Source organism: Pinus tabuliformis, chromosome 4_1 (genome assembly GCF_031772625.1).
Source record: "Pinus tabuliformis cultivar Carrire ecotype Pingquan chromosome 4_1, CPIR1, whole genome shotgun sequence".
Classification (NCBI taxonomy): domain Eukaryota; kingdom Viridiplantae; phylum Streptophyta; class Pinopsida; order Pinales; family Pinaceae; genus Pinus; species Pinus tabuliformis.
Window position 1 is genome coordinate 408,205,108 of NC_142303.1, and position 1,153,433 is coordinate 409,358,540.

Below are 1,153,433 nucleotides of genomic sequence, written 5' to 3' on the forward strand. Positions count from 1 at the left end.
TTGAGACCAAGCCATCTTCCTTTGAGGAAGTAGTGCAGCAGGCGATTTGGGTTGATGCTATGGTGGAGGATTATGACTCCACAGTTCATAATAGTGTTTGGGATGTGTATCCGAGACTGGAGAACAAGTCAGTTGTGATTTCTTGTTGGCTTTACAAAGTAAAGCAAGCTGCTGATGGTAGTGTGGAGAAGCATAAGGCAAGATTTGTTGCCTGTGGCTTTTCACAGGTAGAGTGGATTGACTATGATAAGACTTTTTCTCTAGTGGCTAGGTACTCATCTATCATATCTATGTTGGGACTCTTAGCATAGATGGGTTGGAAGATCCATCAAATGGATGTGAAGACTACATTCCTCAATGGCCAGATTGAGGAAGAGGTGTACATAGAGTATCTAGAAGGTTTTGAGACCTTTGATCATGAGTCGCATGTGTTCCAACTCGTGTTGTATGGGTTGAAACAAGCACCTTGTGCTTGGTACACCAGGATAGGCAACTACGTCACCGGGTTGGGCTTCACAAAGAGTGAAGTGGATGTGAACCTGTACCACATCGTGATGAAAGGTAAGTTGTTAATCATCGTACATTATGTTGATGATCTCATATTGACTGGTGATGATTAGTTGATCATGTTTTGGAAGGACGACCTTGCAAGAGAATTCAAGATGAAAGACATGGGTCTTGTGCATTGCTTCGTTAGCATGGAAGTGTGGCAAAAGGATGGGCAGTTGTTTGTGTCTCAGAGCAACTATGCCAACGAGATACTCAAGAGATTCCACATGGAGAAGTGCAAGCCCATGTAGACCCCTCTAGCAGGTAACTGGAGGATAGAGGTTGCTAATTCAAGAGAAGTGGTAGAGGCTACTATGTATAGGCAACTTGTGGGTTCACTAATGTACTTAGTGAACACACGACTAGATTTGTGTTATGCGGTGAACCAGCTAAGTCAAGCGATGGTTCAGCCTACCAAGATGTATTGGAAGGCAAAAAAGCATGTATTGAGATACTTGAAAGGCACATCTCAGTATGGATTATGGTATAGATGGATAGAGGGAGTGAAGATACAAGGCTTCACTAATGCAAATTGGGCAAAGAGTCCATCAAATTGGAAGAGCACATAAGGAGAGAATTTCAACCTTGGGTCAATGACAGTTTCTTGGTACAGTAGGAAATAGAGGTTGGTTGCACTCAGCTCGGTAGAGTAAAAATACATGGCTGTGATTGAGCTCAGCATTGCAGCAATAATGCTACAACTCTTGGGACTCCCTTCTTTACTTTTATCAACCCGGTAGTTCGTAACAAACTTGGAAGTGACAGTGTTGTATGCACAAGTACTAGCTCTTGCCGCAGCTGTCACTTGGTCAGCTGGCACAAGTCCGCTAGGGTCTCAAGCCACCTTCTATGAGCTCTGAGAAGAAGCTTTTTAACCAATGGAGGAAAGCTACCTTGAAGAAGGCTGACCTACTTGCAGAAAGGCCGTGAAAAGCTAAAATGAAACGCAAACCCTAGCAAACCCTAATTCTACCAGCTAACCCTACTGATGCAAGGAAGAGGACGCAAGCTACTGAAAGGAATGCCATTGACTTCTAGGAAGGTAAATACATGTATCTAAGCTACTTCTATAGTAACATCTGAAAGAAACATCTTTTTGTATTTTTGAATAAGTTACCAAAGTTATTATACATATGATTTGACTGTTTTTGGGTTGTGCAGAGGTGGATGGGCAAGAGGAAATGTTTGGAGGAGGTCAGGAAGGTTCAGAGAGGGCCTAAGGGGTCCCTAACACCCTTCCCTAGAGTTTCACCGAGTTTGGCTATCAAGAAACCTCATTCGTGAGCCTCTACAGGAAGTCTGCAGGAGTTCTATAGGATGTCTGCGATTTTCTACAGGATGTCTGGAATTTTCTACAGGATGTTCAGTAATGAGGTTTTTGGTGGATGAATGGAGAGGGAAAGGTGAAGGAGTGAGTGTGGAGGTAGGGTGAGGGTTGGAGATGGTCTAGGACTCGGTGGATGGAGTTGTGGACAAGTGTGGATGGCTGTATTTAGTTCACAGAAGACTAAAGCGATGTTACACACAAAACTAGGGTTATGGGAGCAAATGGCGAACAAGAGGCAAGGATTCTAAGCAGAGGGTGGAGTGGATGGTGCTGATGGAGAATGAACAGATGAAGGAGTGGTATAGGTGCTCTGCAAGGCGTTTCTTCCAACCGATCAAACGAAGACTTGGAATTTCAAAAACCTAATTATGATGACCTAATCTCCTAGCTACCAGTAAAGAGAATGAATCAGAAGTGTGACCTATAATGAAACCGTGTATTTTAGCTCATGCAACTAAGCAAATGAAAGTCTAAACTTGTAACCAACTTCTACACATGGAAATCAAACACTAGGGATTGCATGGCAAAGAAAAATCTGTGTTTTTGTGGGGAGCGAAGTTATCGTGATCCCAGCTCCAGATCCTACTGAAGGAAAGGTGAAACCAGAGATGTTTGATGCCCTTTTGTTGAAGCCTTTTCCTATTAACAACCTATCAACAAAATCTGAGCATTCAAAAGTCTATCTAACCATTTACAATGACCTAGTTAATCAGCAAACTTTAACCTACTTAACAGAAATGTTTTTGCAAATGCATAAAGAATAACTAACAATACATAGAGGAGGCCTTAGCACTTAGGTTGGGCCCAACCCCAAGAGCTGCAAGATCCTATAAAGGACTTAGATCTAATACCAAGTAAAGTTGCTTATCATTATTCAAAAATAACCATCATAAGAAAGTTGTACAACAGTAGCTACAATAAGGCAGGCTGAGCAAAATGACGGCACTATAGTGCAAAAATAACAATAGTTCCAAAGTAAACTACGAAGGCTGAGGCCTTCCTATTTGTACAATACGAGGGGGCTAGTAGCCCTCCTAGATTCAAGGGACTCGGCTGTCCCAACTGCTAGTGAACAGTCACTCCTCCAAAATCTGTTTGGCTGCCTTTAAAACTCGTTTTGGTGGCCTATGGAGCTCGGTGTTGAGGGTGGAGATTTCGAGGAAGGCCATTTAATGCAAGAGACAACCTCCCTACGAATCCTCACCTCAAGCTTGGCTATCAGCTGACCCATGATTGCTTGGTTTTGCTCCAAAATCTGTCCAAAAATCCTGAAATAACCACGTATTAGCCTCCTAGGTAGAGTGACCACCCTTATTCATTCAAATAACATAAACATACTAGGAAAACATGCATAATCTATGAAAAATGGAGGATTGAACAAGGATAATTAGGCAAAATGAGCCCAATAGGTTACCCAATTTGGGGCTCATCATCACCCCCCTGCTGAATCAGTTGCTCATCCTCTGAGCAACTAGTCTAGCTCATCATCCTTTATGGCTTTGATCGCCTCCCTCACGTCCCAAGCCTCTGTTGTGATATCCTCTTCCTGGTCGTGGAATCCTGCATTCCTTTACAGTTCCTCCCATTATCTACTTTTCTCCTCTTCCTTCACTCCTTCTAGCAATCCCAGAAGTAAAGGAGGACTGAATTTCAAGCCAATCCAATTGGCCTGCATGTTCTGGATCAACTGTTTATAGAGAGGTATCCTTGCCAAGGCCTCCCTCATCCTAGTGGGAGAGTGGTATTCCCTTATCTTCAGGCTGTGAGGCAGTGTGTTCCACCACCTTGTGCAGGGATGCATATAGTTTTCTCCCAACAATCTCTCCATGTATTCAAAATGGGCAATGGCTTGAGCCTGTTGCTCAATGTATTCCGGTAGATCCTGAGGACTATTGGCCAAGTGCTGGTGGGCGCTTATCACTGCTGATGGATCATCTGGCTCTGCTCTGATCATGACAGGCTCACTGAGCTCTCTACCTATGATACTGCGTACCTCTACTGCTCTCTTCTCCTCATGGATCATCCAAGAGGCCATGGCCTTAAGCTGGACATCTCCTATCATCGTGTTGGGATCCCATGCATTCATGTCCGGAAGGGTGAAGTTGTGCAAGTAGAAATCTGCCAATTTGGCCCTATCCTCAGATGAACTGCCACCACATAAAACTGCAAACTAATGATAATTTTGGAAAGGGGTGATGCCCCTTTGAGCCAAGGTATTGATTTGAAATTGTAACCATTGGTCCTTGAGGTAAAGGGCATAGGATTTGGAAGGCTTCCTGTACTGCAGAGCTTCCATTGCCCAGCTAGCCATGCAGGCCAGTTGGGCCTCCTTTTCTTGCAGCTACTGTTTTAGAGAATGTATATGTAATTCTTGTTCCTGTAGCTTCTGGTTCAGTGCCTCAATTTCAGTCTGTGTTCCTTCCTTTCTTTGTTGTTCATAAGGAACCATATTATGGAAGAGGACAAGTTCCATAATTTGCTCTACCTCTTGTTCCTTTTGTGGTGATTTGGCTGCCTCACCTTCCATTTCTTCAGTCTCCTTCAGTCTAGCCAATGTTTCCTATAGAATGGTTTCAGCATCCTGTAGAGAGGTTTTTGTGTCTAGCATTTTCATCCTCTCCCTCCAAGTGGATGTCTTCGGGCTTCCCTGCTCATAAGTGATGGCTGCCTTGGAGGAGGACCTCTCCTTTGGTGTGGTAGGGGTGTCTACAATGGTGATTGGTTCTTTGGATTGAGGTTGGGGTCTGCTAGTTTTAATTCTTACACTTCTTCTTGCCTTGAAGTACAGAGGAGGCTCCCTCTTCCGCTTTCCCTTCTGCTTGGGGGACGTTCTTAGGGTGGCCAGCACAGCTGTTGCCTCCCTAGCTAAAATCTCGACCGATTTCTCCTTCTGTTGCCCTTTCCCTGGACTTCCTGTAGAAATTCCTGTAGTGGATGTTTTCTGGCTTCCTGTAGAAGCAGTTTTCTGACTTCCAGTAGAAATAGTCTGCTGGCTTCCTGTAGAACCAGTTTTCCCTGATTTGGCTTGCTTGTCCAAGGGTGCCTTCTCTTTGACTTGTGTTGTGGTTGCCTTGGGTGTTGTTTGCACCCTTTCAGTCTTCTCTGCCCGAGTTTGCAACCGTTTCTCCCTTGGCATTGGTGTTTTTACTTTACTCCCAGCTTTGGCCTCAGCAGCTTGTCCTTTTTCTTGCTTTTCCTTTTGTTTTTCTTGTGGCTTTTCCTGTGATGACCTGTCTTGGGTTTTCTTACCCTTAGTTTTCTTTTCTGCCTCAATATGCTCCTTCTCCTCACTGCTGGATGAAGTGAGTTCTTCTGCCAAAGTCCGAATATCATCATTCTTGGTCATATTACGAAAAATCTCCCAATCTCCCAGGAGATAGGGACGGTGTAAGTATGTAGGGAATCTTCTACGAGGAGCTTGATAAGCCCATGATGAGCCAGCTGGTCTAGTGTCCCCTCCTTCAATTTTGTGCCACACTCAATTAATGACTGTAGGAGGAAGTATGGGATGCTCAATTTTATGTTTGCATGTGGTACCTATGTGCCTGCAAAGCCGGATCATTCAGAACTACTCTGGGTCTAACTTCAGTTTTGGGTTTACATGGACCCTTCTGCACCTTGGTTTTTGCCCCCTATTCCTTGTCATCTTCCTCCTTCTCTTTTGTGCTATTATTCTCCTTGGATGTAATTCCCTCTTGCTCTTCTTCCATGCTTTCTTTCCCTACTTCAACAATACCTCTGATCTCTTCTATTGGCTTCTTACATTGGCTGGCTATAGCCTGCTTGTAAGAGGGAGTGGAGTTCCCTCCTTTGCACCCTTCCATGGAGTTCAACGCCTGCTAACCACTGTAAACCCTAACTATTCTGCCATTTCCTTTGTTGTTCCTTCTTGTCTAATACTCCAATAATAATAGTAATCATAAATTGTGTCATAGCAAGATTTAAATCATATAACTTTTTTATTACACTAAATTATATAATAGTCATGGCAAGATTTAAATCATATAATTTTTTTATTACATTAAATTATGTAATAGTCATGGCAAGATTTAAATCATATAATTTTTTTATTACACTAAATTATATAATAATCATGGCAAGACTCAAAAAGAAATAGTGGTTCTTCTTTTAATTATTTCATTTTCTTAATTTAATTTTCAGCCATTTTTATTATATTTTCTATTACATTTCTATTTTTATGAAATGTTCGATTTTTTTTTTAATTTATTCTTATGTTGTATGATATAAAAGAATTTCGTTTTTACATATTTGTGGGTTATTTCTATTTTCTGGTTTTACGTTAATTCACGTATTGATTCTTAGTCCTGCCTTGTTTTACCCATCATAGGTGTCAAGCTTTAAGTAATTTCGTACTTTGAGAATCTTGTCACATTTGTTCAAGTTGTTTATGAAATAGTGTTGTTTCATTTGACTTGTTCTCTCTATTTTCTTTTCTCATAACATTTTTGTCTTGTTCTCTCTATTTTCTTTTCTCATAACATTTTTGTAGATATCTTTTTAATTTTTTTTACATGTGATTTTTTTTTTCAAAAACATTTTCTGCATGTTGATTTCTTATCATCTAATCAAAATCTTAGTGTTGAGGAGGGTGCCATCTTTGGTTTATAAGACTCCCTTTTATTGACCTTTCAAATTGTGATGGTATAATCATATTTAGGTAGGAGTAATTAATTTTATTGTTGTTCTCACTTCCTATTGTATAGTCCTATCTTAGCTAGAAGTATAAGTGGTGTTATTTTACTTTTATAATGCAATATCATATTGTTTTGGATAACTATAGTTGCTCCCTATATTTCACATCCTTAAATGAATATAAGGAATATGAACTTCACATCCTTAAATGAATATAAGGAATATGAACTTTTGAAAGATGGATTGGAGCATTTTTATTTTGAAATTTTTATTTTTTTATGTGTTTTGTTGCATGAAGAGTGTTTTCTACTTATCTTTAAATTACTATAGATATTTTACTAGAAAAAAGCATCACAATAGATCTTGTATTAATTTAAATTTTTATATTATGCATCTTTAATTCCCTAAATACAAAATTTTTCATCACTAGATTATTATTTAAAACCTAGCTAAGAGATGAGGATTTGTTAAATAAAATTTGACTCAATGAAAGAGTCAAAGTTACTCAGTCTATAGTGTTGGGTTTAGGGACATGGTTTTGGTTTCCCGTGGTTTTTTGCCTATCGAATGCATGTAATGAAGCCTTTAAAAGGCTTGAGAAAACTTCATTGCAATGTGCTATAGATGTGAGTAGTAAATTCTCATTTAGACGGTTTGGTCAGGATTTGGCCAAGGACACTAATAAAATTATGTTAGCTTGTTTTTCTCGTATTTGAGTTTTCCTAGATAAAGCATTATGTTTATGTTTTTTTATTTATCAAAGCTTTTTGTAGTATGCCTTATCGCATTTATCTGCTTTCACAAGCCCTTTGGGTAAATTTCAAGTGAAGTGATATTATGACATGACCCGACCTCGTAGTTCCAATTAAGGAAGTGGAGCCTACAATTGAGACTTATAGACCAAAAACTAGCATACTACAAGAGCTACATATCACCTAGGAGCTAGAGAAGCACCTCAGGTGGTCAATCCCTAAGTTGGAACATTATTTCACTGTCTCATAGCCCCAATCGCATGCATGAAAAATCCAAGGTGGGGTTATAGGCCTCCAACCGCATTTACAACACTACCTGAGTGCATTTACAGCCCAAAATATGTAGTTTAAAGGGTGTGGTCTTGAGATCTCAACCACCTTTCCAGTTCAGCCTCTAGACCACTACCCAAAACTGCCTCTAACTTCTTAGAATGATAAATGACATAATGACAAGTCTAAACATACAAAGTTGAGTAAAAAACTTGACCAAGACAAACCAAAGCATATTGGGCATTTCGTCAAACACATGGTAAACATGTAAGCTACAGGTCATAAATGCATGTCTGAGTGTAAACATTTGTTCTTTAGCTATGAATCACCTAGATGGTCCAATTCCCTCTCAAGTAGATGCAACAACACTTGGTATCCCATGCATTCATCAACCATTTATCAACTTATCAAACATAACAAGAGCCATAACTAGAATATATCTTAAATCATCCTTATAACCAACACACAACCAGGATATTAACCATGACAAAACAACCATAAAATCCACATAATAACAAGTACAAATTCCCATAAAAAACAATAGGAAAATAACTATTTATTACTTGTGTAAAAGCCAACCAAGTCAGGGACTTCCACGTACCACCTGACCATATATTGGGATGAATCAAATTTATCTTTCAGCCAATCACTCCCATGCCATATTCCAAGAATGAATGTGGGATCTCATGGCATAAACCAAGACATAAAAAACCAAGGGGATCCAAAGGTTAAACAACCTACACCCTCAAACTACCGCGATCTTGCCAAAACTAGTCAAGAGGTCACAAAACAAAATAATATTGGATGTCCCATAATTCCTTCACCATACCTTGAGGAATTTTATTATCTCCACCCACTTGTCAAGGGCTTCCTAGAGAAATAAATATCCACCCCCAACCCTTGGGAATTTTTCGAAGACCACCTCGCCCAGTTCCAAAATCTTCCAATAATCCAAAGCTCGCATAAAAAAAGAATCCCATCATACCATGCCTATATAGGAAATGGCAAGGAAAGGGTAAAATCACTATCAAACCTAGAAAACCCCATGCTAATGACAACAAATGAACAAATTCATGTGTCATGCATTCACATCTAAGCTCCGAAATCACGCATGCAACCTATTACCTGCAAAAATTCTTGCGAAGAAGTTGTTGATTCAACCTTCTTCTTACTTTCTTGTTTGTCATTTTCCTTCCTTTTCTTGTTTTCTTTCTTTCTCCTCTTACTGCTATTCTCTCTCTGAAACTAACTCCAAAGCCAAAGAAGCAAAAGGTTGTGAACTAATCCTCATAAGCCTTTTTATCATTGAGGCCTCTATTTTCTTCATTTTCCTTAATTTTCCTTCTAATTTCCCTCTCATGCAAATTTATATCTCTTCACCTTCGTTTTCTCTTATTTCTCTTTATTTCATAAATAAAATGCTTATTAGTGCCTCTTTTTCTTTGCCAGTTCCTTTGCCTATTTCCTTAGCCATTAATAAACCGAAAGTGATTCCCACTATAGTGCTTCTCCGAACATTTAGTTTGGAATACATGTTCCATGACATTGGTCTTATTTTGCCTTCGTTAATATTAATTACATGAACCTTAACTCGGTGTTGTTACAAATTTTTAATGTTTCTCTCAGTAAATTTAATTTTCTCTCCAGTGATTTCAACATCATATCAAAGTTGAAGGTTTATCTATGGCCTTGCTACTTAAATCTGATGGACATACCAGAACAAAGCGTTGGGTTTAGAGGGACAACTTTGGTTTCAATGGTTTATTTGGCCTGCTGAGTGTGAGAGGGACACATAATATGGAAATAAGATGAAAGTGAGTTCAATGGAAGAATAGAATGAGAAAAAATTATTGGTTAATGGAAACGCAAAGCATGTGAAGTCTAGATTGAGTTTGTGGTGTGTTTGGTGTTGTGTTGTGTCATGTTAAAGGACATGGCATCTATTTTTTTTAGGAGGAGACCTCAATGATAGGCATGAACCGTAGGAACATGAAATTCGAAGAGAAAATTAGAGGTTTAAGTGCATAGGGTCATAGGAGGAACAAAAACAAAATTTGGATTTGATGAAGAGAGCAATGAGTAAAAGGATAACCATAGAAATAATGGAAAAACAAATATTATTAGTTTATAATGGAGTGAAAAATTTTATTACATGTAAATGGGCATGCTATTGTAAGACTTGGTAACACATGTGTACTACTAGAAAATTATTGGTAAAGTATGAAGTTAGAATTAGGTGATAGGAGGAATGTCGAATTATACCTTGGATATAACCCTTGAGAGGGGGTGGATTGGGTCACTCGGTCAATTTGGCTATATTCAGTTAAGGGAAACCCCAAGTTAATTTTTAATAGGGGAGTGTTAGGTAAAAATTGAATTAGCAAAAAAGAGAAATTTACTCGGTCTACAGTGTTAGTGGAACATCCCCTAGGAGTGTTAGGTAAAAATTAAATCAGCAAAAAAGAGAAAGTTACTCAGTCTACAGTGTTAGTGGAACATCCCCTATATTGACTATGACCTTTATAAACATTTTTTGTATAATTAAGCACCCCAACATGATATATGATTGCTAGCATAAAATTTGTTTTAATATAATGAAATTATTGGTGTTGAATTCATTATGTCCTAATCATGGTACCAAAGTGTATTAATGCTTTATCTAATGTTAATTATGCATCAATGCTTTAATTAATACCAAAATTCGAGTAATAATCTATTAATGGTTCAAAGAAATTATTAATTAAAGATTTATGTTGTATTTACTAATAATAATAGTTAATTACAATATTAATATCTAATTAATTTAATTATTATCGAAAACTCAAATCTAATGAAAAGGAATGACATGCCAAATTTCTAAGGAAATGAGGTCATCGATTTCACCCACTTTATGTGAACTTCCATACCATCTCACAAAATTTAATGCCCAACCTTCATGGTTGGGAAAAACTTCTCTAATCAAATTTAGTTATTAATGCAACTAGCGGTGTCATCCCGATTTTCGTATTCTCATGAACTAAAAGGGTACATGAAAAGGAAGGAAGCATGGAGGAAAGGAGTGCCCTCTTGACCATCCCTAAGACATAGCATGATAGCATAAATATGTTGACCAAATTCAAATAGGGATTTGATTTGAATATATAAAAGAACTTTGTGGAGAGCTTGCACTAGAACTCATAAAGATTATTCGACCTATAGTAGACGACTTCCCAATATTTGGCTTTACTTCGTGTTTCCATTTTGAGCGTCGAGTGAGATTGAATAAATGTGCTTGATGTTTGTTGAGACTATGAAGCCATTGATGCTCACTATAGCTGAGAAACCACTAATGCTTTTCTCAAGATATGAAAACACCCATACAATGAGTCATTAGTGCTTGCAGTTAGCTAAGAAACTATTGGTGCTTACTACAGCTAAGAAACCACTAGTTCTTGCTAGACCATTTATAAGACACATGTAAGTGATATCACTCTCTGTTGGGTCCCTATAATACTAGAGATTACCCCATTACTATTGTATTTATACCCCTTATTAATATCATTGTGCCCCTATTGTCCCCATATTGTTATTATTGTGCCCCATAGAATCCCTCTATTGTTATTTTTGTGGCTTTATATTATTATTGTTAGGTCAGCTGGGTTATATTGTGACTCCTTAGACTCTTATATATAGAAAGGAGGTTTTGTCATTTGAATCATCCAAGAATTGTTCATTTATGTAATGTAAAGGAGGTTTCCCCCTCCAAGAGGCTGAATTCTAAGGCGTTGATCTATATTCTCTATCTTTTCTTGAGCTGGTTACATAACATTTGGTATTAGAGCTTTGGATTCTAGGGTTTCGCTGCTCCAAACAGGTCATCGTGGAATTTTCGCTATAACTTTTTTTCTGCGACGTTTCAGAAGTTGAAAAAAAACCCATTTGAGAAGACATCACGCTAAATCTCAGGTCCAAATTTCAGAGCTTTTTGCACTATATTTGCGGAGATATGATCTGAGGAAATTGGGCTTTTTGAAGACTCCTGAATTACATTCCAAACAGGTGACCTGGGGAAAATCGTCATAACTTTTTCTCTGAGCATTGGATTGAAATTTTGTAAGAAGGTGCAGAAAGAGGACGGATTGTAGTTTCTTCTATATATGTTTCAGAGCTAAAGGTCGAAACAGTGACTCGTGGCACGTCGTACAAGTTCGCTCTACTGAACCAGTCTATAATCTAGTCACTCTGGGAGATTTCGCATAACTCTTCCTTGGAGAATCCAATTTGGATCAAACTGGTGGAATTGGAAAGAGGACACAGAGGGCTACCACAGATCACAATTTCAGAACTGGAAATCCGAAATTACAGAGATACATCAGATTCAATATCAGGCTCCTACAAAGTGAAAAAGGTGTGTAGTTTTTTTAAAATTTTTGCATAAGATTGGTTTGAAAAATTAGTTTGAAGGAATTAAAAGGGCATAGTAAAGCATTATTATTGGTAATTGATGCCCCGAGGAAAGAAAATGCAAACACCTAGTAGGCAACCTGAAAGCTCTAGCATGACCATGAAGAAGAGGAAGAAATGCAACATGATATATCAAAATTACGAGACCAAGTGCAACAATTGTCACTTGCACAAAAAGGAACAGAATCTAAGATGGATGGTTTAAAGAAAGATGTAGAAGCTAAAATGGATGGTTTAAAGAAACACGTAGAAGCTAAGATGGATGATTTGAAGATAGATTTGAAGACAGACATGGACGAATTGAAGATAAATATGAATAAGTTGTTACAAGAAATGGTCACTAATGGTAAAAGGGTAGTAAAGGAAACCCATGATGACAACAAAAGAAATGTTAATCATGATTCCATAGACTCTAATGTTGGATCGAAGACCCACCATATTCCAAAAATCGATATGAGGAAGTTTGATGGCAAGGATCCTGCAACATGGATATTACAGATGGAGCAATTTTTCGATCTCAATAATGTGCAAAACACACAAAAGGTACGTATTGCAACTTTATATTTGGAACCAAATTAGTTTGTATGGTATCAATGGCTTTGCTCTCGTAAACAATTTATCACTTGGGAAATTTTTACAGAAGAATTGATAGCACATTATGAGGATACAAAAAGCAACACTTTTTTTAGCCAATTGATAAGTCTCAAACAAAAGGGTTCAATAATGGAGCACATTGAGGAGTTCCAAAAATTGAACATAAGGGTAAAAGATATTCCAGAGGAGCATAGGATTGATGTGTTCATAGGGTCTTTAAAGGATAATATCCAACATGATGTTCGCCTTTGGGAACCTGATTCATTAGAGAAGGCATTCAGGTTAGCAAGAAAAATGGAAAGCAAAATTATGGCAACCAGGAAGCATACCACTCACAACTATAAAGACGGAAGTGTTGTTGCCCCTAGTCTTCCACAACCTATAAGGTTGACACCACAACAATTGGAAGAAAAAAGAGCAAAAGGGCTTTGTTACAGTTGTGATAGCAAATACACTAAAGGTCATAAGTGTGCTGAGAAGAAATTATTCTACATAGATTGTGAAGAGGAAGAAGAAAAGGAGCAAGAAAGGTCAAAAGAAGAGGATATACTCCAAGAACAAAGCCTAGATAAAGAAGAAATGAATCCGACCATATCTTGTAATGCATTGGTTGGAATTACCACTCCTCAAACCATCAAGATAGAAGGACAAATCAAGAAGAAAAAGGTAATAGTGTTGATTGATTCAGGAAGCACCCACAATTTTATTCATTGTAAGGTAGCAAAAGAATTGAATTGCTTCCTATATCCAGCACCAGAGTGTCAAGTGATGATTGCAAATGGAGGAACAATAAATTGCTCTGGAAAGTGCCATAATATCAAGCTATCCATGGGAGAATATGTATTGACTAGCCCAATGCTTTCCATTCCAATGGGAGGTGCTGATGTTGTACTAGGAGTCCAATGGCTACAATCCTGGGTACAATAGCTTTTAATTTTCAAGAACTTTTCATCAAATTTTCTACGGAAGGAAAGGAAGTTGAATTAAGGGGTATTGCAGGGAAACCAGGAAAGATAATCAGCTCTAATGGTATGACAAAGCTTCTAAAAAAGGAACAAGGAGGTGTAATTGCACAATTATGTTCGCTAGATGTTTCCACATCAGAATCATCTATTTCTCCAGATCTCCAAAAAGTCCTGGACAATCATTCCAAGGTATTTGAGACTCCCAAAGGTCTCCCACCTATGCGTGATCATGATCATGCTATTCATCTGATTCCAGGAAGTGTTCCTCCAAACATCAGGCCGTACAGATATCCCTATGCCCAAAAGAGTGAAATTGAACGTATGGTTGCAGAAATGCTAGAGGCTGGTATAATTCAACCGAGTCAAAGTTCTTTCTCTGCTCCAGTAGTATTGGTGCACAAGAAGGATGGATCATGGCGCATGTGTCCGGATTATAGGGAGCTCAACAAGCTCACTATTAAAGATAAGTTTCCCATTCCTGTCATTGATGAATTACTGGATGAATTGCATGGATCAATTTACTTCACCAAGTTGGATCTTCGTTCAGGATATCATCAAATCAGAATGAAGATTGAAGACATTCCGAAAATAGCATTTAGAACTCATGAGGGTCATTATGAATTTTTGGTCATGCCTTTTGGCCTTACCAATGCACCTTCAACATTTCAAGGTTTGATGAATTCAATTTTCAAACCATTCCTTAGAAAATTTGTGTTAGTATTTTTTGATGATATACTAATCTACAGCAAGTCTTGGAAGGATCATGTTGAACATGTTGACAGGGTGCTACAACTATTGGAGGAGAAACAATTATATGCAAAAAGATCCAAATGTTTCTTTGGAGTCCAAGAGGTGGAATATCTGGGTCATATTGTATCTCATGAAGGAGTTAAGGTAGACCCTAGCAAAATTAAAGCCATTAAGGAATGGAAAATCCCCACATCCATAAAGCATCTGCGAGGATTTCTCGGGTTGACAGGGTATTATCGCAAGTTTGTTAAGAATTATGGGAGAATAGCAGCACCTCTAACAACATTATTGAAGAAAGATGCATTTTCATGGACTCCGGAAGCAACAAAGGCCTTCGAACATCTTAAAGAGGCAATGTGCCAAGCACCGGTCTTAGCTACACCGGACTTCACAAAAACCTTTATTGTGGAATGTGATGCTTCAGGAAATGGAATTGGTGCTGTTCTAATGCAAGATGAAAGACCCATTGCTTTTGAAAGTCGTCCAATCAAGGGAAAGTTTTTAGACAAAGCTATTTATGAGAAGGAAATGTTGGCAATACTCCATGCACTTAAGAAATGGCGACCCTACCTAATGGGAAGACACTTCAAGGTAAAAACGGATCATGATAGCCTTAAATACTTTTTAGAACAAAGATTATCCTCTGAAGAGCAACAAAAGTGGGTCACAAAGATGTTGGGTTATGACTTTGAAATCATCTACAAAAAAGGGAAGCAAAATGTGGTGGCAGATGCACTCTCAAGAAAGGATGAGGATGTGGAAGCATTGTTGTGTGCCATTTCTATTATCCAACCAGATTGGATAAATGAAGCAAGGGAGGAATGGAAGAATGACGAAGAAGTGTGGGCACTTATTCGAAAGTTACAACAAGATTCCAGTACGTCTGATACATTTAGCTGGCAAAATGATTCGTTATGGTACAAAGATCGCTTATACCTCTGTAAGAATTCCCAGCTAAAACAAAAGATTCTTATGGAATTGCACACTTCTCCCTTAGGAGGGCACTCAGGATTTTTAAAAACTTACCACAGGGTTAAGAAGGAATTTTTTTGGGATGGCCTTAAATCAGATATTCAAAAGTTTGTGGCGGAATGTTTGGTTTGCCAACAAAATAAAGTTGAAACAATTAAGACACCAGGTCTATTACAACCTTTATCCATTCCAAGCCAACGTTGGGAGGAGGTTTCAATGGATTTTATCACAGGTTTACCCAAGTCTGAGGGAAAGAGTGTCATCATGGTGGTAGTTGACAGACTTACCAAGTATGCACACTTTTGTGCATTATCACATCCATTTAAAGCCAGTACAGTTTCTACTGCATTTATGGAAACAATTCAAAAGCTACATGGAAACCCAAAGATTATTGTAAGTGACAGAGATCCCATTTTCACTGGAAATTTTGGACAAATTATTTTCTTGTCTTGGTACTCAGTTAGCTCATAGCTCATCTTATCATCCTCAATCTGATGGGAAAACTGAGATAGTAAACAAATGTTTGGAAGGATATCTTCGTTGCTTTGTATCTGATAAACAGACACAATGGGTCAAATGGTTGCCTCTGGCTGAATGGTGGTATAACACTTCCTTCCATACAGCAACAAAAATGACCCCATTTATGGCACTTTATGGGTATCAACCACCATCCATCACATCATATTTAAGAGAAAATTCTAAGGTTCAGGCAGTGGAACATCACATCGAACATCAACAACAAGTCCTCCAACTCTTAAAGGATAACCTCGTGTTGGCACAAAATAGAATGAAACAACAGGCAGATCAACATTGCAGTGAAAGAAGTTTTGATGTAGGTGATTGGGTATTCCTACGGCTACAACCATATAAGCAAATGTCCCTCAAGCAAGCTAAGAAGGATAATAAATTATCACCAAAGTATTATGGTCCGTACAAGGTGTTGCAAAAGATTGGTACTATGGCATACAAATTGGAGCTTCCTGCAGCTTCTCGATTGCACCCAGTTTTCCATGTTTCATGTTTAAAGAAGGTTATAGGCGACAAGCTCCCATTTCAAACTATATTTCCAGAACTTGACGAGGAAGGAAAAATTGTATTGGAACCAAAAGCAGTCATAGAAACAAGAACTCGACAGCTACGAAATCGATCAATTTCGGAGTATCTTATCAAGTGGAAGAACTTATCCGCTGAAGATTCCACATGGGAGGATGAGAATTTTATACAGAAGTATCCAGAACTACTCAAGCGTTGAGGAAAACACTTTTTTGAAGGAGAGGGGCATGTTGGGTCCCTATAATACTAGTGATTACCCCATTACTATTGTAGTTATACCCCTTATTAATATTGTTGTGCCCCTATTGTCCCCATATTGTTATTATTGTGCCCCATAGAATCCCTCTATTGTTATTTTTGTGGCTTTATATTATTATTGTTAGGTTGGCTGGGTTATATTGTGACTCCTTAGACTCCTATATATAGAAAGGAGGTTTTGTCATTTGAATCATCCAAGAATTGTTCATTTATGTAATGTAAAGGAGGTTGCCCCCTCGAAGAGGCTGAATTCTAAGGCGTTGATCTATCATTTCTTGAGCTGGTTACATAACACTCTCTTAACTCAATTGGTATATTTCTTAGTGAATTTTTAACTCTTTGACTTTGGACCTAACATGGGGGTGGTGAGTTACAAGACACAGTAACATAACTATACTATGGTTTGGTGGATAGCATGAATTCATTCTCTAGTTACTAACATAATTTAACATATACAGATAAGTAACTTGGACTAAGTATTTGTTATGAATGTTGGGTTCATTTGTATACATTTTTATGTGAATTTCTTGAAAGGATTAATTTTATTTCTCTATATGATAATTGAATCACTAGCAGAGATGTTTATAGTGTATGACTACATATAGATTGAGTATTTAAGTTTTATACATATGTTGATCATATTTAATAGTGCTTAGTTTACATCTTCTAGATTTATAAATGCCCTTAAAATTATCTATTGAATGGATGCAAATTCATATTGTGTATATTTCATGTCTCTAGAACTACACACACAAACACATATTTTGTAATCTTGGAACTCCACCTCCATAGTTCACAACATTTCCCTTTTAATAATTATACTTATCTACTTAACTTGCTCTACCAAATTGGTGTTTATAAACACTTGATATTTTTTTGTTGGATTGACCTACAAGGGATTTGAAAATTGAATCTCATGGTTTACATTATACTTCATAAAAATATGATTTCCAATTGAGTTAATTTCCCCCATGCACAAACACTTGAGAAATTAAAATATGTATTGAAGAATTGAATGCGTTATACCCTTCCTCTTTTAACTTGGCTGTGTTTTGTGAACATTTTTACTCATATATATAGATATATATATGTATATATTTATATATGTATATGTATATGTGTGTACACACACACACACACACACACATATATATATACATATAGTCAACATGCGCATAAGATGATAAGCATTTGGTTTTGTATATTTATCATATGAAGAATTGGTTGGAGTTGTGCACTCTAAAGCTTTCATAATGAAGCATAGGAAAATATAACGGCCAACAATCGACACATTACTTCAGTACATATTTCATAATTCATTGAATTAGACATGTAATTACAAATTTGATTTATGGAGGAAGGCATGAAGTCATGTCCTTGTGAAACACACACATAAATATGGGCTATGATGTCACCCATATAATGTCTACAAGACCAGGTTACTAATGTGGAAGGCAGCAAATAATCTCATGAATTATGTGCCCCAAGTAATTTGGCCCATGCCACTTGTGACTTTCCCAAATATTCGATGGGTTACCGACATATTTTATGCAATCTACTTACATCTTATGTAAATCACTTATGCATTGTATATTATGGGTTGTTGTTGTCTTAACCAAACATAAATGAAATAACCCAAGAACACATATGAATTAACAAAACTTTCAATGGAATCCATTAGCTATGGATGCAAATAGTTTGAGATACCTCATCCCCAATGGCTGATGATGTAGGTCCCATGTGTATTTAGCAATTGGCATTGTCTGGTGGTAAAATATTTTGTAATGGCTTCAGACCCTTGACCTCCAATATGAAATGAGGTAGGTCCCATGTGTATTCGACCATTAACACTCTTTAGTGGTAAAATATTCTTTAACAAATTGGGACCACCATCCCTTGATGGGTGATAAGGTAGGTCCTTAGTATATCCGATCATCGACACTGATCTAGTACTAAGGATTTTTGTCATGCTTGAACCCCCAACCTCTAATAGGGTGATGAGGTGGGTTCACCCTGTTTCCAGATTTCTTGATCTTGGGGCTCAATCCTTCCATACACTAGATCGATTTCATCATAGATAGTGTCGATGTGGGAAGTAGGCGAACTATTAACTTCGTACATGGGTTTGGTGGGACCAACAAAGAGAGTGTTTCTAAAATCCCCGGGTTAAAATTTTACGTAATAAAGTTAATAAAGGAAAAATAAGACCAAGGTCATGGAACACCTATTCCAACTTGAATGTTGGGAAAAACATCCTAGTGGGTGTTCATTTGGTTTATTATGGCTAAGGAAATTGACAAAGGCATTGGCAAAGTCTTTGAAAAGGAAAAGAGGCATTAATTATCATTTTATTTATGAAAATAATGGAAAATAGGAGAAAAGGAAGGTGAAGAGTGACAAGTTGCATGTGAGGAGGAGATTGAAGGAAAATTAGAGGAAAATGAAGAAAATAGAGGCCTTAATAATAAATAGGTTTATGAGGATTAGTTCACAACTTTTTTCAGTAGAACATTTTGAAAATTTTGGGTTGGAGCTCTCTCTCTATTCTCTCTCTCATACTGTTGCACACCTAGAGCATTCTTGGAGCACTCTAACATTTGAGAGAGGAAGGAAAAGGAAGGACAAAAAGGGAAAGGAAAGCAAGGATCAAGTAAGGATGATTTGGATCAATCGACTACAACATGATTACTTATAGGTATCGAGTTGCATGTATGATTTCCTTTCTAGTTTTGGCATGCATCGTACACGTATGTGTGTATTTGGTTCACTAAATGTCATTTCCATGGGTTTTTCTAGGTGTTACAGTATTTTCAACCTTGCCTTTCCATTTCTAGATATACCTGGTGTGACAGGGTTCTCTCATTTGGTTGATATTTAAATTTCTAGATAGTTTTCGAATTGGGTGAGGTGGTCACAGGAAAATTCCCAATGGCATAAGAATCTCTTAATCAGTTTTGGAGGGATTGCGGTAAATCCTGAGGGTTGAGAAAGGAAAATTACTCAAGGTATTGGTGAAGAAATATGGAGGAATTCAATCTTGTTTAGGGCCTAGTGATCCCTTGACCAGATTTGGCGAGATAGCAGTAAAGTCTAGTAGTGTTTTATTTTTGTTTGGGCCTAGGAATCCCTTGGCCAGTAATGGCAGGATTGCGGTAAACCCTAGTTGTGTAGGTGATTGTTTTTGTTAGCTTTTGTAGCATCAGAGGTGTTATAGTCTCTAAAATTTGTGAGGAGGTTAAAACACATGAGATCTCCAAAACCTAGACATTATTTCTATAAATCCCACCTAGAGATGACTCAATTAGATTATTAGCCGATCTTTTATATATTTCCTATGTCTAAATTTAGGGAATATTGTTAATTAGTTAGTCTTAATTGTAATAAGGTGAGAATTCTCTAGAAACTCACATGACTTGACAACGAATTAATTGGGCCTTGATTAAGTTCTAATCTTGGTTGTTGGTTCTCCAACGAAGTATTATAAGAAGAAGTCGACGGGTATATGGAGAATACACTTGTGGAGTTCGATTTTCTAGAGTAGAAGCAGTCAGTTTTCAGAAGCGTTTGAGCTTTAGTAGGAAAGAAGAGACAGAGAGGGGAAGAGACAGTGAGGCTGGCACAAGGGATGTGCAGAAGCCTCTAGAAGGTATTTTGATTTAGCTGGAAGAAGGGTCATTTTAGGAGCTAGTGGCTAGAAGAAATTCCAGAGAGCAAAGCCAAGGGACTCTAGACCAGTAGTAGTCAGTCAGCAGCAGATCAGAGGAAGTTCCTAGCCAGCGTACTTTAGGCCTACATAGAGGATGACTCATCTAGGTGGATATTACTGGCCACCCATTGTTCCACCTAGACCTCCAGTCAGTTTCATTTGTTTCCTTATTTATTTTAGAATTTAATAGTTTTAGTAGTTTTTCAAGTCCTAAACTTTTGGAGTAGTTTTGACCCCCTAAACGACATTTTTTTGAACTCCGCAAGAGGCTTTGCAAACACGGGTATGGGCCTACCACAAATACTATATTAGCTACAGAGACCTTTCTAACAAGGTATCATATGTGCCAAACAGATAAGATATGACCAAGTTACAACCCCGGGAAGTTGGTTACCCAACTATCCACAACGGGGCCCATGAAATCTTGGTGTTCCATCTCCTAGGGCTAGGGTTTTGGTTGTTTAGGGTTTTCCCTTTTTGTTTAATAATAAATATGCCCTTGAGCCTCATTGTAACATAGTTCAGAGGCATGTAGCTTCCACATCTCTTCTCAGAGATAAGCTACCATTGCCCGAGTTAGTTTATTTCCATTATGTTTGTAAGAATATTTCAATATTTTGATAGTAATGGAATAAAGTGTTATTTTTGTTGCATATCTGTATTTATTTTTATATCTATAATTTGTGGCATTCATGTTATGTTGGGATCAGTGGTATCAAAGCAGTTTTCTCTTTATTTGTTTTTCTGTGCACGTCCCCAACGAGGTCAGGGTATAAGGTGTTAGGGCTCGATCTGGTTGAACCTTTGAAAGACCAGGCTCACAAACCCTAACAACCTTCTATGGCAGAAGAAAAGAAAGATAAGGGGGTAGGAGATCCTATCAAAATATTGCTCGATGAATCCCTTGAATGACAGAGGAATGAGATGATGGTTAATTTGCCCAGATCCTTCGACGACTACCCACAAGTAGCCACTCTGGATGTGCCACTTCTTTTAAGGTACAAGTTAACTTTGACATTCCCATATTTGAGGGCCATATAGATTTAAACACCATAGATAAATGGCTGAATCTGTTGGAAGGACATTTTTCAGTTCATGGCTTTTCCAATTAGGAAAAGATTAGTTTTTCACTTCTCAAAGCCACCCCACATGTCAAGGATTGGTAGGAAACCTATGGTGAACAAAAGGATGAGAGGGAATACTCATTATTTTTAGCCACACCCACTTGGGATTCTTTCCGATATTCCATTAAGAAACAATATTACCTTGCCAAGAGCCATGAAGAAAAATAAATAAAGTGGACCACGCAATGGTAGGGAAGTGACCAAGATGTGTCAGCATTCACAAATGTTTTCCATACCCTCCACACAAAATTGCGTATCAAGGATTATGAGTGGCATTTAATGTTGAAATATGGCAACAACAATATTCCAATTTAATTTTTCCTTGAATTAAATTGTGAATTAAAATCAAACTTAGTCTTAACAGATAATTGAAAATAATTAATTAATTTATTTTAAATTAATTAGTTGGAGAAATTCAAGTTAGAAGTCTTTCTGAAGTGATGAAAGAGCTATCCCTTAAATTAAGGAGATATGTTTGAGTTATATTTGAGTTGTAATTAGTTTACTGAGTTAAGTCTAGTTAAATTAGTTCCAAACTATTTGAAGAACTAATAGTGAGTTAACAGTCAATTGATACATGCATGCACCCAAATAGTGCACTCCAGTTAATTGAAGATTCCCTCATCAAAAATTCATGCATGTATATTATGAGAAAGACCCAGTTGAGATTAAAGTCAAGGATGGTGTACTATCAGTTGCATGTATTTTCTCAAAGAGAAAACTCATGCATGCAGTGAAAGATTTAATCCTTGAAGACTGCGTAGTTTTGAGAGGAGAGCATCCACTTCGTAATAGGAGAATCATCCACAACAAACAGTGCAAGGAAATAGGAGCTCGGAGGGTAGGGAGGAAGGCTAAAGAGAAGCCGAGATTTCCTGTGAGCATCTGTGAGGATTGTACTAAGAGCTGGCTAGCTGTGAGAGCTAAGGCTTTGTATAATTACTATGTATTTCCACCACACATGATAATACAATAGTGTGGGGGTTTTAGTTGAGGCCTTCCCCAAAGTATTTTCATGTGTATTGTGCCATTGATTCTTCTTCTTCTGGTTATATTGTTCAGTTCGATCTTTAAGCTTCCACAAATTGATAGTAGAAGTAGGTTATAGTTTTCTGGATTGATTTATATTGCATTATCGGGTTAACCTACATCAGATTCTTTACATGGTATCAGAGCGAGATTTGTAGAGATTTTCTACATGGTATTGAGTTGTGAATAGTATACTAAGAAGAGAATTTGAAGTTTGAAGTTCAAGGTTGCAGGTGAAAATCGAATTCATATCACAGTTCAAGGTTTGCCAATGGCGTTCTATGGCTTGAGACTTGAGTATGCCTTGGAAGGTAGCTCGAATTACATAGCATGGAAAGATAGAATTGAGGTTTTATTAGAAGACAATGGATTGAAGGAATTCATTGATCAAGAAATCCCAAAGCCAGCTTCAACTAATGCACAAGAGCTAGCTAAGTGGAAGAAGTGTGTGGTGAAGATGAAATGGATCATCCTTGAGAGAGTTCGAGACCATATTGTCTTGAGTATCCATGGGAAGGATACTCCATTTTCCATGTGGAAGAAATTGAAGGACCTCTACCAGAATAATAGCGACCAGAGGAAATTGGCACTCAAGGATAAGCTTCGAAGAATCAATATGGAGAAGGGCAATACTATTTCCACATATCTGAATAAGGTCGCCACCTACAGAGATGAGCTTGCCAGTGTGGGAATAACTACTTCCAATGATGATATGGTGAGCCTCGCTCTCCTTAGCCTTCCAAAGAGTTGGAATAGCTACCAGGACTCTGTGAATGGAAGGGAGAAACTGTCAAATTGGGAACGACTGTCGTCAAATATTATCCAAGAGGAGATCAAGAGGAGCACGCAAGATGTTTCTTCATCCAACAATGACGATGAAGAAAATATGGCCTTAGCAAGTAAGGCAAGGAAAGGGAAGAGGAAGTCTTCCCATTTCAAATTGAATTCTTCTCATGGAGGGAAGAAGGATGACATGTCTAAAGTAAGATGCTTTAATTGTCACAAGATGGGACATTATGGGACTAATTTCCCATTGAAGAAGTCCAAGAAGGGATCCTCGAAAGGATCGGAAGGTGAGGCATTATCCTCTCGGTTCGAAATGGACTTTGTCCTCATTGCATGCATTGTGTCTTCGATTATGGGTTGTGTCTCGTATCTTGATAGTGGAGCCTCATTCCACATGACCAATGATAAAAATTTATTCAGTTCCTTAGAAGAGAAAGACCTCAAGATGTGCATAGATATGGGTGATGATGGAAGGTATAGTGTTTCAGGAGTGGGCACGGTTGCTTTTTAGAGGGAGCATGGAGCTCCTCTCACCTTGATAGATGTGATGTATGTGCCTGGACTAAGGAAGAACTTGGTATCGGTTGCGATGTTGGAGGAAAAAGGCTACGATGTTATATTTAGTAAAGGAAAGGCATTTCTAAGATACATATCCACGGGTCAGACCAAGAGGATAGGGATTCGGGTGAAGAATCTCTATAAACTAGAGGTAGATGATTGTGCAGCATTGAGTACAAAGGTAGAATTGGTGAAAAGCTAAGACATTGGAAAGTTGTGGCACAGGCAGTTGGGCCATTTGCATCATGTGGCTTTGAAGATAATGTAAGAGATATCTATAGGACTTCCCAAAGGTAAACTTGAGCAAGTTGACACATGTAAAGGTTGTACCTTGGGAAAGTATGTCAAGTCTTCCTTTCATGATCGAGATAGCCAAGTAGAGGCTACCTTAGAGCGAGTTCATATTGATTTGCGTAGATCATTCTTGATGGCATCCATAGTGAAGCAAAGGTATTATGTGATTTTCATTAATGATTATTCTCATAAATGCTGGATTTATTTCATGCAATAAAAGGACCAAACATTCACAAAGTTTTGCAAGTTCAAAGCTGTGGTCGAGAAAGAGTTAGGGAAGAAGATCTAGGCCTTGAGAAACGGCAACGGTGGAGAATATGTCTCTCAAGTGCTTAAAGAATTCTGTGCAGTGGAAGGAATTAAATGAGAGTTGACAACATCTCATAACCCACAACAGAATGGGGTGGTGGAGAGGAAGAAAAGAACCATTGTATGGGTAGCATACATGACCAAGGCCTACCACTTCACTTGTGGGCTGAGGCATGCAACACAGCGGTCTATTTGCAAAATAGAAGCCCGCATCACATACTTGGGATGAAGACACTAGAGGAAGCTTTCTCTGGTAACAAACCAGATGTGGGTCAGCTCAGGATCTTTGGCTCATCGGTATATTGCCTTGTGACAAAGAATGCATGAAAGAAGCTTGAGCCGACAACAGATTTGGGGATACTTGTGCGGTACACCGATACACCTCAAAACTATTGGGTGTACTTGCCTACCAGTCGGAGGATAGTGGTTCAAAGAGATCTCAAGTTTGATGAGCAGAAGGCCATGCGAGTTTCCCTTAGGAGGGAGCTCCAACTACAGGCTCTGGAGGAACTATTGGTTCCTAAGGAAGAGGAGCCTCAGACTGATGCGGAGTAGCCACATGTAGAGGTTCTAGGAGTGGAGACATCTACTCAAGTAGAGTCTTCCAGAGATGGACAAAATCACATAAGAGAAGCTGATAGATTGTTGGAAGATGTGAGAGAGAATGTGGGAGCACCATCTTCTCAAAGCAGATAGAGAAGGTCACCTGAGAGGTACACTAGATACATAGCCCTTGCTGGGGAATGTGTTGAGACCAAGCCATCTTCCTTTGAGGAAGCAGTGTAGCAGGCGATTTGGGTTGATGCTATGGTGGAGTATGACTCCATAGTTCGTAATAATGTTTGGGATGTGGATCTGAGACCGGAAAACAAGTTAGTTGTGATTTATCGTTGGCTTTACAAAGTAAAGCAAGCTGCTGATGGTAGTGTGGAGAAGCATAAGGCAAGATTTGTTGCCTGTGGCTTTTCACAGGTAGAGTGGATTGACTATGATAAGACTTTTGCTCTAGTCGCTAGGTACTCATCTATCATATCTATGTTGGGACTCTCAACACAGATGGGTTGGAAGATCCATCAAATGGATGTGAAGACTACATTCCTCAATGGCTAGATTGAGGAAGAGGTGTACATAGAGTAGCTAGAAGGTTTCGAGACCTTTGATCGTGAGTCGCATGTGTTCCGACTCAAGAGAGTGTTGTATGGGTTGAAACAAGCACCTTGTGCTTGGGACACCAAGATAGGCAACTACTTCACCGGGTTGGGCTTCACAAAGAGTGAAGTGGATGTGAACCTGTACGACATCATGATGAAAGGTAAGTTGTTAGTCATCGTACATTATGTTGATGATCTCATATTGACTGGTGATGATTAGTTGATCATGTTTTGGAAGGACGACCATGCAAGAGAATTCAAGATGAAAGACATGGGTCTCGTGCATTGCTTCCTTGGCATGGAAGTGTGGCAGAAGGATGGGCAGTTGTTTGTGTCTCAGGGCAACTATGCCAACGAGATACTCAAGAGATTCCACATGGAGAAGTGCAAGCCCATGTAGACCCCTATAGCAAGTAACTGGAGGATAGAGATTGCTAATTCAAGAGAAGTGGTAGAGGCTACTATGTATAGGCAGCTTGTGGGTTCACTAATGTACTTAGTGAACACATGACTAGATTTGTGTTATGCGGTGAACCAGCTAAGTCAAGCGATGGTTCACCCTACCAAGATGTTTTGGAAGGCGAAAAATCATGTATTGAGATACCTCAAAGGCACATCTCAGTATGGATTATGGTATATATGGACAGAGGGAGTGAAGATACAAGGCTTCACTAATGCAGATTGGGCAGGAAGTCCATCAGATTGGAAGAGCACATAAGGAGGGAATTTCAATCTTGGGTCAATGACAGTTTCTTGGTACAGTAGGAAACAGAGGTCGGTTGCACTCAGCTCGGCAGAGGAAAAATACATGGTTGTGATTCAGGGAGCATGTGAGGCCATCTGGAAGCATAAAATCCTAGTTGGTTTGTTTTATCAGAGGATGGATTCAATTGTGATCTATTGTGATAATCAGAGTTGTATCAAACTCTCTAAGAATCCAGTATTTCGTGATAGGTCCAAGCACATCGACATCCAGTATCATCATCTCAGAGACTGTGTAGCGAGGAGGATCATGTTGCTGTAGTATATTTCAACAGAGGAGCAAGATGTTGACATTTTGACAAAGGCATTGTCAAACTGTAAATTTGAGTTCCATAGAGACAGGATCAGGGTGGCAAATAATCCCTTTCTTGTTGAGAGGGAGTGTTGAAATATGGCAACAAGAATATTCCAATGTAATTTGTGCTTGAATTAAATTGTGAATTAAATCAAATTTAGTCTCAACAACTACTTGGAAATAATTAATTAATTTATTTTAGATTAATTAGTTGGAGAAATTCAAGTTAGAAGTCTTTCAAAGTCATGCAAGAGTTATCCCTTAAATTAAGGAGATAAGATTGAGTTATATTTGAGTTGTAATTAGTTAACTCAGTTTACTAAGTTAAGTCTAGTTAAATTAGTTCCAAACTGTTTGAGAAACTAATAGTAAGTTAAAAGTCAGTTGATGCATGCATGCACTCAACTAGTGCTACTCTAGTTAAATGGAGATTCCCTCATCAGAAACTCATGCATGTCTATTCTGAGAAAGATCCAGTGGAGATTAAAGTCAAGGACAATGTACTATCAGTTGCATTTGTTTTCTTAAAGAGAAAACTCATGCATGCAGTCAAGGATTTAATCCTTGAATATTGTGCAGTTTTGACAGGATATCATCCACTTGGTAATAAGAGAATCATCCACAAGGAACAACGCGAGGAAATAGGATCTTGGAGGGTAGAGAGGAAGGTTGAAGAGAAGTCAAGGTCACCTGTGAGCATCTATGAGGATTGTACTAAGAGCTGGGTAGCTGGGAGAGCTAAGGCTTCGTATAACTCCTATGTATTTCCACCATGTATGATAATACAATAGTGTGGGCTTTTTAGATGAGGCTTTCCCCAAAGTATTTTCATATGTATTGTGCCATTGATTCTTCTTCTTCTCGTTATATTGTTCAGCATGATCTTTAAGCTTCCGCAAATTGATAATAGAAGTAGGTTATAGTATTATGCTTTGATTTATATTACATTATCAGGTTAACCTACATCAGATTTTCTACATGGTATCAAAGCTAGATTTGTAGAAATTTTCCACATTTAATACTCAAGTACTATGACTTCCTGCACAAGTACATCCAAGACGAGATGGACTTCCTGAACATATCCTCGCTCGACATGAAATACCGATACATTGTCAAGATTGAGAAGAGGCTTAAACAAAAGAAGCGACAATTTGGATCTATGAATCCAAGGCAAGGAAGCGGTGCCTCAAACCACAGACAAAAGGCCAAATCCAAGGTAGAGTGACCTAAGACAACCCAGCAAAGCCACAAGAAAAGAAAAACACCTTGAAGAAAAAGAAGGACACAAGAAAATGGTGTGAGTTTCGTAAGAGCTCCACTCACATCACAAGTGATTGTCAGGTCAAGCAGTCACTGGTCGCCATGATGAAGGCATCCGAATCACACGCATGTTCTGACTTTCAGTCAAACCAAACAAGGGGAATGAGAAATGGAAGTATATCATTGACGCAAAACCCAGTGCCATCGTGGCAACCATCAAGATCCATAAGAATGAGCCTAAAGATCTAGAAGAGGGGAAATGCCTCTTCCACTCACAGATGTGGGTGAAGGGTTCTCCACTGCAGCTCATTATTGACAACAGGAGCCAAAACCACCTCATTTAAGCAGAGCTCATGAAATATTTGGGTCTACCGATGATAGGACATAAGTTGTCGTACACCATCAAGTGGCTTCATCAAGGACGAGATCTTTGCATTAGCCTGCAGTGTCACCTTCCCTATAGAATCAAGCCCTTCACATATGAGATACTATGTGATTGTTGCTCCTCTTGAAGTTTGTGATGTATTATTAGGACAACCATCCTTGTGGAAGTGGTATGTTGTATATGAGTCTAGACCTTGCTCTATGATTATTACTTTGGGCAATAAGTTGTACAGGACACTTGAGGTAGCCCCGCCTACCGCCGTGTCTTTGATCACTGCAAAGCAATGAAGTAAGCTCATTCCCGAGACAAGGAAATTTGTCTTTCTTATGATTCTCCCTTAGGGCAAGAAGAATATTGGTGCCATGAATTCTAGACAAGGCTCCTTCACACAACAGCAACAGATGGAGAAGGTCATAGAGGAGCACAGGGACATTTTTTCCTCACCTACAGGGGTACCTATGCATTGTCAGGTCAAAACACTCCATAAATCTTACCCTGGGTGTACCACTACCTAATGGACTGATATATCGATGCTCCATTCTAGATAATGATGAGATCAAGAGCCAGATTCAAGAGTTGTTGCAGAAAGGGCACATCAAGCCAAGCTCATCACCCTGTGGGAGCCCAATTGTATTGGTACATAAGAAGGTTTGGACCTAGACACTCTGTATTGACTATCGAGCATTGAACAAGATAAATGTCTAGAATAGGTACCCAATCCCACAGATTAATGACCTTTTGGACCATCTCAAGGGGGCCAAATACTTCAGCAATATTGACTTGAAGTATGTTATGACTAGGTTCCTATCGAACCCTCTGATGTTGAAGATTGCATTCAAATTTAAGGAGGGAATTTTTGAATGGTTGGCCATGCCTTTCGGTTTGACGAATTCCCCCGTAACCTTCATGAGATTGATGGACAACATCTTACGACCCTTCACCAATGCAATAGTAGAGGTGTATTTAGATGACATCTTGACCTTCAACTAGAGTTGGGAAGAGCACCTCCACCATATTCGACAAGTCTTTTAAACCCCGTGATAACACAAGTTGTGTGCCAATTTGGAGAACCACACTTTTGGCATGACCCAAGTTTAATATATGGGGTACATTATTGATGAGCAAGGTGTGCATGTGGAGCCAACTAATATGCAAGTCATTCAAGATTGGCCAGCTCCAACCACTCTAACAAAGCTTCGCATCTTTATGGGTCTTGCCAATTTCTACCACAAGTTCTTGTTGGGGTTCTCTCATATCACTTGACCTTTAAATCAACTCACCAAGGGAGGACTGAAAGAAAATTTATTTTTGTCTGAAACCCAATACAAGGATTTTTTCAACTTGAAGCATTGTATGTGCTCTACACTAGTGCTCACATTACCAGGCCTACAACAACCATTTGAGATTGTGACAGACGCCTCTGACTATGCTATTGGTGCAATTCTTACTCAACAGGGGCATACAATGGCTTACCACAATGAGATATTTTGAGGAAGAGTCTGAAATTATCCCACTTATGACAAATAGATGTATTCCAATATGTAGTAATGTTGTCAATGGAAGAATTAAATTCTGGGGAAGGAAATGGTCATCCACACATACCACTGACCCCTGCATTTCATACAAACACAGGCGAAGTTGCAGAATGATCGCCATCAAAAATGGTCCACATACCTACAACAATTCCATTTGAACATTAAGTACAAGAAGGGCAACAATAAAAATGTTGTAGATTGCCTCATCAAACCATGAGTCATGGTGTTGATTACTGTGCTCGACTCCTATGGGCACAAGATTTCATGGTGGCTGCATCTTTACAAAAGCGGTCCAGAATTTGGCAGCACATAATAGACACTCCTGGAAGGTAATCAAGTTCTAAATTTTCACCTCCAGGATGCACTATTATGCCACCTAGAACATATCTGTGTTCCTTCAAGTGATCATGCCAAGATGATTTTGGAGGTGCACTACAGTTGATTCGTTGGACATTTCGTGGTAGAGAAAATGGTGGTATTCCTACAGAAGTATTTTTATTGGCCAAACCTTCGTTAGGATGTTTGGAGGTACATTATATCCCGCATTTCCTACATCTTTTCCAAACTAACCATCAAGAAGCAAGGCCTATATACTTCTCTTCCTACTCCTAGTCGACCTTGGTAATCCACCTCCATGGATTACATGTTGGGCCTTCCTTATTCTAAGCATGGCAACAACTGCATTTTCATGGTCATTGACAGATTCTCCAAGATGGTGATTATGGCTCCCTGCAAGAAGAGTATCATAGCAGAGGCTAGTGCTAAACTCTTATTTGAGAAAGTGTGGGTACACTTCTGGATCTCACAGTCCATTGTCTCAAATCAAGGAAACAGATTCCTAAGTGAATTTTGGTCAAGTCTTTGCTCGATGCTAGATAGAAAACTTAATAAGTTCATAACTTTTCATCCCCAAACTAATGGCCAAACAGAGGTCACCAACAAGATAATCATAGTATTATGCGCATGTACAACTCAAATCATCCACGGAAATGGGATGAAAGCCTCCTCTTTTATCTAGCACAACTACAATAGAGATCTCCACAGCTCAATGGGACATAGCCCCTTTCAGGTAGGGCTTGGATTTTAACGATTATGTCCCATTGATGTGGCCATGCCATTTGCAGCTACTCAGGCAGAATCATCTCACGTACAGTGCAAAGTCGACAAGGCTATCAGATTCATTGAGTATATTCAACACAATTTCTAGCAAATCCATGATATATTGGACAAAGCCAATGCTAATTTCAAAAAATGCCATGACCAACATCGGGTTCTACACAAGTTCCAAGTGGGAAACAAAGTTTGGCTACATTTGCAGAAGGAGTGCCTCACTGCCCCTGGTGGGCCCCAGTATTGCAGAAATAATGCTGCAACTCCTATAACTCCTTTAAATTTATCAACTCGGTAGTTCGTAACAAACTTGGAAGCGACGGTGCTGTATGCACAAGTACTAGCTCTTGCCGCAGCTGTCACTTGGTCAGCTGGCACAAGTCCGCTAGGAGCTTAAGCCAACTTCTATGAGATCTTAGAAGAAGCTTTTTAATTGATGGATGAAAGCTAACTCAAAGGAAGCTAATCTACTTGCGGAAAGAAACTGAAAGCCAAACAGAAACGCAAACCCTAGCAAACCCTAATTCTACCAGCTAGTCCTACTGATGCAAAGATGTGAATGCAAACTACTAAAAGAGATGTTGTTACTTCTATGAAGGTAAAATAAATGTGTCTAGACTACCTCTACCTGAAGAAAACATCTTTTTGTATTTTTGAATCAGTTATTAGAATTATCATGCATGTGCTTTTAACTAGCCTTTTACTGTGCTGAGGTGGATCAAGGAGGAGAAATGCTTGGAAAATGTTGGGAAGGTACAGAGAGGGCCTAAGGGGTCACTAGCACCCTTCCAAAGAGTTTCACAGAGTTTGGCTATCAAGAAACCTCATTCGTGAGCTTCTATAGGAATTCTGCAGGGGTTCTACAGGATGTTCTGGGATTTCTACAAGATGTTCTGTAATTTTCCTACAAGATGTTTAGAAATGGAATTTTGGAGCATGGATGGAGGGAAAAAGGTGGAGGAATGAGTATGGAGGTGAAATAGGGGTGTAGGGGAGTTCAAGACTTGGAGGATGGAGTTGAGGAGAAGGTGTAGATGGTTGGACTTGTTCTAAGAAGACTAGAATAATGCTGCACAAAAGGTAGGGTTATGAGGGCAAGGTGGCAACGTGAGGCAAGAAACCAAGTTAGGAGATGGAGAAGATGGGTTTGAGGGAGTCTGGGTAGATAGAGAAGTGGTACAGGTGCTTTGCAATTTGTGCTTCCAACTGAACCAACAAAGACATGCAAGAAAACAAAGATCTAGTTATGCTACCCTAATATGATCTGGCTAACAGTAACGAGAATGGACAGCAGCTTTATTTGCAAGGAAACCATGTATATTAACTATGAAATGAAGCATTCAAAGATCTGAACATGTAACCAACCTCTGCAAATGAAAACAACACACTAAGGATTGCATGGTAAAGCAAACTAGTGTTTTTGTTTGGGACATCATGGTTACTTCAACTCCAGCTTCTGATCCAATAAGGAAGAGGTGAAACCAAAAGTGTTTTCTGACCCTTTTTTTGGAGCCTTTTTCCTGTTATCATCCTACCAATCTATTCTAAACATGAAAAGCTACTTTAACCATCAAAAGCAATCTAAATAACAAAGCAAGATTCAAATCTAAATAGCGGATTTTATTCTAAGAATGCAGCAAAAACACATAAAGATAAACAAAGGAGGTACTAGGCACTTAAGATGGGCCCAACCCCAAGAGCTGCAGCCTCCTAAGAGAGATTTAGAGGTGGTGCAAAGCTAGATTCATCTTTATTGATCAAGAAATGTTACATTCCAAAAACTGTCCACAAGGAGAACTTGAAAATGTGCTGAAAGCAAAGCTAATCTACTGCCTAAAAATCGAACTACAAAATGACTATAAAGTGACTAACTACTGGCTACAAAATGACTAACCGCTAGCTAACCCAAAATGAGGCCCTAAGCCTTCTTGTTTATACAAATTGAGGACCCCAACAGTCCTCCTCAAGTTTAGGGACTCGACTGCCAAAAACTTGTAGTTAACAGCAGTCCTACTTGACTTGGTTGGCTCCCCTTGTGTTAATTGATTTGGTGGCCCTTGAACTCCGAGATGATGGTGGAGAATTCAAGGTAAGGGCCCATAAATGAAGGGGACACCTTTCTACAAATCCTTTCCCTTGTTCTCCCACGAATTTGGCTGCCAAGTGCTCATTAAAACCTTCAATTTTGTCTCCAAATTGACCAAAAAGGCTACACAAAGCACCCATTAGACTTGTTGGCATAATGACTAACCCAATTCACTCTATTAGCATAAATATAATCAAAAACATGCAATAAACTAATGAGAATGGTGGATTAAGTCGAATTAGGAGGTTGAATGAGCCCAACTAATTATCCATTTTTGGGGCTCATCAGTCCCCCCCCCCCCCCCCCCCCCCGGTAGGCTTCACTGACTCTAATACAGGCCTTACACCATCACTAAGGCTGCAGAAGACAATGCTTTTGAGCTCAACATTCTACCATTCCTTGGCATGCACCCAATGTTCAGTGTGGACTGCCTTCAACCATACTTTCCACCATTACTAGAGACATCAAATATTGAAGAACAACTCACACCAACAAAGTTAAACCCGGATTGCACGAAACATGCCACAACCTATTAGATCATGGACATGTAGATCAGGAACACTACTAGCAGAAGATCCAACTATATTGGGTTGTCAAAGCTGGCCAACTCCTGCACCAAGGCAAGTGGCTCACTTGGGACAAAGTTTAGCAGAAGTTTCCCCATCTCATGGAGGCACTCAATGCAAGGGGGACCATTTCTTCCTAAGAGGGAGGATTGATCGAGGTGGATATTGGTGCCAACCCACCTATTCCACCTAGACCTCTAGTTAGTTTCATCATTTTCCTTGTTTATTTCAGCATTTACTATTTTTAGCCTTTTTTCGGGTCTTGAACTTCTAGGGCCGTTTTGATGCCCTAAACGACATTTTTTTGAGCAGGTCAACTGCCATCGATAATGGCTCACCACAAATCTTGTATTACTCGGACAGAAATTTCCAACAAGCTATCATATGCACCAAACGAAGATAATATGACCAAGTTATGACCCTGGGAAGTTGGCTGCCAAACCAACCCCAATGGGACCAACAAACTCTTGCTGCTCCATCTCCTGAGGTTAAGGTTTTGGTTGTTTAGGATTTTCCCTTTTTGTTTAATAATAAATAGGCCCTTGAGCCTCATTGCAACATAGTTGAGAGGCATATAGTTTCCACATCTCTTCTAAGAGATAACCTACCATTACCTGAGCTCATTTATTTCCATTTTATTTGTAAGCATATTTCATTATTATGATATTAATGAAATATAGTGTTATTTCTACTGGATCTTTGTATTTATGTTTATATTTGTAATTTGTTGCGTTCTTGTTTAAGTTCGAATCAATGGTATCAGACTAGTTAGCTCTTTCTATGTTTTCTTTGCATGTCCCCAGTGAGGCTAGGGTATAAGGAGTTAGGGCTCGATCTAGTTGAACCTTTGCAAGACTAGCCTTACAAACCCCGACAACATCCTATGGCGGAGGAAAAGAAATATGAGGGGGCAGGAAGCCCTCGAGGGACAGAGGAACATGATGATGGATAATGTTTCCCAGATCCTTTGATGGCTACCCACAGGCGACACATCTTCATCCAGCTGCCACTCTGGAGGCACCACTCCTTTTGAGGTACAAGTTAACTTTGGCATTCCCATACTTGAGGGCCAAATAGATGCAGACGTTGTAGATAAATGGTTGAATCTATTAGAAGGATATTTTTCAGTTCATGACTTTTGAAATTAGGAAAAGATTACTTTTTCACTTCTCAAAGTTACCCCACACATTAAGGACTAGTGGGAAACCTAGTGTGAACAAAAGAACAAGAGAGAATCCTCACTATTTTCATCCACACCCACTTGTGATTCTTTTTTAGATGCCATCAAGGAACAATATTACCCTTTCAGAAGCTATGAAGATAAATACATAAAGTCAAACATGCTACAGCATGGAAGGGACCAGGATGTGTCGTAGTTCACAAATTTTTCCATACCCTCCACACAAAATTGGGTATCAAGGGTTCCGAGCGGCATTTGGTACTGAAGTAGTGCGACTACCTACACAATTACATCTAAGATGAGATGGAGTTTCTTGACATCTCCTCACACAGCATGGCATATAGATACTCTATCAAGGTTGAGCAGAAGTTTAAACAAAAGAAGCAAGACTTTGGATCTGTGAATCGAAAGAAAGGAAAGGCTTCCCGCAAAAAATAGAGTAAAGGCCGAAGCTAAGGTGAGGCGACCCAGGACAACCCGCCAAATCTGAAATCAAAGAACAACACCTCAAAGAAAAATGACAAGGGAAAATGGTGTGAGTTCCATAAGAGATCCACTCACAATGCATGTGAGTGCTGAGCCAAGCAGTCACTGGTGGCCGAGCTAAAGGCTTCCAAAATAGACACGTTCTTTGTCTTTGAGTCAAAACCCAACAACAGGAATGACAAATGGAATCATATCATTGATGAAAAGTCGAGTGCCACTATGGCCACAACCAAGATCCATAAGAATGAGCCTGAAGATCCAAAGGAGGGCGTACGCCTCATCTACTAATAGGTGTGGGTGAAGGGTTCTCCACTGCAGTTCATTGTCGACAGTGGGAGCCAAAATAACCTCATTTTAGCAAAGGTTGTGATGTAGTTGAGCCTACCAATGACAACACATACACAGTCATACACCATCGAGTGGCTTCATCAAGGATGAGATCTCTGCGTTAGCCAGTAGTGTCACCTTCCCTACAACATCAAGCCCTTCACAAATGAGCTACTGTGTGATGTTGCTACTCTTGAAGTTTGTGATGTATTATTAGGAAAACCATACTTGTCAAATCAACATGTTTTATATCAATATAGACCTCGCTCTATGATTATTACTTTGGCCAATAAGCTTCAGATGGTACTGGAGGTAGCCCTACCCACTGCCATATCTTTGATCATTGCAAAGCAATGCAGTAAGATCATTTCCCAAACTAAGAAATTTGTTTTTTTTATGATTCATTCTCAGGGAAAGAAAAATGTTGTGGCCATGCCTTCTAGAAAAGGCTCCTACGCACAACAACAGTAGATGGTCAAGGTCGTGGAGGAGTACAAGGACATTCTCACCTCACCTACAGAGGTACCTCTTTATTGTTAGGTTAAGCACTCCATTGATGTGACCCCAGGCGTGCAACTACCTAATAGACCGATCTATTGCCATTTCATTCTGGACAACGATGAGATCAAGAGGCATATTCATGAGTTCTACAGAAAGGGCACATCAAGCCAAGCTCATCACCCTATGGGAGCTCGATTTTATTAATACATAAGAAGGACGGGACCTAGAGACTTTGTATTGACTATCAGGCAATGAACAAGATCACTCTCTGCTATAGGTATTCAATCCCATAGACAGACGACCTTATGGACTAGGTCAAGGGTGACAAATACTTCAACAAGACTTAGTTGAAGTCCAGTTATCACCAAGTGCCTATTGAACCCTCTGATGTGTGTAAGACTACCTTCAACTCCAAGGAGGGCCTTTTGGAATGGTCGGTCATGCCGTTCGGCTTGATGAATGCCCCTGAAACCTTCATGAGATTGATGGATGACATCTGGCGACCCTTCACTAATACATTTGTGGTGGTGTATATAGATGACATCTTGATCTTCATCCATAGTTGCCAAGACCACCTCCACCATATCTGGCAAGTCCTTCAAGCCCTGAGACAAAACAAACTATGTGTCAATTTGAAGAAATCTGGTTGCATCACTAATGAGCAAGGTGTGCATGTGGACCTAGCCAAGAAACAAGTCATTGAAGATTGCCCAAGCCCAAGGACTCTAATAGATCTCCACATCTTTCTTGGTCTTGCCAATTTCTACCACAGGTTCTTGTTGGGGTTCTCTCATATCACTTGGCCTTTAAGTCAAGTCACTAAGGAAGGAGTGAAAGAAAAGTTGTTTTCATATGAAACCAAACAAAATGTGTTTTCTGAGTTGAAGCATCGCCTTTTCTCTACACCGGTGCTCACATTACTACACCTTCAGCAAACATTTGAGATTGGAACAAACAATGCTAACTATGTTATTGGTGCAGTTATTACTTAGTAGGGTCATCTAGTGGCTTACCATAGTGAGACACTTTCAGACATGGTCTGAAAGTGTCCCATTTATGACAAAAAAATGTATTCCATTGTGCAGGCCTACCATCAATGGAAGCATTACATTCTAGCGAAGGAAATGGTCATCCACATAGACCACCGACCTCTGTAGTTCATACAAACACAGGGGAAGTTGGAGAATGATTGTCATCAGAAGTGGTCCACATACATTCAACAATTCCATTTGAACATTCAATACAAGAAGGGAAACATCAATAATGTTGTAGATTGCCTTAGCCAACCACTATTCATGGCACTCATCACTGTGCTCAACTCCTATGGGAATGGTACTTGAGGATGGCCACATCTTTACACGAGAGATCCAGAATTTTGAATCACATTCGAGACAATCCTTGAAGGTAAGAAAGTTCCAAATTTTCACCTCCAAGATGCACTATTATGCCACCTAGGACACATTTGTGTTCCTTCAAGTGAGCATGCCAAGGTGATTTTGGAGGTGCACTACATTTGGTTCGCTAGACATTTCAGGGAAGAGACAACAGTGGAAATCCTATTTATTTTTATTGGTCAAACCTTCGTCAGGATGTTTGGAGGTACATTAAATCTTGCACTACCTACATCATTACCAAACCAAACATCAAGAAGCAAGGCCTATATACTCCTCTTCATACTCCTACTTGACCTTAGGAATCCATATCCATGGATTACATGTCAGGCCTTCCTTCTTCTAAGCACAACAATGACCATTATGGAACCCTGTTGGAAGAGTATCATAGCAGAGGCCACTGGTAAACTCTTCTTTGAGCAAGTGTGGGTACACTTTGTGATCCCGTAGTCCATTGTCTCAGACTGAGACAACATATTCCTGAGTCCATTTTGGTCAAGTCTTTAGCTGATGATGGATGCAAAACTTAAGAAGTCCAAGGCTATCCATCCCCAAACTGATGGCAAAATAGAGGTCGTCAACAACATTATCGTACACATTTTGCATATGTACAACTCAAAACATCGATGACGAAAGCCTCCCCTATGTCCAGTAGACCTACAACAAAGCTTTTCACAACTCAATAGGCCATAACCCCTTTTAGGTAGGTCCGGGATTTCAGCCTTTATGTCTCATTGATGTGGCCATACCATTTGCAACTAGTCGGGCATATTCTGATCATGTCCAATCTGAAGCTGACAAGGCCAAAAACTTCATTGAGCGCATTCAACACATCTTCTAGTAGGTCCATGATATATTCGACAGAGCCAATGCTAAGTACAAGTAGTTCCATGATCAGCATCGAGTTCCGCACAAGTTGCAAGTGGGCGACAAAGTTTGGCTACATTTGCAGAAGGAGTGCCTCGCTCGGCCCCACTACAAGCTTTTCCTACTTTGATATGAGCCTTACACCATCAATAAGGTTGTAGAGGACAATGCTTTAGAGCTTAGCATTCCACCATTCCTTGGCCTGCACCCAATGTTCAATGTGGACTATCGTCGACTGTACTTTCAACCATTACTGGACACATTAGACATTGCAGAACAACTCACACCGACAGAGTTAAACCCATACTGCACAGAACAAGGTACAACTTGTCAGATCATGGACATGTAGATCAAGAACACTCACCAACAAAATATCTAACTCTATCGGGTTGTCAAAGCTGGCCAATTCCTGCACCAAGGCAAGTGGCTCACTAGGGACCAAGTTCAGCAGAAGTTTCCCCATATCATGGAGGCCCTCAACGCAATGGGGAACATTGCTTCCTAACGAGGAGGATTGATTCAGGTGGATATTGGTGGCCACTTGCCTCTTCCACCTATACCTTTAGTCATTTTCATTTTTTTACTTGTGTATTTCATCATTTACTATGTTTAGCAGTTTTTCGGGTCATGAAATTCTGTAGCAGTTTTGACATCGTAAAAGGCATTTTTTTGAGGACCATAGTAGGCCCATCATCATAGGCAAGGACCTGCCCCAAATCCTTTAGTACTCGAAGAGACATTTCCAACAAGGTATCATACATGCCAAACAAATATAATATGACTAAGTTATGACCCTGTGAAGTTGGTTGCCCAACTAACCCCAACGGGGCCAACAAACACTTGGAATTCCATCACTTGGGACTAGGGTTTTGGTTTTTTATGGTTTTACCTTATTTTTAAATAATAAGTAGGTCATTCATCCTCATTGTAATACATTTCAGAGGCATGTAGCCACCACGTCTCTTCTTAGAGATAGGCTACCATCGACTGAGCTAGTTTATTTCCATTCTATTTGTAAGCATATATCAGTGTTTTGATATTCATGAAATAAAGTGTTATTTTTTCTACATATCTGTATTTATGTTTATATATATAATTTGTCATGTTCCCATTTGCGTTCCTGTTTAATTCAGGTTGATGCAGGGGATGTGCAGAATCCTCTAGAGGTCATTTTGATTTAGTTGGAGGTAGGGTTATTTTAGGAGCTAGTGGGTAGAAGAAATTCCAGAGAGATGAGCTAGAGGACTCCAGATTGGCAACAATCAATCATAACTAGATCAGAGGAACTTCCTAGCTAGCGTATTTCAGGCCTACGTAGAGGATGATGTAGGGCCTACATAGAGGTAGTTGGGAAGCTAGTTGTATTGGATTGATTGAGCCAAGATTTCTTGTGGGGTGAGGAAAATTCCACACTATATTTTTTCCATTATTTTTCTCTGTAGGATTTCCAGATTCAACATCTAGTTGTACTAATATTTTCTCTCACTACGGCATAATAGTAAAAACCATAAGATGTTGCACCAATTTTCCCAAGTTGGGATTTCCTGGCCACATTTGTTCAAAAATAATTGTGTTTGTTATTGTGTGTGTGCGCTAGTATTTTCTTAATTTCTAGTGCTATTTTCTTCTGCGATTTATTTGTGAAGGTTGGTGTGTGAACTATTTGTTATTTTTCGTAGAAAATAAATTATTAAATTTTAACAACTAGAAGAATAATTCCCAGTTCCTGCAATAGGATTTTAGATTTGAAATTTTCACATGATATCAAAGAGATTTTGGTCAAACGGGGAAGCTCAGAATTGCAAGAAAAAAAAATTTTTTTAGAGGGAGCTGGAGGACAAATTTCTAGAGCTTGTGGAGATCCTAAGCCAAGCAGTGCAAGTTGCTAAGGGAAGTACATGTTTTCAATGCAGATTAGTAGAAAAATTCAACTTTCTAATTAAGTGATTCTAGTGAGAAGTAGGAGCAGCAACTGAGTTTTCTTGCTAAGTAAATTCCTTGGTTGGATGTAGGGGTTTTTAGGTAGAAAAATCAATGTTGGGTGGAAGAGAAAAGTATAGATAGTAAAGGAAAAATTTCTCTTAGGGAAATTTGAGTTTCATAACTTCTATTTTTCCAGGATGATTGGAAATAGCCGAGAGGATATTTCCTCACTCTATAAATAAGTGTGAATAGAAGTCCAACAACTAGGCAGAGGGAAAGAGGGAGTTTTCCAATAGATTTAGAGATGGTCATAGAAAGGCTCAAAGATCATGAAAAATTGGAGGTAGTCTCCAAATATTTCATTTGGAAGGATAGGATGGCCTTCCTTCTAGATGAACATGGCCTAAAGACCTATGTAGAATGTTAGATAAAAGTGACTGAGGGTTAGAGTCAAGGTTGACCAGGTTAAACTATAGTGGTTTTGTGGCACATGGTATTGTGTACCCATGGTTTTCTTCCCATCGTATTACATGTAATGGAGCCTATAAAATGTTGGGAAGACTTCATTGTAAAAAGGCTAAGGAGGTGAGCAGTGAAGGCTCACTTAGCCTAGTTGGCTAGGGTTTTGGCCAAGGCTAATGAAATTTCATTAGGGTGGCTTTTTCCCTATAGTTGAGGTTTCCCCAGGAGAAATATTTTGTGCATTATGTGTATATTTATTATTGTTGTTGTGTTAATGTATTTCCTCTTAGTAAATTTAATATCTCTCACAGTAATAATGTTCTTCTCTTGCATTTAATTTCTTCACGTGGTATTATATCCATTTTGGCTTCATAGGGATGCTTCTGTTGTCAAGGGTTTAGGGCTAGATGAATCAGGTGTCATGAAGAGACTGATGCAATTATTGTTTACAGATTTGGAAGAGGAAGTGAGATCAATATGGATCTAATCATATCTAGTGTAAGGGCGATTGTTGGATCGAACCAAGTGATGTGAGTTTTGGAAGCTCACTGCAAAGTATCATGCATCCTATTGGTGATAATGTGTGGATGAGAAATGACACGACATCAAGCGGTTATGAAGAAAAAATTTGAACATTTCTGTTTGTCGAAAAATGTCAAGGTGGAGGTGTAATTCCTCCAAGATGAGTTTTGTTGTAGTTGGAACAATGGGCAACATCTGAGCTTGTAGCAATGGCCGCAAGCCGCATCAAATCTAGCCAAGTAGCTGGGGTCTCATAGAAATCTACCTTGGCTAAAGGCATAATGATATTATATGAGTGGAATGATATCATACTCAAGCCAAAAGATGCCCAATAGGCTACATTCATCAGATATCAGTTGTATTTCGCTCTAATCGTCGAGGCAACACATATTGGTCGAGTTGTTATAGGGTATGGAACCTACCAATGAGCTGCAACCAACAATGTATGCCATGTGTTTTACATTGAACCCAATGTCAAAGGAGGACCCATGCTCAGAGAGGGTTATGGTGACACAAAGGAAATGTTGGCAGAGATGCAAGCATAGGTGTAAAAGGACAATGTGTGGGCATGGACGTGAGCTATGTAGGAACAAATGTAGTAGGCGAGAGAGGTAGTGAGTGGCATTTACAATCCAGGAGAGGAGAAAAGTTCACTAAACTATACATATCGGTTCCTGTTGAAGTGGAGAAGGGTCATTTGGTTGTGGTTCCATCGTTGGAGATAGATGAGGAGTTCACTAACACTTCTCTAGTGATATTCACCATCTGCGAACAAAGATTGGTGTAGTCAAGAAGGAACACGGGCCTTAATGGCTGGCATTGGATACTGCTACGAAAAGCAGAGGTAGAAAACAATGATCTTGTCAAATTAATAGCTTAAGTCTAGCTCACACTATAATGATGGAGAGGAAGGTTGATCTAGTGTGACACACTGAAAAATTAGTAAGATGTAGTGGTTCAATGGTCACTGATGAAGGTGTTGTCACTACACTAGTTGTGGATGAAACCTGTACCATGGAGTTTCAATGGACGAGAGGGGGTTCACCAATGCCATGGAATGTAAGGAGTAGTCAGTGATGTTTGTAAATATGGAGTAACAGATGGTGGAAAAAGCAATAGTCCCTTTTTCAAGAGGAGCTGGGGGATGCATTGAAGCGATTAGACACCATGGCGATGAGATGGTCCTAATTAGACCTCAAACCATTTGGTGTGGGAGACCCAGTAGTGGATTGTAAGATAATGCCTTGACCATGATCTTGCATAGAGGAAAGTAGGACAACTCTATCAACAGCAAGGGTGTGACTAATGCAATGAGTTAAGGAAGGTGTATGAGAGGTTCCAACACTTCGAAGGGGGAAGGAGCTGAAGGTGAGTTCCAGGTTGAAAGGGATTAGTCCCAACTCATCTAGGAACACCCAACACAAAAGGACATGCACATCTTCTGGTAGAGTTTTCCACTTAGATGTGGCAGTCACATCATAGAAGGTAAGATAACATGTACAACACTCATAGATCAATCCGAGATGATTGCGACAGTTGTTATAGCAAGGTTCAAGTGAAAGGTTTGCTTGATGTCTGACAGAGTAGTCGACATCGACGGTGACATCATTAACAACATATGCAACACATTAACAGCAAGATTCATATAATTGTATACAAATCATCTCATACATAAGTACGTAATTTAAACAACATATATCATTAAGGCAGCCAGAGCAGTCCAACTACAATAACAACATATGCATGAAAATGTGTTGGATCTTATTATATAAAGAAGTGTAAGTCACAATCATACAATACATCCATGTAAAATTGCTAGCCCCAATAGTGGAATGTTATAGCCACATCTGCCTGCTCCTCCGAAGAGATGTACTGGCTCTGTGCAGTGGAGAAGCCAAGGCATGTTGCAATATTTTTGAAGCCTTCTTCAAGATAGTATTAGTAGAAGCTTGGTTGACCAAAAATCCTATACAATGAGTTATGAGGGACTGTTTAAAGCAAAGGATGAGGTGACCCTTGACATTCTCCTTTGTGACCATTCAACTACCCTCATGATTCTTCACCTACTCTATGACTATTACATCCACTCTTGACACTTGTCTTACACTTGACATGACTCAACATTACAATGCACATGTACTGATGTGAACAATGGCTTGGACAAGCCAAACTAGACATCATTCGGACTTAGACAACCATAGAAATCCAGCTGCTCGACATCCTCATGCTGATCAACAATGCCATATTGATACCAAGATTGGTAGTCCTTGACAGTGTCCGTGTGTTCTGCTGTGACATCTGTCTGAAACCTGAACCTTGCCTCCATATCATCTGGGTACACTACTCAGCCTCCTCTATCCAACTCGTCTGTGAGCATGCACATTATTGTCTTCAGTGTGGCCAGGCCAACAACGTACTTTCGTATGATGTCTACACTGATAGGCCAGTCTGGGTTGGTGCCTATGCACATCAACTCATCGAAGTACAAGTCAAGATCCTATCGGACCTTATTCTTTGTCTTCGCCTAGGTGAGAGTCCCAAGTGACGGGATCGAATGAGTGTGCACTATAACATCCATGCTTTTGAATACTTGTGCATGGAAAGCTTGTATGCTGGTGATTAGTTGGGGTAGGTCTTCATAGTTCCCGATCTGACTCTGAATACGTGCTTACAGCTCGACCGCAATATTCTTCATCATCTTTAGCAAGTGGAGCGGGGATCTCTTGTACTTCATCATCCATGCTTGCATGTTATAACAATAGTATCTATGTTCTTCAAGATGCATGCTCTTCTCGTACATCATTGCTGCCATCAGTGGAGATGAATGACTGCATGATGCAAGGTACCAAACTTGGAGTACAATGCTCACATAATTGTGTCTAAGGACAATACTTCATCTAGTATTTCCTTCTTTAGTTCAGCTCGGGCAGATATTGTTGCCAAGTCTCCTTCTTGCTTCGCCACCCGTAGTTCCTTCACCATTCGGTCATTCTCAGCTATGAGAAAATGGACACTTGAGCTAGTGGCTTTGACATACACTCTAGTTGCATAAGCCAAAGTAGTTGGATTCTTGTGCATATCAGTCACAATCACTTGCTCTTCAAATTGCACAGGGGATGTTCAGTCCTCCAGAGTCGGTACTCTCTGAGATTGCAGAACTCTATAATGATATTCATCAAGGGAGATGTTGTGCATATCTTCTTCCTGTTGACCACCAAGGATCTCAGTGCTCCCTTGGTCATTCGAGACTTTCTCATCATCAAGATGTAATGAAGTGGGTGAGTTGACCTCTTTGTGGTGAGGCTTGAGGTTGATATCTTGTTCCAACTCTTGTTGCTCCATGTTTGCATCCAACTATTCAAGTGCTTGTTCTATCTTAAGAGCAAAGTCTTTCCCCTTCGATGGTTCACCCTGTTCACCTGATGCTACCTATTCAGATGAATCAAGTACTTTTATGGGCACTGCTTCATCTGTCTACATGTGATGCTCCCCCTGCTAAATCTGTTGTTGTTGCCACGCTTCCTTCTCCTATTGGCACATCTCTTATTCTTTCTGGATTTGCTCCCTTATCTCATGCAACTCCTTCTCTACTTCTTCCATTCTCTTCTTATCCCTCCACCTTCACGCAATTCTCTTGTAGCATGGTTTCCTCTTCTCCTAAATGGCCATAACAGATTGTTTTACAAGTGGATCAGCTCAAAACTTGCAGCTTTTCTCCTCCTCCATGTGGTCAAAAATATTCCTCTTCCCTTTGTCACGCATAGGTATTCTTGGCTCTACTACCTCTATTGTTTCTATTATTGTTGCTACTGTTGGTTCTCTCTATGACGCTACTTTATGCTGCTTTGCTAACCACTCTATACTGAAGCCGACTTGTTCATTAGGTTTGGAGGAATTGTAGGAGTACCTCCATGAGTCCTCCTTGGCGCAATGACATGCCCCATGGATCCAGTTGAGTTGAACTCTTGTGCAATGATCCTTCACAATGTAATGTTGGTTCTACGAGTTGAAACTTTTGAGGTTGAACGGGTACTTCTTCATATGCTCTGCTTCAACATCCACTTTCTTGATACTATCAATCTCATATAACCCAATCTGCAATGGAAGAGTGGGCCAAGGTGCCTTATTCTTCCACTGTAGTCTAGCTATCAATCCTGATGAGATGTGGTACACTACTTCCTACATGACAAGCACATCCAAGGAGAACTTTGGCAGAACATGTGGAGATTTCTCTACATTGAACACTAGGATGAATGTACCGGACAATGTTGCATACCAATCTGCAATGCCTAGAAATTCCTTCATCACTTCCTCTGACATACAAGGTGGATCATGTTTGAATATCAACATGTACACTGGGTTGACAAAATGGTCAGAGAGCCGTATGATCACTCCTCTGAAGCTGCATTCGGACAACATCTTGAGATACATGTTCACAAGAGTCTTTGTCGGTGACCATGCCCACTCCAAGCCCGGGAACACACGCCGGGCACAGACTGCATCTAGAATGTAAGTGGACATATAAATCTCTACATGCATACCCTAAGGTGACTGTCAAGCCTTTGTAACTTGTTCCTTCAGTTGGTGAGCCAGTATGCAAGACGACTTGCATGGTCTTCGTTCTCTAGCCATTTGGTCCAATGCGATCACCCAACTCTAAGGAAATGTTTCAGTGCTTGCTTGGCCACTAAATTGGCATGAAAATATGAAAAAGTATTGGTATGCCTTCCTCAATATCTTTTTCTTATAGATCTGGGTGGATGTCATCTTGAGGCAAGTTGGCTCCTTTACCCAATCCTTCAGAATGTCTCTGGAGTGAGCTCTATTGTTGGGCAAGCTGAATGGAGGAGTCATGATAGTCATGGGCTCGGTCATCTGAGACATCTCATCATAATCTCGTGCCCAAAATATTTCCAGCTTCATCCCACTAACACTGCTCAAGGTCATTTTCTCGGGGTCAGTGTGAGAGACGATCCAGTGAATCATGTCCACGAATGGGAATGCGGGGTATCTGCATGCAATCCGGTACTATCCAGACTTATGAATGTTCACGTACACTTGACGACCTTCAAGTTCTTCCCCAAAAGTAACTACTAATTTTTCATTCATCTCTTTCCACTTCAGTTTAATGTCCTTGTCTAGATATAACTTAGTATCTTCGTAGATCGGTAGACTAGAGGACACCTTCTCAACTGTTGCTCCAGCTGCAATACCATTAGTTTCATGAGATCTTGTTATCTTAAAATCCATTGAGACAGATGAACACGTGAAATATCTGGAAACAAGCAGCATGCATGAGATGAAATATGTCAGTGAAAACAAAGCAAATCCAAGGAAGGAAACAACACATACCTGGGGAACTGATGAGCAAGATTGTGTAAATTTCACTGGGAGGCTGGGTGATCGGTTGCCAGAACTATGCAAAATGTAGTCTAGGCTATCTAGGAGGCTTGACTGGCTGATGGATCTACGAAATGGGCAATCCAGTTAGACAACTGGCTGCTGGGATTGCGCAATGTGCAATTCCAACTAGGAAGGATTGCTGGCCCAGGGAGAGATTTGTGCAATTTTTTGGGCCAAGGAGCCAATATTGTCTAGAAATGTGCAAAACAATATTGGAGGCCAGTGTTGGTCAAGAATACGTAAATATGGAGAGGAAGGTAAGCCTTCCTTCCCTAGATTGCGCAATGCAGCCTTAGTGAAGGCAAAGCCCAAGCCAAGGTTGGATTGACTCATCGACGGGCAACTGAAATCAAGTATAATAATGAAATGCATGGCAACACTAAGTGACAGTAGAATTAATTGACAGTGCATGCAAAACATGAATGAAATATTCAGTAAACAGATCAACATGCATCTGGGTGAGGCAGTTCACAGGTTGGGTGAACGTCCGTGCAAAACAGTTTCATTCATGCGATAGGAGTGAGATAGCAACAAAAACTGAAACAAAGCCAGTACAAACTATAACATATGTAAACGACAACAGGATTTCAAAGAAATCAAGAAAACAACACTCACACAAGTGAATACACAAAAAGTGACAAAAATGATGAAAAAGATAAGTTGAGGCCAATTACCCATGAATGATTGAACCGGATGTGTCAAAGAGTCCTAGATTTTCTGTGGGATGTCAGAGATCCAAGTTTTATGTGAATGAATGAGCTCTGATGTGTCGAATAAATAATTTTGGTCTCATGACGCACATGCCACAAATCTAGGAAAAAGCGACACTTGGAGGGAAACTTCTAAAACAACTTTGCATGTAACCCCTGGCAGCTAAAAATAGCTCTCTAAATCATGGGATGCCTTTTTCATGTTATCTCTTTCTATTCCAGGAAGATCAAGTCATGCATGCATGTAAGTCAAGATTCCTTGTTCCCGGGTGGTACTGGTCAACCCGATTGTTCATGCATGCAAGTGCTCAACTGCTTGGGAAAAATGTGCCTTCTGGTCTGGGAGCTGGGCTAACTGCCTAGGAGGTTTGCCCTATTTCTGGGCAGAGCAACTAACTGCTACCTAGATTTTCCCAAATCTTGGGTTCAACAACCCGCTGCTAGGAAAATTTGCACAAATCATGTTGGGAAGGTTGGCTGGCAAGATTGTGCAATCCTGTAGCCCAACAGACTGCTAGAGAGGATTGTGCAATTCCTAGAGGGAAGACTGGTTTCCCTCTAGAAATGCACAATTTTCAAGGGGAATTTGCTCAGCTTATAGCTGGACTAAGTCTGGTTGAGCAAACTATGAGGGGAGAGGATCAACTGTGATCGACAGGCTGCCTTTGTGCAAGGAAAACACTGAAGGTTGAGTACTTGATGAAGCAAGACAAAGTTCTATGTAAGGTTGGTAGGTAGGCTCCAAAACAAGCTAAGGAAAAAATTTTGAGGGTGGTTGTAACCGCTACAACACTTGGTGACACACTGGTAGAACTCCAGCTCTCTATATAGACCTTGTTAGTGAAAATCAAGTCTAACACCTCCAGAAGTATTGTTTAGCTCTTAGCTCACCTTGGTTTCATGCTAACTTGATTGTAGGATGTAGCATCTACCAAGCCCTTAGTCGATTGACACACATTCCAAGCCAAGGAAACATGGTTGTTTTGATTGGGGTTGAAGGGTATATAGTGCACAAGCAGTATAGTCGTCAGACTCTTAGTTTCATCTCTGGTGTTGCTCCGCTGCCAGTAGGCATGGAAAGTACCTTGGTGGATTCACATAGGAACACAAGCATGGTTCCACTACTAGTGAGCCTAATCAATAACCTGGCGGAGTTACTTGCATCGCCTCCCTGTGTAGGAAGCCTTTCTCTTCTTTTTCCTTATTCACTTATCATTTTGAATCTTTTTACTTTTCATTTTCATTTTCACTATGCATAGTACTTATTCATTTCAAAGTTGGAAGAGGGATCCCAGCTTATTGAGAGTAGAAGAGGTTGTTCCAGTAGAAAAGTAAGTCATTGTATCTTTGACATGCCTATTAAGGTTTTCCCCCTCACCTTACTCTACCTGACTAAGCTGACAAGGGTTAATCCAAAAACAATCGACTAGAGAAGGTGACACTAGTTAGTGCGCAAGAATTGTGTTTTCACCAGGGTTCACTTTGAATAGTACGCATTTTCCTTCAATGTATCATGGACTAAAAGCAACAAGCTCATCACACAAAGGCAAGATGATAGACAACCAAGTAGTAATAGATGTACAAGCCCTCTTGTACTTTACCGAGCTTGCTTCAAGAGTCATACATGGTTTCCTTGAAAGACTAACCTACGAACGAAGCAAATGAACTAAAAAACATCAAAGAAAAGAAAAAGCGGAAGTGAAAGTGAAAGAAAAGAAAGTAAGCAAACGAGCAAGAAAACAAGCAAGCAAACAAAGCATATGAGAAAACAAGCATGCAAGCAAAGAACTGTAAGAAAACACGACTCCTACTCCTACACTAATAGTGCATGGACCTGGTCACATGAAGTGATACTTCTAATGCACCCAATGGCACATTGGTAGACTCATGTTGGTGAAGGCTTGGCTGGCGAGAAACCTAGTCGTGTGAACCAGCAAGCAAAAAGGATATAACAATGAAGACAACCACACTTCGTGTTTCAATGTTCCCATGGGACATGAGTGAGTGCATGTGCATGCCAAGCAGCCTGTGGACTTATCATGGTACTGTGTGACACTACGTGCAACTTTTAAGCATAAGCACACTCTTGACAGTGACATGAAAGCAAACGAAAGAAACAAAGATAACTTGCGCCGCGAGTGAGTGTTTGCAATGTAAGACTTCTCCAATGCATGAGTAGTGGGATTGTGCAGTTTGAGTGGAGGAAGTTTGATCTGTGAGTGAGATGGATCTTTAACGCATACAGATGAGTGATGATGACCCTTGAGTGATTGGAAAATTTCATGATCGGAAGTGAGACTAACCCCAAGAAAGCGATGACTTGACATAACCATCAGCTCGGGCTGAAGTGCCTCGATAGTCTTGGGTGTATCAACTTCATCATTAGGTAGATCATCATACACTGGTCGCTTCGAAAGATAAACTGTGATAGATTCATGATCATGATCAAAATTGGAAGCAAATGGATCACGACTGCCACGATCAGAGAAATCATTGAATTCCTTGGCATCCTCATGATCAGTCGAATCAAAGAGAGGGATAGATGAAAAGCAAAAAAAATCATCCTCTATGTTTCTAGAAAACACAGATTAAGGATCAAGTGGATTTTCAATGAGTGACTTATCCTCTCCATTATTGAATGATGGACTAACATTCAGAGAGTCCTGCAAGTGATCAATAATGGGTGCACCCATGGATGAAGACACACATGTAAAATCATGGATGACAAGCTCATCAAAGTGGTTAGGAAAGAACAGAGGGGGCTCAGACTGAAGGGAGTCATCCTTCTCTGAGTGTTGATGTTCAAGCTCCCACTCATACTCTTCATGAATGACAATGCATGTTGGTTGTGCAACACCAACTCTGTCAATGGGTTGTTCCTCATTCACAATAAGTGAACAGTCTGGAATGGACGAACACAAGACAACATCATCTAGAGGAACACCTGAGTGTGAAGATGGAGTCAAGGAAAAGAATGCATATGAGAACTAAAAGGACTCAACCACATCTGCACGAAAATTGACTGGAATGATGTTCGGAGAGTGTGAAGGATGAACATGTGTGTGAGCATGATCCTCAATATCACGGGGCAGTGGTGGAACTGTTGAATTAGAGGGAGGTGGATAGTCAGTTGAGATAGTTCCTACTCCCACATGATATTGTGCAGTTCCATCAATGAAGAATGTTGAGTGAGGCTTGATATCAAGCTTCCTCTTGGGATGGGTAGATTTCTTAAGGCAATACTTGAACCAGTACCAAAGATAAGTGATAAGCCCCAGAAATGGATAACTATATGGGCTCATTTAGCCTCCTAATTTGAATTAATCCACCATTCTCATTAGTTTATTGTATTTTTTTTATTATATTTATGCTAATAGAGTGAATTGGGTTAGTCATTATGCCAAAAAGTCTAATGTGTGCTTTATGCAGATTTTTGGTCAATTTTGAGACAAAATCAAAGGTTTTAATGAGCACTTGGTAGCCAATTCGTGGAAGAACAAGGGAGAGGATTTGTAGGAAGGTGTCCTCTTAATTTACGAGCCCTTACCTTGAATTCTCCACCAACAGCTCAGAGTTCAAGGGCCACCACATCGATGATCACAAGGGCGGCAGAGCAAGGCTAGTAAAGTTGATGTTAATTGCAAGTTTTGGCAGCCGAGTTCCTAAAGTTGAAGAGGACTGTTGGGGTCCTCAATTTGTATAAATAAGAAGGCTTAGGGCCTCAGTTTTGTTAGTCAGATGTTAGTTAGATTTTAGTTAGATTTTAGTCATTTTTTTAGTCCATTTTCGCACTCTAGTGCAACCCTGTATCAGCACATTTTCAAGATTTTTCTTGTAGACAGTTTTTGGGATGTAACTATTATTTTTTTATCAATAAAGATGAATCCGGCTTTGCACCAGCTCTGATATTTCTTAGGAGGATGTAGCTCTTGGGGTTGGGCCCAACCCAAGTGCCTAGTACCTCCTTTGTGTACTTTTATGTGTCTTTGTTGCATTCATAGAATAATTTATGTTATTTAGGTTAAGGTCTTGCTTTGTTACTTAGGTTGTTTTTGATGATTAAAATAGCTTCTCATGCTTCAAGTTGATTTGACAATTTGGTAACAGAAAATATCTACAAAAAGGCCATCAAGCAATCCTTGATCTCATCTCTCCCTCCTAGGGAAGATGAAGTGAGACCAAGGCATACTTGCTGCCACAAAAACACTATTTTTGTCTTTCCATGCAATTGCTAGTGTTAGATTTTTAGTTGGAAAAGTTGATACCAGTTGTACTTGCATGTTTAGATCTATTCTTTCTTAGTTTCCATAGTTATTTTGCATGATTTCCTATCTATAAACTTTTGTTCGTCATGTTTCTAGTTTTTAGGTTAGATTAGGTCAAAATAGAGAGATCTCTGGTTTTTCTATTCTTTGTTAAATCAGTTTTGGAAAATAGTGTCCAGAACACCTATGATACATTCCCACCTACCCTTCCTCCATCATACAACCTACTCCAACCCCTAATTCCAGATTCCTTCCCTTCATTCACCACACTTTTCCAATTTGACCTAATTTCTACATTGTTGTGCAACATTGCTCCCTCCATCCTTGAACAAATCCAACCACCTTCATCACTCAGTTTCATTTACCAGTTCCTAGACCCCTTCACATCCTCATCCATCCTCCATTTCCACTTTCCCACCATTTTTCCACCATCAAGCCTCTAAAATCCTCTTTCGGCTCTTCTTGTAGAACTTCCTATAGAACCCCTGCAGACTTCCTGTAGAAGTTCACGTGAGAAGTTTTTCAAGATTTGATCACTATGAAACTCTTTGGAAGGGTGCTAGGGATCCCTTAGGCCCTCTTCTCACCTTCCCAACCTCTTGCAATCACCCACTCCATTTCCTTTCACCAATCAACCTCTGCACAGATAAAAACAGTTAAAGCACATGCATAATAATTCTGCCAACTTACTCAGAAATACAAAAAGATGCTTTTTCCAGATTTTACTTGAGAAGTAGCTTATTCACATGCATTTTACCTTTCCAAGAGTCAATGGCATCCATTTCCACTACTTTCATCTCTTTTCTTGCCCCAATAGGATTAGTAGGTAAAACTAGGGTTTTCTAAGGTTTGCATTTCCTTTCATCTTTTATCTTCTTTCTGCAAGTAGACTAGCCTCCCTTGAGTTAGCTTTCTTCCATCAAAGTTAAAAGCTTCTTCTAAGAGCTCATATAAGTTGGCTTAAGCTCCTAGTGGACTTGTGGCAACTGATCAAGTGACAGCCTGTAGTAAGAGCTAGTACTTGTGCATATAGCACCATTGCTTCCAAGTTTGTTAAGAACTACTGGGTTGATAAAAGTAAAGAAGGAAGTCCTGGGAGTTGCAGCATCATTGCTGTAATACTAGAGCTCACCAATAAGCAAACTTCATTTGGCTCCTTGGAGCTTGAAACCGCAAGTCACGGAAGCGCTGCCAAAAATCAATAACGAATTCATGCGGAGCCCTCCATTGCTGTAACAGTTTTCGAACAAGATGGTCTGGATCAAAATGACAGAACATGTCTTCAATAAGATCACAGAAGTGCTCAAATGAGTGCATAGTGTTAGCCAGTAGACTGAGCACCCAACGAAATGGAAATTCATGAAGTGTGTACGCAAGCAGAAAATTGGCATGTTCATCAGAAAAATCATCTTCCTCATGAATAATGGAAACAAAGTTATGTAAGCGCTCAAGCTAGGCCAATTTTCCTTCACCATCATACATGTGAGTGGACAAGATATTGAAAATATTCCCTAATATGGAGACATCTTCACGATTTGAAAAATACCTTGGGGAAAGAAGAGTGCAAGACTCCATGAAAGATATGAAAACGTTCAAAACTGGATGAGAGGACACTGCTTATCATCAGACCGTCTTTCTAGTGCCAGAAATGTTGATGGTGCTTGACCTGCCAACATGTCAAGGGGATCTCCTCAATAATATGTACTAATTAGACCTCAGACCATTTGGTGTAGTAGTCCCACCAGTGGGTCGTAAGGTAATGCCTTGACTGCGATGTTGCACAGAGGCAAGTAGGATAACTCTGTCAGTAGTAAGGGTGTGATTGATGCAGTGAGTCAAGGAATGTGTATGAGAGGTTCCAACATTTCGAAGGGGGAAAGAGGTGAAGGTGAGTTCTAGGATGAAAGGGATTAGTCCCAACTCGACTAGGAACACACAACAAAAAAGGACATGCACAACTTCCGGCAGAGTAGTCCACTTGGATGTGGTAGTCATATCATAAAAGGTAAGATAACATGTACAACACTCATGGATCACTCCGAGATGAGTGCGATAGTTGTTATAGAAAGGTTCTAGTGAAAGCTTTGTATGATGTCTAGAAGAGCAGTCGACACAGACGGTGACAACATTAACAACATATGGAACACATTAACAACAAGATTCATATAATTGCATACAAATTAGCTCATACACAAGTACATAAGTTAAATAACATATATCATTAAGGCAACCAGAGCAGTCCAACTACAATAACAACATATGCATGAAAATGTGTTGGCTCTTATTATATAAAGAAGTGTAAGTCACATTCATACAATATATCCATGTAAACCTACTAGCCCTAATAGTGGAACGTTATAGGCACATCCGCCTACTCCTCCAAAGAGATGTACTAGCTCCATGTAGTGGAGAAGCCAAGGCACGTTGCAATACTATCCAAGCCTACTTCAAGATAGTCTTACTAGAAGCTTGGCTAACCAAAAGGCCTATACAATGATTTATGAGGGAATATTTATAGCAAAGGGTGGGGTGACCCTTGACATTCCCCTTTGTGACCATTTAACTACCCTCATGACTCTTCACCTACTCTATGACTGTTACATCCACTCTTGACACTTGACTTACACTTGACATGACTCAACATTACAATGCACATGTACCAATGTGAAGAATGGCTTGGACAAGCCAAACTAGACATCATTCGGACTTACACAACCATAGATGTCCAACTGCTCAACATCCTCATGCTAATCAACAATGACATATTGATGCCAAGATTGTTAGTCCTTGATAGTGTTCATGTGTTCTGTTGTGACATCCATTTAAAGCCTGAACCTTGCCTCCATAGCATCTGGGTACACTTCTCGGGCTCCTATGTCCAAATCATCTGTAAACATGCACTTAATTGTCTTTAATGTGGCTGGACAAGCAACGTACTTGTGCATGATGTTTGCATCGGTAGGAATGTCTGGGTTGGTGGCAGTGCACATCATCTCGTTGAAGTACAAGTAAAGCTCCTATCAACCCTACTTCTTTGTCTTCGCCTGGGTGAGAGTCCCAAGTGATGGGATCAGATGAGTGTGCACTATAACATCCATGATTTTGAATACTTGTGCATGGGAAGCATGTGTGCTAGTGATGAGCTATGGTAGGTCTTCATATTTCTTGATCTGAATCCAGATATGTGCTTGCAGCTTGACCGCATTGGCCTTTATCATCTTGGAAAGTGGAGCGGGACTCCCTTGTACTTCATGATCCATGCTTGTATGCTATCAATAGCGGTATGTATGTTCTTCAAGATATGTGCTCATCTCGCACATTGCTGCTACCATCCATGGAGATGAACGACTGCTTGATGCACCATAGTACAATGCTCACTTAACTATGTCTAAGGACAATACTTCATTAGTATTTCCTTCTTGAGTTCAGCTCGGATGGACATTATTACCAAGTCTCCTCCCTACTTGGCCACCTTTACTTCCTTCACCATTCTCTCATTCTCAGCTATGAGAAAATAGACAATTGAGCTAGTGGCTTTGGCATACACTCTAGTTGCATCGACAAAACGAATGGGATGCTTGTACACATTAGTCACAATCAATTGCTCTTCAAATTACACAAGGGATGTTTGGTCCTCCAGAGTCGATACTCTTTGAGATTGCACAACTCTGTGATGAAATTCGTGAAAGGAGATGTTGTGCATCTCTACTTCCAGTTAACCACCAAGGATCTTAGTGCCTCCTTGGTCATCGGAGACTTTCTCATCATCGAGATACAATGAATCAGGTGAGTCGACCTCTCTATGGTGAGGAATGAGGTTGGTATCCTGTTCCAACTCCTGATGTTCCACGTTTTCATCCAATTGTTCAAGCGCTTGTTCTATCTCATAAGCAAAGTCTTGCTCCTATGATGGTTCACCCGGTTCACTTGATGCCAGCTGTTCAAATGAATCAACTACTTGTACGGGCATTGGTTCGACTGTCTACACATGATGTGCCCCTTGCTGAATCTACTACTACTATGCTTCCTTCTCCTATTGGTGCAACTCTTGTTTTTTCTAGAGTTGCTCCCTCAGCTCATGCAACTGCTTCACTGCTTCTTCAATTCTCTTCTTATCCCTCTGCCTTCATGTGATTTTCTTGTCATGTTGTTGCCTCTTCACCTAAATAGCCACAACTACTTGTTCTACAAGTGGTCCTGCTCAAAACATGCATATTTGCTTGGCTCTGCTGCTTCTGTTGTTTCTGCTACTGTTGCTATTGTTGGTGCTCTCTGTGATATTGCTTCATGCTTCTTTGCTAACCACTCTACGATGAAGCTGACTTGTTCATTTGGTCTAGAGGAATTGTAGAAGTACCTCCATGAGTCCTTCTCAGCCCAATGACATGCCCCATGGATCTAGTTCAACTGAACTCTCACCCAGTGATCCTTCACAATGCAATGTGGGTCATATGGGTTGAAACTTCATAGGCCGAACAGGTGCTTCTTCATCTGATATGCTTCGACATACACTTGCTTGATACTTTGGATCTCATATAACCTAATATGCAATGGAAGAGATGACCAAGGTGCCTTATTCATCCACTGCTATCTAGCTGTCAATCCTACCGAGATGTGGTATGCTATTTCCTGCATGACAAGCATGTCCAAGGTGAACTTTCACAAAACATGTGGAGACTTGTCCACACTGAACACTGGAATGAATGTGTCAGATGGTGAGGCATACCAATCTACAATGCCTTCATCGCTTCCTCTGACATGCAGGGTGGATCCTGTTCAAATATCAACCTATACGTTGGGGTGAAAAAATGGCCGGATAGCCATATGATCACTCCTGTGAAGCTACATTCAGATAATAGCTTGAAATACGTGTTCACAACAGTCTTCGTCGATGACCATGCCCACTCCAAGCCCATGAATTCATGTCAGGCACAAACTACATCTAGAATTTGAGCAGACATATAAATCTCTGCATGCATACCCTCGGGTGACTCTTAAGCCTTTGTGAGTTGTTCCTTTAGCTGGTGAGATAGTATGTCGGACCAGTTGCATGGTCTTCCTTCTCTAGCTAGTTGGTCTAATGCGATCACCAAACTCTGAGGAAAGGTTTCAATGCTTTCTTGACCACTCAGTTGGCTTGTGAATATGAACAAGTATTGGTAAGCCTTCCTCAATATCTTTGTCTTTTAGACCTGGTTGGGTGTCATCCTGAAGCAAGCTGGCTCCTTTACCCAATCCTTCAGAATGTCTCTAGAGTGAGCTCTACTGTTGGGCAAGCTGAATGTCGAAGTCACAATAATCATGGGCTCGGTCATCTGATACATCTCATAGTAATGTCGTGCCCAGAAGGTTGCAAGCTTCGACCCGTTGAAACTACTCAAGGTCTTCATCTCGGGATCAGTGTGAGAGACGATCTAGTGAATCATGTCTGCACATTGGAAGGTGGGGTATCTGCATGCAATCTGGTAGAAGCCAGACTTATGAATATTCACGTACACCTGACGGTCTTCAAGGTCTTCCCAAAAAGTACCTACGAATGTTTCATTCACCTCTTGCCACTTCAGTTTGATGTCCTTGTCTAGATACAACTTTGTATCTTCATAGATTGGTAGACTAGAGGAAACTTTCTCAATTGCTGATCTAGCTGCAATACCATCAGTGTCTCGAGATCCTATTCTCTTGGAAGCCATTGAGACAGATGAACACCTGAAAGATCTGGAAACAAGCAGCATGCATGGCAAGAAATATGTCAGTGAAAACAAAGCAAATCCAGGGAAGGACACAACACATACATGGGGAGTTGATAAGAAAGATTGCCCAAATTTCACTGGAAGGTTGGGTGACTGGCTACCAAAACTGCAAAAAAGGAAGTCTTGGTTATCTGGGAGGTTGGACTGGCTATTGGATCTGTGAAATGTGCAATCCATTCAAGCAGCTGGCTATGAGGATTGTGCAATGCACAGTTCTAGCTGGGAAGGAATGTTGGCCCAGGTACATATTTGCACAATTGTTTGGGCCAAGCAGCCACTATCCTCTAGAAATGCACAAAACAGTCCCGGAGGCTAGTGCTGGTGAAGAATGCACAAATATGGAGTGGAAGGTAAGCCTTCCTTCCCCATATTACGCAATGCAGCCTTCATGAAGGCAAAGCCTAGGCCAATGTTAGCTCGACTCACTGACAGGCAACTAAAAGAATGTAAGACAATAAAATGCATAGTGACACTAAGTGATAACATAAGTGATTGACAATGCATGAAAAACATGAATGAAAGATTGAGCAGACAGATCAACATGCATGTGGGTGAGGTAGTACACCAATTGGGTGAACGTTTGTGCAAAATAGTTTCATGCATGCGACAACAACAAGATAGCAACAAAAATTGAAATAGAGCTAGGATAGGCTAGAATATATGTAAATGACAACACAATTTCAAAGAAATCAAGCAAACAACACTCACAAAACTGAATACACAAAAAGCGACAAACAAGCTGAAAAAGACAAGTTGAGGCCACTTACCTGTGAATAGCTGAGCCGGATGTGTCGAAGAGTCCTGGATGTGCTGTGGGATGTCAGAGCTCCAAGATTGATGTGAATGAATGAGCTCTAATGTCTCAAATAAATAAGTTTGGTCTCATGACGTGCATGCCACAAATCTAGGAAAAAGTGACACTTGGAGGGAAACTTCTAAAAAAACTTTGCATGTAACCCTCGAATGCTAAAAATAGCTCCCTAAATAATCGGATGTCCTTTCTATGTTGTCTCTTGCTATTCCGGGAAGATCAAGTCATGCATGCATGCATGTCAAGTTTCCTCGGTCCTTGGTCGAACTCGTTAACTAAATTGTTCATGCAGGCAAGTGCTCAACTGCTTGGGAAAAATGCGCATTCTTGGTTGGGAGCTGGGCTGACATTTGAGGAGGTTTGCACAATTTATGGGTAGAGCAGCTAATAGCTCCCTAGATTTGTGCAAATCCTGGGCAGAACAATCTGCTGCTGGGTAATTTTTCTCAAATCCTACTGGGAGGGTTGACTGCTAAGATTGCACAATCTTGGAGCCTAACAGGCTGTCAGAAAGGATTGCAAAATTTGTGGAGGGAAGGCTGGTTGCCCTCCAAAAATGCACAATTTTCAAGGGGAAGTTGCTCAGCCTATAGCTAGACCAAGTTCGGATGAGTAGCCTATGAGGGGAATGGGTCAATTGTGATCGAGAGGCTACCTTTGTGTGAGGAAAACACTAAAGCTTGAGTACTTGATGAAGCAAGACAAAGTTCTATGTAAGGTTCGTAGGGAGGCTAGAAAACAGGCCAAGGCAAAATTTTGGAGGGTGGTTGTAGCCACTGTAGCCACTACAACACATGGCAAGAGGAGCCACCAAACTAGAAAGAAAATTTAAGCATTATTTGTAGTTGATTTACTTGAAATCAATACGAAGGTGAGAGGATGGATTAAATAGTAACAACTGTGGTGAAAGAAAAAATACAAATTATTATTATTATTATTATTATTATTATTATTACTATTATTATTATGGAGTCATAAAAGTGTATTGCATGTAAATGGGCATATAGTTGTAAGACCTAGAAAGGCATGCATACCCATAGGTAATCATTGGTAAATTATGGGTTAGACCTAGGTGATAGGGGGGATGCCGGGTTAACAGATACCTTAGATATAAAAATTTGAGAGATGTAAGGGCTAGAGTGAGCAGAGCTAGGTTGAATCACCTGGCAAGTTTGGTTGGATTTAGTCAAGGAACTCCAAGTCAAGTTTAAGGGGGGGAATGTTAGGTAAAATTGACTCAAGGTTAGAGTCAAGGTTGACCAGGTTAAACAATAGTGGTTTTGGGGCTCGTGGTATTGTGTACCCATAATTTTATGCCCATCAGATTGCATGCAATGGAGCCTATCAAAGGCTACGAAGACTTCATTGTAAAAGCACCAAGGAGGTGAGCAATGAAGGCTCAGTTGGCTTGCTTGGACAGGGTTTTGGCCAAGGCTAATGAAATTTCTTTAAGGTAGGTTTTTCTCCAGACTTGGGGTTTTCCCAAGAGAAATATTTTGTGCATTATGTGTATGTTTATTATTGTTGTTGTGTTAATGTCTTTCCTCTCAATAAATTTAATATCTCTCACAATAAATATGTTTTTCTCTCTGGTTAAATTTATTCAATGTGGTGGCAGTTCCCCAGGACCCTGATCAACTAAAGGAATACATGAAGGAAATAATGAAGGCAAAGATAATAATTTTAGGTGGAGTCCAATATCATCTAGTCTCACATGTGGTAGACAAGGGAGCAACCAAGGAATTGTGGGATGCTTTGTCTAAGTTATTTCAGAGTTCGTCCGAGCAGTTGAAGATGTTTCTATAGGAGAAACTGAGTAATAGGATGCATAAGGGTGAGAGCATAGATGCCTTTCTTACTCTGATTTAGGAAGTCTAAGATCATTTGACATCCATTAGGGAGGTACCCCAACCCATAGAACTTGTACGATTGGCACTAAATAGTGCCTCAGAGGATTGATAGGTATTTATCTAGAGTATCTTGGGAAAAGATACCTGACCAAAGTGGGATAATATGTGGTCCAATATACAACAAGAGGAGTTGAGGAGGGCTATGTTGAAGAGTACCATTATTGGTGGCAGTAGAAAGGGATTGAAAAGTGAGGAGAAGAATTTGGTACTAGCATTACGAGTCCTGTGAGGCGTAGGGGGAGTAGAAGAAGAAGAAGAAGAAGGAACTGTCAAAGTTAAGTTATTCAGATGTGGTGAGCTTGGTCACTACAACACACAATTTCCTCTCAGAAAGAAGGAAAATCATGAGAATTAGGAGCCAGATGTAGCATTTGTGGAGATTAACAAGCTGTCCTCCGTGTTGGACGAAGATTTTTCCATGTTTGCAGTCATACCTCCAAGAGAGAGGTGGGGTGTGTTGAAAATAGCAACAAGAAATGCTAAAAATAGAATTTCTAAAACTAGCACTGCTATAAATAGCAGTTCAGCCAATGTTGATCTTAGCAACAATGGATGGAAAAATAGAAGTGCTAAAAATATCATTGTATAAATAACATTTTAGGATACCTTCCTATTTTAGTCAGTCCCTATACTAAAATAGTGAAGTAAAATTCGAATTTGATCTTAGAAGCACTTTGTAAAATAATTAATTAATTCATCTTGAATTAATTAGTTAAGGAAAATCAAACATGAAGTCTACGTGGGGACATGCAATAGTTTCTCCATTAATTGAGGAATTTATCCATCAGTTGAAGAGATAAGGAGGAGTTGTAATATTGAGTTGTAATTAGTTGACTTAGTTAACTAAGTCAAGTCCAGTTAGTTTAATTCAAATAGTTTGTTTCATTAATGTAAGTTCAGTTAGTTAATGCATGCATGCATGTAACTACTGCACTTCAGATAATTGAGTATTCTCTCATAAATAACTCATGCATGTTAGTTTAGACAGAGACCCAGTTGAGATCAAGCGGAGGGGCAGTGTAGTATCAGTTGCTAGAATATTCCATTATGAATATTCCTTACATGCAAAAGGAATTCTTTCCTTGAGGATTGCGCAATTACTTCATGTTTAGTGAGTGTGATGAGGCCAATTCACACATGTGACATCATTGAACCCCAAGAAAAATTGTGCAAGGAAATAGGAGGCTTGGAGGGCTTGAGAAGGACATATACTATATCTATTCAGTCTGTGAGTTGTATTATTTGATTGCAGAGAGAGCATGATAGCTTGAGAGCTGATTCTTTTTGTAACTTGAACAAGATTTCCACTTGTATGATAATACAAAGTTGGGGTTTTAGGCTGAGGCTTTCCCCGTGATATTTCTTATGTGTTATGTGTGTTTGATTTCTCATTCTTAGTTATATGTGTTCTCTTGATCTTGCTCAATTCGATTAAGCATCTGCAAAGTGTTGTAGAAATAGACCTTGTATTGTGTTTTTAGTATATTGCATAATATATTGATCTATAGTGGGAATTTCTACATGGTATCAGAGCAAAGGTGATCAAGGCAAAAAACAATATACATGAAGGAGAAGTTTGAAGTTTGGTTCTTGAATATAGAAATCGAGTTCTTATCACATATCTATTTCACCCATGGCGTTCAGTGGTTTAAGACTCGAGTATGCGCTTGATGGCATCTCAAATTATATAGCCTGGAAGGCTCACATGGAGGCAGTGTTAGAGGATAACAGTCCAAAGGACTTCATTGATCAAGAAGTCCCCAAGCTGACTGATGCTACTCAACTGGTGGAATGGAAGAAATGTGTGACTAGAGCAAGGAGAATCCTCTTGGAGGGAGTTCGAGACCACATTGTCTCGAGCCTCCATGGGAAGGAGACACTATTTTCGATGTGGAAAACATTGAAAGATTTATATCAGAATAGTAGCGATCAAAGGAAGCTAGCACTGAAAGAAAAGCTTCGTAAGATCAAGTGTGAAAAGGGTGACACAATCTGTACATATCTGAACAAGCTCACCGCCTGCAGGGATGAGTTTGGAAGTGTAGGGATCACTACCGCTGATGATGACATGGTGAGTCTTGCACTCCTCAGTCTTCCTAAGAGCTGGCATAGCTACCAAGGCTCGGTTAACGGAAGAGAAAAACTGCCAGATTAGGAATGACTTTGGTCAGATCTGATGTAGGAGGAAATCAGAAGAAGCACCAGAGATGGATCCTCATCGAAGCAAGATGATGGGGAAAAGCTCGCCTTAGGAAGTAAGGCGAGGAAAGGGAAAGGGAAGGCATCCCATCCCAAATCTGGTTCTTCCCATGGTGGGAAGAATATTGACAACTCGAAAGTGTGATGCTTTCATTGTCATGAAGTGGGCCATTATGCTACAAATTGTCCACAGAAGAAATCAAAGAAGGGTTCCTCAAAGGGATCTGATGGTGAGGCACTGGCCTCATAGTTTGAGCTAGATTTCTTGCTTATTGCATGCATGGATTCATCCATGGTGGGATGTGTGTGGTAACTAGACAGTGGAGCTTCATTCCACATGTCAGGTGACAAGAATATTTTCAGTACCGCGGAGGAGAAGGATCTCCAGATGCGGATCGAGATGGGTGATGATGGAAAGTACCATGTTTCAGGTGAAGGTATGGTTGTGTTTTGGAGGGAGCATGGAACTCCCCTCAACCTGACTGATGTTAAGATGTACCAGGTCTCAAGAAGAATCTTGTGTCTGTCACTATGCTAGAAGATAAAGGCTATGATGTAGTCTTTAGTCAAGGAAAGGTATTCTTGAGGGATATCGGTACTAGACAGACAAAGCGAATAGGGATTGGAGTCAAGAATCTCTACAATATGGAGGTAGATGATTGTGCTACTTTGAGTTCCAAATCTGAGATGGTGTAGAGCCAAAATGTTGGCAAGCTATGGCATAGAACACCGGGCCACTTGCACCATGGAGCCCTAAAGATCATGCAGCAGATTTCTACCAGATTACCCAAGGGAAAACTTGAGCAGATGACTACATGCAAAGGTTGTACCTTGGGTAAGTATGTGAAATATTCCTTTCGTGATTGAGACAATAGAGCCGGAGAAATCCTGGAGTGAGTTCACTCAGATGTTTGTAGGCCCTTCTCTAGAGCCTCCACCGCTAAACAAAGGAACTATGTTATTTTTATTGATGCTTTTTCTTGTAGATACTCGATCTACTTTATGCAAAAGAAGGATCAGACCTTCTTGAGGTTTTGTGAGTTTAAAGCCTTGGTAGAGAAAGAATATGGAAAGAAAATAAAATCCTTACATAGCAATAATGGTGGGGAGTATGTCTCCCAGCAGTTTAAAGACTTCTATGCTGCAGAAGGAATTAAACAGGAACTGACGGCACCCCATAACCCAAAATAGAATGGGGTGGCCTCAAGGAAGAATAGATTGATTGTGGGAGTAGCTCGAGCAATGTTGCATGACCAAAGCCTACCATTGCATTTGTGGGCTGAGGCATGCAATACGGCAATATACTTGCATAACAGAAGCCCGCATAGTATATTGGGGATGAAGACACATATGGAGGCCTATTTCAAGAAGAGACCAGATGTAAGTCACTTCTGAATCTTTGGATCATCAATTTACTATCATGTGACCAAAGATGCCAGGAAGAAGCTAGACCCAATAACTAAGTTGGGAATACTTGTGGGATACAGGGATACACCCCACAACTATTAGGTGTACCTTCCTTCCACTTAAAGGACTATGGTACGTAGGGATCTAAAGTTTGATGAGTAGAAATCCATGCGCTTATCACTTGAGAGGGAACTCGAGTTTCACGCAGATGAGGAACTTTTAGTTCCTAAGGATGAGGAGCCTCAGATTGATGTGGAGCAACCACATGTAGGGGATTTGGGAGTGGAGACATCAACTCATGTTGATACTTCCAAACATGGGCAGAAACGCTCAAGGGAAGTTGGCAGGCTGATGCTAGATGCATAGGAGAATGTGTGACAACCATCTCCTCAGTGCAGATAGAGGAGGTCACCCAAGCGATACGCTGGGTACATGGACCTGGTTGGGCAGTGTGTAGATACTGAACCTTCTTCATTCGAGGAGGTAGTGCAGCAACCAGTCTGGGTTGATGCACTGGTAGAGGAGTACGACTCTATCATTCAGAATAGTGTGTGGGATGTTGTCCCAAGGCCTCAGTGCAACTCAATGGTGAGTTCTAGATGGATTTACGAAGTAAAGCATGTAGCTGATGGCAATGTTGAGAAACATAAGGCAAGGGTTGTTGCCCGGGGTTTCTCACAGGTTGAGGGGATCGACTATGATGAGATTTTTTCTCCCGTAGCAAGGTACTCATCAATTAAATTGATGTTGGCACTATCAGCTCAAATGGGGTGGAAGATCCAGCAGATGGATGTGAAGACAACATTCCTCAATGGGAAGATTGAGGAGGAGGTGTACATTGAGCAGCCAGAACGTTTCGAAACCTTCGATCGTGAATCACATGTGTGCAGACTCAAGAAGGCCTTGTGTGGGCTGAAGCAAGCACCTCGTGCTTGGTACACCAGGATCAACAGCTATTTCACTGGTTTGGGCTTAACCGAGAGTGAAGTAGATGTGAACCTTTACCACATCATGGTAGAAGGTAAACCATAGATCATTGTTCTTTATGTCAATGATCTGATTTTGGCAAGTGATGATCAGCTGATACAGTCTTGCAAGGACCTTGAAAGAGAGTTCGAGATGAAGGACATGAGCCTTATGCACTACTTTCTAGGCATGGAGGTGTGACAAAAATATGGGGAAGAATTTATGTCTCAAGGCAAGTATGTCAATGAGATACTCAAGTGCTTTCACATGGAGAGGTGCAAGCCCATGCAGACTCCTCTAGCTGGGAACTAGAGGAAGGAGGATGCTACTTTTTATTGGAAGTCGGTGGGTTCACTTATGTATCTGGTGAACACACGACTCAACTTATGCTTTATGGTGAACCAGATGAGTCAAGCTATGGTTCAGCCTACAGAGCTATTTTGGAAGGCAGCGAAGCATGTGCTGAGATACCTTAGAGGCACATCTTAGTTCGGATTGTGGTACAGACGGATAGAGGGAGTGAAGCCTTAGGGCTTCACAGATGTGGATTGGACAGGGAGTCCATCAAACCAGAAGAGAACTTCTGGAGGAATCTTCAACATTGGTTTAGCTGTAGTTTCTTGGTACAGCAGGAAATAGAGATCTGTTGTACTTAGCTCAGAAAAGGCTGAATACATGGCTGCTAGTTAGGCTGCATCTGAGGCCATTTGGATGCAGAAGATTCTAATGGGATTGTTTGGTCAAATGATGGATCCTACAGTGATCTACTGCAATAACTAGAGTTGCATCAAACTCTCGAAGAATCCAATTTTTCATGACAGGTCCAAGCACATAGATATCCAGTATCACCATCTTTAAGACTGTGTGGTCAAGAGGATCATGTTGTTGAAGTATGTTTCGACTGAGGAACAGAATGCAAATATTTTGACTAATGCATTGTCAAAATGCAAGTTCGAGTTCCACAGAGACAGGATTGGGGTTACTGATAATCCCTTTCTTTTTGAGAGGGAGTGTTGAAAATAGCAACAAGAAATGCTAAAAATAGAATTCCTGAAAATAGCACTACTATATATAGCAATTCAGCCAGTGTTAATCTTAGCAACAATGGATGGAAAAATGGAAGTGCTAAAAATAGCATTTTATAAATAGAATTTCGGGATACCTTCCTATCTTAGTCAGTCCCCATATTAAAATAGTGAAGTAAAATTCGAATTTGATCTTAGCAATAGTCTGTAAAATAATTAATTAATTCATATTGAGTTAATTAGTTCAGGAAAATCAAACTTGAAGTCTATGTGGGGACATGCAATAGTTTCTCCATTAATTGAGGAATTTATCCATCAGTTAAAGAGATAAGGATGAGTTGTAATATTGAGTTGTAATTAGTTGACTTAGTCAACTGATTCATGTCTAGTTAGATTAATTCAAACAGTTTGTTGAATTAATGTAAGTTCAGTTAGTTAATGCTTGCATTCATGTAACTACTGCACTTCAAATAACTAAGTATTCTCGCATAAATACCTCATGCATGTCAATTCAGACAGAGACCCAATTGAGATCAGGTGCAGGGGCAGTGTACTATCAGTTGCTAGAATATTCCTTTGTGAATATTCTAGCAACTGATAGAATATTCACAATGCTAAAAATAGCTCCCTAAATCATCGGATGTCCTTTCTATGTTGTCTCTTGCTATTCCGGGAAGATCAAGTCATGCATGCATGCATGTCAAGTTTCCTCGGTCCTTGGTGGAACTCGTTAACTAGATTGTTCATGTAGGCAAGTGCTCAACTGCTTGGGAAAAATGCACATTCTTGGTTGGGAGCTGGGTTGACATTTGAGGAGGTTTGCACAATTTATGGGTAGAGCAGCTGATAGCTCCCTAGATTTGTGCAAATCCTGGGCAGAACAATCTGCTACTAGGTAATTTTGCTCAAATCCTACTAGGAGGGTTGACTGCTAGGATTGCACAATCTTGGAGCCTAACAGGCTGTCAGAAAGGATTGCAAAATTCCTGGAGGGAAGGCTGGTTGCCCTCCAAAAATGCACAATTTTCAAGGGGAAGTTGCTCAGCCTATAGCTAGACCAAGTTCAGATGAGTAGCCTATGAAGGGAATGGATCAATTATGATCGAGACGCTGCCTTTGTGTGAGGAAAACACTAAAGCTTGAGTACTTGATGAAGCAAGACAAAGTGCTATGTAAGGTTGGTAGGGAGGCTAGAAAATAGGCCAAGGCAAAATTTTGGAGGGTGGTTGTAGCCACTATAGCCACTACAACACATGGCAAGAGGAGCCACCAAACTAGAAATAAAATTCAAGCAATATTTGTAGTTGATTTATTTGAAATCAATACGAAGGTGAGAGGATGGATCAAATAGTAACAACTGTGGTGAAAGAAAAAATACAAAAAATTATTATTATTATTATTATTATTATTATTATTAGGGAGTCATAAAAGTGTATTGCATGTAATCGGGCATATAGTTGTAAGACCTAGAAAGGCATGCATACCCATAGGTAATCATTGGTAAATTATGGGTTAGACCTAGGTGATAGGGGGGATGCCGGGTTAACAGATACCTTAGATATAAAAATTTGAGAGATGTAAGGGCTAGAGTGAGCAGAGCTAGGTTGAATCACCTGGCAAGTTTGGTTGGATTTAGTCAAGGAACTCCAAGTCAAGTTTAAGGGGGCGAATGTTAGGTAAAATTGAGTCAAGGTTAGGGTCAAGGTTTACCAGGTTAAAAAATAGTGGTTTTGGGGCTCGTGGTATTGTGTACCCATAATTTTATGCCCATCAGATTGCATGCAATGGAGCCTATCAAAGGCTAGGAAGACTTCATTGTAAAAGCACCAAGGAGGTGAGCAGTGAAGGCTCAGTTGGCTTGGTTGGACAGGGTTTTGGCCAAGGCTAATGAAATTTCTTTAAGGTAGGTTTTTCTCCGGACTTGGGGTTTTCCCAAGAGAAATATTTTGTGCATTATGTGTATGTTTATTTTTGTTGTTGTGTTAATGTCTTTCCTCTCAGTAAATTTAATATCTCTCACAATAAATATGTTTTTCTCTTTGGTTAAATTTCTTCAATGTGGTGGCAGTTCCCCATGACCCTGATCAACTAAAGGAGTACATGAAGGAAATAATGAAGGAAAAGATAATAATTTTAGGTGGAGTCCAATATCATCTAGTCTCACATGTGGTAGACAAGGGAGCAACCAAGGAATTGTGGGATGCTTTGTCTAAGTTATTTCAGAGTTCTTCCGAGCAGTTGAAGATGTTTCTATAGGAGAAACTGAGTAATAGGATGCATAAGGGTGAGAGCATAGATGCCTTTCTTACTCTGATTTAGGAAGTCTGATCATTTGATATCCATTAGGGAGGCACCCCAACCCATAGAACTTATACGATTGGCACTAAATAGTGCCTCAGAGGATTGATAGGTATTTATCTAGAGTATCTTGGGAAAAGATACCTGACCAAAGTGGGATAATATGTGGTCCAATATATAACAAGAGGAGTTTAGGAGGGCTATGTTGAAGAGTACCATTAGTGGTGGCAGTAGCAAGGGACTGAAAAGTGAGGAGAAGAATTTGGTACTAGCATTACGAGTCCTGTGAGGTGTAGGGGGAGCAGAAGAAGAAGAAGAAGAAGAAGAAGAAGAATAAGAAGAAGAAGAAGAAGAAGGACCTGTCAAAGTTAAGTTATTTAGATGTGGTGAGCTTGGTCACTACAACACACAATTTACTCTCAGAAAGAAGGAAAATCATGAGAATTAGGACCCAGATGTAGCATTCGTGGAGATTAACAAGTTGTCCTCCGTGTTGGACGAAGATTTTTCCATGTTTGCAGTCATACCTCCAAGAGAGTGGTGGGGTGTGTTGAAAATAGCAACAAGAAATGATAAAATTAGAATTTCTAAAACTAGCACTGCTATAAATAGCAGTTCAGCCAATGTTGATCTTAGCAACAATGGATGGAAAAATAGAAGTGCTAAAAATATCATTCTATAAATAACATTTTAGGATACCTTCCTATTTTAGTTAGTCCCTATACTAAAATAGTGAAATAAAATTCGATTTTGATCTTAGAAGCACTTTGTAAAATAATTAATTAATTCATCTTGAATTAATTAGTTAAGGCAAATCGAATATGACGTCTACATGGGGACATGCAATAGTTTCTCCATTAATTGAGGAATTTATCCATCAGTTAAAGAGATAAGGAGGAGTTGTAATATTGAGTTGTAATTAGTTGACTTAGTTAACTAAGTCAAGTCCAGTTAGATTAATTCAAATAGTTTGTTGCATTAATGTAAGTTCAGTTAGTTAATGCATGCATGCATGTAACTACTGCACTTTAGATAATTGAGTATTCTCTCATAAATAACTCATGCATGTAAGTTTAGACAGAGACCCAGTTGAGATCAAGCGGAGGGGCAGTGTAGTATTGGTTGCTAGAATATTCCATTGTGAATATTCCTTACATGCAAAAGGAATTCTTTCCTTTAGGATTGCGCAATTACTTCAGGTTTAGTGAGTGTGATGAGGCCAATTCACACATGTGACATCATTGGACCCAAAGAAAAATTGCGCAAGGAAATAGGAGGCTTGGAGGGCTTGAGAAGGACATATACTATATCTATTTAGTCTGTGAGTTGTATTGTTTGATTGCAGAGAGAGCATGATAGCTTGAGAGCTGATTCTTTTTGTAACTTGAACAAGATTTCCACTTGTATGATAATACAAAGTTGGGGTTTTAGGCTGAGGCTTTCCTCGTGATATTTCTTCTGTGTTATGTGTGTTTGATTTCTCATTCTTAGTTATATGTGTTCTCTTGATCTTGCTCAATTCGATTAAGCATCCACAAAGTGTTGTATAAATAGACCTTGTATTGTGTTTCTAGTATATTGCATAATATGTTGATCTACAACGGGAATTTCTACATGGTATCAGAGCAAAGGTGATCAAGGTGAAGAACAGTATACATGAAGGAGAAGTTCGAAGTTTGGTTCTTGAATATAGAAATCAAGTTCTTATCACATATCTATTTCACCCATGGCGTCCAGTGGTTTAAGACTCGAGTATGCCCTTGATGGCATCTCAAATTATATAGCCTGGAAGGATCGCATGGAGGCAGTGTTAGAGGATAACAGTCTAAAGGACTTCATTGATCAAGAAGTCCCCAAGCTGATTGATGCTACTCAACTGGTGGAATGGAAGAAATGTGTGACTAGAGCAAGGAGAATCCTCCTGGAGGGAGTTTGAGACCACATTGTCTCGAGCCTCCATTGGAAGGAGACACTATTTTCGATGTGGAAAATATTGAAAGATTTATATCAGAATAGTAGTGATCAGAGGAAGCTAGCACTGAAAGAAAAGCTTCGTAAGATCAAGTGTGAAAAGGGCGACACAATCTCTACATATCTGAACAAGCTCACCGCCTACAGGGATGAGTTTGGAAGTGTAGGGATCACTACCGCTAATGATAACATGGTGAGTCTTGCACTCCTCGGTCTTCCTAAGAGATGGCATAGCTACGAAGGCTCGGTTAATGGAAGAGAAAAACTGCTAGATTAGGAATGACTTTGGTCAGATTTGGTGTAGGAGGAAATCAGAAGAAGCACCAGAGATGGATCCTCATCGAAGCAAGATGATGGGGAAAATCTAGCCTTAGGAAGAAAGGCGAGGAAAGGGAAAGGGAAGGCATCCCATCCCAAATCTGGTTCTTCCCATGGTGGGAAGAATATTGACAACTCAAAAGTGTGATGCTTTCATTGTCATGAAGTGGGCCATTATGCTACGAATTGTCCACAGAAGAAATCGAAGAAGGGTTCCTTGAAGGGATCTGATGGTGAGGCACTGGCCTCATAGTTTGAGCTGGATTTCTTGCTTATTGTATGCATGGTTTCATCCATGGTGGGATGTGTGTGGTACCTAGATAGTGGAGCTTCATTCCACATGTCAGGTGACAAGAATATTTTCAGTACCTTGGAGGAGAAGGATCTCCAGATGTGGATCGAGATGGGTGATGATGGAAAGTACCATGTTTCAGGTGAAGGTATGGTTGTGTTTTGGAGGGAGCATGGAACTCCCCTCTGTTAGGATATTCCGACACATAGGATATTTTTAAGTTCAACTTGGTCTAGTATAGAGTTAGGTATAGAGTTAGGTAAAGTGTCTTTCTTTACCGTTGTACATTTTGTAACTTACAATCCGACGGTCACGATATGTAGTGATCCGACGGTTCACTCTCACCTCGGTATTACCGACACTTGATCCGTGGCTTGACACCCGATTGGTCCATGAGTTCTATTTAAAGCGCATGGAGGGTCATTGTTCGGGTAATCCGTGCATGAGAGAAGCTTATGTAAATTTTCATTCTTTGATTAATAAATTGCCTGTAGTACCCACGTTGGGACAGGCCGTGGACTGTTTCCCTCCTTGCACTTTGAGGGTTTTAACCACGTCAAAAATACTGGTGTATTGATTTGAGATCTGGTTGTGAGCGGTGTCCTTTTGGTGTTCTTTCTGAGGAACTTACCCTGTAAATTCCTACATGGTATCAAAGCTATTTGAGGGTCGTGTCCGTTGGTGATCCAAATCTGAAGCCGGTAGAACTGCATGCGGCTGTCGTTTCCTAGATCTGCTGTTTCTGACTGCTTTCGGGCTGAGAGGACTGCTCTGTTGCGTTTGGAGCATCTGTTCCAGTGAGGAACCCCTTTCGTTTCACGCGAAAAGGTTTCCGGTAGCCCTAGCTGCGTCATTTTTCAGATCGGGAGGTATACAGTGTTTTTTGCAGTTTACTGTTATTTTCTCTGTGCTTATTTCGGTTTCGGTTTATTTAGCCCTTTTTTTTTAACCAGATCTATACCTTTCATTTCTGCGTATGCTCTTTGCCCTGCGACTCTGTGCGATCTGGGAAAATCAGAAACAGAAAGGAAGGATTTTTCTCATGCGTATGCTCTTTTCCCTGCACCTTAGTGTGATCTCGGAAAATCAGAAACATTGAGAAAAATATTTAGTTTTTCGGCTAAAGCTAACTTTGAGATTTTTTTTTAAAAAATTTCTAGTTTTTTGGCTAAAGCTAACTTCGAGCCGCAAGGTTCGTTTTTCTTTGCATATTCGTGTTGGGTTTTGTGTTTTGTGTTTTGTAGGGAAAAAGAGCTTTCTCAAGGCAAGCACGCAAACCAAGCCCCCCCCCCCCCCCCTCTCTCTCTCTCTCTCTCTCTCTCAAATTTTTTGTATAGATCAATTGGTTCAAAGCTATTTTTAGAGAGTAGAGGTCTTGGGTTCAAGTCTCCATTTTGTGGGGGCGGATTTTTTTCATTCCCGCACATTCGCGCACTTTGCCGGCAACGTCAACAATTTTTTTTCAAAAAGCCATAACTTCTTCATCCGGAAGCCTTTTTCAGAGCCGTTTTTTTTAAAACCATCTATTTTTTCGAGATCTATCCATTGGAACACTTACTTTCAGCATCTTCAGCTTCAGTTTTTTTTTAAAAATGGAAAGTCCATGCCAAGTCATTCTTGACAGCACTAACTACTTCCAATGGGTAGCCTACATGGAAGATTTACTTAGAAGTAAAGGTCTCTTCAGAATAGCCACAGACCAAGAGAAGAAACCAAAAGATGAAGACAAGGCTGCAAAATGGGAAAATAGACAAGATCAAGCACGTGGTTTGATAGGGATGTCTATTTCTCCTGATCTTAGATTCCACATTGCAGAACTTGAGACTCCTCATGAAGCATTAGAAAAACTCGCTAAAGTTTTTGGGATTAAAAATGAAATTAGAGCCCATCAACTTGAAAATGAGTTGCTTACTTTGGATCCTAATAATTTTTCTTGCATTGAAGATTTCTTGTCCAAATTCAAGACCCTTAGATATCTCTTGGAAGGTGTTAAAGTTAAGAAAGAAGATGGTAACCTTATTTATTCCATCCTTACTAAGTTGGGACCAGCCTACTCTGTATTTGTTTCCACTTTCCATTCTACAAGGGAAGCTTTCATTTGTCAAGGAAAAGACTACAAGGCCCCTTCCTTTGACTCCTTTTGTGATTCCTTAATAAGAGAACAAGAAAAACTCTTACACCTTGGTCTTCTTAATCTTGGAAACTCTTCCACGAAAGCGTTAGCCGCCCAGCAGCAACCAAATTCAAAGAATCCTAAGAAGTCATATCCTCAAAAGAATGGTCCTAAACCAACTCAGCCTCAAAATGAAAGATCATTTCAGCAAAATGATAAGACCAATAAAAACAAATGGAAGAAGACTGATAGACATTGTAACTTTTGTAATCGAGATGGCCACTTAGAATCTAAATGCTTTAAGAAGATGGAAGCCTTGGAAGCCGCAATGAAGAAACATAACATCCATGTGGAGCCTACTTCAACTTCAACTTCCGGAATGGCACTTTCTGCATGTCGTTGTCAATCATCTCAGTCTGGTTATGCATTAAATGTATCTTCTTCTTCTTCTCATTCTCATGAGTGGCTCATTGATTCTGGAGCCTCTTATCACATGGCCAAAAACCAAGCCATGTTTTCTTCTTTAAATGATTGTAACACCAAAAATATATATGTTGGTGATGATAGATCTCTTAATGTTGTAGGGACTGGAACTGTTCATCTAGACAATGGTCAGTTTAATGATGTATTATGTGTTCCAACCTTATCCTGCAACCTTCTATCTGTCTATCAGATAACTCATTCAGGTGAAGGTAAAATTGTTGAATTTTCACCTCATGATGTTGTAATCAAGGATCTAAAAGATCCTAAACAGATTCTAGCTACTGGTCTTGCTGATGATTCCACAAGGTTGTATAAGTTTCACAACTTTGGGTCATCAAATCTTCCCTCAGTATTTGTTGCTCATAATGATGAAGTGAGCAAACTTTGGCATGAGCGATTTGGTCACTTAAACTATCGCTCCCTTCAGCATCTATGTAAAGAAAATATGGTGACAGGTCTTCCTATGGTATCTTGCAGAGATGGTGTTTGTTCCGGATGTGTACTCGGAAAACATCATCGGGACAGTTTTGACAAACGTGCCTCTTGGCACGCCTCAGCCCCTTTACAGCTTGTGCACAGTGATTTATGTGGTCCTCTTCCTGTTGCTTCATTCTCTGGCTGCAAGTACTTCTTAACTTTCATTGATGATTTCTCCAGACGCACTTGGGTATACTTCTTAAAACTCAAGAGCGAAGTATTTAACACATTTTTGGCCTTCAAAGCCTTTGTTGAAAAACAATCTGGACATCAAATTCTTAAGCTAAGAACTGATAATGGTGGAGAATATGTTAAAAACACATTCATCAACTTTTGCACCGAAAATGGAATTCAAATGCAACATACTGTTCCATACACTCCACAACAAAATGGTGTAGCTGAAAGGAAAAATCGCACCTTAAAGGAAATGGCTAATTGTATGCTGCAATCTAAAGGACTCAGTCTTAGTTTTTGGGCCGAAGCAATTAATTGTGCAAATTATATAATCAATCGCACTCCTACTAAGGTTCTAGAGAATATCACTCCAGAAGAAGCTTGGAGTTCCATTAAACCAGATGTAAGTCACTTTCGTGTGTTTGGAAGTGAAGCATGGGCCCATATTCCAGATGAAAAGCATAAAGCTTTAGAACCTAAGAGTGAGAAATGTACTTTTGTTGGATATTCTGAAGATGTAAAAGGTTATAGACTTATTCCATTTAAGTCCAAAAATGTTATCATTAGAAGAGATGTAAAATTTGATGAAAATAAATCGGCCTGCGAGCCTAGTCCGGCGGATGTGCCACCTCTTCCTATCTCTTCTACTTTTGAAAACATTTCTTCTTCAGATGATGAAAGTGAGGATGATAATCCTCCCCCACCTTCTCAGGATCCTCAACTTCCAAGATGGGTCCGTGCTACTCGGGATGCAGCAGGTGATCTTGCCGGTGATCCTACAGATCAGCGACGTACACGTTCTCAGTTTGAAAGAGCCTCTTCTTTACTGGCTCAAGCTCCAGTAAATCATGATCCTGACACTTTTGCAGAAGCTTCAGGCCATCCACATTGGGAAGCAGCTATGAATGAAGAATATCATTCATTGTTGACAAATGATACATGGGATCTTGTTCCTCTACCAAAGGGACGCAAACTTGTAAGATGTAAATGGGTTTACAGAACCAAGTATGGACCAGATGGGAAAATTGATAAACATAAAGCTCGTCTTGTTGCTAAGGGCTTTTCACAGGTTGAAGGCATTGACTACACTGAAACCTTCTCCCCTGTTGCCAAAATGAACTCTATCCGCCTTGTTCTTTCCCTTGCTGCCTCTTTAAAATGGGAAGTCCATCAGATGGATGTTAAATCTGCCTTCTTGCATGGGGACTTGCAGGAAGAAATCTATATGGAACAACCCATTGGCTTCATACAAACAGACTCCAGCGTTGTTTGTCGACTCAAGAAATCCCTTTATGGTCTCAAGCAAGCTCCTCGAGCTTGGTATGCCAAAATGGATAGCTTTCTTTTAGAATCTGGCTTTTCTAGGTGTCATTCTGACAATACTGTCTACACCAAGAAAGTGGGCAACTCTCTTATCATCCTTGTTCTTTATGTTGATGATCTTATCCTTACTGGTAGTGATCCCAACCTTATAAACCATGTGAAGTCTAGCCTCAAAAAGAAATTTGAAATGACAGACTTAGGACACTTACACTATTTTCTCGGTCTTCAAGTCTTGCAATCCAAAGAGGGTATTTCCCTTTCCCAGTCCAAGTATGCTTGTGATATTCTTCGTCATTTTCACATGGAAGACTGTAAGCCAGCCCCTTCTCCCTTTCAGTCTGGCGTCAAACTTTCAGTCTCTTTTACTTCTCCTGAAGTTGATGCTACCTTATACCGTCAACTTGTAGGAAAACTCTTGTACTTAACCCATACTCGTCCTGATCTTTCCTTTGCTGTTGGCCTTGTTGCTCGTTTTATGCAAAACCCCCGTGAAAGTCATTGGAAAGCAGCTAAAAGAATACTTCGTTATGTTCGAGGTACAATACAGTTTGGGATTCATTACAGTGCCGAAGCAGCTCCTCTATTAGTTGGTTTCACTGATTCTGATTGGGCTGGTGACCCTGATGATCGGAAGTCTACTGCCGGTTATGTCTTCACTCTTGGTTCAGGACCTATTACATGGGCTTGTAAGAAACAGGCTTCCATTTCTCTTTCGTCAGCAGAAGCAGAGTATCGTGGTGCCGTGGAAGCTAGTAAGGAAGCCTTGTGGCTTCGTCAGATCCTATCAGAGTTTGGCTTTGAGCAGCAGCATCCTACCACACTTTGGTGTGATAATCAAAGTGCCATTCAGCTATGCAAAGATCCAGTCCAGCATCAGCGCAGCAAACACATTGAACTACACATGCACTTCATCAGAAAGCTCATTCATGACCATGTTCTTGAAATGCAATATTGTTCAACAGATGATCAGGTTGCAGACATCTTCACAAAGGCTCTCACAGAGGCGAAGTTCACTAAACTTCGATATATGCTTGGAGTTCAGGAAGTTGTCACTAAGGGGGGATAGGCTCTAGTGCCTCCTTCCTTCTCCTATTGTGTCATATTTGTAAATCCTTCAATCCTATCCCAAGTTGTTCTTAAGGGGGGATGTTAGGATATTCCGACACATAGGATATAGTTAAGTTCAACTTGGTCTAGTATAGAGTTAGGTATAGAGTTAGGTAAAGTGTCTTTCTTTACCGTTGTACATTTTGTAACTTACAATCCGACGGTCACGATATGTAGTGATCTGACGGTTCACTCTCACCTCGGTATTACCGACACTTGATCCGTGGCTTGACACCCGATTGGTCCATGAGTTCTATTTAAAGCGCATGGAGGGTCATTGTTTGGGTAATCCGTGCATGAGAGAAGCTTATGTAAATTTTCATTCTTTGATTAATAAATTGCCTACAGTACCCACGTTGGGACAGGCTGTGGACTGTTTCCCTCCTTGCACTTTGAGGGTTTTAACCACGTCAAAAATACTGGTGTATTGATTTGAGATCTGGTTGTGAGCGGTGTCCTTTTGGTGTTCTTTCTGAGGAACTTACCCTGTAAATTCCTACACCCTCACCCTGACTGATGTTAAGATGTACCAGGTCTCAAGAAGAATCTTGTGTCTGTCACTATGCTAGAAGATAAAGGCTATGAAGTAGTCTTTAGTCAAGGAAAGGTATTCTTGAGGGATATCGGTACTAGACATACAAAGCGAATAGGGATTGGAGTCAAGAATCTCTACAAGATGGAGGTAGATGATTGTGCTACTTTGAGTTCCAAATCTAAGATGGTGTAGAGCCAAAATGTTGGCAAGCTATGGCATAGAACACCGGGCCACTTGCACCATTGAACCCTAAAGATCATGCAGCAGATTTCTACCAGATTACACAAGGGAAAACTTGAGCAAATGACTACATGCAAAGGTTGTACCTTGGGTAAGTATGTGAAATATTCCTTTCGGGATTGAGACAATAGAGCTGGAGAAATCCTGGAGTGATTTCACTCAGATGTTTGTGGGCCCTTCTCTAGAGCCTCCACCCCTAAACAAAGGTACTATGTCACTTTTATTAATGATTTTTCTTGTAGATACTCGATCTACTTTATGCAAAAGAAGGATCAGACCTTCTTGAGGTTTTGTGAGTTTAAAGCCTTGGCAGAGAAAGAATATGGAAAGAAAATAAAATCCTTACATAGCAACAATGGTGGGGAGTATGTCTCCTAGCAGTTTAAAGACTTCTATGTTGCAGAAGGAATTAAACAGGAACTGACGGCACCTCATAACCCACAATAGAATGGGGTGGCCTCAAGGAAGAACAGATCAATTGTGGGAGTAGCTCAAGCAATGTTGTGTGACCAAAGCCTACCATTGCATTTGTGGGCTGAGGCATGCAATACGGCAATATACTTGCATAACAGAAGCCCGCATAGTATATTGGGGATGAAGACACATATGGAGGCCTATTTCAGGAAGAGACCTGATGTAAGTCACTTCTGAATCTTTGAATCATCAGTTTACTATCATGTGACAAAAGATGCCAGGAAGAAGCTATACCTGATAGCTGAGTTGGGAATACTTGTGGGATACACGAATACACCCCACAACTATCAGGTGTACCTTCCTTCCACTCAGAGGACTGTGGTACATAGGGATCTGAAGTTTGATGAGTAGAAAGCCATGCGCTTATCACTTGAGAGGGAACTCAAGTTTCACGCAGATGAGGAACTTTCAGTTCCTAAGGATGAGGAGCCTCAGATTGATGTGGAGCAACCGCATGTAGGGGATCTAGGAGTGGAGACATCCACTCATGTTGATACTTCCAAACATGGGCGGAAACGCTCAAGGGAAGTTGACAAGCTGATGCTAGATGCATACGAGAATGTGTGACAGCCATCTCCTTAGTGCAGATAGAGGAGGTCACCCAGGCGATACGCTGGGTACATGGCCCTGGTTGGGGAGTGTGTAGATATTGAACCTTCTTCATTCGAGGAGGTAGTGCAACAAACAGTCTGGCTTGATGCACTAGTAGAGGAGTACGACTCTATCATTCAGAACAGTGTGTGGGATGTTGTCCCAAGGCCTCAATGCAAGTCAGTGGTGAGTTCCAGATGGATTTACAAAGTAAAGCATGTAGCTGATGACAATGTTGAGAAACATAAGGCAAGGGTTGTTGCTCGGGGTTTCTCACAGGTTGAGGGGATCGGCTACGATGAGATTTTTGCTCCCGTAGCAAGGTACTCATCAATTAAATTGATGTTGGCACTATCAGCTCAGATGGGGTGGAAGATCCAGCAGATGAATGTGAAGACAACATTCCTTAATGGGAAGATTGAGGAGGAGGTGTACATTGAGCAGCCAGAACATTTCGAAACCTTCGATCATGAGTCGCATGTGTGCAGACTCAAGAAGGCCTTGTGTGTGCTGAAGCAAGCACCCCGTGCTTGGTACACCAGCATCAACAGCTATTTCACTGGTTTGGGCTTAACCAAGAGTGAAGTAGATGTGAACCTTTACCACATCATGGTAGAAGGTAAACCATAGATCATTGTTCTTTATGTCAATGATTTGATTTTGGCAGGTGATGATCAGCTGATACAGTCTTGCAAGGAGGACCTTGAAAGAGAGTTCGAGATGAAGGACATGAGCCTTATGCACTACTTTCTAGGCATGGAGGTGTGACAAAAATATGGGGAATCATTTATGTCTCAAGGCAAGTATGCCAATGAGATACTCAAGTGCTTTCACATGGAGAGGTGCAAGCCCATGCAGACTCCTCTAGCTGGGAACTGGAGGAAGGAGGATGCTACTTCAGGTGAGGTAGTAGTTGCTACTTTTTATTGGAAGTCGGTGGGTTCATTTATGTATCTGGTGAACACCTGACTCAACTTATGATTTATGGTGAACCAGATGTGTCAAGCTATGGTTCAGCCTACAGAGCTATTTTGGAAGGCAGCGAAGCATGTATTGAGATACCTTAGAGGCACATCTCATTCGGATTGTGGTACAGATGGATAGAGGGAGTGAAGCTTCAGGGCTTCACAGTTGTGGATTGGGCAGGGAGTCCATCAAACCAGAAGAGAACTTCTGGAGGAATCTTCAACATTAGTTTAGCTGTAGTTTCTTGGTACAGCAGGAAATAGAGATCTGTTGTACTTAGCTCAGAAAAGGCTGAATACATGGCTGCTAGTTAGGCTGCATCTGAGGCCATTTGGATGCAGAAGATTCTAATGGGATTGTTTGGTCAGATGATGGATCCTACAGTGATCTACTGCAATAACTAGAGTTGCATCAAACTCTCTAAGAATCCATTTTTTCATGACAGGTCCAAGCACATAGATATCCAGTATCACCATCTTTGAGACTGTGTGGTCGAGAGGATCATATTTTTTATTTATGTTTCGACTGAGGAACAGGATGCAAATATTTTGACTAATGCATTGTCAAAATGCAAGTTCGAGTTCCACAGAGACAGGATTGGGGTTACTGATAATCCCTTTCTTGTTGAGAGGGAGTGTTGAAAATAGCAACAAGAAATGATAAAAATAGAATTCCTGAAAATAGCACTACTATAAATAGAAATTCAGCCAGTGTTAATCTTAGCAACAATGGATGGAAAAATGGAAGTGCTAAAAATAGCATTTTATAAATAGAATTTCGGGATACCTTGCTATCTTAGTCAGTCCCCATACTAAAATAGTGAAGTAAAATTCGAATTTGATCTTAGCAATAGTCTGTAAAATAATTAATTAATTCATCTTGAGTTAATTAGCTCAGGAAAATCAAACTTGAAGTCTATGTGGGGACATGCAATAGTTTCTCCATTAATTGAGGAATTTATCCATCAATTAAAGAGATAAGGATGAGTTGTAATATTGAGTTGTAATTAGTTGACTTAGTCAACTGATTCAAGTCTAGTTAGATTAATTCAAACAGTTTGTTGAATTAATGTAAGTTCAGTTAGTTAATGCTTGCATTCATGTAACTACTACAGTTCAAATAACTGAGTATTCTCTCATAAATACCTCATGCATGTCAATTCAGACAGAGACCCAATTGAATCAGGTGGAGGGGCAGTGTACTATTAGTTGCTAGAATATTCCATTGTGAATATTCCTTGCATGCAGAAGGAATTATTTCCTTCAGGATTGCACAGTTACTTCTTCAGTTTTAGTGAGTGTGATGAGGCCAATTCACACATGTGACATCATTGGACCCCAAGAAAAATTGCGCAAGGAAATAGGAGGCTTGGAGGGCTTGAGGAAGACATATATTGTGTCTATTCAGTCTGTGAGCTGTATTGTTTGATTGCAGAGAAAGGAGGATAGCTTGAGAGCTGATTCCCTTTGTAACTTGAACAATATTCCCACTTGTATGATAATATAGAGTTGGGGTTTTAGGTTGAGGCTTTCCCCATGATATTTCTACTGTGTTATGTGTATTTGATTTCTCATTATTAGTTATATGTGTTCTCTTGATCTTGCACAATTCAATTAAGCTTCCACAAACTGTTGTAGAAGTAGATCTTGTATTGTGTTTTTAGTATATTGCATAATCTGTTGATCTACAATGGGAATTTCTATAGGGTGATTTGGAGACGTAATCCTAGAGATTGTAGATATTGGGTAGGGTACATTGAGGAGTCCATCTCATGGATCATCACATGGCTATAGGGTCCCATAGTATTCAGTATCAAGATGGGTCAATGTTAGAGATGAAATCATATTCTAGAGTGACAATTGCAGAATAGGAGAAATCAAGTGCTGCAGAGTGCCATCTAGAGTTGGTAGTAGTGGAGAATGGCGCAATGGAGAGTTAGCAATAGCATAGATTCCTTGGTGGACAATGTAGTGGCTAGTAGCATTCAAATGTTGAAGAGACAAGTGCGTCATATTCAACACAAATGATTCATAATTTTGGATGCTTCTTAGTTGCAATTGTTGCAGCTGCAGCAACAAAAAATGGGAGAGAGTTGTAGTGTAGATGAGAAGTTGGCAGCAGTATGGTAGTGTCAGCAACATCACATATGCATCATCAGAGTTACATAGTGGTTGGTGGGCAGTGGCCAGACATCATTAGTGTGACAGGGGTTGATGCATCATTAGTGTTGTAGCAGCAGTGGTGCCACACTAGAACACCTTCATCGCTAAGAGGGAGTGTTATTTTTGTAGCATCAAAGGTGTTCGAGTCTCGAAACTTTTTATAGAAGCTAAAATAGATGAGATCTCCAAAACCCAAAAATTGTTTATGGAAATTCCACCTAGAGATGGCACAATTAGATTATTAGTCACTTTTTAAATATTTCCTAAGTCAAAACTTAGGGAGTATGGTTAATTAACCAGTATTAAATGAGATAAGGTGAGAATTATTTAGAATTTCACATAGATCAGCAACAAATTAAGATGGGTCCTTGATTAAGTTCTAATCTTAGTCGTTGGTTCTCCAAAAGAGGATTATAAGAAGAAGTCCATGGGTAGATGGATAATACACTTGAGACACTTATGGAGTTCAATTTTTTGGAGTAGTAGCAGTTAGTTGCCAGAAGAGTTCGAGGTTCAATAAGGAAGAAAAGATAGAGAGGGACAAAGACAGTGACATTCAAAGGAATATTTCCAAATCTGATGAGTACATTTTCCGAGAGGCAAAGATAGCCACAAGGAGGCTGACGTAGGGGTTGCACAAAAGCCTTTAGAGGGAATTTTGAATTAGCTAGAGGAAGGGTCATTTTAGGAGTTAGTGTCTAGAAGAAATTCTAGAGAGCCAAGCCAGAGGAATCTAGACCAGTGGGAGTCTGTCAAAATAAGATCAGAGGTAGTTCCTCGCCATCGTATTTTAGTCCTACGGATAGGTTAACACAAATCCCATGTAGATCTAGTTGGGAAACTAGTTTGATTGGCTTGATTAAGCTAGGATTTCCTATCGGGTGAGGACAACTCCTCACTATATTTTTTCCAGTATTTTTCTCTATCTGGTTACTAGATTTGGCATCGAGTTGTACTGAAGTTTTCTCGTTTCCCAAGTTTCATTTTTCTAGGGACATTTGTCCAAAAATAACGGTGTTACTTATTTTGTGCGTGTGCTAGTATTTTCTTAGCTTCCAATGTTATTTTCTTCTTCAATTTCTTTCTTAAGGTTGCAGTGTGAATTATTTGGTATTTTCCATAGCAAATAAAATTTTAAATTAATTGAAAAATGGAAGAATAATTTCCAGGTGTTGCAATAGGATTTTAGATAACTAGCCACATGTGCATCTGACAAAGAGTGAAAAGGGATGACCTTCACACTCCTCCCACATTTACCCAAACAACCAACCAACTGGCATAAACATGTGATGAATAATTACTATGATATGATTCAACCTCCTATATCACCTTAAGGAAGTGGAATTGACAAAAGAAAACTCTATTGACCTTCCTCAAGAGTTACAAGACCCACAGGAACTAAACCACCCCTCTAGGTGCCCAAGCCCTAAGTCAAATTACTTTTTCACTTGAAAAGACCCCTATCCACTCCCATGACATGGGCATGCATGTGACTAGAACCCTCGAGTTCCTACCACAATGCTTACAAGGAAGAGACTATAGTCTGCTAGAGACTGCGAGATTTAAGACATTGTTTTTGGGCTAGTCTCCAAACCACTACCCAGAACTTGATGAGACTTTACAATAAAATAAATGACACAAAGACAAAGCCTCTAACAAGAAACTTGATCAATGACTTGATCTAACCAAGCCACACCATGACAAACATTTCTTTGAACACATCATGAGCAAGTAATCTACGAGTCATAACAACATATCTGAGCATAGGGGTCTCATACTTATTTTAGATTCGTATGGAAGCATTAGTGCCTTATAACATTCACTGAATTATCCTCTATTGGGTCATATATTCAGTTTTCATTCATTTACAAATCAAAACATGATGAGGTCCATACATCATGACTGTCATAAAACATGCTTATAACAAACATATAACCAACAAAAATAATAAGGACGGATCAGGCATAAATGCATCATATAAACATGTACATTTTCTCATAAAATACCAAGGAGAAATAGTTCTTTATTAATGAATAATTAGGCCAACCAGGTTCATACTTCCACGTACCACCTAACCATAGATTGGCTAAACCAAATTGGTATAGACATATTTGGGCACTGCAACCCAAATCACATATGTCGATAAAACAAGGGCTCTTAAATGCCTAAAAGTTTTGTTTCACACCCTAAAGAATCATGGTCAACTGATTACATCATTTCCCAGAAGTTCCACCTGAAAAACCACTCAGAACTGGCCAAAACTAGACCATACAGACTGCTCCTTGGTCAAGGTGTGATGCATCTCACCTGCTACACACAAGAGGTGCAATGCATACTGAAAAGGCCTTCTGTAGGGTGCGATGAGCAAGACTAGACAAATGGTAGAGACAGTTTGCTAAGTGGAAACCCAGAGAATCTTCTAGAAACTTCTCATATGACACTTGCCTCTCTGAATTCGCCCAGGGATGAGTAAGAGATCATGAAATCTCCAAGTGGAACCAAAAACTATCAGTGAAATGACACTAATAGAAAACCCAGAAGCTGATTCACCCCTCTGCAAATATCTATAAATGGATCCCTCATCTGAGAGAGCAAAAGACTAGAATTTTGTAATTTGTAAGGAAGTGTTGTTGGTTTCTCTTTGAGAAGAAGCATTGTATTGTTGGGTGATCTTGCTTTTCATGAGGTGAAGAGGGCCTTCGTGCTAGGAGGATGATGTTGGATCAAACAGCTGGGTTGTAATCCTCTCTTCTATTTCTACTATCAATAAAGTTCTTTGATTTTTCCTCCATATAATCGTGTATTTGTGAATCTTGTTATTTGTAGATGCAATTGTATGGTTAATGTATTTCTGATTCTGCATTGTTTATGGTATCATAGATCGAGTTGCTTTGATAGTGTTTTGTTGCTTTGCCTCTACAGGTATTCTCTAAAGCAGAATAGGTAGGAGAAGAGTGGCAAGCTATATCAAGGGAGAGAGGAAATGAGCAAGGAACCAAGCGGAAGATAGAGATTGGTCCTCTTTGCTTCTCTCTTATCTATCATACATAAAGGAAATATTGAAGCACTTTGAATTGTTTGTTTCTAAGATAGCTACCCGTCTTAGTGGGACTAGCAGATAAAAAAGACACTAGTTTTCCCACAAACAAAATGGCGACTCCACTGGGAAGCGAATAGTTTGTTTGTTTGTTACTATTGCTCGCTTTACAAACTACAAACGAAGTCTAAAGTTAAGCTAGCTAGCCTTCAAACTGCTTTTGCTATGCAAGAGCAAAGTAGATCAACGCTGCTTCAGTCAATCTCTAGATTGGCTTATGAACTGAACATCTAACTTGTAAAAATCCTAAGTGCCCTTGTGGTAGCTCAATAACCTCATAAGATCATACCCTTATACTTTGTTTTTACTGTCTATCATAGCTCAGCCTAAATCACTGAACTTAGCTGCAAATTTTGAGCAAAAACCAAGCTCAGTTTCATTCCCTGGTCCATCACACTGTCTGTAACTAGTAGCCTGGATGCATCGCACCTCCCGTGTGTTGCAAGTGAGATGCATCCCTATTTCCCTTAAGGACAGGTGCGATGACTGAATGATACTGTTTTCTCTCTCTGGAATTTGGTTTTTTCCTCCTTGTTTTCAGCTCTATTCAGTAATTTTGCTACTTATGATCAATATATCATTACTAAAGCCTCCTTCCTTCACATTATTCAACCTCCATTGATAAGGATTTCTAAATGTTTTTTATGTATTTTTCATCATTTACAATCCTCCTTTGTCAAAAGTAGCCTAATCTAACTATCGTTTTTTATGAAAAGAAGTGTCGTAACTGTCATTTTGAGTTGAAAAGAAGAGTGTCGTAAAGTCTTCCTCTTCTAGATAGTCGATTGTACTTTTGCCATTGTATTTGATTCTAATTATCAATATTTGAAGTGTCGAAAGTAGTTTTCCATTTGAAATTGAAGGTGTCGTCTTAGTCTTCCTTTCATTTTGAAAGGAAATCGTTAAAGTGTCACTTTGAAGAAAATAGTTCAGATCTGTACTTAGTTTTCTTTTTTAAATTCTCACATTAAGGAAACGGAAAAACAAATGCATGCATGTGCATTTTCATTTAGACTGCATGCAGAAAATGATTTAGGAAAAGTGCATTTAGTGTGTGCTCTCTGCTCTCTGTTGAAAGAATCGTACTCTTCTTTCCTTAGTAGCTAAAAGAAAACAAACGACCGTTTATCATTTTATATTGCATATTCAGGAATTTTACATATACATCATGTGGTGAACCTTGAAAGACAAACTTCTAAAAAGATCAACTCTAAAATAAACCTAAATGAACATAAAAACACTTTGGAACCTAACACACAACATCTAGAAGTCTAGGCTAGAGACGTATTCGACATCGTAAAACCTGGTAACTATCGTTCTCATTGAAGGTTGGGTGATTCCTCCTCTTTGATACGACAAGTGCCAATACAGACTTGGGCATGCATGTGACTAGAACCCTCGAGTTCCTACCACAATGCTTACAAGGAAGAGACTATAGTCTGCTAGAGACTACGAGATTTAAGACATTGTTTTTGGGCTAGTCTCCAAACCACTACCCAGAACTTGATGAGACTTTACAATAAAATAAATGACACAAAGACAAAGCCTCTAACAAGAAACTTGATCAATGATTTGATCTAACCAAGCCACACCATGACAAACATTTCTTTGAACACATCATGAGCAAGTAATCTACGAGTCATAACAACATATCTGAGCATAGGGGTCTCATACTTATTTTAGATTCGTATGGAAGCATTAGTGCCTTATAACATTCACTGAATTATCCTCTATTGGGTCATATATTCAGTTTTCATTCATTTACAAATCAAAACATGATGAGGTCCATACATCATGATTGTCATAAAACATGCTTATAACAAACATATAACCAACAAAAATAATAAGGACGGATCAGGCATAAATGCATCATATAAACATGTACATTTTCTCATAAAATACCAAGGAGAAATAATTCTTTATTAATGAATAATTAGGCCAACCAGGTTCATACTTCCACGTACCACCTAACCATAGATTGGCTAAACCAAATTGGTATAGACATATTTGGGCACTGCAACCCAAATCACATATGTCGATAAAACAAGGGCTCTTAAACCCCTAAAAGTTTTGTTTCACACCCTAAAGAATCATGGTCAACTGATTACATCATTTCCCAGAAGTTCCACCTGAAAAACCACTCAGAACAGGCCAAAACTAGACCATGCAGACTGCTCCTTGGTCAAGGTGTGATGCATCTCACCTGCTACACACAAGAGGTGCAATGCATACTGAAAAGGCCTTCTGTAGGGTGCGATGAGCAAGACTAGACAAATGGTAGAGACAGTTTTCTAAGTGGAAACCTAGAGAATCTTCTAGAAACTTCTCATATGACACTTGCCTCTCTGAATTCGCCCAGGGATGAGTAAGAGATCATGAAATCTCCAAGTGGAACCAAAAACTATCAGTGAAATAACACTAATAGAAAACCTAGAAGCTGACTCACCCCTCTGCAAATATCTATAAATGGATCCCTCATCTGAGAGAGAAAAAGACTAGAATTTTGTAATTTGTAAGGAAGTGTTGTTGGTTTCTCTTTGAGAAGAAGCATTGTATTGTTGGGTGATCTTGCTTTTCATGAGGTGAAGAGGGCTTTCATGCTAGGAGGATGATGTTGGATCAAACAGCTGGGTTGTAATCCTCTCTTCTATTTCTACTATCAATAAAGTTCTTTGATTTTTCCTCCATATAATCGTGTATTTGTGAATCTTGTTATTTGTAGATGCAATTGTATGGTTAATGTATTTTTGATTCTGCATTGTTTATGGTATCATAGATCGAGTTGCTTTGATAGTGTTTTGTTGCTTTGCCTCTATAGGTATTCTCTAAAGTAGAATAGGTAGGAGAAGAGTGGCAAGCTATATCAAGGGAGAGAGGAAATGAGCAAGGAACCAAGCGGAAGATAGAGATTGGTCCTCTTTGCTTCTCTCTTATCTATCATACATAAAGGAAATATTGAAGCACTTTGAATTGTTTGTTTCTAAGATAGCTACCCGTCTTAGTGGGACTAGCAGATAAAAAAGACACTAGTTTTCCCACAAACAAAATGGTGACTCCACTGGGAAGTGAATAGTTTGTTTGTTTGTTACTATTGCTCGCTTTACAAACTACAAACGAAGTCTAAAGTTAAGCTAGCTAGCCTTCAAACTGCTTTTGCTATGCAAGAGCAAAGTAGATCAACGCTGCTTCAGTCAATCTCCAGATTGGCTTATGAACTGAACATCTAACTTGTAAACATCCTAAGTGCCCTTGTGGTAGCTCAATAACCTCATAATATCATACCCTTATACTTTGTTTTTACTGTCTATCATAGCTCAGCCTAAATCACTGAACTTAGCTGCAAATTTTGAGCAAAAACCAAGCTCAGTTTCATTCCCTGGTCCATCACACTGTCTGTAACTAGTAGCCTGGATGCATCGCACCTCCCGTGTGTTGCAAGTGAGATGCATCCCTATTTCCCTTAAGGACAGGTGCGATGACTGAATGATACTGTTTTCTCTCTTTGGAATTTGGTTTTTTCCTCCTTGTTTTCAGCTCTATTCAGTAATTTTGCTACTTATGATCAATATATCATTACTAAAGCCTCCTTCCTTCACATTATTCAACCTCCAATGATAAGGATTTCTAAACGTTTTTTATGTATTTTTCATCATTTACAGTCCTCCTTTGTCAAAAGTAGCCTAATCTAACTATCGTTTTTTATGAAAAGAAGTGTCGTAACTGTCATTTTGAGTTGAAAATAAGAGTGTCGTGAATTCTTCCTCTTCTAGATAGTCGATTGTACTTTTGCCATTGTATTTGATTCTAATTATCAATATTTGAAGTGTCGAAAGTAGTTTTCCATTTGAAATTGAAGGTGTTGTCTTAGTATTCCTTTCATTTTGAAAGGAAATCGTTAAAGTGTAATTTTGAAGAAAATAGTTCAGATCTGTACTTAGTTTTCTTTTTTACATTCTCACATTAAGGAAACGGAAAAACAAATGCATGCATGTGCATTTTCATTTAGACTGCATACAGAAAATGATTTAGGAAAAGTGAATTTAGTGTGTGTTCTCTGCTCTCTGTTGAAAGAATCGTACTCTTCTTTCCTTAGTAGCTAAAAGAAAACAAACGACTGTTTATCATTTTATATTGCATATTCAGGAATTTTACATCTACCTCATGTGGTGAACCTTGAAAGACAAACTTCTAAAAAGATCAACTCTAAAATAAACCTCAATGAACATAAAAACACTTTGGAACCTAACACACAACATCTAGAAGTCTAGGCTAGAGACGTATTCCGACATCGTAAAACCTGGTAACTATCGTTCTTGTTGAAGGTTGGGTGATTCCTCCTCTTTGATACGACAAGTGCCAATACGGACTTGTGCTCCCCGTACTATCAAGTATATATTGGGAGACCACAATAGGATGATATCCTTTGTCCTTAGGAAGCCGTGTCTGTCACCCTATTGGTCGCAATGCATTGAACACAACATTCATGAAGATTGACTGTCATACATAAAATCCTTGGTAATTTCTATTTAATTTACCACCAAGGGATATATTGCAATTTTGCGATTGTTTTGGTAATCCCTTTGTCTAGATTTCCAAAGTAGTCACTTTCATTCCTTTTCAACTCCTTAAAATAAAAGGTCCATCTAAGTGCTTCTCACTTTAGGCTCATTAAAAATCGAAGGCAACTAGAGTCATCTTTAGCTTTTTCTTGACTCTTAAAAATTGAAAAAGCAAAGTTGTGTCAAAGTGGCATAAAATTTATTTAATTCGGAATAACATTTTCCCCTTTTAAATTTTGATTTGATCAAGTAATCTACAATCATGGAAGAAAGTTACTCAAAACCCTACCGTTCACGGAGGCTAGCAAGTCAACCATTTTTTACTCCGGAAATGAAACCATTCCGGGCGAAACGGTCTTGTTTAACTGAGTCCACCTCTCCTGGTTTATTTGAAACTTGTGTTTCAACATCATCAGAGACTACAGTTACTCTGATCATTTCTAGTACATCTGCCTTTACAGAAGAAGTTTCGCAGTTACAAGAGGACATTAGAGTTGATCCTAGTGTAACGGTAGACACTTCTATACCTGAAACAACTCCATCCAGAGGTGATCTAGAAACTGAAGTTCACTTACCTGAACATCTAGAAGTTGAGTTCCAGAATTCAGAAGGTGTCACCCCTCCAGTATCTGTCACTGCAGAAGTTATACCTTCTTTGGCTCCAGAAATCCTTTATAGACCTAATGGTCTACCTCTTCCACTTAGACTGATTGCTATGGAAGAAGTTGTAGAGGATCTTCCATCCAGTACTCCATTGCATTTTGGAGCTGGGATCCACTTATATCCTTCTATTCCTGAAGTTAGTTCTTTTTATCATCCTTCAACGCAAGTTCCTGTCGAATCACTAGGAAATCTTTTGGATAGACTAAATATGTCTGAACAACCCTAAACATCTAGGACTGTGTCATCCGATACAGCTGTTATCACTCAGGTTGTTCCCTTTGACTCCTAAGGGAATACGGCTGAGGTAACCACAAACCAATCTTTGGATCACAGGTCCTAGCCTACCTACAATCAGAGAGGGCTCTCTCTTTAGAATTTAGCTTTGTTTAAGTAATGTTTAGGCTAGTTATGATGTACTGAGTTTTGTTTAAAGTTTTGGTTGAATGAGGTCTTCTAGCAGCTAAATGGTAATCTTCAGGAGCTTCAGTCCATTGGGCAATGGAGTCTGTGATTATGTGTTGTTTGAGATATTGAGTAAGAGTGATGAAACTGCTGGGCCATATGGGTACTCATGAAACAATCTTCAATTTGTGGTATATGGATTATTTCCAGCCAGCGAGAGGCAACTGAGAATCTTTCACTAAGCTGGTGATGTGAAGGAATGAAATATTAATCAGGAGCAGATTTGAATTCCTGAACAGTATTTACTATGAAAGATTTAGTATGAAAGTGAGCAATTAAGAATTACACATTCATAACTAATTCTGAAGAATACATTCATAACAGCATAGATTGAGTTTAGGGTGTTCAATGAACAAATCCTGAGACTATTCTTTTTCTCTACTGCTAAACATATGAAACATACAGTATAAGCGGGTTATGAAAGAGTGGAATACATAAAAAACATGGTTCAGAAAACTTATTGTGACATGAAATAGCGTAGGAATCCTGTAGCAGCAACCAAGCACACCACAACACTTCAAACAACTCAGAACTTCAGAAATTCCATTGGCTTCCTGTATTGAAAGTCTGAAATTACAGTATAGCTTCTCCAGAAGAAAAATCAACAACCCCAATAAGTTTATGCGTGGGGATATATATACAATCGTTTTTACAAAATATCTTAATGATGAGTCATTTTCTCAATAACTGTCTTTTCCAACTTTCAAAAATAGCAGATACAATAGTTATTGCTACTTTAAATGGACAATGAATGACTATTCAGTTCTGTCAGAAATTCTTTGACTTTTTGGAGGCAACTGGGTCTGTCGGGTGCTTCGTATTGATTTTGAGTAATACGCCCTTTACTGCTTTGTCATGCTGTGGCTATCTCAGCCTCGTCATTTGCATCTGTAGGCATCTGCTTTGGTGGTAAAATTTGATTGCTGAGTTGGCCTTTTCCATTGCTTTCCCAGTCAGAGTGAATATATCAATTTTCTGAAAATGCTGACTTGTGATAGAAATACAAAAATATAGTGAGCAACCTGTTTCTTCACAGCAGTGTTTGTATCATGCCCGTTCACCATTCTTGTGTAGGCAATTGGTGTCTTAGGATTATGCCTAATGTTTCATCTGCCTCAGTATATTTGTAGTAGTTTGGAGGCACTTAAAAAAGATGTCCGATCTCATTCATAACAAAAAATAAATTCTCTAGTTTGTCATAGAGAATCTGCCCAGATGGAGGCCCTGTTTCCTCTAGGACACTTGCTGTTGCAGTGATCTGATTTGTGGCATATGTATTGACCTTCTTGGCATAGTTTTCATGAGATAGTAACCTTCCTGCACTGGTTACCAAGCTGGGAAGACCTCTATTATGTAATGCTATAATTTTCTCAATGAATTTGTTCACCTCTGTCTGCATTTCTTGACACCTTCTGTCCAATGTTTGTACATGATTTCTCAAAGTGAGCACCCTCTTCACTAGTAAAATGGTATCAGTTCTGTTAGTGATACCCATTGCTGCCAGCTGAGGGCCAGTGCGATTGTTAAGGACATTGATCATCCTATTGGCTATTTCAGGCATATTGCCTAGAGATGCCCTTGCTCTTTGACTTTCTTTTTGGGCCCTGCCTATGAGATCCATATGCTCATGGATAGTTTCAATATATTGCCACTGGTCTGTAATAGATTGACCAATATTGGCCCATAGGATTTTCTTGATTTCAACTACGACCTTATCAAGAGAGAGCTCTTTCTCCAACTCCTTTATTCTCTTCTCAAGAGCCCTTACCTCTCTTGTTTTTTCAGCTACACTTTGCTTGGATTTATCATACTTTTCTTCAATGGCAGCCAATTTATCCTTGGTCTCTTGCAGCTCAGCCATCTGTGCTTCTAAAGCTTCCAGCTCCTTCATAATGTTCTACATGCTTAGGCTGGGTCCCTGATCTGGTGCTGTTGCTAGCGCTGATACTCCTGTAGTTGGTGCTGATGTTGAAGGGCCTGCCTCTGATGTTTGTCCTGTGGGAGGACCTGCTGTAGTAGTAGAAAGTGGCACACCTTCAGTGGATGCAGATATCTGTGTTGGCTGCATTGGTGCCATTTTCAAGAGTTGGTTGTAGATTTGGTGTTTGAGGGGCTCATTCCTTTTCTTGATATCTATGAACTGCTACTTGCTGCTAGAGTCTGCCTTAGATCGCTGCCTTGAAAAGCTCACCTCTGTCCCATGTGGCATGTCCTGTCCTTGCTGTAAGGAACTGGCCGATGTTTCGATGCTAGGAGGGGGCATATTATCAATTGGTCTCTCTAGTAATTCCTCCTCTGAAAAGGGGTTTAACCTCTGTCTTTTTTCTCCTTGCTAGTCTGTTGAGGTAGTAAGAGGAATGTCCTCTTGCCTATCCCTTTTCCTTGTTATTTCCTCATTAGCAGGGGTTTGTAAAACAGAGGACTCAACTGTTACCTCCTGCCTTAGAGGGATTTGCTCTTGTGTCTGCTGCTCTGTGGAGGTAGGTTCCTTGGCTGTACCTTCCTACTGCTCTACTTGCTGTTCCACATTTGGGGGTGATTCTTCTTGCTGCACTGTTTTGCCTTTAGCCATGTCTGCTGCTGGGGAACGGTAGATGAAGAGGCAGCTTCTCCAAGATACGGAAAATTTGGCCTTTGGCACCTTTTGTTGGATGACGTCAGCATGACGTCATAGGTGGGGTCAGGTACGAAATGATGACGTGGCGGCCGGTGAGTGGCTCTACGTGGACAGGTGGTATCGCAGACAGCTCGGAGCAATGGCGGATGGGGCGGTAATGTAATGCTGAAGCGGCAATGACGTGGGGGTGACGTGGGAGTGACGTATGGCGAAAATAGGAGGGCGGTAAGTGGTAATATCGGACCGCTCATGGTATGGATGTGGTTTTGGCAGGAGGCCGCCCGACACAACCATGGAGCAACACGCGTCTGAGCCCTGACGTCACCCTCTGACAAATTTCGGGCACTAATGTTCAGGCATCGGGGGTGGTCCGATATTGCTGTGGGCCGTCAGATGGGAGGGCCCGGATCCGACGGTTGACGGGCTGCGGAGGTGATGGGTGGATACGGCAGGCCCCGGCGGGGGCTTTAATAATATTTTTTTGTTTTTTTTGGTGGGCACGCCGAAACATATACTTTGGAAAAGCGGAAAAAATGGGTTTTTTAACAAAGTTTTATACAATGGCATGGATAATACACTGTTGTAGGTTTTGCAAAGCGGACCAGGGCAGGAACGGGTTATTGAATTGACCAAGTGTTAATCCAATCCCCAATCTTCAAAGTGAACCAAATATCAAAACCCCCTTGATTCTATATCATTCTTCGAACTTTCAAACTATGGCTATAATGCCAAAAAGGGGGGATATTTACATATTATTTGGGCTTTTTCACAATAGTGCTATAATAATAGGGGAAAGGGGCATTTTTAGGGATTTAGATAATAGGGTTAGAAGTCAATGTGAATTGGGGAAATGAGAGATTGGAAGTGAGGAATAGGAAACTAAGTTTAGTGAGTAAACTTAGATTTTTAGGAGTTGATGGGGAATGATTTTACATAAGAAATGTGGCTTCTTTTAAGAAAAGAAAGTGAAAACTTGTCATGAAATTTCCAAGAAGAAATACAGGGAGGATTATTTAGGAAAATCTTGAAGTCCTCCATGGGATGTTAGAAAGAGAGTCTTTGGGGGAAAACAGGGGAGTTAGACATGCTTCTATATTTTGCCTTCAAAATGCTGCATAGATACCTTTGCAACTGCTAACATATGCCTTCTTGATCAAGGCCAAAACTGAATAGGATCAGGATTTTGCAACTTCTGGCTACCTACCCAACTTAGAACCTAGCATTTTTTGTTACTTCAAGGAGAGTGCACTTAGACTTGCAAACCCTCATATGCTCTTTTCCTTTTGCTGCTCTCCTATCTAAATCTACCCTTATATCTTCCAAGGGCCAAGATTAAGCTAGTGGGCTCCTTTCTTTCTCTATTCAGCTAGTCATCTGTCAAGCTTGAACTGTTTGAATAGGTACTCATTACCTACTCTAAAACAAGCAATTTAAAACATGGCATGGCCCAGCTTGAGCTGTTGAGCCATTCATCAAGATAGCAGTGCCATTTTGATTGGCCACTTTCCTGGTCTTTCTTTGGGGTTCATTTTAATTCTTTTTTCTTTTGACCATTTCCTTTTCTTGCCTTTTGATTATTCTTTTAAGGCATACCCTCTTTACATTTTTTAACCTTTTACTTTGTTCATAACAATGGAACCTTTGTATCATCAAAGATGATCATTTTTAGCACTTCCACTGTCAATCATGAAATATGAAACCCTATTGGTATAGGAGGCTAACAGTGGCTCCACTTGGGGATGACTTTTCTAGATGAAAAGTCAAGATCAGCAGGTCAGATTGCCTTCTTTTTTCACCTTTCTGCAGTGTAATCTTTCCTTTTGTTGAGGACTGGACATCTGAATCCATGAAACTTGCATGCAACACTCCTTAAGCTGTTTTGCTCTGAAATTTCAACCGTGTTTTTGCCTTGCTTCTCTGATTGTTTCTCGTCTCCCAGATATTTCCCAAGTACCTTCTCTTGCTTTCCCATGCCAAGGTGAATAATATTCATCAAAATAGTGCAGCACCTTAGTTTTTCTCAAAATCTGCTTCATTTGGACCTCTGTCTATCCGCTGAAAATAAACATACTGAAAATGCAACTTTATGTACAATATACATTTGAGCAGTGCTTGATCAGAGGGGTTCAAAGTAATGCTTAAGCATCCTCCCATTGACTGGGCCTTCCTCAGTGTTTGAGACATCCAAGCTCTTTAGAAAATAAGTGTTATTACCTTGTACAACATAAATTACATAAGGTCCCTTCCATAAGAAGTCAAATTTTCCATGTTTTCCTTTGTCCTCCCTCCTGGAATCCCATCTCAGCACTTTGTTTCCTATAGAGAAGTCTTCAGCTTTGGTTCTTTTGTCAAATATTCTTTTGAGCTTTTCTTGCAGTACTTGGGTTCTTTCATAAACTTCCTCTCTTGTTTGCTGTAGGTGAATTGTCTGATTGATCCTTCTTTGAATGTCATTGGGCTCAGCTTGTATTTCTTGCAGCAACTTGATTACAGGAAGACCTAAAGATGAAGGGAACCTTGCTTCCATTCCATAAACTAGTTCATATGGGCTTGTACCAATGGATCTCTTGGTGGTTAGCCTATCTGCCCATAGAGCATTCACTAACTTCTTATGCCAATTCTTTTTGTTTTCCTCCAAAACTTTTTTGATGATGTTGATTAGGCTTTTATTGGAAGACTTAGCTAGGCCATTGCCTTGAGGATAATAAGTTGTGGAATGACCTAAGGTCATATGATATTTGTGGCAAAAGTTGATCATTTTTTTGGACTTGAAAGCGACAGCATTGTCTGTGATAATTTTGTCTGGACAGCCAAACCTGGACAAGATGTTGGTCTCTAGAAATTGTATGATAATGGAGTCATTGGCCTGCCTACAGGCGACAGCTTCTATCCATTTGGTGAAATAGTCTGTAGCAGTCAGAATCCACCTATGCTGGCCAGAGGATGGGGGGTGAATTTCACCAATAAAGTCTAAACCCCATTGCTGGAATGGTCTCTCAGTTGAAACAGGTTTGAGTGGTAAAGGCAACAGCTTTCTCTTTCCTTCAAAGAATTGACATTTGTGACAAGACATTACAAATTTTCTTACATCAGTAAACAAGGAGGGCTAATAAAAACCAGCCCTTAGGATTTTATCAGCTGTGGATTTCCAGTATAAGTGTCCTCCACAGTCACCTGCATGAAATTCTTTGAGGACATTGTCAGTTTCATCCAATGTTAAGCAATTAAGTAAGATCCCTTCATGATTTTTCCAAAACAAAACACTGTCAATAATACAAAATTTTGATGCTTTCATTTTCAAGAACCTTTTCTTAGTTCTGGACAACCCTGGAGGAGCTTGCAGGTTTAACAATACAAAACATATATCAGTGTACCAGGGGGATTGCATAAAGGCTTCGTTGATCTGTGGAGTCGCCATCTCCTATTCGTTGTCCAGTTCATTAATGTCAAGGGCTTGGAAATTGGTTTCAGCCATCAACTTGGCTAGACCCTGTCCTTTTATTAGTTTGGTAGGCTTGATTTCCATGTCATATTCTAAGATTTTGGCAATCCATTTGCCCCTCCTACCTTCAATTCCTTCTTGGGTCAAAATGTCCTTCACCACTGCATTTGGGACATAAGAAATGATTTGGGAGTACAGGATATAGATTCTAAAGTCTTTGATTGCCTTTACCAGTGCATAGGCTTGTTTTTCCATAATCTGATATTTCAAGGGGGTATCCCTAAGAGCTCTACTAAAGAATGCAATAGGTTTTTCACAGCCTTGGTCATCTTTTTGTAGCAGAACAGCAGCAATTGTATGCTCAGAAGCAAAAGAAAAAATGATGAAATCTCTATCAAACCTAGGGCTTGTTAGGACTGGTGTATTTGTCAATGCTCTTTTAATATCCTCAAAGGCTTGTCTAGCTTCCATGGTCCATTTGACCTTGGAGTCCTTTTTCAGCATGTTGTTTAATAGTCTTGTGAGCTCAGCCAAATTAGGAATGAACCTTCTCAAGAAGTTGATTTTTCCTAGAAAGCTTTGTAGTTCTTTGATGTTTCTTGGATGTGGCACTTGTAGGATGGCTTGAATTCTGTCTGGATCGATCCTAGTACCATCTTTTGAGATTATATGTCCTAGGAGTTTACCTTCCTCTAGCCCAAACAGTGATTTCTTTGGGTTTAAAGATATGCCATATTTTCTATAGGTTGTGAAAACCTGCCTCAAGTGTTCTAAGTGTTCTTGATATGATTTTGAGAAGGCAGTTAGATCATCCAGGTAGACCACTAGAAAATCATGAATTTCCTTAGCGAAGGCTATATCCATTGCTCTTTGGAAGGTAGCCCCTGCATTCTTAAGCCCAAAAGGCATTTTGACATATTTGAAAGTTCCCCAAGGTGTTGTGAAGGCAGTTTTGTCTTGATCATCCGGGTGTACTAGAATCTGATTGAATCCTGAGAAACCATCTAATAATGAGATCCTAGAGGCTCCTACTACCCTTTGCAGGATATGATCCATTTTTGGTAAGGGGTAATGGTCCTTGAGAGAGACTTTGTTTAAATTTCTTAGGTCAACACACAGTCTGATTTCTCCTGTCTTTTTCCTAGTAGGCACTAGGTTTGAAATCCATTCTGAGAATCTAATTGGAGCAATGATTCCTACTTCATACATACGTTTCACTTCCTTTTTAATAAGGGGGAGGAGCACAGGGTTGACTCTTCTAAGTTTTTGTTTAAAAGGCTTTTGGTTTTCCTTTAAAGGTATAGTATGCTGGATGACTGAGGTATCATAAGATTTGAGGTCCTCATAGCTCCAGGCAAAGACATCTTGGAACTCTTTGAACAACTCAATGTATTTCAATTTCTGATCGGGTGGTAATGCTTTGGATAACTTTATCATTTTGGGATTTTTTGTAGTTCCAATGTTACAATCTTCAATTTCGGCACTCAGTGGTTGCATTTTTGGTTTTCTTGAGATATCATTTGAATCAAATAGATCCTCCAAAGGGGTTAAACCTGTGGGCAGAAAATTATCTCTTAGCTCAATTACCTCTGTTTCTGTTTCAGCCAGTTCATCTCCATCTATCTGCTTCAACTTTTGTATACTTTTGTTGTTAAATGTGGTAGGGTGCAAAGCCAGATTGACTGTTTCAGCTGATATTTTCTGTGTATCTGTGTATGCTTATTGCTGATCATCTCCAGTGATTGAGTCAATGTTAATGCCAGAGAATTCCTCTTTTAGAGTGAGGAAATTATTTATATGAGTGTCACTCTCAAAGACTTGCCAGTTTTTGATGTTGTCTAGAACTGCAAGTCTATGTTTGATTTCAGCGGTAAAAGTATGATTGGGTTTGAAAGGCAGCTTACAAGTGTTGGCAAAGGTTGCCAAGCTGTGAGCATGTAGATTGAGTTCTCTAGAAATTTTAGTCAACTGTGAATGTGAGAAGGTATCAAGTACCTGAATAGCTGCTGCCTTATATGCTCTCAACCTTAGATCATTTGTGGTAAAGCTTCCTTTGATTTGTTGTATGATTAGATCTGAATCTCCTAAGATTGAAACTTTGGTTGCACCCAAATTTTTTATGAGCTTCAGACCTAACAAAAGGGCCTCATACTCAGCCATATTGTTTGTACATCGGAAGTTTAACTTGTACGCATGACCCTCAGCCTGGTCATTGTGCATATTATGGATCCAGACTCCTGCCCCAGCTCCTAACTTGTTTACAGAACCATCAAATTCTAAATACCATAAGGTTTCATGATCAAGATTTGAATTGAGGTCTTTAGAGAATTGGATCATGGGCAGGTTGGTTTCTTGCAAGCCACTTGATACATCATACTCCTTCTTTATATCAGTTATGCCTAAAGTGTTTTGGTCTTGAGGGGCACATTGTTCATTTAATTTCTCTACCTCTACTGCTATTAATAGTTCAGAATAAGCCTTGCTGTAGATGTCAGCATTGTAGAGAATAAATGAATCCATGTCAGAGTGTATTGAATAGATTGGGAAGTTTTGGGGCTTCTCTTGACTGCTTACCACATATTTCATCAATGTTTCACGGTATAATCTCTTTGGCTGCCCAAAGACTGAAATGGTTGCATAGGACATATCTAATTGCAAAGATCCTTAGAGTTTGGCCCCCCAGGATCTGGACAAGAGCATACCATACTTAGGAGGTATGTCAGCTACCACTACATCCATCAAGATTGTTTTGGTTGGGTATTGGACCAGGGAGACACATAAGTCTTTAATCAATCCTAAACACCTGACTTGGCTTGAGTCAAATGAGAATAGATCTTTATAAGGTCTTGTGATATCTAAGTCGAGTTTTTCCATTACTGATTTGGGCATTAAGTTGTGTGAGGCCCGGAATCAAACATTGCATTGTGTAAAACCTTATCATGAATGTTTAGACTGACATAGAAGGGTGGAACCCCTCCATTTTCTATTTTTCCATTAACCTCGGGGCCGAACAACAACTCTGGTTGGTCATCTAGGACATTCACAGCATCTTTATTGTCTGATACTTGGAGTGACTTATTAATCTGCTGTCTGTATACTTCATATTTGGCCAATTCTGAGAGAGGGACTGATATCTTCAACTTACTTATCTCTGTTTCCAAGTTAAAGGGCTTTTCTATTTTCATTTTGGCATTAAGTGCAGCAGGTTTTTCTTTTTCAACTGGGTTATCAATGATCTTTTGTTCATGGTTGGTATAGTTTTGAGTAAAATTGGTACCATGTTGGTTTCTCGAGGTGGTATTTGCCTTTGTTTTTGTGGGATGGAATGGGGCTGGCTGATTTTCAGGGGTCTGTTGTTCTGAAATATCCTCCATAGTGACTTCTGAGGTGTGTGGGTTTGAATTGCCAGCTGATTGTGGAAGGGCAATCTTGTCATTGGTCTTTTTTGGCTGCTTATTGTCTCTTGGTTTAAGAGGTTCAGGTACATCTATCGTTCTAGTCCTTAGTTTATACTGTTTATGTACCTCATAAACAGCTGCATCATAACCTTCTCTGAAATCAAATGATTCTCCTGACTTAATGTGAAATTGTTTGTCATTATAAACCTCCTGATCTTCTTGTGTTAAGAAGACTTGATGTTCACTGTCCAAACACATTAGATTGATGTGAGGTTCTTCAATTGGTTCATTAGATGTTGAAGCCTCCGCATAATTTTCTTGGAAAGGAGGTCTGATATGATGGTCTGGATCAGTCCTTCCAACATTAGGATTTTGATTCTTTCTAAAGTTTGGGTTTCTAATATTGCTTGGTTGACCTCCCCATGATGATTTTCTTTCTATGGTTTCCACCCTATCCCCGAGTCTGTCCATACCTTTGATGATTGCATCTAGCTTTTGCTCAAATGATGAGGGTTCTTCTTTAAAAGTGGTTCTTCTTTCTGTTCTTGCCCAGTTTCTCTTAGCAATCAGATTTGCCTCTACACTTACAGCTATGTTTTGCATGTCTGCCAGGGTTGCAGGGGCTCTTTCTCTTAATTGATATGCCATATCAGCATCAAACCCATCCAGAAATTTGATTAAGGCAAGATCAGGTGGAGGTCTAAGATTTTTAGGAATGGCATTATAGACAGTGTTGAATCTAGTGCAATAGTCCAAGACAGTTTCTTGTGGGCCTCTCCTTATGGTGTCATATTCAGATAAAATGTGTAGAGGATCCCTTTTCTTTTCCCATCTGTTCAGGAAGGACTGATAAAGAGCACCTGAATCAGGTATAGAATTTGCAGCAAGTTCTCTAAACCAAGTTCTTACTTCACCTATTAGACTTTGTACAAAAATTTTCATTCTCACATCATCATCATCTATCTCATAGTTTTCAAAGTAATCTTGCATTTTCTTGGTATGCTGTAAGGCAGTGTATGTACTGGTTCCATCAAAATAAGTGATCTTACTTTGGTAGTCCTGAGGCATAGCCCCCGGATTACCAGGTAGCTGAAGGGGAGCATAACGATTAGCCATATTTGGAGGGATAAGTGGGACAATAGGTAGAAGGGGAACAACTGGAACAACAGGGACAACAATAGCAGTTTGTGTATTGGGTGGGGGTGTAGACAGTATGTTTTGGGAAGTGGATGAGGAAGAGGGGGAAGAATGGGTTATATGAAGGTGAAGTGATGGTTTAGCAGGAGTTGGGATATAACTTTGCTGAACTGCCTCAGGGCTGGACTCAACAGATCCTTCTGGTTCCTTTTGGTTCCTTTGAGTCCTGAGAATCAAATTAGGGTTATCAAAAACAGGTGGAGGATTTGGGTCAGGATTTGACCTGGTATGCCTAGTTCGCTTTTTAGGAGCCAGCTTCTGAACTTGTTTTTGGTGTTTTTTGAGAATATTTTTAGAATGGTCAAGGGATTGCTTAAATTTTGGAACCACTATCTAGAGCAGACAGCTATTGAAACATTAGTTCATCCCCAGTGGAATTGCCAGTTATGTTATCACTCAGGTTGTTCCCTTTGACTCCTAAGGGAATACGGCCGAGGTAACCACAGACCAATCATTGGATCACAGGTCCTAGCCTACCTGCAATCAAAGAGGGCTCTCTCTTTAGAATTTAGCTTTGTTTAAGTAATGTTTAGGCTAGTTATGATGTACTGAGTTTTGTTTAAAGTTTTGGTTGAATGATGTCCTCTAGCAGCTAAATGGTAATCTTCAGGAGCTTCAGTCCATTGGGCAATGGAGTCTGTGATTATGTGTTGTTTGAGATATTGAGTAAGAGTGATGAAACTGTAGGGCCATATGGGTACTCATGAAACAATCTTCAATTTGTGGTATATGGATTATTTCCAGCCAGCAAGAGGCAACTGAGAATCTTTCACTAAGCTGGTGATGTGAAGGAATGAAATATTAATCAGGAGCAGATTTGAATTCCTAAACAGTATTTACTATGAAAGATTTAGTATGAAAGTGAGCAATTAAGAATTACACATTCATAACTAATTCTAAAGAATACATTCATAACAGCATAGATTGAGTTTAGGGTGTTCAATGAACAAATCCTGAGACTGTTCTTTTTCTCTACTGCTAAACATATGAAACATACTGTATAAGCGGGTTATGAAAGAGTGGAATACATAAAAAACATGGTTCAGAAAATTTATTGTGACATGAAATAGCGTAGGAATCCTGTAGCAGCAACCAAGCACACCACAACACTTCAAACAACTCAGAACTTCAGAAATTCCATTGGCTTCCTGTATTGAAAGTCTAAAAGTACAGTATAGCTTCTCCAGAAGAAAAATTAACAACCCCAATAAGTTTATGCGTGGGGATATATATACAATCGTTTTTACAAAATATCTTAATGATGAGTCATTTTCTCAATAACTGTCTTTACCAACTTTCAAAAATAGCAGATACAATAGTTATTGCTACTTTAAATGGACAATGAATGACTGTTCAGTTCTATCAGAAATTCTTTGACTTTTTGGAGGCAACTGGGTATATCGGGTGCTTCGTATTGATTCTGAGTAATACGACCTTTACTGCGTTGTCATGCTGCGGCTATCTCAGCCTCATCATTTGCATCTGTAGGCATCTTCTTTGGTGGTCAAATTTGATTGCTGAGTTGGCCTTTTCCATTGCTTTCCCAGTCAGAGCGAATATATCAATTTTCTGAAAATGCTGACTTGTGATAGAAATACAAAAATATAGTGAGCAACCTGTTTCTTCACAGCAGTGTTTGTATCATGCCCGTCCACCATTCCTGTGTAGGAAATTGGTGTCTTAGGATTATGCCTAAGGTTTCATCTGCCTCAGTATATTTGTAGTAGTTTGGAGGCACTTCAAAAAGATGTCCGATCTCATTCATAACAAAAAATAAATTCTCTAGTTTGTCATAGAGACTCTGCCCAGATGGAGGCCCTGTTTCCTCTGGGACACTTGCTGCTGCAATGATCTGATTTGTGGCATATGTATTGACCCTCTTGGCATAGTTTTCATGAGATAGTAACCTTCCTGCACTAGTTACCAACCTGGGAAGACCTCTATTATGTAATGCTGTAATTTTCTCAATGAATTTGTTCACCTCTGTCTGCATTTATTGACACCTTCTGTCCAATGTTTGTACATGATTTCTCAAAGTGAGCACCCTCTTCACTAGTAAAATGGTATCAGTTCTGTTAGTGATACCCATTGCTGCCAGCTGAGGGCCAGTGCGATTGTTAAGGACATTGATCATCCTATTGGCTATTTCAGGCATATTTCCTAGAGATGCCCTTGCTCTTTGACTTTCTTTTTGGGCCCTGCCTATGAGATCCATATGCTCATGGATAGTTTCAATATATTGCCACTGGTCTATAATAGATTGACCAATATTGGCCCACAGGATTTTCTTGATTTCAACTACGACCTTATCAAGAGAGAGCTCTTTCTCCAGCTCCTTTATTCTCTTCTCAAGAGCCCTTACCTCTCTTGTTTTTTCAGCTACACTTTGCTTGGATTTATCATACTTTTCTTCAATGGCAGCCAATTTATCCTTGGTCTCTTGCAGCTCAGCCATCTGTGCTTCTAAAGCTTCCAGCTCCTTCATCATGTTCTGCATGCTTAAGCTAGGTCCCTGATCTGGTGCTATTGCTAGCGCTGATACTCCTGTAGTTGGTGCTGATGTTGAAGGGCCTGCCTCTGATGTTTGTCCTATGGGAGGACCTGCTGTAGTAGTAGAAAGTGGCACACCTTCAGTGGATGCAGATATCTGTGCTGGCTGCATTGGTGCCATTTTCAAGAGTTGGTTGTAGATTTGGTGTTTGAGGGGCTCATTCCTTTTCTTGATATCTATGAACTGCTGCTTGATGCTAGAGTCCGCCTTAGATCGCTGCCTTGAAGAGCTCACCTCTGTCCCATGTGGCATGTCTTCTCCTTACTGTAAGGAACTGGCCGATGTTTCGATGCTAGGAGGGGGCATATTATCAATTGGTCTCTCTGGTAATTCCTCCTCTGAAAAGGGGTTTAACCTCTGTCTTTTTTCTCCTTGCTGGTCTGTTGAGGTAGTAAGAGGAGTGTCCTCTTGCCTATCCCTTTTCCTTGTTCTTTCCTCATTAGCAGGTGTTTGTAAAACAGAGGACTCAACTGTTACCTCCTGCCTTAGAGGGATTTGCTCTTGTGTCTGCTGCTCTGTGGAGGCAGGTTCCTTGGCTGTACCTTCTTGCTGCTCTACTTGTTGTTCCACATTTGGAGGTGATTCTTCTTGCTGCACTGTTTTGCCTTTAGCCATGTCTGCTGCTGGATCAGTTGTTTTGGCAGGCTGCTGGGGAACGGTAGATGAAGAGGCAGCTTCTCCAAGATGCCGAGGGCCTGAAGACCAAACCTGGGTACAATATGACTATGGTGTTGATATACAGGTGAATTCATGGTGCCAGCAGCAAGGAAGCAGTCTTCAGAGTTGGCGGACAAGCAATGTAACCGCTCATGCAGGAGTACAGTGAGTATTTTTTCAAATAACGCGAAAAAATGACATTTTGGGCAAAATAGGGAAAATTTGGCCTTTGGCGCCTTTTGTTGGATGACATCAGCATGATGTCATAGGTGGGGTCAGGTACGGAATGATGACGTGGCGGCTGGTGAGTGGCTCTATGTGGACAGGTGATATGGCAGACAGCTCGGAGCAATGGCAGATGGCGCAGTAATGTAATGCTGAAGTGGCAATGACGTGGGGGTGATGTGGGAGTGATGTATGGTGGAAATAGGAGGGCGGTAAGCGGTAATATCGGACCGCTCATGGTATGGGTGTGGTTTTGGCAGGAGGCCGCCCGACACAACCATGGAGCAACACGCGTCCGAGCCCTGACGTCACCCTCTGACAAATTTCGGGCGCTAATGTTCAGGCATCGAGGGTGGTCCGATATTGCTGTGGGCCGTCGGATGGGAGGGCCCGGATCTGATGGTCGACGGGCTACGGAGGTTATGGGTGGATACGGCGGGTCCCGGCGGGGGCTTTAATAATATTTTTTTGTTTTTTTTGGTGGGCACGCAGAAACATATACTTTGGAAAAGCGGAAAAAATGGGTTTTTTAACAAAGTTTTATACAATGGCGTGGATAATACACTATTGTAGGTTTTGCAAAGCGGACTAGGGCAGGAACGGGTTATTGAATTGACCAAGTGTTAATCCAATCCCCAATCTTCAAAGTGAACCAAATATCAAAACCCCCTTGATTCTATATCATTCTCTGAACTTTGAAACTATGGCTATAATGCCAAAAAGGGGGGATATTTACATATTATTTGGGCTTTTTCACAATAGTGCTATAATAGTAGGGGAAAGGGGCATTTTTAGGGATTTAGATAATAGGGTTAGAAGTCAATGTGAATTGGGGAAATGAGAGATTGGAAGTGAGGAATAGGAAACTAAGTTTAGTGAGTAAACTTAGATTTTTAGGAGTTGATGGGGAATGATTTTACACAAGAAATGTGGCTTCTTTTCGGAAAAGAAAGTGAAAACTTGTCATGAAATTTCCAAGAAGAAATACAAGGAGGATTATTTAGGAAAATCCTGAAGTCCTCCATGGGATGTTAGAAAGAGAGTCTTTGGGGGAAAACAGGGGAGTTAGACATGCTTCTATATTTTTACTTCAAAATGCTGCATAGATACCTTTGCAACTGCTAACATATGCCTTCTTGATCAAGGCCAAAACTGAATAGGATCAGGATTCTGCAACTTCTGGCTACCTACCCAACTTAGAACCTAGCATTTTTTGTTACTTCAGGGAGAGTGCACTTAGACTTGCAAACCCTCATATGCTCTTTTCTTTTTTCTGCTCTCCTATCTAAATCTACCCTTATATCTTCCAAGGGCCCAGATTAAGCTAGTGGGCTCCTTTCTTTCTCTATTCAGCTAGTCATCTGTCAAGCTTGAACTGTTTGAACAGGTACTCATTACCTACTCTAAAACAAGCAATTTAAAACATGGCATGGCCCAGCTTGAACTGTTGAGCCATTCATCAAGATAGCAGTGGCATTTTGATTGGCCACTTTCCTAGTCTTTCTTTGGGGTTCATTTTAATTCTTTTTTCTTTTGACCATTTCCTTTTCTTGCCTTTTGATTATTCTTTTAAGGCATACCCTCTTTACATTTTTTAACCTTTTACTTTGTTCATAAAAATGGAACCTTTGTATCATCAAAGATGATCATTTTTAGCACTTCCATTGTCAATCATGAAATATGAAACCCTATTGGTATAGGAGGCTAACAACAGCCACAGTAGAACTTCCTACTGCCACTCTGATAATGTTTGTTGGTATACCATCTATCCCAACTAGTTATCAATCACTAAATGGAGCCCACCCAAGGACTCTTTAGACAATATGGTCTGTTCCTATTTGTTCCTCCGGGATCCTATCTGGCATTTCTTATGTTGAAGCTCAACAAATTGATCCTACATACCAGTTTCAATTTGGGCAACCCAGTCTTCAAAGACCCATCTATCCTTTGAGCACTGGATTGCCACCATATGGGGGGTAGTATGCTTTTTCATTGTTCCCTCCTGGAGAACAACCATATGAGAGCTCACAACAAAATTCAGGTCAAACTGGAATTACATCCAATGGTTGGGTACCAATACTGCCTCAACAACCAAGGGTTGTATATTCAATGCAACCAGAACAACCTGTGTCGAATATTACCACTACACCTGCTATTGTGACTCTGTTTCAAGTACAAGAACAGCCTATTGTATGTCAACCTCAAGTCTCTCAAGTTGCAGTACAATAGCCTCTTGTCCCTATGGCTCAATCACAACCTCAGATTAGTGCTTCCTTAACAGTGAACCTTGAAAGGAAAACTTCTAGAAAGATCAACTCTAAAATAAACCTCAATGAACTTGAAAACGCTTTGGAACCTAATGCACAGCATCTAGAAGTCTAGGCTAGAGACGTATTCTGGTGTCATAAAACCTAGTAACTATCATTCTCATCGAAGGTTGGGTGATTCCTCCTCTTTGATACGACAAGTGCCAGTACTGACTTGTGCTCCCCGTATTGTGGAGTATATATTGGGAGACCATAATAGGCTAATATCCTTTATCCTTAGGAAGCCATGTCTGCCACCCTATTGATCGCAATGCACTAAACACATCATTCGGGAAGATTGACTGTCGTATGTAAAATCCTTGGTAATTTCTCTTTAATTTACCACCAAGGTGTATATTGTAGTTTTTTGATTGGTTTGGTAATCCCTCTATCTAGATTTCCAGAGTAGTCACTTTTGTTCCTTTTGGACTCCTTAAAAGAAAAGGTCCATCTAAGCACTTGTCACTTCAGGCTCATTAAAAATCAAAGGCGACTAGAGTTATCTTTAGCTTTTTCTCGACTCTTAAAAATTGAAAAAGCAAAGTTGTGTCAAAGTGTCATAAAATTTATTTAATTCAGAATAACATCCCTGTTCCTTCGTTGATCTTAGGTTGAGGTAATGGAATCCACCAATCAAGGATTTCCCCTTGGGAGTAATCCTAGTCCGTTCTCTTCTTGGGAGATATTGGTGCTCCATATATGGCTACATTGTCCCTTCCAGGAATCATAATTGGTCTGCCGGTATGGCTATTCTCAACCTCTGTCATTCAAAACACCATGATTCCTCAGCAACTGAATCAACAACGAGATGGTACTAGAGTTTCTCCCTCACCTTATACTTCATTTGTTTCTCCCTCTCCTTCTTCCTCTTCGCTTGGTGAAACTAGTGATACTAAAAACCAAGTAACTGAGAAGAAGAAGAAAGGAAAGGAGAAGAAGAAGAAGAAGCCAATTAAGAAAGGGGGCAACCATGCATCATCCGGTGAAAATCCACACAATTGAACCTTCCAAACCCAAATCTCCATGCATAATTTGCATAGGAAACCACTTTCATTGAGATTTTCCTTACATTCTGCAAATCTTGAGAGACTAGTCTCCCCGCTTGCACCGTCCGGTGTCATCAACCTCTGTCGATCATGTTGAGAGCACACCATCAACTAGCAAAAAGGAAGTCGGTGGACAAAAAGGAAAGTTCAAATTTCCTTGTAGGTTGTGTGAAGGTGATCATGCCCTTCACCATTGTCCTTTTCTGGAGGAAGCCAAAAGTGTCTTGGATAACTGTCCTACTTCACCGCAATGACTTCCGCCTGGATACAAGAAACTCTTGCCAAGTCCATCGCTAGTTGAAAATCTGATTGACATAACTTAGTTGTCAGTTGAAACACCTATTGTTGAAGATAAACCCTCTGAGTACATACCAGACCAAGGTCAATAGGTCGAGACAGCAGTCGACCTAGTCTTGCCTTCAGAAGGTCCACCTTCGGATGATACAATTTCCAAAGAGAATGAGAACGACACCATTCAAATTCCTTTTTTTAACACAAAGTCTGATGAACATGGGGGAAATCTACCCATTCCTTTACAACAGGAAGAAAGTTCCCCATTTCAAGAGTTTCATCCAACCATTTATTCGGTCCCCCCTCCAAGCAATCTAGTCATTTCCTTTGATTGGAATCAACTAGTGGGTCCCCGCCTTCCATATAATGTACCATTCTGAATAATAGTACAAGTTTACAATATGATCATGTCTGGCACTATCATAGATGAAGGGGATTTCGTGAGTATCCTTTCCTCAACTTCCTGTAAAGTGCTTGGTTCACCATCGCTTCTGCCTGAGAATCAAAATTTGTCAGGCTTCCATAAAGGAACCAGTCAACATTAGGGATTCTTCCAAAGTTGCCTATAACTTTGAGAAGGAAAACCGTTCAATTGAACGTGATGGTAGTCCAAGGGCCACTAGATTACAATCTGCTCCTTTGACGTGACTACGCTTACAGCATGGGAGCTATTGTTTCCACACTCTTTCGAGTGATGTGTTTCCCGCATGAAGGCAGAATAGTGCAACTCATCGACCAGCTTTCATTTCCCGGTTCAAACATAGCTACGAGTCAAACATCATCCCTAAATGGCCTCTTTGCACTAAGGATGTCTCTTCAACCTCCAGTTCATCCACCTAATTATTGCGAGTAGTCCAGTGAATGTAACGAAGCTTAGGGGGCATGCACCTTGGTCTACTTCGGCAGGCAAACCCATCTAAAAAAACAGATTTCCTTGTAGGTTATATGACCACTTTGAAACACCATTTCCATGTAGGATATGGGATTAGTCTAAAAAATTATCTCCTCGCATGTTATGTGATTGGAAGCTCACACCATTCACCTTTTTCTATTACAATGGATAGAGCCAAGGAAGTGTCTTGTCTACTTCGCAGACGAAACAATCTTGCTTAAATGCAGGGACTTCCATAAGGTAAGTTGGAAATTCTCATTTTCTCAACACTTAGGGGCATGTAAACCTTTTTATGCAAGTGAGAAGTGACTAGTTTCTTTCTAGTATTAAAGTGTTTTAGCTTAGCTCTTAGTAACAACTTCTTAGGTTAGGTGATTGGTCTAATCCACCATTCACCTTTGTCAGCGGCATGCAGGCAAAGCAAAGGAAATTTTTTATCTAGGTTAAAGACAAAACTATCCTACCTAACCTCAGTGGTTCATTAGCTCTTAGTGTAGTTAGCTCTGTAGTTTGGTAATTTCTAGCCGACATAAAAAGGAAATGAGCAAATATTCGCATGGTGCAAGCTCACTAAAAAATGAACCTACTAATGAGAGACATCTTTAAAACAACTGGCATGAGCAATGTTTCCGCAAGGTTCAAGCTTGTTAAAAAATAAACTCGCCAATGAGCAATGTTTCTACAAGGTTCAAGCTTGTTAAAAAATAAACCCTCTAAATTTTAATCTTTTTGGACCTGAGGGGTCATTCTGTAAAAAGATCGAGCACTTGACTTTTTGAGCTCGCTAAAGCGATCAAAAAGTCATCCCTATGATTTTTCGGAAATAACGGATTATGCCATGAAAAAGGACTACTGGAGTTTCCTTTCCATCCCTTTTCAAACTCTCTAAACATGAAAAGGACCAAGTTATCTTTGTTGTTAAACTCGTTAAAACAATAGCGAAAAACCTGTCCATCCAGACAAGAGCGAGTTTCACTATTGCTAGGCTCACTAAAACATAGCAACAGGTTTGCCCGAATGGAAAATTATAGAACAAGCATATGTTATCCTCCTTAAGCTTCAAAAAAATAAAGAGGTACTGGTCAACAATGACTGGGGAAAAAGGGAAGAAAACTTGAAGAACTTTGTTGGTAGTAGGTCACTCTTGAACATGACACTTTCACTCCATCACCATGATTGAGTCGAGTTGGGTTATTCCGTTCACCAGTCACATCACCATTGGTCCTCTGTACCATCCATTTTTGGGGTTAATGCTACGAATCCATCTCAGTGTCACCGATATGTTCAAAAGAATTCATTCACAGAATTTACCACCCAGCTAACACCTCATCCACTAGAATACCTTCACCCACCATTTTTCATGACTGCCATTCCTGAACCTTGTATCATCATATCGTTTTCACCTCCAAAAAATCATTTGCTTCGTTTCGTGCCATAGATGTGGGATTCATTAAGCACCTCCTACAACGGGTCACTTCTTGTCGACATCAGCTCATTATCCAAGAAGTTGACTTAGGAACAACCCTTTCAGTACTTTAAAGCTTGCATGCCTCAATGGCAAGTTTTTCACTTCCAGTGACAGGTTTACATCAATGGCCTTCGACAGAAAGATTTTCCGTTGTGTTCACCATCAGATCCTATATTCACACCACGTGAATTGTATTGTAGTACCTTGAGGGTCATTATCATTATTGGTGATTCCTCTAGCGTCTGTTAACAGCTTACATCATTGGCTGGTAATCAGGTGATGTCTTTCCATGTTCGACTTCAGAACATCTTTTCACATGGATCGAATTATACATCAGGCGAAGATTGAACGAGTTTTGAAGACCCCAGATCTAGATTCATCTATCTGGGTTGTGATATATTCAGGAAAATAAAGACATCAAATGTACACAGAAGCTGCACAGATGATCATCCAAGCTAAAGGATGATGACTCTACAAGAATCACCAGTCTGCAACAACGGACGATTATATGTCCTATGTACATGAAAATGAATTTATAAAGTTGAGCATGGGAATGATTACCTCAGCTAGATCATGAAAATAACATCAACATGATGTATTGTATTGTATTTTATACAGGTCACCTTCCAGTTCGAATACCTCAGATCCTCATGATAAAGCATTTCACTTGACATCAGAAGATTTACAACCTCATTCTTTAGGGGGCAACTGTTATAGACATATTTGGACACTACAATCCCAATCACATATGTCGATAAACCAAGGGCTCTTAAGCCCCTAAAATTGTTGTTTCGTGCCCTAAAGAATCATGGTCAACTGATTACATCATTTCCCAGAGGTTCCACTTGAAATACCACTCAGAACTGGCCAAAACTAGACCATACAGACTGCTCCTTGGTCAAGGTGCGATGCATCTCACTTGCTACACACAAGAGGTGCAATGCATAATGAAAAGGCCTTCTATAGGGTGCGATGAGCAAGAGTAGACAAATGGCAGAGATAGTTTGCTAAGTGGAAACCTAGAGAATATTCTAGAAACATCTCATATGACACTTGCCTCTCTGAATTCGCCCAGGGACGAGTAAGAGATCATCAAATATCCAAGTGGAAACAAGAACTATTAGTGAAATGACACTAATCAAAAACCCAGAAGCTAACTTACCCCTCTGCAAATATCTACAAATGGATCCCTCATCTAAGAGATCAAAAGGCTGGAATTTTGTAATTTGTAAGGAAGTGTTGTTGGTTTCTCTTTGAGAAGAAGCATTGTATTGTTGGGTGATCTTTCTTTTCATGAGGTGAAGAGGGCTTTCATGCTAGAAGGATGATTCTGGATCAAACAGCTAGGTTGTAATCCTCTCTTCTATTTCTACTATCAATAAAGTTCCTTGAGTTTTCCTCCATATAATCGTGTATTTGTGAATCTCGTTATTTGTAGATGCAATTGTGTGTTTAATGTATTTCTGATTCTGCATTGTTTATGATATCATAGATCGAGATGCTTTGATGGTCTTTTGTTGCTTTGCCTCTACAGGTATTCTCTAAAGCGGGACAAGTAGGAGAAAAGTGCCAAGCTCTATCAAGGGAGAGAGGAAACGAGCAACGAGCTAAGCGGAAGATATAGGTTGGTCCTCTTTTCTTCTTTCTTATCTATCATACATAAAGGAAATATTGAAGCACTTTGAATTGTTTGTTTCTAAGATAGATAGCAATCTTAGTGGGACTAGCAGATAGAAAAGACACTAGTTTTCTCGGAAACCGCAAAAGGCTCCATCTGGTAAATCCCTTGTAGTTTGAAGTCAAAAATCAAATGACAAACTTCTTGCCTCGGAGGTTAATGTCGTGTCATCTGACAAGGGAAAAAAAATAAAGAAACCAGGGGGCAAGAAAAAAGGGAAAAAAAAGAAGAAGAAACACGAAGATTCGACTCCTAAGAAATCTTCTAGAAACCCTGTTGGGCAAAAGAAACCTCCTCCTCGTTTTCCATGTTTGATATGTAACGAGGAGCATTATACAAGAGATTGTCCACACCGAGCTAAGATTGCAAAGTTTTTAAAGACTTCAAATACCTCAGCGGTATTGACTGATCCGTTTCCAAACCCATAAACTAATCTGGTTGCTATTGATCATGCTTCCCCATTCCAAGTGCTTATGTTATCCGTCTCAAAGCAGCAAAATGATGCTTTGATATCGACAAGGAATAAAGAATATGGGAATCCACAGATGTCGAAAAACAAGGCTACAGATCAACCCAGTGGTTCGACAACAACTTCATCAGAAGTTATGCCACCCATCATCCCTGAACTAACAATAAAGCTGCCAAAGGGAGTAGTACATAAATCGAAATTTAATCCTGGTGCTCAAGCAGCAAAAAAGTATAATATAGTAGAGGATCTGGCACAATCGCCATCTGCTATGTCAACACTTGAAGTACTGCATAATTGCCCCTCCTAAAAGAAAGCTTTATTATCGGCAATAGGTGGGATTGATCCAACGAATTCCAATCTTGTCGCCTTTAACCACAAAGGATATGAACCTCAGTTACCGGCCCAACTCGCTTTCCTGATACAGCTAAAAGACCTCAACAAAACTGTTCATCGAACAATAATTGACGAGGGCGCATCTACCTGTATTATGTCAATGAGTTGCTGGAAAACTTTAGGCTCACCACCCTTGTCGCGATCATCAAAGACATTAAAAGCATTCGATGGAAGAACATACACACTATATGGGATATTAAGTAACTTGCAAGTTGAACTGGGTGGCAAGACAGTAGAAATTGAAGTCGAAGTTATCAATGGAAACCTTGATTACAATTTCCTACTGGGAAGGTTCTAAATTTATGCTATGGTTGTTGTTGTGTCAACATATTTTAGAAAGATTTCATTTCGCTTCCAAGGCGGAATTACAATCGTTGACCAACTAACCTTTTTCCCCAACAGTTCACAAGCTACGGGAAGCATTCCAATGATCCATGTAAGCTCTCAACCACTTCAAAATGTCGGAATAGGCCTCCTAAAAGACCATACCTTAATGGGCACTTTTTCCCTCTTGCCTTCGAGTAATCTGGTGGAAGTGGCCATGGTGGAAACCTATCATATGATATCTTCTACATCATCAAAGATTAAGAATATTTTCGAACATTTTGTTAGCATGGATCATCGCCAGCTATTTCCCCCAAGCCCCATAGAAATTTTTTACCAATCAATTTTCTTGGCCTGGGCGGCAAACCCAAATCAACACTCATCAAGTGTTTGGATAGATAGGTCTCTAGAATATGGCACCTCTTCAAATTCTTGGTCACGTTTACATTATATAGACGAAGGAATCATTCAGTAAATGATGATAGGAGAAGTACCATGGGAAGATTACCACTATCGTTCCGACCTTCAAGATAACAATGAAGATTATTCAAGCAACCTTAATCATCCTTCAGATTTTGATTTTCTATCAAATATTGTAAAACAAGGACCCCTGGAGCAAATTTTCAAGTTGAGTCTTTCACTTGATCTCTTAAAATAACCTTCATTCCACCAACCTAATAACCATGAGTAGTCTGGTGAATGTAATGAAGGTTGGGGGGCATGCACCTAGTTGTAAAGATAAGTTTCCTTGTAGGTTATGTGATTGGTCTGTCACACCATTCATCTTTGTCTATTCTAGACGAAGCCATCCTGCTTCACCACAGTGATTTCCATCTGGTTACAAGAGACTCTCCTTTTCATCATGCTGGGGGCATGCAAACCAGATGAGCAATGTTTCTGCAAGGTTCAAGCTCCTTAAAAAATAAACCCACCACTGAGCATAGTTTCTCCCAGTTCAAGCTCATTAAAAAATGAATCTAGCTTTGGTAAATAACCTTTGTGATTGCCATTTTATCTTCCTTTCGAACCTTGGTTGTGTTCCTTCCATCACCTCCATTCTTTTGGCTGATCATATGCTTCCACTTGATTGTTTACCATTTTGAGGAACAACTGTGATGAGTGGTCTTGATAGCCAACCTCTTCACACCACCATGTTTTGAGAAGTTCCAAGATTACCCAGAACCCGTTTGCTACCCTAAACGCCACTCATTCCTCAAAAAGCGAGTCTACTTTAAACTCTTTTCGGACTCGCTAAATATGAAAAGATAGTTGAGCAATTGGCCTCTCTAGCTCGTTAAAGTGATTGGAAGTGCCATCCCTACTGTATTTTAATATTTTTTTGACTTGAGGGATTATCCCACAAAAACTTCGAGTGCTTGTCTTTTTTGGCTCGCTAAAGTGATCAGAAAATTCTAATCTTTTTTGGACTCAAGGGATTATAATACGAAAAAGAACTACTGGATTTTCCTTTTCGTCCCTTTTCAAACTCTCAAAACATGAAAAGGACCGAGTTATCCTTGTCGTTAAACTCATTAAAACAATAGCGAAAAACTTGTCCATCTAGACAAGAATGAGTTTCACTGTCACTAGACTCGCTAAAACATAGCGACAGGTTTGCCCGAAGGGAAAATTATAGAACAAGCATATGTTATCCTCCTCAAGCTTCACAAAAATAAAGAGGTACTGGTCAGCAATGACCGGGGAAAAAGGGAAGAAAACTTGAAGAATTTTATTGGTAGCAGTTGCTCTTGAACATGACACTTTCACTCCGTCACCATGATTGAGTCGGGTTGGGTTAATTCGTTCACTGGTCACATCACCATTGGTCCTCTGTACCATCCATTTTTGGGGTTAAGGCTACCAATCCATCTCAGTGTTTCCGATATGTTCAAGAGAAGTCATTCAGAGAATTTACCACCCAGCTAATGCGTCATCCACTGCAATACCTTCACCCTCCATTTTTCATGACCGCCATTCCTGAACCTTGTATCATCAGATCGTTTTCACCTCCAGAAAATCATTTGATTCATTTCATGTCGTAGATGTGAGATTCATTAAGGCCCTCCTATGATGGGTCACTTCTTGTCGACATCAGCTCATTATCCAAGAAGTTGACTTAGGAACAACCCTTTCAGTACTTTAAAGCTTGCCTACCTCAATGGCAAGTTTCTCACTTTCGGTGACAGGTTTACATCAATGGCCTTCGACCAAAATATTTTTCGTGGTGTTTGACATCAGATCCTATATTCACACCACGTGAATTGTACTATAGTATGTTGAGGGTCATTATCATTATTGGTGATTCCTCTCGTGCCTGTTAACAACTTACATCATTAACTGGGAATCAAGCGATGTCTTTCCATGTTCGACTTCAGAACATCTTTTCACATGGATCAACTTGCACATTGGGTGAATATTGAACAAGTTTTGAAGACCTTGGATATAGTTCCATCCATCCAGGTTGTGATATATTTAGGAAAAGAAAGACATCAAATGTACATAGATGATCATCCAAGCTAAAGGATGATGACTCTACAAGAATCACCAGTCTGCAACAGCGGACAATTATCTATCCTATGTACATGAAAATGGATTTATAAAGCTGAGCATGGGAATGCCCGCCTCAGCTAGATCATGAAAATAACATGAAGATGATGTATTGTATTGTATTTTATACAGGTCACCTTCCATTTCGAATACGTCATATCCTCATGATAACTCATTTCACCCGACATCAGAAGATTTACAACCTCATTCTTTAGGGGGAAATTGTTATGGACATATTTGGGCACTGCAACCCCAATCACATATGTCGATAAACCAAGGGCTCTTAAACCCCTAAAAATTCTTTTTCACACCCTAAGGAATCATGGTCAACTGATTACATCATTTCCCAGAAGTTCCACCTGAAATACCACTCAGAACTGGCCAAAGCTAGACCATACAGACTGCTCCTTGGTCAAGGTGCGATGCATCTCACTTGCTACACACAAGAGGTGTGATGCATACTGAAAAGGCCTTCTTTAGGGTGCAATGAGAAAGAGTAGACAAATGGTAGAGACAGTTTGCTAAGTGGAAACCCAAAGAATCTTCTAGAAACTTATCATATGACACTTGCCTCTCTGAATTCACCCAGGAACGAGTAAGAGATCATGAATATCCAAGTGGAAACAAGAATTATCAGTGAAATGACACTAATCAAAAACCCAGAAGCTGACTTACCCCTCTGCAAATATCTACAAATGGATCCCTCATCTGAGAGATCAAAAGGCTGGAATTTTGTAATTTGTAAGGAAGTGTTGTTGGTTGCTCTTTGAGAAGAAGCATTGTATTGTTGGTTGATCTTGCTTTTCATGAGGTGAAGAGGGCTTTCATGTTGGGAGGATGATGCCGGATCAAACAGCTGGGTTGTAATCCTCTCTTCTATTTCTACTATCAATAAAGTTCTTTGAGTTTTCCTCCATATAATCGTGTATTTGTGAATCTCGTTATTTGTAGATGCAATTGTATGTTTAATGTATTTCTGATTCTGCATTGTTTATGCTATCATAGATCAAGATGCTTTGATGGTCTTTTGTTGCTTTGCCTCTACATGTATTCTCTAAAGTGGGACAAGTAGGAGAAAAGTGCCAAGCTCTATCAAGGGAGAGGGGAAACGAGCAAGGAGCCAAGCAGAAGATACAAGTTGGTCCTCTTTTCTTCTCTCTTATCTATCATACATAAAGGAAATATTGAAGCACTTTGAATTGTTTGTTTCTAAGATAGATAACCGTCTTAGTGGGACTAGCATCTCGAAAAGATACTAGTTTTCTCGGAAACCGTAAAATGCTCCATCTGGTAAATCCATTGTAGTTTCAAGTCAAAAAGAAAATGACAAACTTCTTGCCTCAGAGGTTAATGTCACGTCATCTGACAAGGGAAAAAAACTAAAGAAACCAGGGGGCAGGAAGAAAGGGAAAAACAAAAAGAAGAAACATGAAGATTCGACTCCTAAGAAATCTTTTGGAAACCCTGCTAGGCAAAAGAAACCTCCTCCTTGTTTTCCATGTTTGATATGTAACGAGGAGTATTATACAAGAGATTGTCCACACCAAGCTAAGATTGCAAAGTTTTTAAAGACTTTAAATACCTCAGCGGTATTGACTGATCTGTTTCCAAACCCATAAACTAATCTGGTTGCTATCGATCATGCTTCCCCATTCCAAGTGCTTATGTTATCCGTCTCAAAGCAGCAAAATGATGCTTTGATATCGACAAGGAACAAAGACTATGGGAATCCACAGATGTCAAACAACAAGGCTACAGATCAACCCGGTAGTTCAACAACAACTTCGTCAGAAGTTGTGCCACCCATCATTCCTGAACTAACAATAAAGCTATCAAAGGGAGTAGTACATAAATCAACATTTAATCCTGGTGCTCGAGCAGCACAGAATTATAATATAGTAGAGGATCTGGCACAATCGCCATCTGCTATGTCAACACTTGAAGTACTGCATAATTGCCCCTCCCAAAAGAAAGATTTATTATCGGCAATAGGTGGGATTGACCCAACGGATTCCAATCTTGTCGCCTTTAACCACAAAGGATATGAACCTCAGTTACAGGCCCAACTCGCTTTCCTGATACAGCTAAAAGCCCTCAACAAAACTGTTCATCGAACAATAATTGACGAGGGCGCATCTACCTGTATTATGTCAATGAGTTGCTGGAAAACTTTAGGCTCACCACCCTTGTGGCAATCATCAATGACATTAAAAGCATTCGATGGAAGAACATACACGCCGTATGGGATATTAAGTAACTTGCAAGTTGAACTGGGTGGCAAGACAGTAGAAATTGAAGTCGAAGTTATCGATGGAAACCTTGATTACAATTTCCTACTTGGAAGGTTCTGGATTTATGCTATGGTTGCTGTTGTGTCAACATATTTTAGAAAGATTTCATTTCCCTTCCAAGGCAGAATTACGATTGTTGACCAACTAACCTTTTTCCACAACAGTTCACAAGCTATGGGAAGCATTCCAATGATCCATGGAAGCTCTCAACCACTTCAAAATGTCAGAATAGGCCTCCTAAAAGATCATACCTTAATGGGTACCTTTTCCCTCCTGCCTTCGAGTAATCTAGTGGAAGTGGCTACTGCGGAAACCTGTCATATGGTATCTTCTACATCATCAAAGATTAAGAAGATTTTTGAACATTTTGCTAGCATGGATCATCGCCAGGTATTGCCCCCAAGCCCCATAGAAATTTTGTACCAATCAATTTTCTTGGCCTGGGCGGCAAACCCAAATCAACACTCATCAAGTGTTTGGATAGATAGGTCTCTAGAATATGGCACCTCTTCAGATTCTTGGTCACGTATACATTATATAGACGAAGGAATCATTCAGTTAATGATGATAGGAGAAGTACCATGGGAAGATTACCACTATCGTTCCCACCTTCAAGATAACAATGAAGATTATTCAAGCAACCTTAATCATCCTTCAGTTTTTGATTTTCTATCAAATACTATAAAACAAGAACCTGTGGAGAAAAATTCCAAGTTGAGTCTTTTACTTGATCTCGTAAAATAACCTTCATTCCACCAACCTAATAACCATTAGTAGTCTGGTGAATGTAATGAAGCTTGTGGGGCATGCACCTAGTTGTAAAGATAAGTTTCCTTGTAGGTTATGTGATTGGTTTGTCACACCATTCATCTTTGTCTATTCTAGACGAAGCCATCCTGCTTCACCACAATGATTTCTATCTAGTTACAAGAGACTCTCCTTTTCATCATGCTGGAGGCATGAAAACCAGATGAGCAATGTTTCCGCAAGGTTCAAGCTCCTTAAAAAAAAACCCACCACTGAGCATAGTTTCTCCCAATTCAAGCTCATTAAAAAATGAATCCACCTTTGGTAAATAACCATTGTGATTGCCATTTATGTGCCTTTCAAACCTTGGTTGTGTTCCTTCCATCACCTCCATTCTTTTGGCTGATCATACGCTTCCACTTGATTGTTTACCATTTTGAGGAACAACTGTGATGAGTGGTCTTGATAGCCAACCTCTTCACACCACCATGTTTTGAGAAGTTCCAAGATTACTCGGAACCCGTTTGCTACCCTAAACGCCACACATTCCTCAAAAAACGAGTCTACTTTAAACTCTTTTCGGACTCGATAAATATGAAAAAATAGTTGAGCAATTGGCCTCTACAACTCGTTAAAGTGATTGGAAGTGCCATCTCTACTGTATTTTAATATTCTTTGGACCTGAGGGATTATCCCACAAAAAGATCGAGCGCTTGTCTTTTTCGGCTCGCTAAAGTGATAAGAAAATTCTAATCTTTTTCGGACTCAAGGGATTATAATATGAAAAAGAACTACTGGAGTTTCCTTTTCGTCCCTTTTCAAACTCTCTAAACATGAAAAGGACTGAGTTATCCTTGTCGTTAAACTCATTAAAAAAATAGCGAAAAACTTGTCCATCTATAGAAAAAAGACAAGAATGAGTTTCACTGTCGCTAGACTCGCTAAAACATAGCAATAGGTTTGCCGGAAGGGAAAATTATAGAACAAGCATATGTTATACTCCTCAAGCTTCACAAAAATAAAGAGGTACTGGTCAGCAATGACTAGGGAAAAAGGGAAGAAAACTTGAAGAATTTTATTCGTAGCAGTTGCTCTTGAACATGACACTTTCACTCTGTCACCATGATTGATTCGGGTTGGGTTATTCCGTTCACTAGTCACATCACCATTGGTCCTCTGTACCATCCATTTTTCGGGTTAATGATACCAATCCATCTCAGTGTTGCCGGTATGTTCAAGAGAAGTCATTCAGGGAATTTACCACCCAGCTAATGCCTCATCCACTGCAATACCTTCACCCTCCATTTTTCATGACCGCCATTCCTTAACCTTGTATCATCATATCGTTTTCACCTCCAGAAAATCATTTGATTCATTTCATGTCGTAGATGTGGGATTCATTAAGGCCCTCCTATGATGGGTCACTTCTTGTCGACATCAGCTCATTATCCAAGAAGTTGACTTAGGAACAACCCTTTTAGTACTTTAAAGCTTGCATGCCTCAATGGCAAGTTTCTCACTTCCGGCGATAGGTTTACATCAATGGCCTTCGACCAAAAGATTTTGCATGGTGTTTGACATCAGATCCTATATTCACACCACGTGAATCGTACTGTAGTACGTTGAGGGTCATTATCATTATCGGTGATTCCTGTCATGCCTGTTAACAACTTACATCATTGGCTGGTAATCAGGCGATGTCTTTTCATGTTCGACTTCAAAACATCTTTTCACATGGATCAACTTGTACATCGGGTGAATATGGAACAAGTTTTGAAGACCCTAGATATAGTTCCATCCATCCAGGTTGCGATATATTTAGGAAAATAAAGACATCAAATGTACACAGAAGCTACACAGAGGATCATCCAAGATAAAGGATGATGACTCTACAAGAATCACCAGTCCGCAACAGCAGACGATTATCTGTCCTATGTTCATGAAAATGGATTTATAAAGCTTAGCATGGGAATGCCGGCCTCAGCTAGATCATGAAAATAACATGAAGATGATGTATTGTATTGTGTTTTATACAAGTCACCTTCCATTTCGAATACGTCAGATCCTCATGATAAATCATTTCACCCGACATCAAAAGATTTACAACCTCATTCTTTAGGGGGAAATTGTTATGGACATATTTGGGCACTGCAACCCCAATCACATTTGTCGATAAACCAAGGGCTCTGAAACCCCTAAAAATGTTTTTTCACACCCTAAAGAATCATGGTTGACTGATTACATCATTTCCCAAAAGTTCCACCTGAAAAACCACACAGAACTAGCCAAAAATGAACCATAAAAACTACTCGTTGGTCAAGGTGCGATGCATCTCACTTGCTACACACAAGAGGTGTGATGCATACTAAAAAGGCCTTCTGTAGTGTGTGATGAGTGAGATTAGAAAAATGGTAGAGACAGTTTGCTAAGTGGAAACCTAGAGAATCTTCTAGAAACTTCTCATATGACACTTGCCTCTCTGAATTTGCCCAGGGATGAGTAAGAGATCATGAAATCTCCAAGTGGAAATAAGAACTATCAGTGAAATGACACTAATCAAAAACCCAAAAGCTGACTCATCCCTCTGCAAATATCTATAAATGGGTCCCTCATCTAAGAGATCAAAAGGATGGAATTTAGTAATTTGTAAGGAGGCGCTGTTGGTTTCTCTTTGAGAAGAAGCATTGTATTGTTCGGTGATCTTGCTTTTCATGACGTGAAGAGGGATTTCATGCTGGGAGGATGATGCTGGATCAAACAACTGGGTTGTAATCCTCTCTTCTATTTCTACTATCAATAAAGTTCTTTGAGTTTTCCTCCATACAATCGTGTATTTGTGAATCTAGTTATTTGTAGATGCAATTGTATGGTTAATGTATTTCTAATTCTACATTGTTTATGATATCATAGATCGAGATGCTTTGATAGTGTTTTGTTGCTTTGCCTCTACAGGTATTCTCTAAGGCGGGACAAGTAGGAGAAGAGTGGTAAGCTCTATCAAGGGAGAGAGGAAACGAGCAAGGAGCCAAGCGGAAGATACAGGTTGGTCCGCTTTGCTTCTCTCTTATCTATCATACATAAAGGAAATATTGAATGCTTTGAATTGTTTGTTTCTAAGATAGCTACCCATCTCAGTGGGACTAGTAGATCGAAAAGACACTAGTTTTCTTGGAAACACAAATATTTCTTTCAGCCAATCACCCCCACACCATATTCCAAGCATGAACGTGGGACTTATAACCAAAATCAACATGAGATTCCTGAGGCTACACAACCTCATCGTTAATAATAGAACCAAATTTTATCATAATCCCCACCAAATCACTAGGCCATAAACAATAAAGTACAATACTAGGCTTTATCGCAATCTTCACAGGATCACTAGGCCAAAAATAAGCATGGATGCCACCATTTCTCTCCACCTAGACCCTAAGTAATTTGTCCATCCCAACTTCTCATATTTACCATTTATCCCACCAATACCACTCAAGGGATTCCTAGGCCGAATCAAGGGTACTCACCATTGAGCTTGACCGTGTATCCTGCCATTCATCGCTCAAGGGATTCCTAGGTTCAATCAAGGTGTTCACATTCCAGCGTTACCATGTATCCCATCCTGAGATTCCTAGGCCTTGTGAATAATCCTAAGACCACCCCACTCAGATTCGAGTCCATGCGACAATGCATCTCAACCAAAAACATGACAAACCATCACACTATGGTTATCTAAAAATGGAAAGGCTAGGTTGAAAAACAATGTCACACTTGGCAAAACCCATGCCCATGACAGAAATAGAACCAAGAACAAACATGCATAACCATGCATGCTAAATCTAGCAAGGAAATCACACATAAAAATCGATACCTACAAATAATCATGTTGTAGCTGCTATATCATGTTCTTCCTTGCTTGATCTTTGCTTCCTCATCCCTTCTTTTCTTTTCTTGATCTAATACTAAAGCACTCCAAGAAAACCCTAAGTGTCCAAGAGTGAGAGAGAGAGAGTAGAGAGAGAGCTCCAAAACTGAACTTACATAATTCTGAGAAAAAACTTTCCAACTGATCCTCAAAAGCCTTTTTGTTAATGAGGCCTACATTTTCTTCATTTTCCATTATTTTCCTTCATTTTTCTCCCCAAATGCAACCTGTGACCTTTCACCTTCTTTTCTCCTAATTTCCATTATTTTCATAAATAAAATGCCAAATAATGCCTTTTGTATTTTGAAAGCCTTTGGCATTTCCTTTGCCATTTTCCTTTATCCATAATAACGAAAATGAACACCCACTAGGATGTTTTTCCCTCAATTCAACTTGGAATATGTGTCCCATGATGTTGGTATTATATTTTTTTTACATGATTTTTTAACTAACGTTATTACAACTGCACCAGATTCCCCAAGTTTGGTTTTTCCAGGGACATTTGTCCAAAAATGATGATGTTCATTACTAAGTGTGTGCTAGTATTTTCTCAATTTCCAACACTATTTTATTTCACATTTTATTTGTGAACATTGTAGTGTGAAGTATTTGGTATTTTCCATAGCAAATAAATTGTTAAATTATTTAAAAAATAGAAGAAGAATTTCCAGTTGCTGCAATAGGATTTCAGATTTGAAATTCTCACAATTTCGGGCTGAGGAGTACTTTGACCAATTTTGGGGGGATTGCAGTAAATCCTAAGGTAGCCATGGTTGTCTTGTTTTGAGTCCCACATTCATGCTTAGAATATGGCACGGGGGTGACTCGCTGAAATAAAGATCTGGTTCAACCCAATTTATGGTCGGGTGGTACATGGAAGTCCCTGACCTGATTGGCTTTTGCATATGTTAATAAAATATATTTTCCTCTTGTATTTCATCAGTATTTATACTTGTTAGTATTTGGATTTGATGGTTGTTCTACCATTGTTATTATTTTGGTTATATGTTAGTTATAAGGATTGTTTTACGACATATTATAGTATGGATTTTATTATGTTTTAATTGGTAAATGATTGGTTATTGAATGCATGACCTAATAGATGTTATTGTAGCTATGGTGAGGGGTAATTAGACATTCTTGGTGATTTTCAGATAAGTATGAGATCCCTATGCTCATATATTCATTTATGACCTATAAATTACATGTTGAAAATGTGTTTGATGAAGTGACTGTCATGGTTAGGCCTCATTAGGTCAATTTATTGACTAAGTTTTACATTACTAGATTTTTCCTTGTGTCATTCATCATTCTGGAAAGTTTTATGAAGTTCTGGGTAGAGGTCTAGATATTAGCCTTGAAACCGTGGCTCAGATTCTAGGGTCACATGCTTAGAATTGGGAGATATACATTGCAATCACTAGGAGGCAGGGTTATCCATGAGCCTGGAGAGTTACAACCATTGGCTATCCTTACTATGCAAGTGACTGGGAGACAAAATCACTGAAAAGGAAAGTTATGTTAGAGTATTGGCACCTCGAGTGGTTGTTTAGCTCCTGGGGTCTTGTAACTCTTGAGGATGGTCAATAAAGTTTGGTTTATCCATTCCCCTTCCTTAATTGTACTTAGAAGGATGAGTCATGTCATAGTATCCCTCATCTCATGTTTACCCTGGAAGGTCGGTGAAAGTGGGTAAATGTGGGAGGGGTGGTTACAATGTTGGTGTCACTAGGACTCCTTAGATTGATAACATTGAATTATGCTCAAGATGTATGTCATCATTCAAAATATTTTTGAGCTATGGTTATGGTGTGTACCATCACATTTATGTAGATATGAATTATAAGGGTAGCGATAGTGTATGTTGTTAAGGCATAGAGTGGAGACTCCCTAACCCAACAAGTTAACCAATGGTTGAATGTGACATGGTGTATAACATTGGAAAAAACCATGGAATATATATGTGTGCTTGTGGAAAAACCTCCAAACAATGTGGATTATGTTAACCTATGAACGACTTGAATTATGATATATGAAATACACACACACACATACACATACATAAGACTCGAGTTAGTGCAGTCAACTCACTAGTCCATGTGGCTTAGCCATGTGGACCAAATCCAAAGATCACAAAAGTTCCACATGGCATGCTAAAGTTCACATGGTGAATGTTAATAAGATAAGTTTTTTTTAAGAGAAACTTTTGATACATGAGTTGGGTTGACAAAAAAATTTACATTGTCAGAAAGCTCTCACTGACATGGACGTGGTGATAACCTTAGCATATAAATCCATAAATTTCAGAAAAATTAACTTTCTCCATGGCCCAATTCATTAAAAATCACACTTAAGACATTAATAACACCTTCCATGGGCCATATTATTACAAGGGGGAGGTAGGGAGTGTTATAAAGTTGTATCAGAGCCTGCGTTCAATACTTGGACTAAATTAGCATTGAAAATGTACTTTGACTAATAAAATTTAGATATATCTTAGCAATTTCAATTATATTTAATATGAATTAATACTCTTATTATCATGTTGAAATATTTTGTAGAATTTCAGTTAACATGAAATCTGAATAAGCCTCAAGATTTAGTTAATGAATTGGTGTATTTATGTCATATTTAACTAACAATTACATGTGTGTAACAACACATACAACAACATGCACTCAAATTAAGAAATAAAGGATAAGTAGTAGGATGGTGCAATACAATATGAGAAAATCCCCAACCAGGAAATGAAGGATAAGAAGCAGGGTGGTGCAATACAATACAAACATAGCCCAATGTAATCAAGAGGAAGAATCCGTAATTAGGAAGAAGGTGGAGGAGAATTCCTCTTACTCAATGGACACTCTTAGAATTCTAAAAGCTAAGTTAAGGAGTTGCAAAGTGGACAATGAAAGAATTATCAGAGCCTAGGAGAAACAAGAAGAAGTCAATGTGATGATCTTGTGGAGTCTACCAAAATTAAAAAGGAAAAAGGAATATGAGCTTGGTGCCTGCTATCTGGACAAATGCAAATCTAGGAAAAACTCAATGGAGATAGAGACACACATATTTGAGGCTAATAGACCATAATAAAATAAATAAAAAAGGCACAAACAAGCTAGTCAAGATGTAATGAAAGGGAAAACTCCACTAAGAACTTCAGAGAGAAGGGCCTACAACCTTGATCAGTAATTAAGGACTACAACTAGAAGACTTTATCGACCAGGAAGGAGTGGAAAGAGTTGAATACTAGAGGAATTTAAGAAATAAATGGCCCTCACCATCAATAAAGAGAATAAGGAAGATGAATAGGTGGAGGCTTAGTTGTTTGGGATGAGGAAATATTTCAGAGTATATGACTACATTGAAAACGTGAAAGCCAAGGTAATAATTTTAAACCTGAAAGGTAAGGTACATATATGATGGGAGGACTTAAGCAATGTTAAAAACATTAAATAAAATGATATGTCATGGGATGAGTTTGAAAAATATTTTCAGGGGAACTACATGTCAGAAAGGTATTATGATGTCAAGGTCAAGGAATTTCAAGATCTCAATTAGGGATAACTTATTGTTGATGAGTACACAAACATGTTTTTAGAACTACTGAGTTATATACCTTACATCAAGAACAAAATGGTAAAGATTCAAAGTTAAATTAGAGGATTACCTCAAGCATTCAGAGATAGGATCAAGTTTCATGAGCCCAAAAATCACAGGACAATATTCAGAAAAATAATTACTTTTATGAACAATCCAAGCATAAGGCTGAGAACCAAATTTATTGGAATAATAAATATCAAAGAAATTTAAAAGGGAAAGGATAATGAACCTTTGGGCATAAGTAGGCAAGGAAAGGAGGAAAATTGATCACTCCCGAAAAAGGTGAATTCTAATGGACATATGCCACTATCAGAGAGAAATATTCTAAATTAATAAGAGAATAAGTCGAGGGGTACAATAAATTTTAATGTTGGACATGTGGAGGAAACAGCTTGTGAATGGATTTTCCTCAACCATAGAAGAAGAATGAGAAAAGGATATATAATGTAGAAGAGGCAATGATAGTGAATAATGTGGCTCATAGTATGCCTTGAATTTACGCAACATTGCACAACTAGAAAGTAGATCATTAGGGCTCAGTCACTGAGAGAAAAATTATGCTATAAAAGGCCATATTCATGGAACCACCAACATTTGAATGAAATATGCTTGTAATCAAGGGTTTACATCCATAATTAATCCTAGTAATATATATCTATAAATTCCAGGATTGGTTCATAAATGTTCATATAAACAAAAATTCAAGCATCAGATACATACCTTGCTTTCTTGGTCACTTCAAACACTTTAAGAAAATGTCCATGGGAATTGCCAATTCTAGTGAGGTCTTCTTCATCCCAAAAATCCCATGGTAATGAGTACATTTGTATCTGAATAGGTGCTGCCCTAAAATCCTTCTTGTCTGGTTGAAAAGGATATGTCCATAAACATAAACATATTCTGTTTGAGTTAAATAAATATGACCCATCCTCAAAAGCATAGGTATGATCCTCTAAGTTGGTAAAAATAATAGTATGAATCACTTAGCTCTGAATTTGACCTTGATTTGACCTTAAGGTTTCCATTTATTATCAACCTAGCGAGAGAGAGCTTTCTCTAAAGGAAACTTACCCATAAATTCCCCGATGAGCACATGACCCTTCATAAATTGTATCTACTCTCTAATTGGATTTGAGTGGACCTCAAATTTGGGTTCTATTTATGCTTTGGAAATCAACTCACAGACCATCATTTCCTATAATTTCCAGTAGCATGTTATGTGTTTTGCTTTTCTCCATCATACCTTGGACTAGATGAATTAGGGATAGAGGTTGAATTTTATTATGGATTATTACTTCCTAAAACTATCCTATTGTAGGAGGGAGTGTTGCTCCCTCTATTGGCATTAGCCATAGGAAGAGTGGTTAGGAGAAGGCCCAAATCCGTAGAAAAATTCTGTGAGGGTTTATTTGGTGGTTTTTATCATATATATATTCGTGGAGAATAACTAGAGAAATTTTGTATTCATGTGACACAGTCAATTATGTCTTCTACCACTATAATTACTAGTTGTACCATGTCTACCTCTAATATGAAAATAAGTTAATATGGGTATTAAACTAACGACATCATAATATTTTACATAACATAATTACATGCTTTTCATGTGAGCTACCTCGGGGGGCTTCTTCTTCTTATTCTATTTTTTAACCATGGTCAATTGGTAACATGTCAGAGTAATCTAGGTGAGGCCAAGATCAAATCTTCTAGCTTCCACTATAACACAAAATTATATGCGATAGCCTACAAGCTATTCTTCTTTTTAACCATGGTCAATTAGTAACATGTCAAAGTAATCAGGGTAAGGCCTAAGATCAAATCTTATAGATGCTACTATAACACCAAAGTATATCTAATAGCCTACAAGCTACATATACCAATAACCGTGACCTAGGAAGAGCCAAGATGTCACATTGGTGGGGATGTCTACTCTTCGAGACTTATAACAATGGGCTAAAGATATCCCTCAAAATTAAAACTAGGTGGATGAGAGAACAAAACGTTCTCCCAACCACTGGAACTACCAAATTGAGACAAGGGATTTATTTTTTAACGACATGGGGGTGGGATTTGATCCACTTATGTGTGCACGAGTCACATCACCATTTTTAATATAGTCTCCTAGGGTGCAACCACACACTGCACAATAACTAAACCTTGCCTTAGGGAAAAAATATCCCCATTCTCGACCATAATATCTAACCTCTTTGGTCTTTTGAAGTAGGAGGACATGGTGGTCCACATTGGTAGACTTATGTGTGCATAGATTACAATAACATTTCTCTAGGCACCAGTACAACCACTTATTCGACCACTACCTCAAACTTCCCCAATGGATCTAGGCTATGGCCTCATAAGAATTGAACCTTTCCCAATGGTGAATGACATATTACTTTCCACCATTGTATCCAACCCCATTAGATCAAAATTGTTATTGTTTTGATATAAAATTAATTAACGAGTACACAAATTTAATTTTTAACTTTTTAATTTAATGGATTACAAAAATTTTGATGTCAAAATTATGTCCTTAAAATTTTTGGTTAATATTACAATATCCTAAGTTAAAATACTAATAAATTAAAAAAAAAAAAGTTTTAAATATAAATTTAATATAACTTTTCAATTTATTTAGTTCCTAATTCGCTTTATAATAAAAGTAGTACAACAATCTAGATCGTGGCTAGTTAATCATGATAGGAATAAGTAATTCAATAATACCCGAGCATAATAGAGAAGAATTTTGGGTGAAAATGTGAAGTTGGGTTACACTTTTGGCCCTTTTTGAGGAAAAATATCATTTTTTAAAAAAATTCGAATTTGGGCAAGCTAAAGTAATTTTTCTGTTTAGAATTTCATTTTATAGTAAAAAGAAAACTTGTTAGAAATTTTATTAGCTTTCTATTGCTTATTTTTAGAATTTTTTTACTCACATTCAATATGTCAACTTAGCAATTATTTGAGTGTGTGTTCTCTAAAAATCAAGGGATTCATAAAAGGTCATGTTTTCTGGCCATAGTGTATTATTTGTTAACCTTGCATTTTTGAAAAAAAAATAGCTGCAACAATCTAGACAAACTCTACTTCGGTATGGCAACAAATGCATATCATAATTACTATAATTTTTTGAATTGAACAAATAGGAAAAACTGTAGATTTTGAATATGTCTAACATAACACCATGTTTCTCATCATATTAGTTAAAAACTAAAAATATAAAATTACCCATTAAAGAGGATGGACCAACATAATGCACCATAAATTTTCCATATTTTTTCACAATGTATTTTGGAAGATACAAAATTTTGATTTCGCTAAATCATAATGACCTTCAGAAAGAAATTGCACGCATTTTACTAGAAAATTAGTTAAAATTAGCAAATAGCTACAAAATTCCATAAAATTTATATCTACTTAAAGTAGATTCAATTATGAAAATGATGGTGTAGGTTTCAAAAGTAAATTCACCATATTTTATGGAGTCTAACCATTCTGAAATTAGATAAAGGTGAACAGAACCGAGATGTTTGAGAGTTGCAAGTTTTCAGCATTTTTTTATTTATTTTTTTCTAGAGGAAAATTAATAATGATAACCATATAATTATAGCTACCACTCAAAATCACATTGTGTTGTTTCCTGGAAAACCTTTAGGATCAGCTTAATATCTCACAAACCATATCAAACAAGGTAAACCATAGTTACTTCTGACAAGCTCACCCATGGGGTTTGAACCAGTGACCTTTACAAACAAATGCCTTAACAGAACACTCAATTACCAACAAGCCCTCATGACATGGGAGGAGAAGGAACTTTTATTAACATTCAAAAGAAAAACTGAAAAAATAGAAAACAATTGTAAAATCATTGTCACATAATATCATACTAGAAAAGAAAAGAAAAATGGCTTGGAGTATGCCCTAACATTATTTCCTCTTGGCTAAGAGCTTGTATTTCTCTGAAGTAAGGAAACGGGTTAACGACCAAAAGTCCAGAGGAATATAGCAAGATGGAAAGCCTATCCCCTTATGTAGCACTAGGGAATAATTACAAGTGTTATTGTTTTCATTGAATAATGGTGATGAGACGACTTGCCATTGTTTTCCTTGAATAATGTTGATAAGTCGACTTGCATTAACCATAGCAATTGGTGATAACTATTCTCACTACTGGTTTGACAAATAAATTATGATATATTTTTTCACCATGTAAGAAATCATTGGATAATAAAATTATATATATGAAATTTAGTTGATTGATGGGTCTAATCTTGTGAAAGTTTCGATGGAATTTGTTAATATGTGTTAAATTATGATTGGAAAAAAATACCGTCCATTTCCCTTGAGATTATATATGTGAAATTTAGTTGATGGATGGGTCTAATATTCTAAAAGTTTCCATGGAATTCAATAATATGTATTAAATTATGATAGGAAAAAAACCCTCCATTGCCCTCGAGCCTGGCTATGAGGTAGAAAGCATGAATGTAATTTCTTACGGGTTTTGTTTTTATTGCCTATCATGTAATTTCATTCAAAGTGGTTAATCCATGCGTTATTTCACTGTTTTGATAGTAAGAATTAAAATGGAGGATTAAATTTAAATGCATGTTTATTATTCAATCAGAAAATGAAAATCTATACTTTATTTAATTGTATAGAAAATTCTCTACTGGATTACATTTTTTTGTAAGCTTGGAAAGCCTACATCTTCATCATGTCCAATATATCACTCTGATCAGGGCAGAGAATTGAACCAATAAATTCACATCAAAGAGTGCCTTAATAGAGTACTTTATTACATTAAAAAAATTCATAACAATTTGTTTTTCAAATCCATAAGAGAAGATTATCTTTTAAGCCTTGTATTTTTTTTTATTTAAAAAGACAAATATATTTCATATTAATTTATGATAGAAATATAACTTTTTATTTAATATAAAATTATAATAAATAAGTAAAAAAATTAATGAATTTAATTATTTCAAAATAGATTTTCAAATTAAATTAAAATCTATTAAAATTTATAATTTTATTTAATTAATAAAAAAAAAAATTATTTTTATTTTTAGAGATTATAATTTTAATTAAATTCCAAAATATTCACATTGTTATTTTTTTTTTCCTTATTATGAAAATAGTATTTTAATAATACACTTGTCATTAATCATTTTACACATGGTAGATTATACACCCTTTTATAATTAGTAATAATGTAAATTTATGTTTTTTGAAAATAATTATATTTAAAATTATAAAATTTTCTAAAGTTTTATATATAATTTATATAAATAAGAATTAACATAGTATTATTTTAAGGTTGGATTTATTAAAGGCCGAGAGGGATCAAATTTCTCAAGGTGCAAACAATTTCTAAAATGTAAAATTTGAAAAGAAGTTTTCCTTTCTAGAGCTTTGATCTATTTTATGAGTGTGATAGATCTGAGTTTAAGATGGATGTGTGTTAAACCATAAAGATTTATCATTATTATTATTTTAAATTTTTTAAATAATACATGCATAGTTGACATTGAAATATATATATATATATATATATATATATATATATATATATATATATATATATATATATATATATATATATATATATATATATATATATATATATTGTAAGTCGAAATTCTATTCATTCGTCAAAAAAGATGTACATCAGGGATAACAAAAAACAGGTGGTCTCACCCTGACCAAGTTTGTTGACCACCGTTTGTAGCATATGACAAAAAAAAAACGAGACTAAGGGCATCGTGCATAACCGAGAAGGCCAAAGACATGAGAAGATAAGTAACACAAAGAGAACATGTGTAGTCATGCTAGTCATCCGACATGATGGAACTTGGGTTGTATGAAGCTATCCCAAGAGGAGGCGGAGGACAGAAGGAACATTAGACATGCCCTTTCAAGTGATCCATACAAGACTCTAAATTCTCCACCTTCTCCAATAGCAGGTTCTATAAACGCCAGACCATCACTACTCGTTCTCGAACCTGACACTGGAAGTAGTGCATTATGTCCAAGGTTGCTACCAGTTTGGCATGATCCTTGCTTCGTATCAGTTCAGCCTTTTCCAGCTGCTCCAGCAAGGACTGTATTAGATCACGATAGTTCTCCAGATAGTAATGTTCAATTTCCCTAGCACCATGTATTGAATGCCCTGCAAACTCGTGCCTACCCATGCCACCACGTCGTGCGCTACCTCTCTGTTGTGGTTCCTGTGACCACTCCCCATGTCGCATCATCGTGTCGTCACCTCCACGACCACCTCTCACAATGGCCAACCCTCTGATAGGAGCGCCCTGATGTCTTACCACCCCAACAAGCCCTAGATGGGTCCAAAGATTGTATTTGCATTTATGGGTCCCTGCGTCCAGCTGAGCCAGCCTTTGCTAGGAGGGAGGACCTCCCTCACCATGGAGATGGGTACACTCTGGCTAGACCAACAATGACACTGTCGATACCAATGTCAAGAATGCAGAAACCATTGGCAGCCTTCTAAACACACCCGACACCTGACCACAAAGCCTGCCTCGCCTAAGGCTAAAACCGACATCCAACTAGGTAGAGCTAAGAGCTAGCACTTCCCTCTCTGAAGCACCGACACACACCTACTAGACTTCCGTGACCCCACCAATCCTACCATGCTAGGATCTGGGCCATAAAGTCACTGTAATTTTGAAAATTTAGAAGAAGAAGGGTTAAACAATACCCGACCCTGCTCAAAGCACTCCGAGGAGTGCCTCTCCAACCCACATCGAAATATTTTAGTCAATATATGATTTGAAATATTGTATTTATGCCTCACATTGTTCACATTAAAAAAAAATTGGTTCATAAAATATTTTCAAATAGATATTTCTCTTATATTACTAAGTAGATAGTTTATATCAATGGAATATTAACTCTTTCTTCAGCTCTTATTGGAACAGGAAAAACATTTTTCCTCCATAATCATTCAAATAGATCTTCAAAACCACGGTTCAAACTAGTTGTGTGTTCCTCAAATTTCCTAGCCACCGTTGATCTGATCACATCTAGCACTCAAAACCTAAGTTGAACATTTGACTCGGCATAACATTCTCTGATTATAAGGCTAGTGATTCAATTACACATACAAGAGGCCCGTTTCAAATCAATGATTGTCTCACACAATCATTATCTCCTCAAGGGGCATTTTAATCCATTCTCAGATTCACACATGTGTGTAACTATTTACTATAGGAACCCACACAATTCTCAATTTCCTTCAGAAATCATACACAACACTTTTGATTCATAGAATAGCCCATATGCTAAAAATCCCTTTATATACATTAGTAAACATGCACAAAGAATCCCTTTTCTAATTACCAAAATGAATTTGATTCTCACTCTAATTATACAGTCTCTTCTTCCTTTCCACACATCTTCTATGCACATAAACTCTTCTTATTATTGACATTGTTTATACCCGTCACTCACTTAAGGAAATTCATTCATAATAGAACTTAAAGTCAATCTGCCATGAGTTTCAGTATTCACACTGAATTGAAAATCTACTTAATTCCATATTACAAATAGAACTGGAATTATTCATTTACACATACATATAGAGAAAATTACAAATTTACATCAAATGCTATTTTATTCATAGAATCTTGTACATACAACTCTACTTAGAATTCTTTTTCACTCTATGGTTGATTTCACATTCATTAGTCCATTAGTTTTTCCCTTACAATTACCATAATTAAACATAACTTTTCGGAATAAAGTAGATTTTCCTAGATATGACCTAAATCTCTCATGTTTTTCAAGGAAGTTTTGTTTTTGCCTAATGAACAAAATATTCCCTATCCATAGCTTTTCTAAAGCTATTCTATAATAATTAAAAGAAACTAAAAATATTTACACATAAGGAATAATAATTAATTTTAAATATTGAAACCCATTTTGAAGATTTTCTTTAAAAACATTCATGGTTTTGGGAATCTCTAATGATCCCCCATCATACTCCCAAGGTAGAAAAAGTTTTTGACCTCCTAGTCATGTGCCCTTTGTTATCACTGGGCTAGAACAAGCTAGGCTGTGTCAACCTTCAACCCAACATAATTGTTTCTAGGAAAACTAGTATTTCTAAGAAATACTAGCCCTCTAGGTTTGGTAGCTAACCTAGAAACAACAGTTAAAGCAATTCATTGTCTTTCCTATGAGTGATAGATAAGAAAGAGATTATGAAGGACCAATCTGTAACTTTCGCTTGAATCCTTGCTTGATCTCTCTCCCCTTTGGTTGATCCCGTAACTCCTCCCCATACTTAACATGCTTAGAGAGTACCTGCATAGCTACAGAAACAAATACCTGTCAAAGCATAATGATCCATCACAGCATAAACATCATAGAATCAGAAATATGATAAACAAATGAATGCATTTACAGTTAACACAATCAATTGGGAAAAATCTTGAAGAACTTTATTGATAACAGGGAGAATTACAACCCATAAGAAGTCTGATCTAGCACCATCCTACCAGCTTCAAGCCTTCTTCACCTCATGAATTAGCAAGAAAAAATGAAGAATAACACAATGCTCTCACCTCAATACTACAACTAGTAGCACTTCCTTACAACTCATAATAATTCAACCTTCTGATCTCTTGGATGAGAGATCCTTTCATAGATGATTGCAGGAGGTTGAGTCATCAATGGGAATGATGAATGCCTCTCTATTTTTAGGAAATGGTTCCATGAAAGAGGGGAATTGGAGGTGGTTTCCTAATTCCCTTGGTCATCCTTGGGTGAACTCAGAGGGGCAAGTGGCACAGGAGAAGTTTCTAAAAGTTTCCATGAGCAACCAACTCTCAAACTCTCCCAGAATTTTGACCTACCTCAGCCATCGCACCTACTAGAGGGCCAAACTGTGATGCATAGCACTTTGACAATGTAGTATCTACTAGACATAGCACCCTAACATAGGGCCTTCAACAATGATTCATTTTAGGCACTTTCCAGATGATTTTTGAGATGGAACTTTTGGGAAATGAAGCATTTAGATGACTTAGTTCTTTTAGGGCATAAAACAACTATTTTAGGGGTTGATGAACCCTAATACATCAACATGTGAGTTGGGGTTTATGTGCCCAAATATGTCTATAACAATAACTATTTCAAACCAAATTTTTACTGAAAGTTAGCCCTTCCAATCTGAGAAGTCTCTCTCAATATATTTATAAATTTGACTATGATAAGATCAAAATACATATTGATAACTCCGTGATTCGTGTGATTTTGTAGGTAAAAGAGTGTGAGGAAAACCACCATTTGGCATTGAGTCAATTAAAGAAAATCAATTAAAAAAAACATTGTTTTGTGGAAGTTAAGGCATTTTTGGTTTACTAATGTGAATATGGACATTTACAGTCATCACAGAAAAATTGAAGGAAATTGGAGAAATATAACATTGAATTCTAGGTAATCAAATAAGCCATGAAAACTAATAACAACATAGAAGCATGATAGGGGGGAACTGAAACCAAAAATGAATCTCAGGTTAAAAAAAAAGGATTGCTACAAACTCTATTTCTTTTAACTAAAAGTATACAAATTCATCTTCCTCCCATCATTGATCCCTTCTCTAAGTCAAAAATCTCCTTATTTATAGAGAAGAGATCCCTCTTACAAAATCTACCACCTAGGCTAGATTTAATCAATAGGTGTGATATCTAATCCTATTTGAGTTACCAAAACTTGATCCATTATAGAGATATTCTGTTTTAATAGAGTTTGAATACACATCGGAGTCACATATACTGTTACAATAAGTTAGGGAAATAAAATTGTTTGAACTACGGCATTGTATTAGTGGAAATTCATACATCTGCCCTTTGAATCTCGCTATGTTGGTTGCTGCTGAAAGTGTTTCGCTGTCTCTGTGTCTTGCTTTCCTGTGTCTTGCTTCCCTCTTTTCTCTGCATTATGTTTGATGACCATGATACTGAATAAACACTGAAATTAACATCGTTGTCCCACATTTCACTACATTCTATTTGATGAGTGTGATGTTGGATATATGCTGAAAATACCCTCATTGTCCTATTGTGGAAGGTGAAATGGATGTTTAATGCTCGTTAATCTGGGTTGTTTATCAGAACCACAATATAGGGGAGGGCATTTTACCATTGATTTATGGTAATTCCTTGATTTTCCACACATGACGTTTATAGGACGCATCACATAAAATATCACATCCGGGAGGTTCTCGCATATCACAATTGCAAGTTAGAAAGGAATTTGGGGAGAAGGAGGTTATGACTGTGTGATTCCCAATTGTGACATCGTAATCAGTGGGAGAAATACTTATCGCAATCTAGGGGGGGGGGTCTATCGTAATCGGCAAGCGAAACACATATAGAAATCAGTAAGGTAGAGGATAATGGGATTCAGATATGAAAATCAACGAGGGACTTGCGATATACGATATCGGTGGTGGAGGGATTGATCACAATTTGTGGGATTGTGATATCGCAATCGATGAGCAGGACAGAACTTCATGCGATATCACAATTGGCAGGGAGGACGTGTGATATCAGCGAAGGAGTGGTGCTAGGTCTTTGCGATATCATAACTGGCAAGGAGGACCTTATCGCAATTGGTGATTAGACTTTTGCGATATGAGATATCAGCAAAGAATTATGCAATATGCAATATCGGCAGGGGAAGAAATATCACAATTAGCCAATGGATGAAATATCACAATCGGCGAGGTGGAGGAAGGACTTGGATATGATAATCGGTGGGAAGGGACATTTTGATATACAATATCGCAATGTAAAAAGGAAAAGGGAGATGGCAGATATGTATTGCAAAGGAAAAATGGAAGGGCCAATAGTGATATGATTTGCGGGTCTCAGCCTTTTAAAAGGTTTGCGACATGTTTTATGAATGTTTTAAAGTATTTCAAAGGGGAATGGGGAAACACGGTTAGAGTTGGGAATGGGGAACACAGCTAGAGTTTTAATGTTAATGTGGCTATAGTTGAAAGACAAAGGATGAAATGGGATGAGTGAACTTCAAAATAATTTTAAACTAGACCTATTCTTCCTCCTTTAATCTTCAAATGTAAAGTGCATCAACCTCTTTCAGAAAAACAATAGATAGATGCAAAGATCAGTGGTGGAAAACCTTATCTAAAATGACTAATCAAACTAAAATTTCTTTCTAGTGGTTATCATGGATAACAATGGCTCCAATGGGGTTGTTGCACCCCTATGGTGCAACAAAGAACCAACAGACCAATTGCCTAACCATTGGGTTGATCCCAATTTGAAGACTCCATTCAAAACAATTTCACCATACTAAAATGAAAACTAAAGCTAAAGGAAATGATTTCCCAACAAGCTTATTTATGTACCAATAACCCTACTCTAACATCTGAAAATCCATCTGCTTAATTCAAGCAATATGAAACCTCCATTATAACTAGTCAAAGAGTAGATTCAACGCTTGGGTTTCTTGACTGTATTTAAGTAAACCATCAATTGGAAACTCAGAATAAAAACTGAATCCATCACGTGAGCTTATAAATGAAAGAAACTTCAGCTTCATTTATGACTATAAAAGACTTACCAAAGGATCTTGGTAATCATGAAAAATCACATTTTCTTGATGAGTAACACCATGAGGATTGAATTCGTTCATAACAGATGGCCTTTGTTGTCCTATGTCTTCAATTCCAAGAACATCATCAAATAAAATGGCAACAACAGATTTCTCTTCCCTGCCATGTAAATCAACAAAAACATTCATGCATCCTTGAATATCTTCAAATATGACATCCATATTGTGTGTATCAAAACTACTCTTTTTCTTATCAAACGAATAAGATATAACCTTTGGTAGTTTTTCTTGAGGAATGTCATCTTGAGTCTAAACACTAACAACTCCTATGCAAACAACATTACGTATTTCATCCATGTCATTTTGATGATCCTAAAATAAAATAGGAAAAACCTGTATATCCAACTCTTCATGTAACTCAGGTTTACCTACAGTGAAATTTCATGCACTTTAACCAAGACAACATCATTAATGGAAAAATGTTCTTGCTCAGGTAGACAACTTTCATCAAATGTTACCTCACTATCCAAAATTTTTAAGCATGTATTTTCAACAACTTGATCTTGAGGAATTTCTTCTTGACATAAAATATCATAAAATGACTCATACAATTGACTGCATATAGATTGATAGGGTTTTAAATCCTCATGGATTTCATGTAATATGACTTGACTGTCAAATTGCTAATCCACTTCATCTTCAACTAAAGAAGAGAAATCTTCTTGCTAGAAAACTTCTTAATCATCATGACAACTAGATTGAGAAGAAAATTAATAAAGTGCCTCTAACATTTCCTCATCATCCATATATTCTAAATCATCATTAATACTTTTAAGATATCAAATGAAACCTTTCCAAAAATTACAACAATATTGAAACAGTGGTGATGAAGGATGAGACTTCCCATAATGTCCAAAAAAAATCAATGGAAATCTTTAAGAAAACACAAGCTTCCTGATGACAACCCTTCATACCATACTCTATCTTTGTCTTCAAGGGTAGCCATAAACATCTTGATGGGACAATCCTCAGGAAACACAACCCTAAGTTTACATACATGTGAACGGAATTTAACCAAATGTAGGCCTGCATCATCTTTATTTTCACTTTAAATATGGGAAGACGGGTTGACCAATCAACACAAGGCATAGCATTTGGAAAACCAGAGATGTGAGACTGATCCATAGGAGCATACCTGACATTTCTTCTTGTGGTAGAACTCATCTTGGAGATCCTTCAACCTACTGATATGTGAACAGTGGAGTCACCATGAAGCTTCGATCTTCAGTATCTTTTGAGGTTGGAGTCGCTAGGGTAATATCAAAACCTTAAAAAAAATTCTGATTTCCTATTACCCTGAGGAGTGAGAATGAGGAGACTCAAATATAATATGGGCAAAGGAGCTTTTCGGCTCATGGAAGATGCACCAAAATGTTATCACTAGGCTGGAACAGGCTGGGATGTTTCAACCTTCAACCCATCATAACTATTTGAAACCAAATTTTGACGGGAGGTTAGCCTTTCCAATCTGAGAGGGCCCTCTCAATATATTTATAAATTTGATTATGATAAGCTCAAAAATATAGATTGCTAACTCTATGTTTCGTGTGATTTTTCTGGTAAAAGAGTGTGAGGAAAACCACCATTGGGCATGGAGTCAATTAAAGAAAATAAATTACAAACAACACTGTTTTGTGGAAGCTGAGGCATTTTTGGTTTACTAATGTGAATATGGACATTTACAGTAATCACAAAAAAATTGAAGGAAGTTGGAGAAATATAACATTGAATTCCAGGTAATCAAATAAGCCATGAAAACTAATAACAGCATAGAAACATGATAGGATTGAACTAAAACTAAAAATGAATCTCAGGTTAAAAATAGAGGATTGCTACAAACTATATTTATTTTAACTAACAAAGTGGTCTTCCTCACTTCATCAATCCCTACTCAGATTTGGAAATCTCCTTATTTATAGAGAAGAGATACCTTTTACAAAATATTCCACCTGGGCTAGATTTGATCGACATGTGTCATATCTAGTCCTATTTGAGTTGCCAAACCTTGAGCCATTATAGGGATATTTTGTTTTAATAGAGTTTGAATACACATGGGAGTTGCATACACTATTACAATAATTTAGGGAAATAAAACTCTTTGAAGTGCGGCATTGTATTTGTAGAAATTCATACATATGGCCATTAAACCTTGATGTGTTGTTTGCTGCTGAAAGTGTCTTGTTGTCTCTATGTCTTGCTGCCCTATGTCTCGCTACCCTTTTTTCTTTGTGTTCTGTTTGATGACCATGCTGCTAAATAAATGCTAAAAATATCCTCGTTGTCCCACTCTATCCTACTAACCCATCTTTCACTACATTCTATTTCATGACTATGCTGTTTGATAGACGCCAAAAATACCCTCGTTGTCCTCTGACCGAAAGGTGAAATGGATGTTTAATTCTCGTTAATCTGGGTCATTTATCACAATCACAATAAAGGGGAGGGCCTTTGAACATTGATTTATGGTAATTCCCCAATTTTCTGCACGTGACGGCTTATAGAATGCATCACATAAATATCACATCCAGGAGGTTCTCGCACGTCGCAATTGTAAGTCTGAAAGGACTTTGGGTAGCAAGAACTTATGACTCTATGATTTCCGATTGCAATATCGCAATCAATGGGAGAAATAATTATCACAATTGCTAGGGTCTATCGTAATCAACAGGTGTAACAGATATCACAATCACCAAGGTGGAGGATAATGGGACTTGGATATGACAATCGGTGGGGGGCTTGCAATATGCGATATCTATAGCAGAAGGATTTATCACAGTTGGCAGGAATGTGATATCACAATCAGCAAGTGGGACGGAACTTTATGCGATATCGTAATCAACAGGGAGGACATGTGATATCGGCAGAGGAGTGGTGATGGGTCTTTGCGATATCGCAATCGACAAGGAGGACCTTATCGCAATCGGTGATCAAAGGTTTGTGACATGTGCGGGGAAAGAAATATCGCAATCGGCCATTGGAATAAATACCGCAATCAGGGAAGTGGAGGAAGGACTTAGATATGATAATTGACTTGAAGGGACATTGTGATATACAATATCACAATGTAAAAAGGAAAAGGGAGATGGCGGATATGTATTACAAAGGAAAAAGGGAAGGGTCGATAGCAATATGATTTGTGGTCTTAGCCTTGTAAAAGGTATGTGGCATGATTTATTAATGTTTTAATGTATTTCAAAGGGGAATGGGTATACACGGCTAGAGTTGAAATGTTAATGTGGCTAGAGTTGAAATACAAAGGATGAAATGGAATGAGTGAAAGAAATGGGTTTTAAAGAAATTCTTCAAAACAATTTAAAATTGGACATGTTCTTCCTCCTTTAACCTTCAAATACAAATCACAACAACCTCTTTTAAAAGAACAACAAATATATGCAAAGATTAGTGGTGGAAAACCTTATCTAAAATGACTAATCAAACTAAAATTTATTTATAGTGGTTATCGTGGATAACACCATTAATTCAAAAATCCTCCAAGATCCCAAACCTTGTGCTGTAGTTGTGCATTCTTCCTTACATCTTGTTATCCTACTAGTGTTGCATTCACTTTTCTAGGCACCCATTTCCTATGTTGTTCTCATCAACTTTCCTTCCTGATGCAAAGCTTCCCAATCAGTTGTAATTTTTTTTTGGTTTTCCTTTTCCTCTTGTAATACGTTACCCCAATCATCCGTCATTAACATCCACAAATTATCAATTTCTTCATCTAACTTTGTCCTTGACTGTTGAAATTTACTTTCATCTCTTTCTTGATGTTGCATATCTTGCTTGTCCATAAGAGTTTCAAAACTCTTACCAAATTTTTCTTTATACATCTATTTCACTATCTAATTCTCATGTCTTACAACATCATTCTCATTATTATCTTCCAAGAAAATTTCCTCTCTTCCTGTTTCAATTTTACAAGTTTAACGTGCACTTTTTGATTTATTAATTTGATCGTCGGTGGCTAGGAATTTTGAAGTATGTGGATCTGCTCTAAAGCATGGTTTTGAATATCAGTGGGAATGAATACGCATAGAAATGTATTTTCTTATACCATAGTGGTATCAAAGATTAAATTGCACATTTAACGGGGCATAACGTACTTTGATCATATGACTAGTGATCCAATCCACAAAAAGGAGGCTCATTTCAAATCAACGATTGTCTCACACAATTGTTCTCTCCTCAAGAGGCACTTTAACTCCTAAAATTCACAAATGTTTGTAACTATTTACTATAGGAATCCATACAATTACCAATTGCCTTCAAAAATCATACAAAACATTTTTAATTCATAGCATAGCATGGATGATCAGAATGTCTTTAGATTCACAAGTAAATGCACACAGAGAATCCCTTTTCTAATTACCAACATGAATTTGATTCTTACTCTGATTACATAAATTCTCCACTTCCTATTTACTCAGATATTTTATGCACATAAACTCTTCTTATTACTGACATTGTCTCTACCCCTCATTATATTGAGTACATTCATTCATAACAAAGGTTAAACTCAATCTATCATAATTTTCAGTATTCACACAGAATTGAAACTCTACTTAATTCTACTTAATTCCACATTACACACAAAACTAGAATTCTTCATTTATATATATATATATATATATATAGAGAGAGAGAGAGAGAGAGAGAGAGATAATTACAAATTGGCATGAAATGTGATTTAATTCATAAAATAATGTACATAAAACTCTACTCATAAATTCTTGTCTCTACTCAAAAGTTCTTGTCTCGGTGGCATGATTTCATATTCATTTGGCCATTAGCTTTTCCCTTAGGCTTACAATAATTAAATACAACTTTTAGGAATGAATTAGATTTTCCTAGACCCATAAATTACTCCATGATTTATTCCCTAAAGCTCTGACGCTTTTCAAGGAATATCTTTCTACCTCATGGACAAAATATTTCATATCCATAGATTTTCTAAAATGATTATATAATAATTAAAAGAAACTAAGAATATTTACGCATAAGGAGTTAAAATTCCTTTTCAATATTGAAACAAAGAATATTTACACATAACAAGTTAGAATCTTGATGTTTTTGGGAAGCTCTAATGCTCTCGCAAAGACTCCTAAAGAGGAAAAATTTCATGACCTCCTTGCCACGTGTCATGAATTCTTGAATCCTCTAGGATCCCCTACCTTATGTTGTAGCTTTTAATTCTTCCTTGCATGTTGTTTTCTAACTAATTTTGCATTCACTTCTCTGGGCTTCCAAATCCTGTGGTGTTCATCTATAATTGACTTGTTGATACAAAACTTCTCAGACAATTGCACTTTGTTATTGCCTATCCTTTTTCTCTTGTTGTACCTTCTTCTAATCATTCTCTTCATCAACATCAAAAAATTGTTAATTTCTTCATTTAACTCTATCCTTGACTATTGAAATTTACTTTCATCTCTTTCTTGCTTCTACATATCTTCCTTCTACATTCGAGTTTCAAAAATCTTACCAAATTTTGGTTTATATATTTGCTTCAAATTCTACTTCTCATGCCTTGCAACTTCCTTCTCAATATTTTCTTCCAAGGAAATTTCCTCGTCTTACAATTTCAATTTTACAAGCTAAATATGGAGCTAGTATGAAGCATGGTTTTGAAAATATGTGGGAATGAATACACTGGAAAAGTGATTTTCATGCAACATAGTCGTATTAGAGCTTAAACTGGATTTTTAACTGGCATAGAATACTATGATCATAAGACTAGTGATTTAATCCACATAAAGTAGGCCCATTTCAAATCATCGATTGTCTCACATAATTGTTATATCCTCAAGGGGAATTTTAATTCCTTGAATTCACACATGTCTGTAACTATTTACTGTGGGAACCCACCCAATTATCAATTTCCATCAGAAATCATACATAACACTTTATATTCATAACATAGCCCAGATGCTCATAATTCCTTTAGATTCACTAGTAAACGTACCAAGTGAATCCCTTTTCTAATTACCAAAATGAATTTGGTTCTCACTCTAATTATATCTCAGGCCTCCTCTCCCTATTCACACATTGGTATTTTATGCACATAAACTCTTCTTATTACTAACACTGTCTCTACGAGTCACTTGCTTAAGGAAATTCAATCATATCAAAACTTAAAGTCAATCTGTTATGAGTGTCAGTATTCATATAGAACTGAAACTTTGCTTAATTATAGATTACACACAGAACTAGAATTCTTCATTTACACATAGAGATAAATAATTGCAAATTGACATGAAATATTATTTTATTCGTAAAATCTTGTACATACAATACTACTCAAACATTCGTGTCTCTCTGTGGTCTGATTTCACATTCATTTGCTATTAGATTTTCCCTTATGCTTATAAATATTAAATCACTCCATGATTTATTCCCCAAAGCTCTCCTTTTTAAAGGGCGCATTTTTTTACCTTATAGACAAAATATTTCATATCCATATCTTTTCTAAAACTATTTTATAATAATTAAGAGGAACTAAGAATATTTACATATAATTAGAATTCATTTTCTTATCATGTTTTTCTTCAAAAAACATGATGGTTTTTTGAAACTCTAATGCATCACACACACACACACACACAAATATATTATATTTCTTTTGTTAATTAATATATTTTTTTAAATGTTAGGTGTCAATTCTGATTAGAAAACATCCATAAATACAATTAGAAATATCTCTTCCCCCCTCTCTCCTTCTACCCCTCTGAAGCGAACAAAGTTCATTCTTCGAATTAAATACTCCAGAAGACTTGGAATATGTAGATATCCATTAAGGATACAAATATTATATATTAAACATGTATGAATATGAATGATGATACAATGAGAGTGACGGGTTTGAATATAGACTAGGCAGTGCCTCTTCATGGAAGCTCATGCCCCATTTAGACATGCCTCTTCAGTACTAATTACTAATTAACTAATCATTATTAAAATTATCCTCATTATTTCTATTTATATTATTTATATATAATTATTTGTAACATTTCCTTCCTCCTCAAAAAAAGTTTTGTCTTGAAAGCTTGTTGATGCAATCTATTTTTTGGTATAGAATGTCTTCTCATCTCAGCACTGTCATCTCCATTGATACTTAGCTAATATGATCTTCTAAGTGACAAACAAAATTGTCTCATTGAGAAGGGATCAAACCATCTTAGATTAATCTTCTGTGGAATATTCTGATCACTGGTATTTTGTAACGAAATTTCATCATAGGAATGGATTGAGGTTACATCAATATCCTTTGGAACATTAGTTTGTTGTTTATGTTTTGAAGGGTCCCAGTACATAGCTTGGTTGAGTTGTCTACTCTCATGATTCGAATGTCGATAGGGAACTTTTTTGGTTTGAATTTCCCTTATTAGGTGTGTTGAAATTTTTTGATTTCCTTCTGGTACTAGAGTTGTTCAATTACATACACAATCTTCATTTGGAATTTTCATCATCTGGATTGTAACATGTGAGTTTGTTTTTCCTTCAACTGATTGATCCTCTTCCTGAGTTCTGATTTTGACTGGTTCAATATTCGTTTATTTATCTTCAACTAGGGATGTTAATGACTTCTTGTCCTTCTTAAGCTTTTTAATTTGTGTTAGTAATTCTTTGATATGATTGTTGTAGGATAAAATGCACAGTGTATGGCGAATGGAGATACCCTCAAAGGTCCTCCCGAGACCTTTGGAAGACTGTAAGATTATCTGCAACCATCACAAAGTTACATGCATGTTCATAAACAATAACTAACTATCAAAGTAGGACAAATAGATTACCTCAAGCCTCCATGTAGATTTGCTGGAGAGCACAATGTAGCTAGGTGGAAGTCCCCTAAGCCAGCTCCAGATCAAGTCCTGCACATAGAAGAAACAAGCATAATCACAACATACAAATCTAATAACTAATACATGAATATATAGAAGAACATCTAGTTACACATAACTAAGTTACTCATGCTAAAAGGTATTGGACAAAAAATTAAATGAATGATAGTACCAACACCACAGAGTAGACAGTACAATTGCAGTTCTATGTTAATGTCGGAAGAGTGATTACAACCATCTGTTGCATCATCCTTCCCTTACCCCTCCAACTTCTCTCTCTCTCTCTCTCTCTCTCTCTCTCTCTCTCTCTCTCTCTCTCTCTCTCTCTCTCTCTCTCTCTCTCTCTCTCTGTGTCTCTTCTTACCAACTTCTTATGATTTGAGACAATGCTCGATAATCAAGTATCCTGTCCTTTCAAATGATCTAACCTCTATCACCATAGCCCTAGCTTTTCTTATGTCGCAATTAAGTTAGGGTTGCCAACTTCCTCCATGGGTTCCTTAGGGTAAAAGCAATGAAGTTGCCATGCTTTTCAGCTCTTTCCCATTTGCCTCCTTCATTAGGATTAGAAATCATCCAAATAGGTCAAACTTGAGATGTTTCCTTGCTTTTCTTGAGTAGATCTAGGAGCACATATATAGATATTTATGAGTCAATTCGCTCCTTTGACCCTTAGAACTTAATTAGGGTCCACTAACGATGTTCCTGAACTAGCAACTAGAGTTAGTTGGGTCACTAACGCACCCTTAGGCTTGTAGAGAAGCTTTATAAAGTAGGTTGTTAGTGCATAGCCAGTGTTAGTGTGGGAACAAAGCATGTGATCTTGGTCTTTGCTTCAGCTATCATGTCCTCCCCTCTGAGCTGATGAGGGGGTCAATTTGCTATATAACAGATGCCCCCTAAAGTGTGAGATCAGAGGCTGCGAGGATGGCCAAAATACTTTACTTAACTGTAATTTTCCTTCTTCAACAAAAAAAGAAAGAGGATTAGAGCTTTGGGTGGTACAAGAAACTTGATACAACACATATATATAAAACTACTAAAATCATGTCCTGAGTCAGGCATTATCATGCTCAATAGCTATGTCAAAGTGATTTTCTCCAAAGATATATGACGATGTTGGCAGCCAATAAGCACAATGAGGGTCCGGTGTCATAATAGAATCATCCTGATAAGCTATCTCCAAGAAACAATCTACGCAACTTGGGAGAGGAAACAAGGCTAAGTGATGCAAGCCTCTACCCAAGGTCTTGATTTCTGCTTCACTGAATAGCATAGCTCGGTACATGTGAATATATGCGTTAATGTCGAACATGCACAAAATCATCTGATTACCAGTCAATAATGGAGACCGTTAACAGACACGAGGAAGGCCACCGATAATGGTGATGGTCTCCAAGATGCACAGTACAATGTAGCGAGTGTGAAAGATTTTTTTGTCATTGAACACCCATAGAATCGCTTAACCAGGAGCCAATAATGAGAACCCCTGATCAAACACAAGGTGACCTACCACTAATGTCTACAAGTACCAAGGCACTGAATGTGTTTCTGGGTTGTCTTCCTAGATAGAGTGTTGAAGTCGATAGGAAGATACCTGTCAAAAGGTAGGCAATAATGTGTCCTACATCAATCGACACGAAACGGGACATGAATGATTTGTTTTTTTATGAATCTTTGAGCATTGGGTCTAAAAAACAGAGGGCATGATGAAAGGATATGCTTGATGGGTTGATGGAGGAAACAAAAGGTTAACCCTTCAACAATAGAGGGCACAACAATGGTTTTAACCATGCAGCATTAGACTCATGAACACCAAAGAGTGTTAGGATATAGAGATGCATGAACATGGGGTATTTAGGCTAAACTCATAGGATGGTAGGATTCATATTGAGAGGCCATCACAAGCAAGGTTTATCTGAGGGAGTGCCATGTTCAAGGGACGACTGCTGCCAAACCACGCTTTCTAATACTAAATGAAGTTGTAATGTCTACTTTACCCGTATGATTAGTTTAGTGAGTCTAGATGGGTAAACTCATCGATATTTTCATATTTTAAGAGTCTAAAATGGACTGTGAGAAGAGAAACTCTATGCCCTATCTGATTAGTTTAATGAGTCCAGACAGGAAAACTTATCGATCTTTCATGTTTTGAGAGTCTGAAAAGGATCGTAAAAAGAGCGACTCTATATCTTGTATGTGTAATTTAATGAGTCCAGACTAGACAATTTGGTGGTATTTTCATATTTAGAAAGTCTGAAAAGATCATAAACAATGACTCCATGGTGGTCCCTTTGTCATAGTTGTTAATCGGGTGCGACAAAATGTTAATAGTGTACCTGGATTGGTTACTTTTCCGTGAGTTAATCTATTGAATCCAGATAAAGAGAAACTTATGTTCAATAGATGTCAACCTCATTTTGTTACGAGTACGAGGTGACGGACTAAACTCGTTTTTCGTCACGAATTTTTAATGAGTCATGCGACAACAAACTCAATACCTTCATCAAGTTTTAACGAGTGAAATGAAGAAAACTTAAGGTATCTTTTTCAGTTTATTGAGCAAGGAAAAAGAGGTAAAAGAACTACTCATGTCTTCTTCGTAGATTTAACGAGCTTGAAGAACGGGAAAAACTCGAGGAATTTTTTATTTAAGAGTGAGAAATGGTCCCAAAAAAGCAAGTTCTCTTCTTGCTATCGTAAATTTTTAACAAGCACGGTGACAAAAACTCGAGATTTTCAATTTAACGAGAGGGAAAAGTACCTAAAAGAATGCTCGGGTCATCTTTATAAATTTTTAAGGAGCCTAAAGAAAAAAAATCAGGATTTTTTCAGTTTTATGAGTGAGAAAAAAGCGCCTAAAAATAATTCTCTAATGGCCTTTTTCAGTTTAATGAGCTAGAAAAAGAGCGAAAAAGAGTTTCTTAGGTCATTGTCGTATGTGTTTAATGAGCCCAACGATGACAAATTCTGGGATTTTTCGGTTTTTAGAGTGAGAAAACATCACATAAAAGAAAGCACTCATATCTTCTTTCCAGTATTTTAACGAGCCCAAAGAAGTAGACTCGAGGTTTTTCGGATTAACGAGCAAGAAAAATACCTTAAAAATAATTCTCGATACTTCTTGATCTCATGCTTGACAATAGAAGGGTCTATGCCATGAACTTCCTCATAAGACAAAGGGAAAACATCGTGGAAGTCCTTAAATGGGTAGGTGAAGCTCGCAATTTCCTTAGGATTGTGGTTGGCTCCAATCTGTATGTTTTCCACGGTGCCTGTCATGACTGAAATATCAATGAAAAATGTCTTCGAAAGATTGCCCATGTTTCCCTCCAAGTCCAAAGTTTGGATAGTCGTATATGGTGAAGAAATGATTTCAGGTGTATCATAAGATAGGATTTGAAGAGGCATCGTGTCTGAATCAGATATTGAAAGACGATGGTGTGATTCCTCCCAAGGTCACTCTTCTAAACTCATGATCTCTCTAATAGCTTCATTCTTAGGTATGACTTGATTGAGTGGATCGAAAGAAGGAGCAGTTATGGGAGGGGCCATGGTACTGTTGGCCGTGACCAAAGTGACCGGAGACTCGGATGCAGATTGAATGCCTGGTGGGAAAATTCAGCTGGTGATAGCAACATTTTTTCTTCGTAACTGTCATTGTCTGAAGGAGCCAATAGGATCCATGGATTGGTCTGTTCATGAGGAATAAATGAAAGCATATTGACCATCTGTGAAACCTTTGGCAGCTGAAGAGGGAAAGAACCCATCACTAAAGAAACCTTCAGTAGACCGATACGGATACTAATGTAAGAGTCAGGTGCACCACCCACTAAGGGTACAGAGCTGCTAGGTAACAGAGAGTAATCAAGGGTGCAAAAGGATAGCTAGTTCACTATGACTATCTTTCCATCCAAGGGAAATTGTATGATACGGAATACCGAAGACACAATGGAATTCATGGCATAAGTCCAAGTGTGGCCCAAAAGAAGATTATAGTCAAGTTTATGATCCACAACTTCGATATCCACCGTTAGCATTTTCCCACTCAAGGTGATGGGATAGCTAGCTAAGTAACCTTTTGGGATGAAAGTGTGGTCGTTGAAAGCTTTAAGGGAATTTGATGATGGTAATAGGGTTGGAGAACCCAAAGCATGCCAACATGAGGCCAACATGACGCAGGTAGAAGCACCTTCATCGATGACAGTTCTATGTATACCTTTACCTTTCGAAAAGATTTGCACCTGAAATGCAAGCTAGTGAGAAAGGGGAGGTTTACACTTTTCCATGTCGAAAATTGCAAGCATGGAATCCTGTGGGTCGATACCACCAATGGCTGAAAGGAAAGCTTTCCTTTGTGTTGGTCATTTTTTTAATACTTCAAGCACTGACATAGCCGACAACGCTTGCGCTAGGTCTTATACAATGTTGTAGTTTTGAGCGGCACGTGTAGATATATTTTGCATTGTGTGTCGAAGTGCCCCTTTAGGGGGGTTAATCACAAGGTCAGCAACCAGCCTTTCGATATGAAAATTGTTGGGCGACGGTGGGTTTGACTTGAGGAAGGTTCCTCTACATGAGCGATAGGAGCTCCATAGGATTTGGCTCTTGTTTGTAGATCTACTGTTTCAAAGGTGTAAATGGTAGAATATCCTTCACCAGCTGAAGGATGTTGCGAACCACTGTTGCCCCCTTGTGGGGGTTGGGGCTGGTTCGCAATAAGCTTTTGCTGCTATTGAGTGGGGAAATCATTATTAAGGATAACAAAGGTCCTACCAGTATCCTTTTTAGCAATGTATTCTATGCATTCTTGAAGACACGGGCAACGATAGGTCATGTGGTCTTCAACACAGGTTTTGCAAGGGAATCTGGCGAGTTTATCCTTTCCATCGTCAGGAGGCACAGTCACCTTCTGTTTTGGGTTTTTCTGCTTTGTTGACTGCTCCTTAGAAGGAGTGGCTTTTTTCTTATTCTTCTTGTTCCTACCACTGGGGTTTTTCAAAGACTACATAGAGTTTATTGCGGTGGTAGGAAGAGCACTCGATTTGGTAGAGGAGTGCACTGACATCTGGGCAATGTGGCTGCTGAGTTGTTTGACAGCAGCCACAGAGGTTGCACCGATAATCCCATCGGCGTGCGCTTCGGGGTGCTGAGTAGGAGAGACATTGGAGTTACGAAGGGAATTGGGGATTACGTCGTAAATAGTGCCAGACAGTGAATATATCATATCTAAGTGTTGGGTATGACGTATGGATTGGTCTTCGGTGACCGCACCACCTAAAGTGACATCTTTAGCGATTTGCAGGAGTTGGGACTTGCAGAACCAGTCCATTAAGAGATAGTCTGGGAGGGGAGCTTTAACTAACCTCCGCATACATGTCCATTCATGTATATGATTAGAGATGTGGGTAGCAATAGCTTAACGTAGTGAAGTGAGGAGCTTTGTCCCAATCTCATAGTGGATGGGTAGCTGGAAGTTCTTTAGGAATTCCATCGCTAGAGCGTCGAAGGTATTTACTGACGTGCATGGTAACTCTATGTACCACTTAGCTGCGTTGCCAGTGAAGGTGTGGGGAAAAAGATGTAACCGGACACTATCATCCACCATGGAGTTGGAAACACACCAAAGATGATAGGTGGTGATGTGAGTGCTCGGATCCTCCCCATATTTCCCTTTGAACATGGGGATGTCTATTGGTATCTTATGCGAGATTGACGACCAAAGTAAGTTGTGGTAGATGGGGTCATTTGTAAGTTTGTACAAGTCAGGGATATCCAACATTGCCAAGAAAGGTAAAGTGTGTGGTTCCCCCGACTTGGACCAAGGCAATGACATATGACTTGAGGAACCTTGCAGTCCTCCCATCGTTTGAGTCTTGATATTATACATAGGCTACGTGGTATAGTAGTTGCCTTGGGGTATGGAATTGTAGTGTGGATTTACATGTGGAATCTGATGTTGGGGTATAGAATTGCCCCCATGGATTCGTTGGTACCTCCTTGAGGATTCCCACCCACCACAGAACTAACCATATGTCCTTGATTGACGTAAGGAACGCTCATCTCAATCAATGACTAACCATGCATGACTCAGAATAGAGGGGGAACTGTTATGTTCCCGAACGGTATGTGAATATTGGGAATGGCCCTAGATACTTGAATCTATGGGACTGAACTATACAATGGCTATCGACCATATTGTTGGTGGATGGGAATCGTGCGAATAGTGCTATATTGGGCATTATAAGGAGCATTGTATGTAGCACTTGTTGAACGTATATAGTTTGACATTAAAGGGGTGGAACCTGGCATTGGCTGGGTTCCACTCGTGGAGGTTGTCATGTGAGTGGTTGTACCTAGGACAAATGGGATAGTGGGGTTAGCCATCAACAGTGTGGTGGTGATTGTCAACTGGGGAAGTGGTGGAGGACAAAAAGTGGCCACAAAGATCCACGACCCATTAGTTGTTGATGAGATGGATGGAAATGTTCCTTCTAAAGAGACAGGGAGTACAGGTGCCACGGGAACCAAGAGTGGGTCCAACGGATTCGTGAGCGGAGGGTTAATGGGAGGAAGAAATCCTTTAGTAAATAAATCCTCTGGCAAACTTGAATCTTCGTTTGTCCAAATAGATTCCGTGTGAGATCTGGGAGATTGATTCCTTAAAGATTAGGAATCCGGTTCACTGGAGCTCGACGGATCTTCAACAATGAGTGGAGGAAGTCCTAACAATCATCTAGATTGACAACGAGGGCCGGATGTAGCCACGGTGACTATTGATTTTTATCAATAAATTTTGTCCTGATATTTGTTAAAGTCTCAATGATAGCACACGGGTACCTAAAAAATATAAAAAGTACACTAAGCTGATCAATCAACAAATAGAGGGAAATCACCCTGTCTGATCACTGGAGATGAAACCCAGTATCGCAATGGATAACAGAGAGGGCTGGCCAAATGTACATTTACAGTTACTCTAGGGCTTCGCCCGAACCATAGATTGAGGGGCCAAGTACTCTCGTGAAGATGAGCAGCCTCCAAAAAACTAAAGAAATAGTAGGTCTGTCTGTGTTAGGTACCAGGGCAGCCCACCCCAGTCACCTTGTGTAAGTCCCTAAAAGCTTGGCCACCAAGGATAACTCAATTCACATGCACTACCAGGGGGGACATAGCTACAAATAGTACGCTATGTGGGTAGGTTACCTGAGTCCCCGACTCAGCTGCAAAATCCTTGAAGGGATCCCTAAACCACAAAATATCCAAAGGAGATGCAAGCAAAGGCAGGCTACCTTCACTTACAATTCGATGTTGTCTCATATTTAGCTCCACTTTGACTGGAGTGGTCCCGGTAGTATGAGTGCAGAAGGAATTTTCTCTCTTTTAATGACACTAGTTTTGGTTTCTGATCTTGGGCAATTTACTCATACTACCTATCCCAAGATCCTAGCTTAAACTAATGTTTTTTTGCTCAATAAAGAGTTACCGATTGATTTTATGTAAATTTTATGTGTAATTTTTTAGTGTCTTTGGTAGGGGAGTTGACGTATGAAATGTGAAGGGACTCTAACTCAAAAATCATGCACAAGACAATGCTTTAAAAAATATTCAATTCGATGAAAACAAGTTGTATTCTACAGGTGAGATTATTTCACATATTCATATTTGTTCCATGCATCTTAGTCATTATAACTCATACATAACCAACAGAAATATTTCCAATTTTTTCCTAGCAACTATTTGAAACCAAAATAAAGTATCTTTTAACCAGCTAAATAGAAGAATGGAATAAAAAATGTGGATGTTTCTTTCATAAAAAATGTTTTTAAGAAAGAAAAAAAAACTCGTTTCCTAAAAAAAAAAAAAAAAAAAACTTTCAGGACACCTATCTTGCTAACAAAATGCAGTTGCAGATCGTCTTTCAATCCATGAGCAGGCTTCCTATCCCCTTGAGTTTGCAGACACAACTATATATCAAGATTTTAAGGGACTAATGCTCTGTAGCAGTGGCCACAGAGAGTTACCGGGTCCACTAACGCTTTGTGTATGCAGACACAAAGCTTTATAAAGCACTGTGTAGTTGCTAAACTGCATTAGTGTGGGAAAACAATTGAAAATAGAGCCTTTTGGATCATATTCAAGGCTGAATATGTGAAGGCAGAATGTAGCAAGGTTTTGGTCAGTTAGAAAGGGAATGTAGAATTATAGGGAGGTCTTAGAAGGAGGAGGAAACTGAGAATTGTCTCGGTAAACTATTAACTAGATGTATAGTCCCCAGTCGAGTCACCAATTCTATTGTAGGATAAAATGCACGGTGTATGGAGAATGGAGATACCCTCAAAGGTCTTCCTGGGACCTTTGGCAGACTGTAAGATTATCTACAACCATCACAAAGTTACATGCATGTTCATAAACAATAATTAACTATCAAAGTAGGACAAATAGAGTACCTCAAGCCTCCATGTAGATTTGCTGGAGAGCACAATGCAGCTAGGTGGAAGTCCCCTAAGCTGGCTATAGATCAAGTCCTACACATAGAAGAGACAATCGTAATCACAACATACAACTCTGATAACTAATACATGAATACATAAAAGAACATCTAGTTACACATAACTAAGCTACTCATGCTAAAAGGTATTGGACAAACAAATAAATGAATGATAGTACCAACACCACGGAGTAGATAGTACAACTGCAGTTCTATATTAATGTTAGAAGAGTGATTACAACCATCTGTTGCATTAGCCTTCCCTTACCCCTCTAGCTTCTATCTCTCTCTCTCTCTCTCTCTTCTTACCAACTTCTTATGATTTGAGACAATGCTCGACAATCAAGTATGTTATCCTTTCAAATGATCTGACCTCTATCACCATAGCCCTAGCTTTCCTTATGTAGAAATTGAGTTAGGGTTTCGAAGTTCCTCCATGAGTTCCTTAGGGTAAAAGCAATAAAGTTGCCATGCTTTTCATCTCCTTCCCATTTGCCTCCATTAGGATTAGAAATCCCCCAAATAGGTCGAACTTGAGATGTTTCCTTTCTTTTCTTGAGTAGATCTAGGAGAAAATATCTAGATATTTATGAGTCAATTCACTCCTTTGACCCTTAGAACTTCATTAGGGTCCACTAATGCTATTTTCAAACTAGAAACTAGAGTTAGTTGGGTCACTAATGCACCCATAGGCTTGTAGAGAAGCTTTATAAAGCATGTTGTTAGTGTATAGCCAACGTTACTGTAGAAACAAGGCATGTAATCTTGGTCTTTGCTTCATCTATCATGTCTTTCCCCTCTGAGCTAATGAGAGGATCAATTTGTTGTATAACAATGATCCTTAAGTCGCAAGACTTCTTCATTTCTATCAGTAGTGATTTTGTCAATTTCATTTTTTATATTTTGTAATACTTGTTTACCTTCTCAAAAAATTACTTTTGAAATATCTTGGATGTCTTCTGGTGTGATTGAATTTAACCTCATGGTGATATCATGTAGTGTTATTTTTTTTTTGTAAGAAAATGTCAAAAAAAAATCGTATTCAGGATGAAGGAACCAAGGGTTTCCATCCAGAGTGAACCTAAAATAATGTCACCTTGATCACTCCATAGGGTTTGAACTGAGAATTGTGATATGAATGTATAATCTCCAACGTTTAATTGTAATTTGGTTATGTCATATATTTTGTTGTTAAAACAGTCAAATTTTTCAATTATATTTGACTCAGGAATCACTAATTGTTTTGCAATTATAGGTTTTATATCATTTTTCTTTTCGGTTGGCGAGATAGTGATAGTAACATCTTTCCCCCAATAGACACTTTAATTCTAAATAGCACTGAGGCACAATTATATTTGGTTTCTAGGAATCTCCGCCCTTCATTTTTTACTTAGACTCCATTCTTTTGTCTTCGAAAAAATACTCTAACATTTGTTGTTACTACCCTTTTATATAGTTATTATAAAACCCTTCTTCAATTTTAATAATATCCCAAATAAAACCATAACTCTTGTTCAATAAAAACTCCCAAGATGACAAAAAATAGAAGCTTAGCTCGAATAAAACCTTTGGCACCTTTGTTTTAAAAAAAAAAAAAACTTTAGAATTTTTTTTTCTTCCTTCAAGAAAAACATTCTTTGTGTTTTTTTCTTAAAAAAAAAGAACCTTAAAAATATATTTTATAAATCCCCTATAAAAAAATATTATAACTCTAAAAAATACTTTATTAAGGGGTTCACTTCACATATGTATTGGATAATCCCTATTTAAATGACTTTAAAACTCATTCAAAATATATCTCTACAAATCATGAATGCTTTCCACGATAATCGAAACCTTTGACTTTTAAACTTGACCCCATGGGACCTTCAAACTAATGACTGCCAATGAAACTTCAATTTTTTTATTTGTTCATGAAGTTGTGAATTTTTAATATTCACAGAGCTTGTGCATAGTCGACACATATAAAATATATAATAAATTATGTATCAACTCTATAATTAGTTGTATGAAATGATACAAAACCAACATTGATTTAGTATGGGGCTGACTCAACTGGTCAGATAGAGAAATGATAACGGGGGACATTGCTTGGTGAAGGGACGTGATGATTGATAATGGATGTCGATGGTCAGGAATGAATGGATATGGATGTGTTATTCGAGGGCTAGAACACGGTGGTGTTGTGTAGGCATGAAACCATAAATAGGTAGAGTACTCGGGTGTCGTGTACGTGTTGAGGGACTTATGTGTGGTGATAGAAAACTAGAAATGCACTGCAAGGTGAGGACCGATGGAGTTGCACTGAAAGAAATCCAATAGAAATGCATGTGTGGCGGTGGCTAAGGTAAATTTTTTGGACAAAATTGTAGTTGTAGTGTGACGTAGGTAAAATAAAATCTAACCATAGGTTCTTCACAAACACACAGAAAACTGAATTGGAACTCACACTAAGCATATACACATAAAAATATTCAAAAAATGACTAATTAATAAACAAAATATTTACAGGAGAAATCATGGCCAATTCATGGCCTCTCATTCCTCACAGTCACCCACACACTTCTACAGCATACATGTAGCATAGGCTCACCTCAAATTCTACAAATGGATTAGAACTCAAGTAGGTTCTAGATCCCTAAACTAACTCCCAAAATATCCCTTTTGATCCCTAAAATCCCTCATCTAATCCCTTATCCTTAGGTAAGAGCTAACCAATCCATAATCCTCTCAAACCTTCCACAATACTCTTGAATCTTCTCCTATTTACAATAATCATCATTCTCTCTTAAAAAGTATAGAAAAATACAATAATTAATTAATCCTAACTTTACAAACTAACTCCTCTAGTAAAAAATTGACCTAGGTTAGATGCACTTACATTAGACTCCCCAGGTAAAATAAAATCGTGATATCCTAGCCATTATTCATGGTAATATGATAAAAATCCTCCTAGATCCAAAACTTTAGTTTGTCGCTCATCATGTACTTTGTTATGTTGTTGATGTTCTGTGGCTGTCTTGTCTTGTCTTCCAGGCTTCCAACATTTATGTTGTAATTCTCCCTTGTCCTTCTTGATGTATGTTTGTTCTGTTATCATCAGCAAGCTTCTTCCTTCTTATTTCCTTCCTGCAATATGTCTCTTTTGTGACACTTTCACCATCAATCTTATAATCTCTTCAATTTACATATCCAACTTTCCTTCTTGCTAGTGAAAATCACCCATTCTTTGTTGAAAATGACTCTTTTCCTCCATGAATTCACTAGGATACCACTCATCTTCTATCATTCTCTCCCTCTCCTCATGGAAGTTGTCCTCATTACTGTCACTTTTTTGTTGCAACTTCTTCATTGAAACCTCATCCTCATCCTCTATGAAATTTGTGTAGTTCATCATCATTTCTTTTTCTTCTTAATTGTTCTTTTCATTGTCCAACAATCCTCTAAAAAACCCATTTTTGCAACAAAAAAATCCATATTTATGCCTTTGTAGACTTGCATAGGTTCCTCAAATGGTTTTTAAGATTTCTTAATTTCCAACTTATTGTCACTTTCTTGCGATTCTCCACTACCTGCAAACACAAAAATAGTATTATTTTCAAAGTCATGACACGTGAAGGTCTCTCTTATGGCTTCCTACATCCCTTCATTATGTAGCATACAATCCTTCAAGATGTCTGTTGACTCTTCCTCATCTTCTTCAATATGATTATTGTGTCCATATCCATACATTCATCATCCTCGTCACCAAGCAATGATCCTTGCTATCATTCACAAATGTATATATTCATCTCGGGTTTATCTACTTCTAAAACTTTCAATTTATGCTTCTATCTTCTTTCCCTCAATTGTTGGATTGGCCATTTAACTATTTTATTTATTACCCATCCATGTCTCTATCTTTGTAATAGCTCTAGAAACACGTCAATTCATACCTTTAATTCAACAATATCTTTCTCGTCATCACCAATGCCAATTTCTATGTCATCATCGTGGCCTTTTTCTGGAATCTACATCTTCTGTCGTGAACTTCACCTTGTTCACTGTAACCTGCAACTTAATCACATTTCCAAGTTATCTCCTCTGAACTTGTTCAATGGTTCACTTCACATGAACATTACTTGTAAGCACTCTTTGCTCCTCTTTGCTACAAACAACAACTACAGTAACTCTTAAGATTTCCTTTACAATGAATAGACTCTGGGTGTCGGGCTCTACTGATCATGCACCCATTACATCACCTTTGACTTCACTTAAATTTATTTTTGACTCCAAAATTTTACATCAATTCTGCATTAGTGGACCTTGGGTGTCGGGTACGACCAAAAATGCACCATCTTTTTTACAAAAAACTTTGACAAAATAACTTTTCAAACCCCTCAAATTTCAATCTCTTGACTCCAAAAATTACAAAAATCACTTACTAGACATGTATATACAAAGTATGTTATAGGGACATTAAAATTAATGTTGAGACTTCATATGTAGGCATACATCCATGTAGATCATAGGTCGAATTGGACTAGGAGTTAGGTTGCACAACTTCATTCCAACGCAGCTCAGTAAACATGGTCCATCACATGCATATGGGTTTTGTTTTATTAATACACAACTCATCAATGCAGTTCTCAATGCAGATGTCTTATGCAGGTCTATGTTTGTTTATGATCTCACTGAGGCGATTTCCTTAGTATTTCAGTTTGACTTGGAGATAGGTCTCGCTTCTCAAAGGAAATGAATCTCTTGACAGTATTTCATCAATGAATATCTAAAATGCAGCTTTGCATAAACAGATAATAATCAAGACTCAAAATTTGATTTACCTTTGATGCATTCTCTAGCTCTCTAGTCAACGATGCATGATTTCCTATAGTAATCTCTGTGACGAGAGATTTTAACTCACTTTTGCTCATAGATGATGACTGCTCAACCAACAATCAATTTTTCAGATTTCTTTTCATTGTTAATATTTGACTTTTCGTCCAACATAGGGTGTTCATGCAACTATGCTTCAAATAATCTTGATTCTCAACACAACCATATGATCTTTCATCAATATTTAGATCATTTCACTGGAATGTGTTGATGCAGTCAGAACCACGATAGTATGCATGACCACCAACTATGCTATAGCGACATCGATCGTCATCTGTCGTGCTCAAAATAAGAATAGGATGAAATAGGCAATTTCCATTCTTTACGACTTCGAGGATGAGTGTTCGACTCCTGTGCACAAGTTCAGGAATGTTGTGGATTCTCTAATTATCGAGATGAACATAGTCTTGCCTCACTGATTCTCTGATACCAAAATTTGATGCAAGTAAAATAACATCTAACCATAGGGTCTTCATAAACACACATAAAATTGAATTGAAACTCACACCAAGCATATATGCATAAAAATATTCAACAAATGACTAATTAATAAACAAAATATTTACAGGAGAAATCATGGCCCATTCATGGCCTCTCATTCCTCACACTCACTCACACACTTATACATCATACATGCCTCATAGGCTCACCTCAATTTATACAAATGGATTAGAACCCAAGTAGGTTCTAGATCCCTAAAATAACTCCCAAAATATCTCTTTTGATCCCTAAAATCTCTCATCTAATCCCTTATCCCTATATAAGAGCTAACCAATCCATGATCCTCTCAAACCTTCCACAATACTCTTGAATCTTCTTCTATTTACAATAATCATCATTCTCTCTTAAAAAATATATAAAAATAAAATAATTAATTAAATCCTCTCTTTACAAACTAACTCCTCTAGTAAACAATTGACCTAGGTTAGATGCAGCTGCATCATAGTGGTAGGGGTTTCTTTGGGTCGGGCTATCGATATGGACAGGCAAACAGAAAGGATACCAGGAGGAAGAGGGACAAGATGTGATCGAAAATGGCCTTGGGGAAGAAGTCTGGTTGACAGTGGTTGTGCCAACTATGCAGTCTGTGATGGTATCTATGACATATGTTTGTTGAGTTTCCCACTGCTATCTAATGATGTTGTCGTCTTGTGGTAACTTCTTTATTTTATTTTTATTTTATATTTTTATGATATATTTTTTTATAGCTTTTTATTTTATTTTATTTTAATTTTTATTAGCTTTTTGTTTCGTATTTTTGTTTCACTTTCAATATATAATTTTTTATTTTTTATTTTTATCTTCTTCTTTTTTTATATTAATCTTCTTCTTTCTTTCTATCTCTTTTTTTTTGGTGGGGGGGGGAGGGAAGGGCCTATTCGTGAAAATGGAGAAACTCCAACTTGTGTAGTGAATGCTTCAATCATGATGACAACAAGGTTGATGATTTTTTTGATGGCCAAGGGCCTGGATTGGAGAGTGTGGCTTTGTATAGTAGTGGAGTGGCCAGAGGGTCGAACTGCTAAATGAAGTGAACAAAGTTCGTTCTTCGAATTAATTACTCGAGAAGACTTGGAATATGAAGATATCCATTGAGGTACAAATATTGTATATTAAATGTATGAATATGAATGATGATAAAATGGGAGTGAGGGGCCTACTTATATACTATGAGGTGCCTCTTCATGGAAGGTGATGTCACATTTAGACACACCTCTTCAGTACTAATTACTAAATAACTAATCATTATTACAACTATCCTCATTATTTATATTTATATTATTCATATATATTTATTGGTAACACTCTCCCACAAACACATATGATATTGAAATATTTTATTTAATGCGCATATTCAAATATTAAGAAATAAGAAATAATTAAAATTTTCAATAAAAGAATTACACATCTCACGGGTTTTATTATTAATTATGTTATCTCCTTATATAAAATGTACACCAACATAAATTAAATAGCTAGTAAAAGTAGATAGACATCAATCCATAATAAGAATTAAAACAATTATTTCCACTTTATCATGGAGATCAAATAGACTTTGTTAGAATATCATGGGCCAATACCATGGTTTAACAATACCATATGCCCAAAAAAACATAACTCAATTCATATGACACTTATTCATATGAGTTTCTTTTCATTAATCAATTTAATAAAAAAATAAAATTGACAACTATTTTGATGATAAATTTTGATTTGTATATACTACTATGAATATTCTAGAATATTATAGAAGTGAAATTCATACTATAAAAATAATAATTATTGATAGTTAATTAAAAATAGATATGACACTTCTTTATTTAGGATTTTTGTTAGTTTAAATAAATCTCACTTCAGAATTTGATATATTACTATGTTAGAGTCAGTATTTACATACTGCCATCAGTAATCAAAACTCATATTTTATATCATATTAATATCCCATGTTGAAATTTTTATCATTTCACGTAGGTCTTCATGCAAAAAATTTACTCACCGATGGTAGCCTAAGTCAAAATCCCACTCGCCCTCAAAAAATAAATATTTGTTGTCCCACCTTCATGTGTATTACTGAGCATACATTCAATTTAAAAGCTCATTTCATCATGTCTTATGTCAGTCAAGTCTGCATGAAGTCTCCTCACTCAAGGTTTTCGTTAGGTCTCTAGGTTTCATTTTTTTTCAAGGTCCAATAAAACACCATTTCACTGCATAAGCCCAATAAAGACATGAGAGTGAAAGAAATAATATCCTTTTTCATTCAAAAGAGGATTTTCAACATGTAACTATGGTTTCCATATCTCTAATTTTCATTCCAAAAGTAAATGTTTTCTTTCAGATTGTAATTTTATTTCAAAAAGAGAGCTGTAATAATTTTATTCATTTATATAACTTTATGTTTATGATATGTAATAAGTCACTATTCCTAGCTATTTACTCAAACTGTATTGCCAATATCATCCAAACAAAATTCAAAAGTGAAGATTGCCAAAACTTCAAAATCATCCACCTGCAAAGGAAAAAGTCAGAAAGCAAATTATCAAAGAGGTCAAAAAAGGTTAAATGAAACATTAGAAAGTGGGTTTTTTATCTAAAAGATAAAATTCACTCAGATATAAAGGGCTTCTTGGCTACAAAATCAGCCTAATTTTCCTCTTACCACTAATTGAGCAAACCCCAAGAAACCCTTTTCATAGTTCAAGGTGAAAATTAGCAGAACAAAGCAGGCGATGCGTGTTTCCTTCTGGCACTGCGCTTTCCCTTAAGGTGTTGCGTGCTTTCTTGAGGCACTGCACACTCTGCATTAGTGCTATGCATTTGTCCAGGAACACTCTAGTCACCTCCTCAACACCTCCAAAGTCCATTCAACCTCCAATGAAGTAAGTAGCTGCTAAGGAAGGTGTTTTTCCTCCTCCTTAAGTGACTCCCTAAGTGTTTGAAAAGTTTAATTGAAGATTTGGTTTAATTTTATATCTAAACCATAGGGCTCCCCCAAAAACTACCTTGCACTCTCAATCCCTTTTGTACACTCCTCTACACCTTCCTTCCCTTTTCCTAAACGTTTTTATCCCAAATACCATTTAACCCTTTGTCCCAAAGCCCTAATTCCTAGGTGGTACAACTACCTAGGCTCCCAAACCCCCTATATTGCAAACAATTTCCCCCATCTACCAAGCTATCATACTACTACCCTATGTCCCCCACCAATACATATATCCCTTTACCCATCATCTTCATATTTACCCTTCCCCAATTCCTATTTCCAAAAAACTACATTCCCACTACCTCATACCTCCTTAGCATTTGATTCTAGACACCATGGAAGATGAAGAATACAAACCACACAATGATGAAGATGAAACTGATAGAGAAGAAAGAGAGGTCAAGAAAGCTCACAAAGGAGGCCAGATACACAGATTTGAGCCCATAGATCTCAAGGAACTGTTACCATCCTCTATGACTATGACATTCTTCAAATGTCTAGGCTGTTTTTTTATTTTTGTGAGCAAATTTAGGCAGTCCAACACCATCTTGAGTTAACTATGCTCTTCATATAAACTCCAAGAAAACGAGGTCACTCTAGCACGTACCACTTTTACTCTATCTATTGCCATTATATTAGTTGCTACCGGGATCCCAGATGCTGGGGAGAAATTGTTTAAACAAGGTGATTTGGAGAGGCATTATTATGAGCCTTACATGAAACCAAGGTATCGAAATGAAAGAAGGAGCTATTTTCCTTTTTCGCACCTCCTTGATAGATATGCCCCAATGATGAAGATTATTATGAAATATTTTCTTGTGAAGGTAGATTTTCTAGGATCTATTCTTATCATATCCGACTATTAATGCATTTCACTAGGGAAAAAATGCTCAATATACCCTACTATCTTTTTTGGAGTGTTGAGAAGATGGCATACATTTCCCAAATCATGGTGTACAAAGATCAAATGAAGAGCCTATTTCTTCATTCCCTCACTAGAATTACTGTCCTTTATCATCTCAAGGAACTCAACATTGCTTGGAGCACCTTCATAGCTAATCCCATATTCACTCATGCATGTTCTCAGAATTTTCAAAGCATCCCTTCATCATCTCATCCTTCCACCTCCATTCCTCCATCTCAGCCCATAGATCATTCATCCTCATCTAATGATTCAACCACACCATCACTTCCATCTTCACCATTCCATGAGCATATTCTTTCACCTAACAAGGATGAATTCAAAGAGCAAGAGCACATTAAACGAGGTGAGGTTAGAAAACCTAAAGGGGCTGATATGGGAATTTTGACACATACTTACTAGAGGGGACATAGGCAAGTGTTTTCCCCACAAATTGTGGGAGGGGCCTTGCCTTCTTCATCAAAAAAGCAGGTACAAAAAGGCAAGGAGAGGATGTCAGAGACAGAGATTGAGCGGCAGGAGGAGGACCTCCATGAGATAGAGCAGGATTTTCACTTAGTTGACCTAAGTGAGCATGATGACAGTGAAAACATAAGAATTTTAATCAAAGAAAAGGATGCACTCATGGGGGAGCTCTAGGTCAACTTGAAGAGGGAAATATATATTATTTCATATTATGAGCAGGAAAACAAGCAGTTTGAGACCAAACATGAGCTCATGGAGATTCAGCTCATCAAGGCAAAGAGGGAGGCTGAGAAGGCTAAGGCTTTACTTGATGAAGAATATGGAGAATATAGTGACAAGCTAGAGGAATAGGTTCCAAGAATAAGGCCAAGGATCAACGGCCTAAAAAGAGCATTGGAGCTAGAAAAATAGAAAGAGGTTGAACTAGCTAATGAGCTCACCCTAAATGACAAATTTGCCAAAATGGTCAATGAGAACTGGGAGCATCAGCTTGAGTGGGTGAACAACCATCTCGAAAACCTCCTAGATAAGGCCAAAAGGGACAATAACATTCAGAGAAAGATGGCAAAGTATTATTGCCGAAGAAACGAAATAGAAAGGGGAAAGCTCAAGGCTACCAAGGCAAGAATTGAAGCCCTAATTCACCAAGGAGAGAAGAAGATGCTTGATATACTTGCAGAGGCTTCAATCCATGCCTAGAAACATCAAACATTAGCTTCTTTTGTAATTTTGAAGAATGTTGGCTCATTTTTGGTAAAATTGTCTTTCCTGTCTTTTTTGAGGTAATTTCATATGAGCAGTTTGGTCAAACACGCAGTGCCCACTTTTTCGAGAAATTTTTTGGAGGAATGGAAACCACCAGTGGATCCAGAAGGACCAATACATCCAGGAAAACCTAGTTTCCAGCACTAGAAAGGAAAACTTGGAGGTGAAAAAGGAAAAAAACCACCTAAAAATTATGTTTCTGTCTCTTTTCTAGACCAGGCGCTATGCGTTTGAGTAGTCTTGGGAGAATGGAATTTTGGAGGATCAAATCAAGCCCATTTTAAAAACCAAGGGCAGTTTTGGAAACTAGAGAGGATAATATTTCTAATGACCTATAATGGGCTAAATTGGGTTGTCAAGAAAGTAGGTAAAGGTTAGCTTGAAGATGGAGTTGTGCGTTTGACAATGGAATTGTTGGTTTGACATTGGCCTTGTGCGTTTGACAGTTAGCCTAGTTTTTCACTGTTTCTCTCCAAAATTGATTTTTACCTATGGGAAATTATTTTTTCCGGATGTAATTGATGTGGTTGATGTAATTATTATGTCTTTACTATTACCTAGGGTAAGTACATTAGGTAAATGGCCTCCATGACTTATAATGAATTAGTTTGCTTGATTTAGAGATGAGTCACCTTGACCACCCTACACTCTAGCTATCAGTTCAGTTTTTGTTGTAACTGCTCCTACTCTCATGGATTCAACCCCTAAGGATATGATGAGTTGTTTTGAGGCCTATATCATGTAATTTCTCAGTCATTCTACAGTTTGGAATCCATTAGATATTGTATTATTGTTTCAGACTTTGGCATGGAATATATTGGATGAGTTGCAGCTATTTTGGTGGGATTCCTGGTGCATGGTATTTTGATATTGTTTCATCTTCAGTTACATATGTGTGAATGTTTTGTACCTTTCATGATCCATTTCACTTTAAATATGTTTTATTTTCAAGGTGTGATAAGCAGAATTCATCTTCTATGCTCTATTTTGAAAAAACATCATAATTTGTTTAATTTCTTCAGTTTGAAAAGAATTCATGATTTTCATGCTCTTTTTAGCATCTCATTGGTCTAAACCATTTCATCACTATACTAAAAAGTGTTAAAGTAACTTGCCTACCTTGCCCCATCAGATGTCTGCGATTTTCATTCTCGTTTGCCCTGACCTAATTCACTCATCCAGTGACTACTCCAAGTAAAATGAAATCAAACAACCCTCTGCACATTATATCTAGCCTAGAACCCTAATCTATCTAGCTTTCTTAGCTGTGAGCCTTTGGAGAGAGCCCTCTCTAGCCTGGTAGGGTTAGCTACCAAGTCAAAATATTAGTTTGTGGTGACCTAAGCTAGACTCTTCCTCAGCCTTGGAGATCCAGAGGAGTGATAACATGCAGGTGCCATTGTTGGGGAATGAAAGGTTCATTTTCCCTGAGTGTATGACTAGTTCTCATTCGAGTTTGTTCCTCTGGATTATGGGAGTAAGCTTCATAAATGCTAATTCCATAATTGCAGTGTCGATATTGTAGAGCTGGCCTCAAGGAGACAAACAAGGAAAAATTTTGCATCATGATCCAGCTGATTTAGTCAAAGACAAACATAGCTTGTTCAAAAAGTGAAGAAGGTTACAAGTCATGACTTTGATCAGACTTCATTTCATTGGTAAGCTCTCGATCATTCTCTCTATTGAAGACTTTCCTTTGAAAAGATATTTTTTGAGCTCAAAGTCTTAGGTCTTTTTCCTCATATAGTCAGTGACCCTGTTAAGATACTAGCTCTGAAAAGATATACCAGGTCAAACCGAGACCCGAATCCTCCTTCTCCGGTTGATGACCCTAAAAAAATTGTTAAGAAAGCTTAAATTCCCTTTCCTTAAGACTGAAAACACTAAATTGGAAAGGACCACTTCCTTGCCTGATGAGATACTTAGTAGTGAGGATATTTTTTCTGACATTAAATTCGAGCTATCCCTATTTCGTTTGAAATCTGATTCTTGTCTTACCGAAGAAGTTTTTGATCCCATAAAGTTCGATTCATACCTTCGTGCCTCAAAGTCTTTCTTTAATCAACCTTCTGTTGCTTCTCATTCTTCAAAACTTGAGCAAGAGGCTTGGTCTAAGTTTGAGAAACTTCAAAGCCTAGATGATCAATTACAAATCACTACGGAAAAGGCCTATATTCAGTATCAACTTGAAATCTTGTATTCTGCCATATCCCCTACCACACCTTCAAAAACATCCATATTGATACCTTCATCTTCATCCCAAGCAACACAACCCATTGCAGTTCCCATTCACCATTCCCCACCAATCATGGCGATATTTTGACCTTTAATATTACCTGGTCAGTTGGTAGCTTTACCTCAGACCTATGGCTAGAGAATTCCTCTTTTTTATGGCAGCCCAGAAGTCACTGCACAACAATATATTGATAAGATGGTTGATTTCATTTATTTATAGGAGGTTGATGAAAATGATGCTAAAATGAGACTAATGGCCCGAACTATTTTTGGAGATGTGAAAAAGTCGTTTCATGGTTTGGTATCATGCTCTATTGATACTCCTCAAAGGTTAAATGAGTTGTTCTTAGCCAGGTGATGAGAAAAGAAGAATCCATTATAGATCTTTGTGTAATATAATACATTGAAAAGGAATCTTAATGAGATGGTTTAGGAGTTCACTATAAGGTTTAATCAGATCTACAATTCCATTCTGAATAACATGAAACCTCCACCTAATTTGGTGCTTCAACATTACCCGGATGCTTTTGATCCGGAGATGGCTTATCAACTAAGGGAAAGAGATCCTCTAACTCTAGAAGAAATACAGAATAATGCAGTAAGTGTGGAAGTGAACTTGATGATTAAAAAGTCTCAGTTGAAACATGAGAAACCGGAAAAAGAAAAAAAAGTAACCATCAAAGAAGAATCTTCTTCTTCCACCAATCTTACACTAGATGCAATGATCAAAACCATGGAGATGATGGCTGACCGGATGATAAATTCAGATAGACCTCAGGAGCCACAGGTTAGAAATCTGAACTTCTGAAACCAACAGCAACCTTAGTACAGGATAAAACAAAGAGGGAAGAAAGCTTTTGAAGCATTGAAATCTTAGTAGTCAATTTGGACACCCTTGCAGCACTATGCTCAAGGAGAGTTTGATGATGAAATAGACCCGATTTTCGAGGAAAATCACGTATTTAGAGAAGATTACCATCCCGTTTTCCTGACAAAAAATGAGAAGTATGTTGAGGAGATGGAGGATCCTGACGATGAAGACTACATACTGGCAAATGACAATGCATTAGAAACTCAATCTGATGATTATCAAAGAGGATAATTGAATGCACTCAACTCTCAAAAGAAGCAATATTCCTTGAGAAACAGAGATGTCCCAATCACTCCCATTTAGAAAAGGACATCATAGAAGAAGGATACTCCACCAAAAATAAATCCTCAAGGTAATCAGAACAAAGGTAAAGAGTTGGCAACAACTAACCAAAGCAAAGCAAACAAAACATCTACAAGCAATCCAAACAAAGACCCTGACAATCAAAGGAAGGATCAGACACCAAGAGATCTTCCCGATAAAAGAGACACCATCCAAAAAGTGGTAGAAAAATCCAGCTCATTCAATTTAGAAACTGAAATTTCTAGGTTGAAAGTCTCAATCCCTCTCACTGAACTTGTAAAAAATAGCCATTACAAGTCTAATATAGATAAAATTTTGAAATTTGATCCTATGTCTTATATGGTTAATATTAAAGATGAACAACCTGAATTGATTTTTGGTCCATCCATAGATGGTCAGTCAAGAGATAGTGATGTTCCTCCATTTTACCTGAGTTTAAGAATCCATTAGTTCATTCTTCATAACTCCATGCTTGACTCCAGAGCCTCCCATAATCTAATGCCCAAGGCCATCATGGAAAGGTTGGGTCTAGATATAACTCAGGAGTATCATGACTTGTACTCTTTTGATTCCGGTAAGGTCCATTGTCTTGGTCTAATCAAAGATTCGGTAGTATCCCTAGACCAAATCCTAACAAAGAATTTTTTAATGGATGTGATGGTAGCTAAAATACCTCCATGGTTTGGGATGCTATTTTCAAGATCCCGGGGAGCTAAACTAAGAGGCACACTATAGTTAGACTTCTCCTATGCCACCATCCTGGTTTTTGGGCAATTGAGGAAGTTGTACCGAGAAACCAAAATGAAATTCATGATAACTAGCAAGGAGAAGCTAAATAATCATCCTATAAATGTTGTACATACAGACTTAGAGTCATTTATTCTATATAATGATAGTGGATAGAATGATGTAGATAGTCATCTTGTAGAAATTAAAGATGTACCAGAAATTTTCAATTGCATCAAGATAGTTTCAAATCAGGAAAACGAAAAGCTTCCAAGTTCATCAGAACAACCATTAGACAAGGCAGAGAAAGTCCCAGAATAGCCACCAGAGAAGGTAATGGAAAATTTAGAATAGTCTAAAGATAAAGTTCAAAAAATTGACCCAAAACAGAACCAAGATGTACAACCCTTGGAGGAGGAACATGACCTTTCAACCATGGACTTCGATGGTGCTCTTGCGAATGGTGGAGTAGGTATTGGCATTTGGATTCCAAGTCCACATCATCAGAAAGGTGAGCTCCCTCAGAATGTTAGATTATTCTCATACAAGTTAGCTTTTGATTGCACTAACAATGAGGCAAAGTATGAAACACTGATCACAGGTTTAAAGATCTTGAAAAGGTCAGGTGCACCAAAAATTTCAGCGTATGGTGATTGAGAATTTGTGATCAAGCAAGTCAAAGGTGAATATCAAGCCCATCATCCATGAATGAAACTATATAGAAATGTAGTTTTGGATATTCTTAGGAAGTTTCCTGAATATACACTTTCAGTTGTACCAAGGAGCCAGAATCTTATGGCGGATTCATTAGCTACAACTCCAAGCAATTTCAAAATCCCCATTTTTTCAAACAAGAAATTTGAGATTCATGTGAAGCATTGTCCCTCTGTTCCTGGAAACATGCGATATTGGAAAGTATTCTACGATGACAAGTAGGTGATTAACTTTCTTTAGAGTGAAGGAGAGTTTGAAAATTGTTCTGTGGATGAAGTTTACAACGAGGATGATCAAGTCATTGAGGCAACCCAAGTTGACATATTACAGTTGAAGGATAACAATATTCTGAAAGGTCTTCTACCTTTGGAAGACTTGCTTGATCTAGATGATGTAGCTAGGAAGCCTACATTAGTACCTACAGAGAAGGATGTTGAAGACGTGATAATCGGAGCATCAAACAAACCAAAAATGATCAAGTTGTCAAAAACATTGTCTCCCAAGGTAAAAGAGAAATGCATTCATTTATTGTCTGAATTTTTTGATGTTTTCGCTTGGGATTATACAGACTTAAAGGAGTATGATAAGAAAATAATTCAGCATACCATCCCGATTAAGCCCAATCAAAAGATAAGAAAGATTAACCCAACACTGTTGTCATCCATAGATAAAGAAGTTAATGGACTTTACAAGGTGGGCATCATTGTTCCTATCAGATTTTCCGATTGGATATGAAATCTAGTCCCAACAAGAAAGAAGACCAGTGAAATTAGGCTCTGTGTAGACTTCAAAAACTTGAACAAAGTATCTCTAAAAGATAATTATCCACTTCCCAAAATGGACCATATCTTTAAGAGAGTTGTCGGTGCTTCCCAACTGTCACTTTTGGAAGGATACTCCGATTACAATCAAGTTTTAGTGCATGAAGATGATCAAGACAAGACATCATTCACCACACATTGGGGCACATTCAAATATGCAAAAATGTCATTTGGTCTAAAAAATGCAGGGGCCACTTTTCAGCATGCCATGGACATAGCCTTTTCTGATGAAAAGATGTTTTCTTAATTGTATATTTAGATTATGTAACCGTATTTTCACATTCAGATGATGAACATTTGCATCATTTAAGAGTAATTTTTCAGAAATGTAGAAAGTTCGAGATCTCTCTTAATCCAAAGAAAAGTTTGTTTGTTATGGAGGAAGGAAAACTTCTCGGTCACATCATTTCGAAGGACGGCATCCAAATTGACCCTTCATGAGTAGAAGCCATTCAACAAATTGACTTCCCTCGCAACAAGAAAGAAATCCAAGCATTCAATGGTAAGATGAATTTCTTATGTAGATTTATTCCTAATTTGGTTGAACATCTTAGAGAAATGACCAATATGTTGAAAAAGGATAATGAGGTGAAATGGTCTGAAGAAGCCTACAAGTCCTTTCATGCAGTAAATCTTGCCTTAACCACAACCCTTATTTTAATAAGTTCGGGTTACTCCGATGATTTTATTATATTTTCCTTTGCTTCTGAGCATACCATGGCAGTAGCACTAATGGAAAAAAGGGATAAAATCGAGATTCCAATAGCATTTTTCAGTCACAACAACAGGGATACAACCCTTAAGTACAACATCATTGAGAAACAGGCCTTGGCTTTGGTAAAGGTGATCAAGGATTTCAGAGTTTACATTTTACATTCCCATACTCTAGCTTATGCTCCTAATGCAGCGGTAAAAGAAGTTCTTGTGCAAAATGACCCAGAAGGTAGAAGAGGTAGATGGATAGCACCATTATTAGAATATGATCTTGAGATCAATCCTACCAAGCTGATCAAGGGTCAAGGCTTAACCAAACTCATGGCCGAGTCAAACCTTCATGCTCTAGTTATCAACCTTGTAGCAGCATTGTCTGACAATCAAGAAGAAGTGGATCTCATTCAGGTATCTGGTATCTTTCTACCATCCCCACGATATTCTGATATTATTTATCTTCTTCAACATCTAAATCCCCCTTGAGGCATTTATAAGGCTAAGAGCAGGTCATTAAAGTTGAAGGCTTCCAAATATTGTATCATGGACAGTGCATTTTATTGGAAAGATCCTGGAGGTGTGTTGTTGAACTGTTTGACTGAAGATGAGTCTAAAGAGGTAATAAATGACTTCCACAAATGCTATTGTGGAGGCCACTTGTACTGGAAGACCATGGCCAACAATGTACTAAGAGTGAGTTACTATTGTCTTACACTTTTTGTAGATATCTACAAGGCAGTGATGAGTTGTGATGAGTTTCAACTTTTCCAAGGTAAAAGAAAGCTTCTTCCTTTGCCTCTACAACCTATATCAGTTAGTGTACCATTTCAGCAGTGGGGCCTAGGTTTAATAGGTAAGATCAATCCATCATCATCCACACAGCACAAGTGGATATTGATAGCTACTGACTACTTTATTAAGTGGATTGAAGCGATCCCAACTAGGCAAGCAACAAATTTAGTTATCATTCAGTTTTTAGAAACTAATATTTTGTCCCATTTTGGTTGTCCTAATCGGATTATCATAGACAACATGGCAGCATTCAAGTCCAAAAATATGACTTAGTTTTGTGACAAATACAACATTAAGTTGGGACATTCTACATCATACTATCTACAAGGAAATGGTCTGGCAGAATCCTCCAATAAATCCTTAATCAACATCATCAAGAAAATGTTGTAGGCCAACAAAAAGAATTGGCACAAAAAGCTAATCAATGCATTATGGGCAGATCGGGTGAGTAGTAAGAAATCTCTTGGGCTTTCTCATTTTTAGATTGTGTCTGGAGTAGATATTATTTTTCCTTCATCATTAGCAATATCAGTTATGAAATTGTTACAAGAAGCAGGAAGTGAAGAGAATGATATTCAGCACTAGATTAATCAAATGATTCACCTACAGCAAACACAGGATGAGGTATTTTAGAACACCTCTAAGCTTCATGAGAGGATAAAGAGAATCTACGACTGGAAAACAAAGGAAGATGACTTCAAAATTGGAGATGTGGTGCTTCGTTGGGATGCTAGAAATGAAGACAAGGGTAAGCATGGTAAATTTGAGAACCTATGGAAAGGCTATCATATTTCAGATTTCCAAGGAAAAAATGTTTTCTTGCTGGATGAGATGAATGAAGAACCATGCTTAGGAGGACCAGTCAATGGTAGGCTCCTGAAGCCCTATCTTTTTTGAATTGTCCTGGTTTCATTGTACATACATTTTAATTTTCTGCAAGTGTGAAGTAGAAGATCACTAGAGTTCGGAGGCCGAAGTGAAGGCCATGGAGCTTCACTGGTTTTCTGCCATTTTTAGTATTCAAGTCCTAAGTCATGTAAGTCATTTTGAGTCAGTTTGAGTTATTTGAGTTGTCAGCATTTACTCATGAATTTCAGTTTAAGATTTTGACCGTATTGGCCCATATGGTTAGGCACTTGGTCTATGGTGTTCTTGATACCTCCAAGGAGCTGCCATGCCCGAATAAGATCGATGTTAGAGTCGGTATTTACATACTACCATTAATAATCAAAACTCCTCTAGTATATCATATTAGTGTCCCATGTTGAAATTTTTATCATTCCACCTAGGTCTTCATGAAAAAAATTTACTCACTGATGGTAGCATAAGTCAAAATCCCACTCTCCCTCAAAAAATCAATATTTTTTGGGCCACCTCCCTATGTCTTACTGAGCATATATTCATTTTAAAAGCTCATTTCATCATGTCTTATGTCAGTCAAGTCTACATGAAGTCTCCTCACTCAAGGTTTTCATTAAGTCTCTAGGTTTCATTTTTTTCAACATCCAATGAAACACCATTTCACTACATAAGGCCAACAAATGCATGAGAGTGAAAGAAATAATATCCTTTTTCATTTAAAAGAGTATTTGCAACATGTAACTATGGTTTCCAAATCTCTAATTTTCATTCCAAAAGTAAAAGTTTTGTTTTAGATTGTAATTTTATTTCAAAAAGAGAGATGTAATAATTTTATTCATTTATATAATTTTATGTTTATCTTATGTAATAAGTCACTATTCCTAACTTTTTACTCAAACTCTATTGCCAATATCATCTAAGCAAAAGTCAAAAGTGAAGATTGCCAACACTTTAGCATCATCCACTTGCAAAGGAAAAAGTCAGAAAGCAAATTATCAAAGAGGTCAAAAAAGGTGAAATGAAACATTAGAATGTGGGTTTTTTTATCTAAAAGATCAAATTCACTTAGATATAAATGGATTCTTGTCTTCAAAATTAGTCTCATTTGCCTCTTAACACTAATTGAGCAAACCCCAAGAGACCCTTTTCATAGTTCAGGGTGAAAATCAACATAATAGAGCAAGCGTTGCATGTTTCCTTTAGACACTACGCGTTTCCTTAAGGCGTTGTGCACTTTCCTGAGGCATTGTGCATTGGTCTTGCACGTTTGACCAGGAACACTCCAAACACCTCCTTAGATCCTCCAAAAAACATTCAACCTCCAAACAAGTAAGTAGCTGCTAAGGAAGGTGTTTGTCCTCCTGCTCAAGTCACTCCCTAAGTGTTCGAAAGGTTTAACTGGAGATTTGGTTTAATTTTATACCTAAACGCTATATCTCCCCCAAAAACTACCTTGCACTCTCAATCCCTTTTGTATACTCCTCTACACCTCCCTTCCCTTTTCCCTAACCTTTTTATCCCAAATACCCTTTAACCCTTTGTCCCAAAACCCTAAGTCCTAGGTGCTACAACTACCTAGGCTCCCAAACCCCCTATATTGCAAACAATATCCCCCATCTCCCAAGCTCTCATACTACTACCCTATATCCCCCTCCAATACATATATCCCTTCAACCATCATCTTCATATTTACCCTTCCCCGTTTCCTATCTCCAAAAAACTACATTCCCACTACCTCAAGAATTTGATGCTAAAACCATGGCAGATAAGGAATACAAACCATACAATGAGGAAGAGGAAACTGATAGAGAATAAACAGAGGTCAAGAAATATCACCAAGGACGCCAGATACACAAATTTGAGCCCATAGATCTCAGGGAACTGTTAGCATCCCCTATGACTATGACATCCTTCAAATGGCTAGGCTATTATGATTTATGTGAGCAAGTTTAGGCAGTCCAACACCATCCTGAGTTGACTAGGCTCTTCATATCTAAACTCCAATACAACTAGGTCACTCTAGCAGGTATCAATTTTACTCTATCTACTACCATTATATCAGTTTCCACCAGGATCCCAGATGTTGTAGAGAAATGGTTTAAATAAGGTGATTTGGAGAGGCATTATTATGAGCCTTACATGAAACCAAGGTATCGAAATCAAAGAAGGGGCTATTTCATCATTCCCTCATTAAAATTATAGTCCTCTTTCATCTCAAGGAACTCAACATTGCTTGGAGCACCTTCACAGCTAATCCCATATTCACTCATGCATCTGCTCAAAATGTTCAAAGAATCCCTTCATCATCTCATCATTCCACCTCCATTCCTCCATCTCATCGCATAGATCATTCATCCTCATCTGATGAGTCAGCCACACCATCACCTCCATCATCATGATTCCATGAGCATATTCATTCACCTAACATAGATGAATTCAGAAAGCAAGAGCACATTGAACAAGGTGAGGTCAGAAAACCTAAATGGGCTGATATGGGCATTTTGACACATACTTATCAGAGGGGACATAGGAAAGTGTTTTCCCCACATATTGTGGGAGGGGCCTTTCCTTCTTGATCAACAAAGCAGGTACAAAAAGGCAAGGACAAGATGATAGAGACAGAGGTTCAGCAGTAGGAGGAGGACCTCCATGAGATAGAGCAAGATTTTCACTAAGTTGACCTAAGTGAGCATGATGACAATGAAAACACAATGTTGGGTCCCAAAAGGTACGTATTGCAACTTTATATTTGGAACCAAATCAGTTTGTGTGGTATCAATGGCTTTTCTCTTGTAAACAAATTATCACTTGGGCAATTTTTATGAAAGAATTGACATCACATTATGAGGATAAAAAAAGAAACACTTTTTTTAGCCAATTGATAAGTCTCAAACAAAAGGGTTCAATAATGGAGCACATTGAGGAGTTCAAAAAATTGAACATAAGGGTAAAATATATTCCAGAGGAGCATAGGATTGATGTGTTCATAGGGTCTTTAAAGGATAATATCCAACATGATGTTCGCCTTTCGGAACCTGATTCATTAGACAAGGCAGTCAGGTTAGCAAGAAAAATGGAAAGAAAAATTATGGCAACGAGGAAGCATACCACTCACAACTATAAAGATGGAAGTGTTGTTGCCCCTATTCTTCCACAACCGATAAGGTTGACACCACAAAAATTGGAAGAAAAAAGAGCAAAAGGGCTTTGTTACAGTTGTGATAGAAAATACACTAAAGGTCATAAGTGTGCTGAGAAGAAATTATTCTACGTAGATTGCGAAGAGGACGAAGAAAAGGAGCAAGAAAGGTCAAAAGAAGAGGATATACTCCAAGAACAAAACCTAGATAAAGAAGAAATGAATCTGACCATATCTTGTAATGCATTGGATGGAATTACCACTCCTCAAACCATCGAGATAGAAGGAAAAATAAAGAAGAAAAAGGTAATAGTGTTGATTGATTTAGGAAGTACCCACAATTTTATTGATTGTAAGGTAGCAAAAGAATTGAATTTCTTCTTATATCCAGCACCAGAGTATCAAGTGATGGTTGCAAATGGAGGAACAATAAATTTCTCTGGAAAGTGCCATAATATCAAGCTATTGATGGGAGAATATGTATTGACTAGCCCAATGATTTCCATTCCAATGGGAGGTGCTGATGTTGTACTAGGAGTCCAATGGCTACAATCCTTGGGTACAATAGCTTTTAATTTTCAAGAACCTTTCATGAAATTTTCTGTGGAAGGAAAGGAAGTTGGATTAAGGGGTATTGCAGGGAAGCCAGGAAAGATAATCAGCTCTAACGGTATGACAAAGCTTCTAAAAAAGGAACGAAGGGGTGTAATTGCACAATTATGTTCGCTAGATGTTTCCACATTGGAATCATCTATTTCTCCAGATCTCCAAAAAGTATTGAACAATCATTCCAAGGTATTTGAGACTCCCAAAGGTCTCCCACCTATTCGTGATCATAAACATGCTATTCATCTAATTCCAGGAAGTGTTCCTCCAAACATCAGGCCGTAGAGATATCCCTATGCCCAAAAGAGTGAAATTGAACGTATGGTTGCAGAAATGCTAGAGGCTGGTATAATTAAACCAAGTCAAAGTTCATTCTCTACTCCAGTTGTATTAGTGCACAAGAAGGATGGATCATGGCGCACGTCTCTAGATTATAGGGAGCTCAACAAGCTCACTATTAAAGATAAGTTTCCCATTCCTATCATTGATGAATTACTGGATGAATTGCATGGATCAATTTACTTCACCAAGTTGGATCTTCGTTCGGGATATCATCAAATTAGAATGAAGACTGAAGACATTCCGAAAATAGCATTTAGAACTCATGAGGGTCATTATGAATTTTTTGTCATGCCTTTTGTCCTTACCAATGCACCTTCAACATTTCAAGGTTTGATGAATTGCATTTTCAAACCATTCCTTAGAAAATTTGTGTTAGTATTTTTTGATGATATACTAATCTACAGTATGTCTTGGAAGGATCATGTTGAACATGTTGACAGGGTGCTACAACTATTGGAGGAGAAACAATTATATGCAAAAAGATCCAAATGTTTCTTTGGAGTACAAGAGGTGGAATATTTGGGTCATATTATATCTCATGAAGGAGTTAAGGTAGACCCTAGCAAAATTAAAGCCATTAAGGAATGGAAAATCCCCACATCCATAAAGAATCTGCGAGGATTTCTTGGGTTGACAGGATATTATCGCAAGTTTGTTAAGAATTATAGGAGAGTAGCAGCACCTCTAACAACATTATTGAAGAAAGATGCATTTTCATGGACTCCAGAAGCAACAAAGGCCTTCGAACATCTTAAAGAGGCAATGTGCCAAGCACCGGTCTTAGCTAAACCAGACTTCACAAAAACCTTTATTGTGGAATGTGATGCTTCAGGAAATGGAATTGGGGCTGTTTTAATGCAAGATGAGAGAGCCATTGCTTTTGAAAGTCATCCAATCAAGGGAAAGTTTTTACACAAAGCTATTTATGAGAAGGAAATGTTGGCAATACTCCATGCACTTAAGAAATGGCAACCCTACCTAATGGGAAGACACTTCAAGGTAAAAACAGATCATGATAGCCTTAAATACGTTTTAGAACAAAGATTATCCTCTAAAGAGCAACAAAAGTGGGTCACAAATATGTTGGGTTATGACTTTGAAATCATCTACAAAAAAGGGAAGCAAAATGTGGTGGCAGATGTAGTCTCAAGAAAGGATGAGGATGTGGAAGCATTGTTGTGCACCATTTCTATTATCTAACCAGATTGGATAAACGAAGCAAGGGAGGAATGGAAGAATGACGAAGAAGTGTGGGCACTTATTCGAAACTTACAACAAGATTCCAGTACGTCTGATACACTTAGCTAGAAAAATGATTCTTTATGGTACAAAGGTCGCTTATACCTCTATAAGAATTCCCAACTAAAACAAAAGATTCTTATGGAATTGCACACTTCGCCCTTAGGAGGGCACTTAGGATTTTTAAAAACTTACCACAGGGTTAAGAAGGAATTTTTTTGGGATGGCCTTAAATCGGATATTCAAAAGTTTGTGGCGAAATGTTTGGTTTGCCAACAAAATAAAGTAGAAACAATTAAGACCCCGAGTCTATTACAACCTTTATCCATTCCAAGCCAACGTTGGGAGGAGGTTTCAATGGATTTTATCATAGGTTTGCCCAAGTCTGAGGGAAAGAGTGGTATCATGGTGGTAGTTGACAGACTTACCAAGTATGCACACTTTTGTGCATTATCACATCCATTTAAAGCCAGTACAGTATCTACTGCATTTATGGAAACAATTCAAAAGCTACATGGAAACCCAAAGATTATTGTAAGTGACAGAGATCCCATTTTCAGTGGAAATTTTTGGATAGAATTATTTTCTTGTCTTGGTACTCAGTTAGCTCATAGCTTATCTTATCATCCTCAATCTGATGGGCAAACTGAGATAGTAAACAAATGTTTGGAAAGATATCTTTGTTGCTTTGTATCTGATAAACAGACACAATGGGTCAAATGGTTGCCTCTAGCTGAATGGTGGTATAACACTTCCTTCCATACAGCAACAAAAATGACCCCATTTATGGCACTTTATGGATATCAGCCACCATCCATCACATCATATTTAAGAGAAAATTCTAAGGTTCAAGTAGTGGAACATCACATCGAACATCAAGAACAAGTCCTCCAACTCTTAAAGGATAACCTCGTGTTGGCACATAATAGAATGAAACAACAGGCAGATCAACATCGCAGCGAAAGAAGTTTTGATGTAGGTGATTGGGTATTCCTACGGCTACAACCATATAAGAAAATGTCCCTCAAGCAAGCTAAGAAGGATAATAAATTATCACCAAAGTATTATGGTCCATACAAGGTGTTGCAAAAGATTGGTACTGTGGCATACAAATTGGAGCTTCCTGCAACTTCTCGATTGCACCCAGTTTTCCATGTTTCATGTTTAAAGAAGGTTACAGGCGACAAGCTCCCATTTCAAACTATATTGCTAGAACTTGACGAGGAAGGAAAAATTGTATTGGAACCAGAAGCAGTCGCAGAAACAAGAACTCGACAGCTACGAAATCGATCAATTTCGAAGTATCTTATCAAGTGGAAGAACTTATCTGCTGAAGATTCCACATGGGAGGCTGAGAATTTTATACAGAAGCATCCATAACTACTCAAGTGTTGAGGACAACACTTTTTTGAAGGAGAGGGGCATGTTGGGTCCCTGTAATACTAGTGATTACCCCATTAATATTGTAGTTGCACCCCTTATTAATATTGTTGTGCCCCTATTATCCCCATATTGTTATTACTGTGCCCCATAGAATCCCTCTATTGTTATTTTTGTGGCTTTATATTATTATTGTTAGGTCGGCTGGGTTATATTGTGACTCCTTAGACTCGTATATATAGAAAGGAGGTTTTGTCATTTGAATCATCCAAGAATTGTTCATTTATGTAATGTAAAGGAGGTTGCCCCCTCGAAGAGTTTGAATTCTAAGGCGTTGATCTATCTTTTCTTGAGCTGGTTTCATAACACACAAGCATTGAAGAAAAGGATGCACTCATAGGGGAGCTCTAGGTCAACTTGCATAGGGAAAAATACATTATTTCATACTATGAGCAGGAAAACAAGCTGTTTGAGACCAAACATGAGCTCATGGAGATTCAGCTCATCAAGGCAAAGAGGGAGGCTGAAAAGGCTAAGGCTTTACTTGATGAAGCATATGGAGAATATAGTGACCAGCTGGAGGAACAGGTGCCAAGAATAAGGCTAAGGACCAGAGGCCTAAAAAGAGCATTGGAGCTAGAAAAATAGAAAGAGGTTGAACTAGCTAATGAGCTCACCCTAAATGAACAATTTGCCAAAATGGTCAATGAGAACCAGGAGAATTAGCTTGAGAGGGTTAACAACCATCTTTTAAACCTCCTTGACAAGGCCAAAAGGGACAATAACATTGAGAGAATGATGGAAAAGTATTATTTCCAAAGAAACCAAATAGCAAGGTCAAGGCTCAAGGCTGCCAAAGCAAGAATTGAAGCCCTCATTCACCAAGGAGAGAAGAATAAGCTTGATATACTTTCATAGGCTTCACTCCATGCCTATCAACATCAAATATCAGCTTCTTGCCAAAGTTTGAAGACTTTTGGCTCATTTTTGGTAAAATTGTCTTTCTTGTCTTTTTTGAGGCAATTTCATATCAGCAGTTTGGTCAAACACTTTGAGACATTTTTTGGAGGAATGGAAATTATCAGTGGAAAACCATGTTTCTAGCCTTGGAATGCAAAACTGATAGGTGAAAAAGGAAAAAATCCACCTAAAAATCATGTTTCTGCCTCTTTTTTGGACAAGGCGCCGCGTGTTTGAGTAGTATTTGGAGAATGGAATTTTGGAGGGTCAAATCATGCACATTTTGAAAACCAAGGGAATTTTTGGAAACTGGATAGAATAAGCTTTCCAATGAGCTATCCTAGGCTAAATTTGGACACCAAGAAGGAAGGTAAAGGTCAAATTGAAGATGGCACTGCGCGTTTGACAATTAGCCCAGTTTTTCACTATTTCTCTCCAAAATTGATTTTTACCTATGGGAAATCATTGTTTTACTGATGTAATTGATATGGTTGATGTAATTATTATGTTTTTACTATTACCTATGGTAAGTACATTAGGTAAATGGCCTCCATGACTTCTAATGAATCAGTTTGCTTAAGTTAGGGATGAGTCACTTTGACCACCCTACACTCTAGCTATCAGTTCAGTTTTTGTTGTAATTGCTCCTCCTCTCATGGATTCAATGCCTAAGGCTAGGATTGGTTTGAGACCTATATCATGTAATTTCTTAGTCATTCTACATGTTGGACTCCATTGGATATTGTATTATTGTTTCAAACTTTTGCATCGAATATATTGGATGAGTTGCAACTATTTTGGTGGGATTCCTGTGGTATTATATTTTGTTATTGTTTCCTCTTCAGCTACATATGTGTGAATGTTTTGTACCTTTCATCATCCTTTTCACTTTAAATATGTTTGATTTTCAAGGTGAGATAAGAAGAATTCATCTTCTATGCTCTGTTTTGGGAAAATCATCACAATTTGTTTAATTTCTTGAGTTTAAAAAGAATTCATGATTTTCATAGTCTTTTTAGCATCTCATCAGTAAGTGTTAAAGTAACTTTCCTACCTTGCCCCATCAAATGTCTCCAACTCTAATTCTCCTTTTCCCTGACCTAGTTCACTCTCTGACCTAATTCACTCATCCAATAACTACCCCAATCAAAATCAAATCAAACAACCCTCTGCACTTTATATCTAGCCTAGAACCCTAATCTATCCAGCCCTCTTTGTTGTGATCCTTTGGAGAGAGCCCTCTCTAGCCTGGTAGGGCTAGCTACCAAGTCAAAAGATTGGTCTGCGGTTACCTTAGCTGGACTCTTCCTCAAACTTGAAGATCCGGAGGAGTGATAGCACTATGAATATTATATAATATTCAATGGTAGTGAAATCTTATTTATAATTAAATTAAAACTCTAGAAGCCCTAATCTAAAATGGACATGAGCAAAATTTCAACTTTGGTAATGGACAAACACGGTTACACATCATACTAACTATAAAATGAACCTCTCCACTCAAAAATTACAATTTTGATAAAATAAATAATTTCTAAATTATATTTTATAGTCATTTATATTTTTTTAATAAAAAAAAATACTTGTCCATTATTTATTTATTTACAAATAATTCATATTTTATTACCAACTATTTTCTTAAATAAAGAAATTTTGTATGCTCTGTCACATTGTGATAATGCGAGTTAAGAGCCTAGGAAACCTTTACTGTTTGAATCGATTAAAATATCGTGTTTGTTCTTGTCTTGGTAAAGTCAATATATGCCTAAAAAGTTAAAATAATTTTGATATTTATTTTAATTTTTCAAAGACATAGAAAATGGAATTTACAGGTCTAGCAAGGAATTTGCTTCAACAATGGATTACTTAATTTTTTATAATATATAAACCTGCATAGTCGTGCAAGGTCTTTGATTCTTCCGCGCTTGGGATATCTTCTGTGTTTGCTTATTTAACGGAAATAATAATTTAACAAACACATTTAGGACATAGTGTGGTGGTATCAATATTTTCAAACATAAAAAATATTACTCATAATTTTTCAAATTTTAATTTCATAAATTCAAATATATATATATATATATATATATATATATATATATATAATTATAATTATAATTTAGTATATGTGTATTATAATTTTAAGATTGAATTTATTTATTTATTTTTAAATTGGGGTAGTATTTTTTTTTTTCTATTTATAAAAACAAGTTGTTCCAGATACAGCAGTTTGGTGGCCTCAACTTGCCCATATGGGAAACCAAGTCTGTTGGCCACCTGAGTCTGTTATATGCCATCCAATAACAAAATTTAATCAGTGTTTCAATCCAAGCTAAGTAAACTGCACATCTAAAAACACTAATCATGCTCCAAACTAACATAAAAATGTCTAAAAAGAAAAAGCTAGCTGCAAAATGATCAAACTGGAAACTGTAAAAAAACTAATCCTTTCGGTCATCTTTGTCGGATTCCACATTAGCAGGTGCTGCCGTCGAGTTGCCTGGTGTTGGAGACAGCTTCATCAGCTATTGCTGGATCTCATCCAGCTTATTGTCTTGCATAATCATTATAATCTACAGGTTTTTCATGTCCTTTTTTATATTGGGCATGCCTTGGGCTATTTCTACCATTTCTCCTGCCACCTGCTCCAGAGCCTTAGCTAGTAAGTGCTTCAAAACCCAATACACATGCAGAGCTTACCTGTAAAGCATCATTCTGCCTCTGGTGTGCCCTAGGTCAGGAATAATATCCCCCAATTTGTCCATCTCTGGTTCAAAATCCTATTCCATTACACTGTCTTCCATCTCTTGAATTAGTTGACGAATGTCAGCGTCTGTCCCTTCTCTATAAGCGCGAGAGGCTTCTTGGACTGTCGTCCTCATGGACTTCCTTCCTCACCTATGACTTGTTTGCATCGAGGATGACGGATCGCTTCTGCCTGGCTGGCTCTGTCGCCCTCTGCCTCCACGACCCCTACCTCTACCCAGGCGAGCCATCTTTTCCTTTATTTCCTCCTGCTTACAATTATCAACAGCAAAAGTTAGCTTTCTAGGAGCCACAATCTTCTCATCAGTCAGCATTTCCTTATCGCTTAGCCTTCCTTCCCCACTCCGACCTCCCCCGTTATTCTGGAGAATCGAAGGTCTCTCCCCACCTGGACTAAGGTAGATGGGCAAGCCCTCTATCTTCCTATCCTCCGCATGGATAGGGTTCTTAGTTTTCTCGGGCTGACCCTCTGCCCCACTAATACAATTCCCCGGCATGCCTATGCTCTGATCCTCACACTTCCTCACCATGCATACCTCTGACCCGTTCAAACATAGCCCCTCTCCTGCAATTCCTAGCTTACCCCCCTCTTCCACCTTACTATGCATGGCAAAGTAAATTGCAAGCCCGCTCATACGCAACCCCTCCCCTGCAATTCCCATCTTTCCCCCCTCCTCCACCATACTAAGCATGCCAGAGTGAAATGCAGGAGGTGAGCCAAAGGAAACATACTCGTAATCACGCTCGACCGCAGAAGATCCCAATGCCTACGTTGCTCTGTTCTCCTCCTCCCTTCGCTGCATACTAAGCTCTATTGCCATCCTTGGCACCCTCATGTACCCCATCCCATCTGGCCCATGTCCCATCCCACTACCGCCGCCATTTCTTACCTCCTCTCCCCCCACTCTCCTGCGACATTGCTGCATCAAAACTCCCACAGGCATGCATGACACCATCACGTCCATTCGATCTACAATGAGGGCAGTAGGTGGCTATCCTAGCCGTCCTCTCCCTTGCGTTGTCCTCCTATTAATACCTTCCCTTTTCATCACCCCGATTGCGGGAACTTATTTATTCATTTTAAATAATAGAAAATTATATTAAAAAATAAAAATAAATAAAAACTATGAAAATCAGGTATATAATTTTATAAATTGTATATTTTTAATATTTTAATAATTAGCATGTCTTCTGGATTAATCACATGTTATAGAATGGGACGCCTTTCCGAACCAACTAATGTGGTTCATCCTCAAGACAAATGGTGAGAAAAACTGTGTTAACCAAAAGATTAAATAGGAGAGAAGCATCTGGGTCTTGCGGTAGCCATCGAAAACTAGCTGTTAGGAAGTTAAGAAATAGTTAAGGGGAAAAATATTTAAAAATTAGTTAAAAAATTAAGATATAATTTAATTAAATTTTTAACTAATTTTTTAATATTTTTCCCCTTAACTATTTCTTAACCCCCTAACAGCCAGTTTTCAACGACTAGCTCCTAACTGCTATCTCAAGACCCGGATGTTTCTCTGCTATTTAATATTTTTGTTAAGACTATTTTTCTCACCATTTGTCCTGAGGATGAACCACATTAGTTGGTTACCCGGATGCTTATCTGTTATTTAATCTTTTTGTTAACACTGCCTTTCTCACCATTTTTCCTGAGGATAAACCAAATTAGTTAATTCGAAATGTCAGCCCATTCTATAACATATGATTAATCTGGAAGATATACTAATTATCCATATAGATTACAAAAATCTGAGATCTAATAATATATATATATATGATGTTAATAATTTTTTAAAAATTAATATAATTTTAAATAAAATAAACTAAAATATATATATATATATATATATATATATATATATATATATATATATTAAATGAAATAACTATATATATCCTCTAATATTTCCAAGTATTTCCTTACAATATATAAAAAAAAAAATGGCCCTCACCAATCAATAATCCTAGCTTGATAAAGTTTATAGATATTGATGTCTTGCATTGATGTATTTATAACTTTTTTTTATTGAATTTAAAGATAGAGTTTAATTTTATCTATACAAAATAATGAAACAATTAATATTTAATATTTTTTCACACTCACCCATCAATAATTTTGCTATGAGAAATAATTAATAAATAGTATTAATTTTTTTTATTATAAATTATTTTATATATAATAATGTTAAAATATTTTAGTTTTAATGGTTTGGAAAATAATTTGTTTTTATGAAATAGGTTGAAATTTTTGGAATAATGTTGTAATTGTGTTTTTTTTTAATTTATAAAATAATTGTGTTAAATGTAATAGTAATAGTCAATATTTCAAAATTGGAGTATATATCTATCTATATATATATATATATATATAATTTTTGCTATTTTATAAAAAAATAAGTACCTTAAATTATCTAAATTCAAAAAATTAAAATAATAAATTATAAACTTGGTTTATAAATTGAAATAATAAACTATAAATTTAATTCATAATAGAAATGGAAGTTACTAATTTAGGAAGCACATAGTCTAAAAATGGAGTAAATTGTTTGGGAAAATACTCTATTTTCATGGGAGATTTTGGTAAAATTTGGCAATCTTTTTTGGAAATCTTAAATATAGTTGTAAAGCTTTAAGATTTTGGGTGCCCTTAAAATTTTGATGGTGTTGAATCTATTTCTGTCATCAAAAACAATATTCAAACATTTTTACCATTTAGAATTTTTAATGATGTTGAATCTACTTCTATCATATTCAAACATTCATACATCAAAATCTCTGAACCAATTTATTCCATTAATAAACAACTTCAAAAGTTATTCACATATTAATGTTAACTCACTACACTCCATGAAAACGGGTCATGCAGGCTAAGAAAGTGAGATTTCCCATTTTCTTTCTGTATACTTCCATACTCTGCATATTTTATATGGCCACAAGTACATTAAGTATGAAAAAGGAAATGAACTCATGGAATCGTATTACCTAACGTCAAATTCTGTAACATATCTGCATTGCAGGTAAATTTATGGTTTCATGAAGTCGGGTCTGTAATACGAATCCTGCGACGGGGACGTTCTCTTTGATAATGATGTGATAAGAAGAAGCAGCAGCGCGGCCCTTGGTTTTGTCGAATACTATGGATGCCGCTATTATGGCTAAAAAGTGGAGACCGGAGACCGGAATTAGTGTAGTCTACGTTTTTAATTAATAAGATTTTTTTTTTTAGGTTTTAATTAATAAGTATTTTTTTGAATCATCAATGAATTTAGCGTTTTAAAATTATAGAAAGTACATAATTTAAATTTATTATTTATAAATATCGCATAACTTAAATTAAATTTATTATTTATAAAGATCACATAATTTAAAATAGAGGTCACAGTGGGTGATGGGACTTGACTTGCTTTCATATTGTTTGTATTTTTTTACAAATTCTAGAGGTCGGAGTTTATGATGGGACTTGCTTTTATATTGCTTGTACCTACCTACACTATGGGTGTATGGGCGACACCTCCAAAGATTTGAACACGGGTGAGACTTTTGCACATCAATTCTAAACACCTTGGTGATAGAACTTGCTTTCATATTGCATGTATCTTCCTACACTATGGGTGACGCCTCCAGAGATTTGAACATGGGTGGGACTTATGCAAATCGATTCCAAACACCAAAACTTCAAAGTCTAGAGTTAGTGATGGGACTTGCATTCATGTTGCTTGTATCTTCTTACATTGCCAGCATATGTGCGACGCCTCCAAAGATTTAGACAAAATCAAACTCAAAATATAATTAAAAAAATATGAAACGCCTAATAAATAAGCACAATACTTGTCATAAACAAAGGCAGTCGCCATGGCCCTTTGTCCGTAGAAGAGAACAAGGCTTTAGTACTTTGCATTTATTGTCCATTGTAAGTTGCAGAAATGCCAGTGGTTTTTCTAAAGTTGGCAGAGGGACTCATTGCCATGAATGGTGAGGAAAAAGCAACATAAATCCCTCTATTGGGCTAAGATTTTAATTTAGTATGATAAATCCCTCTATTGGGCTGACATTTTGATTTTGTATGATGAAGCATCTTGCAACGCTAAAACAAAAGGAGAATAATGTTGAACAGAAAGTGACTAATGAGAGAGAGCACTTCCCTTGTCTACAATACCATGGACCAATAAGATGACTTATCAATATAAATTTCATTTTTATGGCACTTTTTCATATGACTTTTTTATTTAATTAATCAATTTAATTCAAAGGAAAAAAGGCCATAACTACTTTGGAGCTAAATATCAACTTTTGATTAGTGGATAATACTAAGACTAGTACAACCACATTAAAAGTATTAATTCGGTTAGTATAGCCAAAAGAATCATTGCAACAAAAAAATTATTATTAACTTTGATTTTAATTAACCCTTAGAAGTGAAGAGTTTCTATCCTTTACAACAAAGATATAAAGCAATTTTTCTAAAATTAGGCATGCTTTGGAAATCCCTAGGACATCAAATTTTTTAAATTTATTAAAAGTCAAGGCAACCTAACAAACTCTCTAACACACCACAATCATTCATAAGCATTCAGACTAAGCATATGCTGAGCATATTCCCCTATCAAAATTAAACCCCTACCATCCAGCTAATAATTATTAATAATTAAATTAAAATTTTAAAAGCCTATTCCAAAATAAAAAAAATAGATATATATACATGGTAAAATTAACATCTATAATTTTATTGATATTCTTTTCTTTAAATTAGGATAGTTATAAGTAGTGTCATAGAAAGATTTAAATCATATAATTGGTTCATTCAATAACATGTGATTTTTTGTTTGCACAGGGTAGCTCAAGTGGCAATGGCCGTGGAAATGAAGTCTCACCAAATCGGAGATCTTGGGTTCGATTCTTGTGCTACCCTCCCCAGAAATGGGGTGAATAATGGACATGTAAAAAACTTGAAAATGAGAAGGTCCCACTGAAGCTTACAAAAAAAAAATAACATGTGATTTTTTTATTTCAACATTAAGAAAGAAATAGTGGTTTAATATTCTTCTTTTAATTATTAGTTTAGTATTCTTCTTCCTTTTTTCTTACACAAAAATGAGTAATATTAAATTAAATTTGTGCCCAGTCGCAACAAGACACATGGGGTTACATCTTCAATATTTAGCTCTAATTATAAGTCACGGACAAAAATGAACTTCTACACAAAAAGGACCTAGAAATAGTAACATAAGGTAGATTCTTAACATGTCCTCATGATTGCACAAAAAGACCCAAAACAAGTAGCAGATGGCAAAATAATATCATGTCTGCATGATTACACAAATCAAAGACCCATAACCAACAAATGACAGGTTATTCTCGCATTTGCATGATTACAAAAACTCCACAAGTCGAGCTTGTGAGAGATGTTAATGATTATCTTTAGCTTGCCTGTGGGGATCTATCTCTCATTTGCCTATATCATCCTGATGCTTGTCAATATCTGCATGTGCTTCTTTACTTAAATTTAAGGCCCATAACGATATTCCTAAGGACATCGAATTCATTAACCAACAAAAATTGAAATTGGAGAGTCAAAAGCTTATCAGTAAGCTCAATCTGGGCGTGAGACATTTGACAAAATTTAGCTTGCAAATCATAATCTTCCCTATGAAGAGCTTCATGGGAAGACAAACGATGAGAGCATCAATTGTCTACTAAGGAGGGCTCTGAGTCTAAATTAGTGTTCATTGTATCTCTATGAGCAGAAACTTTACCCATATGGAAGAGGAAAGCTGGTGGCGCCAATGATGTTTTATTGCCTTCCAAACTTATGACCTAGAGAGGCGAGTGTTTTACAATAAGCCTTGAAATAGAAATTTGGAGTAGGGAACTGACACAATTTCCATATACATTTAACAAACTCAAACAAAACTTGCAAAATAAGGGCCTAAGGTGGCACCACGTCCCCAAACATGAAGACTAGTAATACTTTCCAGAAGGAGGAGATTCCCAAGAAGTTGTGCTAACCAGCATGTCCACAAACCCGTTTAACAAAATCTAATTAACAGCCTTGGAGTCGAGGTAGGAGCCTAATTCCCTGGAATTCCCATCCAGACCCCAATTTATGTGGAGTACAAAGCTAAAAACTGGAAATTCTAACATACCTTACTTGAAATAGGTTTGTGCCAGACTGAAAACCACAAGGGATGATTGTCCTTGATCTTTCATATTAACCTGCAAACTAGCAAGTCGAGAACGTCGAAGTTCCCACGAGTAGGAATGCCTCACGCACCCCGACATTGTCTAGTTGAATAATTAAACCTTGAATTGGAACTCTTCAAGGAGTTTCCAAAATGGAAACTCTCTTAACGCCATAATTGAATCTAGGAGCCGAACAAGGACCAAATTCATAGTCATTTGGGGAGTTAAAACACTTGGAGGGAGGAGCATAAAATGGAATGACATAGAAGAGAGGTATATTCCTAATTTAATGCTACATCACCTATCATTCCATGTGAACTACATCTCCATAACAATAAATTTCCCTGTGCATTGTCCAAGAAGGTTCATCATTAAATTGAGTGAAGGATAATTCCAATGCTTAAGTAGGTGAGTATTGATGTTTCGAGCATGCGAGGAAGGAAGAAATGCCTTTGCATGATGGAAGTTTATGCAACTTGACATGTTTTGAAAATAGATTGTGCTAGCATAAAGCCTCACAAATTCCTCACTGGATTGATTGCCATAATTACAAGGAGCGGGGAATGATAGGGAATAGGAATATATGGGAAGGGGAAAATATTTAATAGTGATTTCCGCAATAACCATATTCCAATAGAAATAGGGCCTACGGAGGATCCATTCTTTTTGAGACATTTGTGCAATTAGGGAATCAAACATTTGTTCTTTTCTAGTTTATCTTGAGCTCATATTCTATCCGAGAGCAACCCTGGTTCCCCTTCATATCAACTTCCATATTATTGCTTCTAAGAATGGCATAAGAATTCCTAGAATGAAAAGATGCCATTAAACTTATGATTCTCTGGAGAATCCTATCAAGAGAATTGTGTTTTGGATTGTTTTCGTTGCTAAGATACTGGATCATAATTATAGAGTTTCCTAAGACAATTACTTCTTTCATACCCTTCTCTTTGGCTACGAATAAACCTTGCAGAATCCCATACATCTCATCTTTATTGTTAGTTCTTCTTCCTATGCCCCATGAAAACTTTACCTCACTTATTCCATTGTGATTGATTAAAATCCCTTCCTCTCTTGCCACCCCTCATTCAGTATTCCTCTTTTAATTATTGCACTTTTTAAAAATTAATTTTCATCCACTTTTATTATATTTTCTACTAAATTCTTATTTTTATGAAATGTTGATTCAACTCTGAACTTGCAAGGAGGATATGAAATGGGTCCTTGATCCCGGTAAGTTATGGAAAGGAAACTCTATTTTTTGAACTCTTTGGCTCTTCATCAGCAAATGGCGACTCTATTGCACCTTATTTTTAAAGATTACCAAGTGGATACTTATAATGTTTTCTATTCTTTGGAGGACATTAAGTGTTGGAAATAATACTGAGAGGGGGGGTGAATCAGTATTATCTAATTTTAATAAATCTTCCTTATTTGTTCTTTGAATTAGTTTTGCATGTCAGTACCATAAAATAATGAGCATGAACAAAGAAAACAGATAGTCACACCAAAGAACACAAGATGTAAGGTGGAAACCCAATGTGGGTGAAAACCACCTGCTGCAATATGTCTCTATCTTCTTTCAAATTAGAAACTCCTTTTACAATGATTTTGTACTGGTGCAGTCCTTTACCAGTACGCAGGCTGCAACCTGCAGAGAGCTACAACTCTCTCTCGTTTTCCAGTCTCTCCTGGAAGGGAGCTACAACCCCCTACCTCTTTTCTTACAAGGACCACTTTTCATAAATTTTCAAACTGGATCCATAAGCATCAAATGATCATCAAGTATAAGAGAATCACCGAGTCAACTGTAGTAACCAGATCAACAATAATAGAACCAAACCCAGAACACAGCAATGATAAACAAAGATTTTAAGAGAAGTAAGCAGCTTCACCCATGTACTGCCTGCTTACAGTAAGCACCCTGCTCAACTGCTCGCCTGCTTACGTACGCACCCTGCTCAACTGTTCGCCTACTTACGTACGCACCCTGCGCAACTGCTCACCTGCTTACATACGCACTGTATCCATTGAACTGTCTGCGGACCTCCGCACCTGCAACCCTTTTGTGCCTGCGTACCGGCACACCTGAAACGCTTCGTTCCTGCATATGTACGCACTTTTCTTTCACTGTACCTGCGTACCTTTGGGCATAGATGATTTCAAGACTTAAGAAATAACCCAGACAGTCAGATCTATAGATCTGAACATGCGCTGAAGAGATCTCAATCCATCAGTAGATTCGCCTTATTTAGATCTAGACATTACTCCCAAGAGATCATAATATTTCAGATCTAGCCCTCATAAGATATTCAACACAAAACACATACTCAAGCCAAATGATCTCCTTTGCTTTATATAGGAAAGCTCTTCCTTAAATCATGGATCAATACCATGGGCCGACACCATAATAACACAAAACCGTCGGCTAAATACCAAAGGCTAAACATAAGAAACCCCACGTGTGCTTTTCTCTGTCTTGAAATGTGTGCACTGGGGGTACGCACCTCCTGAACGGGATAAATGCGGGTATGTACGCACTTTATGTAACACCGACCTGCATGTACGCACCTTATGTAAGGTGTACCTGCGTACCCCTTATTTTCTTCAATATTTGATAGCTGATCATCAATCTCTGCTGCTGACTTGAAGTACTGTGATCTATCACCTGAATGGGTTGCCATCAAGGACAACACTTTAGCCATAATGCCAACAATCTCCCCCTTTGGACTTGATGGCAACCTCAAAACTTCAGCTTCATTCTCCCCCTTTGACATCAAGGGCAAAGGGTTATGCTCCCCCTAAGAACATGCTCCCCTGAATATGAACCAGATCTGCAACGAAGAACCATAATCCACCATGAAAGAGATAGAGACATATTGCAACTACTTCCAAGATCTCCTTTTGCACATCCTCCATAATGCCAACAATGCATTATATGCTCCCCCTGAACCTGTACCATCAATCAGAAGAGGTTCAGCAATAAGATGATGCATCAACAACCCCCAGCTTTTGCCTGAGGTATTCAAAAGTGTCCCTGGGCAATGGTTTGGTGAGAATATCAGCAACTTGTTCCTTAGAAGGAACATACTCCAACTTGACCTTCTGTTCAAGCACTTGTTCCTGGAGAAAATGGTACTTGATTGGTATGTGCTTGGTTTTTGAATGCATAACAGGATTCTTTGAGATGCTGATTGCACTTGTGTTATCACATAAGATGGGGATTGGTGGTGTACAAGTGATTTGAAAATCCTGCAAAGTCTGCATCATCCAAAGGAGTTGGGTGCAACAAGATGCAGCAACAACATATTCTGCTTCAGCTGTAGACAAGGCAATTGAACTCTGTTTCTTGCTGAACCAAGATACAAGTCTGGAACCCATAAAGAACGCACCACCACTTGTGCTTTTCCTGTCATCCATGCTTCCGGCCCAATCTGCATCTGTATAAGCATGAAGTGTAAGATCTGTATCTCTAGGATACCATAAGCCATAATTTTGAGTCCCTTGAAGATATTTGAAAATTCTCTTCACTGCCTGAAGATGAGTCTCCTTCGGATTTGCCTGAAATCTTCCAACTATTCCAACTGCATGCATGATGTCCGGTCAGGTACCTGTCAAATAAAGTAAACTTCCAATCATAGATCTATAGGTTGGTTGATGTACTGCTGCAGATTCATCATTTGCACTGAGGCTACATCCTGTGACCATGGGTGTACATACTGGTTTTGCATCTTCCATACCATATTTCTTCAAAATCTGTTTGAGATACTTGGTTTGAGATTAAAAGATTCCTCCTTCTTTTTGTTGGATTTGCAAACCAAGGAAATATGTCAGTTCTCCTAGCAAGGACATTTCAAATTCTTTCTGCATGACCAAGACAAAGCTTTGACTCATAGCTTCTTCATTGCTCCCAAAAATAATGTCATCCACATACACAACAAGTATTAGCAATTTGTCATTTTCAACTTTTATATAAAGATTGCTATCTGCTGATCCTTTTGAAAAACCTTGTTGATGAAGATATTTGTCCAAACGGTAGTACCAAGCCCTTGGAGCTTGTTTGAGACCATAGAGAGCCTTTTTCAATCTGCATACAAGATTTGGATCATTTCCAAGAATGAACCCATCTGGCTGTTCAATGTATACTTCTTCTTCCAAGTCTCCATTTAGAAAGGCTGATTTCACGTCCATTTGAAATACTTTGAAGTTTTGAAAACTTGAGAGAGAAAGGAACATTCGGATGGCCTCAAGTCTTGCAACAGGAGCAAAGGTTTCTTCAAAGTCTATTCCTTCTTGCTGCGCATACCCTTTACAAACAAGTCTGGCTTTGTTTCTAATTACTTCTCCATTTTCATTCAATTTATTTTTGAAGACCCATTTTGTTCCGATAACATTCTTATCCTTTGGTCTAGGAACCAGCTCCCAAGTGTTGTTCTTTTCGATCTGCTCAAGTTCTTCATCCATTGCTTTCACCCAACATTCATCTTTGCATGCCTCTTTCACATTTTGTGGTTCAGTAGAGGAGAGTAATGCCAAATAGCTTGAAGCTTCTGCAACTGTTCTTCTTGTTTGTACACCTGCTTCTTTCTGCCCCATAATCTGAGATTCTGGATGATTCTTCTGAACATATCTGGATGGAGTCTTTTCTTCTATTCTTGTTTGCTCCTCTGGTTCTTCTTGAGGTTCTTCTTCTTCATCATTCTGTCGTTGGGGGTAGCCTTCATCTTCTTTGATGTCTTCATGATGTACTTGCCTAGGAATGTATCCCTTCTCATCAACCACTACATCAATGCTGTCAACAATTCTGCCAAGTCTTTTATTGTAGCATTTGTATGCTTTGCTATGTGGAGAGTAACCAAGAAGAATGCCTTCATCTGCTCTAGGTTCAAGTTTGCCAAGCTGCTCATCAGTATTCTTGATATAGCATTTGCTCCCAAAGATTTTGAAGTGCTTTACCGAAGGAGTCCTACCACTCCAGAGCTCATGAGGAGTTTGAGTGCTGTTCACCCGGACATTTGTTTTGTTGAGAATAACAACCGCAGCATGTGCAGCTTCACCCTAGAAAGTTGCGGGAGTTCCTGACTCATCAAGCATAGCACGAGCCATTTGTTGGACTGTTCTGTTCATTCTTTCCACAACTCCATTTTGCTGAGGGGTTCTTACTGTAGAGAATTCTCTTCTTATCCCATGTTATTCACAGAAATCGAAAAATTCATTTGAAGTAAATTCCCCACCTCTGTCGGATCTGAGGCACTTAATTTTGTGACCTGATTCATTTTCAACCAAGGCTTTGAAGGATTTGAATTTTTCGAATGCTTCATCTTTGTGCTTCATAAGTCCTAACCAGACAAACCTGGAGAAATCGTCAATGAATAATATCAAGTATTCTTCTCCTCGAGGTGTTCTTTTCCTGAAAGGACCGCATGTATCTGTATGTACTAGCTCAAGAGGCATGCTAGCTGAACCTTCTTTCTCTGGAAAGTTAGTTCTGGTTTGTTTTCCAAACTGACATGATTTGCATATGGTGTTGTCAGGAATTTTGATATCTGGAAGATCGCGAACTGCCTGATATTTGCATGCTTTCCTTATTTGTGAAAAGCTTAGATGTCCCAACCTCCGATGCCATAACCAGTGCTCATCATCCTTGCTCAGATAGCATTGTTGTTGTCCTTCTTCAAATATGTACAGATTATTTGGAGTTCTTTTGCCTTTGATCACTGTTTTACCTGTATCAAGATCACGAACAAGACATCCATTTGATCTGAATATAACCTCGGTTCTTTGATCACACATCTAGCTGACACTTAGAAGATTATGCTTCAATCCATCAACATACAAAACATTTCCAGCCTTGACCTTTTCTTTTAACTGAGCAATGCCTTTTCCTTTTATAGTTGCAGGAGTATCATTTCCAAAAGAGATTTTCTTTCCTTTCTCTAGAGCAGAATATGACTCAAGTTTTTCTTTATCACCTGTCATATGCTTCGAACATCCACTGTCAATGTACCATAGATTTTCCTGTCCCTCTGCATAAAATGCTATCCCACATCTTTCTATTTGTGGTTCCTTTATTCTCCATGTTTTGGTGCTTAAGGCTTGTTCCCTTTTCTGCTGAAACTTGCTCCTGCATTCAGAGTCTTCATGACCAAAGTTATTGCAAATAGAACATTCAACTTCATTTTCAAGAACCGAAAAGTTGTTATAGGTCCTTTTTGTAATCCCGGTCATACTTCTTTGTTTTTGAGCTTCCCTAGTCATGATTGTTTTATATGCAACACATTGAGCTGCTTTGTGACCAAAGTTATGGCAAGAAAAGCATTGTCCATTGAAGAAACTTCTGCGGTTATCGAATCTACCAGCCAATTGATTGTAATTTCTATTGTCATATATTCTTGAACCAAATTGAGAAGATTTTACCTGTGGCTGGTTGTAGCTTTTGTTCACCTTTAAGATGGATTGCCCCTGATAGTTTCTGTTTGTAATTCGTCCCTGCGTTTCCTGATGATCTTCATTGTGCTTTTGCTCATTTCTTCTTGCTGCATCAAGATAAATTTTTGAGGTGGATGCTTGAGAAGTTTCTCCATTATAGCCCAGACCTGTCTTGTTTAGTGGAGACCGCTGCACATTGATAATCTCATCCAAAGTTTCAAATCCTTTGACAAACTTGAGATTAATAGCTTTTGTTTTCTCAATCTCTTTTCTAAGACCAACAATTTCACCTTCTAATTTTTCAAGATGTTTTTCCTTTTCATCAATTTGAAATTGTAGAGTATCAATGATCATGTTCTTTTCTTCTATACATCTCTTGAGTCTAGTAATTTCATCATAAAGGTTATCCACATCTATAGCATCCATATAATCATCATCTTCAAATTCCATTAACAACTTATATTCATTACCTTGTTCATCTTCATCACTGTTTGATAGACCATCACTATCTTCATGAGTGTAGTAGCTTTTCTTATTTGCGTTATGTTTCTTGTTCCATCTAGCAGGTTCCTTTCCTTTATCCTTATAAGGACATTTTGCAGCATAATGACCTACTCTTCCACAAGCAAAGCATTTAAAAGGTAACTTACCTCTGAACCTTCCAGAACCCCTTTGAAGATTTCTGACAAAATTTGATTCTTCTTCCTCTTCTTCTGGGACGTGGCTTGCTTCATAATAATCTCCTTTGCCTGATGCCTTGAAAGTAGCTTCTCTTCTGTCTGATGGACCTCCCTTTCTCATTTCATAAGCAGTTAGAATTCCATGTAGCTGAGACATAGTAAGAATTCGTAGATTTTCCTTTTCTTCTATTGCAGATACTTTAGATTCAAACTTGGGGGACAATGATCTTAGAACCTTTTCAACCACAATAGCCTCTTTTATTTCTTCACCCAATTTTTTCATACAATTAACAACCTCATCTACCCGAAGAAAATAGTTAGCCACACTTTCATCATTATACATTTTGAGAGTCTCATACTGAATTCTGAGAGTTTGAAGTTTAGCACGCTTTACCTGTTCATCTCCTTCATAGCTTGTGACAATTTTGTCCCATATCTCTTTTGCGGATTTATAGTGCATTACCTTCATGAATTCTGATTGAGATATACATCCTAATAGAGTACTGACTACTTTCGCATTTGTTTCATACTTCTTTTTCTCGGCTGCATCTGTAGGAGTAGATGAAGGAAAAGCGTAGCCTGTCTCTATGATGTCCCAAACTTCTGTACCAAGAGATTGAAGATAGGAAGTAACTCTTACCTTCCAATAATTGAAGTTTGTCCCATCAAAAACAGGTGCCCTGATTGATGCTTCTCTCTCGTAGTTGCTCATGATGAACGATCTACCTTCAAGCGATCAAGCTTCTCTGAAGGACCTGCTCTGATACCAATTGTTGGAAATAATACTGAGAGGGGGGGTGAATCAGTATTATCTAATTTTAATAAATCTTCCTTATTTGTTCTTTGAATTAGTTTTGCATGTCAGTACCATAAAATAATGAGCATGAACAAAGAAAACAGATAGTCACACCAAAGAACACAAGATGTAAGGTGGAAACCCAATGTGGGTGAAAACCACCTGCTGCAATATGTCTCTATCTTCTTTCAAATTAGAAACTCCTTTTACAATGATTTTGTACTAGTGCAGTCCTTTACCAGTATGCAGGCTGCAACCTGCAGAGAGCTACAACTCTCTCTCGTTTTCCAGTCTCTCCTGGAAGGGAGCTACAACCCCCTACTTCTTTTCTTACAAGGACCACTTTTCATAAATTTTCAAACTGGATCCATAAGCATCAAATGATCATCAAGTATAAGAGAATCACCGAGTCAAGTGTAGTAACCAGATCAACAATAATAGAACCAAACCCAGAACACAGCAATGATAAACAAAGATTTTAAGAGAAGTAAGCAGCTTCACCCATGTACTGCCTGCTTACAGTAAGCACCCTGCTCAACTGCTCGCCTGCTTACGTACGCACCCTGCTCAACTGTTCGCCTGCTTACGTATGCACTGTATCCATTGAACTGTCTGCGGACCTCCGCACCTGCAACCCTTCTGTGCCTGCGTACCGGCACACCTGAAACGCTTCATTCCTGCGTATGTACGCACTTTTCTTTCACTGTACCTACGTACCTTCGGGCATAGATGATTTCAAGACTTCAGAAATAACCCAGATAGTCAGATCTACAGATCTGAACATGCGCCGAAGAGATCTCAATCCATCAGTAGATTCGCCTTATTTAGATCTAGACATTACTCCCAAGAGATCATAATATTTCAGATCTAGCCCTCATAAGATATTCAACACAAAAACATACTCAAGCCAAATGATCTCCTTTGCTTTATATAGGAAAGCTCTTCCTTAAATCATGGATCAATACCACGGGCCGACACCATAATAACACAAAACCGTCGGCTAAATACCAAAGGTTAAACATAAGAAACCCCACGTGTGCTTTTCTCTGCCTTGAAATGTGTGCACTGGGGGTACGCACCTCCTGAACGGGATAACTGCGGGTATGTACGCACTTTATGTAACACCGACCTGCGTGTACGCACCTTATGTAAGGTGTACCTGCGTACCCCTTATTTTCTTCAATATTTGATAGCTGATCATCAATCTCTGCTGCTGACTTGAAGTACTGTGATCTATCACCTGAATGGGTTGCCATCAAGGACAACACTTTAGCCATAATGCCAACATTAAGAATATGTTTTGAAACCAATTTTTCTATGTGGATAATGTGGGCCAACACCTAGCTTACATGGAAAGCTTCATAATGTGGACCAGCATTCAATGTGGAAAGCTTCTTTGTGAGTTATTTTTCCTCTAGCGATCTTACAGACCCTCTAAATGATAGTGCTAAAAAGCCTGGTTTAATTTCTTTGCATCATGATTAGAAATGGAAACTTCAACTATTTTTTACCCTAATTTTCATATGTGTCCTACAACATGGTATTTTCAGGGTAATCTCCACCTTATCCCTGTTTTGGAGCATGTAGTGATGGTATTTTTTTTTTCTCTTATGATCCACTTCTTTTGAATTCTTTGAGAGACACATATCTCTGCATTCTACTACGGGTTCTGTATGGAGGGACTTCATTCCTTCTTTCTGGTTCCTTCATAACATATGTTGTTTTGTGTATTGGTGGTATGATGAAGAAATTTTTGTTTTTTCTGTCTTCTACATACATAATTCTATTGGATCTCTTTACTAAAATGGATATAGTTTGTTATGATGCAAATTTTGGATCAGCTCTAATGCATGGATATTGTTATATTGGTTCATATGTGGCATTTCTTCCTTGTTGGTAGTCTTTTCTATGATCTACACTAGTAGCATAACGTGGGCTCTTTAAGGATGGTTACCTTACCTCAAGGGACTCTACGGCTTATGTGAATGTTGTTGTTTCTTTTTTGGTTGTTTCTTATATGATATTGATTGGCTTTGGACACCTTCAGACAATCAATGGAAGTTTTCTCTAGACAATTCAGTGTATCTATTAATTTTGTATTGTTGGATTTTGTGTGCCCACTATGTGCTCTCCTTGGGTATATGTTTCAATGTTGAATTGTTATCTCTTTACTACTTTGATTTTTTGTAGGCTAATTTTGTTAACGTTGATACTTTTATTCATGGACTTAGGATTTTCTACTCTGCTATTGGTTGTTGGGGTTGGTAGTATGGTCATGGGAATTTTGACTCTGCTAATAGGTAATTAGGTTAGTTGGTCTCTTTGTGAACTATACAAATGTTTTGAATGTAACCTTCTCTTCATTTACGAATATAAATTTCAGTAATTTACACACAAAGGACCTTTATATACATATTTTTTTTTTCTATTATTTATTTCTGTATATAAATTTTGTTTCTCTTTACTTTATTGTTGTTTTGTATGGTATAAAAGATTTATTTTTATTTTTTTTGAGTTATTCTATTTTCTTGTTTCACAACAATTTCGATATTGATTCTTTTTCATCCTTTGTCTTACACACCATAGAATGTGAAGTTTTAAGTACTTTGGCATTTTGATGATATTGTGACGTGTTTAAGTTATTTATGTAGTAGTTTTGTTTCATTTGGCTTGTTCTCGCTATTTTCTCTTCATGTAACATTCTTTTAGATAAATTTTCAATCCATTTTTACATGTTGGACACCTTTCTTTTTTTATATATTGTTCTTCAAAACATTTTCTACTTGTGGATATCCTATCAACTAACTAAAATCCTATTGTTGATTTCAGTGTCGTTCTCTATTTATAGAGAATCCATCGATACTTCAAATTGTAATGATATAATTGTATCTTAACTAGGGGTAATAAATTTTATTGATGCTTCCAATTCTAATGGTATAGTCCTATATTAGCTAGGAGTATAGGTGGTGTTATTTTACATTTAGATAATGCATTACCATATCTTTTTGGAGAACCACATAGTTCCCATATTTCACATCCATAGATGAGTATTAGGATTACAAACTTTTGAAAGAGGGATTGAATCATTTGTCATTCCCAAACTATGGATATTTCACTAGAAATAATTTACACAATATATCTTGTATTATTTATAAATTCTTTTATTATACATGTTTATTTCCTTAGATCTGAAATTTCTTAATACTAGCTTATTGTTTAAATTTATGGAAATAACTAAAACATGAGAATGAAAGGACACGCAAATGAATACACCATCGACACAAATGAACATTAGATGCATATTGGGAAACCTCAAACGTAATAATACCTGGCTAGAAGGTGAGGCTTTGATAGGTAAAACTTGACTCGATAAAAGAGTCAAAGTTACTAAATCAGTTGTGGTGGTTTTGGGTACATGGTTTTGTGCCTATGAAATGCATGTAATAAAGAAAATGTGCCAAATATGTGAGAAATAAAGCCTCACATGGACAAGTTGGCTGAATTTTGGCCAAGGACACTAACAACATTATGTTGGAGTTTTCTCAGATAAAACATTGTGTTTATGATTTTTGATTTGTTACTAGTTGTTTAATGTTTCTCTCAATAAATTTAATTTTCTCTCTGCTAATTTCAATATGGTATCAAAGCTGAAGGTTTATTTATGACTTGGCTACTAGAATATGACAAATATATCATAGCCAACTGTTGGTTTCAAAGGGTCACCTTTGGTGCCAATTGTTTATTTGCCTTGGTAAGTGTGAGAGAGGCACATGATTATGGAAATAAGAAGAAAGTGAATTCAATGGAAGAATAGAAGTAGCACAGAATAATGAAAATTTAAAGTGTGTGGAGTCTATATTGGATTTTTGGTGTGGTTTGCATTGTCATGTGTTATGTCAATGTACATGTCGTTTAAGTTATGTGAGGAGGAGGCCTTGGTGATGAGCATGAAGCACATGATCATGTAACTGAAAGATAAATTCAAAGGTCAATGTGCATATGTTCATAGTGTGAAGAAGTACATAGAAAACAACATATGGATAAAACCACAAATTCTTCTTCATATGTTGCAATGCATTACCTATATTTGAATTCTATGACCTACTAGAGGAAACCACCACCAAGAAAGGAAATTTGTCACATTTTGTAGGCTATGACTTGATTGAGGCACCAACCTTGATGATAAGTGGCCTTTGACCTTCTCTAGGTTGCAAATTTATTAAGGCACCAACCTCGACAATGAGCGTGCTCCAACCTACTCTAAGCTCTAATATGATTGAGTGTCCAACCTTGATGGAGGCACCCACTGTTACACGTCATTTTGTTGTATTAGGTAAATGACCATTGGGTTTGGATCTTTCGCTATCCATAAATGTGTTCCAAATCATCCCCTTCCAAAGCTAGAATCCAAACTATCCCAAAGAAAATGAAATTCCTCGATCCCATGGCTCAAAATCCTATTTTTGGCTTCCTGTGCATTTCCCTAGTCAATTTCTATGCATACGCATAAAGGTCCATTAGAAGTTGCACATAAGTGCACTCTATCTTACACTGTGCCCTGCACACATGACTTAACATAGGTAAAAATAAAAAGTAAAGTATAGAGGCCTTGTTAGTCGCATTTTTCCCAACTAACAAGCTTTGAATGGATGCATATTCATCCCTGATCCCTCCCATCATGGAGCTACTCCCTCTCTTTGTGGAACCCCTATCCCACCATTAGTGGATCTCATCCCTTGGGAAATGGATCCCAAACTTCCCACTCTTGGCCTATAAAGCTAACATGGGCTTGAGGATTGGATAAGAATGTTGGAAGTAGACTTATGCTACAGAAATAAGGCAAGGAGGCTATCCATTCAAGGAGGGGGTTGGAGATTTAAAGAAGAGACTGTAACATCAAGGCTTTGAGGTTGTAAGTTTATTCTCCATTTTATTAATATTAAAGCAAATTCTCTTTCCCAATTATGTCTTCTTTGATATCATTTGTGGGATTCCTTGATCACCCACATAGGTTATGATTTCATATTTATCAAATTATTATATATGATTGAGTTAACGAGCTCATTTGTCCTTTATACTATATACTATATGTCTTAATCCTATGTATGTCTTTTTCTATGTAGATCTCTTTTAATACATAATGGAGAAGTTATGGGAAGTGCTGGAATGACCTGTAAAGAATCGAGGAGAAGTAGATGGTCGAAAAATATGAAAGGGACTTCATCAGGCATTTCAATTAAATAGTATGTAACCTCTATCATATTTTTTGTTTCAATCAATAGTAGCCTAGGGAAAGGTAGTAGTTCTTTCTTTTTTGTTACTAGATTTCTCTGAGGTTTAGGGAGATCCCTCTTGTCCGCAAGAGGGAATTTTCCGCCTAACACCCACCTCCTTCTTCAAATCATTGTGGACCCCCATTTCATATCATTTTCAAATTGGATCCATTGTCATCATTTGTAATTGTCAATCACATAATCATAAGTATAATATATAACTTGCAAATGGTAACAACCCTAGTCAAAAATCCAAGTAATAAACTTAATAAAGGAAAAATAATAACCAAGGTCATCGAACATGTATTCTAAGCTAAATGTTGGGAAAAAAAATCCTAGTGTGGGTGTTCATTTTGGTTTATTATGGCTAAGGAAATTAGCAAAGGCAATGGAAAAGGCTTTGGAAAAGAAAAGTGGCATTAATTGACATTTTATTTATGATGGCAATTATGAGAAAATGAAGGTTAAAGCTAAAAAGTTGCATGTGAGGAGTAAAATGAAGGAAAAAGAATAGAAAATGAAGAAAATAGATGCCTTATTAATAAAAAGGATTTTTAGGATTAGTTCACAACATTTTGTCATTTCAGTTTTGTAGCTCTCTCTTTAATATCTCTCTTTCTTATACTCTTGGACACTTAGAGTATTCTTGGAGCATTCTAGCGTTGGGGAAAATAAGGAGAAGGAAGGACAAGAAAGAAACAAGAAGCAAGGATCAAACAAGGAAGAGCAGGATTCAAGCAGCTACAACTGGATTACTTGCAGGTATCAAGTTGTATGTATGATTTCCTTGCTATTTTTGGAATGCATGGTACATGAATGTGTTTTTATGGTTCCCTTGATGTCTTTGGCATGGATCTTGCTAGGTGTGATAGTGGTTTTTATCCTTGCCTTGCCATCTCCGGATAGCCATGGTGAGATCGGGTTCTATTTTTTTGGGTTGAGATGGATTGTTGGATGGATTCCCAATGGTTTCAAAACTAAGTGGGGTTTTCTTGGGGAGAAACACAAGGCCTAGGAATCCCCAGACCGATGATGGTGATATTGCGGCAAATCCTGATTGTGTATGCCCTCATTAAGCCTAGGAATCCGCGATTAGTGAGTGGCGGGATATGTCATAGAGCCTAGAGGGTGGAGCCTCACTGGGCCTAGGAATCCTCGATTGGTGAATGGAGGGATATATGGTAAAGATTAAAGATGGAGACAAATAAAATCCTCACAGTTTAGGTGGAGAGATACAGAGGCATCCATGCTTGTTTAGGTATTAGTGATCCAGTGGGATTACGATAAAGCCTCGTTGTATTGATGAGGGTTTCGGGTCTAGGAATCCCTTGCTAGATATATGGTAAAGCTAGAGGAAGCCTTGACTAGTTCTGTTGTGAGTCTTGCATTCATTCTTGGAATATGACACGGGGGTGATTGGTTGAAAGAAAGATTTGGTTCAACCCAATCTATGGTCGGGTGGTATGTGGAAGTCCCTAGCTTGGTTGGATTTTGCATATTTTAATAAGAGTTCTTTTCCTCTTATATTTTATGTGTAAATGTAATTGCTAATGTGTGGCTTTAATGGTTGTTCTATTATTGTTATGTTTTTGGTTATATGTTTGTTATAAGCATGGTTCATGACAAACTTTCATTATGGTTCTCACAATGATTTTATTATTACATGAAATGTGAATGGTTATATGACCTGATAGATGATAATGCAACCATTGTGATAAGGCGTCAATTCTTCTTGACGATTCTGAGATAAGTATGAGACCCCTATGCTTAGATTTGTGGTTATGACTTGTAGATTACATGTTTTTGATCTGTTTGACTAAATTCCTATCATGTATAGTAAAGGTCACATCAAGTCCTTGTACCAATGTTTTCATTAGTATCTGTAATTCATTTTTATTTATCATTTCTCAAAGTTTCATGAAATTATGGGCAAGGCCTAACACCTAGCCTTAAAAAAGTGGCACATGATCTCGGGTTGTTGGATTAGAACTTCCTGAAAAAATTCATAGTTTCATTCATGCCTTTCTATGGAAGTGACTGGAGGGTCCTAGTGGCATGCATGGCTTGTCATGGGAGTGATTGGGGGTCTAGCTAATCAAAATGACAAGTTGTCTAAGGGGTTGGGCACCTGGAAGGGTTGGTTGTCTCCTGAAGGTTCAATAGCTCCTGATAAAGGTCAGATTGGTTTTTTTTATTGGTTCCACTTCCTTAACTATAAATGGGGATTTGAATCAAATCCTTCTAACTCTTTGTAACATGTTCACCCTAGTGGACTAGTTAGCTTGGCTAAATGTGGGAGGAGGGTGTTACACAAACACTGTCATTACACTCTTTGTCACAATCTACAACCACAATCACTACCACAACCTACAACCACTACCATTGCAATCACTATTACTACCTGCAATCATTGGCATAAATAATGATATCAATCATTGTTACAAGCTATTATACTAGTACTCATACTTTACTCCAACTATTTCATCAATCTGGTCACGCAAACTGCTTCTCAAAGCCTATTTTAACCATAGATACAAAAACAATGTATATTGCCCATGAAATCTCAAAACCATATAATAGAGAATGATGATCATAAATATGTCAAGATTTCATTTGATGTCTTCGGATGTAGCCACGTCAAATCCCTAATCATGGAGCCTCTTCCAGAATCTAATTTGGAACGATAATGACACTAGAAACTTTAAAAAACCATATCAAACTATATAATAAGTTATTGGTTTTACAGATTGCCCCTTTCTATCTTCCCTTCAATAAAATTATCAAGCTTTGGCACTAATGCTACATAATTTACACCATCAATCTATTAATTTTTTTACAAAATGAAATATTTATTATTTTAAAATAAAAGAAGATTTGAACTCACATCCTCCATTGCTTAAACATTGGTCTCAATGTCCACAATGAAAAATACAAGCCAAATGAGCTACAAGATGGTCCTTACCTAACAATATCCTAAGATCATATTATAGATATGCTTTAGTTCAATGACAGGGGTGTCGTAATCCACATGTCAATGTGCATTTCAACCATGGAAAATACTATGTGCTATATCCAATGAACATAATCAACATGGCTTGTCCTCCATGGCTTCTTGTTGTGCTAATGCTTGTATCTGCAGTATTGTCCACGGGGTTGAGTCAACATGCAGGGGTTATAGTGTTGCACCCTATCCACATGGGGTGGAGTCACCATCCATAACTTGTAATGTTACGACTCATATATATACCCTGTCCACTATGGGCTAAGTCACCATGCAAGGCTAACAATGTTATGATATATGCATCCTCCTTGTTCACTATGGTTTGAGTCAATGTGTGAGGCTTGCATTGTTATGACTCACATATATGCCCTGTCCACCATGTGATACTTCTGTGTAAAGCCAAACAAAGATTGCATATTACTTCCTTTTCAAACATGAGAAAATAGAGCAATAAAATAAATTTGTCCCTCGCTTACATGATTCAAAAGCCAAGGCCAGTAAAATACTAGTGAGCTATAACAACTGCAGAGCTTGTGATTTGAGTCATGATTGTTGTTCTTATCAAGCTCTTGACCTCACACACACATATTTAATCCATGTGGTCTTGAGGCTAATTTAGCCAACCATGGGTTAGCGTACATGACTTAAAGGTTGGACCTTTCACAATATGATCATTTCATATGACCATACCCTCAAGCTATAAACTGTGTACCAAGTTCCATGTGATCGTTCCACATGAGTGAGTCCTTATGGGTCCCTGGCCATTTCCATGATGATGTCAACATGATTTCATCATGCCAAATGCTAGCTTGTGAGGGGTGGCATATGTCACCCATGTTCGGACTTTTTACTGATCATAACTTACCAAAGCTACTAGCCATGTAGCAGCATGTCACTTTTGATGATGTCATCAACTGATGCGTTATGTTGACTATACTAATAACATCATCTCATCTTTCCATAATATGCAGGCTTTGAGTGTGTTTACTTATTTTCAAGTCTAATGTGCCATTTATTTACATTTTTATTGTTTTTATAGTTTCCCTAAGTTTGATTAAGTTTGTTAGTTAATAAAATTTATAAATAAGTTTTTCTAAACATATTAATGATTTAGATTAATTAATAAAACATAGCCCTAGAGACCAAGATCTTCTTTATTATTATTAGTGGCTAAATTTTCAAAATAGTGGATTTAGCTGTAACATATCAATATTGATATCAAAATATACCTTTCTAAACCTTGATTCATAATAATGTGGCAAACCATTTTTATAAGACTTCATAGTGTTAATTCAAACATATCATACAACCAAAGTCTGACCCTTATAAAAGTGGTTGTATTTTATTGAATGGAATACCCACATATCTCATAACCTTCCTCCCGTCCCTTATATTGTAGAATCCCCTATTGGAGCTTTGTTATGTGTCATCACTCAAAACCTCCGATCTCTGATATGCGATATGTTACTTCCCTCTAATTCCCAATATCCCTCAAGGCATCCGCTCTGATATGCTAACATATCACTCCGTTGATCTCTGAACTCTGATATATCGCTCCCTCCAGTCACTCATATTCCAATGCACCTTTGACTTTCGATAACCGTTAACCTCCAATCTCTGATAGATGATATCGTATAGCTTCTGACATCTGACAGGACATTCGCTTTGCTATCCAGATTTGATATGTGCTTTAACCTTGATTAATAAGAATTTGGTGTCCCCCTATCTAATTAGAACTTTTGAATCAAACCTCCAATATCACATCACCAAAACAAAGCTCCGATATAGCTATTAAAACAAACTCATTATGGTTTCGCATCTGCTCCATATCGGAGCTACCCAATATTGCAAATATGTTGTGTTGTCTCATTTCAAGAGTTGCAATAAGATTTTCTTTGATCCCACTTGGTTCTTGCCACTTGTCACTTCCATATGGGGTCTCTGTTATAATAATTAAAAAAATTATTTTTAATGGTTTTGCGAGAAGTTTGCTTTGTTTGGTTTTAAATTTGGTTTTTGGTTAAGTTTAACTAATAAGTTATGTTTGACTGAAACAGGGATGAACCTGGGGTCGATAAGGAGGAAGTAATACTTTGCTTTAGGATTTCTGAACAACTCTTGCCATGTGTGACTCACTCTCTAGAAAACACTTGGGCCGAATCGAATAGATCATTCAATCAACAAAAAATAAACAATGTGTCGAGATTAAAAACAAAATAGACAAAAGAAAAATATTAAACAAAGATTAATACTGTGAAGAGTGTGATCTTGTCAGGTAATCTTCTTAGTGGTTATCAACAAAAAATAAAATGAACTCAATAGCAAGCTAAACTGGGTAGTTTATCAAACAGAGGTGATCTACATTTGGCCCATGATTCAACAAGAAGAAAACACCTAATTTAATTTCATTTATTATTATCTTGGTTGTTGAGAGATACATGGAGCTACTATTATTTTCACGAATGCACCTTAAGCTCTGTATAAATACAATCTCCTTGACAAGGCCAAAGGGATTCAAATCCAAAAGAGAAGACACAGAGTAAAACTTGGGCTTAGAACCTGTTTGTAAGGAGGGAGTTTGTGATTCATTAGCACTATTTTAGTGAGAGCTGATCCATCTTTGCAGGCATGGAATAGACTTTACAGGTAGCAGACAACTTACACTACTGTAACTCTATATTTTTTTCTATAACATGATTCATCTTTATAATAATTTTTTTTTTTGTAATTGGTTGCATAGCACTATTTCTTGCTTTGTTATTGGAAGTAAATGCTTCAGTTTTTAGATATCATTTCTTGTGTATGAGTATGTATGTGGCTTTTCAACACTATTGTCAACTGTTTATTGAAATGCTCATTTAGAATCTAGTCAAGCTATCTTGCAAGGTTAATAAAAAATGTGATTCGAAACTAGAGCATGTATAAGAAAATACCTTTATCTCCTTGAGTTGCTAGCTGTCTAATAGTTTAATCTTATAGAGACCATTCTTAATACATGTCATGTAGTTAAACTATTTCAGTATTTTGGCATGAACCTTTTGGTCCTTATGCATATTTTGTATTAGGAGTTGGAGTTATTTATAGTTATGTGTCTAGTAACTATTTATTAGGAATTTAGTTGTTCATAATTGTTTTAAAAATTATTAGATCTTGTGAAATATTTCCCTACTCTAGTTCCTTCATTTTGTTTCAATTCCTACACGCTTATTTTCCCATACTTTTAGCTTTCTCTTGATTGAGAGAAGGGTTAATATTTCCTTCAATCGAGATCAGTCTAGGATTAGATGCATCTTAGATTATAATTTCCATTTAGTTCTACTTTTTACATTCTAGAAGTCTCCTCATATAGGGGAAGAATTTAGTTGTGGCTTGTTTGAGCCCTATATCACCTTAAGGATCAATTTATTGCCTGATTAGCAAGAGGGTTGATCTGATATCTCTTCTCTATTGGTACATGAAAGCCATACTTCAAGCCAATTGAGATAGAGAGAAGGTAACTAGACCTGGTTTAACCAGTCGGAACCACCATTTGAATGGAAAAGGTATTTCTTTAAGTTCCCAACCGGGTGGTATCCCTTATAATGTTGTATGCAGGGCTTTTCAAGCCTTCAAAATTTTTGGCGCTAAAAGGAGGGCAAGTGAATCGTTTACTTTGAATATTTTTCTATTTAATATGGCCCCATGTAAACAACTTCCTTTGAGTTGTTTTATTGGACCTCATACAAAAACCACTCTATTAAAGGTAGTCAAGATCCTGTCTCAGGTAAAATATAATGGTAACACATTTGCTATTAATCATTTCCTTCAATTTATATTAAGTTGCAATAATTTCAATATTGAAAAAGATATTATTTGGAAAATATTCACTCATACTTTGATAGGAAAAGCCAAAGACTCGTGCTTGTCACTTCCAGTTTCCTTTGTACGTAGTTGGCATGAATTTTCAAATATTTTCCTTCATGCATTTCATGAATACGACTACGAAAAGGTGTGTTATCAGTTAGAAGAATTGTGTAGGATGGAAGGTGAGACTTTGGATATGTTTTATGTTAGATTTAAATTAATTTTAATGCATTTTTGGTCCAAAGATTTGCCTCCTCATTTCCAATCGATTGTATGGTTTGGGCATTTGATGTCTCTATCCTGTGATAAGTATCAAGAACCAAAAAGTACAGCCTCTGTTGATAGTGATACAGTTTCTCAAAATGAAAATTTCGATTCGTTGCAAATTAAAATTACGAATTATAATGCCATAAATTCTCCAAATTTATATAATGTTGATCAAGTAGAATTTCAACAAAATGCACAATCTATTAGCAACAATCAACAACAAGTAAATAGAAAGAAATTAAATCAACCAGAGAATACTGACAATGCATAGTCTAATGCTAAAAGTAATTCACAATCTGCTAATAATAAATTGCAAATGATGGAGCAGGTCAGCAGCAATTTGAAAATTGATCAAATACATGAAGAATCTAAATTATCTATTTTCGAAAATCAGAAATCATCTATGCATAGAGAAACCTTCAAGTATCTATCTTCAACTTCCTAGTTTTCTCTCTACCCTGATATCTTTAATAGTATTAGTTTAATTCATAATCAATCAATAGCTCCTTTGAATACAGATTTAATATTAGAAAATAAAGGAACTGATTTTAATAATGAATTATTAATTTTGTATATTGGTAGAGAAAATTTAATTGGTAATTCAATAAATAAAATTGAAGATTCTCTTAACTTGATATTCAGTCACTTTCCTGGTTCTGATTTATTTAATTTAGAGGAAACGAACACTTATGATGGTGGCTTGGAAAATGAAAACACTCAACCTCTTTTCTCTTTGGAAATGATTTTGTCTAATTTCTTAGGTGAGTTTATTTTTGAAGATAAATGGAATTTTAATCAAGGATTTATTCCGGTTCATTCTATCTTTCAAACATACAATCAACTTATTAATTTTGGTATTCAAAAACCTATCCCAAATTTTGATTCACATGATGATAAAATTTTGTTTTTGGATCATAAGATTGAAATCTTCCCATTCCCGCAAAAGAAAGCAAACAATGATTTTAGTTTTATAATTTCTATTAATGCTCGAGGGAAAGAAATATTCATAAATGAATCCCAACCATGTTGTACCATTACTTGTAACATTAATGTAAACTTGAATCTGCTTCATTTTCAATTCCCTTGGTTTGAATTTATTTTTCTTTTGAATCCCATTTTTGAATTTATGAGCACATTATACTAGTATTTTGAACATTCAAACTCTATACACTCATCAGGTGAATTAATAAATATATATGAGAATCAATTTAAGAGTCTCAAGAAATGGTATTGGCTACTTTTTATTTTGAAATTTTATTTGTTCATGCTTAACCAATTTATTTCTGATTTCCAAATAAGTTCATCACAAATTCTAACACCTGAGAGTGGACCATTTCATTGTGACCAACAATGTGACACTTCTAGAAACATTTTAAATTTTCATCCATTCTTTGTTGATCCATTGAAAAATATATGTAAGTTTCAGTGCATGGGAATATTTCTGACTTTGCTAGTGTTCGTCAGGCTTCAATAATTAAAAATGTATCATTCAATCCTAGCATGCTGTTTCCTCTTCCTGCAAACTTCTTCTAATCATTCACTAAAATTCATGTTATGTTTTATGATCCTATAAAAATTTGGTTGGAATAATTTCAAAGTAAGAATTTTGTAAATAAATTTATTTTGCTAAATTTGTTAATTGTACTAATAGGATGAAATTTCCTTTTTATAATTTAGTTTTAGTTTTACTCCTATTGTTTGACATGTACATACATGCAATAATTAGAATGAGAAAATGGTTACATTTGAAGTATGACTATATGTAGTCATGTTTCCTTCCATTCATTTAGCAATAGGAATAGATTAATTTAGATTAAATTCCTTTTATGTTTGCATTTATTTCAATATTTCAAGTTTTTAATAAGCAAGTAATGAATCCAAGTTTTTCTTGGCATCTCTTTTCATTTTCTGGCAAAATTTCTTGGAACATGTCAGAGTTCTTATATAGTCAGATCATATACACTTGTGATATGCTTAATTACATTGCTCTTGCAAAATTCCATTGCATTGTTTTTATAATGAAAACATGTATCAAGAAGCTTCAAGTAATTATTATTGACTTGGAAATTTTGGATTCACAAGTATCTCTAAAGGTTTATTTTATTACTTTGATCCTTCAATGAAATTTGAAGTGGATATGATTAATAGTTCATTACTTAGCATTTTAAATTGAATAAAATATGATTTAGGGCCAACGAAAATTACATTCAAAGCCACTTCTTCATGCTTTACTTCCAATTAAAAGAAGAGGTTACTTTGCTTAGAACAAAAAAAATTCCTCACGTAAGATTAAACAAAGTTCTCCAGTGGTAAGTTTCATATTCCCATTCTCATCGTTTTATTTTATGCAAGTCTTCATTTTGCTTGAAATCCTTGCTTATGTTGTCTCTTCTAGTTATATTCGCTTATACTTGTCTCCTTTGTTTTGCAGGTTTACATTGGTTTGAGGATTTACTTTGTTTTTTCAGTAAAAGTAGCTAGGAAGAACAATCAAGGAGTTTTAGGAAGTTTCCTCTTCCCTTTCTCGTTTCTGATTTTAATTCAGATTGATGGTCCTTTTATTAAAACAAAACAATATTTAAAGACTTGCAATTTAAATTTCTAGAACAAGATTTGTAAAAGGAGAACGTCCCCAAAAATGCACATTAATAAGTTATCATTTAATAAGCCTCAATTAACAAATGTTTTTACAAGATAAAATCTCTAATCTTGATATATTTTTTATACCATGTAAACAAAAAATACGCAGATCTCATTCTCCCGATTAGCTTCCCTACCGATTTTCTAACATGTGATGCTTGCCTTTTCATTTCAATTTCACATAATCATATGTATATACTAGAGTATTTCCTTTTTGTTGAAATACCATTTCTTTTGGTTTTATACTTGGGCTATATTTCCATTTATGTGATCCAATAGAGTTCACTCCAAAAAGAAGATTATTAAAAGAAAAATCATTATGCTATCTTTCGTATTTTCACTTCACTATAATCTCTTATTACTTAATCATCATTCTACTAAATGATCTCTGAAATTAACACTTTAAGGATTAATTCTATCATATGATAAGCTATAAAATATTTAGCTACTAAAGAAGCAAAGTTCATTAATAAAATTTTAGCATCTTATGACTCTTCCTGTCATCCCGATCTCTTAAGGAGTGGATTTGTCTCCCCATCCATTAATAAAATATTTTTAGAGTGTAATTCAAAAATAATAAAAGACTTGAAAGATAGGGGTTTTCACCAAGAGCTAGCCTACCATGATCATAGGCACTAATAGTGGTGACATTATCACAACTGGTTACCAAGCCAGGACAGTGGCTTTCAAAGTAACTAAAAAGAAATAAAATAATTTTTACTTATTCCTCTAAAGTATAAACTAATGGATGGGATATTGATACCTCCAAGGGTTAAAATGTCACCCTGTCAAGGCTATGGATGCCTGCTAGCATCAATGGCACCACCTATGACATTCAAGTATATCTTTAAGATGAACTTATAAATAAACTTTGATTTCTTTAGTTCAAGCTAACATATATACATAGTTGTTTAAATTATGATTATACTCTTATATATAATACAAGAGTTTTTATGTAGATATTGAATTCTAAATGGTTTTTACAGAGATATTTTTAAAAGGAAAAGCTGATTCCTATTATCTTTATCCCTTTTTATTTGAAATTCCTTGGTATTTTTCCAGAGATAAATGTTTCACTCAGTGTGTTTCCATTATTGTAGTGAAAACACAACACCCCCATTTTATTCTATCATAAAAAACATGGGGACCCTCTTTTGAATTGTGTGTAGGCTTTGAGTGTGATTGCTTCATTTCAAGCCTAATATGCCTTTTATTTACATTTGTTTTATTTTTATAGTTTGCCGGAGTTTGATTAATTTTGTTTGTTAATAACTCTGTAAACAAGTTTTGTTTTAAACATCTTAATTATTATATTAATTAATAAAACATAGCCCCCGAGACCAAGCTCTTCATTATTATTAGTGGCTATATTTTCCAAATAGTGGCTATATTTTCCAAATAGTGGCTTTGGCTTATATTATAGAGCAGATGTGTTATTTTTATAAAGTGGATGCAACATATCAGAATGATATCGGAAGATCCCTTTCTAAATCCTCAATATCATAAATCCTAAGTCAATGGAGTATTATAATTGCTGCATGCATGTTGGATCAACAAGGGAGACACTATGGATTGGAAATATACCTAGATTAGGATGAAAGATGGCATGAATCCATGAGATACATTGCTAGGGTTTGATGCCTTGAGGTATTCAGCATGTCGACACTGTGCACCTGCACCTTCCTGACGGTTACTCTTGGTTTCTTCTCCCTTCTCAGTGTCATCAGTTTACCTGGCAATTGGAAAGGGTTTTTAATCAAGAATCACGGGTTGTTGGCAGGTTGGTGAAATGGAGGTGGACTTGGTTAACTATACGAATGACCTATATGCTTTGGCACATATCTAGACCACATCGCCCCCTCCGCTGTCAAATGCGTCACTATATGCACCCCCAGTATCCCTTGTCGGTTAGGCTATGGCAGTTACTATGCCTATTCCATCGGACCCTAGCTCCTCATGCCCAGATGTTCCCCTAGATGGAACCAGACTATATCACCTCTTCTCTGGCATCCCTACAATTCCTAGCTACCTGCCTTGAACCAGCTTCCACCACTTACCCATCAGGTTATTCCCTCTCACCCTCCATTGATGCTCCCCCTCACTTCCAATCTTTTGCAGCGATTACCCTCCCCCTAGATCAATCTACTAGGCCTCCCCTCAATCATCCCGTCTCCCATCATTTCGCTCTCAGTCCTCCCTCTTCTAGCTTTCTTGAAGGCTCGCCAATTAATTTGGCTAACAATGAACCTAATCCTAGGGCAGAGGATCTAGACCCTCCTCTTGAACCCTCTTCGATCCCTCCAACTAGAAAGCAACCTAAACTAGTGAAGAAATCAAAGTGTGTCAAGGCAAAAATAAAGAAGTTTCTCTCTGTTTTGGTGAAGGGATTCAGATGGGAGATGTGGTGGATACGGCAGACCATGTACTAGTAGGGAGGGTTCATGGTCATTCTTACTCTGCAACCAGACTCCGGCAATGGATCACTGAAATCTGGGGACAAATCCTCACCAAACTACCAACCATAACCACCCTTGCGCATGGTTGGTTTGCCCTATGTTTTCATCTTGATGACTACACTTCATGGGTCCTCTACAAATACTGGCATATAGAGCTAACTGTCGTCCTGCTCAAGAGATGGAGTCCCTTGTTCGATCTAGAGTGGGAGAAATTGGGGGCTAATCCTCTTTGGCTGAGGCTTCCAAGTCTTCCACTTCACTTCTGTTCTAAAGATATCTTCAAGCACATCGACAATGATCTAGGTACCTATCTGGATCATGACAAATCTTTTATTATCTCTGGTAACATGTCCTTGGCTCACATATTGGTACACCTTTACACTAGAGAAGGGTTGGAAGAATAGATAACCCTTCATTGGAATCACTTCACTCACATTCAGATTCTGGATTATGAAGGGGTGCCCTTCAGGTGCTGGAGATGTCATAAGGTAGGGCATTTATATAAGAAATTCCATTTTGTTAAGCTTGCTCCCCCCAAAGGAAGTGACTGAAGGTCCAATCGACATACAGGGTTCACATGTTTAGCACACACCCATTGTTTCTGTCCACTTGAATTTGGAAAAGGCTCAAGAGAAGAAGCGTGGCACCACTCCGATCCGTCCTCCCTTGCCTCCTCTTACCAGATCCCATGTGGCGGCTACTGCTGCGCTCTCATTGGGTAACCATCTCCTCCACTCTATTGTTAATTATATTTCTATTTGAGTCTTTGATGATTTCCACATATTCTCTTTGCACCTCTTCATATTCATCTGCACCGCCTTCCTTGTCTTGCACCCTGCTTCACCCTCCCCCATATTTTCAAACATGCCTCATTCCTTCCCAAATATCCCTCTATCTTCTCCTATGTCAGAAGCTTTGAAATCCTCTAGAACTACACATTTCTACAACCTTTGATCCTTGGATATAACTTCGACCAAGGAGTCTTGTGGCATCAAGATTATACCCCCCAAAAATGCCCCCTAAATCTGCTAGGGGTTGACATTCTTCTATATCCAAAGCCATTCTTCAAGCTGGAATTGATGTCGCGGAAGGATGTCAACTCACCATCAATTGGGTTCTTAGAGAACCAATAACTCACTCATCTTATCCCCCATGAAGTGGCTATCCCTTAACTGTATAGGGTTGGATAGTCCCGCAAAAAAACTAGCCTCAATAAGGCTTATGGAAGTTGTGCGGGTGGAAATTCTCTTTCTACAAGAAACCTAAGGGCTTATTGATCTGGTTATTCCTGCATTGGAATATCTGGTACCTAGATGGCATTTCCATGCCCTTGATGTACGTGGGAGGTTAGGGGGTAGTTCCATTGGGTATAACCCTAGGTCGGTTAAACTATAAAATGTATGGGGAGGGAATGGCTACATTGGAGCAGATATTTTTTCAATTAATTTGGGCTTAGAGCTACGATTGATAAATGTATATGGCCCCTGCCACAACCAGGAAACATTTTGGAATCACTTACTCAATTCATATATTCTACAAGAAGAGAATGCCATTATGGGAGGTGACCTCAACTTTTTCATTGGACACATTGGATCATGGGGTCACAATGCTGAGATTGACCCCTTATCTAATACATTTGAGACCCTACTTGAGGATCACCAGTTCATTGGCATCCCCATGGCGCGGCTTCAACCTACTTGCATGAACAAAATTACTGGTGAGGCAATGTTGGCTTCAAGATTGGACCGTTTCCTTATTAAGGAGAGGCTCATTGGAAGTCTCCATAATTACAGGCAATGGGTAGGATCAGGGGGATTATCAGATCACTCTCCTATTTATCTTGAGATCAGTGGGCAAGACCGTAAACCTAAAGCTCCATTCAAATTCAATGCTACTTGGCTAAAGGATCCTGACTACATTCATTTAGTCTCTGGTTTTTGGAAGGCATAGCCTCCTAGCTCAGGTCTAACTATTTTGGAAGGTTTCTCTAACAACCTTCTTAATCTCAAACAATTAACCATGGGATGGGCCCATAACAAGCGACTACAAGATGACAACACTCTTCACACTATTGAGCTCGAGATTGCTAGTATAGAGGATGAGCATGGAAGGGGCTTCTTGTCTACTGATGCTAAGACCCATCTCATCAACTTAGAGACTGAATGGGATAGAATATTAAAGGATAGAGAGGAAACATGGAGACTTTAGAGCAGAGTTATCTGGTTGAAAGAGGGAGATGACAATACAAAATTTTACCACCATTATGCCAATGGACGTAGTGAAATCAACACCATCTAGAAGATGACTAATAAGGAAGGTTAGAGAGTACATTCCTTCCATCACTTAGTCACCCTCCGCTCAACTCACTTCAAAAATCTTTATCGAGCCCCTTGAGAAGTTACTTTGGAAGAAATCATTAGGGTGGCTGGGCTTTTTCCTTGATTTGTTAATTGGGAGGCAGCTGAGGATCTCCTCAAACTTCTTTTGATAGGGGATTTAGAGAACACTCTCAAATGGTTTAAGAAGGAAAAAAGTCTTGGTCTAAATGGCTAGCCAGTTGAGTTCTATCTAGCTTTCTTTGACATCATGGGGGAGGATTTGCTCTGAATCATTGAAGATTATCGCACTAGTGGTTGGATGTATTAGGCTTTCAATTCCACCTTCATAGCCCTCATCCCAAACTCTAACTGCACTGAATCCTTTAAAGATTTTCGACCCATCTCTCTCTACAACTATATCTATAAGATCATTGTCAATATCATTGCCAACTGACTTAAGCCCATTCTATCAGCTCATATCTCTCTTGAACAATTTGCCTTCCTTAATAATTGTCAGATACATGATGCCATTGGTACTTCCCAAGAAGTTTTACACTCCATCAAAACTAAGAAATTGAAAGGCATGATCCTTAAGATTGATCTTGCAAAGGCTTTTGACCACACTAGTTGGCTTTATCTGCATATGCTTTTAACCCATTTGGGCTTCCCTTTGGAATTTGTCAATTGGATCATGTGTTGCATCACCAAGGTATCCTATAGTGTTCTCATCAATGGATCTTCCTCCCCCTTTTTTCATGCAGAGAGGGGTCTTCGACAGGGTTGTCCCCTCTCTCCTCTCCTATTCCTTCTCATAATGGAAGGTCTTATTCGTCTCATCATAGAAGATCACAAACTGGGCTGTCTCCGGGGTATCAAGATCACCAACAACTATATCTTATCGTATTTATTTTTTGTAGATGATGTATTAATATTCCTCAATGGAGGAATTGGTGACCTATCTATTCTCCATTCTACTATGCACTTATTTTGTTCTACTACAAGTATGGAGTGTAATGCCCAGAAATCTACTATTACATCTTCTGAATGCTCACCTCATGGGATCCAATTTTCTCTCCATAGTTTCCCCTATTCTCTCATATCCTTGGATGATGGTCTGAAGTACCTTGGATTTAGACTTAAGCCCCTTCACTATAGGATTGTTGATTGGACTTGGCTGGTAGCCAAGATTGAAAGAAGACTTAACATTTGGCATCACAAATAGCTCTCCAGGGTTGGACATTTAGTTCTAATTAAATATGTATTGGAAGCGACTTCAGTTTACTGGATGTCCATGGCTTGGATCCCAAAATGCATCCTCTCGTGGATTGAACAGTTGTGCTTCAGATTCTTATGGAAAGGGAGAGTGGATGGTCACATTTCTGCATGGGTTTGTTAAGATTTGATTGCTCTTCCAAAGAAATGGGGAGGCTAGAGACTAAAAAATCTTGAATCTTTCAACATTGCACTTGCTGCCAAAATGCGCTAGTAGATTCTCATGGCACATAGCTTATGGACAGAGGTTGTATATCAAAAATGCATCTGGCCCCTTCGTACACTTGAATGGATTCGACTCCCTGCTTGGAATAGGAGAAAAATTTCATCTATATGGAGAGCGGTATTAAATTCAATTTCATATGTTCATGGTCTTATGGGTATGGATCCATGGTCTGGCATTACTAATTCATTTAGACTACCACCTAATCTTATCAACTTTTTTAATTGATGCTGGTGTCAACTATCTTGATCATACTGCAGACCCAGATAACATTAATGTTTTTTCTCAAGCTTAGAAATTAGCCTTACCAGTTGGTATACCTGACATATGGCACCGAGACTGGATCAATTATACCAATGCTCTTACTGAATCACATGTCAGGATACTTGAAGGCGAATATGAACTGATATGGTCCCATGCAAAGCATCCCATCACTACACTCCCAACAATGGATACCCTATCATATACTCTGCTGAAAAACCACCAGTCCTTGACTGGTGGTGGAGCTTATTATGGAATCTGGAAGCCCCCCACCCCCTCGTACCAAACTTTTCATTTTGTCTATCCTTCGTCACAAATCTCCCACGAGAGATAACCTTATGAAGCGATCCTTCCATGGACCTACATGGTGATTTTTTTGTCGACAAACCTCTAAATCTATTGAGCATCTCTTTCTTCATTGTCCCATCATTAAGGATTGTTGAGTCCTCATTCTCTCCTCTCTCTCCATCACTTTTAAATGGCAAGGTAATACAATTCTTGAGGCTTGACAATCCTAGTGGTCATCGGCTCTACAACACAAAGATAGCAATCTCCCATTACTGGTTTGTTGGGCTTGTTATCACCCTAAGAAACTCACCTAGGTTGTAAATCGGTGATGCTCAGGAACATTAAAAATTCAATAGTTTTGTTGGATAAAATGATGGACAAATGAAGGATGTGCAGCACCTTTAAGCCACATAACCACTTCTACTATAATTTACCCCAGACATGGGTGAAGACCCCCAAAACTACAAGGCTTTCAACCACCAACTACTCACGGTTTAAGGTAAAAGTGATGATGGAGAAGACTGATTGCACCAGAAGATGCACAAAGCTCTGTGATGGCCAGCTGCAATCAGTTAAAGGATCTGCAAGACTATTATTCAACAGACAGTGAGGATGACAGCTCTCTGTTATCTGAACAACAACAACCTGCAAACAATTTCAATGAGCCACAAAATTATAATACAGAGGTGGGATGACAGCCCCTCTGATATCAAACATTCACAGAACATCAAATAAATGCAAGCAGGCACAGCCTGTAACAAGAAGAAGAAGTAGAAAGTGAGCAGGTGATAGCAAAAGAAGCTTGTATTAATGGAAATCAAGACCAGAAGCTGCAGGTCTCATAGTATTAACAGTCTCCAGAAGTTAAAAGGCTACAATAAGCTCTCATTCATCAAACACTCATCAATCCATTACATCTCTGTTCTGAGTATATATACTGCTGCAATACAAAATATCTCTACTGAAAAATACGTGGAGGAGCCCATAAATGGCCACCAACCATATTTACATTCAAGAATGGGCCTCTGGTACAAATTTGGCCATGCTTTGAATAAATTTGTCCCTCTCTGGTGCTCTGCGATCCTTCTAGGGCAGGTGAGATGAGGTATGGGCGAATCCCATAACCACTGAATGCTATGACTAGATCTGTGGTGTCCTATCTCCTCCTCGGCCATACTGCTGAGTAAATGCTGCTGTTGAATCATTGAATGGCTCCAATATGACTGCCTGGCTTGGCAACAATGAAACACTGCTACACTGTTCATTCCCGCCCACAATGCTTCATCTGGACTTGAAAGTTTCAACCACGGGTCAATCACGACTGATAAATGTTGATCTATCTGAGGCACGTCTTGCTTCTTGTTAGGCCATACTGTCAATTGAAGGCAGCTGCCTACTACGCTGTACTATTGTATGCTTGCATTAAAGATTTCCGTGCCACTGCAAAACTGCCGCAAAACATGAAAAATTGGCCTTGGTGGACTTGAAATATATATATTTGGCCTTTTAGAACCCTATCGGGCCCGAACCCCGTCAGCGATTGGCGCTTGCCATAAGCTTCTTTTTGTATTTTCTTTATATAAAGAAAATACACAAAATATATTTAACACTATGGGCGCAGACTTTACAGAATATAAAATGGAGTGTTGTGGTCATCGGGTCCGGCCCATCGGGTCGGAACGCAGCCTACGTGAAGACCTTGTCCACTTTGACAGTTCCGACAGCGAGATGTCGATGCAATATGAGTGAAAGCTGCGGACCCGAAATACTATAGCACACAACGTTGTATGGCCGTCGGGTCCAGCCCATCGGCGGTCATTTATATAAGCAAAGGCCATGCTCCTATGACAGCGCCGATGCGATATCGGCGACCACCGCGGACCCGATATAATATAAAATGCAGCGCTGTATGGCTGTCGGATCCGGCCCATCGGCGATTGCACCTGCCCCTTTGTAAATCCTCCATTGCGATACGCCAATGCGATATCAGCGATCGCTCATCGGCGAAGTCTCATGTCGCTGCCACTGCCCGCCTCCTCCAATTTCGACCCACCGATGCGATCTGGACTGTTGATCGGCCAGATCAAATAGTTGTCGCTCATTTGAACTGCTAGGCCTGCGATTTTGAATTTTTCTTGTTTTGGAGTGCTTTAGGCCTCCTGATAGATCATTTCCGCCTTCCCAAGGGCTTTCCTCTCGCAAAATTTTATCGATGGAAGACCTTTTAGCCCAACATGAGTGTTTTGACAGCATGAATGGATCTTGAGCATGACTATACGTATATTCGCTGCCTTTGAGAGCATTTTGAATCCAATTTTGATTTTTTGTTCAGCAAAGCTAACACTGGCTCCTTCTGGGGATGAGATCCTCCCTGTGAGGTCTCAAGAACCTGCAGATCAATGCCTTTCCAACAACAAACAAATTAGCCAAAATTCCTAGTGTTCCATTGGGCATGGAGTCTACTATGGCCATACTAAAAATTGATAAAAGCGAACTATTTACAGCTTTTAAGGCCAGAAGACCTTAAATCACATAGTTCTTTAGAAACCGCCCATTAACTGGGCCATCAAAAACTGGTTCCCGTCCCATACTTTTCAGTATGAAAGTGTTGTTTCCTTGAATCTGTGCAATACTGAAAGGGCCTGTCCATAAAGCATCAAACTTGCCATGATTGCCTTTCTTTTCTTTAAAAGCATCCCATTTCATGACCAAATCCCCAACCTGGAAATTGTTTCTTTTTGTTTTCTTGTCAAAGGCTTCTTTGACTTTTTGTTGATGTGTTGTAGCTTTTTCAATCAGCTGTTCTCTAGTCTGATATAATTCTATTAAATCGGTGATTCTGTTGGCCATATCATCCTCTTCATTTTGCGTTGTTTGGAGCAACTTTGCCACGGGAAGGGTAAGTTGAATGGGAAAAATAGCATCAGTACCATATACCAACTTGAAAGGAGAGCAACTTGTAGATCTCTTAATGGTCACTCTGTCCGCCCAAAGTGCATATTTCAGCTTGGCATCCCAATTCTTCTTATTATCCTCTAATAGCTTCTTAATAATCCTGATCAGACTTTTATTGGAGGACTCTGCTAAACCATTCCCTTGGGGGTAATAGGAGGTAGAATGAACAAGTTTAATGCCCATTGAATCACACATTTCCACCAACTCCTTAGCCTTGAAAGTTGTTGCATTATCTGTTATAAGCTTATGTGGGCAACCAAATCTACTGAAAATGTTTTCTGATAAAAATTTCATTACCACATTATGATCAGCCTTCCTTGTTGGGATTGCTTCAATCCATTTTGTAAAATAATCAATGGCGACTAATATCCACCTGTGCTGGCCACTGGAATGTGGGTTGATTTCACCGATGAAATCCAAACCCCACTGCTGAAAAGGTCCTTTTGCAATGATTGGCTTTAGGGGCAAGGATTTCAAATGCTGCTTACCTTCAAATCTCTGGCACCTGTCACAAGATTTAACAAAAGTGAATACATCAGAAAATAAAGAGGGCCAATAACACCCAGCTCTGAGAATCTTTTGGGCTGTAGTTTTCCAATAATGATGTCCTCCACACAAGCTGTCATGGAACTGCTGCATAACTTCTGTTGACTGCTGTTTATCCAGGCATCTTAAAAGCACTCCAGATGGATCCCTCCAATAAAGCAAGCTACCATTGATGCAATATTTCGTTGCCTTGAGCTTTAACGTTCTTGCTTGACTTTGAGAAAATTCTGAAGGAGCTTCTAGCTTTAGCAGGAAATTAATTATTGCAGCATACCAGCTACATGAAGCTAGGTTCTTGGCCACTGATTGTCCTCTTTGCATTTCAGCTGTTTCGTGCTCTTCCATTAGACCATCTTCTACTACATTGAACAAGAAATCAATGTCCAAAGACCTGCAATTTTCTTCAGCCAACAGTTTAGCAAGCCCCTGACCTCTTACCAGCTTGGTGGGCTTCAGCTCTATGTTGAATTCTATCATTTTTGCAATCCATTTCGCTCTTTTTCCATCAGCATCAGGCTGCGTTAAAACATCCTTTATTGCAGCAGAAGGCACGTATGCAACTATTTTGGAGTGCAAGATGTATACTCTGAAAGCCTTCAAAGATTTGATAAGAGCATAAGCCTGCTTTTCAATAATATCATACCTTAGTTCAGCATCGCTCAGATTCTTGCTGAAAAAGGCAACTGGATGCTCTTGGCCTGCTTCATCTTGCTGCAACAGGACAGCTACAATGGTATCCTTAGAGGCAAATGAGAAGAGATGAAACTCCTTGCTATAGTCAGGAATTTTTAAAGTCGGAGCTTCTACAATAGCCCTCTTAATGGACTCAAAAGATTTTCTGGCCGCATCAGTCCACTTTACCGTTGCTCCCTTTCTTAACATGGAGGTTATGTGCTTAACCAGCTCTGCAAAATTGGGGATGAACCTCCTCACAAAGTTGATTTTGCCAAGAAATGACTGTATATCCTTCTTTGATCTTGGAAGGGTCAAGGCTCGAATCGCTTTGATTCTTTCTCGGTCGATCTGAACGCCTGCAGCAGATACTACGTGTCCCAACAATTTCCCTTCTTCCAAAGCAAATTGGGACTTTTTGGTATTTAGTGAAATTCCAAATTTCCTGCATTTTAAAAACACCCTTTTTAAATGCTGTATATGATCATGATGGCTGCCAGAATAAACAGTTATGTCATCAAGATATATCAACACGAATTTATCCTTTTCACCCACAAAAGCAATATCCATAGCTCGCTGAAAGGTGGCTCCAGCATTCATTAGCCCAAATGGCATTTTTGCATACATGAACGTGCCCCAAGGAGTGGTAAATGCTATCTTTTCTTGATCATCTGGATGCACAGCGATTTGATTGAAGCCTGAAAACCCATCTATGAAAGACATCACTTTGGCACCTGAGACTTGCTGCAACAAATACTCCATTTTTGGCAAGGGATAATTATCTTTTTTGGAGCATTTATTTAGATTCCTGAAATCAACGCATAGTCTAATTTCTCCATTCTTCTTCCTCACAACAACCAGATTGGCCACCCATTTAGAATATCTGAGAGGCACTATAATTTTAGCAACCAACAACTTTTTAATTTCTTTCTCGACTAGAGGAAAGAGCATAGGGTTCATTGGCCTCAGCTTCTGTTTGAAAGGAGTAGTGCCTTTTTCAAGTGGAATTTTATGCTGTATTATACTTCTATCATATGTTTTCAGATCACTGTACTCCCAAGCGAACACATCAGCAAATTGCCTCATTAATTTGCAATATTCAGCACTCTGATGAGCAGATAGATCAGTGGACAGATTTATGAATTTGGGCTGACCTGGACCTCCTATATCATGCTTGCAAACTTGAGACTGATCTTCTTTTTGGGCAGCTTTGTAAGGCACATCATTGTGGTCAAACAATCTTTCAAGAGGAATTAGACCCTTAGGAATATGGTTACTAGGAAGCTGGACTATGCTATTTTTGCCAATTTTATTTCTAAGCTGGGACTTGGGATCTTCTAACAAAGCATCATTGTTTTGGTCAATTTGCATTTCAGAGAACTCATCAATGACTTGAAGGAACCTACTTAACTCATCATCATCATTAAAAACCTTCCAATGGTGGACATTATCAGGCACAGAGGGTCTATACTTCATTTGTACCTCATAAACTAGTTTGGGAGGCGATGGAGGGATGAACAAACTAGCAGAGACAGCAAGGGAATCAGCAAGTTGATTTTGGGCTCTAGGGATATATGAAATGCAGAAAAAATCAAAGAACTCTTTGACTCTCCATACCTCATGTCTATAAGCTTTCAGCCTTGGATGCTTTGCTTGGAACGTTCTGTTTACTTGCTGAATTATCAGATCAGCATCTCCAAATACCTTCAGATTTTTTATTCCTCTATCTTTGGCTTCATGAAGGCCCAACAACAGTGCTTCATATTCTGCTATGTTGTTTGTCACCTGAAAAACTAGCTTTAGAGATAACTGAACTGTTTCTTGTTGTGGAGACACTAACACCACCCCCGCTCCTGCAGTCTCCTTAGTACATGCTCCATCAAAAAACATTTCCCAAATCTGAGCATCCGTATCATGTTCAGCCTGAGCTGTTGGTTTCCGGATATGCAATGCAGCCTTCTGAGACTCTTCTATTTGGAGGATGCAAGCTCCAAAATCAGTGTCCACTGCATATATGGGATGGTTTGTAGGATTCTTCTCATCACTAATAACATATGCCAGCTGTGCTTTTCTATACAACCTCCTGCTTTCTCCTCCAAACACTGGAACAGTTGCATAAGATAGATCATTCTGCAATGTCCCTCCTAGTCTCTTAATCCACCCTCTAGACAACAGCATACCAAACTTAGGAGAAACATCGGCCACCACTATATCCATTATCATACTTTTCATGGGCAGCTGGGTTAGGGTAATGGCCAGATCCTTAATTAATCTAAGGCATTTTACCTTCCTTGAATCAAATGAGAATAAATCATGATAGGGTCTGGTGATATCAAGGCCTAGCTCTTCCATGACAGTTTTAGGCATTAAATTGTGACTAGCCCCTGTGTCTAGCAAGCAATTGTGGAGGATTTTATCATGGATAGTCAGTGAAACATAGAAAGATGGAGAAGTATCATCTGCAGGTTCAATCATGGGGCTAATAATAATAGCAGGCTTATCGTCTTGTAAATTGACAGAGTCAATGGAGGATTGGTTAGGTTCTAGCTCAAGGGCTTCAAGGATGGGCTTCCTAAATAATTCACTCTTCACCAACTCAGCAAGAGGCATGGATATTTTCAATTTCTGAATTTCTGACTCAAAACTAAAAGAAGAGGATACTTTATCAGCAGTTTTTACCTCTTGAACTGGAGCTCTGAGGGTGATAGGATCGGCTGCTAGTCTTCTTTGCCTGCTATTCTATGGCATTGTTCGAGTAGCTGCTTCTTGCACAGTATTTTCTTTGACATTCTTTACATTGGATCTTAGATTATACCTTTGCTGCTGCTCACCAGATTGCAGAACAGCACCGCTGTCCCACCTCTGGCTGTTTTGCTCTTGCCGCAATGACTCTTCATATTCGGCCAATGTTAAAAATGCAGCACTACCTTTATCCTCTAAGGAGTGAATTTTATCCTCATCTTCTTCAGACTGTTCCCCCTCCATGACTGCATTCTGAAAGGGAGCTTTTACTTTATGATCTTCTCTTGCTTCTTCACCCCTTTGCATAATCTGTAGCTGCTCGTTTGCTTTTCTGAATGTGTTTGGATTTCTTGGGCCAAATGTGTTTTGTTGCCTTGTTTTGCCAGAAGTCTGATCAACTTTTAACTTAGAAATTTCGGCAGCCAATGACTCTATCATTTTGGTCATTTTGTCTAACTTAGGCTTGGAATTTGATGCAGTGGAAGAAGAAGCCTCACCTCTCGGCCTTCTTCTGTCACCTTGACTCTTTAACTTCTCTGCTGCCATAATATTTGATTCCACCTCCAAGGCTGCCTCTTGCATATCACCCAGCGTAGCACATCGTCTTTCTCTCAGCAATAAGCAAAAGTCAGAATCAAAAGCATTGGCATATGTGAGTTTGGCAGCAGTAGGGGTAGGCTTTACCTCAGCTGGTATTTTACTATACATTCTATTAAATCTTTTATTGAAGTCAGGCAAAGACTCACCCTTTTCTCTTTTCAAGTTTCGAAACTCTGTATGATAATACAGCAAGTCCTTCTTATCTCCCCATTGCTTCAAGAATGCCTCATCTAATGCTTCTATATCTGTTATAGATCTCTGGGGTAATTCTCTAAACCACTTCCTAGCCTCTCCATCAAGACTCTGGACAAAAACTCTCATCCATACATCATTCTCACTTATGTCTAAATTATCAGCATAACTGTAAAAAGCTTCAAGATGTTCTTCTGCTGTGACTCCTTCTGTTCCAGTGAATTTGGGCATATATTTTTGATATTCTCCTGTAGGCATGGCATTTAAAGGTGTAGGCAATATCAACGGTCCATATCTAGCAGCAACAACCCTCTCAATCCTAGTAGGTGCTTGCTGTCCTGCCATGTTTGGAATATGCGGAAGAATACTAACAGATGGAGCAGTAGGAGATAATATAATGGATGAGAAAGATATTTGGATGTCTTGGACAGTATGGGAAACCTTCTTCGGACTCAGATTTAAAGGGGAACTAAATGGAGAAGGAGCTTTATTAATCTCTGCAGGTATTTCTCCCTTAACGTTACTAGGCTTTAAGTCTTCAAATTGTATATCTTCAACTAAAAACTCCTCATGCAGAGACAAATAAGATTTCTTGGGCTTATCTGATCCTGATGCTCCTTTCTGCAATGTTTTCTTTTAGTTAACAATCTTTTCAGGGTCAGGCACTGGAACAGCTGGAGACTTCTGCGGATTTCTTCTAGTATGCCTCACAAACTGCGCCAGAACTTCAATGTGGAGTCGCTGAAGGATGGCCTTCCTCCAGTGGAGTCGGTAGACAAATGATTACAACCAAAATCTGTGTTCAAAACTTTGTCTGTCATCAAAGTTTGAAGCTGTGTCGTTCTCCCAAGGAAGCTGAGCTTCGATTCTCCTCTCCCCGGCAACGGCGCCAATTAATGTTATCACCCTAAGAAACTCACCTAGGTTGTAAATCGGTGATGCTCAGGAACATTAAAAATTCAATAGTTTTGTTGGATAAAATGATGGACAAATGAAGGATGTGCAGCACCTTTAAGCCAGATAACCACTTCTACTATAATTTACCCTAGACATGGGTGAAGACCCCCAAAACTACAAGGCTTTCAACCACCAACTACTCACGGTTTAAGGTAAAAGTGATGATGGAGAAGACTGATTGCACCAGCAGATGCACAAAGCTCTGTGATGGCCAGCTGCAATCAGTTAAAGGATCTGCAAGACTATTATTCAACAGACAGTGAGGATGACATCTCTCTACTATCTGAACAACAGCAACCTGCAAACAATTTCAATGAGCCACTAAATTATAATACAGAGGTGGGATGACAGCCCCTCTGATATAAAACATTCACAGCACATCAAATAAATGCAAGCAGGCACAGCCTGGAAGAAGAAGAAGAAGTAGAAAGTGAGCAGGTGACAGCAAAAGAAGCTTGTATTAATGGAAATCAAGACCAGAAGCTGGAGGTCTCATAATATTAACAGTCTCCAGAAGTTAAAAGGCTACAATAAGCTCTCATTCATCAAACACTCATCAATCCATTACATCTCTGTTCTGAGTATATATACTGCTACAATACAAAATATCTCTACTGAACAATACGTGGAGGAGCCCATAAATGGCCACCAACCATATTTACATTCAAGAATGGGCCTCTGGTACAAATCTAGCCGTGCTTTGAATAAATTTGTCCCTCTCTGGTGCTCTGCGATCCTTCTAGGGCAGGTGAGATGAGGTATGGGCGAATCCCATAACCACTGAATGCTATGACTGGATCTGTGGCGTCCTATCTCCTCCTCGGCCATACTGCTGAGTAAATGCTGCTGTTGAATCATTGAATGGCTCCAATATGACTGCCTGGCTTGGCAACAATGAAACACTTCTACATTGTTCATTCCCGCCCACAATGCTTCATCTGGACTTGAAAGTTTCAACCACGGGTCAATCACGACTGATAAATGTTGATCTATCTGAGGCACGTCTTGCTTCCTGTTAGACCATACTGTCAATTGAAGGCAGCTGCCTACTGCGCTGTACTGTTGTATGCTTGCATTAAAGATTTCCGCGCCACTGCAAAACTGCCACAAAACATGAAAAATTGGCCTTGGTGGACTTGAAATATATATATTTGGCCTTTTAGAACCCTATCGGGCCCGAACCCCGTCAGCGATCGGCGCTTGCCATAAGCTTCTTTTTGTATTTTCTTTATATAAAGAAAATACACAAAATATATTTAACACTATGGGCGCAGACTATACAAAATATAAAATGGAGTGTTGTGGTCATCGGGTCCGGCCCATCGAGTCGGAACACAGCCTACGTGAAGACCTTGTCCACTTTGACAGTCCTGACAGCGAGATGCCGATGCGATATGAGTGAAAGCTACGGACCCGAAATACTATAGCACACAACGTTGTATGGCTGTCGGGTCCGGCCCATCGGCGGTCATTTATATAAGCAAAGGCCATGCTCCTATGAAAGCGCCGATGCGATATCGGCGACCACCACGGACCCGATATAATATAAAATGCAGCATTGTATGGCTGTCGGATCCAGCCCATCGGCGATTGCACCTGCCCCTTTGTAAATCCTCCATTGCGATACGTCGATGCAATATCGGTGATCGCTCATCGGCGAAGTCTCATGTCATTGCCACTGCCCGCCTCCTCCAATTTCGACCCACCGATGCGATCTGGACCGTTGATCGGCCAGATCAAACGGTTGTCGCTCATTTGAACTGCTAGGCCTGCGATTTTGAATTTTGCTTGTTTTGGAGTGCTTTAGGCCTCCTGATAGATCATTTCCGCCTTCCCAAGGGCTTTCCTCTCGCAAAATTTTATCGGTGGAAGACCTTTTAGCCCAACATGAGTGTTTTGACAGCATGAATGGATCTTGAGCATGACTATACGTATATTCGATGCCTTTGAGAGCATTTTGAATCCAATTTTGATTTTTTGTTCAGCAAAGCTAACAGGGCTATCAGGCTATATCGGAATAAATACATATTTATTAATATCATGCCTCTCTAGAACTAAGCATCTTCCCATGTCTTGTCCATTTACTCCAATACACTTGATGATGATAGCCCTGCTCTCCATTGAACCATCACCCCTAAAGTCATAAACAAAAGCTTTCCATGGGCATATTTCGATGGATCTACGCAATCTCAAGGCTATGGGGGGGGGGGTTCATTATTACACCTATCAGAGAATTATTATTCCAAAATTTAGATGGAGTTGGATAATGGGAGAAATAACTTTGCAGAACTACTCACACTCAAACATCTTTTGCAATTTGCATTAGAAAAAGAGTCTAGGTGCTTACAAGATTTTGGTGGCTCCAAGATTATTATAAATTGGTTCAATAGCTTATCTATTTGCCATGCACACACACTCAAGAACATATTGGATGATGCAATGCTACTAAGAGCCCAATTTGATACCATTGTTTCTCATCATATTTATAGGGAGCACAACCAGATTTACGACCATCTTTCCAAGGAGGCTTCGGTCCAGCCTCGGGGTTTATGGTTGATCTGAAATGGAGCAGATTAGCAATGTTGTGCTAATTTCCCATTTTGAATAAAAACCAAGATTCTTATCATTTTCTTATCAAGTGCTTAAGGATTCACCATGTTTTCTTAATTAATTGCTTCCCATGAGAGTTTCTTATGTAAATGTTATGAAAAATTTCACATAAAACAAATGTTGAACAACAACAAAATAACATCAAAGAACATAAAAAAAACACACACAACAAACACATGATAAAGGAGTTCACCCCTTCTCAGCTACATATCCTTGGTCCAGCTTCTAATGGCTTGAGCCTCTCTATTATGCTCAAGTTACAACAGAAGTGTGTTTACAATGCTCAAAGGTCTCTGAAACCTGTCTCAATGAGTTTAGAAAACTCACAAATGGGCATCTACCCTATTTTTGCATCCAATTTGGGTAAAGACTGAAGAATTTATGACTTCTCCTAGTTCTCCCACTATTTATTCAAAAAATTGCTCCAAAACTGGTAGAAACCCTCATTTCCTCTCCAAAATCTGCTAACCGAGCGAATATTTAACTGTGCGTGAGCGATAACTTATCGATCATATTGCAAATCACAATTGGTGAAGTTCAGCAGGCTGAAGGTCTTGTTAACACGGTGGAACACTATGATTGCGACATCGGCGGACCCGACGGGAGTTTTCATTGGAATTTATAAACATCTCATATCTGGGTACTTTATCGCATTCCGCAATTCAGCAGAGAACCAGTGGCAGGCTTAAGGGGACTTGTTCTTCCTGCGACATGCAATTTGCGATCTGTGATTTATCGCATCGTAACCTAGTAACTTCTAGGGCTAGGTGGCCTAGGTGCAGGCGATATAGACAAATGCCCAAATCCTAATATAATTTCTTCTAAAATTGGCTGAAACCCTTCTTCTTCTCTCCCTCGAGTATCAGTCATCTATTGCTAGACTAACTATTATAACAATTCCCTTTTTTCCTTCAAATCACTTTTCTTTCCTTATTAATCACCCCAACCCTCGTTAGCAAGAACAAATTTCACCATAAGGCGCCCTTTCCACTATCGAGACTATAATTCCATAGGAATTATAAAAATATACTATCGAAGAGCTTTTGAATGAGAAATAACATATTGTGTATAAGTTACACAATCAAGGTCTCACACAACCATAATGAAATTATGTGTGGAAATGCACTATTAGCGCTCTTTCACTGTCGTAATGCTATTCCACGTAAAATACATTATCAGCTGCTTTTATAAAGGGAAACACCAAATCACAGAATACACTATCGTGTGGGTTTTCAAAGAAAAGAGTTATGCACAAATAAAATATCGATGGCTTGAACTATCGGGTTCCTACAATACTCCTTCCCCAATGTGATAATACGTGGACTTATAGAAAATCGCTATCGGTGATTCTAATACTCCATTGTCATTCTCCTTCTGTTTAGTCTTGCGATGTGACAAGCCTCACGGAACTGACGACTTATCTACCCTCTCTATAGTATTTTGGGTCTGAGCTATCAAAGCTTTAGACTTCAATGATACCCAAGGTATTTCTGCTCCACCCAGCGATGCGATAAAGGGTTCAGACCCAATAAGAGTATAAGCTCGGTACAATAAAATTTCAAGTCCAGAACTCCATTCTGGCTAAGTATTTTCACGATTTCTCTATGTAAAAGAGAGTTTTTCCCGTGGAACTCTGAAATGCAAATAAAGAAGCTAGGGCTCACTGATATGAAGGAAACACAGTCTAAGGTCTTCAACCACCATGTTAATTGGAAAATTAAGGCCAAATCATTGATATAAAAACTTAGAAGAAAAGAAATGAACCAAATTACACATACAAATACCAAGTTATCAAACAATACGGTTCAGATGCACAAAAAGGCTTCGAGGTCACCATGCCTCTGGGATCGACCAATACATAGAGAAACCCATTTTTCTTTGAAAATATGCAATCAAAAGCCTATGGTCCAAATCCTATTACAATAGCATCCAAATTACACTTATACTGGTTCATATTAACAACCAGATCCTTAAAACAGGGCTTTATTTAATACAACTATCAGTTCAAGGGAACATCCTCCTCAAGAACCTCCATTATGCTTTAACTAATCCTATCTATTTAGCGAGGACATCTCCTTGAGAACGTCCACTACGCTTAACTATTTGTCATTTATTACAACATGATTCATCCCTAATTCTATCTCTATGCTAACTAGAAAAACATGGAAATTGATGGCTAAAGGATCCCACTCCTTTACTTATAGATTTTTTTGTATTTTTGGAATAAGTTAGAAGATTTTCCCTCCAAGTCTTATGCTCCTACATCAGACTCTTAGGGACAAAATTCTTCATGGGCTCCTATCCATGAGCTCCCCTATAGAACTACCCAGCTTCTATAGCATGCTTTCTATTACCCAAGTAGCTTCAGCAGTTGGCTGATCCTTCCATTTTACCAAATACTGGAAGTACTCCTATCCTCTGGTCTTCTTGAACACCTTCTTGTCCAAAATCCTTTCTGACTATAACTCTTTCACTGTAGGTAACTGCTTTACCCAGTCAATCTCTTGTGTCTCTTCATCTTGTGTTGTCTCATCTGTAGCTTCACCTTCATACTAGTACATGTCTGCAACATTAAAAATTGGAGATATTCCAACATCAGGGGATAATTCAATCTCATATGCATTTACAGAAAACTTTCTTAATACTCTGCATGGTCCAATTTTCTTGAACTTCAATTTGTTATACTCCCTCTTTAGAAATCTTTCTTTTCTGAGGTGTGCTAATACCAAATCTCCCACTTCAAAATTCACTTCTCTTCTTCTCATGTCTTCTCTGGTCTTGTACTTGATGTTGCTATCTTGTAGCTGTTGTTTTACTTGTTCATGTATTGCTTGCATTTCTGAAGAAAAATCTTCTCACTTAGCACTTCTCATCTCTTCTTTTCCCAAGTTTCTCAACTCAAATACTCCTTTCGGATGCATTCCATAAACAATATGGAATGGAATCTGTCCTGTACTCTTGTTAGGTGAGTCATTATATGCATATTCAACTTGCGCCAACACTTGATCCCATTTCTTTGGTATTTTTGCAGTAAGACTTCTCAAAAGCTTGCCCAAACTCCTATTCACAACTTCAGTTTGTCCATGAATTTGTGGATGATAGGTAAAACTAAAACTCAGTTTAGTTCCCAATTTCTTCCATTGTGTTATCTAGAAATGTCCAACAAATTTGGAATCTCTGTCTGAGACAATACTCTTAGGCAACCCATGCAATCTTACTATCTCCTTGAAAAACAAATTAGCATTGTGAGTAGCATCACTGGTTTTATATAATGGAATAAAATGTGCCATTTTTGAAAATTTGTCCACTACAACAAAAATTGAATCATTACCCCTTTGAGTTGTTGGTAAGCCTAAAACAAAATCCATACTTACCATATCCCAAGGCCTATCTGGAATTGGTAATGGAACATACAAACCTATGTTTTGGCTTCTTCCCTTTGCATATTGACAGATTTTACAAATTCTCACATACTTTTCCACATCAGATCTCATTCTTGGCCAGAAATAAAATATGTTCAATTGTTCAAAAGTCTTCTCTATGCCAAAATGTCCTGCAAGTCCTCCACTATGTTTTTCTTTGATTAAATTCTCCCTCATTGAATAGTTTGGTATGCACAGTTGATTTCTCTTAAACAACAGTCCATCTTGTAAGAAATAATCCAACCATTTACTCCTATCCATCAAAACAGGATTCTTACAAGCTCCAAATACCTCTTTAAAATCTAAATCTATTTCATATAATTCTCTAAGAAAATCAAAACCTAGCACTTGAAATTGACTCTCTTGAAATAATATATTTCTCCTACTTAAGGAATCTTCAACTTTATTTGATTGTCCATTTATATGTTTCAAAACAAAATGGAAACCTTGAATATACTCTACCCATTTATCATGTCTCTAGCTAAGTTTTGGCTTTTGCATAATATACTGTAGTGCATGGTTATCTGAATAAAGGATGAATTCCTTTGACATTAGATAATGCCTCCATTTCTTTAATGACTTCACAACTACGTAGAACTCCTTATCATAAGAAGAATACTTATTTTTGGAATCATTTAGATTTTCACTAAAATAGGTGATAGGTCTGTCTTCCTAACTTAAAACACCTCCAATTGCTTCTCTGCTGACATCACACTTCACTTGGAAAGGTTTACTAAAATCAGGTAGAACCAAAATAGGTTTTTCAGTGATTTTCTTCTTTAACAACTAAAAATTCCCTTCTGCTTTAGCAGTCCATCTAAATGGTTGTTCATCCTTCTTTATGGTCTCAATAATAGGTGCATTGATCTTACTAAAATTGCTGATGAATTTTCTATAAAAGCTAGCAAGACCATGAAAACTTCTTACCTCAAAGACACTTTTAGGTGAATGCCACTCCATGATTGCCTTGATCTCCTCTGGATCCATCTTCAGCCCTTTAACAGAAATAACAAAACCCAAGTACACTCACTCTTCTTTCATGAATGAACTCTTTTTCAAATTAAGCAATAATTTCTCTTACTGTATCCTTTGTAAGACATAATTCAGATGTCTCATGTGCTCCTCCTTAGACCTGATGTAAACTAATATATCATCCATATATACTATCACAAATTTACCAATAAACTCTTTAAGAAATTCATTCATCAGTCTCATAAACATACTTGGTGCATTTGATAACCCAAAAGGAATTACTCTCCATTCATACAATCCCTCATTTGTCTTAAAGGTAGTCTTCCACTCATCCCTTTCTCTTATCCTTATCTAATGATAACTACTTTTAAGATCTAGTTTTGAAAAACACTTTGCCCCACTCAAGAAATTCATTAAATCCTCAATTCTAGGTAAAGGAAATCTGTACCTGATTGTGATTTTATTGATGACCCTTGAATCTATACACATTCTCCATCCTCCATGTTTCTTTGGACTCAACACTGTTGGTAGTGCAAAAGACTCAATCTTTCTCTAATCATCCCTTTGTCAAGAAGTTCCTGAACCCGCTTCCTAACCTCTTCATTTTCTATAGGAGTCATTCTGTAAGCTGCTTTGTTAGGTAGACTTACTATAGGAATCAAATCTATATGATGGCTGATTTTTCTAATGGGTGGAAACTCATTAGGTAAATCATCAACAATGATATCACAATAGTTGTCCAATGTTTCTTGAATTTCAATGGGTAAATCAGAAACCCTAGTGGAAGTCATTATTACCTTGGGCTTGCAAATTACAATGAAATTTACCTCATTCTCTTCAATCTGCTGCAAGCATTCCTTTCCTCCCAGTAACAGAGTTTTTGGATCAGTACTCTTTCCTGATGCATCTTCTTCTTTCATGGGTGGCAACGTATGATTGATGCCATCTTTACCAAACTTGTAGGTTTTTCTTTTTCCATTATGCATAGCTCCTCTGTCATATTTCCAAGGTCTTCCAATCAATATGTGACACACATCCATTGGCATCACATCACACACAATTTTTTCCTTATACTTGCCTAACTGTAACTCCACTTCACACTGTTTATTCACTAATAGTTGATCTCCCTTTTGTAACCATGACACCTTGTAAGATGTTGGATGTTTCATTGTCTTCAGCTTCAATTTCTCCACCACTTCTGTAGAGACTAAATTATCGGTGCTACCACTATCAATGATCATCTGACAGAATTTCCCTTGAACCTTACACACTTTTCTGAACAAGGTCTTCCTTTGTGATGGTTCAACTATCTCCTTTGCTGGCTTGAGCGAGACTTTATTGATTACAAAAGATTCCCCTCTCTCTAGTATATTTTCTTCTTCTACCACTACTGCTACTGGTGCTTCTCCCTTAACCTAAGCAACAATTGCATTCCTCTGGCTAGTTCCTGCATTCTCTAGAAACTCAAAATCTCTGTGTCCCAATTTGTTACATCTGTAACATCTTACTTCTTTTCCTCTTCCTCTGCCTCCTCTTCCTCTAGGACAACTCCCTTTGCCACTTGCATCACCATGTTGGATTGAGCTACTACTAGCTCCATCTTTCGGTGCTCTAGATATTCCTCTACCACCTTGACTTCCCCTTCCTTGGAAAGTACCTCTCCCTATGGTAGACTACTTTCTCATGAGTTTTTCTTCAATTTTTCAATACCATCTAATAAGCTTCCTCTACTGTTTTAGGAGACAGTATGCTTATCTCATCCAGAATGTCCATCCTAAGACCAATTCACATATCTAGCCACCTTCTCATATGTATCCTGAGTTTGTCCAACTCTTATGCTTACCTTATGGAATTCCTCTGTGTACTCTTTCACTGTCATACACCTCTGTCTAATATTTTGCATCTGTCTAAACAAGGTTTCCTGATAATTACTTGGTAAAAACATACCTCTTACCTTTGCTACCATCCTGCTCCAATTCTTGATAGGTTGCTTGCCAAGTTTCTTTCCTTCTGCCTACACACCATCCCACCAAAGTGCTGCATGGCCTTTTACCTTGGTGATAGCAAACTTTACTTTCTTCTCATCTTCTACTTATTCACAGTCGAAGAATTTCTCCATGCCATTAATCAAGTCTATCAATTCTTCTAGATTCAGTCCTCCTTCATATATTGAAACCTCAGTGTTTGGCCTAGCTGTGGATCTCAACACTGACTAGAAGAATCTCATCTCAGGAGTAACTTCTACAGCTTCCTCCTCTCCTTCAGCTTCAACCTCAGGCTCACTAACATCCCCATCAGCTATATTCCTCTCTGCTATTAATGCCTCTAATCTTGCTTGCATCTATTACACAGCTTCCATCACTTCAACATTTGCAACCGACCGTCGTCTTCTACCACATCCTCTTCCAACTCTAAAAGCCATATTAGCTTTTCTTCTTCCACTTCTGAGATTCAATTTAGTGTCAAAGGGTTGCTCTGATACCACTAATGGTGGCCTGGGTGTAGGCGATATAGACAAATGCCCAAATCTTGATATAATTTCTTCTAAAATTGGTTGAAACCCTTCTTCTTCTCTCCCTGGAGTATCAGTCATCTATTGCTAGACTGACTGTTATAACAATTCCCTTTTTCCTTCAAATCACTTCGCTTTCCTTCTTAATCACCCCAACCCTCATTAGCGGGAACAAATTTCACCATAAGGCCCCCTTTCCACTATCGGGACTATAATTCCATAGGAATTATAAAAATATACTATCAGAGGGCTTTTGAATGAGAAATAACACTATTGTGTATAAGTTACACTATCGGGGTCTCACACAACCATAACGCAATTATGTGCAGAAATGCACTATCGACGCTCTTTCACTGCCATAATGCTATTCCACATAAAATACACTATCAGTGGCTTTTATAAAGGGAAACACCAAATCACAGAATACATTATCGCATGGGTTTTCAAAGAAAAGCGTTATGCACAAATAACACTATTGACGGCTTAAACTATCGGGTCCCTGCAATACTCCTTCCTCAATGTGATAATATGTGGACTTATCAGAAATCGCTATCGGTGATTCTAATACTCCACTGCCATTCTCCTTCCGCTTCAGTCTTGTGATGCAACAAGCCTCGTGGACCTGATGACTTATCCACCCTCTCTATAGTATTTTGGGTCCGAGCTATCAGAGCTTCAGACATCGGCAATTCCCAAGGTCCTTCCACTCCACTCAATGATGTGATAAAGGGTTCGGACCCGATAATGGTATAAGCCCTATACAATAAAATTTCAAGTCTAGAACTCCATTCCGGCTAAGTATTTTCACAATTTCTCTGTGTAAAACAGAGTTTTGCCTGAAGAAATATGAAATGCAAACAAAGAAGCCAGGTCTCACCGATATGGAGGAAACACAGTCTAAGGTCTTCAATCACCATGTTAATTGAAAAATGGCTAAACAATTGATATAAAAACTCAAAGAAAAGAAATGAACCCAATTACACATACAAATACCAGGTTATTAGACAATACAATTGATGAGCCCCAAATTTGGTAACATTTTGGGCTCATTTGGCCTATTTATCCTTGTTCAATCCTTCATTTTTCATAACTTATGCATTCTTTTTTTAGTATTTTTATGTCATTTGTACGAATAAGGGTAGTCACTCTTCCTAGGTGGCTAACACATGCTCATTTCAGGTTTTTTGACATATGTTGGAGCAAAACCGAGCAGTCATGGGCTAGGAGACAGCCAATCTTGGGTTGAGGATTCGTAGGGGGGTTGTCTATGGCATTAAATAGCCTCCCTCAGGATCTTCACCCCCAACTCCGAGCTCCAAAGGCCACCAAAACCGGATCTAGAAGGCAACCAAACGGATTTTTGGAAGGAGCTGTTCACTCACAGTTTGGGCAGCCAAGTCCCATAGATTTAGGAGGCCAGCTAGGGCCTCATGGTGTATAAATGTTAAGGCCTCAGCCTTCATGAGGGACTTTTGGAAACTCTTGCATACTTTGTACTACAGTGCTGCTAGCTCCATTTTGTTCTCTTGTAGCCATTGTTGGCATAACTCTTGACTTATGATTATCTTTTGATAATGAGAAGCAGTCAGATTTGATATCAGCTCTGAGTTTTCTATAGGAGCCATAGCTCTCAGGGTTGGGCCCAACCTGAGAGCCTAGGGCCTCCTTCTTTGTATTGTTATCTTTTCTTTATGCATCGTGATTTTACTTTTATGCATTTGAAACGTGTTTCTGTTGAGCAAGATTTAGTTGTGTTGGTTAAATAGGTCACTGTTGATAAATAGGATTGCTTCAGATGTGTACGATAGATTGGTAGGATAATAACAGATAAAGCTCCAAGAAAAAAGGTTGACAACACTCTCAGTTTCACCTCTCCCTTATTGGATCAGGGGCTGGAATTGCAAAAACAGTGCTGCCCAACAAAAACACTAGTTTTCTTGACCATGCAATCTTTGGTGTAATGTTTTCATTTGTAGAAGTTAGTTATGCATTCAGGCCTTTGAAATGTTTCTTTGCTTAAGTGCTGTACATGGTTCTCTTTATAAATAAAGTTGTTGTTCATTTGTTTCGTTGATAGTTAGGATAGATTAGCTAAGATTTCGATTGTGTGCAGGACTTGGTTGATTCGGTTAAGTGTACACCATGCAGGGCATCTCCATCACTCTCTCATCCACCTAAGCTTCGTCCAGGCCAGCTGCTCCATCTCCTAGTTAGGTTCCTCGTCTGACAAGTGTTCTTCTGCCCACGTAACCCTACCTTCTTGCTCCTCCTTTTTCTTAGCCTTCTTTAAGCCAAGCCAACTTTCCACACCCTCTCACCACTCCATCCATCAATCCCTAGGTCATTTCAGGCCCCTACCCTACGTCCCTATCCATTCATGCACCTTACGTCACTCACCCATCCTCCAAAATCCAATTTTAAAACATCCTGTAGAAATTCCTGAACTTCCTGTAGAAATCCCTAAAACATCCTATAGAACCCCTACAGACTTCCTGTAGAAGCTCACGAATGAGGTTGCTGGATAGCCAAACTTTGTGAAACTCTCCAGAAGTGTTAGGGACTGCTTAGACCCTCTATGAACCTTCCCAACCTTTTCCAAGCATTTCTCTTCCTTGGTCCACCCCTGCACAGTAAAAAGCCAGTTAAAACACATGCATGATAATTCTGATAACTTATTCAAAAATACAAAAAGATGTTTCCTTCAGATAGAGGTAACCTAGACATGTGCATTGTACCTTCATAGAAGTAATGGCATCTCTTTTAATAGTTTGCATTCTCTCCTTTGCATCAGTAGGACTAGCTGGTAGAATTAGGGTTTGCTAGGGTTTATGTTACTTTCTGGCTTTCAGTTTCTTTCTGCAAGTAGATCAGCTTCCTTTGAGTTAGCTTCCATCCATTAGTTAAAAAGCTTCTTCTAAGAGCTCATAGAAGTTGGCTTAAGCCCCTAGCGGACTTGTGCCAGCTGACCAAGTGACAGCTGCAGCAAGATCTAGTACTTGTGCATACAGGACCGTCGCTTCCAAGTTTGTTGCGAACTACCGGGTTGATAAAAGTAAAGAAGGGAGTCCCAGGAGTTGCAGCATTATTGCTGCAATACTGGAGCCCACCATCTTTTTGGCGCCATTACCGGGGAAGCGTCAGAGTATTGGTGATTGTTGCTTTTCTTCTATTTTCCTATACTCGCCTTTTGCTAAATAGTTTATTTCATTTCCATTCTGCAATTTCATTTCCACAAAAGTAAAGTAGATATTTCCTGCTTTCATAGATTAGCATTTCAATTCCACAATTTCAATTCTGCAAGCGTAGATTAGCATTTCAATTCTGCAAGCGTAGACTAGCATTTCATTCCTGCAATTTCATTTGAGCAACATAGATTAGTCCTTTCCTGCTTTCATTTCAATTCCGCATTCTCATTTCAACAAGATAGTTAGTTTCAGTTCAATCTATTTTAGTTTTTGTAGGTGCAAGCAGAAAAAAAAAAAAAAAAAAAAGCAGAAATCAATCAAAAGTCTTTCCATTTCATGCCTCGTAGGAACAGAGATAAAACCGGCAAATTCTTACCCAACACCCCCACCACTTCACTAAGTCACCCTTCTCTCTTCTTTGGTGACAGTGATCCAGAATAACCTATAGGTGAGCCTCCTGAGATATACGAAGATCCTATAATAGAAGAAGAGTTAGAGAACACTCCATCTGAAGCCATGGCTGAAAATCGAAACGGTAGAAGAGAATATGAGACAATAGAAGGTGCCTTTCCCATCCGAGAGACCAATGGAGACATGAAAATGAAAAACATAAGCCCCTCCGCTTTACCTCACTTCCATGGATTGACTACTGAAGACCCCGATACCTTCTTGTTTGAGTTTGTTGTCCTTTGTCGAACCTATGACTATACAGAAGATGAGAAAAAATTGAAACTCTTTCCCTCTACCCTCAAGGATGTAGCATTACGCTGGTTCATGGGCTTACTTGGAAACAGTATCACCACTTGGGCTCAAATGCAGTAAGCTTTCAATACCAAATACCTGGACTACTATAGGTCCAAGGAAGCCAAGGGGGAAATCTTTCAGATGACCATGGGAAATGATGAGTCTTTAGAAGATTATGAGGAAAGGTTCCAACTTAGCTATAAACGGGCCAGGTGCACACTTGACCCTGAATCTCTCAAGTTGGTCCTGCTCCGAGGAGTCCCTGAAGACCTTCTAGATACCCTTCACATGCTAGCTGGAGGAGATATTTACCAACTACCTTATGAGGATATAAAGACTGTGTTTAGAAACCACTCTAGGGTAGCTCGGAAAAGAGGTAGGGGAAACCCACTTTCAGCTAGTACTACTTTCTCCAAGCATGAGTTTGTTAATCAGCTGGAGGACCTCAAAAGTGAGGTGAGACAGACCATTTCCATGCAACCTTATACATTCCAAATCCAGAAAAAGAAAGAGGAAGCTGAGAGGGCTTTGGCCATCTTCTGTCCTAGGTGTACAAGGAAGCATCCTAAGAACGAGTGTCCATTACACTCGGTAGAGGTATGTTTCATTTGTGAGGAGGATCACCCCACAAACCAATGCCCAACCTTACCTGGATTTAAGGCCATATACCAAGGAACTGAGGCACCCACTGAACCTCTCTACTTCCTCAACCAAAGGAGGCCGCATGGACCTAGACCTTACCAGTAGGGGATGCAAGGGACATCCCAAGCTTATTATACCCCCAACCAATCTGCTCCTATGCCTTCTTGGGGTGCCCCTGCTCATCCTTCCTAGTCTGTGCCTCCTCCATGGTCTTACCCACCTCAATACCATATTCAGCCCACTACTCATTCTTTTCACTCACATGTCCAGCCACAGCCTCAGTGGAATGCACCTCAACCGGGGTGGAGGCCCCAGTACAACACTCCTCCCTCCATTTTGCCTCCACCACCGGCTCAACCACAACCATTACCTCCTGCTCCTCCAAGGCAACCCCAAATGCCTGCTCAACTGAACCCAAATCCCAACAACCGACAGGCCCAGCAGGTATATACTGGGGAAACAACATAACCTACCTATGCTATGGAAATCCAGGAGATCAACCTGCGATCTGGGAAGACTCTTCCGGACCACCAACCTCCTCCTCCTCCTGAGAGACTAACAGTAACCACACAACGCAACACAGAAGAGAATGAGCTTCTGGGAGAACTCAAACATCTGTGTGTGAAAATACCACTTCTCCAAGCCATCAAAGATGTACCGATATACAACAAATTGGTTAAGGAAAAGTGTTTCAGGCACCCAGGCAGGCGAAAAAGAGATGCCTCAACCATCAATGTCATAGGACAACTGTCTAATCTTATGTTGGAGCAAGTAATCTGTCCAAAGTATTTGGATCCTGGGAGTCCTGTAGTTGATGTCCACATCAATGGCACCATCATACCCCACACTTTGATTGATTTAGGGGCTGCCATTAATGTGATGACCAGGGATACCATGCTCAAACTCAACCTTCAGGGTTCCTTAAGGAAGACCTCGACAGTCCTGCAGTTGGCAGATCACTCCACCGTGACCCCTGAAGGGATTGTGGAGGATGTCTTGGTCTCTGTTGACTCTTGGGAGTATCCTGCAGACTTCTTGGTTCTTCAGCCAAAGGGAAAGCTTACTGGATACCCCCTTATTTTGGGAAGACCTTGGTTAGCCAATGCGGATGCTTAGATAAGCTGCTGAGGAGGAAACATGACCATCAAAAATGGTCCTATGTCCAAGAAACTAGTCCTATACCCTCTTGCCCAACCTCTATTAGAGCATGACTTACCACTTTGGTTAGAAGAAGGAGAAGAGGATGAGGTGTACTCTACACCCTTGTGCACCTTAGAAATCACCAGGGGAGGTCCTCAAACTGAGGATGCTTTGATTGAGACCTTGATTCAGAATCCACCTCCCAGTGCATTGTCCTTAGAGAAATTGGTGGAGGATACTCAGGCCAGCACCTTAGCGGACCTTTGTGTGACTGATCCAATCTCTCCCAAAGTTAAAAATGTGGAGTTTGGCCCCGAGAGAACGTTAAATATGAGCTCCTCCCTATCTCCTTCCCAGGAAAAGGAGCTGTATAGTCTACTGGCCAGTCATCTAGATGCTTTTACTTGGAGCTATAAGGAAATGAAAGGAGGCCATCCTTCGGTCTGTACCCATCACATCTACATTAAAGAAGATTGTAAACCGGTCAGGCAATCTCAGAGGAGAATGAATCTAGCCCTTAAGGACATTGTCAAAGAAGAATTGCAAAAATTGTTGGATGCATGATTCATCTACCCCATCTCGGATAGGGAGTGGGTGTCCCCTCTGGTGTTGGTACCCAAGAAAAATGGAAAGTGGAGAATCTGTGTGGACTACCGAGAACTGAACAAAGCCACCAAGAAAGACCACTTCCCTCTGCCTTTCACAGATCAAGTGTTGGATGGACTGGCGGGAAAGAAGTTTTTCTCTTTCCTAGATGGGTTCAGTGGGTATAATCAGATACAAATCAGCCCGGAAGACCAAGATAAGACCACCTTCACTTGTCCTTGGGGTACCTTTTCTTACCGAGTCCTTCCCTTTGGGCTATGCAACGCTCCTGCCACTTTCCAAAGAGCAGTATTGAGCATCTTTTCTGAGCTGGTCCATGATTCAGTGGAAATCTATATGGATGACTTCACTCCTTATGGGTCCAACTTCCAGGAAGCATTGTCCAATCTGGGAAAAGTTCTAACCAAGTGCATTGAAATGAACCTATCCCTTAGTCCTGAAAAATGTGAATTCCCGATGACTGAGGAGACCGTGCTAGGACATACCATTTCTCGCCAAGGACTACAAGTGGATCCTAATCAAATTTCCCTCATCAAAAAGGTCCCACCTCCTCAGAAGGTAAAAGATGTTCGGAGTTTCTTAGGCTTAGCAGGATATTATAGAAGATTCATTAAAGACTTCAGTAAGCTAGCCTCGCCACTATTTGGCCTCTTAGCAAAAGATGTTGAGTTCAAATGGACGGACGACTGTCAAAGGGCTCTGAATGAATTAAAGGATAAGTTGGTGTCCGCCCCGATATTGAGAGGTCCAAACTGGGCCCTGCCTTTTCACATCCACATTGATGCCTCGAACAAAGCCATAGGGGCAGCTTAGGATAGGTTGAACAAAAACTCCCATATTCCATATACATTGTCAGCAAAAACTTATCCAAGGTAGAAATGAATTATACTGTAACTGAGAAAGAGTTCTTGGCCATGGTCCATGCCATGATCAAGTTCTGACACTACATCACTGGCTATCAAACATTTGTACATACTGATCATGCTGCAATTAGATATTTAATGAATAAACAGATGTGAATGCTCGTATTATTATATGGTTACTTTTGTTGCAGCAGTTTGACTTGACTATCGTTGACAAAACAGGTAAAGAAAATGTTGTTGCTGACTTCTTGTCTAGATTGGATTTACCTACAGGTGAAGATGGAACAGTGGATGACCAGATGCCAGATGAACATCTGTTTGCTATCTCAGTACTCTCTCCATGGTTTGCTGATATAGCAAACTACCTGGTCTCAGCACAGTTCCCTCCGCATCTATCCTCAAAAGAGAAGAGCAGAATTGTGAGGAAAAGTGCCTCATTCACTTGGATCGAGGGCAACCTGTTCAAACTTGGCCCCGATCAGATCTTAAGGCGTTGTGTAAGGGAGGAGGAAGTCTTTGACATCCTCCTAACCTGTCATGATGGGCCTTTTGAGGACATTTTGCAGCCAAGAGGACTGCCTTCAAAATTCTACAGGCAGGCTACTATTGGCCCATGCTTCATCAAGATGTCAAAAGATATATCAGCCAATGTGACCGATGCCAAAGGATGGGGAAGCTGACTCCAAGGGACGAAATGCATCTCCAACCTCATGTGACTCTTGAACCATTTGAGAAGTGGGGTATGGATTTTGTGGGTCCTATCAATCCTCCTTCAAGGCAAAGGTCTTACATCATTGTGTGCACAGACTATCTGACAAAGTGGGTGGAAACCAAGGCAATCAAAGCAGCGACAGAAGAAAAGGTGGTTGAGTTTTTAAGAGAAGACATCTTCTACAAATTTGGCTACCTAAGAGAGTTAGTCACCGATCAAGGAAGCCAGTTCACCTCCAACTTAATTGAAGACTTGCTCGCTCATCACAAGATCAAGCATAGGACATCCACCCCCTATCATCCTCATGCAAATGGGCAGGTGGAAGTCACCAATAGAGCATTAGAAGGGATTTTGACTTAGGTGGTGAGTAGTAGCAGAAAGGATTGGGCAGATCGCCTGGTTGAGGCCACCTGGGCTTACAACACCACTTGGAAGACCACAATCGGCTTCACACCTTATGAGCTGGTCTATGGGAAGAGAGCTCTGCTGTCAATTAAGTTCGAGTACAACACATTGAGGATGGCAGCTCAGCTGGACCTAGATCTCAGCCATGCCCAACAAGAAAGGTTATTGTAACTGAATGGGCTAGATGAACACCGAATGCAGGCCCTTCTCCACTCAGAAGTGGTTCAACTTCAGAGGAAAATATGGCATGACCGACACCTCAATGACAAACAATTCCAGCTGGGAGATTATGAGCTGCTGTATGATTCCAGACATAAGTATTTCAAGGGGAAGCTGAGGACAAGATGGCTAGGACCATATGCAGTGGAGAAGTGTAATGACAATGGTTCTGTCCTTATTCTGACCATTGATGAGGAGGCCATCCCCATGCTCGTCAATGGGCATCGACTAAATATCTACAGGAAACCTCTTTCGAGGCAAGAGTTCATCAAAACTGTGGAAAAATCAGTGCTAGTCATAGAGAAGGGTTCTGGCTCTGTTTCGAGCATACCCTGAGCATCATAAAATATATATATATATATATATATATCTATATATATATATATATATATATATATATATATATATATATATATATATATATATATATATATATATATATATAATAAAAAATATCCTTGGGTGAAAACCTTTCTGAGGCACCCAAGGCAGATGGTAGGGGTGAAAACCTCTTTGAGGTGCCCAAAGCAAATAGTAGGGTTGAAAACCTCATTGAGGCGCCCCCTGCTATCTCTTAAAAAAAAAAAAAGAAGAAGAAAAAAGAAAAAAGAAGGAGGCAGAAACAGGAAAACAAGCTTAATCTTTTGAAATTGATGCAGGTTGCAGGTATTCCATGCAAAAAGGAGGCCTCTCAACTCAAGGAGAAGGGTCCCTACCATGCTACCAGGCGACCTCACAAGCATTCCCTCCATAAACACTCATCTCTTCCAGGGTTTGGGCGCAATCTGATCATAGTTTAGCCTTTTACAGGAAGCTACAGGACGTTCTACAGGAAACATCCTGTAGAGCCTTTGGACGGGCCAGGACCGACTATGAAGGAGAATTTGAGGCTCAAAGTCCGATGAGGAGGCATGCAACCATTTTTTTCTCCATCCCCCACTGCTGTCGCCTCATTTCACCACCATTGCTGCCATATGATTGAAATACCTGCACAGTCATACCAGAACGTTGGTTTCTCAGAAAAAAAAAAAATTTAGTGGGAAATAAAGCATGCAAAGGCTCAACGCTTTACCTGTCAAGGAAATCTAAGGACCCTGCACCTGTGAACATGACTCCAATATTTTGGCATGCACTCCAGGAGGAGAAACGGCTACAGGATGTCCTACAGGAATCCTGTAGCAGTTGATCCGGCTAGAGCACATACCATGGAGGCACCCGCAGCTCATGAAGCCAGCGCATGCAACATTCATAGCCAGGAAACCGGTCTCGTAACCAGCAGCAGTCAATGAAGAGGAGCTCCCGTGCCTGTGCATGAAGCAGCAGCAAGTGGATCCATCATCCCTCGTCCTGAAGCCTGAGAAAAATCACGTCCACGGCCGCACAGGTAAGTGCCTCACCCTGTTTCGTCAAATTACATAAGCTATACTCTAAAATGTGCGTAACTATGGAAATGAACGAATTGAACAAGTCGGGTAGCCATTCAACTGGCCACCACAACCAGTCTGACGGCCTCGTCAGATTCGAAAGGCTTTGGTTATGTCGAAAAGATAGGAAATGGACACGTGGGAAGCGTCCAGTCGGAGAGAAGCGGCGATCTAATAGGAACGACGGCGGTAGATACACAGGGAAGGATTCGGCGATCAGGCATACATGCAACGGAATGATAGCGGTGACGTCGGCCAACGGGCCAACAGGGACAACTCACCCTCGCGCCATGAATTCCGCAGAAATTCAAATTAGCCGGTTGAATCACTTATGGCGCACTGCAGTCATTTATTCACAACCGTTTTGCAGCCAAGTACGCATCCTAAATTATCTGAAGGTTGTTAACCCGAGTTCTCGGCCTGTTCCAACGTCCTATTGCTGCTCAGAAGGTCCAAAACCACTGAAGCACTCCCCAGAATCCCTGCACGACTTCTACAGGAAGCCCAACATTACGGAGGAATTTGGACTGTTCACGTCGAAGGTGCAAATTTTGGAATAAGAGACATAGCTCCGTGCTCTGTCTAAGGAAATCTCGAAGATCTACTTTTGTATACGAGCAGGCAAGCTCAGGACAACAAAGCAAGTTTTTACCATGCTGGGAGGGTTCATTAGAAAAGAGCCTACAGACTCAAAGAAGTTACGGGAAACCCCTGAGGTGGTGGACTTTCTTTCTTGTGCACAATGGATGTCATTCTGTGACAAGCTTCAAGGTCACGATGACGAGGTTGCCGAAGAATTCCAATGATCCTTGAAGCCAAAGTCAAAGACATTGGCCATTGTCAACTTCAGAGGATTGACCCTCAGACTCAACCCACAGTTCATTAGCAGAGTAACTGATCTACCGATGGGGGTACCCTGGGATAAGGAGGAGAGAAAACTAGGTTAGAAAGCTAAGAAGGGGTTCTTGCCAGAGGAACAATTCTCAGAGGACAAGAATGGAGTTCGAAGAACCGACCTACAACCATTCTGGAGTGAGGTCGGCCTCCAAATTATGAAGTATATTACGTGTGAAGGGCGATTTAGCATCGTGTATGGCTATCATTTCCGGTTGCTCACAGAACTCAGGCACCAAATGGACCTACCCTCAGAGCAAAAGTTGAGCATTCCTTACTTCCTCCTACCATCCATGACTGAGTGTGCCACCAAACTGAGAGAGGAAACACTAGACCAGATAGCCCATCATGGGCTCATCAAGCTCCTCGTGGAGGATGCACTCCACATGTACACCGTCCCTCTCTCCTAGGAAACTTTTCGAAATCTAACTAAGGATGATGACATCCGAATTTTGGCTGAGGAGCTCACCTCCTCCAACAGCGAGGAGAAGGAACACACTCAAGGAGAGAAGAAAGGTAAAGGCCAAGAAACCCTGGGCAAAACACCAAAGAAAGAACAGAAGGGAAAACAAGAGAAAAACCAAGCTGCCAATACAGGGCGTGACAAAACCACACCAACACCTAGGGAGAAAAGACTACAGAGTAGGGTGGAAAGGACTGAAAAAGTCCATGTCAGTGAGGGCACCTCTAAGGCAGCCTCACCCAAGTTAAAAGAAAAAGCACCCTTAGCCAAGCAGGCTAAAATAGTGTCGTCTGTTTGTACAGGAAGGTTAAAAACGGCTTCTACAGGAAGCCAGAAATCAACCACTACAGGGCTTTCTACGGGAAGTCCTGAGAAAGGAAAGCAGAAGGAGAAAACGGCCGAAATTCTTGCTAGGGAGGCAGCAGCTGTGCTGGCCACCCTAAGTACCTCTCCCAAGCCAAAGGAAAAACGAAAGAGGGAGAATCCTCTGTATTTCAAAGCAAGAAGGAGTGTAAGAATTAAAATCGGCAGGCCCCAACCTCCATCCAAAGACCCAATTACCATTGAAGACACCCTTACCTCGCCAAAGGAGAAGTCCCCCTCCAAAGTATCAGTCACTTATGAGCAGGGGAGCCCGAAGACAACTACCTGGAGGGAGAGAATGGAAAGGTCAGCTTCAAAAACCCCTCTACAGGATGTTGAAGCCATTCTACAGGAAACATTGGCCAGGCTCAAGGAGACCGAAAGAATGGAGGGGGAGGCATCCAAATCACCACAAAGGGAATAAGAGGTAGAGCACATTATGGAACCTAGTCCCCAGCCTAGCTTGGGCTCTTATTATAACTTTTTGGAGGTTGGGAAAATCATTCCATAGAAATTCACAGTGCTGCTTTTCTTTGCACTAGAGGAAGAAAGGGTGAGGACCCACACATGGATGAGAATAGCTAAGTCTACAGGAGTAGTAGATATAGGCCCCTTGGAGGAACAACTCAAGGAGGCAAGAAGAGAATTGGCTATGGCAAAACATGTGGGAAACCGCCAGCGAGTATTTCTACAGGAAGAGAATGAGAAGCTCAAACTGCAACTACAAGGACAAAGGAAAGAAAGCGGCACAACATCAGAGGACACCACGGCAGAACCTCAAGGCAAAGAAGGAATGCAAGCTGATCTTGAGGAACTACACCAGCAACTACAGGAAAGAGAATTGCAAGCAAACATAGAGATACAAGCTCTAAAATAGCAGGTGCAAGAAAAGGAGGCACAACTAGCCTGCATGGCCAGTTGGGCTATGGATGCTCTGCAATGTAGGCAGCCGGCCAAATCTTATGGCCTATACCTACGGGACCAGTGGCTGCAATTCCAAATTAATGCATTAGCACAGAGGGGTATCTCCCAAATCCAAGACCCCCAGCAGTTCACAGATTTATGTAACAGTAGTTCAACAAAGGACAAGGCCAAGCTATCAGAGTTCTACCTCCATAATTTGGCCCTTCCAAATGTAACTTCACGGGACCCCAACACAGTCGTGGGAGATATGGAACTGATGGCACTAACCTCATGGTTAAACCATGAAGAAAAGAGAGCAGCAGAGGTCAAAGATGTTATGAACCAAGAGTTACATGAACCACTGCTGATTAGAGCAGAGCCAGGGGACCCCACTGCATTGATATTAGCCCACCAGCACCTAGCAACCAACTCTCAGGCTTTATTAAAATACATGGATCAGCAGGCTCAGGCTATAGCACACTTCAAGGATATGGAGCGATTATTAGGGGAAAATTGTGTTCATGCTTGCACCCGTAGGTGGAACACATTGTCCCACAGCCTCAAAATCAAGGAATATCACACTCCAACTAGAATTAGGGAGGCCCTGGTATGGGTGCCTCTCTATAAGAAGTCCATGCAGAACCTCCAGGCCAGCTGGATCGGCCTCAAGCTAAGCCCACCTTTTCTTTTGGGATTGGTAGAAGCAAGCACAGAAAAGGAAGAGCATAAGCAGTGGGAAGAGGTGGAAAGGAAGGCCGGGTTCCATGACAACGAGGAGGATAATACTTCGGAAGCCTGGGATGTAAGAGTGGCGATTAAAGCAATGAAAGACGAGGACCTGGACTAGCTGCTCAGGGATGAGCAACCATTTTAGCAGGGGGTGATGATGAGCCCCAAATTTGGTAACATTTTGGGCTCATTTGGCCTAATTATCCTTGTTCAATCCTTCATTTTTCATAACTTATGCATTATTTTTTTAGTATGTTTATGTCATTTGTACGAATAAGGGTAGTCACTCTTCCTAGGTGGCTAACACGTGCTCATTTCAGGTTTTTTGACATATGTTGGAGAAAACCCGAGCAGTCATGGGCTAGGAGACAGCCAAGCTTGGGTTGAGGATTCGTAGGGGGGTTGTCTATGGCATTAAATAGCCTCCCTTGGGATCTTCACCCCCAACTCCGAGCTCCAAAGGCCACCAAAACCAGATCTAGAAGGCAGCCAAACGGATTTTTGGAAGGAGTTGTTCACTCACAGTTTGGGCAACCAAGTCCCATAAATTTAGGAGACCAGCTAGAGCCTCGTGGTGTATAAATGTTAAGGCCTCAGCCTTCGTGACGGACTTTTGGTAACTCTTGCATACTTTTCACTATAGTGTTGCTAGCTCCATTTTGTTCTCTTGTAGCCATTGTTGGCATAACTCTTGACTTATGATTATTTTTTGATAATGAGAAGCAGTCAGATTTGATATCAGCTCTGAGTTTTTTATAGGAGCCATAGCTCTTGGGGTTGGGCCCAACCTGAGAGCCTAGGGCCTCCTTCTTTGTATTGTTATATTTTCTTTATGCATCATGATTTTCCTTTTATGCATTTGAAACGTGTTTTTGTTGAGCAAGATTTAGTTGTGTTGGTTAAATAGGTCACTGTTGATAAATAGGATTTCTTCAAATGTGTAGGATAGATTGGTAGGATAATAACAGATAAAGCTACAAGAAAAAGGGTTGACAACACTCTCAGTTTCACCTCTCCCTTATTGGATCAGGGGCTGGAATTGCAGAAACAGTGCTACCCAACAAAAACACTAGTTTTCTTGACCATGCAATCTTTGGTGTAATGTTTTCATTTGTAGAAGTTAGTTATGCATTCAAGCCTTTGAAATGTTTCTTTGCTTAACTGTTGTACATGGTTCTCTTTATAAATAAAGTTGTTGTTCATTTGTTTCGTTGACAGTTAAGATAGATTAGCTAAGATTTAGATTGTGTGTAGGACTTGGTTGATTCGGTTAAGTGTACACCATGCAGGGCATCTCCATCACTCTCTCATCCACCTAAGCTTCGTCCAGGCCAGCTACTCCATCTCCTAGTTAGGTTCCTCATCTCACAATTGTTCTTCTACCCATGTAACCCTACCTTCTTGCTCCTCCATTATCTTATCCTTCTTTAAGCCAAGCCAGCTTTCCACACCCTCTCACCACTCCATCCATCAGTCCCTGGGACATTTCAGGCCCCTACCCTACTTCCCTATCCATTCATGCACCTTACCTCACTCACCCATCCTCGAAAATCCAATTTTAAAACATCCTGTAGAACCCCTGCAGACTTCATGTAGAAGCTCACGAATGAGGTTTTTGGATAGCCAAACTTTGTGAAACTCTCTGTAAGAGTGTTAGGGACTCCTTAGACCCTCTCTGAAGCTTCCCAACCTTTTCCAAGCATTTCTCTTCCTTGATCCACCCCTGCACAGTAAAAAGCCGGTTAAAACACATGCATGATAATTCTGATAACTTATTCAAAAATACAAAAAGATGTTTCCTTCAGATAGAGGTAGCCTAGACATGTGCATTGTACCTTCATATAAGTAATGGCATCTCTTTTAATAGTTTTCATTCTCTCCTTTGCATCAGTAGGACTAGCTGGTAGAATTAGGGTTTGCTAGGGTTTATGTTACTTTTTGGCTTTCAGTTTCTTTCTGCAAGTAGATCAGCTTCCTTTGAGTTAGCTTCCATCCATCAGTTAAAAAGCTTCTTCTAAGGGCTCATAGAAGTTGGCTTAAGCACCTAGCGGACTTGTTCCAGCTGACCAAGTGACAGCTGCAGCAAGAGCTAGTACTTGTGCATACAGCACTGTCGCTTCCAAGTTTGCTACGAACTGTCGGGTTGATAAAAGTAAAGAAGGGAGTCCCAGGAGTTGCAGCATTATTGCTGCAATACTGGAGCCCACCAACAGTTCAGATGCATAGAAAGGCTTCGGAGATCACCACACCTCCAAGATCGACCAATACACAAAGAAACCCCTTTTTCTTTGAAAATATGCAATTTCCTATTACAAGAGCATCCAAATTACACTTATATTGGTTCATATTAACAACCAGATCCTTACAACAAGGATTTATTTAATACAACTATCAGTTCAAGGGAACATCCTCCTCGAGAACCTCCATTATCATTTAACTAATCCTATCTATTTAGCGAGGACACCTCCTCGAGAACCTCCACTATGCTTAACTATTTGGCATTTATTACAACATGATTCATCCATAAATTCTATCTCTATGCTAACTAGAAAAACATGGAAATTGATGGCTAAAGGATCCCACTCCTTTGCTTGTGGATTTTTTTGTATTTTTGGAATAAGTTGGAAGATTTTCCCTCCAAGTCTTATGCTCTTGCATCAACTAATCCTAACATGTTCTCCCCTCGCCAATCTGTGATTGCAATTTGTTATGTGTGAGGGCCAATGGAAGGCTGCCACTTGGCACCTCCTAATTCACTAAAGGACTTGCCACATCATCCAATTTTGCCATGTAGACAAGTCAAACTTGAACTTTGACTTACTCTAACTTCTACATACAAACTTAGATTTGAGTGTCATTCACACCATTGGATTTAGAATGATGAGCTCTTCAATCTATAGCTAAACTTATCAAGATTCTAACACTTTGATTTTTGAGCATAATTTTGAGCCCCTGATCACTCCTCCCCACTAGAAGCCTTTTGGACCCCAAAAGGATCACTTTCAGTTATTGAACAGATGAGGATATTGTTCCCTAACCTTCCCCTCTTCAATCCATTTCGTCTTTGTTGGATTTGTACCTTTGAGACCCACTCGAAGATAATTAATAGTTCCCCCTTTTCTTTTCCTTGTTCTTCTGTCAAGTATAGTTTCTTGCTGAACCACATCAAGGAATTCTAGAGAAAAATCTTCAATTGATAGCATCTATATATTTTCTCCTTGGTCTTCAATCAAAGGAGGATCATACAATCTCAAATTTTCAACATTAGCAGTGGAATAAATTTACATATATGAAGGCAAATCAAGCTTGAAAGCATTATCACCAATATTTTCTAGAATTTTAAATGGGCCACAACGGATTGGTTTCAAAGTTTTACCTTCACCTTGTAGCCTTTCCTTGTTAATTTAAAGCCAAAATTGATCACCTAATTGAAACTGATGATCCAAAAGATGCTTATCATGCCTTCCTTTATACTTTCCTTGACTCTTTTCTAGTTGTTCTTGAACTGTTTGCTGAATCAACTAAATTTGCTCAATGAATTTATTTGCTTTGTCTATGTTACTATGTCCATCTATAGCTACATCTTTCTCAAAGATGAAATCCAAATGCGATTTAGGAAAATAACCAAGACATGCATCAAAAGGTGAAGTTAGAGTAGAAGAGTGTTTTTCTTGGTTGTAAGCATGTTGAATGTAATGCAATTGTTCATCCCACAACTTAGGATGTTTGTTGTAATATCCTCTTAGAAAATGAATAAATTTTATGTTAACCACTTTAGTTCGACCATTTGTTTGTGGATGGAAGGTTTTACTTTTCTTCAACTTGGTGCCCATCAAGTTCCATAAACTTGACCAAAAATTCCCAACAAATCGGGAATCACAATCACTTACAATAGAAGTAGGTAATCCAAAATGAACCCATACATTTTGAAAGAAAAGTTGAATTGTTTGTTCATCTGTAATTTGTTTTTTAAAAGGCATTAATATTCACATCTTGTTGAACCTATCCACAACTACGTACAAGTAATCATGACCTTTTCTTGATAAAGGAAGACCTCCTAAAAAATCCATAGAAACACTTTCCCATGGATGTCAATGCACTGGAAGTGGTGTGTACAATCCTAGTTTCCTATTACTAGGCTTACTGACTGCACACAATTAACAACCTCTAATAAAACATGACACACTTTCAGGCATAAGAGGCCAGTGAAAATACCTCTGAAGATTTTCCATTCTTTTATGTACATCGAAATGTCGAGCAATAAGAGAAGTGTTCTCTTCCCTTGTGACTTTTATTCTCTCTCCCTGTGGAACAAAAAGTTTTCCCAAATGATACAACATATTATCATGTACATGGTAGTCTAATTCCTCAACTTGGTATCCTTGACTCAAGTTTGTATATACCTCTTGAAAGTCAGCATCATGTGTTTATTATTCAACATAACTTTCAGGAAAAATAGAATGATTCTTGAGTAAAATGGTTGCATTAACAATTAGTCTAGAAAACATATCAGAAACTCTATTATAAATACCTTTCTTGTACTAGATTACCAAGTGGAATTGCTGTAAAAATCCCATCCAACAAAAGTGCCTTGATTGTTTCAATTTTGTTTGAGATTGCAGATATTGCAAAGGTTGATGATCGGTGTGAATAATGGTTTCTTTACCCATCAAGTAATGCTTCCATTTCTTCACACTTTGCACCAATGTGTAAAGCTCTTTATTGTACATAGAATGGTTAATAACAACACCATTAAAAATCTCAGAATGAAATGAAATAGGTTTACCATGCTATAAAACAACTCCACCCATGGCGTAGTCACTTGCATATGTTTGTATTTCAAATGGTTGTTTCAAGTCCAACAATGCTAAAACTAGGGTTGAATTGATCTTTTGTTTTAAAGCATAAAATGATTTTTTTTGTTTTCCTACCCACTGGAAGACAACCTTCACACTGGTCAAAGCATATAGTGGAGCTACTATGGAAGAGAAATTGGCAATGAACTTCCTCCAATACTGTGCTGCTCCCAGAAAACTCCTTACTTCTATGACTGATTTGGGTATTGGCCAATTCAAAATGACCGAAACTTTAGAGGGGTCAATCTTCAACTCACCTCCTCCAACTATGTGGCCCAAATACACTAAGGAAGTTTCCCTGAATTTACATTTATACATCTTCAGAAATAACTGTTATTTTCTCAAGAGATCCAACACTTTCCTCACATGCTTGACATGCTCTTATCGTTATTTGTTGAATATCAAAATATCATCCAAATAGACAATTACAAACTCATCAATAAAGGATCTTAAAACATCATTCCTAACTCTTATGAATGTAGCTGGAGTGTTGCAATGACCGAAAGGAATAACCAGACACTCCAACATCCCTGTTTGGTCTTAAAACCAGTCTTCCAAATATCCCCCTCAACTATTATAACTTGATGATATCCACTTCTCAAGTCTAATTTAGTGAAGTGTTTTTCATTCTTCAACAGATCTAGAAAATCATCTATTCTGGGCAGTGTGTTAGGTCCCTATACTACTAGTGTAACCCCTTATTCTTATTAGTACAAGACCCTTATTATATTTTTGTGCCAATGTAGTCCCCATAGTGTTATTATTGTGCCCCATAGAAGCCCACGATTGTTATTATTGTGCCCTTACATTATTATTGTTATGTCGACTTTGATTATATTATGACCCCAGTGATTATGATATGAGGAAGTTAGGGTTTTTGCAAGCTCCAGAATTTCATCTAAAACAGGTCATTGTGGTATTTTTGCTATAACTTTTTCGCTACAAAGTTTCAAAAGCTAAAGAAAAAACACATTGGAGAAGAAATCGTTCTGAATCTCGGGTCCAAATTTTAGATCTTGTCTTGCTATATTTGTGGATATATGATATGAGGAAGTTAGGGTTTTTGCAAACTCCTGAATTACATCCTAAATAGGTGACCTTGGGAAAATCATCATAACTTTCTCTCTTAGCAACAAATTTAAATTTCATAAGAACTTACAGAAGGAGGATGGACTATAGGTTTCTTTGCATAGTTTGTAGATCCGAAGGTAGAAACAGTGACACGTGACATGTCATACAAGTTCACTATACTAAAACATTATATAATTAGGTCACCTTAGGAGATTTGGCATAGCTATTTCTTGAAGAATCAAATTCTGATCAGAATTGCGGGGTTAGAAAGAGGACTCGGAGGACTGCTACAGGAGACAATATTAGAACTTTGAGATCTGAAAGTACAGAGTTACAGTAATTTCAAGATCAAGCTCCTGAAATCAAGGAAAGGAAATATGAGGAAGTTTGATGGAAAGGATCTAGTAAATTGGATACTACAGATGGAGTAATATTTTGATCTACATGGTGTACCACTGTTACAAAAGGTATGTATTGCATATTCATATTTAGAACCAGATCAATTTTTATGGTATAAAGGGATTTTTTCTCGTAAACAACTTGTTATGTGGTCAATTTTCACGGAGGAAATGATAGCACATTATGAGGATACAAAGAGCAACACCACAACAATTGGAAAAAGAAGAAGAGAAAAAGGGCTTTGTTACAAAGCGGAAAGAAAAATTATGGCAATAAGGAAGTCTACCCCTAACAACTATAAAGATGGAAGTGTTGTTTCTCCTAGCCTTCCACAACCTACAAGGGTTACACCACAACAATTGGAAGAAAAAATAGAAAAAGGGCTTTGTTACAATTGTGATAACAAATACATTAAAGGTCATAAGTGTGCTGAGAAGAAATTATTTTACATTGATTGTGGAGAGGAGGAAGAAAAGGATCAAGAAACGTCAAAAGAAGAGTATATACACCAGGAACCAACCCCAGAGAAAGAAGAAATGAATCCGACCATATCTTGTAAAGCATTGGAAAGAATTACCACTCCTAAAACTCTCAAGATATAAGGACATATCAAGAAGAAAAAGGTTCAAGAAGTGAAATATCACATCGAGAAAGAGGAAATGAATCCGACCATATCTTGTAATGCATTGGATGGAGTTACCACTCCTCAAACTATCAATATAGAAGGACATATCAAGAAGAAAAATGTTCAAGAATTGAAAGATCACATCGAGTCTCAAAAAATCAATCCGACCATATCTTGTAATGCGTTGGAAGAAATTACCGCTCCTCAAACTATCAATATAGAAGGACATATCAAGAAGAAAAAGGTAAGAGTGTTGATTGATTCGAGTAGTACCCATAATTTTATTGATTGTAAGATAGCAAAGGAATTGAATTGCTTCCTATATCCAACACCGGAGTGTCAATTGATGGTTGCAAGTAGAGGAACCATAAATCACTCTAGAAAGTACCATAATATCAAGCCATGCATGGGAGAATATGTATTGAATAGCCCAATGCTTTCCATTCCAATGGGTCGTGCTGATGTTTTAATAGGAGTCCAATGGCTACAATCTTTGGGTATGATAGCTTTTAATTTTCAAAAAAAGTTCTTGAAAGTTTTTTGGGAAGGAAAGGAAGTTGAATTGAGGGGTATCGAAGGAAAAACTAGAAAGATAATAAACTCTAACAACACGAAAAAGATTCTAAATAAAGAACAACGGGGTGTAATTGCATAATTATGTTCACTAGACGATCCCATATTGAAATCATGTATTTCTCCAGATCTCCAAAACGTTTTGGACAATCATTCCAAGGTATTTGAGACTCCCAATGGCCTCCCACCTATTCATGATAATGATCATGTTATTCATTTGATTCCACGAAGTGTTCCTCCAAACATCAGGCCTTACATATATCCATATGCCCAAAGGAGTGGGAACTCATTCAAAAGTTGCAGAAGATCCCAATTCAAATAGTATTGCAAGAACTTGACAAGGAAGGAAAAATCATATTGGAACCTGAAGTAGTCACAGAACCAAGAAATCGAAAGCTATGAAATAGATAAATTTCAAAGTATCTCATCCAGTGGAAGAACTTACCCACTGAAGATTCCTCATGGGAGGACAACAATTTATACAAAAGCATCAAGAACTACTCAAGTGTTGAGGACAACACCTTTTGAAGGAGAGGGGCATGTTAGGTCCCTATATTACTAGTGTAACCCCTTATTGTTATCAGTACAACCCCCTTATTATATTTTTGTGCCCATGTAGTTGCCATATTTTTATTATTATGCCCCATAGAAGCCCACATTTTTTATTATTGTGCTCTTACATTATTATTGTTATGTCGGCTCTAATTATATTATAACCCCTTAGACTCCTATATATAGAAAGGAGGTCTTGTCATATGTATCATCCAAGAATTTTTCATTTGCGTAATATAAAGGAGGTTGCCCCTTCAAAGAGACTTATTTCTAAGGCATTCATCTATCTTTTCTATCTTTTTGTGAGTTGGTTTCATAACACAGTGGGTATCAATTCTTTATGGTAATTTTATTCAAGGCTTGATAATCTACACACATGCGCCAAGTTCCATCTTTCTTGGGTAGCAAAGCAATTGGTGAATAGCATGGCAAAGTAGAGGGATGAATTACTCCTTTATCTAACAATTCCTCGACTTTTTTTTTTAATTTCTAAACTTTCCATAATTGACATTCAATACATACCGATGTTTGGGAGTGGATAGTCTTGCTATAGCTATATTTCATGTTGAATTCCCCTTTTCGATGGCAATCCTTTTGGTTCTTGGAACATGTCTCCATATTGATTGACCACATCAACTAGTTCAACTTTCAACTTTATATCACAGCCTGCAAAGGATTCCTTCTCTATGTCATTCTTTTGTTTGATCATAAGGAGCACAAGATTCTTACTGGAATTGACCAGTCACTTCATTTGTCCTGCACTTTCTAAAGACAGATTAAGCTTCCCACGATGGGCTCTCACAATATACTCCACTCCATCCTTGAGAAAATGATATTTTTTCTCAAATCTATGGAAAACGAATTTCCTATCATATAGATACATAATTCCCAACAGAATTTCAGAAATATCCAGTGGCACTACATCTAATTCAACTTCATCGATGAAATTGGCAGTAATTGCAAACCTGAAAATGCATTTTCATGTGACCTGAAGATATGCATCCTTGGTTATCCAACCCAACATATACGATTTATGATGAGGCATAGTTTCTAGATTCAACCTCTTGACCAAGTCTGTAGAGACTAAATTTGCATGAGATCCACTATCAAAGAGTGTATCGATTTTTGTGTGTTTGGAAATATCTCGGATGTAGAACAAATCAATTCGATTTTCCTCATTTGAAACATTGTTGGAGCTATGTTTTGTGTTGGTGCTTGCCACAACTTCCTCTTTGCTTTCTTTTTCCATGACTTTTCCCTTGGTGACTGTGGCTGTGATTTATGTTTCATATCCTGAATCTGAACCCAAGTCTTGTTGTACAACAACATTAGTTTTTTGTTTCCCTCTGTTGTTAAATTTACTCAGTTGTAATTCAGAATGAAGGTTCCAACAATGTGCTTCATCATGGCCCTCTTTGGAACAATTCTTGCAAATAGGTTTCTTCCCTTCCTTCTTAATAGAAGCATTTTCCTTCTACTTTCCTTTTAATTTCTTCCCCTTTTCACCACTCTAGAATGGCTTCCTCTTACCTCCTTCTTGTACATTTTTCCCTCTTGCTTCGAGGTGTGTAGCTTGAACACAGACCTCATCAAGATTTGTGGGATTAAACATAAGAATGGTATGTTGAAGATAACTACGCAATCCTCCTATATATTTCAACAAAGTATCTTGGGACTGCAAGTATACTCCTAGCATAAGAGCTCTTCTCCTAAACTCTTGAGTATGCTCTTACACATTTTGACCTTTTAACCATCTGAAATTTTCCCAATTCATGATAGCTTTTTGCATATGGGCTAAAGGATAGAATTGTCTTTTTATAGCAACAATGAAATCAGACCAAATAGTAGAGATCTTACCTTGTATTTTGATATCGTCTTGAGTACTTGCTTCCCACCAAATGAGTGTTTCACCCTACATTCTCAATGAACCCAACTGAATTTTGATATCATCCTCTTGAAGGTGCTGAATTCTAATACACCTCCACCTGACGAATCTAGTTATCCAACTTCTCTACACTCACTTCACCATTGTACATAGGAAACTCAAATTTAACATCAAGCTTTAGAAAAGGTAATTTACCAATTTCTTTTGTAGAATGGTGATGAATATGAGTATGGGATCTCATAGTGGAGAGGGTGAAGATGCTTTTGAAGTAGAAGATGAAGAAGACGATGGAGAGGGTGGAGGCTTGTCTCCATTCCCATTACCTCCTTTTCCATTACCTCCTCGTGAAGAACCTTCTCCTTTGGGAGGTTTGGAACTTTATCCTTGCAATCTTCTATTCCTCTCTTCATAGAGGACCTTCACCATCTCTTTCATATCAAAGAAATCATTTCTAAAGGTCTTCTCATCTTCGGTCATGTTTGTAGGTTATCCTTCATGAGACATGGTCTCTAAAGACTCAACTGCAACTTCTGCAACTTGAGGATGTACTAGTGTAGAAGACTTTGGAAACCATTCTCTTCTTCCACTTGACCCAACTTCAAGGCTTCCAATCTGCTTCCCTTCTCCTCTTTTTATTTTTAACCTTGCAAACATGACATAAACTTGCAAACAATTAAATCCTTCTTTCACAAAGAAAATCTAGAAAGAAAAAACTAGTGCTCTGATACCAACTTGATCTAAAATGGAGCAGATTAGTAATGCTATGCTAATTCCCCATTCTGAATAAAACCCAAGATGCTTATCATTTTCTTATCAAGTGCTTAAGGATTCACCATGTTTTCCTAATTAAATGGTTCCGATGAGAGTTTCTTATGTAATTGTTATGAACAATTTCACATAAAATATATGTTGAATAGCAGCAAAATAACAACAAAGAACATCAAAAAATAACACACAATAAGCACATGATAAAGGAGTTCACCCCTCCTGGGCAACGTCTCCCTAGTCTAGCTTCCAATGGCTTGGGCCTCTCTATTATGTTCAAGTTACAACAAAGGTGTGTTTACAATGCTCAGATGTCTCTGAAACCTATCTCAATGAGTTCAAAATACTAAAAAAAGGTCATCTACCCTCTTTATATATCCGATTTGGATAAGAACTGAAGAAGTTACCACTTCTCCTAGTTCTCCCACTATGTGTTCCACAAATTTCTCCAAAACCGGCAGAAACCCTCATTTCTGCTCCAAAATCCCATAACTAAGCAAATATTTCACCACACCACAGGCCATAACATGTCAGCCATATCATAAATCACAATCAACAAAGTTCAGTGGGCTGAAGGTCTTGTTAACATGGTGAATCAGGATCGCAACTTGGTAACTTTCGAGGCTGATTCTAACCTGTTCTCCCCCTGTTGATCTACCATTTTGATTTGTGATGTGTGAGGGCCAATGGTGGGCTGCCACTTGGCCCCTCCTCATTCATTGAAGGATTTTCCACGTCATCCAATTATGCGATGTAGACAAGTCAAACTCGAACTTTTACTTGCTCTAACTTCTACATATGAACTCGAATTTGAGTGTTGCTTGCATCATTGGATTCAAAATAATGAGTTCTTCAATTTGAAGATAAACTTATCAAGATTATGACACTTTTATTTTTTATCATAATTTTGTGCACCTGATCAATGGTTGAAATATCAGCAAAAGGATATGGACCACTATCAACACTATCATCGTCCATACATTGACCACAAAATATAGGGGTAGAGAGGGTCTGTTTACATGTTTATTGAGCTACAGCCAGTACATATGTCACTAGACAATTTATATTTTTATTATTTTTTATATGTAATTATGCACATACTATCAATATACCTAAGGGGTTTTTGTACTATGTATATCTAAATGGTGGTTCACAACAACCTACAACATATTCTTCTTCAAGCATCTACAACATGTAATTTTGAAATATTAATGGAAATTACGATTTTTCCTCAAGGGAAAAAAATCATAAGTCCTAAGCCCATTTATAAAGTGGTTGTAGTTTGTTGGAGAAAGGACCCATATACCACATAATCCTCTACTATTCCCATATATCGGTGAATCCCTATCGGATCTTTGTTATGTGCCAGTGCTTAAAAGTTACGATAACGATTCATCTCTAATCTCTGATCTCCAATTTCCACTTCCTATGATTGCTGATATCCCTAAAGGCCTCTGATCTCCTAGATCCAATAATCCAATGTGCCTCCGAGCTCCAAATTATGATAACTATTCACATCCAATCTTCGATCTCCAACATACTATTTTCCCTAATATTCATACCTAATATGTATATGAACATTGATTAATAAGAATATTGCATCTACCTGTCTAATAAGAACAATTGTAAAACCTCTTATTAAACCTCTGATATTCCAGACCCGATATAGTTGTTACAACGAGTTTAATTAGGATTTCGCATCCACTCCATATTGGAGCTACCCAATATCGCAAAAAAAATTGTGTTGTTTCATTTCATAAGTTGCAGTGAGATTTTCTCTAATACCAATTAGCTCCTGCCACATCTCACTGCTACTTTGGTCACTATTATTATTATTATAAAATGCCACTTAATTAAAATTAACGTGTCTTAGGGAATAATTAAAATTCATATGTGCATTGAGTTTTCCATTATTTTTAATGGCTAGTTTCAATTTCTCTGTTATAGGGAAATGCTTGGGCAGAATTGGATAGATCATGCGATCAACATCGACTCAACCACGTGTCAAGATCTAAACCAAAATAGGCAGAGGAAGTCAAAGAAAAAGCTTAAATGAAGACTAATATCATGAAGAGCGTAATCTTGTCGGCCAATCTACTAAGTGGTTATCAACAAAAAATAAATTGAACTCAATAACAAGCTAAATTGGGCACTCTATCAAATACATGTGATCTACATTTGTCCTGTGATTCAAAAGAAGAAGACACCTAATTTAATTTCTTTTATTATTATCTCGGTTGTTGAGAGATACATGGAGCTACTGTTATTTTCATGATTTCACCTTAATCTCTGATATAAATACAATATCCTCGACAAGAACTTTGGGGATTCGAATTTGAAGAAAAAGAGGCAGAGTAATTCTTTTGGTTACAACATGTTTCCGATCCACCTTTGCAGATAGGAAATTGAGTTTAGAGGCCCTAGAGAACTTGCACTACTATAACTCTCTATTCTTTTCTGTAACTTGATTCATCTTTATAATAATATTTATTTCTGTAATTGGTTGAATAGCACTACTACTTGCTCTTTTATTGGAAGTAAATTCTTTAGTTTTCAGATATCATTTCTGGTGTATGAGTATGTATGTGGCTTTTCAACACTATTATTGACTGTTTATTGAACTTCTCATTTGGAATTTGTTGAAGCTATCTTACAAGGTTAATAAAAAATGAGTTTCGAAACTGGAACTTGTACAAGGAAAAACTTTTCTCTCCTTAAGCTGCTAGCTATCTAACAGTTTAATATTATAGTTGTCTTGCTTCATACATGTCATGTATTTGAACTATTTCAGTATTGTGGCATGAATCTTTTGGTCCTTATGCATATTTTATATTAGGAGTTGAAGTTATTTACAGTTAAGTGTCTAGTAACTACTTATTAGGCATTTAGTTGTTCATAGTTGTTTTAACAAGGATTAGATCTTTTGAACTATTTCCCTGGTCTAGTTCCTTAATTTTATTTCAATTCCTACACACTTCTTTTCCTATCCTTTTAGTTTTCTCTTTATTGAGAGAAGGACTAATTCTTCCTTCAATTGAGATAGGTATAGGATTAGATAAATCTTAGATTATAATTTTCATTTAGTTCTACTTTCTGCATTCTAAAAGTCCCCTCATATAGGGGAAGATGTTAGAGTGGTTTGGTTGAGCCCCATATCAGCTTAAAGATCACTTTCTTGCTTAATCAACAAGAAGGATGATATGATGTCTCGTCTCTATTGGTGGGCGAAAGTCATATTTTTAGCCATTGGAGATAGAGAGAAGGTAATTGGACCTAGTTTAACCAGTCAGAACAACCATTTCAATGGAAAAGGAGTTGATCTAAGTTCTAGATTGGGTGGTCTCCCTTATAATGTTGTAGGCATAGATTTTCAAGCCTTCAACATTTTTTGGCACTAGAAGGATGGCCAGTGAATTTTTCTCTTTGAATATTTTCTATTTAATATGGCCCCATGTAAAATAATTCCTTGCAGTTTCATTATTGAAACTCCTCCAAAAACCACTCCTTTTGACACAGAAGGTTGGCGAAATAAGGTGGTAGTCTAAAAATATACTAATGGTTAAGTTTATAACCAATCAGCTACATTTGATTGGATTTTGTATGTGACCTTTCTCCCTTTAGGGTCCTGCAATTCTCACTGAACACCATCGGACCCACTTTAACTTTACCTCTTAACAAGCACTTCACTTTGCACTGTTGATATTCTCTCTCCAAATCTAATAGCTATCGCTTTCCCCGATCGCCAACTAACCCGTCAATTTTTCCACCGTTGATCTACTCCATCCAATCCAATGGTCATCGTGTGATCTCGCGTGTACTCTAGCACGGTTGTTATCAATTTGGAAGCACGTGAATAATGTTGTTTTCCCTCTCCTTTGTCTGCTACGTGTCGATCGTTGAGGCTAATTGCGCAAACTTGGAATATTACCACTTACCACCTTTTTGAGCACGCGATATATTGCTTCCTACTCATCAAATACAACCCATTTGATTTAAATCAAAACTTCAATAAAGTGCTTAAGGAAGGTTTAGCACTTAATCCCAATATTAACCTTTGACATTAAATGACCGTGATTAACGATAAAACACATAAACGTCGAGATTTATAATTAAAATGTTAAAATAGAGGAAATACCTGTTTAGGGTCTAGAACACCAATATGCTGACATAAATGAACTTCTGCACTAGAATTAACACACAACTACACACTTAATCAATTTGTTCAATAAAATAGGAATTACAAGGTCTTGGCCCTCTCAACTCTATTAGAACAATTTTATTTGACCTCTGTCACAACCTCAAACCCTATCTATCACTCAAACTCGCACTTACTCACTCAAATCCCTATCATCTTAGCTAGTCCTTCTCCATTACATTCTTTTCTCTTTTATGAATCAAATCCTATTCTAATTGCATTAACAACTCGATCTATATTATAATCAATCTAACAATTAAATCTCTATTCTTAAGCTCTCTAGTCTCAAAATAATATAATTTTATAATTATTACAATAATGAAGTAAAGATGAGTTTTTAGAGATCCAACACTCTCTACTAAAACTGACTTTTGACCACTTAAGTCAATGAAATTCAACTCATTTAGCCACAACATGTGAACAAACAATCACATTGATGGCTAAGTCTAGATGCTCCAGCATCAGACTCTCGGGGAAGAAAAGAATCATCCCTTAGACTTTCAGGGTTTACTCCATACTTCTGCAACTCTACTGTTGTAAACCAACTAGCATCCTCCACTAGTTGTCCTTTCCATTTGACTAGATACTGAAAATAAACCTGCCCTCTCGTTCTTTTGGATACTCTTTTCTCCAAAACAGCTTCCACCTCTTTGTTGATTGTCTTTGGCATTTTTTTTGCCCAGTTCAAAGTTTGAACTTCATCTTCTATAGCTTCCTTCTGTAGCTTTGTCTTTGTCTCTTTGTATGGATACAAATCTGAAACATTGAAGATAGGTGATATTCCAATTCCTTCTAGCAATTCAATTTCATAAGCATTAATTGAAAACTTTCATACAATTCTACATGGTCCTATATTTTTCATCTTTAGTTTATTGTAAGTATTAGCAGGAAATATTTCTTTCCTCAATTATACCCTCACTAAATCCCCCACTTGGAATTCTTTTTATCTTCACTTCATATCAGCTCTCTATTTGTATTTTTGACTGCTTTCCTGCAATCTGCCTTTGACATCTTCTCGTAGTCTTTGTATATACTCTCGAAACTCTTTAGCTTTTGCACTTCTTGTCTCCTGTTTACCCAAATTTCTGAGCCCATACACACCTCTTGGATTCATTCCAAAAAGAATATGAAATGGAATCATTCCAATACTTGGGTTTGGAGTGTCATTATAAGCAAACTCTACCTGAGGAAGTGCTAAATCCCACAACCTAGGATTTTGACACACTAAACTTCTCAATATTTTCCCCAAGCTTTTGTTTACCACTTCAGTCTATCCATCTGTTTGAGGATAGTATCTTGAATTGAAACTAAGGTTAGCACCTAGTTTCTTCTAAACAGTTCTCCAAAAACGCCCAACAAACTCTATATCCCTATCAGACACAATACTTACAGGCAATCCATGTAACCTTACAACTTTTGGAAAAAACATATTATCAATATGTGTTGCATCATTAGTCTTCCTACATGCAATGAAATGTGCCATCTTGGAAAATCCATCTACCACAACATAAATGGAATCATTCCCCCTTTGAATTTTAGGTAATCCCAAAACAAAATCCATACTAACTGCATCCCATGGTCAGTCTGGTATTGGAAATGGCTAGTAAAATCTTGTATTTTGGCTTCTCCCTTTAGCATGCTGACATATCCTACACTTCTCAAAAAATCTCTTAACATCAGTCTGCATCTTTGGCCAATAGTAAAAAGCATTTACCTAAGCAAAGGTTTTGTCTTGTCCAAAGTGACTAGATAGTCCTCCACTGTGTTTCTCCTTAATTATGTTTTACCTCATAGAATATTTGGGAATACATAATTTGTTACCTTTAAATAGTAAACCTCCTTAGATAAGATAATATAACCACTAACTCCTGTTATGAACTATTGGATTTTGTACAACTGCATAAATATCTTTGAAATCTGCATCATCATTATACATATCAACCATTTCTTCAAATCCTACAATACCAACTCTTAATTCTTTCACAATGAAATTTACCCTTCTCAAAGCATAAGAAACCTTGTTCAACTTACCACTGGTATGTTTGATCACAAAAGTAAAGCTCTATAGAAACTCTACCCACTTGGCATGTTTCTGGTTCTATTATCACCCCAAGAAGCTCTCCTATGTTGTAGCTCGGAGATGCTTGGGAACATTACAAACTCAACTTAATGTTGGAAATGGCTGAATGGAAGGGATGATTCTTGTTCAAGCCAGATAACCACTTCTACTATGCTTAACTCCAGATATGCGTGAACACCCCTAGACTACAAGGCTTTAGACCACCAATTACTCACAGTTTAGAGATTGGGTGAACATGGAGAATACTGACAACACCAACAGATGCACATGACCTTGTGATGGCCGGCTGCAACCAGTAAAGAGGTCTGCAAATCTAATTCCCTAGTGTACAGACAAGATGACAACTCTCTGCCACTAAGTGAAAAGAAACATGATTAACACATTCACTGATACATGCAAGATTTACACACAGAGGTAGGATGACAGCTCATCTAATGCTAAACATCAAGAGTTCAGGAAAAATGCATAACAGGCATAGCCTAGAACAGAATAGAAATGGAAAGTGAGCAATTAACAGCAAAAGAAGCTTGTATTAGCTGAACATGAAGACAAGACGCTGAAAGTATCAAAGAAGTTACAGTCTCCAGAAGTTGAAGCTTACATCAAAACAACAACCATCAACCATGATTACATCTTGTTTCTGGGTATATATAGAGTCTGAATACAAAGGCACTTGGCCATTCTAAGTATGAGGAGGTCATAATTGACCTCCAACCACTTTAACTATCTGATGGAGCCTCTGGTGCAATTTTCCTACTTCAGTGAATGATTTGATCTTTTCCAGTGCTATGCTTTCCTTCTCGGGCAGGTGGAGTGTTATATGGGATGAAGTCCCATAACTGTTGAATGCATTTACCTGCTCGGCTCTGTCCTTTTTCTTCTTGGCCCTACTATCTCTTGAATAAGGTGTTTGAGGAGGAAATGCATCAGGCACAGGTAGATAGTCATCTTGGTTCTTCGGGCGCATGGAAAGATCAGGGCGAGGGGAGTGCACGTCGGATGTACGAGCAGGATGGAGGGAGAAAAGTAGCCGACGGATCCAGCGGATAAACGGTGGAGATCGTTTGGCAGGAGGTATCGAGAAATACAGAAGTAGATTGGATGCAAGACGTTGGATCTTGGGACAGATAGATCCAATGGTCATCGGGTGTTGAAGATGCATGGAGTTTATCGGGCAAGAAAATGGGTTTGGCGGTAGGTGGTATTCCTCGCACCACCATTGGAGGTTAGGTGGTAAACGTACAACGATGTGCGATTCCACTTGGAGGGTGACGCGTGGCAGCAGAGGGGCGAGAAAACCACTTTTCATCGTGCATTATCGCGTGGTCGGTTTGCGGGCATGGGGAGAGTGAACGTCGTCCGATCATGGTGTGGATGATCAGACGGTGTGGATTATTTGATCGCATGGGTTTTCGACTGGTGCGACAGGGAAACGTTGGATCGACGGGGAGAGTGAACGCCATGGTTTAAAGGTGAGGAAGGGTCACGGGAGCGCGGAGTCACGTGGAAGAGGTGTTATGAGGTTCAAACTTAGCGCTCGGGCTTAAGAGAAAAAGTTACTTTATGTGGTTTTTTTAACAAAAGACCCGGGAAATGGAGGTGAAACGAGCATGAGTGAAGTGAAGAGAAGGGCGGGCATAACTAGTATAGGCCTCTTCTAAGCAAAGCCGAGGATGAAGCTTACTCCATCTCCTTGAATATCAGCAACCTGTAGTAGAGCTAACACTGGCTCCTTCTGGGGATGAGATCCTCCCTGTGAGGTCTCAAGAACTGCAGATTATTGCTTTTCCTGTGAAATCCAAATTAGCAAAATTTCCTAGTGTTCCATTGGGCATGGAGTCTAACTGAGCTTATACTAAAAATTGATAAAATAACATATTTACAACCTTAAGGCCAGAAGACCTTAAGCAACATAAATTTTCAAAAACCGCCCATTAACTGGACCATCAAAAATTATTCCTCCTCCCATGCTTTGTAGTATGAAGGTATTGTTCCCCTGAATCTGAGAAATAATAAAAGGCCCTGTCTAGAAAGCATCAAACTTCCCATGGTTGCCTTTCTTCTCTTTCAGTGCATCCCACTTCAGAACCAAGTCTCCAACCTGAAAATTATCTGTTTTTGTCCTTTTGTCAAAGGCTTCCTTGATCTTCTTCTGATGTGTCATAGACCTTTCCACCAGCTGTTCTCTGATTTGGTGTACCTCTGCTAAATCAGTGATCCTTTTTGCCATATCTTCTTCCTCATTCTGCTCTTCTTGTAGGAACTTTGCCACAGGGAGAGTTAACTGAATTGAGAACACAGCCTTAGTGCCATATACCAGCTTGAATGGAGAATTCACTGTGGATTTTCTAATGGTCACTCTATCAGCCCACAGTGCATATTTGAGCTTAAAATCCCAATTCTTTTTGTTGTCTTCCAGCAGCATTTTAATTATCCTTATCAGGATTTTGTTGGAAGATTCTGCTAGACCATTTCCTTGAGGGTAATATGAGGTGGAATGAACCAGCTTAATGCACATTGAATCACACATTACCACCAATTCTTTTGCCCTAAAGGCTACTGCATTGTCTGTGATTATTTTATGTGGACACCCAAATCTGGTGAAGATATTCTCTGTCAAGAACTTCATGACCACCTGGTGATCAGCTTTTCTGGTAGGGATGGCCTCAATCCATTTAGTGAAGTAATCAGTGGCAACTAAGATCCATCTGTGCAAGCCACTGGAATGTGGATTGATTTCTCCAATGAGATCCAAGCCCCATTGTTGAAAAGGGCCATTAGCATGTATGGGTTTTAAGGGAAGGGACTTCAACTGTTGCTTTCCTTCAAATCTTTGGCACCTATCACATGATTTAACAAATAAGAAGACATCAGAAAATAAGGTGGGCCAGTAGTATCCAGCTCTAAGGATTTTGTAGGTTGTAGTTTTCCAATAATGATGCCCTCCACACAGGCTGGAATGAAACTATTGCATGACTTCAATGGATTGTTCTTTGTCCAGACACCTTAGCAGGATTCAAGAGGGATTCCTCCAGTAGAGAATATTTTCATGAATGCAATATTTGGTTAACAGTTCTGGTTTGGCTTGAACTAAGGCCTGGAGGAATTTCTAGCTTCAACAAAAATTGAGCTATTGCATGGTACCAATCACAAGAAGCTAGATTTTCTGCCAATGACCACTTTTTTCCTAGTTCAGCTGCTTCTTCTTCTTCTGTCTGACTATTTTCTGAAATTGTGCCCATGAGATTTATGTCCAGTGTTATCAAATTTTCTTCTACAATCAGTCTGGCAAGGCCCTGACCTCTGACCAGTTTGGTGGGCTTCAATTCTATGTTAAAGTCAATAAGTTTTGTAATCCATCTAGCCCTTCTTCCACCAGCATCAGTCTACATTAGAACATATTTTATTGAAGCAGAGGGTACATATGTAATTATCTTGGAATGCAAAATGTAAATTCTGAAAGATTTCAAAGACTTGATAAGAGCATATGCCTGTTTTTCGATGATATCATAGTTCAGCTCAACATCCCTTAATGTTTTGCTGAAAAAGGCCACTGAATGTTCTTAGCCTTCTTCATCTGCATGCAATAAAACTGCTTCAAGGGTGTCTTCAGAGGCAAATGAAAATATATGGAGCTCCTTGCTGTAATCTGGACTTCTTAAAGTGGGAGCTTTCATAATAGCTTTCTTAATGGACTCAAAGGATTTTCTTACTGCATTAGTCCACTTGATCACTGACCCCTTTCTAAACATGGAGGTAATATGCTTTACCAGCTCTACAAAATTTGGGATAAACCTCCTTACAAAATTTATTTTGCCTAGAAAGGACTGGATGTCTTTCCTTGATCTCGGGACAGACAAGGTTTGTAATGCTCTTACTCTTTCTGGGTCAATTTTGACACCTGCAGCAGAAACAACATGTCCTAAGAGCTTGCCCTCTTATAAAGCAAACTATCACTTTTTAGGATTAACTGAAATCCCAAACCTTCTGCACTTCAGGAACACTTTCTTTAAATGCTATAAATGGTCTTGATGGCTGCTAGAGTACACTATTATATCATCAAGGTAAACAAGGAAAAACTTATCCTTTTCTCCCACAAATGATATATCCATACCTCTCTGAAAGGTGGATCCAGCATTCATCAGTCCAAAAGGCATCTTAGAATACATAAAAGTGCCTCAAGGAGTGGTGAATGTAGTTTTTTGTTGGTCATCTAGATGTACAGCAACCTGATTATACCCTGAAAATCCATCCAGGAAAGACATCACTTTGGCCGCTGAGACCTTCTGCTGCAAATGTTCCATCTTAGGTAAAGGATAATTGTCTTTTTTAGAACATTTATTTTAGTTTTTGAAATCAATGTAGAGCCTGATTTCTTCACTTTTCTTCCTCACTACTACCAAATTGGCTACCCATTTTGAATATCTGAGAGGGACTATGATTTTGGCAGCTATTAACTTCTTGATTTCTTTTTCAATTAGAGGGAGGAGCAAAGGATTTATGGGCCTCAGCTTCTGCTTGAAAGGGATGGTGCCTTTCTCTAAAGGGATTTTATGCTGAATGATATTTTTTTCATAAGTTGTTAGGTCACTATATTCCCAGGTAAAGACATCAGCAAATTACTTCATTAAATTGCAGTATTTAGCACTATGGGCAGAAGATAGATGAGTGGACAGATTTATGTATCTGGGCTGATCTAGACTCCCTATAGTATGCTTAAAGACTGTAGATTGGTCTTCTTTTTGGGCAGCCTTATAAGGCACATCATTCTGGTCAAACAACTTTTCTAATGGAACCACGTGCTTAGGTATATGATTGTTGGGCAATTGGACAATGCTATCTTTACCAATTCTATTTCTAAGCTAGGATTGGGGATTTTCTTCTAAGGCTTCATTCTCTTGGTCAATTTTCATTTTAGAAAATTCATCAATGACTTGCAGAAACCTATTCACTTCATCATCATCTTCAAAGACTTTCCAATGCTGGACATTATCAGTTATGGATGGTCTGTATTTCATTTGAACTTCATAAACTAGTCTGGGAGGCATGGGAGGGATAAACATGCTAGCAGACACAACAAGGGAATCAACAAGCTGATTTTTGGCTCTAGGGATGTATGAGATACAAAAATTATCAAAAGAATCCTTAAGTCTCCATACCTCATATCTGTATGCTTTCATCCTTGGGTGCTTTGCTTGAAATGTTTTATTCACTTGCTGAATGATAAGATCAGCATCCCCAAACACCTTTATGTTCCTGATTCCTCCGTCTTTAGCTACATTGAGACCCAATAGCAGAGCCTCATACTCTGCTATATTTTTCGTGACTTGAAAGGCTAGCTTAAAAGACAGATGTGGGTTTTCTTGTTTTGGAGATATCAGCGCCACCCCTACTCCTGCAGTCTCCCTGGAACATGCTTCATCAAAGAACATTTCCCAAACCTGACTTCCTTGCTCTCCATCAGACTGATTCACTGGTTTCTTGATTTGTATTAAGGGCTTCTAGGATTCTCCAATTTAGAGAATACAAGCTCCAAGTCAGTGTCCACAACATATATGGGATGATTAGAAGGATTACCCTCATCCCTGATGATGTAGGCTAGCTATGCTTCTTTGTACAATCTCTTTCTTTCCCCTCCAAAGACTGGGATAGTAGCATAAGATAAGTCATTGTATAATGTCCCACCTAGTCTCTTAATCCACCCTCTAGACAATAGCATGCCAAACTTGGGAGGGACATACGCTACCAGAATATCCATGATCATACTCTTCATGGGCAACTGAGTGAGGGTAATGGCCAGGTCTTTGATTAATCCTAGGCATTTTACTTTCCTTGAATCAAATGAAAATAGGTCATGATATGGTCTAGTAATATCAAGGCCTAACTCTTCCATGATAGCTTTAGGCATCAAATTGTGGCTGGCCCCTATGTCTAGCAGGAAATTGTGGAGGATTTTGTCATGAATGGTCAAGGAGACATAAAATGATGGGGAATTATCATCAGCAGGTTCAGTCATCGGGATAAGCACAACTGCAGGCTTTTCATCTTGCAAATTGATGTAGACAGTGGAGGTTTGTGTGGCTTTTAGCTCAAGAGCGTCAAGGATAGGCTTTCTAAAATCTTGACTCTTTGTAAGTTCTATCATAGGCACAGATATTTTTAACTTCTAGACTTCTGATTCAAAGCTAAAAGGGGAAGGGAACTTATCAGGACCTCTTACCTCTTGAGCTGGTGCTTTGAGGATGACTGGATCAACTGCTGGTCTCTTCTGTTTGATACTCTATTGCTCTGTTGGGACAACAGCTCTTTGGGCAGGGTTCTCCTTGACATTGTTTTCTTTTGACCTCATTTTATATCCTTGCTGCTCACCATTCTGCAGAACAGCCTTTCTGTCCCACTCTTGACTGGTTTGGTCTTGTAGTAATGATTCTTCATATGCAGTCAATGTCAAAAAGGCAGCACTTCCTTTGTCTTCCATGTAATGGATTTCATCCTCTTCTTCAAACTACTCTTCCTCCATGACTACATTCTGGAAAGGAGCCTTAACCTTCTATTCTTCATTTGCTTCTTTACTCCTTTGAATGATTTTCAATTATTCATTTGCTCTTCTGAATGGGTTTGGATTTCTTGGAGCAAATGTGTTTTGAAACCTTGCCTTCCCAGAACTCTACTCAACTTTCAGCTTAGATATCTCAATAGCCAATGACTCTATCATCTTAGTCATTTTATCTAATTTGGGTTCTGAAGATGAAGCAGAGGAAGAAGAAGCCTCACCTCTTTGCCTTCTTCTGTCAGCATGACTTTTGAGTTTTTCTGTAGCCATAATATTAGATTCTACCTCCAGTGCTGCATCTTGCATATCAGCCAGAATGGCGCATCTTCTTTCTCTCAAAAGCTGGCAGAAATCAGAGTCAAAAGCATTAGCATAAGTGAGTTTGGCAGAGGTGGGGGTAGGCTTCACGTCAGTTGGTATCTTACTATACATGAGGTTAAATCATTTATTAAAATCAGGCAATGATTCCCCATTCTCCCTCTTTAGGTTTCCAAACTCTGTATGGTAATAGAGGAGATCTTTCCTATCCCCCCATTGCTTCAGAAATGCATCATACAATGCTTCAATATCTGGTATGGACCTATGGGGTAGTTCTCTGAACCACTTTCTAGCCTCTCCATCAAGGGTCTGGACAAACACTCTCATCCACACATCATCTTCACTGATATCTAGGTTATCAGCATAAATATAAAAAGATTCAAGGTGTTCTTCCACTATTACTCCCTCTGAACCAGTGAATTTGGGCATATATTTCTAATATTCTACTATAGGCATGGCATTCAAAGGAATAGGAAAGACCAAGGGTCCATACCTAGCAGCTATAATTTTTTCCATCTTCGTGGGAGCTTACTGACCTGCCATGACTAGGATAGGTGGAAGGATACTGGCAAAATGAATGGTAGGAAGTAATGAAATAGATGACAGACACAAAGGAATATGATGGACTGTATGGGAGGCTTTCTTTGGACAGAGATACAAAGGGGAACTAACTGAGCAAGGAGCTTTATGAATCTCTGAAGGTATCTCTTTACTAACAATGCTAGGCTCTAAGTCTTCAAACTGTATATCCTCAGCTATAAATTTCTCTTTTAGAGATGCATAAGATTTCTTAGGCTTACCTGATCCTGATGCTCCTTTCTGTGATGTTTTTCCTCACTTAGCAATCTTCTCAGGGTCAGGCAATGGGTTAGCTGGTGATTTCTGAGGATTTCTCTGAGTATACCCCACGAACTGAGCCAGAACTGAAATGTGGAGTCGCCACTAGGTAGGTTCTCCAGTAGAGTCGCCAGATAGATGATTACAACCAGAAATGTGTCCAGGCTTTGTCTATCATTAAAGCATGGAACTGTGTCATTCTCCCAAGGAAGCTGAGCTTCACTCTCGTCTCCCCGGCAACGGTGCCAATTAATGTTATCACCCCAAGAAACTCTCCTAGGTTGTAGCTCAAAGATGCTCGGGAACATTACAAACTCAACTTAATGTTGGAAATGGTTGAATGGAAGGGATGATGCTTGTTCAAGCCAAATAACCACTTCTACTATGCTTAACTCCAGACATGCGTGAACACCCCTAGACTACAAGGCTTTAGACCACCAATTACTCATAGTTCAGAGATTAGGTGAACATGGAGAATACCGACCACACCAACAGATGCACAAGACCTTGTGATGGTCGGCTGCAACCAATAAAGAGGTCTGCAAATCTAATTCCCTAGTGTACAAACAAGATGATAGCTCTCTGCCACTAAGTGAAAAGAAACCTGATTAACACATTCAATGATACATGCAAGATTTAAAAACAAAGGTAGGATAACAACTCCTCTAACGCTAAACATCAAGAGTTTAGGAAAACTGCATAACAGGCATAGCCTAGAACAGAATAGAAATGGAAAGTGAGAAATTAATAGCAAAAGAAGCTTGTATTAATTGAAAATGAAGACGAGACGTTGCAAGTATCAAAGTAGTTACAGCCTCCAGAAGTTGAACCTTACATCAAAATAACAACCATCAACCCTGATTACATCTTGTTTCTAGGTATATATAGAGTCTGAATACAAAGGCACTTGGCCATTCTAAGTATGAGGTGGTCATAGTTGACCACCAACCACTTTAACTATCTGATGGAGCCTCTGGTGCAATTTTCCTGCTTCAGTGAATGATTTGATCTTCTCGAGTGCTCTGCTCTCGTTCTCAGGCAGGTGGAGTGTTATATGCGGTGGTTGAGGAGGAAATGCATTAGGTACAGGTAGACAATCATCTTGGGTCTTCAGGCGCACCGAAAGATCAGGGTGGCGGGAGTGCACGTTGGATGTATGAGCAGGATGGAAGGAGAAAAGCAGCTGTCAGATCCAGTAGATAAATGTTGGAGATTGTTTGGTGGGAGGTATTGGGAAATACTGAAGCGGAGTGGATGTAGGCCATTGGATCTCAGGACAGACAGATCCAATGGTCATTGGGTACTGAAGATGCACAAAGTTTATCGGGCGAGAAAATGGGTTTGGTGGTAGGTGGTATTGCTCGCACCGCCGTTGGAGGTTAGGTGGTAAACGTACAATGACGTACGATTCCATTCGGAGGGCGACGTGTGGCTGCAAAGGGGCGGGAAAACAACTTTTCATCGCACGTTATCGTGCAGTCAGTTTGCGGGCGCGGGGAGAGCGAACGTTGTCCAATCGTGGTGGGGATGATCGGACGGTGTGGATTTGATCACACGGGTTTTCGACTGGCATGACAGGGAAACGTTGGATCGGGGGGAGAGTGAATTCCATGGTTTAAAGGTGAGGAAGGGTCACAGGAGCGCAGAGTCACGTGGAAGAGGTGTTATGAGGTTCAAACTTAGCGCTCAGGCTTAAGAGAAAAAGTTCCTTTATGAGTTTTTTTTTAACAAAAGACCCAGGAAATGGAGGTGAAATGAGGATGAGTGAAGGGAAGGGAAGGGCAGGCATAACTGGTATAGGCCTCTTCTGAGAAATACCGAGGACCGAGTTTACTCCAGCTCCTTGAATATCAACAACCTGTAGCAGAGCTAACAGTTTCAATTTTGGTTGGTTGTTTATGAACTGTAATGCATGATTGTCATAATACAATATAAACTCCTTTGGTAGAAAATAATGTATCCATTTTTTTAAAGCTTGCACAATAGCATAAAATTCTTTATCATAAGAACAATATTTCTTATTAGCTTCATTTAGTTTCTCACTAAAGTATGTTATTGGTCTCTATTCCTAACCCAAAACTACTCCAATTGTAACTCCACTAACATCTATTTCAACTTGAAATACTTTTTCAAAATCAGGTAAATCTAAAACTAGTTTATCTGTGTTTTTCTTCTTTAGCAACTTAAAATTTTTGTTTGTTGCTTCTATCTACTTGAATGGCTGATTAGTCTCCTTGATTGTTTCAATAATTGGTGCACAAATCTGACTAAAACATCTAATAAATTTCCTATAAAAACTTGCAATACCATGAAAGCTTCTTACCTCAAATATGTTCCTTGGAACAAGCTAGTTCCAAATTGCTTGGACTTTCTCTGGATCCATTTTCAAACATTCTTTAGAAATTACAAATCCCAAGTAAATTAATTCTTCTTTCATGAAACTACATTTCTATAGATTTATCAGTAGTTTCTCTTTCTGCAGAGTCCTTAAAATCAACTTAAGATGCTCCAAATGTTCTTCTTTGCTTCTACTAAAAACTAGAATATCATCAAGATAAACAATAACAAACTTGCCTGCATATTCCTTCAAGAATTCATTCATCAATCTCATGAATGTGCTAGGTGCATTAGTGAGTCCAAATGGAATCACTAACCACACATACCAACCACTGTTTGTTCTAAATGCAGTCTTCCATTGATCTCCTTTTCTAATTCTTATTTGATGATATCCACTCATCAGATCTATTTTAGTAAAATACTTTGACCCACTCAGAAAATCCATCAAATCATCCATGCATGGTAAAGGAAATCTATACCTGATAGTGATCTTGTTTATGGCTCTGGAATCAGTACACATATGCCATTCACCTCCTTTCTTTGGACTGAGCACTGTTGGTACAACACATGGAATAAGACTTTCTCTGATTAATCCCTTATCCATCAGTTCTTGCACTTGTCTTCCAACCTCTACATTCTCTTGAGGAGTTATTCTGTATGCTCCTTTGTTTGGAAAACTTGCTCCTTGTATTAGGTCAATTTGATGACTAATACCCCTGATTGGTGGTAATGCATTTGGAAACTCATCCACAATAATACCAGAAAAATCATTCAACGGAGTTTTGATTTCTTCAAGTAAATAATCTAAGTTTGTGGAAGTCAAAATTACTTTAGGTCTCCCTATCACAGAAAAATGTAATTTTCACCTTTTCCAACCTCTTGCAACACCTCCTTTCCACTCATCAGCATAACATTGTTTCCAGTTGTTCCTTTGTCAGCTCCATCATTCAATGGCAGCAATGTATGTTTATTTCCATCCTTCTCCAGAGCATAAGTATTTCTCCTCCCATCATGAATAGCTTTTCTATCAAACTACCAAGGTATTCCCAACAATACATGGCATACATCCATTGGCATTACATCACACAATATCACGTCTTTATAACTACCAATCTGTATCTCTACCTTGCATTGTTTTGTCACAATAATCTGATGTCCTTTTGCAACCATGACACTTTGTAAGGAGTAGGGTGTACTATCTTCACTGATATTATCTTGTCCACCATTTTTGTAGAAACAAGGTTATTAGTGCTTCCACTGTCAACTATAACTTTACAACATTTGCCTTTGGATTTGCATGTAGTTATGAATAAACTCTTTCTCTGAGCTAGTTCTCCAGTCTCTTTCTCTACCTTAAGCAATACCCTTTTAACCAACAAGGATTCTCCTACTTCAGGGGATTCTTCCTTGTCTGCAATTTGAGGTTTTTCTTCCTTTGCCTCAACCACATTCACATTCCTCTGACTTGTTGCTTTATTATGATGATATTCCCATGATCCATGTCCCCATTCTCCACATGTATAACATCAAATATCTCTTCCTCGGCCTCTTCCTCTGGGTTCAAATATCCCTCTATTAAAGTCTCCTCTCTATGGTGGTCTACTACTTGAACTTCCTATTTCAGTCTGATGTTGTTGAAACCTTGGTCTGGTAGTTCCTCTTCCTCTTACTGAACTTTTCCCTCTATTCCTCTGATTTTGTTTTCTTAACATCTTCTCTTCTGCCTTCAAACCTGCTTGATATGCATCTTCAATTGTCTTCAGACTCAGCAAGCTGATCTCATCCTGTATTTCATATATCAAGCCATTGATGTATCTGGCTACCTTCTCCATGTCATCCTCTACATGTCCTTCTCTAATACTCAGCCTATAAAACTCTTCTGTATATTCTTTGACACACATTCCTTTTTGCCTTAAATTCTGTAACTGTTTGAAAAGATTTAACTAATAATATTTTGGCATTAAATTAGCTTTCATTTTACTCACCATTTTATCCCATTGCTTGATCTTGGGCTTTCTTTTTCTTGTTCTGGATGTTTGTACTTCATCCCACCAAATAGCTACATGACCCTTCAATCTAGTAAGTGAAAATTTCACCTTCTTTTTATCATCAACTTCCTCATTGTCAAATTATTTGTCCAATGATTTGATCCAACGCATCAACTCTTCTACATTAAGACTCCCTTAATACATAGGAATTTCCACCTTTGGTTTTCCACCTACTTTAGCCAACATCTTGATAACTTTGGTAGTTTCATTTTCCTCCTCCTCTTCTTCCTCAGAAGATTCTTCTGCAGCACTAGCAAATCCTTCATCAGGTGCTCTCCTCTTAGCAGTATCCATTGTGTCCATCCTTATACGTAGATTCTAGATCTCCTCTAGCAAAACTACATTTACTTCAGGTCTTCCTCGATCTACGCTAGCTCGTCTCCTCAGTGGCATGTTTACTATAGCCAAACTCAATCTCTATGCTCTGATACCATATGACACAAAAGGTTGATGAAATAATGTGGTAGTCTAAAAATAGACTAATGGTTAAGTTTATAACCAATCAGCTACGTTTGATCGGATTCTGTACGTGACCTATCTCCCTTGAGGGTCCCGCTTTTCTCAATAAACATTGTTGGACCCGCTTGAACTTTACCTCTTAACAAGCGCTTCACTCTGCACCGTTGATATTCTCTCTCCAGATCTAACAGCTATCGCTTTCCCCAATTCCCAACTAGCCCATCAATTTTTCCAGCATCGATCAACTCCATCTGATCCAACGATTGTCACGCGATCTCACACGGACTCTAGCACGGTCGTTATCACTTCAAATGCATGCAAGAAAAGTTGTTTTCTCTCTCCTCTGTCTGCTACATGTCAAGAGGTGAGACTAATTGTGTGGACTTGGAATATTACGACTTACTACCTTTTGAGCATGTGATATACCACTTCCTGCTCATCAAATACAACCCACATGCTTTAAATCAAAACTTCAATAAATTGCTTCAGGAAGGTTTAGCACTTAATACCAAAATTAACCTTTAATGTTAAATGACTGCGATTAATGATAAAACACATAAACGTCGAGATTTATAATCAAAACATTAAAATAGAGGAAATACCTGTTTAGGGTCTAGAACACCGATACACATACACAAATGAACCTGTGCACCCGAATTAACACATAACTGCACACTTAATCAATTTATTCAATAAAATAGGAATTACAGGGTCTTGGCCCTCTCGGCTCAATTACAATAGTTTTATTTGACCTCTGTCACAACCTCAAACCCTATCTATCACTCAAACTCTCGCTTACTCACTCAAATCCCTATCATCTCAGCTAATCCTTCTCCATTACATTCTTTTCTCTTTTATGAGTCAAATCCTATTTTAACTGCATTAACAACTTGATCTCTATTTTAATCAATCTAACAATTAAATCTCTATTCTTAAGCTCTGTTACACACCTATGCTAACAACTTATCCCTTAGTCTAAAAATAATATAATTTTCTAATTATTACAATAACGAAGTAAAGATCATTTTCGAGAGATCCAACCCTCTCTACTAAAACTGACTTTTGACCACTCAGGTCAATGAAATTCAACTCATTTAGCCACAACATGTGAACAAACAATCACATTGTTGGCTAAGTCTGGATGCTTCTGCATCACCAGTAAAGGCAATCAAGATCACGTCTCAGGTAAAATATAATGGTAATACATTTTCTTTTAATCATCTCCTTCAATTTATCTTAAGTTTCAATAATTTCAATATTGACGAAGATATTATTTGCAGGATCTTCACTCGTAATTTGATAGGAGAAACCAAAGACTGGTGCTTGTCATTTCCAGTTGCTTCTGTACATACTTGGGACACATTTCCAAAGATTTTCCTTCACGCATTTCAGCAATATGACTACGAAATGGTGTGTGATAAGTTAGAATAATTTCTTAGGATGGAAGGTGAGACTTCAAATATGTTTTATGTTAGATTTAAATTAATCTTAATGTAGCTTCGATCCAAATATTTGCCTCCTCAATTCCAATTGATTGGATGGTTTAGGCATTTAATGTCTCTATCATGTGATAATTATCAGTAACTACAAAGTATAGCCTTTGTTGATAGTGACACACTTGCTCAAAATGACAATTTCGATTCTTCACAAATTAAAATTAGAAATGATAATGCCAGAAATTCTCCAAATTTACATAATGTTAATCAATTATAATTTCAACAAAATGCACAATCTATTAGTGGCAATCAGCAACAATTAAATTATCTAGAGAATGTTGCCAACGCACAGTCTACTGCAGAAAGTAATTCACAATATGCTCATATTAAATTGCAAATGATGGAGCAACTCAACAACAATTTACAAATTGATCAAATACATGAAGAATCAGAATTATCTAATTTGGAAAATCAAAAATCATCTATGCATAGAGAAACCTTCAGGTATATATCTTGAACTTCCTATTTTTCTCTCTACCTTGATATCTTTAACATTATTAGTTTAATTCATAATCAATCAACAATTCCTTTGAATACAAATTTAATATTAGAAAATAGAGGAACTGATTTTAATAATGAATTATTGATTTTTGATATTGGTAGAGAAAATTTAATTGGTAATTCAATCAATAAACCAGAATATTCTCTTAACTTGATAGTCAATCACTTGCCTGGTTTTGATTTATTTAATTCATAGGAAAGGAACACGTACAAAGTTACATATGATGATGACTTGGAAAATGAAAACACTCAACCTGTTTTCTCTTCAGAAATTATTTTGTCTGATTCCTCATGTGAATCTATTTTTGAAGATAAAGAGAATTTTAATCAAGGATTTATTCTGGTCCATTTTAATTTTCAAACATACAATCATCCTATTAATTTTGGTATTCAAGAACATATCCCAATTTTTAATTCCTATGATGATGAAATTCCCTTTTTGGATCATAAGCTTGAAATCTTCCCAATCCCACAAAATAAAGTAAACAGTGAGTTTAATTTTATAACTTCTACTGATTCCCATGGGAAAGAAATCTTCACAAATGAATCCCAGCCATGTTGTACCATTAATTGTAACATTAATGTAAACTTGAATCCACTCCATTTTCAGTTCCCTCGGTTTGAATTTTTCTCCTGATTCCCATTTTTTAATTCATGGGCACATTCTACTAGTTTTTTTAATATTCAAACTCTAGACACTCATCATGTTCATTAATAAGCATACATGAGAACCAATTCAAGAGTTTCACGCGAGGACATCGACTACTTTTTATTTTGAAAATTTATTTGTTCATTCTTGATCAATTTATTTCTGATTTTCAAATAAGTTCATAAAAAATTATAGCACCTATGAGTGCACCATTTCATTCTGACCAACAATGGAACACTTCTAGAAACCTTTTAAATGTTCATCCATTCTTTGTTGATCCATTTGAAAAATATCTAGAAGTTCGAGTGTGCAGGAATATTTCTGACTTTGCTAGTGTTCGAGAGGGTTCAATATTTAAAAATGTATCATTCAAGCCTAGCATGATATTTCATCGTGCTTCGAACATTTTCCAATCATTCACTAAAAGTCATGTTATTTTTTATGATCCTATAAACATTTGGTTGGAAGAATTTCAAAGTAAGAATTTTGTAAATAAATTTATTTCTCTAAATTTGTTAATTTTGCTTACTAGGCTCAAATTTTCTTTTTATAATTTAGTTTAAGTTTTATTCATGTTGTTTGACCCATACATACATGCAGAAGTTAGAATGAGAGAATGGTTACCTTGGAAGTATGACTGTACCTAGTCATGTTTCCTTCCATTGAGTTAGCAATAGGAATAGATTAATTTAGATTATATTACTTTTATGTTTGCATTTAATAAGAAAGAAATGAATCCAAGTTTTTCTTGTTATCTCTTTTCATTTTCTGGCCAAATCTCTTGGAACATGTCAAAGTTCCTATATAGTCAAATCATACACACTTGTAATGTGCTTAATTACATTGTTTTTGCAAAACTTCATTGCATTGTTTTTGTAATGAAAACATGTATCGAGAAGTTTCAAGGAATTACTGTTGACTTGGAAATTTTGGATTCACAAGTAGCTCTAAAGTCTTATTTTATTACTTTGATCCTTCGATGAAATTTTATGTGGATATGATTAATAAGTCATTTCTTAGAATTTTAAATAAAATAAATTATGGTTTGGGGCCAATGAAAATTACATTCAGAGCCACTTCTTCAAGCTTTTACTTCCAATTAAAAGAAGAGGTTACTTTGGATGGAAGAAACAATTTTCTCAAGTAAGATCAAACAAAATTCTCCAGTGGTAAGTTTCATATGCCCATTCTCATCCTTTTATTTTCTGCAATTTATCCTTTTGCTTGACTTCCTTGCTTCTGTTTTCTCTTCTAGTTATATTCCCTTATCCTTGTCTCCTTTGATTTGTATGTTTACATTCATTTGAGGATTTACTTTGTTTTTTTTAGTAAAAGCATCTAGGAAGAAAAATCAAGGAGTTTTAGGAAGTTTCCTCTTCCCTTTCTTGTTTCTAATTTTCATTTTGATTGATGGTCTTTTTCTTAAAACAAAACAACATTTAAAGACTTGCAATTTTAATTTATAGAATAGGATTTGTAAAAGGAGAAAGTCAAAAGAAATGCACATCAACGAGTTATCATTTAATAAGCCTCAATTAACAATTTTTTTTATAAGATAAAAGCTCTAATCTTGAAATACTTTTCTTATCTTGTAAAAAAAAATTACGTTGAGCTCATTCTCTCAATTGGCTTCCCTACTAATTTTTAACATTTGATGCTTGCCTTTTTATTTCAGTTTCACATAATCATATGTATATATCAGAGTGTTTTTTGTTTGTTGAAATACCATTTCTTTTCATCTTATACTTGGGCTACATTTCCATCTGTGTGATCCAACGGAGTTCATTCCAAAAGGAAGAATATTAAAAGAAAAATCATTATGCTATCTTTTAGATTTTCACTTCACTATAATCTGTGATTACTTAATCACCATTCCGCTAAATGATCTCTTACATTAACAGTTCAAGGGTTAATTCTATCATATGATAAGCTATAACATATTTAGCTACTAAAGAAGAAAAGTTCATCAATAAAATTTTAGCATCTTATGACTCTTCATGTCATCCCAATCTCTTAAGGAGTGGATTTATCTCTCCATCCATTAATAAAATATTTTTAGAGTGCAATTAAAAAATAATGAAAGACTTTAAAGATAGGGGGTCTCACCAAGAGCTATCCTACCATGATCATATGCAGTGATAGTGATGACATTATCAAAACTAGTTACCAAGCTAGGATAATGGCTTGTAGCCAAACAATTATAAGACATGAGATCTTGTCATGAGCTAGCCTATTCGCTATTATTAGTATTTGTGTATGCCACTGTCAATATTTGGTCACCAATCCAGGACAATGGCTTTCAAAGAAACTAAAAGGAAATAAAATAATTATTAATTATTCATCTAAAGTATAAACTAATGGATGGGATACTGATACTTACAAGGGTTAAAAGGTGACCTTGTCAAGGCTATGTATGCCTGCTGGAAGCAGTGGCACCACCTGTGACATTTGAGTATATCTTTAAGCTGAACTCGTAAATAAACTTTATTTTCTTTAGTTAAAGCTAACATCTATACATATCTTTCTAAAATATGATTATACTCTTATATCTAATAGAAGAGATTTTATGCAGATATTGAATTCTAAATGGCTTTTACAAAGATATTTTTAAAAAGAAAAGTTGAGTCCTAGCATCTTATCTTTATCCCTTTTTCTTTGGACTTCCGTGGTATTTCCCAGAGATAACTGTTTCGCCTAGTGTGTAGCCATTGTTGTAGTGAAAACACAACAACCCCATTTCATTCTATCATAATCAACATGGGGACCCTTTTTTGCATTGCATGTAGGCTTTGAGTTTGATTACTTCATTTCAAGTCTAGTTTTCCTTTTATTTTACATTTGTTTTATTTTTATAGTTTGGCTAAGTTTGATTAACTTTGTTTGTTAATAGACTCTATAAATAAGTTTTTTTTAAGCATCTTAATTAATTATATTAATTAATAAAACATATCCCTTGAGACCAATATCTTCATTATTATTAGTGGCTATATTTTCCAAATATTGTATTTGGCTTATATTATAAAGGGATGTGTTCTTTTTATAAAGTGGTTGTGACATATCAGAATGATATCGGAAGATCCATTTCTAAATCTCGGATATCATAAGTCCTAAGCCCATTTATAAAGTGGTTGTAGTTTGTTGGAAAGAGGACACATATGCCATGTAATCCTCCATCACTCCTGTATATTGAAGAATATCTATCGGAGCTTTGTTATGTGTCACCGCTTAAAAGTTTTGATAGCGATTCACCTTCGACCTCTTACCTCTAACATGATTTGTGCTCTGATATCCTAATCTGATATGTGTTTTAACATTGATTAATAAGAATTTCGTGCTCTGTTGTCTAATAGAAACTTTTGAATGAAGCCTTTGATATCAGATCGCTGAAACAAAGCTCTGATATAATGGAGTCAATATAATTATTAAAAATAGTTGATCATGGTTTCGCATCGAGTCCATATCGGAGCTACCCAATATTGCAATTATTTCGTGTTGTCTCATTTCAAGAGTTGCAATGAGATTTTCTCCAATCCCACTTGGCTCTTGCCACTTGTCACTTCCATATGGGGCCATTGTTAAATAATTAAAAAATATATTTTCAATGATTTTGTTTTAATTTTGTTTTATTTAGTTATCAATTTGGTTTTCGCTTAAGTTTAATATTAGAACTAATAAGCTATGTTTGACTGAAACAAGGATGAACCTAGGGTCAATAAGGAGGAAGTAACAGTTCAATTCGACATTTCTGAACAACTTTTGCCACATGTCACTCCTGCTGTGGGAAATGGTTGGGTTGAATCGAATAGGTTATTTGATCAACAATATTTAACCACATGTCGAGATCCAAATAAAAATATACAGAAGAAAAAGATTAAATGAATATTAATATCGTGAAGAGCATGATCTTGTCGGGCAATCCGCTTAGCGGTTATCAATAGAAAATAAAACGAACTCAACGTCAAGCTAAGCTGGACACATTATCAAACAAAGGTGATCTACTTTCGGCCTATGATTCAACAAGAAGCAAACACTTATTTCAATTTCTTTTATTATTATCTCGGTTGTTGAGAGATACATGGAGTCGTCGTTATTTTCATGGTTTCACCTTAATCTCTATATAAATACAATCTCCTCGAGAGGGACAAAGGGATTCAAATTCTAAAGAAAACAGGCAGAATAAAACTTGGTCTTATAACGTGTTTGTAAGGAGGGGGTCTGTGATTCATTAACACTATTGCAGTGAGAGTCGATCCATATTTGCAGGCAAGGAATCTAGTTTAGAGGCAATAAATGATTTGCACTACTGTAACTCTATATTGTTGTCTATAATGTGATTCATCTTTATAATAATATTTATTTTTGTAATTCGTTGCATAGCACTAATGCTTACTCTGTTATTGGAAGTAAATGCTTCAATTTTTAAATATCATTTCCAGTGTATCAGTATGTATGTGGCTTTTCAGCACTACTATTGATTGTTTATTGAAATTCTCATTTAGAATCTGGTCAAGGTATCTTGTAGGGTTAATCAGAAATGAGATTCGAAACTAGAACTTGTATAAGGATAGACCTTTATCAAACCTTTTAATATAATAGATGTCCTGCTTCATACATATCATGTAGTTGAACTATTTTAGTATTATGGCATGAATCTTTTCATCCCTACGCATATGTTGTATTAGGAGTTGGAGTTATTTACAGTTAAGTTTCTAGTAACTATTTATTAGGCATTTAGTTGTTCATAATTGTTTTAACAAGGATTAGATCTTTTGAACTATTTCCCTGGTCTAGTTCCTTCATTTTATTTCAGTTCCTACATACTTATTTTCCCATCCTTTTAGATTTCTCTTGATTGAGAGAAGGACTAATCCTTCCTTCAATCAAGTCCTAACATCAAGTTTTCCCTTCTAGAAGTCCCCTCATAGAAGGGAAAACTCTAGTTGTGGCTTGGTTGAGCCCCAGACTAGCTTAAGGATCACTTTCTTTCGTAATCTGCAAGAGTGTTGATCTGATGTCTCTTCTCTATTGGTAGATGAAAGTCATACTTAAATCCAGTGCATATAGAGACAATATAATTAGACCTAGTTTAACCAGTCAGAACCACCATTTCAATAGAAAAGGAGCTGCTCTGAGTTCCAGACTAGGTGGTCTCCCTTATAATGTTGTAGGCATAGATTTTTGAGCATTCAACATTTTTAGCAGGAGTTGAGTGGTATGTCAACATATCGGAGAAGAGGCCTTGAGGGATATCAGTGATCAAAGGGAAGTAGCATATCACATATCTCATATAAAGTTTATTAACAAACTAACTTAATCAAACTTAGGCAAACTAACTAAAATAAAAAATTAAATTAGGGGTTGTTGAGTACTACAACAATTGGCAACACACTAGGCGAAACAATTATCTTTGGGAAAATACCAAGGAAGTTTAAAGAAAAAGGAATAAATATAAGATGCTAGGACTCAACTTTTCCTTTTAAAAATATTTCTGTAAAAACCATTTCGAATTCAACATCTAAATAAATCTCTTGTATTATATATAAGAATATAATCATATTTTAGACACCTATTTATATATGTTAGCTTGAACTAAAGGAAACAAAGTTTATTTATGAGTTCATTTTAAAGATATACTCGAATGTCACAAGTGGTGCCCCTGCTACAATTAGACGTCCATAGCATCAACAGGGTCAAAGGGATTTGAATCCAAAATAAAAGAGGTGGCGTAAAACTTGGGCTTACAACTTCTTTGTAAGGAGGGAGCTTGTGATTCATGATCACTATTGTAGTGAGAGACGATCCATCTTTGCAGATAGGGAATCGAGTTTAGAGTCAACAAACGAATTGCACTACTGTAACTCTATATTACTTTATGTAAATTGATTCATATTTATAATAATATTTCTTTCTATAAATGGTTGCATAGCACTACTACTTGCTATGTTATGGGAAGTAAATGCTTCATTTTTTAGATATCATTTTGAGTGTATGAGTATGTATGTGGATTTTTAGCGCTATTGTTGATTATTTATTGAAATTCTCATTTAGAATCTGGCCAAGCTATCTTGCAAGGTTAATTAGAAATGAGATTTGAAACTAGAACTTGAATAAGGACAGACATTTATCTTCTTGAATTGCTAGATATCTAACTATTTAATCTTATATATGTCTTGCTTCATAAATGTCAAGTAATTGAAATATGTCAATATTATGGATTGAATATTTTGGCCCTTGTGCATATGTTGTATTGGGAGTTGGAGTTATTTACAATTAAGTGTCTAGTAACTATTTATGAGGCATTTAGTTGTTCATAATATTTTTAAGAAGGATTATATCTTGTGAACTATTTCCCTCCTCTAGTTCCTTCATTTTATTTCAATTCCTACACACTTATTTTCCCATCCTTTTAGCTTTCTCTTGATTGTGAGAAGGACTAATCCTTCCTTCAATCAAGATAGGTCTAGGATTAGATGCATCTTAGATTATGATTTTCATTTAGTTCTACTTTCTTCATTTTACAAGTCCCCTCATACAGGGGAAAACTTTCAGTTTAAGGATCACTTTCTTACCTGATCAGCAAGAGGGTTGATCTCATGTCTCTTCTCTATTGGTAGATCAAAGTCATATGTTAAGCTAGTGGAGATAGAGAGAAAGTAACTATACCTAGGTTAACTAATTGGAACCACCATTTCAATGGAAAAGGAGCTGCTCTAAGTTCCTGACAAGGTGGTCTCCCTTATAATGTTGTAGAAAGAGATTTTCAAGCCTTCCACAGACTGGTCCACGGTGTTGGGGCTAACTATGCGTGTGTCTATGTGTCATAATTTTATTAGGTGAGAGTGAAGGATTAAATATCATGCAACTTCTAACGTCATCCATTATCCAACTTTTTATTCGATCATTGGAGTCATCTAATTAGTCGAAAGATGCACATTATTTAATGGGATGAATTTCATGCAAGTTTTTTTGAGATTCATCTTTGACCTAATCAATGAATCGTGGATGCACCTGAAAGGTGCACACTCTTTTACACACTAAAAATGTGGATTTTTTCCCGATAGTATTGAATCATCATTTGCTATGGAATTTTCAAACAGCCATAACTTCTCATTCGAGAGAATATTTTCAAAGAAGGATATATTATTGGAAATTTATCGATGAGACCTACAAAACCATATTATATATAGGATCATTATGAAACCATAACTACATAAAAAAACTCAAATAACTTCAATTTCCTTAAACTTCACTTGATGAAATCCTATAAGAGACCTAGCTATCATACTACTTCATGGAGGGCATTGCTACTTCCTTAGGCATCATGAAAAATACTATTGTTGCCTTAGACATCATTTAAATCTTATTATAATCAATGAAAACACTATGTGCAACAATCCCCCCCCCTTTTCCATTGATGGAAGCACCATAAAACATCGATGCTCATTGATGTCAATCAAGCCTGAATATGCACCAAAAACTGAGAAATCCCCCTGTATGACTATAAGGATGTTTTCCTTTTTCCTTTTCCGCTAAGATTCAATATATGTATCAATGTGTTCAATCTCTACCCCTTAGAAATCAATGAAAAATGGTCATGGATTTCTATCAAAAATGCCATTCTTATGGTTGAACTTTACCCTTGCATTTTCTACATATCTAACAAAACTCCATAACTTGTTCCTATATGATCTTGTGGACCTAACTGAGCTATATTTTCTTCCTGTTACCATGCTACCATTCTAGTAGAGTCTCCTCCTGAGACAATGCTTCCTTCATTGATATGTCTAGTCATATTTGCATTCTTTGGCTGCCCCTGAATTATCTTATGGACCATAAGTTTATTTCATACATAAGTGTTTGATAATGCTTTCTAGATTCATTTGAAAATTCCTGTGGATGTGATGAAGTATCATTTTATAGCATGTCTTCTTACTTCTTAAAGGATTCCTACTTTGGATGTTGTGTTGCATGCTACACTATCTATATGGTGTGTTGCACACAAATAGAAAGTTGCAGGATAGAGATAGTGTAAAGAAGGTTGGGGCTTCAATCGGGGAGAAATTCCATACCACATGGGTTCATATTGGGAGATATATATTGAGGAAAAGATGACATAATATTGTTGCCATTATGATGCATGTGTTTCCCTTAATGGAATTTCACTTGTAACGAAACAAGTATATTGTAACTAGAGGAATCCAAATGTCAATTAAGATGTGACAGAATGATGGAACAAAATACCAGAATGATGGGTCAAAGGTTTTCTGATCAGAATTATAAGTTTGATGCAGGTGAATATTTGAAAATCTATATGCGGGTTCGTCGAGGCCAAGTCACATATACACGAGATTTTGGAGAAGAAAAGTAGTGTATGGCTTTTTCACCACAGCATTCTAAATACCAGGGGTCCTTACCATGGTATTGGTCCATAGTAATGTGTACGACAATGCATCTTGATCCCATCAAATAATATCGCCAACACTAGTGTATTTTTGACCCGTGGTATTGGATAAGGGATAAACCATATAAATAGGTGAAGATCAAAGTGCCAGGTGTGAAAGTGAAAGGACTTTTGATGAATAATTCAATCTCAAGTATATTTGCATTGTAAGGGCCATAATTATCACATAGATCTGAAATAATTATGCACCAATGGATGCAATGATGGATCAGGATCATGAGACCTGAAATGAATTTTCATTGTATGATATGCTCTTGGATTGACTATATCTTAGTATTGATGCATGTTTTTACCTTTGAATGTTATGGTCTGGGTCTTTCTGAAGTTCTAAAGAGTTGTGCAATTTTAGGTCAAAATTTGCAAATCTATACAACAGATGGTCTTGGGAAAAGAGCGTATACACGCAGGTTAGCTTCTTCAAAGTCACCTATATAAAGTAAGGGGGTTCTATTCATAAATGACTAATGAACCTGATTAGTGTTATTGCTTCTCTACTATTTGTCAATGATGTCCTCATGTTAATCTGAGTTGAGTGATAATGTCTGAAGTAAAACTCATTGAAATATGAAGTTGAATTTGTTTACATGTTGATTGGTTGAAAATATTATTGATGTTACTAACTATATGAGGGTTCTATAAGCTAACAGAATATTTTAGAATATCTCTAGTCAACTCTATATCTGACTTAGAATTACAAGTTTTCAATTTTCTGTATATTAAGATATGTACGCGGGTTTCACTACAGAAAAGTGTGTATACATGCAAGTTTCCTTAAGCGAAGTAGCGTATACATTTTGACATTTGAATGATCAGGGTTGCAGTTGATCCCATGTATTTATGTAGTATTCTGAATTCAGTTCTATGTATTGTTTACAGTGATATAACTGTTCCAAACGGTTGGTTGAGTTTTGATTAAGTGTCAGCTGAATGGGTTTTTAGTGATTGGTTGATTCAGTTGTGTCAGAGATTGATGATTGTATTATAATGATGAGTTACAATTTGATTGTTGAGCTTAAGTGTTGATATTGGATCTAGTGTGAAAAATTATGAAACATGGTCCATGGATGTTGCTGAGGGTTGGAGCCTTCAGTGAGGAAGTTGAAGCTTCCTACTAGTAGTAGTTGCTGATCAGATCATGGAGTTAGAGCTCCCTTCCAGTAGGAGTTGGAGAACGAGTGAAGGTTGTAGCCTTCAGCGGGTGGGTTCTTGCATACTAGTATGAGTTTGCACCAGTTGTTGGAGCCTTCATTTAATTTTGAAAAGGTTTTGACCAATTTTGGCTTATCTAAAGATCAAAAGGAAGCGGGTGGTAGCAATGGTTAGCTTGCGGAAGATATAGTTAGACAGAAAGGCAAGAACAGGTAGTTGTGCAAGAGTTGTGGCAAGGTGGTAGTGGAAGACAAAGGTAGCTGAGTGGGTGGGAAGGTGAAAGACCAGCCAAGCAGGAACTGTTAGCTCAAGCAAGAGAAAGGAATATAAAAGTAGAGGGCCAAAAAAGAATAGAGGTTGGCTAGTGAATGGAATAGTGGGCAAGGTTGTTGTAGCTGGCGACAGATATCTTGTTGCGGTAGAAGGGTAGCAGGACGTAGGAGTCCATGCAAATTGGGACCTTGATGTTGAGATCAAAGTCATGGATATGATCTGGGTATTCCTTGTAGTTTCTTCTGGTGAATCCCAAATAAATGTTGTACTGTTTTATTGTTAAGTTAATACAAAGAAAGCTAGACTGGTTGCAAACCATGATGTGTATGGATCCCCTAGTGTGATGAGTTTCTAAAAAATTTAAATGTTCCATCAAATGCATGTATTTAGTAGTTCTTGTGTAATCGTTGTTATGTTATACCTCTGTTTCGTGTGTAATGGATATACTCATGTTATTGGATGATGCCTTGGTTGGTGTTCCCTTGACCCCATGCTGAACCTTTATTACTTCTAGTGGCAGCATGCCTCGAGTGAGACTCCTTACCCTTTGGGTAAGGTGAAAATGTCGGCGTTTTCCTACACTGCACTAGACCATTTTTGGCCTTTTGTGCCCAAACCCAAGGTCTTTTCTCCCTAATGACTCTTTCGTGCCAACAAATGGTTCTGTTGTCAGGACCTGAAGTTAGGAGAACTGGTTTAGAACATGGTGTCGAGGATATCCAACAAAGAGATCAGGGATTGGTGGAATTATAAAGTAAATCAATTTGTAGAAGAGCAAGCTAGTCGTATAAATCAACCGATCGGCAAGATAAGTGAGGGGATTTGATATGCCAATGCTACCAATGATCAGTATGAGATTTTCTGTTGCAAGTTTCCTAAAGAATTGTACAATTGGTTAAGAAGGTTGAAGGGGAAGAAACACTCAGGGGGATTGACGACAGTTCGCCACAACTAGACTCCATCGGATATCGAATTGCTCCAACAATTGGACAACGATCTGACTAGAGCAGTCAATTTTTGGGTAAAGATTACAGTGGAAGGATATATAGTCGAATTTGTTGTAGAGAGTTATTTGTCTTTCTCAAAGGTAGAAGTTGTATTCAGCTCTTGATTAAGAGGGAGTTTTATGAAGGATGTCCCGATGTGGATTAATATGTTTATGGTAGAAGAAGGATTACTGCCCTCACCTACCGCAGGGATGGTAGCGTAAAACCTCAGTACAAAGGGAAGGACATAGAGGGGGGAATGATACTAGTTGAGGAATAAAGATGTTGTTGAAGGGATTGTTGCAGAAGAGTTGAAGAAAGCTATAGATGTCAGAGCGCAGAGGAGAGAGCTACTAGTAGATAAGTGGCAGACGAGAGTGATTAAGACTCTCGGGAATAGGAGGATGGGCACCCACCAAGTAGGAGTGGTGATGGAAAAACTCCGAGTCAAGGAGGGAGTAGAGGAAGACAATGGGCAAAGCCAAAGTAGTGATGGCAGATGTAGGAGTTAGAGGAATAAAGAGGGACCTTCTGTACAGGTTGCAGAAGGTGGATTGCAAGAGCAGAGGTCGAGTGGACATGGAGGGGAAAGCGAAGAAGACATGGGTGACATGATGAGGAGATTATTTAATCAAGGAGAGCTATCCATTAAGAATCAGCAGCAATTCCCTCGACACACTGGTGGCGTTTCCCCCAATCTTCCCCTGGTACCTTATTACAATCTAGATGAATTAGTTATTAGCTTAGCTAAGGCAGTATAGGTATGTAATGCACGCGAGAAATACAAAGCCAGTTTTAATATTGGGAACAATAAAGGAGCTAGCAGTATCAGTAACATAGGATTGCAGGGATCCCAGTAGCCTGGGAACAAAGGGTTCGTGCTATTAGCTTGCACCCAATTTAGTATGGCGGGGTCTTTTACCAGATACCCATAATTTACGGGAAGGGGAAATGAGGATGTGGAGAAACACTAATATCTCTGTGAGGCTACTTGGAGAGCACGTCAGACTCTAGGAAATGTCACGATAGTGGAATTCTAGACCATGCTGAGTGAGAGGGCTCTGTGTTGGTTTATAAAGTGGGCAGAGCAGAACTAGAACCCCACGATAGATGATACCAAGAGAGGATTTGTGCAGAAATTCAAAGTACCACAGACAAACCAGCACGGGGTGTCAGAGCTGTGGGAAATTAAGAAAAATGAGGGTGAGATGACCTGGGAGCTCATGCAAAGGTTTCAAGATGCCATCGCAAAGCTGAGTTACACCCTAGACCCAAATCACCAACGGGACTGGTTTATCAAGGCACTCTTGCCCCTAACCAGAACACTATTGATGCAACAGAAAATTAGAACCCTCTAAGATGTGTTGGAGCAAGCATCCCGAATAGAGGCCATGGCTGGGTATCCTCATGAATACAGGGGAGGGACAAGCTTACAAGACCCGTCGATCATGGGTCTCCAAAACCAGATCGCAATGTTAATGGAGAAGATGAAGGATCTTTAGCTAGTACGACTAGCCAAATCCGATGAAGTTTGCACCCACTACATGGTGGAAGGGCACGTTGTGACAGAATGCCCCAGGTTGTGAGGGATTAATCATCCAAGGGGAGTTGTGGGGCCGTCGAGGGCCCCACCGACTACAAGAGTTGAAGCTATAAGAGCGCAAGGAGATTTCCCAGGAAGGAATAGCCAAGACTTTTTTGAAATCTATAGAGCATACAAAGACCTGCCGCAGATGTGCCCGATACTGCATAAATACTCCAACGTCCCCAATAACAAATACTGTGAGTTCTATGCATATACAATGCATCACACTAATCGGTGGAGAGCACTGGATGCTCTAGTAGAATGGATGGATAGATCTACATTCAAAATTAATGAGTCAAATCAAAGAGGACAAGGGGGAAACTGGTGAGTAGGGAGAGCTAGAGGAAGAGGGCCTGTGAGGTGTTACAACTGTGACCAGGAGGGGCATGTCGCCAAGGAATGCCCACTCCCAAGGACACCTTGGTGCTTGCAATACAGGATTAATACCAATGCCATGGACAATTGTCTCGAACTCACTGCAAAGTGGGAAGAAAAGACTAGGAAGAGGGGGGCTAACCTAGTTAATGTCGAACCATAGAGTGATGACGGTCTTCCCACAGCCACTATTAATATAGATACCTAAGGAGGAAAGAGGACAGGGGAGCATCATAGCACAATGGACCCACCTTTGATTGTTAAAGCAGCATCTCCACAGAAAGTATATCAGCCTAAACGCCAAAGTCAGTATTATCAGGAGGTAGCTAAGCTGTTCCAGGAGATGATCGAGAAAATAGACAACCATAAATGGCAAGATCACATGCTTGAGCATGGCGAGATGATTGAAGAATGGTTTAAAATGTTCCTAAATATTTTTGAGGATGAAGGCATGTTGAAGGAGTTGCAGAAAAGTTTGAAGGTTGTGGTATCTGTAGAAGAAGATGAAGTGGATCAATCACTCATATATTTGCTAGAAAATAATTCTAGAAGAGTGAAATGGAACAAAAGAGAAGTGGTAAAGAGTTCTAAATTAATGCACAGGTTGCAGGGTTCCAGATAAGGGACATAATGTTAGACTTGGGATCGGATGTAAACATCCTACCTAGAAAAACATGGGAGGCAATGGGGAAGCCACAACTGAAATACTCACCAATTCAACTAAGGATGGACAATCAATATTGTATACTTCCCATTGGGAGGTTTCAGAATGTGGAAGTCGATGTAGTGGGTGTGAAGACGCACACTGAATTCGAGGTGATTGACATCATGGGGGATAAGGAGCCTACAAGAACTATGTTTTCATCGACCTAAAGAAAGAACTGATGATTTTTGAAGCAGAAGAATTAAGGGTGATCCAACGCTTGGATCCCTATCAAGGACCTAGGTTCACAGAGCCAGCAGATGATAGGGATGAACCAAGAATGCTAGACCAGCTTTACATGCTCACAGCAGGGAAGAGGGAAGATTATATAATTCCGATGGCATGAGGCTCTGTCAGCTAGAGAAGTATCCAAAACTCAAAGACCGGCTGAGAAGCTACATTGGGTGCATGGCAGCAAGGCGGGTATGAACTAAATACTAGAAATTGTGCAATGGTAACTTGAGTAAATTGGATAGGAACGGAGATGGGAAACTATCCCAAATATTATGCCCTTGAACAAGTGGATGCCTTCTTGGACATGATAGACTAGGAAATACTGGAGGAATAAAATATTTCCTTTATTGATATCACCCTTGTGGAAACACCAGCAAGATGGTGGAAGGTGCACTGTAATGCACTAAGAGACTAGATGAGCATCAAGCAAGCCATGAAGGAGAGATTTTTCGAGGAGGAAGATCAGCCACAGAATAAGGCAAAGTACCACGGGATTCAAGTCCTGAGAATCACATCGAAGATTGCATAACCAAGTCTAAGAGCCAGGGAATGTTGAAGGACTGATGAGTACACGCATTTATACATACCCTCGGAACTGTCCCCTGAGCCTGGTATGTACAAGAGGAGCTCTGTTGGCAAACAATAGATTGGGATGCTTTGGAAGTACAGTTTGTTAGAAACTTTTCATTCAAAAGTAATGAAGCACACATGACAGAGGTACTCCAAGCGATAAAGTAGGTTATGTTCATCCTAGAGACATTGGTTGAAGGAGGGCCTGAAGAAATTTTTTTGCAATATCTGTATGACATGGAGTCGCCAGGATATGCAACCTGCGACAAGGTGGAAGTAAAGCCAGAGGAGGATGGGTTGGATGGACTGAGACACCTAACCTTTGGGGAAACAAAAGGAGAGAGGGACATTTGGGAAAGCTCCTCAACAGGAGGTGCCCACCTTCTACCAGTGAAACTAAGGAAACAAAATGTTGGGATGAAGGATAAGCCCAAAATACTATCTGTGGGAGACTATTGGGATGAGCAGACCACAAAAGAGATTTTTGACCTACTACAGGAATATCATGACCTATTCCCAACCTCAGTAGCAGAGTTAAAGGGGATAAAATGAAATATAGGGGAAATGCAGATTGTATTAAGACTAGATGCCCAACCGATAAAGCACAGACCATACATATTAAACCCAAGGGTGAAGGAGAAAGTTAAGAAAGAGATCAACAAAATGTTAGAAGCAGGAATCATATTTCCAGTAGATGAAGCTGAATGGATAAGCCTGATAGTCATAGATAACAAGAAAGACACAACCAAGATTAGAGTATGTGTTGATTACAAAAGCCTTAACAATGCATGTGTTCATGACCCATTCCTGACACCTTTTAGTGATGAAGTTCTAGACAATGTTGCAGGGAACGAAGTATATTTGTTCATAGATGGATTTTCAGGGTATCACCATGTTCGAAAAGCTAATGAGGATAAAATAAAAACAAAATTTTCTACTAAGTGGGGCTAATATGCATACAATGTGATGCCATTCGGACTAAAGAATGCACCAGCAGTCTTGTCAAGGATTGTCATAGCTACATTCCGAGACTATATTCATAAATTTCTAGAGGTGTACATGGATTACTGGATAGTGTATAGTCTGTTGAAACAACACACTAGCTTATTAAGAATAATGTTTGAAAGGTGCAAGAAACTAATGATTTCTTTAAACCTCAAGAAATGTATCTTTGCAGTCCTATTTGGATCACTACTAGGCCATATCATCTGCAAGGATGGAGTATGTCTACACCCAACGAAAGTTGTAGAAATTGTCCACATGAAACCGCAACGCAACATAAAACAGTTAAGATCAACACTAGGTCACACGAGGTACTACCGATGATTCATCAGGAACTACGCATCAATCACAACCCCACTGGAAAAATTGCTGAAGAAAATGGAGGAGTTTGTTTGGAATGAGGATTGTCAGACAACTCTGAATAAGTTAAAGGAAAGACTGGTAAGCACACCGATACTCGTATATCCCGATTGGAACAAAATGTTCCATGTGCACATCGATGTGTTGTGTATAGCATTAGGAGAAATCTTAGTGCAGCCAGGGGAGAGGAATATGTACCACCCAATGTACTATGCTAGGAGAAAGCTATCAACTACGGAGAGAAATTACACAACAACTGAAATAGAAGCCCTGGCAATGGCTTGTTCTCTTCAAAATTTCAGGCATTATTTATTGGGCGCACCATTCAAATTCTTTACAGACCATTCCGCAGTCAAATACTTGGTAAACAAGCCAGTACTAGAAGGGAGAATATGTCGATGGTTGTTGTTGTTCTAAGAATTCATTTTAGTCTAGTCATGTCATAAAAATGAGTGAAAGGACAATAAGGTTGCGGTAGCAATTTCAACACATTGCAACCCATTTGTGGTCAGGGAGGGAAAAGAAGAGGTAGAGTTAGTAGTCACACATGTAATCGTCATCAGCAAGGTACACGTAGGCATGCACTTTTTCCAAACATTATGATCACACGATGTACCCGTCCTTTCCATCGTACCAACAACCATTTACATATTAAGTAACCAATAATGAAATTGTCAAATTAGGAGCTGCAAAATATTTTCCCATTAAGTACAAAATTAGTTAATAAATAACCCCATGACGGTAAAATAATTACACCATGCAACCAACTTTTTTTTTTCCAGTCCACAGCATGGTTATCACGTCCAGATTGGCCAACAGCGGCAAGGTATAGCTATAACACATGGGAAAGTTGCCCAAGTAATTAGTTGTTAACATCTAGTCAGTTAGGAAACATCGTGTCAGGTACAGCTACTTAAATTCGCAAGATAATGAAGGGAATTCCATAACTTAAATCGTAGATAGCAGAAGATTACAGAGCCGCTCTGAAGAATATTTGCAGAGACAGAGAAGCAGGAAACCTCAGGTGAAGATTGTTTATCACAGACGAAAGGAGATGGCAAAAGAAATTGTATCCATCCCACAGGACACATTAGATGAAATAATTGCAATGGCCGACAACCTATATGGAAAATATGACAAGGAGAACTTGGTCGACAATGATTTTACAGACTGTTTCCAGTTCCCAACCATGAAAAGAGAAGTTTATGCGGAAGATTTCCAGAAGGAGGATGGCACAATGACCTCCAGGGTCAGGGAGGAGTTTAAAGGGATATAAATTTTTATGTTACTCCATTTAAGGATTTTACCTGTGTTTGGCACCCAATTCACCACAATGCAGTGTACCAAACTTTTGGTGAGTAGGATGCGCGGAGGATCACTGTGCTTGGACAAGGAGTATCCCATCCATGTGGAGGATATTAGTCAACTAACAAGGCTATCCATGGGAGGGAATGCAGTTACTTCAACATTCCAGACAGGCACTAAGAGAGCCAAGAAGTAGTCTGAGGCTAGTATCTACACCAGATATGGGACTGAGCAGGGTGGGAGAGGAGCAAAGCTGGATATAATCAACAAGGTCAACATCAGGTTTTCCTGCTACATCATAGTAGGCAAAAATATGCATCACCTTACGAAGAACAAATGCATGTTGGACACCATTTCGGTGGCAGAACATTATTGTCGGGGAGAGGTATTGAACTGGTCCACCTTTGTTCTCAATGAGATATTTGAAGCTTGTGAAGATGTGTACAGGTGGGATACCAGTTTCATGTTTAGATACATTTTGATGTCGTTGGTAATGTGGAAGTGGAGGTCACCGAAGGAGAGGGAATTGGTGACCATTGTCGAAGACCAACCAATAGCACTTTGTTACGACCCATGGAGGGCATCAAGAAACCCCAACACGAAGGAGATAAATGAAATAGCTTTCAAGGATTGGTATGAGCAGATGCTGGCGACCATAGGGTTGATGGAAAGGATACCAAGGACTCTGCTGGATGAATTCTCAGAAGAGCTCTGATTCAGGTCCTCACATGCACACACCTACCTGAGGCTCCAGTGTGTCCACCCAGAGATGTTTAAGATGAGGCCGCAGAGTTTTGTACTAATGGAAAAAACATTGCACAAAGAGGTGGGATCATGGTCGAGAGTGGCTTGCGAAATCACAAATGGGAAATGAAACTATCTTTTTGGAGCCTTCAAGTAATAGGCACAAGGGGGAGATGTGGCGAAGAATAGTAGGAAGCAGCCATCCAATGATGAAATCCAACCAATGGTGCTTCAAATGGAGGAGAATATTTTCAAACTCAGACGAACAATTGTTAGTTTCAAATCAGGTGAAAGAAATTACCATACCCAATTTCAAGGCTCCACCATGTTTTCTTCTATTATAACAACCCTGCTAGCCATGAAACTCCTCACTAGAGTAGCCCAGGCTCTCTCCTAACCAACGGTTCCCAAGCTAAAGAAAAAACAAGTTTTCCGCAGTCTTGCTTCCAAAAAGTCAAAAACTATCACACCAGCCTCGATTATCGATCTCATTGGCGAGACCGAGCTTTCAGTCTCTGCAGCCCCCATAGTTGAGGAGGTCTCCTCCATTTCCACAACTTTACCTTAGTCACAAGAGTCTTCCTCCTACATAGCCTCCACCTCCGCAACCCTGTCAGACACCCTCCTGGCAGGTAGGTGAAAGATGACTGTGGAAACGGAAGTTTAGTCAGCCGGGCAGACAGAGGGCATCACTCCTGCCAATGGAACACACCCAACATCACTTGCATCACCAAAGCTTAGGTCAGAACCACCGGAAGAGGGAAGCCTAGATACTATTCTGCAGGAAGAAAAGATTGAACTGTACCTTCCACCTTTCCCTATAAAGCTCACAATAGTCCCAAACCCTAACATCATTCCACCCACTCCACAATTAACTTCATAGTCACAACAAGCACATTCGCCCACATCCCACTCTAACAAATCCATCGCCAACGGCCTACCCATCCAACAATAGTTCCCTGAGCCCAATACAATGCAGGCTGACAAACTCCTGGTCGTCGGGCCAGTTATTTGCATTTATACAACAAGCAGAGCAAAGGGCCAAAAGGATCCATGAGGATCTAGCCAAGGAACATGAACAACAAGCAAGGAAATTGCAGAAGTGACAGAAGGGCATGATCACCATGGAAAGTTTTAGAGGCGATTTTTCACCCTTGGGCTAAATTAAGGGGTTTTATATTTTTATTGGGCGAATATTTTGTATCATAGTACATTGCTACAAATGGCCTCCAATTTATTTTATAAAAAAAATAGATATGGAGGTTAGCCCACCTTATTTTAAGGGAGAGGGTAAAAAAAGTAAATTTAGCCCTTCAAATTAGGAGTTACAATCTTCCATTCACCCTCATTTTTCAAGAAAACGTATTTATGATAGTTATAAATAAAAATATAAATACAGTGGAGGTATGGTAAATAGATAAAAGCTCTTTTTATACTTACTCCAAAGGTATGGTAAATAAATAAAAATACAAATAAACTAGAGGTATGGTAAATAAATAAAACCTCTTTTTATATTTAGTCCATAACCCTCTTTCTATTTAAGAAGACTCAAAAACGAGGTTTCATTTAAGTGAATCCTATGGGCCAAATACCATATTTATAAAAGAGGTACAATAAATTAATAAAAATATAAATAAACGAGAGGTATGTTAAATAAATAAAACATTTTTTTTATATTTACTCCATATGTCACCTTATATTTATGAACACGCAAGCGTGTAAATAAATAAAAATATAAATAAAGTGGAGGTATAGTAAATAAATAAAACCTCTTTCTATTTTTAGTCCATAACCCTCTTTCTATTTAAGAAGACTCAAAAAAGAGGTTTTATTTAATTGAATCGTGTGGGCCAAATACCATATTTATAAAAGAGGTTTGGTAAATTAATAAAAATATAAATAAACAAGAGGTATGGTAAATAAATAAAACATTTTTTATTTTTACTCCATAAGCCACCTTATATTTAGGTGAAGCCTATGGGTCAACTACCATGGGCCAAATTATTATTAATACCTTGCAAAAAAACACTATTAACCCTAATATTAGTATTAATAAAAATAAATATGACACATGATATTGACCCATGGTATTCACATGGAATGCAGCCTACTTCAAGGGGGGGAATTAAACTAGCATAGATCCATTTTTACTCTGGATCAAATATCGTGATATGCAAACTAACATAGAGTGAAAAGATATTTGATCCCTCTCAGGGTTTGGTAGATCAAGAGTAAAAATGGATCTTGTAATTTAATGTCACTTAAACATTTTAACTTGGTTAAAATAAAAAAATTAAAATAAAAATCAATTATTAATTTTATTAATTTTTATAAATTACTAATAGTACTTTTTAAGCTCCAGGTTTATGATAACCCATGGTATTTACCCATGGTAATACCATGGTATTCATGTGAGCATAGACTATTTAAAGGGGAAATTCTATCAGCTTAGATCCATATTAATTCCGGGTCTACCAAGTGCTGGGAGGGATAAATAGATTTCATCCCTCTAAGAGTGGTAGATGTGGAGTTAAGATGGATAGACGTTGGTTTTTATGGTAATGAAGATATTAAATAGACATAGGAAGTTATATTGTAAAAAAAATCTTAAGGTGAATGTTTAAACATACATTTAGTCACTTCACAAAATTTAGTAAAAAAAATATACCGATATCTCCATTAATATTGGTTTTTCTGATTTAACAAAAAAAATTCAAAACAATGAAATCTTAACTCTTTCCGCATCACCCTCGCAGAAGAGAGATAGTCACTACCCAGATTTCCCACCATTTTTCAAACATTCTCAATATGATATCTTCATGAAAAAGTTAAGGTACCGATCTTGGATTAGTTGTTTGAGGGTTTGTACAACCTTTCATCTTCTCTGCTATTCTTAGTTTGTCGTAATGATCTATAGGGGTTGGGTCACTACACCATATTGTCCTAAAAAGCGGAGATTGTGCACCAAAAGGGAAATTAATCCATAGGTTACAACCCTATTAAAAATTGTATGAAGGTAGTGAATTATGCTAATAAGAAATTTAGATTGGGAGAAACGTAATTAAATTTTATTATTTAATTGAATCTTTCCAATTAAAATAATAATAAATCTACATTTATATATTTATATATTGATTGGAAGGCTTCCAACGGTCACTTCTTTCCATTAGATCCCCTTCAGGCCTTTGGGATACCTACTACTTCATTATATTATATAGTTGGGGCTTGCTACTTGTTGGTGTGTTGGGGTAAAGAAACTTGATGTGATTTTTTTTTATCTTGCAATTGGAGTCTATGGAATAAGAAAGAAATTTGATAGCTTAGCAAAAGTGGTAGCTTGACAACAGTGGTAGAGAAAACATTAATCTCTCCTACCATTACAAACATGGCCACTAAAACTTGCAACATTGTTTGTAGGAAGTGAAAATTATGTTTCTTTTTCCCAAACATGTATGTTAGTATATTACAGTTTAATGAATATGTTTTATTATTATCATATATGGTTTCATACTTTAACAAAACATTCACTAAAACTTCACAATGTTTTATTATTTAGTGAAAGATTTTCCAAGTTCTTACAATATTTTATAATTCAGTGAAAGATTTGCCATGACTTTACAAAATAATATAATCTGGTGAGTGATTCACCAAATATATATATATATACACACATATTATATTAGTGATAAAATTGCCTCCCATTTTTCCTATTTATCATGGGGATTCACCCATTTATTATACATATAAATTTAGGGTGGTTCTTAAAATTTTCCCTGGTGATCACCTACGGCAAGCAAATTTAGATTTGCAAGCCCAGGGTGATCAAATCACGTAGCAGTTCCGGACAATGTGGCCAACAATCTTTGAGGCAAACACAGAGGCTCCGATAGACATCACGATGTGCACACTGGTAAAATGTTGCGATCACATCCAGGCGACATACTTGAACCTGGTAGCTACCAATAACAACATGAAGAAGAAGCTGGAGACAGTGAGATCTGGACTGCCAGACCCAGTGGAGATCTACAAGAGAATGGTTGAGGGAAAACTTTCTGAAGGAGAAGCAAAGAAACAAGCCTTAGCAAATTCCCTCACCAATAGCTACGCTCTAATGAATAAAGTCCATGACTAGCCAGGAAGCCTTGTGCTAAAGAATCACTTGGTCTATCAGATGAGAGAGAAAATACAGACCCTATTTTCCAGCACAAAGGACTGTACAAACCTTTCCCAACTACAACAGATCAACAATTAGATTGATGCCATTCAAGACCAAGTTGACCATATTTAGGAGGACTCCACAAAGATGAAGAAAGCCATCAGAGATCTGTAGCCACTGATGTGAATACAGGTTTTGACCCTCAAGGAGGTGTGTGACTCCAGTGGACAACAATGGAGAAACCTGCAAAACCAACGGCCCATATAGTTAACATTGAAATCGATCGAGGCATTCACTCAATGTGTTGATGCAATCCTCGCCCTATGGGACACTACCATTCGTATATACAGAGAGTTTAGGGAGCAGACCATGGCCATTATTTCGAAGTTGGAGCCTTTGTTTGGAACAAGGGACCCTCAGAGGCAGGAAAGTGTAGTAGAGACAGATGCCACTTCACAAGCTATGGCCAAGGCAAAAGAAGCACCAGACCAGCCATCACTAGAACCAATGTAGTTAACATTACAATTGCCACCTATAGAACCAACGGTTACCAACAGAAATGACCAAGGATGAACTAAATTGACTCGAGGATAAGTCAAAGGATTGTGGTCGGGGCCTGTTGGGGCATTCATTTAATTTTGAATAGGTTTTGACCAATTTTGGCTGACTGTAGGATGAGAAGGAAGCAGGTGGCAGCAACAGTTAGCTTGGAGAAGAGTCAGCGGGATAGTAAGGCAAGAATAGGCGATTGTGCAAGCTTTGTGGCAAGGTGACAGTGGAAAACAAAGGTAGCTGAGTGGGTGGGAACGTGAAAGAGCAGCCGAGTAGTAACTTTCAGTTCACGTGGCAAAAAGGAATATAAAAGCATAGGGCCAGAAAACAACATAGGTTCATTGGTGAATGGGATAGTGGGCAAGGCTATTAGAGCTCATGGTAGATATCTGGTTGTAGTATACGGGTACCAATTATCTAGACCTATGGGGGAGGCCCCCAAGATCTAGAGAATTGCAATGCTAGAAAGAAAATGATAGAACACACAGTAAATGACTGATCCAGATCTTGGGGGGAGGTCGACAAGATCTGAGAAATTGAAATGCTAGTAGAAAAAGAGGAGAATGCCCAATAACAAAACCACAAAGAAAATTTTTATTAAAACAGAGAATAATTGTAAAGGCTACATTATGGTGGACACACTGTCCTTTTACAAAATGTGACTTGTTACTTATAGTCTTTTTCAGTTACAATACCACAGGTCAATTCCATGGGTGAATGAATACCATGGGTGGATGTCACAATACCATGGGTCAATTCCATGGGTGAATGAATACCATGGGTGGATGTCGGAATACCATGGGAAAATACCATGAGTGAGTGAATACCATGGGTGGATGTCACTTACAATACCATGGGTAAATTCCATGGGTGGATGAATACCATGGTTTGATGCCATTTTCTATTCAAATCATTCCTCCCTCCTTAAGGAGCAATGGTCCCCATTGCGTGAAGTTCCCTCCTATGAAGCCTTTGTCAAATATGAAGAGCCACTGAAGATGAGGGTTTTATGTGGTTAACCCATAACCATGATGAATGAAGATCCAAGGATAGAGATACCATGTAATGCTTGTGACCAACTGTCATACTAATAATGTGCATCCTAGAAAATGGACTTCGATGAAGTGTGAGTTTGTGGATGACCCATAACCATGATGAACAAATATCTAGAGATAGAGATACCTGGTAATGCTTGTGACCAACTGTGATACTGAGAGTGTGTGGCCTAGAAAATCGACTTCGATGAAGTGTGGGTTTGTGGATGACCCATAATCATGACAAAGAAAGATCTGAGGATAGAGATACCCTGTAATTCTTGTGACCAACTGTGATGCTAACAATGTGTGGCCTAGCAAATGGACTTCAATGACAAGGATTTTGTGTGGTTGAGCCATAACCGTGATTTTGGTTGTTGATGAAGTAACAAGTGCCTACATAGCCTGGGGTGGGAGGGTACATCTCCAAAGAACCCAAGATGAATGTTGCTATGCTGAAACTGATTAATGTGAATGATCCAGGAGGATCTCATCAGATCAGTTGCACAGGTGTTCAAGTGTTGTCGTCAGTATTCAGAGTCAACATTAATTCAGTTCGGTGTCATCAGCTTCGAGAATGTTGGTTATGGATCAGGTTGTTTAGGTAATATGGTTTTCATGACGTTCAGTTGATATGGGTTTCTACCTAGCTGTCGACTTGTGTTCATTGAAAATTCCACTAGGATTTGGTCAATGACATGTTTTTCGTTCGCCTCACAGGATTTAGTGTTGACATGGATTTTGTCATTCAAATCACAGGTTTTGATGTCAACAATTTTGTCATCATGCAAAAATTTTCGCTAATGTCGCTTGGTGACGATTGATTGTAAATGGGTTGATAAAATAAACCCTAATCTACATCTAAAACATTAATCTAAGTCCTAAACCTAAACCTAAATCTATGCATCATGTAATTGAAAACATTACAAATTCAAACTATATCCTAAACACCATTGATATGTTACAAAACCTAACTCTAAAACCTAAGACCTAATCCACAACATCGCATTGTAAATACAAAACCTAACATCAAAACCCTTTTGATTAACCCTCTGCCTATGTTTAATTACAAACAAAATGTAATACACAGTTGACCACTCAGGCAACCTAACCGCGTTGGAGAGCCATGTGACATAGTTTGAATAGACCATCGGAGTTCACTGTAGCATGGAATCCACATTAGAAATCCTAAACCGTCAGTGCAAACCGCATAGGGAAGGTCACATGTGAACGGGCAAGTGATAGACCATTGGGGGTTTGTAACCGTAGTCCAAACCGCAAGGGTTAGCATACCATAGCGGAAATGACAAGCCATGTGAACATGCTGCATGGTTATCCTGAACCGCAACCACATTGGAGGTTAGCTGCCATATGGAACCATTGGACTGTTGTCACATGCGGGTAGTCAACAAAACCATCACTGGAACCGCTAGGGATAAGCCACCAGGTGGAAGTCAGGTAGTCGACCACCAGGTGTTCGCATGCAAGCCATTATCCCTTTGCCCGGTTAGCTTGACCGCCAGTGGTTGTTGAGTTATTATAAAGTTTATTTATGGGTTTATATGGTTTTTCTTTGTTCAAACTAATTCGATGACGATGAATCTACCCTAGGTGGCAAACTCCAATAAACTCGAGCTCTTAAACTTATCCAAATTGCAACCACATTCACTTCGAACCTAGCCAAGGTGGTTTTGGTGTATTTATAGGCCTTTAAAAGGCAGATTTTCCTTCATTAATAGGAGAGTGGTTTTGACTTTTATTTGCAGATTCTAGAGGTCATAGGCAATTTTGTTTTCAGTGTAACAGGAGCATCCGGAGTTGAAATTGGGAACCATGATATGCGTTGGAAAGTTGTTTTAGAGGGCTATCTGATGATAGTGATTAAAAGTGCCTGCATGCATATTCAAACTGATCAAATCTCTATGTAATCGACCTCATCTATTTCAATCCTAATAAAGTGGCCGCCCATCTTGAAAGCGAACCTGGAGACGTAGTCCATCGGGGACAAACTCCATAATCAACTTTTCTATCTGGTATCGTTGTGTTTTTATTTTTTTCACTTTTGTTATGCATCTTTCTTATGTTTAATCATCTGTCGTAAAGTCTTCTTCTCAAGCAATTTTCCTCGACTTTCGTACTTTCAACTAACATTCAATTCATTAATGACTAACATCAATTTTAATAAATGATCATTTCAGATCATGTAATTTGGTATCATAGCAGGTTGCATTTGTAGAATTTTCCATTGAATGTTAACTAGTTCAAGTCACAACGAGGAGAAGGAATCCTTGAGCAGATCGATTCAGAAATTGGAAAGCGACAAGTCGTTCATAAATTGACCATGTTAGGGCCTGATGCAGGTGAAAATACTGAAACTAAGATGAGTGATGAATAGTTTCAACAAACATTCTTGACTATGCAGCAGATCTTGGGAGAATTGTACAAAGACAAGAAGGCGAGAGATGCAACTACTTCTTCAAAGACATTGAAGAAGGACAAAGGTAAAAGAAAGGTTGATAAACTCCTTCACCTCCATCATCTCCATCATCATCTCTTTCTTCTTCTTCTTCCAGTGCAAAATCTGAAATAGAAAAGAAACCTAATAAAACATCTCTTTTGAAACTTGATGTGAAATTTGAGTTACCCGTTTATGATGGCAAAATGAATCCTGAAAAGCTAGATAACTGGATAAAGCAGTTAGAAGTGTATTGTCGCATTCAAAAAATTTCTAACAATAAAATGAAAATTTAGTTAGCTACACTTACAATGGGGGCAACAACTTTAATCTAGTGGGAAAGTAAAACTCAGATAGATGTAAAGCGTAAAGGAAAAGTCATCTCTTCATGGTCTAGGTCTTTAAAATCTCTTAGGAAACAATTCTATCCCTTGGGATACATGCAACAACTTGTTATTGACAAGCAACATCTAAGGCAAGGTAAACGGCAGAGTGCTCAGGGGTTTACTCAAGAGTTTAGAAAGAAAGCAATGGTGCTTGGTATATCATTGGATAGACGTGAAACTTTGTTAAAATACATTAGCAGTTTACATTCATATTTGCAACATACTTTATTGATGTTTAATCCTGATGATTTTGATGAGGTGTGTGTTCGATCCATACATATTGAATCAGGTGGCAGACCATTCAAGTTTTCATCACAGTCATCAAAAGAGTTGGAAATCAAATATTCCAGTGACAGGAAGGGGAAGAACAATTCGAGGAGAAAGAAATCAACGATTGTTTAGAAGAAAAAACCTACTTGTTCTCATTACCAAAGAATCGGTCATGATGAATCTAAGTGTTGGAAACTTCATCCATAACTTAAGCCCAAAAAGTTCTTTAAGGAGAAGGATGAAAAGAAGGCCATTGCAGCAGTCCAACAAGATCTAGGTTCAGATTCAAGTGATGAAAGGAGGATAACTGTCATGGTTACAACAAGTAAAACTTATGACACTGGTTCAAGTTTGAAAACTATTTCATCTTCATCAAACATAAATCCTTCAAATGAGGATAAAAGAGTTGAATTGTTTAACATAAGGATAACTTCTAAGCATACAAAGATAGATAAAATGTTTGACAGTGGATCACAAGCAAATTTAATCTCTAAATATTTAGTTAAGAATTTTGGTTTGGAAACACCGAATCATCCAAGACCTTACCCATTAAGATGGCTAAATAAATCAACTCAGATAGAAGTCACCAAACAGTATTAATTAAGATTTGCCATTACAACTAATTACATTAATGAAGAGGAATTATATGTGGTTCCAGTAGACATATGTGGAGTTGTCTTAGGAATTCCTTATCTTTATGATCGTGATGCAGTATTTTATAGGAGAGAATATAAATACCACCTTAAGAAAGACGGGGTTGAATTTATTGTCAGGGCACATCAAAACAAAAATCACTTGAATTCAGTTAATGTTAATCAGATGAAGTGATTAATAAGTTCAACTGAAATATTTGTAATCATGTGTGTGAAAGGACAAATAACAATCAACGTGATGGTTGGCTAAGTTATGGACTCAGCTTAAAGATGGTTTGATTAAATAAATACAAACTATTCCAGTTCTATGTAAAACCAAACATGTCATTCATAAGTAGGGATTACAACATGAATTATAGTTTGTGCCTAAAGCAACTCTTCCCAATGTTAGAATGAATCAATTCAGTCCAAGTTTGGAAATAAACAGTTGCAAGGATACAATATTGGGGAAAGTCAATGTTCAATTCCTATTGTATTGTGTCGCCATTTCATAAATCGAACAGTTTGGAAACCTCTTTTCAAGTGGAGAGGAAACCTATCTGTTTTCATATCCAAGCCTTTTCTAAAGTAGTGTCAAAGTGTCTAATGGGAGCTTATGCATAAGAGGAAAGTGCTAATCAATGGAAACATCATTTAATAAATGAAGGAAAAGTGACTCAAACAAATCAACAGCTAATTCAATCATTTCAAAGACAAACTAAGTTGTAGTAGATTTCACCTTACAGTTTGATAGGTTCATTGCAACAAGTTCACTTAGTAATCAGGAAGCATGAAAGTATGTTTAATCAAGTAGTTGATTTGACGTCAAGAGTATCTTTGATTGTCTATGTTATTCGACAAAATAGATTGTTTATACATGTTAATGGTATTAAACAACATCCAGTGGAGACTATCATCAAAGATGTTTATGAATCACTAACTCATGGTTCTTCATGGAAAGAATTCAATTGCCATATTTATAACAGGTTGTTTTCCCATTGTCACAAGTTGTTTATACTGTAGATGGAGAGAACAGGTCACCCGATCAAAATATGCCATGGTCAGCATCATCAAGGTCATCACTTATAGGTGATTGATCGGATGTATTGGTACATCATCACGTCAAGGTGGAAAGAGAGGGAGTTCTACCCTCATAGACTATTTGTTTAGTCAAACTTTTGGTGGTCCAAAAGCTTTCAAGTGGAGAGGATTCATCTAGGAGGATCTCATCAGATCAGTTGCACACTTGTTCAAGTGTCATCATCAGTATTCAGAGTCGTCGTCAATTCAGTTCAGTGTCGTCATCTTCGACAATTTTGGTTATGGATCAGGTTGTTAAGGTAATATGGTTTTGATGACATTCAGTTGATATGGGTTTGTACATGGCTGTCGACTTGTGTTCATTGACAATTCTGCTAGGATTTGGTCGACAACATATCTTTGTCGTTCACCTCATAGGATTTAGTGTCGACATGGATTTTGTCATTTGACTCATAGGTTTTGATGTCGACAAGTGTGTCATGATGTGACAATTGTCGCTAATGTTGGTTGGTAATGATTGATTGTAAATGGGTTGATAATATAAACCCTAATCTACATCTAAAACCCCAATCTAAGTCCTAAACCTAAACCTAAATCTATGCATCATGTAATTGAAAACATTACAAATTCAAACTATATCATAAACACCATTGATATGTTACAAAACCTAACTCTAAAACCTAAGACCTAATCCAAAACATCGCATTTTAAATACAAACCTAACATCAAAACCCTTTTGATTAACCCTTGACCTATGTTTAATTACAAAAAAAATGTAATACATAGTTGACCGTGCAGGTAGCCTAACCGAGTCGGAGAGCCATGTGACACAGCTTGAACAGACCATCGGAGTTCACTACAACATTGAATCCACATCGGAAATCCTAAACCATAAGCGCAAACCGCATCGGAAAGGTCACATGTGAATGAGAAAGTGATAGACCGTCGGGGGCTTGTAACTGCAGTCCAAACTGCAAGAGTTGGCAGACCGCAGTGGAAATTATAGGCCATGTGAACATGTTGTATGGTTATCCAGAACGGCAACCACATCAAAGGTTAGCCACCAGATGGAACCACTCAATAGTTGTCGCATGTGGGCAGTCAACGAAACCGTCTTTGAAACTATCAGGAATAAGCCACCAGGTGGCAGTCAAGCAGTCGACCGCCTAGTGTTCACATGGAAACCGTTAGCCCTCTACTTGGTTAGCCTAACCACCAGCAGTTGTGGAGTTATTATAAAATTTATTTATGGGATTATATGGTTTTTTTTTGTTCAAACTAATTCGATGACCATGCATCTACCCTAGGTGGAAAATTCCAACAAGACCGAGTTCTTAAACTTATCCAGATTGCAACCACATTCACCTCGAACCTAGCCAAAGTGGTTTTGGTGTATTTGTAGGCCTTTGAAAGGAGGATTTTCCTTCATTGATCAGGAGGAGAGTGGTTTTGACTTTTGTTTGCAGATTTTGGAGGTCATAGTCAGTTTTGTTTTCATTGTAACAGGAGCATCTGGGGTCGAAATTGGGAACCATGACATGCATTCGAAAGCTGGTTTAGAGGGCTATCTGATGACAGTGATCAAAAGTGCCTGTGTGGACATTAAAACTGATCAAATATCTGTGTAATCGACCTCATTTGTTTCAATCCTAATAAAGCAGTCACCCATCTTGAAAGCGGACGCGGAGACATGGTCCATTGGGACAAACTCCATAATCAACTTTTCTATCTGGTATCACTTTGTTTTTGCTATTTTCACTTTTGTTGTGCATATTTCTTATGTTTTATTCAGTTGTCGTAGAGTCTTCTTCTCAAGCAGTTTTGCTCAATTTCTGCACTTTCAGATAAAATTCAATTCATTAATGGCTAATCAATTCTACATCAATTTTAATAGATTATCATTTCATATCAGTGAAGTAGGTGCCTACTAAAGCAGGGTGGGAGGGCACGTCTCCAAAGGGAACCCACTCTGAATGCTGCTCTAGAATAAAAATGGACGTAACTCAGTCAATATAACTCAGAATATTTATTATAACCTATTTTTGGAAACAAAAGGACCATTTTTCATCTTCCCATATGTTGTAAATCCTTATAAAGACACTCTAGAATCTTAGATTCGCACTGCATATTTTCCGTCGTCACAAAAGTTCTGAAAAAAATAACTTATTTTAAATCAACGATATCTCCCACATCTGAACTCCGATTCAACCCATTTTTTTTTTGAAATTGGACGATTTTTCTAGAGGAGCTTAGATATGTAATCATTATTCTGAAATTATGCACAAAAATTGTAAAAAATTATATGAGAGTCATCGTCCACTAGTTGTTGTCAGAAAAAAGTCTACAACATAGCTGATTTTAAATCAGCGATATATACCTCATCCGGACTCCGATTCAGCCGATTTGTTTTTTTTATTTTCAGTATTTTTTCATAAGGAATCTAGATATTTTATTTTTTTTTGTAAATTTTGCACCAAATGTTTCATATCTGATCTACAAACTAGCCGCCCAAAAAAATTCTTGCGAAAAAATGAAAAAATAAAAATTCTTTCTGCTTGGCCCAAGAAAGTGCTTTGTGGAGGTTGTAGCATGTGCCTGAAGTTTGTTGAATATTAGTACAAAAATTTGAAACTAAAATATGCATTAAATACTCATTCCCATGGAATCGTAGTCTTCTCTGATACGACTAATCCAAATCTTGGGGGGAGGCCCACAAGATCTGAAAAATTGCAATGTTAGAAAGAAAATGACAAAACACACAGTAAATCATTGATCCAGATCTTGGGGGGAGGCCCCCAAGATCTGAAAAATTGAAATTCTTGAAGAAAAAGAGGAGAATTCCCAATAATAAAACCACAATTTTTTTTTTATTAAAACAGATAATAATTGTAAAAGCTACATTATGGCAGACAAACTATCCTTTTGCAAAATGCAAGTTGTTACTTATAGTATTTTTTAGTTACAATACCACGGGTTAATTCCATGGGCGAACGAATACCATGGGTGGATGTCACAAAACCAAGGGTGAATTTCATGGGTGAATGAATACCATAGGTGGATGTCATAATACCATGGGTGAATGAATACCATGGGTGGATGTCACTTACAATACCATGGGGAAATTACATGGGTGGATGAATAACATGGGTGGATGAATACCATGGGTTGATGCCATTTTCTATTCAGATCAAGTAGGATGTAGGAGTCCATGCGAACTGGGCCCTTGAGGTTGAGATTGAACTCATGGATATGATTTGGGTATTCCTTATAGTTTCCTATGGCGAATTCCAAATACATGTTGTATTGTTTTATTGTTAAGTTAATAGAAAGAAAGCTAGACTGGTTGCAAATCATGATGTGTATGGATCCCCTGGTGTGATGAGTTTCTAAAAAATTTAAATGTTCCATCAAATGCATGTATTTAGTAGTTCTTGTGTAATCATTGTTATGTTGTATCTTTGTTTCGCATGTAATGGATATACTTTTGTTATTGGATGATGCCTCGGTTGGTGTTCCCTTGACCCCATGTTGAACCTTTCTTACTTCCGGTTGCGGCATGCCTCGGGTGAGACTCCTTACCCTTTGGGTAAGGTGAAAATGTCGGCATTGTCCTAGACTACACCGGACCATTGTTGGCCCTCTGTGCCCAAACCCAAGGTCTTTTCTCCCTGATGACTCTTTCGTGCCAACACCAGTACAAGAATGTAAGAATTTTTTTATATTAATAAGTTTTGAAGACAGAGATGACAACAACGGTGGTTTTCTCCCACATTGGGTTTCCATCTTAAATCCTGGTGTTCATGTAAGTTACTTATGTATGATACTTTATTATGTTCTTACTCCACATGTTTACTTCTTATCAAATGCCTGATAAATCTCTTAGATTCTAGTTCAGGTTTAACAAATAAAGAATTAGTTGTTTTACAAGTTTACTGAGCATACTCTAGTTTCTTTTACAACAGTCATGTATATATGCTAGTTGGGTTCAGTCAAGTCGCGTATACATTTCAGAAAATAAAATTATTATTATGAATTTTAAAAATACTAATTCACCCCCCCCCCCCCCCCCCGAATTCTTCCCAACAATTGGTATCAGAACAGGTCCTTCAAAAGAAGCTTGATCACTCGAAGGAAGATCTCCCAAGATGAGAAAACAAGACGAAATGACATCCATAAGACCACCACCCTTCGATGGAAATAATTTTATATATTAGAAGACAAGAACAAGATCCTATCTTTAGTCACTTGGAGCAAATGTTTTGGCAATTGTGGAAGGATGTTACCAATATCCAGTAGTAGTTCCCATCAATGCAGTAGAAAAGAAGACGTATGAAACCAACGTCAAAGTTGTCAATGCATTACTGGGAAGTCTAACAGAATCAGAATTTGTCAAATTTATGCAACTAAACACAACATTAGAAATATGGGACAAAATCATTCAAAGCTATGAAGGTGATACCAAGGTAAAAAGTGCTAAACTCCAAACTCTCAGAATGAATAATGATGAAAGCATTTCCAGTTTCTTTCTATGTATAGATGAGATTGTGAATCACATGAAAAATATAGGTGAAGATAGAAAGAACACTACTTTATTTGAGAAAATCTTAAGATCTCTAACTCCTACATTCGAGTCAAAAGTGGCTGCCATTGAAGTAGGATCTGTGGACTCTTACTATTGTTCAACTTCATGGGATCCTAACTTATTTTTAAATGAGGAACGTAGGTGCCTTAGCAGTCAAAGAAGTCGCATTTAAAGCACCTACAAAAGTAAAAGAAAAAGAAAGAATGCAAAGAATCTGGATACATATAAGAAGAAAATGAGGTGAAATTTTTCAATAAACTTCAATTGGGCACTGAAAGATTCAGAGATAGGCTTCCCTTCAAAAAAATTTCTTGTGGTAGAGTTGGTCATTATGCTGCTAAATGTCCTCATAAAGACAACCATAAGAAAGGGAAGGATACTACAAAAGGTAATAGGAGACGTTTTGACAGTAGAAGAAGTTATTATACTCATGAAGATAGTGATGACTTGTCAAATAGTGAAGAAGGTGAATCTAATCAAGATAATAAATTACTCATGCCTTTTGAGAAAAATATTAATGAGTCTAATGATAAAATTGTGGATGCTTTATAGGAAAACTATTTCTTTGAAGAATTACTCAACTCAAAATTTTCTTGGAAGAAAACAAAGTAGTCATAGATACCTTGAAGCATCAACTCTTATAAAAGGAAAAGCATAACAAGAAGTTAGAATGTGAAGTAGTAAGTCTAAGAAAGGTACTTGAGAAAATAAAAACTCAGAATCTTAGATTTTCTAAAGGATCTGAAACCTTAGATGAAAGTATCAAGGTACAAAACTCTCCTCTTTTGAAGATAGGTGTTGGATGCAATGGAGAAACATCTCAAGCAGAAAAGTGTTCAGCCACCACCAGAAGCTATCTAAATGTAGCAAAAAGAAGTCCGCAAAACTTTAGTAATGAAGGAAAAACTAGTCAACAAAGATTCAGCCCTCAGCAAAAGAATAAAGGTGCTCTGCAGGTAAATCATGTTCACTCCAATACAAGGATGAACAACACCAGAAGATTCTATGATCACAACAATTTCTTCTTTAATGGACAATGTTTCTCATGTCATAATTTTGGTCATAAGGTTTCTCAATGTGTTGCATACAAAACTATCATGACTAGAGAAGCAAGAAAACAAAGGAATGAGACAAGAGTCAAGAAGAACACTTATAATATATTTTCACCTCTTATATATGAAATTTAATGCTCATTATGAAATAACTTTGGACATGAAGAATCTAAATTCATAATCAAATTACAGCCAACATCTGAAAAGGAGCAAATATCAACAAGTTTTAAGTTATGGAAAAGGAAGGAGTTACAGTCTGAAATTTGTGGCATAGAATTATTTGAAGAAGGACAAGAGAATCAATGGTACACTAATAGTGGATACTCAAAACACATGGCAGGGGATAAAGATAAAATTATTTCATACAATTCTTTAGAGAAAGAAAATAATGTCACTTTTGGAAATGACTCACCTGCTGTCATTAAGAGAAACGGTTTTGTTTTTCTAAAAGAAAAAGATAAAGCTAGTAATGTTTTGTATGTTTATGGATTAAATCATAACTTGTTGAGTGTTAGACAAATGTGTGATCAAGGAAATGAGGCATTATTTTGATCACAAGAATGTGTGGTTCGTGAACTTGACACAGGAAAGACCATACTAAAAGGAACAAGAACCTCGAGAAATATGTATATATTCAAAGGTGGCCAAGAACAATGTTACCTAGGTAATGTAGAAGAAAACTAGTTATGGCACAGAAGTTTGGGACATCTAAGATTCTCTCAAATAAGCAAATCCAATAGGCTCAAAGTTGTTCATGATCTACCCTACATAACCACACCTGAAAGTACCTGTTGTAGAAGCTACAACCACCCTCCAAAATTTTACCTTAGCTTCATTTTGGAGCCTCCCTTCCAACCTTCGCAGCAGCTCGTCTTATTTCATCAAGTTCACAAGCTTCAGTGTTTTTCTTGAACAAAGTCAACCTGTCGATCACAGCATGATTCATTCTCCTCACAAGATGTTCACCCAGACTTGGTCCAACTACAGGCTGAGCAGCTTCCCCAAGAAAATTGCGCATTTATGGAGGGAAACCAGTCTTCCCTCCAGAAATTATGCAATCCTTTCTGGCAGCCTATTGGGCTCCAAGATTGCACAATTCTACCAGTTAACACTCCCAGTACGAATTGCTCAATTTTCCCCAGTAGGCTCCTTAGCCCAAAATTTGCGCAAATCTAGGCAACATTCAGCTGCTCTGCCCAGAAATTATGCAAACCTCCTGGGTAGCCAAACCAGATCCGAGCCATAAATGAGAATTTTCTCACACTAGTTGTGCAGTGTCTTGCATGTGAAGCTGAGTTAACTGGTTCCCTCCGGGGCCAAGCAAAAATGACTTGCATGTATGGGCTGCTTCTCCCAAGGCAACATACAAAGGCATCCCTTGTTTCAGGGATCTTTTTCTAACAGTTGGAGTTTACATGCAAGGATCATTTCAGAAACCTCCAATCAAGTGTCGCTTTTCTTAGATTTGTGGCATGTGTGTCACAACCTTGATGTTATAAAAACTCATAAGCCTTGCAGCTCTGACATCCCACATCACATCTAGGAGTTGTCGGCACATTCAAATCAGTTGTTTTGGGGTAAGCTCACTTCCCATGCCTTGTGTTCCATTTCTGTCATTTTTTGTTTTCGCTTATGTGAGTACTATTTGCTTGATTTCAATGAGCTCTTGTTATTGTTTACATGTATATTAACTTATCTTAGCATTTTTTCAGTTTTCGTTGCTATCTCACTATTTTCGCATGCATGAAACTGTTTTTCATGAATGGTCACCGATTCGGTGACTCGCCCCACCCAAATACATGTTGTTCCATTTTCTGAATTGGTCATTCTTTGTTTGCATGCATGATCATTCACTTATTATTACACTCAGTATCACCATGCATTCACACTCACATTTACTTTTAGTTGCCTGTCGTCGAGTCTAGGCTGCCTTGGCCCAGACTCTACCTCACCGAGACAGCATTACGCAATCCTGAGAGGGAAGGCTATTTCTTCCTCTCAGGAAAAGTTCATTTTTCCTAGTGACTATCCCCCATGATTGTTTTACACATTTCTGAGGGACAATGACTACTGGCCCAGAAAATTGCACAATGCAGCCACTCAGCCTACAGCCATTGCCAGCTGAAATTGCACATCATGCAATTCCAACAGTCAACAGCCAGACTAGACTATGCATTACGTAGTTCCAGCAATCAATCAATCTCTGAATAGCTCAAACTGTGCCTTGTGCAGTCTTGGCAGTCAGTCTCCTGACCTCCCGGCCAAAGTTGCGCAACCTTCATGATCAGTGACACAGGTATGTTGCAAGTTAGCTCTAAAGTTCATTTTGGTTTTCGATTGATAGATTGCTTGCCATGAGTGTTTCCATGTCTCCAAGTATCACAAGTGTTCATCTACATCTCAGCAATGCAGGTACAATGGTTTCCAAGAGGGCAGAGTCAAAGACACTATTTAGAGCACACCTAGAGATCGATCAAATGTCTATGAGCATGCCTACTCACGAAGACATCAAGTTGTTCATAGACAAGAACATAAAGATATCACAATGAGCAGCATCATGAACAACAAATTAAGGTATCGTAACGAATGGAGTGAACGTAGCAAATGAAATGAATGCAAGAGGAAGGTTATTGAAAATACAAAGGCGGAACAAAGTTGCAAGGTCAAGCAGATCCACTGATAAGGAAAGAAACTTTGGAGACTCAGGCTTTGAGGTGACAGCCTCACATGAATATTGAGCAAAGACACAGAATGGAACACATAAGGAGTTTCATGTGCTTAAGTAGCAACTCAAGGAATGACATGAATCTGCACAGACAGATGAACGAGTTGCAACAGGAAAAAGAACAGTAGAGTGCAACATGCACTCACAGATGAAGCTAAACCCATACAAGTTAAAGATCCATCCCAGCAGCTGACACAGATCATACATGGTGAGAAGTGTTGTTGATCGCATGCAAGGGATTCAGCAGCATGCATGTAATTGTGCACAAACATGCAATCCAACCCATTCAATGCACTTACCAAGGCAAAGAGAAGAAGTAAGTCCAACTAAAGTTGAACATGTACTTCAGTAAGCCGATGCGCATGACCACCAACACACACTTGAAGATCAGCACGAACACTATGCATTAGCGTGTGCCGATTCAGTCACACCCAAGAAGACCATGCACATGTTAGAAAACGAGTTCGATGAAGGAGATGAACCAATGCTCTGGATGGAATGGAGGCAAGAGTTCGCTTCAGCAAGATGTCACCATGGGGCACATGCACACTATCACAAACGACCAAGCTTGGCAACATTTCACCACCTTCACCATCACAAGCATGTCAAAGAGTTTGTCTCATCACAACAAATCAAGTGTCAGTGATGTCTTGCATGGCTTGCTCAAGCAATTTTTTCTCACATGAGTACATGTGCATTGTAATGTTGAGTCATGTCAAGTGTAATTCAAGTGTAAATAGTTTGATGTAACAGTTATAGAGTAGGTGAAGAGTCATGAGTGTAGTTGAACTATCACAAAGGGGAATGTCAAGGGTCACCCCACCCTTTGCTATAAATAGTCCCTCATAAATCATTGTAGAGGCTTTTGGTTAGCCAAGCTTCTATTAAGACTATCTTGAAGAAAGCTTGGATAGTATTGTAATGTGTCTTGGCTTCTCAACTACATGGATCTAGTTAATCTCTTTGGAGGAGCGGGAAGATGTGGCTGTAACATTTCACTGGCTGGGCTAGTAGGTTTACATGGATGTATTGTATGATTGGAACTTACAGTTCTTTATATAATAAGAGCCAACACATTTTCATGCATATGTTGTTATTGTAATTGGACTACTCCAGTTTATTTAATGATGTATGTTGTTTAACTTACATACTTCTATATGAACCGCTTCATATGAAATTATATGAATCTTGTTTCAGATGTGTTGTTGGTTTAACCATCACTTTGGATTGTCAACTGATCTACTTTCCATCTTGTGATGCATATTCACTCATGTGTTCCCTTCCCAGTTGAGTACTAATGTAAGTTGTCAAGGGGTGCACTCATCCCACCCACTTGTGTTAGAACCTTTCATTCACCTTCCTTGACTCATTGCAGTGGTCACACCCTTACTACTGACGGAGTTATCTTACTTGCCTCTATGTGACATTGCGGTCAAGGCATTACTTGATGACCCATTGCTGGGACTCATACACAAAATGGTCTGAGGTCTAATTGGGACTTCTTGTCGTGGAGATCCCCTTGACATGTTGGTGGGTCTAGCACCATCAACATTTTGGCACTAGAAGGAGGGCCAGATGACAAGCTGATTCCTCACATCTGTTTTGAATCTCTACACATCTATCATGACTAACTACTGAGTTGCTCTTCCAGAATGTATGTCTTATGGAAACAAGTTCATCATCCCAAAAAAGCTCTCAGATAACTTGTCTCATAAAACGTTTTATGGTGGAGGCTACATAGCCTTCGTAAGGTATGTGGTCGGTGTTGTAGGCTCATGTGAAAGACATGGATTCTTTGAAGAATACATGAGCTGCGTGTTATTCATCTAAATGCTTTGAGGGCACTGAATGCACTGGTGTGCCACGCTGCCCAAAAAATCCTTCCATTCTCTTGATCAACTAGTCGCAGAGATATACCATGCTTTCAATCACTTCGACTGTCAAGCACTCAACAAAGAAATTCTGAAATTACGAAAAGAACCTGATGAATTCGTTGAACAATTTTACACGCTTTTTTGTAATCTTGCATACCGATTCCTGGAAGGTGATATTGATTGGGAATTTCTTTATGGAAGATTTGAGTATCTTCTTCACATATCTGAACTCTTCTCATCACACTTCAGTGACAGAGCCACGCAATCATAGGTAGGCACAGTTGCTATCACAAGTGACTCTCCACCTTCACCTCATCAAACAAATCCACCACCATGGAGTGATGTGGGATATCATACACACGCCTCGGTTGAATTGTCACATCCTCCCGCCCCACCTGCTCCTGATATTTGTGCAAATTTGGCTTGCAAGCCTGCTGGTTTTCACATGGACTCATTCCCTCGACCTCCGTTCTCACGTTATGTTGATCCTCTAGATTGTATTGTCTTGTGTTCTTCCATTCTGGACTCCTCACCTACTGTGAACGAGGATGAAACTATCGACGAAGTTGGTGTTATGAAGCCAACCTTCACCATCAATCATGATGAGTGTGTGCGGGAATATAAAGAAGAGCCCACGGTGAAGGATGACTCCCTTGCGGCTGCACCTTGTCCACTTCATCCTGACATCCCTTGTGATTCTACCACTGCTAATTTTCCCCATGAATACTCATTTCTGGATGCTTCTACTTCTAACCATTCATAAGACACCTTAGATGTCAATCTGTCATCACAGTGTGGAGATGACACATCTTCCTCAAAAAATATGTTCAATCTATCATTTATCTTTCTTCAAAACAAACAAGGTGAACATCTTTACTTCTCATCTACCTCTCTGCCTGATTCATCAAATCATGAGGATGCTAACAAACATCCTGAATCTTTTGATCTTGTTTTTCATGATTTATTCACTTCCTCATTTGATTGCGATGTTGATTCAACCATTGTTAATCTATCCAAGACACCGGTCTATGATGATCTATCCATCCATGAGGTTGAAACCCCTCTGACTGTCGAGCCACTTTAGCTTGAGTTGATGGTTATGTCAGGCCCTCGCTTTCCTGAGGTTGGTCTCACTTCTGGTCAGCAAATTGTTGAAACACTCAAGGCTCCTCGTCACTCTCTTCTTTGCACTAAAGGTCAACCAAACACCTAGATTTCGCTTTCTCCACTTCAACTACACGATCCCATCACTCATGGATTAGAGGAATCTTACACAACAAGAACACATGCGCAACACAAGAGGTCTACCTTTCTCACATTTGCTTGCATTTCATAGTCAAGAGAATGCATACACTCAACATCTACACACAGTGTAGCACAACATCATGGTGGCACCGTAGAATGCATGTCATGCACTATCACTCATCTTTCTTCTGTGGTCACTTGTAAGCTCTGCGTGTGTTTGTCTTCATTGTTACATCTTTCTTATTTGCTGGTTCACACAGTTGTCTTTTTCACAAACCTTGCATTCACCAACATGGGTCAACCAATGTGCCGGTGGTTGCATTTGAAGTATCACTTCATGTGAGATGACCCATGCACTATTAGCTTAGGAGTAGGAGTAGTGTTTGCTTTTGAGTTGTTTTCTTGCATTATTTTTTACTTACTTGCCTTGTTTGTTTGTTTTTCTTCTTGCTTATTCTCTTACTTGCTTTGCTTTCACTTTTTCTTCTGCTCTTGCTCTGATTTGCTGTTTGTTAGTTTTTTCGTTTCGTGGCATAGTTTTGCATGAAAACCATGTATGACTCTTGAATCAAGCTGGGTAAAGTGCAAGAGGCCATGTGCTGCTATCACTACTTGGTTATCTGTCATCCTCCCTCTATATGAATAACTTGTTACTTTCAGTCCATGATACGTCGATGGAAAATACATACTGTTTGAAGAGAACCTTAGTGAAAACATAATGCTTGCGCACTAACTAGTGTCACCTACTCTAGTCAGTTGTTTTTGGGTTAACCCTTGTCAGCTCAGTCAAGTAGAGTAAGGTGAGGGAGAAAATGTTAACAGGCACATTAGAGGTATAATAAGCTACTTCTCTACAGGAACAACCTCCTATGCTCTTAATAAGTTGGGATCCCTCTTCCATCTCTTAAATGGGTAAGTGTTATGCACAGTTACGAAGATGAAAATGAAAAAAATTAAAAAGTGAACAAAGAATTAAAAAAATGAAAATGAATAAGGCAAAAGAAGAGAAAGGCTTCCTATGCAGAGAGGTGATGCAAGTAACTCCATCAGAGTACTGACCAAGCTCGCTGGCAGTGGAGCCATTCTTGTGTTCCTATGTGGCTCTGCCAGGGTACTTTATAGGCCTACCGGCAACAAAGCAACACTAGAGATGAAACCAAGACTTTGACGACTATATTGCTTATGCATCAATATACCCCTCAGCCCCAATCGAAACAACTATGTTGAATTGTCTTGGAATGCGTGTCGATCAACCAAGGGTTTGGAAGATGCTACATCTTACAATCAAGCTAGTGTGAAACCAAGAGGAGCTGAGAACTGAGAAATACTTCTGGAGGTGTTAGACTTGCTTTTCACGAACAAGGTCCATTTAGAGAGCTAGGGTTCTACTAGTGTGTTGCCAAGTGTTGTAGCAGAAAAACTAACTTTCATGCATGTGCTTCTTCTCTCAGGGTAACATGCAAAGGCATCCCTTGTTTCAGGGATCTTTTTCTAGCAGTTGGAGGTTACATGCAAGGATCATTTCAGAAACCTCCCACCAGGTGTCCCTTTCCCTAGATTTGTGGCATGCAAGTCACAACCTCGATGTTATCAAAAATCATCAACCAGATGCTCCAGAGCTCATTCCTCACATCAAACTTGCAGCTATCACATCCCACATCACTTCTAGGAGCTGTTGGCACATTTTGCTAAGGTATTTTGGGGTAAGCTCACTTCCCATGCCTTGTGTTGCATTTCTATCTATTTTTGTGTTTTCGCTTATGTGAGTATTGTTTGCTTGATTTCAGTGAGTGCTTTTTGTAATTTACATGTATATTATCTTGTCTTAGTTGTTTCAGTTTTCATTGCTATCTCACTGCTGTCGAATGCATGGAATTGTTTTTCACGAACGGTCATCGATTCGATAACTGGCCTCACCCACATGCATGTTGTTCTATTTTTTGAATTAGCCATTCACCATTTTCATGCATGATCATTCACTTATGCTTACACTCATTATCACCATGCATTCGCACTCACATTCACTTTCAGTTTCCTGTCAGCAAGTCTGGGTTGCCTTGGCCCATACTCTACCTCACCAAGAGCCTCACCAAGACAGCATTGGTCAATCCTGAAAGGGAAGGCTCTATCTTCCCCTCAAGAAATTTGCGTTTTTTCCCAGTGACTGTCCCCCATGACTGTTTTGCACATTTCTCAGGGAAAGTGACTATTGCCCCAGAAAATTGCACAATGCATCCACTGAGCCTACAGCCATTGCCATCTAAAATTGTGTATTGTGCAATTCCAGCAGTTAGCATCCATACTAGAATGTGCATTGCACAGTTCCAGTAGTTAGTCAGTCTCCCAGGAACCCATTATGTGCCTTGCACAATCTTGGTAGTCAGTCTGTCGACCTCTAGGCTGAAATTGTGCAACCTTCACGATCAGTAACATAGATATGTTTCAAGCTAGCTCTCAAGCTCATTTTGGTTTTCAACTGACATATTTCTTGCCATGAGGTTTCCATGTCTCCAGGTATCGCATGTGTTCATCTGCCTCTCATTAGTGCAGGTACAATGCTTCTCAAGAGGGCAGATTTGAAGACACCGTTCAGAGCACACTTGGAGATGCAGTCAATCAAATGTCTGTGAGTGTGCCTACTCACAAAGACATCAAGTTGTTCATAGAAAAGAACATCAAGATATCACAATGAGGAGCATATTGAATAGTAGTGAATGCAACAAATGAAATGAATGCAAGAGGAAGGTTGTTTATAACATAGAGGTGGAACAAAGTTGCAAGATCAAGTAGAATCACTAATGATGAAAGAAACGCTGGAGACTCATGCTTTGAGGTGACAGTGCAACATGAAGATCAAGTGAAGACAGAGAATGGAACAAAGAGGGAGTTGCATGTGTTGAAGCAGCAACTCAAGGAAGACCATGAAGTTGTATAGAGAGATGAACGAGTTGCAGTAGGAATAGGAACAACAGTGGGTGTAACATGCACTCACAGATGAAACTGTGCTCTTATAAGTTAAAGATCCATCCCAACAGCCGGCATGGAGCAGACATGGTGAGCAGAGTTGTTGATTGCATGTAAGGGATTCAACAACATGCATGTCATTGTGCACACACATGCAATCCAACCCATTCAGCACACTCACCAAGGAAAAGACAAGAAGAAATTCCAACTGAAGATGAACATGTACTTTGGAAAGTCGATGCACATGACCACCAGCACACAGTTGAAGATCAACACAAACACTAAGCATCAGTGTGTGTTAGTTTAGCCACACCCAAGAAGACCATGTGCATGTTAGCAGATGAGTTGGATGAAGGAGTGGAACCAGTGCACGTGAGGCAAAAAAGGCAAGAGTTCTCTTCAGCAAGATGTCAACATGGGGTGCATGCACACCGTCATGGATGACCAAGCTTGGCATCAACTCACCACCTTCACCATCACAAGCATGTCAAAGAGTTGGTCTCATCAGAATGGACCGAGTGTCAATGATGTCTTGCATGGCTTGCTCAATCCATTTTGTCTCACATGAGTACATGTGCAATGTAATGTTGAGTCATGTCAAGTGTAAGTCAAGTGTCAATAGTTGGATGTAACAGTCATAGAGTAGATGAAAAGTCATGAGGGTATTTGAACTGTCACAAAGGGGAATGTCAATGGTCACCCCACCTTTTGCTATAAAGAGTCCCTCATTGATATTAAAATGGGGCACTTAGGCTTCTTGTCTAGCTTACAAGAACCTCTCCCACTTCCAAAGCTTGAATATTCCCAAATCTTTAATGATAAACCAATGCGAAATTAAGAAATGCTTGAAAATATGGGTGTATGCTTGTATTTGTTGTCAATTGATTATTTGCTTTAAAATCTGTTGTTTGTACTAATATGTGAATGTTCTTAGACTGATATATAAATGCATATAACAGTGAATAATGCAACAGTAAAAACAAACACATAAGACAACAAATTTATTAGGAGTCCACCCATGACTCTTGGGCTACATCTCCATGAGCTCTAGTTAATTCAACTAGGCTCTTTGGGATTATGGTATTAGTCTTTTTTATAAGCTCTTGGCCCAACTCCTGCTATTCTACACACAAACAGTGGGTTCAGACACCATTTAATCCCCTTGTCTCTTGAAGCTCTAGCTCTTAGCTCTTGGCTCTTGGTTCTAGCTCCTCGCTCTAGCGTCTTTCTGCCTTCTGCAACATTAATGCTCTTTGGCTTTTCACTTGAACTTCAAGTGACCCCAAAGGCTCCCTCAGTTTCTCTTTTGCTTCTACGCTACCTCCTTGGCTTCTACGCTGCCTCTTTATCTTCTGCTTCACAGCAAAACCCCAACAGCGACCTTCAACAGCAAGAACAACTTGGCCACTATCAACAACAAAGTCAGTAGCCCTCTATCTTTGACATTCATGACTCTTTAGCCAAAACATGTTGCCTATTTGTTTTTCCTTTCGAGGTCTCTGTCTTCCTGCCATAGTCCATTCAAATCTCGTCTCTGGGCATTAGCAATCATTGCTAAATGCCCTCGAGGACGAATGCCACCTATTTGGTAAGGGAAGGAGCTATAGGCGCTTTAAATACCTTAGTGAAACACAGGAAAATCCATAGAAACATTGTTCCCCGGACTTGAAGCATTCATAACTGTGCTTTATAGCACCATCGGGTCCGCTTGGGAATCACTTTTGCATCTCGCAATTGGCCTTCCCCTTTGTATTTTGCAATACATTAAAATATGCGAAAATACATATAAAACATGAAAAAAAACCTGCTTGTCAGACTTGAAATATTATACAGAGGCATTTTGGAACCCTTTTGGGTCTGTAATATCGCATCAGATATATAATACATAACATATTGGCCCTGCTCCAGTGTGTTCACTGATTGCAATCCGCTGATATTGACAATTGCGGTATCACATCGGCTCGATCTATCGCGCTATGCCTCTGACTGTCCCTTGAATGCCTTCATTGATTGCGATCACCGATCCACCTGTTACTTCTGATGTGACATGCCAATCAAATCTGGACCATTGATCGGCCAAATCTGACTGCCCCTGTGCAACCATTGTTAAAGCCTCCGATTTCCTCATTTTTAAGGTTTTCTTCAGGTTTTTAAGGCTCGATAGTGTAATACGATAAGTCCAAGACTTCTCCTTTTTCAGTGGTCTTGCCCTTTTGGGAGTTTTGGAAGACTTAGAGGGTTTTTAGACCCATTATTTAAGGGACTTTGCCTTATTTTCCTTTGAGAAAGGGCAGCTTCATTTTATGATAGCTTTCCCATCTAAAGTCCGTTTTCACCCATTTAAGTTACATTGGATTCAGAATGGAGGGATTCCTGCAATGAGACTATGTCTGAGAGCAACCTACAATTTTCATTTTCCTCTAATTTACAAAGGATTTGTGCCATTTGGCACCTTTTACCTCTTTCATGAAGTCTTTTAGGCTTAGAGGTTTATCTAGGATGCATTTTTGGATCGCGCCTTCCCACTAAAAGAAATTTTGGTCTCCAAAAGACTGATATACTAATCTGATCAGTAAATGAGAGTGACTCACCCTCTTCTTTTAGCCTCCCTTACACTTGCCTTTGCATAGTGCCTCTAAACCAAAGTTTCTTACCACTTCCCTTCTCTGGATGGGCTGGTCCTCTTGACAAGAACTGTCTTCCTCCTTGCCTTCCTACAAAACTTCTACTGAAATGGTCATAGAAGGTAATTTGAGCTTCTTTGCCTTGATCATTCATCCAAGGTGGCTCAACAAATGTGAAGTACATTTGCTCCACATAACTTTCATTTGTACCTATTTGACAAGCTGTCAACAACAGCCGTCAACAACAATAGGCATAGAGACAACAATTGGATGGACTAACTCTTGCTTCAACAAAAGAAACAAATTTCCACATCTTGTGAACACCTCCATGTCTTACGTCTACATACAAATGATGGACTAGACAGCAAGGCCATAAAACATGCCTTTAAACAAATGACCCTTCAAGTCAAGCATGTAGAAAAAGACCATCAGGACTCTTTTTCCAAAAGATGAAACTTTCATCATTATCTCCATTTGGAGACCAAGTTAACTTATTTCAAGTCAACATGGCTTCACATGCATGTCAAAGCAATCAACCCTGCAAGTTAATTACACCTACATGTTCAAAAACAAGGAAATCATCAACATCCTTGTGCCCATGCATCTCAACCTCATGCATGCATTTCACCTTTCAACTTTTTCTTAGGCACACTGTACTTTCGAAGCTGTAACGAAATATAATGTAGATGCATCAATAGACATGCAATCTTAATTGGATAAGAACTCTAACTGTTCCTTACCAATCCCTTTCAAGGGTACTACCCTTGCCTATATGTCACCATCATCATGTGAATAATTTTGAGACACATCATTCATGGAATCTTCACTTCCATTTCTTCCATCTTTTCTTTCCAGTTTCTTCAGCTTTTATGGAAGCATTGTTGGATTCAATGTCCAACACTTTGTAGCAAGATGTCCTTGCTTATGGTGATAAGTGCACTGCATGTGCATCCTCTTGATAGCATGATTTTCCTTGTCTAATGGACCTTTGGATTCTTGCTTCTTTTCCTTCTTCTGCTTCCTGTATGTGGCCATTCTCTTCCAACATCTAGAGACATCATGGTTATCTAAACCACAAAAGGAACATGCAACGTTTTTGTCATACTTATGTGGAAATTTATCATGCTTTGAAAAATCAAAAGGAATATAATTATAACCAGTTTTATACCTGCCTCTTTCACCTTTATTGCCTTCGTGAGGAGGTGAAGCAAATGAAGAAGTGGCTCCCTTTAGAACACCGTCAAACTCTTCAAGGTTGTTAGAGTCTCCCCAACTCTCTGGTTCAAGTGCATGCTTTTGAACACCTACATCCAACATTTGATGTTTCAAGCTATTGTATTCCTCTTGGATACAACCTTCACACTTATGAGGTAGAGGACATGAAATGAAACTCCTTCTTGGGACTGTTTCAATGGCATTCATGGCAGCTTTGGAATTCTCTCCATAAGACTTTCCATAGCCAAGACCCAAATATTTAGGCCTTTCCTCAACCATTATTGGTTCAACAATACCTTGTGCATGCTTTCCCAAGCCCTTTCCTTCATAGCCCATTTTGGACACTAGCTTGGAGCCTATGCCTTTAGTATGTTTCTCAAAAGAACCAAATCAAGGATTCTCAGAAGAATTTGAAGACAAACTGGAATGGCTTACCTCTTCTTCAAGCTGGTACTTGACTAATGCTTCTTGGGCAATAAAGAGTTGTGTTTCCAACTCATGCATCCTTTTCAAGTTCATATTTGCAATATGAAGTTGCCTCTCCATTTCTTGCAATTTGTCAGCAAGCAACTGCTTCTCTTCCTTCATAGAATTCAGCTACTTTCTAAGCATACTTCTCTTCCTTCCATCCTCATACATTTCTCTCACCATATCCATCATGGTGGACAATTCTTGCTTCATGTCTTCATCAAGGAATATTGTGAAGAACGCAGAATTTGAGGACGCACTTGTAGAAGTTGTCATTTTTCTAATGAAAAAAAAATCTTCAACACGATAAATAAAGAGCTTATTCAAGAAACCCTTTGCAAAAAACCTCTTGTGCTCCAAGGACTACTTTGAGGTCCTTTGGGATAGAAGAATGCCTTTAGCCCTTCTCCTTCTTGTCCTTCCTAGACTAAGCTATCAATAGCTTTCCCTTCACCTCTGTAAACTCAGCAAATAGCCAGTCTGCAAACAAGCATAAAATCAACATCTTACTATTCAAACACCTTTCAGACAAGCAGTCTTTGCTCTATCAATCAAGCATTCTAATATAACCTTCTTAAAGGTGTTGTTAATCAGTCTTAAGCTTGAATACCACCTGATCTAAAAATGGGGCACTTAGGCTTCTTGTCTAGCTTACAAGAACCTCTCCCACTTCCAAAGCTTGAATATTCCCAAGTCTTTAATGATAAACCAATGCGAAATTAAGAAATGCTTGAAAATATGGGTGTATGCTTGTATTTGTTGTCAATTGATTATTTGCTTTAAAATCTGTTGTTTGTGCTAATATGTGAATGTTCTTAGACAGATATATAAATGCATATAACAGCGAATAATGCAGCAGTAAAAACAAACACATAAGACAACAAATTTATTAGGAGTCCACCCACGACTCTTGGGCTACATCTCCATGAGCTCTAGTTAATTCAACTAGGCTCTTTGGGATTATGGTATTAGTCTCTTTTATAAGCTCTTGGCTCTTGGCTCTTGGCTCTGGCTCCTCGCTCTGGCTTCTTTCTACCTTCTACAACCTTCATGCTCTCTGTCTTTTCACTTGAACTTCAAGTGACCACAAAGGCTCCCTCAGTTTCTCTTTCGCTTCCGCGCTACCTCCTTGGCTTCTATGATGCCTCTTTGGCTTCTGCTTCATAGAAAAATCCCAACAGCAACCTTCAACAGCAACAACGACTCAGCCACTGTCAACAACAATCTCAGCAACCCTATATCTTTAACAGTCATGGCTTTTAAGCCAAAACGTTCTGCTTGTTGGTTTTCCCTTCCAGGCTCTTTGTCTTCCTGCCATAGTCTATTCTAATCCCGTCTCTTATCATTAGCAATCACTACTAAATGCCCTCGGGGATGAATGCCACCTATTTGGTAACGGAAGTAGCTATCGATGCATTAAATCCCTTAGTAACAGTCATTCTTGTTTACATACAGAACGCTATGAAAACACAGGAAAATCCACAAAAACACTATTCCTCGGACTTGAAACATTCATAACTGTGCTTTATAGTGCCATCGGGTCCACTTGGGAATCACTATCGCATCTCCCAATTGGCTTGCCCCTTTGTATTTCAAAATACATTAAAATATGCGAAAATACATATAAAACATGAAAAAAACCCGCTTGTCAGACTTGAAATATTATACAGAGGCATTTCGGAACCCTTTCAGGTCCATAATATCACATCGCATATATAATACATAGCATATTGGCCCTGCTCCATTGTGTTCACCGATCGCGATCTGCCGATATTGGCAATCACAGTATTGCATCGGTCTGGTCCATCGCGCTATGCCTCCGACTGTCCCCCGACTGCCTTTGTTGATTGTGATCGCTGATTCGCCTATTACTGCCAATGCGACATGCCGATCGGATCTGGATCTTTGATCGGCCAGATTTGACGGCCCCTGTGCAACCATTGCTAAAGCCTTCAATTGCCTCATTTTTAAGGTTTTCTTTAGGTTTTTAAGGCCCGATAGTGTAATCCGATAAGTCCAAGACTTCTCCTTTTTCGGTCGTCTCGCCCTTTTGGGAGATTTGGAAGACTTAGAGGGTTTTTAGACCCATTATTCAATGGATTTTGCCTCTTCTTCCTTTGAAAAAGGGAAGCTTCATTTTATGATAGCTTTCCCATCTGAAGTTCATTTTCACCTGCAATGAGACTATGTATGAGAGCAGCTTGCAATTTTCATTTTCCTCTGATTTACAAAGGATTTGTGCCATTTGGCACCTTTTACCTCTTACATGAAGTCTTTTAGACATAAAGGTTTATCCAGGATCCATTTTTGGATCACTCATGACTCATTGTAGAGGCTTTTGGTCAGCCAAGCTTCTCTTAAGACTATCTTCAAGAAAGCTTTGATAGTATTGTAACGCACCTTGGCTTCTCCACTGCACGGAGCTAGTTCATCTCTTTGGAGGAGTAGGCAGATGTGGCTGTAATGTTTCACTATTGGGGTTAGAAGGTTTACATGGGTGTGTTGTATGATTGGAACTTACACTTCTTTATATAACAAGAGCCAACACATTTTCATACATATGCTTTTATTATAGTTGGACTGCTTTGGTTGCTTTAATGATGTATGTTGTTTAACTTACGTATTTGTGTATGAACTGATTCGTATGCAATTATATGAATCTTGTTGCAGATGTGTTGTTGGTTTAGCCATCACTTTGGATTGTTCACTGATCTTATTTCCAGCTCTTGATGCATCTTTTCGCGTGTGTTCCCTTCCCAGCTGAGTACTAATATAGGTTATCAAGGAGCACACTCATCCCAACCTAGTTGTGTTAGAACCTTTCATTCATCTTCCTTGACTCACTACAGCGGTCACCCCCTTGCTACTGACAAAGTTATCTTACCTGCTTATGTGCGACGTCAACTGAAGGCATTACCTTATGACCCACTTCCGGGACTCCTACACCAAATGGTCTGAGGTCTAATTGGGACTTCTTATCGGGGAGATCCCCGACAGGTCTAGCACCATCAACAATACCATGTGTAATTTATGTCAATTCGGTAAGCAAACTATATTTCAATTCAATGCCAATGAAGGGTCAACAAGTAAGCCTCTTCAACTTATACACACTAATTTGTGTGTATCGGTAAAGAAAAAGTCATGTCGTTCAGAACAATACTATGTCTTGTTCAGTGATGACTTTTCTAGAATGTTCTGGATCAGTTTATTGAAACACAAAGATGAAGCATTCAATAAATTTAAAGTTTTCAAGGCATTAGTTGAAAATGAATTAGATCTAAAATCAAATGTCTCAGATCTTATTGAGTTGGAGAATACATATCATATGAATTCTTTGATTTCTGTGAACAACATGTCATAAAAAGACAATTTTCTATAACCAAAACCTTATCAACAAAATGGCATGGTAGAAAGAATGAATAGAATTGTTCAAAAAATGGCTTGTGCTATGCTTGATGAGTTTGGAACTCCGGGTACCTTCTGGGGTGAAGCTGCACATACTGCAGTAACTCAACAAGGCTCATGTTCGTGTGAATAGTGATAAAACTCTGTATTAAAGTTCGTATGGTAAGCCTCCCATTGTAAAGCATTTTAGAGTTTTTGGAAGCAAATGTTTCATCAGAAATAATGATGAAAATATTGGTAAGTTTGAAGCTAGATCAGATGAAGGAATACGTCTTGGTTACTCATCTAGAAGCAATGGATATAAATGTTACAATAAGAGACTTTAGAAAATTGTTGAATGCATTGATGTTGTGATTGATGAAGCATGCACAGGTCCCAAAATCATAACAACAACAAAAGAGGATGATGATGATGAATTCTTCCCCACATCAAATCACAATGATATAGAAGAAGACACATTAGACAAAGAAAAGGCTCCATCTAGGTATGTTCAAAAGAATCATCCAAAAACTCAAAATTCTAGGAGAAAAGGAATCTAGGGTACAAACAAGAAGAACCCTTGTAGGATTTTCTAGTTATCTAGCTTTATTATCCACCATTGAACCAAAAAATGTAAATCAAATTAGTAAAGATGAATGTTAGGTTAAGGCCATGAATGAGGAAATTGATCAAATTGAAAAGAATAATACTTGGGAATTGGTTCCAAGACATCGTGATAAAAATGCTATTGGGACAAAATGGATATTCAAAAATAAGTTGAATGAAAATGGAGAGGTCATTAGGAACAAAGCTAGACTTGTTTGTGAAGGTTATGCTCAATAAGAAGGTATAGAATTTGAAGAAACATTTTCACCTATAGATAGACTTGAATCCATAAGAATATTTCTTACATTTTCAAGTTTTTGAAATTTCAAATTTTATCAAATAGATGTAAAATTTGCTTTCCTTAATGGAGATCTCGAAGAAGAAGTATATATTGAACAACTAGAAGGATTCATTTTGGGGAATGATGAAATCCTTGTATGCGAAAAAAAAGGCTTTATATGGGCTAAAACAAGCTCCACGGGCATGGTATTATTGTATTAACAAATATATTCAATAACAAGATTTCATAAAGGATCTGCAATGAACAACTTGTACACAAAAATTGAGGGTGATAAACTTCTAATTAATTGTGTTTATGTTGATGATATCATCTTTAGCAGTAATGAAGAATCTATGAGTCAAAACTTTGCTTATGTTATGCAGCAAGAATTTGAAATGTCTTTACTTGGGGAACCAACCTATTTTCTTGTTCTACAAGTGCAGCAAACAAAAGATGGGATCTTTCTCTCACAAAAAAAATATCTCAAGAAAATTCTTAAGAAGTATGGGACGAAAGATTGCAAACTTGTATGTATTCCCATGATGATAGGATGTAGCCTCAGTTCTAATGATGATTCTCCCGCAGTAAACCAACCAGAGTACAAGTCTATGATTAGAATTCTGCTTTATATAATATGTACCGGACCAGATATCATGCATGTAGTTGGGATTGTTGGACGTTTCAAGGTGAATCCAGGGGAATCACATCTTTAGGCAGTAAAGAGAATATTCAAATATCTCCAAGCAACCCAAGACTTTGGTCTACGGTATCTTAAAGATGAAAAACTTACCCTCCATGTAGACATAGATACAGATTGGGCTAGAAATGTTGGTGACTGGAAAAGAACTAGTGGAGTTGCATTTTACATGGGACCCCGATTGGTATCTTGGTTCAGCAAGAAACAAACTTTCATTTCCTTATCTACAACGGAAGTAAAATATGTGGTTGTTGCATCTTGTTGCACACAACTTCTCTACATGATGCAAAAATTACAAGATATACAAATCAAATTTTATCCACTCAACTCCATCCTATGTGATAATACAAGTGCTATTAGTATTTCGAAAAATCTTGTTATGCACTCCAAGACGAAGCATATTCCCATTAAGTATCACTTTATTCGAGAGTAAGTGCCTGAGAAAAACGTTAAATTGGAGTATGTTCCCTCCAAAGAACAAGTTGCTGATATATTTACTAAACCCCTTCCTAGAGAAGCATTTGAACATCTCAGACAGAAACTGGGAGTTGTCTCTCCCTCATTTTTTTGTTAATCGAGTCTCCTCAGTCTACAAGTGAAAATTCAGAAGGTTGTTGTCTATACGTGGGTTTCATGAACTATAGTCATGTATATATGCGTGTTTCTTTGCAAACATTGGCATATGTTTTCTCTAATAGAAAAACAGTGGGGAAGACTCAAGATCAAACTCTGACATGCTTCTAACAGCTATGATTTGATTTTTGTTGGTCTGGTGTTGATGGGCACAATCTTCTAATATGGTATTGAGTTATATTTTTCTCATTTATATTTATCTAATTGATGAAGATGCTTTGATGAATGTGTTGTTGAAAATGAACATGGAGCACAGGTTCATGGGAAGCATTAGCCTTGAAACATATAGTGCATTTTTGGCATTCTGGTCATTGAATTATGCTACTTTTAAGATATTTTGGTCTCATTTATTAATGTCATATCTGTCATTTGATGTAAATGTCATGTGGAGATCTATGATGTAATAATTGTGATATTCGGACATGTATGGACTTTTTGAGGTCATTTCAAATATGTAATCCCACTTGGTTGGGTGGTAGTGTCTGAAAATGTAATCCCACTTGATTGGGTTGTTTAGTCAAATGTGTATCCCCACTTGGTTGGGTGATTGATGTAAGTATGATTCCTTCATGATAAAAATTTCATACTCAGTTGAGTTATAGTGTCATGATCTTCATTTGAAAATATTTCTGAAGATTTAGCATGTACAAATCAGATCCAAAGGGGAAGCTTTGGTCCGCCCTTTGCCCTTGATGCCAGAGGGGGACAATATCTTGGTGTTTGAGTAATAGTTATTTCATGTATCTAACAGGTTTCTACATGTTGAGGTGATCAAGTTCAAAAGGGGGAGATTGTTGGCATTATGATGCATGTGTTGTCCTTGATGGAAATTCACTTGTAACAGAACAAGTATATGGTAACTAGATGAATCCACAGGTCATTTCATAGGTGAAAGAACAATGGAAAAGAATATTAGAATGATGGGTCAAAGGTTTACAGACCAGAATCATCAGTTTGATACAAGTGAATATTTGAAAATCTATACGCGGGTTTGTCAAGGACAAGTCACGTATACACGTGATTTTGGTGAAGCAAAGTAGCGTGTGGTTTTTGTACCATGGTATTCTAAATATCATGGCCCTTACCATGGTATTGGCCCATAGTAATGTGCGCGACAACAAATATTGATCCCATCAAAGATTACCATTGGCACTAGTGTATTTTTGACACGTAGTATTGGACAAGGGCTAAACTATACAAAGAGGTGAAGATCAAAGTGCTAGGTGTGCAAGTGAAAGGATTTTTGATGAATACTTCAATCTAAAGTATATTTTCATTGTAAGGGCAATAATGGTCACATAGGTCTGAAGTAATTATGCACCAACGGATGCAATGATGGGTGAGGATCATGAGACCTGCAATGAATTTTCATTGTATGATATACTCATGGATTGACTAGATCTCAGTACTGACACATCTTTTTATCTCCAAATATTATGATCTGGGTCTTTCTGAAGTTCTGAAGGGCTGCACAATTTTAGGTCAAAATTTGAAAATATATATCTTGGTTGGTCTCAGGAAAAGTGCATATACACGTGGGTTAGCTTCTTCAAAGTCACGTATATAAAGTAAGGGGGTTTTGTTCATAAATGACTGATCAAACTTATCAGTGTTGTTGATTCTTTGCTGTGTGTTAATGATGTCCTCATGTTGATCTGGGTTGAGTGATAATTTTTGAAGTAAAACTCATTGAGTGATGAAGTTGAATTTGTTTACATGTTGATTGGTTGAAAATATTATTGATGTTTCCAACTGTATGAGGGTTCTGTAAGCTAAAAAAATATTTCAGAATATCTCTGGTCAACTCTGTGTCTGACTCAAAATTACAAGTTTTCAGTTTTCAGTATATTAAGATCTATACACTAGTTTCACTACAAAAAAGCATGTATACATGTGGGTTTCCTTAAGTGAAGTAGGGTATACATTTTGACATTTGAATGATTAGGGTTGCAGTTGATTCAATGTATTGATGTGATATTCTGAATTCCACTATGTGTACTGGTTATAGTGGTTTGACTGTTCCAATTGACTGGTTGAATTTTGATTAAGTGTTAGCTGAATGGGTTTTCAGTGATTGTTTGATTCAGTTGTGTCTGAGATTGATGATTGTATTACAGTGATGAGTTACAATTTGATTTTTGAGCTTAAGTGTTGATATTGTATCCAGTGTGCAAATTTATGAAACTTGGTCCATGGATGTTGCTAAAGGTTGGAGCCTTCAGTGAGGAAGTTGATGCTTCCTGCCAGTAGTAGTTGGTGATCAGATCAGGGGGTTTGAGCTCCATTCCAGTAGGAGCTAGAGAATGAGTGAAGGTTGTAGCCTTCAACATGTGGGTTCCTATGTACTCATATGAGTCTGCACCAATACAAGAATGTAAGAAGTTTTTGATATTAGTAAGTTTTGAAGACTGAGATGACAACAGTTGTGGTTTTCTCCCACATTGTATTTCCAACTTAAATCCTGGTGTTCATGTGTGATACTTTATTCTGTTCTTACTACACCTATTTACTGCTTACCAAATTCTTGATAAATCTCTTACATTTTGGTTCAAGTTTAAAAAATAAAGAATTAGTTATTTTACAATTTTACTGAGGATACACTAGTTTCTTTTACAATAGTCATGTATATACGCTAGTTGGGTTCAGTCAATTCGCGTATACATTTCAGAAAAGAAAATTATTATTGTGAGTTTTAAAAATGCTTATTCACCCCCCATCTTAGTATTTTCCCAACAAATATATTAGAGGATATATAGGTGGTAAATGGTTTTTATAGTGGTGGGTATAAGAAATGGAGCTCAAAGTTAATGAAAAAATATAAAGGGGTATAAAAAATGTTAATGAAAAAATGGATATCTACAATATCTAATGAAAGTAGGGGTTTTTAAATTGGGAGGATGTGTTGGGTTCATATTGGTAGGGGGTTAAATAATGTGATTTTTAGAGGAATTTTCCAATATGTAGTCAAAATAGGGGTATTGTGTAGTATCTAACGAACGCACGTGATATGTCAGAGGTTTATCAAATGAATCCCTTGTGGTAAGGAACTATTGAAAGTCAGATTCGAGACCAACCCTAGTGTCCCTTGAGAGAAATATTCAGGTATGGAATGTCACAGAAATCACCTGAAGACGTGTGTTGCAGCATGGACCAGGGGACGAGTACCACAGTAGGAATAGGTACATTTATTTATACACACCCTAGATGTTATCCTAGCAAAATGGCATATTAAATTAGAAGTGTGTAGAGGAACACAAGATCGGAATGAATTGCTGCAAAATTTCAGGGCTACCTTTAGCTGTGAAGTTGAAGAGCCAGTGTTGGATGAAGCTTTAAAGGTGTTGTGATGAAAGATATTCATTACTAATGAACCGAAAATGGCCATCAGTAGACCATCATGTGTTGAGCATCAACATATACAAAAAGTATAGGAATTCCTGGAGTGCTACAAAGTCACAAAGTAGGGAGAGGATCATGAAGATTCCCAGAACATCCAAATTTTGAAAGTTGAAGGTGAAAATGTAGTGAAAGGACCACCATCATAGCTCAAGGAGTATGCATAACTAAACAAGAATAAGAAGACAAAGATCAAGATCGAAGAAAGTCCCAAGATGGCCTCTATTGGAGATTATTGGGACAATGATACTGTCAAAAATGTTGCAAACTTGTTGTACAAATATCCAAAACATGCTCTTGATGTTTCTAGGGAAATGAGAAGCACTAATGAAGCCAAGCTTGAAGATGTAGAGGCTACGAGAATTTCTATGTGTTATTAAATGGTGGGCATCATCTATGACTATACCACCTTTCATGAAGCGGGCTAGATAACCAAGTAATAATAAGAGGGGAGTCTCATTCCCTATGTATATATGTAAAAATTTATGCAAATAAATTCAAGATGTTTATGAACAATAGTCAGGATGATGTTTATGAACAATAGTCAGGATGATGTTTAGAGTTTTTATGAAGAAGAGGCATAAGCCAATCTAATGTATTGAGAGTAAAGAGGTCGAGTTGGAGTTAGGACCGTACATAAAAGTGGTCAAAGATAGACAACATGTTGTATTGGTGGAAACACCGCTAAAAGAGAACTTTGTGGATAAATTATGGTGAAAGACGGGTTTTCATACCAGGCACACCAAGTGATGGTGTAGGTCAACATGTGAAGGCTTAGAGACATGAATGAGGGTCAATATCGTATGATAAAAACTACACCAGAATGACCAATCCATTTAGGGAAATTTGTGTGGAAAATAAAGAAAGAAAATGAGAGGATTTTCGAATCTTATTTTGTAATAGAGGGGAGCCCGCAATCTATCAAGCAAACTATGCATTATCGGGACGAGATATAAAAAGGGGATAATACTAAGGTTAAAAGGATAAATTAAGTTGGAACTAATTTGGATGAAGGGAGGACACGTGCAAACCATTAGATCAAACCAATATGAAGGTAGGTTAATATTAGAATTATGCAGAATTTCAGAGATCTGGATCGAAGTACTATCATGTAAAGCTATGAGAAGGAGCAGGAAGTAGGGAAATGTTATAAAACACCACCCTAAGGAGTTATGGAGAACAAATAAATATTGAAGAGTAATTCCTAGGATAATACAGGAGTAGAGGAAATAGGAAGTGCTTGGTAGAAAAGGGAACGAAGACTACACAACCGTAACACAACAAAGAGAGTATATTGATAGAGGCATGCAGAGGGCATGAAAGGAATGAGGAGGAAAGGTAAAGGAGATGGCAGAAAGGACCACCATAGGTTGTATACCTGACGAGAGGATGTGACTGTGGAAAAGGAGGTTGCAACAAGGAAGCTTGAATGAGAGGAATGGGAATGGGAGGTGTATGTTGAAAAGGGTGGTTAAGTTGTATCAGGTGGCCTAAACAACTAAGGGTTCCCATTGATCATAGAGATGTCTCTCACGTAAAGCTATAATAGCACCAACTAGCTCATCTTGACACCATTTGAAGGGTGGATTTACAAGTCCATATGGCAGAGAAGTCTCAAGAAATTTCTTATTGGGGGAGTTGTAGTAACGTGATGGGGTTTTGTCCCAGTGCATAATGACAAATCATGGGAATGTGTGGGACAATGTCACTACCTTAGCAAGTGGACAAGATAGATACTTGTATCATGAAGAAGAAAACTAACTCGAGGTCTCTCCCAACCCTACCGAGATGAGTAGTTATGGTTGCAAGAAGGAGATAAATACCAGGGATAAACATAGAACTTAGACCTGAAGAAAAAATGGTGACTATGTTTCTCTTTCTAAGAGCAACATTGTGGGAAGGGGAATTTGGGTAAACCATTCTTGGTTGTTTTAAGAGCTTCAAGGAAACTGAGTTCCATGTTTTTCCCTACAAAAGTCATACTGAAGGAAATAAGACAACCTCAGTAATGGTAGAGGTCTCAAATCCATGGGGATAGGAGAAGGACTGAGTGGCTTGATGATGAGCCACAAATTTGTGTTGGGGGCCTATTGGAGCCTAGAAAAAATTCTGCAAATATTTTGTAAGTTTAGGACCGCATAGTAGGTGTAAGTAGCGCATAAGATTAAGGTGGAGTGCAACATAGGACTGAAATAGTAAGTAGGGCATGGTGTAGATGGATGTCAAGAAGGAGGATAGTAGTGGTGACTAGAAGGCATGTGGAGGAGAATCTCGACGGTTAGGATGTTGTAAAAGAGTGGAGCCAACTAAGGAGAGTGTGGCTGATTAGAAGTTCAATATATTTTGAGGAAAGAGGAGATGAGGAAAAGTGGAGTCGCACAATGGGAAGGATATTTTGAACAACCGTTGATATGCATGGGACAACTCAAAAGGATGAGGAAAATATCCTAACAATTTTTAGGACAGTTGCAGTGATCAGGCGAGGTGCTGAAAGGGTTCGAGAGGTTTCTAGATGAGGATAATAATATCCTCCGAGGACAGAGTAAGGGTTGGTTGTTGGTTGATGATTGTAGGACACTGGATTCTATCTACGGACACCAAATGTTAGTTCAACACCGATAAGATTGAGCTATAGATTCATCATCTGAGTGCCTGATGTTTGTATATGTTTTATTGGATTCTAGAGTATTTTTTTCTATCGTGGCGAGGAAACTTTATTGTAAATTATATGCATATTGTTATATGGTTTTAATATGAGTTGTTTCCCTATGGATTGAGCTAATGATTTGGTTTCTGTCAATTCATAGGGTATTTCTGGAAGGCCGACGAGCTTGTTTATTTGATGAATGTACTATGGGTGCAATCCATTTTTATTAATGATAATATAAACCAATGGCTAGATAAGTTATTCCATTTTCCTATGTGTATTTGTCTAAATGTATATTTTGTTTCGATGAATTAGTTGCTTTTCTAACTTCTAATAATATAAATGTTTATGATGCAATGGTTGTTAACCTCGATGTCTTCTGACTATGTAATGGTATGGAAATTATATTTGTTATTCTAAATATTTTTGAATGAGCATGATGGGTTGAATGGTTGTCGGAGGATTGAAGTACGAACTAATGATTATTTTCGCTAGTAGATTAGTTGGAGTGTAGTTTCTATTTTGTCTTTAATGGCCAATGGTGTATGTTTTTAAATGGATTACTCTGGATTTGGTGTCGAGTTAACCATTAATGGTTGTAGTTGTCACTTGTTTTTATCCACCGAGCGCACTTGTCCCAAACTCTTTTGTTATCTAATCAATTGAAAAGCTTAACACCTTACACAGTGCACGATAATAGGTTGATAGTGAAGTAGGTGTTAACTCGAAATAGTGTGTCATGAGTCATAAGACAATGACCTGTTAGGCAGTAGAAACCTAGTTTTGATAGTCACCCATTATCACCTCGAGTAAGACTTCACTCACTTTGTGGGTGTTGTCAAAAGGGTCGATGCTAAGCACGTCATTGTTGGCCACTGCGTCGCAAATCATGGGTCTGTCAGAATCCCACACACAACCACGTTCCTTTTGTTGATGTGTAGAATATAGTGGCCCAATCTTGATCATTTTCGGTTCATTAGTAGTGAATATCTTGCATCGTTGGATCTTTTGCTTCAAAGCTAAATGTACTCCTAAATTTTTGTGCCATTTCATCCAAACCTCGTGTTCCTTTGCACACTTCCAACTAAATATACCAGTTAGCTGGAATGATGTCCAAGGTGTATAAATTGATGTACCCAGTGTTGTTGTGGCACTCATCCCTTGGTCCATGTTGCAACAAACCACTTCAGGTTAGTCCTGGGGTATTCCATACCTAAATATTTATCTCCAGGGACTCAAAAATTAGTTCTAAACCTAATATTCATCATGTGTTTACAATGTTTCCATCTCGTGACTTGCTCCTTATGAGAAGCCCACCATCTGGCTAGGGTGGCACAAAATGCAATGTCTAGTGTGAGAATCCTATGATTGTCAATATTTGGTCCTCATACTGCTGTACAAAAATATCTACTTATGAGAACCCATCGAAGCAAGGTTGACCATGCACCTTTATCCCTATCCAGTGCACCATCCTCATAACATGTGCACATCTCTGCATACTAACTTCATGTAGCCAATTCTACCAATTCTCCAATACTTCTTCTAAATCTAAGGCATGAGATCCAATGTTGAGAAAACTCAGCACCTCATCGGTTGTAGGATTTACATGGTCATCTCGTTGAGTTATGACATTGTATATATTGTCCAATTCTTCCTGAATAACCTCTACTTAACTAGCTCATCATATTGATCTACTTCCTTCAAATTCAATGGTGTTATCACTCAAATATCTCCACCTCCAAAAATCATTTATCTCTTCTTTCAATTAATAATTACCTGGTTGTCAAAAGCCTAATCAATCACCAGAAGAGATAGATAGGGATCGGTGTCATCCATGATCTCGATCACCTCGAGATCAACGGTTTAGACACTCCATTGAGGTCCACTAATGTTTCTGATGACCATTCAATAGGAAAAATATGAAACTGATTAGCTAATCTAAGTTGAATTGGAGACCATGTTAGCTTTGGCTTCCCCATCATCTCCCATGTTCTTTTTGGTAGAATACTAACATCTAATCCCAAGTCCGATATGATGTTATCCATCTCAAACTCCCTGATATGTGTGTCAAATTGAAATTCTTTACCAGTTCACTTCTTACAAGATACTTGGTTCATGACCTGTGGTGTGTTTTAAATACTGAGAAGGGGGGTGAATCAATATTTCTTATTTTTTTTCATTGTTCTAGTGATTGCCAAAAGAATATATATATATATATATATATATATGTATATGTATATGTATATGTATATGTATATGTATATGATATGTATATGTATATGTATATGCATATGCATATATATATATATATATATATATATATATATATATATATATATATATATATATATATATATATATATATATATATATATATATATATATATATATCTATATCTATATGTATATATATATATATATATATATATATATATATATATATATATATATATATATATATATATCTATATGTATATATATATGTATGTATGTATGTATATAGTACATATATATATATACATATATATATATATACATATATATATATATATGTATGTATATAGTATATATATATATATATATATATATACACATATGCATATACATATACATATACATATACATATGTATATGTATATGTATATGTATATGTATATGTGTGTGTATATATATATATATATATATATATATATATATATATATATATATGTATTTATATGTATATGTATACATACATACATACATACATACATACATACATACATACATACATACATATATATATATATATATATATATATATATATATAGATATATACACACACACAAAACATAGAAATCAACAGCTGGAATTAATGTTTTTATTAAAACTCAAGACAGTGCAATGAAATAAATACACTATAAATATATATTTGATTGTGAATAGTTGCCAAGCTCCAACTTGGACTTCAGTGAGGCTCCAAACTCAAGAGCACCAACTCTACTTTGCAGTGGTTCTGCACTTAGGAGCACCTACTCCTAATGACTTCAGTCCTGTTTAGTTTTGAGGCTCCAACCTCTTGGGCTCCAACCCAACCTTGGTATAAATTGGTATGCTGCTACACTCTATTCAGCTGAGGTTCTCTCACTCCTACTCTCCTACCTCTGCTGCTTCTGCTGCCTCTACAGCCTCCGCTGCTTCTGCTGCCTCTTCTGCCTCTGCTGCTTCTACTACCTCACACTCTGGTTCTTCACCACAACAACAGCACCAATAGTTCTCTGATTTTACTGTTTTATACATTCCCATGCCTCTGTCCATTTGTTCCCGCTTAAACCACCTCTTAGGCTTCCTCCTCAATCGTTGCAGCTTCCTCTATGCTGTGCAGGTTCACTGACTTTCTGGGAATACGTAGATTCATTAAACTGGTTTAAACGATCCGTGGAGAACACATCCTCCCGGTTTACCGTAACAATGCTCCTTTTGGCAATGATTTTGGCATACACAGAGTTCTTTCAATTAAACAAAGATGTTTTGTCCCGATCGCAATCATAATTGCCATGATTCACCCCTTTTTCACTAACGTTCAGCCTTATGAACCGTCGGAATAGCCATCGTAAGCCTTTCGACTTAAAACACGTCACGCAAGCCAGAGATTCCATTACACAGAGAATATGAGAAAAAATAGTCAAACAGACTAAAAGGCGGACTTCAAGAAATATTACAATTGCACCTATTCTTGTATCGGGTCAGTGCTTAAATCGCAATCAGCGATTCGTGACTCCCGAGGGTCCTTTATATATCGAACCCAGGGCTCCGTCAATGGCCGACAGTCGATCCTCCACTGCTCCGATGGACTGGATGCAATATGGTATTAAACCATAGTTAATATTCTCGTCAGGTCCACAACCTATCGCAGTCAGCGCTTCTAATGTGGCAAGGTTTTATGGCTTGCGATATATGACAGATGCGATTATAGATTAAGTAATATTTGTAATGTGTGGCGGGTTTTCATGGATATGCATCACAGTCAGGAGTTGCCCCTGGCGGAGGTCCGATGCGATATCACTATCGGTGATCGCAATGGACCGCTTGACATATTGTAGCTCCCACTTCCGAAGTGTTGATGTGATACTCGCTATCAGCGACCGAAAGTCACACAGGGTCACGGCTCAACATTAACATAGACCCCTCATAGCGATGCAATGTGTTGGACCTGATACAACTCAACACTCCCATGTATAGAGTTTCAAGTCCGCAATCCACCTTCGATAGTGTATTTTCCCTGGAGCCAAGTCTTTCGCCTCCGATAGTGTTAAGCCTATGTATATGGGCTTTTTGTCCGTCGATAGTGTTAAAGCATGCATACATGGGTTTTACGAGCCCGATAGTATAAATGTGTATATATATATATATATATATATATATATATATAGAGAGAGAGAGAGAGATAAGGTTTTGTGCCTCTGATAGTGTAAAAACACATATGTATGATATATGCTCCTCCACCTGTATCCTCATGCATATAATTCTTTTGTGGCCCGATAGCTCCCGATAATATAGATGCACCCATTGCTCCTATGATGGCTCTGTCTACTTCCTTATAGCTCTGTTTGTTCCTCTGTTGTTGTTGATGGCAATATTCTTCTGCTCTCCCCCTTTGACATCAATGGCAAAGGAATGCATATGGATTCCCCCTATCAAACTGCTCCCCCTATCCTGCTACATCTTTATGAATGAACTTGAGTGACGATAAAGAAATAACTCCCATCTTTTGACACAGATTTCGAATGATTCTCAAGGAAGAGGTTTTGTGAAAATATCATATATTTTCTCCTTAGTACTGATATATTCCGGGACGATGTTTTGTTCAGCTACTTGCTGACGGAGGAAATGATACTTGATTGGCATGTTTTTGGTTCTTGAGTGCATCACTAGATTTTTTCTTTGACTAATAGCACTTGTGTTATCACAACAGATTGTAATCGGTTGATCTGTGCATATGTCGACATCTTTTAGAGCTTCCTTCATCCATAGTATCTGAGTACAACAATCTGATGTCTCAATATACTCAGCTTCAGTTGTGGATAATGATATGGATCACTGTTTTTGCTGAGCCAGGTTAATAAACAGTCTCCTAGGAAGAACGCATTTCCACTAGTACTTTTCTAGTCATCTATACTTCCAGCCCAATCAACATCAGTGTATGCAATGACAGTCGGTGTTGAGCTCTTTGGGTACCAAAGACCGAAATCAGAAGTTCCTTTCATGTATCTGAGAATTCCTTTTATAGCTAATAAGTGGGATTGTTTGGGAGTAGATTGAAATCTTCCCACCATTCCTATTGCCTGCATTATGTCTGGTCTTGTCGCTATTAAGTATAGAATGGCTCCAATCATTGACCTGTAATGAGTTGCATCTACTAGAGGGGAGTCATCATCTTTCCTCAGTTTGCATTTTGTGGTCATAGATGTGCTCATGGGTGCACAGTCCTCCATTCCATATTTTTTTAGCATGTCTTTTAGATATTTGGTTTGAGATATACATAATCCTGCTCTGGTTTGAGGTACTTAAAGTCCAAGGAAGTGGGACAGCGCTCCTATCATTGACATCTCAAACTCTTTTGACATGCTTTTAGAAAATTCATGGCTCATTTCATCATTATTACTAGCAAAAATCAGATCATCGACATAAATAAGAGCAACTAGTAACTTACCTTCATTTGTCTTTATGTATCGATTACTTCTAGCCACTCCCTTTTTGAAGCCTTGTTGTTGTAAGTAGTGATCCAATCTTGCATACCAAGCTCTAGGAGCTTGTTTCAACCCATATAAAGCTTTTCTCAACTTACAAACTAAGTCCTTTCCTGTTGTTAGATCAAAACCTTTTGGCTGCTCCATGTAAACTTCCTCCTTGAGTTCCCCATTTAGAAATGTTGATTTCACGTCCATTTGATATATTTTGAATCCTTTTGAGCAAGAAAATGCCAAGAACATCCTAATAGCTTCCATACGGGCCACTAGTGCAATTGTCTCTTCAAAGTCAATTCCTTCAATTTGTGAATAGCCTTTGCAGATAAGTCTTCCCTTGTTTCTGATAACCTATCCTTCCTCATTCATTTTATTTTTGAACACCCATTTGGTTCCTATTATGTTTTTGTCCTTTGGATAAGGTATCAGCTCCCATGTCTTGTTCTTCTCAATTTGGGACATTTCTTCTTCCATGGATTTTACCCAATGAGGATCCTTGCTTCTGTAAATGTTTCTGGTTCTATCATAGATAAGAGGGCAACGAATTTTCTCTTGGGTGTGATTTTTATCCTTCTTCGGGTCTACACACATTCATTTCTATCACCAATGGTCTGATCTTCTAGATGATGTCTTTGGACATACTTCATCTTTGAAGGGGTATTAGGTGGTTCTATTTCCTCTTCTTCTTCTTCTTCTTCCTCATTTATTTATTCTTCTTTAGGTTCTTCTTCTTCAATGAGAAAGTCATCTTCATGTTCTTCGATTTCCTTTTCTAGAAGATCTTCATCAACATTTACATCAATGCTTTCCACTATTTTCTTCAGTCGATCATTGTAGCACTTGTAAGCCTTGCTCCATGTAGAGTATCGAAGAAATATCCCTTTATCAACCTGAGAATCAAACTTTCCAGGTGATCCATCATTTATTTTTATGAAGCACTTGCTTCCAAAGATCTTGAAGTACTTCACCGAAGTAGGTCTTCCTTTTCATAGCTCATAAGGAGTTTTTTCACAATTTGGTGTTAATTTGTCCCTACTGCTTCTCTCCAGAATCTAGGTTGTAAGTCTGCTACTAATAGAATTGTTCTTGCCATTTCTTGGACTGTTCGATTTGTTCTTTCAACTACCCCATTTTTCTGAGGTGTTCTGGTAGTAAAGAATTCCCTCTTAATTCCATGAATATTACAGAACTCACTAAATTCGTTTGATGTGAATTCTCCCCCTCGGTTTGTTCTGAGGCACTTAATTTTTGAATCTTTTTCATTTTCTACAAGGGCTTTTAGATTCTTAAAACACTCAAAAGTTTTAGATTTAAACTTTATAAAATATATCCACATCATTCTAGTATAATCATCAACAAATAACACAAATTACCTTTCTCCTTGGAGTCCCTGATTTCTAGTTGGCCCACACACATCAGCATGGATGATCTCCAAGGGCTTCGATGTAGAGAGATCCTTTGTCTTGTGGTTGGTTCTGGTCTGCTTTCCATGTTGACATGGACCACATAATCCTTGATTTGGTTTGAACAACCTTGGGATGTCTCGTACAACTTTGATCTTGCTGATATTGATCAGATTTTCGAAGCTTGTACGTCCTAATTGCTTGTGCCACAGCCAACTCTCATCTGTCTAACTCAAGAAGCATTTATTTTCTTAAATCTTGTTCAAAATGTAAATGTTGTATGATGTTCTCACCCCTTTTGCCACAAGTTCCCCTGAGGTAGAGTTCCTAATTTCAATATCTTTGGTACTGAAAACAACCTTATGTCCTTGATCACATATTTGGCTGAAACTCAGGAGGTTTTGTTTGAGTCTGTCAACTAGCAAAGCATCTTGAGCTTTTCCTTTTCCATTGATCAGAGTAACTGTTCCTTTTCCTACAATTCTGCCAGATCCGCTTCCAAAGGACACATTCCCTTCCTTTTTGCTCAGTGAGAGAAACATCCTTTTGTCTCCTATCATGTGTCTGGAGCACCCACTATCCCCAAACCAATAGTTTCCATTATTTTGAGCATATAGAGCCAGGCCACATTTATCCATGTTGGAGTTCTTGCTACTCGTCTTTCTTCCTCTGAGTGGGCAGTCTTGTTCATAGTGTCCATTATTGTAGTAGAAAGAGTGGATCAAATCAAATTTGGTCAAGGGATCAAACGAATTGAAGGTTTTGATTTGTCCCTGCTTTTTGGGGGCATATGACTTGATTATTCGGTCCTTTATCTTTGTCTTTTCACTTCTATGAGCCATACAATGTCTGGCTTGATGATCAAAGTTTTTACAGTGAAAGCAGTGTCCAAGAAAGATGGTTTTTTACCTGTTGAAGCAACCACAGTTTGAGTCGATTTCCTTCTTGGGAATTACTCCTCTCTCATTCTTTGGATTCGCGATGGGCCCTTCGTTGAGTACAGGTTTGTATTTGCTCTAGTGTCCATGATTCGACTCCACATTCTTCTTTGGAGTAATTCTCTCTTCATTCTTGGGATCTAGGATGCACTTTTGATAACATACTTTTTCATCCTTTGGATTATAGGAAAGTGCTTCAACATAGCTTTTCGTACTATTCTTAGTTCTTGAGGATTCTCCTTTGAAACCTATTCTATACTTGTCATGTTGAGGTTTTTGATTTTTCAGAATAGTTTCAAGTATTTGAGAGCTTTTACAACCCTTTTTAATTTGCTCCAACTCCTTTCTCAGAGACACTATTTTGGCCTCACGTTCTTCACAAGTCTCTTCTTTTTCTTTAAGCTTTACTTCCAAGAGACCTTCTCTCCTTATTTCCTCATTTTCCACTTTGAGAGAAATGATTTTGTTCCGTAGTTTCACATTTTCTTCAATGGTGCTTATTAACAGTTCATCTACATTTCCTTCCAACCCTGAGTCATCATCATCTGTGAGTGCCATGAATAATGTTTCTTGGCTTTCATCATGATCACTTTCCTCATATGATTTCTTTTTCATGACCATAAACTCATCCTCATCAGACTCATCTTGCTTGGAGAAGAAGTTTTTCTTATTAAACCCTTTCTTTTTGTGTGCCATTCTTTTAGAATTTCTTTCATCAGCACTGTTATGTTAATGAGGACATCTTGCTACATAATGACCTATTTTACCACATTTAAAACAGATAAGATGATACTTACCTTTAAGCTTAGATCCTCTCTTCAGTTTTCATACAAATTGGGCCAATTCGGATTCCACATCTGACTCATCACTATAGTAGCTCCTTTCATTCCCCTTCTTTGACTTTGAGGCCTTGAATGCTGCATCTTTGGAGCTTGTGCCACCTTTCCTTATTTCATAGGCAGTGAGAATTCCATGGAGTTCATCCATTTTGAGGGTATCTAGATCCTTTGCTTCTTCTATAGCACTTATTTTGGAGTCAAATCTATTTGGAAGAGACCTTAATACCTTTTGAACAATGGTACTTTCTTCAATTTTTTCATCCAATCCTTTCAGGGAATTTACCACTTCAGCTACTCGAAGGAGGTATGCTACAATATCTTCTTCATCTTCCATCCTCAAACTTTCAAATTGTCTTTTGTGAGTTTGAAGCTTTGCCTTTTTGACTTTTGAGTCTCCATCGTACAAGCCAACTAGCTTCTCCCACATTTCTTTGGTAGAGGTGTAGTGCATGACTTTTGTAAACTCAGAATCAGTGATTCCACTAATGATGGAGTTCAAGGCCTTTGCATTTGCGATGTAGGCTTTCCTCTCATCTGGGTCGGTTGGAAGAGTGGAAGTCGTTTGGTATTCATTTTGAACAAAATTCCAGACTGCGGGTCTAAGGGACATTAAGTAGTAGGTCATTCTTTTCTTCCAGAAACCAAAGTTAGTGCCATTGAACAAAGGAGGTCTTCCTGATGCTTCGTGATTTCTCATCATGGCTGCAGATCCTTATTCAAGCTGTTAGGCTAGTATGAAGAAGCTAGCTCTGATACCACTTGTTGCAAATACTGAGATGGGGGGTGAATTAGTATTTCTTATTTTTTTCAACTTTTCTAGTGATTGCCAAAAGCATATATAGATACATATATGTATACACAGAACACAGAAGTCAACAGCTGGAATTAATGCTTTTATTAAAACTACAGACAATGCAATGAAATAAATATAAGTATATATTTGATTGTGAATAGTTGCCAAGCTCCAACTTGGACTCCAGTGAGGCTCCAACCTCCAGAGAACCAACTTTGTTTTGCAGTGGTTCTGCACTTAGGAGCACCTACCCCCAATGACTTTAGTCCTGTTCAGTTTTTAGGCTCCAACCTCTTGGGCTCCAACCCAACCTTGGTATAAAATAGTATGCTGCTACACTCTATTCAGCTGAGGTTCTCTCACTCCCACTCTCCTGCCTCTGCTGCTTTTGTTGCCTCTATAGCCTCCGCTACTTCTGCTGCCTCTTCTGCCTCTGCTACTTCTGCTACCTCACACTCTGGTTCTTCACCACAACAACAACACCAACAGTTCTCTGTTTTTACTATTTTATACATTCCCATGCATCTGTCCATTCATTTCTACTTACACCGCCTCTTAGGCTTCCTCCTCTGTCGCTATGGTTTCCTCTACGATGTGCAGGTTCACTGAATTTATGGGGATATGTAGATTCATTAGACTGGTCCAAGCGATCCACGGAGAACACATCCTCCCGATTAACCGTAAAAGTGCTCCTTTTGGCCTTGATTGCAGCATACACAGAGTTCTTTCAATTAAACGAATATGTTTTGTCCCGATCGCAATCATAATCACCATAATTCAACCCTTTTTCACTTACATTCAACCTTCTGAACCGTCCGAACAACCATCCTAAGCATTTCGGCTTAAAACACCCCACGCAAGCTAGACATTCCTTTACATAGAGAATATGAGAAAAAATAGTCAAACAGACTAAAAGGCAGACTTCAGGAAATATTACAATTGCACCTATTCCTGTATCGGGTCTATGCTTAAATCAAAATCGGCGATTTGTGACACCTGGGGGTCCTTTATATATCGGACCCATTACTCCGCCGATGGCCGATAGTCGATCCTCCACTGCTCCGATGGACTGGATGCGATATGGTATTAAATCGTAGTTAATATGCATGTCGGGTCCACAGCCTATCGCAGTCGGTGCTTCCAATGTGGCAAAGTTTCATGGCTTGCGATATGCGACGGATGCGATCATAGATTAATTCATATTTGTAATGTGTGGTGGGTATGCGTGGATATGCATCGCATTCAGGAGTTGCCACTAGCGGAGGTCCGATGCGATATTGCTATCGGTGATCGCAATGGACCTCTTTACATATTGTAGCTCCCACTTCCAAAGTGTTGATGCGATAGTTGCTATTAGCGATCAAAAGTTGTATAGGGTTAGGGCTCGATGTTAACGTAGACCCCTCATAGAGATGCGATGTGCCAGACCTGAGACACCTCAACACTCCCATGTATAGAGTTTCAAGTCCGCAATCCACCTCCGATAGTGTTAAAGCATTCATACATGGGTTTTACGGGCCCAATAGTATATATCTATATCTATATCTATATATATATATATATATATATATATATATATATATATATATATATATATGTATAGCTAAGGTTCTATGCATCCGATAGTGTAAAAACACATATGTATGATATACGCTCCTTCGCTTGTATCTTCATGCATATAATTCTTTTGTGGCCCAATAGCTCTCGATAATATAAATGCACCCATTGGTCCTCTGATGACTCTGTCTGCTTCCTTATAGCTCTGCTTGTTCCTCTGTTGCTGCGATGGTTTTCTGTGTCCTCTGTTATGCTCCTCTTGGCTCCTTTTTCTCCTCGAATATTGCCATATTGACATCAATGACAATCTGTATCCAACAATTGTTGAAAACACTGAGAGGGGGGGTGAATCAGTATTTCTTATTTTTTTCTAATTGTTCTAGTGATTGCCAAAAGCATATATAGATATGTATATGTACACACAGAACAAAGAAATCAACAGCTAGAATTAATGCTTTTATTAAAACTCAAGATAGTGCAATGAAATAAATACAATATAAGTATATATCTGATTGTGAATAGTTTCCAAGCTCCAACTTGGACTTTAATGAGGCTCCAACCTCCAGAGCACCAACTATGTTTTGCAGTGGTTCTGCACTTAGGAGCACCTACCCGCACTGACTTTTGTCCTGTTCAGTTCTGAGGCTCCAACCTCTTGGGCTCCAACCCAACCATGGTATAAACTGGTATGCCGCTACACTCTATTCAGCTGAGGTTCTCTCACTCCTACTCTCCTGCTTCTGCTGCCTCTACAGCCTCCACTGCTTCTGCTACCTCTTTTGCCTCTGCTGCTTCTGCTACCTCACACTCTAGTTCTTCACCACAACAACTACTACAACAGTTCTCTGTTTTTACTATTTTTTTCATTCCCCATGCCTCTGTCTCTTCATTTCTACTTACCACTGCCTCTTTGTCTTCCTCCTTGGTCGCCGTGGCTTCCTCTATGTTGTGCAAGTTTACCGACTCTCTAAGGACACGTAGATTCATTTGAGAGGTCCAAAACTCCATAGAGAACACATCTTACTGGTTACGACTGTAACAATGCTCCTTTGACAATGATTGTGGGCATGCACAGAGTTTTGTCTTTGGTTTAAACGGAGGCATTATGCCCCAATCGCACTCTCCATCGCTCTGATACACCCTCCTGAATCATCGGACTAGTTACGGACCAGTTATCATAGGCCTTTTGGCCTAAGAACCCTGTGCAGGCCAAAAACATGATTACACAGGAAAACACAGGAAAAACAGTGGAAATGACTGAAGGGTGGACTTTAGGGTGTGTTACACCCATGTTTATTTCTGCATCGGGTCCACGATTAAATCGCAATCGGTGATTCATGACTCCCAGGGATCCTTTATATTTTGGACCCATGACTTCGCTGATGGCCGACGACTGATCCTCCACTACTCCGATGAACTGGATGCGATATGGTATTAAACCATAGTTAATATGCCCATCAGGTCCACAGCCTATTGCAGTGGGTGCTTCCGATGTGGCAAGGTTTTACGGCTTGCGATATGCGATGGATGTGATCATAGATTAAGTCATACTTAGAATGTGCGGTGGGTCTGTGTGGATATGCCTCACAGTTAGGAGTTGCCCCTGGCAGAGGTTTGATGCGATATCGCTATCGGCGATCACAGTGGACCGCTTGACATATTGTAGCTCCCACTTCCGAAGTGCCACTGCGATACTCGCTATCGAAGATCAAAAATTGCACAGGGTCAGAGCTCGACGTTAATGTAGACCCCTCATAGCGATACGATTTGTTCGACCCAATACAACTCAACACCCCCATGTATAGAGTTTCAAGTCCGCAATCCGCCTTCGATAGTGTTAAGCCTATGTATATGGGCTTTCTGTCCACCAATAGTATTAAAGCATGAATACATGGCTTTCACGGGCCCGATAGCTAGTATATATATATATATATATATATATATATATATATATATATATATATATATATATATATAGATATATATATATATATAGATATATATATATATAGATATATATATATATATATATATATATATATATATATATATATATATATAGATAGATAATGTTTTATGCCTCTGATAGTGTACAAACACATATGTATGATATATGCTCCTCTGATGGCTCTGTCTACTTCCTTATAGCTCTGCTTGTTCCTTTGTTGTTGCGATGGTTGTCTGCATCCTCTGTTATGCTCCTCTTGGGTCTTTTGTTCCTCGAATATTTCCATATTGACATCAATGACAATCTGTGTCCAATCTCACACGATAGTCTCCTCAGATCCATTGGCACGTTGTTTCACAATCTTCCTAGACTTTTCTAAGGTCAAAGGGACTTTTTGCAGCTGTAAACGACTTTGCAATAGACTCTAAACTGGATCTATTATTGTCTTGTACTCCCTACCTATAATGTCATCAAAGATCTTTGGCATAGATGCTTCATGCATAATTTTTGGCCTATCCCATTATACCACAACCATTTCTCATTGCGTCTCCTTATACATGGTCTTTTCCCATACAAGGTCGAACTTCAGAGGTGGTTGAAGTGCCCCCCTTACCCACTGTGGTGGTGAGGTCCAAGGCTTTGCAACATTTTCTCTTGTCCTGATACCTGCCTATGTTACTACGCCTACTCATTGTTGAGTCTTGAGAGGTTTAACAACTATAATTTGTATGTTGATTCCCATTTTCTCTTGCCACTTGGCGATCAATTGGGGGTAGTTGTCCATCGGATGATCTAACGATTTACAATAGATACAAGTGTAACAAGGATTAGTGTAGCCCCGTGCTAAGTGTCCTTGTTGGCCACAATGATAACAAACTATGATACTTTTTCCTTGGCCAAATCCTCCTCTTCCTCAACCTCGTCCACTGAGTGCCTGAGTCACTATTCCTCGTCCTTGTCCTTATCAGTTATACTTCCCACCTTAGTTATGTCTAGGTTGGTTGAATTCGGTGGACATGGCCTCCGTCCCTTCGGGTTTGTGTACCTGGAATGAATTAGATGTGCACTCGCACATTATCTCTAGTGCACGATAGTGATGGATATCATTCCCTATTGATATGAAAAAGTCATAAAATAGAGTGGGTCGCAGCCTCGTACTTTCGTATCATTGGACAACTGGACGATATATGGCCCCACACACAACAAATCTCACACCACATTCCCCTTCCTTGTGCAAGAAAATTCATTGTGCTAGTCGCCGTATAGTCAGTCAACAATTTTCCTTCATTTCTATGGTGACCTTCTATTCGTATCTTTATTTTTATTTTTTAATGAACCATTATGTTTGCTACGTTTTTCATTTATTCATGACAGTCCGCCCCCATACTTGATAACCCATATTAGGTTGTGGAATACCTATTTACTTTCAATGCAACTAGTTATCCATCACAAAATAGATTTTTATGTTTACGATATCCATATATATTTTGTGTTATTAGCCTTTTTTGGTGAAGCTGTCTGCGTTCTCTAGAGATTACAACAGGTTTGCCGTGTGGCTTGAAAAACCACGACCCAAGGGCATCTAAATCGTCAAAATCACTCGCGTATCGCACCTGGCCTCGCCCACACTAGCCCTTAACATGGCTAGATTTTTTCCCACAGAGTTCTGAATCGGTGAGCTTCACCTCGTGGAGTGATTCAATATTACACCCCATCAACACCTATTCTACGCCCGGCAGGCAATATAAACCAAATTCTTAAAAAATAAAAATAAAAAATCTTAATTTTAAAAGCAATTTCAACTATAATAATTATTTTATATTAATAAATAACATTAAATAACTACATACTATTAAATAAACATTAAATAATTTTAATTTAACAACCTTGAGTGTGTATAAATAAAGAGAGAGAGATATCTGCCTCATTTCCAAAAAAATAACATTTATTTACCTGTCATTAAAATATATTTAATTATCATTATTATTAAACCAGCCTAGATCCATCTTAACTCTGAATCTACAAAGCCCTTAGTAGACCCTGAGTTACTATGGATCTAGGCTAGGCTAATTATTAATAATCGATAATTATAATTATTAATTTTATTTTTAAGTAATTTGATTTAGTCAAATATTTTAATTAGTAATTAGTAATTAGTAATTTATTTTTATATTATATTTATTTTTTTAATTATATTTTGATTTCAATTTTATAATTACATAATTTAATCAAATCAAAATATTTACATAACATAACATGATATAAAATAAAAATTATTTCCTATTAAATTGGAAAATACCTTAAAAAAAAAACTCTCTCTATAAATATATTTATTATTATTATTATTTAAAAATGACGAAAACAATTGATTTTCAGTATAATTTAAAAACTGAGCACACAATCACCATTTGACAATGTACCAGTATCGTGGCTTGCGCAACTTGATTTATAGAACTATTAAGTCGGTCAAATCAAAATGGGAAAAAATAAAAAGGAAAAAGTGAAGTGTATTATTGCAATTTGTTATGAAGTATAAAAGTGATTCATAAAGTTTACCTAAGTTGATATGATTGACCTGTGTGGGGTGTGGTTTTCATCAAGTTGATAAGAGTTGGGTTCTTAGTTAATAAGACCATTATATTTTTTTAAAGTGTTTAGAATTGATAAAGTTTCATAATATTTTTATGATGAAAACTTGTTATTAAATATGTTGAATTTTTATCTAATTAGTTAAAAATCCATGAACTATAAATTATTTAGTTGAGGTAAGGTTGAGTTTTGTGAAATTTTATATATTAGGTAGGGAACTAATTGTCATTATAATTTTTACATATTATATGTTTTTGGAATTTTTGATAGGAATTAGCAAAACAATTTTCAGTTGAATCATGATTTTGTTGTTATTTATGATATATTTTGAATGTATAAATAAATTTAGTGCCTTAACAAAAGCTTAGATTATTTAGTTATGTAGATTTTATAATTCAAACTTCTGATTATTTTTAACAATTTTTTGTCAAATTTAAAATTTGACAAAAAAAAATCCAAAAATCCTCCAAAACATAAAAAAATTAGACTAAAAGTATCTCAACTCAACCAGACTTACACCATCTTAATATTAGTTTTCCTCTCTTAACAACTGGTTCTTCCATTGGAAGTATAAATTGCCCGAACCTAAACTATATATAATATCAAAATAAATAAAACGACAAAATAATTTATAGCAATAACTAATTGAAGAGAATTAAAATTTACCATGAATTATGAATAAAACAATAATAATAATAATAATAATAATATCTAAATATCATGCAGCGAACCACACTGGTTCGAAACACTTCAACAAATAAATTATTGTGTAATTTTTGCGGAAAACTCTTCTCAAAAACAATAATAACATGTTTGATAATAATTCTTTCAGTAAAAAAACATAGAGGAGAAAATCTGGCCTTTTGAAGCAACTAGTGTTACTTCATCTTTAAGAAAAAAACCCCACTAATTGTCTTGAAGATGAATCATACTATTTGGTTTGAAAGCCTTGATAAAATTTTCTGTTATATGAATTTTACTGAAAAATTATTGTCAAACAAATTATGTGAACAGAAATTTAAATTCAAAAACAATAATATGATATGACCGCCCTCAGAGTCCAATGTTTCAGTGCGAACTGAGTGTTTTAAGAGAAATATCATAAATCCATTCTAAAAAGCATTACAGTTACAGCATCTCTGAACGGATCGACGTTTCTAACTTCACCTAGACTGCAAACCAAAAGAAAAAACCGTTAAATTGACGGATCTCTTCAGTATCTCGGGGAGAGGCAGCTGCTTGATAAACGTCTTCTGCAGAAAGCGACAGCTTCAAGCCTGTTCTACACCTTCAAATTCGGAATTTTTCCAATCACAAATTCAATAATCCCTGATATTGCAAGATATCCCTCCAATTACTCTTCCTGGTTCTGGCTAAAATTTCAATGAATTGAAGCCACCTTTCACTGAAAACCTTATTGGACAGCTGCCGTATTAGAAAACGTCAGCGGGGTTGGACTAGCTAGGGTTTGGGATCCGCACTCTCGTTCCATGGGGTAAAAGTCGAGGACCTCATCTAGGCTTAAATTCTGACCGGCCGGATCGTTCCTGCCAAGAACGCTTAAAACCTGGTTAAAAACAGTTACCTCACAGGGTATGGTGAGCCCGCCTCGGTGATCGAAGCCGAACTCTTCCTCGGCCCGGTCGAGCAGGGTTCGAAACACGGGGCGGCTCAAATAACTCGTCGGAATGATGAATCGCCTCCTTTCTCTTCCCACGTACACCGCCAGGTAACCCTCCGGCACGTCAGGCGGGGGCAGCGCCCGATTTGTGCTGCAATCTTGATCAGAGTCATCGGAGATTGGAGCGCGGTGATTCAATATCGGGGACAGACTGCACAGGACCGCGCCCGACGGAGCGTTCCGGCTGCGAGCAATCATGTGCCATTTCTTGACAAGTTGCCGTAGCCTCACAATCTGACGGATTCCATCGATTTTTTTCCCTTTCATCCTCGATCCCAGCGATCTTTACAGAAATTAGCAGAGAAAACACTCGATCCCAGCGATCTTTACAGAAATTAGCAGAGAAAACCCTCGATCCCAGCGATCTTTACAGAGATTAGCAGACAAAACGCTAGCTCTGCTATACAAACTGAAAACCCTAGCTCTGATATACAAACAGTTCTCCGAGACAAAATTAAAGATAATATCAAAGCAATCTGAGCAGCTAGCAGATGAATCCAGTTCGTACTTATGTAAAATTTAAGGGCAGAAATTGTTGGCAGACAGAAATAAGACCCTAACTACCCTTCCCAAATTTAAGGGCAGAAATTGTTGGCAGACAGAAATAAGACCCTAACTACCCTTCCCCCCGTCTAAAGATAATTCAACCAACACCAAGTTTGTATTTCTAACCACTTTCTGAAACAGAGGGGCCTAGTTGAGTCATCTGTTTGGCTAAGAATCCAAATGAAAAGAATCCAGAATTGAGAATCCAATTGAAGAAGAATCCGGGAATTGCACGATTATTGAAGCTATTGTAAAGATATCAAGAATTTTGTGGTGGGAGGCTACAGCGGGCCCTTCGTCGCACGAAATTGAAATCCATTGGACCACCGCTTCAGAAACATCAAAGCTTTCTTGTTCCACCGTACGAGCTTGCGAATACTTTGAGGCAAGAAACACCCCCTGGAGTTTTAGAAGTTTAAACATCTGCAGAAACGTCTCAGTGCAAAACGAAATTCCGTTGGCGTTTTGCGACCCGAAGTCAATTGGCATTTAATTGATGTCCGCAAACATCGAATCTGTAAACGGGTGTACGTTATCAATCAAGCTTTAGTTTATATTACAGACAAAACATTTGCGATGAGATTCTTAGCGTTTATCTTGTTGACAAAACTAGATTTCTTCAATCAATTTCAAAATTATTGGCAACCAGATTTCTTCAATCAATTCCAAAATTATGGGTGACCTAACATTTTGAAGATATCCTTTGCAGAAGACTCTGTGGTTGAGAGGTGGACTGGGTGGGAATTTGCCCAAATTGGGCAGCAGCCGCCTTCGTGGAGGAAAAGATTATCGTTATATGGAATGGAATTTTAATAGAGAATATCCAAAGTTACTTTTATGTGGCACTTACTTTCTAGCTATGTGAAGGTAGAGCGTGTGAATATAAATGTTTTAAAGAATTAATAAATTTTACTTTATAGTGTATTAGACTTTTTAACTCCGGCTTTATTAATGTTGAGAGAGATTAAATTTCTTTGAGGTTTAAAGATTAGGAGTAATATGAAAAAGATCACGAGTAATATGAAAAGCTCGTAAATGATATAATGTTTAATTGAAGGAAGAAAAATATTACAAGATTTAACGTAGAAGTGGATTAGTTTTTTATTTAGAATTTTTTTATCTTAACTAATTAGTTTAAAATATCCATGATTAAGAATACTTGACACAATAATTAGTTTAAAATATCTCTATGCAATAAAGTTAACTTTATACTTAATTTAGTCTAATTTAAATATTTATTATACAATTATCTTTTATTTTCAAATTTTTATTATAATATTTAAACTTAAAATTATAAATGGAGTAAATTCCACACCATTCTATTAATTCACACTTTAAAAATTATAAATATTATCAGATATCTCAAGATGATATATTAATTTACACTTCATAAATTATAAATATTATAAAATATCTCATTATGACTAATATGAAAGCTCTTAGATTAGGAGTAATATGAAAAGCTCAGAGATGATACATTTTTAATAGGAGGAAGAGGAATATCATATGATTTGAGGCGGAAGTGGATTTGTATTTTTATGGTGGTTTATTTGCAATATATAATAAAAGGAAAATGAATATCATAAGTTGTAAGGTAAAAATAAATTTATAATTATATAGCGGTCTTTCTACCTATATAGTTTCTTCCTTAAACCTTTATATGTTAATGAAGATTTCATATATTATGACCACCATTAGCATGTGTTTCCCATTGCATTAACTAATGTATCTTTTAGCGTGCACTTTTTTTCAGAAGAAGAAAACCAATAATTGTATTATTGAAAAGTATTTACATATCACGAGCTACATATCAGACAACTCAGAAGAGTTTGTTAATACAAAATTCATAAAAGGATTACCATCCGAGTCATTCATGACACCTAATCTCATCAGTTCAATAATACTAAAACATTGACCTATGATAAACAATAGCATACCAATAAAAGGCACACATAAAACCTGAAAAGCAACATCTTCATATTCAAATCAGGGTCTAGAAAAAACAAATAAAGAAAACATTTGCATCAGTGAGGAAAAGGACAGAGCCCCTCATTCCCACCAGTCCTCCCACAGAAGTCATAAATCTACAGTACTCGCTAACTTGAAATAATTGTATATCCAAATTATAGGACCAAAACTACTAGGTCCATAAGAAGCATACCTACAGATACAAAACGAGGAGAATGGATATAAAAAAATGTTGCACCTTATATATCGATGTGTCCCTCCCAAATAAGTGTCCCAAAAGTAAACCCTTAATAGTGTATGTGATCCATAGATGCGCAACACCCTTCTTTCGATAGTCTATCTGCCTCGATGTTTTGTTCCCTGTAAATGTGTGAAATTGTAATCCTTCAGAAGGTGGGTAGTAAAGAGTCTATTTTGTTCATCCAATGTAGTAGTTAAGAGGAGTTAAGAGTTGCCCGCTTATTTTCCCAGTTTATAATGACCTTGGATTCACCAAATATATCTATTTCTTCAATCCCCATCCAAATAACACATAAGAGAATGCCCCATAGGGCCAGTAGCTCCGCCCTATTATTTGTGCCCTGTCTACTACGTCATTTGAAGTAGTAGAATTAATCTGGACCCTGACAGACCACCATCCCACAACCACACATCCCAACACATGCGGCCCCATAAAAAAAACCCACCTGAAATTTATCCCACACCTCCCTTAATGCGATGTGTTTGGTATTTTATGTCACTAATACAAGCCCTTTCTTAAGGAAATATAAGGATATCTTGATATAGGTCTCCCACGCGCCAAGATCTCTATGCTAAAAAATCAGTGCATTTCCTGCTCTCCATATGCCCCAAAATATGTAAAGTGGGAGGGCCCTCTATGCCTTTTCCTCCCTAAACCATGACTACATGCATCTCTCCACTGTTGAGTCCTCCTACCCAGAGATAATCCTCATGTAACCAAGGACCTCCTCCCAAACTACTTGTGAAAATGGACACTATAGAAATAAATGACATGTATCCTCCATTATAACCTTGCACAAGGCACATCTCCCCGACCCCACATATCATCTCTTTAGTAATATTTTCCAAGTAAGAATCCTGTCATGAACCACTAGCCACCCAAAACAAATCATTTTTAGTGGAATATCCCACTTCCACACCACCTAATACCATCGTGCACGACGAATACCTATCAAGCCCCATGTTAAGTAGGAATATATATCCTTAACTATGAGTTGGAAACTGAGAATTAGAACATTCCAAGTCAGTTGATCCACCCTCATGTTACGGTAGATACCCGCTACCTGTAGGTTGCAAATGTACCCATCCCACTCCACAGCTAGCTCTCCTACTAACCCAATAGTTTTTTCCTCATTCTATTGTGTGTGTAGGCCCACCATAGACCCGTCCAACATGGCATCGCTTATATATTGTATATCCTTGTTGTGTAAAGTATTTATCAAGGGCATGGAGGGTTGATGATATCTAGGCATATGCCCATGCTGGCATCTAGTCCGACCTCCATGATCTACCCCCTTCCCACAATCCACCTAAAGTTGCTCACTATCCATGCAGAACCTTTAATCAAGCTTCTCCAACATAATGAGGTTGTCCTATCCACCAGAGCACCGACTCTAATCTAGGAAATCATGGAGAGTTGCTTCAGATATTTTCTCTTAATGAAAAAATTCCAAATACCATATGAATTTGCAACCCTCTAAAGATTTTTTATCAACAACTCCCTATTGAAAATATGTAGATCTAAGATGACCCACACCCCACCGATTTCTACCTAGATAGGTCCCCAAAAGTCACTAGATGAAATTTATTCATGTCTTCAAACTCTCCCCAAAGGAAATATGCCATTATTGAGTTAAACTTGTGAATAACCTTTGTTGGGAGGAAAATAATGTGCATCCAATATGTCGCCATAGCCTGAAGTAAAGCCTTCCCCAAAACTAATCAACCACCCATTGTAAGCACTCTATTTGAACAAGTAGTCATCCTCTTTTCGAATTTCAATACCAACCAATTCCGATCACAAGTTGAATACCTATTATGCTTTATGAAAAAGCTCAATTATCTAAATCCACCTCTCAAAGCATAAATGGGAACTCCAAATATATCAGCAATTTCGTGAACCACAATTGCTCCCTCTTTAAATGCAATTAGTGTGGATTTCCCTGGATGCATGACCAAGCTAGAGGCCACCCTAAATTCACCCAAAATATGAGAGAAAATGAACCATCCCACAACAGTCCCCTGTCCCATTAGTAAAAAATCATGCACAAACATTAAGTGGGTCGGGGTCACCTACCTCATCATCCCGTATCCCACAATAGTCCCCCTCAATCTAGCCTCTCCAATAATCCTATTGATTCCATTTATTGCAATAAAAAAAAGTAATTGGGACAAAGTGCATCCTTGACTCAGCCCCTAAATGCTCTAAAAAACGAGGATGGATATCCATTAATGATCACTCCCATATGTGCTAATGAAATACATGCCATTATCCATCGAATTAACCCAAGACCAAAGCCCATCTTATGTAAAATTAGTCGAAGAAACTCTGTGTCCACACAATCGTAAGCTTTGACCAAGTCTATCTTTAGTAAGCATTTGTCCTTCTTCCTGGTCATGATCAAGAGGGCACACTCTTTTGCAATAACTATTGGATCATATATCATTTTTTTCTCAAAATAGCCAAATTTCTCCGGTGAGATATGCTTGGATAAAACCAGCTTTTTCCTATTGGCAATGACCTTAGATATAATATTATATACCAAATTACATAGAGAAATCAGATGATAATCAACAAAAGTCCTAGGAGTAGATACCTTGGATATGAGCCTAACGAAAGTGGTGTTAACTAGTGCTAATATCACCCCCCTGGGTCTCGACTCATCAACCATCGATGTTAGGTCCTCCATCATGATGTCTTGAAAGTGAAGGAAAAGTTCCATGGGCCACCCATCTAGCCCAGGGCTCTTATCCTTTTCCATCACTTTAAGGAATCCCAAAGCTTCCTCACTAGTCACTGGTATCTCCAACACGTCTCTCTCCTCCCCATCCACAAATTGTGGGAATAGATTAATAATATCCATTTGCACATCCATGAAGTCACCCACCCTGGCCCTGTATAGTGTGCTGAATTAGGAAATAACCTCCCTTTCTATGTCCACCTGTGTAATGAAGGGATTTCCATCTAAATTATCAATTTTCTAGATTGCATTCCTCTATCACCTAGATGAAGCACTTCAGTGAAACAATTGAGTGTTCATATCTCCCTTAGTGACCCACTATACTCTTATCTTCACTTGTCATTCCTCTTCTTGTTCCTTCAATATCTGACACTTCTCACCCTCCAGGGAGATTAGTAAAGAATTGTTATTGGAAGACATAAAATCTAGAAAATTAGGGTCAGATAATCACTCCACATCAGCCTCAATCTCTTGTAGTTCCTACATATGAAGTAATTTTTTATTCCATACTCAATTCTGCATGAACTATTTCAGATTCTTAAGTTTTTTGCACACCAATTCCATCACAGATAGCCTTTCCCCCGAGAGATCAATTAGTCATGTGAATCGTATAATCTCACCACATTCTACATATTGCAACCAAAGAGGGTTAAATTTAAATGGGCATGAACGTAACACAACATCACCCTTCCAAGCTAAGAAAATGGGAAAATGGTCTGAGATCGAAGAGGCTTGTATTATGGAAGTAAGTTGTTCCATGCAACCCATAAAATCAACATGCACTAGAAAATGATCAAGTATTTTAGACGATCCATCCACCCCTATTATCCCATTATACCACGTTGGACTACATGAAGAGGGTTTGACATCCACCAGGCCCTTCTAAGATAAAAGGTCCAAAAAAAGGCCCTAATGGATCTTCGAACCAGATCCCCATGTCTCTGAGTTGTCCATTGTTAGGTTAAAATCCCCAGCTTATATAACATAGTTCAATTCAAAATATTCCCTTTCTAGGAATCTTTCACAAAACTGCCTTCTACTCAAGTATGGAGCATATATATTCAAAATGTGTAAGCTACTTCTAGATCCTCTCAAATATCTAGCCAATATGATCCCCATCTGACATCTATATGCACTGAATGATGATAGCTTAGGATTCAATACAACAACACCTCCAAACAGTCTTATGGCACTGATAGTGCACATATACCATCTCGAGAAAATATGTTGTAAATATTCCTCAATCTTCTCTCTGCAAATCATGGTTTCCTAAAGGAGGACAATAACTGGTTTATGATGAGTGATCAAAAACCTAAGGGATCTGTGCTTAGAAGTCTATCCCAAGACTCTTATCTTTAATGACATCACTATCATATAGGGAAATCTTGTTCAGGGCTTAATACTCTAAGATCCCACATATCAATAGTATTTCCTGCCATGACTCCCCCCATGTCATGATCAATGTCCAAGTCAGAAAGGAATAAGTCTAGTTAGACCTCCCTGTCAGCCATCGTATCCAATGGGATCACTTATACGTTTGAGGCCTTTTTGAACTTGACCCCCTTCTTCTTTCTATGTGTCACATTTTTCCTAGAAACATTGCAACCAGATGCTCCCTCCTTCTAAAAAAATGTTCAACTAATGGTCAAGGGTTCCATGCCAGATGATTCTATCCCTTCCATTGCCTCCAATTCTCTATCAACTGATAACAAATCATATGTTTTAGGTGTCGGTTCCCCAAAATTTATTAGGGATGAAAAGTAATGCAAGTTTATTTTAGACCCGCCAATCTCCCTAGAAAATCCAATCAAATGTTTGTTCGCCTCGGTGTTTGTCCCCCCACGGTCACAAGACAAAGGCCTTGTCCTAGGAGGCACATCCACTTTCACATACAAATTGTCTCCCCCATCCAAAGGAGCACTCACCAGTAGTTTCCCAGAAACTACGTCATTTGTATCCACTGATATAGAGGCCCTTGTCACTCCACCCACAGTAACACCCCCAGGAATTATTGCAGATTTGTCCACTCATGTGTCATTATAAAGAAAAACTTGTCTACAATGTCCCCAAAAGCAGGCAGGGCATTCAGACTCAAGTTGTCTAGTCTTATGGCAACCCATACATCTGAAGGGTAAAGCCCAGTAATATAAAGTTTGTATGGAAGATTGTGCGCCCCAATTTATCCCAATATTACCTAGAAATCCCCCTACAAACTCCATCTTGATCAGTACCCAAGCTATCCTCTTATCCAAGCCTCCCCAACTCCCTTCCTCCCAGGAAAAAAAATTCCAATGTGGTTAGCAATAACCATAATCATCGGCTTTGTCCACAATTCCAGAGGAAGACCAAAAATCTTAACCCAAATGATATTTCATCAAGTAACTAAGATATTAATGAAGAATTTCTATGCTATTATCAATGTCGACTACGTCAATGAATGCCTCACCTTATACACCTCTTAGGGTTGGCTATGGTATTCATCCAATTTTCACGCCTTAATAAAAAATTCTTATATTATAACTAATGTATAGTTAAAAAACACTATCTCACATTGTATTTTGAAAATATTTATATTTATTTGCACGTTTATACCATTATATGATGAGGAAAAAAATATATTATAAAAAATATTAATTTACACCTATAATATCCCTAAATTATAGGAATAATGATAATAAATAAAAAATAGTTTCATAAAACATAACATCAAAATTATTGAAATGATTCATTTCATTGTAATTATTATATGTATAATATAAATAACAATGATTTGTTGAAAGGAGAAAAAGTAACATTAAAGATTGGTTCATAAAGCATCATACTTAAAAGAATAAAAAACGACTAGAATCTCTTTAAACAGGTGGGGAGATTACATAGATAACAATCACAAGATAAAGATGGGCCCATTAAATAGGAGAGTGAAAACTATAGGAAATCATTAGAATACATCCACTTGCATTAATTTTATTTATTTTCTTAAATTTCTTGGATTTACATTATTGTACTCTACAAGAATTTAGAGAAGATACTAGCTATTAGAATTCATAGGTGTATTATAGAAATAGAAATAATAGATCTTAGATGAATCAAAAAAATCATTATGACATTACAGTGTAAGAGTGATGTTTTCATGATTTCACTTCGCTAGGTTAATTCGTAAACCATTTATATATACATTTGCATAAACGATATGATCTCATTGGAAAAGGACTAATTTAGTTAGCTTTAACCAGGTATTTTCGAAGTGGATAGACAATTCTAAATTTCTTAGCCTTTCCACACCTAATCAACTTAATTAAACCTCATTAAGACCACATGGTCAACATAAATCATGCATTTAGTTGGTTCTCAGTTGATTTCCACTAATTCTTGAAATCTCGCACTTAGCTCAATCACTTCTATTCTTAGGTCTTGGGGACGGGTTTATAAATTGTTATGAGAACATTTTATATATATAGATATATATAAAATCAATGTCTCACTCTAATAATATATAATTAATTTGTTAATTGTGTTTAGTTTGATTTGTTGGAACAAATGTATCTATCTTTCCCGTCTAGGTTCAATTCTTGCATGTGACATGTAATGGCTTCAAGCCTTATTGTTATAACAATCCCTCTAGGATTGAAACATGTATATTTCTCCATGTGGAATATAAAAATATTTCTCATGGAGAATATATATATATATTATAATTTAATTGTATGGAGTGGATGATAGGGCTAGGTGGCATTGGTACTAACTAGAAACTACTTTCATAATGACAAGAGGATATGGGGTGCCACAGGTCAGCAACACAACCTTGTTGAGATGACATTGGTACCAAATATTTCAAGGGCCATATATGGGGGTAAGAAACTCAAAATGTAATGAAATATATATTGTTGGAAAGTTCTTGATGAGAATAAGATGTTGTCTACCTTAAAAATGGGGTTTGATTTGGGTAAAAAAAGAAAAGAAATTATATAACCCCACTCCTTAAGATGACATATGGAGTTGGATATTTACAAAGTTGTATTAGAGCTAGGTTAAATATGATAGCTAGATGGACTAGAAAATAGACCTCCAAAATTTTATTTTCAAAACTTCCTGATCTAGGATATAATAGTGAATATCATTCCAAGAGCTTGAAAAGTTCAAGTAATGGATACACTTTATCTTATCATAGTAAAAATGATGGTGTTTGTTTAGATAAAGGCTAAAGTTGTTGATTATGATTTGGTAGCACTGATATGACCTAGATTTAACCTTACATAAACGATTGTGTTGCTCATAATATACCAACTTTGTAAAAGAGCTCGCTTGCAAATGAGAGTCATGTTTTGAAGGATATGCCTCAAGGAAGGCTATGTAAAGGAGTGCGAACTCTTGTGATCAATGTTGATTTTAAAATCATCATGGAAGAGTTAAAGATGAAATGTGTAGAGGATGCACTTGCATGAATGTTGAAAGCATATGGACATGTGTGTATGCAAATAGTTTTGGATATCATGATCAAAGGATATATTGGATTCCATTATTATAATGTATAGTTTAATTAAATGGATTCCATTGGGATGTGTTAAGAGCTTAATTAAAAGAGCAAGAATAATGACTTGCCAAGTTTTGGGTGAAAATAACTTTTCCCAATCATCCATTCTAGATGATGGGAAGCGGGTGAAGGGTAAAAGCTTTAGGAGCTGAAGTTAAATTTTGTGGATGAGAATTGTCCATGCTCTTTTTCTGTAACTGAAAAGGTTTGTGTTAGAAGGCCTTAATATTTGTTCCAAGATAGTTACCTTAGATGGTTGAGTCATTGTGACTTAGAGTGAATTGATGAATATGATGGTGTAAAGCATAACTAATGAATGTGGTTATGACAATACTAGAGAGGGGTTTATATATATTCCTATTGGTTCAAATGCAGGAGGACAGATGCATGAAATGACTAAGTTAAGGAGAAATGCATGATGTTTTATTGTTGCGTTTTGGGATAGAACTGACAATGCCTAATTTGCCTCAGCAGGAGGCCATGTTGCACATGGAATTCATAGGAGAAATGGTGCAAGAGAGGAATCTCTTGAAAAAGAGAGCCATAACTATTGGAAATGTACATTTGAAGGTTACTGAATGGATCAATAGGAAGGTAGAATCCTACAAGTCAAATTGACCTTAAATATGAGTGAAATATCATGTGTAGGTGACAAACATGGGTATTCATATGCGAATGTTAGGGTATGCCACATGATGAGGCTCATCAATAGGTAAACAATATGGATCACAATGCCACTCTCCAGCTTATTAAATTGACTTTTCTCACATTCATTTACATATTTTGTTGTATTTTGCTTAGTGAGAAGAGTTACTATGTCATGTGGCCTAATGTGTGTTAAATGCAGGAACTTGAGCAGTTTTGGGTTGACTGAAGTGCAAGAATTCAGAGTAAGAAAGCAAGAGAGATTCTAGGAGTTGGTTTCCCTCCTGAACTCCTCAAACCATTCGAAGATTCCTCCACCATATCTCATCAGCTCGATGTCACTCATAGCCAGAAAAACTGAGTTCATTGGCAGCCAAGCCAGTGACAATCAAGGAAAACTTATTCTCGAGTTAGGGAGCCAAGTATACCTATTTTCTAGGGAGTTGTTGGTAGCTCCAGTTTTGTATAAATAAGAGAGCTAATGGACTCATTAGGATTCGATTTTTTGTGGTAGCCAAGAGGCCATTTTCAGCTAAAACATTGTGGCTATTATTGTTATGTTGTAATTGACATTTTGAAGATAATGAGAAATTATGTTTTGATCCATCACTGAGTTGATTCAGAGGGCTGAAGCTCTTGGGTTAGGTCCCAACCCTAGCAGTAGAAGTTCCTCTTTTTGTAGTTGTATTATTAGCTTAGAATGATATTTAGCTACTGAAGTTTATTTATCTTTTCACAGTTTAGTGTAGGAAATTACTGCAGAAAAGCTTGTGACAGTGGCCCCTACCTCATCTCCCTCATGGGATCATGACTAGGCAACCCCACTCTCATAGCTCCCAAAAATGGAGTTGTCTTTTGATCATTTCATAGATTAGGTTTCATTCTTAGCTAGATCATTGTTTATGATTTCTTGGGAGCACCTGGAGTTGGTATATTGTTTCCCTAAGTTTGTTGTAGCTTAAAGAGCATTCCATTTCATAGATCTAGTCCTTAATAGTAGATGGATAAGCTTCCTCAAATTCAATTCATCTTCTCCCGGTAGACATGTAGTTATGCATAAGTGAAAAGAGAAAACATGTTTTGTTGCAGTGATTATTGATATGTAGGAAGGGATTCATCCAACCAACTTCACCTTGGTCCTCTCCACCTTCTACCAAGGCATACTAACCCATAGTCCGAACCTCTGTTTTGCAGCCACCGCGAGCAACCACCTTAGGTGAATCCAACCTTGTTGGAGTGTTAGGATTAGTGTTGGGAAATGTGCACCTTCCCTACACCTTCTACCACTACCATACACATCTCCAGCACCTCATTTCACTATTCTTGTCCTACAAAACCCTTCAGCTAACATATTGTAGCAATCGAGGACATCCTGAAGCATATTAGGACATCTTGTAGTAGTTTCCTATAACAGCTATTGTTGGCATTATGATGCATGTGTTGTCCTTGATGGCAGCTCACTTGTAACAAAACAATTATATGGTAACTAGGTGATCAGGTGCTCAAGTTTATGCTCAAAAATCAAAGTGTCATAATTTTGTTAAAGTCAACTTCAGATCAAAGAGCTCGTCATTCTCATTCGAACAATGCAAACGACACTCAAATCCGAGCTCGTATGCAGAAGTTAGAGCAAGTCAAAGTTCAAGTTTGACCTATCTACATGGTAGGATTGCATGACGTGGCAAAGCCCTTTAGCGAATGAGGAGGTGCCAAGTGGTAGTCTATCGTTGTCCCCCACATATCACAAATCGGAGTCGCAGGAAGAAAGGTGTTTGAAATCGGCCCCGACGCACATAAGTTGCGGTGCAATCTAATCACAATCATATATCACAGATGGATGAGTATTACAGAATCGGCCCTGATGAAGCCTGGTTGCGATGCGATTAATCACATATCGCAATTGCAGAAACAGGGTTGTTGTAAAAATTTTGAATAATTAAGTACTCATTCATAGAGATTATCCCGATTATACACTATTGCAGAATACATGCACAATACATAATCTCCTCTACGTTGATCATCAATTTAGCAGCATCAAAAACAATGAAACATCAATCACATGCACACATTAACACAGTATGTAACCCGGGGAAAGCATATAGCTGAAAACCCCACACTATCTGTATATTATAATGATTGAGAACATGTAACAATACATAGTACAATACTCCTCACAAGTACTCAGTACTATCTCCACCTGTTACACACAAAACTAGCTCAGATCCGAACAAGTCACAGGTTCAAATCTCCACCGCTGTTTTGCTTGCCTCCACTGCACAATACAAAGTGAAAATCACGTGAGCACAGGCTACAATTTCCTTGATATTGGCCCACACTGCGCAGTCATCATTGGCATAACTCAATCCATGCATGTGCAAATCTCATGCACAACTGATAGTCACAACTCACCCTTTCACTTACCTCTAACACCTGTCTCTGTTGAACTGTCCATGCACTGAGTTAACTGATGTATTCTTTAGTTGCTTTATGAGTTAATAATTAGCGAATTAATTAACAATCAATTCACACAACTCATCAAGAGTATATTCTTTAGTTAGACTAAATACAACTAGTTCAACTAAGTCAAACTGAACACAACTCCATCAACTCCACATCCAACTCCACAGAACTCACATGCATGAGTTCTAACTGAATTCCTCCATGCAATAGCTCAACTAACACATAAGAAACCACATGATTCCTTCTATCAGCTGCATGTGCCACATCCATAGCTCGAACTGAAGTGCTCCAAGAGAATAAGATAATGTTTATAGTCCAAATATTACTAAGGGCTAATAATATTTGATTGTTTCTATTTTTATCCTGGCAGTCTAAAAATAGACTCTGATCACTCCACTGTGAATAAAAAATAGAAGTCCATATATTTTTCCCAACATGACCAATCATCCATAAATAGCATCCTGCAACTCATAGACCATGATCCATATGTCTAAAAATAGACATAGTCTAAAAATAGACTTTGCGCTAAAAATAGCCTATGGGCCCACTTAGTGAAGGCGACTTCTTTTGACTAAGCTCCATCATATTGTTGCATTTTCAACACTCCCTCTCAACAAGATATGGATTATCTGCAACCCTATCCTGCAACTCTGTAATGTTCTGCATGCAACTCATTTGCCGAGTCCACTTGCTCCAACAACACTTGGAACAAAAACACTCCCAACTCACCACTCTCTTGGGCTAGGAACATACTCTGATGCTGAAGCTCTACCTACTGCTGACAAGTGCTCCCTCTCTGACATTTGTGCTACTGAAACATCTCCATGCATCTCGCACCATTGCACACCTCTCTGTGCCACCTAGCACTGTGCAAAACACTTGTGCCTCTCGCATTGCTGCAGCCTGCTAGCTATGCGCTGTCCTGGGATTCCCTACACTGTCGCTCTCTCTGCCGCTCCATCCACATCTGTCTCTACCCAATCAGTCAGTTCTTGCTACTCCACATCGGGGCTCTCGTAGCAAGGTCTCATCCAAGAGGTTGGGTACCTCAAGGATCCTGCTCCTCCTCCTTGGGACGATCAATCCACATCACCCCACCTCCTACCTGGAGGTATGGCTGCATGTGATCCCTCAGCCCACCTGGCTCGAAGTTTCCCCCTATTGGAGGTCTCTGCATGAGTAGATGTCTCTACTTGATCTCCTCTCAGCTTCCCTTGTTGTGGCTGCTCCACAACCTCCTGAAGCTGCTGCACCAATCGTGGCTCCTCCACAATCGTCTGAGACTTCTTCTGGCTCTGTATGTTGAGAGGTAACATACGCTCCCTCTCAACCACCAAGTCTCCATTAGTTGCCTCGCTGCTCAAGGCTTTGCATGCATCTTGAACCTCAAGAGCATATAGGTTCTTGACCCGTGAACCAATCTGCTTCACCTGTCTAGTGATGATGTGTCTAAAGAAAACCTTTCCCTTACTAAAGACTACATCATAGCCTCCGTCTTCCAGCATCACAATTGACACCATGTTTCTCTTCAGTCCTGGTACATACTTGACATCGGTCAAGGTAAGGCAAGCTCCATGCTCCCTCTGAAAAATAATCATGCCTACACCTGAGACACTATACTTCTCATCATTACCCATCGCTATGAGTATCTGGAGATGTTTCTCCTCCAAAGTACTGAACAAACTTTTGTCACCGGTCATGTGGAAAGAAGCTCCACTGTCAAGGAACCAACCTATTCCCACCATGGATGAAACCATGCACGCGAAGAGTTTGAAATCCAACTCAAAGTATGAAGCAAGTGCCTCACCTTCAGATCCTTCCCCAGATCCCTTCTTGGACTTCTCCTTTGGGCAATTAGTAGCATAATGGCCCAACTCATGACAACGAAAGCATCTCACCTTCGACTTGTCAACCTTCTTCCCATTATTGGAAAAACTGGATTCGGAAAGAGAACCCTTCTCCTTCCCCTTCTTCACCTTACTCACTAAGTCATAGTTCTCCTCATCATGCATGGATGAAGAACTGTATCTGGTGCTCCGTCTGATCTCCTCTTGCACAAGATCTGACCAAAGTCTCTCCCATCCTGGCAATTTCCCCCGACCATTGATAGAGTCCTGATAGGAATGCCAACGCTTCGGAAGACCAAGGAGAGCCAAGCTCACCAAGTCCTCATCATTGACAGTCACCCCCACACTTCCCAGCTCATCCCGGCATTGGGTGAACTTCGTGAGATACCTGGGCATACTGTCTCCATTCTCACACTTAATGTTTCTGAGTTTATCCTTGAGCGCCAACTTCCTCTGATCGCTCTTGCTTTGGAATATATCCGTCAACGCTTTCCACATCAAGTACGGAGAAGCCTTTCCATGCAGGCTGGATACAATGTGATCCTTCACCGCCCTCCAACAGAATCCTTCGACACTTTGCTGTCTTCTTTTGCCAAGCCACAGCTTTAGCAACATCAGTAGGTTTTGGGACCTCATCCTCTATGAACTCCTTCAACCCATTATCATCTAATACCGCCTCCATCCTATCTTTCCATGCAATATAATTCGAGCTACCCTCAAGAGCATACTCCAATCACAATCCATTGAAAGACATTGCAACGTTGACACCAAGAAAACACTGCTGCAAATTTGAATTCCACCAGCTCAAAACTCAACCGCTTTTGATCTAAAATTCGTGAGAACAAAGTATTTCTCGCACAGAGATTGACTGTATGGGCATTCACTAGATATCTCACCTTCCAAAAGAAGGATGAATCTAGAGGCTACCTGGCCCGATTACAAACTCTGCCTGAAGAAATAAAATGTAAACACTTTCTGAATAATAGATCTGATGATCAACTCTGCTCTGATACCATGTAGAAATTTTGAATAATTAAGTACTTATTCACAGATATTATCCTGATTATACACTATTGTGGAATACATGCACAATACATAATCTCCTCTATGTTGATCATCAATTTAGCAGCATCAAAAACAATGAAACATCAATCGCATGCACACATTAACACAGTATGTAACCAGGGGAAAGCATACAGCTGAAAACCCCACACTATCTATATATTATAATGATTGAGAACATGTAACAATAGATAGTACAATACTCCTAACAAGTACTCAGTACTATCTCCACCTGTTACACAGAAAACTAACTTAGAACCGAACAAGTCACAGGTTCAAATCTCCACCGCTGCTCTGCCTGCCTCCACTGCACAGTACAAAGTGAAAATCACGTGAGCACAGGCTACAATTGCCTTGATATTGGCCCACACTACGTAGTCCTCATTGGCATAAATCAATCCATGCATGTGCAAATCTCATGCACAACTGATAATCTCAACTCACCCTTTCACTTACCTCTAACACCTGTCTCTGTTGAATTGTCCATGCAATGAGTTAACTGATGTATTCTTTAGTTTTTTATGAGTTAATAATTAGTGAATTAATTAACAATCAATTCACACAACTCATCACTAGTGTATTCTTTAGTTAGACTAAATACAACTAGTTCAACTAAGTCAAACTGAACACAACTCCATCAACTCCACAGAACTCACATGCATGAGTTCTAACTGAAGTCCTCCATGCAATAGCTCAACTAACACATAAGAAACTACGTGATTCCTTCTGTTAGCTTCATGTGCCACATCCGTAGCTCGAACTGAAGTGCTCCAAGAGAATAAGATAATGTTTATAGTCCAAATATTACTAAGGGCTAATAATATTTTACTGTTTCTATTTTTAGCCTGGCAGTCTAAAAATAGACTCTGATCACTCCACTGTGAACCAAAAATAGAAGTTCATCTATTTTTCCCAACATGATCAATCATCCATAAACATCATCCTGCAACTCATAGACCATGATCCATATGTCTAAAAATAGACATAGTCTAAAAATAGACTTTGCGCCAAAAATAGCCTGCGAGCCCACTTAGTTAATGCAACTTCTTTTCACTAAGCTCCATCATCTTGTTGCATTTTCAACAGTTATGTTTGCAATAATTTAGGTAGTAATCGTTGAATTGTGGACGCGATATTTTATATGTTGCAATTTAATGTCTCATCGGGTCTGTGATATCGCTATCACAACATTGTCGCCATGTTAATAAGACCTTCAACCCGCCAAACTTCACCGACTGCAATTTGCGATATGGCGGACAGGTTATGGCCTGCAGCACAGAAAAATATTTGCTCAGTTAGCATATTTTGTAGCAAATTTGTGGGATTATGCCGGTTTTGGAGCAATTTGTGGAACGAATAGTGGGGAAACTAGGAGAAGTCATAACTTCTTCAGATCGTACCCAAATTGGATGAAAAAAGAGGCTGGATAGCCATCTTTTAGCATTTTGAACTCATGGAGACAAATTTCAAAGGCATTTGAGCATTGTAAACATACTTTTGTTGTAATTTTGAACATAATAGAGAGGCTCAAGCATTGGAAGCTGGACCAAGGAGACGTAGCCTAGGAGGGGTGAACTCCTCATCAAATATTTGTGTTGTGTGTTATATTTTGATGTTATTCATTGTTATTTTGTTGTTGTTTAGCATATATTTTTATGTGAAATTGATTATAACATTTACATAAGAAAATCTCATGGGAATTAGTTAATTAAGAAAAAACGGTGAATCCTTAAGCACTTGATAAGAAAATGATAAGAATCTTGGGTTTTATTCTGAATGGAGAATTAACACAGCATTACTAATCTGCTCCATTTTAGATCGAGTTGGTATCAGAGCACTGATTTTTGCTTACTATATTTTCTCGTGTAAAGAAGGTTTTAATTGTTTGCTAGTTTTGTGTCATGCTTACAAGGTTAAAACTCAAAAGAGGTGAAGCAAAGCTGGTTGGAAGCCCTGAACTTGGGTCAAGTTGAAGAAGAGAAAGGTTTCCAAAGTCTTCTACACCAGTACATCCTCAAGTTACACCTGAGACTCTAGAGATCATGTCTCATGAAGGAGAACCTATCATGACAGAAGCCGAGAAGACATTCAGAAAGGTTTTCTTTGATATGACGGAGATGGTTAAGGTCCTCTATGAAGAGAAGAATAGAATATTTCAAGGAGAAAGTTCCAAACCTCCTAAAGGAGAAGGCTCTTTAGGAGGAGGTAATGGAAAAGAAGGTAATGGGAAAGGAGACAAACCTCCACCCTCTCCACCATCTTCTTCATCTTCTTCTTCGCAATCATCTTCACACTCTTCCACTAATACAACCCTTACTCATACTCATCATCATTCTGCAAAAATAATTGGTAAATCGACTTTTTTATAGCTTGATGTTAAATCCGAGTTGCCTATGTACAATGGAGAAGTTAATGTAGAAAAGCTGGATATCTAGATTCTCGGTTGAAGGTGTATTGTAGAATTCAAAACCTTTAAGAGAATGATATCAAAATTCAATTGGATTCATTGAGAATGGAGGGTGCAACAATCATTTGGTGGGAATCAAGGACTCAAGATGAGATCAAAAAACATGGTAAGATCTCTATTACTTGGCCTAGTTTCATTGCTGCTATAAAAATACAATTATACCCTTTAGCTCATATGCAAAAATCTATCATGAATTGGAAAAATTTTAGACAGTTAAAAGGTCAAAATGTGCAAGAATATACTCAAGATTTTAGGAGAAGAGCTCTTATGCTAGGAGTAGACTTGCAGTCACAAGATACTTTGGTGAAATACATATGAGGTTTTCATAGCTATCTTCAACACACCATTATTATGTTTAATCCCACGAATCTTGATGTGGTCTATGTTCAAGCTACACACCTTGAAGCAAGAGGGAATAATGTACAAAAGACGGTAAAAAAAGCCATTCCATAGTGGTGAAAAAGGGAAGAAGTCTAAAGGAAAGCAGAAGAAAATTGCTTCTTTTAAGAAAGAAGGGGAGAAACCCATGTTCAAGAATTGTTCAAAAGAGGGCCATGATGAAGCACATCCTTGGAAGCTTCATCCTAAATTACGACCAAATAAATTTAACAATAAATGGAAACAAAAGACCAATGCTACTGTACAACAAGACTTGGATTCTCACTCAGGTGATGAAATCAAGATTGCGACCACATTCACTAAAGGAAAAGCCATGGTAAAATCAAGCAAAGAGGAAACCATGGAAAGCATCAGTGCAACAAATAACTTCAACAACATTTCAAATGAGGAAAACAAAATTGAGTTGTTCCACATCTGAGTTATTTCCAAACACACCAAGATTGATACATTGATTGACAGTGGATCCCAGGAAAATTTAATTTCTACAGATTTGGTTAAGAGATTGAATCTGGTAACCGTGCCTCATCATAAACCGTATCTGTTGGGTTGGTTAACCAAGGATGCCAATCTTTAGGTCACACGGAAATGCATTTTTAGGTTTGCAATTATTACAAATTTCGTTGATGAAGTCGAGTGAGACATAGTGCCATTGGATATTTCTGCAATTGTGTTGGGAAGCCTGTATCTGTACGACAGGAAAGTCATTTTCCATAGATTTGAGAACAAATATCATTTGTTCAGAGATAAAGTGGAGTATATTGTGAGAACTCATTGTAGGAAGCTTAATCTGTCTTTGGCAAGCGTAAGGGAAATGAAACGATTGGTCAATTCCAACAAGAGTCTCGTGCTCCTTATGATCAAGCAAAAGAATGACATGGAGTAGGAATCCTTTGCAGGCCATGATGTGAATATGAAAGATGAATTGGTTGATGTGTTCAATCAATATGCGGACATGTTTCTAGAACTAAAAGGATTGTCACCAAAAAGGGGAATTCAACACGAAATTCAGCTACAACAAGATTATCCACTCCCAAACATCGGTATGTATCGAATGTCAATTCTGGAAAGTTTAGAAATTAAGAAAGAAGTCCAGGAATTTTAAGAAAAAGGTGCAATTCGTCCCTCTACTTCAACATGTGGTTCACCAATTGTTTTGGTACCCAAGAAAGCTGGAACCTTGTGCATGTGTGTATATTATTAAGCTTTGAATAAAATTACCATAAAGAATCAATACCCACTACCAAGAATAGATGATTTTCTAGATCAGTTGAAGAATGAAAAATATTTCACTAAATTATACTTGAGAAGTGGATATCATCAAGTTAAAATAATTGAGGATGATATTTGGAAGACTACTTTTAAAACCAAATAGGGATTGTTTGAGTGGTTGGTTATGCCTTTCGGTCTTTGCAACACTCCAGCGACATTCATGAGAGTTATGAATGATGTTTTAAGATCCTTTCTTAATGAGTTTGTAATTGTCTATTTAGATGATATTTTGATATTCAACAAATCACGAGAAGAGCATGTCAAGCATGTGAGGAAAGTGTTGGATGTCTTGAAAAAAGAACAATTATTTCTGAAGATTTATAAATGTGAATTTAGGAAAACTTCCTTAGTGTATTTGGGCCACATAGGTGGAGAAGGTGAGTTGAAGATTGACCCCTCTAAAGTTTCGGTCATTTTGAATGGGCCAATACCCAAATCAGTCACAGAAGTAAGGTGTTTTCTGGGAGAAACACAGTATTGGAGGAAGTTCATTGCCAATTTCTCTTCCATAGTAGCTCCACTACATGCTTTGACCAACATGAAGGTTATCTTCTAGTGGGTAGGTAAACAACAAAAAGAATTTGATACTTTAAAACAAAAGATCATTTCAGCCCCAGTTTTAGTATTGCCGGATTTGAAACAGCCATTTGAAATACAAACAGATTCAAGCAAATATGCCATGGGTGCATTTCTTTTACAACATGAATCCCATTTTATTTTATTATGAGATTTTTAATGGCGCTATTATTAATTATCCTACATATGATAAATATATTTATGCATTGGTGCAAAGTGTGAAGAAATGGAAGCATTACTTGATGAGAAAAGAAACCATTATTCACATCGATCATCAACCTTTGTAATATCTACAATCTTAAACAAAATTGTAGCAATCAAGGCACTTTCATTGGATGGGATTCTTACAACTATTCCACTTAGTAATTAGGTACAAGAAATATATTTATAGCAGAGTTGTTGATAAGATTTCTAGATTGGTTGTTAGTGTAGCCATTTTACTCAAGAATAATTCTATTGTGCTTGAAATTTATGTTGAACAATATGCACATGATGCTGACTTGCAAGAGGTATATTCAAACTTGAGTCAAGGCCACCAAGTTGAGGAATTAGACTACCATGTACATGATAATCTGTTGTATCATTTGGGAAAACTTTGTGTTCCATAGGGAGAGAGAGTAAATGTAACAAGGGAAGCACACACTTCTCTTATTGTTGGACTTTTTGGTGTAATTAAAACAATGGAAAATCTTCAGCGGTATTTTTACTGGCCTCGTATGCTTGAAAGTGTGTCACGTTTTATTAGAGGTTGTTCATTGTGTGTAGTCAATAAGGCTAGTAATAGGAAAATAAGATTGTACACACCACTTCAAGTGCCTTCACATCCATGGGAAATTGTTTCTATGGATTTTGTAGGAGGTCTTCCTTTATCAAGAAAAGGTCATGATTATTTGTATGTAGTTGTGGATAGGTTCAGCACGATGTGCATATTAATTCCTTGTAAAAAAAATTTTATAGCTGAACAAACAACTCAAATTCTCTTTCAAAATGTATGGATTCATTTTGGATTACCTACTTCTATTGTAAGTGATCGTGATTCTCGATTTGTTGTGAATTTTTGGTCAACTTTATGGAACTTGATGGACACCAAGTTGAAGAAAAGTACAGCCTTCCATCCACAAACAGATGGTCAAACAGAAGTGGTTAATAGGACAATTATTCATTTGCTAAGAGGATATTGTAGCAAACATCCTAAGTTGTGGGATGAACAATTGCATTATATTTAGCATGCTTACAAATGAGAAAAACACTCTTCTACTCTAACTTCACCTTTTGAGGCATGTCTTGGTTATTTCCATCAATCGCCTTTGGTTTTCATCTTTGAGAAAGATGTAGCTATAGATGGACATAGTGACATAGACAAATAAAATAAATTCATTGAGAAAATTCAGTTGATTCACCAAATAGTTCAAGAACAACTAGAAAAGAGTTAAGGTAAGTATAAAGCAAGGCATGATAAGCATCGCGTGGATTATCAGTTTCAAGTAGGTGATGAAGCTTGGCTATACATTATCAAGGAAAGGCTTCAAAGTGAAGGTAAAAATTTGAAACCAATCTATTATGGTCCATTTAAAATTATGGAAAAGATTGGTAATAATGTTTTCAAGCTTGATTTGCCTCCATATATGCAAATTTTTTCTGTTGTTAATGTTGAAAATTTAAGATTGTATGAGCCTCCTTTGATTGAAGATCAAGGAGAAAGTGTACAAATTACATCAATTGAATACTTTTCTCCATAATTCCTTGATGTTCTTCAGCAAGACACTATACTTGACAAAAGAACAAGGAAAACAAAAAGGGGAAATGTTGACTATCTTCGAGTGGGTCTCAAAGTTACAAATCCATCAAAGGCTAAATGGATTGAAGAGGGGAAGATGAGGTAACAATACCCTCATCTGTTCAATAACTGATTCAGATTTAAACAAGAACACAACAAATTACAGATATAACCATAAATACAAGGATGCAGTAGAAATAACACTTCATTTCATTAATATCAAATACTGAAATATGCTTACAGAAAGAATGGAAATAAGACTAGCTCAGGCAATGGTAGCTTATCTTTGAGAAGAGATGTGGCAGCTACATGCCTCTGAACTATGTTCCAATGAGGCTAAAGGGCCTTTTTATTATTTAATGATAAGAGAAAATCCTAAACAACCAAAACCCTAACCCGAGGAGATGTAACACCAAGAGTTTATGGACCCCATTGGGGTGAGTTGGACAGCCAACTTCCGGGGGTCACGACTTGGTCATATTATCTCCATATGATGCACATGCTAACCCATTGAAAAGATCTCTCCATGGACTACGAAAGAAAAGAATATTTTAGAAATAAAATCGTTGGTGGTAGATTGCCAAAAAAACATCGTTTAGGGCCTTAAAATGACTCTGGAAGTTTATGACCCAAAAAAATGCTAAAAATAGTAAATTGTGCTACAATTAAGGAAACTAAAAAACTGAAAGAAACAATGGTGGGGGTCCAAGTGGAATTGGCGGGTGGCCACCAATATCCACCTGGATCATTCCTTCCCCCTTAGGAAGCAATGGTCCCCATTGCATTGATTTCCTCCATGAGATGAGGAAAATTCTATTGAGCTTGGTCCCTGGTGAGCCACTTGCCCTAGTGAAGGAGTTGGCCTGCTTTGACAACTCGATATAGTTGGATCTTTTGTTGACGATTGTTATTGATCTATGTGTCCATGATCCAATCAGTTGTGGCTTACTCCATGTAATCAGGATTTAACTCTATAGATGTGAGTTGTTCTGCAATGTCTGATGTGTCCAACAATGGTGGGAAGTATGGTCAAAGGTAGTCCACATTGAACACTGGGTGCAGGCCAAGGAATGGGGGAATGTTGAGCTCAAATGCATTGTCTCCCACAGCCTTGGTAATGGTCTAAGGACCATATCAGAGTGGTCTGAGTTTATGATAGGCTCCAGTAAGGCATTGCTTTTGCAAATGAAACTAGACTTTGTCCCCCACCTGAAACTTGTGTGGCACTCGATGTTGATCATGTTGTTGCTTGTACTTGGAATTTTATTTCTCCATAATGTCATGGACCTACTATCGGATATGTTGGATGTGCTCAATGAAGTTGTTTGCCTTATTGGCTTCTGACTAGACATGAGTCGAATCTTCCTGAGTAGCTGCAAATGGTATGGCCACATTAATGGGACATAATGGCTAGAATCCCAAGCCCACCTTAAAAGGGTTGTGGCAAGTCAAGCTATGGAGAGCCTAGTTATCGCTGCGCTAGACATAGGGAAGGCTCTCATCCCATGTGCATGGATTCTTTGAGTTGTACATGTGCAGAATGTGTATGATCATCTAGTTGACAACCTCTATCTGGCCATCAGTTTGGGGATGGAAAGCTATGGAATTAGTGAGCTTGGTGTCCAGCATCGACCAGAGACTGGACCAAAATGTACTGAGGAACCTGTTGTACTGATATGAGATGATATATTGTGGGATCCCAAAGTGTACCCACACTCGTTCAAAGAAGAGTTTAGCAGTGGCTTCTACTATGATATTCTTCTTGTAGGCCGCCAAAATGGCCATCTTTGAAATCTAACGATGATCACAAAAACATAGTCATTTCCATGCTTAGTAGAAGGAAGGCCTGACATGTAATCCATGGATATCGATTCCCAAGGCCGACTAGGGGTAGGCAGTGGATTATAAAGGCCTTGCTTCTTGATGTTCGGTTTGGCAATGGCACAGGCAGTGCATGATCTAATGTATTTCCCGACATCCTGTCAAAGATTCGTCCAGTAGAAATACTTCTGCAGTACGGCCACTATTTTCTCGACCCCGAAATGCCTAGTGGCCCAACTATAGTGTGCTTCCCAAATCATCTTGGCTCACTCGCTTGAAGGAACACAAAGGTGTCCCAGGTGGTATAGCGGGGCATCCTGGAGGTGAAAATCTCGAACTTGCTAACCCTCCAAGAGCATTTGGTATGTGTGGTCGAACTCTGGGTTTATTTTGTAGAGAAGTGGCCAATCAGAGGTCTCGTTCCCATAAGAGTTGGGCACGGTGGTTAACACCATGATCGGTGGTCGACTAAGGTAGTCTACAACATTATTTGTGCTACCCTTCTTGTACGTGACATTCAAATGGAACTACTACAGGTCTGTGGACCAGTTTTGATGGTGATCATTCTGCAACTTCCCTTGTGTCTTTATGAACTATAGGGGTCGGTGGTCTGTGTGGATGACCGTTTCCTTCCCCAAAATGTAATGCTTCCATTGTTGACAATCCTGCACAATGGAATACATCTCTTTGTCATAAGTGGGATACTTCCAGACTGTGTCTGAAAGTGTCTCACTATGATATGCCACTGGATGCCCCTGTTGAATAAGAACTTCCCCAATAGCATAGTCAGAGGCATCTATCTCGATCCCAAATGGTTGTTACAAGTCTGGTAAAGTGAGCATTGGTGTAGAGCAGAGGTGATGTTTCAACTCTGCAAATGCCTTCTGTTGAGATTCAGACCAAAACAAATTTGCTTTCGCTCCTCCCTTGGTTACTTGACTCCAGGGCCAAGTGATATCAGAGAATACCAACACGAACCTACAATAGAAATTGGCAAGACCCAAAAAGCTATGGAGCTCTGTCAGAGTGGTTCGCGCTAGCCAATACCAAATGACTTGGATCTTGGCTAGATCCACATGCACCCCTCGTTCATGAATAATGTATCCTAGATAGTGAACCTCGGTCATGCCAAAAGTGAATTTCTCCAAATTGGCACACATCTTGTGTTGCCGCAGTGTTTGGAGAACCTATCAGATGTGGTGGAGGTGCTCTTCGCAACTTTAGCTGAAGATCAGGATGTTATCCAAGTATACCACTACGAATGAGTTGGTAAATGGCTGCAAGATGGCATCCATCATCCTCATGAAGGTTGCAGGAGCATTTGTCAACCCAAAAGGCATAACCAACCATTCAAAAGGGCCCTCCTTCACTTTGAAGGCAATATTCCACACATCAGAGGGTTCGATTGGTACCTGGTGATAGACGGACTTCAAGTCGATGTTGCTGAAATATTTTCCCCCCTTCAGTTGGTCTAGAATGTCATCAATTCGTGCGATCGGGTACTTATTCTGGACAGTGATCTTGGTCAATGCCCCTAGTCAATACAGAGTCTCCAAGTCCCATCCTTATTCTGTACCAACATGATCGGGCTCACATAGGGTGATGAACTTGAATGGATGTGACCTTTTTGTAGTAGCTCCTGAATCTTCCTCTTGATTTCGTCGTTCTCCAAAACAGAGCGCTCATAGATTGGTCCATTGAGCAACGACATACCTGGGGTCAGATCAATGGAGTGCTTGACCTGACAGTTGGTGAGCTCCAATATTGTAGCAATAATGTTGCAACTCCTAGGGCTCCCTTCTTTACTTTTATCAACCCAGCAGTCTGTAACAAACTTGAAAGTGACAGTGCTGTATGCACAAGTACTAGCTCTTACTGCAGGTTGTCACTTGATCAGCTGGCACAAGTTCACTAGGAGCTCAAGCCAACATCTATGAGTTCTCAGAAGAAGCTTTTAATTGTGATGGAAGAAAGCTAACCCAAAATAGGCTATTCTATTTGCAGAAAGAGGATGAAAGCTGAAAGGAAATGAAAACCCTAGAAAACCCTAGTATTACCCACTAACCCTAATTTTGCAAGAAAAAGAGATGAAACTACTGAAATAGATGCCATTGAATACTGAAAAGGTAAAACGCATGTAATTAAGCTACTTCTAAAGGAAAATGTGGAAAAATCATCTTTTTGTACTTTTGAGCAATTTTATGCAGATTTATTATGGATGCGTTTTAACTATCTGTGACTGTGCAACGGGTTGGTGGCAAAGGGAGATGGAGTTGGCTGTTGAAGATGATGAGGAAGGTGTGGAGAGGATGTAAGGAGTCCCTAGCACCCTTCTGGAGATTTCCATTGCGATCAGACTTCGAAAAATCGCTCGCATGAACTTCTACAGGAAGTCTGCAGGGGATCTACAGGAAATTCTACAGGAAGTTCTACAGGAGCAGGCCGAAAGTGATTTTTGAAGGGTTGGAGGAGGAAAAATGGTGGGAAAAAGGAAATGAAGGTTGGATGAGGGTGTTAGAGGGTCTAGGACTCTATCAATGAAGATCAAAGGTGAAGGAGATGGTTGGAGTTGTTCAAAAGATAAGAAAGCTATTTTGCACAAAAACGTAGAAATTAGGGTTGTTTGGGAAAGTGTGGCGAATGAGTGGAGAAAACCTTGAGAGATGGATTGGAGCAAGTTGGGTGATGAAAGGATGATAAGCTGGAATTGTATTCAAGTGAGTTGCACACCTGCTTCTGAAAATTGATTCAAAGAGAATTAAAAAACAGAGTTTTACCTAATTTAACCTAATTCAGACCTAAAAACCAGAAAAGTGCTGAAAAGAACTTTATGCACAGGAAATGATGCAAGAAAACCATAGAAATTGAACAAGAACAGATCTAATCATGTAAATACAACTAACATTTATTTCTCCAACTCGAAATCTCTCACTAGCAATTGCATTGGTAAGCAAAAACAATGTTTTGGTGGTAGCAAGAGTGCCTTGGTCTCAATTCATGGTCCCAGAAAGGGATAAAGGAGATCAAGGCCTAATTGGTGGCCTTTTTGTGAATCTTCTTTTATTACTACAACAAACTATCTAACCAATCCTGAAATTACAACAACTACCCTAATCATCAAAAACAACCTAAGTAACAAAGCAAGATTTAATCTCAACAACAGAAATTATTTCATGAATGCAAGAAAAACACATATAAATACAAGAAGGAGGTACTGGGCACTTGGTTTGGGCCCAAACCCAAGAGCTACAGCCCCCTTAGAAAGATCAGTTCTAGTTCAAGGCTGAATTCATCTTCATTGATCAAAAAATACTAGTCATATCACAAAATTGTTTACAGAAGGGGCTCGAAAATGAGCTAAATGCAGAGCTGCACTAAAGTGTGAAAATAGACTGTTCAATAGCTAACCTACTGAGGCCTGAGGCCTTCTTATTTATACAAGTTGAGGACCCCAATAGTCCTCCTAAACTTTAGGAACTCGGCTGCCAAAACTTGCAGTTAACAACAACTTCACTAGCCCTGCTCGGTTGCCCTTGTGATCATCGATGTGGTGGCCCTTGAACTCCGAGCTGCTGGTGGAGAACTCGAGGAAGGGGTCATAAATGTAGGAAACACCCTTCCTATAAGTCCTCAGCTTGGTTTCTTCGAGTTTTGGCTGTCAATCTGCTCATAAATGCCTGGTCTTGGTCCAAAAATGTCCAAAAATCTGCAATAAACACTCATTAGACTTTGTGGTAAAGTGACTATCCCCATTCACTCAATTAACATAAATATATTAAAAAACATGCACAAAACTATGGAGAATGGTGGATTAACTGGAAATAGTAGGCAAAATGAGCCCATATAGTTACCCATTTCTGGGGCTCGTCATCACCCCCCTATTGAATGGGTTGCTCATCCTCTGAGCTACTAATCCAGTTATTCATCTTTGATAGCCTGAATAGCCTCCCTAACATCCCAAGCTTCTGAGGTGATGTCCTCTTTCCTATCATGAAAACCTGCCTTTCTGTCCACTTCCTCCCACTGCCTGTGTTCTTCTTCTTCCTTAACCCCTTCCAATAGTCCTAAGAGTAGTGGAGGACTAAACTTAAGGCCAATCCAGTTGGCTTTCAAGTTCTGCATTGATTGTTTGTACAGAGGCACTCTCACCAAAGCCTCCCTCATTCTGGTGGGGGAGTGATACTCCCTTATCTTTAGGCTATGGGACAATGTATTCCATATTCTTGTGCAAGCATGAAGGCAATCATCACCAAATAATCTTTCCATATCTTCAAAATGGGCGATAGCTTGTGCTTGCCTTTCGACATAATCCGGGGGAATGTGAGGGTTGTTGGCAAGGTGTTGATGAGAATATATGAGAGCTGAGGGGTCTTCCGGTTCTACCCTGATTAGCAGGGGCTCATCAAGTTCTTTGGCCATGATCTGTTGAACTTCCACTGCTCTTTTTTCCTCATGGATCATCCAGGAAGCCATAACCATCAGCTGCATATCTCCCAATGCAGCATTGCGGTCCCAAAATTTCAAATCAGGGAGTTCCATATGATGTAAGTAAAACTCTACTAATTTGGCCTTATCCTCAGCCAAACTAGTATCACACAGATGCATGAACTGACCATAATTTTGGAAAGGGATTATGCCCCTTTGGGCCAACGTTTTGATTTGGAACTGGAGCCATTGGTCTTTAAGGTACAATGCATAAGATCTAGCCGGTTTTCTACATTGTAAGGCTTCCATTCCCAGTTGGCCATGCAAGCCATCTAGGCTTCTCTCTCCTACAACTATTGTTTCAGCATCAGTATTTCATCTGCTGCCTGAGACTCCCTCTCTTGCTGCCATTTTATCATTATTTCCACATCAGGGTGTGTCTCTTCCCTTAGACGTTGTTCCTGTGCTATTTCCTATCCTGCTAGAGGACCTTCCTGTAGGTGCTACTCTTCAGAAACTGGTGTTATGTCTACCCTTTGAGTTTGTTGTTGCTATAACTACTTTTTCAGCAGTGCATTTTCCTCCTGTAGCTGGGCTTTTTTAATGCTTTCAGTGTGTCTCACCATTGCCAACTCCCTTCTTAATTCTTTCAGTTGTTCTTCCATGTGGCCTATATCTGCAACTCCCTTGGATTTAGCAATTTTCATCCAAGTGTGTGTTCTAATTCTTTCTTGCTCTAATTCAAAGAAAAGTGGTATAGCAAATTTCTGTGGGATGATCTTCCCACCATCTAGCAAGTTGTAATATGAGCCCAAATTAGGCTGAGGGCTTGGTTCAGGTATCTCCTCGGTCTTGTCTTCCTCATGTGACTGTTTCGCTGCCTCCTCTTCCAATTTTTCAGTCTCCTTTAGCTTGGATAGCGTTTCCTGTAGAGAGGTCCTAGCTTCCTGTAGAACTGTGTTGGTGTCCATCAGTCTGATTCTTTCCTTCCAAGTGGAAGTTTTGGGACTTCCTCTCTCATAAGTGATAGATATTTTGGAGGGGGATTCCTCCTTTTTCTCAGTAGGGGCATCTTCAATTATGATAGGTTCTTTTGTTGGTGGCTAGGACTTGCCCACCTTTATTTTGGTGCTCCTTCTGGCTTTAAAGTACATGGTTGCTGCTCTTTTGTTTTTTCCTTTCTATTTTGTTGGAGTGCTTAAGGCATACAGCACAGCTGCTGCTTCTTTTGCCAATGTCTCAGGGGAGGTTTCTTCCTGTTGTTACTCCCCTTCATCTTCTGCAGTATTTTCCGTGCTTGCTGTTTCTGCTTGTGTCTCTATTGTTTCTGGCAATGGCTTCTCTTTTTCTTTTCGGGTCCCTGTCTTGCTTGTGGCAACCCTCTTTTGGACTTTCTTAGGCTTTTTCTTCTCACTTTCTGTTCTTTTCCTTTTCTCTGTCTTTAGAGTGGTCTTCTTTTCTACTGTGGGTTTTTCAAGTTTCTCTTCTGCTTCCTGTTCCTCCTCCGTTTCCTGCTCTTCCTCTATCTGAATATGTGGTGTCTCTTAATGCACTTCTTTCTCAATTTCCTCTTCCTCTTCCTTACTACCAGATTGGCTGATATCCTTAGCCAAAGTTTTGACATCATCATGTCTGGACATATTTATGAAAATGTCCCAAGCTATGGGAATGGTATATGTATGTAAGGCATCTTCTACCAACAGTTTGATGAGCCCATGGTGGGCCAGCTGGTCTGGGACTCCTGCATTTAGCTTGGTACTACATTCTATTAGAGACTGGAGGAGGAAATATGGGAGACTTAGCTTTTTAACTGGAGGTAGGTCCATCCCATACCTCAATTCATGTAGTAACCTGAAGTGATAACCATAAACAATGCTGAACCTTCCTTCACAAGTGATATATTTCATTATTTGGTAGCTGACTTCATCCCATGGAGGAGGTAAGCTTGTCCTTCTAACCCCGTTTTTATCCTCTACAGGATCCTCCCCAGGTTGAAAAAATGTCTTCTTGGCCACCTGTCCCAATGAATTTTCCTTCTTTCTCCAAGGGAGCCCAGGTGGAAGGCCTGTAATTTGACTGATAAAATCAGGGGTGAGTTCTAGGGATAGACCCCTAAAACTGACTGTGGCATGTGTTTTCGACTGGGGTCTTAAGGCCATCAGAAATTCTTCAGTTACCTCATCATCATATCCATGTATTCTTTCAAAGAAAATCATCCAATTAGCCCTGGTGAAGAGGGCCACCACCTCAGGATGCTCATGTAGTTGGTTGGAGTTCAAGGGCTCCTTCCTCATAAACCCTCCTGGCATGGTGCTGAGTAGTTTTTGACGTGCTTAAGTGAGGAGAAAAACAACAATTTCAAAGAAAATCAGAGACAGAGGGACAACTGAGTTTTGTTTCTTTTTTCTGACCTGTAGGAGGAATTTCAGTGCTCCTTCTCACAACACCAAATTGCAATATTTCCCTTGTTTCAAACTGCTCTTACCCCAAATTTGATTTTCTGCTTGTGGAGAGAAAACATATATTTTTTGACAGAACAGAGGATAAATAACACAGGTTTTTTTTAGAGAATAGACAGATATGAAATTTCAATTTTTTTCACACAGGCTAGTTTCCACGATTGCAAGTGTTTTCTTTACAACAGAATATGGAAAAGAGGAAGACATTCTTCGAATGGAGAGGGAAAAAAATACAGAGAACTGTGTAGAACTCAGGGAAAATATGCAAACAGACTTTCAAACTTCGTTCTCCTTTGTTCCAATCCAATTCTGTGTTTTTAATCCACCACCTTATACAAATAAGTCCTATGCAGGGAGGTTTCCCGAGCCTACCTCGTTTTAAGCTTGAATTCTCATAAAAATCCCAGGTTTTCCTTCTGCTGGCTGCTCTCTACCTTTCCTGTAGATGTTTTCCTGTAGAAATTATCCAGCCTCTTGTAGAATGCAGTAGGGCTCCTGTAGAGCCCGATAGGGAAGAGGGTTTTGAAAAAACTGACAGAAAATAGGCGGACGACGACTGGTTTGCTGCTCTGAAGGTGGTAGATGAACACTGCAGTCGAGAGCTTCATAACATGCAAATAAACCAAAAGGGTGGTGGAGGCTTGGAGTGCATCGTACTTAACTGTTGGCGTAATCCGTGGTGAGGAGATGAGGTGGCCAGATGTGTATGTTATCCCCATCCAGACCGTTGGTCCTACATCATGGTCATAATGGTTCTGCATGCTGCCTGACCGTCATCACCTCCCTTACTCCCATTATCCACCACCACCACTACTAGTTTCAAATGCCTTCTTCCCGAGTTGACATGCTACATGTGCTGACTGCATATCTAATCAGCAGTTTGAATTTGGACGTGGCTCAACTAAATTCTGTGAAAGGGTGTGAATTGAATGAGGGTGGCTAGTTAGCTAGCCACCGATTCCACATAATTGACCATTCCATAGTTCACGTAGTTTTAAAATATTATTCATGCAATCGAGGAATAGGTTTAGGCACTTACTTGCTCAGTCGCTGGTGTGTTATGCATATTTCAGATTTTGGCACTTCGTTTCATCGTTGTTGTTGCTACTTGCACTCTGCATGCTCAGCCTTGGTGTTTTCGATGATCTCCCATTCAAACTTTGTTCTTTATATGTCCTACTGCGCTGCCTCTGTCTCTGCAGTATGTTTTTCAAAGGGATCAGCTGCTACAAGAATCCTGTAGGATTTCCTGTAGCTGCTTCTCCTCTTGAAATTCAAGATAATACGTGAGCAGGGCTAAAACTGTTGAAGAAGGCCTCGACTGAGAAGAAATCACAGCTGGAGGGTATCAAATAGGGATGAGTGAAACTGCTACTGCCTTGATTTGTTTTTTTTTTTATTTTTGTTGTGTGTTTGCAGGATGACAGAAACAAAATATCTGCATGTGGCTGTGCAGGGACAAAAACGAGTGGAGAGGTTGGTATACAGGGATGGAATGGTGAAATGGGAAGATGGATGGTGGTAAAGAGGTTCACAGTGCTACCAGACGAATTTCCAACCCTCGTGTTCTGTTTAAAAAAAGATTTTGGCCCTCCTGGAATTTCTATAGGATCCTCCTGTAGAAAACACAGAGTTTCCTGTAGGATGCGGAATTTCAGAACAAATGAGGCCAAAAACTTGGGAAATGATAGCAGTGATGGTGTGATGGACTGTAAAGGGTGCATGCAGCCTGTCATGTCTTTTCCTCTTGTGCAACCCTCCTGCAATGACCTTCCTGCAACCTGCAATTTATTCAAAAGAAGTTAGGTTTTTTTCTTTTTTTTCTCTTTTTCTCTTTTTTTTTTTGAGATAGTGGGGCTGCCTCCAAGAGGTTTTCACCAAGGGATATTTTATTCTATTTTCCTTTTTCTTTGTTTTTTTTCTTCCGCTCAGGGTGTGGGTGGAGTGGAGACAGGGACCTGCTCCACTACTAGCACTGGTTTACGCAGAGTTTCAATGAATTCTTTCTTAGAAAGGGGCTTCCTATAGATTTTCAATCGATGCCCATTGATGAGCATGGGGATGGCTTCTTCATCAATGGTCTAGATAAGGACTGAACCATTATCGTTTCATTTTTCCAGTGAATATGGTCCTAGCCATCTGGTTCTCAGCTTGCCCTTGAAATCTTTGTACCTTGAATCATACAGTAGTGCCCAATCTCCCAACTAAAATTGTTTCTCTCTAAGGTGTCGGTCATGCCATATTTTTCTTTGAAGCTGGACTACCTCTTAGTGGATAAGGGCCTACATTCTCTGTTCATCTAATCCATTTAGCTAAAGCAATCTTTCTTTTTGTGAATGAATGAGGTCTATGTCCAGCTGAGTTGCCAGCCTTAATGTGTTATATTCAAATTCTATGGACAACAAAGCCTTCTTCCCATAGACTAGCTCACAGGGTGTGAAACCTGTGGTAGTTTTCCAAGTAGTGTTATAGGCCCAGGTGGCCTCAACCAATCGGTTTCCCAATCTTTTCTATTGTTGCTCACTACCTTAGTCAAAATCTCTTCCAAAGCTCTATTAGTGACTTCCACCTATCCATTTGCTTGTGGGTAATAAGGGGTGGAAGTTATGTGCTTAATCTTGTGATGTGTGAGCAGGTTTTCAACTATATTGGAGGTAAACTGACTCCCTTGATCTGTAATTAACTCTCTTGGGTAGCTGAATTTGTAGAAGATATTTTGCCTTAAAAACTTAGCTAATTTTTCTTCAGTTGTTGCTTTGATTGCCTTTGTTTCTACCCACTTTGTCTGGTAGTTCGTGCACACAATGATGTAAGACTTCTATTATGAAAGAGGGTTGATAGGACCCACAAAGTCCATCCCCCACTTCTCAAATGGCTTGAAAGTCACTTGAGGTTGTAGGGGCATCTCATCCCTTGGAGTCAATTTCCCCATCCTTTGACATCGGTCACATTGGTTGATGTATCTCCTAACATCTTGATGAAGAGTGGGCCAATAGTAACCTGCCTGCAAGATCTTGAAAGCAGTCCTCTTTGCTACAAAGTGGCCCCCACAAGGTCCATCATGACAGGTTAAGAGGATGTCAAAGACTTCCTCTTCCCTGACACATCACCTCAAAATTTGATCTGGGCCAAGTTTGAATAGGTTGCCCCCAATCCAAGTGAATGGGGCGCTTTTCCTCACAATCTTGCTCTTCTCTTTTGAGGACAGGTGTGGCAGAAACTGTGTTGAAACCAAGTAATTTGCTATATCAACAAACCATGGAGAGAGTACTAAAATAACAAACAGGTGTTCATCTGGCATTTGATCATCCACCATTCCTTCTTCACCTGCAGGTAGATCTAGTCTAGACAGAAAATTAGCAACAACATTTTCCTTACTTGGCTTATCAACAATAGTCAAATCAAATTGCTGCAACAAAAGTAACCATCTAATGATACGAGTGTTTACATCTGGTTTATTCATTGAATACTTAATTGTAGCATGGTCAGTGTGTATGAATGTTTGATAACCAGTGATATAGTGTCTGAACTTTTTTAGGGAATGGACTACAGCTAGGAGCTCTTTTTCAGTTACCGTGTAGTTTAATTCTGTCTTGGACAAGTTTTTACTGACAAAATACATGGCATCTGGTAACTTCTCTTCAACTTGTCCTAGGGTTGTTACTATAGCTTTGTTCGAGGCAACTGTGTGAATGTGGAAAGGTAGGGCCCAGTTTGGACCTCTCAAGATTGGGGCAGTTACCAGCTTACCTTTCAAGGCATCCAGAGCCTCTTGACAGTTGTCAGTCCATATAAATTCAACATCTTTCTCCAAAAGACCAAACAATGGAGAGGGTAGCTTGCTAAAATCCTTGATGAATCTTCTATAATACCCTGCTAAGCCTAGAAAACTCCACACATCTCTTGTTATGCTCTTAACCTGCAAAATAATACCCAGATACAGAATATGCGAAGAAAAGATACCCAGAACACAGAATATGCGAAGAAAAGATACCCAGAACACAGAATAGCAATGATTTTATTATTCAAAGAGCAATGTTCACATGCCTCTTCGAGGGGGCAACCTCCAATAGAGCAGAGCTCGATTATAAAATAAGACACGATGCTCCTCGCAGGGAGTCTCTATCCTTTATATATGACTCATACATGCAATACCACGGGCCAATACCGTGGGTTTTATTAATACCATCTATCTAATACTACCGCCCATTTGCAACTAACTGTGGTCTCGTCATTAATTGCGGGTTAACCACTTACAAATATTAATATGGGCTTTATTGACTCTTGACTATGACGTGATCCCATGACATAAATAAGGGGGTTAGGGTGGGACCCTAACATGCCCTCCCCCTTAAGACTAGCCTTGTCCTCAAGGCTGAAGTTGCGGAAACTGCTAAAGAATAGTGGCTGGTTCCCAAGTTGCATCTTCCGGAGAGGTGTCTTTCCATTTGACGAGGACTTCCTTAATCATGCGGCCGCGCAGGTGCTTGTCTCGTGTGTCTAGAACCTATTCGGGTTGAAGCCAGATTGACCCTTCTTCGTCTAATTCAGGTAGACTGGTTTGAACTCGGCAATTGTTCCCAATCACTTTCTTGAAGCACGATACATGGAAAACTGGATGGATTTTTGCCGTAGGTGCCAAAGCCAACTTGTAAGCCACTTCTCCAATGCTCTGAAGTACTTGGTATGGTCCATAGAATTTTGGAGAGAGCTTTTGACAACCCTTGTCTTTGAGTGATGTTTGCTTATATGGTTGCAGCCTCAAAAAGACCTGATCCCCTTCTTGAAATTGGCGCTCTGAGCGATGTTGGCCGGCCTGTTGCTTCATGCGGTTCTGAGCTTGATGAAGATTCTCGCGAAGATGGGCGACCATGGTTGCGCGGTGTTGTAGTAGTTGATCCACTGCTTGTACTTTGGAGCACCCCTTGAGATAAGAAGTAGGGGAAGGCAAAAGTTGACCATAGACTGCTTCATAGGGAGTCATTTTGGTGGTGGCATGATAGTTGGTGTTATACCACCATTCAGCCAGAGGTAACCACTGTGCCCAAAGGTGTTGCTTTTCTGAAGTGAAACACCTAAGGTAGGTTTCTAGACATTTGTTGACGGCTTCGGTTTGACCATCTGTTTGCGGATGATATGAAGTACTGAGTTTGAGTTGAGTGCCTTGTATTCTGAAGAGTTCCTGCCAAAAATTGCTGGTGAAGATCGGGTCGCGGTCGGACACTATAGAAGTGGGCATGCCATGTAATTTGAAGATCTGATCCATGAAAGATTGAGCAACCAAAGTTGGTGTAAACGGGTGGGGTAGGGCGCAGAAATGAGCATACTTCGACAGTTGGTCCACAACCACCATGATGACTGACTTGTTCCCTGATTTTGGAAGACCTGTAATGAAATCCATAGAAACCTCCGTCCAAATTGATGCCGGAATGGGCAATGGCTGTAATGTGCCTGGTGTGTTGACGGTTTCCCCTTTGTGGCGTTGACAGACATCACATTCTGCTACGAAAGTAAGGATGTCATTTTTCATGCCTGTCCAAAAGAATGATCTTCTGGTGCGAGCATACGTCTTCTGAAAGCCCGAATGTCCTGCAATGGGAGATGAGTGCAATTCTGCCAAAATGCGACTTTTGAGGGTAGATGTTGGTGATATTACGACTCTGTCCTTGTAGCGAAGAATATCATTCTGCCACGAGTAGCCCTTGCTGGAATTAGGATCTACCTGCAATTGAGAAATGAGGTGGGAGAGCCCTGGGTGTGAAAACCATTCCCTGCGAGCCTCTTCAATCCAGTCTGGAATGGGAAGGGAAATTGCGAGCAGAGTACTTTCCTCCTCAAATTGGCGCGATAATGCATCTGCTACACTGTTGTCTTTCCCTTTCTTGTAAATGATCTCATAATCATATCCCAGTATTTTGGCTAAGCATTTATTTTGTTGTGGGGAGGATAGGCGTTGCTCCAAAAAATATTTAAGACTGTGATGATCTGTGCGGATTTGGAAACGTCGCCCCAATAAGTAAGGTCGCCAGGTCTCGACTACATGTAAGATGGCCATCATTTCCTTCTCGTAGGTAGATTGGCCCAGATTTCGCCCACTGAGTTGTTGGCTTGTGAAGGCCAATGGTCGCCCTTCCGGCATTAAGACTGCCCCAATACCTGTACTCGAAGCATCACATTCAATGACAAAGGATTTGGTGAAGTCAGGTAGTGCTAAGACTGGAGTTGAACACATGGCGTTTTTGAGAGCGGTAAATGCCTGTTGTGCTTCCTCGTACCAGAAGAAGGAATTTTTCTTTAGGAGTTGAGTGAGGGGCTTCGCTATGCGGCCATAGTTGCAGACAAATTTACGATAATAGCCTGTGAGACCCAAAAATCCTCTCAAGCTCTTCAATGTCTTAGGTTGAGGCCATTCTTGCATTGCCTGGATCTTTTTGGGGTCCACCTTGACACCTTCACGGCCCACAATGTGGCCCAAATACTCAACTTCTTCCATGCCAAACGAAAACTTAGACATCTTGACAAATAATTTATGCTTGCGGAGCAGTTGCAAGAGTAGATCTACATGCTGAAGATGTGCCGCCCAAGTGCCACTATAGATGAGAATGTCATCGAAGAAGACAAGGACAAATTTTCTGAGATATGGTTTGAGGATGTGATTCATAAGACTCTGAAAAGTAGAAGGGGCATTACAGAGACCAAATGGCATGACCAGGAACTCATAATGGCCTTCATGAGTTCTGAAAGCCGTCTTGGGAATGTCGACTTCCTTCATGCGAATTTGGTGGTAGATGGAGCGAAGATCCAACTTAGTGAAGAATTGAGCACCATTGAGTTCGTCCAGCAAATCGTCAACCACCGGAATGGGAAATTTATCTTTGACTATCAACTTGTTGAGGGCCCTGAAGTCGGGACACATCTGCCACTCCCCATCTTTCTTGAGGACCATGACCACTGGGGATGAATAAGGACTAATGTTGGGATCAATGACACTGGCTTCCAACAATTCATTGATGATTTTTTCTATTTCATTCTTTTGAGTGAACGGATATCTGTATGGCTGCACATTTGGTGGTTGGGCCCCTGGAACCAAGGTGATGCTATGATCATGTTCCCCTCGTGAGGGTGGAAGCTCATGAGGCTTGTCAAAGACCGTTCGATGGTTATTTAAAATCTGCTGCATCTCAGGATGAATTGGCAGAGACCTGGTTTCGACTACCTGGATGGCATTAAATTGAGCTACCACTCCATGATGGCCCTTTTTTAACAATTTTTCCATCCGATGCGAGCTGATGACAGAGGGGGCTCCCGCCTGGAGGCCACGGAGGGTATGTGTGGAGTTGTTCTGCTTAAAACTCATATATAACTCCTGGAAATCCATTGTGATTGGCCCAAGAGTGCGGAGCCATTCAGTGCCTAGGACAATGTCGCATCCCCCCATGTGTATGGCAAACATGTGGGTTTTCAAATGATAATCCCCCATTTGAAGTTTGACATTTTCACAGCGGCCTTCACATTTCATTGTGCCCCCATCTGCAATTTGGACTTGGAAGTTAGAAACTGCCCGTACAAAACAATGCGCTACTTCGGCGATTTTTTGATGGATGAAATTATGGGTACTTCCACTATCAATCAAGACTACTACTGGGCGATGTTTAAGAAAACCCCTGATTTTGAGAGTTTGAGGGGAAGAAATTCCTGCCAATGCATTTAGCGAAATAACTGGTTCGTCAAATACAATCTCCTTTTGGTTGTCTTCTTCGATCGCCTCCGGTTCCTCAAGTGGTGGATCTTCCTCGGTGGAGCTGTAGTCAGTGGCATCTATTTGAAAAAACTTGGGCTCCTTGCATTTATGACCCGGGGAATATTTTTCATCACAGTAGTAACATAGTCCTTGCTTCCTTCTTTCGGCCATTTCGGCAGGTGACACATTTTGAACCTTAAGTGTCTGAGTCGTGTTGGGAGCCTGTGGGGGATGACCTTTAGCGGGGAAGTTGGGGCGGCTGGAGTGGGCTGTTAATGCACATTCCACCTTATGAGCTACCTGGCAAGCCTCTGTCCACGTGGGAGGGTGGTGGAGTAGAACTTGAGCTTTGATGGCTTCTTTAAGACCGCTGATAAAACATTCCATGTAGAACTCATCTGTGAGACCCTTAGTGCGGAAGGCTAAGGCTTCAAAAGCGGTAATATATTCATCCACTGTACCCGTCTGTCGGAGCTTACTGAGATGCCCCAAAAAAGAGTCTTCCTGTTCAAAGCGATTTCGAAGAGCTTTGGTAAATTGGGCCCAATTCTGAAAAGTTCCATTTCAACGCTGATGCCATTCCCCCCATTGCCATCATTCATTGTCCAAGTACATGGTCCCCACCATAAGCTTAGTCCCCTCATCTAGGATATGATTCAATTGGAAATACTACTCCATTTGTGCTAGCCATGCGGATGTGTGAGAACCGTCAAATTTATGCATATCCACCTTGGGAGGTCACTGACTGGGTGGTGGATGGGTGTGCCAGACGTGAGGAGAGTGGCTAGATTCACCCTCATGGTATTCATGGCCCTTATACGCCTCCTCGTGGGCTGGCTCCTTGCCCTTCGAGAGTGCTAGCTGTACCTGGAGACTTATTCCGCGAATCTCAGTTTGGATGTTGTCCATCACAGTTTGGATGGAGGTCACCTTGTCTTCAATTTTGTCCATCCTTTCATTGGCCATCGCTTGAGCGTGAGTTTCTACCATACAGCAACCTGATGAAAAATTGGGACCGCTTAAAAATTTTTACTAATAAATTGAATGGTACCACCATGCTCAGCTCGTCGTCCTGATTCTGATGGGCTAGATCACCAATAAGCGCCCCGGAAGATCTCTTTTTTTTTTTGGAAAACTCCTAACGGAGTTTTACTCCTTTTGGATCAATACTGCAGTCGCCAAATCCTCAAAATGTCAATGCTGCCAAAAGTCCTGCGAAAAGTATTCCCCTGTATAGGAACCCTGCACAACAACTCCGATCTGGTGGATTTGAGAGATCTGAATGGTGGAACAACTGCTGTTGCGGATCTGATGGAGCTGCGGGACTGATGTCTGCTACTGCAGCACATGTTTGCACACATGGATCTGATGTGTGATCCCTGATAGAAAAAGGAACTATGGTCGAGAGGAGTGTCAGGTGCTACAGATCGCAATATACATAAGGGTCTGACAGTAGTACTCGGCCCAATGTTTCAGGGCTCTAACTAAGGAGGATCGACTGTTCCCTTAGCCATACAACTCGACTACCCTATCGTACGGGCGAGTAATCTCTCCGAGTGCTGTTCTCGGTGTACTGTAGCCACAAGACGGCCGAAGGTTTATCTAGGGTGAGGTTTGAAGGGAGCCTAGGGGGCTTCCTATATACCTAGAGGGTACGTGGAAGACAGTCCGTGCGCGGTTCTGTCTAATGCGCTACTACTCGAAGGGGTACCCACAAGGGTTACAAGGGAGTCCAACAGACGTGACCACCTCTTGTATTTCCTGCATGCATGCCTCCCCAAATCCGCAGGTTTATGCGCTTAACGACAGATCCCGTGGTTTAAAGACGCCAGAACACGTCTCTAGCCAAAAAAAAATTTGCTAAAAATTGGAGATCCCACCGAGCCCTGGAAAGTGCTCTGATACCACTTGTTATGCTCTTAACCTGCAAAATAATACCCAGATACAGAATATGCGAAGAAAAGATACCCAGAACACAGAATAGCAATGATTTTATTATTCAAAGAGCAATGTTCACATGCCTCTTCGAGGGGGCAACCTCCAATAGAGCAGAGCTCGATTACAAAATAAGACACGATGCTCCTCGCAGGGAGTCTCTATCCTTTATATATGACTCATACATGCAATACCACGGGCCAATACCGTGGGTTTTATTAATACCATCTATCTAATACTACCGCCCATTTGCAACTAATTGTGGTCCCGTCATTAATTGCGGGTTAACCACTTACAAATATTAATATGGGCTTTATCGACTCTTGACTATGACGTGATCCCATGACATAAATAAGGGGGTTAGGGTGGGACCCTAACATCTCTTACCTTTTGAGGAGGTGGGACCCTTTGGATAATAGCAATCTTGTTGGGATCCACCTGTAATCCTTGCTGAGAAATTGTATGACCTAGCATGGTCCATTTAGTCATCAAGAATTCACATTTTTCAACACTGAGGGACAGGTTCATTTAAATAAAATTGGCTAAAACTTTTCCTAGGTTAGTCAATGCTTCTTGGAAGTTGGAACCATAAGAGGTAAAGTCATCCATATAGATTTCCACTGAATCATGAACCAGCTCAGCAAATATGCTCAGTACTGCTCTCTGGAAAGTGGCAAGAGCATTGCACAACCCAAAGGGAAAGTCCTGATAGGCAAAAGCACCCCATGGACAAGTGAAAGTGGTCTTATCCTGGTCTTCTGGGCTAATTTGGATATGGTTGTACCCGCTAAACCCATCTAGGAAGGAAAAGAACTTCTTCCCTGCCAGGCCATCTAACACTTGATCTAGGAAAGGCAAAGGGAAATGGTCCTTCTTGGTGGCCTTGTTAAGCTCTCGATAATCTGCACAGATCCTCCACTTCTCGTTTTTCTTTGGCACTAGCACCAAAAGAGAAACCCATTCGCTGTCAGAGATGGGGTAGATGAATCCTACATCCAGTAGCTTTTGGAGTTATTCTTTGACAATGTCCTTGAGGGCTGGATTCATCCTCCTTTGAGGCTACCTAACTAGTTTACAATCCTCTTTAATGTAAATGTGATGAGTACAGACTGAAGGGTGGACTCCCTTCATTTCCTTTTAGCTCCAAGCAAAAGCATCCAAATGGTTGCTCAATAAGCTACACAGCTCTTTCCCCTGAGAGGTGGATAGGGCCGAGCTGATCCTCAAGGTTCTTTTTGGGCCAAATTCCACATTCTTAACTCGAAGAGAGGTTGGATCAGCCACATAGAGTTCAACTGAAGCATTGGCTTGGGTTTCTTCCACTAGCTCTTCTAATGGCAACTCACTAGGGAGCAAATTTTGGATCAAATCCTTAATAAGATCATCTTCGGTTTGAGGACCCCCCTTGGTAGCTTCCACTATGCACAATGGTATGGAGTAGACTTCATCCTCATCTTCCTCCTCCAACCAGAAAGGTAAGTCATGTCCTAGCAGAGGTTGGGTAGGAGGATAGAGGACTAGTTGCTTGGACATCTGCCCATTCTTGATGGTCATGCTCCCAGCTTGACAACTGATATAAGCATCTATAGTGGCTAACCAAGGCCTTCCCAGGATAAGAGGATACCTAGTGAGCTTTTCCTTAGGCTGAAGAACCAAGAAGTTAGCAGAGTACTCACAGGAATCAATGGAGACCATGATATCTTCCACAATCCCCTCAGGGGTCACAGTTGTTATAGACATTTTTGTGCCTTACAGCATGAAGCATGAAATGTCCATAATCTAAGGGATCCAAAGTCCCTAAACATGTTGTTCCTACCCCTAGAGGAACAAGGTCAGCAAACCACAGCACTGAATATTAGTTCTCCACCTGAAAACACTCAAAAACAAGCAAATTCTAGATCATGTCAACTGCTCCACTGAGCATCTGCGCTGAATGTCAAGTGCTCCACTCTGTACCTGCGCTGAATGTCAACTGCAAAGAAGGCCACCTGCGCTGAGCGTACTTGGACAAGTGGCACAGTCATTCCTCAAGGTGTCAGCACCCAGGAAGCTTCCAAAATGACACTTGGATCAAGGAATTCGCCTGGTGATGAGTAAGAGGGTCTAGATCTCCAAGTGGAAGCAAGAACCTCCAAGTGGACTCAAGAATTGAAGAATAACTAAAGTGGGAGAGGACACTAGTCAGCTTCATGCCAGCCTCAAGCTGAATCATCCTTTCTCCAAAACTCCTATATATAGAGCTCTCTCATGAGGTCTAGGGAGGCGGGAATTTTGTGAATGTAAGGAAGTGCTGTTGGTTTGAGTTTAGAGCTATTGGGTGATTTGCTTTGAAGGAGGTGAAGAGGATATTTCTTTCTGCTGGGAAGGTGATGCTGGATTGGGCCTCTTATGGTTGTATCACTTTCTGAACTTTACTTCTTCCATTAATAAAGCATTTGAGGTTCTTCTATATGCATGTGTCTCAATGATGTATTGTTATACTTGTGTATTTGATTTATTCTAATCCTTGAATCAATTATGAATGTATGCTTCTTGTAGTTTCCCTCTCTTTCCATTTTGCAGGATCTTGGTGTAGCTGGGCCAGTGAAAGAGCAAGGAGCTGGGAGCAAGCAGCAAGGAGAGAAGATTGGATCAACCATTAGCGAAAGACATCGGTTAGTGGATCTCTTTCTCCCCTATTTTACTTTTATAAAGAAGAAATCTTAGATAGCTTTGCTTCGATTGTTGCTGAGGTACTATCACCCTTAGAGTGGGATAGGGTCATTCCGTATTGGATACTTTTCCCTACAACAACAGTGGAGCGATCTTCCAACTGTAGTGTTATTGAGGTCTTTCTTAGGAAACCCTGAAGGTTGAGTTTGAGCATAGTGTCCCTAGTCATTACGTTGATGGTAGCCCCTAGATCAATCAAGGTGTGGGGGATTATGGTGCCATTGATGTGGACATCGACTATAGGACTCCCAGGGTCCAGATATTTTGGACAGATTACCTATCCCAACATCAGGTCAGACAGTTGTCCTATGACATTGATAGTTGGGGCATCTCTCTTGCGCCTGCCTGGGTGCCTGAAACACTTCTCTTTGATCAACTTTTTGTAGATTGGTACATATTTTATGGCTTGGAGAAGTGTTATTTTTACACATAACTATTTTAGTTATCCCAAGAGTTCAGTTTCTTTTGGGGTTGGTTGTGTGGTTCCAGCTAGTCTCTCAAGAAAGGGTGGAATGGCTTTTGGTTCACTTTCCTGTTTCTCTTCTTCATCCCCCTTAGGAGGAGGTTGGCTGTCTAGGAGGACCTTCCCAGATCGTAGGTTGATCTCTTGAATCTCCACAGCATAGGTAGGACATGTTGTTTCTCCAGTATATACCTATTGGGTTTGTCTGTTATTGGGGTTCGGGTTCGGTTGAGCAAGTATTTGGGGTTGTCTTGGAGGAGTAGGAGGTAATGGTTGTGGTTGAGCAGGTGGTGGAGGAAAAAGAGTGGGAGGAGAGTTGTATTGGGTCCTCCACCCCTGATGAGGTGCATTCCACTGAGGTTGTGGCTGAGCATGAGAATGAAATGAATGAGCAGCAGGTTGAGTATGGTATTGGGATGGATACGACCAAAGAGGGGGTGTGGAATAGGAAGGATGAGTAGGGGTACCCCAAGAAGGTATGTGAGTGGATTGATTGGGGTTGTAATAAGTCTGGGACATCCCTTGCATTCCCTGCTAGTAAGGTCTAGTTCCATGTGGCCTTCTTTGGTTCATGAAGTAGAGTGGTTCAGTGGCCCCTTCAGCCCCTTCGTACATAGCTTTAAATCTGGGTAAGGATGGGCACTGATTTGTTGGATGGTCTTCTTCACAGACAAAACACACCTCTATGGAGTGAAATGGACACTCGTCCCTAGGATGCTTTCTAGTGCATATGGGATAAAAGATGGCCAAAGCCCTCTCAACTTCCTCTTGCTTCTTTTGGATTCGCAAGGTATCCATTTGCATCGAAATGGTCTGTCTCATCTCGCTTTTGAAGTCTTCCATCTAATTTGAAAATTCGTTTTTGGATAAGGGGGCACTGGCTAAAAGTTGACTTCCCCTACCTCTTTTTCTAGCTGCCCTAGAATGGTTTCTAAACGCAGTCTTTATATCATCATAAGGTAGCTGGTAGATGTCTCCCCCACCCAGCAAATGGAGGGTATCTAGAAGGTCTTCAGGGACTCCTTAGAGCAGAACCAACTTCAGATATTTGGGGTCAAGTGTGCACCTGGCCCTTTTATGACTGAGTTGAAACCTCTTTTCATGGTCTTCTAAAGATTCATCACTTCCCATGGTCATCCGAAAGATTTCTTCCTTTGTTTCCTTTGACCTACAGTAATCATGGTATTTTTTGTTAAAGGCTTGCTGCATCTGAGCCCATGTTGTGATAATGTTTCTAGGTAACCCCATGAACTAGCGTAGTCCTGCATCCTTGAGGGTAGAGGGAAAGAGTTTAAACTTGTTCTCGTCTTCTGCATAGTCATAGGTTTGATAAAGGACAACAAACTCAAACAAGAAGGTATCGGGGTCTTCAGTAGTTAATCCATGGAAGTGAGGTAAGACTGAGGGACTTATGTTTTTCATCTTTGTGTCCCCATTGGTCTCTCGGATGGGAAAGGTGCCTTCTATTCTCTCCCCATTTCCTCTACAGTTTCTTTTTTCAGCCATGGTCTTAGGAGGAATGTTTTCTTGCTCTTCTTCTGTTATAGGATCTTCTATACCTCTAGAGGTTCACCTATAGGTTCTTCTGGATCACTGCCACCAAAGAAGAGAGAAGGGTGACTTAGTGATGTGGTGGGGGTGTTGGGTAGGAATTTTCTTGAATTGTCTCTGTTCCTACGAGGCATGAAAGAAAATATCTTTTTAGGATTTTTGTGTTTATTTTTCTTCTTGTACCTGCAAAAACTTGAAATGGATTGAACAACAAATTGTAGCTAACTAAAGTAAACCTTGCTGAAATGAAAATTGCAGAATTGAAATGAAAGCAGGAAATGACTAATCTATGTTGCTGAAATGAAATTGCAGAATTGAAATGAAAGCAGGAAATGACTAATTTACGCTTGCTAAAAGGAAATTGGAGAATTGAAATGCTAATCTACGCTTGCAGAATTAAAATGAAAGCAAGAAATGTCTAATCTATGCTTGCTTAAATAAAATGAAAGAAGGAAATGTCTAATATACTTTTCCAGAAATGAAATTGCAGAATGAAAATGAAACAATTACTCTACTCTTGTTGAAATAAACTACTTAGCAGAATGTTGCAGTAAAAAATAGAAGAAAAACAGTAATCACAAATACTCTAACGCTTCCCCGACAACAGCGCCAAAAAGAGTGGTGAGCTCTAGTATTGCAGCAATAATGCTGTAACTCCTAGGGCTCCCTTCTTTACTCTTATCAACCCGGTAGTTCGTGACAAACTTGGAAGCGACGGTGTTGTATGCACAAGTACTAGCGCTTACTGCAGGCTGTCACTTAATCAGCTGGCACATGTTTGCTAGGAGCTCAAGCAAACTTCTATGAGTTCTCAGAAGAAGCTTTTAATTGTGATGGAAGAAAGCTAACTCAAAAGAGGCTATTCTATTTGCAGAAAGAGGATGAAAGCTGAAAGGAAATGCAAACCCTAGCAAACCCTAGTATTACCCAATAACCCTAATTTTGCAAAAAAAAGAGATGAAACTACTGAAATAGATGCCATTGACTACTGAAAAGGTAAAATGCATGTACTTAAGCTACTTCTGAAGGAAAATGTGGAAAAATCATCTTTTTGTACTTTTGAGCAATTTTATGTAGATTTATTATGCTTGCGTTTTAACTATCTGTGACTGTGCAATGGGTTGGTGGCAAAGGGAGATGGAGTTGGCTGTTGCAGATGACGAGGAAGGTGTGGAGAGGACCTAAGGAGTCCCTAGCACCCTTCTGGAGATTTCCATTGCGATTAGACTTTGAAAAATCGCTCGCATGAACTTCGACAGGAACTCTAGAGGGGATCTACATGAAATTCTATAGGAAGTTCTACCAGAGCAGGCCGAAAATGATTTTTGAAGGGTTGGAGGAGGAAAAATGGTGGGAAGAAGGAAATGAAGGTTGGATGAGGGTGTTAGAGGGTCTAGGACTCTGTCAATTAATATCAAAGGTGAAGGAGATGGTTGGAGTTGTTCAAAAGATAAGAGAGCTATTTTGCACAAAAACGTAGAAATTAGGGCTGTTTGGGAAAGTGTGGCAAATGAGTGGAGAAAACCTTGAGGGATTGAATGGAGTAGGTTGAGTGATGAAAGGATGATAAGCTGGAATGGTATTCGAGTGAGCTGCACACCCGCTTTTGAAAATTGATTTAAGGAGAATTAAAAAACAGAGTTTTACCTAATTTAACCTAATTCAGACCTAAAAACCAGAAAAGTGCTGAACAAAACTTTATGGATAGGAAATGATGCAAGAAAATAATAGAAATTGAACAAGAATAAATCTAGTCATGTAAATACAACTAAAATTTATTTCTCCAACTCAAAATCTCTCAATAACAATTGCATTGGTAAGCGAAAACAGTGTTTTGGTGGTGGCAAGAGTGCCTTGGTCTCAATTCATGGTCCCAGAAAGGGAGAAAGGAGATCAAGGCCTACTTGGTGGCCTTTTTGTGAATCTTCTTTTATTACTCTAGCAAACTATCTAATCAATCCTGAAATTAGAACAACTACCCTAATCATCAATAACAACCTAAGTAACAAAGCAAGATTTAATCTCAACAAGAAATTATTTCATGAATGCAAGAAAAACACATATAAATACAAGAAGGAGGTACTGGGCACTTGGGTTGGGCCCAACCCTGAGATCTATAGCCCCATTAGAAAGATCAATTCTGGTTCAAGGCTGAATTCCTCTTCATTGATAAAAAAATACTAGTCATATCACAAAACTGTTTACAGAAGGAGCTCGAAAATGAGCTGAATGCAGAGCTGCACTAAAGTGCGAAAATAGACTGTTCAATAGCTAACCTACTGAGGCCTGAGGCCTTCTTATTTATACAATTTGGGGGCCCCAATAGTCCTCCTAAACTTTAGGAACTTGGCTGCCAAAACTTGCAGTTAACAACAATTTCACTAGCCCTGCTCGGCTGCCCTTGTGATCATCGATGTGGTGGCCCTTGAACTCCGAGCTGTTGGTGGAGAACTTGCGAAAGCGGTCATAAATGCAGGAAAAACCCTTCGTATAAGTCCTCAGCTTTTTTTCTTCGAGTTTTGGCTGTCAATCTGCTCATAAATGCATGGTCTTGGTCCAAAAATGTCCAAAAATCTGCAATAAACACTCATTAGACTTTGTGGTAAAGTGGGTATTCCCATTCACTAAATTAACATAAATATATTAAAAAACATGCACTAAACTATGGAGAATGGTGGATTAAATGGAAATAATAGGCAAAATTAGCCCATATAGTTACCCATTTCTAGGGCTCATCAATAGTGCAGAGGCACCCCTGTGGGCAAGGTGAAGATTTCGTCGTACTCCTCCACAACCTTGTCCATCTATTGTTGCCATGTGGAGGGGCCCTATTTGGAGGTCGTGGTCACCATCTTCTTATTTCCACGAGGGCATATCATCGGGAAAACAAATTTCCCGATTTTTGAAATGAGCTTACTGCATTGCTTTGCAGTAACCAAAGAGATGGTGGTAGGTGGTGCTACCTCCAATATCCTGTACAACTTATTTCCCAAAGTAATAATAATACCATGAGGCCTTGACTCATACAAATCATGTCGCTTCCATAAGTATGGTTGGCCTAAAAATACATCACAAACATCAAGGGGAGCAATGTCACATAATACCTCATCCGTAAAGGGCTTGATGTTGTATGGAAGGAAGCAATGCTAGCTCACGCGAAGATCCCATCCTTGGTGAAGCCACCCGATGGTGTATGGTTGTGGATGTGTTGTGGTCGGTAAGCCCAGATGCTTTATGAACTTTGTTGAAATGAGGTTCTTTTGGCTCCCGCTTTCGACAATGAACTGTATCAGGGAACCCTTTACCCACATCTAGGAGTGGAAGAGGTGCTCCTCCTCCTCTGAATCTTCAGGTTCCTCCTTCTAGATATTTGTTGTGGAAACGGTGGTGTTGGGCTCCGCATTGATAATATGCTTCCCTTTGTCATTCCCCTTGTCAGGTTCTGACTCAGAGTCATAACATGCATCTAATTCCAAAGCCTTTAGCTCGGCCACGAGTGACTGCTTGGCCCGACACTCACTTGTGTTGTGAGTGGAGCTCTTATGAAACTCACACCACTTTCCCATGTCCTACTTTGGCTTCGTGGCATTCTTATTTTCTTGTGGCTTTGGTAGGATGTTCTACACTGCCTCACCTTGGATTTGTCATTTTTTCTGTAGTTTGGGGGCACCTTTCCCTTGCTTCAGATTTGCAAATCCAAAGTCTCACTTCTTCTATTTAAACATTTGCTCAATCTTTACTGCATATTGGTATGTCATGCCAAGTGAGGAGATGTCCAGGAATTCCATCTCATCCTAGATGTACCTGCGTAGGTAGCTGAGGTACTTGAGAACCAAACGCTTCTCAAAATCCTTGATACACAACTTCGTGTGAAGCGTATTAAAAACATTGGTAAACTCCGACACATCTTGTTCCCTTCCATATCGCAACGTTGTCCACTTTATGTATTTATCCTCATAGCTCCTGATAGGTTACTACTGCTCCTTGACGGCATCCTAGAATGAGTTCCAAGTGGGTGTGGATGAAAACAGTGAGTTTGTACTTTAATCCTTCTGCTCACAGAAGGTTTCCCATCTGTCCTTGAAGTGGGGGGCTACTTTGAGAAGTGCAAAGGTGATCTTTTCCCGGCTGAAAAAATCATGAATGGAAAAATATCCTTCTAGTAGATTTAACCATTTATCTACAACATCTGCATCTATATGACCCTCAAATATGGGAATGTCAAAGTTAACTTGTACCTTAAAGGGTGTGGTGCTTCCAAAGTAGCTGCAGGAAGTAGATGTGTCGCCCTTGGGTAGCCGCTGAAGGATCTTGGCAAAGTTGTCCATCATCACGTTCCTTTGTCACTCGAGGGCTTCCTCAAGCAAGATTTTGATAGGATGTCCTTCCCCCTCATCTTTATTTTCATCCGCCATGGGAGGTCGTCGGGATTTGTGAGCCTAGTCTTGCAAAGGTTCAACCAATTCAAGCCCTAACTCCTTATATCTCGACCTTCTTGGGGACATGCAAAGAAAAACAGAGAAAGAGAAAACCACTTTGATACCACTGATACAGATTTAAACAAGAATGCAACAAATTACAGATATAACCATAAATACAAGGATGTAGTAGAAGAAACACTTCATTTCATTAATATCAAATACTGAAATATGCTTACAAACAGAATGGAAATAAGACTAGCTTTCATGATGGTAGCTTATCTCTGAGAAGAGATGTGGCGGCTACATACCTCTGAACTGCATTCCAATGAGGCTTAAGGGCCTTTTTATTATTGAATAATAAGAGAAAACCCTAAACAACCAAAACCCTAACCCAAGGAGATGTAACACCAAGAGTTTATGGGCCCTGTTGGGGTGAGTTGGACAACGAACTTCCTGGGGTCACGACTTGGTCATATTATCTCCGTTTGACGCGCATGCTAACCCATTGAAAAGATCTCTCTGAGGACTACGACAGAAGAGATGATTTAGAAAAAAAATTCATTGGCAGTAGATTGCCAAAAAAACATCGTTTAGGGCTTCAAAACGGATCTGAAAGTTTAGGACCCAAAAAACTGCTAAAAATAGTAAATTGTGCTATAATTAAGGAAACTGAAAAGCTAAAAGAAATAATGGTGGGGGTCCAATTGGAGTTTGAAGGTGGCCACAAATATCCACCTGGATCAATAATTGAATATAATCTTTTGGGGTTCATGACCCGGATGGAAAATGGCATCAACCTATGGTATTCATCAACCCATGTTATTCATCCAACCATGGAATTTACCCATGGTATTGTAAGTGGCATCTACCCATCGTATTGTAAGTGACATCCACCCATGGTATTCATTCACCCATGTTATTTTCCCATGGTATTTTGACATCCGCCCATGGTATTCATTCACCCATGGAATTGACCTATGGTATTGTGACATCCACCCATGGAATTGACCCGTTGTATTGTGACATCCACCCATTGTATTCATTCACCCATGGAATGGAACGGTGGTATTGTAAATAAAAAATACTATAAGTTCCAAGTCGCATTTTGTAAAAGGATAGATTGCCCACCACAATCTAGTCCTTACAGTTATTATCTGTTTTAATAAAAAGTTTCTTTGTGGTTTTATTTACTCTGTGTTCTGTCGTTTTCTTTCTAGCATTGCAATTCTTCAGATCTCAGGGGCCTCCCCCACAAGATCCATTTCAATATTTTAGATCTTGGCGGCCTCCCCCCAAGATCTAGATTAGTGGTATTAGAGCAGGTTATCATTCGATGGCAATGAGGGTTTGATGCATATTTCAGTTTCAAATTTTGCAGCAATATTCAACAAACTTCATGCATGTGCTACGTCCTCCATAGAGCATTTTCTTGGGCCAAGAAAGAAGAATTTTTCTTTTTTCATTTTTTTGCAGGAATTTTTTTTTTGGGTGGCAAGTTTGTAGACCAGATTTGAAACATTTGGTGCAATATTTACAAAAAAGAAAAAAAAAAGATATCTATATTCCTTGTGAAAAAAATACCAAAATTAAAAAACAAAATCGCCCGAATCAAAGTCTAGATGAGGGAGATATTGTTGATTTAAAATGAGCTATGTTGTAGACCTTTTTTTTAAGACAACTAGTGGACGATGACTCTCCTATCCTTTTTTGAAGTTTTTGTGCAGAAACTTAGAAAAAGGATTGTAGATTTGAGCTCCTCTTGAATAATCACCCGATTTCAAAAAATAAATGGGTTGAATTGGAGTTCGGATGTGGGAGATATCGTTGATTTAAAATAAACTATTTTTTTCAGAATGCTTGTGATGGCGAAAAAATTGCAGCGTGAATATGAGATTCTAGAGTGTCCAGATAAGGATTTCCAACACATGGGAAGATGTGAAATGGTCCTTCTGCTTCCAAAAATAGGTTATATAAATATTCTAAGTTATATTGACCGAGTTATGTCCCTTTTAACTCTAGAGTAGCATTCAGAGCGGGTTTCCATTGGAAACGTGCCCTCCCACCCCACTTTAGTAGGCACCTGCTTCACATTCATTAATTTCAGCATAGCAACATTCGGCTTGGGTTATTTGGAGACATTCCCTCCCACCTCAGGCTATGCAGGCACCTTCTACTTCATCAACAACCAACATCACAGTTATGTGTCAGCTGCACAAAATCCTTATCATCGAAGTCCATTTGCTAGGCTGCACACAATTAGTATCACAATTGGTCATAAGCATTACAAGGTATCTCTATCCTTGGATCTTCGTTTGTCATGGTTATGGGTCATCCACAAACCCACAATTCATCGAAGTCCATTTTCTAGACTGCACACTGTGAGTGTCACAGTTGGTCACAAGCATTACAGGGTATATCTATCCTGAGATCTTCATTCATCATGGTTATGGGTCATCCACAAACCCACACTTCATTGAAGTCCATCTGCTAGGCCACACACTGTCAATATCATATTTGATTACAAGCATCACAGGGTATCTCTATCCTCGGATCTTCGTTCATCCTAGTTATGGGTTAACCACATAAAACCCTTCTCTTTAGTGGCTCTTCATATTCAACAAAGGCTTCATAAGAGGGAACTTCACGCAATGGGGACCATTACTTCTTAAGGAGGGAGGAATGATTCAAATGGAAAATGGCATCAACCCGTGGTATTCATCCACCCATGGTATTGTAAGTGGCATCCACCCATGGTATTCATTCACCCATGGAATTGACCTGTGGTATTGTGACATCCACCGATGGTATTCATTCACCCATGGAATTGACCCGTGGTATTGTGACATCCACCCATGGTATTCATTCACCCATGGAATGGACCCGTTGTATTGTATTTGAAAAATAATATAAATAACAAGTCACATTTTGTAAAAGGATAGATTGTCCACCACAATGTAGTCCTTACAGTTATTATCCATTTTAATAAAAAAAAATTGTGGTTTTGTTTATTGGGCATTCTACTCTTCTTCTTCTGGCAATTTCAATTTTTCAAATCTTGGGGGCCTCCCCCCAAGATCCATTTCATTATTTTAGATCTTGAGGGCTTCCACCCAAGATCTGGATCAGTCCAAAAGGCTTCTAGAGGGGAGGAGTGATCAGGTGCTCATGTTTCTACTCAAAAATCAAAGTGCCAAAATTTTATTATACTCATCTTTAGATCAAAGGGCTCGTCATTCTGATTCCAACGGTGTGAATGACACTCAAATCCAATCTCATATGCAGAAGTTAGAGGAAGTCAAAGTTAAAGTTTGACTTGTCTACATGGCAGGATTGGATGATGTGGCAAAGCCCTTTAGCGAATGAGGAGGCACCAAGTGACAGGCTGCCATTGGCCCCTGCATATCGTGAATCACATTCACAGGCATAAAGGTGCTTGAAGTCGGCCCCCGTGCAGACAAGCTGCGATGCGATCTAATCGCAATCACATATCATAGGTGGACAAGTATTACAAAATTGACCTCGGAAAAGCATGGTTGCGAAGCGATTTATCGCATATCGCAATCGCAGAAAAAGGTTGTGTTTGTGATGATTCCAGTAGTAATCACCAAATTGTGATTTGTGATGGACTACCCAAATGCGATATTTTATATGTTGCAATTTAATGTCCTGTCAGGTCCGCTATATCACTATCACAACATCGCAGCCATGTTAACAAGACCTTTAGCCCGCCAAACTTCACCGATTGCAATTTGTGATATGGCTGACAGGTTATAGCCCATGACGCGGTGAAATATTCACTCACTTAGTGGATTTTGGAGAGAATTTGTGGGATTATGTCGATTTTGGAGCAATTTGTGGAACGAATAGTGGGGAGACTAGGAGAAGTCATAACTTATTCAGTTCTTATCCAAATTGGATGCAAAAAGAGGCTAGATAGCCATTTTTTAGCATTCGGAACTCATGGGGATAGGTTTTAGAGGCATTTGAGCACTGTAAAAGTATTTTTGTTGTAATTTTGAGCATAATAGAGAGGCCCAAGCATTAGAAGTTGGACCAAGGAGACGTAGTTGGAGGAGGGTGAACTCCTCATCAAATCTTTGTGTTGTGTGTTGTATTTTGATGTTCTTTGTTGTTATCTTGTTGTTGTTTAGCATATGTTTTTTTATGTTAAATTGATTATAACATTTACATAAGAAACTCTCATGGGAATCAGTTAATTAAGAAAAATGGTGAATCCTTAAGCACTTGATAAGCAAATGATAACCATATTAGGTTTTATTCTATATGGCGAATTAGCGCAACATTACTAATCTGCTCCATTTCATATCAAACCATGAATGATGGGACAAAGTTTTATAGATCAGAATCAGAAGTTTGAGAAAGGTGAATATTTGAAGATCTATATGTGAGTTCGTCAAGGCCAAGTTGCATATACACAAGTACAAAGAAGAAAATTTGCATAAATGTTGGCACAGTAATTTAAGAATACCAAGGGTCTTTACCATGGTATTATCCCACAATATTGAGTGCAGTAATGGTTACTTGATCCCATCCAAGATTACCACTGACACCAGTGTAGTTTTGACGCATCGTATTTGATCTGAAAATGGGGCATTTAGGCTTCTTATCTAACTTACAAGAACCTATCCCACTTCCAACACTTAAATATTCCCAATTCTTATTGATTAACCAATGTAGAATTAAGAAATTCTTGAAAATATAGGTGTATGCTAATGTTTGTTTTTAACTAATTATATGCCTTAAATTATGTTGTTGTGTTGTAAGTTGATGTGCTCAACTGATATATAATTACATATAACAGTAAATAAAGCAGCAGTAAATAAACACATAAGACAACAATTTAATTAGGAGTTCACCCACAAATCTTGGGCTACATCTCTGTGACCTCTAGTCAACTCAACTAGGCTCTCTGGGATTATGGTATAAGTCCTTTTTACAAGCTCTGGGCTCAACTCCTATTATTTGGCATAGAAACAGTGGGTTCAGACACCATGTCATTCCCTGGCTCTTGAAGCTCTGGCTCTTGGCTCTTAGTTCTAGCTCTTGGCTTTGACTCTGGCTCTTTGGCTCTAGCTCTGGCTCTGGGTTCTTTGGCCCTCTATCAATTTACAGCTCTCTTGGCTTTTGACTTGACTTCCAAGTGACTCTCTCGGCTACTCTTTTTGCTTCTGCGCTGCCTCCTTTGCCTTAGCTTCCTACTTTGGCTTCACTTTTAGCAACAAAACCCCAACAAGCAAGAAAACTCTTCTCTCTAACTTTCTGTGGCTTTTTAAGCCAAATCGGCATTGTCGGTTCATTTTCCCTCTCGGGCTCTCTCTCTTCCAGACTTTGTCTACTCAAATCCCCTCTCTGAGCATTAGCAATCATTGCTAAATGCCCTCGGGGATAGTGGCCACTTGTGCTACAACGGATGAATGCATTGGACCTTTGAAATCCCTGAAACGACCATTCTCGGCTTACACAAGAAAATACACAAAACACGAGAAAAATCCGCAGAGAACATTGTTCATCGGACCTCAAAACTATGAACATCTCCTTATATTCCTTCAGGTCTACCTTTTAAATTGTGTATTTCATCCCCACCATTGATCTAGGAGATCTAGATCCAACAGTGGTGGTTCATTTTTGGCGGCCCTTTCGTACGGGGGTTAATCGCTTGATAAGGGTGGTTTTCTCTCTCCTCAGCCTGGACACGTGGTAGCCACTGTATGGGATTAGGCAGAGCCTGACACAAACCACTTACCACCTTTGGCCTGCTCGAAATCCCACTTATATCGTGATTTCCCTTTGTATTTAAAAATGCATAAAAACGCTAAAAATCCTGCAAAAAATGCTTTAAACGGACTTGAAATGTTTATGCAGTGGGATTTACAAAACCCTTTTGGGTCTGTCATATATCGCATCGGGCGCTTCCTTTGTGTTTCATTTATTTAATGAAAATTCCAATTTACATAAGAAAAACCCCTTTCTTCGGATCTCAAAATACAGATATTCGTGCCTATAAGACCCGTCGGGTCCGGCTTTATCGCAAGTCATATAGCTTGGGGTCCCGCCTTAAGTCCCATGCCATTTCTGACACTGATCTACCAATTTCAATGATCGCAACGTCGCTCAACCTGGGGTCCGTCCTTTGTCTTATACCGTCACTAATTGCAATCCGTCGATATTGGCGACCATAATATTGCATCCCCCTGGGTCTTACCTTAGGTTATATACACACAAGCCTACCTCCGACCCAATATATTAGGGATCAACGATCGAGGGTGCTTCCCCTTTTCTCTTAAATCCAAATTTGGCCTCCTCCAATGCGATTTTCTTCATAAAGCCTTTTAGGCCATTTTTAAAGGATTTTGCCTCTTTTTCGAAGGAACGAAAGGCATCTTCTTTTTGTGATAACTTCTCCATCTGAAGTTCGTTTTCACCCATTCAAGTTGCATTGGATTCAGAATGAGGAGGTCTCTGCAATGAGATTATTTTCGAGAGTAGCTTGCGATTTTCATTTTCCTCTGATTTACAAGGATTTGTCATTTGGCACCTTTTACCTCTTATATGAAGTCTTTTAGACTTAGAGGTTTATCTAGGATCCATTTTTGGATCATGATTTCGAACTAAAAGAACTTTTGGTCTCCAAAAGACTGATATACTAATCTGTATAGTAAATGAGAATGACTCACCCTCTTCTTTCAACCTCCCTACACTTGCCTTTACTTAGTGCCTCTGAACCAAATTTTCTAACCACTTCCCTTCTTGGATGGGCTGGTCTTCCTTCTTTCCTCCATGCATAACTTCTAATGAAATGGTTATGGAAGGTAGTTTGAACTCTTATCCCTTGCTCATTAATTCGAGCTGGCTCAAACCAATGTGAAGTCATCTGCTCCACAAAACTTTCATTTGAACCTGTTTGAAAAGCTGTCAACAACAACTGTTAACAACAACAGAAATACAGGGAACAACTAGATAGCCTAAACTCTTGATTCAACAAAAGGAACATATTTCACATTTTGTGAACACCTCCATGTCTTACACCTGGATACAAATGATGAAATAGATAACAAACCCACAAAACATGCCTTTAGAGCAAATGACTCTTCATGTCAAGCATGTAGAAAATTACCATTAGGACACTTTTCAAAATATGAAACATTTCATCATTATCTCCATTTGGAGACCAAGTTAACTTCTTCCAAGTCAACATGGCATCACATGCATGTCAAAGAAATCAACCCTGCAGGTTAATTACACATACATGTTCAAAAAAAAGGAAATAATCAACATCCCTGTGTTCATGTATCTCATGCTTAGGCATGCATTTCATACTTCAACTTTCAGTTAAGTACACTGTACTTTTGAAGTTGAAATGAAATATAATGTAGATGCATCGATAAGCATGCAATCTTAATCGGATAAGAACTCTACCTGTTTCTTACCAATCCATTTTAGAGGTACTATCTTTGTTTGCACATCAACATCAACATGTGAATCATCCTGAGACACATTAGTCATGGAATCTTCCTTTTCATTTTTGCCATATTCTCTTTCCACTTTCTTCATATTTTGTGGAAGCATTGCTAGATTCAAAGTCCAACATCTTTCAGCAAGATGTCCTTGCTTATGGAAGTAAGTGAACTTCATGTGCATCCTCTTGGCAGCATGATTTTCTTTGTCCAATGGACCTTTGGCTTCTTGCTTCTTTCCCTTCAAAAGTTTCCTCTATGTGGCCATTCTCTTCCAACATCTAGAAACATCATGGTTATCCAACCCACAAAAGGAACATGCAATTCTTTTCCCATATTTATGTGGAAATTTATTATGCTTTGCACAATCAAAAGGAAAATTTTAGAACCAGATTTATACCTTTCTCTTTCACCTTTATTTCCTTCATGAGGAGGTGAATCAAATGAAGAAGTGGCTCCCTTTAGGACACCATTAATCTCTTCAAGGCTATTAGAGTCTCCCCAACTCTCTGGTTCAAGTGTGTGCTTCTAAACACTTGCATCATGCAAATTATGTTTCAAGCTATTGCATTCCTCTTGAATACGATCTTCACACTCTAAAATGAAACCCCTTATTGGAGTTGTTTCAATGGCCTTCATGGTAGCTTTGGAACTCTCTCCATAAGACTCTCCATAGAAAAGACCCAAATACTTAGGCCTTTCCTCAATCATTATTCGCTCAACAATACCTTGTGCATGTCTACCCAAGCATTTTCCTTCATATCCCATCTTAGACATTAGCTTGGAACCTATGCCTCTAGTATGTTTTCAAAAGAACCAATATAAACATCCTTAGAGGAACTTGAAGGCAAACTAGAATGGTTTACCTCTTCTTCAAGCTGATACTTAACTAATCCTTCTTTGGCAACAAATAGCTATGTTTCCAACTCATGCATCCTCTTTAGGTTCATATTTGCAATATGAAGTTTCCTCTCCATTTCCTGTAGTCTGTCAGCAAGAAACTACTTTTCTTCCTTCATGGAATTTAGTTGCTTTCTAAGAATGCTACTCTTCCTTCTATCCTCATACATTTCTCTAACCATATCCATCACGGTGGACAATTCTTGCTTCATGTCTTCATCAAAGAATCTTATGAAGAAAGTAGAATTTGACAACCCACTTATAGAAGTTGTCATTATGCCAATGAACAAAAAAAACTTCAACAAGATAAATAAAGAGCTTATTCAACAACCTTTTGCAACAAACCTCTTATGCTCCGAGGATTGCCTTGAGGTCCTTTCGGATAGAAGAATGTCTTCAGCCCTTCTTACTTCTTGTCCTTCCTGGACTGAGCTATCAATAGCTTTCCCTTTACCTTTGCAAACTTAGAAAATAGTCAGTCTACAAAAAGCATACAATCAATCAGATAATCAATTCTTGACTGCCCAACACCTTTCAGACAAGCAATCTTTGCTCTGTCAATCAAGCATTCTGATATAACCTCCTTTGAAGGTGGGGTTAATCAAACTTAAGCTCTAATACCACCTAATCTCAAAATATATATATATATATATAGATATACAGATATTCATGCCTATAAGACACGTCGGGTTCGCCGTTATCAGAAGTCGCATGGCCCGGGGACCCGCCTTAAGTCCCATGCCATTGTTGGCGTCAATCTACTGATTTCAGCAGTCGCAACATCGCTCAGCCCAGGGTCCATCCTTTACCTTATGCTGTCACCGATTGTGATCCACCGATATCGACGACCACGATATCACATCACCCCGAGTCTTGCCTTAGGTTATATACACACAAGCCCACCTCCAACCTGATATATTAGCGATCGGTGATCGGGGGTGCTTCCCCTTTCCGCTAAAATCCAAATTTGACCTCCTCCGATGCGATTTTCTTCATAAAGCCTTTTAGGCCATTTTTAAAGAATTTTGCCTCTTTTTCTAAGGAACAAAGGGCGTCTTCTTTTTGTGATAACTTCTCCATATGAAGTTCGTTTTCACCCATTCAAGTTGCATTGGATTCAGAATGAGGAGGTCTCTGCAATGAGATTATTTCTGAGAGCAGCCTGCGATTTTCATTTTCCTCTTCTTTATAAAGGAAATCTGCTATTTGGCACCTTTTACCTCTTATATGAAGTCTTTTAGACTTAGAGGTTTATCTAGGATCCATTTTTGGATCAGTATTGGCTAAGGCTCTAACTATATAAGGAGGTGAAGATCAAGGTTCTAAGTGTGCATGTGAATTTTTTTTTGATGAATACTTCAATATGAAGTATATTTGCATTGTAAGGGGCATAGTTGACACATAGACCTGAAATAATTATGCATTGACGAATACAATGATGGATCAGGATCATGAGACCTGAAATGAATTTCCATTGTATGATCTGCTCATGGATTGACTAGATCTGAGTATTAACACATCTTTTTACCTCTAAATATTATGATCTAGGTCTTTCTGAAGTTCTGAAGAGCTGTGCAATTTTAGGTCAAAATTTGCAAATCAATATGCAAGTTAGTCTCGGTTAAGTCGCATATATATGCGGGTTCGTTTCTTCAAAGTCACGTACATAAAGGAAGGGTTTCTATTCATAAATGACTAATCAACCTGCTCAGTGTTGTTGTATCTTTGGTGTCTGTCAGTTATGTTCTCATGTTGATCTGGGTTGAGTGATAATATCTGAAGTAGCACTGATTGAATGATGAAGTTGAATTTGGTTACATATTTATTGGTTGAAAAGATTATTGATGTTTCTAACTATATGAGCATTTTGTAATCTAACAGAATATTTCAAAATAGCCCTCGTCAACTCTGTGCCTAATTCAAAATTACAAGTTTTTAGTATATTGAGATCTATATGCAGGTTACTCTATAGAAAAGCGCGTATACACGCGAGTTGATTTAAGTGAAGTAGTGTATACATGTTGGCATATGAATGATCAATGTTGCAGTTGATTCACTAATTTCATACAAGGGTTGTATGAAAGATTCACTAATTTCCATTTTTCCTAAAAATGATTTGCCCAAATTTTATAGTAGAAAACTATTCTACTTTAAAAATCGCAAAATTTTTATATAAGGACTATATAAAATTATTATAAATTTGAATATTTTTACAAAATTATCATCAAACATTTTACAGATTTCATATTATGGACTCATGAGATTCGCTAAGTTTTCTAAACTTTAAGATAAATTTCCATCCTTAAATTTTTCCTTGAAAACAAGGTAGCCATAGGTACATTGAAGCATTAACTCATAGAAAGGAAAAACATAATGAGAAGTTAGAATGTGAATTAGAAAGTCTAAGAAAGGAACTTGAGAAAATAAAACTTTGAATCTTAGAATTGATAAAGGATTCGAAACCTTAGATGAAATTTTCAAGGTACAACTCTCTCCTCTTATGAAGACAAGTCTTGGATACACTGAAGAAACATCTCAAATAGAAAAGTTTTCATCCACGGCCAGAAGCTATCTAAATGCAACAAAAACTAGTCAGCAAATCTTCAGTCCTCAGCAAAAGAATAAAGGCATTCCACAGGTAAATCATGGTCACTCTAGTCCAAGGATGAACAACAACAAAAGCACCAATCAAATGGTAAACAACACTAGCAGATTCTATGATCACAAGAATTTCTTCTCTAATGGACAATGTTTCTCATGTCATAATTGTGGTCATAAGGTTTCTCAATGTGTTTCATACAAAACCATCATGACTAGATAAGAAAGAAAACAAAGGAATGAGACAAGAGTCAAGAATAACACTTATAATAACTTCTTACCTCTTGAAGATGAAATTTAATTCTCATTTTGCAATAACTTTGGACATCAAGAATCTGTATGTAGGAGAAAATTACAACCAACATCTCAAGAAGAGAAAATGTCAAAAAATTCTAACGTATGGAAAAGGAAGGAGTTACAATGTGAAAGTTGTGGCATAGAATTTTTTGCAGAAGGACAAGAAAATCAATGGTACATTGATAGCGGATGCTCAAAACACATGACATGTGATAAAGATAAATTTATTTCATACAATTCTTTAGAGAAAGAGAATAATGTCACTTTTGGAAATGACTCGCCTTCTGTCATTAAGGGTAAAGGTTCTGTTTTTCTAAATGAAAAGGTTAAAGTTCGTAATGTTATGTATGTTGGTGGATTAAATCATAACTTTTTGAGCATTAGCCAAATGTGTGACCAAGGAAATGAGGTGGTATTCCGATCAAAAGAATGTGTGGTTCATGAACTTGACATAGGAAAGACCATAATAAAAGGAACAAGAACCCTGATCAATTTTTATATATTGAAAGGTGGCCAAGAACAATGTTACCTAGGAAAGGAAGAGGAAAACTAGTTATGGCACATAAGGTTGGGACATCTGAGCTTCTCTCAAATTAGAAAATCAAGCAAGCTCAAAGTTGTTCGTGATCTACCCAACATCACACTACTAGAAAGTACCATATGAAAGTCATGTCAATTCAGTAAGAAAACCAGAGTTCAATTCAATGCCAAAGAAGGATCATCAAGTAAACCTCTTGAACTTATACATACTGATTTTTGTTGACAAGTAAGGAAAAAGTCACCTCGTGGAGAACAACACAATATCTTATTCATTGATGACTTTTCTAGAATGTGCTGGATCGGTTTATTGAAACACAAAAATGAAGAATTTGACAGATTTAAAGTCTTCAAAGCATTAGTTGAAAATTAATTAGATATAAAATCAAATGTCTCATATCTAACCGAGGAGGGGAATACATATTAGATGAATTCTTTGATTTCTGTGAACAACATGGCATGAAAAGACAATTTTATGTAGCTAAAACTCCTAAACAAAATGGCGTGGTAGAAAGAATGAATAGAATTTTTCAACAAATGGCTCGTGCTATGCTTGATGAGTTTGGAACTCTTGATACCTTCATGGGTGAAGCTGCACATACCGCAGTAAATATTCTCAACAAGGCTCATGTTCATGTGAGTAGTGATAAAACTCTGTATGAACTTTGGTATGGAAAACCTCCCATTGTAAAGAATTTTAGAGTTTGTGGAAGTAAATGTTTCATAAAAAATAATGATGAAAAACTTGGTAAGTTTGAAGCTAGAGCAAATGAAGGAATACTTCTTAGTTACTCATCTAGAAGCAAAGGATACAAATGTTACAATAAGACTTTGGAAAATTGTTGAATGCATTGATTTTGTAATTGATGAAGCATGCAAAAATCCCAAAAAGGTACATCATCAAAAGAGGATGATGATGATGAATGCTTTCCCACATCAAATCACAATGATATAGAATAAGAAACTAATGAGGCAACAAAAGAAGACACATCAGACAAAGAAAAGGCTCCATCTACGTATGTTCAAAAGAATCATCTAGAAACTCAAATTCTAGGAGAAAAGGAATATGGGGTACAAATAAGAAGAACCATTCTAAGATCTCCTAGTTATCTAGCTTCATTATCCACCTTTGATGTAGTATACCTAGGTGGGATAATATGGGGTACAAAAGGAGGTACCCAATGCAATGATAATGGGATGGGCAATAGTAATAAATAAGGTGGTTAAATCCTATCATGTAAGGGACCACAAGTAGTTAGAAATAATGTAATAAGCCCATGGTATTAGATAGGTGGTATTGAGGGAACCATGGTAATGACCCATGGTATTGTATGTATGAGGCCTATATAGAGGCTAGAGACTCCACATTGAGAGATGTCAAGGAATATTGTATGAACAGGCATATGGCTTGTGGAGTGTTCTCCTTTCTTAAGGAGTGCATGTATGGTGTTGCCCTACCTTAAGGGTTTGATCAATAAAGAAATATTTCTATATATATTTAGATATTATTATTCTTGGGTTTATTTGCATTGTCTTATATTTTCATATCAGGTCTATAACAAGTGGTATCAGAGCACTTTCTTGGGTGAAAGTGGAGAATTTTTTTTGTTATTTTTTGCAGGAACTTTCTGGGGCGGTGAGTTTACAGATCATATCTGTACATTTTGGGGAAAATCTGCAAAATATAATTGTAGATCTAGATTCTTTGTGAAAAAATACCCAAGATCAAAAACAAATCGGCCAAATAAGAGTCCATATGAAGGAGATATCGCTGATCTAAAAATCAGTGGTGTTGCAGACATTTTTCGGGAGGTGAATTTGCAGATGATATCTATATGATTTGGGGAAAAATATACAAAATCTAATTACAGATCTGGATTCTTTGTGAAAAGATACCTAAGTTCAAAAAAAAATCGGCCAAATTGGAGTCTGGATGAAGGAGATATCACTGATCTACAAATCAGTCGTGTTGCGGACATTTTTCGGGGCGACAAATTCACAAATCAGATCTGTATGATTTTGGGAAAAATCTATAAAATATAATTGAATATCTGGATTCTTTGTGAAAGAATACCCAAGTTAGAAAACAAAATCATCGAATCGGAGTCCAGATGAAGCAGATCTCGTTGATTTAAAAATCAGTGCTATTGCAGACATTTTTTGCGTGGCAAATTTGCAGAGCAGATCTATACGTTCTGGTGAAAAATCTGCAAAATATAATTGCATATCTAGATTTATTGTGAAAAAATACCCAAATTTAAAAAAAATCAGTCAAATCGGAGTCCGGATGAGAGAGATATCACTGATTTAAAATCAACTATTTTTTCAGCAATTTTTTGTGACAGCGGGACAGTTGCAGCGCAAATAGGAAATTTTAGTGCCTAGATTGGAATTTCTACCACATGAGAAGATGTAGAATAGTTGTTCCATTTCCGAAAATAGGTCATAATAGCGATTCTGAGCAATATTGATGGAATTGTGGACATTTCAAATTTTCACCAAGTAAGTGAATTTTTTTTTCAAAACACTCTTCATAGCGGATCTTAATTTTACAGGGAAAAATGATAGCCCTACTATCGAAGAATTCATACAGAGACAAAAGTTCACATATGGGACACTTTGGGAGGTTTCATTGGGGCTTAGTATGAAAGATGAGGCTGCCAGATGGTGGTTCTCACTTGACCAAACTATCAGTACCAAACTGTCAGATGAAGAATTGGAAAGAGTCCTTTTAGACAAATGGTCTCATGCTAGAAAACAAGAGAATGAGACATGTAAGGGGTTATTTTCTACTAGTATATCCTTATTGCAGGTTCATGGATTCATTTAGAAGGAGAAGATTGTTGTGTCCATAAATCCTAGTTGTAAGCAAAATCTCATAAAAAAATTACAAGTGCCAACAAAACAAAGGGAGCACACATAGGTTAATAATGAAGAGTTGTAAGTTTATAAATATTTGAAGATTTCTATGGATAAGTATGTATTGCATTCTGATTTGTATGTTTCAGATATGGCTAATGTGGATGTTGTTTTGGGATACCCTTGGATGGAATCAATGGGTACTCTCAATATTAATCTGCAGAAGAAATTCTTGAAGCCCTGTTATAAAAAGAAGAAAATTACATTACAGGATATTTCCATCAATAAATAGGTAGAGTCCACGGAGGCTGAAGCAAAAGATTTTCCAGAGACTGACATATCAGATGATGAGCCATTGAGGGTTGACAATCAAACACAGACATCAAACTAGGTACCAAAAAAATAGGTAAGCTCCAAGGAGGTTGAAGCAGAAAATGTTACATGTACAAATACATCATATGCAGACTCAGTGGTTGAAGTAATATTGGAAGATAAGAAACAATAGTAGACACCACAACATGTACCAGATACCAATCAGGCTCCATTAGGTGGTGAATTAAAGAAAGATACACTATTGGTTAAAACCTCAGCATATCACCACCCACATCACCCCGCAAGAAAACAACCAACAAGATGGCAACGAATTAGCCACCAAGACAACAACCCCCACATGGCATATACATAGGGGCGACGATCCACCAACTACACACCAACACAGAAGAGCTGCTAGGGTCAACTTCCATCTCAAGTGAGCGAGGCACTAGCTAGATCGATGGTTCATCTTTCTCTGGGATGGCTAGATGCATGTGCATGGTACCAGTGGACTACTCCTTTGAGTAGATCTTATTAGTTGTGTTCTTCCCATGATTCAGGGACAAAACATGTTAAGGGGTGGAATGTAGTATACCTGGGTGGGATAATATGGGATACAAAGGGAGGTACCCAATGGAATGATAATGGGATGGGCAATAGTAATAAATAAAGTGGTTAAAACGTATCATGTAAGGGACCACAAGTAGTTAGCAATAATGTAATAAGCCCATCGTATTAGATAGGTTGTATTGAGAGAACCATGGTAATGACCCATGGTATTGTATGTATGAGGCATATATAGAGGCTAGAGACTCCACATTGAGAGATGTCAAGGAATATTGTATGAATAGGCATATGGCTTGTGGAGTGTTCTCCTTCCTTAAGGAGTGAATGTATGGTGTTGCCCTACCTTAAGGGTTTGATCAATAAAGAAACATTTCTATCTATATTCAGATCTTATTATAATTGGGTTTATTTGCATTGTCTTATATTTTCATATTAGTTCTATAACATTTGAACCACAAGATGTAATTCAAGCTAGTAAATATGAATGTTCGGTTGAGGCCATGAATGAAGAACTTGATCAAATTGAAAATAATGATACTTGGTAATTGGTTCCAAGGTCTCATGATAAAAATGTTATTGGGACAAAATGGATATTCAAAAATAATTTGAATGAAAATGGATAGCTCATTAAGAACAAAGGTAGACTCATTGGACATCACATCTCATTTTGAGAAGTTACAAATATGCAGAGTAAATTCACCTAAATACAGATACATATAAATCATTAGCTCCTTTTCATTAAATCTTCTCAAGATATTAGGTGTTCCCCTGATGATGGACTCACTTTGAAGTCCAAAACATTGGGTTTAAAAACTCCATAAAAAGTCATTCCACACACTTTTCAATATAATCCACCTGTATGGATTCATTATTTAAAAATATCAAGTCCTGCCATCGAAGGGACATGTTCAACAACACATCTCATTTTGAGAAGTTACAAATATCGAGAGAAATTTAACTTAAATACAGATACATATAAATCATTATCTCCTTTTCATTAAATCTTCTCAAGATATTAGGTGTTCCCCTGATGATGGACTCAATTTGAAGTCTGAAACATTGGGATTAAAAATTCTCTAACAAGTCATTCCACACACTATTCAATATCCTCCACCTGTATGGATTCATTATTTAAAAGCATCAAGTCCTGCCATGGAAGGGACATGTTGGAAAATGCTTCTCATTGTGAGAAGTTACAAATATCTAGAGCAAATTCACTTAAATACAAATACATATAAATCATTAGCTCCTTTTCATTAAATCTTCTCAAGATATTAGGCATTCCCCTGATGATGGAATCACTTTGAAGTTCGAAACATTGGGGTTAAAAAATCTTTAACAAGCCATTCCACACACTTTTCAATAAATATAGATTTGTTTGTAAAGGTTATGCTCAACAAGAAGGTATAGACTTTGAAGAAAGATTTGCACCAGTAGCCAGAATTGAAGCCATAAGAATGTTTCTTGCACTTTCAAGTTTTCGAGAGTTCAAAGTTCACGAGATATTTTTTAGCGTAACTTGTCCTAACGATGAACCACACTGGTTGGTTCGAAATGCGTCGACAAAGATATATCATGTGATTTACGCCAAAAAATCTCTCGTAAACTTGATATGGATCACAGAAGCCTCAATTCAAGAAGTTCAAAGTTTATCAAATCTATGTAAAATTTTCTTTCCTTAATGGAGATCTAGAAGAAGAAGTATATATTGAACAACCAAAAGGATACATTTTGGAGAATAACGAAAACCTTGTATGCAAACTCGAAAAGGATTTATATGGGCTAAAACAAGCTCCGTGGGCATGGTATTATCGTCTTGACAAATATCTTCAATAAAAACGTTTCACAAAAGGATCTGCAAACAACAACTTGTACACAAAAATTGAGGATGATAAACTACTAATTATTGTTGTTTATGTTGATGATATCATCTTTGGCAGTAATGAAGAACCTATGAGTCAAAACTTTGCTTCTGTTATGTAGCCAAAATTTGAAATGTCTTTACTTGGGGACCTAACCTATTTTCTTGGTCTACAAGTGAAACAAGCAAAACATGGCATCTTTCTCTCACAAATAAAATATATCAAGTAGATACTAAAGAAGTATGGGATGGAATATTGCAAACCTGTATGTACTCCCATGATGACAGGATGTAGCCTCAGTTCTAATGATTATTCTCCCACGGTAAACCAACTAGAGTATAAGTCTATGATTGAAAATTTTCTTTATCTAATATGTACCAGACCATATATCATGCATGCAGTTTGGATTGTTGGACGTTTCGAAGCAAATCCAAAGGAATGACATCTTCAAGCAGTAAAGAGAATATTCAAATATCTCCAAGGAATGCCAAGAATTTGGTCTATGTTATCTTAAAGATAAAAATCTTACCCTTCATGCATACACATATGTGGATTGGGCTAGAAATGTTGATGACCAGAAAAGCACTAGTGGAGGTGCATTTTACATGGGGCCCCGATTGGTATCTTGGTTCAGCAAGAAACAAAGTTCCATTGCCTTATCTACAGTGGAAGAAAAATATGTGGTTGTTGCATTTTATTGCACAAAACTTCTCTAGATGATGCAAACATTATAAGATATACAAATCAAATTTTCTCCACCCATCTCCATCCTACGTGATAATACAATTGCTATTAGTATTTTGAAAAATCCTATTATGCACTCCAAGACCAAGTATATTCCAATTAAGTATCACTTTCTACAAGAACAAGTGCTTGAGAAAAAGGTTAAATTTGAGTATGTTCCCTCCAAAGAACAAGTTGCTGATATATTTACTAAACCTTTTCCCATAGAAGAATTTTAATATCTTAGACAGAAATTGGGAGTTATCTCTGCCTCATTTTGTTTTTAATCTACTCTACTCAGTCAATAGGTGAAAATTCAAATTGTTGCTTTCTATACGCAGGTTTTATGAAGTATATTTGTGCATATATGCGAGTTTCTTTGTAGACACTAATGTATGTTTTTCTCTTATAGAAAAACAGTGGGACAAACTCAAGATCATCCTCTAACATGCTATTGACAACTATGATTTGATTTTTCTTGGTCTAGTGTTGATGGGTACAGTCTGTTGATATGGTATTGAGTTATGTTTTTCTCATTGATATTTATATGATTGATGAATATGCTTTGATGAATGAGTTGTTTACAATGAATAGGTACCACAGGTTCGGGGGGTGCATTAGCCTTGCAGAATATAATGCATTGTTGGCATTATGGTTACTGAATTATGCTTCTATTAAGATATTTTGGTCTCAGTTATTAATGTAATATCTTTCATTTGATGTAAAGGTCATGTGGATACCTATGATATAATAATTGTCATATTCAGTCATGTATGGACTTTTGAGGTCATGTCAAATATGTAATCCCACTTGGTTAGGTGGTAGTGTCAAAATTGTAATCCCACTTGGTTGGTTGGTTGAGTCAAATATGTATCCCCACATGGTTGGGTGGTTGATGTAAGTATGATTCCTTGGTGATAGGAAGGTAATACTTAATTTTGTTATAGAGTCATGTTCCTTGTTTGAAATTATTTCTGAAGATTCAGCATGTGCTCAGGGGGAGCATGGATAGTATAGTGCGAATCAGATCCAAAGGGGGAACTTTGGTCCTCCCTTTTCCCTTGATGTCAAAGGGGGAGAATATCTTGGTGTTTGAATAATGGTTCTTTGATGTATCTAACATTTCTATATAGGTTTAGGTGATCAATACCAACATGGTTGACATCAAGTCTAAAGGGGCAAATTGTTGGCAATATGATGCATGTGTTGTCCTTGATGGAAACTCACTTGTAACAGAACAAGTATATGGTAACTAAATGAATCCACAGGTTAGTTCAGAGGTGATAGAGTGATGGAACAAAATAATAGAATGATGGGATAAAGGTTTACAGATCAGAATCAGAAGATTGATAAAGGTTAATATTTCAATATTTATACTTGGGTTCGTCAAGGCCAAGTCACGTATACACACAAGTACAAAGAGGTAAAGTCACGTACATGTTGGCACACTAATTTAAGATTACCAAGGGTCCTTACCATGGTATTAACCCACAATATTGAGCCAAGTAACAGTTACTTGATCTCATCGAAGATTACCACCGGCACGAGTGTAGTTTTGACTCATGGTATTGGATAAGGCTGTAACTATATAAGGAGGTGAATATCAAGGTGTTAAGTGTGCATTTGAAATGATTTTTGATAAATACTTCCATCTGAAGTATATTTGCATTGTAATGGCCATAGTTGACACATAGATCTGAAATAATTATGCACTGATGAATACAATGATGGATCAGGATCATGAGACCTGAAATGAATTTCCATTGTATGATCTTCTCATGGATTGACTAGATCTAAGTATTGATGCATGTTTTTATCTCTGAATATTATGATCTCAGTCTTTCTGAAGTTTTGAAGAGCTGTGCAATTTGAAGTCAAAATTTGTAGATCTATACACAGGTTTGTCTTGGTTAAGTCGTGTATGCGAGTTCGTTTCTTCAATGTCGCATACATAAAGGAAGGGTTTATGTTCATAAATGATTGATCAACCTGATCATGTTGATCTGGGTTGAGTGATAATGTCTGAAGTAGAATTGATTGAATGAGAAGTTGAATTTGGTTACATGTTGATTGGTTGAAAAGATTATTAATCCTACTAACTGTATGAGGGCTCTGTAAGCTAACAAAATATTTCAGAATAAGTCTAGTCAACTCTGTGCTTGATAAAGAATTACAATTTTTTTGTATATTGAGATCTGTATGAAGGTTGCTCTACAAAAAAGTGTGTATACACGGGGGTTTCGTTAAGTGAAGTAGTGTATACATGTTGGCATATGAATGATCAGGGTTGCAGTTGATTCTGTGTATTGATGTAGTATTCTGAGTTCAGTTTTTTGTTCTGGTTCCAGTGATCTAACTCTTTTGTTTGAATTAAGTTGGTTTTTGTTTCAATTGATATACAAGTTGTGATGTATTAAAGAAAGAAGATCCACCGTGAAAATTTATGAAACATGGTCCATGAATGTTGCTGAGGGTTGGAGCCTTTAGTGAGGAAGTCTACGCTTCCTGCCAGTAGTAGTTGGTAATCAGATCAGGGGGTTGGAGCTCCCTTCCAGTAGGAGTTGGTTAATGTGTGAAGGTTGTAGCATTTAGTAGGTGGGTACCTACGTACTGGCATGAGTTTGTACCAGTACAATAATGTAAGAAAGTTTTGATATTAATATGTTTGAAGATTGAGACGACAACAATGATGGTTTTCTCCCACAATGGGTTTCCACCTTAAATCCTGGTATTCATGTGTGTTGCTTATGTATGATACTTTATTCTTTTCTTACTGCACATTCTTACTACTTATAAAATGCCTAATAAATCTATTACATTCTAGTTTAAGCTTAACATATAAAGAATTAGTTGTTTTACAAGTTTACTAAGCATACACTAGTTTCTTTTACAATAGACGCGTACATACACGAGATGGGTTCAGTAAGGTCGCATATATATTTCAAAAAATAAAATTATTACTGTGAGTTTTTAAAATACTGATTCAGCCCCCCTCTCAGTACTTTTCCCAACAGCTGTAGGATCCACTGTAGTAGCCTGTTTGACCCTGTTTTGACCAGAAATGATAGGATAAACTAGTATAAGAGTAGGATGGCCCTGATCTTTGATTCCATACCCATGAGTGTCACCTAGACTAGGATTTCCATTCCTTTTCCTCCTGCAAGATCAGATAGAATAATAACATTTATAATTATGGATTTAGTAGTTAAAAGACTCTATTTTTTCAAATGTGAAATGAGATAGTTAGTGCATGTATATATAAATCCTAAAATGATAAAACAAATTTTCATTTATAAACAATCTTATTAGCTAGATTATAAATTGCAAGGTTAGCATAGTTCTTTTCTACAAGTGATTTGTGTTATTTCATAGCTAGATGATCTATGGCATTTCATAACATTTCCCATTTAGTAGCTTTCATTTCCTAAATAGAAAAGAATTTACTTTCCTGCATTAGAACTATTTTTACATTCAATGTTAGTAGTCAGACTCCTTCTAGTCAATAGAGGACTGGTCTAGTACCCTAATAGTCTAGCACTCTAGTTGAGAAGTGACATAAGTAGAATGATGCATCTGTTGTGTACATACTATTGTCGCCTCTAAGTTTGTAAAAAACCTCAGGTTGATAAAGTAAATTTGGTAGCCCTAGGAGTTGTAGCATCCTTGTTGCAATAATGAGGCTCATCACTTTTTGGGGTTGTTGCCAGGGAGGTGTCTAGGTAGATGTAATTTCTTATTTCCTTTGTAATTTGCATTTAGTAGGTAGATGTTAATTTTTTTTCCTTTCCGTTTTGCAATTAATTTTGTAAAACACATAAAATGAACAATTGTTTTTCATGCCTCGTAGGAGTAGAGACAATTTAGGGAAATTCTTGCCAAATAACCCCACACCATCAAACATTCAACCTTCTGTCTTCTTTAGTGACTGTCATCTTCCCTCTCTAAGTACAAGGGATAGAGGATCCATTAAGTGAAAAACCAAAGATATTTGAAGAGCCTATTGGGGAAGAAGAAGAAGGAACCATTCCACACACTTACATCATGGCTAACAATAGAAATAGGACTGAAAACATAATGAGGGTGATTTTCCCATTAGAGAGGCTAATAGACATGCTAGGATGAAAAACATAAGCCCCTCTTCCCTTCCTCACTTCCATGGCTTAACCTTAGAGGACCCTCATACCTTTTTGTTTGAGTTTGCTCTCATCTACAGAACTTATGATTATACCTCTGATCACCATAAGTTGAAGTTGTTCCCATCCACCCTAAATGATACAACCTTGTGCTGGTTCATGGGTTTACCTGGGGACAACATTTATACATGGGATCAAATGCAACAAGGCTTTAACGACAAGTATAGGGACTATTGTAGGTCCAAAGACACCAAAGAGGATATCTTTAGAATGACCCTGGGACATGATGCATTCTTGGAATATTATGAGGAAGGGTTCCAGCTCAGTTACAAAAGGGAGATATGCACCCTTGATCCTGAATCACTCAAGTTAGCCCTTCCAGGGAAAATTTTAAGAACCCCCCCTAAATTTATAAATATAATAAATGGGCGAATCTCCATGGTATATAGGAAAAATGAAAGGGGATTTTATCAATAATATAATATGTATATATAATTTTTTGGCGAATCTCTCACCAGGCATGGAGAGTATTTTACTCAATTATAAAATCTTGTAAGATCTTGGCGAGTCTTTCACTAAATAATAAAACTTTGTAAAGTCCTAGTGAATCTTAGCATAGGGTACATGCTGGTTTAATTCCCCCATTTAAATAGGCTACATTCTACCATGGGTCTAGGTGAATACCATGGGTCAATACCATGTGCCATTTTTATTTTTATTAATTCTAATATTAGGGTTAATAATGGTTTTTTGCATGGTATTAATAACGATCTAGTCCATGGTATTTGTCCCATAGTATTTTGGCCATAGGTTTCACCTAAATATAACCCATTTTTTGAGTGTTCGTAAATATAAGGTGACTTATGGAGTAAATATAAAAAAATGTTTCATTTGTTTACCATACCTCTAATTTATTTATATTTTTATTAATTTACCATACCTCTTTTACAAATATGGTATTTGGCCCATAGGATTCACTTAAATAAAACCTCTTTCTTGAGCCTTCATAAATAGAACGAGGGTTATGGACTAAATATAAAAAGAGGTTTTATTTATTTACGATATGTCTAGTTTATTTATATTTTTGTTTATTTACCATGCCTTTTGAGTAAGTATAAAAAGACGTTTTATTTATTTACCATACCTCCACTTTACTTATATTTTTTTTTGTTTACACCCTTACATGTATATAAGGTGACTTATGGAGTAAATATAAAAAATGTTTTATTTATTTACCATACCTCTCATTTATTTATATTTTTATTAATTTAAACATACCTCTTTTATAAATATGGTATTTGGCCCATAGGATTCACTTAAATAAAACCTATTCTTGAAAATGGGTGAATGGATTCACTTAAATAAAACCTATTCTTGAAAATGGGCGAAAGGAAGGTTGTAAGTCCTAATTTCAAGGGATAAATTTACCTTTTTTACCCTCTCCCTTAAAATAAGGTGGGCTATTTGAGGTGATTTGTAAAAATGTACTATGATACAAAATATTCGCCCACTAAAAATTTAAAACCCCTTAATTTCGCCAAAGGGCGAACATTCGCCCCTAAAATTATTCTTGAGCCCTTCTTAGTGGATCCAAGGAGGACAACCTGGAAACACTAAACATGTTGTCTGGAGGGGACATTTGTTAGCTATCTTATGGTTATATCAAGATAGTTTTCAAAAAACATGCTAGGGCTACAAGAAAGAAGGGTAGGGCTAGTCAATCTTTGGCTAGTTCCTCTTCCTCCAACACATCTATCAAGACTGAAATTGGAAAAATGTTGGAAGATTTTAAAAGTGAAATTTTTTACACCCTTGCTTTGCAAATGGACACTACGTAGATCAAGAGGAAGCAAGAGGAAGTAGCGAGAGCCTTAGCTATCTTTTTCCCTAGATGCACTAGAAGGAACACTAGAAGTGAATGTCCATTGAATGTTATAGAGGGTTGCTCAGTCTATGAGGAAACCCATTCCACATATAAGTTCCCTTATCTACCTAGATTCAAGGTTGTATACCAAGGGGCTAAAGGTGGAGCTGAAAAAATCTACTATATCAACCAAAGGAGGCCTCAAGGACCTCGACCATACCAGAATGGAATGCAAGTGGCATCCTACTCCTGTTACAATCCCAATCAGAATGCATCCCTTCCCCCTTGGTGTTCTCCTGCTCACCTTGCATGTTACACACCTTATCCTTGGTATTATGCACCTCAATACCCTTCCCAACTTTCCAATCAATCATTTAAGCCATATACTCCCCCACATCCTCAATGGAATACCCCATCACAAAGTTGGAGGCCTCCATTCAACCAACCTCCATCCTTACTCCCTCCACCTCAATCTCAACCACAACTCCATCCTTATCTACCTATGTAGCCTCAAATTCTTTCTCAGCCAAATATTAACCTAAAAAACAAACAAACACAACAGGTCTATAGTGCAGAGAGATCCTACCTTGCCTATGTTGTGAAAATTCAATAAATTGACCTCAAGTCTGGAAGAGTTCTTCCAGATAACCAACCTCCATCTCCACCAGAGGATATTGAAGAGGAAAAGAAAGAGAGTGTTCCTAAAGCCAATCCACCTCATTTTCATGAAAGATTGATCCATCCTAGTCAGCACACCCGAGAAGAGACTGAACTTCTGGGAGAATTGAAAAACTTGCATGTTAAAATCCCACTCCTCCAAGCCATCAAAGATGTCCCCATCTACAACAAGATAATAAAGGATAAACTCTTCAAACATCTTGGGAGGAGAAAGAAATACATCCCTACCATTAATTTCATTGGACAATTGTCTGACTTAATGTTGGGGAGAGTGATTTTTCCAAAGGATCTAGACCCTGGAAGTCTTGTGGTAGATGTGCACATTGATGGCATCATTGTCCCCAAAACCTTGATTGGCCTTGGAGGTGCCATCAATGTGATGACTTAGGAGACCATGCTCAAAATGAATCTTCAAGGATCATTAAGAAATACCACAATAGTATTGCAACCTGCAAACAGATCCACAGTAGCTCCTAAGGGAGTTGTTGAGGATGTGATGGTCTGTATTGATTCCTGCGAGTACCTTATTGAATTCTTAGTTCTCCAGCCTAAGAACAAATTCAATGGTTATCCTCTCATCCTTGTAAGGCCGTGGCTAGCCACTACTGATGCCTACATAAGCTATAGGGTAGGGAACATGACCATTAAAAATGGGAATTTGTCCAAACAGTTGGTCTTGTACTATCCTGCTCAACCATACATAGAGAATGACTTACACTTATGGTTGGAATAGGGGGAGGAAGATGAAGTATACCATACAACATCCTACCCAATCTATACCCTAGGTGCTATTATAGGAGGGGGAAACCTAATGAATATGACCTCATTGATCAAATCCTCTAGAACTAGCCCCCTAGCACCATGCCTCTTGATGAGCTGGTGAAGAAATCTAAAGATAACCCTTGGACTAATTTGTGCCTAGTTGACTCAAGTCCTTCTCATATCAAAATGGTATAATTTGGCCCATCTAGAAAATTGAAAATCAACCCTTCTCTCTTAGCTCATTAGGAAGAGAAGTTGTGCAACATGCTGAGAGAGCACTTGGATGCTTTTGCCTGGAGCTATAAGGAAATGAAGGGAGTGCATCCTTTGATGTGTAATCACCACATCTACATTAAGGAAGGATGTAAAATAGTGTGCCAACTTCAGAGGAGAATGAACCCCACCCTCAAAGACGTAGTCAAATATGAATTGCAGAAGTTGTTGGATGCAAGGTTCATTTACCCTAATCAGAGGGATGTCAGGAGTTTCTTGAGCTTAGCAGGATACTATAGGATATTTATCAAAGACTTCAACAAAGCCTCACCATTGTTTGGACTACTTGTGAAGGACTCTGAATTTTGCTGGTCAGAGAGTTGCTAAGAGGCCCTAGAAATCTTGAAGGACAAGTTGACTACTACACCCTATTGGGTTGTGTTATATTCTTTCCACGATTAGCCCACGTAGTTAACTAGGGGTTTAGAAGGGGGGTGGAGCCCCACCTTTGTTGCGTTGATTGTGTAGCGAGGGGAGTCACAGAGGTTTTGAGGGGTGCACGTAACCCCACTCTATGGGGTCCGGGGTAGCGCCCTGAAATTTTTTGATTTTGGACCCTATGTTAGGTTGGGTAGACCTACCTATGGTTTTTTACATGATTTTTGCACATGGTTTTGGATGCGATGGTTTTCGGTCCATGGTTTTGCACGCGACAGTTTTCGGTCCATGGTATTGGATGCTTCGGCATGTATAAATATGTATTGTAACATTGAAAGGAACATAATGAAAAATCAAGCTGGTAGTCCCAGTTTTGGGATCCAGGGGAAAATCTCTGTGTATATGTGTTTTATGTGTTATGCTCTCACATTGTTTATTTTATGTGTTTTAGAATTCGTATGCAAGTAATTTATGTCAGGGTTAAAACCTACATTTGGTATCAAAGTTTTTTTGGCTTCAAGGGGACGCCATTGTTGCTGAGGGGTTTCGCTCGGGCCTGTGGTAGACCCTGTTCAATGGGAGATCTATGAGATTGATTTTGGTGGTGAAAGAAGATGGCGAGCAGTGGAAAGATGGAGATTGAGAAATTAAATGGTCAGAGTTTTGAGTTGTGGAAACTCAAGATGGAGGATTTGTTGGTGGATAAATATCAATGGATCGCGATAGATCCGGCTACTAAACCAACGAGAGTGTATGATGAAGAATGGAAGAAGTTGGATCGGAAGGCAAAGAGCACAATACGATTGTGTGTCTAAGATTCAGTATTGCTGAATGTATCAGGGGAAGCTACAATGAAGGATTTGTGGGACAAGTTAGGGACTTTGTACCAATCTAGGTCTTTGGTGACTAAATTGTTCCAGGGGAAAAGCTATATAACTTGACGATGAAAGATGGAGACTCGGTGACCGAGCATCTGAGCGCATTTAATAATGTGGTAAGTTAGTTAGCATCTGTTGATATTAAAATTTCAGATGAAGATAAGTGCATCAGTTTGTTGTGTTCTCTACCAGATTCGTGGGATAGTCTGGTTATTGCAATAGGTAGCAATGCAATTGCCTTGCAGTTTGATGAAATAGTCTCATCCTTACTAATGTAGGAGATGAGATGGAAAAACATGGAGAGCCAGAATGGTGATGCCTTGTCTGTACGAGGATGGTCCCAGAATAGAAACAAAACTACGTCATCAAGTGGGAGATCTAAATCTAGAGGGAGATCTAAATCTCTAGGAAAACCTGTAAAGGTTGTGTGCTAGAAATGCGGAAAGGAAGGGCACTACAAAAGGGACTATAAATCTAAAGCTCTTGATAAAGGAAAGGGATCTGATGATGCTCCTTTTGCAGAGGCAAAAACCACCTCAGATGAAGGTGGGGATGTATACTTGGCTTCTTCAAGTACACATGTAGATCATGAGGCATGGTTGATTGACTCAGGTGCATCCTTTCACTTCACTCCCCATAGATAGTGTTTTTGTGAGTATGATAAATACGATGGTGGTGATGTCATCCTAGGGGATGATAGGAAGGCTAGAATCGTTGGTCACTGAAAAGGTAAAGTTGAAATTACAAGGTGGAAGGGTTAGAACACTTCTAGGTGTTCTGCATATTCTTACATTGGCCATAAATCTGATTTTTGTAAGCAAGTTGGATGATGCAGGTGTAAAAACAGTGTTCGAGAAGGACACCTGCAAGATGGTTTGGGGAGCACTAGTATTGATGCGGGGAGTTTGGATTGGAACTCTGTACAAGCTGCAAGGTAGAATGGTTGTTGACGGGTGCAACAGTTCTGTGGTTCCTAAAAGTGGAGCAGAAAATCTAGTGGTCTCTGGAGAGAAGACCATGCTTTGGCATCAAAGGCTTGGACATATTAGAGAGAAGGGCCTTTGAATACTTCATGGTAAAGGTATGGTACAAGGTATGAGTAATAGATCTCTGGATTTTGATTTCTATGAAAATTGTGTATATGGGAAGCAGAATCGGGTGAGTTTCCCCTCTGGTGGTAAGAGGGAGAAACATATATTAAAGCTTGTGCATAGTGATGTTTTTGGACCTGTGAAGGTTCCATCACTGGGTAAGTTTGTGTACTATGTATCATTTATAGATGACTTCTCAAGGAATACATGGATATATTTCGTTAAGAAGAAATCTAAAGTCTTTGACAGGTTTAAAGAATTCAAAGCTCCGGTAGAAAACCAGACGAGTTTTGCAGTAAGGAATTTGAAGAATTCTGTAAGAAGTGTGGTATAGCATGGCAGAAGACTACTCCATGTACACCTCAACAAAATGGAGTTGCAGAAAGAATGAACAAGACATTGATGGAAAGGGCAAGAAGCATGCTCAGTGGTGCCGAGTTAGGATAGGAATTCTAAGCAGAGGAAATGGAGACAGCATGTTACCTGGTCAACAGATCACCTTCATCAGCGTTGGAGGATAAAACTCCATAGGAGGTATGGACTGGTAAGAAACCCTCTATTTCACATCTGAGGGTATTTGGATGTGATGCATATGTACATGTTCCAAAGGAGAAATGAACCAAGTTGGATAGTAAATCTGAAAAGTGCATCTTTATTGGGTATAAGGATAGTTTAAAGGGTTATAAGCTTTGGAACCTAGTAACAAGGAAGGTTGTGTACAATCGAGATGTGGTGTTCAGAGAGGTGAAAGATGTTATTAAACATGAAGTCCAACCAAAGGAACCTGAGAAGATAGAGTTTGAGCTAAAGGAGGAAGAATCAGACTCTACAGAAGAGGAGGAATCAGAAGATGAAGAGCCACAAACTCCGGGTGTGAGAAGATCAGTTCGAGAAAGACGGAAACTAGAAAGGTATAGTCCATATGCTTTCTGTTCAAATTTTTCTTTATCTATTACTGATAATGATCCCAAAACTGTGAAGGAAGCAGTAGATTTAGAGGATGGAAAATTCTGGAAAGAGGCCATGGTTGATGAAATGGCATCTTTGCACAAAAATGAGGCTTGGGATTTGGTGGAGTTGTTGGCTAGAAGGAAACCCAGTGGCAACAAATGGGTGTTCAAGAAGAAGACAAATACTGAAGGAAAGGTGGAGAAATACAAAGCTCGATTGGTAGCAAAAGGTTATTCCTAGGTGTCGGGAATTGATTTTGGTGATATTTTTCCTCCTATTGCCAAGGTAACTTCTATTAGATTACTTTTATCTATTGCTGCTGCTTTTGATTTTGAGGTAGAACAGATGGATGTGAAGACAACATTTCTTCATGGGGATTTGGAAGAGGAAATCTATATGAGGCAACCTGAAGACTTTGTGGTGAAGGGTAAGAAAGAACCGGTATGCAAGTTAAAGAAGTCTATGTATGGGTTAAAATAGTCACCAAGGATGTGGTATTAGAAATTTGATACATTTATACGGGGATTTGGCTTCACTAGAAGCAAAGCATATCACTTTCTGTATTTTAAATTAATTGCTGACCGTGTTATTTATCTGGTCTTGTATGTGGATGATGTTGCTAGTTGGAAATGACAAAGAAATTATCTAGGATTTGAAGACCCAATTGTCCTCCAAATTCGACATGAAATATCTCGGTGTTGCAAACTATATTTTGGGCATGGAAACTAAAAGAGATTGACCAAAGAGTGAGCTCTAGTTAATTCAGAGGAAGTATGTCAAGACAACGCTGCAGAGGTTTAATATGCAGGATAGTAAACCGGTGAAGGTTCCTATTCCTGTAGGTGTAAAGCTATTTGTTGAATAGTGTCCCAAGACACAAGAAGAGGAAGAGGATGTGTCCCGTGTTCCATATGCAAGTGCAGTCGGTAGCCTGATGTATGCAATGTTCTGTACTAGACCAGACATTTCACATGCAGTGGGAGTATTGAGAAGGTTTATGTCAAAACCATGGAAGGAGCATTGGACAACAGTGAAGTGGGTTTTTAGGTATTTGCATGGCACTAGTGATTATGATTTGTGCTGCTAAGGAAGACTAGGATTGGACAGAGTTTTGGATATCCATGGCTTTGTTGATGCAAACTGGGCTGGAGATTTGCATCAGAGAAGATCTAAAAGTGGGCATATGTTTAACCTATTTGGAGGAGTAGTCAATTCAAGGAGTAAGAAACAATCTGTAGTGGCACTATGAACTACAGAGGCAGAATACATGGCAGCCACTCATGCAAGCAACGAAGCATTTTGGTTGCAGAGATTGTGTTCAAGTATTGGGTTAGTAGAGGGAGCTGTAAGGATAGAATATCATAGCCAAAGTGCAATTTTCTTGGCAAAGAACCCTGCTTATCATTCAAAGAAAAGCACATTGATGTTCAATATCACTTTGTGAGGGATATGATAGAAGAAAAAAAGGTGTTGCTGGTAAAGGTGGACACTTTGAAGAATACTGCAGATGCATTGAAAGAATCTGTGAGCTATGAGAAGTTCTCTTGGTGTAGAGAAACAATGGGTGTTTCAGGGCTGGATAAATGACTAAGCTCTCTTGTTGCCCCCTATGGAAAGAAAACAACAAGTGGGAGAATGTTGGGTTGTGTTATATTCTTTCCATGACTAACCCACCTAGTTAACCGAGGGGTTAGAAGGGGGGCAAAGCACCCCCTTCATTGCGTCGATTGCATAGTGGGGGGAGTCACAGGGGGTTTGACAGGTGTAGGTAATCCCACTCTATCGGGTCTGGGGCAGCGCCCAGGAAAATTTTGGTTTTGGACCCTATGTTAGGTTGGGTGGACCTACCTATGGTTTTGTGCATGATTTTCACACATGGTTTTGGATGCGATGGTTTTCGGTCCATGGTTTTGGACGTGATGGTTTTAGGTCCATGGTATTGGATGCTTCGACATGTATAAATATGTATTGTAACATTGAAAGGAACATAATGAAAAATCAAGCTGGTAGTCCTGGTTTTGGAATCCAGGGGAAAATCTCTGTGTATGTGTGTTTTATGTGTTATGCTCTCGCATTGTTTATTTTATGTGTTTTATAATTTGTATGCAAGTAATTTATGTACGAGGTTAAAACCTACACACCCATACTTAGAGGCTCAAATTGGGCTCTTCCTTTCCACATCCATGCTGATGCATCTAACAAAGCTATTGGAGCAACTATAGGCTAGATAGATGACAAGTTTCCTTATGCAATTTACTTCATTAGAAAAAAATTGTCAAAGGTTGAATTGAAATGAACTATGACTGAAAAGGAACCCCTAGATGTTGTCCACTCCCTGAACAAATTCAAAAACTACATCATTGCTTATCAAAACTTTGTGCATACTAACCATGCTGCCATTAAATACTTAATGAACAAACATGATGTGAATGTTATAATCATTATATGGTTTCATTTATTATAGCAGTTTGATTTAACTATCATTGATAAGCCAGGTAGAGAAAATGTAGTTGCAGATTTTCTGTGTATACTTGCTTTGCCTACAGGCAAGAAAGGAATGGTTGATGATCAACAGCCAGATGAGAATTTATTTTCTATTTAAGTCCTATCCATGGGTTGTTGACATAGCCAACTACCTAGTTGCTGCAAAGTTCCCTCCAAATATTTCATCCAACTAGAAGAGAAGAATTGTAAGGAAGAGCGCCCCATTCACTTAGATTAGGCGAAATTTCTTCAAGTTGGGCCCAAATCAAATTTTGACGAGGTGTGTCAGGGAGGAGGAAGTATTAGACATCCTTCTAGCCTATCATGATGGGCCTTGTGGAGGTCACTTTGGAGCTAAGAGGACAACTTTCAAGGTACTGCAAGCTGTCTACTACTGGCCCACTCTCCACCAAGATGCAAGAAGATACACTAGTCAATGTGATTAGTGTGAGAGAATGGGGAATCTAAATCCTAAGGATGAAATCCCCTTGCAGCCTCAGGTGGCTCTAGAGCCATTTGAAAAGTGGGGCATGGATTTCATTGGGCCCATTGATCCACCATCAAAGCAGAAAAAGTACATAATTGTATGCACTGATTATTTGACAAAGTGGGCTGAGCCCAAGGCTGTAAAGGTAGAAATAGAGGAGAAAATGGTTTAGTTCTTAAGGGAGAATGTATTCTACAAGTTTGGGTATCCTAGAGAACTAGTCACCAATCAGGGACCTCAATTCACATCACATATGATCGAGAATTTATTGGGGCAACATAGGATAAAACACAGGAAGTCAACTGCCTATAATCCTCAAGCCAATGGACAAGTAGAGGTCACTAACAGATCATTGGAAGGCATCCTCACCAACGTTGTGAGAAACAACAGAAAAGATTAGGTTAATAGACTAGTGGAGGCCATTTGGGCCTATAATACAACCTGGATGACAACCAAGGGTTCACCCCTTATGACTTATTCTATGAAAAGAAGGCTCTACTCTCCATTCAGTTTGAGTACAAAACTTTGAGAATGGTATAATAGTTAGATTTTGATGTTACAAAGGCATAGCAAGAGAGGCTGATCCAGCTAAAGGGTCTGGATGAATTCAGGATGCAAGACCTCCTACATAATGAAGTTATCCAAGTACAAAGGAAGGTTTGGCATGAAAAAAACATTAAGGACAACGTTTCTCAAGAAGGGGATTGGGCTCTGCTATATGAATCCAAGTTCAAAGACTTCAAAGGAAAAATTGATGACCAGGTGGTTAGGCCCATACCTGATAGAGAAGTGACATGACAATGAGGCTCTTCAAATCAGGACCATTGATGAGGAAGGTATTCCCTTTCCACTCAATGGATATAGATTGAAAGGTTATAAAAGAAATATGTCCGGGGAGGAGTTCATTGACACCATTAGTAAGGAGGTAAATTTGGTTGGAAGTATCTTAGCTTCCAAGTCACACAATTCTTGAAGAATTTTTTCTATTTGTGTGAAAAACGAGAAAAGGAAAAAAACAGAAAGAAAAATGAAAAATGAAAAAACAATAAGAGGCCTACGTGAAAACCTCTATGAGGCATCGAGGACAACTCTTGGGTTGAAAACCTCCTTGAGGAAACCCAGGAGTGGAAAAAAGAAAAATAAAAAGATCCCCGGGTGAAAACCTCCTTTGAGGCACCTAGGGCAGGAAGGTAGGTTGAAAACCTCTTTTGGGGAAATCTGTGTGTCTTTTAAAAAAGACAAGGTGAAAAGAGAGAAAAAACAAGAAGAATACCATGGCAGGGACCTCAAACCTGTCCACTAATAAGATTTGTGATTTTTCAGGTTTTGAAGGCAATATAAGATGCAGAGCTATAGGGACAACATGCCAACCATCATCTCATTTACCCCTCCATTAACTCCATCTCATCCATTCCTACCATGTCCCCACCACTCACCTCCATTTTCACGCATCAAAAATTGTTTTTTTGGCATTTTCTGGCTTGCTACAGGATGTCATGTAGCTGCTATAGGAAGATCCTATAGCACTACAGGATTTCCTGAAATGCTTCAGGGAAGGAGTCCTGATAGGGAAAACATTAATTGGGGCTATTCTAGGTTTAGTGTGGACCCTACACCTCATCATATCTCACTCATCATCCATGCATCCCTAGTCCAAGCCATCATATCAATACCTAGCTCTGTTTCATTCAAAAAACACAGGAAAATGCCCATAAATAAATAAATCTAGAGGACATGTCCTCCCTTGCCTTAGCCATTCACTACTCAATTAGATTCTTTCCATCATCATTCTCCAACCTCTACACCACCACCCATCCTCCCTATGAGAAAAATCATTGAAAACAGGAAGAAAACGGTAGCTATCGGATTTCCTATAGCAGCTATAGGATCTCTTGTAGCAGCCTATTCCAACATTGCAACCAACCTAAGCCCACATTATTCTTCACAACAAAAGGAAAGGGGAGAAAAAAAATCTATGAAGACCTTGTTCCTCCTAGCCAAAGCTCTACAACAGCAACAACAACAAAGATGTAACAAGCGCCTACACACATGGACCAATAAGCAGTCAACTATATAAGCAAAAAGAAATACAAAGGAAGAAAAAAAGGAACACTTCCCTAAGAAACAGCACAGAAGGCCAATCCTCCAATATGAATCGATAAACAAAAGGCATGCACAAGTATGGAAATTCACTGAACTCTTCCCTAAGAACGATATGATAAAAAATGTATAAATTATGAAAAAATATCTTTTTATAAGCTAGAGGTGGTTAGCTAACTTGGCCACCCTTAGCTCATGATCAAAAGTGAACTCCTAGTCAGTATGCCACATCAGAGTGTAAAATCAATGGGAATCAATCAAAAATGTGGTCGATTCAGTTATGTGGGAGTGGGTGATAATTACGAGGGGAAAGTGCATGATCACCAATGACCCTTCTTAGGAAATCTCGTACCACAACTAGCCAACACAACACTCCATGCCTCGACCATAAATGGTATAAAAAGCCAAAATTTCGTGCTTTTTTTCTCATTTCGACATCAAAGAGACAGGGACCATCTTGGAAATCCATCAGAGATTTGAACCCTACTCTGGCCATCCTACAGGAAACAGAGCTATAGGAAGCTACAGGAAGCACTGGAATTACGAAACGTTTGTAAGGGGGTGCCTAGGATCAGAGTGGTCATCAATTACCATAATTCCAAGAATCAAAGTGAAAATTAAGTGGCCCATCTCTCCTTTGTTCATGATTTTATAACTAAAAAAAAAGACTCTACAATCTTCTAGTAATTACAGTGAGCTTGAGAATTAGACAAAATTTGGGAAATTTAAGGAAATTGTGTGGATGTAAGAAATGGTATGAATTGCAGGCATCCACCAAAAACATTTTAAGCTCTCAACCAAGCTGGAACCCATACTGAAGCTAGCCTAAAAAACCTCTTGTACTTAGCTATAACTAGAGAAGCGAAATGGGAGGGGTATTTAATAGAAGAGAACCCACAAATAAATCAAGAATTCACCTTCATCCCCGTGTGGTAGATATATTTAGGAGGCATCACTGGTTAGGCTTCTTTGAGTTGGTCAAGGGGTACGATGATGACATAGCCTATGGATTTTCCATGGCACTAAGCCCTAATTCAAGAACAAGTGCTACCACTATGGTTAGAGGGCTTTCCATTACAATCAACCCTGATGTGATCAGTAGAGTAACCGCACTTCCTCTAGGGATACAATGGAGAAAAGAGGACAATTCTAGCAACAATTTTGATAAGAAAAACTTCTTCCTAAATAATGAACAACCAATTGAAGAAAAAAATGGGGTCATAAGGGAGAGCCTTCCCTATCCCAGGGATGAGGTGAGCTTCCACATCCTTAAGTACATTTCTTGTGAAGGGAGACTAAGTGTATTGTATGGCTACCAATTCAAACTCCTCCATGAGTTCAGATTCAAAGATAGAGTACCCATAAACCATAGGCTCAATGTGCCTTATTTCCTTTTATAGTCCATTATAGACATGAGTGAGAAGGTGAAAGAAGGGAAGCACCAACAGTTAGCACACCAAGTTCTCATCAAGCTAATAGTGGAAGATCCCTTAGGCCAATTGAGAATTCCTATTCTCTTGTCCAAATTTAGGGACATGGATAGAGAAGCCTTCCTTGAAGCTTGAGCCCTTGAACATGGTGGGATCCCTACCTTTAGTATTCAAGAGGAATAAGAGGAAGATGAAGGAGATGAAGAAGAAGCAGAAGAAAAAGGGGAAGTTGAGACAGACAAAACATAGGAAGAAGAAGAAGAAGAAGAAAAACAAGAAGAGGAGGAGTAGAAGGCAGAGACCAGAACTGAGAAAAATATTGCAGAAGGGGAGATATCTCCAAGATTTTCTCCTAAACCCACTGAATAGGGGGTGGCTTCTACCTTGGCTTCCTTGAGCACACCCCCCATATCCAAGAGTAAAAGGCAAAGGCAGACTCCCCTCTATTTTAGAACAAGAAGAAGCACCAGGATCAAGTAGGGGAAGCCAAAAACACCTACAAAAACTCCCATCATAATTAAAGAATCTCCAAACAAGCAAGAGGAGCTAGGTTCCTTGGGAATGAAGTTTGAGGAAGGCACATCACTGCAAGCAACCCCAAAGGCTACCATAAGCTTTGTTAGGATTTTTGTCACGATCCAAGTTAACATCATCTAGGAAAAATAAGGCACCTGTGACCCTCCAACAGAAAGGAAAGGGCCTGCTACAGGATCCCAAAATAGTGTTATAGGACACATTGTCAGGGCTACAAGAAAGACAGACAGAGCTACAGGAAGGACAACATGGTCAGAAAGAAGGCAAGGAAGCAACCCCACAGGTACAGGAGGAGGCATCTTCTCCAAAGACATTCAAGGGAGATGTTCCAGAGTTGTAGGATCCTAGCCCACAACCAAATCTGAGTTCCTACTACAAGTTCATTGAGGGAGGCAGAGTAATACCACAAAAACTTGCAATCCCTCTCTTATTTGAGCTTGAAAAAGAAAGGGAAAGAAAACATCACTAGAGCTAAGTCAAAGAAAGTAGAAGATGTGGGCCATATAGAAGAAAATATCCTAGAGATGGGTAGGGAGTTGAGTGAATTTAGAGACAAAGAACACACTATAAAAACACAATTGCATGCATAAAACACATGGATGAGGAGGAAGTTGAAAGAAAAGGAGAGCCAATTAGCCACCATGGCAAGCCTCTCCATGGAGGCACTTCAATGCAGACTGCCATCCAAATCATATAGACTATACCTCAAATATCAATGGATGTAGTTTCAAATTAAGACATTGGCACAACAAGGGACCATGCCATTCCAAGACTATAGGCAATTCATAGAGCTGTGTGACAAGAGAACCCTTGAAGACAAGGCCAAATTATCTGAATTCTACCTGCACAACCTTGCGTTGACAAACTTGAATTTGTGGGACCCCAAGATTGAAGTCTTACCTAAATGAGGTATGGAATCTGATTGAGAATTTTTTATTAGCATTTGATATCTAATTTTTTCCAGAGATAGGAATCAGATGGAGAACTCTTTGGCTATAGTTGTTAGTAACTTCAAGCCTCCTCAAAACCCCTTGCTCAGATACAAAGTCGATGTCAGGTATAGACCTTTGATACCAAACAATGTCAAGTATTGGCATGCGTTTGAAGATGAGGAACAAATCAAACGTTTCATGGAGGTTATTAGAGAGTTTTCAAACTCAATGATTGACTAATAGGATGAGGAAGTAATAGATGAATAACGAGTCAGTTGGGGAGAAACTATTGTTGATCACAAGATTTTAATATTGAAGGGGAATATCATCCCCAAAGGTTTGGTTCCATTGGAAAGGATTTTTAACTCAAATGATGTGGCTACTAAGCCAACTAAGAAAGAGCTTGAAGAAGATGTAGAAGATTTTAACATTGGTATCAAACAAGACCCTAGGGTGATAAAGCTAGATAAAGAATTCCCAAAGAATACAAACAAAGGTATTTGGATCTTTTTAAGGAGTACATGAATGTGTTTTCCTAGTCATATTATGACTTAAAGATTTTTTATCATGGTGTCATACAACACAAAATTCCCTTAAAATATGGGGTGAAGCCGTATAAGCATACGCTCATGTAGATTAATCCTTTTTTTCTCCCATCCATTGAAAATGAGGTAAATAAATTGTTACAATCTAAGATAATTATGTTGTTAAGGTACTCTGATTAGGTAGTGTTGTAGCGGCTCCAACCACCCTCCAAAATTTTGGCTCACATGCAAATTTCAGAGCCTACTTTGGATCCTATGATTGATCGTCCTTGGTCACTTGTTAGTAAGCTGATGATCTCAGGATTCCCCTCCTTAATCTTAAGAGTTTTTCATATTCTCATCTTTATGTAGCACGTGTCATATTTAGGCATAGGGGTTGTTGTTTTTCATGCAAATAGAATGTTGTTTTGCGTCAAGGGAAATCTTGAGCGTAGGAGTTGTTTTCATTACATAGACATGTTTCACACTCACTTCATGCACTCTTATCACAAAGGTTGTTTCATCAAGAAGAGTATGTTTTATACATTCTGGATGGTCTACTTTGTATCACTAAGTGTTCGTGTGTGATCATAGTCAAGTCATATCATTGTTACATTTGTTTCATTGATCTCCCACTTAGCCATTTTCCCGAGCAACCTAGCCTCATCCAGCTTCATGAAACTATGCACTTTGCTTCTGCAACCCTCAAGCTTCCTCCCTTGCATGCTGGAACTCCATAGTGTGCAGAGACCCCAACCTCCCTAGGCATCCAACAATTTGCAGTGGTTTCCTCCAGTGTCCTTCCCCCAACCGGAACCCACTTTCTTCAGAAGCTGTGTAGTGTTGTCCCTTAGCTACCCAACCAGCACTACTCTCTAGAAATATGCAGAGTAGTGAGGCAACCAACACTGCTCTCTAGAAATGCGTAGAGCAATCCAACTTCCCTGCATTCATAAATTGCACAGAGGTGTCCACCTAGGACCCCCATCCCGTAGTAGTGTCTTATGCCTCAAAACTGTGCAGTGTTTTCCAAGCTGCCCTGTCCGTCCTGCATGCAAAAACTATGTAGTTGGGCCTCCCAGGGCCTCATTCCAGCAACAACGACTGCCCGCTAAACAACGTTGATCTATCTCTCAGTGACTACAAGAAAAGGTGATTTGGTGAGATCACTCCCAAGGAGTTGAGGAGAAGGACCAAGAGACTAAGTGATGGAAATTATTAGGACATCATGCAAACTCTGTCAGATGCATTATCATCTCGAGGGTAAGTATGGTAAGTAAAAAACACCTTTTGAAGTACACCTCTTAGTTGAATTTGCAGGACTGTTTGTCATTGTCATATCATCCTATCTTTAGTAACATGCATGTGTGAAAAAAAAGAGAAAGTCATTTCATGTGTTTCCTCTACATGTCTTGCTTCTATTTCACTTGCTTGACCAACTATCGTCTTTGGCGTGTTGGTTGTCATGTCATGCTTGTGACCTTGTTTTGGTGATACTGAAGGTTTTTCTTTGTGTGCATGAGTTGTTTTGACTAATGTAAACACTCATCATGCTCATACACAATGTTGTAAGCACTACCCCACAAGTGTCATCATGGTCGTCCAAAGGTCTATATGAAGTGTCACACTTTTTGCTTTCACCATTAGACAGTCCCGCACTCAGTCACACTAAGCTTATGTTATATTGTGGTTTGAGGTGTGTTGTTGTTGAGTCATGTTGAGTGTGTGTTCACAAGCTTATGTATACACAAGTTCAGTGGCTCACACACTTGGCCATTTTTTCGAAATTCTATCGACCAGACCACCCTCCATCAACCAGACCTCTACAAAGCTACACTGCAGTCTCACCCCTCAATGACGAAGCATTGTTGCCCAGAACTGTGCATAGCTTGAGGCTGCCCTCCAGGAAGTCTTCACTAAAAAATCTTGGAACCAACCTGGATGACTGTCACCTAGAATAGCACAAAACATTCACAATAAGCCATTTCAGTCTACACTTCTCGCAAGCATATCCATTGAGCCTCCCACTGGTCAACTGGAGAATATGAATGAGCAGTGACACAGGGCTTCACTCATCTCCAAAATAGCATAGAAGTTTCCAGCCTGCCTGCTTGCACTGCCTGAAGATATTGCGCATACAAGAGGGATAGGAACCCATTGTCTATCATGGCACTATCTCTAGAAATTACGCATTTTCATCAGTTAGTTCCCTCGGTAGCTTGCTAGCCACTCCTCCTAAAAATTATGTATTTTTCATGGAGGGTGCAACTATTGCCTGACACCCCCTTAGCCTGGAAACTACATAGATATGTCCTCCTTGAATGCCTCCCAAATCTGTGTAGTTCTGACTAGTAGGCTTCCACAGCCTGATCTCACCCTCCTCTAGAAATCTGTGCAGTTTTCACTGCCAACACCTCCTATTGCTTGCACTACCTTCCCCAGAAAAACTGGGCAATTTTGCCTCCCAGCGGAGCCAGATCCCACTAATGTCACCTACTATCCTGGATTCATTAACCCAGCCTCTGAGTGAACTCTATGCAATTTTTTCGAATATTGTCTCGGAGCCTCACATCTTGGCCTAACATGTGTTCTACACTATTTTAGAGCCTTTTCATTTCTCCTGGTCACCTAGATACGGAAACAGAAGACAATGCATCATGGTAGACTAGGGGATTTCTGGATTTGATGTCATCTCGTGATGAGTGATTGCAAAAATAGGTACATGGATGAGACATGGCACAAAGACGAACATGATGAAAAAGGAGCACATGCTAGAAGAATTTCTCGCGGTTATATGAACACACAAAGCATACCATGTAGCAAGCGAAGGAGACACATGCACATGCATGAGCCATCAAACAAACATCAAGACCATTGAAGACTCTGTGCACTTTTCCATGCGTAGGTGAATCTATGGTACACCATGGGTGCACTCATCACTTAGCAGCATAGCAGCTCGACATGAACAACACAGCGAGCATGTGCATACCAGCAGTGTCATGTCGAGTTGTGTCATGCGTCACTTCAGCCACATCACTAGTTTGGGTCATTCTTGTGTAATCAATTTAATGTAACATGGAAGTCCAAGAGACCCATGAATGAAGTTAAAGAGTCATGTGAGTCGAAGAGTCATCAGGGAATTCGAAGAGTCACAAGGGTCAATTTCAACCTTGGCTATATATACCCCTCATTTTTACATGCAAAGGAATTTTCACCTTAGCTCCTCCCACATATCCTTAAGGGTATGTTGTATTTTATTTGAGGAGTGATCAGTGGCTCCAACACCCCACTATCGGTGTTAGTGATGTATGGTGTACGGATGTGTCTTGGAACTTTCACTTAATTCAGAAGCATGTTAACAGACCAGCTTGTTTTCACACATGTATTATATTTGTTTGTAAGACTATTCTTAGGATGCTTGTAATGCATGTTGCTTTAACTTTTACTAATATAGTTGAACTGTTTCAGTTGTTTTAGTGCATATGCTATTCGAAATGTGTTGTATCAGTTGTTATCACTGTCTCTCCCATGTGGACTACTCCATCGAACAATCGACAAACTCATTCTTTTAAACTTGTTATAACGACCATCACACTCCTATGGAATATTCCACTGGGTGTTGTATGTGCTATCTGTTCACCTTGTGTTTGTGATTTCTGCATCCGTGTGGACTACTCTGCCGGAAGCTACGCAGATCCTATTATGTTGTGTGTCTCTAACTGAGTTGGGACTATTCCCTTTCGACTTGAGACTCACTTTCACCCTCTCCCTCTGTAGTGAAAGAACTTTGACACAAGCGACACTAAGTGTTGTCCAGGCACATGAACCTTGTTGTTTGAAGACTAAGTATACCACTCTCATGTGCTAACAAACAAGAGCTAAGGAATATCTTTAAGGTAATGGAAACCAGGACATTGTACTGGATGGGACTCCTACACGAAATGGTGTGAGGTCTAGTTGGTACTTCGTATTGGGGAGATCCCTTGAATGTTGGAATATCTACCACCATCAACATTTTTGGTGCTAGAAGGAGGGTCAGATGACAAGCTAAGTCCCCAAATTTTTTTGAATATTCTCATACTTATCATGACTAACCATAGAATTTATCTTCTGGAGTGTATGTCTTATGGAAATGACTTTGAAATCTCAGAAGATATTTGGAATAACTTGTCACATAAAACATACGATGGTGAAGGTGAAGTAGCCTTGCTTAGACATGCGGCTAGTGTTGTAGGATCCTATGAAAGGCATGAAATCTATGAAGATTACATGACCTGTGCGTTGTTTGCATACATGCTTTGAGGGCACCCACTGCTATGGTGTGCCACGGTGCCCAAAAAATATATTCACTCTTTCCATCATCTGCTCACAAACATAGACCATGATTTCCATCATTTTGACCATCAAGCACTTAATAAAGAAATTTTGAAATTACGGAAAGCACCTGATGAATCCGTTAAGAAGTTTGACACACGATTTTGTAATATTTCATACAGATTTCCTGAAGATGAAACTGATTGGGAATTTCTCGATGGAATATTTAAGTATCTTCATTACATATCTAAAAATCCACAATTCTTAGAACCATTTGAATACATCCCAGTAGACCTCGGTGTTAGAGATACCAAATCTAAGATAGACAAGGTCGATGTCACAAGTGACTGTTTGTCCCCTTCTCATCAAATGGCTCTAGCTCTACAGTGCGAGGTGCGAGAAGGTGTGCACACATCTATTGAACTATCACATCCTCCTACCCCACCTTCTCTTGATAGCTACACAGATTTGGATTGTAAGCCTACTGGTTGTCATGTGGACTTGCTACCTCAACCTCTATCCCCGCTTTCTACAGATTCTCCAGATTGTACTATCTTGTGTTCTTTCGATCCAGACTCCACAATTGTTATGAAAGAGGATCAAGTTTTTGATGGAGTTGGTGTTGTGCAACCAACCTACACTATCATTCATGATGATTGTGTATGGGAATCTGAAGAAGAAGCCATGATGAAGGATGAATCCCTCCCATCCACACCTCATCCACTATATCCTGACATCTCTTGTAATTTTTCCACTTTTGATTTTCCCTGTGATAAATCATCTCTGGGTGTTTCTACTTTCGATCATTCACAGGACACACCAGATGTCACCCAGTCATTACATTGCGAAGAGGACACATCTTCCTCTAAAAATCAATCCCATCTATCATCTGTCATTTCTCAAAACACAGAGGGTGAACATACTTGTGTCTCATTTACCCCTCTGCATGATTCATCAAATCATGAGGATGCCGACGAACATCCCAGATTTTCTAATCCTGGTTGTCGTGATCTCTGTACTGTTGAAAATAGCAACAAGACATGCTAAAGATAGAAGTGCTAAAAGTAGCATTGTTATAAATAGAATTTCGGGATACATTCCAATTTTAGTTAATCCCTAAACTAAAATTGAGAATTAAAATTCGAATTTGATCTTAGCAGCTATTTGCAAAATAATTAATTAATTCATATTGAGTAAATTAGTTGTAGAAAATCAAACATGGAGTCTATGTGAAGACATGCAACAGTTTCTCCATTGATTGAGGAAGTTATCCCTTGATTATAAGAGATTAGGATGAGTTGTACTTTGAGTTGTAATTAGTTAGCTCAGTTAACTGAGTTAAGTCTAGTTAGATTAGTTCAAATAGTTTGTTGAACTAATTGTGAGTTCAGTTAGTTAATGCATGCATGCATGTAACCGCTGCAATTCAGATAAATGAATATTCTCTCATAAATAGCTCATGCATGTTAGTTCAGACAGAAACCCAGTTGAGATTAGATGATGGGATAGTGTACTATCAGTTGAAGGAATATTCCATGGAGGATATCTCTTGCATGCAGAAGGAATTCATTCCTTGGAGATTGCCCAGTTACTTTTGGCTTTGATGAGTGTGTGATGAGGCCAATTCACACAGGTGGCAGCATTGGACCCCAAGGAAAACTACACAAGGAAATAGGAGGCTTGGAGGGCTGAGGGAAGGCATATCTTGTGTCTATTCAATCTATGAGATGTATTGTTGGATTGTGCTGAGAGCAAGATAGCTTGTGAGTTGATGCTTTGTGTATTTTGAACATATTTCCACTTATATGATAATACAGAGATCAGGGTTTTAAGCTGAGGCTTTCCCTAGAGTATTCTTCTACATTCATTTTTTACTGATTTCTTATTCTCAGTTATATGTGTTCTATTTGATCTTTGCTCAAATTCGATTAAGCTTCCGCAAGTTTGTTGTAGAAGTAGATCTTGTATTTTGCTTTAGTATATTGCATAATCTGTTGATCTACAGTGAGAATTTCTACATGTACTTCTTCATTTGATCACAAGGTTGATTCACTCAGTGTTAATCTTTTTGAGCCATTAGTCTTTGATCATATGTCTATTGACGAAGTGGAAACCCCACAGGCTGTCGATTCACTTAACCCTGAGCTAATGGTTATGTCAGGCCCTCACTGTCTTGAGGTTAGTTCCACTTCCAATTAGAAAAATTTTGAAACACCCAACACTCCTCATCACTCATATGCATGCATTGAAGATCAATCCAATAAAAATATTTCGCTTCTTCCACCTAAATCACATGACCCCATCGCTCATGCATTGGAGGAATCATACACAATAAGCAAACTTGCAAGGCATAAAATGTGTCTCTTTCTCATGTTTGCTTGTCCACCATAGTCGAAAGAGTGCACATGCTTATCATCTACACGCATTGTGTCACAACACGATGTTAAGTCCACAAAATGTATGTCTTGGGTATTCGCTCTTTTCTTTTGTGTGGATGTTTTAGAACTTGGAGCATGTTGGTCTTCAATAATCTATATTTCTTGTTTGCTGGTTTGCATGCATATCATTCTTGTTTACCATGCCTTCACCAACATGGGCCAGCCAATGTGTTGATGGCTGCATTGGAAATATCACTTCACATGAGTAGGCCCATGCACTGTTTAGTGTAGGAGTAGATGTAGTCTTTGCTTTCTTTCTTTTCTTTGGTTTTTGGTTTGCATGTTGTTTTCTTACTAACTTGGTTTGCTTTGCTTGCTTGCTTTCTTTTCTTACTTGTTTTGCTTTCTCTCTACATTTTGTTTTTCTTTTTTCTTTCTTTTTCTTGCTTGTACCCATAGGTTAGTCTCTCATGAAACCATGTTTGGCTCTCGAGACAAGCCAAGAAAATCTAAGAGGACTTGTACAACTATCAACATTTGGTTATCTATTGTCCTCTCTCATTATGAAGAGCTTGTTGTATTCATTTGATGACGCATTGATGGGAAATACATCTTGTTCAGAGTGAGTCTTGGTGAAAACACAATGTTTGCACTGTTAATTAGTACCACCTACTCTAATCAGTTCTTTTAGGTTAACCCATGTCAGCTCAGTCAAGTAGAGTAACATGAGGGGGGAAACCTTAACAAGTATGTTAGAGGTATATATAACATACTTATCTGAAGGAAAAAAATCTTTTTCTCACAATAATTCGGTATCCCTCTTTCACCTCTGAAATGAATAAGTGCATATGCACAATACTTTGAAAAATGAAAAAATGAAAAATTAAGGGAAAATAATAGAAAGGCTTCCTGCATAGGGAGGTGATACAAGTAACTATGTTGGGGTACTAGCCAGGCTCGCTGGCAGCGAAGTGATTCTTATGTTCCTACGTTACTCCATCGGGGTACTGTCCGGGCCTGCTGGCAGCGGAGCAACACCAGAGATGAAACTTAAACTTTGACAATTATATTACTTGTGCATCAATATACCCCTCATCCCCAATCGAAATAATTAAGCTAACTTGGCTTGGAATGTGTGTTGACCGATCAAGAGAATGGTAGGGACTACATCTTTCACACAAGCTAGTGTAGAATCCATCATGATCAAAGAATCGAATAATACTTCCAGAAGGGTTAGACTCACTTTTCATGAAGCAAGGTCCATAAAAAGAGTTGGAGTTCTACCAATGTGTTGACAATGTTGTAGCGGCTGCAACCATCCTCCAAAATTTTTTCTCTCATGCAAATTTCGGAGCCTACCTTGGATCTTGCGATCGATCGTCCTTGGTCACTTGTCAGTAAGTTGATGATCTCAGCCTTCCCCTCCTTAATCTTAATATTTGTTCCTATTCTCATCTTTATGGAACATGTTTCATCTTTGGGCATAGGGATTGTTATTTGTCATGCAAAGGGAATGTTGTTTCGCTTGAAGGTAAATCTTGTGCGTAGGAGTTATTTTCAGTACATAGACATGTTTCACACTCAATTCATGCACTCTTTTCATGAAGGTTGTTGCATCAAGAAGAGTATGTTCTATACATTTTGGATGGTCTACATTGTATCATTAAGTGTTCATGTGTGATCATAGTTGAGTCCTACCACTGTTTACATTTGTTTCACTGATCTCACACTTAGCCATTTTCTCGAGCAACCTAGCCTCATTTAGCTTCCCAACACTGTGCACCTTTCTTCTGCAACCCTTAAGCTTCCTCCCTTGCTTGCTGGAACTCTGTAGTGCGCAGAGACCCCAACCTCCCTTGGCATCTAAAATTGCCTAGAGGTTTCCCCCAGTGTCCTTCCCCTAGCTGGAACCCACTATCTTCAAAAACTACGTAGTTTTGTCCCTTAGCTGCCCAGCCAACAATCCTCTCAAGAAATGAACAGAGAAGTCAAGTAGCCAACACTTCTCTCCAGAAATGCATAGAGAAGTCAGGAAGCCATCACTTCTCTCCAGAAATGCATAGAGAAGTCCGACTACCCTACATTCATAAATTATACAGAGGTGTCCTCCTAGGACCCCCATCCCACAGTAGCGTCCTGTGCCTCAAAACTGTGTAGTGTTGTCTAAGCTACTCTGTCTATCCTGTATGCATAAACTGCGCAGTTGGGCCTCATTCCAGCAACAGTCACTGCCCACTGAAATAATGTTGATCTATCTCTCAATGATTACAGGAAAAGGTGACATGTTGATATCACTCCCAAGGATTTGAGGAGAAGGACAAAGAGACTAAGTGATCGCAAAGATCATGACCGCATGCAAACTCCATTGGATGCATGATCATCTCGAGGGTAAGTATGGTAAGTAAAGAACACCTTTCAAAGTACACCTCTTAGTTGACTTTGCGGGACATATTTTCATTGTCATATCATCCTCTCTTCAGTAACATGCATGTGTGCAAACACAAATAATTCATTTCATGTGTTTCCTCTACATGTCTTGCTTCCTTTTTTCTTGTTTGACCAATTGTCGTCTTTGGCATGTTGATTGTCATGTAATGCTTGCGACCTTGTTCTAGTGATATCAAAGGTTTGTCTTCGTGTTCATGGGTTGTTTCAACTAAGTAAACACCCGTCGCACTCACACACAATGTTGTAAGCATTGTTGTGGAAGTGACATCATGGTTGTCCGAAGGTCTATCCGAAGTGTCACAGTTGTCTCTTTCACCATTGGATAGTCCCACAATCAGTCACACTGAGCATATGTTGTCTTGTGGTTTGAGGTGTCTTGTCATTGAGTCATGTTGAATGTGTGTTCACAAGGTCACATATAGATGAGTTCACTCGCTCACATACTTGGACATTTTTCCGAAAATCTATTGATCGGGCAACCCTTCATAAACTGGACCTCTGCTGAGTTGCACTGCATAATCTCAACCCTCAGTGACCAACACTGTTGCCCAGAACTGTGCAGAGCTTGATTTTTACCTCCAGCCAACTTTCACTACACAATCCTGGAACCATCCTGGCTGACTATCACCCAGAACAATGTACAAGTTTCCCAAGAAGCCATTTCAGTCTGCACTTCCCACAATTCTATCCATCGAGCCTCCCGCTAGTCCTCCCGAGAATTTGAACTAGCAATGACCTAGGGCTACACTCATCTCCAAAATTGCGCATAAGTTGTCAGCCTACCTTCTTGCACTTCTTGAAGAAAATACGCATACAAGAGGGATAGGAACCCATTTTCTATCACTGCATTATCTTTAGAAAATGTGCATCTTTGTCTGTGAGTCCCCATGTTGGCCTGCAATCCACCTACTTCTCAGTACCCCACTCAACCCGTAAACTGCGTATATGTATTGATTGACTTCCTCCCAGATCTGCGTAGTTCTAATCAACAGGCTCATGCAACCCGATCCTGGCCTCCTCTAGAAATCTACTTAGTTTTCATTGCTAGCACCTCCTGCTGCTTGCGCTACCTTCCCCAAAAAAAACTACACAACTCTTCCTCCCAGCTGAGGTAGCCCGGACTACTTAACCCAACCTCTAACTGACCTCTACGTAGTTTTTCCCCACAGTTTCCCGTAGCCTCACACCCCAAACTGACATGCACTCTACATTGTTTCAAGCTTTGTCCTTTCTCCTGGTCACTTGTACCTAGAAAAAAAAGACAATGCATCCTGGTAGACTAGGAGATTTTTGAATTTGATGTTGACTCATCATGAGTGACTACAAAAACAGGTACATGGCACAACGACAAATGGGTGAACAAGGAGCACATGCTAGAAGACTTACTCATGGTTGGACGAACACACGAATCATACCAAGTAGCAAGTGAAGCAGACACATGTGCATGCATGAACCATCAAGCGAACACAAAAACCATTGAAGACTCCCCGCGCTTTGCCATGCAGAGGTGAAGCTATGGTACACCACAGACACACTCATCACTCAACATCACAATAGCTTGACACGAATAACACATCCATCATGTGTATACTAGTAGTGTCATGTCGAGTTGTGTCATGAGTTGCCTCAGCCACATTAGTACTTTGTGTCATTCTTGTGTAATAAATGTAATGTAACGTGGAATTCTAGGAGACCCATGAATGAAGTTAAAGAGTCATGTAATTCAAAGAGTCATGTAAGTCAAACAATCATGAGGGAATTTGAAGAGTCACAAGGGTTAGTTTCACCCTTGGCTATATATATCCCTCATTTGTACATGCAAATGACTTCTCACCTTGGTTCCTCCCACATATCCTTGACGGTATGTAGTCTTTTCTTTGAGGAGTGAGCAGTGGCTCCAATGCCCCACTATCGGGGTTAGTGATGTATGGTGTACGAATGTGTGTTGAAACATTCGCTTAGTTCAGAATCATGTTAACAAGCCAGCACATTTTCACACATGTATTGTATTCGTTTGTAAGACTATTCTTTGGATGCTTGTAATGAATGTTTCTTTAACTTTTACTAAGATAGTTGAACTATTTCAGTTGTTTTAGTGTATATGCTATTAGAAATGTGTTGTATCATTTGTTATCGTTGTCTCGCCCATGTGGACTACTCTATGGGACACTTGACAAAGTCATTCTTGTAAACTTGTTATAATGATCATCGCACTCGTGTGGACTATTCGGATGGGTGTTGTACATGCTATCTATTCACCTTGTGTTTGTGATAGCCGCATCCATGTGGACTTGATCAAAATCTATATTAGGGGCAACAATTAGCTCAAAAATCAAAGTACTTGGAATCATTCAAAACCTAAATGACTGCATCTGTCTCGACAAAATGATCCCAACACAACTCGTTTCATTCAAAACAAAGTTCGTATGAGGAAGATAGAGCCCATTGACTGCTTTGCCAAATAGAAGAAATTTAAAAGAAAAAATGTACAGTCACTGCACAATCAGTAGTTCGTATTGCTGACGTGGAAGGTGATTGCACACAGTCAATGGTGGTCAACATTCCAATGTGGTTTTTCCAAGTGTCATGTTGCTATTAGTCGATGGTATGGTGACGTGGCATGTTTCCATTGGTTGGGAATGGACCAATGACGAGGGGAAAAGTGGCAAGCCCGAAGGCCACCATGTGTCCCTCCCCAAAGGACCAGCCATGGCACGTTTTATTAAAAATTTTATGGAGGCATTGATGTTCAACCCTGCAACCTCCTCTGCATAGTCCAAGCTCTTAGCCATCTCTGATACCATTTGTGACTTAACATGTTATGTTCACATTGCATATTTGTTGTTAAACATGTATGCAATTGGGGGTTGGGAGGGAAAGTCCTCCCATGTGATCACTACACATAACCACTAGCAGAAATCATAAGGTGTTACCATAACCGTAGTGCTAAAAAATTGGGTTACCACGACAGGTGACCACCGCATATGTAACTAGCGGCTAGGCAAACCACAACAGTTCATGGTAGCAACGATAATTAATGCCATCGCATGTGTCCATGTCCATGAAGACGAACCAACTAACGGATATGGTTAACATTTAATTACAACCATGTTGATTAATGTGCCTAAGCACCACTAAACCATCACCATGTGTCCACCATTGCGGAGACCACCAACGTTAAGGCTAATAGTTAGCCTAAAATGCGCCATAAAATGAGTTTAAAAGTGCTAATCCGGATTATTGTTGATTAATCTAGTTTAACATTTAATTAAGCTCACACTTTAATTTAGTGACTTTAGGTGGTTCCTCCATTTTCAGAGGAAAAACCAAAATTAGTAGGATTAACTGGATTTCCTCGAGTTTTAGTCGAGGTTTACTAGGACAAAGCAATTTTGGTCATAATTAGAGGAAAATTCGACCAAATTGAGATCATAAAGAGGTGTTCCTAATTGATTTTGATGCTCTGAGTCCATTGAAGTAGGTTTCAGGAGCATTAGAGCTTTGTAAATAACACTTTTTACATTATTGAGCTAATACAGAGGCCCAAGCCATGGAAGCTGGACCAAGGAGATGAAACCGAGGAGGGGTGAACTCCTTCATCAAAACATTGTGTTAAGTGTTCATTTTGATGTTTTGTTGTACTTTTGATTGTTGTTGTTTAGCACTTGTTTTCATGCTATTTTTCTCCTTATTCTAACATAAAACTTGATATAAATTTACCTGTTTTGATTCACAAACACCGTAAGGGAACCTATACACATGAAGCAAAAGATAATCATTTGTTTTTAAATCTAAATTTGAAATTAGCACAACAAAAATAACATTCAACAACAGATCAAGTTGGTATTAGAGCATAGGTTATTTGCTTAATTGCTTGAGCTATGTGCAAGTAGGGTTTTAATGGTTTCATATTTGTGAAGCTTTTTGATGCATTATGCATGTGATGGCAGCTTCAACAAGTGATGTTTCTAATCCTTCTTCCTTAGCAATATTCTTTGATGAAGAGATATTGCAAGAGTTTATCATTATGGATGTTTTGGTGGTTTTGAAAGAAACACTAGAGGAATAGGGTCCAAACTATTGATGGTTAGATTTATTAACCAATTAAGGCCTTGCATTTCCTTTGATAATTGATGTAAATAAGGTGAGATTTGCATTTCCTTATTGATGGATTTCCCCATTATTTGGATGCATTTCTTTTCTTCTGAAAGCATACTGTATATTGCATGAAGAAAGATGTTGGAAAACTAGAGTTATGTTGACTCACTTAGATGCCGCAAAGACGACAATTTGAAAATAAAAATTTACATGCAGGTTGCACTCTTGAACTTGCATGTTTACGCCAGGAAGTGTTTGAAAGTGGAGTGTGTTGACTCACTTTATTGCAGCAAATTTGGTCATTCGGCTCTTTAATTACTCATACATACCAATGGAATTCTTGTAATTGTGATTGCACTTGTGAGAGAGTTGAGAATTGATATACATGCATGAGATTTTGTGTGTGAACAGTGGAATTTTTTATAGTTTCATTGTGCTTGAATATGTATAATTGATTGACTTATGTTGCTTGATTGCTTCGTTAACATGTATGTTGTCAACTTGAGAATGTTGATCATTTGCACATGCATGAGTGTCAGATTGTGTGGTCAATTGATTGTTAAATGTATGTTATATTGACTTGGAAGATTTGATTTTGTATCTAAAGATGAAAAGAAGATGTGACAAATTGTTTCATGAGAATGTGGAATTCTTGCTGTAAATCGTCAAGTTGTTGTATATGCTTTTGCTTTACTTGAAAGTCAATTGTTTGAAGAAGCATGTCTTGTCGACTTGTGTTAAGTCGATGTTTTCTAACATCTTGGTGTATAAAAATATGTAAGAGTACATGCCAATTTTCACATGATGTGACATTTGTTGCTTTGAAGAAGCAAAAGGAAGAGTTCATCAAGTTATATTCTTGCATGAGTGTTTTTCAAACACCATTGACTTTGAAAAAACAAGATGAGTGTGTTACTTGTGACAAGATGTTGTAGGATTTTGGAAGGTCCACACTTCAGCAAGAGGCTCATGATTAGCCTTCATTCTCAAATCATGACATGAGCATCATGTTAATACTGGAGGATGATGGAATCAAGAAGCGAAAGTTGAAAAATAAATGCCAATTTTTTTTTGCAGCCCTTGTAAAATATCAAATGGTCTACAATTACATATGATGTGTTGACGCCAAGAAGCAAAAGAGATGGTGAATGCATTCTTCCAGATATGGAATTTGGAACCGTGGAGGTAAAATGATTGTCATTTATTTTCTTGTTATTACTAATATTGGAACTCATTGTTGTAGTTCAATCAATGGGATTAACTTGGAAAAGTTGTTTCCAAGGAGAAGCTTGCATCAAATGCATGTGTTGCAAAGGAGTAACATGATTTTCAGTGGGAAGGCCATCAGTCAGCTTTCCAAGCACTGAGGGATTGCTTTGGTAAAGATGGGTGTTTAATCAGTAAGTAGCCATCAAGTGTTGGATTGGGTCAGCAGCAAAAGGATAACATTGGTTGAAGTACCAAGCCATTTGCAAGGAAAGTCATGTTAGTGAAACCAAGTGGTTGTCATGGAAATTTTTCCAAGTAGAATCAATTTATAGAAATTGGGAAGGAGAAGAGTATTCAACTCTCATCAAATAACCAGATTTTGTGGGTCCAAAATCTTGTTAGTGGGAAGGAGTGATTTGAATCTGGATTAGGGGCAAAAATTAGCTCAAACATCAAAGTTCTCAAAATCATTCAAAACATGAATAGCTACTTCTATCTTGGAAAAATGATCCCAACGCAACTCGTTTTGCTCAAAATGGAGTTCATATGAGGAAGATAGAGGCTGTTGACTGCTTTGCCAAACAGAAGAAATTAGAAACAAATGTACAATTACTGCACAATCAAGAGTCCGTACTATTGACATGGAAGGTGACTGTACAAAGTCAATGGTGCTCAACAGTCCAATGTGTTTTTGCCAAGTGTCATGTTTCTATTGGTCGATGCTATGGTGACGTGGAATGTTTCTATTGGTGGGGAATGGACCAACGAGGGGGGGACAATTGGCAAGCCCGGAGGATTCCACGTGTCCCTCCCCAAAGGACCGGCTATGGAACATTTTATTAAAAAGTTTAAGGAGGCATCGGAGTTCGACCCCGTTACCTCCTTTGCATAATCCAAGCTCTTAACCATCTCCGCTACCGTTTGTGACATAACATTTTATGTTCAAATTGCATTTTTGTTGTTAAACGTGTATGCGGTCATGGGTTAGGAGGGACAACCCGTGAGCTATCCCTCCCATGTGATCACTACACATAACCGCCAACACAAACAATAAGGTGTTACCTTAACCAGAGTGTTAAACAATCAGGTTACCATGACATGTGACCACCCCATACATAACTGACGGCTACGCAAACCATAACAGTTCACAGTAACAACGACAGTTAATGCCATCACATGTATCCATGTCCATGGAGACTGCCTGGCTAATGGATATTTTTAATGGTTAACAGAAACCGCACAGATTAATGCACCTAACCACCACTAAACTGTCACCATGTGTCCACCATTACGGAGACCGCCAATGTTAAGGCTAACGGTTAGCCTAAAACACACCATAAAATGAGTTTAAAAGTGCTAATCTAGATTATTGTTAATTAATCTAGTTTAACATTTAATTAAACTCACAATTTAATTCGCCAGACTTTTGGAAGTCCCTCCATTTTCAGTGGCAACTTAAAAATTAGCGGGACTAACTAGAGTTCCTCTAGTTTTTGTGGAGGTTTACTAGGAGAAAGTAGTTTTGGTCATAAATAGAGCAAAATTAGATCAAATTGAGATTAAAAAAGGTGTTCATAGATAATTTTGATGCTCTTTGTCCATTGAAGTAGGTTTCAGGAGTAGTAGAGCTTTGTAAACACAAATTTTTCCATTATTGAGCTAATAGAGAGGCCCAAGCCATGGAAGCTAGACTAAGGAGATGTAGCCCAGGAGGGGTGAACTCCTTCATCAAAATATTGTGTTAAGTGTTCAATTTGATGGTTTGTTGTACATTTCATTGTTGTTGTTCAACACTTGTTTTCATGTTGTTTTTCTCAATATTTTAACATAAAACTTGATATAAATTTACCTATTTTGATTCACAAACACCATAAGGGAACCTATGCACATGAAGCAAAAGATACGCATTTGTCTCTAAATCTGAAGTTGAAATTAGCACAAAAAAACTAACATTCAACAATAGATCAGGACTACTCCATCGGAAGCTACACAGATCCTGGTATTTTGTGTGCCTCTAACTGAGTTGGGACTATTCCCTTTTAACTCGAGACTCATTTACACCCTCTACCTCTGCAGTGAAAGAAATTTGACACAAGCAACACTAAGCACTGACTAGGCACACAAACCTTGCTGTTTGAATACTAAGTACACCACTCTCATGTGCTGATAAGCAAGAGAAAAGGAATATCTTTAAGATAATGGAAATTGGGCCATCATACCGGATGGGACTCCTACACCAAACGGTGTGAGGTCTAGTTGGGAATTCATTTTGGGGGGATCCCCTGAATGTTGGTGGGTCCAACACTGTTAATAGATACCAAATCTAGTTCCTATCAGGAAGAAGAATGGAGAAATAAGGTCATGTGTTGACTTAAGGAATCTAAATAAGGCCTCACTAAAAGATAATTAACCTTTTCCTAAGATGGACTACATTCTGCAGAAGGTGGTATGATCTGCTTGGATGTCCATGATCGGTGGTTTCTCTAGATACAACCAAGTTAATGTGCACCCAGAATATCAGAAGAAAACTGCTTTCACTACACCCTCAGGAAAATTTATGTATGCAATATTCCCTTTAGCCTCATAAATGTAGGAGCCACTTTTCAGAGAGCTATGGACATAGCATTTATTGGGGAGTGGGATAAATTTTTAATAATGTACCTGCATGACATAACTATTTTCTCAAAGTCAAACGAAGAGCTTCTCAAGCATTTGTAGCTCACATTCACAAAATGTAGAAGGTATGGTATGTCCTTAAATCCTAAGAAATCATAGTTTGCTTTAAGTGAATGCAATTTTTTGGGCCATATTGTAGAAAAAGGAAGGGGTAAAGATTGATCCCAAAAGGGTGGAGGCAATCAATAAGATTCCAATACCAAGAAATAAGAAATAAATGCAGGTCTTCATGGGTAGAATCAACTTTTTAAGAAGGTTTATACCAAATTATACTGAGATGGTTTGAGAAATCATATAGATGTTGAGAAATGGTAGGGAAATAAAGTGGATAGTAGAAGCTTGGTAATCATTCTATAGAATCAAAAATACTTTTGCAGAGGCCCCAATACTAGTTAGCCTAGATTATTGTAAATCATTTTTCATTTTTCTTTTCCTTCTCCCCACACGATGGTTGTTGTCTTATTGCAAAAAAATGAGGAAGGACACAAGCAACCAATCACATTATTTAGCCAAGTGTTACGATATGTTGACCTAAAATATGATATCTTAGAGAAACATGCCTATGCTTTAGTCGAAACCCTGAAAGCTTTCAAAATTTATCTACTACAATTCAGTATAACAACTTATGTTCCTATAGTTGTAGTAAAATATATCATTGTGCAAGGGGATAGTGAAGGAAGATGTAACACCATCATCCCACATCTACTCAAGTAACTAGCCAATCGGGGTAAATATGTGACAAGAGGCTACTATAATTAGATTCATCCTCCTAGGTGACCTTAAGGAAGTGGAATCAACGGGAACATATCACAAAAACCCTCCACATCAGCATCAAGACTACTAGGAGCCAACCCAACCACTCAGCTAACCATCACCTGAGACCAAATGGAGTTTTAGACCATTAAACCCCCAGATGCTTCCTTCATATGGGAAATCAAGTGTCTAGGAGGGTCCAAACACTCCCACAAGATCAGTATGCATGCGTCTAGGGAATTTTCTACCTAGTGTTGTGCCTTTGTCTTCATGATTTGAGCTATTTTTTTAGGCTGAGAGCCTAGGTCACTGCCCATAACTCAATGACACTTTCGGAAATGAATTTACACAACACAAAAATGATGTATTTAAAAAAATAACAAGGTCTAGACGGGACCCCTACTAGCCATGACAAGCATTTGGTCAAACATGTCACAAATATGTGATATATAGGTGTAAAGAACAAATTTGAGCATAGGGGTCTCATACTTATCTGAGAATAGCTAAGAATCATTTTTATTTTATATCATTAGTTGCATTATCATCTATTAGGTCATAGATGTATTATTCATTCATTTACAAATCAAAACATGAGGAAATCCATGCATCATCATTGTCATAAAACATGCTTAAAACAACATAATAATAGCAGAAATATCAAGGATACATCATCCATATAATCCACATATACACCAATACATTTACACATAATATATCAAGGAAAGAACATCTTATTAATGAATGCAAAAGCCAACCCGGGATGGGACTGCAACATTCCACCCAACCATAGAATGGTTGAACCAATTCTCTCTTCATCCATTTAGCCCTACGCCATATTCCAAGCATGAATGTGTGACTCAAACCAAAAGAACCAACTAGGCTATCGCGAGCCTAAAGTAGCCCTCATCAATAGAAACCAATACTTACAACAATCCACATTGGATCACTAGGCCAAAACAATAAACATGTAATAATAGGATTTACCATGATCTCCAATAGATCATTAGGCAAAAACAAGCATATATGCCACTGGATTTCTCCACCTACACCATGAGGAATTTTCTTATCTTGTAGTCACTCAGGATTTACCACAATCCACAGTCTAATCTAAAGATCACTAGGCCCTAAACTGAGACTCCACCCTTCACCGAGGGAGGATTCCTAGGCCAACCAAGGAACCACAAAATCCAACTTTACCACAACCCACGGTCTAGTTTAGGGGTTACTATACCATGTGTTCTATTATTCAAAAATCCACATCACTCAGCTTCAAATCCATCCGAAAATCCCCCTCATCCAAAACATGAGAACCTCATCACACCATGGGTATCCAGAAATGAAAAGGCTAGGATGGACACATTGTCACACCTGGAAAAACCCATGCCATAAGGGAAAAGAACCACATGCAATACCATGCATGCCAAATCTATGAAGGAAAAAACATATGCAAATCGATACCTGCAAAGAATCTTGTTGTAGCTTCTTGATCCTACTCTTCCTTGCTTGCTCCTTCCTTCCTCTTGCCTTCTTTTGCTTTCCTGATCCAATGCCAAAGTGCTCCAAGAAAACTCTAAGTGCTAAAGTGAGAGAGAGAGAGAGAATAATGAAAGAGCTCCAAACATGAACTAACAAAAGGTACCAACTGATCCCCAGAGGCCTTTTTATTAATGAGGCCTCTAATTTCTTCATTTTTCCATTATTTTTCTTCATTTTCCTCCTCGCATGCAATATGTGACTGTTCACCTTCATTTTCTCCTAATTGGCATTATTTTCATAAATAAATGTGCCAAAAATGTCATTTTCCTTTCCAAAGCCTTAACCATTGTCTTTGCCAATTTCCTTAGCCATAATAAACCAAATGAACACCCACTAAGATGTTTTTCCTAACATTCAACTTGGAATAAGTGTCCCATCAACCGCGGTTATTATTTTTCCTTTATTAACTTTTATTGCATGGAATTATCACCAGGGTTGTTATAGAACCCTCCCACTTAGGGAACACCATCCTCGGTGTTCAACCACACCTATACCTCAGAAAAATTGTTGAAAAGAAAACTTACTACCCATGGAGCTTTATAACATAGTCGATGCACCATTTACAATGACCACCTTTCTAAAAAGAAAACCAACATGAACACTATAATGACATGACACACATATTGCTCATTGGAGATTTATAACATAGCTCATGGTGGTATTGACATCCATATACATATCTACATATATCAAACATCACCCAAACATATGCCAAAACATATACCAAACATCATACCAAAGCTTCTTTTTCCTCAACCAATAAACAATGAAGGATACATAGCCCGCATTTGATCGGACATCTCCCATGTAGCTTCATTGGGCCCAAAGTGCTTCCATTGCACTTTAATCTGTTCAATTGCTCAGTTTTGGAGAACGAGTACCTTTCTCTCCAATATACATTGAGGCTCTAACTGGAATTCTCCATTTGGATCCACCTGCAATATAGACCAGTCAATCACATGATCAACATATTTAACATACTTCTTAAGCAATGACAAATGAAAAAATTGTGGAATTTTACTATGAGAGGCAGTGCAAGTCAATAAGATACTGGCCTAATCCTCTCCATAATCCTGAAAGGACCACACAATTATGGTGCCATCTTGGTACATGATCCAATTTGCAAGGAGATCTTCTTTGGTGTGATGTGAAAGTACACTTTTTCCCTAACCTGGAACTCATTGAACAACCTATTCCTATTTGCATAGCTCTTTTGACTATCATGTTCTTTTTGATTACTTGCATTTCCCACTCCACATTTTCCAACATATGTAGACCAATAAACACCCTATTTACCAGATTGCTCCAAATGATGGAACTATTGCAACTCCGCCTGTACAATGCGTCAAACAGACTCATCTTCAAAGATTCCTTATACCCATTGTTGTAAGCAAACTCTACCTGTGGAAGATACTCTTCCAACTTTTGTTGTTGATGCATCAGATACATCCTCAACATGTCCTCCAATATCTTGTTGACCCTCTCATTCTGTCCATTTGTCTGTGGATGATAAGTTGTACTGAAGGCCAACTCTATGCCCAAACCTGCAAACAAGTACTTCCAAAACTTAGAAGTGAATTTTGCATCCCTTCCTGACACAATCTTCTTTGGAACACCATGTGATCTAACCACATATCTAATGAATACTTGTGCTACATCACTAGCTAAGAATGTAGACTTCATTGGAATCAAGTGCGTAACCTTTTTCAACCTGTCCATAACAACCATGATGGAATCATGTTGTCTCATTTACCTCGGTAAATCTGTGATAAATTCCATGGCAATGACCTCTGATTTCCACTCTAGAATCACAATTGGTTGTAGCAATCCACCTGGATGCCTACACTCTACCATTACTTGCTGACAATACAAACATCTAGCCACAAACTCTTCTACATCCTTCTTCAGATTCGTCCAATAATAGAACTTCTTCACTTTAGTCAGTGTCTTCTGATAGTTTGTGTGACCTGGATATGGTTTTGCATGAAAATCCCACAATATCACCTTCTTGAGCTCACAACTGTCTAGAAAATATATCTTATCTCTAAATCTAACCAATCCATCCACTATAAGACAATAGTCCACATCATGTGCACCTTCATGTGTACCTGTACCTATACATGTACTCTGCTGCAACTTGTGCACAATCTCCATATACTTGACATCCTGCTAACCTACCTACAAGATCCTATCTTGTAGATCTATCCCATAGAAACTCATAGCTACTATATGATTTACCTGTATTTGCCTACTAAGAGCATCTATGACCCTGTAATATTTTCCCTTGATATACCTCATCTCAAAATCAAACTCAGTGATCGCGGCCAACCATCTAGCTTTCCTGGCATTCAGATTCAGCTGGTCAAATAGATATCTCAAACTACTATAATCACTCATTAGTACAAACCTCCTACCAAGAAGATAGTGTCTCCACATCTTCAATGCATGAATGATCACTGGCAACTCAAGATCATTTGTCCTATTTTTCTGCTCTTGTTCATTTAGTTTATGTGACTCATAGCACACTACATGTCCTTCCTACATAAGGACCCCACCAAGTCCTCTCTTTCAAGCATATTTACATACTACAAATTATTTTTTTAGATATGCGATCTTTAACATTGGGTAATGTGTCAAAAACTACCTAAGTTTCTCAAAATTGGCCTCACATTCCTATGTCCATTCAAACTTCTTACATTTCCTTTGCAATGATATAATAGGATAAGCAATATGTGAGAAGTTCTTGATGAACCTCCTATAATAACCTACCAATCCCATGAAGGATCTCGCCTCATCTACATTTCTAGGAGTTTCCCACTCCATGATAGCTCTTACGTTTTCTAGATCCATATCTATGCCCTCCTTGGAGACAACATGTCCCAAGTAATGTACCTCAATATGAAAGAAACTGAACTTTATAAGCTTAGCATACAACTGGCACTCACTCAACAACCTCAATACTGCTACCAAATGCTCAGCATGCTCTTCCTCATTTTTAGAATATACCAATATGTCATCAATGAACACAAAAAAATCTTGTCTAAATAGGGACGCAACATACTATTCATCAAGCACATAAAGGTAGTTGAAGCATTAGTCAAACCAAATGGAACTACAACAAACTCATAATGGCCATACCTTGTCTGGAAAGCTGCCTTTTAAATGTCCTTTCCTTGATGCGTACCTGATGGTATCCTGATCTCAAGTCGATCTTCGAGAACAATGCTGCTCCCTTCAGCTGATAAAACAATTCATCAATTATCAACAATGGATACCTATTCTTGATGGTCACTTTATTTAACTTCTTGTAGTTAATGCATAATATGAGAGTACCGTCCTTGTTCTTTACAAACAATACCGGTGTGCCCCAAGATGATACACTTGGCCTAATGCATCCCTTGTCAAGCATCTATTTCAACTGCAACTTTAATTCTACCAACTCAGGTGTGCTCATGCTGTAAGGTGCTTTTGATGCTGGAGCTTCCCCTCGCACCAACTCAATAGAAAAGTCTACTTCCCTATGAGGTGGAAACTTTGAAATATCTGTGGGAAACACATCCTAGAACTGATGTAGAACTAGGTACCTGCTCAAAAATTCTACATCCTCAACTTCCTTACCTTTGTCTCTAGAAATATGCACTGCAAATAACACACACCATTTCCTGTGACTGTGCTTGGCCTACATAGCTGCCACGATCCTAACTGATGTAGTTTTCTTCTTTCCCTATAAGACTCTTGGTTCCTCATTGTAATCCAAGCACTCAATGGCTTTGTCATAACAATCCACCTTCCTCCTACAAAGTTACAACCAATCCATGCCCAACAACATAATGTATGATCCCAATGGTAATACATTCAGATGTGTTGTAATAGGCATACCATTCAAATCAAATGCACAAGCTCTTACCCAATGACGAACTCACTTCTTTGTACTTGTAGCCAACTGCACTAACCAAGATTCTGCATGCACTTCTTTATTCAAACCACACATATCCACTAAGTCAAGAATAATGTAACTATAATTAGATCCAGGGCCAATCAGAATCAAAAAATCTTGATCAAAAATCTTACCATCCATATCAATGATATATGCTTGATGGTATACCTATTTGTTGTCTAGCACTGCATAGATACAAGGAACGCTATGACCCACATCGCCAACAGTTTGCGCCTCTTGTGCACTATATATATGAGGTCTACCACCCTAATGTTGTGGACAATCTCTCTTAAGTTGTTCCTTACTGCATGTCCAACACTCCAACCATCCAATACCATCACCTCTATGCTAAAACTATGACCCATGTCCACGTCTAACTGCATTGAACTTCTTTCATGTTTCCACATTTTCTTTCTCTTCTACATTATGAGGCCTTAATCTTTTCGGCTGCCATTTACTCTTACCTTTATCCTTATCCTTCGCTTTCCATCCTTGTTGAGATTCATTCTTACGCTTTGACTATTCATACCAATGCTTTAATTTCCCAATAACTTCCTCAAGTGATTGAGGCTCATCAAACTCAATCCCATCTTTAAATGCTAATGGAAAACCATTGAAAAATCACCGAACTTTAGCCTTATCATCTTTAAGATACGATACATGATTGTAATGACTTGCCTACAATTACAAATAGAATTAGAATATTAGCATGCATATGGGACATCCATATGATAGCTACATAACCATGAACCACATGTATTGCACGAGTATATGTACTAGGTAATATTGGAAAATGTTTAAGTTTAGCTTATTAAATCATTTATCAAAGTAAATTCCTAACTCACCAGAATTATAAGGAATATATTGAATGGAGTCCTTGACATATGTATGATACTCCTCATTCAAAATAAAATATGAAATATATGAATTATGAAGTAAATTCATTTAATTTGATTAAAAGTAAATAAAATAAATTATTTAAATTCTAAATAAGTTAATTTAATTAAAATTATAAATGATGTAAATTAATTGAATTAAAAATTTTAATTAAATAAAATAACGCTAATTCTAACTAAATCAAAAAAGAGTCAACCTACGTAGCATAAAAATTATGAAGGTGACCAACTCTAAAAGAAAGGAGGAGGATGCTAGAAGGTATGAAACCGACTCCCGAAGAGGGAGGGTCGGTGAACTTTATGCATATAAAGGAGTCGGGGGAACACTAGAGAGGGAGAACTTCCCTTCAGAGTGTAGGAGTTGGGGAGAATACTGCGAAAACGAGAAATAAGTTGGAGATTTGGAAAAAATGAGCCTTAATCCTTGGAGTTTTGGACACGGAGTTAGAGGACCTTAATTTTAAAGTCCTCTGGATCTGGGTACCAAAGAGGTTGAACCCATATTGGTAGGTTAGATTCGGTCGGTTTGCCAACATGATCAGATTGGGATCTACAATTACACAAGATTGACTTCAAATTCAGTCGACTTCTAATTCAGTCCAAATTTAGTAGCCAAGTATGTAGCTTTGTATTTAATTATTAAATTCCACTCAAAACTTTTAGTGCATGTATTATTACTGCCTCTATTATTAGTATCAAATTCCGATGTTTTCCAAATTCATTACCTTAAAATACCTCAATAGCTCCAATAAATTAATTGTGTACTCTTCATTTGTCTTTGATCCCATCTTTAGCTCATAGAATTCTTTGGTCTTACTGTTGTACTACCTTTCTAGCAAGTACTTCTTCATAAGAATCCTCTTTAACTCATGCCAAGTCAAATCATCTATCTTGATGTCTTTGACTCGCTTCACATCTTTCCACCATATATTTTCTTTACCTTTCACGTTGAAGATAACAATTATGGCCTTCATGTTTTATCTATACTCATTCAACTCAAAAAACATGTTCATCCCAAGTATCCAAGCCTTTGCATATTGTGGTTTCTTCAAGTCTCCATAAAAATTAGGTGGCTTTTCTTTCTTAAATTCATTTGGTAATTATCCCTTGTCACTCTTCCTATATGTATGATAATGATGACGATCATGATGTTTGTTAGAACCAAAACTAGAATAATACTTGTGTCCATCACCTCTCCTATCTAGAGTATCGAACAACCTGCCATTTCTCACTGTGTCATCTCTATCCGACCTGTGACCATCATGAGACCTACTTCCATGTGCCCCATTAGTCATGTTCTCTTATCCATGGATGATCCAAAGTGGCCCTTATCACTACAATTCTAACAAACTCTGAAGGAGTATTGTACTAACTTATGCTTGTTTCTCTTATGCCTGCATGATTTTGTCATTGTTCACCTTACAACTCCTTATTTATTCCTTCAAGCTTCTCAATGTGTCTGCAAAATCAAAAGAGCACCCAACACCATGCTACTCATCTAATTCATACAGAGAATATTTGTAGTCTACCATCTTTCTAGTCATTTATGATCTCTTTCCTATAAGGCATACCATGTCAGCTAAACCAAATCACAATAAAACAACATACCTTAGCATAATTTGGGAGGATATCTCATCTACAAGATCAAAAATTCAGCATAGTACCGATATAACATAATCATGACAGCATATATACATATATTACGTAAGCGTATAACCACGTAACCATCATTCAAGCTAGAGTCTAGTCATCCATGCATGACCATATGAACTACACATATGATGACCTCATACATGGCAAAAAAAAATCATATCAATTTACACTGATAATAGACAAACATAAACAACATATAACCAATCATACACTCATGATGACACACTTTCACAACAATAACATCCTCTTTCACATGGTCACATCACTACAACCATGACTGGCAGCATGCATATGCAACAAGCATATATACCACAAGGATGGTTAACACATATGAAACTGACATGAATGCATGACCAACGCACACTGCCCATCTAGTCCAAGGGGTGAACCATGCTCTGATACCACTCTGTGGCATCAAATATGACCCAAAGAGAGTGCAACCCACTTTGATATCACTCGATAACACCCGCATCCCACATCTACCCAAGTAACTGGCCAACTAGGGTTAATATGGAATGAGAGGCAACTATAATGAGAGTCAACCTCCTAAGTGACCTTAAGGAAGTGGAATCGATGGAAACATACCACACATACCCTCCACATCCGCATTAGGACTCCCAAGAGCCAACCCAACCACTCAGCGAGCCAACCCCTGAGATGAACTGGAGTTTTAGACCACTAATCCCTTAAACACTCCCTTGATATGGGAAATCATGCATCCATGAGGCTCCAGACGCTGCCACAACATGGGTATGCATGTTTCCAGGGACTTTTCTACTGAGTGTTTTGCTCGTGTCTCTAGGGTTTGAGCCATTTTTTCAAGCCCAAAGCCCAGGTCACTTCCCATAACTAAATGACACTTTCAGAAATGAATTTACACAACATAAAAATGATGCATTTGAAAAAACAAGGACAAGGTCTAGAATGGACCCCTACTAGCCATGACAAGCATTTGGTCAAACATGTCACAAATAGTTAATCTATAGGTGTAAATAACAGATTTGAGCATAGGGTTCTCACACTTATCTGAGAATCGCTAAGAAACATTTTTCCTTTATATCATTAGTTGCATTATCATCTATTAGGTCTTATATGCATTATTCATTCATTTACGAATCAAAACATGAGGAGAGCCATACATCATCACTGTCATAAAACATGCTTATAACTAGCATAATAACAACATAAATATCAATGATAGATCAGCCATAGAATCCACATATACACCAGGACATTTACACATAAGATATCAAGGAAATAACCTATTATTAATGAATGCAAAAGCCAACTCAGGATGGGACTACCATGTTCCACCCAACCATAGAATGTTGAGCCAATTTTCTCTTCAGTCATTCATCCCCATGCCATATTCCAAGCATGAATTTGGGACTCAAACCAAAAGAACCAACTAGGGCATCTCGAGGCTAAACAGCCTCACCGTCGTCAATAAAAACTAGGATTTACCACAATCCACACTGGATGACTGGGTCAAAACAATAAACATGTAGTAACAAGATTTACCATGATCTCCACCAGATCACTAAGCAAAAAAAAACATGGATGTCACTAGATTTCTCCACCTACACCATGAGGAATTATCATGTCTCCTAGTCTCTCAGGCTTTACCACAATCCACAATCTGATATAGGGACCATTATGCCCTAAACCGAGACTCCATCCTCTAGGCTTTACCGTATATCCCATAGTTCGCCGATAAGGATTCCTAGAACTAATAAAAGGCAAACACCTCCAGGCTTTACTGTATATCTTTCCATTCACCGGTCTAGGATTCCTAGGCCCATTGAGGCAACACAAAATCTGTCTTAATCGTAAAGCACCGTCCGGTTAAGTTGTTACTAGGACATGTGTTCTATTATTCAGAGATCCACCTCACTCAGCTTCAAATCCATCTGACAATCTAGCTCAACCATAACATGAGAACCCCATCACACCATGGCTATCTGTAAATGGCAAGGCTAGGCTGAAAACACTGTCACACCTAGGAAAACCCATGCCATAACAACAAATAACCACATGCAATATCATGCATGTCAAATCTAGTAAGGAAAACACACATGTGCATCGATACCTACAAATAATCCTGCTATAGATTCTTGATCTTGCTTTTCCTTTCTTGCTCCTTCCTTCCTCTTGCCTTCTTTTCCTTTCTTGATCTAATGCCAAAGTGCTCCAAGAAAAATATAAGTGTCCAAGAGTGAGAGCGAGAGAGAGAGAATAATGAGAGAGCTCCAAAATTGAATTGACAAATGGTACCAAATGATCCTCAAAAGCCTTTTTATTAAAGACTTTAATTTCTTCATTTTCCCATTATTTTCCTTTGTTTTCCTACTCACATGCAATCTGTGACCTTTCACCTTCCTTTTCTTCTAATTTCCATTATTTTGATAAATAAATGTGTCAAAAATGCCACTTGCCTTTCCAAAGCCTTACTTATCGAATTCAAAAATTTCCTTAGCCATAATAAACCAAATGAACACCCACTAGGATGTTTTACCCAACGCTCATCTTGGAATAAGTGTCCCATCAACCGTGGTTATTATTTTTCCTTTATTAACTTTTATTAAATGTAATTCTCACCTAGGATTTTACAGAAGGATAGGCAAGAGAATTGGTAAAATACAGGAATATGACATGGATATTAAGCCCTCCAAGTTGATAAAAGGGCAGGGTTTAGCTAAAATCTTGTCCGAAAAAAATTGTTAGGCCTTGGGAATAAATTTGCTGACAAATAAGGAAGGAGAAAGGAGAAGAGAAGAGGGAAGAATAATGTCAACTCTTCAACATAGTGAATTCAAATGAAGTACCATGTCGCACATCAGTATAAACATATAGTCCATTATTTACTTTTTCCAAATTTCCCAGTCAATTTTGGTAAAGTTAAATACAGAGCTTTGAGGCTACAAGCCCAAAAATTTGTGATCTCAAATGGTCAAATGTGTTGGAAATACCCAATGAGGATATTTCTCTTATGTCTGGTTGAAGAAGATATCCATAAAGTGATTGATTAGTTCCATAATTTCATTTACGGGGGACATTATTGTTGGAGAGCCACAACTCACAAAATTATCAAAGCAATGTTTTATTGGCCTATGTTGTTTGGGCCTGTGAGAAGTGTTATATGTATGCAGAGAAAAGGACGTTGGCTCCCCTTCCTTTAATCCATGTTTTTGTAAAAGAACCTTTTAGGTAATGGGGGTTAGAATTCATTGGAGAAATACATCCACCTTCCAATGGATAGCACAAATGGATACTCACATCCATTAATTATTTCACCAAGTGGGTGGAAGCTACCCCAGCAAGAAATGTAATTGATGCAGTAGTCATCAAGTTTATGGAGGAAAATATCCTTGCCATGTTTGGATTCCTAAAAAAATTCATCACTGAACATGCTCAAGTGTTCAAGTCATCCAAATTTATCGATTTTTTCCAAATGTACAACATTATAGTAGGCCATTCCACTACTTGTTACCCACAAGGAAATGGTTTGGCTGAATCCTCTAAGAAATCCTAAGTAAGAATTGTGAAGAAGACAATAGCAGAGAATCAAAAGAACTAGGATTCACAGCTGAAGTTTTCCATATGGGCTAATAGGGTTACCACCAAGAGGTCCATTGGGAAATATCCTTTTCAATTAGTGTATGGGAAAGCTGTAATTTTCCCCATACAATTAGCAATGTCAGTAGTGAAAATTCTACACGATGTTGAGGAGGAGCCAAATTCTCTCACTAGGAGGATCAATCAGTTTGTAGAACTTCAAGAAATTAGGGAACATGTAAATCATAATTTGATCAATTATAAAGAAATAATGAAATCTCTCTTTGACAGAAAAGCAAGGGATAGAGCCCTGCAACCAGGATATTTAGTACTTAGATGGGATGTTAGAAGATAGGACAAAAAAAAACATGGGAATTTTGATCCCTTATGGTTTGAACCCTTCTATATATCTGAAGCAAAGGGAAACAACACCTTCTTGTTGGAAAATTTGGATGGTGAGGTGCTTGAATTGCCATTGAATGGGCAATTTCTCAACCTTTATTTCCAACATTAAATAGGTCCATTCTCATCCACTATATATATCAGTGAACCATTGTACATACCAATAATTCTTTAAGTTATTAATGTTTCTATTTTTTCTTTTCATGTACTTGATTAAATGACTCCGTGGCCAATGTATAGAAGGTACTAATCTGCAGGTTCTCAATCCATTTGTTACAATACATTGTCCCAATTGGAGTTGATGTTCTATCTGTAATACTTCTTCAATTTCTGTCGAATGGTCTTGTTTTCCATCTATGATACAACACGGAAGAGGTGCAATCTAGGTCATTCAAAGGGAAATGAAAAGGGAAATGCAACATATCGAATGACCATTTTAGAGGAGGATCAACATATCAGGGGCCGATATTAGATGGGAGACCCAAAATTTTGGGAGTCGAAATTTAGAGGAGGGCCAAAAAAGGAAGCGTCGAAATATCAAAGGCCAAAATGAAAATGTGAATGTCGATATTTGGGAGGCGATCACGTCGAAACCCCATATCAGAAGAATGGGAAGGAAGGTATATCAGGGTCTGATACCGGAAGGCTAGATATCAGAGTAGAGGGCACATCAGAACCCAAATCTCGGAGGGTCAGTCATTTCGGGACATCAGAGATCGAGACCTCATAACCTTTTAAAATATATAATTCTTTATAAGCCTCAATATCCCTAAGAAGGGGAAAAAACAAAGGAAAAAAAATATGCATATCACATTAAAATAAATTCAAATAATAATGATACATATTTAGTAACATATCATTAATAAACATATAAGACTTTAATAAAATTATATATATATATATATATATATATATATATATATAGATATATATATAATATTCATTTGCATATTAATATTCTAATACTTTAATTGTAAATATACACATTTTAATAAATATTTATATTCCTAACTATTATATTTTGTAATTTTATATTTAAGTTTAGTTAATAAGCATAAAAAAACCCAATATTTACAATAAATTTCTTTTTCTAAACTATATATCTGTCTATCTTACCCTTACTATTATATATATATATAGATATATATATATATATATATATATATATATATATAGAGAGAGAGAGAGAGAGAGAGAGAGAGAGAGAGAGAGAGAGAGAGATTGTTAAACACATACATGGTGGCAACAAAATATTAAATATAAGCATGAGAGTATATATATTATTAACAAATGATATACATTTATAGTACATTCACATGACCTTTGGTTCAATATTCCAAGGTCTCTTGGACTTCCTTAGACTATTCAGCTTCCACACCAACCCTTAGAGGATTAGGTGTCCAACATTCCCCCCCTTAATCTGAAGGGTTATGTATAAGTCCAAGAAGAGAGTTGTAATACAAAATGTGAAAAAACGCATGGCAGTGCTACGCTGAATGTGCTCTCTGAAATGTTGGTATAAGGGAGGTGGTTTAAGGATGACCACTAACACTGGAATGCTTAGGGCAGTTCCCAGAACTCTTCCAAGTCTGGCATGAAGCTTAGGTATTCTACTAGAGGAAGTGATGCTGATGTTTTGAAGAGAGAAACCTTCAACCATGAAAGGGAGGTCTCACCCCGCATAAAAGGGAGAACCTCAAGCTAAAAAGGGAGGTGTCAACCTGTGATTGTTTAAGGATGACCAACAACTCTGGAATGCCTAATTAAATTCATGGAAAACTTCCAAAACTGGCAAGAAGATGAACTCTTCTGCTAGAGAAAGTGTCACAATTCATTGAAGAGGTATCACCGACTAAAGGCATGCTCAGTGGCATATTTGTCTCTAGCTACAACTCTGAATGTGGTATGGCAGGTTGTGGCTCATGCTCGCTTGATGTGGCTTTGAAGCTTGTAGATGACCATCATTTCCCCCTATCAGATACAAGGTGAGATGATGGAGAAAACTCAAGTGCAAGAATCTTCAATACTTTAGAACAAGTTCTGACAAATGACTGGAATATCTTCTTGGTTGTTGATGCCCATTGCCAAGAAGCGATCCATCCAAGATGAATCTTTGTTCTTGCAAGAGGTTTTTTTCTGAACCATTTGTTTGAAGAATGACTGGTTTTATGACAGTGCTTACATGGATGAAGATCAAAACAATGATCTTTCATATGGCCAACTCGGTCACAGTGTTGGCATTTAAGAATCTGTTGTTGTTGCTGAAGAAGAGAAGCAGAATATGGAACAACTGAAGGTGAACTTTCATGAAGGAATCCAACACTCTGAAATTGGATGGGCTTTGAGTAATCTGGAATATGAAAGGACATGCCCTTGTCATATCCAAGACCAATTATTTGCTTGTTATGGACAAGATCTTCCCAAGGTCTAATGATGGGCTTGGGAAGTGCAAACTGAACTTCTCCATCTGCATGTACAACTACTACTTATTGGGTACTAAATATGAATGAACTTCAACAATATTGACTTGATGTTGATGGGTGGTTGTCTCAATGTTCTGAACAAAAACAGGTTCAGAATGATGTCTATTTTGATGTAGCTCTTCTTGGTAGAATTGAGATTTGAGCTCCAAAAAATCAATTTTCTCATGTGCATTTGGGAGACAAATTTTAATATCAGAAAGTGTATCATACCTAATTTTTACAGCAAACAAAATGAAGGCTCAACAATCCTAGTGGAGACTGTAGCATGGCTAGACAAACTGTAGTGGGGCGCTTCTTAGGTACAAAGTCTAAGACTAGAATGAGAAAATAATTTGTATATTGTTCAGGGAAATTATATTTTTTTTCAAGAACTTTGTTCAATGGCAAAAACCATAGCCGTCGAATATGTCTTAGATTACTATGCCTATTGAAAATGTCACGTGAATATCGTCCACCTATTCAGGGAGTGCATGTCGTAGTCTTTATGGTGGAGTTGTAAAATGGATGATGGGAAAGGAAACCAGTGGAAGTGACAGCATTGTTGTTTAGCTTGCAATTGAGAAATATTGGGAGGATCTTTTCATTTTGATTGTTGTGGTAAGCTTACATCATAGGAAAACAAGCAGCAAAGCTGGCATGAGTCATCATCACAACAGGGCCGTACCTCTGCACCATATTATAGAGCTCAAATAGTGGAACAACGAGCAGGTTTAGAATGCAACCAATGTGGCAGTGAAATGTGGTTGTATGCAACTTCGCAGGGTAGATAGTTGAAAGAAGAAATTCGTTTGACTTGTATGACCAGAATTCAAATAAAATTTAATCCTCTTTGATAACATATCGGGTCACAACAGGTCCATTAACCCACACACATGTTTATGCGCGATTATCGTCCGATCAATCAACTAACGAACGGTTCAATCACTTTGAACCTTAAACTATTTTTAGTAACCACATCGCGTCCATTTAAAATGTTAACCTGCTTGCATGTTCTGACGCGATAAGCGTCGATTTCCTCTTATCAGATGGTCACTGCGTCCCCACAATTTCCATCAATTTTAGCAATCTGCCAAATTTCTTTCTCATCATCCACGTTTACCTTGACTCCATTATGCACTCTGCAACCACAACACTTCTCTAAGCAGGTGATATTGATGGGTCAAAGGCTGTCTTTGATTCTGCTGTAGAGTGGTGGAGTAAAACGCTATTGGGACTCAAACATATGGGCGTGAAGATATGTTGATTCAAATTCAATAGTTGTAAAACATTTTGTCATTACTATCCGCCATGATTATAATACCCATATCCAAAATGAAACTCGGATGCTTTCCACAATAGAGAATGCTTTCAGCTGGAGACAAATCACCATACAATGCAACTTTTGACAATGATGCAGCCTAAACCACACATACCCACAGTATGCATATAAAATGCATGTCATATACTTGTCCTAGGAATTCTGAAATTCCATACTTAGTAAAACCTTCAAAAGTCAAGGTTTAATGCTCCTTCAATAAACTCCACGCGGAAACGTTTGATTTAACTATCCAAAGTCTGGAGCTTTATAAACCTTTGAGAAAAACCTTATAAATCCTTCATACTTTTTGGTTAATTCTTATTACCCATGCATATTAACCATACCACGGATTTTAAACTTTGGTTTAAACTCAACTTAAACCATAATACATTAATCCTGTTTATTTCTGTTATAATTCCCATATAATAGAAATATTTCATAAACCACACTTAATCCTTACCTTTCTTCCATTCCACAAAGCTTTGCACATATATCGATGCTCTCCTTAGTGCATTAAATCTTCGCCATCGATCTCATTCCTCAATCTGACAGTTATCGTGCAATAACTCGTGCTAACTAGCCTGAGCCAATCTCCACCATTTATTTCTCCTACCTCAATCCAACGTTGATCACGTAATCTCGCATGAAATCTTGCACGATGCATAACAAGTTGAGAGCGCATGAGAAAAGTGGTTTTCTCTTCCCATTGTGTGCTACGTGTCAACCTCTCAGGTTAATCACATGAAATTGTAGAATACCATTTACATATTTTAGGGCGCGCGAGATACTGCTTACCATCTGCGAAGACTACTCCATTATTCTGCACATTTTCCACCCTTCTGTCGAGATGTGCCTTGATGTGATCTGTCCATTTGTTAACTTAATCTCCTGCAATAAGATCTTTGTCGCTCATCTTCCATTAATCCAACTGATCCAATGGTTACTGTGCACTATCGCCTGATTAGCTGGAACTCGAGCTGGAAGGATTTCCAGCCTCCAACAAAGTATCAATTCTACCTGTTTAGCTTCCTGGCCCACTTAAGGGTTTTGGTCTTGGCTTCGAGCTTCTTGGGAAGTCACCTATGGACGAGAAAGTCACAGTCCATAGATTGTCTAATGTGGAAGCAGGGACAACGTTCATATAACTAGATGGTGTATAGACTAATATGATTCAAGGCAACCATAGTCACTATCTACAGTTGTGGTGTACATGCCAACATAATTTCACTGATACTTTCACTAACAAGGAGGAGGTATTATGGGGTAGAGTCAGGAGTATTAACTGTGCGGAAGGAGAGGCATTAACCAAGAAACAGTCATGGTAATGTAGTATTATGAACACAGTAATACCGAATGACAATAACTCCATGTCAAGCAACACAATGTTGATCCAAAACGCAGTCAACACATTACCATTCAATGCAGAATATGTATCGAATATGTATGGCCACAATAAATATTTACTTCACTCACGACACTCACCACAATCATCTCAGTATTCCACGCAACACAAACTTTAAAGGTCATTTGATTTTCTATCAAACACAAAGCGTTTAGGTGCAGAGTCCAGGCGGGTGCGTTTTTTCTATTTGAGGTAGTGGATAGAGAACCCATCACAAATCTAGCTGAGAGAGGTCAGCCAGATAGTGTGAAGCATGAAATAGGGATGCACACAATAATAGCAGGAGTACGCCTGCTCTACCATGTTAAACACATACATGGTGACAACAAAATATAAAAGATAAGCATGAGAGTATATCTATTATTAACAAATGATAAACATTTATAGTACATTCACATGACCTTTGGTTTCGTATTCCAGGGTCTCTTGGACTTCCTTAGACTATTCAGCTTCTACACCAACCCTTAGAGGATTAGGTGTCCAACATATACACACACACACACACACACACACACACACACACACATAGATATATATATATATATATATACATATATATATATATATATATACACACACACACATATATATATATATATATGTATATATATGTGTATATATATATATATATATATATATATATATATATATATATATATATATATATATATATATATATATATATATATATATATATATATATATATATAGATATATACACACATATATATATACACATATATATACACACACACACACACACATATATATATATATATATATATATATCGGAGGCCAAAATGAAAAGGAAAGCATTGAAATATCAGGTCGAAATGAAAAGGGAGTGTCGAGATTGGGGAGGCCATCAAGTCGAAACCCTATATTAGAAGAATGGGAAGGTAGGTATATTGAGGTCCAATATCAAAAGGTTGGACATCAGAGTAGAGGGCACATCAAAACCCAAATCTCGGAGGGTCAGTCATTTTTGGACATCGAAGATTGAGACCTCATAACCTTTTAAAATATATAATTCTTTATAAGTCTCGATATCGCTAAGAAGGGGAAAAAAATAAAGGAAATCATTGAAAATTCGAGGACCCCAGGGACCCTTTCTCTCTCCTCAAGATAGGACACTTGGAAGCAGATAATTCGTTCCAAGGAACTGACAAGGCATATGATGTCAGTGTGATGTGGTCGTACGGTGGACACATGGCAGTTTATTTCAGCATTTTTGAGCACATAATGAGGAAAATATGGGTGACATGTGTCCCAACCAAGGAGGTTGTACGTGGAGATGATGACATCAACATGACGTCTTTTCGGAGGTGGCTTTTCAAAGGAAATCGATTTCGTAACCTCTTGTTTAAAATGTTTTACAAAAATTCTAATTCGATGGAGGGGCTTCAATGTTGTTAGCACTTTGTCATGAGGACTAAGGGGACCAAGGATGTAGAAAAATCGGAGCATCCAAGTGCTATGTTGAATATCGAAGGTCGAAAATCTCAAACCCCTTTTGAAATTTTATTTTGGAAAAGATATCGATGGGAGGGGTTTCTAATGTGTTGCTAGCGCTTGGTTTCGATGACCCAAAAACCAAGGGTGTGAACCAAGGTCTAGCACCCAAGTCCTATGGAGCGCATTGGAAGAGAGAGAAATCAGAACTTCTTTAAAAATCTTTCTCGAAAGTGTTCGATGAGAGGGGCTCCGATGTTATGTGGCACTTAATTGCAAGAATTCAAAGAACGAATGAAGAAACATGAATACCAAATGGAGATAAGTCCCCGATATGAGCATGAAGGATTAAGTGCCCAAGCCACTAGTCACGACACCGAATTCTATGGAGGAATTGTGATAAGAGGGATCAAAGAAAATGGGTTGAGGAGCATCGGAATGTTATGATTTTTTAATGTTCCTTTTCACAAGAGTTACGATAAAGGAAGGCTTTGATTCTGTAGCCTGCACCCTTGAAGTGCTATACTGATGGTCAGAGGTATTGGTTCTATGGCATATGAACAATAAGGACCTAAGAATGGGGGACTTGAGGCATCAAAATTTGAGGATTTCATAATGTTTCATTTAAAAGAGTTACGATGTATTGCGCTCCGATACCGTAATACAGAGAAAGATATAGAAAAAGAAAGGTGCCCAAAATGAAAAACATAATTGAAAATTTATCTACAAGAATGGCGTAAGAATAGAAAATGGAGACAATAACCAAATGAAACAACACTATTACATGGACAAGTTAAACAAATGTGATAAAAATCAACACCTAAGTTATTTTGAAACAAGAAAAACAAAAAAAACCAAAAATATGTAAAATTAAAATCAATTTATAAATAATATTAAAATAAAGAGAAATCAATTTATATATAAAAATTAATATCAAAATTTCATAAAAGTAAAATGTAGGAAAAAATAAAATAAAACTGGCTAAAAAATAATTGCATCCACTTTACACAATCCACTATGGGAAGATTTAGTATCCTTAAATGAGTGTAAACTTAAATGCTTATTCGATATGGTGGATATGTCATAGTGGTTGTAATTGAATGTAACCATTTAAATTTTTATTCAATATTGGAAAAATAAGAAATGTTGTTTTTTCTTTTACTATATAATACTACCTAAGCACCCGCGGGGGATTTGAACCAATGACCTACCGCAAGGAGTGCCTTAACAATACACCCATTCACCATCAATCCAAAGTCCCATGGGTGAAAAATAAGAAATGTTAGTATCTATAAAAAAAAAAAGAAGCATTAAATCAGATAATAATAATAATAAATGGTAATGTTGGTTTAATATATATATATTTTTTTTAAGTAATAAAAATGATATGTAATTTTATTTTTATCAATAAAATTTAAAAAATAAAAATAAAAAAATAATAATATCCATATCACATTAAAATAAATTCAAATAATAATGATTCATATATTGTAACATATAATTAATAAACATATAAGAATTATATATATATATATATATAAATATATAAATTATAAAGATACATATTTCAATAATAATTTATATTCTTAACTACTATATTTTGTAATTTTATATTTAAATTTAGTTAATAAGGAAATTTATATATATATATATATATATATATATATATATAGATATATTAAATTTATTTTTTTAACTATATATCTATGATAATATTATATACATCTCTCCCCACACACACACACACACATATATATATATATATATAATTAAAAATTACATTCCATAATTAACTCGATAAATTTTTTTCGGCCTTTAAACTTAAAATGAAGTTCGCCTTTTGTTACATGATTTAATTATGACCATTACGCAACCTAAACAACTATAATTCCTTCTAATTTTTTTATTAAGAAAAGAAATCACATACTGTTGAATAAACAAATTACACGATTTAAATCTGGCCATTACGCCACCTATAACGACCATACTTCCTTCAATTTTATTATATGAAAGCCTCGTGAAAGTGTCGCTGTTGCCCTAGGCGATGACTCATCGGGTTATATCAATTGTCTAACACTGTTTTCGAAAATCTCTGGGCAAGTTTTTATTATTATTATTATTATTATGATGATGATTATTTCATGAATTTAGGTTGATCACAGATTTCTAGAATAGAGTTTGACGACGAGGACTCTCTTGACTTTCCAATTCCTAAATATTTCCAAAACTCTACAATATTTTATCTACATAAAGATGTCGGTAATTTTTCACCCCTCTCATGACTTTCTTACAAATTTCTCACCTCTCTGCAGATTCTCTTAGGGCATTGTTAGAAATTAGTAGACAAGGGACATTGTTGTCTCTCATTCGTCGCTTTCTCTTCAACGTTATTCTAGAGCTACAAGATGCTTCATTCTCCAAAATTAAAATGTCGGCCTTGCAGAATGCTTTATGTCGCTTTTTCCCCACCATCCATGGCCACGAGTCGCTCTGCCAATTTCACGAAAATGATTCGGCTTTCTGAAACTTACAAGGGATGATAAATGCAAAGTACTTAAGCCATGTGCTCTTCTACGGACAAAGGTCCATGGAGTGGTGTTTTCATAAAGGTCACGTCATAGTTAGTGAAGCATATTCCATCATTAAACAGGTTGTTGCTCAGATCCTCAATTCATTTGGTTCCCTGGGTCGTGGAGAAGGAAATTGCCCCAGAAACTCAAATGTATCATTTGGTTGGTGGTTCACAACCGAACTTTGACTTGCGATAATCTTATCAACAGGGGTTTCAGGATTCAGGACGATGCAATGTTTGCAGGGATCATGGAGAAGATATTTTTCACTTTTTTCTACATTGCACTTTCTCGAGGTCGGTATGGAATTGTGTGTTGAACTTGATTGATTTCATTGTTGATCTGGTAAGGTCTCACATAGACATGTACCTCTAATAGTGGATTATGGAATACAAGTGTCACAAATCACTTCCCTTCTTTTTGTTGTGGTGTATTTGGAGGGCTTAAAGAGCACTCCTATTCGATACGGTTCAGTTGGATATCGTCAAGTTTAGCATAATGATCGTGGCTTATTACCAGGAATTTGTGACCATGGTCTTCAAGGCCCCTAGATCTATTCAATTTCCTAACGACATGTGGATTGAATTCCTTGTGGGTTTTTTCTATGGAGCCAATCATTTAGTTCTTGTGGCAATGGTATGACAATTCATCTAGATCTTGTTCGTTATTTCCAGTTTCATTAGCATAGTGGTAAAGGATCGAACACTAAGGCATAACTTCTTGTTTTATGGGGCGTCTTATTCTGTGCTATATGGCTTGGTTTGAGGGAAATCGTTTTTCATGGTGATGCCAAGACTGTTGTTGAATAGGAAAATGATAAATTCAAAATAGAAACACCAGCTCTTTCCAACTGAGAACACAGGATCAGGGTGTTGATTTTGGACTTCAAAAGGATTTCAATTTCTCATATCTTCCATGAACAAAATAGCGAGGCTGACAGATTTTCCAAGGAGGGATGCAATGCAGTTTTGGGTTCAATCAACTTCCAATCATTTGGCAATGGAGGATTGCTAAGATTTGGCCATATCATGATATTATGGTACAATTCTAATTGCAACATATATGTTTGATTTTTTTAATTTTGCGTAAAACTCATTTAGCTTTTCTTTTTTGGACTGTTGTCTTTTATTAAATAGAACACATAGTAGCTGATATGGACATGGACCTGCAAGAAATTCTACAGATATATCTTTTGTTTCTGAAGCTTGTGGATGCGTATGTACTTTCTTTATATACGTTTTTTCTTTTTATAAAAAAAAAGTTTTGTAATTTGTATAATTTTTTTTTTTTTGTAAGTCAGCGTAGATGATTTATATTACTTTAACGAAACCAAAGTACAAAATAGCAATTGGTCTGCAATATCAAAAACCAAACTATTTGCCGAAATAAACTGTCTTAATACTAATTTTGTCCAAAAATAGCATTAAGTTATTAAGTTCTTATCTTTCTGGTACCTCTTAAAAGACTCAATAAACTCACTACTGTAACTACAATTCCTCAGAGGTATGCCTATTTCACATTCCTAAAAAGCCTGTTCTACAAGCCTATCTTTTACAAAAAATCTACAAGACTACATAATTAAACTAATATCTAAGTAAGTTATTGCCACAATCAATGACACAGTAAACCGGATCGAGGCACTCCCATTCTCGAACCTCATTTCACAGGAGCTAGAGCCACAGCTCGAGTTGCCACTGGAGGGTTGCCTAAGCCGTTGGCCGCCTGAAATTTATAATTCCGCAAGCGGGTAGGTTCTCCTTTCACATCCCCCAAAGATATGTTGATATTATGGATATACTTAAGATAAGTGGTGAACATAGTGTTAGGTTGCTTATGTAGCTGTCTTGCAATTTCTCAATGTTCATCAACCTCTTTGATTCAATACCTCCTAACCATTAGTTGATGGCCCTAAATTGAATTAAGGTCTCCAAATGACCATTGGCCCTTTCCTCGGATACTTCTGCTTGTAGCTTTCCCACTAGGGTCTTTACATGCCATGCAGTTTCTAGGGTTTTATGGTAAAGATTGCTTGGGTTTAGGTTTCACCCATGTCAATAATCTAGTCCACCTCTTCCTCAATTCGACTATCCAAGGTAGCCCTTCATTGTTTGCGTACTTCTTGCTCCCAAACCTACACCACTTATTTTCCCTTCTATGGAATAGTAGCATGTTAAGCATCAGTTGCTGCCCTCACCTCCATCTCCATGTGGAAACTCTTACTACAACCTACCGCTTTTGCCTCCGCCCTAGGTCTCCCTCTTGGCCTACCCACAGAGTATCGAACCTTATCCATTCTCCACGCAGAAACCTTTTCTGACTTTGTTACTACTCCAATCAAGCCCCTATTATTCCACAACTTCTCAATTGCCAAGTTTAGATCACATAAGAAAGCCCCTAGGCCAAAATTTAAAGTTGATTCTGGGAGACTGTTCCGTCTTGCTGGCCTTTTGGTACTTTCCCTCGCCATCGTCTCTTCCTCCAATCTGGCAATGATAGGATTGTGATTTCGTGTGAGCCTGTTCCATCTCTCCCTATCATTCGCCATGCTCAATGGTTTGTACAAGATAATAATCACCATTAGCTACCTCTCGTATGTATCCTTTGTTGATATTGTACCTGCCCACCTCGTGGTCACCTCCCTATCATTTATGAACTAGCGTGCATGACATATATTGATGGAGGGGTTCATAACTTCACCACCTTTAGGCACTACCTTGCCCATGCAATGATCCCACGTGCCCATTCTCCCACCTTGACTTAAACTTCCTCGCGCTTCCATAATCATGAATTAATCTGGTGTGAGCAAGGGGACCTCTACAAGAGCACGGGCTCGCCTCTGCACTATCCTCATTGCTGGCTATCATGGAGTTGTCTCGTACTTCCAATATCCAACTTTCTTCCTTGAGTTGTCCCTCCTAGAGATCCATCCAAGTCATGTCAGTAACGCGTGTGTGTTGGCTACCCCTTCATTTGTCAACATGTCCGCCAACGCATTTGCTGACCTCTGAATCAAGCTAAATTCCACTGTTATCAAGGTCACCAGATGGTGTTGTATGTGCTAGATTAATTACACCATACGCTAGTTACTTATGATCTCCCATACTTGTGAGCCACATTGTACTCTCCTTGCCGCTTGGATGGCTATCAACAAGTCTCCTTCTACAATGACATTAACAATTCTCTCTCGAACTAGAACTTCCAACCCTTGCTCTAGAGAATGGAATTCAACTATGTTATTAGAGGCATGTCCCAAAGTTAAGAAAACACTCTAGAAATTTGCCCAATCCAGTCCCGTATAACACCTCTTGCCCCTTGGTAACCAATTATGAAAAACCTCTACAAATTTGCCCAATCAAGTCCAGTATAACACTTCGTGCCCCTGAGCTACCAAGGTTCCTTTAAATGCCTCATCAAAGTTTAGATTAAAAAATCCTTGGGAGAGGCCTATTTGTATAATTTTAAAGCGATGACACATTTATGTAATAAAAATGCTTATTAATTAAAAAAAACAAATCACAATATCAACGGGAATTCTTTTACCAATTTTCAAAAATAAATTGACAAAACATCTCTGCGTCTTTTATTAACACCATATTTGGTAACGCAATGAATAGTACACTGCACATAGACCAAGATCCCTGTCTCCACCTTTTAGCAATAATAGCGGCATCCGTAGCATTTGACAACACCAAGGGCCGCGCTGCTGCATTTTCTTCTTATCACATCATTACCGAATTTGACGTCAGGTAATACGAATCCATGAGCTTATTTCCTTTGTCATACGTAATTTATTTGTGTCCATAGAAAAGTAAGGAAATCTATAGAAAGAAAATGCGGAATCTCACTTCAAAAAAGTGGTAATTATATTTTTTTTTATTATGAACAAAATTTATGTTTTACTATTTAGTAACTTAATAAATAATACACTGATGCATGTACTTGTGAAATTTCTTTTTAGTGATAATAACAAGGTTGTCATAGATGATTCTACTAAATAATCTAATTAAAATAAAATTAATGTATATTATTTCTAGTAATGGAAGACGTACACAATATAGAGGCCACATCTTAATATGTTTTTCACCATTTTAAAGTCCTTTGGAGCTTCCACATAGGCTTCAATGAGTGAACTTATCTATGCAATTAATACATAGACTAATTAAAAGGTCCATCAAATGATAATAATTCATTGTAGGCATACTGTTTGAGGGAAAAAATTGTGATGATACAAGAGGTGCAATGGTACAATAGTATAGAGCATTGCATAGTTAACTGAGGGGAGAAGCTCTACAAGTCAATATGAGGGTGATGTGGAAGTATGTCCAAGATCAACATGGAGTTTACAGGTATACCTCTTAAAATAAAATATATTGTTCTCTAAACAGAAAAGCAATGTTAGCAATAATAAAAAACAAAAAAGAATATGATGTGCATGTTTAGTTAGGCCTTCATCTGACTTAATATAATTTTAGGTACATATTTTTTTTGTAAAAATCTAACAAATATTTTTTGGAATTATACATTGGAAAATACAATTTAAACAATGAAAAATTACACATTGTATTTTTCACTTCAAAAGAAGTATGCACTTAAAGAAATTTGATCCCTCTAGAGTCATGTTAGATCCAAAATTAGATAAAGTTATACTGATAATAAAAAGAAAAGACCAATACTAAGCAATCTCTAAAGCTAATAACCCTAGAACATCTACTACCAAGTAGACACTTATTCATTATCTTCTTCTTTGATTTTGTGAATAAGATTGTCTAAAAAACGGAGCAACCTAATGTTAGTAAAATTATTAGTGGAAAGAGAGCCATCAGTGGAAAGAGAGCCATCAGGAACCACCTCCTCAGAGTGGATCATCCTATGGTTATTAAAACCGTTTTGATTAAGCCTCGGTTATACTAGAGTGGTTTTTTATTTATTTATTTATTTTATTTTATGTATTTAAAAAAGTTGCAACCTTACTTATGTGGCATCAGGCATAAAAAGAAATGAGAATTTCATGATGTCGCTTGGTGCACGTGATGTCCTTTACTTCTCCATTACCTATGCCACGATTTTGCATTCGCCTATAACACAATACTTTCACAATACTTTCTTTACCCAAATATTCATGAAATTTTAAGAAAGGGAAGCCCTAGTAATCCAGGTTTAAAAAATAATAAAAATCATACTTAATTTGTCATTTCCATAGTTTCTTTCAGTTTATGTCATCAAGCAGTGACGACACGTTATAAACTTTTAAAATCTCATGGGACGACACTCCATAAACTTTTTTTTAGCAAGACACGTTATAAACTTTGCTATCATGAAAACGAAACTGTGAATGGCCACAAAGCGATTCCATATTTCAACTTATGAAATTATTATACAATTCACTGTTTCAATTTACTTTCTTTAATTTATCGACGTTTCGGTCTCAAAACTCGTTTCCTTGATTTTTGTAATTTAATGAGGACGAGATGATCTTGGGGAATAATTATAGTATGAAAAATATTATTACTTTCAATTTTAAGAATAAATTACAGGTTGATAAGGAGTAAGAGGGAGAAACGAATCTAAGGTATTACAAAGATGAGATCAAACCCACCTTTTCTAACTTGAATCATCTCTTTATTTTGACTAGGACTAAGAAGATAATGAATATTTCAAAGATTAGAACTAATTTTCATGAGCCTCAAAGTGAAACTAGGTGTTGGACTATCCCAAAAACACCCTCCGAACCTGCCATCTTTGCCATACTACAAAAGTTTAAGAAGAAAAAATAATTTATCTTAGATTGTTCTGCTCTTACTCACATCATTCTCATTTCCAAAACATAATTTATCTTAGATGATAATTTTAGTGAAACTCATACATACACTTGTAAAATTTCCTCTTACTAATAATAACAAAGTTATCATATATAACTCTACTAAATAATCAGACTAAAATAAAATTAATGTATATTATTTCTAGTAATAAAAGATATACACAACATAGAGACCACATCTAAATATGTGACCCAATAAATAATACACTGCACATGAAGCAAGATTCCTTTCTCCACCTTTAGTCAATAATAGCGACATCGACAAAAGCAAGGGCCGGGCTGTCATTACCAAATAGAACGTCTCCGTCTCAGGATTCGTATTACGGAGGCGACTTCGTGAACAGTATGACCTTATTTCCTTTGTCATACGTAATTTATTTGTGGCCATAGAAAAGTATGGAAATATATAGAAAGAAAATGCGGAATCTCACTTAAGAAAGTGGTAATTATATTTTTTTATTATGAACAACATTTATGTTTTACTATTTTATTATAGAAAGAAAATGCGGAATCTCACTTTTTAAAGTGGTAATTATATTTTTTATTATGAACAAAATTTATGTTTTACCATTTTATTTTTTTAATTCAGATACGTCAAAATAATTATTTTTTATAAATAGTAAACAAAAAAAATTGGGTATTTGTGTGTGACCAGGGAAGACTCTTATTCGATGCGGTCTCTCGGAAAAAGATAGATGTTGTCAAATAACTTTATAGGAACTAAATAAAATAATATTATAAAAAAAATATTAATTAATTTTTTTAATAAACAATAATAATTAAAGAATATAATATTTTTATTTTTATTTTAAATAATATAATTTTACATCAATATCATATATAAATAAAAGTAAAGTTATTGATAATAACCTTCTTCTTAATTTTAAAATGCTTTCTATTTTTTCTTGACTCTGAGTAATATGTAATTATTTCAATATTAATTTTAAATAATTATATTCTACATCAATTTTATGTATATGTAAATAATGTAATTGATAATAATAAAAAAAAATTAAGTTTTTTTAATGAGAATTAATGTTTAATTTTTTCATTCAAAATTTTACATATTTAAATATGAATTATTTCTTACTTTGCACTAAGTAGAAGATATGTGTTTGAATATACACATTAAGTGAAGTATTTCAATATCAATTATATATAGTAATATATTTCAATATCAATTAGTTGTGACAGGGGAGGGAAATTGGGGGGATGGCTGGGGAGACCAACGCAGGCCGGGGAGACCAGCGTAGGCTGGGGGTGACTGTGGTCTGGCTTGGAGGGCTGGCCATGAGAGCCATGAGTGCTGACCGGGTATGGGAACAAGAAGATCCTCCTGTGCGTAGTCGAGAGAATTTGTATTACAATGCGGGTTGTGAAGCATAAGTAAGGCAGGAGCGACGACAGAGCAAGTGGCAGAGGAGTGGCGCAGCATCACTGGGTAGAGGGACAGGGGAAGGCACAACCTCGACTAGGGGTGACTGTGGTCTGGCTCGATGGGCTGGTTGTGAGAGCCATGAGTGTTGACCGGGTATGGAAATGGGAAGCTCCTCTTGTGCGTAGTTGAGAGAATCTGTATTACAATGTGAGTGGTGAGGCAAAGAGAATGCATCAATGATGGCATAGCGAGTGGTAGAGGAGTAGCACAACTTTACTAGGTAGAGGAGTTGCACAATATTATTGGGCAGAGGAGCATGGGAAGACACAACCTCATTAGAAAACTCAAGAAAGGACATAGAGGAACGGGAAGGAACACCCGAGGAGAGGCAATTGCGCTTGGCTGCATGAGGGGTGGGTCACCTGAATTATGCCAGAGAGGCATGAGACAAGGCACAAAGAGCTAATCCATTTTTATTTTGAACAAGAAGGGGATAGAGCGGAGATGGCTCGATCGGCAAAAGGAAGAGGACATGGCAGAAGGGGGTGGGAGCTGACTCGAGCAACTGATCTGAGCACCTTGGAACCACGGCGAGGGAGAAAACCTGTAGAATGCCTCATCAGTGAAGCAACGATAACCTAAAGGGAGGGAACGGACGCTGGCATCCGCAAGCTGCTGGGATATTGGGAGGGGGAAATAAAACAGGAAGGTGAATCCGAGGAGGAGATGGACAACTAGCGAATTGTCATTCTAGATCCCAGGAATACTAGAGGCAAAATCACACAGTTTAAACAAACCCTATATCTATATTGGCTCATGAAGAGCCTTATGGGGAAGGAAATGGAGAAAATTTCAGTGGGTATGGCACTAACTCTCCAGGACATGCCTAACTATAAAAAGGATTTGTAGACGATCCAATTCTAGTTGCAAAAATAGGACATCCACCTAGACAAAATCCAAAGGCACATCCCATGCATCATCGAGCTAGCTGAAATTCCCAGTGACTCTGCGAAGGACCCGACACCAATTGAGTCAACCTCAAAAGAACAACAGGAATAGGCAGTTTCTTGGGTGTTTTTTTGGATCTTGTGGGTAGCATTTACTTTTAAATATGCATTCTTATGTTAGACAGACATATGGACTCTTTTCATGAAATTGATACGTATATAGCTTGGTTAGAACGACTGATACTGTATTGCTTTTAGATGGCTTATGACGATGATAGGTGGCCAACAGACTTGGTTTCCCATTGGGCAAGTTGAGGCCACCTATCTCATTTATGTGGTGTAAACTTGCTTTTCATAACTAGAAAAAGAAGGTCCTCCCAAGCTTAACAAAAAAAAATATCAATTAATTGTATATATGTTTGCTTATAGAAAAAGGTATTTCGTATTATATTTATAAGAATTTTTATTTATGAAATTAACATGTAACATTTAAAAAGAAATAACAAAAAAATAAATGTATTATATGAATCTATGCTATCTATTCCTTAAAATGACAAAAAAAATTATTTAAAAATATACTAATAACAATAAAACATTTTAATGTGAACAATTTGAGTAATAAATAAAATATTTCAAATGTCATATTAATTAAACTATTTCAAAATATATATATATATATATATATAATTGAAAGAAAAATATTGGTGTTTTTAACTCATTTGCTTGGTGTATCAAACAAAATAAGAGAGGGAAGATATTCCTTTTATGCCTATCAAAGAGTTGGCACATGCCATATATATATATATATATATATATATATATATATATATATATATATATATAACCAACACTAAAATAGATCCATCTTAAGTCATATATCAAGCTTCAAAATGAATCAAACCTCTTTTAAGCCACTGTTAAAAATAGTTTACACCTTATGACACTTCATTTCTTCCCGTCCTTGACAAATCTAAGATTAAAATAAATTTATATTAATTCTAATTCATATAAAATTTTAAAATATTTTATATTTTTTACATAATTATTTAAAAAAATTATATTATAATTAATTCTAAAAAGTATATAATCTCCCTATGTATAATAATTTATGATAAAGTGCATTAGTAAAACAATATTTTTATCAAATTTATCAGTTTAAATATTTTAAATTTAACGAAAGATATAAAATTATAATTTTTTTTAATTAAATAAAATTATAAATTTTGGTTGTTTCGAACCAACTAATGTGGTTCATCTTCAAGACAAGGTGATAAGTTGATCAATCTGGAGGAATAAATAGCATGGATGCATCATTGCCCAGAATTAGTTGTTAAGAACTAGTCGTTGGTAAAATATTATTTAAGAAAAAGATAATGGAATATCTGTTTAATTATTCAAAATTTAGTTGTTAAGAACTAGTCGTTGGTAAAATATTATTTAAAAAAAAGATAATGGATTATCTGTTTAATTATTCAAAATTTAGTTAAAAAACTAGTTGTTATGTGATAATTAATTATTTAATTTTGATATTATAAAGTAATAATTTAATGATATGAATTTATATGGTAATATTATATGAAAGTATTAAACAAAGTCTTTCAGTAGAAATCACATGAGAGAATGTTTTGGCCGACGCATTTCGAACCAACAAGTGTGGTTCATCATCAAGACCAAGACTTTAATAGTAATGGCCTGGCATATAGGGTAGTAATTTGTGTATTCAAGCTTCTCCAATCCATAATGAATTAAAAAAAGTCTTTGGGTACAAATCACATAAGAGAATGTTTTGGCCGACGCATTTCGAACCAACAAGTGTGGTTCATCATCAAGACCAGGATTTCGAACCAACAAGTGTGGTTCATCATCAAGACCAGGATACTATAGCAGTGGCAACCCTTCGGTATAGGGTAGTAATTTTTGTATTCAAGCTTTTGTGATCCATAATGAATTAAACAAAGTCTTTTGGTAGAAATCACATGAGAGAATGTTTTGGCCAACACCTTTCGAACCAACAAGTGTGGTTCATCATGGCTTAATAAATAGAATATATTCGATTGAAAACTAGTTGTTAGGAATAATTTAAAATTAAAATAATATATTTAAAAAAATGAAATATTTTAATAAATTTTAATGATAATTTATTAATATTATCAAAATTTTTTAATACGAGTGGTTAATATATGTATTATTGGATTGAAAACTAGTTGTTAGGAATAATTAATTAAAATAATATATTTAACTTAAAAATAATAATAAATAATAAATAAATGAGTTATAAATAAATAAAAGAAATATTTCAATAAATTTTAATGATAATTTATTAATATTATCAGTTTTCTTAGTAAGAGTATTTATTAATTTTGACCATTTAATATGATAATTTCTTTTTAGAAGATGACTCATCCAATAATACATATATTAACTACTCGTACCAAAAAAATTGATAATATAAATAAATTATCATTAAAATTTATTAAAATATTTCATTTTTTTAAGTATATTATTTTAAATTTAAATTACTCCTAAATACTAGTTTTCAATAATATATTCTATTTATTAATTCAAACAATAATATATATATTAACTACTTTCACATAATATTACTATATAAATTAATATCATTAAATTATTATTTTATAATATCGAAATTAAATAATTAATTGTCACATAGCAACTAGTTTTTTAACAAGATTTTGAATAATTAAACAGATAATCTTTTACCTTTTTCTTAAATAATATTTTACTAACGACTAGTTCTTTATGGCAATGATGCATTCATGTTATCTATTCCTTCACATAGATCGATTTTTCACCTTTGTTATGATGATAAACCATATTATTTGATTCGAACGTTGATCAAATCCTAACGATGTGATTAATCCGAAAAACTTGTATCTACATTATAGATCACAAAAATCTTAAATCTAACATTATAAATTTTAATAATTTCTTTTTTAATTAAAAAAACCATTTCATAATAATTAAATTTATTATATTTTTTAATCATGCACTGTAAATCCACCTTAAATAAAAAAAAAAAGTTATAATTATATGATAAATTAATATGACATATTAATTCATTTCCAAATAAAGAAAACAAGCAAGCAATTTAAAAGACAACTTTTTAAGATGTTAAAAAAATTGTTATATTTTTATTTATTTATTTTTAAATGTAGTACAATATTTTCTATGTAATTAAATGAAGTATAGGTATTTTTGTTATTACACATAAAGATATGAAAATTATATATCTATTTTGAATTTAGATGGGAGTTATTTGATTTTCATTTATAATTTTTTTTAGTAATCCTTATTATTTAATGTTAAAATAGTGCATGAATTAACTCTCTATTATTTTCATACTTTCTACTTCTTATCTAGGCTCTAATATATATGACTTACTTGATGTGAATGCACCTAAGGTTATGAGTATGATCATGATAAGAACTATAAGCTTACCCTCATTTACTTGAAATATATATATATATATATGGGTAAGTTTATGGTTCTTTTATATATATATATATGATGGTATTTTGGCATTATATAGTGTGAAAACACATTTGTTTTTATTTTTTTTAATCTTTTGCACTTTTATTTGAATGTTTAGATTATGTATTGTTTATTAAAAAAAATCATTTCCTATTGTGTTTGACTATTATTAAATTATCAATTTTTATGAGTGTTAGTAATTTATACAGTGTAATTTATAGAGTGAATTGATAATTAAACAAATTCAAAATTTATTATAAATTTATTTTTACAATTAAAATATAATCTTAATGTATTAGTATCATAATTTAGATTTTCTTAGCATTAATAAAAAAAATTAGAGCATAATTTTATTATTGAAATTCTTATTGATTGATGATTAAAAATTATAAAATTAAAATTTTCCTTAATTAACTTATTTCCTTTATAATTTATTAGCTTTATATTAAAATAGTAACCACTCTCACCTAAGGGGGTTGGATTCGTGTGAGGCCTTAGGCTAGAGTCTAGCGACACTTTGAGGTTGTTGTTGAACATGTGGTTTCACTTGCATATAGAGAGATCATATTAAATGGTATTGTAATCTGTGCGGGAATAAGCCGACCAAAGGATTATCATGTCCTCCTTTTAAAAAAAACCCAAAGTGGTTGAATCTGATGATGGTGGAGAATGACAAGTGTTTAACCTTAAACCAAGGTTCAATTCATGTGCAGTGTGTGGTTGCACCCAAGGAGACTATATTAAAAATAGTATTGTCACTCATCCACACATAAGTCGATCCAATACCATCCTCATGTTCTTCTTAATAAAGGAATCCTTTGGGTCTTAGGTTTGCATTCCAAGTAGTTAGAAGCATAATATGTTCTCTCATCCACTCAAGTTCAGTCCCAAGGGACATCTTTGGCCCATTGTGATAAATATCGAAGAGTAGACATCCCCACTAATGTGACATATTGGGTCTAAGGCATAAGTTATTGGTATATCTAGCTTGAAAGTTATTCGATATAGTTTTTTGTGTTATAGTAGTAGCTAAAATATTTGATCTAGGGCCTCACCCATATTACTCCAACATGTTACGAATTGACCATGGTTAAGAAGAGGAAGAAGAAGTCCCCTAGTTGTAGCTCACTTGGCAGTGCATGTAACAATATTATGTAAAACATTATTGATTTAATCCCCCTACTAGTACATACGGATGGAAAATCTAACATTTTATTCTCACGATTTGGGTGTACTGTCAGATTTTACTTGCATATTTTCTTTAAAGCCCAAACTTTTGTCGAATATCTGACGAACACAATTATTGTCACTGATAATATGTTAGTAAAATATCTGATGATATGTTAGTCAAATATATGGTGTTTGACTAGGTCATAAACTCTATTATCCTTATTAATTTATTGATACTATTATAGAAACTAGAGAAATCAAGAGGATTTGTTAAAAACTAAATGTAATGTTTTCAAAATATTAAAAAACTTTACACATTATGTACTATTGTATATGTTCCTATAATGTTTTAATCAAATTTTAAAGAAACATGATCAGAGAAATACTAAATCATAACATGTTTGTAACAGTACATGTGTTATTTAGAAAGCATATGTGGAAAATTATATTATTCATCATTTAAAAATTGCCTTGACATACATCTATTTTTTCTTCCTCACGTTGGAAGCTATAGCTCTACTAGAAGACATGGTTAGAAAACAAGAAAGACATATTGGTTGTTGCAGTGTTAAGAGGCATGGATCAAAGCCGAAAATAACATTCTATAGGTTAAATTGATCTAAACGAATAGAACTAGTGATCATTGGAACTCCCAAGGTAGAAATTTTGTAAGAATTTTCTTTTTTCATATACTAAAGTCTCATTAAAATTATGGGTTCCCTATGAAGCAATGAAGGGGTAGGGGCACTCACATAAGCCGTTAAGCTCTGAGCTCGACAACTGGGTGATGGCTCATGGATTGTGGATTGTGCTTGCGAGGTAAAATTTTATGATGGTAAAGAAATGGTTAGTTGTGAAAAATGTGGGGTTTTAGTTCACATGCACTTCTCAAGCTACATGAAGGGGGAGTCTTTGTTCACCTGCGAGAAGTGTAAGATAAAGAAACAAAGGAAGGAGGAGGAAAGCGAGGTGATAGAGGTTGCATGCCTATTAGCCAAGCTTTTGATAAAGACAGTGAGGATGGACAACTATATGATGCCCTCATTCTGGATGATGTCATAGGTTTGAATAGAAGATATATCTCATGTGCAAGGAATTTCAGAAGGTCATCCCAAGTTATTTGAGGGTTTGCCAAAATTTTTCTCCCGTGAACTATTGAAATGCTTGGGTTATGTCCCCAATAAGCTTAATTTTTAGTATAGAAAGTTTCCATACTGGTATGGCAAGGAGAAGATTGATTTGGTCTCATTTTTGCAGTAAATGATGCAAATTGAAATTTACTAGACTTTCATTATCAATTATGGACTAGAGGTTTAGAGGAGTGGGATAGGGTAGGAGTAATAGAGGGAAGAGGGGGTGAGGATATAAAAGAGGAAATTTTAGTTCTGACATATTTGAAGGAAAAGTTGGTACTTCACCAAGGTACCATGTCGTGACACGAGGATCATCATTCTTCACTAAGAGGAAAAGTTAGTAGATGATAAGAAGGAAATGGTCATAAGTAACATCATCATTATCATCATGCCCATCACTAGGGTAAGTAGAAGAAGGAAGAAGAGGGAGGATCTAGAGATAATGTGGGCAAGAAGAGAGCGATAATTATAAATAATGAGGATAGGATGAGAATTTGATGAAGAAAAATCCTCTCAAGATAATGGGAATACATCATGGGGTTCACATTCTACTCTGAAGAGTCCAAAGTCAATGCAAGATCTTGTAGCGTAGAAATTCTTGGATGAGTGTTTGAAGGTGCGCTATGGATCCTGTAAGGTTGAGCACAATGAACTTGCTTCCTATGGTATTTTCCTAATTCTTGGATGACGGTCTACGTATGAAAATTTGCAAATTTAAGCACATCATTATTGATTTGTTTTAGTTTTGGCTAAGCTACTACAAAATGTGGACTTTAGACATAAAAATGATAGAAATGTAGTGTTAATGGACTACATTTATGTATATGGTGTTGTTATTTTCTTTCTCTTTCTATATGGTTCCCAGGGAAAATTTTAAGAACCCCCCCTAAATTTACATGTATAATAAATGGGCGAATCTCCATGGTATATAGGAAAAATGGAAGGCAATTTTATCAATAATATGATATGTATATATAATTTTTTGGCGAATCTCTCACCAGGCATGGCGAATATTTTACTCAATTATAAAATCTTGTGTTTATTGAATACACAAATGAAATCATTGAATTTCTTTAAAATATCTTTTGAAATCAAAATTACCGAAATTACATATCGATAACCTAGTGGGTGTAGGATAAAATTCACCCGTGCCATTCACAGAAAGCATGAGAAAAAACCTAATACTATATATAAAACCAGGCATGGAGAATATTTTACTCAATTATAGAATCTTGTGTTTATTGAATACACAAATGAAATCATTGAATTTCTTTAAAATGTCTTTTGAAATCAAAATTACATATCAATAACCTAGTGGGTGTAGGATAAAATTCACCCGTGCCATTCACAGAAAGAATGAGAAAAAACCTAATACTATATATAAAACCAAGAAAAATTCAAATTCATCACTTCTAGGGACCTCGTAACCACCCTGCCAATACACAAGTATGTTCCTATTTGCAATTAGAAAAATTACCCAAATTACAATCTGTTTACTCCAGCATATGTTGGAAAGTTATAGAAGGATGACTAGTGCAATCAATCAATTCCTTTTAGCCCTAGATTTGTTTCAGTTTAAAACAGAAGTATACAAATATACTTGTCCAATGTCTATGCTTTAACCATTCACCTTAAGATGTTTTTACAATATAATTTCCTAAGTCTATTTAATATCTTCATTATCATAAAAACCAACCTATATCCATCTTAACTCCACGTCTACCACTCTTAGGGGGGTGAAATCTATTTATCCCTCTGAGCACTGGGTAGACTCAGAATTTAGATGGATCTAAGATGATAGAATTTCCCCTTTAAATAGTCTATGCTCACATGAATACCATGGTATTACCATGGGTCAATACCATGGGTTATCATAAACCTGGAGCTTAAAAATTACTATTAGTAATTTATAAAAATTAATAAAATTAATAGTTGATTTTTATTTTATTTTTTATTTTAACCAAGCTAAAATGTTTAACATACATTAAATTACAACATCCATTTTTACTCTTGATCGGATCAAATATTTTTTCACCCTATGCTAGTTTGCATATCATGATATTTGATACCTCTCGGGGGTTAGTAGATCCAGAGTAAAGATGGATCTATGCTTGTTTTTCCCCCATTTGAATAGGCTACATTCCAGGTGAATACCATGGGTCAATACCATGTGCCATTTTAGTGAATACCATGGGTCAATACCATGTGCCATTTTTATTTTTATTAGTACTAATATTAGGGTTAATAATGTTTTTTTGCATGGTATTAATAACAATCTAGTCCATGGTATTTGTCCCATAGTATTTTGCCCATAGGTTTCACCTAAATATAACGCATTTTTTGAGTGTTCGTAAATATAAGGTGACTTATGGAGTAAATATAAAAAAATGTTTTATTTGTTTACCATACCTCTCATTTATTTATATTTTTATTAATTTACCATACCTCTTTTACAAATATGGTATTTGGCCCATAGGATTCACTTAAATAAAACCTCTCTCTTGAGCCTTCATAAATAGAATGAGGGTTATGGACTAAATATAAAAAGATGTTTTATTTATTTACCATGCGTCTAGTTTATTTATATTTTTATTTATTTACCATACCTTTTGAGTAAGTATAAAAAGACATTTTATTTATTTACCATACCTCCACTTTACTTATATTTTTATTTGTTTACACCCTTGCATGTATATAAGGTGACTTATGGAGTAAATATAAAAAATGTTTTATTTATTTACCATACCTCTCATTTATTTATATTTTTATTAATTTACCATACCTCCTTTATAAATATGGTATTTGGGCCTTTGGCCCATAGGATTCACTTAAATAAAACCTATTCTTGAAAATGGGCGGATGGATTCACTTAAATAAAACCTATTCTTGAAAATGGGCGAATGGAAGGTTGTAACTCCTAATTTCAAGGGCTAAATTTACCTTTTTTACCCTCTCCCTTAAAATAAGGTGGGCTATTTGAGGTGATTTGTAAAAATGTACTATGATACAAAATATTCGCCCACTAAAAATTTAAAACCCCTTAATTTCGCCAAAGGGCGAACATTCGCCCCTAAAATTTTCTATGATGGTTCCCTTTTAGCAATTGGATACTGTTCTACCACCAAACCTATTATGGAGAGAGGGTGACCGTATTTTTGTGTCCTGATTGGGTGTTGGGTGTGGAGCCTAATTATCTTCTATATTCAAAGGAATCGCCGCATTGGACCCCACTTCAAAATGGGGTGGCAACGATGCCCGTAAAATATTCGCTGCAAGGGGGGTCCAGGGGGGGCAGCTGTGACCTTTGGGGAGCCCCCCCCCCCCCCCCCCCCCCCCGGCGGTGGGATCGGGGGCAGCGCCCCCGAAGCTAAGAATAGATGTAAAATTTCCTTGTAAAATGTTTTAATTTCGTAGTCAATCTTGGCTATTCATTAGGCAGAGCTCTGATGGTAGAAGTTAAGTTTAATTTAGGGTTTTTTTCCCTAGAAGGCAACCCCTTGCTAGATATGAGGGAATTGTATTGCATCTATGTAGATCTATATTCTGAGTGAGGAAGAGAGAGGAGATTGAGAGTGAAGAGGGAGTTAAAATGGATCTGCTATAGGTTGTATCTCTTCAGTTTGTTGGAAAATATAAAAAGAAGGACTGGGTGTTTCTCCGTGGACGTAGCCAAAACTGGGTGAACCACATATATCTCTGTCTCTCTTGTTTTATGCATTTTCTATGTTTATATTTCTGCAATATTTTATGTGTTTCATTGCTCTGTAATATATAATTTTCTAACAACTGGTATTAGAGTCGAAGGTCTATTTCGTTGATAAACTCGCAAGAGAGAAGGGTTCCTGGTTCGAGTGGGAACAATGGCGGAAGATGGTAGGTTTAGGGTCGAAAAATTAAATGGCCAAAACTACCAGCTGTGGAAGATGTAGATGGAATATTATCTCTATCAAAGAGATCTGTACTACCATTGAGCAGAAAGACAAAGAAGCCAACGAGTATGACAGACACAGAATGGGATATTCTTGACAGAAAGGCACTTGGAAAAATACAGTTGTGGCCAGTGGCGTCGGTAGCGTTTAATATTTCGAAGGAAATGACAACAAAGGGTTTAATGTCGACATTGGCCAATATGAAAAACTCTCAGCCTCAAATAAGGTATTTATTATGAAGAATTTATATAATATGAAGATGTCAGAAGGTGCATCTATTGCAGACCATTTAAATGATTTTAATACAGTTACAAATCAATTAAGTTTTGTAGGGGTAAATTTTGATGATGAAATTAGGGCTCTGTTATTTTTGTGCACATTGCCAGAAAGTTGGAATGGTTTAGTTATGGCCATTAGTAGCTCTGTCTCTGGATCTAGTACTTTAAAGTTTGATGATGTTGTCGGTGCATGTAGTGTCCTATCTAGGGTGCTAGATTAGGCTATATTTATTATCGATCAGGATAAGTAAACTTCGAGGCATGCGTCTACAATCTATAGACATACAGAATTCTTGACTATTCCTGACTAAGTGTTCATGATGGTAGGTTACAAAACTTCTTTAAGGAAGGTTGAAGTATGCTCCCTATCACCTGGACACTTAGGTCACTCAATTCATCTACCTATTTTAAAACACTGTGTATTAGTTAAACCAAGATTTCAATCCCCTTACGAGGATTCTGTGCATAAAACCCCTGTTCAGTGAACACTCAACATTCAATTTTTATCATTCATGAAAGATTGAAACATACTAAAATCATAAGCACACTTAAAATTCAAATACATGAGAAACAGGGTTCATGAAGATGCTTTTAAAAATAACGAAAGATCAAATCCCTTACAGGATACAATTCAACGATCTCAGCGATGAATCCTTCAAGCCACCATCATAAACATTACTCATACGAATTGCTAATTAAATCAACGAAAGCATAAACCAAACTCTAATCACTGTGCATACTATTGAATATTCAGAAGTTGCAAATGAAATGAAATGACAGTATACCCGTTCCACGTAGGGCCCGTCCGCGTTTCAAAGGTATACTGGACTGCGCTCAAGCAACTATAGAATCAACGCAATAACAAAATCGTGACTGCAACCGAGTTTTGGTATTAAGTTCAAAAGCTCTGTTTTTCAAAACGATACACTGATAACAACTAACCAACAACACGTAACTGTGTTTACATATGTCTTTTTTAAAAACTAACACCGTTTACATTTTGGAACGAATGTACATTCGTTATGCGGCTGTTGCCGCTTTTGTTATGGCATAGTTTTTAAGTTGTTTCCATTCTGAACCGATTTCAAAAAGGAACAAAACTAAATTGGTTTAGAACCCTATGTTGTTGCTGCTTTTGTCGCCAACATGCTGTGCTTTGACCATCATTGACCGCGCATTCAGGAGTGTTGGTTCTGTTGTAGGATAGGTGTTCATCCATGCTTGTACATTCTATTTTTCGTCCCTACCCTTTGCTTTAGCTTAGCTGTCGTGCCATATGTCAAACAATAAACCAATTACAGGATGTTGCAACTTCCTGTAGTCTTTTTATCAAAAATCCCTAATTCTTTAACATAAAACTCATAAATCAATTCTAATGCATTTAACAACTATAATACTGTTAACTAATCAATTTCAAGGGGTCTAAGAGATGTATGAAGGAAAAAGGTAGGCAAACGATGTGTTTCAAGAGGAAAAAGGAGGTCAAGGAATGGTACCAACATCTCTCCCTGACTTAATGAATTAGCATGACCTCATGCTAACCCCGATGTGCTTCCTCTGAACTCTGTCCCTGCCTGTACCTCTGCTGCCTTCAACAATGTATCCACATTCTTCTTCACCTGGGCATCTTTCTGACCATGGAGCTCATGCTTTAAACTTTTGTACTTTCCCTTGAGGACCTTCTTTTGGTTGTACCATTTAGTGGCCCACTTACAAATATCTATTTGTTCAACTTCAAGTTCCTTGATTTTTTCCCTTAACTTTTCATTTTTCTGTTGAGTCTCTTTACTCTGTGCTCTAAGCATTTCATTTTCTTTCTTGATAACTTTTTCCAGCATATTGGCCTCCATTAGTTCTTCCTTTAAATTCTCAATTTGCTTTTCCAGTTTCTTCTGTTTCTTAATGGCAGGTTGTGAATCTTTTTCTTGTCTGTTATTGCTTTCAACCTCCATCTCAGCTCCTGGTCCAGGTTGTGAGTGGGCACTACTCTCAATATCCACCGGTATAGGTGCATTTGATTCAGGCTGGTCTTCTTGCAGCTTGGCCTTTGATGCTCTCCTGGTTCTTCTTGTATAGGTGGTAAAAAATTTATCTTTATCTGCTTCCTGAGCATCCTCTTTTCTCATTTTCCTTGTCCTCACACTGCTAACAGGTGGACGTACCTTGCTTGCTTTGTGTATAGGAATCTCTTCATCGATATCATTCATAAATCCTGAGTTCTCCTGCGGTTCTTCATTGTCTTCTTCATCTTTAATTTGGTTGGTAGCCAAGAATTCCTTCCACATTTTCCCTCTTCTCTGTAACTCATACTCAATAAGAATTTTAACTAGCCCAAAGTGATATAAGCTCTTGTCTTCGTTACCTTTCTGCTTTTGGATGGTCTTCGAAATTTTTGGTTAGGCTTTGCAAGAGGAAGTATGGTAGACTGATAACACACTGCCCTTTCAAATGTAACAGTAACTTGATATGGTACAAGTAAACAATATTGTAGCGGCCTTCACAAGTCACAAACTTTTGGATAATATAGACCATCTCGTCCCAGGGATGCACCAGCCAACTCCTTGGGACGCCTTTCTTCAAATTAATGGATGAAACCCTGGATCCGGACATAAATTGAGTCCATGACTTCTCTTTAAATTGCTTTGTCTTGAAGTACTTCTCCCCTTCTGGGTTGATCCCTAGGGACTGGGCTATGGTGTCTTCCGACACCCTGAATGAAAAATTACCTATCAAAGCTTTCTCTCCATTGAATGTAAAAGCGAATTGTTTGGTGACCTCTTCATTACTTCCACGAAATTTCTCTAAAAAGGGCAGCCACTGTATTTCTTTAAGAATTGAAATGCAATCTTCGTGATACTGGGAACTGTCAAATATGCTTGGCTCGACCCTATTGGTCATTTTGGCAGAGAGTTTTGCTCTAACACTTCTTTGTTTATGTTTTGCAAATTCAACAAAGAAGTTTTGATTTGTTACCTTTTGTCTTCCGCCCCAATACTGCTGACTTGGTGGCGTCCTCGACTCTTTAACACTAGCTCCTTTAGTAACCTAAGCGATGCTCGATTGAGTATCTTGTAATTATGGTGGAGGTCGAACCCAATTGACTACATTTTCCTTTCGTGGCACTTGCTACTTTCAGCCCTTACAGTTGAAGTCACAGGAGTCGAATGCTAACATAGAATAACTGAGAATGATAATGAAATAACCGGCTTACTCAATTCATAACATATTCATCTTTTGGAACAGACGAATGGCTGTACTGGTCGTATGGATGCCATCATAGAAGCGCTAAAAGCATATATGAAGTACTGGGATATGATTTCAGGTAGTCGTTTGCATCATTTGGCTTTGTCGGGTGGTTAAATCATAATTCGGTAGTTTCAAACATAATGAACAAGCCCGCATAACATTTGGTTTTTAAACAATTCACCACGTGTCCTGCTTCTGTTGGTACCTGGCTAAATAGAAATGTTGGGATGGCTGTAGGGTCTGATTGGTTGGTAACAGAGATTGAAAAGGTGATATGAGAGGGGATTAACAAAATCATATAAGTATGAGATGGGTTGGAGTATTGGAAGATGATAGGGATTAACAATAGGATAAGGAGTGATAGGTATGGAGGTGTCTCTGAAATTGATCGTAGCAGTCACAGTTATTAAATTTAACATTAAAAATTAATCTAAGAATTTAAATGTTAAGAATAAGGAATACATTACACTTTTGTTGGTTGTTCAAGCATTGCATTGGCATGCTAGGTAGGACTAGTCTCTTTTGACTATTCTTTGTTGTTCATAACAGGTCCCCTGAGATAGATTCGAATGCAACAGGTCCCTCTGAGATCTGGAAAATGTTCATGCAATTTCTTTGAAATCCGGGAAAAGAACTATATGTATACAGGTTCCTTGATCTTTGGTATTTGATGAAGTCTTGGTGACCAGCAACCTGTGGATCCTTGTTGAAACTTGATGAAGCTTTGTTGAAGTAATCTTGAAGTAACAGTCTCTTAACAGGTCCCTTTTATGTGTCTTGAACAGGTCCCATTACTGCTGGTGTTGGTAACATGGTCTTCTGGACAGAACAGGTCCCCCTGCATAATGTTTTTAACCAGGTCCCTCTGAGATAAAACAATGACAAAACAACTTCTTTATTGAAATCTGGAGTGCTGAAACAAACTCTTTGGAAATTTACAGTGAGGAGATGAGATAAGAAATCTTTGAGAATTTACAATGAGGAGATAAGAAAACAAAATGCTGATGCTTCTCCCCCTACTAAAGTTTTGACTTATCCTCAAGTCATTATTCAGTTGATGAATCAAACAGGAAACAAAAGAAAAGGAATTCTTACCCGCCAACGAATTGGTTTTCAAGTAAGAATTCTGGGTTAGAGTGTGCCAGAGTCTGGTTTTCACATCTAACCCATTTTTATTATATATATATATATATACATATATATATATATATATATATATATATATATATATATACATATATATATATATATATATATATATATATATATATATATATATATATATATATATATATATATTTTTATGTGTGTGTTTTTTTTTTTTTAGATTTTGTTTTTTTTTTTTTTTTTTTGAATTTCTAAATTGAAATTAAATGAACTAAGGCAGAGATACTGCAGCTGGAGGCTGCAGTATCTCAACCTCTCTTTGTTGAGATACTGTTTGGACAAAATTTTGCTTGCTGATGGGCCTTAGTGTAGAGTTTCAAGTGATGACTATTGACAGTAAAGGAATGACCTTCTCCATCAATAGTTTTGAGCTTGACTGAACCATTATCGTAAGCCTGAATAATTTGGTATGGGCCCATCCAATGTGTGGTAAACTTGGCTTTATGATCTCTGAATTTAGAGTCAAAAAGTAAAGCCCAGTCTCCTTCCTTGAACTGCTTCTTCTTGATATGTGCATCATGCCACTGCTTCCTTTGTTTTTGCATGAGGATTGTGGTTTCCTCTGCTTGCTGCCTCATTTAATCCAGCTGGTTCAACTGCTGAATTCTTTCTTGTTGTTCTTGGTCCAGGTCAATTTGCAAATCTGCAGCCAGTTTAAAAGTATGTATTTGAAACTCAATAGGAAGCATTACCTCTTTGCCATACACCAACTGATATGGTGTAAATCTTGTAGTATTCTTCCACGTAATTCTGTAAGCCCAGAGTGCATCTTTGAGCTTCTCTTCCCAATTCTTTCTGTTCATTGCCACAGTTTTAGTGATGATCCCTTCCAAAGTTTTGTTTGTGGATTCCACCTGCCCATTGGCCTGTGGATGGTAAGGTGTACTTCTTTTGTGCTTGATTTGGTATTTGTCTGTGATGTCCTTCACTAACTTTGAAGTAAATTGAGTACCTTGATCAGTCACTATTTCCCTTGGTACTCCATACCTTACAAAAATCTCTTCAAAAAGGAAGTTTACCACTGTTTGTTCGGTGACTCTAACTAGTGCTTTTGCTTCAGCCCACTTTGTTACGTAATCAGTACATACTAAGATGTACTTCTTACCATTGGAGGCTGGGTTAATGGGTCCTATAAAGTCTAGAGCCCATTTTTCAAATGGCTCTAGGTGAACCTGGGGCTGAAGTGGCATCTCATCTGTAGCTGTTGGCCTGCCCATTCTTTGGCAGCTATCACAACTCTTCACATACTTCTTGGAATCCTTAAAAATGGATGGCCAGTAGTATCCGAGACTAAGAATTTTGAATGTTGTTCGCTTAGCTGCAAAATGCCCACCACATGGTTCATCATGGAAAGATTTTAAAATATCAATTATCTCATCATCTCTTACACATCGTCTAATAATCATATCATAACCAGTGTAAAATAAATCGCCATTAATCCATGAGTATCGAGCACTTTGTTCGACCAGTCTCTTCTTTTCCTTTGGAGTAAAGTATGGAGGTGTCCTTCCTGTAGACAAATAATTGGCCAAGTCAGCATACCAAGGATTCACTATGGAAATTGCAAATAAATTTTCATCTGGGAAAGAATCTTCAACCGGAACAACCTCACCTGGATTTTGCAGTCTAGAAAGAAAATCTGCCACCTGATTCTCTTTACCTGGTCTATCTAACACTGTGATGTTAAATTCCTGTAACAATAATAACCATCTGGTAACTCTGCCACTAGTTATTGGTTTATTCATTAAATGTCTAATGGCAGAATGGTCAGTATGTACAAAGACTTCATAACCAGTTATATAATGTCGGAATTTATTCACAGCATATATGATGGCAAGTGTTTCCTTTTCTGTGACTGTGTAGTTTGATTCTGTAGGTGTTAGATTTTTGCTAACGAAATAAATGGCATAATTACAAGATTCCTCTTTTTGGCCTTATGAGGCACCCACTGCAGTGTCAAATGCATCTGTAAAGATATGAAATGGTAGGCTCCAGTTAGGTCCCCTTAAGAATGGTGTGATTGATAACTTCTTTTTGAGTGCTTCAAATGCTTGCTGGCAGTTCTCATTCCAGTTGAAAAGTACATCTTTTGTTAGAAGCTTAAACAAAGGTAAAGCTATTTTACTAAAATGTTCAATAAACCTTCTGTAATAGCTTGCATACCCAAGGAAACTTCTTACCTCTCTTTGATTCTTTGGAATTGGCAAATCAACAATGATCTGGATTTTTGCTAGATCAACTTTAATGCCTTGAAAAGAAATATAGTGGCCTAATACTATTCCCTCGTTTAACATCATAAAGCACTTTTCATTGCTCAGGGACAGATTAGCTTCAATACATCTTTTCAAAACTCTTTCAAGGTTCTCTAATGCATGTTCAAATGAATTGTCGTACACTGAAAAATCATCCATGTAAACTTCAACACAATCATGAACTAAATCAACGAAAATAGCTAATACAACTCTCTGAAATGTAGCTGGAGCATTGCAAAGTCCAAATGGAAAAACATTATAAGCATAAGTGCCCCAAGGACAAGTGAATGTGGTTTTGTCCTGGTCTTCTGAGGCTATCCTGATCTGGTTGTAGCCACTGAAACCATCAAGAAAAGAGAATGATGATTTCCCAGCTAATGTGTCTAACACTTGGTCAATAAATGGTAGTGGGAAATAATCTTTGAGTGTTGCTTTGTTCAATTGTCTGTAATCAACACAAATGCGCCACTTACCATTTTTCTTGGGCACTATAACCAATGGGGATACCCACTGACTATCAGAAATAGGATATATAAAATTAACTCTGAACAGTTTTTGCAATTCTTCTCTAACAATATCCTGGAGCATGGGGTTCATTCTTCTCTGCGGCTGCCTCACTGGTTTGATAGTACTATCTGTATAAATATGGTGAGTGCATGTGTCGGGGTGAATCCCATGCATATCGGTGTAGTCCAAAGCAAATGCTTTCTGGTATTTTCTCAATAGTTGAATCAATTTCTCTTGCTGAGATGAGTCTAGGTGATTGCCAATGTTCAGAGTTTTCACTGGACTAATCTCTATGATCTGACTCTGTGTGTTTGTGATGGATTGAACTGGAAAAATATCGTGAAATGTTGTTTGCAAAGATTGAATGGTGCATGTTTCCTGAAAATTTTGGGCTAAAAGCACATCTGCAGCATGATATTGGTCGTTTCTCAAATTTTTAGAAATATCAAGTTGAGAAAGGAACAATTCTACCAAATCATTATTATTTTGTTCTTGGAAATCATAGATTTCGTCGATGCTAAAAATAGGTTGTACTTCTTGTTTATCATTGTATTTATCATCAAGCCATAAATTGTGTGTTACTGCTGGTGATTGTGCCGATGGATAAAGAGTGAGTTGTTTTCTTTTAGTTCCTCGTGAAATGATCATGTTGCCCGATCGACATCCTATGAATGCATCAGCAGTCGCTAACCATGGTCTACCAAGGATGATAGGGTGCCCTCCTAAATTGGATTTAGGTTGAAGAACTAAGAAGTCCACTGGATACTCCCAAGAGTCTAGTGAAACAATTATGTCCTCCAAAATCCCTTCAGGAATCACTTTAGACCTATCAGCTAGTTCTAGAACAATCGTTGTGTGTTGCAAATTTATAAGCTAGAGTGTTCTCATGGTTTCAAGAGTCATGACATTTATTGTGGCCCCAAGATCTATTAAAGTGTTTGGAATCTGTATGTTGTTAATGATTGTAGTAACTCTGGGGATACCAGGATCAACATACTTTTCCATTGAGATGGTATTTGTGATAAGGCCAGCTAAATGTCATATAACATGAATGGTTTGTGGATCAATCCTTTTCCTAGTGGGCTTCTTAAGGCACATTTCTTTGATTGCTTTGGTATATATGGGAATGTCTTTTATGGCTTGAAGTAGCGGAATTTTTATATAGACATTCTTGAGCTCATCTAAAACATCAAACTGTGGTATAGACATTGGAAGTTTCATTTGGACCAATCGGTCTGGAAAAGGTGGATGCAATGGTTGCATTTGCTTATCTTTGGTATCATCGTTTAGTTTTCTTTTATTTGTCATTTCGTTTTCATTTTCTATGTTTTCTTCTTGTTTATCAGTTGTTGGAGAATCTTTGTGGAGTACCTTACCAGACCTCAAGTTGATATTTTGCAAGGGTAGTGTGGGATATGAGGTTCCCTCTTCTACATTGTAGGCTGGCCTCTCTGCTCTGTTATTTGGATTTGGGACAGTTTGAGCAGGAATTTGAGTAGGTCTGGGAGGTTGTGAGTTAGATGGAAATTGTAGTTGTGGTGGATTTATTGGTGGAGGAGCAGGCAGTGCTCGTTGAGTAGGTTGAGGTTGGTAAACAACTTGCTGCTGAGGATACTGCTGATATGGTTGAGAATGTGATGAGTATGGCTGATGATATTGTTGATATGGCTGCGAATATGGTTGGTATGATTGAGGATATGTATGATATGATTGAGAGTATTGTTGGGATGGTCTCCATTGTTGCTGTGGGTGATTTTGGTGCTGCCATGGCATAGGTACATTCCATGAATTCTGAGCATACATTTGATCATCTACCGGAAATTGCAAATTCTGATTTGGAAACATACCTTGAGGTGCTGGTCTTGGCTGCCATGGTCTCTTTGTGCCCATGTAATACACATTTTCCATCTCCGCATTAGCTGCCATATTACAGTTATGCAAAACCTTAACTTTAGGACAATTAAATATATCATGATTTTCAGTACAGAAGGCACAAACTTGGATGTTTTCTAATGGGCAGTCTTTTAAGGCATGTTTCTTCCAGCATTTTGGGCAGAAGATAGCCATTATCTGATCTTCATCTTCTTGTTTCTTCTTAGCTTTTAGAGTGTCAATTTGTTTCCCTAAGGTGCTTAATAGATCTGTTTTAAATTCTTCTAACAGATTCCCAATTTCAGCCCTTGTCCCACTTGCTGAAGCAGATTTTGTGACTTTGGATGACAAGGTTCTTTTTCCAATTTTAGCTTTTCTCCTTGAATACTTTTCGCATAATTCAGCGATTTCTTCAAAAGGTAAGGTAGAAATGTCACCTTTTCCCATCAAATTAAGATCATCCATGTATTCCTCTCGGATGCCTTTCAAGAATATTGTGTGAATCAAATCAAGAGGCATAGTTCGGTGTTTGGATTTTTGTAAGTTGTAGACAAATCGTTCTAAGTATTCCTCTAAGGTTTCATCCTCTTGCTGATTCATTCTAAAGATATCATCTTTGGAATCTTTGGATCTACAATAAGGTTGATATTTCTTTAGAAATATTCTTCTCATGCCATCCTAATCAATTATTGCATGCTCACCAAGCCCCATGAACCATCTTAAGGCTGATGCCTTTAATGTCGCTGGGAAGAGTCTAAGCCTATGGGCATCATCTGTGTAACCATATGTTCGACATACAATGTCAAACTCGAACAAGAATGAGTCTGGGTCTTCTGAAGCCATACCATAAAAGTTTGGTAGCACGGATGGAGGTATATTTTTCATTTTGATCTCATCATCTTCTTGTGGCTCTTGAATAGGAAACTTAAAGGTCGACTCTTCTTCATCTTTTCGTCCTTGATTTGGTACTGATCCATCTCCTTCCTCATCCATTTTAATAGGTTCCTCTGTGTCAGTGTCTCTTGTTTCGAAGAGAAGATTAAAGAAAGATTGTTCAGTCACTGTGCTACTTTCTCCTTGTGTACAGGATCTATGAAAGTGTTTCTTCTGCGATTTGTGTGCTAATAAAGTTTGCCTCTCGATGAGAGTAAGTCTTTGCCCTGACTTTAGTTTATCCTCTAATGCTTGTATGGTGACTTCCTCAGCTGGCGTTGTATTTCCTAAAGAGTCTGCTCCTGATGATAGGTTAGTTTTTGGATGGGGGGTTTTTATGAATCTACCTTGATTATCTCTAGATCTAGGCATAAGTGAACATGATTTCTAAATCTATGTTTTTGCTCGTTTTTGTTTATTGAAATTTTTTTTTCTTTTTAAATCCTTTAACTATGCCTCCTTGACAACGGCGCCAAAATGTAGTGTCCTATCTAGGGTGCTAGATTAGGCTATATTTATTATCGACCAGGATAAGTAAACTTCGAGGCATGCGTCTACAATCTATAGACATAAAGGATTCCTGACTAAGTGTTCATGATGGTAGGTTACAGAACTTCTTTACGGAAGGTTGAGGTATGCTCCCTATCACCTGGACACTCAGGTCACTCAATTCATCTACCTATTTTAAAACATTGTGTATTACTTAAACCAAGATTTCAATCCCCTTATGAGGATGTTGTGCATAAAACCCCTGTTCAGTGAACACTCAGCATTCAATGTTTATCATTCATGAAAGATTGAAACATACTAAAATCATAAGCACACTTAAAATTCAAATACATGAGAAACAGGGTTCATGAAGATGCTTTTAAAAATAACGAAAGATCAGATCCCTTACAGGATACAATTCAACGATCTCAGCGATGAATCCTTCAAGCCACCATCATAAACATTACTCATACGAATTTCTAATTAAATCAACGAAAGCATAAACCAAACTCTAATCACTGTGCATACTATTGAATATTCAGAAGTTGCAAATGAAATGAAATGACAGTATACCCGTTCCACGCAGGGCCCGTCCGCGTTTCAAAGGTATACTGGACTGCGCTCAAGCAACTATAGAATCAACGCAATAACAAAATCGTGACTGCAACCGAGTTTTTGGTATTAAGTTCAAAAGCTCTGTTTTTCAAAATGATACACTGATAACAACTAACCAACAACACGTAATTGTGTTTACATATGTCTTTTTTAAAAACTAACACCGTTTACGTTTTGGAACGAATGTACATTCGTTATGTGGCTGTTGCCGCTTTTGTTATGGCATAGTTTTTAAGTTGTTTCCATTCTGAACCGATTTCAAAAAGGAACAAAACTAAATCAGTTTAGAACCCTATGCTGTTGCTGCTTTTGTCGCCAACATGTTGTGCTTTGACCATCATTGACCGCGCATTCAGGAGTGTTGGTTCTGCTGTAGGATAGGTGTTCGTCCATGCTTGTACATTCTATTTTTCGTCCCTAACCTTTGCTTTAGCTTAGCTGTTGTGCCATATGTCAAACAATAAACCAATTACAGGATGTTGCAACTTCCTGTAGTCTTTTTATCAAAAATCCCTAATTCTTTAACATAAAACTCATAAATCAATTCTAATGGATTTAACAACTATAATACTATTAACTAATCAATTTCAAGGGGTCTAAGAGATGTATGAAGGAAAAGGTAGGCAAACGATGTGTTTCAAGAGGAAAAAGGAGGTCAAGGAATGGTACCAACAGTGCAATCCTTAGCGAGGAAATGCGACAGAAAAGGTCTGGTGAGACATCAAGTAATGCTTTGACTGCAGAGACTAGGGGAAGAAAAATGAAAAGAGGAAAGAGCCCTGGATATCACAGTAAGTTAAGAAAAGGCAGATCCAAGTCCAGATCAGGGATAGTGTGCTGGAAATGCTGGAAGAAAGGACACTTGAAGAAAGACTGCAAGTCTCGGAAGGGGAAAGAAGGAGACGCGTAGCAAGAAACTAATCATGAAATGAATGTAACAGGTGATGTGTTGCAAGATGCTTTAATTCTATCATTATAAAATATTATTGATGCTTGGGTGGTAGATTCAAGGGCCTCATTCCATGCCACACCTCATAAGAAACATTTTCATGATTATGTTCAAGGAGATTTTGGACAGGCTCGATTGGGCGATGATAAACCCTATAAAATCGTTGGAATGGGTACAATTTTCATAAAACAAAAAAATGGAAATCAGTGGCTATTGAAGGAGGTAAGGCATGTTCCAGATCTGAAGAAAAATCTAATTTTAACAGGGAAGTTGGGAGGTGAAGGTTACGTAACTACTTTCACAGATAAAACCTGGAAGGTCACTAAAGGATCCTTGGTAATAGTGAAAGGAGGAAAGGTTGGTACATTGTATTTATGCAATGGTATTTCTAATTCTGTTAATTCTTTAACCTCTACAGTAGAAGATATGACATTGTGGCATCATAGGCTCGGGCACATGACTGAGAAGGGGATGCAAATTCTTCACTCATGAAATTTGTTTCCTAGTTTGAAGCATGTTCATTTAAAATTCTATGAGAGTTGTGTTTATGGAAAACAGAAGAGATTCAGATTCCTTAGAGTTGGGAAAGAAAAGAAGAGAAAAAAATTAGAGCTTGTGCATACAGATGTATGAGGACCTACTCAGGTATCATCTCTTGGTGGCTCTCATTATTATGTTACTTTTATTGATGATGCAACTAGAAAAACCTGGATTTATTGTATTTGAAATAAATCTGATGTATTTGATACTTTAAATAAATGGAAAGCTTTGGTTGAAAATGAGACAGGAAAAAGGTTGAAGTGTCTCAAATCAGACAATACAGGTGAATATTGCAGCAAAGAGTTTGATAGGTATTGTTTTGAGAATGGAATTCACAGAGAGAAGACAGTTCCAGGAACACCACAAGAAAATGGTGTGTCAGAAAGGATGAACAGGACAATCATGGAACGTGCAAGGGGCATGAGATTGCATGCAGGATTGCCTTTACAATTTTGGGAAAATGTTGTAGATACTAATGTTTATCTAATAAACAGACGGCCTTCAAGTTCCTTGGATGGTGGTATTCGAAAGGAGGCATGGACAGGTAAAATGGTAAACTACTCTTTTTTAAATACTTTTGGTTGTGAAGCCTTTGTCCACATTAATAAAGAAAATAGAACAAAGCTTGAGGCAAAATCAAAGAAATGTACATTTATTGGATATGGTGTTCATGATTTTGGTTATCACTTTTATGATTATGAAAAACACAAAATCATTAGGAGCAGAGATGTCATATTCAATGAAAAGGTTTTATATAAGGATCAAATGCAGGAAAAAGAAAACAGAGAATACTCAGTGCTTGACAAGATCACAGAAAAGGTGATGGTGCCTGAAAATCATAATGATCAATAGCCAGAACAACAACCACAATAGCAACAAGCACTTCAAACACCTAAAAGTGGTGTTAGAATATCTACCAGGATGAGTAGACCCCCTGAATGATACTCTCCTTCATTATATTATGTATTTTTGACTGATTCTAGTGAACCAGAATGTTATGAAGAAGTAGTGCAGGTAGAAACCAGGAAGAAGTGGGAGCAAGCCATGAAAGAAGAGATGGACTCCTTAGCACATAACCAGACTTGGGACTTAGTCGAGTTGCTTGCAGGTAAAACAACATTGCAGAATAAATGGGTTTACAAGTTGAAGGTAGAAGATGGAGGTAGAAAAAGGTATAAAGCTAGACTTGTGGTGAAAGGTTTTGCACAGAAAAAAGGGTATAGACTTTTATGAGATATTTTCTCCTATTGTGAAAATGACTTCAATCAGAACTATTCTAAGTCTAGTAGCAGCTGAAGATTTGCATCTTGAGTAGTTAGATGTAAAGACAACCTTTCTCCATGGGGATTTGGAGGAAGAGATATATATGCAGTAGCCACAAGGATATGAGGTAAAAGGGAAGGAGAAACTAGTGTGCAGGTTGAAGAAGAGCTTATATGGCTTAAAATAGGCTCCAAGGCAGTGGTATCTAAAATTTGGCAGGTTTATGTCTGAACAAGGTTGTACTAGGTGTCATTCTCATCATTGTGTTTATATCAAAAGGAAAAATGATGGTAGCTATATTATATTGTTATTGTATGTAGATGACATGCTTGTTGTAGGTTCTAACATGCAGGAAATAAATGTGCTCAAAAGGAAATTGGCAAACTCATTTGCAATAAAGGATTTGGGTGCTGCAAAACAAATCCTTGGTATGAGAATAACTAGAGACAGGAAGAATCACAAATTAACATTGTCTCAAAGTGAGTACATAGAAAAGGTGTTGAAAAGGTTTAATATGCAGAATGCAAAATAAGTTAGTATACCTTTGGCTAGACATTTCAAATTAAGTAAGAAGGCGTGTCCATAGACTCAGGAAGAAATGGCTCATATGTCTAAAGTTCCATATGCATCAGCGGTTGGAAGCTTAATGTATGCAATGGTTTGCACAAGGCCTGATATTGCACATGCAGTGGGAGTTGTAAGTAGGTACATGAACAATCCAAGAAAAGAACGTTGGATGGCGGTGAAGTGGATTCTCAGGTATTTGAGAGGTACCACAAATCAAGCATTATGCTTTGGTGGCTCAAAGATTTCTCTATAGGGATATGTTGATGCAGATATGGCAGGTGACAGAGATAACAGGAAGAACACTACAGGATGTGTATTTACTATAGGTGGAACAACTGTAAGTTGGGTCTCAAAACTACAAAGTGTTGTTGCACTTTCAACAACAGAAGCAGAGTATGTTGCTGCTACAGAGGTTATAGTAAAGAAATGATTTGGTTACAAAGGTTTCTGGATGATTTGGGTAAGAAGTAGGAGTTGGGCAGGTTATATAGTGACAACCAGAGTGCCATACATCTTGCAAAGAACTCTGCATTTCATTCCAAGACTAAGCATATACAACTCAAGTACCATTTCATACGGTCAGCGTTGGAAGACGGACAGTTGAAGCTGGAAAAGATACACACTAGCCAGAATCCTATAGATATGTTAACAAAAGTCGTAACCAGGGAGAAACTAAGAATCTGCTCAGTTTCAATTGGTCTTCAAGTATGATGAAGAAGATAAGAAATAGCCAAGTCGAAAGTGGAGTCATTGTCCAACAAATGAAGCAGGGTGGAGTTGCTATAATCAATCTCCAAGTGGGAGATTGTTGGGTGCGGAGCCTGATTATCTTCTGTATTCAAAGGAATCGCCGCATTGGACCCTAGTTTGAAATGGGGCGGCAACACCGCCCGTAAAATATTCACTACAGGGGGGGTCTAGGGGGGGCAGCTGCGACCTTTGGGGAGCCCCCCCTGGTAGGGGGATCAGTGGCAACGTCCCCGAAGCTAAGAATAGATGTAAAATTACCTTGTAAAATGTTGTAATTTCGTAGTCAATCTGGGATGTTCATTAGCTAGAGATCTGATGGTAGAAGTTATGTTTAATTTAGGGTTTTCTGCCCTAGAAGGCAACCCCTAGCTATATATGAGGGAATTGTATTGCGTCTATGTAGATCTGTATTTTGAGTGAGGAAGAGAGAGGAGATTGAGAGTGAAGAGGGAGCTACAACGGATCTGCTGTAGGTTGTATCTCTTCAGTTTGATGGATAATATAAAAAGAAGGATTGGCTGTTTCTCCGTGGACATAGCCCAAACTAGGTGAACCACGTATATCTGTGTCTCTCTTGTTTTATGTGTTTATATTTCTGCAATATTTTATGTGTTTCATTGCTCCGTAATATATAATTTTCTATCATTGGGAGGGCGCTTTCTGATAAACAAAAAAATGATTCATAAAGGAATCGATTCTCTCTCTCTCTCTCTCTGTGGGAATGTGTGCATGTGCAAATCCCATAATGAAATTTGACTAGCTCTATCCTTGGTTTGAATTCCTTGATAACCAACAATATGCCAAATCAAAAGAAGATATTAGGGCCTCATCAGTATTCATTCTAGACCAATTGGAGTTCATGAATTGTAGTTTGTGTAAGTGGCTAGTACAAATTAGTTTTCCAAGGCATGTCATGTTGGTTGTGAGTTGGATATGATGCCTAGCTTGTTTCTCAATAGTGAAGAGGAGATTGGACCATGTGTTGTTGTTGAGATATTTGAAGATGAAACTCTTTTCTTTAATTTTGTAAGTATACATTATAGTATTCATACTACTTCCCAATCACTACACCATTAGAAAGAAAAATATCATACTATTATCTAAAGAAAACCTATAAAAAAAGATGTATTTTAAACAATTAATTGTTGGTTAAGAAAAATAAATTGAGATTTTTTCCCCTTTTTACGACATTTTAGGGTGATAGATCAATATATTTCATGGAGGATTACAATATAGTCATTTAAGAGTCATATCATATGGTAGATGCATCAATGCTAAAACGTGTTGCCTTATTTTTTGGATGATTTATGTTGATATAACATTAAGTACTAACATATGTTACTGACAATTATCTTGTGATCTTAATCTTCCATTGGCTAATCCCTTTTTCCAATCTCATAGCTCATCCCTTATTTCCCACATGCACCTTTGTGTTGGTTTGGATAAATTTTTTGAACTATCTTTCTTCTTTGCAATTCAAAATAGACACAAGAATACCTCTTTTTTCTGTTTGAGAATACATTTCTTTGCTCGAGGCAAGCATTGATAATTATTAAATTCTTAGAAGAAGCCTTGGAAAAATTTAAGGAATCCATATATAATATTTTCATTACCAAAGCTCCCTCAATAATATATGGATGCATGGGTTCTATAGAGGTTTGTGAATATTTTTCATACACAATAAACAAGTATTGGTTGTAGTTGTAAGACAAATGAGACATATGCACATAAATGAGAATTTGTAATTTAGCAAACTTGGGTCTTATCAATATATGGGACTACCTCTTGTGTGGAGAGATTAAATAGATGAAATATTATGAATAATATTAGAAATCTAAAATTTCATGCATATTTCATATATAGCGTGGCATGTTGTAGAAATCTCATCAACTTTCCCCTTTTCCTTGCCCTTGATCAATGTAATATTACATAAACTATTTATGTCCTTGGATTGCTCTATGTTGTGGGGAAAAGTATCCGACTCGGATGACCCTATCCCTACTCTAAAGGTGACAGTCTTTAGCAACAACTGAAAGTAAAGCTTTAATGTTTTCCTTTATGAAAGTACAGAGAGAAGGAAGAAAAGATTAACCAACCGGTGTCTTTCGCTTTTGTCGATCCTTATCCTCTCTCTTTGTCTCTTGTTCCCAGCTCCTTGCTCCCTTTGCCGGTCCAGCTACACACAGATCCTGCACAACAGAGAGAAGAAAACTACAAGATACATGTACTCATAACTGATGCATGGATTAGAGTGAATCAAATATACAAGTAAATACAATACATCAATGCAATACAAGTATATAGGAGAACATTCAAAGCTTTATTGATAAAAGTAACAGGGTTCTGAGAAGGTTACAACCATCAATGGCTCCAATCCAGCAGCACCTCCCCAGCAGCAAGAAATCTCCTCTTCACCTCTATAAAAGCAATCACCCAATAGCTCTAACTGTAAACCAACAGCACTTCCTTGCTTTACACAAAATTCCAGCCTCCCTAGACCTCATAGAAGAGCTCTATATATAGGATAGAAGAAGAAAGGATGAGTCAGCTTGAGACTGACATAAAGCTGCCTTGTGTCCTCTCCCTCTTCAGTTAAACTTCAGTTCTTGAGTCCACTTGGAGATCCTTGCTTACACATGGAGATCAAGTACCTCTTACTCATCACAGGGCGAATCCCATGAACCAAGTGTCAGTTTGGAAGCTTCCTGGGCAATTGACACCTTGCAGAATGACTGTGCCACTTGGCCAATCTCGCCCAGCGCAGGTAGCCTTCATTGGTTTTGACTTTCAGCGCAGGTACAAGGAGGAGCAGTTGACATTCAGCGCAGTTGCTCAGTGGAGCAGCTGACATGATCCAAAAATAGCCTGTTTTGAGTGTTTTTCAGGTGGAGAACTGATGGGAAGTGCTGTGGTTTGCTGACCTTGTTCTTCTAGGGGTAAGAACAACATGTTTAGGGACTGAGGATCCCTGTAATTATTGACATTTCATGCTCCATGCTGCGAGGCACAAAAATGTCTATAACAGTTGCCCCCTAAAGTATGAGGTCGTTTATCGGGTGAAATGCTTTATCTAGAGGGTCCGAAGTTCATTCCAGTGCTGAGGAGGTGCCCTGTAATACAATACAATACAATACATTATTTTTCATTCTGTTTTCATGATCTAGCTGAGGCGGGCATTCCCATGCTCAGCTTTATAAATACATTTTGGTACATAGAACAGACGATCGTCTGATGGTAGACCGATAATTCTCTGCTGGAATTATCATCCTTTGAGTAGGATAATCATCTGCTGCAATGATGTACATGACGAATGCTTTTATATTTCCTGAATATGTATCACAGCCCGGATGGATGAAACTAGATCCGGGGTCTTCAAACTCGTTCGATCTTCACTCTAAGTACAAGTCGATCCATGTGAGAATTTCGCTGAAGTCGAACATGGAAAGACATCGCTTGATTACCGGTCAATGATGAAAACCGTTAACAAGCGCGAGAGGAATCACCGATAATGATAATGACCCTCAAGGTACTGCAGTACAATTCACGTGGCGTGAATAAAGGACTTGGCGTCGAACGCCACGCAAAATCTTCTGGTCGAAGGTCATTGATGTATACCTGTCGCCGGAAGTGAGAAACTTGCCATTGAGGCATGCAAGCTTCAAAGTACTGATGGTGTTGTTCCTAGATCAACTTCTTGGATAATGAGCTGAAGTCGACAAGAAGCGATCCGTCAAAGGAGGGCCTTAATGAATCCCACATCAATGACACGGAACGGAGCTAATGATTTTAGTGGAGGTGAAAACAAACTGTGATATATGATTCAGGGTGGCGATCATGAATGGATGAAGGATAATGTATGGCAGTGGATGGGACACGGTTGACACTTTCAGAATGACCCCTCTTGAACATATAACGACACTGATGCGATGGATCGGTAGCATTACCCCAAATGTGGATGGTTTGGCGAAGACCATGGTGATGAGACCGGTGAATGAAACAACCCAACCCGATGTGGAACGGAGGAAAAGTGTCATGTTCAAGAGTGACTTGCTACCATTAAGCTTTGATGTTCTCCCAATTTTTCCCCAGTCATTTCTGACCAGTACCTCTTTATTTTTGTCAAGCTTGAGGAGGATAACATATGCTTGTTCTATAACCTGCCCTTCGGGCAAGCCCATCGCTATGATTTAACGAGCTTAGCGATAGGGAAACTCGTTCTCGTCTAAAGACAAGTTTGTCGCTATTTAATCATTTTAACGAGTCTAACGACAAAGAAAACTCGGTCCTTTTCATCTTTAGAGAGTCTGAAAAGGTACAAAAAGTTAACTCCATAATTCCTTTTTCGTCATCTAATCCCTTAAGTCCGAAAAAGTATAAAACAATACAGAAGGGATGAATTTTTGATTGCTTTAACGAGCCGAACAAAACAAGCGCTCGATCTTTTTGTGCAATAATCCCTCAGGTCCAAAAAAGATTAAAATCTAGAGGAGGGATAGCTCTTCCGGTCGCTTTAACGAGCTGGAAGGCCAAAACTCGGCAAACTTTTCATATTTTACGAGTCAGAAAAGAGCTCAAAGATGACTCGTCTTTTGAGGAACGAGTGATAAACAGGGATAGCGACTAATTCCAGGTACAAGTTGGAATATTCCAATCACGGCAGTGTCACAAGGATGGCTAGATGAAATCACTCTTCGCAGATGTTCCTCAAAAAGGGTAAACACACAAATGGAAGTGAATGATCGGCCAAATGACGGTGGAGGTGACGGTGCACAAACACGACCAAGGCTTTTATGGCTGATGAATTTACGATCTTAGAAGGGTATTTACCGGTTCATTTTTTCTGAATGAGCTTGAACTCTAAAGGAAAGCCTGCTCATAAACTTATGTTTATTTTTTAACGAGCATGAACTATGCGCTAAAACTGCTCGGATCTTGCGTTTATTTTTTAACGAGCATGAACTATGTGCTAAAACTGCTCGATATACCAGTCATAATAAGAACGCCTCCTGTGAGATAGCTATTTTTTAAGGAGCTTTATCTCACGAAGCTATGCTCCAATTTTGGCAAGTTTTTACCTTTGCCCCACAGGCTTTCTTCATGCAAGGTCGGAATCGGCTAATCCTACGAGTTTAAAGGGTTAGACCTACAGGTTTAAAGGGAGGACCTAAAAATTTAAAAAAATAAATAGTCGTCCCTCGCTCACAATCCAAAAGTTTGCATGCCCCCAGGTATAAAGTATAATTTCGAGATACCGCCATCTCTTACTTATTATCCGAAGAGGGTTCTTTTTGCTGCCGCAAATCAATCTCTTTCTTCGGCGATGTCTATCATTGGGTTACCCAAAGACGGTTACCCTCTGTCACAACAATAGAGTCTCCTTCTTTGGAGGCTGCCCCTACTTATCCTTCAAAACATTTTTTTTAATGGGTAAGGCTTGCTTTTCCCCAAAGATGGTTACTACTTGTTGTAATAAGGGAATTCCTACTCGGGCATTGCCCACTTCTTTAGACAAAGGGAGCGACTCCTTCGCTCACATAACTTTGACAAAAGAATATTATTCTAGAACAACCCCTCTTCCACCGCCGGACGGGGTACGGACTAGTCCATTCTTCTGCGGAAATTCTACCTTATACCCAGGGTTTCTTCTACCCGAAGCAGACCAGGGTGCATGCCCCCTGGGTTCCAGTCTTTCTTTCCGAATCACTCGCACTCATCGGGAAGGAGGACTGGGGGTGGAGGCGAATCTTGAGTGAACAGACCATTTAGGATTGGTATTTGACTATTTGCGATGCGAGATCCCAGAAATGAAAGTTGGTCTACGAGCTTGACCATCCTTCCTTCGTGTGGAAAACACATTACTCTAAAGAGTGAGGAGACTATCGCTCCCATGCAATAAATATAGTCGCGTCCAAGGAGTAGGTTATAATCCAAGGGTCCTTGGACGACCAACACGTTCATATTAACGGTCTTCCCTTTCAATGTAACAGGTACATTGGGGAGGATTCCTAATGGTCGACTGGTTCCTTTATCAAAACCTGAGAGATTTCTTAACTCAGGTAAAAGCGCTGGGGAACCCAGTGCTTTCCAAGAAATAGAGGAAAGGATACTCACAGACGCCCCTTCATCGATGATAGTACCAGCCATAATCATTCCATAGATCTGGACAATGATTCTGAATGGTATACTGGCTGGTAACCGGGGTCTGCCTAGTTGATTCCAATCAAAGGATACAACCAGGTTTCTTGGTGGTGGGACCGAATATACGGCCGGGTATGACCCTGATGATGTTCCTTCCTGCGATAAAGGAATGGGCACATTGCCCTGACGCTCATCAGAGTCGGTGCTGATGAAAAGAACCTGGATGGTGTCATCCTTATTCTCTCCAGTGAGGGTGTCGCATGAAGCTGACTCTTCGGCGACGGTGTCATTTGAAGACGGGTCTTCAATGACAGAGTCATTAGACGATGAAACCTCTGAAGGAAGAACCGGGTCAACTGCCGTTTCGACCTTTAGACTTTCGTCTGGTATGGATTCAGTAGGTTCATTCTCAATGACCGACACTTCAGCTGACCACTTGAGCGGGTCAACTGGATTTTCAACTATCGAGGGATTAGGCGCGAGTTTTTGGTATCCAGGAGGAAGTCGCAATGGTGAAACCGGGCGATCTTCCAAAACTCTCTTTGCCTCATCTAAGAATGGACATTTGTGGATGGCATGATTGCCTTCACACAATAGACAGGGTGATCTTGGTCCCCTTCTCCGTCCTTCACTCTCGTTAGTTGACGGACTGCAATCAACATGACAACCAGAGGTTGATGCTACCGGATTGTGCAACCTTGGGGACCAGTCCCTTAGTATCCGGGGAATACAAGGACAATCACGATGGAAGTGGATCCCTTTGCAAATGACACATGGCGATTTAGGCCCGGTCGGTGCAGTGTGTGGGTTTTTGTCAGCTTTCTTCTGCTTGCCCCCAGTCGCCTTCGCCAGAGGCTCCTTCTGCTTCTTTTCTCTCTTCTTCTTTTCCTTCTTCTCCTTGGGAGGCTGACTCTTGCCAGCTCTACCTTGAGAAGATGAAGGATCAGAGGAAGTATCGTAAGAAGTGGAAGGCTGGTGGGTAGTTCTAGATTGTTCTGACTGTTGATTCGACTGCTCAGGATTAGTGGCGATCTGGACTACATTAGTTGAAAAGAGCCATACAGGTAGGCCGATTGTCAATCCTGGAAGTGACAATGTTGCCATATGAGGCGCACCAACATCTCCCCAAGAGGAGAAGGGATTTGGACTTCCGCCAAGGTTACTTCCTTGGTTGGTGGGCTCCATACTTTTCAACTGAAAGATCAACGTGGGAATAACAGGTGATTATGTTCCGCTTAAAACAAATTTTATTAACGACGCTTTTAGACACAAACTTGCTTTTTCATGTTTTAAGAGTCGAGAAAAAGCTAAAGATGACTCTAGTCGCCTTCGATGTATTAACGAGCCCGAAGTGACAAATGCTCGGTTGGACTTTTTCAGTTATAGAGTTTGAAAAAGGCCAAAAGAAACTGCTCTGGAGATCTAGGCAGAGGGTGTGCCAAACCTTTCGCGAAACCACAGAATACGTTTTACGGTATGGGTGGTCGATCTTCGTGAATGCTGTGTTCACTGCATTGCGATCAGTAGGGCGGTCGACACGGCTTCCTAAGGATAAAGGATAAATGCCTATAGGGGTCTCCCAATATACGTGACGGTACGTGGGAGCACAAGTCCGTATTAGTGCCACCGACTCTCAGGAGGAATCACCCACCTTCGTAGAGATCGACAGTCACTACGTTTAACGACGCCGGAACACATCTCTACCTAGACCTCTAGATGTTTGCGTTATGTTACAAAGCGTTGTTATGTAAATTGGATTTATTTTAATGTTGACCTTGCTTAGCATTTTGCCTTTAAGGATCACCACGAGATGTATATATACAACTTCCTAAATGCAATCTAAGATGAGAAGCAAAACTTTTCAATCTTTCAACTTCGAAAACCTTAATCTACTGAGGGAAAAGAAAGACACAACTTTTCGCATAGATCATAGAACACACACTAAAATGCAAATTTTCCTAAATTGTCAAGCACACAGTCAAATGCAAATATGCACAATGCATGTATTTCTTTTCGTTATCCTTAATGTTGATGTAAGACAGAAAGGAAAACTGTTGTATGACTTTTGAATCTAATTTCAAGCGAAAAATAAACAAGCTTGTCCAAAATCAAAAGACACCTTAAGATCGACTTGTTTAGACACTGGAAATGTATAGATTCAAACCATAAAATGAAAAACAAACAAACTCAAACAGCCATGAACAGTAATAAAACTAGCTCTTAAGATCACAAAGACACTTTTACAGTTCAGGATCTAAGAGGCCACAGCTATACTGGTTTGCTTTTCACAATGGGAAACTGTAACTGAAACAAGAAATACTGAAAGAACAATCACAGTTTCATCACACAACTGAGGCGGAATAATGTCAAGGAAAGTTGGTTTACAGCAAGTACAATGACCAGCAATCAGCAGCAAAAATCAGTGAAAACAGGGCTAAGACACAGTGGGAAACCTCAGGAAGACATAGCCTAACTGGGTCAGCGCAGGCTCTGGTCTGTCAAATTGACTCTCAGCGCAGTTCCCGAAGGGAGTACCTGCGCTGAAATGCAGACTGCCTGTGGACAGCCTGCACTGAGACACGAGAGTTGCGTTTACAAGGATTTCCGGGTCATAAAAAGCTCAAAAATGCACTGTTTTTGCTGAAATAAAAAGCTATAGGTCAAGTACAGGCTAAGGGATGATCAAGAGGATGAAAAGCTATCACAAAGAGTACAAGAGTCTTTTGTAGATCAGCTCTTCAAATCATGAATCTGCTCAGTAAATGAGCAAGAGTAGAAGCCCCTCTACTTCGCTTTTGATATAGTCAAAAGCTTTTCGATTTGGTACTCTTTGGTTCAGGAAATGAATAGCAAAGATACTACAAACACCAACAAGATACTAGGCTCCCCAACGGAGTCGCCAGTTTGTTGTGGGGAAAAGTATCCGACTCGGATGACCCTATCCCTACTCTAAAGGTGACAGTCTTTAGCAACAACTGAAAGTAAAGCTTTAATGTTTTCCTTTATGAAAGTACAGAGAGAAGGAAGAAAAGATTAACCAACCGGTGTCTTTCGCTTTTGTCGATCCTTATCCTCTCTCTTTGTCTCTTGTTCCCAGCTCCTTGCTCCCTTTGCCGGTCCAGCTACACACAGATCCTGCACAACAGAGAGAAGAAAACTACAAGATACATGTACTCATAACTGATGCATGGATTAGAGTGAATCAAATATACAAGTAAATACAATACATCAATGCAATACAAGTATATAGGAGAACATTCAAAGCTTTATTGATAAAAGTAACAGGGTTCTGAGAAGGTTACAACCATCAATGGCTCCAATCCAGCAGCACCTCCCCAGCAGCAAGAAATCTCCTCTTCACCTCTATAAAAGCAATCACCCAATAGCTCTAACTATAAACCAACAGCACTTCCTTGCTTTACACAAAATTCCAACCTCCCTAGACCTCATAGAAGAGCTCTATATATAGGATAGAAGAAGAAAGGATGAGTCAGCTTGAGACTGACATAAAGTTGCCTTGTGTCCTCTCCCTCTTTAGTTAAACTTCAGTTCTTGAGTCCACTTGGAGATCCTTGCTTACACATGGAGATCAAGTACCTCTTACTCATCACAGGGTGAATCCCATGAACCAAGTGTCAGTTTGGAAGCTTCCTGGGCAATTGACACCTTGCAGAATGACTGTGCCACTTGGCCAATCTCGCCCAGCGCAGGTAGCCTTCATTGGTTTTGACTTTCAGCGCAGGTACAAGGAGGAGCAGTTGACATTCAGCGCAGTTGCTCAGTGGAGCAGCTGACATGATCCAAAAATAGCCTGTTTTGAGTGTTTTTCAGGTGGAGAACTGATGGGAAGTGCTGTGGTTTGCTGACCTTGTTCTTCTAGGGGTAAGAACAACATGTTTAGGGACTGAGGATCCCTGTAATTATTGACATTTCATGCTCCATGCTGCGAGGCACAAAAATGTCTATAACACTCTAGAGGGAGAAGCAATGACTATTTTGAGGTGCAAGTATCTAGTTTGATGTCCAAATATCCTTCCTCTTGTTTCTTTATTCAAATGTAGACTTTGGGGCACCAAAAGTATTTATTCTCTCATCATAATAGGGACTTGAGAGTCGATGATTTAGGTCGCATGTGAACGATGATATGCTTCTTTCATAGGAAATTAAGTATGTGTGAGATAATGGATACATGTATAATTGCACATCTAAAAAATTTTTATAGATCATTTTAATTCTTCCAAGAATCTAAACATGAACTATTAGTATGCTTGTCGAATCTAATACTAGGTAATTTTTTAGAGACAATTCCACAACAAAGTTTTAGCTTGTTAATTGCAACATCTTGAAATTTGAAATTCTTGGGTGCGGGATCCCCCAAGGTAAGTTTTGGGGCTTAAAGCCTAGATTTTGACCAAATCCAATGTAAAGACTCCGTGTTTTGTGGGCACGGAGCGCGAAGATTGTAAATGAGTCATAGGGTTGTCTACCCTCATTTTTATAATGTAATGTCAAGTTTAGAAAATAGAGCGAGGGTCTAAGTTGTAAATCATCGAATGATAGTCATGAATGAAGGATGAAGAATTGAGTCTTATCTATGTGTAGAGTCGAGTCTTTGGGTCGTAGAGTATGAGAAGGCTATCTAGCTAAGTGCGCAGAGGCCTAGTAGTCTGCAACTGAGTGCACGGACCCCTGCAGCTGAGTGTGCAGGGCGAGTCGAGTCTGTAAACTTTGGAGAAGTAGTAAAGAGAAGTTTTACATCATTTCTCTGTATTTATTTCCTGTTTTTTGCATTGAATGTATTGGGTATAAATTTCAATTCCAATGTTTATATGTTGCATGAACTTATGTGATTCTATTGATTAAGTGAATATAAGATAAAGTATATGTTTATGCGAAGTTAACTAACAATTATAAGGATATAAGTAAGATACACGGTGTAACTTGGGAAAATAGTGCATAACGCTACCCTAGCAGTGCAAAATCACCTCAACCCCTAGTTAGGGCTGCGCGAAGGTGATTATAACAAATTATGAAGGTCTCACAGGTTAGGATAGTGTGTGAAGTCACCTACATGTAAGTATTTACAGTTGGACTAAACCGACCCCTCAGACATCTCAAGGGTGCGGAAGCTTGTTTCCAACATCCCACCATACTTCTTTGGGTGAGACCTTAGTCCGAGCTCCTCGGGCTATTGCCGAAATGGCCAGTAGTGTAGGGATTTGTTTGGCTAATTAACTCTGAACCTGGGTCAGGCCCCCTCAAGCCAACAAATGGCTCTATTGCCGAGATCAGAATCTGCAAAGAGATGTTTGATGTCGTATCATTGGAATCCAATTAAGAAGGAAATTGAAGGCTGGCTGGACAAAATAATTCACGAGTTCGTGACGTAAGAGAATAGGAACCCGTGACTGACAAAAGAAGAGTGGTTAGACTGCTACCTGTACACAGAGATCCACAAAATATTTTTCGCATCATTCCCTACTGAGTTATATGAGTGGATCGCGAAGCTAGTCGATAGCTAAGGAATGTACGATTAGACCCTAGAGTTGGTGCGCAGATTGGAAGCATTGGAGGATAAGATCGCATGCACTATTGATCACTAGCTCGATCGGATTATAGGAGGATTCATGACTGAGTTCGTGGTAGATACTTCAGTGAGCTATAGGAAGGCAGAGAAATGCTTTCTCAAAGGACCGCGAGGTAAGTACTCAAAGTCTCTGAATACTTGGATTAAAATGTTGTTGTGTGAAAAGAGGGTTATGCAATTACCTTGATATCCAGAGCTACGCAAAGTGGAAAAACCTACAAAAATGAAGGAAGTAAGGGACCAGAGAATATCCCTTTGATTTCACCTCCATGAGGGGATGAGGAAGAGATCACGACGGTCTCACTGTGAAGTGTGATCCATTTGATAAGGCAAAGGATTCTGTGCATACCACCCCCACCCACACCACCACCAGCTTCACTGCCATCATCTCCATCTTCACCCGTACCACCTCCACCACCACCATGAGTTAATATGGTAAGCACGATAAGGCTGCCTGTGTTCAAGGGAGTAGGAAATGAAGATCCATAGCAGTTTTGGTTCATGATAAGAGTTGTACAGGAAGCACATGGAGTTATAGATGATAATATAGAGAAAGCAATGCTGGTCAGCGATCTGTAGGACCACGCGCTGACTTGGTATATTAAGCATTCTAATGACAATCCAAATGTGGGAATCATAGATATCCAAGCACCGCTAAACAGAGAATTTAGTAGGCCGAAGTCTGAGGCACGGTCGATCATTGGATTCAAAGAGATCACAATGCTACCAGTCGAGACCCCTTGGGAGATGGATCAGAGACTGAAGTGTATGATTCACGAAGCTAATATGACTTTGACAGATGGACAACACCGTAAATGGTTTGTAGCATCGCTAACGCCGCATTTGAGGAACACGTTGTCGCAACAGAGGTTAACGACTCAGACAGAGGCCTTAGAAATCTCGATGAGGCTACATGAAACTGTGATGTAGGATCCTAACTTAGTAGTTCAACAGATCCACGTGTAGTTGAAAAACTTATTCCTTGAGATGCAGAGTCTGAGACAGGACAGGACATCCCGACCAAAAGTGTGCGAAGAGGTGTCGTGCGTAAAATGCAAGGGTTAGGGTCATGATAAGGACCATTTCCCTGTGTTCGTGAATTACCTCACAGAAGGAGGATCGATGCCGTTAAGGTCAGAAGCGCAAGCAAGACCTTGCGTGACACCTACTTTGTGGTGCATGATTTGTCAAATAGGAGGAAAGCATGCTACAAACAACTACCATTTGTTAGAGAAGTACATGCAGAATTCACAACATTTTTTCTGTAATTTTTGTAGATCGGTTGGACACGATGAGTGCACTTGTAGAAGTTTTGAGCTGATTATGGATAGAACTCTCACCTATAGATTTCATGTCGAAATGCGACCCCTAGACCCGAATGCAGGAGTAGCGCGAATAGGATTTTGGCGGCGCAGACATGACTGAGGTGGAGAAGGACCTGGAAGAGGTTGCGGATAGATGATATGCTACAATTGCGGAGGGCCAGGACATTATTCCAGTGACTGTATGAACCCAATGCGTCCATCATGTTTGTATTATACCTTGTTTGATCATGAGAAGGAAGATTGTCCTATGCTGATAGCTAGGACACGCGATAACGGAGGGCTACTGCCTCCCCTAACATAGAACCTACAGATGATGAGGTCTGAGTCACGCGAGGAAGATCGAAATGTGAACATTGTGATCTGAAGTGGAATTGCGATGAGAGATGATAAAGGCAAACAACTCGAAGATAGTACTTGGGTTCGCAAGGCTCCGATGAAAGAGGCAGAGTTTGATTTGGAGTGCACTAAGGAAACCTTCATGGAAGCTAAGAAAAGCTTCACTGATACCTCCACTTCAGAAAGCAAAGATAGACTGGAGCCAGAGGTGGACCCATCTATGCTTACGACATTCCTGGAAACATGCATGAAGCTACTGCATGACAGTAAGGCTGTAAAAGGATTGCAGGAACTCATGAACAGATGCACTGGGACCGCGCCATGAGAAATGTGTGTAGTCCAAAAGATTGGAAAGCACAAGACTAGGATAGGGAGAGAAATGAGGATAACCGCATAGATTGGAGAATATGAGATTGACCAAGTAATTCTGGATTTAGGATCAGACACGAATGTTCTTCCAAAGTAGACATGGGAGCACATGGGGAGGCCTACATTGCAATGGTCTCCTATCGAGCTACAAATGGAGAACCAACAAAAGATAATACCTATGGGGAGATTGCAGGGACTCACTGTGGATAATGAGGGAGTGAGCACGCTAGCAGACTTTCAAGTGATAGAGATTGTTGATGACAGCAATCCCTAGCCCACGCTCTTAGGAATTGATTATGGCAGTGACATGAACGGAGTGATTAATCTAAAGAAGCACAAGATGATTTTTGAGAAGATGTCTCTGTGCATAGTTATACCCTTAGACCTTGCTGAGGGATCACTCTACACAGAGCCGATGTGTGACTATGAAAGCGACGACAATTTGGACTGCATCTACAAGATAATTGCACGAGAGCAAGACTAGGTAAATCCCACCATGGACAGACACATCTCATGGGAGAGCGAAAGCTCCTATACGTCAGATTCTAATGAGGAGATAGAGCGATGGCAGAATCTATTACACAAGGTAACCACGCTGAATTGTAATATGATGACAAGATCACTGTGCTATGTATCAACAAAAGTGAGGGATATGCCTACTTATGATGGGTTAAGTGAGGTAGATACTTTCCTAGATAAGTTTGAAAGGGAGGTGCCAGAAAAGCAATGTTTCCAAGCCTTGAATTGGGTATTGCGTGCTACGTGCACGAGGTGGTGTGATACACACAAAGGGAGCTTTGAGGACTGGTGCGAATGCAGGAGAATGATGCACACATGGTATGTACCTAACTTTTAAAAAATCCATATCCTCATGGACGCGCATGGGGGCGCTATGGGAGAACATTATGCAGGGAGAGTAACCATGTAGAAGATTCTCTGTGCAGGTTTGTGGTGGCCGACCCTTCATCAAGATTCAAAAGCACATTGTAAGGCCTATGATGTATGTCAAAGAATAGGTAAACCATCACAGAGGGGTGAGATTCCTTTGAATCCGCAAATGATGTTGCAGCCCTTTGAAAAGTGGACGATTGACTTCATAGTACCTATCAAACCTAAAGGAAAAATGAGCACGAAATATGTTATCATTGCGACAAAGTACCTAACTCGTTGGGCAGAAGCGTAGCCGGTAATATATTGCATGGCCGCCATAGCTGCAAAGTTTCTATTTGAACATGTATTGACATGATATGGATGTTCGAAGATCTTAATGAGCGACCATGATACACATTTCCTAAACCAGACGATCAGCGTGTTGACATAAGAGTTTTAGGTGTATCATCAGAAAAGCACACCATATCACCCACAAGCCAAAGGGACTATAGAAGCATTTAACAAAGTACTGGAGACTGTGCTGACCAAAGTATGCAATGATCAGCGAAGTGATTGGGACCTGCACGTACCTACAGTATTAAGGGCTTATAGGACGACATGCAAGAAACTAATGTGACATACACCTTTCCTGCTGGTCTATGGAGTGGAAGCCGTGATGTTGATGGAATACATCGTGCCTAGTCTGCGCATAGCAATTCTTACAAGTATGACGGACCGTGGAGCCCTAGAGGAAAGACTCACACAGTTGGAGAATTTGAGGAAGAATGATTTCTGGCTGGATTTAACCAACAGGTACAAAAGAAGTGCGAAAAATCCTGGCAGGATTGACATATTAAGTTGCGCACCTTCAAGGTGAACGATTTGGTGTTACTGTATGATAATAAGTTTGATAAATTCCTGGGAAAATTCAAAATGCATTGGTTGGGACTGTATGTTATTAAGGAGGTCACACACAGAGGCGTGGTGTAGTTGGTAAAGTTAAATGGAGAACCTTTCCCAGGAAGAGTGAATGGTAGTCAGTTGAAGCCATACACGGGTGGCCCAGCTATCTGACTAAGCCACTGAAGCATAGTCTTAGCACTCCATGTAGCTGAAAGGAGGCGCGAGACTATAAACAAATGCAGGGAATGCAGGAGCAGATGCAAGGAAGCAGTTCAACAGTCTCTGAACAACACGTCCAGGAGATACAATAGGCAACCACTCAGTGCGTTGTCGACCTTGCAACAATTCAGACAGAGTTGGGAGGTCTTCGTGCAAAGATCTCTGCACCAACAGAGTGACTCGAGGGCAAGTCGCGATGTTTATGTTGGGGGCCTGTTGGGTGTGGGATCCCCCAAGGTAAGTTTTGGGGCTTAAAGAAAAGATTTTGACCAAATCCGATCTAGAGACTCCGCATTTTGTGGGCACGAAGTGCGAAGAATGTAAATGAGTCATAGGGTTGTCCACCCTCATTTTTGTAATGTAATGTCTACTTTAGAAATCTACCCATTGTCCACGGACCATGGGATTATATAAATAGAGAGAGGCTCTAAGTTGTAAATCACCGAATGATAGTCATGAATGAAGGATGAAGAATTGAGTCTTATCTAAGTGTAGAGTCAAGTCTTTGGGTCGTAGAGTAGGAGAAGGCTCTGCAGGTGAGTGCGCAGAGGCCTAGTAGTCCACAGTTGAGTATGCAGACCCCTGCAGGTGAGTGTGTAGGGCGAGTTGAGTCTCTAACCTTTGGTGAAGTAATAAAGAGAAGTTTTACATCATTTCTGTGTATTTATTTCCTGTTTTGTGCATTGAATGTATTGGGTATAAATTCCAATTCAATTATTTATATGATGCGCGAACTTATATGATTGTGTTAATTAAATGAATATAAGATATAGTATCTATTTACGTGAACTTAACTAACAGTTATAAGGAGATAAGTAAGATATGTGGTGTAACTTGGGGAAATAGCGTAGAATGCTACCCTGGCAGCGTGAAAGCACTTCAGCCCCTGGTTAGGACTACACGAAGGTGATTATAACAGATCACGAAGGCGTCGTAGGTCAGGATAATGTGCGAAGGTATTCACAGTTGGACTAAACCGACCCCTCAAACATCTTAAGGGTGTGGAAACTTAGTTCCAACATCCCCCCATACTGCTTCGGGTAAGACCTTAGTCCATTCTCCACGGGCTATTTTCGAAAGGGCCAATAGTGTAGGGATTTTCTTGGCTTATTAACACTGAACCTGAGTTAGGCCCCCTCAAGCCAACATAAATATTTTGGCCTAATTCTTTACTTTAAATTAGATTTAATGCTTTGAAATTTTCTTAAGCTATGGACTAAATTGAATTTCATTGTATTTAATTTTTGTAGAAAAAGTATCTTGTATCTTTTACAAAATGGGAAAAAGGAACTTCCTTAACCATGCCTATAGGTGGAAATTTTTAACAATTTCTAAATTCCATGTTATCATTATGAACTGAAAAAAGTGTCCAAAATGGATTAGGGAATTATATATCATATAAAAAGTTAGAAGGGGTGGCTAGTGTTTCAGATGTATTACGTACTTCATGGTAGGCTTCAGCCAAGAAACCCTAGGTACATTAAGGCCAAAATCATAAATGTAATAGAGCAATGCTTAACTTCAAATTATTTATCCCATATACAAAGGAGAAATGGGAAAAAATGGACATGAGCACGTTAAATAGGATGGTAAACATTATAGTAAATCATGTTTTGGAAAATGGATGTGGTAGGTAGGTTGTAAGAAATACATTTCTTAGCTGAGGTAACATTTATATTGGAGACTCTTAGGCCTGATTTGTTGCCCACAACTTCTCTTGAATCATAATTTATTTTTGGTTACCCTATGTATTCTTGAAAACCTTTTAATGTCAAAGTATTCTTTTTTGTTGTTGTCAAATATTCTAGTTTTCTTAACAAAATTCAGATTTGTATTTCTATTTCAAACATTTGGAATATTTAATTGTCTGTGATCAGATTTTAAAATTTTTTATTCATTGGGGAAAACCATAAGTTTCTCTTCGATTTTTTTCTTCAGTTAGTAGATTTCACCATTGTAGTAAACCTAAACATTATTTATTGGTTGTTATCCTTTCAGGAACATAACAAAAACTGAGATAGGGAAAATAGCAATTAAGAATATATCTATTGGGATTGGTCTTTCTAAGATTTTGATAGAAGGGTACAATAGGAAATATTTTTCAAATGTGAAGAAACTTTAGGAGTCTCTACTCTATTTTCTTTAAAATAGTGGGAATCCTTACATTTGTATGATAATTTCAAAAACTCTGTATCAAGGATTTCAAAGATGACACATGTTTTTGGTTTTCTTTCCCTTATACAAGGTAAATATTTGACTTGTCCTGGATGATTCTATACCTAGGGCAAATTATATTTATGTAGCAACTTCATTTTCATCCTTGATATAGTTCCCTAAGAAATTCAACTCTTTATTTCTTTAAATTGTCCAAAATATTCTTGATATACATTTTGGGGAATAGAAGGAGTATTCTTTCCTTGTTTAGGGATCATCTAGGGGTATTTTTTCATAAAAGGTCCTATGTCATGGCATGTTATACATTTGGTTGATGCTTTCATAATCTAGATGAATCGATTGGGTTCCATCTAGGTGCAAGATGATTTTTCTTAGTAAACACTTGTTTAAATCAAGCTCAACTCATGATGTCAAAGTCTAGCAAAAATGAAATTCACTGCCTTCCTCATTTCTACTATATAATATTAAATATATGCTGAGGGTGTTACCATTTCTTGAAAGACTTATTCCATCACACAAGTAAATGATAAAGTTCAGGAGTCTCACTCAAACTAGAGTGTTGGTGATAGACTTGGTTGTTGGGTAAAACGTAGGAAATCATAGCTTCAGCAAGAGTCAAACTCTCTTCCGAAACTAAGATTTTCTCCTTAGGATCCACTTCTTGTATTTGAGGTTTTCAAAGTAATTGAGAGGAAGCATGCTATATAAAACCTCGCGGGCCTTTTTAGTTTAGGGGACCCTTTAATCTTGATAATAGTTTTTCATTTAGCCAATAACCATTAAATCCACATATTAGAGCATGTTTCTTGTAGTTTTGAAGATGTTCTCAAGGCTTATTTGAAGAGAGTTAGAGCATTGGATCCATTTCCAAATTTTCAATCCCAATGCTACCCTCAGTGCATGCCTCTCCTTTGGAAGGCGGATAATTGAGTCTAGAGTTTTCCTGCATCGTTGTACTAAAGGTGGGGGCAGTGCAAACTAGACCTTTATGAGACATCGGAGGAGGTTGGGGATAATCTAATGCTCTATAAGATATGGGTGGTGCTTGGGAGACACTAGTCCTTTTTTATACTTAAGTGAGACCCAATGAGGGCTATTTTTGAGCTCTTCAAAATCTAACTAAGGAGGAGCCTTGGAAGAGGGACCATCAACTTTTTTACTGGTAGCAGTGAAGGAAGATATGCAAATAAGGGAAATTTTTTTGTGTGGACAAAAGTTCAAGTGATGCTCCAATAGAGGAAAGGAATTAGGATAAATGTTTATGAACCATCCCATCCATTTTCAAAGCAACCTTAATACTTACATTGAATTGTATTGTTGCTAAAAGCTTACAAAGAATATTTTAGAAGCGGCTTTACAAATTTTCATCAATTGATGGTAAGGAATATACATCTATATTTTTGTTTCCTTTATTGAGATATCCCCAACACATCTCACATTGACTTAAAAATTGAGTAGATAAGGAAATTGAGAAAAGTATTCTATACTACCTAAACTACCATACAATAATATTCTTATATGACCTAAACATGAGACTCTTGCACCTCCTTCATCTATGCCTTAATCATGGCCTTCAAAGTAATGTGGTGCATCAAATAGCCAAGAAATGTTTGTTTCAAATATTAACCATAAACAAAAACACATTTAAAAACAAAGATATGTAGTAGGATTTCATCAAGATTAGGCCCATTAGCTTGTGTAAGATTGTTAGGGTAAAATTTTGTGGCATTTTATATGGCACTCTCTCGATATATTTATCTAGATTAAATTTTGATGAAAATATGATGAAATATAACGAATGGAATTTTCAATAGAAATATTATATTTCTCTTTAATTGAGCCATTATTAGCTCACAAATTAACACCTAGTGATCCTATACTATTAAAACGGAAAATTAAGCAACCATTTTCAAATGAGTTGAACACTAATTTTTAGTTTCTTTTCCCTTGCAACAAGTTCTTTAGGTATTCAATGGAAATGTACTTGGTTATGTTAGGAAGGGATTCCTTAAAGTAACAACGATAGATGGAGAAGCATTTCATATCGGCCCTGAGCATGGTGCCCATCCAAAAGGCAGCCCCCTCTAGGTTCAAACCTAATTTTCCCTCTCTTGAGATGAAAATGTTTAAGAATTATCTAGAATATTGAAATATATTTGGTTTCTAGTTTATTTAATATTATTGTTGGCTAGGATTTTTACTATAATGGACTTAGTAACATTGACATTGAGTAATTTGTTTGCTAGTTTTTCATTCTACCGTTTCAAATGTTCATTATAAATAAGTGCATAAAACCTTTTTAACTAATGGTGTCTCATGGTTTGTGCTTGTGAAACTTGTATTATGTGCCTTCTGGATGATAGTGGCATCAACATTGATTTCATGTTTAAAAAAGTAATGAATTTTTTATGTTAGTTTATTTTAATTGGTTACATAGAGGTGATGAAATAGTGAGGTTGTTTTACTACATCCTTGATGTGTAATTAAGTAAAGTTTTTTTCTCTAATATTTGTATATGGGTGGACGAGGTTTTGCCAAATGTTCCTTGGGTGATCACAAAATAAGTTTTAGACAAGCACCAAATTGACTATGTCACTTCTGATGCCCTTCCATATGACATACCACGAAGATCAAGTCGACCTACATGAAAAGCCATGTCTACCCTTGAAGAAACCTATATAGAGAGAGGAAATCCTCCATTAGAAATAATCACTCACACTCATTATATGAGAAGAAGCGGACTAAGAAAGATCTAAGAAAAATGGCGAAGAAGAAGTCGAAGGAAGTTGAAGTGCTTGGGCTAGTTCTCTCTCTCTCCCACATGAAAGTTAAAGATAGGGTTTCTATGCTGGGGTTGTCTTTGGTTCGATCTTGGAGGAAAGAGAAAAAGGAATTGAGGCGAAGGTCACTTAGGGTTTCTCACTAGCCCTAAGTCATAAGAAAAGGCAAGTGAAGGGAAGAGAAGGCCATACGAAGAAGATCAAAGTCTTCTAGAGGAGAAGCAATAGTTGTAACAGTTGTCAGAAGATAGAATTTTGGATTTGCAGTAGGAGGTAAAAGTTCTTGCAACAAGAGGCCAAGTTGATCTTGATCTTGGAAGGTATTTGTCTGAGTCATTAGGTCATGGTATTTGTCAATTGAAGAGTCAAAAAGAAGAGAAGGGATTTAAGGGTTTTTCCCTCAAGAGGAGGGGTTTTGGCCCTGATGTGTAGCCTATATACTGTGTCAGTATTCTTATTGTTTCTTTGGTTTGCTGATGTTTCTCACACTAAAATAATAAGGAACAAAGCAAATAAAGAAAAAGGTAACACAAATAGTTATCAAGTTAAAGAAAATTAACATATTCATTTCCCTATTAAATTCTCAACATTAGCTAGGTGAGACGAGGGCACACAGCACGCCCTTGCCCAAATCCCCCCTCATTTGTTGTCTTGAAATATTGAATGGAATTATGATAACAATTACATGGGGTGTGTTGTGAAAACCTTCTACCTATTGGCGGTGGAACAATGACACACTAGCCACCCTCCTCCTCACACCTTTCTGCTTTGTGCTTGTCACCCTTTTTAGGGATTTCACTGTACAAGATGAAATAATATCAGTATGTGTTTAAAATATAGTGCTAATAGAATAATATTTTAATATGGACATTGTGGTTTATAAATGAAATATATCAATGTCCATATTAAATAGAATATTTCAATGCCAGTTATATATATAGAAATTAAAAAATTTAAATAAAATTACTATATTTCTTCTCCCTTTTTTTTAATATAACAATGACTTCCATTATATATAAATGGAGAATTGTTCATATGTTTCTTCCCTTTTTCCCTTGGTATGACCTTCCTTATATAAGTGGAAAATGGTTCATTTTAAAATGAATAAGTTGAAAATTGAGTGAATTAGATGGAGATGAAGATGAAATTGAAAGGTAAGTTCGAAATAGACACAAGAAACATGATTCTTATTTTACAAAAATTCTCCCCGAAATTATTAATTATGAGAAATAAGTAGATAAGCATGGCTTCACAGTGATGCAACAAGTGGTGCACCATGCTACTAATCATATTATACTATAAAATATTGATACAACCATGCTCAAATCAACTGACAAAGAAAAAGATGCACTCTCTGAGTATCTCATATGTGTGGATACTCAAAGGCTCATAAAATATCTCATATGAGTAGATAGTCAAACTCATGAAACAAGTTTTTAAGGTTGTAACAATATAGAGAGAAAACACATGTATGGAGTAATATTAATAACTATAATTAGAAATCCTAAAAAAGGAGTGTTATAATCATCTAACATTATTCGACATCTATCATCTAATATTATTTGATGCCTATTGAGCAGTAATATCAATTATATTAAAACGGAGAAGTAACATTAATTTTGTTTACATAATGCTAGTGCTGCCTTTGAAACATGAGGGCTTCACTGCATGATAATCTAATATAATATTAGCATAACTAATCAAATTTTATTACTCATTGCAGAAGAGAAATGAATTCGTAATAAAATAAATATTGAATTGATATGAAATATATGAATGATTGATAAAATAAATATTTTATTTAGATTTTTGAAATGAATTTAGCTATGTTGCACGGGTTCCCGCACCTGGGGGTGGGGTTCTCGAACCCGTCTTGGGTTCCTGCACCCAAGTACCGGATTCGGGTATGGGTTCTTCCCAGAAGAACCGGGTTCTTCCATGAAGAACTGGGTTCTTCAAAAAAAAATTTGGGTTCTTTTCCTTTAATGGGTTCTTGGATTCTTGGGTTCTTCGGGTTCTTCGGGTTGGATTCTTTGGGTTCTTTTAAAGGCTTGCCGAAATGAATGTCACAATTTCTTGCTGTTTCAGACTGTTTGCAACATGAGCCACAATTGTCAGTCCACTTTTATACACTCAATTTGCCTCCTACAGCTGCGGCATAGTCCCTCCTCCTTGTTGTTGTCAAACGCTGAGCTGTAGGTCTTGATTCATGCCACTGTTTACACAAAACAGCTCACTATTCACTAAGGAATAGACCTCGGCCTCCCTATGCAAACTCCTGTACCCAACCGAAGCCCTAAACAGAGATGACAATGCCACAAACTTAGCTCTACTCAGCCCAGACTTGTTAAATTTTTAATTTTTTATACTATATACTATAATATGAGAAGTATACGTTTCAGTTCTTTTAACCTGAAATAGTTGCAATTAGATTAATAAAGCGCAGAAAATCTTCATCATTTTTTGCATTAATGAATGGCATTACATAAATGCATTCATACATTGAATATAGCTCTGTGCTATTCTTTACAATATAAACCATTCAGTGAGAATGTATTTCAACTCAATCATCTATACAACATTCAACACAGTTCATTATCTACCCTCTAACAATGGTGTTGCTTGCCCTTGCAATGTAATTTCACCATGGATCAACAAAATCCAATTAAATGGTTTAGAATTTGTTCAGGAAAAAGTAAAACAATTGATAGTATATATATTTCAATTTTTGAAAAATTGAATCATTATATTAACATATAAATTCTGTGGTTTTTTTAAGGCTTGTGGCTACATTAAAGTATAAATTATGGCTGCTGCCAGCATATATTTCACTGTTGTCCCACGAAACACACAAGGCAGCCCAATAAAATAAAGTTTAAATGTTGAGTCTTTGAGAACTCAAAATACTTTAGGATTTTTGAGCATACTCCTGAGTTTGTAGGAAACTTGGCTAGTGTAACTCAGTCAGCTGTGTGTGACAAAATCTGTCCCATACCATGATTCATGTTAATATGTAAACAATGAACAGTTTTTTGGTGATAAATTTTGAAATCTCAATGTCAATGTTGAATGTTCAATGATGTGCATGTTTAAATGATTATCATTAAAGTTTTCTTGTTTAAAGTTGAAAAAATATACAAATTCAAATTTCATATATATTATTAATTATAAATTTATAATTTATAAATTTATAATTTATAAAATATAATTATTAAAATTTAATATTATTATATTACTCGACGAACCCACGCACCCTGTTTCCAAAAATGTCGTCCCCGTCCTCGTCCCCGAACCCACGTTTCCTGGAAACATAGGAATTTAGCTATATAGAATAAGTAAATTAATAACAAAATCAAATATCAGATTTAAATTTACTAAATGCTGAAAATCCAAATAACTTTATAATAGCCAGATACTCTTTGAAGTAGATTCTAAAAAGTCAAACATCCCTCAAATAACCAGACACCCTTTGAGACAAACTCCGGAAGATCAGCAAATTAACAAAAGTCAAACACCATTTTAATAGCAAAAGACAGTTTAAAAAAAGCCCAATTCTGGAAAGTCACATACCCTTTTAATAGCCTAACAACATTTGAAACAAGTCCAAGTCCCAATAACCTTTGAAAATTGGAAGGAAACAAATTCAGGATGCCCGACAAATAGCTATTGAAACTCGGAAGGAATTAGCAATTTCAGAATGCCCAGTAATCGAATATCAAGACACATGGAAAAAAATTGGAAGTCATATGATAATAGCCCTGAACGTTTAGAAATTATAATATTATGTTATATAATATGTGGTTTGTTTGTAGTTTAATTTTAGTTTAAGTTATTCAAAATTTAATGGGAATTTGTTGGAATTATAAGTTTGAATGGTGAATTTTTTTGTTTTTTTGGTAGGTATTTGAACTAGTGACCTATCATAAGGAGTGCCTTAACAATGCACCCATTCACCATCAATCCAAAGACCCATGGGTTGAATGGTGAACTCTTCATAATAAAAGTGTCTTAAGATTTTTAATATTGAGTCAAAAAATCAATTTAAATAACAAAAATCAAGATTTGACCCAACAAAAATGACCTAGTCTAACTTATAGACTAAATAACATTTTTGACTACAATTTTTCTCGTTATTTTTAACAAAAATCTTAGAGAAATATTTAAAAACTTGAGTTTAAGTTTTTTAATCTGTAAAATTCTAGTGCCCTATGAGTTTTTCATGGTGCTGAATTCACTTATGCTTTCAAAAATGTATTTTAAACAACAACAAAATGAGTTTGTCAGGGTGTTGAATTCACTTATGCTTTCAAAAATGTATTTTAAACAACAACAAAATGAGATTGTCAGGGTGTTGAATTCGTTTATGCTTTCAAAAATGTATTTTAAACAACAACAAAATGAGTTTGTCAGGGTGTTGAATTCGTTTATACTTTCAAAAATGTATTTTAAGCAACGACAAAAATCACATTATCATTCAAGTGAAAAAATGCTATTTAGTAGCCCCCTAGGAACTTCCAAATATCTAATAATTCCCTAATAATTTATTAATTAAACAATTATAAATTATTTTTTTTCCAATAGAAATTGATCATTTTCTTTTTTTAAACATCTTATTATTAAACCACCCCTAATAATTTATTAATTAAATGATTATAGTTTTTTTCCAATGAAAAATTATCATATTAGTCCAATGGTGAAACTAATAAAGTGCTACCAAATTACAATTTTTTATTAACTAACACAATCACATTAATAAATAAATTCCAAAATCAAAAAAACAATAGATCCCAAAATCAAAAAACATAAGATCATAGCATAGTTTCTTATACCCACTTGAGCTAGTTAATGTACATCATCAACTTCATATATAAAAAATAAAATAATAATTATTTTACTCAATAAAAATTTAAAATATACATAAATTATATAATCAAATTCCTATTAATTATTAAATCAAATTCCTATTAATTATTAAATAAAATTTTAATAATTGAATTTATAACTTCTTACCTAAGAGGGTCAGAGCATAGTTACGTGGACCTTCACTAAGGGAAACCCTAAACAAGGAGGCTTTTCATCAGTGAATTCCCTATAAATAGGAAGTAATTCCTAGATTAATAGCCTCTCGTAAAAATCTGCGTTCAATCGTTTTTATTTAAAATTCAACCAAACTTATGAGAGAGTAATTAGATGCTAAACTAAGGAAAATCTATTTAATATTTAAATTAAATATGCTATTATTTAATTTGGCACTTAAAACAATTCAAATATTTTTGTCACACTCTATCACAGAGGTAATTTTTTTTTTATTCCTACTTACCAACTTACAATATAACATGCATATAAACCTTGTATTGAGATTTTCCGTGCATTTGACATATATCTGTATATATATATTAATTTTGATATGTGGCGGTCATGGGTTTCGAAGCCACGGTAAGTCCGGGTACTGTGGACTGTTCAGCTTCTTAAATGCAACCTTTATGGCATTTACAATGTGATGTACTGAATTACCTTTTTGAGACGCGGATGCGGTGATGCCCTGTCGCTTACAGCGCTTGCTTGCTGAATGCCGTCCACCTGGCTAGATCAATGGTCAGCCTTTGCACTGCCATGTGCGGTGGCGTGGCCCCAGACTCCAAGTGTTATGAGGCCGGGTACCTCGATCCTACCGTTTCACGCTTGTAACTCTTCCCGGTTTCTCCTTACCGATCAGACAGTGGAGGGAAGCTCAGTCAAATCGAAGGTTGAGATTATGCCACGAGGCAGGGTTTTGCAATGAAATATTTAAGGGTCATTTCATTTTCGACTTGTTATTGTTTCCATTTCGGAGCGACTGTATGCTACAGAAGTCTTCGGCGCGACTGTGTGCTACCGAAGTCTTGGTGGCTCTCTGTCATACCGGAGTTTCACTCTCAGCCTAGAGCACGATGACATCCTGCGGCCTCTCCTTTCGGCTCAGGTAAGGTCGTTTCAAAGACAATCCTCATGATTTCAGACTTAACCATTTCCACTGCTAATTATTTTTGCCATTGTTCTCAGCCATTCCGGTAAGGTTCACAGTTTAATTGTCTTAATGTTTCAGGAGGGACTTCAACAACCAGTCGGCGTTGGAAAAAGGTCTGGCTCTTTCACCCTCAACCGTCCTGCTGCAGGTAAGAGCGGGTTGTTTCCCATAGGTCCTGCTTTCGTATTCTTTTCACAGGACATTGTCTGAACCGCTGTTCCACTGAACAGGGATGCCGGGGTTCTTGTTCTTTATAATCAATCCCTCCGCCATGCGTCCAGGGTTTCTTTACTGAGGAACTACATGATTCCTTTTTTTCCTAGTTTGTATGGTTATTGTATCTAGTTGTTTTGTTTAATGCTCAAACTCAGGCGGAACTCCGCCTAGGCACGGCTGTTAATTGTATATATGTGTATTGTTCTTAATCTAGTATCTGCCCGGCTCACGGACGTTTTTTTTTTTTGGCAATACTGTTACGGTTTATAAGATTAATCCTTTATTGTTTCGGCTACAAACTTGTTTTTGTGATACCGGTATTTTGGTACAGCTAAGGCTCTGCATTCAAAATGTTCTCGGTGTGCATCGCTTTCTCCTCAGCTCTTATTTGAACTCGTTTGTTATACGAGTCGCCACTCGATTTCTTGTCAGTTAAATTCATTATTTGTAATGGTCAGATCTTGGTTTTGTTTCGGCCATGGTGCCCTGCCGGCTAAGCATACGCTTACGCCCCCGCAGCAGTGACACCTTAGGGCCTGAATCTTGCAAATAACTACGCGCAGGCATAATATGTTGATCTTTCCTTTGTTACACGAACAGGAATCTCTTCGCCTGTAAGTTATATTTATAATATGCTTGTACATAATCGCAGACAGTTGTTTTACTTATGTTTTAGCAGGGATACTGTTATCACCCAGAGTTTGTATTCTAGGCTGCCGACGAATGTTCGGCCGCTCTTGCTTGTTTAATAGTTTAAGTTTTCCACTGTTCATTACTACTTGGATTCGGAATAAGAAACATATCTATGCTGTTATGGTTCGTTTTGTTTTGTTTCTTTAAACATTACTCGCTCTAGAAATTACAGAGTAGGTTTAACTAGTTCCTCTATGTTCAATATTTGTTCTACCGACTATAATACAAGTTCTCTGCTCTGTGTATATATTCACGCTTGCATTCTTGAATGGGATTAAAGATACGGTCTATGCCGAGCACAAAGAGAGTTCTTTTTTAAGAAAATAAGCAGTTTGTTACCCTCTGTTTTGATTTACTCACCACAGATAAATAAAGTCATTTCTCAGTTAATTAACTTAATAAGCCATACCTGTTTAGCCGCAAACCTGTATGAAATGCTTGTCAACCACCCGTCCGTAGGAAGATCCTTCTCGATCTTCCACCCCCAAGCACACCTGCAGATCTCGTCTGCAATTTCACTGGCTATGCCAGATCTCGCTATCTGATCCTAACCAGACATAGCGAATACAGGAATTCTCTTCCTCAGAACATGCCATCTGATCCTTACCAGACATAGCACTTTCTTTTTTTCTTCTGCCATCTGATCCTTACCAGACTTGGCATTTTCCCTTTTTCCTCTTGGGGTCTCAACTGCCCCCTCAAGGTAGTTAGGGTTTCTTTTTGTTTAACCACCTCCACAGTGATTAGCCACAATTAATCATATACTCAAATTGAATAATACTAACACACTTAGTTACCATAATGGTTAACAATACTTAACAACAGAGTTTTTATATTTCGTCAACAGAGTTTATCTCACAGTTAAATTTACTAATTTACCAACATTATACCTCACGAGGGGCATCACATCTCCCCCTCCTGAAGCTCTACATCGTCCCGATATTGTTGTCTAGTCAAAAATAGTCTGGGATAAGTTTCCCTCATACTCTGTTCATCCTCCCAGGTGGCCTCGTCAGGCCCAAAGTGCTGCCATTGCACTTTAACCTGGTGGATGGTCCTTTTCCGCAGCTCGACTCTTCTCCGATCTAATATGTTCACTGGCTCGACCATGAACTCTCCTTCTGGTTCCACCTAAAACACACAGTATTCAGTTAGTTGCTTACTAGCATTCTAATTTAGTTTACGTTTATTAACAGCCTTTTCATACCTGAATATCCTGCCAACTTATTATGTGCCTAGGGTCATAAACATATTTCTTTAAAACTGATACGTGGAAGACATTATGTACTCGGATATGGCTGGGTAGGGCTAGCTGATAAGCTACTGGCCCCACTCGCGCAAAAATCTGGAAAGGCCCACAGAAACGAGGTGCCAGTTTGGCACAGGCATTCCATTGAAGAGTACTTCTCCTTGCTCGGATTCGGACATACACATGTTCACCAACCTGATATTCTTTAAATGTCCTCTTTCGATCTGCAAAGCTTTTCTGTCTGTCCTGAGCTATCTTTAAATTAGCCCGGACCTTTTTGACCATGACCTCCATTTCCTCTAGCATCTCAGGACCCAACAAGAGTTTGTCCTCCGGTCCACCCCAACTGGATGGTGTGCGGCATTTCCGACCGTAAAGCACTTCGAATGGACTCATCTTCAAGGATGCATGGTATCCATTGTTATAGACAAATTCCACCAGATGCAAATACTCCTCCCATCGAGTAGGTTGTTGCATCACGTAAGACCTCAACATGTCTTCCACCACTTGATTCACCCGCTCAGTCTGCCCATCGGTTTGCGGATGATAAGCGGTGCTGAAGTTCAGTTGAGTTCCCAGCCCTTCAAACAAGGTCCTCCAAAAAACTGATGTGAATTTCACATCACGATCAGATATTATTGTTTTTGGCAGCCCATGGAGTTTGAATATATTCTACATAAAGATATTTGTGATTTGAGCCGCACGATAGGTGGATTGTACCGGTATGAAGTGAGCTGACTTACTGAGTTTGTCTACTACAACCATTATAGAATCATTATTCTTTTTAGATTTTGGCAATCCCGTAATAAAGTCCATGGTGATGGTCTCCCATTTCCATTCTGGTATAGGTAATGGCTGTAGTAAACCCGCAGGGTGCTGATGTTCAGCCTTAACTTGCTGGCACTCTAAGCATCGCGCCAGATATTCCATCGCATCCCTCTTCATGCCTGGCCAGTAGTACTCTTTCTGAAGCGAAGCGATCAATTTTTGGTAACCCGGATGTCCCACATAGGGACTTCTATGATATTCATCTAGAATCTTTTCTTTAATATTGCTCTGATTGGGTACATATACTTTCTTTTTGTAGCACAAAATTCCGGCTGCATTTAAGGTGTACCCTTGTTGCATTATGTGGGTGTTTAAATCCTGCACCAGTTGTTTCTTTTGTAGATAAATCTGATCTTGAGCAGCAGCCTCTTCAATTTCTTTATCAAGGGTGAACCGTCCCTTACTAATACCGATTTCATAAAGGCAGTGCACTTTTCGACTCAATGCATCAGCTACCCGGTTTTCTTTTCCTTTCAAATGCTTAATTTCAAAATCAAAACCTCCCAAAAAGTCCACCCACCTTGCTTGTCTTGCGTTCAAGGTTGGTTGACTAAAGTAGCTAGTCAAACTATGATGATCAGTCATCAACAAAAATTTCCTTCCCACTAAATAATGGCGCCACATCTTCAGCACATGCACCACCGCGGTTAATTCCAGATCATAAGCGGAATACTTCTACTCATGCTCTTTTAACTTCCGGGATTCATATGCGATTACCTTTCCTTCCTGCATTAACACCCCACCTACGCCCTCCTTACTTGCGTCTGTACAAACTACATATTCTTTCTCTGGGTCTGCAACACTCAGCACAGGTGCGGTGGTAAGCAGGTATTTGAGCTACTCAAAGCTCCGCTGACATTCCGCTGTCCACTTAAACACTTTCCCCTTCTTTTGCAAAGAAGTGATAGGGTATGCAATTCTGGAGAAACCTTCTACGAACCGTCGGTAATAACCAGCCAGCCCCATGAAGGATCGAATATCTGCTACATCTTTGGGTGTTGGCCATTCCATTATGGTTTTGATCTTTTTGGGATCCACAGCTATACCTTCTTTGGTGATGATGTGTCCCAAATACTGAATCTGTTCTTTATAAAAATCACATTTGCTAAATTTGCCATATAATTGATGCTCTCGTAGTGTCTGTAACACTATTCTAAGATGCTCCTCATGCTCCTTAATATTCCGGGAGTATATAAGTATGTCATCAATAAAGACTAACACGAACTTGTCTAAGTATTGGTGAAATACACTGTTCATCAAGCACATGAATGTCGCAGGTGCATTAGTCAACCCAAAAGGCAGTACCACAAACTCGTAGTGTCCATAACGAGTACGAAACGCGGTTTTGGCTATGTCCTCATCCTTAATTCTGATTTGATGATAGCCCGACCTCAAGTCGATCTTTGAAAAGATTGTCGCCCCCTTCACCTGATCGAACAGCTCATCAATGCGGGGTAGTGGATATTTGTTTTTAACTGTCAATTTGTTCAGCTGTCTATAATCTATGCACATCCGAAGAGTTCCGTCCTTTTTCCTAACAAACAACACGGGAGCCCCCCAAGGAGATACACTGGGGCGGATGTACTTCTTATCCAACATCTCTTGCAACTGCATCTTTAACTCAGTTAATTCCGGCACACTCATCCGGTAGGGTGCACGGGATACCGGGGCTGCACCGGGTACCAATTCGATGGTAAAGTCCAAATCCCGCTTGGGCGGCAGCCCTGGAATTTCCTCTGGAAATACATCAGCAAAGTCTTGCACCACCGGTATATTTTCCACAGTCGTAATTTTATCCTGAGACCCAGCGTACCCCACCTGTATTGCATATATTTTGCATTTCTTTCGCACACTTCTAACTAGCTGTGAGGCCGTAATTGGCCAGATCTGCACCGGTTTTTGGATGCCTTGAATCTCTTTTTCCACTCCCTGTTCATCTCGGTAAGAAATTGTTTTTGTCTTACAGTTAATTACAGACCATCGCTTCTCCAACCAGTCCATTCCTATCAGCACATCATAAGATCCAAGAGGAAGTACATTCAGTTCTGTTGTTATTGTCTGACCAGCTAACCTTAGTGGACAGTTGCTGACCTTAGTCAGTACTCGTCTTTTGGCCCCCGTGGCCAGCTGTACTAACCAGGGATTTTTAAACTTAATAGTCTGCAAACTGCAGCTTTCCACAACTTTGGGACTTACATAGCTTAAAGTAGCTCCTGGATCTACTAAAATAGAAACAGTTTGATCAAAGATCTTACCTTCAAACTCGATCATGGTTGGCTGATAGTCAGCTTGTCGATCCTCAAGTACTGCATTTATTCTGGGTATGGATCTGGCCACGTCTCCCACTATAGAAGCTTCATAGATCTGGGACAACTGATCGCTATCCTTCCGATGAGGACAATTTCTTATATAATGGGGTCCGCCACAACCCCAACATTGAACTGGTGGCCTTGTCGCACCTTCATTTTCCATTCTAACCTGCTGTTCGCTATATTTAGATTCAGCAGGTGGCTTAAATCTGATCTGACTTCTCGATGGGTTTTTGGTACTGGCCCCTTTCGAGAATCCTTTGTGGAGGCTACTGCGAGTTCCCTTATTTCCCACAGCCATTCTGCTGCTCTTCCTGTCGGCCCAGCGCTTCCCAAAACCTTCTCCTTTTTGTTTGCTCTGCTGGTAACAGAGTCTAGCCTTCCGAATTGCTTCATCCATCGTCTTCGAATTATCAAACTCATTCCTTTCTCGCATTGCCAGAGGTAGACTGCTAACAAACCACTGCACCTTAGCCTTCTCTTCTCGAATATACGGTACATAACGGAGCAGGGATGTAAATTTGGTTATGAATTCATCTATGGTCTGCTGTCCAAGACGCAGATCATGGAATTCTCGTGCTTTTTCATCATAAAAGCGTTCTGTCAGGTATTTTTCCTTAAAATATCTTTGAAAAGCCTCCCAAGTCACATCCTACTCACTCACCCCCCACACCATCTTGACTTCTTCCCACCATAATGTGGCCTTGGCCTGCAACTGGAATATAGCCAGCCGGGCCTTAAGATGGTGATCATATTCGTACACTTGGAAATACTTATTCATATTAATTAGCCATGCTTCTGTAGCTTCCTCTGATTCCCCATCGAATTGAGGTGGCTTAATCTTCCGAAACTCACCTTGTAACTCTATTCGTGGTCTTTTTGGAGTTTGATATTTGGTAGCGTTAACAGACTTCTCACCTCGTGTTTCTGCCCTTTCCTCTGCTTCCTCCTGTTCTGTATGATAGCTTTGTTCATCTGTGACTCGTGTCTGTTCAGGTCTAGGAGGAGACTGTTGATGATGTTGTTTGTCTGATAAGCTTTTCAGAATCCTCTCTTGTTCAATACTTAATCTCGCATTGTCCTCACGCAAACGGATCATTTCGTCCTTCAGCTCCTGTACTGTCCTCAATATAGCCGAATCAGTGTTACGGCCTTCTGCTCCCAATTGTACCCATAGCTCAGGATTTCCTTGAGAATGAGCTGCATTATCAGGTTGTTCCAGGTTCCTATGAGGAGCGCTACTTGTTCTTCTCATTCTGCTATTACCTGTACAAAATTAACTAATTCAACAGTTGTGATTATATATGTCAGTATATTCTTAATTTGGTTGTCATGACACTATTTAAACGTTACTGCTTTGTTTTAAAAAAAAATTACCCGAGGTCACAGAGTTGTGGCCTGGGCTCTGATACCAATTTGTCACACTCTATCACAGAGGTAATTTTTTTTTTATTCCTACTTACCAACTTACAATATAACATGCATATAAACCTTGTATTGAGATTTTCCGTGCATTTGACATATATGTGTATATATATATTAATTTTGATATGTGGCGGTCATGGGTTTCGAAGCCACGGTAAGTCTCGGGTACTGTGGACTGTTCAGCTTCTTAAATGCAACCTTTATGGCATTTACCATGTGATGTACTGAATTACCTTTTTGAGACGCGGATGCGGTGATGCCCTGTCGCTTACGGCGCTTGCTTGCAGAATGCCGTCCACCTGGCTAGATCAATGGTCAGCCTTTGCACTGCCATGTGCAGTGGCGTGGCCCCAGACTCCAAGTGCTATGAGGCCGGGTACCTCGATCCTACCGTTTCACGCTTGTAACTCTTCCCGGTTTCTCCTTACCGATCAGATGGTGGAGGGAAGCTCAGTCAGATCGAAGGTTGAGATTATGCCACGAGGCAGGGTTTTGCAATGAAATATTTAAGGGTCATTTCATTTTCGACTTGTTATTGTTTCCATTTCGGAGCGACTGTATGCTACCGAAGTCTTCGGCGCGACTGTGTGCTGCCGAAGTCTTGGTGGCTCTCTGCCATACCGGAGTTTCACTCTCAGCCTAGAGCACGATGACATGCTGCGGCCTCTCCTTTCGGCTCAGGTAAGGTCGTTTCAAAGACAATCCTCATGATTTCAAACTTAACCATTTCCGCTGCTAATTATTTTTGCCATTGTTCTCAGCCATTCCGGTAAGGTTCACAGTTTAATTGCCTTAATGTTTCAGGAGGGACTTCAGCAACCAGTCGGCATTGGAAAAAGGTCTGGCTCTTTCACCCTCAGCCGTCCTGCTGCAGGTAAGAGCGGGTTGTTTCCCATAGGTCCTGCTTTCGTATTCTTTTCACAGGACATTGTCTGAACCGTTGTTCCACTGAACAGGGATGCCAGGGTTCTTGTTCTTTATAATCAATCCCTCCACCATGCATCCAGGGTTTCTTTACTGAGGAACTACATGATTCCTTTTTTTCCTAGTTTGTATGGTTATTGTATCTAGTTGTTTTGTTTAATGCTCAAACTCGGGCAGAACTCCGCCTAGGCACGGCTGTTAATTGTATATATGTGTACTGTTCTTAATCTAGTATCTGCCCGGCTCACGGACGTTTTTTTTTTTTGGCAATACTGTTACGGTTTATAAGATTAATCCTTTATTGTTTCGACTACAAACTTGTTTTTATGATACTGGTATTTTGGTACAGCTAAGGCTCTGCATTCAAAATGTTCTCGGTGTGCATCGCTTTCTCCTCAGCTCTTATTTGAACTCGTTTGTTATACGAGTCGCCACTTGATTTCTTGTCAGTTAAATTCATTATTTGTAATGGTCAGATCTTGGTTTTGTTTCTTTAAACATTACTCGCTCTAGAAATTACAGAGTAGGTTTAACTAGTTCCTATCTGTTCAATATTTGTTCTACCGACTGTAATACAAGTTCTCTGCTCTGTATATATATTCACGCTTGCATTCTTGAATGGGATTAAAGATACGGTCTATGCCGAGCACAAAGAGAGTTCTTTTTTAAGAAAATAAGCAGTTTGTTTCCCTCTATTTTGATTTACTCACCACAGATAAATAAAGTCATTTCTTAGTTAATTAACTTAATAAGCCATACATGTTTAGCCGCAAACCTATATGAAATGCTTGTCAACCACCCGTCCGTAGGAAGATCCTTCTCGATCTTCCACCCCCAAGCACACCTGCAGATCTCGTCTGCAATTTCACTGGCTATGCCAGATCTCGCTATCTGATCCTAACCAGACATAGCGAATACAGGAATTCTCTTCCTCAGAACATGCCATCTGATCCTTACCAGACATAGCACTTTCTTTTTTTCTTCTGCCATCTGATCCTTACCAGACTTGGCATTTTCCCTTTTTCCTCTTAGGGTCTCAACTGCCCCCTCAAGGTAGTTAGGGTTTCTTTTTGTTTAACCACCTCCACAGTGATTAGCCACAATTAATCATATACTCAAATTGAATAATACTAACACACTTAGTTACCATAATGGTTAACAATACTTAACAACAGAGTTTTTATATTTCATCAACAGAGTTTATCTCACAGTTAAATTTACTAATTTACCAACATTATACCTCACGAGGGCATCACAATTTTTCATATCATAGGTTATTAATAATATTTTTTTATATTAAATATTATGAATTCAATTATTAAAAAACTAAAATTCCATTCTTCAAACCCAATTACAATATAAAACACACTGCAAAATATTAATATTAACTTCATTACATTGAGTTTAACAATAAAATACATATACTAACATTATTACATGGTATTAATCCAAAATTTGTATATACATAATAATTCAACCACTGCAATGGCAAGTAGAATTCAGCCAAACAGTAGAATTCAGCCAAACGACTTCTACTTAAGATATCGAAAAAAGAGTATGAAATCTTTCCTTCAATGGAGGGGCCTCTTTCGTTTTCCACGCCACCTTTCCTCTGTATTCAAATTCAATACACCATGGGGCCTAGCAACTGGATATTCATTTCTCTTTAATTTAATTATTTTTAATTTAAATTTCAACGGGTATTTTATTCATATATTTTACATACTTTGACTTTTTTAAACCTAACTCAAAAATATTTAAAAAACCATAAATAAAAGTATAATAATTATTATTTTACTGAATAAAAAATTAATAATTAAAATATACCTAAATTATGTAATCAAATCAAATTTCGATTTAATTAATCGGAATTTAAAAAATTGAGTTTATAATTTCTTATACGCTATGGTCAAAGCTTAGTTAAACGTGCATTCAACCAGGGAAACCCTAAAAAGGATGTTTTTTATGTGTGAATTTCCCGGTAAAAAAAACGAGATTGGCAAGTTCTCGTTCAAATCTACATTCAATTATTTCTATGATTAAAATTCAATTAATTTTTTTTTTCCAGAAGAAAAAGCAGTATCGTTTGTATTATATTCAATATAAACAGATTTGTATACAAAAGAGTGGATATCTGTCCGGGGAGAAAGCAAAAATTCCAGCGAGTATCTGGAGGTATCTTTCCATATACAATACAAAAAAGATATTTTTGGGGCTCTTGATTATTCAATGATCAAAAAACAAAAAACTATAACTTTCCAGAATATGTAGGAAGCCAGCAGATTGAGAAATTTTCAGATATTTGGCTGTATTATATACCTGTAGATGTTGACATCATATTCCTGGCATTGTGAAGGGCTGAATGTCATATGTACAGGGGGCAGAGGTGATAAACAGGTGCCACTTACCGAGAGGCAGATGTAATCCTTTCTTTGACAAAATATCAGCTTGTCCATTTTGTTTGCGCCTTATATGAGTGATGGGGAATGTCGCCGGCTTCCAAAGAGCTGCTATCCTTGCTAACCATCCAGTGAGGCTGTCGGTCTGAATTGCATGTTTGCCATTCACATGTTCTATGATAATTTTTGAGTCCCCGTATACATTAATAGGCTCTATATCCATGAAAGTGCAGAATAAAAGTAGACCATGTAGGGCCATTGCCTCAGCCTTGTTACTCGTTCCTTTGCCACCGTTCCAAAATAAGGAGTATTGGAGGTCATTTGTCATAGCTATGTAGACTCCACAAGGGCAACAGCCATTCTTTGCCGCCCCGTCGAAATGTGCCCTTGGAAATGTGAGATGTTGATCATCGGAGGCTGCCCGCCGGAGATTTTTCTGAAATGGCAAGTTCTGTAAAATGGAGGAGTAAAATGGAATAACCTTATCCAAAATACAACTGAAAGGTTCTTTGTAGTTTTGGAAGATTCTGTTATTCCTCCACTTCCAGATGAACCAAAAAACAATTAAAGGAATGGGGTCCCAGATAGCTCTTTGTGCCTTAGGATAGAGTAATATAAAGAGGAAATTAGATGCTAAACCAAACAAATTTATATCAATTTCTATTCCAATTCCCTTACAAATGGCGAAATAAATAATATTTAAATCAAATAGATAATTATTTAATTTGACACATAAAACTTGATAAATACTTTTTATATTTAATAAAATTAACCTAATTATATAAAAAATGTAGTTGATATAAGCCAAAATAGATATAGTTGATATAAATTAAAAACTTATATCAATCACATACACATACACAACCACATTAATAAAATTATTACTAATCAATAAATATCAATAAATATTATTAATTAAATATTTTTATTAATATTATTAACTAATAAGCCCACGGGGCTTTGGATTGACGGTGAATGGGTGCCTTGTTAAGGCACTCCTTGCGATAGGTCACCGGTTCAAATCCCCCGTGGGTACTTAGGTTAGTCTTAACATAGAAAAAAAAAAAAAAATATTATTAACTAATAAATTATGATGATGATGATGATGATGATGGTTAACGTCCGCTGAGACCAAATAATGATCTATCGGACCTAAAAAGACAAATTATTTATTTTGATTTAAGATTTTATTCCTATGCTCAAAAAGCTTGGAGAGAAGCCTCCCGAGTTCACTATAATTTTGGCATTGTAAAAGGCTAGGAAGGTCAGTATTGTAACAAAGGTTGTGAAATTGAGATCTAATGTGGTTGTATGCAGGGCACTCTAAGAGGAAGTGGTTTTCATCCTCGATGCTCCTATTCTCACAAATATGGCAGATCCTTTCCATCCATGGCGTTTTAGGAACTGCCCAGCGGCCAGTTTCACTATGGAGATCATGAGAATTCGTTCTAATCTTTGCTATATTAATTTTATTTTTTGAGCTAGTTAGAATAGAGAGATACTTTTGATCTTCAAGGGTGGGGTTGATGACCTTCTTATAATAACTTAGTTTTCTTTTAGACGCTAAATCTTTCTCACACCACAATTTTTCTTTGAACTTAGAAGTAACAATATCTTTAATGTTATTTATGTTTTGCAAAGCATCATTCTCATTGATCTCCCAATAGTTTAACCAGGCCCTTGTGTCCTTATGCCATCCTCGGTTAAGCCTTAGGTGATTTTGGCTGGAATTTAAAGCTAGCTTAGGAAGTCTATGATTGTCTATGTTATTGAGCTTGTGCTTGTACATCAGAAACCTGAGCATAGCTAGGCTCTCAATAGAAGAAAGACCTGCTTCTATAAGGAGAATAGGATAGGGTGTATTACTTTTAATTTTCAGGTTATAAGTTATAAAACGCTTCTGGATTTGCTCAATCTTCCTCCATGATTCTCTGGAGATGCTGCAGCCCCAAACTTCACAGGCATATAAGATAACAGGAGTGACTAAAGTTTCAAAGAGGAACTTCTTTTTATCCCACATTACGAGGTTTGCTGTTTTACAATTATTTTCAAGACCAAAATAAGCTTTCCATCCCCCATTGATCCTTTTCTCAATGCTATGGTTCCAGTTGAGCTTGTGATGGATATCAATTCCTAGGTACTTGTAAGAATACACTTCCTCCAAGTTATTATTGTCATACGTAAAATTAGCGCAAGTGTCCTTCTTAGATTTGATAATCATAACTTTTGTTTTGTCTGTGTTAACAGTCATACCCATGGTAGAGCAGAAATCCTTAAGAAGCTTGAGTTGCTTATCAAGATCAGAAGGGCACCTTGCCAAAAGAACAATATCGTCAGCATAGAGAAGAAGGATAATGACTATCCCAGCTAAGATTGTGCCACCACATCCTGCTTCTTCTAAATAACCTTCGAGCTTATCGATGTAAATGCCAAATAGAGTAGGGGAGAGGGGGCAACCTTGTTTAACTCCGATGTTACACTTAATATGTTTTGACCACCCCTCATTGCTCTTTAGCTTGGCAATTACATTCTCGTATAGCCTTATAGCAACAGCTCTTAACTCAAGAGGAACCTTTAGCTCTTCTAACCTATTCCAAAGGTTGTATCTAGGAACTGTATCGAAAGCCTTTCTAAAGTCTACAAAGCAGCAAAATAAATTGGATTTATCATTACGACATTCCTCCGCAATGATCCTTAGCGTAACAAGGTGGTCCGTTGTTGAGTGATGCCTTCTGAAACCTGCTTGGCCTTTAGCCCGCTTACCTTCACTTTCAAGCCATATGCTTAACTTTTTTTCCAGAATACTACCATATAATTTAGCTAAGAGAGGGCTGATCATAATTGTTCGATAATTAGAGGGGTTATTTGTATCTCCACTTTTAAAAATAGGGATAATGAGGCTCTCAGTCCAAGGTTTAGGGAACCCTTGCTTAACAACTTGATTGAAAAGCTTGTGGATGTGGGGGATGAGGACAGGGCCTCCAATTTTTAAGATTTCTGCCTGGTAACCTTCAATGTCCTTAGCTTTCCCATTCGTGAGGCGATTAACCCCAAACTTAATGTCTTCTAAAGAGAAGACTTCTTTCATTGTGAGCAAGGTTTCCAAATTATCCGTGACATTAGGAGATTCATAAAGCTTTTTAAGATAAGAATTCCAATCGTGAAGAGCAATTTTATTATTATCCTTAGTCTTCCTGGTCAGAATCTGCCTCCAAAATTTCTTAGGAGCTACCTTAGAGAGGTGTAAGAGATTCTCCTGTCTTTGACGAATGTACTACCTCTTTTTCCTTTTAATTAGGGCTTTGTATATTCTTATCTTGTCCATTTTAAGAGAATCATCAACAACTTCCTTAATTGCTCTCCTCACATTTTTACAATCTTTGTCATACCAAGGATTGGTTTTGCTATTTCTTTTATTATTTGAGACTTCAATTGAGAACTTTTTAATAGAATATGAGAGGGTTGTAGTAAATTTATGATATAGGTCTTCTATGTTATCTATGCTAGATAAAGGAGGCAAATTAGTTTTTAATTCATTTAGAAAGAGGTCCTTTTTATTTTTATCAAATATTAAGTTCTTTTGGTTGTAAGTATTATTTTCTATGGGAACTCTATGCATGACAAAATTGAGGGTTATAAGTAAAGGCCTATGATCGGAGTCAGGCTCGTGGTCGTTTAAGATGTCAAAGTTTATCATTTCGTTGTATAATGGAAGATCGGAAATAACGTAGTCTACCACGCTGCTACCAAGTCCATGGATGCAGGTCATCTTGCTGGAATTGGGCCACTTTTTTAGACCGTTGCAAATTATGAGATCCTGAGCACTACAGAGCTTGACAAGCTCTGACCCAAACAAATTTTCCCCGAGGTCTTCAGAGCTCCTTTTGTACCTACTAGCCAGGGTAGGGTCTTCGTCTAACCAAAGAGGATTAGGGTTGGAACGATTGCTTAAAATAATAGCTTGGTTGCTTGAAGTTCGGGCATTGAACTCACCTATTAAAAGGATATTACCATCATTCCTTAGGCTAGAAATATCGTTCTCTAAACTATTGTAAGGGTTAGTTTTATCTAGATTCTTCTTCTTATAGAAGTTAGAATTAATGGGGGGGAAATAACATATTGCTATGTAGGACTTTTTATTATTAATGTCTCTGATCTCTGTCCAACTAAATTGGTTGTAAGGGTCGTTTTTATAAAGCCTAACATAGGGGGAGATGTTCTTCTTAATGTAACAAGTTATTCCCCCAATGCCTCTACGGGAGGATCGCTTGTTCCATGTAGACCATAGCGTAAAGCCATCTATGTTAGGGACCTTAGATTCTTCGTGCTCCCAAGTTTCAACAAGCAAAATAATATCAACATCATTTGAAATCCAACTTAGCTTGGGGCCTTTGTTCCATGGGAAGCCCCGACAGTACCAAGAAAGGATCCAGAGCATGTTTAATTGCTATTGATTACTATCTTTTTGGTTTTTGTCCCGAATAAAGGCTTTTCTATTTCTTATTATTGCCCATTTTCCTTCCTTTCTAGCTTCTTTTACCTTTTGAACCTCATTTCTTAATTCTGCTTGATCTTCTGGAATGAGATCTTCATTTATGAATATTCCCGTTCCTTTTAGACTTGAGGTTTTACTAAGTATGTTGTGCTTATGATCAGTAGAGCTCACCTTTATGCGGATTAATCTTCCTTTATTCTCGATTAATTTCCCCAACCTTGTTGCTTCTGTGAGACACACTATTTCAATTTGTAATCTATTATGTAATTCTGTCTGGACTAAGGCTAAAGTATCCTCATCTTCTTCCTCTTTTAAATCGAAGATTATAAGGTTTAAGGTCCTTTTGTTACGTTCGTGGTCTAATTCTATTAATTTTTTCATTTCGTCTTTAATTGGTTTAATATCTAACTTATCTACCACACTATTTAGGGTGAGGCGGCTATTAACTTTTTCTTCTAATTTTTTAATCATGTCTTTCATTTTAAGACCCTCTAAGGTATCAGCGTCTCCTTGCTGGGATGGTTGGTTAGTATCTTGGTTTTGTTTTTCTATAACATGCAATCTAGTCTCTATTGCCTCCATTTTATTCTCCAGTAGTTCTATTTTATTTTCTATTTGTTTCTGGATAGTGTTTTCAAGAGATGCAAATTTGTTTTCCAGCACGGCTTCTAACTCTTTTTGTAACTTGGCTTCTCTTTCTTCTTTGCGTTTCTCTAAAGACTCTATATACTCATAGAGGCCTTGTAGAGTAACTGTGCTAGGTCTGCCCTTGGTAATCTTTGGTAACTGTGGTGAAGTATTCATACTTGAAATTATATGAGCAAATATGTATTAAAAAAGAAAAAGATAAGGAATGTGTGCACCTGATATCCGAACCTGATGTGCGAGCCAAGATCTCCAAGCTTTGGATTGCGAGCTTTAAAACCAAGAGACTGTTTATATATCGCCGAGACGAGACTGTTTATATATCTTCCGAGACTGCTTATATATCACCGAGACTGTTTATATATCACCGAAACTGTGTATATCGCGAGACTGTTTATATATCACCGAGACTATTTCGCGAGACTGTTTATATATCTTCCGAGACTGCTTATATATCACCGAGACTGTTCATATATCACCGAAACTGTGTATATCGCGAGACTGTTTATATATCACCGAGACTGTTTCGCGAGACTATATGCGAGAGTATATATATAACCGGAACCGGGACATGATCACCGAGATCTGTTTATATGCGAGATCTGTTTATATATCACCGAAACCGGGACAAGATCACCGAGATCTGTTTATATGCGAGATCTGTTTATATATCACCGAGACTATATGCGAGAGTATATGTATCGCGAGATCTGTTTATATATCACCGAGACTATATGCGAGAGTATGTATATCGCGAGACTGTTTATATATCACCGAGACTATATGCGAGACTGTTTATATATAAATAACTGTTATTTAAAAAAGCATTTCATTTATTATTATTAACTAATATTATTTATATAATTGTTAATTAATTAATTAATAATTAATAAATCATTATTAATAAATTATTTCAATAAAAGCTCATTAATAAATAATTCATTATTTATAAATTTATATATTTACTAAATTTTTTTTTTTATATCCATTTAATTATTAAAAATCGGAAATTCTTCCTAGGATTACTCCATTGCCATATAAATCACACTTACAGCATAATAATATTTAATTGCAGAGTGTTGGTTTTAGCTTCATCCAATTTGTTTGGTTTTAAAAAGAAAATACATATAAAGCATTAATAATTTAATTATTATAAAACCAAAATTCTTCATTGGGATTACTCCATTACAATATATACCACACTTACCGCATAATAATATTTAATTGCAAATTATCAGTATTAGCTTCGCCAAATTCGCCAGATTTGTTTGGGTTTAAAAAGAAAATACATATACAACATTAATACAAATTTTGTATATACACGTGGTAATTCAACTACTGCACACACGAGTCAAATTCAGCCAAACGATTTCAGCGCAGGATATCGATAAAAAATGTTTGAAATATTCCCTTGAATGGTTTTCCGCACTACCTTTCCTTCGCATTGAAATTCAAGACACCATGGCAAGAGCCCTTAGTAACTAGGTACTCGTTTCTCTCAATCAAAATCAGCACCTGCTTGAAAAATGATACTTCGCATGGTATGGTGAGGACTCCCTTGTGAACGAACCCGAACTCCTCCTCCGCCTTCTCCAGCAGCGCTGGAAAGCTGGGGCGCCTCAAATAACCAGGTGGAATGACAAATCGCCTCCTTGGCTCCCCACAATGTTATGTTGAATATCGAAGGTCGGAAATCTCAGACCCCTTTTGAAATTGTATTTTTGAAAAGATCTCGATGTAAGGGGTGTCTGATGTGTTACGGGCGCTTGGTTTCGAGGACCAAAAAACCAAGGGTATGGACCAAGGTCGAGCACCCAAGTGCTATGGAGCCCATTGGAAGAGAGAGAAATCAGAACTTGTTCGTAAAGATTTCTCGAAAGTGTTCCAAAGAGACGGGCTCCGATGTTATGTGGCACTTGGTTGTAAGAAATCAAAGAACCAAAGGTGAAGCACGAATACGAAATGGAGATAAGCCCCCGACAAGAGCCCAAAGGATTAAGTGCCCAAGCCACTAGTCACGACAACCGATTCTAGGGAGGAAGTGCTATAAGAGGGATAAGAGCAAAGGGGTTGAGGAGCATTGGAATTTTAGGATTTCGTAATTTTCCTTTTTATAAAAGTTACGATAAAGGAAGGCGTTGATACTGTAGCCTGCCCCCAAGTGTTATACCAATGGTCAGAGGTGTGGGTTCTATGGAATATGAACAATAAGGAGCTAAAAATGGGGTGGCTCGAGGCATCTATATTTGAGGATTTCATAATGTTTCTTTTAAAAGATTTACGATGTAAAAGATTTACAATGTATTGAGCTATGATACCTTAATAAAAAGAAAGATATAGAAAAAGAAAGGTGGTCAACATGTAAAAACAAAATTGAAAATTTATCTACAAGAATGGTGTAAGAATAAAAAATGGAGAGAATAACTAAATGAAACAACACTATTACATGGACAAGTTAAACAAGTGTGATAAAAATCAACACGTAAGTTATTGTGAAACAAGAAAAAAAAAAAAAACCCAAAAATATGTAAAAAAAGAATATTTTATACTATATAACATAACAGTAAATTAAAGAGAAAACAATTTATAAATAATATTCAAATAAAGAGAAATCAATTTATATATAAAAGTTAATACCAAAATTTCATAAAAGTAAAAATGTAGGAAAAAATAAAATAATACTGGCTAAAAACTAATTTCATCCACTTTACACAATCTACTATAGGAAAATTTAGTATCCTTAAATGAGTGTAAACTTAAATCCTTATATTCGATATGGTGGATATGTCATAGTGGTTGTAAATGAGTGTAAATATTTAAATTTTTATTCAATATTTGAAAAATAAGAAATGTTAGTATCTATAAAAAGAAACATTAAATCAGATAATAGTAATAATAAACGGTAAGGTAAGTTTTATTTTTTTATTTTTTATTTTTTATTTTTAATTTTAAGTAACAAAAATGATATGTAATTTTGTTTTTATCAATAAAATTAAAACAATTATTTTATGAAAATAATAATAATATGCATATCACATTAAAATAAATTCAAATAATAATAATTCATATTTAGTAATATATAATTAATAAACATATGAGAACTTAATAAAATTATAATTAAAAATAGAAATATATATATTTTAATATTTATTTGTATATTTACATATTAATATTTTAATTATAAATATACATAATAATAATTTATATTCTTAACTGTTTTATATTTTAATTTAATTAACAAACAAAAAACAATATTTATAATAAATTTCTTTTTTCTAAACTATATATCTATTTATCTTATCATTAATATTATGTACATCATCATTCATATATATATATATATATATAAAATTAATATATCTATATATATAAATAATATTATTAAAAATTACATAAATGTATGTAATTCCATAATTAACTCTTTATTTTTGTTGGACACCTAATCCTAAAGGGTTAGTGTGGAAGCCGAAAAGACTAAGCAGTCCAAGAGACCTTGGGATCTGAAACCCAAGAGTCACATATGTGTACTATAAATGTATATCTATTGTTAATAAAAAAAAAGGAACTCATTGATTTATCTTTCACATTGTTTGCTATCCATGTGTGTTTAACATGGTATCAGAGCAACTTGTTTTTCTGTGGCCTGTTATGTGCTCAGACCTGCCATCTCTGCCCCAGCAAGAACGTATCTTTGACTGTAATGCATTCCTGACCATGGCCTCTGCGCATTCCTGAATTTGTAACGCTGGTCCTTTGATTTAAACATTGAAGTGTTATCTGCCATCGTCTGCGCCATTGTCTGCCTGAAACGTTAGTCTCTGCGCATTGATTGTCTGCCTGAAACGCATTGATTGTCTGCGCTCTGCCCATATACTCTGTCGATTCGCTGCTCCATATTCATAACGCATCTGCCATCCGCTCAGCTTGTCGGATTTCTTGTTCTGGCTCAAACGTTTTTGCAGTCCCAAAGTTCTCTGCTATGTTAAACGCTCTCTGTGCTCTAACGTTCTATGTGACATGATTTTCTGCTACATTATCTCTCTCTGTCCTCTCTGCCAACGCTCTAGTGCTCTGGCATCGTTTTTTTGGTTCATGAAACGCACTGCAAACTCACTTATTACACCTCATTACTGAACATTGTTTTGACATTATTGAAACGATGTGCTGCTTTTTCATTCCATCTCAAACGTAAACGCTGTGCTACCCTTTTTCAATCCATTGAAACGCTGTAGGATAATTTGTGGCAGCGATATTTAGCCTGCTCTCAATTGCCATCATTTTCTCAAGCACCACCGGATCTTCTCCAATCTGCTGCAGCTCAGGCATAAGGGATTTACCTAAGGAATTGATTCCTTACCAACAGGATATGAATTACCAAGAATGGCAACGACTGACTACCTGGAATGGAAACGACTAAACGAGGCCCGAGGTCGATGATACTAGTTCTGTCCGACATTCAACACAAGCAAACTGCTGCTACCGAATCGCATGTTTTGAAGTTTGTCCTCCATACCGAATCGCGTGTTTTGAAGTTTGTCCTCCATTATGTTATAGTTAAAATTCCTTTAATTAATTCTGTGCAAAATATTCGATGCATATAGTTATATGCACGAGAGGATGCATTATTAACGTTCACTGATTCGGCCGTCAGGCTTTGGAAGCTGTGGGGTTTAAACTCAAACGATATATTATTTTGTCACCAAACGAACCTTAATCCATGGTGTGACATGGTATTGCCTACGGCATAAATATTAGTTTGTGCAGTCACCAGCCCATGAGAAAGGTATTTAGAAGCTGTGAGCGCAAGAATGCCTGAAATTTTATCCATGGTGTGGCCATCTTCGAATGTCTCCACAACCACAAATCCCTCAGCTACTTTCCGGGATGATGAATCTGAGAGGTTCGATGCTAGACTTGTAGCCAAATTTGTAGGTATAAACCATTTCTCTTTCATACCCTGCTGAAATCGCACTAAGCCAAGTACAACAAGTTCCTCCACAGCCTTCAGTTGCGTCTTTGTGAGTGTATTGACATTGTAAGCCTGACCAGTGGCATGGAAACTAAGCTCAAATAGAAAAGAAATTAAGTCTGCGGCATCAACTCCTCTATCCTCAGTTGTTGAGATGTACTCTCTAATGATCTGCCAGAGTTGAGAACTTGTTTCCATCAGCAGAAACTGGAAACCATTCTCCGTTAACCTCGGTGCTTCCTTTTCCCTCAAATTCAAGAGGCCAGCCCGTTGGCAAATTTTCAACATAGAAGGGCTAAAAGGTTCAGAAGTGCTTTCTTCAAAGCCAGAGCTTTAATTGCAAAATTTTTAATAGATCTTTTGGAGTTGGGGCTATCGTGCAGCGCTCCTCCTTTTTTTTGAGATAATGGTGCTGACAAAGACCTGAATGCTGTATGCGTTGTTCCTTGAGATAGCGGTGTTTCAGAACGAGGCTATCGTGCAATGCTCCTTTTGCTGTGGCTTGTATTAATGCGTGGTTTATATGTGCGTTGTGGTTACATTGACTAGCATATATTTTGAATGTGCTATCCCATTGAACTATGGCTTGAATGATGCTGATGATTGACCAGCATATATATATATATATATATATATATATATATATATATATATATATATATATATATATATATTGACCATCTTGTTTGAATAAATTCTTTGCACGTGCCAATGAGGAGGCTTTCATACACTTGCTGGAGAGTATTCTTGTACACAGGATTTAGTTTGTGAGCACTGGGAGTAGTGTGGGCATAGATATTTCTTAAGAGTGATTTTTGTCAGAACTTGAAAGTAAGAACAGCATTCAGTTCAAATTTATGGTGGTAATTGTACAGTTGGGAATCTTATAATTATTAAAACATTCAGCTAGACTGCCTGTCCTTGAACAGCTGTACCTTGTAACAAAATACTTGAGAGGCAGGAACTAGTGATGATGCATTTTGTGAATGTAGTTGGATCCTGCTGAAGAGTGGAGCATGCTTTGTTGGAAGTTAAATTCTCAGGTGAATTGAAGAAAATTCATTTTTTGAATGAGTCTATTTTCTGGATATCACCATTCTCTGTATGTTGAATCTATTGCAAGCTGATTTGAAGTTGTTGCCATAAGTTTATTTGGTGTCCATCTTTTCCTCATTGTTTTATTATTTTGAGGTTAGAAATGGCTCCTATCGGTGCAATATTAGAGTTAGTGAACAATCTAATACTCTCTACTATGGATAATACAGTCAAAATCAGCAAGGATTTTCTCACCGATATTCATAGTTGTTTACAAGATGTACATGAAAAGATTGACTTTTTACAACTTGAATCTCAGCTTCAGCAAGAAGAATTAAAACAGAGGAGTCATCATTCTAAACATGTTTCTGTTCAGAACATTGAGACTGCATCCCATAAACAGCAAGTCAATAATATTACAGCTGGTTCAGATTTAGAATCCAATAAAGCAGCAGTTGTACATGCAGATGCATAAACTCAGTCTGCACTTCCCAAGCCCATCATCAGACCTTGGGAACAGCTTGTCCACAACAAGCACAGAACTGGTCTTGGATATGAAAAGGACTTGTCCTTTCATATTCCAGACTATGTCAAGCCCATTCAGTTTCAGAGTGCTGGATTCATTTATGACAGTTCACCTGCTCCTTATGACAGTTCAGTTTCAGCTGTTCCAGATTCTACTCCTCTTCCACCGCAGCAACAACAACAACAGATTGTGAAATGCCAACACTGTGACCGAGTTGGCCATCTGAAAGATCACTGTTTTGATCTTCATCCATGTAAGCACTGTCATAAAACCAGCCATTCTTCACACAGATGCTTCAAAAACAAACGTCCTGCAAGAACAAAGATTCATCTTGGATGGATCGCTTCTTGGCAATGGGCATCAACAGCCAAGAAGATATTCCAAACACATGTCAGAACTTGTTCCAGAATATTGAACAGTCTTGCAGTTGAGTTTTCTCCATCTTCTCACCTTGTACCTGACAGGGGGGGAAATGATGGTCATCTACAAGCTTCAAAGTCACATCAAGCGAGCCTGAGCCACAACCTGCCACACCAGTTTCAGAGTTGTAGCCAGAGACAAAGATGCCCGTGAACACAGATTGAGAACACTTCCTCTAGCAGAAGACTCCAGCTTCTTGCCAGTTTTGGAAGAATTCAAGGAATTGCATTAAGCATTCCAGAGTTGTTGGTTATCCTTAAACCATCACAGGTTGAGACTTCCCTTTTCAGGTTGAAGTTTTACCTTTTATGCCGGGTGAGACCTCCCTTTTATGGTTGAAGGTTTCCCTCTTTAAAACAATAGGATCACTTCTTCTAGCAGAAAACTTCAGTTTCTTGCCAGTTTTGGAAGAGTTCCGGGAACTGCACTAAGCGTTCCAGTGTTGGTGGTCATCCTTAAACCACCGCCCTTTTTTACCAACATTTCATAGAGCACATTCAGCCTAGTGCTGCCATGCATTTTTGCACATTTTGTATTACAGCTCTTTTCTTGGACTCATACATAACCCTTCGGATTAAGGGGGGGAATGTTGGACACCTAATCCTAAAGGGTTAGTGTGGAAGCCGAAAAGACTAAGCAGTCCAAGAGACCTTGGGATCTAAAACCCAAGAGTCACATATGTGTACTATAAATGTATATCTATTGTTAATAAAAAAAAAGAAACTCATTGATTTATCTTTCACATTGTTTGCTATCCATGTGTGTTTAACAATTTTATTTCCAACCTTCACACTTAAAAAAAGGTTCGGCTTTTGTTACATGATTTAAGTCTTACCATTACACAACCTAAACAACTATAATTTCTTCTAATTTTTTATTAAGAAAAAAAATCACATACGGTTCAATAAACCAATTACATGATTTAAATCTGGCCATTACACCACTTATAACAACCAAAATTCCTTTCAATTTTATTATAGAAAGACTCGTGAAAGTGCCGCTGCTGCCCCCAGGTGACGACTCATCGGCAGGGTTGGAATTTCAAACAAAACCCACTCTTCAAATTTAACGTTTTGCACATATTCGAGACCCATTTTCATAGTTTCAAATCAGAGTCATGATGTTTTTGTAATTTTTAAACTATATTTAAAAGACAAATCATTTTATGATGGACAATTTCCTGGTCAAATTCCACTCTGACTTATCGAATTATCTCAATTATGTAACACTACTTTTGAAAATATGTGGAGAAGTATTTTTTTTTTTTTTAATTTCTATAATTATTTCATTAATTTAGGTTGATCGTAGATTTCTAGAATAGAATTTGACAATGAGGACTCTCTTGAATTTCAAATTCTTAAATATTTCCAAAACTCTACATTTTTAAATCTACATAAAGATGTCAGTAATTTCTCACCCCTCTCATGACTTTCTTACAAATTTCTCACCCCTCTCGAGATTTTCTTAGGGCATTGTTAGAAATTAGTAGACAAGGGAAACTATCGTCTCTCATTCGTCACTTTCTCTTCAACGTTATTCTAGAGATACAAGATTCTTCATCCTCCAAAATTAAAACGTTGGCCTTGCAGAAGGCTTTATGTCACTTTTTCCTGACCATCCATGGCCACAAGTCACTCCACCAACTTCACGAAAATGCTTTGGCTTTATGTAACTTCCAATGGACGATAAATGCAAAGTACTTAAGCCATGTGCTCTTCTATGGGAAAAGGTCCATGGAATGGTGGTTTTCATAAAGGTCAAGTCATAGTTAGTGAAGCATGTTCCATCATTAAATAGATTGTTGCTAGGATACTCAATTCATTTGGTTCCCTAGGTCGTAGAGATGGCAAGTGCCCCAGAAACTCAAATGCTTTATTTGGTTGGTGGCTCACAACTGAATTTTGACATGGGAAAATCTTATTAAGAGGGGATTTTAGGATCTAGGATGATGTAGCGTTTACAGGGATCATGGAGAAGACATTTTAAAAAAAAAATTACATTGCAGTTTTTCAAAATTGGTATGGACTTGTGTGTTGACCCTGTAAGATTTCATCGCTGATTTGGTAAGGTCTGACATAGACATGTGCCTCTAGTAGTGGATTATGGAATACAAGCGTCACATATCACTTCCCTTCTTTTTCCTATGGGGTATTTGGAGGGCTGAAAGAGCACTCATATTCGATATGGTTCAGCTGGATATCCTCAAGTCTAGCACAATGATCGTGGCTTACTACAAGGAATTTGTGACCACTGTCTTCAAGTCCCCTAGATCTATTCGATTTCCTAAGGACCTATGAATTGAATTCCCTGTGGGGTTTTTCGATGAAGCCAATTCATTTGGTTCTTATGGCAGTGGTATGGTGATTCATCTTGATCCTGTTTGTTATTCCTAGTTTCATTAGCATAGTAGTAAAGGATCAAACACTAAGGAAAAAATTCTTGCTTTATGGGGCATCCTATTCTATGCTATATGGCTTGGTTTGAAGGAAATCGTTGTTCATGGTGACTCCAAGACTGTTGTTGAGTAGCAAAATGATAGATTCAAAATAGAAACCCGGGCTCTTTCCAACTGGCAACATAGGATTAAGGTGTTAATTTTGGATTTCAGAAGGATTTCAATTTCTCATAGCTTCCATGAACAAAATAGTGAGGCTGACAGAGTTTCTAAGGAGGAATGTAGTGCGGTTATGGGTTCGATCAACTTCCAATCATTTGGCAATGACGGATTGCTAAGATTTGGACATATCATGATATGATGGGGCAAAATATGGTACAATTCTAATTGCAACATATATGTTTATTTTTCTGAATTTTGCTTAAAACTCATTTAGTTTTTATTTCTTGGACTATTGTCTTTTATTGAATAGAACACATAGTAGCTAATATGGACATGGACCTATAGGAAAGTATACAGAGATATCTTTTTCTTTTGAAGCTTGTGGATGCATATGTACTTTCTTTATATAAGCTTTTTCTCTCTAGAAAAGAAAAGTTTTGTAATTTGTATAATATTTTTTTTTTTGTAAGTCAGCATAGATTATTTATATTACTTTAACAAAACCAAGGTACAAAATAGAAGCTGGTGAGCCATATCGGAAACCAAACTAGTTGTAGAAATAGACTGTCTTAATACTAATTTTGTCTAAAAATACCATTAAGTTTTTTTTTTTTTTTTTTTTTGTTTCTGATACCTCTTAAAAGACTCAATAAACTCATTGCTCTGATTAGGATTACTCAAAGGTATGCATCTCTGACATTCCTAAAAAGCTTGTTCTACAAACCCGTCTTTTACAAAAAAAACTACTAGACTACATAATTAAACTAATATCTAAGTAAGTTATTGACATAACCATTGACACAGTAAACCTGATCAGGGCATTCCCATTCTCGAACCTCATTTCACAGTAGATGGATCCACCACTTAGATCACCACTGGAGGGTCGCTTGAGCTGTTGGTTGTGTGAACTTTATACTTCCGCAAGCAAGAAGGCTCTCCTATCGCATCCCCCAAAGATCTATTGATATTATGGATATACTTAAGATAAATGGTGAACATAGTGTTCACATTGCTTATGTGGTCGTCCTGTAATTTCTCAATGTTCATCAGCCCCTTCTAGACTGATTCAATAACTTATAACCATTGGTTGATCGCCCTCAATTGAATTAATGTCTCCAACTAACCATTGGACCTTTCCTTAGATGCTTTCGCTTGCATCTTTCCCACTAGGGTCTTTACACGCCATGCAGTTTCCAGGGTTTTATGTAAAGAGTCACTTGGGTCTGGGTTTCACCCATGTCAATAATCCAGTTCACCTCTTTCTCAATTCGACTATCCAAGGTTGCCTTTTGTTGTTTGTGAACTTCTTCCTCCCATACTTACACCACTTATTTTCCCTTCTGTGCAACTGTAGCATGTTAAGCATCGATTGTTGCTCTCACCGCCATCTCCATGCGGAAACTCTTACTACAACCCGCCCCTTTTGCCTTCGCCCTAGATCTCCCTCTCAGCCTGCCACAGAGTATCGAACCTTATCCATTCTTCGGGCAGAAAACTTTTCCAACTTCGTTACTCCTTCAATCCATGCCCTGTTATTCCACAACTTCTCAATTGCCAAGTGCAGATCACATAAGAAAGCCCTAGGCCAAAATTTAAAGTTGATTATGCAAGACCGCTCTGTCTTGTAGGGGTTTTGGTATTTCCCCAGCCATCATCACTTCCTCCGATCTCTCGACGATAGGATTCTGATTTCGTGTGAGATTGTTCCATCTCTCCCTATCATTCGCCATGCTCAACGGTTTGTACAGGATAATAATCACCATTAGCTGCCTCTCATATGTATCCTTTGTTGATATTGTACCTGCCCACCTCATGGTCACTTCCTTATCAATTATGAACCAGCCTGCATGACATACCCTGATGGAGGGGTTCATAACTTCACCACCTTTCGGTGCCACCTTGCCCATGCAATGATCCCACATGCCCATTCTCACACCTCGACTTAAACTTCCTCTTGCTTCCATGATCACGAATTAATTAGTGGTGTGAGCAAGGGGGCCTCTGCTAGAGCTCGGGCCCGCCTTTGTGATGTCCTCATTGTCGGCTATCATGGAGTTGTCTCGTATAGCCAATATCCAACATTCTTCCTTGATTTGTCCCTCCTAGAGATCTGTCCAAGTCATGTCAGTGAGCCTCTGTGTGTTGGCTAGACCTTCATTTGCCAACATGTCTGCCAACACATTTGCTGACCTCCGAACCAAGCTAAATTCCATTGTTATCAAGGTCACCAGATGGTGTTGTATGTGCTGGATTAATTGGGCCATGCGGTAGTTACTCGTGACCTCCCTTACCTGTAATCCACATTGTAGTCTCCTTGCCGCTTAGATGGCTATCGACAAGTCTCCTTCTATAATGACGTTAACAATTGGTGTTAACAATTCTCTATCGGACTAGAACTTCCAACCCTTGTTCTAGGGAATGGAATTCAACTGTGTTATTGGAGACATGTCCCAAAGTTATGAAAAAACCCTACAAATTTACCCTGTCCAGTTCCGTGTAACACCTCCTTCCCTTGGGCAGCCAGGTTCCCTTACGATGCCCCGTCAAAGTTCAGATTAAAGAATCTTCGAGGGGAAAGCCTAATTTTTATAATTTTAAAGCGCTGACACATTTATGTAATAAAAATGCTTATTTATTAACAAAAAAATTCACCATATCAACGGTAATTCTCTTACCAATTAAAAAAAAAAAAATAACAAAACATCGCGTCTTTTATTAACACCACATTTGGTAACACAATAAATAGTGCACTGCACATGGAGCAAGATTCCTGTCTCCACCTTTTAGCAATAATAGCGGCATCCTTAGCATTCCATGTGCAAGATTACTGTCTCCACCTTTTAGCAATAATAGCGGCATCCTTAGCATTCGACAAAACCAAGGGCCGGGCTGCTGCATTTTCTTCTTATCACATCATTATCAAATAGAACGTCTCCGTCTCAGGATTCGTATTACAGAGGCAACTTCGTGAAACTATAAATTTACATGTAATGCAGATAATTTGACGTCAGGTAATACGTATCCATGAGCTTATTTCCTTTGTCCTACATAATTTATCTGTGGCCATAGAAACGTATGGAAATATATAGAAAGAAAATGCGGAAATTTACTTTCTTAGCCTGCACGGCCCCTGTTTTCATGGAGTGCAGTGCGCTAACATGTGAATAACTTCAAAAAGTGGTAATTATATATTTTTTATTATGAACAAAATTTATGTTTTACTATTTTATTTTTTTAATTGGGATAGGCCAAAATAATTAAATTTTTATAAAATAGTAAAATAAAAAAAATGGGGTGTTTGTGTGTGACCATGGAAGCCTCTTAATAAGAGAGATGCTATCAAATAACTTTATAAGAATTGAATAAAATAATATTATAAAAAATTATTAATTAATTTTTTAATAAATAATAATATTTTTATTTAAGTATGGGGATTCAACGCAGTTGAATCCCAAAATGATATTTAATATTTTTATTTTTATTTTTATTTTAAATAATATAATTTAACATAATATCATATATAAATAGAAGTAAAGTAATTGATAATAACTTTTTTCTTAATTTTAAAATGCTTTCTATTTTTTAGTATGAATAATGTGTGATTATTTCAATATTAATTTTAAATAATTATATTTTATATCAATTATATATATATAAATAATGTAATTGATAATAAAATTTTCTAATTTTTTTAATTGTTTTTATGAGAATAAAATGTTTATTTTTTACATTGAAAATTTTATATATTTAAATATTAATTATTTTTTACTTTTCCGTAAATGGAAGATATGTCTTTGAATATACACATTAAGCGAAGTATTTCAATATCAATTATATCAATATCAATTAGTTGTATATATGTTTGTTTATGGAAAAAGATATTTCATATTATATTTATAGAAATTTTTTAATTATGAAATTGACATGTAACATTTAAAAAGAAATAACAAAAAAATAAATGTATTATGTGAATCTATGCTTTCCATTCCTTCAAATGAGAAAAAGATTTATTTAAAAATATACTAATAACAATAAAACATTTTAATGTGAACAATTTGAATCATAAATAAAATATTTCAAGTCTCATATGAATTAGATTATTTCAATGTCATATATATAATTGAAAGAAAAATCTTGGTGTATTTAACCCATTTACTTAGTGTATCACTCAAAATAAGAGAGAGAAAGTATTCCTTTTATGCTTATCAAAAAGTTGGCACATGACATATATATAAAAAACTAAAACTAGAATAGATCCATTTTAAATCATATATCAAGCTTAGAAATGGATATAAACTCTTTTAAATCACTATTAAAAAGAATTTTCACCTTGTGAGATTTGATCTCTCCCTGTCCTTGACAAATTTTGGATTTAAATAAATTTATATTAATTCTAATTCGTATAAATTATATATATAATCACGCAGAAGATGGCATACAAATGCTAATTCGAAATAGCTATCATTGAGAGGTTACTAGCTCTATCATTGAGAGGTTACTAGCTCTATTCATTGGCAAGGATTGATCGTTCTTGATCCAGATTGGAATTTTATCCACGGATTGAGACACATCCTATCAGATCTGATGAGCCAGAAGACATATTTGCCCTCGATCTGGCAAGATCTGGAAGTATCTCCTCGAACCAGAAATACCCAATACCTTTCTGTTGACGTTAAGCTCTTTATGAGGACAAATTTGGCATTTTTCCAGGTTTTACTGGATCCTGCGGAGTTGGATTGACATATCATCTTAGCAATATGGGAATATGCCCCAGAACTGGCAAACATTGAACTTAGATACCAAAAGGGCCTCTTAGGCAAGCAGATTGGTGGTGCTCTTGCCAGCTGGATCATGATGAAGCTCTGCGCGGAAGCAACGAGATGCTTAGATCTGACATATCCGGGCACATGGGTAACAGATCCAGCAACACCTCAGATGGACACACACTCAAAAGAGGAGGATCTGATACAAATTTTCATTAAAACACTGGATGGCAATACTTTTTGATGGAGGATCTGGAAAGATACAGGAGCTAAAAACAAAATCCAGAACCACCTCAATATACTAGCATACTGGAAAAATCTGATCTACTCAGGCCACATTCTACACAACAATCTCACACTCCAGGATTATGACATCACCGCAGACTCAACCATCATAATTAACCTACATCTGAGGGGTGCAAGTGCTGGAACCAGCTCAAAAGGCACAGGATCCTTCAAGGAAGCAGTCAAAGGCAAGGAAAAAGCACAAGCCAAAACCGCAACACCACTCGAGCTCCCAGGACCCTACATTGTAGAACAAAAATATGAGAATCTTGCTCTTACCATCGCAATGCCTGAGGTAAAAGACCTGTACACAGATCTCTATTCCAAATCAGTTATATGCAGATTTAATGGGTTTTGGCCTAAATTTGATGTTTTGCACCAATGGATTTATGAGGCTTGGTCTCCAGACTATGAGATATACTTATGTCCCAAAGGTTTTTTTATAGTCAGATTTAGAACAGTACAAGAAAGGGAATATATCCTCAACAAGGGGCCATGGTTCTGGGGCAATGCAAGACTATTTATGACCCCTTGGTTTCCAAAATTCGACGCCAACACAATGGTGGTATCAAAGATGCCAGTGTGGGTCAGGTTGCACAACCTCTCGTTACATTTCTGGCATCACAATGTACTAATTGCCATAGGGAATGTATTGGGAAAATTCCTAAAGACTGATGAGGACAAAACCACAAGGGGGATATTCACATTTTCCAGGATATGCATTGAGGTAGACCTCAGTGAGGGACTACTAGAAAGAATAAACTTGAATTTCAATAATACACTGTGGACACAACCACTAGACTAAGAAAACACAACTTTTTGACGTCGTGGATGTCTACAAATAGGACACCTCCATAGTGCCTATCCTAAAGCAAAAAAAATTCCCAAATGGAACGAGAAGCAATGGAAACAACCAAAAGGATGGCAATACATAGCCCCCTTGGAGGAAGAAGTAGAAAAAGCAGAAAAATCAGCCTACAAAGCATAAACGGAGGATCAAAAGGACCAGAACAACACACTTGTGTTGACCCCGTGAAACATGTAAATATGAAAAGTTACTGTGGTAAGAAACTAATGTGAATTGTTAATTACTGTTACTAAATGATATTATCTTATTTATGAAATGGAATATATATTTTTGGAAAATGCTGGCAGCCTCCTGGGGGAGGATTTCTAAAGAAAAGGAAACAGTTATGAAACTGAAAAAAAACTAACCCTTCACACAGGAAAAGTCCTGGGAGGGAAAACCCTTGGTTTGTTGTGACAAACAGGGGGAAAAAATTCCAAGAAAGGAAAAAGAAAGAAAAGAGGGTTAAGTCTGGTAAGGACCAGATAACCCAAGCACGAAGGTGCATGAGTCTTGTTGAGGGCTGCAGGCCTGCAAGACAGCTCGGGGGGAGAATCCAACGTACTGATGGATCTCAAGGTTGGGTGGATAAGAGCAAGTATGCAAAATGCAGGTGAACTTCTGGAGCGTTAACTCCTGTAACTGGTAGACCAGGTACGAGTTATTCACCAGAATCAGATTTCCGTAATCAGTATACTGGGTGTATAGAAGGAAAATATAGTTGAATCCAAGTCTCTGTTGCTAACTAGATGTAAAGAATATATAATATTAGAAACAGTTTCTATGAATATTTAGAACTGGTTATTTAAGACGAAAAAGGACAGAGACTATCTGCTGTATACATTGCATGTTAACTGTATAGAAACCGATGCATGTGAACTGTATAGAAACCGATGCATGTTAACTGTATAGAAACTGAAGCATCTCTGTACAAAAACCGTACGAGGGTCCTGAAAGACCATAACAGTATGCAGAGTACTTAAGTGCATAGTAGAAAGATGCATTGAACTACATAACAGTGGAAGGATTCATTGAAAAACTAGAACAGTAGAAAGATTTATAGAAATAACAGAACGGCAAGGAGATTTATTGTAATTCTAGAGCAGCCGAGGAACATATTTGAAATATTAGTGCTGTTCATAGTATATAGTGAGGCCGTAACAAAGAAAACTAGACAGACCCTGTACCAAGGGTTTAAATTTCATTATATTCAAAAACAAGTAAAAAGGCAATCACTGTGTTATCGCCTACCAGTACTCATCCGGCTCAGAGCACAGGTGATTAATACCATTAACAATGCAAAGGCGACATGATGTCACCTGGTAACAGAACCCCGCTGTGGTAAACGGCCGCATAACTGCCGTAATACAGCCATGTATTAATAAGCGAATATATGGCTGTTATAGCAAAACCCTCGAATAGAATAAACTCGATTCTGTGAACCAAAGGAATAACAATAACCTTATAATAAGACGAGCTCAAATGTGTTCTTGAAAAACAAGATCATACGCGTATAAACAAGACAAGCCATTGGTGCAAAATTATACCAGATGAGGAACATATACATCGTATTCAAAAGAGGAAAGGCAAAATATATTAACATTGTGATAGACAAAAACCCCTGATGGGTATAACGACAGCATGTTTATCAAACGTCCAGAGAGCCGAAGAAGACTCTTTATCTTTTCATAAATACAGACAAAACTTGAGAATTCATATTTAATATCCTTAACAGCATGAGAAACAGGAAGGAGTAAATATCCCGACTTCATTTGAATCGATTCGGTTCCAGCAGGGAGGCCGTGAACCTTTAAAATAAATATACATACAACCCTGGGCATATTGCCAAAATAGATATTTAAAATAAGTCTGTATAAACCAAACAAGACGCAGGTCTCGGCATGGAAAGGCCGACCGCGATTCGTAACCAGGGTTTGGCTGAATGAAGAAACCCTGAGACAATAAAATAAGAGACTGCCATGAGGAACTCCTCAGGCCAAGAAAATCGACACAAGGCAAACCTCAAAGTATAAACCCTCACCTATCAGGTTAAACCGCAGGCTCTGCACCAACTCATGATAGGATAAATACCTGAGAGCGCCTCAGCTGCATAATCGTTCCTTGAGCGGTAGGAGGACCGAGATGCAACCACCTGTACATAGCAAACGCATTTGAAGTTAGCTCATGAATGTGTTAACCTGAAATAATAAACTCTGCAGTAACAACGCACTGTATATACATATATTTAAACAGCTGAAGGAAGACTATGAATCGGCGGGCATCAGTCATCAAAATACCTGAGATAGCTTGGCAAGACCTGGCAGATGGTGCAGGGAAGGAGCCGTCGAGCTGAGCAAGTGTTCGGCCTCTCCAACAGATGCAAATGAACCCGAATTAAGTGACTCGGTGGTATATAAAACACCGCTAAACCCTTGGGCAAATTTAAGCCCTTAGATCTGAATAAGTAATCCTCACCGTTCATCCGAGTGGAAGATTGGTGCGCAAACCCCAGCGTTTCCACCGAGACATCACATGGCCTCTGCACGGTGCTAGCCACCTAGCAAGGGTAGGTGAAGTCAATTAAAAACTCTGTTCACCACCTGGCGCCGGAGTTGGTCGGAGCAACGAACCGATGAACACAATAACCATTGACTTAGCCATTAATCCGTGAAGGTCGCCCAATGGTTCATATAGTATTAAGTCAAGAGGGAAACCTTATATTATTAAGGTTGAAACATATATATATATATATATATATATATATATATATATATATATATATATATATATATATATATGTATAACCATAGCAGCACGTTCAATACTTAAGAACGATGCTTTATGTATGTATAATTATGCTATGTTCGAATACATGGATGGATAAAAGTAGTAAGTTTTGCAATTATTTTTTTTTATTTTGTATATTTATCGTTGGGTCGTGACAATGTGGTATCAGAGCAGAGGTTTCAAAACTGTGGCCTCTGGAGCAGTAAGATCCAGCTGCATGGAAGATTATCATATAATACATATATAAGGAAGAATTAATTCAACTAACTGATTTTCTTGTTTATTAATTAGGAGATACATATAGAAACGATAATCAGCTAACAGTCAACATTAAAGATAGAGGAAATGCAAGGAGCTGACAGCATTCTTCGGGAAAATCTAGAGCTGTGGGTACAGCTTGGTGAAGAGACACGCAGTACCAATCTGGCGATACTAGAAACTGTTCAAGAACTGAAAAATGAGATGGCACGTCTGCGAGAAGACAACGTGCGATTGACAGTGGAGCAGGAAAGAATACTGAAGAGTTTGTCGGACAGACAAAATCCACCAATAGCCAATCCCAGTGCAGAACAGCAAAGGGCAACTGAGGAGCGAAATTACCCAACTGCACCTGAAATTTCAGAGTAAAAGGAGGACCATTCTGATAACGTACTGGAACAACAAACCTCAAAATGACAGAAAATGGAATTACAGGGGGAATTCCGGAAAATTAAACCTCCACATTTCGATGGGGAACAGGAGGAAGCAGCAGAAGCATGGTTAATTAACATGAACAAGTATTTCCAGTTGTATGAGTATGATCAGAATCTGAAGGCACGGCTGGCCATCTTCCAGCTACAAGGCAAGGCAACCCTGTGGTGGGAAGAAACCAAGATTGTAAAAGGAGTAAGTGAGCAGAACATAATATGGGAAAAGTTTCAAAAATACTTCAAAGAGAGATATCTAACCGAGCGATTCTATGATGAGAAAGCACGGGAGTTCCATGATTTACGGCTAGGACAGCAGTCTATGGACGAGTTCATTAATCGGTTCACTTCCCTGCTTCGCTATGTGCCATATATTAAGGAGGAAAAGGCCAAGGTGCAGAGATTTGTGAGCAGCCTACCTGCCTATATAAGGGAACGCATTGAGTTTGATAATCCCAGAACAATGGATGAGGCGATTCGTAAGGCAAGAATCTGTTACCAGCAAAACAAACAAAAAGGAGACATTTCAAATAAAAGATGGAATGAAAGAAAGGGCAACAGAATTGCTGGTAATAATAAAGGGAGTCGTGGTAATGGCAGCAAGGGTGCTGGTAAGGGACAGATTAGCAGAAATGTAGCAAAGAGTACCTTTCGGACTAAACCAAGTGAGAGCAGAATCAGTGAACCACCTGCCAGGTCAGACCTTGAAGGGATGACCAGACCTCCAGTCCAATGTTGGGGTTGTGGAGGACCGCACTATGTTAAGAACTGCCCTCAGCGTAAAGGAGTGGACCAAATATCTCAGATCCAAGAAGCATCGACTGTTGGGGAAGTGGCGCGCAACGTACCAAGAATTAACGCAGCCTTGGATGACCGTCAAGCGGAATACCAGCCGACCATGGTGGAGTTTGAAGGTAAAATTTCAAACCTTTCTATAGCTGTTCTTATTGACCCAGGAGCTACTTTAAGTTATGTTAGCCCAAAAATAGTAGAACAGTGTAAGTTACCTTCTGAAAAGTTCAGAAATCCATGGCTGGTACAGGTAGCCACGGGAGTTAAGAGACGAGTCTTAGCCAAAATTAGTAACTGCTCTCTCAGCATAGCTGGACAGCCAATTACAGCAGACCTGAATGTACTTCCATTGGGGTCCTACGACATCCTGATTGGTATGGATTGGCTGGAAAAACATTGGTCGTTGGTAAACTGCAAGACCAAAACCATCTATTACAAGGATGACTTGGGACAGCAGCAAGAGTTGCAGGGGATTAAACACCCTGTACAGATCCGGCCTATCACTGCTTCCCAGCTAGCTAAATGTCTCAGGAAGAAGTGTCAGATTTACGCTATTCAAGTTGGTTATGCAAACCAGAAAGACAAAACATCTGCACTGGACAATATTCCGGTAGTACAGGAATTTGTGGATGTTTTTCCTGAAGAGGTACCAGGACTGCCCCCAAAAAGGGATATAGATTTCACTATAGAGCTAACACCAGGGGCAGCACCGGTGTCACGGGCACCGTACCGAATGAGCGTACCAGAGTTAACAGAATTAAAAATGCAACTGCAAGAGCTGCTGGATAAGAATTATATCCGCCCCAACGTATCACCGTGGGGAGCTCCAGTATTATTTGTCAAAAAGAAAGATGGAACTCTCCGTATGTGTATAGACTATCGTCAGCTGAATAAGCTCACGATCAAAAACAAATACCCCTTGCCTCGGATTGACGAACTCTTTGATCAAGTGAAGGGGGCAAAGGTATTCTCCAAGATCGATTTGCGATCTGGTTATCATCAGATCAGAATTAAAGAAGAGGACATTGCCAAAACCGCTTTCAGAACACGCTACGGGCACTACGAATTTGTGGTGCTGCCCTTTGGTTTGACCAATGCACCTGCCACCTTTATGTGTTTGATGAACAGCGTGTTTCACAGGTTTTTGGACAAATTCGTGCTGATATTTATCGATGATATTCTCATATATTCTCGTTCCCATGAGGAACACGAAGAGCACCTTAGGACGGTGTTGCAAACTCTTCGAGAACATCAGCTATATGCTAAGTTTAGTAAGTGTGACTTTTTCAAGGAGGAAATCCAATATTTGGGCCATGTGATTACTAAAGAAAGAATTGCAGTAGATCCTGAGAAGATAAAGACTATTATGGAATGGCCCATACCCAAGGATGTAGCTGACATCAAATCCTTTATGGGACTAGCTGGCTATTATCGAAGATTTGTGGAAGGTTTCTCAAGGATAGCCTACCCTATCACTTCCTTGCAGAAAAAGGGGAAGGTGTTTAAGTGGACATCGGAATGTCAGCAGAGCTTTGATCGGTTGAAGCACTTACTCACCACTGCACCCATCTTGAGTATAGCTGACCCTAATAAGGATTACGTAGTGTGTACCGATGCAAGTAAGGAGGGTGTGGGAGGAGTATTAATGCAGGAAGGGAAAGTAATTGCGTATGAATCGAGAAAACTAAAAGATCATGAGCAGAAATACTCTGCTTACGATCTAGAATTAACCGGTGTTACTCATGCACTGAAAATGTGGCGACATTACCTCTTAGGGAGGAAATTTCTGTTGTTAACAGATCACCACAGCTTGACCAATTACTTCAGTCAACCTACCTTGAATGCAAGACAGGGTCGTTGGGCAGATTTCCTAAGTGGATTCGATTTCGAGATTAAGCACTTAAAAGGCAAAGAGAACCAGGTGGCTGATGCATTGAGTCGAAAGGTGCAGTGTTTGTGTGAACTTTCAGTCAACAAGTGGCGGAACTCTCTGTTTGAGTAGATTAAATCAGCAGCAAATCAAGATGCTGAATACCAACAATTAAAACAGCAGGTACAGCAATCAGTTAATGAAAAACTACAGCAAGGATATACACTAGACGGTGCTGGCATGCTGTATTTTAATAAAAGGTTATATGTACCTGATTCGAATGACCTTAAGAATCTGATTTTGGACGAGTTCCATACCAGCCACTACACTGGCCATCCAGGATACCAAAAGATGGTCACTGCACTTAGGAAGGAATATTTCTGGCCCGGAATGAAGAAGCAGGTGGTTGAGTATTTGGCGCGGTGTTTAGAGTGCCAGCAGATTAAGGCAGAACATCTGCATCCGGCCGGGCTATTACAACCTTTGCCTATTCCGGAGTGGAAATGGGAAACCATTTCCATGGATTTTATAACCGGTTTGCCACGAACAAAGAAAAACAATGATTCCATCATGGTGGTGGTTGATAAGTTGAGTAAAGCGGCACACTTCATACCCGTGCAGTCCACTTATAAGGCGGTGCAAATTGCTCACCTTTTTATGCAGAATGTGTTCAGACTGCATGGACTGCCGAAAGTAATCATATCAGACCGGGATGTAAAGTTCACATCCACCTTTTGGAGGACGTTGTTCGCTGAGTTGGGAACACAGCTGAACTTTAGCACAGGCTATCACCTGCAGACCGATGGTCAAACCGAGCGAGTAAATCAAGTGTTGGAAGATATGTTGAGGGTGTATGTGATGCTGAAACCAAACCAATGGGAAGAATATTTACACCTGGTTGAATTCGCATATAATAATGGATATCATACCTCGACACAGCTAAGCCCCTTTGAGGTTTTGTATGGGCGAAAATGCCGCACGCCCTCAAGTTGGGGTGGACCTGAGGATAAGCTGAGTTTGGGTCCGGAAATGCTTAAAGAAATGGAAGACATGGTGAAAAGGGTGCGTGCCAATTTGAAGGCTGCGCAGGACAGACAGAAACGTTTTGCGGACAGGCAAAGAAGATTCAAAGAATATCAGGTTGGTGACCATGTGTTTGTGAGGATCCAAGCGAGAAGAAGCACACTGCAATGGAGCGGATGTGCCAAGCTGGCTCCTCGGTACTTTGGACCTTTTCAGATCTTGGCTAGAGTGGGGTCGGTGGCTTACCAACTCGCCTTGCCAAGCCATATTAAAATTCACAACGTTTTCCACGTTTCTGTTCTAAAGAAATATGTATACGATCCTAAACATGTGATCAAATGGCAAGATGTTCGGGTCGAACCGGAAGGCGAGGTTCTGGTCGAACCACAGAGCATTCTCGACCGGAGAGAAGTGCGGCTGCGGAAACGGGTTATTACCCAAATTAAAGTGCTGTGGCAGCACTATGGGCCTGAGGAGGCTACTTGGGAAGACGAGGAGCTTATGAGGAAAGTTTACCCGGACTTATTTAAAGGGAATAGACATCGGGACGATGTCCAATCCCAGGGGGGGAAGATGTGATGACCCCGTGAAACATGTAAATATGAAAAGTTACTGTGGTAAGAAACTAATGTGAATTGTTAATTACTGTTACTAAATGATATTATCTTATTTATGAAATGGAATATATATTTTTGGAAAATGCTGGCAGCCTCCTGGGGGAGGATTTCTAAAGAAAAGGAAACAGTTATGAAACTGAAAAAAAACTAACCCTTCACACAGGAAAAGTCCTGGGAGGGAAAACCCCTGGTTTGTGGTGACAGACAGGGGGAAAAAATTCCAAGAAAGGAAAAAGAAAGAAAAGAGGGTTAAGTCTGGTAAGGACCAGATAACCCAAGCACGAAGGTGCATGAGTCTTGTTGAGGGCTGCAGGCCTGCAAGACAGCTCGGGGGGAGAATCCAACGTACTGATGGATCTCAAGGTTGGGTGTATAAGAGCAAGTATGCAAAATGCAGGTGAACTTCTGGAGCGTTAACTCCTGTAACTGGTAGACTAGGTACGAGTTATTCACCAAAATCAGATTTCCATAATCAGTATACTGGGTGTATAGAAGGAAAATATGGTTGGATCCAAGTCTCTGTTGCTAACTAGATGTAAAGAATATATAATATTAGAAACAGTTTCTATGAATATTTAGAACTGGTTATTTAAGACAAAAAAGGACAGAGACTATCTGCTGTATACATTGCATGTTAACTGTATAGAAACCGATGCATGTGAACTGTATAGAAACCGATGCATGTTAACTGTATAGAAACTGAAGCATATCTATACAAAAACCATACGAAGGTCCTGAAAGACCATAACAGTATGCAGAGTACTTAAGTGCATAGTAGAAAGATGCATTAAACTACATAACAGCGGAAGGATTCATTGAAAAACTAGAACAGTAGAAAGATTTATAGAAATAACAGAATGGCAAGGAGATTTATTGTAATTCTAGAGCAGCCGAGGAACATATTTGAAATATTAGTGTTGTTCATAGTATATAGTGAGGCCGTAACAAAGAAAACTAGACAGACCCTGTACCAAGGGTTTAAATTTCATTATATTCGAAAACAAGTAAAAAGGCAATCACTGTGTTATCGCCTACCAGTACTCATCCGGCTCAGAGCACAGGTGATTAATACCATTAACAATGCAAAGGCGACATGATGTCACCTGGTAACAGAACCCCGCTGTGGTAAACGACCGCATAACCGCCGTAATACAGCCATGTATTAATAAGCGAATATATGGCTGTTATAGCAAAACCCTCGAATAGAATAAACTCGATTCTATAAACCAAAGGAATAACAATAACCTTATAATAAGACGAGCTCAAATATGTTCTTTAAAAACAAGATCATACGCGTATAAACAAGACAAGCCATTGGTGCAAAATTATACCAGATGAGGAACATATACATCGTATTCAAAAGAGGAAAGGCAAAATATATTAACATTGTGATAGACAAAAACCCCTGATGGGTATAACGACAACATGTTTATCAAACGTCCAGAGAGCCAAAGAAGACTCTTTATCTTTTCATAAATACAGACAAAACTTGAGAATTCATATTTAATATCCTTAACAGCATGAGAAACAGGAAGGAGTAAATATCCCGACTTCATTTGAATCGATTCGGTTCCGGCAGGGAGGCCGTGAACCTTTAAAATAAATATACATACAACCCTGGGCATATTGCCAAAATAGATATTTAAAATAAGTCTGTATAAACCAAATAAGACGTAGGTCCCAGCATGGAAAGGCCGACCGCGATTCCTAACCAGGGTTTGGCCGAATGAAGAAACCCTGAGACAATAAAATAAGAGACTGCCATGAGGAACTCCTCAGGCCAAGAAAATCGACACAAGGCAAACCTCAAAGTATAAACCCTCACCTATCAGGTTAAACCGCAGGCTCTGCATCAACTCATGATAGGATAAATACCTGAGAGCGCCTCGGCTGCATAATTGTTCCTTGAGCGGTAGGAGGACCGAGATGCAACCACATGTACATGGCAAATGCATTTGAAGTTAGCTCATGAATGTGTTAACCTGAAATAATAAACTCTGCAGTAACAACGCACTGTATATACATATATTTAAACAGCTGAAGGAAGACTATGAATCGGCGGGCATCAGTCATCAAAATACCTGAGATAGCTTGGCAAGTCCTGGCAGATGGTGCAGGGAAGGAGCCGCCGAGCTGAGCAGGTGTTCGGCTTCTCCAACAGATGCAAATGAACCCGCAGTAAGTGACTCAGTGGTATATAAAACACCACTAAAACCCTTGGGCGAACTAAAGCCCTTCGATCTGAATAAGCAATCCTCACCGTCCATCCGGGTGGAAGATTGGCGCGCAAACCCCAGCGTGTCCACCGAGACTTCACATGGCCTCTGCACGGTGCTAGCCACCTGGCAAGGGTAGGTGAAGCTAATTAAACTCCGTTCACCACCTGGCGCCGGAGTTGGTCGGAGCAATGAACCGATAAACATTATAACCATTGACTTAGCCATTAATCCGGGAAGGTCGCCCAATGGATCATATAGAATTAAGTCAAGAGGGAAACGTTATATTAGTAAGGTTGAAACATATATATATATATATATATATATATATATATATATATATATATATATATATATATATATATATATATATATATATATATATATATATATATGTATAACCATAGCAGCACGTTCAATACTTAAGAACGATGCTTTATGTATGTATAATTATGCTATGTTCGAATACATGGATGGATAAAAGTAGTAAGTTTTGCAATTATTTTTTTTTATTTTGTATATTTATCGTTGGGTCATGACAACACTAAAGGAGGAGGAAGACCCCAACAACCCAATGTAGCACCAAGCATCTCAACTAATAGGAATGGAAATAACTGGCATCAAGCAAACTCATGGATCAGAAGGATCCGATTCTGACAAAGACACTCCCACTGAAAATCAACTTTCCATTGTAACGGCCACTCCCAACACTGGAGGTTGGTGAAAGGTGGGAAGAAACAAACGCAGAAAAGAATAGTAGTAAATTTTTATATTTTTTTACTTTTTGTCTATCTTGTATCCTGTGAAAACAAGTACAAGGCATATGCATATGCTTTTCAACATCTACAAAATGTAATTTTGTCTTATGAATAAAGTTACGAGTTGTCCAAGGGAAAAAAAATTATATATAAAATTTTAAATTTTTTAAATTTTTTTATATAATTATTTAAATATATATATATATTATAATTAATTATAAAAAAGTATATAATATAATAATTTATGATAAAGTGCATTATTAAAACAATATTTTTATCAAATTTATTAGTTTGAATATTTTAAAATTTAAGAAAATATATAAAATTATAATTTTTGTTTTTAATTAAATAAAATTATAAATTTTAATAATTTTTCTTATATGATTTCTACTGGAAAATATTACTTAAATTTTTAATTAGAAAACCATTTTATAGTAATTGAATTTATTATATTTTTTAAATATTTACTATAAATCTACCTTAATTAAAAAAATTATAATTGTACAATAAATTAATAATATATATTAATTCATTTCCAATAAAGAAAACACACCGTTAAAAAGATAAACAAATTTAAGATGTTAAAAAAATTATTATATTTTTTCAAAATGTAGTACAATATTTTCTATATAATTAAATAAAATACGAGTATTTTTGTTTTTATACATAAAAATATGAAATTTATATATATATATATATATATATATATATATATATATATTCCATAATTATAATTTTTTCGTTAAAATTTTGCATGAATTAGCCCTCTATTATTTTCATACTTTCTCCTTCTTACCTAGTCTCTGATACCAACATATATATGACTTACTCGATGTGAATGCACGTGAGGTTATGAGTATGATCATGATCAAAACCATAAGCTTACCCTCGTTTACTTGAATTAGTTAGTTATTTATGTCAGATGGTATTTTGGTATTATATAGCGTGACAATGCGTTTGTTTTCATTCTTCTTCATCTTTTGCAATTTTATTTGAATATTTAAAATTTTATTGGTATAGGTTTATTTCCAAAAGAAATTATTGTGTAGTTTTTTAGATGAGATATTTTATTAAAAAAAAAAACAAAAACATTTTTTTTATTGTGTTTGAGTATTATTTAATTATCCATTCTTATGGTGTTTGAGTATTATTAAATTATCTATTTTTGTAAGTGTTAGTGATTTATAGAGTGAATTGATAATTAAACAAATTCAAAATTTATTATAAATTTATATTTAAAATTAAAGTATGATCTTAATTTATTAGTATTGTAATTTAGAATATTTTAGTATTAATCAAAAAATGTAGAGCATAATTTTAATATCGAAATTTTTATTAATTGATGATTAATAATTTAAAAATTAAAATTTCTCACTAATTAACTTATTTCCTTTATAGTTTATTAGCTTTATATTAAAATAGTAATAACTATTAGCTTTCTATTAAAATAGTAACAATTCTCCCTTAAGGGGGTTGGATTGTGTGAGGCCCTAGCCTAGAGACTAGGGACACTTTGAGGTTTTGTTGAACATGTGGTTACAATTGCATCTAGAGATATAATATTAAATGGTATTGTAATCTATGTACGCATAAGTCGACAAAAGTGGACCATCATGTCCTCTTTTTTTAAAAACCCAAAGTGGTTGGATCTGATGATGGTGGAGAATGAGGAGTGTTTAACCTTAAACCAAGGTTCAATTCATGTGCAGTGTGTGGTTTCACCCAAGGAGACTATATTAAAAATGGTATTGTTACTCATCCGCACATAAGTGGATCCAATACCACCCCCATGTTCTTCTTAATAAAGGAAGCCTTTGGGTCTTAGGTTGGCATTCCAGGTAGTTAGAAGCATACTATGTTATCTCATCTATTCAGGTTCAATTCCAAGGGACATATTTGGCCCATTGTGATAAAGATCGAAGAGTAGGCATCCCCACTAATGTGACATATTGGTTCTAAGTCATAAGTTATTAGTATATCTAGCTTGAAAGCTATTGGATATATCTAAGTCATAAGTTACTCCAACATGTTATGAGTTGACCATGGTTAAGAAGAAGAAGAAGAAGTCCCCTGCTGGTAGCTCACTTGGCAGAGCATGTAACCATATTATGTAAAATATTCTTTATTTAATCACCCTACAAGTACATATGGACGGAAAAGCTAACATTTTATTCTCAAAATTTGGTCGTATTGTCAGATTTTACTTGCATAATTTTTTTAAAGCCCCGTCTTTTGTCGAATATCTGAAGAACACAATTATCGTCAAATATCTGATGACATGTTAGTCAAATATTTGTTGTTTGACTAGGTCATAAATCTATTATCCTTCTTAATTCATTGATACTCTTATAGGAACCATTGAAACCAATAGGATTTGTTAAAAACTATATGTAACCTTTTCAAAATATAAAAACCTTTACACATTATGTAATAGTGTATATGTTCCTATAATGTTTTAATCAAATTTTAAATAAACTTGATCAAAGAAATACCAAATCATAACATGTTTACAGTACACGAGTAATTTAGAAAGCATATGTGGAAAATTATATTATTCATCATTTAAACATTATCTTGACATTTGTTTTTTCTTCCTCACGTTGGAAGCTATAGCTCTACTACAAGACATGCTCAGAATACAAGAAAGATAGATTGGTTGCTGCAGTGTTAAGAGACATGTATCGAAGCCCAAAATAACATTCTATAGGTCGAATTGATCTAAACAATAGAACTATTGATCATTGGAACTTCGAAGGTACAAATTTTGTACGATCTTTTTTCATGTACTAAAGGTTCATTAAAATTTTGGGTTCCCTAAGAAGCCATGAATGGGTACGAGTACTCACATAAGCCATCGATCTCCAAGCACGACAACTGGATAATGGCTCATGGATTGTGGATTGTGCTTGTTAGGTAAAATTTGATGATGGTAAAGAAATGGTTAGTTGTGACAAATGTGGGGTTTGGGTTCACACGCTCTGCTCAAGGTATGTGAAGGGGGAGTCTTTGTTCACCTAAAGCAAGTGTAATATCAAGAAAGAAAGGAAGGAGGATGAAAGTGAGGAGATAGAGGTTACATGGATATTAGCCAAGCTTTTGATAAAGACGATGAGGATGGACAACTATCTGATGCCCTCATTCTGGATGGTGTCATAGGTTTGAATAGAAGATAGAGCTCATGTGCAAGGCATTCCAGGAGGTGATCCTAAGTTATTTGAGAGTTTGCCCACTTTTTTATGCTGTGAAGTATTGAAATGCTTGGGTTATGTCCCCAATAAGATTAAATTTTAGTATAGAGAGTTTCCCTACTGGGATGGAAAGGAGAAGATTGATTTGGTCTTCTTTTTCAAGTAAAAGATGCAAAGTGATGTTCACTAGACTTTGATTATCAATTATGGATCTAGAAGTTTAGAGGAGTGGGATAGGGTAGGAGTAATAGAGGGAAGAGGGGGTGAGGATATAGAATAGGAAAATTTAGTTTCGACATCTTTGAAGGAAAAGTTGGTTTTTCACTTGGGTACTAAGTCTTGACACAAGGATCATCATTATTCACTAAACAAAATATGGACTATAGACAAAAAAATGATAACAATGTAGTGCCAATGGACTACATTTAGGTATCTGGTGTTGTTATTTCATCTCTCTCTCTCCATGCATGCATGTGCAAATCCCATAACGAAATTTGACTAGCTCCATCCCTAGTTTGAATGCATTGATAACCAACAATATGTCAACTCAAAAGAAGATATTGGGGCCTCTCTCTCTCTCTCTCCATTCATGCATGTTCAAATCCCATAACAAAATTTGACTAGCTCCATCCCTAGTTTGAATGCATTGATAACCAACAATATGTCAACTCAAAAGAAGATATTGGGGCCTCATTGGTATTCACTCTAGATAGTTGGAGTTCATGAATTGTATTTTGTGTAAGCGACTAGTATAGATTAGTTTTCCAAGGCATGTCATGTTGGTTCTGAGTTGGATATGATGCCTAGCTTGTTTCTCAATGGTGAAGAGGAGATTGGACCATGTGTTGTTGTTGAGATCTTTGAAGATAAAAATCATTTGTTTTATTTTGAAAGTATACATTATAGTATTCATACTATTTCCCAACCACTACAACATTAGAAAGAAAAATATCATGCTACTATCTGAAGCAAACCTATCAAAAAAGATGTATTTTAAACAGTTAATTGTTGGTTAAGAAAAATAAATTGAGCTTTTTTCCCCTTTTTACGACATTTTAGGGTGATAGATCAATATATTTCATGGAGTATTACAATATTGTTATTTAAGAGTCACATCATATGGTAGATGCATCAATTCTAAAACATGTTTCCTTCTTGTTTCAATGATTTATGATGATATAACATTAAGTACTAACATATGTTATTGGCAATTATCTTGTGATCTTAATATTCCATCGATTAATGCCTTTTTCCAATCACATAGCTCATCCCTTATTTCTCACATACACCTTTGTGTTGGTTTGGATAACTTTTTTGAACTATCTTTCTTCTTTTCACTTCAAAATAGACACGAGAATACCTATTTTTTGTGTTTGAGAATACATTTCTTTGCTCGAATCGAGCACTGATAACTATTAAATGCTTACAAGAAGCCTTGAAAAACTTTAAGGAATCCATATAGGATATTTTCATTACCAAAGCTCCATCAATAAAATAGGGATGCATGGGTTCTATAGAGGTTTGCGAATATTTTTCATACACAACAAACAAGTATTGATTGTAGATGTAAGACAAATGAGACATAGGCAGATAAATGACAATTTGAAATTTAGCAAACTTGGGCCTTATCAATATATGGGACTACCTCTTATGTGGAAAGATTAACTATATGAAATATTATGAATAATCTTAGAAATCCAAAATTGTATGCATATTTCATAGATAGCATGGCATGTGGTAGAAATCTCATCCACTTTCTCCTTTTTCTTGCCCTTGATCAATGTAATATTCCCTCAACTATTTATGTCCTTGGATTTCTCTAGAGGGAGAAGCAATGAGTATTTTGAGGTGCAAGTCTCTAGTTTGATGTGGAAATATCCTTCATCTTTTTTCTTTATTCAAATGTAGACTTTGGGGCACCAAAAGTATTTATTCTCTCATCATAACAGGGATATGTGAGTTGGTGCTTTAGGTAGAATGTGAATAATGATATGCTTCTTTCATAGGAAATTGAGTGTGTGTGAGATAATGGATACATGTATAATTGTATGTCTAAAAAATTTTTATAGATCATTTTAATTCTTCCAAGAATCTAAACATTAACTATTAGTATGCTTGTCGAATCTAATACTAGGTAATTTTTTAGAGACGATTCCACAATAAAGTTTTAGCCTATTAATTGCAACATCTTGAAATTTGAAATCTTTTGGCCTAATTCTTTACTTTAGATTAGATTTAATGATTTGTAATTTTCTTGAGTAAAGATTGAATTGAATTTCATTGTATTTAATTTTTGTAGAAAAAGTATATGGTATCTTTTACGAAATGAAAAAAAGGAACTTCCTTAACCATGCCTATAGGTGGTTATTTTTAGCAATTTCTAAAGACCATGTTATCAATCCCAGCTAAAAAGGTGTCCAAAATGCATTAGGGAATTATATATCATCTCAAGAGTTAGAAGGGGTGGCTAGTGTTTAGGATGTGTTACATACTTCATGGTAGGCTTAAACATAGAAACCCTAGGTACATTAAGGTCAAAATCATAAATGTAATAGAGAAATGCTTAACTTTAAATTATTTATCCCATATACAAAAGAGAAATGGGAAAAAATGGACATGAACACATTAAATAGGATGGTAAACATTATAGTAAATCATGTTTTGGAAAATGGATGTGGTAGGTAGTCTGTAAGAAATACATTTTTTTGCTGAGGTAACTTTTATATTAGAAACTCTCTTAGGCTTGATTTTTTGCCCACAACTTCTCTCAAATCAGAATTTATTTTTGGTTATCTTATGTATTCTTGAAAACCTTTTAATGTCAATAGAGCTTCTATTTGAGGATTATCAACAAATATTTCAGTATTCTTTTTTTATTGTCAAATATTCTAAATTTTTTAACAAAATTCAGATTTGTATTTTATATTTCAAACATTTGGAATATTTAATTATCTATGGTCACATTTTAAAAAAAATTATTCATTGGGGAAAACCATAAGTTTCTCTTCGATGTTTTTTCTTCAGTTAGTAGATTTCACCATAATAGCAAACCTAAACATTATTTATTGGTTGTTATCCATTCAGGAACATAACAGAAACTAGGATAGGGAAAATGACAATTAAGAATATATTTATTGGGATTGGTCTTTCTAAGCTTTTGATACGAGGGTACATTATGAAAGATTTTTCAAATTTAGAGAAAGTTTAGGAGTCTCTACACTATCTTCTTTAAAATAATGGGAATCCTTTCATTTATACGAGAATTTGGAAAACTTTGTATCAAGGATTCCAAATATGACACATGTTTTTGGTTTTATTTCCCTTATACAGGGTAAATATTTGACTTATCTTGGAAGATTTTTACCTAAAGGAAATCATATTTATGTAGAAACTTCCTTTCCATCCTTGCTCTATTTCCCTAGGCAATTCAACTCTTTCTTTCTTTAAATTGTCCAAAATCTTCTTGCCATACATTTTGGGAATAGAAGGAGTATTCTTTCCTTGTTTAGGGATCATTTAGGGGTGTTTTTTTCATAAAGGATCCTATGTCATGGCGTGTTCTACATTTGGAGTGATGTTTTCATAATCTAGTTGAATCCATTGGGTGCCATCTAGGTGCAAGATGATTTTTCTTTGTAAACCCTTGTTTAAATCAAGCTCAACTCATGATGTCAAAGTCTAACAAAAATGAAATTCACCTCCTTCCTCATTTATATTATCTAAGATTAAATATATGATGAGGGTGTTACAATTTCATGAAAGACTTATTCCATCCCACAAGTATATGATAAGGTTCAAGAGTCTCACTCAAACCAGAGTGTTGGTGATAGAATTGGTTGTTGGGTAAAACTTAGGGAATCATAGCTTCAACAAGAGTCAAACTTTCTTTCAAAACTAAATTTTTCTCTTTAGAATCCACTTCTTGTATTTGATGTTTTCAAAGTAATTAAGAGGAAGCCACTTGTATAAAACTTCATAGGCCTTTTTAGTTTAGTGGACCCTTTAATCTTGATAGTATTTTTTCATTTAGACAATAACCATTAAATACACATATTAGAGCATGTTTCTTGTAGTTTTGAAGATGTTCTCAAGACTTATTTTTAGAGAGTTAGAGCATTGGATCCATTTCCAAATTTTCAATACCAATGCTACCCTTAGTGCATACCTCTCCTTTGGAAGGTGGATACTTGTGTCTAGATTTTTGTAATAGATCTGGCCTGCAAATATATGAAATGATGCAAATATACCCAATAACTGTAAATAATCTCAAGAGAATTACAAACACAAAATATAGAAATGATTTTTTATTGATCAAACCCTTGAGGTAGGGTAACACCATAAAATCACTCCTTAAGGAAGGAGAACACTCCACAAGCCATATGCTTTCCAATACAATATTCCTTGACACCTCCCAATGGGGAGTCTCTAGGCTCTATATGTGAATCATACATACAATAGCATGGGTCATTACCATGGTTCTCTCAATACCATATATCTAATACAATGGTCTTATCACATTAATTCTAACTACTTGTGGTACCTTACATGATGCAGGTTAACCACTTTATTTATTAACTATGGCCCATCCCATTATTACATTATTCCCTTGGGTACCTCCCTCTGTAACCCATACTATCCCCCTAGGTATACTACAAGTTTTCCTTCATTGTTGTACTAAAGGTGGGGGACACTGGAAACTAGACTTTTATTAGATAGGAGAGGAGGTTGGTAGAATCTAATCCTATATAAGATATGGGACGTGCTTGGGAGACATTGGTCCTTTTTAGTACTTAAGTGGGACACAATGAGGGTTATTTTTGAGCTCTTCAAATTCTAAACAAGGAGGAGGGTTGGAAGAGGGACCATCAACTTGTTTATTGCTAGCAATGAAGAAATATATGATGATAACAGAACATTTTTTGTGTGGCCAAGAGTTCAAGTGATGCTCCAATAGAGGACAAGAATTAGGATACATTTTTATGAACAATCTGATCCTTTTTCAAAGCAACCGTATTACTCACATTGAATTATTTGTTGCTAAAACATTAAAAATAACATTTGAGAAGGGGAATTAAGAATTTCATCAATTGATGGTATGTAATATACATCTATATTTTTTGTTTCCTTTATTGAGATATCCCCAACATATCTCACATTGACTGAAAATTTGAGTAGAGAAGGAAATTGAGAAAAGTATATTCTATACTACCTAACCTACCATGCAATAATATTCTTATATGACCTAAACATGAGACTCCTACACCTCCTTCATCTATGCCTTAATCATGGAATTCAAAGTAATGTGGTGCATGAAATAGCCAAGAATTTTTTTTTGCAAATATTAACCATAAACAACATCATATTTTAAAACGAAGATATCTAGTAGGGTTTCGTTAACGTTAGGCCCATCAACTTGTGGAAGATTTTTTAGGGCAAAATTTTATGGTGTTTTTTATGGCACTCTCTTGATATATTTATCTAGACTCAATTTTGATGAAAATAGGATGAAATATAGTGAATGGAATTGTCAATAGAAATATTAGATTTGTCTTTACCTGAGCCATTATCAGCTCACAAATGCCATATAACAGGAAGCTAGGCCAATTGAAGTTTCCCCAGGCTAGGAACGAAACATGGATGCAAGTAAATTCCAGGTAAGTTCATAATTAATAGGAATATCCATGTAGCAATGAACCCACAAAATATTTTAAAACCTAGTGATCCTCTGCTAGTAAAAAGGAAAATTAAGAAACCATTTTCAAATGAGTTGAACACTAATTTTCAGTTTCTTTTCCCTTGTAACAAGTTCTTTAGGTATTTAATGGAAAGGTAGTTGGTTATGTTAGGCAGGGATTCCTTAAACTAACAATGATAGATAGAGAAGCATTTCATATCAGCCTTGAGCATGGTGCCCATCCAAAAGGCAATCCACTCTATATTCAAACCTAATATTCCCTCTCTTGAGATGAAAATGTTTGAGAATTATCTAGACTATTGAAGTATATTTGGTTTCTAGTTTATTTAATATTACTGTTGGCTAGGATTTTTTCTATAATGGACTTTGTAACATTGACATTGAGTAATTTGTTTACTAGTTTTTCATTGTATTGTTTCAAATGTTCATTATAAATAAGTGAATTAAACCTTTTTAACTAATGCAGTCTCATGGTTTGTGCTTGTGAAACTTGTATTATGTGCTTTGTGGATGATAGTGGCATTGCCATTGATTTCATGAGGTGATGAGCTAGTGAGGTGGATGATAGTAGCATCGACATTTAATTGATTACATAGAGGTGATGAGCTAGTGAGGTTGTTGTGCTACATCCTTGATGGGTAATTAAGTAAAGTTTTTTTGCTATAATATTTGTATATGGGTGGACGAGCTTGTGCCAAATGCTCCTTGGGTGATCACAAAATAATTTTTAGACAAGCACCAAATTAAATATGTCGCTCATGATGCCCTTCCTTATGACACACCTCCAAGATCATGTCGGCCTACATGAAGAGCCATGTCTACCCTTGAAGAAGGCTATATAGAGAGAGGAACTCGTCCTCCACTAGACACACTCACTCACACTCATTCGATGAGAATAAGAGGACTAAGAATGGTTGAATAAGAAGGATGAAGAAGAAGTCGAAGAAGTTGAAGTGCTTGGGTTAGTTCTCTCTCTCCCACGTGAAAGTCAAAGTTAGGGTTTCTGCATTGGGATTGTCTTTGGTTCGATCTTGGAGGAAAGAGAAAAAGGAATTCAAGAGAAGGTCACTTAGGGAGTCTCACTAGCCCTAAGTCACAAGCAAAGGCAAGAGAAGGGAAAAGAAGGCCATACAATGAATATCAAAGTCTTCTAGAGGAGTAGCAGTAGTTACAACAGTTGCCGAAAGATAGAATTTCAGATTTGTGGTAGGAGGTCAAAATTCTTGCAGCAGAACGTAGAGTTGATCTTGATCTTGGAAGGTATTTGTATGAGTCAATAGGTCATGGTATTTTTCAATTCAAGGATCAACAAGAAGAAAAGAGATTTAAGGGTTTTCCCCTCAAGAGGAGGGGTTTTGGCCCTGGCTCTTAGCCTATATACTTTGTCACTATTCTTATTGTTTCGGTACTTGTGTAATGTTTCTCAAACTATAATAATAAGGAACAAAGCTAATAAGGAAAAAGGTAACACAAACAATTATCAAGTTAATGATAATTAACATATTCATTGCCCTACTGAATTCTCAACATTAGCGAGGTGGGACGAGGGCACACACCTCGCTCTCACCCAACCCCAACCACTTCCCCCTCCTCCTCTGTTGTCTTGACATAATGAATGAAATTATGATAATATTTGTATGGGGTGTGTTGTGACAACCTCCTACCTATTGGCCAGGTGACACGATGGCACACTAGCTGCCCTCCTCCTTACACCCTTCTACTTTGTGCTTGTCACCCCTTTTAGGGATTTCACTATACAATGTGAAATAATATCAATATGTGTTTAAATATATTACTAATAGAATAATATTTTAGTATGGACGTAGTGGTTTATAAATGAAATATATCAATGTTCATATTAAATCAAATATTTCAATGTCAATTATAGATATAGAAATTAAAAAATTTAGATAAAATTGCTATAATTTTTCTTTATTTTTCCTTTAATATAACAATGACTTTCATTATATATAAATAGATAATTGTTCATATGTTTCTTCCCCTTTTCCCTTGGTATGACTTTCCTTATATAAGGGGAAAATGGTTCATTTTAGGATGAATAAGTTGAAAAATTGAGTAAATTAGATGAAGATGAAATTGAAAGGTCAGTTCAAGATAGACACAGGAAACATGATTCTCATTTTGCAAAAATTCTCCCTGAAATTATCAATTATGAAGAAGAATAAAAAGATAATCATGATTTAGAAATGATGCAACAAGTGATACAACATGCCACTAATCATATTATATAAAGTATTGATACATCCATGCTCAAATCAACTGACAAAAAAAGATGCACTCTCTGAATATCTCATATGTGTGGATACTTGAAGGCTCATAAAACATCTCATATGAGTAGATACTAGGCTCATAAAACAAGTTTATAAGGTTGCAACAATACGGAGAGAAAACACATGCATGGAGTAAAATTAATAGTTGTAATTGGAAATCCTCAAAAGGGAGTGTTATCATCATCTAATGTTATTCGATGCCTATCGATGCCTATGTTCTAATATTATTAGATGCCTATAGTTGAGAAGTAATATCAGTTATGTTAAAACAGAGAAGTAAAATTAATTTTGTTTACATAATGCTCATGCTGCCTTTGAAACATGATGGCTTTACTACATGATAATCTAAGATAAAATTAACATAACCAATTAAATTTTATTACACATCTTACAAGAAAAATGAATTCGTAATAAAATAAATATTGAATTGATATAAAATATATGAATGATTAATAAAATAAATATTTTATTTAGATTTTTTAAATAAATTTAGTTATATAGAATAAGTAAATGAATAAGAAAATAAATATTGAATTGATATAAAATATATGAATGATTAATAAAATAAATATTTTATTTAGATTTTTTAAATGAATTTAGTTATATAGAATAAGTAAATGAATAAGAAAATAAAGTATCAGATTAAAATTTACTGAACGCTGGAAATCCAAACAACCTTTTGATAACCCGATACTCTTTGAAGCAAATTGGAAAGTCAAACATCACTTTAATAACCAGACACCTTTGAAGCAAACTCCGGAAAACCAGCAAATTCATAAAAGTCAAACACCATTTAAATACCCAATACAGTTTAAAACAAGAAATAGCCCAATACAGTTTAAAACAAGCCCAATTCTGGAAAGTCGAACACCCTTTTAATAGCCTAACAACATTTGAAACAAGCCCAAAAGCCTTTGAAAATTGCAAGGAATCAAATTCAGGATTCCCGGCAGATTCTGAAAAGACAAACATCATTTGCAACCAACTAAGGAAGCCTAACAGCTTTTGAAACTGGGAAGGAATTAGCAATTTCAGAATGCCCAATAATCCAATATCAAGACACATGGAAAAAATTGAAAGTCATACGATAAAAGCTATGAACGTTTTTATAATATTATGTCATATAATAATGTAGTTTTTTAGTTTAATTATAGATTATTTTAGTCTAATTTATTCAAAATAAAATGGGAATTTGTTAGAGTCACAAAGTTTGAATTATGAACTTTTTATAATATAAGTGCTCTAAGATTTGTTTAGGTGCTGAATCTATATATTGAGTCAAAAACTCAATTTAAACAACAAAAATCAAGATTTGACCCAACAAAAATGGCCTAGTCTATCTTATAGACTAAATGGTGTTTCTAACAAAAATCCCTGAGAAATATTTAAAAACGTGAGTTTAAGTTGTTTAATCTATAAAATTCTAGTGCCCTATGAGTTTTTCAGAGTCCTAAATTTATTTATACTCAAAAATGTATTTTAAACAACAACAAAAAGTCACATTATCGCTAGATTCCAGTGAAAAAAGCTATTTAGTCTATAAGTTAGAATACACCAAAAAAATAACCAGCTAAAAACCCCAAACATTTAAAAATTCCCTAATAATTTATTAATTAAAAGATATCATTTTTTCAAAAAAATTTGATCATTTTCTTTTGTAGAACATTTTATTATGGAAAACGCATTATAATTTATTAAGTTATGATTATAGTTTTTTACCAATGAAAAATTATCATATTAGTCCAATAATAAAACTAATAAAATACTACCAAGCTATAATTTCTTATTAACTAGTACAATCACATCAATAAATATAATTGACCTACATCATCAAATTATATTTATAAAGAGTAAAATAATAATTATTTTACTCAATAAAAATTTAAAATATACATAAATTATGTAATCAAATTCCTATTGATTATTAAATGAAATTTTAATAATTGAGTTTATAACTTTCTACACGGCAGGGTCGGAGCATAGTTACGTGCACATTCAGTAATGAAAACCCTAAACAGGGATGCTTTTCATCGGTGTATTCCCTACAGAAAGGAAGCACTTCCCACCCTAGATCAATAGCCTCTCGTTTAAATCTGTATTCAATTGCTTCTGTGATTAAAATTCAACGAAATCTACGAGAGAGTAATTGGATGCTAAACTAAAGGAAACCTGAATAATATTTAAATTAAATATGCCATTATTTGATTTGGCATTCAAAACAGTTCAAATATTTTTTATATTATAAGTGGCTAATAATAATATTTTTGTCTATTTAATTATTAAAAAACTAAAATTTTATTCTTCAAACCCAATTACAATATAAACCACACCTAAAATAATAATTAATTGTAAAATATTAGTACTAAATTCACCCAATGTTTTTGGGTTTAATAATAAAATACATATACTAAAATTATTAGTTGTCTTTGGGTTTAATAATAAAATACATATACTAGCATTATTACATGGTATTGATACAAAATTTGTTGATACATAATAATTCAACCACTGCCATGGCAAGTAGAATTCAGCCAAACGACTTCTACGCCACCTTTCCTTCAATGGAAGGGCCACTTCCGTTTTCCACGCCACCTTTCTTCTGTATTGAAATTCAATACATTCTTCTGTGTTGAAATTCTATATTCATATATTTTACATACTTTGACTTTTCTAAACCTAATTCGAAAACATTAAAAAAATCATAAATAAAAATATGATAATCATTATTTTATTCAATCAAGCTATGGTCAAAGCATAGCTACACGTACCGTCAATCAGGGAAACCCTAAAAACAGGATGCTTTTCATCGGTGAATTTCCCGTAAAACAGACGAGGTTAATTCGAATCTACATTCAATCATTTCTACGCTTAAAATTCAACCAAACCTACGATAGAGTAATATAACTAGGGAGTTAGATGCTAAACTAAACAAAATTAAACCAATTTCTATTCCAATTCCTTTAACAAATGGGAAAATAAATAACATTTAAATTAAATAAGTTATTATTTAATTTGACACTTAAAATTTATTAAATACTAAAATTAGCACACCCAAATAGTATATGTGGCTGCAGCTTATATCAATTATATACACCATTACATTAGTAGAAATATTGTTAATTAAATAAATATTTATTAATATAAATATTAGTGATTTAGAGATTTCCACAATTATTCCTATCTATTATAAATATTGTTAATTAAATAAATATTTATTAATATAAATATTAGTGATTTAGGGATTTCCACAATTATTCCTATTTATTAGAGATTTCCAGAAAAGCACTGTCTGATATAAATAATCACCCAACTTATGTCGATTGCAAGTGGCTCAAGTTTGTTGACGTGGCTAGCGGGCTCCATCCATCTCCGTTGCCAATTCCGTTAATACTTTCAATATTCCGACAACTCCACAACTCTCCTGATTTCCGGCACCCTGCACCACTCTGGCTCCCAAAAGCGAATGCAAGTGGTGGATAAGACATGAACTTAAATGCATTCAATGCTACCTCGGCACTAAAGAATTTCAAAATTCAAATATCTTCCCGCCTGGAATTTCAAATTGAAAAATGGCGCGTAGAGTTTCTGCAACAGATTATTGAATAGGGAAGAAATGGTTCTCTGCATCATTTTGAGCCTCTCGGAGCACCGGCGTCGGCACCGTCCACTGCAACAACATCCAAGACAACTCCATAATGGACATAAGCAGAGGCTCCTCATGGCGAGATCTCTTTTCCATCTGCGGCTGCTCTTTCTCGAGTTGGGGGCATGGAGGGCATGGATATGGGATCAAATGTAGGCATTTACGCTACTTAAGCTCCTTCACAACGTATTATGAACTCCACACTTTTAAAATCACAAGTTTATATTGCAAATAAAAACTAATTTACTTGATTCCGTTCCCTTTTAATTGATGTTCCCGTGCAGGCGAGGATACAATGCAGTAGAGTATTCCCTGGAAGAAAGTAGAAGATTCAGTAGAGGATTAATTCGAGCAGAACCAAAACAAGTGGTTGATACGTCTGCTGGAAGTCAGATTTATTAAACGAGGTTTTGGATGTCGGATCCTGTAACGGGTTACTATATCCCTCAACATCTTTTTGGTGAGGCCAATGTAGCGGAACAGAGAAAATATTCTCAGAGTCGATTCAACTAATTCCAATCGAGTGCCAAATTAAGGATGCTCGATTCAATTTCAAATATAAAGCTTTCATGATGTGCAAGCCCAGCAAGATGTACTGTGATGTACTCTGGATGCATTTACATATCATTAGTGTCACTGTATCATTTTATTAACTATTAATCAAAGAAGTGTTGTCCAATTTCTGAGTTTGAAGTTGTTGCTCGAGATAGATTACTTTGTCTGTATGACCATATTACATTTACTCCATAGATTTGGTTTTGGTTTTGGTTTTAATTCTCAGAAAAATTAGTCCATGTTTCCCATCATTGACTATTATAATTCTAAAAACAAGAATTAGTCCCCGATACAAACATGACATTGATGAATTCTTAGATCCAATACAAATAAATGTATAAATTATTTGATGTGGAAGCAAATGCATATGCAATCCAATACAAATAAATGTATAAACTATTTGATGTGGAAGCAAATGCATATGCAATCTAAAATGGTTTTAGATATATGTACTGTTTTTTTTATTCTCATATATAAAATAATATATTTTTTACTGGAAAAATAATGTATAAATTATTCACAATCCATTGAAAATTTACTAAACCACGGTCCAGATCAGTTGGACACTACAAGATTCGATTCTATGATGAATGTGGAGATTTACATCATATCCTTAAGTGGTTGTGGGGCTTTCCCTATTCTGTGTTTGAAAGTATATTTTTGATAATAAAAACATCTACTTACTCTAAAATATTAAAGCAATTTTAATTATATTTCAAATTTCTACAAGTTTTTAGATATAAATTAGTTGGCAACATTTTTTTGAAATTGTTGATTCAAAGCCTTTGTTAATTCTTTTTTAGAGAGTGACTACTTTAATATGATGGATGTTATAGTGTCGTTGATTTTGGAACTTTTCATAGAGAGTGACTACTTTTATATGATGAATGTTATAGCCTTGTTGATTCCAGAATTTCAAATGAGCAATACAAAAATTATTCATTTACTACCAAAACTAATTTTACTTGTAATAATATCAGTAAAGGCTCAAAGTTAGTGGATTCCCAAATGCAAAAGTTCTCACCTAAAAATGGTAAGATCTTTGGGTGTGTGAATAAAACAAGAGATTTTATTTATGATGAAATGGATAAAAACTAGAGAGAAGATTTCTTATATCAAATAATTTATTTATTGCTTATTTGAACTCAGTGTTAATTTGAATAAAAAATATGATGTCAAATATATTATTTTGAAATTGTTATTTGAAATTAAGTTTTTTTTTTTTTTATTAAGCTTTGTTTTTAGGATCATATTACATTTTAAGTTATTTGTTTAGCTTCACAGTATGTTTAGGTCATAAAAAGATATTAGGCAAAGTTTTTAAATAAATAAGATAAATGGAAAGATAGTTCAACTATTAAATAAAGGTAAAATATTTATGGATTTTTAATTGTATTATGCCAAGTCATTTTATAATACTCGGTTAGTTTCACTTCAACAAGAAAGCATAAATTCAAGGAAACATTAAAAAAAAATTGTTAAAAACATTCTTATATGACAAGGTTCTATGTGGTCATGGAATGCAAAGCTTTTGTCTTGTAATTACAAACTCTTAACCTTGATTGGTATTTAAAATAGTGAAATACTTAAATCATGTCTGTCATATTGTTTAAAAAAAAATTGTGAACTATAATTGCTTTAGTTGATGGGTTTAAAATTTGTAAAAAACTTTATCGTCATTCAAATTAGTATAAAACATAGATACCAGCATACTTTCTTGTTGAAAACATAGGATTAGATGTAAAATAATTAAGAAAAATAAACTTATGTATTTAAATAATTTAATAAATGTGTTACAAAATAAAGATAACTTATCAATTAAGTATTCAATAAGGATATAAGATTGTCCTTTTGTTTTTTACCTACTATTCTATATTTCTCTATGTGTGGGGCATAATCGCCGAGATGTATTTCATAGATTATATTATACTAATGACCCATATGATAGGATGTAAATTTCATCTACTTTGGATTGCTTTGTTGGTTCCTCATTGATGGTCTCTTTGGTATGCACATCCTTTCCCTTATCAAAGTATGGTGTCTTAAAGGAATTGACGAAATCAGAGGATGGTGTCTTAAAAGGATTGACGAAGCATATGTTTTTACCACCAATGGCATCGTGACAATGGGAAATCTAGTTGTGTACACAAAGATTTCATTTGATTCATGTGCAATTACGCTGCAAACATTTGTTTTTCTTTGTTAGAAAATTTCATCATTATAGTTTTTCAAGTTGGCTAAATTTAGTTCAAACAAATGCTTTCTGGAAGTAGTAACTCAGGAATCAACCTACTATTTGCAATGTGGAAAATTTGAATACACTTATTTGTTGGAATTTGGAAAAGAATGAGAAAATAGGTAATTAGATACCATAATTATTTATCCAAACTTGAGGTCGCTTGATATATAATACTGATAACTAGAGACTACTCAAAGATTAGTCCAAACTGCCAATGAAAGACTCATTGTCTGAAATACCCCATGTAAAATTGTTGTTAGAGAAGACCATGAATAGAAAATGTAGAGATTATAGAATGTTCAAGATGTTAATTTATGATTACTTCCAATAGTGAGAAAAAGACAAAAAACATATACTACAATGAAATTTCCATTATGGAGCCTCTTGATTATGTATTTACTCTACATTCTTCCATCTCCCTGCATTGATTTCAGCTAAACAAAGTGTTTTTTGAAATAGTCTTCGAGACAAATGAGAGGTGGTATACTGCAATTTTAAGATTTTGAGTTTAAATTTGAAACGCAAACAAACTGCCCCATCACATTTAATATTTAAACTACCTTGCCAAATCACCATATCACTTACTCAACCATTTGGAAACTGTAGCGGTGATCCTAACGAAGATTACTTAAAAATAAGGGGTTGATAGAAAATAGATGACCAAAATATGGGAGGAACAGAAGGCTGCAAAAGTGCCAAGAATATCAATACCATATATGGATACATATGGATAACATAGTTTCAAGGACTCCTCATCCTAGTGGATAATTCTCATCATTTTCCCACTACTCATCGTTAAATAATCGATACATTGAAAAGATAGATTTTGGAATCAATTGAAGAAAAACTATTACCTTAATAACTCTAACCAATAGGAACTATAACCCGTAGTAACTATAACCAATGGGAACTATTACCACAATTACTCTAGCTGGCAAGAAATTTGATCAATGAATGAATAAGATGATTATAGTTTGTTTGTCATAATATTTCCCTGAACAAGAAATTCCCTATAACTATGACTAATAAACATTGGTTATAGTTCTTGTGAGTCAAGGTTCCTAACTAACAAAGGAATTATTCCCTAGAACTATGACTGTAAAACAAAGGTCGTAGTTTAATTTCATAACCAAAGCCCCCACATCATAATTCTTGTGGTCATGATTCTTGTAAAATAAAGTAAAAGTTCCTAATTGACAAGGGAACTATGAAGAACAAAGGAATGATTCCTAAGGTCATAGTTCATGAGGGTCAAATTTCTCCAGGCCATAGTTACTATGTGTCATAGTTCCTAAGGGTTAAAGTTCTGAAGTTCATAGTTCTTGTATGACATAGTTACTATGGTCATATTTCTTATGGGTTGTATTTTCTATTAGATTCCAATGATGAGAAAGATGATAAAATTTCTTTAGCGAGAGTCAATGAAGTGCTTGCTGGAAAATGAGAGAGTGGGGGGAGGGGGTATAAATAGAGAGAGAGAGAGAGAGAGAGAGAGAGAGAGAGTAGAAAATCTATAAATGGAAATAGAGAGATAGAGAGTGTTGGGAATAAATTATTCATAATGGTATAAACAACAATTACATCCATACGATTCCATTCCATCAAATTCCACAATACTAGGGTTTTCAAATTCCATAAAAGTAGGGTTTTTGAAATTGCACAAAACTAAGGTCTTCAAATTTCACTTCAATATACTTTGTCATACATCGCCAACTTGTGATGCAAGGTCAATATGGTGTGTTTACTTACATTTTCTAATTATCCACTCAAATTTGAACTCACTATATTGGAGTTTCCACATTCCACACTGATAGGGCTTTCAAATTCCATAATGCTAGGGTTTTCATAGCACTGCATAGAACTAAGTTTTTCAAATTGCATAATGATATTTCCTAATAATGCACATTCACTTTTGAGCCATGCTAAGAAAATAACCTATCTTGGGCCTTATGGAGCCTAGACAACTAGGAACATGTGTGTATTCCTAAGAATAAGCACACGTTCTTGTGGGTATGTGTTCTCATGATAGCCCCATTTCCACTTTTGGGGTCATCATTCTTGCAAAAGTGACCTTAGTTGATTCTCACTAGTTTTTTCAATTATGCATAATCCTTCTCAAGGTCTCATTATAGAACTTCTCACAAGATTCCTTCATACACTTCATGCTAGGTGTTTTCTCATTAGTCTACATAGTTTATTTCTTTTGCCACATATGAAGTCATTGCCACACATATGTGATTCCACAACCACTTGCCACATGGTTATTTACACTATGCCAGTAGAGTGCTAAGTTATTTCATCATGACTATTCCCTAATTACAAAAGCCTTCATAATATCCTGGTTGATTTCTTACACTTGTTTGAGAAAATCTCACATATTTAACTTTATGTATCTATTTATTACTCTTTTATGTTCATCTCATCATTATAGATTGGTCATGGTTATGAGTGTTGCAATATGTTATCATCATTAATTTCTTAGAACCTCCTTTCCTTTATACTTATTTTTCCATCTTCTCATAGGTTTTGTATTCCTTGAGGGGTAAGTTTCTTCCAATTTTGACTTCATTCATATGTAATTTAGGGAATTACGATACTATTTTTCATCTATAATTTCTGTTGATTCAGATTGAATTATTATGTTGTCCGTCATCTATCTAAATGCTTTTAGAGTGGAAGAATTACATGAATCAGCTTGTAGGGTCTTTTTATCAATGGGTCTCAATTTGGAAAATTTGGGTATGAAATATTCCATAGCCATTTTGAGGCATTAAACAAATATTTTTGGGGTAAGAAAATTATCGCTTGTGTGAGACCATCTGGTAGCTCGAAGTTTGTATGAAAAAATTATATCTCTCACAATTTGATCTACCATACTAACCACCATGGTACAAGTCCACATCACATTAATCTATGTTACTCATGGATATGGGGCTAGCCATGTGTGGAATTTCAAAAAGCCTCTAGAAGGTCCAAATTCATAACTCTAATTGAGGGTTGAGGGAGTCAAACCTTTCATATAGTTAGCTATTGGGTTATGTTAAATCCTAGGACACTAGGAGGAGTATGGATTCCATTTCATGTTATTATATTTTCTTCCATATTTGAGCAAAGCAATTGGGAGTGGGATGTTATAGAGAAAAAAAAGGGGCTTAAGATTTTGTAGCAACTTTACAAGCCATGGGTCTTAGGTAACTATATAGAGAGTACCTCTTTATTTGTATCTACACATTTTTCCATACTAGAGAATAGAGATCAGAGCAACTTCACCTTCTAGCTAGGTTTCTCCCATAAGGCTTTCCCAAGGAAAAAATTGTGTCTATTTTAGTTAGTGTGTGTATGTATTTTCAATCTATATTGCTTGCATTTCAGATAATTTATATTTAAGCATACAAAAAATAAATAAAGAATCTGAGATCTAAGAATAATTAACATTCATAGTAAAAATTTCAATATTTTATCAGATCTATTATGATAAATTGTTCCAATGGAATATCCAAGAAAATTTAATGATAATCTCCGCATCTTGCCTGAATAACTAGTGCCTTTTTTACTACCACTTGTTACGTCAGCCAGTTTAACATATCATAGGATTGTATGCTACTTTATCTTTGATGTTATTTTATTAATGTCCATGGTTAGGCTTTTATCGCCATTCTTCCCATCTTCAAAATGCAACATCCTCAAAGCAAGTAAATCCAATAACCATTAATTAGTAGTGAGGCTCAACAATCATCTTGAATCCATTTTATATTTGAATCCATCATTCATATAAATGGGAATTTCATTTTCAAACTATGCCATGATGGCTAGGTTGTTACTTTCATTAACAGTATCAAAAGATTTTATTATGAGGACGAGTATAAAAGACAAACAATACATAAAATAATTACTAAAATTTATTTTTCCCACATTTTATTGGTTGTATCTATATTCCCTTACCCTTGTATTAGTAAATAAGGTTCCAAACTTCTTTATCCTCCCTTAATTAACTATATAAATCTCATTATATCTAAAGTGTAGTAATAAACCTATATTCACATAAAGTTACTCATATTCATGAAGTCATATAATTTCAATTTACTTTTGTTTTTTGAATGGTTGTACGCATTTGTCAATAACCAAATTATCTTCATCATAAATTAGTCCACAATAGTAAAATTACTATTTAAACAAAAATATAAATCACAATAAAGATAAATGTAAAAGTGTTTCCCAAAAATTTCATATGTAAACATTAACTTATTACATATTAACATATTACATGTCTTCCTTTTTTGAAATTGTTATAGAATATTTGAATTCATTTTAATCATTCTTCCAAATTGTGGAATGTGCAATTCTATAACTTTAAAATGTTGTTTTTAAACCATTGCACTAACTTATATATTAGCAAATCTCATATAAAGATATTACCAATTAAATAAAAGTAGAAATAAAATATATCTCACACAAAATATTATTAGTTAAATGAAAATAAAAATAAAACACAAAAAATTACCAATTATACCTTACCAAATGTATCATGAAAACATATAAATTATAACATGGAAAATCTTAAAAGAACATTACCAAGTGAAAAAATATTACAAGGGATCAATAGAAAAAGTACCAATTCACCTTATACGTCATTTTTTTCCTCTTTTAATTTTCTTTCAATATTTTATTTAATCACTAGATATGTGGGAGTTAGATGTTAGATGTTAGACATAAATATTTGCTAAATTCAAAAAAATTTATATAGTAAGTATTTTTTATTAATAAAATTACGGACATTTTTTTAGATATCCCATGCTATCCCGGATCTATCAAGCACCAAGAGGGATCAAATCTCTTGAGGTGAAAACCTCTTTTTTGAGTGCAAAACATGAGGAAAGGTTAAGATGTGATCAAATCTCATGAGGTGTAAACCTCTTTTTTTAGTGCAAAACTTGAGGAAAGGTTAAGATGGATCCAGATATTTGATTCCTCTTGGTGCTTGATTGATCCAAGGATATTTGATCTATCTTGGTGCTTGATAGATCCAAGGTTAAAATGGATCTAGGCTGGTTATATAATATCTATATTTTTATCTATGTGTCTCTTTCTTATTCCCTCTCTCTATCTCACCCCCAAAATATACACACTCTCTCTCCATATCTATCTATCTCTCTCTCGCTCCCTTTTCCTCTCCCTCTCTTTATCTTCCCTTTTGCTCCATCTCTCTCTCCCCTCCCTCTCTTCCCTCCCGCTCTCCTTTCTTCCCCACTCTCTCTCCATCTCTCCCTTGTCATTCCCTCTCTCTCTCCACCTTTCTCCCTCTATTCCTTTCTTCTTTCCTCCCTCTCTCTCCCTCTCTCTCTTCTCTCTCTTGAGTCCTATCTCACTCCCTTTCTCTCCCACCTCCCTCTATCTCACCCCCCAATCACTCTCTCCCTCTCTCTTCCCTCTAGCTTTTTCACTATCTCCCTCAATCTCTCCTTCTCTTTCTCCCCTCCATCTATGTGTCTCCCTCTCTCTCTCTCTTCTCCTTCTCTCCCCGCCTCTCTCCTCTCCTCTTCTCTCTCTTCCCTCTTCTCCTCTCTCCCTCACCCCCTCTCCACCTCTATCTCTCTATGTCTATGTTCTTTCCTCCCACTCTCTCCCCCTCCAACTCCATATCTCTCTCTCCCTCTCTCTCTCACCTCCATCTCTCCTCTCCCTTCCCTCTTCTCTTTCCCTCTCTCCCCCTCCCCCAATCACTTTCTCTCTCTCTCCACCCTCCGACTTTGTCACTCTCTACTCCCCTCTCCCTCTCTCTTAAATTTGATTCCATTGTATTGTGTTCAAGAAAGTATCTAAATTAAAAAAAACTCAATTCGTTGTTAAATATTAAACATATATTTTGGATCAATAATGTCAAAGAAAATACAATAATGAAAAACTTAAGAATCATGCATTCTCTTTCCTCTATTATTGTTAGTCACTTTGCTTGCTCGAATTTCTTGGATCCTTAGTTAAGATGGATATATGCATGTTCTTAATAATATTATTTATATTATATAAATTTCACATCTTTATATATAAAAGTATTCTCATTTCGTGAGGATAGAGGATATCCATGGTAAAAATCTTGTCATATTGTTATAAAATATTTCGATTGCAACAAATTGAATTATATTATTTTTATTACTTTAAATTTTTATTACTAATTGAGCCAACATTTAAATCTTCAATGTTTTTCATTGACCTGACATTTAAAATTGTGACACTACACCTACGCATCTACCCTATACATATAAATAAAATCACATTAAAATATATAACACATATAAATAGTACTTATAAATTAACATCCATTTTACCATATAAATTATAATAATGATTCCATAACTATATTTAAATTTAATTAATAAGCCCATAAAAATTTAATATTTAAAATATAATAAGATTCTTAACCATGAATATTCACGCCCATTTTACCATGGATATTAATAACTTCAAATTATGTTTTTTACAATACCATGGGACGATACCATGGCTTATAAATACCACATAACCAAAAACCATAACTCAATTTAAAAAAAAAAATTATAAATGTTTTATTTTAATTTAATTTTTTACCCAGTTTTAAATTTTTAAATTATAACTTAATACTTGCAATAAACATACAATATAATATTAACCATGGATATTCACCCCCACTTTACCATGGATATTATTAACTTGTAAATAGGCTTTGTTACAATACCATGGCTTATCAATACCACTTGCCCAAAAACCATAACACATTTCAAAATTGAGATATTTTATTTTAATAGAATTTCTTATTTTAACATTTTGCTAAGTCAAATCACATCAAAATAAAAATTAAATTAAATTAAAAGATTAATGTAATGTAAACATTTTAACTTAGTCAAAATAAAATAATAAAAATAAAAATGGCCCATGGTATTGATCTGTGGTAATGAGAATCAATAATATTCATATAGAATATAGCCTATTTAAAGGGGCAAACTAAACCAACCTAGATCCATCTTAATGGATCTACCAAGTGTTGCGAGTGATCAAATCTCTTAATATGCAAACCTCTTTTAGAGTGAAAAGAGATTTGATCCCTGTTGGTACGTATAAGAAGAATTTATACAATATGGATCTACCAAGTGTTGAGAGAGATCAAATCTCTTAATATGCAAACCTCTTTTAGAGTGAAAAGAGATTTGATCCCTGTTGGTATGTATAAGAAGAAGTTATACAACATGGATGGAAAGAGGTTTCTTGAAATTGCTTCTAACTTTAGCCAAAACCTCCACCTTTGATTGAAGTGAGGGTGGCATAAGGATGAGCCACGAGGAATAAAGAAGAGATCATCTTGCAGAATTCAGATAATATTAAAAATAGTATTGCTTCCAAATTTAAAGAAAAATTGTGGGAAAATAAAGAGTTGGAGGGAAAAAAGAAAGTGCAATATTATAGAAAATTATCTCTTTGTCTTGACTAGTGTTAGGATGAAAATGAACATTTCCAAGATCAGAACTAATTCTCATGAGCTTCATAGTGAAACCAGGCATTGGTGAATTCTTAAAACACAGTGGGACGAAAGAGGTTGTCACTTGGGCAAGCATTGGTGAATTATGAAAACACCTTTGGATGAAAGAGTTTGTCACCCATCCTAGGAGGGTTGAAAATCTTGTGTCACCAATCCTAGGAGGGTTGAAAATAAAAACCACTTTCTCTTAGATTGTTCTTCTTATGCTCACATGAAATATTTTTCCACCAAACCTGGGAGGATTGAATCCTGTACTCACATTCAAACACTTTCTCTTAAATTTTCCATCTTATACTCACATGAAAGAGTTTTCCACCAAACTTAGGAGGATTGAATCTTGTACTCACATTCAAACACTTTCTCTTAAATTTTCCATCTTATACTCAGTTTCACTTTCACTTAGATTTTCCATCTTATAATCACATTAAAAATCTTTCTCTTAGATTGTCCACCTTATACTCACATTCAATTCCCTTCAAGGTAGGATTGAATCTTGTACTCACATTCAAACACTTTCTCTTAAATTGTCCATCTTATACTCAGTTTCACTTTCTCTTAGATTGTCCATCTTATAATCACATTAAAAATCTTTCTCTTAGATTGTCCACCTTATACTCACATTCAATTCCCTTCAAAGTTATAGAAATTACTAGTAAAACATTCGACACAGTCTAACATGTCTTCAAAGAATAGAACCCAAGAGGAAGGTGAATTAAACCCGTTAGCTACCACTAGAGCTATTGTCCTTTGACAACCTTAACATTCTAAGTCATTAAAACTATGGTGATTTGGGAACCCTTCTCTCACTTCTTTTTTAGCATATAAATAAAATGTTAAGAGATGGTATTTAATCTATTACTTTCTTAGGGTCTGATAGACCATATAAGCCTTAGTGGACATTAATCATCATAGTGATCATAATTATATATAGAAATGATCATTTCACTCCTCTTAATATTATTATAATAATACCATAACTTTTTATTTTTATTTTTATATATAATAATTCAAAACCCTATAATTAATCTATTATTTTTAAAATTTCAAATTACTTCTAATTAACCTCTAGATTATTAATTTAATAATAGTTATAATTAATTTATAAGAAACTAACTAATTTTTAAATCCAAAATTTTCTACAAATTAAAACTAGAAATAATTACATAATATTTATAATTTTTTAAACAAATTTTCATTTTTTTTAAAAATAAGACCATAGTTATAATAAAATTATTTAAAATACAAAATATTTTTTATAAAATAATATTTATTAAATTATAATTTTTTTAAATAGTAACATTATAACTAATTATTTTAATTTATATTAATATAAAAAATACCATATTAATACGTCCAGCGATAAGATGGACCCTATTGATCCGGAACCACACATTGAAGTTTATAGACCGGTTGTCGAACCAATTAGAAAGTCAGTTCGAGAGCCAGTTCACTCCGCAGCCCCCCCACCCAATAAGTAAATTGAAGCAGTTTCACTATCAATGATAACATAAGCATCTGAGCGCGCATCTGAGCAAGCATCCGTAGTAGCGAAAGTAGCAGCCAGGGTAGAAACTACCACAGTGGTTCCAGTTCCCATACAACATGAATTTTACTCACCTTAATCACATATTCCCGGCTTAAAACTCTTTTAATCCACATTGATTTACTTATGTATTATATATATCAAAATTGTTTTTTAATTTACATGACTTTCTTTCATACTATTAATACATTACATTAGACCAAATATAAATTTTTAATGTATTGTGGTTACTTTTTCTGAGTGGACAATTTCATATAACTCACACTGAGATTCCTATTTCAGAGAAACTTAAAACATGTTTTTAGAGGGTAATACAGTTTCCACTCTGTTAAATTATTGGTACAACACTAGAAATAAATTGCTCTAGCCTGGATTTGTGTATCCCCACAAGCCCACAGATACTCCAAATTCCATGTCTCGAAATCTACATTAAATGGAGCCACGACAAATGACAAATATTAAACCTGAAATTCTAACAGTTACAGAAATAAGTTATCTGCTGTAAATGTTTTTCAGCAATAAATAATAATTCTGGTAATAACGCCAACGTCCGTCAGTGACGGAAACTGTGAGCCCGAGTAGCCATGTATGGAGGTTCGGAGAACCTGCAATCAACATAAGGGTTGCCCTAAGTAATCAATCCCACAGATTTATAACAATATAAATATTATTAATTAAGTTCATAACTTATAATTTCAAGGTTAAGGGAAATACTCCCTATCTTATTCTCAATTTATAATCTATAACCTCAAGATCAAGGGAAATACTCCATCCTATCCTCTTTATCCACGTTGGCATGTCCCCCATTGAAAGTGCGGCCATGTCTAGATATCTTATGTGTAAGAAGAAGCTTCACAATATGAAATCCAAGAGGCTCCCAAAAATTGCTTTTAACTTTAGTGAAAACCCCCACCTATGCTTTAAGCGTGAGTGGCATCAAGATGCTCAATCTTGGCTCCACCTTTGGGGGAATTAAGGAGGATATCATCATGGGAAGTGAGGAAAGTATCAAAGATATTATTACCTCTAGTTTTAAGGACAAGATGTGGGATGCTATGGAGCTAGAGGGTAAAAGGAAGCTAAGGTACTATAATGAGGTGATCAACCTCACCCTCGATAACCAGAATTATCTCTGTATGTTGACTATTGCTAAGAAGAAAAGGAACATCTCTAGGATCAGAACTAACTCTCATGAGCTCATGAGACCAGGCGGTGGTCTACTCCCAAGATTCCCTGGGACGATAGAATTTATCAGATTTATAATACTAAGAAGGTGGTAGATGAAAATAACTTTCTTTTAGATTGCTTGACTTTCGCCTAGATCCACTCTCAATTCCCTATCATTAGTCACACCTCTAATCTTCTCGACTTGCTAAGCCAATCCAACTATATCGATCTTGGAACTCTTCTTCCCCTACTCTTCGATAACAGAAACAAGATTTTGAAGAATGACAATTAAATTTTCTTTTCTTGAAGTTTGATAGACCAAATTGATCTTAATCGACATTAATGATTATCATCATCATTAATTAATAAATCATATTTTTCATAAATATTATTATTTAGTAAAACATTTTATTCGTTATCATTAATCGATATTATTTATATGGTTATTAATTAATTATTAATAAATTTGTATATTTACTAAAAAAAATAAAAAATATTCTTTCGATATCAAATCTAGTCCATTTAATTATTGAAAAACCAAAATTCTTAATGGGATTACTCAATTACCATATAAACCACACTTACAGCATTATAATATTTAATTGCAAAGTGTTAGTATGATCTTGACCCAATTTGTTTGGGTTTAAAAAGAAAATACATATACAGCATTAATACATTTAATTATTAAAAAACCTTCTTCATCAGGATTACTCTATTAGACTATAAACCACAGTTACGGAATAATAATTTATTTAATTGCAAAGTGTTAGTAATAGCTTCACCCAATTTGTTTGGATTTAAAAAGAAAATACATATACAACATTAATACATTATTAATACAAATTTTGTATATACACAAGATAATTCAACCACTGTACATATGAGTCAAATTCAGCCAAACGATTTCAGCGCAGGATATCGATAAAAAAAATTATGAAATATTTCCTTGAATGGAGGGGGCCTCTATGGTTTTCCACACTACCTTTCCTTCGCATTGAAATTCAAGACACCATGGCAAGAGCCCTTAGTAACTAGATACTCGTTTCTCTCAAAAAATGATACTCCACTCCTAGTGTTAAAAAAAAAAAAAATGATACTCCACATGGTATGGCGACGACTCCCTTGTGAACGAACCCGAACTCCTCCTCCGCCTTCTACAGCAGCGCTCGAACGCTGGGGCGCATCAAATAACCAGTTGGAATGACAAATCGCCTCCTTTGGCTCCCCACATAAACTGCCAAATAACCCTCCGGCACGTCCACGGGCAGGTAGGCGCACCCACATTCATCTCCATGGCAGACCAAGGAATGATCAAATTTGAAGGGCTGGTCTTAATTTTATTTGAAAGGGCATATATTTATCTAACCCTTCAAAGATGAAAATTTATAAAAAAAATTGTGATTCTATTAACAAGTGTATATTAAATAAACACTTCACAAAAAAAAAAAGCCAAAATGAAATGGTTTCCTTCTAACTCTTTAAAATTTAAAATGCGGCTACATTAAAACACTATAAAATCTCAAGCTCTATTAAAAAAAATAAACATATGTTTCTTATATTCCTTAGATAATCTTCGAAAGTATTTGAATTTACATCATTGAAAATATAAATCTATTTTCACAATGGAAAAAGTTTTTTTAGTTTTTATGTGTTTCTAATTTATACTATCTATTTTGTTGAGCTTGAAACAATTTAAAGCAAACCAAAAAAACAAATATATACCTTCAACAACCAAGGGAATTGAACTTTTCTCTTAACATTGCTCAATCAAAGACCACTATCAATAGACTTTCATTTCCATTAAAAACTTCAAGCTCTATAAATTCAAAAATTTATGTAATTAAAAGGAAATTTTTCTATATCTACTAGGGAAATATTGTAATATGTAATACACATTGTTGTATGGCTTGGTTGGTCCTTTTTTTGTTTGTTTAAGAATGGTTTTCAAATTTGGTCCTTACAATGAATTCAAGTTTGGTTGATGTCTTTCTCTAATAATGTGGTTTCTTTTCACTGATGTATTTTTCTAATAATATGGTTTCTTTTCATTAACAATGTCGTTTAATTTTTTATGATTTCAACATCTCCTTAAAAACACATCATAGGTGCAACTACATGGACACCCACATGCACAACTTATTTCCTAGATGCTGAATGGAGAGAATGAAGCGGGAGACACAATAGTAGTTTCAACCGTTAAAAAAAAAAAAAAGTGTTGTAGCCTTGTTGGCAGACCGATCTTTGGTTGTGTGGTGATTAAAACTCTATATAATATTATGGGAACCATGCTTATTATTTCTCAATTTTTTTTAGTATTAATTTGTATGTTTTCAAAAACTAGAGAGTTAATAAAGAAAAAGGCTTTTTAAGATAAGAGAAGAAATACAGGGTTTTAAATAATATTTGATTTTACAAATGCTAGGCTTAATAGTAAGCTTGATTACACTAAGTTCAAATGGAAGCAATGCTAGGCTTTTGTAAACATTATGGTTGTGAGCCACAGAATGATCTAAAAATGGAAAAGAGATGGTAGTAGTTATTTACAAGAATGTAAAAAACATTTGAATCACTAAGCGTAGTTACCACCATCAAATGGGGTAATCTCATAATTGAACAATCTTGTCTAAATGGTTGTCAAAAGTGAACAATCCTTTTTGAATGGTTTTCTGATAAGAAGGAAAGAAAAAAATTGCAAATCCGGAAAGAAAATGAAGATACAACAGTAAATATGGTCATGCTGTAAAAATGTCAATATTATCACTTTAATCTATTTTTAAACACCATAAAATTATATCTTTAACTAACTTATTTCATTTATTACTATAAAATGAAAAATTATTCATTTATTACTATAAAATGAGAATGTATTAATTTACTCCTATAAAATAAGAATTTAAATTAATAAAGACATTATTCTGTCTATATACCAATGTTTGCTAAAAAGAAACCCTAAAGAGAGAACTGGAAACCCTAAAGAAATAAGTCTTATTATGCTATCGCTAGATTTCCATCTCGAACATCAGACTTTCAAAGTAATGATGTCTTCGTGGAAAATGTAAGGAACCCTATCGGCCTTATTATACTATCTCAAGATATCTATGTGGAACATCAAAGTAATGTCATGAATATGTCCTCATAAAGGTAGGATGGAAGATGTTTTCATAGTGGTAGGATGATCAGTATTTGAATATATTCATCATGATTAGCAATCTACTACATCTTCCATCCTTGAAGATGTAGTAGATGGTAGTAGTTATTTACAAGATGGAAAAAAATCTTTGTGAATCAATAAGCGTAGTTATCACCATTTAATGGGGTATTCTCATAATTGAATAACCTTGTATTAATTGTGTTAATCGTGGGTTGACAAGAAATAATAAAATTTTACAAATTAAGGAAAACGGAGATACACAAAAAATGTAGTATGTGGTTATGATGTAAAAATGTCAATATTGTCACTTTAATCTATTTTCAAGTGTGGGACAAGTATGAAAATTATTGTTTCAAATGCTGAACTACATCCCTGTTGAAGGCCATTGATTCAGACTGTGAAATTGTTTTCCTTTATCGACACTTCAAAAATGTCATAACTCCCCTTCCAATCCCCATGAAAAATGAATATATGAAAAAATATGAAGTGAAATACTTCAATGGATTTATTTTTCAGAGTTGAGAAGAGAAAGATGTAATTACAAGCAGAAGTAAATATAAGGAGACATAAATCCATATCAAACCTTCTGGTTGAATGGAAATATTAAGAGATTCTACTTGATACGGAGTGTAACTTTGATGGTTCTCATTCCACAACAATTTTATCGTTTCCTCTTAAGGAAGGGAAAAAATTCATCGACTTTGCTCAAAGACTTAGTCCAAAAAATATTCATTGATGACATGATGGATGATATAAAAAAAAATCCAAATAATTGACTTCAAGGATAGGCACGGGCAGAGATGTAACGGGAGGAAAAACGCGTAGCTAAGGTTTCAGTGTGCTTCAGTGCTAGCTCCTAATGGAGGGCCGCAGAGGAGGGAGCTCCACTCCCTCCCACAAGGAGGCCGTAGCTAGCAGAGGAAAGGCCCCACAGGGTAAAGTCAGTAGTTCTGGGGAAGGGGGAAAAACTAATAATGAAAAGGATACAAATGGGGTCAAGCCCAAGGAAAATGTTAGCACTAAAGACAAGGAGGAAGAAGACAAAAGCCAAAAAACAAGGGACACAAAACAAAAGGGACCATGCAGACCCAAAATGGAGACTACTCCTAGAGTAGTGTTAAATGATCCTACACTGCAGGCACACAGGGAACACATGGGGACTTATGCTATAATCTGTAAATTCATGGGACTATGGCCCACTGAAAAGGCTTTACAGATGTGGATCAAGTACCACTGGAAACCCAAAGGAAGCATCAATCTGCATCTTGGGCCAAAGGGGTTCTTCACTGTGGTGTTCACAAGTATTGAAGACAAAGACAAAATATTCGAAGGAGGACCCTACTTTTATGCAGTAGCTGGCCTCTACATGCGACCATGGATTATGAAATTTGTTCCAGAGCAAGAGACTTTTACTTCGGTACCAGTTTGGGTAAGGCTTTATTCTCTACCTCTTGATTATTGGCAAACTAAATCACTTGCTGCCATAGGTAATAAACTAGGTCACTTTGTCAAAGCTTCAGAGGCCACAAGAAGGGGAAAATACACTTCCTATGCAAGAATCTGTGTAGAAATGGATCTATCCAGAGCTCTTCCAGATGAAGTCATACTGGAAGTTTTCAATGAGGACTGGGTGCAAATAGTGGATTACGAGCATATCCCCTTCAGATGTCGTAAATGCCACGAACATGGACACTTGTTCAGAGATTGCCCTCTTAGCAGAGATGACAATAGAAGCAAACAAAATGCAATGAAGGACACATAAAGCTTTCAGAAAGTGGTGAATAAAGGAAAAGGAGGAAAAAAAGGACCAAAAAATCGTCAAAATGAAGGTCAAAAGGCTAGTTAAAATAGGTTTCAAGCTCTGGAAGAGAATGAAGAAATAGTTAATGAAGATAAATCTATGGAGGAGGGCCCTAATGAAAAGGAAAAGGAAGGAAACGACCACCTAGCACAAGAGATGGGGAATGAGAAAGAAATTATGATGAGTGAAACAGAACTAGAGTTGGATCAGGAAATGATCCAGAGTGAAATAGATATGGAGGACCAAGAGCTTCAAGAAATTATAGATAAGGAACACCTAGATCTGGAAGGGTTCTTGATGCAGGGAACCATGGGAGGGCTAGATTCACTACCCCAAGAAGAGTGCAATAGAATTCAACAGTTGTTTTTATGGAGAACTCAGGAAAAAGGGCTAGAGAAAGGAAAAACCATCGACAAGCAAGCGTACAAAGGGGTGAAAACAATTAAATCAAATCCAGGACTAGCTACCAGAAATGCTGGAAAGAAAAGGGGTAGGAAAAAGCAGAAGGACCTCTTGATGGAGTGTGGAAAGTTGATGATAGATTCAGGTAAGATGAAAGACCTAACCAGTTACTCCTTTACAAATCTTGAATTATGAAGTTCACATCCTGGAATATTAGAGGTCTAGGTAGTAAGAGGAAACAAAGAATGCTAAGTTACAGAATAAAACAAGAAATGTCGGATATGATATTCATTCAGGAAACCAAATGTTCCATTCAGAAAATAAAACAAATTCATAGCAAATGGCTCAACAGATTTGAGTTTCTAGAAGTTAAAGCTGAAAGCACAGCGGGTGGTATTCTAACTCTTTGGAATCCCTAGAAAATTTACATCATAGACGCTAAAGCATCCAAAAATTACTTATCAGTGGTCATGCAACCAATGGGGGTTTTGAAAACCTTCCTGGTCACAAATGTTTATGGCCCTCAAAAAATAGATGACAAACTCAAATTAATAGATTCCCTAAGAGATCTCAGGAATAGACAGGATGAGATTCCTTGGATCTTGGGAGGTGACTTTAATATGATCAAGTCTCTTTCAGAAAAAAAAGGAGGAACCAGAGCGCTAGCTAAAGACTCGTTAGTGTTCCAATCATTCACAGAGGATATGAAATTGGTTGATGCAGAATTGAGCAATGTCCTTTTTACATGGAACAACAAAAGAGGAGGTGAGGCACAAGTAGCCTCTAAATTAGATAGGTTCATGATTTCGGAGGAGATGATGATAATAGATAAAGAAATAAAAACAAGAATCCTTCCCTTTGGAGGGTCCGATCACTGGCCAATTCAATTAGAAATCATGGGTATGGTTTCTCTTAGAAATAGGCCCTTCAGATTCGAGAACATCTAGCTCTCCCACCCGGATTTCATTAGTAACATTGAAAAGTGGTGGTCTAAAGATCTGCAAGTACAAGGATTACTAGTGTACTGCCTTCATAAAAGACTAAAGCATGTTAAGTTCAGGCTCAAAGAATGGAACAAGAAGGATTTTGGAAACATTTTTGTGAACAAAAAATCTTTGGAAATCAAAATTCAGGAACTCAACCAGGCATTGATCCAAGATGGCTTTGACAAAGTCAAGAGTGATCACGCTGACAAACATCATCAAGAATGGGAAAATTTATGCAAACAAGAGGAAATATTTTGGAGGCAAAAGTCCAGAGTTCAATGGCTCAAGGAAGGAGAGCGAAACACAAGATTTTTCCACAGATCCACCATAGCCAACAGAGCACACAACAGAATCTCTTCGATAAAGAACAAGAATGGGGAGCTTCAGAATACTCATAAGAATATTGAAGAGGTGCTTGTTAAGCATTTCCGAAACATCACTCGGGAAAACAATTCAAACAGGGAACAATACTGCAAGGAAATTATAAGGCATATCCCTAAGTTGGTGTCTAGAGAGGACAATTGTAACCTCAATAGACCAGTCATTGAAGAGGAAGTAAGCGAGGTTCTCAAAGACATGCAGAATTGCAAAGCACCAGGCCCGGATGGTTTCAACGTGGATTTTTTTAAAGCCTGTTGGCATGTTGTTAAACAGGATATTCTGAATGTGGCGGAGGATTCCAGGTGTAGCAATACCATCCTGAAATCCCTCAACACCTTCTTCATCTCCTTTATCCCCAAACAGGAATTAGCTCAAACTACAAATAGTTACAGACCCATAGCTTTATGTAATGTAGTATACAAGATTATATCCAAAGTGGTTGCTAATAGATTAAAACCTCTCCTTCCCTTCTTAGTATCAGAGGAACAGGCAGGTTATGTGGAGGGCAGACAAATTTTAAATAACATCATTCAAGCCCAGGAAGTGATTCACACGCTTACTAGTAAAAAGCAGTTGGGGATGATCATGCAATTGGATATTGCCAAAGCATATGACAAGGTGAATTGGAATTACATCAAGAAGGTCCTCACTACTTTTGGCTTCGATCACAACTGGGTCAGATGGGTCATGTCTCTGGTGACTTCATCTAGCTTTTCTATTCTGGTAAATGGATCTCCCTCAGAGATTTTCATCCCTTCTAGATGCCTCAAGTAGGGAGACCCACTCTCTCCCTTTCCTTTTATTCTCATGATGGAAGGACTTAGAAGATCCATTAAACATGCCAAGGAAACAGGAAAAATCAAAGGACTTCAATTATCTGAGAATGGTCAAGCCCTGACTCACCAACAATTTGTAGATGACACCATGCTGCAAGGTATCCCCACAGTCAAAGAAGCTTTAGCCTTCAATCAAATCCTGAAGGATTTTTCCATGGCTACAGTTATGGAGGTCAATCTCTCTAAGTCAAAAATATTCTTCTTAAACACTAATATAGCTATCCAAATAAATATCTCTAGAATTCTTGGCTTCCAAAGGGACTCCCTACCCACAAAGTATTTGGGAATCCCCCTCACAGCTAGACCTATGCAGAAAAGCATCTGGGAACCAGTGCTTACTAAGATGCAGGACAAAGTCAAAAAATGGACTTTTAGAGTCTAGAACTTGGCAGGTTGGTTGGTTCTGACAAAGACAGTTTTGCAATCCATCCCATCTTTTATGTTATCTTCCCTCCCAGCTCCCAAAGGGGTTTTAGAACAATTCAGAAATATACAAAGAGATTTCCTCTGGGGAAAGGATGAAACAAAGAAAAAGTGGGCCCTGGTCTCTTGGGATAAAATTTGTAAACCCAAAAGTCATGGAGGTCTGTGCTTGGAGGATCAGGAGATTCTTAGTAAAGTGCTAGGAGCCAAGCTCTGGTGGCGATGGATTCAGGAGCCAATAGCCCAGTGGGCAAGGTTCTAGAAAGAGAAATATGTCAGCACTTGGCACACTAATGATCTCATTAGGATGTTTGGAAACTTAAAAGGATCTCATATCTGGAACAGAGCCTGGGAAAATAGAAGAATAGTTCAAAATAACAGTTTTTGGGAAATTAGAGCAGGAGTTCTTGCACTCTTTTGGGAGGGCAAATGGAAACAAGAAACAACCCTGTTAAGAGAGGAATTTTTAAGTCTCAAGCAGGAAACAGACTCCCAAGGGTTAAAGAAAGTCAAGGATTTCTAGGATCCTGCACAGAACTCTGGAAAGGGGAGAGACTAGAGGAAAATTGATTGTAGAGAGGATAGCCCTATTAAAATTAAAGCAGAGGCTTTGGGCAGCTTGCTTAAACAAAGAATGATTTTAGTTACAGAGGGGCAGGATCAATTGAGATGGGGCAATAACAATAGAGGCACCTTCAATCTTAAGGAAGCTAAAAGTATTCTCCTAGGGCTTGATTCCAGAATTCTAGAAGATCCCTGGAAGCACCTCTAGAAGTACCAAGGTTGGATGAAAATCAAGCTTTTCATGTTGTTGGTTCATCATAAGAAAATTTTAACGTGGGATAACATTATGAAAACGGGGGTTATGGGACCTTCCAGATGCCAGCTTTGTGAAGAGCAGGAGGCAAACATGGAGCACATTCTTAACAGCTACTCTTACACCACTTGGTTGTGGGATGCTTTTTCTAGCATTTTCCAACAAACAGATAGGGACAGAAGTAGTATCACAAATACCTTAAACAAGTGGAGAGGAAACTATTCGGAGAATGAGTTCCTTAATTTGGCCTGGGCGTTCACACCAAGATTCATTATCAAGAATGTTTGGAAAGAAAGAAATAAAATAATTTTTAAAAATGAAAATTTTATTCCTCTAAGACTTTTTGATCTGATCCTAAAACAACTCAGGGAGACAGTAAGTATCACAGTTCGCAATCCCCCTAAAAATCCCCCCTCTAAGACTGAGCTAAGAATTCTCATACAACTGGGAATGAAAGAGATTATTCCCCAAGGACTGATCAAAAAGCACATAACTATGGGTACAGATAAGGATTTCTAGCAACCACCACCAAAAGGGTATCTGAAATTCAACATAGATGGGGCTCTAAAAGGCAACCCGAGAACATCTGGTTATGGAGGGGTTTTAAGAGATGAAAAGGGAAGTATTATCTTTATCTTCCACTGTCATTTGGGAATAACCACCAATAATATGGAAGAATTAATGGCTCTAGAACAATGTCTAGAGTTTCTGATCTAGTACCATATCTCTAACGTCATTATAGAAGCGGACTCAGAAATAACCATCAACTCTGTGAAAAGAATCAATTGCGGTTCTAGGCTAGAGAAAGTCTCCACTCACTGGAAATTAATCCAGGTCTACCAAAGAATCCATGTTCACCTCCAAGAGCTGCGAACAATTATTTTCAACCATGTTCGACGCTCAGCCAACAAACTAGCAGACCTTCTAGCTAACCAAGGGGTGAACAATGCTGATGGTGGATTGGCGAAAAACTGGCAGGAGATACCTCAAAACCGTTTAAAGGTTCTCTGTGAGGATCTAGTAGCAGAAGACACAGAAGTGTTTAGATATCAGGCCAAGTTGACTAGCATGAATTGAATTCTCTGGCAAGAACTTTTGTAACCATTCACTATGTTTGTAGTAGAAAGGAAAGCTAAAGATGGTCTTATTTTATCTTCGACTCCGTTGATTGGGGTTCTCAATTCTTTGGCAAACCAATTACCTGGTCTTATCCCCAACAAGCACAATATCGAAATAAGGCATCGCGGCAGGAATATTCAGATTGTGGGGACCATTTTTCTGGTGGCTGAAATTTTCTACCTTTGCACTATCGAGCTTGGAAACCAGGGCATGGTGGGTTTTCCAGTTATCACGCGTCACATAGGCGGTTTATGGTTTTGCCACTTTGGGAGCGATTCCATTGAGATTGTGACAAGTGGCAAGTGGTTGACTTCGATACTGCCTTTGATCGCACACAATCTATCAGTCGTGTAAGGCAATGCAATTTAATTGCGGGTTGTTGGATTCGGCAGCCAGGATCAATAGTCGGGATCGTACGTGCTGGTTTTGGTAGGGCCAGGTGGGCCCTATCCTTTCTTCCGGTATGGCGAGTATTCCTCCTCTTTTGCGATGTGTGGAATTTGTATGGTTGGGGGTTTCCTTGCAAGTTTGTTGGCTCTGGGAATTTGTTTTTCCCGAAAGGGTGGTTGGGAGCTCTAGCAAACTTTTCTTGTTTTTCTCTCAAAAGTTTGGTTATCAATATAATAGCTTGGAGGGTTTTGGTCTTGGGCAGGGATTTCTTTTTCCTATATTCTTGTAAAGGATTGGGTCTTATGTACAATATGTATTTTTCTTTTGAATTAATGAATTAGAAGGATCGACAATTGCTTCAGTAAAAAAAGATATAAAAAAAAAACAGTCTACACATAACTATATAAAGATCAATCAACCATTCCATACATAATAATTTTAATAGGTTCTGCCTAAATCAATGAACTTAATGAAAGGCCAGGGAAATGAAAGTTGAAAATTAAAACTGAGATTTAAAAATACCTTGCGAACTTGTGCTGCACTTGCCGTAAGGTTGGGATTGGAAAAATCAATGCAGGGAAGATTCATAGGCTTAGAATAATCTACCTCAGTCATCGTTAATTATATCTTTTGTCATTTGTTTCTTCTAAATCTCTAATACCTTCAAAATAGTCCCTGTTGACGGATATCAATACATAACTACTTCTCCTCTGCTATCAATGAATACTAAAAAAATCCTCTGTTATCAATGAATACAAACATAAACCTCATATCATGACTCCTAACTCTATAGTGCTGCCATTTTGACTGATGGACTGGGAATGGATGAAGAACCGCTATTATGTCGCATTGCATGTTGGCAGTTTCTCCTGTAGACTTTAGAGTGTTACATCAGTCAGAGAACTGGAAGTTTTTGAAATGTCTTATGGACAGGCCACCCTTCATAGGGAATTTTATAATATTATTTAAATTTAAAAAAAAAACATGTAAAAATCAAAATTTAAATTTCTTTTGACTGGTAAATTTCACTGAGCACTTCTCTGATGCGCTAGAAGGCTTCAGAAGGATTGTGACTTGTTCAAATTTGAACATTGAACTCGAGCAGCCCAATAAGGCCTTGTGGTCACTATTTTCACCCTCAGCCGGTGACTTCTTCATCATCCAACCCAGTTTTTTAATAAAGCCCATTATGTTCATTCTATGCACGCTCAACACCCGTAGCTCGGAGTTGATGGAATTATTTATTTCCTCTTCTATTCTTGAAAGGTGGAGATTTAACGAGAACCAAACCTGTTCATCATTCGCAGTGTGCGCTGGACGGTTGTGTGCACCGCCCATAGAATGTTAGATTTCACATATGTCTTCGATGTAAATCCTCACGACTCCATTACAAATGGCAGGCATGCCCAACTGTGTCAATCACACATTTCTTCAAACCCTTGAGTTGTCAGATGACTTGTGGTTTTAGAATCTTAGCAGATCTAAGTGGACAGATCCTTCATGGATGACCTAGACCTTTCGAAATGATTGTGGCTTTCATGTGCCTCGGGATTGAGAATAGAGCTCGAAATAGGGATTATTTCGATCAAAACTTTAATATTAGCTAGAGTATCTGATTCTATGGTTTTAATTCACAAAACCACAATTCAGAACCTTATCATCTTAATTTCGGTTAGTTTTATAGCTTAGAATAATTTCTTTTAGTTTTATGGCTTAGAATAATGTGTGTGAATTTCAACTTTATATTACACAAAATTCAGATATCTAATGTACATCATGATTTTTTTTAAGTGAGGATTTGAAATTCTTCATTATGCATCCCACACCAAAGCAATGATCAATCCCCCCTTACCAAATAGGAATTAGAGATCATATAAAGTTGGAAGATAAACCCACTTTTACCTCTTGAGTATACATAAGAATAGGCACACAAGCTTGGAGAGTTGAGAACGTCAAATGACACAGCCAAAATAAGACAATTAAGACCATGCCTCAAAAAGTATTAAATAACCAACCACGAAACACGGAATGAAGCACACATGCAGACCTAGTTTGCAAAAGACTCAAAACATCACAACCATATCACAAGTGATAAAGGTTATATATATTCATCAATATCAAATAACCAACCGCTCAACATAGCAAACACATAAGAGTGTTTGAGCTTTGAACCATCAAGTGCCCCACTAACTAGTCTTGAGACCAACCAACATGTACACCGGCCATCATTGTCGGCCCATTGCAACTCTATTCATTCTCTCAGGAGAAAATTATGGTCAACACTCTAGCACTTGCACTTGAACCTGGGGTCCATGAGATCTTTGCTATCAGACTCACACGCAATGTGGCCCACTACATGTGCTAGGCAAGAATCAATCCTGTCTAAAATAACACTTTGGTTTCTGAGAATTCATTTGATATCCTCTAGGAAGGAGAAGATATTATATTTATCCACTTGTTTATCCCTAAGAACCAAACCCATCAAAGTTTTCATTTGCCATTGCAAAGCAATTGAATTCAAATATTGCTTCTTCCTGCCCTTGGTATGCCCAAGGTCTGGAACCCACTTTAAGATATCCTCAAGGAGTTCTAAGTCAAAACGTTATTGACTTTTTTGAGTCTTTAACCTCTAGATTTCCTTTCTTGTCTCTAGTAGAAAAACATTGATGTAGGTGCATGCCAGATCAAGGGCTACAAGTCTGGCCCTCCACTGCCCTTGAGAGGAGTGCCACCTCCCCACCATATGCAAAGTAATTTCTATCTAGAAGGCATCATTTCTGCATAGGAAGAACAATTTTGGAAACCATTGTAAATCCCATGACCTGCAAAATAACAAGAAAAGAGACTAGATGAACCAACTTGATGACTTGACCATAATCCCACTATTTCAACACAAAATCTCCAAACAAATGTTTCGGACTCCACTGAATTGGTGAGAGAGACAATTGGAGACTCACCACCCTTGACTAACGTCCCACAACCCAGCACCTTGAAACCCGAAAGTATGCACCAACTACCAAGTGACCCAACAAATTTCTAACGGATTTCACATGTTAAAAACTCTCATATTGTCTTAACAGTTGACACTTCATGCCCGGGGCACCTCAAAGACTTAAGACCTTGAAAACGAATACACCATTGGACAAAGAGAGACCTTTGATGTCTAACCTCAACCAAGAACTAAGTTACACTAGACTGGTGAACTAACTGCAATAGAATAGACCTTTGCCACAAACTTTTCAAAGACCCACAAAACAATTAACACAAGAGAGGGAACTAGAAATTCACACAAGAGAAAGTGATTAACAACCTCACCAACCCAACACTAGCTGAAAGCCTCACATTCAAAAGAAACTTAAATGAGTGTAAACTTAAATACTTATTTGATATGGTGGATATATCACAGTGGTTGTAAATGAGTGTAAACATTTAAATTTTTATTTAATATTGCAAAAACAAGAAATGTTAATACCTATAAAAAGAAACATTAAATCAGATAATAGTAATAATAAACTGTAATGTTGGTTTAATTTTTTTTATTTTTTTTAAGTAATAAAAATGATATGTAATTTTCTTTTTATCAATAAAATTAAAAAAATACAATTTAAAAATAAATAAATAATAATAATAATAAGAATGTCACATTAAAATAAACTCAAATAATAATGATTTATATTTAGTAACATATGAGAATTTAATAAAATTATAATTAAAAATAGAAATTTATATATATTAATATTCATTTATATATTTGCATATTAATATTTTAATTATAAATATACATATTTCAATAATAATTTATATTCTTAACTACTATTTTTAATAATTTTATGTTTAAATTTAATTAATAAACATAAAAAAATATATATATATATATATATATATATTTATATAATTTTTTTTTCTAAACAATATATCTATTTATCATTAATGTTATGTAGTTTATATTTATATATATATATAATTAAAAATTACATAAATTTATCTTAACTCCATAATTAACTCTTACCTTTGTATCTTTTTTTCAACCTTTACACTTAAAAAAAAGTTCGCCTTGATTTAAGTCCGACCATTACACAACCTAAACAACTATAATTCAATTCCTTCTCATTTTTTTATTAGGAAAAGAAATCACATATTGTTGAATAAACCAATTACATGATTTAAATCTAGCCATGACGCCACCTATAACGACAATAATTCCTTCAATTTTATTATACGAAAGTGCCACTGCTGCCCCAGGCGATGACACATCGGGTTATATGAATCGTGTAACACCGTTTTTGAAAATCTCTGGGTAAGTATTTTTTTTTTTTTTAAATTTCTATAATTATTTCATGAATTTAGGTTGATCGCAGATTTCTGGAATACAGTTTGATAATGAGGATTCTATTGACTTTCAAATTCCTAAATATTTCCAAAACTCTACAATTTCTCACCCCTCTCAGGATTTTCTTACGAATTTCTCACCCCTCTGCAGACTCTCGTAGGGCATTGTTAGAAATTAGTAGACTCTGTTGCCTCTCATCCGTCGCTTTTTGTTCAACGTTATTCTAGGGCTACAAGATGCTTCATCCTCCAAAATTAAAATGTCGGCCTTGCAGAAGGCTTTATATCACTTTTTCCCCACCATCCATGGCCACGAGTCCCTCTGCCAGTTTCACGAAAATGACTTGGCTTTCTGCAACTTACAATGGACGATAAATGCAAAGTACTTAAGCCATGTGCTCTTCTACAGACAAAGGTCCATGGAATGGTGGTTTTCATAAAGGTCAATCATAGTTAGTGAAGCATATTACATCATTAAATAGGTTGTTGCTCGGATCCTCAATTCATTTGGTTCCCTAGGTCGTGTAGGTGGCAAGTGCCCCAGAAACTCAAATGCTTCATTTGGTTGGTGTCTTACAACCGAATTTTGACATGGGACAATCTTATCGAGAGGGGCTTTTAGGATCTGGGATGATGTAGCATTTGCAGGGATTATGGAGAAGACATTTTTCTCCTTTTTCTACATTGCACTTTCTCGAGATCGGTATGGACTTTTTTTTCCGGGGAAAATAGAGTTCGTAATTTCTATTAAAAAGAAGATAATAGAGATTACATGTTGTAGATGCCAAAGCATATGCAGGAGTGTGGTAAAAAACCACTTACAATAACCAATACTTCTGGGAAGTATGCAGATACAGCCGTTAGACAGGGCCTCCAGAAACAGGGTATGTAAACCCCAACAGGAGTATACACCTACCCTTACAAGCTAAGAAACAGGTATGTATCCCCAACAGGAGAATATGCCTACCCAATATAGCTAATAAAAACAGTAATAAAAAAGCAAAAGCTCTGAAACCGGGTATGTATACCCCAACAGGAGTATACACCTACCCAAACAAGCTAATACAAACAGTAAATAAATGATAGCTCCAGTGGGATGTGCAGAAAAGATGCAACCAGAGGGAAGAGGCACGAAATGGAGCCATACCCCCATCCCCTCAACTCTCCACCAATAACCCGCAGAAATCCACACATCTATCCAATGAAGCCAGAAAAGAAACCAACCATAGACAGCCATAGAAGAGCGGCACGAATCGATGCCTCAGATCCCTCGACACTCTCCAAAGCTGCAATGGTAGGCAAGCAGAGGACCCAAAAAATGAACCCAGCAACAGCAATGGTGCCCGAACAAGTCCCATTATGAGCTGAGGCGGGTCGGATCGGGGGAAGAGGTGGCTAGGGCAGCCACCTCGCCCCCATGAAGGAAGTCAGGCCCAAAACCCCAGTCCCCACACAGCAACGCAGCACAAAAGTTCAGAGGTCAAAACCCCCCGCGAGAACTGCCAAGTCGGTGGGCTGTTGATGCGCAGAGAAGCTCAAAGAATCAGAGGAAAATAACGCCACCGCCGCTCAGTACAAAACCCGAGTCACCGTAGAGGAATCACCGCAGCTAGCAGGTCACAAATCCCCGGATCCGCCGAAACCACCAGCTGCAGCAAGCCCCGACGAAGATCAGGTGATGGTAGCCTGGAGGTCGACCAGATCCCCCACCCGCGGAAGGTCCTGCCGCCGCAGGCTCAGGCAGCAGCCAGAGCCAAGAGAAACCCTAGGTTCGTCGCGCTCCCGTCGCTCGTCCGATTCCGAGATCGATATGGACTTGTGTGTTGAACCTGATTGATTTCATTGTTGATTTGGTAAGGTTTGACATAGACATGTGCCTCTAGTGGATTATGGAATACAAGTGCCAGAGGTCACTTTCCTTATTTTTCCTATGGTGTATTTGGAGGGTTTAAAGAGCACTCATATTCAATACAGTTCAGTTGGATATCCTCAAGTCTAGCACAATGATCGTGGCTTATTACAAGGAATTTGTGACCATGGTCTTCAAGGCCCCTAGATCTATTCGATTTCCTAAGGACCTATGGATTGAATTTCCTGTGGGCTTTTTCGTTGGAGCCAATTCATTTGGTTCTTGTGGCAGTGGTATGGCGATTCATGTGGATCATGTTTGTTATTTCTAGGTTCATTGCCATAATGGTAAAGGTTCGAACACTAAGGCATAACTTCTTCCTTTATGGGGCGTCCTATTCTGTGCTATATGGCTTGGTTTGAAGGAAATCGTTGTTCATGGTGACTCCAAGAATGTTGTTGAATAGGAAAATGATAGATTCAAAATAGAAACTCCCGCTCTTTCCAACTGAAAACAGAGGATGATGGTGTTGATGTTGGACTTCAGAAGGATTTCAATTTCTCATATCTGCCATGAACAAAATAGCGAGGCTGACAGATTTTCCAAGGAGGGATGCAGTGTGGTTCTGGGTTCAATCAACTTCCAATCATTTGGTAATGGAGGATTGCTAAGATTTGGCCATAGCATGACATGATGGGGGCAGAATATGGTACAATTCTAATTGCAACATATATGTTTGTTTTCTTGAATTTTGATTAAAACTTATTTAGTTTTTCCTTTTTTGGACTGTTGTCTTTTATTGAATAGAACAAATAGTAGCTAATATGGACATGGACCTACAGCAAAGTCTACGGAGATATCTTTTGTTTCTGAAGCTTGTGAATGCATATGTACTTTCCTTATATATTTTTTTCCTTTCTTTAAAAAAAAAAAAGTAAATTTTAATTTGCATAACTTTTTTTTTAAGTTGGCATAGATGATTTATATTACTTTAACGAAACTAAAGTAAAAAATTGCAGTTGGTCTTCCATATCGGAAACCAGACTAGCTACAAAAATAGATTGTCTTAATAATAATTTTGTCCAAAAATACCATTAAGTTCTTATGTTTCTGGTACCTCTTAAAAGACTCAATAAACTCACTACTCTGACTACAATTACTCAGAGGTGTGCCTATCTGACATTCCTAAAAACCCTATTCTATAGGCTTGTCTTTTATAAAAACACTACTAGACTGCATAATTAAACCAATATCTAAGTAAGTTATTGACACAACCATTGACACAATAAACTGGGTCAAGGCATTCCCATTCTTGAATCTCATTTCACAGGAGTTGAAGTTGTCACTCGAGTCGCCACTAGAGGATCCCTTGAGCCTTTGGCTGCCTGAATTTTATACTTTTGAAGCGGACAAGTTCTCCTTTCACATCCCCCAAAGATATGTTGATATTACGAATATACTTAAGATAAATGGTGAACATAGTGTTCAAGTCGCTTATGTGGTCGTCCTACAATTTCTCAATGTTCATCAGACCCTTCCAGACTGATTCAATACCTCCTAACCATTAGTTGATGGCTCTCACTTGAATTAAGGTCTGCAACTGACCATTAGCCCTTTCCTCGGATGCTTCAGTTCGCAGCGTGCCCACTAGGGTCTTTACATGCCATGCAATTTCCAAGGTTTTATGGTAAAGAGACGCTCAGGTCTGGGTTTCACCCATGTCAATAATCTAGTCCACCTCTTCCTCAATTCCACTGTCCAACGTAGCCCTTCATTGTTTGCGAATTTCTTCCTCCCAAACCTACACCACTTATTTTCGCTTCTGTTGAACCGTATCATGTTAAGCGTTGGATGCTGCCCTCTCTGCCATCTCCATGCTGAAACTCTTACTACAACCCGCCACTTTTGCCTCTGCCCTTGGTCTCCCTCTCGGCCTACCCACAGAGTATCGAACCTTCTCCATTCTCCGTGCAGGAACCTTTCCCAACTTTTTTACTGCTCCAATCAAGGCCCTGTTATTCCTCAACTTCTCAATTTCCAAGTTCAGATCACATAAGAAAGCCCCTAGGCCAAAATTTAAATTTGATTCCGCGAGACTTCTTCATATTGTCTTATTTTTTGTACTTTCCCTTGCCATCGTCACTTCCTCCGATCTGTCGACGATAGGATTGTGATTCGATGTAAGCATGTTCCATCTCTCCGTATCATTCGCCATGCTCGACGGTTTGTACAGCATAATAATCACCATTAGCTGCCTCTAGTATGTATCCATTGTTGATATTGTACCTGCCCACCTCGTGGTCACCTCCTTATCATATGAACCAAACTACATGGCATACCTTGATGGAGGGGTTCATAACTTCACCACCTTTGGCCGTTACCTTGCCCATGCAATGAACCCACGTGGCCATTCTCCCACCTCGACTTAAACTTCCTATCGCTTCCATGATCGTGAATTAATCAGTGGTGTGAGCAAGGGGGCCTATGCTAGATCTCGGGCCTGCCTCTGCGTTGTCCTCATTGATGGCTATCATGGAGTTGTCTTGTACTGCCAATATCCAACTTTCTTCCTTGAGTTGTCCCTCCTAGAGATCCGTCCAAGTCATGTCAGTGAGCGTCTGTGTGTTGGCTACCCCTTCATTTGCCAACCTATCTGCCAAAGCATTTTCTTACCTCCGAACCAAGCTAAATTCCACTGATATGAAGGTCACTAGATGGTGTTATATGTGCTAGATTAATTGCGCCATATGATAGTTACTCGTGACCTCCCTTACCTGTGAGCCACATTGTAGTCTCATTGCCATTGTGATGGCTATCAACAGGTCTCCTTTTACAGTGGCATTAACAATTCTCTCTCAAACTAAAACTTCCAACCCTTGTTCTAGGGAATGGAATTCAACTGTGTTATTGGAGGCATGCCCCAAAATTAGGGAAAAACTCTACAAGTGTTATTGGAGACATGTCCCAAAGTTATGAAAAAACTCCACAAATTTACCTTGTCGAGTTCTGTATAACACCTCCTATCCCTGAGCTACCAAAGTTCCTTTAGGTGCCCCGTCAAAGTTCAGATTAAAGAATCCTTGGGGGAGGCCTAATTTGTATAATTTTAAAGTGGTGACACATTTATGTAATAAAAATGCTTCTTAATTAACAAAAAAAATCACCATATCCACGTTAATTCTTTTACCAAATTAAAAAAAAAAAAAAAAAAAACATATCTCTGAACCACATTGGTTAGTTCTAAAGAAATAAAATTTATTGTGATTTACGCCGAAAAATCTCTCATAAAACATCTCTGCTTCTTTTATTAAGACTATATTTGGTAACCCAATGAAAAGTGCACTGCATATGACATAAGATTCCTGTCTCCACCTTTTAGCAATAATAGCGGCATCCTTAGCATTCGACAGAACCAAGTGCCGGGCTGCTGCATTTTCTTCTTATCACATCATTATCAAATAGAACGTCTCCGTCTCAGGAATCGTATTACAGAGGCGACTTCCTGAAACTATAAATTTACGTGTAATGCAGATATGTTACAGAATTTGATATACGTCAGGTAATACGAATTCATGGAGTGCAGTGCGTTAACATGCGAATAACTTTAAAAAGTGGTAATTATATTTTTTATTATGAGCAAAATTCATGTTTTACCTGTAATAATTATGAACAGAATTTGACGTCAGGTATCCATGAGCTTATTTCTTTTGTCCTAAGTAATTTATTTGGGGCCATAGAAAAATATGGAAATATATAGAAAGAAAATGCGGCACCATATTAGTGACACCATATTTGGTAACGCAATGAATAGTGCACTGCACAGGGAGCAAGATTCCTGTCTCCACCTTTTAGCAATAATAGCGGCATCCTTAGCATTCGACAAAACCAAGGGCCGGGCTGCGGCATTTTCTTCTTATCACATCATTACCAAATAGAACGTCTCCGTCTCAGGAATCGTATTACAGAGGCGACTTCGTGAAACTATAAATTTACGTGTAATGCACATATGTTACAGAATTTGATATACGTCAGGTAATACGTATCCATGACCTTATTTCCTTTGTCATACGTAATTTATGTGTGGCCATAGAAAAGTATGGAAAAGAAAATGCGGAATTTCACTTTCTTAGCCTGCACGGCCCCTGTTTTCATGGAGTGCAGTGCGTTAACATGCGAATAAGTTCGAAAAGTGGTAATTATATTTTTTATTATGAACAAAATTTATCTTTTATTATTTTATTTTTTATTTTTAATTGAGATAGGTCAAAATAATTAAATTTTTATAAAATAGTAAAAAAAAAAATTGGGTGTTTGTGTGTGATCATGGAAGACTCTTCATAGGAGAGATATTGCCAAATAACTTTATGGGAACTACATAAAATAATATTATAAAAGATTTATTAATTTATTTTTTTAATAAATAATAATAATTAAAAAATAATAATATTTTTATTTTTATTTTAAATAATTTAATTTGGCATAATATCATATATAAATAGAAGTTTGATAATAACTTTTTTTTAATGAAGTTTGATAATAACTTTTTTAATTTTAAAATAATTTTTTTTAATATGAGTAATGTGTAATTTTTTATTTTTTGTTTTTTTTTTTTTTATAATTTATAGTTTTTATTTTTTATTTTTTTTAATAGGAAAAATCATAATTTCATTAATGAAAAAAATACATTTTTTAGATGCATATGCATATTCAAAACATATCTATGATATGACTGTCATCATAAAAAACCAGAGTTCAAAAAAGGCAGTTACTTTGATCCACGCAGCGAGGTAACAATACGAGTAATGTGTAATTATTTTAATATTATTGAATTTAGGCTTTTGTGATCCATATCAATTTTGAGAAGAATTTTTGGGGAAAATAACATAGAGATAATTTTGTCGATGCGAAAGGCATCCAGTGTGGGTCATCGTTAGGACAAGTTGAATGAGCAGATCTTGCAATCCATTATAAATAGATCGGGCAGAGGCAGAATATCCAGGTAACGTCTAGAATCATGATAGCTCGATTTAACTAGCCGTTTGCCGGTCAAATCGAGCTATCATGATTCTAGATGTTACCTAGATATTCTGCGCGATCTATTTATAATGCATTGCAAGATCTGCTCATTCAACTTGTCCTTACGATGAACCACACTGATTGGTTCCAAACGCGTCGAAAAAATTATCTCTATGTGATTTTGGCCGAAAATTCTTCTCAATATTTTAATATTAATTTTAAATAATTATATTTTACATCATTTTTTATATATTGAAATAATGTAATTGATAATAAAAATTTCTATTTTTATTTTTATTTTTTAATTAGAATAAAATGTTTTATTTTTTCATTGAAAATTTTATATATTTAAATATTAATTATTTCTTACTTTTTAGTAACTGGAAGATATGTGTTTGAATATACACATTAAATGAAGTATTTCAATATGAATTATATATAGTAATATATTTCAATATCAATTAGTATATATATGTGTTTGTTTATGGAAAAAGATATTTCATATTATATTTATAAGAAATTTTTAATCATGAAATTGACATGTAAAATTTAAAAAGAAATAACAAAAAAATAAGTGTATTATATGAATCTATTCTCTTTATTATTCAAATGAGAAAAAGATTTATTTAAAAATACACTAATAACAATAAAACATTTTAATGTGAACAATTTGAGTCATAAACAAAATATTTCAATTCTCTTATTAATTAAAATATTGCAATGTCATATATATATATATATATATAGATAATTGAAAGAAAAATATTAGTGTATTTAACCCATTTACTTGGTGTATCACTCAAAATAAAAGAGCGAAGGTATTCCTTTTATGCCGTATTAAAGAGTTGGCACATGACATATATATAAAAAACTAAAACTAGAATAGATCCATCTTAAGTCTTCTTCAAAATGAATCAACTTTTTTAAATCACTATTAAAAAGAGTTTGCACATTATGACATTTGATCTCTCCCATCCTTGACAAATCCAAGATTAAAATAAATTTATATTAATTCTAATTCATATAAATTATATATAAAATTTTAAAATATTTTATATTTTTATATAATTATTTAAACGTATATATATGATAATTAATTCTATAAAATATATAATCTCCCTGTGTATAATAATTTACGATAAAGTGCATTATTAAAACAATTTTTTTATCAAAATTATCCATTTGAATATTTTAAATTTAATAAAATATATAAATTATAAAAATTAAAATTATTATTTTTTAATTAAATAAAATTATAAATTTTAATAATTTCTTTTTTAATTAAAAAACACTTCATAATAATTGAATTTATTATATTTTTAAATCATTTTTATAAATCCACCTTAAATAAAAAAAAACTATAGTTGTATGATAAATTAATATAAGATATATTAATGCATTTCAAATAAAGAAAACACGCGGTTTAAAAAATAACTCTTTAGGAATACAATATTGTCTATGTAATTAAATGAAGTATAGGTAATTTTTTTTATTACATACAGATATGAAAAATATATATATTTTTTAAATTTAAAAGGAATTATTTGATTTTCATTTATAATGTTTTTTAATCTTTTTCAATCTAAAATAGTGCATGAATTAACTCTCTACTATTTTCATACTTTCTACTTCTTACCTAGGCTCATATATATATGACTTACTTGCCTTGATGTGAATGCACGTAAGGTTATGAGTATGATCCTAATAAGAACCATAAGCTTACCTTAGAGTAACTAAGTTAGTTTTATATATATATATAGAATATGGTATTTTGGTTACAGTGTTACAATGCATTTGTTTTCACTCTTTTTAATCTTTTACACTTCTATGTGAATGCTTAAGATTTTATAAATATAGATTTATTTAAAAAAAATTACTCTATAGATTATGTATTGTTTTATTAAAAAAATCATTTTCTATTGTGTTTGAGTATGATTAAATTATGAATTTCTATAAGTGTTAGTGATTTATAGATTTAATTAATAATTAAACAAATTCAAAATTTATTTTTAAAATCAAAATATAATCTTAATTTATTAGTATCATAATTAAAAATATTTTAGAATTAATCAAAACAAATTTAAAGCATAGTTTTATTACTGAAGTTTTTATTGATTGATGATTAAAAATTTTAAAATTAAAATTTCCCCTAATTAACTTATTTCCTTTATAATTATTAGCTTTATATTAAAATAGTAACAACTCTAACCTAAGGGGGTTGGATTCATGTGAGGCCTTAGCCTAGAGTCTAAGGACACTTTGAGGTTGTTGTTGAGCATGTGGTTGCCACTGCATATAGAGAGATCATATTAAATGGTATTGCAATCTATGCGGGAATAAGCCGACCAAAGTGAATTATCATGTCCTCCTTTCTAGAAAATCCAAAGTGGTTGGATCTAATGATGGTGGAGAATGACAAGTGTTTAACCTTAAACCAAGGTTCAATTCATGTGTAGTGTGTGGTTGCACCCAAGGCGACTATATTAAAAATGGTATTGTCACTCATCCACACATAAGTGGATCCAATACCACCCTCATGTTCTTCTTAATAAAAGAAGCGTTTTAGTCTTAGGTTGGCATTCCAAGTGGTTAGAAGTATATGTTCTCTCGTCCACTCAAGTTCAATTCCAAGGGGACATCTTTGGCCCATTCTGATAAATATCGAAGAGTAGGCATCCCCGCTAATGTGACATATTGGGTCTAAGGCATAAGTTATTGATATATCTAGCTTGAAAGCTATTCGATATACTTTTTTGTGTTATAGTAGTAGTTGAAATATTTGATCTAGGACCTCACCCATATTACTCCAACGTGTTATGAATTGACCATGGTTAAGAAGAAGAAGAAGAAGTCCCTTGGTGGTATGTCACTTGGCAGAGCATGTAACCATATTATGTAAAATATTCTTGATTTAACCCCCCTACTAGTACATATGGATGGAAAATCTAACATTTTATTCTCACAATTTGGCTGTACTATCATATTTTACTTGCATATTTTTTTTAAAGCCCCATCTTTTGTCGAATATCTGACGAACACAATTATCGTCAAATATCTAATGATATGTTAGTCAAATATCTAGTGTTTGACTAGGTCATAAACTCTATTATTCTTCTTAATTCATTGATACTCTTATAGAAACTAGAGAAATTAATAGGATTTGTTAAAAGCTAAATGTAATGTTTTCAAAATATAAAAAACCTTTACACATTATGTACTATTGTATACGTTCCTATAATGTTTTAATCAAATTTTAAAGAAACTTGATCAAAGAAATACCAAATCATAACATGTTTACAGTACATGTGTTATTTAGAAAGCATCTGTGGAAAATTATATTATTCATCACTTAAGCATTGCCTTGACATACATTTTTTTTTCTTCCTCACGTTGGACGAGAGCTCTACTAGAAGACATGGTTAGAAAACAATAAAGACATATTGGTTGTTGCAATTTTAAGAGGCGTGGATTGAAGTCCAAAATAACATTCTATAGGTCAAATTGATCTAAATGAATAGAACTAGTGATCATTGGAACTCCCAAGGTACAAATTTTGTAAGAATTTTTTTTTCATTTAATAAAGTCTCATTAAAATTATGGGTTCCCTATGAAGCCATGAAGGGGCAGGGGCACTCACATAAGCCGTTAAGATCCGACCTCGACAACTAGGTGATGGCTCATTGATTGTGTATTGTGCTTGCGAGGTAAAATTTGATGATGGTAAAGAAATGGTTAGTTGTGAAAATGTGGGGTTTGGGTTCACATGCACTGCTCAAGCTACATGAAGGGGGAGTCTTTTTTCACCTACGACAAGTGTAAGATCAAGAGACAAAAGAAGGAAGAGGAAAGTGAGGATAGAAGATAGAGCTCATGTACAAGGCATTCGAGGAGGTGATCCCAAGTTATTTGAGGGTTTGCCAACTTTTCTCTCCCGTGAACTATTGTAATGCTTGGGTTATGTCCCTAATAAGCTTAATTTTTAGTATAGAGAGTTTCCATACTAGGATGGCAAGGAAAAGATTGATTTTCTCTCATTTTTGCAGTAAAAGATGCAAATATATTTTCTCTAGACTTTGATTATCAATTATGGATCTAGAGGTTTAGAGGAGTGGGATATGGTAGGCGTAATAGAGGGAAGAGGGGGTGAGGATATAGAAAAGGAAATTTTAGTTTCAACATCTTAGAAGGAAAAGTTGGTACTTCACCAAGGTACCAAGTCGTGACATGAGGATCATCATTTTTCACTAAGAGGAAAAGTTAGTAGATGATAGGAAGGAAATGGTCATAAGAAACATCATGATTATCATCATTCCCATCACAAGGGTAAGTAGAAGAAGGAAGAAGAGGGAGGCTCTAGAGATAATGTGGGCAAGAAGAGAGCGATAATTAGATAGAATGAGGATAGGATGAGAATTTGATGAAGAAATATCCTCTGAAGATAATAGGAATACATCATGGGGTCCGTAGTCTACTCTAAAGAGTACAAAGTCAATGTGGAATCTTGTAGCATAAAGATTCTTAGGTGAGTGCTTGAAGGCACGCTATGGATCCTGTAAGGTTGAGCTCAATGAACTTGCTTCCCATGGTATTCCCCTAATTCTTGGATGATGTTCTACGTATGAAAATTTGCAAATTTAGTTAAATCCGTATTGCTTTCTTTTAGTTTTGGCTCAAGATACTACAAAATAGGGATTGTAGACATAAAAATGATAGCAATGTAGTGTCAATGGATTATATTTATGTATCTGGTGTTGTTGTTTGCTTTCTTTTTCTGGATGGTTCCCTTTTAGCAATTGGATATTGTTCTACCACCAAACCTATTATGGAGAGAGGGTGACCGTATTTTTGTGTCCCGATTGGGAAAGAGCTTTCTGATAAACTAAAAATTGATTCATAAAGGAATCAATTCTCTCTCTCTCTCTCTCTCTCTCTCTGGGCATGCGTGCATGCACAAATCCCACAATGAAATTTGACTAGATCTATGCCTGGCTCGAATGCCTTGATAACCAACAATATGTCAACTCAAAAGAAGATATTGGGGCCACGTCGGTATTCACTCTAGACCAGTTGGAGTTCATGAATTGTAGTTTGTGTAAGTGGCTAGTACAGATTAGTTTTCCAAGGCATGTCATGTTGCTTGTGAGTTGGATGTGATGCCTAGCTTGTTTCTCAATAGTGAAGAGGATATTGGACCATGTGTTGTTGTTGAGATCTTTGAAGACGAAACTCTTTTGTTTAATTTTTCAAGTATACATTATATTATCCATACTATTTCCCAATCACTAGACCACTAGAAAGAAAAATATCATACTATTATTTGAAGCAAACCTATCAAAAAGATGTATTTTAAATGGTTAATTGTTGGTTAAGAAAAATAAATTGAGATTTTTTCCCCTTTTTACGACATTTTAGGGTCATAGATCAATATATTTCATGGAGGATTACAATATCATTATTTAAGAGTCATATCATATGGTAGATGCATCAATGTTAAAATATGTTGCCTTCTTGTTTGGAGGATTTATGCTGATATAACAATAAGTACTAAAATATGTTACTGATAGTTATCTTGTGATCTTAATCTTCCATCGGCTAATCCCTTTTTCCAATCTCATAGCTCATCCCTTATTTCTCACATGCACCTGTGTGTTGGTTTGGATAACCTTTTTGAACTATATTTCTTCTTTACAATTCCAAATAGACACAATAATACCTCTTTTTTTCTATTTGAGAATACATTTCATTGCTCAAGGAAAGCACTGATAATTATTAAATTCTTAGAAGAAGCCTTGCAAAAATTTAAGGAATCCATATAGAATATTTTCATTACCAAATCTCCCTCAATAAAATATGTATGCACTGGTTCTATAGAGGTTTTTGAATATTTTTCATACACAAAAAACAAGTATTGGTTGTAGTTGTAAGACAAATGAAACATAGAGAATTTGAAATTTAGCAAACTTGGGTCTTATCAATATATGGGACTACCTCTTGTGTGGAAAGATTAACTAGATGAAATATTATGAATAATCTTAGAAATCCAAAATTTCATGCATATTTCATAGATAGCATGGCATGTTGTAGAAATCTCATCCACTTTCCCCTTTTTCTTTCCCTTGATCAATGAAATATTCCCTCAACTATTTATGTCGCTGGATTGCTCTAGAGGGGGAAGCAATGACTATTTTGAGGTGCAAGTCCCTATCTTGATGTGAAAATATCCTTCCTCTTGTTTCTTTATTCAAATGTAGATGTTGGGGCACCAAAAGTATTTATTCTCTCTTCATAATAGGGATTTCAGAGTTGGTGATTTGGGTAGCATGTGAATGATGATATGCTTATTTTATAGGAAATTGAGTATGTGTGAGATACTAGGTAATATTTTAGAGACAATTCCACAACAAATTTTCAGCTTGTTAATTGCAACATCTTGAAATTTGAAATATTTTTGCATAATTCTTTACTTTAAATTAGATTTAATGCTTTGAAATTTTCTCCAGCTATAGACTAAATTGAATTTCATTGTATTTAATTTTTGTAGAAAAATTATCTGGTATCTTTTACAAAATGGAAAAAAGGAACTTCCTTAACAATGCCTATAGGCGGTAAAGTTTCCAAAACATATTAGGGAATTATATACCATCTCAAGAGTTAGAAGGGGTGGCTAGTGTTTAGGACGTATTACGTACTTCATAGTAGGCTTAAGCCTAGAAACCCTAGGTACATTAAGGTCAAGATCATAAATGTAATAGAGCAATGCTTAACTTTAAATTATTTATCCTATATACAAAAAAGAAATGGGAAACAATGGACATGAACACATTAAATAGGATGGTAAACATTATAGTAAATCATGTTTTGGAAAATGGATGTGGTAGGTATTTTGTAAGAAATACATTTCTTAGCTAAGGTAACATTTATATTGGAGACTCCATTTATATTTTTTCTCTTAGGCCCGATTTGTTACCCACAACTTTTCTCCAAGCATAATTTATTTTTGGTTATCTTATGTATTCTTGAAAACCTTTTAATGTCAAAGTATTCCTTTTTTGTTGTCAAGTATTCTAGATTTTTTAACAAAATTCGTATTTGTATTTCATATTTCAAACATTTGGAATATTTAATTCTTTGTGATCAGATTTTAAATTTCTTTATTCATTGGGGAAAACCATAAGTTTCTCTTCGATGTTTTTTCTTCAGCCTGTAGATTTCACCATGACAGTAAACCTAAACATTATTTATTGGTTACAGTAAACCTAAACATTATTTATTGGTTGTTATCCATTCAGGAACATAACAGAAACTAAGATAGGGAAAATAACAATTAAGAATATATCTATTGGACTTGGTCTTTCTGAGATTTTGATAAAATGGTACATTAGGAAAGATTTTTCAAATGTGGAGAAACTTTAGGAGTCTCTACTCTATCTTCTTTAAAATAATGGGAATCCTTACATGTGTACGATAATTTGGAAAACTTTGTATCAAGGACTCCAAAGATGACACATGTTTTTGGTTTTATTTCCCTTATGCAAGGTAAATCTTTGACTTATCTTGGATGATTTTGTACCCAAGGGAAATTATATTTATGTAGCAACTTCATTTTCATCCTTGCTCTAGTTCCCTAAGAAATTCAACTGTTTATTTCTTTAAATTGTCCAAAATCTTCTTGATATACATTTTGGGGAATAGAAGGAGTATTCTTTCCTTGTTTAGGGATCATTTAGGGGTATTTTTTCATAAAAGGTCCTATGCCATGGCATCTTCCTACATTTTGTTGATGTTTTCATAATCTAGTTGAATCGATTGGGTTCCATCTAGGTGCAAGATGATTTTTCTTAGTAAACACTTGTTTAAATCAAGCTCGACTCATGATGTCAAAGTCTAACAAAAAGGAAATTCATTGCCTTCCTCGTTTCTACTATCTAAGATTAAACATATGCTAAGGGTGTTACCGTTTCTTGAAAGGCTTATTCCATCCCACAAGTAAATGACAAATTTCAAGAGTCTCACTCAAACCAGAGTGTTGGTGATAGACTTGGTTGGTGGGTAAAACTTAGGGAGTCATAGCTTTAGCAAGAGTCAATCTCTCTTCTAAAACTAATCCTTTCTCCTTAGAATCCACTTCTTGTATTTGAGGTTTTCAAAGTAATTGAGAGGAAGCTTGTTGTATAAAACTTTGTAGGCCCTTTTAGTTTAGGGGACTCTTTAATCTTGATAGTAGTTTTTCATTTAGCTAATAACCATTACATCCCACATATTAGAGCATGTTTCTTGTAGTTTTGAAGGTGTTTTGAAGACGTATTTGTAGAGAGTTAGAGCATTGGATCCATTTTGAAATTTTCAATACCAATGCTACCCTTAGTGTATGCCTCTCCTTTGGAAGGCGGATAATTGAGTCTATATTTTTCCTACATCGTTGTACTAAAGATGGGGGGCAATGGAAACTAGACCTTTATGAGACATGGGAGGAGGTTGGGGATAATATAATACTCTATACGACATGGGATGTGATTGGGAGACACTAGTCCTTTTTTATACTTAAGTGAGACCCAATGAGGGTTATTTTTGAGCTCTTCAGAATCTAACCAAGGAGGAGGCTTGGAAGAGGGACCATCAACTTTTTTACTGGTAGTAGTGAAGTAAGATATGAAAATAAGAGAATTGTTTTTGTGTGGGCAAGAGTTCAAGTGATGCTCCAATAGAGGACAAGAATTAGGATACATGTTTATGAACCATCCCATCCTTTTTCAAAGAAGCCTTATTACTCACATTGAATTGTATTGTTGCTAAAACCTTACAAATAATATTTGAGAAGGGACATTACAAATTTTTATCAATTGATGGTAAGGAATATACATCTATATTTTTTGTTTCCTTTACTGAGGTATCCCTAGCATATCTCACATTGACTAGAAATTTGAGTAGAGAAGGAAATTGAGAAAAGTATTCTATATTACCTAACCTACCATGCAATAATATTCTTATACGACCTAAACATGAGACTCTTGCACCTCCTTCATCTATGCATTAATCATGGCCTTCATATTAATGTAGTGTACCAAAAAGCCAAGAAATGTTTGTTGCAAATATTAACCATAAACAAAAACACATTTAAAAATGAAGATATTTAGTAGGGTTTTGTCAAGATTAGGCCCATTAGCTTGTGGAATATTTTTAGGGTAAGATTTTGTGGCATTTTTTATGGCACTCTCTTGATATAGTTATCTAGAATGAATTGTGATGAAAATATGATGAAATATAAGGAATGTAATTTTCAATAGAAATATTAGATTTGTCTTTAATTGAGCGATTATCAGCTCACAAATTAACACCAAGTGATCCTATACTAGTAAAAAGGATAATTAAGCAACCATTTTTAAATGAGTTGAACACTAATTTTCAGTTTCTTTTCCCTTGTGACAAGTTCTTTAGGTATTCGATGGAAAGGTAGTTGGTTATGTTAGGCAGGGATTCCTTAAAGTGATAATGATAGATGGAGAAGCATTTCATATTGGTCTTGAGCATGGTGCCCATCCAAAAGGCAGCCCCCTCTAGATTCAAACCTAACTTTCCCTCTCCTGGGATGAAAATGTCTAAGAATTATCTAGACTGTTGAAATATATTTGGTTTCTAATTTATTTAGTGTTATTGTTGGCTAGGATTTTTACTATAATGGACTTTGTAACATTGACATTGACTAATTTGTTTACTAGTTTTTCATTGTAGTGTTTCAAATGTTCATTATAAATAAGTGAATAAAACATTTTTAACTAATGGTGTATCATGGTTTGTGCTTGTGAAACTTGTATTATGTGCTTTGTGGATGATAGTGGAATCGACATTGATTTCATGTTTAAAAAATTAATGAAGTTGTTATGTTAGTTTATTTTATTTGATTACATAGAGGTGATGAACTATTGAGGTTGTTTTGCTACATCCTTGATGCCTAATTAAGTAATGTTTTTTTTCTCTAATATTTGTATATGGGTGGATGAGGTTGTGCCAAACGATCTTTGAGTGATCACAAAATAATTTTTAGACAAACACCAAATTGACTATGTCACTCATGATGCCCTTCAGTATGACATACCTCCAAGATCAAGTTGGCCCAGAAGTTTTCAGGTCGGCCTACATGAAGAGCCATGTCTACCCTTGAAGAAACCTATATATAGAGAGGAACTCATCATCCATTAGACACACTCACTCACATTCATTATATGAGAAGAAGGGAACTAAGAAAGATCGAAGAAGAAGGGCGAAGAAGAAGTTGAAGGAAGTCAAAGTGCTTGGGCTAGTTCTCTCTCTCTCTCCCACATGAAAGTCAAAGATACAGTCTCTGTGTTGGTGTTGTCTTTGGTTCATTCTTGGAGGAAAGAGAAAAAGGAATTGAAGCGAAGGTAAGTTAGGGTGTCTCACTAGCCCTAATTCATAAGGAAAGGTAAGAAAATGGAAGAGAAGGCCACACGAAGAAGATCAAAGTCGTCTAGAGGAGCAACAACAATTGCAACAGTTGCCAGAAGATAGAATTTAGTATTTGCAGTAGGAGGTCGAAGTTCTTGCAACAGGAGACCAAGTTGATCTTGATCTTGGAAGGTATTTGTCTGAGTCATTAGGTCATGGTATTTGTTAATTGAAGGATCAAAAAGAAGAAAAGAAATTTAAGGGTTTTCCCCTTAAGAGGAGGGGTTTTGGCCCTGACTTGCAGCCTATATACTATGTCACTATTCTTATTATTTCTTTAGTTTGTTGATGTTCCTTAGACTAAAATAATAAGGAACAAATATAATAAGGAAAAACATAACAAAAACAGTTATCAAGTTAAAGAAAATTAACATATTCATTGCCCTATTGAATCCTCAACATTAGCCAAGTGTGATGAAGGCACACAGCTCACCCATTCCCAATCGCCTCGCCCCCCTCTCCTTTTTTGTCTTCACATATTGAATGGAATTATGATAACAATTGCATGGGGTGTGTTGTGACAACCTCGTACCTATTGGCCAAGTGGGACGATGACACTCTAGCCGCCCTCCTTCTTACACCCTTCTGCTCTGTGCTCGTCACCCCTTTTAGGGATTTCACTATACAAGGTGAAATAATATCAATATGGGTCTAAAAATATATTACTAATAGAATAATATTTTAATATGGACATTGTGGTTTATAAATGAAATATATCAATGTCCATATTAAATAGAATATTTCAATGCCAACTATATATAGAAATTTAAAAAATTAGATAAACTTACTAGATTTCTTCTCCCTTTTCCTTTTAATATAACAATGACTTCCATTATATATAAATGGAAAAAGGTTCATATGTTTCTTCCCCTTTTTCCTTGGTATGACCTTTTTTATATAATTGGAAAATGGTTGATTTCAGGATGAATAAGTTGAAAAATTTAGTGAATTAGATGAAGATGAAATTGAAAGGTTAGTTCAGGATAAACACAGGAAACATGATTCTTATTTTGCAAAACTTCTCCCCGAAATTATCAATTATGAAAAATAAAAAGATAGTCACGGTTTAGTAGTGGTGCAGCATGCTACTTTACCATGCTCAGACCAACTGACAAAGAATGCAGTCTCTGAGTTAGACTCATAAAACAAGTTTTTAAGGCTATAACAATATGAAGAGAAAACACATGCATGGAGTAAAATTAATCGCTGTAATTGGAAATCCTTAAAAAGGTGTGTTATTATCATCTAATGTTATTCGATGCCTATCGTCGAAAAGTAATATTAACCATATTATTGTAAGATTAATTTTATTTACATAATGCTATTGGTGCCTTTGAAACATGAGGGCTTCACTACATGACAATCTAAGATAAAATTAGCCTAACTAATCAAATTTTATTATGCATTGTAGAAAAAAAATGATTTCGTAATAAAATAAATATTGAATTGATATAAAATATATGAATGATTAATAAAATAAATATTTTATATTGATTTTTGAAATGAATTTAGTTATATAGAACAAGTAAATTAATAACAAAACAAAATATCAGATTAAAATTTACTCAGCGCTGGAAATCCAAACAACCTTTTAATAACCGGATACTCTTTGAAGCAAATTCTGGAAAGTCAAACATCCCTTTAATAACCAGAAACCCTTTGAAGCCAACTCCGCAAGACCAGCAAATTCACAAAAGTCAAACACCATTTTAATAGCCCAACACCGTTTAAAACAAGCCCAATTCTGGAAAGTCAAACACCCTTTTAATAGTCTGACAACATTTGAAAAAACAGTATGAAATCTTTCGTTCAATGGAGGGGCCTCTTTCGTTTTCCACGCCACCTTTCTTCTGTATTTAAATTCAAAACATTCTTCTATATTGAAATTCTGTATGCATATATTTTACATACTTAGACCTTTCTAAATCTAACTCGAAAACATTAAAAAAAATCATAAATACAAATTATGATAATCATTATTTTACTCAATAAAAATATACATAACTTATGTAATCAAATTCCCATTTAATTAATGGGAATTTTAAAAATTGAATTTATAACTTCTTACAGGCTATAGTCAAAGCATAGTTACACGTACCTTCAGTCAGGGAAACCCTAAAAACGGGATGCTTTTCATCGGTTAATTTCCCTGTAAAAAAGACGAGGTTAATTCAAATTAAACCTACGATAGAGTAATATAACTAGGGAGTTAGAAGCTAAACAAAACGAAATTAAACCAATTTCTATTTCAAGTCCTTTAACAAATGGGGAAATAAATAATATTTAAATTGAATAAGTTATTATTTAATTTGACACTCAAAACTTGTTATATATATTTTTTATATTTAGTAAAATTAGTGCAACCAAATAGTAAATGTGGTTGAGATAATTTGTAGGCCTATATTAATCATATAAATAATTATATTAGTAAAATTATTGTTAATTACATAAATATTTATTAATATAAATATTAATGATTGGAGATTTCTATAGTTATTTATATTGTTATAGATTTCTGGAAAAGCACTGTATGATATAAGTAATTCATTTGGGAAATCTATAACGATATAAATATTATTAATTAAATATAGTTAATTAAATATTCCAGAAGCAATTCATAACCTATAACCTCAAGATCAAAGGAAATGCTCATTATTCTATCTTCTACATCGAAGTTGGCATGTTCCCCATTAAAAGTGCGGCCATGTTTAGATATTGATGTATAAGAAGAAGCTTCACAATATGGATTCCAAGAGGCTCCCAAAAATTGCTTCTAACTTGAGTCAAAACGCCCACCTACGCCTTAAGCACGGGTGGCATCAAGATGCTCAGTCTTGGCTCCACATTTGAGAGATTAAGGATGAGATCATCATGGGAAGCAAGGACAGTATGAAAGATATTATTGCGTCTTGGTTTAAGGACAACATGTAGGATGCTAAGGAGCTAGACGGTAAAAGGAAGCTAAGGAACTATAAGGAGATGATCAAACTCACCCTCTATAACCAAAATTATCTCTCTATGTTGACTTGCACTAAGAAGAAAATGAACATCTCTAGGATCAGAACTAACTCTCATGCACTTCGGAATGAGACCGCGCGGTGGTCTACTCCCAAGATTCCTTAGACTATAGGATTTGTTAGATTTGTGATACTAAGAAGGTGGGAGATGAAAAGAATTTTCTTTTAGGTTGCTTGACTCTCACCCACATCCACTCTCAATTCCCTATCATGAATCACACCTCCAATCTTCTTGACTTGTTAAGCCAACCCAACTATAGTGATCTTGGAACTCTTCTTGCCCTGCTCTTTGATAAGAGAAACAAGATTTTGAAGAATGACAATTAAACTCTCTTTTCTTGAGATCTGATAGACCACATTAATCTTAATAGACATTACTCAATCATCATCATCATAAATAATTAATAAATCATATATTTCATAAATATTATTATTTAATAAAACATTTCATTCATTATTATTATTAATAAATTTATATATTTACTAAAATATACTTTTAATATCAAATCGGTCCATTTAATTCTTAAAAAACCAAAATTATTCATGGGATTACTCCATTACCATATAAACCACACTTACACCATAATAATATTTAATTTCAAAGAGTTAGTATTTGCTTCACCCAATTTGTTTAGGTTTAAAAAGAAAATACATATTCAACAATAATACATTTAATTATTAAAACACTAAAATTCTTCATAGGGATTACTCCCTTACAATATATACCACACTTACAACATAATAATATTTAATTGTAAATTGTTTTTATTAGCTTCACCCACCCTTGTTTGGCCGTAGTTTAGCGAGACTGTTTTTGTTGGGAAAGTTATGGAATTCTGAACATATTTTGAGAAAATCAGAAAAGGATTTTTGTAAATCCAAGTTATAGTTTTTAAACCTCAAATTTTTAGGTGTTCTAAGAGTTTTTAAAGGTGATGAATCCATTTCCACCATATAAAACATGATTCAAACATAGCCTCTATAACATTTTTTGAAATGATTCCAGCCACTTTTGACCATACTTACAACGTAATAATATTTAATTGCAAAATGTTAGTATTAGCTTCACCCAATTTGTTTGGGTTTAAAAATAAAATACATATACAACATTAATACATTATTAATACAAATTTTGTATATATAAATGATGAGTTGTCTTTAGTGCAATTTTTGGAAGCTTTTTCGGTGGGTTTTTCAGTTCTAATTTCTCTAAAATCTGGCAGGAATTTATTGAAATCACAAGTTTGATCGGTAACCCCTACACAATCAAAGTTCCCTAGGGGTTTTTTAGGGTGTTGAATTCATATATACAGTCAAAAAACCATTTTAATTAACACAAATAAATATTTCACCTCTATCAGATTTCGACACTGGAAAATTAAAAAAGTCACACTAAAAACAACGGCATACAAATGATAATTCAACCACTGCACAGGCAAGTCAAATTCAACCAAACGACTTCTGCAGAGGACATCGATAAAAAAATATGAAATCTTTCCTTGAATGGAGGGGCCTCTCTGGTTTTCCACACTACCGTTCCTTCATATTGAAATTCAAGACACCATGGCAAGAGCCGTTAGTAACGAGATACTCATTTCTCTCAATCAAAATCAGCACCTGCTTGAAAAATGATACTTCACATGGTATGGTGAGGACTCCCTTGTGAATGAACCCGAACTCCTCCTCCGCCTTCGAAGGCTGGTGAGGACTCCCTTGTGAATGAACCCGAACTACTCCTCCGCCTTCGAAGGCTGGGGCGCATCAAATAACCAGTTGGAATGACAAATCGCCACCTTTGTCTCCCCACATAAACTGCCAAATAACCCTCCTGCACATCCGCGGGCGGGTAGGCGCGCCCACATTCATCCCCATCGTGGACCGAACGCGAGCAGCCCAATAAGGCCTTGTGGTCACTATTTTCACCCTCGACCAGTGACTTCTTCACCATCCGGCCCAGTTTTTTAGTAAAGCCCGTTATGTTTATTCTGTTCACGCTCATCACCCGTAGCTCGGAGTTGACAAAGTTTTTTATTTACTCTTCTGTTCTCGAAAGGCAAATATTTAACGAGAACCGAATATGTTCATCATTTGCAGTGCGTGCCGGACGGTTACGTGCGCCGCCCGTAGGACGTTAGATTTCACATATGTCTTGGATGTAATTCATCAAGACTCCATTACAAATGGCAAGCACGCCCAACTGTATTAGCCACATCTCTTCAAACCCTTGAGCTGTCGGATGGCTTCTAGTTTCAGAATCTCAGCAGATCTAAGTCGATAGATCCTTCATGGATGACCTAGACCTTCCGAAATGATCGTGGTTTTCATGTGCCCCGGGATGGAGAATAGATATGGAAACGAGGATTATTTCGATCAAAACTTTAATATTAGCTAGAGTATCTGATTCAATGGTTTTAATTCACAAACCCACAATTCAGAACCTTACCATCTTAATTTCAGTTAGTTTCAACTTTATATTACACAAAATTCAGATATCTCAGGTACTGATCCTCTTTTTTTCAATGAGTATTTGAAATTCTAATTCTTCATTATGCATCCCACACCAACTCCATGATCGATCCCCCCTTACAAAACAGGTATTAGGGAGCATATAAATTTGGAAGATAAACCCACTCTTACCTCTTGTTACAAATAAGAATAGGCACACAAGCCTAACCTCAAATGACAGCGAAAAGAAGGCAATTAGGACCATGCTTCCAAAAGTATGAAATAACCAGCCACGCAATGAAGCAGACATGTAGGCGTAGTTTGGAAAAGACTCAAAACATCACAACCATATCACAAATGATCAAGGCTATATATATTCGTAAATATCAAATAATAATTTCTCAACTTAGAAAACATGCAAGATTGTCCCCAACAAATCCCCCGCTAACTATTCTTGAGACTAACCAACATGTACACCATCCAGCGTTGTTGGCCTGCCACAACTTTATTCATTATTCGAGGAGAAAATTATGGTCATCGCTCTAGCGCTTGAACCTGGGGCATCCATGAGATATCCGCTATTAGACTCACACACAATGTGGCTCTATACATGTGCCAAGCCAATCAATACTGTCTAAATAAAAAATTTGGTTTCTAAGCATTCATTTGATATCATACAGGGAGGAGAACATATTATATTTCTTCACTCGTTTATCTCTAAGAACGAAACCCAACAAAGTTTTCATTTTCCAGTGCAAAGCAATTGAATTCAAATATTGCTTCTTTCTACCCCTAGTATGCCCAAGGTCAAGAACCCACTTTGAATTATCCTCAAGGAGCTCTAAGTCATAACGGGATTGACATTCTTGAGTCTTTAACATCTATATTTCCTTTCTCATCTCTAGGAGAACAACAATGAAGTAGGTGCTTGTTGGATCAAGGGCTAAAAGTCTGGCCTTCCACTGCCCCTGAGAGGGACTGCCACCTCCCCCATCTAGAAAGCATTATCTGTCTAGGAGGCATCATTGCGGCATAAGGAGAACAATTTGGGAAACCATTGTAAATCCCATGACCTACAAAACAACAAGAAAAGAGACTAGACGAACTAGCTTGATGACTTGACCATAATCCCACTACGTCAACACCAAATATCCAAACAAATGTTTCAGATTCCACTGAATCGTTAGGAGATACAATTGGAGACTCACCACCCTCGACTAATGTCCCACAACCTAGCACCATGAAACCTTAAAATATGCCCAAATATAACACAAGACCCCAGACACAATACATAGACAAAACGACGTGTGATCTAGACTTATTCACGAATGCAACAAAATACAGATATAAACTTAAACACAAAGATGCACTAGAAATAAAACTTCATTTAATTAATATCAAATAATTGAAATATGTTTACATACAAAATAGAAATAAACTAGCTCGGGCAATTGTAGCTTATCTCTGAGAAGAGATGTGGCAGCTACATGTCTCTGAACGATGTTACAATGAGGCTCGAAGTCCTATTTATTATTAAGAAATAATGGAAAACCCTAACCATCCAAAAACCTAACCCTACGAGGTGAAGCACCAAAATCATGTGCCCCGTTCGGGCAAATTGTTACATCAACTTCCCAGGGTCATAACTTTGTTATTTGAACATTGTTTGATGCACACAATACCTCGTTAGAAAGATCTATCCGATCACTATAACTTTCTATTGCAACCAAGAGGTGTATACAACCCATGTTTCCCCATTTTCCAAAAAATGTCGTTTACGGCCTCAAAATGGCTCCAGAAGTTCACAACCTGACAAACTGCCAAAAATAGTAAATTGTGCTACAATTAAAGAAACTGAAAGAAACAATGGTGAGGGTCCAAGTGGAATAGGTGGGTGGCCACCAATATCCCCTAGATTAGTCTTCCCCCCTTAGGAATCAATGGTCCCCATTGCATTGAGTGCCTCCATGAGATGGGGAAACTTCTACTGAACTTGGTCCCCAGTGAACCACTTTCCTTGGTGTAGGAGTTGGCTAGCTTTGAAAACCCGATACAGTTGGATCTTTTGCTGGTGAGTGTTCTTGATTTGTGTGTCCATGATCTAATCAGTTGTGGCATGTTCCATGTAGTCTAGGTTTAACTTTGTTTGTGTGAGTTGTTCTGCAATGTATGATGTGTCCAGTAGTGGTGGAAAGTATGGTCGAAGATCGCCCATATTGAATAGTAGGTGTAGGCTAAGGAATGGGGGAATGCTGAGATGAAAATAATTGTTTCCCATAGCCTTGGTAATGGTGTAAGACCCATATCGAAGTGGTCTAAGATTCTGATGGATCTAGTAAGGTGTTCTTTCTACAAATGCAACCAGACTTTGTCACCCACTGAAACTTGTGTGGAACCCAATGTTGATCATGTCGCTGCTTGTAATTGGCATTGGAATTCTCCAAGATGTTGTGAATCTCCTAACGGATGTGCTGGATGCATTCAATAAATTTGGCTTCCTTATCAACCTCAAATAGTACATGTGTGGATTATGTCTATGTAGTTGGATGAGGCATGACAACATCAATCAAACACGATGGTTGACATCCTAGACCCACTTGAAAGGGACTACAACCAGTCGAGATATGGAGAGATTTGTTATAATTGTGCTACACATAGGGAAGGATCTCATCCTAGGTTTGTGGATGCTTGGAGTTGTACATGTGAAGTATGTGCACTATCATCCTGTTGATGGCCTCTATTTGACAATTAGTGCGGGGATGGAATGCAATCCACTTGGTGAGGTTGGTGTCCAATAGTGTCCAAAGGTTTGACAAAAATGTTCTTAGGACCCTGTTATCCCGATCTAATATAATGGTCTGTGTGATCCCAAAATGTACCCACACTCATTCAAATAAGAGTTTGGAAATGTCCTCTACTATGATACTCTTCTTGCAGGTAGCCAATATAGCCATCTTAGAAAATTTTTCCATGACCACAAATACCCAGTAACTACCATGCTTAGTAGAAGGGAGTCCAGATAGATAGTCCATGGAGATGGATTCCCAAGGCTGACTGGGAGTAAGCAGAGGAGTGCACAATCCTTGCTTCTTGATGGTTGCCTTCACGATGACATACGCAGTGTGAGATCTGATATATTTCCCAACATCATGTCAAAGTTTTTGCCAATAAAAGTACTTTTGTAGTACAACCATAGTTTTCTCCACACCTAAGTGTCCTATTACCCAACTATAGTGCATCTCTCAAATCAGCTTGGCATGCTCGCTTGAAGGAAAACAAAGGTGGCCTAGGTACCATAATAATGTATCATGGAGGTGGAAATTAGGAACTTTCTTGCCATCCACTAGAATATGATATATGGATGTGAACTTTGAATCATTTTTGTATAGTTTTGTCCATCCATAGGTCTCATGGTCAGAAGAGTTGAGAATAGCAGTCAGTGCTTCAATTGGGGGCCAGCTTTTTGTAACATGATTGGTGTTGCACTTTTGTATTTAATGTTCAAGTGGAATTGTTGCAGATATGTAGACCATTTCTGATGGCAATCGTTCTGCAACTTCCCTTGTGTCTGTATAAACTGAAGAGGTTGATGATCGATGTGGATGACCATCTCCTTCCCCATAATGTAATTCTTCCATTTCTGGCAAGCCTGCACGATGGAATACATCTATTTATCATTGGTGGAGTACTAAATTCGAATTGTGTCAGAAAGTGTCTCACTATGATAGGTCACTGGATGCCCGTGTTGTGTGAGGAATGCACTAATAGCATAGTAAGAGGTGTTTGTGTCAATTTCAAATGCTTGTTGCAGGTCTAGAAATGTGAGTACCGGTGCATAGTAGAGACAACGCTTCAACTCAACGAACACCACTTGTTGGGACTCAGACCATGAAAACATTGCTTTCGCTCCACCCTTAGTAATCTGACTTAAAGGCCAAATGATATAGGAGAATCCTAACATGAACCTCTGATAAAAATTTGCATGGCACAAAAAGATGTAAGGATCTGTTAGAGTGGTCGGGGCTTACCAACCCTGAATGACTTGGATCTTATACGGATCCACATGTATTCCTCACTCATCTATGATGTAACCTAGATATTGGACATGGTTCATGACAAAGGTGCTTTTATCCAAGTTGGGACATCGTTTGTGCTTCTATAGGGTTTCAAGGACCTATCGAATGTGTTACAAGTGTTCTTCCTAACTCTTGTTGAAGATGAGGATTTCGTCCAGATAAACAACCATGAATGAGTTAGTGAAGCACCACAAGATGTCATCCATTAGCCTCATAAAGGTAGCAGGGGCATTTTTCAACCCGAACGGCATAACTAACCATTCAAAAAGGCCCTCTTTAGATTTGCAACTGGTCTTCCATACATCTGTGGGCTCTATTGGAACCTAGTGATAGCTAGACTTCAGATAGATCTTGCTGAAATACTTGGCCCCCTTGACTTGGTCCATAAGGTCATTATTCTGTGGGATTGGATACCTATTCTTGACAGTGATTTTGTTCGGTGCCCTATAATCAATGCATAGCCTCCAGCTCCCATCGTTCTTTTGTACAAGTACAATCTTGCTCCCACAAGGTGAGGAACTTGGTAGGATGTGCCCTTTTTGCAGTAACTCCTAGAGTTTCCACTTGATCTCTTCATTTTCTAGAATGGAGTGGTGATATATAGACCTGTTCGGTAGAGGTGCTTTGGGAGTCTAATCGATTGAATGCTTGTCCTGACAGTGTAAGGGTACCCCTATGGGTGAGAAAAATATGACCCTATATTCTTCCACGACCTTATCCACCTGCTTTTGCTGCGTGGTTGAACCCTTCCCGTGGGCCATGGATGTGGCCACAATCTTCCCCTTATTTTGAGAGCGAATTAGAAAGAAAACAAATTTCCTAGTCTAAGAGATGATATTATTACATTTCTTAGCAGAGATCAAAGAGATGGCAGTAGGCGGGGCTACCTCCAATATCTGCCTCGATTCATATACAACATGACGCTTCCACAAGTATCACTGACTTAATAATACACCACAAACTTCAAGAGGAGCAACATCAAAAAATAATTTATCTTAGATTGTTCCGCTCTTACTCACATCATTCTCATTTCCAAAACATAATTTATCTTAGATGAGTAATTTTAATGAAACTCATGCATGCACTTGTGAAATTTCCTCTTACTAATAATAAGAAGGTTGTCATATAACTCTACTAAATAATCCAACTAAAATAAAATTAATGTATATTATTTTTAGTAATGGAAAATGCACACAACATAGAAACCACATCTAAATACGTGACCCAATAAATAATACACTGCACATGAAGCAAGATTCCTTTCTCCACCTTTAGTCAATAATAGCGACATCGACAAAAGCAAGGGCCGGGCTGCTGCTGTTTCTTCTTATCACATCATTACCAAATAGAACGTCTCCGTCTCAGGAATCGTATTACAGAGGCAACTTCGTGAAACTCTAAATTTACGTGTAATGCAGATATGTTACAGAATTTAATATACGTCAGGTAATACGTATCCATGACCCTATTTCCTTTGTCATACATAATTTATCTGTGGCCACAGAAAAGTATGGAAATATATAGAAAGAAAATGCGGAAACTCACTTTCAAAGTCTTCATGGAGTGCAGCGCGTTAACATGTGAATAACTTCGAAAAGTGGTAATTATATTTTTTTATTATGAACAAAATTGATGTTTTATTATTTTAATTGAGATAGGTCAAAATAATTAATCTTTTATAAAATAGTAAGACAAATGAAATTGGGCGTTTGTGTGTGACCATGGAATACTCTTAGTAGGAAAGATGTTGTCAAATAACTTTATAGGATCTAAATAAAATAATATGATAAAAAAATTATTAATTAATTTTTTTTAATAAATAATATAAATAATTGTAATTAAAAAAATTAACATTTTTATATTTATTTTAAAAACTATAATTTTACATCAATATTATATATATATATATATATATATATATATATATATATATATATAAATAGAAGTAATTGATAATAATTTTTTATTATTTTTTAAATATGAGAAATGTATAATTATTTCAATATTAATTTTAAATAATTATATTTTATATCAATTTTATATATATAAAAATAATGTAATTGATAATACAAATTTTTTTTTTTTTTTTTTTTCAAGTTTTTTATTTTTATTTTTAATAGAAATAAAATGTTTAATTTCTTCATTGAAAATTTTACATGTTTAAATATTAATTATTTTTTATTTTTAATAAGTGGAAAACATGTGTTTGAATATGCAAATTAAATGAAATATTTCAATATCAATTAGTTGTATATATGTTTGTTTAAGGAAAAAGATATTTGATATTATATTTATAGGAATCTTTTAATTATGAAATTGACGTTTAAAAAGGAATAACATATTACATAAATCTATGCTCTTTATTTCTTAAAATGAGAAAACAATTTATTTAAAAATAATAACAATAAAAACATTTTAATGTGGACAATTTAAATCATAAAAAAATATTTCAAATCTCATATTAATTAAAAAATCTAATGTCATATATATATATATATATAATTAAAAGAAAAATCTTGGTGTATTTAACAGATTTACTTGGTATAACACTCAAAATAATAGAAAGGATGTATTCCTTTTATGCCTATTAAAGAGTTGGCCCATGACATAGATATAAAACACCAAAACTAGAATATAACCATCTTAAGTCATATATCAAACTTAAAAATAAATCAAAACTCTTTTAAATTTTTCATTATTAAAAAGAGTTCGCACCTTATAAGATTCAATCTCTCCCATTCCTTAATAAATCTAAAATTAAAATGAATTTATATTAATTCTATAATATATATATATATATATATATATATTATATAATTGTATATATATATAAATAAATAATGATTAATCATAAAAAGCATATAATGTACCATATGTATAATAATTTATGATAAAGTGCATTATTAAAACAAAATTTTTATCAAATTTATCCGTTTGAGTATTTTAAAATTTAACGAAATATATAAAATCGTAAAAAATAATTTTTTTAATTAAATAAAATTATAAATTTTAATATTTTTTCCCTAATTCAAAAACCATTTCAAAATAATTGAATTCAATCTCATTTTTAACTCATTTTCTGTAAATCTACCTCTTATATATATATAATTGTATGATAAATTAATATAAGATATATTAATTCATTTAATTCATTTCCAATAAAGAAAACACACGGTTCCAGAGATAATTTTTGTTTAAGATGTTAAAAAATTGGTTATATTTTTTTTGAATGTAGTAAAATATTTCCTATGTAATTAAATGAAGTATAAGTATTTTTGTTGTTACACATAAAGATATGAAAAGTATATGTATACTTTGAAGTTAGAAGGGAGTTATTTTATTTTCATTCAATAGTCATAATTTTAGTGTTAAAATAGTGCATGAATTAAACCTCTATTATTTTCATACTTTTACTTCTTGCCTGAGCTCTAATACCAATATATATATGACTTACGCGATGTGAATGCAGGTAAGGTTATGAGCCTGATTACCAGATGGTATTTTAGCATTATATAGTGTGACAATGTATTTGTTTTCATTTTTTTAAATCTCTTACATTGTTATTTGAATGTTTAACATTTCATAGATATAAGTTTATTTCAAAAAAAAAAATTACTTAGTTATTGTTTTATTAAAAAACAAATTATTTTCTTTTGTATTTGAGTATTATTGAATTATCTATTCTTATAAGTATCAGTGATTGATAATAAAGTAAATATAAAATTTATTATAAATTTATATTTAAAATTAAAGTTATGATTTTAATTTATTAGAATATCTTAGCGTTAATTAAAATAATTAAAGCATAATTTTATTAATCAAATTTTTTATTGATTGATGGTTAAAAATTAAAAAATTAAAATTTCTCACTAACTTATTTCTTTTATAATTTATTAGCTTTATATTAAAACAGTAGCAACTCTCACCTAAGGGGGTTGGATTTGTGTGAGGCCGGGCGTGGGATTCATGTGAAGCCTTAGCCTAGAGACACTTTGAGGTTTTCGTTGAACATGTACTTGCACTTGAATCTAGAGAGATCATATTCAATGGTATTATAGTCTGTGCATGCATAAGTGGACCATCATCTCCTCCTTTTTCAAAACCCAAAGTGGTTGGATCTAATGATGGTGGAGAATAAGGAGTGTTTAACCTTAAACCAAGGTTCAATTCATGTGCAGTGCATGGTTCCACCCAAGAAGACTATATTCAAAATGGTATTGTCACTCATCCACACATAAGTGGATCCAATACCACCCCCATGTTCCTCTTAATAAAAGAAGCCTTTCGGTCTTAGTTTGGCATTTCAAGTAGTTAGAAGCATGATATGTTCTATCATCCACTCAGGTTCAATTCCAAGGCACATATTTGGCCCACTGTGATAAATATCGAAGAGTAGGCATCCCTACTAATGTGACATATTGGGTCTAAGTCACAAGCTATTGGTATATCTCGCTTGAAAGCTATTGGATATACTTTTTTGTGTTATAGTAGTAGCTGAAATATTTAATCTAGGGCCTCACCCATATTACTCCAACATGTTACAAATTGACCACGGTTAAAAAGAAGAAGAAGAATTCCCCTGGTGGTAGCTCACTTGGCAGAGCATGCAACCATATTATGTAAACTATTCTTGAATTAATCCCTCTACTAATACATATGGATGGAAAATCTAACATTCTATGCTGACAATTTGGCCGTATTGTCAAATTTTACTTGCATATTCTTTCTAAAGCCCCAACTTTTGTCAAATATCTAACAAACACAATTATCGTCAAATATACAATGATATGTTAATCGAATATCTAGTGTTTGACTAGGTCATAAACTCTATTATCCTTCTTAATTCATTGATACTCTTATAGAAGCTAGAGAAACCAATAGGACTTGTTAAAAAGTAAATGTAATGCTTTCAAAATATAAAAAAAAAACTTTACACATTATGTACTAGTGTATATGTTCCTATAATGTTTTATTCAAATTTTAAAGAAACTTGATCAGAGAAATACCAAATAATAACATGTTTATAGTACATGTATTAATTAGAAAGAATATGTGGAAAATTATATTATTCATCATTTAAACATTGCCTTGACATCTTTTTTTTCTTCCTCACGTTGGAAGCTATAGCTCTACTAGAATACATGGTTAGAGAACAAGAAATACATATTGGTTGTTGCATTGTTAAGAGGCATGGATCGAAGCCCAAAATAACATTCCATAGGTCAAATTGATCTAAAAGAATAGCACTGGTGATCATTAGATCTCCCAAGGTACAAATTTTGTAAGACTTTTTTTTCATGTACAAAACGCTCATTAACATTCTGGGTTCCCTAAGAAGTCATGAAAGGGTCTTGGCACTCACATAAGCCATCAAACTCTGAGCTGGACAATTGGGTGATGGCTCATGGATTATGGATTGTGCTTGCGAGGTAAAATTTGATGATGGGAAATAAATGGTTAGTTGTGACAAATGTGGCATTTGTGTTCACACCCACTACTCAAGGTACGTGAAGGGGGATACTTTGTTCACCTGCAACAAGTGTAAGATCAAGATACAAAGGAAGGAGGAGGAAAGCAAGGAGATAGAGGTTGCATGGCTATTAGCCAAGGTTTTGATAAAGACGACGAGGATGGAAAGCTATCTGATGCCCTAATTATGGATGGTGTTAGAGGTTTGAGTAGAAGAGAGAGCTCATGTGCAAGGCATTCTAGGAGGTGATCCCAAGTTATTTGAGGGTTTTCCAACTTTCTTCTCCTATGAACTATTGAAATACTTGGGTTATGTCCCCAATAAGCTTAATTTTTAGTATAGAGAGTTTCCCATTGACATCGCAAGGAGAAGATTGATTTGGTCTCATTTTTGCAGTAAAAGCTGCAAATTGATGTTCAATAGACTTTGATTATCAATTACGGATCTAGAGGTTTAGAGGAGTGGCATAGGGTAGGAGTAATAGAGGGAAGAGGGGGTGAGGATATAGAAAAGAAAATTTTAATTACAACATTTTTGAAGGAAAAGTTGGTACTTCACCAAGCTACAAAGTCACGATATGAGGATCATCATTCTTCTCTAAGAGGGGAAGGTAGTAGATGATAGGAAGGAAATGGTCATAAGAAGCATCATCATTAACGTCATGCCCATCACCAGGGTAAGAGGAAGAAGGAAGAAGAGGGAGGCTCTAGAGATATTGTGGGCAACAAGAGAGTAACAATTAGAAACAATTAGGATAGAAGGAGAATTTGATGAAGAAATATCCTCTCAAGATAATGGGAATACATCATGGGGTCTGTAGTCTACTTTGAAGAGTCCAAAGTTGATGCAGAATCTTGTACCATAGAGATTCTTGGATTATGGTTTGAAGGCGTGCTATGGATCCTGTAGGGTTGAGCCTAATGAACTTGCTTCCCATGGTACTGCACTAATTCTTGGATGATGTTTTGCGTATGGAAATTTGTAAATTTAGTTAAATCTTTATTTCTTTCTTTTAGTTTTGGTTGAAGATGCTACAAAATAGGGACTGTAGACATAAAAATGATATCAATGTAGTGTCAATGGACTACCTTTATGTATCTGGTGTTGTTATTTTCTTTCTCTTTCTATATGGCTCCCTTTTAGCAATTTGATATTGTTCTACCACCAAACCTATTATGGGGAGAGGATGACCGTATTTTTGTGTCCTGATTGGGAGGGCACTTTCTGGTAAACAAAAAATTGATTCATAAAGGAATCAATTCTCTCTCTCTCTTTGGGCATGCGTGCTTGTGCAAACCCCACAATAAAATTTGACTAGCTCCATCCCTAGTTCGAATTCCTTGATAGCCAACAATATGTGAACTCAAAAGAAGCTATTGGGGCTCATCAGTATTCACTCTAGACGAGTTGGAGTTTATGAATTGTAGTTTGTGTAGATTATTTTTCTAAGGCATGTCACGTTGGTTTTGAGTTGGACATGATGCCTAGCTTGTTTCTCAATAGTGAAGAGGAGATTAGACCATGTGCTGTTGTCGAGATCTTTGAAGATGAAACTATTTTGTTTAATTTTGCAAGTATACATTATATTATTCATACTATTTCCCAATTACTACACCATTAGAAAGAAAATTGAGTAGGTGTGAGATAATGGATACATGTATAATTGTACGTCTAAAGGTTTTTTTTATAGATCATTTTAATTCTTCCAAGAATCTAAACAAGAACTATTAGTATGCTTGTCAAATCTAATACTAGGTAATTTTTTAGAGATGATTCCACAACAAAGTTTTAGCCTGTAAATTGAAACATCTTGAAATTTGAAATCTTTTGGCCTAATTATTTACTTTAAATTAGATTTAATGCTTTGAAATTTGCTTTACCTATGGACTAAATTGAATTTCGTTGAAATATTTTGGCCTAATTCTTTACTTTAAATTAGATTTAATGATTTGAAATTTGCTTGAGCTATTGACTAAATTGAATTGAATTGTATTTATTTTTGTAGAAAAGGTATCTCGTATCTTTTACTAAATGGAAAAAAGGAACTTCCTTAACCTTGCCTATAAGTGGTGATTTTTAACAATTTGTAAAGTCCATGTTATCATTCCGAACTGAAAAAAAGTGTCCAAAATGGATTAGGGAATTATATATCATCTCAAGAGTTAGAAGCGGTGGCTAGTGTTTAGGATGTATTACGTACTTCATGGTAGGCTTAAACTTAGAAAGCCTGGGTACATTAAGGTCAAAATCATAAATGTAATAGGGCAATGCTTAAATTTAAATTATTTCAGAAAATGGACATGAACACATTAAATAGGATGGTAAACATTAGAGTAAATCATGTTTTGGAAAATGAATGTGGTATGTATTCTATAAGAAATACATTTCTTAGCTGAGGTAAGAGGTAACATTTATATTGGAGACTTTGTTTATATTGGAGACTCTTAGGCATGATTTGTTGCCCACAACTTCTCTCGAATCATAGTTTAGTTTTGGTTATCTTATGTATTTTAAAACCTTTTAATGTCAAAGTATTCTTTTTTTGTTGTCAAATATTCTAAATTTTTTAACAAAATTCATAATTATATTTCATATTTCAAACATTTGGAATATTTATTTGTCTATGATCAAATTTTAAAATTTTTTATTCATTGGGGAAAACCATAAGTTTATCTTCGATGTTTCTTCTTCAACTAGTAGATTTCTCCATGACAGTAAACCTAAACATTATTTATTGTTTGTTATCCATTCAGGAACATAATAGAAACTAAGATAGGGAAAATAGCAATTAAGAATATATCTATTGGTATTGGTATTTCTAAGCTTTTGATAGAAGGGTACATTAGGAAATATTTTTCAAATGTGGATAAACTTTAGGAGTCTCTACTCTATCTTCTTTAAAATAATGGGAATCCTTACATTTGTACGATATTTTGGAAAACTATGTATCAAGGATTCCAAAGATGACACATGTTTTTGGGTTTCTTTCCCTTATACAAGGTAAATATTAGACTTATCTTGGATGATTCTATACCTAGGGGAAATTATATTTATGTAGCTACTTCACTTTCATCCTTACTCTAGTTCCCCAAGCAATTCAACTCTTTATTTCGTTAAATTGTCCAAAATCTTCTTGATATACATTTTGGTGAATAGAAGGAGTATTCTTTCCTTGTTTAAGGATCATTTAGGGGTATTTTCTCATAAAAGGTCTTATGTCATGGCATTTTCTACATTTGGAGTGATGATTTCATAATCTAGTTGAATCAATTGAGCTCCATCTAGGTGCAAGATGATTTTTGTTAGTAAACACTTGTTTAAATCAAGATCAACTCATGGTGTCAAAGTCTAACAAAGATGAAATTAACTGCCTTCCTCATTTCTACTATCTAAGATTAAATATATGTCGAGGGTGTTACCATTTCTTTAAAGACTTATTCCATCCAACAAGTAAATGATAAGGTTCAGAAGTCTCACTCAAACCAGAGTTTTGGTGATAGACTTGGTTGTTGGGTAAACTTAAGGAATCATAGCTTCAGGAATTGTCAAACTCTCTTTTGAAACTAAGCTTTTATTCTTAGAATCCACGTCTTGTATTTGAGGTTTTCAAAGTAATTGAGAGGAAGCCTATTGTATAAAACTTTGTCGTCCTTCTTAGTTTAGTCGACCCTTTAATCTTGACAGTAGTTTTTCACTTAGCCAATAACCATTAAATCCACATATTAGAGCATGTTTCTTGTAGTTTTGAAGATGCTCTCAAGACCCATTTGTAGAGAGTTAGAGAATTGGATCCATTTCCAAATTTTTAATACCAATGCTACCATTAGTGCATGCCTCTCCTTTGGAAGGTGGATAATTGAGTCTAGAGTTTTCCTGCATCGTTGTACTAAAGGTGGGGGGGCGTGGAAATTAGACCTTTATGAGACATGGGAGGAGGTTGGGGATAATATAATACTCTATAAGATATGGGAGGTGCTTGGGAGACACTGGTCATTTTTTATACTTAAGTGAGATCCAATGACGGTTATTTTTTAGCTCTTCAGAATCTAAGCGAGGAGGAGGCTTGGAAGAGGGGTCATAAACTTGTTTACTAGTAGCAGTGAAGGAAGATATGCAAATAAGATAACTTTTTTCGCGTGGACAAGAGTTAAAGTGATGCTCCAATAGAGGACAAGAATTAGGATACATGTTTATGAACCATCCCATCCTTTTTCAAAGCAACCTTATTACTCACATTGAATTGTATTGTTGCTAAAACCTTAAAAATAATATTTGAGAAGGGGCATTAAAAATTTTCATCAATTGATGTTAAGGAATATACATCTATCTTTTTTTTTCATTTAATAAGATATCCCCAACATATATCACATTGATTGAAAATTTGAGTAGAGAAGGAAATTGAGAAAAGTATCTTCTATACTACCTAACCTAGCATGTAATAATATTCTTATATGAACTAAAAATGAGACTCCTGCACCTCCTTCATCTCTGCCTTAATCATGGCCTTTAGATTAATTTTATACATGAAATAGCCAATAAATGTTTGTTGAAAATATTAACCCTAAACAACGTGATATTTAAAAACGAAGATATCTAGTATGGTTTCATCAAGATTAGGCCCATCAGCTTGTGGAGAATTTTTAGGTTAAACTTTTATGCCATTTTTTATGGCACTTTCTTGATATATTTTTCTAGACTCAATTGTGATGAAAATATGATTAAATATAGTCAATGGAATTGTGAATATAAATATTAGATTTTCCTTTAATTAAGCCATTATCAACTCACAAATGCCATATAACAAGAAGCCAGGCCAATTGAAGTTTCCCGAGGCTAGGCAGGAAACATGAATGCAAGTAAATGTCAGGTAAGGTCATAATTAATAGGAATATCCAAGTAGTCAGGAACCAACAAGATATGTTAACACCTAGTGATCCTATACTAGTAAAAAGGAAAATTAAGCAACCATTTTCAAATGATTTGAATACTAATTTTCGATTTCATTTCCCTTGTAACAAGTTCTTTAGGTATTCAATGGAACGGTGGTTGGTTATGTTAGGTAGGGACTCCTTAAACTAATGATGCTAGATAGAGAAGAATTTCATATCGGCCTTGACCATGGTGCCCATCCAAAATGAAATCCCCTCTAGATTCAAACCTAATTTTCCCTCCCTTGAGATTAAAATGTTTGACAATTATCTAGACTATTGAAATATATTTGGTTTCTATTTTATTTAATATTATTGTTGGCTAGGATTTTTGCTATAATGGACTTTGTAATATTGACATTGAGTAATTTGTTTACTAGTTTTTCATTGTAGTGTTTCAAATGTTCATTATAAGTAAGTGAATTAAACTTTTTTAACTAATGGTGTCTCATGGTTTGTGCTTGTGAAACTTGTATTATGTGCTTTTCGGATGATAGTGACATCGATGTTGATTTCATGTTTAAAAAAGTAATGAACTTGTTATGGTTATTTTAGTTGATTACATAGTGGTGATGAATTAGTGAGGTTGTTGTGCTACATCCTCGATGGGTAATTAAGTAAAGTTTTTTTCTCTAATATTTGGATATGGGAGGATGAGCTTGTGCAAAATTCTCCTTGGGTGATCACAAAATAATTTTTAGACAAGCACCAAATTGACTATGTCACCCATGATAGAAATATAGCAATAATACGGTTGTAAATATACTGAGAGCTCTGAAAACACACAGAACTAGGGATTGTTGTAGGATTTCAGAGTTGGAAGCCATGGAGGGGCGAGAAGTGGGGAGCTCCACTCCCTCCTACAGTCATGTGGTATCAAACCGATTCAAGAAGCCCATGGAAACAGAAACAGGGGGTACAGACAGAGGAAAACAGGAAAACAGCAAAGCACAGAGGTAGGCAAAAATGTAGGAGGAAGTTAGAAGAGAGAAGCATATAGGAGTAGACAGTCAGAAGGCTGAACCTAGCAGTATTTCAGGAACATATAAACCTAAGGTATCCATCACACCCTGGGTGGTGTTAAGTGCTCCATTGCTACAGGAGCACAGGGAGCACATGGAAAATTATGCAGTGATATGTAAATTCATGGGGTTCTGGCCAACGAAGAAGGAACTACACGCATGGATAAAGAACCGTTGGAAACCTAAGGGAGAAATACAGCTACACCTTAGATCCAAGGGTTTCTTCACAGTTGTGTTTACCAACCTAGTGGATAAAGACCGAGTGTTTGAAGGAGGTCCTTACTTCTATGTGGCTGCAGGCCTCTATATGAGGCCTTGGGTAATCCAGAGCAAGAAACATATACCTCGGTGCTGGTGTGGGTAAGACTATATTCCCTACCTCTAGATTACTGGCTGCCAAAATCATTAAAAGCCATAGCTAATAAACTAGGGCATTTTTAAAAATATCAGAAGCTACTCTGTGAGGAAAATAAACCTTATTGGCCAGATTATCCGTGAAAATGGACCTTTCTGGGGCTTTTCCAGATGAAATAATTTTAGAAGTATATGATGAAGAATGGGTACAGGTGGTGGACTATAAGCATGTACCCTTTAGACATCGCAAATACCATGAACACGGACACCTCTTCAAAGACTAACCTTTAAGTAAAATGGAGGGTAGCATCAAATCAGCCTCAGGTAAAGAGACTGAAATCTTTACCAAGGTGGGAAGCAGAGGAAAAGGAGGGAGAAAAATAAATAAAAAAGCTATGAGGAAAAATAACCTAGTCATAATAGGTTCAAGATATTAGAAGAAGAAGAGGGGGATGAAGGGACAAATCAAGTAATTAAGAACAATCAGGTAGAGAAGGAAAAGGATGAGAGCATGGAGGATAGACCTGATAAAAGCCAGCAAAGGGAGGATCAGCCAAGCACTATGGAACTTTATAGGGACCAAGAGATGACCCCAAGTGAAGTGGGTACGGAGGATCATGAACTGTAAGACATATTGGAAAGCGAGCATCTCAATCTAGAAAAGTTCTTGGAGGAAGGATCAACCAAAGGAGTGGATTCGCTACCTCAAGATGAATTTAACATAGTACAATAGCTCTTCCTCTAGAGAACGCAGGCAAAGGGAGCAGGAATCAAAAGGAACTATGATAGTCAGGACAATGAAGAGGTTAAAACTATGGAGGCAATAGGGGGACAAACTCCCAAGAATATAGGAAGGAAAAGAGGAAGAAAAAACAGAATGAGTTGCTGATTGAATGTGGAAAACTCATGATCAACTCAATTAAGCTGAAAGACCTAACTAGTTACTCCTTTACAAATATTTATTAATGAAGCTTACAACATGGAATATTAGGGGTCTAGGAAGCAAAAAGAAACAAAGAAATCCCAGAAATAGAATGAAAGTAGGAAAACTAGATATGATATTTATTCAGGGAAAAAAATGTTCAATAGAAAAAATAAGAGAAATACACAGCAAATGGCTGACTAAATATGAATATCTAGAAGTTAAAGCAGTTGAAACAGCAGGAGGAATTCTCACACTTTGGAACCCTCAAAAAATAGGAATCTTAGACGCCTAAGCATCCAGGAACTATTTATCAGTGGTCATGCAACCTTTGGTGGACAAGGAAGTTTATTTGATTACAAATGTTTATGGTCCTCAAAAGCCTGAAGACAAACTTAGGCTTCTTACCTCACTGGAGGAATTAAGAAATAGGCATTCGAGTATACCTTGGATTCTGGGAGGGGACTTTAACATGATCAAGTCCCTATTGGAAAAAAAAGGTGGAACCAGATCACTAGGCAGAGATTCCATAGCATTTTAGAATTTCATAAACAACATGAGGCTAGTAGATACAGAGACAAGTAATGGTATCATCACCTAGAATAATAAAAGGGGAGGAGAGTCTCAACTGGCCTCAAAACTGGACAGATTTATTATCTCGGAGGACCTCATCCTTACATGCCCTGACTTGTCAGCTACAATAGTCCATTTTGGTGGCTCAGATCATTGTCCTATTCAACTTCAAGCGTCCTTTATAGGAACTCCAAGAAACAGACCTTTCATGTTTGAAAACATTTGGCTTACCCATCCTAACTTTATCAACAACACTAAAACATGGTGGACAGAGGATTTGCAAGTTCAGGGCACAAAAACGTTCCTCCTACATAAAAGGTTGAAACACATCAAACTCAGGCTTAAAGATTGGAATAAGAATGAGTTTGGAAACATTTTTGAAGCCAAAAAAATAGTTGAATGGAAGTTACAAGAAATTAGCCAGATCCTCATCACAGATGGCTTCAACGAGGAGAGAAAGGAACAAGCTGACCATCATCAACAAGAATGGGAAGGATTATGCAAGCAAGAGGAGATATTCTGGAAACAGAAATCAAGGGTACTATGGTTAAAATAAGGAGAAAGCAGTACTTGGCTTTTTCACAAATCTACCATGGATCACAGGTCTCATAACAGGATTTCAAAAATCAAAGATTCTCAAGGAAATCAACTCAATACCCACAAAGAAATAGAAGTTATTCTAGTTCAACATTTCCAAGGCATAGCTGAGGAACCTCTTTTAGACAGATCTCAATTCATCAATGAATTTACAAATCACATTCCTAAGCTTGTGACAAGAGAAGACAATTATAATCTAAACATACCAGTTAATGAAGAGGAGGTCAACGGAGTCATCAAAGAGATGGAAAAAGGAAAAAGGCCAGGTCGAGATGGCTTCAATGTTGACTTCTTTAAAGCATGTTGTGGAATATTCAAGCACGATATCATCGAGGTGGTGGAGGACTCAAGGAAAAACAAAATTGTTTTGAAGGCACTCAATACCTCTTTCATATCCTTGATTCCAAAGTAGGTTAATGCTATGACACCAGACAGATTTAGACCAATAGCATTATGCAATGTGGTGTACAAAATTATTTCCAAAATAATTGCCAACAGGCTTAAGCCCCTTCTTCCAACTCTTGTGTCTGAAGAGAAAACTGGATATGTGGAAGGCAGGAAAATTATCAATAATATCATTCAAGCTCACGAGGTGATTCGATCCCTTAAGAACAATAGGTAGGCAGGAATGATTATACAACTTGACCTAGAAAATGCTTATGATAAGCTAAGTTGGGCTTACATCAGGGAAGTTCTAATAGCTTTTGCCTTGAACCATAACTGGATAAGATGGGTAATGGCCCTTGTAACATCCTCTAGTTTCTCAATACTATGAATTGGTTCACCATCCACAACCTTCAAACCTTCGAGAGGTCTCATACAAGGAGATCCACTCTCACCCTTCATCTTTATTCTCATGATGGAAGGGCTTGGAAATGCTATCAAATTTGCCAAAGCAGAAGGCCAAATCCAGGGTCTCAAACTTACCATGAATGGAGAGGCTTTGACCCATCAACAATTTGTGGACGATACCATGTTGTAGGGTACATCCACAGTCAAGGAAGCTCTAGCCTACAAACAAATCTTGAACAACTTTGCAAAGGCTACGGGTATAGAGGTAAGCCTATCCAAATCAAAGATCTTCTTTTTTAATACTAACATTGCTATTCAGAGACATATTTCAAGAATTCTAGGCTTTCAGAGAGATATACTACCCTCCAAATATTTCGGAGTAACTCTAATAGACAAACCCCTGAACAAGGATGTTTGGGAGCCTATGAGCAATAAGCTCCAGGAAAAAATCTGGAAATGGACAAATAGGTCTTTGAATTTATCAGGATGACTAGTGCTCTCAAAATTTGTCCTTCAAACAGTTCCCATCTTTACGTTTCAGCCCTTCCAACTCCTAAAGGAGTTATACAACAATGCAGAAGTATCCAAAGGGATTTTCTTTGGGGCAAAGGGGAAGAGGAAAAAAAATGGGCTTTGGTAGCCTGGGAAAAGATTTGTAAACCTAAGACACATGGAGGTTTGGGACTTGATGACCCTCAAATACTTAACAAATTTTTGGGGGCTAAACTATGGTGGAGATGGCTAAAAGGTTCAGCTTCACCTTGGGCCAAAATTTGGAAACAAAAATATGCAAAAAATTGGCAAGAAAGGGATGACATTAGAATGTCTAGGCTCATCAAAGGCTCCCGCATCTAGAACAAAGCTTGGGAGAATAGAGCCATTGCTCAGAATCACAATTCCTAGGAAATAAGAGCTGGAAACCTTGCTTGGTTTTGGGAAGATAATTGGCAACAGGAACCTAAAATTTTAAGAGAATAATTCATCAATCTCAAGAACGATACTGAAAACAAAGGGCTACTCAGGGTAAATGACTTCTGGGATCAAGAAAGTAGCGAGGGAAAATGGAGAATATGGAAGAACCTAGTATACAGTGATGACTACCTATTAAAGGCAGAGGTTGAAGCTTTAACATCCATCTTGGAACGGAGAAAGATTCTAACATCAGCTGATCCAGACCAACTCGGATGGGGCCAAAACAATGAAGGCAACTTCAACCTCAAAGAGGCCAAGCGCATAACTCTTGGACTTGAATATCCAAACCCTGATTGGGTATGGAAGGACATATGGTAGAACCAAAGCTGGATGAACATCAAACTTTTCATGTGGTTAGTGCGACATAGAAAAATTTTGACCTGGGAAAACCTTAGGAAAAGAGGGGTATACAGCCCATCTAGATGCCAGCTATGTGAATTACAAGAAGAAACTATGGATCACCTACTCAATTTCTACCCATTCATATCCACCTTGTGGAACTAGGTAGCTTCAATTTTTAGACAAACAGACAGGGACAGGGGCAACATCACCAGTACCTTGAAGAAGTCGAGGAAAATTTTCTCTGACAATGAAATAATCAACAAATATTGGGCTTTAATTCCGGGCTTTTTAATCTAGGATGTCTGGAAAGAATGCAATAATAGAGTATTCAAGAATAGGAAAGGTTCTCCCAAGAACATCATGGCTCATATTTTAAGACAGCTCAATGAGACAGTAGGGACCCTCATTAAAAACCCCCCTGAGGACCAACCAAAAGATTCGGATGTGCAGATACTACTGCATTTGGGTCTTCAGGGGCTTGTCCCATAGGGCAAAAACATGAATGTAAGTCATATAATAATTGATAAGGATTTCTGGTAACCTACCCCTTAGGGTTTTATGAAATGCAATATAGATGGGGCCTCAAAAGGAAATTCGGGTATGGCAGGGTATGGAGGAGTAATAAGAGATGAAAAGGGTTTCACTAAAACCATCTTTCATAGTCATTTGGGAAAATCCACTAACAATATGGCAGAGCTCATGGCCCTTGAGCAATGCCTTGAAATCCCGAGGGACTTAAATCTTCATAATACCATAATTGAAGCTGATTCCAAATTAATTATTAATTCGGTCAAGAAAATTTGCTATTGTTCAGCTCATAAAGTCTCGAGACATTGGCGGCTTCTGTAAGTTGATCAATGGATTCAATACCACTTGCAAAACATGAGAACCCTTAGTTTTGCTCATGTGCGTCGAATAGCCAACAAATTAGCAGACATATTAGCTAATGGAGGTGTACTCTATGCTAAGAGCAATAAAATATATGATTGGAAAGAGATCCCCCAAGGCAGATTGAGGGAAGATTGTCTCAGACAGGCGAACGTGGATAGGGAATTCTATCAAAGCAGGGGAAACTAGAAGGATGTAGACTAAAGGAAACAGGGGAATTTTGAGCTTTATGGTAAAGAAGTGCATGGAATTATGCGGATAGGATATTTGGTCTTCAGGGGTGAATCTTTACCCAAATCACTACAAACCCAAAGTCATTGAGCGGGAGTCATTATAAAGAACAAGTATTTTTTAAAAAAATGAAATTCTCTAAAATTCGCCTTTGAATTAGCTCTGCCAGGCGCTTGGTTAACGTGCTGGTTGTTCGGAAAATTTGAGGCAATCCTAGGAATTTCACATGGCAAATTGTAAGGAGGTTACCATGCCAGGCAGACCCAAAATTAACTTAAACATCGGCTTTATTGACTTCGGGTCTGGGCGTGTTGTTAATTACCATGCATGTTAATCAGCAAGGTCAGGATCGGTGGATTTCGGGCGGATTACATGCTCGAGGGTTATCCCCCTAGGCGGACCCAAAATCATTATAGTGCAGTATCTATTTCCTCATCAGGTCTGATTCAAAGCTTAAAGAGTTTGCTTGTTAGCTCTCCAAAATAGATCCTTGTCCATCAGATCTCTGGAGGAGGATCGAAAGATATAGATGAAAGATTGAATTTTGGAGGTTACTATGTTATGTTCTATGGGCCCGTGGCCCAGAGTGTCGGCCTTTAGCTTGGCTCCCAAGGATTTGTGAGGCTCGTTAACTTTATGGACCACATATCCTTTGGGATTGTATGTACTTTAAGTAATTTTTTTTTGATATAACGAAAAAGAAGGACTGACTCTTGCATTAGCAAAAAAAGACTATGTCACCCATGATTCTCTTCCATATGGCATACCTCCAAGATCAAGTCGGCCTAGAAGCTGTCAAGTCGGCCTACATGAAGAGCCATGTCTACCCTTGAAGAAGCCTATATGTAGAGAGGAACTCGTCCTCCACTAAACACACTCACTCACACTCATTCAATGAGAAGAAGAGGACTAAGAAAGGTTAAAGAACAAGGACGAAGAAGAAGTCGAAGGAAATTGAAGCGCTTGGGCTAGTTCTCTCTCTCTCCCACGTGAAAGTCGAAGCTAGAGTTTCTATGTTGGGGTTGTCTTTGGTTCGATCTTGGAGGAAAGAGAGAAAGTAATTCAAGCGAAGGCCACTTAGGGAGTCTCACTAGCGCTAATTCACAAGGAAAGGCAAGTGAAGGGAAAAATAGGTCATACAAAGAAGATAAAAGTCTTCTAGAGGAGCAACAATAGTTGCAAAAGTTGTCGGAAGATAGAATTTCAGATGTGTAGTAGGAGGTCGAAGTTCTTACAGTAGGAGGCCGAGTTGATCTTGATCTTGGAAGGTATTTGTCTGAGGCATTAGGTCATGGTATTCGTCAATTGAATGATCAACAAGAAGAGAAGAGATTTAAGGGTTTTCCCCTCAAGAGGAGGGGTTTTGGCCCTCGCTTGTAGCCTATATATTGTGTCACTATTCTTATTGTTTTGGTAGTTGTTTGATGTTTATCACACAATAATAATAAGGAAAAAAGCTAATAAGGAAGAAGGTAACATAAACAATTATCAAGTTAAAGAGAATTAACATATTCACTACCCTACTGAATTCTCAACATTAGCCAGGTGGGACGAGGGCACACAACTTTCTCTCGCCCAACCGCACCCCACCTGCCTCCTTTGTTGTCTTGACATATTGAATGGAATTATTATAACAATTGCATGGGGTGTGTTGAGAAAACATCCTACCTATTGGCCAGGCAGGAGGCACACTAGCAACCCTCCTTCTGATTTGTGCTCGTCACACCTTTTAGGGATTTCACTATACAAGCTGAAATAATATCAATATGTGTTTAAAAATATATTACTAACAGAATAATATTTTAATATGGACATTGTCGTTTATAGACGAAATATATCAATGTCCATATTAAATACAATATTTCAATGTCAACTATATATATAGAAATTAAAAAATTTAGATAAATTTACTATATTTCTTCTTCATTTTTCCTTTAATATAACAATGACTTTCATTATATATATAAATGGAGAATGGCTCATATGTTTATTCCCATTTTCCCTTGGTATGACCTTCCTTATATAATTGAAAGATGGTTCATTTTAGCATGAATAAGTTGAAGAATTGAATTAATTAGATGAAGATGAAATTTAAAAGTCAGTTTGGATAGACACAGGAAACATGATTCTTATTTTGAAAAAAGTCTCCCCGAAATTATCAATTATGAAAAATAAGAAGATATTCACGGTTTAACATTGCAGCATTCTACTAATCATATTATACTATAAAGTATTAATACAACCATGCTCGAATCAACTGACAAAAAAAAACATGTAGTCTTTGAGTATCTCATATGTGTGAATACTCGAAAGCTTATAGAATATCTAATGTGAGTCGATAACTAGGCTCATAAAAGATGCTTTTAAGGCTCTAACAATATGGAGAGAAAACACATGCATGGAGTAAAATGATAACTATAATTGGAAATCCTCAAAAGGGAATATCATCGTGATTTCATGTTATTCGATGACTATTGTTAGGATTTGCGGTCCGTGCGACGGCCAGGGCAACTCCACCGTGCAAAGGACGTGCGAAATATGAAACGAAACGAGCCAAGAAATGAGTTTATAAGGTGTTGGGCGAGTTGAGGGGGTGGTCCCACGAGTTGGGCAGGCCGACCCTCCTCTTGGGCGAGACAACACATGTTGAACGAGTCGGCTTGGGCGTTTGGTGTGGGTTGGCCGGGTGACATAACCCGCCACCCGCCTGTATATATTGGAGGGCATTTGGAGGCAAACGACCATCATTCGATCAACACGAGTTTGAACAAGGAGTTCTACAGTACGTGGATGAGCCCACACAACAAGTGGAACTTGGTTGTAAAACTCATTCAAGAAAGACGTTCGAGAAGTCGTTTGAGAAGTCGTTCGAGAAATTCGTTCGAGAAGTCGTTCGAGAAAGTCGCTCGACAAAATCATTCGACAAGTCGTTCAGAAAAGTCGTTCAAGAAAGTCATTCAGAAAAGTCGTTCGGGCAGAACTTGGGCGAGGTCATTCAGGCGAGCCATGTGAGGTCGTTCGAGCGACCCGAGTGAGGTCGCTCAGGCGAACCGGGTGAAGTCGTGTGGTGACCTGGGTGAAGTCGTGTGGTGACTCGGGTGAATGAGTTGGGTGAATGGGTGGACGTGCGGACGGGCGACCGGGTGAGGGCACGCCGTGCATGACGAAATGGTGGAAACGGTGAAGTTTTGAGGTTGTGAATGAAGGTGTGACTCGTGCGGAGGCGCCCGTGTGTGGTGACTTGGTTACAATGAGGCGCGTCCAAGTTGGGAAAAAAACACGATCATGCGACTAGGTGAACAAAGGGTTGGTGAGTTGTTCAGCGACCGTGCGGAGGCGCCGACAAGCTGGGCAACCAAGTTTGCCAAAGTTGGAAAGTTAGCTAAGTGTAAATTTGGGGTTTCCCAAAATTTAACTTGTACTTGTAAAAGAAGATTATACATATTGATTCGGGCAGACTCATATTGCAGGGAGTTGCCTCTCCCTTTATACTGTTGTGCATTTCTCTTGTATAATGTTGTTTATGTGAATGTTATGGGCTTTCACTTTTATAAAGGAACACATTAATAATACTTGGTTGTGAAACACAAACTAAGTCGGTTAAGTGGAATGTTAGGCATAGTCTATAATCGTAAGTATTGGTGAAAATAAAACGATTGGTAGTGTCGCACCTCACTATAAGCGGTTGAAAGACTATCGCAGGTGTAGGGGCGTGACAGGTGGTATCTGAGCTAGTGCCGGGGAGCAGGTGTTGGTGTTGAAGCGTTGAAGCTGATACACACCTGCACTTTGTGAAAGGTGGTATCAGAGCTGGTGAACTGAATCAAGGAGCTGATTCTACGAAGGACGAAGACTTTAAAGGGAGTTCAAGTTTTGCAGGTAACAGGTGGAATATCAGGGTGATTCAGGTGAATGGTGAAACAGGTTTAGTAGAGGTGAAGCTTAGTGATTGGACCAAGCTGAACGACAAGGCATGGAAAGTTTGGAAGAATGCAAAGGGAAGCTCTTACTTACCTTATACAGGTTGAAGTGGATGAAAGAAGAGAACCCTCAGATTCGAAAGGAACTTGAAGTCTTGGAAAAGAATGTTGAAGACAAAATTCTTCAACTTAGTTGGGCAATGGAGCAGGATGAAGTTGCAGATTGTGCTAACAAGGAAGAGGAAGCCGTGATGATTGTGGATGTTGCAGACGTGACAACGATGGAGGATGAACTTGAGATTGATCAAGTTGGACCAAGATCATGTAGTTTGCAGACATGGATGGATGAGGATACTCACATGGAGGAGCCTCATGATGATGATGTAAGTACTATTGATACTTTTGTTTCATTGAGCATTTGGTAGATGGAGCGTATGCAGGGAAAGGCAAAATCAGTTTGTCGATGTTGGGGAGGATCTTACCATGGATGTCTACTATGAGACCTTATATGGAGAAGCAAGGAATTTTGACTATTGCAGGACTTGTTGGGGTTGTTGTGACCTTATGGTAGAAGGTACAAAGGCCTGTGACAAGGGAGGAACATGATGATTGTTGCGGAGGATTGGGTCATGATTTAGCCACATGGAGAATTGGCTAAGTGCCCAGCATGACTCATGGACAAATTGAAGGGCACACACTTGAGGTACGATGATACTTGGGTGGGCTTCTCATGGCCAAGACCAAGAGCAAGTCTTGGTGGAACCCTCAGTGGGGGAGCTATGATAGAAGGGACTCATGAGGACGATGATATGGTTGGGTGACTGAGTTCACTAGACCGAAGATTGCAGACTTGGATGAGGATGACTGATTGTTGTGATGGGTCTACTTGGTTGACTACATGGGCAACTTATTCATGGACATCAGGTTAGAAACATGGAGCATGGCAGTTTATGCAGGGACATTATGCAGGTGCACTTGTAGAGGTGTCACTTATGGGCATCCAATGAGGAGTGCCAAGGCAGGGATGTTGTGCAGGTGGATTTGCTGTTGTGACATGGAGATGTTTTACTTATGAGCCGATGGAGAGGTTGTGCACTCTTGTACAACAAGGCCATGGACTTGGATGGAGTTGTGAGCAGACTATGGAGCATTCCTACTACATGGAGAGCTGAGGCATCTTGCAGAGACCTTTGGGCCGAGACTTGTATGCTTGCTGAGATGTTGGTTGGAGATGACTCATGGAGCTCATGATGACATGAGGTTGTGACTTTTGGGGACTTCATATATGGTGGACTTGGAGGATCTGATGCATTGAGGAGCTGAGGTCAGAGACTTTGATGCAGGATGGGGTGCATACTTTCAAGTACATGTATGGGAATGGCTTGAAAGAGTGACTTAATGTGGAGGATCGATATGAGACACTTTGGAGTGATAGAGTTACAACGATGATGATGCCTTGGTGGCAACACTTGGGCATGGGTTGAGCCGAGACTTAACCACTTATGACACATGGGAGCTGATTGATCTATGATCATGGGCAACACATGGATAGATGAGACAGATATATACTTGTTTCTATGGAAGACTTGAGCGATGGCACATTACAGATATGATGGAGGTTGCTTCATGGACCTGGGTGTGGCACATCGAGAGTCGGGTTGATGAGATGATCTCTTCATTTTGCGGAGATGGATGTTTTACAGATGGATGATGATGTTGGGATAGATGTGGCTGACTTTAGGCAGCACATTGGTACCAAACATCATGGACAGCATGTTGCAGATGAGATGAGGACTACTTCATAGACCTGAGCATGGCTTACACTTATATGGAGATGGATTCTTGATCGAGTTGAGGATGTGACGGGATGTTCAGAGAAACAACTGGTGATGGCATGAGGATGTACATTCTCATGGTTTGGGCGTGATGGTTGGATTAGCTACCCAACTAGTTCAAACATGGGGCTGCAGCGTGTATAGAGATGTGTTAGCATTTGTTGGAGTATCATGGCAGTAGTTCACATGATGACGACACATGATGAGGTCGACACGAGATGTTGCAGGAAGCATGTAGCTTGAGATGGAAGGGCCAGCCTTCCATAATGGGGAGCAGCATGTGGAGTTTGCGACGAGATGGTCGATGGTCATGGATTGAGATGATTTCTGATGTATGACATACTGGTGAGGTGTATACCTTGGTATGGTGATCTTAGTGACAGATGGTTGCCAGGATGACATATTGTCGAGGATGACAATGACTTCCAGTGGGGGAGGATGTTAGGACCTGCGGTCCGTGCGACGGGCAGGGCGACTCCACCATGCGAAGGACGTGTGAAATATGAAACAAAACGAGCCAAGAAACGAGTTTATAAGGTGTTGGGTGAGTTGAGGGGGCGGTCCCACGAGTTGGGCGGGCCTACCCTCCTCTTGGGCAAGACAACACATGTTGAATGAGTCAGCTTGGGCGTTTGGTGTGGGTCAGCCGAGAGACATAACCTGCCACCCGCCCGTATATTGTGGAGGGCATTTGAGGCAAATGATCATCATTCGATCAACACGAGTTCGAACAAGGAGTTCTAGAGTGTGTGGATGAGCCCACACGATGGGCGGAACTCAGGTGTAAAACTCGTTCAAGAAAGTCGTTCAAGAAGTCGTTCAAGAAGTCATTCAAGAAATTCATTTGAGAAGTCGTTCGAGAAAGTCATTCGAGAAGTCGTTCAAGAAAGTCGTTTAAGAAATTCATTCAGAAAAGTCGTTCGGGCAGAGGTCGTGAGGTCGTTCGGGCAACCCGGGTGAAGTCGTGTGGCGACCCAGGTGAGGTCATTTGGGCGAACCGGGTGAAGTCATGTGGCGACCTGGGTGAATTCGTGCGGCGAATCGGGTGAACGAGTTGGGTGAACGGGTGGACATGCGGACGGGCGGCCAAGCGAGGGCGCGTCATGCATGCCGAAACAAAGAATCGTGTGGACGGGCAATCGGGTGAGGGCGCACCATCCACAACGAAACGGTGAAGTGTTGAGGTTATGAACGAAGGTGTGACTCGTGCGGAGGCGCCCGTGTGTGGCAACTTGGTTACGATGAGGCGCGCCCAACTTGGGCAAACAACACGATGATGCGACGAGGTGAACGAAGGGTTGGTGAGTCAAGCGGCAACTGTGCAGAGGCGTCGACGAGCTAGGCAATCGAGTTTCCCGATGTTGGAAAATTGGCTAAGTGTAAATTTGGGGTTTCCCAAAATTTAACTCGTACTTGTAAAAGAAGATTATATATATTGATTCGGGCAGACTCATATTGCAGGGAGTTGCCCCTCCCTTTATACTGTTGTGCATTTCTCTTGTATAATGTTGTTTATGTGAATGTTATGGGCTTTCACTTGTATAAAGGAACACATTAATAATACTTGGTTGCGAAACATAAACTAAGTAAGCTAAGTGGAATGTTAGGCATAGTCTACAATCATAAGTATTGGTGGAAAGAAAATGATTGGTAGTGTCGCACCTCGCTATAAGTGGTTGAAAGACTACCGCAGGTGTAGGGGCGTGACACCTATGGTCGAGAAGTAATATCCTTCGAAACAAAGAAGTAACACTAATTTTGTTTCCATTTTGTTATTGCTTCCTTTGAAACATGAGGGCATGACAATCTAAGACAAAATTAGCATAGCTAATCAAATTTTATCACGCATCATAGAAGAGAAATGAATTCATAATAAAATAATATTAATTTTGTACAAAATATATGAATGATTAATAAAATAAGTATTTTATTTAGATTTTTGAAATGGATTTGGTTATATATAATAAGTAAATTAATAACACAATAAAATATTAGATTAAAATTTAGTAAATGCTGGAAATCCAAAAAACCTTTTAATAGCCCATACTCTCTGAAGAAAATTCTAGAAAGAACATCCCTTTAACACCTTTGAATGAAACTCCAAATTTACAAAAGTCAAACACCATTTTAATAGCCCAACATCATTTAAAACAAGCCCGATTCTAGAAAGTCAAACATCCTTTTAATAGCCTAACAACATTTGAAACAAGCCCAATTAGGGTTGAGCAAATTGCCTGTCATGGGGTGATTTGCTTTCCAAATACCGTTTTAAAAATTACAAAATTGTTAAGAATTTAGCTTGAAAGTATGAAAATAGTTTAGGAATTGTGAAAATAGATTAGGAACTGTGAAAAGCATTAAATTTGACAGGTTGGTCTTTTTTCAAATTCTAACTTTGAGCCAGTAGACTTTGAAAATTAGAAGGAAACAAATTCAAGAAACTATGAAAATAATTAAGGAATTGTGAAAATAATTTAAGAACTGTGAAAAATGTTAAATTTGATAGACTGATCTCTTTTGATATTCCAACCCTGAACCCAATAGCCTTTGAAGATTGGAAAGAAGCAAATTCAAGATGTCGACAAATTTTGAAAAGACAAACATCATTTACCAACATCATTTGCAACCAATAAAGGAAGCCCAATAGCTTTGGAAACTGGGAAGGAATTAGCAATTTCAAAATGCCCAATAGTCCAATATCAAGACACATGGAAAAAAAAAAGTGGAAGCCATGCAATAATAGCCATGAACGTTTAGAAATTATAATTTTATGTTTGGAAATTATAATATTATGTTATATAATATTGTAGTTTAATTTTAGATTTTTAAAGTTTTTTTAGTTTATTTTTTAGTCTAATTTACTCATAATTTAATGGTAATTTTTGGAATCATATGTTTGAATTGTGAAGTCTTTATGATACAAGTGCTTTAAGATTTTTTATATTGAGTCAAAAATTCAATTTAAATAATAAAATCAAGATTTGACTCAACAAAAATGGCCTAGCCTAATTTATAGACTAAATTGTCTTTTTCACTACAATTTCTTTTGTTATTTAAAAAAAAAACCAGAAAGTAATATTTAAAAACTTGGGTTTAACTTTTTTAATTTGTAAAATTCTAGTGCCCTATGAGCTTTTCAACTTAATTCATTTATGCTTTCAAAAATGTATTTTAAACAACAAAAAATCACATTATCATTCCAGTGAAAAAAGTTATTTAGTCTATAAGTTAGAATACATCAAAATCTCTAAAATATCTAATGGTTCCCTAATAATTTATTAATTAAACGATTATCATTTTTTTCCATTAAAAATTGATAATTTTCTTTTCTAGAACATCTTATTATTAGACAACGCCTAATAATTTATTAGTTAAATGATTTTAGGCTTTTTCCAATGAAAAAATATCATATTAGTCCAATTATGAAACTAATAAAATACTACCAAATTACATTTCTTACTAATTAGCACAATCACACTAATAAATGTGATTGATGTACATCATCCATTTAATATATAAAAAATATAATATACCTAAATTATGTAATCAAATTCTTATTAACTATTAAATGAAATTTTAATAGTCGAAATTATAACTCCTTATACGGAAGGGTCGGAGCATAGTTACGTGGACCTTCAGTAAGGGAAACACTAAAGAGGGAGGCTTTTCATCTGTGAATTTCCTATTAAAAAGTACTTCCTAGATTAATAGCCTCTCTTTAGTATCTGCATTCAATCGTTTCTATAATTAAAATTCAACCAAACTTACGAGAGAGTGATGCTAAACTAGAAAAACCTAAATAATATTTAAATTAAATATACTATTATTTAATTTGGTACCTAAAACAGTTCAAATATTTTTCATGTCATAGGTTATTAATAATATTTTTTTGCTATTAAATATTATCAATTCAATTATAAAAAACTAAAATCCCATTCTTCACACCCAATTACAATAAACCACAATGACAAGGTAATAATTGCAAAATATTAATATTAACTTAACTACATTGGGTTTAATAATAAAACACATATACTAACATTATTACATGGTATTAATACAAGATCTGTATATACATAATAATTCAACGACTGCAATGGCCAGTAGAATTCAGCCAATCGACTCCTACGGAAGATATCGGAAAAACAGTATGAAATTTTTCCTTCAACGGAGGGGCCTCTTTCGTTTTCCACGCCACCTTTCTTCTGTATTCAAATTCAATACACCATGGGGCCTAGCAACTAGATATTCATTTCTCTTTAATTTAATTTAAGACACCATGGCAAGAGCCCTTAGTAACTTGATACTCGTTTCTCTCAATCAAAATCAGCACTTGTTTGAAAAATGATACTTCACATGGTATGGTGAGGACTCCCTTGTGAACGAACCCGAACTCCTCCTCCGCCTTCTGCAGCAGCGCTGGAAAGCTGGGGCGCATCAAATAACCAGTTGGAATGACAAATCGCCTCCTTTGGCTCTCCACATAAACCGCCAAATAACCCTCCGGCACGTACGCGGGCGGGTAGGCGCACCCACATTCATCCCCATCGCGGACCGAATGCGAGCAGCCCAATAAGGCCTTTCGGTCACTATTTTCACCCTCAGCTGGTGACTTCTTCACTATCCCGCCCAGTTTTTTAATAAAGCCCGTTATGTTCGTTCTGTGCGTGCTCATCACCTGTAGCTTGGGGTTGACGGAGCTGTTTATTTGCTCTTCTGTTCTCGAAAGGCAGAGATTTAACGCGAATGGAATCTGTTCATCGTCAGCAGTGCGCGCCGGACGGTTGCGTGCGCCGCCCGTAAGACGTTAGATTTCACATATGTCTTCGATGTAAATCCTCAAGACTCCATTACAAATGGCAGGCGCCCCCAACTGTGTCAGTCACACGTCTTCAAACCCTTGAGCTGTCGGATGGCTTGTGGTTACAGAATCTCAGCAGATCTAAGTCGACAGATCCTTCATGGATAAGCTAGACCTTCCGAAATGATTGTGGTTTTCATGTGTCCCGGGATTGAGAATAGAGATGGCAACGGGGATTATTTCGATCGAAACTTTAATATTAACTAGAGTATATGATTCTATGGTTTTAATAAAAATAAATTAATTAACTAATTAAATTTCTTGATCTTTGTTTCTTAGTGAGTCTAGTTAAATATGGCCGTTAAGTGATCTGCTTTCTATATTTAACCTGTAACGATGATGGTCCTTCAACTTGTCCTCACTTCAACTTGTCCTCACTATGAACCACACTTGTTAATTCGAAACACTTCGACAAAAAAATTATTATGTAATTTTCACCAACAAAAAACTCTTCTCTATAAAATAAAAAAATATATTGAAAAAAATTCAATAAAATTATTTTAAAAATATTCATTAACATTTAATAATAATAAAATATTTAATAGATTATAAACATATATACTATATTAAAATGTTAAAATCCTAAAATCCATTCTTATGTGTCTTAAAGGATTCCATCATATCCTATTTTGAGACATTATATATTTTACATCATTTTTCTTGGCACCTTGATTTTGAGTAAGGTTGTAATTACAAAAACTAGCAAAGTGTTACTAATCATGGCTTGCACCACTTCTAGCAGGCGATGATCATGAGTTGCACCACTACCAGATCACGATCACGATTTTCTTCTGAGTCTCTAAGATTGGTAATCTTGAGGAGAATCTCTCTGAGACTTGACTCACACTTTGTACATATCACTAGTAAATTAGCCTATTGACTCAGTGTCACTTAGTATACGAAAGCATTCAAGCACATCCATTTATCTTAAAATTACCTCTTTTTTATTTATATTATTATTATTATCCAAATTTAAAGTCACCGACAGACATTAAATTGGTGTATAAGATTTTTTTGTTTGTGAAACAAGGGATCTATCTCTTTGTAATGATTTCACTACTAAGTCTAGGAAATCATGCATACTCTACCACATCTAGTTTTGAACCCACATACTCTTTACCATTACGCCCACTCAAACTGTATATAATGAAAACCAAGCCAAAAAAAATAGAAAAATAAAAAATCAAATATATTTATGCTATTGAATTTTTTATATAAACCCAAAAGAAACCAAAGTAACATATTAGAGAGGATTGTTATGAGGACTAAGGTAACTTTGTTGACATAATACATTGCTACTATTGATCAATAGAAATTGACCTAAGTACATTTCTCTTCTTCAACTATTTTCTAATTTCATGCATGATCGTTTCGTGATTGTATTTTCTATATACATGCTTTGGTTTCATTAAGATAAGTATACTTACTTTGTTGTTAACAATTTATTTTGTGCAAATATTTGGAAAAGCATTTGTCATTTCTTTGTATAGGTCATAAAAGTAATAGTGTCCAATCTTTGGAACTATGCCCGCCAAGGATACATACGGACGACTATCGTTAAAAAGGTTCACCCCCAATTACCTACTTTTCCATTTCTATATTTTAATAGACTACCTACCTCAATTCAATTCAATTCATTATCTACATAGTATTCTAACCCCAATTTGCCCTGGGTTAAGTAAAATTTCGAGAAAGGACTTACCTGGTGTTTTTCTCCTTACTACAGTGTTATAGCTTTTACTAAATAAATTCCTTTATATTATCCATCATTTTTAGAATGTTATATCGAGCCCATGTTAACCTAACATAAATTTAGGAAAAATAAATATTTTATTTATTTATTTACGTTATTACTATTGATATTTTTAAAATTCTAAATAAATATTACATTATTTTTCATTTTGTATATTAAAAGCCATGTTTTGTCTATTCTATTAGTGTTTTTGGATTTTACAAAATGAGAATTTATTTATTTTTAAAATATATATATGTTATTTTATTATTTTATTTTTAGATATGATTAAAAAAAATATTTTTTAATATTATATTTAAAAAAAATATTATATGTGTATTAATAAAAATAATGTAAATTGAACTTGCATGAATTTATTTTTAATGAAGAAAACCAAATCTTGTGGTGTAAACACAAATAATCTCACCCACAAGCCATTTTAAAATTGAAATCTCTTTTGAACGACATATTACAATGATTTATATGTTTTCGTAGAATTTCTAGTTGAACTGAAAACGTAGGCTAAATTAACCTTTAAGAAAATGTTCTTTGTGTTGAATTACTATAATTGCAATATGGTTTATATAATGGTAGCATTTAAGAAGACAATGAAATAATAAAAATCTAGTCTAATTTTTTATTATTTTCGGAATAGTTATTTTATAATTTTTTATTTTATAAATTATAAAATTTTTGTATTTAGTCTTTTGTGATCTATAATGAATTAAGTAAAGTTTTTTGGTAGAAATGATATAAGATAAATTTTGTTTTTGAAACAACAGATGTGGTTTATCATCAAGACTAGATGAAGAGGCAAACCATGGCGAAGGCTTAAATAGAGAGCAATGTAGAGACATAATTTCAAGTAACGACTATATTTGAACAATAGTATTTACAACTAGTTTAACATTAAATTATAAAATTGTAATTTTGATGTTTTTTAATTTTATTTCATTTTTTTATATTTTTATGATGAAAAGTGGAGTCTCTATTTAAAATATTAGACATTTTTAAATTCTTACACATGGTTTATGTTTAAAAAACTCAAACACATCATGACTAACTGTAAAAACCTGCACACCCAAATTTCTGAAATTGTTTGTAATGTGCTCATATATTATGATATCATCATAATTGTTATAGCTCTATTTTCCACTCCATTACTATGAGAGAGACCCTAGCCAATGAGGTAAGTTGAAATAAGGTATCTATCCCACTACAATGAGAGATAACTTAGTTCAACTGATCCAAGGATCAATAAAGTGCTCAAAATTCAAAGTGTTCAAAAGTGCTTGAAACCTATACTAGAGCATAGATCTTGACGACCTGAATTCAACGCAACTTGAATTGCTCAAAACCAATATCGTATGTTCCCAATATCATGTTCTAATCATTTTCCCAAACAGGTCAAAAATTTGCAGGTTGGTTGTAGGACTGCTGACTGGGCAGTCCGTATGATGACTGGGCAAGGTGACCGAGTAGGTTGACTATACAATTTGGTCCAATGGCAGGTTGACAAGTGTCCTATTGTGATTGGTTCGAATTTGGATGGTTTTGATTGGTGGTTTGAGTTTGTAATGTGCACCAATGGTAGGATGCCACATGGCCCAATCATGGGATACCACATGGCACCCCGGGGTTCTATAAAGTTTGGTTATGGTCGAGCAACAATTGACCAGAATCGAACGCATGACCTATGGAGTAGCAATGCAGCGCCTTACTGCTAGGGCGCATGGTAGTACTTAATAAGCATTGTGGCCAACATTTATTTAACGTTTATCTCGTTTGGTATTGGGGGACGCTGGTCACCCCATGCCCATGAGACCGCAGGCAGTGGAGCCAAGGGCTCAGGCTTACCCCCAACCCAAGGTTCCAACACCCGCGGTAACCAACCACTGAACCACTGCATATATACTCAGAGCGTTAAACAGTTGAGGGGCAGAACTTGGTGACCAACCACAGATCATATGGCATGCCATATAATGACATCTAAGGCTCGGCGAGGTGTTTAACAGCTGGGGATGGATTTTTCAAACCAGCCCAGGGTCACACGGAGCACATGTAACCATACGCCACCACAACAGAGTGCTTGGCGCACAAGTTGGAGTTCGGGTGCAGAAAAATGTGAACGACCCCCGATTTTATAGGATCCATGGAACCAACCACCGAAGAGCGAAGGGTCTATGCTGATGGGGGCAGGCGGTTAGCCCCAACCCTCGAGTGAATGGCCCCATGTGCCCATAATTTTCCACTACAGGCCTTATTGGGCAATTAAAGTAAGCGACATTTTGCACCTAATTCAGCACGAATCTCGCCGATGCTAGGTGAAATTGTTGCTCTGTGTGCCCTAGATAGACGGAATTCATAGGATGGTTAGCAGTCTAGTGGAGTTTTTAGATCAACTAGTAGGGAAAACTTGGAGAGAGCATAACTTATTCAGTTTTTGGCCAAATTGAACCCAACAAGAGCCTAGCTAGGGGATTTTTTATTGTTCTGGAGCCATTGGAGACATAATATTTACATTCTGGGCATTGTAAATCCATGTAAACACAAATTTGATCACTTAATGAAAGAGGCCCAACATTGGAAGCTAAACCAGGAGATGTAGCCCAGGAGAGGGGTGAACTCGTTTATCATTTTTGTTGTTATGTGTTTCTAATATGGTATATTGTCTTTGTTATTGCTCTTAAATATTTTTAAAAATCATTATTTTATGTGTTTTGTAAAGTCATCCATTACCCAAAATACATAAAAGTTTACTTGCAATTTTTCCATCACCTTCAAGTTTACATAACAGATCAGTTTGGTATCGGAGCTCAAGGTTATTTTGAAGGTTTAATTTTTTTTGCAAGTGTTTTATGATGCTTACAAGGTTGAGGCTTAAAAGAGGAGAAGGAGAACGTGTGGATCCAAGGCCTCACATTGTTTCAAGGAGAACACACATAACTCAAGTTTCACTAGTCATGGCACATGAAGAAGGTTTCGAAGGGATGTCTGAAGATGAAATAACTTTCAGAAAATCCTTCCTTGAAATGTATGAAATGGTAAAAGTTCTTTATGAGGAGAGTAATTCAAGGTTGCAAGGAGAGAGCTCAAAACATCCAAAAGGAGATGGAGGAAAAGGAGACAAGCCTTCGAAAGGGAATGGAGGGAATGGTGATAAGCTACCACCTTCACCTCCATCATCCTCATCTTCTTCTACTTCTTCTACCCTTTGAAAAACACCTCAAAATTCTTGAAAGTAACATGGTAGAAATCCTTTGTTAAAGCTTGACATAAATTTTGAATTTCCTATGTACAATGGAGAGGTAAATACTAAGAAATTAGATACTTGAATTTTTCAGATTGAAGTTTGTTGCAGGATACACTGAATCAAGGAGGATGAGACCAAAATTCAGCTTACTTCTCTTAGATTGGAAAGTGCAACACTTATTTGGTGGGAGGCCAAAACTCAAGAGTACATGAAGAAACATGGTAAGATTTTATCCTCTTGGAATGATTTTGTTGTTGCAATAAGAAGGAAATTTTATCCATTAGAATACATGCAAAAAATTGTAATGGATTGGCAAAACTTTAGGCAAGCTAAGGGTCAAAATGTGCAAAGCTATACTCAAGAATTTGGGAAAAGAGCTTTGATTTTGGGTATAGATTTATCCTCTCAAGACACTTTACTCAAATACATTGGAGGATTGCATAGTTATTTGAGACACATAATTCACATGTTTAACCCTACAAAACTAGATGAAGTTTATGTACAAGAAACTCATTTAGAAGCAAGAGGGAAGAATGTTCCTCAAGAGGGCAGAAAATAGCCATTCAAGAGTGGAGACCAAGGAAAGGGGAAATTCAAAGGAAAAGGGAAGAATAATTCTTCAGTCAAGAAAGAGGGAGAAAAACTCGCATGTAAACATTATTCGAAAGAAGGCCGTGATGAAGACCACTGTTGGAAACTTCATCTTGAAATGAGACCCAAAATTTTTAACAACAAATGGAAATAAAATATTGTTGCAACTACAAAACATGACTTAGGATCCGATTCCAGGGATGAAACAAAGATCACAGCCATGGGATTTAAAGGTAATGACTCTATTGCAAGTACTAGTTCTTCAAGTATCCTCAATGAAACTCAACATGAAAAATAAAGAATAGAGATTTTCCACTTTAGATTCATTTCAAAACACACCAAGATAGATACATTGTTTGATAGTGGATCACAAAAAAACCTTATTTCAGAAGACATTGTTAAGAAATTGAATTTGGAAACCACTCCTCATCCTAAACCTTATCCTTTAGGTTGGATATGTGACAATGCAAAATTGCATGTGACAAAAAGATGTAAATTGAGATTTTCCATCACTGCAAACTTATAGGTAAGATTGATGTTATTCCACTTGACATTTGTGGTATTGTTTTGGGAAGCCCATATCTATATGATAGGAGAGCCATATTTCATCGCCATGATAACAAATATCACTTGTTTAAAGATGGGATTGAGTACATTGTTAGAGCACATAGCAAGAAGTTGAATTTATCACTTGTGAATGCTCGACAAATGAAGAGGATTGTTAATGCTTGTAATCATTTTGTACTCTTGACAATCAAACGAAAAGAAAATGTTGAAAATGAAGCCTTCCAAGGATGTGATGCAAGATTAAAATTTGATTTGTTTGAGGTTATTAAAACCTATGATGAGATTTTTCAGGAACCCAAAGGATTGCCTCCGAAAAGAGGAATCCAACATGAAATCCAATTGCAGCAAGTTTGTCCTCTTCTAAACATTGGTATGTACAGGATATCAATCATGGATAATGCAGAAATCAAGAGACAAATCCAAGAGTTGCTTGATAAAGGGGTAATCAGACCAAGCACATCGCCATGTGGGTCACCAATTGTTTTAGTACCAAAGAAAGATGGTACATGGTGCATGTGTGTAGATTTCAGAGTCTTGAATAAGATTATGATAAATAATCGTTACCCTCTTCCTTGAGTTGATGATTTACATGATTAGTTGAAAGATGTTTTGTATTTCACTAAGTTGGGCTTGAGAAGTGGCTATCATCAGATTAGGATCATTTAAGGAGACATATGGAAGACATCCTTCAAAACAAAGCAAGGTTTGTGTGAATGGTTAGTTATGCCTTTTGGGCTTTGTAATGCTCCTGCAACATTCATGAGAGTTATGAATGATGTTTTAAGGCATTTTATTGATGACTTTGTGATTGTCTACTTAGATGACATGTTGATTTTCAGTAAAACCCATGAAGAACATGTCAGACATGTTAGACAAGTTTTAGATGTCTTGAAGAAAGAAAAGTTGTTTTTAAAGATGTCTAAATGTGAATTTGGAAAGACCTCATTAGTGTATTTGGGACATATTGTTGGAGGGGGTGAATTGAAGATAAATACCTCAAAGATCAAAGTCATTGTAGATTGGCCTAAGCCCAATAATGTAACTGAGGTTAGGAGCTTTTTGGGAGCAACCCAATATTGGAGAAAGTTAATTTCTAACTTTTCTTGAATTGTAGCTCAATTACATGCCTTGACAAGTGTGAAGCAAGTTTTTCAGTGGGGAGGCAGGAAACAGAAAGCCTTCGATGCATTGAAGGATATAATCAGCACAACTTCAGTTCTTGCACTTCCTGATTTACGATAGCCATTTGAGATACAAACATATGCAAGTGACTATGCCATGGGAGAGTTCTTAATGCAACATGGTAAGCCCATATGTTACCATTCTGAAACTTTTAATGGTCTAGTTGTTAACTATCCTACATATGACAAAGAACTATATGCGTTGGTGCAAAGTGTGAAAAAGTGGAAACACTATTTGATGGGAAAGGAAACTATCATTCACACAAATCATCAACCATTGCAATACTTGCAATCACAAACCAAGCTACAACAAGCGAGGCATTTCATATGGATGGGTTTCTTGCAGCAATTCCACTTGGTGATAAGGTATAAGAATGGTATCTGTAACAAGGTTGCTGACATGCTTTCTAGACCAATTGTTAGTCCTTCAGTTATTCTTAAGCATAATTTTATCATGCATAAGAGCTATGTTGAACAGTATGCTTTAGATGACGATTTTAAAGATGTATATTCAACTTTGTGTCAAGGCAACCAAGTAGAGGAATTGGATTACCATGTTCATGATAAATTTTTGTATCATCTTGGCAACATATGCATTCCACAGGGTGAAATAGTCAACATCATAAGGGAAGAACATACTTCTCTTATTGCTTGTAATTCAATTGGTCTACACAAGACGGTGGCACAATAAAAAATATATTGTTATTGGCCTCGAATGAACGAAACTGTGTCACGATATGTAAGAGGATGTTCTCTATGTGCTACGAGTAAGCCTAGTAATATAAATTTAGGATTGTATTATACACTTCTAGTTCCTTCCTATCCTTAGGAAAGTGTTTCTATAGACTTTGTAGGAGGACTTCTTATGTCTAAAAAAAATCATGATTATCTTTATGTTGTGGTGGATCGTTTCAATAAGATGTGTATTTTGATGCCTTGTAAGAAGCAGGTTACAATTGAACAGACTGCACAAATGTTCTTTCAAAATGTATGGGTACATTTTGGGTTGCGCAAATCTATTATTTATGATCGAGATTCTCGATTTGTGAGGAAGTTTGATCAATCTTATGGGGACTCATGGACACCAAGTTGAAAAAGAGGATAACATCCCATATAAAAACCGATTTTCAGATAGAAGTGGTGAATAGAGTGGTAGTACATCTTCTTTGTGATTATTACAACAAATATCCTAAGATTTGGGATGAATACTTACACTACATTCAGCATTCTTATAACTGGGCAAAGCATTCATCGACTCAAACATCTCCATTTGAGGCATGCTTTGGATACTTACCAAAATCTCCTTTAGATTTTATCTTTGGGAAAGATGTTGCTATTAATGGTCATAGTGACATTGATAAGGCCACGTGATTCATTGAACATGTTCAATTGGTGCATCAGATGGTTGAAGAACAGTTGAAAAAGAGCCAAGCCATGTAAAAGACAAGGCATGATAAGCATCGTGTTGACCACAGTTTTCAGGTTGGAGATGAAATTTGGCATTACATTAGTAAGGAGATGCTTCAAGGAGAAGGTAAGAAACTGAAACCAATAAGGTACAGACCTTTTAAGATTCTAGAAAAGATTGGTAATAATGCCTTCTAGTTTGATTTGGCTCCACATATGCAAATGTATGCAGTTGTTAATGTTGATAATTTGAGATTATATGAGCCTCGTTTAATTGATGATCAAGGAGAGAATGTTTAGATTCCTTCAATAGAATATTTCTCTCTTGAATTTCTTGAAGAATTGCAGCAAGACACTATCCTTGATAGAAAAAAAAAGAACTTCAAAACGAGGGAATGTGGAGTACCTTCATGTGGGACTCAAAGGCACACATCCAAGCAAATCCAAATGGATTTAGATTGGAAGGGTAAGGGAACTGTACCCTCATATGTTTGTTGACTAATTGTAGTATTTTGGAGGTCCAAAGGCTTCCAGTGGGGAGAAGTGATCCAAGAGATCAGTAAAGTGCTCAAAACCTGTATCAGAGCATATATATCTATGAGTTGAATCCAACACAACTTGAATTATTCAAAACCCATATTGTATGCTCCCGATATCACGTTCTGATTTTTTTTCCCAAATAGGTAAAAAATTTGCAGGTTGGTTGCAAGACTGTTGACTGGGTAGTCCATACGATGACTATGCAAGGTGACTAGGCAGACTGACTATACAATTTTGGCCAATTGTAGGTTGATAAGTGCCCTATTGTGATTAGCTCGAATTTGGGTGGTTTTGATTGGTGGATTGAGTTTGTAATGTGGGCTAATGGTGGGATTCCTCCTTACACCCTTCTGCTCTATGCTCATCACCCTTTTTAGGGATTTCATTCTACAAGATGAAATAATATCAATATTTGTTTAAAAATATAGTGCTAATAGAATAATATTTTAATATGGGCATTGTGGTTTATAAATGAGATATATCAATGTCCATATTAAATAGAGTATTTCAATGCCAACTATATATATAGAAATTTAAAAAATAGATAAAATTACTATATTTCTTCTCCCTTTTTATTTTAATATAACAATGACTTCCATTATATATAAATGGAGAATGGTTCATATGTTTCTTCCCCTTTGCCCTTGGTATAACCTTCCTTATATAAGTGGAAAATGGTTCATTTTAGAATGAATAAGTTGAAAAATTGAGTGAATTAGATGAAAATGAAATTGAAAGGTCAGTTCAAAATAGACACAGGAAACATGATTCTTCTTTTGCAAAAATTCTCCCCAAAATTATCAATTATGAAAAATAAGACGATAGTCACATTTAGCAGTGATGCAACAAATGGTGTAGCATGCTACTAATCATATTATACTATAAAGTATTGATACAACAATGCTCAAATCAATTGACAAAGAAAAAGATGCACTCTCTGAGTATCTCATATGAGTAGATACTCAGCTCATAAAACAAGTTTTTAAGGCTCTAACAATATAGAGAGAAAACATATGCATGGAGTAAAATTAATAGTTGTAATTCGAAATCCTCAAATGGGAGTGTTATCATCATTTAATGTTATTCGATCCCTATCATCTAATATTATTCAATGTCTATGGTCAAGAAGTAATATCAATTATGTTAAAACAGAGAAGTAACATTAATTTTGTTGACATAATGCTAGTGCTGCCTTTGAAACATGAGGGCTTCACTGCATGATAATCTAAAATAAAATTAGTATAACTAATCTAATTTTATTACTCATCGTAAAAGAGAAATGAATTCGTAATAAAATTAATATTGAATTGATATAAAATATATGAATGATTAAGAAAATAAATATTTTATTAAATTTTTGAAATGAATTTAGTTATATAGAATAAGTAAACTAATAACAAAATAAAATATCATATTAAAATTTATGAATACTGGAAATCCAAACAACCTTTTAATAGCCCAATACTCTTTGAAGCAAATTCTGGAAACTCAGACATCCCTTTAATAACTAGATACTTTCGAAGCAAACTCTGAAGGAGTAGCAAATTGATAAAATTCAAACACCATTTTAATAGCCCATCATCGTTTAAAACAAGCCCAATTCTGGAAAGTCAAATACCCTTTTAATAGCCTAACAACATTTGAAACAAGCCCAGTAGCCTTTGAAAATTGGAAGGAAGCAAATTCAGGATGCCTGGAAAATTCTGAAAAGCCAAACATCATTTGAAACAAACTAAGTGTCATATCTCCATCATTTAACACGTAAGGTGAATACCATAGTAATATAAATTTATTTATTTTAATGGTATTACTAATGTAAATATATAAATGGAATTCTTGTCAACGTACATTGCAATTTAATATAGTAGTTATCTATTCTGACCGTTTATGAAGTTTCTTGGCAACCTGAATGTTGTTTTGCGGTGATAATAAAAGGCTTGGTCCTACCAGTACTGGTTTCATTAACTACACTAGCACTTTGGGAAACTCCCACCTCCTCGCGATCTGTAAGTTTGGCGATTACATGTTTACATCTGGCAATCTCATTAACTATACGATTGGATAAGCTGTACATTTGGTGAATTCTTTTGGTTTATGTGTTAATTTTACTGCTCTGCCCTGTACGTGGCACGAGCAGACCCATTTCCCCGTAGCCACCTTCCTCGAGCTTAACACCAAATTGACGGAGGTCATGATGGGTTGTGATCCTACAGTCCAGATCCTTCCAGGGTTAGGTCTTCCAAGTCTCGTTTGCCTTGTTGCATTTCACTTCCACTCCTGGGCGCCAGCTCTGTTTCTCCTGTTGTTTTGCTTTTCGTGGGCCTGCTCTGTTTATCGTTCCAAGGCCTCGAATGGGTTGGAAGGCTTACAGAAACAGGTTATGGCATCCTCATCGTTTTGTGGAACCCGGCTAAGTGCTCTAAACTTCATTCTTTGGAATTCTCTACCACTAAAATTCTACTTTGTCATTCGTTTTCCCCTAACTCAGTTGGCTAATGATTGCTACGTGCTCTCTATTTGTAGGGTCCTTCTCCAGAGTTCCGGGGCTATTCGTTGCTGCTACGTGGTAAGCACCTTACCAAAATCTGTCACCGAGGTCTCCAGGTAAGGGATTTATCTCCGGTTGTAGGCTTTTCGGCTGAGCTTGACTCCCCTGGATATCTGGAACTGGGTTTTTGACTTCCAACTGTTTTATTGATTCTGTTCCACAGTTAGTTCGAAGTCCTATTGAGTTTAGAAGTGTTGTATATTTTATCAGCTGAAAGCTGTAGTGGTTAAAACTCTTGTACTACATTTGTGTAGCAGGTTTGTCTTTCCAGCATATTGCTTGAACAATGGCTACTCAGATGTAATTATGTGTTTAAATTTTGCCATGGTTTAATCCCGTGGCCTATTTTCTTGTCTTATGTAAATTGGAAATGTGTTGGAGTCATTCCTCCAAGATTATCCTGAGAGAAGCCAATCATAATGACTTATTAACCTATTGATTTCTTTAGCTATTCCATTTTACATGACCATTTAAGGTTTAAGGTTTTGCTATTGGTTGGATATTGTTCCATGTTACATTCTGTTACATAATATATTGCGATTTTGTTAAATCTTGCTTTCTGTTCGGATGATTTGAATATATGGTGATGATAGCCTCTGTCAAGATTTTCCATTCATTCTTTATAGTTTATCAGGAATTTTAAAAGAGAACAACACTGTCTGTCAATGTTTCCTCGTCTTTTACAGTTATCGGGAATTTGAAAAGAGAACAACATTGTCTGTCTATGTTTCCTCGTCTTTTACAATTATCAGGAATTTTAAAAGAGAACCACACTATTTATCGATAATTCCTGTATTTGTATTTATGAGAATGTTTAGTACAGGTTCCTAGCTATTCATGTTTGTTGCCTAAATAACTAAATCTTGCTTGTAAATGTCTTAGTTATTCGAATGCTCCAGGATTCCTACCCATAGGGTTTTGAAAAGTTGCACTTTGATAATTTCTTGACATGCTCACTCGCACGATTCCGGGTATTCCCTATTATGACTCCTCACAGCCATCCTCGACTTGTGAACTGAGGAAGGAGTTTCCTCTGTACATTGCATGCCATTGTTGTCTGCAACTTTCCAGTTCCAACATTTTTGGTGATTTATTTCTATTTAACATGTATACCTTTAAACAGATTTCCCTCTGGCGTAAAAACCTATAATTTGCAGTTTCAATCTCCATGTGGCTAGGGTTTGGTTAATAGGTTGGAACGTCTCTGCCAAATAATAAACTTACCACTCCCCTAAAGGGTTTCTCTATCCTCATGCAAGGACTTTGCATGACCCAAAATCTTTTGGAACCCTACAGATTCACTACAGTTAATGTTTTTCTTATAAGTTTTCCAGACTTACGAGGGTTCTATGTGTCCATCACTCTTCTGGTTTCTCTAAAAGCAAAAGTGTCATTGATTAATCTGTTATTATTATTATTTTTGTTTAAAGAGTCATAGCTGTGTAGAAGTTACCGCTACAACTTTCATTTTCTATGAATGACACAAAACTTAATTATGCACAGCAGTTATAATTTTTGTACCTGTTTGTTTGATGTTCAAAGTATTACTTCAACAAAACCGTTCACCTCTGTTCCTTGTACTGCTGTGACTTGCGAAGTTCTACAGAAGCTGAGCTTTCTCTTTGTCTCCTGCTTCCAATCTGCCACCCAACCTTGAGATTCGTCTTTCGGGACCAGAATCTCTCCCCCTTGCTCTCTTGCAGGACCACTATCCTCAGCAAGATATTTGCACCTAGTGCTTGGCTATCTGGTCATCACCAGACTTAGCCATATTTTTTGTTTTTCTTCCTCTTCCTGTCCTTACATCGCAAATTTTTGCCTTCCCTCCCCTCCTTTTCTCTAGAAGCACTTCTAATTAGGCGAGGTAGTTAGGGTTGCAGTCACCGCAACCGTTTTCCCAACTTCCCCCTCAAAAGTTGCCAGCACTTCCAAGAAAACATTTCTTATCTTTAAAAAAAAAAAGAATAATAAAAATATTATTAAATTTCAAAACAACTAATAATGTCATATTCAGTTTGTCTTTTTACCATAGTAAAGTCAAATATTTACATTTTCCCGGGGCATTACATCTCCCCCTCCTGAAATTGGACATCGTCCCGATGTCTGTTGACCATGAACAACCCTGGGTAAGCTTTTTTCATGAGCTCTTCATCTTCCCAGGTGGCCTTATCAGGCCCAAAGTGCTGCCACTGCACTTTAACTTGGGTAATAGCTCGCTTCCATAGCATTACTTCTCTCCGGTTGAGGATGTTCAGTGGTTCAACCAAGATTTCTCCTTCCAGTTCGACTTACAACATGCAACATGCAACATCCTAAATCAGTTTTCTTCTAAAGGAAAACACTTAGACTGATTTACTGGAGATAATTCTCACCTGTATATCCTACCATTTGATTACATGTTTAGGATCATAAACATATTTTTTCAACACAGAAACATGGAAGACATTGTGGACTCGTATGTGAATTGGCAAAGCGAGCTGGTAAGCCACTGACCCAATTCTTTCTAAGACATGGAATGGTCCACAAAATTGAGGTGCTAACTTAGTGCACCCGTTCCATTGTAATGTGCTATTTTTTGCTCGAATTCTTACAGACACATGGTCATCGACTTGGTACTCCTTGAATTTTCTTTTCTAGTCAACAAATTTCTTTTGCCTGTCCTGAGCTGCTTTTAAATTGGACCGTACCTTCTTAACCATTTCCTCCATTTCCTTAAGCATTTCGGGACCTAACATCAATTTGTCTTCCGGTCCACCCCAGCTTGAGGGTGTGCAACACTTCCGCCCATACAGTACTTCAAATGGGCTCATTTGCAGTGATGTATGATAGCCATTATTGTACGCAAACTCGACCAAGTGCAGGTAATATTCCCACTTGGTTGGTTGCTGCATCACATATGCCCTTAACATGTCTTCCACCACCTGGTTCACCCGTTCTGTCTGTCCGTCAGTCTGAGGGTGATATGCTATACTGAAATTTAGCTGGGTCCCCAATTCTGTAAACAAGGTTTTCCAAAAGACCGATGTAAATTTTACATCACGATCTGAAATTATTGTTTTTGGTAACCCTTGCAACCTAAATATGTTCTGCATAAAAATATGAGCGATCTGTACAACTCTCTAAGTCGATTGCACAGGTATAAAATGTGCTGATTTACTTAATTTGTCCACCACCACGATGATGGAGTCGTTATTTTTCCTTGTCTTGGGAAAACCTGTTATGAAGTACATAGAGATGGTTTCCCACTTCCATTCCGGAATGGGTAATGGTTGCAGTAATCCCGTAGGGTGTTGGTGTTCTGCTTTAACGTTTTGGCACTTTAGACAACGTGCAAAGTACTCAGCCACATCTCTCTTCATACCTAGCAATTAATATTCTTTTTGGAGCACAGTGATCATTTTCTGATATCCTGGGTGTCCAACATAGTAACTTATATGAAATTCATCCAAAATCAAGTTTTTAATGATGTTTTGATTAGGCACATACAGCCTTTTCTTGTAATACAGCATTCTAGCATCATTCACCGCATAACCTTGCTAATTTTCTTTGCTGGTTGACTGTTGTACTTGTTGTTTTATTTTCTGATATACATTATCTTGGTCTGCTTCTTTTTTAATCATCTCCTCGAAGGGGCTGTTCCATTCGCTACAGGAAATTTCATATAAACATTGTAGTTTCCGACTTAAAGCATCTGCACCTGATTCTCTTTCCTCTTCAAATGTTTGATTTCAAAATCAAAACCACTTAGGAAATCCACCCACCATGCTTGCCTAGAATTTAAAGTGGGCTGGCTAAAATAATTGGTCAAACTATGGTGGTCTGTCAATAATAAAAATTTTCTTCCCATAAGATAATGTCGCCACATCTTCAAAGCATGAATGATGGCTGCCAACTCTAGATCATAAGTGGAATATTTCTGCTCATGTTCTTTTAGTTTCCTTGACTCGTAAGCGATTACCCTCCCTTCTTGCATCAACACGCCTCCTACACCTTCTTTTCTTGCATCAGTGCACACCACATAGTCCTTACTAGGATCAGCTATGCTTAGAATGGGTGCGGTGGTGAGCAGATGCTTAAGCTGCTCAAAACTTTTTTGGCATTCAGGGGTCCACCTAAAAGTCCTTCCCTTTTTCTGTAAGGAAGTGATCGGATAAGCTACTCTCGAGAATCCCTCTACAAACTGTCTGTAATAGCCTGCTAGGCCCATGAAGGATCTGATGTCTACTACATCCTTTGGTACCGGCCATTCCATTATGGTCCTTATCTTTTCGGGGTCCACTGCAATCCCTTCTTTAGTGATTATATGTCCCAAATATTGTATTTGTTCCTTAAAGAAATCGCACTTGCTGAACTTGGCATATAACCTATGTTCTCAGAGGGTCTGCAGTACCAATCTGAGATGTTCTCTGTGCTCTTCCATAGTTCAGGAATATATCAGTATATCATCAATAAAAATCAGCACAAATCTATCCAAATACTGATGGAATATGTTGTTCATTAAACACATAAAGGTTGTGGGCGCGTTGCTTAACCCAAAAGGTAGCACCACAAATTCATAATGCCCATATCTTGTTCTAAAAGCAGTCTTAGCTATGTCTTCCTCCTTAATTCGGATTTGGTGATATCTTGATCGCAAATCAATCTTGGAGAATACCATTGCCCCTTTTACTTGATCAAAAAGTTCATCAATCCAGGGTAAAGGATACTTATTCTTGATTGTCAATTTATTCAACTGACGGTAATCTACACACATACGAAGGGTCCCATCCTTTTTCTTAACAAACAATACCGAGGCTCCCTAAGGAGACACACTGGGGCAAATATAGTTTTTGTCTAACAGTTCTTGTAACTGCATTTTTAGCTCTGTCAACTCTGGTGTGCTCATTCTGTAAGGTGCTCAGGATACTGGGGCCGCCCCTGGCACCAATTTGATTGTAAAGTCTATATCTCTTTTAGGTGGTAGCCCAGGAATCTCTTCCGGAAACACATCTGCAAATTCTTGTATCACTGGGATGTTTTCCAATGTGGCTGTTTTGTCTTTTGAGTTAGCATAGCCCACTTGGATGGCATAAATCTGACATCCCTTCCTAATGCATTTTGCTAACTGAGAGGCAGTTATTGGCTGAACCTGTACTGGCCGCTTAATCCCTTGCATCTCTTGCCTTGCTCCAAGCTCATCTTTGTAATAAATAGTCTTTGTTTTGCAGTTGACTATGGACCAGTGTTTTTCTAACCAGTCCATACCAATTAGAACATCATATGAACCAAGGGGAAGCACATTTAAATCTGCCATCACTAGCTGTCCTGCTATCTTTAAAGGGCAGTTATTGACTTTTGCAAGCACTCTTCTCTTTGCCCCTATAGCCAGCTATACTAGCCAAGGGTTCTTGAATTTAACAGGTTGCAATTTACAATGCTCTACAACCTTAGGGCTAATATAACTTAATGTGGCTCCAGGGTCAATTAAAATAGTTACAGTAAGGTCTGAAATTTTACCTTCGAATTCCACCATGGTCAGTGGTACTCCGCCTGACGATCTTCCAGGGCTGCATTAATCCTTGGTAGACTATGTCCTATATCGCCGACTGTTGATGCTTCATGGATCTAGGATACCTATTCAGTTCCCTTTCGTTGAGGGCAGTTTTTAACGTAGTGAGGCCCACCGCAACCCCAACACTGCACTGGAGGCCTTGTTGTCCCTTCGCTGTCTAACTTTACAGGTTGTTCGCCGACTCTGGACTCATTGGTTGGCTTGGACCTGAGCGAATTTTTCTGTACATTTCTGCTGTTTTGCCCCTTGCCAAAACCCTTGTTACCACTACCACGATTCCCTTTATTGTTTCCAGCCAACTTATTACTTCTCTTATCATTCCATCTTTTACCTGGAATTTCTCCCTTCTGTTTACCTTGCTGGTAACAAATCCTGGCTTTACGTATGGCTTCATCCATTGTCTTTGGATTGTCAAACTCAATCCTTTCCTGCATATTCAGAGGTAAACTACTAACGAACCTCTGCACTTTAGCTTTTTCCTCTCTAATATAAGGCACATAACGAAGCAATGAAGTAAAACGAGTGATAAATTTGTCCATGGTTTGTTGTCCCAACCGCAAGTCATGGAATTCTCTTGCCTTTTCGTCATAAAAACACTCAGTCAGGTATCTTTCCTTAAAGTACCTTTGAAATTTCTCCCAGGTTATGTTCTGTTCGCTTACTCCTCTTACGATCTTAACTTCTTCCCACCACAGGGTGGCTTTTCCCTGTAATTGGAAGATGGCCAACCGTGCCTTAAGGTTGTGATCGTATTCATATAGCTGGAAATATTTGTTCATATTAATCAACCATTCCTTAGCTACTTCCTCATGTTCTCCGTCAAAGTGTGGCGGTTTGATCTTATGGAATTCCCCTTGCAACTCTATCCATTGTCGTTTTGATGTCTGTTGTTCGGAAGCATTATCAGATCGTTCCTGCTCCCTTCCTTCTAACTCTTTGGGTTCTGTGTGGCGATTCTGCTCTTCTGACACTCTTTGCTGCCCAGCACTGGGATTCATTGGGTGCTGTTTCTGTTTATCGGATAGGCTTTTTATAATCCTCTCCTACTCCATAGTTAACTTTGCATTGTCCTCCCATAATCAGGCCATTTCATTTTTCAACTCTTGTATTGTTTCCAAAATTGCCAGATTTGTATTGTGAGCCTCCTCTTCAAGCTATACCCATAACTCGGGGTTATTCTCAGGACCAGTTGCAGGTCCCTGACCCACCACAAACCTGCGTGACGCACTGTTTGCTCTTCTCATATTGTCAATCTTCTGTCTTCCTATACTTAACATAAGAAAAGTGACAGAGAAAAAAAAAAGTCAACGCATTAACTATTTTTCTTGAACTACTCAAATGAGATGAAAATAAATTGTATGTGCTTTATCTATTTATCAACTTTCAATTCCCAAAGGCCTCAGTTTTTGTAACTGGGCTCTGATACCAATTGTCATATCTCCATCATTTAACACGTAAGGTGAAAACCATAGTAATATAATTTTTTTTATTTTTTTTTATGGTATTACTAATGCAAATATATAAATGGACTTCTTGTCAATGTACTTTGTAATTTAATACAGTACTTATCTGTTCCGGTCGTTTATGAAGTTTTTTGGCAACCTGAATGTTGTTTTGCGGTGATAATAAAAGGTTTGTTCCTACAAGTACTGGTTTCATTAACTACACTAACACTTTGGGAAACTCCCACCTCCTCGCGATTTGTAAGTTTGGCGACTACATGTTTACATCTAGCAATCTCATTAACTATATGATTAGATAAGCTGTACATTTGGTGAATTCTTTTGGTTTATGTGTTAATTTTACTGCTCTGCCCTATGCGTGGCACGAGCAGACCCATTTCCCCACAACCACCTTCCTTGAGCTTAACACCAAATCGATGGAGGTAATGATGGGTTGTGATCCTACAGTCCAGATCCTTCCGGGGTTCGGTCTTCCAAGTCTCGTTTGCCTTGTTGCATTTCACTTCCACTCCTAGGTACCAGCTCCGTTTCTCCTGTTTTTTTGCTTTTTGCAGCACTACTATTTTTATTGTTCCAGGGCCTCGAATGGGTTGGAAGGCTTACAGAAATAGGTTATGGCGTCCTCATTGTTTGGTGGAAAACGGGTATGTGCTCTAAAAGTCATTCTTTGGAATTCTCTGCCACTGAAATTCTACTTTGTCATTCATTTTCCCCTAACTTGGTTGGCTAATGATTGCTACATGCTCTCTATTTGTAGGGTCCTTCTCCAGAGTTCCGGGGCTATTCGTTGCTGCTACGTGGTAAGCACCTTACCAGACTTCATCGCCGAGGTCCCCGAGTAAGGGATTTATCTCCGGTTGTAGGCTTTTCAGCTGAGCTTGACTCCCCTGGATATCTGGAACTGGGTTTTTGACTTCTAGCTGTTTTATTGATTCTGTTCCATGGTTAGTTCGAAGTCCTATTGAGTTTAGAAGTGTTGTATATTTTATTAGGTTAAAGCTCTAGTGGTTAAAACTCTTGTATTGCATTCGTGTAGCGGGTTTGTCTTTCCAGCATATTGCTTGAACAGTGGCTACTCAGATGTAATTATGTGTTTAAATTTTGCCATGGTTTAATCTCGTGGCCTATTTGGTTGTCTTATGTAAATTGGAAATGTGTTGGAATCATTCCTCTGGGATTAGCCTGAGAGAAGCCAGTCATAATGACTTATTAACTTATTGATTTCTTCAGGTATTCCATTTCACATGACCATTTAAGGTTTAAGGTTTTGCTGTTGGTTGGATATCGTTTCCATGCTACATTATGTTACATAATATATTGTGATTTTTCTTAAATCTTGTTTTCTGTTCGGATGATTTGAATATATGGCCATGACAGCCTCTGTCAGGATTTTCCATTCGTTCTTTATAGTTTATCAGGAATTTTAAAAGAGAACAACACTGTTTGTCAATGTTTCCTCATCTTTTATAGTTATTAGGAATTTGAAAAGAGAACAACATTGTTTGTCAATGTTTCCTCATCTTTTACAGTTATCAGGAATTTTAAAAGAGAACCACACTGTTTATCGATAATTCCTGTATTTGTATTTATGAGAATGTTTAGTACAGGTTCCTAGCTATTCACGTTTGTTGCCTGAATAACTAAATCTTGCTTGTAAATGTCTTAGTTATTCAAATGCTGCGGGATTCCTACTCGTAGGGTTTTGAAAAGTCGCACTTTGATAATTTCTTAACATGCACACTCACAGTATTCCAAGTATTCCCTATTATGACTTCTCGGAGCCATCCTCGACTTGAGAACTGAGGAAGGAGTTTCCTCTGTACGTTGCATGCCATCATTGTCTGCAACTTTCTAGTTCCAGCATTTTTGGTGATTTATTTCTATTTAACATGTATACCTTTAACCAGATTTCCCTCTGGCGTAAAAAACTATAATTTGCAGTTTCAATCTCCATGTGGCTAGGGTTTGGTTAATAGGTTGGAACGTCTCTACCAAATAATAAAATTACCACTCCCCTAAAGGGTTTCTTTGTCCTCATGCAAGGACTTCGCATGACCCAGAATCTTTTGGAACCCTACAGATTCACTACAGTTAACATTTTTCTTATAAGTTTTCCAGACTTACGAGGGTTCTATGTGTCCATCACTCTTTTGGTTTCTCTGAAAGAAAAAGTTTCATTGATTAATCTATTATTATTATTAGTTTTATTTAAAGAGTCATAGTTGTGCAGAAGTTACCACTACATCTTTCATTTTCTATGAATGACACAAAACTTAATTATGCACAACAGTTATAATTTTCGTACCTGTTTGTTTGATGTTCAAAGTATTACTTCAACAGAACCGTTCACCTCTGTTCCCTGTACTGCTGTGACTCGCGAAGTTCTACAGAAGCTGAGCTTTCTCTTTGTCTCTCGCTTCCAATCTGCCACCCAACCTTGAGATTCGTCTTTCAGGACCAAAATCTCTCCCCCTTGCTCTCTTGCAGGACCACTGTCCTCAGCAAGATATTTGCACCTAGTGCTTGGCTATCTGGTCATCACCAGACTTAGCCATCTTTTTTGTTTTTCTTCCTTTGTCTGTTCTTATAGCGCAAATTTTTGCCTTCCCTCCCCTCCTTTTCTCTGGAATCCCTTCCAGTTAGGGGAGGTAGTTAGGGTGGTAGTCCTCGCAACTATTTTTCCCAACTTCCCCCTCAGAAGTTTCCAGCACTTCCAAGAAAACATTTCTTATCTTTTTTTTTTAAAAAGAATAATAAAAATATTATTAAATTTCAAAACAACTAATAATGTCATATTCAGTTTGTCTTTTTACCACAATAAAGTCAAATATTTGCATTTTCCCGGGGCATTACACTAAGGAAGCCCAATAGCTTTTGAAACTGGGAAGGAATTAGCAATTTCGGAATGCCCAATAATCCAATATCAAGACACCCTTTGAAGCCAACTCCCCAAGACCAGCAAATTCACAAAAGTCAAACATCATTTGCAAAAAAACTAAGAAGCCAAACATCATTTGCAGAAAACTAAGGAAGCCCAATAGCTTTTGAAACTTGGAAGGAATTAGCAATTTCAAAATGTCCAATAATCCAATATCAAGACATGTGGAAAAAAATGGAACTCATGCGTTAATAGCCATGAACGTTTAGAAATTATAATATTATGTTTGGAAATTATAATATTATGATATATAATATTGTAGTTTTTTAAGTTTTTCTAGTTTAGTTTTTAGTTTAATTTATTTAGAATATAATGGGAATTTGTTGGAATAACAAGTTTGAATTGTGAACTCTTTATAATACGAGTGTCTTGAGATTCTTTATATTGAGTCAAAAACTCAATTTAAATTAAAAAAAATCAAGATTTGACCCAACAAAAATCCCGAAGAAATATTTAAAAAGTTGAGTTTAATCCATATAATTCTAGTACCCTATGAGTTTTTCAGGGTGCTAAATTCATTTATGTTTTCAAAAATGTATTTTAAACAACAAAAAGTCACACTATCATTAGATTGCAGTGAAAAAAGACTATTTCATCTATAAGTTAGAATACAACAAAAAAATAACCGGCTAAAAACTCCCAAACATCTAATAATTCCCTAATAATTTATTAATTAAATGATTTTAGGTTTTTTCCAATGAAAAATTATCATGACGAAAATAATAAAATGCTACCAAGTTATAATTTCTTATTAATTAATACAATCACATCAATAAATATGATTGATGCACATCATCAATTTATTATATAAAAAATAAAATAATAATTATTTCACTCAATAAAAATTTAAAATATACCTTAATTATGTAATCAAATTTTAATTTTAATAGTTGAATTTATAAGGGAAACAGTAAAAACGGAGGCTTTTCATCAGTGAATTCCCTATTAAAAAAAAAGTACTTCCTAGATTAATATCTTCTCGTTAAAATCTGCACAGTCGTTTCTATGATTAAAATTCAACCAAACCTACAACAGAGTAGTTAGATGCTAAACTAAAAAAACTAAATAATATTTAAATTAAATATACTGTTATTTATTATTTAATTTGGTACCTAAAACAGTTCAAATATTTTTCACATCATGGGTTATTAATAATATTCTTTTGATATTAAATATTATCAATTCAATTATTAAAAAACTAAAATTCCATTCTTCAAACCCAATTACAGTAAAATTCTACCAAACTTACGAGAGAGTAATTAGATGCTAAACTAAAAAAACCTAAATAATATTTAAATTAAATATACTATTATTTAATTTGGTACCAAAAACAGTTCAAATATTTTTCATATCATAGGTTTTTAATAATATTCTTTTGATATTAAATATTATCAATTCAATTAGTGCAAAACTAAAATTCCATTCTTCAAACCCAATTACAATAAACCACACTTTCAAGGTAATAATATTTAATTGCAAAATATTAATATTAACTTCACTACATTGGTTTTAATAATAAAATACATATACTAACATTATTACATGGTATTAATGCAAAATTTATATATACACAATAATTCAACGACTGCAATGGCCAGTAGAATTCATCCAAACGACTTCTACGGAAGATATCGAATAAACAATATGAAATATTTCCTTCAATGGAGGGGCCTCTTTCGTTTTCCACGCCACCTTTCTTCTGTATTGAAATTCAATACATTCTTTTGTATTGAAATTCAATACACCGTGGAGCCTAGCAACTAGATATTCATTTCTCTTTAATTCATTTCTTTTTAATTTAATTCAAGACACCATGGCAAGAGCCCTTAGTAACTAGATACTTGTTTATCTCAATCAAAATCAGCACCTTCTTGAAAAATGATACTTCATATGGTATGGTGGGGACTCCCTTGTGAACAAACCCGAACTCCTCTTCCGCCTTCTGCAGCAGCGCTCGAAAGCTGGGGCACATCAAATAACCAGTTGGAATGACAAATCGCCTCCTTTGGCTCCCCACATAAACTGTCAAATAACCCTCCAGCACGTTCGCGGGCGTGTAGGCGCGCCCACATTCATCCCCATCGCGGACCGAACGCGAGCAGCCCAATAAGGCCTTGCGGTCACTATTTTCACCCTCAGCCAGTGACTTCTTCACCATCCGGCCCAGTTTTTTAATAAAGCCCGTTATGTTCGTTCTGTGCGCGCTCATCACCCATAGCTCGGAGTTGACGGAATTGGTTATTTGCTCTTCTGTTCTCGAAAGGCGGAGATTTAACGAGAACCGAATTTGGTCATCGTCCGCAGTGCATGCCGGACGGTTGCGTGCGCACCCCGTAGGACGTTAGATTTCACATGTCTTCGATATAAATCCTCACGACTCCAGCAGGCGCGCCCAACTGTTTCAGTCACATGTCTTCAAACCCTTGAGTTGTCGGATGGCTTGTGGTTTTAGAATCTCAGCGGATCTAAGTCGATAGATCCTTTATGGATGACCTAGACCTTCCGAAATGATTGTGGTTTTCATGTGCCCCACGATTTAGAATTGTCATGTCTCCATTTTTAAGTAAAAAAAAAAGAATTATATATAAGGTTTAAACGTACCCGTGGTTACCTTTTTGGATTATATTTACCATTTGCCTATGGTTAATCACCTCATATCACCATATGCATACCACTTAACATACGACAATGGTTTGATTTATGTGCTGATGTACTGGTTTTAGATTTTATTGAATACTCTGTATGGTATCACGCATGTTATCCACGCGGCATCCAGACAGGAGATAACTTTTCATTTTCCTCTCGCCATCACATGGCATTCCTTATCTACTATCGTGTGTATTAATTCATGCCCTGCTCCGTGTTGTACGAGGCCGACAGGCTGTCCAATCTCTCGTCTTGCATGGTATTCCCTGCCTCATCTACGGTGGAGAACGCCCCTTGCTATCCAACAGTGGGAGACTTTCATGGGCTGCTGACTTAATCTATCGATTTCTTTGGGTGACGAGGTCATTTGGTTAAGCAACTCTTTCTGCGGCCTGCTCTGGTTCAGCCCATGCATTCAGCCCCAAAGAGCCAAACTTACAGACCCTGCTTGAATGCCTGCGGATTTGTCACCAAACCCTTTAGGTAACCAAACAAAATAGAGTCATGTTTCTTCTGCTTCATTTTGGCTATGCACTCCTTCATTTTACTAAAGAATTCTTGTTTTGCTCATGTATCATGCATCTACAGGTTGGTTGGACCATGGAGGCATTCTACAGCACCGAAACGAGCGCTGTTCATTCGTTGGCCAGAGTTTTTCCTTTAGAGGGTAAGTTTCTTTGGCAAAGAACGAGGATAATTTATTTTGAATTTTTACTGTAGCTTGCATTTCTTCCACCGCTGTCTAACTTGTGTTGCGTGGGTTGCTCTCGTACAAGCTGGGTGCTTGTCCCTCACACGGTGGCCTAGACTCGACTAAGGGAAACCCCACCTTCTTCTTGTCCAGAGTTCCAAGTATGGGGAAACCTACAGGTCATGGCCTTGTCTGTTTGTTTCAGAGGTTCTCTTATGTTTAAAGGAGGGTAATCCTTCTAGTCTCTTTCATATTTGATGAACAAGGGAGTGGAGGGTATTTTCGTCCCCTCCAGACTCCAATTTTTCCATTGAAATGACTTATGTAATTTAGACACTAGAATTTGGACGTTCAACTACAGTTTCTCTGCTTGGACCATTGTGATTGTATATAAACTTTAACACACATCTGTGCTCATTTTGCTTACAGCGTGTATATCCTCTTGCTTACTGGACTGTAATTATTGTGAAGATCTATTGCTTTTATAGATAGAGTAGTCTCCTTGTTTATGCTTGTTAAAAGGATTACCGCACTGCGGCTTTTCTGTACAGGAGGTATAACCTCCTTTCTTTGTAATTCATGGTCTTGCACAGCGTTTAATTTTGTCACGCTCTTTGCTTAGTATGCAAATACATGTATAGTTTATATAGTGTTTTATGTATTCGACTTGTGGTTGGTCTTGTTCCATATGCATGCATCTTTCAGTGTCGAGAGGGTTCGAACCCTACACCCTAACCACAGTTTTTTTTTGTTTCTTTCTCTTTAGCTCTTGTTTGCTACTAGGTTTTTATCTTTGTATGATATAGAAGAGTTGAACGTGGAAGGATAGCAACCCGACCCATCCTATTTGCTCCGTCATGTTCAATACCTAGTTTTCTTTTGGGGTTTTTCCACCTGTTTACATAATGCTCATGGAGCGAATCTCTTGTCGTGCCATACTGCTTTCTGGCCCTACCTTAATACAGGGGAAAACGTTCCTGCGGCACCCTAAGTCACGACTTGCAACTGTTTCTGCATTTGATTGGTGTTTTTTGTTTCATGGTTAATATAGCTCGTGGCAAGGCAAACGATGGCTTTTCTATATATATATATATATATATATATATGTCTTTTTTAAAAGAATAGGCTCAGTCCAAAGGCTGCAAGCTAGCTAAAGAATAATACTGGCCTTTAATTGGTTCTGTACACTTTCCTATATTCGGGTTTGTCTATGCATTGCACAGTGTTTTCTCACTTCGTTTATTAATGTTCCCTAGAGCGGTTGGCCCAATTTTCATTGTCTTCCTAAGGGTTTCAATTTCTTTCATTCTCTGTTGCTTGAAACTGGTTATCACATGTGGTATGATTCCTCACAACAAACTCATCCTAGTAGCGCTTACCAAATACTGTTAACGCCCAAGTTACCAACATGTTTTAGTTTCAAGTTTAAGGAAAGAAAATTGTCTAAATAGAGACAGTTAACTGTAAAGTTCTGGGTTTGACCCTCTTCTTGACAGCTTACTGCTACTACTACCTGGATAACAATTTATATAGAGAACTACCTGGCCTCCTTATTTTCTGTTTCTTTCTTCTTCTTTTTTGTACTCTTTCATACTTCTCTAAAAAACTACAACCTTCAAAAATTAAACCAATTTTTTTTTTCGTTCAAGTCAAGGCCACATACCTGTGTCGCTTCCTATAAGTGTACTTTCTTTTTCTATTCCGATATAAGGTCACCTCTTCTCTCTGCAACTAGTCATCCACCCGTCCATGAGACTCTCTTTCGAGACTAGTCTCCCCCCTAGCTTGCTCAAAGACTACAGTCTTTGCTAGTTGCATGCGCTCTGTGCCCTTACCATCTGATCATCGCCAGACGTGGTAAGCCCTCTCCCCTTTTCCTACTGCATGTCCTCTACAGCACAACCTTTTTCCCTCTCCCCCTCCTTTTCCTAGAAACCAATCCTCGGTTAGGGGGAAGAGCGGTTAGGGTTTTGCAACTGTTTTTTTTTTTATTATATTAACTTTTCTTCTCAAAAGTTACATGATATCCCTGTTACTAGGAAGTTATTTCTCATTTCCATTTACTGAAAAAAATATTAATTTATGCAATAGGTAATATCATCATCCTTTAGTTAGTTTTTTTTTTTTTCAACTGAGGTAAATAAAATATTTACAATAGTCTGGGATATGACATCTCCCCCTCCTGAAATTAGACATTGCCCGATGTCCTTCGGTTATAAATAGCCCTGGGTAAGCCTGTTTCATGAGTTCTTCATTCTCCCAAATGGCCTCATCAGGCCCAAAGTGCTGCCACTACACTTTAACTTGGGTAATATCCCGCTTCCACAATGTTACTTCTCTCCGATCGAGGATGCTCAGTGGTTCGACCCGGATTTCTCCTTTCGGTTCTACCTATAATATGCAACATCCTAAGTCAGTGTTCTTTTAAGAGAAAACATTTAGACTGATCTATCAGAGATAATTCTCACTTGAATATCCTGCCATTTTACCACATGTTTAGGATCACAAACATATTTTTTAACACGGAGACATGAAAGACATTGTGGACTCATATGTGACTTGGCAGAGCAAGCTGGTAAGCCATTGACCCGATTCTTGCTAAGATCTAGAATGGTCCACAGTATCGAGGTGCCAACTTAGCACACCCGCTCCACTGTAATGTGCTCTTTTTTGCTCGAATTCTCACATACACGTGATCACCGACTTGACACTCCTTTAACCTCATTTTCTAGTCAGCGAAGTTCTCTTGTCTATTCCTCCGCTGCCTTCAGGTTGGAATGCGCCTTTTTAACCAGTTCCTCCATCTCCTTAAGCATTTCAGGACCTAACATCAATCTATCTTCCAGTCCACTCCAGCTCGAGGGGGTGCGGCACTTTCGCCCATACAATACTTCAAAAGGGTTCATTAGCAATGATGTGTGGTAGCCATTATTGTATGCGAACTCAACCAAGTGTAGATAATCCTTCCACTTGGTTGGTTTTCGCATCACATATGCCCTTAACATATCTTCCACCACCTAGTTTTCCCGTCAGTTTGAGGGTGATAAGCCGTGCTAAAGTTCAGCTGAGTCCCTAATTCTTCAAACAATGTTTTCCAAAAGACCGATGTAAATTTCACATCACGGTCTGAAATTATTGTTTTCAGTAACCCATGCAGCTTAAATATATTTTGCATGAAAACATGAGCGATCTGCACAGCTTTGTAAGTAGATTGCACCGGTATAAAATGTGCTGACTTACTTAGCTTGTCCACCACCACCATGATGGAGTCGTTATTTTTCTTTGACTTAGGCAAACCTGTTATAAAATCCATAGAGATGGTTTCCCACTTCCATTCCGGGATGGGTAATGGTTGTAATAAACCTGCAGGATGTTGGTGTTCTGCTTTAATTTGCTGACATTCTAGACATTGTGCCAAATAACCAGCCACATCTTTCTTCATACCCAGCCAATAATATTCTTTCCGAAGTGCAGTGATCATCTTTTGATAACCTGGGTGTCCAGCGTAATGACTCTTATGATACTCATCCAATATCAGATTTTTAATATTGTTCTGATTGGGCACGTACAACCTTCCTTTGTAATACAACATTCCAACAGCATCCAAAGCATAATCCGGCTATTTTTCTTTGCTGGTCGGTTCCTAAACTTGCTGCTTTATTTGCTGATAAACAACATCTTGTTTAGCTTCCGTTTTAATCATTTCCTCGAAGGGACTTTTTCCTTCATTACAAGAAATCTCATATAGGCATTGCATTTTCCGACTCAAAGCATCCGCCACCCAATTCTCCTTCCCTTTTAAATGCTTGATCTCAAAATCAAAACCACTTAGGAAATCCAGCCACCGTGATCGCCTTGCATTTAGAGTGGGCTGGCTAAAATAATTGGTCAGATTGTGGTGATCTGTCAATAATAGAAATTTTCTTCCCATAAGATAATGTCACCACATTTCTAGGGCGTGAATCATAGCTGCCAATTCTAGATCGTAAGCAGAATATTTCTGCTCATGCTCTTTTAACTTTCTTGATTCGTATGTTATAACTTTTCCTTCCTACATTAATACACCTCCTATCCCTTCCTTACTAGCATCAATGCACACCACATAATCCTTACTAGGATTAGCTATGCTTAGAATGGGTGTCGTGGTGAGTAAGTATTTGAGTTGTTCGAAACTTTTTTGACATTCACGAGTCCACCTAAAGGTTCTTCCCTTTTTCTGTAAAGATGTGATTGGATAAGCTACTTTTGAAAATCCATCTACAAACCATCTGTAATAGCCTACCAATCCCATGAAGGATCGGATGTCCACCACATCTTTGTGTACCAGCCATTCCATAATGGTCCGTATCTTTTCAGGATCCACTGCGATCCCTTCTTTAGTGATGATATGCCCCAAATATTGTATTTGCTCTTTAAAGAATTCACATTTACTGAACTTAGCGTATAATTGGTGTTCTCGGAAAGTTTGCAATACTAACCTAAAGTGCTTCTAACGCTCCTCTATAGTCTGAGAGTAAATCAATATATCGCCAATAAATATCAGCACAAATTTATCCAAATACTAATGAAACACACTGTTCATCAGACACATAAAGGTGCTGGGGCGTTGGTCAACCCGAAGGGTAACACCACAAACTCATAGTGGCTATACCGAGTTCTAAAAGCTGTCTTAACTATGTCTTCCTCTTTAATCCAAATTTGATGATATCCTGATCACAAATCAATCTTTGAGAAAATTGTTGCTCCTTTCACCTGGTCAAACAGTTCATCAATGCGGGGTAGAGGATACTTGTTTTTAATTGTTAATTTTTTTAATTGACGGTAGTCCATACACATGTGGAGGGTCCCATCCTTTTTCTTAACGAACAATATGGGGCTCCCCAAGGGGACACACCGGGGCGAATGTACTTTTTGTCCAACAGCTCCTGTAATTGCATTTTCAGCTCCGTCAATTCTGGTATGCTCATTCTATAGGGTGCTCAAGAGACTAGGGCTGCTCCTGGCACCAATTCGATGGTAAAATCTATGTCTCTTTTGGGTGGCAGTTCGAGAATCTCTTCCGGAAACACATCGGCAAATTCTTGTATCACAGGAATATTCTCCAATGTAGTTTTTTTATCTTTTGAATTGGCATACCCCACTTGGATGGCATAAATTTGACATCCTTTTCTAATGCATTTTGCTAATTGTGTGGCAGTTATGGGCTGAATTTACACTGGCCGCTTAATCCCATGCATCTCTTGTTTTATTCCAAGCTCATCCTTATAATTGATAGTCTTGGTTTTACAATTAATTATGGACCAGTGTTTTTCTAACCAGTCTATACCAATCAATATATTGTATGAGCCAAGGGGAAGCACATTTAAATCTGCTATAACTGACTGTCCTGCTATTTTTAAAGGGCAGTTTTTGACCTTAGCCATTACCTGTCTTTTTGCCCCTGTTGCCAACTGAACTAGCCAAGGGTCCTTAAACTTAACAGGTTGCAACTTACAATGCTCCATAATTCTAGGACTAATATAACTTAATGTTGCACTAGGGTCAATTAAAACAGTTACAGAAAGGTCTAAGAGTTTACCTTCAAATTCCACCATGGTCGGCTGGTACTCCGCCTGGCGATCTTCCAAAGCAGCATTAATCTTTGGCAGACTCCATCCTACATCGCCAACTGTAGAGGCTTCGTAGACCTGGGAAACCTGTTCGGCTCCTTTTCACTGGGGACAGTTTTTCACGTAATTGGGTCCACCACAGCCCCAACATTGCACTGGGGGCCTTGTTGTCCCTTCATTTCCTATTTTCCCGGGTTGATCATTGGTTCTGGACTCAATGGGGAGCTTTAATCAGAGCGAATTCTTTTGTGAGTTTCTGCTGATTTTCCCTTTGGCGAATCCTCTATTACCACCACGGTGATTTCCTTTAGTACTTCCAGCCAGCTTGCTACTTTTCTTATCGACCCATCTCTTACCTAGGATTTATCCCTTATGCTTGCTTTGTTGGTAGCAAATTTTGGCTTTGCATATAGCCTCGTCCATCATCTTTGGGTTGTCAAATTCGATTCTTTCCCTCATACTCAAGGGTAAACTACTAACAAACCTTTGTACTTTAGCTTTTTCTTCCCGTATATAGGGCACATAACGGAGTAAGGAAGTAAAGCGAGTGATAAATTCATCCATAGTTTGCTGCCCCAAATGCAGGTCATGAAATTCCCTTGCCTTCTCATCATAGAAGCACTCGGTCAGGTACCTTTCCTTAAAGTATCTTTGAAATTTCTCGCAAGTAATATTTTGTTCACTTACTCCTCTTACCATCTTAACCTCTTCGCACAACAAGGTGGTCTTTCCCTGTAATCGGAAAATGGCCAACTTGCCTTGAGGTTGTGATCGTATTCATATAGCTGGAAGTGTTTGTTCATATTAATCAACTAGGCCTCAGCTGCTTCCTCCTATTCTCCGTCAAAGTGTGGTGGCTTGATTTTACAGAACTCCCCTTGCAACTCTATCCGTTTCCTTTTGGATGTCTACTATTCGGAAGCATTATCCGAGCATTCCTCCTCCCTTCCCTCTGGCTTTTTGGGTTATGTGTGGTGATTCTATTCTCCTGACATTCTTTGTTGCTCAGCACTAGGATTCGGTGGCCGTTGATTCTGTCTGTCAGATAGGCTTTTTATAATCCTCTCATGTTCTATAGTTAACCTTGCATTATCTTCCCGTAATCGGGCCATTTCATTTTTTGCGCTTGTACTGTCTCCAAAATTGCCAGGTTGGTATTGCGCACCTCCTCTCCCAGCTGTACCCATAATTCGAGACTATTTCCAGGACCTGTTGCAGGTCCCTGGCCTGCCACAAACCTGTGTGATGCACTGTCTGTTCTCCTCATATTGTCAGTCCTCTGTTTTCCTGTGCTTAGCACACGACAAGTAACAGTGGAAGGGTCATCACATTATCTATTTCTTTAATTACTCAATAGAGATGAAATAAGTTGTATGTACACAATCTGTTGACCGTTTTCAGTTCCCAGAGGCCACAGTTTTTGTAAATTGGCTCTGATACCACTTGTCATGTCTCCATTTCTAAGTAAAAGATAAATAAATTATATATAAGGTTTAAACGTACTGTGGTTACCTTTTTGGATTATATTTACCATTTGCCTATGATTAATCACCTCATATCACCATATGCATACCACTTAACATACGACAATGGTCTGATTTATGTGCTGATGTATTGGTTTTAGATTTTATTGAATACTCTGTATGGTATCACGCATGTCATCCACACGGCATCTAGACAGGAGGTAACTTTTCGTTTTCCTCTCGCCATCACATGGAATTCCTTATCTGCTATCATGTGTATTAATTCCTGCCCTACTCCGTGTTGTACGAGGCTGGCAAGCTGTCCAATCTCTCGTCTTGCATGGTATTCCGAACCTCATCTACGGTGGAGAACGCCCCTTGCTATCCAACAGTGGCAGACTTTCACGGGTTGCCGACCTAATCTATCGATTGCTTTGGGTGACAGGCTCATTTGGTTAGGCAACTCTTTATGTGGCCTGCTCTAGTTCAGCCTATGCATTCAGCCCCAGAGAGCCAAACTTATAGACCCTGCTCGAATGCCGGTGGATTTGTCACCAAACCCTTCAGGTAACCAAATGAAACAGAGTCATGTTCCTTCTGCTTCCTTTTGGCTATGAGCTCCTTCGTTTTACTAAAGAATTCTTGTTTTGCTCATGTATCATGCATCTGCAGGTTGGTTCGACAATGGAGGCATTCTACAGCACCGAAACGAGAGTTGTTCATTCGTTGGTCGGAGTTTTTCCTTTAGAGGGTAAGTTTCTTTGGCAAAGAACGAGGATAATTTCTTTTGAATTTTTACTGCAGCTCGCATTTCTTCCACCGCTGTCTAACTTGTGTTGCGTGGGTTGCTCTCGTACAGGCTGGGCACCTGTCCCTCACACGGTGCCCTAGACTCGACTAAGGGAAACCCCACCTTCTTCCTGTCCAGAGTTCCAGGTATGGGGAAACCTACCAGCCGTGGCCTTGTCTATTTGTTTCAGAGGTTCTCTTATGTTGAAAGGAGGGAAATCCTTCTAGTCTCTTTCATATTTGATGAACAAGGGAGTGGAGGGTATTTTCATCCCCTCTAGACTCCATTTTTTCCATTGAAATGACTTACGTAATTTAGACACTAGAATTTGGGCGTCCGACTACAGTTTCTCTGCTCTGACAATTGTAATTGTATATAAACTTTAATGCACATCTGTGCTCATTTTGCTTACAACATGTATATCCTCTTGCCTACTGAACTGTAATTATTGTGAAGATATATTGCTTTTATAGACAGAGTAGTCTCCTTGTTTATGTTTGTTAAAAGGATTACCGCACCGCAGCTTTTCTGTACAGGAGGTATAACCTCCTTTTTTTATAATTCATGGTCTCACACAGCATTTAATTTTGTCGCGCTCTTTGTTTAGTATGCAAATACATGTATAGTTTATATAGTGTTTTATGTATTCGACTTGTGGTTGGTATTGTTCCATATGCGTGCATCTTTCAATGTCGAGAGGGTCCGAACCGTGCACCCCAACCACAGTTTTTTTTTTTGTTTCTTTCTCTTTAGCTCTTGTTTGCTACTAGGTTCTTATCTTTGTATGATGTAGAAGAGTTGAATGCGGAAGGAAAGCAAACCTACCCAACCTATTTGCTCCGTCATGCTCAATACCCAGTTTTCTTTTGGGGTTTTTCCACCTGTTTACATAATGCTCATGGAGTGGATCTCCTGCCACGCCATACTATTTTCTGGCCCTACCTTAATACAAGGAAAAACGTTCCTGTGGCACCCTAAATCATGACTTGCAACTCTCTCTACATTCGATTGGTGTTTTTTTTTCATGGTTAATATAGCTCGCGGCAAGGCAAACGATGGCTTTTCTACTTATATATATATATATATATATATATATCTTTGTGTGTGTGTGTGTCTTTTTTAAAAGAATAGGCTCAGTTCAAAGGCTGCAAGCAACCTAAAGAATAATACTGGTCTTTAATCGGTTCTATACACTTTCCTATATTCGGGTCTGTCTATGCATTGCATAGTGTTTTCTCACTTCATTTATTAATGTTCCCTAGAGCGGTTAGCCCAATTTTCATTGTCTTCCTAAGGGTTTCACTTTATTTCATTCTCTGTTGCCTGAAACTGGTTATCACATGTGGTATGATTCCTCACAACAAACTCATTCTGGAAGCGCTTACCAAATACTGTTAACGCCCAAGTTACCAACATGTTTTAGTTTCAAGTATGAGGAAAGAAAATTGTCTAAACAGAGACGGTTAACTGTAAATTTTTGGGTTTGACCCTCTTCTTGACAACTTACTGCCACTACTACCCGGATAACAATTTATATAGAGAACTACCTGGCCTCCCTATTTTCTTTTTCTTTCTTCTTCTTTTTTGTACTCTTTCATACTTCTCTAAAGAACTGCAACCTACAGAAATTAAACATATGTGTATATATATATATATATATATATATATATATAGATATATAGATATATATATTTTCAAGTCAGGGCCACATACCTGTGTCACTTCCTGTAAGTGTACTTTCTTTTTCTATTCCGAGATAAGGTCACCTCTGCTCTCTGCAGCTAGTCATCCACCCGTCCATGAGACTGTCTTTCGAGACCAGTCTCCCCCCTAGCTTGCTCAAAGACTACAGTCTTTGCTAGTTGCACGCGCTCTGCGCCCTTACCATTTGATCATCACCATATGTGGTAAGCCCTCTCCGCTTTTCCTATTGCCTGTCCTCGACAGCACAACATTTTTCCCTCTACCCCTCCTTTTCCTGGAAACCAATCTTCGGTTAGGGGGAAGGGCGGTTAGGGTTTTGCAACTGTTTTTTTTTAATATATTAACTTCTCTCCTCAGAAGTTACATGATATCCCTGTTACCAGGAAGTTTTTTCTCATTTCCATTTACTGAAAAAAAATAATTTATTAAACAGGTAATAATCATCATCCTTTACTTTGTTTTTTTTTTCTTTAACTGAGGTAAATAAAATATTTACAATAGTTTGGGGATATGACAAGAATAGAGCTGGCAACGGGGATTATTTCAATCAAAACTTTAATATTAGCTAGAGTATATGATTCTATGGTTTTAATTCACAAAACCACAATTCAGAACCTTATCATCTTAATTTTGGTTATTTTTATGGCTTAGAATAATGTGTGAATTGCAATTTTATATTACACAAAATTCAGATATCTAATGTACATCATGATTTTTTTTAAGTGAGGATTTCAAATTCTTCATTACGCATCCCACACCAAAGCCATGATTGATCCTCCCTTACCAAACAGGAATTAGAGATCATATAAAGTTGGAAGATAAACCCAGTTTTACCTCTTGATTACAAATAAGAATAAGCACACATGCTTGGAGAGTTGAGAACCTCAAATGACACAACCTCAAATGACACAGCCAAAACAAGACAATTAGGACCATGCCTCAAAAAGTATTAAATAACCAACCATGGAACACAGAACAGAGCACACATGCAGACCTAGTTTGCAAAAGACTCAAAACATCACAACCATATCACAAGTGATCAAGGCTATATATATTCATCAATATCAAATAACCAACCGCCCAACATAGCAAACATGCAAGATTGTTCGAGCTTTGAACCATCAAGTGTCCCACTAACTAGTCTTGAGACCAACCAACATGTACACCAGCCAGCATTGTTGGCCCGTTGCAACTCTATTCATTCTCTCAGGAGAAAATTATGGTCAACACTCTAGCACTTGAACCTGGGGTCCATGAGATCTCTGCTATTAGACTCACACTCAATGTGGCCCACTACATGTGCTAGGCAAGAATGGACCCTGTCTAAAAAAACACTCTGGTTTCTGAGCATTCATTTGATATCTTCTAGGGAGGAGAAGATGTTATATTTATCCACTTGTTTATCCCTAACAACCAAACTCATCAAATTTTTCATTTTCCAGTGCAAAGCAATTGAATTCAAATATTGCTTCCTCCTTCCCTTGGTATGCCTAAAGTCAGGAACACACTTTGAGGTATCCTCAAGGAGTTCTAAGTCAGAACGTTATTAAAATTTTTGAGTCTTTAACCTCTAGATTTCCTTTCTTGTATGTAGTAGAGCAACATTGATGTAGGTGCATGCCAGATCAAGGGCCACAAGTCTGACCCTCCACTACCATTGAGAGAGAGTGCCACCTTCCCCCATCTGCAAAGTAATCGTTGTCTAGGAGGCATCATTGCTGCATAGGGAGAACAATTTTGGAAACCATTGTAAATCCCATGACCTACAAAATAACAAGAAAAGAGACTAGACGAACGAAGTTGATGACTGGACCATAATCCCACTATGTCAACACCAAATCTCCAAACAAATGTTTCGGACTCCACTGAATTGGTGGGAGAGACAATTGGAGACTCACCATTGTTTGGGACTCCACTGAATTGGTGGGAGAGACAATTGGAGACTCACCACCCTCAACTAACGTCCAACAACCCAACACCATGAAACCCTAAGGTATGCACCAACTACCAAGTGACCCAACAAATTTCTAATGGACTTCACATGTTAAAAAATCTCATATTTTCTTAACAGTTGATACTTCATGCCCGGGGGCACCTCAAAGACTTAAGACCCTAAAAACGAATACACCATTGGACAAGGAGAGACCTTTGACCTCTAACCTCAACCAAGAACTGAGTTACACCATACTGGTGAACTCACTGCAATAGAATAGACCTTAGCCACAGATTTTTCAAAGACCCACAAAACAAATAACACAAGACAGGGAACTAGAAATTCACACAAGAGAAAGTGATTAACAACCTCACCAACCCAACACTAAGCCAAAAGCCTCGCATTCAAAAGAAACTTAAATGAGTGTAAACTTAAATGCTTATTTGATATGGTGGATATATCACACTTGTTGTAAATGAGTGTAAATATTTAAATTTTTATTCAATATTGGAAAAATAAGAAATATTAGTATCTATAAAAAGAAACATTAAATCAGATAATAGTAATAATAAACGGTAATGTTGGTTTAATTTTTAATTTTTTTTAAAGTAATAAAAACGATATGTAATTTGGTTTTTATCAATGAAATTAAAACAATTTAAAAATAATTAAAAAATAATAATAAGCATATCACATTAAAATAAATTCAAATAATAATGATTTATATTTAGTAACATGTAATTAATAAACCTATGAGAATTTAATAAATCGAAATATATATATTTTAATATTCATTTATATATTTGCATTTTAATATTTTAATTATAAATATATATATTTCAATAATAATTTATATTCTTAACTACTATATTTTATAATTTTATATTTAAATTTAATTAATAAGCATAAAAACACAATATTTATAATAATTTTTTTTAACTATATATTTATCTATCTTATCATTAATATTATGTACATCACACATATATAGTTAAAAATTACATAAATTTATTTTAACTCCATAATTAACTCTCTATTTTTTTTCAACCTTTACACTTCAAAGAAAGTTCGCCTTTTGTTACATGATTTAAGCCTGACCATTACACTACCTAAACAACTATAATTCCTTCTAATTTTTTTAATAAGAAAAGAAATCACTACTGTTGAATAAACCAATTACATGATCTAAATCTGGACATTAAGCCACCTATAACGACAATAATTCCTTCAATTTGATTATATGAAAGCCTGGAGAAAGTGCCGCTGCTGCCCAAGGCGATGAATCATGGGGTTATATCAATTGTGTAACACCGTTTTTGAAAATCTCTAGGTAAGTTTGTTAGTTAGTTAGTTTGTTTGTTTGTTTGTTTTATTTATTTATTTATTTTTTTTTATTTTTTTTTTCTGAATTTCTATAATTATTTGATGAATTTAGGTTGATCGCAGATTTCTGGAATAGAGTTTGACCATGAGGACTCTCTTTGAATTTCAAATTCCTAAATAATTCGAAAACTCTACAATCTACCTAAAATTGTCGGTGTGTTGGCCTCCTGTTGCAACAGGTTTCATATTTCATGATTGACAGTGGAAGTGCCAAAAATGTTCATCTTTTTTCATACTACAAAAGTTCTATTTTTGAAGATTTCTCAGTTAAAGGAAAGCCAAACATTCTAATCTTGGTTTCCCTAGGTTTAAATTTCTTGCTTTAGAATATAGAGAGTTAATCTGTCTAAACAGTTTAAGCTTGGCAGATTTGTAGCTAGGTAGAGAACGAAGGAGCCCAATAGCTTAATCTGGGCCCTTGGAAGAAATAAGGCTAGTTTTAGATAGGAGGGCAATCTAAAATAAAAAAATGGCAATCAGGGTTTGCAAGTCTAAGTGCACCCTTCCTGAAGTAACAAAAAATGCTAGGTATATTAGGCTGGGTAGATAGCCCGGGGTTGTAGAAGCAAGATCATCCTTAGTTTTTGGGCATTGACAAAGAAGGATCATCTCATTAGTGGCAGAGGTATCAAAGCAGTGTTTTTCTGGCAGAATGTTGAAAAGCATATCTAATTTCCCCTCACCTCCTTCTCAAAAGTTCCTTACTAACATCCCCCTAAAGGACCTTGGGATATGCCCAACAAGTCCTAGTTCTTACTTCATTTTTGTAAAAAACATTAAGTCAAGGTTTTGGATTTCTTCATGAAAAGAAGCCACATTTCTTGTGTAACAATCATGTTTTCATCTTCCACATAATCTCTATGTCTATCTTTACTTCATAGACTTACCATTTTTCTCTTTCCTCTTCCACTCCACCATTATAATATTAACTCTGAATTCTACTATGTAGCTCCCTAATTTCTCCCCTATCCCTATTCACTACTAAAACTATATGAAATTCCCAAAAAAGATACTAAATAACCCCTCCCCTTGGCACTATAGCCATATTTCCTAAGTCCGGGGCATGCTAAGCTCATTTGGGGCCTGGCATTAACCCTTCCGCGTCCTAACCCGGGGTTAATATGACATTTGGTTAAATTAACAACCACCATTCCCTCCCCCACACGTAAACTTTATACTAAGTTCTTCCGCGCATACATTCCCTTTGGAATTAATTTGATATCTGATCAAATTAATAGCCACCCGCGCCCATTTGTAAACCCATTAAACCCGTATAACCCAAAGTTTAAGACCCTGAAGCGCTGAATAAAGATTTAACAGTCGGGCGGGCCCAGTGCGTTAACATCCCGTCAAATCATTGTCCCGTCCACCGTCGGATCGGGCTCTCTCCATCCAACGGCTCTCGGCGATTTCGGAGGTGCCCCGCTGCTCGGTCGTTAGCTTCCGATGGCGGGGCGGTTTTTCCGCCGTACCCAAAGACACTTGTCCATTTCCTATTGCATCGGAGGGGCTCTGACGGATACCGCCCCCGTACAGAAAGCGGTCCGATGAAACCGCTTTCCGCCTTCTGTACGCGTGCCCCATGTAACCTATCCTGTTCTACGTGTCTGCCTCGTCACCATGCCACATCACCTGCACAAACATCGGCCCCTTGCTGAGTCATCCTGCCACGTCATCCACCGTACATGCTGACGTCACCAGCCCAGTCGATCGCCACGTCACCCTCCGTACCCGGCCCTCCAATGACTTCATGCTGACGTCATAGTTAAAAATGCGCAAATCGACCGTTTTATGTCATTTTCACTGCTCAGTTCTAGGAGCTCTCTGCATGCTATTTCACGTTGTTTTTCCACCTAAGTCCAAAATTCGATCAAACGAGTTGCTGCTACCCGCGAATTTGTCACCATTGCTCTCCATTGCACCTGCTCGTTCGTTACCGGCGCCTTAAGTCCAGGTGATTACCCGAAACAACGCCCGTAACCCTGTTTTTATATTTTCTCTCTGCAAGAATTGCCAATACACCAAAATTTACCTGGAGCACATCGACACATGCGACCTTTTCCTCTCTGCCTCACCATATAACTCAGTTGTGGCCAAAGCCCGATGTCTCTATTGTCTCTGACAAAGCTGCCATTCATAGCTTCAAAATCCAGCTCCAATTTGTCCGCAGAACCGCTGAAGACAGTCTGCTAAATCCCTCCAATTTCCTCCCTCTCAGTGAATTTATTGCAGAACCTTGCACACTCTGCATTTCATTGACTTCTACTCATCAAAACATATCTACACAGAGCTTAAAACTCTGAGCTCCTGGCCCGGAAAACCATCATCAGAATTCTGGTTTTTGCTGAAATACTGGCCTAAACCAGCTGTAATTATTGTCGAAGCATGGAGACCCCAGTTGCCCTGAATATTGCACCACTGAATGCTCCACATAGGGACTTGGAATGGCTGCCCCTTGCCGACAGGGATTATCAAATGAAGGAAACAGTTGAAATAAGCAACAAATATCACATTGAAACTGTCTGTGAAATAAGGAGAAAACACAGAAGCGGTACTGATGACATGGGTATCTGGGAGTCCAACCTACCCATCTATTATCTTCCACAAGTGAATGTATTCCCAGACTTTATCCATCAGTGCTGTGAGCATTATGAACCCACTCAAAGAGCAGTTTTGGCTCCATCTGGGGCTGTTTTGTTTCACATCACCCCTCAATCCATAAATGAGATGCTAAGCTTTGAGCCAAGCAAACCTCTGGTGCCCCTTTCTATGAATCTTCTACTTAACCAAGGCACTAAGCTTCCCAGCTCAGAGGTCGCGAGAATTGGCCAATTATTCATGCTCCCAGATTACCAGCCCCGGCAACCTCCTCCTTATCTACATGTCTGGTTCAATGAAACAGGGAGACTGCTAGTAGATATGATATCCTGCATCTTAGGATTCAATACCAGTGAGTATGTTGATGAGGTTATCTTGGTAATGCTATCCATGTTCACTCCAGGGCAGCCCCCCGCTGTCCAGTATGATTATGCCACCTTCATAGCTGACAAAATTCATGAGCAATTCATGAACCTGGAGAGAGAAAGGGTGTTTAAATATACTTCCTACATATATCACTTGTTGCTGTAGTATCAGCCTGATAGTTTCCCGGTCTTCCTCAAAAGGTTGGATGCTAAGGGGAGGTGAAGGTCCGTAATATTTTGGTCATCAGTTTGCCACCATGTTTATCACTCTCTATACACCTACTATGAGTTCATTGACCTGTTCATATACCCAGCTTCCTCCTTGCTAGTAAGCACTCCTCTCCCTAGACTCACTGATGAAATGCAAAAAATCCTGCAACTTTCCAAGACCTACAGTATTGGAGATTGGTATTTTTATCAACACCACACAGTAATCAAGATTTATGGGTGTGAGTTGGCCCCTTACAGACTACCTAAATATGTCCCCATGAGACTCTTTGCCTTGGAGTACTTCCGGCAGTTTGGCAATGCAGACATGCTTCACTTCTATGGCAAAAGCAAAAAGGCACAGCTGAAAATCAGGCATCAATTGGGCCCATTTATTTTCAATAAAAGAGAAGAAGCCTGGAAGGAGGCAGACAAGATGTTGAAAGACTTTCTGTTATTAAAAACAAGTTTTTACTGGGCACCTTATGACCCAAATCACTTTATCAGCCTTAGAAGAGTCAAATACAAGCTTGCAGCATATGAACACTGTGATATCCCCCAAATTGAACAATTTGCCAACCAACCAGAATGGGTAGAGGGCACACTAGTTGAAGAACTGTCTGAGGAAGAGATAACAGAAAAAGCAATCAAAAACCTTGAAAAAGCAGTTGACTTGGAATCTTTTGGACAGGTGTCTTTTGCAGCTCCTCGGCAGCTTGGAGTAGGCACCTCATCTGCCACGGCCCCCCAGCAACCAGCCCAACAGACTGTCCCACCAGCAGCAACAGACAAAGGTAAAGAGGTAGAGCATTCAGAAGAGCAAGTGCACCATTTAGGACAGCAAGAGGAAATGGCAGATCAACCAGTTTCTACTGATGAACAAAGTCAAGGGCAAGACTTTTCGACACAAACAAAGGTAACAGAAATTCCGGTGTTCTAGACACCTCTCAATGAAGAGAGATCGAAGAAAAGGGGCAGACAGCAAGAGACGCCTCCAGGCACATCCATAGAGTAGCAAGGAGAGAAAAGACAAAGGTTAAATCCTTTTTCAGAACAAGAAATGCCAGAGGCATCCACAGAGCAGCAAGTCCCTCCTACCATGGAGACATCGGCCAGCTCATTTCAGCAAGAACATGAGAGGCAGTGTGGCGTGGAGGTGACATCCACAATACAACATGGCCGCCAACCCTCTGACATCAAAAAAGCATTTACTGATATAAAGGCTAGGAATGACCCACTGAGAATCCAACTGTATAATCAGTTAATAAGGATGGCTCTCACCAACCAGCAAAGACTAATGGCGGCCTATGACATCCAAGAAGGCAAGATGACCCTTGGTCACTTCAGGCCTACAACTCAACAACCCCAATCAACTGCCGATTACATTAGAACCAATCTGGAGGTGTTTGCCAAGGATATACATCCAATGGACCAGATTGAATTGCACAAACAGACAGGGGAAATACTATATTCTACTCTAGCAGATAAGACATTGTTAGCTCACAAATTGCAAAATTCTTTACATAACACTGCTGCCCAACTTGAGTTGGAAAAGGCTTCCTCACAGGCCAAGGACAATAGAATAAAGTCCTTGGAGGAGATTATCATAGAGATGAGACATGATCCCTCTAATCCCAAGGGCATGCAAGCTCTATTAAAAAAGAGGGATGAAGACATAGCTGCCCTTAGGAAGCAAATCAAACTGTCATCTACGTTGCATCCTCAGACTACAGAGGTAGCTCAACAGAAAGAGGAAAAGGATGTAGTAGCTTTAAACACGATCTTGCATAAAAGGTTGGCAGAAACAGAGACTGCCTTGGAGGCAACTTTACAGGGAAGACAGGGAGAGTTGGCCTCTCAGCCAATTCAAACAGCTCAGATCTCCACAGCCATTCCTCCCACAACCAGCACAACAGTCCCCCCTATCACTCCAGTAGCAGAAGCAGGTACCTCAAGTTCAGCACCAACTACAACAACTACCTCAACACCTATAGATAAAGACACCAGCTTAAAAATGGACAATATGATGAAGGAAATTGAAGCTCTGGAATTGAAAATGACAGAGTTGAGACAAACCAAGGAAAAGCTGGCTACAATTGAGGCAAAATATGACAAATCAAAGCAGGAGGTAGCTGAGAAAACAAGAGAGGTCAAAGCCTTAGAAAAAAGAATAAAAGAGCTAGAGAAAGAGCTCACTTTTGATAGAACTCTAGCTGATATAAAGAAAATTCTATGGGCCAAAATCGGCCAATCCATTACAGACCAGTGGCAAGCCATTGAAACTATTCACGAGCAAATGGAGTTGATAAATTTGGCTCAATTCGAAAACCAAAAGGCCAGAGCATCTTTGAGAAATATGCCCGAGGAAGCAAATAGGATGATCCAATTCTTGAATACTCGAACCAAGGGGCAGCTGGCAGCATTAGGAATCAGTAGCAGGATCGAAACTATCTTGATAATAAAAAAGGTGTTAACCCTTAGGAACTTTGTGCAGGCATTGGACAGAAAATGCCAAGAGATGCAAGCTGAGTTGGATGAGTTCAAGGTGAAGATCATGGCATTGCATAGCAGAGGACTACCAAGTTTGTTAACCAGTGCCAGAAGACTGTCGCCACATGACCTTTATGCTAATAGAGTCAATAATTTTGCTGCCAACCAAATCACAGCTTCCTCCAGCACTTCAGAAGGAACAAGGCCTCCATCAGGACAGAGTGTTTTTAATAAATTAGAAAATCTATTCTACATTGCACAAGAGATAAATCACCTGTTCGAATTCCAACCCACCTTCCATAGGTACACGGAGGCTGAGGAAACATTGATAAAGATACAGAGGCATCAGCTGCCTACGGAGGACTGGTGGAAGGGAATAAAAGAGATATTGCTCAGGTGATTTGGTTTATTAATTATTTTTGGTCAAGTTACAGGTCAGCATATAGAAATGGCAAGATACACCTGTCAAAGGTAGATCGACATGGAGCAAAATTGAAATGATGATTACAGCTCATCCAATGCTAAAAAGCCAAACACGCAGGACAAAGACCCAGGCAGCAGCAGGCAACGTACCAACATCAGGGGACACGCGCTAAAATAAATGCACAGCAGGCAGCCCACCCACTCAACCTACAAAGTCAATGGTTTTCTGACAAAAACAGACAGCTAGCAAGCTAACATTAACTGCAGTGTTTAATGTTTCACTTACTCCCTGGCAGGAGTTGGTGATGTAATTTATTGTCTGAAGAGTCATCACCTAGATATTTTGTGACTTCTTTTTGTATATATACGACCTCTTGCACTGTAAAAGGGGTTGGTCGACTGATGTATCCAGGAAAGACTTGCACTGTATTTCTGATATTTTTTCTATAATCAAAGACTGCATACAAGCTTGGAGAATGGACTGTTGATGTGTGATTAATGTTTCTGAAGAGTTAAATGAGGAATTCTTGTGCTGCAATATGATACAATAAGTCTCCCTACCTCTGTTATTTCATTTTCATATATACTCAAGTCACTTAACAAAGGATTGGTATAGAATTTGCTTTGCTGCACTCTATGCCCAGGCTCTGTGGCTTCTTAATGTTTTTCTTCTTGATCTAGACATAAATATGAATTCTGTTATGGCTCATGTTTGATCTATTTTCACATATGAATGACTGTCATCTAGGAATTCTTAGCTGCTCCCAGATAGAGTTCATTCATCTTCTTCCTGCTAACCTGTTTGAGAGATTCTTTGCTGCCTCTCATTCTTTAGCCCTTATTCATCCTTATAAACTTGCAAAATTGTTTCATGAACAGCTACCCTGCTCCTCATCCTTTTCGTGATTAAGAAAGCACACCAACAGTCTTACTCCATGACCCCATGCCCAATGGTTTGAAATTTACCACCATATGCCTTGCCTCTCTACTTGAAACATCATCTTTCCAACCAAAACACAAGAAAAACCCCTGAACTCAATAGCTAGCCTAAAATTATCATTAGCAAAGCTAAATCAAAAAGAGAGAGCCCTCTCTGACTGCAGGTGGGCTAGAACCTGCAGTCCAAAGTTGGTTTGTGGTTACCTCGGCCGTATCCTTTCTGGAGCTTAAGGACAACCTGAGTGATAACATAATGGCGACTCCACTGGGGAACATCCTCAGATAATTTCATAAATCAAGTTGGAAAGCTCCACTGGGGAAGAACCAGACCAAAAATTTCCTTTTTAGTCTCTGGAGAAGGTCATCTTTTCTTTCAGAAACACTAAAACAAAAGTTTAGTTCTGATCTGTGATGATGGACAGAGATCAGACACTCCAAAGTTGAATCATCCATCTGGCGACTCCACATCATCTTCACAAACAAGACTCCACTGGTGGAGCGGACCTGGAAGAAAATTTTCAAAGTTTTGAGCAGTTTCACAGCCAAGTAATCCCATTTCACACTGGTAATAGTCAGATAGGATGGCCGGGTATGTGGAAGATGAAGTTAAACAAGCTACAAATGAATTCAGAAAGTTGTTATCAAAATATGAGCTTGATGAAAATTTTGTCAGACAATTGTTGATTAAGATCAATGCAATACAACAGCCCCAAATCAAGATGTGTCTTCTTGATTTAGTTGTGGAGGAACATGAAAATGAGATTGAACTTTTGCATTCCCAAATCCGGTCATATGATTTTCAAGATCCTAAAAAAAATTTTCAAGGACTTCCTCCTCCAACTCATGGGAAAATTGTACTGCCTTCTGACTTACAAATTAAGGATGACTGTGCTTTCAAGACAAAGGCTAAAGGACTAGTTGCAGAATTTGTTACAGAGGATACAACTGTTCCATCAAACCAAGAAAGCTCAGATAGAACCATCCCACAAGATGCTTTTGTTGATCCTGTAGCAGATTATATGGAGGCCTTTCTAAACTCAAAATTTGTAACATGTTTTCTCTATGAGGATCAAGTATTCCAGCAGTGGCCTTTATATGTCACAATTTTGACCATGGGGGCACATCACCCAACAATGTTTTTCATTTCACCAACTGTCAGTCAAATAGTTAGTTTCTTTTTACAAGTGCTTAAATGGTTGCACTGGTTGTTTCATTTTACCTAACCAGCGAACAAGTGCTGATTAGGGTAGGTAGGTAGGATTTAAGTTTCTGTTTGGATAGCAACTCGTTGTAGTTGAAGCCCGAAGTGAAGGCCCTAAGCTCCTCAAGTATGCTATCATGTTCATAAATAAAGCAGCCATTAAAGGGAAAGATTTTAGAGTATAGCAACCACAGAGGATCAAGGCAGTCTGACCTGCTGTTCTTGGCTTTTCACAAGGAAAAGTCATCCCCAAGTGGAGCCACTGTTGGCCTCCTGTTGCAACAGGTTTCATATTTCATGATTGACAGTGGAAGTGCCAAAAATGTTCATCTTTTTTCATACTGCAAAAGTTCCATTTTTGAAGATTTCTCAGTTAAAGGAAAGCCAAACAGTCTAAGCTTGGTTTCCCTAGGTTTAAATTTCTTGCTTTAGAATATAGAGAGTTAATCTGTCTAAACAGTTTAAGCTTGGCAGATTAGTAGCTAGGTAGAGAACGAAGGAGCCCAATAGCTTAATCTGGGCCCTTGGAAGAAATAAGGCTAGTTTTAGATAGGAGGGCAGTCTAAAAGAAAAAAAGGGCAATCAGGGTTTGCAAGTCTAAGTGCACCCTTCCTGAAGTAACAAAAAATGCTAGGTATATTAGGCTGGGTAGGTAGCCCGGGGTTGCAGAAGCAAGATCATCCTCAGTTTTTGGGCATTGACAAAGAAGGCTCATCTCATCAGTGGCAGAGGTATCAAAGCAGTGTTTTTTTGGCAGAATGTTGAAAAGCATATCTAATTTCCCCTCACCTCCTTCTCAAAAGTTCCTTACTAACATCCCCCTAAAGGACCTTGGGATCTGCCCAACAAGTCCTAGTTCTTACTTCATTTTTGTAAAAAACATTAAGTCAAGGTTTTGGATTTCTTCATGAAAAGAAGCCACATTTCTTGTGTAACAATCATGTTTTCATCTTCCACATAATCTCTATGTCTATCTTTACTTCATAGACTTACCATTGTTCTCTTTCCTCTTCCACTCCACCATTATCATATTAACTCCTAATTCTACTATGTAGCTCCCTAATTTCTCCCCTATCCCTATTCACTACTAAAACTATATGAAATTCCCAAAAAAGATACTAAATAACCCCTCCCCTTGGCACTATAGCCATATTTCCTAAGACTGGGGTCATTTGGGGCCTGGCATTAACCCTTCCGTGTCCTAACCAGGGGTTAATATGACATTTGGTTAAATTAACAACCACCATTCCCTCCCCCACACGTAAACTTTATACTAAGTTCTTCCGCGCATACATTCCCTTTGGAATTAATTTGATATCTGATCAAATTAATAGCCACCCGCGCCCATTTGTAAACCCACTAAACCCGTATAACCCAAAGTTTAAGACGCTGAAGCACTGAATAAAGATTTAACAGTTGGGCAGGCCCAGTGAGTTAACATCTTGTTAAATCATCATCCCGTCCACCGTCGTATCAGGCTCTATCCATCCAATGGCTCTCGGCGATTTCGGAGGTGCCCCGCTGCTCGGCCGTTACCTTCGATGGCGGGGCGGTTTTTCCACTGTACCCAAAGACACTTGTCCACTTCCTATTGCATCGAAGGGGCTCTGACGGATACCGCCCCCGTACAGAAAGCGGTCCGATGAAACCACTTTCCACCTTTTGTACGCGCGCTCCATATCACCTATCCTATCCTACTTGTCGGCCTCGTCACCATGCCACATCACCTGCACAAACATCGGCCCCTTGCCGAGTCATCCTGCCATGTCATCCACCATACATGCTGATGTCACCAGGCCAGTCGACCGCCACATCACCCTCCATACCCAACCCTCCAATGACGTCATGCTGACGTCATAGTTAAAAAGCGCCAAAAGTGTCAAATTATCATAAAAATGCGCAAATCGACCGTTTTATGTCATTTTCACTGCTCAGTTCTGGGAGCTCTCTGCATGCTATTTCACGTTGTTTTTCCGCCTAAGTCCAAAATTCGATCAAACGAGCTGCTGCCACCCGCGAATTTGTCACCATTGCTCTCCATTGCACCTGCTCGTTCGTTACCGGCGCCTTAAGTCCAGGTATTTACCCGAAACAACGCCCGTAACCCTGTTTTTATATTTTCTCTCTGCAAGAATTGCCAATACACCAAAATTTACCTGGAGCACATCGACACATGCGACCTTTTCCTCTCTGCCTCACCATATAACTCAGTTGTGGCCAAAGCCCGGCGTCTCTGTTGTCTCTGATAAAGCTGCCATTCATAGCTTCAAAATCCAGCTCCAATTTGTCCGCAGAACCGCTGAAGACAGTCTGCTAAAGCCCTCCAATTTCCTCCCTCTCAGTGAATTTATTGCAGAACCTTGCACACTCTGCGTTTCATTGACTTCTGCTCATCAAAACATATCTACACAGAGCTTAAAACTCTGAGCTCCTGGCCCGAAAAACCATCATCAGAATTCTGGTCTTTGCTGAAATACTGGCCTAAACCAGCTGTAATTATTGTCGAAGCATGGAGACCCCAGTTGCCCTAAATATTGCACCACTGAATGCTCCACATAGGGACTTGGAATGGCTTCCCCTTGCCGAGAGGGATTATCAAATGAACGAAATAGTTGAAATAAGAAACAAATATCACATTGAAACTGTCTGTGAAATAAGGAGAAAACACAGAAGCGGTACTGATGACATGGGTATCTGGGAGTCCAACCTACCCATCTATTATCTTCCACAAGTGAATGTATTCCCAAACTTTATCCATCAGTGCTGTGAGCATTATGAACCCACTCAAAGAGTAGTTTTTGCTCCATCTGGGGTTGTTTTGTTTCACATCACCCCTCAATCCATAAATGAGATGCTAAGCTTTGAGCCAAGCAAACCTCTGGTGCCCCTTTCTATGAATCTTCTACTTAACCAAGGCACTAAGCTGCCCAGCTCAGAGGTCGCGAGAATTGGCCAATTATTCATGCTCCCAGATTACCAGCCCCGGCAACCTCCTCCTTATCTACATGTCTGGTTCAATGAAATAGGGAGACTGCTAGTAGATATGATATCATGCATCTTAGGATTCAATACCAGTGAGTATGTTGATGAGGTTATCTTGGTAATGCTATCCATGTTCACTCCAGGGTAGCCCCCCGCTGTCCAGTATGATTATGCCACCTTCATAGCTGACAAAATTCATGAGCAATTCATGAACCTGGAGAGAGAAAGGGTGTTTAAATATACTTCCTACATATATCACTTGTTGTTGTACTATCAGCCTGATAGTTTCCCGGTCTTCCTCAAAAGGTTGGATGCTAAGGGGAGGCGAAGGTCCGTAATATTTTGGTCATCAGTTTGCCACCATGTTTATTACTCTCCATACACCTACTGTGAGTTCATTGACCTGTTCATATACCCAGCTTCCTCCTTGCTAGTAAGCACTCCTCTCCCTAGACTCACTGATGAAATGCAAAAAATCCTGCAACTTTCCAAGACCTACAGTATTGGAGATTGGTATTTTTATCAACACCACACAGTAATCAGGATTTATGGGTGTGAGTTGGCCCCTTACAGACTGCCTAAATATGTCCCCATGAGACTCTTTGCCTTGGAGTACTTCCGGCAGTTTGGCAATGCAGACATGCTTCACTTCTATGGCAAAATCAAAAAGGCACAGTTGAAAATCAGGCATCAATTGGGCCCATTTATTTTCAATAAAAGAGAAGAAGCCTGGAAGGAGGCAGACAAGATTTTGAAAGACTTTATGTTATTAAAAACAAGTTTTTACTGGGCACCTTATGACCCAAATCACTTTATCAGCCTTAGAAGAGTCAAATACAAGCTTGTAGCATATGAACACTGTGATATCCCCCAAATTGAACAGTTTGCCAACCAACCAGAATGGGTAGAGGGCACACTAGTTGAAGAACTATCTAAGGAAGAGATAACAGAAAAAGTAATCAAAAACCTTGAAAAAGAAGTTGACTTGGAATCTTTTGGACAGGTGTCTTTTGCAGCTCCTCAGCAGCTTGGAGTAGGCACCTCATCTTCCACGGCCCCCCAGCAACCAGCCCAACAGACTATCCCACCAGCAGCAACAGACAAAGGTAAAGAGGTAGAGCATTCAGAAGAGCAAGTGCACCATTTAGGACAGCAAGAGGAAATGGCGGATCAACCAGTTTCTACTGATGAACAAAGTCAAGGGCAAGACTTTTCGACACAAACAAAGGTAACAAAAATTCCGGTGTTGCAGACACCTCTCAATGAAGAGAGATCAAAGAAAAGGGACAGACAGCAAGAGACACCTCCAGGCACATCCACAGAGCAGCAAGGAGAGAAAAGACAAAGGTTAAATCCTTTTTCAGAACAAGAAATGCCAGAGGCATCCACAGAGCAGCAAGTTCCTCCTACCATGGAGACATCGGCCAGCTCATTTCAGCAGGAGCATGAGAGGCAGCGTGGCGTGGAGGTGACATCCACAATACAACATGGCCGACAACCCTCTGACATTAAAAAAGCATTTACTGATATAAAGGCTAGGAATGAGCCAGTGAGAATCCAACTGTATAATCAGTTAATAAGGATGGCTCCCACCAACCAGCAAAGACTAATGGTGGCCTATGACATCCAAGAAGGCAAGATGACCCTTGGTCACTTCAGGCCTACAACTCAACAACCCCAATCAGCTTCCGATTACATTAGAACCAATCTGGAGGTGTTTGCCAAGGATATACATCCAATGGACCAAATTGAATTGCACAAACAGACAGGGGAAATGCTATATTCTACTCTAGCAGATAAGACATTGCTAGCTCACAAATTGCAAAATTCTTTGCACAACACTGCTGCCCAACTTGAGTTGGAAAAGGCTTCCTCACAGGCCAAGGACAATAGAATCAAGTCCTTGGGGGAGATTATGATAGAGATGGGACATGATCCCTCTAATCCCAAGGGCGTGCAAGCTCTATTAAAAAAGAGGGATGAAGACATAGATTCCCTTAGGAAGCAAATCAAACTGTCATCTACATTGCATCCTCAGACAACAGAGGTAGCTCAACAGAAAGTGGAAAAGGATGTAGTAGCTTTACTCATGACCTTGCATAAAAGGTTGGCAGAAACAGAGACTGCCTTGGAGGCAGCATTACAGGGAAGACAGGGAGAGTTGGCCTCTCAGCCAATTCAAACAGCTCAGATCTCCACAGCCACCCCTCCCACGACCAGCACAACAGTCCCCTCTATCACTCCAGCAGCAGAAGCAGGTACCTCAAGTTCAGCACCAACTACAGCAACTACCTCAACACCTACAGATAAAGACACCAGCTTAAAAATGGACAATATGATGAAGGAAATTGAAGCTCTGGAATTGCAAATGACAGAGTTGAGACAAACCAAGGAAAAGTTGGCTACAATTGAGGCAAAATATGACAAATCAAAGCAGGAGGTAGCTGAGAAAACAAGAGAGGTCAAAGCCTTAGAAAAAAGAATAAAAGAGCTAGAGAAAGAGCTCACTTTTGATAGAACTCTAGCTGATATAAAGAAAATTCTATGGGCCAAAATCAGCCAATCCATTACAGACCAATGGCAAGCCATTGAAACTATTCATGAGCAAATGGAGTTGATAAATTTGGCTCAATTCGAAAACCAAAAGGCCAGAGCATCTTTGAGAAATATGCCCGAGGAAGCAAATAGGATGATCCAATTCTTGAATACTCGAACCAAGGGGCAGCTGGCAGCATTAGGAATCAGTAGCAGGACTGAAACTATCTTGCTAATAAAAAAGGTGTTAACCCTTAGGAACTTTGTGCAGGCATTGGACAGAAAATGCCAAGAGATGCAAGCTGAGGTGGATGAGTTCAAGGCAAAGATCATGGCATTGCATAGCAGAGGACTGCCAAGTTTGTTAACCAGTGCCGGAAGACTGCTGTCACATGACCTTTATGCTAATAGAGTCAATAATTTTGCTGCCAACCAAATCACAGCTTCCTCCAGCACTTCAGAAGGAACAGGGCCTCCATCAGGACAGAGTGCTTTTAATAAATTAGAAAATCTATTCTACATTGCACAAGAGATAAATCACCTGTTCGAATTCCAACCCACCTTCCATAGGTACACGGAGGCTGAGGAAACATTGATAAAGATACAGAGGTATCAACTGCGTATGGAGGACTAGTGGAAGGGAATCAAAGAGATATTACTCAGGTGATTTGGTTTATTAATTATTTTTGGTCAAGTTACAGGTCAACATATAGAAATGGCAAGATGCACCTGTTAAAGGTAGATCGACATGAAGCAAAATTAAAATGATGATTACAGCTCATCCAATGCTAAAAAGCCAAACACGCAGGACAAAGACCCAAGCAGCAGCAGGCAATGTACCAACATCAGGGGACACGCGCTAAAATAAATGCACAGCAGGCAGCCCACCCACTCAACCTACAAAGTAAATGGTTTTCTGACAAAAACAAACAACTAGCAAGCTAACATTAACTGCAGTGTTTAATGTTTCACTTACTCCCTGGCAGGAGTTGGTGATGTAATTTATTGTATGAAGAGTCATCACCTAGATATTTTGTGACTTCTTTTTGTATATATACGACCTCTTGCACTGTAAAAGGGGTTGGTTGACTGATGTATCCAGGAAAGACTTGCACTGTATTTCTGATATTTTTTCTATAATCAAAGACTGCATACAAGCTTGGAGAATGGACTGTTGATGTGTGATTAATGTTTCTGAAGAGTTAAATGAGGAATTCTTGTGCTGCAATATGATACAATAAGTCTCCCTACCTCTGTTATTTCATTTTCATATATACTCAAGTCACTTAACAAAGGATTGGTATAGAATTTGCTTTGCTGCACTCTATGCCCAGGCTCTGTGGCTTCTTAATGTTTTTCTTCTTGATCTAGACATAAATATGAATTCTGTTATGGCTCATGTTTGATCTATTTTCACATATGAATGACTGTCATCTAGGAATTCTTAGCTGCTCCCAGATAGAGTTCATTCATCTTCTTCCTGCTAACCTGTTTGAGATATTCTTTGCCCTCATTCTTTAGCCCTTATTCATCCTTATAAACTTGCAAAATTGTTTCATGAATAGCTAGCCTGCTCCTCACCATTTTCGTTATTAAGAAAGAACACCAACAGTCTTACTCCATGACCCCATGCCCAATGGTTTCAAATCTACCACCATATGCCTTGCCTCTCTACTTGAAACATCATCTTTCCAACCAAAACACAAGCAAAACCCCTGAACTCAATAGCTAGCCTAAAATTATCATTAGCAAAGCTAAATAAAAAAGAGAGAGCCCTCTCTGACTGCAGGTGGGCTAGAACCTACAGTCCAAAGTTGGTTTGTGGTTACCTCGGCCGTATCCTTTCTGGAGCTTAAGGACAACCTGAGTGATGACACAGTGATTTCTCACCCCTCCGTAGACTCTCTTAGGGCATTGTTAGAAATTAGTAGACAAGGGACAGTATTGTCTCTCATCCGTCGCTTTCTCTTCAACGTTATTCTAGAGCTACAAGATGCTTCATCTTCCAAAATTGAAATGTCAGCCTTGCAGAAGGCTTTATGTCGCTTTTTCCCCACCATCCATGGCCACGAGTCGCTCTGCTAACTTCACGAAAATGACTCGGATTTCTACAACTTACAATGGACGATAAATGCAAAGTACTTAAGCCATGTGCTCTTCTACGGACAAAGGTCCACGGAATGGTGGCTTTCATAAAGGTGGAGGTGGCAAGTGCCCCAGAAACTCAAATGCTTCATTTGGTTGGTGGCTCACAAGCGAATTTTGACATGGACAATCTTATCAAGAGGGGCTTTCAGGATCCGGGATGATGCAGCGTTTGCAGGGATTATGGAGAAGACATTTTTCACTTTTTTCTACATTGCACTTTCTAGAGATCAATATGGACTTGTGTGTTGAAGCTGATTGATTTCATTGTTGATCTCCTAAGGTCCGACATAAACATGTGCCTCTAGTAGTCGATTATGGAATACAACGTCACAGATCACTTCCCTTCTTTTTCCTATGGGGTATTTGGAGGGCTTAAAGAGAACCCATATTCACTACAGTTCAGTCGCATATCCTCAAGTCTAGCACAATGATCATGGTTTACTACAAGGAATTTGCGACAACGGTCTTCAAGGCGCCTAGATCTATTCGATTTCCGAAGGACCTATGGATTGAATTCCCTGTGGGTTTTTTCGATGTGGCTAATTCATTTGGTTCTTGTGGCAGTAATATGGCGATTCATCTGGATCTTGTTTGTTATTCCCAGCTTCATTGGCATAGTGGTAAAATATCAAACACTAAGCTAAAACTTCTTGCTTTATGGGTGTCTTATTCTGTGTTATATGGCTCGGTTTGAAGGAAATCATTGTTCATGGTGACTCCAAGAATGTTGTTGAGTAAGAAAATGATAGATTCAAAATAGAAACTCCCTCTTTCCAACTGACAACACAGGATTAGGGTGTTCATTTTGGACTTCAGAAGGATTTCAATTTCTCATATCTTCCATGAACAAAATAGCGAGGCTGATAGATTTTCCAAGGAGGGATGCAGTGAGGTTCTCGGTTCGATCAACTTCCAATCATTTGGCAATGGAGGATCGCTGAGATTTGTCCATATCATGATATGATAGAGAATAATATGGTTCAATTCTAATTGCAACATATACGTTTATTTTTTTGAATTTTCCTTAAATTCATTTAGTTTTTTCTTTTTTGGATTGTTGTCTTTTATTGAATAGAACACATAGTAGCTAATATGGACATGGACCTGTAGGAAAGTCTACAGACATATATTTTGTTTCTAAAGCTTGTGGATGCATATGTACTTTCTTTATATATGTTTTTTTTTTCTGGAAAAAAAAAGTTTTTTAAATTGTATACCTTTTTTTTTAAGTCAACCTAGCTCATTTGTATTACTTTAATGAAACCAAAGTACAAAATAGAAGTTGGTCAGCCCTATCGGAAACCGAACTAGCTACAGAAATAAACAGTCTTAATACTAATTTTGTCCAAAAATACCATTGAGTTTTTTTGTTTCTGGTACTCTTAAATGACTCAATAAACTCACCACTTAGAGGTATGCCTATCTGAAATTCTTAAAAACCGTGTTGTACATGCATGTCTTTTACAAAAAAAATGTTGGAAATTTCTGGTAATTTCAAACACAAAAGAACAGAGAACAATGCTCTGTTTTCTCCACAGGATCTTTAACACAGGGAAGCAAAAAAAATTTCTGAGCAGAGCAGAGTTTCTCAACCAAAATAAACTTGTATTCATTAATCAAACAACAACTGATACAAATATATTCTTCCTCTGCCTGAGGGATTACACCAAGAACATTTCAACAAAAATTACTCTGTCTCTGCAACAGAGAGTAATACTCTGTTTCATGAAAATTAACACACTGCTGTAAAATGAAACATTTCTTACATTTACTGCTGTAAATGTAATTCCTTCACATTTTACATTCAACAAAAAAAAAAAATTCTTTATAGTGCTGCGCATTCCATGTGCTCAAACTCCTGTAAAAGGAAATCCCCCTTTTCTCACTTCTTCATACGCTCTCCTGCGTATTACAAAAATTTCATTTCATATTCAAATGAACCAAAAAAAAAACTTCCACTCTCATTACATTACAATCAACAACTCTTTTCTTATGCACTACTGTGCATTGCAATAACAAGAGATTTTGGGTTTTTTTTTTTGTTCGCACTGCTGTGCATGTTCCATTCATTACATTTCATATGCCAATACAATAAACAAAAAAAACATTACATATGCTGTTTGACTTTTGCCCATACTTCCATGGTAAAGAAAAACAATAAAATTAAAACGTTTTACTAACATTCACCTATCACATTAAATTACATTTATTACTTTTACAGAAACTGTCGGTCAAAATAAAAAACTTCACGCAAGGTTCATGGACTGGACTGTATGCAACTTTAGTTTTAATCAACGGTGCACAACGTTGAATTCAATCGGACGCATATCGCTTGCCGTAACCAAACGAACATTACTGACCGGGGGATGAGCGGTTTTGAAATCGTACACTGGACGTGTGGCAGCAAGTCGGGGTGATCGGAGCCCTCCTGACAAATACCACTCAGCTTGAAAGGTGGTGCAGGGAAATCCATCGTGGTTTTGCAAAACAGCGCTGCAATAAATGCGCAGTTGAAATTAATATTTCAACACTCCCCTTTAATTTCAACTGCTGGGTTATCAGTCATACCCAAACATTTCCTCAAAAACTCAAAGCTTTTCTGGTCCAATGGCTTTGTCAAAATGTCTGCAACCTGTTCCTGAGTCCTGCAATGTTGTAAAACAATTTCTCCATTGTTCACCAATTCCCTGATGTAATGAAACCTTGTGTCAATGTGTTTCATTCTCTTATGAAACACGAAATTCTTGGATAATGCAATAGCTGAGCTATTGTCACAAAAAATCATTGTTCCTTTTGTTTGCTCTTGGCCTAAACTCTTTAACATCCTTCTCATCCAAACTGCTTGACATGCTGCTGCTGTAGCTGCCACATACTCTGCTTCTGCTGTAGACAATGCTACAATAGGTTGTTTCTTAGAAGCCCATGAAATGGCTCCTGAACCCATGTGAAAAACATAACCGGATGTGCTTTTCCGATCATCTACACTTCCAGCCCAATCACTATCAGTGTATCCAATTAAATCTGAACATTCTGAAGTAGTATATAAAATCCCAAATCTTTTAGTACCTTTAACATACTTCAGAATTCTTTTTGATGCCTACCAATGTGCTTCCTTTGGCCTCTCCATGAATCTGGAAATTAAACTAATAGCAAACATTATATCCCTAGTTGCAGTTAAATACATGAGGCTGCCAACTATGCTCTTGTACAAACTAGGATCAAAATCCTTGCTGCTGTCCTCTTTGCTGAGTTTTAATCCCATCACTGTGGGAGTGATTGCTGCCTTGCTGTCCTGCATATTAAATCTGCCCAACACTTCATTTACATATCTTGCTTGTGAGATAAAAATCCCATTTTCATTTTGATCTACTTCTATTCCTAAGAAGTATCTCAGCAAACCCATGTCAGTCATTTCAAATTCTTCTTTCATGACTATTTTGAAATTTTCAATGAGGTAGTCATCATTACCTGTGAAAATAACATCATCAACATACAACACAACAATTAGCAATTTACCATCCTTTTCTTTGATGTAGACGGTGGGTTCTCCCTCACACTTCTCAAATCCATTTTCCAGTAGATAGGAATCTATCCTACTATACCATGCTCTTGGCACTTGCTTCAGCCCATAAAGAGCTTTCTTCAATCTGCACACTTTGTGCTCTTGACCTTTCTTCTCATAGCCTAGAGGTTGCTCAATATAAACCTCTTCCTTTAACACTCCATTTAGGAATGCTGACTTCACGTCCATTTGGTAAACTTTCCACTTGTTTTGTGCTGCTATGGACAACACTGCTCTCACGGTTTCCATTCTAGCAACCGGTGCGAAAGTTTCCTCATAGTCTCTCCCATACTGCTGCTTGTATCCTTTGACAACCAGCCTTGCCTTGTGTCTTTCTATTTTGCCTTCAGCATTACTTTTGGTCTTGTAGACCCATTTGACTCCAATGAATTCTTTACCTTTTGGTAGTTCAACCAAATCCCATGTCTTGTTTCTCTCTATGGCATTCATCTCCTCATCCATCGCTTCTATCCATTTCCTATCCTTAATTACATCCTCGAAATGAATAGGGTCATCAACATGACAATATAAAGCAAACAAGGAATTCATACCTTCATCATAAATGTCACTCAAGTTTCTGAATTTCTTACCTCTTTCATTTGGTGTGCAAGTGCTTGAAGATGCACTTGGATTTCCTCCTTGTGGTGTGCTTGGAGAAGCACTTTTATTTCTCCTCAAGGGTGTCTCTTGCTGCCCTTGTATTGGCACTGCTGTTTGGGGATGTATTTCAGCCATCTCCTCATCATCTTCATCATGAGACAAACAATTTTTAACATTCACTGTTTTCTCTATGCTTCTATCCCAAGCTTCCTCCTCAATGAACTAAACATCTCTGCTCACAAAAAAATTCTTGGTAGATGGGATATACAACCTGTAAGCTTTGGATTCCTCACTGTATCCAATGAAAATACATTTCTCCCCTTTGTTGTCCGACTTCTTCCTTAGCTGATCTGGAATGTGTGCATAAGCCACACATCCAAAAACTTTCATGTGGGTGACTCCTTGCTTTTTCCCACTCCATGCTTCTTCTGGCACTTTGTTCATCACTGATTTTGTAGGACACCTATTCAAGATATATAGTGCACAGTGTACAGCTTCAGCCCAATAATCATTTGGTAAATGCTTTGCCTTTAGTATGCTCCTCGCCATATCCATGATGGTCCTATTCTTCCTTTCAGCAACTCCATTTTGTTGCGGGGTGTACCTAGCTGTAAATTGCTTATGAATTCCATTTTCTCTACAAAACTGTATGAATTCCTTGGAGATATACTCACCTCCTCTATTGGTTCTCAGAACTTTGATATGCAGCCCGCTTTGGTTTTCCACAAGTGCTTTGAAATTCCGAAATTTTTCAAACACTTCACTTTTGTTCTTTAGAAAGTAAACTCAAGTTTTTCTGGTGAAATCATCAATGAATGTTAGAGAATATTGGTTGCCTGCTAATGATGGAGTTTGCGTCGGTCCACACAAATATGAGTGGACAATTTCTAAGGGTGCTTTTGCCCTTATGCTTTTCCCTGATGGAAAACTTTCTCTGTGTTGTTTCCCCAAGATACAACCTTCACAAAGGCTGTCTGGTTTCTCTATCAATGGTAATCCTCTTACCATCCCTTTTCTACTCAACAAGTTAAGACCTCCAAAGTTGAGATGTCCAAATCTCAAATGCCACAACCAATTTTCATCTTTTGGTACGCTTTGGAAAGCCTCTTGGGTAACTGCTGCAATTACTTCTTTATTTTTCAAATCTGCCCTTATTCTGAGAGGGAACATCCTGTTCCTTGTCATCTTCACTTCAGCAATACATCTTTTGCTGGGTGCTCTATCCATGATGGTGCATACATCATTCACAAAGAAAACATTGTAACCCTTTTGAACAAGTTGTCCAATACTTAAGAGGTTACACTTCATTCCAGGAACATAATAGACATCTGCTATGGTTTTCCTTTCACCTTTCTTTATAAATATTTTTACTTCTCCTTTTCCCATAATAGAAATTTTACTATCAGTCCCAAGTGTGACTTGTGATTTCACATTTTGATCTAAAGCAGAAAACAAGGCTATGTTTCCTGTCATATGGTTGCTGCAACCGGAGTCTAGAAACCATATATCATCACTGTTTGTTTCAGCCATATTACAAGCTAACAACACATTATCTTGGCTGATATTTTCTCTAGTGATATTTGCACTAGATCTATTACTCATATCATGCTGCTTCTTCCTACATTCATTTGCATAATGCCCATATTTTTTACAATAATAACATTGGACATTGGATTTTTCATACCTTTGTCCTTGAGCATGATATTGTCCACTTTCGTGGCTGCTACCTTGGCCTTGGTTCTGATTTGGATTGCTGCCTCTTCCTTGCGCATTTGCTGGACTGTTTCTTCCACCTCTGTTTTGGCTTCTGCCTCTTCCTCTCCCGTTTCCTCTGCCTTGACCTCTTCCTCTTCCAAATGATATCTGGGTCTTGAAGGCTTGCTCTAGAGATGAGTTTTCATTTCTACTCAACCTCTGCTCATGTGTTATCCGTGATGCATGAAGTTCATCAACTGAAAAGTTTGTGAGATCCTTTGTCTCTTCTATGGTGGTGACAATCACATCGAACTTTGAGGGTAGGACCCTCAATAGTTTCTCCACAATCCTCCTTTGTTCAGGAGTTTCTCCATGAGACCTTATCTTTGTGACCAGACCAATCACATGTGTGAAGAATGAGTCAATATTATCTGACTCCTTCATGCACAGATTCTCAAAATCTCTCCTGAGCAATTGTAGTTTTGTTGTCTTCACTTTCTCCATGCCTTGATAGGCTGTTTTGAGAGTTTGCCATGCTTCTTTGGATGTCTTGGCTGCTGCTGTCCTTGGAAACACACTCTCATGCGCTGCTTGATATAAAAATACAAGGGCTTTGGAATCCTTCTTCCTATTTCTCTTCAACAGATCTTTCTCTGCCTGTGTCAAGTTATTAAACTCATCTTCATCTACTGGTTCTTCCAATCCACATTCAACAAGTTCCCATAAATATTGTGAGGTAAACAGGGCTCTCATGGTTATTGCCCAATAGTCATAGTTTTTCCCATTAAACTGTGGGAGCTGAGTATTAAAATTACCCATGCTAGTGCTGGTGCTGGAGCCAGCCATTCTTGCACTCTAAACTATCACTGTGTATTTAAAATAACTCACTGTTTCTTCAGCAGCAACACACAAAAAAAAAACTTTGAGAAATACCTGGATCCTTTCTTGACTAGGAAGTTCACTGTGCTGGAGAAGCTGCTGCAGCAAGAAACTCGTTCCTTCAGCTTCTTTGACACCCTCAAAGAGCCTAGATCTGCTCTGATACCATGTTGGAAATTTCTGGTAATTTCAAACACAAAACAACAGAGAACAATGCTCTGTTTTCTCCATAGGATCTTTATCACAGGGAAACAAAAAAAAATTCTGAGCAGAGCATAGTTTCTCAACCAAAATAAACGTGTATTCATTAATCAAACAACAGCTGATACAAATATATTCTTCCTGTGCCTGAGGGGTTACACCAAGAACATTTCAACAAAAATTACTCTGTCTCTGCAACAGAGAGTAATACTCTATTTCATGAAAATTAACACACTGCTGTAAAATGAAACATTTCTTACATTTACTGCTATAAATGTAATTCCTTCACATTTTACATTCAACAAAAAAAAACTTTTTCTTTATAGTGTTGCGCATTCCATGTGCTCAAACTCCTGTAAAAGAAAATCCCCCTTTTTTCACTTCTTCATACGCTCCCCTGCGTATTACAAAAATTTCATTTCATATTCAAATGAACCAAAAAAAACTTTCACACGCGCTGCTGCGCATTCCACTCTCATTACATTACAATCAACAACTCTTTTCTTATGCACTACTGTGCATTTCAATAACAAGAGACTCTGGGTTTTTTTTTTTGTTCGCACTGCTGTGCGTGTTCCTTTCATTACATTTCATATGCCAATACAATAAACAAAAAAAACATTACATATGTTGTTTGACTTTTGCCCATACTTCCGTGGTAAAAAAAAACAATAAAATTAAAATGTTTTACCAACATTCACCTATCACATTAAATTACATTTATTACTTTTACGGAAACTGTCGGTCAAAATAAAAAACTTCACGCAAGGTTCATGGACTGGACTGTATGCAACTTTAGTTTTAATCAACGGTGGACAGCGTTGAATTCAATCGGACGCATATCGCTTGCCCTAACCAAACGAACATTACCGATCGGGGAATGAGCGGTTTTGAAATCGTACACTGGACACGTGGCAGCAAGTCAGGTGATCGGAGCCCTCCGGAAAAATACCACTCAACTTGAAAAGTGGTGCGGGGAAATCCATCGTGGTTTTGCAAAACAGCGCTGCAATAAATGCGCAGTTGAAATTAATATTTCAACAAAAAACTACTCGACTGCATAATTAAACTAAAAGTAGGTTATTGACACAACCGTTGGCATATTAAACTGGATCAAGGCATTCCCATTCTCGAATCTCATTTCTCATTTCATAGGAGTGGGAGAAATCACTCGACTCACCATTGGAGGGTCGCCTGAGCCGTCGGCTGTCTAAGCTTTATACTTCCGCAAGCGCGCAGATTCTCCTTTCACATCCCCCAAAGACATGTTGATATTATGGATATACTTAATATAAATGATGAACATAGTGTTCAAGTCGATTATGTGGTCGTCCTGCAATTTCTCAATGTTCATTAGGCCCTTCCAAGTTGATTCAATACCTCCTAACCATTAGTTGATGGTCCTCAATTGAATTAAGGTCTCCAACTGACCATTGGCCCTTTCCTGAATTGAAGGTCTCCAACTGACCATTGGCCTTTTCCTCGAATGCTCCCTGTTGCAGGTAGCTCACTAGGGTCTTTACATGATATGCAGTTTTTAGGGTTTTATGGTAAACATTCGCTCGCGTCGGGGTTTCACCTATGTCAATAATCCAATCCACCTCTTCCTCAATTCAACTGTCTAGGATAGCCCTTCTTTGTCTCCGAATTTTTTCCTCCCAAACCTACACCACTTATTTTCCTTTCTATGGAACCATAGCATGTTAAGCGTCGCCTGATTCCCTCACCGCCATCTCCATGCGGAAATTCTTACTACAACCCGCCCCTTTTGCCTCCACCCTAATTCTTCCTCTCGGCTTGCCCACAAAGTATCGAAGCTTATCCATTCTCTGTGTAGAAACGTTTACCGACTTCATTACTGATCCAATCAAGGCCGTATAACTTCTCAATTGCCAAGTTCATATCGCATAAGAAAGCCCCCAGGCCAAAATTTAAAGTTGATTCTGCGAGACTGCTTCGTCTTGCCAGCTTTTTGGTATTTTCCCTAGCCATTGTCACTTCATCCGATCTGTAGACAATAGGATTGTGATTTCGTGTGAGCATGTTCCATCTCTCCCTATCATTCGCCATGCTCAGCGGTTTGTTCAGGATAATAATCACCATTAGCTGCTTCTCATATGTATCCTTTGCTGATATTGTACCTGCCCACCTCATGGTCACCTCTTTATCATTTATGAACCACCGTGCATGACATACCTTGATGGAGGGGTTCATAACTTCACCACCTTTGGGTGCCACCTTGCCCATGCAATGATCCACATGCCCATTCTCACACCTCGACTTAAACTTCCTCTCGCTTCCATGATCGCGAATTAATCAATCGTGTGAGCAAGGGGGCTTTGCTAGAGCTTGGGCCGGCCTCTACGTTGTCCTCATTGCTTACTATCATGGAGTTGTCTCGTATTGCCAATATCCAACATTCTTCCTTGATTTGTCCCTCCTAGAGATTCGTCCAAGTCATGTCAGTAAGTGTTTGTGTGTTGGCTACCCCTTCATTTGCCAATCTGTCCGCCAACACATTTGCTGACCTCAGAACCAAGCTAAATTCCACTGTTATCAAGGTCACCAGATGGTATTGTATGTACTGGATTAATTTCACCATAAACTAGTTACTCATGACCTCCCTTACATGTGAACCACATTGTAGTCTCTTTGCCACTTGGACGGCTATCGAGGAGTCTCCTTCTACATTGGCGTTAACAATTCTCTCTCGGACTAGAACTTCCAACCCTCGTTCTGGGGAATGGAATTCAGCTGTGTTATTGGAGTCTATGCCCAAAGTTATGAAAAAAACTCTAAAGTGTTATTGGAGACCTGCCCCAAGGTTATGAAAACACTCTACAAATTTACGCTGTCCAGTCCCGTATAACACATCCTGCCCTTGAGCTACCAACGTTGGCTTTCGATGCCCCGTCAATGTTCAGATTAAAGAATCCTTGGGGGAGGCCTAATTTGTATAATTTTAAAGTGCTGACACATTTTTGTAATAAAAATGCTTATTAATTAAAAAAAAAAAAAAAAATCCACAATATCCAAGGTAATTCTCTTACCAATTTCGGCCTGGAGTATGCCGTAAAACTGCTTCTGCTTGGCTAAGAGCTCGTCTTCCTCGGACGTAAGGAAACAGTTAACGGCCCAAGACCCAGAGGCATCTGGCAGGAGTGAAAGCCTGCTCCCTTACGGACCACCAGCGGGTTATTACAGGTGGCGTGGTTTTCCTTGATAACAGTGATGAGTCAAACCGACATTCGCGGATAGCAGCCAGAGATGGTTGTCCTCACTGTTGGTTTGACACCTGAGTTTGATAGGTTTTGCCACCTTCGGAAAAAAAAAAAAAAAAAATAAATAAATAAATTCTCTTACCAATTAAAAAAAAATATAACAAAACATCGCGTTTTTTAGTAACACCATGTTTGGTAACGCAATGAATAGTGCACTACACATGGAGCAAGATTCCTGTCTCCACCTTTTAGCAATAATAGCGGCATCCTTAGCATTCGACAAAACCAAGGGCCGGGCTGCGGCATTTTCTTCTTATCACATCATTACCAAATAGAACGTCTCCGTCTCAGGAATCGTATTACAGAGGCGACTTCGTGAAACTATAAATTTACGTGTAATGCACATATGTTACAGAATTTGATATACGTCAGGTAATACGTATCCATGACCTTATTTCCTTTGTCATACGTAATTTATGTGTGGCCATAGAAAAGTATGGAAAAGAAAATGCGGAAATTCACTTTCTTAGCCTGCACGGCCCCTGTTTTCAGGGAGTGCAGTGCGTTAACATGCGAATAAGTTCGAAAAGTGGTAATTATATTTTTTATTATGAACAAAATTTATCTTTTATTATTTTATTTTTTATTTTTAATTGAGATAGGTCAAAATAATTAAATTTTTATAAAATAGTAAAAAAAAAAGTTGGGTGTTTGTGTGTGATCATGGAAGACTCTTCATAGGAGAGATATTGCCAAATAACTTTATGGGAGCTACATAAAATAATATTATAAAAGATTTATTAATTAATTTTTTTAATAAATAATAATAATTAAAAAATAATAATATTTTTATTTTTATTTTTATTTTAAATAATTTAATTTGGCATAATATCATATATAAATAGAACGTCATTATCAAATAGAACGTCTCCGTCTGAGGATTCGTATCACAGAGGCGACTTCGTGAAACTATAAATTTACGTGTAATGCAGATATGTTACAGAATTTGACGTCAGGTAATACGTATCCATGACCTTATTTCCTTTTTCATACGTAATTTATCTGTGGCCATAGAAAAGTCTGGAAATCTATAGAAAGAAAATGCGGAATTTCACTTTCTTAGCCTGCACGGCCGCTGTTTTCATGGAATGCAGTGCGTTAACATGTGGATAACCTCAAACAGTGGTAATTATATTTTTTTTATTATGAACAAAATTTATGTTTTACTATTTTATTTTTTTAACTGGGATATGTCAAAATAATTAAATTTTTATAAAATAGTAAAACAAAAAAAATTGGGTGTTTGTGTGTGAACATGGAAGACTCTTAACAAGAGAGATGTTTTCAAATAACTTTATAGCAACTAAAAAATTAATTTTTTAATAAATGATAATATTTTTATTTTTATTTTAAATAATATCGGTTTACATAATATCATATATAAATAGAAGTAATTGATAATAATTTTTTTCTTAATTTTAAAATGTTTATGACTAATGTGTAATTATTTCAATATTAATTTTAAATAATTATATTTTACATAATTTTATATATATAGAAATAATGTAATTGATAATAAAAAATTTATTTTATATTTTATTTTTTGTATGAGAATAAAATGTTTAATTTTTTATTGAAAATTTTATATATTTAAATATTAATTATTTTTTACTTTTCAGTACGTGGAAGATATGTATTTGAATATACACATTATGTGAAGTATTTTAATATCAATTATATATAGTAATATATTTCAATATCAATTAGTTGTATATATGTTTGTTTATGGAAAAATATATTTCATATTATATTTGTAGAAATATTTTAATTATGAAATTGACATGTAACCTTTAAAAAGAAATAACAAAAAAATAAATGTATTACTTGAATCTATGTTCTCTATTCTTTCAAATGAGAAGAAGATTTATTTAAAAAAGTTATAATAACAATAAAACATTTTAATGTGAATCATTCGAGGTAAATAAAATTTTTCAAATTTCATATTAATATATCTATATCTATATATATATATATATATATATATATATATATATATATATATATATATATATATATAATTGAAAGAAAAACCTTGGTGCATTTAACCCATTTACTTGGTCTATCACTCAAAATAAGAGAGAGAAAGTATTCTTTTTATGCCTATCAAAGAGTTGGCACATGACATATATATAAAAAACCAAAATTAGAATAGATCTATCTTAAGTCATATATCATGCTTGGAAATGAATCAAAACTCGTTTAAATCACTATTAAAAAAATCTACACCTTATAATATTTGATCTATCCCCATTCTTGACAAATCTAAACTTAAAATAAATTTATATTAATTCTAATTCATATAAATTATATATAAAATTTTAAAATATTTTATATTTTTATATAATTACTAAAAAAATTGTATATTATAATTAATTCTAAAAAGTATACAATCTCCCCATGTATAATAATTTACGATAAAGCGCATTATTAAAACAATATTTTTATCAAATTTATCAGTTGGAATATTTTAAATTTAACGAAATATATAAAATTATAAAAATTAAAATTAGTTTCTTTAATTAAGTAAAATTTTAAATTTTAATATTTTTTAAATTAAAAAACCATTTCATAATAATTAAATTTATTATAATTTTTTACTCATTTGCTATAAATCCACCTTAAATAAAAAATTATAATTATATGATAAATTAATATGAGATATATTAATGCATTTCCAATAAAGAAAACATGCGGTTCAAAAGATAACTTTTTAAGATAGTTAAAAAGATTTATATATATATATATATATATATATATATATATATAAAACAATATTATAGTTATTTTTGTTATTACACAAAAATATATATATATATATATATAATTTAAAAAAAAAAACTATTTGATTTTTATTTATAAATTTTTTCAATCTTTATTATTTAATGTTAAAATAGTGCATGAAATAAGTCTCTATTATTTTCATACTTTCTATTTCTTACTTAGGCTCCAATACCAATATATATATGACTTAATTGATGTGAATGCACGATATCAATATATATGACTTAATTGATGTGAATGCACGTAAGGTTATGAGTATGATCATGATAAGAACCATAAGCTTACCCTCAAGAAAGTAAGTAAGTAAGTTATATATATATAAAAATAAATAAATAATGGTATTTTGGCATTATATAGTGTGACAAATACCAATATATATATGACTTACTTGATGTGAATGCCCGTAAGGTTATGAGTACGATTATGATAAGAACCATAAGCTTACCCTCAAGCAAGTAAGTTATATATATATATATATATATATATATATATATATATATATATATATATATATATAGATATATACCCTCAAGCAAGTTATTTATATATATATATATATATATAATTATGGTATTTTGATATTATATTGTGTGACAATGCATTTGTTTTTATTTTTCTTAATTTTTTGCATTTCTATTTTGAATGTTTAAAATTTTATAGGTACATGTTTATTTAAAAAAATTACTTTATAAATTATGTATTGTTTTATTAAAAAAAAATCATTTTTTATTGTGTTTGAGTATTATTAAATTATTAATTTCTATAAGTGTTAGTGATTTATAGAGTGAATTGATAATTAAACAAATAAATTTATTTTTAAAATTAAAGTATAATCTTAATTTATTAGTGTCATAATTTAGAATATTTTAGCATTAATCAAAACAAATTTAGAGCATAATTTTAATATTGAAATTCTTATTGATTGATGATTAGAAATTTTAAAATTAAAATTTCCCCCAATTAACTTATTTCCTTATGATTTATTAGCTTTATATTAAAATAGTAACAACTCTCACCTAAGGGGGTTGGATTCGTGTGAGGCCTTAGCCTAGAGTCTAGGGATAGTTTGAGGTTGTTGTTGAACATGTGGTTACACTTATATAGAGAGAGATCATATTAAATGGTATTGTAATCTGTGCGTGAATAAGCCGACCCAAGTGGATTATCATGTCCTCCATTTTAAAAAACCCAAATTGGTTGGATCTGATGATGGTGGAGAATGGTGAGTGTTTAACCTTAAACCAAGGTTCAATTCATGTGCAGTGTGTGGTTGCACCCAAGGAGACTATATTAAAAATTGTATTGTCACTCATTCATACATAAGTGGATCTAATACCACCCTCATGTTCTTCTTAATAAAGGAAGCCTTTGGGTCTTAGGTTGGCATTCCAAGTAGTTAGAAGCATAATATGTTCTCTCATCCACTCAAGTTCAATTCCAAGCTCCATCTTTGGCCCATTGTGATAAATATCGAGGAGTAGGCATCCCCACTAATGTGACATATTAGGTCTAAGTCATAAGCTATTGGTATATCTAGCATGAAAGCTATTCAATATATTTTTTGTGTTATAGTAGTAGCCGAAATATTTGATCTAGGGCCTCACCCATATTACTCCAACATGTTACGAATTGACCATGGTTAAGAAGAAGACGAATAAGTCCCCTGGTGGTAGCTCACTTGGCAGAGCATGTAACCATATTATGTAAAATATTCTTGATTTAGTCACCCTACTAGTACATATGGATGGAAAATCTAACATTTTATTCTCACAATTTGGTCGTAACGTCAGATTTTACTTGCATATTTTCTTTAAAGCCGCAACTTTTTGTTGAGATTGCAACAAGATGATGGAGCTTAGTGAAAAGAGTCGCCTTCACTAAGTGGGCCCACAGGCAAATTATGGTGCAAGTTCTATTTTTTATCACAGTGTGGATGATTACAGTGTGGGTGACCACAGTGTGAGTGATCACAATGTGGGTGACCAAAGTGTGGGTGATCAAAGTCTATTTTTAGACTGGTTGTCAAAAATAGAAAAGTCAAATATTATTGTCTCTTAGTAATATTTGGACTATAAACTTGATCTTATTCTCTTGGAGCACTTTAGTTTGAGCTACAGATGTGGCCCATGCAGCTGTCAGAAGGAAGTACGCTTTTCTTATGAGTCAGTTGAGTTGTTGCATGCATGACTTCAGTTAGAACTCAATCAGTTGAGTTTGGTGGAGTTGATTGTGGAGTTGATGGAGTTGTGTTCAGTTTGACTTGGTTAAACTAGTTGTAGTTAGTCTAACTGCAAATAGAATAATGATGAGTTGTTAAACTAATTATTAACTCATAATACAACTATAGAATACATCAGTTAACTCAGTTGCATGTCAGTGCATGTTCAGTTCAGCAAGGACAGGTGTTAGAGGATCAAATTGCTATCAGTTGTGACTATAGTTGTGCATCAGATCTTGCACAATCAAGGGATTGAGTATGCCAATGAGTTTGCTCATGTATTTGCCCAGTTTGTAACTTCTGCTCACGTCTTACACATTGTGAGTGATTCTTTGGAGGTGAAATATGAGTTTGGTAGACCATTCTCATTCATTTCTTGAGCAAGTATTGAGCAGTGGAGGCAGGCAAGCAGTGGAATAGATTTGGAGATCAGATCTTAGCTGTATTGTGTGTAACAGGTGGAGATGGTACTGGATTGCTTGTGATAAGCATTGTACTTTGTAATGTTACATGGTCTCAATCATTAATATACAGATAGTGTGGGGTTTTTAGCGAGATGCTTTCCCCGGGTTACATACTGTGTTAATGTGTGAATGCTCTTGATGTTTTATTGTTATTGATGCTGCTATATTGATGATCAACGTAGAGGAGCTTATGTATTGTGTATGTATTCCGCAATAGTACATGATCAGGATAATCTCTGTTGAATATGTGTTAAATTATTCAAAATTTCTACATGGTATCAGAGCGAGCTAGATAATTGTAGAAAAAATTTCTACATGGTATCGGAGCAGTTGATCATCAGATCTACTATTCAGGAAGTGTTTACATTCTATTTCTTCAGGCAGAGTCTGTAATTGGGCCAGGTAGCCTCTAGATTCATCCTTCTTTTAGAAGGTGAGATATCCAGTGAATGCCCATATAGTCAATCTCTGTATGAGAAATATTGTGTTCTCACGAATCTTAGATCCGAGGCGGTTGAGTTGGTTGCTGGTGGAATTCGAATTTGCAGCAGTGTTTTCTTGGTGACAATGCAGCAATGTCTTTCAACGGATTGCGATTGGATTATGCTCTTGAGGGCAGCTCAAACTATATTGCATGGAAGGACAGGATGGAGGCAGTATTGGATGATAACGGGCTGAAGGAGTTCATAGATACGGATATCCCAAAGCCTACTGATGCTGCTGAGGTGGAAGTTTGGCAAAAGAAGACTGCAAAATGTCGAAGGATCCTGTTGGAGTGCGTGAAGGATCACATTGTGTCCAGCCTCCATGGAAAGGCTACTCCATATTTGATGTGGAAATCATTAACAGAATTATTCCAAAGAAAGAGCGATCAGAGGAAGCTGGTGCTCAAAGATAAACTCAGAAACATCAAATGCGAGAAGGGTGACAGTATTCCCAAGTATCTCACGAAGTTCACTCAGTGTCGAGATGAGCTAGGAAGTGTGGGGGTTAGTGTCGATGATGAGGACTTGGTGAGCTTGGCTCTCCTTGGTCTTTCGAAGAGTTGGCATTCCTATCAGGACTCTGTCAATGGTCAGGAGAAATTGCCAGGATGGGAAAGACTATGGTCAGATCTTGTGCAGGAGGAGATCAGGCGGAGTACCAGGGACGGATCTTCGCCAAAGAGAGCTGATGAAGAGAATTGTGCTTTCGCTGCCAAAGCAAAGAAAGGGAAGAGCAAGAAAGCTTCTCAGTCTGGTGCGAAAGGCAAGAAGCAGGATATGTCCAAGGTGAAGTGTTTTCACTGTCACCAGCACGGACACTATGCCACTAATTGTCCGCAGAAGAAGAAGAACGAGCAGGCTACTGGATCTTTAGTAGGAGAGGCTCTAGCCTCACAGTTTGAGCTTGATTTTTCATTGATCGCATGCTTGGTTTCAAGTGTGATGGGATCAGTGTGGTTCTTGGACAGTGGTGCGTCTTTTCACATGACGGGAGATAGAGATTTGTTCTCTGATCTGGAGGACAAAGATCTTGGAGTGCACATCGAGATGGGCGATCATGGTAGATACAGTGCGACCGGTATCAGTACCATTTCCTTTGAGAGGGAGTCTGGTAAACCCTTCATATTGAAGGAAGTCATGCATGTTCCAGGATTGACGAAGAATCTCATCTCAGTGGCTATGTTAGAAGACAAGGGGTATGATGTTGTTTTCAGCAAGGGAAAGGCTTTCCTACGTAGCAAGACAACTGGTGAGACCCGGAAGATAGGGGTTCGAGTGAGGAACCTTTATCAGTTGCATGTAGATGGATGCGCAGCAATGGAGGGCAAGGCAGAAGGATTGGTGAGCCGGGATGATTGTGAGTTGTGGCACAGGAGATTGGGTCACCTTCACCATGGAGCCTTGAAGATACTGCAGCAGATCACTACAGGGCTTCCTAAAGGCACACTTGTGCAGTCAGATCAGTGCAAGGGGTGTACTTTGGGGAAGTTTGTGAAAGCCACCTTTCACGAGAAGGATAGTCGCGCCACGACGATCCTTGAGAGAATTCACACAGACGTGTGTGGACCTTTCTCAGTTGCTTCGAAAACAAAACATAGGTATTATGTGATTTTTGTTGATGATTTCTCTCGTAAGTGCTGGATCTTCTTCATGCAGAAGAAGAGCGAGACATATTCAAAGTTCTGTGAATTCAAAGCACTGGTCGAGAAGGAGTCGGGGAAGAAGGTGAAGGCTCTTAGGAGCGATAATGGTGGTGAATACATCTCGGACGAGTTCAAGGATTTCTGCAAGGCAGAAGGGATTCGTAGAGAGCTCATAGCTCCCCATAACCCACAGCAGAACGGGGTAGCTGAGTGGAAGAACAGAACGATTGTGGGTGCTGCACGGGCAATGTTGCATGATCAGGGCCTACCCCTTCACTTATGGGCAAAAGCATGCAATACAACAGTTTATGTGCAGAACCGTTGTCCTCATAGGATACTTGGCATGAGTACACCTGAGGAGACTTATTATGGTAAGAAGCCTGATCTTTCTCATTTGAGGATTTTTGGTGCTAATGTTTACATGCATGTGACGAAGGATGCTAGGAAGAAGTTGGAGCCGACTACAGAGGTTGGGATATTTGTGGGGTACACTGATATGCCCCACAACTATCGTGTGTATTTGCCAGATAGTGGTAAAACTGTCGTGCGACGGGATATAAAATTTCAGGAGGAGAAAGCCATGAAGTGTTCGCTTGAGCGGGAGCTACACTTGCATGCAGATGAGGAGCTATTAGTTCCTAAGGATGAGCTTCAGGACGTGGATCAGCCACAGGACGAGGTTCATGGAGTGGAAGAGACCACTCATGCAGCGCTAACCATCAGAGGGCGAAAGCGCTTGACAGAAGCTGAGCGACTGGCTCAAGATGCAGAGAAAGTTGTAGGACCACCTACAGCCCAACGCAGGCAGAGACAGTCACCTGATCGGTACACTGGATACATGGCTCTGATGAGCAAGTGTGTTGTGACTGAGCCATCCTCTTTCGAGGAAGCTGTGGAGGATCCCACATGGGTAGACGCCATGGTGGAAGAGTATGATTCTATTGTCAGAAACAGTGCATGGGAGATTATTCCTAGACCGGAAGGGAAATCAGTGGTGGGTTCGAGATGGATCTACAAAGTTAAGTAGGCAGCTGGCGAGAGTGTGGAGAAGTACAAGGCAAGATTTATTGCCCGAGGCTTCTCACAGATAGAGGGGATCGATTATGCGGAGACCTTTGCACCTGTCGCAAGGTATTCTTCCATACGGACGATTCTTGCTCTCTCAGTGCAGATGGGATGGCACATTCATCAGATGGATGTGAAGACTGCATTCCTCAATGGAGTCATTGAGGAGGAGGTGTACATTGAGCAGCCCGAAGGCTTTGAGGTCTTCAGCAGCGAGTCACATGTGTGTAGGCTCAAGAGAGCGCTGTATGGGTTGAAGCAAGCACCACGTGCTTGGTACACACGGATAGACAGCTATTTCACAGGACTTGGATTCTCCAAGAGCGATGCGGATCCTAACCTATACCAGATTGTGGTGGAGGGTAAGTTGCTTATCATTGTACTGTATGTTGATGATTTGATTCTCACAGGTGATGAGCTGTTGATACTGTCATGCAAGAAGGATCTTGCTATAGAGTTTGAGATGAAGGACTTGGGCCTCCTTCACTATTTCCTAGGATTGGAAATATGGCAGTGCAGTGGTGGACTGTTTGTTTCTCAGGGAAAGTATGCTCGGGAGATACTGGAGAAGTTCAACATGCATGGCTGCAAGCCTATTGATACTCCTCTTCCTGGAGGTTGGAGGAAGGAGGATGCCACTTCGGGAGAAGAAGTGGATGCGACTGTTTATCGACAGTTGGTGGGGTCGCTGATGTATTTGGTCAATACACGACCTGATATATGCTATGTAGTTAACTAGCTTTCACAAGCTATGGTTAAGCCTACCAAGCTCTTCTGGAAGGCGGGCAAGCATGTATTGCGCTACTTCAGAGGCACATCAGGATATGGTTTGTGGTACAGACAGGAGGATGAGGTGAAGCTATGTGGCTTCATGGATGCAGATTGGGCAGGGAGCCCAACGGAAAGAAAGAGCACATCAGGAGGGGTCTTCAGTATTGGATCAACAGCAGTTTCTTGGTACAGCAAGAAGCAGAGATCCGTGGCACTTAGTTCAGCGGAGGCCAAGTATATGGCAGCAAGTTTGGCTGCATGCGAGGCTATATGGATAAGGAAGATCCTAGTTGGTTTGTTCGGTTCTCATTTGGATCCTACTGTGATTTATTGTGATAACCAGAGTTGCATTAAACTCTCGGCTAATCCTGTATTTCATGATAGATCTAAGCATATTGACATCAGGTACCATCATATCAGAGATTGTGTGCAGTGGAGGATCATGTTGCTTTCATACATTCCAATGGAGGATCAGGATGCTGATATTCTGACGAAGGCTCTCACCAGGAGCAAATTCGATTACCACCGAGGCAGGATAGGGGTTGTTGATAATCCATATCTTGTCGAGATGGAGTGTTGAGATTGCAACAAGATGATGGAGCTTAGTGAAAAGAGTCGCCTTCACTAAGTGGGCCCGCAGGAAAATTATGGCACAAGTTCTATTTTTGATCACAGTGTGGATGATCACAGTGTGGGTGACCACAGTGTGAGTGATCACAATGTGGGTGACCAAAGTGTGGGTGATCAAAGTCTATTTTTAGACTGGTTATCAAAAATAGAAAAGTCAAATATTATTGTCTCATAGTAATATTTGGACTATAAACTTGATCTTATTCTCTTGGAGCACTTCAGTTTGAGCTACAGATGTGGCCCATGTAGCTTTCAGAAGGAAGTACGCTTTTCTTATGAGTCAGTTGAGTTGTTGCATGCATGACTTCAGTTAGAACTCAATCAGTTGAGTTTGGTGGAGTTGATTGTGGAGTTGATGGAGTTGTGTTCAGTTTGACTTGGTTAAACTAGTTGTAGTTAGTCTAACTGCAAATAGACTAATGATGAGTTGTTAAAATAATTATTAACTCATAATACAACTATAGAATACATCAGTTAACTCAGTTGCATGTTAGTGCATGTTCAGTTCAGCAGGGACAGGTGTTAGAGAATCAGATTGCTATCAGTTGTGACTATAGTTGTGCATCAGATCTTGCACAATCAAGGGATTGAGTATGCCAATGAGTTTGCTCATGTATTTTCCCAGTTTGTAGCTTCTGCTCACGTCTTACACATTGTGAGTGATTCTTTGGAGGTGAAATACGAGTTTGGTAGACCATTCTCATTCATTTCTTGAGCAGGTATTGAGCAGTGGAGGCAAGCAAGCAGTGGAATAGATTTGGAGATCAGATCTTAGCTGTATTGTGTGTAACAGGTGGAGATGGTACTAGATTGCTTATGATAAGCATTGTACTTTGTAATGTTACATGGTCTCAATCATTAATATACAGATAGTGTGGGGTTTTTAGCGAGATGCTTTCCCCGAGTTACATACTGTGTTAATGTGTGAATGCTCTTGATGTTTTATTGTTATTGATGCTGCTATATTGATGATCAACGTAGAGGAGCTTATGTATTGTGTATGTATTCCGCAATAGTACATGATCAGGATAATCTCTGTTGAATATGTGTTAAATTATTCAAAATTTCTACATGGTATCAGAGCGAGCTAGATAATTGTAGAAAAAATTTCTACATGGTATCGGAGCAGTTGATCATCAGATCTACTATTCAGGAAGTGTTTACATTCTATTTCTTCAGGCAGAGTCTGTAATTAGGCCAGGTAGCCTCTAGATTCATCCTTCCTTTGGAAGGTGAGATATCCAGTGAATGCACATACAGTCAATCTCTGTATGAGAAATATTGTGTTCTCACGAATCTTAGATCCGAGGCAGTTGAGTGGGTTGCTGGTGGAATTCGAATTTGCAGCAGTGTTTTCTTGGTGACAACGTAGCAATGTCTTTCAACGAATTGCGATTGGAGTATGCTCTTGAGGGCAACTCAAACTATATTGCATGGAAGGACAGGATGGAGGCAGTATTGGATGATAACGGGCTGAAGGAGTTCATAGATATGGATATCCCAAAGCCTACTGATGCTACTGAGGCGGAAGTTTGGCAAAAGAACACCGCAAAATGTCGAAGGATTCTGTTGGAGGGCATGAAGGATCACATTGTGTCCAGCCTCCATGGAAAGGATACTCCATATTTGATGTGGAAATCATTAACATAATCATTCCAAAGCAAGAGCGATCAGAGGAAGCTGGCGCTCAAAGATAAACTAAAAAACATCAAATGCGAGAAGGGTGACAGTATTCCCAAGTATCTCACAAAGTTCACTCAGTGTCGAGATGAGCTGGGAAGTGTGGCGGTTACTGTCGATGATGAGGACTTGGTGAGCTTGGCTCTCCTTGGTCTTCCGAAGAGTTGGCATTCCTGTCAGGATTCTGTCAATGGTCGAGAGAAATTGCCAGGATGGGAAAGACTATGGTCAGATCTTGTGCAGGAGGAGATCAGGCGGAGTACCAGGGACGGATCTTTGCCAAAGGGAGCTGATGAAGAGAATTGTGCTTTCGCTGCCAAAGCAAAGAAAGGGAAGAGCAAGAAAGCTTCTCAGTCTGGTGCGAAAGGCAAGAAGCAGGATATGTCCAAGGTGAAGTGTTTTCACTGTCACCAGCATGGACACTATGCCACTAATTGTCCGCAGAAGAAGAAGAACAAGCAGGCTGCTGGATCTTTAGTAGGAGAGGCTCTAGCCTCACAGTTTGAGCTTGATTTTTCATTGATCGCATGCTTGGTTTCAAGTGTGATGGGATCAGTGTGGTTCTTGGACAGTGGTGCGTCTTTTCACATGACGGGAGATAGAGATTTGTTCTCTGATCTGGAGGACAAAGATCTTGGAGTGCACATCGAGATGGGTGATCATGGTAGATACAGTGCGACCGGTATCGGTACCATTTCCTTTGAGAGGGAGTCTGGTAAACCCTTCGTATTGAAGGAAGTCATGCATGTTCCAGGATTGACGAAGAATCTCATCTTAGTGGTGATGTTAGAAGACAAGGGGTATGATGTTGTTTTCAGCGAGGGAAAGGCTTTCCTACGCAGCAAGACAACTGGTGAGACCCGGAAGATAGGGGTTCGAGTGAGGAACCTTTATCAGTTGCATGTAGATGGATGCGCAGCAATGGCGGGCAAGGCAGAAGGATTGGTGAGCCGGGATGATGGCGAGTTGTGGCACAGGAGATTGGGTCACCTTCACCATGGAGCGTTGAAGATACTGCAGCAGATCACTACAGGGCTTCCTAAAGGCACACTTGCGCAGTCAGATCAGTGCAAGGGGTGTACTTTGGGGAAGTTTGTGAAAGCCACCTTTCACGAGAAGGATAGTCGCGCCATGACGATCCTTGAGAGAATTCACACAGACGTGTGTGGACCTTTCTCAGTTGCATCGAAAACAAAACACAGGTATTATGTGATTTTTGTTGATGATTTCTCTCGTAAGTGCTGGATCTTCTTCATGCAGAAGAAGAGCGAGACATATTCAAAGTTCTGTGAATTCAAAGCACTGGTCGAGAAGGAGTCGGGGAAGAAGGTGAAGGCTCTTAGGAGCGATAATGGTGGTGAATACATCTCGGACGATTTCAATGATTTCTGCAAGGCAGAAGGGATTCGTAGAGAGCTTATAGCTCCCCATAACCCACAGCAGAATGGGGTAGCTGAGCGGAAGTACAGAACGATTGTGGGTCCTACACGGGCAATGTTGCATGATCAGGGCCTACCCCTTCACTTGTGGGCGGAAGCATGCAATACAGCAGTTTATGTGAACCGTTGTCCTCATAGGATACTTGGCATGAGTACACCTGAGGAGACTTATTATGGTAAGAAGCCTGATCTTTCTCATTTGAGGATTTTTGGTGCTAACGTTTACATGCATGTGACGAAGGATGCCAGGAAGAAGTTGGAGCCGACCGCAGAGGTTGGGATATTTGTGGGGTACACTGATATGCCCCACAACTATCATGTGTATTTGCCAGACAGTGGTAAAATTGTTGTGCAATGGGATATAAAATTTCAGGAGGAGAAAGCCATGAAGTGTTCGCTTGAGAGGGAGCTACACTTGCATGCAGATGAGGAGCTATTAATTCCTAAGGATGAGCTTCAGGACGTGGATCAGCCACAGGACGAGGTTCATGGAGTGGAAGAGACCACTCATGCAGCGCCAACCATTAGAGGGCGAAAGCGCTTGACAGAAGCTGAGCGACTGGCTCAAGATGCAGAGAAAGTTGTAGGACCACCTATAGCCCAACGCAGGCAGAGACAGTCACCTGATCGGTACACTGGATACATGGCTTTGATGAGCAAGTGTGTTGTGACTGAGCCATCCTCTTTCGAGGAAGCTGTGGAGGATCCCGCATGGGTAGACGCCATGGTGGATGAGTATGATTCTATTGTCAGAAACAGTGCATGGGAGATTGTTCCTAGACCGGAAGGGAAATCAGTGGTGGGTTCGAGATGGATCTACAAAGTTAAGCAGGCAGCTGACGGGAGTGTGGAGAAGTACAAGGCAAGATTTGTTGCTCGAGGCTTCTCACAGATAGAGGGGATCGATTATGAGGAGACCTTTGCACCTGTTGCAAGGTATTCTTCCATACGGACGATTCTTGCTCTCTCAGCACAGATGGGATGGCACATTCATCAGATGGATGTGAAGACTGCGTTCCTCAATGGAGTCATTGAGGAGGAGGTGTACATTGATCAGCCCGAAGGCTTTGAGGTCTTCACCAGCGAGTCGCATGTGTGCAAGCTCAAGAGAGCGTTGTATGGGTTGAAGCAAGCACCACGTGCTTGGTACACACGAATAGACAGCTATTTCACAGGACTTGGATTCTCCAAGAGCGAGGCGGATCCTAACCTATACCATATTGTTGTGGAGGGTAAGTTGCTTATCATTGTACTGTATGTTGATGCTTTGATTCTAACGGGTGATGAGCTGTTGATACTGTCATGCAAGAAGGATCTTGCTACAGAGTTTGAGATGAAGGACTTGGGCCTCCTTCACTATTTCCTAGGATTGGAAATATGGCAGCGCAGTGCTGGATTGTTTGTTTCTCAAGGCAAGTATGCTCGGGAGATACTGGAGAAGTTCAACATGCATGGCTGCAAGCCTGTTGATACTCCTCTTCCTGGAGGTTGGAGGAAGGAGGATGCCACTTCGGGAGAAGAAGTGGATGCCACTGTTTATCGACAGTTGGTGGGGTCGCTGATATATTTGGTCAATACACGACCTGATATATGCTATGCAGTTAACTAGCTTTCACAAGCTATGGTTAAGCCTACCAAGCTCTTCTGGAAGGCGGGCAAGCATGTATTGCGCTACTTCAGAGGCACATCAGGATATGGTTTGTGGTACAGACAGAAGGATGAGGTGAAGCTATGTGGCTTCACCGATGCAGATTGGGTAGGGAGCCCAATGGACAGAAAGAGCACATCAGGAGGGGTCTTCAGTATTGGATCGATAGTAGTTTCTTGGTACAACAGGAAGCAGAGATCCATGGCACTCAGTTTAGCGGAGGCCAAGTATATGGCAGCAAGTTTGGCTGCATGCGAGGCTATATGGATGAGGAAGATCCTGGTTGGTTTGTTCGGTTCTCATTTGGATCCTACTGTGATTTACCATGATAACCAGAGTTGCATTAAACTCTCGGCTAATCCTGTATTTCATGATAGATCTAAGAATATTGACATCAGGTACCATTATATCAGAGATTGTGTGCAGCGGGGGATCATGTTGCTTTCATACATTCCAACGGAGGATCAGGATGCTGATATTTTGACGAAGGCTCTCACCAGGAGAAAATTCGAGTACCACCGAGGCAGGATAGGGGATGCTGAGAATCCATATCTTGTTGAGAGGGAGTGTTGAGATTGAACAAGATGATGGAGCTTAGTGAAAAGAGTCGTCTTCACTAAGTGGGCCCGCAGGCAAATTATGGCGCAAGTTCTATTTTTGATCACAGTGTGGATGATCACAGTGTGGGTGACCACAGTGTGAGTGATCACAGTGTGAGTGATCACAATGTGGGTGACCAAAGTGTGGGTGACCACAGTGTGGGTGATCAAAGTCTATTTTTAGATTGGTTGTCAAAAATAGAAAAGTCAAATATTATTGTCTCATAGTAATATTTGGACTATAAACTTGATCTTATTCTCTTGGATCTTATTCAGTTTGAGCTACAGATGTGGCCCATGCAGCTCTCAGAAGGAAGTACGATTTTCTTATGAGTTAGTTGAGTTGTTGCATGCATGACTTCAGTTAGAACTCAATCAGTTGAGTTTGGTGGAGTTGATTGTGGAGTTGATGGAGTTGTGTTCAGTTTGACTTGGTTAAACTAGTTGTAGTTAGTCTAACTGCAAATAGACTAATGATGAGTTGTTAAACTAATTATTAACTCATAATACAACTATAGAATACATCAGTTAACTCAGTTGCATGTCAGTGCATGTTCAGTTCAGCAAGGACAGGTATTAGAGAATCAGATTGCTATCAGTTGTGACTATATTTGTGCATCAGATCTTGCACAATCAAGGGATTGAGTATGCCAATGAGTTTGCTCATGTATTTGCCCAGTTTGTAGCTTCTGCGCACGTCTTACACATTGTGAGTGATTATTTGGTGGTGAAATACGAGTTTGGTAGACCATTCTCATTCATTTCTTGAGCAGGTATTGAGCAGTGGAGGCAGGCAAGCAGTGGAATAGATTTGGAGATTAGATCTTAGCTGTATTGTGTGTAACAGGTGGAGATGGTACTGGATTGCTTGTGATAAGCATTGTACTTTGTAATGTTACATGGTCTCAATCATTAATATACAGATAGTGTGGGGTTTTTAGCGAGATGCTTTCCCCGGGTTACATACTGTGTTAATGTGTGAATGCTCTTGATGTTTTATTGTTATTGATGCTGCTATATTGATGATCAACGTAGAGGAGCTTATGTATTGTGTATGTATTCCGCAATAGTACATGATCAGGATAATCTATGTTGAATATGTGTTAAATTATTCAAAATTTCTACACTTTTGTCGAATATTTGACGAACACAATTATCGTCAAATATCTGATGATATGTTAGTCAAATATCTGGTGTTTGACTAGGTCGTAAACTCTATTATCCTTCTTAATCCATTGATACTCTTATAGAAACTAGAGAAATCAATAGGATTTGTTCAAAACTAAATGTAATGTTTTCAAAATATAAAAAACCTTTACACATTATGTACTATTTTATATGTTCCTATAATGTTTTAATCAAATTGTAAAGAAACTTGATAAGAGAAATACTAAATCATAACATGTTTACAGTACATGTGTTATTTTGAAAGCATATGTGGAAAATTATATTATTCATCATTTAAGCATTGCCTTGACATACATGTATTTTTTCTTCCTCACGTTGGAAGCTATAACTCTACTAGAAGACATGGTTAGAAAACAAGAAAGACATATTGGTTGTTGCAGTGTTAATAGGCGTGGGTTGAAGCCCAAAATAACATTCTCTAGATCAAATTGATCTAAATGAATAGAAATAGTTATCATTGGAACTCCCAAGGTACAAATTTTGTAATAACTTTTTTTTTCATGTACTAAAGTCTCATTAAAATTATGGGTTCCCTATGAAGCCATGAAGGGGTAGGGGCATTCACAAAAGTCGTTAAGCTCCGAGCTTGACAACTGGGTGATGGCTCATGGATTGTGGATTATGTTTGTGAGGTAAAATCTGATGATGGTAAAGAAATGGTTAGTTGTGAAAACTGTGGGGTTTGGGTTCACACACACTTCTCAAGCTACATGAAGGGGGAATCATTGTTCACCTATGACAAGTGTAAGATCAAGAAACAAAGGAAGGAGGAGGGAAGTGAGGAGATAGAGGTTGCATAGCTATTAGTCAAGCTTTTGATAAAGACGGTGAGGATGGACAACTATCTGATGCCCTCATGTGCAAGGCATTCCAGGAGGTGATCCCAAGTTATTTGAGGGTTTTCCAACTTTTTTCTCCCTGAACTATTCAAATGCTTGGGTTATGTCCCCAACAAGCTTAAATATTAGTATAGAGAGTTTCCATACTGGGATGGCAAGGAAAATATTGATTTGGCCATGTTTTTGCAGTAAAAGATGCAAATTGATTTTCACTAGAATTTGATTATCAATTATGGATCTAGAGGTTTAGAGTAGTGGGATAGGGTAGGATTAATAGAGGGACGAGGGTGTGAGGATATAGAAAAGGAAATTTTAGTTCTGATATCTTTGAAGGAAAATTTGGTACCTCACCAAGGTACTAAGTCGTGACACGAGGATCATAATTCTTCACTAAGAGGAAAAGTTAGTAGATGATAGGAAGGAAATGGTCATAAGAAACACCATCATTATCATCACGCCCATTACTAGGGTAAGTAGAAGAAGAAATAAGATGGAGGCTCTAGAGATAATGTGGGCAAGAAGAGAGCGATAATTAGAAAGAATGAGGATAGGATGAGAATTTGATGAAGAAATATCCTCTCAAGATAATGGGATACATCATGGGGTCAACAGTCTACTCTGAAGAGTCCAAAGTCAATGCAGAATCTTGTAGCATAGAGATTCTTCGATGAGTGTTTGAAGGCACGCTATGGATCCTGTAAGGTTGAGCCCAATGAAGTTGCTTCCCATGGTATTTCCCTAATTCTTGGATGATGTTTTGTGTATGAAAATGTGCAAATTTACTTAAATCCTTATCTCTTTCTTTTAGTTTTGGCTCAAGATACTACAAAACAGGACTGTAGACATAAAAATGATAGCAATGTAGTGTTAATGGACTACATTTATGTATCTGGTGTTGTTATTTTCTTTCTCTTTCTATATGGTTCCATTTTAGCAATTGGATATTGTTCTACCACAAAACCTATTATGGAGAGAGGGTGAGTATATTTTTGTGTCCTGATTGGGATCTCTCTCTCTCTCTCTCTCTCTAGGCATGCGTGCATGTGAAAATCCCACAACGAAATTTGACTAGATCTATCCCTGGTTTGAATGCCTTGATAACCAACAATATGTCAACTCAAAAGAAGATATTGGGGCCTCATCAATATTCACTCTAGACCAGTTGGAGTTCATGAATTGTAGTTTGTGTAAGTGGCTAGTACAGATTAGTTTTCCAAGGCATGTTATGTTGGTTGTGATTTGTATATGATGCCTATATTATTTCTCAACAATGAAGAGGAGATTGGACCATGTGTTGTTGTTGAGATTTTTGAAGACGAAACTCTTTTGTTTAATTTTGAAAGTATACATTATAGTATTAATAATATTTCCCAATCACTACACCATTAGAAAGAAAAATATCATACTATTATCTGAAGAAAACCTACCAAAAAATATGTATTTTAAACAGTTATTTGTTGGTTAAGAAAAATAAATTTAGATTTTCCCCACTTTATTCGACATTTTAAGTTGATAGATCAATATATTTCATGGAGGATTACAATATCGTTATTTAAGAGTCATATCATATGGTAGATGCATCAATGCTAAAACATGTTTCCTTCTTTTTTGGATGATTTATGTTGATATAACATTAAGTACTAACATATGTTACTGACAATAATCTTGTGTTCCTAATCTTCCATTGGCTAATCACTCTTTCCAATCTCATAGCTCATCCCTTATTTCTCACATGCACCTTTACATTGCTTTGGATAAGTTTTTTGAACTATCTTACTTCTTTACAATTCAAAATAGACACGAGAATACCTCTTTTTTCTTTTTGAGAATACATTTCTTTGCTTGAGGCAAGCACTGATAATTATTAAATGCTTAGAAGAAGCCTTGCAAAAATTTAAGGAATCCATATAGAATATTTTCATTACCAAAGCTGCCTCAATAAAATATGGATGCATGGGTTCTATAGATGTTTGTGAATATTTTTCATACACAACAAACAAGTATTGGTTGTAGTTGTAAGACAAATGAGACATGTGCACATAAATGAGAATTTAAAGTTTATAAAACTTGGGTCTTATCAATATATGGGATTACCTCTTGTGTGGAGAGTATAACTAGATGAAAGATTATGAATAATCTTAGAAGTCCAAAATTTCATGCGTATTTAATAGATAGTGTGGCATGTTGTAGAAATATCATCCACTTTCCCCTTTTTCTTGCCCTTGATCAATGTAATATTCCCTCAACTATTTATGTCCTTGGATTTCTCTAGAGGGAGAAGCAATGATTATTTTGAGGTGCAAGTCTCCAGTTTGATGTGCAAATATCCTTCCTCTTGTTTCTTTATTCAAATGTATACATTGGGGCACCAAAAGTATTTATTCTCTCATCATAATAGGGATTTGAGAGTTGGTGATTTGGGTAGCATGTGAATGATGATATGCTTCTTTCATAAGAAATTGATTATGTGTGAGATAATAGATACATGTATAATTTTATGTCTAAAAAATTTGTATAGATCATTTTAATTCTTCCAATAATCTAAACAAGAACTATTAGTATGCATGTTGAATCTAATACTAGATAAATTTTTAGAGATGATTCCACAACAAAGTTTTAGCCTCTTAATTGCAACATCTTGAAATTTGAAATCTTTTGGCCTAATTCTTTACTTTAAATTAGATTTAATGGTTTGAAATTTGCTTGAGATATGGACTAAATTGAATTTCATTGTATTTAATTTTTGTAGAAAAATTATCTGGTATCTTTTACAAAACGGAAAAAAGGAACTTCCTTAACCATGCCTATAGGTGGCGATTTTTAACAATTTCTAAAGTCGATGTTATCATTCCTAATTGAAATAAGTGTCCAAAATGGATGAGGGAATTATATATCATCTCAAGAGTTAGAAGGGGTGGCTAGAGTTTAGGATGTATTACGTACTTCATGGTAGGCTTAAGCCTAAAAACTCTAGGTACATCAAGGTCAAAATCATAAATGTAATAGAGAAATGCTTAACTTTAAATTATTTATCCCATATACAAAAGAGAAATGGGAAAAAATGGACATGAACACATTAAATATGATGGTAAGCATTATAGTAAATCATGTTTTGGAAAATGGATGTGGTAGGTAGTCTATAAGAAATACATTTCTTAGCTGAGGTAAAATTTATATTGGAGACTCTGAGGCCTGATTTGTTGCCCACAACTTCTCTCGAATCATAATTTATTTTTTGTTATCTTATGAATCCTTGAAAACCTTTTAATGTCAAATTATTCTTTTTTGGTTGTCAAATAATGTAGATATTTTAACAAAATTGAGATTTTCATTTCATATTTCAGACATTTGGAATATTTAATTGTGTGTGATTAGATTTTAAAAATTTTTATTCATTGGGGAAAACCATCAGTTTCTCTTAGATTTTTTTTCTTCAACTAGTAGATTTCACCATGGCAGTAAACCTAAACATTATTTATTGGTTGTTATCCATTCAGGAACATAACAGAAACTGAGATAGGGAAAATAGCAATTAAGAATATATCTAATGGGATTGGTCTTTCTAAGATTTTGATAGAGAGGTACATTAGGAAAGATTTTTCAAATATGGAGAAACTTTAAGAGTCTCTACTCTATCTTCTTTAAAATAATGGGAATCCTTACATTTGTACGATAATTTGGAAAACTATGTATCAAGGATTCCAAAGATGACACATGTTTTTGGTTTTCTTTCCCTTATACAGGGTAAATCTTTGACTTATCTTGGATGATTTTGTACCTAGGGGAAATTATATTTATGTAGCAACTTCATTTTCATCCTTGCTCTAGTTACCTAATAAATTCAACTCTTTATTTCAGTCAATTGTCCAAAATCTTCTTGATATACATTTTGGGGAATAGAAGGAGTATTATTTCCTTGTTTAGGGATCATTTAGGGGTATTTTTTCATAAAAGGTCCTATGTCATGGCATGTTCTACATTTGGTTGACGTTTTCATAATCTAGTTGAATCGATTGGGTTCCATCTAGGTTCAAGATGATTTTTCTTAGTAAACAGTTGTTTAAATCAAGCTCAACTCATGATGTCAAATTCCAACAAAAAAGTAATTCCATGCCTAAGGAAACTTTATTCCATCCCATAAGTAAATGATAAAGTTTAGGAGTCTCACTCAAACCAGAGTGTTGGTGATAGACTTGGTTGTTGGGTAAAACTTAGGAAATCATAGCTTCAGCAAGAGTCAAACTCTCTTCCAAAACTAAGCTTTTCTCCTTAGAATCCACTTCTTGTATTTGAGGTTTTCAAAGTAATTGAGAGGAAGCCTATTGTATAAAACTTTGTAGGCCTTTTTAGTTTAGGGGACCCTTTAATCTTGATAGTAGTTTTTCATTTAGCCAGTAACCGTTAAATCGACATATTAGAGCATGTTTCTTGTAGTTTTGAAGATGTTATCAAGACTTATTTGTAGAGAGTTAGAGAATTAGATTCATTTCCAAATTTTCAATATCAATGCTACCCTTAGTGTATGCCTCTCCTTTGGAAGGCGGATAATTGAGTCTAGAGTTTTCCTGTATCGTTGTACTAAAGGTGGGGGGCAGTGGAAACTAGACCTTTATGAGACATGGGAGGAGGTTGGGCATAATATAATACTCTATAAGATACGGGAGGTGCTTGGGATATACTGGTCCTTTTTTATACTTAAGTGAGACCCAATGAGGGTTATTTTTGAGCTCTTCAGAATCTGACCAAGGAGGAGGCTTGGAAGAGGGACCATCAACTTTTTTACTGGTAGCAGCGAAGGAAGATATGCAAATAAGAGAACTTTTTTTGTGTGGGCAAGGGTTCAAGTGATGCTCCAAGAGAGGAAAATAATTAGGATACATTTTTATGAACCATCCCATCCTTTTTCAAAGCAAACTTATTACTCACATTGAATTGTATTATTGCTAAAACCTTACAAATAATATTTGAGAAGCGGTATTACAAATTTTCATCAATTGATGGTAAGGAATATACATCTTTAATTTTTGTTTCCTTTACTAAGATATCCCCAACATATCTCACATTGACTTAAAATTTGAGTAGAGAAGTAAATTGAGAAAAGTATTCTATACTACCTAACCTACCATGCAATAATATTCTTATATGACCTAAACATGAGACTCTTGCACCTCCTTCATATATGCCTTAATCATGGCCTTCAGAGTAATGTGGTGCATCAAATAGCCAAGAAATTTTTTTTGCAAATATTAACCATAAACAAAAAAATATTTAAAAACGAAGATATTTAGTAGGGTTTCGTGAAGATTAGGCCCATTAGCTTGTGGAAGATTTTTAGGGTAAACTTTCGTGGCATTTTTTATGGCACTCTCTTGATATATTTATCTAAATTCAATTGTGATGAAAATATGATTAAATATAATGAATGGAATTGTCAATAGAAATATTAGATTTGTCTTTAATTGAGCCACTATCAGCTCATAAATTAACACCTAGTGATCCTATACTAGTAATAAGGAAAATTAAGAAACCATTTTCAAATGAGTTGAACACTAATTTTCAGTTTATTTTCCCTTGTAACAAGTTCTTTAGGTATTCAATGGAAATTTAGTTGGTTATGTTAGGCAGGGATTCCTTAAGGTAACGATGATAGATGGAGAAGCATTTCATATCGGCCTTGAGCATGGTGCCCATCCAAAAGGCAGCCCCTCTAGATTCAAACCTAATTTTCAGTCTCTTGAGATGAAAATGTTTGAGAATTATTGTGATTGTTGAAATATATTTGGTTTCTAGTTTATTTAATATTATTGTTGGCTAGGACTTTTACTATAATGGACTTCGTAACATTGACATTGAGTAATTTGTTTAATAGTTTTTCATTGTAGTGTTTCAAATGTTCATTATAAATAAGTGAATAAAACTTTTTTAACTAATGGTGTCTCATGGTTTGTGCTTGTGAAACTTGTATTATGTGCTTTGTGGATGATAGTGGCATCGACATTGATTTCATGTTTAAAAAAGTAATGAAGTTGTTATATTAGTTTATTTTAATTGATTACATAGAGGTGATGAACTAGTGAGGTTGTTTTGCTACATCCTTGATGCATAATTAAGTAAAGTTTTTTTCTCTAATATTTGTATATGGGTGGACAAGGTTGTGCCAAATGATCCTTGGGTGATCACAAAATAATATTTAGACAAGCACCAAATTGACTATGTCACTCACGATGCCCTTCTGTATGACATACCTCCAAGATCAAGTCGGCCTAGAAATGTCAAGTTGGCCTACATGAAGAGCCATGTCTACCCTTGAAGAAACCTATATATAGAGATGAGTATAGAAATTTCTCACTGTAGCTTAGACTAATTATGCAATGTACTAAAGAAAAATACTTAATCTACTTCTACAATCAAACTTGCAGAAGCTTAATCGATTTTGAGCAAGATTAAACAGAACACATATAACAGAGAAGAAGATTAAATCATACATGAAACACAGAAGAATACTCTGGGGAAAGCCTCATATGAAAACCCTGCTATATGTATTATCATACAAGTGGAAATATCTTAGGATTAAACAAAGATTTATCTCTCAACCTATCCAGCTCTCAATACAATCCCTCACTACTGCTCATAGACAGAATAGACAACACATATGCCTGCTCCTCTGTCTTCCAAGCCTCCTACTTCCTTGTGTAGTTTCTCCTAGGTCCTCAAGCTGCAACCTGTGTAATTCTCACCTCACACATTGCTGCTAACCTCTGTAGTAACTGTGCAATCCTGAAGGAATGAATTCCTTCTTAATGGATGAGTTTCCTTTATAGGAAAATTCCTCCAACTGATAGTACAATGTCCCTATCTTTAATCTCAACTGGGTCTCTGTCTGAACTGACATGCATGAGTTATTTATGAGAGAATATTTAGTTATTTGGAGAACACTAGTTGCATGCATGCATTCATTAACTGACTGAATTCACAATCAGTTCCACAAACTGTTTGGAACTAATCTAACTGGACATAACTCAGTTAACTGAGCTAACTAATTACAACTCAAATACAAATCATCCTTATCTCCTTAATTAAGTGATAAATTCCTAAATCAAAGGGATAACTGTTGCATGTCTTCACAAAGACTTCATGTTTGAATTTCTCCAACCAATTGACTCAAGATGAATTAATTAATTATTTTTCAAACAACTAGTGAGACTAAATTTGAATTGTAATTCTCAATTTTGATTCAAGGACAAATAAAAATTGGAATATATCCCAAAATGCTATTTATAGCAATTCTTTTTTTAGAATTTCTATTTTTTGCTATTTTCAATAGAGTTGGAGTATATCCTGAAATGCTATTTATAGCAATGCTATTTTTAGCGTTTCTATTTTTGTCATTTCTTGTTGCTATTTTCAACACTCCCTCTCAACAAGAAACGCATTCAACTTGATCCCAATCCTAAACCTTTGGAATGTTCTACATGAAACAATTCTCTCAAGTGTTGTTGCTCTAGTAACTCTAGAAACACAAAAAATATATGCAACCTGAATAAGAATGATGCCTCTGTCATCAAAGTATCTAACTATTATTGCCTCTATTGACTGAAAACTCTGCACCTCTGTGCTCCTTAGTATCTCACTTCTTTAGCCTCTCTCACTTTGATCTCTGACTGCATCAATCACACTAATTCCTCCTGCTGCATCCATGCTGCTGCTAGTCCTATCTCCCAGGGTTGCATCCGCACTGCACCTCCACTCATCATGTTGCATCTGCTGCCCACTGCTGCACTACAACTCAGTTACTGAGAAGTAAGTAACTAATCTCCCAATTGACCTCCCTGTTGGGCTAGAAACACCCTCTAACACTGAAGCTCCCTCTGCCGCTCCATCCACATCTGTTTCTACCCACTTAGCTAGTCTTGCTACTCCTCGTCAGGGCTCCCGTAGCAAGGTCTAATCAAAGAGGCTGGGTACCTCAATGATCCTGCCCCTATTTCAACCTTCTAGGGACTATCAATTCATATCGCCCCATCTCGCACCTGGAGGTATGGCTGCGTGTGATCCCTCTGCCCACTTGGCTTGAAATTTCCCCCTACTGGAGGTCTCTTCATGAGTGGACACCTCCACTCGATCTCCTCTCAGCTTCTCTAGTTGTGGCTGCTCCACAACCTCCTGAGGCAGCTTCACCAATTATGGCTCCTCCACAATTTTTTGAGACTTATTCTGAGGCTGCATGTTGGGAGGCAATTTACTCTCCCTCTCAACAACCAAGTCTCTAACAGTTGCCTTGCTCCTCAAGGCCTTGCATGCATCTTGAACCTCAAGAGCATATAGGTTCTGTATCCGTGAACCAATTTGTTTCACCTGACCCGTGGTAATATGTCTAAGGAAAGCTTTTCCCTTACTGAAGACAACATCGTATCCTTTGTCCTCCACCACCGCGATCGATACCAAATTTTTCTTCAGTCCAGGCACATACTTCACATCAATCAGGGTGAGAGGAGCTCCATGCTCCCTCTGAAACACAACCGTACCTTCAGCTGAAACACTTTACTTTCCATAATTGCCCATCTCTATGCACATCTGGAGGTCCTTCTCCTCCAAGGTACTGAATAAACTCTTATCGCTGGTAAGGTGGAATGAGGGTCCACCATCAAGAAACCAACTACAGCCCATCATTGATGAAACCATGCATGCGATGAGGCTAAAGTCCATTTCGAACTGAGAGGCTAATGCCTCACCTTCCGATCCTTTTGAGGATCCATTATTGGATTTCTTTAATGGGCAATTAGTTGCATAACATCCCATCTTGTGAATTTGGTTTGCACCTGTAACCCCGAACTTAAAACTTCAAATTCTTCTTAGCAAACTGTTCAAAGCTATGATAACCTTTGCTTTGATGCCTTGTAGAACTTTTTCTACAAAACCTCTCTCCAATACCACATAGAAATTTCTCACTGTAGATTAAACTGATTATGCAATGTACTAAAGCAAAATACTTAATCTACTTCTACAATCAAACTTGTGGAAGCTTAATCGATTTTGAGCAAGATCAAACATAACACATATAATAGAGAAGAAGATTCAATCATACATGAAACATAGAAGAATACTTTGGGGAAAGCCTCAGCTAAAAGCCCTGCTATCTGTATTATCGTACAAGTCGAAATATCTCAGGATTACACAAAGCTTTAGCTCTTAAGCTATCTAGCTCTCAGTACAATCCCTCACTGCTGCTCATAGACAAAATAGACAACACATATGTCTGCTCCTCTATCCTCCAAGCCTCCTATTTCCTTGTGCAGTTTTTCTTGGGTCCTCCAGCTGCAACCTGTGTAATTCTCACCTCACACACTGCTGCTAACCTCTGTAGTAACTGTGCAATCATGAAGGAATGAATTCCTTCTGCATGGATGAGTTTCCTTTATAGGAAAATTCCTCCAACTAATAGTACAATGTCCATGTCTTTAATATCAACTGGGTCTTTATTTGAACTAACATGCAGGAGTTATTTATGAGAGAATATTCAGTTATCTGGAGAACACTAGTTGCATGCATGAATGCATTAACTGACTGAACTCTCAATGAGTTCCACAAACTGTTTGGAACTAATCTAACTAGACATAACTCAATTAACTGAGATAACTAATACAACTCAAATACAACTCATCCTTATCTCCTTAATTAAGGGATAACTTCCTCAATCAAAAGGATAATTATTGCATGTCTTCACAAAGACTTCATGTTTGAATTTCTCCAACTAATTAACTCAAGATGAATTAATTAATTATTTTTCAAATAGCTAGTGAGACTAAACTCGAATTTTAATTCTCAATTTTGATTCAAGGACAAATCAAAATTGGAATATATCTCGAAATGCCATTTTTAGCATTTCTATTTTTTGCTATTTTCAACAGAGTTGAAGTATATCCTCAAATGTTATTTTTAGCATTTCTATTTTTATCATTTCTTGTTGCCATTTTCAACAATGAACTCATCCTCCATTAGACACACTCACTCACTCTCATTATATGAGAAAAGGATGACTAATAAAGATCGAAGAATAAGGGTGAAGAAGAAGCCGAAGGAAGTCGAAGTGCTTGGGCTAGCTCGCTCTCTCTCCCACATGAAAGTCAAAGATAGGGTTTTTGCGTTGGGGTTGTCTTTAATTCAATCTTGAAGGAAAGAGAAAAAGGAATTGAAGCGAAGGTCATTTAGGGTGTCTCATTAGCCCTAAGTCACAAGAAAAAGCAAGAGAAGGGAAGAGAAGGCCATACAAAGAAGATTTAAGTCTTCTAGAGGAGCAGCAATAGTTGCAACAGTTGCCGAAAGATAGAATTTCGGATTTGCAGTGGGAGGTCGAAGTTCTTGCAACAGGAGGCCAAGTTGATCTTGATCTTGGAAGGTATTTGTCTGAGTCATTAGGTCATGGTATTCATCAATTGAAGTATCAACAAGAAGAGAAGAGATTTAAGGGTTTTCCCCTCAAGAGGAGGGGTTTTGGCCCTGACTTGTAGCCTATATACTGTGTCACTATTCTTATTGTTTCTTTAATTTGTTGACGTTTCTCACACTGAAATAATAAGTAACAAAGCTAATAAAAAAGAAGGTAACACAAATAGTTATCAAGTTAAATAAAATTAACATACTCATTGCCCTATTGAATTCTCAACATTATTCAAGTGAGACGAGGGCACACAACTTGCCCTTGCCCAACCGCCGCCCCCGCCCCTCCTTTGTTGTCTTGACATATTGAATGGAATTATGATAACAATTGCATGGGGTGTGTTGTGACAACCTCCTACCTAGTGTCCAGGTGGGATGATGACACACTAATCGCTCTCCTCCTTACACCCTTCTGCTCTGTGCTCGTCACCCTTTTTAGGGATTTCACTATACATGGTGAAATAATATCAATATGTGTTTAAAAATATAGTGCTAATAGAATAATATTTTAATACAGACATTGTGGTTTATAAATGAAATATATCAATGTCCATATTAAATAGAATAATTCAATGCCAACCATATACATAGAAATTAAAAAATTTAGATAAAATTACTATATTTCTTCTCCCTTTTTCTTTTAATATAACAATGACTTCCATTATATATAAATGGAGAATGGTTCATATGTTTCTTCCCCTTTTCCCTTGGTATGACCTTCCTTATATAAGTGGAAAATGGTTCATTTTAGGATGAGTACGTTGAAAAATTGAGTGAATTAGATGAAGATGAAATTGAAAAGTCAATTCAAGATAGACACAGGAAACATGATTTTTATTTTGCATAAATTCTCGCTGAAATTATTAATTATGAAAAATAAGAAAATAATCACGATTTAGCAGTGATGGAACAAATTGTGCAGCATGCTACTAATCATATTATACTATAAAGTATTGATACAACCATACTCAAATCAACAGACAAAGAAAAAGATGCACTCTCTGAGTATCTCATATATGTGGATACTCGAAGGCTCATAAACTATCTCATATGAGTAGATACTCACGCTCATAAAACAAGGTTTTAAGGTTGTAACAATATGGAGAGAAAACACCTGCATAGAGTAAAATTAATCGCTGTAATTGGAAATCCTCAAAAGGGAGTGTTATCACCATCCAGTGTTATTCGATGCCTATCATCTAATATTATTCCATACCTATGGTCGAGAAGTAATATCTATTATGTTAAAATGGAGAAGTAACATTAATTTTGTTTACATAATGCTACTGCTGCTTTTGAAACATGAGGGCTTCACTACATGATAATCTAAGATAAAATTAGCATAACTAATCAAATTTTATTACTCATCGTGGAAAGAAATGAATTCCTAATAAAATAAATATTGAATTCATATAAAATATATGAATAATTAATAAAATAAATATTTTATTTAGATTTTTTAAATGAATTTGGTTATATAGAATAAGTAAATTAATAGCAAAATAAAATATCAGATTAAAATTTACTAAACGCTGGAAATTCAAACAACCTTTTTAATAGCAGATACTCTTTGAAACAAATTCTGGAAAGTCAAACATCCCTTTAATAACCAGACACCTTTGAAGCAAACTCGGGAAGACCAACAAATTCACAAAAGTAAAACACCATTTTCATAGCAAAACACCGTTTAAAAAAGCCCAAATCTGGAAAGTCAAACACCCTTTTAATAGCCTAACAACATTTGAAACAAGTCCCAATAGCTTTTGAAAATTGACAGAAACAAATTGAGGATGCCAAACATCATTTGCAACAATTTAAGGAAGCCCAATAGCTTTTGAAATTCGGAAGGAATTAGCAATTTCGGAATGCCCAATAATCCAATATCAAGACACATGGAAAAAAATTGGAAGTTATACGATAACAGCCATGAACGTTATACGATAATAGCCATGAACGTTATTGTAATTTTTTTAAGTTTAATTTTAGATTTTTAAAGTTTTTCTAGTTTAGTTTTTAGTTTAATTTTATTTAGAATCTAATAGGAATTTGTTGGAATCACAAGTTTGAATTGTGAACTTTCTATAATATAAGTGCCTTACGATTTTTTATATTGAGTCAAAAACTCAATTTAAATAACAAAATTCAAGATTTGACTCAATAAAAATGGCCTAGTCTAAGTCAAAAACTCAATTTAAATAACAAAAGTCAAGATTTGACTCAATAAAAATGGCCTAGTCCAACTTATAGACTAAACGGTCTTTTTCACGATATTTTTTCTCGTTATTTTTAACAAAAATCCTAGAGAAATATTTAAAAATTTGAGTTCAAGTTGTTTAATCTGTAAAATTCTAATACACTATAAGTTAGAATACACCAAAAAAAATAGCCTGCTAAAAACTCCCAAACATCTAATAATTCCCTAATAATCTATTAATTAAACGATTATCATTTTTCAATAAAAATTGATCATTTTCTTCTAATAATTTATTAATTAAATGGTTAAAGCTTTTTTCTAATAAAAAATTATCATAGTAGTCCAATAATAAAACTTATAAAATCTTACTAAGTTAAAATTTCTTATTAACCAGCACAATCACATCAATAAAAGTGGTTGATATACATGACCAACTTAATATATAAAAATAAATAATAATTATTTTACTCAATAAAAATTTAATATATATATAAATTAGGTAATCAAATTCCCATTAATTATTAAATAAAATTTTACTAATGGAATTTATAACTTCTTACACTCGAGGGAAACCCTAAAAAGGTATGCTTTTCATGGGTAAATTCCGTATAAAAATGAAGCATTTCCCACCCTAGGTTAATAGCCTCTCGTTCAAATCTGCATTCAATCGTTTCTATGATTAAAATTCAACCAAATCTACTAGAGAGTAATTGGATGCTAAACTAAAAGAAACCTAAATAATATTTAAATTAAATATGCTATTATTTGATTTAGCACTCAAAATAATTGAAATATTTTTCGTATCATAAATTACTAATAATAAATATCAAATATGGTCTATTCAATTATTAAAAAACTAAAATTCCATTCTTCAAACCCATTACAATATAAACCATACCTACAACGTAATAATATTTAATTGCAAAACATTAATATTAATTTCACCCAATGTGTTTGGGTTTAATAATAAAATACATATGCTAACATTATTACATGGTATTAATCCAAATGACTTCTACGGAGGATATCGAGAAAATAGTATGTAACATACAGAGAAACATTATAAATGGTTTTACCAAGTTTATTTAGGATGGTTAATTTTATTTCTGTTTTATTTGAATTATTAAAAAATAACTGGGACGAAAAGCCAAAACCAATATAGTTAATTATTAATTAAAAGATTATGGATCAGTTTGTTAAAAGGCGAAGAAACAATTGAAATAACTTCTGAGAACAATTACAACTGTTCCTCCACCATTTTCCTTAAAGTGAAAAAGGCATAACCTTGATTGGGGTTTGTGGTTGGACGAACATGACTGTGTGGAATTTTTCCTTGAGTTGGGATAGACTTAACCAGTGGGAAAGAATTTATGATAACAATTGTGGGGTACAAGACATGAGGTTGGACAGAGTCCTGTGGGGTACAAGACTTGAAGCTGGACAGAGTCTTGACGCCAAAGGTGCCCAACTGTTCATCACTATCAGAGGTGGAAGAGCTCAGAGAGGGAATCTAGAAGTAATTGCCAGTTTCGAGGCTGGGTGGAGAGACCTTCCAAAAACAAAAGTTATATGCAATACTAAGGAAACAGATAAGTGTTATAACCATATCAAGAGGTAATTAACATTCATCGATTTCTGAATAGTGTAGGGAATTCTAGCTTAATGATATATTAGCAGATATTTACTCATAGTTTAAATGTACTAAGGAAGTGAAGATTTAGCTCACTGTTATTTTTCAGCAGAAAGTTTTATGGTCATTTTCTGGAAAACAATGCTAAGCTACAACAGTAAACCAATGATCTTTCTAATCTTTCGGTAAATCTTATATAACACTGAAATTGCAGTTCATGGACAAAAAACAAGTATTTCCATAATATATATATATATATATATATATATATATATATATATATATATATATATATATATATATATATATATATATATATATATATATATATATATATATATATCAGTTCTCAAACTATTTCTGGAAAATATTTACTTATTTGTTTTATCAGAAGGAGATTTCATAAAAACTATAAACGAAATTCTGCCTTATGAATGACATTCTTTGACGACAGCCAAGGGTTTATTGGTTCTCGTATGAGTTCCTGAAGGAATTCATCAGGACCAAGTACCCAGGAGCTGCGTGACTAGAACCTTTGAATTCGGAATAAGGAATTATATTAAGCGGAAACAATACCAACAAAAAGGAAAATATAGGTACCACGAGACCACAGTCGAACTGGATGTATACAAAAACTTTAAAATCTTTCATATTAAAACTGATAAGAAATAAGTCTCTAATTTCATAGACTAGATTAGCCAAAGAGGAGTTACAACATCGAACTCCATATTTCGATATAAGCATAGAAATACATTGAGCTCGTACCGAGAAATGCCAATTAACTTCCTATAGCATAAACCAAATCTTGTTCAAAACTCCAAAAAAAATTGTGTTGGCATTTATAAAAGAAGATAGTCCCAAAAACGATAAATTATTACATCCTTTATAAACAAAACAAAGAAGCCAGATATCGGTCATGGCCTAGAACGTTAACCATTAAACAACCTTTGAAATTTCTATACTGGCTCGTTCAAGCACAAGACAAGTTATAATCCAAGACCCACTTGGAAAAACACACAGATTTGTCAAAATGCCACTTCCTATCCACTGCATGCCAAATGAGGGTTTTAAGCAAGCAACAGAGAGCTTACCTGCACAGAAACGCCAACAGTTAGGACTAAAACCATGCAAGACTAATTTTATTATATGAAAACCATTAATGTAAATGGGTTACCTGAGTAAGAGCTAGATAACCTTCGTTGTGACAATAGGACCTGCAGATACCTCAAATAACTCAGCGAAAGGTAGGAAGAGAGAAATACCTTACATTATTAGCTAGAACTGAAGCAGGGCTTACCTTCTTCGGCCGCGAAATCGACATGCTCCACAGTGGTCCTCGAAGCGACAATGAGGACATCACACCTATTCCAGAGTGCCCAGTAACCGTTAGGCACCCTCTCAAACCTCGACAATGCATCTAACTCCCTCCGAGAAGTCGAAATGAGGAATTAAATTGGTAACAACAATAAGAACTGTAAGGCACCTAGAGTTTTCGGACTCAAGCCTGCCACAACAATGCACGAGATCACCGCAGCAGAGTCGAGTGCCAAACCAAACGAGCAAATGGACCACCCTCAGTGTTGGAGAAAACATTAAACCTCCCCTCCAAACCTGATTGATCGAGGTCGTAGAATTTAGCAAATCCAACGACAGTTGGAAGACGAGGTGTGCAACCTCGAGACCCTTCCGGAGAGCCAAATTTATGTGTATTAATGTCACACCGGATAGCTAGCACGGTGTTGTACAGGTCTGGCTAGAGAAATCCTCAGAGCGCTCCCGCCTTAATGAGGAGGGGCCTGCCCGAGGACGAAGTATCACGGTGCTAGTCTAAGCTATGTTGGTCCTAAAGTGGTAGAAAGGTGTCAGTTGCAAAACAGTAAATATAAGAAGTCTTGGCTAGTTGAGCTAGCCACTGAAACAAAAAAGAAGGTGTCTGCCTAAACAGAAAACTGCCCTATAACAGTTTCAGTACAACCCATTCAGGTAAATCTGAATATCCTTCCCCTGGGTTTGTATGATGTATTAATAGGAATGGACTGGCTAGAAGGTCACTGGTCTCTGGTGGATTGCAAAAAAAAATCTATAAGTTATCTTATTGAGTCAGGACAACGAAAAGAAATTCAAGGAATCAAGAAAAATATCAGATTACGTCCTATTATGGCTAACCAACTCGAAAGATGCATAAGGAAAGGTTGCTAGATATATGTTGTCCAGGTTGGGTACAACAATGAAAAAAATAAAATGACCTCCTTAGAGAATATTCCTATAATTCAGAAGTTCATATACGTATTCCCTGAATCCATCCCTGGGTTACCACCAAGACGTGATATCGACTTTACCATTGAGCTAATGCCCGGAGTAGCCCCTGTTTCAAAAGCCCCCTACCGTATGAGCATTCCTGAGTTAACCGAACTTAAAATGTAGCTTAAGAAGATTTTAGATGAAAAGTTGTGACACATTTATGTAATAAAAATACTTATTAATTAACAAAAAAATCACAATATCCACAATAATTCTCTTACCAATGAGACCCAAAAAAAAACAAAAACAAAAACAAAACAAAACATCACGTCTTTTATTAACACCATATTTGGTAACGCAATCAATAATTCACTGCCCACGGAGCAAAGATCCCTGTCTCCACCTTTTAGCAATAATAGCCGCATCCTTAGCTTTCGACAAAACCAAGGGCCGGGCTACTGCATTTTCTTCTTATCACATCATTATCAAATAGAACGTCTCCGTCTGAGGATTCGTATTACCGAGGCAACTTCGTGCAACTATAAATTTATGTGTAATGCAGATATGTTACCGAATTTGACGTCAGGTAATACGAATTCATGGAGTGCAGTGCGTTAACATTCGAATAACTTTAAAAAGAGGTAATTATATTTTTTATTACTAAGAAAATTCATGTTTTACCTCTAATATTTATGAACAGAATTTGACGTTAGGTAATACGTATCCATGAGCTTATGCTGCAACCACTATTTTCAACTCTATAGATCCATTAATACACCCGAAGACTCTGACATCTATTTACCAGTGAATTCGTGTACTAATTTTCAGGTGAACACTCTCGCGTTAATAGTTATGGAACTATTCATGATATGATCATCCATCTAGCTATTTGTATTGATGGTCATTGAAACGTGGAGACATGCTCATGTGCATCATACATATCTTGCTCGTGCCCATATATGACAAGCCCATCTTACAATGGCATCATGCGTTCCGGTGATCATGGAAGTCCTTCAAACAAACACCGCGCTGTTAACCCAAGGCTCCATTATCGTCTCCCACTTCCCTCTCATTTTAATTTCAAAATTTGAAAACCCCAAGTGGGGTACTCCCTCCCATTTGCTTCTCATTTCAATTTCGAATTTGGAATCACCGCGCAATGTACTTCTTAAATACATGGGAAACCTATTTTATTTCTTCATTATCTACTACACGACCAAGGTTGTTTTATGCACTATTCAGCACGCTCTTTTTTCACTGATGTACCAGTTCTCTCATATTCATTGCAACCCTTTCTTTTTAATTATGATACACAATACTGATGATGCATATAATATGGACTTGCGCAGTTCATTCATAAAAACATTGTTGCAAGATTTGTGGGTTAAAACTGAGGCAAAATTTTTCGTACAGTGGTGGGGTTTTCATGCTCACTGGATACCATCTGGATTGTTTTTAATTCCATCTGATTTTATACCTACAAACTAGATTTGACCTCTCCATCCCTCAACCTTGTCTGTCTTCTTCTATTCTCTATTTATTCGTCTTCTACAATGATTCTCATAGCATTGGAGGTCCATGGTTCAAGTCTCTTCATTCACTCACGGGGTTCCTAGTCATTATGTTGCATGTCGCAATTTTGGTAGCATGCATAAAGAACGTCATCTCGTGAGCTCTCCTGTGTGTTGGGTTCTTGATGAATTACAGTTAAAAACTCAGACCATTATAATCTCAATGTGATGGATTCAAAAAATGAATTTTAAATCAATTCTAATCACAGAAATTATCTTTACTCGTCACTGTATATTTAGTATTCCATTAATGAATAACTGTATATTGAGTCCTCCATTAACGAATATGCTTTTTCTAATTTGCTGCTCATTATTTTTTGTAATTCTAATTCTGAAATCTGATCTGTGTTGGCATGTGGTATGATGAATAACTGTATATTGAGTTCTCCATTAATGAATATGCTTTTTGTGAGTTGCTGCTCATTATGTTTTGTAATTCTAATTCTGAACTCTGATCTGTGTTGGCGTGTGGTATGATGGGCAGATTTGCATAACTATGTGGTAGATGTGGCACAGAAGAAGGTAACGGTGAGAGGGCGGGTGAATCCCAAGAAGAGGAAACAGCGAATTCGGTCATTCGCCAACGATAAGAAGAGAAAGACCATAGATCAATTTGAGGGCTTGGGAAGCTTGGGATATTCAAGCAGTGGTTGCTTACAGAGGAATGAGTCCTGCAGTAATAGGTGGATGAAAGCAACCTGTAATTTAATCCCAGAGGTCTGTTGTTTTTGTTGTGCCTCGTATTAGCGTTTATTATGTAGTTAATGAGAAAGCTTCTCAACCCTCCACACCGTCGAATTGACAAGGAAAATATAAAGATTCTTGTTGTTCATAGAAATATCATGGAAAGTTCTTAGTTTGTAGGTGAGAGGAAAAATCACCATTTTGTAAAAAAATAAAAATTTAAATAATAAATTCATCTTATTTAAATCGTACCACATAACAATTTTGATATATTTAATTATATTTATGAAGGTCATTGATCTTTTAGCATTAATCTTTCAGGATTATAAAGTATAATTTATTTGTGTTCACATGTAAAGGGTTTATACTTTACAATCAATTAATCTTTTTTAAAATTAGTGCAAATTTATTTATCAAGAAATAAATAGTGTTATTTTATTCTTGACTAAATTCAGATGTTATATTTCATGGAGAATTAAAAACAATATAAAACTTAATATAAAAGATAGGTTGTAGTTTTTATATATCATAAATATTTACATGTTGATTTATGGTAACAATAAAAAGTTGTAAATAATAAAATTCAATTTGTTATATTATAAATTTGTTTTTATTAATAAAATTAAGAATAATTTTTTTAGATAAAAAAAATGATATCTTATAGTAACTATGAATTAAGATCTATTTTACCATATAAATTAAAATAAATATTTTATAACTATATTTAAATTTAATCAATAAGCACATAAAAATTTCATATTTACAATAAACTTATCATATAACAATATTTTTAATCATGGATATTCACTCCATTTTACCATATATATTACTAACTTGTAAATAAGCTTTGTTACAATACCATAAATATCATGGTTTATCAATATCATATGCTCAAAAACCATAACTCATTTCATAATCAAAATATTTTATAATTTTTATAATTTATTTATTTTTTCATTTTTTTTAATTAAATCTAAAAGTAAAAGGTTTATAGTTACTTTTGAGATATATCAATGTCACATTCCCATAGAAAACTACAAGTAAATTTTTTTTTTTAAATAATATCTCTCTTTTTCACACCTATTACTACCATTACTTTATACGTTAAACATACTTTATTAAAATTCACAACTTCAATCATAACCTAAGTTATAATATGACCATAATGTATATATTGCATCAAGAATCTCAGTACGCATTAGCATAATATATATATATAAGTCAACTGTTGATTTGTCCGCACATATGATTCACGGTGTAACTTGCAATGTTTAACAATATGCACATACGTAATTTGATAATACGAAACCACAGCTGGCAATGGCATTCAATGAGTTATTTATGGCCACTGAGTTATCCATATCCCGAGAAATCTAATGGTTGCGTTAGCATGTCCGGTCCTGGCATCGATCCACCTGGTTGAGTTGATGTCGTCCATCTGGATAGATCGACGGATAGATGGCAAGCTGCCATGTGCTTGACCTGCCACATTGGGCTTGCTGTTTCTGCGCCAAACTTTTCCCGAGGATCACCGGCTAATGAACGATGCAGATGTGCTCCCCGCAGATCCACGGCTCCAGTTAAGCCACGAATAGGTAAATGAGCTGGGCTATTTGTATGTCGGTTTTTGTAACTCGGCTTTGGTCATTTTCATTTCATTACACAGCTGTGCAGCTGCAGCTTTGCAACCTCCCAGCGCTGCCCCACATCTTCCGGGTCTTCCAAGGTCCACAGGCATGCAGCCATGGCTTCCGGGTTCGGCATTCTCCAAAGTTGAAGTCTTTGATTCCTCGAGACCTTGCTATTACAGGTGATGTATTTTATTTGCCGTTGTTTGGATTTCTGTTTTATAAAATTACGTCGGGGTTTCTGTTAATGTTTCGGCCATGACTGTGTGCAGATAGTTATCAACCTCTCCTCAGAAGCAAGGGATCTCTCTTCTTGCCAGATTCCCAGTACCGGGTAAGGATTTGAACATTGGTTTCTATTCACATGTGAGTTTTTAGGGTTTGGCTAAACTATTATTCCCTTGGCAGGGATTGCCGGATTGGCTCAGTTCCTCTCTGTTCCAGCTCGGAACTCCTCTGCTAAGAGGCATAATAGTCTCAATTTGATATGCTCATAGTTTGTAGTCGGATATACGGTCACATAACTATATGCTGGTTCTTTTGAACGCAGCTACTATTTTAATCATAAATCTGGTCTCCGAACCATAAGGTTTAACTTTTCTAGTTGTCTATGGTTTATACTTGATACAAACGCACAGTTATTTATATATACTCAGTTTATTACACATTGTATTTTCTGATCGTTTGCCAGTTCAAACATGAATGAAGAGCATTTTTCCAAGGTTAAAATATTTGCACATTTATTCGCCGAGAATACTGTATGCTTTCCTTTTTCTTTAATGTTAATGAACGCGTTTTTAAACTGTGTATTCCGGCTTGGTGCCTCGACCAGCCTAGCGTAAGCTGCGGCTCGGCCCGAGGGGGTTCACCAAGCGGAGGTTTGCTTATAAAGAACAGCCGGGGTTGCATGTAACTACGGTTACCGTACCCTTGTCTTGGCGTTCATGCTTATAGTCTTATTTTGTTATCGGTAGATGAATAATGTTTTTCTTCCTGTCATGCAATTCATTTATATATGTATACATATATCTAAAGGGCATCTCGCAAATATACTTTTTTTTGAAATCTCTGAAGTTTTTATGGTTCGGCTGTCCGGAAATAAGGTGTTGTAAGACTGGGTTTATTGTTTGCTCCAATGTATAAAACAATGGCATTGCCGTTCTGTTAACTCGCTCGGCCGCGAGACTCTCTAGGTTTATTATATTAGTATGTAATAGATTATCAGGGTTTTACCCTAATCGTTGTTACAAAGAACGACTGAATAATTCTTACTCTGCTAAATGTTTATATATATATATTCTTTTCGCTATATGCTTGGATACGTTTTTGTTCCTTTTACATATGCTAGGGTTCTGGTCATCTGCTTCTGAATAGGTTATTTAAACTGTTATTATAACCCTTACATCGTATATTCTATGGGTTCTTAATGGAGTCCCGCAGACGCAGACTCGGTTATCATTTCTCATGCAGACTTCAGGTTCTATCTTCAGATTATATGTTCAATTCCGTTACTGCACTCGACTCTGTCTCTTTAATTCACACAGAATGTCATACTTGTTTTATTAATACTGTTTCAGAATAGTAAGCAGATAACCGTCAACTTATTTCACTTTTCTTTGTACAGTACAGTACAGTAAACATTTTAACAGATGCATAAGTAATAAGCCATACCTGCTTATCTGCCAAACCTATTGTAATGCTTGTCAATCCACCAGTCCGTAGGAAGAGTTCTTCTTTTACCTTCCACCCCCAAGCACTTGCAGGTCCTACTCGACCGCAATCACACTGGTCTCGCCAGTAAACGCTATCTGATCCTAACCAGACATAGCGTACACAGGAAATTCTTTCCTCTTATGCCATCTGATCCTAACCAGACATAGCATACACAGGAAATTCTTTCCTCTTATGCCATCTGATCCTAACCAGACATAGCATGAATCTTTTTTTTTTATCCTAACCAGACTTGGCATTTTCCCTTTTTTCCTCTGGGGTCTCAACTACCTCAAGGTAGTTAGGGTTCCAAGGTAACTGATTCCTCAGTTACTAACCATGATTAATCATAAACTCAGTTCAAATAGTACCAACACAATTATTTTTCATTAACATAAAATTAATAACAGGATTATATATATTTTCCAAATAAAGTCTTTGTTCAATAATTACTTTTACTATTTACTTAGCATTAACTTTTCACAAGGGATGTCACATCTCCCCCTCCTGAAAGTCTACATCGTCCCGATGTTGCTGTTCATCCAAAAACAGTTTGGGATAAGTATCCCTCATCATTTGCTCATCTTCCCAGGTGGCCTCTTCAGGCCCAAAGTGCTGCCACTGCACTTTAACCTGGCTGATGACCTTTTTCCGCAGCTCGACTCTTCTCCGATCTAATATGTTCACTGGTTCGACCAGGAACTCTCCTTCCGGTTCCACCTGAAACACATAGCAATTAAGTCAGCTGCTTACTAGTATCCTTTTTCAGTTTACATTATATAACAGTCTTCTCTTACCTGAATGTCCTGCCAACTTATTATATGTCTAGGGTCATACACATATCTCTTTAAAACTGATACATGAAAAACATTATGGACCCGAATATGGCTGGGTAGGGCGAGCTGGTAAGCTACTGGCCCTACTCGCGCCAGAATTTGGAATGGTCCACAAAAACGTGGTGCCAATTTGGCACAGGCATTCCATTGGAGGGTACTTTTCCTAGCTCGAATTCTGATGTACACATGTTCACCCACTTGGTACTCTTTAAATGTTCTTTTTCGATCTGCGAAATTCTTCTGTCTGTCCTGTGCCACCTTTAGATTAGCTCGAACTTTTTTCACCATAACTTCCATTTCCTCCAACATCTCAGGACCCAGCAAGAATTTGTCCTCCGGTCCTCCCCAACTGGAGGGTGTGCGGCACTTCCGGCCGTAGAGGACTTCGAATGGGCTCATCTTCAAGGATGAGTGATAGCCATTATTATAGGCGAATTCCACCAGGTGTAGATACTCCTCCCAACGCGTAGGTTGCTGCATCACATAAGACCTCAGCATGTCCTCCAACACTTGATTCACTCGCTCAGTCTGTCCGTCAGTTTGCGGATGATATGCGGTGCTGAAGTTCAATTGTGTTCCTAGACCTTCAAATAAGGTCCTCCAAAAGGCTGAGGTAAACTTAACATCACGATCAGATATTATTACTTTCGGCAAACCGGTGATAAAATCCATGGTTATGGTTTCCCATTTCCATTCTGGTATCGGTATTGGCTGTAGTAGTCCCGCAGGGTGCTGATGTTCAGCCTTCACCTGCTGACACTCCAAACAGCGCGCCAGGTATTCAGCAACATCCTTCTTCATACCCGGCCAGTAATACTCCTTCCTCAGTGAGGTGATTAATTTCTGGTAGCCAGGATGTCCTGCATAAGGACTTCTATGATTTTCATCCAGAATCTTTTCTTTAATACTGCTCTGATTGGGTATATAAATCTTCTTCTGGTAACACAAAATGCCGGCTCTATTCAAGGTGTAACCTTGTTGTATGGAACGGGCATCTGCATTCTGCACCAAATGCTTCTTTTGCAAATAAATCTGATCTTGTGCCGCAGCCTCCTCAATCTCTTTGTCCAGAGTGGACCATCCTTGACTGATACCAATCTCATAAATGCATTGCACCTTTCGGCTTAGTGCATCAGCTACTCTGTTCTCCTTTCCCTTTAAGTGCTTAATTTCGAAGTCGAAATTTCCCAAAAAGTCCACCCATCTTGCTTGTCTGGCGTTTAGAGTGGGTTGACTAAAGTAACTAGTCAAGCTGTGGTGATCAGTCATTAACAGAAATTTCCTCCCTACTAAATAATGGCGCCACATCTTCAAAGCATGGATCACAACGGTTAATTCCAGATCATAGGCAGAATATTTCTGCTCATGTTCTTTTAACTTCCTGGATTCATAGGCAATCACTTTACCTTCTTGCATTAGCACTCCACCCACGCCCTCCTTACTGGCATCTGTACAAACTACATACTCCTTTTCTGGATCTGCCACACATAGCACAGGTGCTGTGGTAAGTAAATGTTTGAGCTGTTCAAAACTCCGTTGACAGTCTGATGTCCATTTAAACACTTTTCCCTTCTTTTGCAAGGAGGTAATAGGGTAGGCAACTCTAGAAAATCCTTCTACAAATCGCCGGTAATATCCAGCCAGCCCCATGAAAGATCGAATATCTGCCACATCCTTGGGTGTAGGCCATTCCATTATAGTTTTAATCTTTTCAGGGTCTACAGCTATACCATCCTTCGTAATAATGTGACCCAAATACTGGATCTGTTCTTTATAGAAATCACATTTGCTGAATTTTCCATATAACTGATGCTCCCTTAAGGTCTGTAGTACTATCCTTAAATGTTCCTCATGCTCCTTCCTATTCCGGGAGTATATAAGTATATCATCAATAAAAATCAATACAAATTTGTCTAAGTATGGATGAAATACACTATTCATCAAACACATGAATGTTGCAGGTGCATTAGTTAATCCAAAAGGCAGTACCACAAACTCGTAGTGTCCGTAACGGGTACGAAAAGTTGTTTTGGCTATGTCCTCGTCTTTGATTCTGATTTGATGGTATCCTGATCTTAAATCGATCTTTGAGAAGATTGTCGCCCCTTTTACCTGATCAAACAGCTCGTCAATGCGGGGTAGTGGATATTTGTTCTTAACTGTCAGTTTATTCAGCTGTCTATAGTCTATGCACATTCGCAAAGTCCCATCCTTTTTCCTCACAAATAGCACAGGGGCTCCCCAAGGAGAAACACTGGGGCGAATATACTTCTTTTCCAGCAGCTCTTGCAGTTGCATTTTTAACTCAGTCAACTCCGGCACACTCATCCGATAGGGTGCTCGGGACACTGGGGCTGCTCCGGGTATCAGCTCAATGGTGAAGTCTAAATCCCTTTTGGGCGGCAGCCCTGGAATTTCTTCAGGAAATACATCTGCAAAATCTTGCACTATTGGTATATCTTTAACAGTTGCAACCTTATCCACAGAATCTGCAAACCCCACTTGTACTGCATAAATCTGGCACTTATTCCGGATACACTTAACCAGCTGCGAGGCTGTGATCGGCCGAATCTGCACTGGTTTCTGGATGCCTTGAATCTCTTTTCCCTCACCCAGTTCATCTCGGTAAGAGACTGTTTTGGTTTTACAATTAATCACAGACCACCGCCGTTCCAACCAATCCATTCCTATCAGCACGTCATAGGAACCAAGAGGGAGTACATTCAATTCAGTTGTTATTGTTTGGCCATCTAACCTTAATGGACAGTTGCTGACTTTGGTTAGTACTCTTCTTTTGGTCCCAGTGGCCAGCTGTACTAGCCAAGGGCTTTTAAACTTAGTGGTTTGCAAACCACAACTTTCCACAACTTTGGGACTTATATAGCTTAAAGTAGCTCCTGGGTCTACTAAAATAGAAACAGTTCGATCAAAGATCTTACCTTCAAACTCTATCATTGTTGGCTGGTAATCAGCTTGTCGATCCTCCAGCGCTGCATTTATTCTGGGCATAGATCGAGCCACATCCCCTACTGTTGAAGCTTCATAAATTTGGGACAACTAATCGCTGTCCTTCCGATGAGGGCAGTTTCTAATGTAATGAGGTCCACCACAACCCCAACACTGAACAGGTGGCCGAGCTGAGCCTTCATTGTCCAATCTAACTTGTTGTTCACTGTATTTGGATTCTGCAGGAGGCTTGAATCTGTTCTGACTCTTCGTTGGATTCTTAGTGCTGGCTCCTTTCGAAAATCCTTTTTGGAAACTGCTGCGTGCTCCCTTACCTCCCATAGGCATTTTACTGCCCCGCTTATCTGGCCAACGCTTTCCAGAATTTTCTCCTTTTGATTTGTTCTGCTGATAACACAGTCTTGCCTTCCGGATTGCTTCATCCATGGTTTTCGGATTATCGAACTCTATCCTTTCTCGCATTGTCAGAGGTAGACTACTAACAAATCTTTGCACCTTAGCCTTCTCTTCACGAATATAGGGCACGTAGCGAAGCAGGGATGTGAATTTAGTTACAAACTCATCAATGGTCTGCTGTCCGAGCCGCAGATCATGAAATTCTCGCGCTTTTTCATCATAAAAGCGTTCTGTTAGGTACTTTTCTTTAAAATATCCTTGAAACTTTTCCCATGTCACATCCTGTTCACTTATTCCCCGCACCATCTTGACCTCTTCCCACCATAGCGTGGCTTTGGCTTGCAACTGGAATATAGCCAGCCTTGCCTTAAGATGATGATCATATTCATACACCTGAAAATACTTATTCATATTAATTAGCCATGCCTCTGCAGCTTCTTCTGATTCCCCGTCGAAATGAGGTGGTTTAATCTTCCTGAATTCCCCTTGTAATTCCATCCGGGGTCTTTTTGGAGTTTGAATTTCAGAAGCATTGACAGACTTCTCTCCCCGCGTCTCTGCCCTGTCCTCTGATTCTTCTGGTTCAGTATGATAGCTCTGTTCATCTGTTAATCTTGGCTGTTCAGGTCTCGGATGTGACTGTTGTTGATGTTGCTTATCAGATAAGCTTTTCAGGATCCTCTCCTGTTCAACATTCAATCTGGCGTTATCCGCACGCAGCCGGGCCATTTCATCCTTTAGCTCCTGCAATGTCCTCAATAGCGTCGAGTCAGTAGTGCGGCCTGCTGCTCCCAGTTGTACCCAAAGCTCAGGATTCCCCTGAGGTTGTTCCATGTTATCTGGTGGTTCCGGATTTCCATAAGGAGCACTGTTTGCTCTGCTCATTCTGCTACTACCTGCTTCAGAATAACTTATTAAACAGATTTAATTTATCTTGGCGTATTTCTGAACTTTTATCATGATACTGTAATTTCAAATTTCTCCCAAAGGTCACAGAGTTGTAAACCTTGGGCTCTGATACCAATTTGTCACATTCCCATAGAAAACTACAAGTAAATTTTTTTTTTAAATAATATCTCTCTTTTTCACACCTATTACTACCATTACTTTATACGTTAAACATACTTTATTAAAATTCACAACTTCAATCATAACCTAAGTTATAATATGACCATAATGTATATATTGCATCAAGAATCTCAGTACGCATTAGCATAATATATATATAAGTCAACTGTTGATTTGTCCGCACATATGATTCACGGTGTAACTTGCAATGTTTAACAATATGCACATACGTAATTTGATAATACGAAACCACAGCTGGCAATGGCATTCAATGAGTTATTTATGGCCACTGAGTTATCCATATCCCGAGAAATCTAATGGTTGCGTTAGCATGTCCGGTCCTGGCATCGATCCACCTGGTTGAGTTGATGTCGTCCATCTGGATAGATCGATGGATAGATGGCAAGCTGCCATGTGCTTGACCTGCCACATTAGGCTTGCTGTTTCCGCGCCAAACTTTTCCCGAGGATCACCATCTAATGAACGATGCAGATGTGCTCCCCGCAGATCCACGGCTCCAGTTAAGCCACGAATAGGTAAATGAGCTGGGCTATTTGTATGTCGGTTTTTGTAACTCGGCTTTGGTCATTTTCATTTCATTACACAGCTGTGCAGCTGCAGCTTCGCAACCTCCCAGCGCTGCCCCACATCTTCCGGGTCTTCCAAGGTCCACAGGCATGCAGCCATGGCTTCCGGGTTCGGCATTCTCCAAAGTTGAAGTCTTTGGTTCCTCGAGACCTTGCTATTACAGGTGATGTATTTTATTTCCCGTTGTTTGGATTTCTGTTTTATAAAATTACGTCGGGGTTTCTGTTAATGTTTCGGCCATGACTGTGTGCAGATGGTTATCAACCTCTCCTCAGAAGCAAGGGATCTCTCTTCTTGCCGGATTCCCAGTACCGGGTAAGGATTTGAACATTGGTTTCTATTCACATGTGAGTTTTCAGGGTTTGGCTAAACTATTATTCCCTTGGCAGGGATTGCCGGATTGGCTCAGTTCCTCTCTGTTCCAGCTCGGAACTCCTCTGCTAAGAGGCATAATAGTCTCAGTTTGATATGCTCATAGTTTGTAGTCGGATATACGGTCACATAACTATATGCTGGTTCTTTTGAACGCAGCTACTATTTTAATCATAAATCTGGTCTCCGAACCATAAGGTTTAACTTTTCTGGTTGTCTATGGTTTATACTTGATACAAACGCACAGTTATTTATATATACTCAGTTTATTACACATTGTATTTTCTGATCGTTTGCCAGTTCAAACATGAATGAAGAGCATTTTTCCAAGGTTAAAATATTTGCACATTTATTTGCCGAGAATACTGTAAGCTTTCCTTTTTCTTTAATGTTAATGAATGCGTTTTTAAACTGTGTATTTCGGCTCGGTGCCTCGACCAGCCTAGCGTAAGCTGCGGCTCGGCCCGAGGGGGTTCACCAAGCGGAGGTTTTCTTATAAAGAACAGTCGGGGTTGCATGTAACTACGGTTACCGTACCCTTGTCTTGGCGTTCATGCTTATAGTCTTATTTTGTTATCGGTAGATGAATAATGTTTTTCTTCCTGTCATGCAATTCATTTATATATGTATACATATATCTAAAGGGCATCTCGCAAATATACTTTTTTTTGAAATCTCTGAAGTTTTTATGGTTCGGCTGTCCAGAAATAAGGTGCTGTAAGACTGGGTTTATTGTTTGCTCCAATGTATAAAACAATGGCATTGCCGTTCTGTTAACTCGCTCGGCCGCGAGACTCTCTAGGTTTATTATCTGAGTATGTAATAGATTATCAGGGTTTTACCCTAATCGTTGTTACAAAGAACGACTGAATAATTCTTACTCTGCTAAATGTTTATATATATATTCTTGCTTTTCGCTATATGCTTGGATATGTTTTTGTTCCTTTTACATATGCTAGGGTTCTGGTCATCTGCTTCTGAATAGGTTATTTAAACTGTTATTATAACCCTTATATCGTATATTCTATAGGTTCTTAATGGAGTCCCGCAGACGCAGACTCGGTTATCATTTCTCATGCAGACTTCAGGTTCTATCTTCAGATTATATGTTCAATTCCGTTACTGCACTCGACTCTGTCTCTTTAATTCACACAGAATGTCATACTTGTTTTATTAATACTGTTTCAAAATAGTAAGCAGATAACCGTCAACTTATTTCACTTTTCTTTGTACAGTATAGTACAGTAAACATTTTAACAGATGCATAAGTAATAAGCCATACCTGCTTATCTGCCAAACCTATTGTAATGCTTGTCAATCCACCCGTCCGTAGGAAGAGTTCTTCTTTTACCTTCCACCCCCAAGCACTTGCAGGTCCTACTCGACCGCAATCACACTGGTCTCGCCAGTAAACGCTATCTGATCCTAACCAGACATAGCATACACAGGAAATTCTTTCCTCTTATGCCATCTAATCCTAACCAGACATAGCATACACAGGAAATTCTTTCCTCTTATGCCATCTGATCCTAACCAGACATAGCATGAATCTTTTTTTTTTTCTTTCTGCCCTCTGATCCTAACCAGACTTGGCATTTTCCCCTTTTTCCTCTGGGGTCTCAACTACCTCAAGGTAGTTAGGGTTCCAAGGTAACTAATTCCTCAGTTACTAACCATGATTAATCATAAACTCAGTTCAAATAGTACCAACACAATTATTTTTCATTAACATAAAATTAATAACAGGATTATATATATTTTCCAAATAAAGTCTTTGTTCAATAATTACTTTTACTAGTTACTTAGCATTAACTTTTCACAAGGGATGTCACAATCAAGGTTTTAACAAAATAAAAAATAAGAATATTTTACTAGAGATGTGAAATATATATAACATAAATAATATTATTAAAAACCAAGATTGATCTATCTTAAGTAAGTATCTATCAATCTATGAGAGGAACACAACTTTCAGAAATTTGCACTAAACAAGAGTTTTTCACCTTTAGAGATTTGATCCCTTTCAGTTTTTGGTTGATTCTGGGTTAAGATGGATATACTCTCGTAGAAAATAAATTTATGCTTTAGTTAAATTTTCTAATTATAACAATATAGGATCTCTCATGAAATAAGTATTTTGATGTTTGTCATGTACTAATGCCTTTTAGTATTTACAATTGATTTAATTTGTAAAATTGCTCTAGTTATGCTTGGATTTCATTTTTTTCTCTCTTCATCTAATTTTGTAATAACCTTTAAACAGACTCCACGATAGTAGAGATGTTCTTATAAGGCTTTCGTTATATTTAAACAATAATAATAAAATACCTCCGTTAAAAATAAATACAAATAAACTTTAATCAAAAAATACATTAGTTTTAGAGTAAATTTACATTTATATTTTGGAATTAAAATTAGAAATAAAGAAAATTTGTTGATTTTATTACATTATAATAATAATAATAAAAGATTTTCTTTTTAATTATACATTTCTTATAAAAACATATGACAAAATGTGTGCTTAGTTTATGATAAGAAAATTCATAAAGACTTATTTATGCTCATAAGTTATTAATGGTGTTTCTTAACCATTATATTAGAAAAATGGTTTTTTTATTGGTTGACAATAAACTAAAAAAATTGGAAGTATGTAGGAGGTGTTCATAGTTCATTGCATAGATAGTAGTGAGATGATATACAACATAGTATGTAGGAGATGTTGTCACATGTCTAGGACAATAATAACAATAAAACCATAAATTAGTATGTAGATATGTCCATGACTATATTTAAAAAAATAAACCAACGTAGATCTATCATAAGTCTATATCTATCAAGCACCAAAGATGGATCAAATTTATTAAAGTATAATTTTTTTAATCTTTTAATATGAAGGAATTAATACATGGAATAAAATTAATGATAAAAAAAATTTACACCTTAATAAATTTGAATCTCGTATGGATTTGGGTTTAAGATGGACATGATAATAATGTCTATACATGTCAAATATCTCTTTGTTTTAACTCTTCTCACCTCACCTACTTTCCTCTTCTCACTTTCTCCTCATTCTCCACTCATGCACCTGTGGCCCCCTTGCGCCCACGTCTCTTTGTCTCACATATCCTCCTTCTTCTTACCTCTCTCAAATTTTCCACTCATGTCCATACACTTTCTCTCTTCATTCACCTCCTCTACCAAACCCTTAAACATAATTTATCCTTCTACCCCTCACTTACACCTTCTCCTAAGAAACAAAATTTTTCATTCCCCTCTTCCTTACCCTTACCTCCTCACCTTTCCTCCAACTTCCGATTCATCCTATCTCTCCCTTCCCATTGGCTTCTCCCTCCTTCCTTCATCCACACCCCCCCCGCACCCATCTATCCTTCACCTATTTTCATCTCCTTCCCCTTTTCCCCTCTCACTGCACCTCATGATGTCGTCGTAGGCTAGTCTCGCCTATCTACCTCTCTTCTCCCCATCATGCTTTGCATCTCATTCCCATTGACATTTCTTTTGTTATCACCTCCTATCCTCACCCTTCTACGTATTTTCCCTCGTTTCCTCCATTCCCACCAATCCGCCTCCCTTACCCATCAATCCTTTACCTCTTCTCAAGTCCTTAGTCCATTACATCTCACCTCCCTCTTTCCCTCCCTCACCTCCTCCCCATAAATGACTTGTTAAGGGAATTATTTTCTTCTAATTGGGTATATTGTTATTTATAACCATTTTTAGTAGCAGGTATGGGTCTTCATGCCTTATACATAGTTGTGGGTGGAAAGAAGAATCCTAGGCACTAAAGGAATCTTCTACCCATCTAGGGCCAATACAAATGTCTCAAACAACCACACATCACCTCTTGAAAGTATCATTATCCTATTATTATCAATGTTACTACACTTTTAGGTGGTTTTGAGAAAGGATATGTCCGAAGGCCTTGGAAACTATAACGTCCCTATTTTAATTCCCATAAATTGTATTGCTATTGTGCAAATTTTGTTTAGGTTGGTGAGATAGTTGGTTGTGGGTTGGAGAGCATACCTTTATTGATATGGTTGAGGCCCAAACTTGGCATGTAAATTGTACGTTGAATTTATTTATAAACACAAATCATTGGTTATGATACAAGATGGATAGTTATATTCGGGGGCTATGATCCAATAAGACAAGGGTCTAAAGTGGGGCCCATGGGAATAATTCCACATTCCTAATAATTCAAGCCTTTTTTATTAATGTTTACCTACTTTGAGTTATCAAAATAGTTTTTTGGTACATGTTGGAGGTTGGTGAGATAATACATATTACTAATTTATGATAAAATGGGCTAAGTGTAGCCACATTTTGGGAAATGTGAGAGTCAAAGAATGCATGAAAGAAAAGAAAGTTTTAGTAGGAAAAGGGACAATTTTTTCTTCTTCGAGAGGAGAGCATGAGGAGAAGTTGGTGATTATAAAGAGAACTAGATATCCAAGGAATGGAAAAAGTAGCTCTATTTGGATGAGTATAGGTTTAGAATCATATTTTTTTCTATAAATGAATTTATTGTTGATGAAATTACTCAAGAACATTGAGAAGGCTATTGTGAGCACTTATATGGCAACTCTAAATTCTTGGAGTCCCCAACTAATATATTTTCTAGTGGACCATACACCATATCTGTAAAGGGGGGTTTGATATCGTAAGGGACCACATGGAAAAGAAGAGAATACCATTGCTTAGGATGTGTAGGTTATAGGGAACAATAATTGTTGGATTGGAATTTTTGTTTGAGTAAAAAATATGGACATTATGTTGCTTACTGTGGATAATGGATAGCAAAAATAGCAAGTCCTCACCGTGGAATCATAGACCCAACTCAAGGGTGCCTTGTTATTTAGAGAAATGGAATAAAAATCCTATGCTTGGGAGGAACGACCCTTGTATATAACTAGTTGGAAAAAATTCCCACATCATGTAAGTGTTATGATTATTTTTTTATCTACAAACTTAATGCAATTTATAATTCTTATGCTTTAATGCTATGCTTTTACTCTATATTTGGTGAATTCATGAATGATGTGTAAGCTTAAATAATGTGCATCTATGAGTTAATTTTTTAGTTAGTTGCACAAGAATTTCTTTTATGCTTCATGCATGCATTTCTTTTAGTGGGAACCAAAATTTTCACTTTGTTTGGTAATGGATACTTGAAATTTGGTGTTAGAGTATAAGTTTTTGGTAATGGCCCTTAATGTGGGACATGAGGAAATTATAGAATGATTGACCTCTCCTCATCTCCTCCCCATTTCACTGTTTAACCCCAACCCTCATTCCCAACTCTCTTAGTCTAACCTATCTCCCACTCTTGCCCTATCTATTTCATGGTGTCACTTATCTCCCTTCCCTACCAATCCACCCTTTTACTCTCTTATAGCACCAACTCATGCCCACCTCTCCTTGTTTCACCTAAATACCACTCTCTATGCCCCTCAATTCTTTCCCATCCATATCCATTAACCTTCATATCCACTCTCCTCTGCTCCCAACCCATTTAAGAACTCCATTCCCTCTAACCATCATCTCCACTCTCCCTTATTCCACTACATTTTCCCTTTCCCTCTAAGTCACATTTTCCTCCTATCTCATCTATCATCTCTTTTATCCATCTTTACCCTCCCGCTTAGCCCCTTCCTCCTATTGTTCATGCTCACTACTCCCCTCCTTTTCCCCTCTTACCACAACCCTTCATGCCCACCTCCCCTAGTCTCACCTATCTCCATTTTTTCTCCTCCCACATCCTCTACCTATAATGCCCATGCAAATTCCTTCTCTTATAGCCTCCAATCCAAAATCTATGATGAGTTTTCCCCCTTTCCTTTCTTTCCAACCATTCCCCATATCTTTTCAATCATTGCTTCACCTATTCTCACCTCCTTATCCCACCACATCCCCCCTTCCCCTCTTTTCCTCCCTCACCCCCTCCCTCTTTAGTTTTATATGACCTACCCCTTTTGTCCTCCCTCCTATATTTTATCTAGCCTTCACCTTAGACCACCACCTCCCCATTTTCCCCTCTCATTCCATCCCCTCATGCCATTATCCCCTAGTCTCACCTATGTCCTCTTTTATGTCTCTCTCTCACCTACACCTCCTCCTTAGCTCATCCTCCTTTCATTCATGCCTACCATTGCACCTTCCCTAACCCTCCACCATTCATATCTTCCCACCTCTTCCCCTTTTTCCCTATCACACCACCCCCTCATGCCCCACCATCCCCTCAAAATTCGATCCCCTCTACCCCTTCACTCTAGTCTCTACTTAGACCCTATTCCCATAAATGCTTAGGGCCCTATATTTGCTTAAAAACTATCTCCCTTTGTTTCTATGCATCTAGAACCATGCATAATGAATGAAAGTACCACATGTTGCCTCTAGAGAGTATCTTTGGCTCCTTTGAAAGATGATAGTTCCCTGACAATTCTTTTATCGTTAGGTATCAGACTCAAGGCCCTAATAAGGTTTGGGGGGCAGTTAAGACTCGATTGAATTAAGCCTCTCTCTCTATAACCTCATCGAATTTTTAACATCCCCAACACTTAACCCCATTGAAACTCTAATTGTAATTAATTAGGTTATTGATCCTTTTAAGAACACCTAAATGTAAATGGGAAAAATACTCAAAATAATCGTAATTATAGTTTAAACACTAGATAATGAAGCAGTGAAGGATTGATATGATATAGACCATGAGAATTCATGAGGAGGAGGGTAGAAAAAAAAGAGGATAGCTAGCTTTCCTATCCTTCTTGAAATTAATTTTATAACCCATGATGTTTTTGTTTGACTACCCAACATCCAATGAAGTTACCAAAAGGATAGCGAAGGAGGTACCATGCTACCCTAAGCATGGGTTGTGTACCTTATAGCAGGTCCTGTTTGACTCCATAGTCTAAGGAGGGACCTTGGAGCTCTCATGCAAAGAAAATGGTCATGAAAAAAGAAGGGAAAATGTTCACTAGAGATACATTGTGTGTGAATTATGAACCATCACATGCTATAGATAGATAGTGACTTGTGAACCCACAAATAGTAGTTCGGCGTTTGAATACTAAACTACAGGACTTGTGGAAGAGTGACCTGAACAAAGGGAGAAAAACAATCCCTTCGGTCATGACAAGCCTATGAGGGAGTCCATGTTTAAAATATGTTAGCAGTGGAAACTAGGGAGGGATCCATCAAAATGAGTCAATTAAACCAAGAGGAAATCAATTGTTTGGTTGTATTATGTGTGCAAAGAAATGGAGAGAGGGAGATTCATCAAGGTATTCTAGGAAGCAATGAAGGCGTTTTCTTATGCTACACATTCCTTCAATGGGAATATTTTGTTGTGTCATGATCCTAGGTTCAGTTCTTGAGAGGTAGCATTCATGTTTCTTGAACATGACGGAAGGAGAGTGGCCTTCATGCTTACACCACTAGTAGCACGGGAGATGTTTCTTGTTGTTTAGAACAAATGTGAAACCACCGATAGAAACTAGGAAGAACTATGGGCTTGGTGATAGAGATATGAAAGGAACTAATGAGTTAATATTATGAAGGAGAATGGACTTCATGGATCCACCCTATAATATTTGGTAGAAAATCCTTCATGGCTTCTTCATGTGGTTGAGGGTGGTTGACTAAAAGAAATCTTGGAGAGAAGTAGAGCCTATAGTTGGGTGAAATATGGGTCACATTTCATAAGTTTCAAAAAACATAGGATATTAATCATATAAGTACCCTCATGGACTTCATATTTGTAATGTGAACCATGTTAATAAGAAATAAATGGTCATTTCTAAAATTTATTTTTTTGTGCTTGTTTTCTTAGTAGGAGGTATGGTCTATATAATGTATATTTATGATGTGAAGTCGTAGATCAGGCTAAAATGGATGTATAATACTCATACATGCCCCATAATCAATATTTAACATACTTATGCTTCATACCCTTTATGTTATGGATATGACTAAAATGACACATTAAGCATGTGATTGAAGGACATCTATTCCTAGCCATGACTAGCTTCCATGGTCTTACATTAGTTAGATTGGAAAATCTCTAGGTGAACTAGAGTAATTAGAGGATCTTTTATATGATGTGGAAGTCACTTGCATGAACATAAGTCATGCTATCAAAAGAATAAAAGAAGTATTCTCAAAACATCTTATGGAAAATATCAAAGAGCTCCCTAAAGGACTCTCGAGTTTTTGCAAACTAGCTAAAGATTTAAAAAAACCATAATGTGCACTAGTTTGGATTAATAACCAATTGTGAAGTCCTTAATATAGGATAGAGGAAATTTTGGGCTGATTTTTAATTTTTGATAAAGAAAAATATGGGTACAGAATCCTTTACACAACATTCTATGAGAATTTTTGGTTTGGATGCCTCAGTCTTAGCACCAAGTCACATTACTGAAATGAGGGATTACTCGAATATTTTTCCATGGGAGGTTTTAACACTTTCTATAGTTGTATTTGAACTTGTGTATTAGATAGTATTCAGAAGATAACTATGTATTACCTAACACCACGAGAGGGTCAATGAAACCTTTGCATTGATGATAAATGCATAAAGAGAATGGAAGAATTGATGTTTGGTCAAACTCTGGTATGAAAAAACTTCAATGTAATGGATTTCACTCAATGAAAAATTATTGATCATCATGCATGTCAACAAATAACACTAGAAATGATGAAGTAGAAGTCATAGGTGGAAGACATGAATCACTTGGATTTGGAGTTTTGGGCCTAATAGCTAGGAAAATATGAGTAACAAGTGGCACACATCAGAAGTGCCACATGGTATGGAAGAAATCATAATTTTCCACATTACAGGGCACACATCAACATCTTCCATATGTCAGGTGGTGATCGAATGTTGAATAATGAGGTGGCATGTTGAGGCTACGTTTTTGTGCATATATGAAAACTGTGCATATACAGAAGATATGCGCATATCCTCTATATATCTGTCACTTTCTTATATGTGTATATCTTCCGTATATAAACATATTTTATGTATCTGCATTGTATATCCGCAAATTCCATATATAGAAATTGCGCATATACGAAAATTGTGCATATATAGAAGATCTGCTCATATCTTCGGTATATCTGTAACTTTCTTATATGTGTATATCTTCCATATATGCACGTTGTTTATGTATCTGCATCGTATATGCGCAAATTCCATATACAAAAATTGTGCGTATATGGAAATTGTGCATATAGGAAAATATGCACATATCTTCCGTGTATACAGAAATTGTGCATATACGCAATATATGCACATATCTTCTGTATATGAGCATCTTTTGTATATGTACAACTTCCGTATATGCACATATCTTCCGTATATCTTTAAATTTATTATATGTGCATATCTTCCATATATGCACGTCTTTTATATATGTGCATCTATCGTATATGCGCAACTTCCATATACAAAAATTGCGCATATATGGAAATTGTGCATATACAGAAGATATGTGCATATCTTCCGTATATGTGTAACTTTCTTATATATGCCTATCTTTCATATATGTACATCTTTTATGTATGTGCATCTACCGTACATGTGCAACTTCCATATATACAGAGGTTGCGCCTATATAGAGGCTGCATTTTTGTGCATATATGGAAACTGTGCATATACGGAAGATATGCGCATATCTTCTATATATCTGTCACTTTTTTATATGTGCATATCTTCCGTATATACACATATTTTATGTATCTGCATCGCATATGCGCAAATTCCATATACAGAAATTGCGCATATACGGAAATTGTGCATATACGAAAGATATGCGCATATCTTCGGTATATCCGTAACTTTCTTATATGTGCATATCTTCCGTATATGCACGTTGTTTATGTATCTGCATCATATATGTGCAAATTCTATATACAAAAGTTATGCGTATATGGAAATTGTCAATATACGGAAGATATACGCATATCTTCCGTATATACATAAATTTCATATATGTGCAAATTCCATATACAGAAATTGCGCATATACGCAATATATGCGCATATCTTCCGTATATGTGCATCTTTTGTATATGTGCAACTTCCATATATGCACATATCTTCCGTATATGCGTAAATTTCTTATATGTGCATATCTTCTGTATATGCACATCTTTTATATATGTGCATCTACCGTATATGAGCAACTTCCATATACAAAAATTGTGCGTATATGGAAGATATGTGCATATCTTCCGTATATGCGTAACTTTCTTATATATGCCTATCTTTCATATATGTACATCTTTTATGTATGTGCATCTACCGTACATGTGCAACTTCCATATATACAGAAGTTGTGCCTATATAGAGGCTGCATTTTTGTGCATATATGGAAACTGTGCATATACAGAAGATATGCGCATATCTTCTATATATCTGTCACTTTCTTATATGTGCATATCTTCCGTATATACACATCTTTTATGTATCTGCATCGTATATGCGCAAATTCCATATACAGAAATTGCGCATATACAGAAATTGTGCATATACGGAAGATATGCACATATTTTTGGTATATCTGTAACTTTCTTATATGTGCATATCTTCCATATATGCATGTCGTTTATGTATTTGCATCATATATGCACAAATTCCATATACAAAAATTGTGCATATATGGAAATTGTGCATATACGGAAGATATGCGCATATCTTTCGTATATACATAAATTTCGTATATGTGCAAATTTCATATACGGAAATTGTGCATATACACAATATATGCGCATATCTTTCGTATCTGTGCATCTTTTGTATATGTACAACTTCTGTATATGCACATATCTTCCGTATATGCGTAAATTTCTTATATGTGCATATCTTCCATATATGCATGTCTTTTATATAGGTGCATCTACCATATATGTGCAACTTCCATATACAAAAATTGTGCATATACAAAAGATATGTGCATGTCTTCTATATATGTGTAACTTTCTTATATATGCCTATCTTTCATATATGTACATATTTTATGTATGTGCATTTACCGTACATATGCACCTTCCATATATGAAATTTTTTCATATACGGAAATTGTGATATGCACATATCTTTTGTATATGTGAAATTTTTCTATATGCACATATCTTCCACGTATATGTGCAACTTCTGTATATACACATAACCTCCATGTATGTGAAACTTTAGTATATATAACTTTTATATATCTGCATCTTTTGTATATGCGCAACTTCTGTATACGCATATATCTTCCGTATATGCGTAACTTTCTTATATGCGTATATTTTCTGTATATGCATGTCTTTTATATATGTGAATCTACAGTATATGCGCAATTTCCATATACATAAATTGCACGTATACATAAATGTGCACATATATGAAAGTTATGTATATACAGAAGATATTCACATATCTTCCATATATGCACAATTTTCATATATGCGCAATTTCCATATACAGAAATTGTGCATATACAGAAGATATATGCATATCTTTCGTATATACATAAATTTCGTATATGCACAAATTCCATATAGAGAAATTGTGCATATATGGAAGATATGTGCATATCTTCCATATATACATAACTTTCTTATATGTGCATATCTTCCATATATGCATGTCTTTTATGTATGTGCATCTACCGTATATATGCAAATTCCATATACAGAAATTGCACATATATGAAAATTGTGCATATATGCACATATTTTTTGTATATGTTAATCTTTTGTGTATGTGCATCTACCGTATATGCGCAACTTCTGTTTATGCGCATATATTCCGTATATGCGTAAATTTATTATATGTGCATATCTTCCATATATGCACACCTTTTATATATGTGCATCTACTGTATATTCACAACTTCCATATACAAAAATTGTGCATATATGGAAGATATTCGCATATCTTCTGTATATGCATAACTTTCTTATATGTGAATATCTTCCATATATGTACATATTTTATGTATGTGCCTCTACCGTACATGTGCAACTTTCATATATGGAATTTTGCATATACAGAAATTGTGCATATACGAAAGATATGCACGTATCTTCTGTATATGCGAAACTTTTCTATATGCACATATTTTCCAAGTATATGTGCAACTTCCGTATATACACATAACCTCCATGTATGTAAAACTTTGGTATATATAACTTCCATATATGTGCATATTTTGTATATGTGCATTAACCGTATATGCGCAACTTCCATATATGCACATATCTTTCGTATATGCGTAACTTTCTTATATGTGTATATCTTCTGTATATGCATGACTTTTATATATGTGAATCTACAGTATATGCGCAACTTTCATATATAGAAATCGCGCGTATACGGAAATGTGCACATATAAGAAAGTTATGTATATATGGAAGATATGCACATATCTTTTGTATATGCACAATTTCCGTATATGCACAATACCTTGATCATGTGGTGATTTTTCCTGAACCAAAATGCTTAAGGAAAAACCCACTAGCTATAATAACCTTGTAACATAGCATAAAACTATCCAAAACTAAAAATTGTGCCTTTGTCAAAATGATGAATCATGACCAAATGTGCAGCATGTCCTGCAACATTTTTGTATTCTTCATAAAAAAGCCAACCTGTCTAAGTTTTATGGAAAGAAAGAAAAATTAGGGGCATCCACATGATGAAATTCAACTTTGTGCTTCTTCTACAAGTATTTCTGACTTGCCCCTCCTTGCGCAACTGACCCTTCATGCAGCGCAACCTATTCCTCTAGAAAATTTCACAAATTTGGCTGCTTAGCCCCACTGCACGTTTGTTCTAAAAAATGTGCAGAGGTTGCCTGTCTTGGCTTCCAGCAGCTTAGACTGTTCCTCCCAAAATTTGTGCAATTTTACCTCCCAGTCGAGCCAAACCTTGTTGACAGTCATTGTCGACTTAGATTTTCATCTTCATCTCTCTGTGATTCTTGCACAGTTTTCATCAGTAGTTACCCAAAGCCATCATCCCACATCACAACCTCGTTGCCTCTCCCGGTCACTTGTATCCGAAATGATCATTTATCATGGTAGACTAGGAGGTTTTGGATTTAATGTCGTTTCGTCATGAGTGACTACAGGTATAGGTACACCAACAAACATGACAAGACGATGAATGGGATGAACGAAGGGAGCACATGGAGAAGGACAGGTTCACCAACGGATGAACGAACGAAGCGTGCGAAATGGTCGAGCACGACGAACATACACCTTCACGAACAAATGAGCCTATTTAGCTTTCCAACATGCAAGCAAGAAACAAAATGCTAAAGCTTCATCAAGCAAACCAAGGATCATCGAACACTGCACACTTCGCCATGCGGAGGTGAAGTTATGATACATCATGAAGACATCCATCACCCAACAACACTATAGCTCGACATGCACTATAGCAGCAACAACAGGGAATGAGTCGATGGGCTCTAGGACCTCAACGGAGATTGATCTTGCACCCTAGAAGAAATATGGGACTAGCGGCACCATTTGGTGGAGGAAAGATAAATAGTTGGGCGTGAAACACCTAGGGCAAGGTTTGTCAACACTTTGTGCTCATGCATAGGTTGTGAGTAGTGCGTTTTCCTCATGGTGCTTGCATTGGAGAGTTTGGAAAATCTTATGCACATGCATTCAACATTGGGCTCCGTTCGTGGCGAGATGGTCTTCCTAAATCTTGTATTCCTTCAATGTACTTTACACCTTTACAAAAAATTGCTAGTATTTGGTGTTTATTTCCTCTAATGATCACTTTTATCCTTTTTTATACTCATGAAAAATATGATGTAGACTCTTTGTGAATCAATATTTTAGTTATGGTCAACCTATGATCTTTAACTTTTAATCTTTATTAAGTTGTAACCCTCTTCTTCTTTTTCAAATGAAACTTTAAATATTTTACCTTTTTAATAATTTAAAATAACTTTATTAACATTATCAAAATAAAACAACCAAGCAAAATTTAAATGTTTTTTATATTTATTACGCTGAGTGGATGTAAATACTACCCATTGCAAACCTTGTATATTAAATTAAAATTTACTTAAAAATAAAATTAGTTATTCCATAGTGAGCTCTTATATTACACATGTTGAATATGAAATTATCATCAATGTCCTATCTTTCCTCCTTTTATTTGACCTTTAATATAAATATATTTTTAAATTATTTTCCCAAATCTCAAACCATATCACTTTGAACCATATTTTGCGATCAGTCACTATCAACATTAATGTGGACTTTCGAACTCTACACACCATTTTTGTATTTTGTCTCTATAGTCACCATTAACATTAATTTAGAATTAAATCAAAGCTCCAATCTAGTTGGCTGAAGTTTGGAGATATCAAAGCTCCAATCTAGTTGGCTGAAGTTTGGAGATTTCTGGAATGTATTGAACTTAATTCCAGTATTACAAAGAAAGTAAAAATAAGGAAATATACTTTAATTTAAAAAGAAAGAGAGATTTTTATCTAGTAAATATCACGGTTAAATGCACAAATATTAGAAGATATACACAAAGTTTTATTAAAAACATTATAAAAATCCAAAATGGAAAAAATGTTAATACCAAGCACAAAACATGAAGGGAAGAAGGCTTCTGAGCAAATTATGTGAATCTTGTAAAAAAAATTAACAAATACAGTTTGAATTTCCCCTAATCTTAGTTAACAAACTAGCGCAATGAAAGAATCACATGTGACCATAAGAAATAAAACCCGACTGTTACCCCTGCAATGGGAGAGTCGATGAATCTCACGAACCGTCTGAGACCCCATGGGTAAAAGTGTAGTTGGCGATGGAAGAAAACAACTCGTTTGGTGATAGAGTAACTCCAAGACCATCAGGTGACAGTAGCAGAGATGTAATTGTGAACTAGTGAACCAGAGATGGCACTGGAGGGATCTGGTTATAAGAAGGAATTAGATCACCCCAATTTGCAGACCACGGAGTCGTCGAGAAATGAGGGCGTGATCGGGTGTGTTGGGCCAGAGGCAGCATTATGAACACAAACTAAATATAAACAAAGTATAGTAACTCATCACCTCAATGGGACCAACACTCGCATTTCGCTCCACCAAATCTGATAAATCATTTACATTGAGCTTCCTCAACAAGTTAAGGCTGGTGATGGTTGATGAGGGAGACATTTGTAAGTCATCGGTGATAGTGAAGGTAACCATCTCCTTCACATAACCTTCCCCGCTGCTTCCACCTCCACTAGTTAGTGATATTTCCCACGGAAGAATTCTTCAAGCATCGTATACAACATATTTTTGCCACAGCATTGTATATGGAAAGGTAATATCAATGACTGAGATCAGTAGCAGGGGTAGGAGTGTATTGGTTTATTAATCTCGGCTGAAGTCCCGCACTCCATCACAATTGTTGATCTCATAGTCAAATTTTGGAATCACAGTCAATTGCGGGGTCAGGACTGCCATTAACTCGTGCGCGAGTTGAAGTCCGCAGACCGTAGGATCTAAGGCCTTCGTCATCCAATGGATATCGAGTTGGAATAAGCGCGGAAGTCAATCCAGAAAGTTAGACCCAAAAAATTATAAACCGCAACCTAGAATGCTATAGGTTCGAAGGGTGGTATTGTCGCGCAAGTTCTCGTGCAATGATTCGACAACCATCGGGTTAAGAACCAGATCGACGGTTGAGATTTTATCGCTAGTCGCATTTCGTAGAAGTCAAGGGCTGAAGGGTGTGGAAACACTGCGATATGCAATGAAGTGAGATTGCGATATTGTGATGAGCCAAATATGCGATATTGTGATTAACCAAGAATGCAATGAAGCGTCGACCATTGGATTGGATAATGAAATGGACAGTGGAGATTGAAGAACAGTGGAAAGGCTTGGGAAAGAGTGGACCCAAGAAGTTTATGGAGGTAGGTTTATTCTATTTGAGATCTGGCCTTAGGCGTTCATGGTTAGGTTTCCATGTATTTCCAGTGTATTCCGATAATTTGTATTGTCCCAGGGTTTTAGGCAAAATAGCCAATTAAATGCTTCTGATAGATTTGTGGGCCCATAACCCATAGGTCCAGGATCGATAGATTGTAAATGAAAGGGATATTTCCTTCGTGTGATTTTTCCTTCATCAAAGTGGTATCAGAGTAGGGAAAGGTTTTCCTACGTAAAAGAGATTTCGTGTAGAAAAAGGAGTGCAAGAAGAAAGAGAAGGAGGTACAGTTGTGTTAAAGCATGGTGAGTTTATGGTCTTTACTGTCGTATAGATGGCGGCAGTAGAAGGTGAGAAGACTTGCAGCAAACCTAGAGCAAGGAGTGCTCAATTGGTTCCAGAGGAGAGAACTAGAAGGATGCCGAAAGACTAAGCTCAAAGGAGAAATCTTGGTGAGGTATCATGTAGTAGAGAAGAATGTTACTGCAGAGGATTGATTGCAGCTCACAGAAGATCATGAAAGCAGTTCCACTGAGGAAGTGGGTAGAATTGCTATGGGATTAAGGAGAAGCATATGGCCAGGAGGTCATAAATTTTTGTGCCTCGGGAGTTTGATGCAAGAGCATCCGAGCATTCATCGTTAAAGGAGGAATCCAAAGTAGAGAAAGGAGGAGACGTGGACAAACGAGCAAAACAGGGGACAAATTCTGTTAAAACCGAGCTAAATGATGGAATGGATAAAGTCTCTAGAAGACTTATTTAATGTAATCTACCATATGTATGCATATAGAGAGATTTAGGGGTTGTTGAGTGATTTGTGAAAGGAAATCATGGAGAGGATTTGATCAGATACGTCTGGTGATCTGATCCAATGTTTTCTTATAAATGATGAACCTGCGTGTTCTAGGGATATAAAGGGATATAGAGCAATATATAGAAATTTGTGTAACCAAATTGTAGAATCAATGTAGTCGAGAGGGGAAAGTGTGACTAAGGCTAAAATGCCTTAGATTGTAATCTAATTCTGTATAATGAATATACGTGTGTTATGTGTATTTTTGTGTGTCTGAGTAATGTTTACTTATTGTTTATATGATAGAGTTAATTCTCATGTTATCGAATTATTGGTCGACCATCGATCACTATAAGGATCGATGGTGATCCAAAGATATCATAGTTAACTGTCGTATGGAATGATGACAGTGTGGATGCAGAGTATGGCCGGAAACTTGTGTAGCATAATTCCATTAATGGTGAAGGAAGAATGACGGGAGAACCATCGCAGTTGTCGATGGAAAGGTAAGATCAATGACTGAGATGAGCAGCGGGGGTAGGAGTGTATTGGTTTCTTAATCCCGGCTGAAGTCCCGCACTCCATCACAACTATTGATCTCATAGTCAAATTTTGGAATCATAGTCAACTGCAGGGTTAGGACTGCCATTAACCCATGTGCGAGTTGAAGTCCACAGACCATAGGATCTAAGGCCTTCATCATCCAACAGATATCGGGTTGGAATAGGCGCAGAAGTAAATCCAGAAAGTCGAACCTGAAAAATTATAAACCGCAACCTAGAATCCTATCGGCTCCGATGGGCGGTAACATCGTGCAAGTTCTCATGCGATGATGCGACAACCGTTGGATTGAGAACCAGATCGACAGTCAAGATTTGATCGCTAATCGCATTTTGTAGAAGTCAAGGGCTGAAGGGTGTGGAAACACTGCGATATGTGATGAAGCGAGATTGCGATATTGCGATGAGCCAAATATGTGATATTGTGATTAACCGAGAATGCGATGAAGCGTCAACCATTGGATCGGAGAATGAAATGGACGGTGGAGATTGAAGAACAACGAAAAGGCTTGGGAAAGAGTGGACCCGAGAAGTTTATGGAGGCGGGTTTATTCTATTTGAGATCCGGCCTTAGGCATTCATGGTTGGGTTTCCATGTATTTCCATTGTATTCCGATAATTTGTGTTGTCCCAGTTTTTTAGGCAAAAGTGCTAATTAAACGCTTCCGATAGATTTGTGGGCCCATAACCCACAAGTCTAGGATTGATAGATTGTAAATGAAAGGGAGATTTCCTTCGTGCGATTTTTCCTTCATCACATTTGAACTTGGGTGGGGAGGGTAACAACCTTTTTCTCACGACCACTTGAACTACCTCCAACTGATAGTAGTATTATCTACTTAAAATAGAAGTCAAGTAGATCATTTTCCCTTGATATGGATAGGTAAGTTGCTTCGTAAATGGAATTTCATTTATCCCACATCAAACCAAATATTTGAAAGCATGGCCTTATGTGTATGTTGCATAAATTTAACTCGAATAAGTAGTTCACAAATGATTTAAGGAATTATGTAATGTACCCACCTACATGATACAAACTTACCCTAATAAAAATTTTCTTACATGTTTGTCAAACCCAATTTAACCCCAACGTGCATATTAAAATATTATATATTGACCTTACATACCTGTCAAACATCAAATACGCCATTCTGGAAATATCAAAGAGTTTTGTTTTGTGTTGTTGGAAAAACCTTTTGGTAGAAGTTTTGTTTGATGATGACTTTAATGTTGGCGCTGTCTACTCTTAACATCTGGCTTGGGAATTTATTTACCACCATATCTGTCACGTGATGGGGTATGGCCAGAGTACACTCTGATTTTGCACCCCTCGGGCTTCTCCCCTCATCGACGGTGTGGATGCATCTATGCCCATCTGAGGGTTGTGCTAGCTCGATGTACTCCACCCTTGTTTATCCGGTAGCGTGGAGGCTCCCTATCCATTTGCACAAGGTTTTTTTCAGCTCTGTCTTTCTCCTTGGCACCGAATGGTCCAGAACTCCTTCGCGCCGAATGAATCCAGATGGTCTATGGATACCACCAAGCTCTAGACTGTAATCGACTTGGTCATTGCAGTAGTCGTCTTCTGGTAAGGGTTTATCCATGCAAGTTCTTAAATTCTTCAAATTTTTTCTCTTCTCAGGTTATCATTACATTTTCTGTCCAAATCTCTAATAGTTTTCCTTGCTTGCCTTTGTTCTATGGTTGAGGGGTCATGTTGCCAGCCTCCAGAAGTCACCGAAGGTTCTGAACGATGCTCCCCAGGTTTTCCAGGTTTTACCCCTTCTGCGCAGGCTATCGGGTAAGTTTCATGTAATTCTTCTCTTGAAGGTTTTTGATTTCTAGATCTATTGAATGTTGCCCACTCTGGGTTGTTGAAAGGAAGGGGGGGTTCTTCCAATTTATTTTTATAAGCCCTCCAGCCCAAGTCTTTATGACTCCTACTTCTTTTATTGTATCAGATTGGTGGTGATTTCTATATGCCAGTCAGGGTTTACTCTGCTCTTTTCAGGGTTAATGGAATTTGTTTTCCAGATTATTTCTCAAAACCAAAGCCTCGGTTATCCTGGCACATTGTCAGTTTTGATATGCCCTCAGGCTTGTTCTTTAATTTGCTGATACGTTGTATATTTCATTCGTTTAAAAGAAAGAACAGTTCTGGATATACTTCCTGGGTTGAACCCACTGTAGCATACTTCAGTTTATCTTTTTGTTGGGCACAATTTTGTATATTTTTCCAGTTTCTATTAGGGTCCTTGAGACCAGAGTATATGTTAAGATTTTAAATGCATACTAGAATTGCCGAGCATTGTGGCTTCTCTTTATGCTATAATGATCTAGCCCCTTCAGGGTTCCTTGAGTTATAAAATTCCTATGGTTTCTACTGTGTATTTAAATGCTCAGTTTTTGATTCCAAGGAACACTATTATGTATGTTCTGCATATTTTATGAGATTTTGGGTATGAAATCTCCAGCACGGCTAATGATGGTTTAAGTTTAGCAGGGTTTTGATGAATTTTGGAATTTTCTTTCAAGTCTAAACCTATGGCACTGCTATTCCCTTTTGAGCGTACAACATTCACGATTTCTTTTATGATTTAATATGTTCCTTAGAGCTCTGGATATGTTTTTTTTTCTAAATTTATCATGGATGCTTTGCTTTAGCATGATTATATAGCTACAAGATTCATTTTGCTATAAATGTTAATATATCTACATGATTTACGCTACTGTCAAATGTTAATATAGCTGCATGATTTGCCCAGCTATAAAATGTTAATTATAGCTACATGTTTTGCACTGCTGTCATGTAGAGAAAGAAACAGTTTTGGGTTTGGATTCGTTATGCATGCGGAACTGTTTTGCATCTCTGCATTTTCTTTAAAATCTTTCATAGTTGTCTCTCCATTGTTTGTGCTCCAAGCGTTTGTATCTGCCCTCAAGATCTTTCCAGCGTTTTCTTTATGTTTGGCATAACTAAGAAAAGAGCTCTTATACAGTCACTCCATTAATTTCTATATGGATTCTTGTCTTCTACAAGGACAATCTTTTGCTAAATCTGAGTCTGCTATATTTCTGAACTTTCTGCAAATAGTTTATGGATAGTTTTTCTACAAATTTCTCTTGCAGTTATTTCCAGTTCATAAATAAGAAGAAAACTCTTACACAGACTACCAGTTCATACTTTGTAAAGATATACAAAAGAGGACTCCCATCTCTCCTCTCGAGTTCCTCTACTATTCACTGTAGAGAAAGCCTTCCACTCCTCTTTTAACAGAATTATGATACATGATAAGTTCACACAACAGTTTTCCCTCAGAGGTTTCTTTACATACCTGGTTCTCCGACTGGTAAAGACCTTCTTGAAGGTTCACCCGAACATGGGACTTCTGCTGCCTCTCAACCGCCCAACCATGAGATTCATCTTTCGGGACCAGAATCTCCCCCCTTGCTTACTTGCTAGACAATAGTCTTCCGCAAGTTACTTGCACAATGTGCAGGGCTATCTGATCATCACCAGACTTAGCCTACTTTCTCTTTTTTCTGCCTGTCCCTACAGCACAGATTTTTCCTCCCCTCCCCTCCTTTTCTCTGGAAGCTCTTCCAGTTAGGGGAGGTAGTTAGGGTTGCACCCACAGCAACTGTCTTTTCCCAAGAGAAAAACTTCCTCCTTGAGAAGTTACCAACTTTTTTAAAAGAAACATTTCTTATCTCTCATAATAAAACAAATGTTATTAAATTTCAAACAGATAATAATATCAGGTTCAGTTTATATTTACCACAGTAAACCAAATATTTACATTTTTTTTCCCGAGGCATTACATCTCCCCCTCCTGAAATTGGACATCGTCTCGATGTCTTTTGGCCATGAACAGCCCTGGATAAGCTCTTTTCATGAGCTCTTCATCTTCCCAAGTGACCTCATCAGGCCCAAAGTGCTACCACTGCACTTTAACTTAGGTAATAGCTCATTTCCGTAGCATTACTTCTCTTCAGTCAAGGGTGTTCAGCGGCTTGACCAAGATTTCTCCTTCCAGCTCGACCTGAAACATGAAACATCTTAAATCATTTTTTCTTTAATAAAAACTCATTTAGATTGATCTACCAGAGCTATTCCTTACCTATATATCCTGCCAGCTGATTACATGCTTAGGATCATAAACATATTTTTTTAGCACGGAAACATGAAAAACGTTGTGGACTCGTATATGACTCAGCAAAGCGAGCTGGTATGCTACCGGCCCAATTCCTGCCAAGACTGAAAAGATCGACAAAATCGAGGTGCCTACTTAGTGCACCCGCTCCATTGTAATGTGCTCTCTTTTGCTCAAATTCTCACATAAACATGATCACCGACTTGATACTCCTTAAACTTCCTTTTTCGGTTAGCAAAGTTCTTTTGCTTATCCTGAGTTGCCTTTAGATTGGACCATACCTTCTTAACCATTTCCTCCATTTCCTTAAGAATTTCGGGACCTAACATCAATTTGTCTTCCGGTCCAACCCAGCTTGAGGGTGTGCGACACTTCCACCCGTACAATACTTCAAATGGGCTCATTTGCAATGATGTGTGATAGCCATTATTGTACGTGAACTCGACCAAGTGTAGATAGTCTTCCCACTTGGTTGGTTGCTGCATTACATATGCTCTTAACATGTCTTCCACCACCTGGTTCACCCATTCAGTTTGTTTGTTAGTTTGAGGGTGATAGGCTGTACTGAAATTCAGCTGAGTCCCCAATTCTTCAAACAATGTTTTCCAAAAGACCGATGTAAATTTTACATCACGGTCTGAAATTATTGTTTTTGGTAACCCATGCAGCTTAAATATATTCTGCATGAAAACATGGGCGATCTGCACAGCTCTGTAAGTAGATTGCACAGGTATAAAATGTGTTGACTTACTTAACTTGTCCACCACCACCATGATGGAGTCGTTATTTTTCTTTGACTTAGGCAAACCCATTATGAAGTCCATAGAGATGTTTTCCCACTTCCATTCTGGAATGGGTAATGGTTGTAATAACCCCGCAGGGTGTTGGTGTTCTACTTTAATTTGTTGGCACTCCAGACAATGTGCCAAGTATCCAGCCACATCTTTCTTCATACCCAACCAATAATATTCTTTTCGAAGTGCGTTGATCATTTTCTGATATCCTGGGTGTCCAGCGTAATGACTCTTATGATATTCATCCAAAATCAAGTTTTTAATGTTGTTCTGATTGGGCACATACAACCTTTTCTTGTAATACATCATTCCAGCAGCATCCAAGGCATAACCTGGCTATTTTTCTTTGTTGGTTGGGTGCCGAACTTGCTATTTTATTTGCTGATATGCAGTATCTTGTTCTGCTGCCATTTTAATCATTTCTTTGAAGGGGCTTTTCCCTTCACTGCAAGAAATTTCATATAGACATTGCAATTTCCGACTTAAAGCGTCCACCACCTGGTTCTATTTCCCTTTCAAATGCTCGATCTCAAAATCAAAACCACTTAAGAAATCCACCCACCGTGCTTGCTTAGCATTTAAGGTGGGTTGGCTAAAATAATTTGTCAGACTATGGTGATCTATCAATAATAGAAATTTTCTTCCCATAATATAATGTCGCCACATTTTTAAAGCATGAATGACGACTGCCAACTCTAGATCATAAGCATAATATTTCTACTCATGCTCTTTTAATTTTCTTGACTCATAAGAAATTACCTTCCCTTCTTGCATTAACACACCTCCTACCCCTTCCTTACTTGCGTCTGTGCACATCACATAATCCTTACTAGGATCAACTGTGCTTAGAATGGGTGCGGTGGTGAGCAAATGTTTAAGTTGTTCGAAACTTTTTTGACATTCAGGGGTCCACCTAAAGGTTCTTCCCTTTTTCTGTAAAGAAGTGATTGGATAAGTTACTCTCGAAAATCCTTCCACAAATCGTCTGTAATAACCTACTAGCCCCAGAAGGATCTGATGTCTACCACATCCTTTGGTACCGGCCATTCCATTATGGTCCTTATCTTTTCGGGATCCACTGTGATCCCTTCTTTAATGATTATATGGCCCAAATATTGTATTTTTTCCTTAAATAAATCACATTTGTTGAACTTAGCATATAATTGGTGTTCTTGGATGGTTTACAATACTAATATGAGGTGCTCCTAGTGCTCCTCCATAGTTTGATAATATATCAGTATATCATCAATAAAAACAGCACAAACTTATCCAAATACTAATGAAATATGTTGTTCATTAGACACATAAAGGTTGCGAGGGCGTTGGTTAACCCAAAGGGTAACACCACAAACTCATAATGACCATATCATGTTCTAAAAGCTGTTTTAGCTATGTCTTCCTCTTTAATCCTGATTTGGTGATACCTTGATCGCAAATCAATCTTTGAGAATACTATTGCTACTTTTACTTGATCAAACAGTTCATCAATACGGGGTAGAGGATACTTATTTTTGATTTTCAATTTATTCAATTGGTGATAATCCATACACATGCAAAGGGTCCCGTCTTTCTTCTTAACGAACAGCACTGGGGCTCCCCAGGGTGACACACTGGGGCGAATGTAGTTTTTGTCTAACAGCTCCTGTAATTGCATTTTTAACTCTGTCAACTCTGGTGTGCTCATTTTGTAGGGTGCTCGGGACACCGGGGCTGCTCCTGGCACCAATTCAATGGTAAAATCTATGTCTCTCTTAGGTGGTAGTCCAAGAATCTCTTCTGGAAACACATCAGCAAATTCTTGTATCACAAGAATGTTTTCCAATGTGGCTGTTTTATTTTTCGAGTTGGCATAACCCACTTGGATGGCATAAATCTGACATCCTTTCCTAATGCATTTTGCTAATTGAGAGGCGGTTATTGGCCAAATCTACACTGGTCGCTTAATTCCTTGCATCTCTTGCTTTGTTCCAAGCTCATCTTTATAACAGATAGTCTTAGTTTTACAGTTAATTATGGACCAATGTTTTTCTAACCAGTCCATACCAATCAGTACATCATATGAACCAAGGGGAAGCACATTTAAATCTATCATCACTGGCTGTCCTGCTATCTTTAAAGGGCAGTTATTGACCTTAGCAAGCACTCGTCTCTTTGCCCCTGTTGCCAACTGTACTAGCCAAGGGTCCTTAAATTTAACAGGTTGCAATTTACAATGCTCCACAACCTTAGGACTAATATAACTTAACGTAGCTCCAGGATCAATTAAAACAGTTACAGCAAGGTCTAAGAGTTTACCTTCAAATTCCACCATGGTCGGCTGGTACTCCGCCTGACGATCTTCCAGAGCAGCATTAATCTTTGGTAAACTTCGTCCTACATCGCCAACTATAGATGCTTCATAGATCTGGGAAACCTATTCGGTTCCTTTTCGTTGAGGGCAGTTTTTTATGTAATGAGGTCCACCACAACCCCAACATTGCACTGGAGGCCTTGCTATCCCTTCATTGTCTTCTAGGTTGTTCACTAGTTCTGGACTCAATGGGGCGCTCGAATTGGAGCGGATTCTTCTGTATATTTATGCTATTTTTCCCCTTAGCAAATCTTTTTTTACCACCACCTCGATTTCCTTTAGTATTTCCATCCAGTTTGCTGCTTTTCTTATCAACCCATTTCTTACCCACGATTTCTCCCTTCTGCTTGCTTTGCTGGTAGCAAATCCAAGCTTTATGTATGGCCTCGTCCATCATCTTTGGGTTGTCAAACTCAATTCTTTCCCTCATGTTCAAAGGTAAACTACTGACGAACCTCTGTACTTTAGCCTTTTCCTCTCGGATATAAGGCACATAACGGAGCAATGAAGTAAAACGAGTGATAAATTCATCCATAGTTTGTTGTCCCAGTCGCAGGTCATGGAATTCTCTTGCTTTTTCGTCATAAAAATGTTCGGTCAGGTATCTTTCCTTAAAGTATTTTTGAAATTTTTCCCAAGTTATATTCTATTCACTTACTCCTCTTACCATCTTGACTTCTTCCCACCACAGGGTGGCTTTTCCCTGTAATTGGAAAATGGCCAACCGTGCCTTGAGGTTGTGATCGTATTCATATAGCTAGAAGTATTTGTTCATATTAATCAACCATGCCTCAGCTGCTTCCTCCTGTTCTCCATCAAAATGTGGTTTTTTGATCTTACAGAACTCCCCTTGCAACTCTATCCGTTTCCTTTTTGATGTTTGTTGCTCGGAAGCATTATCAGATCATTCCTCCTCCCTTCCTTCTGACTCTTCTGGTTCTGTGTGGTGATTCTGCTCCTCTAACACCCTTTGTTGCTCAGCGCTGGGATTCAGTGGTTGTTGATTCTGCTTGTCAAATAGGCTCTTTATGATCCTTCCCTGCTCCATGGTTAACCTCGCGTTATCCTTCCACAATCGGTCCATTTCATTTTTCAACTCCTATATTGTCTCTAATATTGCAAGATTCGTATTGCGAGCCTCCTCTCCAAGCTGTACCCATAATTCTGGGTTATTTCCAGGGCCGATTGTAGGTCCCTGACCCACCACAAACCTACGTGACACACTGTCTGCTCTTCTCATATTGTCGGTCTTCTGTTTTCCTATACTTAACATAAGAAAAGTAACAGAAGAAGGGTCAACGCATTAACTATTTTTCTTTAACTACTCAATAGAGATGAACATAAAATGTATACACTTTATCTGTTTTGTTTCCCAGAGGCCACAGTTTTTGACACTTGGCTCTGATACCACTTCTAATGTACCCACCTACATGATATAAACTTACCCTAATAAAAATTTTCTTACATGTTTGTCAAACCCAATTCAACCCCAACGTGCATATTAAAATATTACATATTGACCTTACATAGCTGTCAAACATCAAATACGCCATTCTGGAAATATCAAAGAGTTTTGTTTTGTGTTGTTAGAAAAACTTTCTGGTAGAAGTTTTGTTTGATGACGGCTTTAATGTTGGCGCTGTCTACTCTTGACATCTAGCTTGGGAACTTATTTACCACCGTATCTATCACGTGATGGGGTATGGCCAGAGTACACTCTGATTTTGTGCCCCTTAGGCTTCTCCCCTCATCGACGGTGTGGATGCATCTACACCCATCCAAGGGCTATGCTAGCTTGATGTACTCCAACCTTGTTTATCCAGTAGCGTGGAGGCTCCCTATCCATTTGCACAAGGTTTGTTTCAGCTCCGTCTTTCTCCTTCGCACCGAATGGTCTAGAACTCCTTCGTGTCGAATGAATCCAGATGGTCTATGGATACCGCCAAGCTTCGGACTGTAATCGACCTGGTCATTGCAACAGTCATCTTCTGGTAAGGGTTTATCCATGCAAGTTCTTAAATTCTTCGAATTTTTTCTCTTCTTAGGTTATCGGTACATTTTCTGTCCAAATCTCTAATAGTTTTCCTTGCTTGCATTTGTTCTATGGTTGAGGGTTCATGTTTCTGGCCCCCAAAAGTCACCGAAGGTTCTGAACGATGCTCCGTAGGTTTTCCCCCTTCTCCGCAGGCTATCTGGTAAGTTTCATGTAATTCTTCTCTTGAAGGTTTTTTATTTCTAGATCTATTGAATGTTGCCCACTCTGGGTTATTGAAAGGAAGGGGGGGTTATTCCAATTTATTTTTATAAGCCCTCCAGCCCATGTCTTTATGAATCCTACTTCTTTTATTCTATCAAATAGGTGGCAGTTTCTATACGCCAGTCATGGTTTACTCTGCTCTTTTCAGGGTTAATGGAATTTTTTTTCCAGATTATTTCTCAGAACCGAAGCCTCAGTTATCCTGGTGCATTGTCAGTTTTGATATGCCGTCGGCCTTGTTCTTTAATTTGTTGATACGCTGTATATTTCATTCGTTTAAAAGAAAGAACAGTTCTGGATATAATTCCTGGGTTGAACCCAGTGTAGCATACTTCAGTTTATCTTTTTGTTGGGCATAATTTTGTATATTTTTCCAGTTTCTGTTAGGGTCCTTGAGACTAGAGTATATGTTAATATTTTAAATGCATATAAGAATTTCCGATCATTGCGGCTTGTCTTTATGCTATAATGATCTTGCTCCTTCAAGGTTCCTTGAGTTATAAAATTCCTATGGTTTTTACTATGTATTTAAATGCTCGGTTTTTTATTCCAAGGAATGTTATTATGTATGTTCTGCGTAATTTAAGAGATTCTGGGTATGCAATCTCCAGCACGGCTAATGATGGTTTAAGTTTAGCAGGTTTTTAATGAATTTGGCATTTGATTTCAAGTCTAACCCTATGGCACTGCTATTCTCTTTTTAGCGTACAACATTCACGATTTCTTTTATGCTTTAATCCGCTCCTCAGAGCTCTAGATATATTTTTTTTCTAACTTTATCATGAATGCTTTGCTTTAGCATGATTATATAGCTACAAGATTCATTTTGCTATCAATGTTAATATATCTACATGATTTGCACTATTGTCAAATGTTAATATAGCTGCATGATTTGCCCAGCTATCAAATGTTAATTATAGCTACATGTTTTACGTTGTTGTCATATATTATTATAGCTGCATGAATGTAGAGAAAGAAATAGTTTTGGGTTTGGATTCGTTATGCATGCAGAACTGTTTTGCCTCTCTGCATTTTCTTTAAAATCTTTCATAGTTGTCTCTCCGTTGTTTGTGCTCCGAGGGTTTGTATCTTCCCTCAAGATCTTTCCGGCATTTTCTTTATGTTTGGCATAACTAAGGAAAGAGCTCTTATACAGTCACTCTGTTAATTTCTATATGGATTCTTGTCTTCTACAAGGACAGTCTTTTGCTAAATCTGAGTCTGCTATATTTCTGAACTTTCTACAAATAGTTTATGGATAGTTTTTCTACAGATTTCTCTTGCAGTTATTTCTAGTTCATAAATAAGAAGAAAACTCTTACACAGACTACCAGTTCATAGTTTGTAAAGATATACAAAAGAGGACTCCCATCTCTCCTCTCGAGTTCCTCTACTATTCACTGTAGAGAAAGCCTTCCACTCCTCTTTTAACAGAATTACGATACATGATAAGTTCACACAGTAGTTTTCCCTCAGAGGTTTCTTTACGTACCTGGTTCTCCGGCTAGTAAAGACCTTCTTGAAGGTTCACCTGAACCTGGGACTTCTGTTGCCTCTCAACCACCCGACCATGAGATTCATGTTTCGGGACTAGAATCTCCTCCCTTGCTTACTTGCTAGACAACAATCTTCCGCAAGTTACTTTCACAATGTGTAGGGCTATCTGATCATCACCAGACTTAGCCTACTTTCTCTTTTTTTCTACCTATCCCTATAGCACAGATTTTTCCTCCCCTCCCCTTCTTTTCTATGGAAGCTCTTCCAGTTAGGGAAGGTTGTTAGGGTTGCACCCACAACAACTATCTTTTCCCAAGCGATAAACATCCTCCTTAAGTAGTTACCAACTTTTTTAAAAGAAACACTTCTTATCTCTCATAATAAAACAATGTTATGAAATTTCAAACAGATAATAATATCACATTCAGCTTATATTTACCACAGTAAACCAAATATTTACATTTTTTTTTCGGGGCATTACAAATTAACTGTGTAATCATTGATAGAAAAGCATAAATATCATAATTTTTTTAATAACGAATAATTTAAAATCAGATCAAGAACTAGAATACACAAATGTTGCTCTACTATATGTCCATTTCTATATAAAAATAAAATGACATTATAAAAAATAATTGTGTTTGAAGTTGTAAGAGCATTGTGTAGAGTTGAATATTATGAAAAGAACAATGACAACTCAAAAACAATATATATATATATATATATATATATATATATATATATATATATATATATATATATATATATATATATATATATTCACAACAAATGAGGAAACTAAATCCCATTATTCCTATAAATCAACCAATTAAGTGTATTGATGATGATGTTGAATTCATTTGCTTTTATTCCCTGGAATGAATGATGAGCATGTCAATTTTGACAACAAGAATATTTTTCCCACATGGATGTAAAAATTGAAACTAAAATGTTATGGGTAGTTGAATGTTAATTTATCAGAAACACATTGTGGATTAGATGTTTATGGAAGAATGAAGGCACATTGTAAATCAAGTGCAAGTTGCAGTCCCATAGGAAGATGCAATAGTGACAATATGTAAATTAATTACATGTGAGGAGTATACTTCAAGTGAATTTGGAGTTCGTGATACTAAAAATTCATTTATTTATTTGATATAAAAACATCCTAGTTATTTATTATATATAAAAACATATTTTTAATCAAGGTTACAAAAAAAACATGAACTTTCTTGATAGATCTCTTACTTTTTCATATCACAACTATTTTACATTTTCATATATAAATATTAATGTAAATAAAAACATCTTTTTAATCAAGGTTACAAAAAAAAAAGAACTTTCTTGATAGATCTCTTACTTTTTCATATCACAATTGTTTTACATTTTCATGTATAAATATTAATGTAAAGAGTTACGTATAATTTATTTTTAATATATCTTCAAAATCAATTTAATAAAAATAAAATTAATTTATAAAATTGAATATATATATAATTTAAAAAGAAAGAGGTTTTTCAATCTAAACTTATTGTTTTGGAAAAGCATGTTAATATTTCAAGTTATAAAGAAATGTGTGATGAAGCTAAGCTTAATGTACATAATATGTTATTTTGAAAATTGCTTTAAACAAACAATTATTTAGAGAATTAATTTTTAGTAAAAATACTGAAAGTAAATGGTAATCAATCTAATACATGTTGATTTGTAAAATTAACTTTACTTTTTCTAAATTATTAAAAACAAAAATTAATTCTTATAAATTATAAATGTTTCATAAATTATAAATATTTTAAGAAAACCAAATAAATAAATAAAACCCCTACCCAACAAAAAAACCAACAAAGAGAACGTGAAAAAATAAAATGATCTTTCACACTAAAGCTACTTAGGCCCATTCTATTAAAAAAATTAAGTGTAAATAGATAATCTAGATGTATTATAAAATGATTGTAAAGAGTTTAGGTCACTGAACTCAAAGTGTATGTATAGATAATTTTTTTATTTATTGAATTATATGATGGTTTTTTAAAACATGATTATCATTATATTTATGATGATTTTTTTAATTTGAAATTTAAAAATATATTTTATTTTAATTGAAATAGATAAAAATTAATATGATTAAAATAAAATGAAATTTAATATTAAATTTCTAAAACAATATGAAATGAAAACATCTATTGTTTAAGGGGTTTTGGATTGACGTGAGTGACCAAACAAGCAGGGCCTAATCCCAAGGCATCCAAGCAGGGCCTAATTCTAAGAGCATCAAGGAGAATTGACCTTGTGTGACTTCCTAATTGGCAAGGTACTTACCAACAAGAATTCGACCACTTAACTAACCCTTAGAAATATCTATTATCTTTATTTTAAAAAATTATAAAAAATTAGAAATTAAAAAATAATTTTTTTATTTTATTTTTAATATTTCACACATTTTAAGTTTAAATGTTAAAATATTTAAATGTAAGTGATTATCCTAATAATTTTATTAATAATTACTATACAAATTTAAAAATAAATTTTCATTTTATTAACTAAAAAAAATAAACAATTTAATTTATTCTTTATTATCAAAAATACCTAACCTTAAACCCCATATATATTAATAATAATCATTTATATAGATAGATTTGGAGTAGCCTATTTTTCCTATATAAACTTGGAAGCCAAAAAAATATTCTTGTTATACAAATTCGGAAGGCAAAAATAAAAGCCTTAGGGAAAGCTTTAGAGCACGGTTAACATGGTTGCATCGGGGAAAAGCAAATCAAAATTTCACGGATTCATGCGATTCCACTGTACTTGTAGGTAAATTCGATTCGAAATTGACTACTTCAGCCAAGAGTATCGCTACTCCCAGACGGTGACATGTGCCCAGGTCTCCCAATTCTGTAGAATGTGATGTTATACTGAGATAATCCAGGTCTTTCATGACCTCTTCTACATATGCAGCACCAGGTCTTTCGTGGCCTCTTCAATCCATTTCTTAAGAATTTTATGACGATCGGGTTTTTCATCTGGAAGATAGTTGATGCTGCCCTCAGTGTGATAATGATATCCAATATCCAGAGGATCTAAAAGTCTTCCATATATAGTGTCAACATTTATCCACTGGTTTTGGGATTGGATATCACTTGGTAACTCATGACTCTTCCATTTTCAATAATCACATCCCAAAACTCTACGAGCTTTAACCTCCGCCCATTAGCCTCGATATATTTCCTGTCACAAACCTCTTTGTACCACACGAGCTCAACCATATCACATTGCCTCTGTCTTATTTGTGTTACGCTTGTTCTCAGTTTCTACAATGCTTTTTAAGGCATAAAGTTGTCATCACCAATTTAAGAACCAATCAGCATATCCAAAACGATAATTCAGAAGCACATAAAAACATTGTAATATTAATAATTACTCGTAAAACCAGTAATAATCTGCGCCATCTGCATGATCTTTAGCACGCCATGATTCCATTTGTTTTCTGGTGAACCGCTTGCCCGCTGATCCTAAACACAGTCTCGAAGTCTCGTTCATTATAATGTGACCTTAAAATTTATCCCATTTAAATTTCCACTCAGGAAGCCTGCCTCATTTCAAATTTCAAATTTCAAATTTTGACCACATCATCACATGAATCCAATCCAATAGTGTGCAAAATCCTGATTCGCAGCTCAGTTTCAAACGAGAAACATTGAATGTATACAGCTGGCCACTGTCTTATCACCAGATGTATGAACCATATCCGAACCATCGTGTATACATGTACCATCAGCCATGGCATGGATGGATGGATGGATGATGAAAGTTGCAAAAACTTTAAGTGGAAATCGCTTGTCGAGAAATATTCCAGGTGTGTCAGCGTGCTTGTACTACCATCTATTCCACGAAATGACAGTCAAAATAGATTTCGAAGTATGAGGTATAAATACATGGACTAGTGCAATTGTTGGAGGTATAATCGCAATGATCCATCGAAAATGACTGAGGCAATTTTATGTGGATTGCATTTTTAAAAGGAAACCTTAGGAAACTTTGGTTTTTCTGATTTTTTGTATTTTCCAACATTCACTAGTACACTTACACTTGCCATTCTCTAATGTTGAGCATCCCAGATAGTAAAATTGAGTCTAAAATTTTTCAAAGATAAAAATGAGGGAATGTAATCCATTGTCTATTCAAATAGAATAAAATGTTAAGTTTTGAAATGATTATGATAAAAATGAACTAAATGATACTTTGTAGAGATGATTGGTGGGAATTCTAGTCTTTTTAACCACAACAATGTCTCATATTACATATTTAGTTCTACTAGGTTAATTCTTAGTTAAACCGCTTAATAATCATTGGAAAATAACTAAGAGAGTGATTCGATACTTGGAAGGCACTATAAATTTCGATATTCAATATTCCAATCATTTGAATCTTAAGTTGATAGGCTATTCAAATTTTCATTGGATAGAAGATCTAAATGATGAGAATCTACAACTAGATATGTATTTATTATAAGAGCTATAATTGTGTCTTGTAGCAACATGAAGCAATCTATTATCTCCTTGTCCTTAATTGAATCCAAGTATAAAGCATTTTGCAATGTTGCCTATGAAACAACTTATTCTTGAAGAAATGTGAGAAAGGAAATGAGTACCTACATCTATTGAATATGAGAATCAAAGTTCAATAAATATGTCAAACAATCCAATATATCATGCAAAATCAAACCACGTTGAAACTCAATATGACTTTGTAAAGGAAATTGTTCAATACAAAAAATCATTTTGATAATATGGTGAATATATTCACCAAGCATCTAACAACGGTTAAATCTAATATATATATATATATATATATATATATATATATATATATATATATATATATATATATATATATATATATATATATATATATATATATATATATAAACTAGGAATTGTAGAGAACTTATTTCTTCATTAAATGAGAATATATAATATAATATAGATATATTTTTGTAAATATATAAAATAAGATTATATAATTAGGATTTTTTTCTTTTTTTTTAATTGAATCAAATAAGATAAACATTACTAACTAACAGATTTTGCAAGTATTTATGGGTACTACATAGCCCTTATAATTTTATTGGAAATCAAATCAAGGTAGACACTAGTAATTAGACAATTTACCTACTTTTTATAACTCAAAGCTCATTCTTTCTTATGGTCCTAGTGGACTTTAATCATCATTGTTATCATATAATTAATTAATACAATGTCATGAATTAATTATTTGTTAAATATAGTGTTATGAATTAGATATTTCCTAAAAACTTCTTTGTTGTTGGTAATTAATTGATAAACATTTAAAAAACCATTAAGCTTAGGAGGTGATGAAACATAAATTTGAATAAAATGTATTATTTTTTTTAATAAATATTTTTTAATAAACCTAAAACAAAAATTAAACTTTTGATTAAGAATTATTGTTTTTATTATAATTTTTTTATATTTCAAAAATATACTCAAATAATTAGAAAAATATTTAAAAACATTTGAAATTTAAATTAACTTATTGTTGTAAATGTTGAAAAGGGTTAAATGAAAGAAACCTAAAACCAATATTTCTCATAAGCAACCAAAATTACACTAAATCTTAGAGCTTTTGTGTTTTATATCACTACCTAAGAAATTTCCGATTTAGGGAAAATAACATTTCAATTCTACCTAATTCTTTGTCTTCTCGCAATTTTTAATTAAAAAAAGTATAATTAAAAACAAATTACTTAATATTCTATATTTTAATTCATTTAAACTTTAAATTATTTTTTTGCTCAAAAGAAAACATTAACATTTATATTTTCTATTAATAAATATAAAGCAATTTGAAATTATTTATACTTATAAACGATAGAAATAGTTATGCAAATAAACCATCACTATGTGCAATTTAAGGATTGGTAATAAATTCTTCAATAACTTTTGAAACATCATGATTGAAATAGTTATGCAAATAAACCATCACTATGTGCAATTTAGGGATGGCTAATAAATGCTTCCATAACTTTTGAAACATCATGATTGAAATAGTTTTTGAAACATTATTGTTGTTGTGCTTATGTGGTTTTCAAATTTTGAAATTAAAATGAGAGGGAAGTGGGAGACGATAACAGAACCTTGGGTTAACAGCACGGTGTTCTTTTGAAGGACTTCCATGATCGCCAGAACGCATGATGCCATGGTATGATGGGCATATCATATATGGGCACGAGGAAGATATGTATGATGCACATGAGCATGCCTCCGCGTTTCAATGACCATCAATACAAACAGCCAGACGATGATAATATATATATAATTTAAAAGGGATTATGTAATTTCATTTAATCATTCTACTTTTTTCTAATTTTTATTATTTGATGTTAAAATAGTGCATGTTATTTTCATACTTTCTACTTTACCAATATATATATATATATATTACTTACTTGATGTGAACGCAGGTAAAGTTATGAGTATGATCATGATCAGAACGATAAGCTTACTTTCATTTACTTGAATAAGTTAGTTATATATATAGGGGTATTTTGGTATTATATAGTGTGACAATGTATTTGCTTTCATTCTTCTTAATCTTTTGCACTTCTATTTGAATGTTTAAAATTTTATATATATTACTTACTTGATGTGAATGCAGGTAAAGTTATAAGTATGATCATGATCAGAACGATAAGCTTACTTTCATTTACTTGAATAAGTTAGTTCTATATATTTATATGTTCTATATATTTATATATATATGTGGTATTTTGGTATTATATAGTGTGATAATGTATTTGCTTTCATTCTTCTTAATCTTTCGCACTTTTATTTGAATGTTTAAAATTTTATAGGTATAGGTTTCAAAAAAAAAAAATTTGTAGACTAGGTATTGTTTTATTTATTGAAAAAAAAAAAAAAAAACATTTTCTATTATGCTCGAGTATTATTAAATTATCGATTTCTATAAGTGCTAGTGATTTATAGAGTGAATTGATAATTAAACACATTCAAAATTTATTATAAATTTATATTTAAAATTAAAGTACGATCTTAATTTATTAGTATTGTAATTTAGAATATTTTAGTATTAATCAAAAAAATTTAGAGTATAATTTTACTATAGAAATTCTTATTGATTGAAGATTAAAAATTTAAAAATTAAAATTTCCCACTAATTAACTTATTTCCTTTATAATTTATTAGCTTTATATTAAAATAGTAACAACTCTCACCTAAGGGGGTTGGATTCATGTGAGGCACTAGCCTAGAGTCTGGGACACTTTGAGGTTGTTGTTGAACATGTGGTTGCACTTGCATCTAGAGGGATAATATTAAATGGTATTGTAATGTGTGCAAGCATAAGTCGACCAAAGTGGACCATCATGTCCTCCTTTCTTAAAAACCCAAAGTAGTTGGATCTGATGATGGTGGAGAATGAGGAGTGTTTAACCTTAAACCAAGGTTCAATTCATGTGCAGTGTGTGGTTGCACCCAAGGAGACTATATTAAAAATGGTATTGTCACTCATCCACACATAAGTGGATCCAATACCACCCCCATGTTCTTCTTAATAAAGCAAGCCTTTGGGTCTTAGGTTGGCATTCCAAGTAGTTAGAAGCATGATATGTTGTCTCATCCACTCAGGTTCAATTCCAAGGGACATCTTTGGCCCATTGTGATAAAGATCGAAGAGTAGGCATACCCCCTAATGTGACATATTGGATCTAAGTCATAAGTTATTGGTATATCTAGGTTGAAAGCTATTGGATATATCTAATTCATAAGTTACTCCAACATGTTACGAATTGACCATGATTAAGAAGAAGAAGAAGAAGTCCCCTGGTGGAGCTCACTTGGCAGAGCATGTAACCATATTATGTAAAATATTCTTGATTTAATCCCCCTACTAGTACATATGGATGGAAAATCTAACATTTTATTCTAACAATTTGGCCATACTGTCAGATTTTACTTACATATTTTTTGTAAAGCCCCGATTTTTGTCAAATATCTGACAAACACAATTATCATCAAATATTTGATGATATGTTAATCGAATATCTGGTGTTTGACTAGATCATAAACTCTATTATCCTTCTTAATTCATTGATACTCTTATACAAACTGTTGAAACCAATAGGATTTGTTAAAAACTAAATGTAATGTTTTCAAAATATAAAAAATCTTTACACATTATGTACTAGTGTATATGTTCCTATAATTTTTTAATCAAATTTTAAAGATACTTGATCAGAGAAATACCAAATCTTAACATGTTTACAGTACACGTGTTATTTAGAAAGCATATGTGGAAAATTATATTATTCATCATTTAAACATTGCCTTGACATATGTTTTTTCTTCCTCATGTTGGAAGCTATATCTCTACTAGAAGGCATGGTTAGAAAACAAGAAAGACAAATTGGTTGTTGCAGTGTTAAGAGGCATGGATCGAAGCCCAAAATAACATTCTATAGGTCAAATTGATCTAAACGAATAGAATTAGTTATCAATGGAACTCCCAAGGTACAAATTTTGTAAGATTTTTTTTTTCATGTACTAAAGGCTCATTAAAATTATGGGTTCCCTAAGAAGCCATGAAGGGGTAGGGGTACTCACATAAGTCGTCAAGCTCCAAGCTCGACAACTAGGTGATGGCTCATGGATTGTGGATTGTGCTTGTGAGGTCAATTTTGATGATGGTAAAGAAATGGTTAGTTGTGACAAATGTGGGGTTTGGGTTCACACACACTACTCAAGGTATGTGAAGGGGGAGCCTTTGTTCACCTGACGGCAAGTGTAAGATCAAGAAACAAAACAAGGCAGAGGAAAGTGAGGAGATAGAGGTTGCATGAATATTAGCCAAGATTTTCATAAAGATGATGAGGATGGACAACTATCTGATGCCCTCATTTTGGATGGTGTCATAGGTTTGAATAGAAGATAGAGCTCATGTGCAAGGCATTCCAGGAGGTGATCCCAAGTTATTTGAGGGCTTGCCCACTTTTTTCTCGTGTGAACTATTGAAATTCTTGGGTTATGTCCCCAACAAGATTAATTTTTAGTATAGAGAGTTTCCATACTAAAATGGAAAGGAGAAGATTGATTTGGTCTTGTTTTTGCAGTAAAACATGCAAATTGATGTTCACTAGACTTTGATTATCAATTATGGATCTAGAGGTTTAGAGGAGTGGGATAGGGTAGGAGTAATAGAAGGAAGAGGGGGCGAGGATATAGAAAACGAAATTTTAGTTCTGACATATTTGAAGGAAAATTTGGTACTTCACTAGGGTACCAAGTCGTGACATGAGGATCATCATTCTTCACTAAGAGGAGAAGGTAGTAGATGATATGAAGGAAATGATCATAAGAAACATCATCATTATCATCATGCCCAACACTAGGGTAAGAAGAAGAGGGAAGAAGAGGGAGGCTCTAGAGATAATGTGGGCAAGAAGAGAGAGATAATTAGAAAGAATGAGGATAGGATGAGAATTTAATGAAGAAACCTCCTCTCAAGGTAATGGGAATACATCATGGGGTCCGCAGTATACTCTGAAGAGTCCAAAGTTGATGCAGAATCTTGTAGCATAGAGATCCTTGGATGATGGTTTGAAGGTGTGCTATTGATCCTGTAAGGTTGAGCCCAATGAACTTGCTTCCCATTGTATTGCCCTAATTCTTGGATGATGTTTTGCGTATGGAAATTTGCAAATTTATTTAAATCCTTATTGCTTTCTTTTAGTTTTGGTTCAAGATACTACAAAATAGGGAGTATAGACATAAAAATGATAGCAATGTAGTGTCAATGGACTACATTTATGTATCTGGTGTTGTTATTTTCTTTCTCTTTCTATATGGTTCCCTTTTAGCAATAGGATATTGTTCTACCGCCAAACCTATTATGGAGAGAGGGTGACCGTATTTTTGTGTCCTGATTGGGAGGGCGCTTTCTGATAAACAAAAAAATGATTCATAAAGGAATCGATTCTCTCTCTCTCTCTCTCTCCCTCTCTCTCTCTCTCTGGGCATGTGTGCATGTGCAAATCCCACAATGAAATTTTACTAGCTCCATCCCTAGTTCGAATGCCTTGATAACAAACAATATTTCAACTCAAAAGAATATATTGGGGCCTCATCAATATTCACTCTAGACCAGTTGGAGTTCATGAATTGTAGTTTGTGTAAGCGACTAGTACAGATTAGTTTTCTAGGGCATGTCATGCTGGTTGTGTGTTGGATATGATGCCTAGCTTGTTTCTCAATAGTGAAGAGGAGATTGGATCATGTGTTGTTGTTGAGATCTTTGAAGATGAAACTCATTTGTTTAATTTTGCAAGTATACGTTATATTATTCATACTGTTGAATTTAGGCTTCTGTGATCCATATCAAGTTTATTGAGAAGTGTTTTCGGTGAAAACCACATCAAAATTCAATATCTTCTTTTGAGTTGACATAGTGTTGATCTTGTCCTGACGATGAACCACACTTGTTGGTTCAAAACGCGTCGACAAATGAATTTTGATGTGATTTTCGCCGAAAACACTTCTCAGTATTCATACTATTTCCCAACCACCACACCATTAGAAAGAAAAATATCATGCTATTATCTGAAGCAACCCTATCAAAAAAGATGTATTTTAAACAATTAATTGTTGGTTAAGGAAAATAAATTGAGCTTTTTTCCCCTTTTTATGACATTTTAGGGTGATAGATCAATATATTTCATGGAGGATTACAATATCGTTATTTAAGAGTCATATCATATGGTAGATGCATCAATTATAAAACATGTTTCCTTCTTGTTTGGATGATTTGTGTTGATATAAAATTAAATACTAACATATGTCACTGACAATTATCTTGTGATCTTAATCTTCCATCATCTAATCCATTTTTCCAATCACATAGCTCACCCCTTATTTCTCACATGCACCTTTGTGTTGGTTTGGATAACTTTTTTTGAAATATATTTCTTCTTTGCAATTCAAAATAGACACGGGAATACCTATTTTTTATGATTGAGAATACATTTCTTTGCTCAAAGCAAGCACTAGTAATTATTAAATGCTTAGAAGAAGCCTTGTAAAACGTTAAGGAATCCATATAGAATATTTCCATTACCAAAGCTCCCTCAATAAAATAGGGATGCATGGGTTCTACATAGGTTTGTGAATATTTTTCATACACAACAAACAAGTATGGGTTGTAGTTGTACGACAAATGAGACATAGGCAGATAAATGAGATTTTGAAATTTAGCAAACTTGGGTCTTATCAATATATGGGACTACATCTTTTGTGGAAAGATTAACTAGATGAAATCTTATGAATAACCTTAGAAATCCAAAATTGCATGCATATTTCATAGATAGTGTGGCATGTGGTAGAAATCTCATCCACTTTCCCCTTTTTCTTTCCCTTGATCAATCTAATATTCCCTCAACTGTTTATGTCCTTGGATTTCTCTAGAGGGAGAAACAAAGAGTATTTTGAGGTGCAAGTATCTAGTTTTATGTGAAAATATCCTTCCTCTTGTTTCTTTATTCAAATGTAGACTTTGGGGCACCAAAAGTATTTATTCTCTCATCATAATAGGGATTTGAGAGTTGGTGCTTTGGGTAGAATGTGAATGATGATATGCTTCTTTCATAGGAAATTGAGTATGTGTGAGATAATGGATACATGTATAATTGTACGTCTAAAAAAGTTTTATAGATCATTTTAAATCTTCCAAGAATCTAAACAAGAACTATTAGTATGCTTGTCGAATCTAATACTAGGTAATTTTTTAGAGACGATTCCACAATAAAGTTTTAGCCTGTTAATTGCAACATCTTGAAATTTGAAATATTTTGGCCTAATTCTTTACTTTAAATTAGATTTAATGCTTTGCAATTTGCTTGAGCTATGGACTGAATTGAATTTCATTGTATTTAATTTTTGTAGAAAAAGTATCTGGTATCTCTTACAAAATGGAAAAAGGGAACTTCCTTAACCATGCCTATAGGTGGTGATTTTTAACAATTTCTAAAGACCATGTTATCATTCCTAGCTAAAAAAAGTGTCCAAAATGGATTAGGGAATTATATACCATCTCAAGAGTTAGAAGGGGTGGCTAGTGTTTAGGATGTATTACGTACTTCATTGTAGGCTTAAACTTAGAAACCCTAGGTACATTAAGGTCAAAATCATAAATGTAATAAACCAATTCTTAAATATAAATTGTTTATCCCATATGCAAAAGAGAAATAGGAAGAAATGGACATGAAAACATTAAATAGGATTGTAAACATTATAGTAAATCATGTTTTGGAAAATCGATGTGGTAGGTAGTCTGTAAGAAATACATTTGTTAGCTGAGATAACATTTATATTGGAGACTCTTATGCCTGATTTGTTGCCCACAACTCTCGAACCATAATTTATTTTTGGTTATCTTATGTATTCTTGAAAACCTTTTAATATCAATAGAGGTTCTATTTGAGGATTATCAACAATTATTTCAGTATTCTTTTTTTGTTGTCAAATATGCTAGATTTTTTAACAAAATTCAGATTTGTATTTCATATTTTAAACATTTGAAATATTTAATTGTCTATGATCAAATTTTAAAGTTTTTTATTCATTGGGGAAAAACATAAGTTTATCTTCGATGTGTTTTCTTCAGCTAGTAGATTTCACCATAACAATAAACCTAAACATTATTTATTGGTTGTTATCCATTCAAGAACATAACATAAGCTGAGATAGGGAAAATAGAAATTAAGAATATACCTATTGGGATTGGTATTTCTAAGATTTTGATAGAAGGGTACATTAGGAAATAATTTTTAAATGTGGAGAAACTTTAGGATTCTCTACTCTATCTTCTTTAAAATAATGGGAATCCTTTCATTTGTACGAAAATTTGGAAAACATTGTATCATGGATTCCAAAGATGATATATGTTTGTGATTTTATTTCCCTTATACGAGGTGAATATTTGACTTATCTTGGATGATTATGTACCTATGGGAAATTATATTTATGTAGCAAATTCATTTTCATCCTTACTATATTTCCCTAGGCAATTCAAATCTTCCTTTCTTTAAATTATCCAAAATCTTCTTGATATACATTTTGGGGATTAGAAGGAGTATTCTTTCCTTGTTTAGGGATCATTTAGGGGTATTTTTTCATAAAGGGTCCTATGTCATGGCATGCTCTACATTTGGAGTGATGTTTTCATAATCTAGTTGAATCCATTGGGTGCCATCTAGGTGAAGATGATTTTTCTTAGTAAACCCTTGTTTAAATCAAGCTCAACTCATGATGTCAAAGTCTAACAAAAATAAAATTCATCGCTTTCCTCATTTCTACTATCTAAGATTAAATATATGATGAGGGTGTTACCATTTCGTGAAAGACTTATTCCATCCCACAAGTATATGATAAGGTTCAAGAGTCTCACTCAAACTAGAGTGTTGGTGATAAACTTGGTTGTTGGGTAAAACTTAGGGAATCATAGCTTCAACAAGAGTCAAACACTCTTCCGAAACTAAGTTTTTCTCTTTAGAAACCACTTCTTGTATTTGAGGTTTTAAAAGTAATTGAGGGGAAGCCTCTTGTATAAAACTTCATAGGCCCTTTTATTTTAGTGGACCCTTTAATCTTGATTGTAGATTTTCATTTAGACAATAACTATTAAATCCACATATTAGAGCATGTTTCTTGTAGTTTTTAAGATGTTCTCAAGACTTATTTGTAGAGAGTTAGAGCATTGGATCCATTTCCAAATTTTCAATACCAATGCTACCCTTAGTGCATGCCTCTCCTTTGGAAGGCAGATACTTTAGTCTCGAGTGATCCTGCATTGCTATACTAAAGGTGGGGGCAGTGAAAACTAGACCTTTATGAGACATGAGAGGAGGTTGGGGAGAATCTAATCCTCTATAAGATATGGGAGGTGTTTGGGAGACAATGGTCCTTTTTAATACTTAAGTGATACCCAATGAGGGTTATTTTTGAGCTCTTCAGAATCTAACCAAGGAGGAGGCTTGGAAGATGGACCATCAGCTTGTTTACTGCTAGCAGTGAAGGAAGATATGAAAATAAGAGAAATTTTTTTTTGTGGCCAAGAGTTCAAGTGATGCTCCAATAGAGGACAAGAATTAGGATACATGTTTATGAACCATCACATACTTTTTCAAAGAAACCTTATTACTAACATTGAATTGTATTGTTGCAAAAACCTTAAAAATAATATTTGAGAAGGGGCATTACAAATTTTCATCAATTGATGGTAAGGAATATACATCTATATTTTTTGTTTCCTTTACTAAGTAGAGAAGGAAATTTAGAAAACTATCATCTATACTACCTCACCTACCATGCAATAATATTCTTATATGACCTAAACATGAGACTCTTGCACCTCGTTCATCTATGCCTTAATAATGGCCTTCAGAGTAATGTGGTGCATGAAATAGCCAATAAATGTTTTTTGCAAATATTAACAATAAACAATGTCATATTTAAAAACAAATATATCTAGTAGGGTTTCATCAAGATTAGGCCCATTAGCTTGTGGAAGATTTTTTGGGTAAACTTTTATGGCCTTTTTTATGTCACTCTCTTGATATATTTATATAGACTCAATTGTGCTGAAAATAGCATGAAATATAGCAAAAGGAATTGTGAATAGAAATATTAGATTTGTCTTTAATTGAGCCATTATCAGCTCACAAAATTCCATACAACAAGATGCTAGGCCAATTGAAGTTTCCCTGGGATAGGGAGAAAACATGAATGCAAGTAAATTCCAGGTAAGGTCATAATTAATATGAATATCCATGTATCCATGAACCCACAAGGTCTGTTAACACCTACTGATCCTATACTAGTAAAAATGAAAATTAAGCAACCATTTTCGAATGAGTTGAACACTAATTTTCGGCTTCTTTTCCCTTGTAACAAGTTCTTTAGGTATTCAATGGAAAGGCAGTTGGTTATGTTAGGCAGGGATTCCTTAAACTAATGATGATAGATAGAGAAGCATTTCATATCAGCCTTGAGCATGGTGCCCATCCAAAAGGCAGTCCCCTCTAGATTCAAACCTAATTTTTCCTCTCTTGAGATGACAATATTTGAGGATTATCTAGATTGTTGAAATATATTTGGTTTCTAGTTAATTTAATATTATTGTTGGCTAGTATTTTTTCTATAATGGACTTTGTAACATTGACATTGAGTAATTTGTTTACTAGTTTTTCATTGTAGTGTTTCAAATGTTCATTATAAATAAGTGAATTAAACTTTTTTAACTAATGGTGTCTCATGGTTTGTGCTTGTGAAACTTGTATTATGTGCTTTGTGGATGATAGTGGCAACGAAATTGATTTCATGTTTAAAAAAGCAATGAAGTTGTTATGTTTATTTTAGTTGATTACATAGAGGTGATGAACTAGTGAGGGTGTTGTGCTACATCCTTGATGGGTAATTAAGTAAAGTTTTTTTCTCTAATATTTTTATATGGGTGGACGAGCTTGTGCCAAATGCTCCTTGGGTGATCACAAAAGAATTTTTAGACAAGCACCAAATTGACTATGTCACTCATGATGCCCTTATGTATGGCATACCTCCAAGATCAAGTTGGCCTAGAAGCTATCAAGTCGACCTACATGAAAAGCCACATCTACCCTTGAAGAAGCCTATATAGAGAGAGGAACTCGTCCTCCACTAGACACACTCACTCACACTCATTCGATGAGAAGAAGAGGACTAAGAAAGGTTGAAGAAGAAGGAGGAAGAAGAAGTCGAAGAAAGTCAAAGTGTTTGGGCTAGTTCTCTCTCTCTCCCACGTGAAAATCGAAGCTAGAGTTTCTGCGCTGGGGTTGTCTTTGGTTCGATCTTGGAGGAAAGAGAAAAAGGAATTCAAGCGAAGGTCACTTAGGGAGTCTCACTAGCCCTAAGTCATAAGGAAAGGCAAGTGAAGGGAAAAGAAGGTCATACAAAGAAGACCACAGTATTCTAGAGGAGCAACAACAATTGCAATAGTTGTCAGAAGATAGAATTTTGGATTTGGAGTAGGAGGTCAAAGTTCTTGCAGTAGGAGGTCGAAGTTCTTGCAGCAGGAGGTCGAGTTGATATTGATCTTGGAAGGTATTTTTCTGAGTCATTAAATCATCATATTTGTCAATTGAATGATCAAAAAGAAGAGAAGAGATTTAAGGGTTTTCCCCTCAAGAGGAGGGGTTTTTTCCCTGGCTTGTAGCCTATATACTGTGTCACTATTCTTATTTTTTTGGTAGTTGTTTGATGTTTCTCACACTATAATAATAAGGAGAAAATCTAATAAGGAAAACGGTAACACAAACAATTATCAAGTTAAATAGAATTAACATATTCACTGCCCTACTAAATTCTCAACATTAGCCAGGTGGGATGAGGGCAAATAGCTCGCCCTCACCCAACCACACACCCTCCCATTCCCCCGCCACCCCTCCTTTGTTGTCTTAACATATTGAATGGAATTATGATAACAATTGCATGGGGTGTGTTGTGAAAACCTCCTACCTATTGGCCAGGTGGGACGATGGAACATTAGCCACCCTCCTTACACCCTTCTGCTTTGTGCTCGTCACCCCTTTTAGGGATTTCACTATACAAGGTGAAATAATATCAATATGCGTTTAAAAATATATTACTAATAAAATAATATTTTAATATGCACATTGTGGGTTATAATGAAATATATCAATGTTCATATTAAATAGAATATTTCAATGTCAACTATATATATAGAAATTAAAAATTTTAGATAAACTTACTATATTTCTTCTCCCTTTTTCCTTTAATATAACAATGACTTTCATTATATATAAATGGAGAATGGTTCATATGTTTCTTCCCCTTTTCCCTTGGTATGACCTTCTTTGTATAAGTGGAATATGGTTCATTTTAGGATGAATAAGTTGAAGAATCAAGTCAATTAGATGAAGATTAAATTGAAAGGTTAGTTCAAGAGAGACACAAGAAACATGATTCTTATTTTGCAATTTTTTTCCTGAAGTTATCAATTATGAAAAATAAGAAGATAGTCACAGTTTACAAGTGATACAACAATTGGTGCAACATGCTACTAATTATATTATATTATAAAGTATTAATGCAACCATGCTCAAATCAACTATATTATACTATAAAGTATTGATGCAACCATGCTCAAATCAACTGACAAAGAAACAAATGCACTCTTTGAATATCTCATATGTGTGGATACTCAAAGGCTCATAAAATATCTCATATGAGTGGATACTTAGGCTCATAAAACAAGTTTTTAAGGTTGTAACAATATGAAGAGAAAACACATGCATGAAGTAAAATTAATAATTGTAATTGGAAATCCTCAAAAAGGAGTGTTATCATCATCTAATATTATTCGATGCCTATCATCTAATATTATTCGATGCCTATGATCGAGAAGTAATATCAATTATGTTATTGTGTCCTTCGAAACAAAGAAGTAACACTAATTTTGTTTACATAATGCTATCGTTGCCTTTCAAACATGAGGGCTTCACTACATGACAATCTAAGATAAAATTAGCATAACTAATCAAATTTTATTACCTATCATAGAAGAGAAATGAATTCGTAATAAAATAAATATTGAATTGATATAAAATATATGAATGATTAATAAAATAAATATTTTATTTATATTTTTGAAATACATATTTTTTTTTCTAAATAAAACTACTCTATTCACATTAAAGGTGTACAATTACATCATGACCGAAGTCTAAGGAAACTGCCCAGAAGGAGAGGCAGATTGAAACAGAAAATTGTCCAAGACAGAGAATTTGGACGAGACCCTTTTATGTAATCCCACGCAGGGGAACCAGTGTTAACCTTCTTGACCTTACTGAGCTTACAAACATTCCAAAAAACTTGCATTTTGAACCCTGGCTTATCAGCATAAACAAAAATTAACAGTAGTAACAACAAAAAGCCCTCTATAATGGGTCGCATAACCTAAGACAGAGCTGCTGAGAATGAGCTAAGCATCTGGAGGCTCCTCCATGATTCTGCACCAGCCAATGTCAGACGGATCCTTAGCATGCGCAGCATCCTCCACAACTGGACACAGGGCCGCTAGCTCCATTACCATGTCAATAGAATTGCTTGCAGGAACCTTCGAAGCACGTGGAGAGCATGGATTCGGCGCAGAGACAGATCCAGGGCCCTCTTGATGAGAGCTGGACTCTCCCACCTCCTGGGCTTCCTCGAGAAAGAGCACTGAAATATGAGCAGTAATCCTGGGGTGATTCAGGGTGCAATTGAAAGTAAAAATTGCAGAGCCGAAAGAGGGAGAGGACGAGGAGTCTGGAGGACTGGGCTCAAGGTAATGGCTCGGCTGAAGCAAGCGCTCTCTCCCACTATGAGTGCGAGGGTAATGGCCAGAAATGAAGTTGTTGGAGGGAGAATTGGAGGACGGGCTAGAGGACGCCCGCCGAGGGGTGCCTCTCCGGCATCTCATCCGATGGTGAAGACGGGGCATAATGAAAGCATCAACAACTTTGTGGGAACAAGACTGAGCAACCACAAAAACAGAGCATAGGCCGATCAAGCAACAACCAGACGAGAGTCCAAAGCCTTAGCGAGAATCCAGGGAACTGACTGAGGCAGCTCCGCAGGTCTACCAGAGCAGGAACCCAGCTTCATCGCACTTATCAGGCCGCGTGAGCCAGAGCGGGAACCCAGCTTCGTCGCACCTATCAGGCCGCTTGAGCCAACATTCACCAGGCCATAACCCGACCAACATAACATAAGAGGCTCCAGAATGATCCGATGGTGGAGGCTAGATTTATTACCCTCTCCCCTGCCTCGAATTACTCCCGCCATTACTATGGCATTCAAAAGAGCCGAGATCCAAAGCATATCAGAGTGTGCAGAGGTGAAAGACATTTCAAAGTTGCTTGCAGTAAATCCCTTAAACGCAGCGATGCCCACATGCCGATGATCATCCGTCAATTAGATATTAACATTGCTGTACAAGGTGGGCAGGTGGCGGCCCTTCTCACCCCACCTCTGTCCCATCACATTAAACCTCTGGTTAGACACCCGCATCCGAGGGATTTTTGAAATACATTTGGTTATATAGAATAAGTAAATTAATAACCAAATAAAATATCAAATTAAAATTTACTGAAGGCTGGAAATCCAAACAGATACTTTTTAAATTAAAATCTGGAAAATCAAACATCACTTTAATAACCAGACACCTTTTAAGCAAACTCAGGAGGACCAACAAATTCTCAAGAGTCAAACACCTTTTAAAACAAGCCCATTTTTCCTGAAAATCAAACACATTTTTAATAGCCAGACACCCTTTGAAGCAAACACAGGAGAACCAGCATATTCTCAAAAGTCAAACACCTTTTAAAACAAGCCCATTTTCCCTGGAAAGTCAAACACATTTCTCATTTGCAAAAACCCCAGAACCCCAGAAGCCTTTGAAAATTGGAAAGAAGCAAATTCTGAAAAGCCGAACATCATTTGCAACAAACTAAGGAAGCCCAGTAGCTTTTGAAACTTGGAAGGAATTTGCAATTTCAGAATGCCCAATAATCCAATATCAAGACACATGGAAAAAAATTGGAAGTCATGCGATAATAGCCATGAACGTTGAGAAATTATAATATTATGTTTGGAACTTATAATATTTTGCTATATAATATGATAATAGCGAGGAACGTTTAGAAATTATAATATTATGTTTGGAAATTATAATATTTTGTTATTGTAGATTTTTTAGTTTAATTTTAGATTTTTTTTTAATGTGTTTTTAGTTTAATTTACTTAGAATTTAATGGGAATTTGTTGGCATCACAAGTTTGAATTGTGAACTCTTCATAATACAAGTGCTCTAAAAAATGTTTAGGTATTGAATCTATATATTGAGTCAAAAACTCAATTCCTAGTCTAATTTATAGACTAAATGGCCTTTTTCACGATATTTTTTCTGGTTATTTTTAACAAAAATTGGGGAGAAATATTTAAAAACTTGAGTTTAAGTTGTTTAATGTGTAAAATTCTAGTACCCTATGAGTTTTTCAGGATGCTGAATTCATTTATGCTTTCAAAAATGTACTTTAAACAACAAAAAATCACATTATCCCTAGATTCCATTGAAAAAAGACTATTTCGTTTATAAATTAGAATACACCAAAGAAAAAAAAAAAAACTACTAAAAACCCCAAACATCTAAGAATTCCCTAATAATTTATTAATGAAACAATTATCAATTTTTCAATAAAAGTTAATCTTTTCTTTTCTAAAACATACGCCTAATAAATTTATTAGTTAAATGATTATAATTTTCTTCCAATAAAAAGTTATCATATTAATCCAGTGATAAAATTAATAAAATGCTACCAAAATTACAATTCCTTATTAACTAACACAATCACATCAATAAATCAATATTGATGTACATCGGCAACTTCATATATAAAAAATAAAATAATTATTATTTTACTCAATAAAAATTTAAAATATACATAAATTATATAATCAAATTCTCATTAATTATTAAATAAAATTTTAATAATTGAGTTTATAACTTCTTATACGGGAGGGTCGGAGCACAGTTAAGTGGACCTTCATTAAGGGAAACCTGGATGCTTTGCATCGGTGAATTCCCTATAGAAAGGAAGCACTTCCCGCCCTAGATCAATAGCCTCTCGTTTAAATCTGTATTCAATTGTATTCCATCGTTTCTATGATTAAAATTCAACCAAATCTACAAGCGAGTAATTGGATGCTAAACTTTAGAAAATAATTAAATTAAATATGTTATTATTTGATTTCGCATCCAAAACAGTTCAAATATTTTTGATATTATAGGTTACTAATAATATTCTTTTGATATGAAATATTGTCCATTCAATTATTAAAAAATTAAAATTATATTTCTCAAATCCAATTACAATATAAACTACACCTATAAACTACACCTAATAATATTTAATTGTGAAATATTTCTACTAACTTCACCCAATGTGTTTGGGTTTAATAATAAAATACATATACGAACATTATTACGTGTGTTTTGGTTTAATAATAATATACGCATTATTACATGGTATTAATACAAAATTTGTATATACATAATAATTCAACCACTGTAATGGCGAGTAGAATTCAGTCAAACGACTTGTACGGAGGATATCGAAAAAACAGTATGAAATCTTTCCTTCAATGGAGGGGCCTCTTTCGCTTTCCACGCCACCTTTCTTCTGTATTCAAATTCTGTATTCATATATTTTACATACTTTGACTTTTCTAAACCTAGCTCGAAAACCTTAAAAAAAAATCATAAATAAAAATATGATAATCATTATTTTACTCAATAAAAAATTAAAAAATTAAAATATACATAGGTTATGTAATCAAATTCCCATTTAATTAATGGGAATTTAAAAAATTGAGTTTATAACTTCTTACAGGCTAGGTCAAAGCATAGTTACACGTAAATGAGAATTTTAAAATTGAGTTTATAACTTCTTACTCGCTAGGTCAAAGCATAGTTACACGTACCTTCAATCTGGGAAACCCTAAAAACGGGATGCTTTTCATCGGTCAATTTCCCTGTTAACAAGACGAGGTTAATTCAAATCGACATTTAATCATTTGTATGGTTAAAATTCAACTAAACCCCCTCATATAATTAGGGAGTTAGATGCTAAACTAAACGAAATTAAACCAATTTCTATTCCAATTCCTTTAACAAATGGGGAATAAATAATATTTAAATTAAATAAGTTATTATTTATTAAATTGAGGCTTTTGTGATATTTTATGAGAGATTTGTGGGCGTAAATAAAAAATCTCTCATAAACTTATTATTTAATTTGAAACTTAAAATTAGTTAAATATTTTTTATATTTATTAAAATTAAGGCAATCATATAGTACATGTAGTTAATATAAACTGTAAATTTATATCAATTATATACATAATTATATTAGTTAAATTATTGTTAATCAAATAAATATTTATTAATATAAATACTAGTGATTGGTGACTTCCACAGTGATTCATATTATTATAGATTTCCAGAAGGGCACTGTGTGATATAAGTAACCGGTCTCGGAAATCTATAACAATATAAACATTATTAATTAAATATTCCAGAAGAAATTCATAACCTATAACCTCAAGATCAAGGCAAATACTCCCTATCTTATCCTCTTCATCAACGCTGCCATGTCCCCCATTGAAAGTGTGGCCATGTTTAGATATATGATGTATAAGAAGAAGCTTCACAATATGGAATCTAAGAGGCTCCCAAAAATTGCTTATAACTCGAGTCAAAACCCCCACCTACCCCTTAAGCACTGGTGGCATCAAGATGCTCAGTCTTGGCTCCACCTTTGGGGGATTAAGGAGGAGATTAACATGGGAAGCAATGACGGTAATAAAGATATCATTACCTCTAGTTTTAAGGACAACATGTGGGATGCTAAGGAGCTAGAGGGTAAAAGGAAGCTAACGTACTATAAGGAGGTGATCAACCTCACCCTCCATAACCAAAATCAACTCTCTATGTTGAATAGAACTAGGAAGAAAATGAAAATCTCTAGTATCAGAACTAACTCTCATGAGCTTCAGAGTGAGACCAGTGTTCTACTCCCAAGATTCCCTGGGACTATAGAATTTGTCAAATTTGCGATACTAAGAAGGTGGGAGATGAAAAGAACTTCCTTTTAGACTGCCGACTCTCACCCACATCCACTCTCAATTCCCTCTCATCAATCACACCTAAAATCTTCCTGACTTGTTAAGCCAACCCAACTATAATGATCTTGGAACCCTTCTTTCCCCACTCTTTGATAACAAAAGCAAGATTTTGAAAAATGACAATTATACTCTCATTTCTTAAGGTTTGATAGACCACATTGATCTTAATAAACATCAATCATCATCATCATCATTAAATAATAAATCATATCTTTCATAAATATTATTATTTAATCAAACATTTCATTCATTATTAATTTATATTATTATTAATAAATTTATATACTTACTAAAAATATTCTTTTGATATCAAATCCAATCCATTTAACTATTAAAAAACCATTGGGATTACTCCATTACCATATAAACCACACTTACAGCATGATAATATTTAATTGCAAAGTATTAGTATTATCTTCACCCAATTTGTTTGGTTTTAAAAAGAAAATAAATATACAGCATTGATACATTATTAATACATTTAATTATTAAAAAAGCAAAATTCTTCATCCGGATTACTCGATTACAATATAAACCACAGTTACGGCATAATAATATTTAATTGCAAAGTGTTAGTAATAGCTTCACCCAATTTGTTTGGATTTAAAAAGAAAATACATATACGACATTAATACATTATTGATACAAATTTTGTATATACATATGATAATTCAACTACTGTACATATGAGTCAAATTCAGCGAAATGATTTCAGCGGAGGATATCGATAAAAAAAAGTATGAAATATTTCGTTGAATGGAGGGGCCTCTTTGGTTTTCCACACTACCTTTCCTTCGCATTGAAATTCAAGACACCATGGCAAGAGCCCTTGGTAACTAGATACTCGTTTCTCTCAATCAAAATCAGCACCTGCTTGAAAAATGATACTTCACACGGTATGGTGAGGACTCCCTTATGGACGAACCCGAACTCCTCCTCCGCCTTCTGCAGCAACGCTTGAAAGCTGGGGCGCATCAAGTAACCAGTTGGAATGACAAATCGCCTCCTTTGGCTCCCCACGTAAACCGCCAAATAACCCTCCGGCACGTCCGCGGGCGGGTAGGCGTGCCCACATTCATTCCCATTGCGGACCGAACGCGAGCAGCCCAATAAGGCCTTGCGGTCACTATTTTCACCCTCAGCCGGTGACTTCTTCACCATCCGGCCCAGTTTTTTAATAAAGCCCGTTATGTTCATTCTGTGCGCGCTCATCACCCATAGCTCGGAGTTGACGGAATTGTTTATTTTTTCCTCTGTTCTTGAAAGGCGGAGATTTAACGATGATCGAATCTATTCATCGTCCGCAGTGCGTCACCCATAGGACGTTAGATTTCACATATGTCTTCGATGTAAATCCTCACGACTCCATTACAAATGGCAGGCATGCCCAACTGTGTCAGTCACACTTGTCTTCAAACCCTTGAGCTGTCGGATGGCTTGTGGTTTCAGAATCTCATCAGATCTAAGTCGACAGATCCGTCATGGATGACCTAGACCTTCTGAAATGATTGTGGTTTTCATGTGCCTGGGATTGATAGATATGGCAACGGGGATTATTTCGATCAAAACTTTAATATTAGCTAGAGTATCTGATTCTATGGTTTTAATTCACAAAACCACAATTCAGAACCTTATCATCTTAATTTCTGTTCGTTTTATGGCTTTAGAATAATGTGCGTGAATTTGCAACTTTATATTACACAAAATTCGGATATCTAATGTACATCATGATTTTTTTTAAGTGAGGATTTGAAATTCTTCATGATGCATCGCACACCAAAGCCATGATCGATCCTCTCTTACGAAACAGGAATTAGAGATCATATAAAGTTGAAAGATAAACCCACTCTTACCTCTTGATTACAAATAAGAATAGACGCACAAGTCTGGAGAGTTGAGAACCTCAAATGACACAGCCAAAACAACGCAATTAGGAAACTGTTGAAAATCTGAGGACCCTAGGGACTTTTTCTCTCTTCCCAAGACAGGACATTTGGAAATAAATAATTGGTTCCAAGGTGCTGACAAGGCAGATGATGTGGTCGTATGGTGGACATGTGGCAGTTGATTTTGACATTTTTTAGGGCCTAATGGGGAAATTCTTGGTGACACATGACTAGAAGGGTCCACGTGGAAATGATTATGTCAGCGTGACGTAAGTCAGATTTTCGAAGGAAAGTGATTTTGTAACCTCGTGTTTAAAATGTTTTATAAAAATTCTGATTGGATGGAGGGGCTCTAATGTTGTCAGCACGTGGTGATTTTCGAAGGAAAGTGATTTTGTAACCTCATGTTTAAAATGTTTTATAAAAATTCTGATTTGATGGAGGGGCTCTGATGTTGTTAGCACTTGGTCATGAGGACAAGGGACCAAGGACGTAGAAAACGTGGAGCACCTAGGTGCTATGTTCAATATTGAAGGTTAGAAATCTCAGGCCCCTTTTGAAATTGTAATTTTGAAAATATCCCAATGGGAGGGGTTTCTAATGTGTTACTAGCGCTTGGTTTCGAGGACCCAAAAAACTGAGGGTATGGACCAAGGTTGAGCACCCAAGTGCTATGGAGCTCATTGTAAGAGAGATAAATCAAAACTTCTTCATAAAGATTTCTCGAAAGTGTTCCGATGAGATGGGCTTCGATGTTATGTGGCACTTGGTTGCATGAATTCAAAGAACCAAAGGCGAATCACGAATACTAAATGGAGATAAGCCCTTGACAGGAGCCCGAAGGATTAAGTGACCAAGCCATTGGTCATAACACCTGATTCTATGGAGGAATTGCGATAAGAGGGATAAGAGAAAAGGGGCTGAGGAGCATTGGAATTTTAGGTTTTGGTAATGTTCGTTTTTATAATAGTTATGATAAAGGAAGGCTCTCATATTGCAGCCCCCTCCCACTGCCCCTCCCCCCCTCTCGAGAGCTATACTAATGGTGAGAGGTGTTGGTTCTATGGCATATGAACAGTAAGGAGCTAAGCATGGGAGGGCTCGAGGCATCAAATTTGAGGATTTCATAATGTTTCTTTTAAAAGTGTTATGATGTATTGATCTTTGATACCATACTACAAAAAAAATATAGAAAAGTAAAGGAGCCCAACATGTAAAAAAATAATTGAAAATTTATCTACAAGAATGGTGTAAGAATAGAAAATACAGAGAATGAACCAAATGAGACAACACTATTACATGGACTAGTTAAACATATGTGATAAAAATCAACACATAAGTTAATGTGAAACGCGAAAAAAAAAAAAAAAAAACCAAAAATATTCAAAATTAAATTTCTTTTATACTATATAATATAACATAACAGTGAATTAAAGAGAAATCGATTTATAAATAATATTAAAATAAAGAGAAATCAATTTATATATAAAATCAAAATTTCATAAAAGTTGAAATGTAGGTAAAAATAAAATAAAACTAGTTAAAAAATAATTACATCCACTTTACACAATCCACTGTGGCGGAGATTTAGTATCCTTAAATGAGTGTAAACTTAAATGCGTTTAGTATCCTTAAATGAGTGTAAACTTAAATGCGTATTCGATATGGTAGATATGTCATCGTGGTTGTAAATATGTGTAAACATTTAAGTTTTTATTCAATATTGGAGTAATAAGAAATGTTAGTATCTATAAAATGTAACATTAAATGAGATAATAATAATAAAATGTAATGTTGGTTTAATTTAAAAAAAAAATAATAAAAATAATATGCAATTTTGTTTTTATCAATAAAATTAAAACAATTTTTTTTAAATAATAATAATAATGTGCATATCACATTAAAATAAATTCAAATAACAATGATTCATATTTAGTAACATTTTTTTTTCAGAAGAAAAATCACGATGTATTTATATCAAGGAAATATAAAAAGCAGAAATACATGAAAGGACGTGTGGGAACATAAAAATATAAAACTTTAATAAAATTATAATTAAAAGTATATATATATATATATATATATATATATATATATATATATATTTGCATATTAATATTTTAATACTTTAATTGTAAATATACGTATTTTAATAATGATTTATATTTCTAACTATTATATTTTGTAATTTTATATTTAAATTTTGTTAATAAGCATGAAAAATCCCAATATTTACAATAAATTTCTTTTCTAAACTATATATATGTCTATCTTACCATTAATGTTATATATATATATATATATATAGATATAAGGCCAAAATGAAAAAGCATTGAAATATTAGAGGTCAAAATTAAAAGGGAGTGTCGAGATTGGGGAGACGATCACGTCGGAACTTGATATTAGAAGAATGGGAAGGAAGGTATATCGGGGTCTGATACCGAAAGGTTGGACATCAGAGTAGAGGGCACATCAAAACCCAAATCTTGGAGGGTCAGTCATTTCAAGATATCAGAGATTGAAACCTCGCAACTTTTTAAAATATATAATTCTTTATAAGTCTCGATACCCTTGAGAAGGGGAAAATACAAAGGAAATCGTTGAAAATTCGAGGACCCCAGGGACCTTTTCTCTGTCCTCAAGACAAGACACTTGGACGCAGATAATTGGTTCCGAGGAACTGGCGAGGCAAATGATGTCAGCATGATGTGGTCCTACGGTACACACGTGGCAATTTATTTTGACATTTTTGAGGGCTTAATGGGGAAATTTGGGTGACACGTGTCACCACCAAGGAGAGTCCACATGGAGATGATGACATCAACATGATGTCATTTTGGAGGTGGGATTTTCGGAGGAAAGCGACTTCGTAACATCTTGTTTAAAATGTTTTATAAAAATTCTAATTTGATGGAGGAGCTCCGGTGTTGTTAGCACTTGGTCATGAGGACTCAGGGGACCAAGGACGTAGAAAAATCGGAGCACCCAAGTGCTATGTTGAATATTGAAGGTCGGAAATATCAGACCCCTTTTGAAATTGTATTTTGGAAAAGATATCAATGGGAGGGGTTTCTGATGTGTTGCTAGCACTTGGTTTCAAGGACCCAAAAACCAAGGGTGCAAACCAAGGTCGAGCACCCAAGTGCTATGGAGCCCATTGGAAGAGAGAGAAATCAAAACTTCTTTATAAATCTTTATCGAAAGTGTTTCGATGAGAGGGGCTTCGGTGTTATGTAGCACTTGGTTGCGAGCATTCAAAGAAAAAAGGGAGAAACACGATTACCAAATGGAGATAAGCCCCCAACAGGAGCCCGAAGGATTAAGCGCCCAAGCCACTGATCACGACGCCCGATTCTATAGAGGAATTGCAATAAGAGGGATCAAAGCAAAGAGGTTGAGGAGCATCAGAATGTTACGATTTTGTAATGTTCCTTTTTATAGGAGTTACGATAAAGGAAGGCTCTAAACTGTATCCTGCCCCCCCTACCCCCCCGCCCCCCAAGTGCTATACCGATGGTTAGAAGTGTTGGTTCTATGGAATATGAACAATAAGGAGCTAAGAATGGGGTGGCTCGAGGCATCGAAATTTGAGGATTTCATAATGTTTTGTTTAAAAGATTTACGATGTATTGAGCTATGATAGCTTAACACAGAGAAAGATATAGAAAAAGAAAGGTGCCCAACATGTAAAAACATAATTGAAAATTTATCTACAAGAATGGTGTAAGAATAAAAAATGGAGAGAATAACCAAATGAAACAACACTATTACATGGACAAGTTAAACAAATGTGATAAAAATCAACACCTAAGCTGTTGTGAAACAAGAAAAAAAACCCGAAAATATGTAAAAAAAAATAAAAAATTATACTATATAACATAGCAGTAAATTAAAGAGAAATCAATTTATATATAAAAATTAATATCGAAACATCATAAAAGTAAAAATGTAGGCAAAAATAAAATAAAATTGGCTAAAAAATAATTTCATCCACTTTACACAATCCATTATAGGAGATTTAGTATACTTAAGTGAGTGTAAACTTAAATCCTTATATTCGATATGTTGGATATGTCATAGTGGTTGTAAATGAGTGTAAACATTTAAATTTTTATTCATTATTGAAAAAATAAGAAATATTAGTATCTATAAAAAGAAACATTAAATCAGATAATAATAATAATAAACGATAATGTTGGTTTATTTTTTCATTTTTTTTAAAGTAATAAAAATAATATGTAATTTTGTTTTTATCAATAAACTTAAGAGAATTTTTTAAGAAAATAATAATAATATGCATATTACATCAAAATAAATTCAAATAATAATGATTCATATTTGGTAACATATAATTAAATAAATTCAAATAATAATAATTCATATTTGATAACATATAATTAATAAACATATGAGAATTTAATAAAATTATAATTAAAAATAAAAATATATATATATTAATATTCATTTGTATATTTACATATTAATATTTTAATTAGAAATATACATATTTTAATAATAATTTATATTCCTAACTACTATTTGTAATTTTATATTTTAATTTAATTAATAAACATAAAAAAATATTTATAATAATTTTTTTTTCCTAAACTATATATCTATCTATCAAAAACTATATATCTATCTATCTTATCATTAATATTATGTACATCATCACTCTCATATATATATATATATATATATATATATATATATATATAATTAAAAATTACATAAATTTATCTTAACCCCATAATTAACTCAACCTTTACACTTAAAAAAAGGGTTCGCCTTTTGTTACATAATTTAAGCCTGACCATTACACAACCTAAACAACTCTAATTCCTTCTAATTTCTTATTAAGAAAAGAAATTACCCACTCTTGAGTAAACGAATTACATGATTTAAATCTGGCCATTACGCCACTTATAAGGACCATAATTCCTTCAATTTTATTATATGAAAGACTCGTGAAAGTGCCGCTGCTGCCCCAGTTGATGACTCATCGGCAGGGTTGGAATTTCAAATGAAACCCGCTCTTCAAATTTAACGATTTCCACAGTTTCCAGATTCATTTTCATAGTTTCAAATCAGAATCATTTTCATAGTTTCAAATCAGAATCATGATGGTTTTGTAATTTTTTAAACTGTATTTAAAAGATAAATCATCTATCCGTCAAATTCCACTTTGACTTATCAGATTATATAATTATGTAACACCGTTTTTGAAAATCCTTGGACAAGTATTTTTTTAAAATTTCAATGATTATTTCATGAATTTAGGTTGATCGCAGATTTCTAGAACAGAATTTGACAATGAGGACTCTCTTGACTTTCAAATTCCTAAATATTTCCAAAACTTTACAATCTGTAATCTACATAAAGTTGTCAGTAATTTCTCACCCCTCTGATGACTTTGTTACGAATTTCAAACCCCTCTGTAGAGTCTCTTAGGGCATTGTAAGAAATTAGTAGACAAGAGAAACTGTCGTCTCTCACTAGTCGCTTTCTCTTCAACGTTATTCTAGAGCTACAAGATGCTTCATCGTCCAAAATTAAAATGTCGACCTTGCAGAAGGCTTTATGTCGCTTTTTCCTGACCATCCATGGCCACAAGTCACTCTGCCAACTTCACGAAAATGACTCGGCTTTCTGCAACTTACAATGGACGATAAATGCAAAGTACTTAAGCCATGTGCTCTTCTACATACAAAGGTCCATGGAATGGTGGTTTTCATAAAAGTCAAGTCATAGTTAGTGAAGCATATTCCATCATTAAATAGGTTGTTGCCCGGATCCTCATTTCATTTGGTTCCCTAGGTCATGGAGATGGCAAGTGCCCCAGAAACTCAAATGCTTTATTTGGTTGGTGGCTCAAAACTGAATTTTGACATGGGACAATCTTATTAAGAGGGGATCTTAGGATCTGGGATGATATAGCGATTGCAGGGATCATAAAGAAGACATTTTTTATTTTTTTTACATTGCACTTTTTCAAAATTGGTATGGACTTATGTGTTGAACCTGTTTGATTTCATTGCTGATTTGGTAAGAACTGACATAGCCATGTGCCTCTAGTAGTGGATTATGGAATACAAGCGTTACATATCACTTCCCTTCTTTCTCCTATGGGTTACTTGGAGGGCTTAAGGAGCACTCATATAAGATACGGTTCAACTGGATATCCACAAGTCTAGCACAATGATCGTGGCTTACTACAAGGAATTTGTGACCATGGTCTTCAAGGCCCCTAGATCTATTCGATTTCCTAAGGACCTATGGATTGAATTCCTTGTGGGTTTCTTTATGGAGACAATTCATTTGGTTCTTGTGGGAGTGGTATGGTGATTCATCTGGATCCTGTTCGTTATTCCCAGTTTCATTAGCATAGTGGTAAAGGATTGAACAGTAAGGAAAAAATTCTTGCTTTATGGGGCGTCCTATTATGTGCTATATGGCTTGGTTTGAAGGAAATCGTTGTTCATGGTGATTCCAAGACTATTGTTGAGTAGGAAAATGATAGATTCCAAATAGAAACCTGGGTTCTCTCCAACTGACAACACAAGATCAGGGTGTTGATTTTGGACTTCGGAAGGATTTTAGTTTCTCATATCTTCCATGAACAAAATAGCAAGGCTGACAGATTTTCCAAGGAGGGATGCAATGTGGTTATGGTTTCAATCAACTTCCAATCATTTGGCAATGGCGATTGCTAACATTTGGCCATATCATGATATGATGATATGATGGGGCAAAGTATGGTACAATTCTAATTGCAACATATATGTTTATTTTTCTGAATTTTGCTTAAAACTCATTTAGTTTTTCTTTCTTGGACTATTGTCTTTTATTGAATAGAACACATAGTAGCTAATATGGACATGGACCTGCAGGAAAGTCTACAGAGATGTCTTTTGTTTCCAAGCTTGTGGATGCATATGTACTTTCTTTATATACATTTTTTCTTTCTAGAATTTTTTTTTTTTGTAATTTGTATAATTTTTTTTTTTGTAAGTGATCATAGATTATTTATATTACTTTAACGAAACCAAAGTACAAAATAGAAATTGGTCTGCCATATCGGAAACCAAACTAGCTGCAGAAATAGATAGTCTTAATACTAATTTTGTCCAAAAATACCATTAAGTTTTTATGTTTCTGGTACCTCTTAAAAGACTCAATAAACTCACTACTCTGACTACGATTACTCAGAGGTATGCCTATCTGACATTCCTTAAAAGCGTGTTCTACAGACCCGTCTTTTACAAAAAGAACTACTAGACTACATAATTAAACTAATATCTAAGTTATTGACACAACCATTTGTTGGAAATTTCTGGTAATTTCAAACACAAAAGAAATTGCACGGAGAACAACACTCTGTTTTAATATAGGATCTTAATCATCACAAAAAAAAATTGTTACAAAATAGTCTTCCTCTTCAGAGGGATTACAACAGGAACGTTTCAGTTCCAGAAACTAATTTCACTATCTCAGCACTGCTGTGCGTTTCAGAATTTAAAAAAAAAACTCTCTTTTTTAATTCTACACTACTGTGTCTGCCCTTGCATTTTTATATATAATGAACAACACAAAAAGATCTTACATACATTTTGCTTGTGCCTCTTGAGTCGGTTGTGTGGAAGCTTATAACTAATAAATGCTCTGCGGCCAGCTCTGCTGTAAGAAACCCATAATCCTTTTAATGCACCTGCACGTGGCGCGTCCTTCTTGTTCTTGGCCATGCTGTTTATTAAATGTTGTAGCTGAGCATTCAATGTGCAGGAGCTGGATCTGATCTTCCTCTTCCTTTGGGAACACAAATGAGTAAATGGCGAAAAGACAGCAATGGCGGTGGCGTGAATAAGCCAGAACAAATAATGGCCGTTGGATCAGAATGTATGGACGGCTGAGATCAACAGGGCAGAAGGCGCGATCTGCGATGGCACAGGTCGCATCGCAACATTGCGGATGGCTTAACGCGCAATGGCTTAAGGTTTGCGATCTGCGATCTGCGATGGATCGCATCGCAAGATCGCAATCGGCCCAAATCAGAGTTGCAACACGAGGCAGCGTGGGTAAGGATGCGATTTGCGATAAGATCGCATCGCAGGTGGAAAACTGACTGTTTTGCAGACGTTGTTGCTGTTCAACTGTTTTACTGCAGTTGAAGTTACATTCCAACACTCCCCTTTAATTTCAACTGCTGGGTTATCAGTCATACCCAGGCATTTCCTGAAATGATCAAAACTTTTCTTTCCCAATGGTTTTGTCAAGATGTCAGCTAACTAATCCTCTGTTCTGTAGTGCTGCAAAACAATCTCACCATTGTTAACCAATTCACTTATGAAGTGAAATTTGGTGTCTATGTGCTTTGTCCTTTTATGAAAAACAGAGTTTTTAGACAATGCTATTGCCGAGCTATTGTCACAGTAAATGGTTGTGCCCTTTTCTTGTTTATGACACAAATCTCTGAGAACTCTTCTCAACCACACTGCTTGGCATGCTGCTGCTGTTGCTGCCACATACTCTGCCTCAGCTGTTGACAAAGACACAACTGGTTGCTTCTTGGAAGCCCATGAGATGGCTCTCGATCCCATATGAAACACATATCCCAATGTGATTTTCCTATCATCAACACTTTCAGCCCAATCACTGTCAGTGTAACCTGTCAACATGAAACTTTCAGAAGAGGAGTATAAAATACCAAACCCCTTCGTTCCATTCACATACCTTAGAATCCTCTTGGCTGTCTGCCAATGAGTCTCTTTCGGTCTTTCCATAAATCTGGAGATTAAACTCACAGCGTGCATAATGTCCGGCCTAGTTGTAGTCAAGTACATAAGGCTGCCAACTATGCTCTTGTACAATTTTGGATCAAAATCCTTGCTGTTGTCTTCTTTGGTCAATTTCAACCCCATTACAGTTGGAGTCACAGCTGCCTTATTGTTCTGCATGTTAAATCTCTTCAACACTGCTTCTACATATTTAACTTGAGAAATGAAAATACCATTTTCACTTTGGTCTACTTCAATTCCAAGAAAATATCTTAAGAAGCCCAAGTCATTCATTTCAAATTCACTTTTCATGACTGCTTTAAAATCAACAATGAGAGAAGCATCATTGCTAGTAAAAATTAAATCATCTACATATAAAACAACAATAAGAATCTTATCGTCATTCTCCTTTATGTAGAGTGTGGGTTCACCATCACACTTATCAAACCCATTCTCAATCAGATAAGAATCTATTCTATTGTACCATGCTCTTGGAGCTTGCTTCATCCCATAAAGAGCCTTCTTTAGTTTGCAGACTTTATGCTCTTGGCCTTCAACTTCATAGCCTGGAGGTTGTTCAACATAAACCTCTTCTTTTAACACTCCATTCAGGAATGCAGATTTAACATCCATCTGATAAATCTTCCATTTGTGTTGTGCCGCAATAGACAACACTGTTCTGACTGTTTCCATCCTTGCTACTGGTGCAAAGGTTTCATCATAGTCTTTGCCTTGTTGCTGCTTGTAGCCTTTCACAACAAGTCTTGCTTTGTGCCTGTCAATCTTGCCTTCAGCATTGCTTTTGGTCTTATAGACCCACTTAACTCCAATGGCATCTTTGCCTTCAGGGAGGTCCACTAACTCCCATGTTTTACTCTTCTCAATTGCACCAATTTCTTCATTCATTGCTTCAATCCATTTATTTTCATTTACAGCATCTTCAAAATGAATTGGGTCATCAACATGACAATACAAAGCGAATAATGAATTCAAACCGGTATTGTTACTTACCTCTCCTTGTTCATAAATCTCATTCAGAATTCTGAATCTTGGTCTTCTTGGTGTGCTTGGAGTTCCATCCGAACTTGAGGGTATTTCTGATCCTTGTGGTGTGCTTTGAGAAGCACTTCCTTGACTTCTCAAGGCTGTTTGAATTCCAGCTTGTGGTGTGGTTTGTTGTACTTGTTGTGGTGGAGGAGGACCCACCAAGGAAGGATTATTTGTTGTTATCCCTTCCTCTTCTTCTTCGTGAGACACAATTGTCTTCACATTCACTGTCTTCTCTAAGCTTCCATCCCAAGCTTCATCTTCAATGAACTGCACATCTCTGCTTACTATCAATTTCTTAGTGGATGGATTATAGAGTTTGTATGCTTTTGACTCATCACAATAGCCAATAAAGACACACTTCTCCCCCTTACTGTCAAGCTTCTTCCTTAGCTGATCTGGTACATGTGCATATGCTACACAACCGAATACTCTCATGTGAGTGACAGTTTGCTTTTGACCACTCCATGCTTCTTCTGGTATTTTGTTCATGACGACTTTAGTTGGGCATCTATTCAAGATGTAAACTGCGCAAGTGACAGCTTCTGCCCAATACTCATGCGGCAAGTGTTTTGCCTTCAACATACTTCTAACCATGTCAAGAATGGTCCTATTCTTCCTTTCAGCAACGCCGTTTTGTTGAGGTGGATACCTCGCGGTGAACTGCTTTTGTATGCCATTTTCTCTGCAAAAACACAGAAAGTATTTGGAGATGTACTCTCCTCCTCTATCTGTTCTGAGCACTTTGATATAATGCCCACACTGCTTCTCAACAAGAGTTTTGAAGTGGCGGAATTTCTCAAACACTTCACTCTTCTGTTTCAGCATATACACCCATGTCTTTCTGGTGTAATCATCAATGAAAGTTAAAACATATTTATTTCCGGCAAATGATGGTATTTGCATCGGTCCACACACATCAGAGTGAACAATTTCCAAGGGTGCTTTTGCCCTTATACTCTTTCCTGCTGGAAATCTTTCTTTGTGTTTCTTGCCCAAGATGCAGCCTTCACAAAGGCTGTCTGGTTTCTCGATCAATGGCAATCCCTTTACCATTCCCTTTCTGTGCAACAGATTCAAGCCTCCGAAATTGAGATGTCCAAATCTCAAGTGCCACAACCAACTCTCATATTTCACTTGTTCCTGAAAGACTTCTTGTGTTACAGGTGCAATAGTTCTTCCTTCCTTCAAATCTGCCCTGAGTTTGAGAGGAAATATTCTATTGCTAGTCATTTGCACCTGTGCAATGATCTTCTTACTTGGAGGTATGTCTCTGATTGTACACATATCATCTTTGAAGAACACATTGTAACCTTTGTTAATGAGTTGTCCAATGCTCAAAAGATTACATTTCAGACCAGGTACATAGTATACCTCTGGCACAATCATCTTTTCTCCATTTCTTGCTTGGATACTGACTCTGCCCTTACCCTTGACAGATATCTTACTATCATTTCCTGTTGTTACCTCAGATTTCACATTTTCATCCAGATTGGCAAACATTGCAATATTTCCAGTCATGTGATTACTACAACTTGAGTCTAAGAACCAAAAATCTTCTTGTTTGTCTTGTGCAATATTACATGTTAACAGCACAATCTTTGGATTCTTATCTTCTTCATTTGCAAAATTAGCATTCTGCCTACTATTCATGTCATTTTGTTTTTTCCTACGTTCATTGGTGTAGTGCTCATATTTCTTACGATAATGACATTGGACTTGGGATTTGTCATACCTTTGTCCATGAGCTTGTTGTTTGCTTGAACCTTCATCTTGGTTCTGATTGCAGCTCCTTCCGCTTGTGCTTGCAGGATTATTTCTGCCTTTGTTTTGGCTTCTTCCACGACCTCTGTTATTTGCTCTGCCTCTACCTTTTCCTTGGCCAAAAGACATCTAAGTCTTGAATGCTTGCTCAAAAGAGGAATCTGTTCCTCTACTCAGTCTGTGCTCATGAGACATAAGAGAAGCACTCAGTTCATCTACTGTGAACTGTGAGAGATCTTTTGTTTCTTCTATTCCTACCACAATAGCTTCAAACCTTGAGGGTAAACTTCTCAAGATCTTCTCTACAATCCTTCTTTCTTCAAGAATCTCACCATGAGATCTTATCTGGGTTATCAACCCAATAACCTGAGTGAAGAATGAATCTATTGTATCAGATTCCCTCATGCTGAGTGTTTCAAAGTCTCTCCTCAACATCTGCAACTTTGCAGTCGTCACCTTCTCCATGCCTTGATAGGCAGTTTTGAGAATATCCCATGCCTCCTTGGATTTTGTTGTTGCTGCAATCTGTGGAAAAAAACTTTCATGTACTGATTGGAAGAGAAAAAAGAGGGCTTTGGCATCCTTCTTCCTGTCGCTCTTCAACTGGTCTCTTTCTGCTACTGTCAAAGTAGCCAATGTTGTTGCATCTGCAGGTTCAGCATAGCGAGTTTCAACCAGCTCCCATATTCCTTGAGAAGCAAACAATGCTTTCATTGTTATGGACCAATAGTTGTGATTTTTCTCATTAAACTGTGGCAGTTGGGAATTTGTCAAACCAGTTCCAGCATCTACCATCTTAGCCTGTATAAATAAAGAAGAGATACTGACTGCATAAATAAAAAGAAGAAAAAACTTTCTCTGTTGGAGAAAATCTGCTCAATAAGCTTCTTACAGCTCCTACAGTGAAAAACAAACTCTGTTTTTGACTCATTGAGTGCCTAGACTAGCTCTGATACCATGTTGGAAATTTCTGGTAATTTCAAACACAAAAGAAATTGCATGGAGAACAACGCTCTGTTTTAACACAGGATCTTAATCATAACAAAACAAAACAAAAAAACTGTTACAAAATAGTCTTCCTCTTTAGAGGGATTACAACATGAACGCTTCAGTTCCAGAAATTAATTTCACTATCTCAGCACTGCTGTGCGTTTCAGAATTAAAAAAAAAAAAAACTCTCTTTTTTAATTCTACACTACTATGTCTGCCCTTGCATTTTTATATATAATGAACAACACAAAAAGATCTTACATACATTTTGCTTGTGCCTCTTGAGTCGGTTGTGTGGAAGCTTATAACTAATAAATGCTCTGTGGCCAGCTCTGCTGTAAGAAACCCATAATCCTTTTAATGCACCTGCACATGGCACGTCTTTCTTGTTCTCGGCCATGCTGTTTATTAAATGTTGTAGCTGAGCATTCAATGTGCAAGAGCTGGATCTAATCTTCCTCTTCCTTTGGGAACACAAATGAGTAAATGGCGAAAAGACAGCAATGGCGGTGGCGTGAATAAGCCAGAACAAATAATGGCCATTGGATCAGAATGTATGGATGGCTGAGAGCAACAGGGCAAAAGGCGTGATCTGTGATGCCACACGTCGCATCGCAACATTGCGGATGGCTTAACGCGCAATGGCTTAAGGTTTACGATCTGCGATCTACGATGGATCGCATCGCAAGATCGCAATCAGCTTAAATCAGAGTTGCAACACGAGGCAGCGTGGGTAAGGATGCGATTTGCGATAAGATCGCATTGCAGGTGGAAAACTGACTGTTTTGCAGACGCTGTTGCTGTTCAACTGTTTTACTACAGTTGAAGTTACATTCCAACACCATTGACACAGTAAACCGGATCGGGGCATTCCCATTCTTGAACCTCATTTCACAAGAGATGGAACCACCGCTCAAGTCACCACTGGAGGGTCGTTTGAGCCATTGGCTATGTGAACTTTATACTTCCGCAAGCAAGCAAGTTCTCCTTTCACATCCCCCAAAGATCTATTAATATTATGGATATACTTCAGAAAAATGGTGAACATAGTGTTCATGTCGCTTATGTGGTCGTCTTGTAATTTCTCAATGTTCATCAACCCCTTCCAGACTGATTCAATAACTTCTGACCATTGGTTGATCACCCTCAATTGAATTAAGGTCCCCAACTAACCATTGGTGCTTTCCTCAATGCTTCCGTTTGCATCTTTCCCACTAGGGTCTTTACATGCCATGCAGTTTCTAGGGTTTTATGGCAAAGAGTCACTCGGGTCTGGGTTTCACCCATGTCAATAATCCAGTCCACCTCTTGCTCAATTCGACTATCCAAGGTAGCCTTTTTTTGTTTATGGAATTCTTCCTCCCAAACCTACACCACTTATTTTCCCTTCTGTGGAACCCTAGAATGTTAAGCATCCGCTGTTGCCCTCACCGCCATATCCATGTGGAAACTCTTACTACAACCCGCCCCTTTTTCCTTTGCCCTAGGTCTCCCTCTCGGCCTGCCCATAGAGTATCGAACCTTATCCATTCTTCGGGCATAAACCTTTCCCGACTTCATTACTCCTCCAATCTAGGCCCTGTTATTCCACAACTTCTCAATTGCCATCATCACTTCCTCCGATCTATTGACGATAGGATTGTGATTTTGCCTGAGCATGTTCCGTCTTTTCCTATCATTCACCATGCTCAGTGGTTTGTACAGGATAACAATCACCATTGGCTACCTCTCATATGTATCCTTTGCTGATATTGTACCTGCCAACCTCATACTCACCTCCTTATCATTTATGAACTAGCCTGCATGACATACCTTGATGGAGGGGTTAATAACTTCACCACCTTTTGACCCTACCTTGCCCATGCAATGATCCCACATGCCCATTCTCACACCTCGACTTAAACTTTCTCTCGCTTCCATGATTGCGAATTAATCAGTAGTGTGAGCAAGGGGGCCTCTGCCAGAGCTCGGGCCCTCCTCCGCCTCTGTGATGTCCTCATTGTCGACTATCATGGAGTTGTCTCGTACTGCCAATATCCAACATTCTTCCTTGAATTGTCTCTCTTGGAGATCCGTCCAAGTCATGTAAGTAAGTGTTTGTGTGTTGGCTACCCCTTCATTTGCCAATCTGTCCGCCAAAGCATTTGCTGACCTCCAAACCAAGCTAAATTCCACTATTATCAAAGTCACCAAATGGTGTTGTATGTGCTGGACTAATTGCATCATACCCTAGTTACCCGTGACCTCCCCTACTTGTGAGCCACATTGTAGTTTCCTTGCCGCTTGGATGGCTATCGACGAGTCTCCTTCTACATTGGCATTAACAATTCTCTCTCGGACTAGAACTTCCAACCCTCGTTCTAAAGAATGGAATTCCACTGTGTTATTGGAGTCATGCCCCAAAGTTATGAAAAAAGTCTACAAATTTACGCTGTCGAGTCCGGTATAACACATCCTGCCCTTGAGCTACCAAGGTTCGCTTTAGATGCCCCATCAAAGTTCAGATTAAAGAATCCTTAGGGGAGGCCTAATTTAATCCTTAGGGGAGGCCTAATTTGTATAATTTTAAAGTGCTGACACATTTATGTAATAAAAATGATTGTTAATTAACAAAAAAAAATCACAATATCCACGGTAATTCTCTTACCAATTTAAAAAAAAAATAACAAAACATCCCGTCTTTTATTAACACCATATTTGGTAACGCAATGAATATTGCACTGCACATGGAGCAAGATTCTTGTCTCCACCTTTTAGCAATAATAGCGGCATCCTTAGCATTCGACAAAACCAAGGGCCGGGCTGCTGCATTTTCTTCTTATCACATCATGATCAAATAGAACGTCTCCGTCTGAGGATTCGTATTACAGAGGCTACTTCGTGAAAATATAAATTTACGTCTAATATGTTACAGAATTTGACGTCAGGTAATACGTATCCATGACCCTATTTCCTTTGTCATACGTAATTTATCTGTAATGCGGAATTTCACTTTCTTAGCCTGCACGGCCCCTGTTTTCATGGAGTGCAGTGCGTTAACATGTGAATAACTTCAAAAAGTGGTAATTATATTTTTTTATTTTGAACAAAATTTATGTTTTACTATTTTATTTTTTTTAATTGGGATGGGTCAAAATAATTAAATTTTTATAAAATAGTAAAACAAAAAACATTTGGTGTTTGTGTGTGATCATGGAAGACTCTTAATAGGAGAGATATGGTCAAATAACTTTATAGCCAACTAAATAAAATAATATTATAAAAGATTTATTAATTATTTATTTTAATAAATAATAATAATTAAAAAATAATAATATTTTTATTTTTATTTTAATATTAATTTTAAATAATTATATTTTACATCAATTATATATATATATAGAAATAATATAATTGATAATAAAAATTTCTATTTTTTTATTGTTTATTTTTTTATCAGAATAAAATGTTTTATTTTTTCATTGAAAATTTTATATATTTAAATATTAATTATTTCTTACTTTTCAGTAAATGAAAGATATGTGTTTGAATATATACATTAAGTGAAGTATTTCAATATCAATTATATATAATAATATATTTCAATATCAATTATATATATATATATATATATATATATATATATATATTTGTTTACGGAGAAATATTTCATATTATATGTATAAAAATATTATGAATCTATGCTCTCTATTCCTTCAAATGAGAAAAAGATTTATTTAAAAATATATTAATAACAATAAAACATTTTAATGTGAACAATTTAACTCATAAATAAAATATTTCAAATCTCATATTAATTAAAATATTTCAATGTTATATATATATATATATATATATATATATATATATATATAATTGAAAGAAAAATCTTGTTTTTATTTAACCCATTTACTTCAAAATATCAATTATCTATAGTAATATTTCAATATCAATTAGTTATATATATATATATATATATTTGTTTATAGAAAAATACATTTCATATTATATTTATAGAAATATTATGAATTTATGCTCTCTATTCCTTCAAATGAGAAAAATATTTATTTAAAAATATATTAATAACAATAAAACATTTTAATGTGAATAATTTAAGTCATAAATAAAATATTTCAAATCTCATATTAATTAAAATATTTCAATGTTTTATATATATATATATATGAAAGAAAAATCTTGTTTTTATTTAACCCATTTACTTGATGTATCACTCAAAATAGGAGAGAGAAATTATTTTTTTTATGTCTATCAAAGAGTTGGCACATGACATATACATAAAAAACCAAAACTAGAATAGATCCATCTTTAAGTCATATATCAAGCTTCGAAATGAATCAAAACTCTTTTAAATCACTATTAAAAATAATTTGCACCTTATAACATTTGATCTCTCCCCGCCCTCGACAAATCTAAGATTAAAATAAATTTATATTAATTCTAATTCATATAAATTATATATAAATTTTTAAAATATTTTATATAATTATTTAAAATATATATATATATATATTATAATTAATTCTAAAAAGTATATAATCTTCCTAATCTCCCTATGTATAATAGTTTACTATAAAGTGCATTATTAAAACAATATTTTTATCAAATTTATAATATTTTAAATTTAAGGAAATATATGAAATTATAAAAATTAAATTATTTTTTTCAATTAAATAAAATTATAAAATTTAATAATTTTTTTTTAATTACAAAACTAATTCATAATAATTGAATTTATTATATTTTTTACTCATTGTCTATGAATCCACTTTATATAAAAATTATAGTTGTATGATAAATTAATATGAGACATATTAATGCATTTCCAATAAAGAAAACACGTCTTTCAAAAGATAACTTTTTAAGATGTTAAAAAAAATTATTATATATAAATGTAGTATAATATTTTCTATGTAATAAATGAGATATATATATTTTTATTATATATATATATATAGAATTTAGAAGAGAGTTATTTAATTTTATTTATAATTGTTTTTAATTTTTATTATTTAATGTTAAACTAGTGCATGAATTAACTCTATTATTTTAGTACTTTCTACTTGTTACCTAGGCTCTAATACCAAAATATATATGAGCCTAATACCAAAATATATATGATTTATTTGATGTGAATGCACTTAAGGCTATCAGTATGATCATGATAAGAACAATAAGCTTACCCTCATTTACTTGAATTTATTATATATATATAGATAGATTTATTTAGTTATTTATTTATTGGCATTATATAGTGTGATAATGCATTTGTTTTTATTTTTCATAATCTTTTGCATTTTTATTTGAATGTTTAAAATTTTATAGGTATAGCTTTATTTCAAAAAATTATATTGTGACAATGCATTTGTTTTCATTTTTCTTAATCTTTTTCACTCCGGTTTGAACGTTTCAAATTTTATAGGTATAGGTTTATTTAAAAAAAATTTATAGGTATAGGTATAGGTTTACTTTATAGATTATGTATATTTTTATTTTAAAAAATCATTTTTTATTGGGTCTGGGTATTATTAAATTATCCATTCCTATGTGATTTATAGAGTAAATTGATAATTAAATAAATTCAAAATTTATTTTTAAAATTAAAGTATAATCTTAATTTATTAGTATTATAATTTAGAATATTTTAGCATTAATAAAAAAAAAAAGATCTTAAATTTATTATTGAAATTCTTATTGATTGATGATTACAAATTTTAAAATTAAAATTTCCCCTAATTAACTTACTTCCTTTATAATTTATTAACATTATATTAAAATAGTAATAACTCTCACTTAAGGGGGTTGGATTCTTGTGAGACCTTAGCCTAGAGTCTAGGGACACTTTGAGGTTGTTTTTGAACATGTGGTTGCACTTGCATATAGAGAGATCATATTAAATGGTATTGTAATATGTGCAGGAATAAGCTGACCAAACTGGTTATCATGTCCTCCTTTTTAAAAAACCCAAAGTGATTGGATTTGATGATGGTGGAGAATGACAAGTGTTTAACCTTAAACCAAGGTTCAATTCATGTGCAGTGTGTGGTTGCATCCAAGGGGACTATATTAAAAATCGTATTGTCACTCATCCACACATAAGTGGATCTAATACCACTTATGTAAAAATCGAAGTTCTTGCAATGGGAGGCCAAGTTGATCTTGATCTTGATCTTGGAAGGTATTTGTCTGAGTCGTTAGGTCATGGTATTTGTCAATTGAAGGATCAACAATAAGAGAAGAGATTTAATGGTTTTCCACTCAAGAGGAGGGGTTTTGGCCCAGAATTGTAGCCTATATAATGTGTCACTACTTTTATTGTTTCTTTAGTTTGTTGATGTTTCTCACACTACAATAATAAGGAACAAATATAACAAGGAAAAAGGTAACAAAAACAGTGATCAAGTTAAAGAAAATTAACATATAATTCTCAATATTAGTCAAGTGAGACGAGGGCAGACAGCTCAGCCTTGCCCAACACACCCTCATCCCCCCCCCCCCCTTCACCCTCCTTTGTTGTTTTGACATATTGAATGGAATTATGATAACAATTGCATGGGGTGTGTTGTGAAAACCTCCTACCTATTGGCCAGGTGTGACAGTGACACACTAACTGCCCTCCTCCTTACACCCTTTTGCTATGTGCTCATCACTGTTTTTAGGGATTTCACTGTACAAGGTGAAATAATATCAATATGTGTTTAAAAATATAGTGCTAATAGAATAATATTTTAATATGGACATTGTGATTTATAAATGAAATATATCAATGTCCATATTAAACAGAATATTTCAATGCCAACTATATATATAGAAATTAAAAAATTTAGATAAAATTACTATATTGCTTCTCTCTTTTTCTTTTAATATAACAATGACTTCCATTATATATAAATGGAGAATGGTTCATATGATTCTTCCCCTTTGCACTTCGTATGACATTCCTTATATAGGTGGAAAATGGTTCATTTTAGGATGAATAAGTTGAAAAATTGAGTAAATTAGATGAAGATGAAATTGAAAGGTCAGTTCAAGATAGATAGACACAGGAAACATGATTTGTATTTTGCAAAAATTCTTTTGGAAATTATAAATTATAAAAAATAAGAAGATAGTCACCATTTAGCAGTGATGCAACCAGTGGTGCAGCATGCTACTAATCATATTATACTATAAAGTATTGATACAACCATGCTCAAATCAACTGACAAAGAAAAATATGCACTCTCTGACTATCTCATATGTGTGGATACTCAAAGGCTCATAAAATATGCATAAAGTATCTCATATGAGTAGATACTCAGGCTCATAAAACAAGTTTTTAAGGCTGTAACAATATGGAGAGAAAATACATGCATGGATTAAAATTAATAGCAGTAATTGGAAATCCTCAAAAGGAAGTGTTATCATCATCTAATGTTATTTGATGCCTATGATCTAATATTGTTGGATGCCTATGGTCGAAAAGTAATATCAATTATGTGAAAACTTAGAAATAATATTAATTTTGTTTACATAATGCTAATATTACCTTTGAAACATGAGGGCTTCACTATATGATAATCTAAGATAAAATTAGCAGAATTATAACTAATCAAATTTTATTACTAATTGTAGAAGAGAAATGAATTCATAATAAAATAAATATTAAATTAATATAAAATATATGAATGATTAATAAAACAATTATTTTATTTAAATTTTTTAAATGAATTTGATTATAGAATAAGTAAATAAATAACAAAATAACATATCATATTAAAATTTACTGAATGCTGGAAATCCAAACAACCTTTTAATAGCCGAATACTCTTTGAAGCCAATTCTGTAAAGGCAAACATCCCTTTAATAACCAGACACCTTTGAAGCAAACTCCAGAAGACCAGCAAATTCACAAATGTCAAACACCATTTTAATAAACACCCTTTAAAACAAGTCCAATTCTAGAAAGTCAAACACCCAATAGCCTTTGAAAATTGGAATTGAGGATGCCCGGCAAATTCTGAAAAGCCAAACATCATTTGCAGCAAACTAAGGAAGTCCAATAGCTTTTGAAACTGCGAAGGAAATATGTCACACACTCCCATACTAAGTAAAAAAATTTTTAATATTACATGGCAATCTTTTACCTTAATAATAAAACATGGTAATTACATTACTTGATATTGAACAATAAACTTATTAACACAAGCAGCGGATTTCCAATAACTATATACAATAAGGTAGTGGCATAAATTAATGTTGATACCATACATATGTGTCATGTAAATAGTTGACACGCAACACTGTTATCCAGGGTGATTGACCAAGGTTATATGATTATACATATATGCATAGCGTTTAATTACATAACCCTTTAGAAATCTCCGCCACTACGGAGCCTTCGGCTTACATACAATGCACAGAATTCAATTATCATTAAATAGCAACAGCTACCGTTCGGATTTTTCCATATCCCGAACTTACCTGCATTCAATACATTCGTCCGGCCTCTGCATTTGGTACCAACTGTTCAAACCTACGTCGTCCATTTGGCAAGGTGGACGGTGCGATGGCACTTGGCCATGTGCTCCCGGGGATCGAGGTGTTACAGTCTGGCTTCTCGGAGAATATTGATTTCGCGCCCATTTCCACCGGCTATCGAACGGTAAACAATGCTTATGGCAGATCAACGGAGGGAAAACATGCCACGAATCGGTCATAGGTATGGAAAGTTTATAAACCTATTCCCTTTCTTTCGGATTCTATTGTTCATTTGGTCAAGCGACGAGTTTACTGTAGCTCTGAAACCCTGTGTAGTTCTCATGCAATTTACAGCTACTGTTAAGGCTATGAAACGATTCAGGTATGCGTTCCTTTATAATTTGCAATGCTTCAATGTTTACTAGCGGTAATATGCTAAGTTTCCTTATAACTCTAATTTGTTACAGTCCCTTTGTCTGTCACGATTTCCAGCTATTACTCAACAGTGTTAGTTTTTATTATACCACTGTTCCATACTGCATTTTATTCTCAGGTTTAATTAAGTATTGATTGCTGGTACAGGTAAGAAGCTGTCGTCGAGCATTGAGGGCAAGGGTGGCTTCCTACGTGCTGTCGGCCGCCCTTAACCAGGTATGCAAATTACTGTTGTTTATTTTTCATTCTCATCACTCGAATCAAAGTCTGAATCCGGCTTCCCTTGAGCAGGGATGTCAGACATTGACTATTTCGATTCGGCTTCCGCATAAACCAGGGTTCTCTGGCAATGAAATGGCCTCTAGCCTTGCTCGGGCGGGACCCCATTGTCGAGAAGCACAGCACTCTGAGCTTCGAATTGATTAGTCCAGGGATTATTTTAGCATGTTTATTTTAAGTTTAAGCCATTCGGCTCATTTTGTCTACGGACAATTATTTGCGAACGAGCTTATAGTTTGACTCTGTCATAGACCGTTTTATTACTTTCCTGTATAAATGAGGTTAACCCTTTTAAGTCCGGTTTGTTCACATACTCTTGTTTATAGTCCTCTCGGCGGATTTTATCTTCTGTCTCCTAGTTTACTATTCTGAGTTTTTCCACACAGAATGATTAATATACAGCTATCCATTTTCATTATGATATTGCGTTAATGTCACAAGACTCACTACAAATATGTTGTTGTATTACAGTTATAATACTTCTGTTATATGATGTATTCTGGTTGATTATGATACCCTGCGGCTTGTTTTCATTTCCGTTCAACTTTGGGGTTTACTTGTAAGTTGGACTGAGAATGCATATACCACAGTTATCGTGCTATTCTGGTCGCACATATTGTTTATTTGTTGGATAGTCAAAATACGTTTGTTTTGAATATGTATTCTGTGCATGCAAAGTGCAGAGTTCGATTTCATAATTTATGAGGTTCTTATCATTCTCCGGCTATGGCTATCTGGGTCCGGGGTTTGGTCTGCATTTAAGTTTTCTTTATTTTATGTGGACAACGATGTAACATATATATATGCACTCATCCTTGTTGCGGGACTTACCAGTCCGCCTTATGATTCAGTGCCATGCTGTGAATGCGTATTAGGGGTTTCTACCAAGAATGCATATTCCATTTCTCTTGAATTTTGCTGTACAGAATATATATTTCGTTTGCTCGACTTGTAACTTAAACAGAGGGTCTACGGTATACCCCTCCCATATTTCTAAATGTCATTCAGATAATAAAGACTTGTTTATTCAGATTTATGTCGTATGGTTATTTCTAGATAAAATGCAAGGGTTTGATGTCTGTTTCTTCTTCCAATACAAATGCGTTTCTGTCTCTGTTTATACAAATACTGATTGATTCTCTTTTTATTTTCAGATAAGAATAATAGTCAACTAACCCCTATTGTTTCCATTTCTTCTCATAGAACAGTATATTAGTTTAGCACAGTACAGTATAAAAGATAACTTCAGTAAATAAATAGTCTCACAGTAGGCCATACCTGCTATTCTACAAACCTACTTGAGTGCTTGTCAAACCACCCGACCGTAGGAAGAGTTCCTTCTCTGACCTTCCACCCCCAAGCACTTGCAGGTCCTACTCGACCGCAATTACACTGGTCTTGCCAGTAAACGCTATCTGATCCTAACCAGACGTAGCGTACACAGGAAATTCTTTCCTCTTATGCCGTCTGATCCTAACTAGACATAGCATGAATGTTTTTTCTCTTTTCTGCCATCTGATCCTAACCAGACATGGCATTTCCCCTTTTTCCTCTGGGGTCTCAACTACCTCCAGGTAGTTAGGGTTCCACTGTAACTGATTCCTCAGTTACTAACCATGATTAATCATAACTCAATTCAAAAAGTACCAACACAACTGTTTTTCATTCACATAAAATTAATAACAGGAACATATATATTTCTCAAATAAAGTTCTTGTTCAATAATTACTTTCACTATTTACTAGTATTAACTTTTCACAAGGGATGTTACATCTCCCCCTCCTGAAAGTCGACATCGTCCCGATGTTGCTGTTCAGCCAAAAACAGTCTGGGATAAGTGTCCCTCATCATTTGTTCATCTTCCCAGGTGGCCTCTTCAGGCCCAAAGTGTTGCCACCGCACTTTAACCTGGCTGATGACCTTTTTCCGCAGCTCGACCCTTCTCCGATCTAATATGCTCACTGGTTCTACCAGGAACTCTCCTTCCGGTTCCACCTGAAATACATAACAATCAGGTCAGCTGCTTATTAGTATTCTAATTCAATTTACATTATTTAACAGTCTTCCCTTACCTGAATATCTTGCCAACTTATTATATGCCTAGGGTCATAAACATATCTTTTTAAAACTGATACATGGAAGACATTATGGACCCGAATATGGCTAGGTAGGGCGAGCTGATAAGCTACCGGCCCTACTCGTGCCAGAATTTGGAATGGTCCACAAAAACGCGGTGCCAATTTGGCACAGGCATTCCATTGGAGGGTGCTTTTCCTAGCTCGAATTCTGATGTACACATGTTCACCCACTTGATATTCTTTAAATGTTCTCTTCCGATCTGCAAAATTCTTCTGCCTGTCTTGTGCCATCTTTAGATTAGCTCGAACTTTTTTCACCATGACCTCCATCTCTTCCAACATCTCAGGACCCAACAAAAATTTATCCTCCGGTCCACCCCAACTGGAGGGTGTGCGGCATTTCCGGCCATAGAGTACTTCGAATGGGCTCATCTTCAAGGATGAATGATAGCCATTGTTATAAGCGAATTCCACTAGATGTAGATACTCCTCCCATCGCGTAGGTTGCTGCATCACATAAGACCGCAGCATGTCCTCCAATACTTGATTCACTCACTCAGTCTGTCCGTCAGTTTGCGGATGATAAGCGGTGTTGAAGCTCAATTGTGTTCCTAGGCCTTCAAACAAGGTCCTCCAAAAAGCTGAGGTAAATTTAACATCACGATCAGATATTATTACTTTCGGCAGTCCATGAAGTTTAAATATATTTTGCATAAAAATGTTTGCGATTTGGGCTGCACGATAAGTGGATTGAACCGGTATAAAGTGAGCTGACTTGCTGAGTTTATCCACTACTACCATTATAGAATCATTATTCTTTTTGGATTTCGGCAAACCGGTAATAAAGTCCATGGTTATGGTCTCCCATTTCCATTCTGGTATGGGTATTGGCTGTAGCAGTCCTGCAGGATGCTGATGTTCAGCTTTCACCTGCTGACACTCCAAACAGCGCGCCAAGTATTCTACAACATCCTTCTTCATGCCTGGCTAGTAATACTCCTTCCTTAATGAGGTGATTAATTTCTGGTAACCAGGATGCCCTGCATAAGGACTTCTATGATTTTCATCCAGAATCTTTTCTTTAATACTGCTCTAATTGGGTATGTAAATCTTCTTCTGAAAACACAACATGCCGGTTGTATTCAAGGTATAACCTTGTTGTATGGAACGGGCATCTGAATTTTGCACCAAATGCTTCTTTTGCAAATAAATCTGATCTTGCGCCGCAGCCTCCTCAATCTCTTGGTCAAGAGTGGACCATCCTTGACTGATACCAATCTCATAAATGCAATGCACTTTTCGACTTAGTGCATCAGCTACTCTGTTCTCCTTTCCCTTTAGGTGTTTAATTTCGAAATCAAAATTTCCCAAAAAGTCCACCCATCTTGCTTGTCTTGCGTTTAAAGTGGGTTGACTAAAGTAACTAGTCAAGCTGTGGTGATCCGTCATTAGCAGAAATTTCCTCCCTACTAAATAATGGCGCCACATCTTCAAGGCATGGATCACAGCGGTTAATTCCAGATCATAGGCAGAATATTTCTGTTCATGTTCTTTCAACTTTCTGGATTCATAGGCAATCACTTTGCCTTCCTGCATCAGCACTCCACCCACGCCCTCCTTACTGGCATCTGTACAAACTACATACTCCTTTTCGGGGTCTGCCACACACAATACAGGTGCTGTAGTAAGTAAATGCTTGAGCTGTTCGAAGCTCCGCTGACAATCTGTTGTCCACTTAAACACTTTTCCCTTCTTCTGCAAGGAGGTAATGGGGTAAGCAACTCTAGAAAAACCTTCCACAAACCGCCGGTAATATCCAGCCAGCCCCATGAAAGATCGAATATCTGCTACATCCTTGGGTGTAGGCCATTCTATTATAGTTTTGATCTTTTCTGGGTCTACTGCTATACCTTCCTTTGTGATAATGTGACCCAAATACTGGATCTGTTCTTTATAAAAATCACATTTGCTGAATTTTCCATACAGCTGATGCTCTCGTAAAGTCTGTAACACTATCCTCAAATGTTCCTCATGCTCTTTCCTATTCCGGGAGTAAATAAGTATATCATCAATGAAGATCAATACAAATTTGTCTAAGTATTTATGAAATACACTATTCATCAAACACATGAATGTTGCAGGCGCATTAGTTAACCCAAAAGGCAGTACCACAAACTCGTAATGTCCATAACGAGTACGAAAAGCGGTCTTGGCTATGTCTTCATCTTTTATTCTAATTTGGTGGTATCCTGATCTCAAATCGATCTTTGAGAAAATGGTCGCCCCCTTCACCTGATCAAACAGCTCGTCAATGCGGGGTAGTGGATATTTGTTTTTAACTGTCAGTTTATTCAGCTGTCTATAATCTATGCACATTCTCAGAGTCCCATCCTTTTTCCTCACAAATAGCACAGGAGCTCCCCAAGGAGAGACACTGGGGCGGATGTACTTCTTTTCCAGCAGCTCTTGCAGTTGCATTTTTAACTCCGTTAACTCCGGCACACTCATCCGATAGGGTGCTCGGGACACTGGGGCTGCCCCGGGTATCAGCTCAATGGTGAAGTCCAAATCCCTTTTAGGTGGCAGCCCTGGAATTTCTTCAGGGAATACATCTGCAAATTCTTGCACTACTGGTATATCTTTAACAGTTGCAACCTTATCCACAGAATCTGCAAACCCCACTTGTACTGCATAAATCTGGCACTTATTTCGGATACACTTAACCAGCTGAGAGGCTGTGATCGGCCGAATTTGCACTGGTTTCTGGATGCCTTGAATCTCGTTTCCCATACCCAGCTCATCTCTGTAAGAGACTGTTTTTGTTTTACAATTAATGACAGACCACCGTCGTTCCAACCAGTCCATTCCTATCAGCATGTCATAGGAACCAAGAGGGAGTACATTTAACTCAATTGTTATTGTTTGGCTAGCTAACCTTAATGGACAATTGCTGACTTTGGTTAGTACTCGTCTTTTGGTCCCAGTGGCCAGCTGTACTAACCATAGGCTTTTAAATTTAGTGGTTTGCAAACCACAGCTTTCTACCACTTTAGGACTTATATAGCTTAAAGTAACTCCTGGGTCTACTAAAACAGAAACAGCTCGATCAAAGATCTTACCTTCGAACTCTATCATTGTTGGTTGGTAATCAGCTTGCCGATCCTCCAGTGCTGCATTTATTCTGGGCATGGATCGAGCCACATCTCCTACTGTTGAAGCTTCGTAGATCTGGGACAACTGATCGCTGTCCTTCCGATGAGGGCAGTTTCTGATATAATGGGGTCCGCCACAACCCCAACACTGAACAGGTGGCCGAGCTGAGCCTTCATTGTCCAATCTAACTTGCTGTTCACTGTATTTGGATTCTGCAGGAGGCTTGAATCTGCTCTGAGTTTTTGCTGGATTTTTAGTGCTGGCTCCTTTCGAAAATCCTTTCTGAAAACTGCTGCGTGTTCCTTTACTACCCATAGGCATTTTACTGCCCCGCTTATCTGTCCAATGCTTTCCAGAATTTTCTCCTTTTGATTTGTTCTGCTGATAACACAGTCTTGCTTTTCGAATTGCTTCATCCATGGTTTTCGGATTATCGAACTCTATCCTTTCTCGCATTGTCAGAGGTAAGCTGCTCACAAATCTTTGCACCTTAGCCTTCTCTTCACGAATATAGGGCACGTAGCGAAGCAGGGACGTGAATTTAGTTACAAATTCATCAATGGTCTGCTGTCCAAGCCGCAGATCATGGAATTCTCGCGCTTTTTCATCATAAAAGCGTTCTGTCAGGTACTTCTCTTTAAAATATCCTTGAAACTTTTCCCATGTCACATCCTGTTCACTTATTCCCCGCACCATCTTGACCTCTTCCCACCATAGCGTGGCTTTGGCTTGCAACTGGAATATAGCCAGCCTTGCCTTAAGATGATGATCATATTCATACACCTGAAAATACTTATTCATATTAATCAGCCACGCCTCTGCAGCTTCTTCAGATTCTCCGTCGAAATGAGGTGGTTTAATCTTCCTGAATTCTCCTTGTAATTCCATCTGGGGTCTTTTCGAAGTTTGATATTCAGAAGCGTTAACAGACTTCTCTCCTCGCGTCTCTGCCCTGTCTTCTTCTGGTTCAGTATGATAGCTCTGTTCATCTGTTACTCTTGGCTGTTCAGGTCTTGGATGTGACTGCTGTTGATGTTGCTTATCAGATAGACTTTTCAGAATCCTCTCATGTTCAACATTTAATCTTTCGTTATCCGCACGCAACCGGGCCATTTCGTCCTTTAGCTCCTGCACTGTCCTCAATAGTGTCGAGTCAGCATTGCGACCTGCTGCTCCCAATTGTACCCAAAACTCAGAATTTCCCTGAGGTTGTTCCATGTTATCCGGTGGTTCCGGATTTCCATAAGGAGCACTATTTGCTCTCCTCATTCTGCTACTACCTGCTACAGAATAACTCATTAAACAAGTTTAATTCATCTTAGCATACTCTGAACTTTTATCATGATACCATTTATATTCATGTTACAGTAATTTAAATTGTTCCCAAAGGTCACAGAGTTGTAAACCTTGGGCTCTGATACCAATTTGTCACACACTCCCATACTAAGTAAAATTTTTTTAATATTACATGGCAATCTTTTACCTTAATAATAAAACATGGTAATTACATTACTTGATATTGAACAATAAACTTATTAACACAAGCAACGGATTTCCAATAACTATATACAATAAGGTAGCGGCATAAATTAATGTTGATACCATACATATGTGTCATGTAAATAGTTGACACGCAACACTGTTATCCAGGGTGATTGACCAAGGTTATATGATTATACATATATGCATAGCGTTTAATTACATAACCCTTTAGAAATCTCTGCCACTACGGAGCCTTCGGCTTACATACAATGCATAGAATTCAATTATCATTAAATAGCAACAGCTACCATTCGGATTTTTCCATATCCCGAAATTACCTGCATTCAATACATTCGTCCGGCCTCTGCATTTGGTACCAACTGTTCAAACCTGCGTCGTCCATTTGGCAAGGTGGACGGTGCGATGGCACTTGGCCATGTGCTCCCGGGGCTCGAGGTGTTACAGTCTGGCTTCTCGGAGAATATTGATTTCGCGCGCATTTCCACCGGCTATCGAACGGTAAACAATGCTTATGGCAGATCAACGGAGGGAAAACATGCCACGAATCGGTCATAGGTATGGAAAGTTTATAAACCTATTCCCTTTCTTTCGGATTCTATTGTTCATTTGGTCAAGCGACGAGTTTACTGTAACTCTGAAACCCTGTGTAGTTCTCATGTAATTTACAGCTACTGTTAAGGCTATGAAACGATTCAGGTATGCGTTCCTTTATAATTTGCAATGCTTCAATGTTTACTAGCTGTAATATGCTAAGTTTCCTTATAACTCTAATTTGTTACAGTCCCTTTGTCTGTCACGATTTCCAGCTATTACTCAACAGTGTTAGTTTTTATTATACCACTGTTCCATACTGCATTTTATTCTCATGTTTAATTAAGTATTGATTGCTGGTTCAGGTAAGAAGCTGTCGTCGAGCATTGAGGGCAAGGGTGGCTTCCTACGTGCTGTCGGCCGCCCTTAACCAGGTATGCAAATTACTGTTGTTTATTTTGCATTCTCATCACTCGAATCGAAGTCTGAATCCGGCTTCCCTTGAGCAGGGATGTCAGACATTGACTATTTCGATTCGGCTTCCGCATAAACCAGGGTTCTCTAGCAATGAAACGGCCTCTAGCCTTGCTCGAGCGGGACCCCATTGTCAAGAAGCACAGCACTCTGAGCTTCGAATTGATTAGTCCAGGGATTATTTTAGCATGTTTATTTTAAGTTTAAGCCATTCGGCTCATTTTGTCTACGGACAATTATTTGCGAACGAGCTTATAGTTTGACTCTATCATAGACCGTTTTATTACTTTCCTGTATAAATGAGGTTAACCCTTTTAAGTCTGGTTTGTTCACATACTCTTGTTTACAATCCTCTCGATGGATTTTATCTTCTGTCTCCTAGTTTACTATTCTGAGTTTTTCCACACAGAATGATTAATATACAGCTATCCATTTTCATTATGATATTGCGTTAATGTCACAAGACTTACTACAAATATGTTGTTGTATTACAGTTATAATACTTCTGTTGTATGATGTATTCTGGTTGATTATGATACCCTGCAGCTTGTTTTCATTTCCGTTCAACTTTGGGGTTTACTTGTAAGTTGGACTAAGAATGCATGTACCACAGTTATCGTGCTATTCTGGTCGCACATATTGTTTATTTGTTGGATAGTCAAAATACGTTTGTTTTGAATATGTATTCTGTGCATGCAAAGTGCAGAGTTCGATTTCATAATTTATGAGGTTCTTATCGTTCTCCGGCTACGGCTATCCGGGTCCGGGGTTTGGTCTGCATTTAAGTTTTCTTTATTTTATGTGGACAACGATGTAACATATATATATGCACTCATCCTTGTTGCGGGACTTACCAGTCCGCCTTATGATTCAGTGCCATGTTGTGAATGCGTATTAGGGGTTTCTACCAAGAATGCATATTCCATTTCTCTTGAATTTTGTTGTACAGAATATATATTTCATTTGCTTGACTTGTAACTTAAACAGAGGGTCTACGGTATACCCCTCCCATATTTCTAAATGTCATTCAGATAATAAAGACTTGTTTATTCAGATTTATGTCGTATGGTTATTTCTAGATAAAATGCAAGGGTTTGATGTCTGTTTCTTCTTCCAATACAAATGCGTTTTGGTCTCTGTTTATACAAATACTGTTTGATTCTCTTTTTATTTTCAGATAAGAATAATAGTCAACTAACCCCTACTGTTTCCATTTCTTCTCACAGAACAGTATATTAGTTTAGCACAGTACAGTATAAAAGATAACTTCAGTAAATAAATAGTCTCACAGTAGGCCATACCTGCTATTCTGAAAACCTACTTGAGTGCTTGTCAAACCACCCGACCGTAGGAAGAGTTCCTTCTCTGACCTTCCACCCCCAAGCACTTGCAGGTCCTACTCGACCGCAATTACACTGGTCTTGCCAGTAAACGCTATCTGATCCTAACCAGACGTAGCGTACACAGGAAATTCTTTCCTCTTATGCCATCTGATCCTAACCAGACATAGCATGAATGTTTTTTTCTCTTTTCTGCCATCTGATCCTAACCAGACATGGCATTTCCCCTTTTTCCTCTGGGGTCTCAACTACCTCCAGGTAGTTAGGGTTCCACTGTAACTGATTCCTCAGTTACTAACCATGATTAATCATAACTCAATTCAAAAAGTACCAACACAACTGTTTTTCATTCACATAAAATTAATAACAGGAACATATATATTTCTCAAATAAAGTTCTTGTTCAATAATTACTTTCACTATTTACTAGTATTAACTTTTCACAAGGGATGTTACAAAATAGCAATTTCAGAATGCCCAATAATCCAATATCAAGACACATGGAAAAAAATCGGAAATACGATAACAGCCATGAACATTTAGAAATTATAATGTTATGTTCAGAGATTTTAATATTATGTTATATAATATTGTAGTGTTTTTAAGTTTAATTATAGATTTTTAAATTTGTTTAGTCTAATTTACTAAGAATTTAATAGGAATTTGTTGGAATTACACATTTGAATTGTGAATTTTTCATAATATAGGTGCCCTAACATTTGTTTAGGTACTGAATCTATATATTAAATCAAAAATTCAATTTAAACAACAAAAATCAAGATTTGACCCAACAAAAAATGGCCTAGTCTAATTGATAGACTAAATGGCCTTTTTAACAAAAATGGGGAGAAATATTTAAAAACTTGAGTTTAAGTTGTTTAAACTGTAAAATTCTAGTGCCCTATGAGTTTTTCAAGTTGCTACATTTATTTATGCTTTCAAAAATGTATTTTAAACAACAACAAAAAATCACATTATCCCTAGATTCCAGTGAAAAAAAAGCTATTTAGCTTATAAGTTTGAATACACCAAAAAAATAACCAACTAAAAACCCCAAACATCTAAAAAAATTTAATAATTTATTAATTAGACAATTATCATTTTTCCGATAAAAATGGGTAATTTTCTTTTCTAAAACATCTTATTATTAGACCACGACCTAATAATTTATTAGTTAAATGATTATAATTTTTTTCCAATAAAAAATTATAATGATGAAACTAATAAATTACTATCAAATTACAATTTCTTATTAACTAATATAATCACATCAATAAATATGATTGATATACATCGTCAACTTAATATATAATCAAATTCCCATTAATTATTAAATGAAATTTTAGTAATTGAGTTTATAACTTCTTACACGGGAGGGTTGGAGCATAGTTACGTCGACCTTGATTAAGGGAAACCCTAAAAAGGGATGCTCTTCATCGGTGAATTCCCTACAGAAAGGAAGCACTTCAGTAGCCTCTGCCTTACATCTGTATTCAATCGCCTCTATGATTAAAATTCAACCAAATCTACCAGAGAGTAATTGGATGCTAAACTAAAAGAAACCTGAATAATATTTAAATTAAATATGCTATTATTTCATTTGACATTCAAAACAGTTCAAATACTAAATATGCTATTATTTGATTTGGCATTCAAAACAGTTCAAATATTTTTTATATTATAGATTACTAATAATATTCTTTTGATATCAAATATTTTTTATTTAATTATTAAAAAATTAAAATTCTATTCTTCTTACAATATAAACCACACCTAATAATATTTAATATTTATTAAAATTCTATTCTTCAAACCCAATTACAATATAAACCACACCCAATAATATTTAATTGTAAAATATTAGTATTAACTTCACCCAATGTGTTTGGGTTTAATAATAAAATACCTATACTAACATTATTACATGTGTTTGGGTTTAATAATAAAATACATATACTAGCATTCTTACATGGTATTAATAAAAGATTTGTATATACATCATAATTCAACCACGGCAATGGCCAGGGTATCGAAAATACAGTATGAATTCTTTCCTTCAATGGAGGGGCCTCTCTCGTTTTCCGCGCCACCTTTCTTCCGTATTGAAATTCAATACATTCTTCTGTACTGAAATTCTGTATTCAGAAATACAAAATATTAAAAAGAAATCATAAATACAAATGATAATAATCATTATTTTACTCAATAAAAAAAAAAAAAAATACATAACTTATGTAATCAAATTCCCATTTAATTAACGGGAATTTAAAAAATTGAGTTTATAACTTCTTACATGCCAAAGCATAGTTACACGTTCCATCAGGGAAACCCTAAAAACGGGATGCTTTTCATCGGTGAATTTCCATGTAAAAAAGACGAGGTTAATTCAAATCTACATTCAATCATTTCTATGATTAAAATTCAATCAAAAAATTCAACCAAACCTACGATAGAGTAATAAAACTACGGAGTTAGATGCTAAACTAAACGAAATTAAACCAATTTCTATCCTCATTCCTTTAACAAATGGGGAAATAAATAATATTTAAATTAAATAAGTTATTATTTAATTTGACACTCAAAATTTGTTAAATACTTTTCCTATTTATTAAAATTAACTGAATTATATAGTAAATGTGGTTGAGATAAGTTGCAGGTTTATATCAATCATATACTCAACTACATTAGTAAAATTATTGTTAATTAAATAAATATTTATTAATATAAATATTAGTAATTGGAGATTTCTACAGTTATTCATATTGTTATAGATTTCTGGAAGGGCACTGTGTGATATAAGTAATATGTCCCAAAAATCTATAACAATATAAATATTATTCATTAAATATTCGAGAAGCAATTCATAACCTATAACCTCAAGATCAAGGGAAATACTCCCTATCCTATTGTCTTCATCAAAGCTGGCATGTCTCCCGCAACCATGTTTAGATATCTGATGTATAAGAAGAAGCTTCACAATATGGAATCCAGAAGGCTCCCAAAACTTTCTTCTAACTTGAGTCAAAACCCCCACCATGTTTAGATATCTGATGTATAAGAAAAAACTTCACAATATGGAATCCAAGAGGGTCCCAAAAATTGCTTCTAACTTGAGTCAAAACCCCCACCTACACTTTAATAATGGGAAGCAAGGACAATATCAAAGATATTATTACCTCTAGTTTTAAGGACAAGATGTGGGATGCGAAGAAGCTAGAGGGTGAAAAGAAGCTAAGTTACTATAAGGAGGTGATCAAGGAAGTGATTGGAGACTTCTACAGTTATTCTAATTATTATAGATTTCCACAAGGGCATTGTGTGATATAAGTAATCAGTCTCGGAAATCTATAACAATATAAATATTATTAATTAAATATTCCAGAAGAAATTCATAACCTATAACCTCAAGGGAAATACTCTCTATCCTATCCTCTTCATCAAAGCTGCCATGTCCCCCATTGAAAGTGTGGCCATGTTTAGATATCTGAAGTATAAGAAGAAGCTTCACAATATGGAATCTAAGAGGCTCCAAAAATTGCTTATAACTCGAATCAAAACCTCCACCTACCCCTTAAGCATGGGTGGCATCAAGATGCTCAGTCTTGGCTCCACCTTTGGGGGATTAAGGAGGAGATTATCATGGGAAGCAATGACGGTATCAAAGATATTATTACCTCTAGTTTTAAGGACAACAAGTGGGATGCTAAGGAGCTAAATGGTAAAAGGAAGCTAACTTACTATAAGGAGGTGATCAACCTCACCCCCGATAACCAAGATTATCTCTTTAGGTTGAATAGAACTAAGAAGAAAATGAACATCTCTAGTGTCAGAACTAACTCTCATGAGCTTCGGAGTGAGACCGGTGATCTACTCCCAAGATTCCCTGGGACTATAGAATTTGTTAGATTTGTGATACTAAGAAGGTGGGAGATGAAAAGAACTTCCTTTTAGACTGCCAGACTGTCACTCACATCCACTCTCAAATTCCTCTCATCAATCACACCTCTAATCTTCTTGACTTGTTAAGCCAACCCAACTATAACAATCTTGGAACCCTTCTTTCCCCACTCTTTAATAACAAAAACAAGATTTTGAAAAATGAAAACTATACTCTCATTTCTTAAGTTGTGATAAATCACATTGATCTTAGTAGACATTAATCATCATCATCATTACTAAATAATAAATCATATCTTTCATAAATATTATTATTTAATAAAACATTTCATTCATTATTAATTAATATTATTATTAATAAATTTATATATTTACTAAAAATATTCTTTTCATATCAAATCCAATCCATTTAATTATTAAAAAAATGAAATACTTAATGGGATTACTCCATTACCATATAAATCACACTTACATCGTAATAATATTTAATTGCAAAGTGTTAGTATTATCTTCACCCAAATTTTTTTGGTTTTAAAAAGAAAATGCATATACAACATTGATACATTATTAATACATTTAATTATTAAAAGACCAAAATTCTTCATCCGGATTACTCGATTACAGTATAAACCACAGTTATGGCATAATAATATTTAATTGCAAAGTGTTAGTAAGAGCTTCACCCAATTTGTTTGGATTTAAAAAGAAAATACATATACAACATTAATACATTATTAATACAAATTTTGTATATACACATGATAATTCAACTACTGTACACACTAGTCAAATTCAGCCAAACGATTTCAGCAGAGGATATCGAAAAAAAAAGTATGAAATATTTCCTTGAATCGGAGGGGCCTCTCTGGTTTTCCACACTACCTTTCCTTCGCATTGAAATTCAAGACACCATGGCAAGAGCCCTTACTAACTAGATACTCGTTTCTCTCAATCAAAATCAGCACCTGCTTGAAAAATGATATTTCACATGGTATGGTGACGACTCCCTTGTGGACGGGCCCGAACTCCTCCTCCGCTCTCTGCAGCAGCGCTTGAAAGCTGGGGCGCATCAAGTAACCAGTTGGAATGACAAATCACCTCCTTTGGCTCCCCACGTAAACCGCCAAATAACCCTCTGACACGTCCACGGGCGGGTAAGCGTGCCCACATTCATTCCCATTGCGGACCGAACACGAGCAGCCCAATATGGCCTTGCGGTCACTATTTTCACCCTCAGCCGGTGACTTCTTCACCATCCGGCCCAGTTTTTTAATAAAGCCCGTTATGTTCATTCTGTGCGCTCTCATCACCCGTAGCTCAGAGTTGACGGAATTGTTTATTTTCTCTTCTGTTCTTGAAAGGTGGAGATTTAACGATAATCGAATCTGTTCATCGTCCGCAGTGGGCGCCGGACGGTTGCGTGTGCCGCCCGTAGGACGTTAGATTTCACATATGTCTTCGATGTAAATCCTCACGACTCCATTACAAATGGCAGGCACGCCCAACTGTGTCAGCCACACATGTCTTCAAACCCTTGAGCTGTCGAATGGCTTGTGGTTTCAGAATCTCAGCAGATCTAAGTCGACAGATCCGTCATGGATGACCTAGACCTTCTAAAATGATTGTGGTTTTCATGTGCCTCGGATTGAGAATAGATATGGCAACGAGGATAAAACTTTAATATTAGCTAGAGTATCTGATTCTATGGTTTTAATTCACAAAACCACAATTCAGAACCTTATCATCTTAATTTCTGTTAGTTTTATGGCTTAGAATAATGTGTGTGAATTACAACTTTATATTGCACAAAATTCACATATGTAATGTACGTCATGATTTTTTTTTAAGTGAGGATTTGAAATTCTTCATTATGCATCCCACACCAAAGCCATGATCGATCCTCTCTTACGAAACAGGAATTAGAGATCATATAAAGTTGAAAGATACACCCACTCTCACCTCTTGATTACAAATAAGAATAGACGCACAAGTCTGGACAGTTGAGAACCTCAAATGGCATAGCCAAAACAACACAATTAGGAAACCGTTGAAAATCTAAGGACCCTAAGGACTTTTTCTCTCTCCTCAAGACAAGACTTTTGTAAATAAATAATTGGTTCCAAGGAGCTGACAAGGTAGATGATGTCAGCGTGATGTGGTCATATGGTGGACACGTGACAGTTGATTTCAACATTTTTTAGTGCCTAATGGGGAAATTCTAGGTGACACATGTCACCACCAAGGAGGGTTCACATGGAGATGAGGATGTCAGTGTGACGTTATTTTAGAAGTCGGATTTTCGAAGGAAAGTGATTTTGTAACATCCTTTTTAAAATGTTTTATAAAAATTCTAATTCAATGGAGGGGCTCTGATGTTGTTAGCACTTGGTGATTTTTGAAGGAAAGTGATTTCATAACCTTGTGTTTAAAATGTTTTATAAAAATTCTGATTCGATGGAGGGGCTCTAATGTTGTTAGCACTTGGTGATTTTCGAAGGAAAGTGATTTCGTAACCTCATGTTTAAAATGTTTTATAAAAATTCTGATTCGATGGAGGGGCTTTGATGTTGTTAGCACTTGGTCATGAGGACAAGGGACAAAGGACGTAGAAAAAGTGGAGCACCTAGGTGTTATCTTCAATTTCGAAGGTCAGAAATCTCAGGCCCCTTTTGAAATTGTAATTTTGAAAAGATCTCGATGGGAGGGGTTTCTGATGTGTTACTAGCGCTTGGTTTCGAGGACCCAAAAAACCAAGGGTACGGACCAAGGTCGAGCACCCAAGTGCTATGGAGCCCATTGTAAGAGAGATAAATCAGAACTTCTTCATAAAGATTTCTCAAAAGTGTTCCGATGAGACAGGCTTCGATGTTATGTGGCACTTGGTTGCATGAATTCAAAGAACCAAAGGCGAAGCACGAATACCAAATGGAGATAAGCCCCCGACAGGAGCCTGAAGGATTAAGTGACCAAGCCACTGGTCATAACACCTGATTCTATGGAGGAATTGCGATAAGAGGGATAAGAGCAAAGGGGTTGAGGAGCATTGGAATTTTAGGATTTGGTAATGTTCGTTTTTATAATAGTTACGATAAAGGAAGGCTCTGATACTGCAGCGCCCGCAACACCCCCCCCCCCGCCCCCCCCTCCTCTCGAGCGCTATACTGATGGTGAGAGGTGTTGGTTCTATGGCATATGAACAGTAAGGAGCTAAGCATGGGAGGGCTCGAGGCATCAAATTTGAGGATTTCATAATGTTTCTTTTAAAGGTGTTATGATGTATTGATCTTTGATACCATAGTACAAAAAAAGATATAGAAAAGTAAAGGTGCCCAACATGTAAAAAAAGAATTGAAAATTTATCTACAAGAATGGTGTAAGAATAGAAAATACAGAGAATGAACCAAATGAAACAACACTATTACATGGACCAGTTAAACATATGTGATAAAAATCAACACATAAGTTAATGTGAAACAAAAAAAAAAAAACCAAAAATATGTAAAATTAAATTTCTTTTATACTATATAATATAACATAACAGTGAATTAAAGAGAAATCAATTTATAAATAATATTAAAATAAAGAGAAATCAATTTATATATAAAATCAAAATTTCATAAAAGTTAAAATGTAGGTAAAAATAAAATAAAACTAGCTAAAAAATAATTGCATCCACTTTATACAATCCACTGTGGCGGAGATTTAGTATCCTTAAATGAGTGTAAACTTAAATGCATATTCGATATGGTAGATATGTTGTCATGGTTGTAAATAAGTGTAAACATTTAAATTTTTATTCAATATTGGAGTAATAAGAAATGTTAGTATCTATAAAATGAAACATTAAATGAGATAATAGTAATAATAAAATGTAATGTTGGTTTAATTTTAAAAAATAAAAATAAAAGTAATAAAAATGATATGTAATTTTGTTTTTATCAATAGAATTAAAACAATTTTTTTAAATAATAATAATAATAGGCATATCACATTAAAATAAATTCAAATAACAATGATTCATATTTAGTAACATGTCATTAATAAAAATATAAAGCTTTAATAAAATTATAATTAAAAGTAGAAATATATATATTTTGATATTCATTTGCATATTAATATTTTAATACTTTAATTGTAAATATACATGTTTTAATAATGATTTATATTCCTAACTATTATATTTTGTAATTTTATATTTAAATTTCGTTAATAAGCATAAAAAATCCCAATATTTACAATAAATTTCTTTTCTAAACTATATATCTAGCTATCTTACCATTATATATATATATATATATATATATGGCCAAAATGAAAAGGAAAGCATTGAAATAGCAGAGGTCAAAATTAAAAAGGGAGTGTCAAGATTGGGGAGACGATCACATCGGAACCTGATATTAGAAGAATGGGAAGGAAGGTATATTGGGGTCTGATACCGAAAGGTTGGACATCAGAGTAGAGGGCACATCAAAACCCAAATCTTGGAGGGTCAGTCATTTCGAGACATCAGAGATTGAAACCTCACAACCTTTTAAAATATATAATTCTTTATAAGTCTCGATACCCCTGAGAAAGGGAAAATACACAGGAAATCGTTGAAAATTCGAGGACCCCAGGGACCTTTTCTCTATCCTCAAGACAAGACACTTGGAAGCAGATAATTGGTTCTGAGGAACCGGCGAGGTAAATGATGTCAGCGTGATGTGGTCCTACGGTAGACACGTGGCAATTTATTTCGACATTTTTGAGGGCTTAATGGGGAAATTTGGGTGACACGTGTCACCACCAAGGAGGGTCCACGTGGAGATGATGACATCAACGTGACGTCATTTCGGAGGTGGGATTTTCGGATGAAAGCGACTTCGTAACCTCTTGTTTAATATGTCTTATAAAAATTCTAATCCGATGGAGGAGCTCCGGTGTTGTTAGCACTTGGTCATGAGGACTCAGGGGACCAAGGATGTAGAAAAATCGGAGCACCCAAGTGATATGTTGAATATTGAAGGTCGGAAATATCGGACCCATTTTGAAATTGTATTTTGGAAAATATATTGATGGGAGGGGTTTTTGACGTGTTACTAGCGCTTGGTTTCAAGGACCCAAAAACCAAGGATGTGAACCAAGGCCGACCACCCAAGTGATCCAGGTGGATGTTGGTGGCCACCCACTGATCCCATTTGGACCCCCACAACTATCTCTTTCAGTATTTCAGTTTCCTAAATTGTAGCACAGTTTACTATTTTTAGCAGTTTTTTGGGTCCTAAACTTCCAGAGCCGTTTTGAGGCCCTAAACGGCATTTTTTGGGAAATCTAGGGGCAACATGGGTTCATGGACCGATGTTGCCCTTCCCAAAGTGGTAGTGCTCAGATAGATCTTTCTAACGAGCTATTGTACGTGTCAAATGGAGATCGTATGCCAAAGTTACGACCCCGGGAAGATGATGTACCAATTTACCCAAACGGGGCCCACAGCTTGGCGTTTCATCTTCTAGGGTTAGGTTTCGGGATGTGAAGGGTTTTCCATTGTTTCTCAACAATAAATAGGCCTTCGAGCCTCATTGTAACACATTTCAAAGGCATGTAGCCACCACATCTCTTCTCAGAGATAAGTTACCATCGCCCTAGCTGGTTTATTTCCATCACTATTTGTAAGCATATTTTAGTATTTTACATTAATGAAATGAAGTATTATTTCCACTGCATATCTATGTTTATGGTTATCTCTATAATTTGTTGCGTTCCTGTTTAAATCTAGATCAGCGGTATTAGAGCGGTCTGCTTTTTCTCTGTTTTTCTTTGCATGTCCCCAACAAGGTTAGGATATAAGGAGTTAGGGCTTGAGTTGGTTGAACCTTTGCAACACCAGCCTCACAAATCTCGACGACCTCCCATGGCGGATGAGAAGAAAGACGAGGGGGCAAGAGATCCTATCAAAATCTTGCTCGAAGAAGCCCTTGAGTGACAAAGGAACGCAATGATGGATAGTGTTGCGCAGATCCTTCAGCGGCTACCCAGAGGCGACGCATCTACTTCCAACAGCTACTCTGCAAACGCCACACCATTCAAGGTACAAGTTAATTTTGAAATCCCCATCTTCGAGGGTAAAATAGATGCAGATGCCATAGATAAATGGTTAAATCTGCTAGATGGGTATTTTTCTGTTCATGAATTTTCAAGTCAGGAAAAGATTGTTTTCGCTCTTCTCAAAGCAGCCCCCCACATCAGGGACTGCTGGGAAACCTACTGCAAGCAAAAGGATGAAAGTACAGGTTGACTATTTTCAGCCACACCCACTTGGAATGATTTCTGGGATGCCATCAAGAAGCAGTACTACCCTATCAAAATCTATGAGGACAAATACATCAAATGGACCACACTGCGGTAGGGACGAGACCAAGATGTGCTGGAGTTCACAAACATTTTTCATACCCTTCGCACACAGTTGGGTATCAAAGATTCTGAGCTGCATCTGGTACTCAAATACCGCGGCTGCCTACACAGATACATCCAGGAAGAGATGGAGTTCTTGAACATCTCCTTGCTCGGCACGCTGTACCGATACGCTGTCAAAATTGAGCAGAAGTTCAAACAGAAGAAGCAAGACTTTGGATCTGCAAATCCGAAGACTAAAGGACAAAGCCAAGACGAGGTGACCCAAGACAACCCGTCGAAGCTGCAAGAAAAGAACAACACCACAAAGCCGAAGAAGGACACAGGAAAGTGGTGTGAGTTCCATAAGAGTCCCACTCATAACACAAGTGAGTGTCGGACCAAGCAGTCACTAGTGGCCGAGTTGAAGGCTTCTGAATCAGATGCATGTTCCGACCCTAAGCCAGAACCCAACAAGGGGAATGGCAAAGGGAAGCATATCATTGATGTGGAGCCTAGTGCCACTGTTGCCACCGCCAAGATCCAGAAGAATGAGCCTGAAGACCCAGAGGAGGGGGAGCACCTTTTCCACTCACAAATGTAGGTGAAGGGTTCACCACTACAATTCATTGTCGACAGTGGCAGCCAAAAGAACCTTATTTCAACAGAGGTCATGAAGCAGTTGGGCCTACTGACTACACCACACCCACAGCCATACAGTATCGGGTGGCTTCATGGAGGACAAGATCTCAAAGTTCGCTAGCAGTGCCGCCTTCCCTACAGCATCAAGCCCTTCACAGACGAGGTATTGTGTGATGTTACACCTCTGAATGTTTGTGATGTACTATTAGGCCAGCCATACTTGTGGAGGCGACATTCTATGTATGAGTCAAGGCCTCGTGCTGTTATTATTTCTTTGGGTGATTCATTATACAGGATACCGGAGGTAGCCCCACCTACTACCACTTCTTTGATCACTACTAAGAAAGGCAGCAAGCTCATCTCACAAACTAGGAAATTTATTTTCTGTGTGGTTCGCTCCCAAAGTAAGGGGAAGATTGTCACCACATCCATGACCCCTGCGAAGGGTTCCTCCACGCAGCAGCAGCAGCAAAGGAATACAGTCATGACAGAACATAGGAACAACTTCTCCTCACCCACAAGGTTACCACACAAGCTTCAGGTGGGCAGCAAAGTCTGGTTGCATCTGCAGAAAGAACGCCTTACAAGAGCCCATCAAAAGCTCCGACCATGCCGACATGGTCCTTACACCATTATTAACGCTGTGGGAAATAATGTTTTGGAGCACAACATTCCTCCATTCCTTCACCTGCACCAAGTATTCAATGTGTACTGCCCTCGACCATGCTTCCCACCATTACTAGACACATCCAAGATTGAAAAACAGCTCACCAGGGACCAAGTTCAGCAGGTGCAGGAACTCAACGCAATGGGGACCATTTCTTCCTAAGGGGGGAGGAATGATCCAGGTGGATGTTGGTGGCCACCCACCGATCCCATTTGGACCCCCACAACTGTCTCTTTCAGTATTTTAGTTTCCTAAATTGTAGCACAGCTTACTATTTTTAGCAGTTTTTCGAGTCCTGAACTTCTGGAGCCGTTTTGAGGCCCTAAACGACGTTTTTTGGTAAATCTGGGGCCAACATCGGTCCATGGACCGATGTTTCCATTCCCAAAGTAGTAGTGCTCGGATATATCTTTCTAACAAGCTATTGTACGCGTCAAACAGAGATCGTATGCTGAAGTTACGACCCCGGGAAGTTGATGTACCAATTTACCCAAACGGGGCCCACAGCTTGGCGTTTCATCTTCTAGGGTTAGGTTTCGGGATGTGAATGGTTTTCCATTGTTTCTCAACAATAAATAGGCCTTAGAGCCTCATTGTAACACAGTTCAGAGGCATGTAGCCACCACATCTCTTCTCAGAGATAAGCTACCATCGCCCTAGCTGGTTTATTTCCATTACTGTTTGTAAGCATATTTCAGTATTTTACATTAATGAAATGAAGTATTATTTCCACTGCATATCTGTGTTTATGGTTATCTCTGTAATTTGTTGCCTTCCTGTTTAAATCCGGATCACCAAGTGCTATGGAGCCCATTGGAAGAGAGAGAAATCAAAACTTCTTTATAAATCTTTATCGAAAGTGTTCCAATGAGAGAGGCTTCGGTGTTATGTAGCACTTAGTTGCGAGCATTCAAAGAAACAAGGGAGAAACAAGATTACCAAATGGAGATAAGCCCCCGAAAGGAGCTCGAAGGATTAAGTGCCCAAGCCACTGGTCACGACACCCGATTCTATAGAGGAATTACAATAGGAGGGATCAAAGCAAAGAGGTTGAGGATCATCAGAATGTTACAATTTTGTAATGTTCCTTTTTAAAGGAGTTATGATAAAGGAAGGCTCTGATACTGTAGCTTGCCCCCTCTTCCCCCTCTCCCCTACCGCCCCTAGCACTATACCGATGGTCAGAGGTGTTGGTTCTATGGAATATGAACAATAAGGAGCTAAAAATGGGGTGGCTCAAGGCATCAAAATTTGAGGATTTCATAATGTTTAGTTTAAAAGATTGATGATGTTTTGAGCTATGATACCTTAATACAAAGAAAGATATAGAAAAAGAAAGGTGCCCAACATGTAAAAACATAATTGAAAATTTATCTACAAGAATGGTGTAAGAATAAAAAATGGAGAGAATAACCAAATGAAACAACACTATTACATGGACAAGTTAAACAAATGTGATAAAAATCAACACCTAAGCTATTGTGAAACAAGAAAAAAAACCCAAAAATATATATATATATATATATATATATATATATATATATATATATATATATATATATATATATATATAAGATAATAGTAAATTAAAGAGAAATCAATTTATATATAAAAATTAATATCAAAACATCATAAAAGCAAAAATGTAGGAAAAAATGAAATAAAACTGGCTAAAAAATAATTTCATCCACTTTACACAATCCATTATAGGGAGATTTAGTATCCTTAAGTGAGTGTAAACTTAAATCCTTATATTCGATATGGTGGATATGTCATAGTGGTTGTAAATGAATGTAAACATTTAAATTTTTATTCATTATTGGAAAAATAAGAAATGTTATTATCTATAAAAAGAAACATTAAATCAGATAATAGTAATAATAAACGGTAATGTTAGTTTATTTTTTCTTTTTTTTTAAAGTAATAAAAATAATATGTAATTTTGTTTTTATCAATAAAATTAAGAGAATTTTTTTAAGAAAATAATAATAATATGCATATTACATCAAAATAAATTCAAATACTAATGATTCATATTTGGTAACATATAATTAATAAACATATGAGAATTTAATAAAATTATAATTACAAATAAAAATATATATATTTTAATATTCATTTGTATATTTGCATATTAATATTTTAATTATAAATATACATATTTTAATAATAATTTATATTTCTAACTACTATATTTTATAATTTTATATTTTAATTTAATTAATAAACATAAATAAATAAATAAATATGATGATGATGATGGTTAACGTCCACTGAGACCAAATAATGGTCTATCGGACCTAAAGAAACAAATTATCTATTTTGATTTAAGATTTTATTCCTATGCTCAAAAAGCTTGGAGAGAAGCCTCTCGAGCTCACTATAATTTTGACATTGTAAAAGGCTAGGAAGGTCAGTATTGTAACAAAGATTGTGAAACTGAGATCTAATGTGGTTATACGCGGGGCACTCTAAGAGGAAGTGGTTTTCATCCTCGATGTTCCTATTCTCACATATATGGCAGATCCTTTCCGTCCATGGCATTTTAGGAACTGCCCAACGACCTGTTTCACTATGGAGCTCATGAGAATTCGTTCTAAGTATTCGTTCTATATATAAAATAAATTTCTTTTTCCTAAACTATTTTCTGAGAGAAAAATTTTGGACCATTTCTCGATTTGTGCGTGTCATCCTTGCGGGCCATTTCTTTTTCCTAAACTATATATCTATCTATCTTATCATTAATATTATGTACATCATCACTCATATATATATATATATATATATATATATATATATAATATTATTAAAAATTACATAAATTTATGTTAACCCATAATTAACTCAACCTTTACACTTAAAAAAAAGTTCGCCTTTTGTTACATAATTTAAGTCTGACCATTACACAACCTAAACCACTCTAATTCCTTCTAATTTCCTATTAAGAAAAGAAATCACACACTTTTGAGTAAACGAATTACATTATTTAAATCTGGCCATTACGCCACTTATAACGACCATAATTCCTTCAACTCGTGAAAGTGCCGCTGCTGCCCCAGTTGATGACTCATCAGCAGGGTTGGAATTTCAAATGAAACCCGCTCTTCAAACTTAACGTTTTCCACAGTTTCCATATTCATTTTCATAGTTTCAAATCAGAATCATGATGGTTTTGTACTTTTTTAAACTGTGTTTAAAACATAAATCATTTTATGAGAGGCAATTTATCCGTCAAATTCCACTCTGATTTATCAGATTATATAATTATGCAACACCGTTTTTTAAAATCCCTTAAAATTTCTATAATTATTTCATGAATTTATGTTGATTGCAGATTTCTAGAACAGAATTTGACAATGAGGACTCTCTTAACTTTCAAATTCCTAAATATTTCCAAAACTCTAGAATTTGATAATGAGGACTCTCTTGACTTTCAAATTCCTAAATATTTCCAAAACTCTACAATATGTAATCTACATAAAGATGTCAGTTATTTCTCACCCCTCTCACGACTTTCTTACGAATTTCAAACCCCTCTGTAGAGTCTCTTATGGCATTGTTAGAAATTAGTAGACAAGGGAAACTGTCGTCTCTCACCTGTCGCTTTCTCTTCAACATTATTCTAGAGCTACAAGATGCTTCATCCTCCAAAATTAAAATGTCGACCTTGCAAAAGGCTTTATGTCACTTTTCCCTGACCATCCATGGCCACAAGTCGCTCTGCCAACTTCACAAAAATGAATCGGCTTTCTGCAACTTACAATGGACGATAAATGTAAAGTACTTAAGCCATGTGCTCTTTTGCGGACAAAGGTCCATGGATGGTGGTTTTCATAAAAGTCAAGTCGTAGTTAGTGAAGCATATTCCATCATTAAATAGGTTGTTGCCCAGATCCTCAATTCATTTGGTTCCCTAGGTCATGGAGATGGCAAGTGCCCTAGAAACTCAAATGCTTTATTTGGTTGGTGGCTCAAAACTGAATTTTGACATGGGACAATCTTATTAAGAGGGGTTTTTAGGATCTGGGATGATATAGCGTTTGTAGGGATCATGGAGAAGACATTTTTTACTTTTTTCTACATTGCACTTTTTCAAAATTGGCATGGACTTATGTGTTGAACCTGTTTGATTTCATTGTTGATTTGGTAAGATCTGACATAGACATGTGGCTCTAGTAGTGGATTATGGAATACAAGCATCACATATCACTTCCCTTGTTTTTCCTATGGGGTACTTGGAGGGCTTAAGCAGCACTCATATTAAATACGGTTCAGCTAGATATCCTCAAGTCTAGCACAATGATTGTGGCTTACTACAAGGAATTTGTGACCATGGTCTTCAAGGCCCCTAGATCTATTCGATTTCCTAAGGACCTATGGATTGAATTCCTTGTGGGTTTTTTTGATGGAGGCAAATCATTTGGTTCTTGTGGCAGTGGTATGGTGATTCATCTGGATCCTGTTCGTTATTCCCAATTTCATTAGCATAGTGGTAAAGGATCGAACACGAGGGAAAAAATTATTGCTTTATGGGGCATCCTATTATGTGCTATATGGCTTGGTTTGAAGGAAATAGTTGTTCATGGTGATTCCAAGACTATTGTTGAGTAGGAAAATGATAGATTCCAAATAGAAACCCGGGCTCTTTCCAACTAACAACACAGGATCAGGGTGTTGATTTTGGACTTCAGAAGGATTTCAATTTCTCATATCTTCCATGAACAAAATAGCGAGGCTGACAGATTTTCCAAGGAGGGATGCAGTGCAGTTATGGGTTCGATCAACTTCCAATAAATAGTCTTAATATTAATTTTTTCCAAAAATACCATTTATTTTTTATGTTTCTAGTACCTCTTAAAAGACTCTAAACTCACTACTTTGACTACGATTACTCAAAGGTATGCCTATCTGACATTCCTTAAAACCCTGTTCTACAGACCCATCTTTTGCAAAAAAAACTACTAGACTGCATAATTAAACTAATATCTAAGTTATTGACACAACCATTGACACAGTAAACCGGATCGGGGCATTCCCATTCTTGAACCTCATTTCACAGGAGATGGAACCACCACTCGAGTCACCACTGGAGGGTCGCTTGAGCCGTTGGCTATGTGAACTTTATACTTCCGCAAGCATGCAGGTTCTCCTTTCGCATCCCCCAAAGATCTGTTAATATTATGGATATACTTCAGATAAATGGTGAACATAGTGTTCAGGTCGCTTATGTGGTCGTCTTGTAATTTCTCAAAGTTCATCAACCCCTTCCAGACTGATTCAATAACTTCTAACCATTGGTTGATCACCCTCAATTAAATTAAGGTCTCCCACTGACCATTGATGCTTTCCTCAGATGCTTCCATTTGCATCTTGCCCACTAAGGTCTTTACATGCCATGCAGTTTCTAGGGTTTTATGGCAAAGAGTCACTCGGGTCTGGGTTTCATCCATGTCAATAATCCAGTCCACCTCTTGCTCAATTCGACTATCCAAGGTAGCCCTTTGTTTTTTATGAAATTCTTCCTCCCAAACCTACACCACTTATTTTCCCTTCTGTGGAACTGTAGCATGTTAAGCATCGGCTGTTGCCCTCATCGCCATCTCCATGCGGAAACCCTTACTACAACCTACCCCTTTTTTCTTTGCCCTAGGTCTCCCTCTCAGCCTGCCCATAGAGTATCGAACCTTATCCATTCTTTGGGCATAAATCTTTCCCGACTTCATTACTCCTCCAATCCAAGCCCTGTTATTCCATAACTTCTCAGTTGCCATCATCACTTCCTCCGATCTGTTGACGATAGGATTGTGATTTTGCGTGAGCCGTTCCGTCTTTTCCTATCATTCACCATGCTCATCGGTTTGTACAAGATAATAATCACCATTGGTTGCCTCTCATATGTATCCTTTGTTGATATTGTACCTTCCCACCTCATGGTCACCTCCTTATCATTTATGAACTAGCCTGCATGACATACCTTGATGGAGGGGTTCATAACTGCACCACCTTTCAACGCTACCTTGCCCATGCAATGATCCCACATGCCCATTCTCACACCTTGACTTAAACTTTCTCTCGCTCCCATGATTGCGAATTAATCAGTGGTGTGAGCAAGGGGGCCTCTCCTAGAGTTCGGGCCCGCCTCCGCCTCTGTGATGTCCTCATTGTCAACTATCATGGAGTTGCCAATATCCAACATTCTTCCTTGAGTTGTCTCTCTTGGAGATCCGTCCAAGTCATGTAAGTAAGTGTTTGTGTGTTGGCTACCCCTTCATTTGCCAATCTGTCCACCAATGCATTTGCTGACCTCCAAACCAAGCTAAATTCCACTATTATCAAGGTCACCAAATGGTGTTGTATGTGCTGGACTAATTGCACCATAAGCTAGTTACTTGTGACCTCCCTTACATGTGAGCCACATTGTAGTTTCCTTGCCGCTTGGATGGCTATCCACGAGTCCCCTTCTACATTGGCGTTAACAATTCTCTCTCGGACTAGAACTTCCAACCCTCGTTCTAGGGAATGGAATTCGACTATGTTATTGGAGTCATGCCCCAAAGTTATGAAAAAACTCTACAAATTTACGCTGTCCAGTCCGGTATAACACATCCTGCCCTTGAGCTACCAAGGTTCGCTTGAGATGCCCCGTCAAAGTTCAGATTAAAGAATCCTTCGGGGAGGCCTTATTTGTATAATTTTAAAGTGCTGACACATTTATGTAATAAAAATGCTTATTAGTTAACAAAAGAAAAATAAATCACAATATCCACGGTAATTCTCTTACCAATTTTAAAAAAAATTAACAAAACATCGCGTCTTTTAGTAACACCATATTCGGTAACGCAATGAATAGTGTACTGCTCATGGAGCGAGATTCCTGTCTCCACCTTTTAGCAATAATAGCGGCATCCTTAGCATTCGACAAAAGCAAGGGCCGGGCTGCTACTGTTTCTTCTTATCACATCATTACAATAGAACGTCTCCGTCTCAGGATTCGTATTACAGAGGCGACTTCGTGAAAATATAAATTTACATGTAATGCAGATATGTTACAGAATTTTAGGTCAGGTAATACGTATCCAAGACCTTATCTCCTTTGTCATACGTAATTTATTTGTAATCCGGAATTTCACTTTCTCAGCCTGCACGGCCCCTGTTTTTATGGAGTGCAGTGCGTTAACATGTGAATAACTTCAAAAATTGCTAATTATATTTTTTTATTATGAACAAAATTTATGTTTTACTATTTTATTTTATTTTTAATTGGGATAGGCCAAAATAATTAAATTTTTATAAAATAGTAAAACAAAAAGAAATGTGTGTTTGTGTGTGATCATGGAAGACTCTTAATAGGAGAGATATTGTCAAATAACTTTATAGGAACTAAATAAAATAATATTATAAAAGATTTATTAATTATTTATTTTAATAAACAATAATAATTAAAAAAATAATATTTTTATTTTTATTTTAATATTAATTTTAAATAATTATATTTTAATAATATTTTTATTTTTATTTTAATATTAATTTTAAATAATTATATTTTACATCAATTATATATATAGAAATAATGTAATTGATAATAAAATTTCTTATTTTTTATTTTTTGATTAGGATAAAATGTTTTATTTTTCATTGAAAATTTTATATATTTAAATATTAATTATTTCTTACTTTTCAGTAAGTGGAAGATATGTGTTTGAATATACACATTAAGTGAAGTATTTCAATATCAATTATATATAGTAATATATTTCAATATCAATTAATAATATATATGTTTGTTTATGGAAAAATATATTTCATATTATATTTATAGAAATATTATGAATCTAAGCTCTCTATTCCTTCAAATGAGAAAAAAAAATTATTTAAAAATATATTAATAACAATAAAACATTTTAATGTGAACAATTTAACTAATAGATAATATATTTCAAATCTCATATTAATTAAAATATTTCAATGTTATATATATATATATATATATATATATATATATATATATATATATATATATATATATATATATAATTGAAAGAAAAATCTTGTTTGTATTTAACCCATTTACTTGATGTATCACTGAAAATAGGAGAGAGATTTTTTTTTTTTATGCCTATCAAAGAGTTGGCACATGACATATACGTAAAAAACCAAAACTAGAATAGATCCATCTTAAGTCATATATCAAGCTTCGAAATGAATCAAAACTCTTTTAAATCACTATTACAAATAATTTGCACCTTATAACTGTAACGTACCCCAGTAACCTCGCATGTAAAAGCAGGGAGTTAGAATTTTTTATACAAATTACCCACAAGTAATTATCCAATTCACAACTCCACAATTCCTCATTAACCATTAGATATAATGTTCATTAGTACATCAAGTAAATTGGAATAAAAGACAATAAGTTGCATAACCATTAACCACCACTATGGTAGTGTATTAACATAAATTGTCTCATGAATCCTTGCATCCATTTCATGATTTCCTTAACCATATTAATTAATCTCATACTTGGACATTATGGTTATGCCATCAAATAAAGAACCATCAACATCAAGGATTCATCATCATCAAACTAACACAAAAGGAAATCACACCATTGAACACCAATATACCCTGGAAACCCCGTAGGGTGAAAACCAGCAAACGTTTAATCTTATTATTAAACGCTCATGAGGGATTTCACCCCTCACTCAATGGCTTATAAGGGATTCCTTCCCTTAACCATTTTTATAAAATTATTACAATGAATTATCATTAAGTTGTCACATAACTAGCTAAAAGCTAATACATTTTCCATGAAACCCTTTTCTTACATACCACCACATGCAACATTCCTTGTGGCATGATTGTTCTAGCAATGGACGATCCTGCAACTCGAACTCATCTGCATGGACCATTAATCCTTTTCCTACCACAATGTTAAACATCACTTTCCTTTGGCACCAACCGCCATCGTTTCCTGTCAATGTAGTTGTCAACAAGCTTTGGCAACAATATTAGATACATTATTAATCAATTAATAAGCAACCTCTAAAAGTGATCTTTTAATATCTACTCATCTGCATGAGCAAGCATAACATACTAATTAGCTAGTACATATATTCAAGTAAATTCTTGTTCTACTTTTCACAATGCTTATTTCACACTAATGCATATTTCTCTTTAAGAGGTCTAGCCATTAGTTTTACAGGTCCATGTTTCCCTTTAAAACATATAACACATTAGTTATGTTTACATATAGGTAATAAACTATTGTTTCTATGCCTTTGCACATGCATTCCTTCCACATAGTTATTTTCCAAGAAATTAACATAGTTTCTTTAACATACAAAGAACACATCTCCATAACACAATGACTATTCTTTGACTATCCAATAACTTATCTTATAGCCCTTCTTTAATATATGCAACGCATATTCCCTTCTCTAGAACTCTACCAACATTTCATGTAAACAATTACTTACTTCTTTCTTAAAGGAAGTCATCATAACCCCATTTCTCTATCTTTCTATAAGTAAGTTTCTGATGCTTTTCCTTTCAAGAAATTATTATAGATACCCATATTTATGCTTAAAGAATCAAGAAACAGTAACAAGGTTAACTTAACCTTTTATGCACCAAAATCAAGAATTCAATCCAACTCATCTAGAAAGACAATCTTTTCAAGAGATTAATATTTCCAAGAATGTTAACATCGATTATCATTATTTACAAGAAAGTCAACATAATACTTTCTCTACGTACACACCAAATCATATTCCCAATGTCACAATAGCTACCCTTATGTGCATGCAACATGTGTTTTTCCTAACACAATTACTTTTACTTCAATGCACATAATATTTTCATGAAACAAGTATGGATTCTGGTTCTTCTATGAAAACTATTCATATGTGTCTTCTAAGGAAATAATCTCTATTTTTGTTTTCAAGAGATCTCTCATAAAGTCATTATTTTCATGCATGAAGAATGCACTCTTTTTCTAAAAAGAAACTGTAGAAATGAATATCTATGTGCTTAGAAGCACATCATTCGCTATTTCTATTATGCATGTAATGCATAAATATTTCACAAGAAGCTTAGAAATTAGCTAGCATTCCATTGCAATAAAGCATGTACAACTTTTCAATAAAATTCAACTTAACTACAATTTCTTTTATATGCATTCTTTTTCCATAAATGCAATAACTATTGTTTGAATATAGGTTATCCTTGCCCAAAATAGCTATTTCGATGTCAAAATAAACATATATTCATTTCAAATATTAAAACAAACCCCTATATTTTCCGAGATTTGGAATAGATACTTATCTTTGCATGGGATTGAGCATCCAACAGTGAAGGCAGTGTAGCCCGAAATAGTAAGTTCTTGATTTTCTGCTATGGTTTTGTCTATAGTGGCACATGCTAAAATAGATCCGTTTCTTCATAATGCCACTGAAAGAGCGTTTGGACTCCCGGATGTTAGAGGAGTCTGGCAGAGCCTCTGGCTCTCGGCAGCGCTTTCTGAGTGTGGCCGACATGTTTGAACGAAGACCTAGAGATTTGAACATAGAACATAACGTTGGTGATAGCTCGGTTGCAGCGAAGAGCTATTCTGGAAGTTTTCCATTCGAAAACTCGGTGGAAGTAATTATGGTTTCGTAATTTCTAAAACTAAGATTCCGTCCTCAAGACCTCAGTCCAGAGTCACTGCTTTCTCCCAGCAGTGAAGCTTGATACCCGTACAGTTAAGCATTCCAAACCTTTCAAAGACTTGAAGAGGCGACAAGATCGAAACCGTTGGCAGAACCAAGCGGCAAAATAATGAACTGTGCAAACCATGAAAAACAATATGAACGCTGCAACTTGGGTGGAAAAATCACCCAGAAATACAGTGGATTGACCCTTCACTCCGGCGGTGATAGCATCGAGTTGCCCAGAATTTACTTGACACCACCATCCAAAAAAAAAGTGTTTCCTTTTTACCAAGATCCCTTTCTTGATTTCCCTCAATCACTTTCACAACTACCAAGAATTAATTAATAACTGATTTGTAACTTGAAATTATTTTTATGTAGGGCTATTTATTATAGGGATATTACATACTCCCCCACTTAACAAGAACATTGTCCTTAGTGTTCATCTCGTTGGAACTTTAGATTTTACTCATGATATAACCATCTAAACTGCACAAAAAAGTGATCCTTCCTCTTTAAAATCAAAGATTTCATTCCAAGGAATGACAATAAACAAAATAGTAATGTTATAACATAAGAAAGATCAATAGTTATAAGCATTTATAATTGCAAAAATATGCAAGTTCTAGTTTCCATCTCTTAGCCCTTATTCAAATTCATAATATACAAAGATAAATTTCTATATCAACTTATCATTACTTACCAATTACTTTTAAAAATCATGAGCACTTTCAGGTAAACATTTTAATAGTGGTTGGACAACCCATCAACCCTCCATGGTAAGTAATCTTGTAATGTATGACTAACAAATTCAACCGCATTAGTCACAATATTTTGAGTCAAATGAAATACTTTTGACTATCAATCAATTGTGCAATGTTAGATGATTTTTAAATCACAGTACTTTTACAAGTACTTAAAGAGAACCAACACTAATCATCAAATGATAAATCACTGCTCCACGTGCACACTGAATTAATTCTCACTAAAGACATCCACAAAGTACTTCTAAAAGTACCAAAAGAGCACCTAGCTCTCTAATCATCAAAACAGTCAATCACTGCATCATTTGAAAATTGTCTTAGCCCCTACTAAGACTTTCACAAGATTAGTAATACAATAAAGGAATTAAAATTTCCAATAACTCCTTATTGAGCACTAAGCTCATTTTCTGTTAAATGTGCATAACATATTTTACACAACTATATATAGAATTCATTTTTAACATAACATATAACTGATTAGTTAATTTCTTTAGCTATGAGAACCACAATAGGCTAAATAATTCCCAACCCATGGGAACTGGTTTCCACAACCAGATCGAGTCATTTCCACATCCAGACAGTTTCTTTGATAGAGACCTTACCAGGTCTAACATGGAATTCCACTGGCCAACCAGCTCAAGAATTCCAATGACCACATAGGGTCCAATATAGGATTCCTCTTGGTAGCGTCCTGCCTATTCCTTTGACAGTGTCCCGTCTATGAGGAATTTTGGGCCTCCTCCAATAGGCTCCAAATCAACAGAGTTGCCTCAGGATTTTTACCCTCTTCACCATCTTGGCAAACTCTTTTCCCTTATTGAGATAATTGATCTCTAGGGAGAGGAAATCCGGGTAGATAACTACCATCAACCCCTCTGGGAAGGTAACTGCCATCAACCCAAGGAATTGAGTCTAGGCAGACAAGTACCATCAACCCCTCTGGGCAGGTAACTGCCATCAACCCAAGGCATTCAATCCAGGCAGACAAGTACCATCAACCCTTCTGGGCAAGTAACTGCCATCAACCCAAGGCATTCAATCCGGGCAGACAAGTACCATCAACCCCTCTGGGCAGGTAACTACCATCAACCCAAGGCATTCTAGCCTTTCCCAACTATCTGCAACTGTCTGGCATGTTAAATTTCTCTTTTATTACTCTTTCCCAAAGTAATTTACATAATGAACCATATGAACATTATCATTAACAAAATAAACATGCATGTACACCATGCATTTACACTTAACCGTCATCATGGGTCCACAACATCTAGATTGATGGGAAACATATCTATCATACATATTGTATGCATTCTGATTTTCCAAATAACATAATCATGCATATCATATAACATTATAATTTCTCATTTATGATTGCAATTCACATTGCAGCAATTTACGTGACGAGTTTTCTTGTTGCCATTAAGCTACCACTACTTAATCCCATCAGCAACGTTAGTTATAAATATGCATTAGTTAACAAGTATTCAATTTCCAAAAAATTTCATGCATACAATATTGTCATGTATAAAAGCATATGAAAATACTCATTAATGTATAAATGTCAACAATAGTTGAGTTAACAATCTAAACATTTCCAATTTTCCATAGTCTATTGTCTTAATCCACACCGTCATTACTAGAGTATTATCTTACGTTTACAATGGCCAACATTTGCCATGGATCATTAATATAATTAAGCATAATCAAGGTGTTCTAACCAACCCTTGGTTCAACATGCATAACTAACTAATTAAACTACCCTTATCGGAAGCAATTCCTCTACTTATGCAATTAGAAGCATGATCCCCTAAGTGTCACACATGCACCAGAGTTACCACTTGATGTTAGATGCAACAACTATCTTAACACTGCTATGTGACCATTTCAGAATAATGACTTCAAGGAGACATTACGAAAATCATTAACATCAACACACTATAGTTATCATTTTCCAACTCCTTGAGCATGGTCAAAGGAATACTCACATGCACATCAAGTGCTATCTAGTCATCACCAGACTTAGTGTCTTCTGCAAGATTCTAGCACTCAAATCCTGCGCTATCTGATCATCACCAGACTTAGCGATTCTTTTTCCCATCTCCGTCTATCCCTACAGCACGGTTTTCTTCCTTCTCCTTGCTTCCTTTTCCTTTGGAAGCATCTATAGTTGGGGAAGGTAGTTAGAGTTTACTGACAACTGCATTAACATAGGTAGTCTATTTATGAATAATTGTCACATGTAATTCTACCATTAATGGGTCCTAGAAATGTTACCCACCGGAAATATTACCCACTAAACATGCCTCTACAATTAACTTCACACTGGAATGCAACCTACATAAGAAATCTATCATACCCATAGTAGAGATAAATTCAACCATCATTAAATCGAGGCTCCAATGGTTTTAATCTCACAACAAGTAATGATTAACATAAAACACATACCATGCTAGTGAATCTCAAAGAATTAGAGGGAAACATCATTAAATCTATTAAGACATAAGCATATACTATGCATCAAGCATTCATGGTGAATAAAATTAAGAACTCTTCTCATAAACAACTGGAACTATAGCACAGAGAGAGTAAGAATCATCATACACACATTCCACGCATGTGACACCAATCAAACCATCACTTGTTTACGAATTGTAATAATCTTAAATCCAATGCAATTAATGCATATAAGTTCTATTGGTTAGTCATACAACACTAACCAATCTCAACTACCAATCATCTTCATGCATCTATGACAAGACTGAATCAAAAATTAGTTATTACAATCAAGTCTCACTACTTGACTCATTGTATATTTTCAATATCTAAAGGGGTTCTTCTAATGTCCTTTTAAAACAATTTGTCATCCTATTCAAGGATGTTCCCCATAATTTATATTCATGCATTGACTCATTAAATTTCGTTCATTGTAACTTCAATCTTGTTCAATGAATGCATCTTTGTTATTGCCATATTTGCAAATCACAAGTTGGTAGTTGATTGTCACTTTCCTCAATGAGTGTTCAATATTGTTCATAAGTGTAATGAGTGTTCAATATTGTTCGTAAGTGTGACATGAGTTTTATTGTCTTTTTCCTCATCAGGAATCCAATGTCATGAACATAGTTATGCAACAACTTTATTACTTACTACTCAAAGCAGTTATAAACATGAATCACACATATCATGCCGAAAGTAGTGTACTACATAAATCAATATGTGAATGGTTAAACTCATACCTGAGTTAATGCCACTGGTGGTGTACCTCAATTTCTTTTCCGCTTACCAATTCCCAAAGGTGCCAGTGCTGCAACCTTTAGCTCTGATACCACTTGTAACATACCCCGGTAACCTTGCATGTAAAAGTAGGGAGTTAGAATTTTTTATACAAATTACCCACAAGTAATTATCCAATTCACAACTCCATAATTCCTCATTAACCTTTCGATATAATGTTCATTAGTACATCAAGTAAATTGCAATAAAAGACAATAAGTTGCATAACCACTAACCACCACTATGGTAGTGTATTAACATAAATTGTCTCATGAATCCTTGCATCCATTTCATGATTTCCTTAACCATATTAATTAATCTCATACTTGGACATTATGGTTATGCCATCAAATAAAGAACCATCAACATCAAGGATTCATCATCATCAAATTGACACAAAAGGGAATCACACCATTGAACACTAATATACCCTGGAAACCTCGTAGGGTGAAAACCAACAAACGTTTAATCTTATTATTAAATGCTCTTGAGGGATTTCACCCCTCACTTAATGGCTTATAAGGGATTCCATCCCTTAACCATTGTTATAAAATTATTACAATGAAATATCATTAAGTTGTCACATAACTAGTTAAAAGCTAATACATTTTCCATGAAACCCTTTTCTTACATACCGCCACATGCAACATTCCTTGTGGCATGATTGTTCTAGCAATGTATGATCCTGCAACTCGAACTCATCTGCATGGACCATTAATCCTTTTCCTGCCACAATGTTAAACATCACTTTCCTTTGGCACCAACCGCCATCGTTTCCTGTCAATGTAGTTGTCAACAAGCTTTGGCAACAATATTAGATACATTATTAATCAATTAATAAGCAACCTCTAAAAGTGATCTTTTAACATCTACTCATCTGCATGAGCAAGCATAACATACTAATTAACTAGTACATATATTCAAGTAAATTCTTGTTCTACTTTTCACAATGCTTATTCACACTAATGCATATTTCTCTTTAAGAGATCTAACCATTAGTTTTACAAGTCCATGTTTCCCTTTAAAACATATAACACATTAGTTATGTTTACATACAGGTAATAAACTATTGTTTCTGCGCCTTTGCACATGTGTTCCTTCCACATAGTTATTTTCCAAGAAATTAACATAGTTTCTTTAACATACAAAGAACACATCTCCATAACACAATGACTATTCTTTGAGTATCCAATAGCTTATCTTATAGCCCTTCTTTAATATATGCAACGCATATTCCCTTCTCTAGAACTCTACCATCATTTCATGTAAACAATTACTTACTTCTTTCTTAAAGGAAGTCATCATAACCCCATTTCTCTATCTTCCTATAAGTAAGTTTCTCAAGAAACAATAACAAGGTTAACTTAACCTTTTATGCACCAAAATCAAGAATTCGATCCAACTCATATAGAAAGACAATCTTTTCAAGAGATTAATATTTCCAAGAATGTTAACATCGATTATCACTATTTACAAGAAAGTCAACATAATAATTTCTCTACGTACAGACCAAATCATATTCCCAATGTCACAATAGCTACCCTTATGTGCATGCAACATGTGTTATTCTTAACACAATTACTTTTACTTCAATGCACATAATCTTTCCATGAAACAAGTATGGATTCAGGTTTTTCTATGAACACTATTCATATGTGTCTTCTAAGGCAATAATCTCTATTTTTGTTTTCAAGAGATCTCTCATAAAGTCATTATTTTCATGCATGAAGAATGCACCTCTTTTTCTAAAAAGAAACTATAGAAATGAATATCTATGTGCTTAGAAGCACATCATTAGCTATTTCTATTATGCATGTCATGCATAAATATTTCACAAGAAGCTTAGAAATTAGCTAGCATTCCATTGCAATAAAGCATGTACAACCTTTCAATAAAATTCAACTTAACTACAATTTCTTTTATATGCATTCTTTTTCCATAAATGCAATAACTATTGTTTGAATATAGGTTATCCTTGCCCAAAATAGCTATTTCGATGTCAAAATAAACATATATTCATTTCAAATATTAACACAAACCCCTATATTTTCCGAGATTTGGCATAGATACTTATCTCTGCATGGGATTAAGCGTCCAATAGTGAAGGTAGTGTAGCCCGAAATAGTAAGTTCTTGATTTTCCGCTACGGTTTTGTCTATAGTGGCACATGCTGAAACAGGTCCGTTTCTTCACAATGCCATTGAAAGAGCGTTTGGACTCCTGGACGTCAGAGGAGTCTGGCAGAGCCTCTGGCTCTCGGCAGCACTTTCTGAGTGTGGCCGACATGATTGAACGACGACCTAGAGATTTGAACACGGAACATAACGGTGGTGATAGCTCAATTGCAGCGAAGAGCTATTCTGGAAGTTTTCCATTCGAAACCTCGGTGGAAATAATTATGGTTTCATAATTTCTAAAACTAAGATTCCGTCCTCAAGTCCTCAGTCCAGAGTCACTACCTTCTCTCTGCAGTGAAGCTTGATACCCGTACAGTTAAACATTCCAAACCTTTCAAACACTTGAAGAGGCGACAAGCTCGAAACTGTTGGTAGAACCAAGCGGCAAAAGAATGCATTGTGCAAACCATGAAAAACAATATGATCGCTGCAACTTGGGTAGAAAAATCACCCAGAAATATATTGGATTGACCCTTCACTCCGGTGGTGATAGCATCAAGTTGGCCCCCCTGAATTTACTTGACACCACCCTCCAAAAAAAAGCATTTCCTTTTTACCAAGATCCCTTTCTTGATTTCCCTCAATCAGTTTTACAACTACCAAGTATTAGTTAATAACTAATTTGTAACTTAAAATTACTTTTACGCAAGGTTATTTATGATAGAGATATTACAATAACATTTGATCTCTCCCCGTCCCCGACAAATCTAAGACTAAAATAAATTTATATTAATTCTAATTCATATAAACTATATATAAATTTTTAAAATATTTTATATTTTTTATATAATTATATATATATATATATATATAGATAGATATAGATATATTCTAAAAAGTATATAATCTCGCTAATCTCCCTATGTATAATAATTTACTATAAAGTGCATTGTTAAAATAATATTTTTATCAAATTTATAATATTTTAAATTTAAGAAAATATATAAAATTATAAAAATTAAAATTATTATTTTTTTAATTAAACAAAATTATAAAATTTAATAATTTTTTTTAATTACAAAACTAATTCATAATAATTGAATTTATTATATTTTTTTCTCATTTTCTATGAATCCACTTTATATAAAAAATTATAGTTGTATGATAAATTAATATGAGATATATTAATGCATTTCCAATAAAGAAAACACGTGCTTCAAAAGATAACTTTTTAAGATGTTAAAAAAAATTATTATATATAAATGTAGTATAATATTTTCTATGTAATTAAATGAAATATAGATATTTTTGTTATTACACATAAAAATAAGAAATATATATATTTTTTGAATTTAAAAGAAAGTTATTTAATTTTCATTTATAATTTTTTCTAATTTTTACTATTTAATGTTAAAATAGTGCATGAATTACCTATTATTTTCGTACTTTTTACTTGTTACCTAGACTCTAATACCAAAATATATATATATATGAGTTTGATCATGATAAGAACAATAAGCTTACCCTCATTTACTTGAATTGAGTATGATCATGATAAGAACAATTGGCTTACCCTCATTTACTTGAATTTATTATATATTATATATACACTATATATAGGAATTATATAGTGTGACAATGTATTTGTTTTTATTTTTCTTAATATTTTGCATTTTTATTTGAATGTTTCAAATTTTATAGGTATAGCTTTATTTCAAAAAATTATGAAATTATGTTGTGACAATGCATTTGTTTTCATTTTTCTTAATCTTTTGCCCTTCTATTTGAATGTTTAAAATTTTATGGGTATAGGTTTATTTAAAAAAAATCATTGTAGGTATAGGTATTGGTTTACTTTATAGATTATGCATATTTTTATTAAAAAAAAAATCATTTTTATTGGGTTTGAGTATTATTAAATTATCAATTCCTATGTGATTTGTAGAGTAAATTGATAATTAAATAAATTCAAAATTTATTATAAATTTATTTTTAAAATTAAAGTATAGTCTTAATTTATTAGTATTATAATTTAGAATATTTTAGTATTAATCAAAAAAATTAGAGCATAAATTTATTATTGAAATTCTTATTGATTGATGATTAAAAGTTTTAAAATTAAAATCTTCCCTAATTAACTTACTTCCTTTATAATTTATTAACATTATATTAAAATAGTAATAACTCTCACGTAAGGGGGTTGGATTCGTGTGAGGCCTTAGCCTAGAGTCTAGGGACACTTTGAGGTTGTTTTTTAACATGTGGTTGCACTTGCATATAGAGAGATCATATTAAATGGTATTGTAATCTGTGTGGGAATAAGCGGACCAAACTGGATTATCATGTCCTCCTTTTTAAAAAACCCAAAGTGGTTGGATCTAATGATGGTGGAGAATGACAAGTTTTTAACCTTAAACCAAGGTTCAATTCATGTACAGTGTGTGGTTGCATCCAAGGAGACTATATTAAAAATGGTATTGTCACTCATCCACACATAAGTGGATCTAATACCACCCTCATGTTCTTCTTAATAGGGGAAGCCTTTGGGTTTTAGGTTGGCATTCCAAGTAGTTAGAAGCATAATATGTTCTCTCATCCACTAAGCTTCAATTCCAAGGGACATATTTGGCCCATTTCTTACTTTTCAGTAAGTGGAAGATATGTGTTTGAATATATACGTTAAGTGAAGTATTTCAATATCAATTATATATAGTAATATATTTCATTATCAGTTAGTTATATATATGTTTGTTTATGGAAAAATATATTTCTTATTATATTCATAGAAATATTATGAATCTATGCTCTCTATTCCTTCAAATGAGAAAAAGATTTATTTAAAAATATATTAATAACAATAAAACATTTTAATGTGAACAATTTAAGTCATAAATAAAATATTTCAAATCTCATATTAATTAAAATATTTCAATGTTATATATATATATATAATTGAAAGAAAAATCTTGTTTGTATTTAACCCATTTACTTGATATATCACTCAAAATAGGAGAGAGATTATTTTGTTTATGCCTATCAAAGAGTTGACACATGACATATACATAAAAAAGCAAAACTAGAATAGATCCATCTTAAGTCATATATCAAACTTCGAAATGAATCAAAACTCTTTTAAATCGCTATTAAAAAGAATTTGCACCTTATAACATTTGATCTCTCCCCCTCCTCGACAAATCTAAGATTAAAATAAATTTATATTAATTCTAATTCATATAAACTATATATAAATTTTTAAAATATTTTATATTTTTAATATAATTATTTAAAATATATATATATATATATATATATATATATATATTATAATTAATTCTAAAAAGTATATAATCTCCCTAGTCTCCCTATGTATAATAATTTACTATAAAGTACATTATTAAACTAATATTTTTATCAAATTTATAATATTTTAAATTTAAGGAAATATATAAAATTATAATTTTTTTTAATTAAATAAAATTATAAAATTTAATAATTTTTTTAATTACAAAACTAATTCATAATAATGGAATTTATCATATTGTTTATTCAGTTTCTATGAATCCACTTTATATAAAAAATTAGAGTTTTATGATAAATTAATATGAGATATATTAATGCATTTCCAAAAAAGAAAACATGTGCATCAAAAGATAACTTTTTAAGATGTTAAAAAAAATTATTATATATAAATGTAGTATAATATTTTCTATGTAATTGAATGAAATATAGATATTTTTATTATTACACATAAAAATAAGAAATATATGTATATTTTGAATTTAAAAGAAAGTTATTTAATTTTCATTTATAATTTTTTCCAAATCTTTACTATTTAATGTTAAAATAATGCATGAATTAACTCTATTATTTTCGTACTTTCTACTTGTTCCCTAGGCTCTAATACCAATATATATATGACTTGAATTAACTCTATTATTTTCGTACTTTCTACTTGTTACCTAGGCTCTAATACCAATATATATATGACTTACTTAATGTGAATGCACTTAATGTTATGAGTATGATCTGATAAGAACAATAAGCTTACCCTCATTTACTTGAATTTTTTTTTTATATATATATAGGCATTATATAGTGTGACAATGTATTTGTTTTTATTTTTCTTAATATTTTGCATTATTTTGCATTTTTATTTGAATGTTTAAAATTTTATAGGTATAGCTTTATTTCAAAAAATTATATTGTGACAATGCATTTGTTTTCATTTTTTTAATTTTTGCCATTCTATTTGAATGTTTAAAATTTTTTAGGTATAGGTTTATTTTAAAAAAATCATTATAGGTATAGGTATAGGATTACTTTATAGATTATGTATATTTTTATTAAAAAAAATTCATTTTTTATTGGGTTTTGAGTATTATTAAATTATCAATTCCTATGTGATTTATAGAGTAAATTAATAATTAAATAAATTCAAAATTTATTATAAATTTATTTTTAAAATTAAAGTATAATCTTAATTTATTAGTATTATAATTTAGAATATTTAGCATGAATAAAAAGAAATTAGAGCATAAATTTATTATTGAAATTCTTATTGATTGATGATTAAAAGTTTTAAAATTAAAGTTTCCCCTAATTAACTTACTTCCTTTATAATTTATTAACATTATATTAAAATAGTAATAACTCTCACCTACGGCGGTTGGATTCATGCGAGGCCTTAGCCTAGAGTCTAGGGACACTTTGAGGTTGTTTTTTAACATGTGGTTGCACTTGCATATAGAGAGATCATATTAAATGGTATTGTAATCTGTGTGGGAATAAGCCGACCAAACTGGATTATCATGTCCTCCTTTTTAAAAAACCCAAAGTGGTTGGATCTGATGATGGTGGAGAATGACAGGTTTTTAACTTTAAACCAAGGTTCAATTCATGTGCAGTGTGTGGTTGCATCCAAGGAGACTATATTAAAAATGGTATTGTCACTCATCCACACATAAGTGGATCTAATACCACCCTCATGTCCTTCTTAATAAAGGAAGCCTTTGGGTCTTAGGTTGGCATTCCAAGTAGTTAGAAGCATAATATGTTCTCTCACCCACTAAGCTTCAATTCCAAGGGACATATTTGGCCCATTGTGATAAATATAGAAGAGTAGGCATCCCCACTAATGTGACATATTAGGTCTAAGTCATAAGTTATTGGTATATCTAGCTTGAAAGCTATCCGATATACTTTTTTGTGTTATAGTAGTAGCCGAAATATTTGATCTAGGGCCTCATCCATATTACTCCAACATGTTACGAATTGACCATGGTTAAGAAGAAGAAGAAGAAGTCCCCTGGTCGTAGCTCACTTGGCAGAGCATGTAACCATATTATGTAAAACATTTTTGATTTAATCCCCCTACTAGTACATATGGATGGAAAATCTAACATTTTATTTTCACAATTTGGCTGTACTCCTAGATTTTACTTGCATATTTTTTTTACGGCCCCAATTTTTGTCGAATATTTGATGAACACAATTATCGTAAAATATCTGATGATATGTTAGTCAAATATTTGGTGTTTGACTAGGTCATAAACTCATTATACTTCTTAATTCATTGATACTCTTATAGAAACTAGAAAAATCGATAGGATTTGTTAAAAAGTAAATGTAATGTTTTCAAAATATAAAAAACCTTTACACATTATGTACTATTGTATATGTTTCTATAATGTTTTAATCAAATTTTAAAGAAACTTGATCAGAGAAATACCAAATCATAACATGTTTACAGTACTTGTGTTATTTAGAAAGCATATGTGGAAAATTATATTATTCATCATTTAAATATTTCCTTGACATACATCTATTTTTTCTTCCTCAAATTGGAAGCTATACCTCTACTAGAAGATATGGTTAGAAAACAAGAAAGACAGATTGGTTGTTGCAGTGTTAAGAAGCACGGATCGAAGCCCAAAATAACATTCTATAATTCAAATTGATCTAAACGAATAGAACTAGTGATCATTGGAACTCCCAAGGTACAAATTTTGCAAGAATTGTTTTTTTTTTCATGTACGAAATTCTCATTAAAATTATGGGTTTCCTATGAAACCATGAACGGGTAGGGGCACTCACATAAGTCATTAAGCTCCAAGCTCGACAATTGGGTGATGCCTCATGGATTGTGGATTGTGCTTGCGAGATAAAATTTGATGATGGTAAAGAAATGGTTAGTTGTAAAAAATGTGGGGTTTGGGTTCACACGCACTGCTCAAGCTACATGAAGGGGGAGCCTTTGTTCACCTACGACAAGTGTAAGATCAAGAGAGAAAGGAAGGAGGAGGAAAGTGAGGAGATACAGGTTGCATGGCTATTAGCTAAGCTTTTGATAAAGACGGTGAGGATGGACAACTATATGATGCCCTCATTCTGGATGGTGTCATAGGTTTGAATAGAAGATAGAGCTCATGTGAAAGGAATTCCAAGAGGTGATCCCAAGTTATTTAAGGGTTTGCCAACTTTTTTCTCCAGTGAACTATTGAAATTCTTGGGTTATGTCCCCAGTAAGCTTAATTTTTAGTATAGAGAGTTTCCATACTAGGATGGCAAGGAGAAGTTTGATTTGGTCTCTTTTTTGCAGTAAAAGATGCAAATTAACTTCCACTAGACTTTGATTATCAATTATGGATATAGAGGTTTAGAGGAGTGGGATAGGGTAGGAGTAATAGAGGGAAGAGGGGGTGAGGATATAGAAAAGGAAATTTTAGTTCTGACATCTTTGAAGGTTGGTACTTCACCAAGGTACCAAGTCGTGACACGAGGATCATCATTCTTCACTAAGAGGAAAAGTTAGTATATGATAGGAAGGAAATGGTCTTAAGCAACATCATCATTATCATCATGCCCGTCACTAGGGTAAGTTGAAGAAGAAATAAGAGGGAGGATCTAGAGGTAATGTGGGCAAGAAGAGAGAGTTAATTAGAAATAATGAGGATAGGATGAGAATTTATGAAGAAATATCCTCTCATGATAATGGGAATATATCAAGGGGTCTGCAATCTACTCTGAAGAGTCCAAAGTCAATGCAGAATCTTGTAGCATAGAGATTCTTGGATGAGTGTTTGAAGGTGCACTATGGATCCTGTAAGTTTGAGCCCAATGAACTTGCTTCCCATGGTATTGCCTTAATTCTTGGATGATGTTCTTCATATGAAAATTTGCAAATTTACTTAAATCCTTATTGCTTTCTTTTAGTTTTGGCTCAAGGTAGTACAAAATAGGGATTGTAGACATAAAAATGATAGCAGTGTAGTGTCAATTGACTACATTTATGTATATGGTGTTGTTATTCTCTCTCTCTCTCTCTCTCTCTCTCTCTCTCTCTCTCTCTCTCTCTCCCTCCATGTGCAAATCCCACAATAATGAAATCTCTCTCTCTCTCTCTCTCTCTCTCTCTCTCTCTCTCTCTCTCCATGTGCAAATCCCACAATGAAATTTGACTAGCTCTATCCCTGGGTTCAAATGCCTCTCTCTCTCTCTCTCTCTCTCTCTGGGCATGCGCGCATGTGCAAATCCCGCAATGAAATTTGACTAGCTCTATCCCTGGGTTCAAATGCCTTGATAACCAACAATATGTCAACTCAAAAGAAGATATTGGGGCCTCATTGGTATTCACTCTAGACCAGTCGGAGTTCATGAATTGTAGTTTGTGTAAGTGGCTAATACAGATTAGTTTTCCAAGGCATGTCATGTTGGTTGTGAGTTGGATATGATGCCTAGCTTGTTTCTCAATAGTGAAGAGGAGATTGGACCATGTGTTGTTGTTGAGATATTTGAAGATGAAACTCTTTTGTTTAATCTTTCAAGTATACATTATAGTATTCATACTATTTCCCAATCACTACACCATTAGAAAGAAAAATATCATACTATTATCTGAAGAATAGCTATCAAAAAATATGAATTTTAAACGGTTTACTGTTGGTTAATAAAAATAAATTGATATTTCCCCCCCTTTTTAAGACATTTTAGGGTGATAGATCAATATATTTCATGGACGATTACAATATCATTATTTAAGAGTCATATCATATGGTATATGCATCAATGATAAAACATGTTTCCTTCTTGTTTGGATAATTTATGTTGATATAACATTAAGTAATAACATATGTTACAGACAATTATCTTGTGTTCTTAATCTTCCATCGGCTAATCCCCTTTCCCAACCTCATAGCTCATCCCTTATTTCTCACATGCACCTTTGTGTTGGTTTGGATAACTTTTTTGAACCATCTTTCTTCTTTGCAATTCAAAATAGACATGATAATACCTCATTGTTTCTATTTGAGAATACATTTCTTTGCTCGAGGAAAGCAGTGATAATTATTAAATGCGTAGAAGAAGCCTTGCAAAAATTTAAGGAATCCATATAGAATATTTTCATTACCAAAGCTGCCTCAATAAAATATGGATGCATGGGTTCTATAGAGGTTAGTGAATATTTTTCATACACAACAAACAAGTATTGGTTGTAGTTGTAAGACAAATGAGACATATGCACATAAATGAGAATTTGAAATTTAGCAAACTTGGGTCTTATCAATATATGGGACTAGCTCTTGTGTGGAGAGATTAACTAGATGAAATATTATGAATAATCTTAGAAATCCAAAATTTCATGCATATTTCATAGATAGCATGGCATGTTGTAGAAATCTCATCCACTTTCCCCTTTTTCTTGCCCTCGATCAATGTAATATTCCCTCAACTTGATGTGCAAGTCTCTAGTTTGATTATTTTGAGGTGCAAGTCTCTAGTTTGATGTGCAAATATCCTTCCTCTTCTTTCTTTATTCAAATGTAGACTTTGGGGCACCAAAAGTATTTATTCTCTCATCATAATTGGTGATTTGGGTAGCATGTGAATGATGATATGCTTCTTTCATAGGAGATTAAGTATGTGTAAGATAATGGATACATGTATAATTGTACGTCTTAAAAAGTTTTATAGATCATTTTAATTTTTCCAAGAATCTAAACAAGAATGATTAGTATTCTTGTCGAATCTAATACTAGGTAATTTTCTAGAGACGATTCCACAACAAAGTTTTAGCCCGTTAATTGCAACATCTTGAAAGTTGAAAACTTTTGGCCTAATTCTTTGCTTTAAATTAGATTTAATGCTTTGAAATTTGCTTGAGCTATGGACTAAATTGAATTTCATTATATTTAATTCTGGTAGCAAAAAAGCCCCAAGGGTTAGCTTAGTTGGTCAAAATCAGTGCCTCGCCATTGGGAGCTCACAGGGTCCATTCTCCCCGAAGCCCTTGGGGTTAGGCCTTGCTAGTGGGCTGCAGGGATAAATTCCCTTCAGGGTTGATCAACCCAGATTTTTTTGTGGATGTAGTGCCACCAATTAACCAGGGTGACTGTGAACCACAGCATATATATATATATATATATATATATATATATATATATATATATATATATATATAATATATATATATTATATATATATATATATATATTATATATATATATATATATATATATATATATATATATATATATATATATATATATATATAGATATATATATAGATATATATATATATATATATATATATATATATAGATATATAAATATATATATATATATATATCTATATATATATATCTATATCTATATCTATATCTATATATATATATATATCTATATATATATATATATATATATATATATATATATATATATATTGGTAGAAAAAGTATATGGTATCTTTTACAAAATGGAAAAAAGGAACTTCCTTAACCATGCCTACAGGTGGTGATTTTTAGCAATTTCTAAAGTCCATGTTATCATTCTGAACTGAAAAAAGTGTCCAAAATGGATTAGGGAATTATATATCATCTCAAGAGTTAGAAGAGGTGGCTAGTTTTTAGGATGTATTATGTACTTCATGGTAGGCTTAAGCATAGAAACTCTAGGTGCATTAAGGTCAAAATCATAAATGTAATATAGCAATGCTTAACTTTAATTATTTATCCAATATACAAAAGAGAAATGGGAAAAAATGGACAAGAACACATTAAATAGGATGGTAAACATTATAGTAAATCATGTTTTCAAAAATGGATATGGTGGGTAGTCTATAAGAAATACATTTCTTAGCTGAGGTAACATTTATATTGGAGACTCTTAGGCCTGATTTGTTGCCCACAACTTCTCTCAAATCATAATTTGTTTTTGGTTATCTTATGTATTCCTGAAAACATTTTAATGCCAAAGTATTCTTTTTTTGTTGTCAAATAGTCTAGATTTTTTTAACAAAATTCAGATTTGTATTTCATATTTCAAACATTTGGAATATTTAATTATCTGTGATTAGATTTTAAATTTTTTTATTCTTTGGGGAAAACCATAAGTTTCTCTTTGATGTTTTTTCTTTAGCTAGTAGATTTCACCATGACAGTAAACCTAAACATTATTTATTAGTCGTTATCCATTTAGGAACATAATAGAAACTGATATATGCAAAATAGAAATTAAGAATATATCTATTGGGATTGGTCTCTCTAAGCTTTTGATAGAAGGGTACATTAGGAAATATTTTTCAAATGTGGAGAAACTTTACGAGTCTCTACTCTATCTTCTTTAAAATAATGGGAATCCTTACATTTGTACGATAATTTGGAAAACTCTGTATCAAGGATTCCAAAGATGACACATGTTTTTGGTTTTCTTTCCCTTATATAGCGTAAATTTTTGACTTATCTTGGATGATTTTGTACCTAGAGGAAATTATATTTATGTAGCAACTTCATTTCCATCCTTGCTCTAGTTACCTAAGAAATTCAACTCTTTATTTCGTTAAATTGTCCAAAATCTTCTTGACATACATTTTGGGGAATAAAAGTAGTATTTTTTCCTTTTCTAGGGATCATTTAGGAGTATTTTTTCATAAAAGGTCCTATGCCATGGCATGTTCTACATTTGGTTGAACTTTTCATAATCTAGTTGAATCTATTGGGTTCCAAATATGTGCAATATGATTTTTCTTAGTAAACACTTGTTTAAATCAAGCTCAACTCATGACGTCAAAGTCTAAAAAAAATGAAATTGCCCGCCTTCCTCATTTCTACTATCTAAGATCAAATATATGCTAAGGGTATTACCATTTCTTGAAATACTTATTCCATCCCACAAGTAAATGATAAAGTTTAGGAGTCTCACACAAACTAGAGTGTTGGTGCTAGACTTGGTTGTTGGGTAAAACTTAGGGAATCATAGCTTCAGCAACAGTTAAACTCTCTTCCGAAACTAAGATTCTTTTCCTTGGAATCCACTTACTATATTTGTGGTTTTCAAAGTAATTGAGAGGAAGCCTATTCTATAAAACTTTGTAGGCCTTTTTAGTTTAGGGGACCCTTTAATCTTGATAGTAGTTTTTCATTTAGCCAATAACCATTAAATCCACATATTAGAGCATGTTTCTTGTAGTCTTGAAGATGTTCTCAAGACTTATTTGTAGAGACTTAGAGCATTGGATCCATTTCCAATTTTTCAATACCAATGCTAGCCTTAGTGCATGCCTCTCCTTTGGAAGGCGGATAATGGAGTCTAGAGTTTTCCTACATCATTGTACTAAAGGTGGGGGGCAGTGGAAACTAGACCTTTATGGGACATGGGAGGAGGTTGGGGATAATATAATACTCTATAAGATATGGGAGGCACTTGGGAGACACTGGTCCATTTTTATACTTAAGTGAGACCCAATGAGAGTTACTTCTTAGCTTTTCAGAATCTAACCAAGAAGGAGGCTTGGAAGAGGGACCATCAACTTTTTTACTGGTAGAAGTGAAGGAAGATATGCAAATAAGAGAAGTTTATTGTGTGGACAAGAGTTCAAGTGATTCTCCAATAGAGGACAAGAATTAGGATACATGTTTATGAACCATCCCATCCTTTTTCAAAGCGACCTTATTACTCACATTGAATTGTATTGTTGCTAAAACCTTACAAATAATATCTAAGAAGGGGCATTACAAATTTTCATCAATTGATGGTAAGGAATATACATCTATATTTTTTGTTTCCTTTACTAAGATATCCCCAACATATCTCACATTGACTGAAAATTTGAGTAGAGAAGGAAATTGAGAAAAGTACTATGTACTACCTAACCTAGCATGTGATAATATTCTTATACGACCTAAACATGAGACTCTTGCACCTCCTTCATATATTCCTTAATCATGGCCTTCAGAGTAATGTGGTGCATGCAATATCCAAGAAATGTTTGTTGCAAATATTAACCATAAATAAAAACATATTTAAAAACGAAAATATTTAGTAGGGTTTCATCAAGATTAGGCCCATTCGCTTGTGGAAGATTTTTAGGGTAAACTTCTGTGACACTTTTTATGGCACTCTCTTGATATATTTATCTATATTCAATTGCGATGAAAATATGATGAAATATAAAGAATGGAATTGTCAATAGAAATATTAGATTTGTCTTTAATTGAGCCATTATCAGCTCACAAATTAACACCTAGTGATCCTATACTAGTGAAAAGGAAAATTAAGCAACCATTTTCAAATGAGTTGAACACTCATTTTCAGTTTCTTTTCCCTTGTAACAAGTTCTTTAGGTATTCAAGGGAAAGGTAGTTGGTTATGTTAGGCATGGATTCCTTAAAGTAACGATGATAGATTGAGAAGCATTTCATATCACCCTTGAGCATGGTGCCCATCCAAAATGCAACCCCCTCTAGATTCAAATCTAATTTTCCTTCTCTTGAGATGAAAATGTTAGAGAATTATCTAGACTGTTGAAATATATTTGGTTTCTACTTTATTTCATATTATTGTTGGCTAGTATTTTTACTATAATGGACTTTGTAACATTGACATTGAGTAATTTGTTTACTAATTTTTCATTGTAGTGTTTCAAATGTTCATTATAAATAAGTGAATAAAAATTTTTTAACTAATGGTGTCTCATGGTTTGTGCTTGTGAAACTTGTGTTATGTGCTTTGTGGATGATAGTGGAATTGACATTTATTTCATGTTTAAAAAAGTAATGAAGTTGTTATGTTAGTTTATTTTAATTGATTACATAGAGGTGATGAACTAGTGAGGTTGTTTTTGCTACATCCTTGATTCGTAATTAAGTAAAGTTTTTTTTTTTCTCTAATATTTGTATATGGGTGGACAAGGTTGTGCCAAATGATCCTTGGGTGATCAAAAAATAATTTTTAGACAAGCACCAAATTGAATATGTCACTCATGATGGGAACGGGTGCGAAACAGGGGCACAAAGGAGCGCGAAACAAGGTTACAGAGGCATGCGAAGGTCGCTCCAGATGGAGCACAGTAGAAGAGGGAGCTCTACTCCCTCATACAAGGAAGTAACTGCCGGTAGAGGTAAGGCAATAGTGGGTAAGTCAGAGACTCTGAAAAACAAGGGGAAGAAAATAATGAGAAGGAGTCAGATGGGGTCAAGTCCAAATAGTAGATCAATGGACAAAGAGGAAGAAGATAAAAGCCAGGGAACAAGGGATAGTGCAGACCTAAAATGGAGACTATTCCGAGAGTTGTGTTGAATGATCCTACTCTATAGGAGCACAGGGACCGCATGGGGATGTACGCCATAATCTGCAAGTTCATGGGAATTTGGCCCTCTGAAAAGGCATTACAGACATGGATCAAATACCACTGGAAACCCAAAGGCAGTATTGAACTCCATCTGGGGTCGAAAGGGAGACATTCACCTCGGTTCATGTATGGGTAAGGCTCTATTCCCTACCTCCCAATTATTGGCAACATGGGTCATTGGCTGCCATCGGCAATAAGCTAGGGCGCTTTGTGAAAGCTTCGGAAGCCACTAGAAGGGGAAAATATACCTACTATGCTAGGACTTGTGTAGAAATGGATCTATCAGGTGCTCTCCCGGATGAATTAATCCTGAATTTTATGATGAGGAATGGGTCCAAATGGTGGATTATGAGCACATCCCATTCAGATGTCGTAGATGCCATGAACATGAGCATCTGATTAGAGACTGCCCTCTCAGTTCAGAAGACAATAAAGGAGAACCTAGAACCGTGAAGGATACTGAAACCTTTCAAAAAGTGGTTAACAAAGGAAAAGGGGGCAAAAAAGGATCAAGGCAATAGCGCAACGATGGGCAAAAGAACAGCACGAACAGGTTTCAAATTCTGGAAGAAAAGGAAGAAACAACAAGTGAAGACCAAGCAACGGGGAACGTACCTAAGGAAAAAGAGATGGAGGAAAACTATAATATAACACAAGAGATAAGTAACAGGAAAGAAACCAAGAATAGTGATGCTGAAGTAGAAATGGACATGGAAATGACCCAAAGTGAAATAGATCTAGAAGAGCATGAATTACAAGAAATTATAGAAAAGGAACATCTAGATCTGGAAGGGTTCTTGATGCAGGGAACCACGGGAGGGTTGGATTCACTACCCCGAGAGGGCTTCAATAGAATACAACAATTGTTTTTATGGAAGACTCAAGTAGGAGAGTTAGAAACAGGAACAATCACTAACAAACTAGAAAAAAAGGAGTGAAAACAATGACACCATCCCTGGGAATACCTCCAAGGAACATGGGTAAGAAGAGAGGCTGGAAAAAGTAGAAGGAACTGCTAATGGAGTGCAGAAAGCTAATGATAGATTCGGGTAAGATGAAAGACCTAACCAGTTACTCCTTTACAAGTCTTTAATAATGAAATTTACATCTTGGAATATCAGAGGTCTAGGTAGTAGAAGAAAACAAAGATTGCTTAGTCATAGAATGAAACAAGATATGCCAGATATGATTTTCATACAGGAAACCAAATGTTCCATTCAGAAAATAAGACTCATCCACAGTAAATGGCTCATTAAATACGAGTTTCTAGAGGTGAAAGCAGAAAACACAGTGGGGGGTATTCTTACTCTTTGGAATCCCCAAAGTATTAGCATCATGGATGCTGAGGCATCAAGAAATTATCTATCAGTGGTCATACAACCTGTCGGGGTTTTGGAAACCTTTCTGGCCACAAATGTTTATGGTCCTCAAAAACTAGAGGATAAACTCAAATTATTGGAAGCCCTTAGTGATCTCAGAAGCAGATAGAATGGAATGCCTTGGATCTTGGGTGGAGATTTTAACATGATCAAATCTCTCTCAGAAAAAAAGGAGGTACCAGAGTGCTCAATAAAGACTCCTTAGCGTTTCAATCATTTTCAGACAATATGAATTTGGTAGAGTCTAATTCAAGTAAAGGCCTTTTTACATGGAACAATAAAAGAGGGAGAGAGGCGCTGGTAGAGTCTAAGTTAGACAAGTTCATGATATTGGAGGAGTTAATGGTGCTAAATAATGAACTCACAACAAGAGTGCTTCCTTTCGGAGGTTCAGACCGTTGGCCAGTTCAACTAGAAATCAAGGGTATTGATGATCCCAGGAACAAACCCTTAAGATTTGAAAACATCTAGCTCTCCCACCCGGATTTCATAAGTAACATTGAAAAATGGTGGGCAAAAGACTTGCAAACACAAGGATATAGGATGTACATTCTCCATAAAAGATTAAGACACATTATGTTTAGACTAAAGGAAACCGGAAGGATTTTGGTAACATTTTTGAGGAAAAGAAATTAGTGGAAATTCAAATCCAAGAACTCAACAAGGCTCTGATTAATGATGGTTTTGACAAAGCCAAAAGTGAGCAGGCTGATAAATACCATCTAGTTTGGGAAAACTTATGCAAACAAGAGGAAGTATTTTGGAGACAAAAATCCAGAATTCAATGGCTCAAGGAAGGAGAATGGAACAACAGATTTTTTCATAGATCCACCATGGCCAATAGAGCTCACAACAGAATCTCCATGATTAAAAATGAGAGAGGGGAAATTCAAACCACGCACAAAAATATTGAATCCGTGTTGGTCCAACATTTCAGGAACATCACTAGGGAAAACACTCTAGATAGGGATCAGCCCATAAGGGGAATCACAAGCCCCAAACTGGTGTCCAAAGAGGATAATTTTAACCTCAATAAACCAGTTGAGGAGGAGGAGGTCAGCGAGGTTCTCCAAGAAATGTAGAATGGAGAAACACCGGGTCCCGATGGTTTCAATGTTGATTTTTTTAAAGCATGTTGGCACATTGTTAAAGAGGACACTGTGAATGTTGTCGAGGATTCCAGGAGAAGTAAGACTATCCTGAGAGCTCTCAACACCTCCTTTCTTTCCCTCATTCCCAAACAGGATAGCACTCAAACCGCAAACAAGTACAGACCTATCGCCTTATGTAATGTGGTCTACAAGATAATATCCAAAGTAGTGGCTAATAGACTCAAACCTCTCCTACCCTCGCTTGTGTCTGAGGAACAGTCAGGTTATGTGGAGGGAAGACAGATTCTAGATAACATTATTCAAGCACATGAGGTGGTGCACACGCTTACCAGCAAAAAACAGGCAGGGATGTTAATGCAACTGGACATTGCCAAAGCATATGACAAAGTGAATTGGAACTATATCAAAAGGGTTCTCCACGCCTTTGGGTTCGACCATAACTGGGTCAGATGGGTTATGGCGCTGGTGTCCTCCTCCAGCTTCTCCATTCTGGTCAATGGATCCCCCTCAGAAATCTTCTGTCCCTCTAGGGGCCTCAGGCAAGGAGACCCTCTTTCTCCCTTCCTCTTTATTCTCATGATGGAAGGGCTCGGGTGATCCATTAAGCAAGCCAAAGATATGGGTAAGATTAGGGGTCTTCAAATTTCCGAGAACGGTTTTGTGCTGACGCATCAACAATTTGTGGATGACACCTTACTGCAAGGTGTTCCTACTGTCAAAGAAGCTTTGGCCTACAAACAAATTCTGAAAGATTTTCCCTAGCATCAAGTACGGAAGTCAATCTCTCTAAATCAAAAATCTTCTTCTTTAGCACTAACATTGCCATTCAAAGAAACATCTCAAGAATTCTTGGATTCCAACGTGACTCCCTCCCCTCTAAATATTTAGGAATTCCTCTTACTACCAGACCCATGCATAAGAGTATTTGGGAACCAGTCCTGAATAAGATGCGGGATAAAGTAAAAAATTGGACCTTTCGGGCCTTGAACCTGGCCGGACGATTAGTTCTGACTAAGGCTATTCTCCAAGCCATCCCTGTTTATATGTTATCAGCTCTCCCAGCCCCAAAAGGTGTCTTAGAGCAAATCAGAGACATTCAGAGAGACTTCCTGTGGGGAAAGGAGGAAACTAGAATGAAATGGGCCCTTGTTTCTTGGAATATGGTTTGCAAGCCCAAAATTCAGGGGGGCCTTGGCCTAGATGATCAAGAGACCCTTTGTAAAGCTATAGGAGCCAAAATCTTGTGGAGATGGGTGCAGGAGCCAAAAGCACAGTGGGCCAGGATATGGAAAGAGAAATATGCCAGCTTGTGGCACAACAATGACCTCATAAGGATGTCTGGAATTATAAAAGGATCCTACATATGGAATAGAGCCTGGGAGAACAGAAGTCTCGTTCAAAACAATAGTTTCTAGGAAATTAGAGCAGGAGATCTTGCTCTGTTTTGGGAGGACAAATGGCAACAGGAACCAACATTGTTAACGGAGAATTTTGTTTGCCTCAAGCAGGAAACAGATGCCCAAGGATTAATAAGAGTTCAGAACTTTTGGGATCTCACGCATACCTCTAAAAAATGGATAAAATGGAGAAACGTTGAATGTGGAGAAGATAACCCCCTAAAGATAAAAGTAGAGCCTCTTAGGGATTTGCTTAAGCAAAGGATGATCTTAAAAACAGAAGGGTAGGATCAGTTAAGATGGGGTAACAACAAGCGAGGAACCTTTAATCTCAAGGAAGCTCAAGGTTTTCTTCTTGGGCTGAATTATAGTGCTCCAAACAAGACCTGGAAGCTTCTCTGGAAGTAGCAAGGATGGATGAAGATCAAGGTTTTCATGTGGTTGGTTCATCACAAGAAAATATTGACTTGGGAAAATATTAGAAAAAGGGGAATTATGGGACCCTCCAGATGTCAGCTCTGTGAGGAACAGGAGGAGACTATGGAACATATTCTCAACAGTTGCTCTTATACCTCTTGGCTGTGGGAGTTGCTCACTTCAATTTTCCAGTAGTCTGATAGAGACAGAGGAAGTATCACAAATACCCTAAATCACTGGAGAAAAAATTTCAAGGATAACGAAGCCCTCAATTTGGCCTGGGCCTTCACACCCGGCTTTATCATCTGGAATGTATGGAAGGAAAGAAATAAGAGAATTTTCAAGAATGGTAAGTCCTCAGCTCAACTCCTTCTTGACCTTATCTTGAAACAAATCAGAGAAACAGTCAGATCTTCAGTAAGCAATATCCCCTCGAACCCCCCCACGGAAGAAGAGCAAAAAATTCTCAGGCAACTTGGAATGCTAGAGGTAACTCCTCAAGATAGAAACAAAAAGGATAAAACTAGGGTTATGGAGAAGGACTACTGGCAACCCCCTCCAAAAGGCTTTCTAAAATTCAACATTGATGGTGCCTCTAAAGGCAATCTGGGAAATGCGGGATATGGAGGAGTTTTAAGGAATGACAAGGGCAATATTATATTTATCTTCCACTACCATTTAGGTAGAGCTACCAATAACATGGTGGAAGTGATGGCACTATAATAGAGTCTAGATTCTCTTGCTCAGAAACATCTCTTGAATGTAATTGTGGAAGCAGACTCTGAGATTACCATCAATGCAGCAAAAAGAATCAGCAGTGGCTCCAAGCCAGAGAGAGTCTCGCAACATTGGAAACTTATCCAGGTTTATCAAAGAATACAGATGCATCTAAGGGGCCTTCGAACCATTAGTTTCAACCACGTTTGACGTGAGGCCAACAAACTGGCTGATTTACTGGCCAATCAAGGTGTGAACAGTGCTGAAGGTGGAATGGCCAAGAAGTGGCAAGAAATTCCTCCAAGCCGTGCAAAGGCTATATGGGAAGAACAAGCTAAGGAGGACAGGGAGGTCCCCGATATCGTGCTGGGTGGAATCCTACGATTGGATGACAATGGGGTTTTCCTTCTCTATCCAGCAGGTAGATCTGGAGAAGCAGATAGTCAGGTTTGATCTCATCTCCTCTTGGCGCTTCTCGACCAGATCTCCCAGGTTTTTAGTGGCTCCCTAGTGGATTTATTTCCTTTTTGATTTCAGGATCAGTCTCAGGTTCGAGAGAACGCCTCTAAACTTTCCGAGGTTCTAGGTTCAGGAGTGGGAGATTTTCAGAAGCAAGAAGAACCCTAGTCTATTAGACAGCCGGTGTGTTATTAACTTGAGGGCTAGTACAGGAAACCACCTCATAGGCGGTTTTATGTTGATCACACCACTTTTCTGTGGAGAGCGGTTTCAAAGAATTCGCGGCGATTCCAGTCACGCATCAACACGTGGCAGCGGAAGTGTTACGAATACCGCCTCTCCCCGCACATTAACGCCTGTTCAAGTTGGCCAGTGCGATATCACTCTATTTCGTAGATTTTGGTGGACAGCGATCAACGGTTGGATCTATTCGTGTATCTTTAGTACAAGAAACCACCTCATAGGCGGTTTTATGTTGATCGTGTTAGAGTCGGTCCTTACAGCCCTCCGTCAGAGATCTTTTCACTTTTGCATATCATTTTAGGTGTCTCACTCGTTCCACTTCGTTGTATTTCGTTAGGGGCATGCCATTGACTGACGAGGGGGTCTGGTTGTCTTGTGTTCCCTCATGCTTGTCCCTGCAGGGTTAGTCAAAAATTTCTTAAAAAATCACCAAAGTACATGGTCATTTCATTCATCGTCATACATAATTAGTTTTGTTAAAAAAAGGGTCTTTAGTCCTAGAGTCTAGGGTTTTGAGTCCCATGCATACACATAATAAAAGTCCGCAGGCCATGAGGTTGGTTTCGCAAGATTTTCACTTAATATGTTTCCTCAGAAAGCATTTAAAAACATTTTAGGTCCAAAACTCTGTTTTGGAACTAAAAATTGTTATTGTAAGAAATTATATTTGTTTTATCTCAAAGGGTTTCAGAGCAAGCCTCTGATCTTCTCCAAAGCCAAAATGCCAGATCCCTGCAAAAATCAACAAAATATGATCAGTTCAAACCTCAGAAAAGCATGAGAAAATCAAAAAGCAGTATTGTATTAAAAGACCAAAAGTGAAAAAGTGCCAAACATTACAAAGTGGGTTATTGAATCAATTTAAATCAAATCAGATTTGGTGAGATATTTTGTTTGTATATAAAAGGGAAAACAAGTCTATTTGTTCACAAATTCCCAAAGCAAGATCGTGTTCAAGTGTTTGAAGGCCGAAACTGTGATTGCATATCCGTGGACAGCGTTGGAGGTGTGCGCTGCGCATAGGAAGTGTGCGCTGCGCATTGGGTGGTGCGCTGCGCATTGGGCCTCACTGGCCAGTGTATATTTACAAGGGCGCTGCGCATAGAAGGGTGCGCTGCGCATTGGGTAGCAGCAACAAAAAAACTTGGTACATGCGCCCAGATCATACCAAATCCACTCCAAGCTTGCAAGTAGGTATTTTATTGCTGCTTAGTCAATGTTAGGATGTTTGAAGTGTGTTTCAAAAATGGGAATTTGATGTATTGGGTCTTGGAAAATGAAACCCTAGGTTCATGATAAAATCATTCTTTAAGGGTTTTTTAAAGATATGTGGGTGGTTTAGTGAAAATTTCTCATCCTCCATTGATGAAAACCAGCTCCATGCTCATTTGTAAACCCTAGTCGACATTTCAAAGGGCACACATTATATTTTGTTCATTTGTCAAGCAGTGACTGTTTTGTGCCAATTCATTGAAAACAGAGCATTATCATTATGGCTTAGTTTGTAGGATGCTTTGGTAAACATAGTAGAGTTTTGAGTATACATTGAAGTTTGACTCCACCACACCTATATCACAGACATCTTGACACCAAAGCCATGTCGGACACGGATTCAGAGTATGAGCAGCAGTATGACAATGATTCCATAGCAGCATAACAGTATTTATCATTATGCGGTGATCAAAATCGTAGTGGTTCATCAGCTGGCACAACAGGGCATCACTTGGGAGGATTTTATTTCTCGTGACCTTTTCACAGCGCCTCAGCCAGCTCCAGAGATAGTTCATGATGAGGGAGAGCCTTCACAGCAGTTTGACATCCCCGAGACCAAGCATGTCAATGCTCCAGTGTATGTGACATATCAGCGAGGCCACAAGGCCTTATTTGCAGCGACACGACGAGTAATATCTCCACATGGTGTGGAAGGGGTCTCGCCTTCTTCTTCAGCACAGGTACAGGTACAGGTTCAGGACAGGGGCAAGAGGTCAATGCATGAGGAGGGCCCTTCAGGAGGCCATGATATTGATGCTACATTTACTGATGTGGATAGGAGCTCTCCTAGCTCGGAACTGAAGGAGATCATCCAAGAGCAGAAAGTTGAGATTAATAACTTGAATGACAAATTGTTGAGAGCAGAATGGGTGATCAACTATTTGGAGCAACGTAATAAATAGTTAGAGGATGAACACACACTTATAGAGCTATGACAAATCCGTGAAGACCGACAGGCTGCCCGAAGATATATACATGAGATGACACCTATTGAGCAGGAGATAGAAGCTGACCGGGAGACTTGGCTCGAGAGGGTCAACATTCACTTAGAGAAGTTGTTGGCAAAGGCTAATAGAGATAAAGATATGCTCCGACACATGAAACATCATTATTGGGCTCGCATGCATGTCAACAAAGCAAAAGTGAAGATTTTGAAAAAGAGGTTGAGCCAAGCACTAAAACGGCGAAAGAAGCTAGATCCATTTCGAGTTTTGGCCGAGGCTTCGCTGGCTGAGCATGACACATGATGGAGGGTCTTCACTCTGAATTTGAGTGAATTTGGAGAAAATTTTGTCATTTTGAAAATTTTGGTCCCCAAAAACAGGTTTTTTGGTTGTACGCGCAGCGCGCATGCGCGCTCGCTTTTGATTGGGACACTTGCTGGAGGAAAACTTTATATTTTTGGGTTTGTCATGGTAAGTTACATATGCTCAGCTATTGCCGAAGTATTTCATCAAGTTCTGGACGGTCAAAAGGCACAAAAACACCATGAAAACCACCTTGCTGCCACCTTTTGCAACAGCAGGAAGTACCTCTGGGAGAATGCAGTTTTGAGAGGGAAAATGAGCTCCAAATTGGAAAATTCCACTTGGGTTGGAAAGTAGACATCTATGGCTTTCCAACGAGCTATCGTGAGCTCAATTTGGATGTCGAGAAGTGCCTCAAAATTAGCCTGAAAAGTGCGCTACGCATAGAGATCAGGGCGGTGCGCATAGAGGATTTTGGCCAATTTTTCACCTTCCAGCTCAGAATTTCGGCCAGTTTTCACCAGTTTCACTCCTTGATGTGATTTTTGACTCAACATGATTTAATTTGATGTATGTAAGGTAACATGGCACTTTTCTACCTTCTTTTAGATGATTCATTCACAAATTCGCAAGAAATTAATGTAATGAATCAGTTTCCTTCTTTTTAGAGGCAGGTTGTTTTGGTCACCTAAATTCTTGCTCCATGTTTAGAATTTGTTCAAACTGCTCCTAGAAGGAGGAGCTCGACCCCTAGAGGTTAGGGAATGAGGTTAGCTTGATCTATATATGTAAATTTTCATTCAGTAGCACAGGTTGGACTCTTGGGAAGATTTTGGCACACTATTGTACATATTTTTCATATTTTGTTTAAGGAAAGATCAAAGATTTTGCAGCACCTATTGGGATTCTTGTGGCTTTCAGTTCTTGATGGTGTTATTTCTCAGTTTATTGTAAGTTTATTCATGTTTAATGTATGTCATTCCCTTCTTATGCTTCTGAAACTAAATGAATGAGTAAATGAGGTTGAATTCATTGTTTACAGTGCTCTTCCCTTAAGTTTGTTTAGTTTTACATGTTTTCGCCAGTTTAGAGAGGATCCATGTTCTCCTTTGCCCTCTTCATCTCCTTGTCATTCTGCTACATCCATACACCTGATCAAAGGCATCAAGACTATTGCTTACCTCGCCCCAACTTGAATTCTGCAAAGATCTGACCTTAATCCCCGCACCCAAAATTGTTCTTTCCCATTTCTCCAACAAAAACCCAAAAAATCTAAATCAAGCTTTCCTATCTCTTTACTAGCCCAAAATCAGTATTAATTTTGAGTCATCTCAGCCCCTTTTGAAAACCTTTTGCCGAGATAGACCCGGAGAGAGCCCTCTCCTGTCCTCATAGGGCTAGCTACAAGGCTGAGCGTGGTTTGATATGGCCTCGAGTTTTGCCTTCCTCAGCCTGAGGCAGATTTGAGCGCTAACAGATTGCACCGCTTTTCTATGGAGAGCGATTTCAAAGAACTCGCAACGATTCCAGTCATGCATCAACACATGGCAGCGGAAGTGTTACGAATACCGCCTCTCCCCGCACTTTAATGCCTATTCAAGTGGGTCAGTGCGCTATCACTCTCACCCGTCGATTTTCGCTGACAGCGATCAACGGTTGGATCTGTTCGTGCATCTTGGTGGGGCAGTGTCACTTTTCTCTGGGTTTCTTTGAGTTATGCGATCTCCCCTCAGCCGTAGATCTTCCTTCTGCTTTTGGACGGCCCAGATTGCCCGTTCCTTCCCGAGTATGGGCAGCGGGTTGTTCTCGGGTTTTTACTTGCGTTTGAGTTTTTTGTTGTAAGGTTGAAGGTTTTGCCTTTAAGGTTTAGGGCTTTCTTTCTTCTCTCTGTCCATGGCGTTGAGTAGAAGGTTGTAAAAATGTACTCTATGTTTTTCTCATTGAAATAGAAGGATTCACACTTGCTTTAGCATAAAAAAAAAAAGAATATGTCACTCATGATGCCCTTCTGTATGACATACCTCCAAGATCAAGTCAGCCTACATGAAGAGCCATGTCTACCCTTGAAGAAACCTATATATAGAGATGAACTCATCCTCCATTAAACACACTCACTCACACTCATTATATGAAAAAAAGAGGACTAATAAAGATCAAAGAAGAAGGGCGAAGAAGAAGTCAAAGGAAGTCGAAGTGCTTGGGCTTGTTCGCTCTCTCTCCCACATGAAAGTCAAAGATAGGGTTTCTGCGCTGGGGTTGTCTTTGGTTGAATCTTGGAGGAAAGAGAAAAAGGAATTGAAGCAAAGGTGACTTAGGGTGTCTCACTAGCCCTAAGTCAAAAGGAAAGGCAAGAGAAGGGAAGAGAAGGCCATACGAAGAAGATCGAAGTCTTCTAGACGAGAGGGAATAGTTGAAACAGTTGCCGGAAGATGGAATTTCAGATTTGCATTAGGAGGTCGAAGTTCTTGCAACAGGAGGCCAAGTTGATCTTGATCTTGGAACGTATTTGTCTAAGTCATTAGGTCATGGTATTTGTCAATTGAGGGATCAACAATAAGAGAAGAGATTTATTGGTTTTCCACTCAAGAGGAGGGGTTTTGGCCCAAACTTGTAGCCTATATAATGTGTCACTATTTTTATTATTTCTTTAGTTTTTTGATGTTCTCACTGTACAATAATAAGGAACAAATCTAACAAGGAAAAAGGTAACAAAAATAGTTATCAAGTTAAAGAAAATTAACATATTCATTGTCCTATTGAATTCTCAACATTAGCCAGGTGAGACGAGGGCACACAGCTCGCCCTTGCCCAAACCACCACCCCCCTCCCCTCCTTTGTTGTTTTGACATATTGAATGGAATTATGATAACAATTGCATGGGGTCTATTGTGACAACCTCCTACCTATTGGCCAGGTGGGACAATGACACACTAGCCGCCCTCCTCCTTACACCCTTCTGCTTTGTGCTCGTCATTGTTTTTAGGGATTTCACTATACAAGGTGAAATAATATCAATATGTGTTTAAAAATATAGTGCTAATAGAATAATATTTTAATATGGACATTGTGGTTTATAAATGAAATATATCAATGTCCATATTAAATAGAATATTTCAATGCCAACTATATATATAGAAATTAATAAATTTAGATAAAATTACTATATTTCTTCTCTCTTTTTCTTTTAATATAACAATGACTTCCATTATATATAAATGGAACATGGTTCATATGATTCTTCCCCTTTGCTCTTCGTATGACATTCCTTATATAGGTGGAAAAAGGTTCTTTTTAGGATGAATAAGTTGAAAAATTGAGTAAATTAGATGAAGATGAAATTGAAAGGTCAGTTCAAGATAGACACAGGAAACATGATTCTTATTTTGCAAAAATTCTTTCGGAAATTATCAATTATAAAAATTAAGAAGATAATCAGGATTTAGCAATGATGAAACAAGTGGTGCAGCATGCTACTAATCATATTATACTGTAAACTATTGATACAACCATGCTCAAATCAACTGACAAAGAAAAATATGCACTTTCTGAATATCTCATATGTGTGGATACTCAAAGGCTCATAAAATATCTCATATGAGTAGATACTCAGGCTCATAAAACAAGTTTTTAAGGCTGTAACAATATGGAGAGAAAACACATGCATGGAGTAAAATTAATAGCAGTAATTGGAAATCCTCAAAAGGAAGTGTTATCGTCATCTAACGTTATTTGATGCCTATCATCTAATATCATTGGATGCCTATGGTCGAGAAGTAATATCAATTATGTTAAAACTGAGAAGTAATATTAATTTTGTTTACATAATCCTAATGTTACCTTTGAAACATGAAGGCTTCAATACATGATAATCTAAGATAAAATTAGCATAATTATAACTAATCAAATTTTATTACTGGCGGTAGAAGAGAAATTAATTGGTAATAAAATAAATATTAAATTGATATAAAATATATAAATGATTAATAAAACAATTATTTTATTTAAAATTTTTAAATAAATTTGGTTATAGAATAAGTAAATTAATAACAAAATAAAATATCAGATTAAAATTTACTGAATGCTAGAAATCCAAACAACCTTTTAATAGCCGAATACTCTTTGAAGACATTTGAAACAAGCCCAATAGCCTTTGAAAATTGGAATTCAGGATGCCCGACAAATTCTGAAAAGCCAAACATCGTTTGCAGCAAACTAAGGAAGCCCAATAGCTTTTGAAACTGCGAAGGAATTAGCAATTTCAGAAAGCCCAATAATCCAATGTCAAGACACATGGAAAAAAATCTGAAATACGATAACAGCCATGAACGTTTAGAAATTATAATGTTATGTTCAAAAATTTTAATATTATGTTATATAATATTGTAGTTTTTTTTAAAGTTTAATTATAGATTTTTAAAAAAATTTAGTCTAATTTACTCATAATTTAATAGAAATTTGTTGGAATCAAACATTTGAATTGCTAATTTTTCATAATATAAGTGCTCTAAAATTTGTTTAGGTATTGAATCTATATATTAAATCAAAAACCCAATTTAAACAACAAAAATCAAAATTTGACCCAACAAAAAATGACCTAGTCTAACTGATAGATTAAATGGCCTTTTTAACAAAAATCCTGGAGAAATATTTAAAAACTTGAGTTTAAGTTGTTTAAACTGTAAAATTCTAGTGCCCTATGAGTTTTTCAAGTTGCTACATTTATTTATGGTTTCAAAATTATATTTTAAACAACAACAAAAAATCACATTATCGCTAGATTCCAGTGAAAAAAAAGGCTATTTAGCTTATAAGTTAGAATAAACAAAAAAAATAGCCAACTAAAAACCCCAAACATCTAAAAATTCTTTAATAATTTAATAATTAAACAATTATCACTTTTTCAATAAAAATTGATAATTTTCTTTTCTAAAACGTATTATTATTAAACCACGCCTAATATTTTATTAGTTAAATGATTGGGAAAAAATTATAACGATGAAACTAATAAATTACTACCAAATTACAATTTCTTGTTAACTAATATAATCACATCAATAAATATGAGTGATGTACATCGTCAACTTAATATATAATCAAATTCCCATTAATTATTAAATGAAATTTTAATAATTGAGTTTATAACTTCTTACGGGAGGGTTGGAGCATAGTTACGTGGACCTTCATTAAGGGAAACCCTAAAAAGGGATGCTCCATAAAATTGGTATCAGAGCCAGTAACGTCTAGTTCATAAGGTCGGTATTCAAATATTTTTACTCATATCCAGAATGGAACCTTTCAGAAAGTCTGTTTCTTTTCGAGAAATTGAAGAGAGAGAGTTTAAAGCAGAAGAAAACCCTTTGAGGGATATGTTTGTGTCAAGTTCTAGTCGTGTACTAAATTCCGCTGAACTTGAGTATGAAGAATCACAACCCTCTGCTAGAAGGGCACTGCCTGCCATAGACCCTTCACAAGTCTATAGTGATTTATCTATGTTTCATTTAAGAGCCTCAACTAGAATAAGTATTAAAGAATTTGTTAGTCAGATACAAGAAAATGCCGACTGTATCTAGACTATTGCTCTGTTGAATCCTAAAGAATTACAGGCCGAAGCAAAGAGGTTGAAAACAAACTATTCGCACTTAGGATGCATTCGGGTAGGAATCAATCCTTTGATCCATAAAGGATTACAAACTTTTGTGCTAGCCACTGTGAGAGATCTCACACACAATAAGTACACAGATTCCTTGATTGGCGGGATTGTTGCACCTTTGTCTGACGAACCAGTCTACTTTGACTGTTTCCCGAATTTCTCTGTGTATACTTTTGACGAAACCATAAATGAAATCCTTCAGCTTCAAATACATACTACTGGTTTCGATATGATGAGAAAGAGAAATAACTTAGGTATCCAGGTCAAAGCTTATTTCCGACATACCAATACTCTTTGGCCAGCCATCCGCCATGCACCCAGCCCTGAATCAAAATCCAGTACAGTCGTTCTCACTGATGCCAAGAACTAAAAGATTGAGCATCTGACTATTAAATGGGAACATCTTACTTTTCCAGAACACTGGGTTGTCAATAATCCTAAGCCATTATTGCCAAAAAATATTACCTCTGCAAATATCACAGAAAACCCAAACTCTGTTGTTATTTCTTTCCCTCGCAGATCCACTATTGACAAATGAAGAATTGAAGCCGCCTATAAGTCATCCAAATATTACAGAGACCCTTGTACAGTAGATACTGCTTGTTCTACTTCGTCTTTTTGTAAACATACTTCTTTGATTGATATAGCCCAACTTGTAAATTATTCTTCTCTGGAAATTAAATTCCCGGAATGTCAAGAGCTGGTAAATCTGCTTACCTTAGCTGAGTCTAATATCCATTCAAACCATAATCCTAGATCTGGTGTTGCTCCTCCATCTACATCTATCAATCCTTGTCCAAATCCTAAATGTGCTGACATACCTTTTCCTCATGAGCAAGATCCAGATCATGTGCTCATGATGCATGAAATCGTCACACTAGAAGACGAAGATCCAAGGATGACAGAAATGATGTGCCAAATGAGACCAGCCAAGCCCAGATATGGTTTGGGATACCTTGAACAGGCAAATGGCCTGATTCCAGAATGTAGATTTCGCTCTATTCCTTCTGACTGCAAAAAGCCTGCAGTAATGGAAATGCACAAATTCTATTCTCTCATGTATGGATGCTTGAAGACAGAAATCAATGCAGCATGGATGAAAGCCATGCTAAATTGGGATCTTTACACCAATCCTCAAGTTGATGAATTTGATCAGAACTATACTCCCCATGAAAAGAAAGAATTGTCAGAGGCCTGGAAACATTATATGGACACTAATAACACTTGGATATCTTTCTACTCCTGGAAAGATAATGTTTTTCCATTACATGTTATGACTGGATCCTCCAGTACCTCAGCCAATAAGCATGCCTGGACTGCACTAGATGGGTCTACAGTTGAAACCCCTACAACTTTTCCTCCTTATAAAGGGATTGTCTTAGGAGAAAATCAGAATGCAGCCAAAGCCATTCCTTTAGTCCAGAAGGATGACAATGCTTTAGGCATTGATGGAAGAATTCAAAAAGCTAGCGAACATCTTAACTGGACAAATACTACAATAAAAGGTTTAGAGATGAATGTTGCAAAATCTACAGAAGTCAAGGAACAAATTGATACAGTCCTTGTATCAATTAATGATGTAAATAAGTGTCTTAACAATGTATAGTTTGATTCCAGTATTATTCGTTCTTATGCTAGAGATTCCTTAACCAAGATAGAAGGAATAGAAGAAAAACTAGTTGATCATTTTGATGCAACTAAGCAGTCAATAGCTGGTTTGACAGACAAAGTTGAAAGGATGAATCTACCCAAGAGTGACAAACCAATTCCAAATTCCTTCCTTGTAAAAAGAAGCATAAGAATTCAGGATCCTGTGAAATTTGTAGACAGGTTTCCTGCATTATTTCCTAAAGAAGTAGCCATGTCATCTTCCGATACTCATGCAACACATAAAATCACCATTGCATCCTTATTTAAGGATGAAGAAGTAGATAAAGGGAAAGAAAAAAAAGATTCAGATACACAGATCTTTCCCATATATGAACCTCTGGAGCACAGGTTCAATAAATACCCTACACCCGACATAGAAGGAAAAGGAAAACTTCCTGAAGCACACACCTTTTTCCTTGATTCCCACAGAGAGTGGAATATAGATAACATGAGTGTTGGCCAAATAAGGCAAATGATTGGAATAATGTACACAGAATATAAACTGATGTGCCTTAGGGGTAAAAGTGAAATAGATGCTTGCAAGACTATTATCCAATGTTTTACAGGGACACTCCTCAGGTGGTGGGAGACAGAATCCTCTCCTAAGCTCATTGAAACAATGGAAGTTGAAGTCCTTAAAGATGAGAAAGGAGATGTAATCCATAATCCAGATGGCACAGTCATTAGCAATATGATTGGCGCACTTACATCAATGATTCTTGAACATTGGTGTGGAAGTGAAATCGAAATTGCTAATAAAAATGAGGTTATATTGATGAATTTAAAGTGCCATAAGATGTCCCAATATGATGACTTTCATAAAGACTGGATGCAGAGAATCTATGAAGTCAAAGACTCCAAGAGTCTGTTATGGAAACAGGTTTATCTTGCTGCCCTGCCATCATGGTTTGTTGACTACATCAGAATGCACGAAAGATTTCAACTTCCTTTTGAGTCTTACACTTGGGGTGAGATATATTCTCACATTACAAATACTTTGGTCAGCCTTTGCACAAGCTCAAAAGTAAATAAGTCTTTGGAGAAAATCTCGAGATTGCCAGATAAAAAGTCCATCTACAGCAAGTATGGACTTACGGCTAATGATCCATTGGTTAAAAAGAGAAAAGAAACTTCCTGAAGCACACACCTTTTTCCCTGATTCCCACAGAGAGTGGAATATAGATAACATGAGTGTTGGCCAAATAAGGCAAATGATTGACATAATGTACACAGAATATAAACTCATGTGTCTTAGGGGTAAAAGTGAAATAGATGCTTGCAGGACTATTATCCAATGTTTTACAGGGACACTCCTCAGGTGGTGGGAGACAGAATCCTCTCCTAAGCTCATTGAAACAATGGAAGCTGAAGTCCTTAAAGATGAGAAAGGAGAGGCAATCCATAATCCAAATGGCACAGTCATTAGCAATATGATTCGCGCACTTACATCAATGATTCTTGAACATTGGTGTGGAAGTGAAACCGAAATTGCTGATAAAAATGAGGTTATATTGATGAATTTAAATTGCCATAAGATGTCCCAATATGATGACTTTCATAGAGACTGGATGCAGAGAATCTATGAAGTCAAAGACTCCAAGAATTTGTTATGGAAACAGGTTTATCTTGCTGCCCTGCCATCAAGGTTTGTTGACTACGTTAGAATGCAGGAAATATTTCAACTTCCTTTTGAGTCTTACACTTGGGGTGAGATATATTCTCACATTACAAAGACTTTGGTCAGCCTTTGCACAAGCTCAAAAGTAAATAATTCTTTGGAGAAAATCTCGAGATTGCCAGATAAAAATTCCATCTGCAGCAAGTATAGACTTACAGCTAATGATCCATTGGTTAAAAAGAGAAAAGCCAAAAAGAGAGCCAAAAGAGAGTTTAAACAAACTTTCTATAAAAACAGAAGAAATTATCCAAAGGACAAAAAGAGAACTCCCAAACCAGCACAAAGAAAAAAGGGGTATTATAAATATGTTCCAAAAAACCATTATTATCGTCCCACTGACATACACCTGCACACTTCCAAGAAGGACAAATGGAACAAACTTACTTGTTGGTTATGTGGCCAGAATGGCCACACTTCCTCTAGATGTCCCCAAGGAGAAGAGTCCAAGTTAAATAGAGGAAAATGATCTCAAGAGATTGCCAGAAAAGCTAAACAAGTAAAACAAGAAGGAAGAGAACCAATGCTATGCATGAAATGTGGTTCTCGGTCACACAGAACAGAGCAATACAAAAATCTTGTTATCAGAGAACGTTCACAATAGCACCAGCTAGAAGAATCATCCTATGATTCTTTCAGTACTTCTTCAGCAGAAGAATTACATGCTCACATGGAGCAATGCTCAGATTCCAATTCTTCAAATTGTTTATGTTCTGATTCAGAAGAATGTGCTTGTCATGCTCAATATGAATCTGATTCTGCATATTCCAGCAATTCCAGCGAAGAAGAACCAGAGAGGCCCAAGCCTCAGAAAGAAAAAGTCCTCATTGCTGCAACTAATGAAGACGCGCTGAAAATTTTATCACACATTAGAACCATGGAGGATGGAGACATGAAGAATCGCCTGATTGAAGCATTTACAGATCAGCTCAAATCTAAAGCTTCAAAAGATTCAGGTAAGAAACCCCTATTTATTGATGCATCTTATGAAAGAAACACCAAGTCATTCTAGAAGCATCATCAAAAGCCTGGACAAGTGATATCACTGACTTTGGGGGTAGTAAACAGAGAAATTCATTATCTTAAAACAAAAATTTCTCAGATGAAATTTCAAATTGAAGAACTCCAAAAAGGCAAAAAGGGGGCTAGAGATGAAAGCCAACCATGGGATAATCAAGAAATTCAGATTGCTGAAGGGGTGAAAGATCCAAACTTTAGATTTAAATACATGAGGTTACTCACAATCTCTTATCAGCAACACCATGTCAGAATTAACATCTACATTAGAGGACAGATATTCAAGATGACTGCTCTTCTTGATTCAGGAGCAAACATTAATATCCTTAACATGAAAAATATTCAAGCCAAATATTGGACTGTTGCAGAAAGAACAGTTGTTGGTCTAGGAAATAAAAGACTGCAATATGAAGTACCAGAAGCTTTAGTATGCTTTGATACACACTGTGTTTATCTAAAGTTTGCAGTTGTTGATATACCAGTAGATTGTATACTGGGAAATGTTTTCCTAGCAGCAGTAGAGCCACATGGACCTCTCAGGCTCAAAGGTGGGAAGGCCGGATATTTTATCTCTGTCCCCACATCAAAGGGTCCTAGAAAGAAAATTGAGCTTCCTTATATTTCACACCCCAGAATTTCTACAATGGTCCAGACAGTACAAAATCTGGATAAAGCTGAAGCTCGGTTGTCAGATCTAAAAGATCTAAAATCTACTCTGCGAGTAGAAGAACAACTCAAAATGCCACAGGTCAGAAGAAATATTGAAGATCTGAAGAAAGAAATTGAAGATGATTGCTGCTCAGAAGAGCCAAGTTGCTTTTTGGCATCGAAAGCAGCACAAAGTTGAGCTCCCTTACAAGGAAGGATACACAGGTAAACCTTGTAAGAGTCGAGCCATCCCTATGAGCAAAGAATACAGAGATCTTTACCAAAATGAAATTCAACAGCTCCTGAACAGAAGATTGATTAGAGAATCCAACAGTCCCTGGAACTGCTATGGGTTCTATGTAAATAAGAGAGTTGAACAAATCAGAGGTATTCCTGGATTGGTCATAAATTATAAACCTCTGAACACAGTCCTTGCTAATGATACTTATCCAATTCCTCATAAAGGTAATCTAATCAGGAGGATAGCAGGAGCTAAAGTCTTCTCAAAATTTGACCTGAAAGCAGGATTTTGGCAAGTGGCCATCTCTAAAGAAGACAAGTTCAAGACTGCCTTCAATATACCAGCTGGACATTATGAATGGAATGTCATGCCTTTTGGGTTGAAGAATGCTCCATCAAAGTTTCAGAAGGTAATGGACATTATTTTCAGACCATATTTTGATTGGTTGATAGTATACATTGATGATGTATTAATATTTTCAAGAACCATTCAAGACCATTTTAAGCATGTCCGTATATTCAAAAATTTGGTTAAACATAATGGTCTTGTGCTTAGCAAGAAGAAGATAGAGGTTTTCCAAACCACTATCAAATTTCTAGGCCATACAATCTGCAATGGCCAGATTTCTCTGCAACAACATGCATTAGAATTTGCGGATAAATTCCCGGATGTAATCACAGAAAAGAACCAACTTCAGAGGTTTTTGGGCTGCTTAAACTATGTCAGCAACTTCTATCAAGACTGTTCCAGTGACAGAAAGATTCTAAATCAGAGGCTAAAGAATAATCCTCCTGAATGGAGTACAGTGCATACAGGAGTAGTTAAGAACATCAAGGCCAATGTAAAATCTTTACCTATTTTATATGTTTCTAATGATATTGCACCCAAAATTGTTGAATCTGATGCAAGCAATATAGGATGGGGTGGAATTCTTAACCAAAAGGTTGGAAAGAAAGAACAAGTAGTACAATTTGCTTCAGGTGTGTGGAATCCAGCCGAGCTAAACTACTCCACTATTGAAAAAGAAGTGAAAGCAACATGGAACTGCATCAGCAAGTTCGAGGTTTATCTTATCAATAAACCTTTCCTTTTGAGAACTGATGCATTTGCCCTGCAGAAAGTCCTGACAAAGGACATCAAGAAAGCCAAAGAAGCTAAGTTTGCCAGATGGCAAGCTTTATTTGCAAATTTTGATTATCAAGTAGAACACATTAGAGGTAAAGAGAATAATTTGCCTGATTTCCTCAGCAAAGAATACATAGAAGAAAAAGATCATGTCATGATGATCATTACTGAGTGGGACCAGAAGCAGAAACAAGAAGTCTTAAGGACTATCCCAGGTGACCAAGACTGGGAAACGTACAAAAACAATTGGAGACCCACATGGCAGCTGCGAAATATGAAAGTCCTAGATGCTAATTTACAGCCCCACACTGACATCCAGCACTTTGTACATGAGAGAAAAGTGTACCCTAAGCGTCGTAAGTGGATCCATGACATGATATATGACGAAGCCAAAAGAGATGCTGGAATTGCCCATCAAGTCCTCGAATAGAACTTTCATGATATTGCTGGCATCTGGTGCCATGGAGGTCGGAGTACGGGTATTTATGAAAAATACTTTTGTATTTATCGAACCAGGGATCTTTGGAATGAGAAAGGGCATTGGCCTATCCAGCCATGTGCCAGGTGGCCCAGAAATGATCTCAAGATTATTTTTCCGGATACTGTTTATGATTTTGCAGGTTATAGAAAATTATGGTGGAATTTCCTAAATGTTGACGATAAAGAAGAAACCCGCTATACAAAGCTGAAGTTTAGTACGCTAGCAGCCTCATAGATAAATCAACAGTGCCAGTGGTTTCGAGAATGGTGGAGTGATTACGGGGTAAGCAGAACTGCTATGGACCCAGTATACCATGAAGAATATGAAAGAAAATATTGTGAATGGTGCCCTGAACATGGAATTGGAGAATGTTTTCACACCATCTATAAAACTGTCAAAGAAAGGACAGTTAAGGAAGAAGATAAAGGGAAAGAAAAAAAAGATTTAGATACATAGATCTTTCCCATATATGAACCTCTGGAGCACAGGTTCAATAAATACCCTGCACTCGACATAGAAGGAAAAGGAAAACTTCCTAAAGCACACACCTTTTTCCCTGATTCCCACAAAGAGTGGAATATAGATAACATGAGTGTTGGCCAAATAAGGCAAATGATTGACATAATGTACACAGAATATAAACTCATGTGTCTTAGGGGTAAAAGTGAAATAGATGCTTGCAGGACTATTATCCAATGTTTTACAGGGACACTCCTCAGGTGGTGGGAGACAGAATCCTCTCCTAAGCTCATTGAAACAATGGAAGCTGAAGTCCTTAAAGATGAGAAAGGAGATGTAATACATAATCCAGATGGAACAGCCATTAGCAATATAATTCGCGCACTTACATCAATGATTCTTGAACATTGGTGTGGAAGTGAAACTGAAATTGCTGATAAAAATGAGGTTATATTGATGAATTTAAATTGCCATAAGATATCCCAATATGATGACTTTCATAGAGACTGGATGCAGAGAATCTATGAAGTCAAAGACTCCAAGAATCTGTTATGGAAACAGGTTTATCTTGCTGCCCTGCCATTAAGGTTTGTTGACTACATCAGAATGCAGGAAATATTTTAACTTCCTTTTGAGTCTTACAATTGGGGTGAGATATATTCTCGCATTACAAAGACTTTGGTCAGCCTTTGCACAAGCTCAAAAGTAAATAAGTCTTTGGAGAAACTCTTGAGATTGCCAGATAAAAATTCCATCTGCAGCAAGTATGGACTTATAGCTAATGATCCATTGGTTAAAAAGAGAAAAGACAAAAAGAGAGCCAAAAGAGAGTTTAAAGAAACTTTCTATAAAAACAGAAGAAATTATCCAAAGGACAAAAAGAGAACTCCAAAACCAGCACAAAGAAAAAAGAGGTATTATAAATATGTTCCAAAAACCCATTATTATCGTCCCACTAACATACACCTGCACACTTCCAAGCAGGACAAATGGAACAAACTTACTTGTTGGTTATGCGACCAGAATGGCCACACTTCCTCTAGATGTCCCCAAGGAGAAGAGTGAAAGTTAAATAGAGGAAAACGATCTCAAGAGATTGGCAGAAAAGCTAAACAAGTAAAATAAGAAGGAAGAGAACCAATGCTATGCATGAAATGTGGTTCTCGATCACACAGAACAGAGAAATGCAAAAATCTTGTTATCAGAGAACGTTCACAACAGCACCAGCTAGAAGAATCATCCTATGATTCTTTCAGTACTTATTCAGTAGAAGAATTACATGCTCACATGGAGCAATGCTCGGATTCCAGTTCTTCAAATTGTTTATGTTCAGATTCAGAAGAATGTGTTTGTCATGCTCAATATGAATCTGATTCTGCATATTCCAGCAATTCCAGTGAAGAAGAACCAGAGAGGCCCAAGCCTCAGAAAGAAAAAGTCCTCATGGCTGCAACTGATGAATACTAGCTAAAATTTTTATCACACATCATAACCATGGAGGATGGAGACATGAAGAATCGCCTGATTGACGCATTTACAGATCAGCTCAAATCTAAAGCTTCAAAAGAATCAGGTAAGAAACCCATATTTATTGATGCATCTTATGAAAGAAACACCAAGTCATTCCAGAAGCATCATCAAAATCCTGGAAAAGTGAGATCACTGACTTTGGGGGAAGTAAAAATAGAAATTTCTTAGATGAAAGTTCAAATTGAAGAACTCCAAAAAGGAAAAAAGGTGGCTAGAGATAAAAGCCAACCATGGGATAATCAAGAAATTCAGATTGCTGAAGGGGTGAAAGATCCAAACTTTGGATTTAAAGACATGAGGTTACTCACAATCTCTTATCAGCAACACCATGTCAGAATTAACATCTGCATCAGAGGACAGATATTCAAGATGACTGCTCTTCTTGATTCAGGAGTAGACATTAATATCCATAACATGAAAAATATTCCAGCCAAATATTGGACTGCTGCAGAAAGAACAGTTGTTGGTCTAGGAAATAAAAGACTGCAATATGAAGTACCAGAAGCTTCAGTATGCTTTTATACACACCGTGTTTATCTAAGTTTGCAGTTGCTGATATACCAGTAGATTGTATACTGGGAAATGCTTTCCTAGCAGCAGTAGAGCCACATGGATCTCTCAGGCTCAAAGGTGGGAAGGCCGGATATTTTATCTCTGTCCCCACATCAAAGGGTCCTAAAAAGAAAATTGAGCTTCCTTATATTTCACACCCCAGAATTTCTACAATGGTCCAGACAGTACAAAATCTGGATAAAGCTGAAGCTCGGTTGTTAGATCTAAGAGATCTAAAATCTACTCTGCGAGTAGAACAACAACTCGAAATGCCATAGGTCAGAAGAAAGATTGAAGATTTGAAGAAAGGAATTGAAGATGATTGCTGCTCAGAAGAGCCAAATTCTTTCTGGCATCGAAAGCAGCACACTGTTGAGCTCCCTTACAAGGAAGGATACACAGGTAAACCTTGTAAGAGTCGAGCCATCCCTATGAGCAAAGAATACAGAGATATTTTCCAAAATGAAATTCAACAGCTCCTGAACAGAAGATTGATTAGAGAATCCAACAGTCCCTGGAACTGCTATGGGTTCTATGTAAATAAGAGAGCTGAACAAATCAGAGGTATTCCCAGATTGGTCATAAATTATAAACCTCTGAACACAGTCCTAGCTGATGATACTTATCCAATTCCTCATAAAGGTGATCTAATCAGGAGGATAGCAGGAGCTAAAGTCTTCTCAAAATTTGACCTGAAAGCAGGATTTTGGCAAGTGGCCATCTCTGAAGAAGACAAGTTCAAGATTGCCTTCAGTATACGAGCTGGACATTATGAATGGAATGTCATGCCTTTTGGGTTGAAGAATGCTCCATCAAAGTTTCAGAAGGTAATGGAAAATATTTTCAGACCATATTTTGATTGGTTGATAGTATACATTGATGATGTATTAATATTTTCAAGAACCATTCAAGACCATTTTAACCATGTCCGTATATTCAAAAATTTGTTTAAACATAATGGTCTTGTGCTTAGCAAGAAGAAGATAGAGGTTTTCCAAACCACTATCAAATTTCTAGGCCATACAATCTGCAATGGCCAGATTTCTCTACAACAACATGCATTAGAATTTGTGGATAAATTCCCGAATGTAATCACAAAAAATAACCAACTTCAGAGGTTTTTGGGCTGCTTAAACTATGTCAGCAACTTCTATCAAGACTGCGCCAGTGACAGAAAGATACTAAATCAGAGGCTAGAGAAGAATCCTCCTGAATGGAGTACAGTGCATACGGCAACAGTTAAGAACATCAAGGCCAAGGTAAAATCTTTACCTATTTTATATGTTGCGGATGATCTTGCACCCAAAATTGTTGAATCTGATGCAAGCAATATAGGATGGGGTGGAATTCTTAAGAAAAAGGTTGGAAAGAAAGAACAAGTAGTACAATTTGTTTCGGGTGTGTGGAATCCAGCCGAGCTGAACTAATCCACCATTGAAAAAGAAGTGAATGCAGCATGGAACTGCATCAGCAAGTTCGAGGTTTATCTTATCAATAAACCTTTCCTTCTGAGAACTGATGCATCTGCCTTGCAGAAAGTCCTGACAAAGGACATCAAGAAAGTCGGAGAAGCTAAGTTTGCCATATGGCAAGCTTTATTTGCAAATTTTGATTTTCAAGTAGAACACATTAGAGGTAAAGATAATAATTTTCCTAATTTCTTGAGCAAAGAATACATAGAAGAAAAAGATCATGTCATGATGATCATTACTGAGTGGGACCAGCAGCAGAAACAAGAAGTCTTAAGGACTATCCCAGATGACTAAGACTGGGAAACGTACAAAAACAATTGGAGATCCACATGGCAGCTACGAAATACAAAAGTCCTAGATGCTAATTTACAGCCCCACACTGCCAAGTTCTGGTCATGTACTAAATTCTGCTAAACTTGAGTATGAAGAATCACAACCCTCTGCTAGATGGGCACTGCCTGCCATAGACCCTTCACAAGTCTATAGTGATTTATCTATGTTTCATCTAAGAGCCTCAACTAGAATAAGTATTAAAGAATATGTTAGCAAGATACAGGAAAATGCTGACTGTATCCAGACTATTGCTCTGTTGAATCCTAAAGAATTACAGGCCGAAGAAAAGAGGTTGCAAACAAACTATTTGCACTTAGGATGCATTCGGGTAGGAATCAATCTTTGATCCATAAAGGATTACAAACTTTTGTTCTAGCCACTGTGAGAGATCTCACGCACAATAAGTACACAGATTCCTTGATTGGTGGGATTGTTGCACCTCTGTCTAACGGATCAGTCTACTTTGACTGTTTCACGAATTTCTCTATGTATACTTTTGACGAAACTATAAATGAAATCCTTCAGCTTCAAATACAGACTACTGGTTTCGATATGATGAGAAAGAGAAATAACTTAGGTATCCAGGACAAAGCTTGTCTCTGACATACCAATACTCTTTGGCCAGCCACCCACCATGCACCTAGCCGTGAATCAAAATCCAGTACAGTCATTCTCACTGATGCCAAGAACCAAAAGATTGAGCATCTGACTATTAAGTGGGAACATCTTACTTTTCCAGAACACTGGGTTGTCAATAATCCTAAGCCATTATTGCCAAAAAATATTACCTCTGCAAATATCACAGAAAACCCAAACTCTGTTGTTATTTCTTTCCCTCGCAGATCCACTATTGACCGCAGAAGAATTGACGCTGCCTGTAAGTCATCCAAATATTACAGAGACCCTTGTACAGTAGATACTGCTTGTTCTACTTTGTCTTTTTGTAAAATTACTTCTTTGATTGATATAGCCCAACTTGTAAATTATTCTTCTCTGGAAATTAAATGCCCAGAATGTTAAGAGCTGGTAAATTTGCTTACCTTAGCTCAGTCTAATATCCATTCAAGCCATAATCCTAGATCTGGTGTTGCTCCTCCATCTACATCTATCAATCCTTGTCCAAATCCTAAATGTGCTGACATACCTTTCCCTCATGAGAAAGCTCCAGATCATGTGCTCATGATGCATGAAATCGTCACGCTAGAAAACGAAGATCCAAGGATGACAGAAATGATGTGCCAAATGAGACCAGCCAAGCCCAGATATGGTTTGGGATACCTTGAACAGGCAAATGGCTTGATTCTAGAATGCAGATTTCGCTCTGTTCCTTCTGACTGCAAAAAGCCTGTAGTAATGGAAATGCACAAATTCTATTATCTCATGGATGGATGCTTGAAGACAGAAATCAGTGCAGCATGGATGAAAGCCATGCTAAATTGGGATCTTTACACCAATCCTCAAGCTGATGAATTTGATCAGAACTATACTCCCCATGAAAAGAAAGAATTGTCAGAGGCCTGGAAACATTATATGGACACTAATAACACTTGGATATCTTTCTACTCCTGGAAATATAATGTTTGTCCATTACATGTTCTGACTGGATCCTCCAGTACCTTAGCCAATAAGCATGTCTGGACTACAATAGATGGGTTTACAGTTGAAACCACTACGACTTTTCCTCCTTATAAAGGGATTGTCTTAGGGGAAAATCAGAATGCAGCCAAAGCCATTCCTTTAGTCCAGAAGGATGACAATGCTTTAGGTATTGATGGAAGAATTCAAAAAGCTAATGAACAACTTAACTGGACAAATACTGCAATAAAAGGTTTAGAGATGAATGTTGCAAAATCTACAGAAGTCAAGGAACAAATTGATACAGTCCAAGTATCAATTAATGATGTAAATAAGTGTCTTACCAATGTACAGTTTGATTCCAGTATTATTCGTTCTTATGCTAGAGATTCTTTAACCAAGATAGAGGGAATAGAAGAAAAACTAGTTGATCATTTTGATGCAACTAAGCAGTCAATAGCTGGTTTGACAGACAAAGTTGAAAGGATGAATCTACCCAGGAATGAGAAACCAGTTCCAAATTCCTTCCTTGTAAAAAGAAGCATAAGAATTCAGGATCCTGTGAAATCTATAGACAGGTTTCTTGCATTATTTCCTAAAGAAGTAGCCATGTCATCTTCCGATACTGAGGCTACACATAAAATCGCCATTGCATCCTTATTTAAGGATGAAGAAGCAGATAAAGGGAAAGAAAAAAAAGATTTAGATACACAGATCTTTCCCATATATGAACCTCTAGAGCACAGGTCCAATAAATACCCTGCACCCGACATAGAAGGAAAAGGAAAACTTCCTGAAGCACACAACTTTTTCCCTGATTCCCATAGACAGTAGAATATAGATAACATGAGTGTTGGCCAAATAAGGAAAATGATTGGAATAATGTACACAGAATATAAACTCATGTCTTAGGGGTAAAAGTGAAATAGATGCTTGCAGGACTATTATCCAATGTTTTACAGGGACACTCCTCACGTGGTGGGTGTTGGGTCCATATAATACTAGTGATTACCCCATTACTATTGTAGTTATACCCCTTATTTATATTGTTGTGCCCCTATTACCCCCATTTTGTTATTTCTGTACCCCATAGAATCCCTCTATTGTTATTTTTGTGGCTTTATATTATTATTGTTAGGTCGGCTGGATTATATTGTGACTCCTTAGACTCCTATATATATAAAGGAGGTTTTGTCATTTGTATCATCAAAGAATTGTTCATTTATGTAATGTAAAGGAGGTTTCCCCCTCGAAGAGGCTGAATTATAAGGCGTTGATCTATCTTTTCTATGTTTTCTTGAGCTGGTTTCATAACATTTGGTATCAGAGCTTTGGATTCTAGGGTTTCGCTACTCCAAACAGGTCATCGTGGAATTTTAGATATAACTTTTTTTCTGTGATGTTTCAGAAGTTGCAAAAAAAACCATTTGATAAGAAATCACACTGAACCTTGGGTCCGAGTTTCAGATCTTTTCGCGCGATATTTGCGGAGATATGATCTGAGGAAGTTGGTCTTTTTGCAGACTCCTGAATTATTTTCAATACATGTGACCTGGGGAAAATTGTCATAACTTTCTCTCTGAGTATCGGATTGAAATTTTGTAAGAAGATACAGAAAGAGGATGGATTGTAGTTTCTTGTATGCATGTTTCATATTCAAAGGTTGAAACAGTGACTCGTGGAACGTCGTACAAGTTCGCTCTACTGAACTAGTCTAAAAGCAAGTCACTATGGGAGATTTCACATAACTCTTCCTTGGAGAATCCAATTTGGGTTAGACTTGTGGCATTGGAAAGAGGACGTAGAAGGATACTACAGGTCGCAATTTTAGAATTGGATGATCTGAAATTACAGAGATACATCAGATTCAATATCAGGCTTCTATAAAGTGAAAAAAGGTGTGTAGTTTTTTTTTAATTTTTGTGTAAGCTTGGTTTAACAGAATTCAAAGGGCATAGTAAAGCATTATTATCGGTAACTGATGCCCCGAGGAAAGAAAATGAAAACACATAGTAAGGAACCTGAAAGCTCTAGCATGACTCATGAAGAAGAGGAAGAAATGCTACATGATATATCAAAATTACAAGAACAAGTGCAACAAATGTCATGCTCACAAAAGCTAACAGAAGCTAAGATCAGTGGCGTGGAAGCTAAGATAAATGGCATGGAAGCAAAGATGGATGATTCGAAGACAGATTTGAAGAGAGACATGGAAGATTTGAAGACAGACATGGCAGATTTGAAGACAGATTTGACAAATTTTCTACAAGAAATACTTACTAATGGTGAAAAGGTTGTAAAGGAAACTCATGATGTGAACAAAAGTAATGTTAATCATGATTCCATAGACGCTAATGTTGGATCAAAGACCCACCATATTCCAAAAATCGATATGAGGAAGTTTGATGGCAAGGATCCCACCACATGGATATTACAGATGGAGCAGTTCTTCGATCTCAATAATGTGCAAAACACACAAAAGGTACGTATGGCAACTGTATATTTGGAACCAAATCAGTTTGTATGGTATCAATGGCTTTGCTCTCATAAAAAATTTATCACTTGGGAAATTTTTACGGAATAATTGATAGCACATTATGAAGACACAAAAAGCAACACTTTTTTTAGCCAATTGATAAGTCTCAAACAAAAGGGTTCAGTAATGGAGCACATTGAGGAGTTCCAAAAATTGAACATAAGGGTAAAAGATATTCCAGAGGAGCATAGGATTGATGTGTTCAGAGGGTCTTTAAAGGATAATATCCAACATGATGTTCGCCTTTGGGAACCTGATTCATTAGAGAAGGCATTCAGGTTAGCAAGAAAAATGGAAAGCAAAATTATGGCAACCAGGAAGCATACCACTCACAACTATAAAGACGGAAGTGTTGTTGCCCCTAGTCTTCCACAACCTATAAGGTTGATGCCACAACAATTGGAAGAAAAAAGAGCAAAAGGGCTTTGTTACAGTTGTGATAGCAAATACACTAAAGGTCATAAGTGTGCTGCAAAGAAATTATTCTACATAGATTGTGAAGAGGAAGAAGAAAAGGAGCAAGAAAGGTCAAAAGAAGAAGATATACTCCAGGAACAAAGCCTAGATGAAGAACAAATAAATCCAACCATATCTTGTAATGCATTGGCGGGAATTACCACTCCTCAAACCATCAAGATAGAAGGACAAATCAAGAAGAAAAAGGTAATAGTGTTGATTGATTCAGGAAGCACCCACAATTTTATTCATTGTAGGGTAGCAAAAGAATTGAATTGCTTCCTATATCCAGCACCAGAGTGTCAAGTGATGATTGCAAATGGAGGAACAATAAATTGCTCTGGAAGGTGTCATAATATCAAGCTATCCATGGGAGAATATGTATTGACTAGCCCAATGCTTTCCATTCCAATGGGAGGTGTTGATGTTGTACTAGGAGTCCAATGGCTACAATCCTTAGGTACAATAGCTTTTAATTTTCAAGAACTTTTCATCAAATTTTCTACGGAAGGAAAGGAAGTTGAATTAAGGGGTATTGTAGGGAAACCAGGAAAGATAATCATCTCTAATGGTATGACAAAGCTTCTAAAAGAGGAGCAAAGAGGTGTAATTGCACAATTATGTTCGGTAGATGTTTCCACATCGGAATCATCTATTTCTCCAGATCTCCAAAAAGTCCTGGACAATCATTCCAAGGTGTTTGAGACTCCCAAAGGTCTCCCACCTATGCGTGATCATGATCATGCTATTCATCTGATTCCAGGAAGTGTTCCTCCAAACATCAGGCCATACATATATCCCTATGTCCAAAAAAGTGAAATTGAACGTATGGTTGCAGAAATGCTAGAGGCTAGTATAATTCAACCAAGTCAAAGTTCTTTCTCTGCTCCAGTAGTATTGGTGCGCAAGAAGGATGGATCATGGCGCATGTGTCCGGATTATAGGGAGCTCAACAAGCTCACTATTAAAGATAAGTTCCCCATTCATGTCATTGATGAATTACTGGATGAATTGCATGGATCAATTTACTTCACCAAGTTGGATCTTCGTTCGGCATATCATCAAATCAGAATGAAGATTGAAGACATTCCGAAAACGACATTTAGAACTCATGAGGGTCATTATGAATTTTTGGTCATGCCTTTTGGCCTTACTAATGCACCTTCAACATTTCAAGGTTTGATGAATTCAATTTTCAAACCATTCCTTAGAAAATTTGTGTTAGTATTTTTTGATGATATACTAATCTACAGCAAGTCCTGGAAGGATCATGTTGAACATGTTGACAAGGTGCTACAACTATTGGAGGAGAAACAATTATATGCAAAAAGATCCAAATGTTTCTTTGGAGTCCAGGAGGTGGAATATTTGGGTCATATTGTATCTCATGAAGGAGTTAAGGTAGACCCTAGCAAAATTAAAGCCATCAAGGAATGGAAAATCCCCACATCCATAAAGCATCTGCGAGGATTTCTTGGGTTGACAGGGTATTATCGCAAGTTTGTTAAGAATTATGGGAGAATAGCAGCACCTCTAACAACATTATTGAAGAAAGATGCATTTTCATGGACTCCGAAAGCAACAAAGGCCTTTGAACATCTTAAAGAGGCAATGTGTCAAGCATCGGTCTTAGCTACACCAGACTTCACAAAAACCTTTGTTGTGGAATGTGATGCTTCAGGAAATGGAATTGGTGTTGTTCTAATGCAAGATGAAAGACCCATTGCTTTTGAAAGTCGTCCAATCAAGGGAAAGTTTTTAAGCAAAGCTATTTATGAGAAGGAAATGTTGGCAATACTCCATGCACTTAAGAAATGGCGACCCTACCTAATGGGAAGACACTTCAAGGTAAAAACGGATCATGATAGCCTTAAATACTTTTTTGTTAAAATTGGCAACCAGGGCAAAACTTCATGTGGGTCATCTTATTCATGGCTAATAATATTTTTATTAGATTCCTCTCGTCTAGAGGTGTAGGAATGATATAAAGATCATCCAATTCCGATAAGTATTCATGGAGATATGAATTTATTTTGATTATGGAATTATTATCAAGCCGACCTACAACTCATGTAGGCTCAGAAGCCCAACAGTCACATCTATTCACCCACCAACGTTGTGTATAAATATAAGAGGAATTTTCCTTATTTGGACTCACTCATCTCATCACATCTCTCTCTCTCTACTGCGCAGATATGAGTCTCTTCTCTACTGCGCTGAAATGGGTCTCTCTCTCTCACACATGTGAAGCCGGAAACTGCTGAAACTGAAGCTGCAACTACAGAAGTAAAGATTGACTTGCGTGGCCTAGAATATCTCCTCTTTGGAACTGTGCTGTAGGTTCATCTGAACCTCCTTTGAAATCCGCAACTTTTGGTGGTGGAATGAAGTCAATCCGACGAACGGTTTGCAAGATATCGACTGCCCTAGTTTGAAGCCGGAAACTGCTGAAACTAAAGCTACAACTGTAGAAGTAAATATTGACTTGCGTGGCCTAGAAGATCTCCTCTTTGGAACTATGTTGTAGGTTCATCTGAACCTCCTTTGAAAGCCGCAACTTTTGGTGGTGGAATGAAGTCAATTCGACGAACGGTTTGCAAGATATCGACTGCCCTAGTTTGAAGCCGGAAACTGCTGAAACTGAAGCTGCAACCGCAGAAGTAAAGATTGACTTGCGTGGCCTTGAAGATCTCCTCATCTGAACTGTGTTGTAGGTTCATCTGAACCTCCTCTGGAAGCCAAAACTTTTGGTGGTGGAATGAAGTCAATCCGACTGTCGGTTTGTGAGATATGGTCTGCCCTAGTTTGATAATGAAGCCGCTAATGCTAATGCTACTGATCTAAGGTTTGCTACTGCTGATATGAATCAGATTTATTGTACTATTTCTCTCTGCTGAATTATTGAAGATAAAAGAAGATTTGATCAAAGGATTTCCCCACACATTGTGGGGTTTGTCCCTGGCTATCCGCCACATCTTGTGTCTCTTGTCTTGGCTTGTTTTCTGTCGATCGTTTAATGTTCTATCTGCACTTTACTTTATGTACATGTGATTGCTAATCGGTGGAATATAATAAGAAAAAGAAGTAAATTGTTATAAGCATAGAACATACCATAACTTAACATGGTATCAGAGCTGAGGTGAAGATAAAGCCCGAGCAAGAGTAAGAGCAATCATTGAAGAGAAGATTGGAAAGGCTATCCTAAAAGAACTATGGGGTCCTCAACACTCTTTCCTGCCGAAGACAAGCTCCGTGAGAAAGCTGACTATCACGGATGGAAGATGTCTATCGATCTAACCCTAGAAGATCAAGGAGTGTTGGACCATGTAAGAGGCAATATTGTTGAGCCTCCATCAAATGCATCCGCTGCTGCCTGGAACAAATGGAAAAATGGAGAAGTCAAAATAAAGATCATCCAGGACTCTATCGACAAGCACTTGGTGTCCTACATCTCTGAACTGGACACCTCCAAGGAAATCTACAATAGACTGGTGAGTTTATTTAAAGTTAATGATGCAAATCAAGTTTTGTTTCTTAGAAATAAGCTGAGGTAAATCAAGAAGAGTAAGGATGAAAGTATGCAAGCATAGTTCTTAAGAATCACTGAGATCAAGAACGATCTCCTATCTATTGGGGAAACTATTACTGACAGAGAAATGGCACTCACAACTCTTGGAGGATGACCATTCGAATGGTACGTGTTCAAGACTACTCTTCTGAACTATAATGTAATTCATGGTTTCGAGGAATTAATGGCTAGATGCATTCAAGAAGAAACAAGGGAAGAAGTGCAAGAAATGCCCATGCCTAAAGGTCCTCCTGCTGCCTTTTCTTCTCATGCAAGGAGAAGAAAGGACTCACACCGGGACGATGATCAAAATCCCTCTGATGGAAAATCAAAGGAATGACAACTTCAACAGCAAAGGTAAGAGGAGAGCTGGAGATCGAGGAAGAGGACAACCATTCAGGAAGGCTAGAAAGTCCAGGATGTATTAAATGCACCTGACCTCAAAAGGAACCTAGTGTCCATCTTGGCAATGGAATACAAAGGCTACAAGGTAACCTTCAGCAATGGCAAGGTATGTATATGGAAAAATAATGATAAAGATTCCTTTACTCTTGGGTTTAGTGTTGATTCATTATATCAGGTCGATGGAAGTCTGCTAGGTGTCATGTCTTGTGACACATCTCTTTAGTCCGAACTTTGGCATCGGAGGTTTTCCCACCTTCATTACAAAGCTCTACCCGATGTAAGACAGATGGTAACAGGGATGCCCGAATTCCAAGTAGAGAAAGAAGGTGTATGTCTGGGATGTGCCAAAGGAAATCTGAAAAGGGGACCACTCCCCTCAAGCCAAAGCAAGACCTCTGATATATTACTGTTGGTTCACTCAGGCATACCTGAGGTTGGCATTAATAGGGAGACTACTACACCACATACTCCTGAGCAGAATGGTGTGGTGGGAAGGAAGAACTGCATGATGATGGAAGCTGTCCAGGCCATGCTACATGATCAAAGACTTCTGAAGTTTCTATGGGCTGAAACTACAATCACCGTCATATATGTACAAAGTCGATGCCCTCATCAAGCATTGGGTTCCAAGACTCCTGAAGAAAAATTCACCGGTAAGAAACCTGATGTTTCTCATTTTAAAATTTTTGGAAGCCCTGTATACTTTCATGTGCCGAAAGAGAAAAGAAATAAATTGGGAGCATCTGGAAAGAAGGGAATTTTCGTGGGCTATGGTGAAAATACTAAAGGCTATAGAATCTATGTAGCCGGTCAAAGGGAAGTCATAATTAGTCATGATGTCACCTTTGACGAAGATATGGCTCTCAGCAAGGTGATCAATCTTCCGACTTTGAGGAGCTCTCAAGAAGCTGACACCAGGGAACCGAAAGAAAAGGATGATGAATCAATGCCTGATGTAGAAGAACCCATGGATCCGATTGATCCTCCTTCATATGAGCCTTCCTCTTCTAGGAAGAGGCCTTCATGGCTTAAGGGGTTACTTGATGATGCTGAAGGACATGCTGCACCCCGAGGAACCTTTCGTGAAAGTAAGAAACTTAATAGGTATCAAGGATACCTGACCATCATGAGCACGATCATACAAAATGAGCCTTCGTCATTCTCAGATGCCATCAAGCATCAAGCATGGAAGGATGCTATGACTGAAGAATATGAGTCTATCATAAAGAATGATGTTTGGGAAGTAGTTCCCAGACCCCAGGACAAGACTGTTGTTACTTCCAAATGGCTTTACAAGATAAAGCATGCAGCAGATGGAAGCACGGAAAAGTATAAGGCTCGTTTTGTTTCTCGAGGTTTCTCCCAAAAGGAAGGTATAGACTATGATGAGATATTTGCACCTGTTGCCAGACATACGACCATCCGCTCGATCATAGCCCTTGTCGCTTCACAAGGATGGAACCTACATTAGATGGATGTCAAGACTGCGTTCTTGCATGGCTCGATCAAAGAAGAGGTCTACGTGGAGCAACCTGAAGGATTTGAGATTTATGATTGAAAATCTCATGTATGCAGGTTGAAGAAGGCTCTCTATGGGCTGAAGCAAGCACCCCGAGCATGGTATGAGAGGATCGATAGCTACTTGATGAAGTTGGGATTCACTAGGAGTGAAGTCGATCCTAACCTTTACTTTAAGGTTGAAGATGAAAAGCCTATCATACTGGTGTTGCATGTGGATGACCTCTTTCTACAGGTGCAAACCCTCTCATTCACAAATGTAAGAGGGAGATGGCTTCTGAATTTGAAATGAAGGACCAAGGACTTGAAGTGTGGCAAAAGCCAAGGGAAATTTTCCTATCTCAAGGAAAATATGTGGTAAATATATTGGAAAGATTCAGTATGATGGACTGCAAGCCTATGACTACCTCGAGGATCTTAACATTTAGAAGTTATATGGTAGTGATGTCGGACCAGACTTGGGAAATGCCTCTGAGTTTCAAAAAAAAAACTCATTCGCATTGATGTTCTTGGTGAACCTCCGTCCGAACATATGTTTTGCAGTTAGCATTGTGAGCTCATATTTGGTTGAGCCTCACTGGATTGATGCCAGGAATCTTCTGAGATGTCTTCAGGACACAATCTCTCATGGATTAAGATACACTGCCGGAGATGTGAGACTACTTGGATATACTAATGTTGATTGGGCAGGCAGTGTGGTGGACCGTAAGAGCACTTCTAGATACTGTTTCACCTTAGGATCTGCTTCGATATCCTGGATGAGCAGGAAGCAGAAGTCGGCGGCTTTGAGCACCACCGAAGCAGGATATATTGTTGCTAGCATAACCTCATGTGAGGCAGTCTGGTTGCGAAAGCTCTTCAATGAGCTATTTGGATTTACATTGGATACCACTGTGATTCTTTGTAACAACCAGAGGTGGGATTCGATTATTGAGGAATCCCGTATTCGTCGATTGCTCCAGTAGATAGACATCATCTGGGATATGGTAAGTTGATGAGCAAGGAGGCTCCATCGCATTAAGATGATGTACAGGTTGATACACCTTGTCAAAGCCCTGAGGAAAGATCTAATTTGTGGTTTTCCCAAATGACTTGGAGTCATCAAGAAACCCTTGTACAAGGGTCCTGCATGTTGCATACATTGAGCTCTGGGAGCTCTGAGGGCTTGTGGTTCTTAGTGGAGTAACATACGACCACAGGGTGACTCACCCTCCCCTGGTGGTGCGCACTGGAACAAGATGATTCGCTCTCTTGTGGAACAAGATGATTCGCTCTCTTGTGGAACAAGATGATTCGCTCTCTTGTGGGACAAGATGATTCGCTCTCTTGTGGGACAAGATGATTCGCTCTCTTGTGGAACAGGATGATTCGCTCTCCTGTGTAGCAGGATGATTAGTTCTCTTGTGAGCCCTGGATTGATGTGTTCTCCATGGCGATTGTAGTAGGATTGATGTGTTCTCCTGTGAGGCCTGGATTGATGTGTTCTCCATGGCGATTGTAGCAGGATTGATGTGTTCTCTTGTGAGGCCTGGATTGATGTGTTTTCCATGGCGGCCTGGATTGATGTGTTCTCCATGGCGATTGTAGCAGGATTGATGTCTTCTCATGTGAGGACAGGATTGATTAGTTCTCCTGTCGAGGCATCCTACCCATGCAGTCTGGGGCTCATGGGAAGTACCTCTCATCTGATCAATGAGTAGGGAAATGAAGTTAGGGACCATAGTAGTAACGATGGACGCATCGTTGTAACTACCGTACTCCCTACGCTAGGATGACCTCCATTGATCTGGGATCAATGATACTGGTCTGGGACCAGTGGTAGGAGTTGTACCATACTATGACCCTGACTTCGGGTCAGTTGAGACTGGTCTGGGATCAGTGGTACATACTCTGAGACTGACTTTGAGGCAGTGGAGGATGATATTGGTCTGGGACCATTGGAGTTGTACTCACTATGACGCTGACTTTGGGTTGGTTGAGATTGGTCTGGGACTAGTGGTACATACTCTGAGACTGACTTTGAGTCAGTATGATACATCCTCGATCATTTCTTCTTCTTCATAATTCGGACAAAAGCAGAGTAGAACATAACAATGCAAGAGCAGAGCAGAACAGAACAAAACAGTACAGATCAGTGCAGGGCAGAACAAGACAAAGCAGAACAGGCAAAATAGAGCAGAGCAGGGCAAGGGTCAGGCTGTACAAGGCAGTGCATTTTATGGATGAATAGTAACGACCGATAGACAGATTGTAGATGAAGTTTTCCATGGTTGGGAGGGAGTGTTAAAATTGGCAACCAGGGCAAAACTTCATGTGAGTCATCTTATTCATGGCTAATAATATTTTTATTAGATTCCTCTTGTCGAGAGGTGTAGGATTGATATAAAGATCATCCAATTCCGATAAGTATTCATGGAAATATGAATTTATTTTGATTATGGAATTATTATCAAGCCGACCTACAACTCATGTAGGCTCAGAAGCCCAACAGTCACATCTATTCACCCACCAACCTTGTGTATAAATATAAGAGGACTTTTCCTCATTTGGACTCACTCATCTCATCACATCTCCCTCTCTCTATTGCGCAGATATGAGTCTCTTCTCTACTGCGCTGAAATGGGTCTCTCTCTCTCACACATGTGAAGCCGGAAACTGCTGAAACTGAAGCTGCAACTGCAGAAGTAAAGATTGACTTGCGTGGCCTAGAATATCTCCTCTTTGGAACTACGTTGTAGGTTCATCTGAACCTCCTTTGAAACCCGCAACTTTTGGTGGTGGAATGAAGTCAATCCGACGAACGGTTTGCAAGATATCGACTGCCCTAGTTTGAAGCCGGAAACTGCTGAAACTGAAGCTGCAACTGCAGAAGTAAAGATTGAATTGCGTGGCCTAGAACATCTCCTCTTTGGAACTGTGTTGTAGGTTGATCTGAACCTGCTATGAAAGCCGCAACTTTTGGTGGTGGAATGAAGTCAATCCGACGAACGGCTTGCAAGATATCGACTACCCTAGTTTGAAGCCGGAAACTGCTGAAACTGAAGCTGCAACTGCAGAAGTAAAGATTGACTTGCGTGGCCTTGAAGATCTCCTCATCTGAACTTTTCTGTAGGTTCATCTGAACCTCCTCTAGAAGCCAAAACTTTTGGTGGTGGAATGAAGTCAATCCGACTGTCGGTTTGTGAGATATGGTCTGCCCTACTTTGATAATGAAGCCGCTAATGTTGATGCTACTGATCTAGGGTTTGCTACTGCTGATATGAATTAGATTTATTGTACTATTTCTCTCTGCTGAATTATTGAAGATAAAATAAGATTTGATCAAAGGGTTTCCCCACACATTGTGGGGTTTGTCCCTGGCTAGCCGCCACATCTTGTGTCTCTTGTCTTGGCTTGTTTTCTGTCGATCGTTTAATGTTCTATCTACACTTTACTTTATGTACATGTGATTGCTAATCGGTGGAATATAATAAGAAAAAGAAGTAAACTGTTATAAGCATAGAACATACCATAACTTAACATTTTTAGAACAAATATTATCCTCTGAAAAGCAACAAAAATGGGTCACAAAGATGTTGGGTTATGACTTTGAAATCTTCTACAAAAAAGGGAAGCAAAATGTGGTGGCAGATGCACTCTCAAGAAAGGATGAGGATGTGGAAGCATTGTTGTGCGCCATTTCTATTATCCAACCAGATTGGATAAACGAAGCAAGGGAGGAATGGAAGAATGATGAAGAAGTGTGGGCACTTATCCGAAAGCTACAACAAGATTCCAGTACGTTTGATACATTTAGTTGGCAAAATGATTCATTATGGTACAAAGATTGCTTATACCTTTGTAAGAATTCCCAGCTAAAACAAAATATTCTTATGGAATTGCACACTTCTCCCTTAGGAGGGCACTCGGGATTTTTAAAAACTTACCACAGGGTTAAGAAGGAATTTTTTTGGGATGGCCTTAAGTCAAATATTCAAAAGTTTGTGGCGAAATGTTTGGTTTGTCAACAAAATAAAGTTGAAACAATTAAGGCACCGGGTCTATTACAACCTTTATCCATTCCAAGCCAACGTTCGGAGGAGGTTTCAATGGATTTTATCACAGGTTTGCCCAAGTCTGAGGGAAAGAGTGTCATCATGGTGGTAGTTGACAGACTTACCAAGTATGCACATTTTTGTGCATTATCACATCCATTTAAAGCCAGTACAGTTTCTACTGCATTTATGGAAACAATTCAAAAGCTACATGGAAACCCAAAGATTATTGTAAGTGACAGAGATCCCATTTTCACTGGAAATTTTTGGACAGAATTATTTTCTTGTCTTGGTACTCAGTTAGCTCATAGCTCATCTTATCATCCTCAATATGATGGGCAAACTGAGATAGTAAACAAATGTTTGGAAGGATATCTTCGTTGCTTTGTATCTGATAAACAGACACAATGGGTCAAATGGTTGCCTCTGGCTGAATGGTGGTATAACACTTCCTTCCATACAGCAACAAAAATGACCCCATTTATGGCACTTTATGGGTATCAACCACCATCCATCACATCATATTTAAGAGAAAATTCTAAGGTTCAAGCAGTGGAACATCACATCGAACATCAACAACAAGTCCTCCAACTCTTAAAGGATAACCTCGTGTTGGCACAAAATAGAATGAAACAACAGGCAGATCAACATCGCAGTGAAAGAAGTTTTGATGTAGGTGATTAGGTATTCCTACGGCTACAACCATATAAGCAAATGTCCCTAAAGCAAGCTAAGAAGGATAATAAATTATCACCAAAGTAGTATGGTCCGTACAAGGTGTTGCAAAAGATTGGTACTATGGCATACAAATTGGAGCTTCCTACAGCTTCTCGATTGCACCCAGTTTTCCATGTTTCATGTTTAAATAGGGTTATAGGCGACAAGCTCCCAGTGCAAACAATATTGCCAGAACTTGATGAGGAAGGAAAAATTATATTGGAACCGGAAGCAGTCACAGAAACAAGAACTCGACAGCTACGAAATCGATCAATTTCAAAGTATCTTATCAAGTGGAAGAACTAATCTGTTGAAGATTCCACATGGGAGGATGAGAATTTTATGCAGAAGTATCCAGAACTACTCAAGCGTTGAGGACAACACTTTTTTGAAGGAGAGGGACATGTTGGGTCCCTATAATACTAGTGATTACCCCATTACTATTGTAGTTATACCCCTTATTTATATTGTTGTGCCCCTATTACCCCCATGTTGTTATTTCTGTGCCCCATAGAATCCCTCTATTGTTATTTTTGTGGCTTTATATTATTATTGTTAGGGCGACTGGATTATATTGTGACTCATTAGACTTCTATATATAGAAAGGAGGTTTTTTCATTTGTATCATCAAAGAATTGTTCATTTATGTAATCTAAAGGAGGTTGCCCCCTCGAAGAGGCTGAATTCTAAGGCGTTGATCTATCTTTTCTATGTTTTCTTGAGCTGGTTTCATAATAGTGGGAGACAGAATCCTCTCCTAAGCTCATTGAAACAATGGAAGTTGTAGTCCTTAAAGATGAAAAAGGAGATGTAATCCATAATCCAGATGGCACAGTCATTAGCAATATGATTGGCGCACTTACATCAATGATTCTTGAACATTAGTGTGGAAGTGAAACTGAAATTGCTGATAAAAATGAGGTTATATTGATGAATTTAAAGTGCCATAAGATGTCCCAATATGATGAATTTCATAGAGACTGGATGCAGAGAATCTATGAAGTCAAAGACTCCAAGAATCTATTATGGAAACAGGTTTATCTTGCTGCCTTGCCATCAAGGTTTGTTGACTACATAAAAATGCAGGAAATATTTCAACTTCCTTTTGAGTCTTACACTTGGGGTGAGATATATTCTCACATTACAAATACTTTGGTCAGCCTTTGCACAAGCTCAAAAGTAAATAAGTCTTTGGAGAAACTCTCGAGATTGCCAGATAAAAAGTCCATCTGCAGCAAGTATGGACTTACAGCTAATGATCCATTGGTTAAAAAGAGAAAAGCCAAAAAGAGAGTCAAAAGAGAGTTTAAATAAACTTTCTATAAAAATAGAAGAAATTATCCAAAGGACAAAAAGAGAACTCCAAAACCAACACAAAGAAAAAAGGGGTATTATAAATATGTTCCAAAAACCCATTATTATCGTCCCACTGACATACACCTGCACACTTCCAAGCAGGACAAATGGAACAAACTTACTTGTTGGTTATGCGACCAGAATGGCCACACTTCCTCTAGATGTCCCCAAGGAGAAGAGTCAAAGTTAAATAGAGGAAAATGATCTCAAGAGATTGCCAGAAAAGCTAAAAAAGTAAAACAAGAAGGAAGAGAACCAATTCTATGCATGAAATGTGGTTCTCGGTCACACAGAATAGAGCAATGCAAAAATCTTGTTATCAGAGAACGTGCACAACAGCACCAGCTAGAAGAATCATCCTATGATTCTTTCAGTACTTCTTCAGCAGAAGAATTACATGCTCACATGGAGCAATGCTCAGATTCCAATTCTTCAAATTGTTTATGTTCTGATTCAGAAGAATGTGCTTGTCATGCTCAATATGAATCTGATTCTGCATATTCCAGCAATTCCAGCGAAGAAGAACCAGAGAGGCCCAAGCCTCAGAAAGAAAAAGTCCTCATGGCTGCAACTGATGAAGACGAGCTGAAGATTTTATCACACATCAGAACCATGGAGGATGGAGACATGAAGAATCGCCTGATTGAAGCATTTACAGATCAGCTCAAATCTAAAGCTTCAAAAGAATCAGGTAAGAAACCCCTATTTGTTGATGCATCCTATGAAAGAAACACCAAGTCATTCCAGAAGCATCATCAAAAGCCTAGACAAGTGAGATCACTGACTTTAGGGGAAGTAAAAAGAGAAATTCATTATCTTAAAACAGAAATTTCTCAGATGAAAGTTCGAATTGAAGAACTCCAAAAAGGCAAAAGGTGGCTAGAGATGAAAGCCAACCATGGGATAATCAAGAAATTCAGATTGCTGAAGGGGTGAAAGATCCAAACTTTGGATTTAAAGACATGAGGTTACTCACAATCTCTTATCAGCAACACCATGTTAGAATTAACATCTGCATCAGAGGATAGATATTCAAGATGACTGCTCTTCTTGATTCAGGAGCAGACATTAATATCCTTAACATGAAAAATATTCCAGCCAAATATTGGACTGCTGCAGAAAGAACAGTTGTTGGTCTAGTAAATAAAAGATTGCAATATGAAGTACCAGAAGCTTCAATATGCTTTTATACACACTATGTTTATCTAAGTTTGCAGTTGTTGATATACCAGTAGATTGTATACTGGGAAATGCTTTCCTAGCAGCAGTAGAGCCACATGGATCTCTCAGGCTCAAAGGTGGGAAGGCCGGATATTTTATCTCTGTCCCCACATCAAAGGGTCCTAGAAAGAAAATTGAGCTTCCTTATATTTCACACCCCAGAATTTCTACAATGGTCCAGACAGTACAAAATCTGGATAAAGCTGAAGCTCGATTGTTAGATCTAAAAGATCTAAAATCTACTCTGCGAGTAGAACAACAACTCGAAATGCCATAGGTCAGAAGAAAGATTGAAGATCTGAAGAAAGAAATTGAAGATGATTGCTGCTCAGAAGAGCCAAATTCTTTCTGGCATCGAAAGTAGCACATTGTTGAGCTCCCTTACAAGGAAGGATACACAGGTAAACCTTGTAAGAGTCGAGCCATCCCTATGAGCAAAGAATACAGAGATATTTGCCAAAATGAAATTCAACAACTCCTGAACAGAAGATTGATTAGAGAATCCAATAGTCCTCGGAACTGCTATGGATTCTATGTAAATAAGAGAGCTGAACAAATCAGAGGTATTCCCAGATTGGTCATAAATTATAAACCTCTGAACACAGTCCTTGATGATGATACTTATCCAATTCCTCATAAAGGTGATCTAATCGTGAGGATAGCAGGAGCTAAAGTCTTCTCAAAATTTGACCTGAAAGCAGGATTTTGGCAAGTGGCCATCTCTGAAGAAGACAAGTTCAAGACTGCCTTCAGTATACCAGCTGGACATTATGAATGGAATTTCATGCCTTTTGGGTTGAAGAATGGTCCATCAAAGTTTCAGAAGGTAATGGACAATATTTTCAGACCATATTTTGATTGGTTGATAGTATACATTGATGATGTATTAATATTTTCAAGAACCATTCAAGACCATTTTAAGCATGTCCGTATATTCAAAAATTTGGTTAAACATAATGGTCTTGTGCTTAGCAAGACGAAGATAGAGGTTTTCCAAACCACTATCAAATTTCTAGGCCATACAATCTGCAATGGCCAGATTTCTCTGCAACAACATGCATTAGAATTTGCGGATAAATTCCCGGATGTAATCACAAAAAAGAACCAACTTCAGAGGTTTTTGGGCTGCTTAAACTATGTCAGCAACTTCTATCAAGATTGCGCCAGTGACAGAAAGATACTAAATCAGAGGCTAAAGAAGAATCCTCCTGAATGGAGTACAATGCATATGGCAGCAGTTAAGAACATCAAGGCCAAGGCAATATCTTTACCTATTTTATATGTTGTTGATGATCTTGCGCCCAAAATTGTTGAATCTGATGCAAGCAATATAGGATGGGGTGGAATTCTTAAGCAAAAGGTTGGAAAGAAAGAACAAGTAGTACAATTTGCTTCAGGTGTGTGGAATCCAGCCGAGCTGAACTACTCCACTATTGAAAAAGAAGTGAAAGCAGCATGGAACTGCATCAGCAAGTTCGAGGTTTATCTTATCAATAAACCTTTCCTTCTGAGAACTGATGCATCTGCCCTGCAGAAAGTCCTGACAAAGGACATCAAGAAAGCCGGAGAAGCTAAGTTTGCCAGATGGCAAGCTTTATTTGCAAATTTTGATTTTCAAGTAGAACACATTAGAGGTAAAGATAATAATTTGCCTGATTTCTTGAGCAGAGAATACATAGAAGAAAAAGATCATGTCATGATGATCATTACTAAGTGGGACCAGCAGCAGAAACAAGAAGTCTTAAGGACTATCCCAGATGACCAAGACTGGGAAATGTACAAAAACAATTGGAGACCCACATGGCAGCTGCGAAATACGAAAGTCCTAGATGCTAATTTACAGCTCCACACTGACATCCAGCACTTTGTACCTGAGAGAAAAGTGTACCCTAAGCGTCGCAAGTGGATCCATGACATGACATATGACAAAGCCAAAAGAGATGCTGGAATTGCCCATCAAGTCCTCAAACAAAACTTTCATGATATTGCTGGCATTTGGTGCCATGGAGGTCGCAGTACGGGTATTTATGAAAAATACTTTTGTATTTTTCGGACCAGGGATCTTTGGAATGAGCAAGGACATTGGGCTTTCCAGCCATGTGCCAGGTGGCATAGAAATGATCCCAAGATTATTTTTCCTGATACTGTTTATGATTTTGCAGGTTATTAAAAATTATGGTGGGATTTCCTAAATGTTGACGATAAAGAAGAAACCCACTATACAAAGCTGAAGTTTAGTACGCTAGTAGCCTCACAGAGAAATCAATAGTGCCAGTGGTTCAGAGAATGGTGGAGTGATTACGAGGTAAGCAGAACTGCTATGGACCCAGTATACCATGAAGAATATGAAAGAAAATACTGTGAATGGTGCCTTGAACATGGAATTGGAGAATGTTTTCACACCATCTATAAAACTGTCAAAGAAATGACAGTTAAGGAGTGGGATCCATTTCATAGACTAAATTATTCATGCCAAGAATACATGAGGCAACATCTAGAATGGTTAGTCTTAACCAAAGTACATCATCAAATTATCTTGGGGAAGCCAATGATAGTCTGCAGGATTTATACTAAAGCCTGTGATGACTTACTGTATAGAAGAAGTAGATTCCCCGATTTAACCGTATTCTGATCACTGTAATAAGCAACAGTCACAAGAGCTTAATTGTGGCCAGTTTCTCGTGAGCTTTGCTGTTCCAAAGCATTCATTGTGTAAACATTCTTTTCTCGTGGACTTTCATGAAAAAGTATCCACTTTGTTTAGTCAACCCAATGCTTGATGGGACCTAGTCTTTCCCATGGGCTTTTACAGAAAAAGCATCCACTTTGTTTTGGTCAGCCTAATGCATGGGGCCTAGAAATAATGTCAATTTTGGATAGAAATCTACGAGTACGATTTACTTTGACGTTACCCGAAAGCAACTATTCCATCCATTGGACTGGAATCTTTGTGCGGACGTCGTCTCAGTCTTATCCGAAAGTAATGATTCTTTCCACTTTTAGGACAAGTCATGGATGTCCTACAGTGATGTTTGTCCCCCCTCCTTTCCTATATAACAAGGGTAAGGCTCATTACCAGGGCATTCGCATTTAGAGTTTCATAGAGATTCAGTCTGAGTTTTGTGTCTAGGTCGAGTATATCTCCTGCTCTGCATCTGCGGACATCACGTCTGATCTGCTTGCACCACGAGAAGAACTCAAGTCCTTAGGTGGTTTGGAAGCCTGCACATCAGTGTGCTCGGCACTGGTGAGAACCTAAAGTGGCTTAACCATTTAGAGTATCTATCAGTCTGTAAATGTGTGTGGTCGGAATCTGAGGCAGAGTCTATCTATCGCCAGGAAGCCTTCGGTATTGCTGGTTCCTTGAGAATGGCATAAGTCCGATAAACGTGAAGATAGTCGATCTCTGTAAAGATCCTCCCCTCTGTAATCTTTACATACATTCTGGAATAAAATGAGTACCCAGTTCATCTGAATACTATGTCTGTGCATCAAAATGGTCTGCTAAGGTAGTAGTTGCCTCTGTATCTTCGTCCAAAGTTCGCAGGAAGTTCGCCAAAGGAACGAAGGGACGTCAAGGTTGTGTAAGGTGAGGAAGCTGTTGAGAAAGCCGCAAGGGCGTGAAAGTTCCCAGTAGGTTCACCACTGGTTCACCAGGAGTTGGTTGCAGAGTCAAACGAAGAAACTTAGCAAGTAGCAAGCTCGTGACAGGAGCCCCTGCATAAAATTCCCTATAGAAAGGAAGCACTTCAATAGTCTCTGCTTATAAATCTATATTCAATCGTCTCTATGATTAAAATTGAACCAAATCTATGAGAGAGTAATTGGATGCTAAACTAAAAGAAACCTGAATAATATTTAAATTAATTATGCTATTATTTCATTTGACATTCAAAACAGTTCAAATAATAAATATGCTATTATTTGATTTGGCATTCAAAACGGTTCGTTCAAATAATAAATATGCTATTATTTGATTTGGCATTCAAAACGGTTTGAATATTTTTTATATTATAGATTACTAATAATATTCTTTTGATATCGAATATTTTTTATTTAATTATTAAAAAATTAAAATTCAAAACCCAATTACAATATAAACCACACGTAATAATATTTAATTGTAAAATATTAGTACTAACTTCACCCTATGAACCACACCTAATAATATTTAATTGTAAAACTACTAACTTCACCCAATGTGTTTGGGTTTAATAATAAAATACATATACTAACATTATTACATGTGTTTGGGTTTAATAATAAAATACATATACTAGCATTATTACATGGTATTAATACAAAATTTGTATATACATAATAATTCAACCACGGCAATGGCCAGGGTATCGAAAATACAGTATGAATTCTTTCCTTCGATGGAGGGGCCTCTCTCGTTTTCCGCGCCACCTTTCTTCCGTATTGAAATTCAATACATTCTTCTGTACTGAAATTCTGTATTCATAAATACAAAATATTAAAAAAAAATCATAAATACAAATGAGAATAATCATTATTTTACTCAATAAAAAATAAAAAAATACATAACTTATGTAATCAAATTCCCATTTAATTAACGGGAATTTTAAAAATTGAGTTTATGACTTCTTACATGCCATGGTCAAAGCATAGTTACACGTATGTTCCATCAGGGAAACCCTAAAAACGGGATGCTTTTCATCGGTGAATTTCCCTGTAAAAAAGACGAGGTTAATTCAAATCTACATTCAATCATTTCTATGATTAAAATTCAATCAAAAAATTCAACCAAACCTACGATAGAGTAATAAAACTACGGAGTTATATGCTAAACTAAACGAAATTAAACCAATTTCTATTCCAATTCCTTTAACAAATGAGGAAATAAATAATATTTAAATTAAATAAGTTATTATTTAATTTGATATTCAAAATTGTTAAATACTTTTCCTATTTATTAAAATTAACTGAACTATATAGTAAATGTGGTTGATATAAGTTGCACGTTTATATTAATCATATACTCAATCATACTCTCAACTACATTAGTAAAATTATTGTTAATTAAATAAATATTTATTAATATAAATATTAGTAATTAGAGATTTCTAGAGTTATTCATATTGTTTTGTTATAGATTTCTGGAAGGGCACTGTGTGATATAAGTAATCTGTCCCAGAAATCTATAAAAGTATAAATATTATTCATTAAATATTCCAGAAGCAATTCATAACCTATAACCTCAAGATCAAGAGAAATACTCCCTATCCTATCGTTTTCATCAAAGTTGGCATGTCTCCCATTGAAGGTGCAACCATGTTTAGATATCTGATGTATAAGAAGAAACTTCACAATATAGAATCCAAAAGGCTCCCAAAAGTTTCTTCTAACTTGACTCAAAACCCGCACCATGTTTAGATATATGATGTATAAGAAGAAACTTCACAATATGGAATCCAAGAGGGTCCCAAAAATTGCTTCTAACTTGAGTCAAAACCCCCACCTACACTTTAATAATGGGAAGCAAGGAAAATATCAAAGATATTATTACCTCTAGTTTTAAGGACAAGATGTGGGATGTGAAGAAGCTAGAGGGTGAAAAGAAGCTAAGGTACTATAAGGAGGTGATCAACCTCACCCTCGATAACCAGAATTATCTCTCTATGTTGACTAGCATTAAGAAGAAAATGAACATCACTAGGATGAGAACTAACTCTCGTGAACTTCGGAGTGAGACAGGGGGTGGTCTACTCCCAAGATTCCCTGGGACGATAGAATTTGTCAGATTTGTGATACTAAGAAAGTAGGGGATGAAAATAATTGCCTTTTAGATTGCCTGACTCTTGCCCACATCCACTCTCAATTCCCTATCATCAATAACACCTCTAATCTTCTTGACTTTTTAAGCCAACCCCACTGTAGCTATCTTGATAGGATTCTTTCCCTACTCTTTGATAACAGAAACAAGGTTTTGAAGAATGGCAATTAAACTCTTTTTTCTTGAGGTCCCATAGACCACATTTGTGTTAGTAGACATTAATCATCATCATCATTAATTAATAAATCATATCTTTCATAAATATTATTATTTAGTAAATCATTTCATTCATTATTATTAAATATTATTATTAATTAATTATTAATAAATTTATATATTTACTAAAAATATTCTTTTGATATCAAATCTAGTCCATTTAATTATTAAAAAACCAAAATTCTTCATGGGATTACTCCATCACCATATAAACCACACTTACACCATAATAATATTTAATTGCAAAGCGTTAGTATTACCTTCACCCAATTTGTTTGGCTTTAAAAAGAAAATACATATACAACATTAATACATTATTAATGCATTTAATTATTAAAAAACCAAAATTCTTCATCGGGATTACTCCATTACAATATAAGCCACACTTAAGGCATAATAATATTTAATTGCAGAGTGCCACTATTAGCTTCACCCAATTTGTTTTGGTTTAAAAAGAAAATACATATACAACATTAATACATTATGAATACAAATTTTGTATATACAGATGATAATTCAACAACTACATAGGCGAGTCAACTTCAGCCAAATGACTTCTACGAAGGATATCAATAAAAAAAGTATGAATCATTCCTTGAATATAGGGGCCTTTTTGGTTTTCCACACTACCTTTCCTTCAGATTGAAATTCAAGACAACATGGCCAGAGCCCTTAGTAACTAGATACTCATTTCTCTCCATCAAAATCAGCACCTGCTTGAAAAATGATACTTCACATGGTATGGTGAGGACTTGTGAACGAACCCAGACTCCTTCTCTGCCTTCTGCAGCAGTTCTGGAAAGCTAGGGCGCATCAAATAACTAGTTGGAATGACAAATCGCCTCCTTTGGCTCCCCGTATAAACCGCCAAATAACCCTATGGCACTGTTGTGGCCAGCAACAACCCCCCTTCTTATTTAGTTTTATTTCTAATACTAAATAAGTGGGTACCCTTATCCATAAAATTCAAAAAAATAAATTAGGACTTGTATTTCCTTTTTGCATAAATCTTACTATCATAAAACCTAGGAGAATACCCGAAAATCCCAAAAAGACTTGAGTTTTATGATAAGGTCGAACAAAACTGTTCCCTTAATAAAAAACATCGCATCACAAAAAGGTAATGGATGCCTTCCTATAAGCGGAATCCTAAGATCGTGAAATCGCAATGCGAAATCACGCATTAAAAGACCCTCATCGCATCGCATGCCTCAAATATCACTTAAGCTGAAATGCCTCAAACTGCCGATATGCGATGGTGCATCTCACAAATCACATTTCGCAGAAAACACATTGTAACATATAATTGCCACATGCAACGAATTTGCGATATTGCGAATGAAATCACAAAATCGCCTTATTGCAGATCTGCAGGGCTCGTTGTTCGAAAAAGCTTTTTCCATAAACTGATGCCCAGTTATGTGTGTTAATGTTAATTAATAAGTTAGTTAGCAATCATTAATGAAATATGGTTTTGATCTAATCAAGGAGCCATTTCATGTAGGGTGATATATTTTATATGTTTTCGGCATTTAAATCTTTCCCGTCAGCCTTTTTTTCTTATCATTACTCTTGCCTCATTTGTAAACTGCAGGAGCAAAAAGAAAAAAGTGTACATAGCAGTGTTCAGAATATTATGGGAAAGAAGGGTAAAACTCCGAGTTCTGAAGATAAAGAGATGCCGCCCTTATACACAGAAACCACCTGTAACAAAGATGCCGATATTACTACTTGGGAAGGCATGTATAGTATACTCGAGGAAGAAAACCCCGGAATAATGGAGGTTATAGCTACTGCTAGCTCACACGGGTCATCTAAGGTGTCTATTATAGAACTAGCATGTTCGTTCTTGCACCGGATAGCGGCGAGGCCCAAAATTCTTCCATACACGGACATAGTCAAATGGGTAGTGGATAGTGTTGATATCACGAATAGACAATTTAAGACTCGAGGTCAAGGACTCATTGGCTTGTTCACTCCATAAGATTTGAGGCTCATGTATCATCTACCAGAGCCACAGGCGACTTATAACAAACAGTTCATGGAGAAGTTTGCTAAACAAAATGAAGATTTGGTAGAATGCACCAAGGACTGGTCAAGAAGGGACAAACCATTAAAAAAGGATAAGCACGGTATGTATAGTACTGGTTCTCTCACCTCCCCGTATTGCTTTGCTGCTGCTATGCTCTGTAGACTTTTTGGAAAGCCAGATGTTAACAAATTTTCATCTGAATGGCTGCCATTATTGGATGCCACCACTAATGCTACTATTGTGGATTGGGCTAAGATATTGTCTGACAATTTAGCCACAGCCATTTTGAATTACCGGTCCAAAAGAACTACCGCTCAGAGGATTTATCCCCCTTTCTACTTATCTGCTTATGTGATGGATGCAATCTGTTATATTTCCAAGTTTCCTCTAATGGGCTGGAAATGGAATACTCAAGACCCCTTACACATTCATATTGGCCACAAAGAATTATGGGATTCCAAGTTCATTCCGTATTTCTACAAGATTTGTCATGGAATCATGCTACCTCTGTACAAAATGTTGTATGATAAAGACCCTCCAAGATTTTCTCCTGAAGCAGAGGTCGATATGCTCCTTGTCACAAGATGGTTTGGAGAAGAAATTTTCACATATGTCAGGGTATTCGGAAGTCTCATTTCCTCTCATGTCCTACCTTTATATGTTCCTGATAAACTACTGGCACGAGAGATTGCTTATCAGACTTGCGGAGAAGGAGGTATGAGTAAAGATTTGAAGGACAAGAAAAAGGCCATTTGGCTACAATTTCCTGTGGCCTGTGGGGCCTTTTCACTATTTGATTTAGGCCATGCATTCAAAGAAGTAAACAACATGTTATGTCTATGATTGTTCAAATTTCTAGGAAGACCGTTCGACCCTTCTGATATCGTTAATAATTTCACTACTGTAGTCAAAATAAAAGTATTTTCTAAAGAAGATGATCTTTTTGATGATATGTTTCAATAGAAAAGTACACTTAAAGAAGTTCTGCATTTGGCCCAAATGCGATTTCCTCCAGCAGAATTTCAAGAGTTCAAAATGTACAGAGAAAGAAGGTTAGCTAATATCCCTTTGGATAAATTACGCTTGGAACCCGTAAGGGAACCAACTCCCAGTATCAGTCTCAGTGGAAGTTCAAGCACAAATAGGTCCAAATCTAAGTCTGGGAAAGAAACGTTAGAACACTCCAAGAAGTCCGAAAGTGACCATGATAAAAGCGAAGGGTCAGTAAGAGATATGGCCCAGTCTAAGGAGCACCCAGAACAACAGGTTTTGACCTCTCCACAAGTAAATCTTCCCCCTCTCATCGTCCAGCCACCACCAATCAGAACTGAGCTGGATAAAGAATGGGAGACATTCAATGACCTAATCAATACTGAAGGATAGAGCACAAAGACACCTGAAAGTAATGTACAGACAGTGAATGATATAGTCACAGAGACAATCAGCAATGTCCCAGAAATGGAACATATTCCCATTACCCCATCTTCTGAACTTATGCTCAAAATAGAGGAAATTCCTCCTCTTGATGTATTTTATAGTCCGCAGCATAAGGCGGTAGTGAGAAGACAAAGAAAGAAGAGGAAATTGGAAAGCATGCTCTCTCATGATGCAGAGCAATTAGACATCCTTTGGCAAGATCCCACCACTGATCCTACTGAAAATCTCACTAAATTATCTCAGATCGCAGGAGCATATGCTTCTGCGACCATTGATAAAGCATCTGAGGCACATCAAATGCTAAAAGAAAATGAAGATCAAATATGGGTTTTGCAGCAACAACTACAACAAGCCAGTGCCAACAGCGAAGCACAGAAACAACTTGAAAAACTACAGCAGGACTTTCAACAGATGCAGCTAGGATACCAGAACAGTTTGGCCGAAAGAGAAAAATAATTACAGGTTATGCAAGAGATGCACAAGGATGATCCTAAGATTACAGAATTCATCACAGAATCCATTTCCTTAAATGATCAACTACTGCAGTAGTAAGAAACATTGTGCCAAAGAATATCACAATGGAGCTCTTATTGCAAAATAAGCGATAGAATTACTAATCAAGTCGTGGACTTGCGACATGATTATGATTTAATTGATAAAAGAGTTACTGAATATTTGGCTTGGTAGGAATTAGAAGAAGAAAAAAGGCAGGCGCACCCATAATCAACGAAACCCACAAAGAAATGCTCTTTAACAAGTGGGATGCACAGATCATGAAAGAAGAACAATCAGCAGAAGAAGTAGCCACGACAGCAAATAATATCATTGACTGCATCAATGAAAATTTGCATAGGGAAAATATAATATCAGAGACCACTCTAGGATATCTACCAAATGTACAGCATCTACAGACAAGCTGGGGACAGAAGGCTAAAGAAAAAGTAGAGTCCATCAAAAGGTTAACCAAGTTGAATTGGGATTCTTACTGGATGTACTTGGTAAAACCACACAGCCAGTGCATGACTCTCAAATGTATCATTAATTCTGTCGAGAAGATAGTGCTAGATCTTACCGATTCCATTTTCCCAGGATAGCTAAAATCGGAAGTCGGCCAGCCAACTCTCCTCAAGAAAATGCTGAATGCTTGCGACTACAAGGAACAGATACATAGATAGTTAGTTATTAGTTTTAGTTTTAGATTCAGTTTTAGTTTTAGTTTTGCTTTATTTTTTCCTAAAATGAGGACGGTCATTTAAACCATATCCTACATTTTTGTAATAAATTATTTTTAGATTTAGCTAGTAGTATTTAAACCCTTCTCATGCATTTAGAGAATGGTCCTGAAATTTATCAAAAGCTTGTTCTCAGAACATGCACTTTTGCACCCTCTGAGGAGGTTTTGATGAATGAATGGAACAAGATTTATTGATATTTGCATTTAATATCTACTACTGATGTTGCACTTTTGTACTCTTAGTGGATGTTGGATTAAGAAGAGATAGATCATTATTGTTGGAACTCATGAGTAGGACTCGTTATAAATGGTACTTTTATCTCTTAACAAATTATGCTTATGTGTTATGGTGATATTCATGTTTAGTTATTTATGTATGAATGCTTAAATGCTTGAGTTATCATTTGGCACTTTTGTACGGTGATAGCCATTTATTTATGCTTAATATATGAGTGACTTATTATGCGATATGTTTTTCACAACTGTTCGGCTAACCTTTTATACAAAACAGTTCATCTTTATTGAATTCCTTTCTTATAGCAATTGAATGATCTTTATTACCAATTGTTGTAGAAACTATTTTAGATCGCATAATTGAAAGATCAAATCCCGAGGTAGTTTTAGAATTAGATATTTCTGTTTATTAGAATACAATTGCATGTTGTTAAATTAGATTTAGAATAAAAGCATTTTACTTAGAAGTTATTAGAAAGGAAATATCAATTCTCAACACACACACACATAAATTTGGAAACTGGTCCCATATCCCCAGTCGGACCCACTACACCAAACGAAAAAGGAGCTGCTAACCAAGGTCCAGATTAGGTGGGTATCCCCCTTGTTGTAGACCCGATTTTCAGGGCTTCAACAGGCACATCTGCGAACGGGTAGGTGCGCTCACATTCATCCCCATCACAGAACGAATGTGAGTAGCCCAATAAGGCCTTGCGGTCACTATTTTCACCCTCAGCCGGTGACTTCTTCACCATCCAGCCAACTTTTTCAATAAAGCCCGTAATGTTGCTGCGCACTCATCACCCATAGCTCGGAGTTCATAGAATTGTTTATTTTCTCTTTTGTTCTCGAAAGGCAAAGATTTAATGAGAACCAAATATGTTCATCATCCGTAGTGTGCGCTGGGCGGTTCCGTGCGTCACCAGTAGGACGTTAGATTTCACATATGTCTTCGATGTAAATCCTCACGACTCCATTACAAATTGCAGGCACGCTCAACTGTGTCAGTCACACATGTCTTCAAAACCTTGAGTTGTTAGATGGCTTGTGGTTTTAGAATCTAAGCAAATCTAAGTCGATATATCCTTCATGGATGACCTAGACCTTCCGAAACGATTGTGGTTTCCATGTGCCCTAGGATTGAGAATAGAGATGGAGATGGGGATTATTTCGATCAAAACTTTAATATTAGCTAGAGTATCTCATTCTATGGTTTTAAATCACAAAACGACAAATCAAAACCTTATCGTCTAACTTTTAATTAGTTTTATGGCTTAGAATAATGTGTGTGAATTGCAACTTTATATTACACAAAATTCAAATATCTCATGTACATCATGATCTTTTCTTTTTCAATGAGGATTTGAAATTTTCCATTATGCATCTCACGCCAAAGCCATGATCGATTCTCCTTTACAAAATAGGAATTAGAGATCATATACAGTTTGAAAATAAACCCACTCTTACCTCTTGGTTACAAGTAAGAATAGGCACACAAGCGTGCAGAGCCTGAGAGCTGAGAACCTCAAATGACACAGCCAAAACAAGGCAATTAGGACTATGCCTCCAAAAGTATTAAATAACCAACCATGCAACAAAGCCTAGTTTGAAAAAGAATCCAAACATCATAACCATACCACAAGTGATCAAGGCTATATATATTAATAAATATCAAATAACCAACTTCCTAACGTAGCGAATAAGCAATATTATCCCCTATTTGAACTAGCAAGTCGTCCACTAACTAGTCTTGAGACCAACCAACATGTACCCCAACCATCATTCTCAGCTCGCTACAAGTCTATTCATCCTCTGAGGAGAAAATTATGGTCAACACTCTAACACTTGAACCTGGGGATCCATGAGATTTCCGCTATCAAACTCGCACGCAATGTGGCCCTCTACATGTGCCAAATGGGAATCGATCCTATCTAAACAAAAAAACTGGCTTCTAAGATTTCATTTGATATCATCTAGGGAGGAGAAGATATTATATTTCTTCACTTGTTTATCTTTAAGGACTAAACCAAGCAAAGTTTTAATTTTCCGGTGTAGAGCAATTGAATTCAAATATTTCTTCTTTCTACCCTTGGTATGCTCAAGGTCAAGAACCCACTTTGAATTATCCTCAGGGAGCTCCAAGTCATAACGAGATTGACATTCTTGAGTCTTTAACATCTATATTTCCTTCCTCATCTCTAAGAGAACAACATTGAAGTAGGCGCCTGCCAGATCAAGGGCTAAACGTCTAGCCCTCCACTGCCCCTAAGAGGAATTGCCACGTTCCCCATATACAAAGCATTATCTATCTAGGAGGCATCATTGCAGCTGAAGGAGAACAATTTGGGAAACCATTGTAAATCCCATGACCTACAAAATAACAAGAAAAGGGACTAGACGAACCAGCTTTATGACTTGACCATTATCCCAATATGTCAACACCAAATCTCCAAACAAATGTTTTAGACCCCACTGAATTGTTAGGAGATACAATTAGAGACTCACCATCCTTGACTAATGTCCCACAACCTAGCAACATGAAACCCTAAAATATGCCCAAATATAACACAAGACCCCAGACACAATACGCAGACAAAGCGATGCGGTGATCTGGACTTATGCAGGAACACAGCAAAATACAGATATAAACATAAACACAGAGATGCAGTATAAATAAAACTTCATTTCATTAATATCAAATAATTTAAATATGCTTACATACAAAATGGAAATAAACTAGCTTGGGTGATTGTAGCTCATCTCTGAGAAGAGATGTGGCAGCCACATGTCTCTGAACTATGTTAAAATGAGGCTCAAAGTCCTATTTATTATTGAGAAATAATGGAAAACCCTAAACATCCAAAAACATAACCGTAGGAGATGAAGCACCAAAAATATGGGCAATGTTCGGGTAAATTGGTACATCAACTTCCTAGGGTTGTAACTTTGGCATATGATCTTTGTTTGATGTGCACAATACCTCGTTAGAAATATATATCTAATCACTATAACTTTTGACTAAAATGCGAGTTGACTCACATTTCCCTATTTTCCAAAAAACTTCATTTAGGGCCTCAAAACGGCTCCAAAAGTTCAGGACATGACAAGCTGCCAAAAATAGTAAATTGTGCTACAATTAAGGAAACTGAAAGAAACAATGGTGAAGGTCCAAGTGGAATAGGTGGGTGGCCACCAATATCTACATGCATTAGTCCTGCCCCCTTAGGAAGCAATGGTCCCCATTGCGTTGAGTGCCTCCATGAGATGGGGAAACTTCTACTGAACTTGGTCCCCAATGAACCACTTGACCTGGTGTAGAAGTTGGCCAACTTTGAGAACCTGATACCGTTGGATATTCTGCTAGTGAGTGTTCTTGATTTATTTGTCCATGATCTGATCAGTTGTCGTATGTTCCATGTATTCTAGGTTTAACTTTGCTGGTGTGAGTTGTTCTACAATGTATGATGTGTCAAGTAATGGTGGAAAGTATGGTCGAAGGTGGCCCACATTGAATACTGGGTGTAGGCCAAGGTATGGGGAAATGATGAGCTCAAAATAATTGTCTCCCACAACCTTGGCAATGGTGTAAGGCCCATATCGAAGTGGTCTAAAATTCTGATGGGGGTCTAGTAAGGTGTTGTTTCTGCAAATGCAACCAAACTTTCTTGCCCACCTGAAACTTGTGTGGAACCCGATGTTGATCATGTCACTTCTTGTACTTCGCATTGGAATTCTCCAAGATGTTGTGAATCTCCTAGCACGTGTTCTAGATGCGTTCAATAAATCTAGTTGCTTTATTAGCCTTAGATAGTACATGTGTGGATTCTGTCTGTGTAGTCACATGAGGCATGCCAACATAAATCAGACAAAATGGTTGAAATCCTAGACCCACTTGAAAGGGATTACGACCAGTCAAGCTATTGAGAGCTCTGTTATAACTGTGTTGCACACAGGGAAGGCTCTCACCCTAGGTTTGTGGATGCTTGGAGTTGTACATGCGAAGTATGTGCACTATCATCCTATTGATGGACTCTATTTAACCATTAGTCTGGGGATGGAATGCAATTGACTTGGTGAGCTTGGTGTCCAATAATGTCCAAAGGCTTGACTAAAATGTGCTCAAGAACTTGCTATCCAGATCTAATATAATGGTCCACATGATCCCAAAATGTATCTACACTCATTCAAAGAAGAGTTTGACAGTTTCCTCTACTATGATACTCTTCTTGTAGGTTGCCAATATAGCCATATTAGAAAATCTTTCCATGACCACAAATACCCAGTAATTACCATGCTTAGTAGAAGGCTCGCTGGGAGTAGGAAGAGGAGTGTATAGACCTTGCTTCTTGATGGTTGGCTTCGCAATGACATGGGCAGTGCAGGATCTGATATATTTCCCAACATCTTGTCAGAGTTTTGGCCAATAAAAGTACTTTTGTAGTACAACCACAGTTTTCTCCACACCCAATTGTCCTGCTACCCGACTGTAGTGCAGCTCCCAAATCAGCTTGGCATGCTCACTTGAAAGAACACAAAGGTGGCCCAGGTAGCATAATAATGCATCATGGAGGTAGAAATTAGGAACTTTATTGCTACCCACTAGCATCTGCTATATGGAGGTGAACTCTGAATCATTTTTGTATAGTTTCCTCCATCCATACGTCCCGTGGCCACAAGAGTTGAGAACAGTAGTCAGTGTTGCAACTGAGGGTCGGCTGAGGCATTTTGTAGCATGATTGGTGTTTCTCTTTTTATATTTAATGTTCAACTAGAATTGTTGTAGATATGTAGACCACTTCTGATGGTGATCGTTCTGCAACTTTCCTTGTGTTTTTATAAACTGAAGAGGTCAGTAATCGATGTGGATGACCATCTCCTTGCCCATAATGTAATTCTTACATTTCTGGTAAGCCTGCATAACGGAACACATCTATTTATCATAGCTTGGTACTAAATTCAAATTCTTTCAGAAAGTGTCTCACTATGATAGGCCACTAGATTCTCGTGTTGGCTGAGGACTGCACTAATAGCATAGTCATAGGTGTCTGTCTCAATTTCAAAAGGTTGTTGTAGGTCTTGCAATGTGAGTATCAGTGCATAGCAAAGGTGATGCTTCAACTCAATGAACACCTTCTGTTGGGACTTAGACCAGGAAAACTTTGATTTCGCTCCACCCTTAGTAATCTGAATCAAAGGCCAATTGATATGGGAGAATCCTAACAGGAACCTATGATAAAAATTTGTAAGGCACAAAAAGATGCGAAGATCTATTAGAGTGGTCGGGGCTAGCCAATCCCAAATGAATTGGATATTAGTCGGATCCACATGCATGCCTTGCTCATTTATGATGTAACCTAGATATTGGACCTGACTCATGCCAAAGGTGCATTTCTCCAAGTTGGCACATAGTTTGTGCTACCAGAGTGTTTGAAGGACCTATCAAATGTGTTACAAGTGTTCTTCCCAACTCTTTTTTGAGGATGAGGATTTCGTCCAGATAAACAACTATGAATGAGTTAGTGAAGGGCCACAAGATTTCATCCATTAGCCTCATAAGTAGCATGGGAATTTGTTAACCCGAAGGGCATAACTAACCATTCAAAAAGGCCTTCTTTAGATTTGAAGGCGGTCTTCCATACATCTATGGCTCTATTGGAACCTGGTGATAGCTAGACTTCAGATAGATCTTGTTGAAATGCTTGGCCCCCTTGAGTTGGTCCAAAAGGTCATTAATCGATGGGATTGGATACCTATTGCTGAATGTGATTTTTTTTAGTGCATAATAATCACTGCAGAGCCTATAGGTCCCATCCTTCTTCTATACGAGTACAATCATACTCCCACAAGGCAATGGAGTTGGTTGGACGTCCCCTTTTTGCAGCAACTACTAGATATGCCACTTGATCTCTTCATTTTATAGAATGGAGCAATGATATATCAGCTTGTTGGGTAGAGGTGCTCTAGGAGTTTGATCGATCGAATACTTTTCCTGACAGTGCAAGGATACCTCTATGGGTGACAAGAAGATGTCCCTATATTCTTCCACGAGCTTATCCACCTGCTTCTGTTATGTGGTTGAACCTTTCTCAGGGGCCATGGATGTGGCCACGATCTTCCCCTTATTTTGAGAGAGAATTAGAAAGAAAACAAATTTCGCAGTCTGAGAGATGATCTTATTGCATTTCTTAGAAGAGATCAAAGAGATGGCAATAGGAGGGGCTATCTCCAATATCTTGTGTAACTTGTTACCCAAAGAAATAATAGCAGTGAAAAGCGCTGACTCATAGACAACATGATGCTTCCACAAGTATGGTTGACCTAATAATACATCATAAACTTCCAGATGAGAAACACCAGATAATACCCCATTCGTGAAGGGATTTATGCTGTAGGGAAGGTGGCACTGTTGGCTGACTCGTAGATCTCGTTCTTAGTGAAGCCAGCCGATGGTGTACGATTATAGGTGTGGTGTGGTTGGTAGGCCCAACCACTTCATGATCTCTACTGAAATGAGGTTCTTTTAGCTCCCACTATTGACAATGAATTGCAGCAGGGAACCCTTCACCCACATTTGTGAGTGGAAGAGACACTCCCCCTGCTTTGGATATTCCGGCTCATTCTTTTGGATCTTGGTAGTGGCAACAATGGTGTAGGCCTCCACATCAATAATCTTCTTCCCTTTGTCATTCCCTTGTTGGGTTTTTACTAAGAGTTAGAACATGCATCTGATTCTTAAGCCTTCATCTCGGCCACTAGTGACTTCTTATCCTAACACTCACTTGTGTTGTGAGTGGGGCTCTTATTAAACTTACACCACTTTCCCATGTCCCTATTTGTCTTCGTGGTGTTTTTATTTTCTTGTGGTTTCTATGGGTTGTCCTGGGTCACTCCGCATTGGCTTTATTCTTTGTTCTATGGTTTGGGGGCGCTTTTCACTTGCGTTAGATTCACAAATCCAAAGTCTCGCTTATTCTGTTTAAAATTTTGTTTTATATTGACAGCGTATTGGTAGGTGATGCTAAGCGAGGAAATGTCTAGGAACTCCATCTCATCTTGGATGTATTTGTGCATACAACTGTGGTAATTTAGTATAGTTTCCGCTAAGAATCCTTGATACCCAACTTCTTGTGAAGGGTATGAAAAATATTTGTGAACTTCAGCACATCTTGGTCCCTTCCCTGTCATAGTGTGATCCATTTTATGTACTTATCTTCATAGCTTATGAGAGGGTAATATTGTTCCTTGATGGCATTTCGAAAAGGGTTCCAAGTGGGTGAAACTAAAAACAGTGACGGTTCCCTCTTGTCCTTTTGGTCACAGTACGTTTCCCACGAGTCCTTGACGTGGGGGGCGACTTTGAGGAGTGAAAAAATAATATTTTCCCTATGGGAAAAAACATGAACTAAAAACTACCCTTCCAACAGTTTTAACCATCTATCTAGCCTTCAAATATAGGAATATCAAAGTTGGCTTGTACCTTGAAGGGAGTGGTGCCTCTAGAGTGGGTACTCGACGAAGATGCGTCATTTGTGGGCATCTGCCAAAGGATCTGGGAAAATTTTCCCATCATCACATTCCTTTGTCACTCGAGGGCTTCTTCAAGAAATATTTTGAAGGGATTTCCTACTCCCTCATCTTTCTATTCTTCCGCCATGGGAGGTCGTCAAGGTTTGTGAGGCTGGTCTTGCAAAGGTTCAACTAGTTCGAGCCCTAACTCTTTATACCCTGACCTCATTGGGGATATGCAAAGAGCATACCGCTCTGATACCACTGATCCAACTTTATGCAACAACACAAAAAAATATAGATATAAACATAAACACAGAGATGTAGCAGAAATTATCTTTATTTCATTAATATCAAAGAACTGAAATATGCTTACATGTAGAATGGAAATAAACTAACTCGGGCGATGGTAGCTTATCTCTGAAAAGATATGTTTCATCTAAATGCCTTTGAACTATGTTACAATGAGGCTCGAAGGCCTATTTATTATTGATAAATAATGAAAAACCATAAACATAAAAAAACATAATCCTGGGAGATGAAGCGCCAAAACTATTGGCCACATTGGGGTAAATTGGTACATCAACTTCTTGAGGTCGTAACTTTGGAATATGATCCTCGTTTGACACACGCGATACCTCACTAGAAATATCTATTTGAGGAATATAACTTTCATCTACAAACATTAGATAAAAATCACGTTTTTTGTTTTCCAAAAAACATTGTTTTGGGCCTGAAAATGGCTCCAAAAGTTCAAGACCTGAAAAACTGCCAAAAATAGAAAAGTGTGCTACTATTAAGGAAACTGAAAAAATGAAAGAAACAATGGTGAGGGTCCAAATTGAATAGGTAGGTGGCCAACAATATCCACTTGGATCATGCGACCAACTACTAAGTGACCCAACACATTTCTAATGGACTTCACATGTAAAAACCATCAGATTTTTTGAACAGCTGACACTTCATGCCTTGGGGCACCCTAAAGACTTGAGGCCCAAAAAAAAATACACTAGTGGAAAAGGAGAGACCTTTGACCTCTAACCTCAACCAAGGATTGAGTTACACCAGACTCGCAAACTAACTGCAATAGAATAGACCTTTGCCACAGATTTTTGAAAGACCCACAAAACAAATAACATAGGACATGGAACTAGAAATTCACATAAGAGAAAGTCATTAGAAACCTCACTAGCCTAGAACTAAGCCAAAAGCCTTGCATTTGAAATAAATCCTTGATGCCAATAGATCTCCACTGTAACATAACTCCATGCGAGATTCCCATGCTCACCCCACCTCAGAATAGACAATTAGCCAGCAAAGGAAGGTCGAGATTGAACCCTCGCCTCCATTCCAGCATACTCCTACAATTTATATAACCTTCATTTTTTCGTCCATATATAGACTCTACCAATTATAAACATGCATGAAATTGTAAACGAGCTCATGTTGCACCCCTCTAAGATTTTAATGCACATTGCAACTGGGAGTTTGTGGGCAAAACTAGACTATGCCTAGTCAAACTATGATGAGAGGGGCTAGCTTACATATAACTCCACTTCTCTACATTAAAAACCCAAATTAGCCTTGAAATTTGCAACTTTATTGCATATACTAGAATAGAGGGCAACTGCATATTGCAATTCTCTAACTAATTCGTGAATACTCTCAATTATACCTTCCAACCACTAACTCTTTTCTAATTTTCTTAGGGGTTGACCATTTATCAACTATTGAGCGCAATTGATTGTAATCTGGGAATCCCCTTCTAATTGTAATAATTGGTATCCTTCTCAAATGGTGATATAAGGCCCTCTTTTTAATGCCCAAAACTCTACCACATTATTATTAGTTAAACTACAACTTTGTGCAAAGATCCTAAAGGTTGAAGAGTTACAATCTCTACATGTAAATTGAATAATATTGTCTATTTTTTTTTTAAGTTTATTAGGAATATTTTTTTTCCCTCCTCACAGAGGTTACAAAAAGATAGAATTTTTACATGTTAATTGAATAACATTGTCTTACTAAGATAAAGCTCAAAAAATAACGATCGACTGTAGTCATATAACAAAATTAAATTTACTGAATTTGAAATTTCCAAAAATATTGAACCATGTAAGTTTAAGATTTGGATCGAATTATTATATTATTTGTTATCTATTTTGATGCTTTCAGGGTGGAAAATATGGAAAAATCAATTCATGGGACCATTTTTTCCTTTGAGACTTAATTTGGAAAATTGGAGTTTGAAACCTTCCAATACTAGTTTGAGGTATTAAATGGTATTTTTTTTGGAATTTTTTTTGCTTTAGTACATTACCTATTTTTCCTATTCTACATACAAAGACCCTTCGAACAGTGTAATAGTCACCTCCATCGGAGTCCATATGAAAAGGTCATGCCATTGAGATTTTTACCTTTCTGTTTTGATAAACATAATTCAAGAAGATGCTATGTCAATCCCCATTACTCATGGATAAAGGTTTGGTCATATGATAATGCTGAAGAAGACTCTAGAAGAGTCAATATTGTAACTATAATTAAGAGTTGAAGGAGTCAAACTTATCCGCTAATAGGCTATTGGGATGTGTTTAATCGGGTCACTAGGAGGAAAAGAAGTTCCATTATTTTTTAGTACATTTTGTTTCATGGTCAAGTAGAGTAGCGAAGAGGTATAAGGTGAGGGCCTATAGAGATGATTTGTATATTGTAGTAACCTGTAGGCCATAAAAGTTACTTCTTTATATCTGCATCCATTTTCTATTAAGATAAAGAGAGCAGAGTGACCTCACCTTTCAGTTGTGTTTTCTCCCAAAAGTGTTTCCCAAATATATCTTGTGTTAATTGTGGTTTATGATTTTTTATTTCATTGTTCCCTATTTTCCGCAAAATTATGATTTGCACACATATACAATACATAGTAATTAAAAGATCCAAAAATCTAAGGAGAAATAAACCCTCATAGTGTAAATTTTGGATTTTCTAATATATTTTAATAAATTTGTTGTGACGAGCTTTGCATTAGAATATCCATAATAGTTTACTGATCAATTTTGAGATATACCTTCTAAAAGATAAAATTAATATATTCTAATGACAAATAATAAATGAAATAAATATATTTAAAATTATTTTTAATGAAAATAAGTTAATAAGTGAATAAACTTAATAACAAAGAATAAATTAAATAAATATATTTAAAATTGTTTTTAGTAAAAATAAGTTAATAAGCGAATAATTTTTTTATTTTTTTTATGAATTTGTTTTTTATTTGACTCAGTAAAATTTTACAATACTTGAATTATTATTTTGAAATTTTAGCGATATCCATTATTTAAAAATTTACCAGTAAAGTTTTATGATCACCATTTTTATTATTTAAATAAAATTATAACTTTTTAGCAAAATTTCTATTAATTTTAAAGAAAAAAAAACCATCAAAATGGATTCATTTGGTCCATTTATGAGCTTGGATAGCACTGTAACCTTTTATAAAATCCTTACTACATTTGGAGAACAATTTTCATAATAAGTGGGTTGAGTTTCCTTGCTTACTAACTTACTCATTTTTAATATATACAAACATATAGACATTCAAGTGTTTATAATTAGGTATCGACTAGTTTAGTTGGTTATCAGTGATGGTACAAAGGGTGATTGAATAGGTGGTTTCACTACTCCCTTTAATGTCCTAACACCCTTAATTGTTTGATGTTTTCACATTTATAATAGTTTATATAACTTTTTAGGAGTTATGAGATTTAGCTTATTCCTCGACTCTTCTTTATAAACCTATTATGTGCATTCTTTTATTAATATAAGAATTTCTAGAATTAAGAGTTTGAAATATTTTTATTAAATATGAATTATTTTATTTAAGTATAGGGGATTTTCAAAGTGCATTATATTAGATATCATTTTTTGGGATTCAAATGCGTTAAATAAGTCATTCATCTATGACTATTTCAATGAGAGGTAGTCATAACTGACTAATTTCTCATGATTTTTGAATAGTCCACTTAACACTCATTACATTGGGTGATGCTCACAATATGCTCTTATAGCTTTAAGAAATAACTCTCTCATATATTAAAGAGTGCATACATTAATATATTCAAGACAAAAAACCAATTACTTTAGTAATGAATAATAATTTAGAATTTTTTTATTTTTTTGTTTGTCAAGATGTATATGTCTTTCACATATGGTTACATGTTTAACTTTTGGTTTGAGAAATCGTGGCATAAGGGTATCTAAGCCATTAAAATCATTTAAGGATTGCATCCAACTTGGGCCACACCAACCTTTAACATGACTGGAATATTTCTCACATAATTTCGAAACAGATGACCTTCACATCACAAAGTGACTTAATAATACTCTCCATTATCATCTATTCTATGCTTCATAAGCTAAAACATTTTAAATTTATTAAAATATGAGAAAAATAATATTGATAGTTATTTATTATTTTTTTTGAATAATTGACCGGAGAATCCACAGTTTTATCATTTTTGAATCGACGTTTCGAATCCCAAGTGGTATCCATCTTCAGGATGAGAGAATGATGATGACAGAAGAGCAGCGGAGAAGTAATAAATAGTGATGAGGATGAAACATTTAGGAAAAACAAACAAGTCGGCTAAATTAATAATTTTATTATTTTTATTTAATTTTTATTTTTATTTTTATTTTTAATTTTTATAATATTAATATGTTATAAAAAATTTTAAAATATTTATTTTGATATGATAATTAATATTAATCTTAATAAGAAAATAATATCTAAATAATTTAATTAAATTATTAATAATATTAATAATACTAATTAATTATATTATTAATATATTATTAATATTAATTAAATTGATTATATTAATATAAGTAATATGATTAGTTTTATAATTAATAATATGATTAATATAATTAAATATTAATTAATTAATATATTAATAATAATAATATATAATTAATATAATTAATAATAATTAGTATTAATAATATATTAATAATATTTTAATTAATATATTTAGGATTAATAATATATTCAATAACAATAAATAATTAATAACAATAATTAATATTATTAACATAATTATTATTAATTAATTAATTAATATAATAATATTAATTTTAATATAATCAATTTAATTAATATTAATAATATATTAATAATATAATTAATTAGTATTATTAATATTATTAATAATTTAATTAAATTATTTAGATATTATTTTCTTATTAAGATTAATATTAATTATCATATCAAAATAAATATTTTAAAATTTTTTATAACATATTAATATTATAAAAATTAAAAATAAAAATAAAAATAAAAATTAAATAAAAATAAAAATAATAAAATTATTAATTTAGCCGACTTGTTTGTTTTTCCTAAATGTTTCATCCTCATCACTATTTATTACTTCTCCGCTGCTCTTCTGTCATCATCATTCTCTCATCCTGAAGATGGATCCCACTTGGGATTCGAAACGTCGATTCAAAAATGATAAAACTGTGGATTCTCCGGTCAATTATTCAAAAGATTCAACCCACAGATCTCTAAAATCCATAGTTATTTATTAATTTATTAGATAAATTATAATAAGAATAGAAAAATTAAAAAATAAATATATTGATAAATCTTTATTGATTTATTATATAAGTTAAAATAAAAAATCCATTTATTGGTTGAACAATTTCCTTGGAGGTTGGAGGGAAGATGGAGCTTCGTTACGCTCCATTCCGTTCAGGGTTAGGGTAAACCCTTAAGTTTTTACCGTAGCTCTCTTCTACCTTGCATTTTTTCTTACCGGCTAACCCCCCAACCGCGCCCGTCTCCGTTGTTGTTGCCCTTTGTCATCGAAAGTCCATAACTGTCGTTATCTCCTGATCGCAATGGATATGGACTTGGATCTCGAGGCAATGGATTATTCACCGGATGCCTTCCCCGGTCAGTGTATTTTCAGTCGACTTAGCCCTAACCGGTCTTCTGTAACATCGCCGGTTCTCTCCGTATCTACACGAACGTGCACTGTTCCTGTGGTCACCTTCCCGGGGCTCTCTTCCTCATCCCTACATTTTGATACGCTCTCCATTGAATCCTCTACCCTTGACTACCCTCCGCTCTCACCGGGCACTCTTCATTTGCTCTCCATGGCCTATCCATCCTCTCTTACATTCGAACCCCACCCTCCGGAGTCCATATATCCGAGACGTCCCTCCCCCACACTCCGTGAGCAATTATTGACAGGGATGACTGCAAACCCTTCTGTGAGGCCTGCATCCCAGGGATGTGGCACATCATCCTTGGCCTCTTTATCCCCATCCGGGCATTTTGAGACCCCTGTCATCAAGGTCAAATTGGTGGCACAGCAGAAACTGGAAGGAGGCACCCCTCGGGACCCATTGCAGGAACACCCCACCGCGCTGCAAACCTGCAAGCGAAAGGTAAAGTGCATTAGAGCCACCTCCAAGTACTTCACTATTAATTTTAGAGAAGGATTATCAATGGGGGAAATTGCAGACAAGTCGAGCATTGTCCTGGTTGGACACGTCCATGGAAGGGCATATTCGGCGGAGCGATTAACTCTCTGGGTTCAAGAGATTTGGGGCAACACACTTCAAGAGTTGCCGGAGGTGCAACTTATACCTCGTGGCTGGTTTGCATTACATTTCTCGAAGGAGGAATACACCCATCTTGTTCTTGCATGGTACTGGCATATCTAGATGACCCCGGTCCTCCTCAAATGTTGGAGCCCAATGTTTGACCCAAAATGGGAACAGATTGGGGCCGACCCTCTCTGGGTCCGACTCCTGGGACTCCCTTTGTAGTACTGGTCAGAGGATGTTTTTGTGCGGATTGGGAACACGCTTGGAGCTTACTTGGATTATGACAAATCCTATATCCAGACAAAGAATTGAACCCTTGCCTGAATACTTGTCTATTTGGATACCAGAGAGAGGCTGGAAGATAAAATCACACTGTAGTGGAAACATTACACCTGGGTGTAGATATTAGACAACAAAGGAGTCCCTTTTCGATGCAGGAGGTGTCACAAGGTCGGACATGTATACGAGGAGTGTCCTCTGGTGAATAAGGCTTCAGATTCTCCGATCAAACAAGCTGAAGCTAGAGGTCAACCTTCTCCTCGTTCGGAATGTCCATCTATGCCGCCGAAGAAGGCCTATGCTCGTGCAGTCTCCCCACAAGCCGCTAAAGGGTTGCATAGGACATTGTCACCTCCTATGACACGATCCAGGGCAGCAGCTGAATCTGTGAGGAATGCAGGTACTTCTTCTATCCCCATTCCTTCTACTTTTGTTACTAGTTTTGTCTCTCATACTTCTTCATCTCCTCTGCATTTTATTCCCTCCATTCCTTACTCGCTCTCCACTCCCCTCCATGTTTTTCCACCACTACTCCATCCTTCCTGGTTGTCACCACATCCCTTCCCACATCCTCTGTGGAAGGGTCTGAACCAACTCATTCATATAACTTGCGTTCTCGTAGCCATCTGCCCGAAGTTCCACTTCCTGATTCAAGGTTAGGGCTCTCCACCCTTGGCCCCTCTACCAAATCCTCTTGAGGTTGCAAATCTTTTTTATCTAAAGCTATACTATGGGCTGGGGCTGAGATAGATTCTAGGAGGCAATCCTCCATTAATAGGGTACTTAGAGCGATGACTACCCTGGAGTGGTCCCCCTCATGAAGTGCCTTTCATTTAATTGTAGAGGCATGCCTAGTACCTCCAAAAAACTAGCCCTAAGGAGAATCTTCAAGTCTGAGTCTGTTGACATCATCCTGTTGCAAGAGACCCTGGGGGAGGTAGACATCATCTCTAATACTTTGGCCTCTCTCAAACCTGGATGGTTCTTTTATTTTGTGGGAGCCTCGGGTCGATCTATAGGCCTTGCTATTGGGTATAACCCTCGAACTATAAAATCCCTATCTGCTTGGGGAGGCACAGGTTTCATTGGGTTGGACATATTTTTAGCTGAGTTCGGAAGGGAGTTTCGGATCATGAACATATATGGACCCTACAATAGACGAGAGTATTTTTGGCACAGGTTCCTTAGTTTGGCTATGGTCTCTACCAATAATATCATTATGGGAGGGGACCTAAATTTCTCCCTAGGGTTTGGAGAATCATGGGGGTCACATGCTCAAGTGGATCCAATCACTGAATACATTCTGAATTTATTAGACCTCCACAATATTGTTGATATCCCTATGAACAAAATACTTCCTACCTGGAGGAATAGAAGAGTTGGGGAGGCAGCTTTGGCCAGAAGACTTGATCGTTTCTTGATCAAGATATCTTTGATGTAGAATATGCAAAAATACAGGCAATGGGTGGGAGTGGGGGCATTTCTGACCATTCCCCCATATACATGGAAATTCTTGGACCTTACCCTAAGCCAAATCCTCCTTTCAAGTTCAATCACATTTGGCTTCTAGACCCTAGTTACATCAAGTTAGTTATAGAATATTGGATTGCTCACGCTATTACAGGTATTCGATCCCTTCCAAAGGGGTTTTGCCGCAATCTATCCCAATTGAAGAGACTATCGATCACCTGGGCTAAAGAAAAAACTGAGAAGGAGGATCAGACCCTCACACAGATTGAAACTGATATGCAAAGCCTTATGGATGATAGAAACAAGGGATTTGGGTACTTGCAAGATAAACTACACCTAATCAAGCTTGAGAAGTCCAAGGATAAGATTCTTAAAGACAGAGAGGAAACATGGAGGCTAAAGAGCAGTGCACTATGGCTGAACAAAGGGATGACAACACAAAGCTTTTCCAGAATTATGCTAAAGGATGAAGGGTATCAAATACCATCTGGAACCTTCCTTTACCTGAGGGAGGGGTGGCTGATGCCTTCTATAAGTTATCACAGTTGGGAACTACTGATTTTCAGAACCTTTACAAAGCTCCCCCAGGGACCAACCTAGCTGATATTATACAAGTGGTAGGCAAATTCACACGCTTTGTTGATGCAGAATCGGAGGCAGATCTCACCTCTCCTGTTACATTAGCAGAATTGGAAGGCACACAAAAATGGTTCAAAAAGGACAAGATGTAGAAATTTCACCTATAGAACAAACCGATATATGCAATGTCCTAAAGCATAATACTTGTTCTACTTCTACAAAACATTAAGCGGAAGCATAATCGAATTCATGAGCAACATCAAGTAGAAACATGCATAACTAATCAAGAGAAATAATCACACATAACACAAGATATATCCAGGGGAAAGCACCAACATAAAACCCAACCATGTATTATCAATCAAGTGGAAATCCTCTTCACAATATAAAAAGAACTAGCTCTCAAGCTATTTAGTTCTCAATGAACTATGAAGATATGAAGATATGTCTCATGAACCAACCAAGCCTTGTATATAAAGGCTTTACCTATGGTCCAATCCCTATTTCCTTGCACAATTTGCTTAGGAAATAATAGCAAAAGCATATGCAATTAATTCCAAACATACCAAGTTAACCAGTGGTCCAACTACGCAATCCTTGAGGACACTAGTTCCTCAACTATGCAAAAACTACTTACTAGAAATAGTCAAGCATCTGATAGTACACTGTCCCACATCTGATCTCAACTGGGTCTCTGATAGAATTGACATGCAACAATTATCCATGAGTGAATTCTCAATTATCTAAAATAATAGTTGTGACATGCATGCAAGCATTAACAAACTATATTTTATTATTTTAACAACTTGTTAAAATAATCTAACTAGACTTGACTAGTTAGAACTAAGTCAACTGATTCTCTCATTATAGAACTCATACTTATTCCCTCAATCATTGGAGGAAATTAAAAAAAAATTACTCAATCAGTGGGACAACTCATGTGCATGCTCTCAAAGACTTCAAATTTGAATTTCCTTAACTAATTAACTCAACTGAATTAATTAATTAATATTTCCAACAACTTTTTAAGACCAAAATTAATTTTACTTCCTATAGATAGACTAGGGACTGCTATAAATAGGAAGGGACCTAGAAATGTTATTTTTAGAACTTTCTATTTTTAGCATTTTCACCTCTCACCCAATGTGGCCAATGACCTTACTGGCCAAACTGCTATTTTTACACATGCTATTTTTAGACATGCTATTTTTCACAGGTCTATTTTTAGCACATTCTAAATTTAGCATTTCTTGTTGCACATTTTTTCAACACTTCCTCTCAACAAGAAAGGCTTTCTCTCGAACCCGATCCTGTAACTCTGGAATGTTCTGCATGCAACACATCTATCCGGTCCACTTGCTCCAACAACACTTGGAACAAAAAAACTCCCAACTGACCACTCTGTTGGGCTAGGAACATACTCTGATGCTGAAGCTCTACCTACTACTAACAAGTGCTCCCTCTTTGACATCTGCACTACTGCAACATCTCCATGCATCTTGCACCATTGCACACCTCTCTGTACCACCTAGCACTATGCAAAACACTTGTGCCTCTTGCGTTGCTGCAGCCTACTAGCTATGCACTGTCCTGGGATTCCCTACACACTATAGCTCTCTCTGTTGCTCGATCCACATATGTCTCTAGCCAATCTGTCAGTTCATGCTACTCCACATCGGGGATCCTGTAGCAAGGTCTCATCCAAGAGGTTGGGTCCCTCAAGGATCCTGCCCCTCCTCCTTAGGACAATCACTCTATATCACCCCACCTCCTACCTGGAGGTATGGCTGCATGTGATCCCTCTACCCACCTAGCTCAAAGTTTCTTCCTACTAGATGTCTTTGCATGAGTAGATGTCTCTACTCGATCTCCACTTAGCTTCCCCTGTTGTGCCTACTCCACAACCCCCTGAAGATACTGCACCAACCATGGCTCCTCCACAATCCTCTGAGACTTCTTCTAGCTTTGCATGTTGATAGGTAATATACCCTCCCTCTCAACCACCAAGTCTCCATCAGTTTCCTTGTTGCTCAAGGCTTTTCATGCATCTTGAACCTCAAGAGCATATAGGTTCTTGACATGTGAACCAATATTCTTCACCTGTCTAGTGATGATGTGTCTAAGGAAAAATTTTCCCGTACTGAAGACTACATCATAGCCTCTGTCTTCCAGCATCGTGATCGACACCAAGTTTCTCTTCAGTCCTTGTACATACTTGACATTGGTCATGCTCCCTCTAAAAAATAACTGCACCTACACCTGAGACACTATACTTCTCATCATTACCCATCGCTATGAGTATCTGGAGATCTTTCTCCTCCAAAGTACTGAAAAAAATCTTGTCGTCGGTCATGTGGAAAGAAGCTCCACTGTCAAGAAACCAACCACTTCCCACCATTGATGAAACCATGCATGCGAAGAGTGTGAAATCCAACTCAAACCGTGAAGCAAGTGCCTCACCTTCAGATCCTTCCCCGAATCCCTTCTTGGATTTCCTCCGTGGAAAATTTGTAGCATAATGGCCCACCTCATGACAAGGAAAGCATCTCACTTTCGATTTGTCAACCTTCTTCCCATCATTGGAAAAACTGGATTCAGAAAGAGAAACCTTCTCCTTCCCCTTCTTCACGTTACTCGCTAAGGCACAGTTCTCCTCATCATGCATGGATGAAGAACTATCTCTGGTGCTCTATCTGATCTCCTCCTGCATCAAATCCGACCATAGTCGTTCCCAATCTAGTAGTTTCTCCCTTCCATTCATCAAGTCCCGGTAGCTATGCCAGCTCTTAGGAAGGCCAAGGAGTGCTAGACTCACCATATCCTCATCCGATGTCACGACCCCTACACTTGCAAGCTCATCCCTGCATGTGATGAGCTTGGTCAAATACATAGAGATCGTCTCATCCCTTTCACACTTGATCTTTCGAAGTTTGTCCTTTAGTGCCAGCTTCCTCTAATCACTGCTATTCTGATATAAATCTTTCAATGTTTTCCACATTTCATGTGGAGTCTCCTTCCCATGGAGGCTCGAGACAATGTGATCTCACACTCCCTCCAAGAGAATTCTCCTAGATCTAGCCACACACTTCCTCCATTCCACCTGCTTAGTCTTGTCAGTAGGCTTAGGAATTTCTTGATCAATGAAATCCTTAAGGCCATTATCTTCCAAAACTGCCTCCATGTGATCCTTCCAAGCTATATAGTTTGAGCTGCCATCAAGGGCATACTCAAGCCTCAAACCATAGAACGCCATCGATGAAATAGATGTGATAAGAACTTGAGATCTATATCTCGAATAATAAACTTCGAATTTCTCCTGCTAGTATACTGTTCTTGCTTGATCACATGTGCTCTGATACCATGTAGAATTTTTTCTACAAATTAGCTAGCTCTAATACCATGTAGAAATTTCACCTGTAGAACAAACTGATATATGCAATGTCCTAAAGCATAATACTTGTTCTACTTCTACAAAACGTTAAGCGAAAGCATAATCAAATTCATGAGAAACATCAAGTAGGAACATGCATAACTGATCAAGAGAAATAATCACATGTAACACAAGGTATATCCAAGGGAAAGCTCCAACATAAAACCCCAACCATGTATTATCAATCAAGTAGAAATCCTCTTCACAATACAAAAAGAATTAGCTCTCAATCTATTTAGTTCTCAATGAACTATGAAGATATGAAGATATGTCTCATGAACGAACCAAGCCCTGTATATAAAGGCTTTACCTATGGTCCAATACCTATTTCCTTGTGCATTTTGCTTAGGAAATAATAGCAAAAGCATATGCAATTAATTCCAAACATACCAAGTTAACCAATGGTCCAACTACGCAATCCTTGAGGACACTAGTTCCTCAACCATGCAAAAACTACTTACTAGAAATAGTCAAGCATATGATAGTACACTATCCCAGATCTGATCTCAACTGAGTCTCTGACAAAACTGGCATGCAACAGTTATCCATGAGTGAATTCTCAGTTATCTAAAATAATGTTTGTCACATCCATGCAAGCATTAACAAACTATACTTTATTATTTTAACAACTTGTTAAAATAATCTAACTAGACTTGACTAGTTAGAACTAAGTCAACTGATTATATGATTATAGAACTCATACTTATTCCCTCAATCAGTGGAGGAAATTAAGGATAAATTCCTCAATCAGTGGGACAACTCATGTGCATGGTCACAAAGACTTCAAATTCGAATTTCCTTAACTGATTAACTCAACTGAATTAATTAATTAATATTTCCAACTACTGTTAAGACCCAAATTAATTTTACTTCCTATAGATAGACTAGGGACTGCTATAAATAAGAAGGGACCCAGAAATACTATTTTTAGAACTTTCTATTTTTAGCAGTTTCCCCTCTCACCCAATGTGGCCAATGACCTCACTGGCCAAAATGCTATTTTTAGTAGGTCTATTTTTAGCACATTCTAAATTTAGCATTTCTTGTTGCACATTTTTCAACACAAGAGTCCTGGGCCAGACAGATGGTCGGTATAATTTTACCTTGCTTTTTATGAATTACTGGGTAATGATTTTCTACAAGTGATTGACGAATGCCGAACCACTGGGAAGCTCTATAATGCTATAAATTCCACTTTCATCGCTCTTATCCCTAAGTCAGATTCACCCTCCTCCCTTAACAACTTCAAGCCCATTTCCTTGTGCAACTGCCTATACAAGATCATAGCCAAAGTCATTGCTAATAGGATCTGACCAATCCTCTCTCAGTGTATTTCCCCGGAACAATTTGCATTCTTGGAAAATCAGCAGATTCATGAAGCCATTGGTACGACTCAGGAAGCCATTCACTCCATCAAGTCTAAAAAGCTGAAGGGAATCATATTAAAGATTGATTTGGCTAAAGCATTTGATCTTGTCAGTTGGCTATATATCAAAATGCTCCTTATACATCCGGGCTTCCCCAATTGTTTCATCACTTGGATTCTGGCCTGCGTTACCACTACTACATTCAGTGTCCTCATCAATGGATCTGCATCCCATTTCTTCCATGCTGAGAAGGGACTTAGACAAGGCTATCCCCTCTCTCCCCTCCTCTTCCTTATTGTTATGGAAGGTCTCAGTCGTATTCTCATCCAGGACAAGAGGAATGGTAGATTGCTAGGGCTCAAAATTACAGATTAGTGCCATCTTACTCATATTTTATTTCTGGACGATGTCCTCATCTTCCTTGATGGAAGCACCAGAGATACTACATATTTTGCCAGTGCTCTTGCCCTTTTTCTAAGGCTACGGGAATGCTTGCTAATCAGGAGAAATCCACCATCACCTTGGTCTCCACCACCGTTCAAGAGTCTCAGTGCGATCAGAACCATTTCCCTTATATCATCATTCCTCTCGACCAAGGGTTGAAATACCTAGGTTTCTGGATTAAACCCTTAAGCTAGAAAATTTGTGATTGGATCTGGCTGGTCACTAAGTTGGAAAAGCGGTTGTCTCACTTGAGTCATCAGTTCTTATCAAGAGCTGGCATATTGGTCCTCATCAAATCTGTCCTGGAGGCCACACCAATATTCTCGAGGTCCCTTGCATGGATCCAAGGAACATACTGGCTCGTCTTCAACAAATTTGCAGTAGATACCTCTGGAATGGGCATCAAGACAAAAAAATCTTCGCTTGGGTAAGCTGGAAAAAGATTTCACTACCTAAAAAGTGGGGTGGTTGGGGACTAAAATATCTCAAGGACTTTGCACAGGCACTGGCTGCTAAAATGGGATGGACTCTCCTTACAAGTGAGAATCTCTGGACCAAAGTCTCATATAACAAATATATCTGGCCCATGCAAATTATGGATTGGGTGCGCTTACCTGATTGGAATAAGACAGGCATCTCCATGGTATGGAAAGCTCTGATACATTCCCTTCCCATCATTCAAAACCATCTGGTTTTGGGAAGCATTGATGGCACAGGAGTCCGTATTGGTATAGACCCCTGGACAGGAGGAGCGGTCAGATACCGTCTTCCAAGAAAGCTTGTACATTTGTTGAACCATAGTCATAGCACACATTGTTGACCAGGAGAATACTACAATTCTCTTCCAAGGACAGAAATCTGCTGATGCACTTCATCTACCACCTCAATGGCATCGAGACTGGCATGATTACATTAATGCTTTGACTGAATCCCATATCAGAATTTTGGAAGGACCGGATGAACTTAGATGGAGTATGGCAGATAATGGATTATATATGCCTAAAGCAGGATACGTCACAATCAGTACCCACAGGCAACCTGAGAATCCTCATGATTGGTGGCATTTGATTTGGAAGTTGGGTGCTCCTCCACAAACCAGACTCTTCTTCTAGTGTGTGCTCAGCTACAAAGTCCCTACGGGAGATCAATTAGCCCGGTGATCCTTTCAATGCCCTAGCTGGTGTGTATTATGCAAAAAGGAATTCGAATCTACCAACCATATTTTCCTAAGTTGTGAATTCTCAAAATATCTCTGGGAAAAAATTGCAACTCCTTTACAATCTGGTAGATGGCAAGCGGACTGCATTATAAATGCATGGCATGACTGGAGTACAGGAAATTGAGGATCTAAATTGATAAACCTTCCTTTGATTTATTGTTGGACCATATGGCTAACAAGGAACATAATCATTTTCGATGAAGGGAATGTGAACGGGGCTGTAATGGCAGTCAATATTCTCTCGGCCTACCATGAAATACCTGATAACAAACCCTCTACACTGCATCACTCTATTGCACCTGCCCCGATTGACAAGCCCACTCTCTGGGCCTTTCTTGATGGGGTTGAATAGGAGCAGGGTTGTGGGGGGTGGGGGGGGGGGGGGGGGGGGGTTTCATTCTGCATATAAATGAACATCATTATTATAGTGTAAAAATGGGACTTGGAGGTGGCACTAATAATTACACTGAACTCATCACTCTTCGTCATCTATTGCATTTTTCACTGGGACATGAATGCATCAATCTACAGATTTTTGGTGACTCAAAAAACATTATAAACTGGTTCAACAATGTCTCTACATGCCATGCACACACACTTAGACATATTTTGGATGAAGTGATATTGTTCAAATCACAATTTAATAGAATCACATGTCATCACATTTACAGGGAATACAACCAAGGCGCTGACCGGCTTTCCAAGGAGGCCGCGATATTACCTAGAGGACAGTGGCTGATACAGGAACAGGTTGAAGCTGAGCAATACCAATATTACCATCGGCCGTACATAGATCAAGCATATCATAGGGCAGATAGGCCCTAGTTACATAATTTTTGAACACTTTTTTGGCCACAGATTTTGGAACAATTTTTATTTACTTTTGTATATATCTATGCGTGATTCACAGCTTTTATTGCACTTGTCCTGTGTGGCGAACATCATTGTAATTATTTCATATATAGCACTTATTTGATTACCCTGCATGGTAACAAGAACAACAACAGATCTTTTTGAGACATGACTGTACATACCTTCATAGACAAGGATACAAGACTCACTGCATATGTTGCACAACATTGACTACATGTAATTTTTCAAATATAAATGAAAGATTACGATTTTTCCTGTGGGAAAAAAAATAAAAAATAAAAATAAAAAAAATTCCTTGAAGGTTATAGATATTGTATCTCCATCAAATGTTAGGAATATAAATAAAAATTATTATTAAAGATGAGACAAAATGGATATTAACCTATTTAATGGAAACATGAATTGGAAGACAGATGTAAGATTTATAAGAATTGTTGCGTTACCATATTAAATGTATAAATATTAAAATTATTAAAAATAATTATTTATATTTTTAATGAAAGTAAAACTATTATTCAAAAATATATATTTAAAATAAAAAGATATATTAAAAAAAATTAATAAAATTATTTTGGAAATATTTATTAATATCTAATAAAAAAGATTCTTTAATATATTATAAACATATATACTATATATTAAAATTTTAGAATTTGTGTCTTAAAGGATTTCATCATCTTCCATTTTGAGTCATTACATTATTTTACATCATTTCTTCTCGACACCTTGATTCTGAGTAAGGTTGTAATTACAAAAACTAGCAAAGTGTGACTAATCATAGCCTGCAACACTTCTAGCATGAGTTGCACCACTACCATATCACAATTCTCTTCTGAGCTTTTAAGTTTGACAGTCTTGAGGAGAATCAACCCGAGATTTAGTCACACTTTGTACATATCAGAATTAAATTAGCCTATCGACTCGGTTTCACCTAGTACACTAAAGAATTCAATCACATCCATTCATCTTAAAACTACTTCTCCTCCATCTATATTATTATTATTATCCAAATTTAAGGTTACAGGTAAAAACCAAATTGGTGTATGAGACACCCTTGTTTGTGGAATTAGGGACCCACCTCCGCGCAGCGATTTGACTGCTAAGTCTACAAAGGCATGCATACTCTACCACCTTTGGTTTTGAACTTGTGACCTTCTAGGAGGAAACACATGCTCTTAACCATTAGGCCCACTCAAGCTGTATATAATGAAGAACAAGCCATGAAAAATAGAAGAAAGAAATCAACTATGTTTATGCTATTGAATTTTTTAGATAAGTCCAAATGAGACCAAAGTAGAAAATCAGAGAGGATTGGTATGATGACTAAGGTAACTTTGTTGACATAATACATTGCTACTATTGATCAATAGAAATTGACCTTGTGCAATTCTCTTCTTTAATTATTTTCTAATTTCATGCATGATTGTTTCATGATTGTATTTTCTATATACATGCTTTGGTTTCATTAAGATAAATATAATTACTTTGTTGTTAACAATTTATTTTGTGAAAATATTTGGGCAATCATTAGCTGAAAAAGCCATCCATAAATGAAAATATTTCACATCCGACACATTCATAAATAATCCGGTCGATAAAGGGAGTGGGATAATTGTCTCTTGGACAATCTTGATTAACATACCTATAATCGACGTACACTCGTATTGTCCCTTGTTTCTTCATAATAGCAAAAATAGTGGAAACCCAATTAGCAAGATGAACAGGGTATATGAAACCAGCATGCAAAAAAATTCAACTTTTGTTTTAATGGCAACATCCTTCTTTGGATGAACAGGATGGAGGTGCTGTTGCACTAGTTTGACATCAGGATACATTTTGATTTCATGTTCAACAATACTAAGGTCAATCCCCGGCATCTTCTCATATGCCCATGCAAATATATCTCGAAATTCATGAAAGTGAGCATGATAAATATTGAGTTCTAATGGAGAACAAGATTTGCCAACATGAATGTTTTATACAACTTTAGGTTTGGTCAAAATATTGGTAGAAATTGTTTCCTCGATATTTGACAAGTTTTTCTCAGAATCTACTGTATCTATAAAACAGAATTTGAAAGAAAATCAACAACTGAAGGGTGATTAAGTTCATTTCAAAAATATTCTATGTAATCTGGAAGATGGGAACGATGATGATAGTCTTGCCATGGTTCTTCTTCCATCATCATTGATTGGATGATCCCTTCATCAATAGAAGATATACGTGAAAATGGATGAGAGGAGGTACCATATTCTAATGAATGATCTACCCATACAGTTGGTGAAGATGGAGAGTCTATGACCGTAAATCTAGATTACCACCTGCACCACTACATCCTGTTGTCGCTATTGGACCATATGCCAAATGGGGCATTGACTTCATGACATGTAACCCTCACTTGGTCGGAGGGCATAGGTACATTATAGTTGTTGTTGACTATTTCATAAATGGGCCGAGGCGATGCCTACATTCAACAACAGTGGTGAGATGGCTTCACTTTTATTTTTCAACCACATGGTTACTCAATTTGGTGTACCACATACTATAGCTATAGATCATCAGTTGCATTTTTGCAATCACATGATAACTGAGTTAATTGCCAAGTTAGGACTTTTACATGATAGTTCTACTCATTATTCACAAGCTAATGGACAAGTTAAGGACATCAACAAAGCCCTGAAGCAAATGATTTAAGGAATGATAGGGGTTCATAAACGATACTGGCATTTAATCCTGTACTCTACTTTATGGGCATATTGAACCTCAGTAATGAATGCAACTGGATTCACACCCTTTCAATTGATGTATTGTCTGGAGGAAATTTTTCCTATACAATGTAAAATTTCATCTCTTAAACTTGCAATTGACCTGTTACCTAACACTTCTAATGAAGAATCACATTTCTTAGAACTCATCCATCTGGATGAAACCCATTGTGAAGCTACATTGGCTAATGAAGCACATAAGAAACAAATCAAGGCACAATATGACAAAAATGTCAAGCCTCGCATCTTCTCAGAAGGAGATGTGGTCTAGCTTTATGACTAGGAAGCTGATAAATTAGGAGCAGGAAAATTTGAACCACTATGGATGGGCCCTTACATTTTGAATTATGTTTTGGCAAAAGGTGCCTAAGATTTGGTGGATTATGACGGAATTCCACTGTCACAGCCCCGAAATGGGTTTTACCTCAAATGTTACTATGCTTAATTGAGTGAAGTAAAATCACTGTATCTATGCTTTAATTGCATGTGTCTGTGTCAGTGTGTCTTTTAGAGTTTTTTATGTGGTTAAGTAATCCACTTTGCATTTGTTGTAGATGTCGGAATCTTTGGAACCATTTTTTGGTTACGCCGATGGTGGTAGTCGTACTACACAGAACCTATCTTCTATAGCATTGGCCATTTACACTCTAAGTGGCAAGTTAGTGAGTTTTCAAGGGATTTGTATCGGTCGTTCTATGAACAATATCGCTGAGTATAGCACATTGATCAAACTTATTTCTAATGCCATTTCACTTGGCATTCGCCAAATCATCATTAGGCTAGACTCACAACTCGTCATACTACAACTAACAAATGTTTATACCGTCTGAAACCCAACTATTATTTATATGTTCCTTAGAGTTCATCTTTTGGAAAGACATTTTTAGTACATTCAATATCAACATATTTCCAGAAACTTTAACACATTAACTGATTCATTAGCGAACTATATGTTAAATAGACATTTGCGACACATGTAAAATTAAATTTTCAATTCACAACATTAGTTGAATCGGATTGCATAACCATATATAAACTCTGAAAGTAAAAAATATATAGATGTTTTAAAAAAATTTACAAAATTTGTGTCCAATACATGTTTAGTCATCTGACCTAAAAACTCAAAATGCATACAAAAATCATCTTAAGTAGACCTAGTGATGCTCATGATACCAGGTCATAGCCGAGCTATCATGCGCAATAGCCTCATCCAATGGTTAGGAACATCAGTAGTATGGTGCTCAACCTCATAGGTAACTCTTCGATATGAATATCCAGAATACCGAGGGTTAACCCCTCTATGTGATCCTGCAACTCTGCCAGTGTCTCGATCAAATCCAAATCCTCGAGAACTGCCCTCTTGACATTTCTCTGCACTAGTCCACTTGCCTCCTGTTGATGCCCAATAGGTTGCATAGTACCAGTATCTGTATGAATGATAATGATTTTAGTTTAGTCTTGGAAACATCAAAAACACAAAAACATGTAGAAACTTGAAAAATCAAAAACACTTGGTAAAAAACAATTTACCTATAGCACCCCATTGAGCGCCCACTGGTAAACTCAACTCTCGATCTCCATGAAAATCCATCCCTGTGTATGGATGATCCTCGACGATAATGTGTTGTCGATCAAGCGAATTGAAAAATGCAGTGGAAAATGTGATTGATGATTGACCAACATTTCTAGCCCTGAATTCGACCCACCTCTGCATCCGTGGATTTCTAGGACCAGCTACACCCAGTGTTACATTCTGAGGTTAGATCAATGGAATCCTCTCTAAGGTAAAAGTGATTAAGATAAAACCATAGCTTAAATTCTTCATATTACAACTATTTAAGTTTTTTAGCTGCTCTTTCAGGGAAGAAAGTACGGCCTCACACCTGTTGAATACTGTTGGCTCAAGACACTCAAGCACATACTGCATGTATGATCTATTCGCCAAATGAAGTGTCACAATGTCACCAATTTTGTGATAGTGAAAAGGATTGTTCTCAAAGGCATATCATGAATATCTTTGATGATTGTCTTTTCATCTTTGCTAGGCTCTGCACTTGGCCGATTGAATTGTCGAACATCATCCCTCACTGATTCACCCCCACGGGAAGATCTTGAAAGAGAAATGGGGGCACCACGTCTCGAAAACCCTGTAAGGAAGTAAACATCATTGATCAATATAGGGACCATTTTGTCCCCTATGTGAAAAACCTGATCTGCTGGATCCCAAGCATGAACTAAGAACTGCAATAGTTCTAATTGTTTCCTCATCCCGGACAACCTGAAGTATTTGAGCAACCCACAGTTTTTGAGGGCGTCAATAGTACCCAGATCATTTAGTGAAACCATGTCTTGTTCTTCATGCTCTCTTTCTTGCCAAGTAATAGACATTTTGATATGATCAAAGCCTAAAATCAAACCATAAGCTAAGTTAGGATCCATTTCATGCAAAAAACTAGAGAAATTTGGGGTCAAACAGGTGAAACAAATATGTCAAACTCACCCAGTACACCCCTAGTTAGGAGACAGTGTGCTGCAATGCATGTATCCTTCTATTTGGGTGCATTTCAACGCAGTTTTGGATGTGAAAGTGTGCGCTGATCCCAGGGCGAAATATTTTAACCCCGGGGACCCTAAAAAATTGAATGAAACTGTAAAATAATGACATGAAAAGAAAGAGGAGGGCTAGATCTCCTACCTGGTTTGGACGGCATGAGAAATGATCCACAGAATCTCTCACAATAAGCTGTTGAAGTTTGAGGTAAAAACTAGTTCAGGGCACAAAACTGAATGGTAAATATCAAATGGTGAAAATGGCATGGTAAATTCTTGTTTTATGTTTATTCCATGATCATTAAATGAATAAAATTTAGTCTTTACCTATTTTTACCAATGAAATAGGTATGTTTAATCCGTTTGGTGGTTCTTTGAGTAGGTTTTACAACTGACTTACTGAATTTGATGTGCACGATCATGAATTGTATCTTTGACCATAGAGCACACTTTTATCTCTTTTTATAGCTCTGTTAAACATCGAAAATGGAACCCCCTTGGAGTCCTCTTTAAGCTCTTTTCATACTCTCAAAATATGAAAAGATTGTCAATCCCTTGTCCTTTTCATCTCTTTAATGGATTGGAAATGATATCTACTCAGTATAAGTTTTACCCTTTTCCAGACTAAGATAGATTATTTATGAAAAAGGAATACGTTGATAGAACATGGTCAATAGGTTCTCTCTTGTATTATTTTACGCTTTTTCAGACTTGAGAGACAAATATACGAAAAGGAACTTATGGAGTTTTCTTTTTTTCCCTTTTCAAACTCTCTAAACATGAAAAGGACTAGGTTATCATTGTCATTAAACTCGTTAAAACATCAAATAGTGACAAACTTCTCCTTCATGACAAGACCGAGTTTCAACTTTGCTAGACTCTTTAAAACATCAAATAGCGATGGATTCACTTGAAGGGTGGAATTATACGACAAGCATATGTTATCCTCCTCAAGATTGATAAAAAATAAAGAGGTACTGGTCAGTAATGACTGGGGAAAATGGAAAAGGGGTAAACCACTTTATGGTAGCAGGTCACTCTTGAACACGACACTTTCACTTCATCTCTGTGAATATTTGGGTTGGGTTATCTGCTTGATGGTTATCATACCTATGGTCTATCATACCATCCATTACTTTGGTTTTGGGTCAATGTTTCCAATTCATTCATTGTCGCCTACATGTTCAAGAGAAGTCATTCAGTAAATTCATCCTTTGCAATACTCACAAACCTTCATTTTCATGACTCCATTCCTGAACCTTCTGTTGTCAGTCACATTTCGTCTCCAAAATAATTACACTGGATGAACCACACTGGTTGGTTTGAAATGCGTCGACAAAGGTCTTTGCTCATGTGATTTTCGCCGAAGTTCTGCTTACAATAATTACACTCGTTTCGTGTCATTGATGTGGGATACATCAAGGCCCTCCTACGATGATTCGCTTCATGTCGACATCAATAGATTATCCAAGAATTTGACTTAGAAACACCCTTTCAGTACCTTGGGGATTGCATACATCAATGGAAAGTTTATCGCTTCCAGCAACAGGTTGACATCACTGGCCATTGACCGAAAGACTTTGTATGGTGTTCAACATCAAAACATCTATCGACACCATACAAAATTTATTGTAGTACCTTGAGGATCATTATCATTATCGATGATTTCTCTCGCATCTATTAACAACTTACATCATTGGCTAGTAATAAGACAGTGTCTTCCCATGTTCGACTTCAGATCACATATTCACATGGTTAGAGTCATACTTGAGCGAACAATTGAATGAGATAGAAGACCCTAGACCTAGTTTCATCCATCTAGGCTGCGATTTCAAGAGAGTACTAAATCATCTGTACAATGGCTTTACACTGATGGTCATCCCATCATGGGTCTATATCTGTAGACAACTATCTATGTACATGTAATGAAATTTTATATGTTGAGCATGGGTATGCCTTCCCTCAGCGATTCATGAAAAAAAAACCAAAATATCATGATATTATGTATTGTAATTGATGCAAGGTACCATCCACTTTAGAACCTCCTCATCACATCATAAGGCATATCACTCGACATTATCATTTTTGACTTCATGCTTTAGGGGGCAACTATTACAGATCCATTTGGGCACATCACTCCCAACATTCAAATCAGTACTATTAGGGCTCATCAAACCCTAATCCAGTTGCTACATGCCCTAGACAAGTCATCACTTTGGATGCCCCCTTCCCTGAAAGTTTCCTGACCTAAATCCCTCCAGAAATGCCTGCCTGAGGGACCAGCGTAGCATTGGTCAGGGGTAAATGTGCTTCAGGGTAGGTAGGCCCATGTAAGGGTGCATTTTAGTGCATTTAGGCCCACTTTGACCTGCGTTTAGCAAGATTGAGTGAATTCTTCATAAGGTTCTGGGAATATTCTTATCTTCTGGAGCATTGTAGAAGATTCCCACACTTCTCATATCCTATGAGCTTGAAATTAGATAGGGAATGAGTTAAGTAACCTCTTATCCTCTCATCCCTTCCTCCATGGAAACTAACTCTAAGTTTGGAATTCCATTCAATACCCTCATTTATGACCAAACCACCTCCATTTTCCTATGAATTGAGCACTCATCTAAGTGATCAAGGGGATGGACTTTGAGGAATTGTAAGGAGATATTGTTGGTTTGAGGTTTGAGATTATAGAAAGTATTTTTATGCTACCAGAGTGTTGTTCTTTTGATGTGATGTTGGATGGAACTCAAGCTGGAGGAGTGAGATTGGATTGAACTTCATGGTTGTAACTCTTCCTTCTACTTAATAAATTTGTTTACACATTTTCCCATATTCTTGTCTTTATGTACGATGATTATATGTGTAAATTATTTTGATTCCATTTGCTTATAGTCGATATATCTCTTGCTTTGATTGGTTTTTTACTTCTGTTTATGATTACAGGTACTTATCGAGTGGATTCAGTTCGAGAAGGAGCGATGGGAGCTATTCAAAGGAGACAAGGGGAAGCAAAAGATAAAAAGTAGGTCCCTTGTCTTATTTATATTCTATAGGGAAAGGTTAAGCTCTTTAAATGTATTGTTTTAGGTGTAGTTACCCACCTATGGAAATTGTATTTATCCGTAGATGCAAAATTCCACATAATATGGTTGGTTGGCAAGATTGCGCAATCTTGGATCCTAGCAGGCTATCACAGAGGATTGCACAATTCCTAGAGGGAAGGCTGGTTTCCCTCTAGAAATGTACAATTTTCAAGGGGAAATTTCTCAGCCTGCTATTGGACCCAGTTCGGGTGAGCAGCCTGTGAGGGAAGTTAATCAACTGTGATCGACAGGCTGCCTTTGTGCAAGGAAAACACTTGAAGCTTGAGTACTTGACAAAGCAAGACAAAGTGTTGTGTAAGGTTGGTAAGGAGGCGGCTAAGGAAAAAAATTTGAGGGTGGCTGTAGCCACTACAACACTTGGTGATGCACTAGTAGAACTCCAGCTCTCTAAATTGACCTTGTTTGTGAAAAGCAAGTACACTTCCAGAGGTATTGTTCAACTCTCAACTCATCTTAGATTCACACTAGTTTCATTGTAATATGTAGCATCTACAAGACTCTTGGTCGATTGACACACATTCCAAGCCAATGCAACACACTTGTTTTTATTGGGGTTCAGGGGTATATATGTGCACAAGCAGTATAGTCCTCAAAGTCTTAGTTTCATCTCTGGTGTTGCTCTACTGCCAACAGGCCTGGATAGTACCCCGATGGAGTCACATAGGAACACAAGCATGGCTCCGCTGTGATCTAGGTGGATATTGGTGGCCACCCACCAAGTCCACTTGGACTCCCACCATTGTTTCTTTCAACTTTTTAGTTTCCTTAAGTGTAGCAATGTTTACTAGTTTTAGTAGTTTTTCGGGTCTTGAACTTCCAGAGTTGTTTTGAGGCCCTAAATGACGTTTCTTAGGAAAAATGGGAGCAACATGGGTCCATGGACCAATTCTTCTCTTCCCAAAGTTATAGTTCTCGAATAGATCTTTCTAACGAGATATTGTGTGCGTCAAACAAAGATCGTATGCCAAAGTTACGACCCTGGGAAGTTGATGTACCAATTTACCCAAACGAGGCCCACAGTTTGGAGTTTCACCTTCTAGGGTTAGGGTTTTGGATATTTAGCGTTTTCAATTGTTTTTAAAAAATAAATAGGACTTTAAGCCTCATTGTAACACAGTTCATAGGCATGTAGCCACCACATCTCTTCTTAGAGATAAGCTACCATCGCCCTCGCTAGTTTATTTCCATTTTTGTTTGTAAGCATATTTAAATATTTTACAGTAATGAAATGAAGTATTATTTCACTACATATTTGTATTTATGGTTATCTCTATAATTTGTTGCATTCCCATTTAAATCTAGATTAGTGGTATCAAAGCAGTCTGTTTTTTCTATGTTTTTCTTTGCATGTCCCCAATGAGGTCGGGATATAAGGAGTTAGGGCTTGAACTAGTCAAACCTTTGCAAGACCAGCCTCGCAAATCCCAATGGATTCCCATGGCAGATGAAAAGAAATATGAGGGGGTAGGAAATCCTATTAAAATATTGCTCGAAGAAGCCCTCGAGCGGCAAAGGAACGCGATGATGGACAAATTTTCCCAGATCCTTCAGCGACTACCCAGAGGCGATGCATCGACTTCCAACAACTACTCTGGAAACGCCACACCCTTTAGGTACAAGTTAATTTTGAAATCCCCATCTTTGAGGGTCAAATAGATGTAGATGCTGTAGATAAATAGTTAAATTTGCTAGAAGGGTATTTTTCTGTTCATGACTTTTTGAGCCGGGAAAAGATTATTTTTGCTCTTCTCAAAGAAGCCCACCATGTTAAGGACTGGTGGGAAACCTACTACGAGCAGAAGGATGAAATTACAAGCTCACCATTTTTAGTTGCACCCACTTTGAACTCATTCCAGACTGCCATCAAGGAGCACTACTACCCTGTCGGAAGCTATGAGGATCAATACATAAATTGGACCATGCTACGGCAGGGAAGGGACCAAGACGTGCCGGAATTTACCAATATTTTCCATACCCTTCACACAAAGTTGGGTATCAAGGATTCAGAGCAGCATTTGATACTCAAATACTGCAGCTGCCTGTACAAGTACATCCAGGAAGAAATAGAATTCCTAAACATCTCCTCGCTTGAGACGGCATACCAATATGCCATCAAGGTCGAGAAAAAGTATAAACAGAAGAAGCGATACTTTGGATCTGTGAATCCGAAGCAAGCGAAATGTGCCCCCAAACTGTAGAACAAAGGACAAAGCCAAGGCGTGGCAGCCCAAGACAACCTACCAAATTTGCAAGCAAAGAACAATATTGCGAAGCCGAAAAAGGACATGGGAAAGTGGTGTGAGTTCCATAAGAGCTCCACTCATAACACAAGTGAGTGTCGTGCCAAGCAGTCACTAGTGTCTGAGCTAAGCATTTCAAAATCAGATGCATGCTCTGACACTCACTCAGAATCCAACAAGGGGAATGACAAAGCGAAGCAAATTATTGATGCGGAGCCCAACACCATCATTGCCACCACGAAGATCTAGAAGAAGGAACTCAAAGATCTAGAGGAGAAGGAGTGTCTCTTCCACTCCCAGATGTGGGTAAAGGGCTCCCTGCTATAGTTCATTGTCGACAGCGGGTGCCAAAATAACCTCATTCTGACGAAGGTCCACAACCGTACACCATCGGGTGGCTTCACCAAGGATGGGAACTTCGCGTAAGCCAACAGTGTCACCTTCCATACAACATCAAGCCCTTCACAGATGAGGTATTGTGTGACGTTGCTCGCCTTGATGTTTGTGATGTATTATTAGGAAAACCATACTTTTGGAAGCAACATGATGTGTATGAATTAAGGCCCTGTGTTGTTATTGTTACTTTGGGAAATAATTTGTACAGGATACCAGAGGTAGCACCGCCTACCTCCATCTCTTTGGTTACTACAAATAAATGAACTAAGCTCATTTCCAAATCTGGGAAATTTGTTTTCTTGATGATACACCCTAAAGGAAAGAAGAAGATGGTGGCCACAACCTCCAAATAGGGCCCCTCCGCATGACAACTACAGATGGACAAGGTCATGGAGGAGTCTGAGGACATCTACACATCCCTTGCAGGGGTTCCTATGCACTATCAGGTCAAGCACTCCATCAATCTAACCCCAGGTGCGTCGCTGCCCAATGGACCAATCTATCGGCGCTCCATTCTAGAGGATGATGAAATCAAGAGGCAGATTTAGGGGCTGTTGTAGAAAGGTCACATCCGTCTAATTTCATTGACTTGTGGGATCCCGATCATGTTGGTATAGAAGAAGGATGGGACTTGGAGACTCAGTATTGACTATCGTGCACTGAGCAAGATCATTGCCCATAATAGGTACCTCATACCACAGATTGATGACCTCCTGGACCAACTGAAGGGGGGAAAATATTTCAGCAAGATTGATTTGAAGTCAAGATATCACCAGGTACCAGTGGAACCCTCTGATGTGTGGAAGATTGCCTTCAAAGCCAAGGAGGGCCTTTTCGAATGGTTGGTTATGCCTTTCGGATTGACAAATGCTCCTACAACCTTCATGAGGCTAATGGATGACATCTTGTGGCCATTCACTTACTCATTTTTAGTGGTATACTTGGATGACATCTTGATCTTTAGCCAGAGTTGGGAAGAGCACCTCTACCACATCCGACAGGTTCTATAAATGCTACGGCAACACATGTTATGTGCCAATTTGGAGACATGCACTTTCAGCATGACCCAGGTTCAGTATCTGGGATACATTATTGATGAACGGGGGGTGCATGTGGATCCAGCCAAGATCCAAGTCATTCAGCATTGGTCATCTCCAACCACTCTGACAAAGCTCCATAGCTTTCTAGCTCTTGCCAACTTCTGTTGTAGGTTCGTGCTGGGATTTTCTCATATCACTTGGCCCTTGAGTCAAGTCACGAAGGGAGGAGCGAAAGCAAAATTCTTTTGGTCTGAGTCTCAACATAAGGCATTCACAGAGTTGAAAGATTGCCTCTACTCGGCACTAGTTCTCGCATTACTAGACTTGCAACAACCATTTCAGGTCGATACACATGCCTCTAACTATGCTCTTGGGGCAGTCCTTACTCAACATGGGCATCCAATGGCATATCACAGTGAGACACTTTCAGACACAGTTCGGAAGTATCCCACTTATGACAAAGAGATGTATTCCATTGTGCAGGCCTGTCGACAATGGAAGCATTACATTTTGGGGAAGGAAACATTCATCCACATAGACCACCAACTCCTGCAGTTCATACAGACCCAAGGGAAATTACAGAATGATTTCCATCAAAAGTGGTCCACATACCTGCAACAATTCCATTTGAATATCAAGTATAAGAAGGGCAGTACCAATAATGTTGCAGATTGTCTTAGTCGACCATCGATCATGGCGTTAACGACCATGCCCAACTCTTGCGGGCACACGACTTTTGATTGGCCATTTCTCTACAAAAGCGGCCTAGAATTTGGCCACGCATACCAGACACTCTTGGAGGGTCAGCATGTTCCAGATTTTCACCTCTAGGATGCCCTATTATGGCACCTGGGTCACCTTTATGTTCCTTCAAGCGAGCATGCCAAGATGATTTGGGAAGCACACAACAGTTGGGCTGTTGGGCATTTCAGGGTTGAGAAAATGGTGGCAGTACTACAAAAGTATATCTATTGGCTGAATATTCGACAGGATGTTGGGAAGTACATCAGATCATGCACTGCCTGCGCCATTGCCAAACCGACCATCAAGAAGAAAGGCCCTATACCCTGCTGCCTACCCCTAGTTAACTTTAGGAATCCATCTCCATGGATTACTGTCAGGCCTTCCTTCTACTAAGCATGGAAATGACTGTGCTTTTGTGGTCATTGACAAGTTCTTGAAGATGGCCATTATGGCAGCCTGCAAGAAGAATATCACAGCAGAAGCCACTATTAGACTCTTCTTTGAATGAGTGTGGGAACACTTTTGGATCCCACAGTCTATCATCTCAGATCGAGATAGCAGGGTCCTCAGTACATTTTTTTTCCATCCTCTGGTTGATGCTGGACGCCAAACTCACTATGTCCACAACCTTCCATCCTAAAACTGATGGCCAGACAAAGGTTGTGAACAGGATGATCGTACACATTCTGCGCATGTACAACTCAAAGCATCCACACACATGGGATGAGAGCCTCCCCTTTGTTCAGCATAGCTACAACCGGGCTCTCCACAACTCGACTGGCCACAACCCTTTTAAGGTGGGCTTGGGATTCTAGCCACTATGTCCCATTGATGTGGCCATGCCATTTGCAGCTACTCACGTAGATTCGGCTCATCTCCAGTCTGAAATAGATAAGGCAAACAAATTCATTGAGCACATCCAACATCTTTGCCAGCAGGTCCACGACATTCTGGAGAAATTAAATGTCAAGTACAAGCAGTGACATGATGAACATCGGGTGCCACACAAGTTTCAGGTGGGTGATGAAGTCTGGTTGCATTTGCAAAAGGAACACCTTACCAGAGCCTATTGGAAACTCAAACCACTCTAATATGGTCCTTACACCATTAGCAAGGCTGTGGGAGATAATGCATTTGAGCTCAACATTCCCCCATTCCTTGGCTTGCACCCAGTGTTCAATGTGGACCACCTTCAGCCATACTTTCCACCATTACTAGACACATCCGACATTACAGAACAACTCACACCCACAGAGTTAAATCTAGATTGCATGGAACAAGTTGCAACTAATCGGATCATGGACACACAGATCAAGCACACTTGCCAGCAGAATATCCAACTATATCGAATTGTCAAAGGAGGTCAACTCCTTCACTAGGGCAAGTGGCTGACCAGGGACCAAGTTCAACAGAAGTTTCCTCATCTCATAGAGGAACTCAACGCAATGAGGACCATTGTTTCCTAAGGAGGGAGGAATGATCTAGGTGGATATTGTTGGCTACCCACCAAGTCCACTTGGACCCCCACCATTACTTCTTTCAGCTTTTCAGTTTCCTTAATTGTAGCACAGTTTACTATTTTTAGCATTTTTTCGGGTCTTGAACTTCCAGAGCCGTTTTGAGGCCCTAAACAACGTTTTTTGGGAAACTTGGGAGAAACATGGGTCCATGGACTGATATTGATCTTCCCAAAGTTGTATTTCTCGGATAGATCTTTCTAATGAGATATTGTGCGCGTCAAACGAAGATCGTATGCCAAAGTTATGACCCCGACAAGCTGATGTACTAATTTACCCAAATGGGGCCCACAATTTGGTGTTTCATCTTCTAGGGTTATGTTGTTGGATGTTTAGAGTTTTCCATTGTTTGTCAATAATAAGTAGGCCTTCGAGCCTCATTGTAACATAGTTCAGAGGCATGTAGATGCCACATCTCTTCTAAGAGATAAGCTACCATCACCTTAGCTGGTTTATTTCCATTTTTGTTTGTAAGCATATTTCAGTATTTTACAAAAATGAAATGAAGTATTATTTCCATTGCATCTTTGTATTTATGGTTATCTTTGTAATTTGTTGTGTTCCCATTTAAATCTGGATCATGCTGCCAGTGGGCCTGGTCAGTACCTCGACAGAGTTGCTTGCATCACCTCCCTACGCAGGAAGCCTTTCTTTTATTTCGCCTTATTCATTTTTCATTTTTCTTTTTATTTTTTCACTTTTCATTTTTTTCATTTTCACTATGCATAGCACTTATTCATTTAAGAGGTAGAAGAGGGATCCCAACTTATTGAGATCAGAAGAGGTTTTTCCAGCAAAGAAGTAGCTTATTGTATCTCTAACATGCCTGTTAAGGTTTTCCCCCTAACCTTACTCAACTTGATTGAGCTGACAAGGGTTAACACAAAACAATAAACTAGAGAAGGCGACACTAGTTAGTGTGCAAGCGTTGTGTTTTCACCAAGGTTCACTTTGAACATTACGTACTTTCCTTTCGATGTATCATGGACTAAAAGTAACAAGCTCATCATATAGAGGTAAGATGACAGATAACAAAGTAGTGATAGTTGTACAATCCCTCTTGCACTTTACCCTACTCTTTTCATGAGTCACGCATGGTTTCATAAAAACTAACCTATGAACGAAACAAGTGAACAAACTAACAATCAACAAAGCAAAGCAACAACAGAAGAAAATCATGCTTTGGTTACTTACCAAAATCTCCTTTATATTTTATCTTTGGGAAGGATGTTGTTATTGATTGTCATAGTGACATTGATAAGGCCAATCGATTCATTGAACAAGTTCAATTGGTGCATCAAATGGTTCAAGAATAGTCTGAAAAGAGCAAAGCCAAGTACAAGACAAGGCATGATAAGCATTGTGTTGACCATATTTTTTAAGTTGGAGATGAAGTTTGGCTTTATATTATCAAACAGAGGTTTAAAGGAGAAGGAAAAAAGTTGAAATCAATAAGTTATGGAGCTTTTAAGATTCTAGAAAAGATTGGTAACAATGCATTTCATTTGGATTTGCCTCATATGCAAATGTATGCAGTTGTTAATGTTGGGAATTTTAGATTATATGAGCCTCCTTTGATTGGTGATCAAGGAGAGCATGTTCATATTCTTTCAATAGAAGATTTCTCACTAGAATTTCTTGAATAATTGCAACAGGATACTATCCTTGACAAAAGGACAAGAACTTCAAAACGAGGGAATGTGGAGTACCTTCATGCTGGTCTCAGAGGCACAAATCCGAGAAAATCTAAATGGATTGAGGTTAGAAGGACAAGGGAACAATACCCTCATCTATTTTTTGACTGAATGTAGTCTTTTGGAGGTCCCAAATCTTCTAATGGGGAGGAGTGATCCAAGGGATCAGTTCAGTTCTCAAAATCTAAAGTGTTAAAAAATGGTCGAAACCTATACCAGTGCGTATATCTCAACGACTTGAATCCAATGCAACTTGTTTCACTCAAAATTGATATCGCATGCTCCCAATATTGTGTTCTGATCAAATTGCCAAACAACTAAAATTGTTGTAATTGGGTTATAGGTACGCCTAGTCAAAAGTATGTATGCTGACTAGGTGGGTGACTGGGCATTTGACTGTAAAATTCAGGCCAATGGTTGGTTGACAAGTGTCTTTTTCTTATTGGCTTGTGAATGGTGCAATTTTATTCGTTGTGAGTTTGTTGACTTGGTCCAATAGTGGAGAGACATGTGGGCCAATGGTTGGTTGCCACATGGCCTCCTATTGGCAATGTAAGAATTTGTTTTGGGGTCAGATCGCACCTAACCAGATTCAAACTAGTGACTAAGCACTAAGCAGAACAACCAATACCACTGTGCCACCACCATGTTACTTAATAACCTAAGGTTGCATATTAAATTTAAATTGGAGTGCATTCTTCTTTTGGAATTAGGTCGGGGCTAAGCCCCAACCATGGTCCCCATGCCCACATAACCGTGGGGTAGGATTGTGGGCTAGGGCTTAGCCCTAACCCCGTGTTCACAACCCTACCACATCAAACTAGAGCGGAGAACGGTGGGAGAGTTAAATGGGGGCCAGCCCCAAGGGACCAGCCCCAAGGGACCAGCCTCGAGTCATAAGACCCATCGCATGACCATGGGCGAAGAGCAGAGGGGGCTATCCCTGGGTCACAAGACCCATCGCATGACCACGGACAGAGAACGGAGGGGGCCAGCCCTAGGTGACATGGTCGTTATATGACCTTACCACCAACAGTTAGATCCTACGCAAAATAAAATCTCTCTGCATGGGAATATAGTGATGAGGCTCGATTCTATGGGGCGCATGAGACAACATGTTAATTTTTTGGGGGTCATGCAATGGGGGCAGGTAGTTAGCCCCAACCCCAGGGCACATGCCCCCATACAACCTCAAATTTCAGAAACTGAGTGTTAATGGACATTTTATCTGTCTGAAAATTTCACTCGTTGGGCAAGATTATAGGCTAGGTTTGCATGTCGGTTCTGAGTTTGGGGCACTCAAGCCAGGTTTGGGTCGAATTGGAGGATGGTTAGCTATGGAAATTGGGAAAAACTTGTAACAAACATAACTTTCTTAGTTTTTGGCCAAATGAGGTGCAGAAAGAACCCAGATGGGGGTTTTTTATAGTTCTGGATCCATTGGAGACATTTTTTTTCATTTTGAGCATTTTAAATCTATGAAAACACAAATTTGAGCACTTAATGAAAGAGTCCATGCATTGGAAGCTGGACCAGAAGATGTAGCCTGGGAGAGGGGTGAACTCATTTATCATGTTTGTTGTTATGTGTTTCTAATTTGGTATTTTTTCTCTATTTTGGTTGTTAATTGTGTTTAAAAATCACTTTTTTATGTGTTTAGTAACTTGAACCATTACCCAAAACAAAAAAAAAATCACTTGCAATTTGTTCAAATCTTCAAGTTTTCATATACAGATCATTTCGACGTGATCAAAAGTCAAGGAAAGTGAATCTTCAAAGAAAATTATTTACTCCTAATGATAAACGATTCTCTCCTCTCATCAATAATGTTGAATGTTTTATATGTCACAATTATGGACATGCTACAACTAATTGCAGAAGTAGATAGTTTCAATCACAAGCAAATAATTGCTTCACGGAAAGATCATCAACTTCCAGGTACTCAGGATTCTTTAAGGGATATTGTTTTGCTTGCAATATATTTAGTCACAAAGCTATTGATTGCAATAGAAGGAATAGGAAATATAAATATTATGATTCCTCTGGTCATATAAGATGTTGTGCTCGTAACAAGTTTGGGCATATAGCAAAAGAATGTGGGAACAAATCTATGGATTGCCTCAGACAACATGACAAGCAACTAGATAAGAATATTGATGTCAGAAGACCTGAAAAAGATGGATCCACCAACATTTCTCATAATAAGAAGAAAGAAGAAGAACAGATAAGGTGTGGTCTTTCTCTCTGCTCATTTGAAGAAGAAGATGAATGGTACATAGATAGCAGATGCTCTCATCACATGACTGGAGATAAGAGTAAGATGGAATCTCTCAAGAAAAACCAATATGGTAATGTTATTCTTGGAACTAATGCTCCAACAAAATTTCTGGGAAATGGTAAAGCCATAATTAATAAACATAGAGGAGAAGTTGATACTTTATTAGTTCAAGGGCTAAAGTAGAATATTTTAAGTGTAGGTAAAATGGTAGATAAAGGAAATATAATTGTGTTTACATCAACCAAGTGTAAGGTTATGGATGAAGAAACTAGAAAAGTCATAGAAAGAGGATATAGAAACCCAAACAAATTATATGTGCTTGAAGAATGGAATTCTTGCAGATATGAGGAGGATTCAGACTCAGAGTAAAAGAAGATGGTTCCCATTGTAGTCCATTATTCTTAAAAAGAATACTTGTAACAGTGATTGCAGAAGTGATGTGAGGTACATGATCTCATGAGAGCCAAAGATGATTATCAGGTCCTTAGGATCAGTGATGTAATGATGATTCCCATGATTGTTGTGATATTCATGTTTCTTCTATTACTTATAATGCATCTGGTGTAGTAGTAATTAATAGGTACATACAGTACAGGCTTAGGGGGAGTTGAAGTTGTGAAGTTTCAGTATTTCACTTTCTGTATGCAAATCCTATGAAGACAAGTCATGTATATATGTGAGTTTTGATTTGAACAATCATGTATATTTTTCTATCATGAGGAAACAATGGGATAGACTAAAGAAAAGGCTTTGATATGCTCCATACAATTATCATTGGGCTTTCTTTTTTTGATGATTGATGGTTACAGACTAGTGATGTTATTTAGAAGTGGTTTTGGCTTTTATAATTTGTTGATACCTTCATGGATAATCGTTTGATGAAGATATTTTGATGTCCTTACTGATATATGAGATGATATTATCAAATCTAACAATGAATAGTTGGCATAGATTCAGGGGGAGCATTTTATATGCTTATAATAATGCATTATTGGCATTATGTTTTATTTAGAATTACTTGGTACATAATAAAGCCTATTAATGGTGATGTTTCTTATGTTTTTGAAGTTCTTGAATGATGATGCATGAGTTGCTAATTATGGTTGATAGAAAACTCTCATTATGGGATGATGATGTTGTCATGGATTAAGCCTATGAGAGGAGTGGTTGATAAAGATGTCAACATGAGTTACATATTAGTGAAATATTTTTTGATGGGACAAGAGAATGATGTTGTTGCAGTTTTCACAAAGACATGGTTATTGATATACCTCTGCTAGATAATACTTGGAAACACAGCACATTTTGATGCTACACTGCCCTATCTTACTTTATGATTATATTCTTATTTCTCACTTATGTTATTGTTGTTGCATACATGGTCACAGGTTGATGATATTGAAGCCACATTGCCCTATCTTACATATTGATGATGAGTTGCTGCTGACAGATGTTATTGATGTAGATCCTACATGGCGTATGATAGTTGTTGAAGACTATCTTGGTCTTGTTACCTCCCTATAGAGGTATTTCTTCTTGGTTATAAATGCCATATCTGTCATTTGATGTAAAGGTCAGGTAAATACCTATGATTTAATCATTGTAAAATCCAGTCATGTATGGACTATTGTGGTAAAGTCATGTAATCCCATCCTTTTGGGCATGTGGTATAATGTCGAGTCAAATATGTAACCCCACTATGATTGGGTAATTTATGTAATTTTGAGTCCTTGGTGATAGGAAAAGGCATGTTCAATTAAGTCATAGAGCCATTTACTTCATTGCAAATCTTTCAGAAGTTTCAGCATGTGCTTAGGGGGAGCATGGTTAGTATATAGTGCAAATCAAATCTACAACACTCATATCTACAACGGAGGGAAGCCTTCATTCAGTATTGGTCATCCATTTCCCTTGATTTCATAGGGGGAGAGAAGCTTGGTGTTTGAAAATCTTGGTGCTTAACTTAATGTGTTTTACAAGTATTTGCAGGTTGTTGTGACCAAACACAAAAGTAGTTTCCATCAAGTCCAAATGGGGAGATTTTTGGCATTATGACTAATGTGTTGTCCTTGAATGGAAACCTACTTAATAAACATATCAACATGATGGTAGTAGGATGAGTCTTTAGGCCAATACAGATGTGAAAGAAAGATTGGACAAAGGAATATCAGTGCAGAGACAGAGGAATGAAAAGGTTGAAGTTTGAAGAAGTATACACAAGTTCTATGAAGAAACGTTGTGTACATACGTAGGTATGGTGAAGCAAAGTCAAGTATATGTAGGTTCTATGAAGCAAAGTCGAGTACATACACAGGTTTGGTGAACCAAAGTCGTGTATACACAGGTTCTGTGAAGAAAAGTCGCGTACACACATGGGTATGAAGAACAAAAGGCGCATACAGTTTCCGCACCATGGTACTCTATATACCAAGGGTCTTTACCATGGTATTGACCCAAGGTATTGAGCTTAGCAAAGGATATTTTATCCCATCAAAGAATACCATCGACATTAGTCTGGTTTTGACCTGTGGTTTTGGCTAAGGGATAAGCTATATAAGGAGATGAATATTAAAGTAATTCTATGTGAAAGTGATGAGTATTTCATGAATGGTTAGATCTGAAGCAAGTGTGCATGTAATGAGCTATTAATGAATTGTTTGATTTGAAACTAAATATCCACCCGGGAATTTTGATGAAGGATTAGATCCAATATACCTGAAAGGACTATATTGATAATGGATTGGTTTGATCTATGATATTTATGTCTCACACATGTTTTATTATGTATGCCAACTGAGAGATGAATTTATTCTGAAGGTATGATGTGTAGCAAAGCTTTAAGTCAATATTTGTAGATCTGTACGTGTGTTTGATAACCTCAAAGGCGTGTACCTACGCGAGTTAAATGTTGGTAAGTCGCATATTTATTCAGATCTATACGTGGGTTTGATTCCTGAAAAGCGCGTATACACACGGAAGTTATTTGCTGAAATCACATATATAAGCTAGGGTTTTGTTGAAAAAGATGATTGATCAGTCTAATCACTCTTGTTGTGTTTTTGTTGTCTGTTAATGAAGTCTTACTTGATGATCTAGACTTAATAGTGATTTTTGAAGATGAATTGATTGAATATTTATATGTTGAAGAGTAATGATGCTACTAGTTGTATGTGACTAAAGATCAGTGATGGTTCTATGATTATTTTAGAATGATTTAGTGGTTTTGTGTGTGACTCAGAGATTATTTCATAATGACAATGATTTAGCTTCAGGGTTCAACGTTTTGAGAGCTATATGAGGGTATGTTTCAAGGAAGTTGCGTATATACACAGATTTTCTAAAGTAAATTAGCTTATATATATTCTAATATTTTATTGATCATGATTTTCAGTTGATTCAGTAAGTTGATGCAACATGTGGGTTTAGTATTAGTATTCTCATTACAGTGATATAACTGCTTTGGTTGTTTGAGAATAAGTTGATTGATTTGGGTGTCAGTAAGTTGAATGATTGGTTGATTTAGTTGGTTCAATGAATGAGTGATTTTTTGCAGTAAAAAAATTTAGTTTTGATATTTGGTATTGGGCTTAAATGATGTTAGTGGGTCTAGTCTGACAATTTGATGAAAATTGACTGACAAGTTGTAATGTTTTGTAGCATATGGATCTAGTGTGAAAATTTATGAAATGTGGTCCACAATGGTGCTAAAGGTTGAATCCTTTAGTGAGGAAGTTGAAGATTCCTTCTAGTGGTAACTAGTAAATCAAATCAGGGGGTAGGAGCTCCATTTCGGTGGGTGTCGGTAAATGACATCAAGGAGTTGGAGCTCCCTTCCAGTGGGTGCTAAAGAACAAGAGAAGGTTGTAGCCTTCTGCAGGTGGGAGCCTGTGTGCTGGTATGAGTCTGCACTAGTACAATATTGTAAGAATTTTCTCATTATAATAAAAGATGAAGACAGAGATGATAGTAGCGGTGGTTTTTCTTCCCACGTTAGGTTTCCACCTAAAAATCCTGGTGTTCATGTGTGTTGATGTGTTGTTTATGTGTGATGGTTTATTATGTTCGTACTACACATGGTTACCATGTAATTAATTCCTATTGAAGTATTGATACATTGGTTTAAGTTAAATAGATGATGAATTAATTGAAAAGTAAGTTAACTAGATATACACTAGTTGTATGTATAGAAATCATGTACATACGCAAGTTTCTTTCAGTAAATTTGCATACAGAAATATGAGTAAGAAAAGAAAATGTTTTAGTAAGTTTTAAATATTGATTCACCTCCCTTCTCAATCTTTTTTCCAACAGGAGGCGGTGCAAGTCTAAATTCCATTGGTTCAATCCGCTCAAGGATCTCGAAAGGGCCACAATACCAAGGTGCCAGCCTGGCACATGATCCAATCCTCAAGGATCTCCTCTTGGGATTGATATGAAGGTAAACATGCTCCCAAACCTGAAAATCCTTAAATACCCTATGTTGATTTGGAAACTCTTATGTATGTTGTTTGCTACCTTTAGATTCTTCTTTATTACCTACATTTCATGTTCCATCCCTTCCAACATGTACAGTCCAATTAGTACCATTTTCACTAGATCGCCCCATTTGATGGGAGTATTACAACTCCGCCAATAAAGTTCCTTAAACAAACTCATCTTCAAGGATTTCTAATACCCATATTATATGCAACTTCTACTAGTGGAAGATACTTTTCCCACATCCATTACTGATGCATGACATACATTCTTAACATGTCCTCAAGAATCTTGTTAACCCTCTTTGTCTACCCATCTATTTACAAATGATAAACTGTATTGAAATCCAACTATTCCCCAATCCTACAAATGACTCCTTTGAAAACCTAGAAGTGAACTTGGCATCTCTGTCGGATACAATCTTCTTAGGAATACCATGCAACCTCACTATCTCCTTCATGAAAATATACGTTATATCACTAGTTCAATTTTTAGAATTAACTGTTATTAAATGAGCTATCTTGATCAACTTGTTAACCACTACAATAATAGAATCATGGTACTTCAATGTCCTCAAAAACCCTGTAATGAAGTACATGAAAATGACCTACCATTTCTACTCTGGAATCATAATTAGTTACAATAAACCACCTAGATGCTTACACTCTACTTTTAATTGCTGACAATCCAAATATTTTGCAACATACTTAGCCACCTTTTTCTTCAATTTTAGCTAGTGATAGAACTTATTAACCATTTTCAATGATGTTCTATATCCTGGGTGGCCTAAATATAGCTTGACATTAAATTCCCCCAAGATAAGCTTCTTAACCTCATTGTTGTCCGGCACATAGATCCTATCCCTAAATCTGACCAAACCATCGTTCATGAGATGTTATCCACATCCTGATCACATGTACCCTATTGTTTAAACCTATGCTTAAGTTGTTGGTACCTATCATCCTATTTCCCTACCTATAAGATTTTCTCCTACAAGTCTGTCCCATAAGAACTCATTTTTGCGATGTGATTTACATCCACTCTTCTGCTAAGAATCTGCAACGTTGATCTCTTCAACCTTAATGTACCTGATCTCAAATTCAAACTCATTGAGCATAGCCAACCACCTAGTTTGCCTAGAATTTAGATTAGGTTAGTCAAACAAGTACTTAATCCCACTATGATCACTCATCAAAATGAACCTCCTGACAAGAAGATAATCTCTCCACATCTTCAGTGAATGAATGATAGCTACCAACTCAATATCATGAGTCAAATAATTCTACTCCTGCTCATTCATCTTCCTTGAATCATAGCATACTACATGTCCTTTCTACATCAAAACTCCAACATGTCCTCTTTTGCAAGCATTTGTACATACCAAAAACTCTTTATCTCAATCTGTGATCTTTAGAACTAGAGAATTTGTAAGAAATTTCTTTAACTACTCAGAACTAGCTGCACATTCTTGTGTCCATTCAAATTTCTTTCCTTTCCTTTGTAAATATATAATAGGATAGGAAATCTATGGTAATTTCATGATGAACCTCCTGTAATAACCTCTGAATCCCATAAATAATCTAACCTCATCCACATTCCTAGGAGTTTCCCGCTCCATGGTAGCTTTGATCTTTCTAGGTCCAATTCTATACCCTCCTTGGAAACAACATGCCCCAAGTAATGAAATTTCATCTGAAATAAATTTCACTTACTAAGTTTGGCATACAATTGATGCTCTCTTATCAATCTCAATAGTATTGCTAGATGTTTTGCATGCTCTTCTTGTTTCTTATAATATATCAATATATCATCAATGAATATTATCACAAACTTGTCCAAATAAGGACACAACACAATATTCATCAAACACATGAAATTAAACCTGGATAATCCATAGTTTAGATTCTAAAAAACCAAACCACAAAAATCTACAATCAATTATCACATGAAATTATTTAGTTTGTTGAAGAAGATTCAAAAATATGGATTTTAATGTCAACGCTTTAGACCTACCATCATGGTCCATTGTCAAGACGTGACAATGGACCAAGATAGTAGGTCTGAAACATCGATATGTTCTACATGCTCTTCCAGTTTCTTAGAATATATCAATATATAATCAATGAATACTATCACAAACTTGTCAAGATAAGGACACAACACACTATTCATCAAACACATGAAAGTATTTAGTTTGTTCAAGAAGATTCACATATATGGATTTTAATGTCAATGTTTTAGACCTACTATCCTGGTTCATTATCAAGTCTTGATAATGGACCAGGATAGTAGGTTTGAAACGTCAACATTAAAATCCATATCTGTGAATCTCCCTAAACAAACTAAAAACTCTAATCACATAAACATTAATACTACACATGAAGTTGCTGGAGCATTAGTCAAACTAAAAGGAACCACAACAAACCCATAATTCCCATACCCGGTATGGAAAGAGGTATTGTAGATTTCCTCTTCTCTGATGCTTACCTGATGATATGTTAATCCCAAATCAATATTTGAGAACATTGTTGCTTCATTCAACTGATCAAACAAGTCATTAATTAGCAAAAAATGGTACCTGTTATTAATCGTCACCTTGTTCAACTACCTGTAATCAATGGAAAACTTGAGAGTACCATCCTTGTTATTCACAAAAAATATTGGTGCACCCCAAGGTGATATGCTTGGCCTAATGTGTCCCTTATCAAGAATTTTCTTAAGCTACAATTTCAATTCCACTAATTTCAGAGTGCTCATCTTGTAAGGTGCATTCGATGTTGGTGTTGCTCCTAGCATCAATGGAAAAGAAAAGTCCACTTCCCTTTGAGGTGGTAACTATGAAATCTCTGTTGGAAATACTGTAGAGCATTGGGAAGGTATGTTTTAATAAATAATTTAGTGATGTTTTAAGCAATAGTTGTAATCTTTTCTTTATTATAAAGTAGGGAAAATACAACGAGAACGAGTCTAAAATGATCCAATCACTAACAGTTGTCTTCTCTAGGCAGGAAAAGGTAAAAGCAGGAAGGCGCAATGCAAAACGAGGATTTGATGAGAAGATAACGGCTGTCCCTCCAATTCTAAATAAGGTTCAGACCAGGTCGAGTAAATCAAGGAAGATCAGTCCGGAATGAGATGAAGGACTGCCAGTTCGGAAATACAGGCCGAGTAAAGGAAAGCGTTAACAGTTTAGCGGATCCCTCAGGATCTTCGATCCTGAGGGATCGCTACGATCAATCGTTTTGTCGACCGGTGAACTCCGCCGTTAATTGTATAAAAGGAGGGTAGCATTGGAAACTAGGGGACTACTTTTGGTATCTTTAACTTTCTGTCATGAATTTTATTGTCAGTTGAACTCAGACTATTGAGTCTCTCTGAGACCTAGTTTTGTACTCTCATTGATGCGTTAATATAATATCTTGGCGTTAATTTCTCCGTGCGTCTGAAGTAGTTTACGGCAGTGCGCCATTGGAAGCTTTGGGCCCGGCTCCAACGGACACTGGCTGATTGTACCATTACAATTCTGCTTTGTGTGGTTTGTTTCTCATAATCTGTTATGGTTGCATGTTGTTTCATATTTATTTATCTGTAGCTTTCCTGTTATAAATCTCTGTAACAAGTTCATATCATACTTTCAGGATTCTTCGCATACTGTTGATCCGAATTGTTTGCATCAATTACAGAATTCATAAGTAGAATATTTCAGCTACAGGTGATTGGGGTTAATGGATTGTTGGTGACTATTGCAGATTGTATATATATGATTGACGTTTCCTGTCTTTAATGATTTGCTGTTCCATTTGATATATATATGATTGACGTTTCCTGTCTTTAATAATTTGCTGTTCCATTTGATTAAGCTGCAAACCTGTATAAGTGATTGCTTTCCTTTTTGTATGTAAGTGTGTGCCAAGGATTGGAAGTGTTGACCTCGCGAGACTTAGTTTCTTTACTGCCGTTCCATTTACTGCCGTTCCATTTACTGTCGTTCCTTTTATTGCTGTTCCATTTCTGAAGTTGCTGTTTCATTCTGTTTTATTGCTGTTCCTTTCGCTTGCGTTTATCGAAGTGGCATGAGAGGAGGTTCAAGACTGTTGTGAGATACAGCAGACGCTATAATGCTCCCAGATCATGATCCATACTCCTTCATCAGTTTCTAGGGGGATAGGTTACTAATTCCATACCCTCGACCGACGAAGTTGCTGCGTGTGTGATTTCTTTATGCAAAAGTAATTTAGCATTAGCATCTGTTTACTCTTGTATTCTTTAGATCTATACTACGAAGCATTATCCTGACAAATAGCCTCAAATTAAGATGTCCTTTACAATAACAAAACGTTCCCGGATTGACTTGTAATGTGAGATAACTAGAGGTGAAAAAGACCCTTGTTACAGCTTCAGATTTTGGCGCCGTTGCCGGGGAAGGGGCATAGCCATTTGTTTTTTTAACAGGGTAGTGTGTGAATCTGTTAGGGGAGAACTGGATTTTAAAAACGGAAGGTAAGAACCTGCGTGCGGAGCATGTAAAAGCCCTGCTCCACCGTCCGCTTTCCTAGCAGAATTGATTTAGTAATTTAATTGGAGTGCATGACTAAGCAGAAAAAGCCAAAAAAGAATCAAAAGCCTCCATCCAAAACCGAAAAAGCCAAGGGGTCGGCGACCCTTGGACGAAAAACCTTTATAGACGAAATTTACAAGAAAGCCGGATCTCCGCCATCAGTAGGTTATAGGAAAGTAAACTCTAAACAACCTGCTAGTTCCCTTCAGGCCTCAGAATCACCATCTGAAGCCTTTGCGGAGGTGCACAGTCAGACAGAGGAGCAGGACTTTCAAGAATTTGACAATTCAACTCCTGGACCAGTGCACGAAGGAAATTTTAGCAACCTTTGCGAAGGAGAAGGAGAAACAGGGGAAATCGAGGAACCTAGATCTCCTATTGAACCAAACCAGCCTTTAAATAGTCCAAATAAAGGAAGCGCTGCAAAAATCCTCGTTGAGGGAATTCATTCACCTCAGACCGTAGGGGCCATCATTATCCCTGATAAAGGGAGTGCTGTAAAAACAGTTCCTGCTAAGATTACCCCTCCTCAACCAAGGAATACTCTCTTGGAAATTCCTGAAGATTACTGGCATATATTTGATTCCATGGCGCAGAATCAGCCAAATACCCAAACCTCTACTTTGCAATATCCCATAGTAGATTCCGCTGCGAATGCACCAATGAAAGCAATTCCGCTTCAACATATCCCGACGTTTCATGGACTCACATCAGAAGATCCTGATGCGTTTCTATTCGAATTTGATGTGTTATGCAGGGGATACGATTACACCACTGATCCCCAGAAGCTAAAACTGTTTCCCTCTACTTTGAAGGGAGCAGCTCTGAGATGGTTCATGGGTTTAGGTGGTGGAGTCATAAACAATTGGGAAGAAATGAAAGCGGCCTTCTTAAAAAAATATCAGGATTACTGTAGATCAAGAGAACTAAAGGATGAAATCTTTCAAATGTCAGCCAGACCAAATGAAACTTTAGAAGAATATGTAGAACGTTTCCAATATAACTTGCAGAGATCTCCATATGCATCGTTACCTCTGCCCGATAACGTGTTGAAAACTGCATTGATTAGAGGTATGAAGGAGCAATGGATTGAAACGCTGAATATTATGGGAAAAGGAGACATTTATCAGGAAAATTTTGCTGACATCATTGATCTGTGTATCAGGAGCTCAAGAGGCAGCACAAGGATAAAACCAGCAGAATATGATCGCTTCACTAGAGACAATCGAACATCAATAGAAGGAGTATCACGAGTGGAACTTGGAAATCTGTTAGAGAATTTTAAAACTGATATCATGGGGACATTAACTACACAGCTTGATATTGTGCAGGCTAAACAGAAGCAAGCAGAGGCAGAACAGAATCTGGCAATTTTCTGCCCGCGGTGCAGGAAGAAACATAGCCAGAAAGAATGCCCGCTCGATACAGTTCAAATATGTGCTATTTGTACCAAGGACCATCCGACTGAAAGCTGTCCCTCGCTCCCTGGTTTGAAGGCGGTGTACAAAGAAGCAGAAGAGGAACCAGAAGCAGCATACTTTATTAACCAGCGTCGTCAATGGCAACCTAGGCAACCTGGTATGTTTCAAGATCCCTCCTCTTCTTTTCAATCTCCGCAATTTAATGCTCAGCAACAGAATATGTGGCAAAATCAGTCTCAGCACCCGTTTTCAAATTGGCCGCCTCAAATGTTTCCTACTCCGAACCCTTGGACGAACCAAGCTGGTTGGCCAAACTTTCCTTATCCTCCGCCATATTGGCCAAATAATTCATATCCTCCACAGTGGACCCCTTCCACTTCGCAAACTTCACCCTGGCAGAGCAACTGGCCAAGATCGACATATCAAACACCAGGATCAATTCCGCTCCCTCAACCAACTCTGCCAGCCTTGCAACAAAATCCCTAGCCCAACCTAAGACCGCAGCTCCCAGCCCAACCCAACCCGAACCCAAATAATCGACCAGTTCAATCTCTTCAAATTATAGAATCTTCCGAGATTGAATCTGCTCTGCAGGAGTGCAATGATCTTCAGTTGAGATCTGGGCGAATAATAGAAACTGAGGGACATAGAACCGCTCATATTGAAAACCAGTTACCGATAGAACAGCCGTCACAACAAGAAGAAGTAAGTAAAGACCAGGTTCATCAGCAAGTAATTACATCTTCTTCACCTTTCCCAGAACGACTGGCCATTCCGAGACAAATGCAATATCCGGATTTTGATATTCTGGGAGAACTTCAAAACTTGTATATAAGAATTCCATTCCTTCAGGCTATACAGGATATCCCCGTATATGCAAAAACCATAAAAGACCTGTGTAGCAGAAAAACAAAAAGAAATATAACCCCTAACCCTAGAGTCCAGGTAGTCGGCACCTTATCCGACCTCTTATCAGGGAAAGAAACACCAATTAAATATGAGGATCCTGGAAACCCAATTGTCACTGTTCAAGTCTGTGGGCAGACCCTGACCAACGTTTTAGTAGATCTAGGGGCTGCGATTAACATCCTGACAACATCAACCTGCCAGAAGCTTGGAATCACATCGGTAGAGCCTACTTCCACTTTACTAGAACTAGCTGACTGATCAGTAATAAGGCCAGAAGGCACCTTGTATGATGTCATGGTTTCAGTGGACTCTTGGGAATACCCGACCGATTTTCTGGTGATTAATCCAAAAACCCGACTAGATGGACATCCGCTAATTCTAGGTAGACCATGGCTCGCTACTGCTGACGCCTACATTGGATGCCGGCAGGGAAACATGACCATAACCAGAGGACCGGATATCAAAAATTTAATCTTGTACCCGCCAGCCCAGCCAAGCATCACACCTCATATATCGCTGACCAATCTGCGCCCTGCCTCATATATTACTGATAATATTAGACCACCATTAACAGTTCAGGAAGCGCTAGATTTTAAAGATCAAACGGAAGATGATGCCATCAATAAATTCATTAATCAAACAGAATCCACATCGTATACACAATGCTTTATGATAAAAGCGGCATTTGATAACGAATTAGAGGAAGATCCTCTAAAAGATGACAATGACCCAAATATACCTGTAACCTCTGTTGCTAACAGCAAAGTAATACAAATTGAACCGGGCAAAACTTTAAACATTAACGCTAATCTGACACCTGAGCAAGAGACCAAACTCATCCAGCTCCTACGAAAGTATCAGGAGGCATTTGCTTGGGACTATCCCGATATGAAGGGGATTGATCCCCAGCTATGTACACACCGTATCTATATCGAAAAAGATGCAAGACCGGTTCGCCAACCAAAGAGAAGACTCAATCCCCATTTAAAAGATGTTGTAAAAGATGAGCTGCAGAAATTATTAGACGTTAATTTTATTTATCCTATTTCTGACAGCAAATGGGTCTCCCCACTTGTGGTTGTACCTAAAAAGAACGGGAAATGGAGGATCTGTGTCGATTACAGAGAATTAAACAAAGCTACACAAAAAGATCACTTCCCTCTCCCTTTCATAGACCAGGTATTGGACACCTTAGCAGGCAAGAAATTTTTTTCTTTCTTGGATGGCTTCAGCGGATATAACCAGATTCAGATTTCCCCTGAAGACCAGGACAAGACTACCTTTACTTGCCCCTGGGGAACGTTCGCCTACCGAGTCTTACCCTTTGGATTATGTAATGCTCCGGCCACATTCCAACGGGCTGTTCTTAGCATCTTCGCAGATTTAATTAATGATGGATTGGAAGTCTATATGGATGATTTTACACCATATGGAGACGACTTTGATCCAGCCTTGGACACTCTCGAAAAAGTTCTAGAACGTTGCATCGCTACCAGGCTTTGCTTGAGTCACGAAAAATGTTATATGATGATGACAGAAGGACTCATTCTGGGACATTACATCTCAGCAGCTGGCATTCAGGTAGACCGGCTAAAATTCAAATACTCATGCTTATCCCAACCCCCACTAATCAAACAGAGGTACGCAGTTTTCTTGGTTTTTCTGGGTATTATAGACGATTTATACAACATTACTCACGTATTGCCGCACCTCTACATGCATTAACTGGAAATGTTGATTTTGTGTGGACAGAAAAATGTGATCGAGCCTTCACAGAATTAAAGAAGTTGCTATCTACAGCTCCAGTTCTCAGAGGACCTAATTGGAACTTACCATTCCAAATTTCAACCGACGCCTCAGACACAGCAATCGGTGCAGTGTTGGGCCAAGAAGAAGAGAAAAGACCATACGCTATCTATTACATCAGCAAAAATTTGGCTCCGGCTGAATTAAATTACACTGTCACCGAAAAAGAATTTTTAGCCGTGATACATGCTATTAATAAATTTAGACACTATATTACAGGCTATCTCGTTATTTTGTACACAGACCATTCTGCTATTAGGTATTTAGCAAATAAGCCTATTACAAATGGAAGAATAACCAGGTGGTTGATCTTGTTGCAGGAATTCGACATTACAATCAGAGACCGACCAGGGAAGGAGAACGTTGTGGCTAATTTTCTTTCACGAATACCAAAATCAGTTGAAACAGCAGCAGTTGAGGACCAATTCCCAGATGAACACTTATTTGCAGTCACTGTTCAGACTCCCTGGTACGCTGATGTGGCTAATCATCTTGCAGTAGGTAAGCTTCCAAAACATTTAACTCCCAATGAACGGAAACAAATCGTTGCGAAAAGCAATCGATTTTCGTGGGTTGGGGGCTATCTGTTTCACACAGGCGTAGATATGGAAATCAGAAGATGTATTCGAGAAGACGAAATCTTTGATATCTTGAAAGCCTGCCATGACGGGCCATGTGGAGGACATTTCGCTGAACGAAGGACAGCACACAAAGTATTACAAACGGGATATTACTGGCCTACAATCTTCAAAGATGCCAAAAAATTTGTCCAGGCCTGTGATAGTTGTCAACGTGTAGGACGACCTGGCCCAGCAGACGAAATGCCTTTGCGGCCTCAATTGGTGATCGAACCTTTCGAACGCTGGGCTCTGGACTTTGTCGGACCCATCAACCCCCCATCAAACCAAAAAACCTACATTTTGGTGGCAACTGAATATGTTACCAAATGGGTTGAGGCGAAGGCATTACCCAGAGCTACAGAGGAGTCGGTAATTCAGTTCTTGTTCCATTTGTTTGTACGTTATGGTCTTCCAAGGGAAGTGGTTACAGATGGAGGACCACAATTTGTGGGACATAAATTAGCTGCAACACTCAATAACCATCACATCCATCACAAAATTACTACCCCATACCATCCGCAGGCAAATGGGCAAGTCGAAAACAGTAATAAGATAATAGAGTCAATTTTGACAAAAACTGTTGCCTCACACCGCCGCGATTGGGCCGCCCGACTACCGGAGGCACTATGGGCTTATCGAACCACATGGAGAAGTACCACTGGCTATTCACCATATCATTTAGTGTTTGGAAAGCAACCCATTTTTCCTATAGAATTTGAGATCCAAACCCTGCGAACTGCCCAAGAAGTCGGATTGGATTTAAGTGAAGCACAGAAAAATCGATTACAGCAAATTAATGAGTTGGACGAAACAAGGCTCGCTGCATTACAGAATATAGCACTCATCCAGCAGCAGCGAGCCAAATGGCATGATGCGCTCATCAAAAACAAGACATTTCACGAAGGAGACTGGGCTCTGTTATATGATTCTAGATTTCAGGATTTCCCGGGGAAGCTTCAGACTCGATGGTTGGGACCATACGAGATTCAAAAAATCCATGACAATGGGACCCTTACTTTGATTACAATTGATGGATCTGGATATACATTTAAGGTAAACGGCCACTGAGTTCGTCTGTATCGCAAACCGCTCACTCGGGAATCATTTTGCCAGCAGTTACGCCAAGATACTAACATCAAGATTATGGGAGAGGAAGCAAAAACTTCCTCCCCTATAGATTGGTAAGAAGTTCATTCTTTATTACCACATTTTGTATATAAGATTGTAAATTTTGTATATATGTTGCGAGTGTGTGTTTTGTTGTTCCTTTTCAAAAGGAACAGCACTTGTGAGTTTTGCTGTTCCTTTTCAAAAGGAACAGCACTTGTGTGTTTTGCTGTTCCTTTTCAAAAGGAACAGCACTTGTGTGTTTTGCTGTTCCTTTTCAAAAGGAACAGCGCTTGTGTGTTTTGCTGTTCCTTTTCAAAAGGAACAGCACTTGTGTGTTTTGCTGTTCCTTTTCAAAAGGAACAGCGTTTGTGTGTTTTGCTGTTCCTTTTCAAAAGGAACAGCACTTGTGTGTTTTGCTGTTCCTTTTCAAAAGGAACGGCACCCTTGAGTTTTGCTGTTCCTTTCCAAAAGGAACAGCACTTTTTGAATTTTTGTTGTTCCTTTCCAAAAGGAACAGTACTTTTGAATTTTTGCTGTTCCTTTTCAAAAGGGAACAGCACTGTTGAACTTTTTTTTTATCCCTTTTTAGAAGGAGCAACATTTGTGTGTTTTTTTTCAATTCTTTTTTAGCAAGCAGCATTTAAGTGTTTTTGTTATCTTAGGACATTACATCAAAAGAAACCTCCCACCCTCCCTTGTAAGAAAGAAATAGTATGCCCTCGTCCTTTCTATAAGAAGAAAACATTGTCCCGAGGCCATAAGTAGCAGCTATATATTTATGCAACAAATATAAAAGGCATGATATATCAAGATCAGCACATCATAGATCGCTATCTATAACTGCCCTAGTATTGATGCAACAACGGAGGGAACCATACACTCATCATTCTTTCAGCCATAAGTCTCACCTCCTCTGCCCTGTTGGAAAACTTCATCATGTTACGTTCCTACAATTTTCTTTATTATTACTTGGAAATAAGAATAGAAAATTTATATTTTCCTATTGGGATAACAAGACTTCTTCCGCCATTCCCACTCTTAAGGAGGGCTGAACCACCCTTATGTGTAACTATACAAGAGCAAAAGTCCATCTCAAAAGAAAAAAGCAACAGCAGAACCAAAAGAAATTATTTGTCAAATGCAGGATAGGGGGTTTCATTAAAGAACCAGCCTACTATGATCATAAGATTGGAAGCGAAGTGGCATTCCCATCATGGCCACCACACCAGGGATATGGTCCAACAGGTTCATTATATAAAAAAACCTTGGAACAGGGGGTCTCATCACGAGCCAGCCTGCCCACGTTTCGCGCCTCTCTGGTGAATGGCGTCATGGTTATCTGGTTACCAAGCCAGCATGATGGCCTGCATGTTGACAAGAATTTCTCTTCAAAACTACACAAAGGACTATGGTTCCGGGGTGAAATAAACAACTCTGCCACGGTTATAAACACCGGTCGGCAGCAGAGCTCTGTTAATGGTATCGGAGTCAAAACATATACACCAATTTGGATCTTATTAAATATTTCTTTCTATCCTCGTAATAATTATATCTTACACCTTAATGGATACGTCACATGAACATTTATCATTACCAATTATGGCAAAGGTATTGACTATGACAATCTCAGACTTTCCATGAGTGCTAGACGTCCTATCCTTATGTTCTGCATCACATCACGAAGGCCTATGTTAAACGCGATCTATCTGTCGCATCGATCTCGGTATTTCTTTGTCTAATCTGACACATGGCAAAACTTTATAAGCTGTTCCATTATGACTCGGTGATGGGATGACCGCCTTCTTCTATTTGACGGCTGAGGCAGCCTATCATTTCGCGCGGGGGGGAGGTGACTTCATTACTCCGCCGGCCACGTGTTAACACATCATTCGGAAATGATATGATACGGAGGTACGATATGCGTTAATAGCATGACAATGCTATTTTTCGAAAAAGTTGTTATTTATGATCAATTATTCATGCATGCTCTGTGTCTTTTCTTTTTTGCCGCAATTACGTTCTTTGCATTGCTGTTCCATCTAGACCCTGAAACAGAACCATGGGGGGAAAATCTATCAGAAGCGAGCCGAGCGAGCTCATAGTCTCCGAAGCCGCTCGGAAGATCTTAGAAAAAGCAGGGTGGTTAACTTATTTTGGCCGCCTGCGCAAATCAAACGAAATAGTGGCCATGGAATTCCTGCAGAATTTGCAGGAAGAACACTCAGTGGTAGGTGGGAAGCAGATAGCAGTCACGAAGGAAATAATCGCAGAAGTAACCGGATTACCAACTTAGGTCCAATATGGACGACAAAGAAAGAAAGACTGCAAAAGATCGTAGAACTCTTCCAAGATGAAGGGCAGGAGCTGACAGTGAAGGGAAAAGGAGTGCTGCCGGCAACACTGGGAGAACCTTGGAGCGAACTGGCAAAGGTAGTACAGAGCTACATCACCTGCGAAGGATGAAAAGATGTGGTAAGGCCGCGTCACCTTAAGCTCTTAGCTGTGTTAAAAGGAAAATGTGTTGTGAATCTCCCTGCATTGTTAAATTCATTGTTGCATGATACCTCTCGGAGCCTGAAAAAGGCACACCATGAAGACGCAGTGGTTAGCCACCACGGGCTGATCCGCCTGATAGTGACATACAGTCTCGCTCGGCAGCAGACTAGCTGGCGGGAACTTATTACAGCAATTGGAGGGGAAGTAGCATCACCATCCCCAAAGACGAAGCACCCCGCTAGCACCTCCGAAACACCTAAAAAACCCAGAGAATCGCCAAAACCTAAGCAACCCTCGGGCACAACCGAGAAAGCGAAGAAACACATAAAGCTAGGGAAACAAAAATGCACCCCTGAAGCAACTAGACATGCAGAAAAACATAAGGAATTGGCCGCAGAAAGACGTGCTACCTTAAAGCGAAGGTATTCCTCTGGCACAGAAGAACAGGTTGAAAAACGCAGAAAGGTGGAGGTGGAAGAACAGGTGGTCAGCACACCCGAACAACCCAGGAGACCTAGAAAGTCAGTTCGGTTGGCAAAGATAAGAGGTAGGCTGGAAAAAATCCAGCCAAACATAGGCCAGCCGATTGAAATAATAGAGGACCCTCCAGCGCCAGAACAAATACCTGGGGAAAACCTGGAACAAATAGAGAATGAAGTAGGAGCTGAAGAAGGAGATAGGGATGACGACTCTGCAGCCGAGACCAGCTATCCAGAGGCAGCTACTGAGCAGCCAATTCGGGAGAAGGAGATGGAACAATTGGGGGGTAGCCATCCACAAAACCCTGTGGAGGAAGAAGAGCTGGCCACCATCTTGGCCAGCCTTAGAGGTTATCCTTCACCCTCTAGTCCGGCAGAGCCTCCCGAAGGACCTTCTGAGGAAGAGACGCGTGACGAATTGCATGATGGGATGGCAGGGGAAGAAAACCCCCCTGTCATTGACAAAGAAATTCTGAATACCAATCAGGAACAAGCCGTTCCCAAAACACCAGAAGGAAATCCACCCGCTGATGGCGGGGGGGGGTGAAAATTTTTGTCGGGAACAGGATGTTCCCCGAATAATAGAAGAAACCCTCGATGAAAGAGGAACAGAATTGAGGGCCGCCCATGTGCCCACAGCCGAGGCAAAATAAATTAAGAAGTTGAGAAGAAAACAACAGAAATTGCTGAATATTATAGCCCAGCTTCGGCAGAAAATTCGGAGTCTGAAAGCCAGTTTGAGAATAAAGAGGACTGTGAGAAGAAAAAGAAGGACAAATACAGCTGGGTCATCTCAGAGAGGAAGACAGAGCACCTATAGACATCTAGTAGGTTGATACTCTGCTAGCAAACCTGCAGTTGTTCCAATTAATACTGAGGAACAAAATGCTGTTCCATCTGGAACAGAGCACCAGAATGTCGTTCCTATTGACATAGAGGAGAAGGCTGATATTCCAAACAGCCCATTAGAACCAACTGCCGTTCCAATTAAAACTGAGCCACAAGACGACATCTCAGTTACAAAGGGATCCAAAAACCAAGGCCTTGCGCCGCGAGATAAGACAGGCCCAACAAGAGGCTGAACAGCTACGGGAACAAATGATCCCTCGAGAAAAACATGAAGAACTGCAACAGCAGCTGCGAAACATGAGTGAATCGGAGAGTCAGGCTTTTGAAGGATGGCAGAAGGAACAGGAAAAGGTTGCTAAGGTAACACGTCGACTAGATGCTGTTATTAAACAATTGGACACTGTATGTTCGTTGTATGATGATGTTTTGACTTGCAGGGCCCCCGCGAAGAATTATGCTTTATTCCTCCTTGAAAGATACTTAAGATTGAAAATAAAAGCTGTCAGGGCAGGTGCCCCCATTCAGATTAACACTGTTAATGATTTTATTGATTGTTGCAAACATTATGGGGTTAAGGTCCAACGATTATTATGTGAATTTTATTTGCACAATATGGTGCTTGAGCAGGAAACTGATCTAAACCCTGGCCCCTTTGTGGGGGATATACAGCTGCAAGCCTTTGTTTCATTCGGGGTCAACCAGTTAAAATGGCTCAGGGCTTATAATGCCTTTCAGAGGCAGGAGCACAGCCTAGATCTATGGGTCAGGGCTGAGCCTCAAGATCCAGTTCGCCTATGGCAATCACATAAAAGCCTTATGAGAAACCCTGGCGTTATAAAACTACTAGGACCCATGCATGAGGAGTTGATCCGAAATAGCTTAGAATACTTCCTGGTTATTAAAGATTCCGCCTTGGAGGCTGCCAAATTCCGTTATCGGATTTCCACCCCAAGCATCCAGCTCAGGGAGCCCTTCAGATATGAGAACTTTGAGCTGGCTGCTGAACGATTGCCTTTTTATGGCCAGTGCATTCTGCAAGCTGGACCATCATGGTTAGGATATCGGTTCCGTAGCCCAATTATCTGGCACCCTACACCGGGGTACCAGGCCTTGTATGATATGCCTGCAGATCAGTTGCATTATTTCTTTGATAATCTGGTTGCCTATCATGGTTGCAGACCCCCTCATGAAGTACCCTCTCCAGCCTATTCTCTTACTACTCTCCATGTTAATTATAACGTTTTCATGAGGCCATGAAACAGAGTAAGTCAGGGGGGTGTGTAGAGCATTGGGAAGGTATGTTTTAATAAATAATTTAGTGATGTTTTAAGCAATAGTTGTAATCTTTTCTTTATTATAACGTAGGGAAAATGCAACGAGAACGAGTCTAAAATGATCCAATCACTAACAGTTGTCTTCTCTACGCAGGAAAAGGTAAAAGCAGGAAGGCGCAATGCAAAACGAGGATTTGATGAGAAGATAACGGCTGTCCCTCCAATTCTAAATAAGGTTCAGACCAGGTCGAGTAAATCAAGGAAGATCAGTCTGGAATGAGATGAAGGACTGCCAGTTCGGAAATACAGGCCGAGTAAAGGAAAGCGTTAACAGTTTAGCGGATCCCTCAGGATCTTCGATCCTGAGGGATCGCTACGATCAATCGTTTTGTCGACCGGTGAACTCCGCCGTTAATTGTATAAAAGGAGGGTAGCATTGGAAACTAGGGGACTACTTTTGGTATCTTTAACTTTCTGTCATGAATTTTATTGTCAGTTGAACTCAGACTATTGAGTCTCTCTGAGACCTAGTTTTGTACTCTCATTGATGCGTTAATATAATATCTTGGCGTTAATTTCTCCGTGCGTCTGAAGTAGTTTACGGCAGTGCGCCATTGGAAGCTTTGGGCCCGGCTCCAACGGACACTGGCTGATTGTACCATTACAATTCTGCTTTGTGTGGTTTGTTTCTCATAATTTGTTATGGTTGCATGTTGTTTCATATTTATTTATCTGTAGCTTTCCTGTTATAAATCTCTGTAACAAGTTCATATCATACTTTCAGGATTCTTCGCATACTGTTGATCCGAATTGTTTGCATCAATTACAGAATTCATAAGTAGAATATTTCAGCTACAGGTGATTGGGGTTAATGGATTGTTGGTGACTATTGCAGATTGTATATATATGATTGACGTTTCCTGTCTTTAATGATTTGCTGTTCCATTTGATATATATATGATTGACGTTTCCTGTCTTTAATAATTTGTTGTTCCATTTGATTAAGCTGCAAACCTGTATAAGTGATTGCTTTCCTTTTTGTATGTAAGTGTGTGCCAAGGATTGGAAGTGTTGACCTCGCGAGACTTAGTTTCTTTACTGTCGTTCCATTTACTGCCGTTCCTTTTATTGCTGTTCCGTTTCTGAAGTTGCTGTTTCATTCTGCTTTATTGTTGTTCCTTTCGCTTGCGTTTATCGAAGTGGCACGAGAGGAGGTTCAAGACTGTTGTGAGATACAGCAGACGCTATAATGCTCCCAGATCATGATCCATACTCCTTCATCAGTTTCTAGGGGGATAGGTTACTAATTCCATACCCTCGACCGACGAAGTTGCTGCATGTGTGATTTCTTTATGCAAAAGTAATTTAGCATTAGCATCCATTTACTCTTGTATTCTTTAGATCTATACTACGAAGCATTATCCTGACAAATAGCCTCAAATTAAGATGTCCTTTACAATAACAAAACGTTCCCGGATTGACTTGTAATGTGAGATAACTAGAGGTGAAAAAGACCCTTGTTACAGCTTCACAAATACATCCTAAAATTTATGTGAAGCTGGATACCTCTTCAAGGCTTCTGCATCCTCAACATCCTTCCCTTTGTCACTAGAAATACGAACTACAAATAATACACACCTTTCCTGTTATTACAGTTTGCCTGCATAATTGTAACCATTCTTGCTAATGTAGCTTCATCTCATCTTGCAGGATTCTCCTCTCTCCATCATCATCCAAGCACTCAATAGCCTTATCATATTAATCTACCTTAGTCCTATGAATGTACAACCAATCCATACAAAACAACATATTGTATGATCCCAATGGAAGCACATTTAGATGCACTGATGTAGACATACCATTCAGATCAAATACACAAGATCTCACCCAATGCTGAACTATTTTCTTGGTACCTGCAACCAACTACACCAACCAAGACTTTGCATGCATTCTCTCTCTCTTTCTCTCTCTGCCAACTACACCAACCAAGACTTTGCATGCATTTTCTCTCTCTCTCTCTCTCTCTCTCTCTCTCTCTCTCTCACACACACACACACACACACACACACGTAATGTATATGAATTTGAGATAACTTAACTCTCTCTCTCTCTCTCCCCCCCTCAATTTCTATGAATTTGAACTAGCTTAACTCTCTCTCTCTCTCACAATGTCTATGAATTTGAGCTAGCTTAACTCTCTCTCTCTCTCTCCATCAATGTCTATGAATTTGAGCTAGCTTAACTCTCTCTCTCTATATCAATGTCTATGAATTTGAGCTAGCTTAACTCTCTCTCTCTCTCTCTCTCTCTCCCTCTCTCTCTCTCTCTCTCTCTCCCTCTCCCTCTCTCTCTCCCTCTCCCTCTCCCTCTCTCTCTCTCTCTCTCTCTCTCTCTCTCTCTCTCTCTCTCTCACACACACACACACACACACACACACACAAACACATACACATCTAATGGACTTCGAAACTTGTGTTGGGCTCTAAATTCACCAGGAGCTATGGGTCTAGATTCGTCCTCTCAAATTCTCAACAAGTCTAATTTTAGAAGTCGTTCATAAGGGTCAGCAAATAGAGAAAACAAATGCAACTACATGTTACCAAATATCAACTATATCCCTTCTTATTCAACTTTAATTCAAGGTTGGCCTTGCTTGTGAGTCTGAGCTAAGGAGGAGTGTAGATCCAAGAAGCCATGATGCATTGCAATGGTACTCAAGCTATATACCATTGCACTTTATCATTTTATAATATATATTTCATTGTTTCCCCTCCAATATATGATGTTTAGTTCATAATGTTTTCATATCTAGGTTTTCTTAAGTAATATAGATTAGGTCTAGATTATCTTTGACACTTAGATTGTTAGGAAAATAAGGATTTATCTATTTTATTTATTTTATACATGGTAAAAGTATCAAGAGCTAGAGCAAGACCCTCAAGACTTGGAGTAGGGACTTCATCAACCATACCAATCAAGATCACACATATAACCTTTGAAAAAGGGCATGCACTCATCTCTTCACCTTATTTTTCCTTTCTTGTAAAGGGATTTGTGATATAGATATATGGAAATAATAGATTATCTATCCACTTTTCTATCAAAAATCATGGTTAGCTCCATGGGAATTTTCACTTAGAAATAGGGGATTTTCCTTAAAATAGATGCCACCATCCTTCACCTACCATGGTATCATAGCCCTTTTTTTCTCCTCTCTAAAACTTTAGGTTTCTTTTTTAATAATACATTTTTTTTTGACACATACTTTACTTGACTTCGGCACACATAGTCATATCTACATAATGGTATCTATAACACAACATCCATGCCATAATCTTGACCCATGACCTAGACTCCTAAACATTCTCTAATCATCACTTTTCCTTATGCTCTATTCTAGGGATATTTACAATACATATTACATTTTTTCATCACCAAGTGACTATATCCTATCCCACTTGGCTTGACACAGATTTAAGAAACCACATAATATAGTGTAGGGGTTAATATTAAAGTATTAAAATCTCCATATAGGAAATAAGATCCCTAGATACAATTAAATACTACCATTTATTAGAATAACTCAAATAATACTTTATTTTACGTTATGTTAAAAATTATCCCTAAATACAATTGAAGACTACCATTTATTAGAATAACTCAAATACTACTTTATTTCACATTATGTTGAAAATTGTTAACATTTTTCAAGTTTATTGAAAATCAGAAAACAATTAAATTTGTACTTTGTCCATGGTGAGATCTTATGAAATTCATTCGATTATGAAAGATGTTGAAATGCAATTTTCACCTTTACTATTAAATGTTTAATTAATGAGGGTAAATAGCCTTAATCATAAATAAATTTGGTGATGATACTTCCATGAGCATGTCACTAATCATTTTATTTGTAGTAATAAATAACTAATTATCATATACAATTTATAACCATAAATGAGTTTTGTTTAATTCAATTTTACATTTATTATTGGTACAAAGTAATGAGTTAGAATATATTGTAAGAATGAAAATGATGTAAGCAATTCTCATGGCTAAAGTTTTGAGAATCATTATATTGGTATAGATGTTGCAAAAACAACCATTAGAGAGATTTTGAGTTCTAAAATGAGTTTCTAAACAAAAATGTGTAACCAAAATCAACTTTATAAGAACCAATAGGATTCAAGATGATGATGTCAACCATGGGGATGATTCACTATTTTTGAAGTAAAAAAGTAAAAAGATTAAAAAGAAAATTGTTTTTTCAACTTATCTCCCTACATTTTTACTCAATTTTTCAGTGGGAGTACTCAATAGATACATAATTTAATTCCTCATCCAAGGAGTAACCATGTTGCATACTTTCAATGGACCTTGGTACACAAAAAATGAGAAAAACATGAAAAACATGATTGCAATCACATTTTTCATGTATTTCTCATTTTTCATGTAGTAGGGTTCATCGAAAGTATGTAACATGTGTACTCATTGGATGAGGAATTAAATTGCACACCCAATGAGTGCTCCCGCTTGAAATTTGAGTAAAATCGCAGGGAGATAAGTTGAAAAAAATTAGTTTTTTCTTTCTTCCATCTAAAATTTGATGATGTAATCTAATTTTATTTTATTAATTCCACTATTATTGTATAACTTTCTTTAGGAGACCCATTTTAGACCTCAAAATTTCTCTAATAATACAAGGTTATTAATGAAATATCATAGAACTATTTACAAAAAAAAATTATACTTATTAGTACAAATTTAACTACTAATATAGATCCATCACAAAAGTGAACATTAACTATATAGTATCTTATCAAAAAGTTTTTTGTAATCTTTGTGTTCTTTATGTTTATGATATTTACGCAACACCGTTACAAGGGTAATATACACTAAAAAGCTTAAATTCACATATTTCTATGTAGTATTCATATTCTCATTAATATTATAGGTAGATTACCATGTAACTTAGGTGAATAATATGCATACAAACATAAACGAAAATATGTCCAATCGTAATGGTAAAATCCTAAGGGAAACATCCACTCTTTTTTTTTTGTAAAGCTTGTTGGGACCTTATTTTTTCTATTTATAAAAGACAAGTTTACACCACATATGTGAGATAGGTGGCCTCAACTTGCCTAGTGGAAAACCAAGTCTATTGGCAACCTATCCTGGTTATAAGCCATCCAAAAATAATATAGTTTTAGACGATCTACCCAAGCTATATATGTATCTATATCATGATAAGAGTCTAAGTGTCTATCTATCATAAGCATGCATTAGTAAAATTAAATGCTATCTGCAAGAAACCAAAAAAAAAACATCCTAGAACATGACTAATCCTGCTGATCTTCTGAGGGTGACTCCACCAGAGCCGGGTCTTCGGCAGAGTCTCCGGGTTTGTTCGCCAGCTCGATAATACAAGGAATGTGCCTTTGAATATGATCTAGGAAAATTTCCTACTTGCACAGCTAGAATTGAATGGTCTGCAGGTCTTTCTTGTAGTTAGGCATGTCCTGGAGGGTCATGGCCATCCCCACTAATATTTGTTCCATGGCCTTCCCCATAAGGCTCCTCATGAGCCAGTATAGGTATAGTGTCTTCTTAAACTACGTGAGTACCCCTAGTATTCCTAGGATCTGGGATTACCTCTTGCCAATTCTCCATTTCCTCTTCGGATTCCTCCTCCTGCTTTATCTTTTCTTCCCAATCTTCTAAAATCTCATGGATGCCTGCATCCGTTCCTACCCTATACGATGTTGTCATTTTGCTAATGAGTCATTCTACTAACTTCCTCCCATGCCTAGGTTCTGAGGTGCTTGGGTCTACTGCTCTAGGCAGCTCCCTCCCCCTTCTGCCTCGTCCTCTTCCACGTGCTAGTCTGGCCATCACTTCTTTTTTCTGAGCCTGTTCACACACAATATGTGTTAGTTCATGGGGCGTAGATTCATGCCTTTCTAGGTTGATACTGATTCCCCTCCCCTCACATTTCAAGCCACAATTGCCTCTTCCCAGGTACCCCTCTGCCCAAAGATGTGGTGCCTATCCTCTGTTTGAAGTGTTAGCACCCCTCACCTGCCTTGCAGTAGCCTCTCTATCTTTTTTATTTTGGCATGTCTCTCCCCTACTCCCAGGCATAATTTCCCAGTGTCTGACTCGAATTATGCTTACGGTGCTCACCGCCAACCCATCAAGCCAGGTTACCATCACTCCCACTCGCATAAACTTCTCTTGCCCCTCTGTCCTGTGCTACTTTCACTCATCTCTACCAAGTCGAATTGCCTTTCCTTGCTCATGCTTACCTACAGCCTCCCCTCCCTCCCTGGTAACCCAACTATCTTTCTTAATCACGGGTGGTTTCTCAAGGTCCCAACCCCGAATTTCACTCCTAGTGCCATTCTCTGGCTCAAACCCTATCCTCGTCCCTGCCATCATACGTTGGTCTCCCCAGCCTTTACCCCAATTCCCCTCCCTGGTCTGCTTCCTCACCCCCCATCCATTGAATAACACAGTAAACATAGCAGTGGGCATGTAAGGCTAGTGAAAATACCCGGAGACAATTCGTAGAGGTATTTTCTAGTCGCTTCCCTATCTTTCGGCTTCGCTCCTCCTTCCTCTCGTATCAACTATACTCTTCCCTCCATCCTGCCTGCCTTCATAATCCCCGTCCACCTTCCTCTATCCCATCACTCATCCTAACTTATACTTCCCACCTCCTTCAATACCCTTGCCCTGACTACCACTTCTACCCTGCCTTCTGTTAGTTGTCATGCGAAAGGCCACTGCACCCATCACCATGAGCATGTGGGGGGCAGTGGGTAGTACCCTTCCTTTATGTGGCCTGACTACCATAACTGGCCGGTGTACTTGGGCACACACCCTGATCAAGGGTATTGCTGTTAGGATTCTCTGTTTCTTGGTCATTTTGGGTATATTGCTGCATGATATCTTCCAAGGGTTGAAGTCTATCATCCCTAGAATGCATTGGCCATACTCGTTCCATTAGTCCATGTTGTTGGTTGCAGCCCCAGTTGGCTGAGAAATCAGTTGTTTTGTTCCCTTCCCTTCTTACATGTCTGATTACTAGATAATTGAACTTATGAATGAGTTCCCCTATCTCCTGGATAAGGCAAGTTGTCCTCCATCATTGACTCAGTTTATCCCATGGTGTGCCATTGTTAAGTTTCCTCATGGCATTAATGACTAAGCTGGAGTCTCCTTCCACTTCCACGTGTTTGTATCCCAATCTTACAACTATTTTGAGTCCCTGTCCAGCTGCTGCAAATTCGGCTTCATTGTTACTTGAAATTCCACAAGATTATGCATATATAAGCTGCGTGTTTGTTTGGTTATCTCTAAATATGCCACCTAATCTTGTTGTTCCTAGGTTCCCTTTTGAGGCCCCGTCGAAATTCATCTTGATGAATCCTTCTCTTGGTAAATTGAAATGCTTTGGGGAATCAATATTGATCTTTCTCGCTTTCCATGCATTCAGAGCAATCATTTCACTTGATAGATTAAGATAACGAATTGTTTTTGCTTCGTGGGGAGGGACTTGCCAGTCTTCTGGACTTCATTGTTCTGCAAGAATAGTTTCCTTGATGTTATTAACTAATCCTTCCCATACCTGATCTTGTGTTGAAGTTTTGTTTTTGAAGATTCTATTGTTTTGTTCTTTCCATATGGTCCAGAGGTTGAATCCCAGGGCTAGTCCCCATGCACGATTCAAGACAGGGCTTGAGAAGATGTTGTTCCTCCATATTAGGATTGTTTCTTTTATGATTTGGCAGTTCCTATCCATTCTTCCAAAGACTCCTTGTATTTGGCCCCATTGCTAGTTTGCAAATGGACATGAGTTCATTATGTGCTCGATGTCCTCTTTGTCTTGCCAGCACATCCAACAGAAGGATGAGCCTTGCATCTCTTTTTTTTCTAACTGATCCCAAGTCACTATTCTCCCTTTACAAACAAGCTAGAGGAAATGAGCTACCTTAGGCCCTCACCCTCTGCTCCAAATTTTTTTCCATAGCAATGCTTGTCTGTCTTGTTCTTGTTCAGCTTTTAGCTCATAAGCTTCTTTTATGGTGAATGTTTCTTTTGTTGAGTGCCCCCATCTTAGGATACCCGAGCCCATTCTAATGGTTATTTTTTGTTATGCTCTTGACCTACAAGAAGATACTAGAATACCAAATATCCGAAGAAATATACCCAGAACACGGAACAATGAGAAATAACAGCATGTATTTTTTTATTCAGAAATGAAAGAAATGTTCACTTCCCTCTTTGAGGGGGCAACCTCCAATAGATCTAAGCTCGAGTACAAAATAAGACACGATGCTCCTCAAGAGGAGTCTCTATCCTTTATATAGGATTCATACATGCAATACCATGGGTCAGTACTATGGTTCTTATTAATACCATCTATCTAATACCATGGCCCATTGGCAACTAACTATGGTCTCTTCCTTAAATGCGGGTAAACCACTTACAATTATTAATATGGGCTTTATTGACTCTTTAACTAACTATAAATATGACTCGACCCTATTACATAAATAAGGGGATTAGGGTTGGACCCTAACATGCCCTCCCCCATAAAAATAGCCTTGCCCTCAAGGCTAAAGCTGTAGAAACTGCTGAAGAACAGTGGCTAGTTCCCAGGTCGCATCTTCTGGAGAGGTGTCTTTCCACATGATGAAGACTTCCTTGATCATGCGGCTGCACAGGTGCCGTTCTCGCGTGTCAAGAACCTGTTCAGGTTAGAGCCAGATTGAACCTTCTTCATCCAATTCTGCTAGACTGGTTTGAATTTTGCAATGGTTCCCAACCACTTTCTTGAGGCATGAAACATGGAAGACGGGATGGATTTTTGCAGTGGGTGGCAAGGCTAGCTTGTAGGCTACTTCTTTGATGCGTTGAAGTATTTGATATGCTCCGTAGAATTTTAGAGATAATTTTTTACGACCCTTGTCTTTGAGTGATGTTTGCTTATATGGTTGCAGCCTCAAGAATACCTGATCCCCTTCTTGAAATTTTTGCTCTGAACGATGTTGGTCTTCTTTTTACTTCATGCGATTTTGAGCTTGATGGAGATTCTCTTTGAGGTGGGCCAACATGGTTGCACGGTTCTGTAGGAGTTGATCCACTGCTTGTACCTTCGAGCATCCCTAGATATAAGAAGTAGGTGAAGGAGGGAGTTGACCATAAACTGCTTCATATGGAGTCATTTTGGTGGTGGCATGATAGTTAGTATTATACCACCATTCGGCTAGAGGTAACCACTGTACCCATAGATGTTTCTTTTCTGAAGTGAAACACCTAAGGTAGGTCTCCAGACATTTGTTGACTACTTCAGTTTGACCATTAGTTTGGGGATGATAGGAAGTACTGAGTTGTAGTTGGGTACCTTGTAGCCTGAAGAGTTTCTGCCAAAAGTTACTGGTGAAGATTGGGTCACGATCAGACATAATGTAAGTGGGCATGCCATGAAATTTGAAGATCTGGTCCATGAAATATTAAGCCACCAAAGTTGGTGTAAAAGGGCAGGGTAGGGCGCAAAAATGAACATACTTAGAAAGTCTATCCACAACCACCATGATTGACTTGTTGCCTGACTTCGGAAGACCCATAATGAAATCCATAGAAACCTCCATCCAAATTGAGGCAGGGATGGGCAATGGTTGTAATGTGCCTGGGGATTTGACTATTTCTCCTTTGTGGTGCTAACACACATCACACTTAGCTACAAAAGTAATAATGTCCTTTTTGATTCCTATCCAAAAGAATGAACGTCGAGTGCGAGCATAAGTCTTCTAAAAGCCTGAATGGCCTACAGTGGGAGATGAGTGCAACTCTGCCAAAATGCGACTTTTAAGGGTGGATGTTGGTGATATCACTACTTTGTCCTTGTAGCGAAAAATCTCATCCTGCCAAGAGTAGCCCGCTGTGGAATTTGGATCAACCTACAATTTATTAATGAGTTGGGAGAGCAGAAGATGTGAAAACCATTCCTTCCGATCCTCTTCAATCCACTCTGGAATGGGAAGAAAGATTGCTAACAGCGTGATTTCCTCCTCAAATTGGAGTGATAAAGCATCCGATATGACATTTTCTCACCTTTTCTTGTAAATTATCTCATAATCCTATCCCAACATTTTGGCTAGCCAATTATTTTGTTGTGGTGAGGATAGGCATTGCTCCAAAAAGTATTTAAGGCTTTGATGGTCTATGCGGATTTGGAAACGCCACCCCAATAAGTATGGTTTCCAAGTATCCGCTGTATGTAAGATGGCCATCATCTCCTTCTCATAGGTAGATTGTCCCAGATTTGTCCCACTTAGTTGTTGGCTAGTGAAGGCCAAGGGTCGACCTTCCTGCATTAAGACAGCCCCAATACCCGTACCTAAAGCATCACATTCAATCACAAAAGATTTGGTGAAGTCGGGTAGTGCCAATACAGGAGTGGAACACATGGCATCTTTGAGAGCTATAAATGTCTATTGCACTTCATCATTCCAGAGGAATGAATTTTCCTTGAGAAGGTGAGTGAGGGATCTAGCGATGCGACCATAATTGCGGAAAAATTTGCGATAGTAGCTGGTGAGACCCAAAAATCCTCTCAAGATCTTCAAGGTCTTTGGTTGAGGCCAATCCTACATTGCTTGGATCTTTTTGGGATCCACCCTGACACCTTCACGCCCCACAATGTGGCCCAAATACTCAACTTCTTCCATACCAAAAGAGCACTTGGACAATTTGACAAATAATTTATGCTTTTGGAGCAGTTGAAAGAGTAGATCTACATGTTGAAGATGTTTTTCCCAGGTGAGGCTATAGATGAGGATGTCATCAAAGAAAACAAGGAAAAATTTTCTGAGATATGGTTTGAGTAGGTGATTCATGAGGCTCTGAAAAGTGGATGGGGCATTACAGAGACCAAATGGCATGACGAGGAATTCAAAATGGCCTTCATGAGTTCGGAAAGAAGTCTTTCGAATGTCTACTTCTTTCATGCCAATTTGGTGATAGCCCGAGCTAAGGTCAAGCTTAGTAAAGAATTAAGCCCCATTTAGTTCATCAAGCAAATCATTAACAACCAAGATGGGAAATTTATCTTTGACCGTCAGCTTGTTAAGGGCCCTAAAGTCTGGACACATACACCATTTCACATATTTCTTGAGCACCATGACCACAGGCGATGAATAAGGACTAATGCTAGGATGAATGACACCGGCCTCCAGGAGTTCCTTGATGATTTTTTCAATTTCATTCTTTTGGAAGAAAGGATATCTATATGGGCGCACATTTGGTGGTTGTTCCCCTGGGACCAAAGTAATGCTATGATCATGTTCCCCTCTCGAGGGTGGAAGCTCATGAGGCTTGTCAAAGACCTGTAGATGGTTTTTTAAGGCCTGTTGCATCTCAGGATGAATATGAAGAGAAGTGGGTTCGAAGGCCTAGATGGCATTAAATTGGGATATAACTCCATGGTGGCCATTTTTTAACAATTTTTCCATCATATGCGAGCTGATGATAGAAGGAGCACCTGCCTGGAGTCTGCGGAGGGTATGTGTGTGGTTATTCTACTTGAAGCTCATATATAACTCCTGGAAATCCATTATGATTGGGTTGAGTGTGCGGAGCCATTCAGCACCCAAGACAATGTCACACCCACCCATGTTGATGGCAAACATGTGGGTCTTTAGGTGATAATCCCCCATTTGAAGTTTGACATTTTCACAGCAGCCTTCACATTTCATGGTCCCCCCATCAGCAATCTGGACCTGGAAATTAGAGACTGCTTTGACAAAGCAATGCACTACTTTAGCGACTCTTTGATGGATAAAGTTATGCATACTGCCACTATCAATCAAGATTACTACAGGGTGATGCTTAATAAAACCTCTGATTTTGAGAGTTTGGGGAGAAGAAATTCCTACCAAAGCATGAAGCGAGATAACTGGCTCTTCAAGTGTGGCTGGGAGCTCATTGTCCAGCTGGTTGTCCTCATCTTCCTCCTCTGGTCCCTCAAATGGCAGGGCTTCCTCAGATGAACTATGATTAGTAGCATCAATTTGAAAGAATTTGTGTTCCTTGCATTTATGCCCCAGGGAGTATTTCTCATCACAATAGTAACACAATCCTTGCTTTCTTCTTTTTGCCATTTCTGCTAGTGACACCTTTTGAACCTTAAGTGTTTGGGTAGTGCTTAGAGTCTGGGTGGGGCGTCCCTTGGCTATGAAATTTGGACGAGTCAACTGAGCCTCTAATGCGCGTTCTACTTCACGAGCTATCTTGCAAGCTACCAGTGATGAGACTGGGTGTTGTAGTCAGACGTAGGCTTCTATGGCATCTTTGAGACCACTGATAAAACATTCCAAGTAGAATTAATTTGCTAGACCTCCTGTGCGGAAGGCTAATGCTTCAAAGGCTTTAATATATTCTTGCACTGTGCTTGTCTGTCGGAGCTTAGTAAGACGACCCAAAAAGTTAGATTCATGGTCAAAGCAATCAAAAAGGGATTTTTGAAAATATTTTCCAGTCAGTGGCATTGCATAGTAGTGTTGATGCCACTACCACCATTGCCATCTTTCATGGTCCAGTACAGGCTTCCCACACTTAGCTTAGTCGCATCATCTCTGATGTGATTCAATGTGAAATATTGTTCCATTTGTGCTAGCCATATGGCCGGATGAGAGCCATCAAATTTATACATGTCCAGCTTGGGTGGTCGAAGTTGGGACTATTGGTGGTTTCCATTAAAAGCATATGCCTGTGATTTTTCCCTTGACTTGCCCTTTGTGATTGTGTCAGTTAAGGTCTGGATATGCTTCGTTAATGCCTCCAACTTTTGTTCAGGGGTGTCGATCTTCTCATTAGCCATAGCTTGAGCTCTGGTTTGTACCATGCACCGATCTGGTGCACTTGTCGTTACTGTGAAAAAAAAATTGGGACCGCCTGAAATTTTGACGCTAACAAGTGAGTGGTACCACCTTGGTCAGCTCGTCGACCTGATTCTTATGGGCTAAGTCTCCTATAAGCATCCCAGGAGGGTCTCAGAAAGGAGTCTTACTCCTCGCTTAGGAGTACTGCAGTAGCTGATTCCCAGAAAAGTCAATTTTGCCCAATGTCCTACAAAAATCACACCCAGGTATAGGAGCCACACAAATAGTCAGATTTGTAGGCGAAACCCTCAACTGCAGAGTATGAGTAGGAATGTGGTAGTGATTGAACCCCTGCTACTAGATCTGAATGGCAGATTTGATTGTTGTGACTGCTACAGAACCCAAACTGCTAGATCTGAATGGCGGATCTGGCAGATCTGATAGATCTGAATGGTGGATTTGATAGATCTGAATGGCAGATTTGATTGTTACTGCTACGATAGAACCCAACTTGCTAGATTTGATCTAGAAAAGATGATGCGTGATCTAGAGAGAGACAAGGGAACTATGGTCTCAAGGAGTGTCAGGTGCTACAGATCGTAATATACATAAGGGTCCAACAGTAGTACTCGGCCCAATCTTTCATGGCACTAACTAAGGAGGATCAACCGTACACTTAGTCGTACTACCTGACTACCCTATGTACACGTGAGTAATCTCCCCGAGTGTTGTTCTTAGTGTATAGTAGCAACAAGACGGGTGACGGTTTATCTATGGTGAGGTTTCAGGTGAGCCTAGGGGGCTTCCGATATACCCAGAGGGTACTTGGAAGACAGTCTGTGTGTGGTTCTGTCTAATGTGCTACTACTCGAAGGGGTACCCATAGGGATTATAAGGGAGTCCAACAAGCATGACCGCCTCTTGTATTTCATGTGTGCCTGCCTCCCCAAATTCGCAGGTTTATTCGCTCAATGACATATCTTGTGGTTTAAAGACACCGGAACACGTCTCTAGCCAAAAAAATTCTGTTAAAAATGGAGATCCCACCAGCCCTGGAAAGTGCTCTGATGCCACTTGTTATGCTCTTGACCTGCGAGAAGATACCAGAATACCAAATATGCGAAGAAATATACCCAGAACACAGAACAATGAGAAATAACAGCATGTATTTTATTATTCAAAAATGAAAGCAATGTTCACTTGCCTCTTCGAGGGGGCAACCTCCAATAGAGCTAGGCTCGATTATAAAATAAGACACGATGCTCCTCAAGGGGAGTCTCTATCCTTTATATAGGATTCATACATGCAATACCATGGGTCAGTACCATGGTTCTTATTAATACCATCTATCTAATACCATGGCCCATTTGCAACTAACTGTGGTCCCTTCTTTAAATGTGGGTCAACCACTTACAATTATTAATATGGGCTTTATTGACTCTTTAACTAACTATAACTATGACTCGATCCTATTACAGAAATAAGGGGGTTAGAGTTGGACCCTAACATTTTTCTTGTGCTCATTTCTTTGTCAAACTCTGCCCCTTGCTTTGTCACTATATCCTGACCCCAATCTGCTATCTTTTTCTAGTTTCTCCAGTTTCTAGTCCCTTGCCCTTCGTTCCAGAATTGTTCTACATAGTGCATATTCCTGTCATTGATGTATCTATAAATGTCTCGGAGATCTTGCCTGTCTATCAATTTTTCTCTTTGCTACCATGAATCCTGCCATAATCTCGTTGTTCTTCCATTCTGAATTTCCCAAAAAGCATGCTCGGTAATGATCTCTCAGTTTTTCCTTGCTAAGTTCCATATGGCTGAGCCCTTGGGGGGGATCTCTATACCAGATGATTTCCTCTGTTCTCTCTAGCATATTATACTTTCTTGTCCAAATTTTTTCCCATAGATCTCCTCCTCCCCCTATCCATCTCCACCAGAGTTTTGCCCCCATAATTTGATTTAAGGTGTAGGGGTCTCATAAGCCGAGCCATCCTTCCGAATTTTTCTTTCTCAATCCCTGCTAGGACATAAGAGCCCACTTTTTCTTCTGTTGTGCCCCTCCCCATAATAATTTTTTGAAAATGTCCACCATTTTGGTGCAAGCCCCCTTTAGGGTGGCCATACCTGATAACTGGTAGATTGGAATTGATTGTAAAACTTCTTTTAGGAGGATTGTTTTGCCTACAAGATTTTTGGATCAGAAGGCCCAGTTCACCAACCTTCCCTAAATCTTTTGGATAGTTTGTTGCCATCCTGCCAATTTTAGGGGGGTTTCCACCAGGGGCATTCCCAGGTACTTTGTGGGGAGGTTACCAGTGTTGGATCCCATAATCCTAGCCAAATAGGATTTTACATTCCCTTGGGTATTGAAGAAGAAGGTACAGGATCTTTTCTTGTTGATTTGCATGCCAGAGGCTTGCATAAAGGTATTCAGTATTTCTTTCATTCTTCGGGCTTCTCTGAGAGAGACTTGGTAGAAGAGCATGATATCGTCCACAAATTGCTGATGTGTAATTGCAAGGTCATTCCCCCATACCCTTAGGCCTTTGATTCTGGACGCCTAGGCTTCCTCCTTGATGTATCTACCCAAACCTTCAGCTGCGATAATAAATAGGAAAGGAGACAAGGGGTCCCCTTGTCTCAGACCCCGAGTGGGGTTGAAAGTACTAGTAGGGGTTCCATTTAGAAGGATAGAAAAAACAGGGGTGGATATCATAGCGCTTATCCAGTTTATCCATCTATGGTTAAAACCATACGCCCTAAGTATATTCCTTAGATATTCCCAGCTTAATCGATCATAGGCCTTGGAGAGATCCAACTTCACCAACATGTCTATAGTTTTCTTGATCTTAAGGGAGTGCACCACCTCTTGGGAGGTGACCAGTCCGTCTAGGATTTGTCTCCCTTCAACAAAGCCTATTTGTTCTGGGGATATAATGATTGGGAGAAGTGACTTTAATCTTTTGGCGATCAAAGTGGCTATAATTTTATAGATGACATTTCACAGGGCAATGGGTCTGAAACCCTACAGGTCCTTCAATTTTGATGTTTTAGGAATGAGCGTAATGAAAGTGGAGTTAAGACCAGGACATACCTTTTGATTTCATCTTGATTCCTCCACAACCTCTAGGATGTCTGTTCCCATGAACGACCACGTGGCTTGGAAGAATTCAACTGTGAATCCGTCCAGGCCTGGGGCCTTATTATTTTTCATTCCTTTGACGATTTCTTCCACTTCCTCCAGCGTTGCCGCTCTCATCAAGGCTAGGTTCTGTTCTTGAGTGACCTTCTGGGGAATGTGTTGGGAGATTCTTTGCATTGCTTCCTTTCTATCCTCTTGAGGTTCTGTTAGGAGATCCCTAAAGTGCTTTACTAGGATTCCCTCCATCTCTTCATGTTGCGTGCTACGATTCCCCTCGTCATCTTTAAGTGAAAATATTATGTTGTTTTGCCGATGTTGGATCATGGCCTTGTGGAAGAACCTGGTGTTCCTCTCTCCTTCTCTTAACCAATTCACTCTCGACTTCTGTTTCCACAGAATCTCCTCTTGCTTTCACCTTTCCTCCAGTTGACTTATGATCCTTCCCTCTTTTGCTGTTGTCTCCTCCAATCTCCCTTCCCATATTATTTTTTGTTGCACTTCTATCATCTTTTGGTTTAATTGTTGTTGATCCTTCATAATGTGTCTGAATTCTTCTTTGTTCCATATCTTTATTTTATTTTTTTTATTTCTTTGAGTTTTAGTTGGAATGTTTGCATGCAATTCTTCCCCTGTTGTTCGCTCTGCATCCACCATAGCTCAATTTTTTTGATGAGGCTAGGATCTCTAAGCCAAAAAGATTCAAACCTGAAGGGGCGGTTTTTTGGGCTAGCTTTCAGATCCACTTCCAGCCTGATCGGCCAGTGGTCTGAGCCCATCCCAAGGAGAATCAAAGCTTCAATGAAGATGTCTCTTCTCATTACTTGTTCTGATATCAGGAATATATCTAATCTGGATGCAATCTGTTGGTTCCCCCCTCTTCTATTGTTCCAAGTGTGCATCCCATTTATAGTTTGGATGTTAACTAGTCTTTGCTCCGCTATAGTGTCCCCGAAGAGTTCCATATCTGTGTCCATTCTCCTCATGCCCCCTCTTTTTTCTACTAGAGAGGTGATCATATTGAAATCCCCTCCCACCACCCATAGGTCCTCAGGGTATAGGCTTCTCATTTTTACTAGATTTTGGAGAAATTTCCTCCTTTCCCCTGGTATATGGGGGTCGTATACACTTGTGAGTAGTACCCAGTCATTGGAACCAATGACCCTGAATCTCCCATAGAGGATTTGTGGCATACTAACCCAGTCATCGAACCATATTTCTCCTGGGTTCCAAATTATGGCCAATCCTCATGTGCTGCCATTTGCATCTTGTTCGATGACTTGGTACTGGGGTTTATGGTTTTCCAGAATCTCTCTTAGCTTTTTTTCACTAATTTTTGTTTCCTGTAGGATCATAATACTGCGTCTATCCTTTTTCAATCTCTCTTTGAGGTATCTTTGTTTGCCCCTACTGTTGAGGCCTCTTATATTCCAGGTTGTGATGATCATTTTAACAATTTTGGGGGTTGTTGGAATACCTTTGATAATGGCACCACTCTCCCTGAGTTTACTAGAAGTTCCCCTACCATTTGTATGGACTCATTCATAGGTATTCTTCCCCTTTTCTTTCCCCCTTTTCCTTGTCCTTTTGGGTCTTACCCTTGTCCTCCTTAGGAGCCTAGGTGTTCTAGTTAGACTATTAAAGTCATTCCCTATTTTAGTTTGTATTGCTGGAAGGTTTCTTTATAGAGTTGCTTTTGATCCTCTGGCATGAAGCGTTCTTCTAGGTGTCTCCATTCCTATAACATTCGTTTCATCACTTACTCCTCCACACTGAATTCTTCTTTCTGGATATCGATCTCCATTTGATTTTGTTCCACCATTTGCATGTTATTCCCCTCTCCTTCTTTTTCATTTGCTTCTTGTCTCTTTGCTTTCCTTCCCTCGTTTTCCTTCTGCTGAGTATCTGTCATCTCCTTGATGACTTCCTCATTCATCTCTCCCACCTCCTCCGATTGAAGGGTAGCAAATCTATTGAGGTTTCGTCGCTCTACCTCATTTTGGTGAGCCTTTTGTGACCCTGCTGGTTTCTGATTTCTTCTTCTTCTGTGAACTTCCTAGAAGCCATCTCCATCCTCTTTTCTGGTCTCCTCTCCTATCTTCTTTCCTTGCGCTTGGTTATCTGGGTTGTTTAGTGGGCAAGCTCGGTACAGGTGCCCATATTCATGGCATCTCTGACATCTGAATGGGATATGCTCGTAGTCCAGGGTTTGCTGCCAGACCTCATCATGGTATTCAACTTCTATGCAATCTAGTAACGGCTCTATGATATTCATGTAAACACAGATTCTTGCATATGAAGTATACCTACCTTTTCTCATCGTGTCTTCCACTTTAACGAAGGTGCTGATCGAGTTGCCTATTCCTTCTAGAATTTTTGGGTCCAAGAAGTCCATTGGGAGGGCAAAGAGTCGAACCCAGATGGGTGCCGCTAGCATCTTCTCCTGATCCGGATGATAGTACTTCTCCTAGTGTCTCATAAACAATCCTGCATTGTTGAAGAAATAGGGTCCATCTTCATATATCCTCTCCTTATCTTCAAGGTTAGAGAAAATAACCAAGAAGAACCCTTTCACCCCCAGTTTGAGATCGATATGCCCCTTTGTCTGCCATCATTGTTGAATCCACTTTATCAGTTCTTTCTCAGTTGGACATGCCCCTATGAACTTACAGATCAAGGCATGATCCTTCATATATCCTTTGTACTCCTCTAGCTTGTTATTTGGTATTACGAATCTAGGTCTTTTGGAAGCTTGGGGCAGGCACTTTCCTCCCAGTTCGACCTCCCATTTCACTCCCATTATAGGTACACCCTTTCCTCATTTCCCGTTTCCCCCAGTTGATTCCTAGTTGCTTGTCTCACCTACGATGACATTTCGGTAAGAGGGGATCTCCCCCCCGCCATTCCACTCATTCCTCTGTTAGTCTTTTCCTTTGTTGTTTCCTTCTTCCCTTTTGTTGTGCGTGAAGGTGTAGGACCATTAGCCCCTACCCACAAGCCCAATCCCCCACCGTTCCATCTTCCAAGGTTTGCAGGACTGTCAGGTGTAACCCATGAATGCAAACCCTAGACGCGCTCCATCCTCCATCTCTCCATCCACTGCAGAGCCCTCCGAAAATATTTCAATTCGACTCATTATCCATATCTAAGTTATGGGTGATTTGATTAGAATTTGAAGTCATCCTTCGACTTATGAAAGATTTAAGGCATTGACTTATCATGTTTGTAAAACTCACTTCCTGGATTATAAATTGTTTGAAAGTAAGATTTAAGATTTTTTTTTATATATATATATTTATAAAAGTGGTTCGAATATTATTTTGTTACGAAATTTAGTAGTTTTCTTTGGTTTGAATTGTTTTATATATTTAAAATGTGATTTAATATAGAAAAATTAGATGGGAAGGAAAATCGGATTTTTAAGTAAAAATGCGAAAAAGTAATTAAAAAAAATTATATAACATTAGATTAAGGGTTAGTTTTAAATTTATTGATAAATTTTTTTTGGCTAGATTTTTAAAATACAATAAGCCAGTGAAAAATCCAGAGGTTTAAGGTGCCCTAACAGTGCTTGAGTATTAAATTCAAATGTTTCATTCTTAAATAAAATCTATTTATAAATATTTAAAAAATATATTATTATTATCTAATTTTAAGGTCAAGCATAACCCAAATACTCAATTGGTATTGGTATATGAGACTTTTGAAAATTATGTATCATAAATAAAATTTATTTATAAATATTTTAAAAACATATTATTATTATCTAATTTTAAGGTCAGGCTTAAGCCAAATACTCAATTGGTATATGAGACCTTTTGTTTGTGGGACAAGGGACCCACCTCTACCCAGCGATTTGACTGTTAAGTCTACAAAAACATAGTACACTGATGTGTGGTTTGACGGTAAGTCTACTTGGGCGAAGCCTGGGAGACACAGTTCAGATGTACTTCTGGTGTTATAGAGTACTAAAATCATAAGATATGCTTGCAGGTAGGATTGATCCTGGGTCTCCCATAGATTAGGACTGGCAATTACCGATTCACCATGTAGTTAAAAAAAAAAAAAAAAAAATCTACAAAAACATAAAGATTCTACTCTCTAAAAATTTCTACCCAATTTTACACAAAATTTATAAAAAAAAAAAATATTCCAAAAAACATGGGAAACATTGATGAGTTTGAATAGTTTTTTTTAATAACAATATGGAGCACTTTCCAAATGTTGAGATTGCCTAGTGGAAATTTCAAATCTGAAACACAAATCAAATTTGAAGGTTTCAGCATCTCTAATACTCGTTATCACAAATAGCTAAAAATTTTTAGCTAGGAATTTCAAATCTGAAACGCAAATCAAATTTGAAAATTTCTAGGCGATGTGACTGGTTGCTAAAACTTGTGAGTATATTTGAGAGTATATTCGACGAGCAAATCACCCATAACCGCCCGGCAAATTCCATCCCTGCTTTGAGGAGATTACAGAAAACGGAGAGGTTGCCATCTGAATGTCATGAATTAAACGCTGTGCACGGTGTTAATGGATGGTGTTAAAGTTCCGATAAGGAGGTGAGGCCATTGTGTACGGTAATAGAATTATAATTTTCCGAGTTATTCTCCTGAGTGGCCAATTTCATCTTTATCATCCATCGTCCCATTATAGTGATATACACTCCGCTGAACATCTCTGACATATGGTTTCACAACATCTTCAGGCTTCAGCACAGGCCCAACCGATTGAGTAAAAAGCTGAGTTGAAAGACAAATATGTACCGGAGCGCCCACTGAAACTCCATGGGAGTTTTGCAGTCCTCCGTTCAGAATAGCAAAAGTCAAGTCGACAGGCTCTTGCCCGCGCTGACTGAAACCAGTAGTACTATAACAGCAACAGGGTCCGGAACACAAAGGCTACTTAATTGCCCTAAGACATCACATGGCTTTTCTGACGAGGAAGGCATTTATGTTCAAGTACCGCTCCCAATATTTCAACACCCTCACGTGAAACTGTCAATCTTTGCACTCGACGCGGACGTTTGCTTTCATCTCCACTAAAGAAAAGCTTACAGAACGAGCCTTACTTTCTTGAATTCGAGTACGATGTCTTATCCCCGGATCGCAATACGTAGTACTCAGGATTGCTTCCAAATCAATTTTGAAGGGTAGCTTTCTCTTCTTTCTTTTTTCGTCCTCATAATGATCGTAGACGTGTCTAAAATAACTCTATTTGTCACTGGGACCCTAACCCTAATGGACATAGAGAAGAGTTGAACTCATTCAAATCCTAGATGGGTTTACTTTACCAGCGCTGACCCACACTGATGGGCCTAAAGAGAAAAAGTAAACCTCTTACTCTTACCTTAATCATGATGGAATCAAATAGAAGAATTGAACTTGTGACTTTTTTTTCTTTCGAAAGTAGTCTCGTAGAGATAGTTAAAGAAGAGATAGTGAAAGAATACAGATATCTTAGGATTGAATTCCACAAAAAACTAAGGTAGTCCTTTATAAATAATGAAAGAATACAAATATCTTGGGATTGAATTTCACTAGAAGTTTAGTTGGGAGAATTGTAGGATGAAAAGAATTATGGTAGGATGGAGAGCCTCATAGTTACTCCAAAATAGGTGCAGAAAAGTTAAACTTCGGGACTGTTGTTCTCTATGGTTGTGAAGTATGGGAAAGTAGCATGTCAACTTGGAGCTTCAGTTAGAAAGAATAACATCTAATTACTAGCAATCTCAAAGTTAAAGCCACGTATGAAATCTTTTTGGCTGAAGCATATGTACTTTTCCATTGAACGCAACGATGGTAACCAAGTTAATAAGCTATTTAAATAAGACTAGAAACTTGGATAACCAACGTTGGCCTAAAATAACTACAGAAGAAGGAAGAAGGATTAGATTGTAGGAAGAAAACTTGGATGAAGAAAAACAAAAAGTGGTTCATTGAGTGGAATATCAAGTTGCATGAATGCCCTAGCAACAACGAAGAAATAAAAAAAAATTATGTTGGAAAAATTTAGGACGCCCATAGGGACCAATCACTATGGACATAAAAAAACTCACTACATCAAAGAGTTCAATCCAACTTGTGACCATGGTGAGAAAAAGTATTTAGGAGAGGAAAAGCAAGGGTGCTAGTTCCACAATTGAGCATAGAGTCACATCACCTTAGATGTAAGATTGGCAAGTGGAAGATCTCCAAGGAAGTTTGGGAAGAGAGAACTTGCATGTGAGATTGGCATGTGGAAGATCCCCAAGGAAGTTTGGGAAGAGAGAACTTGCATTTTCTGCGATAACTGTGTGGTGGAGACGGAATAACACTTTGTCATGGAGTGTGCAACATATAAGGATATCCACATTCAATATGAAAACAATCTAAAGGTTGACAACATGCACCATCTATTTGACAAAGATAAGGTCAATCAGATTGTTAGTCTTCTAATCAAAAACTCAAAAAAAATATAAAGACACTTAAAGTTGTTATTCTCTGAGTCGCTTAGGCTGCTCAACCTCGTAGATGTCATTAAAGTCATTCATTCATTCAACTTACCATTATCATTACACTAATAATAATAAAAAATTCCTTGGCAACGATTTGAAGAGAACCTAAACCTAAAAGACAACAAAAATTTAACCACCCTAATGGACCCAAAGAGAAAACTTGGACCTGTTACTCAGACGCTAACCCTGATGTACCAACCAAAAAAAATAACCACCCTAATGGACCCAAAGAGAAAAATTGGACCTGTTACTCAGAGGCTAACCCTGATGTACCCAAAAGAAGAACTGAACCCATCTCTTTTGCGGTTACGCGTTTTTTCAGCCGACGTCGACAGGTGTTAAAACGACACAGATATGAATAATAGGTTTTTATAATATTTGGCTTCAGAGTACCCACAGCAATTGGGCTTTGACATTTACGGAAGGAAATGCAGGCGGTGGCAGAGGATGTCGGGGTCCCGGCACTACCACTTAGCACTTCAGTTCTGAGGCGTGACCCTTAATGTTGAGATTTGCACGATCTTTTTGGTCTGCTTTCTTTGGGAATTGGCTGCCGAATGTGTCAGTGCGAGTACACCGAAAGAAGACGCTGCTGTGCTGTCCTCATCAAAGATTTGTGAATCTGCAAATGCAAATACAAAGTTGTTCATGCTTTTATGCAAACTGCTGATTCAGATTCAGGTTAGTTTGATTAGTTTTTTTGGTTGATTAACGAACCTATTTTGCTTACTGTATTAAAGACCGGCCGGTAACTGCAGACATCTGCAATGATTGATGGGACATCAACATGTATGGAATTTGATGGGTAAAATTGTTTGTCAAGGTGAACAATTTGTTATTCAAATTCTATCTCTGTTTCTTGATTATAAGTAGGAAGTGTTTCGCAAAACCACTCATCACGAGGTATGAAAACCAATTAAATTTAAAGGGTGACTCTGTTTTGAAATTCCAAACTTTACTTTTAATGGTGACTATTTAAAAGAATAAATTTAAAATCAAATTTGATCCAACAAAATAGTTATAATATATAATCTGTAAGCATTAGTAGTAATATTTAAATTAAATGATTAATAAATATCTATTAAACTACTAAATAGTAAACATTAATGTAATTATTACATAATATATTACTAAAGATATTTTACAATATTTTGTAGATGTTAAATTCCCACCATCCACTTAATAATTGTTGATAATTAAATTAAAACTCTGTAAGCCAGTTCCAAAATAGGCATGCCTATTAACCTAATTGTTTAGGTTTTTTTTACCTAATGTATTGACACAATTATTTTTAGTAATATAACAATGTTACATCTTCTAAATGAGAATCTCAAAACTTCTACTCTAACTTCAATCAAATTCCACCAAAAAATTAAAAATTAAAATAAATGACTGTATATATAATAAAATAATTCTTTTTATCATTTATAAACAAAACTAAAGAAATACTACATGAATTGATTATATGGCGAACAATGTTATTAAATAGACAACTATTAAACTTAAAGTTGAAGCTCAATCTAAATGGAGTAAATAGAAAATTGCTAACTCTAAGATTCCATAGAGTAAATGGAAAATTGCTAACTCTGAGATTCCATAGGATGATAAAACTTAATGCAAAAATTATTAAAACAAATTATTAAATGGGACCCAATGAATAATAAATTGCAATGCATGAAGTGGTAGAGCCACTCTCACAAGTAAACTGCCATTTATAAAGAGGTAGAACCACAGTCACCCCGCAATGCACAAAGACATATATTTTAGGTAGAGACACTGTCACATGTTATGAAAAGCAGAGTTTAAATTATGAAAATTGTTGGTATTAACTTTCTTAACAAAATTTAATGAATTTGGAATGGCTCACTCGTGTAGAATTCCTGCAGAAACTCTGATAGATCTAGAATTCTAGTTAAATTAAACACAAGTAATTTGCTGATATTCAAGAGAGGAGAGAAAGAACTTGCTCCATAAAATCAATGTATTAAATTAATGAAATATAGTAATACAGGAGCAACCAAACCTCTAATCTCAAAGGGAGATGGTTATATAGAAATTGCCGAATCTAGAAAACTAGTAAAAAACTAGAAAATGTTAAGAAAAGCTAAAGGGAGGCCTAAAATAACGACGACTCAAGACAACCTAGGTCAACTATGAGCCATGAGAAAAGCATGAGGAGGGGCGCATTTCCCAAGGAAGGCAACTTTAAAACATGCTAAAATGGTTCGGGGGACCAAATCCGTTGATTTAAGGGGGAATCTTCATGTGGGGTGCCAATCCTCAAATAATTCAAGTGGATGAGGTGTGGTTAGGTGTGAGCATGCACTTAGATGTATAAATGGTTTAGGAAAGTGGTTGCACCAATATTTCCATAATATTAAGCCTTTAAAGGCAAAAAACAAGGGAAAGTTGGTCCACCGAGCTAGTTTACCAAAAACCAAGTGTGAACATGATTTTTAGTGCATGTGGCTAAGTCAAGGATACTTAGGCTAAAAAATAAATGTAGATGTTAGGATTATATTCCAACACCCCCCCCCCCTTCATCCTAACTCACTTATCTAAACTAAGTCCCGGCCAAGATGCCATGTTAGGTACTCAGGTACAATAAATAAAAGATCCTCATAAAATGAAGAAAGAGGGAAAACCTTGTGGGAAACGCGCCCCCCCCCCGGCCTCCCCCCAAAAAAGAGGAAAAAAGCGTTTTGTGGCCAGAAGGGCCTACTCCGCTGTCTCCACCACTCCAAGCATAGCTCTCAGTTCTGAAAATTTCTTTTCAATGAAAGACTTGGTGAAGATGTCTGCAACCTGTTGCTCAGTGGGGCAGTATTGCAATGATATGACTCGGTCACGGATCAGCTCGCGGATGTAATGCATGTGAATCTCGATGTGCTTGGTCCTTTGCCTCTGAACTGGATCAATCGATATCTGAATGGACCCCTGATTATCACAAAATATGACAATCGGAAGTGGATATTGAATGCCAAACTCAGAGAGAAGCCCTTGCAACCAAACACCATGTGTAGTTGCATCCACTGCACCTCTATACTCTGCCTCGGCTGTAGATAAAGTAATCGTGGATTACTTCTTGCTAGACCAGCAAAAAGGCCCTGAACCACAGCTGAAAACATAACCAAAGGTGGACTTGCGGTCTGTACCGTCACCAGCCCAATCAGAATCTGTGTACCCAATCAGTGAAAGTAGGCAATCTTCAACATAAATGATACCAAAATTGGAAGTACCTTTCACATATCTAAGGATTCCCTTTGCAACTTTCCAGTGCATCTCATGGGGCTCCTGCATATATCTGGAACAAACTCCTACTGCAAAAGATATATCAGTTCGGGTGTGAGTAAGATACAACAAAATCTCAACCAACTGTCGATACAATGTACTATCCACCAAAGGTGTAGTACCCACATCCTCAAATCTGATCCCCGAAAGAAAGGTAGATGCTGTTGGATTGCATTCTGTCATCTGAAAGTGGACAAGTAGATCTGATGTATACTTAGACTGTGCCATCTTGATCCCTGAAGTAGACTGAGAAACTTCAAGACCAAGAAAGTAGTGCAACAGTCCCAAATCTGTCATGGAAAATCGATCGTGCAATGCTGATTTTGCCGAATCAATAGCTGAGGTAAGGTTCCTTGTCATTAGTAAATCATCTACATAAAGTACTATCAGCAAAAAGGAATCATCATGCTGCAACAAATAAACATTTGGATTAGATTTGCATCGAATGAATCCAATGGAAAGCAGGAAAAAATCAATTTTTGCATACCAGGCTCTGGTAGCCTATTTTAGGCCATACAAAGATTTCTTTAATATGCAAACGACGGAAGAGTTCTAAATGTATCCTTGTGACTGCTCCATATATATCTACTCCTTGAGATCTCCATGAGGAAATGCACTCTTCACATTCATGTGATGAACTTCCCATCTGCGAGAAGCAACAATGGCTAGTCGAATGGAGTCCATTTTTGCAACATGTGCAAATGTATCTGTGTAGTCTATGCCATGTACCTGTGAGTATCCTTTTGCAACAAGTCGAGCTTTGTACTTGCTGATCTCACCATCTGCAGCAATCTTTGTTTGATAGATCCATCGGCATCGAACAAGCTTTCTTCCTTTCAGAAGTGGAACCAAGTCCCATGTGTTGTTTTCCATGAGAGCAGAGTACTCTTCATCCATGGCAGCCTCCCAAAGCGGGTTTCCAGCAGCCTTAGAGTGTGACTGTGGATCTGAACCAAGTGTCATATAGAAATGTATGGGAAGTAATGGTTTGGTGGAATCTAGGGCTTGAGGAGCCCCAAAAAACTATGATCTAGTCCTTCTCGCATCCGCAGGATCACTGACTAGTTCACCCGCATCTTGCAGGGTTTTCTCTGCCCAAGTTGGCAGCTGAGTTGGAGCAACCATGACCTGCTCCTCATCCTCTGAATTAGACCCACGAGGCTTCTCTAATGGGTTCTCTGAAGTGCTCGAAGAAGTTTTGGACTCCTCCTCATCAATGGCAACAAGCGGTTCCTCGGCAGGGTCTGCTGAAAAATCATGTAGTGATTCTTCTTCAAACTTCACACTTCGAGCTACAAGGAACTTTTCAGTGTGGGGGTCCAACAATCTATATCCTTTGACATTGTCAGTATATCCAACAAAGATACATTCAACACTTTGAGGCTCCAAAGCCTTCCACTTATCTATCGGAATGTGAGCCCATGCGCGTGAACCAAAAATGTGAAAGTGCGACACTTTCGGTTTCTTACCGGTACAACATTCAAATGGTGTGGTGCCTTTGAGTGCTTTGTGTGGAATGCAGTTTTGAATGTATGCTGCACAATTAATAGCTTCAGTCCATAGCTTAGGAGCTAATGATTTGGATTGTAGCATACAATTGGCCATCTCTTTTAATGACTGGTTTTTCCTCTTTGCGACACCATTCTGCTGTGGTGTATATGGCACTATGTTGTAGTTGTATACCTGCATCAATACAAAGTTGCTGCACATCTTTATTGACATACTCCCCCCCATTATCAATACGAAGTATCTTAGTCTTACACCCAGACTCATTCTCAGCAAGTGCTTTAAATTCTATAAGGCATTCAAATACTTTCGATTTTAATTTCAGAAAAATTACCCAAGTAAAGTGAGAGAAATCATCAATGAAGGTGAGTACATATCTAGCCTTATTGATTGAAGGCTATGGGAATGGGCCCGTGATGTCACTATGAATCAGCCCAAGAGGTGAAGAAGCTCTCTGTGCCTTCCCTTTGTCAAACTTTTGCTCTGGATGCTTGCCAAGAATGCATCCATGACATACACTGCTTGTGAATTTAATAGGGGCAATCCTTCGACCATGTTTTCCTTGCTGAGTTGATGCAAGTACTTATAGTTTAGATGGCCAAATATTTCATGCCATAACCTACTGATATCATTAGATTGTGACATAAATACAATGCTAATAGATTTAGGAACAAAGTGGGAGAAGAAATACAAACGAGAACCATGATCTACAATTCCATGTGCAAGCTGTGAGCTCGTGGAAATGTTGGTAATCACTGCGGAGTCTGGAGTGAACTCCACCTTCCTTCTAGAGCCGGAATGAGTGATCTGATATATCAAGAGAATATTTGCAGACAACGAGGGAACATGAAGCACATTTGTGAAGCAACCCCCTTCAAGGTCTATAATTCCTTCTCCGCACACCTTTGCGAGTGTGGCATCTCCTAAGTAAATTGGGGATCTGGTGCTTTCTTCGATGGAGGAAAATTCATCTTTTGATGTAGCCATATGGTTCGATGCACCTGAATTAAGGATCCAAGCTGATGGAGTGGATGTGATAGCCATTAAAGCATGACCATCTCGTGCTCTCCCTCTCCCATCTCCCGTTCTGTTATCATCCTTATTCTTTGCATTCTCGAGCATGCTGAGACTATGCTACTGCAATTTCTTAGCCATCTCATCGATTGTTTTCCTCGTGCAATTTTCTTCAGGATGAAAACCTTTGGAACAGTAGCTGCAAAGTGTTCTTTCCTTCTTCTTCTTAGGCAAAGAAGAGCTCTTTGAATATTGTACGGGTCTCTCCTTATTCGATTCATTAAATTTACCCTTCCCTTTTTGCTTGTCTCTTCCACTGCTCTTTGGAGCTTCAGTAGCCACAAGTGCTTGGTTCTTTGAACGCTTGATGGCACCCATTTAGACTAACTTAGCTTACGCTTGAGTCAATGCTGCAATGAAGTCATTCAATGGAGGCATTTTTCATTTTTCCTGAGTCAATTTAGATGCTTGAAAAGACGATACAAATACGGAATATTCAAGGCCTAATTTCGAGAGAATTGAAAGGATGAGTTGATCTTCCTCTTTCTTGACTCCACATGCATCAAGTTCAACAAGGATGGATTTAAAATTGGTGAATTATTCTTGCAGGTTGCTGAAATGAGTTGGAATGAGGGATATGAGTTCATTCTCCAGTTGATGCACTCTCATTTCATCCTGCTTGCCGAATAGTCCTTCCAATGCGGTCCAGACCGCATCGGGAGTAGTGGCTCTGTTGACATGAAAGAGGAGTTCTCTGGAAATTAGTAGCCATATCAACCAAATTTCTACATCTAATTTATTGAAATACTTGGTCTTCTCCACTGCAGAAGTTGGTTCAGTCTCCGTTCCCATTGTTACCCTGTAAAACCCTTTGCTTCAGAGGAGCAGAAAGATATTTGTCTTCCATTTGAAGTAATTGAAAGAATTTAGAACGAGTTTTGTGGGCTAAGAGAGATGATCCATTGTTGCTTGTTTCACCTCCTGATGATCTATACCTACAAATAAAACCATGTACAATCCACTAGATTCGAACTAGCTCTGATACCATGTAGAATTCCTGTAGAAACTCCGATAGATCTAGAATTCTAGTTAAATTAAACACAAGTAATTTGCTGATATTCAAGAGAATAGAGAAGGAATTTGCTCCATAAAATCAATGTATTAAATTAATGAACAATAGTAATACATGAGAAACCAAACCTCTAATCCCAAAGGGAGGTGGTTATATAGAAATTGTCGAATCTAGAAAACTAGGAAAAAACTAGTAAAAAACTAGAAAAGGCTAAGAAAAGCTAAAGGGAGGCCTAAAATAGCAACAATGACTCAAGACAACCTATGCCAACTATCAGCCATGAGGAAAGCATAAGGAGGGGTGAATTTCCCAAGGAAGGTAACTTTAAAACATGCTAAAATGGTCCGGGGGACCAAATCCCTTGATTGAAGGGGGAATCTTCACGTGGGGCACCAATCCTCAAATAATTCAAGTGGATGAGGTGTGGTTAGGTCTGAACACGCACTTAGATGTCTAAATGGTTTAGGAAAGTGGTTGGACCAATATTTTCGTAATATTAAGCCTTTAAAGGCAAAAAACAAGGGAAAGTTAGTCCACCGAGCTAGTTTACCAAAAACCAAGTGTGAACATGGATTTTAGTGCATGTGGCTAAGTCAAGGATACTTAGGCTAAAAACTAAATGTCGATGTTAGGATTACATTCCAACAACTTGAAAAGTTCATTTCTAAGGTTGTGAACTTATTAGAAAGAGGCAAAACTACATCTGTTCATAATGAACATTACTAGGAGCTTTCTGATTTGTGAGCATTTAATATTTCAAACTCTCATAAACAAATCAAACCTACAAAATCTAATCATAGAAAGAAATAAAAGAGAAATCTAAATCAAAGGAAATATAAATCTACATTCAATGCATAGAATTGTAAGCACAAAATTAGAATTAGAAACAACTCATAACAAATTAAAATTGAAGCCACCAACTGATCCAAAATTTATATGTAGGGCATTGACCCAGAAATTTGATATACAAGGATTGGTGGAAGGCCTACCAATGAGGATTACCCTACCAATGAGTTTTAAACTGTATATGTTACTATTGAGTTGAGCCCTACCGATAAGGATTAAATTGTATACGTTACTATTGAGTCTAAGTTATTGTCATTGTGTGTTCATAATGGCTTATACCCGAAGCAATGGGGTATCCAGTGTAGCTTGCTTGTAGTACAATAATCTGATGGGAAACAAGGTGCATGCAGTGGTTCTGGGGCAATCCACTAGTAATGGAGAGAGCAATGAAATGGTGAATTCAAACCCACAGAGTAATGAAATAGTGAATTCAAATGCACAGATCAATGAAACAATGAATTCAAATATAGTGATGGGGAGAGTGGAGTGCTTTTAATATTTTTCATCATATTTTTTAATTTGACAGTTGTTAATAATGTTGACACTTGGTATTTCAATGTTTTGAAACTGAAAATCTGATGAAGCTCCTTTAATTTCATCCATCAAATTATGTATAAGATGAAGAATAAATTCTCACCATATTAAATCTAAGCCATCCATAATTTTTTATTTTATAAAGAATCAAAATTCATGCACCCTGATTCCAATATACACTATTGTTGAAAATGCAACAAGAAACTCTAGTTTTGACTTTGCCTTGGTCAAACTAGATTAAAATTCAAATTTCAATTTCAACAGAATACTTGGAGGTAGTTAACTGAGGTGACATGGCTCTTGTCACTTAGTTAACTTAGTAAATTCGAGTTGGAAACACTTGAGTTCAGTTCTACATGATTGATTTCTAATTTGTAGCAATCTATTTCAATTAATTTGAGTTATTGTCAGTTTAACTAGTTCTCACTGTTAGAAGAACTAGTGGAGGTCAAGTTGTGGGTGTGTAACTTTTTCCACATTGAGTGATCATCGAGTTAACTAATCAATCAACCCAAAATAATTGTTGCACACAGAGAATTCCAGTTACTCAGTTGAGATTGGAGTTCAAGGGTAGTGTATTATCAGTTGTAAACTAGTTCAAGTTGTATAAGTGGTGCATGTAGTCATAGAATTTATCTATGGTAATTGCACAATTCCTTGGTGAGAAATTCCTAAACAATAAGGGGCCATTTCCAAAGATAACAGCGTAAGGAAATAACAGCTTAGAGGCTTAAAATTTTGGCTAAGTATTGGCCAAGGTAAGTCAGTCAAGCAAAGGATAGAAGATACAAGTGCAGGTTGAGCTCAAACTTGAGCATAACATATTGTATTCATCCAAATTCTTTGATTAATGCAATACAAATAGTAAGGGGTTTTGTGCAGTTGCTTTCCCCTTGATAAATCTATGTATGTGTGTTGAATCTTAATGCATGTTAGGGATTTTTCTTCTTGGTCATGAATTTACTTCCGTAAATTAGTAGAGTAGCTACTTGTCTTGTGATTTAAAAAATTTCATGAGAAATTTAGAATCTACACATTAATTTCTACATGGTATCAAAGCTATATTCATAGTAGAGAAGAGATTTCAAAGTTTTCATTGCAGGAGGTTTGAATCAGAGGACTGAGAAGATGGCTTTCAATGGACTTAGGCTCGAGTATGCTTTCGAACGAACCACAAATTTTGTGGCATGGAAGATCCACATGGAGACAGTATTGGATGATAATGGGTTTCCAGAATACATCAAGACATATGTAGCAAAACCCCCAGCATTTGATGCCCAGGATCTTGCTTAGTGGAAGAGGGATGTGGCTAAAGCAAGGAGGATCATATTGGAGGGAGTTCAGTATCATATTGTCTCGAATCTCCACGGGAAAGAGACTTCATTCACTATGTGGAAACATTGATAGAGTTGTTTGAGAAAAATAGTGACCACATGAAGCTCACACTCAAGGATAAGCTTCAAAGCATTATGATGCAAAAGAATGAAACAATTTCACAGTACCTATGTAGGTTTACACAGTGTCATGATGAACTTCGCAGGGTTGGTGTTATTGTCCCTGAAGAAGATATGGTAGCTCTAGCCCTCTTGGGCCTTCCCAAGAGTTGGCAAAGTTATCAAGATTCAGTAAATGGTAGAGAGAAACTACCAAGCTAGGAGCAGTTATGGTTCAATCTAGTGCAAGAAGAAATAAGGCAGAGAAATAGAGACGAGACTTCATCCAAGGGTGAGGATGAAGAGAATTGTGCCTTGGATGGAAAGGAAAAGAAAGGGAAAGGGAAGAAATCCCAATCCAAAGCATAATCTGGTCAAGGGGGAAAGAATAAAGACTTGTCCAAAATCAAGTTCTTTCACTGTCATGAACTGGGACACTATGCCATGAAATGTCCACACAAGAAGGCAAGCAAGAAGACCGCAGGAGGAGCAATGGGTGAAGCCTTGGATTCATAGTTCGAACTTGATTTTACCCTCATTGCATGCATGGAAAGCATAATGATGGGTAGTGTGTGGTATCTCGACAACGATGCCTCATTCCACATGACGGGAAACAAATATTTTTTCAGTGACTTGGAGGAGAAGGATCTCTAGATGCACATTGAGATGGGAGATGATGGAAGGTATAGCACATTCGACATTGGTACAATTAATTTTTAGAGGGATTCTGACTCCCCTCTCAGGCTCAAGGATGTGATGTATGTAAAGGATTTGAAGAAGAATCTAGTTTCCATTGCAGTGTTGGAAGACCGTGGTTACAATGTGATATTCAACAACATGAAGGCTTTCTTGAGACACATCACCATGGTACAAGTGAAGCAGATCAGGGTTTGAGTGAAGAACCTCTACAAATTAGATGTGGAAGACTGTACAAAATTGAGCACAAGAGCGAAGAAGGTGCAAATATGAGATGTCAGTGAATTATGGCATAGAAGACTTGGCCATTTGCATCATGGCATTTTGAATATCATGCAAAAAATTTCTATAAGCCTCCCCAATGGAGCACTAGAGTAGTGGATACATGCAAAGGGTGTACATTAGGGAAGTACACAAAATCCACCTTCAATGATTGAGACAACAGGATGCATGCAATCCTTGAAAGGATCCACTCCGATGTTTATGGACCCTTTTCGACAACCTCAATTGCCAAGCACAGGTGTTATGTTATATTTTTAGATGATTCCTCACAAAAGTGCTAGATCTAATTCATCCAGAAGAAAGAACAAACATTCTCCAAATTTCATGAGTTTAAAATTCTTGTTGACAAAGAGAATGGCAGGAAAGTGAAGGCTCTCAGGAGCGAAAATGGTGATGAGTACGTGTTGAATGGGTTTAAAATTTTTTGTTCAAAGGAAAGCATTCGACAGGAGTTGACAACACCTCATAACCCACAATTAGTGGGGTGGCTAAGAGGAAGAACAAAAATATTGTGGGAGCAACATGGGCGATGTTGCATGACCAAAGCCTACATCTACACTTGTGGGCTGAAGCATGCAACAAAATGGTCTATTTGCAGAAAAGGAGTCCTCATAAGATTCTTGGCATGAGTACACTAGAGGAAGCTTTTTCAGGGAAGAAACGAGAGGTGTCACACTTAAGGATATTTGGATCATCAGTTTACTGCCATGTTTCCAAGGAAGCAAGAAAAAATATAGGGCCTATAAAAAAGTTGGGCATATTTTTGGGGTACACTGATACATGTCACAACTATCATGCGTACTTGCCATTTCTCAGGATGTCAGTGGTTAGAAGAGATGTGAAATTTGATGAGGAAAAGGAAATGAGGTGTTCTCTTGAGAGGGAGCTTTAGTTGTAGATTGATCATGAGCATTTAGCTCCAAAGGAAGATCCATAGGAAGTTGTGGAGTAGCCACAAGCAGAGGAGCAGAGAGTGGAGACATCCACTCAAGAAAATACATCCAGAGAAGGAAGGAAATGAAGTAGGGAAGCTGAGATATTATTGCAGGTTGCTAGAGAGAATGTGGGAGCACCCACATCACAATGCAGACAAAGGAGGTCACCAGATCGGTACATTGGCTGCATGGCTTTGATGAATGATCTGGTAGAGACAAAGTCATCCTCATTTGAGGAAGCTGTAGAGAAACCAGTATGGGTTGATGCTATGATAGAGGAATATGATTCCATTGTCGGAAATAATGTTTGGGAACTGGTCCCAAGACCAACAGATAAATCAGTGGTTGGTTTGAGATGGCTTTACAAGGTAAATAATGCAACAAATGGGAGCATAGAGAAACATAAGGCCACATTTATGGCCAAGTGATTCTCTCAAGTTGAGGGAATTGACTATGAGGAGACCTTTGCTCTATTAGCAAGGTACTCATCCATTCGGTCAATTATAGCACTTTCAGTGCAGATGGGGTGGAAGATCCACCAGATGGATGTGAAGAAAACATTCCTCAATAGATTTATTGAGGAGGAGGTGTATATTGAGAATTTAGAGGGGTTTGAGACCTTTGATAGAGTGTCACATGTGTGCAGACTCAAGCAAGCATTGTATGGACTCAAGCAAGCACCTCGTGCTTTGTATATCAAGATCAACAACTATCTCACCGGTTTGGGCTTCACCAAAAGTGAAGTAGATGCAAACTTTTATCACATTGTGGTAGAAGGTAAATTATTGATTATTGTGTTATATGTCGATGACTTTGTTGACACCTAATCATAGGGATTGGGTGAACAACTGGAAATAAGTGTAAATAAATAATAGAGGAAATGGAGAGTCATCGAGAGATGAAACCGAACAGTCTCTCCCTCGTATATAATAATAGACAGCCTAAATGAATAATATATTCTCATTTTGAGGAGTTACCTCCTGGCCTGACATGGTATTAGAGCCAGCTCTATCTTTGGCATTATAGTTTTCCCTTTTAATTCCCTCCTGGCCTATATTCTTCCTATTTTGCAGAACTGACACCTTTGTCATGCTCCAGAGGCCTGAATAGTGCACTGTCATATGTGTTTCTATTCCTGACTGAACGACTCGTCTCCCACGCTCCTCCACTTTCATGTGCTGCTCTCCCATACCTCTCCCAGCTGCATATTATGCCGATGGAAAAAAATACAGTTCTGCTTTGAACTTCCTTTGGTTCACGCTTTGATTGATGGAGCCCTCTGGTGTAGCGGAAGCGAGCCCTCTAGCGTTGTGAGTAAGCAGTTACTATTTCTCTGCTAGGTGGAAGACATGTTTTTGTGCAACCGTTGCTTTGGTCAATTTTGGATTAGTTTGATAATACTTCCCTTAGGAAATGGTCATGATTTTATGGGTGTGGTGCCCTCGACTCTTCTGATTCTCAAGGTTGTAACTTCTTAAGCGTCCTTTTACACAGTTTATGCTCAGTTGTTCTTTGGAATAGTCTTATTTTATGGGTATTGTTGTAATGTTGCTTAAGGGGCTCTAGGATTCTGCATAAGCGCTCCATAAACACTGCTCCAGGCTTTGGTTACGTTGGCTCCCTTACATGCGCAGCTCCCTTACATGCATTGCTCCCTCATGAATGTAAACAATGGCTCCTAAATGCTGGCAACTCCACGCTGTTCCATATATATAACATGTTGTCTCCCAATTTATAAGCATTGTTTTCATATATAGTGTTGTCTCCCCATATATAACATGCTGTCTCCCAACATATATATGCTGTTCCATATATGAAATACGTTGTCCCAATATATATGTTGTTCCATATATGAAATACGTTGTCCCATATATACGTTCTTGCATATATATATAACATTGGTATTTATACAATGTTGTTTCCACATACCACTATGTTTGGCTTCCACACTGTCCACCTCCCCCAAATTATCCCTTCCCCATATACCACCTTCCCTAAATATTCCCTCCCCCATATATTACCTCCCCAAAATAATACCTCTGTTTTTAATATATCAGAGTGCAATTTTTAACCACCAGAAGTGCATTTTTTATATATTGGCAGTAGGGTACATTTAAAAAAAAATAAATGCATTCATTGATATCTATTGTGGGAGTGGTTCTCACCGGGAAGGAGAACTATCCAGAATGGTCGTGGAAAATCAAACACACTCTCATTTTTAATGAGTTTTGGAAAGGAGTGTGTGTTGGAAATGGAGACAAAGAGGCAGAACAACCTACCTCAGACAAGGAATTCACCATTTGGGAAAATAAGAACAACAAGGCTTATGCATTGATTGCAACATCAGTAAATGAAGAGGTGAGTCGCCATATTTCACCATTTTCAAATGCTTTCGAAGCCTTACAAAAACTAAAGGAATTCTATGACTCACACTCTGCACTTGAAGTTGTTCAACTCATGATTAAATTTTTCACCCTTGAATTACAAAATGATGATATTCTTGCTCTTGCATCATAAGGAAAACTATTATGCATGATATCAAAGTCACTAATGTTGAACTGGACATTCCTCTGATAGATTTTCTCAAGGCACTTTATCCCACTTACTCAAATTATCTTGAGTCATTGCAAGCAAATGGAAATCTCAAAGATATTACCTTTGACTCCCTTGTGAAAAAAATTTGCTGAAAGAGAGAAAGCTTTTGGGAAGAAGAAATCTCCTCAGTCTTTTGAAGAGGTTGTGTGTCTTGCACATAGAGAGAAGAATCTTGCTCAAGATTCTTCCGGAGGAAGAGGTGGTTGAAGAGGAAGAGGAAGAAATTTCAGAGGCAGGGGGGGCAGACACTCTCAAGGAGAAAATTCAGATTTGCACTGCGTACATTGCAGAAGAGATGGATCACATGATGCATCCACATGCAAGTTGCCTCGGGACAGAATTGAGTAGGAAAGAAACCAACCCAAAGGTAAAAATAATGACAGAGAGAAAGGTAAAGCACCTGAATCCGCTCACTATGTTGTGGCACACTGTAATATTGGAGTAAATGAAGACTTATTTAATGCTTCACTTGCTTCTTGGAAAAATGATTGGTTGCTTGATTCAAGAGCAACTTGCCGCATGAATTTTAGAAGATATTTTTTTGAAGAATTTACTGACAATGTTTATGGAGCAGTGTACTTTGCAGACAAATCAAAACTCAAGCCATTAGGGCTCAGTACAATCAGGGTTAAATTGCCCGGTCTTCTAGACTTTCTTCTACATCATGTTTTATATCTCCCACAACTGAGGAGAAACTTGCTGTCCTTGATCCACATCCCCTAGCAAGGACACAAAATTCATATGTTTGATGGCAAGCTTGAGGTGAGAAAAGCATCAGACCACTCACTTGTCATGATAGGGATAGAAGAAGAAAGGCTTCTCAAGCTGCAGGGTACCTCTGCTCGTGCATAAAATTTCTCATACAATTCTCATTATGAAGAAGGTACATTTCCATCAAGTTTATTATGGCATGCTAGATTTGGACACTTAAACTATGACAACCTCCACTTGTTGAAGAAAAATGTTGTTACAAGTTTGCCTACAATTCCTAGGAAACTTAAGCAATGTGATGCTTGCATTCTAGGAAAGCATAGCAAACAGTCTTTTCATAATTCACTTTCCAGAGCATATAGAAAACTTGAACTCATTCATTCAGATTTATGTGGTCCAATGCATGTTCCTTCTGCAAATGGAAATAAATATATGATGACATTTATTAATGACTACACTAGAATGTGTTGGGTTTATTTATTGAAGAATAAATCTGATGCTTTTCAAACATTCAAGAACTTTCATACATGGATTGAAAATGATGCACAATCTCATATTGGCTCTATTCACACTGATAATGGAAAAAAATACACTTCAAATGAATTCGAAAACTATATTCGCCAACATGGGATCAAACATCAAACAACTGAGCCTTATAATCCCCAACATAATGGAGTAGCTGAAAGAATGAATAGGACAATATTAAATATGGTGTGCTCCATGATGTTTTTCAAGAATGTAAAATTGATGTTTTGGGATGATGCAGTTCTATGTACTGTATATGTAAAGAATAGATGTCCATCTAATGCTATTAGAAACAAGTCACCTCATGAAATGTGGTATGGCCACATTCCTTTGGTAAAGCATCTCAGGGTCTTTGGTTTCACATGTTATGCCTTGATACCAAAGGTATATAGAAACAAACTTGGTGTAAGAAGTTGTAAGTGTATCTTCTTGGGGTATTCAAATACCTCCAAAGTATATCATCTCTATGATGAAGTCAATAAAAGGTTTGTTGTATCTAGAGATGTAATCTTTCTTGAATCATCCAAAACTGACAATGTTGTTAAGCAGAAACTTGATCACTTGGATAGATTCGCAACTGCAAAATCATTTCAAGAATTTGATAACTAGATTCCACATCTTGAAGGGGGGATTCCTATACTAGATCAACCTGTGGAATCTTCTTCTAAAGAACTCTCTCCCCCGCATGTGTTGAAAAGTGTGCAACAAGAAATGCTTGTTGAGAATGCAACAAGATGATGGAGCTTAGTGAAAAGAGTTGCCTTCACTAAGTGGGCCCGCAGGTAAATTATGGCGCAAGTTCTATTTTTGAATCCCAGCAGGGATGATCACAGCAGGAGTGACCACAGCAGGGATGATCACAGCAGGAGTGACCACAGCAGGAGTGATCACAGCAGGAGTGATCAAAGTCTATTTTTAGACTGGCTGTCAAAAATAGAAAAGTCAAATATTATTGTCTCATAATAATATTTGGACTATAAATTTGATCTTATTCTCTTGGAGCACTTTAGTTTGAGCTACAGATGTGGCACATGCAGCTGTCAAAAGGAAGTACGCTTTCTTTGTGGGTCAATTGAGTTGTTGCATGCATGACTTCAGTTAGAACTCAATCAGTTGAGTTTGGTGGAGTTGATTGTAGAGTTAATGAAGTTGTGTTCAGTTTGACTAGGTTAAACTAGTTGTAATTAGTCTAACTGCAAATAGACTAAGTATGAGTTGTTAAAATAATTATTAACTCATAATGCAACTATAGAATACATCAGTTAACTCAGTTGCATGTCAATGCATGTTCAGTTCAGCATGGACAGGTGTTAGAGGATCAGATTACTATCAGTTGTGACTATAGTTGTGCATGATGATTTGCACAATCAAAGGGATTGAGTATGCCAATGAATTGGCCAATACCAAGTATTATAGCCTCTGCTCACGTATTTCCCAGTGTGAGTGATTATTTGGAGGTTAAATACGAGTTTGGTAAACCATTCTCATTCATTCTTGAGCAGGTATTGAGCTGTGGAGGCAGGCAAAGCAGTGGAGGAGATTTGGAGATCAGATCTAGGCTGTATTGTGTGTAACAGGTGGAGATAGTACTGAGTACTTGTGAGGAGTATTGTACTATGTTTGTTACATGTTCTCAATCAATATAATATACAGATAGTTGGGGTTTTTAGCGAGATGCTTTCCTCGGGAAAATACTGTGTTGATATGTGTGATTGATGCTTCTATGTGCGCCTGTGAATGTTTCTGATTCTGTAAATTGATGATCAACGTAGAGGAGGTTATGTATTATGCATGTTTTCCACAATAGTGTATAATGGAGATAATATCTGTGAATATGTGTCATATTATTCAAAATTTCTACAGCATGAAACTCCAACAATGGATGATACTTTGAGTGATGTGATTGACAGAATTGGGAGACTCAATCTTGATTTAGTCCCAAATCAATAAATGGAGTAGCCTGGACCATCTCAGAAAGGTCCCCCAAAGTGGTTGACAAAGACACTTGAAAGTGTTCACCCTGATGAGGTTGGAAAGACATGAACTAGAAATTCAACTCAGAAAAATGGAGGTGATGTAGATGACTCTGATTAACTTGTTGATATGGATGTTTCTTATGATTGTGAATTGAATTTGTCTACAAATTTTAAACCGACTTCCTTCAAAGAATATGCTTCTCATGATGAATGGAAAGAATCAATGCAAAAAAAGTATGATGCCTTGATAATGAATGGCACTTGGAAGCTGGTTGATCCTCCGTTGGGAACCAAACCAATTGGATGCAAGTGGGTCTACAAGAACAAGTATAAAGCTGATGGCTCACTTGACAAGCACAAAGTGAGGCTTGTGGAAAAAGGCTTTGCACAGAAGTAAGGGGTCGATGATGAGGAGACTTTTGCCCCCACAACAAAATGGGCTACCATCTGGACACTCTTTGCCCTAGCAGCTCAGAACAGTTGGAAAGACCATCAAACGGATGGAAAAACTTCTTTCTTGAATGCATATCTAAAAGAGAATGTTTTTATGTCCCATCCTGAAGGATTTGCTGTAAAAGGACATGAACATAAAGTATGAAAACTTGTGAAATCCTTGTATGGCCTCAAACAAGCATCGCAATCCTGGTATGAAAAACTAACTGAGCATCTTCTAAAATTCAATTTCAAAGATTATGATCTTGATGATGCAACTTTATTTGTCAATAAGGTTGGAAAAACAATTGTATATCTTGTGGTATATGTAGGTGATCTTTTGATGACAGGGAACAATGAGAGCTACATTGAATCCATAAAGAAGGAATTTAGGAAAGGTTTTGAAATGACTGATTTGGGCTATGTTCATTACTATCTTGGTATTGAAGTAACTCAACATCCGAAGTCCATATTCCTTTCTCAAAAGAAGTACATTGGAGATCTGTTGAACAGGTTTGGCATGATTGAATGCAATCTGTTACACTAAAATTTGTCACCATGACTATTTGCAGTTAGTATGGCTCCATCAACTATCACACTATCCTCCTTGGCAAGTCTTATACCTCTGCTCCTCATGTCAAACCCCAAGAAAGAGAGAAAGTCCTTAAAAAGTCAATTAACTCTGGTTACGCAGTTTCTCTTAACCTTACCTGCGTGTACGCACCTCAAGTTCACAATACCTGCGTACTTGTACGCTCTGTCTGTAAAGGGGTGGGTGCGTACTCCTGTAAAGGTCAAAAGGCACGAGTTTTACTTCAAAAAAGTTACTTGTGGTCGATTCTAGAGCATTCTAGAAGATGGTTTGACGTGTATTGAGCGCCTCCAGATGGTTCATGTATCCCTATGAAAGAGGAACTTATCCCATGAAGAGGGGAGCTACCCCTTTGAAAGAGGAGCTTATCCCATTGATGGTGGACCTGATTAACTTCCTCCAAAGCATTATAAATACAGGCATTGGGCCAGAGGGAGGAGAGGTTGAAAGCTGAACATTCCTAAGGGTAGATGCTGCTGGAATTAGGACTCCCTTATAGAACTTGAGAGGAGAGATTCCCATCCTTTCTTAGCTTCATTTGGAAGTGGGTGAGGTGATCAAAGTAAAGGAGAACTCTTGCTGGACCCTGGGAGGGACCTGCACAACACCAAGGCACTGGTTGTAATGGTTTCTTTTGTTTCCACTTAATACAATTAAGCTCATTTTTCTCAACAAGTTGTTATATATAATTTGTTTCATATACTCCTTGGTCTTTATGATGAATATGTTTTATTTTATGAGTTATTCAGGTGCTATGTAATCGTTTGCTTGTTAGTGAATGCAGGTTTCGAAGAGAAGGAGGAGCTCATCCGGATCAGAGAGGATGGACTGCTACAAACAGCGTGGGACTAAAGGTATGTTTTAAACACCTGATTACTTGTATTCTAAATGCATATTTAGGGAAAGATAGTGTTTAATTGTCTTGTTTGTCACTAGAAAGCCTTAGCTTCTAGGGAGGTCGGTTTTGTCCGCAAAATTGACTCTTTCCGCATGACAAAATGGCGACTCCACTGGGGAATCCATGGATTTGATTGATTTCTCTTTTGATTGATACTTTGTTTTGAGAAACGTTGATTTGTTTCTGTTTTTGACTTGATGATTGTGGGATTGGGTGAATTTAGTTAATTTTGAGTTAGTTTTCATTTTTCATACTTTTGGGAGAGGTACGCACCCTCTGAGTTAAGCACAGTGCGTACCTGTACGCACTTTTGCTTTGTGCACAGAGCGTAGACGCACCTATGTAAACAGGTTACCTGCGTACCCTGTCAAAAATTTGAAAAATTTTAAATTTTTCTCTTTTTTATCAGTTTAGAATTTGTTAATAAGTTTTAGCCATTGCGCAGACCTGCTTGTTCCCTGTCAGAAAACTTTCCTTGGTTAATTTCATTGGCATTCCTGCTCTAAGCTTTTATCAATTGGGTGTTTTGAGTCTCTTTTTTGAGAAATTCTAAATTTGATTTTCTTTGGTCATTACTTGGAGGTTTGTCTCAGTCTTTTCACAATTTTGCATCTTTTTGCTTTTGTTTTTGCAAAAAAATTTCCCCCTCATTCGCCGGGGGGGGGCTAAATTGTGTATGAGTGTTAATCGCCTTTGAGTGTTTTTATTTTTTGATCGTTGGAACTCTCACCCAATTTTCTCGACCTACACTTGATTGGTTCTTAGATTACATTAGAATCGTCTTGTGTTTGAGAATTCTCTTGCATAGATCACATTTGCATAATTAGAATTCTCATTTTCAGAATATTAATGAAAAATGTGCATAGATTACATTTGCATACTTTTCAAATGAATTGTGCATAGATTACAATTGCATAGTTTACATTCTAAAAAATCAATCGTAGATTTAGATCAGTTTTCTTTGATTTGAATTTACACAAAAATAAAAATAAAAATAAAAACTATTTTGGAATTGATTTGCATTAGTTTTTCTTGATGAAATTAGTGCATTAGAGAATTTGTTATATTTTCTCTTAGTGATCAATTTTTTGCATTGTTGGACGTGAATGGAAACTCTCTCCTTACTTTAGTTAGGATTCATCGAATTGAAAAGATTACATTATCATATTCGATTGCATTCAGTTGAGTCGGGTCATAACACCATTGGTTTCGTATCCATTTACCCATTTGAGTAATAACAGCCTTAATAACACAGCGCTTAATTAAAATTCATCTAGTAATTTTTACATTTCTAGGGCTCTGAAACACCAACATAGATCAGGCTAGTGTCTTGGAGTAGGAGAGTAATTAACTCTCCAAGACAGCAAAACCAAACAAGTAGCTCATCTTGTGGTAGGATAAATCCAACTGTTACATTTATGCTCTGGGAAAGCTCCTCTTAAAGGAGAAGCACGAGATCATGTCCGAACCAGTGAGGGGATCAATCCTCCTTCATTGAGAACGACGCCAGATATCCACGTACTACAAACGGTAAACCTCGGATTGACCATTGTCGAGGAGCCTGGGGTCACTTGTCGGTAAACCTTGGATTATTGTCAAGGAGCCGGCAAGGGGATTGAGCTTGCTACTCTTCCCTTGCGTGCTATCGGATCGTAGACTGTTCCCCCAGGTATATTTGTTGCTGTTGGTGACCTTAGTGACTATTATCATTAGGGTTCTACCCAAGGTGACGGTGGAGGGAAGATCCCACTGTACCTGGAGCAGACGTCGGCTAGACTCACTTGGATTTTCTGGGGGGTTCACTTCACTCGAGACGGTTAAAGTGGAGGAACTTGGTCCAGTCTATTCATTAAGCAGGTTGCCGGGGTAACTGTTCCACCCGCCATTTCTGTACTGAATTCTGCGATGTTGGATTTCATCACCAACTAGTGTTTTCGGTCCGGAAAGTTATTGTTTGTGTGTGGTTTGACTCCTAGATTTGATAGTGCGTGTTAATTTGTTTGTTTTTACTTTTAGAGACCATAGGTGTGAATTGTGAATTGTGAATTGTTAATTTTAGTTTTAAATTGTTAATAAAATTCACTGAAGTTGAATATAATGGCAAATGTTCCGGAATTTACCAACCTAGGAACCCCTCCTAATGAGAATCCTAGTACTTTTCCTTACTTTGGAAATGTTGTTCCTCCTTATATGGCTACTTTGTCATTACCTAGATTTACAATAGGATTACCAATATGGTTATTTTCAACTTCGTTGGCCCCAAATACTCCAATTGTTCCACCTCAACCGAATGCTTCACCTCAACAGAGTTCACCATCTCAACATCACCAACCTTCTATTGACCCTTTACCTTCTTCGCCTAATTTTTCTTCCTCCATTTCTTCCTCTTCGCTTGGTAAAAGCCTTGACGCTAGTAACCAAGTGTCTAAGAAGAAGAAGAAGGGGAAGAAGAAAAAGAAGATGAAGAAGCAAGATAAGAAAGAAGTCAACCAACCAACCACGACTGTAAGTGTTAGTTGTGTTGAGGAAAACTCCAACATGCATCCTAAACCCAAATACCCTTGCAGGCTTTGTAAGGGTGACCACTTCCTTGTCAATTGTCCTGGTATTCCAAAGGTCTTGGAAGTATGGTCAGAAAAATCTCATCAACTTTCCATTGATCCATCAACCAGTGATAGTCAGGTTCCTGGGAAAAAGGGTAAAGTTAGGTTTCCTTGTAAGTTATGCAAAGGGAGTCATCAAACTCACATTTGCCCTCACATAGATGAAGCCTCAAAATTGTTGGAAAACCTTACTGTTCCACAACAAGAATTTCCAACTGGTTACCGTAAACTTTCTCCCAACCTACCGTCAACTGACGGAGTGGTCGATTCAATTTCACATTCGGTCGATCACACTCTTCCATTGGAGAGTGAAACTCATGTCACTCAGGTTGATGATCCTTTAGTTGATCAAGTGGTCGATTCAATTTCACATTCGGTCGATCCCACTTTCCCTTTAGAGAGTGAACTTCATACCGCTCAGGTTCTTCTTGTTACATCAGATTCTTCTATGCCGGGGGGCATTTCACCTATTTCTACAGCACCCCCTCCAAGTACTGAGGTCTTTTCCTTTGATTGGAATAGACTGACAGAACCTCGTCTTCCTTCCTCCATCCCTTTCCAAATCATTGTCAAGGCTGGTGGTAGGGACATACATCGTACTCAGGTAGATGAAGGTGCTTCTGTTAGTATTTTATCCTCAACTGTTTGGAAAGCTTTGGGTTCCCCTCAGCTTGCGCCTATTACGCAGAATCTGAAAGCTTTTAACAGAACCATTAGTGAACCTTTAGGGATCCTTCCTAAGTTTTCTATTACCTTGGAAGGTAAAACTATCTGTATTGATCTTATGGTAGCTCGAGGTCCCTTGGAATTCAATTTACTCCTTGGACGAGACTATGTTCACGCAATGAAAGCTGTCGTATCGACACTCTTTCGCATGATGTCTTTCCCTCACAATGGCAGTATTGTGACTGTAGACCAGCTTTCGTTCCCTAGTCTTGTCTCAACTACCAATAATATGACACCCCTAAATGTTCCTGATTCTAAAGTGGTATCTACCCTGCCACGGGTTAATTATGTGGCAACTGGTCCCATGTTTTCAGTTACCGATGTAAGTGAGCCTCTCACTGTGTGCTCATCTTCCTTTGATTTAGATCCGGTAATTGACATGGAAAACTCTATGGGATTACTTGAACACGATGTTCTTATCCCTTTTGAGGGACCTTGACATGTGTTCCTTCCAGAGAAGTATTCTTCCTTCTGATGAAGATCTCTTGGAAGCCATGATCAAGGTGTGTCCATTGACATGTCTTTCTTCCAGTTGGAAGCCATGATCAATGTTGTGAGGAAAGTTCCTTTTACCGTGTCAACCTCGTTAAAAAATGAATCAGTGTGTGCGAGGATAGTTTTTTCCTGTATCAACCTCGTTAAAAAATGAAATAGGCTTATACGAGGATAGTTTTTTCCTGTATCAACCTCGTTAAAAAATGAAACAGGCTAGCATGAGGATAGTTCTTTTACTGAGTCAACCTCATTAAAAAATGAATCAGGTAGATTTTAGGATATGTAGGTAGATTGTAGAAAGTAGGATTTTGAGGATAGTTCCTGTTACTGAGTCAACCTCGTTAAAAAATGAATCAGGTATGAGGATAGTTCTTTTCTTGTGTCAACCTCCTTAAAAATGAAACAACTCCCTTTTCAAGTTAAATATTGAAAGTAAACCTTCATTCCATCCATCTGGTTGAATGCAATGAAGCCTGGGGGGCATGTACCTCGCTTTGCATCATTATACTGGGGGCATGCGAACTTTTTGAGCATAGTTCCTTGTCTTGTGTCAAGCTCGTTAAAAAATGAAACAAGGAGTCTTGAGCATAGTTCCTTGTCTTGTGTCAAGCTCGTTAAAAAATGAAACAAGGATAGGTTATTTAGGTAGATTGTAGAGAGTAGTCATGAGCATAGTTCCTTGTCTTGTGTCAAGCTCATTAAAAAATGAATCAAGGATTTTAGAGCATAGTTCCTTGTCTTGTGTCAAGCTCGTTAAAAAATGAATCAAGGTTTTTAGAGTAAAGTTTTTGTTAGGTAGATTGTAGAGAGTAGTTATGAGCATAGTTCCTTATCTTGTGTCAAGCTCGTTTAAAAAATGAAACAAGGGTTTGAGGATAGTTCTTTTCCTGTGTCAACCTCACTAAAAAATGAAACAACTCCCATGAGTCTTTCCAAAATTTCGAAAGTAAAGCTTCATTTCATCCACCTGGTTGAATGCAATGAAGCTTGGGGGGCATGTACCTTGATTTGCGTCATTATGCTGGGGGCATGTGAACTTATAACAAGCATAGTTTTTCGTTTCAAGCTTGCATAAACATGAAACCGAATCCGAGCATAGTTCTTTTCCTGTGTCAAGCTCGTTAAAAAATGAAACAAATCCTCCTCTAATTAAGTCGAGAGTTTGACTAGATCTCATAAATGTTAAGTTGTATATTTAGGTTAGTTATTTTAGTTTTTGCATAATTTTCTTACAGTTTTAGGTCGGGTCTTTCAAATGATCTCGTACATGAACCTTCATTCCATTCAGCTTGTACTTAGTTGAATGAAATGAAGCTGGGGGGCATGCGCTCTAGCAGTTACGCTTAGGGGGCATCAAGCACAGTTTTCTCTCAGTTTCAAGCTTGTGTAAAAATGAAACTACTTTGAAGCATAGTTTTTCTCTATTTCAAGCTTTTGTAAAAATAAAACCTATCTCGAGTCAATTTCAGTTATTTTCAAGACTCGTTAAACTCATGAAAATCCCGAGATTATTTTGCTATCTTTCATTCTCGTAAAACAAATGAAAATGTCGAGTTCTTTCCGTCTTTCCCTGCTCGTAAATTAAATTGAAAGTCGGCCGTATGAGTACATTTTTATCATTTTTTCGAACTCATTAAACTTACGAAAAAGTGAAAACCATGAGTACATTTTTATCATTTTTTCGAACTCGTTAAAGCTTACGAAAAAGTGAAACCTCAGAGTCATCTTTAAGCTCTTTTCTGACTCCTAAAATGTGAAAAGATTGCCGAGTTTTCTTTTTAGCTCGTTAAAATGGAACTAAAAAGACGGTCCTCTTACAGCCCTTTTCTGACCGAAAAAACACGAAAAGATTGCCGGATTTTTGTCGTTTCAAATTTGATATTGGTAATAAAACGATGTGTCTTTGGTCTCTTTTTACTTTTCAGATCAGAGACACTAATTATGAAAGTACTCCTTGGTCGTAAAGATCAAGCGGTTCTCTCAAGTATTATTTTATACTTTTTCGGGCTTGGGAGACACAAATTTACGAAAAAGGTCAACCCTAGAGTTTTCTTAAGTTTTTCAGACTCTCTAAAATTGAAAAACGCCGAGTTTCTCCTATACTGGACTCGTTAAAATTTCATAGTAAAGGACCTGTTCGATTACAAACAGGAACGGACCACTCCTTCTTAGGGTTCGAATCTAAACTAAGTTGGACTCATCCGAAGGGTGAGCTTATAATCAAGCATATGTTATCCTCCTCAAGCTTGTAAAAAATAAAGAGGTACTTGCCAGAAATGGTGGGGGAAAAGAGAGAAAAATGAGCCTATTTGTTATCCTTTGTCTCAGAAGAAACCTTATCACCACTCTTGAACACGACACTTTTCATTCACCTGGGTTGGGAAATCCTTTGCCTAACAGTTGATCAAACCACATTGAAAATTTTCAGCCGGTTCCGGGTATTAACTATTGGGTCAATTGTCACCAAGCCATCTGTCGTGTCGTTATGTGTTCAAGAGGTCACTGCAAATAAACCATTCATCTGCAAAATACCTATCATCCATTTTGACCATCCCTGAGTCAGTCCTTACAGCTACATTTCTTCAACTTGATCTATGATTTCGTGTTGTGGGCTTGCCTGCAACGGGTCGCTTTCTATCGACATCAGCACATTATCTAGAAAGATGACCTAGAAATCGTCAGTACCTTGAAATCTGCATGCATCAATGGCAGGTTTCTCGCCTTTGATGACAGTTTACATCATTGACTTTCGATCGAAGGATTCCGTGACATGTTCGACATCAACACATTAATTCACATCTCATGGATTGTACTGGGTACTTTGAGAACCATTGACATCACGGGTGGTCTCTCTCACACTTGTTAACAGTTTACATCATTGACTGGTAATCAAGTGGTTTCTACCATGTTCGACATCAACTCATTTATTCGCATGGATAGAATCGTACTATTTCGAGAAATGGAAATGAAGACCCTGGATCTAGTTTCCACCATCCAGGCTGCGAGGAGTTTTGTATTCATTATATAGTAGACTAATTATAATCAGATGGCTGCGTCCATACTGTGTCTACATGAGTCTATGATTATGATGTACTACGAAATCATTCCTGTATCAGAACAGTAGTTAGTTTGTTAGTTAAAGTTTTTGATCTGAGTATGGGAATGCCTACCTCAGCGATGATATGATCTCATATATGTATTTTGTGTTGAATATTTGCAGGTTCCGACTGGGCTCTCCACAAGATAATCCTTGAAATGATAAAGTACTTCACCCTTCCTAGATGATATGAAACCCTAATCTACTACAGGCTTCGCACTTTAGGGGGCAATCTGTTACACTAAAATTTGTCACCATGACTATTTGCAGTTAGTATGGCTCCATCAACTGTCATACTATCCTCCTTGGCAAGTCTTATACCTCTGCTCCTCATGTCAAACCCCAAGAAAGAGAGAAAGTCCTTAAAAAGTCAATTAACTCTGGTTACACAGTTTCTCTTAACCTTACCTGCGTGTACGCACCTCAAGTTCACAATACCTGCGTACTTGTACGCTCTGTCTGTAAAGGGGTGGGTGCGTACTCCTGTAAAGGTCAAAAGGCGCGAGTTTTACTTCAAAAAAGTTACTTGTGGTCGATTCTAGAGCATTCTAGAAGATGGTTTGACGTGTATTGAGCGCCTCTAGATGGTTCATGTATCCCTATGAAAGAGGAACTTATCCCATGAAGAGGGGAGCTACCCCTTTGAAAGAGGAGCTTATCCCATTGATGGTGGACCTGATTAACTTCCTCCAAAGCATTATAAATACAGGCATTGGGCCAGAGGGAGGAGAGGTTGAAAGCTGAACATTCCTAAGGGTAGATGCTGCTGGAATTATGACTCCCTTATAGAGCTTGAGAGAAGAGATTCCCATCCTTTCTTAGCTTCATTTGGAAGTGGGTGAGCTGATCAAAGTAAAGGAGAACTCTTGCTGGACCTTGGGAGGGACCTGCACAACACCAAGGCACTGGTTGTAATGGTTTCTTTTGTTTCCACTTAATACAATTAAGCTCATTTTTCTCAACAAGTTGTTATATATAATTTGTTTCATATACTCCTTGGTCTTTATGATGAATATGTTTTATTTTATGAGTTATTCAGGTGCTATGTAATCGTTTTCTTGTTAGTGAATGCAGGTTTCGAAGAGAAGGAGGAGCTCATCCGGATCGGAGAGGCTGGACTGCTACAAACAGCGTGGGACTAAAGGTATGTTTTAAACACCTGATTACTTGTATTCTAAATGCATATTTAGGGAAAGATAGTGTTTAATTGTCTTGTTTGTCACTAGAAAGCCTTAGCTTCTAGGGAGGTCGGTTTTGTTCGCAAAATTGACTCTTTCCGCATGACACAATCCTCTGACTACTCCAATGGAACAAAACTTAAAGCTCACATCCATTGAAGTAAAAGAAATTGAGGATGCAACAAAGTATAGACAACTTGTAGGAAGTCTCAACTAACTGACTACTACCAGACTATACATTTTGTTTTCTTTTGGAACCTCTCCAGGTTTATGCAAAAGCCTTGTGAGGGACATTGGTATGTTGCAAAAAGAGTTCTAAAGTACTTGAAGGGAACTCAAGACTTTGGAATCAAGTATACACAGGTGGGGACTTCAGCTTGATTGGATACTCTGATTCATACTTTGATGGAGACAAAGAAACTGGGGTATCTACTTTGGGTTATGCTATGAGTCTTGGATCAGGAGCTGTCTCCTGGAGATCACGCAAACAATTAGTTCCCGTAGATTCCACAACAGAGGCAGAATATGTGGCAGCAATTAAGGCAACAAAAAAAAATTGTGTGGCTCAGGAAAGTTCTGGAAGATTTGCAGGTAAAACAAGTACAATTGACTTCAGTCATGATTGACAATACCTCGGCAATAAACTTGGCCAAGAACTCAAAGTTTCATGATCGAACGAAACACATCAATACAAAATATCATCTGATTCAACATCATGTTGAGGCCAAAACAATCCATATTTGCCATTGTTCCACTAATGAGCAGATTGTAGACATCTTCACTAAAGCGCTTGGAAGAGAAAAGCTTGAAAGATTCTGAATGATGCTTGGACTCACCAACATCCCTTCAGATTAAGGGGGGGAATGTTGACACCTAATCATAGGGATTGGGTGAACAACTGTAAATAAGTGTAAATAAATAATAGAGGAAATGGAGAGTCATTGGGAGATGAAACTGAACAATCTCTCCCTTGTATATAATAATAGACAGCCTAAATGAATAATATATTCTCATTTTGAGGAGTTACCTCCTGGCCTGACAGACTTGATCCTTACTGGTGACGAGCAGCTAGTTAGATCTTGCAAGGAGGACCTTGCAAGAGAGTTCGAGATGAAGAACATGGGACATGCATTATTTCCTTGATTTGGAAGGATGGCAAGGAGATGGGGAACTGATTGTCTCTTAAGAAAAGTATGCCAAAGAGACACTAAAGAAGTTTTATGTGGAGAGTAGCAAAACCATGGACACTCCTTTAGCAGGTAACTAGAGGAAAGAGGATGCCACTTCTGGTGAGGAAGTGGAGGCTACCATTTAAAGGAAAATTGTGGGTTTAATTATGTATTTGGTGAACACAGGACTGAACATGTGTTATTTATTTAACCAACTTAGCCAAGTAGTGGTTAAACCAACCAAACTATATTGGAAGGCAGCAAAGCATATGTTGAGATACCTCAGAGGAACTACTCAATTTGGTATTTGGTATAGATAGAGAGAGGGAGTGAAGATGCAAGGCTTGACAAATGTAGATTGGGTAGGGAGTCCATTAGATAGGAAGAGAACTTTAGGAGGAATTTTCAGTGTTGGGTCAACAGTGGTTTCTTGGTACATTAAGAAGCAAATATCTGTGCCACTCAGCTTAGAAGAAGTAGAGTACATGGCTGTAAGTCAAGCAACATGTGAGGTTATCTAGATGAGAAGATTCTTGTCGGGTTATTTGGTCAAAATATGGATCCTACAATGATTTACTATGACAAATAGAGTTGTATCAAAATCTCTGAGAATCTAGTATTTCGTGATCGATCCAAGCATATCGACAATGGGTATCACCATCTACGAGATTGTGTGCAAAGGTGGATTATGTTGTTGCACTACATTCCAACATAGGAACATGATGCAGATATTTTGACAAAGGCCTTTTCAAGAGGAAAATTTGAGTTCCATAGAAGCAGGATTGGGGTATCTGATATGTAGAAATTCTCACTGTAGATCACCTGATAATGCAATATACTAAAGAAAAATACTAGATCTACTTCTACAATCAAACTTTGCAGAAGCTTAATCAATTTGAGCTAGATCAATCAGAACACATATAACATAGAAGAATAAATCATACACATGAAACATAAAAGAATACTCTGGGGAAAGCCTCAGCTAAAAATCTCGCTATTTGTATTATCATACAAGTGGAAATATCTCAGGATTACACAAAGCTTTAGCTCACAAGCTATCCAGCTCTCAGTACAATGCCTCTGCTACTCATAGACAGTCAAAGGCTTCTCACAAACCTTCTCCTCTGCCCTCCAAGCCTCCTATTTCCTTGCATAATTTCTCCTGGGTCCTCCAGCTGTAACCTGTGTGATTCTCACCTCACACACTACTTTGACTTCTTTAGTAACTGCGTAATCCTGAAGGAATGAATTCCTTTTGCATGGAAGAGATTTTCTTATAGGAAAATCCTAGCAACTGATAGTACACTGTCCCTACCTTTAATCTCAACTGGGTCTTTGTCTGAACTGACATACATGAGTTATTTATGTGAGAATATTCAGTTATCTAGAGAACACTAGTTGCATGCATGGATGCATTAACCGACTGAACTCACAATTAGTTCCTCAAACTTTTTGGAACTAATTTAACTGGACTTAACTCAGTTAACTGAGCTAACTAATTACAACTCAAATACAACTCATCCTTATCTCCTTAATTAAGGGATAACTTCTTCAATCAAAGGGATAACTGTTGCATGTCTTCACAAAAACTTCATGTTTGAATTTCTTCAACTAATTAACTCAAGATGAATTAATTAATTATTTTTCAAACAACTGGTGAGACTAAATTCGAATTTTAATTCTCAATTCTAATTGAAGGACAAGCTAAAATTGGAATACACTGAATGCTATTTTTAGCATTTCTATTTTTATCATTTCTTGTTACTATTTTCAACACTCCCTCTCAACAAGAAAGGAATTCAACTTGATCTCGATCCTGAACCTTTGGAATGTTCTACATGCAACACTTCTCACTAGTGTTGTTGCTCCAGTAACTCAGAAACAAAAAAATATCCAACTTGAATTAGAATTATGCCTATGTCATCAAAGTCTCTGACTGCTATTGCCTCTATCGACTGAAAACCCTGCGCTTCTACTGACTTTGCTTAGTCAATCCTTCTCTGCACTCTTCAGTATTTGACTGCTCTAGCCTCTATCACTTTGATATCTGACTACAATGATCCCACTGATTCCTCCCACTACATCCGTTTTGCTACTGGTCCTTTCTCCCAACACTGCATCTGCACTGCACCTCCTCTCATCATGTTACATCATGCTGTCTAATGCTGCACTGCAACTCAGTTATTGAGAAGTAACTGATCTGCCAACTGACCTCCTTATTGGGCTAGAAACACCCTCTGATGCTGAAGCTTCCTCTACCACTCCATCCACATATATCTCTAGCCACTTAGCCAGTCCTACTACTCCTCGTCGGGGCTTTTGTAGCAAGGTCTAATTAAAGAGGTTGGGTACCTCAAGGATCCTTCCCCTATTTCAGCCTTCTTGGGACTCACTTCACATCGCCCCACCTCCCACCTGGAGGTATGGCTGCATGTGATCCCTCTGCCCACTTGGCTCGAAATTTCCCCTTACTGGAGGTCTCTACATGAGTGGATGCCTCCACTTGGTCTCCTCTCGGCTTCTCCAGTTGTGGCTGCTCCACAGCCTCTTGAAGCTGCTTCACCAATTGTGGCTCTTCCACAATTGTCTAAGACTTCTTCTGGCACTGCATGTTGAGAGGTAATGTACTCTCCCTCTCAACCACCAAGTCTCCAAAATTTGCCTTGCTCCTCAAGGCTTTGAATTCATCGTGTACCTCAAGTGCATATAGGTTCTTGGCTAGCACACCAATCTATTTCATCTTTCCCGCCGTCACGAAATTTTTGAGAAAAAACGCTAATTTTAAATCAGTGATATCTCCCTCAATCGAACTCTGATTCAACCAATTTTTTTTTTGAATTTGGGTCTTTTTTTGCAAGGAATCCAGATCTTCTATTTGTTTTTGAAAATTTTGCACAAAAAAAATTTAGATCTGCTCTGAAAACTTGCGGCCCATTTTTTTTTTTTTTTTTTACTTCGAATTCTCTTCTTCGTATACTGTTCACTACTTCGCTCCAATAAACTTGGCTCTGATACCATGTAGAATTTCTCACTGTAGATCACCTGATAATGCAATATGCTAAAGAAAAATACTAGATCTACTTCTACAATCAAACTTTTCAGAAGCTTAATCAATTTGAGCTAGATCAATTGGAACACATATAACAGAGAAGAAGAAATCATACACATGAAACACAAAAGAATACTCTGGGGAAAGCCTTAGTTAAAAACCCCGCTATCTGTATTATCATACAAGTGGAAATATCTCAGGATTACACAAAGCTTTAGCTCACAAGTTATCTAGCTCTCAGTACAATCCCTCTGCTACTCATAGACAGTGAAAGGCTTCTCACAAACCTTCTCCTCTGCCCTCTAAGCCTTCTATTTCCTTGCGCAGTTTCTCCAGGGTCCTCCAGCTGTAACCTGTGTGATTCTCACCTCACACACTGTTATGACCTCTGTAGTAACTACACAATCCTGAAGGAATGAATTCCTTCTGCATGTAAGAGATTTTCTTATAGGAAAATCCTAGCAACTGATAGTACACTGTCCCTGCCTTTAATCTCAACTAGGTCTCTGTCTGAACTGACATTCATGACTTATTTATGAGAGAATATTTAGTTATCTCGAGAACACTAGTTGCATGCATGCATGCATTAATTGACTGAACTCACAATTAGTTCCTCCAACTGTTTGGAACTAATTTAACTGGACTTAACTCAGTTAACTAAGCTAACTAATTACAACTCAAATACAATTCATCCTTATCTCGTTAATTAAGGGATAACTTCCCCAATCAAAGTGATAACTGTTGCATGTCTTCACAAATACTTCATGTTTGAATTTCTTCAACTAATTAATTAAAGATGAATTAATTAATTATTTTTCAAACAGCTGGTGAGACTAAATTCGAATTTTAATTCTCAATTCTAATTCAGGGACAAACTAAAATTGGAATATATTGAATTCTGTTTTTAGCATTACTATTTTTATCATTTCTTATTGCTATTTTCAACATGATAATCCCTTTCTTGTTGAGAGGGAGTGTTGAAAATGCAACAAGAAATTCTAGTTTTGACTTTGCCTTGGTCAAACTAGATTAAAATTCAAATTCCAATTTCAACAGAATACTTGGAGGTAGTTAACTAAGGTGATACAGCTCTTGCCACTCAGTTAACTCAATAAATTCGAGTTGGAGACACTTGAGTTTAGTTCTACATGATTGATTTCTAATTTGTAGCAATCTATATCAGTTAATTTGAATTATTGTCAGTTTAACTAGTTCTCATTGTTAGAAGAACTAGTGGAGGTCAAGTTGTGGGTATGTAACTTTTTCCACATTGAGTGATCATCTAGTTAACTGAACAATCAACCCAAAATAATTGTTGCATGTAGAGAATTCAAGTTACCTAGTTGAGAGTGGAGTTCAAGGGAAGTGTATTACCAATTGTAAACTAGATCAAGTTGTACAAGTGGTGCATGTAAACAAAAAATTGACCTATGGTAATTGTGCAATTCTTTAGTGAGAAATTCCTAAAAAAATAGGGGCAATTTCCCAAGGGAACAACGCAAGGAAAGAAGATCTTGGAGGCTAGAAATTTTGGCTAAGTATTGGTCAAGGTAAGTCAGTCAGGTAGAGGATAGAGAATATAGGTGCAAGTTAAGCTCAAGCTTGAGCATAGCATATTGTATTCATCTAGATTCTTTGATTAATGCAATATAAATACTAAGGGGTTTTGAGCAGTTTCTTTCCCTAAATAAATCTCTTTGTATGCGTGTTGAATATTGATGCATGTTAATTATTTGTGTTCTCGATTGTGAATTTACTTCCTCAAATCAGTAGAGTAGATTCTAGTATTGTGATTTAGAAAAATTCATGAGCAGTTTAGAATCTACACATTAAGTTCCAAAACCACTCTCATTGTCGTAATTAAAAAATCAATTTTGTTGGATGTAGAGTCTGATTATCTTCTTGATTCAGAGGTCTTGTTTCAACCACGTTGAGATCCCAATATCTGATGGGGAGGTGTGGGGGGGATTCCCCCCCACCCATTATTACTGCCTTGGGGGTCCACGGGGGGCGACTGCATGTTTAGAGCCCCCCCTTGGTAGGGGTTCGAGGGAAGTACCCTCGAAGCTTTTGTTGGATGTGGAGTCTGATTATCTTCCTAATTCAGAGGTCTTGTTTCAACCGCGTTTGGATCCCAATCCCTGACGGGGGGGTGTGGGGGGGCTTCCGCCCCCCCCCCATTATTGCTGCCTGGGGGGTTCGGGGGGGCAACTGCATGTTTGGAGCCCCCCCTTGGCAGGGGTTCGAGGGAAGCACCCTCGAAGCTAAAAATAGATGAAAAATTTCCTTGTAAAATATTGTAATTCCATAGTCAATCTGGGCCATTCATTAGGCAGATGATTTGACGATAGAAGTTATGTTTAATTTAGGGTTTTTTCCCTAGAAAGAAACCCTTCGGTTTATATGAGGGAATTGTATTGCAGATGTGGATTATTATTGTGAGCAATAAAGAGAGAGGAGACCGTGTTCGAGAGAAGAGGAAATTACAATGGATCTGTTGTAGGTTGTATCTCTTCATTTTGTTGGATAATATAAAAGGAAGGACTAGTTGTTTCTCTATGGATGTAGCCCAAATTGGGTGAACCACATATATATGTGTCTCTCTTATTCTATGCATTTCTATATTTGTGTTTCCGCAATATTTTGTGTACTTCATTACTGTGTTAATTAATTTCTAACAATTTTATAAATAAATAAAATCAAATTGATCTCTCCATAAATATATATTAACATTATATTATAAATAATTAGAAAATATACTCTCCCCCAAGGAGGGTATGCAAGAGCAGACATCCTCTCTCTTAATATGATGCTAACTCACAAGAAAGGAAGTTGTAGCCTCCACTATACTTGGTGCATTTTGTGTACTCTAGTCACTTCATTGATTATGACACAAAACAGGAACAAGGTTAAAAGTCATTTGAATATTGCAAGCCACATAAGGATGTATATGAGGACTCAACATGAAAATTCTACCATTGAAAATGTTGCAGGAAAAGATTGATAATATAGACCACAAGCTGACCATTCTATCCAGGGGATCAACCAACATCTCCTTCTCCTCAGATGAGGGTAGTGACCAACAAATGCAAATGCTTGGATATTCATTCGAATAGTTGTTATGACTCACTAGTTTTTTACTGTAGCATTAGTAGTGTTTTTTGTCTTCTCATGCTGATTTATGTTAAGGTCTGGAATAACCAATATGTTTTTATAAGTTTTTATTTACACGATGCTCCAGTTACACAGGGTCTTAGCAACCTCAGGACTCTAAAATTATATTATTGGTTAGTAGCTTCCCTTCTATAAATGAATAGCAATTTTTTTTTGATTTGTGTAATCCTTATTTGTCCTAATACAAAGTTTCTCTCTCTATATACACAATCTCTCTCAAAAATAAAGTAAATAGTCTATAATGAGATGATTCTATTATAAAAAAATATTATTTGGTATTATTTAAATGTTTTAAGTTTTGTTTGTTTTTTTAAACCACATATATATATAAAATAAACTTATTAGAAGAATATTAGAATTATAAATTTGAAATGTTCAATAAGTTTTAGTGTTTTAAAATTTTTTATGGTCATTGAATTCATTTATTAATTCAAAAAAAATATTTTAAATAATAAAAAATTGTAATCTTACTGCTTTTTGAGTCACCAAAAATATAAAATATATATACTCAATTCTATTACTTAATAATAATAAAAATAATAATAATAATTATAAATTAATAATATTAATTATTCAAATTATAATTTAATTAAATATTAAATTAATATAAAAAAATTATATATATATATATATATAGTCAAAGTCTTAGTTTGGAAGTGAGTCTTTGTTGAAAGAAAACAAACAATGTAATGTATGGTTAGGTGAAACATTAAAAGCATACAATCAATTATCAATTATACACAGGGAAAAAATAAATATTATAATTTTTTTATATATATTTGTTTTCTGCTAGAAATAATATATATAGCTGTGAAATGCATATGTATCTTAATCTAAATACATATGTGCATATCCATTACACATTAACCTACATCTAGTTTGATAATTCCCAAAATGACAGGATTTTTTTCAAACATAGGTTGAGGGGGATAATTTGCACATAGTTGGAATATGTCATCAGTGGGTTGAGGGACGTTATAGGCTTTCCCGATAGAAACATCGTTAGTCACAACTATAAAGACCTAAGGGAGATCTGGGTTTACCACCACATTGACAACTGAAGATTCAACATGCATGAAATGGAATTCATCCTATCTACATAAGCGCGTGGTCCTCGTCCAAGAATACCAATTTAAAAACAAAAATGAAGATTCGACCAAAAACGTTTTGTCCAATTCCAGCATAAAACTCCAAAATAACTCACAGTTAAGCAATACCTATATTATATTATGATAATATATGTTTATGTAATTCATTTCCATTTTTTATATATTGGTTTTTCATAAAGAAATAATTTAAAATTAATTAAATAAATAAATTTTTATAAATAAATAGAAATATAAATAATTAAAAATAAATAATATTTTTTATAATATTATAAAAATTATTTAAAAAAATATAGAATTTATTATTCTATAGTAAAATATACATTTGGATGGTAATAACAATGGCCGATATAAACAAACTAAAAAATATATATGATCTTGTCTTGACAATGAACCACACTTGGTTCGAAAAGCGACAAAACATCTCCGATGTGATTACTGCCAAAAGTTTTCTCACTAATATGCTTGTGGTATTGAAAATAATTCAACAAATCTTCTGAATAATACATGGTCCAAAAAAAAAACAAAGAAATTGCCTTAGATATTATTGATAAAGCCTTGTGTTATAGCTAATTAATAAAAAAAAAGAAATAAAGACTATATGTTATTAGTCCTCGCCTCGCTAGGGGCTATAACATTCACCTCATGGTCAAAGTGCATTGACTCTGTATTATTTTACTATGTTTTTGCATTTTTAACCAAAGTTTTGGGAAAATTTGAATACTTCTATTTTTCCATAAATTCAAAAATATTTTTCTAATTTTGGGAAATCTCATTTCTAATTTTCGATTGGCTGAGCTATGATGGGACATGATTCCCTTGGTGGAGGACAATTTATTTTTGGTATTTTTCAATGTCTGAAAAATCATTTTAAAATAAAAAAAAAAACTTATTTTTTGAGTGGTCATTTCGTTTGTGAGTTCTTTAACATTAACATTTAGACAGTGCTCTGAACAGGTCCTTTACGTAAGTGGGAGGGGAGAGGGGGGAGAGGGGGGTGTGTTTCATCAATGAGTATTATGACATTGACATTGGGATTCACACCATGACAAATATTGTTAGTGCGTTTGCTCTTATTTCATTTTAAATTTTTTTGTTTATCTTAAATTTTTTCAGATTTCGCTGTGTGGGAGAAGATGTACATCGAGCTGTGAATGTGTGCTAAGTGAAGGATGTGCAGTTGAAGGGGTATGTGAGGAGATAAGGGAGTGTGGAGAAGAAGTCCTATAGCTGTAGAATGATTATTTGATAGATGCATAGCAATTAGATATAATAGATTCGAAAGAGGACGAAAATGTAGCAGGTTCGAAGCAAGTTTTAACAATGTAAACTTTGAAACAGGAACTATAAACTCAAAACGAGAACTCTAGCAAAAAAACCCCAAAAAACATGAAAAATCAACTCGAAAATGAGAAGTGTTAATGTTGGAATAATGTTTTTTTTTCTAGGGTAATTTTTTTTTTTTTTTTTTTAACTGAAACGGGTATTTTTATTTATGGGTGGCCGAAGCCAGATCAAGCATTACAATTCACTGTTTCAAACAATACATTTCTCTACTTTTACAAGAACGCCTTGCCCTTTTAGGGAATAGTTGCCATATTCGGTGCTCCTGCATTTATGCTGATCATGCTCTTTTCGAGAGTACATCCTGTGTTTGCCAGTCTGTCTGCTTCTGTGTTTAATTCTCTGAGGATATGGAAGAGTTGAACTGAGGAAAAGTCCTTCAGGAGTCTGTTCACTCTTGTAAGCTGTTTGTTTAGTGCTGGATCCTTGAGCCCTTTCTTGTTTATTAGAGATTTTATCAGCAATTCTGAGTCTCCAAAGACTATGATTTCCCTTGGGTTTCCTTTTCTGGCCAGTTGACAAGCTTTTAAAAGACTGAGAACTTCTGCCTGATTGTTGGTTTTAAGCCCAAGTCCCCAGCTGAAGTCCTCTTTTCTCCCATTCGGGAGGTAGATGACCCCCCCTGCTCCTGACCTGCCTGGATTGCCTTTCGAGGCTCCGTCAAAGAAGATAGTGCATTTTCCTTGTGATTTCCACCACTTCTGGAAACTATCCAAGGTGTCTCTAATCTGCCAATTTTCCTTATGAATTGGGCGAATGATTGCTGAAGGTCTCGGCATGGGGGAGAAGCCATCCAGCCATGCCCTTTCTTCATTTCGAAGGGAGCTATCTTTGACATTGGATTGTCTCAGAGTTTCTATTAGGAGTTTCTTGGCCTGCTCCGCTGCATTATCTGCAGTGATTTCTTTTTGGTTGAAGACAATTTCGTTCCGGGAAAGCCACAACTTCCAGCAAACATATTTTGGAGCTGCAATCCACACCTTATGCCAAAGAGATTTATCAATGATGTTGTAGGGGTATCGAGCTTTCCAAGACGAGAACATGTCTGTGATCGAACAATGTGCTGGGGGTCTCACATTCAGACCTGTCAAGAAGCTAGTCCAGGCCTTCTGTGCATACTCACATTCGATGAACATGTGAACTGAGGTTTCCAATGCATTTTTGCAGAACGCACATCGATGAGGACTAGCTATGTTTCTTCTGCACAGATTATCTCCAGTCAGGATTTTGTTGTGGAATAAAGTCCAAAAGAAGAAGTTGATCTTGGGGATGCTAAAGTTTTCCCAGATCTGATTCCACACTATTTCCGGGTGCGGAGAATCCTTTTTACCTTGCATCTGTAAGTATCCTTGTTTGGCTGTGTACACCCCTGTTTTTCCCCATCCCCATGAATCTTCCTCATCCTTATGCACTGGTGTAAAGTCTGTAATTGCATCTGTGAAAGTATTTAACTGATTTTTTAAATGCGCTGGAATGTTAGGCAATGTCCAGCACTGCCAATTGCCTTTGTTATCCCACTTTGCTATATCCTCAATTTTCCAGATTCCTTTTGAACTTAACCAAGCTCTTAAATCTGCAATTTCATTAATGGCTGAAAGTGGAGGGTGACCCATGATTCGATCTCTCCACAGCAATATATTTTTGCCGTTCCCTGGAATTTTATACAGATGAGTTCTAAAGAATTCGATCCCTTTACAGCAGAGCCTCCAAGCCTGCGTTCCTCTAGGAGAAAGCGCTGGATTGAAGGAGGTGATCGACTGATTTTTGAGGTACTTGAGTTTTAAGAGCTGGCTGATAGGGTGCGTAGGCTCGGTTAATAACTGCCACAGAAGTTTACAACCCAAGGCTAGATTTGCTTGCTGGGGGTCACGAATTTGGAGTCCGCCTTCGGCAATGGGACGCTTCACTGTTTCCCAGTTAATTAGATGAAATCGGTTGCTGTTTCCCTTCCCACCGTTCCACAGAAATTCCACATTAGACAAGAGATTTGATCTGCGATTTGTCTTGGAGCCATCAGCAGAGAGGCTTGGAATGTAGGCAAGGCTAAAAGCACAGAACGAATTAGAGTGAGCTTGCCGCTTGTGGTGAGCCAAACGCCACCCCACGCTGCAATCTTTTTTTTGAACTTTGAAATCGCCTCCTCCCACAAGTGATTGCGGTTGGATCCCATCGTCAGAGGGAGATCGAGGTACTTTATTTTACCCCACGCTGCATAGCCTTTGAACCCCAATTCACTTGCAATCCTTTCAATTGTTTTTTGATCTGTATTCCATCCATAAACAGCACTTTTCCTCTCACTGACTAACGCTCTGGAGATGCTGCAATACTTTTGGAGAATGGTTTTGAAGGAGTTAGCAATTCTCATGGAAGCACCCCCGAGTAGGAGTGAATCATCAGCAAAGAGCGCGTGATTCACTGGGGTTATGCCTTGCACAATTCTTATCCCAGGTATGGAACCGATTTGTTTCTCCTGTGTCAGCTTTCTGCTTAGTGAATCAACCATCAGAATGTAGAGAAAGGGAGAAAGAGGGCAGCCCTGCCTCAGTCCCCTGGTGGCTAAAAAGAACTTTGCTGGTCTACCATTCACCATTGGGGCGATCCAGATGTTTTCAATGCAAGCTTTGATGAGGTTTATGAATTCCTGGTTGAATCCAAAGGCTGCAAGAACCCTGAACAGGAAAGAACGATTAACTCGATCAAAAGCATTACACATATCCAATTTGATAATCATACCTTGTTCTTTCCGTGTTTGACTGGAGTGGAGGGCTTCTTGGATCTGAATGACATTGTCCAGGATTTGTCTGCCTTTCACAAATCCTCCTTGGGCCGGAGAGATGAGCTTTTGGAGAAGGGGCTTAATTCTGTTAGCCAACAGTTTGGCCACGATCTTGTAGGATGAATTGCAGAGTGAGATCGGCCTGTATCTGTCAAAGGAGCCTGGGTTTGTTTCCTTGGGGATTAAAGCGAGGAAGGTGGAGTTTATTCCTCCACCCACTTTTGCCTTCCTCAGGATTCCTCTTATCATTCTGAAGAGATCAGTTTTGATTATCTCCCAACAAATTCTATAAAAATGAACTGAGAATCCGTCAGGTCCTGGAGCTTTGTCTAGTTCCATGGACTAGACTATATTAGTTATCTCTTCTTCCGTGACTGGGCTCAACAGAGAATCATTATCTTCCACGCTGACTAGTTTTGGAATGGTTGTGAGAAACTCTTCTGCATCCTCCTCATTCCCATTTCTTTCCGCACTAAGGAGGTTCTGAAAATGGTTTACAGCTGCTTCTTTGATTTGAGAAAATCCTTTATACACCTGACCGCTAGTGCTAGTAATTTCTGCTATATGATTGCGTGAGAGGCGAGCCCTGCACTGTCTATGGAAGTATGTGGTATTTTTGTCCCTAGATTTGAGCCACAGGCTTCGAGACTTTAAACGCCAATGTTCTTCTTCAATTCTAAAAGAACAGTATGCATTCCTTTGGGTAGATTTTTCATTGGCTAAGTCTGTGGGAGAGGGATCTTTCTCCTCCATTTCGAATTGTATTCTTTCCAACTGAAGAACTGCCTCCTTCCTCTACCTAGTGGGGGTTTGCATAGATTTCTTTATCCAATCTTTAAGAGCTTTTTTTGTGTTTTTCATTTTTTGTTCCCACACAAAGCTTGGGGATCCGAATACATCTATCCTCCATGCTGTTTGGATTGTTTCAAAGAACCCTTCTTTACCTGCCCAGAGAGGGCTGAAACGAAATGGGAGGGGGCCAAGATCTTCTTCTTCTTTTAGGCATAAAAGGATTGGCTTATGGTCCGATGTGAGCTTTGGGAGAATCTTGGAAAAAACTATTCTGTTGTCCATCATTAAAGAGCTGCTGATGAGAAATCTATCCAACCTAGCAGAGATTTGATTTTCTCCTGTTCTATTGTTAGTCCAGGTGTATTTTCCTTTCACGGGTTTGAAGTCAACTAAGTCCCACTACAGTATCAGATTTCCTATTGTATTGATGAAAGGATCCCTAGAGTAAATCCCTCCTCTTTTTTCTTTGGGATCTAGAATTATATTCAAATCACCGCCTATGACTATATTTGTGGGATTGATCTGCTCTATATAATCCAAGAGTGTCCTCCAGCACTCTCTCTTTTCTTCATAATGAACAGAGACATACAAGTTAAACAGAGCAAGGGGGAGATTGCTTACAGTGTGGCGCAGTTCTGTGAAGATCCAATGTTGGGTCTCAGAGAATCATTCTAATGAGAAGGAGTTTTTTGACCAAAATGTGCCTATTCCTTCAGCCGAGCCCCTTGCGCTGACAGCCTTTCCTGAATCATATTTCCATTTCATAATGCTAGTGTTTAGAAGGGTTTCCCCTTCTATTTTAGTCTCTTGGAGCATAAGGATGTCCGCGGTTTCCATCTTCAATAAGTCTTTGATAGCCTCTGCCTTATTGGGATTACCCAGTCCCCTACAGTTCCAAGAGACCAGCTGCATCATTTACCACTTGATGGGGTGGGGCCTCCTCCCTTGGACGCCCTTGGTCTTGTATTTCTCTCGATGGTCATTTCAATGGTAGTTTGACTGCCTAGGGTTTTCTGCCGTTCTCATTCTTCTTCCCTAGTTTCCTTGTTTGTTCTTCTTCCCACTTTTTTTGATGGCCTTTCAAAGGTTTCCTCATCAGATGAGCCCGTGTTTTCTAGGTTCTTCTTCTTTTGTTTTATGATGTCAGCATAAGAAGGAGAAGGGGTATTGCTAGAATTCGGATTTGGGATGTTACCTGGCTCTTGGTTGTCTGCATTATTCATCTGTGGTGGATCTTCCTGCTCGACCTCTGGAGGATCTGCCGGTGGTGTAAGAGATTCGAAGGGGTTTTTATCTCCTGCAATGCTGTTAGCTTCCCTGCTTCCACTGTTTTGATTACTTGCGTCTTCTTGCCCTGTTTTGTTCCCTGTCTCTTTTGCTTTGTTTTTGTTGTTCTGCCTGCTGCTTGCTGTTCTCTTTGCTTGCTTCCACTGCTCGCCTTTTTCTTTTTCTGCTATTTCCTCATTTTTTTTTTTACAATATCTTGCAAAATGCCCATATTCATGGCAATGTCGACATTTAAAGGGCAGTTGTTCGTAATCTAGCTCTTGAATATGCGACCAGTCTGCCACTGAAAGTTTGATGGCTTCAGGAAGCCCGACCTCCAGATCAACTTCCACACAGATGCGTGCGCAGGAGAATTGTTCCTTCCTCGGGGCCTGATCAATATACATGCCTAGGGCATTGCCAATGGATTGCAGCGAGCTCTGACTCTAGCAGTGGAGAGGGAGGTGCGGGAGGCGCACCTAAATAGGGACGGCTGTGGGCACATCTTGAGCAGGGTCAAAATCTGGAGACCATTTGTTCAAATATAACCCTTGAGGGCCCATGAAATAAGGTCCACTTCTGAAGATCAAGCTTCGGTCTTCCCCACTGTCAAACACGAAGACGAAGAACCCTTTGCCTACAAAATGGCTTTTTATTCCTTCCTTGACCAGTGGGATCCAGTTTCGTTTGACCCAATCATCTACTGCCTTTGGGGATGGCCATAGCCCTGTGAACTGGCCGATGAGGCCCCTTTCGGCAAGGTTTAGCGCTGATCTACAAGCATCATCTACCGGTAGAGACACCGTAGGGATGTTGTCCAACTTTTTAACGAACTTTTGTTGCGAGACCGAGATCGGCCGCTTATCAGCTGCAGCAACAAGGGAACGGAATGCATCTAGATCTGAAGGCGGAAGGGAATCGCCTCCATTCGCCATGGTCGGGGATTGAGGGGCGGGGGTCAAAGCAGGGACCCCATGCACCAACTCAGATCGACCCCCAGAGCTATCGAAACACGATTGCAACACGAAAGCCTGAACCTCTTCAATCCAAAATGCCCCGCACACCGAAGGCCTCTCCGAAGACGCAGAGCTCCACGCCCAGATCGGGCAGGGCAGAGCCGAGCCCAAGGGATGTAGAGCGAACGCGAAAATTTTCCGTTGCAGAGCCGTGCGAAATTCTCACCTTCCTTGGATCTCGATAAATTTTCTAGGGTAAATTTTCAACATGTTTTAAAAGTGACTTATTTTATTTTTGTGTAAAAAACACCTCGAAAAGGGTTGATGTGTTGACATTGAAATAATGTCTGTTTTTTTGTTTTTTTAGGATAATTTTTCAACATTTTGAAATAATGGCATAAAAGATTTTATCATGACTCCAAAAACCATTAAAATTTCAAAAGAATAGTGAAAACATAAATTCAAAAAAAAAAGGAAAAAAAAGAAAAGAAAAGTAAATAAAAATATATTTAAAAAAAACATAAAATAAAGAAGATGACAAAAAAATTCAAATATATAAAAAAGACAAAAAAAATCAATCATAAAAATGTTAAAAATAAAAAGAAAATAAACCTATAAAAAATAAAAAATAAAAAATAAAAATAAAAATAAAAAATATAAAGGAATAAATAATAATAAAAACATATTTTCAAAAAACATGATGAAAGAAAAAAAGAATGAAAGAAACAAAGTAAAAAATAAAAAACAAATAAAAAATGTCTCATTGGACAGCTAAAAAAGAAAACAAACAAAACAAAATTACTAAACACATTTAAAAAATAATAAAATAATTAAAAAAACAGTTAATAAAAAAATAAAAATAAAAATATTAAAAAACAGTAAACCACATGAAAATACAAAAACAATTGGAAAAACATTAAAAAAACATTATGAAAAAATATTATAAATTATTTTTTAAATTTTAATATACAAACAAAATTAAAATAACAAAAAAATCATTAAAAAAAAAAACCATAAAACCAAAAAAATTTATAAAATAAATAATAATTATTATAAGAAAAAAAATTGTGCTCTTCAGGCCTTTGAGCAGGCTCAATCCAATTCTCAGAATGAGATTGAGCTCGCCTAGGGCTGCGACCCCTCGGGTCCCTAGGCGGGCTCTTTCTGATTCTGAGAATAGGCGAGCTCGCCTAGGGGCCCGAGGGCCCTTGCGAGAAGCTCTGCCAGCCCAGGGCTGAGGGCCCTTGCGAGCATCTCTGCCCGCCCAGGGCCGAGGCTCCTGCGAGGGGCTCTGCTTGCCCAGGGCCGAGGGCGCTCGGGCCCCTGGGCGGGTGGAGCTACTGCGAGCAACTCCACCCACCCAAGGCCACGGCCCCTAGGCCACGGCCCCTAGGCCACTCAGTCCGATTCTGAGAATTAGACTGAGCCCATCCAGCAGCCCGAGGGGCCGCGACCCTAGGCGAGCTCAGTCTGATTTTGAAAATCGGATGAGCCCCTCACCCAATTCTCGGAATCGGGTTGAGCCCAACAAGAAGCCCAAAGGAAGCCTATTTTTTAAAATTTTTATTGTTTTTATATTTGTTTATAATGTTTATATTTTTTATATTTAATTTAATTTTGTTCACAATTATATTGTTTTTTTTTTTCTTTTAAATTGTTTTTATTTTTTCAAATATTTATATTTATAAAACTGTTTTTCTTGTTTTATTTTTAAAATTTATTTTTTCAATGTTATTTTATTTTATTTTTAATGGTTTTTTTTATAACTTAATTGTATTTTTTATTTTTAAATTTTTTATATGTAAGATTTTTATTGTTTTTTAAAATTCTATGTTATTTTTTTTAGTTAAAATCTATTTTGATCAATTTTTTTTGAATTTTTATTTTTCAAATGTCATTATTTTTTATATAAAATTCATAAAATTTGTTATTTCTCCTATTTTTTTAATTCAAAATTTCCATAATTTTTTATTTTTTTTATTTAATGTGGTTTTTTTAGTGAAATGTCCTAAAATACATATTTTTTTAATTATATCTATATGCAAAATGTGTATTTTTTGTCGAGTTTTTTAAATTATTATTTTTTAGTGACAATTATTTTTTGTGTATTGAAATATTAATTAACGATATATAAATATATAAAAAATATTAATCTCAAAATATTATTTTTATTATTTTTTTTAAACTTTGCCAAAAAAAGAAAATCATTATAAAAAAACAGTGCAAAGGAAAACAAAAAACAAAAAATCAGAAAACCCTTAAAAACCAAATATCTAAGGACGAAAAACATGAAGAGGAATAAGAGAACTTGAAAAATGGTTAAATAATCAACATTTAAAAAAAAATTTGTATACTTAGGACATAAGAAAATTTAAAGTGTCAACAATATGCCTTAAAAAAATTTATTGATGTTTTTCTAAATCTGAATGAAAATCACCAACATTTAAAAAAAGTTATCCACACTTAATACATTAGAAAATTTAAAGTGTCAAAAATAAGTCCTCTAAAGAAAGGGGTTGATGCCACATCAACATTATTCAACATTAACATGAAAATCACTGACATTTAAAAACAAACGTTCATACTTGATACATAAGAAAATTTAAAGTGTCAAAAGTTTTCTCAAAAAAAGATATGTATTCTGAATCAACACTTTTCAAAACCGATTGATTTTTTTGCCACCTCAAAAGAACGGTTAATCGTATCAGTTCCCGTTTCAAGTTTACATTGTTTTTTGCAATGTTTCCTATCTCTGCATACATTTTCACATACCTTCTTCTATAGTAGAAAGAACTACAAAAGTTTGGGGCATTAAAAGTTTGGGTTGCATGTATATCTTTACAACATATAACATCTTTCAAAACATGGACAACAAAGTGATGTTGTGATATGCGGAAGAAGGAGAGAGGGTGTGTGGGAGAAATGGTGTGCAAGAAACTATGCACGGTGGAATTGTTAAAGAGAAGGGACTTTATCAAGTCAATCTTTCTTCTCTGCACACTACAGAAGCTAAATTTAATATACAGAGTAGGGAAAATAATATTTAATGTAGAAATTTGATAGAAATTGCAACTGCTCAAGAATTCAAACTGAAATTAGGAGACACAAATTCTACTCTACTAATATGCTGAATAAAAATCACAATTTAGAACAAAATACATAGACATGAAACACGCAAAAGCACAAGTACACAATAATTTCTAGGGGAACCCAACTGGTAAAATTCCCTCAAGCCTCTTTGTATTAATTAGTTGAATAGAGAAACTATTACAATTGCATGCTCCAGCTCTGAGCACCACTTGCAAAAGTAAAACTCTTCTCTTTGTTGAATGAGAGCCTCTAGCCAACATTTAGCCAATTTATGCCTCCTCCAGCCTCCTATTTCCTTGCACAATTCTAAGAAAATTTGAGCTTCTAAACAATAGGGAAGTCCCTATTTCCTTCAACAATTCCCAAGGAATTGGTCTCCTAACTGCATGAAACAACTGTACACTCAACTAGTATGCAACTCCTATTACACTAGCCTTATCTCCGCCACTCCAGCTAAGCAATTTGAATTCCATGCATACATGAGATATTTTGGATTGATTTATCAATTAACTGACAGATCTTTGAGTTAAATTGGTATCCTAGTGCTTAATTAACCTTCAATTGACTCTATTAATTGTTAGAGGTCAATTAACTGAGTACAACTGAAAATAAATGAACTAGGTTACTAAAATTTAGCAATGAACAGATGCATGACTGAACTCCAAATCCACTAACTCGAATTAACTGAGTTAACTGAGTGACAAGAGCCATGTCACACTAGTTAACTACCTCCAGGTTGTCGCGCTAATGTGGAAATTTGATTTACTCAATTTGACTAAGGCTAAAGTTAGCTTGAGCCTTTCTTGTTATATTTTCTAACACTCCCTCAGCAAGAAAGGGATTTTTCATCACCCCTATCTTGCACCTATGAAATTCGAGTTCTTGACAATTCCTTTGTCAAGATGTCAACATCTTGCTTGTCAATTGGAATGTATTATAGCAACATAATTCTCCTCTGCACACAGTCCCGCAAATGATGATACCATATATCAATGTACTTAGACCTGTCATAAAATACCAAATTCTCAGGGAGCTTAATGCAACTTTGATTGTACAATATATCACTGTTGAATCCATCTCTTGACTGAAAAGACCCATAAGTATTTTCCTCATCCATATGTCCTCACATGCTACTTGAATTGCAACCATGTATTCAACCCTTTCTGAGATGAGCGCCACAAACCTATGCTTCCTACTATACCAAAAAAAGTTTTAGACCCAACATCGAAGATGGCACTTGAAGTACTTTTCTTGTTTGATGGATTTCCTGCCCAATCTGCATTGATGACACCTTGGAGCTTCATTCCCTCTATCCTCTTATGCCCTAATCCATACTCAGTACTACATATGAGGTTCCATAACACATGCTTTGCTACCTTCTAATACAGCTTGGTAGGCCTCACCATAGTTTGAATAAGTTGGTTTACTGCATAACACATGTCAAGTCTTATGCTCACAAGATACATCAAAGACCCCACAAAGTGCCTATAAATGGTAGCATCAACATCTTCACTTGAAGTGGCATTCTCCTTCCTCCAATTTGTAGCTAGAGGTGTGTCCATAGGCTTACAATTCTCCATGTGAAATCTCTGAAGCATTTCAGAGGCATACTTCAACTGAGACACAAGCAATTCACCATCACCTTGCCATACTTCCACCCCAAGAAAGTAATGCATTAAGCCCGTGTCTTTCATCTCAAACACCCTTGAAAGATCCTCTTTGCAAGATTAGATCGACAGTTGATCACCTGCCAATATTAAATCATCAACATATAAAACAAGAATAATCAACTTACCATCTACCACAATGTGATATAGGTTCACATCTACTTCACTTTTGGTGAAGCCGAATCCACTGAGATAACTATCAATTTGAGTGAACCATGCTTGGGGTGCCTGTTTGAGACCATACAATACTCTCCTAAGTCTGAACACATGTGATTCTCGACCATATGTCTCAAATCCTTCTCGATGCTCTATGTAAATTTCCTCCTCAACAACACCATTAAGAAAGAAAGTCTTCACATCCATCTGGTGGATCTTCCACCCCATCTGCGTAACTAATGCAAGAATTGATCTGATGGAGGAATACTTTGCTACAAGGGAAAATGTTTCCTTATAGTAAACTCCCTCTACTTGAGAAAATCCTTTGACCATAAATCTGGTCTTGTGCTTCTCTATGCTCCCATCAACTGCATGCTTCACTTTATAGATCCATCTAGAACCAACCACTGATTTCCCTTCTAGTCTCAACACCACTTCCCATACACTTTTCTTCATAATAGATTCATGTTCTTCCACCATGGCATCAACCCAAAGAGGTTGAGAGACTTCTTCCTCAAATGAAGAAGGCTCTGACTCAATGGGCTTTTTCATGAGATCCATGTAGCCAGTGGACCTCTTAGGTGACCTTTTCTACTTGCGTTGTGATGTAGCAACCCCCACATATTCTTGTGCATCCTATATCAATCTAGCATCTTGTCTGGTTCTCTTTCTCTCTTCTTTATATGTTTATAGCTGAGTGGTTGTCTCTAGTGGGCCTCCTCCCCGCTCCTGCATTTATGTTTGCTCCACAACTTCCTAAAGCTCATCCTGAGGCTCCTCCTTTGGAGCTGGAAGCTCCTGCTCCAGTGGGATACTCAACTCCCATTCCAGAGAGCATATCATATCCTTCTCCTCATCAAAATTGATATATCTCCTCACCATTGTCATTCTTAGTGAAGGTAAAGACACCCAGTAATTGTGTGGAGTTTCAGTGTACCCTACGAAAACTCCCAACTCTGTTGTAGGCTCAAGTTTCCTCCTTGAATCCTTGGAGACATGAAAATAAACTGAAGCTCCAAAAATTATGAAATGAGACACATCAGGCTTTCCCCCAAAGAAATCTTCCTTCAATGTGATAATACCAAGTATTCTATGAGAACTATGGTTTTGTAGGTAAATTGTTGTGTTACATACTTTTTCCCATAAATGCAATGGAAACCCCTGATCATGTAGCATAACTCTTGCAACTCCAAATATGCTCATGTTCTTTCTCTCAACTATCCCATTCTGCAATGGGTTATGGAGTGCTATCAGTTCTCTTTGAATACCTTCCTTGGCACAAAATTCCTTAAAGGCATTCAAAACAAATTTACCTCCATTGTCACTCCTAAGAGCCTTCACCTTCTTCCTAGTTTCCTTCTCAATTAATGCCTTAAATTCTACAAATTTGGAAAATGATTCCTCCTTTTTCTTCATGAAGAAAATCTAACATTTTCTATAGAAATCACCAATAAAAATTATATAGTACTTATGTCTTGTTGTGGAGGATGTAGAGAAGGGTCCACAAACATCAAAGTGGACTCGCTCCAAGATTGCATTTGATCTGCTATCTCAGCCATGGAAAGTTGATTTGACATATTTCTCCAATATGCAACCCTTGTAGACATCATGCTAGTCAAGGGAACCTTTAGGGAGATTGGTGGTAACTTGCTGCATGATTTTTAAGGAACCATCATGTAGATGAATCGATCTCCCGTGTCAAAGTTCTTTGACATCTCAACTGTGCACTTTTTCTACCTTGCTACTCAATGCAACACAATCTCCCACCTCAAGGTTTTATAAGTTCAACACTCGAACTTCAATCTACTTCACTTTCCTGGTAGCTATGTGTCTCAGAAAGCCTTTCCCTTTACCAAAAATAACATCATAACCTCTATCCTCCAATACTACTACATATATTAGGTTCTTTTCAGCCTTGGTACAAACATAACATTTTTGAGGCAAAGAGGGGAGTCTTTATCCCTCTTGAAGGTGACAATGCCAATTCCTATAGCACTATACCTCTTTTCATCCCACAATTCAATATGCATATAGAGATCCTTCTCTTCCAAGCTACCGAAATTCCTTGCACCCCGTCATATGGAATGAGGCACCAAAATCAAGGTACCAAACACTCCCCATAATAGTGCTAGCCATGCATGCTATTAGGTTGAAGTCTAATTGGAGTTGTGAAGCTAGTGATTCACCTCCTACTCCTCCTGAAGGCTTCTTCTGTAGACATTTTGTTGCATAGTTCCCATATTTGTGGCAGTGGAAACATTTTATCTTGCTCAAATATTCCTTCTTGCCATTATTTTTGTTGGATTCAAGTTTTCTTTGGGTCTTCTTTCCTTTACCCTTTCCCATTCCAAACCAAGGAAAAAATTTCTTCATCCTCTACTCTTAATGATGTTCCATCTCTGGTATTTCTCACGATCTATTATTGAACCAAATCAGACCACAACCTTTCCCAATTTGGTATTTTTTCCCTTCTATTCACAGTGTCTTGGTAACTATGCCAGGATTTTGGAAGGCCTAAAAGAGCTAGGCTCACCATATCATCTTCTACAACATTCACCCCAACCCCTCCAAGCTCATCTCGAACTTGTGTGAATCTGGAGAGATATTGTGGAATAGTATCATTTTTTTGCATCCTAATGTTTTGAAGTTTGTCTTTTAGGGCCAATTTTATATGGTCACTACTATTTTCGAATAGCCCAGTCAATGTCTTCCACATAGCATATGGTGTTTCTTTGCCATGGAGATTAGAGACTAAATGGTCTCTCATAGCTTCCAGAAGAATTCTCTTGGCTTTTGCAACATCCTTCTTCCATTGGGCTAATTGTTGTGCATCAGATTGTTGGGGTTTCACAATGTCATTTTTAACATATTCTAATACACCATTATCATCAATAATTGCTTCCATTAAATCCTTCTAGACTATGAAATTTGAGCTACCCTCCAAAGCATTCTCCAATCTCAGCCCGTTGAATGACATTCTCTTGAATCTAAAGAAACATTGTTGCACTAAAGCTACAAACTCAAAATTCCCGTGGGAAAATTTGAAATATTGGTTCTAATGTGATTTCAAGGATCTGATACCATGTATAAATTTGATAGAAATTGCAACTGCTCAAGTATTCAAACTGAAATCAAGAGACACAAATTCTACTCTACTAATTTGTGGAATGAAAATCACAATTTAGATCAACGTGCATTGACATGCAACAAGCAAAACCACATGTACACAGTGATTTCTAAGGGAAACTAATTGGGAGAAAACCCTCAATCCTCTTTGCATTAATCAATTGAATAAATAAACTATTAAAATTTGCATGCTCCAGCACTAAGCACCACCTACAAAAGAAAAAAAAAATCTCACTGCTGAATGAGAGATTCTAGTCAACACTTAACAAATTTCTGCCTCCTTTAGCCTCCTATTTCCTTGTGTAATTCTGAGCAATTTCGAGCTCCTAAACAATACTTAAGTCCCTCTTTCGTTGTGTAATTCCTAAGGAATTGATCTCCTTACTTCATGCAACAATTGTACACTCAACTAGTATACAGTGCATGTTACATTAGCCTTGTCCCCTCCACTCTAGCTAAGCAATTCAAATTCCATGCATGCATGAGCTATTTTGGGTTGCTTGATATGTTAACTAATATTTCTATGAGTTAAATTATTGTCCCACTTCTCAACTAATCTTCAACTGGCTCTATTAATTGTTAAAGGTCAGTTAACTGAGTACAACTAAAAATAACTAAACTAGATTGATAAAATTTAGCAATCAACACATGCATGACTGAACTCCAAGCCCACTAACTCGAATTAACTGAGCTAAATGAGTGACAAGAGCCATGTCACACTAGTTAATTACCTCCAAGTTGTCATGCCGATGTGGAAATTTGATTTAGTCAATTTGACCAAGGCTAAAGTCAAATTGATCCTTTATTGCTACATTTTCTAACATTTAATTCGTAATGTTCTGCATCTCCAACTAATTTATTATTAAGGGTGGATCAATATGAAAAGGATTTATTTGGTAAAGAGATGATTTGAGTATTCAATGTGTGGTTTCCAAATATATGTTCAACGTTTTCAAATACTTATTATGTAATACTATGTTCTATAGACGAAGTTAGACTTATCAAATAAATATAAACCAAGAATAATTCTAGATTCACAGTGATTCTATGAATTGTATAAACATACTAGCTAAAGCTATAATGAGATCCATTAACTTAGATATGTGATTCCATTTTATTTTATTCCAAAACAAACGATCAAAGTTGAGACACTATTGTAATCATCAAATATGCATTTCAACATTTATTCTATCACTAGTTAGATGATACACTAGATACCATTCTCATAGACTATTATTGGACACAATATATTGTAGATACTGGGATAGGTATAATGATACTGTGATACTAGGATTAGTATAATTCTCTTTTCTTTTAATGGGTTTTAGAATTCAGTTGTTTTATGTCTAAGAAAACATGAAGAAAAATTCAAGTGCTGATTCAACCATATTGTTTCCTCTTAGCATGGAAGTCTCTCTGGCTTTCATTGTGTGGAGCGTGGAGGTGGCTTCACATTTCACACTGTATTTTTCCACATCTGCGTAATGAAAGTGAACAAACTATTGCAATCATGATATGACAAATTGCAGTAATAGGATAATCCCATTATGGTGGTGTGGGAGAATGAGTGTGTGAAGCAAGGAACATGTGTGGTTGTGCGTTGTTATGGAAGAAGCACAATGGAATATTTTTTCACACATCCATACTCTGCACAACTTCCTCTGCTTCTCCACACTGTACACGACAACGATTCATTGATACATTATGCGAAGTGATTAATATTATAATATAATATTAATATAATAACATATAATATATGGACTATACAAAAGGTTTCCTTATAGAATTTGTGAAAATTTTCATTGCACAAATTTTCATAAGAACAAATGGTTTACTAATATGTAGTATTCTGCGAGAGGGTGTTGCATGGAAGAAATGCGTGGTGAAGTTTCTGTGGAGGTACAAAATATTGAGTAGGGGTGGTTGTGCGTAGTTACGCAAGAAGCACAATGGAATATTTTTCTGCATATCCATATTTCGTACAACTTCCTCAGCTTCTTTGCACTCTACACAACAACTGTTCATTGATACATTATGTCGAGTGATTAATATCATAATGAAAATTTAACATAGTAGCATATAATATACAAACTATACTAATTTTTTACTTTGAGAATTTGTAAAATATTTCATTGCACAAATTTTCATTATTGAAAACAACTAATAATTGATTAATATTAGCATGGAAGAAATGTCTGCGAAAGTTTATGTGGAGGTACAAAATATTGCGAAAGAGAGTTTATTTTCCTTGCTGCATGGAGTTTTTTATTCAAAACCACATGCCAAGTAATTCATAAATCAAATTTGGTCCAGTTTTTTTTTATTATTATTGCAATTTGGTATCAAATCAAACGAATGGACATTGGTGTAGTGGTGGGGAACAACTCATCCATCAAGTTGATTTGTGGCAAAGGTAGCTGAGTGTGCCTTCGCATAATATTTATTTATGATTTTCCTTACACAATTTTCTATTTACAATTATTACTGACAATCTCTAAGCTAATTGTCACAGTGAGAAATAATTCATATTTATTTTATATACTAAATTTGTATTTCTTATGACACATATGTCAATGATGTTCAATACAAGATATCATGGATATCATTGCATCAATTCAGAAAACATATAAGGAAGAAGGACATTTTTGAAGCAAGCTTAGTTAGAAAACCATGCAAGCGATCAAAAATTTGTAAGCAAAAGCAACATGCAGAATAACCCTATAAAAACATAATGAACATAATGTGAATATATTTAAAAACATTAACATAGATGAAGATATTATGGAACTTAATAAAAATCCTGTCAAAGTAAACAAGAGGCCACATTCATCATTACATCAACTCAAAAAATACATAAGAAACAATGATGTTATTGAAATAAGTCTAATTAGCAAACCACCAAAACAACCAAAATCAACACATAATATGATATTTCCAAATAAACATAAGGAATCTGATCCAGGTGGATGTTGGTGGCCACCCATCTATCCCACTTGGACACCCACAACTGTCTCTTTCAGTTTTTCAGTTTCTGTAATTGTAGCACAATTTACTATTTTTAGCAGTTTTTTGGGTCCTGAACTTCTGGCGCTGTTTTGAGGCCCTAAACAACGTTTTTTGGGAAATCTGGGATAGGCCTTTCTAACAAGCTATTGTACTCAGATAGATTTTTCTAACGAGCTATTATACTCGTCAAGCGAATATAGGGTGCCAAAGTTACGACCCCGGGAAGTTGATGTACCAACTTACCCAAAACGGGGCCCACAATTTGGCGTTTCATCTTCTAGGGTTAGGTTTTGGGATGTTAAGGGTTTTCCATTGTTTCTAAACAATTAAGAGGCCCGCGAGCCTCATTGTAACTCAGTTTAGAGGCATGTAGTCACCACATCTCTTCTCAGAGATAAAGCTACCATTGCCCTAGCTAATTTATTTCCATTTCTGCTTGTAAGCATATTTCAGTATTTTACATTAATAAAATGAAGTATTATTTCTGATTCATATATGTATTTATGGTTATCTCTGTAATTTGTTGTGTTCCTGTTTAAATCCAGATTAGTGGTATCAAAGCGGTTTGATTTTTCTCTATTTTCTTTGCATGTCCCCAACAAGGTTGGGATATAAGGAGTTAGGGCTTGAACTGGTCGAACCTTTGCAAGACCAGCCTCGCAAATCCTGACGGCCTCCCATGGCAGATGAAAAGAAAGATGAGGAGGCAGGAGATTCTATCAAAATCTTACTCGAAGAAGCCCTCGAGCAACAAAGGAACGCGATGATGGATAGCTTTGCGCAAATCCTTTAGTGCCTACCCAGAGGCGACGCATCAGCTTCTAACAACTACTCTGGAAACACCACACCCTTTAAGGTACAAGTTAATTTTGAAATACCCATATTCAAGGGTTAGATAGATGCAGATGCTGTAGATAAATGGTTAAATCCTCTAGAAGGGTATTTTTTTGTTCATGAATTTTCGAGTTGGGAAAAGATTGTTTTCGCTCTTCTCAAAGCAACCTCCCTGTTAAGAAATTTACTGCATAACATAAATAATTACCGAGAGAAATAAATATAAAAATAACTAGCAACAATGATAAACACATAAACACAAATGTTTATCTGGGAAAACCCCAAATCCGGGGAAAAACCCAACCTAATAAGATCTCATTAGCATTGGCCAAAATCCTGGCCAATCAGACCAAGTGACCCTTCACCGCTCACCTCCAGGTCTTGCATTACAATGAAGTCCTTCCAGCCTTTTATAAGCTCCATTACATATAATACCACGGGCAGAATACTATGGGTGCACAATATCATGTGCCCCAAAACCATCACTGTTTAACTTGGTCAACTTTGACTCTATCCCGAGTCAAGTTTACCTAACAATTCCGCCCTTAAACTTGACTTGGGGTTCTTTGACTAACTCCAGCCAAACTTGCTAAGTGAGACAATCCCGCTCACTCTAGCTCTTACCCCCGTCAGATTTTTTACCTAGGGTATTGTTAACTCGACATCCCCTCTATCACCGAGGGTTTTGATCTTTCACTTCTTTCACCTTTTTCTTCTTGATATGTCCTTCTATCTTGAGAGTTTGAGGAGTGGTAATTCTTGCCAATGCTTTACAAGATATGGTCTGATTCATTTCTTCTTTCTCTGGGGTGGGGTCCTGGTGTATATCTTCTTCTTTTGATGTTTCTTGATCCTTTTCTTCCTCCTCTTCATATTCTATGTAAAATAATTTCTTCTCAGCACACTTTTGACCTTTAGTGCATTTGCTATCACAATTGTAACAAAGCCCTTTTTCTCTTTTTTCTTCCAATTGTTGTGGTGTAACCCTTGTAGGTTGTGGATGGCTAGGAGAAACAACACTTCCATCTTTATAGTTGTGAGAGGTATGCTTCCTGGTTTCCATAATTTTGCTTTCCAATATGTCACAAAGCCCTTTTACTCTTTCCAAGTGTTGTGGTGTCGCTCTAAAGAAGGTGTTGCTCTTTGTATCCTCATATTGTGCTATCATTTCCTCCGTGAAAATTGACCACGTAATAAGTTGTTTACGAGAACAAAGCCCTTCATACCATAAAAATTGATCCGGTTCTAAATATGAAGATGCAATACATACATTTTGTAACAGTGGTACACCATGTAGATCAAAATATTGCTCCATCTGAAGTATCCAATTTATCGGATCCTTGCCATCAAACTTCCTCACCTTGCTTTTTCTTGATTTTAGGAGCTCGATATTGAAATGACTGTAACTCTGTACTTTCAGATCTTTAAGTTCTGAAATTGCGACCTGTAGTAGCCCTTTGTGTCCTCTTTCCAATTCCACTAGTTTTATCCAAATTGGATTCTCGAAGAAAGAGTTATGCACAATATCCCAAGATGAATTGATTATAGACCTTTCCAGAAGAGAAAACTTGTATGAAGTGCCACCTTTGGCTCTGAAAAATATCTACAAGAAACTACAGTTCGTCCTCTTTCTGTACCTTCTTACGAAATTTCAATCTGATGCTCAGAGAGAAAATTATAACGATTTTCCCTAGGTCACCTGTTTGAAATGTAATTCAAGAGCCTGCAAAAATATCAACTTCCTCAGATCATATCTCCGCAAATGTAGTGCGAAAAGCTCTGAAATTCAGACCCAAGCTTCAGTGTGATCGCATCTCAAATGGGTTTTTTTTTAGCTTCTGAAACATTGCAGAAAAAAAGTTATAGCAAAAATGCCATGATGACCTGTTTGGAGCAACTAAACCCTAGAATCCAAAGCTCTGATACCAAATGTTATGAAACTAGCTCAAGAAAAGATAGAAAAGATAGATCAACGCCTTAGAATTCAGCCTCTTTGAGGGGGAAACCTCCTTTACATTACATAAATGAACAATTCTTGGATGATATAAATGAAAAGACCTCCTTTCTATATATAGGAGTCTAAGGGGTCATAACATAATCAGAGCCGACATAACAATAATAATGTAAGGGCACAATAATAACAATAGTGGGCTTCTATGGGGCACAATGGTAACAATATGGGCACTACATGGGTACATCAATATAATAAGTGGGTTGTACTAATATCAATAAGGGGTTACACTTGTAGTATAGGGGCCTAACAAATATGCAGTATTGTGTGAGAGGGTGTTGCATGGAAGAAATACATGATAAAGTTTATGCGGAGGTACAAAATATTGAGTAGGGGTGGTTGTGCATAGTTACGCAAGAAGCACAATGGAATATTTTTCCGCATATCCATATTTCGTACAACTTCCTCTGCTTCTTTGCACTCTACACAACAACTATTTGTTGATACATTGTGTCGAGTGATTAATATTATAATGACAATTTAACATAGTAGCATATAATATACAGACTATACTAATGGTTTACTTTGAGAATTTGTAAAATATTTCATTGCACAAATTTTCATAAGTGAAGACAACTAATAATTGATTAACATTAGCATGGAAGAAATGTCCGCGAAAGTTTATGTGTAGGTACAAAATATTGTGACATAGAGTTTATTTTCCTTGCTCCATGGAGTTGTTTATTCAAAACCACATGCCAAGTAATTCATAAATCAAATTTGGTCTAGTTGTTTTTTTTATTGCAATTTGGTATCAAATCAAACAAATGGACATTGATGTAGTGGTGGGGAACAAATCATCCATCAGGTTGGTTTGTGGCAAAGGTAGTTGAGTGTGCCTTCGCATAATATTTATTTATGATTGTCCTTGCACAAATTTCTATTTACAGTTATTATTGACAATCTCTAAGCTAATTATCATGATGAGAAATAATTCATATTTATTTTATATACTAAATTTGTATTTCTTATGACACATATGTCAATGATGTTCAAAGTAGGAGAAAAGTACATAGTAAATGGACAAGAAGCATTTGGAATTTTAAGATTTATTTCTATTAGTTCCCCTAAATGTTGGCTTTGGTATTTTTGTTTTCTCTTTATTGAGAGTGTCTTATGTAATAACTTTCGCATATGAAACAATAATAGCTACTGATTTTGGAGGGAATTGAGAATCGTAAAGTTAAACGAAATTGAGAATGTTATTGATTGACAGAGTATTTTTTTAGTACAAAGTGAAAATCAGTAACAGAGGAGGGAAATAGGCTATTTGCACTGATGCAATTAATTTATTTTTCTTGTAGTGATGAGAAATTTCACCAGTCCATTGCGTATGAGTGATATGTGAATTTTTCAATGTAAGAGAAAAAAGCAACAAGGTTTGGAGTAGCATATTGGCGAATGCTGCATGTGTTCCCCAAGTCTCCGATTTTAGAGAAATTTTTTATCTGGGCACAAAAAACATTGATTCAAGTAAAATAATAATGTGCGGTTTTGAAGACTACTATGTAAATCTAATGCGTTTTGACTTGACATGCAGTTTCAGTGGCTTTGATCATTTGAAAACTAGTATTATGTAGAAGAACTGTGTTAAGGGAGAATGCATGCGGAAGTGTGGAACTCTATGGCACAAATATTGTGTTGGTTATTGCGCACACTTGTTCTCTAGCAAGAATCACAAATTTAAAACCTATTTCATTTAATTTTTGACAATAAGTGTTCAATTCACAATTTCTCAAGGAAATCTAAGTTTTATGAATATTTTCTAACGAAATTTTAACAAGTAATGTGTTTGTAGTTGCATTGGCTAGGTGTTCATCATGCAGTTTTTGACATACACATTGCTAGTGCACACTTGATTAGTTCTCTAGGTGGACTTTTATGAATGGTTTTTCCCAAAGTGCCTTTCTACGTGCTCTGCTAAGTTGTCATTTTATTGTATTGTTGGAACCACAATGAACAATGTTGTGCTAAGTGTTGTGTGTTTTGATTTTTAGTGTAGGAAATATGCACAAATGTTGTTTTCAAAGACAGGGACATATTTTATGATATATTTATCAAGTACATTATGGTTCCTTTATTTTGTGGTCCTAAATTTGGTTGTTATAGAAGCGTTTTACAGGAATTGATGTTGATATATGCATATGCTATTAATGTGTATATTTTCTGTTATCCTATGGCTTTATTATGTATAACTATACTATGTTGTTTATTTTCCTGAATGTTGTTTATGTTGTGCTTATAGCTGATAGTGAATTTAGAACATGTTTGAAGCTTGATTGCTAAAGCATCAATGGAGAAGTGTTTTTTTGCTATAAAAAGAGATTGTAAAAATGCAATTATAAGGCAACATATTATATTTCATTTAAAACAAATTGCATATGCTGTAAGAGATTTCCTATTCAATGTTATGTGAACTCTATTGAATTTTAGAGACATGTCAATAGAGTTACGTGAAGGAATGCTAGAACATTTCAAAAATTGTTTATATGAATGGAACACTAAAGAAATCTTATCTTGTGAACATGAATTGAATATATATGCATTGATAGAGATGCATGGTATAAATATCCCAAATATTTACTTGGTAAGGATGACAAAATCAACCTCAACTTCTTTGATTGTAGAAGAACGAGGACTATGGGGGGACATATCTTGTATTCATTTGTTATCGAATTGGCTAAACATTCCAATAAGACTTTGGATGAATACAAAAATGAAAAACTATTAACATTTTTAATTCAAATTTATATAAATAAAGTTTTGAAATATTTTTCCATAATGAAAATCCAACTACCAGACATTTTGAACCCCTTATGTGCAATATTTTTTTTAATAAGAACTAATAATAAACATATAATGAATATAACAAGAAATGAAAAAATAGAACATAAATGGATGCAAATATAGGAAATCATGAGTAGAGATATGTTTGAGATTTTTTTTGGGTTTAAGCGTATTTACAGTGAAAGTTGTTTTGAAACAATATGTCAATTAATGGAGAATTAATATGATGTCTCCTATCTATGACACATAATTGCAAAGAATTTTTGCAATGCAATCATTCATAATGATTTGTTTGCATTAAATTGGATAGAAAAATACATGAACAAAGATGCAATTATGCAATTCTCTGGAATAATAAATTGGCAAGGATACATTATACAATTAGAAATGCCATATGAAAAAGGGAAGATATAGGGTGGTGTTTTTGTTTATGATCGGATATGAAGTATCTTGAATATAACTATATATATATGGTCTGTTGATAAGTTTCCTATTGTAGATGAATTTCGTGCATTTGAGAAAGACGCAACGGTATTCCATGTTATGAAAATTTGGAGTGAGTGTAGGCCATTTGCATTATGAAACTATGAAACAAATAGTACAAGAGAAACACATTTTACGTCACATTGAAACAATTAATGAAGATAAATATATAGAAGAATCCTATAAAAAACATAGGGAGGATAATGCGAATGGCTTTGAAAACATGAACTTAGATGAAGATGTCATAGAATTTGACACAAATATTATCAATACAAAAAAGATATGGTGGATATCATTGCATCAACTCAGAAACATATAAGAAAGAAAGACATTTTTTAAGCAAGTTTAATTAGAAAGCCATGCAAGCGATCAAAATTTTGTAAGGAAAAGAAACATGTAGAATAACCCTATAAAAACATAATGAACATAATGTGAATAACTTTAAAAACATCAACATAAATGAAGATATTATGGAACTAATACAAATCCTGTCAAAGTAAACAAGAGGCCACATTCATCATTGCATCAACTCAAAGAATACATAAGAAACAATGATGTTATTGAAATAAGTCTAATTAGCAAACCACCGAAACAACCAAAATCAACACATAATGCGATATTTACAAATAAACATAAGGAATCATTACAAATGTTTGAGTATTTTAACAAAATACAAGATGTTCGTGTTTATGATTGTGCAATGTGTAATCAAACTTGGTTTGAAAGAGATGTAATAGAAAAACAATTGACTAATGTGTCCAAAAGTAAGTGTATATGCAAAAAATGTAAAAAAGCATTAGACAATTATAAATTATCAGATTTACAATTCCAAAGCAGATTAAGCATAATAGACAAATTTTCATAGTGAAATAACTTTATGAATTGGATGAAAGGCTAATATCACTAAGATTACCATTTTTTCAAATACAAGGCTTGGGTAACGTTTTAGAAAACCACAATTAGCATGGACTAGTGAATTAATCAATGTGCCCGCTGACATATGCCGAATTCAAATTGCACTTCCTTCTGACATAAACAAATCTAGTACAATGGTTCTATCAATTAAAATATCTTTAGTGTTTAAAAGCATGTTTTCTATTGTGTGAATACGTGTTCATAAAGTCATGAAGTCATTGAAACAATTGTTTAAAACACCACTTTAAAAACTATAGAATGTTAGAATAAATGAAGAATGGAAATAAGTCTGATCAAAACAAGGATGCATATGCGTGTCATATAGATACAAAAGAAATGATGATAATGATCAATATGATGAAGAGCAAGTTACAAAGACACTATTTAATACATGGATTTAGGGATTCATATAGTATTTATGATCTTTGTAATGATCAAATAAACATTTCTCCTAGTGAAGGCTATAAGCCTTTGGGAATATTCAAAGATAAATATTCAGAAGAGATGAGCTTTACAACATTGTTTTACATGAAAACATGGTTAGACAGTGTTACGAAAAACTTTACATATCACGATATTACTCGATGGGAAGTTTTGCATCAAGATCAAGATTTTCTGTATCATATAATGATTTTTTTAATAAAATAATGTGAATTATCCTCAGTTAAGTATTTAGTTATATTTAGATTCGTATAAGAAAATTATAGTTAAAAGGAAAATAGATAACATCTAAAGGCATTGGAACAAAAGAAATTTTGAAGCACAGTATGGTGTCAAACATTGGATATATGGATCTTACACAAATACAAACATCATCATACTATTTTTTACATTTGTGCAAGGACTTATATGCAATGATATGAAATTTAGGTCCATTGAATTTCTTTGTCTCATTTAGCAGTGCTAAACATATCTGGGGGCCATTAGTAAAGGCTTTGCAACAAATACATCGAGAGAAAAAATCGTCGACCGAAAACAAAGTGGAGGAGTATGATATTGATACCTTGATTAGAATGACCGAATTACCTGTGTTTGATATTATAAACATAGAATGCATGTTATACGACATTTAATTTTACATGAGTCAAAGTATTTTAGAGACATCGTTGACTATTTCTTTGTAAAATAATTCCAAAATCAAGGAATCCAACATGAACATGGATTTATATGGATCTAAAATGCTCCTATCAATGGAATACGTACAAAAATTTAAATTGAAAGTTTCATTGAGGAGTACTTGTATTGTGATTCAAGCAAACTTCCTGCTAATCTAAAAAAAATTCAACATCATTGTCATACAAAAACATGTAGGAAAGGAAAACAGATGCATTGCAGATTCAATTTTCCAATTCCACTAATGCGAAAGATGCAAATAATTGAGCTTATGAAATTCCACAATGAAAAAACAAAAGTGAATGCAAGAATAATATTTGATGCACTAGAAAATATGAAACATGATGAGACATAAAAATTTGATATTTTTCTTGAAAAATTAGGTATAATCAAATCTAATTATGTCCATGTAATTTAATGTACACAAAAATGAAGAACAATTCTATTGAAAAGAGAGCCAATATACATATGGAGTAATAGCTTTTCTCAACATATTCCATTAATTTGGGGTGAAAATATTGATGCTCAATCTATACTTTATTCATATGCTACAACTACTTATTGTAGTTCATATATGACAAAGCTAGATAAAAAAATGACGTCGATGTTTAAATGTATAGGAAAAGAATGTAAAGAAAATAATGATGATATCATAGAAACAATTTCAAGACTTGGAAAAGCTTTATTGAACTTATAGAAAATGTCTACACAACAAGCTGTATATATAGTGTTTTCATTTCCAGTGAATACTAGTTCAAGAAAATGTATATTTATCAATACTTCAGCAATGGATGATCAAATTCTTTTACTAAAAAAACAAAGGAGTTGGACCATGAACCCGATGAACATGTTTATCAATTATCGACCACTGTGTACAATGACCAAAAAATATTGAACATGTATGCATAGCGCAATTTGCATCATGCTATACACTACAAGGAAGGAAAAGAGGAGGAAGGAAAAGAGGAGGCATTAAGAGACCATATATTATAAGATATGTAAAGTATAAAAAACATATTGATCCTGATAACTATTACAAAGAATGATTATTATTATATTTCCCATAGAGTATTGAAGAGAACATTTTAAAAGAATAATATTCGACTTGGAAAAATGCATATTTATTATTTAAAGAAATCATAAAATGCAATGAATGAAAGTTTACGAACGAAACAATGACAATGTGGACTGATATTGACAGCATAACAACTGAGCTTGAAAACAGAGAGAGTGAATTGTTTGAAAGAGATATACCTACATATGAAGAAATAGATAACGAAAAATGTTATCAAGAATACAATATTGAATCAGATTTTCAATATTTGCAAAAGGCTAGAAATGAAAAATCAATAGTTGAGAGACCTTATCAAGTTGTAAAATAACCACATATACTAGAAGAAATAGAATTCTATAAAATCATGAGAATGTTCAACCTAGAACAAGAAAAAATAGTGAAAGAAATGGTGATAAAGAAAAAATCCAATCAACCATTGTATGTACTCGTAACAAGTGGTGCGGGCGTTGGAAAAACATTTATTATTACAACATTATTCCAATCTCTAATTCGCATGTATAATAACATATTGGAATATGACCAAGCTCAGCTAAAAGTAATTATAACAAAATATACAGGGAAGGCAATGTTCAATGCGGGTGGTATAATGTTTCATTTTGTGTTTCATTTACCATTGAACAAATCATAATATATTTCTCTTAAAGGTTACAAGTTAGACACATTGACAAAACATTGCAAACAAATTTGTGTTATTCTTGTTTATGAGTCGTCTTTGATAGGTCCAACATTATTATACCAAGTTGAAAAGCATTTACGAGAAATAAAGCATATTGTGTTGGCTTATTTTGGAAATATTGATGTAATATTTTCAGGTGACTTGTTCCAAGCACAACAATTCAAAGATTATCTAATTTTTTAGTAACCAATTTTAGCAAAGGAAAAAGAAACTTACGATTTTTGGAAGGAAACACTAAAATGCTATGAATTTCATACCACAATGTGTCAAAAAAAAATAAAATTCATTGAAATCCTTAACAGAATATGAATGAATTAACAATATGATGAAGAGATAGAATATATAAACGATAAGTGCTTTAGACCCATAACACTAGATCCATTGTTTCCATATCTATTTTACAAGGACAAGGAGGTACGAAAGCATAATGAGAAACTTTTGTTACATGTAAAGGAAGAGTTGGTAGTTCTTGATGCAATTGACGAGTATGACAATAAGGAAATAAGCTATGTACCATATAAGAAAAAAATGAGATTACCATCAAGAATCATTATCAAATGAAATATTCTCGTTGAGCTATATGTAGGAAACTATAATATAGAGGATGGACTTATTAATGGAACATTTGAAATATGTAAAAAATATACAAAAAATAGGGAAAATGTTGATGTATTTTATCCATATTTTGTAAATCCAGATATTGGTAAACTACAAACAAACAAGAATCATGAACTATATGATGAAAACATTTCATTGAATTGATCTCCAATATTATGTGTTCCCAAAACATTGACATGTTAGAGAAAACGCTTTAAAACTATAGTGCAAAAACAATGTCAGATACAATTAGTTTATGTTAGAGTAATTCATTTATCACAAGGTTTAACTTTGAATGTAATTGCATTCGATCCAAGTGGTATATCAACACATGTACTAGTTTACACAACATTGTCACATGTTAGAACCATGGAATCGTTGTATCTACTTCAGAAACTAACACAAAAGAATTTTTGTGTGAATATGTTATGAAACCATCTCACAAAATAGAAGAAAAGATAGCTCAACACCTTCAAAATCAGCCTCTTCTAGGGGGGAACCTCCTTTACATTACACAAATGAACAATTATTGGATGATACAAATGACTAAACCTCCTTTCTATATATAGGATTCTAAGGGGTCACAATATAATCAAGGCTGACATAACAATAATAATATAAGGGCACAACAATAACAATAATGGGCTTCTATGGGGCACACTAATAACAATATGGGGACAATAGGGGCACAATAATAAAAGTAAGGGATACAATGACAATAGTAATGGGGGAATCACTAGTATTATAGGGACATAACATGCCCCTCTCCTTGAAAAAAGTGTTGTCCTCAACGCTTGAGTTGTTCTGGATGAATTCTCATCCTCGCATGTGGAATCTTCAGTGGGTAAGTTCTTCCACTTGATGAGATACTTCGAAATTGATTGATTTCATAGCTGTCGAGTTCTTTCTTTTGTGACTGCTTCAGGTTCCAATATGATTTTTCCTTCCTCATCAAGTTCTGGAAATATTGTTTGAACTGGGAGCTTGTCACCTATAACCTTCTTTAAACATGATACATGGAAAACTGGGTGCACTCGGGAAGTTGCAGGAAGCTCCAATTTTTATGCCATAGTACCAATCTTTTGCAACACCCTGTATGGACCATAATACTTTGGTGATAATTTATTATCATTCTTAGCTTGCTCGAGGGACATTTGTTTATATGGTTATAGTTGTAGCAATACCCAATCACCTACATCAAAACTTCTTTCACTGTGATGTTGATATGTTTGTTGTTTCATTCTATTCTGCGCCAAAGTGAGGTTATCCTTTAAGAGTTAGATAACTTGTTGTTGATGCTCGATATGATCTTCCACTGCTTGAGCCTTAGAATTTTCTCATAAATATGATGTGATGGATGGTGGATGATATCCATAAAGTGCCATAAATGGTGTCATTTTTGCTGCAGTATGGAAGGAAGTGTTATACCACCATTCAACTAGAGGCAAGCATTTGATCCATTGTGTCTGTTTATAAAAGAGAAAGAAACGAATATATCCTTCCAAACATTTGTTTACTATCTCAGTTTTCCCATCAGATTAAGGATGATAAGATGAACTATGAGCTAACTGAGTACCAAGACAAGAAAATAATTTTGTCCAAAATTTTCCAGTGAAAATGGGATCTCTATCACTTACAATACTATTTCGATTTCCATGTAGATTTGGAATTGTTTCCATAAATGCAGTAGAAATTGTACTGACTTTAAATGGATGAGATAATGCACAAAAGTGTGCATACTTGGTAAGTCTATCAACTACCACCATGATGACACTCTTTCCTTCGGACTTGGGTAAACCTATGATAAAATCCATTGAAACCTCCTTCTAATGTTGGCTTGGAATGGATAAGGGTTGTAATAGCCCTGTGGTCTTAATTGTTTCAACTTTATTTTTTTGGAAAACCAAACATTCCGCCACAAACTTTTGAATATCCAATTTAAGGCCATCCCAAAAAAATTCCTTCTTAACCTTGTGGTAAGTTTTTAAAAATCCTTGGTGCCCTCCTAAGGGATAAGTGTGTAATTCTATAAGAATCTTTTGTTTGAGTTGGGAATTCTTACATAGATATAAGTGATGTTTATACCATACCGAATCATTTTTCCATCTAAATGTATTAGATGTACTGGGATCTTGTTGTAACTTTTGAATGAGTGCCCACACTTCTTCAACATTCTTCCATTCATCCCTTGCTTCATTTATCGAATCTAGTTGGAAAATAGAAATGGCACAAAGCAATGCTTCCACATCCTCATCCTTTCTTGAGAGTGCATCTGCCACAATATTTTTCTTTCCTTTATGTAGATTATTTCAAGTCATAACCCAACATCTTTGTGACCCATTTTTGCTGGTCTTCTAAATATAATCTTGGTTTTAAAAAGTATTTAAGACTATCATGATTTGTTTTTACCTTGAATTGTCTTCCCATTAGGTAGGGTCGCCATTTCTTAAGTGCATGTAGTATTGCGGATATTTCCTTCTCATAAATAGATTTTTGTAAATACTTTCCTTTGATTGGATGAATTTCGAAAGCAATGGACCTTTACTCTTGTATTAAAACATCACCAATTCCATTTCCTAAAGCATCACATTCCACAATAAAGGTTTTTGTGAAGTCCGGCATAGCTAAGACCGGTGCTTGGCACATTGCCTATTTAAGATGTTCAAAGGCCTTTGTTGCTTTTGGAGTCCATGAAAATGCATCTTTCTTCAATAATGTTGTTAGAGGTGATGTTATTCTCCCATAATTCTTGACAAACTTATGATAATACCCTATCAATGCGAGAAATCTTCGCAGATGGTTTATAGATGTGGGGATTTTTCATTCCTTAATGGATTTAATTTTGCTAGGGTCTACCTTAACACCTTCATGAGATACAATATGACCCAAGTATTCCACCTCTTGTACTCTAGACAAACATTTCTAGCCTTTTGCATATAATTGTTTCTCCTCCAATAGTTTAAGCACTTTGTCAACATGTTGAACATGATCCTTCCAAGACTTGCTGTAGATCAGTATATCATCAAAAAATACTAACACAAATTTTCTAAGAAAGGGTTTGAAAATGGAATTCATCAAACCTTGAAATGTAGAAGGTGCACTGTTAAGGCCAAAAGGCATGACCAAAAATTCCTAATGACCCTCATGAGTTCTAAATGTCGTTTTCGGAATTATTTAGTCTTCATTCTGATTTGATGATATCCTAAACGAAGATCCAACTTGGTGAAGTAAATTGATCCATGCAATTGATCCAATAGTTCATCAATGACAGGAATGGGAAATTTATCTTTAATAGTGAGCTTTTTGAGCCTCATATAATCCAGACACATGCGCCATGATCCATCCTTCGTGTGCACCAATACTACTGAAGTAGATAAAGAACTTTGACCAGGTTGATTTATACCAAGTTCTAGCATTTCTGCAACCATGCATTCAATTTCACTCTTTTGGGCGTAGGGATATCTAGAAGGCCTGATGTTTGGAGGAACACTTCCTAGAATCAAATGAATAGCATGCTCATGATCACAAATAGGTGGGAGGCCTTTGGGAGTCTCAAATACCTTAGAATGATTTTCCAAGACTTTTTGGATATCTGGAGAAATATATGATTTTGATGCGGGAACCTCTAGCAAAGAGAATTGTGCAATCATGCCTCATTTTTCTTTCTTTAGAAGATTTGTCATTTCGTTAGAGCTGATTATCTTTCCCAGTTTCCCTGCGATACCCCTTAATTCAACTTCCTTTCCTTCCGAATAAAATTTATTGAAAATTAAAAGCTATTGTACCTAAGGATTGTAGCCATTGGATTCCTAGTACAACATCAACACCACCCATTGGGATGGAAAGAATTGAGCTATTCAATACATATTATCCCATGGATAGCTTGATATTATGGCACTTTCCATAGAAATTTATGGTTCCTCCACTTGCAACCATCACTTGACACTCTGGTGTTAGATATAAGAAGAAATTCAATTCCTTAGCCATCTTACAATGAATAAAATTATGGGTATTGTCCGAATCAATCAACACTATTACCTTTTTCTTCTTGATATGTGCTTCTATCTTGATAGTTTGAGGAGTGGTAATTCCAGCCAATGCATTACAAGATATTGTCGGATTCATTTATTCTTTCTCTAGGGTTTGTTCCTGGTGTATATCCTCTTCTTTTGATGTTTCTTGTTCCTTTTGTTCCTCCTCTTCACAATCTATGTAAAATAATTTCTTCTCAACACACTTATGACCTTTAGTGTATTTTCTATCACAACTATAACAAATCCCTTTTGCTCTTTTTTCTTCCAATTGTTGTGGTGTCAACCTTATAGGTTGTGGAAGGCTAGGGAAAACAACACTTCCATCTTGATAGTTGTGAGTGGCAGGGTTCTTGGTTTCCATAATTTTTCTTTCCATTTTTCTGCCAACTTGAATGCCTTCTCTAATGAATCAGGTTCCCAAAGGCAAACCTCATGTTGGATGTTATCCTTTAAAGTCCCTATGAACACATCAATCCTATGCTTCTCTTGAATATCTTTTACTCTTATATTCAATTTTTGGAAGTCCTCAATGTGCTCCATCATTGAACCCTTTTGTTTGAGATTTATCAATTGGCTAAAAAAGGTGTTGCTTTTTGTATCCTCATAATGTGCTATCATTTCTTCCATAAAAATTGCCCAAGTGACAATTTGTTTACGAGAGAAAAGCCATCAATACCATACAAATTGATTTGGTTCCAAATATAAAGTTGCAATGCGTACCTTTTGTGTGTTTTGCACATTATGGAGATTGAAATATTGCTCCATATGTAGTATCCATGTTACGGGATCCTTGCCATCAAACTTCCTCATATCGATCTTTGGAACATGGTGGGTCTTCAATCCAACGTTAGAGTCTATGAAATCATGATTAACATTTATTTTGTTCTCATCATGAGTTTCCTTTACTACCCTTTCACCATTAGTAAACATTTCTTGTAGCAACTTTGTCAAATCTGTCTTCAAATATTCCATTTTGCCTTCTGTCTTAGCTTCGATGTCATTCATCTTAGTTTCCACCCATTTCTTTAAACCAACCATCTTAGCTTCTGTTACTTTTTGTGAGAGTGAATTTTGTTGCACTTGGTCTCGTAATTTTGATATATCATGTTGCATTTCTTCCTCTTCTTCATGAGTCATGTTAGAGATTTTAGGTTGCTTACTAGGTGTTTCCATTTTCTTTCTTTGGGGCATCAATTAATGATAATTATGCTTCATTATTCCCTTCGAATTGCTTCAAACTATTTTTTCAAGCCAAACTTATGCAAAATTTAAACAAAAACCACACACATTTTTTCACTTTGTAGGATCTTGATATTGAATCTGATATATCTCTGAAATTTAGGATCTCCAAGCTCTGAAATTACGAAATATGATAGCCCTCCGAGTCCTCTTTCCAATGCCACCAGTCTGATAGAAATTGGGTTCTCCAAGAAAGAGTTATGCCCAATCTCCCAAGATGACCTGATTATACACTTTTTCAGTAGAGCAAACTTGTACGAAGTTCCACGTGTCACTGTTTCAACCTTTGGACCTGAAAATGATGTACAAAAAACTAAAGTCCATCCTATTTCTGTAACTTCTTACGAAATTTCAATCTGATACTAAGAGAGAAAGTTATGATGATTTTCCCACGGTTGCCTGTTTAGGATATAATTCGGGAGCCTACAAAACCCTAAATTCCTTAGATCATATCTCTGAAAATATAGTGAGACAAGATCTAAAATTTGGAACTCAGGATCATGGAGATTTCGGCTCAAATGGGTTTTTTTTTTGTTCAGTTTCTGAAACATCACCAAAAAAGGTTATAGTGAAAATTCCATGATGGCATGTTTGGAGCAGTGAAACCCTAGAATCCAAAGCTTTGATACCAAATGTTATGAAACCAGCTCACAAAATAGAAGAAATGATAGATCAACACCTTCAAAATCAGCCTCTTCGAGGGGGAAACCTCCTTTACATTACACAAATGAAGATGATACAAATGACTAAACCTCCTTTCTATATATAGGAGTCTAAGGGGTCACAATATAATCAAAGCAAACATAACAATAATAATATAAGGCCACAACAATAACAATAGTGGGCTTCTATGGGGAACACTAATAATAATATGGGAAAATTAGGGGCACAATAATAAGAATAAGGGCTTCAATGACAATAGTAATGGGGGAATCACTAGTAATATAGGGACCTAATAGAACAAAAATATATTAGAAGAAATGAAACACTTAAGAGCTAAAGCATCATGGAAATCAGAATACATACACAAGCACATAGAAAATGCAATTAATTTAACGGTTACACCTTTGAATACACAAATTCTACATGCTCATGTCAATGACATTATGCATGATGAAGATCTAATGAAAGCTACGAGTCTCTATATCCAGGAAACACATCTAAACTTTCTGCCGAAAAATAATGAATTTTTCAAATTCAATTTCAATATATCAAATTGTCTTCATGGAGTACTTATTTGCATACAAGAAAACATAGAAACCATATCAATGACAAACATTTGCAATAACATAATCAAACTTGTTTTGACAGAAGAATATTTCTACTGCTAAATATGAAAAATAAATGTATATGTTGCCCCACATGTATCTATTTCAGCAATCATTAGAGCATTAGAAATAACAAAAGCACAATTCACGCCTAGTGATTACATTTTTATACTTATTGGAGATTTCAATATTGACATCAATTAAAATAGAAAATGAAGTAAACAATTATTAGAGTACATGTTCTCCAAATAGTTACAATAAGTAATGAGGAATTTTATTTCTGGGAATAAGAAAATTATTGATCACATTTGGACAAATTTTCCTCTTCAACAATGTCATGTTCATATTTCACATTCATACTAGAGTGATAATGATGCAGTTCATGCTTGGATACACTTTGTGTGATTCTAATCCTGCATAAACTATGCATTTTATTTTGAAGTAGTAAACTTTGTTTGCAATTATAAATGTAATACGTCAGGTTTTTTAAATCTTACCTATTTTGTATAGGCTAAAATGGTACATTTGTTTCTTCATTCTCATGTAGAGTCCAAAATGGATAAGTAATTAATTTAACTATTACAAGGTGATAAGGATCGTAGATTGCAGGAATCATATATACTTTTGAGGTACGAGTATTCTTAAATATTTAAGCATTTTTTTTTCATTGTTTGATAATTCAGATTTGTTAACTGTATTATCATAACTTAAGCTAATTTTTGGTTGCACAAGTGCATAATATGTGAAATATGCACAAGTGATGTGAAAAATATGTGGAAGTGATGTTGCCTTTTCTACATATTCCTTCCTCCATACATATTTGTCATTTCAACATTTTCTTCGCATACTTCCATCTGATGTGACACTTTTTCCATATATTCATGAACTCTTTTTAAATGTGATTAATTTTTGAACTAAAATTTATTTAGGGATAACTTTCCTTGATAAAATTGATAATAGATTATGTATTTGTGAACAAAGATGAGATATTGTTAACAAATAAGAGAGAAAATAGTTTTTCAATGACTGGCCAAAGCCTCATTCATCTCTGAACTTTTTCAAATCTGTGTGTCAGGTTATTCGTAAGTTAAAGTCAACAAAGAAATAATAGTGGGGACCATCCAAGAAATTAAAGCAGTTCGTAGTAGAGATCACTGGGCATGTCTTTTGGAATGAGATTTATTATTGATAGCCTATATGTTAATTGTCATGATCACAAAGAATTCATATTAAAGAAAAATCAATGTGCGTAAAAAACGAATGAGATGGTTTTGGAATTTCAAGATTTATTTGCACTAGTTTCTGTAAACATTAGATTTTGTATCTTCAATTAATAATTATTGAAAATTTCCAATATAACATATTTCACACTTGCAATAGTGACAATTGATTTCACACTTGCAGTAGTAAAAACTGGTGATTATATAGGGAATCGAAATTTTTTGGAGTTAACTAGAATTGAGAACGTCATTGATTGAGAGAGTGTTTTCAATTACAAAACAAAAATAACTAACAGAGGAAGAAGATAAGCTATTTTCACTAATACAATTAATCCACTTGCTTGTATCGATGAGAAATTTCACTCGTCAACTATGTATAAGCGGTATGTGAAACTGTCAATGAAAGAGAAGAACAATAACAATATTTGGACTAGTAGATTTACAAATGTTGTAGGTGTTCCAGAAGTTTTTGGTTTTAGGGAAATTGTTCAGTTGTGCACAAAAAGTTTTGATTCAAGAACAAGAAAATTGTGCTACCAGTGAAAAATATTCCTCTAAATCGAAAGGCATTTATATGGATTTTCAAGCTACTATTACCTAATATGTGCTAAAAATTGTTGGAAGAAAATAGTTTCCCAAAGGCAAAGGCAGATGAGGATAAAATTATTGATGAATTCATGTCAGAAAATTGTCAAGTTCCTTATGATATTTTTGTTCTAGATATTTCTTTGTTTAAACAACCATTTAAGGACTTTTGTTGGCTTTGTGTCTGCATGATGGGCCGAGAAACTACAACAAATGTTCCCAAATGCATCCTTTGTATGCTTTATCACACATACAAAAAAGATTGTATATTCGATTGTTCTGATATCATTTCTAATGAATTATATTTTCAATTAATAAATTTTTCCAGAGCCAATAGATTCTTCATGATGGTGTATCTGATAACAACTTCCATTTCTAGCCATCTCTTTCATGGCTTGCCGTATACTCCTAAATTCAATGTGAATTAAAAACCAATGTGGTTATGGTATCCTGTATTGTGGAAGTATAATGATTCTTTAAACTTTTTTCCAATTCAAGATATATTTTTAAAACAATTCAATTTCATCGAATATATGCACATGCGTAAGTTTTCCTATGGGGTAAAGGTATGCATGAAGAAAGAGAAAGTGATACCCTAATTCGAATTTATGGATTTGAAGGTAATCCATTGCTGCTACCAATTTTTTTTAATATATAGATATTTCGTTGCTAAAGTTTGTAGGCAGTACCATGTCTGGCCGATTATATTTAAAAGCAAAAAGAAAAAAACAACTTATTTCTTTGTCGTTTACTATTGAAGAAATCACAATGAAGAATGCATCTCATGTTGTAGAGCTTGTAGACTTTACATTCTTTTAACTTATGTGAAGTTGAAGCCATTAAATCCTTTTATAAGGAGGTTATATTTAGCACACACCTAGAAACTATTAGGTACAGGAACTTGTTTCCATGAGTTAAAGAGCAAAGAAATGAAAGTCATAATGTATCAACAGAAAATCAAGGGCTAGTCATAAATACTAAATAAATTGTTGAAGAATCAATCATCGACACTTCTGAAAATAAATTTGTACCTTCCACAACAAATATTGATGTGTGTTCATCCTCATGTAAAAAAAAGAAAAAATACTACAAGTACAAAACTAGTTCACAATGGGCTATCAACCAATGGAAATGAGAAAGAACCTCATTGGAGATTCACTCTAAAAAGAGAATATATGGCTGAATCATTCAAATCCAATTTTTTTTGTCAAAACATGAAGTGATGAAGAAGCTATAGACGTGGAATATGACATCTTTGTGGCACCTGATTGGGTTTGTGCTTAAATGGAAGAAAATTAGAAAACAATGCAACAAATTAGTAAAGAAATTACAACTTTTGATGACCATCTTGTCACATTGCAAAATGAAAAGTATGAAAGTGGAAGTAAAAAATTGAAGATTGAAAATGCAAAGGTTCATAACAAAAAGGTTTTGAATAATAGGTTTCTGAAGTTGGAACCACATAGAAAAACTCCAGACCCTATTCTTCAAATTCAAATCACCACAAAAACTTGGAAATAAACAAAAACATTATTGATTAGTCAGAAATGCATGTTGATATATTTGGGGTTAGAACCACATGGCTCATGAAATTATATCAAGCTATCAGTGACATAATTCCACATTCTGTTAGTCGTAGGAAGTAGAAATGTGATACTGAAAACAAGAATAAAAGAGCCAGGAGATGCTCTAAATCTGGGTCTTTTGTTGATGACTCCATTCACAATACGTACACCACTGTTGGAAATTTCTACCCTCAGAACATCAAATAGATTTGATAAACCTATTAATATCCTTAATGATATGAAAACATATATATCAATAATATATGCGAAAAATTGCAAATTATTGAAGATGCATGGAAGGAAGCTTTCAATTTGCAACATTTAGTAAAAATAATTAAGTCATTTGTCGAGTGCATTGAACATGATCTCGAAGGAGATAGATATTTTGTAAACAACAATTTGTGTGATTTTATCCATAAACTTGATTTAATTTATAATTTAGAGAAAAAAAAGTTAGGAACTGTCGAATGCTAATTCAAATGAAGCAAATCAAAGTTACATGGTCTTAGAGAATCATAAGACTGGAGAACATTATTTTTGAATGTGAAAACATAATGAATCAAAGAGTTGATTCTTATGTCAAGGTTGTATTGATTGTGTAGGATATAAATAGTCCATGCATCACATATGACACTGGATTAATTTTGAGAGACACACTAATGGCTAAATTGGATAAGATAAAACAGTCAAAGGAAATAAAATTCAATAGTATACATTATTTTAGAATAGAGGAAATTAGAAAATGGCTAACTACTTTTATTAATGTTAATAAATATAACTTTTCTTTAGTTGTGTAGTTGCAAGAAGAATCTAGGGAAATTTAGAGGAAGATATTCAATCAACATGCCAAGCAGGAAATTGCAGTCGCTCACATGAAAGATTACATCTAGGAAAAGCTAAAGAAATTCTTTGAACAAATCGAAAATCCAAAATATAGTTGATAATTAAACGATAAGGATCTATTCTTTTATATATTGCGAGTGTTCTTAAATCTTGCAACAATTTTTTTTGTGTTTACTAATGATTAAATGTTTAGGCTTGTTAGAAATGTTATCATGAGCTAAGCCAATTTCTAGATGTAGTTTCTTACTTTTCTTTGTAGGTACCTTTTTCATATTATGGTTCACAAGAGCCCAATCCCAATCCTCATTGAGACAAACACATTTACTTTTGTAGTTAGGAATAAATATTTTAATAAATGCTTTAGGAATCAAAAATTATTCTCTACACCAAAAACTTTTGAAGTGGATTAACATCCAAATTCTAATTTAATTTACAAAACATTGTCCATTTGAACATGCCTTTCTTTTTCTAGACATGTTTGTTTCGGAGTTAAATTATCATTTATTACATGTATATAATTTGTTATAGAACAATTATTGCAAGCGAAAAGTTAAAGAGACAAAAATGTGAGATGGTTGTACTGAATAAGCTTGTGAACTGGGCTATTAAAAAAGTGTCATTATGGATATAAGAAACCTCTAGAATAAAAAATATTGATCATGGTAAATCAGGAGTTGCAAATATTGTATTCAATTCTGGTTGCACTTCTGATTACTATGTTCTTATTGTGAGTTTGTTTACCAATTTTGTAAAGGTTCATATAAAATGTTTTGCGTCTGATCTTGTAGAGGTCTAAATTTCATGGCATTGAGAAAAAACATTAATTGAACACAATTTTTGGAGAATCTTGTTTAAGCTTTTATACTATATCTCATGTTTTCTAATTGAATTCTCTATCGTTGTCCAAAAGCATTAATTGAAGACAAGTTTTGGAGCATATGCTTTATGCTTTTATACTATATATAATGTTTTATAATTGATGACGATGAAAATGAACATTCAACAATAGTTTTGGATCTAATATATATGTTCCATTTATAGTATTTATTTTAATCATAGTTATGATGATTGATATTTCAAAATGGGTACAAGTTTTACTGTTCAAGAATGATTACTCTGTGCCAATTCTGAGACTGTTCACCAATCTTATGCACAATTCCAAGATGATGTTTTGCATAAGTTTTTAATAATATATTTTGATCTTTTATATTATATCTAATGTTATTTTTTTATTAGAATGAAAATGAATGTTCAATAACAATTTTGGTTGTCAATAATCTATTGCATCTTTGATGTTTATTTTAATCATAGCTATGATAATTGGCATTTGAATTTGGGTACAATTCTTGTTACTGTAACTATTTTCATTACTATTAAAGATTTTTCAAGCACAAACAATGATCACTTTGTTCTAATTCTGAATATGTTTACCAATTTTGTGAAGTGCTCTAAAATGATGTTTTTGAAAAAGTTTTTGAGGATATTCTTTGTGCTTTTACCTGTATACATTGTTTAATTTTGCACATAATTTAGCCTATGACATGAATTTCTTTGGCATAGTAATTGGTTGGGCACATTATTATTCATCTCAACTTTTCCTTTTCGCTATACATACTCGGTTTTGCATGTTCATATACATTTCCATCCCCATAGAATTCTTTGGTATACCTATTAACCATAAATCAAATGTTGCAAATACACATAAGTTTCACATTTTCCATACACATTATGCCCTTTGCAGATTTGTTTTGCACATTCTAATCCTATACAACACTTTTATGCAACTCGTTAATGGTTAACTGAACTTAATTTTTTTCCTTTTGCAAATGCAATATGCATAGTTGGAATATTTGCTTTAGCTCTTCACATATCTTTGTTTGAAAGTCTTTAATTCATATATGCCTTGGTTTCACACCTATCTTATTTAACATATCTCTTAGTTAACAAACAACTGTAATAATATTTTCATCTTGTAATCGATAGTAGACTCTAGATGGTTGGGTCAATAATCAAAGGCATTTGTGTAAAGTATTTACTCAAATTACCAAAAATAAACATCCTACATATGTCTTTTTGTATAGATCCCTTAATTTTACCATTATTAGTGTTAGTACGCTTTTTTCGAGCATAGACACTTGCAACATAGGTCAATAGAAATTAGAAAACAAGAAAGACTATCATTTTTCATTTTGTTTATATGCAAATGGCATTGAAAATCTAAATACAACTGTGGGTAGACATTTTTGATTCCATGTTTCCATGTGAGTAATAGAGAAGAGAATTATACCTATCCTTGTATCCACCTTCCATAAAGTGGATTTGAAATGACTATAATCTATTCGACTATGCGGGGAAAGGCATCATTATTTTTTTAATACTAGATGTTAAACTATCTGCAGTGCAATCTGTATATGTCACTGCAGGTTCTTGCATTAGTCAATAAAAAATCCATTGAAAAAGCATATTGTAGGGAAAGTTCAATTATTTTGATTATTGAAATATTGTAGTTATATGTTTTAATATTTTAAAATTCAAGAAATGTTATATATTTAAATCCTTTTCTTTTAATTGAGTTAATTTCATTGTACAAAATACATAAATAAAGAAGAAACGTTCATCGTGATTCTTCCGTGCTCCACACAATGAAAGCTTCTTCTCGACCTTTAAACTCCTATGTAAGCTAAAGCACTATGTTATAGAGTAACACTCCAATATAATGATTGAATGGACATTCATTCACACCAAATGAAATACCATTTTGATGTAAAAGGTCAAGTGTTCTTAGTATGTGAAATAATGAATGTGCAGAAAAATATTATGTGTGGGAGAACCTTTACGCTTTACTTTTTACATCTACGCACATAACTCCCCACCGCATATCAATTTTCATTTTTTTTGTATGTAACTGAAATTAGAAATCTAAATACAGTTATCGGTAGACATTTTCAATTTCATACACTTGTTGCATTGGTCTATATGTTATCTTTCTTTTTCCATGTTTCTATATGAGTAGTTAGAATAGTATATAGAGAAGCTAACCTCCAATTACCTTTTGCACAAGTGGATTTGAAAATGATTCTAATATATGCAACATACATGGAAAGACATAGTTAATTTTTTAATATTGGTTGTTGAACTGTCTGCAATGCACTTAGTATTTGTCACTGTAGGTCAACGAATTTTAATTAAAATTGCAATGAAAACATATAATGTAGGGCAAGTTTTATTATTTTGATTATCAAAATCTTGTAGTTATATGTTTTAATATTTTAAAATTTGAGAAATGTTAAATATTTAAATCCTTTGTTTTTAATTGAGTTAATTTCATTGTATAGAGTGCAGAAATGCGAAGGAAGCATTCATCATGCTTGTTCCATACTCCACACAATAAAAGCTTCTTCCTCACCTCCACATTTTGCACAATGAAAAATAACACTAATTATTACTATATACATCAAACTCCAATATAGGCTAAAGTACTATGTTATACAATAACACTACAAAATAATGATTCAATGGACATTCATTCACACCAAACGAATTATCATTTTAATGTGAAAGGTAAAGTGTTTTTAATGTGCAAAATAATGAATGTGTAGAAAAGGATTATGTGTGGGAGAACCTTTATGTCATGATTTTTTTGCAACTCTACACACATTTCCCAACTGGGGAAATCAATTTCGTAGTAATTTTCTCTTTCTTTCTATTTTTATGCATGTCTACAAGGCATCAATTTTCATGATTTTTTAACACATGTGAAATGTCACATAAACTTAATCAATGTTTGGAAATACACATTAACGTCTATTAGAAAATTAATTAAGGCTTACTTCTATGACTAGAAAAAGCTACACTATTCCTAAATCTAAATATACTTCTTAAATGTGTATAGACATAATACAAGGGATGTGATAGTCTAAGTAGTACTTAATCGACACGTATTCAGGACATTGTTCAAGTGCTTAATAACATTTAATCTAACACATTGTATAATGATTAGTAGTTGTAAACAAAGAAACAATGTGCAGAGCACTCTACACTCAACATTAAAAAATTAAATGTAAACTATTCTAGCATTTTTTTTGTCTAATCAGTGCGTAATCAGTCCATTGTGCACTCTGCGTCAATTATTTTCCATTGCAAGAATGGGAGATAATGCCACGTAGAAAACACTAGCACAACCATCAACTTATTCTGTGGTAGAACTATTTTATTGCATCTAGAAACAATATTTTTGTGTCATTGTATTGACAACTTGTACAAAAATTGTCATGATGATAGTGAATTCATATTTATTTTAGTTCGTAAATTTCTACCACTTAGTATACGCATATCGACAATATTAAAGTAGTAGCAATTTGTGAAGTAAAAAAATGGGATGGTTTTCACCTGGATTGGGGTGATATCTTGCCAACTGTACCCCATAATTCCATTTAATGTTGATATGAATATCGCCAACAACTCGAAGCCATGTGACATTGTATCACCTTATTTCAATCATGTGAGAAACTATTGTGTTTAGAAGATCAATCCTTCCCACCTCATATTCACCCTCTCGTTGTTAGTACTGTTTTCCAACCTCACTCGAGACTTAAATGCACACAACCATGTTAATACCTCCACTCGAATACTATTTCATTTATTCCTCCTTTCAATGATTTGAAGCCAAATGAATCCAATATTATCTAGCTCTGGCTACCATTTTCACCCAAGAATACATCCAAAGAAATTCTATATTATAGCACACTACCATGGCAAGGGAACAAGGTTTGTTTGTTGAGGCAACAAGGGGAGAGGAAGGACTTCAAATACTCCATGGATTGATGACCATATGGTTCTCTTTAATAATAATATCCCTGAGTATATCAAATGTAATGTGACTACCCTGGAACCGGTTGAGAGGCAAAGACTTGGAGATGGGCTCTGGGTTGTTCACAATTTACTGGAAAGGCATCTCTTGGACTAAATCTTGCTCACATTGGTGTTGAACGTCAAGTGGTTGAATCCAATGCCCATGTCAGTCACATACAAACTATGATTCACCACATCTCTTGACATATTGCCATAGATTTTCCTCCCGAGGTGATGTCCTCCACTTCTTCCAACTCCCCAGATAGTTCTTTAGGGAAACATATAGAAGATTTTCTCTCCCATCAAATTCAATCTCCTTCTCCCTCCATCATCTTGGTAGGAGATGGGAGAGACAAAAGTAAGTAAGGCTAAGAGAAATCTAATGCAGGGAAAGGACGTTCTATGAGGCCTCCAATCATTGATGCTTAACTTGTTGACAAACAACCCTATCCCTACAACCACAACACCTATATATGGATATCTCACCCTCGAGGAAACTCCAGACGTGGATCATCCAGACAATAAGGGAAGTGATGAACTTGAACTCACTCATGCTCAACCAACATATTCTGATCCCAAAGGAAAGTGGCAATCATAAATAAGTCATCCACCTTGCTCAACTCTGATGTAGCCTAAGCCGCACATACCCACAGTATGCATATAAAATGCATGTCATATACATGTCCGAGGAATTCCAATTTCAAACTTAGGAAAAACTCTCTTAATAAAGGTTTAATGCTCTTTCAATAAAATCTATGCGGAAACATTTCATTTAACTATCCAAAGTTTAAACCTTTATAAATCCTTGAGCAGAACCTTATAAATCTCTTCCATAATCTTTGGTTAATCCTTACTATCCAAGCATATCCATAATACCCTTTAAATTGGATTTTAATTTAACCCAACATTAACCATAATACATTTATTCCACTTTATTTCTATTATAACTCCTGTATAATAGAAATTATACAAAACCCATTTAATCCTTCATTAACTTACCATTCTGCCGATTCACATGACTTTGCACATTTACCGATGCTCAACCTGCACTTCAAATCTTCACCGTTAATTCTCTTGTCTCAATCCAACACTGATCGCGCCATATCACACTCTAAGTAGCATGATGGATAAAATTCCAGAAGCACGCCAGAAAAGTTGTTTTGGGTGTGCTACGTGTTGCCACCTTGGGTTAATCGTATGAATTAGAAAAATACCATTTACCATTTTCTAACTACGTGATATACCATTTACTGCTTTCTAGAAACCACTCCACTATTCTGCTAACACATGGCTTAATATGATCCCTTCATTTCTTGACTTTATTTTGTGCAACTTAGTCCTAACCATCTGTCTCCCTCAATCTCGTCTGTTGATTTGACTGATCCAATGACTGTGCTTTGTTCCTACGTTCTTTTGCATCTTATCTTCACTGTGTAATGGTCCTCTGGACTTCTCTATATGTGTATTGATTCTCGCCTTATAGGTTTTCAATTGTTCTGATCTCGATCTCAGGTTCTGTGTATTTATCACTCTGCTCCTTTGTCCTAGATTTTTTGTGCGTGATTTCCTCCTCAGCTTACTTCTGCGTGCTCTTAACCATTGTTCCTCCTGAGCTTCAACTTGATTCTTCAATTCACTTCATTACCATCTGACCACTGTAACACTTTTCTATGCTAGGTTTTTTTTCCTTGTTCTTTTCTTCGTTCTACTTGAACTCCTCCTTCATACACATACTATGTGGAACTAACCCAATTCTCATACAATTTAAATTAACCATTCAATTCACACCACACAAACTCAGAAATCGAGTTATTTGTATTAATAAACAAATATTTACAAAAATAATTTCTTTCTGGCCTGATCTTCAATATCAATGGCCTTTTCCTTTCCCGCCCATAGGCTTACATTCAAACCCTATCTATTACCTAGTTTCTGAACTCTCACTCTGACTCTAACTCACTAATTGACTCTTTCTATATGTTTTAGGCTTACATTTATAAAAAAGGTTCTATAACCCATTTATGTTTAGATCCTTAATCTTTTGAACTAAATCCTCAATATCCTCTAAGTCCACATTTGACTCAACTAATCCCTAAGGATCCTCTTTAATCCACAAAATCATCAACTAATTCCTAACCTAAGATTGTGCAATTAATTCCCAAATCTCTCAATCTCTATGAACTCTTAACTGTCCTAATTCTCTCATGCTCTCCAACATTCGAGAACATTTACAAAATCCTCCCAATATCTAATTAATTCCTATTCCAAATTGCTCAAAACATTAATAATTACATTAATTTGATTAATAGGAATTCAACTTCCTTGAAAACACAAGACCCCCTAAGTTAACTAGAATACAATGAAATTGCTAAGCTAGATGCTCTTGCATCAGACTCTCAAGGTTAAAATAATCATGATCTCCAGATTATGTGCTCTCAACCTTTTTCCTCCTGGATCCCATAATTTGTTCTGTAATTTGTCTTTGGTTGTTGCTGTTGTTTGTTGTTGTTCTCCAGGTCTCCACACTTTATGTTGCTTTGCCCCACTAGCTATGCTTTCACAGTTTGCTACTGTCTTTCTCTTGCTATTGCTTGGCCTTCTTATTGTTGTTTTCTTCTAAGGCACCTTCATCATCAATCTTATTATTCTTTCAATCTCTATGTCCAATCTATCTTCTGTCTAATAATCACTTTGCCATTTGTACTCTGTCCACTCATCTTCAAACTGCTGATTTCCTTTATCTCTTAGTTGCTGAACTCTTATTCTTACTGCTACCCTTTCATCCTTACACTCTTGTGGCTTTCCAAACAACCTCTGTTCAATATCTGTAAATTTACTTTCAAAAAATAAATTGTCCTCAAATTCCCTTTGTAGTTGATTCCCCTCAAATACATCACTATGCTGTTCATCAATTCCAGCATGTTTTCCTTCCTCTTCCTTGACAACCCTCAGTAATTGTCCTTCATTTCCTTGAGTGGTTATGATAGTAAATTTAACTTCTTCAAGCACGGTATCTTCATGCTTCTCATTTTCCTCATCAGTATGTCTGACCTGGCAACTTCTAGTCTTCTTCAGTTCTAAAACTAACTCTTCAACTTGAAACATGTATGTCTCATCTTCATCAAATCCTGTAATCATAAAACAATTATAAGAATTAAAAATATAAGGTCTCATTACCTTTTCCTTCTTTGGTAACATCTCAGTATGCTGCTCTGAGTCTTCCTTCAATTCCTTTGTCAACACGTCAGTATATTGATTTAAACTCTCCTCCATATCATTTGTTTCAATGATATCTCTCTGATCTGGTTCATAATAATGAACTCTTTCTTCTGTAATGTCAATTTTCTGAACGTTTATTACCATTCTCTTTTCCTTATGATTGTCATTCATGACAATTTATTTGTCTTCCTTTTTCAACAATTTATCCTGAGTATATATCCTCTGCTTTTCCAACTTCCTTATTTGAAAGTCTAATTTTCTATATAACTCAATAATTTCAATTGGAATAGAATTTGGAAATTTTATACAATTTCCCATACCTTCACTTGTTATTGACCAATCATCAGATGTCCTTTCTCCCTTTGCTAAATCTTTTGCATAAACTTCTTCTTTCTTAACATCTTTCAGTAGATGTCCTTCCTTTTCCTTCAATTCTGTGATTGTCTTTTTTTTTCTCTTAAGACAAATCTGCCTTCCCTTCTTTTTCAATATACTTTGCCTTGCTGTCTCTCTGTAAACCTTCTTCAAGAGCTATCCTCACCCCATCATCTGGATTAGTATTCTCATGCATTTGTTCTTCATCAATAACATTAATCAAATTCATTAGATTACCTCTCTAAGACAATATTCCTTCATTCTTCATCAGAATAAGATCCTGATCTTCCATCTCTATGACAACTTCAAATGACTGTCTTCTCTCATTAAGTATCTCATCCATAGACTATTTCTTCTGTAACCAGTCAAATTCTTCCTCTTCTGAGAAATTTTCCTTGTCACATTTTACTCCAAGATCTTCATCCATCTTGAAGACATCTTCAAAAGGTTGCTTTTCTCCTGTAATACATATAATCATACACAAATTAGCAGTTTTAAAAACATAAGACCCTGTGGTCTCACTTGATGCTTCAGTCATCATATCTCCTTGCTACTCTGAATCCTTCCTACGATTCAGCTCCTCTGTAGATTTCTCCTCTGTCTCTTCATTACTTTTAGAAACTAATGGACCATATTCAGGTTCACATACATACTCATTTAGTCCGAGTAACTCATCCTTCAATTGAACATTCACCCTTTGCTCCCATTTAACTTGCAATCTATGCCATTTGACTCTCCTTTTCATAATCCATCCATGCCTCTGGTCCTCCTTATTCATCTGCAACATCTCCATCAACAACTCAAGATGCAAATTTATCTTAGCTTCCTCTCTTCTATAATGACCTTCAGTAGTCATCCTTTCTTGTTCTGTGAACTTGTATCTATTCACTTGTGAACTACACCTAAGCTTCCCTTTTTAGCAAGTCTCTGTACCTACCACTCATCAAGCTTTCCTCCTTAAACTTGATCTATATTTCTCCACCTCTGGAACCATCTCCTTGTCAAGCTGCTCTTGACTCATCTGTTTCCTACGGATTGCTTTAGCACCCTTTTCCTTCATCTTTTAGCCTTCTTCTAAACCTTCCATATGACTTCTCATAGCCACCTTCTCTTCTGTTTGAGCTTCTACACCTGCAACCAATCAACCTCCTTCTAAGTTGATCTTCTCACCAAGCTTCTGCTCTGTCCGATTTCCAAGTCCTCTTTTCCTTAGAACTTGCACTGAGCACTCTTGCTTTCTCTCTGGTTGCTACACTCACTTCTCTTAAGGACCCCTCTAGTCCTATCTCTTCCAAGCCTCAGCTGGAATAAGGTTATGCTACAATCTCTAAGGACTCCCAAAAGTTCTTCCTACAATTTTAATGTTGTAGTCTTGTGCCAAAACGTTTCCATTCATTCAACTGCTGCAAACTTTCATATCTTTGTAATCAATTTATGTCTCAGCTGGTTGTCTCCTGCAAACATGCAACTTTGCACCCCCTTGATCTGTTTCAATATGTAAAATATCATTAATTAATCAAAGCTTATGCATTATTTCAACATATAATTGCTTTCAAAACAATCAATCCTGAACAAATCTTCTCCATATCTCGAACAAGACTTCAATCCACATCAATTTGGATCTCATTCCTAGAATGATCAAAATGCATCCTTGTCTTTGAATAATTCTTTGAATCTGAACCTCAACAAATTAGAATTTACACAGAACTTTATTTGCTTCCTAAGCATCTATTTCACCAGTAATATCTAGTCATAACACAGTTCATAATTCCGCGTTAATGGTTTGAATTTCAGTAATACAATACCCTACAAACATAACAAGTCATCTCTTCCTTATGCAATCTATGTAAATACAGTATAAAGACCACTTCAAACTTACTCAAAAGTTCCCTTCTAAGTAGAAAAAAATATTCCTTTGTTAACACAGCCTATCACTTGTGATCAATCTTCATCATGCTTGTTGTTCCTTCTACTGGATAAAACCTACTTTACTATGATCATCCTTTTTGGAACTCCCTTAATTCACTGTTGGAACTATTAATCTCTGTCTAAATGAGGAAAATAATTTGTATTTGTTACTCAATTTCAAAGAATGTTAGATCTGATACCAAATGATGTAGCCTAAGCTACACATACCCACAATATTCATATAAAATGCATGTCATATACATGTCCCAGGAATTCCAATTTCAAACTTAGGAAAAATTCTCTTAATCAAGGTTTAATTCTCTTTCAATAAAATCTATGTAGAAACATTTCATTCAACTATCCAAAATTTAAACCTTTATAAACCCTTGAGCAGAACCTTATAAAACTCTTCCATAATCTTTGGTTAATCCTTAGTATCCATGCATATCCATAATACCCTTTAACATGGATTTTAATTTAACATGACATTAACCATAATACATTTATTCTGCTTTATTTCTATTATAACTCTTGTATAATAGAAATTATACATAACCCATTTAATCCTTCATTAACTTACCATTCTGCCAATTCACATGGATTTGCACATTTACAGATGCTCAAACTGCACTTCAAATCTCCACTATTAATTCTCTTGTCTCAATCCAACAGTGATTGTGCTATATCGTGCTCTAACTAGCACGATGGATAAAATTCCAGAAGCACGCGAGAAAAGTTGTTTTTGGTGTGCTATGTGTTGCCACCTTGGGTTAATCACCTGAATTAGAAAAATACCATTTACCATTTTCTAATTGCACGATATACCATTTACCTCTTTCTAGAAACCACTCCATTGTTCTGCTAACACGTGGCTTAATATGATCCCTTCATTTCTTGACTTTATTTTGTGTGTCTTAATCCTAGCCGTCTATCTCCCTCAATCTCATCTGTTGATCTAACTAATCCAATGATTGTGCTTTGTTCCTACATTCTTTTGCATCTTATCTTCACTGTGTAATAGTTTGCTCGATTTCTCTATATGTGTATTGATTCCCGCCATACGGGTTTGCAATTGTTCTGATCCCGATCTCTAGTTCTGTGTATTTCTCACTTTGCTCCTTTGTCCTAGATGTTCTATGTGTGATTTCCTATGTTCTATGTTTTGAGGATTTCTTGTTCTAGATGCATTTTTCCTCTTGAGCTTCGACTTTATTCTTCAATTGACTTCGTTACCATCTAACCACTGTAACACTTTTCTCTGCTATGTTTTTTTTCCTTGTTCTTTTCTTCATTCTACTCGAACTCCACTTGCGTACACATACTATGTGGAACTAACCCAATTCTCATAAAATTTACAATTAATCACTCAATTCACACCACAAAAACTCAGAAATCGAGGTATTTGTATTAATAAACAAATATTTACAAAAAGAGTTTCTTTCTGGCCTGATCTTCAATATCAATGGCCTTTTCCTTTCTTTCTCGTAGGCTTACAATCAAACCCTATCTATTACCTAGTTTCTGAACTCTCACTCTGACTCTAACTCACTAACTAACTCCTTCTATGCCTTTTAGGCTTACATTTATAGAAAAGGTTCTGTAACCTGTTTCTGTTCAGATCCTTAATCTTTTGAATGAAATCCTGAATATCCTCTAAGTCTAGTTTTGACTCAACTAATCCCTAAGGATCCTCTCTAATCCACAAAATCCTCAATTCCTAACCGAAGCTTTTCAAATTAATTCCAAAATCTCTCAATCTCTACGATCTCTCAACTTTCCTAATTCTCTCATGTTCTCCAACATTCGAGAACATTTACAAAATCCTCCCAATATTTAATTAATTCCTATTCCAAATCACTCAAAACATTAATAATTACATTAATTTGATACATAGGAATCCAACTTCCTTGAAAATACAAGACCCCTTAAGCTAACTAGAATACAATAAAATTGCTGAGTTGGGTGCTCTTGCATCACACACACTCTTGTCTCTATCTGCTCTTAAAGAGACAAACACTCTTTCAGCCACAAATACAAACATTTTGGCACAAAACTTGCTGCAAATTGTTTGAGTTTTTTTTGCATCTACCATGATTCAACATCAAACCTTTAATTTACTTAATAACCTATCTAGTTTGCCCTAAAGGGGTAGATGGAAGGGTTCAGTCATCTGGACTCTGAAAAAAAGTTATTTACATTAATATGGTTAACTCACTTGATTTTATCCATCAGAGTTATCATTGATCAAGCACATATAGGTAGTATGTGAACCCAATAACGGTGGAGAAGATTAGTGATAATATTTGTAGTAGTGAATTGACAAATGCAAACTACATTCCAAAAGTCTTTGATTTCAGACAAATAAATGAACACATTGAACATAAAGTTATTGACATAATTTATTAATTCATGGTTGGTAGCATTAGTCGGCGAGTAGCTTTGTGATAAATCATGAATACAAAAGACAAGTCCGTGTCAAGTCGTCCAGCTGTCCAGTCAAGTCAAGTCGTCCCGTTCTATCCTCCCTTGTGTAGAAGGCCCCTATGGATTAATGACAGGTCCTTTCTCTTCTATCATCTATTGGTCAAGGCGTCCTCCCTCGTGGATAAGGCCTCTATGGAATCAAGAAGGCGTAATGTGTGGCAGAACAGAAGGCTGACGTAAGGTAATAGTTTCTAGCTGTTGGGAATGCGTAAGGTCCCGGAGGGGCTTGCGCTTCCTAGTGCAAGGAAGGCGTTATCAATATTTATGATGACCAATTAATGTCTTAGGTTATATAAAGCGTATAAGACAAGGCCTAATGATGTTAGGGTTAAGTGAAGTAAGGTCCAAGAGGGCAGTAAGTCATGTTCCGTATCGTGGGCAAGAGGGCTGACCGTTGTTCCGTCCCGTTGAGTGTCCAAGAGGGCTTATAATAAGTATTACACCGTTGTTTTGTCCCGTAGAGTTAAAGGGTTAATGTGGGCATGTATCCGTTGTTGTAGGTAACGCGGATGTATTTGAACGTCTCTATCTTTTTTATTTCCTCTCGTTCATGGGTGGAAGGCAATCATCATTATCGATCAATCAAAATCATTACGGACTAGCGTAAGCCATTACTGGGGATCTTGGTAAGCCATCATCTCATGGGGGGCGTTATAAGTCATCATGACCAAATTCAAGCGAGGATAAAAGGAGAAGGCGTAATGGTAGGATTTCTTCCATAAGGCCTAATGTGTGTAAGAACAGAAAGCGTGTCGTGGTTTCTTGATGCGGGGAGTTGGCTCTCTAACTACCGGGGCTAAATGAATTACCACCAGTCGTCAATATGAACCAGGGTAGCTGGCTATATAACTACCAAGTTTTTCAATATGGAAGACCAGTTGTGTCTATGAACCCGGGTAGTTGTAAGTTGATCGGGTCGTGAGCTGAGAATGGGTAGTAAGGGGTAAATATCAAGTAATAGAGCTGCTAATGGGACTGCTGGGTACGCTGGTGCAGGGGCCGTGATAAGTTGATCGGGACGCGAGGTGTAGGGTAGTTCAATTGGCAGGTCAGTTGAACCGCCTCTCTGGGAAGATGTGTCAGTTGTCACTAGCCTCCCCAGAAAACTTCATTAGTTGAGAGAATAAAATAAATCACTGCCTCTCTCAGAATATGGGGCTGTTGCGGATTGAGCAGAATTAGGGTATGCGGTCGGTATAGAGAATGCGGGTATGCTGCGGGCGTGAACTACTTGATCCATCCATTGTAAATGAAACGTTGGACTAAGAAAGAATAACGTAGATAATAAGCTCTGTTCCTGAGAGGGTGGGTCTATAGTTAATCAAATATGTGTATCGTGTAAGCATAAAGTGTATCTGTGTATTATGTCAATCGGGAGCATTCAGTGTTATCGCGGGTGTCGTTCCTAATGCGGGTCGTATGTTCATAATCATGTGGGAAAGCAGTCTCGCTCTGTTTATTTCTGTCTCTCCCGGTATTGGCTGCTTCTTTTCTTGTGTATCGGCTAGCGGCAGCTCCCCACCACTATGTATCCCCCATTGTCCCGGCTCTGCGTCAGCTAACACAGTGCTACCAGGTATCGAGCGCGGTACTAATTCATCCAAATTGAGTAACCTAAATTGTGTAACCAAGCTCTTTCGCCAGGGCTTTTTTCTTTAACCAAGGACCTTTAGGTGCTCGACCATAGGACCTTTAGGTACTCGACTGTTAAGGAGAGGGAGAGGATGCGTAAGCAGGCTCGACCACTATTTACCCACCCACCCCAATCCCCGAGGCTTTTCTTTCTTTTTACTTATTGATTGGGTGGGGGCTTATGGGTGAGCAAGAAATTACCTTCAACTGATTGTTCGCATCGGATTTCTTTCTATTGCACTCCCTTTTCAATTTACTTATTGGGTGGGGGGGCTTATGGTCGAGCGGCCTAACGGCACCTAGGGATAAAAACGCTATCGATCATTGAGGGTTGTAACACTCGACCAAAGAAAGGAGGTCGGGGGGAAGAAAGAGAAAGAAGGTTATCCCAACCCTTCGCTATCTATGTTGAGTCCGCCCTTTGTTTCAGTCCTGAGTGATTGATTTCAAAAGAAAGGGTCGGTGCGTGTGGTGTGAAGCAGGTAGGTGGTTCGCCTACTGTATCGGAAAGAATGCATCGGATGGATGCACGGGCATTGAGAGGGAAGGACGCTTCCCAAGGCGAAAGGCCATGGGGAGAGTTTGTGATCCATGGATATACGATTGGGAATAGGGATTTGACCCGAGAGCCATTGAAAACCATAGCAACATATATAACAGATTGTGCTACCCGCCCTAGCCTTCGGCTACACCTCGCCTTTCTTTGTCATATCGTAGTGCTACTATTGTATATGTAATTATGCCAATTTCCTCTGCCGTTGGTCGAGCGATGGCAGCCTTAACAGTCGAGCGTTCGTACCTCACCCTGCCGGGGGCATGATGGCGGCCCGTTGGTCGAGCGTGCTCCGCATCCTCTCCTTATCAGTCGAGCCGATGGCGGCCTTATTAGTCGAGCGTGCTACGCACCCTGACGAACCTCGCAGTGTTGGTGTTTCCTGCCTGTGTCCCGTGGATGGCTCTCTCGGTGGACTCACTCATTATTCTTAGGACTCATCTCCTCCCTCCTGCGTGCCCTCCATCCGTCGGGGTTATATCAGTTGTCCCCCCCCTCCGTCCGTGGGACCGGGCGCTCCCAACTGGCTCTCGCCCCTCGCCCTTCTTTGGTCGGGCGAGTGGAGAAATCCCCTCGCAGAAGACAGGCTGTATCAATTAATCGGTGGGCTTGGCTGACGACAAAAGTCAAAAGGCTTATTCTTCCTCTCCTTATCAGTCGAGCCCCCTGTCGGGTCCTTGCACTAGGAAGCGCAAGCCCCTCCGGGACCTTTCCTTCCTAATTGATTCCCGGTTGAATACTCCCGGCAGAGGACTCATAATCCAGCTCCTCAAAAGAAATAATCAATTGGACTCTCTCTGCTCCTCAACAGGTGCATTGTATGTAACGCATCGTCATGACATGCATTCAACAAGGTAGTAACTCCTGTTCCGTATCGGTATTTAGTTTTACAGGATTCTAATGTCGAGAATTATCAAACATAACTTAAAGAAAGGAGATGCTACAAAGAAAAAATTGATTTGAAATTTAATAATTCTTAATGACTTTGAATAAGGGACGATAGAGGCATGAATATAAAATTATTTTATACTCAAAAGATGGTTAAAGGGTTTTCAAGGGTTTTCTCTTCATCTCTTGTAAAGAGTTAAAAATCAACAAGCTAAAAATAGAGCATAGAACATAGGTGTACCATTGTTTATACTTGTGCAAGAAAGATGTAAATGTTTTCAATAAGAAATATGGTTTTGTTGCAATATTCTTTTCAAATTCCCTATCTATTATTGTGTAAGGGATCATATTTTCAAACTTCATGGAATTAATTTTGAGTGAAGATGATATAAGATGATCAAAATCCCTTTTCTTCAGTGTGCAAGACATGGATGTGTTAGGTCATTGATGAAAGAAATAAATGATTATCCACTTGGAAAAATAGAGGTTGTGGGAATGACTTCTATTTTTATGGGAGATGATATAAATTATTGGTTGTAGAAAGCATCGTTTCCAATAATCATGTAGGAAAGGATCTGTAGCCTTAAGTCAATTATCCATCTTATAAAGCATTCAATAGATTCAACATTGATCAGACTTGTGCATTGATATTATTTATGCCCCTTTCATGCCAAAGTACATCCTCCTTATGCATCTTCAAGCTTCTATATGGTTTGGATTACAAGGGTAATATTTGTGGAAACAATAATTCCAAAATAGATTTCCATGAATTACAAGTGAAATATTGGCAAAATCTTCACCAAGTTCACCAAAGTGGCCTTTGGAAGAATCCCATCAATTTAATTGAAGCAAGGAGCATGTGCTTAACAGGACATCCAACTCCTTCAAATGGTTCTTTAACTTGGGTTTATGATGCTCACACTTGACGAGTAGATTGAAAGGTCATCACAAGTTTTTAAGTAATGATCTATATGAATTTTCTATTAAACTTCAAGGCCCATACTATCTTGTTCATTACAATTTTGGTAATATTTTGTAATTTATAGTATTTCGATTTAATTACTAATTAATATTATTATTAATTATTTTAATATTTGTCATTTCCTTAACTACTTGGTTAACAATATTGCTATTACATTTTAATATTATTTATATTTTCATAATATTATTATTTGTTAATCCACATAATTTTTTAGTTTATGACTCTCTAAAATTAGTTTTATACTAGTTAATATTTGGAGTTATGAATAGGCTTAAACCAATTAACACTAATATTTTTTAGAATATTATATATAATAATATATATTAATAGGGTTATAAGGGGTTATAAAAAGTTTTAATAAAAAATAATTATTTTATCAAGCCAACATATTATAACTATTTGATTATTTTATCAAAAATACTTTTAATATAAATTTAGTTAAATAATTTTTTAATTTTTTTTTAATTAGATTCCCTATTACTAATTTCTGCCGTTAGTCAAACTAGTTGTTACTCACGACTAGTTAGAAGCTCTCTACATTTATTTATTATAATGCTTGGATCTGGTTCCTCATCTTGTTGTGAAGATGAACCACACTAGCTGGTTCCTCATCTTGTTGTGAAGATGAACCACACTAGCTGGTTCGAAGCCCGTGAGAAAAATATATTTTATGTGATTTTTACCAAAAAATGCTATTATAATTATTTTGGAGTTATCAATTCACTTCCTATGCCTCAAATGTGTCACACTCAGAAAGGTATGAGTAATGTGGGCATTGACCAAGGGAATATCATAGTTAAATCTATCCATTAAGCTTTCAATGCCCCGTCTGCAACTCTCAAGGGACATGTGGCAGATGTTAATAAACTGTGGTCTGTACTAGATTCATTTGTTCGTGTTACTATTGTTGTTCTTGTTTCAAAGACCTTTGAGCCTTAAAAAGGATGCCAGATTACAAGTGTTCACAAGAATAGAGTCAGGTTGCTCCACTATAGCAACAACATGCACAATATGCAGCAGCAAACTTGTAGTTTACGTCTACTACAAGTGGTACTGCAGCTGCAAACACTCTCTTCCCACCTGTTCCATGTCCCAGTACTAAAAGAAAATTGTTTTCGTAAAGTCATTTTTGGTGGTAAGAAGTAAAAAGAAAAGGTTATCTTGGATATTATGAAAGAGACTCCTCATCAATTGATTTATTGAGAAAATTGATGTGCAAGCAAAGGATTCCAAACCTTTAGCTCAAAATTACGAAGGTTTTCTGGCAGTGTAGCAGTCATGAGCATGGTAGGGCACATTTTAGGTATGGGTGATAGACATTTGGATAATATTTTTATGGACTTCAACACTGGTGATGTTTTCCATATAGATTAGAATGTGTGCTTTGACAAGGGACTGAGATTGAAGTTCCTTGAGATAGCACCATTTTGTATTACTTGAATTATGCGCGTAGCTTTAGGACTCGTGGGAATAGAAGGCATCTTTAGAGCAAACTGTGAATTTTTTATTGACATTTTACACAAAAACAAAGACATAATCTTGATGCTTTTAGAAGTATTTGTATGGGATCATTGATTGAATAGATGCATGGAGATGGCCATGGTGAAGAAAACATCGGTGGAGAGAAAAATAGAGGTATGGAGTTAGCAATCGGTTTAAGCCTATTCGCTTCTTGAGTTCAAGAAATGCTAACACTACTTCAGGAGCAGTTAGTTACTCTTTCTGTAGCATCATCTGCACTTAAGAGTTTGGAAGATGTGCTTGATCATTATGATAGAATATCCACTGCATTTGTCCATGCTGAGCAAGAAAAATCCAATTTTGTTATTGTAAAGTATATTGTGGCGAAGGAAAAAAAAATAGCTTATTAAGTACAAGCTTGTGAATTTGCGCAAGCCAATACATTGCAAACTTACTCTATAGCTTTGTAACAACTTCTTCCAGTAAATTACCTGTGCAATAATTGGGCACAGGTTTTGCAATTTTTTGCAAGAAGCCTCTCTCCAGATGCACTTCTTGTAACTAGAAGGCAAGCTTCTGATCTTGTGAACATGAGAACACTATACATCAAAAGTATGAAGCAGGCATGAAAAACTAAGACTAATGTAAAGGTCCAGAGCAGTGGTAATGGTACCAGTGGATGGAACAATGATGTATTTAGCATATGAGAATCGATAAGGGAATAACTGTGATTGAGAAATTTCCAAACAACGCATGGTGAATTTGTGGAAGCCATATTTGTCACGGAAAATCACTGGAGTTGACTAAAATTACCATATGTAAATGAAGAACTCTTTGACCAACAATTGATGGCTTAAAATATTTTTGCTCTAGATTAATGGATTTACGGGTCATAAACACTAAAAGTTTAAATGATAGGTGCCCATCGGAATGTGCTGAATTGCGGAACCACCCACTGGAGATCTATGGTCAAGGTTCATTCCGACAAGTACCCCCACAATACCACAAACTACTAGAGGACCTGTCGCATAGTGGTTTCCCATTTCTACCACACCATTCATGGTTGCTGATGCACATATGACACTAGCTAGTGGCCCTCAAGACTCACTCTATATTAAAACCTTGTTTTAATTCATATTTGTTTGTAAGGTTAAAAAAGTCCATAAAATCATGGCGCATGTTGTAAACTTCAAAAGGGGTGTGATTTTGTTTAAAAAAAGGGGTTTATTTAAATATTATATATAGAATATTATATTATTATTCCTTTGTAATTTTATCTATAAATCCTTTTGAACATAAATAAAACGGAAAACATAATCAGTTTTAAAACGGATTTTTGACAATTACGCTAAGGGGAAAACAAAGTGAAAATGAAGGCAGAAAAAGGGGTTCGGATTCCAGAATGGCAAAAAAAAAAAAAAGACTATAATGGAAAAGTCTCTTAGTAATTAATGAAGAAAATAAGCTTTTATTCTAAATTTATGAGAAATTGTATTATGCATTTTCCTTCTTTTATGCGCTCATATATTTATGTTGTGTTTTCTTCTTTTGAAATAGGTGTTGTAGCAACTGGTTCTCTTAAATTTGGTTGTGTATTTACTTATTTGAATAGTACGTACAACTAATTTAATAACTTTAATGGGTGGTCCACCAATTTCAAACACACATCAACTCTTTTTGTTGCCTATTCATTCCATTATTCTTCTTGTAGGGTCCATAATTAGATTCTTGATTTCCTAGGTCTTAAACCTTGTTTCCTTCCATTTGCATCCTCATCACTTTAAATTGGTAGGTCATGTTGGCCATTATGGTGGAAATTTCAAGGGTTATTGAATTAGAAAGATCCATTCCATCTCATATGACCTTGGTCCAACTAGATTTTTTAAAAGGTTTGCATAAAATAGTTTGTAGATGTCCTAGGCAATGGGTCTTGCAACCATGAACTATCTCTAAGAGACAAAATATACTATGAGTATTCGTATCCAATATACACATAAACTAATGTTTTCATTGCCCACACTTTAATAAGT

The 1,153,433-nt window shown here is 37.4% G+C and overlaps 1 protein-coding gene and 1 pseudogene across 1 annotated transcript; both read right to left on the reverse strand.

The window, feature by feature from the left end:
• Window positions 1–358,132: 358,132 nt before the first annotated feature.
• LOC149176049 (protein SMALL AUXIN UP-REGULATED RNA 9 pseudogene) lies at window positions 358,133–359,510 on the reverse strand (annotated as a pseudogene).
• A 486,174-nt stretch (window positions 359,511–845,684) lies between these two features.
• On the reverse strand, window positions 845,685–846,098 carry LOC149176050 (auxin-responsive protein SAUR19-like). Its single transcript, XM_089421329.1, has one exon. The coding sequence runs from the start codon at window positions 846,096–846,098 to the stop codon at window positions 845,685–845,687; it is 414 nt and encodes a 137-aa protein (XP_089277455.1).
• Between the last annotated feature and the right edge of the window lie 307,335 nt (window positions 846,099–1,153,433).

Bases quoted from the DNA above. Each gene is read 5' to 3' on its own strand.
- LOC149176050 (XM_089421329.1), bottom strand. From the start codon at position 846,098: ATGAACATAACGGGCTTTATTAAAAAACTGGGCCGGATGGTGAAGAAG.